General features: G+C 49.5%; 4 protein-coding genes and 1 long non-coding RNA gene across 9 annotated transcripts; 3 read left to right on the top strand and 2 right to left on the bottom strand.

The window, feature by feature from the left end:
* Window positions 1-219,864: 219,864 nt before the first annotated feature.
* Window positions 219,865-696,638, bottom strand: nek11 (NIMA-related kinase 11). Its single transcript, XM_072510106.1, has 16 exons — window positions 695,201-696,638; window positions 691,265-691,520; window positions 573,566-573,731; window positions 523,251-523,369; window positions 502,286-502,350; window positions 487,632-487,758; window positions 464,980-465,129; window positions 464,798-464,876; window positions 462,119-462,204; window positions 425,625-425,744; window positions 419,344-419,437; window positions 403,846-403,984; window positions 319,375-319,508; window positions 313,059-313,119; window positions 310,675-310,762; window positions 219,865-221,877 (listed from the first exon to the last, which is right to left on the bottom strand). Exons 2-16 carry the CDS (start codon window positions 691,429-691,431, stop codon window positions 221,673-221,675), a joined length of 1,800 nt encoding a protein of 599 aa, XP_072366207.1. The 5' UTR covers window positions 691,432-691,520; window positions 695,201-696,638; the 3' UTR covers window positions 219,865-221,672.
* A 1,774-nt stretch (window positions 696,639-698,412) lies between these two features.
* hscb (HscB mitochondrial iron-sulfur cluster cochaperone) lies at window positions 698,413-699,208 on the top strand. The gene has a single exon (XM_072510107.1). It carries the CDS (start codon window positions 698,426-698,428, stop codon window positions 699,206-699,208), a length of 783 nt encoding a protein of 260 aa, XP_072366208.1. The 5' UTR covers window positions 698,413-698,425.
* Window positions 699,209-702,821: 3,613 nt separating this feature from the next.
* LOC140425608 (single-strand DNA endonuclease ASTE1-like) lies at window positions 702,822-726,010 on the top strand. 2 transcript variants are annotated; one of them, XM_072510104.1, is made up of 4 exons: window positions 702,822-704,159; window positions 709,888-710,095; window positions 718,884-719,079; window positions 720,925-726,010. In XM_072510104.1, exons 1-4 carry the CDS (start codon window positions 702,822-702,824, stop codon window positions 721,226-721,228), a joined length of 2,046 nt encoding a protein of 681 aa, XP_072366205.1. In that variant the 3' UTR covers window positions 721,229-726,010. The 2 variants fall into 2 exon arrangements, with proteins under 2 accessions (XP_072366205.1, XP_072366206.1); XM_072510105.1 differs by lacking the exons at window positions 718,884-719,079; window positions 720,925-726,010 and adding an exon at window positions 711,047-711,353.
* A 1,436-nt stretch (window positions 726,011-727,446) lies between these two features.
* Window positions 727,447-873,525, bottom strand: atp2c1 (ATPase secretory pathway Ca2+ transporting 1). Of its 2 annotated transcripts, XM_072510102.1 has the most exons (28): window positions 873,369-873,471; window positions 856,169-856,270; window positions 816,606-816,716; window positions 814,277-814,393; window positions 801,823-801,912; window positions 795,613-795,648; window positions 791,763-791,824; window positions 788,691-788,799; window positions 772,311-772,466; window positions 771,973-772,041; window positions 771,108-771,183; window positions 769,052-769,118; window positions 768,134-768,258; window positions 767,802-767,899; window positions 767,053-767,148; window positions 766,814-766,903; window positions 753,863-753,967; window positions 751,079-751,235; window positions 747,830-748,000; window positions 745,580-745,677; window positions 744,429-744,479; window positions 737,192-737,358; window positions 735,530-735,598; window positions 735,219-735,335; window positions 734,046-734,193; window positions 733,655-733,750; window positions 733,057-733,198; window positions 727,447-728,559 (listed from the first exon to the last, which is right to left on the bottom strand). In XM_072510102.1, the coding sequence occupies exons 2-28, from the start codon at window positions 856,169-856,171 to the stop codon at window positions 728,441-728,443; spliced, it is 2,745 nt and encodes a 914-aa protein (XP_072366203.1). In that variant the 5' UTR covers window positions 856,172-856,270; window positions 873,369-873,471; the 3' UTR covers window positions 727,447-728,440. The 2 variants fall into 2 exon arrangements, with proteins under 2 accessions (XP_072366203.1, XP_072366202.1); XM_072510101.1 differs by lacking the exon at window positions 856,169-856,270 and having other exon boundaries at window positions 873,369-873,525.
* A 69-nt stretch (window positions 873,526-873,594) lies between these two features.
* LOC140425611 (uncharacterized) lies at window positions 873,595-913,049 on the top strand. 3 transcript variants are annotated; one of them, XR_011947905.1, is made up of 5 exons: window positions 873,595-874,097; window positions 877,440-877,553; window positions 886,171-886,324; window positions 899,405-901,023; window positions 912,701-913,049. It is a non-coding gene; the product is annotated as an uncharacterized lncRNA (long non-coding RNA). The 3 variants fall into 3 exon arrangements; XR_011947903.1 differs by lacking the exons at window positions 899,405-901,023; window positions 912,701-913,049 and having other exon boundaries at window positions 886,171-890,416; XR_011947904.1 differs by lacking the exons at window positions 873,595-874,097; window positions 899,405-901,023; window positions 912,701-913,049 and adding an exon at window positions 874,532-875,704 and having other exon boundaries at window positions 886,171-890,416.
* Window positions 913,050-936,245: the final 23,196 nt, after the last annotated feature.

The following is a 936,245-nucleotide window of genomic DNA, read 5'->3' on the forward strand; positions in this document are numbered from 1 at the left end:
AACCAAAGAATCCCGCCACCAGTGAATGGGAGGAGAATGTTGGCCTTTATGTGTCCAATGGATAGCCACCATGATTATCTCCAGCAATACAATCAATTATTGCTGGGTATCCCCGAATAAATGGTGTCCTACTCAAGGTGCATAATTAACCTTTTTCATTATTTTCCATTAGGTCCCAGAGTTATCTAGGCCTTTGGAGATCCCAAGGGTGTCAGTGGTGATCCAATGGGTAGGGCGCTTGTCTCGTCATCAGAAGGCGCTGGTTCAAGCCCCACTCCAGGGCTTCAGCACAAAAGTCAAGGCTGACGCTCCAGTGCAGTACTGCAGTAACGCAGTAATGCAGTAACGCAGTAATGCAGGGTGTGCTGAACTCTTGGAAGTGTCAACTTGCACATGAAATTTTAAACCAAGGCCCTGTCTGCCCCCTCAGGTGGGTGTGAAAGATCTCATGGCACCATTTCAAAGAAGATCAGGAGAGTTAGCTCGTGCCAATTTTTATCCCTCAAACATCACAAAAAAAACCAACGATTGTCTGGTCGCTGTAACAATATTGATTTTCATAGATTTCATAGAATTTACAGTGCAGAAGGAAGCCATTCGGCCCATCAAGTCTGCACCGGCTCTTGGAAAGAGCACCCTACCCAAGGTCAACATCTCCACCCTATCCCCATAACCCAGTAACCCCACCCAACACTAACATAGAACAGGCCCTTCGGCCCACGATGTTGTGCCGAACCTTTGTCCTAGATTAATCATAGATTATCATTGAATTTACAGTGCAGAAGGAGGCCATTCGGCCCTTTGAGTCTGCACCGGCTCTTGGAAAGAGCACCATACCCAAACTCAACACCTCCACCCAACACCAAGGGCAATTTGGACATTAAGGGCAATTTATCATTGGCCAATTCACCTAACCCGCACATCTTTGGACTGTGGAAGGAAACCGGAGCACCCGGAGGAAACCCACGCAGACACGGGGGGGACGTGCAGACTCCGCACAGACAATGACCCAAGCCGGAATCGAACCTGGGACAATGGAGCTGTGAAGCAATTGTGCTATCCACAATGCTACCGTGCTGCCCTTAAGAACAAATAAATCTACACTATATCATTTTACCGTCATCCATGTACCTATCCAATAGCTGCTTGAAGGTCCCTAATGTTTCCGACTCAACTACTTCCACAGGCAGTGCATTCCATGCCCCCACTACTCTCTGGGTAAAGAACCTACCTCTGATATCCCTCCTATATCTTCCACCTTTCACCTTAAATTTATGTCCCCTTGTAATGGTTTGTTCCACCCGGGGAAAAAGTCTCTGACTGTCTACTCTATCTATTCCCCTGATCATCTTATAAACCTCTATCAAGTCGCCCCTCATCCTTCTCCGCTCTAATGAGAAAAGGCCAAGCACCCTCAACCTTTCCTCGTAAGACCTACTCTCCATTCCAGGCAACATCCTGGTAAATCTTCTTTGCACCTTTTCCAGAGCTTCCACATCCTTCCTAAAATGAGGCGACCAGAACTGTACACAGTACTCCAAATGTGGCCTTACCAAAGTTTTGTACAGCTGCATCATCACCTCACGGCTCTTAAATTCAATCCCTCTGTTAATGAACGCGAGCACACCATAGGCCTTCTTCACAGCTCTATCCACTTGAGTGGCAACTTTCAAAGATGTATGAACATAGACCCCAAGATCTCTCTGCTCCTCCACATTGCCAAGAACTCTACCGTTAACCCTATATTCCGCATTCATATTTGTCCTTCCAAAATGGACAACCTCACACTTTTCAGGGTTAAACTCCATCTGCCACTTCTCAGCCCAGCTCTGCATCCTATCTATGTCTCTTTGCAGCCGACAACAGCCCTCCTTACTATCCACAACTCCACCAATCTTCGTATCGTCTGCAAATTTACTGACCCACCCTTCAACTCCCTCATCCAAGTCATTAATGAAAATCACAAACAGCAGAGGACCCAGAACTGATCCCTGCGGTACGCCACTGGTAACTGGGATCCAGGCTGAATATTTGCCATCCACCACCACTCTCTGACTTCTATCGGTTAGCCAGTTCGTTATCCAACTGGCCAAATTTCCCACTATCCCATGCCTCCTTACTTTCTGCATAAGCCTACCATGGGGAACTTTATCAAATGCCTTACTAAAATCCATGTACACTACATCCACTGCTTTACCTTCATCCACATGCTTGGTCACCTCCTCAAAGAATTCAATAAGATTTGTAAGGCAAGACCTACCCCTCACAAATCCGTGCTGACTATCCCTAATCAAGCAGTGTCTTTCCAGATGCTCAGAAATCCTATCCTTCAGTACCCTTTCCATTACTTTGCCTACCACCGAAGTAAGACTAACTGGCCTGTAATTCCCAGGGTTATCCCTAGTTCCTTTTTTGAACAGGGGCACGACATTCGCCACTCTCCAATCCCCTGGTACCACCCCTGTTGACAGTGAGGACGAAAAGATCATTGCCAACGGCTCTGCAATTTAATCTCTTGCTTCCCATAGAATCCTTGGATATATCCCGTCAGGCCCGGGGGACTTGTCTATCCTCAAGTTTTTCAAAATGCCCAACACATCTTCCTTCCTGACAAGTATTTCCTCGAGCTTACCAATCTGTTTCACACTGTCCTCTCCAACAATATCGCCCCTCTCATTTGTAAATACAGAAGAAAAATACTCATTCAAGACCTCTCCTATCTCTTCAGACTCAATACACAATCTCCCGCTACTGTCCTTGATCGGACCTACCCTCGCTCTAGTCATTCTCATATTTCTCACATATGTGTAAAAGGCCTTGGGGTTTTCCTTGATCCTACCCGCCAAAGATTGTTCATGCCCTCTCTTAGCTCTCCTAATCCCTTTCTTCAATTCCCTCCTGGCTATCTTGTATCCCTCCAATGCCCTGTCTGAACCTTGTTTCCTCAGCCTTACATAAGTCACCTTTTTCCTCTTAACAAGACAATTTTGGACACTAAGGGGCAATTTATCATGGCCGATCCACCTAACCTGCACATCTTTGGACTGTGGGAGGAAACCGGAGCACCCAGAGGAAACCCACGCGCACACGGGGAGGATGTGCAGACTCCTCACAGACAGTGACCCAGGCCGGAATCGAACCTGGGACCCTGGAGCTGTGAAGCAATTGTGCTATCCACAATGCTACCGTGCTGCCCCAATCAATTGTGGGAGCTTGCTGTGCACAAACTGGTTGCCGTGTTTCCTACATTATAACAGTGCCTACACTTTGAAAATACTTCATTGTCTGTAACTTGTTTTTGCACATCCTATGGTTGTGAAAGGCGCTATAGGAATGCAAGTGGGTGGCAGGTCATGGTTGAGGCTGTGAGCCTTTTTATTGGGTCCATTTTGAACTGAGGCTGGTGTCAACGGTTGACTAACCTTCTCTTGCATTAGACCATAAGAAATAGGAGCAAGAATAGGCCATTCAGCCCCTCAAACCTGCTCCACCACCATTCAATAAAACCCTGACTGATTTACCACAGCCGCAACCTCCTGCGCTCTCGCTCGATCCCCTGAGGATCCAATGTTCAAAACTCAATAGACTCAAAGACTGAGAATCCACAGCCCTCTGAGGTGAAGAATTGCAAAGATTCACAACCCTCTGACAGAATATATTTCTTCTCATCTCAGTCATAAACAGCTGGTCCCTTATTCTGAGATTACCCCCTGGTTAGAGACTCCCAGGTGGGGGAAATATCCTCGCTGCATCAACCCTGACGAACCTTTGAGAATTTGATGTGATAGTGAATCTGCATCCTCGCTTACATCTCATTTTTTATTCCTCTTGATGAAGTGGGTGGTCAATTTTCAATCTCCCCTTTAATATGACTGCCTGAGGGTGGGACTTACCGCAGAGACTCTGTCAGAAACTGCTGATGTGAGGAGAAGGCACTGGTTAGCATGTAACTGATGATCTTTTACAGAATAAATGTACCCCATACCACACTGGTAATGGTTAGCTTAAGGCATTTGGATTGTATTAAATACATATTTCTGCTTCTCAGAGTGTAAGATGGAAGGAACATGTCAATAACTCAATATATTTTCATTCATCTCACACTCCCAGAATGACTTTCTTTTATTATTTTGCTTATTGGTGTGGAAGAAAAGATTGCTCCCAATTTCTCATCCACAATAAAGATGGATTACGCTCATTCTGCTCCAAGTTTATTTGATTACAGTACCAAGGAACAGTCCTCATTGTGAAAGGTGCGAATTCTGCCTCTACGGTCCGCTTAATATGTACATGCACCAATGAATGTTTACATTCTCCATAAGCCGAAGTGTTGCCAATAAAAGTTTGCACTAAAGATTGTGGAAAATGAAAGACGAATGATGAGTAAGGCTGACTACGGAATTCTCTTCTTCAAGAATAGGTTGTTGATGCGTGCGGACATCACCAACTAGACGTTCCCCACCAAGCCACTCACCATCCTGACTTGAAAATATATCGGCTGTTCTTCACTGTCGCTGGGTCAAACTCCTGGAATTCCTTCCCATACACCACATGGACTGCAGCGGTTCAAGAAGGAAGGTCACCACCACCTCCTGAACGGGGACAAGGGAAGGGCACAAATATGTTGGTCTCGCCAGCGACGCCCACATTCCGTAAATTAATTTTTTAAATTTACAAATGACAGGGCCGACATTTAATGCCCTCTAAATCTGGAATAGATCCAGAATAAAATCTCAGCAATGGTGACCATGGGCGAAATCCTCCGTAATCGGCGCGATGTCCGCCGACCGGCGCCAAAAACGGCGCAAATCAGTCCAGCATTGCGCCGCCCCAAAGGTGCGGAATCCTCCGCATCTTGACCGGCCGAGCCCTAACCTTGAGGGGCTAGGCCCGAGCCGGACTGATTTCCGCCCCGCCAGCTGGCGGGAAAGGCCTTTGGTGCCCCGCCAGCTGGCGCGGAAATGACATTGCCGGGCGGCGCATGCGCGGGAGCGTCAGCGGCCGCTCACGGCATCCACGCGCATGCGCAGTGGAGGGAGTCTCTTCCGCCTCTGCCATGGTGGAGACCGTGGCGAAGGCAGAAGGAAAAGAGTGCCCCCACGGCACAGGCCCGCCCGCGGATCGGTGGGCCCCGATCGCGGGCCAGGCCACCGTGGGGGAACCCCCAGGGCCAGATCGCCCCGCGCCCCCCCCCAGGACCCCGGAGCCCGCCCGCGCCGCCTTGTCCCGCCGGTAAGAGAGGTGGTTTAATCCACGCCGGCGGGACAGGCATTCTAACAGCGGGACTTCAGCCCATCTGGGCCGGAGAATCGCCGGGGGGGGGGGGCCCGCCAACCGGCGTGCCGCGATTCCCGCCCCCGCCGAATCTCCGGTGGCGGAGAATTCGGCACCGGCGGGGGCGGGATTCACGCCAGCCCCCGGCGATTCTCTGACCTGGCGGGGGGTCGGAGAATCTCACCCCATGAAACTACCGGTGAGTCATTACAACTTAACGTCCTTTAGGGAAGGAAATCTGCTGTCCTTACCTAGCCTGGCCTACATGTGACTTCGGATCCACAGCAATGCGCTCAGCTCTTAACTGCCCTCTAAAATGGCCGTGTGAGCCGTTCAGTACAAAGGGCAACAAATGCTGGGCCTTGCCAGTGACCCCACATCCCATAAGACCATAAGATATAGGAGCAAAATTAGGCCACTCGGCCCATCGAGTCTGCTCCGCCATTCAATCATGGCTGATATTTTTCTCATCCCCATTCTCCTGCCTTCTCCCCCATAACCCCTGATCCCCTTATTAATCAAGAACCTATCTATCTCTGTCTTAAAGACACTCAGGGATTTGGCCCCCACAGCCTTCTGCGGCAAAGAGTTCCACAGATTCACCACCCTCTGGCTGAAGAAATTCCTCCTCATCTCAGTTTTGAAGGATCGTCCCTTTGGTCTGAGATTGTGTCCTCTGATTCTAGTTTTCCCGACAAGTGGAATGAATTTTTAAAAACTGTCTTTCCTTTCACATAATGCTACTGCATTATTATTGGTTTAAATTGCTTACAGTTATGATTCATACAGGCAATTGTTGAACACTAAAATGTTTTCTAACAATTGCTATGGGGGATGTCTTATCTCAGAGGCATTTTCTTTTTTTTCTAGGAGTGTGTGTATCACTGGCAAGGCCATCATTTGTTGCCTTCTCCCTGATATCCCTCTCCACTACATTTTTCATATCCCTCCTTCGACAGCACCTTCCAAACCCTCGGCTGCTATCATCTAGATGGAGGAGGCCAGTATGATGCAGGTTCGATTCCCGCTTGGATCACTGTCTGTGCGGAGTCGGCATGTTCTCCCCGTGTCTGCGTGGGTTTCCTCCGGGCGCTCCGGTTTCCTCCCACTAGTCCCGAAAGACATGCTTGTCAGGTAATTTTGACATTCTGAATTCCCCCTCTGTGTACCCGAACAGGCACCGGAATATGGCGACTAGGGGCTTTTCACAGTAACTTCATTGCAGTGTTAATGTAAGCCTACTTGTGACAATAAGATTATTATTATGAAAATGAAAAATGAAATGAAATTATTGTCACAAGTAGGCTTCAAATGGAGTTTCGGCGCCTGTTCGGGGAGGCTGGTACGGGAATTGAACCGTGCTGCTGGCCTACCTTGGTCTGCTTTAAAAGCCAGCCCTTTAGCCCTGTGCTAAACCAGCCCCATTATTATGAATCTGACATGATGAACCTCAATATTGCCTTTGCCTGGAACTGACTCAACACTAAGTGTAAATTTAAAGAAAATATGTAATTAATCACTGCTTTAAAAACACAGTTGATTAAAAACTAACAATGATAATTGCTGCATTTGCGAAATACCGGTGCCTCCAATTTGAATAAACCCAATTTGAATTATTAAAAGGATTAGTTTGTTTCTCTGAATGTTCACAGAAGGAAGTGGGTTTTAATGAGTGCTTGAGGGTCAGATGGTGGATGGGTTTTTTAACAGTGGTTAATAACAGGAAGAAGGGAACTAGATAGGATGTTTAAACAGTGTGATGTTGCACCCTCCTGGGCATCTCAGTGGAAGGCTGGATGGGAAGGAAGGCAAGGCAGCCATCCAACCGACTCCAATACAGCTAAAGAGGAAACCTAAGGAGTGGCGGTCCAACACTCCCTTCGGAAGAATCTGTTGTATACCTGGATTATTTATTACAGCTATTGTAAACAAATCAGTATCCCCTGGCATCCTGTTCATTTAAGGAGTGCTTAAGATTTACTTGTGTTTGAGATCAAGAGGTAATGGAGTGGGTTGAAATCATAAATATGAGAGTCTGAACACAAAGGGTGACCTTTATCTTGGCGTACTGAATAAATGATGGCATCAATATTGTATGAGGGTGTTCTGTCTGATTACAGTTTATTATAACAGATACCACGATTGGCAATTTTCTAAAACGCTTGCTTAGAATTAGTAGTAAATGAGTAATTATAAGCTAATGGGGAACAATACTCTCTATTCAGCATCTTGTAACGTGTACCAGGATTTATTATCTCTTCTCCTCCATACTTGCTTGGTAATGGAAGAATAGAGCTCAGGGAGCTCACGACGGCTGATGTTGTTACTGTTGCCATATTACCCCTCATTTCAAAATAACGGCGCTTGAATCCTTTGCCTCTGCCGAGCTGAAATCTTTTATCACCGAGAGGCAATGACAGGATTCTCAGCGCAAAACGTTAACACCGTAATTCAGTCTCTGGATGCCAGGTTCAAGTGGGAAACAGTGGTGCAGTCGCAATGTCACTGGGCTGACGATTCAGAATCCCAAGCACTCTGGGTGGGGAAATGGGTTCAAATCCTGGTGATGGAATTTAAATTCTATCAGCAGCTCCAGAATATGAAGCCAGTCTCGGTAATGGTGCCCAGAAAAGCTGTCATCGAATGTTGTAAGAATCGATCTGTGTCACCAGTGGCCTTTTAGGGAAGGATGTGGGGGCATAACTATAAGGTTCGGGGTGGGAGATATAGGAGGGATGTCCGAGGTAGGTTCTTTACTCAGAGAGTGGTTAGGGTGTGGAATGGACTGCCTGCTGTGATAGTGGAGTCGGACACTTTAGGAATTATCAAGCGGTTATTGGATAGGCACATGGAGCACACCAGAATGACAGGGAGAGGGATAGCTTGATCTTGGTTTCAGACAATGCTCGGCACAACATCGAGGGCCGAAGGGCCTGTTCTGTGCTGTACTGTTCTATGATCTATGTATGTTCTTTGAAATCTGCCATCCTTACCTGGTGTGGCCTACATGTGGCTCCAGGCCCACAGCAATGTGTCCGGCTCTTACCTGCCCCCTGAAATGGCCAAGCAAGATGGTCAGTTCAGGGGCAATTAGGGATGGCCTACAAATGCTGACCAAGCCAGCAACAGCCACACCCAATAAGGAAAAATTTAACTCCGGTTCGAGGATGACTATTGTCTCTGAGCGCCACCCCCACCCCCACCCCCAACCCTTCATTTACAGGTCCTAGGTGCGAAGGAAGAGAGGAAGGTGGCAGAGACCCATGATGCCAGGTCTCCGCTATTGTGGGCTGATTGCGGATAAAAATGGGTGGGTGGATTTTCACCAAAGGGGTGTGTTATGGGCCAGGGTTTAGAGAACTCCAAAGTATATCATGGAGATCACCTGACACACGACTTTTACTAGGTTGTGGTATGGGGAGCACACGGCCCACTCTACAGGTGTGGGACAGCAGAAATCTAAAAGTATTTTTTTATGCAAAACAATGTTTATTCTATGAACTCAGTTAACCTTTTTAAAACATACAGTGAACATCTTAGCAACCATCAATTCAAATACAACCCCCAAAGAATACAACACTAAGTAATCCTTAAACTTTCCTTTTAACATCCATAAGACAAAACCCCTTTTTACAGAAGTCCTTCAGGTTTAAATTCTCTACTGAGAGCAGTTATCACTCTGAATTCACCAAATGATCTAGAGATAGTCATTAGATTGCAGAGGGATCACAATTACACCTTCTTTGGCTGGCTGCAGCTCCAACACTAAAATGAAACTAAAAAACACAGACACACCCAAGCTTTTCCTCAAAGCGAAACTAAAAAGCAGAGTCAGAGCTCAGCTCCACCCACATTCTGACATCACTGCAGCCACTTGAGCAGACAAACATTTCTTAAAGTGACATTCCCATGACAGGTGAAGTGGTGTCCCACACTTTATTTTGAAATAAAGGAAATGTTGCATTTATATCGCACATTTTGCAGCCTCAGGGCGTCCTAAATCCTTTTACAGCCAGTTGTAAATTTTGTCACGGCTGTAATGTAGGAAACACAACACTCAATTAGTGCAAAGCAAGTTCCCACAAACAGCAAATTGTTACCAACCGTATCATCTGTTTTAGTTATGATGTTGGCTGAGGGGTGAGTATTAGCCCAGCACACTGGGGGAAAACGCCCCATCTCTTTCCTGATTGATGCCACAGGATCCCTGGCGTCCACCCAAAGGCTGGTGTCTCTGACAGTGCAGCATTGCCTGTTTTTAAAGTGCCATGCTCAAGTCTATGCCTTTTACCCCCACCCTTCTAACTCAGAGTGTTACCCACTGAGCTGCAGCTAGCATGGCTGTGGGGAGGAGCGGTGGGGGGATGGGGTGGGGGGGGGGGTTGGTTGCGTTCTCGACAAAGAGCATTCAATCTACCCTCCCAGGGAATGATCGTGAAATCTTGCCCATGCTATAAGCCAGAACTTCAAACGGTTTTGACGAACCAACGCATCCATTACATTCTGCCTTCTGGTACAATATTGGGTACATTGGATCGCGTACAAAAGATGCAATAAGTAATTCAAACAGAATTCAGCGATAATAATATATCTTATGTCCACATTTAAGCACCCGACCTGTGGCGGTGTCTTGTTTTCCATTCTATGTGTTTGGGATATAACGGAAAAGGGTGTTGAGTTGGGGCAAAGAGAAAACCATGTGAAGGTATAAACAAGAAGTTGTTCAAGTTTCTCATTCAGGCCAAGGTTTGATGCTGGAGGCAAGGCAGGGATTGTCAGATAATGGTTGTTCCTGAGCAAATTCACCTGAACTGACAAGTTAATGAACGGGATTCAACCGTTGTCTGCAAGAGTGGGAAGCAACAGGAATGGTTTCTGAACTTTTTCCCAACGACACAATCAAACAAGGAATTGAGCTGCACCCACACTGTTTGACCTTTGGTAGTCCAGAACTTGAGTATCTACCAATCAGCGTCCATTTGTCAACCAATCTGCATGCTCATACAGTATAACGTTGTTGTTCCTCCCGACATCGGTATTCTTGTTATTGTCCTGATGAGTGCGAGGCGAGAAACTTTGACAAAATGTCTTTTTATCAGCAATCCTGCCTGATTGTTCTTTGACGCCCCAATAAAAGGCCAGGGAAGGATGGGAGGTTATTTAACATACACAGATGACAAACAAAATTCAAAACGAAAGCAAGTCACTCTTCATGGGGTCTCATTTTCTGGTGGTTGTGTTGTAATGCCCCCTTACATTGAGGAGACCTCCCAGCAGCATAAATGGCAGCACAGACAATTTGGGCCGAATGGCCTGTTTCTATACCGTATACTCAATGTAGTTTGTCATTATCAATCCTTCACCTGCAGTCAATAGTTGGTAATTTGTCATTTTGAACATGTGCAGCTTCTGGTCTGCCGACATTTTGTCTCCAATACAAGTTCCATCACTGTTCATTGAGTGATTAACCTGCCTGGTTGACACCCAGGCATGAAGGCCGCGCCTTCTCAACCTTGCCCCTCGCCTGAGGTGTGGTGACCCTCAGGTTAAATCACCACCAGTCGGCTCTCCCCCCCCATCAAAGGGGAAAGCAGCCTATGGTCATCTGGCGACTTTACCTTACCCCAAAAGTCATATAATTCTGGCATAGATTGAGGACAACCTGCTTATATCTTGTCCTTTTTAAAAAGCACACCTGTGATGAAAATAGACTAGAAATCACTCCTGAACTTAGCTGGCATATAACAGTGGTACTGTTATCTTTTTTCTAATGGAATGATATCTGGAGATTGTACGGATACCACAACAAAGAGAGAGGAAACCTTTCTCTCTGTCACTCCGAACTTTCATGAAAATTAAAGAGTCATCGAGGTATGCAGCACAGAAAAGACCCTTCTGTCCATCATGTCGATGGTACAGCAGTTAACACTGCTGCCTCACAGTGCCAGGGACCCGGGTTCGATTCCCGGCTCGGGTCACTGTCTGTGCGGAGTCTGCACGTTCTCCCCGTGTCTGCGTGGGTTTCCTCCGAGTGCTCCGGTTTCCTCCCACAGTCCAACGTTGTGCAGGCTAGGTGGATTGGCCGTGATAAAGTGCCCCTCAGTGTCCAAAGATGTGCAGGTTGGGTGAGGTTGCAGGATTGGGCGGGGGAGTGAGCCTGGGTAGAGTGACCTTTGAGAGGGTCGATGCAGACTTGATTGGCCAATTAGCCTCCTTCTGCACTGTAAGGATTCTATAACCACCTAACTATTCTAATCCTATTTTCCAACACTTAGTCCGCAGCCTTGTCTGCCTTGGCATCGCAAGTGCACATCTAAATACTTTTTAAATGTTATGGATAAAGAACAAAGAACAAGAACAAAGAAAATTACAGCACAGGAACAGGCCCTTCGGCCCTCCCAGCCTGCGCCGATCCAGATCCTTTATCTAAACCTGCCTTGTATTTTCCAAGGATCTACTTCCCTCTGTTCCCCGACCGTTCATATATCTGTCTAGATGCATCTTAAATGATGCTATCGTGCCCGCCTCTACCACTTCCGCTGGCAAAGCGTTCCAGGCACCCACCACCCTCTGCGTAAAAATCTTTCCACGCACATCTCCCTTAAACTTTCCCCCTCTCACCTTGAAATAGTGACCCCTTGTAATTGACTCTTGGAAAAAGCTTGTTGCTATCCACCCTGTCCATACCTCTCATGATTTTGTAGACCTCAATCAGGTCCCCTCTCAACCTCCGTCTTTCCAACGAAAACAATCCTAATCTACTCAACCTTTCTTCATAGCTAGCACCCTCCATACCAGGCAACAACCTGGTGAACCTCCTCTGCACCTTCTCTAACGCATCCACATCCTTCTGGTAATGTGGCGACCAGAACTGCACGCAGTATTCCAAATGTGGCCTAACCAAAGTCCTATGCAATGACCTGCCAACTCCTGTACTCAATACCCCGTCCAATGAAGGCAAGCATGCTGTATGCCTTCTTAACCACTCTATCGACCTGCGTTGCCACCTTCAGGATACAATGGACCTGAACTCCCAGATCTCTCTGTACATCAATTATCCCCAGGACTCTTCCATTGACCGTATAATCTGCTCTTGAATTAGATCTTCCAAAACGTATCACCTCGCATTTGCCTGGATTGAACTCCATCTGCCATTTCTCTGCCCAACTCTCCAATCTATCTATATTTTGCTGTATTCTCTGACAGTCCTCCTCGCTATCTGCAACTCCACCAATCTTAGTATCATCTGCAAACTTGCTAATCAGACCACCTATACCTTCGTCCAGATAATTTATGTATATCACAAACAACAGTGGTCTGAGCACGGATCCCTGTGGAACACCACTAGTCTCCTTTCTCCATTTTGAGACACTCTCTTCCACCACTACTCTCTGTCTGTTGCCCAGCCAGTTCTTTATCCATCTAGCTAGTACACCCTGAACCCCATACGACTTCACATTTTCCATCAACCTGCCATGGGAAACTTTACCAAACGCCTGACTGAAGTCCATGTATATGACATCTACAGCCCTTCCCTCATCAATTAACTTTGTCACTTCCTCAAAGGTGAGATGAAATTCCCAACCGTGTCCCCCTTGCTCATACTAATGTTTCAATGATTCAGACCATGTTCATTAGAGGTTGGCCATTAAGGACCCATATGGGGGTCAGGGATTAAGGGGACAAGGCAGGAGAAACATATCAGCCAGGATATTAGCCAAAGCATTGACAAAGGGTCACCTGGACTCGAAACGTTAGCTCTTTTCTCTCCCTACAGATGCTGCCAGACCTGCTGAGATTTTCCAGCATTTTCTCCTTGGTTTCAGATTCCAGCATCCGCAGTAATTTGCTTTTATTACTGGCCCCAGTGGACAGATTAAACCAATTTCTGTGGCTGTGGCAGTGTCTTCTCTGTTCTGTTGTCCTCTCATCCTCTCTTCAAACTAGCCAAGGTGCGAGAATGCACGTCGCCTGATTACCCTTCGTCTGAAGAAGGCGGCTACCTCACGGTTGCTGTACCCGTTAATATATGTTATTTTGATGGGCCAGTCCCAACAGCCTCTGGCCAATGACCGAGAGACAGGCACCCAGCATGTCGCCTCCCCTCTGTCCAACACTTTGACTTTGGTCATCTTGTAGCCTACCTCACGCTGGGTGCCGTTTCTTTAACCACTGCCCGACACTCACAGAGCTGTGAGGGTGTACGCAAGGCACCACAAGACTGCCTGAAAACACCACCTCTGTGACCATACTCTCTGCCTTGCCTCGACAAGGGTCACCTTACGAGAGACGAGTGAAACAACCTTTCCGCTTGGTGGGTGCCTCATACATGTCTGCCAATTCTGTAAGAATTCTATAATATTCTCAAAAGTAACATCGCCACGGGTTACCGAAATGTCTCTCCTTTTCAATTCTATTCCTCTGGAAATAAACCATAATTCTTGGTCTCTTTTTGTTCCAGTTTTATTGACACCTGCCGCAAATGTTAGTGATTTATGTGGTTTTATGTTCACATCCATTTCAATTGATGTTTAAAGTTGGTCAATAAAGTAAACAGTTGTAATTCTGGAAAGATCAAACATTAATCAGAGCATATTAGGCACCAATTCTAGTGAAGGATAATAAACACCTTACAGTTCGATGACTCGTGGCAGTTTCATTTTTAGGTAAGAAAATTAATAAGAATTACTGTTAAGTCAGAGGGGGGCATTAGCTCATTATTATTATTCAGCATGGATAGCAGCTTGCGAAGCTAAAATAAGTGCAGGGCACTGTCAACTTTGGTTAAATGAGGCCCGCCAGCAAGTCAGTGGGTTTTATTTGTTTTCTCTTGCTATTCTTGCTTTGGAGGGTTTCGCTCAAGTTCTCACTTGATGGTCAATGCAGGTGTGTTCGCGATGAGGCCTAACAGGTTGTGTACCAATCCGACAAATCCTTCCAATGGACCACTGCAACAGCAGACGGTAAGAGTGGGAGAGATTCCTGGTCGGTGATGGAAAGAAGGTTGGAATGTTCTTTCTAGAGGAGGTTCACAAGAATGATCCCTGGAATGAAGAGTTTTGTTGTATGAGGAACGGTTGAGGACTCTGGGTCTGTACTCGGAGTTTAGAAGGATGAGGGGGGATCTTATTGAAACTTACAGGATACGCCGATGCCTGGATAGAGTGGATGTGGAGAGGATGTTTCCACTTGTAGGAAAATGTAGAACCAGAGGACACCATCTCAGACTAAAGGGACGATACTTTAAAACAGAGATGAGGAGGAATTTCTTCAGCCAGAGAGTGGTGAATCTGTGGAACTCTTTGCCGCAGAAGGCTGTGGAGGCCAAATCACTGAGTGTCTTTAAGACAGAGATAGATAGGTTCTTGATTAATAAGGGGATCAGGGATCAAGGGGAGAAGGCAGGAGAATGGGGATGAGAAAAATATCAGCCATGATTGAATGGCGGAGCAGACTCGATGGGCCGAGTGGCCTAATTCTGTTCCTATGTCTTATGGTCTAATCTCTACCATCACTATCGATAGACCCAGACTGGAACATACATGTGAAATTGCATAGTGCCACAGCAACCCAGACTGCCAGAGTGAAATGTAACACACCACCAACACCATTAAAGCCTTTGCAATTGTGTGAAGATCATAAGAGCAGATGTAATCTACGGCAGCACGGTAGCATGCTGGTTAGCACAATTGCTTCACAGCTCCAGGGTCCCAGGTTCGATTCCGGCTTGGGTCACTGTCTGTGCGGAGTCTGCACATCCTCCCTGTGTGTGCGTGGGTTTCCTCCGGGTGCTCCGGTTTCCTCCCACAGTCCAAAGATGTGCAGCTTAGGTGGATTGGCCATGATAAATTGTCCCAGTGTCCAAAATTGCCCTTAGTGTTGGGTGGGGTTACTGGATTATGGGGATAGGGTGGAGGTGTTGACCTTGGGTAGGGTGCTCTTTCCAAGTGCCGGTGCAGACTCGATGGGCCGAATGGCCTCCTTCTGCACTGTAAATTCTATGACAATCTATGATAAGTTCCTTGTAACTGTTTGGTTACAGCAAAGCCAGGGACACCTGTCTTCCAGGACCAAACTTAGGTTTTTAGCTCATGCGCTGGTGAAGAAATCAGTTGAGTTGACAATTCAGCTTATGGGGATCGGCCACTGATGGAATTTAAATTCAATTAATAAAACTAGAACATAAAGCTAATCCCAGTAATGGTGACCATGACAGCTATCATTGATTGTTCCAAAAGCCCATCTGGTTCATTAAAGTCCTTTAGGGAAGGAAATCCTTATCTATATGTGATTCCAGACCCTCAGCAATATGGTTAACTGCCCTCTGAATTGGCTCAGTTCAAGTGTACTGTCTGGAGCATGTGTCTGGTCTTACGATGAAAAAGTCGGCAGCGCCCCTGCACCCGGTGGGGTGCTAGCTGCTGCGCCACGTAAACCCCCCGGTGTTCCCGACAGCAACGGCTGGAGAATTGCTGGTTCCGTGGTCGCGTGTGCGCACGATGACGACCTGCAGCGCCGGCTGCGAGGACCCGGCCTGCCAGACAGTGCCCCCCTGTAACCCCCCCCTTGCCACCCCTGGCCCAAACCCCACCAATTCCCCCAGCTCCCACCAAAGCCCCCCCCCCACCCCTCCGCCCCCAAGCTAGTGGAACAGCTCCCCCTCCTGGACTCTGGCGGTGCTGGACACAGTCGGCTGTGATTGACGCAAATTCAGACCACCAGTGATCCACGCCGTCGCGAAGTCGGCCCATCGGGGGGCGGAGCATCGGGGAAGGGCCTTCAGGCGACGTCCTGAGGCCGTCCCAACGGCGTGCGGCGTACTCACCGGTGATGCCGTTTTGGAGGGGGCGGAGCATCCAGAAACAGGTACCGCCCCCGATTTCGGCGTCAAGAGGGATTCTCCGCCCAATCGTCAAATGCGACTTCGGCGTCGGAGTGCGGAGAATCCGGCCCGAAGTATTGATGCCGGGAGAGGATTCGTGGAGTTCCACAACAGCAAAACTGATGCCACACCTGGGCCGATTCCGCTACCATTGAGGGGCTGGCACCGGTGCCACGTGGAACGCACTCGATTCCAATGAGAAACGGTGCCGGATTCGCCGGGTCCGTGATTGACACTCGGGAGGCTGACAAGCTGCAGCCGCACATTACACTCCCCACACACACTCACCCCAGCCAACAAGATGGCACTGGTTGTGCTGGAGCGCGCCCATACAGCTGATGGTTTGGCTGGGGCCAGAGGGCACCTAGGGTGGTGCCCTGGGGGGAAATCCATACGACCTGTGGTCCTAAGTTCAGTGGGCAGTCAGCGGGGTGCGCAGCTGCATGGCTGCCTTGCAGGCCACTGCAATGGTGCGCCATGCCCCACCACCCTGACCCCACAGCCCACCTCCTGGCCACCCCCCTGCTGCTCCCTCCGCCCCTGGCAGAAGTCCCCCGACCAGCGGCACGACTGTCAGCAAACTGTGGCGATGTTGGACACTTTCTGTACCCCCTCCCTCTCCCTCAGCATCTTTATTGTCATGAGTAGGCTCATATTAACACTTTGATGGAGGTCAGAAGCCCATGGACAGTTATTGATGGACCTGGATCGATTGCCTGTCCCTGGGAGCCAGGCAGCCCATATACCTGAGATCTGATCTTAAGGACAGGATGTTATTGTGCCACCGGTAGAACAATCCCAAGTATCTCCATGAAGATGGTTTTCTTGCGGCATGCCTGGTGCCCATTGTAATGATATCCAGTTTATCTTCTTTGTATATATGAAAGATCATACAAAGGGCAGCACGGTAGCATAGCGGTTAGCACAATTGCTTCACAGCACCAGGGTCCCAGGTTCGATTCCTGCTTGGGTCACTGTCTGTGCGGAGTCTTCACATCCTCCCCGTGTGTGCGTGGGTTTCCTCCGGGTGCTCCGGTTTCCTCCCACAGTCCAAAGATGTGCAGGTTAGGTGGATTGGCCGTGATAAATTGCCCTTAGTGTCCAAAATTGCCCTTAGTGTTGGGTGAGGTTACTGGGTTATGGAGATAGGGTGGAGGTGTTGACCTTGGGTAGGGTGCTCTTTCCAAGAGCCAGTGCAGACTCGATGGGCTGAATGGCCTCCTTCTGCACTGTAAATTCTATGATAAATTCTATGATATTCTATGATCATGTTGAATAGTGTGTAATTACAGCATCCAGCCACTGGATGGTGTAAGAGCACATCTCAACCCACACGCGATATTGGGGCGAGGTAGTGGAGAGGATTGGAGACAGTCGTGTTTTATCAATAGTATTGTAGTTATTTGATCGAATATTAAGTTTTTTCGGCATACTGAAGAATTCACAATTCACAGTGCAGTGTAAATAAATTGGTTTAGTACAAAATCTGCATGCTCTTTGTAGCAACACTACAACCTTAGTAATATTAATTAGAACAGAGAGCATCACACCCATCAGAGTCAGAGTTTTGGTGCTCCATCAATGGGGGTTTTAAGCAAGTACTTGGGCAGGGAGAGGGGGTTGGGGTGCGGACAGAATAATAGGGAAGGTCTGTGTTGGGATGGATGGAAGGAGAGATCGGAATACAGTAGAGTTGATGCTGCAAGGCTAAAGGGGGATGGATGGCAATGGGACAAGTGAAGAGACAAAGGATGCGGCCAAAAAGGTTTAGATGTCTACAGCTGAACTATTACCGTCACCCGGTGTCTCAAAAAGTACTTATGATCTCATAGATCATAGAATTTACAGTGCAGAAGGAGGCCATTTGGCCCATCGAGTCTGCACCGGCTCTTGGAAAGAGCACCCTACCCAAGCCCAAACCACCCTATCCCCATAACCCAGTAACCCCACTCAAAGCGCAATTTTGGACACTAAGGGCAATTTAGCACGGCCAATCCACCTAACCTGCACATCTTTGGACTGTGGGAGGAAACCGGAGCACCCGGAGGAAACCCACGCACACACGGGGAGAATGTGCAGACTCCGCACAGACAGTGACCCAGCCGGGAATCGAACCTGGGACCCTGGAGTTGTGAAGCAATTGTGCTAACCACTATGCTACCCTGCTGCCCTATACATAGATCTGTGTACATAGATCACCCTATTGTCATGTACCCCCTTGATAAGGACATTCTGTGATCAGATCATAACAGGTTAGCTGTCACCAGGAGCTCTAATAAGAAAATATATCCCAATTTATTGTAAGTCCCACCAGACCAGTGACTCGTGCTATCTTATTTCCCCACAGTTGCATATTAATCATGACAATCTTTCGCGTGACAGCACAAGAAAAATTAGTATTTTTAATTAGGCTGTAGACCTTCAATATTGTGTGGTGGGACACTGCACAAAACTGGATAACACAAGATCCTCACCACAAACTGGTGTTTCTCTTTACTCTGGGGCTCAGACGGATTGCAATAACCCAGTGTACGGCTGAAGTTTGGATCCACTTTTGCAGACCTTCGATTTTTTGAAAGATGAATTTAAAGGCTGCAGTTGCCCCCGTCGGTTACGTCACACAAATTGTGCTTTGAGAGCAAAGTTATACCGTACGGTGACAGGAGTCAGATTCATTGGCCGGGATTTTCCTGCCCTTCCCCCGGGGGGGGGGGGATCTTAACCGTCCCACTGATGGCGATCACCAGCCCCCCCCCCCGCCCCCCCCTCCACCGCGCAACGCATTCCTCGGTAACAGAAGGCCCGTAGACATCGGCGTGACTGGAAGATCCTGCCACTGGGCAGGATTTCCTGACCCCCGTCGTGGCGGGATCCGCCGTGGGAGATTCGCCGGCCCAGCCAGAAGCCCATTGACCTCTGGCGGGACTGGATGACCCCAATGGTGGGCGGGGCCTGAAAATTCCCACCCACTGTTGCAGTTGTTAAAAGTCGCAAACAACGTATTGTGTTGCATATCAATGATACCATGATCACTGATACAATCTAAAGTGACCTATATCGTGACTGTTTTGACTGGGCAGCACTGAAAACATTTATCCAGGAACATAACAGGATGGGGCTTTCAAAGGGAATGCCATTTCAAAGCCACCATTTGTCTATCAGAGGATTTGAGCTTCTCATTCTGCCTGAGGTGTGCAGTAGAAATATAGGGAGGGGTCAGATTTTACTACTGGGCAGGAGCTTGGCTGACCCGCGCAGAAACTAGGGTCGCCAACCCTCACAGGTTGTCCTTAACCACTCTGGAATTCAAAAGCAATCTTCTGGACAAAACTGCATGCATTTTACTTTAGACACTGTTGGTGACTAGTTTATATGCATTATTGGAGGTTGGGGAAAGAGAAAGACTGTCTGACTGAGGCGTCGGAGGTGGGAGATGTTTTTTTTTAAATCGCCCATGAGATGTGAGCATCGCTGGCTAGAATTTAATTCCCATCCCGATAATTGCCCGTGGGAAGGTGGTGGTGAGCTGCCTTCTTGAGCATCGGCAGTGCCTGTGGTGTAGGTACACCCACAATGCTGTTAGGGAGTTGTTCCAGGATTTGTCCCAGCGACAGTGAAGGAACGGACGATATATTTCCAAGTCAGGACGGTGTATGGCTTGGAGGGGAACTTGCAGGCAGTGATGTTCCCATGTAGCTTCTGCGCTTGTCCTTCTAGCTGGCAGAGGTCATGGGTTTGGAAGATGCTATCAAAGGTGTCTTAATGAGTTGCTGCAGTGCATCTTATCGATCGTACACGCTGCTGCTACTGTGCGTCGGTGGCGGAGGGAGTAGATGTTTAACATGGTGGATGGTGTGCTGATCAAATGGGCTGCTTTGTCCTGGATGGTTTCGAGCTTCTTAAGTGTTGTTGGAGCTGCACCCGTCCAGGCACGTTGAGAGTATTCAACCACACTCTGACTTGTGACTTGTGGACAGACTTTGGGGAGTCAGGAGGTGAGTTACTCGCTGCAGAATTTCCAGCCTCTGACCTGCGCTTGTTAAAACACAGTACTTTAATAATCTTTATTGTCACAAGCAGTACATTAACGCTGCAATGAAGTTACTGTGGAAAGCCCCTAGTCACCACATTCTGGCGCCTGTTCGGGTACACAGAGGGAGAATTCAGAATGTCCAATCCACCTAACCTGCACATCTTTGGACTGTGGGAGGAAACCGGAGCACCCGGAGGAAACCCACGCAGGCACGGGGAGAACGTGCAGACTCCGCACAGACAGTGACCCAAGCCGGGAATCGCACCTGGGACCCTGGCGCTGTGAAGCAACAGTGCTAACCACTGTGCTACCGTGCCGCCCATACTTATGTGGCAGGTCCAGTTCAGTTTCTGGTAAATGGCCAATCCCTGGATTTTGATAGCTAGAGATTTGAGAATGACTGGGTTAAAATCACCCCCAAAAGTCCATTTACAATAACTTGGGAAGTGACTAAAAATGAAAGAGTTAAGGTGGGGGAACAGACCCTCACAATGAGATTTGAACAGTGTCAGAATCCATGATGTTTCTTCACTGTATTTTGCCATTCCACATTTAAATTGCTTATTTGTAATGACCAGTAAGATCAGTTTACAAATGGGTTGTGGTGCCAATTTAATTACCATCCTGTAGGTCATTCTGTCAGTGGGTTAGTTCTTAGTTTTGCTGCTTCAAGTGTCCCGTCTCCTGTTAAACAAATTACATTAAATGCTCATTTTCTTATAACGTCATTTCCTGAGTCTGATGTACGGCATTTAAAATAGTAATTTTTGAAAGATTGACTGCGCAGGAAACTCCATTACTCATTCAAATCCATTTGTTATTGATTAATGATGCTTCCGCAGAGGAAGGTTGAACACAAGTGGAGAAGAGAATATAAAGGTGCTGTAAGGATGTTGCCTTGTATATTCTCTCAGTTACTGTGGCACTCCTGGAGCGGGATTCTCCCCTACCCGGCGTGGCGGGGGGTCCCGGCAGGATGGAGTGGCGTGAACCACTCCGGCAACGGGTCGCCCCACGCCGGCTGGCGTGGAAGGCCTTTGGCGCCACGCCAGCCGGGGCCGAAGGGACTCCGCTGGCTGGCAGGATTCCGCGCATGTGCGGGAGCGTCAGCGGCTGCTGACGTCATCCCCGCGCATACGCAGGGGGGGGGGTCACCTACGCGTCGGCCATCGCGGAGGCCTACACGGCCGACGCATAGTAAAAGAGTGCCCCCACGGCACAGGCCCGCCCGCGGATCGGTGGGCCCCGATCGCGGGCCAGGCCAGCGTGGGCCCCACCCCCCAGAACCCGCTCGCGCCGCCAGGTCCCGCCGGTAAGGGACCTGGTTCAATTCACGCTGGCGGGACCGGCATAGCAGCAGCGGGACTTCAGCCCATCGCGGGCCGGAGAATCGCCGGGGGGGGGGCCCGCCGACCGGCGCGATTCCCGCCCCCGCCAAATCTCCGGTGCCGGAGAATTCGGTGGCCAGCGGGGGCCGGATTCACGCCGCCGCCCCGGCGATTCTCCGACCTGGCGGGGGGTCGGAGAATCCCGCCCCTGGTTCCTGCAAGTGATCCAAAGTGCCATATGCTTTGGAGTGGCCCCACTTTATTCCAAATTACATAACAGTCGACAGTAAAATATGGGTGACCTACAGCAACCAGGAAAAGCTCCACAATGTCCATCTCTGCTGCGCATTCTGGGTATATCCCGGCTGGACAATATTACGAGTTTGGTCGTCCTTCCAAAGGCAAATTTCCCAAGTGTGTTGGCAACAATCAAACATGGACGGCTTTAGTGGAATGGGCGCGTCCGCAGGATGGAAGATGGAAGATCCCAGGCCATCCCGCATGTGCAGATTTGCCGGCAGGTATCAATCCACTCACTTTGTACCATGTGGTGTTGGGTGCTCTGAGGTACAGATGAACCAACACGGTTGCATTTGGTAAACGCTGTTTTATTCCAACTTGCTATTTACAGATTTGTCTTGATACTCTGCACGTGGTGACTCCCTGTGTGTGATGTTAATCAGGTCCTGTCCTTGTCCTGGTCTCTAGATCGACTGACCACCAGGTGTCGTGTTCCTTGTCTTATACTGTCTCTGTCCTTGTCTGTGATTGGCTGTCGTGTTATGTGTGCTAATTTGTCTGTTGGTCTGTCTATCATGATGTGTGTGTTTGAATATCATGACATCCCTCCTTTTTTACAAGATTATGTGCCTACGTGGTTATAAATATGAATGTGTCCTGAGTGCAGCTAAAAGTGTGTGTGCGTGATATTTACAGCATGTACATGTGTCATAACTATATACAAGGGGCAACGTCGGGTGTGTCATGCTAACGAGGTTTTACCATAACAAAACAAGAAAAAAACTTTGAAATGTGGTCCGGTCAAACGAGATCTGGAATGATAAAACAGTAACATGTTACAATACAATAGTTGCTAAACTTAGACGTGTGAACAGTCTCATAAGTCCAGCCTAGTAGGTGTGCGACGAATTCGGGTTGACCGCCTCAAGGGTGGGTCGAGAACCACCGGCTGAGGTTCGAGCCTGGCCACGGGTGGCGATGGAAGGGGCATGGTATATGGCAGCTCCACAAAGTCACTACCAGGAACCAGTGGAGGACCCGGCGTCTGTGTACTGTTCCGTTGCGAGCGTGGAAGTAGGCGAAGGACTCGCCGATTGCGCCTAAGCACGGATTCATCCGGCATACGTACTAGGAATGAGCGGGGAGCCACGCATCGGAGAACTTCAGCAGGTGCTGACCAGCCACCATCTGGTAGATCAATGCGGACTTTGTCTCCAGGGGCCAGGGGGGGAAGATCAGTTGCCCTTGTGTCGTACGAACTCTTCTGGCGATCACGCTGCAGTTGCATCTTATGCAGTACCGTAGCATGGTCTGTTGTTGGTGCCAGGATGGAAGGCACAGTTGTTCTGAGGGTGCGACCCATCAGCAGCTGTGCTGGCGAGAGACCCATGGCTAGCGTGGCCAAGCGATAGGCCAGCAGGGCGAGGTGAAAGTCCGATCTGGCAGCAGCAGCCTTGCAGAGGAGCCGCTTGGCAATGTGAACGCCCTTCTCCGCCTTTCCATTTGACTGGGGATGCAGAGGGCTGGACGTCACGTGTGTGAAGCCATATGAGGCGGCAAAGGACGACCATTCATGGCTGGCAAAACAGGGCCCATTGTCCGACATGACAGTCATCGGAATGCCGCGGCGAGCAAAGGTGTCTTTGCAGGCCCTGATGACCGGAGGCGACGTCAGATCGTGCAGGCGTATGACTTCTGGGTAATTGGAGTAATCCGTCGCCTGTTCAGGTACACAGAGGGAGCATTCAGAATGTCCAATTCACCTAACAAGACTTGTGGGAGGAAACCGGAGCACCCGGAGGAAACCCACACAGACACAGGGAGGACGTGCAGACTCGGCACAGACAGTGACCCAAGCCGGGAATCGAACCCAGCGCCCTGGCGCTGTGAAGCAACAGTGCTAACCACTGTGCTACCGTGCGGCAGGACCACTGCAAAAATAGCCAGCTTTTGCAGGAACACCTAAAACTCTCTCCCTGACTGTGAAACTTGATAAGCCAGCAGTAGGATCACAGCTGGAAAAAGAAGTGAAATGTCTACCAAACTACCAAACTACACCTGAACTGTTCGCCAGCCGAAGCCAATTACACTGAGAACAACCGTAACAGCCATAACGCATCATCTACCCCTCGCAACTCAACAACCGTTCTGTATAACCTTTTATTAATATCGACTTAATATTTTTGCCTTATTATTATTAGTTATTATTAAAAGCCGCGCCGATGTATCCATTTCCGATTCATTGGCCTTACTTTCGATTGCCCTGAGCCTTCGGTCCCCTGGTCTACCCCCCACCCCCACCCCCCCTGGAAAACCAGTAAACAACGGATAGTGGTAAAACAGTTTGGAACTGGTTTGGAACTCCTGTATTACAGGTTTTATTTACCGGGATCTGAAAATGTTGAAGTTGTTTTTCCACTTGGGCGCCATTTTACGTGAATCACCTCCTTTGTTGCGGGTAAATTCTGCTTTTAGCTGTTTCTTTCCCCTCTGCTGTGAGGTCTCTGAACTCTCTCCCCCCCCCCCCCCCCCCTCCCTCTCTGAACCTCTTGCCGCTGTTCGCACCCATCCTCAATGCTGTAAACATAGTTCCTAAGCCCAAATTGGGAGCCACCTTCAAGCCAAAGGTGAAAGGCATGTGAAAAATGTGTTTGGCTCGTTGTCACGTCTGTTTTGTCAGCAATGTACAACATTTGCAATTACAGCGCAAAAGAATTACAGCTAAAGTGGTGTCAGCGGAGATAAAGCACTCGAGGGAGTGGGTAGGTTTTCATCACTTTCATCCCTATTCCTTTGTACTTTATTCAGGTAAAGTCTGACTGAGAAAATACCAATTAAAATACAAATGACAGATCTTGAATCCATCTGCTGGATCCCTGCTGCCAAAATACATGGTGCCTCTCTTGAGATTCGAATTGTCACAGAGAACACACCCCTTGTTTTCTGTGACCAGGTCCTCACCTTTGGTAGACTAATAGATACCGCACAAGGAGTTATTAGGAAGTTGCTGGTGAGCATTGGTAGAATTCTAGATTGAACCGTAGGTTTGAACTCCCTTTACGTTTCAATGTTATTTAACAAGCAAGCCTCTTTTTTTCTTGGAAATAATCAACCACTTGTAAACGGCAGATGATAAATTTGGGTTATAAATCGTGTTGATCTTTGTGTACTGCCTTGAGCAGAGATAACAAATAGTGTGGGGACAGGAGAATGTAATTCAGTACATCGAACCTGTTCCACGATTTAATTGGCTCATGCTTGATCTGTATCTTAACACGCTCCACCTTGGCTCCACCTCCTTTTTTTATCACAGGCTTGCAAAAAATCAATCACAGTTAACCCTAACCCAAACCGCTTTTTGAGGGGAGAGTTTGAGTCTTTTACCTCCCTATGAGTGAAGAAGTGCTTGCTAGCTTCTTCCCTGAACGGCCTGGTTCTGATTTTCAGGTTGTGACCCTTTGTCCTGGGCAAGTGGGGAAAGACGCTTCACTCTCTCCCTCATCAACTTATTTTGTTACAACCCCCACGAGGACCATCATTGATCTCGCCGTAGGGGTCGTGGAGTACCAGCTTCTAAGGGGCGGAGGCCAGCCAGCTGGCGCTCATTGCAAATGACCGTAAAAGCCGGCCCAAAGCAGGGCCGGGCATGGTTAGTTCGCCCAGCGAGGACTGTACTGGGATCGAGTTACTGCCCCGAGCAGAATATATTAAATAATTTAAATTGTCCAATTCCTGTTTTTCCAACGAAGGGGCAATTTAGCGTGGCCAATCCACCTCCCCTGCACATCTTTGGGTTGTGGGGGTGAGACCCACGCAGACACGGGAAGATTGTGCAAACTCCACACGGACAGTGACCTGGGGCTGGGATCGAACCCGGGTCCTCGGCACCTTGAGGCACCAGTGCTAACCACTGTGCCACCGTGCTGCCTGTCCTGAGCAGAATATTGTATATAGTTAAATATACCTCTGTTCTCATACCGTTAGTGTTACTAAAGTTTTAAAACCCTTAAAACCACAAATAAATCACCCCTTAACCTTCTAAATTCCAGGGAATACAAACCTAGTTGATGTAATCTCCACTCATAATCAAATGCTTGGAACTCTGAGAGCATTCCAATGGACCTGGGCTGCACTGTGGTCCCCAGAACTGTACACAATACTCCGGAGGTGGCCTAAGCAGGGTTTTGTATAACTAATGCAAAACCACTTCCCATTGATATTCTACCCTTCTAGACTCATATTTCCATAAGCCTTTTTGATTAACGTTTGTACCTGACCACTACATTTTAATGATATGTGCACATGGACGTCGCCATCTCTGTAGACCTTGACTGCTCCTAATGTTTCATCTCTGAGAAAATACTCAAACCTACCCACTTTTGGTACAAAACGCATATCCTAACACTCACCTGTGTTGAAATTCATCGGCCACAATTTTGCCTGCTCGCTGAATGTATCAATGTCCCTTTGTAATTTCATGTTCCTGTCTACGCTAATTACCACACCACCAAATGCTGTGTCATTGGCGAACTTGAATCTATAGATGTCTATTGTGTTATCTAAGTCATGAATAAATATAGTGCATTCGTAAGGCCCCAGCATAGATCCTAGTGGGACACCGGTCATTACTTCCTTACAATTCAAGTACATATCTATTGTCCCCTTTCTGCCTATTATAGCCTGAGCAATATCTTAACCAGGCCAATCGTTGCCTTCAATTCTATGAGTTTTAATTTTAACTGACAGTCTCTCATTTGGAACTTTATTGAATGCCTTCTTGAAGTTCTGGAAATTACATAAACTAAGCTTTTATTTCTCAAACGGAGAATTCCATCCATTGACAGATGATGTCTTGTGTTTCAGTGGGTAGCGTCCCTCCCTCCAGGCCAGACGTTCAGGAGTTGATATCCAGGGTGGTGTGACAATTACATAGCCAAACAGTTTGATTATCAGCCTGTAGACCCTTCCAATCTGGCAGGTGGCAAAGAGAAGGAGAGTTTCCTGGTTGAACAGACTGCAGAAGGCAACAGCAGACCACTAAATTGCTTTGCCAAGAACATTCATGAATCAATTCAATGGAAGTCCATGTTGGCAATGCCTTCTTAGGGCAAAGTACCTGAAGGGGTGAGACCCATTGATGTCACCCAATCTAAGGCTTCAGTTGCTGAGGCAAAGCATTCAGTTAGGTTCGGCAGGCATGACCTCCCCTTGATAAATCCACGTTGATTCTTTTTAATCAGTTTAACTTTCTCTAAGAGCTCTGTAACTGTCAATTATAAACTCTCGCGTTCTCCATATTTGCTTCTTTCAATAAATGAAATCTTCACCAGTAATTGCATTGGTTAGGATTATAGCTACTTTGACCGCTGCCATGTGTCGGGGTTCGGTTTAGCTCAGTCGACTGGACAGCTGGCTCGTGATGCAGAGCGAGGCCAACAACGTGGGTTCAATCCCCGTACTGGCTGAGGTTATTCACGAAGGCCTTCTCCAACCTGCCCCTTGCCGGAAGTGTGGTGATCCTCGGGTTGAAATCACCACCAGTCAGCTCTCCCCCTCAAAGGGGAAAGCAGCCCATGATCATCGGGGACTATGGCAACTTCACTTACTTGGCCCTATACATTATCCCGTGGCTTTCAAAGGAAAAGACAACGGTTTCATGAAAAGACAGGGCTGTGGGTTTTAGTTATGACACACAAATCCAACCTTAAGCCTTGACTCAAAATTAAATTACATTCCAACAGAACAAAGGCCGTCCACTCTTAGCTGAGAATTAGATTGCTTGTTATTTGTAAGTCACTCAGGATCTGCCTTCTGTTGACAGAATTGGGAGTGAGTTAAATCTGTGAGGCTTTTTAGATGTTTATATAACTCGTGAAAATTTCAACATGCTTTTATTCAAAAGAGAAACAAAATCAGAGTTAACCTTTTTTCAAAAAGCAATCTCCTGGGTTATGATGCTAATTTTTAAAGGGAATGAAGCAGGAAGAAGTGTTTCACAGTGACCGAGCGGATATCCGATGTTTTCTACTGTTGCCTAAAATCAAAATGACCCTAACCCCTCTTTATTGCTGGAGTTTCTGCTGAACAGCAATACGAGTGATGCAGCTGTCAATGTGGTGAATGATTGAGTAAACCTTTGACATGGAGGAGTTGAATTGCAGGTAACTCGACAGATTGGAGAGTGTGTTAAAATCTTTGGTTTGAAAAATCTGACAAGGTCCTTGCAGCCGTCTCTGCTTCACTTCATTGCTACGTGCTACTGGACTCTGGTTGAGAGGCTGAAAACCGGTGGGCTATGGAGATAGATTTTCAGCATTCACCGTCCAGAGAAGAAGAGGGTCAGATTGTAACTGTGGAATAATTCATACTCACTTGTCCCTTTAGTCTGTGAATTATATTAATGAATCGTGCATGTGATTCACAGGGAGGGGAGGGCAGGGAGGTTTAAAACACTGCATTCCAGAAAGAGCTTTCGATTACATTTCCAATTTAAGACTCGGATGTGCTTTCTCCTCCCAAGTTCTTTTGATCCTTTACTCTCATCGCTTGAGGTCAGTGAGTCCCCCTGGGCATGGACAATAATAGAGTTTGGATGGCCTATTTGATTACAGCGGCTGGGAGGAGCATTAACAGGAAAGGTTGTATTAGAGAATCCAGGGATCCATTTGATGCCATTCACCAGCCCAAGCCGGCATGTCCCCCAGCCTTTGCTGCACTATTGGGGCGAAGTTTTTCCCCAAAATGCAAAGTGTCAATCTCGGCATAGAAACTGGTGCGGTTTCCACTGGCCTCAGACTGCAAGTGTCTGATTCGCCAGCCCTGGGGGTCATCTGAGCATTTTAATTAAGGGGTCCTACATTTAAAAGGCTCCACAACACTCGCTCTTATTCAAGCCAGGAGGAGCCAGCAAGGAAGCCAGCTCCTCGATTCACGGAGGGGGCCCTATGCTGGATGCTGCGGAGGAGAGGCACGTAGCGATATACCCTGGAGCTACAGGAGACCATCCAGCAAGATAACAAATTCCCCCTGGGAGGCAGTCGTAGCACGGGTCAGGGCCAGCAGCAGAGTTCAGAGGTGTAATGGCGTAAATAAATGAACGACCTACTCAGTTGTGCCTGGGTACGGGCTCACTGTATCCTCTCGACACCCCAGCTCACTATCACCCCTCGGAATCTCACCTCGGTCCCACATGCTGCCACCTCACAGGGCCCCAGCGCCCAACCTCCCACTAGCCTCCTCACACACCCCAGCACTCCTCCCAACTTACACGCAGTGCCCACGCATTGATTGATTGATATTTATTGTCACATGTACCAAGGTACAGGGAAAAGTATTTTTCTGCAGCCGAGGGAACGTACACAGTACGTACATAGTAGACAAAATAATAATCCAGAGTACATTGACAAATGGTACATCAACAAATAGTCATTGGTTAATTTGGGGTGGCAGAGGAGCCGGGAGTGCAGGAGGCGAAAGAGGCCGGAATTCTGGCCTTTGCGTCCTTGGTAGCCCGCCGAAGGATTCTCCTTCAGTGGAAGGATGCGGGGCCCCAAGCGTGGAATCCTGGATCAGCGATATGGCAGGGTTCATTAAATTGGAGAGGGTGAAATTCGCCTTGAGAGGGTCGGTACAAGGGTTCTTTAGGCGGTGGCAACCGTTCTTAGACTTTCTGGCAGAACGATAGACATTGGTCAATGGCAGCAGCAGCTCGGGGGGTGGGGGGGGGGGGGTTACTTTATTTTTGTTTATGTTATTTACACTGGAAGGGTCTGAGGGGGTGTATACACCTGTTGTCTTAAGTCGGGGTGTTAATGTTAATTTATTATTTAGGTACGGGGGGGGAGGGGTTTGGGGGGTTGCTTTTTTAGATTGTGTTTTGTACTTAACCCTGTTGGGTTCTTTTTTCTTTCTCATTTTGTTATTGATATTTTATGAAAACCTTTAATAAAAATTATTTTGAAAAAACAAAACAAATAGTCATTGGTTACAGTGCGGAGCAAGGGTCAAACAAGAGCAGCATAGGGCGTCGTGAATAGCGTTCTTACAGGGAACAGATCAGTCCGAGTGGGAGTCGTTGAGGAGTCTAGTAGCTGTGGGGAAGAAGCTGTTCCTATGTCTGGATGTGCGGGTCTTCAGACTTCTGTATCTTCTGCCTGATGGAAGGGTCCGGAAGAGGGCAAAGCCTGGGTGGGAGGGTCTCTGATAATGCTGTCTACCTTCCTGAGGCAGCGGGAGGTGTAGACAGAATCAATGGGAGGTTGGCAAGCTTTTGTGATGGGCCCACACTCTGCAGTTTCTTGTGATCTTGGGCCGAGCAGTTGCCATACCAGGCCGTGATGCAGATGGATAGAATGCTCCCTATGGCACATCTGTAGAAGTTTGTGAGAGCCGATGCAGACATGCTGAATTGTTTTAGCTTCCGTAGGAAGTAGAGACATTGTTGGGCTTTCTTGACTGTTGCATCAACGTGAGTGGACCGGGACAGACTGTTGGTGATGGTGACCCCCAGGAACTTAAAGCTCTCGACCATCTCCACTTCAGAGCCATTGATGTAGACAGGGGGGGCGGGGGGAGATAGCATCTGCTGTGGATCGGTTGCTGCGGTAGGTGAACTGCAATGGATCGAGACCATCTGGGAGGCTGGCTTTGATCCATCTCATGATTAGCCGCTTGAAGCATATCATGATAACAGACGTCAGGACCACCGCTCAGTAGACGTTGAGGCAGGCTACCTTGTTCTTCTTTAGTATTGGTATTATGGTGGTCTTCTTGAAGCAGGTGGGGACCTCGGAGCAGAGGAGTGAGATGTTGAAGATGTCTGCGAATACACTCGCCAGCTGGTCAGCGCAGGCTCTGAGTGCTCGCCCAGAGACTCAGCCAGGGCCCGTCGCTTTCGCCAGGTTTACTTTCAAGAAGTCAGCTCTTACCTCCGAGGCTGTAATAGTGGGTATGGGTGTGCAGGGCTGTTGGGGCGGGTGGCACTGATTTATAGGCTGACTGTTCAAAGCAGGCATAGGACTTGTTCAGTTCATCGGGTAGGGATGCCCTAGCCCCAGATATTCCACCTGGCCTTGCTTTGTAGCCTGTGATCTCATGAAAGCCCTGCCATAGACGTCTAGGGTTAGTGTCGTTGGCCTGGGACTCTAGTTTGATCCAGTTTTGTCTTTTGGCATCCCTGATGGCTTTCCATACATCGTAGCTGGATTTCCTATATAGGTCAGGGTCGTCAGTCCTGAACGCCTCCATCCGGGAATTCAGCAGGGAGTGGACCCTTTGGTTGAGCCAGGGTTTCCGATTGGGATTCCGATTGGGATTCCGATCATGCCAGGTATCATTGACCTCTGACAACGGGATGCCTGAGCTGAAGATCCTGACTCCTTTCGAGGAGAGTCCTTACCACAATTGTTGAAAAGTTGCCTTGATTCCAAAGGCACTTGCTCGCATCTCAACTCCGAATTCAAGCCGTGCCCATTTCTAGGCTAAGGCTGTGATGGTGTTCAACAACAACATCTTATATTTATATAGTGCCCTTAGTGTTGCTACTTGTCTCAAGACAGTCCATCGGAGCATTTTAAAACAAAATCTGACACAGAGCCACATAAAGAGGTGTTAGAGCCAATAAAAGCCTTGTCAAAGATATGTGTGTAAATTAAGGTAGAGTAACAGAGAAATATAAGGAGGGAATTCCAGAGTTTGGAGCTGAAGCTACAGATGGCACCACCACCAATGGTGGAGAGATTTTTCTGTGTTGCCCACCCATTTGTTATATACCCTTTGCCAATACAGGATCCCCATGAGTTGTTCTACCAAATGTCATCTGCTGTGACTGGAAACTCATCCACTTGCGAAAAGTGAAACATCTCCCCTGTTGGGCTCTACCTCTGATGGGGATGGTAATCCAGACATCACATCAACATGATCTTTTGATTGTCAGTATTTAATTCGAGCTTCAGCTAGAGTGGGTATCATAGAACATAGAACATACAGTGCAGGAGGCCATTCAGCCCATCGAGTCTGCACCGACCCATTTTAAGCCCCTCTCTTCCACCCTATCCCCGTAACCCAATAACCCCTCCTAACCTTTTGTTTGGTCACTAAGGGTAATTTATCATGGCCAATCCACCTAACCTGCTCGTCTTTGGACTGCGGGGAGGAAACCGGAGCACCCGGAGGAAACCCACGCAGACACGGGGAGAACGTGCAGACTCCACACAGACAGTGACCCAGCGGTAAATCGAACCTGGCGTTATGAAGCCACAGTGCTTGCCACTTGTGCTACCGTGCTGCCCAGTACTTAATGTCGTACTGCTAAGCAGACAAATCAAAGCTCATCTCTGCATTCGGGCTACAGTTAGAGTTGGAGAATTTGGATTCAAAGTAGCCAGGATGTAGAAGGCGGTGTCCTGCCCCTCAGTGGGGGAGTGGGTATTCCCCGTAGTCCTTTGGGAATATCAATCCCCCAGTCTCGTAAGTGTCCCATGACCTGCTTAACCCCAGGTTATGACAATACCTCTTTGTGAAAAAGCTCATTCCAGATTCACTGAAGTGCTGTTAATCAGTTCCTCCTGAACACGGCTAATTTTTCACCCATCACTGGAATGATGTTGTCATGGGAGTGTACCTTTAAGAAATGGGTGTTTATCAAGTAGCTGCAGTGATGTCATTGTGTGGGTGGAGCTGGGTTGTGTCTCTGGCTTTTACTTTCATTTTGAGCTGGAAGCTATTTGTGGCTTTGTGTTTTACTTTTGTTTTAGGCTGTTGAAAGCTGAATTCAGACAAGGAAGTTCATTTTGTCTCTCTCTCTGTATGTTAAAAGGTGTCCAGACCACTTGATAATTTAAAAGTGCTAACTGTCTTGTGTAAAGAATTTATACCTACTGCTTTGTTAAAAAGGGTGTTTGGCTTATGGATGTTGTTCGGAAAGTTATTAAGGGTTACATATGGAGTACTGTATCTGTGGGGGTCAGTTGTATTGGTAGTTGGTAAAATGTTTACTGTGTGTTTATAAAATATTAATTTAATTCATAGAATAAACATTGTTTGTTTAAAAATACTGAAGGTCTCTGTTGCATCACACCTGTAAAGTAGGCCCTTGTGCTCCTCATAACCAAAGTCTATTAAAAGTTGTGGGTCAGGTAAACTCCATGATATACTTTGGAGTTTTCTAAACCCTGGCCCATAACAATGGGCATTTTTCAAGTTGTCCCTTGAATGTGACTGAAAACGACACACTTCTCACTGTGGGGATTTTCTCTGCTCCAGAGGTTTGTGATTCTATGCCTGATTTCTCCAACTGGTGCTGGTTACTCTAACTATTGACGGTTATCATGTTTCAGGGGTCTCGCTGACTGATGCCCCCGTATCGACTGCCATGTTTATCGGATCTCCCTCCAATGATACTTGGACTACGATGCTCTGTGAGTTTCCACTGGACATCCTTGTGCTTTGGATTGTATGGATGTCAACCCACTCCTTATCCACCTGGTGCCGTTCAACGTCCACACTTAATGGCTGTTGCTTCCTCCAGCCATCATTTTCTCCGTTTACGCCCTTTCGACATGTCTTAAGATGACCCTTCTTCTTGCAGCCGTAATGCTCTACCTTCACCAAATGACCATTCCGCGGCCTAGTTCTGGACTAAGCACCGGTAACAGGAGTTTACCGTCCAGTGCCGTCACTGAGGCTGGCGGTGAATAACTCCGACTTCTCTCGAGTCACGTTCCGTCACGCCCACAGCGAATGCTCTTTGGGAAGCTATGTTAAAAGTTACATTTGGTGACGTCAGCAAGTCGCAGTGAATACATTCGCTTTTTAAACCTTGCACGCATCTGCCCTGCAATGCTCTCTCTTGAAATTCTACAAAGTTACGTGAACAGACACCTTTTTCAACGCCGAGATAAACTCTCCAATGTCCTCGCTGGGCATTTGATTCTCGGTTCCAAACCAGTAGCTTCCTGCAATCTCTAATGGCTTGGGATTGTAGTGCTGCTCGAGCTGACACAAAATGTCCAACAGCGACATGCCTTTTGGTTTAGCTGGGGCGCGAGTACATTGTTGAGCACTAAACAAATTCCGTCAAAAAGACCACTCGTTTCCTTCCCCCCCCCCACAGCCTGATTAACAATCATCAGGATCTTTTTGAGAATGCCGTTTCTCGCTGGAAAACACCTTGTCCGCAGGTGCACCGAAAGACTCTTGGTCACAGCTGTACTCTCCCAGCCATCCAGAAATACCCATTGCTGCAGCTATCCTCAAAGGTCAGTCCACCCACATGCCAAACCAGCCTGAGTAACATGCAAAAATTACCGTGCAGAAAGAGGCCATTCAGGCCATCGTGTCCGCACCGACCAAAAAGAGAAAAAGAAACCAGCAGCTCATTTTAATCCCACTTTCCAGGGCCTTCTCTCTGAGATTGGATTTTTAAGCCTATTTCTCAGCACATTTCCTTTGCTGGTTTGCTTGGAAGCTTCTCCAAACCAAAAAGGTTTGGCTAGGTGGGGAAACACAATCCCACCTCATTGCCATACTGTGCTATCTTCACAGGACAAAAAAGTTTCCGTGCCACATGGAAGAAAAATACCCCAATGAAACTGGTTTATTCCAGCTTGTTTATATACGTACATAATCAAATGACCACAAGACGCAACCGTTACAGATTGACTGGGCTAGCTGTGCCTTTTTCTTACTAGATCGCGTTGCCATGTCAGATCTGATTTGTATTGCTGTTACTCGCTGATTACTTTTATTGATGCCAGCTTTTTATGACCAGATATTCTTTGAAACTGAACTCAAAGTTCTCAAGCTGCAATGCTGGGGTTTGAACTCCCAGTCTCTGGATTAATAAACCATGACTCTAGATTTTTAGACAAGTCACGCAAAGATTATGATAACATGCAATGTAACAGTAACAGTAACGGCCTTTTAAATGCTCCAGCTTGCAAAGGACACGCGTCATACAGGGCTGGGGGTTTGTGAGTTAGTGCATAGTCCTATCATATCTAAAGCCGATGGAAACCCATTTCGCTGATACATATGATGTGTCCACATGCAAATACATTCCTTCAGATATCTGTAACAGTACTAATTGCAAACCTGTCAAGTCTCATGCGTTTAAGTACAGATTTACCTTGGTTTAAATTGATGATCTATTTGCACTGTGGCAAGATAAACACAACTCTGCTTCACTAAATTGCTTTGCAATTGTTCTGCTTGTCCATAAACCTCCCTGCTAACATTTTCCCAATATTGACAGCTCTGTGGCTGTAGGTTTGATAGAGCATCAATTATGCGCAAAGAACTACAGTGTTAATGAATACCTGCCATCGCTACTGGGTACAGAATTCATCTTAACGTGGTGGCCGATTACTAACAGCGGTGGCAGACACAAAGGGCTGGGTGTTCTCTGTGGGCTTCAGCAACCCACCCTCAGGTTCAAATAGGGAGGGCAGATTTCCACAATTCACTTAATGTGGTTTTCCCCAGAGGGGCCAATTCGTACCCAAACGAGGTTGGGCTTGCCCCCCCCAGTTAAGTATGTAGGGTGGGCTCTCAGAGCTGGGGAATAAAGGAAACCATGTGCCACTTGGAAATCAAATGCCCAACTGAAACTGGTTTATTCCACTTTGTTCATATACATACATTCAGAAAAGTCCGCAAGAGGGCACTGTTACAGATTAACTGGGCTGGTCATGGCTTTTTCCCACATAGGTCTGATTTGAGGTGTCTTTGCTATCTGGTCAAACAGAGAGTTCCCAGTTTGAAAGCAGCAGCAGGATGCAATAAAGGGTAACACAGAGAGAGGGTAAATCAAAATGGTAGTCGTCTTCAGGCAGGTAAACAGCCCCACCATCACTGGGAACCTGGAGGGTGACTGTAAAATCCCAACCAGCCTCCTGCAATGGCCTTAAAAAGTAGTTAATTAGTTTAATCGGTTATCCTCATCACACCTCCGGGAAAAAGACCTGGGGCAGGATAGAATGGGAGCCTCTCCATCTCCATCCCCGGTCACAGTTCTGGTTCAAAATCATCCCGCAGAATTTACATAACACATTATTGGATTTAAGCTTTATGTTGCGAGGTTTGCAACAAGATCTCTAGTGAAGAAAATCACAAACAGCCGACCAGCTGGGAGAAAGAGTCACAATCTGCGCACGATCCTGATCATATCTTTTTTTTTTTAGAAATATTTTTATTCAAAATTTTACATATTTTCAACAAACCCCCCCTTACAGAAAAAAGAAAAGCAAAGAACACAGAAATAAACATCTTACAACTACGTCACGAATTCCCCCAATATACAAACCCCCCATTAAGCAATAATAAACACAGTAGAAAACACAAAGTACACCCCCCCCTCCTCCTCCCCCCTCTGGGTTGCTGCTGCTGCTGACCACCTCCTAACGCCCCGCTAGAAAGTCTAGGAACGGTTGCCACCGCCTGAAGAACCCTTGCACAGACCCTCTCAAGGCACATTTTACCCTCTCCAATTTAATGTTCAGGCTTCCACGCTCGGGGGCCTCACATCCTTCCACTGTAGCAGAATCCTCCGCCGGGCTACCAAGAATACCGGCCTCTTTCGCCTCCTTCACTCCCGGCTCGTCCGATACCCCAAATAGTGCTAACCCCCAGCTCGGCTTAACCTGGGTGTTCACCACCTTAGATACCATCCTTGCATTACCCCTCCAGAACCCATCCACGCCAGGCACGCCCAGTACATATGGGTATGATTTGCTGGGCTCCCCGAGCACGTTCCACACCTGTCTTCCACCCCAAAGAACCTGCTCAGCCACGCCCCTGTCATATGCGCTCTGTGAAGAACCTTAAATTGTATCAGGCTAAGCCTGGCGAAGAATTAACCCTACCCAGGGCGTCCGCCCACGTACCCTCGTCTATCTCCTCCCCAAGCTCCTCCTCCCATTTACCCTTTAGCTCCTCCACCGAGGTCTCCTCCTCCTCCTGCATCTCCTGGTAGATCGCCGAGACCCTGCCCTCTCCAACCCACACCCCCGAGAGCACCCTATCCTGGATCCTGAGTGCTGGAAGCAGGGGGAACTCCCTCACCTGCCGTCTTACAAACGCCCTTACCTGCATGTACCTGAAGGCATTTCTGGATGGAAGCCCAAATTTTTCCTCCAGCGCCCCAAGGCTCGCAAACGTCCCATCTAAAAACAGGTCCCCCATCCTTCTAATTCCTGCCCTGTGCCAGCTCAGGAACCCTCCATCCATTCTCCCCGGATCGGGGACCAAACCGAAGCCTCTACCTCACCCCTGTGGCGTCTCCACTGCCCCCAAATTTTCAAAGTCGGCGCCACCACTGGACTCGTGGTGTACCTAGTCGGCGGGAGCGGCAGCGGTGCTGTCACCAGTGCTCCCAGACTCGTGCCCACACAGGACGCCATCTCCAGCCTCTTCCACGCCGCCATTACCCACTTGTGTATCATCGCCACATTGGCAGCCCAGTAATACCCACACAGATTAGGTAACGTTAACCCTCCTCTGTCCCTACTCCGCTCCAGAAACACCCTACTCACCCTTGGGGTCTTTTTCGCCCACCCGAATCCCATGATGCTCCTATTAACCTGCTTAAAAAAGGCCTTGGGGATCAGGCTGGGGAGGCACTGGGATATAAAAAGGAACCTCGGGAGCACCGTCATCTTCACCGACTGTACCCTACCCGCCAAGGAGAGTGGCAGCATATCCCACCTTTTAAACTCCTCCTCCGTCTGCTCCACCAGCCTCGTCAAGTTGAGCTTGTGTAGGGCCCCCCAGCTCCTGGCCACCTGGATCCCCAGATATCGAAAACTCCTTTCCACCCTCTTCAGTGGGAGCTCGTCTATCCCCCTTCCCTGGTCCCCTGGATGGATCACGAAGAGCTCACTCTTCCCCACGTTGAGCTTATACCCGGAAAAGTCCCCAAACTCCCTGAGGATCCGCATCACCTCCGGCATCCCCCCCACTGGGTCCGCCACATACAGTAACAGGTCAGCGGCATACAACGATACCCGGTGTTCCTCCCCCCCCGGACCAGCCCCCTCCAGTTCCTGGGCTCCCTTAGAGCCATAGCCAAAGGCTCAATTGCCAATGCAAATAGCAAGGGGGATAGGGGGCACCCCTGCCTCGTCCCCCGGTACAGCCGAAAGTATTCCGACCTCGTCCAATTCGTGGCCACACTCACCACCGGGGCTTCGTAAAGTAGCCTAACCCAACTAATGAACCCCTCCCCAAACCCAAACCTCCTCAACACTTCCCAGAGGTACCCCCACTCCACACTATCGAAGGCCTTCTCTGCATCCATCGCCGCCACTATCTCCGCCTCCCCCTCCACTGCAGGCATCATAATTACGTTAAGGAGCCTCCGCACATTGGTATTCAGCTGCCTTCCCTTCACAAAACCCGTCTGGTCCTCGTGAATCACCCCCGGGACACAGTCCTCAATTCTGGTAGCCAACACCTTCACTAACAGCTTCGCGTCCACGTTGAGGAGAGAGATTGGCCGATACGACCCACACTGTAAAGGGGACGCTCCTCTCCAACACCGCCCTTCCCCCCCGGCCCTGCCCCCTTCCATCCCTAGCGCGGGATAAAGGCCGCGCTTTCCATCAGACCGGCCCCGCCCTCTCTGGCGCATCTCCCTTTTGCGGCCTAATCCCAGCTCCCCCACCTCGGGCCTCCCATCTCCCCTCCCCCCAACGGGGCTCCGTCCTTCCAACCACCGACGCCCACACTCTCACAAAACCCCCACTTCGAACCAATTCACCCTTCCCCACCCGGCACCCAAGGAAACAATACAGAACCGAACATCCCCCAAAGCACAGTAACCACAGTAGTCCCCCATGACCTCCCCTCACAACCGACCCTCAGTCCGTGTCCAACTTTTCGGCCTGAATAAAGGTCCACGCCTCCTCCGGCGTCTCAAAGTAATGGTGCCGGTCCTTAAACGTGACCCACAGTTGTGCTGGCTGCAGCATCCCGAATTTCACCCCCTTCCGATGCAGAACCGCCTGAGCCCGATTGTACCCGGCCCTCTTCTTGGCCACCTCCGCGCTCCAGTCCTGGTATATACGGACCTCTGCATTCTCACACCTGCTGCTCCGCTCCTTTTTTGCCCATCTTAGGACACACTCCCTGTCCACCAAGCGGTGGAACCGCACCAATACCGCCCGCGGCGGCTCGTTAGACTTGGGCCTCCTCGCCAGGACTCGGTGGGCCCCATCCAGCTCCAGGGGCCTCGGGAAGGCACCCGCGCCCATTAACGTGTTCAGCATCGTGACCACATATGCTCCAGCATCCCACCCCTCCACTCCCTCCGGGAGACCCAGAATCCGCAAATTCTTCCTCCTCGACCGATTCTCCATGTCCTCGAACTTCTCCTGCCATTTCTTATGCAGCGCCTCATGCGCCTCCACCTTCACCGCCAGGCCCAATATCGCGTCCTCATTCTCCGAGGCCTTCTGCCGCACCTCCCGGATTGCCGCCCCTTGGGCCTTCTGGGTCTCGACCAGCTTGTCGATCGAAGCCTTCATCGGCTCCAGCAGCTCTGCTTTCAATTCCGTGAAGCAGCGCTTGAGAAATTCCTGCTGCTCTTGCGACCACTGCGCCCAGGCTGCCTGGTCTCCACCCGCCGCCATCTTGGCTTTCCTCCCTCGCACTTTTCGCTGCACCAGAATTACCTTTTTCACCGCTCCACTCCTGGTCCAATCCATACAGTGCCGGGGAAATCGTACTGCCACCTTCCCACAGTGGGAACCGTCGAACAAATGCCGCTGGGGCCCCTCAAAAGAGCCCAAAAGTCCGTTTCTGGCGGGAGCTGCCGAACGTGCGACTTAGCTCAGCAACCAGAAGTCAGCTCCTCATATCTTAGACCTGAGACTGTTCTCCCCATAGTAAACTGGGAACAGTCCCCTGGGGACATGTCAGTCCATAAAAAACAGGAATAAATTACATTGTCCCATGGTAAATTGGATTGCAGGATTCTTTATTGGCATTTTGGGCTTTGCAATTCAGTTCATTTGACCGTAGAATTTAAAATCCAATGGACTGGTAATCAATATACGAAGAGCATTAGTTACAGAGTGCAGTGAGAAATTACTTTGTCACAACGTAAGCTGCAGCTACATGTGACACTCTGCTATTGTCAAGGCTGGAGAAAGATTGAAAGTGTTAAAAAAAATAAGTCCCACTGTCATAAAGGCAAATTTTGAAGGTGAAAATGGGCTTTGAATCATAGAAACCCTACAGTGCAGAAGGAGGCCATTCGGCCCATCAAGGCTGAACTGACCCTTGGAAAGAGCACCCTACTTCAGCCCACGCCTCCACCCTGTCTCCTAACCCCACCTCACCTTTTGGACACTAAGGGGCAATTTATCATGGCCAATCCACCTCACCTGCACATCTTTGGGCTGTGGGTGGAAACCGGAGCGCCCGGAGGAAACCCACGCAGACACGGGGAGAACGTGTAAACTCCACACTGACAGCGACCCAAGCCGGGAATCGAACCTGGGACCCTGGAGCACTGTGCCACTGTGCCGCCCACCCAACTGGTCAAGTTTCTTTATGGATGAATCCCTCCTGGAAAATAATTTAGATTATTTTTCCGTTGTTGGGCTGTTTTCATAGAATTTACAGTGCAGAAGGAGGCCATTCGGCCCATCGAGTCTGCACCGGCTCTTGGAAAGAGCACCCTACCCAAGCCCACACCTCCACCCTATCCCCATAACCCAGCAACCCCACCCAACACTAAGGGCAATTTTGGACACTAAGGGCAATTTATCACGGCCAAACCCCCTAATCTGCACATCTTTGGACTGTGGGAGGAAACCGGAGCACCCGGAGGAAACCCACGCACACACGGGGAGGATGCGCAGACTCCGCACAGACAGTGACCCGAGCTGGGAATCGAACCTGGGACCCTGGAGCTGTGAAGCAATTGTGCTAACCACTATGCTACCTTGCTGCCCTCATTTTCCAACATTTGAAAATGTGATGTGTCTCTTTCTCTTGCCTGCTTTTTAATTTCTAACCTTGTGACACTCACAGCACACTGGATGCATTTAAATGCAAACTGCGCATGGGAATGCAGTGCGGCTGCGCAAGGTCTGGTTTGATTTGGGTGTCGCTATGTCTCGTTGCCGCAGGTTGTAACAGTTCCAGGTGAGGCAAGCAGTTCTTCCGCGAGAGGGATGGATAGCAATCAAGGCCACCTTCCCACCTATCTCACCTGTGTCCGATTATCCATCCCGCTCTGGTGTTGGTAGAATGATTGGAATTCTAGCCAGCCTGCAAGCAGCCACAGTGAACATGGCTCTGTTCATCCAGAACCCCCATTGCAGCAGATTCAATGACACAATCAGACAATATTAATACGGCTGAAAACGGAGACATGCGCTGAAGCTTTTCATCTCGCACTCATCAGAACCAACACAAGAATGTCAAATTTCAAACAATCACAACAACTTATATTGTGGGGGAAAGGGGTGCTGATTGGTCGACTCTGATTGGCCAAAGTGTTGCTATGAAGAAAGCAATGGGAAACCATAGGCTCCCCAAGCTCCAGGGTAATTCAAAAAAGTTGCAAGGCTTGAACCTATTCCTTCTGTTTTGGAGAGAACAGGTCGCAATGGTTGTTAGTTTCGCTATTAGCACACTCAAGATTGTTCAGCAAGTGCTGCCCAATTGTAGAATCACATCTCACAGTAGGTGTTCTGTTTAAAGTGCAGGCTTGTTGCATTCAGTCCGTACTCTGCCTTTACAAAAAACTGAAGGAACCCGCCGTTTGAAAAGCTTCAGCAACATGGCTTTCTTTTCAACAATATTCAAGTTCTGAATTGCCAAGTATCTGCAAGAGGTTTAAATGAAAAAAAAAGGAATCAGTAACAGGCATCAATCTGAAAGATCACGCAGCATCTTCCAGTCATTTGCCAGCAAGCTGAAACGTGGGTAAAAGTCCTGTCCTGCGTGAGGAGCAGTCACTCACGGGGTTTTCCCTTATAGCCAGGGGACACGCTCACCATCCATGGACAATGGGCAGTGTCACAAAGCTGGAAAGTGGGGCGGCACAGTAGCACAGTCATTAGCACTGCTGGTTCACAGCTCCAAGGTCCCAGGTTCGATTCCCGGCTTGGGGCACTCTCTGTGCAGAGTCTGCACGTTCTCCCCGTGTCTGCGTGGGTTTCCCCCAGGTGCTCCGGTTTCCTCCCACAAGTCCTGAAAGACGTGCTTGGCAGGTGCATTGGACTGCAAAATCCTATTTGTCCTCTTCCAAGTAGCCAGAGCTGATGTGGCTTTAACAAGGTGAATGGACCACCCACATGTGCTAACCTTTGGGCTGGTCTAAGGCGAGCTTTTGCAATGCTGCTGTTACGAGTTCAGTTAACCTGCTGTGTGAAGTCCCAGTCACGCCTCTTATCTCTGCATCTGCTCACAGGTTGATCAATGGTCTCCTGCAGTTGATTTCTAAAAATATAAAATTGCAGGCGGTGCTGGCGGAAGCTGAGCTTCACTCATGATTGATCGTCAAGTCTTGGGTTGTATCTTGTTCAGGTTTTTAAGATTATCGGCCGACAGACAGAAGGAGTGGAGAAAGGAAATTCCAAAACCGACATGAAAATCCAACCGTGAAATTCATTTTACTAAACCGTGGAGGTAACAGAAAACAATGCCATGATTGGTCATTTGGTTCATATAATAACAAAAATGTATCTCAATACAGAATATGACAGCTATGTTCAAAATAAAGTCAGAAATTGTGGTGTTCTTTGTGTTGCTTATTTCCTGACGGTTGGTGTAGTGTTCACAAAGACCACAGAATAGCTTTAACTTGAACAAAACTATAAATTTATTAACACTAATAACTTGGATTCGACATACACTCCTTAAGAATACAAAGTTGATTAATAACATCTAACTACACTCATCTACAGCTAATCTCACTACTGGTTTAAACTACGATTTGCTCTCACTTACACTATCTACTCATCTAATCTACACTAGCTATCTCTTGCATATACTCCTCCCCTAAGGCTGAACAACACTGCCTTATATAGTTGTAACATAGCTCCCTCTAGTGGCTACTCTCAACACTACATTAACCCTTGCATAGTTAGGATAATACCGCAGAAACCTGGGTGGGATTCTCCGTTGTTCGACTCCAAAATTGTGTTCAGCGATCGGGCAGAGAATGGGCTCCGATGCCGAAATCGGGGCCGGCGCCAGTTTGACGCCAGTCAGCCATGTTCCGCCCCCTCCGAAAATGGCGTCATCGTGCCGCGCGCCTGCACAGCCGCAATGCCGTTGGCACCTCATCGGCCGGCCCACTCGCGATACTCCACCCCTAATGGGCTGAGTTCCCGATGGCACAGGCCACGTGTGGTCACAGAAATCGTGAACCCGGCGTGGTGGCCACAGACTGTGTCCAGCACTGCCACACCCGGCCGGGATCCGTGCCGTTGGGCGGGAGGGCTTCTGCGAGGGCTGGGGGGACTGGTGGGGGGTAGCCAGGGGGTGGGCTCTGGGGTCACAAATGGTGGGTTGGGTCTGCGCAAGGCCGGCGCCATGTTTTACGTGCGACCGCTGCAGGTCGTCAGCCGTGCGCATGCACGGCCCAGGACCCGGCCATTCTCCGGCCGTCTTCGGTGTGGGAAGCAGGAGTTCCAGTCGGCGCCAGTGCTAGCCCCTCATTGGTGCAAGAATCAGTGAGGAGTTCGGGCGGCTTTTTTTGACGTAAACCTCCCATGGATTCGCCGTTCGAGCCGGCACTTAGCCGCGTTTATTGAGGGACGAATATTGTCCAGGACACCAGGGAGAGCCTCTCTTCGAAATGACGACCATGGGATCTTTTACATCCACACACGAGCGGGCAGACCCGGGTCACGGCTCATCCGAAAGGACAGAACACCTCTGGCAGTGCAGCACACCCTCGGCACTGAACCAGGGCGTCAACCATTATATTCAGGCTCGATTCCCGGAGCGGGACTCAAACCGAGAACGTCCTGAGTTCGGGACAAGAGCACGATCAACTAAGGCAAGCCCAACTCCGATTGGATAGCTTGTCTAAAGAACCAGCAGGGGTACAGCAGGCCAAATGGCCTCCTTGTGTGACTCAGCCATGTTCTGTAATTTTGAAGTGGAGTCACTGCAGCGATGTAGGGAACGAGGCCACCGAATTGTGCACAGCAAGCTCCCACAAAAAGCAATAATGATAAATACTTGTGGAAAATCATCGTTGACCATGAATCAAAGCACATAGAAGTTACCATGGAAACCAGAAAGGAGGAATAACTGTCGGTCGAATCCCGAATCATTGTTCCACATATTTTTGTTCCTGATATGAGTTTTATATAAATCTCTGTTATTTCGGAAGGTGATTTCACAACACCCAGCCCCAGCTGCCGAGCTCGCTGACAGTAATGAGAAAACAGGGCACCGAGATCTCTCTCCAAACCTTTAATCTTTATTCCATCAACAAATCATTTTGTTCATGAAATTAAGATCTGGTATGATCGTACTGCATATCAGAAAGCAAATAAGTCCCTGATGATAGAAACAGAAAGAAAAAAGATAATGACAAGATTATCTTTGAATTCTTTGGAAAGGAATGTTTATAAAAAATTGATTTGTGCCAACGCTCGCTGGCAGTGTCCCGGCAACACTCAGTTTAAAAAAAAAAAAAAATTTAGAGTACCCAATTATTTTTTTTTTTCCAATTTGGGGGCAATTTAGCGTGGCCAATCCACCTAACTTGCACATCTTTGCGTTGTGGGGGCGAAACCCATGCACACACGGCGAGAATGTGCAAACTCCGCACGGGCAGTGACCCAGGGCTGGGATTCGAACCTGGGACCTCAGCGGCATAGTCCCAGTGCTAACCACTGCGCCACGTGCCACCCCGGCAACACGCAGTTAAAGAAATAAAGCAGGAATCAACATTATTAAATTCAATTGACTGACCATTTCCCTCGTTAAAACAATGCACCTTTATTTTAATAGTTTTGCATCTCGAAGCAGAAAGCCAAGTCAAATCCTGAATTTAATATAGTTAATCTCAGTGTGTAAGTTGACCCGGCAAATAGGACAACCTCATTTCGCCGGCCCCAGAAATCATCGGCAGGATTCTCCGTCGGCGGGATCCTCCACTTCGCCAGCAGCGCCCGCACGCCCGTGGCACCTGGGGGGCAGTGGCAGCGGCTGTCAGTGCGGGCAGCATAACCAGGTGGACCGCCGCCCAATATGGGAAGAAGACCAATGACCTCCACTGGTAATGGTAAATTACCCCTGTCTCTCCTGGCATCAGTTCTGCCTGGCACCCCCCAAACCCCCACTGATCACTGGCCGACATCTCGCACCTACACACACCAATCTGGGTGCTTGCCCCTCAGCACCCCCTGGCACCCACCTGCTCAACCCCTTCATGTCCAGCTGCGGTGCCCACACATGCCACCTGATATTGCCCCCCCCACCCCGCCCCCAATGACCCATCAAGCATGCAGCTCACAATGTCCTTTCTTTGTCCCCGCGGGAGAAGATAGCCCATCATAAACCTGCCTCAAGTGAGTTGTTCATGTCGGCCAAAATGATCCTTTCTCTCACTGGCCACATTTATCTCGCAGGCCCCCCCCCCCCCCCCCCCCCCCCCCACCCACCCCCTCCCCCCACCCCGGCCACCACCACCACCACAATAGAGAACACCTCGGAGGAGAGCTCCTATGGGACAACCATTGAGGCATCACAGCTATCATCCCACTTGCACCAGGCCACGGCGGGTGACATTAATGGACAGGCTTCAGGGGCACAATCTCGTGAGCACCACACAGTTGCTGATGCACCTCAGCTGGAGGCAGGAACATCCACGCGAGAGAACTGCCGGAGGTCTTCTGGATCTCAGGACTCAGCTGGGTCCCAGTCAGATACTGAACCTCTGGACAAGGCTCTCCCAGAACTGATGCAGATGGTGAGCCAGAGCCATAGCATTCAGGAGGGGCTGCCGGTACATTCCAGTGAGCGCACAGCCGATTGTAGGAGTCCCAAAGGCTTCGGGCGCAGGAGGTGGTGTTACAATGCCGAGGCCAACACGGCTAGGGCGGTGAACGCCAGGAGTACAGCATTCACATTTTGAGTGGTGGTGTCCAAGTCGTGGCCCAGTCTGTGGTGATCATGGCTGAGAGCCTCAACATCATGTCCCAGTTGCTGTGGGACATATCCCAGATGCAGGTGGCCATTGCCAAGGCATTCCAGCGCGTGGTCCAGTCACAGAGGAACATCGCCGAAGGCGTCAACATCATAGTGCAGCCCTGGGGGTCACCAGGGCTGGCAAAGCCAGATGGCGCAGAGGCCTCTGACGTTCACACCAGCTGCCCCTCCATCCTGTGGAGAATACTTAGCCCTACGGGCACCACCAGGGAGGAGGAGGCTCTGGAGGCCAACATGGGTCCTTCCACCAAGGACACAACGACGTTCTCCAGTTCTCCCAATTCCCCCCCTCCTGACATTGGCACATCTCAAGGGCAGCGGGCAGAACAGGGTAGCATGACAATGCCAGGGACACCGATAAGTCGGCCGGGGGCCCCTGGCTCCAGGCCCTCCAGGGAATGTCCGCCAAGGGCATGAAAGGCCACAGGGCATAGAAGGCAGCAGGCTGTCTCCACCTCTGATGTGCATCTTGGGGTCACACCTAGACGTAGAATTAGGCCACTAAAGATCAAGAAGATTGAGGAGCACCCAGTGGCCACTTGGGGCGTTGGGGGCGCTGGGGTGGGGGGGGAGTCACAATCTGTAGCTAGGGGGAATGGAAAGGTCAATAGTTCACTATTAAAACATGTTGCACCTGATACATGTGAAAACTCTTCTCACGTTAATCTTCACAGCGTGCCTGCCTGTCCCCTCATGCCCTGTTACCCTCCGCTCCCCTCTTCCATAAGTGGCATCGCTACGTCTAAAAACAAAAGTGTGTTCTCATCGAATCCCAACAGTGCAGAAGGAGGCCATTCAGCCCATCAAATCTGCACCGACCCTTTGAAAGAGTTCCCTACCTCGGCCCACTCCGCCACCCTACCCCTGGAACCCCCGTAAGCACACATACCCTTTTGACACTAAGGGGCCAATCCACCTAACCTGCATATCTTTGGACTGTGGGAGGAAAGTGGAGCACCCGGAGGAAACCCACGCAGACACGAGAAGAGCGAACATACTCCGCACTACGCACATACAGTCACCCAAGGCTGGAATTGATCCTGGATCCCTGGTGCTGTTAGGCAGCAGTGCTGACCACTGTGTCACAGTGCTGCCCCTTCTGTTCTGCCTTGTTATCAGTCCCATTTGTTTCCTATTGCAGAGTTAGCAGTGAAGAGGTTGTCAAACAATTTGTACTCTGCAGCAAGGCAGAAACATGGTCCATCATAAAATGACATTGTGGTTGCTTGATGATGCTATTTCACATATATTTTGAAGATGGTCTTAATGTAGCTCTTTTCCTAAAGGGTTGACACCCTCAATTACAGCATGTATTTACGTGGTGTTCCCTTTTGTGTAAAGCAGTATTCCTGCAAAGGTGGATACCAACTCCCCTCCGGTCTACTCCGACTTCATATGTTCATATTGTACAAGGTAGACAGGAAAATAGACTTGAAGCCGCAGTCAGATCAGTCATGATCTAGTCTGATGGTGGAGAAGGCTCAAGGGCCAAAAGTCCTACTCCTGCTCATAATTCATATGTTAACATTGTATTCATGTCTACTTTCCTATCTTAACCCCCACCCCCGGCCCAGTGGGCCAAGACCAATCGCCCCCGATGCAGACCCCGTTCAGAGGATGGGTGGGAGCGCGCTGTCAGCAGAAAGACAGGATCAGACTTCAGCATAAACTGAGGAGCACCGGAGCTAACCTCACAGCGAGTGAGCGTCACTCTCCTGCCTTGTACACTGACCCGCTGACAGTGCCGACACGGGCCCATCACCCTGGGGCGATGTTACACTGACCCTCGGATGGGGGGGAACAGGGTGGTCGGGGAGGGGGTGGCGTGATGGGGAGGCGGGTATCGGAGGGGAATTGGAGGAGGGGGGATGGGGGAAAGGAGGAAAATTTGGGGAGGTGAGCTGGACGGACACAGCCTTGTCCTATGAGAATCTGTGAGGACGAGGGCCTGCCTGGTCCTCCAGGCGTGCTGGGACCTTGCCGCTGTCTGTCCTCCATCCTCCGGCACCTCCTGCAGCTCCGCTCGGGCTCGTCCTCCAGCCCTTCCCCGTCCAGCTCCTCCTCAGACGAGGCCACTTATCCCTCCTCCTCCTCCAGCATATCATCCTGCTGCTGTGCCAGGTTGTGGAGGGCATAGCAGGGCTGCATGAGCCTTGTTATATAGGCCTCTGCCTCGGTCTCCAGCCTCCACGTTGGTGTCATCAGCCAGGCCCTCAGCAAGTACCCCTTATCTCCCAAGAGCCAACCCATCATCCTGAGGTGGTCCTCGAAGACGCCAGGGATCCCCGGGTGTCCCAGGATGTAGCTGTCATGGACGATCCCTGGGAAGCGTGCACACACATGCATGATACGGAGGCAGTGATTGCAATGAGTTGAACATTGAGGAAGTGCAACCCCTTCCTGTCACTGAAAGGTGCTCCTGATGCCCCGGTGTGTACAAGGCGACATGTGAGCCATCTATTGCCCCGGACCTCTGGCATCCCGCCGACGGTGGAGCATCCTACTGCCCGGGCACCTTGATGGTCCAGAATTTCATAGAATTTACCGTGCAGAAGGAGCCATTCGGCTCATCGAGTCTGCACTGGCCCTTGGAAAGGGCACCCTACCCAAGCCCACCCTATCCCCATAACCCAACCCAACCTTTTTGAACATTAAGGGCAATTTATCCTGGCCAATCCACCTAACCCGCACACCTTTGGACTGTGGGAGGAAACCGGAGCACCCGGAGGAAACCCACGCAGACAAATGTTATGCGACCGTTTGGTTTGCGGTATTGACAATGCAGCCACCCAGAGAAAGTTGTTAGCTGAGCCAACATTGACTTTTCAACAGGCCATTCAAATAGTATTGTCCCGAGAGAGCGCAGAACGGGGAGTGCATGAGCCACAGGGAATGGAAGTGCACGCCTTGGGGCGCAACCCCTTCCGTCCGAAAGCATCCCCCCGCACCCCTGCGGTACCTTGGACGAGGCGATGTCCAGATCGACGCCAGTGGCCGTCGGACATTCCTCCCCGAAGGGAGCCTTCTCCAGAACCAATGGATGAGGAGCCATGAGGTGTCAGGCTTGTGGGCGCTGACCCCATCGCGGACGGCGGTCCTGGGGGCGCGCCGTCGTTCCGACAGAAACTGGGGCCAGCCCAGGGGCCGTACCTTCCATTTGGATGAATCTGCGGCGACTACTCCTGAGGACGTGGAGACGGAGGACGACTGCCTGCAGCTGCATTGTGTGGCAGCTCCCCGTGCGGCCCCCATTAAGGTGCCAGTACGGGTCAATGGCCACCCGCTGGAGATGGAGTTGGATACTGGCGCAGCGGTCTCCGTGATCGTCCAGAGGACATTCGACCGCATCAAGCAGGGTATACAGACCCTTACATTAACCGACACACAGGTCAGGTTGGCAACTTACACAGGGGAACCATTGGACATTGCAGGAACTACGATGACCCCTGTTGTCTATTGACGCCAGGAGGGGCATTTCCCACTTATCATGGTGCGTGGCCATGGGCCCAGCCTGTTGAGTCGGGACTGGTTGTGCCATTTGCGGTTGCAATGGCAGCACATCCTCCAAACAGTTTCTGAAGGGTTGACTGAGGTGCTAGGACGATACCCAGATGTATTCCAGCCCGGTTTGGGGAAAATAAAAGGGGCCGCAGCCCATCCAAGTCGAACCAGGAGCCACGGTGCGCTATTTCCGGGTGCGCCCGGTGCCTTACGCCTTGCTCGAGAAGGTAGAAGGGGAGCTCACTCGTTTGGAGTCCTTGGGTATTATCAGGCCCGTCCGTTTCACTGACTGGGCAGCACCAGTTGTCCCTGTAATGAAGCCAGATGCCACAGTTTGCATGTGCGACGATTATAAACTTACAGTGAATACGGCTTCCCGACTCGACCGATATCCAATGCCTCGCATAGAGGATCTCTACGCGAAGCTTGCAGGCGGACTCTCGTTCACGAAATTAGATATGAGTCACGCCTACCTGTAGTTGGAGCTGGACCCTGCCTCCCGACCATATGTAACGATTAATACACACCGGGGCCTGTATGAATATACACGGTTGCCCTTTGGAGTATCCTCTGCCTGCGTTATTTTTCAACGCGTCATGGAGGGCATTTTGAGAGGTTTATCATGTGTCGCTGTCTACTTAGATGACGCTTTGATTACAGGGACGTCGGAGCAAGAGCATTTGGAAAATTTGGAGCCTGTCCTTAGACGCTTTATGTTGCATAAAGTGCGTCTTTCAGGCGAAGGAAGTAGTCTACCTGGGTTATCGGGTGGACCGCGAAGGTCTGCACCCCGTCGCAGAGAAGGTGCGCGCAATTCAACAGGCCCCCTACCCAACTGTCACTTTACATCTTTGTTCTTTTCTCGGTCTCGTAAACTATTACGGGAAGTTCCTCCCCAATCTGGCAACTACGCTGGCCCCGTTGCACCTTCTGCTAAAGAAGAATCACACCTGAGTTTGTGGTCAGCCGCAAGAAACCGCTTTCCGGCGGGTAAAACAACAATTGTCGTCGTCTGGGTTACTAACCCACTATGATCCTGGAAAGCCTTTGCTCGTCACATGTGATGCATCCCCGTATGGTATTGGGGCTGTCCTGTCCCACAAGATGGAGAACGGGGCCGAGCGACCGATAGCTTTCGCCTCCCGCACATTGGCTGCAGCGGAAAAGAAGTACGCGCAGATCGAGAAGGAGGGCCTGGCAGTGGTTTTCACGGTGAAACGCTTCCACCAGTATGTGTACGGCCGCCACTTCACTATCGTGACTGATCATAAACCTCTGCTGGGACTTTTCAGAGAGGATAAGCCAATACCGCCCATTGCATCCGCACGGATCCAGCGCTGGGCTTTGTTGCTCGCTGCCTACGAGTATTCTCTGGACAAACCAGCACAAACCAGGAACCCAGATAGCGAATGCCGACGCACTGAGCCGATTGCCTTTATCGACCGGCCCCATGTCGACCCCCACGACCGGTGAGGTGGTTGCAACCCTAAATTTTATGGACACCTTGCCTGTCACGGCATCACAGATCCGTGAGTGGACCCAGACGGAGCCAATCCTGTCAAAGGTTCGGCACATAGTCCTGTATGGTGGGCAGCATAGACAGCTCCCAGGCGAGTTAGACCATAAGACCATAAGACATAGGAGCGGAAGTAAGGCCATTCGGCCCATCGAGTCCACTCCACCATTCAATCATGGCTGATTTCAACTCCATTTACCCGCTCTCTCTCCATAGCCCTTAATTCCTCGAGAAATCAAGAATTTATCAACTTCTGTCTTAAAGACACTCAACGTCCCGGCCTCCACCAAGCTGTCAGAATTCAGTGTGGAAGACGGCATCCTCTTGTGGGGACGCGTGTGGCTGTCCTGGGAAAAGGACAGGAGCTGATACTAAGAGACTTGCACAATGGGCACCCAGGTGTGACCAAAATGAAAATGTTGGCCCAGAGTTATGTCTGGTGGCCAGGCCTCGACACCGACATTGAGAAGGTGGCCCAAAACTGCTCCATTTGCCAGGAGCATCAGAAGCTTCCGCCGGCCGCGCCCCTACATCACTGGGAATGGCCAGGGCGGCCTTGGGCACGTTTGCATGCGGATTTCGCCGGCCCTTTTCAAGGATCCATGTTCCTTCTATTAATCGACGCCCAGTCTAAATGGCTAAAGGTGCATAAGGGGGTAGGCACAACGTCCTGCGCAACAATCGAGAAGATGCGTTTGTCTTTCATATTATGATGATGCTGTATGCCTGACATTTGTATTTTGTCCACAAAACCCACCTCCTACCGTACATCACCTAATATTGGTGCAACAGTGGATTACCACAGTGGGATGAACCGGATTATTGTTTGAAAGAGCCGGCAGCGACTCAATGGGGTGGTTGGCTGCCTCATGTGGCACACTAATCGATGATTCTATGACACTAAAAATTAACGTTGCAAAATCCTAACATCTAAAATGTATAATTACAGTCCAGGTACTGATCTCGCTTTGACAAATGACCAGAATGAGCAGACTCTGACTGAACACCACAGCTGAATTCTGTTCTCCGGGGGATTTTGCTACTTTCTTCTTTCATGCCAATTTATAAATTATATTTCAATGTGGAGAATATTTGACAGCAGCGAGGAGTGAATTTTCAAAGCTATAAACATCTCTGTAAACTTCAGGTATTCTACAGCCAGTTGGCTCAGTGACAAGCAACACAAACGTTCGAATTTCGGCAGTCCCGAGCTCCGTGTAGAACCCAAGAGCCACCGGGCATCGCAAACTCCTGACGGCGCAAAGGGGAAAGGCTTCATAGACGTTACTGCCGCACAGTCTTGCCAGTTTTAACCGAGAATGAAGAGCACAGAAAGCTGTTGGAAACACCGAGGGGGGGTTTGAACCCCCCCCCCCCAAAAACTGAGTCAAGTGAAACATTAAAATGTTGAAAACCTCAAAGCTCTTTCACAAACTGCCTCAAACTCACCCACTTCCCGTGTTTAATGGAGGCAGGAGGGGGGGGGGGGGGGACAACACCCGGCCTGTTCCCTTTGGATGGGTGGCTCGTTAGAATATTCTGATGATGCTGTATGCCTGACATTTGAATTTTGTCCACAAAACCCACCTCCTGCTCCCTTGCCCTTACTCCAATTAAAGAGTGATCACTGAACTACCCTACCTGGCCCCCATGTTGTCTGACATTGTTAATGGTTCTCTCTCTTCAGACATTGTCCACATCGTCCCCTTTCTCAAAACAACCCTTGACCCACCGCCCTCGCAAACTACCGCCCCGTCTCCAATCTCCCTTTCCTCTCTAAAGTCCTCGCATATTTTGTCACCTGCCCAATGCGTGCACAGATTTCCCCCCAACTCCATGTTTCCATCCCTCCAATTGGGTTTCCCCCCCCCCCCACCCCCACTATCACAGTACCGAGAAAGGTCTTAGAGTCACAAATGACATCCTATGCCACTGTGGCAAAGGTAAACGTCCCCTCCTTCACCAGTCTGCAGACGTTAACACAGTTTGATCACACCATCCTCCTCCAACACCTGTCTTCCAGTTGGGTGGGACTGCGTTCACTTGGGTCACCTCTTACCAACTCAGTCACAGCCAGAGAATCACCTGGAATGGTTCCTCTGCCTGTTCCTGAGCTGGTACCTCATTCCCCACCAGAGATTTATCTTTGATGATCTGTGACCTCGAGGGTGGTCATTAATTCTTAAGAAGTGACTAACACTGTTGTACCTCGGGAATATTAAAGTCAAGGCCCGATCTGTTAACAGCTATTTGTCGCAACAATTTGAGTTATCGGAATTATGACGAGGTCAGTATTAATCTAGCCTGCCGCTTGGGTTTGGGTGTAAAGCTGGTCTTAACTGTGCTGGAGAGTAGAGATGGACAGGATGAAAAATGAATGTTTCCCCCAATCCCATGGCTTATCCACTAGGTGAGTTAGGTTTGGATTCCCCCCCCCCCCCCCCCCCACACCCCCCCCACACACACACATGAACTCTAGATCCCTCTCTCCTCGCTGGAAATACATGGCGGGATTTTCTGGGCCCAGCAGGGGTAACCCGCCCCCCATGCGTTTCCGACAACGGAGGTTGCAAACAATGGTCTAAACCCATCTTGTTCAATAACATTGCAAGGGCAAAATATTACAGGTGCTGGAAACCTGAAATACAAACAGAAAATGCTGGAAACACGAAGTAGATCTGGCGGCATCAATGGAGAGAGAAATAGGGTTAAAATGTCTGTCAGTCGTATTCAAGAAGGCATCTCACGACCACCTCCTCACTAGCGATTATGGTTAAGCACTGATCCTGCCAATGATGCCCATATCTCAGCAATGAGCTAAAGAGGAAGCACTTTGTTTGCGGAGGGAAATCAAAGCAAAAGATAAAAGACAGTCGCCTCCGAGGGATCTTGAACCACGAGTGTTCTTTTGGCAACATCCACAGTACTTTGTCCTGGGCTCGCAAATGGAGCCCCCTGCCATCAGCCCCCATTAGCAGCAATCATTTCAGCAGCTTCTGAAGAATGGGAGATGTGGACCTCGGTGTTAATTGAACCTGTAACCTTTCAGTGCAATGGAAAGGATTGAAATCTCACGGTGAAGCTCAAAAACACCTCCACGAACGATGCAGAGCTTCTTCAAAAAGAAAATCATTAATTTTGCTGGTTGGACATTTTGTTGCCAGACGCATTGTGTTCTTCGAACATTTTCGTCCCTGTTGATTTTATTGAGCAGTGCGCAATTTGACGTCTGAAGTGTGACCTTATTCAAAACTGATTAGGCATTTGCTACCCTTTAGTTAAATTAAGTGAACAATAGGCTGGTGGACGCACATTCTACTGGGACCTGTACTCAATACCGTAACCTTTACCCCTCATTTAGACCTCCGTGGTTCCCTGAATCTGCCAGTCTGCACACAGCGAGTCAATCATTCTTCACGCTGTTCGTATAAATTATTAATCAGAGTTTTGTACTTCAACTTTTCCTCCAGATTTGAGAAACACGCAGAAGAAAGATTGTGGATTTTAAAAGTTTGTCAGTTTGTGGCCCCCCCCCCCAAAAACGTGCAACTGATGAGGCAGACAATTTGTTAAATATTTAAATAGAATGGTGCATTTGTAAATTTAATTGATGACGCCTGTTTGCCCAATTTTCATGAAACAACAAATCAACCCCTTTCCTCCTGTAGTATAAATTGTTACGATTTGGCATTCTTGTGAAGACACAGAACGTACTCTGGGTGGGGGATTTCAATGTCCGTCACCAAGAGTGGCTCGGTAGCACCTCGACTGACCAAATTGGCTGAGCTCTAAAGGACATAGCTGCTAGATTGAGTCCGTGGTGGGTGGTGAGGCACAAGAGGGGAATACATGCTAGACCTCATCTTCAGCAACCTGCCTGCCACAGATGCATCTAATCATGACAGTATCAGTCGGAATGACTACCGCACAGTCCTTGCGAAGAAGAAGTCCTATCTTCACATTGAGGCCCTCCATCGTGTTGTTCGGCACTACCACTGAGCTAAATGGGATAAAGTTTGAACAGATCTAGCAACTCAAGACTGGACATCCTTGACATGCTGTGGAGCAGAATTGTATTCAACCACAATCTCAAGGCCCAGCATATCCCCCACTCTACCATTACCACCAAGCCAGGGGATCAACCCTGGTTCAATGAAGAATGCAGGAGAGTATGTCAGGATCATATCGAAAAATGAGACTCAACCGGGTAAAGCTACAACACAGGACGACTTGAATGCCGAACAGCGTAAGCAGCAAGAAATGGACAGAGCTTAGCAATTTCACAACCAATGGATCAGATTTAAGTTCTGCTGTCCTGCCACATGCAGCTCTGAATGATGGTGGATAATTAAACAACTCATCGAAGGAGGAGGCGCCACAAATATCCCCATCCTCAATGATGGAGGAGCCCAGCACATCAGTGCAAAAGATAAGTCTGAAGCATTTGCAACAATCTTCAGACAGAAGTGCAGAGTGGTGTTCAATAAATGTGTTAAACCTATCTCCAAGTCTGAACCTTCCTTTGTCAGAGCATATATCAAGGACGCAGTTTATTATACATGAAGAAGCAGAACACAACATCCTGTACGCAAAAAGCAGGACAAATCCAACCTGACCAATTATAGCCCTATCAGACCATTCTCAATCATCAGTAAAGTTATGGAAGGGGTCATCAACAATGCAATAACCTGCTCACTGATGGTCAGTTTGGGTTCCGCCAGAGTCAGCTCCTGACCTCATTACAGCCTAGGTTCAAACATGGGCAAAAGAGTTGAACTCCAGAAGTGAGGTGAGAGTCCAGCGTCTACAAAGCACAAGTCAGGAGTGTGATGGAACACTCTCCACTTGCCTGGATGAGCGCAGCTCCAACAACACTCCAGAAGCTCGACACCATCCAGGCCGAAGCAGCCCCACTTGATTGAGATCTCACCCACAAGCATTTGATCCCTCCGCAACCAATATTTAGTGGCAGCCATGGGTACCATCTACAAGATGCACTGTAGCAACTGACAAAACTCCTTCAACAGTACCACCAAGCCCATGGCCACTACCATCTAGAAGGACAAGATCAACAGATGCATGGGAACACCCCCACCTGCAGATTTCCCCCGAAGCCTCCCACTATCCTGTCTTGGAAATATATCCTTCAGTGTTACTGGGTCAAAATCCTGGAACTCCCTTCTCAACAGCCTTGCGGGTGTGCCTATAACACATGGACTGCAGCGGCTCAAGAACACAGCTCACCACCACCCTCTCCAGGGCAATTAGAAATGGGCAATAAGTGCTAGCCTAGCAAGCGAAGCCCACATCCCATAAATAAATTAAAACTAACGAGTCCTGATGAGTAGAGGATGAAAAGCTTCAACAGCATCTGTCTCTGCAGCAATATCAAACAAAATCCTCAGAAAATTAAATATTGAGGCGTGGATGAAAATAATATAACTCCTCAGGGTTTGATCAATCAAGTATTTTTGGATCACTGAAAGTTTCTCCAAGAGGGGCTCCAAGAGCCTGATTGTTGGCTGTTTTTTTCACTCGTCGTGTGGGGCGTTGCGTCAGCCACCAGTTGGTTGAATTGGCGTCACAAGATAGTGGGTTCAAGTGCAACTCGGAGGGCTGAATTTTGTCAGTGCAGGGGAGTTTCCAAAGACGGGCCGGAAAACTGGGGGCAATGCCCTTTGGGGCAGCGCGGCCTCCCCTCCCCATTCTTTGGGCCTCCCCCACATCCCAGCCTACCCCAAGTGAGCTGGTAAAGGATTAAAGCTGATACTCCATTGCAGTACTAAAGGAGTGCTGCATTGTTGGCGGTGCCATCTTTCAGGTGAGATATTAGCTCGAGGACCCGTCTGCCTGCTTGAGAGGGTGTAAAAGATCTTATGGCACTATGGGAGGCACAGTAGCACAGTGGTTAGCACTGTTGCTTCACAGCGCCAGGGTCCCAGGTTCGATTCTCGGTTTGGGTCACTGTCTGTGCGGAGTCTGCATCTTCTCCCCGTGTCTGCGTGGGTTTCCTTCGGACGCTCCGGTTTCCTCCCACAAGTCCCGAAAGACATGCTGTTAGGTGAATTGGACATTCTGAATTCTCCCTCAGTGTACCCGAACAGGCGCCTGAGTGTGGTGACCAGGGAATTTTCACAGTAACTTCACTGCAGTGTTAATGTAAGCCTACTTGTGACATTAATAAAGATAATAAAGATAACTTTTTGAAGACGAGTGGGAAGTTATCAGTAACCATCCCGCAATCACCATCCTGAAAACATATAATCTTGTTTAGGTTGCTGTTTGTGGGAGCTTGCTGTGCATAATCGGCAGCACGGTAGCACAGTGGTTAGCACTGGTGCTTCACAGCTCCAAGGCCCCAGGTTCGATTCCCCCACTGGGTTACTGTCTGTGCGGAGTCTGCACGTTCTCCCCGTGTCTGCGTGGGTTTCCTCCGGGTGCTCCGGTTTCCTCCCACAATCCAAAGTTGTGCAGGTTAGGTGGATTGGCCATGATAAATTGCCCTTAGTGTCCAAAAAATATAAAGTGGGGTTACTGGGTTACGGGGATAGGGTAGATATGTGGGCTTCAGTAAGGTGCTCTGTGTAAGGGCCGGTGCAGACTTGATGGGCCGAATGGCCTCCTTCTGCACTGTAAATTCTATGATAACCTGGCTGCCATATTTCCTACATTATATCAATGACTGCCCCTCAAATAGCACTTCATCGGCTGTTACATGCTTCGGGACATCTGGTGGCCATTAACGACAACATATAAACTCAATACTTTTCTTCTTCTTTGCACAGACCCTTTTAAGATATTGCCTCAAATATGTTAATAATATTGCTGAACATCCTGCCAAAGATTTTAATCTTGTACACATCAGGAAAAATGCATGAATGCCAAATTTCAAATACTCACCACAATTTGTACTACAGGAGGAAAGGGTGACGATTGGTTAGCAGGTTGACTCTGATCGGCATCCTTTTGTCCTGTTGTATAAATTGTTGCGATTGTTTGAAATTTGATGTTCTTCCATTTGTCCTGATAAGTGCAAGATGAAAAGCTTCAGCAATACATCTCTTTTTTCAGTAATATACAAAGCCTCGACTGCCCAGTGATTCTATTCTGATAATGGTGAAACAAGTCTTTTTTTGCTCTGTGGGGAAGTTTAAGATGATACCTAATGGTGAGGACAGGAGAGAACGTGGCATTGACGTACAGTGACAGTCGTCTGGAGCTCCACATTCAGGTGCCTTGGAGCCTGACAGCAATTAGCTTCCTGCAGAGCAGATCTTTGAATTGCAGAGTCAATGGTCATCCTCGCTGTCATTGGAATGAGCAGTGCTGTCAAAAACGACTCTTTCAGTAGCGAGACACGGTTAAAGTTTATTCACCGAAAATCGATGAATGTAGAACTAAGGTTTTACCTGCCCAGCGTAATTGTTGCACATTTTTGATCGGTCTCTCCAAGTCCTCCCAATTGGCTGCTGAGTGTTTCAGCTATGGGCTGGAGATAGTCAGAACCCTTGAAAAGGAACTTGCCTGTGTCAAAATCTGTCTGTTCCAGATTTTTATGGTGTCTTTCCTTTGTGCTGGTCCAGGGGAGAGGGTCACCGGGCCCTTTTTGATCGCCAGAGGGGCATGGGTCTCGTTTAACAACAATAGCTTGCGTTTGTATAGCACCCTAATGAGAGGAAAAACTAAAATGCTTCACATTCGCGGGGGGTCAGACAAAATTAGCCACCCAGCTGTAATGTGTAATGTTGAATAAAGAACACAAAGCTTTGTTAAGGAAGAAAACTAAAAATTTATTACACTACGAAGATTCATTCATATTCCTCAAGTAGAAGGTTTCTATATTAAATTATGCTATCTCTAACTACAGAACTCTCAAGTACCCAACTGCTCCTTGCTTCACCATCTTCTAACTCCTAACTCCCAGAATCCCGGAAGTCACATGATATATATATGACTGTTCTGCGGTTCCCTCTAGTGGTAAGAAGCATTATCATTAACTTGTTAACTCTTTACATCCCAGTCAATATACATATCATTACACCAGCCTGTTGCTGATTTTGCCTCAGTTCAATTGCTGTGTTTTATTACCTTTGCTCTCGAGTCGCCAGGTATCTTTATGATACCGCCACGTGGTTCAAGTCCGAGTAATGATCAATAATCCAATACACCGATTAGTAAGATTTAAATCAAAGCACATTTATTATACACAGTAATTGCTACTCATGCACAAATTCTACGTCTAAGCTACTTCTACAACTAACAGGCCTATACTTAACTTTGGACTGGCCCACCAGGTCAGGGAAACAAATGGCCTTTCGTTCGGGTTCTGAGCCTGCGGGATTCGAAGTTGGTACGGATTGGTAGCTAGGAGCGCCTATCTCGTAGCGAGCGTTGAATTAAACTTACAAGTTCGATCTTCACTGCTCCGGTCACGGTCAATGTTGGTTCGTTGTTGCTGGGTTACCCGGGCAGGACGAAGCGCGAAGAGGTGGAGAGGTAGAGAAGAGAGCGATTTGAACTTGGGGCTCAATTCTTATAGTCCCCAGGGGCTTCCCGCCTTTCGGGGCGGACCCTGTACCTGGTCTCAAGTGATTGGACTTTGTCCCAATCGCTTGGTTCGATTTGTTCCAATGCTGGAGCGGTTCCCTGATCGATGGGCGGTCTTGAGGTGCTCGTTCACCTCCCTTTGTGTAGGCTCCTGCTGGCGCCGAAGAGTCTGGCTTTGCTTTGTGTGTCTAAATGTTGCTTATTGTTCCCGGGGATTGCTCATTAGTATGCAGATGGCTGTTGTTTTGTTATGCTGATGGTTGCTGGTATCGATATTGTCTGGCCTTTCCAGAGGTAAATACACAGCCAACCTGCAGCTGCTCGTTGTTGTCTTGTTGGCTGACTTTCCCATCAGCCTTTGCCGTTCACCATTTTGAATCGGGAGTTGGTCATTTTAAGTGGCTACAAGCCACATCAGGAAATACTGGGACTGAAGATCATAGAGTTGTTCAATGAGGTAGGATTTAAGAAGTATCTGGAAGGAGTAAGGATAGTTCAGGAGGTGGAAGGGTTTAGGGAGGGAATTCTAGAACACAGGCCCCAGGCAGATGAAAGCATAACCGTCAATGGCGGAGCGATTAAAATCAGGGATGTGCAAGGGATAGAATGGTAGGAGCACTGAGGCCTCGGAGAGTTAAAGGGGCGAAGGAAGTTAGGGAGGGGTGAGACCACAGAGTGTTTTGAAAATAAGAATGAGAAGTTTAAAATCCTAATGCAAAAATACAAAACTCAATGCACTTGATGTATCTGGTAGACCTGATAGAGGTCTACAAAATTATGAGGGGCATAGACAGAGTGGATACTCAGAGGCTTTTCCCCAGGGTAGAGGGGTTAATTACTAGGGGGCATAGGTTTAAGGTGCGAGGGGCAAGGTTTAGAGGAGATGTATGAGGCAAGTTTTTTTACACAGAGGGTAGTGGGTGCCTGGAACGCGCTACCGGAGGAGGTGGTGGAAGCAGGGACGATAGTGACATTTAAAGGGCATCTGGACAAATACATGAATGTGATGGGAATAGAGGGATACGGACCCAGGAAGTGTAGGAGATTTTAGTTTAGACAGGCAGCATGGTCGGCACGGGCTTGGAGGGCCGAAGGGCCTGTTCCTGTGCTGTACTTTTCTTTGTTCTTTGAACTATTGGTTCCCCAAGCTCCCGGGTAATTAAAAAAGGCACAAGACTTGAACATATTCCTTTTATTTGCAGATAATGGGTCCCTATGTATGAATGTATGTCACTTCTAGCAAGGATAAATGAACCTGACTGATTGTCATGAATTGGTTGTTGGTATAACTGTTAGCGCACTCAGGATTGTTCAGCAAGTGCTGCCCAGTCATGGAATCACATCTAACAGATCTCATTTCCTTTTTCACAGCATCTAATAACAAGCAGAGAGGTTCAGAAAGACTAACACTGCTCTGAATAAAATTGCCTTTACATGCTTACACTTCACGCAAAGAAGAATTCACCCTAGCTGATATATATAAATTACTCAAAGCTCGCTTATATTGTTAAGCATTTGGCTCATTTTCGTGCTTCTTTTATTTGTCCCTGTTCGTCCCTGTTAATTGTGTTGATCTTTTTCAACCTCTCACTGGAAAAAGGAATGCCACCTTTGGCTCCTGGAATTTAGTGGAATATAAATCCATGAATGGGATTAATCGGAACAGCCAAGAGAAAGGTGACAGTAGGAGGTCTGGCCGATCCTTCGTAGACGCGCCCATTTCTGCTTCCTGAATTCGGGATCAAAACTGAAAGAGGCTCCGCCAGTGGCTGAACTGGCGAATGGATTGAGTTGCTGGGCTATATTGGGTAATATTCAGTTCCTGGTCAGTGCTGGGTTGTGAACACGGCCGGCTGTAGCATCAAGGAGTGCTGCAGTTAGGCCTCAGGCTGGACGTTGTGGTTTTCAGCAGGGTGAGGGAGACGGAACAGAAAGCGAGCGGGCGTCTTGTCAGCGAATCAACCATCAGATGGCCGGTTAGCAGCCGCTTGGCAGGAAGGCGGCCAGTGAGCAGTGCAAAGAGGGGTTCGGCGCCCAATCGGAAGTCTAGGCCAGCATGTCATGGGGGGGGGAGTGGGGGGGGGGGGGGGGGGGATGTCACAAACAGGAAATCGGCCATGGCCACAAATCTAAAGTCTCCTTGCTTTCTGAATAATCTCTTTTTTTTCTTACTGCGGTCTCAACAAAAACTAATGAACAGAGTCCAAAAAACCTACAATGCGGTGCCACCTTCACCGGCAGACGCTGGTGCTACACGCAGCCGTAGCCTTCTCTTTCACTGTTATTACTGGCCCCTCTCACCTGCCGTAAAGCCACTCCCAAACCTCTTCCTGTTCAGGGCCCGGATAAAGAAGCGAGCAATGAAAAATTGCAAACGCCTTTCACAATCTCAATAGCTGGTTAATTGGTTATTTCAAAACGTCAGGCAGGTTTCCTATTCAATGACACTGTGTTGCTGACCCCACGACATCACGCGGTATTTTATGTTCACATGGCCCGTCTAGTTTACCGCCGTATGAACCAGCCTTCAGAGTGGGCAAAACTGTGGAAGGTTCCAACTCCCCTCTCCAGCCCAAGGACCCTTTCCTTAATAAATGTTTAATAAAAATTTCTCCCTGGACCTGGAATACCTGATAGTATGCCACCCATACTATCTTCCACGTGAGTTCACTTCAGCCATTATCACAGCGGTCTACATCCCACCCCAGGCAGAAGTGAGGAAGGCGCTGGACGAACTATACACAGTTATAAACAACTACGAAACAGAACACCAGGAGACCTTGTTCATCGTGGTCGGAGACTTCACCAAGGCCAACCTCAAGAGTGTACTGCCAAAATTCCACCAGCACATCTCCTGTCCCACCAGGGGCGACAACACTCTTGACCACTGCTACTCAAAAATCAAGGGCGCCCACCGTTCCCCCAACCGCACTTTGGGAAATCAGACCATAAGACGGTGCTCCTTCTCCCGGCATACAAGCCCAGCTCAAGCGGGAGAATCCAGCTAAGAAGGTCGTGCAGTGCTGGTCCGAGGAAACAGAAGAGCTCTTACGTGACTGCTTAGAGACAGTGGACTGGTCCATATTTAATAACTCAGTGACCAACTTAAATGAGTATGCCACCACCGTCACAGACTTCATCAGCAAATGTGTGGACAACTGCGGGCCAAAGAAAGCAGTACGTGCGTTCCCCAACCGGAAACCATGGCTCAGTCGCGAGATTGACTCCCTACTGATGGACAGGTCTGAGATGTTCAAGGCAGACAACCCTGACCTATACACGAAATCCAGGTACGACCTCCGCAAAGCCATCCGGAATGCCAAGAGAGAATATCAAACCAAGCTAGTCACAGACAGACTCTCGGCGATTATGGCAAGGACTAAACAACATAACGGGCTACAAAGCGAAGCCGAACAGTATCTCTGGCAGCAGCGCACCACTCCCCGATGAACTCAATGCATTCTATGCTCGGTTCGAGCAGGTAACCAACAGTCCGCTGACGAGTGCCCCAGCAGCCCATAACTCACCCATACACCATCACAGCTTTCGAAGTCGGATCGGCATTCCTGGAAGTGAACCCTTGGAAGGCGACGGGCCCGGATAGGATCCCTGGTCGTGCACTCAGAGCCTGTGCGGACCAGCTGGCAGAGGTGTTCGCGGACATCTTTAACCTGTCCCTACTCCGCTCCGCGGTCCCCACCTGCTTCAAGAAGACCACCATCATACCAGCGCCAAAGAAGAACCAGGCAACGTGCCTCAATGACTACGATCCGGTAGCCCTGACTTCTGTCGTAATGAAGTGCTTCGAGAGGTTGGTCATGAAGCGCATCACCTCCATACTCCCAGAACGCCTTGATCCACTGCAATTCGCATACCGCTGCAACCAGTCCACAGCAGATGCCATTTCCCTGGCCCTACACTCATCCTGAGAGCATCTCGACAACAAGGACTCCTACATCAGACTTCTATTTATTAACTACAGCTCCGCCTTCAGCACCATAATCCCAGCCAAGCTCATATCAAAAACCTAGGACTTGGCTCCCCACTCTGCAACTGGATCTTTGACTTTCTGACCCACAGACCACAATCAGTAAGAATGAACAACAACACCTCCTCCACAATAGTCCTCAACACCGGCGCCCCGCAAGCTGCGTACTTAGCCCCCTACTCTACTCCCTGCACACACACAACTGCGTGGCAAAATTTGGTTCCAACTCCATCTACAAGTTTGCTGATGATACAACCACAGTGGGCCAGATCCCGAATAACGACGAGTCCGAATACAGGAGGGAGACAGAGAACCTAGTGGAGTGGTGTAGCGACAACAATCTATCCCTCAATGCCAGCAAAACTAAAGAGCTGGTAATTGACTTCAGGAAGCAAAATACTGTACACACCCCTGTCAGCATCAACGGGGCCGAGGTGGAGATGGTTAGCAGTTTCAAATTCCTAGGGGTGCACATCTCCAAAAATCTGTCCTGGTCCACCCACGTCGACGCTACCACCAAGAAAGCACAACAGCACCTATACGTCCTCAGGAAACTAAGGAAATTCAGCATGTCCACATGAACTCTTACCAACTTTTACAGATGCACCATAGAAAGCATCTATCGGGCTGGATCACAGCCTGGCATGGCAACTTCTCGGCCCAGGACCACAAGAAACTTCAGAGAGTCGTGAACACCGCCCAGTCCATCACACAAACCTGCCTCCCATCCATTGACTCCATTTACACCTCCCGCTGCCTGGGGAAAGCGGGCAGCATAATCAAAGATCCCTCACACCCAACTTACTCACTCTTCCAACTTCTTCCATCGGGCAGGAGATTCAGGGGCGAACTTGTCCCCCAACGGCGCAATGTCCGCCGACTGGCGCCAAAAACGGCACCAATCAGACGGGCATCGCGCCGGCCCAAAGGTGCGGAATGCTCCGCATCTTTGGAGGCCGAGCCCCAACATTGAGGGGCTAGGCCGACGCCGGAGGGATTTCCGCCCCGCCAGCTGGCGGAAATGGCATTTGTTGCCCCGCCAACTGGCACGGAAATGCGGCGCATGCACGGGAGCGTCAGCAGCCGCCGACAGTTTCCCGCACATGCGCAGTGGGGAGTCTCTTCCGCCTCCGCCATGGTGGAGGCCGTGGCGGAGGCGGAAGTGAAAGAGTGCCCCCATGGCACAGGCCCACCCGCGGATCGGTGGGCCCCGATCGCGGGCCAGGCCACCGTGGGGGCACCCCCCGGGGTCAGATCGCCCCGCGCCCCCTCCAGGACCCCGGAGCCCGCCCACGCCGCCTGGTCCCGCTGGTAAACACCAGCTTTGATTTACGCCGGCGGGACAGGCAATTTCTGGGCGGGACTTCGGCCCATCCGGGCCAGAGAATTGAGCGGGGGGTCCCGCCAACTGGCGCGGCCCGATTCCCGCCCCCGCCCAATCTCTGGTACAGGAGACTTCGGCGGGGGCGGGGGCGGGATTCACGGCGGCCAACGGCCATTCTCCGACCCGGCGGGGGGTCGGAGAATGACGCCCCAGAATTCCGAGAACACGCACAAACAGACTCAAAAACAGCTTCTTTCCCGCTGTTACCAGACTCCTAAACGACCCTCTTATGGACTGACCTCATTAACACTACACCCTGTATGCTTCATCCGATGCCGGTGCTTATGTAGTTACATTGTATATGTTGTGTTGCCCTATTATGTATTTTCTTTTATTCCCTTTTCTTCCCATGTACTTAATGATCTGTTGAGCTTCTCGCAGAAAAATACTTTTCATTGTACTTCGGTACACGTGCCAATAAACAAATCCAATCCAACCCAATAAGGATGCACGGAGTCCATACCAAGTAAAATTAAGAACCATTACGGTATATACACTTCCCGGTAGATCCCTGCCGGGCCTCTTCCTGGTTGGTGCCTTACTGGCCGACTTTTTATGCAACACTAAATGGGGTTTCCCCCACCCCTCGACGGGGGGAGCTTGTACTCCGCGAGAACCACGGGGAAGATAATCATTGCCACCCTGTAAGTTCCGTGTAGGTTATTACACTTTCTAAATGCACGTGTTCATTTGACAGGTAGGAAAGGAGTTAGGCCCAACTGTGACGTATCCTTTCTTCCAGCCTCATTGTCTGTTGGCACTCACTACTGTAGTGATATCATGGTTGTTTTGTAATTCACCAACTGACCACTAGGGGTTTCACTGGTATATAAGTGACCTCAGACTGGCTGGAGGAAGTTGACGAGAGAGGTTGCTTGGCATGATTTTACTGTTTTTCATCCGTTGCCTTGGGCGGCACGGTAGCACAGTGTTTATCACTGTTGCTTCACAGCGCCGGGGTCCCAGGTTCGATTCACGGCTTCGGTCATTGTCTGTGTGGAGTCTGCACGTTCTCCCCGTGTCTGCGTGGGTTTCCTCCGAGTGCTCCGCTTTCGTCCCACAAGTCCCAAAAGATGTGTTTGTTAGGTGAATTGGACATTCTGAATTCTCCCTCAGTGTACCCAAACATGCGCTGGAATGTGGCGACTAGGGGCTTTTCACAGTAACTTCATTGCAGTGTTAATGTAAGCCTATTTGTGACAATAATTAAGATTATAAGATTATTATTATTATATAGTTTACCCACAGTTAATGTTAATAAATCGTTCATAGCTTTAGCTTCAAGTGTTCTTGCAATAAATCAGGCCATCCAACAAGAACATTACAACTACCAAAGCTCATCAAGAGCACCCCGTACTGTATTGGTCTCCTTAATTAAGGAGGGGTATAGTTACATTGGAGGCAGTTCAGTGAAGGTTGACTAGGCTGGCTCCTGGCGATGAAGGAGCAGTTTTATGAGGGAGGTTTGAATAAGTTGGACCTATACTGCATAGAGTTCAGATGAACAAGAGGTGACCTCATTGAAAGATAAAAGATTCTGAGGGGACCTGACAGGGTGAATGCTGAGAGGATGTTTCCCCCTCATGAGGAATCTAGAATTAGGGGGCAGCGCTTCAGAATAAGAGGTTGCCCGTTTAAGAGAGATGAGGGGAAAAAGCTCCTCTCAGGAGGTCACATTTCTTTGACATTCTCTACCCCAAAGAGATTTGGAGGATGAGTCGCTGAATATATCCAAGGCTGAGATTTTTGGTCTGCTCGAGAATCAAGGGTTATGAAGGCGAAGGTTGGAAAGTGAGGCCACAATTAGAGCGGCCATGGTGGCCTTATGGTAAGAAGTCTTACAGCACCAGGTTAAACTCCTGAGGAAGGAGCAGTGCTCCGAAAGCTAGTGTTTGAAACAAACCTGTTGGACTTTAACCTGGTGTTGTAAGACTTCTTACTGTGCTCACCCCAGTCCAACGCCGGCACCTCCACATCATGATCTTATGGAATGGTGGTGCTGGTGTGTGGGGCTGAATGGCCCACTTTTGTTCCTATATCTTATGCACTTATGGGATACTTGGGCACGTTATCAGAAGGAATCCGGTGTTCATTGTAGTTTTCAATTGTTCTGCGGTTGATTACGCCTCTCTGTTTGTTATTGATGCTCACTGTGCTTGATTAGTTAGGCCTGGGTGTGAACTCAGAGCAAAGAAAACAAATCATGGAAAGGGCTGGGAGCCAGAGCTGAAACATGGAGTAGACATTTTAATGCATTGCATGAAGCACTGTGAATAAAGTTCCTGCGTGCATATGAGCTGGTGTGTCACCTCCGCTTAGTTCTGAGTTATAAAATGTACAATACCCATGGAGTAATACCCACAGCAAACTATCACTATTTTCAAAAATGGATTGGGGGCAAAAAATGGAAACTGATGGAAAAGGCTCAATATCAGCTGGCAATCTATATCAGTTTGGCAGCACTGAATTCATCATATGGCAAACTGATTATCTGCTGGAGAATTATAGTCGGGACTCAGTTAGTCACTACATGCTGATGTCAGGGGACTATATACAGGCACTGTACACAGCAGGAGGCCGAGTTGGCCTCCTCCTCCATTTCCCATCAAATCTAGATAATTACTTTACATAGTTGTTACGTTACTGGACCAATAATCCAGAGGCCTGGACTAATGACCCAGAGATATGAGTTCAAATCTCACCAGAGCAGGTGGGGGGAATTAAATTTAGTTAATTAAATACATCTGGAATAACAATGGCCATGATACTGCCAGTTGATATAAAATTTCATCTGGTTCACTCGTGTCCTTTAGGGAGGGAGGTCTGCTGCCCTTACCATGTCTGGCCTACATGTCACTCCAGACACACAACAATACGGTTGACTCTTAACTGTCCTCCAAAATGGCTCGAGCCAGCTCCTTAGTTCAAATGCTGGCCTTAATGCCTTGGGCCTAAATGCCTTGGGGCGAATGGTGTCTTGGGCCGAATTGCCTCCTTCTGCACTGTAAATTCTATGTTTCTACAAGTCAAGATGGGATCTTAGGTTAAAGGGGAAAAGATGTGTGTGTGTTTGTGTGTGCGTGTGTAAGAGAGAGAGAATGTTTGTGTATGAGAGGTTGTGTATGTCTGTCTATACATCTAAGTGCAAGTGTGTGTGTTCCTGTGTATGTGTGTGTGATTGTGTGGAATACATCATGTTGTGTGCAACTGAATTTCACCAAGATCGCAGGCATCCTATTTTTTTTAAAAAGGGCGGCACGGTAGCACAGTGGTTGGCACAGTTGCTTCACAGCTCCAGGTTCGATTCCCCGCTGGGTCACTGTCTGTGCAGAGTCTGCACGTTCTCCCCGTGCCTGCGTGGGTTTCCTCTGGGTGCTCCGGTTTCCTCCCACAGTCCAAAGATGTGCGGGTTAGGAGGATTGGCCATGATAAATTGCCCTTAGTGTCCCCAAATAAAGGTTGGGTGGGTTTACTGAGTTACGGGGTTGCGGGGATAGGGTGGAGGCGTGGGCTTAAGTGGGGTGCTCTTTCCAAGGGCTGGTGCAACTCGATCGCCCGAATGGCCTCCTTCTGCACTGTAAATTCTATGATTCTTAACAATGACACCCAGATCGCAGGAAAGAACAAAGAAGGATTGTAGAAATTACAAAATAAATACCAGTCCCTGTGGAAGCCTCTTCCAAACTAGAACAGGATGTTGTAGGCCTCTTGATGCTCCCTGCGACCCCCCCCCCCCCCCCCCCAGCACTCAGTCCTTTGAAACAAGAATGAGACTTGCTCGTACAGCTTGAGAGCAAGAGCTGGCGAGTGGCGTCTTCGAACACTATTGTGCTTCCGCTATCACACAACTCTGGCTGAACAAGAAACTCTTCCTCTCTAACCGCCAGCTTTGGGGCTATTTCCAGGATTTACACCAACTTATTTCACCACGACACACACACACACACCCTCGCACCTCTGGCTCAGAGCTGGGGATGTAAGCTACTGCACCACGAGATCTCCTATCACACCAGCCCTACCACTATGAATGCTGTAGACAAGCTAAAGATTTTCAGACAGTTTTGTTTTGAATGATTACAGATAAGAGTTCAACCTTGCGATCCCAATCAACATTACCCTGAAACGGAATCCGGCTGTGAGAATTTCCTGAGTTATCATAGAACTTACAGTGCAGAAGGAGGCCATTCAGCCCATCGAGTCTGCACCGGCTCTTGGAAAGAGCACCCTACCCAAGGTCAACAGCTACACCCCATCCCCATAACCCAGTAACCCCACCCAACACTAAGGTCAATTTTGGACACAAAGGGTAATTTATCATGGCCAATCCACCTGCACATCTTTGGACTGTGGGAGGAAACCGGAGCACCCGGAGGAAACCCTCGCACACACGGGGAGAACGTGCAGAGTCCGCACAGACAGTGACCCAAGCCGGGAATCGAACCTGCGACCCTGGCGCTGTGAAGCAATTGTGCTAACCACTATGCTACCATTACGCCCTTGGCAAATGGGTATACTCAAGTGTTATGTGTCGGTTGTTTTGAAAACCGTTACGATCATGTTGCTGCTTCTTAATCTATCAATCAAGATTAGAATGATAATTGACTTTTCAGCTGATAGCTTTATTAGCTCTGTGCACTCAATGTGGAACTGTTGGACAAAAGATCATTAATCATTATCTTGACTGATTTGAGCATCTCTGACCCTAACTAATGAAACCTCAGCTGTAAGAAAACGATAAAATAAAGGCATGATTTCTTTTATCTGGTACAGCTACCAGAAGATTTAAATGATCTAAGATGCTGAAGGGACTATCTTGTCTCACAGTGGGCTAGGCATTCAACTGGCCCACATTTAGACTTATTGACAACACAATCTAGAGGAGAGAAGGTCATAGTCAAGATGAAGAACACTCATAAAATAATTTCAAGCACACTTCGACGCAAGAGCTTCGGAACGCTCACTGCTACTAGGTGTCCCCTGGAGAGAAGGGTTGTATTTTTGCGGGTTCTGGGTGGAATAGCAGGTCAAGAATGATGGAGTGTTCCTGTCACCACCTCACAGTCTGACCTGAATTTTCCTCCCACTCTACCCCTTCTGCATCCTGTCCGGACTGCCAGTGGATTGACCTCTGCAAAGGGCGATCGGAAGGTGGGGCCCCGGTGACAACCCTCCTACTCACCTGCGTCACTGCTGCTTGGACAAGGGTCGCAGGAGGTGGCGGTGACAATTCTGAGGTCTGCATGATTAATGGATTTGGAGAGTTCACATTGACTGGGTGTGATCATAAACGCCAAGAAAGCTTCATGCCAGAGAATAGGGAATCACAACAGCTTTCAGGTAAAATAAATATTCATTATCAGTAACATGTTGAAGGCAGTGGTGCCATATTTGGACAATATACACATGACGAAAGGTGGAATTCTATCTCGTTGTAGGATCAGTCAGCTCGAATAGCCCTGATGCATGGCCAGAACATTTCATTGCCTTTTCTCCTTGCACTCTCACCTTTCAAAGATCTATCTATCTTTCTGCACTCCTTCATTTCTTCCACTCTCTTAAGACCATTCACAAAAATGAAATTATGAGCAAAAAGTCAACTCCCCTGTAAAATAAACTCTGGGGAGTATTTTATGGCGGGTTTGGAGGCAAAGTGGGCATTTAATCGAGAGGGGACGATGGTGGGTGGGGACTCTAACTCCATTCCATCTCTACCCCAGTTAAGTACTTGGTGAAAGGCTAGTGGGCAACCTACCCACCCAGCCACCAATTGAGGCCCTGAGGTGGACAATTAATGCACATTCAAGGGCCTCTTTGCATCACCGCTGGTAGACATCCAGCAGTGAGTGAGCTTGTACCCATGCGGGAAGCATGGCATGCAAACCCATGTGGGTTATTTGTGTTTTCTTGGGTGGTGGGTGTGGGGTGTGTCATGATATTCAGATAAACATATCATGGTGCAAACACACATACACACTGATGGACAGATCAACGGACCAATCAACACACACGCAACATCACAGCCAATCACCAGTGAGAGCACATGCACTATAAAACGGGGAACACGACACTTCCCGCTCATTCCAGCAGGAGATAGCTCCGAGCACAGAGCTCACAGCGTGCCACTCAGACATTCACCATGTGCTGAGTGCCTCTCCAAGATAGTGTTAGGGCTGGGTCCACAGGTTAACGGGTAAATTACAAACCACAGTCATAAGTTTACAGATGTTGTTATCAAGAGTAATAAAACCGAGTTGTACCATCTACAACCGTGTTGGTTTGTCTGTATAGCGGAACACCCAACGCGACAGGGGGCGGGGGGGGGGGGGGGGGGGTGGGGGGGGGGGGGGCGGTGGAGGGAGAATCCTTAATTGAAAGGCACTCGGTGTCTGAACAAAAGGGGCAGCATCAGGAAGTAGGGGGCCCACTGAGAACCAATCCCCTGCTCTTGCTGCCAACCCACCCTCGACCTTCACTCGCCCACGACCCTCGCCCCGTCTACCATCAGTTTGGTCTGGCATGGGCCGCCCCCTGACCTTTTGGTGGGTATCATTCCGTCGCCGCCACCTCTCTCATTGGCCTGTAGCTCTCAGAAGGCGGGACTCCCTTCCCCCCAGGATCCTGATCCCATGGAAAGCCTATTAGTTGCATTCTCCCTCACGGTCTGCCATTAAAACCCTCCCTGTGCATCCCCATTGGCATCATCAGGAAACTTCAATCTAATTGTTTATTTCCCGATGTCCAATTTGATTATCCAAATGGAAAAGAGGAGAGGTCCCATATAGATCCCTCAGGTACACCGCCAACCTGTCAACCCCCCCAAAAAAATAGCTTACCAGCGGCACGGTGGCACAGTGGTTAGCACTGCTACCTCACAGCTCCAGGGGCCTGGGTTCGATTCCGGCCTCGAGCGACTGTCTGTGCGGAGTCTGCACATTCTCCCCGTGTCTGCGTGGGTTTCCTCCGGGTACTGCGGTTTCCTCCCACAGTCCAAACATGTTCAGGTTAGGTGGATTGTCCATGCTAAATTGCCCCTGAGCGCCTGAAGATGAGCAGGTTAGGTGGGGTTACGGGGATAGGGCGGGAGAGTGGGCCTAGGCGGGGTGTTCTTTCAGAGGGTGGATGCAGGGTCAATGGGCCGAATGGCCTCCTTCTGCACTGTAGGGATTCTCTGGAATTCTATGGGACTTTCCTACTGCTCTTTATCCCTACACCTTCACCCGAGAAGCAGTGTAACTCTCAGACCTCATGTTTTAATTATTTAGAACCAGTCCCTCCACTGACACCCAACCAAATCTCCTCGGAACGCCCACGTATGCATCATCGTTGCATTTTTGATTGCTCGTAAAATTTAATTAATCAAACATTACCTATCTTACAAATCCCATGTCACATGTCCCAATTAGCCAATGAATGTTGGTCGCCCCACCAGAGTGCACAGGGCTATCCCAGCCAATTACCCCGATGGATTTCCAGGAGAATGTGTATCGGAGGCGAGAGTAGCCATGGGTGGGAGGAGGGAGGGAATTTATATTTTCCCTCGCCTGAGCCGTCCTGCCGTTTCACCGATTCGTTCTGCACAGAGGGAGGCTAATAGGCCCATCTTGACTGCACCGGCCATCCCAATGATCAACTCACCCAGTGCCATTCCCCTGCCTTCTCCCCATAACCCTGCATGTTTTTCCGTTATGGATAACAGTCTAATCTCCTTCTGAATGCTTCAACGGAACCTGCCTCCACCACTACCTCTGACAGTGCATTCTGAACCTGCCTCCACCACACTCTCAGACAGTGCATTCTGAACCTGCCTCCACTACACTCTCAGACAGTGCATTCTGAACCTGCCTCCACCACACTCTCAAACAGTGCATTCTGAACCTGCCTCCACCACACTCTCAGACAGTGCATTCTGAACCTGCCTCCACCACACTCTCAAACAGTGCATTCTGAACCTGCCTCCACCACACTCTCAAACAGTGCATTCTGAACCTGCCTCCACCACTCTCTCAGACAGTGCATTCTGAACCTGCCTCCACCACACTCTCAGACAGTGCATTCTGAACCTGCCTCCACTACACTCTCTGACAGTGCATTCTGAACCTGTCTCCACCACACTCTCAGACAGTGCATTCTGAACCTACTTCCACCATACTCTCAGACAGTGCATTCTGAACCTGCCTCCACCACACTCTCAGACAGTGCATTCTGAACCTGCCTCCACCACTCTCTCAGACAGTGCATTCAGAACCTGCCTCCACCATACTCCCAGTCAGTGCATTCTGAACCTGCCTCCACCATACTCCCAGACAGTGCATTCTGAACCTGCCTCCACCACACTATCAGACAGTGCATTCTGAACCTGCCCCACCACTCTCTCAGACAGTGCATTCTGAACCTGCCTCCACCACTCCCTCAGACAGTGCATTCTGAACCTGCCTCCACCACTCTCTCAGACAGTGCATTCTGAACCTGCCTCCACCACACCATCAGACAGTGCTTCCTGAACCTGCCTCCACCACACCATCAGACAGTGCATTCTGAACCTGCCTCCACCACACTCTCATACAGTGCATTCTAAACCTGCCTCCACTACACTCTCTGACAGTGCATTCTGAACCTGCCTCCACCACTCTCTCATACAGTGCATTCTGAACCTGTCTCCACTACACTCTCAGACAGTGCATTCTGAACCTGCCTCCACCACTCTCTCAAACAGTGCATTCTGAACCTGCCTCCACCACTCTCTCAGACAGTGCATTCTGAACCTGCCTCCATCACTACCTCTGACAGTGCATTCTGAACCTGCCTCCACCACACTCTCAGACAGTGCATTCTGAACCTGCCTCCACTACACTCTCTGACAGTGCATTCTGAACCTGTCTCCACCACACTCTCAGACAGTGCATTCTGAACCTGCCTCCATTACACTCTCAGACAGTGCATTCTGAACCTGCCTCCATCACTACCTCTGACAGTGCATTCTGAACCTGCCTCCACCACACTCTCAGACAGTGCATTCTGAACCTGCCTCCACTACACTCTCTGACAGTGCATTCTGAACCTGTCTCCACCACTCTTTCAGACAGTGCATTCTGAACCTGCCTCCACTACACTCTCAGTCAGTGCATTCTGAACCTGCCTCCATCACTACCTCTGACGGTGCATTCTGAACCTGTCTCCACCACACTCTCAGACAGTGCATTCTGAACCTGCCTCCACTACACTCTCTGACAGTGCATTCTGAACCTGTCTCCACCACACTCTCAGACAGTGCATTCTGAACCTGCCTCCACTACACTCTCAGTCAGTGCATTCTGAACCTGCCTCCATCACTACCTCTGACAGTGCATTCTGAACCTGCCTCCACCACACTCTCAGACAGTGCATTCTGAACCAGCCTCCACTACACTCTCTGACAGTGCATTCTGAACCTGTCTCCACCACTCTCTCAGACAGTGCATTCTGAATCTGCCTCCACTACACTCTCAGTCAGTGCATTCTGAACCTGCCTCCATCACTACCTCTGACAGTGCATTCTGAACCTGTCTCCACCACACTCTCAGACAGTGCATTCTGAACCTGCCTCCACTACACTCTCTGACAGTGCATTCTGAACCTGTCTCCACCACTCTCGCAGACAGTGCTTTCTGAACCTGTCTCCACCACGCTATCAGACAGTGCATTCTGAACATGCCTCCACCACTCTCTCAGTCAGTGCATTCTGAACCTGCCTCCATCACTACCTCTGACAGTGCATTCTGAACCTGCCTCCACCACACTTTCAGACAGTGCATTCTGAACCTGCCTCCACCACACTCTCAGACAGTGCATTCTGAACCTGCCTCCACTACACTCTCTGACAGTGCATTCTGAACCTGTCTCCACCACTCTCGCAGACAGTGCTTTCTGAACCTGTCTCCATCACTCTCTCAGACAGTGCATTCTGAACCTGCCTCCACCACTCTCTCAAACAGTGCATTCTGAACCTGCCTCCACCACTCTCTCAAACAGTGCATTCTGAACCTGCCTCCACCACACCATCAGACAGTGCATCCTGAACCCGCCTCCACCACACCATCAGACAGTGCATTCTGAAACTGTCTCCACCACTCTCTCAGACAGTGCATTCTGAACCTGCCTCCACTACACTCTCAGACAGTGCATTCTGAACCTGTCTCCACCACTCTCTCATACAGTGCATCCTGAACCTGCCTCCACTACACTCTCAGTCAGTGCATTCTGAACCTGCCTCCACCACACCCTCAGACAGTGCATTCTGAACCTGCCTCCACTACACTCTCAGTCAGTGCATTCTGAACCTGCCTCCACCACACTCTCAGTCAGTGCATTCTGAACCTGCCTCCACTACACTCTCAGTCAGTGCATTCTGAACCTGCCTCCACCACACTCTCAGACAGTGCATTCTGAACCTGCCTCCATTACACTCTCAGTCAGTGCATTCTGAACCTGCCTCCACCACTCTCTCAAACAGTGCATTCTGAACCTGCCTCCACCACACTCTCAGACAGTGCATTCTGAACCTGCCTCCACTACACTCTCAGACAGTGCATTCTGAACCTGCCTCCACCACTCTCTCAAACAGTGCATTCTGAACCTGCCTCCACCACACTCTCAGACAGTGCATTCTGAACCTGCCTCCACTACACTCTCAGACAGTACATTCTGAACCTACTTCCACCACTCTCTCAGACAGTGCATTCTGAACCTGCTTCCACCACACTCTCAGACAGTGCATTCTGAACCTGCCTCCACCACACTCTCAGACAGTGGATTCTGAACCTGCCTCCACCACTCTCTCAAACAGTGCATTCTGAACCTGCCTCCACCACTCCCTCAGACAGTGCATTCTGAACCTGCCTCCACCATACTCCCAGACAGTGCATTCTGAACTTGCCTCCACCACACTCTCAGACAGTACATTCTGAACCTGCCTCCACCACTCTCTCAGGCAGTGCATTCTGAACCTGCCTCCACCACACTATCAGACAGTGCATTCTGAACCTGCCTCCACCACTCTCTCAGACAGTGCATTCTGAACCTGCCTCCACCAAACTATCAGACAGTGCATTCTGAACCTGCCTCCACCACACCATCAGACAGTGCATCCTGAACCTGCCTCCACCACACCATCAGACAGTGCATTCTGAACCTGCCTCCACCACACTCTCATACAGTGCATTCTGAACCTGCCTCCACTACACTCTCTGACAGTGCATTCTGAACTTGTCTCCACCACACTCTCTGACAGTGCATTCTGAACCTGCCTCCACCACTCTCTCAAACAGTGCATTCTGAACCTGCCTCCACCACTCTCTCAGACAGTGCATTCTGAACCTGCCTCCATCACTACCTCTGACAGTGCATTCTGAACCTGCCTCCATCACGCTCTCAGACAGTACATTCTGAACCTGCCTCTACCACACTCTCAGACAGTGCATTCTGAATCTACCTCCACCACACTCTCAGACAGTGCATTCTGAACCTGCCTCCACCACACTCTCAGACAGTGCATTCCGGATCTGCCTCCACCACACTCTCAGACTGTACATTCTGAACCTGCCTCCACCACTCTCTCAGGCAGTGCATTCTGAACCTGCCTCCACCACGCTATCAGACAGTGCATTCTGAACCTGCCTCCACCACTCTCTCAGACAGTGCATTCTGAACCTGCCACCACCACTCCCTCAGACAGTGCATTCTGAACCTGCCTCCACCACACCATCAGACAGTGCATCCTGAACCTGCCTCCACCACACTCTCAGACCGTGCATTCTGAACCTGCCTCCATCACGCTCTCAGACAGTGCATTCTGAACCTGCCTGCACTACACTCTCAGACAGTGCATTCTGAACCTGCCTCCACCACGCTCTCAGACAGTGCATTCTGAACCTGCCTCCACTACACTCTCAGTCAGTGCATTCTGAACCTGCCTCCACCACGCTCTCAGACAGTGCATTCTGAACCTGCCTCTACCACACTCTCAGACAGTGCATTCTGAACCTGCCTCCACCACACTCTCAGACAGTGCATTCTGAACCTGCCTCCACCACGCTCTCAGACAGTGCATTCTGAACCAGCCTCCACCAAACTATCAGACAGTGCATTCTGAACCTGCCTCCACCACACCATCAGACAGTGCATCATGAACCTGCCTCCACCACACTCTCAGACAATGCATTCTGAACCTGCCTCCACCACACTCTCAGACAGTGCATTCTGAACCTGCCTCCACCACACTCTCAGACAGTGCATTCTGAATCTGCCGCCACTACACTCTCAGACAGTGTATTCTGAACCTGCCTCCATTACACTCTCAGACAGTGCATTCTGAACCTGCCTCCACCACACTCTCAGACAGTGCATTCTGAACCTGCCTCCACCACACTCTCAGACAGTGCATTCTGAACCTGCCTCCACCACTGTCTCAGACAGTGCATTCTGAACCTGCCTCCGCCAAACTATCAGACAGTGCATTCTGAACCTGCCTCCACCACACCATCAGACAGTGCATCCTGAACCTGCCTCCACCACACTCTCAGACAGTGCATTCTGAACATGCCTCCACCACTCTCTCAGACACTGCATTCTGAACCTGCCTCCACCACACCATCAGACAGTGCTTCCTGAACCTGCCTCCACCACACCATCAGACAGTGCATTCTGAACCTGCCTCCACCACACTCTCATACAGTGCATTCTAAACCTGCCTCCACTACACTCTCTGACAGTGCATTCTGAACCTGCCTTCACCACTCTCTCATACAGTGCATTCTGAACCTGTCTCCACTACACTCTCAGACAGTGCATTCTGAACCTGCCTTCACCACTCTCTCAAACAGTGCATTCTGAACCTGCCTCCACCACTCTCTCAGACAGTGCATTCTGAACCTGCCTCCATCACTACCTCTGACAGTGCATTCTGAACCTGCCTCCACCACACTCTCAGACAGTGCATTCTGAACCTGCCTCCACTACACTCTCTGACAGTGCATTCTGAACCTGTCTCTACCACACTCTCAGACAGTGCATTCTGAACCTGCCTCCACTACACTCTCAGTCAGTGCATTCTGAACCTGCCTCCATCACTACCTCTGACAGTGCATTCTGAACCTGCCTCCACCACACTCTCAGACAGTGCATTCTGAACCTGCCTCCACTACACTCTCTGACAGTGCATTCTGAACCTGTCTCCACCACTCTTTCAGACAGTGCATTCTGAACCTGCCTCCACTACACTCTCAGTCAGTGCATTCTGAACCTGCCTCCATCACTACCTCTGACGGTGCATTCTGAACCTGTCTCCAGCACACTCTCAGACAGTGCATTCTGAACCTGCCTCCACTACACTCTCTGACAGTGCATTCTGAACCTGTCTCCACCACACTCTCAGACAGTGCATTCTGAACCTGCCTCCACTACACTCTCAGTCAGTGCATTCTGAACCTGCCTCCATCACTACCTCTGACAGTGCATTCTGAACCTGCCTCCACCACACTCTCAGACAGTGCATTCTGAACCAGCCTCCACTACACTCTCTGACAGTGCATTCTGAACCTGTCTCCACCACTCTCTCAGACAGTGCATTCTGAACCTGCCTCCACTACACTCTCAGTCAGTGCATTCTGAACCTGCCTCCATCACTACCTCTGACAGTGCATTCTGAACCTGTCTCCACCACACTCTCAGACAGTGCATTCTGAACCTGCCTCCACTACACTCTCTGACAGTGCATTCTGAACCTGTCTCCACCACTCTCGCAGACAGTGCTTTCTGAACCTGTCTCCACCACGCTATCAGACAGTGCATTCTGAACATGCCTCCACCACTCTCTCAGTCAGTGCATTCTGAACCTGTCTCCATCACTACCTCTGACAGTGCATTCTGAACCTGCCTCCACCACACTTTCAGACAGTGCATTCTGAACCTGCCTCCACCACACTCTCAGACAGTGCATTCTGAACCTGCCTCCACTACACTCTCTGACAGTGCATTCTGAACCTGTCTCCACCACTCTCGCAGACAGTGCTTTCTGAACCTGTCTCCACCACTCTCTCAGACAGTGCATTCTGAACCTGCCTCCACCACTCTCTCAAACAGTGCATTCTGAACCTGCCTCCACCACTCTCTCAGACAGTGCATTCTGAACCTGCCTCCACCCCACTCTCAGACAGTGCATTCTGAACCTGCCTCCACCACTCTCTCAAACAGTGCATTCTGAACCTGCCTCTACCACACTCTCAGACAGTGCTTTCTGAACCTGCCTCCACCACGCTCTCAGACAGTGCATTCTGAACCTGCCTCTACCACACTCTCAGACAGTGCATTCTGAACCTGCCTCCACCACACTCTCAGACAGTGCATTCTGAACCTGCCTCCACCACGCTCTCAGACAGTGCATTCTGAACCAGCCTCCACCAAACTATCAGACAGTGCATTCTGAACCTGCCTCAACCACACCATCAGACAGTGCATCATGAACCTGCCTCCACCACACTCTCAGACAGTGCATTCTGAACCTGCCTCCACCACACTCTCAGACAGTGCATTCTGAACCTGCCTCCACCACACTCTCAGACAGTGCATTCTGAATCTGCCGCCACTACACTCTCAGACAGTGTATTCTGAACCTGCCTCCATTACACTCTCAGACAGTGCATTCTGAACCTGCCTCCACCACACTCTCAGACAGTGCATTCTGAACCTGCCTCCACCACACTCTCAGACAGTGCATTCTGAACCTGCCTCCACCACTGTCTCAGACAGTGCATTCTGAACCTGCCTCCGCCAAACTATCAGACAGTGCATTCTGAACCTGCCTCCACCACACCATCAGACAGTGCATCCTGAACCTGCCTCCACCACACTCTCAGACAGTGCATTCTGAACATGCCTCCACCACTCTCTCAGACAGTGCATTCTGAACCTGCCTCCACCACACCATCAGACAGTGCTTCCTGAACCTGCCTCCACCACACCATCAGACAGTGCATTCTGAACCTGCCTCCACCACACTCTCATACAGTGCATTCTAAACCTGCCTCCACTACACTCTCTGACAGTGCATTCTGAACCTGCCTCCACCACTCTCATACAGTGCATTCTGAACCTGTCTCCACTACACTCTCAGACAGTGCATTCTGAACCTGCCTCCACCACTCTCTCAAACAGTGCATTCTGAACCTGCCTCCACCACTCTCTCAGACAGTGCATTCTGAACCTGCCTCCATTACACTCTCAGACAGTGCATTCTGAACCTGCCTCCATCACTACCTCTGACAGTGCATTCTGAACCTGCCTCCACCACACTCTCAGACAGTGCATTCTGAACCTGCCTCCACTACACTCTCTGACAGTGCATTCTGAACCTGTCTCCACCACTCTTTCAGACAGTGCATTCTGAACCTGCCTCCACTACACTCTCAGTCAGTGCATTCTGAACCTGCCTCCATCACTACCTCTGACGGTGCATTCTGAACCTGTCTCCACCACACTCTCAGACAGTGCATTCTGAACCTGCCTCCACTACACTCTCTGACAGTGCATTCTGAACCTGTCTCCACCACACTCTCAGACAGTGCATTCTGAACCTGCCTCCACCACACTCTCAGACAGTGCATTCTGAACCAGCCTCCACTACACTCTCTGACAGTGCATTCTGAACCTGTCTCCACCACTCTCTCAGACAGTGCATTCTGAATCTGCCTCCACTACACTCTCAGTCAGTGCATTCTGAACCTGCCTCCATCACTACCTCTGACAGTGCATTCTGAACCTGTCTCCACCACACTCTCAGACAGTGCATTCTGAACCTGCCTCCACTACACTCTCTGACAGTGCATTCTGAACCTGTCTCCACCACTCTCGCAGACAGTGCTTTCTGAACCTGTCTCCACCACGCTATCAGACAGTGCATTCTGAACATGCCTCCACCACTCTCTCAGTCAGTGCATTCTGAACCTGCCTCCATCACTACCTCTGACAGTGCATTCTGAACCTCCCTCCACCACACTTTCAGACAGTGCATTCTGAACCTGCCTCCACCACACTCTCAGACAGTGCATTCTGAACCTGCCTCCACTACACTCTCTGACAGTGCATTCTGAACCTGTCTCCACCACTCTCGCAGACAGTGCTTTCTGAACCTGTCTCCATCACTCTCTCAGACAGTGCATTCTGAACCTGCCTCCACCACTCTCTCAAACAGTGCATTCTGAACCTGCCTCCACCACTCTCTCAAACAGTGCATTCTGAACCTGCCTCCACCACACCATCAGACAGTGCATCCTGAACCCGCCTCCACCACACCATCAGACAGTGCATTCTGAAACTGTCTCCACCACTCTCTCAGACAGTGCATTCTGAACCTGCCTCCACTACACTCTCAGACAGTGCATTCTGAACCTGTCTCCACCACTCTCTCATACAGTGCATCCTGAACCTGCCTCCACTACACTCTCAGTCAGTGCATTCTGAACCTGCCTCCACCACACCCTCAGACAGTGCATTCTGAACCTGCCTCCACTACACTCTCAGTCAGTGCATTCTGAACCTGCCTCCACCACACTCTCAGTCAGTGCATTCTGAACCTGCCTCCACTACACTCTCAGTCAGTGCATTCTGAACCTGCCTCCACCACACTCTCAGACAGTGCATTCTGAACCTGCCTCCATTACACTCTCAGTCAGTGCATTCTGAACCTGCCTCCACCACTCTCTCAAACAGTGCATTCTGAACCTGCCTCCACCACACTCTCAGACAGTGCATTCTGAACCTGCCTCCACTACACTCTCAGACAGTGCATTCTGAACCTGCCTCCACCACTCTCTCAAACAGTGCATTCTGAACCTGCCTCCACCACACTCTCAGACAGTGCATTCTGAACCTGCCTCCACTACACTCTCAGACAGTACATTCTGAACCTACTTCCACCACTCTCTCAGACAGTGCATTCTGAACCTGCTTCCACCACACTCTCAGACAGTGCATTCTGAAACTGCCTCCACCACACTCTCAGACAGTGGATTCTGAACCTGCCTCCACCACTCTCTCAAACAGTGCATTCTGAACCTGCCTCCACCACTCCCTCAGACAGTGCATTCTGAACCTGCCTCCACCATACTCCCAGACAGTGCATTCTGAACTTGCCTCCACCACACTCTCAGACAGTACATTCTGAACCTGCCTCCACCACTCTCTCAGGCAGTGCATTCTGAACCTGCCTCCACCACACTATCAGACAGTGCATTCTGAACCTGCCTCCACCACTCTCTCAGACAGTGCATTCTGAACCTGCCTCCACCAAACTATCAGACAGTGCATTCTGAACCTGCCTCCACCACACCATCAGACAGTGCATCCTGAACCTGCCTCCACCACACCATCAGACAGTGCATTCTGAACCTGCCTCCACCACACTCTCATACAGTGCATTCTGAACCTGCCTCCACTACACTCTCTGACAGTGCATTCTGAACTTGTCTCCACCACACTCTCTGACAGTGCATTCTGAACCTGCCTCCACCACTCTCTCAAACAGTGCATTCTGAACCTGCCTCCACCACTCTCTCAGACAGTGCATTCTGAACCTGCCTCCATCACTACCTCTGACAGTGCATTCTGAACCTGCCTCCATCACGCTCTCAGACAGTACATTCTGAACCTGCCTCTACCACACTCTCAGACAGTGCATTCTGAATCTACCTCCACCACACTCTCAGACAGTGCATTCTGAACCTGCCTCCACCACACTCTCAGACAGTGCATTCCGGATCTGCCTCCACCACACTCTCAGACAGTACATTCTGAACCTGCCTCCACCACTCTCTCAGGCAGTGCATTCTGAACCTGCCTCCACCACGCTATCAGACAGTGCATTCTGAACCTGCCTCCACCACTCTCTCAGACAGTGCATTCTGAACCTGCCACCACCACTCCCTCAGACAGTGCATTCTGAACCTGCCTCCACCACACCATCAGACAGTGCATCCTGAACCTGCCTCCACCACACTCTCAGACCGTGCATTCTGAACCTGCCTCCATCACGCTCTCAGACAGTGCATTCTGAACCTGCCTGCACTACACTCTCAGACAGTGCATTCTGAACCTGCCTCCACCACGCTCTCAGACAGTGCATTCTGAACCTGCCTCCACTACACTCTCAGTCAGTGCATTCTGAACCTGCCTCCACCACGCTCTCAGACAGTGCATTCTGAACCTGCCTCTACCACACTCTCAGACAGTGCATTCTGAACCTGCCTCCACCACACTCTCAGACAGTGCATTCTGAACCTGCCTCCACCACGCTCTCAGACAGTGCATTCTGAACCAGCCTCCACCAAACTATCAGACAGTGCATTCTGAACCTGCCTCCACCACACCATCAGACAGTGCATCATGAACCTGCCTCCACCACACTCTCAGACAATGCATTCTGAACCTGCCTCCACCACACTCTCAGACAGTGCATTCTGAACCTGCCTCCACCACACTCTCAGACAGTGCATTCTGAATCTGCCGCCACTACACTCTCAGACAGTGTATTCTGAACCTGCCTCCATTACACTCTCAGACAGTGCATTCTGAACCTGCCTCCACCACACTCTCAGACAGTGCATTCTGAACCTGCCTCCACCACACTCTCAGACAGTGCATTCTGAACCTGCCTCCACCACTGTCTCAGACAGTGCATTCTGAACCTGCCTCCGCCAAACTATCAGACAGTGCATTCTGAACCTGCCTCCACCACACCATCAGACAGTGCATCCTGAACCTGCCTCCACCACACTCTCAGACAGTGCATTCTGAACATGCCTCCACCACTCTCTCAGACACTGCATTCTGAACCTGCCTCCACCACACCATCAGACAGTGCTTCCTGAACCTGCCTCCACCACACCATCAGACAGTGCATTCTGAACCTGCCTCCACCACACTCTCATACAGTGCATTCTAAACCTGCCTCCACTACACTCTCTGACAGTGCATTCTGAACCTGCCTTCACCACTCTCTCATACAGTGCATTCTGAACCTGTCTCCACTACACTCTCAGACAGTGCATTCTGAACCTGCCTTCACCACTCTCTCAAACAGTGCATTCTGAACCTGCCTCCACCACTCTCTCAGACAGTGCATTCTGAACCTGCCTCCATCACTACCTCTGACAGTGCATTCTGAACCTGCCTCCACCACACTCTCAGACAGTGCATTCTGAACCTGCCTCCACTACACTCTCTGACAGTGCATTCTGAACCTGTCTCTACCACACTCTCAGACAGTGCATTCTGAACCTGCCTCCACTACACTCTCAGTCAGTGCATTCTGAACCTGCCTCCATCACTACCTCTGACAGTGCATTCTGAACCTGCCTCCACCACACTCTCAGACAGTGCATTCTGAACCTGCCTCCACTACACTCTCTGACAGTGCATTCTGAACCTGTCTCCACCACTCTTTCAGACAGTGCATTCTGAACCTGCCTCCACTACACTCTCAGTCAGTGCATTCTGAACCTGCCTCCATCACTACCTCTGACGGTGCATTCTGAACCTGTCTCCAGCACACTCTCAGACAGTGCATTCTGAACCTGCCTCCACTACACTCTCTGACAGTGCATTCTGAACCTGTCTCCACCACACTCTCAGACAGTGCATTCTGAACCTGCCTCCACTACACTCTCAGTCAGTGCATTCTGAACCTGCCTCCATCACTACCTCTGACAGTGCATTCTGAACCTGCCTCCACCACACTCTCAGACAGTGCATTCTGAACCAGCCTCCACTACACTCTCTGACAGTGCATTCTGAACCTGTCTCCACCACTCTCTCAGACAGTGCATTCTGAACCTGCCTCCACTACACTCTCAGTCAGTGCATTCTGAACCTGCCTCCATCACTACCTCTGACAGTGCATTCTGAACCTGTCTCCACCACACTCTCAGACAGTGCATTCTGAACCTGCCTCCACTACACTCTCTGACAGTGCATTCTGAACCTGTCTCCACCACTCTCGCAGACAGTGCTTCCTGAACCTGTCTCCACCACGCTATCAGACAGTGCATTCTGAACATGCCTCCACCACTCTCTCAGTCAGTGCATTCTGAACCTGTCTCCATCACTACCTCTGACAGTGCATTCTGAACCTGCCTCCACCACACTTTCAGACAGTGCATTCTGAACCTGCCTCCACCACACTCTCAGACAGTGCATTCTGAACCTGCCTCCACTACACTCTCTGACAGTGCATTCTGAACCTGTCTCCACCACTCTCGCAGACAGTGCTTTCTGAACCTGTCTCCACCACTCTCTCAGACAGTGCATTCTGAACCTGCCTCCACCACTCTCTCAAACAGTGCATTCTGAACCTGCCTCCACCACTCTCTCAGACAGTGCATTCTGAACCTGCCTCCACCCCACTCTCAGACAGTGCATTCTGAACCTGCCTCCACCACTCTCTCAAACAGTGCATTCTGAACCTGCCTCTACCACACTCTCAGACAGTGCTTTCTGAACCTGCCTCCACCACGCTCTCAGACAGTGCATTCTGAACCTGCCTCTACCACACTCTCAGACAGTGCATTCTGAACCTGCCTCCACCACACTCTCAGACAGTGCATTCTGAACCTGCCTCCACCACGCTCTCAGACAGTGCATTCTGAACCAGCCTCCACCAAACTATCAGACAGTGCATTCTGAACCTGCCTCAACCACACCATCAGACAGTGCATCATGAACCTGCCTCCACCACACTCTCAGACAGTGCATTCTGAACCTGCCTCCACCACACTCTCAGACAGTGCATTCTGAACCTGCCTCCACCACACTCTCAGACAGTGCATTCTGAATCTGCCGCCACTACACTCTCAGACAGTGTATTCTGAACCTGCCTCCATTACACTCTCAGACAGTGCATTCTGAACCTGCCTCCACCACACTCTCAGACAGTGCATTCTGAACCTGCCTCCACCACACTCTCAGACAGTGCATTCTGAACCTGCCTCCACCACTGTCTCAGACAGTGCATTCTGAACCTGCCTCCGCCAAACTATCAGACAGTGCATTCTGAACCTGCCTCCACCACACCATCAGACAGTGCATCCTGAACCTGCCTCCACCACACTCTCAGACAGTGCATTCTGAACATGCCTCCACCACTCTCTCAGACAGTGCATTCTGAACCTGCCTCCACCACACCATCAGACAGTGCTTCCTGAACCTGCCTCCACCACACCATCAGACAGTGCATTCTGAACCTGCCTCCACCACACTCTCATACAGTGCATTCTAAACCTGCCTCTACTACACTCTCTGACAGTGCATTCTGAACCTGCCTCCACCACTCTCATACAGTGCATTCTGAACCTGTCTCCACTACACTCTCAGACAGTGCATTCTGAACCTGCCTCCACCACTCTCTCAAACAGTGCATTCTGAACCTGCCTCCACCACTCTCTCAGACAGTGCATTCTGAACCTGCCTCCATCACTACCTCTGACAGTGCATTCTGAACCTGCCTCCACCACACTCTCAGACAGTGCATTCTGAACCTGCCTCCACTACACTCTCTGACAGTGCATTCTGAACCTGTCTCTACCACACTCTCAGACAGTGCATTCTGAACCTGCCTCCACTACACTCTCAGTCAGTGCATTCTGAACCTGCCTCCATCACTACCTCTGACAGTGCATTCTGAACCTGCCTCCACCACACTCTCAGACAGTGCATTCTGAACCTGCCTCCACTACACTCTCTGACAGTGCATTCTGAACCTGTCTCCACCACTCTTTCAGACAGTGCATTCTGAACCTGCCTCCACTACACTCTCAGTCAGTGCATTCTGAACCTGCCTCCATCACTACCTCTGACGGTGCATTCTGAACCTGTCTCCACCACACTCTCAGACAGTGCATTCTGAACCTGCCTCCACTACACTCTCTGACAGTGCATTCTGAACCTGTCTCCACCACACTCTCAGACAGTGCATTCTGAACCTGCCTCCACTACACTCTCAGTCAGTGCATTCTGATCCTGCCTCCATCACTACCTCTGACAGTGCATTCTGAACCTGCCTCCACCACACTCTCAGACAGTGCATTCTGAACCAGCCTCCACTACACTGTCTGACAGTGCATTCTGAACCTGTCTCCACCACTCTCTCAGACAGTGCATTCTGAACCTGCCTCCACTACACTCTCAGTCAGTGCATTCTGAACCTGCCTCCATCACTACCTCTGACAGTGCATTCTGAACCTGCCTCTACCACACTCTCAGACAGTGCATTCTGAACCTGCCTCCACCACACTCTCAGACAGTGCATTCTGAACCTGCCTCCACCACGCTCTCAGACAGTGCATTCTGAACCAGCCTCCACCAAACTATCAGACAGTGCATTCTGAACCTGCCTCCACCACACCATCAGACAGTGCATTCTGAACCTGCCTCTACCACACTCTCAGACAGTGCATTCTGAACCTGCCTCCACCACACTCTCAGACAGTGCATTCTGAACCTGCCTCCACCACGCTCTCAGACAGTGCATTCTGAACCAGCCTCCACCAAACTATCAGACAGTGCATTCTGAACCTGCTTCCACCACACCATCAGACAGTGCATCATGAACCTGCCTCCACCACACTCTCAGACAATGCATTCTGAACCTGCCTCCACCACACTCTCAGACAGTGCATTCTGAACCTGCCTCCACCACTGTCTCAGACAGTGCATTCTGAACCTGCCTCCGCCAAACTATCAGACAGTGCATTCTGAACCTGCCTCCACCACACCATCAGACAGTGCTTTCTGAACCTGTCTCCACCACTCTCTCAGACAGTGCATTCTGAACCTGCCTCCACCACTCTCTCAAACAGTGCATTCTGAACCTGCCTCCACCACTCTCTCAGACAGTGCATTCTGAACCTGACTCCACCCCACTCTCAGACAGTGCATTCTGAACCTGCCTCCACCATTCTCTCAAACAGTGCATTCTGAACCTGCCTCTACCACACTCTCAGACAGTGCTTTCTGAACCTGCCTCCACCACGCTCTCAGACAGTGCATTCTGAACCTGCCTCTACCACACTCTCAGACAGTGCATTCTGAACCTGCCTCCACCACACTCTCAGACAGTGCATTCTGAACCTGCCTCCACCACGCTCTCAGACAGTGCATTCTGAACCAGCCTCCACCAAACTATCAGACAGTGCATTCTGAACCTGCCTCAACCACACCATCAGACAGTGCATCATGAACCTGCCTCCACCACACTCTCAGACAGTGCATTCTGAATCTGCCTCCACCACACTCTCAGACAGTGCATTCTGAACCTGCCTCCACCACACTCTCAGACAGTGCATTCTGAATCTGCCGCCACTACACTCTCAGACAGTGTATTCTGAACCTGCCTCCATTACACTCTCAGACAGTGCATTCTGAACCTGCCTCCACCACACTCTCAGACAGTGCATTCTGAACCTGCCTCCACCACACTCTCAGACAGTGCATTCTGAACCTGCCTCCACCACTGTCTCAGACAGTGCATTCTGAACCTGCCTCCGCCAAACTATCAGACAGTGCATTCTGAACCTGCCTCCACCACACCATCAGACAGTGCATCCTGAACCTGCCTCCACCACACTCTCAGACAGTGCATTCTGAACATGCCTCCACCACTCTCTCAGACAGTGCATTCTGAACCTGCCTCCACCACACCATCAGACAGTGCTTCCTGAACCTGCCTCCACCACACCATCAGACAGTGCATTCTGAACCTGCCTCCACCACACTCTCATACAGTGCATTCTAAACCTGCCTCCACTACACTCTCTGACAGTGCATTCTGAACCTGCCTCCACCACTCTCATACAGTGCATTCTGAACCTGTCTCCACTACACTCTCAGACAGTGCATTCTGAACCTGCCTCCACCACTCTCTCAAACAGTGCATTCTGAACCTGCCTCCACCACTCTCTCAGACAGTGCATTCTGAACCTGCCTCCATCACTACCTCTGACAGTGCATTCTGAACCTGCCTCCACCACACTCTCAGACAGTGCATTCTGAACCTGCCTCCACTACACTCTCTGACAGTGCATTCTGAACCTGTCTCTACCACACTCTCAGACAGTGCATTCTGAACCTGCCTCCACTACACTCTCAGTCAGTGCATTCTGAACCTGCCTCCATCACTACCTCTGACAGTGCATTCTGAACCTGCCTCCACCACACTCTCAGACAGTGCATTCTGAACCTGCCTCCACTACACTCTCTGACAGTGCATTCTGAACCTGTCTCCACCACTCTTTCAGACAGTGCATTCTGAACCTGCCTCCACTACACTCTCAGTCAGTGCATTCTGAACCTGCCTCCATCACTACCTCTGACGGTGCATTCTGAACCTGTCTCCACCACACTCTCAGACAGTGCATTCTGAACCTGCCTCCACTACACTCTCTGACAGTGCATTCTGAACCTGTCTCCACCACACTCTCAGACAGTGCATTCTGAACCTGCCTCCACTACACTCTCAGTCAGTGCATTCTGATCCTGCCTCCATCACTACCTCTGACAGTGCATTCTGAACCTGCCTCCACCACACTCTCAGACAGTGCATTCTGAACCAGCCTCCACTACACTCTCTGACAGTGCATTCTGAACCTGTCTCCACCACTCTCTCAGACAGTGCATTCTGAACCTGCCTCCACTACACTCTCAGTCAGTGCATTCTGAAACTGCCTCCATCACTACCTCTGACAGTGCATTCTGAACCTGTCTCCACCACACTCTCAGACAGTGCATTCTGAACCTGCCTCCACTACACTCTCTGACAGTGCATTCTGAACCTGTCTCCACCACTCTCGCAGACAGTGCTTTCTGAACCTGTCTCCACCACGCTATCAGACAGTGCATTCTGAACATGCGTCCACCACTCTCTCAGTCAGTGCATTCTGAACCTGCCTCCATCACTACCTCTGACAGTGCATTCTGAACCTGCCTCCACCACACTTTCAGACAGTGCATTCTGAACCTGCCTCCACCACACTCTCAGACAGTGCATTCTGAACCTGCCTCCACTACACTCTCTGACAGTGCATTCTGAACCTGTCTACACCACTCTCGCAGACAGTGCTTTCTGAACCTGTCTCCACCACTCTCTCAGGCAGTGCATTCTGAACCTGCCTCCACCACTCTCTCAAACAGTGCATTCTGAACCTGCCTCCACCACTCTCTCAAACAGTGCATTCTGAACCTGCCTCCACCACACCATCAGACAGTGCATCCTGAACCCGCCTCCACCACACCATCAGACAGTGCATTCTGAAACTGTCTCCACCACTCTCTCAGACAGTGCATTCTGAACCTGCCTCCACTACACTCTCAGTCAGTGCATTCTGATCCTGCCTCCATCACTACCTCTGACAGTGCATTCTGAACCTGCCTCCACCACACTCTCAGACAGTGCATTCTGAACCAGCCTCCACTACACTCTCTGACAGTGCATTCTGAACCTGTCTCCACCACTCTCTCAGACAGTGCATTCTGAACCTGCCTCCACTACACTCTCAGTCAGTGCATTCTGAACCTGCCTCCATCACTACCTCTGACAGTGCATTCTGAACCTGTCTCCACCACACTCTCAGACAGTGCATTCTGAACCTGCCTCCACTACACTCTCTGACAGTGCATTCTGAACCTGTCTCCACCACTCTCGCAGACAGTGCTTTCTGAATCTGTCTCCACCACGCTATCAGACAGTGCATTCTGAACATGCCTCCACCACTCTCTCAGTCAGTGCATTCTGAACCTGCCTCCATCACTACCTCTGACAGTGCATTCTGAACCAGCCTCCACCACACTTTCAGACAGTGCATTCTGAACCTGCCTCCACCACACTCTCAGACAGTGCATTCTGAACCTGCCTCCACTACACTCTCTGACAGTGCATTCTGAACCTGTCTCCACCACTCTCGCAGACAGTGCTTTCTGAACCTGTCTCCACCACTCTCTCAGACAGTGCATTCTGAACCTGCCTCCACCACTCTCTCAAACAGTGCATTCTGAACCTGCCTCCACCACTCTCTCAAACAGTGCATTCTGAACCTGCCTCCACCACACCATCAGACAGTGCACCCTGAACCCGCCTCCACCACACCATCAGACAGTGCATTCTGAAACTGTCTCCACCACTCTCTCAGACAGTGCATTCTGAACCTGCCTCCACTACACTCTCAGACAGTGCATTCTGAACCTGTCTCCACCACTCTCTCATACAGTGCATCCTGAACCTGCCTCCACTACACTCTCAGTCAGTGCATTCTGAACCTGCCTCCACCACACCCTCAGACAGTGCATTCTGAACCTGCCTCCACTACACTCTCAGTCAGTGCATTCTGAACCTGCCTCCACCACACTCTCAGTCAGTGCATTCTGAACCTGCCTCCACTACACTCACAGTCAGTGCATTCTGAACCTGCCTCCACCACACTCTCAGACAGTGCATTCTGAACCTGCCTCCACTACACTCTCAGTCAGTGCATTCTGAACCTGCCTCCACCACACTCTCAGTCAGTGCATTCTGAACCTGCCTCCACTACACTCTCAGTCAGTGCATTCTGAACCTGCCTCCACCACACTCTCAGTCAGTGCATTCTGAACCTGCCTCCACTACACTCTCAGTCAGTGCATTCTGAACCTGCCTCCACCACACTCTCAGTCAGTGCATTCTGAACCTGCCTCCACTACACTCTCAGTCAGTGCATTCAGAACCTGCCTCCACCACACTCTCAGTCAGTGCATTCTGAACCTGCCTCCATTACACTCTCAGTCAGTGCATTCTGAACCTGCCTCCACCACACTCTCAGACAGTGCATTCTGAACCTGCCTCCACTACACTCTCAGACAGTGCATTCTGAACCTGCCTCCACCACTCTCTCAAACAGTGCATTCTGAACCTGCCTCCACCACACTCTCAGACAGTGCATTCTGAACCTGCCTCCACTACACTCTCAGACAGTACATTCTGAACCTACTTCCACCACTCTCCCAGACAGTGCATTCTGAACCTGCTTCCACCACACTCTCAGACAGTGCATTCTGAACCTGCCTCCACCACACTCTCAGACAGTGGATTCTGAACCTGCCTCCACCACTCTCTCAAACAGTGCATTCTGAACCTGCCTCCACCACTCCCTCAGACAGTGCATTCTGAACCTGCCTCCACCATACTCCCAGACAGTGCATTCTGAACTTGCCTCCACCACACTCTCAGACAGTACATTCTGAACCTGCCTTCACCACTCTCTCAGGCAGTGCATTCTGAACCTGCCTCCACCACACTATCAGACAGTGCATTCTGAACCTGCCTCCACCACTCTCTCAGACAGTGCATTCTGAACCTGCCTCCACCACTCCCTCAGACAGTGCATTCTGAACCTGCCTCCACCACTCTCTCAGACAGTGCATTCTGAACCTGCCTCCACCAAACTATCAGACAGTGCATTCTGAACCTGCCTCCACCACACCATCAGACAGTGCATTCTGAACCTGCCTCCACCACACTCTCATACAGTGCATTCTGAACCTGCCGCAACTACACTCTCTGACAGTGCATTCTGAACCTGTCTCCACCACACTCTCTGACAGTGCATTCTGAACCTGCCTCCACCACTCTCTCAAACAGTGCATTCTGAACCTGCCTCCACCACTCTCTCAGACAGTGCATTCTGAACCTGCCTCCATCACTACCTCTGACAGTGCATTCTGAACCTGCCTCCATCACGCTCTCAGACAGTGCATTCTGAACCTGCCTCTACCACACTCTCAGACAGTGCATTCTGAATCTACCTCCACCACACTCTCAGACAGTGCATTCTGAACCTGCCTCCACCACACTCTCAGACAGTGCATTCCGGATCTGCCTCCACCACACTCTCAGACAGTACATTCTGAACCTGCCTCTACCACTCTCTCAGGCAGTGCATTCTGAACCTGCCTCCACCACGCTATCAGACAGTGCATTCTGAACCTGCCTCCACCACACTCTCAGACAGTGCATTCTGAACCTGCCTCCACTACACTCTCTGACAGTGCATTCTGAACCTGTCTCCACCACTCTTTCAGACAGTGCATTCTGAACCTGCCTCCACCACACTCTCAGTCAGTGCATTCTGAACCTCCCTCCATCACTACCTCTGACGGTGCATTCTGAACCTGTCTCCACCACACTCTCAGACAGTGCATTCTGAACCTGCCTCCACTACACTCTCTGACAGTGCATTCTGAACCTGTCTCCACCACACTCTCAGACAGTGCATTCTAAACCTGCCTCCACTACACTCTCAGTCAGTGCATTCTGAACCTGCCTCCATCACTACCTCTGACAGTGCATTCTGAACCTGCCTCCACCACACTCTCAGACAGTGCATTCTGAACCAGCCTCCACTACACTCTCTGACAGTGCATTCTGAACCTGTCTCCACCACTCTCTCAGACAGTGCATTCTGAACCTGCCTCCACTACACTCTCAGTCAGTGCATTCTGAACCTGCCTCCATCACTACCTCTGACAGTGCATTCTGAACCTGTCTCCACCACACTCTCAGACAGTGCATTCTGAACATGCCTCCACCACTCTCTCAGTCAGTGCATTCTGAACCTGCCTCCATCACTACCTCTGACAGTGCATTCTGAACCTGCCTCCACCACACTTTCAGACAGTGCATTCTGAACCTGCCTCCACCACACTCTCAGACAGTGCATTCTGAACCTGCCTCCACTACACTCTCTGACAGTGCATTCTGAACCTGTCTCCACCACTCTCGCAGACAGTGCTTTCTGAACCTGTCTCCACCACTCTCTCAGACAGTGCATTCTGAACCTGCCTCCATCACTACCTCTGACAGTGCATTCTGAACCTGTCTCCACCACACTCTCAGACAGTGCATTCTGAACCTGCCTCCACTACACTCTCTGACAGTGCATTCTGAACCTGTCTCCACCACTCTCGCAGACAGTGCTTTCTGAACCTGTCTCCACCACGCTATCAGACAGTGCATTCTGAACATGCGTCCACCACTCTCTCAGTCAGTGCATTCTGAACCTGCCTCCATCACTACCTCTGACAGTGCATTCTGAACCTGCCTCCACCACACTTTCAGACAGTGCATTCTGAACCTGCCTCCACCACACTCTCAGACAGTGCATTCTGAACCTGCCTCCACTACACTCTCTGACAGTGCATTCTGAACCTGTCTACACCACTCTCGCAGACAGTGCTTTCTGAACCTGTCTCCACCACTCTCTCAGGCAGTGCATTCTGAACCTGCCTCCACCACTCTCTCAAACAGTGCATTCTGAACCTGCCTCCACCACTCTCTCAAACAGTGCATTCTGAACCTGCCTCCACCACACCATCAGACAGTGCATCCTGAACCCGCCGCCACCACACCATCAGACAGTGCATTCTGAAACTGTCTCCACCACTCTCTCAGACAGTGCATTCTGAACCTGCCTCCACTACACTCTCAGTCAGTGCATTCTGATCCTGCCTCCATCACTACCTCTGACAGTGCATTCTGAACCTGCCTCCACCACACTCTCAGACAGTGCATTCTGAACCTGCCTCCACTACACTCTCTGACAGTGCATTCTGAACCTGTCTCTACCACACTCTCAGACAGTGCATTCTGAACCTGCCTCCACTACACTCTCAGTCAGTGCATTCTGAACCTGCCTCCATCACTACCTCTGACAGTGCATTCTGAACCTGCCTCCACCACACTCTCAGACAGTGCATTCTGAACCTGCCTCCACTACACTCTCTGACAGTGCATTCTGAACCTGTCTCCACCACTCTTTCAGACAGTGCATTCTGAACCTGCCTCCACTACACTCTCAGTCAGTGCATTCTGAACCTGCCTCCATCACTACCTCTGACGGTGCATTCTGAACCTGTCTCCACCACACTCTCAGACAGTGCATTCTGAACCTGCCTCCACTACACTCTCTGACAGTGCATTCTGAACCTGTCTCCACCACACTCTCAGACAGTGCATTCTGAACCTGCCTCCACTACACTCTCAGTCAGTGCATTCTGATCCTGCCTCCATCACTACCTCTGACAGTGCATTCTGAACCTGCCTCCACCACACTCTCAGACAGTGCATTCTGAACCAGCCTCCACTACACTCTCTGACAGTGCATTCTGAACCTGTCTCCACCACTCTCTCAGACAGTGCATTCTGAACCTGCCTCCACTACACTCTCAGTCAGTGCATTCTGAAACTGCCTCCATCACTACCTCTGACAGTGCATTCTGAACCTGTCTCCACCACACTCTCAGACAGTGCATTCTGAACCTGCCTCCACTACACTCTCTGACAGTGCATTCTGAACCTGTCTCCACCACTCTCGCAGACAGTGCTTTCTGAACCTGTCTCCACCACGCTATCAGACAGTGCATTCTGAACATGCGTCCACCACTCTCTCAGTCAGTGCATTCTGAACCTGCCTCCATCACTACCTCTGACAGTGCATTCTGAACCTGCCTCCACCACACTTTCAGACAGTGCATTCTGAACCTGCCTCCACCACACTCTCAGACAGTGCATTCTGAACCTGCCTCCACTACACTCTCTGACAGTGCATTCTGAACCTGTCTACACCACTCTCGCAGACAGTGCTTTCTGAACCTGTCTCCACCACTCTCTCAGGCAGTGCATTCTGAACCTGCCTCCACCACTCTCTCAAACAGTGCATTCTGAACCTGCCTCCACCACTCTCTCAAACAGTGCATTCTGAACCTGCCTCCACCACACCATCAGACAGTGCATCCTGAACCCGCCTCCACCACACCATCAGACAGTGCATTCTGAAACTGTCTCCACCACTCTCTCAGACAGTGCATTCTGAACCTGCCTCCACTACACTCTCAGTCAGTGCATTCTGATCCTGCCTCCATCACTACCTCTGACAGTGCATTCTGAACCTGCCTCCACCACACTCTCAGACAGTGCATTCTGAACCAGCCTCCACTACACTCTCTGACAGTGCATTCTGAACCTGTCTCCACCACTCTCTCAGACAGTGCATTCTGAACCTGCCTCCACTACACTCTCAGTCAGTGCATTCTGAACCTGCCTCCATCACTACCTCTGACAGTGCATTCTGAACCTGTCTCCACCACACTCTCAGACAGTGCATTCTGAACCTGCCTCCACTACACTCTCTGACAGTGCATTCTGAACCTGTCTCCACCACTCTCGCAGACAGTGCTTTCTGAATCTGTCTCCACCACGCTATCAGACAGTGCATTCTGAACATGCCTCCACCACTCTCTCAGTCAGTGCATTCTGAACCTGCCTCCATCACTACCTCTGACAGTGCATTCTGAACCAGCCTCCACCACACTTTCAGACAGTGCATTCTGAACCTGCCTCCACCACACTCTCAGACAGTGCATTCTGAACCTGCCTCCACTACACTCTCTGACAGTGCATTCTGAACCTGTCTCCACCACTCTCGCAGACAGTGCTTTCTGAACCTGTCTCCACCACTCTCTCAGACAGTGCATTCTGAACCTGCCTCCACCACTCTCTCAAACAGTGCATTCTGAACCTGCCTCCACCACTCTCTCAAACAGTGCATTCTGAACCTGCCTCCACCACACCATCAGACAGTGCACCCTGAACCCGCCTCCACCACACCATCAGACAGTGCATTCTGAAACTGTCTCCACCACTCTCTCAGACAGTGCATTCTGAACCTGCCTCCACTACACTCTCAGACAGTGCATTCTGAACCTGTCTCCACCACTCTCTCATACAGTGCATCCTGAACCTGCCTCCACTACACTCTCAGTCAGTGCATTCTGAACCTGCCTCCACCACACCCTCAGACAGTGCATTCTGAACCTGCCTCCACTACACTCTCAGTCAGTGCATTCTGAACCTGCCTCCACCACACTCTCAGTCAGTGCATTCTGAACCTGCCTCCACTACACTCACAGTCAGTGCATTCTGAACCTGCCTCCACCACACTCTCAGACAGTGCATTCTGAACCTGCCTCCACTACACTCTCAGTCAGTGCATTCTGAACCTGCCTCCACCACACTCTCAGTCAGTGCATTCTGAACCTGCCTCCACTACACTCTCAGTCAGTGCATTCTGAACCTGCCTCCACCACACTCTCAGTCAGTGCATTCTGAACCTGCCTCCACTACACTCTCAGTCAGTGCATTCTGAACCTGCCTCCACCACACTCTCAGTCAGTGCATTCTGAACCTGCCTCCACTACACTCTCAGTCAGTGCATTCAGAACCTGCCTCCACCACACTCTCAGTCAGTGCATTCTGAACCTGCCTCCATTACACTCTCAGTCAGTGCATTCTGAACCTGCCTCCACCACACTCTCAGACAGTGCATTCTGAACCTGCCTCCACTACACTCTCAGACAGTGCATTCTGAACCTGCCTCCACCACTCTCTCAAACAGTGCATTCTGAACCTGCCTCCACCACACTCTCAGACAGTGCATTCTGAACCTGCCTCCACTACACTCTCAGACAGTACATTCTGAACCTACTTCCACCACTCTCCCAGACAGTGCATTCTGAACCTGCTTCCACCACACTCTCAGACAGTGCATTCTGAACCTGCCTCCACCACACTCTCAGACAGTGGATTCTGAACCTGCCTCCACCACTCTCTCAAACAGTGCATTCTGAACCTGCCTCCACCACTCCCTCAGACAGTGCATTCTGAACCTGCCTCCACCATACTCCCAGACAGTGCATTCTGAACTTGCCTCCACCACACTCTCAGACAGTACATTCTGAACCTGCCTTCACCACTCTCTCAGGCAGTGCATTCTGAACCTGCCTCCACCACACTATCAGACAGTGCATTCTGAACCTGCCTCCACCACTCTCTCAGACAGTGCATTCTGAACCTGCCTCCACCACTCCCTCAGACAGTGCATTCTGAACCTGCCTCCACCACTCTCTCAGACAGTGCATTCTGAACCTGCCTCCACCAAACTATCAGACAGTGCATTCTGAACCTGCCTCCACCACACCATCAGACAGTGCATTCTGAACCTGCCTCCACCACACTCTCATACAGTGCATTCTGAACCTGCCGCAACTACACTCTCTGACAGTGCATTCTGAACCTGTCTCCACCACACTCTCTGACAGTGCATTCTGAACCTGCCTCCACCACTCTCTCAAACAGTGCATTCTGAACCTGCCTCCACCACTCTCTCAGACAGTGCATTCTGAACCTGCCTCCATCACTACCTCTGACAGTGCATTCTGAACCTGCCTCCATCACGCTCTCAGACAGTGCATTCTGAACCTGCCTCTACCACACTCTCAGACAGTGCATTCTGAATCTACCTCCACCACACTCTCAGACAGTGCATTCTGAACCTGCCTCCACCACACTCTCAGACAGTGCATTCCGGATCTGCCTCCACCACACTCTCAGACAGTACATTCTGAACCTGCCTCTACCACTCTCTCAGGCAGTGCATTCTGAACCTGCCTCCACCACGCTATCAGACAGTGCATTCTTAACCTGCCTCCACCACACTCTCAGACAGTGCATTCTGAACCTGCCTCCACTACACTCTCTGACAGTGCATTCTGAACCTGTCTCCACCACTCTTTCAGACAGTGCATTCTGAACCTGCCTCCACCACACTCTCAGTCAGTGCATTCTGAACCTCCCTCCATCACTACCTCTGACGGTGCATTCTGAACCTGTCTCCACCACACTCTCAGACAGTGCATTCTGAACCTGCCTCCACTACACTCTCTGACAGTGCATTCTGAACCTGTCTCCACCACACTCTCAGACAGTGCATTCTAAACCTGCCTCCACTACACTCTCAGTCAGTGCATTCTGAACCTGCCTCCATCACTACCTCTGACAGTGCATTCTGAACCTGCCTCCACCACACTCTCAGACAGTGCATTCTGAACCAGCCTCCACTACACTCTCTGACAGTGCATTCTGAACCTGTCTCCACCACTCTCTCAGACAGTGCATTCTGAACCTGCCTCCACTACACTCTCAGTCAGTGCATTCTGAACCTGCCTCCATCACTACCTCTGACAGTGCATTCTGAACCTGTCTCCACCACACTCTCAGACAGTGCATTCTGAACATGCCTCCACCACTCTCTCAGTCAGTGCATTCTGAACCTGCCTCCATCACTACCTCTGACAGTGCATTCTGAACCTGCCTCCACCACACTTTCAGACAGTGCATTCTGAACCTGCCTCCACCACACTCTCAGACAGTGCATTCTGAACCTGCCTCCACTACACTCTCTGACAGTGCATTCTGAACCTGTCTCCACCACTCTCGCAGACAGTGCTTTCTGAACCTGTCTCCACCACTCTCTCAGACAGTGCATTCTGAACCTGCCTCCATCACTACCTCTGACAGTGCATTCTGAACCTGTCTCCACCACACTCTCAGACAGTGCATTCTGAACCTGCCTCCACTACACTCTCTGACAGTGCATTCTGAACCTGTCTCCACCACTCTCGCAGACAGTGCTTTCTGAACCTGTCTCCACCACGCTATCAGACAGTGCATTCTGAACATGCGTCCACCACTCTCTCAGTCAGTGCATTCTGAACCTGCCTCCATCACTACCTCTGACAGTGCATTCTGAACCTGCCTCCACCACACTTTCAGACAGTGCATTCTGAACCTGCCTCCACCACACTCTCAGACAGTGCATTCTGAACCTGCCTCCACTACACTCTCTGACAGTGCATTCTGAACCTGTCTACACCACTCTCGCAGACAGTGCTTTCTGAACCTGTCTCCACCACTCTCTCAGGCAGTGCATTCTGAACCTGCCTCCACCACTCTCTCAAACAGTGCATTCTGAACCTGCCTCCACCACTCTCTCAAACAGTGCATTCTGAACCTGCCTCCACCACACCATCAGACAGTGCATCCTGAACCCGCCGCCACCACACCATCAGACAGTGCATTCTGAAACTGTCTCCACCACTCTCTCAGACAGTGCATTCTGAACCTGCCTCCACTACACTCTCAGTCAGTGCATTCTGATCCTGCCTCCATCACTACCTCTGACAGTGCATTCTGAACCTGCCTCCACCACACTCTCAGACAGTGCATTGTGAACCAGCCTCCACTACACTCTCTGACAGTGCATTCTGAACCTGTCTCCACCACTCTCTCAGACAGTGCATTCTGAACCTGCCTCCACTACACTCTCAGTCAGTGCATTCTGAACCTGCCTCCATCACTACCTCTGACAGTGCATTCTGAACCTGTCTCCACCACACTCTCAGACAGTGCATTCTGAACCTGCCTCCACTACACTCTCTGACAGTGCATTCTGAACCTGTCTCCACCACTCTCGCAGACAGTGCTTTCTGAATCTGTCTCCACCACGCTATCAGACAGTGCATTCTGAACATGCCTCCACCACTCTCTCAGTCAGTGCATTCTGAACCTGCCTCCATCACTACCTCTGACAGTGCATTCTGAACCAGCCTCCACCACACTTTCAGACAGTGCATTCTGAACCTGCCTCCACCACACTCTCAGACAGTGCATTCTGAACCTGCCTCCACTACACTCTCTGACAGTGCATTCTGAACCTGTCTCCACCACTCTCGCAGACAGTGCTTTCTGAACCTGTCTCCACCACTCTCTCAGACAGTGCATTCTGAACCTGCCTCCACCACTCTCTCAAACAGTGCATTCTGAACCTGCCTCCACCACTCTCTCAAACAGTGCATTCTGAACCTGCCTCCACCACACCATCAGACAGTGCACCCTGAACCCGCCTCCACCACACCATCAGACAGTGCATTCTGAAACTGTCTCCACCACTCTCTCAGACAGTGCATTCTGAACCTGCCTCCACTACACTCTCAGACAGTGCATTCTGAACCTGTCTCCACCACTCTCTCATACAGTGCATCCTGAACCTGCCTCCACTACACTCTCAGTCAGTGCATTCTGAACCTGCCTCCACCACACCCTCAGACAGTGCATTCTGAACCTGCCTCCACTACACTCTCAGTCAGTGCATTCTGAAGCTGCCTCCACCACACTCTCAGTCAGTGCATTCTGAACCTGCCTCCACTACACTCACAGTCAGTGCATTCTGAACCTGCCTCCACCACACTCTCAGACAGTGCATTCTGAACCTGCCTCCACTACACTCTCAGTCAGTGCATTCTGAACCTGCCTCCACCACACTCTCAGTCAGTGCATTCTGAACCTGCCTCCACTACACTCTCAGTCAGTGCATTCTGAACCTGCCTCCACCACACTCTCAGTCAGTGCATTCTGAACCTGCCTCCACTACACTCTCAGTCAGTGCATTCTGAACCTGCCTCCACCACACTCTCAGTCAGTGCATTCTGAACCTGCCTCCACTACACTCTCAGTCAGTGCATTCAGAACCTGCCTCCACCACACTCTCAGTCAGTGCATTCTGAACCTGCCTCCATTACACTCTCAGTCAGTGCATTCTGAACCTGCCTCCACCACACTCTCAGACAGTGCATTCTGAACCTGCCTCCACTACACTCTCAGACAGTGCATTCTGAACCTGCCTCCACCACTCTCTCAAACAGTGCATTCTGAACCTGCCTCCACCACACTCTCAGACAGTGCATTCTGAACCTGCCTCCACTACACTCTCAGACAGTACATTCTGAACCTACTTCCACCACTCTCCCAGACAGTGCATTCTGAACCTGCTTCCACCACACTCTCAGACAGTGCATTCTGAACCTGCCTCCACCACACTCTCAGACAGTGGATTCTGAACCTGCCTCCACCACTCTCTCAAACAGTGCATTCTGAACCTGCCTCCACCACTCCCTCAGACAGTGCATTCTGAACCTGCCTCCACCATACTCCCAGACAGTGCATTCTGAACTTGCCTCCACCACACTCTCAGACAGTACATTCTGAACCTGCCTTCACCACTCTCTCAGGCAGTGCATTCTGAACCTGCCTCCACCACACTATCAGACAGTGCATTCTGAACCTGCCTCCACCACTCTCTCAGACAGTGCATTCTGAACCTGCCTCCACCACTCCCTCAGACAGTGCATTCTGAACCTGCCTCCACCACTCTCTCAGACAGTGCATTCTGAACCTGCCTCCACCAAACTATCAGACAGTGCATTCTGAACCTGCCTCCACCACACCATCAGACAGTGCATTCTGAACCTGCCTCCACCACACTCTCATACAGTGCATTCTGAACCTGCCGCAACTACACTCTCTGACAGTGCATTCTGAACCTGTCTCCACCACACTCTCTGACAGTGCATTCTGAACCTGCCTCCACCACTCTCTCAAACAGTGCATTCTGAACCTGCCTCCACCACTCTCTCAGACAGTGCATTCTGAACCTGCCTCCATCACTACCTCTGACAGTGCATTCTGAACCTGCCTCCATCACGCTCTCAGACAGTGCATTCTGAACCTGCCTCTACCACACTCTCAGACAGTGCATTCTGAATCTACCTCCACCACACTCTCAGACAGTGCATTCTGAACCTGCCTCCACCACACTCTCAGACAGTGCATTCCGGATCTGCCTCCACCACACTCTCAGACAGTACATTCTGAACCTGCCTCTACCACTCTCTCAGGCAGTGCATTCTGAATCTGCCTCCACCACGCTATCAGACAGTGCATTCTGAACCTGCCTCCACCACACTCTCAGACAGTGCATTCTGAACCTGCCTCCACTACACTCTCTGACAGTGCATTCTGAACCTGTCTCCACCACTCTTTCAGACAGTGCATTCTGAACCTGCCTCCACCACACTCTCAGTCAGTGCATTCTGAACCTCCCTCCATCACTACCTCTGACGGTGCATTCTGAACCTGTCTCCACCACACTCTCAGACAGTGCATTCTGAACCTGCCTCCACTACACTCTCTGACAGTGCATTCTGAACCTGTCTCCACCACACTCTCAGACAGTGCATTCTAAACCTGCCTCCACTACACTCTCAGTCAGTGCATTCTGAACCTGCCTCCATCACTACCTCTGACAGTGCATTCTGAACCTGCCTCCACCACACTCTGAGACAGTGCATTCTGAACCAGCCTCCACTACACTCTCTGACAGTGCATTCTGAACCTGTCTCCACCACTCTCTCAGACAGTGCATTCTGAACCTGCCTCCACTACACTCTCAGTCAGTGCATTCTGAACCTGCCTCCATCACTACCTCTGACAGTGCATTCTGAACCTGTCTCCACCACACTCTCAGACAGTGCATTCTGAACATGCCTCCACCACTCTCTCAGTCAGTGCATTCTGAACCTGCCTCCATCACTACCTCTGACAGTGCATTCTGAACCTGCCTCCACCACACTTTCAGACAGTGCATTCTGAACCTGCCTCCACCACACTCTCAGACAGTGCATTCTGAACCTGCCTCCACTACACTCTCTGACAGTGCATTCTGAACCTGTCTCCACCACTCTCGCAGACAGTGCTTTCTGAACCTGTCTCCACCACTCTCTCAGACAGTGCATTCTGAACGTGCCTCCACCACTCTCTCAAACAGTGCATTCTGAACCTGCCTCCACCACTCTCTCAGACAGTGCATTCTGAACCTGCCTCCACCCCACTCTCAGACAGTGCATTCTGAACCAGCCTCCACCAAACTATCAGACAGTGCATTCTGAACCTGCCTCCACCACACCATCAGACAGTGCATCATGAACCTGCCTCCACCACACTCTCAGACAGTGCATTCTGAACCTGCCTCCACCACACTCTCAGACAGTGCATTCTGAACCTGCCTCCACCACACTCTATGACAGTGCATTCTGAATCTGCCGCCACTACACTCTCAGACAGTGTATTCTGAACCTGCCTCCATTACACTCTCAGACAGTGCATTCTGAACCTGCCTCCACCACACTCTCAGACAGTGCATTCTGAACCTGCCTCCACCACACTCTCAGACAGTGCATTCTGAACCTGCCTCCACCACTGTCTCAGACAGTGCATTCTGAACCTGCCTCCGCCAAACTATCAGACAGTGCATTCTGAACCTGCCTCCACCACACCATCAGACAGTGCATCCTGAACCTGCCTCCACCACACTCTCAGACAGTGCATTCTGAACATGCCTCCACCACTCTCTCAGACAGTGCATTCTGAACCTGCCTCCACCACACCATCAGACAGTGCTTCCTGAACCTGCCTCCACCACACCATCAGACAGTGCATTCTGAACCTGCCTCCACCACACTCTCATACAGTGCATTCTAAACCTGCCTCCACTACACTCTCTGACAGTGCATTCTGAACCTGCCTCCACCACTCTCTCATACAGTGCATTCTGAACCTGTCTCCACTACACTCTCAGACAGTGCATTCTGAACCTGCCTCCACCACTCTCTCAAACAGTGCATTCTGAACCTGCCTCCACCACTCTCTCAGACAGTGCATTCTGAACCTGCCTCCATCACTACCTCTGACAGTGCATTCTGAACCTGCCTCCACCACACTCTCAGACAGTGCATTCTGAACCTGCCTCCACTACACTCTCTGACAGTGCATTCTGAACCTGTCTCTACCACACTCTCAGACAGTGCATTCTGAACCTGCCTCCACTACACTCTCAGTCAGTGCATTCTGAACCTGCCTCCATCACTACCTCTGACAGTGCATTCTGAACCTGCCTCCACCACACTCTCAGACAGTGCATTCTGAACCTGCCTCCACTACACTCTCTGACAGTGCATTCTGAACCTGTCTCCACCACTCTTTCAGACAGTGCATTCTGAACCTGCCTCCACTACACTCTCAGTCAGTGCATTCTGAACCTGCCTCCATCACTACCTCTGACGGTGCATTCTGAACCTGTCTCCACCACACTCTCAGACAGTGCATTCTGAACCTGCCTCCACTACACTCTCTGACAGTGCATTCTGAACCTGTCTCCACCACACTCTCAGACAGTGCATTCTGAACCTGCCTCCACTACACTCTCAGTCAGTGCATTCTGAACCTGCCTCCATCACTACCTCTGACAGTGCATTCTGAACCTGCCTCCACCACACTCTCAGACAGTGCATTCTGAACCAGCCTCCACTACACTCTCTGACAGTGCATTCTGAACCTGTCTCCACCACTCTCTCAGACAGTGCATTCTGAACCTGCCTCCACTACACTCTCAGTCAGTGCATTCTGAACCTGCCTCCATCACTACCTCTGACAGTGCATTCTGAACCTGTCTCCACCACACTCTCAGACAGTGCATTCTGAACCTGCCTCCACTACACTCTCTGACAGTGCATTCTGAACCTGTCTCCACCACTCTCGCAGACAGTGCTTTCTGAACCTGTCTCCACCACGCTATCAGACAGTGCATTCTGAACATGCCTCCACCACTCTCTCAGTCAGTGCATTCTGAACCTGCCTCCATCACTACCTCTGACAGTGCATTCTGAACCTGCCTCCACCACACTTTCAGACAGTGCATTCTGAACCTGCCTCCACCACACTCTCAGACAGTGCATTCTGAACCTGCCTCCACTACACTCTCTGACAGTGCATTCTGAACCTGTCTCCACCACTCTCGCAGACAGTGCTTTCTGAACCTGTCTCCACCACTCTCTCAGACAGTGCATTCTGAACCTGCCTCCACCACTCTCTCAAACAGTGCATTCTGAACCTGCCTCCACCACACTCTCAGTCAGTGCATTCTGAACCTGCCTCCACCACTCTCTCAGACAGTGCATTCTGAACCTGCCACCACCACTCCCTCAGACAGTGCATTCTGAACCTGCCTCCACCACACCATCAGACAGTGCATCCTGAACCTGCCTCCACCACACTCTCAGACAGTGCATTCTGAACCTGCCTCCATCACGCTCTCAGACAGTGCATTCTGAACCTGCCTGCACTACACTCTCAAACAGTGCATTCTGAACCTGCCTCCACCACACTCTCAGACAGTGCATCCTGAACCCGCCTCCACCACACCATCAGACAGTGCATTCTGAAACTGTCTCCACCACTCTCTCAGACTGTGCATTCTGAACCTGCCTCCACTACACTCTCAGACAGTGCATTCTGAACCTGTCTCCACCACTCTCTCATACAGTGCATCCTGAACCTGCCTCCACTACACTCTCAGTCAGTGCATTCTGAACCTGCCTCCACCACACCCTCAGACAGTGCATTCTGAACCTGCCTCCACTACACTCTCAGTCAGTGCATTCTGAACCTGCCTCCACCACACTCTCAGTCAGTGCATTCTGAACCTGCCTCCACTACACTCTCAGTCAGTGCATTCTGAACCTGCCTCCACCACACTCTCAGACAGTGCATTCTGAACCTGCCTCCATTACACTCTCAGTCAGTGCATTCTGAACCTGCCTCCACCACTCTCTCAAACAGTGCATTCTGAACCTGCCTCCACCACACTCTCAGACAGTGCATTCTGAACCTGCCTCCACTACACTCTCAGACAGTGCATTCTGAACCTGCCTCCACCACTCTCTCAAACAGTGCATTCTGAACCTGCCTCCACCACACTCTCAGACAGTGCATTCTGAACCTGCCTCCACTACACTCTCAGACAGTACATTCTGAACCTACTTCCACCACTCTCTCAGACAGTGCATTCTGAATCTGCTTCCACCACACTCTCAGACAGTGCATTCTGAACCTGCCTCCACCACACTCTCAGACAGTGGATTCTGAACCTGCCTCCACCACTCTCTCAAACAGTGCATTCTGAACCTGCCTCCACCACTCCCTCAGACAGTGCATTCTGAACCTGCCTCCACCATACTCCCAGACAGTGCATTCTGAACTTGCCTCCAACACACTCTCAGACAGTACATTCTGAACCTGCCTCCACCAGTCTCTCAGGCAGTGCATTCTGAACCTGCCTCCACCACACTATCAGACAGTGCATTCTGAACCTGCCTCCACCACTCTCTCAGACAGTGCATTCTGAACCTGCCTCCACCACTCCCTCGGACAGTGCATTCTGAACCTGCCTCCACCACTCTCTCAGACAGTGCATTCTGAACCTGCCTCCACCAAACTATCAGACAGTGCATTCTGAACCTGCCTCCACCACACCATCAGACAGTGCATTCTGAACCTGCCTCCACCACACTCTCATACAGTGCATTCTGAACCTGCCTCCACTACACTCTCTGACAGTGCATTCTGAACCTGTCTCCACCACACTCTCTGACAGTGCATTCTGAACCTGCCTCCACCACTCTCTCAAACAGTGCATTCTGAACCTGCCTCCACCACTCTCTCAGACAGTGCATTCTGAACCTGCCTCCATCACTACCTCTGACAGTGCATTCTGAACCTGCCTCCATCACGCTCTCAGACAGTGCATTCTGAACCTGCCTCTACCACACTCTCAGACAGTGTATTCTGAATCTACCTCCACCACACTCTCAGACAGTGCATTCTGAACCTGCCTCCACCACACTCTCAGACAGTGCATTCCGGATCTGCCTCCACCACACTCTCAGACAGTACATTCTGAACCTGCCTCCACCACTCTCTCAGGCAGTGCATTCTGAACCTGCCTCCACCACGCTATCAGACAGTGCATTCTGAACCTGCCTCCACCACTCTCTCAGACAGTGCATTCTGAACCTGCCACCACCACTCCCTCAGACAGTGCATTCTGAACCTGCCTCCACCACACCATCAGACAGTGCATCCTGAACCTGCCTCCACCACACTCTCAGACAGTGCATTCTGAACCTGCCTCCATCACGCTCTCAGACAGTGCATTCTGAACCTGCCTGCACTACACTCTCAGACAGTGCATTCTGAACCTGCCTCCACCACGCTCTCAGACAGTGCATTCTGAACCTGCCTCTACCACACTCTCAGACAGTGCTTTCTGAACCTGTCTCCACCACTCTCTCAGACAGTGCATTCTGAACCTGCCTCCACCACTCTCTCAAACAGTGCATTCTGAACCTGCCTCCACCACTCTCTCAAACAGTGCATTCTGAACCTGCCTCCACCACACCATCAGACAGTGCATCCTGAACCCGCCTCCACCACACCATCAGACAGTGCATTCTGAAACTGTCTCCACCACTCTCTCAGACAGTGCATTCTGAACCTGCCTCCACTACACTCTCAGACAGTGCATTCTGAACCTGTCTCCACCACTCTCTCATACAGTGCATCCTGAACCTGCCTCCACTACACTCTCAGTCAGTGCATTCTGAACCTTCCTCCACCACACCCTCAGACAGTGCATTCTGAACCTGCCTCGACTACACTCTCAGTCAGTGCATTCTGAACCTGCCTCCACCACACTCTCAGTCAGTGCATTCTGAACCTGCCTCCACTACACTCTCAGTCAGTGCATTCTGAACCTGCCTCCACCACACTCTCAGACAGTGCATTCTGAACCTGCCTCCATTACACTCTCAGTCAGTGCATTCTGAACCTGCCTCCACCACTCTCTCAAACAGTGCATTCTGAACCTGCCTCCACCACACTCTCAGACAGTGCATTCTGAACCTGCCTCCACTACACTCTCAGACAGTGCATTCTGAACCTGCCTCCACCACTCTCTCAAACAGTGCATTCTGAACCTGCCTCCACCACACTCTCAGACAGTGCATTCTGAACCTGCCTCCACTACACTCTCAGACATTACATTCTGAACCTACTTCCACCACTCTCTCAGACAGTGCATTCTGAACCTGCTTCCACCACACTCTCAGACAGTGCATTCTGAACCTGCCTCCACCACACTCTCAGACAGTGGATTCTGAACCTGCCTCCACCACTCTCTCAAACAGTGCATTCTGAACCTGCCTCCACCACTCCCTCAGACAGTGCATTCTGAACCTGCCTCCACCATACTCCCAGACAGTGCATTCTGAACTTGCCTCCACCACACTCTCAGACAGTACATTCTGGACCTGCCTCCACCACTCTCTCAGGCAGTGCATTCTGAACCTGACTCCACCACACTATCAGACAGTGCATTCGGAACCTGCCTCCACCACTCTCTCAGACAGTGCATTCTGAACCTGCCTCCACCACTCCCACAGACAGTGCATTCTGAACCTGCCTCCACCACTCTCTCAGACAGTGCATTCTGAACCTGCCTCCACCAAACTATCAGACAGTGCATTCTGAACCTGCCTCCACCACACCATCAGACAGTGCATTCTGAACCTGCCTCCACCACACTCTCATACAGTGCATTCTGAACCTGCCTCCACTACACTCTCTGACAGTGCATTCTGAACCTGTCTCCACCACACTCTCTGACAGTGCATTCTGAACCTGCCTCCACCACTCTCTCAAACAGTGCATTCTGAACCTGCCTCCACCACTCTCTCAGACAGTGCATTCTGAACCTGCCTCCATCACTACCTCTGACAGTGCATTCTGAACCTGCCTCCATCACGCTCTCAGACAGTGCATTCTGAACCTGCCTCTACCACACTCTCAGACAGTGCATTCTGAATCTACCTCCACCACACTCTCAGACAGTGCATTCTGAACCTGCCTCCACCACACTCTCAGACAGTGCATTCCGGATCTGCCTCCACCACACTCTCAGACAGTACATTCTGAACCTGCCTCCACCACTCTCTCAGGCAGTGCATTCTGAACCTGCCTCCACCACGCTATCAGACAGTGCATTCTGAACCTGCCTCCACCACTCTCTCAGACAGTGCATTCTGAACCTGCCTCCACCACTCCCTCGGACAGTGCATTCTGAACCTGCCTCCACCACTCTCTCAGACAGTGCATTCTGAACCTGCCTCCACCAAACTATCAGACAGTGCATTCTGAACCTGCCTCCACCACACCATCAGACAGTACATTCTGAACCTGCCTCCACCACTCTCTCAGGCAGTGCATTCTGAACCTGCCTCCACCACACTATCAGACAGTGCATTCTGAACCTGCCTCCACCACTCTCTCAGACAGTGCATTCTGAACCTGCCTCCACCACTCCCTCGGACAGTGCATTCTGAACCTGCCTCCACCACTCTCTCAGACAGTGCATTCTGAACCTGCCTCCACCAAACTATCAGACAGTGCATTCTGAACCTGCCTCCACCACACCATCAGACAGTGCATTCTGAACCTGCCTCCACCACACTCTCATACAGTGCATTCTGAACCTGCCTCCACTACACTCTCTGACAGTGCATTCTGAACCTGTCTCCACCACACTCTCTGACAGTGCATTCTGAACCTGCCTCCACCACTCTCTCAAACAGTGCATTCTGAACCTGCCTCCACCACTCTCTCAGACAGTGCATTCTGAACCTGCCTCCATCACTACCTCTGACAGTGCATTCTGAACCTGCCTCCATCACGCTCTCAGACAGTGCATTCTGAACCTGCCTCTACCACACTCTCAGACAGTGTATTCTGAATCTACCTCCACCACACTCTCAGACAGTGCATTCTGAACCTGCCTCCACCACACTCTCAGACAGTGCATTCCGGATCTGCCTCCACCACACTCTCAGACAGTACATTCTGAACCTGCCTCCACCACTCTCTCAGGCAGTGCATTCTGAACCTGCCTCCACCACGCTATCAGACAGTGCATTCTGAACCTGCCTCCACCACTCTCTCAGACAGTGCATTCTGAACCTGCCACCACCACTCCCTCAGACAGTGCATTCTGAACCTGCCTCCACCACACCATCAGACAGTGCATCCTGAACCTGCCTCCACCACACTCTCAGACAGTGCATTCTGAACCTGCCTCCATCACGCTCTCAGACAGTGCATTCTGAACCTGCCTGCACTACACTCTCAGACAGTGCATTCTGAACCTGCCTCCACCACGCTCTCAGACAGTGCATTCTGAACCTGCCTCTACCACACTCTCAGACAGTGCTTTCTGAACCTGTCTCCACCACTCTCTCAGACAGTGCATTCTGAACCTGCCTCCACCACTCTCTCAAACAGTGCATTCTGAACCTGCCTCCACCACTCTCTCAAACAGTGCATTCTGAACCTGCCTCCACCACACCATCAGACAGTGCATCCTGAACCCGCCTCCACCACACCATCAGACAGTGCATTCTGAAACTGTCTCCACCACTCTCTCAGACAGTGCATTCTGAACCTGCCTCCACTACACTCTCAGACAGTGCATTCTGAACCTGTCTCCACCACTCTCTCATACAGTGCATCCTGAACCTGCCTCCACTACACTCTCAGTCAGTGCATTCTGAACCTTCCTCCACCACACCCTCAGACAGTGCATTCTGAACCTGCCTCGACTACACTCTCAGTCAGTGCATTCTGAACCTGCCTCCACCACACTCTCAGTCAGTGCATTCTGAACCTGCCTCCACTACACTCTCAGTCAGTGCATTCTGAACCTGCCTCCACCACACTCTCAGACAGTGCATTCTGAACCTGCCTCCATTACACTCTCAGTCAGTGCATTCTGAACCTGCCTCCACCACTCTCTCAAACAGTGCATTCTGAACCTGCCTCCACCACACTCTCAGACAGTGCATTCTGAACCTGCCTCCACTACACTCTCAGACAGTGCATTCTGAACCTGCCTCCACCACTCTCTCAAACAGTGCATTCTGAACCTGCCTCCACCACACTCTCAGACAGTGCATTCTGAACCTGCCTCCACTACACTCTCAGACAGTACATTCTGAACCTACTTCCACCACTCTCTCAGACAGTGCATTCTGAACCTGCTTCCACCACACTCTCAGACAGTGCATTCTGAACCTGCCTCCACCACACTCTCAGACAGTGGATTCTGAACCTGCCTCCACCACTCTCTCAAACAGTGCATTCTGAACCTGCCTCCACCACTCCCTCAGACAGTGCATTCTGAACCTGCCTCCACCATACTCCCAGACAGTGCATTCTGAACTTGCCTCCACCACACTCTCAGACAGTACATTCTGGACCTGCCTCCACCACTCTCTCAGGCAGTGCATTCTGAACCTGACTCCACCACACTATCAGACAGTGCATTCTGAACCTGCCTCCACCACTCTCTCAGACAGTGCATTCTGAACCTGCCTCCACCACTCCCACAGACAGTGCATTCTGAACCTGCCTCCACCACTCTCTCAGACAGTGCATTCTGAACCTGCCTCCACCAAACTATCAGACAGTGCATTCTGAACCTGCCTCCACCACACCATCAGACAGTGCATTCTGAACCTGCCTCCACCACACTCTCATACAGTGCATTCTGAACCTGCCTCCACTACACTCTCTGACAGTGCATTCTGAACCTGTCTCCACCACACTCTCTGACAGTGCATTCTGAACCTGCCTCCACCACTCTCTCAAACAGTGCATTCTGAACCTGCCTCCACCACTCTCTCAGACAGTGCATTCTGAACCTGCCTCCATCACTACCTCTGACAGTGCATTCTGAACCTGCCTCCATCACGCTCTCAGACAGTGCATTCTGAACCTGCCTCTACCACACTCTCAGACAGTGCATTCTGAATCTACCTCCACCACACTCTCAGACAGTGCATTCTGAACCTGCCTCCACCACACTCTCAGACAGTGCATTCCGGATCTGCCTCCACCACACTCTCAGACAGTACATTCTGAACCTGCCTCCACCACTCTCTCAGGCAGTGCATTCTGAACCTGCCTCCACCACGCTATCAGACAGTGCATTCTGAACCTGCCTCCACCACTCTCTCAGACAGTGCATTCTGAACCTGCCACCACCACTCCCTCAGACAGTGCATTCTGAACCTGCCTCCACCACACCATCAGACAGTGCATCCTGAACCTGCCTCCACCACACTCTCAGACAGTGCATTCTGAACCTGCCTCCATCACGCTCTCAGACAGTGCATTCTGAACCTGCCTGCACTACACTCTCAGACAGTGCATTCTGAACCTGCCTCCACCACGCTCTCAGACAGTGCATTCTGAACCTGCCTCTACCACACTCTCAGACAGTGCTTTCTGAACCTGCCTCCACCACGCTCTCAGACAGTGCATTCTGAACCTGCCTCTACCACACTCTCAGACAGTGCATTCTGAACCTGCCTCCACCACACTCTCAGACAGTGCATTCTGAACCTGCCTCCACCACGCTCTCAGACAGTGCATTCTGAACCAGCCTCCACCAAACTATCAGACAGTGCATTCTGAACCTGCCTCCACCACACCATCAGACAGTGCATCATGAACCTGCCTCCACCACACTCTCAGACAGTGCATTCTGAACCTGCCTCCACCACACTCTCAGACAGTGCATTCTGAACCTGCCTCCACCACACTCTCAGACAGTGCATTCTGAATCTGCCGCCACTACACTCTCAGACAGTGTATTCTGAACCTGCCTCCATTACACTCTCAGACAGTGCATTCTGAACCTGCCTCCACCACACTCTCAGACAGTGCATTCTGAACCTGCCTCCACCACACTCTCAGACAGTGCATTCTGAACCTGCCTCCACCACTGTCTCAGACAGTGCATTCTGAACCTGCCTCCGCCAAACTATCAGACAGTGCATTCTGAACCTGCCTCCACCACACCATCAGACAGTGCATCCTGAACCTGCCTCCACCACACTCTCAGACAGTGCATTCTGAACATGCCTCCACCACTCTCTCAGACAGTGCATTCTGAACCTGCCTCCACCACACCATCAGACAGTGCTTCCTGAACCTGCCTACACCACACCATCAGACAGTGCATTCTGAACCTGCCTCCACCACACTCTCATACAGTGCATTCTAAACCTGCCTCCACTACACTCTCTGACAGTGCATTCTGAACCTGCCTCCACCACTCTCTCATACAGTGCATGCTGAACCTGTCTCCACTACACTCTCAGACAGTGCATTCTGAACCTGCCTCCACCACTTTCTCAAACAGTGCATTCTGAACCTGCCTCCACCACTCTCTCAGACAGTGCATTCTGAACCTGCCTCCATCACTACCTTTGACAGTGCATTCTGAACCTGCCTCCACCACACTCTCAGACAGTGCATTCTGAACCTGCCTCCACTACACTCTCTGACAGTGCATTCTGAACCTGTCTCCACCACACTCTCAGACAGTGCATTCTGAACCTGCCTCCACTACACTCTCAGTCAGTGCATTCTGAACCTGCCTCCATCACTACCTCTGACAGTGCATTCTGAACCTGCCTCCACCACACTCTCAGACAGTGCATTCTGAACCTGCCTCCACTACACTCTCAGTCAGTGCATTCTGAACCTGCCTCCATCACTACCTCTGACAGTGCATTCTGAACCTGCCTCCACCACACTCTCAGACAGTGCATTCTGAACCTGCCTCCACTACACTCTCTGACAGTGCATTCTGAACCTGTCTCCACCACTCTCGCAGACAGTGCTTTCTGAACCTGTCTCCACCACTCTCTCAGACAGTGCATTCTGAACCTGCCTCCACCACTCTCTCAAACAGTGCATTCTGAACCTGCCTCCACCACACTCTCAAACAGTGCATTCTGAACCTGCCTCCACCACACCATCAGACAGTGCATCCTGAACCTGCCTCCACCACACCATCAGACAGTGCATTCTGAAACTGTCTCCACCACTCTCTCAGACAGTGCATTCTGAACCTGCCTCCACTACACTCTCAGACAGTGCATTCAGAAATTGTCTCCACCACTCTCTCATACAGTGCATCCTGAACCTGCCTCCACTACACTCTCAGTCAGTACATTCTGAACCTGCCTCCACCACACCCTCAGACCGTGCATTGTGAACCTGCCTCCACTACACTCTCAGTCAGTGCATTCTGAACCTGCCTCCACCACACTCTCAGACAGTGCATTCTGAACCTGCCTCCACTACACTCTCAGTCAGTGCATTCTGAACCTGCCTCCACCACACCCTCTGACAGTGCATTCTGAACCTGCCTCCACTACACTCTCAGTCAGTGCATTCGGAACCTGCCTCCACCACACTCTCAGTCAGTGCATTCTGAACCTGTCTCCACTACACTCTCAGTCAGTGCATTCTGAACCTGCCTCCACCACACTCTCAGACAGTGCATTCTGAACCTGCCTCCATTACACTCTCAGACAGTGCATTCTGAACCTGCCTCCACTACACTCTCAGACAGTGCATTCTGAACCTGCCTCCACCACTCTCTCAAACAGTGCATTCTGAACCTGCCTCCACCACACTCTCAGACAGTGCATTCTGAACCTGCCTCCACTACACTCTCAGACAGTACATTCTGAACCTACTTCCACCACTCTCTCAGACAGTGCATTCTGAACCTGCTTCCACCACACTCTCAGTCAGTGCATTCTGAACCTGCCTCCACCCCACTCTCAGACAGTGCATTCTGAACCTGCCTCCACTACACTCTCAGACAGTACATTCTGAACCTACTTCCACCACTCTCTCAGACAGTGCATTCTGAACCTGCTTCCACCACACTCTCAAACAGTGCATTCTGAACCTGCCTCCACCCCACTCTCAGACAGTGCATTCTGAACCTGCCTCCACCACTCTCTCAAACAGTGCATTCTGAACCTGCCTCCACCACTCCCTCAGACAGTGCATTCTGAACCTGCCTCCACCACACTCTCAGACAGTGCATTCTGAATCTGCCGCCACTACACTCTCAGACAGTGTATTCTGAACCTGCCTCCATTACACTCTCAGACAGTGCATTGTGAACCTGCCTCCACCACACTCTCAGACAGTGCATTCTGAACCTGCCTCCACCACACTCTCAGACAGTGCATTCTGAACCTGCCTCCACCACTGTCTCAGACAGTGCATTCTGAACCTGTCTCCGCCAAACTATCAGACAGTGCATTCTGAACCTGCCTCCACCACACCATCAGACAGTGCATCCTGAACCTGCCTCCACCACACTCTCAGACAGTGCATTCTGAACATGCCTCCACCACTCTCTCAGACAGTGCATTCTGAACCTGCCTCCACCACACCATCAGACAGTGCTTCCTGAACCTGCCTCCACCACACCATCAGACAGTGCATTCTGAACCTGCCTCCACCACACTCTCATACAGTGCATTCTTATCCTGCCTCCACTACACTCTCTGACAGTGCATTCTGAACCTGCCTCCACCACTCTCTCATACAGTGCATTCTGAACCTGTCTCCACTACACTCTCAGACAGTGCATTCTGAACCTGCCTCCACCACTCTCTCAAACAGTGCATTCTGAACCTGCCTCCACCACTCTCTCAGACAGTGCATTCTGAACCTGCCTCCATCACTACCTTTGACAGTGCATTCTGAACCTGCCTCCACCACACTCTCAGACAGTGCATTCTGAACCTGCCTCCACTACACTCTCTGACAGTGCTTTCTGAACCTGTCTCCACCACACTCTCAGACAGTGCATTCTGAACCTGCCTCCACTACACTCTCAGTCAGTGCACTCTGAACCTGCCTCCATCACTACCTCTGACAGTGCATTCTGAACCTGCCTCCACCACACTCTCAGACAGTGCATTCTGAACCTGCCTCCACTACACTCTCAGTCAGTGCATTCTGAACCTGCCTCCACCACTGTCTCAGACAGTGCATTCTGAACCTGCCTCCGCCAAACTATCAGACAGTGCATTCTGAACCTGCCTCCACCACACCATCAGACAGTGCATCCTGAACCTGCCTCCACCACACTCTCAGACAGTGCATTCTGAACATGCCTCCACCACTCTCTCAGACAGTGCATTCTGAACCTGCCTCCACCACACCATCAGACAGTGCTTCCTGAACCTGCCTCCACCACACCATCAGACAGTGCATTCTGAACCTGCCTCCACCACACTCTCATACAGTGCATTCTTATCCTGCCTCCACTACACTCTCTGACAGTGCATTCTGAACCTGCCTCCACCACTCTCTCATACAGTGCATTCTGAACCTGTCTCCACTACACTCTCAGACAGTGCATTCTGAACCTGCCTCCACCACTCTCTCAAACAGTGCATTCTGAACCTGCCTCCACCACTCTCTCAGACAGTGCATTCTGAACCTGCCTCCATCACTACCTTTGACAGTGCATTCTGAACCTGCCTCCACCACACTCTCAGACAGTACATTCTGAACCTGCCTCCACTACACTCTCTGACAGTGCATTCTGAACCTGTCTCCACCACACTCTCAGACAGTGCATTCTGAACCTGCCTCCACTACACTCTCAGTCAGTGCATTCTGAACCTGCCTCCATCACTACCTCTGACAGTGCATTCTGAACCTGCCTCCACCACACTCTCAGACAGTGCATTCTGAACCTGCCTCCACTACACTCTCAGTCAGTGCATTCTGAACCTGCCTCCATCACTACCTCTGACAGTGCATTCTGAACCTGCCTCCACTACACTCTCAGACAGTGCATTCTGAACCTGCCTCCACCACTCTCTCAAACAGTGCATTCTGAACCTGCCTCCACCACTCTCTCAGACAGTGCATTCTGAACCTGCCTCCATCACTACCTTTGACAGTGCATTCTGAACCTGCCTCCACCACACTCTCAGACAGTGCATTCTGAACCTGCCACTACCACTCCCTCAGACAGTGCATTCTGAACCTGCCTCCACCACACCATCAGACAGTGCATCCTGAACCTGCCTCCACCACACTCTCAGACAGTGCATTCTGAACCTGCCTCCATCACGCTCTCAGACAGTGCATTCTGAACCTGCCTGCACTACACTCTCAGACAGTGCATTCTGAACCTGCCTCCACCACGCTCTCAGACAGTGCATTCTGAACCTGCCTCTACCACACTCTCAGACAGTGCTTTCTGAACCTGTCTCCACCACTCTCTCAGACAGTGCATTCTGAACCTGCCTCCACCACTCTCTCAAACAGTGCATTCTGAACCTGCCTCCACCACTCTCTCAAACAGTGCATTCTGAACCTGCCTCCACCACACCATCAGACAGTGCATCCTGAACCCGCCTCCACCACACCATCAGACAGTGCATTCTGAAACTGTCTCCACCACTCTCTCAGACAGTGCATTCTGAACCTGCCTCCACTACACTCTCAGACAGTGCATTCTGAACCTGTCTCCACCACTCTCTCATACAGTGCATCCTGAACCTGCCTCCACTACACTCTCAGTCAGTGCATTCTGAACCTTCCTCCACCACACCCTCAGACAGTGCATTCTGAACCTGCCTCGACTACACTCTCAGTCAGTGCATTCTGAACCTGCCTCCACCACACTCTCAGTCAGTGCATTCTGAACCTGCCTCCACTACACTCTCAGTCAGTGCATTCTGAACCTGCCTCCACCACACTCTCAGACAGTGCATTCTGAACCTGCCTCCATTACACTCTCAGTCAGTGCATTCTGAACCTGCCTCCACCACTCTCTCAAACAGTGCATTCTGAACCTGCCTCCACCACACTCTCAGACAGTGCATTCTGAACCTGCCTCCACTACACTCTCAGACAGTGCATTCTGAACCTGCCTCCACCACTCTCTCAAACAGTGCATTCTGAACCTGCCTCCACCACACTCTCAGACAGTGCATTCTGAACCTGCCTCCACTACACTCTCAGACAGTACATTCTGAACCTACTTCCACCACTCTCTCAGACAGTGCATTCTGAACCTGCTTCCACCACACTCTCAGACAGTGCATTCTGAACCTGCCTCCACCACACTCTCAGACAGTGGATTCTGAACCTGCCTCCACCACTCTCTCAAACAGTGCATTCTGAACCTGCCTCCACCACTCCCTCAGACAGTGCATTCTGAACCTGCCTCCACCATACTCCCAGACAGTGCATTCTGAACTTGCCTCCACCACACTCTCAGACAGTACATTCTGGACCTGCCTCCACCACTCTCTCAGGCAGTGCATTCTGAACCTGACTCCACCACACTATCAGACAGTGCATTCTGAACCTGCCTCCACCACTCTCTCAGACAGTGCATTCTGAACCTGCCTCCACCACTCCCACAGACAGTGCATTCTGAACCTGCCTCCACCACTCTCTCAGACAGTGCATTCTGAACCTGCCTCCACCAAACTATCAGACAGTGCATTCTGAACCTGCCTCCACCACACCATCAGACAGTGCATTCTGAACCTGCCTCCACCACACTCTCATACAGTGCATTCTGAACCTGCCTCCACTACACTCTCTGACAGTGCATTCTGAACCTGTCTCCACCACACTCTCTGACAGTGCATTCTGAACCTGCCTCCACCACTCTCTCAAACAGTGCATTCTGAACCTGCCTCCACCACTCTCTCAGACAGTGCATTCTGAACCTGCCTCCATCACTACCTCTGACAGTGCATTCTGAACCTGCCTCCATCACGCTCTCAGACAGTGCATTCTGAACCTGCCTCTACCACACTCTCAGACAGTGCATTCTGAATCTACCTCCACCACACTCTCAGACAGTGCATTCTGAACCTGCCTCCACCACACTCTCAGACAGTGCATTCCGGATCTGCCTCCACCACACTCTCAGACAGTACATTCTGAACCTGCCTCCACCACTCTCTCAGGCAGTGCATTCTGAACCTGCCTCCACCACGCTATCAGACAGTGCATTCTGAACCTGCCTCCACCACTCTCTCAGACAGTGCATTCTGAACCTGCCACCACCACTCCCTCAGACAGTGCATTCTGAACCTGCCTCCACCACACCATCAGACAGTGCATCCTGAACCTGCCTCCACCACACTCTCAGACAGTGCATTCTGAACCTGCCTCCATCACGCTCTCAGACAGTGCATTCTGAACCTGCCTGCACTACACTCTCAGACAGTGCATTCTGAACCTGCCTCCACCACGCTCTCAGACAGTGCATTCTGAACCTGCCTCTACCACACTCTCAGACAGTGCTTTCTGAACCCGCCTCCACCACGCTCTCAGACAGTGCATTCTGAACCTGCCTCTACCACACTCTCAGACAGTGCATTCTGAACCTGCCTCCACCACACTCTCAGACAGTGCATTCTGAACCTGCCTCCACCACGCTCTCAGACAGTGCATTCTGAACCAGCCTCCACCAAACTATCAGACAGTGCATTCTGAACCTGCCTCCACCACACCATCAGACAGTGCATCATGAACCTGCCTCCACCACACTCTCAGACAGTGCATTCTGAACCTGCCTCCACCACACTCTCAGACAGTGCATTCTGAACCTGCCTCCACCACACTCTCAGACAGTGCATTCTGAATCTGCCGCCACTACACTCTCAGACAGTGTATTCTGAACCTGCCTCCATTACACTCTCAGACAGTGCATTCTGAACCTGCCTCCACCACACTCTCAGACAGTGCATTCTGAACCTGCCTCCACCACACTCTCAGACAGTGCATTCTGAACCTGCCTCCACCACTGTCTCAGACAGTGCATTCTGAACCTGCCTCCGCCAAACTATCAGACAGTGCATTCTGAACCTGCCTCCACCACACCATCAGACAGTGCATCCTGAACCTGCCTCCACCACACTCTCAGACAGTGCATTCTGAACATGCCTCCACCACTCTCTCAGACAGTGCATTCTGAACCTGCCTCCACCACACCATCAGACAGTGCTTCCTGAACCTGCCTACACCACACCATCAGACAGTGCATTCTGAACCTGCCTCCACCACACTCTCATACAGTGCATTCTAAACCTGCCTCCACTACACTCTCTGACAGTGCATTCTGAACCTGCCTCCACCACTCTCTCATACAGTGCATGCTGAACCTGTCTCCACTATACTCTCAGACAGTGCATTCTGAACCTGCCTCCACCACTTTCTCAAACAGTGCATTCTGAACCTGCCTCCACCACTCTCTCAGACAGTGCATTCTGAACCTGCCTCCATCACTACCTTTGACAGTGCATTCTGAACCTGCCTCCACCACACTCTCAGACAGTGCATTCTGAACCTGCCTCCACTACACTCTCTGACAGTGCATTCTGAACCTGTCTCCACCACACTCTCAGACAGTGCATTCTGAACCTGCCTCCACTACACTCTCAGTCAGTGCATTCTGAACCTGCCTCCACTACACTCTCTGACAGTGCATTCTGAACCTGTCTCCACCACACTCTCAGACAGTGCATTCTGAACCTGCCTCCACTACACTCTCAGTCAGTGCATTCTGAACCTGCCTCCATCACTACCTCTGACAGTGCATTCTGAACCTGCCTCCACCACACTCTCAGACAGTGCATTCTGAACCTGCCTCCACTACACTCTCAGTCAGTGCATTCTGAACCTGCCTCCATCACTACCTCTGACAGTGCATTCTGAACCTGCCTCCACTACACTCTCAGACAGTGCATTCTGAACCTGCCTCCACCACTCTCTCAAACAGTGCATTCTGAACCTGCCTCCACCACTCTCTCAGACAGTGCATTCTGAACCTGCCTCCATCACTACCTTTGACAGTGCATTCTGAACCTGCCTCCACCACACTCTCAGACAGTGCATTCTGAACCTGCCACCACCACTCCCTCAGACAGTGCATTCTGAACCTGCCTCCACCACACCATCAGACAGTGCATCCTGAACCTGCCTCCACCACACTCTCAGACAGTGCATTCTGAACCTGCCTCCATCACGCTCTCAGACAGTGCATTCTGAACCTGCCTGCACTACACTCTCAGACAGTGCATTCTGAACCTGCCTCCACCACGCTCTCAGACAGTGCATTCTGAACCTGCCTCTACCACACTCTCAGACAGTGCTTTCTGAACCTGTCTCCACCACTCTCTCAGACAGTGCATTCTGAACCTGCCTCCACCACTCTCTCAAACAGTGCATTCTGAACCTGCCTCCACCACTCTCTCAAACAGTGCATTCTGAACCTGCCTCCACCACACCATCAGACAGTGCATCCTGAACCCGCCTCCACCACACCATCAGACAGTGCATTCTGAAACTGTCTCCACCACTCTCTCAGACAGTGCATTCTGAACCTGCCTCCACTACACTCTCAGACAGTGCATTCTGAACCTGTCTCCACCACTCTCTCATACAGTGCATCCTGAACCTGCCTCCACTACACTCTCAGTCAGTGCATTCTGAACCTTCCTCCACCACACCCTCAGACAGTGCATTCTGAACCTGCCTCGACTACACTCTCAGTCAGTGCATTCTGAACCTGCCTCCACCACACTCTCAGTCAGTGCATTCTGAACCTGCCTCCACTACACTCTCAGTCAGTGCATTCTGAACCTGCCTCCACCACACTCTCAGACAGTGCATTCTGAACCTGCCTCCATTACACTCTCAGTCAGTGCATTCTGAACCTGCCTCCACCACTCTCTCAAACAGTGCATTCTGAACCTGCCTCCACCACACTCTCAGACAGTGCATTCTGAACCTGCCTCCACTACACTCTCAGACAGTGCATTCTGAACCTGCCTCCACCACTCTCTCAAACAGTGCATTCTGAACCTGCCTCCACCACACTCTCAGACAGTGCATTCTGAACCTGCCTCCACTACACTCTCAGACAGTACATTCTGAACCTACTTCCACCACTCTCTCAGACAGTGCATTCTGAACCTGCTTCCACCACACTCTCAGACAGTGCATTCTGAACCTGCCTCCACCACACTCTCAGACAGTGGATTCTGAACCTGCCTCCACCACTCTCTCAAACAGTGCATTCTGAACCTGCCTCCACCACTCCCTCAGACAGTGCATTCTGAACCTGCCTCCACCATACTCCCAGACAGTGCATTCTGAACTTGCCTCCACCACACTCTCAGACAGTACATTCTGGACCTGCCTCCACCACTCTCTCAGGCAGTGCATTCTGAACCTGACTCCACCACACTATCAGACAGTGCATTCTGAACCTGCCTCCACCACTCTCTCAGACAGTGCATTCTGAACCTGCCTCCACCACTCCCACAGACAGTGCATTCTGAACCTGCCTCCACCACTCTCTCAGACAGTGCATTCTGAACCTGCCTCCACCAAACTATCAGACAGTGCATTCTGAACCTGCCTCCACCACACCATCAGACAGTGCATTCTGAACCTGCCTCCACCACACTCTCATACAGTGCATTCTGAACCTGCCTCCACTACACTCTCTGACAGTGCATTCTGAACCTGTCTCCACCACACTCTCTGACACTGCATTCTGAACCTGCCTCCACCACTCTCTCAAACAGTGCATTCTGAACCTGCCTCCACCACTCTCTCAGACAGTGCATTCTGAACCTGCCTCCATCACTACCTCTGACAGTGCATTCTGAACCTGCCTCCATCACGCTCTCAGACAGTGCATTCTGAACCTGCCTCTACCACACTCTCAGACAGTGCATTCTGAATCTACCTCCACCACACTCTCAGACAGTGCATTCTGAACCTGCCTCCACCACACTCTCAGACAGTGCATTCCGGATCTGCCTCCACCACACTCTCAGACAGTACATTCTGAACCTGCCTCCACCACTCTCTCAGGCAGTGCATTCTGAACCTGCCTCCACCACGCTATCAGACAGTGCATTCTGAACCTGCCTCCACCACTCTCTCAGACAGTGCATTCTGAACCTGCCACCACCACTCCCTCAGACAGTGCATTCTGAACCTGCCTCCACCACACCATCAGACAGTGCATCCTGAACCTGCCTCCACCACACTCTCAGACAGTGCATTCTGAACCTGCCTCCATCACGCTCTCAGACAGTGCATTCTGAACCTGCCTGCACTACACTCTCAGACAGTGCATTCTGAACCTGCCTCCACCACGCTCTCAGACAGTGCATTCTGAACCTGCCTCTACCACACTCTCAGACAGTGCTTTCTGAACCCGCCTCCACCACGCTCTCAGACAGTGCATTCTGAACCTGCCTCTACCACACTCTCAGACAGTGCATTCTGAACCTGCCTCCACCACACTCTCAGACAGTGCATTCTGAACCTGCCTCCACCACGCTCTCAGACAGTGCATTCTGAACCAGCCTCCACCAAACTATCAGACAGTGCATTCTGAACCTGCCTCCACCACACCATCAGACAGTGCATCATGAACCTGCCTCCACCACACTCTCAGACAGTGCATTCTGAACCTGCCTCCACCACACTCTCAGACAGTGCATTCTGAACCTGCCTCCACCACACTCTCAGACAGTGCATTCTGAATCTGCCGCCACTACACTCTCAGACAGTGTATTCTGAACCTGCCTCCATTACACTCTCAGACAGTGCATTCTGAACCTGCCTCCACCACACTCTCAGACAGTGCATTCTGAACCTGCCTCCACCACACTCTCAGACAGTGCATTCTGAACCTGCCTCCACCACTGTCTCAGACAGTGCATTCTGAACCTGCCTCCGCCAAACTATCAGACAGTGCATTCTGAACCTGCCTCCACCACACCATCAGACAGTGCATCCTGAACCTGCCTCCACCACACTCTCAGACAGTGCATTCTGAACATGCCTCCACCACTCTCTCAGACAGTGCATTCTGAACCTGCCTCCACCACACCATCAGACAGTGCTTCCTGAACCTGCCTACACCACACCATCAGACAGTGCATTCTGAACCTGCCTCCACCACACTCTCATACAGTGCATTCTAAACCTGCCTCCACTACACTCTCTGACAGTGCATTCTGAACCTGCCTCCACCACTCTCTCATACAGTGCATGCTGAACCTGTCTCCACTATACTCTCAGACAGTGCATTCTGAACCTGCCTCCACCACTTTCTCAAACAGTGCATTCTGAACCTGCCTCCACCACTCTCTCAGACAGTGCATTCTGAACCTGCCTCCATCACTACCTTTGACAGTGCATTCTGAACCTGCCTCCACCACACTCTCAGACAGTGCATTCTGAACCTGCCTCCACTACACTCTCTGACAGTGCATTCTGAACCTGTCTCCACCACACTCTCAGACAGTGCATTCTGAACCTGCCTCCACTACACTCTCAGTCAGTGCATTCTGAACCTGCCTCCATCACTACCTCTGACAGTGCATTCTGAACCTGCCTCCACCACACTCTCAGACAGTGCATTCTGAACCTGCCTCCACTACACTCTCAGTCAGTGCATTCTGAACCTGCCTCCATCACTACCTCTGACAGTGCATTCTGAACCTGCCTCCACCACACTCTCAGACAGTGCATTCTGAACCTGCCTCCACTACACTCTCTGACAGTGCATTCTGAACCTGTCTCCACCACTCTCGCAGACAGTGCTTTCTGAACCTGTCTCCACCACTCTCTCAGACAGTGCATTCTGAACCTGCCTCCACCACTCTCTCAAACAGTGCATTCTGAACCTGCCTCCACCACACTCTCAAACAGTGCATTCTGAACCTGCCTCCACCACACCATCAGACAGTGCATCCTGAACCTGCCTCCACCACACCATCAGACAGTGCATTCTGAAACTGTCTCCACCACTCTCTCAGACAGTGCATTCTGAACCTGCCTCCACTACACTCTCAGACAGTGCATTCAGAAATTGTCTCCACCACTCTCTCATACAGTGCATCCTGAACCTGCCTCCACTACACTCTCAGTCAGTACATTCTGAACCTGCCTCCACCACACCCTCAGACCGTGCATTCTGAACCTGCCTCCACTACACTCTCAGTCAGTGCATTCTGAACCTGCCTCCACCACACTCTCAGACAGTGCATTCTGAACCTGCCTCCACTACACTCTCAGTCAGTGCATTCTGAACCTGCCTCCACCACACCCTCTGACAGTGCATTCTGAACCTGCCTCCACTACACTCTCAGTCAGTGCATTCGGAACCTGCCTCCACCACACTCTCAGTCAGTGCATTCTGAACCTGTCTCCACTACACTCTCAGTCAGTGCATTCTGAACCTGCCTCCACCACACTCTCAGACAGTGCATTCTGAACCTGCCTCCATTACACTCTCAGACAGTGCATTCTGAACCTGCCTCCACTACACTCTCAGACAGTGCATTCTGAACCTGCCTCCACCACTCTCTCAAACAGTGCATTCTGAACCTGCCTCCACCACACTCTCAGACAGTGCATTCTGAACCTGCCTCCACTACACTCTCAGACAGTACATTCTGAACCTACTTCCACCACTCTCTCAGACAGTGCATTCTGAACCTGCTTCCACCACACTCTCAGACAGTGCATTCTGAACCTGCCTCCACCCCACTCTCAGACAGTGCATTCTGAACCTGCCTCCACCACTCTCTCAAACAGTGCATTCTGAACCTGCCTCCACCACTCCCTCAGACAGTGCATTCTGAACCTGCCTCCACCACACTCTCAGACAGTGCATTCTGAATCTGCCGCCACTACACTCTCAGACAGTGTATTCTGAACCTGCCTCCATTACACTCTCAGACAGTGCATTGTGAACCTGCCTCCACCACACTCTCAGACAGTGCATTCTGAACCTGCCTCCACCACACTCTCAGACAGTGCATTCTGAACCTGCCTCCACCACTGTCTCAGACAGTGCATTCTGAACCTGCCTCCGCCAAACTATCAGACAGTGCATTCTGAACCTGCCTCCACCACACCATCAGACAGTGCATCCTGAACCTGCCTCCACCACACTCTCAGACAGTGCATTCTGAACATGCCTCCACCACTCTCTCAGACAGTGCATTCTGAACCTGCCTCCACCACACCATCAGACAGTGCTTCCTGAACCTGCCTCCACCACACCATCAGACAGTGCATTCTGAACCTGCCTCCACCACACTCTCATACAGTGCATTCTTATCCTGCCTCCACTACACTCTCTGACAGTGCATTCTGAACCTGCCTCCACCACTCTCTCATACAGTGCATTCTGAACCTGTCTCCACTACACTCTCAGACAGTGCATTCTGAACCTGCCTCCACCACTCTCTCAAACAGTGCATTCTGAACCTGCCTCCACCACTCTCTCAGACAGTGCATTCTGAACCTGCCTCCATCACTACCTTTGACAGTGCATTCTGAACCTGCCTCCACCACACTCTCAGACAGTGCATTCTGAACCTGCCTCCACTACACTCTCTGACAGTGCTTTCTGAACCTGTCTCCACCACACTCTCAGACAGTGCATTCTGAACCTGCCTCCACTACACTCTCAGTCAGTGCATTCTGAACCTGCCTCCATCACTACCTCTGACAGTGCATTCTGAACCTGCCTCCACCACACTCTCAGACAGTGCATTCTGAACCTGCCTCCACTACACTCTCAGTCAGTGCATTCTGAACCTGCCTCCATCACTACCTCTGACAGTGCATTCTGAACCTGCCTCCACCACTGTCTCAGACAGTGCATTCTGAACCTGCCTCCGCCAAACTATCAGACAGTGCATTCTGAACCTGCCTCCACCACACCATCAGACAGTGCATCCTGAACCTGCCTCCACCACACTCTCAGACAGTGCATTCTGAACATGCCTCCACCACTCTCTCAGACAGTGCATTCTGAACCTGCCTCCACCACACCATCAGTCAGTGCTTCCTGAACCTGCCTACACCACACCATCAGACAGTGCATTCTGAACCTGCCTCCACCACACTCTCATACAGTGCATTCTAAACCTGCCTCCACTACACTCTCTGACAGTGCATTCTGAACCTGCCTCCACCACTCTCTCATACAGTGCATGCTGAACCTGTCTCCACTATACTCTCAGACAGTGCATTCTGAACCTGCCTCCACCACTTTCTCAAACAGTGCATTCTGAACCTGCCTCCACCACTCTCTCAGACAGTGCATTCTGAACCTGCCTCCATCACTACCTTTGACAGTGCATTCTGAACCTGCCTCCACCACACTCTCAGACAGTGCATTCTGAACCTGCCTCCACTACACTCTCTGACAGTGCATTCTGAACCTGTCTCCACCACACTCTCAGACAGTGCATTCTGAACCTGCCTCCACTACACTCTCAGTCAGTGCATTCTGAACCTGCCTCCATCACTACCTCTGACAGTGCATTCTGAACCTGCCTCCACCACACTCTCAGACAGTGCATTCTGAACCTGCCTCCACTACACTCTCAGTCAGTGCATTCTGAACCTGCCTCCATCACTACCTCTGACAGTGCATTCTGAACCTGCCTCCACCACACTCTCAGACAGTGCATTCTGAACCTGCCTCCACTACACTCTCTGACAGTGCATTCTGAACCTGTCTCCACCACTCTCGCAGACAGTGCTTTCTGAACCTGTCTCCACCACTCTCTCAGACAGTGCATTCTGAACCTGCCTCCACCACTCTCTCAAACAGTGCATTCTGAACCTGCCTCCACCACACTCTCAAACAGTGCATTCTGAACCTGCCTCCACCACACCATCAGACAGTGCATCCTGAACCTGCCTCCACCACACCATCAGACAGTGCATTCTGAAACTGTCTCCACCACTCTCTCAGACAGTGCATTCTGAACCTGCCTCCACTACACTCTCAGACAGTGCATTCAGAAATTGTCTCCACCACTCTCTCATACAGTGCATCCTGAACCTGCCTCCACTACACTCTCAGTCAGTACATTCTGAACCTGCCTCCACCACACCCTCAGACCGTGCATTCTGAACCTGCCTCCACTACACTCTCAGTCAGTGCATTCTGAACCTGCCTCCACCACACTCTCAGACAGTGCATTCTGAACCTGCCTCCACTACACTCTCAGTCAGTGCATTCTGAACCTGCCTCCACCACACCCTCTGACAGTGCATTCTGAACCTGCCTCCACTACACTCTCAGTCAGTGCATTCGGAACCTGCCTCCACCACACTCTCAGTCAGTGCATTCTGAACCTGTCTCCACTACACTCTCAGTCAGTGCATTCTGAACCTGCCTCCACCACACTCTCAGACAGTGCATTCTGAACCTGCCTCCATTACACTCTCAGACAGTGCATTCTGAACCTGCCTCCACTACACTCTCAGACAGTGCATTCTGAACCTGCCTCCACCACTCTCTCAAACAGTGCATTCTGAACCTGCCTCCACCACACTCTCAGACAGTGCATTCTGAACCTGCCTCCACTACACTCTCAGACAGTACATTCTGAACCTACTTCCACCACTCTCTCAGACAGTGCATTCTGAACCTGCTTCCACCACACTCTCAGTCAGTGCATTCTGAACCTGCCTCCACCCCACTCTCAGACAGTGCATTCTGAACCTGCCTCCACCACTCTCTCAAACAGTGCATTCTGAACCTGCCTCCACCACTCCCTCAGACAGTGCATTCTGAACCTGCCTCCACCACACTCTCAGACAGTGCATTCTGAATCTGCCGCCACTACACTCTCAGACAGTGTATTCTGAACCTGCCTCCATTACACTCTCAGACAGTGCATTGTGAACCTGCCTCCACCACACTCTCAGACAGTGCATTCTGAACCTGCCTCCACCACACTCTCAGACAGTGCATTCTGAACCTGCCTCCACCACTGTCTCAGACAGTGCATTCTGAACCTGCCTCCGCCAAACTATCAGACAGTGCATTCTGAACCTGCCTCCACCACACCATCAGACAGTGCATCCTGAACCTGCCTCCACCACACTCTCAGACAGTGCATTCTGAACATGCCTCCACCACTCTCTCAGACAGTGCATTCTGAACCTGCCTCCACCACACCATCAGACAGTGCTTCCTGAACCTGCCTCCACCACACCATCAGACAGTGCATTCTGAACCTGCCTCCACCACACTCTCATACAGTGCATTCTTATCCTGCCTCCACTACACTCTCTGACAGTGCATTCTGAACCTGCCTCCACCACTCTCTCATACAGTGCATTCTGAACCTGTCTCCACTACACTCTCAGACAGTGCATTCTGAACCTGCCTCCACCACTCTCTCAAACAGTGCATTCTGAACCTGCCTCCACCACTCTCTCAGACAGTGCATTCTGAACCTGCCTCCATCACTACCTTTGACAGTGCATTCTGAACCTGCCTCCACCACACTCTCAGACAGTGCATTCTGAACCTGCCTCCACTACACTCTCTGACAGTGCTTTCTGAACCTGTCTCCACCACACTCTCAGACAGTGCATTCTGAACCTGCCTCCACTACACTCTCAGTCAGTGCATTCTGAACCTGCCTCCATCACTACCTCTGACAGTGCATTCTGAACCTGCCTCCACCACACTCTCAGACAGTGCATTCTGAACCTGCCTCCACTACACTCTCAGTCAGTGCATTCTGAACCTGCCTCCATCACTACCTCTGACAGTGCATTCTGAACCTGCCTCCACCACTGTCTCAGACAGTGCATTCTGAACCTGCCTCCGCCAAACTATCAGACAGTGCATTCTGAACCTGCCTCCACCACACCATCAGACAGTGCATCCTGAACCTGCCTCCACCACACTCTCAGACAGTGCATTCTGAACATGCCTCCACCACTCTCTCAGACAGTGCATTCTGAACCTGCCTCCACCACACCATCAGACAGTGCTTCCTGAACCTGCCTCCACCACACCATCAGACAGTGCATTCTGAATCTGCCTCCACCACACTCTCATACAGTGCATTCTTATCCTGCCTCCACTACACTCTCTGACAGTGCATTCTGAACCTGCCTCCACCACTCTCTCATACAGTGCATTCTGAACCTGTCTCCACTACACTCTCAGACAGTGCATTCTGAACCTGCCTCCACCACTCTCTCAAACAGTGCATTCTGAACCTGCCTCCACCACTCTCTCAGACAGTGCATTCTGAACCTGCCTCCATCACTACCTTTGACAGTGCATTCTGAACCTGCCTCCACCACATTCTCAGACAGTACATTCTGAACCTGCCTCCACTACACTCTCTGACAGTGCATTCTGAACCTGTCTCCACCACACTCTCAGACAGTGCATTCTGAACCTGCCTCCACTACACTCTCAGTCAGTGCATTCTGAACCTGCCTCCATCACTACCTCTGACAGTGCATTCTGAACCTGCCTCCACCACACTCTCAGACAGTGCATTCTGAACCTGCCTCCACTACACTCTCAGTCAGTGCATTCTGAACCTGCCTCCATCACTACCTCTGACAGTGCATTCTGAACCTGCCTCCACTACACTCTCAGACAGTGCATTCTGAACCTGCCTCCACCACTCTCTCAAACAGTGCATTCTGAACCTGCCTCCACCACTCTCTCAGACAGTGCATTCTGAACCTGCCTCCATCACTACCTTTGACAGTGCATTCTGAACCTGCCTCCACCACACTCTCAGACAGTGCATTCTGAACCTGCCTCCACTACACTCTCTGACAGTGCGTTCTGAACCTGTCTCCACCACACTCTCAGACAGTGCATTCTGAACCTGCCTCCACTACACTCTCAGTCAGTGCATTCTGAACCTGCCTCCATCACTACCTCTGACAGTGCATTCTGAACCTGCCTCCACCACACTCTCAGACAGTGCATTCTGAACCTGCCTCCACTACACTCTCAGTCAGTGCATTCTGAACCTGCCTCCATCACTACCTCTGACAGTGCATTCTGAACCTGCCTCCACCACACTCTCAGACAGTGCATTCTGAACCTGCCTCCACTACACTCTCTGACAGTGCATTCTGAACCTGTCTCCACCACTCTCGCAGACAGTGCTTTCTGAACCTGTCTCCACCACTCTCTCAGACAGTGCATTCTGAACCTGCCTCCACCACTCTCTCAAACAGTGCATTCTGAACCTGCCTCCACCACACTCTCAAACAGTGCATTCTGAACCTGCCTCCACCACACCATCAGACAGTGCATACTGAACCTGCCTCCACCACAACATCAGACAGTGCATTCTGAAACTGTCTCCACCACTCTCTCAGACAGTGCATTCTGAACCTGCCTCCACTACACTCTCAGACAGTGCATTCAGAACCTGTCTCCACCACTCTCTCATACAGTGCATCCTGAACCTGCCTCCACTACACTCTCAGTCAGTACATTCTGAACCTGCCTCCACCACACCCTCAGACCGTGCATTCTGAACCTGCCTCCACTACACTCTCAGTCAGTGCATTCTGAACCTGCCTCCACCACACTCTCAGACAGTGCATTCTGAACCTGCCTCCACCACACCCTCTGACAGGGCATTCTGAACCTGCCTCCACTACACTCTCAGTCAGTGCTTTCGGAACCTGCCTCCACCACACTCTCAGTCAGTGCATTCTGAACCTGTCTCCACTACACTCTCAGTCAGTGCATTCTGAACCTGCCTCCACCACACTCTCAGACAGTGCATTCTGAACCTGCCTCCATTAAACTCTCAGACAGTGCATTCTGAACCTGCCTCCACTACACTCTCAGACAGTGCATTCTGAACCTGCCTCCACCACTCTCTCAAACAGTGCATTCTGAACCTGCCTCCACCACACTCTCAGACAGTGCATTCTGAACCTGCCTCCACTACACTCTCAGACAGTACATTCTGAACCTACTTCCACCACTCTCTCAGACAGTGCATTCTGAACCTGCTTCCACCACACTCTCAGACAGTGCATTCTGAACCTGCCTCCACCCCACTCTCAGACAGTGCATTCTGAACCTGCCTCCACCACTCTCTCAAACAGTGCATTCTGAACCTGCCTCCACCACTCCCTCAGACAGTGCATTCTGAACCTGCCTCCACCATACTCCCAGACAGTGCATTCTGAACTTGCCTCCACCACACTCTCAGACAGTGCATTCTGAACCTGCCTCCACCACACTCTCAGACAGTACATTCTGAACCTGCCTCCACCACTCTCTCAGGCAGTGCATTCTGAACCTGCCTCCACCACACTATCAGACAGTGCATTCTGAACCTGCCTCCTCCACTCTCTCAGACAGTGCATTCTGAACCTGCCTCCACCACTCCCTCAGACAGTGCATTCTGAACCTGCCTCCACCACTCTCTCAGACAGTGCATTCTGAACCTGCCTCCACCAAACTATCAGACAGTGCATTCTGAACCTGCCTCCACCACACCATCAGACAGTGCATCCTGAACCTGCCTCCACCACACCATCAGACAGTGCATTCTGAACCTGCCTCCACCACACTCTCATACAGTGCATTCTGAACCTGCCTCCACTACACTCTCTGACAGTGCATTCTGAACCTGTCTCCACCACACTCTCTGACAGTGCATTCTGAACCTGCCTCCACCACTCTCTCAAACAGTGCATTCTGAACCTGCCTCCACCACTCTCTCAGACAGTGCATTCTGAACCTGCCTCCATCACTACCTCTGACAGTGCATTCTGAACCTGCGTCCATCACGCTCTCAGACAGTGCATTCTGAACCTGCCTCTACCACACTCTCAGACAGTGCATTCTGAATCTACCTCCACCACACTCTCAGACAGTGCATTCTGAACCTGCCTCCACCACACTCTCAGACAGTACATTCCGGATCTGCCTCCACCACACTCTCAGACAGTACATTCTGAACCTGCCTCCACCACTCTCTCAGGCAGTGCATTCTGAACCTGCCTCCACCACGCTATCAGACAGTGCATTCTGAACCTGCCTCCACCACTCTCTCAGACAGTGCATTCTGAACCTGCCACCACCACTCCCTCAGACAGTGCATTCTGAACCTGCCTCCACCACTTTCTCAGACAGTGCATTCTGAACCTGCCTCCACCACACTCTCAGGCGGTGCCTTCTGAACCTGCCTCCACCACACCATCCGACAGTGCATCCTGAACCTGCCTCCACCACACTCTCAGACCGTGCATTCTGAACCTGCCTCCATCACGCTCTCAGACAGTGCATTCTGAACCTGCCTGCACTACACTCTCAGACAGTGCATTCTGAACCTGCCTCCACCACGCTCTCAGACAGTGCATTCTGAACCTGCCTCTACCACACTCTCAGACAGTGCTTTCTGAACCTGCCTCCACCACACTCTCAGACAGTGCATTCTGAACCTGCCTCTACCACACTCTCAGACAGTGCATTCTGAACCTGCCTCCACCACACTCTCAGACAGTGCATTCTGAACCTGCCTCCACCACGCTCTCAGACAGTGCATTCTGAACCAGCCTCCACCAAACTATCAGACAGTGCATTCTGAACCTGCCTCCACCACACCATCAGACAGTGCATTCTGAACCTGCCTCCACCACACTCTCAGACAGTGCATTCTGAACCTGCCTCCACCACACTCTCAGACAGTGCATTCTGAACCTGCCTCCACCACTGTCTCAGACAGTGCATTCTGAACCTGCCTCCACCAAACTATCAGACAGTGCATTCTGAACGTGCCTCCACCACACCATCAGACAGTGCATCCTGAACCTGCCTCCATCACACTCTCAGACAGTGCATTCTGAACATGCCTCCACCACACTTTCAGACAGTGCATTCTGAACCTGCCTCCACCACACTCTCAGACAGTGCATTCTGAACCTGCCTCCACCACACTCTCAGACAGTGCATTCTGAACCTGCCTCCACCACGCTCTCAGACAGTGCATTCTGAACCTGCCTCCACCACTCTCTCAGACAGTGCATTCTGAACCTGCCTCCACCAAACTATCAGACAGTGCATTCTGAACCTGCCTCTACCACACTCTCAGACAGTGCATTCTGAATCTACCTCCACCACACTCTCAGACAGTGCATTCCGAACCTGCCTCCACCACACTCTCAGACAGTGCATTCCGGATCTGCCTCCACCACACTCTCAGACAGTACATTCTGAACCTGCCTCCACCACTCTCTCAGGCAGTGCATTCTGAACCTGCCTCCACCACGCTATCAGACAGTGCATTCTGAACCTGCCTCCACCACTCTCTCAGACAGTGCATTCTGAACCTGCCACTACCACTCCCTCAGACAGTGCATTCTGAACCTGCCTCCACCACTTTCTCAGACAGTGCATTCTGAACCTGCCTCCACCACACTCTCAGGCGGTGCCTTCTGAACCTGCCTCCACCACACCATCAGACAGTGCATCCTGAACCTGCCTCCACCACACTCTCAGACCGTGCATTCTGAACCTGCCTCCATCACGCTCTCAGACAGTGCATTCTGAACCTGCCTGCACTACACTCTCAGACAGTGCATTCTGAACCTGCCTCCACCACGCTCTCAGACAGTGCATTCTGAACCAGCCTCTACCACACTCTCAGACAGTGCTTTTTGAACCTGCCTCCACCAAACTATCAGACAGTGCATTCTGAACCTGCCTCCACCACACCATCAGACAGTGCATCATGAACCTGCCTCCACCACACTCTCAGACAGTGCATTCTGAACCTGCCTCCACCACACTCTCAGACAGTGCATTCTGAACCTGCCTCCACCACACTCTCAGACAGTGCATTCTGAATCTGCCGCCACTACACTCTCAGACAGTGTATTCTGAACCTGCCTCCATTACACTCTCAGACAGTGCATTCTGAACCTGCCTCCACCACACTCTCAGACAGTGCATTCTGAACCTGCCTCCACCACACTCTCAGACAGTGCATTCTGAACCTGCCTCCACCACTGTCTCAGACAGTGCATTCTGAACCTGCCTCCACCAAACTATCAGACAGTGCATTCTGAACCTGCCTCCACCACACCATCAGACAGTGCATCCTGAACCTGCCTCCACCACACTCTCAGACAGTGCATTCTGAACCTGCCTCCACCACACTCTCAGACAGTGCATTCTGAACCTGCCTCCACCACGCTCTCAGACAGTGCATTCTGAACCTGCCTCCACCACTCTCTCAGACAGTGCATTCTGAACCTGCCTCCACCAAACTATCAGACAGTGCATTCTGAACCTGCCTCCACCACACCATCAGACAGTGCATCCTGAACCTGCCTCCACCACACCATCAGACAGTGCATTCTGAACCTGCCTCCACCACACTCTCATACAGTGCATTCTGAACCTGCCTCCACTACACTCTCTGACAGTGCATTCTGAACCTGTCTCCACCACACTCTCTGACAGTGCATTCTGAACCTGCCTCCACCACTCTCTCAAACAGTGCATTCTGAACCTGCCTCCACCACTCTCTCAGACAGTGCATTCTGAACCTGCCTCCATCACTACCTCTGAAAGTGCATTCTGAACCTGCCTCCATCACGCTCTCAGACAGTGCATTCTGAACCTGCCTCTACCACACTCTCAGAAAGTGCATTCCGGATCTGCCTCCACCACACTCTCAGACAGTACATTCTGAACCTGCCTCCACCACTCTCTCAGGCAGTGCATTCTGAACCTGCCTCCACCACGCTATCAGACAGTGCATTCTGAACCTGCCTCCACCACTCTCTCAGACAGTGCATTCTGAACCTGCCTCCACCACACTCTCAGACAGTGTATTCTGAACCTGCCTCCATTACACTCTCAGACAGTGCATTCTGAACCTGCCTCCACCACACTCTCAGACAGTGCATTCTGAACCTGCCTCCACCACACTCTCAGACAGTGCATTCTGAACCTGCCTCCACCACTGTCTCAGACAGTGCATTCTGAACCTGCCTCCACCAAACTATCAGACAGTGCATTCTGAACCTGCCTCCACCACACCATCAGACAGTGCATCCTGAACCTGCCTCCACCACACTCTCAGACAGTGCATTCTGAACCTGCCTCCACCACACTCTCAGACAGTGCATTCTGAACCTGCCTCCACCACGCTCTCAGACAGTGCATTCTGAACCTGCCTCCACCACTCTCTCAGACAGTGCATTCTGAACCTGCCTCCACCAAACTATCAGACAGTGCATTCTGAACCTGCCTCCACCACACCATCAGACAGTGCATCCTGAACCTGCCTCCACCACACCATCAGACAGTGCATTCTGAACCTGCCTCCACCACACTCTCATACAGTGCATTCTGAACCTGCCTCCACTACACTCTCTGACAGTGCATTCTGAACCTGTCTCCACCACACTCTCTGACAGTGCATTCTGAACCTGCCTCCACCACTCTCTCAAACAGTGCATTCTGAACCTGCCTCCACCACTCTCTCAGACAGTGCATTCTGAACCTGCCTCCATCACTACCTCCGAAAGTGCATTCTGAACCTGCCTCCATCACGCTCTCAGACAGTGCATTCTGAACCTGCCTCTACCACACTCTCAGACAGTGCATTCCGGATCTGCCTCCACCACACTCTCAGACAGTACATTCTGAACCTGCCTCCACCACTCTCTCAGGCAGTGCATTCTGAACCTGCCTCCACCACGCTATCAGACAGTGCATTCTGAACCTGCCTCCACCACTCTCTCAGACAGTGCATTCTGAACCTGCCTCCACCACACTCTCAGACAGTGCATTCTGAACCTGCCTCCACCACTTTCTCAGACAGTGCATTCTGAACCTGCCTCCACCACACTCTCAGGCGGTGCCTTCTGAACCTGCCTCCACCACACCATCAGACAGTGCATCCTGAACCTGCCTCCACCACACTCTCAGACCGTGCATTCTGAACCTGCCTCCATCACGCTCTCAGACAGTGCATTCTGAACCTGCCTGCACTACACTCTCAGACAGTGCATTCTGAACCTGCCTCCACCATGCTCTCAGACAGTGCATTCTGAACCTGCCTCTACCACACTCTCAGACAGTGCTTTCTGAACCTGCCTCCACCACGCTCTCAGACAGTGCATTCTGAACCTGCCTCTACCACACTCTCAGACAGTGCATTCTGAACCTGCCTCCACCACACTCTCAGACAGTGCATTCTGAACCTGCCTCCACCACACTCTCAGACAGTGCATTCTGAACCTGCCTCCACCACACTCTCAGACAGTGCATTCTGAATCTGCCGCCACTACACTCTCAGACAGTGTATTCTGAACCTGCCTCCATTACACTCTCAGACAGTGCATTCTGAACCTGCCTCCACCACACTCTCAGACAGTGCATTCTGAACCTGCCTCCACCACACTCTCAGACACTGCATTCTGGACCTGCCTCCACCACTGTCTCAGACAGTGCATTCTGAACCTGCCTCCACCAAACTATCAGACAGTGCATTCTGAACCTGCCTCCACCACACTCTCAGACTGTGCATTCTGAACCTGCCTCCACCACGCTCTCAGACAGTGCATTCTGAACCTGCCTCCACCACACTCTCAGACAGTGCATTCTGAACCTGTCTCCACCACACTCTCAGACAGTGCATTCTGAACCTGCCTCCACTACACTCTCAGTCAGTGCATTCTGAACCTGCCTCCATCACTACCTCTGACAGTGCATTCTGAACCTGCCTCCACCACACTCTCAGACAGTGCATTCTGAACCTGCCTCCACTACACTCTCAGTCAGTGCATTCTGAACCTGCCTCCATCACTACCTCTGACAGTGCATTCTGAACCTGCCTCCACCACACTCTCAGACAGTGCATTCTGAACCTGCCTCCACTACACTCTCTGACAGTGCATTCTGAACCTGTCTCCACCACTCTCGCAGACAGTGCTTTCTGAACCTGTCTCCACCACTCTCTCAGACAGTGCATTCTGAACCTGCCTCCACCACTCTCTCAAACAGTGCATTCTGAACCTGCCTCCACCACACTCTCAAACAGTGCATTCTGAACCTGCCTCCACCACACCATCAGACAGTGCATACTGAACCTGCCTCCACCACAACATCAGACAGTGCATTCTGAAACTGTCTCCACCACTCTCTCAGACAGTGCATTCTGAACCTGCCTCCACTACACTCTCAGACAGTGCATTCAGAACCTGTCTCCACCACTCTCTCATACAGTGCATCCTGAACCTGCCTCCACTACACTCTCAGTCAGTACATTCTGAACCTGCCTCCACCACACCCTCAGACCGTGCATTCTGAACCTGCCTCCACTACACTCTCAGTCAGTGCATTCTGAACCTGCCTCCACCACACTCTCAGACAGTGCATTCTGAACCTGCCTCCACCACACCCTCTGACAGTGCATTCTGAACCTGCCTCCACTACACTCTCAGTCAGTGCTTTCGGAACCTGCCTCCACCACACTCTCAGTCAGTGCATTCTGAACCTGTCTCCACTACACTCTCAGTCAGTGCATTCTGAACCTGCCTCCACCACACTCTCAGACAGTGCATTCTGAACCTGCCTCCATTACACTCTCAGACAGTGCATTCTGAACCTGCCTCCACTACACTCTCAGACAGTGCATTCTGAACCTGCCTCCACCACTCTCTCAAACAGTGCATTCTGAACCTGCCTCCACCACACTCTCAGACAGTGCATTCTGAACCTGCGTCCACTACACTCTCAGACAGTACATTCTGAACCTACTTCCACCACTCTCTCAGACAGTGCATTCTGAACCTGCTTCCACCACACTCTCAGACAGTGCATTCTGAACCTGCCTCCACCCCACTCTCAGACAGTGCATTCTGAACCTGCCTCCACCACTCTCTCAAACAGTGCATTCTGAACCTGCCTCCACCACTCCCTCAGACAGTGCATTCTGAACCTGCCTCCACCATACTCCCAGACAGTGCATTCTGAACTTGCCTCCACCACACTCTCAGACAGTGCATTCTGAACCTGCCTCCACCACACTCTCAGACAGTACATTCTGAACCTGCCTCCACCACTCTCTCAGGCAGTGCATTCTGAACCTGCCTCCACCACACTATCAGACAGTGCATTCTGAACCTGCCTCCACCACTCTCTCAGACAGTGCATTCTGAACCTGCCTCCACCACTCCCTCAGACAGTGCATTCTGAACCTGCCTCCACCACTCTCTCAGACAGTGCATTCTGAACCTGCCTCCACCAAACTATCAGACAGTGCATTCTGAACCTGCCTCCACCACACCATCAGACAGTGCATCCTGAACCTGCCTCCACCACACCATCAGACAGTGCATTCTGAACCTGCCTCCACCACACTCTCATACAGTGCATTCTGAACCTGCCTCCACTACACTCTCTGACAGTGCATTCTGAACCTGTCTCCACCACACTCTCTGACAGTGCATTCTGAACCTGCCTCCACCACTCTCTCAAACAGTGCATTCTGAACCTGCCTCCACCACTCTCTCAGACAGTGCATTCTGAACCTGCCTCCATCACTACCTCTGACAGTGCATTCTGAACCTGCGTCCATCACGCTCTCAGACAGTGCATTCTGAATCTGCCTCTACCACACTCTCAGACAGTGCATTCTGAATCTACCTCCACCACACTCTCAGACAGTGCATTCTGAACCTGCCTCCACCACACTCTCAGACAGTACATTCCGGATCTGCCTCCACCACACTCTCAGACAGTACATTCTGAACCTGCCTCCACCACTCTCTCAGGCAGTGCATTCTGAACCTGCCTCCACCACGCTATCAGACAGTGCATTCTGAACCTGCCTCCACCACTCTCTCAGACAGTGCATTCTGAACCTGCCACCACCACTCCCTCAGACAGTGCATTCTGAACCTGCCTCCACCACTTTCTCAGACAGTGCATTCTGAACCTGCCTCCACCACACTCTCAGGCGGTGCCTTCTGAACCTGCCTCCACCACACCGTCCGACAGTGCATCCTGAACCTGCCTCCACCACACTCTCAGACCGTGCATTCTGAACCTGCCTCCATCACGCTCTCAGACAGTGCATTCTGAACCTGCCTGCACTACACTCTCAGACAGTGCATTCTGAACCTGCCTCCACCACGCTCTCAGACAGTGCATTCTGAACCTGCCTCTACCACACTCTCAGACAGTGCTTTCTGAACCTGCCTCCACCACACTCTCAGACAGTGCATTCTGAACCTGCCTCTACCACACTCTCAGACAGTGCATTCTGAACCTGCCTCCACCACACTCTCAGACAGTGCATTCTGAACCTGCCTCCACCACGCTCTCAGACAGTGCATTCTGAACCAGCCTCCACCAAACTATCAGACAGTGCATTCTGAACCTGCCTCCACCACACCATCAGACAGTGCATCATGAACCTGCCTCCACCACACTCTCAGACAGTGCATTCTGAACCTGCCTCCACCACACTCTCAGACAGTGCATTCTGAACCTGCCCCCACCACACTCTCAGACAGTGCATTCTGAATCTGCCGCCACTACCCTCTCAGACAGTGTATTCTGAACCTGCCTCCATTACACTCTCAGACAGTGCATTCTGAACCTGCCTCCACCACACTCTCAGACAGTGCATTCTGAACCTGCCTGCACCACACTCTCAGACAGTGCATTCTGAACCTGCCTCCACCACTGTCTCAGACAGTGCATTCTGAACCTGCCTCCACCAAACTATCAGACAGTGCATTCTGAACGTGCCTCCACCACACCATCAGACAGTGCATCCTGAACCTGCCTCCATCACACTCTCAGACAGTGCATTCTGAACATGCCTCCACCACACTTTCAGACAGTGCATTCTGAACCTGCCTCCACCACACTCTCAGACAGTGCATTCTGAACCTGCCTCCACCACACTCTCAGACAGTGCATTCTGAACCTGCCTCCACCACGCTCTCAGACAGTGCATTCTGAACCTGCCTCCACCACTCTCTCAGACAGTGCATTCTGAACCTGCCTCCACCAAACTATCAGACAGTGCATTCTGAACCTGCCTCTACCACACTCTCAGACAGTGCATTCTGAATCTACCTCCACCACACTCTCAGACAGTGCATTCCGAACCTGCCTCCACCACACTCTCAGACAGTGCATTCCGGATCTGCCTCCACCACACTCTCAGACAGTACATTCTGAACCTGCCTCCACCACTCTCTCAGGCAGTGCATTCTGAACCTGCCTCCACCACGCTATCAGACAGTGCATTCTGAACCTGCCTCCACCACTCTCTCAGACAGTGCATTCTGAACCTGCCACCACCACTCCCTCAGACAGTGCATTCTGAACCTGCCTCCACCACTTTCTCAGACAGTGCATTCTGAACCTGCCTCCACCACACTCTCAGGCGGTGCCTTCTGAACCTGCCTCCACCACACCATCAGACAGTGCATCCTGAACCTGCCTCCACCACACTCTCAGACCGTGCATTCTGAACCTGCCTCCATCACGCTCTCAGACAGTGCATTCTGAACCTGCCTGCACTACACTCTCAGACAGTGCATTCTGAACCTGCCTCCACCACGCTCTCAGACAGTGCATTCTGAACCAGCCTCTACCACACTCTCAGACAGTGCTTTCTGAACCTGCCTCCACCACACTCTCAGACAGTGCATTCTGAACCTGCATCTACCACACTCTCAGACAGTGCATTCTGAACCTGCCTCCACCACACTCTCAGACAGTGCATTCTGAACCTGCCTCCACCACGCTCTCAGACAGTGCAATCTGAACCAGCCTCCACCAAACTATCAGACAGTGCATTCTGAACCTGCCTCCACCACACCATCAGACAGTGCATCATGAACCTGCCTCCACCACACTCTCAGACAGTGCATTCTGAACCTGCCTCCACCACACTCTCAGACAGTGCATTCTGAACCTGCCTCCACCACACTCTCAGACAGTGCATTCTGAATCTGCCGCCACTACACTCTCAGACAGTGTATTCTGAACCTGCCTCCATTACACTCTCAGACAGTGCATTCTGAACCTGCCTCCACCACACTCTCAGACAGTGCATTCTGAACCTGCCTCCACCACACTCTCAGACAGTGCATTCTGAACCTGCCTCCACCACTGTCTCAGACAGTGCATTCTGAACCTGCCTCCACCAAACTATCAGACAGTGCATTCTGAACCTGCCTCCACCACACCATCAGACAGTGCATCCTGAACCTGCCTCCACCACACTCTCAGACAGTGCATTCTGAACCTGCCTCCACCACACTCTCAGACAGTGCATTCTGAACCTGCCTCCACCACGCTCTCAGACAGTGCATTCTGAACCTGCCTCCACCACTCTCTCAGACAGTGCATTCTGAACCTGCCTCCACCAAACTATCAGACAGTGCATTCTGAACCTGCCTCCACCACACCATCAGACAGTGCATCCTGAACCTGCCTCCACCACACCATCAGACAGTGCATTCTGAACCTGCCTCCACCACACTCTCATACAGTGCATTCTGAACCTGCCTCCACTACACTCTCTGACAGTGCATTCTGAACCTGTCTCCACCACACTCTCTGACAGTGCATTCTGAACCTGCCTCCACCACTCTCTCAAACAGTGCATTCTGAACCTGCCTCCACCACTCTCTCAGACAGTGCATTCTGAACCTGCCTCCATCACTACCTCTGAAAGTGCATTCTGAACCTGCCTCCATCACGCTCTCAGACAGTGCATTCTGAACCTGCCTCTACCACACTCTCAGACAGTGCATTCCGGATCTGCCTCCACCACACTCTCAGACAGTACATTCTGAACCTGCCTCCACCACTCTCTCAGGCAGTGCATTCTGAACCTGCCTCCACCACGCTATCAGACAGTGCATTCTGAACCTGCCTCCACCACTCTCTCAGACAGTGCATTCTGAACCTGCCTCCACCACACTCTCAGACAGTGCATTCTGAACCTGCCTCCACCACTTTCTCAGACAGTGCATTCTGAACCTGCCTCCACCACACTCTCAGGCGGTGCCTTCTGAACCTGCCTCCACCACACCATCAGACAGTGCATCCTGAACCTGCCTCCACCACACTCTCAGACCGTGCATTCTGAACCTGCCTCCATCACGCTCTCAGACAGTGCATTCTGAACCTGCCTGCACTACACTCTCAGACAGTGCATTCTGAACCTGCCTCCACCACGCTCTCAGACAGTGCATTCTGAACCTGCCTCTACCACACTCTCAGACAGTGCTTTCTGAACCTGCCTCCACCACGCTCTCAGACAGTGCATTCTGAACCTGCCTCTACCACACTCTCAGACAGTGCATTCTGAACCTGCCTCCACCACACTCTCAGACAGTGCATTCTGAACCTGCCTCCACCACACTCTCAGACAGTGCATTCTGAACCTGCCTCCACCACACTCTCAGACAGTGCATTCTGAATCTGCCGCCACTCCACTCTCAGACAGTGTATTCTGAACCTGCCTCCATTACACTCTCAGACAGTGCATTCTGAACCTGCCTCCACCACACTCTCAGACAGTGCATTCTGAACCTGCCTCCACCACACTCTCAGACAGTGCATTCTGAACCTGCCTCCACCACTGTCTCAGACAGTGCATTCTGAACCTGCCTCCACCAAACTATCAGACAGTGCATTCTGAACCTGCCTCCACCACACTCTCAGACAGTGCATTCTGAACCTGCCTCCACCACGCTCTCAGACAGTGCATTCTGAACCTGCCTCCACCACACTCTCAGACAGTGCATTCTGAACCTGCCTCCACCACACTCTCAGACAGTGCATTCTGAATCTGCCTCCGCCACACTCTCAGACAGTGCATTCTGAACCTGCCTCCACCACTCTCTCAGACAGTGCATTCTGAACCTGCCTCCACCACTCTCTCAGACAGTGCATTACTGGTTCTAACCACTCCGCGGATTAAAGGGTTTCTCCTCATTCCACTTTTCCTTCATTTGAAAATTACCTTAAATCCGTGCCGTCATGCTCGATCCTCTTGCGAGTGGGAACAGTTTCTTCCTGACTACACTGTCCAGACCCCTCATGGTTTTGAACACCTCCATCAAATATTCTCTCAGTCTTCTCTTTCTCGAAGGAAAGCAGTCCCGATTTCTCAGTTTTTCATGCCCGGAACAATTCTCATGAAACTCTTCTCTCTCTCTAATGCTTTCACATCCTTCCTGAACCACAACTCGACACAATACCCCAGCTGAAGCCAAACTAATGACTTATACAAATTCAACATGACTTACTTGCTCTAACTCTATGCCCCTATTAATAAATCCCAGGATGGACTTCCGGGTGCGGCTATGCAGAGCTAGGTCGCATATTCGGCAGCTCCCGCTTGGAACGGACTTTTGGGCTCTTTTACAGGGCCCCCACGGCATTTGTTTGACATTTCCCGGTGTGGGAAGAAGACTGTAACATTCCCCTGACAGTGTCCCCTAGGAATGTTATGTCTTTTGGCTGCCAGACCCGGCAGAAACAGTGAAGGATTTGGCTTGAGCTGCAGCAATAGACAGAGGCCTCTTCCAGCATGCAGGCGGGGGAAGGGCAAGCTTAAAGTTGCAATCTGACTTGACTCTATCAAAGGTGAATTCTAGCAGCAGAGGGAACAACTGTGAAAGGATCTACCAAGGCCATTGAAGAGGCGGGGACGAGGCTTCTGGTGGCGGCCATGGAGGAGTAGGTCGCGCATTCGGCAGCTCCCGTCTGGAACCGACTCTCAGACCTTTTTCAGGAGTTTCCATAGACTTTTTGGGGCAGACTGGTGAAGCAAACACTGCCAACTTCTACGAAACAGACCAGAAGTGTAACGGCCAAAGGAGCGGCACTGGAGCAACGGGAGAAGCGAGGGAAAGAAAACAAAATGGCGGCGGCCAGGGACAAAGGGGAGCTGCAGGAGTTCATCAAGCGCTGCTTCGAGGAGCAGCGCGAGGAGATGCGCAAATAGATGTTGGCACCTTTGCTTTCAGCAATTGAAGGACTCGGGATCACGCAGAAGGCCCACGAAGCTAAGATCCAGGAGGTACAGAAAAGAGTCAGTCAGAACGAGGACGAGCTCGTGGGCCTGGCGGTGAGAGTGGAGCAGAACGAGGCGCTACACAAGAGGTGGGCGGGAAGACTCGAAGACCTGGAGAACAGGTCGAGTAGAAAGAATCTGCGAATCCTGGGTCTCCCTGAGGGAGTGGAGGGGGCTGATGCCGGGGCATACGCGAGCACGATGCTCGAGGCGATGATGGGCGCGGAGGCCCCTTCGAGGCCGCTGGAGTTGGACGGGGCACATCGGGTGCTGGTGAAGAAGCCCCAGGCAAATGAGCCGCCAAGGGCGATTGGTGGTGAGGTTCCACCGGTTCATGGACAGAGAATGGGTCCTGAGATGGGCCAAGAAGGAGCGGAGCAGTAAGTGGGACAATGCAGAGATCCGAATATACCCGGACTGGAGCACGGAGGTTGCAAAGCAGAGAGCGGGTTTCAACCGGGCCAAAGCGGCGTTGTACCAGAAAGAAGTGAAATTCGGAATGCTGCAGCCAGCGCGACTGTGGGTCACATACAAGGGCCAACACGATTACTTTGAAACGCCTGAGGAGGCGTGGACCTTTGTACAAGCCGAAAAGTTGGACTCTAACTGAGGGTTTGTGAGGGTGGGGGGGATGTTTTGGGGTTTGATGTGTGATGGTTGTTGTATATAGGGGGTAAATTACGCGCAGGAAATGTTACATGGGCTTGGGGAGAGAGACAAGGCCGCGACAGGAGCTGCGCCAGAGGGGGCGGAGCGGGCTTTGGAAAGCACGGGGTTTTTTCCCGCGCGCGGGAAGAAAGGCGGGAAGGGGAACGAAGGAATGCATATGGATTGGGAGACTCCCACGCGGGGAGGTCAATGGGACGGCGGGGGAAGCCGGGGTCAGCAGGCATCAGCTGACTTACGGGAGTGACAAGGGGGGAGCAAAAAAGCTAGACAGGGGTCTAGCGGGGGAGGGGAGGGGGGGAAGTGGGGGGAAAAAGGGTTGCTGCTGCACTGGCCGAAAGGGAATGGGACACAGAAGAGGTGGTCGGGACGGGGGTCCCCCCTCTGGGGGACTGGAGGGTGAGGGAGGCGTGGACACGGGACTGGCCCAGAAAAGGAGATGGCTAGTCGGCGGGGCGTGGGGGGGGGGTGAGAGCCCCTCCAATCCGGCTGATAACGTGAAATGTGAGGGGCCTGAATGGGCCGGTGAAGAGGGCTCGAGTGTTCGCGCACTTAAAGGGACTGAAGGCGGACGTGGCTATGCTCCAAGAGACACATCTGAAGGTGGCGGACCAGGTCAGGTTAAGAAAGGGATGGGTAGGACAGGTATTCCACTCGGGACTGGACGCGAAGAATAGAGGGGTGGCAATATTGGTGGGAAAGCGGGTGTCATTTGAGGCCAAGACTATTGTAGCGGACAATGGAGGGCGATATGTAATGGTGAGCGGTAGGCTGCAAGGGACGTGGGTGGTGTTGGTAAACGTATACGCCCCGAACTGGGATGATGCAGGATTCATGAAGCGCATGTTGGGACGCATTCCGGACCTGGAGATAGGAGGCCTGATAATGGGAGGGGACTTCAATACAGTGTTGGATCCAGCACTGGACCGCTCCAAATCAAGGACTGGAAAGAGGCCGGCGGCGGCCAAGGTACTTAGGGGGTTTATGGATCAGATGGGGGGAGTGGACCCATGGCGGTTTGCAAGGCCGCAGGCCAGGGAATTTTCTTTCTTCTCCCATGTACACAAAGCCTACTCCCGGATAGATGTCTTTGTTCTGGGTAGGGCGCTCATCCCGAGGGTGGAGGGGACGGAGTATTCGGCTATTGCCGTTTCGGACCATGCCCCGCACTGGGTGGAACTGGAGCTGGGAGAGGAGAGGGACCAACGCCCGTTGTGGCGGCTGGATGTGGGACTGCTGGCGGACGAGGTGGTGTGTGGGAAGGTGAGGGGGTGTATCGAAAGGTACTTGGAGGCCAACGACAACGGGGAGGTGCGGGTGGGGGTGGTATGGGAGGCGTTGAAGGCGGTGATCAGGGGAGAGCTAATTTCCATTAGGGCTCATAGGGAGAAGACAGAGGGTATGGAAAGGGAGAGGTTAGGGGGGGAGATTTAGAGAGTGGACAGGAGATACGCAGAGGCCCCGGAGGAAAGATTACTTGGGGAAAGACGACGGCTCCAGACGGAGTTTGACCTGTTGACCACAGGGAAGGCGGAGGCACAGTGGAGGAAAGCGCAGGGGGTGACCTACGAGTATGGGGAAAAGGCTAGTCGGATGCTGGCTCACCAGCTCCGTAAGAGGATGGCAGCGAGGGAAATAGGGGCAGTCAAAGATGGAAGGGGAGCCATGGTTCGGACTGCCACGAAAATAAACGAGGTATTCAAGGCCTTTTATGAAGAGCTGTACAGATCCTAGCCCCCAGCGGGGGAAGAGGGGATGAGACGATTCCTAGATCAGCTGAGATTCCCGAGGGTGGAGGAGCAAGAGGTTGCTGGTTTGGGGGCACCAATTGGGTTGGAGGAGCTGAGCAAGGGTTTGGGGAGCATGCAGGCGGGGAAGGCCCTGGGACCGGACGGATTCCCGGTGGAGTTCTACAGGAAGTACGCAGACCTGTTGGCCCCGCTACTGGTGAGGACCTTTAATGAGGCAAGAGAGGAGGGGACCCTGCCCCCGACAATGTCGGAAGCGACAATTTATTTGATCCTAAAGCGGGACAAGGACCCACTGCAATGTGGATCGTACCAGCCGATCTCGCTCCTCAATGTGGATGCAAAGTTGCTGGCAAAAGTGCTGGCCACGAGGATCAAGGACTGTGTCCCGGGGGTAATCCACGAGGACCAGACGGGATTTGTAAAGGGCAGGCAACTAAACACCAATGTGCAGCGGCTCTTAACCGTGATAATGATGCCATCGGAGGAGGGAGAGGCGGAGATAGTGGCAGCTATGGACGCGGAGAAGGCCTTTGACCGAGTAGAGTGGGAGTACCTCTGGGAGGTGCTGCGCAGGTTTGGGTTCGGGGTAGGGTTTATCAATTGGGTTAAGCTCCTTTACAGAGCCCCGATGGCAAGTGTAGTGACGAACCGGCGGAGGTCGGAGTACTTTCGACTGTACCGAGGGACGAGGCAGGGGTGCCCCCTGTCCCCCCTGTTGTTCGCATTGGCGATCGAACCATTGGCAATGTCATTGAGGGAGCCTAATAAATGGAACGGGGTGGTCCGAGGGGGAGAAGAGCATCGGGTGTCGCTATATGCGGATGACCTGTTGCTGTACGTGGCGGATCCAATGGAGGGGATGGTGGAGGTCATGCAGACTCTAAGGGAGTTTGGGGAGTTTTCGGGCTATAAGCTCAATGTAGGGAAGAGTGAGCTCTTTGTATTACAGGCGGGGGACCAAGAAAGAGGGATAGGGGACCCACCGCTGAGGAGGGCGGAGGGGAGCTTTTGGTGTCTGGGGATCCAGATAGCCAGGAGTTGGGGGGCCCTACATAAACTGAATCTGACGAGGTTGGTGGAGCAAATGGAGGAGGATTTCAAAAGATGGGACATGTTACCGCTCTCGCTGGCGGGTAGAGTGCAGTCGGTCAAAATGGTGGTCCTTCCGAGGTTTCTGTTTGTGTTTCAGTGCCTTCCCATCGTGATCACTAAGGCCTTTTTTAAGAGAGTAGGCAGGAGTATTATGGGGTTTGTGTGGGCGAATAAGACCCCGAGAGTAAGGAGAGGGTTCCTGGAACGCAGTAGGGACCGAGGAGGGTTGGCGCTGCCAAACCTGGGGAGCTACTACTGGGCAGCAAATGTGGCGATGATCCGCAAGTGGGTTATGGAGGGAGAGGGGGCGGCATGGAAGAGGATGGAGATGGCGTCCTGTAAAGGAATGAGCCTGGGGGCGTTGGTGACGGCACCGCTGCCGCTCTCGCCGACAAAGTATACCACGAGCCCGGTGGTGGCAGCAACGCTAAGGATCTGGGGCCAGTGGAGACGGCACCGGGGTGCAATGGGAGCATCGGTGTGATCCCCGATCAGGGGTAACCACCGGTTTGTCCCGGGGAAGATGGACGGGGGGGTTCCAGAGCTGGCATCGGGTGGGGATTGGAAGAATGGGGGACCTGTTCATCGACGGGACGTTTGCGAGCCTAGGGGCACTGGAGGAGAAGTTTGAGTTACCCCCGGGAAATGCCTTTAGATATATGCAGGTGAGGGCTTTTGTAAGGCGACAGGTGAGGGAATTCCCGTTGCTCCTGGGTATTCTCGGGTGTATGGGTCGGGGAGGGCAAGATGTCGGAAATACACCAGGAGTTGAAAGACGAGGGGGAAGCGCTGGTAGAAGAGTTGAAGGGTAAATGGGAGGATGAGCTGGGGGAGGAGATCGAGGAAGGTCTGTGGGCTGATGCCCTAGGTAGGGTTAATTCCTCCTCCTCATGTGCCAGGCTCAGCCTGATACAATTTAAGGTGGTCCACAGAGCGCACTTGACGGGGGCGAGGTTGAGTAGGTTCTTTGGGGTAGAGGACAGATGTGGAAGGTGCTCAGGGAGCCCGGCGAACCATGTCCATATGTTTTGGTCATGCCCGGCACTGGAGGGGTTCTGGAGAGGAGTGGCGGGAGCAATATCTCAGGTGGTGAAAGTCCGGGTCAAGCCAAGCTGGGGGCTAGCAATATTTGGAGTAGTGGACGAACCGGGAGTGCAGGAGGCGAAAGAGGCCGGCATTCTGGCCTTTGCGTCCCTAGTAGCCCGGCGAAGGATCTTGCTAATGTGGAAGGAGGCGAAGCCCCCCAGCCTGGAGGCCTGGATAAATGGTATGGCTGGGTTCATAAAGTTGGAGAGGATTAAGTTCGCCTTGAGAGGGTCTGCGCAGGGGTTCTACAGGCGGTGGCAACCGTTCCTAGACTATCTCGCGGAGCGTTAGAGGAAGGTCGGTCAACAGCAGCAGTAACCTTGGGGGGGGGGGGGGGGGGGGGGAAGGGGGACTGCCTGGGAGGGTGGATGAGCAAGAGATAACATGAAGGGTTGGGGAAACTGGCACGTACAGGTGAGGGCCAGTGTACAAAGATGTATAAATATATCATTTTGCCATGTATATATCCTGCTCTGCGCAATTTCTCGTTTTTTATTTGTTACGGGGGGGCGGAGGGGGGGGGGGGGGGGTTATTGTTTGTAAGGGAGAAAAATTGTGTTAAAAAACTTTAATAAATATTTTAAAAAAAAAGAAAATCCCAGGATACTGGTGCTAAACCACAGTGTGTCTTGACCTGTATACGATGGACAAGTGGCAACAAGTCTGTTTCATTAAACAATCAATATTTATTCATGTGCACTCGATGTTAAGGTTGTACAATCACACACACACACTCAACATAAGATATACTACAGAGCAAGTTCATACAAGGCCTTAACTTAATTACAGAGTGACTGACAAGTACCGGCAGATATTGGCCTTTATCAGTTATCCTGAATCTTGCAGTCCTCGATGGTCGGTCCTCGGTCTGATCTGTTCCTGACTCTGGTCTGCCTCGCGTTGGCTGGTGAAGATCACCCTTGTTTGGTTGCTGCTGTGCAGAGAGCGATCGTCAGGCTGCGCAGCATCTTTTATCCCTGTACATTTTGCACCCTTTTAGGTGGTCCCAGGTGGGCCACCAATCAATCGATCAGGGTTCGATCACCCTGATCGCTAAAGTCCCATCAAGGTCCGCCACCTTGGTGGTGGGGCGTGCCCTTACGGGCCATGTCCGTAGATGCCCAGGCACGTCGGCATTTTCAAATAAGGAAGGTAGTCGCCTTGTGTCTGTTAGCTGAGTGAAATTAACATAGAAGCCCTATTGTCCCAGGGTGGTCTGGCGATGGCCTTTTTCCTGTGTATTGCAAAAGTCTGGGCTGCAGCTTGAGTGTTTATTTGAGCTGCAGCCTGCTTGTCCTCAAACTTGACCACATTTCCCAGCGTCCTTTGCAGGACACCATTTTAGGTGGTCACACTGTATGTTTTATTAATCCTGCTATTAACCTGCCCTGTCACCTTCAATGCATTATGCACACGTACGCCACAGGCCTCTGCTCCAGCACCCTTTTTAGAATCCTCGCTTTTATTTTATGTTGTATCTTCAAGTTTCTTGCACCAAAGAAAATCTCTCCAGATGTTCCCTCTTAACACACATCGAGGTCATCTGAAAAGTTATAAATCTCCAAAGCACCAAGTCACTGGACCGTTTGCTTAGTTTCATTAGGAAATTGTTCATCTCTAACCTTCCAGTCAGTTTTATTTTTTGCAAACTATTGCTTTAGCTTATGGGGCGGGATTCTCCAATCCCGCGGCAGAGTGTCCACGCCGTCGGAAACGCCGTCGTGTTTTACGACGGCGTGAACGGGCCGCTCCCCCCTACAGGGGGCCAGCACAGCGCTGGAGCGGTTCGCGCCGCTCCAGCTGCCGATCCTGCCGCGTACTGTGGGCCGCGGGATCCGCGCATGCGCAGTTGCGCCGGCACCAACGCACGCATGCGCAGTGGCCTCCTTCAACGCGCCGGCCCCGACGCAACATGGTGCAGGACTACAGGGGCCGGCGCGTAGGAAAGGAAACCCTCAGCCACAGAGGCCCTCCCGCCAATCGGTGGGCCCCGATCGCGGGCCGGGCCACATCGCAGGACCCCCCTGGGGTTGGACCCCCCCATCCCCCCCCCCCCCCCAAAGGCCACCACCCAACCCTCACACGCCGAGGTCCCGCCGGCCCAGCGCAGGTTAGAACGGAGCCGGCGGGACTCAGCACTTTTCTTACGGTCGCTCGGCCCTTGCGGGCCAGGAGAATCGGCCGGCCGGCCGCGTAGAGCGGCCCGCGACCGGCGCCGCGCCAACCACACCGCCGCCAATGCCGCCGATTCTCCGCAGAGCAGCGGGGCCCGTTCGCGGGGATTCTCCGGCCCGGCCCAGGGCTGGGAGAATCCCGCCCATGGTATCTCTCTCTTCTGTATCTCACCTGCAAAATACATCCACTAATTAGAGCAGCTGGACCTGCATTTTAATGCTGAATAAAATTAGATTAAAGTAGCATTGAAATGATAGATCATAGCAAGCAACTCCCATGATTTAATTTAATTGCACTGTGCAGAATAACTTCAACCAGGCATTGTTAATCTCATTTAATAGCCATTATAGTCTCACTCATCGAACATAACTCAGCTAAATCTTTCTTGTAGTGATAAACAAGTTAGTGTTCTGAAATTAATGAACAAATTATTGCAGAAATAAATAGCGGAGGGTGCAATGACATACCTTTGATCTGGAGAGACTGCTAATGCCACAGTTTTGAATGATGATTTTCATTTTAACATATGCATAGCATTCTGTTAGAGACAGGTGGGATCCATGATTTATAAATAGAGGCATAGAGTGCAAATAAAGGAAGTTATGCTGAATGTTTATTAATCACTGATTAGGCCCCAGCTGCAGCATTGCATCCAAGCCCAGCACCACACTTCACGAAGAATGCCAAGGTCTTGGAAAGGGTGTCGGGACGTTGGCCCAAATAGTGTGCCAGCGATAAGAGACGTCCGTTTTGCGGAGATGCTGTAGGCGATGGCACTGCTCTCCTTAAAGCAGAGAAGGTTAAGGGGAGATTCAACAGAGGTCTTTAAAAGGGTTAGGGGTTTTGGTAGAGTCGGCAGGGGGAAGCTGTTCCCATTGGCAGGAGGTGGGTAAGCAGAGGGTTGCAGATTTGAGAGTATTGGCCAGAAAATCCCAGCTGGGAAATGAGGAAAAGAGGTTATGTAGCGAGTTGCTGTGATCTGGACTGCACTGCCTGAAGGAGTGTTGGAATCTGGTTCAATGGCAACTTTCAAATTGGACGAATAGGCGAAAATGAGAACGTTGCAGGGCTCCCGGGTAAATAGCAGAATTTTCAGTGCAGAAGGGAGCCATTCAGCCCATCGAGTCTGCACCGGCCCTTGGAAAGAGCAGCCCACTTAACCCCACACCTCCACCCTATCCCCGTAACCCAGAAGCCCCACCTAACCTATTTGGCCACTAAGGGGCAATTTGGCATGGCCAATCCATCAAGCCTGCACATCTTTGGACTGTGTGAGGAAACCGGAGCATCCGGAGGAAACCCACGCAGGCACGGAGAGAACGTGCACAGACAGTGACCTAAGCCGGGAAACGAACCTGGGACCCTGGAGTGGTGAAGTAACAGTGCTAACCACTGTGCTACCCTGCCGCCCTTAGGGAGTGGGATTGGAGTTCTTTCAGAGACACAGACACAGTCTGCCGCTTCTGTGCTACAAGGTTCTACCATCCTAATCTGCTCTGTTATAGCCAAATAAAAGTAACCATTAGTAAAACAGATTGTCTCCATGGTTCAGCGATTTTATACACCAGTGTACCAGCGCACGCTCAACATTGAATATCCTGAGTGAGTAAGTGGGCTCGTTAATTGTAATTCATTGATATTATGCACCTTTCTAACAAAACATCAGATAATGCGAATCAATAATATCAATTATGAGGCCTTGGACACAGAGAACAGGACATGACCAATAAGCAGGCAGGACACTCAGGGGTGGGATCTGACTATAAAAGACACGAGGCACTCACACTCCACCTCCTTCCACTGATGGACATCTAGAGAGTCAGTCAAGGGTGTTGTTACAATCTCACACCTCCACCACGTGGCTAAGAGCTAGTCTGGTTCAGTCAGAAAGAGTAACCACACTTAGGTTAGCAGAGAGTCGAACTCACAGAGAACTGTGCTAACTGCTATTAGTTCAATAAACCTGATTGAACTAAATTCAAGGTCTGGAGTATCTTTCTGATCTAAACTGCATCCAGTTGCAGCCAGTGTTAGACCAGTGTACCTAACACGACACACACAGCAAAGGCAGCTGGTAAGAGCAGGAGAGACTCCTGGTCAGTCATGTGCTGGAAAGAACGTAGGAGCCTCAACCATCACTGTCCAGAGCTCCAGACCACAACATGCATGTACAAATGTATGTTGCCACAGCAACTTAGACTCCCTGAACCGTAACACACCACCATCAGGCCAAAATTGCTGCTGGTAGCTCCGCACAAGTTTCCACATCCGGTGAGCATTTCGCATATTTTCTGTGCTTATCTGAGATTTCCAGTCTTTTGCATTGGCTACAGAATTCTGTGTTGAGCATTGTCACTTTCTGGTCTTTTGCTTCTTATCACCTAAAGAACGCTGGGGAAAAGTGGCTACATTTGGGGCTGTAGCTCACTATTTATTTTAATCCAAAAGACCAGTGTACATTGTGGAGCCTTAAGAGTGTTCCCTGCACCGCACACTGTGAAAGCTCTGTCATGGTTCTCTGCCCCACAGTCTTGCTGATGAAGCTTTGTGTATATTTCACATCAGTAGAGGGATAATTGGTATGATCGTGCAAAAATGAGCTGCTAGTGTTTGTAATGTGGTGCATTGAAGTATCAGCCGTGTTGCTAAACACCATCATTCAGAGAAGGAAGCAGATGTATAATTAAAGGAATCAGGAACAAAGGAACAAGCTATTTGTTACAGCTCCCTCCCTAGTACTCACCTGTGTTATTACTGGCTGTGCTTGGTGTAATTATATTCAAATCCATATATTTCCTGGTAAAATCCCTGCTAATTTACTGCACAACACAATGTGATTATAGACTTCTGTGACTCATGTGACCACACTACAGTTACTGTTGCAGGAGATGATTATAACCCCATCCCATCAGTTGGTGTAAATTCTAACCGTTGCCAGTGTAATTAAACACTTGACAAACTCAGCACATAGCTCCAGTGCAATGTGTAAAAACATTGGTTCAATTGTTTTCTCCATGGGTTTGTTCTGATTCCCCCAGGAATTGGGGCTTGAACCGAGCCCTATGTTGACTCGTCATATTGGGGAAGGACAAGCAAATGGGGGCCCTCCACTCACGTCTGAAGCAGGCATTGGAGTATTTGCAAATTCCGCTTGGTTTTCCCTGAGTCAGCCAGTGTGGAACCAGCCCTATCCATTGCAAAGAGGGGGCATGCTTAGCATCACCAACCAGATTGCTGCCACTCCCAAGAACCATGGGCCGGGATTCTGGGATATTGCGGCCAAGTGTTGACGCCGGCATCAGCGGGCCTCCAGGCTCAGTAATTCTCCTGTCCTTCAGGGGCTAGAACGGCACTGGAGTGCCGTGCTCTGCTCCGGCGCCGAAAGCTGGCCGTGCACGGTCGGCGCTGGTCCGTGCATGCGCGCGCCAGCCGTCTCCGCGCCGGCTCCCGCGCAACATGGCGGAGCCCTACAGGGGCCTGACACGGAGGGACATAGGCCCCCTCCCCCCCCCGGAATGAGCGCGCCCGCCGATCGGTAACACCAGATCGCGGGCCTGGCCACCGTGGAGGCCCCCCCCCGCCGGAGTTGGATCCCCCACGCACCCCCCACCAGGACGGCCCCGCAGCCAGAACGCCAAGGTCCCGCCGGGTGGGACCATATGTAAACAACGCCGGTGCGACTCGGCAGAACTCGGCCCGTCGAGCACCGAGATCGCCGCGGGGACCGCTTTCAACGGCCCCTGACCAACTTCATTGCAGTGTTAATGTAAGCCTACTTGTGACAATAAAGGTTATATATTTAATTTAATAGATAGTTACATTTTCTGTCCATTTAATTATAGTACTGTACATAATAAAATTATAGTCGTGTTTTAAAGTTACAAACCTGGTGACTGTAGGATTACCAAACAAGGCCCTCGTGTATTTTAAATAAAACCTAATTTCACCTGTGTTGCGACTCTGGGTCAAGTGGAGCTGGAATTGACTGTGTGCTGGCCCAGGGTCTCGTGAAAATGTGTTCAAATTGAAGTTTGTTTTGACATAGAAGCCATCCACTGGTCAATGTTATCGCTCCCGTGGAGCAGTGACATTGTGTTTTGGCAAATGCAAATTAGTTCTAGCCCAGGATCTTAACCAAAATTAGGGTTGGGGTCTGCACCCATGACAATACACAAAGGTTTTCATGAAGCTTTTATGAAAATAGGTATTCACTGAAAGACTTCAATGATGGGTGTGCCTACTCAAATATAAAACACTGGACAAGGCTGCTACCCACCATTAACCTTGATAAACGTGCATCTACTAGTGATCTCCGTGACACAACACTCTTCCATGTGAACTCTCCTCCATGGGCCACTTAATTAGACCATAAATGCTCAGCACCTCGACTCCAGTTACCTCCCTTTGCTCCTCATACTTTGGTGCCCTCACTTGACAAAAGTCCACCAATCTCGGTTTAGAAAGCTTCAATGTAGTCACCTCTCCTCCCCCTTCCCCCACCCTCTTTGCCTTCCCCACCCACAGCATTTTGGGTTTAAGTTCTGTTGCCAATTATAGAGGGTCAACCACTGTCCAACTGAGGTCAGTTAACAAAGGCCGGATTGCTGCTTGATGTTGGTATCTTCTTTCGGTCACTTACTCATAAATCCATTAGTTTTCAATTTTGTTTTTGGTATTGCTTCACAACTGCTTCACAGCTCCAGGGCCCCAGGTTCGATTCCGGCTTGGGTCACTGTCTGTGTGGAGTCTGCACGTTCACCCCGTGTGTGTGTGGGTTTTCTCCGGGTGCTCCGGTTTCCTCCCACAGTCCAAAGATGTGCGGGTTAGGTGGATTGGCCGTGATAAATTGCCCTTAGTGTCCAAAAATTGCCCTTAGCGTTGGGTGGGGTAACTGGGTTATGGGGATAGAGTGGAGGTGTGGGCTTGAGTAGGGTGCTCTTTCCAAGAGCCGGTGCAGACTCGATGGACCGAATGGCCTCCTTCTGCACTGTAAATTCTATGAAAACGCTTTTTTCCTTGTTGTCTTCCTCCTCGTTCCTGCTTCTTCCTTCCTGATGTACGTTGTTTTGGGAAGTCGCATGTACAACACACCTGCCTTCCTGGTTAAAGAGGAATGCCCACCAGCATCTCCTCTGGGAAAATGGGGATGCTCAACAAATATCAGCCTGGACAGCAATTCCCGCTTCCTAAGAAGGAATCAAGAAAATTAAATCCATGGGCCTGACAAGCGGGAGTTTGGGAAGATCCACTGTCTCCTCGTTTGTTGCTTCTTTTACGAAGTGTTGCTAGGCAGCACCTGGAAACACAGATAAGCTCTGGCCTCCTATTTATAGCTCTCACTATAATAAATGGTGTCTGTGGCTGCAGTGGACGGTTCAGCTGGAGTGCTTTCAGCCCTGAAAACCTGCCTCAGGTGATCTCGCGTTGTTTTTTTCTTCAGCTTTTTTTATATGTCTGAAGAATTAGGTTTTCCGTTTTAACAAACAAAACAATTGCTCCTGCTTTCAATGAGAATGATTTATTTAGAATTTTGCAATGAGTTTGAGACAAATACGCAAACACGGGGTCCGACTAATTCCAGTCAATGGATTACAAGGTTCGGAGGGAATTTGGAAAATATCCTGCAGTTTAATTGTATTTTTGAGGCCATTACCCAAAACTCACATAGACTAAAGTAACTGCCTTAAAACGGAGAAACCACTGGGTGAGAACCATGGCCTAAACATCATAAATTCAAATGGATTAATTAATGGATATTTGGGAATCACTGCAAATTAAAATGTAGGTCTTTAAGTTCTATTTAATTTAATTGGACTTTTTGTCAGTGAGAAAGAAAGTCTTGCATTTCTATGGCACCTTTCACAACCTCGGGATTGATGTGTTGGGTGTTCTGGATCACATACAGGTCACCAACACTTGAAATAGTGCACCACTATTTTATTGAATCATTAACTGTTTAACATACTCTGACTGTGGGTTAACACGATACTAGCTTTAACTAAAGACCTTTGCCTTGTCCTAACCAGTCGATGCACTCAGCACATGGTGAATGTCTGTGTTACAGGCTGTGAGCTCTGTCCTCCTAACAGGAACTCTGATGCCCCCTATCTTTATAGTGTGTGTGCTCTAACTGGTGATTGGCTGCGGTGTTGTGTGTGTTGATTGGTCCCACTGTGTGTCCATCAGTGTGTGTCTGCACCATGATATACTGGTGTATATTATGACATCCCCCTTTTAATAAAAAATGTACCTGCGTGGCAATAAATAGTGTATGGTAAATGTTCCTGACTACTGTGTGTGCGAAATATTTACAGGACTATGTACACGAGAACTAAGCTATTTACATGGGAAGGTGCCTGGTGCAGAAAAACAGTGTGTCACAAGAATAACGAGATGAACACTATATACAAACCATGTAAACGATTAAACGGAAGAACAGAACAAATCAGAAAGTCCATAAGTCCACAAAGTTCACAAATTAAGTCTCTGAGGTGGGCGACAAATTCTGGTTGACCGCCTCAAGGGTGGGTCGAGAGCCGCCGGCTGAGGAGCGGGCTGGACTGCGTCAGAGTGAGGAGGATGCAGAGTGACCGGGATCTCTGCATAGTCCATGGCAGTGTCAGTAGGAGGGCGTGGCACTGGTGGAGGATCACGTAGCGAGCGCGGAACGAGACTTAGGGCACATCGAATGTGGAGCAGAATGGTAGACGAACCAGGAACGAGTGGGGGGCCACCTGCCGAATGACCACAGCGGTTGCAGACCAGCCACCATCCGGAAGATGGATGCGGACGTTGTCATCTGGAGCCAGAGCAGGGAGATGAGCTGCACGGGAGTCATGAGCCGCCTTGTGCTGTGCACGAGACAGCTGCATCCGTCGAAGGACCGGAACATGGTCGAGGTCTGGGACATGAATGGACGGCACCGTCGTCCACAGGATGCAACCATGAGCAGCTGGGGTGGCAACAGGCCAGTGGACCATGGGGCGGAGCAATAGGCCAGCAGGGCGAGGTAGAAATCGGACCCAGCATCGGCAGCCTTGCAAAGGAGACGCTTGACTATGTGGACGCCCTTCTCCGCTTTGCCGTTGGATTGGGGGTACAGGGGACTGGATGTCACATTTGCAAAATTGTGCCGCCTGGCAAAATTGGATCATTCCTGGCTTGCGAAGCAGGGGCCATTGTCCGACATCACAGTGAGTGGGATGCCATGTCGAGCAAAGGTGTCCTGACAGGCACGAATGACTGCAGACGATGTGATGTCATGCAACCGTATCACCTCCGGGTAATTTGAAAAGTAGTCCACAATCAGGACATGGTCTCTACCCAGCGCATGGAACAGGTCGATGCCCACCTTGGTCCAAGGTGACGTGGCCAACTCATGGGGCTGCAGGGTCTCACATGGTTGGGCCGGCTGGAAACGCTGACAAGTGGGGCAGTTGAGCATTGTGTTGGCTATGTCCTCATTAATGCCGGGCCAGTACATTGCCTCTCGGGCCCATCGGTGGCACTTTTCCACGCCAAGATGGCCCTCGTGTAGTTGTTCCAGGACAAGCTGGCACACACTATGCGGGATGACAATGCGGTCCAGTTTTAGAAGAACCCCGTCTACTACCGCCAGATCATCTCTGACATTATAGAACTGAGCGCATTGGCCCTTGAGCCACCCGTCCGTTAGGGGGCGCATGACACGCTGTAGCAAAGGGTCAGCCGCCGTCTCGTGGTGAATTTGGACGAGGTGTTCATCCGAGGCAGGTAGATTGGAGGCCACGAAGGCCACATGAGCGTCAACCTGGCAGACGAATCCCGCTGGGTCACATGGAGTGTTGACTGCCCTGGAGAGAGCGTCAGCAATGATGAGGACTTTGCTTGGGGTGTATACCAGCTGGAAGTCGTATCGCTGGAGCTTGAGAAGAATACGCTGGAGGCGAGGCGTCATGTCGTTCAAGTCTTTCTGTATTATATTGACCAGCGGGCGATGGTCGGTCTCGACGGTGAATTGAGGAAGTCCGTACACATAATCGTGAAACTTAACCACACCGGTCAGAAGGCCCAGGCACTCCTTTTCTATCTGCGCGTAGCGCTGCTCCGTGGGGGTCTGATGCCCAATCAATTACTCTCGAGACGAAGGTAATAAGTAACTGAGGCTTTAATGCACTAGAACTTTACCCCAGCAGCTTCGGTACAGAAAGTGAAGGCTGCTGGGACGGCACCCGCCTTCAGAGCTGAGCTACGTCATACAGCCAATGGTAGACTCCAGGGTCTTAACCAATGGCGTCGGCCTCTCAGGTACCGCAATACCTGGTACTACCACATTCACCCCCTGTTAAAAAGGAGTCCGGCGGGGGTGGTGGCCAATGCGGAAACAAAACAGTAGCATTTCACATGGCAGGACCAGGTATTGAGGCACCGTGCAGTCGAGGATTCGAGCAAAATGTTCATTTATTGTGAAAGTCAGGATGAAGCAATAAGTCGATCGGGTGGCCTGGTCGTCCTTCTGGAACGCCGGAGCTTCGGTGGTGATCCTGGTGTGGGCCCTGGTGATTGTGACTCCGGGAACGTAGTTTCCGCCTCCTCGTTCAGGAAATACGTGTTGCGGTCGGTGTAGGGGAGGGGGCCTTTGAAATCCATGCTGAGGCGTTGAAAGGGACGGGAAGCCTTTATCAGGTGCGCCCTCTCTGGCCGGTAGAAGTGCGGTTTGCACTCGGCACAGATTTGGCAGTCCCTGGTGACTGTCCTGACCTCCTCGATGGAGTAAGGCAGGTTGTGGGTCTTTACGAAGTGAAAGACGCGAGTGGCTCCCGGGTGGCAGAGGTCCTCGTGGAGGGATCGGAGGCGGTCCACTTGTGCGCTGGCACAAGTGCCGCGGGACAGGGCATCAGGAGGCTCGTTGAGCTTCCCCGGACGGTACAAGATATCGTAGTTATAGGTGGAGAGTTCGATCCTCCACCGCAAGGTCTTGTCGTTTTTTATCTTGCCCCGCTGAACATTATTGAACATGAAGGCAACCGACCGTTGGTCAGTGAGGAAAGTGAATCTCCTGCCGGCCAGGTAATGCCTCCAATGTCTTACAGCCTCTACTATGGCCTGGGCCTCCTTTTCGACTGAGGAGTGGCGGATTTCGGAAGCATGGAGAGTGCGGGAGAAGAAAGCCACGGGCCTGCCCGCTTGGTTGAGGGTGGCCGCCAGAGCTACGCCGGACGCATCGCTCTCGACCTGGAAGGGGAGGGACTCGTCGATGGCGCGCATCGTGGCCCTTGCAATGTCTGCTTTGATGCGGCTGAAGGCCTGGCAGGCCTCCATCGACAGGGGGAAGGCTGTGGACTAGATTAGGGGTCGGGCTTTGTCTGCGTAGTTCGGGACCCACTGGGCGTAATAACTGAAAAACCCGAGGCAGCGCTTCAGGGCCTTGGAGCAGTGAGGGGGGGGGGGAACTCCATAAGGGGGCGCATGCGTTCAGGGTCGGGGCCTATAACTCTATTTCGCACTACGTAGCCGAGAATGGCTAGGCAGTCGGTGCTGAACCCACATTTATCCTTGTTATTTGTCAGGTTAAGGATTTTTGCGGTCTGGAGGAATTTTCGGAGGTTGGTGTCGTGGTCCTGCTGGTCATGGCCGCAGATGGTGACGTTATCCAGATATGGGAACGTTGCGCGTAAGCCGTACCGGTCAACCATTCGGTCCATCTCTCGCTGGAAGACCGAGACCCCATTAATGACACCGAAGGGAACCCTTAAAAATTGGTAGAGCCTCCCATCTGCTTCGAAGGCAGTGCACTTGCGGTCACCATTATGGAGGGGTAGCTGCTGGTAGGCGGACTTGAGATCCACCGTGGAGAAGACCTTGTATTGTGCGATCCTGTTCACCAGGTCGGCAATACGGGGGAGAGGGTACGCGTCCAGCTGCGTAAACCTGTTGATGGTCTGGCTGCAGTCAATGACCATCCTATGCTTCTCTCCGGTCTTTACCACCACTACCTGGGCTCCCCAGGGACTGTTGCTCGCTTCGATGACCCCTTCCCTCAGCAGCCTTTGGACTTCTGACCTGATGACGGTCCGGTCCCGGGCAATGTACCGTCTGCTCCTGGTGGCGACGGGTTTGCAATCCGGGGTGAGGTTCGCAAACAGGGAAGGCGGGTCGACCTTAAGGGTTGCGAGGCCGCAGACAGTAAGGGGAGGTATAGGGCCGCCGAATTTAAAAGTCAGGCTTTGCAAATGGCACTGGAAGTCCAGCCCCAGGAGGGTAGCCGCGCAGAGGTGCGGCAGGACATACAGGCGGAAATTGGCAAATTTCCTACCTTGGACAGTGAGGTTCGCTAGGCAGAACCCCTTTATCTCCACCGAATGTGACCCGGAGGCCAGGGAGATCCTCTGGTTTACAGGGTGGGTTACAAGTGCGCAGCGCCTTACCGTGTCGGGGTGAACAAAGCTTTCCGTGCTCCCAGAGTCAATCAGGCAAGACGTTTTGTGTTCGTTGACGAGGACCGTTGTGGTAGCCTTTGCGAGCCCCCGGGGTCGATTTTGGTCCAGTGTCACCGAGGCCAATTGAAGCAGCTGCATGTTCTGGTCGGGCAGCGTGTAGTCGGCCGTGCTGGGGTCCTGGGGCTCCATCCAAGATGGCGTCGGGGTGGACAAGATGGCGACGCCCACCCGTCCAGCGTGGTGTCCGGGGGGCAAGGTGGCCGCGCCCGTGGGTCGCACGTGGCCCTAGGATAGGGGGGTGGAGGTGAGCGCTGGAGCGGGGCGTGCTGCGGCGTTCCGGAGGCGCGGGAGATCGCGGCCACGGCGCGGGGCGGGGAGAGCTGGGCGGTCGGGGCCTGAAGGGGGGGGGGTCTGTGGGGCTGCCGCAGCGGGGTGCCACGTGGGCCAGGGGGCCGCCGCGCGGTCGGGCGCGTAGGACTGTGCGTTTAGGTAGGTGACATCCATGGACCCTGCCAGGGCCCGTGCCGCTCTGAGTCCAAGGGTTTCCTTCGCTAGGAGTCTTCGGCGGGTATCTGAGGAGCTCATACCTGCCACAAAAGCACCTCTTATTAAAAGTTCCATGTGCTAGCTCCCCGAAACTGGCGAGCAGCCACAGTTTTGGCCCAGCACCAGTAGCGCCCGGTAGAAGTCTTCCAGCGATTCCCCGGGGCTTTGCCATCTCGTAGCAAGCAGATGGCGAGCGTAGGCCTGATTTACAGGGCGGATATAATGTCTTTTCAGTAGTAGGATGGCGGCATCGTAGATTTCCGTGTCCTCGATAAGGGGGTAGATCCCAGGGCTGACCCTTGAGCGCAGGAGATGCATTTTCTGCCCTTCTGTGGGCTCACCTCCGGCCGTCTCCAGGTACCCTTTAAAACCCGCCAGCCAGTGTTTAAAAACAGCAGCCGGGTTCTCCGCGTGGGAGCTGAGTTGAAGGCACTCCGGCTTGGTCCGGAGATCCATCCTTCCAGCTTAAATCTAGTGCATTAAATTGCTGCCCAATCAATTACTCTCGAGACGAAGGTAATAAGTAACTGAGGCTTTAATGCACTAGAACTTTACCCCAGCAGCTTCGGTACAGAAAGTGAAGGCTGCTGGGACGGCACCCGCCTTCAGGGCTGAGCTACGTCATACAGCCAATGGTAGACTCCAGGGTCTTAACCAATGGCGTCGGCCTCTCAGGTACCGCAATACCTGGTACTACCACAGGGTCATGGCGCGTGACGCATATGCAACAGGGGCCCATGATGAGGCCTCATCGCATTGCAGGAGCACTGCCCCAATGCTAGATTGACTGGCATCGGTCGAAATTTTGGTCTCTTTCGCTGGATCAAAGAAAGCTGAGACCGGGGCCGTGGTGAGTTTGGTTTTGAGTTCTCTCCATTCGCGCTCGTGGGCAGGGAGCCATTGGAAGTCTGTCGTCTTCCTGACCAGGTTCCTGAGAGCCGTGGTATGAGAGGAGAGGTTAGGGATGAACTTCCCTAAAAAGTCGACCATGCCCAGAAATCGGAGGACCGCCTTCTTGTCCTCTGGTGTTTTCATGGCTGTGATAGCAGCCACCTTGTCCGCATCTGGCCACACACCCAACTGGGAGATGTGGTCCCCGAGGAACTTGAGTTCCGTCTGACCAAAAGAGCATTTGGCCCTGTTGAGGCATAGGCCCTGCTCCCGTATGCGTTTGAACACATGCTGGAGGCGACTGACATGCTCCTGCGAGGTGGTGGACCAAATGATTATGTTGTCGACATAGACGCGAACACCTTCAATGCCTTCCATCATTTGTTCCAGGATCCTATGGAACACTTCTGAAGCCGATATGATCCCAAACGGAATTCTGTTGTAACAATATCTGCAAAAGGGGGTATTGAATGTACACAGTTTCCTGCTGGATTTGTCGAGCTGGATTTGCCGGAATCCTTTTGAGGTGTCGAGTTTGGTGAAGAGCTTGGCGCGAGCCATCTCACATGTGATCTCTTCGCGCTTGGGAATTGGATAATGCTCCCTCATGATATTGCGATTCAGATCCTTGGGATCAATGCAAATTCTCAATTCGCCGGAAGGCTTTTTTACACATACCATGGAACTGACCCAGTCGGTTGGTTCCGTGACTCTGGAGATCACTCCTTGGTCCTGGGGGTCCTGCAGCTGCTGCTTGAGGAGGTCCTTAAGGGGTGCTGGGACCCTGTGAGGTGCGTGCACCACAGGCGTGGCGTTCTGTTTCAATAAGATCTTGTAGGTATATGGGAGCGTGCCCATGCCCTCGAAGACATCGTGATTCTTGGTTGATAATGGCGTCGAGTTGCGCCCTGAAGTTGGTGTCCTGAAAGGCAGGCGCGTCAGCAGGAGAGAGAGAGTGAACTCTCTGGACTAGGTTCAACAGCTTGCATGCCTGCGTGCCAAGCAGGGAGGCTTTCCAGGAGCCCACGATTTCAAAAGGAAGGATGGCTTTGCGTGACCTGTGCGTCACTTCAAGTTGACACGAGCCGCTGGCAGCAATGGCATTGCCATTATAATCTAATAGCTGGCAGGCTGATGGCAGGATGGCTGGTTTGACACGAAGGCTTTGGAGGTCAGACCGCGCAATGAGATTGACGGAGGCACCAGTGTCCAGGCGGAATCGTATTTGGGACCAGTTGACCGTCAGGATGGCACACCACTCATCGTCTGGATCGATGCTGTATACCGACAGCGGCTGGTGTCTTTGCTTCGGGGACAGCCTGTTTTTTGTCACGATACCGACTCAAAAAGGCGCCTTCGGGTCCTCGGTGTCACTGCTGTGTGGGAGGTCCGCATCGGACTCGGTGACCGTGGGTTGAATGGCCCGGACATTCCTGCGAGGCTGGCTGAAGCGATATGAATTGGCAGGCTGAGCTGCTCGGCATAAGGCAGCAAAGTGGCCAAGTCTGCCACATCATAGGCATTGTTGAGATTTGGCAGGGCATTGCCGTTTTAAATGGGCGGAGCCACAGTTGCCACATGGCGTAGCGTCAGCACGTTCGCTGCGCCATTGCGCATGCGCGGTGCGGTCGTGCGTGGTGCACGCCTGCGCATTACGTTCTCCGACGTCGCTGTCCCCTCGTTTGGTACGCACAAGCGCGGGAGTCCACAAAAGCGTGCGAAATGGCCGCCCTCATGCAGGCTGAGGCCCTGGAGTTGCTCAATCACTTGGACCCGTTCCGCCTCGTGGGGACCTTGCCGCGCCGTTTCAGCCGCTTGTATTTGGGAATACCGACTCGTGGCGTTTTCGTGTAAGACACAGGTCTCCATGGCGGTCGCTAGGGTGAGCTGCTTTACTTTGAGGAGCTGCTGTCGTAGGGGGTCCGACTGAATGCCGAAAACGATCTGGTCGCGTATCATGGAGTCGGAGGTGGGCCCGTAGCTGCAAGGTTGCGCAAGGATGCGGAGGTGCGTGAGAAAGGATTGGAAAGGTTCATCCTTACCCTGCAAACACTGTTGGAACACATAGCGCTCGAAACTTTCATTCATCTCTACGCTGCAGTGACTGTCAAACTTGAGGAGGACCGTCTTGAACTTTGTTTTATCTTCACCATCCGCAAAGGTGAGAGAATTGAAAATGTGGATGGCATGTTCCCCGGCCGTGGAGAGGAGAAGAGCGATCTTTCTGGTATCCGAGGCGCCCTCCCTGTCCGTGGCCTCAAGGAAGAGCTGGAAGCGCTGTTTGAATATCTTCCAGTTGGCCCCGAGGTTGCCGGCGATGCGGAGCGGCGGCGGCGGGCTGATGATGTCCATGTGGCAGAATGACGGAATGCTGGCGGAAGGCAGATCACTTGCAGGTAGGTCTAAGAAGTGCTAATATCCCTCAACTCTTGGTATCATGTTTTGGGTGTTCTGGACCCGTGGAACACACACAGGTCACCAACACTTGAAATAGTGCAACACTATTTTATTGAATCATTAACTGTTTAAACATACTCTGACTGTGGGTTAACACGATATCAGCTTTAACTAAAGACCTTTGCCTTGTCCTAACCAGTCGATGCACTCAGCACATGGTGAATGTCTGTGCTGCAGGCTGTGAGCTCTGTCCTCCTAGCTAGCTGCAGCTCGAATGAGCGGGAACTCGGATGCCCCCTGTCTTTATAGTGCGTGTGCTCTCACTGGTGATTGGCTGCGGTGTTGATTGGTCCCACTGTGTGTCCATCAGTGTGTGTCTGCACCATGATATACTGGTGTATATTATGACAGAGATGTCTTAGTGTTTTACTGCCAATGAAAATACCTGTGAAGTAATATAGGAAACACAGCAGCCAATCTGCACACAGCAAGCTCCCACAAACAGCAAAGTGATCATGCCCAGATAGTCTGTGTTTTGGGGATGTTGATTGAGAGCTCGTTATTGGCCAGGATGTTTTAAGTTACCGTCGTGGTTTGTTTGATTGTCCTTCGCCTGGATTGTCTACGGGCTTAGATGATGTTTCATTTACTGTAGAACCAGTGACTTGGAGATAGACAGAAATTAGTTTTTCTTAAACTATTTATTTTATTTCCATCCAAGTGACCTGTAAATTCTGTCATATGTGGGGCAGGAGGTACTTGAAGAGTTGAGTAGGTGGGCCGTTCGGTGGTTTGTGTACTCCCTCTGATGTGTCATTCCCGATGAAGGCTCGCAATGTGTTGGGTGCCTTCCCAGGTGAGCCTCCTCCATTTGGGCAGTCACAAGCCCAGGGACTCTCGTAAGTCAGATGGGATGTTTGACTTAAGACCATAAGACCATAAGACATAGGAGCAGAAGTAAGGCCATTCGGCCCATCGAGTCCACTCCACCATTCAATCATGGCTGATTTCAACTCCATTTACCCGCTCTCTCTCCATAGCCCTTAATTCCTCGAGAAATCAAGAATTTATCAACTTCTGTCTTAAAGACACTCAACGTCCCGGCCTCCACCGCCCTCTGTGGCAATGAATTCCACAGACCTACCACTCTCTGGCTGAAGACATTTCTCCTCATCTCTGTTCTAAAGTGACTCCCTTTTATTCTAAGGCTGTGCCCCCGGGTCCTAGTCTCCCCTACTAATGTAAACAACTTCCCTACATCCACCCTATCTAAGCCATTCATTATCTTGTAAGTTTCTATTAGATCTCCCCTCAACCTCCTAAACTCCAATGAATATAATCCCAGGATCCTCAGACGTTCATCGTATGTTAGGCCTACCATTCCTGGGATCATCCATGTGAATCTCCGCTGGACCCGCTCCAGTGCCAGTATGTCCTTCCTGAGGTGTGGGGCCCAAAATTGCTCACAGTATTCTAAATGGGGCCTAACTAATGCTTTATAAAGCTTCAGAAGTACATCCCTGCTTTTATATTCCAAGCCTCTTGAGATAAATGACAACATTGCATTTGCTTTCTTAATTACGGACCCAACCTGCAAGTTTACCTTTAGAGAATCCTGGACTAGGACTCCTAAGTCCCTTTGCACTTCAGCATTATGAATTTTGTCACCGTTTAGAAAGTAGTCCATGCCTCTATTCTTTTTTCCAAAGTGCAAGACCTCGCACTTGCCCACGTTGAATTTCATCAGCAATTTCTTGGACCACTCTCCTAAACTGTCTAAATCTTTCTGCAGCCTCCCCACCGCCTCCATACTACCTGCCCCTCCACCTATCTTTGTATCATCGGCAAACTTAGCCAGAATGCCCCCAGTCCCGTCATCTAGATCGTTAATATTTAAAGAGAACAGCTGTGGCCCCAACACTGAACCCTGCGGGACACCACTCGCCACTGGTTGCCATTCCGAAAAAGAACCTTTTATCCCAACTCTCTGCCTTCTGCCTGACAGCCAATCGTCAATCCATGTTAGTACCTTGCCTCGAATACTATGGGCCCTTATTTTACTCAGCAGTCTCCCGTGAGGCACCTTATCAAAGGCCTTTTGGAAGTCAAGATAGATAACATCCATTGGCTCTCCTTGGTCTGACCTTTTTGTTATCTCTTCAAAGAACTCAAACAGGTTTGTCAGGCACGACCTCCCCTTACTAAATCCATGCTGACTTGTCCTAATTCGACCCTGCACTTCCAAGAATTTAGAAATCTCATCCTTAACAATGGATTCTAGAATCTTGCCAACAACCAAGGTTAGGCTAATTGGCCTATAATTTTCCATCTTTTTCCTTGTTCCCTTCTTGAACAGGGGGGTTACAACAGTGATTTTCCAATCCTCTGGGACTTTCCCTGACTCCAGTGACTTTTGAAAGATCATAACTAACGCCTCCACTATTTCTTCAGCTATCTCCTTTAGAACTCTAGGATGTAGCCCATCTGGGCCCGGAGATTTATCAATTTTTAGACCTCTTAGTTTCTCTAGCACTTTCTCCTTTGTTTTTTTTTTGTAAATATTTTATTGAAAATTTTTGGTCAACCAACACAGTACATTGTGCATCCTTTACACAATATTATAACAACACAAATAACAATGACCTATTTTATAAACAAAAAATGAATGAATCAATAATAAATAACAAAAATGAAAACTAACCCTAATTGGCAACTGCCTTATCACAAGTAACACTCTCCAAAAATATAATTTAACAGTCCAATATATAATTATCTGTAGCAACGACCTATACATATTATACAGTATATATTAACAACCCTGAGAGTCCTTCTGGTTTCTCCCCCCCCCCCCCCCCCCCCCCCCCCGATCCTGGGCTGCTGCTGCTGCCTTCTTTTTTCCATTCCATCTATCTTTCTGCGAGGTATTCGACGAACGGTTGCCACCGCCTGGTGAACCCTTGAGCCGACCCCCTTAGGACGAACTTAATCCGCTCTAGCTTTATAAACCCCGCCATGTCATTTATCCAGGTCTCCACCCCCGGGGGCTTGGCTTCTTTCCACATTAGCAATATCCTGCGCCGGGCTACTAGGGACGCAAAGGCCAAAACATCGGCCTCTCTCGCCTCCTGCACTCCCGGCTCCTGTGCAACCCCAAATATAGCCAACCCCCAGCTTGGTTCGACCCGGACCCCTACTACTTTTGAAAGCACCTTTGTTACCCCCATCCAAAACCCCTGTAGTGTCGGGCATGACCAAAACATATGGGTATAATTCGCTGGGCTTCTCGAGCACCTCGCACACCTATCCTCCACCCCAAAAAATTTACTGAGCCGTGCTCCAGTCATATGTGCCCTGTGTAATACCTTAAACTGAATCAGGCTTAGCCTGGCACACGAGGACGACGAGTTTACCCTGCTCAGGGCATCTGCCCACAGCCCCTCCTCGATCTCCTCCCCCAGCTCTTCTTCCCATTTCCCTTTTAGTTCATCTACCATAGTCTCCCCTTCGTCCCTCATTTCCCTATATATATCTGACACCTTACCATCCCCCACCCATGTCTTTGAGATCACTCTGTCCTGCACCTCTTGTGTCGGGAGCTGCGGGAATTCCCTCACCTGTTGCCTCGCAAAAGCCCTCAGTTGCATATACCTGAATGCATTCCCTTGGGGCAACCCATATTTCTCGGTCAGCGCTCCCAGACTCGCGAACTTCCCATCCACAAACAGATCTTTCAGTTGCGTTATTCCTGCTCTTTGCCACATTCCATATCCCCCATCCATTCCCCCCGGGGCAAACCTATGGTTGTTTCTTATCGGGGACCCCCTCAAGGCTCCAGTCTTTCCCCTATGCCGTCTCCACTGTCCCCAAATCTTCAGTGTAGCCACCACCACCGGGCTTGTGGTGTAGTTCCTCGGTGAGAACGGCAATGGGGCTGTCACCATAGCCTGTAGGCTAGTCCCCCTACAGGACGCCCTCTCTAATCTCTTCCACGCCGCTCCTTCCTCCTCTCCCATCCACTTACTCACCATTGAAATATTAGCGGCCCAATAATACTCACTGAGGCTCGGTAGTGCCAGCCCCCCCCTATCCCTGCTACGCTGTAAGAATCCCTTCCTCACTTTCGGGGTCTTCCCGGCCCACACAAAACCCATGATGCTCTTTTCAATCCTTTTAAAAAAAGCCTTCGTGATCACCACCGGGAGGCACTGAAACACAAAGAGGAATCTCGGGAGGACCACCATCTTAACCGCCTGCACCCTCCCTGCCAGTGACAGGGATACCATATCCCATCTCTTGAAATCCTCCTCCATTTGTTCCACCAACCGCGTTAAATTTAATCTATGCAATGTGCCCCAATTCTTGGCTATCTGGATCCCCAGGTAACGAAAGTCCCTTGTTACCTTCCTCAACGGTAGGTCCTCTATTTCTCTACTCTGCTCCCCTGGATGCACCACAAACAACTCACTTTTCCCCATGTTCAATTTATACCCTGAAAAATCCCCAAACTCCCCAAGTATCCGCATTATTTCTGGCATCCCCTCCGCCGGGTCTGCCACGTATAGTAGCAAATCGTCCGCATACAAAGATACCCGGTGTTCTTCTCCTCCTCTAAGTACTCCCCTCCACTTCTTGGAACCCCTCAACGCTATCGCCAGGGGCTCAATCGCCAGTGCAAACAATAATGGGGACAGAGGGCATCCCTGCCTTGTCCCTCTATGGAGCTGAAAATATGCAGATCCCCGTCCATTCGTGACCACGCTCGCCATTGGGGCCCTATACAACAGCTGCACCCATCTAACATACCCCTCTCCAAAACCAAATCTCCTCAACACCTCCCACAAATAATCCCACTCCACTCTATCAAATGCTTTCTCGGCATCCATCGCCACTACTATCTCCGTTTCCCCCTCTGGTGGGGGCATCATCATGACCCCTAACAGCCTCCGAATATTCGTGTTCAGCTGTCTCCCCTTCACAAACCCAGTTTGGTCCTCGTGGACCACCCCGGGACACATTCCTCTATTCTCATTGCCATTACCTTGGCCAGGATCTTGGCATCTACATTTAGGAGGGAAATAGGTCTATAGGACCCGCATTGTAGCGGGTCCTTTTCCTTCTTTAAGAGAAGCGATATCGTTGCTTCAGACATAGTCGGGGGAAATTGTCCCCTTTCCTTTGCCTCATTAAAGGTCCTCGTCAATACCGGGGCGAGCAAGTCCACATATTTTCTATAGAATTCGACTGGGAATCCATCCGGTCCCGGGGCCTTTCCCGCCTGCATGCTCCTAATTCCTTTCACCACTTCTTCTACCTCGATCTGTGCTCCCAGTCCCACCCTTTCCTGCTCTTCCACCTTGGGAAATTCCAGCCGCTCCAAGAAGCCCATCATTCTCTCCCTCCCATCCGGGGGTTGAGCTTCATATAATTTTTCATAAAATGTCTTGAACACGCCATTCACTCTCTCCGCTCCCCGCTCCATCTCTCCTTCCTCATCCCTCACTCCCCCTATTTCCCTCGCTGCTCCCCTTTTCCTCAATTGGTGTGCCAGCAACCTGCTCGCCTTCTCCCCATATTCGTACTGTACACCCTGTGCCTTCCTCCATTGTGCCTCTGCAGTGCCCGTAGTCAGCAAGTCAAATTCTACATGTAGCCTTTGCCTTTCCCTGTACAGTCCCTCCTCCGGTGCTTCCGCATATTGTCTGTCCACCCTCAAAAGTTCTTGCAGCAACCGCTCCCGTTCCTTACTCTCCTGCTTCCCTTTATGTGCCCTTATTGATATCAGCTCCCCTCTAACCACCGCCTTCAACGCCTCCCAGACCACTCCCACCTGGACCTCCCCATTATCATTGAGTTCCAAGTACTTTTCAATGCACCCCCTCACCCTTAGACACACCCCCTCATCTGCCATTAGTCCCATGTCCATTCTCCAGGGTGGGCGCCCTCCTGTTTCCTCCCCTATCTCCAAGTCCACCCAGTGTGGAGCGTGATCCGAAATGGTTATAGCCGTATACTCCGTTCCCCTCACCTTCGGGATCAACGCCCTTCCCAGCACAAAAAAGTCTATTCGCGAGTAGACTTTATGGACATAGGAGAAAAACGAGAACTCCTTACTCCTAGGTCTGCTAAATCTCCACGGGTCTACACCTCCCATCTGCTTCATAAAATCTTTAAGTACCTTGGCTGCTGCCGGCCTCCTTCCAGTCCTGGACTTCGACCTATCCAGCCCTGGTTCCAACACCGTATTAAAATCTCCCCCCATTATCAGCTTTCCCATCTCTAGGTCTGGAATGCGTCCTAGCATCCGCCTCATAAAATTGGCATCATCCCAGTTCGGGGCATATACGTTTACCAAAACCACCGTCTCCCCCTGTAGTTTGCCACTCACCATCACGTATCTGCCCCCGTTATCCGCCACTATAGTCTTTGCCTCGAACATTACCCGCTTCCCCACTAATATAGCAACCCCCCTGTTTTTCGCATCTAGCCCCGAATGGAACACCTGCCCCACCCATCCTTTGCGTAGCCTAACCTGGTCTATCAGTTTCAGGTGCGTTTCCTGTAACATAACCACATCTGCCTTAAGTTTCTTAAGGTGTGCGAGTGCCCGTGCCCTCTTTATCGGCCCGTTCAGCCCTCTCACGTTCCACGTGATCAGCCGGGTTGGGGGGCTTCCTACCCCCCCCCTTGTCGATTAGCCATCACCTTTTTCCAGCTCCTCACCCGGTTCCCACGCAGCTGTATCTCCCCCAGGCGGTGCCCCCCCGCCCATCCCCTCCCATACCAGCTCCCCCCTCTCCCCAGCAGCAGCAACCCAGTAATTCCCCCCTCCCACCCCCCCCCCCGCTAGATCCCCCGCTAGCGTAATTACTCCCCCCATGTTGCTCCCAGAAGTCAGCAAACTCTGGCCGACCTCGGCTTCCCTCCGTGACCTCGGCTCGCACCGTGCGACGCCCCCTCCTTCCTGCTTCTCTATTCCCGCCATGATTATCATGGCGCAGGAACCAAGACCGCGCTTCTCCCTTGGCCCCGCCCCCAATGGCCAACGCCCCATCTCCTCCACCTGCCCTCCTCCCCCCATCACCACCTGTGGGAGAGAGAAAAGTTACCACATCGCAGGATTAGTACATAAAACCCCTCTTTGCCCCCCACATTCGCCCCACCACTTTGTTCGAACGTTCTTTTTAATAACCCGCTCATTCCAGTTTTTCTTCCACAATAAAAGTCCACGCTTCATCCGCCGTCTCAAAGTAGTGGTGCCTCCCTCGATATGTGACCCACAGTCTTGCCGGTTGCAGCATTCCAAATTTTATCTTCTTTTTATGAAGCACCGCCTTGGCCCGATTAAAGCTCGCCCTCCTTCTCGCCACCTCCGCACTCCAGTCTGGATAAACGCGGATCACCGCGTTCTCCCATTTACTGCTCCGAGTTTTCTTTGCCCATCTAAGGACCATTTCTCTATCCTTAAAACGGAGGAATCTCACCACTATGGCTCTGGGAATTTCTCCTGCTCACGGCCCTCGCGCCATCACTCGGTATGCTCCCTCCACCTCCAACGGACCCGCCGGGGCCTCCGCTCCCATTAACGAGTGCAGCATCGTGCTCACATATGCCCCGACGTCCGCTCCCTCCACACCTTCAGGAAGACCAAGAATCCTCAGGTTGTTCCTCCTTGCGTTGTTCTCCAGTGCCTCCAACCTTTCCACACATCGTTTCTGATGTGCCTCATGCGTCTCCGTCTTCACCACCAGGCCCTGTATGTCGTCCTCATTCTCGGCTGCCTTTGCCTTCACGACCCGAAGCTCCCGCTCCTGGGTCTTTTGTTCCTCCTTTAGCCCTTCGATCGCCTGTAGTATCGGGGCCAACAGCTCTTTCTTCATTTCCTTTTTGAGCTCTTCCACACAGCATTTCAAGAACTCTTGTTGTTCAGGGCCCCATGTTAAACTGCCACCTTCCGACGCCATCTTGGTTTTTGCTTGCCTTCCTTGCCGCTGTTCTAAAGGATCCACTGCAATCCGGCCACTTTCTCCTCCTTTTTCCATCCGTATCCAGGGGGGATTCCCTTCTGGTTTACCGCACAGTGTTTTTAGCCGTCAAAATTGCCGTTGGGGCTCCTATCAAGAGCCCAAAAGTCCGTTTCACCGGGAGCTGCCGAAACGTGCGACTCAGCTGGTCATCGCCGCACCCGGAAGTCCACTTTCTCCTTTGTGATGGCTACCATATTCAACTCTGCCCCCTGACTCTCCTGAATTGCTGGGATATTACTCATGTCTTCTACTGTGAAAACTGACGCAAAGTACTTATTTAGTTCCTCAGCTATTTCCTTGTCTCCCATCACTAGATTACCAGCGTCATTTTGGAGCGGCCCAATGTCTACTTTTGCCTCCCGTTTGTTTTTAATGTATTTAAAGAAACTTTTACTATCATTCCTAATGTTACTGGCTAGCCTACCTTCATATTTGATCCTCTCTTTCCTTATTTCTCTCTTTGTTATCCTCTGTTTGTTTTAGTAGCCTTCCCAATCTTCTGACTTCCCACTACACTTTGCCACATTATAGGTTTTCTCTTTTGCTTTGATGCATTCCCTAACTTCCTTTGTCAGCCATGGCTGCCTAATCCTCCCTCTGATAACCTTTCTTTTCTTTGGGATGAACCTCTGTACTGTGTCCTCAATTACTCCCAGAAACTCCCAGAAACTCCTGCCATCTACTGCTGTTCTACTGTCTTTCCCACTAGGCTCTGCTCCCAGTCGATTTTCATCAGTTCCTCCCTCATGCCCCTGTAGTTACCTTTATTTAACTGTAACACCTTCACATCTGATTCTACCTTCTTTCTTTCAAATTGCAGATTGAATTCTACCATATTATGATCACTGCCTCCTAAGTGTTCCCTTACTTTAATCAAGTCTGGCTCATTACATAACACTAAGTCCAGAATGGCCTGTTCCCTCGTGGGCTCCATCACAAGCTGTTCCAAAAAGCCCTCCTGTAAACATTCAATGAATTCCCTTTCCTTGGGTCCACTGGCAGCATTATTTACCCAGTCCACCTGCATATTGAAGTCCCCCATGATCACTGTGACCTTGCCTTTCTGACATGCACTTTCTATTTCGTGGTGCATTTTGTGCCCCTGGTCCTGACCACTGTTAGGAGGCCTGTACATAACTCCCATTATGTTTTTTTTGCCTTTGTGGTTCCTCAACTCTACCCACACAGACTCCACATCATCTGACCCTATGTCGTTTAGTGCTATTGATTTAATTTCATTCCTAATTAACAAGGCAACCCCGCCCCCCCCTGGATGTTTAAATGCCAGTCTTCAGGGATGCTCCGAGAACTTCCCTAACGTGTTACCGCTGTCCTCTACGTTACAAGTGGGCTTCCTGAGTGAACTGTAACACATCACCACACTCCTCATTAAGTAGATCACATATTCCCAGCTGGAACCTCTTGTACTTCTTTCTCCAGTTGATTTAGCTCACTTGGCTAGACAGCTGGTAAATGATACAGAGTGATCCCAGCAGCCCAGGTTCAATTCCTGTACTGGCTGAGGGTATTCAAGAAAGCCCCGCCTTCTTAACCTTGCCCCTCGCCTGAGGTGTGGTGACCCTCAGATTAAATCACCACCAGTCAGCTCTCCCCCTCAAAGGGGAAAGCAGCCGATCGTCATCTGGGACTATGACGGCTTTACCTTATTTAGGATTCACTCGTTCACTTCCTTTGGAGATACCAAAGTATCGCACGCCAAATAATCAAAGGCTTCAAACTGCATTAAAATTGCAAATCAATTTTTTTTACAAAGCAGTTAGTAAGTAAAAATACACGCAGAACACCACAATTCTTCATAATGACTCGTTGATGATTCCTGCACCTTAGATTTGTTCCCTTTTAGCAGTACATCATGGGAGTGTCCCTTTAAGAAATGTGTGTTTATCAAATAGCTTCAGTGATGTCATTGTGTGGGTGGAGCTGGGCTGTGGCTCTGGTTTTTACTTTCGTTTTGAGCTGGGAGCTGGGCTATTGCTCTGAGTTTTACTTTCGGTTTAGACTGTTGGAAGCTGGATAAAGACCGAGACGTCTTGGGTGTGTGTCTCTCTGCATGTTAAAAAGTGTCCAGGTCACTTGACAGTTTAAAAGTGATAACTGTTTTCTGTAAAGAATTCATACCGACTGTTTTGGTAAACAGTTTGGCTGGTATTGGATGTTGTTATTAAATTGAAGCAGGAAAGGGAAGTTATTAAGGGTTAAATATAGAGTACTAAAGACTGTGTGGAATTTATGTTTGTAGCTGATAAAAAATGCTTACTGTGTGTGTTTATAAAATGTTAACTGAATTCGTAGAATAAACTTTGTTTTTGTTTCGAAGTGTTTAACGCCGCTGTTAAAATAACACCTGAAAAGTAGGCCCTTTGTGCTCCTCATAACCCAAATTAATAAACAGTTGTGGGTCAGGTGAACTCCATAGTAACTTTGGAGTTTTCTAAACTCTGGCCCGTAACAAATGTCATTGAGTTTTTTAATCACAGATCTGTCACATTCTAGCATTGATTGACTTCATGACAGCTCTTCAGAGACTCGCCATATTATGTTCCTCTGACTTTCTTTCCTGACTTTACAACATAATTACCCCATCATTTGCCCCCGCCCCCCCCCCCCCAATGCCAATGTTCACATTCAATGTTCAACTCTGGCTTCCCCAGTGTTCACAGTCAATTTAAGACGGGCATCAACATGGGACTTCATCGGGCTCTCTGGTGACGTCTGTTTCAAAGTGGATCGAATGTGGCTCACGCAGAACGAGAATCGCTCACATCTCGTAAACGTTGAAACTTGTCACTCAATTGCTATGTTCAGAACAAAGATGGGGTAAACAAATATGAGACAATAAATTGATAAGGATGTCAGGAGGGACTTCTCTATCCGGAGATGTGGGAATGTGGAACGTGCTATCACATGGTGTGTAGCTGAAGCAATTGCTGAAACCAGGAGAAGGCTGTTCTGATGGGGTGAGCTGTGGGGGACAGGAGGAGATGCATAAACACCAGCATTGTCCAGTTAAACGTATGGAGATAGAAATTCCATGAAAAGAGTATTTTCGCATTCCCAAAGCCGATTGCATTTATTAACCACCTAGATGTTTTCAGGGACAAGGATAACTGTGCTTTAGACTCACACCACCAGGTTAAAGTCCAACAGGTTTGTTTCGAATCACTAGCTTTCGGAGCGCTGATTCACCTGAGGAAGGAGCAGTGCTCCGAAAGCTAGTGATTTGAAACAAACCTGTTGGACTTTAACCTGGTGTAAGACTTCTTACTGTGCTCACCCTAGTCTAACGCCGGCATCTCCACAACATGCTTTAGGCTGTTCTGTTATTCGTTTTTAAAAATACATTTCAACTATCCGATTCTTTTTTTCCCAAGTAATAAGCAATTTAGCGTGGCCAATCTACCTACCCTGCACATAGAACATAGAACATGCAGTGCAGGAGGAGGCCATTCAGCCCATCGAGTCTGCACCGACCCACCTAAGCCCCCACTTCCACCCCATCCCCGTAACCCAATAACCCCTCCTAACCTTTTTGGTCACTAAGGGCAATTTATCATGGCCAACCCACCTAACCTGCACATCTTTGGACATCTCTTTGGGTTGTGGGGGTGAAACCCACGCAGACAGGGGGAGAACGTGCAAACTCCACACGGACAGAGACCCGGGGCCGGGATGGAACCCGTGTCCTCGGCACCGTGAGGCAGCAGTGCTAACCACTGCGCCACCGTGCTGCCCAATTCTTCTGTTTCCCGTTGACAGGATATGGGCCTCTTTGACAAGGTTAACATCTACTGGCCTTGGAAATGTGGTAAACCCCCACCTTTTTAAATACAACTTAGGCCACTTCAGATGGGAGTTAAGAACCAGCCACATTGCTATGGGATCAGAGTCACATATGGGCCAGTCTGGGTAAGGACGATATGTTTCCACTCCTGGTGCTAGCTTTTCATTCCAGATTTTTATTGAATTCATTGAATTAAACTTCCACAGCAGAAGGAACTAGCCATATAAATACAACAAGAACAGGTCAAAGGCTCGGAATTCTGCAGCGAGTAACTTGCCTTCTGACTCCCCAAAGCCTGCCCCCATTGGCAAGGCATAAGTCAGGAGTGTGATACTCTCCACTTGCCTGGATGAGCGCAGCTCCAACAACACTCAAGAAGCTCGACACCATCCAGGACAAAACAGTCCATTTGATTGCACCCCCTTCCACAACCTCCACCACTGACGCACAGTGACAGCCGTGCGTGCCATCTACAAGATGCACTGCAGCAACTCACCAAGGCTCCTGAAACAGCACCTTCCAAATCCATGACCACCATCATCTAGAAGGACAAGAGCAGCAGATACCTGGGAACCCCACCACCTGGAGGTTCCCCTCCAAGTCACTCACCATCTGGACTTAATAATAATCACCTATAGTCACAAGTAGGCTTCAATGAAGTTACTGTGAAAAGCCCCTAGACGCCACATTCCGGCGCCTTTTCGGGGAGGCCGGTACGGGAATTGAACCATGCTGCTGGCCTGCCTTGGTCTGCTTTCAAAGCCAGCGATTTAGCCCTGTGCTAAACAGACTTGGAAATATATCGCCGTTCCTTCACTGATTATGGGTCAAAATCCTGGAATTCCCTCCCTAACAGCACTGTGGTTTTACCTACACCTCATGGACTGCAGCGGTTCAAGAAGGCAGCTCACCACCACCTTCTCAAGGGCAATTAAGGGATAGGCAACAAATGCTGGCCGAGCCAGCAATGTCCACAGCCTGTAAATTGATGAAAATAAATGATAGATTTTCACTTGTTTCAGGATCATGGTCCTGGGATCTGCAATTACTCATCCAGCTACAAAACCTCGAAGCACCTGTTTTCTTGATTCAATATATGTGCAAGTGATGGAATTGCATATGCAGACTAGCATTGTCTCAACCCCATTTACACAGCATCAGGGACAGTGAAGATACCACATTATCTATAATCGCTTCAACCCTTCATTAAATTAGTGTTTCATTATGATTTCCAAATATGTTGGGGGCGATTCTCCCAAATGGAGCCCAAGCGTTCGCGTCGTCTTGAACGCTGTCGCGTTTCACGACGGCGCAAACCGGGCCCGGTTACGATCTATTCTGTCCCACACAGGGGGCCAGCACGGCGCTGGAACGGTTCACGCCGCTCCAGCCTCCTTCCCGGCACCAAATGGGCACCGCGCCAACCCGCGCATGCGTGGGGGACTTCTTCTGCGTGCCGTCCCCGACTCAACATGGCGTGGGGGTTCAGGGCCGGCTGCACCGGAAAGTAGGCCCGGGGGGGTGGCGAGGCCGGCCTGCCCATAGGTGGGCCCCGATCGCGGGCCAGACCCCCATCGGAGGTCACCCCCCCCCCCCCACCCCACCCCCCACCGTGAAGGATCGCTTTTCCTCGCCCCACAGGCCACCCCCCGACCCTTGGCACAGAGATCCCGCCGGCAGCGACCAGGGGTGAACGGCGCCGGCGGGACTCTGTCGTATCCGCGCGGCCGCTCAGCCCATCTGGGCCGGAGAATCAACGGCCCTGCCGATTCCAGCGGCCCGCGGCCGGCGCCACGCCAACCACGTGGTGCAAATGGCGGCAATTTTCCGCACCTCGGAGAATCGCGCGCCAGCGTCGGGGCGCGGTTGCGGTGATCCTCCGGCCCGGCGCGGGGCTCGGAGAATCACCCCCGTTATTCTACGTATAAACTATCCGTATTGTTAATTGTGTTATTCCCTTCTCATCAACTCCCTTATATTATCTAGATTTTTATTATCTAGTTACCATAATAATAAAGGGAAGAGCAGGAGAAGTTCATTCAGTCCTCGAGCCGCGAGGACCGGCCAGCACTGCTGAAAACAACTACACGACCTCCTCAGGGTGGCCAGGGTGAGAAGGCAGCACTGTGCCCCTCGCACCGACCCCGGTCCCATACAGCCGCGACCACACCCCCACCCCAACTCGGAGGACGATCGAAAGCCCGCCCTGCACCACATGCCCGGAGCCACACCGGCCCCCTTGGCTGGGTGGCCTGGCCACTGAAGCCCACCAGCTCCCTACCCCCTGGGCTGCATGTGTCGGACTGTCTAACACTGTGCGCTTTCTGTCCCCCCCCCACTCCCCCACCCCGCACCGCAGGAGAAGGCCGCACACAATCGCCGAGAGAGGTAGAAGACGGGAGGGAGACCGCCGGAACTGAGGGCCCGGAGAAAGGACAATCGCCGGGGCGGAGGTCGGCATCGGGCAAGGAAGTGAGACCCAGCTGAATGAGGTTACCAGGGCATGTGTGTCACCCCCCCCCCCCCACCCACCACCACCACCCCCAATACCACCCCCCCCACCACCACCACCCCCCCACCAACCCCCACCACCCCCCCACCACCACCACCCCCTCACCACCACCCCCCCACCACCACCACTCCCGCACCACCACCCCCCCACCACCACCAACCACCACCCCACCACCACCAGTGTGGGCCCTGGGGAGTGTGGGCCCGGGGCAGTGTGGGCCCTCGGCGGTTTGGACCCTGGGCAGTGAGGACCCTGGGCAGTGGACCCTAGGCAGTGTGGGCCCTGGGCAGTGTGGGCACTGGGCAGTGTCGGCTCGAGGCAGTGTGGGGCCTGGGCAGTGTGGGCCCTGGGCAGTGTGGACCCTGGGCAGTGTGGGCCCTGGGCAGTGGAGCCTAGGCAGTGTGGGCCCAGGGCAGTGTGGGCCCTGGGCATTGTGGGCCCTGGGCAGTGTGGAGCCTGGGCAGTGTGGGCCCTGGGCATTGTGGGCCCTGAGCAGTGGACCCTAGGCAGTGTGGGCTCAGGGCAGTGGACCCTAGGCAGTGTGGGCCCTGGGCAGTGTGGGTTCTGGGCAGTGTGGGCTCGGGGCAGTGTGGACCCTGGGCAGTGTGGGCCCGGGGCAGTGTGGACCCTGGGCAGTGGACCCTAGGCAGTGCGGGCCCTGGGCAGTGTGGGCCCTGGGCAGTGTGGGCCCTGGTCTGTGTGGGCCCTGGGCAGTGTGGACCCTGGGCAGTGTGGGCCCTGGGCAGTGTGGGCCCTGGGCAGTGTGGGCCCTGGGCAGTGTGGGCCCAGGGCAGTGTGTATCCTGGGCAGTGCACCCTGGGCAGTGTGGACCCTGGGCAGTGTGGGCCCTGGGCAGTGTGGACCCTGGGCAGTGTGGGCCCTGGGCAGTGTGGGCCCTGGGCAGTGTGGACCCTGGGAAGTGTGGACCCTGGGCAGTGTGGACCCTGGGCAGTGTGGACCCTGGGCAGTGTGGGCCCTGGGCAGTGTGGGCCCTGGGCAGTGTGGGCCCGGGGCAGTGTGGGCCCTGGGCAGTGTGGGCCCAGGGCAGTGTGGGCCCTGGGCAGTGTGGGCCCGGGGCAGTGTGGGCCCTGGGCAGTGTGGGCCCTGGTCAGTGTGGGCCCTGGGCAGTGTGGGCCCTGGGCAGTGTGGACCCTGGGCAGTGTGGGCCCTGGGCTGTGTGGGCCCTGGGTATTGGCCCTGGGCAGTGGACCCTGGGCAGTGTGGGCCCTGGGCTGTGTGGGTCCTGGGCAGTGTGGGCCCTGGGCAGTGTGGGCCCTGGGCTGTGTGGGCCCTGGGCAGTGTGGGCCCTGGGCAGTGTGGGCCCTGGGCAGTGTGGACCCTGGGCAGTGTGGGCCCTGGGCAGTGTGGGCCCTGGGCAGTGTGGACCCTGGGCAGTGTGGGCCCTGGGCAGTGTGGGCCCTGGGCAGTGTGGACTTTCATCAATGAACCCTTTTGTTTATTATTGGAAGCCTCCAGTGTTTGTCTCGAGCGGCCGCGGTGCAAATCCTCTTAAACCCAAACACATTGCGAACCGAAAAAGCAACATTTTCTCACTATCTGAGCAGTTACTTAAACCCTGGCAATGACTCGCGGTTTGTTATCACAAGGGTCACTTCTCTCTCTTATAGTCCTGCTGATACGTGGCGATAAAAACGCATTCGCGCATTTGAATGATGGAAATCTGGAAATAATTACAGAGCAGCAAAGGGCTGAGGTGGTTTATATGTAGAATAATGTCGAACAGTGAGTGATTAAAGGGTAATGGCTTGTAAATGCAACAGGTGATACATGTAAATGAACTCAACGTTATCGAGGAATTCATACAGTTTACATAAGGCCTATTGAGAAAGTGAATATGCAGGTCCTGCAAGTAATTAGGAAGGCAAATTGAATATTGGCCTTTATTGAAAGGGGGTGCTGTATAAATGTAGGGGAGCTTTGCTACAGCTATGCAGGGTGTTGGTGTGACAGCACCTGGTGTATTGTGTATGGTTTTTTGATCTGCTTACTTAAAGAGAGGGATGTCTTTGCATTGAAGCCGTTCTGAGAAGGTCCATGAGGCTGATTTAATGGTTATGGGGTTTGTATTGTGAGGAAAGGCTGGGCCTTTACTCACTGGAGTTTAGACGAATGAGAGGTGACCTTACTGAAACATAGAAGATTCCGAGGGAGCTTCACAGGGGAGGTGCTGAAAGGACTGGGGGCACAGTTTAAAGATATGGGGCGGGGTTCTCCCAAAATGGGGCTATGTCCCCACGCCGGGGTACAAAAGCAAGCGTTGCACCCCCGAGTTTCCTGAACAAAGTACAAATGATTCACTTACCTTCACGGGGCTGGCAGGGACCCGGGGATCTTCACGCACCTTTGGCTGCGAATACGGGTCCCCGCAATTCCGGTTCTGAGTCTGTGCATGCGCACGAGCGCCATGGCGGACTCGGACCGCGGAGACATCTGGAAGATGTAGGTCCCCCCGATCGGCCGCGCGCCTGAGATCTGTCCGGCCCGATCTCTCCACCGGCTGCCCAAAAGGCCTCCCCCGCCCCCCCCACCTGGCCATTGACACCAACATCTACCCAACCCCTGGGGTGCATGTGTCGGACCATCTAATGGTGTCGTTGTTTGTGTTTGCCGCTCACCATGGCCGAGCAGAGGGCACTGGACGTGGCTGGCAGCCTGGAGGAAAGGGAGGTCACTGGGGTGGAGGTCAGCGGTGGGTGAGGAAGTGAGACCCTGCTTAGTTGGGGGGATGGGTGTATGGGGGATGGGAGTTGGGCGGGGGGAGGGAGCACAGATGGATTTGAAGAAAAGTGGCGCAGCGGCACAGTGGTTAGCACTGCTGCCTCACAGCGCCAAAGACCCGGGTTCAATTCCAGCCTCAGGTCACTGATTGTGTGGAGTCTGCACTTTCTCACGTGTGTGCGTGGGTTTCCTCCGGGTGCTCCGGTTTCCTCCCACAGTCCAAAGTTTGCAGGTTAGGTGGATTGGCCGTGACAAGTTGCCCTTAGTGACCAATGTCATGAGAATGTCGCTTTAAGAAATGTTTGGCTGCTCATGTTACTGCAGTGATGTCAGAGTGTGGGCGGAGCTGAGCTCTGGTTCTGCTTTTTGTTTTGTTTTCAGTGTTGGAGCTGAAGCCAGACAGAGCAGGTGTACTGCTGCTCTCTCTGCCATGAAAAGACTATCTCTTGATCATTTGGTGAATTCAGAATTATAAATGTTCTCAGTAGTGACTTTAACCTGATGTGCTTCTGTTAAAGGTTATGTTTTTTGTAAGTCTTCTGGATGTTAAAAGGACAGCGTAAGCATTACTTAGTGTTGTAGTCTTTGGGGGTTGTATTTGAATTGATGGTTGCTAAGATGTTCACTGTATGTTTTAAAAAGATTAACTTGAGTTCAGAGAATAAACATTGTTTTGCTTTCAAAAAATACTTTTCCATTTCTGCTGTACCACACCTGTAGAGTGGGCCGTGTGCTCCCCACACCACAATCTATTAAAAGTTGTGGGTCAGGGGAACTCTATGATACACTTTGGGGTTCTCTAAACCCTGGCCCATAACACCGAAAAAAGATTAGATGGGATTATAGGGATATAGTGGCGGGATGGGCCTAGGTAAAGTGCTCTTTCCGAGAGGCTCAGTGCAGACTCAATGAGACGCATATCCTCCTTCTGCTCTGTGGCGATTCTATGATTCCATGACAAGGATGAGAGGCGTGATTCTTCGTCCCGCCAGCCGCGTTTTCCTGCGCGGCATGCCCTCGCCGGCAGCGTGATCCTCCGTTCTGTCAGCCGGCCAATGAGAAGTCCCATTGTGGCCACCCCACACCGTCGTGAAATCAGCGGACGTGGGTGCGCCGCCGGCGGAGCGGAGGATCCCACCGGCGGAGAATCCCGCTGGATAATGTTAAAACGGGATGTTGCTGGATTGAGAGCCAGTGTAGGTTGGTGAGAACAGGGATGATGCGTGGACAGGACTTGGTGCAAGTTAGGAAATGGGCAGTGTGGTGAATGTATTTCGGCAACCATTCACCACTGTATTGCACTGTACTATGTTGTTGCCCTTGTGGGCTCCACCTATGGACCATTGTATTACATTACGCATTGTATCACGTTGGTGCTCTTGTGGGCTCCGCCCCCTCGGGGGAGGTATATAGATCCGCTGCCCTGCAGGCGGCTCTCAGTGCAGTGCAGTCGTAGGCAGGCACAGCTCTAGCTGATTAAAACCACTGTTCACTTCAACTCTCCGTCTCGTGTGAATTGATGGCCGCATCAGGCAGCAGAATTTTCGATGTACTCAAGGCTATTTTCTAGACGTCCAGAATCCAGCAGCGTATTGTCCAGTGTTACACCGCTACATTTCTCACCAGCAGTAGAGCTGGAGATGTTTTTGTATAAATCTCAACTCTGCTGAAATCAAATTCTCGAGGAATATCCTTCAATTCCTTCAGGTAATAATGTCTAAGATTCAGCTGTTGGAGTATGTTCTCCTATAAATCTCCAAAGGCTTCAGAACCTCAAAGCATGAAATGAATGTGGCTCACAGCGTCGGTCATTTGCCGTGTCACTGACCTTATTACACATTTTCTGATGTGAAGGATAATACTTGAATGTTCCTGATAACGGAACAGTTCATCACCTGGTTCGAACTGAGTGCTTATTTTATTTCATATTGGACTCAAATAACACAACAGCAAATGAGTTCAAGGAGTATTGGCGATTTAGGAAAATATGTGTGACCTTCTGAAAGATATCGAAATTCCACCTTACAAGTGGGAATGGTCACCATATAAAATTCTTCAAATGTCCATCATGTCCCGTTGGTAATCTGCTAACTCCCCGACTCAGCAGTTTCAGGTTTTAAAACCCACTTCGGAGACTCGAGGACAAAAATCTAGACCCGGCTGAGGGAGTGCTGCACTGTTGCTGATCTTGTTTTTCAGACGAAATGTTAAACTGAAGCACCTTCTGATCTGTCAAGTGAATATAAAAGATCCCCGACAACTATTTTGAAAAGCAAGGGGGGTCTCCCTGGTGCTCTGGCCAGCATTTATCCCTCAAACAACATCACTAAAACAGATTGGTTGTTAACACGCTGCTGTTTGTGAGGGTTTGCTATGTGCAGAATGCCTGCCATGTTTCCGACAGTGACTACACTTCAAAAAGTGCTTCATTGGCTGGAAAGCACTTTTGGAACACCTGTGAGCAGGAAAGGCAAGTTATAGGTAGGTTTTGAGGTGTGTCTTAAACCAAGGCAGGGGAGGTAGGCCATACACATATATCCCTGGTGGAGAGTCAGCTATTAAAGCATATGGATTCACCATTCCCCGATGGCGAAATTGCGTTTGGTGACGGGGCGGAGAATCCGTTTCGGCACCAAAATCGGGGGCGGCGCCGGTTTTTGAATTCTCCGCCCCCACAAAAGCGGCGTATTCTAGGAGTACGCCGCGCCGAGTATCCACCGCCTCAGGCCATTGCCTGAGGTCCACCCCGCGGTGCTCCGCTGCCGACCGACCGAATTCCCCAACGGCGTGGCTTACCTGTGCTCACACCGTCCCAGATCCTCGCGTGGCGGCTGCGGACACAGTCCGGCACCGCCACAGTCGGGGGAGGGCCGATCGGCCGGCAGGGCTCTGCTTCATTCGGGGCTGGGGCCAATGTGGGTGGGCGGTCTGGGACGCGCGAGCGGTCGGAGCGGCGGCCCAGATCCGAGGGCTGAGTCCGTCATGGAGCACGGTGAATCGGTAGCCTTTTGGCGGCAGTTTCCGTGGGCCAAAAGACCACCGTTTTCACGCTGGCATGAGGACCTAATCTCCAAAACGGAGAATCCATGGTATTCTTAGCTTTATTAATAAGAGCATGTACAAGATCAAGGAGGTTTTGCTGAACTTGTACAAGACACTAGTTAGCCCTCAGCTGGAATATTGTGTACAGTTCTGGGTGCATATTATAGGAAGGATATGAACACATTGGAGAGAGTGCAGAAGAGGTTTACAAGAATGGTTCTGGAAATTAGAAACTTCCGTGATGAGGATAGATTGGGATCAGTTCTGGGTCCTCTGCTGTTTGTGATTTTCATTAATGACTTGGATGAGGGAGTTGAAGGGTGGGTCAGTAAATTTGCAGACGATACGAAGATTGGTGGAGTTGTGGATAGTGAGGAGGGCTGTTGTCGGCTGCAAAGAGACATAGATAGGATGCAGAGCTGGGCTGAGAAGTGGCAGATGGAGTTTAACCCTGAAAAGTGTGAGGTTGTCCATTTTGGAAGGACAAATATGAATGCGGAATACAGGGTTAACGGTAGAGTTCTTGGCAATGTGGAGGAGCAGAGAGATCTTGGGGTCTATGTTCATGCATCTTTGAAAGTTGCCACTCAAGTGGATAGAGCTGTGAAGAAGGCCTATGGTGTGCTCGCGTTCATTAACAGAGGGATTGAATTTAAGAGCCGTGAGGTGATGATGCAGCTGTACAAAACTTTGGTAAGGCCACATTTGGAGTACTGTGTACAGTTTTGGTCGCCTCATTTTAGGAAGGATGTGGAAGCTTTGGAGAGGGTGTAAAGAAGATTTACCAGGATGTTGCCTGGAATGGAGAGTAGGTCTTACGAGGAAAGGTTGAGGGTGCTAGGCCTTTTCTCATTAGAACGGAGAAGGATGAGGGGCGACTTGATAGAGGTTTATAAGATGATCAGGGGAATAGATAGAGTAGACAGTCAGAGACTTTTTCCCCGGGTGGAACAAACCATTACAAGGGGACATAAATTTAAGGTGAAATGTGGAAGATATAGGAGGGATATCAGAGGTAGGTTCTTTGCCCAGAGAGTAGTGGGGGCATGGAATGCACTGCCTGTGGAAGTAGTTGAGTCGGAAACATTAGGGACCTTCAAGCAGCTATTGGATAGGTACATGGATTACGGTAAAATGATATAGTGTAGATTTATTTGTTCTCAAGGGCAGCACGGTAGCATTGTGGATAGCACAATTGCTTCACAGCTCCAGGGTCCCAGGTTCGATTCCGGCTTGGGTCACTGTCTGTGCGGAGTCTGCACGCCCTCCCCGTGTCTGCGTGGGTTTCCTCCGGGTGCTCCGGTTTCCTCCCACAGTCCAAAGATGCGCGGGTTAGGTGAATTGGCCAATGATAAATTGCCCTTAATGTCCAAATTGCCCTTGGTGTTGGGTGGAGGTGTTGAGTTTGGGTAGGGTGCTCTTTCCAAGAGCCGGTGCAGACTCAAGGGGCTGAATGGCCTCCTTCTGCACTGTAAATTCAATGATAATCTATGATTAATCTAGGACAAAGGTTCGGCACAACATTGTGGGCCGAAGGGCCTGTTCTGTGCTGTATTTTCTATGTTCTATGTTCTATGTTCTCCCTGGAGAGAAGGTTTTTAGCAGGAGATTTGATAGAAATGTTCAAAATCATGAGGGGGCTGGACAGAGTCGACAGGGAGAAACTGTCCCTGCTCATGAGAGGATCAAGAACGAGCGGTCACACATTTAAAGTGATTTGCAAAAGAAGCAAATATGGTGTGAGGAAAATCTTTGACACGCAGCGATTGGTTTGGGTTTGGCAGTGTGGTGGAAGCAGGTTCAATCGAGGCATTCAAAGGCATGATTTAACCATTGCGTTGCGTCCAGCATGGATCTGGGCATACCGGGTAAATAGCGGGAAGGGCGGAAATCCAGATTTGTGCCGGGTGGGAGCCAGATTTGAATTCACCCGGCCCGCAACCAATGGCAAGTTCCGCATCTCGCCCCGAAATGGCGAGAATATCGTTAACCCCCATTTGCATTCATTTCAATCTCTCAATTGCTCCCGGGAATAACCCCACTCCCCAGCAAGAAATCACACGGGCGTCTGTTAGTACTCCTTTTCAAAAACGAGAAGCTGGTGCGATGGCTTCTGAGGGGAATTGAGCAGGTGAGGAGCCATTTCCATTTTCCAGCAAGCAGCTCAAGGTCACTGAGGCTCTGTGGGGCCTTCAAGCCATCTCTAAATATTGTGGAGACCCATAACAGGGACAGCCGCAGCCTATCTATCTAACCAAACTCCCCCCGGACAGAGCCCCACTGTGGCTTCCCTCCTGTAAGTCAACTTCACTCCCTTTGACTGTGAGCAGCCTCTCGCTTCACAGCTTCACAGCTAGAGGAATTAGCCTTGTTAGTTGTGATAGCACTTCACACTGCTCAACTCTCAAACGCCTCCTCGAGGGCACACGTGCCATGTCTCAGAGGATAATTAGAGCACGGCATGTCCAGCAAACTCTGGTGCCTGACCAGTGCGCCTGTGCTCTCGGAGCGTCAGCCCCATAGAGACAGCTGCCAACAATCAAACACTAAAGAGCAGGGCTTCGGGATTGGGGATCCTCTCGGGACCAAAGGGTAATTGATGGATCGGAGAGGGCACCTGGACACAGTCTCCCTAATGTTCCAGGCAGAGGTCTGGGGTCTAGGGGCTCTTGACGTGGTTGGGGGTGAGTGTACAGAGCAAGGTTTGCCAGCACAACGGGCTCACTGGATAGCACTCTGAGAGAAGGTGGGACATGTAAGGGTGGGGAGGACTTGAGGCATTTGAGGGTCCCGGGATAGAAGCCCGAACTGATTGTCGGTCTCTCTCCTTTTCCAATGTCTTACAGATACCAAAATGGTTGCTGGTGACGATTGCCTCGTGTTTCTGGTGGCAGCCGAGGCGGGCAGACACCGGAGACGGCAGCAGCGACGACGCAGGCTGGAGGCGGCGCCCCATGTACAGGGGGCCGCCGCACACCCTGAAGACCCGGCCACCCTTCGGCTTAGGAGGGACCCAGACTTTATCGCCTTTGAGCTGGACCAGGCCCATCAAGATGCCGGAGCACCAGGATTTTCTGCTATCTCCAGGATGCCCCAGGTCCAGGGGGTAATTGATGGTTGTTGTGTCAGGTTGTGGAGGGCACAAATGGTGGTGCCCATTTATGCCTCTGCGCGCTGGAAGTGTCCTTTATTAACAGGAAGGGGTTCCACTGCTTGAATGTTCAGATCATGTGCGACCACCACCTCCGTGTCATGTACGTGTGTGCCCGCTACCCAGGTGGTGGGCATGACAGCTAAATCCTGGGGTACTCGGAGATCCCTGGCATGACCGGTTGGCTTGTGGGGGGACAAGGAATATGGGCTGAGGTCATGGCTGATGACGCTAGTGCGGAGGCCTGAGACCGAGTTGGAGTCTCGAAACAACGAGGCCCAAGTTGCCGCCCATGCTGTCACTGAGCGGTGGATTGGACTGCTGAAAATGCACTTCCGATGCCTGGACCACTCTGGCGGTGGCCCTGCAATACACCCCCAGAGGAACTTCCACCTTGTGGTGATCTGCTGTGCCCTCCACAACCTGACACAACAACAGGGCGACATGCTGGGGGAGGAAGGAACTGTGGCCTGAACTAAGGAGGAGGCGGACCAGGACGGGTTGGAGGACGAGCCCGAGGAGATGCTGGAGGATGGAGGACAAGCGGCGGCGGACGGCAAGAGTCCAACGTGCCTGGGGGACCCGGGAGGCCCTCATCGTCTCCAGATTCATTTTGGACGAGGCTGTATCTGTCAGCTCAACCACCACCCCCCCCCCTATTTCCCACCCTCCCCCTTCTCCCATTTCCTCCCTTTCCCAAAATCCCTCCTCCCATCCCATTTCCCTACTTTCCCCCAATTCCCCCTCCCCTTAATGCCCCCTTCCCCTTAATCCCCCATTTCCCTCCTTCACCCCAATTTCCCTCCTTCCTCCCCCCCCTACAATTTCCCCCACCTTTGGTCAGGTGGGTCTGTAGCAGGTGACAGGTGTGGGCACCACAACTGGACATGAAGGGGTTGTGCTGGTGGGTGCCAGGGGGTCCTGAGGAACAAGCACCAAGATAAGGTTCCCCACGTTAGGCTACTGCAGAAAATACGGAGGCAAGGGATTCAGGGTGATTTAACAGTTTGGATCAGAAATTGGCTAGCTGGAAAAAGACAAAAGGTGGTGGTTGATGGGAAATGTTCAGACTGGAGTCCAGTTACTAGTGGTGTACCACAAGGATCTGTTTTGGGGCCACTGCTGTTTGTCATTTTTATGAATGACTTGGAGGAGGGCGTAGAAGGATGGGTGAGTAAATTTGCAGATGACACTAAAGTTGGTGGAGTTGTGGACTGTACGGAAAGATGTTACAAATTACAGAGGGACATAGATAAGCTGCAGCGCTGGGCTGAGAGGTGGCAAATGGAGTTTAATGCAGAAAAGTGTGAGGTGATTCATTTTGGAAGGAATAACAGGAAGACAGAGTACTGGGCTAATGGTAAGATTCTTGGCAGTGTGGATGAGCAAAGAGATCTCGGTGTCCATGTACATAGATCCCTGAAAGTTGCCACCCAGATTGAGAGGGTTGTTAGAAGGCGTATGGTGTGTTAGCTTTTATTGGTAGAGGGATTGAGTTTCGGAACCATGAGGTCATGTTGCAGCTGTACAAAACTCTGGTGCGGCCGCATTTGGAGTATTGCGTACAGTTCTGGTCGCCGCATTATAGGAAGGATGTGGAAGCAATGGAAAGGGTGCAGAGGAGATTTACCAGAATGTTGCCTGGTATGGAGGGAAGATCTTATGAGGAAAGGCTGAGGGACTTGAGACTGTTTTCGTTAGAGAGAAGAAGGTTAAGAGGTGACTTAATTGAGGCATACAAGATGATCAGAGGATTGGATAGGGTGGACAGTGAGAGCCTTTTTCCTCGGATGGTGATGTCTAGCACGAGGGGACATAGCTTTAAATTGAGGGGAGATAGATATAGGACAGATGTCAGAGGTAGGTTCTTTACTCAGAGAGTAGTAAGGGCGTCGAATGCCCTGCCTGCAACAGTAGTGGACTCACCAACACTAAGGGCATTCAAATGGTCATTGGATAGACATATGGACGATAAGGGAATAGTGTAGGTGGGCTTTAGAGTGGTTTCACAGGTCGGCGCAACATCGAGGGCCGAAGGGCCTGTACTGTGCTGTAATGTTCTATGTTCTATGATCGGATGTGGGGAGGGTGGTATGTGTCAGCCAGTGATTTGTGAGGGTGGGGGGGGGGGGGAATTCTGAGGGGTGGCAGGCGGTACTGATGCCAGGAGGGAGGTGGCAACTCACCCTTGCAGGTCAGTGGAGGTTGCTGGTCTTCCTACATTGGACGGCGGTCCTCCTGGTCACGTTGACCGTAGTGACAGCCGCTGCCCCTGCCTCCCAGGCGGCATTGCAGACCCTGCTGCTGGCCCTCAGACCCCCTCGGGGGAAACGGGATGCCCCCTCTCTCATCCACAGCGTCGGGAAGCCTGGCCAGGTCGGCATCGCCAAAGCGAGGAGCAGGTGTGCGCGCTGCGTGCTTGTGCGTTGACCGGGAGTGAGTGGAGAGGGTGCGTTTAAAAGCAGCTCCCTCTTATTAGGGGTGAGAAGCTGAGGAGCGAGTCGGGTGAATCAAACAGCGAGGGAGCCAGTAATGGTGAGAATCTCGTGGGGATTATGCCGTTGAATACGGGCTGCGATCGCGCCGACGCGGCAGTCGAGAAACACGTACCCAAAACGACTTAGAAATGTTTCCGTTGAATCGTTCCCCCTGAGGGCATTAGATGATTACTTCAATAGAAACAACATGCGGGGGTACGGGGGAAAAGGCAGGGGAATGGTAATAAGCTCGTTTGGACAAATGGCCTCCTTCTGTCCCGTAACAATCCCGTGATTCTCTCCAATCAGCATGATGTACTCTCTGCAGTCCCCCCTGGTGGCGGTTAGAGGGTTTGCCTGACATTTGCAACAGGTGTTGACCTAGCACTGAAGTGGTTAAAGCAAGCAGAATATTTGCTTTAGTTGTTGGAGCGGGTGAGGATCCATTTTAATTCTTCAGTATTATGACTGGAGGGTAATCTATGACGACACAGTAGGGATTCCAGTGATCACTATTATTATCCCCTAAATGGAGGGCTCGTCACAAAAGGCAAGCAACTAACACGCATTTTGTGCATAATAATCTCGTGTCACGTATGGCAATATCTCATTATTTTCATCTTAGTCATTTTGGATTCTAACATGGTATAAGAGGCACAAACAGAACCTTTTGACCGCTGTCTTTATTGATGATTGTGGTTTTAGCTTCAGCTTTTAGATTTTGCACTAATCTCAGAGGTAAATTTCCGAACAGACTATTTAGTAACTCAGGCGCCTAGGCCCAGCTTTATTCTGCAAGTGACCAACTTTATATATGATCATATAAAATGGTCACAGTTGCAGACTGTGCCAGCCCCCTGAAGGAATACTTCAGCCAGTCCCAGTCCCTCGCCCATTCCCCTTTATCCCTGAAAAATGTGCGGGTTAGGTGGATTGGCCATTTTACAATTGCCCTTTAGGGTCCAAAAGACGTGCAGGTGAGGCCACGTTACGGGAATAGGGCGGGGGAGTGGGACAAGGCAGGGTGCTCTTTCACCGGGTCAGTGCAGACTCGATGGGCCGAATGGCCTCCTTCTGCACTGTCGGGATTCTACGGTTCTTCAATTCTCAATCCATTCACCAATGGGAACATTTTCTCTCTGTCCAATCTGTTTCGACCATTCATGATTTTGAACATCTCTATCAAATCTCGATCTCAGCCTTTCATTCTCTAAGGAGTACAACTCCAGATTCTCCAATCTATCTCTGCAACTGAAGTCTCTCATCACTGTCTGCAACCGTTCTTGTGAATCTTCCCTGCGCCCTCACATCCTTCTTAAAGTGCGGTGCCTTTCAAATCCGAACTACAGCCTGTGTGAAAAACCTTTAGTGGGCAGCACGGTAGCACAAGTGGTTAGCACTATTGCTTCACAGCGCCAGGGTCCTAGGTTCGATTCCCGGCTTGGGTCACAGTCTGTGCAGAGTCTGCACGTTCTCCCTGTGTCTGCGTGGGTTTCCTCCGGGTGCTCCAAAGACGTGCAGGGAAGGTGGATTGGCCACGCTAAATTGCCCTTAGTGTCCAATAAGGTTAAGTGGGGTTACTAGGGTTACGGGGATAGGGTGGAGGTGTGGGGCTTACGTGGGGTGCTCTTTCCAAGGGCCGGTGCAGACTCGATGGGCCAAATGGCCTCCTTCTGCACTGTACATTCTATGTTCTATTGGTTTAGCACACTGGGCTAAATAGCTGGCTTTTAAAGAAGACCAAGGCAGGCCAGCAGCACGGTTCAATTCCCGTACCAGCCTCCCTGAACAGGCGCCGGAATGTCATGACTAGGGGCTTTTCACAGTGTGGTAGTACCAGGTATTGCGGTCCCTGAGAGACTGATGACCATTGGTTAGACCCAGGAGTCTACCATTGGCTGTATTATGTAGCTCCGCCCTGAAGGCGGAGTATAAGAGATGGTGTCGTCCCAGCAGCCTTCATTTTCTGTATCAAAGCTGCTGGGGAACAGGTTCTAGTAGATTAAAGCCTTCAGTTATGAAATCACTTTGTCTTGAGTGTAATTGATTGCGCATCACACACTAACTTCATTGAAGCCTACTTGTGACAATACGCGATTTTCATTTCATTTCATTTTAACTGTATTTTACTTTTTATTTATTTCTTGTCTTTTTTTATATATATTCCCCCCCCCCCCCACTCTTTACCCCTATCTTATCCCCCCTTTCCTTACCTTTCCTCCCCTTTGCTTCCCCCTTCCCCCCCTCATTCTCATTTTACCTCTCTCCCGCCCATGTCCCTCCTCCCCCCACATCTACCTCTGTCACAGCTCACCCTCTGATCTCAGTTTTTATGCTGTTGGCCTTTCACACCTTTTATTCTCTCTGGGGACTGCCATTAGCACCCTTTCCCCTTGGTTTCTGTGGCTGTGACTCATCTTGCATTCCCCCGCCCTACAATATAAATATCTCCCACTTTCAATGCCTTTTAGCTTTGACAAAGGGTCACCTGGACTCGAAACGTTAGCTCTTTTCTCTCATTACAGATGCTGCCAGAGCTGCTGAGGTTTTCCTGCATTTTCTCTTGTAGTTTCAGATTCCAGCATCCGCAGTAATGTGCTTTTATCCAGTGTATAAAAGCCTGGTTAGGCCAGAGTGTACAGTTGTGGTCACCACATTACAGGGAGGACACAATTGCTCTGGAGAGAGCGCAGAGGAGATTTACAAGAAGGTTACCAGGGCTTAAAAATTGAAGCTATGAGGAGAGATGGAATAGGCTAGGGTTGTTTTCCTTAGAGCTGAGGAGGCTAAGGGTGACCTAATTGATGTGTACAGAATTATGAGGGGCCTAGACGGGGTAAACAGGAAAGACTTGTTTCCCCGAGCTGAGGGGTCGATTACTAGGGGGCATAGATTGAAGGCGATTGGTCGAAGGATTAGAGGGGACATGAGGAAAAGCTTTTTCACCCAGCGTGTGGTGGGTGTCTGGAATTCATGGCCTAAGTTTGTGGTTGAGCCTGAGATGCTCATCTCATTTAAAAGGGATCTGGATCTGCATCTGAAGTGCTGGAACTTGCAAGACTGTGAACCAGGTGCTGGAAAGTGGGATTAAAATGAGCTGCTAGTTTCTTTTTTCTCATTTTGGCTGGCACAGGCCTGATGGGCTGAATGGCCTCTATCTGCACCATAACCTTTCTATGGTTCAATGGTTCATTCATAGAGGTCATATAAATAGCGAGGCTCGCATTCATATGTCTGGTGGCAGCCTTCCGTCTCATAAGGTTTGCGCTGTGCTGATCAACTCTGGGTTAAACATCACCTGGTTTGGCCCAGGAGCCCCGCTCTAACAAGGCAGACTCTGCCACAGTTGCTGCAGAGGAAGGCAGTGGGCTGAGATGATGTTTGATTCACGAGCCTCTGTTCCTCTGGACTCTCTTCTCAACCAGCTGAGCTATCCGTTTCTGCTCACCTCTCCCGACGCCCCTCCAAACACTCAGCCTCCAGAGGTCACGGCCATCAGCGACTGTCTGCCAGTTCTCAGTGTCGATGTCCGCTATCTTCATATCTTTCTTGCAGGTGTCCTTGTAGCAGAGGAGAGGTTATGACCCAATGGACAATTTACCATACAGGAGATTTTTGGGTGCACGGTCATCATCCACACATTGACAATGGCAGAGCCAGTGTACATGTCATTGGCTTAACATTGAGTGACTCCTGATGGAATTAACACACTCCAGGATCTTGGAGTTGGTGATCTTTTCTTGCCAAGGAATTCCGAGCAAACATCTGAGACAGTGAAGATGGAAACTGTTCAGCCTTTTCCCCTGAATATCATATGTTATCCAGATCTCACCACTGCAGAGGAATGCGCTGAGCACACAGGCTTGGTACACTCACAGTTCGGTATTCTCAGTCAGGATGCAGTTGTTCCACTCGCTGTTGTTCCACACTTGCTGTTGTTCCACACTCGCTGTTGTTCCACACTCGCTGTCGTTCCACACTCGCTGTTGTTCCACACTCGCTATAGTTCCACACTCTCTTACTCAGCTTGCACACAACGGCTGCAGCTTTTGTGATGTGAGTGTGTGTGTTGATTTTAGCATCAAATGACAGATTGCTGGTGATTGTGGAGAGTAGATATGTGAAGCTATCAGCAACCTCCAGCATCACATTGTCAATGCTGATAGATAGCGGTCTGGCAAATCCCTGGACCAGAATATTTGTCTTCCTGAAGCTGATGATCAAAACAAACTTTTTATAGGTGAGACCGTGTCAGTCCATTTGCCATTTTAGATGCTCCTTGATAAGGAATGTCAATGCAACATCATTAAAAATATGAAATTAAAAATCTAATGATGACCATGAAACCAATGCTGATTGCTGTAAAAACCCATCTGGTCCACTAATATCTTTTAGGGAAGGAAATCTGCCACCCTTACCTGGTCTGGCCTACACATGACTCCAGACCCACAGCAATGTGGATGACTCTTAACTGACCCCTCGAGGGCAATTAGGGATCGGCAGAAAATCTGGCACGTCCCATGAACGAAAAAAATAATGGAGAGCAACTCTCTGAAGAGTTCCTCTTGGTTCTCTGGTGAGCAAAGTTGAACAGCTTTATGTCAGTTCTGGTATGTCGACACCCTCTGTAGCTGGCCTGTACACAAATGACAGCGGCAGAGAGAAGATGCCAAGGAGTGTCAGTGGCAAAACACAAACCTGTTTAACCCCCACTGTAAATCTCAAAGAGTTCCAATGTTGCCCTGTCATAACTGACCTCACTCATTGAGGGCAGCACAGTAGCATAGTGGTTAGCACAATTGCTTCACAGCTCCAGGGTCCCAGGTTCGATTCCCGGCTTGGGTCACTGTCTGTGCGGAGTCTGCATGTTCTCCCTGTGTGTGCGTGGGTTTCCTCCGGGTGCTCCGGTTTCCTCCCACAGTCCAAAGATGTGCAGGTTAGGTGGATTGGTCATGATAAATTGCCCTTAGTGTCCAAAATTGCCCTTAGTGTTGGGTGGGGTTACTGGGTTATGGGGATAGGGTGGAGGTATGGGCTTGGGTAGGGTGCTCTTTCCAAGAGCCGGAGCAGACTCGATGGGCCGAATGGCCTCCTTCTGTACTGTAAATTCTATGATTGTGTCGCCATGGAAACAGGAGATTGCATTGACCAGCTCCAGCAAGCAGCTAATTTTCTCCAGCAGCTGATTGACTATTTCTGCTCACGTGGTGAGATCGATGAAGGCAATATATTGCCACCTCCTTTGCTCACGGCATTTCTCTTGGAGCTGGTGGATTCAGACGATCTTGTCAGTTGCAGATCTCTCAGTTCTGGAACCGCGCTAGGATTCGGGGTAGGCGTTTCAACCGAGGATCTGCAGTCGGACAAGAGCAAAACAGGCAAATAGTTTTCTCACAATGCTCATCGGAAAGCTTCCTTGACAGTTGCTGCAATCACTGCGCACGTCCTTGTTTTTCTACAGGGTCGCAATCTTTGCAGCCCTCATATCCTGGGACACTATCCCTCCTTCCAGCAGAGACAGAGAAGTTCATACAGATGTTGCAGGCGTGCCTTGCCTCTGTCAGGGGACGTAGCACCCGCACCAGGACTTCTGGCCATCACAAGCCAATCCATATCTTTGCTAAGCTCTTCCACTGTGGGTTTGATGTCCAACGGTGCCGTGACAGGCAGATTTCCTATGTGTCCAGAGCTTCCTCAGTGATGCTGCTCACCCTCGGGTACAATGTAGCGTTCGTCATCTCTCCGAAGGGTTATTGCACTGGGTGATGACCGCCCCTGAATTTCAGTGGAGCTACTTTCCTTGCCGAGGGACCTTTTTCCGTTTTGATCCCTTCTTACAGGCCCCTACCATTCCCTGAGTTGAAGGATGTTTGCATACTCCGGTAAAGTTGTAACCAGTAGCACCGCCTAGAATTCTCTGGACTTCCCTTTGAGCCGGCCTTGGGCCGGATTCTCCGTCGGCCGTCATCGAAATCGGGAAAGGTGTTTGGGCGGAGAATCCAGTCATGAGGCAAAATTTGTGGCGGTGCCGGGCGCCCGCCAGAAAGTCATTCTCTGGTGCCCCAACAGCAGCGTCAATGTGTTCTACTGTGCTCCACAGTAAACGGCATTGGCAGGCCTGGCCTGGTATTGTCCGGGCCCCCGCCATGCTCCGCCTCCGCGAGGAGGAATTACCGAAGATAAGGTTCACTGGTGGCTTTAAAGGTCGGGAAAGTTGCGCCGTGGCTGCTGAGGGAGAGAGGGGGGGCACGGAACGCGTCCAATATCGCCACAGTCTGCTGCCAGTTCTGCTGCTGGCTGGGGGGGCTTCTGGCAGGGCTGGGGTGAGCGGCGGGGGGGGGGGGGGGGCAGCCAGCAGTGGGTCATGGTGTTGGGTGGGCGGGCACGGAATACCAGCCCCGCAGCCGGCAAGGCAGCCACGTGGCTGCGCACGCCGCTGACTGCCCACTACGAACTTAGCGCCATGGGTCATATGGGTGTGTGTGCCCCAGGCCATCCCACTAGGTGCCACCTGGCCCCAGCCGACACATCAACGGGATGGGTGGGCTCCAGCACAACCATGCCACCTTGTTGGCTTGGGATGAGTGTGCGTGTGGGGAGCGGAGCGCTAGCTTGTCGGCCTCTCGAGTGCCAATCCCCATTCCCATTGCAATTGCTCGTGTTCCGTGTGGCGCTGGAGCTAGTCCATTAACGGTTCCTGAATTGCTTCAGCCCCACTGTCAATTTTGCTGTCGTAGAAGTTCAGCAATTCTGCCCGGCATCGGCACTTCGGGCGGATTCTCCCTTTCCCGACGGCAATGTGGTAATCGGCGAACGGGCGGAGAATCCATTGTTCTAAGCGAATCGGGGGCGGCGCCTGTTTTACGCAGGTTGCGCATGGACCGCCCCCTCCAAAACGGCGTCATCGCGGCAGGCGCCACACGCCATTGGGGCAGCCTCAGGACGTCACCTGAAGGTCTTCCCGCGATGCTGTCTCCCATGGGCCGACTTCCCGATGGCGTGGGGGGCGTGTGCTCTCAGTTTTCGGGGACCTCGCGTAGACGCTGCGGACTGTGTCCAATGCCGCCACAGTCGGTGGGGGGGGGGAGATGTTCCGCTGGCCGGGGGGCTTCGGTGGGGGCTGGGGGGACTGGTGGGTGGTAGTCCGGGGATGGCGAGGGGGGTTACAGGTGGGCATGCGGTCGCCGCCATGCACATGCGCGGCCATGGACCGGGCAATTCTCCGTCCGTGGCTGCAGGTCATCATCCACACAATGACAATGGCAGAGCCAGTGTACATGTCATTGGCTTAACATTGAGTGACTCCTGATGGAATTAACACACTCCAGGACCTTGGAGTTGATGATCTTTTCTTGCCAAGGAATTCTGAGCAAACATCTGAGACAGTGAAGGTGGAAACTGTTCAGCCTTTTCCCCTGAATATCATATGTTATCCAGATCTCACCACTGCAGAGGAGTGCGCTGAGCACACAGGCTTGGTACACTCACAGTTCGGTATTCTCAGTCAGGATGCAGTTGTTCCACTCGCTGTTGTTCCACACTCACTGTTGTTCCACACTCGCTGTTGTTCCACACTCGCTGTTGTTCCACACTCTCTTATTCAGCTTGCACACAACGGCTGCAGCTTTTGTGATGTGAGTGTGCGTGTTGATTTTAGCATCAAATGACAGATTGCTGGTGATTGTGGAGAGTAGATATGTGACGCTATCAGCAACCTCCAGCATCACATTGTCAATGCTGATAGATAGCGGTCTGGCAAATCCCTGGACCAGAATATTTGTCTTCCTGAAGCTGATGATCAAAACAAACTTTTTATAGGTGAGACCGTGTCAGTCCATTTGCCATTTAAGATGCTCCTTGATAAGGAATGTCAATGCAACATCATTAAAAATATGAAATTAAAAATCTAATGATGACCATGAAACCAATGCTGATTGCTGTAAAAACCCATCTGGTCCACTAATATCTTTTAGGGATGGAAATCTGCCACCCTTACCTGGTCTGGCCTACACATGACTCCAGACCCACAGCAATGTGGATGACTCTTAACTGACCCCTCGAGGGCAATTAGGGATCGGCAGAAAATCTGGCACGTCCCATGAACGAAAAAAATAATGGAGAGCAACTCTCTGAAGAGTTCCTCTTGGTTCTCTGGTGAGCAAAGTTGAACAGCTTTCTGTCAGTTCTGGTATGTCGACACCCTCTGTAGCTGGCCTGTACACAAATGACAGCGGCAGAGAGAAGATGCCAAGGAGTGTCAGTGTCAAAACACAAACCTGTTTAACTCCCACTGTAAATCTCAAAGAGTTCCAATGTTGCCCTGTCATAACTGACCTCACTCATTGAGGGCAGCACAGTAGCAGAGTGGTTAGCACAATTGCCTCACAGCTCCAGGGTCCCAGGTTCGATTCCCGGCTTGGGTCACCGTCTGTGCGGAGTCTGCACGTTCTCCCCGTGTGTGCGTGGGTTTCCTCCGGGCGCTCCGGTTTCCTCCCACAGTCCAAAGATGTGCAGGTTAGGTGGATTGGCCATGCTAAATTGCCCTTAGTGTCCAAAATTGCCCATGTTGTATGGCGCAGCCGTCGCAGGTCGCCGCCATGCACATGCGCGGCCATGGACTGGGCAATTCTCCGTCCGTGTCTGCAGGTAAAGCCGCTCTATGCTAGCCCCCCACCGGGCGGAGCATGGGTGCGGGGGCGGCGCCGACTTTTTGTCGTAAGACTAAACACATGCTCCGGACATTGCCTCAAAATCAGAGAATCCAGCCCTTCGTCCCTGAAACGGAGAATTCTGCCGCTTGGATCTCTCTTGTAATTAGCGAGAGTGACCATGGGCTTCAATGACAGTTTCTGTCACGGTGATGTTAACCTTAAGCCTGGTTGATGCGGCATCACCTGAAGCACTGTGTGCAGCTTGTGGTAAACCACTGTTGCACCTATATTAGGTGATGTAAGGTAGGACCTGTACTACAGCTTCGCCGGTAGTCCCTGCCTGCTGGCTCCGCCCAGTAGGCGGAGTATAAATATGCGTGTCCTCCATTCAGCAGCCATTTCGCCAGCTGCTGTGGGAGGCCACACATCTTAGAGCAATAAAGCCTCAGTTGTATCCAACTCTAGTCTTTGTTCAATTCATCGTGCATCAATTTATTGCTCTAAGATTTTCTAAAAGATGGACCTCCGAATCAAACCAGGTCGCCTGCAGATGAATCCGCAGTCTAGCGATGCCAGAAAGGACTTTAATCACTGGCTAGCTTGCTTCGAGGCCTATATCAACTCAGCGACCACCCCTGTTCCGGAGGCCCAGAAGATACAGATCCTGTACTCAAGGTTGAGCTCCAACGTGTTTCCACTGATCCAGGACGCCCCGAACTACGCCGATGCCATGGCGCTCCTCAAAGAAAACTACGCACAGAAAACAAACACGCTCTTCGCCACGCACGTACTCGCCACTCGCTCTCAACTCCCTGGTGAGTCCATAGAAGACTTCTGGTGAGCCCTAATCCCACTCATCCGGGACTGTCAGGCCATTACGGCCACTGAACATTCGAACCTCCTTATGCGGGACGTGTTCGTAACGGGGATTGGGTCGGATCTCATACGCCAAAGACTGTTAGAAGGGGCCACGCTCTATCTAGCTGAGACAAAGAAGCTAGCGCTCTCTATGACGGTCGCCTCGCGCAACAGTCAGGCCTACCCCCCCCCCCCCCCCAGCCGCGCGGCCCATCCCTCCTATGCATCGTGGACCCCACAGACGGCCGCCCCAGCGGGGGCCTTACCCAGCCAGTACGCCTGCACCACATGCCAGCCCGCGCACCCCGGGGATCCCCGATGTTACTTCTGCGGCCAGCAGAAACACCCTCGCCAACGCAAAAAGGGGCACTTCGCCGCGGTGTGCCAGGCCCGCGCAGTCACCGCTATCGCCCCCACCCCCCTAGTCTACACACAATGGGCGCCGCCATCTTCATCTCCCCGGACCACGCGCGGCCAGTGGGTGCCGCCATTTTCTCCCCCTCAGTCCACGTGCGGCCCACGGGCGCCGCCATCATGTCCAATCCCCGCAATGTGCGGCCCATGGGCATCACCATTTTGTCCCCCGCAGGATCTTCAGGCGCCGCCATCTTGTCTCCCCCACGGGACATGGACACCAACAGCATTCCAGGACCTGGCCCCCCCAGGCTCCCCATCATCCGACACCAAAGACGACCGACCACGACTCGCCTCAGTGACAATCGAACAGTCTCGTCCGCACAACCTGGCCACAGCATCGACCAGCGTGAAAATCAACGGCCACGTGACCTCTTGCCTGCTGGACTCCGGGAGCACCGAAAGCTTCATACACCCGGATACGGTAAGGCACTGCTCCCTCGCAGTACACCCCACCAACCAAAAAATCTCCCTGGCCTCCGGATCCCATTCCGTAGCGATCCGGGGATACTGTACGGTCATACTCATGGTCCAGGGCTTCCGCCTCTACATCCTCCCCAACCTCTGCGCTGCTCTACTACTAGGCCTGGATTTCCAGTGCAACCTCCAGAGCCTCACCCTCAAATTCGGCGGGCCCTTACCCTCCATTACCGTTTGCGGCCTCGCGACCCTGCAGGTCGATCCACCTTCTCTCTTCGCAATTCTAACCCCGGATTGCAAACCCGTCGCCACCAGGAGCAAACGGTACAGCGCCCAGGACAGGACCTTCATCAGGTCCGAGGTCCAGCGGCTGCGTCTGGAAGGCATCATCGAGCCCAGCAGCAGCCCCTGGAGAGCCCAAGTGGTAGTCGTTACCTCAGGAAGGGCATACATGTCTTAGGCGCAATTTACTCATGTGCCTTTTTGGATGAGGGATTGTATGAGGTGAGATTGAGGAGAATAGGCCTATATGATCGAATTGAAACTGCTACAATTCTTCAGATGCTTGACAGGGTAGATGCTGCCGGAATGTTTCCCCTGGCGCAGGCGAATGAAACACTGGGTCAGAGACTCTGGATAACTGGGCATGTGGAGATGTGCAGCGATGGATGAGATTGAATTACCGTCTATACTCCAGTGTGTGTGTGTTCGCTATTTCTCCAGTTTGCATTTGTGATGCAACAATCCTCATTCGTTTTTTTTTAATAAACATTTTATTGAGGTATTTTTGGTATCTTAAAAAGGATCGAGCTAATCTGGTTGAAACCTGCTCTTCTCCTGGCCACCTCCACACTCAGGTCTTGGTAGACCCGCAGGATGCTATTGTCCCACTTACAGCTCCGTGTCTGCTTGGCCCACTGTAGAATGCGCTCCTTATCCAAGTACCTGTGGAATCTCACCACCATTGCCCTTGGGGGCTCTCATTCGCGGCTTCCTCGCGGGCGCTCTGTGAGCCCTGTCCACCTCCAAGGGTCGGGAGAATGTCCTCTCCCCCAGCAGCTTCTCAAACATGCCCGCTATGTATGCCCCAGTGTCCGCTCCTTCGGACACCTTCGGGAGCCCAACGATTCTCAAGTTCTGCCGGCGGGACCTATTCTCTGGCTCCTCCACCTTCTCCAGGAGCCTTTTCTGCTGGTCTCTCAGCATCCCCACCTCCAACTCCACCGCAGTTTGATGTTCCTCCTGCTCAGCCAGCGCCTTCTTCACCTTCTGGATCGCCCGATCTTGGGCGACCAATCTAAGCTCCAGCCATTCAATCGACTCTTTTATCGGGTCCAAGCAGTCCCGTTTCTGCTTCGCAAAGTCTTCCTGAATAACTTGCATCAGCTGCTCCGTTGACCGCTGGGTCGATAAACCAGAGGTCCGGTCCTCCGCCATGCTGTCTCCTGCTGCATCTTCAGCCCAAGCCTTCTCTGTCTTTCTGTTTCTGCCTTTATGAGCGCGTCTAGTCCTTGGGTGAGTAAATTTGCAGATGACACTAAAGTCGGTGGAGTTGTGGACAGTGCGGAAGGATGTTACAAGTTACAGAGGGACATAGATAAGCTGCAGCGCTGGGCTGAGAGGTGGCAAATGGAGTTTAATGCAGAAAAGTGTGAGCTGATTCATTTTGGAAGGAATAACAGGAAGACAGAGTACTGGGCTAATGGTAAGATTCTTGGCAGTGTGGATGAGCAGAGACATCTCGGTGTCCATGTACATAGATCCCTAAAAGTTGCCACCCAGGTTGAGAGGGTTGTTAAGAAGGCGTACGGTGTGTTAGCTTTTATTGGTAGAGGGATTGAGTTACGGAGCCATGAGGTCATGTTGCAGCTGTACAAAACTCTGGTGCGGCCGCATTTGGAGTATTGCGTGCAATTCTGGTCGATTATTGCGTGCAATTCTGAAGGATGTGGAAGCATTGGAAAGGGTGCAGAGGAGATTTACCAGAATGTTGCCTGGTATGGAGGGAAGATCTTATGAGGAAAGGCTGAGGCTGTTTTCGTTAGAGAGAAGAAGGTTAAGAGGTGACTTAATTGAGGCATACAAGATGATCAGAGGATTGGATAGGGTGGACAGTGAGAGCCTTTTTCCTCGGATGGTGATGTCTAGCACGAGGGGACATAGCTTTTAATTGAGGGGAGATAGATATAAGACAGATGTCAGAGGTAGGTTCTTTACTCAGAGAGTAGTAAGGGCGTGGAATGCCCTGCCTGCAACAGTAGTGGACTCGCAACACTAAGAGCATTCAAATGGTCATTGGATAGACGTATGGACGATAAGGGAATAGTGTAGATGGGCTTTAGAGTGGTTTCACAGGTCGGCGCAACATTGCCGTCCGAAGGGCCTGTACTGCGCTGTAATGGTCTATGTTCTATGTTCTCTCCATGCACCGATATGGGAATTCAGTACACAATTGCCTGTGGCTTCAGTTTTACAATTCACGATCGGTAGAAAATCGGGGGGAAAGGTCCAAAAGTCCGACCCGAGCGGGAGCCACCAAATGTGCGACTTACTCCTTCACTGCCGCCACCGGAAGTCTCAACAATCCTCATTAGTTGACTTCTTCCTTTATCTTGGTGAGGGGAAGACGTTAATTCTACTCCTTTGTAGATCTCCGAGAAAGAAAAGAAGTCAAGTTCCACAAACCCTGCAATCCTTAAGTTTGAAATCAATAGATTTTGCTCAAAGTAGACAGCTCTGACAAAACTGTAAATCTTATATACTTAACTCCAGATTTTGTTTAATAGAAAATAGCCTCAGCCTGTCTGTTACTAGTTTCAAAGTCTGGAGGGATTTTGCTCGTTTGTGTCTCTTTACATTTTGTGCCGCAATCTCACAAAGGAAGACTCATTTGCACATTAGCCACCGTGTTTTGTCCCATTGTGATATTTTGAAAAGCATTGCACAGGTGGTGCAGGTTTGATCTTGATAAATTATCTTGGCTTATATTCTCAACTCTGAACATACCGTCGCAAAAAGCTGCTGTTCTTAGTGTTTTCTGTTCCATTAAGGTGAGTAATGACAGTCCCATTGACTGAAATATCTTCATAGAATCGGGAATAGAACTGCATTAGGCCATTCCTCTCATCGAGTCAGTCAGATCTTTCAAAGAGCAATTTAGCTAACCCCACGTTTCCCTCAAAACCAGCAACTTTTCCTCTCCCCTTCAAGTCTTTAATCCATAGAGCCATCGAATTCCGACAGGGCAGGAGGAGGCCATTCGGCCCATCGAGTCTGCATCGACCCTCTGAAAGGGCACTCTACCTAGGCCCACTCCCCCGCCCAGTCCCTGTAATTCTGTAACCTGCACATCTTTGGACACGAAGGGCCAATTTTTAGCACGGCCAATCCACCTAACCCGCACATTTTGGACTGTGGGGGGGATCCGGAGCACCCGGAGGAAACTCACGCAGACACGGGGAGAACGTGCAGCCTCCGCACAGTCACCCGAGGACGGAATTGAACCCGGGTCCCTGGCGCTGTGACGCCCATGCCACCGTCACCAATTGCCTTTTGAAGGCGACTATTTAATCTCTTTGCGCCACCTCCTCAGGATGTCCCATTACAAACCCACAATCGCTTTTCCTCATGTTGCCTTGGCTCCTTTGCTAATCACCTTAAATCTGTGCCCAGCCATTGGATACAGCTTATCCTTATTTTCTCCATCTGAACCCTTCATGATTTTAAAAACCGCTATCAAATCTCCTCGTAACGTGCACTGCGCTAAAAGGAAGAACCCGAGCCTCCCCAGTCTGTACCTGTAACTGTAATTCCTCATCCCTGGAACCATTCTAGTAAATCTCCGCTCTTCAAAGTCTCCACATGCTTCCTGAAACATGATGCCCAGAATTGGACACAATACAGAGCTGCGGCTATTCGGGGTAGGTCCGTGTGCTCTAATTGCAAAGCCCATGGGTCCCAGATGCTTTGTTAACTGCCTTGTTAACCTGTCCTGCCACCCTCAAAGATTTGTACTCAAACAATCCCAGGACTTTCTGCTCATGTACCCCATTTAAAATTGTGCCATTTTAACAGGTGTTGTCTCTCCTCCTCCCTCCAGTCAAAATATATCACTCCACGCCATTCCCCATCAAATTTCATCAGCCAGGTGTCCGTTCATTCCATCAGTCCTCGGTGTTTATTGCACTTCCTAGTTTGTGACATCTGCAAATTTCGACATTGTACCCTCGAGTCCATGTCATTAATAATAATAATCTTTATTATTGTCACAAGTGGGCTTACATTAACATTGCAATGAAGTTACTGTGAAAATCCCCCGGTCGGCACATTCCGGCACCTGTTTGGGTACACAGAGGGATAATTCAGAATGTCCAATTCACCTAATAAGCATGTCTTTCAGGACTTGTGGGAGGAAACCGGTGCACCCGGAGGAAACCCACTCGGACACGGGGAGAACGTGCAGACTCCGCACAGACAGTGACCCAAGTCGGGAATCGAACCCGGGACCCTGGCGCTGTGAAGCAACAGTGCTAACCACTGTGCTACCTTGCCGCCATTGATATACATATCAGAAACAGCAGTGGTTCTTGGAGTGAACCTTGTGGAAGTCCACTACCCTCTTTGAGTCCCAACAAAAACCACTTCACCACAATTCCGCGCTCTCAATCCCTGAGCCTGGTGTTTTGCAACCAGCGCACCCAGGAACCCTGGCCACCCAAGGGCATCTCGAAAGGGTGCCACACAATTTCCACCTCACTTGAAAATTGTACCAAATTTATCAATACTTCGAGAGATAAGTGTTCTCACATTTAATGGAAAATAGTCATTACATTGTTTGCATTTTCGTTCCTTTGTTCAGAAGCGTTTTACTTTGTTTTCTGTTTTGTTTTGTAATATGTATTCAGTGTGAGGGTAGGAGGGTGTGAGGGTTAGGGTTCCACCGAATTTCACAACATGCTGTGCCATTCCTTAACCAAAGGTTGAAGCCATTTCCATAGCCAGTTATGTGTCCACAGTTCTTCTATCTCATGAGCTTCAAAGTTGCTGAAAAGCCGAATGCATGGTACTTTATCAGACACCTTTTGTAAGGCCAGGCATTGTTGTATCTATTAAGGAGTCCTTTGTTGCCCATGTCACCCCATCAACAGTAAGATCCGATGTAATCCCCTTGGAAAGCCTGTATGCAACGTACACTCTCTTAATCTTACTTAGTCAATCACCACTACTTGTGCTTTGTTGATTGTCATATTGAAGACCTAAACCCCCCACCCCCCAGCACTACCACCACCTCCTGCTATCTTCTCAATCTGTCCCCGTCTCTCTGTAAATGTGTTTTATCTCCAATTGACCATCTCGGTTAACTTTCCTGTCACAGAGAGGTAATTGGAAATCTAAATTCAGACTGTCGGAAGAGTCTTTGAGCACCTCTAACCCTCCGCTCCATATGTCCTGTCCCCGTTCCATATCCAAGTCTAAATCGAGATTTAATCTCCAATCTGCATCAATCGCCTACTTTGTGCAGCAGGCGTACCTGCTGAGTCAATTACTTAATTTTGGCTTACTTTCCCATTAAAGAAATCAGGAATAACTAGATAGAGGCAGGCGATACAATGAACACAGAGGAAGATATCACTTGGGGATAGAGTGACATGGGTATCAGTTTCATACAGAAATCGAGGTTTATTGAACTTATGTACAATTGTGCGCCACCGCTGAAACTAGCGTACATTTACTCGTATAATGTATTGAAGGGAGAAGGATTTCACTTTGGGAATATTATGCTGTCCAATGTTTAGATGTTCACCTTTCTCTGGTTGGTTACGTTTGAATACCAGTTGTATGCTCAAAGCTGAAAGCATTCCCCAAGCATTACTTAATGTGATGTTCAATGGTTTGATTGATCTGTGTTTGATTCTATTAGTCTGTTTACTGATCTATGCTCGTGGTGCTTGATTGATTACGCCTGAATGGTGCCTCTGAGAGCTCAAATAACCAGAAGCCTCCAGAGGACCTGAGAAGCCAGAGTTCTGAACATGTTTGGGGGACATTTTGTGATATTTTAAAGCACTGTAACTAAACCTGTTGTAGACTTAGAACAAATGTCACCTCTGCGTTGCTCCGAGATAAGTCAGATGGATAAGGGAAACAACAAACCAGGATGTACACCACGCCTTGAATTAGACACTACCCTATTTTTAGTTGCTGTTCAAACTTTACTGGATCCACTGTTTTGAGAAAGATTTTCTGTAGTTGTGGTGGTGGAAGGTGGGTTAGGGGAATAAAAGGGTGGATGGTGGGATAATGAGATCAAAAAGAGGCCACACAGCTAACCCTGAGATACACTGATAATCCAATAATTAAAAGGTATGTAAAATGCCACAGGCCAAGGCTGGACTCAAATCTCTTGCGTTTCCACACCCGGCCTGGGTCTAGAGGGAATTGTCAGAGCAGATTGCCTACCAGTTACAGAACCAAGACCTGCAATAGATGGATGGACCACGTTGCCAATTGTCTGCCCAAGGGGTGAAGATGGAAATTACAGGGGCAAGATCAAAAAGCAAAATAAATCACGATTAACCAATCCTTTCTTGAGTGAAATAAAACTTTCCATCTACCCAGTCACCATACCCCTGAATAGAAGCATAGGAGCAGGAGGAGGCTCCATAGGAGCAGGAGGAGGCTCCATAGCAACAGGAGGAGGCTCCATAGCAACAAGAGGTGGCTCCATAGCAACATGAGGAGGCTATTCAGTCGACCGAGCCTGCTCCGCCATTTAATACGATCATTGCTGATCAGAAACGTTGACACCCACTGTCCCCATAACCCTTTACGTTCTTGTTAATCAAAATTCTATCAATCTCTGCGTTAAACAACCTCAATGACTGAGCTTCCACAGTCTCTGGCGTAGAGAATTCCAAAGATTGACAACCCTCTGTGGAAAGAAATTTCTCCTCATCTCGGTCCTAAGCGACTTCCCCCTTATTTTGAAATTGTCCCACCCCCCGACTCCCCAACCAAGGAAATGATCTTACCTCCATCTGCCCTGTCTATTCCCTTCAGGGTTTTAATGAGATCACCTCTCATTCTTCGAAACGCTACGGTCCCCAATTTCTCCAATCTCTCTTCATCTCCCGCCATCCCCGGAACAAGTCTGGTGAACCTTCATTGCACTCCCTATATGGCAATAATATCCTTTCTGAGGTAAGGGGACCAAAACTGCACACAGTACTCCAGGTACGGTCTAACAAAGCTCCAACGCAACTGAAGCAAGACCTCTCTACTCCTGCACTCAAACCCTCTTGCAATAAAGGTGAATTTTGTAGCGCTGGGGCAGCCTTTAAAAATGGCGCCCCGATCTTCGAGGACTAAGTTGTGGGCGGGGCAGACAAATCGCAGGCTGCTCCGTCGTGGGACCTGCCCCTTTAAATGTTTTACTCTAAGTGCTGCGCTGCACAGCAGAGAGAGCCACCGTTTGCAGTCGGCAAATGCTGCCTATCTCACCCGCTATGGGCCTTTGCAAATTCCCAGGGATACTCCGCCCCTGGTCGCCGCAGCCCAGTCACCCACTGGAATCAGGAAGCGAGGAAAGAAAGTCTTGCAGTTTTGTAACACCTGGCATAACCACAGGGCATTCCAAAGAGCTATACATCCAATGAAATGATGCTGAAGTGCAGCCACTGTGATAATGTAGGAAGCTTTCCAATTGCTTTGAACTGTAATCCATCATTCTACTGTTGCAATCTAACGCTGTATCTCAATTTCATTGAAAGCAGGCACAATGCTGTCAATTCATTGATTTATCTGAAATCTCTGCTGTAGAATGTATAGCTCTTTCATTTACCATCTATTCCCTAATCTGGCTCTTTGTTCTCGATCTAATTAGTTTGTGTTCATCCACAGTGAGCTGGATCTGCCAGTAGCTGCAGTGAGCTAAGTCCTTCTGAATCTGATAACATTGTTGCTGTACCTGCAATCTTGGCAAGTGGGGCTATGGGCTGTATTCAGGAGGTGCCTGACCTGTGCTGCCTCAAAAGCAGGTTAAAATGGGAAGATTCAGCGGTCTAGAAGCAGCGCTTGAGCCGGACATTGAAGAGACGTACAACGTAGGAAGGGGAGGTCACTGGGACAAAATACATTTTCCATCTCTACTAATGGCTTTACATCAACAGTAAGTTTCAGAATGGAATTGGATGAATACTCCAGGGGCAGAACGTCGCAATGCTACGGGAAATAACAGAGGACTGGGACTAATTCAAAAATCCTCCCAAAAAGAGCAGAGCAAATGGCATCTTTCTCAGGGGGCTTTCTAAAGGCACCCAAAAAAAAGTATGTATTCTGTTCTGTGTTGTGTCCATAGTACAGATGCACACAGAACATCTAGTTCTTTGACTAGTAAGTTTATTAACAAAATGAACACAGGGAAGGATAATCAACAAACTATGATTCAAACGGTAACGACTAAATGAATTCAGTGAATTCTCCTGGAGCTACTTCTAGTGCGACTATCCTCCAGTACAACCTACTACCAACTGCTGGATGTCTCGAGTCACATGGTGGATCTCTATCGCCACCTGCTGGTCGGAGGTTGTATCAATAACTATATATATTGATCGATAACTATATGCATTAATGTGCACATGCTTATCACCACAGGATGCAGGGTGGCTGGGAAAGAACAGGGGAGTGACACTGGCTGATTGTTCTTGCAGGGACACACTGGGCTGAATGGCCTCTCTTGGTGCTGAAAGTATTCTATGATAGGCGTGCCTTCCTGTAACGATAGTTACAGAAGAGCGGTGGAGAACATTGAAGAGAGGGAGCAAAGCAATAAAACACAGTACTGAGCTCTTGCTCTAATTGCATTCCCATTGTGGCAAAAAAATAGGATTTTCCACGGGTGTTATTCTCACCTGCATTTCGCCTTGGTGAAACGTTGAAGTGACAATCACTAATTCCTTCTTTCCGTTGCAGCCATATTTCTGTTTTATCTGCTACACTGTCTGATCTGCTTTCTGTTGCAGTTTATTATGCAAGTTACCCTCTCCTGACTTATTCACCGTGATGGCTCATTTCCGCAGAACCTCATCTGTGGCCCTTTGCTTTTTATTTCAATTGTTGTGCTTTTAACAACTGCAGCAACAAAACGGGCCCAGGTTTTAAATCCAGTTCTAATTGGAGGACCTTTCTAAGGGGTTTAGAAATTCAGCCCGATGGCTGTAAGGGAGCTGGCGCCATATGTTGCTTTCTTCTGTTTATCACAAACTCACCAATCACGCACCGGGGGTCGTTGGTGAGACAATAACCTGAGTCCCTTATTTGAAGAAAAGGCTCGATGCCGATGATGCTAAGGACAACGTAGACACATCTGACCTGTGGGACAGCTGCTGCGTTCTGTCTGCAGGCCCATGGGATTGTGCATCACATCCAGTCTCGTGGTGGCGCTGAGAGACAGCGGTTTAAGAATCAACAGCTGGATGGAGTGTGTACGTCACATCACAACGCTACAAAAGGGGGAGGCCCTCGGAGCGGTGGGTCGAGCACTTCCTGATGTTGCCTGTGCATCGCCTGATGTGTGGGCCTGCTATGCGTCCACTGTAAGCTTTGCAACGGGCCAGATTGTTCCAACAAACAACAAGTTCCGGATAAAACATGGCTTATGCGGGTCCCCAGAAAGCCCGTGTCATTCACTCACTAAAGAATGTGTTCAGTGGCAAGAGTCCCTCACCCCGCTCATTAAAGGAGCAACAATCCACCAAATTGCAGGTAAGGTGATTTAAAAGAAAGGCCAGTATTTTTATTGGATTTTTTACACCTTCCGAATCTCAAAGTGCTTTACAACCAATGAAATACCTTTTGAAGTGTCGTCCCCGTTGTAATAATAATAATCTTTATTATTGTCACAAGCAGGCTTACATTAACACTGCAATGAAGTTACTGTGAAAATCCCCTAGGCGCCACATTCCGACGCCTGTTCGGGTACACGGAGGGAGAATTCAGAATGTCCAATTCACCTAACAAGCGCGTCTTTCGGGACTTGTGGGAGGAAACCGGAGCACCCGGGGGAAACCCACGCAGACACGGGGAGAACGTGCAGACTCCGTACATCAGTGACCCAAGCCAGGAATCGAACTTGCTGTAGTGATCTCTGTACGTAGTAATACATGACCAAGTAATGTTAAGCAAGTACAGGCAAATGATCACGAGATGGCCACACTGCCAAGACCTAAAAAAAGGTTTTCCTGCTCTTTCCTAGGAGAGTGTGTTAGGGGTGTGGAGAGTACAGAAGGGAAACAGCTAGAGAGAAATTAACTGATCTTAATATATAGCATTATCTTATTTAATAGTTTAATCTATCGTTATTTGTTTGTTTACTAGTTCAGTATTGGAGTAAAAAGAACTTACTAGTTTATTTCATATTACTCATTAAATTATTTTGTCATCAACTGGAAGACCAGGGGCGGGATTCTCCCAACGGGAGTCTAAGTGCCGACACCGAAGTAAAAACCGGAGTGTTTTACTCCAGCGTCGGCGCTCGTTCCCAGACCCTTATTCTCCGCCCTCCGTGGGGCTAGCAGGGGCGCCGCGCGTTTTACAGAGGCGGGGCCTTGGCACGGCTTCAGAGACCCGGCGCCTTGTGTCCCGCGCATGCGTAGTTGGCCACCCTCCCCCAGGCCGCCCCGCACAAAAATGTCCCTTTCGATACAGGTTTGCCCGCGGAAGAAAGGAGGCCCGCCGACAGAGAGGCCAGCCCGCCGATCGGTGGGTCCCGATCGCGGGCCAGGTCACTCTGGAGGGCCTCCCCGGGGTCGGAACCCCCCTTCCCCCCCCCCACAGGTCGCTCCCGGCCCTTGAAGCCCCAGGTCCCGCCGGCACGAGAGCAGGTTAGAACGGCGCCGGCGGGACTGTCACTTTTTTCACCGGCTGCTCGGCCCGTCCAGGCCGGAGAATCGGCGCTCGCTGTTTGCGGCCATTCTCCGAGCGGCCCGGCGTGATCCGCGCGGCGCTGGTTTCGGGGAGGGGGGGGGAGAATCGCGTGCGGGGGTCGGGGCGGCGTGGCGCAATTCGCGTGGCGCCCCGGCGATTCTCCCACCCGGCGGCGGAGGGGGGGGTGGGTGGAGAATACCGCCCTACGTCTATATTTCAACAACTCGGCGGGACAAAAAGAGTAATATGTATATTACAAAATTGTAATATAACACCTGGGACCCTGGAGCTGTGAAGCAACAGTGCTAACCACTGTACGAGTAGGAAACACAGTATTTACACACAGCAAACTCCCACACAGCAGTGTGATAATGACCAGTCCATTGGTTTGTGTGGTGTTGATTGAGGGATGGCGGAGCGAACTCCCTTACTCGTCTTCAAAATAATGCTATGGAATCTTTCATTTCCACCCAAACTGACCAATGTGGCCTCCTTTTAACATCTCTTTTGAAAAACAGTGTGATACCTCTTTTGTTACTTTTCTTTTGTGTGTTTGGTTCCACTAACATGCGTTACTCAATCCAGTTGCTTTTTGTATCTTGATGAAAAAGACTCAAAGTCGCCCAGAGGTATTGAAAGATTTATTGAGTAACTTAGTTAACAACTGCGTGAGTTCTTTACTTTAAGATCAATACCAGTAGAAAGGTTACAAAGTCTATATACAGTAGCTATGTCTGACCACACTAATCACTCTGAGCTTAGTCTATACCCCTGCCCTCGTCACAGTCTAGTCACTAAGAGAGGGAGGAACTGGCTGCGTCTGGCTTTTATACCCACCAGTGCTGCCCTCTAGTGATCTTCCGATTATCCATTAACCCCTTATGTACATGCACATACAAAGATCACTACAATACCCCCTCACGAGGCCCACAGGGGATTGCCGTTGATCTCCCCGTGGGGTGTGTAGAATACGAGTTACCGTGGTGAGCGGGCGGAGGCCCTCCCAGCTAAGGTTATTTCGAAGGACCTTTAAATGCAGCTCCCAGACCCAGGCCGGCAATTCCTGATAGTCCTGAGCTGCGACGTTTGTTTTGTGTGTTGTGATGGCTGCTTTATTTTCAGTTTCAAGTAAATCAGTTTGGTCTTTCACTGAGCATTGAGCTGAATCCCTGGAGCGGGACTGAAACCCAGAACCACGTAACTCAGAGCTCGAGAGTGCTATCAACTGAGCCACCAGCAACACTGAAGTGCTGCCATTGTGAAGCTTCTGTAAGCAACCGGGGTGTTTTTGGTTGTGTTGTGTTTCCTGGATTTGGAAGGGAGAGTTGCTGGGTGCTCTCAGGCTGGGCAGAGGACTTGGTGACCTGTCCACGCCAAGGCTGCTGCAGATATGCAGGCAGCAGCTGCACTGCCTCGGAGCCTGTAACACGACAGAGAGACTGTGGGACGGAGAAACCCTGTGTGGAGGGAGGAGGAGCACAAAGAAAAGGAGACCAGTGGAAAATACACAAGGGAAGATCCCATCCACTATATCCCACCTCTCCATTGCACCTCCAACGTTCACAGCATCGTCTCGGCCAAGATCTTGAAATAAAGGATGCAGGTGTAAACCTTGCCAGACAGTTTTATCCAACATCCAATTATAGAAGCATGATTCAGCCACGGGCATTAACTCTGTGCCTCTTGTGTGAAGACCACTTGCCCGTCCTCATGCTCGTATGCAGTGCTACCCCAGTGAATGGAGCACGGCTGGGGAAAGGCTGCTGGCTTGAAGGCCAGGCTTCAGACTGCACCATCTTGGCCTGGGCAGCAGCCGTCTGGGTTGGCTGGCTGACAAGCAACAGCAAGGGCACTGGCAAAAGCGGTTTCTCTCTATCCGTTCCCCTAAATATCTTGAAAACTTCAATCAAACCTTCTAAATACCCACTGAAAACAGTGAAATTGTGCGAGAGCAGAAGGAAGCAGGTTTCTGAAGGGGCAAGACCTCTTTTTAAATTCTAGCTTCAGGGCACCAATTGGGTAGCTCCATCATTTGCCATGGGTGCCATCTTCTCAGCTCCAGTTTGCCACGAGGGGCAGTGCCCTGATGGAAAGTAGAGAGTTTGCCAAATGCACGTTGGTCAGCGAAATTGGAAGTTAATGATACGTCTGAGCCATCTTTTTCCTATCAAATGGACAATGATGTAGCTCACATGGGACCTAGTGCTTATTAAGACATAAGACATAGGAGCAGAATTAGGCCATTCGGTCCATCAGATTTGCTCTGTCATTCAATCATGGCTGAAATTTTTCTCATCCCCATTCTCCTGCCTTCTCCCCTTAACCCCTGATCTCCTTATTAATCAGGAACCCATCTATCTCTGTCTTAAAGACACTCAGTGATTTGGCCTCCACAGCCTCCTGTGGCAAAAACTGTTACCAGACTCCTAAACAACCCTCTTATGGACTGATGGACTTATAGACTGAACTGTTCTCTTCACGCATCTTCTCTGCTGAGTAGTGCTACACTCCTGTATGCTTCACCCGATGCCCGTGTCTATGTATTTACATTGTGTATTTTATGTTTGCCCTATTATGTATTTTTTTTCATGTAAGGAATGATCTGTTTGAGCTGCGCGCAGAACAATACTTTTCACTGTACCTCAGTACACGTGACAATAAACAAATCCAAAGAGTTCCACAGATTCACCACCCTCTGGCTGAAGAAATTCCTCCTCATCTCAATTTTAAAGGGTTGTCCCTTCAGCCTGATGCTGCGGCTTTGGGTTCAAGTCTCTCCTACTAGTGGAAACATCCTCTCCACATCCACCCTATCCAGGTCTCTCAATATCCCGTAGGTTTCAATTACATCCCTCCTCACCCTTCTAAACTACAATGAGTTCAAACCCAGAGTCCTCAACCGCTCCTCAGATGACAAGCTCCTCATTCCAGGGATCATTCCCGGGAAATTGTGGAGGGAGGTGAAGAAGTAGAACAAATTTATTGCCGGAAAGAGGGGCATGTGTCCGGAGCTTTACGTCTTGCATCTGGACAAATGCAAGAATGCCAAACTTCAAACAATCACAACAATTTAAACTATAGGAGCAGAGGGCTGGTTTAACTCAGTGGGCTAGACAGCTGGTTTGTGATGCAGAACAAGGTCAGCAGCGCGGGTTCAATTCCCGTACCAGCCTCCCCGAACAGGCACCGGGATGTGGCGACTTGGGGCCTTTCACAGTAACTTCATACTTGTGACAATAAAAGATTATTAGTATTATTAGAGTGCGCATTGGTTAGCAAATCGACTCTGCCCAAGGTGTTGCCATGGAGAAACTAGCAGGGAACTATGGGAACCGCAAGCTCCCAGGTTATTTAAAAAAGGCGCAAAGCTCGAACATATTTCTTTAGTTTGCCAAGAATGGGTCTGTGTGTATGAATGTATGTCGCTTCGAGCAAGCATAAATGAGCCATGTTGCTAATTCGGCTGTTTATCTTAAATCAATGCCTCGGGCAGTCAGAGTCAATCAGCACCCTTTTCTCCCAGTCTAAATTGTTGCGAATGTTTCAAATTTGGCGTTCTTTCATTTGACCTGATGAGTGCGAGATGAAAAACTTCAGCAAGATGTCTCTCTTTTCAGAAAGATTCAAGACCAAACTTAATTAGTGTCAGAAAACCAGAGTAAACTATATTGAGATTGCAAAACACTCTATCGACAGCGAGGCATGGATCGCCCACACACTTGGTTGAGATGAAACTCTCTGACATTTGTCAGCTGGGAAGGCGACAAAGTAAAATGAGTTGAGACGGAATAAGCTGGAATCCCATCAATGCTGGTGTAATTGACGACAAGACTGCATCACAGGAAGCCCATCATTCGGCACACAGGTTAAAGAGAGACTTAATCGAGATGTTCAAAATTGGGATGGAGTTTTGATTGAACAGGTCGGAGGTGGTGCTTTCTTCTGGAAAATTTGTCAGCAGCCAAAGACCTCAGAGGTAAAATAATTGGCAAGTGAGCTGGAGGAGAATTTTCTTCACACCAAGGGTTGTTGAGATGTGGAGACCAATACCCTTCATAACAACTGCGCTTCCTGACAGGATGGTCTGAACGGATTCAATAGCATCTTCGAAAAACGAATTTGATAAATATGAGCAGTTGAAAAATTTGCATGGGTGTGGGGAAGGAGCACAGGAGTGGGACAAATTGTTTTGTAGTTCTGCCACACAGCCAGAGTGTCCTGTCATTCTATGATTCGAATATGCAAAACCAGGTAGAAAATCAAAATCAGAAGTGTCTGCGACGATAGTACGTTTCTCTTAGAAGCATCCTTTATACCAGTGACTGCAAATATTCAGCAAACACCAACAGAAAAAAAATTAAGCACCCACATTCCATTTAAAGGGTCCACTGGCTTAATTAAAATAAAATATAAATCTGCTTTTTTTACCCTGTATCTGTCAAACGCACTAATGTCCACGTTACAACCCGTATCGGTGTGTTGCTTTGCGCATGGTGAGGTTGCTGCAATGTTGATAGGATTGGATGAAGGAGGAGGTCAAAGTGGAGCATGAAGACCAGCCCGGAGCAGCTGGGTCGAATGGCCTGTGTCTGTACTCAATGTGTCAGCATAGCACAAACATTGTTGCTGTTGCGCGGCAGGTTAAGCAGAGAAATAAGTGCAAGAGGCAGGGGAGAAATATAAGATGAAAATAAGCAGCCTTAGCATTCTAAACACAAGTAAACTGGAACCAGGGAATTGCCTCTATCATCAAATTCGTGGCAATTCATTTCTCATTCAAGGTCTTTAAACCTCATCTGCCACACATTATTCAGAGAAATTAAAAAGCACCAGGATTTTCCTTGGGGCCCCTCCCGATTGGCTGTTGCAACTTCAACAGAGGATTGGCAAAAACAATGCCCGAATCTCAGGGTCAGTAGTGCCGTGTCTGTGCCCGCCACTGACCTCGAAGGAAGTTATCCACATTGATCTAGCAATCTCTGTGGCATGGATTTCATCTTACCCCTTGTTAATTTAATTTGGTTCTCTGCTGTGATGTCATCAGGCAGGCTAAGCAGCCAATCACATCGAAGAGTTCTCCCCTGCCGCAAACCAGGAAGTAAAAGCCACCTATTGTCCTTCACTGTTTAATCGTTTAAGAAGCATTTGTCATTATTAAGTATTTAGAGGTGCACTTGCGATGCCAAGGCACACGAGGCTATGAGCCAAGTGCTGGAAAATGGGATTAGAATGGTTAGGTGGTTGTTTCTGACTGGCTCAGACGCGATGGGCTGATAGGGCTTGTCTGTGCTGCAGACCTCTATGACACTAAGCACAAAATAAAGATTGGGACACACAACTAGGATTAAGATCATAAAGTAACTTTTATAAAAGGTTATGTAAAAAAATTCTGTGTTATTTATTTGTCATAAGAGAAACTTGATTCCCAAAGTATAAAATTAATTTTTCCGGGCTAACGAGGTTGTCCATTAGTAATTATGACTTAGTTCATTGTTAAACCTCATTCAAAGGGCATGTTTATTTTAGGTTTTTCCAGTGAGATTGAAGCACAGAAAGTGGAAGTTCACATCCATTCAACTGATGGCTAAAGATTTCCAGTTGGTGGGGCTTCAGTAGCACAGCCTGCGGAGAAGCAGGTAATCACTGACACCGACTGCTTGACTTCCGCGTTTCATTGCACATGCACGGGCCCCCAGAAGTCGCTGTCAGTCTCTCAGGTGTACCGACGGTGAATGCTGACAGTTCCTCTGTCATTGTAACCACAAAATCCAGCGCCGATGTTCCCTTGCCTCTCCCGGGGCTGTTCTGGAGACACCCCCCCCCCCCCCCACCCCACCCCCACCCCGCAAGGAATATTCCCCGTCAAAAGTCAGCAAAATGTCAGCACAATAAATTACCATCCGTCAGGCACACGTGAAATACAGAAGGAGCACCGTAGACAATTATTCCCAACAGTCTGGCGTGAAGCCTGCTGTCAGCTGTGAAATATGCTCTCTACTTCAAGACTTGGGAACAGTTCCTTGAAAACAAAATCAATACACACAATTACAAGCAGCTCTCTGATGCTGACCCCGTCGCTCTCTTCTCCTTAGCAGTGTATTGTGTTGCATTAGCTCCTTCAGGCATTAAATTATAGAGTTAGTCACTGTCCCACTTTCTTTAAGTGATGAATGTTGTACAGCACTAAAATAAGCAAAGCATTCCTCAGACTCACCAGGATTTTCAATGGCCCAGATTTCACTGGTAAACGTGCCGGGGAAATGATGCTCGCCTCAAAACCATCTAACAGCCTCGATGGCGCGGATTCCCCTTTCCTGACCTCAGTCTGAACCTGCCACCAAGTAACGGGTGTATCCAGGTGTCTGGCAACGGTGATGTCATCAAACAGGGCAAGCACCAATTGCGCTGATGTATTCTCACAGACAGCAAACCAATAAGCACAAAGCACTGCATACCTTCCATTTTTAATGTAACATTTTTACAGATGGCAAAATGAATGATTGGGGCATACATATGAGATTTAGGTAGAAGCTAAAACATCGTACACGGTCAAAACATTACAATTATGTGGAATGTATCATAATGGAGACACTTAACATTCAACTAATTGGAAGTTACTCTTTCAGGGCAGGTTAAGATGTTGATCAATAATTTTGTACGCTGTTGAAAAGCTCACTCACATCTTATTGAACAAGTTGTAATTTGTTTCAAAGGCTGAAAGTATATAGTCTGGAAGTTCTCAAGGTTTACAATTGATTTCAGTGGGTGATGGGGGCTGGGGTCTCAGAAGAGCACGCTGGGAAGATATGTGTTTAACCGTACATGCACGGGCTCCAGAGTTTGCTGTCAGTTTCATAGTGAGAATGATGGTGAAGACTGTGAAGGAACGGCAATATATTTCCAAGTCAGGTGTGTGGATTGTAGGTAGTGATGGTCTAATGCATCTGGTGCTTTGTCCTCCGAGATGGCAGAGATCTCGGATTTGGAAGGTACTGACAAATGAGGCTTGAGTTGCTGCAGTGCATCTTGTAGATAAAACACACGGCTGCCACTGTGCGTCAGTGGTGGAGGGAGTGAATGTTTAAGGTGATGGATGCGGCGCAGTGACGCAAGGCTGCTTTGTCCTGGATTGTGTGAAGCTTCTCAAGTGTTGTTGAAGCTGCATTCACCCAGGCAAGTGGAGAGTATTCCGTCACATTCCTGACCTGTGCCTTGTAGATGGTGGGCAGACTTTGGCGAGTCAGAAGGTTAGTTATTCGCCACAAAATTCCCAGCCTCTGACCATTAATGTGCATCTTGTTCAAAGTAGTGCACTTTTATTCCTCCTCTCCTGAATACAATCGCCCAGATATTGGACAACATCCAGTATCTCAATCAAATGACATTAATTTTGTGTATGACTTTTGATATTGTTGACAGAACATGCAGGATTAACCTGGCTACTCTCAATCTTCTGCTGTAAGGACATATTGTTAGGAACTGGATATCATTTTAAGTAAGGTACATCTGTTCAGAACAGGTGTAGCTTTAAGTTTAGTTTATGTTGTTTTATTTTTGTGTTAAGAAAGGTAAAGAGGTTTTTTCAAGATGGAGCCCGGACGTCACCAGGCCCTGTTGTCTACCTGCAATTTTAATGAGGTTTTACGACCTCAGATGGAAAAGAAGGACTAATTGGATATCATAGACCAGGCCCTGGCTCCTTACCTTCCCATTCAAGGTACTTGAGATTGTTCAGATGATGATGTTACTGAAGAGGTTTAAGGCCAGCGTACCCTGGAACATGGAGAAACCAGGTAACAACTTAGAGGATTATAGCATTTAACAGCAACCTTTCAACAATAATGAACCAGCTGGGCATTTCAACCAGTCATATCATTAAATAGCAATTATCTGAAATTTCTACTCTTTTATTTTTCCAAAATAATTCTGAGCACAAGTAATTGGCAAGTAATACAAAAAAAAAACTCATAAACTTCAGAGAACTTTCTCAATTATTTTCCTCTTTCGTTCAACTACCAGGAAAAAAAGGTAGGCTTTTCAAAGATTCATTTGTGAAATGGGCTTGAAGTTTTGGAGAATAGAAATGAAATTAAGGGGATTTTAATAATATTGGTTCCTTTAGAAAATCAGAGCCACCAGAATTTAGGGTCTAATTAGCTTGCCTTCCTTAACAGGACACTGTGATATAAAGTGAGGCTGACAATTGTAGAACGATCGCATATCCTTAACTCGATTCATAATTGACTGGGATCATCAATGCTTTGCTTCTGCTGCAGAGGCTTGTAGTTGCTCCTCAAAGTAGAGGAGTTGGTCAACTTCAAAACAGTCGCTTGGCTTGGCACCCAACTTCTCCAAGTGCCCCTTGACCTCTGCCTCCTTGACATTCTGCCTCCTCGCCACCTTCAGGTAATCATAAACCCTCTGAAATACGTCTTCCTCCAGTTTCTGAATGGCTGCCCTGTAGCACAAACACAAAACAAACAGCAATTATCAAATTGCAGGAGTCAATGCAAAACACATGCTCACAGAGCAGGGAGGCGAACAGATGCAATAAGTTGGTTATTAATCTCACCAGAAGGAGAAGCATCAAACATTTATCACACACTAACAGTAAGCACCCTTCGTGCTATCATCACAATGACTGCTTGAAATCTCTTGGGAAAGAGTTTTTTTTAAAAACGCACAAAGATACCACCAGGCCAAGGTTACCAAGGGCACGTTCTCCATCAGAGAGCATCATGGAAAAGTTCCAACGTGGGAGGAAGCCCGTTGTGTCCTTGCCAGTCTCTGATCTTCACTGAAATTTGATTTGGAGCAATTCGTAGGAAATAGGCAGATTTGAAACGTAGAACAATTTCAATCAATTCCAGGTGGTGATCAATTGACTTTTTTAAACAAAAGTTTGTTCTCTGAACGAAGGCAGGTCTTTTGCAATTATTCATCAAGTCACAACAAAGTGTCACTATCTTTTCACAATGGGGTAGGACAAGGAGGATGGACCCGTGACTACCCCAGCCAGAATGAGGACAGGACCCAATGCTGTTGGCATTAACCTGATCCGCATGTTAGCCGTCTGACAACTGAGCTAAACTTCCCCCAAATCGAATAATAATAATCTTTATTGTCACAAGTAGGTTTACATTAACACTGCAATGAAGTTACTGTGAGAAGCCCCGAGTCGCTACATTCTGGCGCCTGTTCGGGTACACAGAGGGAGAATTCAGAATGTCCAAATTACCTAACAGCACGTCTTTCGGGGCTTGTGGGAGGAAACCGGAGCACCCGGAGGAAACCCACGCAGACACGGGGAGAACGTGCGGACTCCGCACAGACAGTGACCCAGCCGGGAATTGAACCTGGGACCCTGGAGCTGTGAAGCAACAGTGCTAACCACTGTGCTACCGTGCTGCCCGAACATTTGATCCAAATGGGGGATTGTCCCCACGATGATAATAAGCCAGACGCATTTCTGATTTTTATAGGTTAGACGGGCAGCATGATCGGCGCAGGATTGGAGGGCCGAAGGGCCTGTTCCTGTGCTGTACTTTGTTCTTTGCTCTTACCGTGCCTATTTCACAAAGAGCTTGGCGGTTTGCTTATTCAATTATCACAGATATGTACATATTTGTGAATAAGGTGCAGTTTGAAATAAACAGTGTGAACATGATCAGATTAGGAAAGGCAGTAGACAAAAATAAATAAAGCAACCCAATATTCCTGTAAATACAGAGCTTTAACAGACTCCTAATGAACAACAGAGACTATGAGATCTTCCGCAATGTCAGAAATAAGAATGCTTTGTTTTTATATAGCGCCTTTCATGATTACCAGATACTGCAAAGCTTTACTGGACATTTGAAGTCTAGTCACTGTTGCAATGTAGGAAACCCAGCAGCCAGTTTGTGCACAGGAAGCTCCCACCAACAGCAATGTGACAATGACCAGATAATCTGTTTCAGCGATGTTGATTGACGGATGAATATTCGCCAGGACCCCGGGGATAAATCCCCTACTTTTCTTCAAAAATCGTGTCATGGGATCCTTTACATCCACCAGAGAAGGCAGATTGGGCCTCAGTTTAGCGTCTCGTTGGAAAGACGTACCTCAGACTCAGTACTCGGCTCGTACTGCACTGGAGAGCCAGCCTGGATTTTTGTCCCAGGGTGGGACTTGAACCCACAACCTTTGGACTTAAAAGTCAGGAGTGCAACACACTGGGCTGCTGCCGAAACAAGGGGATACAGACAGGCAGACTCAGTTCTCTACGCAACTTATAATTCTTGTACAGGAAATAACACTTTGGTTCACTTCCAATAGGTTGATAAAATAGTCTTTGAGACTTCGACATTGCATCAATTTGTCATCTTGGTTTTTGCTTATGTCCTGAACAATGTTTCAACTTTGGAACTGGCACTGCAATGTCCCTGTGAAGCTCAATAGGCCCAATCAGGGCGCAGGCCATTGAAGACTGAGACGAGGAGGAATCTCTTCACTCGGGGGTGGTGAATGTTGTGAATTCTTGACCCAAGAGGGCTGTGGAAGCTCAATCATTGAGCATGTTCAAGTCAGAAATCAATAGATATTCAGGTAATAATGTGACCAAGTGATATGGAGAAAGTGGGGGGAAAATGTTGTCGAGGAGATGATCAACCGTTATATGTTTGAATGGTTGCAGAGTCAATAGACAAATGGCCTACACCTGCTCCCATGGCCGTAGCTGTGTTCAAAATGAAGTCCTTTAAGGTAAATAAGCCCGGGTGCTGGGTGCGGCAGAGGAGGAGAAATTAATTTTGAAAAAATATTTTTTATACATTTAGAGTACCCAGTTCTTTTTTTCCCAATTGAGGGGCAATTTATCATGGCCAATTCACCTATCCGGCGCACCTTTGGGTTGTGGGGGTGAGGCATGGGGACAATGTGCAAACTCCACACGGACAGTGACCCGGGGCTGGGATCGAACCCGGGTCCTCAGCGCTGTGAGGCAGCAGTGCTAACCCACTGCGCCACCTTGACTCTCTAAATGGGGGAGTGGAAACAGGTTCAACAGTAACTTCCAAAAGGGATTGGATAAATGCTCGAATAGGAGAATTCTCTTGGCTCTGTCAAAGGGCCGGCACAAGCAGGATGGGCCGAATGGCCTCATTCTGAGTCGCACAATTTCATGGTTCTAACCTGGCTCCTGGTTTATCGACCTGGCCAATTGATATGGCTAGCGACCGTTACCCTCTTCTGTTCCAACCAAGTCACTCACGCTCAGCTTGAAGCATTTAAACTCAGACAATCACAAAAGAGGAATTACAATTTGAAGAGGTTCCTCCTGACGTCACTTTGAATGAACAACGTGACTGGAAGAGTTGCACAGCTTCGTTATCTGGTGCCCCACAGGCCTGACACTGAGTGACAAAAGAACAGAGAAATGACAGCGTAATAAAAGGTCATTAGCCCCACTGAGCCTGTTCGAGTGCTGAGTCTTCCTAGGAAAATTCATTCTATAAATCTGAATGCGAAAGTAATAAAGATATTACAGAATTTATACAGCGCACTGAGGAGGTCATTGTGTCTCAGCACCCACTCTCTGAACAAAGAATCCACTTAGTGCCGTTCCCCGGTCTTTGAAGGTTGTTGGATTGTGTCGGGGGGGGGGGGGGGGGGGCAGGGGGGGATGGGGGAGGGTCAGGTGTGGGGGTGGTGTGGTGGGTCTCTGGAGGGTCATGTTAGTGCGGGGTGTCCCATGCCAGGCTGTGTCTGAGTGTTTAAATATTTACTCGGGAGTTAGAAGCTTTTTCTTCTTCTAACTCTTTCAGAGTAACTATCAGGGTAAAATTGGCAGAACGCGTCCAAAGTTTTTTTTTCTTTTTTACAAATTTAGAGTACCCAATTAATTTTTTCCAATTAAGGGGCAATTTAGCGTGGCCAATCCACCTACCATGCACATCTTTGGGGTTGTGGGGGCGCAACCCACGCAAACACGGGGAGAATGTGCAAACTCCACACGGAGAGTGATCCAGAGCCGGGATCGAACCAGGGACCTCGGCGCCGTGAGGCAGCAGTGCTAACCCACTGCACCACCGTGCTGCCCAGAATCGTCCAAAGTTAACGATTTAAATCGCTTCTCTCAGATGGTTCCCAGGCCAGCGCAATTGCGCAGGGGGAGTTAGCACTTCAGGGCAATTGCCGGGTAACCCTTGCATGGGAACTTCCGAGAGGGATTTCCAGCAGATCATAGGGGTACCTCCTAAATGCGATGTTGGGAACCTTGACGATATGGACCAATGTTGCCCAAGGTACTGGTCACGCTATGTATAGAGTATTGTGCACAATTATCATCATCACACAACAAAAGGAGGCAGAAGCGCTGAAGAAAGTACAGAGAAGATTTACATGGCTAGCAACAGAACTGAGAGGTTACAGCGACCAGGAAGGTCCCTGGCGCTGTGAAGCAAGTAAGGGCCACTTGATCATGGGCAATCCACCTAACCCATACATCTTTCGATACTATAGGACAATTTTATCATCACCAATCCACCTAACCTGCACATCTTTGGACTGGGGGAGGAAACCGGAGCACCCGGAGGAAACCCACGCAGACACGGGGAGAACGTGCAGACTCCGCACAGACAGTGACCCAGCGGGGAATCGAACCTGGGACCCTGGTGCTGTGAGACAGCAGTGCTAATCATGTGCCACCATTCCGCCCATTCAAAGAGATCATGACTGATCTGTGACTTAATTTCATATACCCCTTCACCCCATACCTCTTAATACCTTTGTATAACCAAAATCTGTCAAACTCAAACTCAAAAATAACAAGTGATTCGACATCAATTGCCATTTACTGAAGAGAGTTCCAAACTTCTGCACCTTTTGTGTGAAGACATGTTTTCTAATTTTTTTACTGATGAAAAGTCTGGTTCTATTTTTAAAAATATTTTATTTTATTTTTTTAATTTAGAGTACCAATTCATTTTTTCCAAAATAAGGGGCAAATTGGCGTGACCAATCCACCTACCCTGCACATCTTTCGGTTGTGGGGGCGGGACCCACACAAACACGGGGAGAATGTGCAAACTCCACACGGACAGTGACCCGGGGCCGGGATCGAACCTGGGACCTCGGCGCCGTGAGGCAGCAGTGCTAACCCACTGCACCACCGTGCTGCCTTTAAAAACATTTTAAATGGTGGATGATACTCTTGCACTCCTCAACTTTCACGCTTCGCAAAATCGGCCTCGCTGCTGAATGCTGGGCCCATCCCCAAAATTATTTTCGAATGACTTGGAAACACGGGGAACTTCCCCATTGCTTTCACTATGGCAACACTTCAGCCAATCAAGATCGACTTCAAAACCAATCGCCGCCACTCTTCTCCTGCAGTATAATTGTTGGAATCGTTTGAAATTTGGAATTCTTGCATTTGTCCTGATGAGTGCTGGATGAAAAGCTTCGGCAGCATGTCTCGCTTTTCAGCAATACTCAAGATCTGGGCTAGCAAGTGACTTTATTATGAATGCATTTAAAAAGAATACTCATGGAAAATATCATTTTGGGATGGAGTCTCTGATTATCTCCAGATGGGATGTGTTGCAAATTGGGAGGAACCCAGAGTTCTGCCCCACTGGGGATTTTTCCTCACCAGGTGTTTGGGTTTTGGCGTTACACGAATTAGAAACATAGGAAACGGGAGCAGGAGTAGGTCATTCAGAGTCCATCAAGTCTGCTTCACCATTCACCTCGATCATGGATGATTGTCTACCCTCAACACCATTTTCCTGCGCTATCTCCATATCTCCTGATAGCTTTAAATATCTAAAAATCTATCAGTCTCTGCCTCGAATATATTCAACGCCTTGAGCCACCGCCGCCCTCTGATTTGTCACTCTCTGTGTAATGAAATTCCTCCCTCCTCAATACGGTCGTAAATGGCCAACCTCTTAGTCTGAGAATAATCCAAAATCTGGACATCACCCCCCCAACTCCCCCCCCCCCCCCCCACTCTCCTCAACCCCCCCTCCCACCCCTCCCCCAGACAGGAGAAACATCCTTCCCGCATCTACCCTGCGAGCCCTGTAAGAATGAGATCAACTCTCTAGAGATCCAGTTTTCTCAATCTCTCCTCATAGGGCGATCCCATCGTTGCAGGGATCAGTCTGGTGAATCTTCATTGAATACATTGGTAGGGATTGACTATTATGATCAGTTAACCACTCCTTTATCATTGTATCACAGGATTACTGGGCCTGTAGAAGACAAATTTGATGGACTGTGGTCCTTTTTCATCCAGACATCTTGATGTTCATATCTCCACACGCTACTTAATTAAATGCATCATGTGCAACCTCTACAAATGCCCTGCAACAACTTTCCAAGGCTTCGACAACAGCACCTTCCAAACCTGGGACCTCTACCACCTGGAAGGACAAGGGGAGCGGATGCGTGGGTACAACGACACTTGCCGGTCCCCCTCCAAGCCGCCCGCCATCCTGACTTGATAATGTATCGCCGTTCCTTCACTGTTGCTGGGTTGAAATCTGGGGCTCTCTCCCTAGCAGCACCGTGGATGTACCTACACCACATGGACTGCAGCGGCTCAAGAAGGCAGCTCACTGTGACATTATCATAAATGTAAGAACTGCAAGGGTTAATGAAATGTCTAAATCAACCACTAGGATGAGCTAGATGTACAACTATATAAGGCACTGATACTAAGCCTTGGGGGTGAGAGGTTGAGGATAAAGCTAGAGTACAGACTAAAGCAAAGATAGTGTGAGTGAGAGCAGATCATAGTTAATGTAACAGTGCAGAGATTAGTAGTAGATGAATGTAAATTGTGGGTGCGATTCTCCGATCGCAGGACAGAGTGTCCGCACCGTCGTGTTTCACGACGCAGCAAAACGGGCGTGGGCACTTGCGATTCTGGCCCCCACAGAGGCCAGCATGGCGCCGGAGCGGTTCACGCCGCTCCAGCCTCACTCCTTGGCGCGCACTGGGGGCGGCGCCAATCCGCGCATGCGCAGTGGCGACGCGCCAACCCACGCATGCGCGGTGGCTTTACGGAGCGCGCTGGCCCCGACGCAACATGGCGCGGGGGTTCTGGGGCCGGACGTGCAACATTGTAGGCCCGGGGTGGGGAGAGGCCGGCCCGCCGATCGGTGGGCCCTGATCGCAGGCCAGACCCCATCGGAAGCCCCTCCCGGGGACGGAGCTCCCCTTCCCCCCCCCCCACACACACACAGGCCGCCCCCCCCAACCGTTGGCGCCGAGTTCCCGCCGGCAGCGACCAGGTGTGGACGGCGCCAGCGGGACTCTGCTTTTTCCACACGGCCGCTCGGCCCGTCCGGGCCGGCGAATCGGCCAATTGGCCTCAAGCAGTGGCCCGCGCCCGCCACCACGCCAAATGAGCCAGCACAAATGGCGGCAATTCTCCCCACCTCGGAGAATCGCGCGCCGGCATCAGGGCGGCGTGGCGCGGTTGCGGCGATTGTCCGGCCCGGTGCGGGGCTGGGAGAATCGCACCCTATATGTCAATTATCAACTGTGTATTGTAGAGGAGTCGGTGTCAAATCCAACTAAGTACTGTTAATACATTTATAGCTTTGTTCAATATAAAAGCTATGTTGTGGTCTTTATGAACACTACACCAACCATCCTGAATTTAGCAACACAAAGAACACCACACTCACCACCAGCTTCCCGAGGGCAATTAGGGATGTCCAATGAATGGTGACCTTGCCAGGGATGCCCACAACTTGTGAACAAATGCATTATTAAATGTCTTCACTTTAGCTCAGAGAATCACCCAAATATTAACTTGTCCGGGCTCCACAGATTTCCGTGCTGCTTGAGTCAGTCATCCACCCTCGTCAGATGTTAAATTATATTTTGTAATTACAATCAAATCCTTTTACGAGGAGCAATTTCCCACCTTCACCTCCTTTTTCTCTTTCAAATTTATACGGAATGAGATGCAAATAGACAGGTTGCAACAGCGAAGAGATATTTTAAATTATTCAGATTACTCTGGAAATAAGATAAATGCTCATCGTGCAGCCCTGCTATTACGGAGTTCAGTTTCTGAGATTATGATGTGAAATGATGATAATATGAACGTACTTAAATCCTGCAATCAGGGGGGCGATTTTCCGAGCCCCGCGCCGGGCCGGAGAATCGGCGCAACCGCGCCCCGACGCCGGCGTGTGATTCTCCGAGGTGCGGAGAGTCGCCGCCATTTGCACCGCCGCGTTTGATGCGGCCTCGGCTGCGGGCCACTGGAATCGGCGGGGCCGCCGATTCTCCGGCCCGGCTGGGCTGAGCGGCCGCGCGGATACGGCAGAGTCCCGTCGGCGCCGTTCACCCCTGGTCGCTGCCGGCGGGAACTCTGCGCGAAGGGTCAGGGGGCGGCCTGTGGGGCGGGGAAAAGTGCACCTTCACCAGAGGGGCCCTCCGATGGGGTCTGGCTCCGCGATCGGGGCCCACCGATCGGCGGGCCGGCCTCTCCATCCCCTCCGGGCCTACTTTCCGGCGCGACCGTCTCCTGAACCCCGACGCCATGTTGAGTCGGGGACGGCGCGCTGAAGACGTCCCCCACGCATGCGCAGGTTGGCGCGGCGCCCAGTTGGCGCCGGGAAGGAAGGCTGGAGCAGCGGGAAACGCTCCAGCGCCGTGCTGGCCCCCTGTGGGGGACAGAATCGGTCGTCGCCATGCCCGTTTCGCGCCATCGTGAAATGCGACAGCATTCATAACGGCGCGACACTTGGGCTCCAGTTTGGAGAGTCGCCCCCCCCAGAGCTAACAGTGCAAAGCAGAACTTCCACTGAACAGCATTTCTCTCAATAGCAATCCACTCAGATTCCTGGCAGCAAAACACAATTGCAAAAGCACGATGGTTTCACACAGGACAAAGTACATGACTGTGGTTGGAATACCCCGACCGTTGGGATTGTACATTCCCGCTGGCAGCCCCCCCCTGTGGGTTTCCCGGCGACGAGGGGTGGCTTCAATGCGGAATGCCATTGACAAGCGTCGGGAAGAGATGATCCTGCAGGCAGCGGACAGCGCACCGCCGGGGAACGCGCGGCTGGGGAACCGGAGCATCCCACCCATGCTGAGCTCAAACCACACATTACGCACAAAACGGATCAAAATGTTAGCACTTGGAATGAAGTCACGAAAAGAGCTGCCCTGAGGAAGGTGATCAGTGATTTTTTTGTTGGATTGGAAAATTAAGAGTTGTCTGTAAAGTATTAACAATAGCGAGAATGTTAGCTCATTGTGAGATTCAGCTCATTACTGCCTGGGGGGGGGAAATGAGGGTCCTTTTCTTCTCCCAGGTCAGCCGAGGTCAAACCTCACCTAACCCAATCGACCAATAGTAATTTGTAACTAGCCTCCTTATTAAATATCAGTGATTTGAGTTATCGATTAAGTATTTAAGTATAGTTAGAAAGATTTCCCCACCTCAGGCTGGTGATTGTAACATTGTGCAAAATGACACAACTAAAAAGCAATGTGTACAAAAACTCCTCTTTCTGTATTACAAAGTTTATTTTCCTGAAAAATGTTTATAAAGAGTTTGTTGGGGAAGTTAAACTCCCCGCCTCCCACCCCCTACACTGACCCAATCCCAATCCCAGTCCCAATCCCGGCTGCGCCCACAAAGGTTTCCAACTCCTAAAACCGGAGCCCGCCATTGGAAGATACTCTACCTCCTTTCAAAGAATTCGGGGCCTTCTGATGTGTGATCTTGCTCCTACTGTCCACCAGGGAGGGAGGTTCCAGGGAGCAACGCAAGAGCAAAGGTTGTGCACTTACATCACATTAGGGAAAGGTGGGTCAGAGTTGACCCTAGACATAAGAACAGCTTCTTCCCCACAGCTACAAGACTCCTCAACGACGCCCCCTCGGACTGATCTGTTCCCTGTAAGAATACAATTCACAACGCCCTATGCTGCTCTTGCTCATGTATTTGCTTTGTCTGGCCCCTTGTTTCGCACTGTAACCAATCACTGTTTGTCGATGTACCATTTGCCAATGTACTCTGTCAATTATTCTTTTTTGTCTACTATGTACGTTCCCTTGGCCGCAGAAAAATACTTTTCACTGTACTTCGGTACATATGACAATAAATAAAATAAAATAAAATCAATTGAGCAGGCATGTAGTGTGGGGAAGGGATATTAAATCAGTTCAGTGAGGCATTGGTAGAGTTGACTTCACATGACTGCTGGAATCCCAGCTGGTTTCAAGTGGTGTTGCGATGGAAAATCCAGCTAGCTATGGGGGGGGGGGGGGGGGGGGTAACCCGTAATGGGGAGACAGTGGCCTGGTGGTAATGTAACTAGACGAGTAATCCAGAGATCCAGCAAATGCTCAGGGGGGGAGTGTGGGTTAAAATCCCACCACGGCAGCTGGTGGAATTTAAAATCAATTCTCAAATTTGGAACATTATAAAGTTGATCTCAGTGATGAGCGTGAAACTATCATCAATTGCTGTTACGTCCCCACTCCACCTAGCCTTTTAGGGAAGGAAATCTGCCATCCCTTCTTGGCCTGGCCTGCGTGTGACTCCAGGCCCACTGAAGCGCCCTGTGAAACGGCCCAGCAAGCCACCCAGTTCAACCTTTTGGGGTTTAGGGACGGCAACAAGTGTTGGCCTTGCCAGTAATGTTCAGACACCATGAAGGTAACAAACAAAAGGTTGGCGCAACTCGGCTGTCCAGCCTACAGATGGATAAGTGTCAGTAATGGGTTGAAGGGTTATGGAGAATGGGCAGGAAATTGGAGGTGAGGCCGAGAGGAGATCAGCTATGATAGTATTGAATGGCGAGTTCTTATGTTCTTAACAGGGAGGAACGGGTGTTGGGGGGGAGCGTGTCATAGGTGCCCATTCTAACAGGTGAATGAAGCGGGACCAACGAAACATATCACAGAGCCGAGGGAGGGAATGGGTTATGTGATTTCAGTTAAATAATGGAACCCCATTTCCGATGATCTGGAATTCAGCTAGAAAATGTCCCCATCCATTGAGTGCAGAGAACGGCAGTCGCATTATAATGACGCCATTAGCACCTCACTGTAGAAACCTGATTGGTAATTTTCTATTATGGAGCCTGTAATGAGCAGAAAAACACATCTCACTTACAATGGAAGGCAGTAATGACCTCTAGCCATAATGAGTGTAATCTGAAAGGCATGCACAGAATCATTTTTTTAAAAATTGCGCATTTTATTAAAAACGGTTGATTCCAATTCAATGCAGGAAATTGTCTGAGGTTCACAAGTATTTCTGGCAAGTTTGGGCTAACGCTTCGACAGGGTAGCTGCTGGGATGATGTCTGCACTCGTGGGGGAGTCTAGAACGAGGGTGTACAGTTACAGAACAAGGCTTCCCCCAGTTAAAATGGAGACGAGGGGGAATTTATTCTCACAGTGGGTTGCGTTAATCTTTGAAACTCTCTATCATGGGGAATTTTGGAGGCTGGGTTACATTCAGGGATGAGTTGGACAGATGCTCGAACTGCTGGGGAGTCAACGGCAACAGGGAGCAGCGAGGAGAGACGAGATTCACATCTTCCCACACTCACAAACAGAAGCAAAAAAACAAGAGACAGCTCCTCTGCTCACGGACGAGAGCATCTTTGACAACATCAAGGGCTAACTGATTAGTGCAACTGACTTGTTGCTTTCTCCGTTTCAACAGGCTGTTGGTGGGCTGGCAGCTAATCCCCAAAACCCTCTCTTGGTACTGGAACCAATCAGGGATTTCCTGTGGAAATCTATTGCGGCTCTCTTGGTCAGGAGCCTGGAGTCAAGAAACAGGTACATTGAATGTGCAGAATGCCATAGCGACCTAGCAGATTTATACATAGAATTAACCAACCATCACATCTAAAGCAAACCAGACTTTGTAATTGGATGTTTGAGTCATGGAAATATGCTGTATTATAGATATAATGGAATTGTAGAGATATCATAGAATCATAAAATTTACAGTGCAGAAGGAGGCCATTCGGCCCATCGAGTCTGCACCGGTTCTTGGAAAGAGCACCCTACCCAAGGTCCACACTTCCACCCTATCCCCATAACCCAGTAACCCCACCCAACACTAAGGGCAATTTTGGACACGAAGGGCGATTTATCATGGCCAATCCCCCTAACCTGCACATCTTTGGACTGTGGGAGGAAACCGGAGCACCCGGAGGAAACCCACGCACACACGGGGAGGATGTGCAGACCCCGCACAGACAGTGACCCAAGCCGGGAATCGAACCTGGGACCCTGGAGCTGTAAAGCAATTGTGCTAGCCACAATGCTACCGTGCTGCCCGATATGCTGAATTTGAAACCGTATGTATTGTAATTTGCAACTAAATGCACGAGTGAATGAGCAGCTCTTGGATTTGTGTAGGCACTTTTCTTCAAGTGCGGTGTAGCACTGAGCAGTTTGTATTTTGTACTTGCTGCAGTTTCTTGCTCATATTCATTCTGGGCCCCGTGCCCTTGTGTGTCATACCATCATCGAGCCAATTTTTTTGTTTTTTTATCATCTCCTGTTAAAGAATAAGAATGTTGTGCTGAAAGCAGAGGCGGACTTACATTTTGGCGTGCCCACGTCATGCCACACCCCCTGGTGATGTGACGTGCACCCCCAATGACATCGAGCCTCATCCCAATGACATTGAGTCCCGTCCCAATGACATGGAGTCCCATCCCAATGATGTCGAGCCCCGCCCACAATGACATCCAGTCCCATCCCAATGATGTCGAGCCCCGCCCCAATGATGTTGAGCCCCGCCCCAATGATGTTGAGCCCCGCCCCAATGATGTTGAGCCCCGCCCCAATGATGTCGAGCCCCGCCCCAATGACATCCAGTCCCATCCCAATGATGTCGAGCCCCGCCCCAATGACGTCGAGCCCCGCCCCAATGATGTTGAGCCCCGCCCCAATGATGTCGAGCTCCGCCCCAATGATGTCGAGCCCCATCCCAATGACATCCAGTCCCATCCCAATGATGTCGAGCCCCGCCCCAATGACGTTGAGCCCCGCCCCAATGATGTCGAGCCCCGCCCCAATTATGTCGAGCCCCGCCCCAATGATGTCGAGCTCCGCCCCAATGATGTCGAGCCCCGCCCCAATGATGTCGAGCCCCGCCCCAATGACATCCAGTCCCATCCCAATGATGTCGAGCCCCGCCCCAATGATGTCGTGCCCCGCCCCAATGATGTCGAGCCCCGCCCCAATGACATCCAGTCCCATCCCAATGATGTTGAGTCCCGCCCACAATGATGTTGAGCCCCGCCCACAATGATATGGGCTGGTTTTAGGGGCTGGTTTAGCACACTGGGCTAAATCGCTAGCTTTGAAAGCAGACCAAGGCAGGCCAGCAGCACGGTTCAATTCCCGTACCAGCCTCCCCGAACAGGCGCTGGAATGTGGCAACTAGGGGCTTTTCACAGTAACTTCATTGAAGGCTACGTGTGACAATAAGCGATTTTCATTTTCATTTTTCATTTCATTTTTATGTTGAGCCCCGCCCACAATGATGTTGAGCCCCACCCACAATGATGTTGAGCCCCACCCACAATGATGTCGAGCTCTGCCCACAATTACATCAAGCCCAGCCCACAATGATGTTGTGCCCCGCCCACAATCATGTCAAGCCCCGCCCACAATGACGTCAAGCCCCACCCCAAATGGCGTCAATGCCCGCCTGTCCCCACCACCCTCACCTCACACAGTGCAAGGCACAGAAATCCCAAATCGCTGTTTGACAGACTGCTGTCGTGCTCTTTAACTCTCCTCTCGCTCTCAGCCCTGCTGCCTGTCTGGCCTCTGGCTGAGTCGCCGGCCTGCTCTGGCCTGCCGATTCCCTGAGACATGACACCGGCGCTTGCCTGGCTTTCTTCGCACCTCCCGACTGCTGCTTACCTCTCGGCTCTCACTCAGATGTCTGGGCCCTGAGCCTCGACAGCCACACGTGCTCCTGCCTGGCTGCAGCTGTCCACCTGGCCTGGCGGTCTCTGTTCTTTTTGGTCGGCTGCCTGCCCACCGTCCTCGGCCCTGGCCTGGAGATCGTGAGTCATCCCGCTGCTCCCCTCAGGGCCATTGACCAGCATGTCCGGGGCAGCACGGTAGATCAAGTGGCTAGCACTGCGGCTTCACAGCGCCAGGGTCCCAGGTTCGATTCCCCGCTGGGTCACTGTCTATGCGGAGTTTGCACTTCCCGTGTCCGCGTGGGTTTCCTCCGGGTGCTCCGCTTTCCTCCCACAGTCCAAAGACGTGCGGGTTAGGTGGATTGGCCATGCTGAAATGCCCCCTAGTGACCAAAAAAGGTTAGGACGGGGGTTAATGGATCTCGGGGGTGGGGTGGAAGTGAGGTCTTAAGTGGGTCGGTGCAGACTCTATAGGCCGAATGGCCTCCTTCTGCACTGTATGTTCTATGTCTCACTGAAGGCTTTGCAGGCTCACACCCCGATGCTAGATCAGTGACCTGACCTTTCTATCAGGCTGCCCGCCAGGCTGAATGACAGAAGCCTGGCTGCTGCTTTACTCAATGGCAATTCAGAAACTTCACACCACTGCAGGAGATCCATGTCTGAACTGCTCTAAGTCTCCATCTCCTCTTGACGCCTGGCAGACTCTTTGCCCTCTAAAAAGGGGAGCCCACCAATCGGAGCCCGGTGCTGTTCTGTATTGACTGTTGATGGGTTCAAGAAATTCAAAAGAGCCTATCAGCAAATTTAGAGCCACCACGGCTCTGATTGGTGTCCCAGGGTGTTCCCACGACAACAGTCACCTCTTTCTATGGGGCTCCCCCATTGGCCGAGGCCCCGCGCTGCAGTGTATTTCATTGAAAGTCCGCCCCTGACTGAAAGGGTGAACCCATAGCAAACAGTCCTGGAACCTTATTCCAGCCTCTACTTGCAGTCCTCACTCAGTGCAGGGACGTTCACCTGCTTATGTCCTCCAACTCCCTCTGTGGGTTTACTGTATCCACCTGCTCTGCTACCTTAAGGGGCCGGTGTACATGTTCCTCTGCATAAAGCCGGGTGCCTGAAGTTAAGTACAGGTTGTTGTAGTGTTAGGTGTAATTTAGCTTGTAGTGTTTTTATCTTGCATGTGTGAGTTAATCCTGTGTGTAAATAAACTATTATTGAACTTGAACTAACTGACTGGTTGTTGGTTCTTTGATCAATATCCAGTTGAACCTTGTGGTGGTATCATTTGATAACTGGCGACTCTGAAAAGCAATATCATCATTAATAATTGGCAACATTATTGGTGACGCTGGTGGGGTAGTGTCCCACTCATTAAAAAGGGCAACATTATTGGCGTATCCGGTGCGAATTGGCAAGAGATGGCCGATTTGAACAATACGCTGGGTCTCTGGTTGACTAGTGCAGTGACAATGTGCCACCGCCTCCCCACATTTCAACCAAATTTTAACATTTCAACCATACAGCAAGGAGAGAGGCTGGGACACTAGTCATTAGCCCAGTAGCATCTCTCTCGGCCCCGCTCTGCCCTGTCAAACGTCTTGCCTCAAATCCAATTTCCCCCCTTCAAGAAACCTTCAAATATCCCAGTCCCAAACAAAGTTTTGGTCATCACTTACCGCCCCCCCCCCCCCTCCCGCCCCCCCAACCCCAGCCAATATTGCGTTCTTCAACCCAACATCCTATTGTTTTGTTCGCTTAAGCCTCTGTGACGTTACCAACTTACAGGCAAGTGATTACTTTGCAAGCAGGAGTGGTTTAGCTCAGTGGGCTAGATAGCTGGTTTGTGATGCAGAACAACTCCAGCAGCGCGGGTTCAATTCCCGTACCAGCTTACCCGAACAGGCGCCGGAATGTGGCGACTAGGGGCTTTTCACAGTAACTTCATACTTGTGACAATAAAAGGTTATTATTATTAAGTTGGTGTGGTTGTTGTGGAGTCTCTGTGCTAATTGTACGTGTAATCGATTTGGGCTTACTGCAGTAAGAACTTACTGTAATGTTCATTCGGCTGTTTGACGGGACTCACTGAAAACCATCACTTCAGGAAATCACACCCAGGAATCTGGACCTGGATGAGAAGAGAGCAGGGTCGCCGTGGTTACGCTTAATAAGCAGAAAGACCAGGTTGCTGAGTCTGATGGGTGGCAGCTTGATTGTTTATGTCAGCAATGAACCTTCCAACAATTAAGACTTTTAAGGACACAACCTGCCAACCACTCGTGGCCGCTGAGGTTAATTCGGACGCCAATTGAGGCCCGAGCCTGAGGAAATGGCAATCTGCACACGTGAAAAATTTATTCAGGAAACAAACCATCTTAACAGTGATTTCCAATGAGGTCCCGCTGCCGGTCCCTGATTGTCGTTTGGGATCCTGGTAATGAAATTTGTTCAGGGAACAATTAACAGGACATTGTCAACTTTCCTCCTGATATTGGTTGGAATATGGAGGGACTGGGCCTGCAACCTCCTGACCTGGACATCCTGCCAGCAGCCTGAGTATTAACCCTCTTTTACGCTCTGTATGTTTGTGCCCTGTTAGTTTGCAGTTTCTGTCAATGCTAGGATCGCAGGAACAAGAGAAGGCCATTCAGTCTCCCAGCCTGTTCTGCTATTCAGTGACTGCCCTGAGATCGAACTCCATGTACCGCCATTTCCACTCGTACCTTTGGGTAAAAATCCAACAAACTCAGTGTTAAGATTAACAATTGATCGCATGTCTGATGTGTTCGGCAGGTCAGTTCGGTGTGGACTGCACTTGATGCAGCGATGCGAGAAACAGACCTCTAACACTGTAGAAGATCCAACACGGTTTTATTGAACGATAGAACTAACATACATATTTAACTGTGGGTCGACACTATACTGAACTGACTGGAGATCTTGTAGTAGCCTGGCCAGACTTACTAACTACCGCATGGTGTTTGCACTTGCTAGCTCGTGGACTCTGACTGTCTCAGTGGCTGGGTCCCGAGAGAGCGGGAAAACTAGTGCCCTCTGGCTTTATAGTGGTAGTGTCCTGTCTGGTGATTGGCTGCGCTGTGCTGTGTGCCTACTGATCATCCTGTGTGTCAATCACTGCCTGTCTGCACTTCATTATATACATGAGTGGATATTATGACAGTGTCAATTGCCCTTCGTGAAAGAGAGTTTTAAATTTGAGTCAAAATTTAATGCCCTTGGCGTGTATGATGGCAGGGTGCATTTAATCAAGGGGCGGGTAGCATGTGGCGACCCCACCACATTCCCACATCTGTCAAGATGAACTCCATGGCAGGAAGGCTAGTGCATGGGCCTTTTCATGCCACCACGAATTGAAGCCCTTGAGTGGGCAGTTATTGCCCAATTAACGCCTCATTCTGCCACCACTGTTATTAACCGTAGTGGGGTAACATATAGACACCTGGGCGGGGGGGGGGGGGGGAGGAAGAGCTTTGTTCAAAGGCACTCAGTGTCTGAATGAAGAACATGGCATAGGGAATGGGGGAGCCCTCTGAGAGCAACCCACTTCCTTTGCTGCTAAGCTCACCCATTCACCACAATGCCCACTCTGCGAATCTCCCTCTATCATCAATGAAGAGAGAATCTAACCATCTCCCTGTGACATTCAATGGTATTACGATCACTGAATCCCCCACCATCAACATCCTATTGCTCAGAATGTGAGCGAGACTAACCATATAACTGCTGTGGCTACAAGAGCAATTCTGTCTCGTGTATCTCATCTCCTGACTCCCCAAAGCCTGTCCACCATCTACAAGGCACAAGTCAGGTGTGGGATGGAATATTCTCCACTTGCCTGGGTGGGTGCAGCTCCAACAACACTCGAGAAGCTCAACATCTTCCAGGACAAAGCAGCCCTGCTCGATTGGCACCTCTTCCACCACCTTTGATATCCACTGCCTCCACCACCGACGCACAGTGGCAGCCGTGCGTACCACCTACAAGATGCACTGCAGTAACTCACCAAGGCTCCTTCGACAGCACCTTCCAAACCTGCAAACTCTGGAACGACAAGGGCAGCAGACACACATGGTGGCAGCAAACCTGCAACCTCTCCTCCAAGGCACACACCATCCTGACTTTGAAACGTATCAGCCATTCCTTCACTGTCACTGGGTCAAAATCCCTCGCAAGGGTGATTAGGGACGGGCAATGAACGTGCTGGCCTAGCCAGTGAAGCCAGCCTTCCGTGAAAAGAATAAAAGAAGGACCTGTGGCCTGGGGTCGATCAGCAGTCCAAAGCCTTGGGTGGGTGCCGTGGCAACAGCACCCACCGCCTCCCCGTTTGCGCTGCCATCTTGTGTTCTGTAGGCGTCCCTTTGCAATGATTCATACAGAACCGCTGGTAACTTAGCTAGAATGATAATTTATTGATGTACACGTGGTGAGGAAACAACCCGAATGCTATCCAGACTAAGTTACAGATTGAGTTACATGGACTCTCCTGGCACTACCCTTATGTGCCGCTGTCCTAGTGTACGCCTCACAACCTTCTCCTGATAGCCGGATGTCACATGACTAATGTCTGACGCCACCTGCTGGTCGGAGGTCGCATAGCTAGGTGTATACAGCATTGTTCACAGGCATATCACCACCACACCAGCAGCTCTCAGCGGGCAGGGCTTCCATCCCTGGGTCCTTCATCCACTGCTGTCCAGTTAGGTGCCTGAATGGCACTTAATTTGGCGAAGCTTCTCCAAAAGAGGGGACACAACATTCTCGCCAGTTCTCAAGCCAGCGGGTGAGACCTCTGTCATCTCCGTGAAATACTGTCCATAAACTGCGAAACCAGTGGTGACAGTTTCTCTCTGCCTACTCTCGGTGTTCCCTTGGTATCTTGGATACTTCAATCAAATCATCCATTAACCTACTGAACTGCAAGGAATGAAGGCCTAGTTTGTGGAATCTCGCCTTGTAATTTAACTCTTGGGGCTGAGGTACCATTCTGGTAAATCTATGCTAATATATTCTCCAAGGCCAATATATTCTTCCTAAGGTGTAGTGCCCAGAACAGTGCACAATATTCCAGGTTTGCATGCTCTAAACACACCAGCACATCACCAGGTTTGCCTGTCAGTTTTCTCCACTGCTGTGGGTGAGGACACCGATAGGGGCCCAAGTTTAATTATGTGCAAGTGGGTGGGTTTGGAGAGAGTCAAAATTTCACACCCCGCCTCTCACCATCTATCTTCAATCTGCGCCCCTATTCAATGGGACGGGGCTTGGGGAGTACAGTTGGGAAGTTAATTTGGAATGGTCTTCTGGGGACAGACAAATTACACTTTGCAACACCTCAACCAATCCACGCTGATGCCAAACGAGCACGACCCTTTTCCCGTGCAGCCTTTCGGCACATCGGTTCTGCACTGACCCGCCACAAGTGAACCCCTACCTAGGTCCACTCGCCCGCCCCATCCCCATAACCCTGTAAGCCCACCTAACCTTTTTGGACACTAAGGGCCAATTTAGCGTGGCCAATCCACCCAACCCGCACAACTTTGGACTGTGGGAGGAAACCGGAGGAAACCCACGCAGACACGGGGAGAACGTACAATCTCCACACAGGCAGTCACCCGAGGCCGGAATTGAACCCGGGTCCCTGGCACTGGGAGGCAGCAGTGCTAACCACTGTGCCACCGTGCAGCCCTAAATTGTTGCTCCCTTCGAAATTTGCTTTCACTGAGTGGAACTGGGGTCGCCTGAACGTTCCCAGTTTAGAAACTCGCTCGCATCTGCCCACGTCACACGGTGCGGGAAGTTCCCAAATCGCCTTAACCGGGCAAAGCACTTTCACTTATTGATGTTTATGCAAATGAACTGATAGCAGGACAATCAGTGACATCTCTGTTTCCTCATTCCATCCCACAGCTTGCCCATTTAAATAGGCTTTCAAAAAGGTACATGGTCATTATACTCACTGCTGCTACTGAAAAACAAGCCAATTATATTCCATAAACTTTTCAAAATAACCACCTGTCTTTTATTACGAGGTGAGACAAGCTGATTTTGAGAGATTAAGTTATGTTAGTCAGGAAATTTGTTTTGTAAATTGCCTGTAAGAGTGGGTGTCCAGAGTGTTACAAATAGCTCCGCTTCCTGTTTCATCTTTCTAATAAGCGTCAAGCAATTACGTTCGAGATAAAACATGTTCCGCAACTGGTCATGGTCCAGAATAAAATGAGACAACAAGAGGTGGCTCAGCTGCTCGTGCTCTTGCTTCAGAGTTGTGAGTTCAGGTCTCACTCTGGAACGTGGGCACAAAGCCTAGGCTGCCACCCCTGTACTGTGCTGAGAGTGTGCCGCACTGTCGGAGACAGACACACACACCCCAACATGGCACACATGCACAGACACAACACACACAGGTGCACACACACCGACATGACACACACACTCTAACATGACACACATGCACCCCAACATGGCACACATGCACAGACACAACACACACAAGTGCACACACACATGGGCACGCACACACCCTGACATGACACACATGCACCCCAACATGACACACATGCACATAGACACAACACACACAGGCGCACACACACATGGGCACGCACACACCCTGACATGACACACACACACAGGCGCACACGCACACACCGGCATGACACACAAACACACATGAACACACACCTAAACACCACACACATGCACATGCAACAGACACAACACACGGAAACAGACACGCGCACACAGGCACAGCACATGGCCAAAGACAGGTATACACAGACATGACACACCAACATGACACACACAAAACCATCACATAGATGCACGCACACAGACACAACACATAGGGGTGCACACACCCCAACATGACACGCACACACAGACATCACACACACGCACACAGACACAACACAGTCACAGATGACACACACACATGTTGACATGACGCATGCACACACACACACACTCACACCACACATACGCTGTCCCACACCCAACAGCACTTACAGAAACCACTGCCACGATATTGACTTCACATCTGCCTGACCGACCGTGTCAGATTCCATTAGTGCCCGTTCAGTTAATCCTGTACAAAAATGACAGGAAGCCTCATTGTTGTAAGACGCAACTGTCCCCTCCCAGAGGTCTGTTTGTTTGATCTGCAGGAACATCTTTTAAGCTGCTGTGCAAGGAACTTAGCTCATCTGGACCCACTCCAGGAACTAAACCCAAGGCAGCTGACAATAAACACTCCTGTAATGTAGAGAGCGTCTGTCCAGCTGTACAGGTGAATGTGAGGAGGCACAAGCCAATGATTCTGAGTACTCTGTTGAAATCAATGCTTCAGAGATGCCAAGTTTAATATCAACTGACAGACTGCCTGTTTAAATGTGCTTCTGTGGTGGTGCATGGATATGTGTTAGAGCTGACACCACCTGGGTTCTCTACAATGTTAGAACTGTGGCAGGCTGGATTTCTATGTGAATTCTGCCAAACTTGGTGTAAGTGCTGTCTAGTCTCTAACAGGTGGTGCTTTGGATCCCTGAGAGTTCCCCCTGAGTCAGAAATTCGGGAGTCTAACTTTCCCCCTATGGCTGGGTATAATTCAGTGCCCGTTGTGATGCCAATCTCTGCCAACCGGGATTTCGACCCGGGCTTCGATTTCCAATTCGTGCCGAATTAATTGACCTGTTCGAGTGAGAGCTGGCGTGCCAAGATGAGGCACTGTTCAGCAGTGCTTGGCTGCGTGGAGAGGGAAGGAGGCTGGGGGTGTACGCTACCAGCCAGGAATCCTGCTCCCAATCACTCGCCAGCTGGAAGTCGTACCTTTTGGCATTCAGCAAGAAGAGAAGCAGGATTAAAAGTTTACCTCTGGCACAGCCTGGCATTGCTCCCCAATGGGACCCACACAGGATGACTGGGCAGGGCACCTATGGAACCATTTCTCTGCAAGAGCTTTTAAAATTCCTAAGGAGTTCGGGAGGGCAGACAGAAGATGATTTTTTTTCCACTGGTAAAGGAGGGACCAGAAATACAAGACAGTCATTCGAACATCCAACAGGCTGTGCAAGATAAACCTCTTGAACAGGGAATAAAAAGGACTTGCATTTATATCGCACTTTCACAACCATCAGGCATTTCAAAGTGCTTTCCAGCCAATGAACTACATTTGAAGTGTAGTGACTCGTAATGTAGGAAACACAGCAGGCAATTTGCGCACAGCAAGCTCCCACACACACAGCAAAGAGATAATAATAACACTCTTTATTATTGTCACTGGTAGGCTCGACATTAACACTGCAGTGAAGTTACTGTGAAAATCCCCTAGTCGCCACACTCCGGCGCCTGTTCGGGTACACAGAGGGAGAATTCAGAATGTCCAATTCACCTGACCAGCACGTCTTTCGGGACTTGTAGGAGGAAACCGGAGCATCCGGAGGAAACCCACGCAGACATTGGGGGGGAACATGCAGACTCCGCACAGACAGTGACCAAATCCGGGAATCGAATCCTGGTGTTGTGAAGCAACAGTGCTAGCCATGCCACCCATGATTGGATAATCTGTTTCATAATTAGTTACTTTGGTGATGACACAGAGTGGTTAGAAGATGGTGTGCTTAAGGAGAAGCTAAACAAGCACAAAAGGGAGAAGGTAACAGAAAGAGAAGGATGTGTTGGAGAAAGGCTCGAGGATCATAAACGTCAACACGGGCCAGTTGGGTCGAATAGTCTATTCCTGTATATTAGACCTGATGTAATTCGATGTAAAAATCAGAGAGTGTTCTGGAAAGGAAGGGAATTGAAAATTAGTAAAATTAAACACGTGACACCTGCTATCTGGGAATGTAGTGCTACCGTCAGTGAAGATCAGTCTTAATTACAGGAGGATCTGCCACGGTGACCATTGTACATGTTGCTGAAAATCTCGCTCGTAACACAATTAACTTCAAGTTGAAGGTTGCCAGTAGCTTGATTTATATTCTGTAATTAATCAGGACCTAGCATATTTGAAATGTGTTAATTTTATAAATGTCAAGCAAAAAATAAATGTATTGCCTCATAAACGCAATAGACATGTGCGTGTCGCCTATCCATCTCTGTAAACATAGATTTGTACACTGACTGTGGAAACCTGCCTCATTAAAAGGCACTGGCCGCAACTGAAATCACTCACCATTTTATCCCAGTGGCAATTTAGTTATTATTTATTGAGGGAAAAGTACACACTCCAGGACCTTAGTACAGCGAAAGCAACTCAGCAAGATGCTTGTAATGTTCACCTCTGCCCCTCTCTTTTCAAGAGGGTAACATAAATGTCTGTCAATTTTTCCTTTACAAATAAAATTCTTCTTTCTGGTCCCACAGCCAATTAGCTCCTCTGTGTGATTTTGCGAGTAATTGGTTTCATTCGGGGGGGGGGGGGGCTGATCGGTTTCGCTGATTAACTTTCCCCCACCTACCCTCGTATCACTGGTATCCAGCCTCTCCTAAAGTCTCCCTCTCAAACTATTAATAACAATTGTTCGCCCACTTTATTAGCGGGTTTAAGCACATTCATTTTATTGTTTTATTTTTACCTGATACCTTCCCTCATTTTTTCACACTGTGGGGCAATTCTCCGGCCGCGTCGCAACGGGCGCAATTCCCGTTACGTCGGGAAAATTGCGGGAGAGCCCCGAAACAGTTTCCGAATCTCCGGGCCGGCTCCTGCAGGTGTGCTCAGGATCTCAGCTCATTTTCATTCACTTTGATCTCATTATTGAGATTAGGGTGGAATGCAGCGGCCGCCCGGTAGTCTCCCGGTATTCTCCCCCAGCGGGATGTCACCCGGGCACGAATCGCTACTGGTCCTTAAAGGCGGGTACCGGGCACCATGGACTCTTGAGGGGGAGCAAGGAGGTGAGAATCCTGCTCCACTTACCAGCAGGGAGCACTAAGTCACAGCAGCCGCTGACCAGATGCCGTTGGGGTTTCCTCAGGGGAGCCGGGGGGGCTGGGTAGCTCGGGCTGGGATATAGCGGGCCAGATCGGGGGTCTCTCGCAGGATGGGGCCGCTTGGGTGTGTGAAGCACCCCATAAGAGGGCAAAGCACAGATGGAGCCTAAAATCCCCTCACAGCATAGAGCCATTCTGCAGCTTGTTTCCCGGAGAAGCATTTCACTTTCCCTGATGTTTCAATAGACTCTGTGGTTTCAATGTTGCAGTATGCTTTCTTTTATCCCTTTGTAATTGGTTGCTTACATTGAATTTCAAACCCCATTGGCTCTTGCGAGCCTTTTGATTGACAGTTAAAGGCTATCTCAAAGGAGGGTGTGCTTCATGCTCCATTATCCCTGAGGTGCTTCCTCCTTTGTGCAGGAGTCCTGTCTGGCCGCATTTTTCGATAATGAGTTTTTTCTACTCTGAAGTGCTTCCCAGATAGAGCAGGTGCTCTGTCGGAGAGGTTTTTTTTTTTTAGACTGGATCTTTTTCAACCTATGATTCCTGAACAGCGTGCCTGCACGGGCGGTACTTTCCCACCATGGAAGCAACTGGCACAACTCCGATATTAAAGTGCAAGGGTTCCTCAATGAGGACCTTCTCACAGCCACTCTCTGGATAGATGTGATAACCATGCTGGGGACACGGAGGCCTTTGAAGCTTTTGGTGTTCAGGGATATAGCAGGGCAGTGTCATTGCACTTCCCCCTGGCACACTGGGGTGGCACTGCCAAAGTGCCAGGAAGCGTGGACAGGCTGGCACTTTCAAGGGGCAGGACCTGAAAGGGGCAAAGCATGAAGAAGCAGGGGGGGGGGGTAGTGCGTTTTAATGCTCCTTGAAAGAGTTATTCCATCGTTATATGCTCTGTTCCTTCCCCATAGCTCGAGAAATGTCATCCCTTCAGTCACTGAGCTCATTTGCTTCTGAAGGTTATTATTGAATCTGCTTCCACCTCCTCTTCAGGCAGATCACAGCAACACACTACGTGAAGAAAAACCTGGGTCTGAAATCTCTACCGGTGTTGTACGTCATTACCGGTTAAACGGCAGGGTTGGTTCAGGGCAGCACGGTAGCATTGTGGATAGCACAATTGCTTCACAGCTCCAGGGTCCCAAGTTCAATTGCCCGCTGGGTCACTGTCTGTGCAGAGTCTGCACGTCCTCCCCGTGTGTGCATGGGTTTCCTCCGGGTGCTCCGGTTTCCTCCCACAGTCCCACAGTGCAGGTTAGGTGGATCGGCCATGGTAAATTGCCCTTAGTGTTGGGTGGGGTTACTGGGTTATGGGGATAGGGTGGAGATGTGGACCTTGGGTAGGGTGCTCTTTCCAAGAGCCGGTGCAGACTCGACGGGCCGAATGGCCTCCTTCTGCACTGTAAATTCTATGATAATCTATGACTTGAGCCCTTTTATGCCATGAGTCAGTAATCCCAGTCCAGACATTTCGGTGCACAATCTATCAATACTCCCCGCAATCTCCGCCCAAATACACAGCCAGTGCGGTGAAATGTTAATCCGAGACATTTGTTCTTTCGTGCGACATAAAGCTATCCAGGTGTCCTGTCCGCAATCTACTCACCCACCCAGTGCCACCGAAACAGAATATCTACTGCGGAATTCTCCATCGGCGGGGTCCTCTGCTTCACGGGCAGCGCACGCACGCCCGCGGGTTTCCCGACGGCGTGGGGTGGCCACAATGGGGAACCCCATCCCTAGTCTTTCATCATCACACTGGAGATTGGTGAGGATGTGGGGCCCATTGTGTCATGGATGGGTGAAAGCAGAGAGCATTGACCCAAACAAGGGAAAGCTGTTGTAGATGTGAGAGGAATAGATTGTGAGGAGATTTCATGGAATGCAAATCCCGCCATCGGCCTGAATTCCCTATTCCTGCAGATTCCATGCCATCCAATTGCTCTTTGTGACCTTGTTATGTGCAACCTGGCTGCCACATTCTTTTTCGACGCACTTAATTGCCCGTGAGTAGTGCTACTGAGGCTAGTGTCATGGGTATGTCACTGTAAGAAATGTTTGGCTGCTCAAGTGGCTGCAGTGATGTCAGAGTGTGGCTGGAGCTGAGCTCTGGCTCTGCTTTTTAGTTTCGCTTTGAGGAAAAGCTTGGGTGTGTCTGTTTTTTTAGTTTTGTTTTAGTGTTGGAGCTGCAGCCAGCCAAAGAAGGTGCCATGTTGATCTCTCTGCAATCTAATGACTATCTCTGGATCATTTGGGTGAATTCAGAGTGAAAGCTGTTCTCAGTAGAGAATTTAAACTTGATGTGCTTCTGTAAAAAGGGTTCTTGTCTTATGGATGTTAAAAGGAAAGTTTAAGGATTACTTAGTGTTGTATTCTTTGGGGTTATATTTGAATTGATGGTTGCTAAGATGTTCACTGTATGTTTTAAAAAAGGTTAACTTGAGTTCATAGAATAAACATTGTTTTACTTTAAAAAATACTTTTCCATTTCTGCTGTACCACACCTGTAGAGTGGGCCGTGTGCTCCCCGTACCACAATCTCTTCAAAGTTGTGGGTCAGGTGAACTCCATGATACACTTTGGGGCTCTCTAAACCCTGGCCCATAACACTAGTTTTAGTTCCCAGTCAGGCACTTAATTAGGTATTAAGTCCATCCTGGGATTGGGTATTAAATCCATCCTGGGATGTCAATGGTGCTGTATATATGTAAGGTCATCTTTTGAGAAGATTTGGGAGTGATTTACCAGTCTCACCCTGGCTGACTTGGAGAGGCCTCTCGTGAGATTCGCAACGTTCGAGACGTCTTGCGAGATTCAACCGAGCCTCGTGGGATTTCGGATCTGGATCTTGCCCGCCCTGGGCAAGATTCACATCAGCCATCAAGCTCATTTAAATATGCATGCATCGGATTCACTAGGCTCCTGGGAATTAATGGACTCCACAGCGAGGCCTTGACCGAGTGTCGCTCGGTACTGGTCCACACAAATGTGAACCAGGCGTAGCGGCACCTGGGGGCTTTTCCCAGGCCATTGGAGACACTGCGTGGTAGGGGGCAGGGCAGGGTGGCACCCTGGCTCTCCCTCTGGCACCCGGTGCCAAAGTGCCTAGTTGGGGCTGACAGGTCGGCAGGGGCAGGGTGCCCGGGTGCCAGTGGTCAGGACCTGAGGGGGGCCATGACCATGAAAGGGGGGGGATGAGGGGGTGTATGAAGGGCAGGGGGAGCGGGGGGGGGTGGGGTGAAGGGAGGTATGAAGGTCCTCAAAGAAGTTCAGGGGTCTGAATGGGGGGGGAAAAGGGAGGGAGGGGAAGTGGGGCCTCAGCGATCCTATAGAAGGGTGCCCTCATTTGGTGGGGAGGGGGTAATTCCCTTGCGTGTGGAGGGTGACATTGCCCATGTGTAGGGGGAGTGGGGGACCCTTAAGCTCACTTGGAGGTAAAGGCACCCTTTCAAAATGGCGGCCCGATCTCTGAGGAGCCGGTCTGGCCAGCGAATCAGCTCCCTAGTGGTGAAAGAGTTTCTGGGTCCAATCCACCGGCCACCTCGTGCCCGACACGGGACGTGACAAGGCCGTTAAATCTCACGACGTACGTTACGCCTCGCGAAATCCAACGAGATCTCACGAGGCATCGCAATCTGGATCGGGGTCCAGATTTACATATTCAAGTGAGTAGTTCGTCTCACTTGAATATGTCTGCGCCGGAGTTACCCAAGGTGCAGGATCGAATGGCATCGTCTCCGAGACTGCCCTGGCGCCGTTTAGCTCTGGTCTCCACAAACATTGACCAGGCGTAATGGCACTTGTGGGGGTCTCCCTGGGTCATCTGGCTCTGAGCAAGGTGGTACCCTGTCACCCCGATGTCACCCGGGCACCATGGCAGAGGCAGCCAGGTGCAACCCCGGTTTTAGTTAAATTGCGCCCGTAGGGGAAAACAGCAGCAGCCAGAGCAGTGGCACCACGGCTGGCTCTGATGTTCAGAAGGGAGGGTCAAAGCGCAGAAGAGTAATAGTTATAGGGGACTCTATAGTCAGGGGAACAGATAGGCGCTTCTGTGGACGTGAAAGAGACTCCAGGATGGTATGTTGCCTCCCTGGTGCCAGGGTCCAGGATGTCTCCGAACGGGTAGAGGGAATCCTGAAGGGGGAGGGCAAACAGGTAGAGGTCGTTGTACATATTGGTACTAACGACATAGGCAGGAAGAGGCATGAGGTCCTGCAGCAGGAGTTCAGGGAGCTAGGCAGAAAGTTAAAAGACAGGACCTCGAGGGTTGTAATCTCGGGATTACTCCCTGTGCCACGTGCCAGTGAGGCTAGAAATAGGAAGATAGAGCAGACAAACACGTGGCTAAACAGCTGGTGTAGGAGGGAGGGTTTCGGTTATCTGGAACACTGGGAGCTCTTCCGGGGCAGGTGTGACCTGTATAAGATGGACGGGTTGCATCTAAACCGGAGAGGCATAAATATCCTGGCCGCGAGATTTGCTAGTGTCACACGGGAGGGTTTAAACTAGTATGGCAGGGGGGTGGGCACGGGAGCAATAGGTCAGAAGGTGAGAGCGTTGAGGGAGAACTAGGGAATATGGACAGTGTGGCTCTGAGGCAGAGCAGACGGGGAGAAGTTGCTGAACACAGCGGGTCTGGTGGCCTGAAGTGCATATGTTTTAATGCAAGGAGCATTACGGGTAAGGCAGATGAACTTAGAGCTTGGATTAGTACTTGGAACTATGATGTTGTTGCCATTACAGAGACCTGGTTGAGGGAAGGGCAGGATTGGCAGCTAAACGTTCCAGGATTTAGATGTTTCAGGCGGGATAGAGGGGGATGTAAAAGGGGAGGCGGAGTTGCGCTACTTGTTCAGGAGAGTATCACAGCTATACAGCGAGAGGACACCTCAGAGGGCAGTGAGGCTATATGGGTAGAGATCAGGAATAAGAAGGGTGCAGTCACAATGTTGGGGGTATACTACAGGCCTCCCAACAGCCAGCGGGAGATAGAGGAGCAGATAGGTAGACAGATTTTGGAAAAGAGTAAAAACAACAGGGTTGTGGTGATGGGAGACTTCAACTTCCCCAATATTGACTGGGACTCACTTAGTGCCAGGGGCTTAGACGGGGCAGAGTTTGTAAGGAGCATCCAGGAGGGCTTCTTAAAACAATATGTAAACAGTCCAACTAGGGAAGAGGCGGTACTGGACCTGGTATTGGGGAATGAGCCCGGCCAGGTGGTAGATGGTTCAGTAGGGGAGCATTTCGGTAACAGTGACCACAATTCAGTAAGTTTTAAAGTACTGGTGGACAAGGATAAGAGTGGTCCGAGGATGAATGTGCTAAATTGGGGGAAGGCTAATTATAACAATATTAGGCGGGAACTGAAGAGCATAGATTGGGGGCGGATGTTTGAGCGCAAATCAACATCTGACATGTGGGAGGCTTTCAAATGTCAGTTGATAGGAATACAGGACAGGCATGTTCCTGTGAGGAAGAAAGACAAATACGGCAATTTTCGGGAACCTTGGATGACGAATGATATTGTAGGCCTCGTCAAAAAGAAAAAGGAGGCATTTGTCAGGGCTAAAAGGCTGGGAACAGACGAAGCCTGTGTGGCATATAAGGAAAGTAGGAAGGAACTTAAGCAGGGAGTCAGGAGGGCTAGAAGGGGTCATGAAAAGTCATTGGCAAATAGGGTTAAGGAAAATCCCAAGGCTTTTTACACTTACATAAAAAGCAAGAGGGTAGCCAGGGAAAGGGTTGGCCCACTGAAGGATAGGCAAGGGAATCTATGTGTGGAGCCAGAGGAAATGGGCGAGGTACTAAATGAATACTTTGCATCAGTATTCACCAAAGAGAAGGAATTGGTAGATGTTGAGTCTGGAGAAGGGGGTGTAGATAGCCTGGGTCACATTGTGATCCAAAAAGATGAGGTGTTGGGTGTCTTAAAAAATATTAAGGTAGATAAGTCCCCAGGGCCGGATGGGATCTACCCCAGAATACTGAAGGAGGCTGGAGAGGAAATTGCTGAGGCCTTGACAGAAATCTTTGGATCCTCGCTGTCTTCAGGGGATGTCCCGGAGGACTGGAGAATAGCCAATGTTGTTCCTCTGTTTAAGAAGGGTGGCAGGGATAATCCCGGGAACTACAGGCCGGTGAGCCTTACTTCAGTGGTAGGGAAATTACTGGAGAGAATTCTTCGAGACAGGATCTACTCCCATTTGGAAGCAAATGGACGTATTAGTGAGAGGCAGCACGGTTTTGTGAAGGGGAGGTCGTGTCTCACTAACTTGATCGAGTTTTTCGAGGAGGTCACTAAGATGATTGATGCAGGTAGGGCAGTAGATGTTGTCTATATGGACTTCAGTAAGGCCTTTGACAAGGTCCCTCATGGTAGACTAGTACAAAAGGTGAAGTCACACGGGATCAGGGGTGAACTGGCAAGGTGGATACAGAACTGGCTAGGCCATAGAAGGCAGAGGGTAGCAATGGAGGGATGCTTTTCTAATTGGAGGGCTGTGACCAGTGGTGTTCCACAGGGATCAGTGCTGGGACCTTTGCTCTTTGTAGTATATATAAATGATTTGGAGGAAAATGTAACTGGTCTGATTAGTAAGTTTGCAGACGACACAAAGGTTGGTGGAATTGCGGATAGCGATGAGGACTGTCTGAGGATACAGCAGGATTTAGATTGTCTGGAGACTTGGGCGGAGAGATGGCAGATGGAGTTTAACCTGGACAAATGTGAGGTAATGCATTTTGGAAGGGCTAATGCAGGTAGGGAATATACAGTGAATGGTAGAACCCTCAAGAGTATTGAAAGTCAAAGAGATCTAGGAGTACAGGTCCACAGATCACTGAAAGGGGCTACACAGGTGGAGAAGGTAGTCAAGAAGGCATACGGCATGCTTGCCTTCATTGGCCGGGGCATTGAGTATAAGAATTGGCAAGTCATGTTGCAGCTGTATAGAACCTTAGTTAGGCCACACTTGGAGTATAGTGTTCAATTCTGGTCGCCACACTACCAGAAGGATGTGGAGGCTTTAGAGAGGGTGCAGAAGAGATTTACCAGAATGTTGCCTGGTATGGAGGGCATAAGCTATGAGGAGCGATTGAATAAACTCGGTTTGTTCTCACTGGAACGAAGGAGGTTGAGGGGCGACCTGATAGAGGTATACAAAATTATGAGGGGCATAGACAGAGTGGATAGTCAGAGGCTTTTCCCCAGGGTAGAGGGGTCAATTACTAGGGGGCATAGGTTTAAGGTGAGAGGGGCAAAGTTTAGAGTAGATGTACGAGGCAAGTTTTTTACGCAGAGGGTAGTGGGTGCCTGGAACTCACTACCGGAGGAGGTAGTGGAGGCAGGGACGATAGGGACATTTAAGGGGCATCTTGACAAATATATGAATAGGATGGGAATAGAAGGATACGGACCCAGGAAGTGTAGAAGATTGTAGTTTAGTCGGGCAGTATGGTCGGCACGGGCTTGGAGGGCCGAAGGGCCTGTTCCTGTGCTGTACATTTCTTTGTTCTTTGTTCTTTGTTTGTAGGGTTTGAATTGTCCACTGATTTACCCCAAATGGGGGAGATGCTCCTAACTTTTCACTCAGTATCTCAGAGATGGCTCAGTGGGCGGCAATCTAGTCTCTGAGTTGGGGGGTTGTGGGTGTCATGATACGCAGACATGCACATACTGAGATAATGAACACAGGGAACAGGACATAACCAATCATCAAGCAGAACACTTGGGGGTGGTTTCCCACTATAAATGGCAGGAGGCACTCACACTCCGCCTCTTTCCACTAGGGACAGCTACAGAGTGAGGCCGGTGTACATATTACGTAACGCATACAGCACATGGCTAAGAGCTAGTCTGGTTCAGTCAGACAGAGAGATCGCACTTAGGTTAGCAGAGACTCAAACTCATAGAGAACTGTGCTAACTGTGTGACAGGTTCAATAATTCAAATTGAACTAACTTCAAGGTCTGGAGTCTACTTGAGTTATAGCTGCACCCAGTTGCAGCCCGTGTTAACTCAATGTGCTTAACACGACAGTGGGTACAAGTGCCACCCCCAACAAGTATAAAAATCAAGCTGATGCTCCAGTGCAGTATTGAGGGAGTGCCACACTGTCAGAGGGTCAGTACTGAGGGAGAGCCGCACTGTCAGAGGGTCAGTACTGAGGGAGTGCTGCACTGTCAGAGGGTCAGTACTGAGGGAGCACAGCACTGCCAGAGGGTCAGTACTGAGGGAGTGCCGCACTGTCAGAGGGTCAGTACTGAGGGAGTGCCGCACTGTCAGAGGGTCAGTACTGAGGGAGTGCCGCACTGTCAGAGGGTCAGTACTGAGGTTGCTGCACTGTCAGAGGGTCAGTACTGAGAGAGTGCCGCACTGTCAGAGGATCAGTACTGAGGGAGTGCCGCACTGTCAGAGGGTCAGTACTGAGGGAGTGCCGCACTGTCTGAGGATCAGTACTGAGGGAGTGCCGCACTGTCAGAGGGTCAGTACTGAGGAAGTGCCGCACTGTCAGAGGGTCAGTACTGAGGGAGTGCTGCACTGTCAGAGGGTCAGTACTGAGGGAGTGCTGCACTGTCAGAGGGTCTGTGCTGAGGGAGCGCCGCACTGTCAGAGGGTCAGTACTGAGGGAGTGCTGCACTGTCAGAGGGTCAGTACTGAGGGAGCGCCGCACTGTCAGAGGGTCAGTGCTGAGGGAGTGCCGCACTGTCAGAGGGTCAGTACTGAGGGAGTGCTGCACTGTCGGAGGGTCAGTGCTGAGGGAGCGCCGCACTGTCAGAGCGTCAGTACTGAGGGAGTGCCGCACTGTCAGAGGGTCAGTACTGAGGGAGAGCTGCACTGTCAGAGGGTCAGTACTGGGGGAGTGCTGCGCTGCCAGAGGGTCAGTACTGAGGGAGTGCTGAACTGTCAGAGGGTCAGTACTGAGGGAGCGCTGCACTGTCAGAGGGTCAGTACTGAGGGAGTGCTGCACTGCCAGAGGGTCAGTACTGAGGGAGTGCCGCACTGTCAGAGGGTCAGTACTGAGGGAGTGCTGCACTGTCAGAAAGTCAGTACTGAGGGAGTGCTGCACTGTCAGAGAGTCAGTACTGAGGGAGGGCTGCACTGTCAGAGGGTCAGTACTGAGGGAGCTCTGCACAGTCAGAGGGTCAGTACTGAGGGAGTGCTGCACTGTCAGAGGGTCAGTACTGAGGGAGTGCCGCACTGTCAGAGGGTCAGTACTGAGGGAGTGCTGCACTGTCAGAGGGTCAGTACTGAGGGAGTGCTGCACTGTCAGAAAGTCAGTACTGAGGGAGAGCCGCACTGTTAGAGGGTCAGTACTGAGGGAGTGCCGCACTGTCAGAGGGTCAGTACTGAGGGAGTGCTGCACTGTCAGAAAGTCAGTACTGAGGGAGTGCCGCACTGTCAGAGGGTCAGTACTGAGGGAGTGCCGCACTGTCAGAGGGTCAGTACTGAGGGAGTGCCGCACTGTCAGAGGGTCAGTACTGAGGGAGTGCTGCAATGTCAGAGTGACAGTACTGAGGGAGCCCTGGACTGTCAGAGGGTCAGTAATGAGGGAGTGCTGCACTGACAGAGTGACAGTACTGAGGGAGTGCCGCACTGTCAGAGGGTCAGTACTGAGGGAGTGCTGCACTGTCAGAGGGTCAGTACTGAGGGAGTGCCGCACTGTCAGAAAGTCAGTACTGAGGTAGTGCCGCACTGTCAGAGGGTCAGTACTGAGGGAGTGCCGCACTGTCAGAAAGTCAGTACTGAGGGAGTGCCGCACTGTCAGAGGGTCAGTACTGAGGGAGTGCCGCACTGTCAGAGGGTCAGTACTGAGGGAGTGCCGCACTGTCAGAGGGTCAGTACTGAGGGAGTGCCGCACTGTCAGAGGGTCAGTACTGAGGGAGTGCTGCACTGTCAGAGGGTCAGTACTGAGGGAGCGCTGCACTGTCAGAAAGTCAGTACTGAGGGAGCGCTGCACTGTCAGAGGGTCAGTACTGAGGGAGTGCTGCACTGCCAGAGGGTCAGTACTGAGGGAGTGCCGCACTGTCAGAGGGTCAGTACTGAGGGAGTGCTGCACTGTCAGAAAGTCAGTACTGAGGGAGTGCTGCACTGTCAGAGAGTCAGTACTGAGGGAGGGCTGCACTGTCAGAGGGTCAGTACTGAGGGAGCTCTGCACAGTCAGAGGGTCAGTACTGAGGGAGTGCTGCACTGTCAGAGGGTCAGTACTGAGGGAGTGCTGCACTGTCAGAAAGTCAGTACTGAGGGAGAGCCGCAATGTTAGAGGGTCAGTACTGAGGGAGTGCCGCACTGTCAGAGGGTCAGTACTGAGGGAGTGCTGCACTGTCAGAAAGTCAGTACTGAGGGAGTGCCGCACTGTCAGAGGGTCAGTACTGAGGGAGTGCCGCACTGTCAGAGGGTCAGTACTGAGGGAGTGCCGCACTGTCAGAGGGTCAGTACTGAGGGAGTGCTGCACTGTCAGAGGGTCAATACTGAGGGAGTGCTGCACTGTCAGAGGGTCAGTACTGAGGGAGTGCTGCACTGTCAGAGGGTCAGTACTGAGGGAGTGCCGCACTGTCAGAGGGTCAGTACTGAGGGAGTGCTGCAATGTCAGAGTGACAGTACTGAGGGAGCCCTGGACTGTCAGAGGGTCAGTACTGAGGGAGTGCTGCACTGTCAGAGTGACAGTACTGAGGGAGTGCCGCACTGTCAGAGGGTCAGTACTGAGGGAGTGCTGCACTGTCAGAGGGTCAGTACTGAGGGAGTGCCGCACTGTCAGAAAGTCAGTACTGAGGTAGTGCCGCACTGTCAGAGGGTCAGTACTGAGGGAGTGCCGCACTGTCAGAAAGTCAGTACTGAGGGAGTGCCGAACTGTCAGAGGGTCAGTACTGAGGGAGTGCTGCACTGTCAGAGGGTCAGTACTGAGGGAGTGCCGCACTGTCAGAGGGTCAGTACTGAGGGAGTGCTGCACTGTCAGAAAGTCAGTACTGAGGGAGTGCCGCACTGTCAGAGGGTCAGTACTGAGGGAGTGCCGCACTGTCAGAAAGTCAGTACTGAGGGAGTGCCGCACTGTCAGAGGGTCAGTACTGAGGGAGTGCCGCACTGTCAGAGGGTCAGTACTGAGGGAGTGCCGCACTGTCAGAGGGTCAGTACTGAGGGAGTGCCGCACTGTCAGAGGGTCAGTACTGAGGGAGTGCCGCACTGTCAGAGGGTCAGTACCGAGGGAGCGCTGCACTGTCAGAAAGTCAGTACTGAGGGAGCGCTGCACTGTCAGAGGGTCAGTACTGAGGGAGTGCCGCACTGTCAGAGGGTCAGTACTGAGGGAGTGCTGCACTGTCAGAAAGTCAGTACTGAGGGAGTGCTGCACTGTCAGAGGGTCAGTACTGAGGGAGCGCTGCACTGTCAGAGGGTCAGTACTGAGGGAGTGCTGCACTGTCAGAAAGTCAGTACTGAGGGAGCGCTGCACTGTCAGAGGGTCAGTACTGAGGGAGTGCTGCACTGTCAGAAAGTCAGTACTGAGGGAGTGCTGCACTGTCAGAGGGTCAGTACTGAGGGAGTGCTGCACTGTCAGAGAGTCAGTACTGAGGGAGGGCTGCACTGTCAGAGGGTCAGTACTGAGGGAGTGCTGCACTGTCAGAAGGTCAGTACTGAGGGAGTGCCGCACTGTCAGAGGGTCAGTACTGAAGGAGTGCCGCACTGTCAGAGGGTCAGTACTGAGGGAGTGCCGCACTGTCAGAGGGTCAGTACCGAGGGAGCGCTGCACTGTCAGAAAGTCAGTACTGAGGGAGCGCTGCACTGTCAGAGGGTCAGTACTGAGGGAGTGCCGCACTGTCAGAGGGTCAGTACTGAGGGAGTGCTGCACTGTCAGAAAGTCAGTACTGAGGGAGTGCTGCACTGTCAGGGGGTCAGTACTGAGGGAGCGCTGCACTGTCAGAGGGTCAGTACTGAGGGAGTGCTGCACTGTCAGAAAGTCAGTACTGAGGGAGCGCTGCACTGTCAGAGGGTCAGTACTGAGGGAGTGCTGCACTGTCAGAAAGTCAGTACTGAGGGAGTGCTGCACTGTCAGAGGGTCAGTACTGAGGGAGTGCTGCACTGTCAGAGAGTCAGTACTGAGGGAGGGCTGCACTGTCAGAGGGTCAGTACTGAGGGAGTGCTGCACTGTCAGAAGGTCAGTACTGAGGGAGTGCCGCACTGTCAGAGGGTCAGTACTGAAGGAGTGCCGCACTGTCAGAGGGTCAGTACTGAGGGAGTGCCGCACTGTCAGAGGGTCAGTACTGAGGGAGTGCTGCACTGACAGAGGGTCAGTACTGAGGGAGTGCTGCACTGTCAGAGGGTCAGTACTGACGGAGTGCCGCACTGTTAGAGGGCCAGTACTGAGGGAGTGCTGCACTGTCAGACGGTCAGTACTGAGGGAGTGCAGCACTGTCAGAGGGTCAGTACTGAGGGAGTGCTGCACTGTCAGAGGGTCAGTACTGAGGGAGTGCTGCACTGCCAGATGGTCAGTACTGAGAGAGTGCTGCACTGCCAGAGGTTCAGTACTGAGGGAGTGCTGCACTGTCAGAGGGTCAGTACAGAGGGAGCTCCACATTGTCAGAGGATCAGTACTGAGGGAGTGCTGCACTGTCAGAGGGTCAGTACTGAGGAGTGCTGCACTGTCAGAGGGACAGTACTGAGGGAGTGCCGCACTGTGAGAGGGTCAGTACTGAGGGAGTGCTGCACAGTCAGAGGGTCAGTACTGAGTGAGTGCTGCACTGTCTGAGAGTCAGTACTGAGGGAGTGCTGCACTGTCAGAGGGTCTGTGCTGAGGGAGCGCCGCACTGTCAGAGGGTCAGTACTGAGGTAGTGCTGCACTGTCAGAGGGTCAGTACTGAGGGAGCGCCGCACTGTCAGAGGGTCAGTACTGAGGGAGTGCCGCACTGTCAGAGGGTCAGTACTGAGGGAGTGCTGCACTGTCGGAGGGTCAGTGCTGAGGGAGCGCCGCACTGTCAGAGCGTCAGTACTGAGGGAGTGCCGCACTGTCAGAGGGTCAGTACTGAGGGAGAGCTGCACTGTCAGAGGGTCAGTACTGGGGGAGTGCTGCGCTGCCAGAGGGTCAGTACTGAGGGAGTGCTGCACTGTCAGAGGGTCAGTACTGAGGGAGCGCTGCACTGTCAGAGGGTCAGTACTGAGGGAGTGCTGCACTGCCAGAGGGTCAGTGCTGAGGGAGTGCCGCACTGTCAGAGGGTCAGTACTGAGGGAGTGCTGCACTGTCAGAAAGTCAGTACTGAGGGAGTGCTGCACTGTCAGAGAGTCAGTACTGAGGGAGGGCTGCACTGTCAGAGGGTCAGTACTGAGGGAGCTCTGCACAGTCAGAGGGTCAGTACTGAGGGAGTGCTGCACTGTCAGAGGGTCAGTACTGAGGGAGTGCTGCACTGTCAGAGGTTCAGTACTGAGGGAGTGCCGCACTGTCAGAGGGTCAGTACTGAGGGAGTGCTGCACTGTCAGAGGGTCAGTACTGAGGGAGTGCTGCACTGTCAGAAAGTCAGTACTGAGGGAGTGCCGCACTGTCAGAGGGTCAGTACTGAGGGAGTGCCGCACTGTCAGAGGGTCAGCACTGAGGGAGTGCCGCACTGTCAGAGGGTCAGTACTGAGGGAGTGCTGCACTGTCAGAGGGTCAATACTGAGGGAGTGCTGCACTGTCAGAGGGTCAGTACTGAGGGAGTGCTGCACTGTCAGAGGGTCAGTACTGAGGGAGTGCCGCACTGTCAGAGGGTCAGTACTGAGGGAGTGCTGCAATGTCAGAGTGACAGTACTGAAGGAGCCCTGGACTGTCAGAGGGTCAGTAATGAGGGAGTGCTGCACTGTCAGAGTGACAGTACTGAGGGAGTGCCGCACTGTCAGAGGGTCAGTACTGAGGGAGTGCTGCACTGTCAGAGGGTCAGTACTGAGGGAGTGCCGCACTGTCAGAAAGTCAGTACTGAGGTAGTGCCGCACTGTCAGAGGGTCAGTACTGAGGGAGTGCCGCACTGTCAGAAAGTCAGTACTGAGGGAGTGCCGAACTGTCAGAGGGTCAGTACTGAGGGAGTGCTGCACTGTCAGAGGGTCAGTACTGAGGGAGTGCCGCACTGTCAGAGGGTCAGTACTGAGGGAGTGCTGCACTGTCAGAAAGTCAGTACTGAGGGAGTGCCGCACTGTCAGAGGGTCAGTACTGAGGGAGTGCTGCACTGTCAGAAAGTCAGTCCTGAGGGAGTGCCGCACTGTCTGAGGGTCAGTACTGAGGGAGTGCCGCACTGTCAGAGGGTCAGTACTGAGGGAGTGCCGCACTGTCAGAGGGTCAGTACTGAGGGAGTGCTGCACTGTCAGAGGGTCAGTACTGAGGGAGCGCTGCACTGTCAGAAAGTCAGTACTGAGGGAGCGCTGCACTGTCAGAGGGTCAGTACTGAGGGAGTGCTGCACTGCCAGAGGGTCAGTACTGAGGGAGTGCCGCACTGTCAGAGGGTCAGTACTGAGGGAGTGCTGCACTGTCAGAAAGTCAGTACTGAGGGAGTGCTGCACTGTCAGAGAGTCAGTACTGAGGGAGGGCTGCACTGTCAGAGGGTCAGTACTGAGGGAGCTCTGCACAGTCAGAGGGTCAGTACTGAGGGAGTGCTGCACTGTCAGAGGGTCAGTACTGAGGGAGTGCTGCACTGTCAGAGGGTCAGTACTGAGGGAGCGCTGCACTGTCAGAGGGTCAGTACTGAGGGAGTGCTGCACTGCCAGAGGGTCAGTACTGAGGGAGTGCCGCACTGTCAGAGGGTCAGTACTGAGGGAGTGCTGCACTGTCAGAAAGTCAGTACTGAGGGAGTGCTGCACTGTCAGAGAGTCAGTACTGAGGGAGGGCTGCACTGTCAGAGGGTCAGTACTGAGGGAGCTCTGCACAGTCAGAGGGTCAGTACTGAGGGAGTGCTGCACTGTCAGAGGGTCAGTACTGAGGGAGTGCTGCACTGTCAGAGGTTCAGTACTGAGGGAGTGCCGCACTGTCAGAGGGTCAGTACTGAGGGAGTGCTGCACTGTCAAAGGGTCAGTACTGAGGGAGTGCTGCACTGTCAGAAAGTCAGTACTGAGGGAGTGCCGCACTGTCAGAGTGTCAGTACTGAGGGAGTGCCGCACTGTCAGAGGGTCAGTACTGAGGGAGTGCCGCACTGTCAGAGGGTCAGTACTGAGGGAGTGCTGCACTGTCAGAGGGTCAATACTGAGGGAGTGCTGCACTGTCAGAGGGTCAGTACTGAGGGAGTGCTGCACTGTCAGAGGGTCAGTACTGAGGGAGTGCCGCACTGTCAGAGGGTCAGTACTGAGGGAGTGCTGCAATGTCAGAGTGACAGTACTGAGGGAGCCCTGGACTGTCAGAGGGTCAGTAATGAGGGAGTGCTGCACTGTCAGAGTGACAGTACTGAGGGAGTGCCGCACTGTCAGAGGGTCAGTACTGAGGGAGTGCTGCACTGTCAGAGGGTCAGTACTGAGGGAGTGCCGCACTGTCAGAAAGTCAGTACTGAGGTAGTGCCGCACTGTCAGAGGGTCAGTACTGAGGGAGTGCCGCACTGTCAGAAAGTCAGTACTGAGGGAGTGCCGAACTGTCAGAGGGTCAGTACTGAGGGAGTGCTGCACTGTCAGAGGGTCAGTACTGAGGGAGTGCCGCACTGTCAGAGGGTCAGTACTGAGGGAGTGCTGCACTGTCAGAAAGTCAGTACTGAGGGAGTGCCGCACTGTCAGAGGGTCAGTACTGAGGGAGTGCTGCATTGTCAGAAAGTCAGTACTGAGGGAGTGCCGCACTGTCAGAGGGTCAGTACTGAGGGAGTGCCGCACTGTCAGAGGGTCAGTACTGAGGGAGTGCAGCACTGTCAGAGGGTCAGTACTGAGGGAGTGCCGCACTGTCAGAGGGTCAGTACTGAGGGACTGCTGCACTGTCAGAGGGTCAGTACTGAGGGAGGGCTGCACTGTCAGAAAGTCAGTACTGAGGGAGCGCTGCACTGTCAGAGGGTCAGTACTGAGGGAGTGCTGCACTGCCAGAGGGTCAGTACTGAGGGAGTGCCGCACTGTCAGAGGGTCAGTACTGAGGGAGTGCTGCACTGTCAGAAAGTCAGTACTGAGGGAGTGCTGCACTGTCAGAGAGTCAGTACTGAGGGAGGGCTGCACTGTCAGAGGGTCAGTACTGAGGGAGCTCTGCACAGTCAGAGGGTCAGTACTGAGGGAGTGCTGCACTGTCAGAGGGTCAGTACTGAGGGAGTGCTGCACTGTCAGAGGGTCAGTACTGAGGGAGTGCCGCACTGTCAGAGGGTCAGTACTGAGGGAGTGCTGCACTGTCAGAGGGTCAGTACTGAGGGAGTGCTGCACTGTCAGAAAGTCAGTACTGAGGGAGAGCCGCACTGTTAGAGGGTCAGTACTGAGGGAGTGCCGCACTGTCAGAGGGTCAGTACTGAGGGAGTGCTGCACTGTCAGAAAGTCAGTACTGAGGGAGTGCCGCACTGTCAGAGGGTCAGTACTGAGGGAGTGCCGCACTGTCAGAGGGTCAGTACTGAGGGAGTGCCGCACTGTCAGAGGGTCAGTACTGAGGGAGTGCTGCACTGTCAGAGGGTCAATACTGAGGGAGTGCTGCACTGTCAGAGGGTCAGTACTGAGGGAGTGCTGCACTGTCAGAGGGTCAGTACTGAGGGAGTGCCGCACTGTCAGAGGGTCAGTACTGAGGGAGTGCTGCAATGTCAGAGTGACAGTACTGAGGGAGCCCTGGACTGTCAGAGGGTCAGTACAGAGGGAGTGCTGCACTGTCAGAGTGACAGTACTGAGGGAGTGCCGCACTGTCAGAGGGTCAGTACTGAGGGAGTGCTGCACTGTCAGAGGGTCAGTACTGAGGGAGTGCCGCACTGTCAGAAAGTCAGTACTGAGGTAGTGCCGCACTGTCAGGGGGTCAGTACTGAGGGAGTGCCGCACTGTCAGAAAGTCAGTACTGAGGGAGTGCCGAACTGTCAGAGGGTCAGTACTGAGGGAGTGCTGCACTGTCAGAGGGTCAGTACTGAGGGAGTGCCGCACTGTCAGAGGGTCAGTACTGAGGGAGTGCTGCACTGTCAGAAAGTCAGTACTGAGGGAGTGCCGCACTGTCAGAGGGTCAGTACTGAGGGAGTGCTGCACTGTCAGAAAGTCAGTACTGAGGGAGTGCCGCACTGTCAGAGGGTCAGTACTGAGGGAGTGCCGCACTGTCAGAGGGTCAGTACTGAGGGAGTGCCGCACTGTCAGAGGGTCAGTACTGAGGGAGTGCCGCACTGTCAGAGGGTCAGTACTGAGGGAGTGCCGCACTGTCAGAGGGTCAGTACTGAGGGAGTGCCGCACTGTCAGAGGGTCAGTACCGAGGGAGCGCTGCACTGTCAGAAAGTCAGTACTGAGGGAGCGCTGCACTGTCAGAGGGTCAGTACTGAGGGAGTGCCGCACTGTCAGAGGGTCAGTACTGAGGGAGTGCTGCACTGTCAGAAAGTCAGTACTGAGGGAGTGCTGCACTGTCAGAGGGTCAGTACTGAGGGAGCGCTGCACTGTCAGAGGGTCAGTACTGAGGGAGTGCTGCACTGTCAGAAAGTCAGTACTGAGGGAGCGCTGCACTGTCAGAGGGTCAGTACTGAGGGAGTGCTGCACTGTCAGAAAGTCAGTACTGAGGGAGTGCTGCACTGTCAGAGGGTCAGTACTGAGGGAGTGCTGCACTGTCAGAGAGTCAGTACTGAGGGAGGGCTGCACTGTCAGAGGGTCAGTACTGAGGGAGTGCTGCACTGTCAGAAGGTCAGTACTGAGGGAGTGCCGCACTGTCAGAGGGTCAGTACTGAAGGAGTGCCGCACTGTCAGAGGGTCAGTACTGAGGGAGTGCCGCACTGTCAGAGGGTCAGTACTGAGGGAGTGCTGCACTGACAGAGGGTCAGTACTGAGGGAGTGCTGCACTGTCAGAGGGTCAGTACTGACGGAGTGCCGCACTGTTAGAGGGCCAGTACTGAGGGAGTGCTGCACTGTCAGACGGTCAGTACTGAGGGAGTGCAGCACTGTCAGAGGGTCAGTACTGAGGGAGTGCTGCACTGTCATAGGGTCAGTACTGAGGGAGTGCTGCACTGCCAGATGGTCAGTACTGAGAGAGTGCTGCACTGCCAGAGGTTCAGTACTGAGGGAGTGCTGCACTGTCAGAGGGTCAGTACAGAGGGAGCTCCACATTGTCAGAGGATCAGTACTGAGGGAGTGCTGCACTGTCAGAGGGTCAGTACTGAGGAGTGCTGCACTGTCAGAGGGACAGTACTGAGGGAGTGCCGCACTGTGAGAGGGTCAGTACTGAGGGAGTGCTGCACAGTCAGAGGGTCAGTACTGAGTGAGTGCTGCACTGTCTGAGAGTCAGTACTGAGGGAGTGCTGCACTGTCAGAGGGTCTGTGCTGAGGGAGCGCCGCACTGTCAGAGGGTCAGTACTGAGGTAGTGCTGCACTGTCAGAGGGTCAGTACTGAGGGAGCGCCGCACTGTCAGAGGGTCAGTACTGAGGGAGTGCCGCACTGTCAGAGGGTCAGTACTGAGGGAGTGCTGCACTGTCGGAGGGTCAGTGCTGAGGGAGCGCCGCACTGTCAGAGCGTCAGTACTGAGGGAGTGCCGCACTGTCAGAGGGTCAGTACTGAGGGAGAGCTGCACTGTCAGAGGGTCAGTACTGGGGGAGTGCTGCGCTGCCAGAGGGTCAGTACTGAGGGAGTGCTGCACTGTCAGAGGGTCAGTACTGAGGGAGCGCTGCACTGTCAGAGGGTCAGTACTGAGGGAGTGCTGCACTGCCAGAGGGTCAGTACTGAGGGAGTGCCGCACTGTCAGAGGGTCAGTACTGAGGGAGTGCTGCACTGTCAGAAAGTCAGTACTGAGGGAGTGCTGCACTGTCAGAGAGTCAGTACTGAGGGAGGGCTGCACTGTCAGAGGGTCAGTACTGAGGGAGCTCTGCACAGTCAGAGGGTCAGTACTGAGGGAGTGCTGCACTGTCAGAGGGTCAGTACTGAGGGAGTGCTGCACTGTCAGAGGTTCAGTACTGAGGGAGTGCCGCACTGTCAGAGGGTCAGTACTGAGGGAGTGCTGCACTGTCAGAGGGTCAGTACTGAGGGAGTGCTGCACTGTCAGAAAGTCAGTACTGAGGGAGTGCCGCACTGTCAGAGGGTCAGTACTGAGGGAGTGCCGCACTGTCAGAGGGTCAGCACTGAGGGAGTGCCGCACTGTCAGAGGGTCAGTACTGAGGGAGTGCTGCACTGTCAGAGGGTCAATACTGAGGGAGTGCTGCACTGTCAGAGGGTCAGTACTGAGGGAGTGCTGCACTGTCAGAGGGTCAGTACTGAGGGAGTGCCGCACTGTCAGAGGGTCAGTACTGAGGGAGTGCTGCAATGTCAGAGTGACAGTACTGAAGGAGCCCTGGACTGTCAGAGGGTCAGTAATGAGGGAGTGCTGCACTGTCAGAGTGACAGTACTGAGGGAGTGCCGCACTGTCAGAGGGTCAGTACTGAGGGAGTGCTGCACTGTCAGAGGGTCAGTACTGAGGGAGTGCCGCACTGTCAGAAAGTCAGTACTGAGGTAGTGCCGCACTGTCAGAGGGTCAGTACTGAGGGAGTGCCGCACTGTCAGAAAGTCAGTACTGAGGGAGTGCCGAACTGTCAGAGGGTCAGTACTGAGGGAGTGCTGCACTGTCAGAGGGTCAGTACTGAGGGAGTGCCGCACTGTCAGAGGGTCAGTACTGAGGGAGTGCTGCACTGTCAGAAAGTCAGTACTGAGGGAGTGCCGCACTGTCAGAGGGTCAGTACTGAGGGAGTGCTGCACTGTCAGAAAGTCAGTCCTGAGGGAGTGCCGCACTGTCTGAGGGTCAGTACTGAGGGAGTGCCGCACTGTCAGAGGGTCAGTACTGAGGGAGTGCCGCACTGTCAGAGGGTCAGTACTGAGGGAGTGCTGCACTGTCAGAGGGTCAGTACTGAGGGAGCGCTGCACTGTCAGAAAGTCAGTACTGAGGGAGCGCTGCACTGTCAGAGGGTCAGTACTGAGGGAGTGCTGCACTGCCAGAGGGTCAGTACTGAGGGAGTGCCGCACTGTCAGAGGGTCAGTACTGAGGGAGTGCTGCACTGTCAGAAAGTCAGTACTGAGGGAGTGCTGCACTGTCAGAGAGTCAGTACTGAGGGAGGGCTGCACTGTCAGAGGGTCAGTACTGAGGGAGCTCTGCACAGTCAGAGGGTCAGTACTGAGGGAGTGCTGCACTGTCAGAGGGTCAGTACTGAGGGAGTGCTGCACTGTCAGAGGGTCAGTACTGAGGGAGCGCTGCACTGTCAGAGGGTCAGTACTGAGGGAGTGCTGCACTGCCAGAGGGTCAGTACTGAGGGAGTGCCGCACTGTCAGAGGGTCAGTACTGAGGGAGTGCTGCACTGTCAGAAAGTCAGTACTGAGGGAGTGCTGCACTGTCAGAGAGTCAGTACTGAGGGAGGGCTGCACTGTCAGAGGGTCAGTACTGAGGGAGCTCTGCACAGTCAGAGGGTCAGTACTGAGGGAGTGCTGCACTGTCAGAGGGTCAGTACTGAGGGAGTGCTGCACTGTCAGAGGTTCAGTACTGAGGGAGTGCCGCACTGTCAGAGGGTCAGTACTGAGGGAGTGCTGCACTGTCAAAGGGTCAGTACTGAGGGAGTGCTGCACTGTCAGAAAGTCAGTACTGAGGGAGTGCCGCACTGTCAGAGTGTCAGTACTGAGGGAGTGCCGCACTGTCAGAGGGTCAGTACTGAGGGAGTGCCGCACTGTCAGAGGGTCAGTACTGAGGGAGTGCTGCACTGTCAGAGGGTCAATACTGAGGGAGTGCTGCACTGTCAGAGGGTCAGTACTGAGGGAGTGCTGCACTGTCAGAGGGTCAGTACTGAGGGAGTGCCGCACTGTCAGAGGGTCAGTACTGAGGGAGTGCTGCAATGTCAGAGTGACAGTACTGAGGGAGCCCTGGACTGTCAGAGGGTCAGTAATGAGGGAGTGCTGCACTGTCAGAGTGACAGTACTGAGGGAGTGCCGCACTGTCAGAGGGTCAGTACTGAGGGAGTGCTGCACTGTCAGAGGGTCAGTACTGAGGGAGTGCCGCACTGTCAGAAAGTCAGTACTGAGGTAGTGCCGCACTGTCAGAGGGTCAGTACTGAGGGAGTGCCGCACTGTCAGAAAGTCAGTACTGAGGGAGTGCCGAACTGTCAGAGGGTCAGTACTGAGGGAGTGCTGCACTGTCAGAGGGTCAGTACTGAGGGAGTGCCGCACTGTCAGAGGGTCAGTACTGAGGGAGTGCTGCACTGTCAGAAAGTCAGTACTGAGGGAGTGCCGCACTGTCAGAGGGTCAGTACTGAGGGAGTGCTGCACTGTCAGAAAGTCAGTACTGAGGGAGTGCCGCACTGTCAGAGGGTCAGTACTGAGGGAGTGCCGCACTGTCAGAGGGTCAGTACTGAGGGAGTGCAGCACTGTCAGAGGGTCAGTACTGAGGGAGTGCCGCACTGTCAGAGGGTCAGTACTGAGGGACTGCTGCACTGTCAGAGGGTCAGTACTGAGGGAGGGCTGCACTGTCAGAAAGTCAGTACTGAGGGAGCGCTGCACTGTCAGAGGGTCAGTACTGAGGGAGTGCTGCACTGCCAGAGGGTCAGTACTGAGGGAGTGCCGCACTGTCAGAGGGTCAGTACTGAGGGAGTGCTGCACTGTCAGAAAGTCAGTACTGAGGGAGTGCTGCACTGTCAGAGAGTCAGTACTGAGGGAGGGCTGCACTGTCAGAGGGTCAGTACTGAGGGAGCTCTGCACAGTCAGAGGGTCAGTACTGAGGGAGTGCTGCACTGTCAGAGGGTCAGTACTGAGGGAGTGCTGCACTGTCAGAGGGTCAGTACTGAGGGAGTGCCGCACTGTCAGAGGGTCAGTACTGAGGGAGTGCTGCACTGTCAGAGGGTCAGTACTGAGGGAGTGCTGCACTGTCAGAAAGTCAGTACTGAGGGAGAGCCGCACTGTTAGAGGGTCAGTACTGAGGGAGTGCCGCACTGTCAGAGGGTCAGTACTGAGGGAGTGCTGCACTGTCAGAAAGTCAGTACTGAGGGAGTGCCGCACTGTCAGAGGGTCAGTACTGAGGGAGTGCCGCACTGTCAGAGGGTCAGTACTGAGGGAGTGCCGCACTGTCAGAGGGTCAGTACTGAGGGAGTGCTGCACTGTCAGAGGGTCAATACTGAGGGAGTGCTGCACTGTCAGAGGGTCAGTACTGAGGGAGTGCTGCACTGTCAGAGGGTCAGTACTGAGGGAGTGCCGCACTGTCAGAGGGTCAGTACTGAGGGAGTGCTGCAATGTCAGAGTGACAGTACTGAGGGAGCCCTGGACTGTCAGAGGGTCAGTACAGAGGGAGTGCTGCACTGTCAGAGTGACAGTACTGAGGGAGTGCTGCACTGTCAGAGGGTCAGTACTGAGGGAGCGCTGCACTGTCAGAAAGTCAGTACTGAGGGAGCGCTGCACTGTCAGAGGGTCAGTACTGAGGGAGTGCCGCACTGTCAGAGGGTCAGTACTGAGGGAGTGCTGCACTGTCAGAAAGTCAGTACTGAGGGAGTGCTGCATTGTCAGAGGGTCAGTACTGAGGGAGCGCTGCACTGTCAGAGGGTCAGTACTGAGGGAGTGCTGCACTGTCAGAAAGTCAGTACTGAGGGAGCGCTGCACTGTCAGAGGGTCACTACTGAGGGAGTGCTGCACTGTCAGAAAGTCAGTACTGAGGGAGTGCTGCACTGTCAGAGGGTCAGTACTGAGGGAGTGCTGCACTGTCAGAGAGTCAGTACTGAGGGAGGGCTGCACTGTCAGAGGGTCAGTACTGAGGGAGTGCTGCACTGTCAGAAGGTCAGTACTGAGGGAGTGCCGCACTGTCAGAGGGTCAGTACTGAAGGAGTGCCGCACTGTCAGAGGGTCAGTACTGAGGGAGTGCCGCACTGTCAGAGGGTCAGTACTGAGGGAGTGCTGCACTGACAGAGGGTCAGTACTGAGGGAGTGCTGCACTGTCAGAGGGTCAGTACTGACGGAGTGCCGCACTGTCAGAGGGCCAGTACTGACGGAGTGCTGCACTGTCAGAGGGTCAGTACTGAGGGAGTGCTGCACTGTCAGAGGGTCAGTACTGAGGGAGTGCCGCACTGTCAGAGGGTCAGTACTGAGGGAGTGCCGCACTGTCAGAGGGTCAGTACTGAGGGAATGCTGCACTGTCATAGGGTCAGTACTGAGGGAATCCTTCACTGTCAGAGGGTCAGTACTGAGGGAGTGCTGCACTGTCAGACGGTCAGTACTGAGGGAGTGCAGCACTGTCAGAGGGTCAGTACTGAGGGAGTGCTGCACTGTCAGAGGGTCAGTACTGAGGGAGTGCTGCACTGCCAGATGGTCAGTACTGAGAGAGTGCTGCACTGCCAGAGGTTCAGTACTGAGGGAGTGCTGCACTGTCAGAGGGTCAGTACAGAGGGAGCTCCACACTGTCAGAGGATCAGTACTGAGGGAGTGCTGCACTGTCAGAGGGTCAGTACTGAGGAGTGCTGCACTGTCAGAGGGACAGTACTGAGGGAGTGCTGCACTGTGAGAGGGTCAGTACTGAGGGAGTGCTGCACAGTCAGAGGGTCAGTACTGAGTGAGTGCTGCACTGTCTGAGAGTCAGTACTGAGGGAGTGCCGCACTGTCAGAGGGTTAGTGCTGAGGCAGTGCTGCACTGTCAGAGGGTCAGTACTGAAGGACTGTTGCACTGTCAGAGGGTCAGTGCTGAGGGAGTGCCGCACTGTCAGAGGGTCAGTACTGAAGGACTGTTGCACTGTCAGAGGGTCAGTGCTGAGGGAGTGCTGCACTCTCAGAGGGTCAGTACTGAGGGAGTGCTGCACTGTCAGAGGGTCAGTGCTGAGGGAGCGCTGAACTGTCTGATGGTCAGTACTGAGGGAGTGCTGCACTGTCAGAGGGTCAGTACTGAGGGAGCTCCGCACTGTCAGAGGATCAGTACTGAGGGGGTGCTGCACTGTCAGAGGGTAAGTACTGAGGGAATGCGGCACTGTCAGAGGATCAGTACTGAGGGAGTGCTGCACTGTCAGAGGGTCAGTACTGAGGGAGCTCCGCACTGTCAGAGGGTCAGTACTGAGGGAGTGCTGCACTGTCAGAGGGCCAGTACTGAGGGAGTGCTGCACTGTCAGAGGGTCAGTACTGAGGGAGCTCCGCACTGTCAGAGGGTCAGTACTGAGGGAGTGCTGCACTGTCAGAGGGTCAGTACTGAGGGAGTGCTGCACTGTCAGAGGGTCAGTACTGAGGGAGCGCTGCCCTGTCAGAAAGTCAGTACTGAGGGAGCGCTGCACTGTCAGAGGGTCAGTACTGAGGGAGTGCCGCACTGTCAGAGGGTCAGTACTGAGGGAGTGCTGCACTGTCAGAAAGTCAGTACTGAGGGAGTGCTGCACTGTCAGAGGGTCAGTACTGAGGGAGCTCCGCACTGTCAGAGGATCAGTACTGAGGGGGTGCTGCACTGTCAGAGGGTCAGTACTGAGGGAATGCTGCACTGTCAGAGGATCAGTACTGAGGGAGTGCTGCACTGTCAGAGGGTCAGTACTGAGGGAGCTCCGCACTGTCAGAGGGTCAGTACTGAGGGAGTGCTGCACTGTCAGAGGGCCAGTACTGAGGTAGTGCTGCACTGTCAGAGGGTCAGTACTGAGGGAGCTCCGCACTGTCAGAGGGTCAGTACTGAGGGAGTGCTGCACTGTAAGAGGGTCAGTACTGAGGGAGTGCTGCACTGTCAGAGGGTCAGTAATGAGGGAGCGCTGCACTGTCAGAAAGTCAGTACTGAGGGAGCGCTGCACTGTCAGAGGGTCAGTACTGAGGGAGTGCCGCACTGTCAGAGGGTCAGTACTGAGGGAGTGCTGCACTGTCAGAAAGTCAGTACTGAGGGAGTGCTGCACTGTCAGAGGGTCAGTACTGAGGGAGCGCTGCACTGTCAGAGGGTCAGTACTGAGGGAGTGCTGCACTGTCAGAAAGTCAGTACTGAGGGAGCGCTGCACTGTCAGAGGGTCAGTACTGAGGGAGTGCTGCACTGTCAGAAAGTCAGTACTGAGGGAGTGCTGCACTGCCAGAGGGTCAGTACTGAGGGAGTGCTGCACTGTCAGAGAGTCAGTACTGAGGGAGGGCTGCACTGTCAGAGGGTCAGTACTGAGGGAGCTCTGCACAGTCAGAGGGTCAGTACTGAGGGAGTGCTGCACTGTCAGAGGGTCAGTACTGAGGGAGTGCTGCACTGTCAGAAGGTTAGTACTGAGGGAGTGCCGCACTGTCAGAGGGTCAGTACTGAAGGAGTGCCGCACTGTCAGAGGGTCAGTACTGAGGGAGTGCCGCACTGTCAGAGGGCCAGTACTGAGGGAGTGCTGCACTGTCAGAGGGTCAGTACTGAGGGAGTGCTGCACTGTCAGAGGGTCAGTACTGAGGGAGTGCCGCACTGTCAGAGGGTCAGTACTGAGGGAGTGCCGCACTGTCAGAGGGTCAGTACTGAGGGAATGCTGCACTGTCATAGTGTCAGTACTGAGGGAATCCTTCACTGTCAGAGGGTCAGTACTGAGGGAGTGCTGCACTGTCAGAGGGTCAGTACTGAGGGAGTGCAGCACTGTCAGAGGGTCAGTACTGAGGGAGTGCTGCACTGTCAGAGGGTCAGTACAGAGGGAGCTCCACACTGTCAGAGGATCAGTACTGAGGGAGTGCTGCACTGTCAAGGGTCAGTACTGAGGAGTGCTGCACTGTCAGAGGGACAGTACTGAGGGAGTGCTGCGCTGTCAGAGGGTCAGTACTGAGGGAGTGCTGCACAGTCAGAGGGTCAGTACTGAGTGAGTGCTGCACTGTCAGAGACTCAGTACTGAGGGAGTGCCGCACTGCCAGAGGGTTAGTGCTGAGGCAGTGCTGCACTGTCAGAGGGTCAGTACTGAAGGACTGTTGCACTGTCAGAGGGTCAGTGCTGAGGGAGTGCCGCACTGTCAGAGGGTCAGTACTGAAGGACTGTTGCACTGTCAGAGGGTCAGTGCTGAGGGAGTGCTGCACTGTCTGATGGTCAGTACTGAGGGAGTGCTGCACTGTCAGAGGGTCAGTACTGAGGGAGCTCCACACTGTCAGAGGATCAGTACTGAGGGGGTGCTGCACTGTCAGAGGGTCAGTACTGAGGGAATGCTGCACTGCCAGAGGATCAGTACTGAGGGAGTGCTGCACTGTCAGAGGGTCAGTACTGAGGGAGCTCCGCACTGTCAGAGGGTCAGTACTGAGGGAGTGCTGCACTGTCAGAGGGCCAGTACTGAGGGAGTGCTGCACTGTCAGAGGGTCAGTACTGAGGGAGCTCCGCACTGTCAGAGGGTCAGTACTGAGGGAGTGCTGCACTGTCAGAGGGTCAGTACTGAGGGAGTGCTGCACTGTCAGAGGGTCAGTACTGAGGGAGCGCTGCACTGTCAGAAAGTCAGTACTGAGGGAGCGCTGCACTGTCAGAGGGTCAGTACTGAGGGAGTCCCGCACTGTCAGAGGGTCAGTACTGAGGGAGTGCTGCACTGTCAGAAAGTCAGTACTGAGGGAGTGCTGCACTGTCAGAGGGTCAGTACTGAGGGAGCGCTGCACTGTCAGAGGGTCAGTACTGAGGGAGTGCTGCACTGTCAGAAAGTCAGTACTGAGGGAGTGCTGCACTGCCAGAGGGTCAGTACTGAGGGAGTGCTGCACTGTCAGAGAGTCAGTGCTGAGGGAGGGCTGCACTGTCAGAGGGTCAGTACTGAGGGAGCTCTGCACAGTCAGAGGGTCAGTACTGAGGGAGTGCTGCACTGTCAGAGGGTCAGTACTGAGGGAGTGCTGCACTGTCAGAAGTTTAGTACTGAGGGAGTGCCGCACTGTCAGAGGGTCAGTACTGAAGGAGTGCCGCACTGTCAGAGGGTCAGTACTGAGGGAGTGCCGCACTGTCAGAGGGTCAGTACTGAGGGAGTGCTGCACTGACAGAGGGTCAGTACTGAGGGAGTGCTGCACTGTCAGAGGGTCAGTACTGACGGAGTGCCGCACTGTCAGAGGGCCAGTACTGAGGGAGTGCTGCACTGTCAGAGGGTCAGTACTGAGGGAGTGCTGCACTGTCAGAGGGTCAGTACTGAGGGAGTGCCGCACTGTCAGAGGGTCAGTACTGAGGGAGTGCCGCACTGTCAGAGGGTCAGTACTGAGGGAATGCTGCACTGTCATAGGGTCAGTACTGAGGGAATCCTTCACTGTCAGAGGGTCAGTACTGAGGGAGTGCTGCACTGTCAGAGGGTCAGTACTGAGGGAGTGCAGCACTGTCAGAGGGTCAGTACTGAGGGAGTGCTGCACTGTCAGAGGGTCAGTACAGAGGGAGCTCCACACTGTCAGAGGATCAGTACTGAGGGAGTGCTGCACTGTCAAGGGTCAGTATTGAGGAGTGCTGCACTGTCAGAGGGACAGTACTGAGGGAGTGCTGCGCTGTCAGAGGGTCAGTACTGAGGGAGTGCTGCACAGTCAGAGGGTCAGTACTGAGTGAGTGCTGCACTGTCAGAGAGTCAGTACTGAGGGAGTGCCGCACTGCCAGAGGGTTAGTGCTGAGGCAGTGCTGCACTGTCAGAGGGTCAGTACTGAAGGACTGTTGCACTGTCAGAGGGTCAGTGCTGAGGGAGTGCCGCACTGTCAGAGGGTCAGTACTGAAGGACTGTTGCACTGTCAGAGGGTCAGTGCTGAGGGAGTGCTGCACTGTCAGAGGGTCAGTACTGAGGGAGTGCCGCACTGTCAGAGGGTCAGTACTGAGGGAGTGCTGCACTGTCAGAAAGTCAGTACTGAGGGAGTGCCGCACTGTCAGAGGGTCAGTACTGAGGCAGTGCTGCACTGTCAGAAAGTCAGTACTGAGGGAGTGCCGCACTGTCAGAGGGTCAGTACTGAGGGAGTGCCGCACTGTCAGAGGGTCAGTACTGAGGGAGTGCCGCACTGTCAGAGGGTCAGTACTGAGGGAGTGCCGCACTGTCAGAGGGTCAGTACTGAGGGAGTGCTGCACTGTCAGAGGGTCAGTACTGAGGGAGCGCTGCACTGTCAGAAAGTCAGTACTGAGGGAGCGCTGCACTGTCAGAGGGTCAGTACTGAGGGAGTGCCGCACTGTCAGAGGGTCAGTACTGAGGGAGTGCTGCACTGTCAGAGGGTCAGTACTGAGGGAGTGCTGCACTGTCAGAGGGTCAGTACTGAGGGAGCGCTGCACTGTCAGAGGGTCAGTACTGAGGGAGTGCTGCACTGTCAGAAAGTCAGTACTGAGGGATCGCTGCACTGTCAGAGGGTCAGTACTGAGGGAGTGCTGCACTGTCAGAAAGTCAGTACTGAGGGAGTGCTGCACTGTCAGAGGGTCAGTACTGAGGGAGTGCTGCACTGTCAGAGAGTCAGTACTGAGGGAGGGCTGCACTGTCAGAGGGTCAGTACTGAGGGAGTGCTGCACTGTCAGAAGGTCAGTACTGAGGGAGTGCCGCACTGTCAGATGGTCAGTACTGAAGGAGTGCCGCACTGTCAGAGGGTCAGTACTGAGGGAGTGCCGCACTGTCAGAGGGTCAGTACTGAGGGAGTGCTGCACTGACAGAGGGTCAGTACTGAGGGAGTGCTGCACTGTCAGAGGGTCAGTACTGACGGAGTGCCGCACTGTCAGAGGGCCAGTACTGAGGGAGTGCTGCACTGTCAGAGGGTCAGTACTGAGGGAGTGCTGCACTGTCAGAGGGTCAGTACTGAGGGAGTGCCGCACTGTCAGAGGGTCAGTACTGAGGGAGTGCCGCACTGTCAGAGGGTCAGTACTGAGGGAATGCTGCACTGTCATAGTGTCAGTACTGAGGGAATCCTTCACTGTCAGAGGGTCAGTACTGAGGGAGTGCTGCACTGTCAGAGGGTCAGTACTGAGGGAGTGCAGCACTGTCAGAGGGTCAGTACTGAGGGAGTGCTGCACTGTCAGAGGGTCAGTACAGAGGGAGCTCCACACTGTCAGAGGATCAGTACTGAGGGAGTGCTGCACTGTCAAGGGTCAGTACTGAGGAGTGCTGCACTGTCAGAGGGACAGTACTGAGGGAGTGCTGCGCTGTCAGAGGGTCAGTACTGAGGGAGTGCTGCACAGTCAGAGGGTCAGTACTGAGTGAGTGCTGCACTGTCAGAGACTCAGTACTGAGGGAGTGCCGCACTGCCAGAGGGTTAGTGCTGAGGCAGTGCTGCACTGTCAGAGGGTCAGTACTGAAGGACTGTTGCACTGTCAGAGGGTCAGTGCTGAGGGAGTGCCGCACTGTCAGAGGGTCAGTACTGAAGGACTGTTGCACTGTCAGAGGGTCAGTGCTGAGGGAGTGCTGCACTGTCTGATGGTCAGTACTGAGGGAGTGCTGCACTGTCAGAGGGTCAGTACTGAGGGAGCTCCACACTGTCAGAGGATCAGTACTGAGGGGGTGCTGCACTGTCAGAGGGTCAGTACTGAGGGAATGCTGCACTGCCAGAGGATCAGTACTGAGGGAGTGCTGCACTGTCAGAGGGTCAGTACTGAGGGAGCTCCGCACTGTCAGAGGGTCAGTACTGAGGGAGTGCTGCACTGTCAGAGGGCCAGTACTGAGGGAGTGCTGCACTGTCAGAGGGTCAGTACTGAGGGAGCTCCGCACTGTCAGAGGGTCAGTACTGAGGGAGTGCTGCACTGTCAGAGGGTCAGTACTGAGGGAGTGCTGCACTGTCAGAGGGTCAGTACTGAGGGAGCGCTGCACTGTCAGAAAGTCAGTACTGAGGGAGCGCTGCACTGTCAGAGGGTCAGTACTGAGGGAGTCCCGCACTGTCAGAGGGTCAGTACTGAGGGAGTGCTGCACTGTCAGAAAGTCAGTACTGAGGGAGTGCTGCACTGTCAGAGGGTCAGTACTGAGGGAGCGCTGCACTGTCAGAGGGTCAGTACTGAGGGAGTGCTGCACTGTCAGAAAGTCAGTACTGAGGGAGTGCTGCACTGCCAGAGGGTCAGTACTGAGGGAGTGCTGCACTGTCAGAGAGTCAGTACTGAGGGAGGGCTGCACTGTCAGAGGGTCAGTACTGAGGGAGCTCTGCACAGTCAGAGGGTCAGTACTGAGGGAGTGCTGCACTGTCAGAGGGTCAGTACTGAGGGAGTGCTGCACTGTCAGAAGGTTAGTACTGAGGGAGTGCCGCACTGTCAGAGGGTCAGTACTGAAGGAGTGCCGCACTGTCAGAGGGTCAGTACTGAGGGAGTGCCGCACTGTCAGAGGGTCAGTACTGAGGGAGTGCTGCACTGACAGAGGGTCAGTACTGAGGGAGTGCTGCACTGTCAGAGGGTCAGTACTGACGGAGTGCCGCACTGTCAGAGGGCCAGTACTGAGGGAGTGCTGCACTGTCAGAGGGTCAGTACTGAGGGAGTGCTGCACTGTCAGAGGGTCAGTACTGAGGGAGTGCCGCACTGTCAGAGGGTCAGTACTGAGGGAGTGCCGCACTGTCAGAGGGTCAGTACTGAGGGAATGCTGCACTGTCATAGGGTCAGTACTGAGGGAATCCTTCACTGTCAGAGGGTCAGTACTGAGGGAGTGCTGCACTGTCAGAGGGTCAGTACTGAGGGAGTGCAGCACTGTCAGAGGGTCAGTACTGAGGGAGTGCTGCACTGTCAGAGGGTCAGTACAGAGGGAGCTCCACACTGTCAGAGGATCAGTACTGAGGGAGTGCTGCACTGTCAAGGGTCAGTATTGAGGAGTGCTGCACTGTCAGAGGGACAGTACTGAGGGAGTGCTGCGCTGTCAGAGGGTCAGTACTGAGGGAGTGCTGCACAGTCAGAGGGTCAGTACTGAGTGAGTGCTGCACTGTCAGAGAGTCAGTACTGAGGGAGTGCCGCACTGCCAGAGGGTTAGTGCTGAGGCAGTGCTGCACTGTCAGAGGGTCAGTACTGAAGGACTGTTGCACTGTCAGAGGGTCAGTGCTGAGGGAGTGCCGCACTGTCAGAGGGTCAGTACTGAAGGACTGTTGCACTGTCAGAGGGTCAGTGCTGAGGGAGTGCTGCACTGTCAGAGGGTCAGTACTGAGGGAGTGCCGCACTGTCAGAGGGTCAGTACTGAGGGAGTGCTGCACTGTCAGAAAGTCAGTACTGAGGGAGTGCCGCACTGTCAGAGGGTCAGTACTGAGGGAGTGCTGCACTGTCAGAAAGTCAGTACTGAGGGAGTGCCGCACTGTCAGAGGGTCAGTACTGAGTGAGTGCCGCACTGTCAGAGGGTCAGTACTGAGGGAGTGCCGCACTGTCAGAGGGTCAGTACTGAGGGAGTGCCGCACTGTCAGAGGGTCAGTACTGAGGGAGTGCTGCACTGTCAGAGGGTCAGTACTGAGGGAGCGCTGCACTGTCAGAAAGTCAGTACTGAGGGAGCGCTGCACTGTCAGAGGGTCAGTACTGAGGGAGTGCCGCACTGTCAGAGGGTCAGTACTGAGGGAGTGCTGCACTGTCAGAGGGTCAGTACTGAGGGAGTGCTGCACTGTCAGAGGGTCAGTACTGAGGGAGCGCTGCACTGTCAGAGGGTCAGTACTGAGGGAGTGCTGCACTGTCAGAAAGTCAGTACTGAGGGATCGCTGCACTGTCAGAGGGTCAGTACTGAGGGAGTGCTGCACTGTCAGAAAGTCAGTACTGAGGGAGTGCTGCACTGTCAGAGGGTCAGTACTGAGGGAGTGCTGCACTGTCAGAGAGTCAGTACTGAGGGAGGGCTGCACTGTCAGAGGGTCAGTACTGAGGGAGTGCTGCACTGTCAGAAGGTCAGTACTGAGGGAGTGCCGCACTGTCAGATGGTCAGTACTGAAGGAGTGCCGCACTGTCAGAGGGTCAGTACTGAGGGAGTGCCGCACTGTCAGAGGGTCAGTACTGAGGGAGTGCTGCACTGACAGAGGGTCAGTACTGAGGGAGTGCTGCACTGTCAGAGGGTCAGTACTGACGGAGTGCCGCACTGTCAGAGGGCCAGTACTGAGGGAGTGCTGCACTGTCAGAGGGTCAGTACTGAGGGAGTGCTGCACTGTCAGAGGGTCAGTACTGAGGGAGTGCCGCACTGTCAGAGGGTCAGTACTGAGGGAGTGCCGCACTGTCAGAGGGTCAGTACTGAGGGAATGCTGCACTGTCATAGGGTCAGTACTGAGGGAATCCTTCACTGTCAGAGGGTCAGTACTGAGGGAGTGCTGCACTGTCAGACGGTCAGTACTGAGGGAGTGCAGCACTGTCAGAGGGTCAGTACTGAGGGAGTGCTGCACTGTCAGAGGGTCAGTACTGAGGGAGTGCTGCACTGCCAGATGGTCAGTACTGAGAGAGTGCTGCACTGCCAGAGGTTCAGTACTGAGGGAGTGCTGCACTGTCAGAGGGTCAGTACAGAGGGAGCTCCACACTGTCAGAGGATCAGTACTGAGGGAGTGCTGCACTGTCAGAGGGTCAGTACTGAGGAGTGCTGCACTGTCAGAGGGACAGTACTGAGGGAGTGCTGCACTGTGAGAGGGTCAGTACTGAGGGAGTGCTGCACAGTCAGAGGGTCAGTACTGAGTGAGTGCTGCACTGTCTGAGAGTCAGTACTGAGGGAGTGCCGCACTGTCAGAGGGTTAGTGCTGAGGCAGTGCTGCACTGTCAGAGGGTCAGTACTGAAGGACTGTTGCACTGTCAGAGGGTCAGTGCTGAGGGAGTGCCGCACTGTCAGAGGGTCAGTACTGAAGGACTGTTGCACTGTCAGAGGGTCAGTGCTGAGGGAGTGCTGCACTCTCAGAGGGTCAGTACTGAGGGAGTGCTGCACTGTCAGAGGGTCAGTGCTGAGGGAGCGCTGAACTGTCTGATGGTCAGTACTGAGGGAGTGCTGCACTGTCAGGGGGTCAGTACTGAGGGAGCTCCGCACTGTCAGAGGATCAGTACTGAGGGGGTGCTGCACTGTCAGAGGGTAAGTACTGAGGGAATGCTGCACTGTCAGAGGATCAGTACTGAGGGAGTGCTGCACTGTCAGAGGGTCAGTACTGAGGGAGCTCCGCACTGTCAGAGGGTCAGTACTGAGGGAGTGCTGCACTGTCAGAGGGCCAGTACTGAGGGAGTGCTGCATTGTCAGAGGGTCAGTACTGAGGGAGCTCCGCACTGTCAGAGGGTCAGTACTGAGGGAGTGCTGCACTGTCAGAGGGTCAGTACTGAGGGAGTGCTGCACTGTCAGAGGGTCAGTACTGAGGGAGCGCTGCACTGTCAGAAAGTCACTACTGAGGGAGCGCTGCACTGTCAGAGGGTCAGTACTGAGGGAGTGCCGCACTGTCAGAGGGTCAGTACTGAGGGAGTGCTGCACTGTCAGAAAGTCAGTACTGAGGGAGTGCTGCACTGTCAGAGGGTCAGTACTGAGGGAGCTCCGCACTGTCAGAGGATCAGTACTGAGGGGGTGCTGCACTGTCAGAGGGTCAGTACTGAGGGAATGCTGCACTGTCAGAGGATCAGTATGAGGGAGTGCTGCACTGTCAGAGGGCCAGTACTGAGGGAGTGCTGCACTGTCAGAGGGTCAGTACTGAGGGAGCTCCGCACTGTCAGAGGGTCAGTACTGAGGGAGTGCTGCACTGTAAGAGGGTCAGTACTGAGGGAGTGCTGCACTGTCAGAGGGTCAGTACTGAGGGAGCGCTGCACTGTCAGAAAGTCAGTACTGAGGGAGCGCTGCACTGTCAGAAAGTCAGTACTGAGGGAGTGCCGCACTGTCAGAGGGTCAGTACTGAGGGAGTGCTGCACTGTCAGAAAGTCAGTACTGAGGGAGTGCCGCACTGTCAGAGGGTCAGTACTGAGGGAGTGCCGCACTGTCAGAGGGTCAGTACTGAGGGAGTGCCGCACTGTCAGAGGGTCAGTACTGAGGGAGTGCCGCACTGTCAGAGGGTCAGTACTGAGGGAGTGCTGCACTGTCAGAGGGTCAGTACTGAGGGAGCGCTGCACTGTCAGAAAGTCAGTACTGAGGGAGCGCTGCACTGTCAGAGGGTCAGTACTGAGGGAGTGCCGCACTGTCAGAGGGTCAGTACTGAGGGAGTGCTGCACTGTCAGAGGGTCAGTACTGAGGGAGTGCTGCACTGTCAGAGGGTCAGTACTGAGGGAGCGCTGCACTGTCAGAGGGTCAGTACTGAGGGAGTGCTGCACTGTCAGAAAGTCAGTACTGAGGGATCGCTGCACTGTCAGAGGGTCAGTACTGAGGGAGTGCTGCACTGTCAGAAAGTCAGTACTGAGGGAGTGCTGCACTGTCAGAGGGTCAGTACTGAGGGAGTGCTGCACTGTCAGAGAGTCAGTACTGAGGGAGGGCTGCACTGTCAGAGGGTCAGTACTGAGGGAGTGCTGCACTGTCAGAAGGTCAGTACTGAGGGAGTGCCGCACTGTCAGATGGTCAGTACTGAAGGAGTGCCGCACTGTCAGAGGGTCAGTACTGAGGGAGTGCCGCACTGTCAGAGGGTCAGTACTGAGGGAGTGCTGCACTGACAGAGGGTCAGTACTGAGGGAGTGCTGCACTGTCAGAGGGTCAGTACTGACGGAGTGCCGCACTGTCAGAGGGCCAGTACTGAGGGAGTGCTGCACTGTCAGAGGGTCAGTACTGAGGGAGTGCTGCACTGTCAGAGGGTCAGTACTGAGGGAGTGCCGCACTGTCAGAGGGTCAGTACTGAGGGAGTGCCGCACTGTCAGAGGGTCAGTACTGAGGGAATGCTGCACTGTCATAGTGTCAGTACTGAGGGAATCCTTCACTGTCAGAGGGTCAGTACTGAGGGAGTGCTGCACTGTCAGAGGGTCAGTACTGAGGGAGTGCAGCACTGTCAGAGGGTCAGTACTGAGGGAGTGCTGCACTGTCAGAGGGTCAGTACAGAGGGAGCTCCACACTGTCAGAGGATCAGTACTGAGGAGTGCTGCACTGTCAGAGGGACAGTACTGAGGGAGTGCTGCGCTGTCAGAGGGTCAGTACTGAGGCAGTGCTGCACTGTCAGAGGGTCAGTACTGAAGGACTGTTGCACTGTCAGAGGGTCAGTGCTGAGGGAGTGCCGCACTGTCAGAGGGTCAGTACTGAAGGACTGTTGCACTGTCAGAGGGTCAGTGCTGAGGGAGTGCTGCACTGTCTGATGGTCAGTACTGAGGGAGTGCTGCACTGTCAGAGGGTCAGTACTGAGGGAGCTCCACACTGTCAGAGGATCAGTACTGAGGGGGTGCTGCACTGTCAGAGGGTCAGTACTGAGGGAATGCTGCACTGCCAGAGGATCAGTACTGAGGGAGTGCTGCACTGTCAGAGGGTCAGTACTGAGGGAGCTCCGCACTGTCAGAGGGTCAGTACTGAGGGAGTGCTGCACTGTCAGAGGGCCAGTACTGAGGGAGTGCTGCACTGTCAGAGGGTCAGTACTGAGGGAGCTCCGCACTGTCAGAGGGTCAGTACTGAGGGAGTGCTGCACTGTCAGAGGGTCAGTACTGAGGGAGTGCTGCACTGTCAGAGGGTCAGTACTGAGGGAGCGCTGCACTGTCAGAAAGTCAGTACTGAGGGAGCGCTGCACTGTCAGAGGGTCAGTACTGAGGGAGTCCCGCACTGTCAGAGGGTCAGTACTGAGGGAGTGCTGCACTGTCAGAAAGTCAGTACTGAGGGAGTGCTGCACTGTCAGAGGGTCAGTACTGAGGGAGCGCTGCACTGTCAGAGGGTCAGTACTGAGGGAGTGCTGCACTGTCAGAAAGTCAGTACTGAGGGAGTGCTGCACTGCCAGAGGGTCAGTACTGAGGGAGTGCTGCACTGTCAGAGAGTCAGTACTGAGGGAGGGCTGCACTGTCAGAGGGTCAGTACTGAGGGAGCTCTGCACAGTCAGAGGGTCAGTACTGAGGGAGTGCTGCACTGTCAGAGGGTCAGTACTGAGGGAGTGCTGCACTGTCAGAAGGTTAGTACTGAGGGAGTGCCGCACTGTCAGAGGGTCAGTACTGAAGGAGTGCCGCACTGTCAGAGGGTCAGTACTGAGGGAGTGCCGCACTGTCAGAGGGTCAGTACTGAGGGAGTGCTGCACTGACAGAGGGTCAGTACTGAATGAGTGCTGCACTGTCAGAGGGTCAGTACTGACGGAGTGCCGCACTGTCAGAGGGCCAGTACTGAGGGAGTGCTGCACTGTCAGAGGGTCAGTACTGAGGGAGTGCTGCACTGTCAGAGGGTCAGTACTGAGGGAGTGCCGCACTGTCAGAGGGTCAGTACTGAGGGAGTGCCGCACTGTCAGAGGGTCAGTACTGAGGGAATGCTGCACTGTCATAGGGTCAGTACTGAGGGAATCCTTCACTGTCAGAGGGTCAGTACTGAGGGAGTGCTGCACTGTCAGAGGGTCAGTACTGAGGGAGTGCAGCACTGTCAGAGGGTCAGTACTGAGGGAGTGCTGCACTGTCAGAGGGTCAGTACAGAGGGAGCTCCACACTGTCAGAGGATCAGTACTGAGGGAGTGCTGCACTGTCAAGGGTCAGTATTGAGGAGTGCTGCACTGTCAGAGGGACAGTACTGAGGGAGTGCTGCGCTGTCAGAGGGTCAGTACTGAGGGAGTGCTGCACAGTCAGAGGGTCAGTACTGAGTGAGTGCTGCACTGTCAGAGAGTCAGTACTGAGGGAGTGCCGCACTGCCAGAGGGTTAGTGCTGAGGCAGTGCTGCACTGTCAGAGGGTCAGTACTGAAGGACTGTTGCACTGTCAGAGGGTCAGTGCTGAGGGAGTGCCGCACTGTCAGAGGGTCAGTACTGAAGGACTGTTGCACTGTCAGAGGGTCAGTGCTGAGGGAGTGCTGCACTGTCAGAGGGTCAGTACTGAGGGAGTGCCGCACTGTCAGAGGGTCAGTACTGAGGGAGTGCTGCACTGTCAGAAAGTCAGTACTGAGGGAGTGCCGCACTGTCAGAGGGTCAGTACTGAGGGAGTGCTGCACTGTCAGAAAGTCAGTACTGAGGGAGTGCCGCACTGTCAGAGGGTCAGTACTGAGGGAGTGCCGCACTGTCAGAGGGTCAGTACTGAGGGAGTGCCGCACTGTCAGAGGGTCAGTACTGAGGGAGTGCCGCACTGTCAGAGGGTCAGTACTGAGGGAGTGCTGCACTGTCAGAGGGTCAGTACTGAGGGAGCGCTGCACTGTCAGAAAGTCAGTACTGAGGGAGCGCTGCACTGTCAGAGGGTCAGTACTGAGGGAGTGCCGCACTGTCAGAGGGTCAGTACTGAGGGAGTGCTGCACTGTCAGAGGGTCAGTACTGAGGGAGTGCTGCACTGTCAGAGGGTCAGTACTGAGGGAGCGCTGCACTGTCAGAGGGTCAGTACTGAGGGAGTGCTGCACTGTCAGAAAGTCAGTACTGAGGGATCGCTGCACTGTCAGAGGGTCAGTACTGAGGGAGTGCTGCACTGTCAGAAAGTCAGTACTGAGGGAGTGCTGCACTGTCAGAGGGTCAGTACTGACGGAGTGCCGCACTGTCAGAGGGCCAGTACTGAGGGAGTGCTGCACTGTCAGAGGGTCAGTACTGAGGGAGTGCTGCACTGTCAGAGGGTCAGTACTGAGGGAGTGCCGCACTGTCAGAGGGTCAGTACTGAGGGAGTGCCGCACTGTCAGAGGGTCAGTACTGAGGGAATGCTGCACTGTCATAGGGTCAGTACTGAGGGAATCCTTCACTGTCAGAGGGTCAGTACTGAGGGAGTGCTGCACTGTCAGAGGGTCAGTACTGAGGGAGTGCAGCACTGTCAGAGGGTCAGTACTGAGGGAGTGCTGCACTGTCAGAGGGTCAGTACAGAGGGAGCTCCACACTGTCAGAGGATCAGTACTGAGGGAGTGCTGCACTGTCAAGGGTCAGTATTGAGGAGTGCTGCACTGTCAGAGGGACAGTACTGAGGGAGTGCTGCGCTGTCAGAGGGTCAGTACTGAGGGAGTGCTGCACAGTCAGAGGGTCAGTACTGAGTGAGTGCTGCACTGTCAGAGAGTCAGTACTGAGGGAGTGCCGCACTGCCAGAGGGTTAGTGCTGAGGCAGTGCTGCACTGTCAGAGGGTCAGTACTGAAGGACTGTTGCACTGTCAGAGGGTCAGTGCTGAGGGAGTGCCGCACTGTCAGAGGGTCAGTACTGAAGGACTGTTGCACTGTCAGAGGGTCAGTGCTGAGGGAGTGCTGCACTGTCAGAGGGTCAGTACTGAGGGAGTGCCGCACTGTCAGAGGGTCAGTACTGAGGGAGTGCTGCACTGTCAGAAAGTCAGTACTGAGGGAGTGCCGCACTGTCAGAGGGTCAGTACTGAGGGAGTGCTGCACTGTCAGAAAGTCAGTACTGAGGGAGTGCCGCACTGTCAGAGGGTCAGTACTGAGGGAGTGCCGCACTGTCAGAGGGTCAGTACTGAGGGAGTGCCGCACTGTCAGAGGGTCAGTACTGAGGGAGTGCCGCACTGTCAGAGGGTCAGTACTGAGGGAGTGCTGCACTGTCAGAGGGTCAGTACTGAGGGAGCGCTGCACTGTCAGAAAGTCAGTACTGAGGGAGCGCTGCACTGTCAGAGGGTCAGTACTGAGGGAGTGCCGCACTGTCAGAGGGTCAGTACTGAGGGAGTGCTGCACTGTCAGAGGGTCAGTACTGAGGGAGTGCTGCACTGTCAGAGGGTCAGTACTGAGGGAGCGCTGCACTGTCAGAGGGTCAGTACTGAGGGAGTGCTGCACTGTCAGAAAGTCAGTACTGAGGGATCGCTGCACTGTCAGAGGGTCAGTACTGAGGGAGTGCTGCACTGTCAGAAAGTCAGTACTGAGGGAGTGCTGCACTGTCAGAGGGTCAGTACTGAGGGAGTGCTGCACTGTCAGAGAGTCAGTACTGAGGGAGGGCTGCACTGTCAGAGGGTCAGTACTGAGGGAGTGCTGCACTGTCAGAGGGCCAGTACTGAGGGAGTGCTGCACTGTCAGAGGGTCAGTACTGAGGGAGCTCCGCACTGTCAGAGGGTCAGTACTGAGGGAGTGCTGCACTGTCAGAGGGTCAGTACTGAGGGAGTGCTGCACTGTCAGAGGGTCAGTACTGAGGGAGCGCTGCACTGTCAGAAAGTCAGTACTGAGGGAGCGCTGCACTGTCAGAGGGTCAGTACTGAGGGAGTCCCGCACTGTCAGAGGGTCAGTACTGAGGGAGTGCTGCACTGTCAGAAAGTCAGTACTGAGGGAGTGCTGCACTGTCAGAGGGTCAGTACTGAGGGAGCGCTGCACTGTCAGAGGGTCAGTACTGAGGGAGTGCTGCACTGTCAGAAAGTCAGTACTGAGGGAGTGCTGCACTGCCAGAGGGTCAGTACTGAGGGAGTGCTGCACTGTCAGAGAGTCAGTACTGAGGGAGGGCTGCACTGTCAGAGGGTCAGTACTGAGGGAGCTCTGCACAGTCAGAGGGTCAGTACTGAGGGAGTGCTGCACTGTCAGAGGGTCAGTACTGAGGGAGTGCTGCACTGTCAGAAGGTTAGTACTGAGGGAGTGCCGCACTGTCAGAGGGTCAGTACTGAAGGAGTGCCGCACTGTCAGAGGGTCAGTACTGAGGGAGTGCCGCACTGTCAGAGGGTCAGTACTGAGGGAGTGCTGCACTGACAGAGGGTCAGTACTGAGGGAGTGCTGCACTGTCAGAGGGTCAGTACTGACGGAGTGCCGCACTGTCAGAGGGCCAGTACTGAGGGAGTGCTGCACTGTCAGAGGGTCAGTACTGAGGGAGTGCTGCACTGTCAGAGGGTCAGTACTGAGGGAGTGCCGCACTGTCAGAGGGTCAGTACTGAGGGAGTGCCGCACTGTCAGAGGGTCAGTACTGAGGGAATGCTGCACTGTCATAGGGTCAGTACTGAGGGAATCCTTCACTGTCAGAGGGTCAGTACTGAGGGAGTGCTGCACTGTCAGAGGGTCAGTACTGAGGGAGTGCAGCACTGTCAGAGGGTCAGTACTGAGGGAGTGCTGCACTGTCAGAGGGTCAGTACAGAGGGAGCTCCACACTGTCAGAGGATCAGTACTGAGGGAGTGCTGCACTGTCAAGGGTCAGTATTGAGGAGTGCTGCACTGTCAGAGGGACAGTACTGAGGGAGTGCTGCGCTGTCAGAGGGTCAGTACTGAGGGAGTGCTGCACAGTCTGAGGGTCAGTACTGAGTGAGTGCTGCACTGTCAGAGAGTCAGTACTGAGGGAGTGCCGCACTGCCAGAGGGTTAGTGCTGAGGCAGTGCTGCACTGTCAGAGGGTCAGTACTGAAGGACTGTTGCACTGTCAGAGGGTCAGTGCTGAGGGAGTGCCGCACTGTCAGAGGGTCAGTACTGAAGGACTGTTGCACTGTCAGAGGGTCAGTGCTGAGGGAGTGCTGCACTGTCAGAGGGTCAGTACTGAGGGAGTGCCGCACTGTCAGAGGGTCAGTACTGAGGGAGTGCTGCACTGTCAGAAAGTCAGTACTGAGGGAGTGCCGCACTGTCAGAGGGTCAGTACTGAGAGAGTGCTGCACTGTCAGAAAGTCAGTACTGAGGGAGTGCCGCACTGTCAGAGGGTCAGTACTGAGGGAGTGCCGCACTGTCAGAGGGTCAGTACTGAGGGAGTGCCGCACTGTCAGAGGGTCAGTACTGAGGGAGTGCCGCACTGTCAGAGGGTCAGTACTGAGGGAGTGCTGCACTGTCAGAGGGTCAGTACTGAGGGAGCGCTGCACTGTCAGAAAGTCAGTACTGAGGGAGCGCTGCACTGTCAGAGGGTCAGTACTGAGGGAGTGCCGCACTGTCAGAGGGTCAGTACTGAGGGAGTGCTGCACTGTCAGAGGGTCAGTACTGAGGGAGTGCTGCACTGTCAGAGGGTCAGTACTGAGGGAGCGCTGCACTGTCAGAGGGTCAGTACTGAGGGAGTGCTGCACTGTCAGAAAGTCAGTACTGAGGGATCGCTGCACTGTCAGAGGGTCAGTACTGAGGGAGTGCTGCACTGTCAGAAAGTCAGTACTGAGGGAGTGCTGCACTGTCAGAGGGTCAGTACTGAGGGAGTGCTGCACTGTCAGAGAGTCAGTACTGAGGGAGGGCTGCACTGTCAGAGGGTCAGTACTGAGGGAGTGCTGCACTGTCAGAAGGTCAGTACTGAGGGAGTGCCGCACTGTCAGATGGTCAGTACTGAAGGAGTGCCGCACTGTCAGAGGGTCAGTACTGAGGGAGTGCCGCACTGTCAGAGGGTCAGTACTGAGGGAGTGCTGCACTGACAGAGGGTCAGTACTGAGGGAGTGCTGCACTGTCAGAGGGTCAGTACTGACGGAGTGCCGCACTGTCAGAGGGCCAGTACTGAGGGAGTGCTGCACTGTCAGAGGGTCAGTACTGAGGGAGTGCTGCACTGTCAGAGGGTCAGTACTGAGGGAGTGCCGCACTGTCAGAGGGTCAGTACTGAGGGAGTGCCGCACTGTCAGAGGGTCAGTACTGAGGGAATGCTGCACTGTCATAGGGTCAGTACTGAGGGAATCCTTCACTGTCAGAGGGTCAGTACTGAGGGAGTGCTGCACTGTCAGACGGTCAGTACTGAGGGAGTGCAGCACTGTCAGAGGGTCAGTACTGAGGGAGTGCTGCACTGTCAGAGGGTCAGTACTGAGGGAGTGCTGCACTGCCAGATGGTCAGTACTGAGAGAGTGCTGCACTGCCAGAGGTTCAGTACTGAGGGAGTGCTGCACTGTCAGAGGGTCAGTACAGAGGGAGCTCCACACTGTCAGAGGATCAGTACTGAGGGAGTGCTGCACTGTCAGAGGGTCAGTACTGAGGAGTGCTGCACTGTCAGAGGGACAGTACTGAGGGAGTGCTGCACTGTGAGAGGGTCAGTACTGAGGGAGTGCTGCACAGTCAGAGGGTCAGTACTGAGTGAGTGCTGCACTGTCTGAGAGTCAGTACTGAGGGAGTGCCGCACTGTCAGAGGGTTAGTGCTGAGGCAGTGCTGCACTGTCAGAGGGTCAGTACTGAAGGACTGTTGCACTGTCAGAGGGTCAGTGCTGAGGGAGTGCCGCACTGTCAGAGGGTCAGTACTGAAGGACTGTTGCACTGTCAGAGGGTCAGTGCTGAGGGAGTGCTGCACTCTCAGAGGGTCAGTACTGAGGGAGTGCTGCACTGTCAGAGGGTCAGTGCTGAGGGAGCGCTGAACTGTCTGATGGTCAGTACTGAGGGAGTGCTGCACTGTCAGGGGGTCAGTACTGAGGGAGCTCCGCACTGTCAGAGGATCAGTACTGAGGGGGTGCTGCACTGTCAGAGGGTAAGTACTGAGGGAATGCTGCACTGTCAGAGGATCAGTACTGAGGGAGTGCTGCACTGTCAGAGGGTCAGTACTGAGGGAGCTCCGCACTGTCAGAGGGTCAGTACTGAGGGAGTGCTGCACTGTCAGAGGGCCAGTACTGAGGGAGTGCTGCATTGTCAGAGGGTCAGTACTGAGGGAGCTCCGCACTGTCAGAGGGTCAGTACTGAGGGAGTGCTGCACTGTCAGAGGGTCAGTACTGAGGGAGTGCTGCACTGTCAGAGGGTCAGTACTGAGGGAGCGCTGCACTGTCAGAAAGTCACTACTGAGGGAGCGCTGCACTGTCAGAGGGTCAGTACTGAGGGAGTGCCGCACTGTCAGAGGGTCAGTACTGAGGGAGTGCTGCACTGTCAGAAAGTCAGTACTGAGGGAGTGCTGCACTGTCAGAGGGTCAGTACTGAGGGAGCTCCGCACTGTCAGAGGATCAGTACTGAGGGGGTGCTGCACTGTCAGAGGGTCAGTACTGAGGGAATGCTGCACTGTCAGAGGATCAGTATGAGGGAGTGCTGCACTGTCAGAGGGTCAGTACTGAGGGAGCTCCGCACTGTCAGAGGGTCAGTACTGAGGGAGTGCTGCACTGTCAGAGGGCCAGTACTGAGGGAGTGCTGCACTGTCAGAGGGTCAGTACTGAGGGAGCTCCGCACTGTCAGAGGGTCAGTACTGAGGGAGTGCTGCACTGTAAGAGGGTCAGTACTGAGGGAGTGCTGCACTGTCAGAGGGTCAGTACTGAGGGAGCGCTGCACTGTCAGAAAGTCAGTACTGAGGGAGCGCTGCACTGTCAGAGGGTCAGTACTGAGGGAGTGCCGCACTGTCAGAGGGTCAGTACTGAGGGAGTGCTGCACTGTCAGAAAGTCAGTACTGAGGGAGTGCTGCACTGTCAGAGGGTCAGTACTGAGGGAGCGCTGCACTGTCAGAGGGTCAGTACTGAGGGAGTGCTGCACTGTCAGAAAGTCAGTACTGAGGGAGCGCTGCACTGTCAGAGGGTCAGTACTGAGGGAGTGCTGCACTGTCAGAAAGTCAGTACTGAGGGAGTGCTGCACTGCCAGAGGGTCAGTACTGAGGGAGTGCTGCACTGTCAGAGAGTCAGTACTGAGGGAGGGCTGCACTGTCAGAGGGTCAGTACTGAGGGAGCTCTGCACAGTCAGAGGGTCAGTACTGAGGGAGTGCTGCACTGTCAGAGGGTCAGTACTGAGGGAGTGCTGCACTGTCAGAAGGTTAGTACTGAGGGAGTGCCGCACTGTCAGAGGGTCAGTACTGAAGGAGTGCCGCACTGTCAGAGGGTCAGTACTGAGGGAGTGCCGCACTGTCAGAGGGTCAGTACTGAGGGAGTGCTGCACTGACAGAGGGTCAGTACTGAGGGAGTGCTGCACTGTCAGAGGGTCAGTACTGACGGAGTGCCGCACTGTCAGAGGGCCAGTACTGAGGGAGTGCTGCACTGTCAGAGGGTCAGTACTGAGGGAGTGCTGCACTGTCAGAGGGTCAGTACTGAGGGAGTGCCGCACTGTCAGAGGGTCAGTACTGAGGGAGTGCCGCACTGTCAGAGGGTCAGTACTGAGGGAATGCTGCACTGTCATAGGGTCAGTACTGAGGGAATCCTTCACTGTCAGAGGGTCAGTACTGAGGGAGTGCTGCACTGTCAGAGGGTCAGTACTGAGGGAGTGCAGCACTGTCAGAGGGTCAGTACTGAGGGAGTGCTGCACTGTCAGAGGGTCAGTACTGAGGGAGTGCTGCACTGTCAGAGGGTCAGTACTGAGGGAGTGCCGCACTGTCAGAGGGTCAGTACTGAGGGAGTGCCGCACTGTCAGAGGGTCAGTACTGAGGGAATGCTGCACTGTCATAGGGTCAGTACTGAGGGAATCCTTCACTGTCAGAGGGTCAGTACTGAGGGAGTGCTGCACTGTCAGAGGGTCAGTACTGAGGGAGTGCAGCACTGTCAGAGGGTCAGTACTGAGGGAGTGCTGCACTGTCAGAGGGTCAGTACAGAGGGAGCTCCACACTGTCAGAGGATCAGTACTGAGGGAGTGCTGCACTGTCAAGGGTCAGTATTGAGGAGTGCTGCACTGTCAGAGGGACAGTACTGAGGGAGTGCTGCGCTGTCAGAGGGTCAGTACTGAGGGAGTGCTGCACAGTCAGAGGGTCAGTACTGAGTGAGTGCTGCACTGTCAGAGAGTCAGTACTGAGGGAGTGCCGCACTGCCAGAGGGTTAGTGCTGAGGCAGTGCTGCACTGTCAGAGGGTCAGTACTGAAGGACTGTTGCACTGTCAGAGGGTCAGTGCTGAGGGAGTGCCGCACTGTCAGAGGGTCAGTACTGAAGGACTGTTGCACTGTCAGAGGGTCAGTGCTGAGGGAGTGCTGCACTGTCAGAGGGTCAGTACTGAGGGAGTGCCGCACTGTCAGAGGGTCAGTACTGAGGGAGTGCTGCACTGTCAGAAAGTCAGTACTGAGGGAGTGCCGCACTGTCAGAGGGTCAGTACTGAGGGAGTGCTGCACTGTCAGAAAGTCAGTACTGAGGGAGTGCCGCACTGTCAGAGGGTCAGTACTGAGGGAGTGCCGCACTGTCAGAGGGTCAGTACTGAGGGAGTGCCGCACTGTCAGAGGGTCAGTACTGAGGGAGTGCCGCACTGTCAGAGGGTCAGTACTGAGGGAGTGCTGCACTGTCAGAGGGTCAGTACTGAGGGAGCGCTGCACTGTCAGAAAGTCAGTACTGAGGGAGCGCTGCACTGTCAGAGGGTCAGTACTGAGGGAGTGCCGCACTGTCAGAGGGTCAGTACTGAGGGAGTGCTGCACTGTCAGAAAGTCAGTACTGAGGGAGTGCTGCACTGTCAGAGGGTCAGTACTGAGGGAGCGCTGCACTGTCAGAGGGTCAGTACTGAGGGAGTGCGGCACTGTCAGAAAGTCAGTACTGAGGGAGCGCTGCACTGTCAGAGGGTCAGTACTGAGGGAGTGCTGCACTGTCAAAAAGTCAGTACTGAGGGAGTGCTGCACTGTCAGAGGGTCAGTACTGAGGGAGTGCTGCACTGTCAGAGAGTCAGTACTGAGGGAGGGCTGCACTGTCAGAGGGTCAGTACTGAGGGAGTGCTGCACTGTCAGAAGGTCAGTACTGAGGGAGTGCCGCACTGTCAGAGGGTCAGTACTGAAGGAGTGCCGCACTGTCAGAGGGTCAGTACTGAGGGAGTGCCGCACTGTCAGAGGGTCAGTACTGAGGGAGTGCTGCACTGACAGAGGGTCAGTACTGAGGGAGTGCTGCACTGTCAGAGGGTCAGTACTGACGGAGTGCCGCACTGTCAGAGGGCCAGTACTGAGGGAGTGCTGCACTGTCAGAGGGTCAGTACTGAGGGAGTGCTGCACTGTCAGAGGGTCAGTACTGAGGGAGTGCCGCACTGTCAGAGGGTCAGTACTGAGGGAGTGCCGCACTGTCAGAGGGTCAGTACTGAGGGAATGCTGCACTGTCATAGGGTCAGTACTGAGGGAATCCTTCACTGTCAGAGGGTCAGTACTGAGGGAGTGCTGCACTGTCAGACGGTCAGTACTGAGGGAGTGCAGCACTGTCAGAGGGTCAGTACTGAGGGAGTGCTGCACTGTCAGAGGGTCAGTACTGAGGGAGTGCTGCACTGCCAGATGGTCAGTACTGAGAGAGTGCTGCACTGCCAGAGGTTCAGTACTGAGGGAGTGCTGCACTGTCAGAGGGTCAGTACAGAGGGAGCTCCACACTGTCAGAGGATCAGTACTGAGGGAGTGCTGCACTGTCAGAGGGTCAGTACTGAGGAGTGCTGCACTGTCAGAGGGACAGTACTGAGGGAGTGCTGCACTGTGAGAGGGTCAGTACTGAGGGAGTGCTGCACAGTCAGAGGGTCAGTACTGAGTGAGTGCTGCACTGTCTGAGAGTCAGTACTGAGGGAGTGCCGCACTGTCAGAGGGTTAGTGCTGAGGCAGTGCTGCACTGTCAGAGGGTCAGTACTGAAGGACTGTTGCACTGTCAGAGGGTCAGTGCTGAGGGAGTGCCGCACTGTCAGAGGGTCAGTACTGAAGGACTGTTGCACTGTCAGAGGGTCAGTGCTGAGGGAGTGCTGCACTCTCAGAGGGTCAGTACTGAGGGAGTGCTGCACTGTCAGAGGGTCAGTGCTGAGGGAGCGCTGAACTGTCTGATGGTCAGTACTGAGGGAGTGCTGCAATGTCAGAGGGTCAGTACTGAGGGAGCTCCGCACTGTCAGAGGATCAGTACTGAGGGGGTGCTGCACTGTCAGAGGGTAAGTACTGAGGGAATGCTGCACTGTCAGAGGATCAGTACTGAGGGAGTGCTGCACTGTCAGAGGGTCAGTACTGAGGGAGCTCCGCACTGTCAGAGGGTCAGTACTGAGGGAGTGCTGCACTGTCAGAGGGCCAGTACTGAGGGAGTGCTGCATTGTCAGAGGCTCAGTACTGAGGGAGCTCCGCACTGTCAGAGGGTCAGTACTGAGGGAGTGCTGCACTGTCAGAGGGTCAGTACTGAGGGAGTGCTGCACTGTCAGAGGGTCAGTACTGAGGGAGCGCTGCACTGTCAGAAAGTCAGTACTGAGGGAGCGCTGCACTGTCAGAGGGTCAGTACTGAGGGAGTGCCGCACTGTCAGAGGGTCAGTACTGAGGGAGTGCTGCACTGTCAGAAAGTCAGTACTGAGGGAGTGCTGCACTGTCAGAGGGTCAGTACTGAGGGAGCTCCGCACTGTCAGAGGATCAGTACTGAGGGGGTGCTGCACTGTCAGAGGGTCAGTACTGAGGGAATGCTGCACTGTCAGAGGATCAGTACTGAGGGAGTGCTGCACTGTCAGAGGGTCAGTACTGAGGGAGCTCCGCACTGTCAGAGGGTCAGTACTGAGGGAGTGCTGCACTGTCAGAGGGCCAGTACTGAGGGAGTGCTGCACTGTCAGAGGGTCAGTACTGAGGGAGCTCCGCACTGTCAGAGGGTCAGTACTGAGGGAGTGCTGCACTGTAAGAGGGTCAGTACTGAGGGAGTGCTGCACTGTCAGAGGGTCAGTACTGAGGGAGCGCTGCACTGTCAGAAAGTCAGTACTGAGGGAGCGCTGCACTGTCAGAGGGTCAGTACTGAGGGAGTGCCGCACTGTCAGAGGGTCAGTACTGAGGGAGTGCTGCACTGTCAGAAAGTCAGTACTGAGGGAGTGCTGCACTGTCAGAGGGTCAGTACTGAGGGAGCGCTGCACTGTCAGAGGGTCAGTACTGAGGGAGTGCTGCACTGTCAGAAAGTCAGTACTGAGGGAGCGCTGCACTGTCAGAGGGTCAGTACTGAGGGAGTGCTGCACTGTCAGAAAGTCAGTACTGAGGGAGTGCTGCACTGCCAGAGGGTCAGTACTGAGGGAGTGCTGCACTGTCAGAGAGTCAGTACTGAGGGAGGGCTGCACTGCCAGAAAGTCAGTACTGAGGGAGTGCTGCACTGTCAGAGGGTCAGTACTGAGGGAGCGCTGCACTGTCAGAGGGTCAGTACTGAGGGAGTGCTGCACTGTCAGAAAGTCAGTACTGAGGGAGTGCTGCACTGCCAGAGGGTCAGTACTGAGGGAGTGCTGCACTGTCAGAGAGTCAGTACTGAGGGAGGGCTGCACTGTCAGAGGGTCAGTACTGAGGGAGCTCTGCACAGTCAGAGGGTCAGTACTGAGGGAGTGCTGCACTGTCAGAGGGTCAGTACTGAGGGAGTGCTGCACTGTCAGAAGGTTAGTACTGAGGGAGTGCTGCACTGTCAGAGGGTCAGTACTGAAGGAGTGCCGCACTGTCAGAGGGTCAGTACTGAGGGAGTGCCGCACTGTCAGAGGGTCAGTACTGAGGGAGTGCTGCACTGACAGAGGGTCAGTACTGAGGGAGTGCTGCACTGTCAGAGGGTCAGTACTGACGGAGTGCCGCACTGTCAGAGGGCCAGTACTGAGGGAGTGCTGCACTGTCAGAGGGTCAGTACTGAGGGAGTGCTGCACTGTCAGAGGGTCAGTACTGAGGGAGTGCCGCACTGTCAGAGGGTCAGTACTGAGGGAGTGCCGCACTGTCAGAGGGTCAGTACTGAGGGAATGCTGCACTGTCATAGGGTCAGTACTGAGGGAATCCTTCACTGTCAGAGGGTCAGTACTGAGGGAGTGCTGCACTGTCAGAGGGTCAGTACTGAGGGAGTGCAGCACTGTCAGAGGGTCAGTACTGAGGGAGTGCTGCACTGTCAGAGGGTCAGTACAGAGGGAGCTCCACACTGTCAGAGGATCAGTACTGAGGGAGTGCTGCACTGTCAAGGGTCAGTATTGAGGAGTGCTGCACTGTCAGAGGGACAGTACTGAGGGAGTGCTGCGCTGTCAGAGGGTCAGTACTGAGGGAGTGCTGCACAGTCAGAGGGTCAGTACTGAGTGAGTGCTGCACTGTCAGAGAGTCAGTACTGAGGGAGTGCCGCACTGCCAGAGGGTTAGTGCTGAGGCAGTGCTGCACTGTCAGAGGGTCAGTACTGAAGGACTGTTGCACTGTCAGAGGGTCAGTGCTGAGGGAGTGCCGCACTGTCAGAGGGTCAGTACTGAAGGACTGTTGCACTGTCAGAGGGTCAGTGCTGAGGGAGTGCTGCACTCTCAGAGGGTCAGTACTGAGGGAGTGCTGCACTGTCAGAGGGTCAGTGCTGAGGGAGCGCTGCACTGTCTGATGGTCAGTACTGAGGGAGTGCTGCACTGTCAGAGGGTCAGTACTGAGGGAGGTCCACACTGTCAGAGGATCAGTACTGAGGGAGTGCTGCACTGTCAGAGGGTCAGTACTGAGGGAATGCTGCACTGCCAGAGGATCAGTACTGAGGGAGTGCTGCACTGTCAGAGGGTCAGTACTGAGGGAGCTCCGCACTGTCAGAGGGTCAGTACTGAGGGAGTGCTGCACTGTCAGAGGGCCAGTACTGAGGGAGTGCTGCACTGTCAGAGGGTCAGTACTGAGGGAGCTCCGCACTGTCAGAGGGTCAGTACTGAGGGAGTGCTGCACTGTCAGAGGGTCAGTACTGAGGGAGTGCTGCACTGTCAGAGGGTCAGTACTGAGGGAGCGCTGCACTGTCAGAAAGTCAGTACTGAGGGAGCGCTGCACTGTCAGAGGGTCAGTACTGAGGGAGTCCCGCACTGTCAGAGGGTCAGTACTGAGGGAGTGCTGCACTGTCAGAAAGTCAGTACTGAGGGAGTGCTGCACTGTCAGAGGGTCAGTACTGAGGGAGCGCTGCACTGTCAGAGGGTCAGTACTGAGGGAGTGCTGCACTGTCAGAAAGTCAGTACTGAGGGAGCGCTGCACTGTCAGAGGGTCAGTACTGAGGGAGTGCTGCACTGTCAGAAAGTCAGTACTGAGGGAGTGCTGCACTGCCAGAGGGTCAGTACTGAGGGAGTGCTGCACTGTCAGAGAGTCAGTACTGAGGGAGGGCTGCACTGTCAGAGGGTCAGTACTGAGGGAGTGCTGCACTGTCAGAGGGTCAGTACAGAGGGAGCTCCACACTGTCAGAGGATCAGTACTGAGGGAGTGCTGCACTGTCAGAGGGTCAGTACTGAGGAGTGCTGCACTGTCAGAGGGACAGTACTGAGGGAGTGCTGCACTGTCAGAGGGTCAGTACTGAGGGAGTGCTGCACAGTCAGAGGGTCAGTACTGAGGGAGTGCTGCACAGTCAGAGGGTCAGTACTGAGTGAGTGCTGCACTGTCAGAGAGTCAGTACTGAGGGAGTGCCGCACTGTCAGAGGGTTAGTGCTGAGGCAGTGCTGCACTGTCAGAGGGTCAGTACTGAAGGACTGTTGCACTGTCAGAGGGTCAGTGCTGAGGGAGTGCCGCACTGTCAGAGGGTCAGTACTGAAGGACTGTTGCACTGTCAGAGGGTCAGTGCTGAGGGAGTGCTGCACTCTCAGAGGGTCAGTACTGAGGGAGTGCTGCACTGTCAGAGGGTCAGTGCTGAGGGAGCGCTGCACTGTCTGATGATCAGTACTGAGGGAGTGCTGCACTGTCAGAGGGTCAGTACTAAGGGAGTGCTGCACTGTCAGAGGGCCAGTACTGAGGGAGTGCTGCACTGTCAGAGGGTCAGTACTGAGGGAGCTCCGCACTGTCAGAGGGTCAGTACTGAGGGAGTGCTGCACTGTCAGAGGGTCAGTACTGAGGGAGTGCTGCACTGTCAGAGGGTCAGTACTGAGGGAGCTCCGCACTGTCAGAGGTGTGGCCTATCGGATAAAACATTAAACAAAAGTCATGTCGACAGGTGGACATAAAAGATCCTCATGCGTTGTATTGACGAAGAGCGGGAGACTTATCCTCGGTGCCCTGGCCAAAAATAATTCCCAACATCCATCACAAAAAAACGATTATCTGGACACTTTGTGAATAAAAGCAAAATGGTACAAATGCAGGAGATGTGAAATGGAAAAAAATATTGGAAAACCCAGTAGGTCTGGAGAGACCTCCGTATTTGGAGAGAGCAAATCGAGTTAATGCTCTGAGTCCAATATGACAGAACTGAAGAGCGGTAAAATGAGGCCCTTGCCTCATTGCTCTTTCTGGGATCTTGCTGCGCACTAATCAGTCACTGCATTTACTATTTTCCAACAGTGACTACACTTCCAAAGTACCGCACAGATTTTAAAGCACCCCTGGTCGTGAAGGGTGCTATACAAATGTAAGCCTTCCTCTGTCTTTTTCAGCCTAAACAAACACAACATTGGGATTTACCCGCCGTGACTGCATTCCAAATAGATTTATTGCTCCACCAAGTGAAAGTCAAGCCAGTTGATGTCTGTGGCAATCACAGGAATCGTGAATAGAAGGTGGGGAGGTTGGGATATCTCCAGACCATACCGACCCAGCCTTTGTTGTGCGTTTCGTGAAATTGGAGGCATTTCTGTAGGCGTCAGTCGATATTCTATTACTGCTGAGATACATCTTCGGAGTTAAAAACAAATAGGATTTCTGATCCTCTCTTAAATTCTTTAATGCCAAGGAGATTCAATTCCTGGCTTTTGGCACCCATAAGTTTGAACCCCTCTCTGTCACTAATGGAATTTATTTTTTAAAACAGCATGACTTTTTTTTTGCTCTTTATTTAAGGCCGACTGACTGTGCTTTGAACATCCTGAGAATATTATCAAATGTTACATAAGTAGATGGTCCTTTCTCTGGAATAGGAAATGAGCAGGTGAATAAATTGTAAAAGAAAATCATTTTATTTCCCATTAACTGGCTGATATGATTCCATTACGATGAAGCTATAGAAATACAGATATGTTAATACATATTTAGGGAGTATTACTTTCTAAAATAGTGATTTTCCAGAAAGTGCTGCTGGTGGGAACTTCCACCAGAGTTAAGGTCTACCAGCCGCTTACCCTCGGTACTCTCTGTCCATCCTGACCAAGGGCAACCTAAGGCCCACAACAATGATAACAGCTGTCTCAGGAAGTCTCTCCCCATCACTTCCACAAGTTCTACTGCACTCCGAGATCTCTGTGTTCCTCCAATCCTGACGTCTTGAGGAAACCTGATTTATAACTGTTCCAACATTGGTGACCGAGCCCCGCTTGATTGGCACCCCATCCACAAACATTCACTCCCCCCACCACCGACGCACAGTAGTCACCGTGTGCACCGTCTACGAGATGCACTGCAGCAACTCGCCAAGGCTGCTTAGGCAGCACTTTCCAAACACGTCACCGCTACCATCTAGAAGGACAAGGGCTGCAGATACCTGGGAACCCCACCACCTGGAAGTTCCCCTCCAAACCATTTGCCATCTCAACATGGAGATATATCACCGTTCCTTCACTGTCGCTGGGTCAAAATCCTGGAACTCCCTCTCTATCAGCACTGTGGGTGTACCTACACCACATGGACTGCAGCGGATCAAGAAGGCAGCTCACCACCAGGTTCTGAAGGGCAATTGGGAATGGACAATGAATGCTGGCCTAACCAGCGATGCCAACCTCCCTTTTTTAAAATGGCAGGGAACAAGTGTGCATATTGGGCTAGGACAAACGACACCCGCATCTGGCTGCTTTGCAACTGCAATTAAGGGTCCTGATTCCTGTTCAAAAGTTCACTGCAACGTTGGTTGTCCCTAAGCCAGAAGTGGGGCAAGGAAAACCAATCCTAAAGGTCACATTCAGAAAATACTAAGTACGTGTCACATTCTGCTTCCCGATCATTGCTGCTCCCGTTCCCAAGATACCTGACCTCTGGTCTATCTCCCCTGTCACCCTGACCTCCAGGCCCCCTGATTCCTCCCTTCCCCTCCCCCACCTGAACCCAATCCCCAAAAGTTGCCTTCCTGAACCTCCCCCCATCACGCACCTGTGAAGTGCCTTGGGACAGTATGTGAAGTTAAAAGGCGCTATACAAGTTGCAGTTGTTGTTGCATGTATCCTCCCTTCCCAACCCCCAACCTCTCCCGCATTCCTGATCACTGTCACCCCAAGTCCCGGTAGCACAGTGGTTAGCACTGTTGTCTCACAGCGCCAGGGTCCCTGGTCTGATTCGCGCTTGGGTCACTGTCTGTGTGGAGTCTGCACGTTCTCCCCGTGTCTGCGTGGGTTTCCTCCGGGTGCTCCGGTTTCCGCCTACAAGTCCCAAAAGACGTGCTTGTTAGGTGAATTGGACATTCTGAATTCTCCCTCCGTGCACCCGAACAGGCGCCGGAGTGTGGCGACTAGGGGCTTTTCACAGTAACTTCATTGCAGTGTTAATGTAAGCCTACTTGTGACAATAATAAAGATTATTATTATTATTAAGTCACCCGATTTCCCCGTGGAGAGGGAGGGAGAGGCGGAGGAGAATATTGGATGGGGGGGAAGGGTGGCACGGTAGCTCAGTGGTTAGCACTGTTGCTTCACAGTGCCTAGGTCCCAGGTTCGATTCCCGGACGTACCTTGGAATTATTTAAGGGACGGGTGTGAATTATAATTGTGGGGAACAAGAGATCTTGCCGGTCACAAAGTTCGCAAGGCGTTGACATCAGGCACCATGTTAACCCTTGAAAGAAAATGTGTCACATTTTGAAAGAGTGTGATTTGAACAAATTAGGATTTGTGTAGCATGGTGAAAGGACTGGGTCACGAGACTGAAGCAGTCTTGCCCACGTGAAACATCTGGGGTGAAATTCTCCGTAATCGGCGCGATGTCCGCCGACCGGTGCCAAAAACAGCGCAAATCAGTCTGGCATCACGCCGCCCCAAAGGTGCGGAATCCTCCACATCTTGAGGGGCCCAGCCCTAACCTTGAGGGGCTAAGCCGGCGCCGGACTGATTTCCGCCCCGCCAGCTGGCGGGAAAGGCCTTTGGTGTCCCGCCAGCTGGCGCGGAAATGACATTGCCGGGCGGCGCATGCATGGGAGCGTTAGCGGCTGCTCACGGCATCCCCGTGCATGCGCAGTGGAGGGGGTCTCTTCCGCCTCCGCCATGGTGGAGCCCATGGCGAAGGTGGAAGGAAAAGAGTGCCCCCACGGCACAGGCCCACCCGTGGATCGGTGGGCCCCGATCACGGGCCAGGCCACCGTGGGGGCACCCCCCGGGGCAAGATCGCCCCGCGCCCCCCCCAGGACCCCAGAGCCCGCCCGCGCCGCCTTGTCCCGCCGGTAAGAGATGTGGTTTAATCCACGCCGGCGGGACAGGCATTCCAGCAGCGGGACTTCGGCCCATCTGGGCTGGAGAATCGCTGGGGGGGGGCCTGTCTTCCAGCGCGATTCCCGCCCCGCCGAATCTCCGGTGCCGGAGAATTCGGCAACCGGCGGGGGCGGGATTCACGCCTGCCCCCGGCGATTCTCCGACCCGGCGGGGGGTCGGAGAATCTCGCCCCGATGCTGTTCGCTGTTTCCTATGGTGTTGTTCACCTCCGAACCATTGTAACAGAGGAAGGACCCAGCCACTCCCATGATGATGTCTAAGCAGAGGTTTAGTAGCATCATGTAATTACAGAGAAAGGCGGCATCTGTGACACAAAACATTTAAATCACAAAACCCGAGGTCCGACATCATGACAACCTCCAATAGTTCCACAATAACGAAAAACGTGATGCATAATATTTCTCACACACTCCAAGAGCACTGAAGGAAAACAGAATTCCACCTTATAAAAGGCAAATTTTATTTTCATATGGAGCAAAGGTCAGTGCCGACACTGCTGAGTTTAAACTAATATTGGATTTCAGGTACTAAACACAATTTTTGAAATATTCGCTTATGAAATGCTGGCGTCGCTGGTTAAATCAGCATTCATTGCCCACCCTTATCGTCCCTTGTGAACGTGGTAGTGAGCTGCCTCCTCGAACCGTTGCGATCCCTGTGGTGTAGGTACACCCACCGTTAGGGAGGGAGTTCAAGGATTTTGACCCAGCGACAGTGAAGGAACGGCTGATGTATTTCCAAGTCAGGGTGGTGTGGGATTGGAAGGGAGCTTGCATGTAGTGTGTTCCCACGCAAACTTAGAGTAGCCACCAGAGGTCATCTGCTAGATTCCTGTTCTTCATGAGAATTATTCGGAACTAAGCATAATACACGTTACCGGTATCACACTTTAGTCACGTCCATTCAGCAAGTTAAAAACTTTATCACTCACAGCCTATTGGAGTTCAGCACATTTAAACATTTAATACCAGTTAGCTAATACTTGTCTTCTTCAGGATTATAGGGGCCTAGCAATGGGTTTCTGCACATGTTGGATTGGATTTGTTTATTGTCACGTGTACCGAGGTACAGTGAAAAGTATTTTTCTGCGAGCAGCTCAACAGATCATTAAGTACATGAAAAGAAAAGAACAGAAAATACATAATTTTTGTGCATCATTCACAAAAACATTACATCGATAATGCGACACAGTGGCACAGTGGTTAGCGTTGCTGCCTCACAGCGCCAGTGACCCGGGTTCGACTCCGGCTTGGGTGACTGTCTGTGTGGAGTTTGCACATTCTCCCTGTGTCTGCGTGGGTTTCCTCCGGGTGCCCTGGTTTCCTCCCACAGTCCAAAGATGTGCAGGTTAAGTGGATTAGCCATGACAAATTGCCCCTTAGTGTCCAAAGATGTGCAGGGCAGGTGGGGTTACGGGGATAGGGTGGAGGAGTGGGCCTATGCAGAATGCTCTTTCACAGGGTCGGCGCAGACCCGATGGGCTGAATGACCTCCTTCTGCACTGTTGGGATGCTATGGATATACACTGCTGGGAGCACAATTACTAACGATGAAACTGTAGCTGTGAGGCCACTTTAACCAGCAGCTGTGCAGTGGTATCTTTAAACTTTTTTACTGAACATCAATCATCTCGCCTACAGTGTGGAAAATAATATAGATCATTCTGGAATCAATCAGTGGCTAAGATCCAAAGATGTGTCCACCAGTAATTGGGCAATCTCATTCAGCAGGGCTTTAAGGTTAGGAATATTGCAGAAGGGGTGTGCTGGATTAGTTGAAGGAGTAGCAGATGTTATCAGTAAGATTTTTAAAGGGTGGATTGTTGATCACGTTTTTACAAAGAGAAATTCATTTGCACACTCCACTGTACTGTCCAAAAATAGCACACCGCAACCCCACTGTTGGATCAATACTTCTTGTTGCTGGAAGAAAGAAACTTTGAATCGGGTGAATTGACTCTTGTTAACGAGCACAAGTGGGGAACATTCTTACACGTTTACAGCACAGAAAAAGATCATTCGACTTTAAGACAGAAAATGTGCGGGGAAAACTCAGTAGGTCTGGCAGCATCTGTGGAGGGATAAAGAGAGTCAACGTTTCCAGTCGAATTTGACAGTCCTTCGGAATGCCGCTGGGGAATCTGAAAGTCTCGGCTTCCCTGTGTGTTGTCGAGCTTTAACTCCAGGATGTTTGCACGCTTCCTACCTCAACGGGAACAGGGGATCATAAAGCGCCGTGTCCCAAAAGCAGGCGCAAACAGATTTTTTAGCTCATTCTGTTCGGTCAACGCTTATTTGTTTATTGCATTACAGTTTAGTTTTAATTTCTCTCGACTGTTTTGAATTTTTTGATTACTCCTTTTTATTTCAAATGAATATACTTATTTTGCACCCTCTGCAACCCGTGTGGCACAATTTCCTCATTTGCTAACTCCCCTGGCCTGTTTATTCAAGAGAATTCTCCTCTTACCTCAGCGAACTTTGCCCATCTTCCAGTCGAACACCCTCGTCCTTGACTTATTCATTTCCATTCGGACATTGAACTCATTTTGCTTCCATTCTTTCACATTAGTGCATCCACTTTCGTATCTGGTGTTTTCCCACATTCATTTCCCAAAACTAAATAAAGTAACGCTCTTTGTGATTTTGCTCAGGGAATCACAAAATGGCTGCAACACCGAAAGAGGCCATTCTGCCCATCGTATTCTCTACAAGGTGACCCATTCCACCACTCTGTCACCGCGGTCCTGCTATTTCTGTCTCTTCAGGGCGCTTATCCAGTTCCCGATTGAAAGTCACCACCTTGCGTTCCAGCTGATCTTTTTACTTTCTATTCTACTCTGCTACTTATAAACACAAACAACCCTTGTGCTTTTTTAAACACCCGGCCAACTTGTCCTGCCACGTTTCAGAATTTGAGCATACCATCACAAAGTATGCTCATCTCACACTTGTGTTGTTTATAGAATACTCTCCTTTATTATTAGTCATCCCAAAGTGCATGACTTCACACTTCTCCTCATTGAACTCCATCTGCCATGCTTCTGCCCATTTCCCCACCCGGTCTCTCTCATAGAATCGTAGAATTTACAGTGCAGAAGGAGGCCATTCGGCCCATCGAGTCTGCACCCTACTTAAGCCCACACCTCCACCCTATCCTCGTAACCCAGCAACACCATCTAACCTAAGGGCAATTTAGCATGGCCAATCCACCTAGCCTGCATATCTTTGGACTGTGAGAGGAAACCGGAGCACCCGGAGGAAACCCACGCAGACAGGGGGAGAACGTGCAGACTCCGCACAGACAGTGACCCAAGTGGGAATCGGACGTGGGATCCTGGAGCTGTGAAGCAACTGTGCCAACCACTGCGCTACTGTGCTGCCTATTCTCATTCTGAAGCCTCTAACTGTCCTCATCACAGTCTATTATGTTGCCAAGTTTCGTATCATCTGAAAACTTTCTGCATATACCTGATCCTAAGAAAGAGCGTGTGTGTTACAGTACACTCGGGGCGTCCGCGTTACTGTGGCAACGTGCACTTTTACACGCATGCGCACCTTCCTTGGCCAACAAATCCTATTGTGGGACTCGAACCTTTAGCTTCTAGCTCAGAGGCAGGGACACTACCCATTGTGCCACAAGACGTCACCATTCGACAGAGTGATGGGCCCAAAGCTGACCCTTGGGGAACGGGCACAGCAAACATCTCCGAGCCTGAAAAACATTCATCCAATGTCACCCTCCGCTTCCTAATCCTGAGCCAATTCCACCTCTGCAATGCTGTATTCTCCTTAATTCCATGGGTGTCTGTTTGAAGCTGGCCCACGCTGCGGGCCCCTGCTCTACACTCGGTAATATGGCTGTAAAGAGGGCCAATACTGTACTTTTATATTTCTCAGTTCACATTGCAGCTTTCAGCAACAGAGGACGGCATTTTCCAGCCCTTCACACTGGTGGGAATAGCTGGTCCCACCAAAGCTGGCCCCCACCCTGTAGTGGGTTCCCTGGGGGCAGGCGAGCCATGCGAACCGCCGAAGACTTCAGCGGAATCGGAAGATCCCACTGGTAGCCGATGGTGAGCTATCTCCGCCACAGGAAACCGCGCCGTGGGAGGGGGAGGGGAATCCCCGTCCACAATACCTTTTCACCACCTGACAAATTTAGAAACATCAATTGCGATTTTACTTATTGTCGTCTCACATTCGATAAGCTGAATGGAATTTTTGGAACTTGGTCCCTCCCGTGAACGGCACCTTGACAGGCATCGGCAATGCAGCCCCACCTGTGAAGGAGATCTTGTTCCAGGAGGCTGTAGATGTCAGCAGCAATCTGCCGTAAGACTCCCAGCCTGCTGAGGTGCTATGGCGCGATTCTCCGCTCCCGCGCCGGTTGGGAGAATCGCCTGGGTCGCCAAATTTTCCTGCGACGCCGGTCCGACGCCCTCCTGCGATTCTCCCAAGCGGCGAGAACGGCCCCGTCGAGTTCTGCACGGCACAGGCCAGAGAATCGCCCAAGACACCCAAAATGGCGATTCTCCGGCACCCCTGCTATTCTCAGGCCCGGATGGGCCGAGCGGCCAGCCCAAAACAGTGGGTTCCCCCCGGCGCCGTCCACACCTGGTCGCTGCCGGCGGGAACAGCGCGGGAACGCTGGGGGGGGGAGGGGCGGCCTGCGGGGGGGAGGGGGGTTCCTGCACCGGGGGGGGCCTCAAATGGGGTGTGGCCCGCGATCGGTGCCCACCGATCGTCCTCTCTGAAGGAGGACCTCCTTTCTTCCGCAGCCCCGCAAGATCCGTCTGACATCTTCTTGCGGGGCGGACTCGGAGAGGGCGGCAACCACGCATGCGCGGGTGACGGCAGTTATGCGGCGCCGGCCGCGTCATGTATGCGGCGGCGCCTTGACGCGGCTCCAAGGCCTGGCGCGTGTAAATGACGCGGCGCCGCTCCTAGCCCATTATCGGGCCCTGAATCGGTCGGGATAGGGGCCGTTTCACACCGTCGTGAACCTCGACGGCACGAACACTCTGCGTCCATTTCGGAGAATCCCGCCCCAGGTGTTCCGACACATTGAGAGAGTCGATCGTCTGCCTGTAGACCCAGTTGTGGGCAGGTTTCGGGGAAGAGGAAAGCAAGAAGGAGGAAATGCAAGACAGGCAAACTGCCTTCCAAGAGGTTGGCATCCACCCATCAAGCACTGAAACCCCTCTCCCTGTAGGGGACTGCTAGGAGCAGCAGCCTCTCACTTGGCCATGGCTGCGGCTCTTCCATTTCACTGATGAAAGGCTACCCGGGCTGCCAGTTTCGCCGAGGAAGCACACCCTGCTCTCCCCTTGCCTGGCTGAGCTGCTGGCGGGTGAGGAAATAGGAACGCTGGCTGATGAAGCCAGAAGGGTTGGCTGAAACAGCAGTCCATGATCAAGGGGTGCATGGCAATGACTTAACCGAAAGCTCCGAGAGGGCTTCCCACACTTGCCCGGGGGGCCCGGATGCCACTTTTCGTGAATCTCAGCAGATAAAATTCCGCCAACGCAGCTACCTTTCTGCCACCATTCTAATACGAAGGAGAATTTCAGCATTTAAATGTTGCCGATGAAGTAGATTCCACCAAGGAGAGGAGCGGAGGATTTCACAAGGGCAACTAATCAGAATGATCACGTGCCAAGAGATTTCAATACACAGTTACATTTCATGAAGCAATTTAAATTAACCTTATTGCAAGCTCTTAAAACATAATTATTTCCAAGCTGTAAGTCACAGGCGCCGAGATTGTACTGTGGATTGCAGACCTGCTCATTGCCATGGAATAAATTAAATAAACGAGGAAATATGGAAGGAGATAAATTTATCCCAGATCTCATATGGTATGATTGCCATTTGCTGGAAATATAAATTGAAATCGGGTCAGATATGAAAACCTTTATCGGGACTTAATTCTCAGGGGCTGGATGTCACCAGCTTTTGTGAGGGCCACGAAGAATCCAGCTCGAGTTTGTAGGTTCAAACAGAAAGTAACTTCATTGACAATTCTATATACACAGTAGCATTTGGACACGACTGCTTCCTCCTCTGGCCTGTACCCTACTGGCCTGCTCTATTTATACAGGCGAACTTGCTAATGGATTTCCCCGCCACCCCTCATTGGGGGAGCTCATATTCCCCAAGAGTCTCAGAATTTACAGTGCAGAAGGAGGCCATTCGGCCCACCGAGTCTGCACCTGCCCTTGGAAAGAGCACCCCACTTTTGCTTTCTTTTCTTTAAAATTTAGAGTACCCAATTATTATTTCTTTTTCCAATTCAGGGGCAATTTAGCGTGGCCAATCCACCTAATCTGCACATCTTTGGGTTGTGGGGGTGAAACCCACGCAGACACGGGGAGAATGTGCAAACTCCACACGGGCAGTGACCCAGGGCCGGGATTCGAACCTGGGTCCTCAGCACAAGAGCACCCCACTTAAGCCCACACCTCCACCCTATCCCCGTCGTAAACCAGTAACCCCACCTAATCTAAGGACAATTTAACATGACCAATTCACCTAACCTGCACAGCTTTGGACTGTTGGAGGAAACCGGAGCACCCGGAGGAAACACAGACACGGGGAGAAGGTGCAGACTCCGCACAGACAGTGACCCAAGCCGGGAATCAAACCGGGACCCTGGCGCTGTGATGCCACAGTGCTAACCATTGTGCTACTGTGCCGTCCCTATGGGATAGCCAATAGTCCCCAGCCAATAGGATTCAAGCAGGTTATAACACCAGCATTTATCATCCAAGTTGTTACAACGAAAAGAACCAATGCAAATGGGCAAACTTATTACCAAGAACAAAGAACAAGGAAAAGTACAGCACAGGAACAGGCCCTTCGGCCCTCCAAGCCTGCGCCGACTATGCTGCCCGACTAAACTACAATCTTCTACACTTCCGGGGTCCGTATCCCTCTATTCCCATCCTATTCATGTATTTGTCAAGACGCCCTTTAAAAGTCACTATCGTCCCTGCTTCCACTACCTCCTCCGGCAGCGAGTTCCTGGCACCCACTACCCTCTGTGAAAAAAACTTGCCTTGTACATCTCCTCTAAACCTTGCCCCTTGCACCTTAAAGCTATGCCCCCTAGTAATTGACCCCTCTACCCTGGGAAAAAGCCTCTGACTATCCACTCTGTCTATGCCCCTCATAATTTTGATAATCTATCAAGTCGCCCCTCAACCTCCTTCGTTCCAGTGAGAACAAACCGAGTTTATTCAACCGCTCCTCATAGCTAATGCCCTCCATACCAAGCAACATCCTGGTAAATCTCTTCTGCACCCTCTTTAAAGCCTCCACATCCTTCTGGTAGTGTGGTGACCAGAATTGAACACTATACTCCAAGTGTGGCCTAACTAAGGTTCTATACAGCTGCAACATGACTTGCCAATTTTTATACTCCAACCTTACTTTTATTAGGGGCTAGTTTAGCAAGGGGCTAGTTTAGCACAGTGAGCTAAATAGCTGGCTTGCAATGCAGAACAATGCCAGCAGCGCGGGTTCAATTCCCGTACCGGCCTCCCCGAACAGGCGCCGGAATGTGGTGACTAGGGGCTTTTCACAGTAACTTCATTGAAGCCTACTTGTGACAATGAACTATTATTATTATACGACTCCTCGGCAGAAAGTGGGAATGGATTAGTTCTACCTGTTAGTTATCGCCTAATTTCCTAACTTTCCCGAAGTGGTACAACTAGCAAACTCATCAGCCAGGTGCATCATCAAACAAATGCATTTTTGCTCGCCACGGAATACCTCAAATTGTCATGAGCGACAATGGCCCATGTTTTAGCAGTCATGAATGGACAGAGTTGGGCGGCATGTGGCGCAGTGGTTAGCACTGGGACTGTGGCACCGAGGTCCCAGGTTCGAACCCCGGCTCTGGGTCACTATCCGTGTGCAGTTTGCACATTCTCCTCATGTCTGTGTGGGTTTCACCCCCACAACCCAAAGATGTGCAGGTTAGGTGGATTGGCCATGCTAAATTGCCCCCTGAATTGGAAAAAGAAATAATTGGGTACTCTAAATTCATAAAAAAACAACGGGAAAAAAAATGAATGGACAGAGTTCGCACAGAGCTATGATTTTCGACATATTACTTCTCGTCCTCTTTATCCGCAATCCAATGGGAAGGCTGAAAAAGGTGTTCACGTTGTGAAGCAGCTACTCTAAAAAGCTATGGACAGCCGGAAAGATCCATATCAGGCGTTACTTAGCTATAGAGCAGCACCATTGATTAATGGATTATCACCATCACAATTGCTGGTGAACCGACCGTTCAGAACAACCTTACCGTACATTCCACAGGAACCAATGAATCAAAAACTTGTGAAGAAGCTCACATTTCAAAAAAGGAGGCAGAAGAGGTATTATGAAAAATCCACGCGATGTCCGCAACCATTAACAAAGAATGACACTGTCAGGGTAGAAGATCCTGATGGAAATGGATGTTTGAAGTGTGCAAAGGTAATACAACCATCAGGTCCTCAGTCATACATTATCGTCATGGATCAAGGACAAGTTCTACAAAGAATCAGGAGAGTCTTGCTGAAGGCTCAACAGCCCCTTGTTCCAGAACCACAGGATGATGTTGAAAGCAATCTCAGGACAACTGAACAAACGCTACCACAACACACAGAAACAGAACAAGCACCAGCTTCAACAACAGTGGGAAACCAAACAAACTCACAAGTTCAACCAATGCTCAGACACAGAAGAAAGCCAGACAGATTGAATTTGTGATGGACTGTAAACATGTGAATAATGGACGCATTATGCATATCATATATATTGTATATTAAATTCAAATACTGTGTAAATATTATGCATTTCCAAAGGAAAGGGGATGTGATGATATGCATAAGCAATTATGTAAATAGTGAAAGATATGGGCGGGATTCTCCCCACCCGATGGGGCGGGGGGTCCCGACGGGATGGAGCGGCATGAACCACTCCGGCGTTGGGCCGCCCCAAAGGTGCGGAATCCTCCATCTTCAATGTGCAACATTACTTTTAATTGTTTCATGGCAGAATACTTGTGCATGTTATGGAATGCAATATTCTGCTTTATCTTTTACCAGCAAAAACTGGTCTTCTGCTGACTTAGCTGTTATCTGCATTGTGAACAATGGTGCCTTCATGTTGCTATGGTGCCTGCTTCGGCCTTGATCTGATTACTGGTACAGCTCATTTCTTAATGTCAAAACTGTCTTTGAAAATAACTTAGTGAGAATGTTGTTTTTATCTCCAATTAGTTTATGCATGTGTCAGGCTTTTTGTGTCTCTGTTGAAGCTATATGTTTTGTCGTGACCTGAGGTTATGGGTGCTGAAATCCTCATTTTAAATGGGTATTTAAAACTGGGGCTTAATATTTATGCTTAAACAGCTATCTTTTACCTATACTAGTTGTATTAGAAATACCTGGCTTCCACAGTATAGTTGTCGCAGTGGATAGTCCACATTTATAATAGCTCTTAGATAATTTATAATCGTAAATATTGATCATTTTCTTATGGTTATCTCACCCACATTATTGTTTAGCAATGAAACATTTAACTAGTCACAAACTAGATGTTCTCTAGTGCACTTATTATGACCGGCCAAGCACCAGAACGTAACAGCTCGGAGTCGGCGATTCCAGACACGATGGGACATGCATCTATTTTTCTTTTGTTAAAAAAAGATAAGGACCCAGTGGAGTGTGGGCTGAACTCTGGATATATTCAGGGAATGAGACAGGGGTGTCCCATGTCCCCCACTTTTGTTTGTGCTGGCGATAGAGTCCTTGCCCATTGCATTGAGGAGCTTGGATAAATGTGGGGGGAGAATAGTGAGGAGTGGGGGGCTGGAGCATAAAGTGCCCCTGTATGCCGACAACCTTTTGTTGTATATTACCAACCTGGTTCCCAGGGTGGGGGATATAATGGGGCTGCTCAAGTGACTTGGGGCTTTTTTGTAATACAAATTGAAGATGGAAAAGAGCGAGTGTTTTCTGGTCTCCCCACCAGGGGTGGGAGCAAGGTTGGGAGGATTGCCGTTTTGTGTGGCGACTACTCACTTTAGGTATCTGGAGTGGCTCGAAATTGGAGTTGGAGGCGATGTGGGTGAGGATGGAGGCAAACTCGTGTAGGGGTTAGGGTTGTGGGTACTGGCAATGACACCGCTCCTGTTTGCCCCAGCGCAATATTCAGGTAGCCCGGCGGTGGTGAGCACGTTGAAGATATTGAGGCAACTTCACCTGCATTTTAAGTTAGGGGCAGGGTAGAAGTTGATGCCGATCCCAGGGAATCATTTGTTTGAGCCGATAAGATTGGATGCTAGGTTTCGGGGCTGGGAGGCACGGGGAGTGGTAGAAATGAAGGACTTATTTCTGGAAGGATGGTTCATGAGCTTGGAGGAGTTGGCAGAGAACTTGGGGATTCCTGTCAGGGGGGGCCTTTAGGTAGATGTATGTGCAAGATTTTACAAGGAGGTTTTCTCGACGTTTCCAGTGACACCACACTCTTCGTTGTTGGAGAAGATGTTGTTGGTGATGGGGTTGGAGGTGAGGGGCGGGCGGGAGTCATTTCGGTGATTTATGGGAGGATTCTGGAGGAGGTTACGGCATTGTTGGAGTGTGTTAAGGTCAAGTGGAAAGAGGAGCTGGGGGTTGCACCGAGGAGGGTTATGGTGTGGGGTGCTGCAGAGGGTGAAGGCGTCAACCTTGTGTGCGAGACAAAGGTTGATACAATTAAAGGTGGGGGAGCACCTGAGGGAGCACCTGACGAGGTCAAGGTTGAGCCAGCTGCTTAAGGGGGTGGAGACACCTCCGAGCGGTGTGGGAGGGGCCCGGCCAACCCTGTACGTATGTTGTGGTCCTGTCTGAAGTTGGAAAAAGTTTGGTGTTCTTTATTCAGCACCATGTTGGCGATCTTGCACTTGGTCTTGGAGGACACTGCCTTGGGGGCCATATTTGGGGTATCGGACTTGCTGGAGTTGCAGGCGGGAGCGGGGATGGATGTTTTAGCCTTTGCCTCGCCAATTGCTCGCACCCTCTTGGGGTGCAGTCAGCCTCTCCACCCTGTGCCTTAGTGTGGCTGGGGAACCTGATGGAGTTCCTGTATCTTGAGAGGTTAAGTTCACTTTGAGGGGGGTGATTGAGGGGATTTATAAGAGATGGAGTCTGTTTATTCTTCACTGTGAAGAGTTGGTCACTGTCAGCCACTAAAGGGGGAAGGTTACTTTTCAAGTCATATGTGTATTAGTTGGTAGCGTGTGGGGGAGGGGTTTCTTTTGTTATCTCTTGTACTCTGTGTTTTTGTTTTATGTATAAAATGTTAAAAAAATGAATAAAAATATATTTTTAAAAAAGAATCCTCGTTCAAAATGCTTCATTATAGGAACATCTACACTATATGTTTACACTTAGCGGCATGATCCAAATGACATCTATTCAGTACCCATAGAGTTGGACCACATGTAACAGTTATCCTGGTGATCTGATCACAGAGAAAAACACGGCACTTACTCCCTCATGCGGCTCATCTTGGTTTGTGCCATGGTGCAGTTCATAGCTGTGTGTCCCTGGGTCAATGCTGGAATCACAGTGCCGCTATCTGTAATCAATGCAGGGAAACACCATGATGGCTCATCCTTCTCACATCACAATCCGTCGAAGGCATGAACAACATTTTGTGAGGTGCAGACTCTTCACTTTTACCACAAGGCTTGATAGATTAGACAGCAAAGCCACCCATTCACCTTGGGCGGCCGCACAGGCTGGAGGGCAGGCCGCCCAACAGGCAAAGGAGGAGGAGGAGGTGCCATGGAGGCCCCGCGTGTACCGCAACCACATGTCGTTTGAGGGCCTTCCGGACCAGGCATGGAGGGGCTGAGCGACACATCTGCCAGATGATGGCACACCTGGCATGGGGTATGGGGGAGGACACCCGTTACCTGTGACCGTCAAGGTGATGGTCGCGCTGAACCTCTATGCGACGGGGTCGTTCCAATCGGAAGTGGGGACCCGTCCGGGATTTCGCAGACATTGGCGCACAGGTGCATCTGTGCCGTCACGGAGGCCCAATATGCCCAGGCAGACCAGTAGATACAGTACCATGTGGACCACGCCCACCAGGATGCCTGGGCAGCGGGGTTCGCTGCCATCGCCGAGATGCCCCGGGTCCAGGGGGTGACCAATGGCATTAATGTCGCCCTATGGCCACTGCGGGTAACAGGCCACTCGACACAAACAGGAAGGGCTACCATTCCATGAACATACAGCTGGTGTGCGACCAACAGATGTGCATCACGCACGTCTGCGCCCAATACCCGGGCAGTGTGCACGTCTCATTCATACTGGCACACTCAGTGATCCCCGACATGGTCGAGGGGCACCACCTCTCCCCCCACTGCGGGGCGGGCTGGGTGACAGGGATTACCTGTTGCAGACTTGGCTATGACGCCTATCTTGAAACCATTGATCGACATGCGGATCAACTACAACGACGCCCATACAGCGACCAGGCATGAGGTCGAGCATTACTTCCGAGACCTGAAAATGTGCTTCAGGTGCCTGTACCACTCTGGAGGGGCCCTCCAGTATGAGGCTAGGAGGGTCGCCCGCATCGTGGTGGCCTCCTGCGTCCTGCACAATATAGCCCAGCAGAGGGGCGATGTGCCGGAGGAGGATGAGGAGGGAGGACTGACCTCGTCAGATGAGGAGGATGAGGGGAAGGGGGACAATGAGTGGGACATGGGTCCTGGGCAGGCACGGGAGGCCGCACAATACCATCGCCAGGGCCAGCGCGCATGGGAAGCCCTCGTCGCCTCACGTTTCACCGACTAGCGGGGAAGGGGGGTTGCTGGCCAGGGGCACGGACACCACCATCCCAGACCCACACCCCCTCACCTCCCACACCACCAAACCACCCGCATGCACACCCTCTCCACGACACATACCTGCGGCGTGACGAGCTGGGGGCACTGGGTTGGTAGTGCCTTGGTGCCAAGGTGCCAAGAGGTCGGGCCTGAGGGGGGCCATGTCCATGAAAGAGGGATTAAGTGGGTACATAAAGGGGGGGTCTGAAGGGGAGAGGCTTGAAGGGGTGCTGAAATAAGGGGGGGCCTAAAGGGGGGGCGGGGGCTGAAGGGGGGGTTTGCCTTAAAGGTACGGGGCCCTCAGCGACCTCATAATGCAGTGTACTCACTTGCCATTCAAGATCTTACATACTTCAGTCGGGTCACCCCTAATTTTTCTGAACTTGAGTAGATTCGAGCCCAGTCTGTCTATCCTTCCCTCATCAGACAACCTGCTCACTCCAGGTATACGCAGAGGGTATATACACTGCAGTCACAGTATACCTATGATAGATAGGTGGGGGGTGGGGTGCCAAGCAAGCTGGATGTTCTGAATTGTGTCCAGCTTCTTGAGTGTTGTTGGAGCCGCACTCCTCTAGGCAAATGGAGAGTGTTCCCTCACACTCGTGACTTGTGCCTTGTAGGTTTTGGGGAGTCAGGAGGTGAGTAACTCATTGCTGGATTTCCAGTCTCTGATCTTCTCTTGTAGCCACAGTATTTATAAGGCTGGTCCAGTTCAGTGTCTGGGCAATGGTAACTCCCCAAGGCGTTGATCAAGAGAGATTCAGTGGTGATAATGTCATTGAATGTCAAGGGGCGATGGTCAGATTCTCTCATGTTGGAGATGGTCATTGCCTGGCACTTGTGTGGTGTGAATATTTTGAAAATGGCAAGTAATTGATCAGTTGGGTCCCAATGGTGTGAATTGTTGTCAAGAAAGAAATGATTGCAATGGAAAATGGCTGCTTTGTTGCTACTCTGTCTGATTCCTAATATATTATAAATCTATTAGTCTTGTTAGTTAAGAGCAATGCAAGTGAGGCAAAGACTCACCTAATGTTCTGCCATCCAGGACGTCCTCCATGTATCTGACCAGAGCATCAACATCCGTGTCCTGGAAGAAGAAGAACTCAGCGAGGGTGATCCATGCACAACACCACAGACAGACAGACAGACACAGGCAGACAGACACAGACAGACAGACACAGACAGACAGACAGACACAGACACAGACTGACACAGACAGACAGACACAGACAGACAGACACAGACAGACACAGGCAGACAGACACAGACTGATAGACACAAACAGACACAGACAGACACTACAGACAGACAGACACAGACAGACAGGCACAGACAGACAGACACAGACAGACAGACAGACACAGCCAGAGACAGACAGAGACAGACAGACACAGACAGACAGACACAGACAGACAGACACAGACAGACAGACACAGACAGACAGACACATGCAGACAGACAGACACAGACTGACACAGACAGACAGACACGCAGACAGGCAGACAAGCAGACACAGCCAGGCAGACACAGACAGACAGACACTACAGACAGACAGACATAGACAGACAGACACAGAGAGACAGACACAGACAGGCAGACACAGACAGACAGACACAGACAGACATACACAGACAGATACAAACAGACAGACACAGACAGACACAGATAGACAGACAGACAGACACAGACAGACAGACACAGACAGACAGACAGACACAGACAGACAGATACAGACAGACAGACACAGAGAGACAGACACAGACAGACAGACACAAACAGACACAGACAGACAGACACAGACAGACAGACACAGGCAGACAGACAGGCACTGACAGACAGACAGACACTACAGACAGACAGACACAGACAGACAGACACAGACAGGCAGACAGACACAGACAGACAGATACAGACAGACACAGACCCAAACAGACACAAACAGACACAGACAGACAGACACGGTCAGACACAGACATACAGACAGACACAGACACAGACAGATAGACAGACACAGACAGACAGACAGACACTGACAGACAGACACAGACATACAGACACAAACAGACACAGACAGGCAGACACAGGCAGGCAGACACAGACCGCCAGACACAGACAGACAGACACAGACAGACGGACAGACAGCTGTCACATGCCAGATAGACTGTTGATTATAGTAATAATAATCTTTATTAGTGTCCCAAGTAGGCTTACATTAACACTGCAATGAAGTTACTCTGAAAATCCCCCTAGTCGTCACATTCCGGCGCCTGTTCGGGTACACTGAGGGAGAATTCAGAATGTCCAATTCACCTAACAAGCACGTCGTTCGGGACTTGTGGGAGGAAACCGGAGCACCCGGAGGAAACCCACCCAGACACGGGGAGAACGTGCAGACTCCGCACAGACAGTCACCCAAGCCGGGCATCGAACCCGAGACCCTGCCGCTGTGAAGCTACAGTGCTAACCACTGTGCTACCGTGGCGCCCACACTGCTTTTCATCCAGTCTACTTCACAACATCTGTTTGCAGAATTCATTACTTGCAGACGTCAGTTAACCTCTGAACTATTGCAAACCTTGGGCAGTTTGGAAAACATTATTGCAGTCATATGTTCCATGTTCATTGTCACTTGTGAGCCTTGTTGTAGCCATCAACGTCGTCGAAAAATGGCAATTAACCTAAGAAATTTCATCTCATTCACCAAGCTGCAGAAACTTGACACCTAATTTTCTGTCTCATCTTCAATGACTGAACTATTTGATTAAGAACGCTGACTATATTTTCTATGTGGCTGCTCATTGTAGAAACACATTAACAAGCAAAATACCTTCCCAGAGGAGGAATCTTACTCTCTAGGTTTTAGTCAGCCAAGCTTCAAATAAGGATGGAATGTTGAACCTTCTCATTTACACTGAGAACTCATGAGTATTAATTAAAAAAAACCACACGGAATTCAGCACTGATTGGTGTTTTGTTATACTCTTGATGTAGCATAAGCTGCTTCCTTGATTTATACTCTGACAAAGGAAGATTCAGACTTGGAGATAGATTTAACACATTTATTACTGTTAATGATTCTCCTACTTGGATTTGACTATACTGTTAATCCTTCTATAGCTACTCAGACTGACTAGCCAGTCTGCTACAATCCACAAGGTGGGTGTGATGTGTTTCAAATCAACCCTGTGTACTCACCGAGTGTCTCTACTGGAAAGAGACTGAGCATGTGTGCAGTGTCCTTATATATGGGTTGGTGTAATGCCCCCCTGTGGTAGTGTCACCTGTGTGTGTGTCGTGACTGCCCATTGGTCGTGTCCTATCTTACTGACCTATTGGTTGAATGTCTGTGTGTCATGTCTCTGGTGCTCCCTCTAGTGTCTAGCTAGGTGTAGTGTACGTACATTCACCCCTTGTGTATTTACCGTGATGCATCTCACCACAATTGTCAGTTAATCCGGAATATAATTGCCTCTAAGGAAAGAAATAAAATAGAACAGATAATTTGAAAAAAAACTTTTGGATGAATTCAGTGACGTTCTACTTGTTGAAAGGGACTGTGATTCACAGGTAGGGTCAATTCACTCGAAATATTCTCCAGCATTACTGTGCTCAGAAACTCCCTCTCTTTGAGTGTCAGCCGTGGCTCTCTCTCACGCCTCTGAGCCACAGCGCGCTGGGTTCAAGACCCACACCAGGCCTTGGATACGAAAATCAGGGCTGATACCCCCAATGCGGTACAGAGGGAGCGCTGCACTGCCATGAGTGCTGTCGTTAAGAAGTGACAATAAACTGGGGCCCATCGCTCTCCCCGCCGGTGTAAATTATCACATTTTGAAGAAGAGCTATCCCCAGTGTCCTGGGAAAGTTTATTCCTCAGTGTAGCCATCTTGGATGGCCACGTCCCGATTACAAAATGGACACTTGCAAAGAATGCAGGGAAAATTGGACAATACTAAGAAACGAGCAGGTGCAATTAAAACCTTAAGCTCTCAGACAGGACAGAAACTGCGAAGCCATCTACATATTAATAAGCCATCTCCGGGGACAAAAGGGAAACATTTAGATAAACAATGTTAAGGCAGACACCCCGGCGCCAGAAGAGACTCAAACAAAGCAGACCAACGGTCACCAGGACACGCCCAGCGATTAGGGAACCCACCCCTCTATTGGAGGAAGATCGATACGAATGATTGGGAAAGACCCAATTAATTGAGACCAAGTTCAAGGCCCGCCCAAAAGTGCGCGAAGCCCTATTTAGTATAAAAGGTATCCCCCAAGGGAGAACGCCCTCCTTGGGCTTTGGCTCTCAGTGAAGAGAGAGACCAGCCTAGCAGCTACACAGACCAAGTAAGTTCCAAGTCAACCCACGCTACGAGATAGACGCTCCTAGTTGCTACCCTGTAGACAGCTCAACCCAGCAGCCTCAGAACCGAGCAACGGCCATTGTTCCTCTGACTGAGTGGGCGCCCGAAGCTAAGTATAGGCTTTAGTAATAGTGGTAGTTTAGTTTGTAGAGTTTATGCATGAGTAGATTTGACTGTGTGTAAATAAATGAGCATTGCTTTTGAACTTACTAACTGGTGTATCGAGTCATTGATCAGTATTCGGTTCTGAACCTTGTGGCGGTGTCGAAAGATACCTGGCGACTCTTGAGCAAACGTAATTAAACAGAGCCAAATTAAGAAACACAGCCAAAGTTACCAACATCAGTCAACATCACAAGTAAAAAAAAAAAATCTGATCATTGCCACCTCGTTGTTTGTTGGATCCGACTGTGTACATTTCGGCTGCTGCATTTCCTACATTACTACACTTCAAAATTACCTCATTGGCTGTAAGGTGCTTTGAGACCTCCAGGGGAGAGGGAAAGCACTAAATATTCCCTTTTTTTCTCTTACTTTACAACTGCTTCTCCCATTAGTTCAAAACAACCATTTCATATACAACAGAAGGAATAGGAGCAGGAACTGGCCAGAAAGGCCCTGCCCTTCCATCCAGTTAGATCACAGCTGATCTCTGCCCTTCAATCCAAGTCCCTCCTGGTTCCCTGAGAGACAAACGCCCAGATTTGCCAGTCGTCCACTCCGGCAGGATCTGCCCTCCCACCGCCATGCAGCATCCACTCTCTGGGGAAGCGGATTTCAAAGATCCATAACCCTCTGAATCAAGAAATTTCTCCTCAACTACATCCTAAACGATTGACCGTTTACCCTGAGACTGTGCTCCGTGTTGTAGGTTCACCAGCCAGCAGAAACAATCTCTCAGTGTCCCCCTGTCAATCCGCTTCAGAATCTTCTTTGTTTCAGTCAGATCACCTCAAATTCTTCGAACTCCCAGAGATTATAGGACCAATTACTCAGTCACTCGTCACAGGACAACTCTTTCAATCCAATCAAGTGGACCTTTGCTGCACAGCCTCCAAAGTAGCCACATCCTTCCTGAAACATGGAGACCAAAACTGTGCGCAATAGATCCTGAGGGGTCTTGACAGGGTGGATTTGGGAAGGACGGTTCCTCTTGCGGGAGAATATAGAACTAGGGGGTCACTGTTCTATATTCCGAGTTAAAGCCCAGTTAAAACGGAGATGAGGCAAAGAATTTTCACTCAGAGGGTTGTGAGTCTTTGGAACCCTCTTTCTGAAAAGACAGTGGTAGCAGAGTGTTTAGGGCCGAGGTGGATCGGTTCTAGGTAAGCAAGGGGGTGATAGATTACTGGAGGCAGATTTGAGGTTCCGATAAATCCAGCCATGCTATAATTAAATGGCAAGCAGGCGCGAGGGGCTGAGTGGCCCAGTCCTGCTCTTTGTTTGTATCCCAGGTGTGGTCCCACCAAAGCTCTGGAAGTAATGAAGTAAAGTCGCCATGGTCCCAGATGACCATAGGCTGCTTTCCCCCTTTGATGGGGGGAAAACTGGCTGGTGGTGGTTTAACCTGAGGATCACCACACCTCAGGCGAGGGGTAAGATTGAGAAGGCGAGGCCGTCATGAAAGTCATGTACAATTGTAGCAAGACTTCCTAATTTCTTAGGGCTGGATTCTACATTCTGGAGAAGTGCTCCCGCTGACGTAGAATCACTCCTGGTCCCCATTGGCTCCAGGAGCCGTCCCCAGGGGCGATTCACTCCCCTTTTCCAGGTTCTTTCGGAATCCTGGTATTGGGCCACTATTCTGAGCGGGCGGCCCAATACCGAGATCCAGCATCTGCGCCCCCCCCCCCCCCCCCCTCCCGCAACGCAAATCCTGCCTCCTGCCCCCACCCCCCCCGCTGCTGTTAAGTAGGGGAATCCTACCCCACCACCATGTGAATTATTGGTCACTCCCCACAGCAGGCATGTATGAGGGTGACCCAACACACACACCCCCAGCTCCCCCATCGGCCTGTCTCAGCCTCCCCCATTAAACAGACCCCTCCCATCAGATGATCCAACACAACCCCCATCAGAGACCCACATCCAACCCCCATCAGATCCCCCCAACATCTCCCCCAATCAGAGACCCCCATCAAATCCTCTATCAGACCCCCCCCCCCCAACAGGCTACCTCCCATCAGACCCTCCCCACATCAGGTTCCCCCATCAGAGACCCCTGCCTGAAAACTGAACAACAGTCCAGGCAGTAGGTAGAAAAATCGCTGCATTTTCACTTACCCTTTCCTAACATCTGCTGCCTCAGACAGAAGTGTCCAAAGCAACAGCTGTTACCCAGAGGGTTCCTCGAAAACCCAGTCCACCTCAAAGGGCTTGAAATCCCTTGGCAACCTTTGAAATGCAGATCTTCCATTCAATTCAACACAGCAATACCTTGCGTTAGCCAGTGATTGACAGTTTTATTACTCCAGCAGCTTGGTGGATTGTTTATTGATCTTTCCCTTCACACTTGAATGCATCTCGGTTACCCTGCTTTGATGCTCACCACATTGCTTATGAACACTCTTGCTACGATTGACAGCCCCTCACCACATCAAAGGCAGCTAAGTGCTTTGACTTCCTCTTTTTCACAGCAGGAAACAGGGCGCCAATTCCAATTTTAGCTGGATTCTCCGCTGGAACGGGAACCCAGCTACCGGCAGTGGGTGGTGTAAAATCCAACCCTTAATCTTATACTCCAACCCCCTCTTCCTACTTCCATTGTGACACAAACTGCTCTTGCTTTCTGACCCTATTTCTCTCCACATTCATCTCTCCCCAACAACTTAGGAACATAAGAACAGAAGAGTTGGCCATTTAGCCCCTTGAGCCTGTCCCAGCATTCAATGAGAGTGTGGTTGCTCGGAGGCTATACCCAGGTATTTGTGAAATGTTGCCTCGCGTGATATTCAGACGCCAAATGGAACACTACTCACCTGCTCATAAGCTGGCAAAGCGGCAAAATCTGTTTCCTCCTCGGAATCCCTTATCTCAAGGTTTTCATCAGAACACGATTCAAAAGCATCTTCGTGATAAAATTCTTCAGCTGTTTCTGGATCCTCAGGAATTTCTGAAACAAAAGACGGAAACAACACATGAGCTCTCAATTCTCCGTTCATGGCTGACTCTCCACCAGCACCTACTTTGAGTCCATTCCATTGGAATTATATCCAGGATCTTGAAGTTGGATAAATGAAATGATATTGCGAAGTTTGATATTAAAATGCGCATTTACAGCTTCAGACTGACATAAGAACATAAGAACTAGGAGCAGGAGTCGGCCATCTGGCCCCTCGAGCCTGCTCCACCATTCAATGAGATCATGGCTGATCTTTTGTGGACTCAGCTCCACTTTCCGGCCCGAACACCATAACCCTTAATCCCTTTATTCTTCAAAAAACTATCTATCTTTATCTTAAAAACATTTAATGAAGGAGCCTCAACTGCTTCACTGGGCAAGGAATTCCATAGATTCACAACCCTTTGGGTGAAGAAGTTCCTCCTAAACTCAGGCCTAACATATATAGTGATGAGAGGTCTTACTAGGCATGATGGGAATTTTTGCCAATACTATAGTCATGATGGGAATTTTAGCCAATACTATAGGCATGATGGGAATTTTTGCCAATACTATAGGCATGATGGGAATTTTAGCCAATACTATAGGCATGATGGGAATTTTTGCCAATACTATAGGCATGATGGGAATTTTAGCCAATACCATAGATGTGCAGGTTAGGTGGATTGGCCATGATAAATTGCCCTTAGTGTCCAAAATTGCCCTTAGTATTGGGTGGGGTTACTGGGTTATGGGGATAGGGTGGAGGTGTTGACCTTGGGTAGGGTGCTCTTTCCAAGAGCCGGTGCAGACTCGATGGGCATAATGGCCTCCTTCTGCACTGTAAATTCTATGATCTATGATCATAGGCATGATGGGAATTTTAGCCAATACCATAGACATGTTGGGATCCTTGGCCAAGGACAGTTCCGGAGGCAGCGAGCCCAGCAACTGTACCAATTACAGGTTTCATACACATGCATTGCTGAACAGGACAAGAAGGAGATGAGCAGGAACGGAAGGCCATACCTAAAGTCGAGAGGTGAGAGAGATAATGGGAACATCTGCTTATAGAGGTGTGGGTTAGGTAAGAAATTAATGAGAAACATCAGAATGAAAAGTAAGAAGATCTGGGGTTGGATTCTCCGTCCCGCCCCGCCACATTTCTGTTTCACCCCGCCGGCGGGATGCTCCGTTACGCCGGTTGGTCAATGGGGTTTCCCATTGTGGGGCAGCCCCACGCCGTTGGGAAACACCCCCCCCCCCCCGGGCTGCCGGCTAAACGGAGCATCCGCCGGCGGAGAATCCCGTCTCAACTCTAAATATGTGTTACAAACCCTGTATCCTTGGGAGAGGCGCCATAGAAGACTGTGGTCCTCTTCAGCATCTGCTTGTAAAATAAAGGGTGGGATTCTCCATCTGTCCATGGCGGCAGGATCTCTGGCATTGAATGGGAGATTTGACGGAGCCTCAATCTCCGTCCTCACTAACAGTGGTAGCGAGGGCAGGCTCGCAACGGAGAATCCACTCCAAAGTCCTTACTTACTCAAGAGCTCACGGTTCCGAGTGGCTGTTTTTAACCATAACAGTTTGATCAAAAGGCTTTGAGATGAATGTCCACGAACTTTACTCAGTTTTGGTCAGTCCACAGAATCCAAACGAAACATTTTCCAATGGGAGTAACATTCCATCTATCGACAAAATGCCGCCTCACTTATGTTTATTTCCACGTTGTCTTAGAATTTTAAAAAAATTGTTGAGTTTGCTAAGATCTGGAGGTTCATTAAAACCTTGTTAAAGCTGGACTATGACTCCAACAGGCAGCTTCACCGCTACAGGATGTTTGGATCCCGAGATTCTGGGGATTATACTCTGAGGACCAAACAAGGTTTCATTTTCCCTTTCGGTTATATTAATTTGATGTGGTGATGTTCTCATAATATTAAAAAGTTGTTTATGGGAGTTTGTAGAGTGAATGCAGAGCTTGTACTTAAATAGTGTCTAATAATCAATACTTAATTGCTTTTGAGGTGCAGCCAATTTGTGCACAGCAAGATCGCACTGGCAGTAAATCATAGAATCCCTACGGCGAGGAAGGAGGAGGCCATTCGGCCCATCGAGTTTACACCAACCCTCTGAAAGAGGACCCTACCTAGGCCCAAACCCCACACCATCCCCATAACTCCACCTAGGGCCAATTTAGCATGTCCAATCCACCTAACCTGCACATCTTTAGACTGCGGGAGGAAAGCGGAGCACCCGGAGGAAACCCACGCAGGCACGGGTGGAACGTGCAGACGCCACACGGACAGTCCCCCGAGGTCCGAATCGAACTCGGGTCCCTGGCTTTGTGAGGCGGCAGTGCTAACCACTCTGCCACCGTGCAAATGTGGTGGCTGACCAGTTAAACTGGTTTTGATAGAGTTGGCTGAGGGTTAAATGGTTAAGGCACCAGAAGATCTATTCTCTTATTCTAAAATTGCCACAGGGTCTTCTGCATCCATCTGAACAAGTAGACAGGGCCTCTGTTCAACATCGCACTCAAAAGACTCCACCTCAGGCAGTACACAGTACTCTTTCAGCTATATACTAGCAAGAGTCACGTAGATTGAATTCCCAAACCTTCTAATTATAAGACGTTTTTGATTTGCTACTGATTAAGCCAAGTCAGTTTATATCTACACTCCGTATGCTCGGTTCTTTTCTAATATGAGTTTTATTGTAACTATTTTCCTTCTCTAGACTTTCCTTAGTTTAAAATGGCTTTCTTTGCCTTAGACCAGAAGCACAAAACATGTGAATGAATTGTGTTTGTATGGCTATTAAACTGTCACTGGGCGGTACAGAACTTGAATCTTGCCACAGAGACATGTTGCTGAAGCTTTTCACCTGTCACTCATCAGGAGAAAGGCACGACTGGTGAAATTCAAACGATTGCAACAATTTATATTCCAGGAGAAACGGGTGATGATTGATTGGCAAGTTGACTCTGATTGGCTGAGGCTTTGGCATGGACAAAGCAACAGGGAACTATAGGCTCTTCAAGCTCCGAGGTAATTTTTAAAAAAGGCAAATGTTTTGAACATATTCCTTTTGTTTGCAGAGAACTGTTGTGACTGTTTGAAATTTGGCATTCTTGTGTTTGTCCTGATGAGTGCCAGATGAAAAGCTTCGACAACATGCCTTTCTTCTCAACATTATTGAATGGCCGTTATTTAAAATTCAGAACCTGCATGCAATGGTCCTGTCTTGTGCAAACACTCCATCACCTTCGCATTTTTATTAAACCCTTTTATTTATTTGTAAGACATACAAGCATACACGTTCAGATAAAACAAAGAAAATGTGACCTTTGTTTCTTCAGCTAGGTCAACTTGAAAGGAGGTTAACGTGCATTTGGTACCTCATCCCTGTTGACGTTAATAGTGAGCATACTCTGGGCGAGATTTCCCGTGATTTTGTGCTATTATTATCCATTGGTCGGAATTTGCTGCACCAATGCAAAAGATGGCAGTAACCCAAACTTAGGTTAAGTGTAAATTGTGCTTCACGATCGTTTGCGACTGTTTTGCTGAATTCAATCAAATTGAGCATCTAAGTGCAGCACGGGCTGCAGAAAATGGTGAGCACTGGTTCCTCTATCTCTATGGTTAATGGCGAAATGTCTTGTGCACTGTAGCCTGAAAATACATATTAATAAACTCAGACTTATTATGTGAAGCTAAATCAAAGGGCAGTCAGCTGAAGTGAGCTGCCAACAGCACTCACACTGCTCCTCCATACCTCCCCACTGTACATACTCAAGTTAGGAAGAATATTATGCTCAAATTAACCTGGAGAATACTCGATGGATGGTCATTTTTATTCTTGACTTCCTTCTCATGACAGCTGTTTTCGTGAGCTAAACTTATCTTCATTAGCGACATCTGACCAGGAAACCAGTTGGGAAATAATTAAGCAGCTGAAAAATTCCTCAGACAAAAGACTAAAAGGATCGAGTGTCATGGCTGTGGTGCTCTTTGTGAGGGGTTTCCAGGATGGATCACAAAGATACACAAAGCTCTTTTGAAGAACTAAACTAATTTTATTAACACTACTAAATTTGAGTTCGACACTTATTCTGAATAGCAAACATACATGTAGAAATTAAACTACACTCACTAACACTATCTCTATCTACTAATTCTAACTATTATATCTTAACTAACTCTGCAGTACACTATGAATCTTATCTTCGTCAACTCCAGTCTAATCTCCTCCCCTTAACTTAAGAGCCAGTGCAATTTATAGTATTGTTCCTTAGCTCCCTCTAGGGGCTAGGCTTAACATAACATTAACTCTTCACATTTTGTACATTTGTATAATGTCACAATGACCTTCGTGGGGGTGCGAGTGGGAGAATGCGTTTCCACCGTCTTTAACACGTGTTTAAAAAACGCCCATCGTGAAGCTGGACCCGGCCATCAATCTGGCTCCACCCACAATGCTGGCATCGCCCACTGCACCCACCCCCTCCCAGATTTAAATAATGACGATGGCGAGATTCAAAATTGCTGTGGCTCAGTTCTCAGCACTCTTGCCTCAAAATCACAAGTTTCTGGGTTCAAATCCCACTGCAGGACGTGAGTACAAAAACAAAATCAAGACCGGCACAAGTGAGCTTCTTCATGCCAGTTTCCTCACCTCGGGGGGCTCTCTGTGCAAAAAATATTTAAAATTCCACCGCCTGATTGTAATAAAGACGTGGAAGTAAATAATAATAAATAAAATAAATAAGTAAATGATAAAGAGACGGGCAGCACGGTGGGGCAGTGGGTTAGCGCTGCTGCTTCATGGTGCCGAGGTCCCAGGTTCGATCCCGGCTCTGGGTCACTGTCAATGTGGAGTTTGCACATTCTCCCCGTGCTTGCGTGGGTTTCACCCCCACAACCCAAAAATGTGCAGGGTAGGTGGATTGGCCACGCTAAATTTCCCCTTAATTGGAAAAAAATGAATTGGGTACTCGAAATTTTTTTTTTAATAATAAAGAGACCAGGATCCAGGTTAGCCTGAAATCGCACACTTCCGTCAAATGCCCCAGGGCCCCAGAAGCGCCAAACTACAAGCAAAGGATCAGTCCCGGCCACCATCCCCAGTAGATGGCGGTAGTGACGCTGAAACTGGTGGAGCCACCGGTCGCCCGCTTCTGTCGCCCGTCCGCCATCCACTCACCCACGTTTGATCGGCGCCTGGTGGAGATGCGCCGGGAACGAGGAAAGCCTGAGAAAAAGGCTTCCCCTTGGGAAGACTGGGGGCAACGATTCTGCTCCACAGCAGGAGTGAAGGAAGGGGACCGGGAAAATGCTGAGCAGAAGGATGATACAGGCCCTGAGCCTAAAACAAAAGCCAAAGCAGCGTGCCATTTCAAGAATGTCCCGTTTCCCAACACCAGCTGCTTTCAGATGGATGGATTGCGCGACTCCATCTGTATTCGATGTAGCTCAACAAATGATAAATATTAGAAGAGATAAACTGATGACAGGACATTAATAAAGGAAATCCTAAATGAAAAACAGGCAGAGTCCAGTAGAAATTGGAGAACAGGATTAACATCTCAGCCACACAGTTGGTCCTTCAATGAATGCAGCCATAAATCTGAGACCAGCAGAGTTTTACTGGACAAGGTTTCAAAAGGCTACAGAGTTAACATGCTGATCAGCTTGAGCTTCACGGAATGGTGCAATATGCTCGAGGGAGTGAATGACACACGGCTGTTCCTCTGTGCCTGTAGGGGCATTCCGGGGGCTGGACAGCTGGTGCGGAATTCCCAGGCCCTGACCCCCGGCCAAAGTCGCCCCCCCTTGCGGTGTTGCAGAATGGCAAAAACAGCGCAGGTTGAATCCCTGTACTGGCTATGGTCATTCATGGTGGGCCTGCCTCTTCACCTTGCTCCAAGCTTGCTGAATGATGTCCCTCAGGCTACAAGTAGCCAAAATGTCTGTCTCTAGTGGAATGGAATGCCTGTGGCTCCTGTGTTTGATCAAAAACTTTTCCATCAAATGGTTGTGATGTGCAATGTTTGCACTGGAGCTGTTCCTATAATTACAACTCCTTTAATTCGTACCCAATCCTCCCGTGTGCATAATGCTTTGTGAAGTTGATTAAAGGATGTCTAGGAATAATGGATAATGGTTCCTGCTAATTACATTTCACACTGCATTTCTAATGTGCTGTGGTTTGTCATCCTGGGAATTATAGTCGCAGCCTTAAAACAAGAGTAACACAAAGGATAGGTATCTCTGGGTATGATCCACTGGCCACGTCGTGCCGACGGAGAGCGTGACATGGCCAGTGGATGCGCTTGAGGCCTCCCACAGACTTCCCGGCTGCCAGGGAATCTACCCAAGTCCCATGAGGCGGCGCGATCAGATGGGTGGGACCAGGCAGCGCACGCTTCAGTGGGTTTTAAACCTACTTAATTGTACTTACCCGCGATCTACCGACGTCCCCAGAGAGGGTTCAGCCGGGTGCCATTCAGTACTGGTCCACACAAACATGGACCAGTTAGAACGGCACCCACAGGTTCTCCCAGACCATCGATGGCCTCTGGGTGGTCATGGATAGGGAAGGGTGGCCCCCCCCCCCGCCCCGGCTCTCCCCTGGAACGCGGGCACCTTGGCACCGCCTGGTTGGCACCTTGGCACTGCCACCCTAGGACTGCCAATGTACCAGGGTGCCACTGCAAAGCCAGCAGGAGCACTCCCAGGGTGCCAGTGCCAGGGTGCCCAGGTGCCAGGGTGACACTGCCAAGGGTCAGGGCCTGATGGGGGCCATGCCCATGTAAGGAGGGCGGAGGGGGGTTATGAAGGGTTGGGGGGGTGCACAGCAGTTATGTAGAGGTCTCTGGGAAGTTGCTGGGGGTGAAGGGTGGGGGTCTGAAGAGGGGGGCCCTCATGGACTCCGTAGCAGGCTGTCTGCATTGGGGGGGGTGGGGTAATCCTCATGTGTGTGGGGGATGACATTGCCTTTGGGTGGGGGTGTGGGTGACACTCAGGCTTGACCCCTTCAAAATGGCGGCCCGATCTCTGATGAACAGGTCTCCCTGCCATGTTGTGCCTGAACGTCAGCGCACTGCTGCGTAATGTGGCCGGTAGCTGCTGGGAGACCCCGCTCCCGGGATCTGCCCGGCTCGCTGTGCCTCCCGAGATCTAACTTCTGGGTGCCAGGCTGGCAGTGCCAAGCTTACATTTATTTACTGATGGGAATTGGGCCCAGGAGTGCTGTGTGCACATGAGGTGGGATGCGGGTGGACCGAGAACCCCCTTATAGTTGAGATGGGGCTTTGGCGGAGGTTCGGGGGCCGCGTTGGGGGCTTGAGAGATATCTCCCTGCACTGAGTGCTCCTGAGTGCAGGAAACGGGACTAAGTGCGGCCCCGCATTCCCCACTGGGGCCCCATACCTAACCGGAGTCACGTTAGATAGGGGTGTGTCTCTCGCTGCTGCGAGCGTCGGGGAACATTGGGGAATAACACGCTCGCTCTGGGACTCTGTTCCCATTTGGTTAGATCGGGCCCCAGGTGTGGGCTAAATTTGTGAGAAACTCCCCAGCGCCCGAAAAAGTGACTGAGTGTGGTTCTATAGCGGTGGCAGAGCTGGTGGGAAACTCCCAGTAAAACCCGCCACAAATGACACGGAGAAACCTTTCTGTTAGATCACGCCCTCCGTCCATTCACGGCGGCGAAATTCTCCGGTCTCAACGCAGAATCCCGGCCACGATACCTGCCCGGCAAGGACATTGAGGGTTAGGGCCAGAGAATCATTACGGCCCAGAAGGAGGCCATTCGGCCCATCATGTGCACTGCAGTTACAGAACCAGGATTTCTGGATGGTCTTGAGACGCAGTCAACCACGATCGCACTTCATAGCAGAACAAAGCTCAAGGGTCTGAATGAATCACAATTAACAGAGAGGATAAAGAGCGTGGTTGGGTGCTGAAACGATTATTAAGGAACCGAGATTAAGCTAAAATGAGGTGATAGGAATCCCTATCCCAATCTCACACATTCGAGACCTTACTGAACATTTATGAAAAATTCTATGGTTAAATTAACGTGACGAATACTCGATGGACGATGATTTGTTTTTTCACATTATTCTCTTGACAGCTGATTTTATGAGTTAAACTTATCTTCATTATAAATGTCTGCCCGGGAAACCAGCTGGGAATTAATTAAGCAGCTGCAAAATTCTTCAGAAAGAAGTCAAAAGGATTGAGAAAAATTACCTCCTGCTTAAAAAGAGAACTATTCTCCCAAAGCAGTGCTTCTTTCGAACAGTGTCATGTGCAGCAATCCAACTTAATTTACCGAGAGCAGAATTGCACAATGTCCTCTTGTGTGGCAACAGTTTGGGGGGCACATTTTCGAACGCTGCCATCACTCGACACCGTTTATAAGCTTTTATTGTGTCCTCTTATTCATAGAATGATAGAATTTACAGTGCAGAAGGAGGCCATTCGGCCCATCGAGTCTGCACCAGCCCTTGGAAAAAGCACCCTACCTAAGACCATACCTCCACCCTAACCCCACGCCTCCACCCTATCCCCGTAACCCCATCTAACCTTTTTTGGACACTAAGGGCAATTTAGCACGGCCAATCCACCTAACTTGCACATCTTTGGACTGTGGGAGGAAACCGGAGCACCCGGAGGAAACCCACGCACACACGGGGAGAACGTGCAGTTTCCGCACAGACAGTGACCCAAGCCGGGAATCGAACCTGGGACCCTGGAGCTGCGAAGCAACTGTGCTAACCACTGTGCTACCATGCTGCCCCTATTGGGATTTCTATGTCTGTCGAATGAAAAGTCTTGCACTTTAGTCCATCCATCCAAATGTGTTACACTCCAGTGTCACACAGCAACAGCAGGGATTTACCCAACTCCCTTAACATTGCAATTGGTCCAGGGCACTTCACAGCAGCCTTATCACACAGACATTGGTCTGAGAGGTACGATTTAAACAGCAACTTAAAGGAGGCAAGAGGGTTGGCGAGATTTAGGGAGGGAATTCCAGGGCTTGCCGGACACCGATGACACCGATCATGGATTGATTACAATCGGGGATGCTCGAGGTCAGAATTGGGGGAGCACAGATATTTCGGAGCATTGTGGGGCCGGAGGGGATTACAGAGGTGGGCTGGCGGGGGGGTGGCGAGGCATGGGGAGGGATTTGAGTACAAGGGGGCGAAACAATCAAAATCATTGTGTTGCTGGGAATGGGAGGCAGTGAACAGGGACTGATGTGTGAATGCGAGAGTTAGAACACAGGCAGCAGCGGCTCAAGCTTATGGGGCTGGAAGTCGGGAGGCCGGCCAGGAGTGTGTTGGTCAAGTCTTGAGGTAATGAAAGCTCTTCAGCTTCCTCGCCACATTCTCTGGGTGCAATGAGGGACTTTGTGTTTAATCATAACCAAAACTCTATGTGATTAAACACTTAAAAATCAGTTTGATTCGCGGAGCATTGATGAGGAAAATGTAAGCAGCAGAAAAATAAACAGTAAACACCTCAACATTTTTTATTCAGTTAAAATCTCAAACACTTTTGGAAGAAATACTACCCGTGGGCGTCATTCTCCGACTCCCCGCCGGGTTGGAGAATCGCCGGAGGCTGCCGTGAATCCCGCCCCCGCTGGTTCCCGAAGTCTCCGGTACCGAATATTCGGCGGGGGCGGGAATCGGGCCGCGCCGGTTGGCGGGCCCCCCCGCTGGATTCTCCGGCCCGGATGGGCCGAAGTCCCACCGATAAATTGCCTGTCCCGCCGGCGTGGATTAAACCACCTTTTGAACGGCGGGACAAGGCGGCGTGGGCGGGCTCCTGGGGGGGGGGCGCGGGGCGATCTGGCCCCGAGGGGTGCCCCCACGGTGGCCTGGCCCGCGATCGGGGCCCACCGATCCGCGGGCGGGCCTGTGCCGTGGGGGCACTCTTTCCCTTCCGCCTCCGCCACGGTCTCCACCATGGCGGAGGCGGAAGAGACTCCCTCCACTGCGCATGCGCGGGAAACTGACAGCGGCCGCTGACGCTCCCGCGCATGCGCCGCCCGGGGATGTCATTTCCGCGCCAGCTGGCGGGGCACCAAAGGCTGTTTCCGCCAGCTGGCGGGGCGGAAATTCCTCCGGCGTCGGCCTAGCCCCTCAATGTTGGGGCTCGGCCCCCAAAGATCCGGAGCATTCTGCACCTTTGGGGCGGCGCGATGCCCGTCTGATTGGCGCCGTTTTGGGCGCCAGTCGGCGGACATCGCGCCGTTTCGGGAGAATTTCGCCCCGTAATCTGATCAATTTACAGGCAAACTGCAAAATTTCATACCTTTGGAAATGACAATTTTCATTTTCTCCCATGATTGAATATCCACCAGTCAGTTAAAGAACACAACACATAAAAAAAGGATCAATTCCAAATGAAATGCAAATTCCTATTCGTATATTTATGGAAAGTTTTGCAAGGAGGCCTATTCCTGCATTGGGAGCCTTGGCCTCAATTTGGACGACTGAGGTGAAGCTTAATTGAGTTTGGCATTTGTAAAGTTCCAGATGAGCGACAACACGGAAGAGATGACTGTAAGAAAAATCAAATTTATTTTATCTACTACAATACAACTCCTACTCCCCCGAAGGGTTTCCCACGCCCTGCCAAGGTATTTATGTCCCATGAGGCCCTTGTCATATGGGTGTAGCTCTGCCCCCTCATCTCAGGAGATCGTACTCAGGTGACTCTGATGTTGCTGACCCCGTGGCGTCCGGTCGGGTTATAACCCCCAGACCCCCCACCCCTATCCAAGTCCGACACGTCTTCCGTCTCAATGGCAGGAGGAGGGAGATCCTTCGCCCACTTTGCTCGGGGCTGTTTCTCTCTAACCTCCGCTGTTCTGGTCCCGGAGAACGTAGAACATACAGTGCAGAAGGAGGCCATTCGGCCCATCGAGTCTGCAGCGACCCACTTAAGCCCTCATTTCCACCCTATCCCCGTAACTCAATAACCCCTCCTAATCTTTTTGGACACTAAGGGTAATTTATCACGGCCAATCCACCTAACCTGCACGTCTTTGGACAGTGGGAGGAAACCGGAGCACCCGGAGGAAACCCACGCAGACACGGGGAGAACGTGCAGACTCCGCACAGACAGTGACCCAGTGGGGAATCGAACCCGGGACCCTGGTGCTGTGAAGCCACAGTGCTAGCCACTTGTGCTACCGTGTTGCCGGTAGGGGTGTAATGAATCAGGGTGCGACGTTTGCGGGCCGAACGCCTGGGTGGTTCCACCATGCGTGGCCCAGCGGCCGTCACCAGATACGTTTCGGCTGATTTTGGTGAAGTCTCCATGTCCGTTTCTGGGTCAGATGAGTCAACATCCGGCATTTCCAAGTCGGGGGTTCATTCACCTGATTGGGTATCACAGGTGGCTGCTCTGGAGGAAGGGGTATCACCGGTCTCGGGTGCTTTGATCTGTCCTCCAGGGCCTGTAAGGCTCGGCTGTGGAGGTGATCCACGTGTGTTCGATTCTTTTCCCTGTATTTGTATGGAATACGAGACTGGCCCTGATCACTTTAGTATGTCTCTGGAATCCTCAACGCCCCGTTGGCGAAATTGCGATGTTGACTGCGACGCCCGCTAAACATTCCCAGATGGGTCTGAGTCACCGGGTTTCGCAGTGTTCCTGCCGGTCACGGACCTTTCCCCCAATGCCTGGCAGGACAAGGCTCACCCGCGTTGTCAGACAACGACCCATGAACAACCCCAAGGGTGTCACCCCAGCAGTGGCGTGGGTCGGTAACAGAAAAGGAAATGGTCCAGATGGTTCTCTGGGGAATTGGAGGTCTGTTTTTGCATGCCCAGCTTTAATGTCTGCACTGCCTGTTTGGTCAATTTGTTGGATGACGGGAGCGAGGTACATGGCGGATCGCGCTTTGCTTCAGAAAATCCTCGAGCTCCGCACTCGTAAAAGCTGTGCCGTTGTCCGGCACTAACACAAAGGGAAGCCCGTGGACACTGAAGGTCTATCAGAGCCTCTCCGCAGTGGCTCGCGAGGTCGTCGTGGACACCCGTCCACTTCAAATCGACATCCACGATAAGTAAATACATGGCTCCTTGAAAAGGTCCCGTGAAATCCATGTGGAGTCAGGACCATGGTCGGCCCGGCCAATCGCTTCCTCGTCGCCAGTGTAGAGTTCCAGGCGAACGACAACCGCCCCACCGCACTTCCCTAGACCTCCCAGAACCTTTCATCAGTACCCCCAGGTCCAAAGCCTCTGGCCCTGGGAAGGGCAAATGTACATCAGGTGGCCCCTTTGCCAAGCACCTCTGTTTTGTATCATTCTACTCCGACCCCTCTGCCTTTGGCCTTCGACATTTTCCAAAAGAGCCCTACAGAGCTCAGGACACACTTCCATTCGGGATCTTGGCAGCCTTTAGGTCTGAATGCCAACTTTAATAACTGCAAATGTTAATTCAGTGCTCAATGGCTGGGCGGTTACAAGTGATGTGGCCTGTCTGTGTTTCTGAGAAGGAGGGAGATGTGTCAGAGCTTCGGGATAAGTGGTTTATTCAGACTCGATTCTTTTTGTTTCTGGGATTTGTGCAGGATGATACTTAAAAAGGTGTGGGAAGAATTTAAAATGGACAACGTGGGGGAGTCTGTACCCTTGGACTGGTCTAGACTTTTCCTCAGCTGCAGGGTATACATAGAGAGAGAGATCAGGGGCGTCATTCTCCGACCCCCCGCTGGGTCGGAGAATGGCCGTTGGCCGCCGTGAATCCCGCCCCCGTCCCCGCCGAAGTCTCCGGTACCGGAGATTGGGCGGGGGCGGGAATCGGGCCGCGCCGGTTTGCGGGACCCCCCGCTGGATTCTCCGGCCCGGATGGGCCGAAGTCCCGCCCAGAAATTGCCTGTCCCGCCGGCGTAAATCAAACCTGGTATTTACCGGCGGGACCAGGCGGCGTGGGCAGGCTCCGGGGTCCTGGGGGGGGGGGCGCGGGGTGATCTGACCCCGGGGGGTGCCCCCACAGTGGCCTGGCCCGCGATCGGGGCCCACCGATCCGCGGGCGGGCCTGTGCCGTGGGGGCACTCTTTCCCTTCCGCCTCCGCTACGGCCTCCACCATGGCGGAGGCGGAAGAGACTCTCCCCACTGCGCATGCGCGGGAAACTGACAGCGGCCGCTGACGCTCCCGCACATGCGCCGGGAAACTGACAGCGGCCGCTGACGCTCCCGCGCATGCGCCGCATTTCCGTGCCAGCTGGCGGGGCGGAAATCCCTCCGGCGTCGGCCTAGCCCCTCAATGTTGGGGCTAGGCCGCCAAAGATGCGGAGCATTCCGCACCTTTGGGCCGGCGCGATGCCCGTCTGATTGGCGCCGAATTTGGCGCCAGTCGGCGGACATCCCGCCGTTGGGGGAGAATTTCGCCCCAGAGATCAGCTATGACCTCATTGAATGGCGAAACAGGCTCGAGGAGCCGAATGTTTGCCCCCGTTTTCCAATGCTCAGTCAGCTTCTATTTCCACTCCTGACTTGCTTTCACCGCCCTCTTCTCCATCCCTCCCCTCCCTTCCTGCTCCTCCTTCTTAATTGTGCCTCACTTACGTAATTAGGGCTCTTCCTCTTGCCTCGTGTTGATATCGCTTTAGCCAGTTAACAATCTCTGGTTTTCCCGTCGACTGCTTTGTCGGCCATTTTGTTTCTTCCCCTTGTTTTTTTCCCCTTCTCCTTCGCTCTTGTTTATATTTTATTTCAGGTCTGCTGATGCAACATTATTTTGCTTTGATAATTTATTATTTTGTTAATGCTATTTTGTTTCAAACACACCGGATCCTGGAAATATGAAAAGAAAATGCTGGAAATACTCATTGTGTGTACAGGTTGTCTAATAAAGGGGGCATTGGGGGCACGGTTGACGGGGTACGCTTTGCACACATTTTACACTCGTATAAAGAGGCAACGCGTACCCACATTTAATCCCAGTGTCCTGTGTACAAATGATCGGGTACACACTGGTTTCACTGCTCAACTGTTAAATCCCCTAAAACAATTTTTTTTAAGGTCATCTGCGGGGATTGCAATATAGAGACACATTCACTTGACCTATTTGTCAAACAGATTATTAAAAAATATATTTTTTGCAACTCGTTCTTTTAGTTGAGGAGTGCAATAATCGGGGTTGGGTCACCCACCATGTGAATGATGAATGATAGTTTTGCAGCAAACGATTGTGGCAGGCGGTAGGGGGTGTATTCCGTGCATCCGAAATAAATTATCCCCAGAAGCTGTTGCATCAGTCAGCCTTTTAGATATTTACAGAGGGAAGGGCAGCGAAGCCAGCCCTGGGGTTGCCGGATTGGCTCAATGGGGAGCGTTCCTCTTCACAAGCCGGTAGGCCCCAGGTTCGCGTCTCCCTCCAGGACCTGCTGCCTTGGAAAGAATTCAGGCAGTGGGTCGGGCCAGAGAGGGCTTGTGGCAGGACGGGGGCCTGGATGTAAAACCCTCTGCCAAATCAAACAAATGATGGTTGGTTGAATGGCTTCGTGGCGACCCCGTGGAACATGGGACAAGCTGAAGCACAAAGTTGCCTCCTTCCATGGAGATTTATGACTTTCCCCCATTGGTAGGAACATTTGTCCTTTCCGCTATTCTGACATTCTGTCTTCCCTTGGATTGCCACCTTGCCGTGGTGGAGAGGCTTCAACATTCCGTAGGTCCCGAGAGCAGCGCTGTTGGGAATCGTAAGCTCCTGGCAGGGTGACCCATGGTGGTAAGGTCAGAGGGGAGGAACCAGGCAAAGCGGAACCCAAAACAAGTCATCAACGCCGAATCAGGCTGAAGATACTCGTACAACATCAACGGCTGCGATGCAGATAGAGGCTGCAGCACTGGGCAGATCCCCACTCATCGAAGGTTCCCTTGCCACTTGAATGGACCTACCCTCCTGTCAGGGACCGTGTGCCTGTTGATGTGCCACAGCATAGCCCCGTTAAAAGATGTCCCGGACCTGGCGTCCATCTAGAGGCTCCAGGATCGGCTTCATCAGCCGTGCAATCCCCCATCCCCAATAACACCCTAGCCTATCCAATCTTTTCTCATAGCTGCAATTTTCCAGCCCTGGCAACATTCTTGAAAATCGCCTTTGAACTCTCTCCAAAGCAATTGTCTGCTTCCTGTAATGTGGTGACCAGAACTGTACACAATACTCCAGCTGTGGCCTAACCAATGTTTTATACAGCTCCATCATTACATCCCAGCTTTTGTATTCAATACCTCGCCCAATAAAGGAAAGCATTCCATAAGCCTTCTTTACAACCTTATAAACACAAAGGACGCGATCTGCCGGCCACTTCAGACACCTGTGGACATGCACTCTCTCACTTCCTCCAGCCCTCCCTATATCCTCCCCATTTATTGAGTATTCCCTTGTTAAGTTAAGCTCATTGTTAAGTTTTTCTATTCCCCTTACGCAGGCTACAAAGGTACCCCCTCATTTCACAGCTGAAGAATTTCCTAACCTATCATTGTAACTCTGTCCTCTGAAGGGAAGGCCACCCGACACGACCTTTCCCTGCACTGGTTTGACAGCTTTAATGTTTGTTCTAGGACCCTTAATGATCAGAATTGAATGCAATCTCAATGCGTGTTCTGACTCAAACTCTGCACTGCCCTCATTAGAACATAGAACATTAGGACATTACAGCGCAGTACAGGCCCTTCGGCCCTCGATGTTGCGCCGACCTGTGAAACCAATCTAAAGCCCATCTACACTATTCCTTTATCATCCATATGTTTATCCAATGACCATTTAAATGCCCTTAATTTTGGCGAGTCCACGACTGTTGCAGGCAGGGCATTCCACGCCCCTACTACTCTCTGAGTAAAGAACCTACCTCTGACATCTGTCCTATATCTATCACCCCTCAGTTTAAAGCTATGTCCCCTCGTGCTAGACATCACCATCCGAGGAAAAAGGCTCTCACTGCCCACCCTATCTAATCCTCTGATCAAGTATGCCTCAATTAAGTCACCTCTTAACCAGATTGATTGACTCAGATTGATCCTGGTCTGGTAATAGATCGTGAAGTCCTCTTTGTTCTGTTGAATGCTCTTCTGCGAGAACTGGACATGGTTTCTGCTCAGTCCACTACCAGTCCTCGATCTCTTTCAGTCTCTTGTTGCAGTTTCTACGCCTCCAATTCGTTCCTTCCGAAGTGTAAAGCCAGCTGTGCTTCTGTGCTGAATTTCAATTTCCATAGCCATGCCCAGCTGCAAGTTTTGTCTTTTTATTTCTGTAACTCCACAGCTATTGGATCACAGTCTACTGTCGCTTTCCAATCCCAACTTTTGTTGTGTTTCTGAACCCAAATTGGTGATCTAGACTAGGAGCCAGGGCTGATCTCTGAGACACTCGATTCATTATACCTCTCCTCACTCTAATCCTCATTCCTTTCATTGACTCAATTCTTACCAAACTGCATAGGAGGCATAGGGCAGATTTCTTTATCAGCAATCCTCAAATTTGCTCTTTAAGTTCAGTTCCATCATTTTGCCAGTGACCGATTCTGATGAAAAAAATCGTCTCCATTTACTTCTCCATCTTTAAATTTCTATCCTGCCTCCTGTTCACCTCCTCCAGCCCTGTGACCCTCCATGATCTCTGCACTCTCCAATGTGTATCCCCAATTTTACACAGCCCACCTTTAGCAGCAATGCCTTCAGCTGCCTTATCCTTTCGCTCTGGAATTTCCTCCCTAAACCTTTCTGCCTCTCTCACTTTCTTTAAGGTATTCTTTATAACCCATCTCTCTGACCAAATGATTGGTGACTAATCCTCACATCTCCTTGCGCAGGCCACTGAGTATTTTAGTTTGACTGTTCTCCTGTAAAGTGCCTTGGGGTAAATGACTACATTAGTGGAGGTATATAAATACAAGTGGCGCTATTTAATCACTGCTTTGCGCCCGGCGCAGATCTGGGGGCGCCGGTTAAATAGCTGGACAGGCCAGAATCGAGTTTCTTGCCAGGCACGAATCAGTTTGCCATCTAACTGGCCCCATCCCGGTTGCGAATCCTGGATCTCGCCCAAATATGGTGAGCATGTCATTAACCCAAATTTGCATTAATTTGCATCTCATTAGCGAGATTGAAGTCGAATGTAACAGCCTCCCAGGAATTAACATGCTCCCCAATGAGAAACCACACGGGCGTTGTTTATTACTCCTTTTGGAAACGTGAAGCTGGCGCGATGGCTGCCGAGGGGACCTGAGGAGGTGAGGAGCCATTTCCATTCTCGGGCATGCAGCTCAAGGGCACTGGAGCTGCTCCCCCAGTGCTCGAGGGTCCAACCCCTCAGGGAGGCTGGGCTTGGTGAGGAGCTAAAGCCTTCCAGGTCAGGGGTCGCCCCTGAGCCAGGGGAGGGTGGTGGATTTTCGACTGTGAGGCCTTCAAGCCATCTTTAAGTATTGTGGATGCCCATAACAGGGGTAACTACAGCTGCTGCCTGTCTGTCCAACCAATCACCTCCAGGACAGAGTCCTGTTCTTGGTTATATGCTGAAAGTCACTTTAACTCCCTTTGACTATCAGCAGCCTCTAGCTGCACAGCTGAAAGCTATTGCTAATGAGGAATTGGCCTTGTGAGTTGTGAGAGAACTTCACAGCCGTAGGTTGTGTTTGCTGCTTGCTCCTGCTGGTGGCTGCAGATGCCTGGAGGCTGCTGTTGCTGATTCCTTACTTTTCTGTGGCCGGAAAGAAGGATAATTGTTTCTAAGATCCCTGGGCTCTGGAACATCGAGTTCAGGGGGATGTGTGGGTCCAGAAGGTAATCCAGTTTGAAGCAAGAAGATGCTGCGGGACCTGGTGCGCGACATTAATCCAAATGGTCCAGATGTTGACGCTGTTGAAGAAATGCATTTGCAGATTGCTGATACTTTTGTTGCTGGTGTGGTGAGTGCTGCGTGTAACTGGCAGCTCGGTGGAGGTCAATGGTCTTCTTCCGACATTGGACGCTGGTCCTCCTGCCCGCACTGACAGCCGCTGCCACTGCTGGCCCTCCGACCCCCTCGGGGGAACAGGGTGTCCCACCTCGCATCGAAGGCTTCCAGAAGCCTGCCCAGGTCAGCATCCCCAAAGCAAGGAGCAGGTCTGCGCGTTTCCATGCTTGTGTGTTGACTGGGAGTGAGTGGTGAGGAAGCGTTTAAAACCGCTTGTTAGCGGCAGGACGCGAGTTGAGCGAATCAGACGGCGAGTCAGCCAGTAATAGCGAGAGGCGCGTGGGAGCTCTTTTTCGGCACTCAGTGCCGTTAAATACGGGCTGCGGTCTCGCCAATGTGACCGTGGAGAAACACCGCGACAGTCGCACCCAAAATGTCACTCAGAAATGTTTCCGTCAAATCACCCCCAAGGTGATGGTTTCTGCTAAAAGACATTCTTTCATCACAGACCCACAAAAAGATAAGGAAAGCTGAAAAATGTACATATTGTATATATGTATGTATATATATATATGTATATAATTAACCTTAAAGCCTCTTATAAATCGATTACAATTTCATAAAATACATCAATGGAAAAACAGAGAGCAATTTTTGTAGAGATGCACAAAATCAGTATTTCACACTTGCAGCTAATTTTGGATTCAAATTTGGAAAAAAGTTTCACTCTCCTTAACATTAGTGACTTGGAAGCACTGGTCAAGCAGAGTAAAGAAACTGCAACAGAAAATACTGGACAATCCCAGCGGGTCTGATGGCATCTGCGGAGAGAGAAGGGAGCGAACCTTTCGAGTTTAGGTAGACTCTTTGACAAAGCTCTCTTTGTAAAGAAACTTCATTCCCTTGTATAAAATCACCATCTTCATGTTTGATAATGATCATGCAGAGCATTAATATACAGTCTAGCAGTAACTCAAATGTGTTCTTCACATTAAAACATTGATTGAGCCATCAGATGATTTGCACGTTACGCAGCAATGCGGAAATGTAGCGCTTGTTAAAAGTAATCAACTAATTAAGCAACGTTGAATTAGGACCAGTGCACGACACCGAGAAACAGGCCCACAACTAGAAAGTTTCTAAATTCTCTGACATTTGAATGCAACACCACTTGTCTGTTCAAGCTGGTCCCTGCTTTAGAAAGGTTCACTGTTCCGCTTTCCGATTCCTTCGCCCACAGGTTAGGTCTCGAGCTGGAACCTGACAAATCTACCGCACCAGGTATCAACATCAAAATAAGACAGATGTTACAGATGTTACAACGGACAAAAGGTCTGACTGTATTTTAGATAGTTTCTGAAACATATTAAAGAGGCAATGTCTTCACAGACTTTTTCACGAGCACAGCGACTAACTTGGCAGGAGATACATCCCCGTTTGACTTTAATGTGATATAATTGGAACAGATATTGATGATGGGCGCGATCTAACGGAAATGTTTTGAAGTGTCATTTGTGGCAGGTTTCAGAACATAGAACATAGAAAAATACGGCACAGGACAGGCCCTTCGGCCCACGATGTTGTGCCAAACCTTTGTCCTAGATTAAGAACAAATTAATCTACACCCCATCATTCGACCTTAATCCATGTACCGATCCAATAGCCGCTTGAAGGTCCCTAATGTTTCCGACTCAACTACTTCCACAGGCAGTGCATTCCATGCCCCCACTACTCTCTGGGTAAAGAACCTACCTCTGACATCCCCCCTATATCTTCCACCATTCACCTTAAATTTATGTCCCCTTGTAATGGTTTGTTCCACCCGGGGAAAAAGTCTCTGACTGTCTACTCTATCTATTCCCCTGATCACCTTATAAACCTCTATCAAGACGGCCCTCATCCTTCTCCGTTCTAATGAGAAAAGGCCTAGCACCCTCAATCTTTCCTCGTAAGACCTACCCTCCATTCCAGGCAACATCCTGGTAAATCTCCTTTGCACCTTTTCCAAAGCTTCCACATCCTTCCTAAAATGAGGCGACCAGAACTGTACACAGTATTCCAAATGTGGCCGTACCAAGGTGAGTTTCCCACCAGCCCTGTCGGCGGGTTCCCCGCCGTTATCTAAACACAGTTGGTCACTTTTTCGGGCCCTGGGGAGTTTCTCTCCGGTCAAGCCCAGACTTAGAATTATTTTCATCACTGGCCAGACCGGCTCCTCCGAGATCGGGCCACCATTTTGAAAGGGTGCCCCGATTTTTAAGTGGGCTTGAGAGTCCTCCACACTCCCACACCCACAGGTAATTCTGCCCCCCCCCATACACTTGGGCACTACCACCCCCCCCCCCCGCCCCCCCCAAGTTATGACACTCCGCTGTGGGGTCACTGAGGCCTCCCCTTTTTCAGGCCTTCCTGCGCCACCTTTTGGACCCTCCGTCCTTCTAGGATCCTCACCTTCACCCACGCTAACCTTCTGGAGACCCCTCATACCCGCCCTGCACCCTCCCACCCTTCATACCTCCCCTACCTCATTTCAGAGGCATGACTCCCCTCAGGCCTCTGACCATTGGCCGTACCACCCGATCACCCATCCTTCGAGCACTCCTTCCAATTTTTCAGTGCCATCTGGATACCTTGGCAGTGCCAGCCAGGCAGTGCCAAGGTGCCAGCCAGGCAGTGCCATGGTGCCTGCGTTCAAAGGGGAGGGCCAGTGGGGCAGCCAGCCCTGACCCTGTCCACCCAGGGGCCTCCAATGGCCTTCGAGATCCCCCCCCCCGCCGGAAGCTGTTCCGCCTGACACACATAAGCGTACAGAACGGTGCCCTAATGGGGTCTCCCTGGGAGGCTGGTAGATGCTGAGAGCCCGATAGATCCCGGGTCAGCATGCCGAAGTGAATTTTAAACCTCCTTAGGCGTGTGAGGCTTGGACCCTCCCATTGTGAGCGGGATCCTGATCGTGATGCCTCGGGAGATCTGGGTGGATCTCGCGAGATGTACCAGCTGTCGGGAAGCCCATGGGAGGCATCTCCCGTCATCTACCGTGTGTAAGGAGCCGGTACACCACGCCCGCTGCCTCTCTTAAAATAAAAGGCTTGTCTACCTTTAAACAAATTCCAGCAAGCAGAGTGATAGCTGAAACAATGGTGGGATTTACCGACCATCTCGCCGCGTGTGTTTCGCTGACGAAGGCGGCCCACCAGTGGGATATACCGACCCCGCCATTATCATTAGGATTTCCCGGTGCTAGTGCCCCTCGGTGAAACCGGTGCCCCGGTGTGGAACCGGCATGAACAGTCGGTAAATCCCGCCCAGTCTCACTGAGAAATGGAACACAGCATAAAGACGCCAGAAATTTGGTTGTTTGACCTTTTTTTGTCAGATTTATTTTGGTACACTCATTGCCATTTTAAATGAAAAATGGGGAGCAGTTTTAACCCATCCTGCCAATCGCCAAACTGATGGAATTGGGGGCAATATTAGATTTTTACTCCTCGTTGAAGTTAAGGAGTAATATTGGATGGGGTGTAACATTAACTGTTATAACCTGCCTACTGACGATTGGCTGGGGACTAATTACTATCCCACAATCCTATGGGAGTATGAACTTCCCCAATGAGGGGGGCGGAGAAACTCCTACTATAAATAAGCTGGCCAGTCCAGGAACCAGGAAGAAGGAGAAGGTAGCAAGGGAAGTTACTGCTACTGTTATGTATATATTGTTATAGTAAATAAACATTATTACTTTGTATCCTTAAAACTCGTGCTGGATTCTTCGTGGCCCTTACAAAACTGGCGACGAAGGTAAAAGTGAATAGCTGTCTACACTGCTGAAGCCACCTCCCTGGATTTTTGTTGGATACAGGTTGGAAGTTATTTTCTATTATACCATGCCTCTGTACGGACGTTTGGATGTTTTTGATGCTGCGCTGGAAAGCTGGAACCAGTACGCACAACGGATGCGTTACTATTTCCGGGCAAACAATATCACCGAAAACGAGCGCCAGGTGGTCATATTGCTCACCGCCTGCGGCCCGCATATGTTCGGGGTGATTAGGAGCCTTACGTACCCAGCTGCGCCGGACACCAAAACGTTTGATGAACTTGTGAATATAGTGGGGCAACACTTTAACCCAACCCCGTCCACGATAGTCCAGCGTTACCGGTTTAATACCGCTGAGAGGACCCCTGGAGAATCCCTTGCCGATTTTTTTTTATCCAGGCTACGCGGGATTGCGGAATACTGTGACTATGGTGAGACCTTGTCAGAAATGTTACGCGACCGTTTGGTTTGCGGTATTAACAATGCGGCCACCCAGAGAAAGTTGTTAGCGGAGCCAACATTGACTTTTCAACAGGCAATACAAATAGTCTTGTCCCGAGAGAGCGCAGAGCGAGGAGCTACAGGGAATGGAAGTGCATGCCTTGGGGCGCAACCCTTTCCGCCCAAAAACGTCCCCCTGCACTCCTGCGGTACCTTGGGCGAGGCAACGACCACACCGACGCCAGTGGCCATCGGACATGCCTCCCCGAAGGGAGCCTTCTCCAGAGCCAATGGATGAGGAGCCATGTCCGTGTCAGACTTGTAGGCGCCGACCCCGTCGCGGACGGCGGTCCTGGGGACGCCAGAGGCGCCGTCGTTCTGACCGAAACTGGGACCAGCCCAAGGGCCGTAACTGGGACCAGCCCAGAGGCCATACCTTCCATGTGGATGATCCTGCGGCGACCACTCCTGAGGACGTGGAGACGGAGGACGACTGCCTGCAGCTGCATTGTATGGCAGCTCCCCGTGTGGCCCCCATTAAGGTGACAGTACGGGTCAATGGCCACCCGCTGGAGATGGAGTTGGATACTGGCGCAGCGGTCTCCGTGATCGCCCAGAGGACATTCGACCGCGTCAAGCAGGGTATACAGACCCTTACACTAACTGACTCACAGGCCAGGTTGGCCACCTACACGGGGGAACCACTGGACATTGCAGGAACTACAATGACCCCTGTTGTCTATGGACGCCAGGAGGGGTGTTTCCCACTTATCGTAGTGTGTGGCCATGGGCCCAGCCTGTTGGGTCGGGACTGGTTGCGCCATTTGCGGTTGCAATGGCAGCACATCCTCCAAACAGTTTCTGGAGGGTTGACTGAGGTGCTAGGACGATACCCAGAGGTATTCCAGCCTGGTTTGGGGAAAATAAAAGGGGCCGTAGCCCGTATCCAAGTTGAACCAGGAGCCACGCCGCGCTATTTCCGGGCGCGCCCAGTGCCTTACGCTTTGCTCGAGAAGGTAGAAGGGGAGCTCACTCGTTTGGAGAGTTTGGGTATTATCAGGCCCGTCCGTTTTGCTGACTGGGCAGCACCAATTGTACCAGTAATGAAGCCAGATGCCACAGTTCGCTTGTGTGGCGACTATAAACTTACAGTGAATACAGTTTCCCGACTCGACCGATACCCAATGCCTCGCATAGAGGATCTCTACGCGAAACTTGCAGGCGGACTCTCATTCACAAAATTAGATATGAGTCACGCCTACCTGCAGTTGGAGCTGGACCCTGCCTCCCGACCATATGTAACAATTAACACACACCGGGGCCTGTATGAATATACACGGTTGCCCTTTGGAGTATCCTCTGCCTGCGCAATTTTTCAACGTGTTATGGAGGGCATTTTGAGAGGTCTACCACGTGTGGCTGTCTACCTAGATGACGTGTTGATTACAGGGCCGTCGGAGCAAGAGCATTTGGAAAATCTGGAGGCTGTCCTTCAACGCCTTTCGGAGGCTGGAGTCCGTTTACGTCATACAAAGTGCGTATTTCAGGCAAAATAAGTAGTCTACCTAGGTTATCGGGTGGACCGCGAGGGTCTGCACCCCGTCGCAGAGAAGGTGCGTGCAATTCAACATGCCCCCACACCGACTGACACTTCGCATCTTCGTTCTTTTCTCGGTCTCGTAAACTATTACGGGAAGTTCCTCCCCAATCTGGCAACTACGCTGGCCCCCTTACACCTGCTGCTAAAGAAAAATCACAGCTGGGTTTGGGGTCAGCCGCAAGAAACCGCTTTCCGGCGGGTAAAGCAACAATTGTCGTCGTCTGGGTTACTAACCCACTATGATCCGGGAAAGCCTTTGCTCGTCACATGTGATGCATCCCCGTATGGTATTGGGGCTGTCCTGTCCCACAAGATGGAGAACGGGGCCGAGCGACCGATAGCTTTCGCCTCCCGCACATTGACTGCAGCGGAGAAAAAGTACGCGCAGATCGAGAAGGAGGGCCTGGCAGTGGTTTTCACGGTGAAACGCTTCCACCAGTATGTGTACGGCCGCCATTTCACTATCGTGACTGATCATAAGCCCCTGCTGGGACTCTTCAGAGAGGATAAGCCAATACCGCCCATTGCTTCTGCACGGATCCAGCGCTGGGCTTTGTTGCTTGCTGCATATGAGTATTCTCTGGAGCACAAACCAGGTACGCAGATAGCAAATGCCGACGCACTGAGCCGATTGCCTTTATCGACCGGCCCCATGTCGACCCCCACGACCGGTGAGGTGGTCGCAACCCTAAATTTTATGGACACCTTGCCTGTCACGGCATCACAGATCTGTGAGTGGACCCAGACGGAGCCAGTCCTGTCAAAGGTTCGGCACATAGTCCTGTATGGTGGGCAGCATAGACAGCTCCCAGGCGAGTTGCGGGCGTTTTCCTCCAAGCTGTCAGAGTTCAGAGTGGAAGACGGCATCCTCTTGTGGGGGACGCGTGTGAATGTCCCGGAAAAAGGCCAGGAGCTGATATTATCAGACTTGCACAATGGGCATCCGGGCGTGACCAAGATGAAAATGTTGGTCCGGAGTTATGTCTGGTGGCCAGGCCTCGACACCGACATTGAGAAGGTGGCCCAAAACTGCTCCATTTGCCAGGAGCATCAGAAGCTTCCGCCGGCCGCGCCCCTACATCACTGGGAATGGCCAGGGCGGCCTTGGGCACGCTTACATGCAGATTTCGCAGGCCCTTTTCAGGGATCCATGTTCCTTCTACTAATTGACGCCCAGTCCAAATTCCTGGAGGTGCATAAGATGCAGGGGACAACGTCCTGCGCAACAATTGAAAAAATGCATTTATCATTTAGCACGCATGGCCTCCCCGAGGTGCTGGTCACGGATAATGGCACTCCATTCACGAGTGAGGAGTTTGCTAGGTTTACAAAGATGAACGGCATCCGCCATATCCGCACTGCCCCTTATTACCCGGCTTCAAATGGGTTGGCAGAGCGTGCAGTGCAAACATTCAAAAGAGGCCTATTGAAGCAGTCTTCCGGATCAATGGACACGAGACTGGCTCGGTTTTTGTTTACGTACAGGACCACCCCCCATACAGTGACTGGGGTAGCTCCCGCAGAACTCCTAATGGGCCGGAGACTTCGCACCCGCCTTAGTATGGTCTTCCCGGACATTGGCGCAAAAGTACGCTGCACACAAGAACGGCAGGGACCGGGATTGTCTCAGCATCGTCCGATTCGGCAGTTTGCGCCCGGTGACCCAGTATTCGTGCGGAATTTTGCTGGTGGTGCCCAATGGGTTCCTGGTGTAATCTTTCGCCAAACGGGCCCTATATCGTACCAAGTGCAAGCCCAGGGTCGTCTCCAGCGAAAACATGTAGACCACGTCCGGTCCAGAAGATCAACCCCGCAAAAGATTCTCCGTCCCCGGAACTCAGTTCAACAGCGGCAAAGACCAGAAACAAGGGAAGGTTGTCCTCCAAATCTTCCACTGGTGCCTCACTCGAAGCCTGCGCAGGTCATGACGGGACCGAATGGGGATAGAGACGCTGACATGACGGAGGCAGCAGACTCTGACTCCGAGATGGAGACACAGGATGAATCAGAGGGGGAATCCTCGGGTCCACAGGCCGTGGATGTACAACCGCGCCGTTCATCACGGAAGCGCCTGTCTCTGTCTCGTTATACGCCGCCTGATCCAGCGCCACGTGCAAATGGCGTCCGGCCTGCAGCCAAACGAGTTTGACGCCTTCCTTCGCCAGGGCCTACGGTGGATTCCTTGGACTTTGGGGGGGAGGGATGTTATAACCTGCCTACTGACGATTGGCTGGGGACTAATTACTATCCCACAATCCTATGGGAGTATGAACTTCCCCAATGAGGGGGGCGGAGAAACTCCTACTATAAATAAGCTGGCCAGTCCAGGAACCAGGAGGAAGGAGAAGGTAGCAAGGGAAGTTACTGCTACTGTTATGTATATATTGTTATAGTAAATAAACGTTATTATTTTTGTATCCTTAAAACTCGTGCTGGATTCTTTGGGGCCCTTACAAAATTAACATTCTTAGAATATCGCTTAAAAGAGAAGCATTGCTGCTGAAGCTTTTCGTTTTGCACTCAATAGGGCAAACACGAGAATACCAAATTTCAAACAATCGTAATTTATACTTCAGGAGAAAAGAGTGGTGACATGTTAGCAAGCCGACCTCTGATTGGCTGAGATGTTGCTGTGGAGAAAGCAACAGGAGCTTCAGGCAGTAAGCTCCCCAAGCTGCCAGGTAATTCAAAAAAGGTGCAAGGCTTAAACATCTTCCTTCGTTTTGCAGAGAATGTGTCTCTGCGTATGACTGTATGTCATTTCCAGTAATGTTAATGAGCCACTCAATCCCTGTTCCCAATTGGAGAGTTAGGTTAAAATTGTTCCCCATCCCTAATTGCCCTTTAACGGAGTGGCTTGTTAGGCCATTTCACAGGACAGTTAAGAGTCAACCACATTGCTGTGGGTTTGGAGTCCCATTAGCCTGTGTCTCTGGTTTGGTAAAGGTAAAGTTGCCACAGTCCCAGGTGACTAAAGGCTGCTTACCCCTTTGAGGGGGAGAGCTGACTGGTGGTGATTTAACCTGAGGGTCACCACACCTCAGGCGAGGGGCAAGGTTGAGCCTTCATGAATAACCTCAGCTGGCACGGGTATCGAACCCACATTGCTGGCCTCGCTCTGCATCACAAACCAGCTGTCTAGCCAAGTGAGCTAAACCAGTCCCTAATCCTGGGTCTCTGGGTTTACTGGTCCAGTGACATTACCATTACACCGCTGTCTTTCTTCTATTGGGAGCAGGGCAGAGGTAGGTTCACTGCTTGTATTAAAGAGAGATTTTGCAGAGAGCACAAACTGACAGCGGTAAACTTACGTCTCAATCTGTTCCCAGACGCTCCAACATCTTTTCGCAATTTGCTCTGCTGGTTGATCTTAATTCCTACCTTAAATTTATTACAAATGATCCCAATAAAACTTCATTTTAAGGGTGCATTTGGGTCACTTTCCATTCATGACAGGTTGTGGTGCCGGTACTATAGCCGACGTACCTTGATATACCATATAACTAATCTTCAATAATAACCTTTGCCCATCCCCGTTATATTGACTATGTTTAATGCTCATTAACCTACATTCAACATAGAATCCTGCAGTGCCATTCGGCCCATCAAGTCTGCACTGACTCTCTGAAAGAGCACCCTACCTAGGCCCACTTCCCCGTCCTAACCCCATAACCCCACCTACCTGCACATCCCTTGACACTAAAAGGCAATTTAGCATGGCCAATCCACCTAACCTGCACATTTTTGGACTATGGGAGGAAACGGGAACATCCGGAGGAAACCCACGCAGATACGGGGAGAATGTGCAAACTCCACACAGTCACCCGAGGCCGGAATTAAACCTGGGTCCCTGACGCTGTGAGCACGGTAGCATTGTGGATAGCACAATTGCTTCACAGCTCCAGGGTCCCAGGTTCGATTCCGGCTTGGGTCACTGTCTGTGCGGAGTCTGCACATCCTCCCCGTGTGTGCGTCGGTTTCCTCCGGGTGCTCCGGTTTCCTCCCACAGTCCAAAGATGTGCAGGTTAGGTGGATTGGCCATGATAAATTGCCCTTAGTGTCCAAAATTGCCCTTAGTGTTGGGTGGGTTACTGGGTTATGGGGATAGGGTGAAGGTGTTGACCTTGGGTAGGGTGCTCTTTCCAAGAGCCGGTGCAGACTCGATGGGCCGAATGGCCTCCTTCTGCACTGTAAATTCTATAAACCACTGTGCTTCCATGCCAACCTATACCATAATATACTATACTATTAGTATATATGCCAGTAGACCAGGACATTCATGTCTTAATCCTCATAAACCACTAATCAACAATACATATTATTTTTCCTCCTCAATTGCTTGTAATAAAAATATTTATGCAGGTCAGTAAGAAATATGTTTTCTGTTATTTAATGGCATGTTCTATACAGTTTGTGGAACTGTAATTGATTCATTTCTAATTACTGATCAGATCTTGCATCTGATTACTGCATGATTGTCTCAAAATTTACTTTCTGCCCGGGTTTGATTAAAAGCTCTGAGATAAATTTGAACTCAACTCAACACTTATATTATATATCCATCTGACAAGGAAAGCAGTGCATGTGAGACACCGCAATGCGAGGCTTCAAGTTGGAATCAATAGTAATTTTATTTTTTCAAGTAAACAATGAATTTGAATTATCAGGAGGCTGCATGGTAATGATCTGCACATTCATTATTAATTGTGTTATGAATACAAAAGTTTGGAACTGGGGCCCAGGTAGTCGTACTGGGAAGAAGGTGCAAGATGTTCACACCTGTAGACAACAAGAGTTGGGTGAGATCCTGAATGAATATTTCTCATCGGTATTCACGGTGGAGAAAGGCATGGATGTTAGGAAACTAAGGGAAATAAATAGTGATGTCTTGAGAAGTGTGCATATTACAGAGGAGGAGGTGCTGGAAGTCTTAAAGCGCATCAAGGTAGATAAATCCCCGGGACCTGATGAAATGTATCCCAGGATGTTGTGGGAGGCTAGGGAGGAAATTGCGGGTCCCCTAACCGAGATATTTGAATCATCGGCAGCCACAGGTGAGGTGCCTGAAGATTGGAGAGTGGCGAATGTTGTGCCCTTGTTTAAGAAGGGCAGCAGGGAAAAGCCTGGGAACTACAGACCGGTGAGCCTAACGTCTGTAGTAGGTAAGTTGCTAGAAGGTATTCTGAGAGACAGGATCTACAAGCATTTAGAGAGGCAAGGACTGATTCGGGGCAGTCAGCATGGCTTTGTGCGTGGAAAATCATGTCTCACAAATTTGATTGAGTTTTTTGAGGGAGTGACCAAGAAGGTAGATGAGGGTAGTGCAGTAGACGTTGTCTACATGGACTTTAACAAAGCCTTTGACAAGGTACCGCATGGTAGGTTGTTGCAGAAGGTTAAAGCTCACGGGATCCAGGGTGAGGTTGCCAATTGGATTCAAAATTGGCTGGACGACAGAAGGCAGAGGGTGGTTGTAGAGGGTTGTTTTTCAAACTGGAGGCCTGTGACCAGTGGTGTGCCTCAGGGATCGGTGCTGGGTCCACTGTTATTTGTGATTTATATTAATGATTTGGATGAGAATTTAGGAGGCATGGTTAGTAAGTTTGCAGATGACACCAAGATTGGTGGCACAGTGGATAGTGAAGAAGGTTATCTAGGATTGCGACGGGATCTTGATCAATTAGGCCAGTGGGCCGACGAATGGCAGATGGAGTTTAATTTAGATAAATGTGAGGTGATGCATTTTGGCAGATCGAATCAGGCCAGGACCTACTCAGTTAATGGTATGGCGTTGGGGAGAGTTATAGAACAAAGAGATCTAGGAGTACAGGTTCATAGCTCCTTGAAGGTGGAGTCGCAGGTGGACAGGGTGGTGAAGAAGGCATTCGGCATGCTTGGTTTCATTGGTCAGAACATTGAATATAGGAGTTGGGACGTCTTGTTGAAGTTGTACAAGACATTGGTACGGCCACACTTGGAATACTGTGTGCAGTTCTGGTCACCCTATTATAGAAAGGATATTATTAAACTAGAAAGAGTGCAGAAAAGATTTACTAGGATGTTGCCGGGACTTGATGGTTTGAGTTATAAGGAGAGGCTGGATAGACTGGGACTTTTTTCCCTGGAGCGTAGGAGGCTTAGGGGTGATCTTATAGAGGTCTATAAAATAATGAGGGGCATAGATAAGGTAGATAGTCAACATCTTTTCCCAAAGGTAGGGGAGTCTAAAACTAGAGGGCATAGGTTTAAGGTGAGAGGGGAGAGATTCAGAAGGGCCCAGAGGGGCAATTTCTTCACTCAGAGGGTAGTGAGTGTCTGGAATGGGCTGCCAGAGGTAGTAGTAGAAGCGGGTACAATTGTGTCTTTCAAAAAGCATTTAGATGGTTACATGGGTAAGATGGGTATAGAGGGTTATGGGCCAAGTGCGGGCAACTGGGACTAGCTTAATGGTAAAAAACTGGGCGGCATGGACTGGTTGGGCCGAAGGGCCTGTTTCCATGCTGTAAACTTCTATGATTCTATGATTCTATAATGATAAGAACAGTTAAGAGACTGTTAATCTCCACATCTCACAGGGAAGTGCTAGTAATGTCAGGTTTTATAAATGGTTATACTTGAGACCGTCTGTTTAATTCCAAGATGGAATGGATTTGGCAGTCTAGAGGATAGATAATGGGCATTTCTAGCTGGATACATGTGATTCATATGGCCATGGAGATGGACTTTGCAAGGGGAAAAGTTAATTGGAAGCCAATCTAGCCAGCCAAGTTGCTGGTTTCCTAAGATATCCCTGAAAGTCACAGGCATAAGCCAGTCTGCTTCCATCTGAGAGGCAAAGAGCAAGAGATAGCAATAGCCTGTCCTGAACCTGAAGCAGAAACAATGCTGAATTTATTATACACCTCACCGAATGCAGGTAGGAGCTTGTACTCGGATTGAAGAGGACAAGATTTGAGAGGATTTAGAGGGGGCTGGAAGATCCACCTAGCTTGGGCTGTAGTACAAAGGGATGGAATCTCCAGTATAACTCTCACAGCGAAGGCCAGTTTTCGGATTTGAATTTACCTGACTGCGAAAGGAAAGGAAAATAGGCCGGCTGGACCGAATCTCATCGGCGGGAACGGATGGAGAATTCCGGCCCTGATTTCTGAGGTGAACCATGTAGATATCTTGGACAAGCCACAATACCAATGACAAGGTGCTGGTAAAATCTGAGGCCAAAACAACTCCGTTCACCCAGAGCAAGAAGAGAAAATTGGAATTTTGGGGGCGAGTGTAATAAGAAATCGTGACTTAGAAAGTCCGATGCTGATGGGAAAGATCGACGGTAAAAGAGATCTAGGTAGGCAAAGTACGATCTTTCTCAAGGGCCTGGCAAACTGGATGAACGCACCGGCAACAATGATGGCCCACACCGCTCGACCAGGAGTAACATGGAGGCCCATGGTGGCCAATCCCTGCTTCAAGCTTGTGGTACCTAAAGAGAGAGAGATTTAAGGCAAGCACAAGAGGGAGAAGGGAACCGAGGGTGACAGGGGTAGATTTCAATGAGGAAAAATTAGAGGAGGTCCATGCGGTGTATCAACACCAGCATGGAGTGGTCAGGCTAAATGGTCTCTTTCTGTTGCATACATCTTATGTAAATCATACATAAGCCACTATTCCTCTTTCTCCCCTTAAAGGATTGGATTTGTTTTATTGTCACGTGTTCCGAGGTACAGTAAAAGATATTGTTCTGCGTACAGTTCAGACAGATCGTTCCATACATGACAACAAACATAGGACATACATAAATACACAATGTAAATACATAGACACAGGCATCGGGTGAAGCATACAGGAGTGTAGTACTACTCAGTGGAGGAGATGTTTGAAGAGGTCAGATCAGTCCATAAGGGGTCTGGTAACAGCGGGGAAGAAGATGCTTTTGGATCTGTTTGTGCGTGTTCTCAGACTTTTGTATCTTCTGCCCGAAGGAAGAAGTTTGAAGAGAGTATACCCCGGGTGGGAGGGGTCTTTAATGATGCTGCCCGCTTTCCCAAGGCAGTGGGAGGTATAGACAGAGTCAATGGTTGGGAGGCGGGTTCGCGTGATGGACTGTGTGGTGTTCGCGACTCTCTGTAGTTTCTTACTTGTTTTTAAGCAAGTCATAAATTGTAACTCCAGCTTTACCGACTGTTTCCTGATTCAGAGGGAACAGCTTGGCAATGAGAGGAGATTTAAACAGAAATCCCACCCGGCTCAAATTAAAAATGAATGACAGGTTAGCAACAAGGAAACTGACATACTTTGTGGGGAGAAGATTGGTTACGGCAATGTCTTTCCTTCTAAAATCCAAGCAGCATCTGGATTAGTTGCATCCTCATGATTTAATTTACTAATTTACCAATTGATATCCCCCATTTGTGACTGACAGGTTTTACCCATTTTAAACAAACTGTCACTCAGCAGTAACCAAAGGTATTAATTTGCTTCCATTACTATCTTTTGCATGTAAAATTGTCATCTTGCAGGAATAATTTGACAACTGAGCACAATACAGTATATAATAAGCTAGTCTGTAATAACAATGCACCATTTTCTCACATACTGTTCTGATTACATTTGATCGGAGCAGTTTGGTCAGCAATGCGAAAACTTCAAAAATAGCTCCAGGAACGCAGTACGGATCTCTTTCCTCCAACGTGCTCTCCTCGTTTTGTTCCAAAATCAAAAAGTATGCTTTGCTAATCAAATCTGACGCGTGGAAAACTTGGCCCAGAATTCTGCCACAATGGAGAGCCTCTTTGTCATGGAGGAACTAAGCTGCAGTATACCTTCGGAGAGGTATGGCATCACTTTGGGTTTCGGAGAGGTATGGTAACACTTTGGGTTTCCTCCTGGGACACCTTTAGGGGAGGTTAGATGCATTTTGGAAGTGTTAAACATAGGCATTAATGTGCTGATAAAGTGCGGACACTTATTACCTCAAGTTTGTTGGAACTGTCAGCAGACCTTTCAGAATCTACTGTTAAAATTGTCAAACGTCTGTCAAAAGGACCTGTCACCAGGAGCTGTCAAGTTGTCAAGGCTTTCAAAGATCCTGCCCTTTAAATCTAAGAAACAAAATGCCGGCAGTATTTTATACAGAATCATCGCTTGGTATTTTACTTTATCTGTTGACATAACCCTGGGGGTTTCCATTACTGGATTTGTGCTGGGTGACTGATTTCACAACCATCCATTATCAGAGTTGGGTGCCCGCCATTTCTTAGTTTAACAGCTCAAAGTGATTATAGACTCTTTGAAGTGGGACTATGAATTCCCATACTTTAATTATAAGGGATTGTGCATTTGAATGAAATGTTTATTGTCCTCTAGCTTTATGTAATTGGCAGAATATAAATGTAGTAGATAGGTTTTTATGAATGTGAGTGCTATTTTCAATATTGTGAGGTCTGCAATATACAGTTAGAAAATTATTTTATGGAACTTTATTTTATCCCACCTCTTCATGGCTCCTGAGGTCTGCCCATGATAGAAAATGTGTGAGTTGGCATGGTAGGTGTAAGGGAAAAGGGTGGTAGGTGCAGTGCATGGGTTGGCATTGGGTTCACATAGGGGCTGGGTAGAGGTGCATCGGTTGGCATGGAGAGTATCAGGATGCCAGGGGAGTTACTAGAGAGGCACAGGGTGGCGTAAGGGGTATAAAGGGCCATGGGATTGAGTACAGGACATGAGGTGGCATGTATGGAACACTGGAGGATGCACGGGGGGTGAGGAGGTGTGAGGGGTAAGGGCTGGAGGGATGTTTTATGATGGTTTTGTTTATTTTTTTAACACAGTGCCAGAACCTCAAGGTGCGCCTTACCCACCCAGTCCATCCTCCTCAGTGCTTCTGGGGCCACCCGCCCCAACCTCTAATCTAGCCCCCACGCCCCACCCCCACCCTACACCCTCCATAATGGAAGCCAACGTCAGGGCATCCATTTATAACACACTTGTCTCTGCTCGAGTAGCTGGGGTTTAGTTTCATTGCAAAGCAAGTCCATCTGGAATCTGAACGACCAGAACTAAAATCACTGTCTTCAAAGACTGTCCATTCACTAATTGGTCACATTGTACAGGAATATAACATTATAGATAATTGGAAGAGTATGGCACTTGGTAGCAAGATTACACTGTGCATATACAACAGGTGCAGGCCGCACTGTTCAAATGTCATCTGCACATCTGCACAGCAACAATCATCCAATGTGACTGACGTGGTAACACAGGGGTTATGTTGCTAGGCTAATGATGGTGGGGGATGATGGAACTCTCACTAGACTAGCACTCCAGAGGTCAGCTGGTGGAATTTAAATTAATTCATTAAAATCACTAGTCTCAGAAATGCTGACCGTGAATCAGAGAATCCCTACAGTGCAAAAGGAAGCCATTTGGCCCATCGAGTCTGCCCCTAACTAACCCCACTCCGCTACCCTGTCCCCGTAACCCCACCTAACCTGCACATCCCTGAACACTAAGGGGCAATTATTTTTTTTAATTGAGGCCAATCCACCTAACCTGCACATCTTTGGACTGTGGGAGGCAACCAGAGCACCCGGAGGAAACCCACGCAGACAAGGGGAGATGGAGCAAACTCCACACAGTCACCTGGGACCGGAATTGAACCCGGGTCCATGGCATCATGAGGCAGCAGTGCTAACCACTGTGCAACCGTACCGCGCATGGTCATCATCAGGGCTGATGTCCAAATGAATTATCTGGTTCAAACACAGACAGTGGCCAAGGAGAGGGAATTGGCTCATTGGCACGGGAGCAGAGCTTCTGGTGGGAGCCAAGGACGAGGCTTCAGTCTTCCAAACATTGAATTAAAGGACGTTAGTTGTATGGAGAATATGCAGAGGGCCAGCCTTGTCAATCAAAAAAGGTCTGAATTGGGGGGGCAGGAGATGCAACACTTTGGAGTCCCCATGTATTTGACAAAATAACAGGAGATGTCCACGGTACCATTTTGGGTGAGGTGGAGACCACAGACCCTGCCCATCTATGAAAATTCAGGCCTTTCTTATTTTGCTGTGCCTGCTGCCGTGGCCATGCATACGCAGTTCCAGAATGTTGCTCCATAACATCATTGCAGGTGACAGAGTAGGCAGTGGCCAGGACCAGGGATGGCACTGCTCAAATCATCACAGCTCTGTTTTAGGCTCTGGTTCCTTTCATCCATTCTTGAGGTTTCATAGAATTTACAGTGCAGAAGGAGACCATTCGGCCCATCGAGTCTGCACCGGCTCTTGGAAAGAGCACCCTACCCAAGGTCAACACCTCCACCCTATCCCCATAACTCAGTAACCCCACCCAACACTAAGGGCAATTTTGGACAGTAAGGGCAATTTATCATGGCCAATCCACCTAACCTGCACATCTTTGGACTGTGGGAGGAAACCGGAGCACCCGGAGGAAACCCACGCACACACGGGGAGGATGTGCAGACTCCGCACAGACAGTGACCCAAGCCGGAATCGAACCTGGGACCTTGGAGCTGTGAAGCAATTGTGCTATCCACAATGCTACCGTGCTGCCCCACGGTGCCTTGGCTGACTCCACAAAGTTAAGCCAACCATTCCAAATCCACTAGATCGAGAACATCCCTAACTTTAACTACATGAGTATGTACTCAACCACTGCGGTGTCACAATTCAAACCCCCAGAGGGACAGAAGTGGATTGAATGGACTATTTGAAGAAGCACACCAGATTGTAACCTGTTTCATTAACTAGCTTACTCTTCCTGTACATACATTTCTCCAGTTTCAAAATGCATGCGCAGCATTTATAGAATATCTCTGAAATGTCAAAGCTTTTGGTCTAGCACTCATCAGGACACTTTGCAAGAATACCAAATATCAAAGGGAAAATAATTTATACTTCATGAGCACAGAGTGCTGACTGGGTTGCAAGTGGACTCTGATTGGTAAAGGCTTTGTCATAGAGGGTACATCAGTTAGCTGGTGGCTGACAAACAATCATTATTGTTATAAAAACCCATCTGGTTCACTAATGTCCTTTCGGGAATGAAATCTGTCAACCCCTACACGTGACTCCAGACTCGCAGCGATGTGGCTGACTCTACACTGCCCCCTGAGACGGCCCAGCAAGGCACTCCATTCAAGGGCAATTAGTGATGGGGAACAATTGCTGGATTTGCCAGCCACACCCGCATTGTGGAAACTAATAAAATAGTGATCTGGAGACATGGGGCAGAATTTTCCTAAAATACAGCAAAGTGTCAGGTTCTGACCTGACGGTCGGCACAGACGCAATGGGACGAGGGGCATCTTTCTCTGCTGCAAAGCTCGAGGATTATTTCTCCCCAGGAAGTTTTCACCTCAGAAATTGTAACACTTTTCAAAAGCAGGGGGAGTGTGCGTTGCGCTGTCATTCTGGCTAGGTGGGCGGGGCCTGATAGAGTCGGCGAGCCTGGCTCCACAGAGACCTGGGCGCCAACTCAAAGTCAAAGTAAAGGCCCCCCCCCCACCACCACCACCACCATGGAGAGTTGGCAGTGCCAGGGTTCTGTGCCAGGGCACTACATCACCAGCAAAGTGATGCCATCATGGCCCTCTCGCGCGAGTTAGCAACCATAACGGGATTTGTGTCCGCTGCAAACGAGGCCAGAAATTGGCGGCCAAGAGTTGAAATCCCACCTTAGCCCATGTGGCATTTCAGCTCAATGGAATAAACTGGATTTGGTAAAGCTAGCATTCGCAATGGTGACCACTGAAATACCGGATTGCTGTTCAAAAAACGCCCACCTGGTTCACTAATGTCCTTTAGGTAGAAGAAATCTGCTGGCCTCACCTGGTCCAGTCGATAGGTGACTCCAGGCCTATGGCAATGTAATTGCCTTGTAACTGCCCTCTGACAAGCCCTAACATCACACTCAGTTGTACCGATTAGGGACGGGCAACAGACCTTGGCCTTGTCAGTGAAGCCCGTATCCCGTGAACTCAATTTAAAATCTGAACACCCTTGGGACGCTTTCTGTTTCCCTGTTTTCTGCTCTAAGGGTCCACTTTTATTATTTTTTTCATAAAAGGCTCACTTCAAATTGCAAACATGTTCATCAGGAAGAATTTCATTGTGCGACTGGGAGTAAGAAATGATAAGTAATTGAAGAATTCAAAGCCAGTGACCAGAAAGGTAGAGACCGGATGCATTGTCAATTGCAATAGGAATTGAATATTTAGTGCGCAGCCTCCTAAGTCCCACCTTGGACAGACTTGTGTCGGTGTAGAGATGCCGGGTGTCAGGCAAGCGGTCACTCGGAAGCGATGTCTGTCGAAAAGCTTGGCTTTATTCTCCTGACTATACACTATTCCTAACCCCCAAAGGGTCTCCCCCGCCCGGTCCACACCCGGTCTGGGGTATTTATATCCCAGCAGTCCAAGGATAAGGTGGGCTGGGGAGATTGGGGGGGGGGGGGCGGTACCCCCTCCCCACTCATCTGGGTAGTCGTATTCAGGTGAGACCACAGGGAATCTGATGTTGCGGATCCTTGAGACTCCCGTAAGGTTGTAACACCTCGTTTATGTGATCAGTTGAAATGAAATGAAAATCGCTTATTGTCACAAGTAGGCTTCAAATGAAGTTACTGGGAAAAGCCCCTAGTCGCCACATTCCAGCACCTGTTCAGGGAGGCTGGTACGGGAATTGAATCAACGCTGCTGGCCTGCCTTGGTCTGCTTTAGAAGCCAGCTATTTAGCCGGCTGGTTTAGCACAGGGCTAAATCGCTGGCTTTGAAAGCAGACCAAGGCGGGCCAGCAGCACGGTTCAATTCCCGTACCAGCCTCCCCTAACAGGTGCCGGAATGTGGAACTAGGGGCTTTTCACAGTAACTTCATTTGAGGCCTACTTGTGACATAAGCGATTTTCATTTCATTTCAGTGTGCTAAACCAACCCCTTTCCGTGGTAATCATGAGGAATGTGAGTAATATGAGGTAGTCTTTATTAGTACGTAGTAACCTAGGTGTTAGTCAATGGCAAATCACCACACAATAGGTAAACCAACGGCAGAAAATACCGGACAATCTCAGCGGGTCTGACAGCCTCTGTGGAGGGAGGAGGTAACGGTTCGAGTCTGGATGACTCAAGTATCAATTGGTAATCCAATGGGTTGATTGCTGACAGAAAGGAATATAAGTGTCTTGTCTGACCGAAGCAGGAGTTGGTCTATTACTTGCACGGAGGAGCGATTTGGATGCCGTTAACAGGCAGATAAGCTGGAAATAGTGACTACAATGCCGCTTCTTTGATCCACCCTCCGTTTTAACGCCATTATCCTGTCGGAGCTTGGGATTGGGGAGCTTAGCGTGTGATTTTAAAGTTACCAGCAGCGCAAAACAGGTTTTCATCGATTCGGGAGCTGATCTGCCGCTGCAACCAGTCTCTTTCATTGAAGTCTCACAGAACAATAGTTCAAACTCTCATTGGAGACTCATCTCCTGGTTTCGCTGTCACTTTTATTAGTTTGAAATGAAAAATCAAGGCAATATTTTCTTCTTTTTTTAACAACAATTTTATTGAGGTATTTTTTGGCATTGTAAACAGTTACAGATAACAGAAATGTGCAAACATCAATATAAAACTAATACTTCAATCAAACCATACTGCACATGCCCGCTCCTCTCCCAGACACTACCCGCCTATTTATCCCTCCTACTCTAATCTCCCCCCCCCCCCGACGTTCACTCTCCCACAAAGAAGTCGATGAATGGTTGCCACCTTCGGGCGAACCCCAGTACAGATCCCCACAAGAGGAACTTCATTTTTTTCCATACCCAGAAAACTTGACATGTCCGAAAGCGATAGTTCGGTCTTCAGGGGTTTTGAGTCCCTCCATGCCAGCAGTATCCGCCGCCGGGCTATTAGGGAAGCAAAGGCCAGAACATCTGCCTCTTTCTCCCCCTGGACTCCCGGGTCTACCGAAACCCCGAAAATTGCCACCTCTGGACTCATCACCACCCTTGTTTTCAGCACCCGGGACATGACCCCCGCAAATCCCTCCCAGTACCCCCTAAGCTTAGGACATGCCCAAAACATGTGAACGTGATTCGCTGGTCCTCCTGCGCATCTAGCGCACTTGTCCTCTACCCCAAAGAATTTGCTCATCCGAGCTACCGTCATGTGGGCCCGGTGAACGACCTTAAATTGAATCAGGCTGAGCCTGGCACATGTTGCGGTTGAGTTTACCCTACTCAGGGCTTCCGCCCACAGCCCGTCCTCTATCTCCCTGCCAAACTCCTCCTCCCATTTGAGTTTCGGTTCCTCCGTCTGGGACTCTTTCCCCTTCATGAGCACCTGGTAGATATCCGAGACTCTACCCTCTCCTCCTTCTCCTTTAGAGACTAATCTGTCCTGGATCCCTATTGGCGGGTGGCGTGGGAAGGATGGGACCTGTCTGCATACAAAGTCCCGCATCTGTAAGTACCTAAAGTCATTTCCCCTTACCAGCCCAAATTTCCCCTCCAAGCCCCTCAAACTCGCAAAGCTCCCCTCCAGGAACATATCGCCCACCCTCCTCACCCCCGCCCACCGCCATGTTCAAAACCATCCATGTTCCCGGGGGTGAATCGATGGTTATCACATACTGGAGCCCAGACAGACGCACCCACCCCCCCCACATGCCTCCTCCACTGGCCCCATATCCGCAGGGCCGCCCCCACTACCGGGCTGGTGGAGTACCTGGCCGGCGACAGCGGTAGGGGAGCCGTGACCAGGGCTGCCAAACTGGTGCCCCTGCACGAAGCCGCCTCCACCCGCTCCCAGATAGACTCCGTACCCACCATCCACTTCCTTATCATGGCTATGTTAGCTGCCCAGTAGTAGTTGATCAGACTCGGCAATGCCAGTCCCCCCTCGCTGCAGCTCCTTTCAAGCATCGCCTTCCTCACCCACGGGGATTTTCCCGCCCAGACAAAGCTCATGATGATCTTGCCAGTCCATTTGAAGAAGGACAGTGGGATAAAGATCGGGAGGCACTGGAAGATGACCAGAAATTTAGGGAGGGTTGTCATCTTTACAGTCTGCACCCTCCCCGCCAGTGACAGCGGGAGTGCATCCCATCTCCGAAACTCCCTCTTCATTTGTTCCACCAGTCTAGTCAAATTTAACTTAGGCAACCTGCCCCACTCTCGTGTCACCTGTGTCCCCAAGTACCGGAAACTTTCCTCCAGCAGCCTAAATGGCAGCTCCTTCAGCCTATTCTCCTGGCCCCTTGCCTGCACCACAAACTTCTCACTCTTGGCCATATTTAATTTGTACCCCGAGAACCGGCCGAACTTCCTCAATGTTTCCAGTATATTTTCCATCCCGGCCAGTGGGTCCGACACGTACAGGAGCAGGTTGTCCGCATAGAGAGAGACCCTATGTTCCACCCCACACCCTAGTCATTCCCTTCCACCCCTTCACAGCTCTCAACGCCATCGCCAACGGCTCTATGGCCAGCGCGAACAGCAACGGGGAGAGTGGGCACCCCTGTCTGGTCCCGCGGTGTAGTCTGAAATAATCTGACATTATCCTGTTCGTCCTAACGCTAGCTTTTGGGGCCTGGTACAATAGTCTGACCCAATTAACCAGTCCCTCCCCCGAACCCAAACCGTCCAAGCACCTCCCACAAATAGTCCCACTCCACCCGGTCGAAGGCCTTCTCAGCGTCCATTGCCACCACTACCTCCACCTCCTTGCCCGTCGGGGACATCATGATCACATTAAGCAATCTTCTCAAGTTAGCTGTCAGCTGCCTGCCTTTCACAAACCCTGTCTGATCGTCCCCAATCACCTCCGGGACGCAGTCCTCAATTCTAATCGCCAGGACCTTGGCCAGGAGCTTGGCATCCACATTGATCAGGGAGATTGGCCTGTATGACCCGCAGGATTCCGGGTCCTTGTCCTGCTTCAGTATCAGCGAGATGGTGGCTTGCGACATCGTCGGTGGCTGGGTCCCTCTGTCCCTTGCCTCATTAAAAACCCTTGTCAGGACCGGTCCCACTATCTCCGAGAACTACTTGTAAATCTCTACTGGGTATCCATCCGGTCCCGGGGCTTTCCCCGACTGCATGGCCTTTAGGCTCCCCAATACCTCCTCCACTCTAATCGGGACCCCCAGCCCGTCCACTAGTCCCCTGCCTACCTTCGGGAAGGTTAGTCCATCTAGGAACCTTTTCATCTCCTCCGGCTCTTCCGGGGGTTCTGAAGTGTACAGCTTACTATAGAAGTCCCGAAATACCTTATTCAGTCCTGCCAGGTGCTCCACTCTGCTCCCCTCCCCATCAACTACTCTACTTATTTCCTTTGCCACCTCCCTCTTCCTGAGTTGCTGCGCTAGCAATCTACTGGCCTTCTCCCCATGCTCATACACCACTCCCCTCGCCTTCCTAAGTTGTTCCACGGCCCTACTCGCGGATAGCACTCCCAGTTCCGCCTGCAATCTCCGTCTCTCCCTGAGTAGGTCCTCCCCCGGGGACCCCGCATGCTCCTCGTCTATCCGGTGAATTTCCCTAACCAATCTGTCCATTTCTGCTCTGTCCGCCCTGACCCTGTGAGCCCGAATTGAGATCAGCTCCCCCATCACTACTGCCTTCAGCGCCTCCCACAGGGTCGCTGCTGAAACCTCCCCCTTTTCGTTCACCTGCAAGTAATTTTGCAGACACTTCCGCAGTCTCTCACATATCCCCTCCTCCGACAACAGTCCTACGTCTAACCTCCATTGCGGGCGTTAGTAATTCGCCCCCCCCCCCCCCCCGACCTGCAGGTCCACCCAATGCGGGGCATGGTCCGAATAGTGATTGCCGAGTATTCCGTATTCTTTACCTCCCCTACACAGTCCCTGCTCACGATAAAAAAATCAATCCTAGAATATACTTTATGAACATGCGAATAAAACGAGTAGCTCCTTCCCGTCGGCTGTCTGGCTCTCCATGGGTCCACAGCCCCCATTTGCTCCATGAACCCTTTCAGCTCCCTTGCCATTGCTGGGAGACTGCCCGTTCTGGGACATGACCGGTCCAGCCCCGGGTCGAGGACCGTATTAAAGTCTCCCTCCCCCCCACCATTATCAACTTACGCGAGTCTGGATCTTCCCCAGCACTCTTTTGATAATTAACTTTATCAAAATTGTCGTCCCAGTTCGGCACATATATGTTCACCAGCACCACTCTTCTCCCCTCCAGCTTGCCCCTTACCATAAGGAATCCGCCCCCGCCGTCTGCGACTACGCCCTCCACCTCAAATTGAACCCGCTTATTGATCATAATTGCTACCCCCCTGGACTTCGAATCCAAGCCCGAGTGGAAGACCCGGCTGATCCAGCCCTTCCTTAGCCTAGTCTGGTCAGACACTTTCAGATGTGTCTCCTGCAACATAATTACGTCCGCCTTTAGAGTCCGCAAATGCGCGAACAGACGTGCCCTTTTAACTGACCCATTTAGTCCCCTGACATTCCAGGTGATCAGCCTGGTTGGGGAGCTCAACCCCCCCCCCACATCGGTCAGCCATAACCTTTCTTGGGCCCGCCCCCGGCCCGTGCGCCGTGCCATTCTTGGCTCGCCTCTTGGCTGCCTCCACCCCCGACCTCCTTTCCATTACCTACTTCAGACGCCCCCACGTCAGCAATATAACTCCACCCCGCCCCCCCTTCCCCCCTAGCAACATCCCCCGATAACCCCACCCCTGCCATTCACTGGCTGTATTCTCCCTCCCCACCTGACTCCCTTGACTAGCCAATCTGCTAGCCCCGTGACTCATCGCTCCGCCGCCCCCTTGTCTCACTTCCATTGTTTCCCCGACCTCATCTCCCCCTCCCCAGCACACCATCCCCCACTCGGACCCACTGGAGCAGTCTCACTAAGATGGGAAAGATCAAACAAGATGTAAACATCAAACAGCAACGCGAGGCTTCTCCAGGTACGATACAGTCCCAGCTGTGTACACAGAAAAGTGTTAACCCACGTCCCTTTCTGAGCACCAAAAAATATATATATAACACCGCAATAACCCAGTACCCATACATCCCCCATCCGAAACAAACATAAAAACCATAGACATAAATGAAACAAAAGCCCCCAACCAACATATTTAATCCCCATTGCTGACCGGCCACCCTTTTGTTACAATACCGGCTCCAGCGCACTCAGAGAGCCCAACAACAGGTACCCACCACAACAGGGGAAAAAAGGAGAGAAATAAAAACAACAGAAAAAAGGAAAAAGACCACAAAAAATACACCACAAGGCACCTTTACAGCAGTAAACAGTCGACCGTTTTTCGAGACCAGCCCCTGATCCCTCACAAAGTCCATCGCTTCTTCGGGCTCGGAGAAGTAGTGGTGTTGGCCCTGATGCGTAACCCAAAGAGGGGCGGGGTAAGAGCAGACCAAACCTCACGTGCTTTTTGAACAACACCTCCTTAACTTGTTTAAAGGATGCTCGCCGCCTGGCCACCTCCTGGCTTAGGTCCTGGTAAATGCGAAGGACACTGTTATTCCACGTGCTGCTCTTAGCGCTGTCTGCCCACTGCAGCACCCGCTCCTTCTCCACAAACCTGTGGAACCTGATCACCATCGGACGAGGGGGACACCCCGGATGCACCTGTCTCGCCTGTACTCTGTGTGCCCCCTCCAGCTCCGGCGGTCACGGATAGGCTTCAGCCCCCATCAGCTGCATCAACAGGTCCGCCACGAACGCTGTGGGATCAGCTCCCTCCGCCCCCTCTGGGAGGCCGATGATCCTCAGATTTTGTCTACGGGCCTTATTTTCCAGCTCCTCTACTCTGTCCAGCAGTCTTCTCTGTCTCTCCTTCAACCCGTCGACTTCAAGCGCGGCAATCGTCTGCGCGTCCGCCAGCTCCTCCACCGCCTCCCCCAGCTCCTTAACTTTATCGTCCTGGGCATCCAGTCTCTGGTTCAGCTGATCCACTGCCTTCAACGACTCAAAACTGCTCTTTCTCACCTGCAGCATGTTTTCCAGCGCCTGCTGGATCGCCGGGTCCGAGATCGCGCAGGTCCGCCATCTTTGCTCCCGGGTCAGCTTCCACTGCACCTTGCCTTTGTCCCTTCCTCTCCTGTTTGCGCTGCTTTCTGCTCTCCTGCAGTTCCATGCAGCTCTGCTCGCTCCTTGGCCGTCCTTTCAGCGCTCCGCAGCCCCGCAAAACCGGGGAACCAGGTCCTCAAATCCCGCCGTAGTGAGAGCCCCCGAATGTGCGGCTCACTCACTCATTGCCACCGGAAGTCAAGGCAATATTTTCTAAGTCAATGGAAACGAAAATGAGCGTGGTGAATATAACAGACTACAGATTCACTTAACTCCTGTCGTGCCCCAGTAACTGTGACTGCTGGGATAATAGAGAATGAACTGTAAAAGTGACACTCAAAAAATAATGGAAATACTAAATACTGGTAGAATAAGCCAACCCGTCGATGGTTTTTAAAGGGGAGTTCAGTCAAATCTGCCGTCTTGAACAGTTCTCCTTCTCCATCAAGAGAAAGAACATTTCAAACCGATGGAACTTCAAGATTATTTTGTTGTCCATTCAACATGCCAGTGGTCAAAGAGACTCCATTGCTTACTTTTAGAGTTTTTGTTTCCCATTTTGTTTTCATTATTAGCGCAGGTTTGATTATTTTACTTGCAGTGTCACAGAATCGTTACAGTGCAGTAGGAGGCCATTCAGCCCATCGTGTTTGCACTGGCTCTGTGAATGGGCAATGCACCTAGTGCCATTCTCCTGCCGTCTCACCGTAACTCCGAACATTCTTCCTTTCCAGATAATAACCTAATTTCCTTTGCAATGCCTCCAATGAACCTGCCTCCGCCACCCTCTCAGGCAGAGCATTCCAGGCTCCAACCACTCGTTGTGTGAAGATATTTCTCCTCATGTTGCCACTGTTTATTTTGCGAGATACATTACATCGGTGCCCTCTCGTTCTCCACACTTCCACCAAGGGGGACAGTTTCTCCCTATTTACTTTGTTTAGACCCCTCATTATTTTGATACACCTCCATCAATCATCAGCCAATCATCTCAGCTCCAGGTCATCACTGCAGGCGCTCCTCAGGGTAGTGTCCGGGGCCCGACCACCTTCAGCTGCTTCATCAATGACCTTCCCGCCATCATGAGGTCAGAAGTGGGGATGTTTGCGGATGACTGCACAATGTTCAGCACCATTTGCGACTCCTCAGATACTGAAGCAGCCCATGTCCAAATGCAGGCAAGTAACATACACGCCACACAAGTGCCAAGCAATGACCATCTCCAACAGGAGAGGATCTAACCACTGCCCGTTACCATCACTGGATCCCCTGCTAACAGCATCCTGGGGTTACCATTGATCAGAAACTGAACTGGCCTAGCCACATTAATACTGTGGCTGCCAGAGCAGGTCAGAGGCTAGGAATCCTGCGGAGAGTAACTCACCTCCTGACCCCCCCCCCCCCCCCCCCCAGCCTGTCCACCATCTACAAGGCACAAGTCAGGAGTGTGATGGAATACTCCCCACTTGCCTGGATGAGTGCAGCTCCAACAACACCCAAGAAGCTCGATACCATTCAGGACAAAGCAGTCAGCTTGATTGGTACCCCTTCCACAAACATTCACTCCCTCTACACAGACGCATGGTGGGGACTGTGTGTAATATCTACAAGATGCACTGCAGGAACTCACCAATGTTCCTTAGACAGCACCTTCCAAACACAGAACAACTAACATCCAGAAACACAAGGGCAGCAGATACCTGGGAACCCCACCACCTGGAGGTTCCACTCCAAGTTACTTAACATCTTGACTTGGGAATATATTGCCGTTCCTTCACTGTCGCTGGGACAAAACCTTGGAACCCTCTCCCTAACAGCATTGTGCATGTATCTACGCCTCAGGAATTGCAGTGGTTCAAGAAGGAAGCTCACCAGCACCTTCTCAAGGGCAAATAGGGGTGGCAACAAATGCTGGTCTAGCCAGTGATACCCATATCGCATAAATGAATAAACTCTCCTCTCAACCTTTTCTCCTTCAAGGAAAGTAGTTCCAAGTTCTCCAATCCATTGACGTTCCTCATCCCACAGCCATCCTCATGACTCTTCTCTTTTTCTTTATTTTCTTTTATTTATTTTTTAATTTTCCCAATTAAGGGGCAATTTAGCGTGGCCAATCCACCTACCCTGCACATCTTTGGGTTGTGGGGGTGAGACTCACGCAGAGACGAGGAGAATGTGCAAACTCCACACGGACAGTGACCCAGGGCCAGGATCCGAACCCGGATCCTCGGCGTCGTGAGGCAGCAGTGCTAACCACTGCACCACCATGCCGTCCGTGACTCGTTTCTCTCTCTAATGCCTTCTCATCTTTCCGAATGGATGATGCCCAAACTGGATACATAACTTCAGTTGAGGTTCAACCAGCACCTTGTTAACTTTTCTGTATACTGTGAACTGTAGATAAATATATAGAGAGAGATATACACAAGTAGGTTAATCTGCATATGGGCAGCACGGTAGCATAGTGATTAGCACTGTGGCTTCACAGCGCCAGGGTCCCAGGTTCAATTCCCTGCTAGGTCACTGTCTGTGCGGAGTCTGCACGTTCTTCCCGTGTCTGCGTGGGTTTCCTCCGGGTGCTCCGGTTTCCTCCCACAGTCCAAAGATGTACGGATTAGGTGGATTGGGCATGCTAAATTGCTCTAAGTGTCCAAAAAAGGTTAGGAGGGGTTATTGGGTTGAGGGGATAGGGTGGAAGTGAGGGCTTAAGTGGGTCGGTGCAGACTCGATGGGCCAAATGGCCTCCTTCTGCTCTGTATGTTCTATAAGCATCAACTTATTGCAGTTAAGAATTGAGAAAACTGAAACCATCAGCTTTGGCATCTACCACAAACGCTGCACTGATTGCATCTTCCTTCCCGATCACTGCCTTGGGTAAAACTAGACTGTTTGGGACCTTAACATCCTGTTCCATGCAGAACTGAGCTTCCAATCAAACACCAGTTCCATCACAAAGATTACCTACTTTCACCTTCGTAAGATTGTTCTCGACCAGCCCTGCCTCAGCCCATCAGCTTTGAGATCCTCAATCACACCTGTGCCACCTACAGCCACAACTTTTCCAATACTCTCTTCATCAGCCTGCTATCCATCGTCACCCTCTATAAACTTCACTTCACCTCACTCAAAGCTCTCCTGTGCATATCCTTTCCCACACCAGACCGGGCTCATTCGTCATTCCTGCCCACACTAACCTAAATTAGTTCCAAAATCTCCGACTTAAAATTTTCATCTCCGTGTTTAAATCCTTCATGGCCTTCATGGCCCTTCTCAATCACTATACTCCAGTCCAATAGAACCTTCCAGAACGGTCTGTTCCGCTGACCTTGACCTCTCCTCTTTCAAGGCCTTCACTAAAATGTCTTTGCTTTGACTACATTTTTAGCCGCTCCTTCTCTTCCTTTGACACAGCCCCAATGTATTAGAACTTATGAGGAGGCGGGGGTGTAGTGATTATCATGTCATTAGACCAAATAATCCAGAGGCCCAGGCAAGCGGTCTGGGGCTATGGGTTTGAGTTCCACCATGGCAGCTGGTGGAATTATTTCTATGGCGACGAAGGAGTCCACACTGAGTGATTCAAAGAAACTTAGTTTATTTACAATGACTATTATATTCATCACTCGTTAGATCCCAACTGGATCTGCCTTGCCTGTGTCTAGCTAGCTGGCTTTATATATTGTACAGCTAGGTATTGTTTAGAGGTCCCCCCCTCCCCCACTCTTAACGGGGGAGCTGATATTCTGTAAGGTTCGCGGAGAAGTTAATTGTTCACATCCCGTAAGATACTTGTGGGTTATAACAGAATTTGAATCGAATGAATAAACCTGGAATATAAAGCTAGTCTCGAATGTGAAACTACCATCCACCCTCCTAAAAACCCACCTGGGTCACTAATGTCAGCCAGTCTGACTGACATGTGACTCCAGGCCCACGGCAATGTGCTTGATGCTTAACTGCCCCTCTGAAATGGCCTAGACAGCTGCCACCCAGTTAAAGGGCAATGAGGAACAGGGAACGGCGATGCTGGTAACACCCACATCTCATGAAAGAATAAAGAATTGTGAGATATCTCCGGGCCCTTGAGGAATATTGGCGATAAATAATGGGTGGGATTCCCCCCCCCCCCATGCCGGGTGGGAGAACGTGTCCCCACATAAAGACCACTTTATAAATGAGACTTTACATTTTTTTTAAACCATTGTGGTATATGGTGCAGCATCAACATAAATCCTTTCATTTCCATGAGTCAGTGTGCTGTGAAAAATATTCTAGAAATAAAGGAAGCTTAAAATAGCTGACCCAGCGAAAGCTTTTCAAAACAGAGGAAGGAATGTGCTTTGAATGGAAAAATGTTCCCATTTACCCCAGAGAGAAACAGTGAAATACGTGGGGGCGATTCTCCGCGGTGCGGACCGAGTGCCCGTGCCGTCGTGAACACCGTCACATTTCACGATGGCACAAACAGGGTCCGGGCACGACCTATTCTGGCCCCCACAGGGGGTCAGCACGGCGCTGGAGCGGTTCACGCCACTCCAGCCTCCTTACGCGGCACCAAATGGGCGCCGCACCATCCTGCGCATGCGCGGGGAACTTCTTACGCGCGCCGGCCCCTCACCAACATGGCGCCGGTGTTCTGGGGCCACACGCGTAAGGAGGTAGGCCGGGGGGGGGGGGGGGGAGAGGCCGGCCCGCCGATCGGTGGGCCCCTATGGCGGGCCATACCCCATCGGAGGCCCCCCCCCCCCCCAGTGAAGGAGCCCCACTCCCTCCCCCACAGGCCGCCCCCCCCAGCGTTCCCGCAGAGTCCACGCCGGCAGCGACCAGGGGTGGACGGCATCGGCGGAACCCTGTCGTGTCGTAGCGGCCGCTCGGCCCATCCAGGCCGGAGAATCGCCGCTTGCCGCGATTCTCCGAGCGGCCCGGCACGATTCGCGCGGCGCTGGTTTTGGGGGGGTTGGGAGAATCACGTGCGGGGATCGGGGCAGCGTGGCGCGATTCACGCGGCACCCCGGCGATTCTCCCACCCGGCATGGGGGGGGGGGAGAAGCCCACCCATTATTTATCGCCAATATTCCTCAAGGGCCCGGAGATATCACACATTTGTTTTAAAGTTGGAAAGCTGAATTGCTTTAATTGAAAATGCTGCTCCGTCGATGGATGTATTCTGGGAGTCTGTGGAGAGGTCAGCATTAGTTGCCCATTCTTAATTGCCCTCGAGAAGGTGGTGGTGAGCTGCCTTCTTGAACCACTGCAGTCCCTGTGGTGTAGGTACACCCACTGTGCCGTTAGGGAGAAAGCTCAAGGATTTTGACCCAGCGACAGTGAAGGAACGGCGATGTATTTCAAGTCAAGATGGTATGTGGTGTTCCTGCATGTGTCTGTTGCCCTTATCCCTCTAGGTGGCAGAGGTCATGGGCTCAGAAGGTGCTGTAGGTCGAGCCTTGGTGAGTTGCTGCAGCGTATCTTGTAGACGGTACACACGCTGCTGTGCGTTGGTGCTGAAGTAAGTGAAGGTTTAAGGTGATGGATGGGGTGATGATCAAACAGGTTGCTTTATCCTGAATGGTGTTGAAATTCCTGAGTGTTGTTGGAAGTTAAACGTGCAGGTTTTTAAGTGGGTAAGTTCTCAATTGCAATGGGGGCGGCAGCGATAGAAATCAACACATTTCCCTGGCTACTGTTCCCAAAACTCCCACACATTGGAAAAATGTTAATATTGGCTGGCAATCAAATACATGGAGAAGGGTATTCCAGAGCAAGTAGATAATCATTCCTCCGACTGCCTCGGGCAGCAAGGAATTTGGATTTAAAAAATTATTTTACCCCTGTTTGTTCTTGTCCTGTCCTTTAAATATATTACATGGACTTTGCTATTCACTGTGTTTTCAATTCAGTATTTGCTAATATTCAGCATTTGCTAATATTCAGCATCTGCTAATATTCCGCATTTGCTAATATTCCGCATTTGCTAATATTCAGCATTTGCTAATATTCCGCATTTGCTAATATTTAGCATCTGCTAATATTCAGCATTTGCTAATATTCCGCATTTGCTAATATTTAGCATCTGCTAATATTCAGCATTTGCTAATATTCCGCATTTGCTAATATTCAGCATTTGCTAATATTCCGCATTTGCTAATATTCCGCATTTGCTAATATTCAGCATTTGCTAATATTCCGCATTTGCTAATATTCAGCATTTGCTAATATTCCGCATTTGCTAATATTTAGCATCTGCTAATATTCAGCATTTGCTAATATTCCGCATTTGCTAATATTCAGCATTTGCTAATATTCCGCATTTGCTAATATTCCGCATTTGCTAATATTCAGCATTTGCTAATATTCCGCATTTGCTAATATTCAGCATTTGCTAATAATCTCTGACATTTCAAGGGGAAGCCGCACTTTCTCATGCAATTTGTTTTAGCCGGCTAGATTTGCATTTCTTACCAAGTGAAAACACACCAGATGGTGTCATGTGAGAGTACCTTTAAGAAATGGGTGTTTAAGAAATGTACCTTTAAGAAATGGGTGTTTATCAGTGATGTCAGAATGTGGGTGTAGCTGGGCTGTCTGTCAGCTTTTTACTTTCGTTTTAGGCTGTTTGCTGCAGGGTGTGTTTCAGTTTCGTTTTCAGAGCTGGATAGCTGCAGTCACAGCCAGAAGGTGTATGAGTCTCTCTCGCTGTAATCTAAAAACTGTAAATCGATCCTTTGGTGATATAAAACTAATAACTGCTCTCAATAGTGACTTTAACCTGATGTGCTTCTGTTAAAAGTTTTTTTTAAAGTCTTATGGATGTTAAAAGGACAGCTTAAGGATTACTTAGTGTTGTAGTCTTTGGGGGTTGTATTTGAATTGATGGTTGCAAAGATGTTCACTGTTTGTTTTAAAAAAGGTCAACTTGAGTTCATAGAATAAACATTGTATTGCTTTTAAAAAATACTGGTCCATTTCTGCTGGTCTGTTTCTGGCTGGTTCTGCACAGTTTCTGGTCAATGGTAACCACCCAGGGGTTTTGGGGTGGCACAGTGGTTAGCACTGCTGCTTCACAGCGCCAGGGTCCCGGGTTCAATTCCAGCCTCGGGTGACTGTGTGGAGCTTGTGTGGGTTCCTGCGGTTGCTCCAGTTTGCTCTCAGAGTCCAAAGATATGCAAGTTAGGTGGATTGGCTAAATTGCTCCTTAGTGTCCAGTGATGTGGAGGTTAAGTGGGGTTATGGGGATAGGGCAGGGCAGTGCACCTAGTTAGGGTGTTCTTTCAGAGGGTCAGTGCAGACCCGATGGGCCGAATGGACACTTTTTTCACTGTAGGAATTGTATGATTCTATGATAGAGGGGGATTCAGCAATGGCAATGGTGTCATTAAATGTCAAGGTGAGATGGTTAGATTCTCTTTGTTGAAGGAGAGATTTACATCAACACTACTTTGCTGAATTATTTATTGGCCATAACTATATTAAGGGTGGTAAGATGTAGAGCAGGAGCTGGAGGAGCTTTGGAGAAGCACTGGCAGATGATTAGATATATGCCATCTATCCATTCTCTTGGTCACAGTGGTGTGTGACATTGGAATGTCCGGAAAAGGTGAAGAGAAGACGTTACCTTAGATGCAGAGAGGTTCATCCTCAATCAATATATCTTTAAAAAATATTCTTGAAGAGAGATTTGGGAAACCTCAATGGAGACAGTCCTTTCACCTCTGAAATCTTGCCAAGATTGGTGTAATGATTAGTTACAAGGCACAACACTATCCAATAATTTGATCCATACTTCTGATTCTGAAAGGTCATAGAGTTGGGGTGTTGTGGTAAATATAAATAACATCCTGGTGCAGTGCACGATGTCCTTAAAGTTGCCCATGGGCTTCTAAAGTAACAGAGAATTTCACTCGGGGTATGGCTTATGCTAACGCGGACCTGTGCACACTTGAGACCAACAGGAAAAACATTTAATTTTCCAGCAGTAAATAAACTTCAGCTTCCTACGTTGTTAGACAATAAGTAATAGTTACAGGAGTAGACCATTCGGCCCCTCAATCCTGCGCCGTCATTCAATTCAGCCACAACGCAGACGCGATGGGCCAAATTCACCACCTCCCGCCACTGTGAAACACGCGGTTGGGAGGCTGCAGAATCCCGTCCATATCTCTCGTGATAAATCCAGAATATCACGACAGACTGGGGAACTAGTGGATCTATAGACACTGAATGGAATATTTCAATGACTTTGCCTGAAGAAATCTTACCTTGTCTTCTGCTGTCATCTCCTGATGACATGTGTGGGATTCTTAATTCCTTGTTATTCTATTATTGACACAGCGGAAACCTACCGGTCGAAAAACTATTTGGTTCAAGTGTACTTGAGTTTAGCGAGAGAGGAACATCATCCTCTGGTGTTGCTACTTCGCGTTCCACCAAGTGACACTTACACGAGTGAGGTAGATTCCACGGTGGCACTTTCTACCTTTCTGAAGCTGGTGGCTTGAAGGCAGGTCGTTCACCAAAATGCACTAAGGTTCCACTTTTTCAGGCCGACTGAAACATGTCACTAACTGCTAATAATTTTTCTATCGCTCTCATCTTTTGAACGAATCAAAAGGTTTTATCATCTGTTTGATTGATGTGGAAGCAGGGAAGTGGGGAGAGGAAAGGGGGGAAAAGGCAGGGAGAAAAAGAATGACAAAAGAGCCATCAGGGCATTGGTTCCTCATCTTAACAGTCGGATGAGGAAGTCAGCTTGGAGACGAACCACTTAAATTTGATGTTAATGGCTTACCACTTCCAAGGATTCTCACTTTTCAAATGCATTTCAAATGCAAAGAAGAACATTGCTTTGAAAAGGGGGCCTTAAGGAGTCACCAGCCAGTATTGTGTGAATGGAGGATCAGTAAAGGGGCTGCCACTTCAGGCCTGACACACGCTCGGTTGAAATCTCTACACGCCAGGAAGGAGGAATCTGAGACGCACAGATTGCTGTTTGAATCTTGCTGTATGCACAATCTGGGAGTGTTCAAAGACTGACACTGCATGATAAAAGCAGATGCTGTGCTAGTTCCTCCACCGCTGACATCTCTCACCTTGAGGTGCATGAATAAAACATAGCAGTAAAAAAAAAAAACAATGGTCGAGAGGACCTTCACCTGCAATCAAGATGTGACTGGTGCACACACTCACAATTCCACGGAGGTGCCGAAGAACGGCGAGAGTGACAGCATTAATTCAAAACCGGAAGCCATCGATATCAGATCGTCACCAGGAATTCAAACCGGGAATTCAGGAAAAACCGCTACTCCCGGGGAGCGGTAAGAAAGTGAAATTCGCTGCCACAGGGAGCGGCTGAGGTGAATAGTGCGGATTCATTTAAGGAGAAGCTCAATAGGCACACGAGGGGTAGGGAGGCAGAGGGCTCTGGTGAAAGTGTTCGATGAGGCCCTTTGTAGGCCCGGGGCTACAGTCTGAAAGGACGGCGTGCGATACCTTGATGCTGGCCACGGGAGCCAGCAGAGCGCACACGAGGATGTGTGCTTGACAATGCTGTGCTTCTTGAATGAAATGGCTGCATTGCCAGGAGCAATCATAGAATCATACCGTATAGAAGAGGCCCTTTGGCCCAGCAAGCCTGCACTGATCAAAACAACACTCCTCTAATTTACACTCATCCCATTTCCCAGTACTTGGCCCACAGCCTCGAATGTTGATATTTCAAGTGCTCATCCACTTTTTAAAGATTGTGAGGTTTCATGCCTCCGGCAGTGCATTCCAGATTCCCACCGCCCTCGGAGTAATTCTTTTTCCCTCAAATATCCTCTAACTCTCCTGCCTTTCACCATAAAATTATGCCCCCTTGGTATTGACCCTTCAACTAAAAGGAACAGCTGCTCTCTGTCCACCCTGCCCATGCTCCTCATAATCTTATACATCTCAGTCAGGATCCCTCCTGGCCTTCTCTGCTCCAAAGAAAACAACCCGAGCTTATCCAGCCTCTCTTCATAGCGAAAATGCTCCATCCCTGGCTACATCTTGGTGAATCTCCTCTGCACCCTCTCTAGTGCAATCACACCCTTCAATATAGTACGGGGACCACAACTGAACACAGTGCTCCAGCTGTGGCCTAACCAAAGTCCTGTACAGCTCCAACATAACCTCCCCGCTCTTATAATCTATGCCACGACTGGTAAAGGCAAGTGTCCCTCATGCCTTCTTAACTACCCAGGAACTACACTCCCACTCCAACAACACTCAAGAAGCTGAGTGACCATGGCGGAAAGCAAACTGAGCATCGCTGGGCAGGTTATTGATAACCAAGTGCCGCTTGATACCACTGTCGATGTCCAGGACAAAGCAATCTATTTGATTGGTGTGGTAGTATCAGGTATTGCAGTACCCGAGAGGCTGTAGACCATTGGGTAAGCCTAGGAGTTTACCATTGGCTGTTTGGTATGTGGCTCCGCCCTGACAGGCGGGGTATCAGAACAGGTGCCGTCCCAGCAGCCCTCATTCTGTACCGAAGCTGCTGGGGAACAGATCCAGTCTATTAAAGCCTTCAGTTATGATACAACCTCGTCTTCGAGTTTAATTGATCGTGCATCAATTGGCATCCAGTCTACAGATATTCACTCCCTCCAACACTGACACGCAGTAACAGCCGGGTGTGCCATCTACAAGATGCATTGCAGGAACTCACCAAAGCTCCTTAGGCAACAACTTCCAAAACCCACGACCACTACCATCTAGAAGGACAAGGGCAGCAGAGACACGTGAACACCACCAACAGGAAGTTTCCTCCAAGTCACTCACCATCCGGACTTGGAAATATATCGGCCGTTCCTTCACTGTCGCTGGGTCAAAATCCTGGAACTCCCTCCCTAACAGCACTGTGGGTGTACCTACACCTCAGGGACTGCAGCGGTTCAAGAAGGCAGCTCACCACCATCTTCTCGAGGGCAATTAAGGATGGGGAACAACTGCTGACCCAGCCAATGAAGTCCACATCCCGTGAATGAATTTTAAAAACCTAATCCTTCCAACACACACCAATGGCAGGCGGTAAGAGCAGGAGGCATTCTTGGTCAGACATGTGATGGAGACTCCATCATCACTTGCCATTGCTCCAGGCTGCAACATGTAAAAGTGTACGTCGCCACAGCAACCCAGACACCCAGGGTGAACTATAATGCACCACCGCTACACTCCATAAGACCATAAGACATAGGAGCAGAATTAGGCCACTCGGCCCATCGAGTCTGCTCCGCCATTCAATCATGGCTGATATTTTTCTCATCCCCATTCTCCTGCCTTCTCCCCATAACCCCTGATCCCCTTATTAATCAAGAACCTATCTATCTCGGTCTTAAAGACACTCAGTGATTTGGCCTCCACAGCCTTCTGCGGCAATGAGTTCCACAGATTCACCACCCTCTGGCTGAAGAAAGTCCTCCTCCTCTCTGTTTTAAAGGATCGTCCCTTTACTCTGAGATGGTGTCCTCTGCTTCTTGTTTTTCCTACAAGTGGAAACATCCTCTCCATGTCCACTCTATCCGGACTTCGCAGTATCCTGTAAGTTTCAATAAGATCACCCCTCATCCTTCTAAACTCCACTGAGTACAGACCCAGAGTCCTCAACTGTTCCTCATATGACAAGCTCTTCATTCCAGGGATCATTCTTGTGAACTTCCTCTAGACCCTTTCCAAGGCCAGCACATCCTTCCTTAGATACGGGGCCCAAAACTGCTCACAATACTCCAAATGGTGTCTGACCAGAGCCTTATACAGCCTCAGAAGTACATCCCTGCTCTTGTATTCAAGTCCTCTCGACATGAACTCCAAACTGAATGAGGAATGCACCTCCCATGGCCAGAGTGAGCAGTGGGCACCCAATGCTGGCCTCACCAAATAGTGAGGTAATTTTTAATTGCGGGCAGCCAAGACTGAATCCGATCCCTTCGTCCAACACCAAAGTGAGGCGCATCAGCCCTCATAGCCTTCTTGGTTTCATGTTGATGAAGGTGCCAATCCCTGACATGAAGAAACTCCGGCACTTTCAAGCCGGGGGCAGAGTCAGTACATCCATATCAGAGGATTAGAGAGTGAGGGGCCTATAAAATCGGAGCACCACAAAAAGCAAAGTTAAATTAGAGCATGGGGGGAAATGGGGTCAGATCCACAGTGAATTTCTTCAAATATCAAAATTTGTGAGATTAATCATGGATAACTAAAGCTATGCTGTAATGAGTTCACCGGGGACTCTTACTTCCTGCAGTGTCAAAAATAATAGACAGAAAAGAAACAATTTATTCCTTACTCGGGAGGAAACATTGCAGAAAAATACCTGGGTTACTAAGAGGAGGAAATAAATGTGTTTGCCTCCAACGAGGTGAGATTTCGGCGGGACGGTAACACTGGTTGCTTCACAGCTCCAGGGTCCCAGGTTCGATTCCCGGCTTGGGACACTGTCTGTGCGGAGTCTGCACGTTCGCCCCGTGTGTGCGTGGGTTTCCTCTGGGTGCTCCGGTTTCCTCCCACAAGTCCCGAAAGACGGGCAGGTTAGGTGGATTGGCCATGCTAAATTGCCCTTAGGTTAGGTGGGGTTGCTGGGTCATGGGGATAGGTTGGAGGTGTGGGCTTGAGTAGGATGCTCTTTCCAAGAGCCGGTGCAGACTCGATGGGCCAAATCTGTAAATTCCATGATTCTATGATTTGGGGGATTGGAATCTTTTACTGAACTGGTGGGGAAACGATTTTCTCTATTGGGGGAATCCAGAACAATGGAACGTGATCTTACAATCAGAGTTCGGCCACTCAGGTGTATAATCAGGGGTGCACCTTTTCCCAGACAGTGGGTGATGGAAATCCAGAACTTTTATGCAGATAGGTGGTTAATTAGCCATTGTGAACAATGGGCCAGCGGGTCTCTCTCCTCATTAGGGAGAGATACAACTGGTTACATAGCTTGAGCGACACCACCCCTGCATCAAACATGGGGCAAGTGTGAGCAGACTGGTCCACCCTCAGCTTGAGTGGAAATTGAACCCAGGTCATTCTGAACCACATGCTGGCCATCTATACCGACCAGCCCCTTTCTATTTAACATATTGCACCTTTAAAGTAGGAAAACCTCCCAAGGCCCTTCAAATCTGATACCAGGCCACATAAAGCGATAACAGGACCTGATCAAGAGCTCGGTCAAAGCCGCAGGTTTTAAAAGAGTGTCTCAGAACGAGGAGGGAGAGGTGGAGAGATTTAGGGCGGGAATTCCAAAGTCAGGGTCAAGGCGACCGAAAGCCTGATCGGTGAGGGGGCGGAGATGGAAATCTGTGATGCGCAAAGTGGGCCAGAATTTGGAAAACGTGGAATTCTCCGGGTGTTGCCGGACGGGAGGAGTTTGGGGAGAGGGGGAAGGGCCGAGCCCACGCAAGGGTTTGAAACCAAGGACGAGAATGTTGAAGGTTGAGGCAAAGTGGGCCATTGAGCACCGGGGGTGACGGGCGAATGAAACTCGGTGTGAGTTACATGGCGAGCAGCAGAGTTTTAGGAGAGCTGCGGTTTATGAGAGTTGAGGCAGGAGGGCTGTCAAGAGGTCATTTCAGTAGCTGAGTCTGGAGGCAACAAAGTCGTGGCTGAGGGTTCTAGCAGTGGATAAGCTGACTGGCCATGTTATGGAGGTGGAAGAAGACAGCCCTTGGTTCTGGAGAGAATAAGGGGCTGGAAGCTTAGTTCAGGATGAAATAGGACCATTTCCTCCCAAACAAACAGGCTGTTGGGTCAATTGAAATTTTCAAGACCAGAGATTTGTTTAGCACAGGGCTAAATCGCTGGCTTTAAAAGCTGACCAAGGCAGGCCAGCAGCACGGTTCAATTCCCGTAACAGCCTCCCCGAACAGGTGCTGGAATGTGGCGACTAGGGGCTTTTCACAGTAACTGCATTGCAGTGTTAATGTAAGCCTACTTGTGACAATAAAGATGATTATTATGTTATTATCATTATTATTATTATTATTAATAAGCGATTTTGATCAAAAGCAGACAAATCGAGATGAGATCTGGATCACTCATGATCCATCTGAATGACAGAATAGGCTTGAAGATTGAATGATCTATGCCTGTTTCTATGGTCCTCTTGTTGGCATCAAGCACCCCTAGGGTAGGTTCAGACCTTGTCAAATACAGAATGAAGATCTCTTCAATTTGTCTTCCACAATACGTCTGAACTGTATTTCCAGATAAGCACTTGACAGGCACTTCAGAGGCACCACTGCTGATGGTGGATCCAATTAAAAAGAAAGAGGAACATTTGCTGTCGACAAATTAATTTGGCTTCAAGGACTACAGGGAGTGCGATAACAACCATAGTCACCCCACAATCACTTTGACAACGATTGCAGAGTTGAGTTTTGAGCACTGTGGAACCACTCTGCCAGGAAATGTGCTACTTTCTATAAATGACTGAACTTTGTAATGGAGCCAAGCTCATCAGCCAGCCACTCGATCCAAACAAAGGGAAGACACGGGAAGGATTAGAGTCATCAAGCTGACACTGCTGGAAAATGCCATTGGGGTTAGCATTAAAAAAACAACCATATGGCAACTATTTAATGCTCAGTGTGAGGATTTTTAACATTTTGTTTGCTGAACGACTGTGCGAGGGATGAAGTTAAGTGAGGCGAGGCAGGACTCTGCGGGTTAGAAACTCACTTGCTAGGAGCGCAGGATGAAGTCACGAGCACCAGTATTCACACTGATCCCAATGTTCCGGTTGTTTATTTTCAGGGCAGGGCGTTGGTAATTTGGTAAATCGGGTACTCTGTCCCGTACGCTTGATCCCGTGCTCCGATTGGGGAAGGCTCCAGATCAGACCTGTAATCTCACAAGGTTTGGTGATGAGATGTATTTTTAAATGTTACTTGGGGCTGTGTTGAGTGTGTATGTAAGTGTGTGAGAGAGTGTGTGTGGGGTGTGTATGTGAGAGTGTGTGTGTGTGTGTGTGAGAGTGTGTGTCTGTATTTGAGTATAATGTGGGAGAGTGAGTGTGAGAGAAAGTGTGTTTTTGTTTGTGTGAGAGTGTGTGTTTGTGTGAGTGTGTATGTGGGAGTCTATTTTTGAGAGAATGTGTGTGTGAGGGTGTGTGTGTGTGAGAGAGTATGTATGTGTGTGTGAGTGTGCATGTGTGGTATGTGGGAGAGTGCGTATTTGTGTGTGAGAGAGAGTTTTTGAGAGTGTGTGTGTGTGTGAGAGAGAGTATGAGTGTGAGAGTGGGTGTGTGAGAGTGTGTATGCGGGAGAAAGTATGTGTGAGAATATACATGTGGGAGAGTGTGCGAGTGTGAGCGTGTTTTTGAGTGTATGTAAGGGTGTGTGTGTTTGAGTGTGAGACAGTATGTGTGCATCGGCGATTCCAGTAGCCCGTGGCCGGCGCTGCGCCAAACGCGCCGGCGCAAATGGCGCCGATTCGCCGCACCTCGGAAAATCGCGTGCTGGCCCGGGGCTTGGAGAATTGCCCCCCTAATCTCTCCATAATTTCAAAGCATTGCCTGAGGAGGTGAGAAAATATGAAGCCACCACAGTAACATGACAAACCCTGACTGATCCACAACCATCTCTTGTTTCAAGATACATCAGGTCATGATGAAACAGGCAGAAATGTCTTGTGTGTGTCTGTGAGCGTGAGTGAGTGTGAGTGTGTGTGTGCGTGTGAGTGTGTGTGTGCGTGTGTGTGTGTGTGCGTGTGTGTGTGAGTGAGTGTGTGTGTGTCTGTGAGTGTGAGTGTGTGAGTGAGTGTGTGAGTGAGTGTGTGTGAGTGTGTGTGAGTGTGTGTGAGTGTCTGTGAGTGTGTGCGCGTGTGTGTGTGTGTGTGTGTGTCTGTGAGTGTGTGTGTGAGTGTGTGTGTGAGTGAGTGTGTGTGTGAGTGAGTGTGTGAGCGTGTGTGTGTGTGAGTGTGTGTGTGAGTGTGTGTGTGTGTGTGTGCATGTGTGAGTGAGTGTGAGTGTGTGTGAGTGTGTATGTGTGTGAGTGTGCATGTGTGAGTGAGTGTGTGTGTCTGTGAGTGTGAGTGAGTGTGTGTGTGTCTGTGTGTGTGTGTGTGTGTGTGTCTGTGTGTGTGTGTGTGTGAGCGTGTGTGTGAGCGTGTGTGTGAGCGTGTGTGTGAGCGTGTGTGTGTGAGCGTGAGCGTGTGCGTGAGCGTGTGTGTGAGCGTGTGTATGCGTGTGAGCGTGTGAGTGTGTGTGTGTGTTTTTCCCCCAAGTTTGTTGAACGTTTCTCAAGATATTTTGAAGTTTGGGATTTTAAAAGTCGAAGGTGTAAAAGATGCCAGTTTAATAAATTCTGTTGCTCAAAAGGAGCAAATGATCTGAAACTCACTGGACCTCCTGCCAGGAGCAACAGCAATTTCAAAAGTCAGTTACAATTGAAAAGATGATCAGGAGATACAAGCGAAGAACCCATGTATTCATCCCTAAAACATAAGCAATTTAGCTCATATTCAGATTGGAGGCCCATCAGGAAACGGAAAGGCTAAAATAAAAGCCCATTCATCATCAAAGTTGGATGGAGTTAACCCCCGGTCTTAATTCCCTCAGCAACAAAGCCTCTCAAGCAATTACCATTGACTTGATCCCTTGACCTTACATACACCTCCGCAATTCTTCCCTGTTCACTGACCATTTAAATTATCATTTACAAAGAATAAAACAGCTCCATCCACTTCAGAAAGGCACAGTCGCAATCACAATACAGTTGGGCTGACGCATTTTGATCTCTCGTGTTCAATGAAAGAATGCCAATTCGCTCGAGTTCATGAAAAGGTTTTGCTCAAATAGGTGGTGACTAAGGTTCAAGTCTTCATTCAGGTGACAAAGAGCAGGGATGGGGACACGGGGAGGAGAATTATAATCCATCTAACGTCTCAGGAACAATGTTTGGAAGGGGAACGATGCAGTAAGCCGTGAACTGTAACCCGACCAGATACCTCCTACGTTGCATCACGGAACCGTTGCAGAACAGAAGGAGTTTCTTCAAACCTGACATGTCTGCGCCCACAGACCACATTCTGAACCTTATTTTAAACCCGAATATGGGGCTCTCCAAGTATAGAGCACCTCCAACCCTTCAAATCATTTTGAAAAACAATGGAGGAAACGCAGGGCCGGGACTCTGCCATTTTATAACACAAAGCATATTCTCTCGTTGCACACAACACCATGGTCACAGATGTGCAGTGACTGACTTCTAGATGTTTTCACTAGTGCTTCGGGATTTAAATTCTGAAAGTCAATGGTTTAAATAAAATAATTTCTCCATGCGCAGGCGTTGAATCGTCCAGCTGCCTTGTTTTAATAAATGCTTACAGATCTCTTGTACTATGATGAGACAGAGAGCATGCTGGTTTATAATGATAGAGTTGTTATGTCATTTAATGCACAATGTGTCATTTGATTCAGAATGATTGAAGAAGTCAAGTTTGTCTTTGATGACAGGGGGTTCAGAGGTTTGTACCAGTGCATTGCGACATTGGCTTTTGGTGTCCTACGCAAATTGTGAATGAAAGACCTTCACTTTATATGTTAATTTAACCTATGTGGTTAGCCACAGTGGTTAGCACTGCTGACTCACAGCTCCAGGGTCCCGGTTTCAATTCCGGCCTTGGGTGACTGTGTGGAGTTTGCACTTCCTCCCCGTGTGTGCGTGGGTTTCCTCCGGGTGCTCCAGTTTCCTCCCACAAGTCCAAAGATGCGCAGGTTAGGTGTGGCCATGCTAAATTGCCCCTTAGTGTCCAAAAGGTTAGGCGGGGTTACTGGGTTTCAGGAATGGGGTGGTGTTGTGGGTTTAAGTAGGGTGCTCTTTCCAAGGGTCGGTGCAGACTCGATGGCCTCCTTCCGCGCTGTAAATTCGATGATTAATTCCCAACCATTTGTAAAGCTGAGAACGCACAGTAAGATTGTGTGCAAGACAGAATCACAGAATTGTTACGGTGCACAGAGAGGCCATTTGGTCCTTCGTGTCTGTGCTAGCTCTCCAAACAAGCATCATGACTTAGTGCCGTTCCCCTGCCTTTTCCCCCTGCGCATTGTTTCTATTCAAGAAATCATCTAATGCCCTCGACTCCCTCGATTGAACCTGCCTCCACCACACTTCCAAGCAGCTCACTCCAGACCCCAACCACTCATTTTTCCTACAATCACATTCGCCTGCCTTTGCCCCATATTCCTTATTACTTGTGGATGACAAAAATACATCTATTTCAGATTTAAGTTCACAATTGCCGTCGTGTCGACTACATTCTCTGCACACTTCTGTGTACTGAAGAATTTCCTTCACTCCCGAAAAGGTCTAGCTCTAACATTTAGACTCTGTCCCTTCTTCCGTGACTGCCCAGCCAGTACAAATCATTTCTCTCCATTTACTCTATCTGTTCCCCTTAATCTGCACTAGTTAAAATTGATATTGGAGTCCTGAAATGCTTGTACATTCTGAGCTTAAAATTCCTCCAAGCTGGGCAGGAATGAGGAATCAAGAGCCAAACTGCTTTCCGCCAGAATGCTACCTCTTATTATTTGGGATTAGACTCAACCAACTGAGTCATTGTTTCTCTATCCCGCGATTCATTCCAACCAACTTTGTCCTGGATAGAAATTCTCAAGGGCTTATCCTGATGATGACAAGGGCTTAACTCTGATCATTGACATTGTGTTTTTTTGGTCAATGACAGTAGGTTGTATTGGGTTGGAAAGCCAGTGGGTAAATGTCTTTGCTCCATGTGCAGTGCCCGGCTTCCCGTTCCGTCTCTGCCTCTACCTCTCTCCATTTGCCTCAAAACTGGAAGAAAATACAGCCTCAGCATTTACTCATCATCTGCAAAAACACATCTGACAGGCGACTCTCCGATGTGGAGGCCAAGTGTTCGCGCCGTCGTGAACGCCGTTGCGTTTCACGACGGCGCAAACAGGGCCCGGACACGATCTATTCTGGCCCCCACAGGGGGCCAGCACGGCGCTGGAGCAGTTCACGCCACTCCAGCGTCCTGACGCGGCACCAAATGGGCGCCGCGCCAACCCGCGCACGCGCAGTTGGGCCGCGCCATCCCGCGCATGCGTGGGGAACGTCTTACGCACGCTGGCCCCTCACCAACATGGAGCCGGCGTTCTGGGGCCGCGCGCGGAAGGAGGTAGGCCCGGGGGGGGGGGGGGAGGCCGGCCCGCCGATCGGTGGGCCCCGATCGCGGGCCAGACCCCATCGGAGGCCACCCCGGTGAAGGAGCCCCCCTCCCCCTCCACAGGACGCCCCCCAGCGTTCCCGCAGAGTTCCCGCCGGCAGCGACCAGGGGTGGACGGTGCCGGTGGGAACCTTTCGTGTCGTAGCGGCCGCTCAGCCCATCCGACCGGAGAATCGCCGCTCGCCGGTTCTCCGAGCGGCCCGGTGCGAATCGCGCGCCGCTGGTTTCCGGGGGGGGGGGGGGAGAATCGCGAGCGGGGGTCGGGGTGGCGTGGCGCGATTCGTGTGGTGCCCCGGCGATTCTCGCACCCGGTGTGGGGGGGGGGTGGAGAATAGCGCCCTATATTTCTGACGTGATGTGGAGATGCCGGCGTTGGAGTCCTGAAACAAATCTGTTGGACTTTAACCTGGTGTTGTAAGACTTCTTACTCGATTTCTGACGATTGTTTTCAAGGTTCAAGTTGTGCGCTTTCAATTTTGGGGAGAAAACCTTTGATTGAAATGGAAATGGCATTTTGTCTCCATGCCAATTAGAAATGTAACTGTTCGAATTACAAAGCGCGGGAGATTATTAGAAGCTTTCTGTCTTCTGGCAAGAGTGTAATAACCTGCATGTGACATGCATGAGGTTTGTCCAGATGGAGATGATTGTTCCCTTGTCCTGATTGGACCGAGGATTAACCAGCATTTGTATAATAGGTAGGCCTCTGTAGAGGAAGGAGCAAGGACCTGGCAATGTGTAACCGGGACCTAGGAACGTGCCACTGTAAAGCTGAATAAATATCTCCCTGCCGGACATCCCTTATCGTTACTACAAAGAGTCAACTATTTTATTTTTGAAATTTAAAGAAATTGCATGAGCAAAGATACTTCCTGACTGCTTGCCTCTCAGTAGTTACATTTCATACATTTGCAAACTTAACAAATGTAATCAAGTTTATAATAAGATTTTCTAAATTGAAGGTCCAACTAAAGTTTCCCTTTCTATCCCAACAGGATAAAAAAGCCTTTGGGCAGAATTTTCTATTCCCCCCCCCCCCTCCCCCAAGATGCGTTCTGCAATGGTGGCTGGGGAACATAAAATTGAATGGACAGGTGGATGGGGTAAACCCCCCCCCCAGGAATCCACCTGCCCAAACTCAGATGCAATGTCACACTTGGGAGGACAGGACCTCAAGCGGGAATCCCACCCTGCTGTGTATTCATGTTTGTTCCTCGTTGGAACAAGGTCACTATAAGGAGTTTGATCAGGTGACGTACTGGTGACATCATCAGCAGTTTGGGTGGGCTAAGGCAGTCTAGTCTAGCAGCCTGTATGAAGAGACCTTCTCAATAAAGCTCTTGTTTGTTTGTACCTTTTTGGTCTGCAAGCCTATCCTTTAAAAATACCACATGCACGTTCACCCATTAAGGCCCTTGAGTGGCCACGTAATGGCGCTTTCTCATCCAGCTTCAATTTTCAGGTTGGGGGGAGCAGGGAGGGTGGGAAACAGGCAAAAAAACTTTTCTCCAACTCGGGTGGAAAGTCCTGCCCATTGCTAATCAATGCTAAAGTGAGCATTAAATGGCAGTGGGCTTCCGAGATTCGCCAGTAGTGCATTACGCGTCAACTCTCAGGCTGGCCCACGTCAATCGTTCGCTATCCTTAAAATTATATTTCTATCTCTTTCTCTCACAGTTTAATACAGCTTCTGAAATTCATAGCAAACAAGTAGGTAATCAATAGTCCTCCTATGAACCCCTCCCTCAAGAAACAAAGTCACAATTCTGGACAAAACAATTACGGCTAAGCTGAAGTTCTGGAGAAAGGCACAGTGGTTAGCGCTGCTGCCTCACAGCGCCAGGGACCCGGGTTCAATTCCGGCCTTGGGTGACTGTGCGGAGTCTGCACGTTCTCCCCATGTCTGCGTGGGTTTCTTCCGGGCGCTCCGGTTTCCTTCCACAGCCCAAAGATGTGCAGGTTAGGTGGGGTTACAGGGATAGGCCGAGGGAGTACAATTCAAAGAACAAAGAAATGTACAGCACAGGAACAGGCCCTTCGGCCCTCCAAGCCCGTGCCGACCATGCTGCCCGACTAAACTACAATCTTCTACACTTCCTGGGTCCGTATCCCTCTATTCCCATCCTATTCATATATTTGTCAAGATGCCCCTTAAATGTCACTATTGTCCCTGCTTCCACCACCTCCTCCGGTAGCTAGTTCCAGGCACCCACTACCCTCTCCGTCAAAAACTTGCCTCGTACATCTACTCTAAACCTTGCCCCTCTCACCTTAAACCTATGCCCCCTAGTAATTGACCCCTCTACCCTGGGGAAAAGCCTCTGACTATCCACTCTGTCTATGCCCCTCATAATTTTGTATACCTCTATCAGGTCTCCCCTCAACCTCCTTCGTTCCAGTGAGAACAAACCGAGTTTATTCAACCGCTCCTCATAGCTAATGCCCTCCATACCAGGCAACATTCTGGTAAATCTCTTCTGCACCCTCTCTAAAGCCTCCACATCCTTCTGGTAGTGTGGCGACCAGAATTGAACACTATACTCCAAGTGTGGCCTAACTAAGGTTCTATACAGCTGCAACATGACTTGCCAATTCTTATACTCAATGCCCCGGCCAATGAAGGCAAGCATGCCGTATGCCTTCTTGACTACCTTCTCCACCTGTGTTGCCCCTTTCAATAACCTGTGGACCTGTACTCCTAGATTTCTTTGACTTTCAATACTCTTGAGGGTTCTACCATTCACTGTATATTCCCTACCTGCATTAGACCTTCCAAAATGCATTACCTCACATTTTTCCTGATTAAACTCCATCTGCCATCTCTCCGCCCAAGTCTCCAAACAATCTAAATCCTGCTGTATCCTCCGACAGTCCTCATCGCTATCCGCAATTCCACCAACCTTTGTGTCGTCTGCAAACTTACTAATCAGACCAGTTACATTTTCCTCCAAATCATTTATATATACTACAAAGAGCAAAGGTCCCAGCACTGATCCCTGTGGAACACCACTGGTCACAGCCCTCCAATGAGAAAAGCATCCTTCCATTGCTACTCTCTGCCTTCTATGGCCTAGCCAGTTCTGTATCCACCTTGCCAGCTCACCCCTGATCCCGTGTGACTTCACCTTTTGTACTAGTCTACCATGAGGGACCTTGTCAAAGGCCTTACTGAAGTCCATATAGACAACATCCACTGCCCTACCTGCATCAATCATCTTAGTGACCCCCTCGAAAAACTCTATCAAGTTAGTGAGACACGACCTCCCCTTCACAAAACCGTGCTGCCTCTCACTAATACGTCCATTTGCTTCCAAATGGGAGTAGATCCTGTCTCGAAGAATTCTCTCCAGTAATTTCCCTACCATTGAAGTAAGGCTCACCGGCCTGTAGTTCCCAGGATTATCCTTGCTACCCTTCTTCAACAGAGGAACAACATTGGCTATTCTCCAGTCCTCCGGGACATCCTCTGAAGACAGCGAGGATCCAAAGATTTCTGTCAAGGCCTCAGCAATTTCCTCTCCAGCCTCCTTCAGTATTCTGGGGTAGATCCCATCAGGCCCTGGGGACTTATCTACCTTAATATTTTTTAAGACACCCAACACCTCGTCTTTTTGGATCTCAATGTGACCCAGGCTATCGACACACCCTTCTCCAGACTCAACATCCACCAATTTCTTCTCTTTGGTGAATACTGAAGCAAAGTATTCATTTAGTACCTCGCCCATTTCCTCTGGCTCCACACATAGATTCCCTTGCCTATCCTTCAGTGGGCCAACCTTTTCCCTGGCTACCCTCTTGCTTTTTATGTACGTGTAAAAAGCCTTGGGATTTTCCTTAACCCTATTTGCCAATGACTTTTCGTGACCCCTTCTAGCCCTCCTGACTCCTAGACCTAGGTAAGGTGCCCTAGGAGTAGGCCTAGGTAAGGTGCCCTTTCAGAGGGTCAGTGTAGACTCGATGGGTCAAATGGCCTCCTTCTGTACTGTAGGGATTCTATGGACTCTATGGAAATACCTTTAATGAAAACATTAAACGAAGCAAAGGGCAATTGAACACTTATATTTATTCATGCCATCTGGAAGTATGGAATTTTAGTTGAAAGCCATATTTTATACGTGGGAATTTTCTTTACAGAAAAATAAACAATTTATCCCTTAAGTTTTTATGACTGTGGAGAAGGATGGGGTTTGGAGGGGGGTGGTCATTGAAATGTTCAGTCACTGTTGGAATTCCCAATAAGGCATCACAGGATGTAATAAGTATATTTTAACGTTAGAATTCCCTGGCAATGTTGCTGTAGCAGGTTGCAAGCTAAGTCACATTTTTAATAAGATACAGACAAGTGTTTTGAGAATGCTGATGAGATGCTATTTTCAATCTCAAACCACTCCAAATGTACCTGCTGGGAGTAACACTATTTAATTACAAATGCAGAGAGCTCTCCTGGTCCCAAAAATGTAATCCGCATGACGGGAGTTACTAGCTGCAAATTGGTGCAAACCTTGTTTTTAAAATCTACAACCCAGCCTTCGTTCCGAGCCCATACTGGGAAACACAGCAATGCCCCTGAATTACCCTCTGAAGGCGAGGTGCTATTTTTTGATTCATCGGTTGAGAAGCATTTATATAGCACCTCCCATATCCTCAGCATGTCCTAACATATTTCAGAGGTGTATCATAATATTGGAAAAAAACTTGAGGCCGATTTTTGCACAGCAAGATCCCACGAGGAGCAGATAAATAAATGATCGAGTCGGGTTTTCGGGTTGTTGGTCGAGGACTAAATGCCAACTGCGGACGAAGAGAACGCCACTCCTTTGTTAAAGTGTCACTTGGAGCCTGTAGATCTGTGATGATACGCATAAGCTGTGATGATATGCAGAAGCAGTTATGTAAATATTAACAGATACGACCTCCAACTAGCAGGTGGCAGTAGAGAACAACCACGTGACACTGTTACCTCGGGGAGTCTGGAGATAGTCGTCATAGTGTATAGTCGCATTTGTAGTAGCTCTTCGATAATTTTATAATAGTAATTCCATAGTTATATTTTCGTAGTTTTCATATTGTTACCTGACCCACGTTATTGTTACTCAATAAACATTCAGCTAGTCATGAATTAGATGTTCTCTAGTGCACTAATTCCGTCCGGTCAAGCACCAGAACATAACAAGATCCACTTGAGAGGGTAGATGGGGACTCCTTTTAGTGCCTCATCCGGGAGATAACTCTCTTCCAGTGCAGCACTCCTTCAGTACTGCATTACGAGCCTAGATCATTCTAACCCTAACTCCTTCCTGCTGCCAAATGCATCTTCAGTGGGGTGAGGTGACGAGAGAGTCAGCTGAACACTGAGCTCCAAAATGGTACCACGCACATTGAATTAACATTGCGCGTTGATTGGCTTGACGATCTGTACACATCCAGTGCCCGTTACACACAGGACAATGCCCTCCCCAATATGGCAGCTGACATGACTCATCTCAAGGTGTGCACAGTGCAGATGCCATTTCTGGAGGTCTAAACACATTGACAGCACCCAAAGAGCATGTACAATAACCCCTATCCTGCACCAAGGGTATCTGGGGCATCCTGCTTCTGTTGAAGTGTCCTGTGGTTACCAAGGTCTGAATTAATTCACTACTGAAGTCTTGAATGTGACGACGGCTGGAAATTATTATTTTATTTTTCCACACTGCAGAAAACCCCTAAACAGCGGGTTCATTAAAACAGGCACGCGGCGGCTTGTGAAAGCGCACACCGAAAGGGCAGACAGATGGAATATTCAAGAGAGGCAGGTGAGATTGAAAGACGAAGTTGAGGTATTCTCACAGCTCAGTGACAAGAAATTCAGAGTTTAGTTTGAAAGGGAAAATGCCCCTGACTGACTCAGGTATTATATGGTAATGCTTTCCTTTTGAAGCAAAACGTTATTCGTACTCCGCTGCACTCTGCTCTCAAATGAATCAGTCTCGTAGCAACGGAAGTTCAGGAGAATGCAGTCACCCACAGACACAACTCTTTTAACATTTATTTATGGGCTGCGGGCATTGCTGGCTGGGCCAGCATTTGTTGTCCACCCCGAACTGAGTGGCTTGCTAGACCAGAGGGTGTTTAAGAGTTAATATTGCTGTGGAGCAGGTCTGGAGTCACATGTAGGCCAGACCGGGTAAGGATGGCAGATTTCCTCCCCTAAAGGACATTAGTGAACCAGATGGGTTTTTGTGACAATAGCGAATAGCTTTCATGGTCATTGTGATCCATGACTTTTTAAAAATTGAATTCTAATTCCACCATCTGCTGCGGCGGGATTTGGACACAGGACCGGGAGACCCGGAGTGGGTCTTTGGATTACAATCCACTGATAATACCACTGCATCACCCCCCCCCCCCCACAATGTCTTTTCTTAAAAGAAAATGGGCAGAACAAGATTAGAGCTCGGTTTTCCTGGAGAGGAAAGGGTAGCGTGTCTCTGGAGCCTGCTTTCTGAAAAGGTTGTCGTAATAATTCCAGGAGGCGCAGGCTACAAGGAAAAGCAGGTTTATTCTCCAGCCATGGTGTACAAACAAATGTCCCAGCCCGGGATGATTGGGAACTGCTGGTCTGAGCCTGCGGGTCGATATTAAAGGTCCCTCTGGTGGGACCCTATTGTGTGGGCCTCCGCCCGCTTAACACGGGAATGCAAATTCTACGGACCCCACGGAAAGATCAATCAGCAATCTCCTGTGGCCTCCGTGAGGGTTATAACATCCCTCCCCCCTCAGGTCCATTTCATCCCTTTCACCCCCACGGCGATGGGACCTCTTCCGCCTTTTGGCACAAGTCTGTGGCAGGTGGAGCCGGATTGGGGGGCGTAAAGTGGACTGGGCACCTCCGCTTCCTCAACTGTGAACCTTGCTTCATTCATCTTCTTCACGGTATGTCTACATGCTGAAACTACAGTCTATACAACCATCAACCACACCAAAGAGACTTAAGTGTTGTCAGTTTCCAGCGCAGCACTTCAGGATCACTCAAGCGTGAAGTGGCGTGATTGGAATGCACCTAACTCTCTTTGATGTGGTTGGGGATTCAACACTTAGACCTCCTCATCCATGAAGAAGATGAATGAAGAAAGGCTCGTGGCTGTTTTGAGGAAGCTGTCAATCACCGCCCACTACCAGAAATGAATGAATGACCCGCAGCTAATGGATCTGAGGGGTTTAACACAGGGCACAGCTGTGTTTCCCTTCCGGGAATGGACATGTGATATCGCCAGGTAAATGTAACAACTGCAATTCTTTTCACTGCCCCTGTCTGGACTGCTCTCAAGCTTCCAAGCAGGGGTGCCTTTTCTGCCGGGGGGGGGGGGGGGGGGGGGGGGGAGGCGCGATCTCTAATTCGGGAATCCTTTGGGAGGGTTCCTTTTTTGAGGAATCCCTGTGGGAGGGGGGTCACCATTCTTAGGGTTCTCCGGGAGAGTTCCTCTAGTCAGGGGATCTTTGTGGGATGTCCCTCTAGTCAGGGGGGTCTCTGTGGGGGGTCCCTCTAGTCAGGTGGGTCTCTGTGGGGGGTCCCTCTAGTCAGGGGGGTCTCTGTGGGGGTTCCTTTAGTTAAGGGGTCCCTGGGGAAGGAGTTCCCTAGTTTGGGGGTCCCTGTGGTGTCTCCCATTTTAGGGGGTCTCTGGGGTGGCAGGGGGGTGGCTGGTAGGGGAGTGGTGGGAAGCTTGCACATTGTGGGAGGGGGATCAGATGGACATTGGGGAGCATATGGTGTAACATGGACAATGTGGGTTCGATCTGAGTCCAACCTCTCATCTGCTTTTGCAGATATTGGAAAGATATCTGAAATTTTAAAGTAATCACGACTTCTTCCAGCACCAGCGAAGGGGCTAAGAGCGTGGGCAGTGGGAGGCGACGCAGAGCGTTCGTTGTCAATTCACGTTCCGGGGCAGTGCTCGAGGGAGTATATACAGGCCGTCAGTATCGAGGCCCAACACTGGATCCGAGCCGAGGCCATGTGCTCTTTGAAAAGGCTTGATTATAAAATGTCGGCTGTAGATGTACTGGTGGAGCCTTTTCACACCAAAAACAACAGCCAACCCTTCCTTTTCACTCTGTGAATCACGCCGCTCAGGGTCTGCCAGGATCATGGATGCGCAATGGGATTCTCCGTGCCATCGTCCCATTGATGTGAGAGGACTGCATCCACTCCGTATGGAGAGGCATTAGTATTTTTCTGGGGATATATGGAGCCAGTATATTCGAGGACAGAGTTGCTGTTTTACGTTCACAAAGGTTTCATCCTGCGGTGCCGGCCAAGACCACCTTTGATGTTTTACCAGTAACGTGTGCAGGGCTGACAAAAAAGTGGCCAAAATTGGGATGAATTTCCCATCGTAAAGTTTGCAGATGATACCAAGTTGGGTGGGAGGGTGAACTGTGACCAGGATGCAGGGATTCTACAGCATGATCTGGACAGGTTGGGCAAGTGGGCAAATCAATGGCAGATGCAGTATAATTTGGGTAAGTGTGAGGTTATTCACTTTGGAAGCAAAAACAGGAAGGCAGATTACTACCTGAATGGTTATAAATTGGGAGAGGGGAGTGTGCAGCGGGACCTGGGTGTCCTTGAGCACCATTCGCTGAAGGTAAGCATGCAGGTGCAGCAGGCGGTAAAGAAGGCTAATGGTATGTTGGCCTTCATCGCGAGAGGTTTCGTGTATAGGGATGTGTTGCTGCAATTATACAGGGCCTTTGTGAGGCCACACTTGGAGTATTGTGTGCAGTTTTGGTCTCCTTCTCTGAGGAAGGATGTTCTTGCTCGTGAGGGAGTGCAGCGAAGGTTTACCAGACTGATTCCAGGGATGGCAGGACTGTCATATGAGGAGAGGTTGACTAGGTTAGGATTAGTCTCGCTGGAGTTAAGAAGAATGAGGGGGGATCTCATAGAGACTTATAAAATTTTAACGGGACTAGACAGGGTAGATGCAGGGAAGATGTTACCAATGATGGGTGTGTCCAGAACCAGGGGTCATAGTCTGAGGATTCAGGGTAAATCATTTCGGACAGAGATGAGGAGACATTTCTTCACCCAAAGAGTGGTGAGCCTGTGGAATTCATTACCACAGGAATTGGTTAATGCTAAAACATTGAATATAGTCAAGAGGCGGCTAGATATAGCACTTGGGGAGAATGGGATCAAAGGCTTTGGGGAGAAAGCAGGATTAGGCTATTGAGTTGGATGATCAGCCATGATTGTGATATATGGTGGAGCAGATTCGAAGGGCTAAAAGCTCTCCTCCTGCCCCTATCTTCTATGTATCTATGTAATTAATCAGGCCTAAAAATGATTTCAACTCTGTTATGTTTCGTGGGGTTGGCGTCTCCTTGATGGTCTTGAATTTATCTTCCTCGGGATGTCGGCCTTTCCTATCTACCTGTTACCCCAGGTAGATCATGTCGTCTTCCTGGAATACTCTCTTGTGAAGTACGCCTGTATTGGAAAATCATCTCAGGACCTCCTCCAAGTTCGTTAGGTGCTCTCGTTCAGTGGCCCCTGTGGTTAATAAGGAGCTGGAGGTAGGCATGACTCGTATTCAGTTTCGTGAAGGTTTGACCGCCTGCCAATTTGACATACAAATCCTCTATACATGGCATGGGGTGCCGATCCAGTCGTGAGGCTTTGTTGACTGTATGTTTGTAAGCTCCCCAAAGGCGGACTGAATTGTTGGGCTTGAGGACAGGGACGACTGATGCAGCCCACTTCGTGAACTGTTGTGGCCTTCCAGCTGCTCGATTTCCGTCCCTTCCTCCGCAAGCAAAGAGTATGGGACAGACCGAGCCCTGAAATATTTTGGTAAGGCCTCAGGATCCACATAGATCTTGGCCCTCACTCCTTTTATTTTACTGAAGCCCTGCTGGAATGTTTCGGGGTATTTGTCAATACTCGTAAAATCCACCGACCTCTAATTAAAAAATTTCCAGCCAGTCCAGTCGGATCTTCCATAGCCAGACCCTGCTCATGGGACTGGGGCCTGATCCTCGCACGACTATGAGTGGGATTCGTGCCAATTCAAATCTGATCGATAGACTTTCATTACACGAGATTATCAAGGGATATGGAGCAAAGGCAGATATTTGGAGTTCATGATTTAATTGAATGGCAAGAGAGGTTCATGGAGCTGAATGACCTACTTTCCTATGTTTATATGAAAGATGTCAGTTCTGGGGAGTGGAAAACCTCTTAATTACAGGTGAGGAATGTCATTCCATCCAACCTGCCTCATTTGTTCAATAAACCTAAGGTTCCTCTCCCCACTGCAGCACTCAATTGTTTCCTAAATGATTCCTGGGTTCGCAACTTTTAATTCTCAAAGTCCATTTTAAGAGTTAACTGTGCTTCACGCAAATAACTTCCTGATACAATTCCTAATTTCCACTTTTACTATTCGAATCTGTGGCCCCTGATTTCTATCCTCTTGATTTAATTTGAAATTATTCTCCAGGTTTGATACTTTGTGCGCCTCCAGTACAATTATCTCAGGCCACCTCCCCCCACCAAACTCCATCAAGGCTCAAAATTGCACGTATGTCCCCTTTGAACTCTGACCTCCAACCCTGGAGGTCGGTTCTGAGTGTCGGTCCTGCACAGTCTCCAAGGGTTTGTGTGTTTGCTTTGTGTTCTGCGCACCAGAACTGGGGACAATACCCAAGATGTGGTCTGACCGGGGCCCATTAGCAGAAAGCAGCATAGTCAGCGGTGAGTAGGTGCTTCCAACTAGGCTGGAGAACCTTCCCAAGTGTGGTGAGGACCATATTCTAAAGAGATTGTTTATGGGGTTTTTCTGTGGCTGGGAACCAGGGGTCACAGGTTGGAGAAAATGATGTATCGATAAATCCTCGATTGCATTAGAAATATATCCTTTTAAAAGATGAGAAATAGCGTGGCAGAGTGGATTGGCACACTCCTCCTGAATACTGACTCATCTAGCCCAGCCCTGTGGGATGAGGACCTCCACTTACTGCTGGTTTATGTTCAAACTGAAAGACTCAACCCCGCATCTACTGGGAACTGAGTTGCTGCACAAAATTACTCTCTATTCCGTTTAAATTGTCAATCTCCTTCAAGGTCCAAGGATTTCTCGTGCATGAAATGAATAGAAAAAGATCACACCTGGTGTCATACTCATGTTGGGTTAAAACACATTAGTTCACAGTAAAGAAAGGTGTACCTGACACTAGTGTTCAAACTGGACAAACCGAGGGATCATTTTAACTCTCAACGCCCCCCCCCCAGGCAAGGGAGGTGGACGTGAAGTCGAAATAAGAGGCTTGATCCTAAGCCACCTCCTCTTACGTTTTTGATAGAGGCAGGTCAAAGGGTGAACTATGAACCACTCTCCAAAAGGTAGGCCCACAATTAAAATATTTTCAGGTTTTGCGAAGCAAGAATGGCTGGAACACGTAGCATCTTTCCAGCACTGCTTGTGGGCCAAGAGGAGCAGGAGTCCTTTCATCTCCATCCACCCCCCCCACCCTCCGCCCACCACCCCACGGCCACCCTCATATCATCCACCAATCCAGCATCCCTCTCATCGACCTGAAATCTCTCCCTCCACTCCCCGGCCACTCAATTTGGCTACTTGGACTACCAGGAAACAATCCAATAAACCAACTAATTCAGCAAGACCTTTCAGAAAACCCAGGGTTTCCCAGCCACTAAACCGCCCCCGCCCCCTCCCACCCCACCCCCCGCATCTCCCCAGCCCCAACCAAGCACCCAAATGTCAGATCAAGAAAGGCAGCACGGTAGCATTGTGGGTAGCACAATTGCTTCACAGCTCCAGGGTCCCAAGTTCGATTCCCGGCTTGGGTCACTGTCTGTGCGGAGTCTGCCCATCCTCCCCGTGTGTGCGTGGGTTTCCTCCGGGTGCTCCGGTTTCCTCCCACAGTCCAAAGATGTGCAGGTTAGGTGGATTGGCCATGCTAAATTGCCCTTAGTGTCCAAAATTGCCCTTAGTACTGGGTGGGGTTACTGGGTTATGGGGATAGGGTGGAGGTATTAGCCTTGGGTATGGTGCTCTTTCCAAGAGCCAGTGCAGAGTCGATGGGCCGAATGGCCTCCTTCTGCACTGTAAATTCTATGATAATCTATGATTAATCTCTGGTTTAGGGGCTGGTTTACCACAGGGCTAAATCGCTGGCTTTTAAAGCAGGCCAGCAGCGCGGGTTCAACTCCCCGAACAGGCGCCGGAATGTGGCGACTCGGGGCTTTTCACAGTAACTTCATTTGAAGCCTACTCGTGACAATAAGCGATTTTCATTTTCATTTTTCGTTTTCAGTTCATTAATTCGTTCCCCGAGTTTAAATGCGGGGGGCAGAAAATTCTGAGTGAGCGGAGAAAAACAAAACAGAGAATAAGGTAAAACAGTGCAACACCAGTGCAACATGCAGCCGCGATGCCGGGTGCCCTGTAACAAGACTGCACTTTGAAATCCTGAGTCCCTGAATGTATGGAACACACTTCTCAGGAAAGACGAGAGTCCCTGAAATCAGGCGTCTGTAATCACAAGCACTTCCAAATATGCTGGCTGACAACACTGCAGACTGTCAGATTAATTTGCCAGAAGGATCCATGCTGGGACTAAGAGACTATTTATCTGGCACAAAATCAAACTCAAAGAACATCAAGGGCAGTGGATGACAGTCAAGCAAAGGGAGAGATCTTTGTGCGCCTGGGAGTTGAGCCGCCTGCAAAGACGAAAAGCAAGGAGCCAGCACACTGAGAAAGATTGAACCAAGGGACTAATTAATGGAGCTAATATCACATCGGCAGAAATTAGATATGCGGGCGTTTTTAGTGATTAGCCTTGTGGGGAAGATCTCCCACCGGTGCACACAACATTTAAGAATGGAATACATCAGTAGTCTGAGCTGTGTGGGGGGTTGACAGGATTGAGTTAAATGAACCGGTTCTGAAGAGGAATCGTATCAGACTCGAAACATTCACTCTGTTTCTCCCTCGATCCACAGATGCTGCCAGACCCCCTGAGTTTTTCCAGCTCTCGTGTGTTTTTACTTCAGATCTTTAGCAACCACGGTATTTTTCTTTTCTGTTGATAAATGAACGATGTAGTAGGTGATTCGCAAGGTGGCAGAGTATCTCCGTGATGCACGATCAATCACTACTGAGGCGAGATTGTAGTCCAATTGAAGGCTTTAATGAACAGGTAGTTACCCCAGCAGCTCCGGTACAGAATGACTGCTGTGGGTGAAACACAGACTCTTATGCTCCGCCTGCTGGGCGGAACCAGCAGGCAGGTTCCACCACTCATACTACAGTATAAGGTACATCCCCACCTAGCTACCGCGGTACCCCTGATATAGCCCACCACACTCCGTTACTGGAATAGAAACAGAAAACGCTTGGGAATAAAATCTCAATCTGTGGGACCAGAGGACCCCGCCTCCGGGAAGAGCTGGAAATTTTGGGAAATTACAGTCTAATATGAGTCTTCTTTGGAATGCAATCTTTGTTACTAAATTGTGCTGTGGGTGAATATCCTCAGTAGAGAATTCATTCACAAAGCAGTAAACCGGCTAATATGTATGTACACACATACATTTTATATTATGCCAGAGCCATTTTAGCCCTGGAGGTCTATTACTTTGAAGTGACTTTTACGTGGAGCAGAAACATCTCCCCCATGCTGTCTGGGTGCAATCTGCACTCCAGGTGAAAATTGCAGCTATTGAGAAGTACTTTTCTCAAATTTCTTACTCACTTATTGGCACTTCAGTGGGTTAAGATTCAAGCTAGTGCTAAAAGACTGCACATTCAAGCATAATCTTTGTTTTTAAAAGTACAATTTTTTCTTTTAAAGTGCTCCTTGATATATTTGGTAAGCTGGTGCTGTTTTATTAGTGTAACTGAAAACCAACATTAAAATTAAGTATCTTTAATCCACCATCTGTGGGTAACCGATTTTAAATACCTGATAATGAGGGAAACATGGGCGAAATTCTCCGGTATCGGCGCGATGTCCGCCGACTGGCGCCCAAAACGGCGCAGATCAGTTGGGCATCGCGCCGCCCCAAAGGTGCGGAATGCTCCGCATCTTGGGGGGGGCGAGCCCCAACCTTAAGGGGCTAGGCCTGCGCCGGACTAATTTCCGCCCCGCCAGCTGGCGGAAAAGGCCTTTGGTGCCCCGCCAGCTGGCGCGGAAATGACATCTCCGGGCGCCGCATGCGCGGGAGCATTAGCGGCCGCTGACGGCATTCCCGCGCATGCGCAGTGGAGGGAGTCTCTTCCGCCTCTGCCATGGTGGAGACCGTGGCGAAGGCGGAAGGAAAAGAGTGCCCCCATGGCACAGGCCCGCCCGCGGATCGGTGGGCCCCGATCGCGGGCCAGGCCACCGGGCCAGATCGCCCCGCGCCCCCCCCCCAGGACCCCGGAGCCCGCCCGCACCGCCTTGTCCCGCCAGTAAGGTAGGTGGTTTAATCTACGCCGGTGGGACAGGCATTTTAGCAGCGGGACTTCGGCCCATCCAGGCCGGAGAATCGCGGCGGGGGGGGGGGGGCGGCCAACCGGCGCGGCGCGATTCCCGCCCCCGCTGAATATCCGGTGCCGGAGAATTCGGCAACCGGCGGGGGCGGGATTCACGCCAGTCCCCGGCGATTCCCCGACCCGGCGGGGGGGTCGGCGAATCTCGGCCCATGTTTCTATTTATGTTAGTGTGGTCAGTTTTGTGTGGTCCAATGTAAAAGCACTTGAGTACATGCCTTTTAAATTGTTATGAAATAGAGACAGCTTAAGTAATTTATATTTGTACTGTGTGTGTTGGAAATAAGGTTTAAGTTTAAGCTGAATTTGTGTTCCCATATGTGTGTGCTAAGAAAGGTTAACACTTCCGTTTGGTCTCAAATTAGACAGAGGTGCCTTCAAGTCTATAGTTTAATTTCACTTTAAACTTTGCCTGCACTGTAAGTAAGGATTTACGATGCAAAGCAATTACAGACTTTTTTAAAAAGCTGTTGCTTAGCAACAAGGGTCACACACTGAAAAGCCAAAGCAGATAGAGTTCAGTTTTGAATCAGATAAGCCAGAAGAATGCAGCGCTCACAGAAGCTGACAATACAGGCTGGATAATATAGATGGACAGAAAGCAAGTTCCAGAAGCGAAAGAACAGAAAGCTCCTGAAACCAAGGAATGAAAAGAAGAGTCCTAGTAAGACTGAAGTCAAAGGGACAAAGAACCAGAATCTGAATATGGTACGACCGTTCACTGAAGTTAAAGAGAGGGGCAGAGAGAGAAGTTCCCAGTTAAAGATAAAGCTGCAAGATGCGGACCTGGAGAAGTCGGCTAGTGAGAAGCCAGACATCCAAAATGGAAAAGGTTGGTGATACCTTAATACAGCCTGTGAAGCAGTAGTATTCTGTTGGTGTGGCTGATGTCTGAGAGATTTTGTGGAAACTCAAATGCACTTGATGTTTCAGGGCAGAAAGGAAAGGTTGAAATCCTGGATTTGGATCCTTGGTGAAGGCATCCATGAGAAAGTATTGTTTGGAAAATGATTTGAACCGTGTTCTTCGAGAGCGAACTTTGGAGACCCTTGTGTGGAAGTCAGAGTTCCAGTGAGAAAAACTGGCTCACACAGTGTGAGAAGAATATGAGGGGATTGGATGAGAAATCCACAGAAGTTGCATTGGGGAGCACTTGTCAGTTGCTTTCAAAGTGTGGAGTATCTGATCATATTTTGTCTAATGGTTTACATGGACTGTTTACTTACCGAGAACATTCGAGTACAGGATAAAGTTTGTAACTTGTGTTGTCCTTAAAGCTATAGCTGGGGTCAAGTACTATAGTTAATCTTTTCTTGCATAATAAATGTTTTATTCTTCTGCTAAAAGTTAATTGGCAGTCCTGTGACTCATCCACGTACCTGAACAAAAAATAAAAGTAACAATCTACCGAGCTGGGATCGTAACACAATTTATGATAGTGCCTTGTGTGAAAAGAAGTTTAATTCATCAAAACTGCCTTGAAATCCCAAAAAGGGATGCCATTTGTGGAAGCTCAAAGTGGGATCTGGGGGAATGGTGAGCATTAGGGTGGGCTGATTTGCCTGTGTGTTTTTATTTTACTGAAGAATCTCAATTGATGCTTACATTTCTGATTCTTGGCATTAATTTGACTGCTTGGACAATAATCCAGAATATTAAACTCCATTCCAGTTACTGGAATTATTAACATCAGCAGAAACAAACCCCAACTATCAGAATGAATATGGTTCAGTCCTGGATGTGATTAACAGCAGCAATAACAGCAGAATTCAACCTCTATAATCACCATGAATTTGCTGGTGTCTCAGTGGGTGAGATGACCAAATGAATCTTTCAAGGGCCACTGGCCCACACTTTCGACGCTTGTTACTGCATCTGGTACAGCAAATTAATTCTACGCCTTGTAGAATGTGCCTGGTAACATTTTGACAATTTACAACACTCATTTTTCAAAAATCCACCTTGATTTTGCAAAACGTTGAGTTGGTTTGGAGAAGATTTTTGGATATGGATTTGTCAATGTTAAATAGCTCATTGTTACAATGACATATTGCTCTAGTTTGAAGTACGGCCTGACATTCTGAGTAGATGGATTAATTTCATAAACTTCCTCAAGGTGAAAAAAAAGACACTGCACTTGCACCATTGCAATCGATTCCTCTTCCTTCAATTTTTGAGCATGAAAGGATACAAGAAAACTAGGACAATAAGAAGTAGGAGCAGTGGATCATATGTGTCCTCAAGCCTGCTCAGCCATCTGATACCATTATGGCTTATCATTGGCCTTCATTTCACTTTCCTACCAATTCACATATCCTTTGGTTCCCTGAGGGACCCAAAACCTGCCCCCCTCAACCTCAAATATACTGAACTTTGAAGCATACTCAATCGATTGGGTCAGAGAATTTCAAGATTCACAAGCCTTTAAGTGAAGACATTTCTCCTTATCTCAGTCCTAAATAAACAGTGTGTTATCCAGAACCTGTGTCCTCTTGTTCTCGATTCCCCAGCCAAAGGAAAGACCCCATCACTATCTACCCTGTCAAGCCCCATCAGAATCTTCTGTGTTTCAATGAAGTCGCCCCTCAGTTTTCTGAGCTGGTAAATATCAGCTTGATGCAAAACTGGAGGAATAATGAACAGGAGGAAGATCAAATCAATCTGAATAGGACCTATTCAGTTAATGGTAGGGAGTTGGAGACAGTTCCAGAACAAAGCGATCTAGGAGTACAGGTTCATAGCTCCTTGAAGGTGGAGTCGCAGGTGGACAGGGCGGTGAAGAAGGCATTCAGCATGCTAGGTTTTATTGGTCAGAATATTGAATACAGGAGTTGGGAAGTCTTGTTGAAGTTGTACAAGACATTGGTGAGGCCACACATGGAATATTGTGTTCAGTTCTGGTCACCCTATTATAGGAAGGATATTGTTAAACTAGAAAGCGTGCAGAAGAGATTTACGAAGATGCTACCAGGACTTGATGTTCTGAGTTATAAGGAGAGGCTGGATAGGCTGGGACTTTTTTCCCTGGAGCGTAGGAGGCTTAGGGGTGATATTATAGAGGTCTATAAAATAATGAGGGGCATCGATAAGGTAGATCTTTTCCCAAAGGTAGAGGAGTCTAGAACTAGAGGGCAGAGAATCCCGCCCCAGATTTCTATCTTCCATTCTGAGTCAGGGTGATCTGCACAACCACTTTGCTTGATTCTTAGCCCGGAGCACATTCAGAAATTAGCTCAATGCACAAGAGGGAAATCAGCACCTCTGCTTGTGAATTAATTTCTTCAAGACTGAAGTAGAAGATGACATTTTTTGACAATCCCAGTCGTTGCAAAAATTGTTAGAGCAGCTTTAAATGGATGAAAGTGAAACCATGGCTTGAAATGCAAAGGGTGCCCTGAGTGGAAAGAGTAAAGTCATGGATTTTATTGATGACACCATATCACATCCAATCACCAACCATTCTTTGCCAGAGCATAGCAAGTTGAAGTTAAAGGGACTGATTGTGCACCCATTCAAGAGAAGACTAGCTTTAATAATGAATTCCTGTCTCGATGGAAGGGATTGTGAAATCAAGGTCTGTTCATCAGTCTGGAGACAAAACCACATGACCGTATTCAAAAAGGGGTAGGATTTCAGCAGGAAAGGGACGATATGTTGCAGAAATAGACTAGTCCGGGGAGAAGTGATTGGACTCTCACACCAGGAAAGAATTGATTGCTTGGCCGAATCCCACCTTGATTGGGAGCATGGTCAATCCCACTGAGAGACATTTAACCCCCAAGTCTGCGTGGGGAGCACAATCATTTGGTTCCTTCCCCACAGATTAGAAACATATTTCCCCTTCAAGATCCATCACATTTGGAGGACAGCCAATCCTTTCTAAATGCAACCACCCTGTCGCCTGAAACCATATTCCCTCATCCATTTTTCTTGGGCAAGTATTGGCAAGAATATTCCAAAAGCGCAGGATTTTGGTTTACCTTCGACGGTTATAGAATTTTTATAAACAATTACAAATTGCTGTTGCATAGAACAGACGGGAGAGAAGCAGGCCATTTGACCAATCCGGCTGTGCTAGTATTTATGATGCTACTTCACGTATCCCTAATTGAATATCATTCGGATTCTTACTTATCTAGATTCTGATTAGAAGACAGTATAGGGGTAATGGAGTTCCCAAAGACTGGTGACCAAGGACTGGTAACAAACAATACTTTGTTCACTAGCTGAGCAGTTATTCCATGCTTGTACTTTACCCGCGCTCCACGGAGAACTCCTGCGCTCCTGTCACGTGACCCCTTAGTAGCCATGTCATCATATGCCCACATGGTCTACAAAGAGGTCGTTTTGAGTAGTTGCTCTTATTTATTGGTCACAAGTCACAAGTAGGCTTCAATGAAGTTTCTGTAAAAAAAGTCCCTAGTCGCCACATTCTGGCGCCTGTTTGGGGAGGGTGGCACAGGAAATAACAAAAGCTTCCATTTATATGGTGCTTTTTACAACCACCAGGGCCGGGATTCTCCCTTCTGGGGACGAAGTCCCCACACCGGCAGGAAAACCGCCGCCAACCACTCCGGCGTCAATAGCCCCCGAAAGTGAGGAATTCTCCGAACTTTCGGGGGCTAGGTGGACGGCGGAGGGCTTGGCGCCGCTCCAGCCGGCGGCAAAGGGCTGGCGCGAGTTCGCGCATGCGCGGAACGGCCGGCGTGATCTCGCGCATGCGCGGACCAGCCGGCATATTTCCGCGCATGCGCAGACCGGCAAGCGTATTTCCGCGCATGCGCGGTGGGTTCTCTTCTCCACGTCGACTCCCAGGCAATATGGCAGAGCTTCGCAAGGGCACGCCGCAGAGAAAAGACGTCCCCCCATGGAACAAGCCCGCCCGCAGATCGGTAGTCCCTAATCGCGGGCCAGGCCACCGTAGGGCCCCCCCCCCCCCCCCGGGTCAGATCTCCCCCGCACCCCCCGAGGACCGCCCCAGCACACTTACCTGCGAGGTCCCGCCGTGCGTGAGGTGAGTAATTCACGCCGGCGGGACTGGCCAAAACTGGACAGCCGCTCAGCCCATCGAGGCCCAGAGAATCGCCGGGGGGGGGGGGGGGGGGGCGCTGTCAACGACCCCCGACCGGCATGGCGGGAATCCCGCCGCCGCCCGAAAAACGCCGCCGAAGAATAGAGAAGCCGGCGTCTGGGCAGCGGGGCTGGATTCTTGCCTCCCCCGGGTATTCTCTGACCCGGCGGGTCAACTTCAAATGGTGAAAACAAAGGAAATATTTCACTTTGGATGCACGCTCTCCCAGTCAAGGTTGTGAGCGATCAGCACGCACCTCACTTCACTCGCCCTCGCTTTTCGTGCGAATCACTTCAGTCAAGCCGTCAGGAAAAAAAGCTACACGGACGGAAACCAGCGGAATGTGGCGACCCTGAGCGTGAGCAACGGTCAACAAAATGTCTCATGGGCCGCACTCAGAATCCAGGCGGGCCACATTGTGGTCCTTGGGCCACAGGTCGCCCATCACTGGTTTAGGGCCTACCTCATATGTATTGCACCTCCCACCGCTCGCCACATTCTCTCCGCCAACCAACTAACTCCCTCAAACAAGTGGAAACATTGGTTGAGTTTCCCCATTGCTGCATCTGGAGAGGTTTGGCATGGGAGTTGTGGTGTACTTTGTGTTGCTAACTTCAGGATGGTTGAGGTAATGTTCACAAAGGCCACAAATAGCTTTAAATTGAACAAAGCTATAAATTTATTAACACTACTTATTTGGATTCGACACTTACTCCTATATAATACAGTTGATAATAAACATATAATTTACACTCATCTACTACTAATCTCTACACTGTTACATTAACTATGATCTGCTCTCACTCACACTATCTTTCCTTCAGTCTGAACTCTAGTTATCTCCTTAACTTCTCTTCCCTGAGGCTTAGCATCAATGTCTCATATACTTGTACAACTAGCTCCCTCTAGTGGTTGATTGAGATATTTCATTAACCCTTGCAGTTCTTACATTTATGATAATGTCACAGGAGGGGGTGGTGGTTTGGGGAGTGGGGGTTGTCAGGAAGGTAGTGTGAAGCCACAGCATACTTGCAACCTTGACTGAATCTGCCTACCGGCTGCTATTGTGAGCTGAGCCCAGAAGTCCTGAGTCTTTAGAGTACGATTCATGACCAAGATTGCTTTCTTTTACCACAGAATCGTTCCTCACCCCCTTCCTTTCGGAAACACTGATCTATCCTTCCGAAGTCTCCTTGCTGACACTCAACCCCTGCTTTCTGAAAGCTGGAGATTGCTTTACTTCATAGTCTGAAATCTTCAAGTCCACCAATAGCCTTTCCCCATCCTGCCTCTGTGATTGGCCTCAATGAGGCTTCCCTGTGCTGAACCTCAGGTCCTCAGACAATAGGCCTGTTTTAATTCCTTTGTCCTTCCGCTCTATCACTGGGAGAAGGTTATTCAAACACTTTTCTATTAACCCCCACACCCTATTCAGTAACTTACTTCCCTCAGCATCTTCGCCCCGTCACCTGCATTCTTTGCCTTCAGAGCTCTCCCTGAGACCCACCTCTTTGTCTAGTTTTTATCTTCCCACCTCGGCCTCAGTGTCCATTTGCTCCCCGCCACCCTGTGACAGGGCTGTAAGACCCCAGCGTACATTTTAATTGCGACAGAAACACTCGCAGTTGTCAAAAAGCTGAATTTACTCACCGTGATCGGCCGGCACGGACATACACAGCCTGTCTGAAATCAGCCTTCCTTTGGAATCTGGCTGGTCCAGCGATTGGAAACCTTGAGCACTTGCTGGCTGCGTCTGGTTCAGACGCGATGGATCCGGTTCGCTGCGTTCCTGATTGAAGATGGACACAAATGCATTTTCAGATAAATGCTACTTTTGAAAAGCAAAGATCCTTTAAATTTAGGGACGAGTATATTCAGAACTGATCACAGAATAAATTCCAGAAATATTCTCACCATTGACATTGAATATATCTTTACATCTTATTGGAAACATTGGATATGGCATGAACTTCCAGCAGTCATTAAGCTTAAATCATACTTGTTAAGTTGGAGATCTTGTAGATCATGCTTTTTTCTCACGTTTGCACTACCAACAAGAAGTTGTTTCCTCTTGTGGGAGAGTCTAGGATCGGAGGGCATAATCTCAGAGTAAGGGGACCTCATTTTAGAGAGGTGAGGAGGAATTTCTTCACTCAGAGGGGAGTGAATCTGTGGAATTCTTTACCGCAGAGAGCTGTGACATTAAGTAGTTTCAAAGCTGAGAGAGACAGATGTTTAATCAGTAAGGGAATCGAGGGTTAAGGGGATAAGACGGGAATGTGGAGTTGAGGATTTTCATATCAGATCAGTCATGATCTCATTGAGTGGCGGAGCAGACTTGATGGGCCGAAGGGCCTACTTCTGCTTCTACGTCTTGTGGTCTTATAGATGAGATTTGTAGGGGCGGGTTTAGGTGGGGTTGGGAGGGAAATTGTAAAGCTCCACATTGGGTCGGTGGTCTGATATAGTCCCACCCCTGGGCAATCTTGCCAGAGAATAGGTCCCATTGGCAACGGTGGGTAGCTAATAATTAACGGTTATGAGGCTAATGAAGGGGCCGAGGGAGACCCCAGGGAGACGCTCCCATCATTAGAGCCCAGTGAGTGTCAAACCCAGCAGCTCAGCAGAGTCAGCTTCATGGCGATAGGCTTGGTGATTATCACAGCCAGAGGCGTTATGCCACCAAAGGCAGGCTCGGCGGCAGGAAGGATCAGCCCCACGGCTCAAAAGAGTTCACTGGAGGGGTTTTATCTTCACTCCTTGGGCCTATCGGCTTGCAGCTCAACATTAAAAAATTTGACGCACGCCTGTGAGTGCCGTGCTCTCCTTGCTGCCTGAGCAGTACCTGCCCAGTGGGGGTGACGGACTTCCAGGGCTGTGGTTTCTCTGATTGGGCCTGCAGCCTCTGGAACCACTTACCCCAACCACACCCTGCCTTCCTTAATTGGACCGGGTTCCCAAAATCAACCTGGTGGTCCCTGGGAAAACCTCAGAGGCGGCCGTCTCTCAGACCATTGGCTTCGGGACCTACATTTGTTCTTGGTGGGATAATGTCCTCAAAGGGAATAGGATTCTGCCCTTAATATCGAAAATAAGCTCTTAAACAAAGTATAACATTGCAATGAATACATTTCACAAAATGTGATTAGTTACACAAATCTGGGGCGAAATTCTCCGGTATCGGCGCGATGTCCGCCGACCGGCGCCAAAAACGGCACAAATCAGTCGGACATCGCGCCACCCAAAGGTGCGGAATGCTCCGCATCTTGGGGGGCCCAGCCCCAACCTTGAGGGGCTAGGCCCGCGCCGGACTGATTTCCGCCCCGCCAGCTGGTGGAAAAGGCCTTTGGTGCCCCGCCAGCTGGAGCGGAAATTACATCGCCGGGCGGCGCATGCGCGGGAGCGTTAGCGGCCACTCACGACATTCCCGCGCATGCGCAGTGGAGGGAGTCTCTTCCGCCTCCGCCATGGTGGAGACTGTGGCGAAGGCGGAAGGAAAAGAGTGCCCCCACGGCACAGGCCCGCCCGCGTATCGGTGGGCACCGATCGTGGGCCAGGCCACCGTGGGGGCACCCCCCAGGGCCAGATCGCCCCATGCCCCCCCAGGACCCCGGAGCCCGCCCGCGCTGCCAGTCCCGCCGGTAAGGCAGGTGGTTTGATTCACGCCGGCGGGACTGGCATGACAGCAGCGGGACTCCGGCCCATTGTGGGCCGGAGAATTGCCGGGGGAGGCCCGCTCATTTTTCCACATCATGTGTTCTTGCGCTTTCCTCTTCCGTTGCTTATAGCAGTCATAGAATCATAGAATGTATAGTGCAGAAGGAGGCCATTCGGCCCATCGAGTCTGCACCGGCCCTTACAAAGTGCACCCTACTCAAGCCCATCTATATACACTATCCCCAAAACCCAGTAACCCCTACTTATCATTTTTTGGACACTAAGGGCAATTTATCATGGCCAATCCACCTAACCCGCACATCTTTGGACTGTGGGAGGAAACAGGAGCACCCGGAGGAAACCCACGCACACACGGGGAGGATGTGCAGACTCCGCGCAGACAGTGACCCAGCCGGGAATCGAACCTGGGACCCTGGAGCTGTGAAGCAACTGTGCTAGCCACTATGCTACCGTGCTGCCATGAGTCTCCCATTTTCAATTTTTAGTTGTCTAAGATCATCATTCTCTTTCTCCCCCTTGCTCTACATCCCTCTCATTTCCCTTCAAGCACTTCATTCAGCAAGTTCTCATGCCTTCGAATATGACCATCCCAACCTTTCTGTCTTTTCTTGGTCACTAAGGATCTTTCCTCCTCCATCATCCTGAGAATTTCTTCACTTCTCTACTGTTCTTTCCGACTGACCCACTCCCTCCTTCTCCAGAAGCTTTCACAAATTTGATCTTTGTATGTCCGCTTTTCTCAAGATCCACGTTTCAGGCCCGTACAACAAGACACTCAAAATCACGGTTTTGATCATTCTTTCTTAAGATCTCTACTCATTTCTTTTGTTACAATTCCCATAGACCCCACTTTTCCCCAATAGTCTTTAAAAATAAATTCAAACTTCCAGTTAATAGCCAAAAGAATGCCAAGCCAAGATTTCACATTTTAAGACGTTTCCTGTAACAAATTACCAAAAACATTACTGACAAAACACTATCTTTGCGGAAAACATACTTTAAATCACAGAACGGTATACTGTTCCCCCCCTCTTCTTATTCTTAGCCCAAATGAAATTTACACATATACTTTATTCTATCTTTTGTGGAGACATTCAATATTCCAAAAATTAATCCGAAATGATTCTTATCTCCCAAGGATTCACCCTGTTCTTTTCTTTTCTCAGCCAGGTAACTTGAAAGGTGTGAACTGTCCTTCACTATGTGGTTTTCATTTCTGACACTCTCCCTCTTACCAAAATCTACAATCTAATGTATACAATGGTTTTCCCCATATCCTTCCCCATGGCAATGTGAATCACATGGGCCTTGTATCTGGGGGACCGAAACTGTACACATTACTCTAGTGGTAGTCTTGCCAAGTCATCAATACTTCCCAACCTCTTGTCATTTCAGAAAATACTCTGTATTTCGCTTTTATTCCCACTCACCTGATGAAGGAGCTATGCTCCGAAAGCTAGTGATTCCAAACAAACCTGTTGGATTTTAACCTGTTGTTGTAAGACTTCTTATTGAACTACAGGATGCAGATGATGCTTATGTCTGCATACATTAAGAGGCCACGTTCCAAACTATCGTCAACGCCTTCATTGAGGCATACGAGAGCATGGGCCTGACAGTAAGCATCCGTTAGACAAATGTCCTCCACCAATCTACCCCGCCACACAGCACTGCCTTCCAGCTATCAAAGCCATGACGAGGGTTTGGACAATATGGACTGCATTGCACACCTTGGGAGCCTACCGTCAATCAGGCAGACGTCAACAACTGAAGGCACCAGTAGTGCCTTGCAAGGCCCCCCAAATGAAGTGGCAGGAAAGGCAGAAACACCCTCTCCAAAACCAACTTGCCCAGCATCGAGACGCTGATTACCCAAAACCAGCTCCGATGGCAGGAGTACCTGACGCCAGAGTCCCGAAGCAACTGCTTCAATCAACATCACCACAAATAGATTACCGGGTCATTGTCACTTTGTTCTCTGTGAGAGCTTGCTGTGCACAAATTGACTGTCAAGTTTCCTACATCACAAGACTTCAAAAGCACGTCATTGGCTGTAAATCATTTTGGGACATTCTGAGGTCCTGAAAGGTACTATAGAAATGCCAGGTTCTGTGGTGGCTTGAAACATACACTGGAGGTTGCCAGTAATGATCAAAAGGGGTTTATTGATGAAAGGAAAAGGCAGTTAGATAACAGGCACAGAGCAAGGGGCTGAGTTCTCCATTTCAGCTGCTCAGTGCCGGCTGAAATGGAGAATTCCCGGGAGCTTTATGACACCAGAATTGGTGCCAAACCCTCACCGAATCCGGGACCGGTGAGGGGCTAGCGGCGGCACCGGGTAAAACCCCCGTCTCCCGCGTGGAAAACGGCCGGGTCCATGGCCGCGCATGCGCATGGCGACTAGCTGCAGCAGTCGCGGCGTACAACATGGCGCCTGCCGCGCACGGACCTGACTTGTCAGATCGTGCCCCGCTGCATGCCCCCAGGTCACGCCCCCACAGTCCCCCAGCCCTCACCGAAGCCCTCTGACCAGCAGCATGGCTCCCACCAGATTGTGACACGCCACGCCGGGTTCCCGACCGCTCAGACCACACGTCAACCGCGCGGGCAGGAACTCGGCCCATCTGGGGCGGAGCATGGGGGAAAGGCTTTCTGATGACGCGCCAACGGCGTTTCGACGGCGCGCGACCGGATGCTGCCATTTCGGAGGGGACGGAGACTCGAAAACCAGCGTCAAACCGGCGCCGCCCCCGATTTGGGCGTCGGAAGGGATTTTCCGCCCAATCACTGATTATGATATTGGCGTCGGGCAAGAGAGAATCCCACCCAAGGTCTTTACTCTCCAGCTCCCTGATCCACGCTGCCCGGTTCCTGCTTCCAGAGCCTCGCGCAAACTCACCATTGCCTGGGGTTCGCATGCACCCGTGCAATTGGCCCTGAGCCGGTCACATGGTCAGTGCAGCTCACCTCCCCCTTAAAGGAGCCGCGCCACCACAACTTCCTCCATCTGGTTGAATTCCCAGGAATGCGTGTCAGAGCAATCAGCAAATAATCTGTTCGAATCTGGCGTGGCTACCATTTCGTAGTAGGCGAAAAGGCAGAGGAAACCATCCATCCCTCACCCCACAAATGCTTCAGGGGTGTCCTCAAAATATCCCTGAAGAGGTCAAACATTCCACCAACTCATGGGAGTCGCCGGCCAACCAAAATGGAGAAGATTCCTCCGGGGAGGCACCAAACACATCATGGAGGTGCGTTTGTGAATGGGGACCACCACTCCCCGAGTCTGCTCTTGACACATTGGACGACTCATCAGCCATCACAGGGCCCATCGAATGCGAGTGGAAATAAGTCATCCTCAATCCCCAGGGACTGCCTGAGAAGGAGAAGAACCTTCAATAGAAATCAGGTTAATTGAAGCCGGCAAAGGAGGGAATCAGACCATCCCTAACTGCTTTTTAATATTCCCACAAAGACCAACTGGAAGACAACCTTTTTCAGCTTCAGAGCCAAGGACGGAATAAACTGCTTACATAATAGAATGAGGCGATCATTACTTCACAATACATTAACATAAACTGATTATCTTATTCCATCCAACCCCTAAGAAACGATTAAGGATAAAAGAACACCAACTGTGAAAACAGTAGACAAATTAGTGCCGAGATAAGCATTTAATTTCATCTCATCCCAGCGCACACTCACTGCACACTGGGAAATGCAGCAACCACTCAGCAAAGACTGAATAAGCTTCATTCCTATTATTACGAGGGATTTGGTGATTTTTGTCCAGTGGTTTGATGGTAGTATCAGCCAATTCCATCTGTGGAAACCACAGCCCAATTGGCTTTATTCATTAGCCTGGCTCAGCGCTCTCTGAATAAGAAGGTTGTGCATTCAAGTCAATGGATTTGAGCCCATAATCGAGGCTGCTACTTCAGTGCAGTGCAAAGGGAATGCCGTACTGTCAGAAGTGCTAACTTTTGTCTGCAACCTTGAACTGAGAGATAACGGGCAGAATTCGTGGACTTTCACAACAGCAAAACCGGCGGCACACCTGGACTGATTCTGCCTCTGTTGAGGGGCTGGCACCGGCGCCACATGGAACATAATCGATTCCAATGAGAAACGGTGCTGGATTCGCCGGTTTTGCAATTGACACTCAGGAGGCTGACAAGCTGCAATTGAAGCCCCCCCCCACACACACCATCCCAGCCAACAAGATGGCAGCGAAGAGAGCAGCCCCGAGGTTCACGGACGCAGAGCTGGAGACCCTCCTGGACGCCGTGGAGAAGAGAAGGGTGACCCTGTACCCTGGCCCGGGGGAAGGAGGCTGCCAGCTGCAACTGTTTGCCGGTGCCTGGGGTGCAGGCGCCAGAAGCGGTCAGCGCCGTGGGCAACATTGTCCGGACCGGCCAGCAGTGCCGCAAAAAACTGAACTCAGGGCGGCCAGGGTGAGGAGGCAGCACCGTGCCCCCTGGCATCCACATCTGTCCCACACACCCGTAACCCAACACCCCACCCCCACTCGGAGGGTGGGCAAACCCCCATTCTGTGCCACATGCTGGTACCCATAGCGGCCGCCATGACACGTGTGTCAACCCCCCCAACACCACCCTCACCCCTACCCTCACCCCAACACCACCCCTAAATCACAAACTACTGCTTTTCCTTTTCATGCTCGATCTGCTAAAATCAAAGTTGTTTCTTTTATTAAACCAAATCAATTCTTACTGCATTTGATGTCCCTTGACCTACACGCCAAGGTAACCCTGCACGTGGTTTGGTCAACTATGGTCTGGAATCAAGAGATGGATTTTGATTGATGGGCAGTACAACTTGATTGATGGTAGGTGGGGGACACCATCGAAAAGATACACAGCCTCACGGTGCCTCTAGGAAGATTTTGATCCGGACTCATGGCTGCCGGGTTCTTGCTTTGAGAAAGTCTGGATGGAGGCCTCGGAAGGCTGGAATGGAGTCGGAAATTGGGATTAAAGGGACACAGCCTCCAGTATTCGGAGCTGCAGCCAGAATGGGTGTGGTAGTCGGTATTAGGGGTATTACGGTACCCTGAATAATGCTGTAAGATCATTGGTGTGGGAGGTACCTGAGACTGCTATTTTCGTTGGTGAAACCTATCTGCTGGTTCCGCCCATAAGGCGGAGTAAGGCCTGTGTCTTCCCAGCAGCCGCATTCTGTACCTGCGCTGCTGGGGGAAACATCTAGTGCAATAAAGCCTTCAATTGTCTCCAATCTCGCGTCAGGAGTTATTGATCGAGCATCAATGGGATAGTCAACCACTGGATACTACAGAGGAGAGGGACGTTGACAGAGTGATTGAGCAGAGAGAGTCCATCCCTGTACAAGGTTATTCAGAGACTTGGCAACGCACAAAGCAAAGTTCCCTGAGAAGCGCGGCTGCGCTGACATTAGTGACTGGGAGGAGTTTCCTCCCAATCGTTCAAAGCGGCGACAGCTTGTCCATGAAGCCGCCTCGCGCTTTGAGTCACAACGTCTTAATAACGAGGCAGAGCAGTGACGGAGAAGGAAAGACAATTCCGGGTGTCACTACCTTGAGGAACGTCTTGCCCCAAGATCTGGGGGTCGAGAACCACCCTGCTCAGGCATGTGACGATGCATGGCCGAATCTCACGCCCCTGTGTAGACGTCATCCTCGGATCGAGGGGCAGCAGCCGACACGGTGGAACAGGTTCGAGGGGTTAAGTAGCCTCCCTCTGCTCCCATGTTCCTCAGCAGGTACTCGACAGCGATGTCAGAGCAAGAATGAAGGAAGCGCTGAATGGATTACCTCAGCGATCAGTGCTGGGACATTTGTTGTCTCAATTTGCGTTGAAGTTGGACTGAACGTAAAGCCATAATTGTCTTTACAGCACAGAAAGAGACCATTCAGAGCAATCTAGTCAATTCCATTTCCCTGTTCCATCCCTGTAGTCCGGAAGTTTATTTCCCTCAAGTGCCCATTCAATTTCTTGTGGAAACTTTCGATCATCTCTGCCTCCACCCACCTCCCCTGCTGGGCAGCGAGCTCCAGGTAACCTCTCCCTCACATCGCCCGCTCCCCCCCCTTTCTTTCTCTGGCCCAGACAGTAAACCTGTGTGCCCCTAGTCCGCGTACTGACGGCTACAGACTAGGCACACAGGCCTGCGAAAGACAATAACGTGGCTGAAGATAAAATTGATGAACACAGCCACTGGCAAACCGCCGGATTTAAATAAAATCGACAGTCGCTATGGCACGGTCGGTACCCTCCTGTACATTACTACCCCAAATGGAAGGTCTGTGTATTCATGGGATGGTGCGGGAATAACTAAAGAATAGTTTGGGAGAGATCTACGGCTGTACGTTACCTCAGCACTTAACATGCCTGTCATGTGTGCAGCAGTAATTTTTAAACCCAAGTGCTTTGCTATATTTCCAAATCAATAGCAAATTATGGTGAAGCAGTCATGCTAAAACTGTGCAGTGGTCCTGCAAGTAGCAGGGACGCTGAAGCAGGTTGGGGGATATTAATACAAATGGCATTTTAAGGCAGCAAGTCTCCAGGGGAAGTGATTAGCAAAGCGATTTGTGCTTTACCCATGTTCTCAGTGCTGATTATGTTGCCAGTTTTATAGATTGCTGCTGAACACGTGCAGGAACCCAGATTGAATGTGAGATCCTGGTCAAGCAGATAGAGGGTGTGCGAGTAATCAAACTGGACTAACATGGGCACGATGGGCTGAAGGGTCTTCTATTCGATAATGCCAAAACGCTGTTCATCCGCTTCACAGAGAGCTGCAGGAAGATATTGTCAGCTGAACGTTGTCCGTCAATCCCAAGGAACTCACCGCATCTCTCCATCCCTGAGGCACCACAGGGCATTAAGGACAGGAAGTCTAGCCAGTTTGGGGCCCTTGTCAAACATGGTTCTTTCACATGTCCACTGAGTGTGCCTTGGCCCAATCCTTGTCGTCGGCACCATTATCTGCATCATTTAGTTGTCCATATTGTCAAGTAATGGGTTAAGAGACATTGCAATTAGTTGTCTCATTTATGTTAAGTATCCATTAATTGACACTGATATGTAAAGGGGCTTCAGGTGGCCTCTGTCAGGTGGTGTGTTGTTAAGAGTTTTGTGCAGAGGCTGTGGAAGTGAAATAAATGGTGTTTGGTGAAAAGGAACAAGAACTTTAAACTCTTCATATCACAGCAACTAAAACGTCTAACAATTGGTAGCAGAGGATGGTTGCTGTGTAAATGTGAAGGGTTGAAAGATACAACTTTTCCAGATCAAACCAAGGAGCGAGTGAGAAAAGAAAAAAAAAAGGGATATATGGCTGAACCGAGGATAAAGATAGCTGGATATGACTATCCTCCCTTATTTTCTGAAAGGGAATCGTACGACCAATGGAAAAGTGCAGTAGTTATGTGGACTAAAGTAACTGCTTTGGGAAAGAGAAAACAAGGTATGGCATTGGCTCTTTCTCTACCATATGGCAGTAAAATCCGAAACAAAGTGCTTTCTGAGCTGGAATTGGAAGAGTTAGACTCAGAAGAAGGTCTGCAGACTTTATTACATTATATGGATAAGATTTATAAGAAAGATGACTTGTTAAGTGCGTATGAAGCATGGTCGGATTTTGATAAGTTCCGGAAAATGGAGGATATCTCCATGGAAGACTATGTAATGGAATTTGGCAGACTATATAAAAGGCTGCAGAAACACAACCTGGAATTTCCACAGTCTGTGTTGGCCTTTAAATTACTTGACTGTGCTAGAGTGAGCAACATGGATAGGCTCCTGGTTTTGACAGGAGTTCAGTTTACTGATAAGGATATCTTATTCGAACAGATGACAAAAGCTTTACAAAAGTTTCTGGGGAAACATTCGATTCCGATGGCTCTGATGACCCAAATAGGTCAGCCTGCAATAAGGCAGAATATGGAAGATACACTAGTAACAAGATGGCGAAATCGTATGGCTACGAACAGGGCTCAAGACTATAGACGGAGACTGAGACAAGGAAATTATGAAGACAGAAACCCAGTTAGAAACTACAATCGGAAGATGAACCCCAGAAATGCACGGGGCATGATAAATCGATGTTTTCAATGTGACTCTCAATACCATTATGCTTTCAACTGTCCAACTCGTTTTGATAGTGTGTTTGAAGTGACACATGACACGGAAGAGTCAGAAGAGGAAAAAGATAGTGACCAGAAAGAAGGCATTGTCCTATTGACAAGCAGTTTTACGCCGGTAATGAGGGTGTTGGTTGCAGAATCCTTCAACTGTGCTGTATTGGACAGTGGCTGAACATCTACTGTGTGTGGAATTGACTGGTTAAAATGTTACCTGGACTCTTTGAATGCTGAAAATCGTAACAAGGTTAAGGAATTTGAAAGTTCCACAAGTTTCAGGTTTGGGGATGATAATACTCTGAAGTCGCTGAAAAGAGTGGTGATCCCTTGCAATATTGCCGGAGTGAATCATTTCATTAGCACGGATATTGTATCAAGTGAGATACCCTTGCTTCTGAGCAGACCATTGATGAAGAAAGCACACATGAAACTGGATATGGAACAGGATAAGGCAACAGTTTTTGGAAAGACGGTGCACTTACAATTTACACAGTCGGGACACTATTATATTCCATTACTGACAAATAATATTTCAAGTAGAGTGGTTCAGGATGTGTTAATGGCAGTTGAAAATGGGACTTTAGCTGATAAAAAGCTTGTGGTATTAAAACTGCACAGGCAATTTGCACATCCGTCTCCTCGGAGGCTGAAAAATGTATTAAAGGATGCAGGGGTAAGGGATGAAGACTATACTAGACTGATAGAACAGGTTAGTGACCGCTGTGAAGTTTGTAGGAAGTACAGAAGGATACCAGCACGACCAATAGTAACCCTACCTTTGGCCAGGGATTTTAACGACATTGTGGCCATGGACCTTAAGATCTGGGATAAAGCTAATAATATATTTATTTTGCATCTTGTAGATTTAGCAACCAGATTTAGTCAATCAACGATTGTACGAAGTAAAGAAAAGAGAGTAATTCTGGATCAAATCGTGGGAAAATGGATAGGGACAGGAATGGGTCCACCGGCAAAATTCCTTACGGACAATGGGGGAGAATTTGCTAATGATGAGTTTAGGGATATGTGTGAAAACATGAATATCAGAGTTATGAATATGGCTGCAGAAAGCCCATTTAGTAATGGTGTCTGTGAAAGAAATCATGCTGTCATCGATGACATGCTTCTGAAAATTTTGGCAGATCGACCAAATTGCAGGCTAAAGTCAGCTTTAGCATGGGCAGTACATGCAAAGAATTCATTGCAGATGGTTGGGGGCTATAGTCCTTATCAATTAGTGTTTGGTAGAAATCCTAAAATTCCGTCCATTTTGGATGGCCAGCCTCCAGTTTGGGAGGGGACTACAATTAGCTCTGGTTTTGCTGAACATTTAAATGCATTACATAGCAGTAGAAAAGCTTTTTTGGAAGCAGAAGTCACTGAAAGAATTCGTAGAACTTTAAGACATAACGTACGGCCATCAGATGCCATTTTTCAGCAAGGACGCATGGCATACTATAAGAGAGACAATTCTAATGAATGGAAAGGCCCAGGGAAGATCATAGGCATAGATGGCAAAACAATTATTTTGCAACATGGTAATCAAACTGTTAGGGTACATTCATCAAGGATAATGTGTACAGATTACAAATTTTCAAATTTAGACAGAGCAGACAGACATGACAAGGAACCAGAGTCATCTGGTACGCATGTGTTACAGAACTATGAGGACCAATGAACTGATATAGACAGGGTTTCGGTGGAGTAACACAACACTTCTCGTAAATTAGACAGGCCATTTTTCCGAAAGGGCAACTGCCAAAAGTTGGTACAAAAGTGACATACTTGCCTGAAGGGTCTAGTCAATGAAAAGATGCAACTGTTATTAGTAGAGCAGGGAAGGCCACTGGAAAGTATAAACATTGGTTGAATGTACAGCATTCAGGGGAAGGAGTCAAGACAATGGATTGGGAAAACGAAGTTCAAAAATGGAGGGCACAGAAACACTGTGCCAGTTCAGATAGTACATCGGATAGTGAACAGGTCCGCAGGAAAAGGTCGAGAACTATTGAAAGGACATCACACAGCAGAAGGGAAAGATCAAGCAGTAGCAGTACAGAACGAGATACCAGGCGGGAGAAGGGACGTAGTTTGTCAAGATCTCGGAACATGAGTAAGACTACGAATACTAATAGGAGTAGAAGCCCACATGCACGTGAGATTTTGGTGGCTTCAAATAAATTAGATGAAAAAATTATTAAAGAAGCTAAACAGCAAGAATTGCATAATTGGAGCGAATTTGGGGTATATTCTGGAGTACCGGATAGGGGACAAAGAGCTCTAACCCACAGATGGATTTGCACGGAAAAGATTCTTCCGGATGGAACTTATAAGGCAAAGGCCAGGCTTGTGGCAAGGGGATTTGAAAAAAACTTAGAAGATCAGGATTTAAGGGTAGATTCACCTACAGCAAGAAAGGTTATTTTAAAGATCTTCTTGGCTCTATTTGCCACAAAGGCATGGGAATGCAAATCTATAGATATAAAAGCTGCCTTTTTGCAGGGGTATCAGCTCCAGAGAGACATTTTTCTCCGTCCTCCTAAAGAAGCAGCTAACACAGAAGGGGTACTCTGGAAGTTGAACAAATGTGTATATGGATTAAGTGATGCATCTGGAGTCTGGTATTTTTCGGTATGGTCAGTTTTGTTAAAGTTAGGCTGTTGCCAGTTGAAAGCAGATCCTGCAATGTTTTACTGGCACTATAAAGGAAATCTTTCTGGCATTTTTATGATGCATGTCGATGATTATTTGTGGGGTGGGACTAGTGATTTTGAAGCTATTGTAATCTCTGGTTTGAGGAAAGAATTCAGGGTTGGAAGTCAGGCTTCCGGTGCATTTAAATATATTGGACTGGAAATTGGGCAGACTAAGTTAGGGGCAACTTTACGTCAGCAATCTTATTTGGAAAGCATCACCCCAATAGCAATTAGTTGTGGCCGAGTTTCACAAAAAGACGCAATGGTTTCAAAGATAGAAAAAGAGCAATTGCGAAGTTTAATTGGGCAACTGAACTGGTTCGGTAGACAGACTAGACCGGACGTGAGTTTTGATGTCTTAGAGTTGAGTACAAAAATGAATGATCCCAAAGTGGAAGACATAATAAGAGCAAATAAAGCATTGGCCAAACTAAAAATGCAGGAGTGTGTTTTGAAGTTCCCGGTTTTAGGTGACTTTAAGCACTTGAAACTCATAGGTTATAGTGATGAGTCCTATGCAAATTAATGTGATGGGGTTTCAAGCGCAGGAGGTTTTATAATTTTCCTTTTGGGGAACAATGGTAAATGTTGCCCGCTTGTGTGGGAAACAAAGAAAATAAGGAGAGTGGTGAAAAGCACTTTGGCTGCTGAGGCATTAAGCCTTGTAGAGGTGGTGGATATGGCCTTTTATATAAGTATGATATTGACAGAAATTTTGGGATTAGGGAATCTGGGTAATATACCTATTGACTGTCACATTGACAATAAATCCCTGTGGGAAAATGTGCACTCTAAGTGTCAATGAAAAAAGGTTACGGATAGACATCGCAAGTTTGAAGCAGATGTTGGACAGAGGGGAAATAACAAAAATTAAATGGGTCGACAGGAGCTATCAACTGTCAGACTGTTTTACGAAAAGAGGGGCGAGTTCACAGAAACTTTTGGATATTGTTAATGAAGGTCGCTTGTTTCTGTGACTGTTTTTTTTTCTTTCTCGTCCAAACAAAAAAAAGGGGGGGGGGGGGAAATCACGTGCGTGTTTTTGAGTTTCTTGAAATTTTGTTTTCGCCTAATTATTTTTTTTCTCCAAGGAAGGGGAGACTGTTAAGTAATGAGTTAAGAGACATTGCAATTAGTTGTCTCATTTGTGTTAAGTATCCATTAATTGACACTGATATGTAAAGGGGCTTCAGGTGGCCTCTGTCAGGTGGTGTGTTGTTAAGAGTTTTGTGCAGAGGCTGTGGAAGTGAAATAAATGGTGTTTGGTGAAAAGGAACAAGAACTTTAGACTCTTCATATCACAGCAACTAAAACGGCTAACACATATTACCAGATTTCTCCACATATCACATGGGCCAGGCATAGTGGTCCAAGCATGAATGGTACAAACAGCAGCAATTAATTCAGTAATCCATCAAACCCCAGGCCTTTGAATGAGATACGCGTTTTACATAGAATTACATAGAACATACAGTGCAGAAGGAGGCCATTCGGCCCATCAAGTCTGCACCGACCCACACTAAGCCCTCACTTCCACCCTATCCCTTCAACCCAACAACCCCTCCCAACCTTTCTGGAGACTAAGGGCAAATTATCATGGCCAATCCATCTAACCTGCACGTCGTTGGACTGTGGGAGGAAACCGGAGCACCCGGAGGAAACCCACGCAGACACGGGGAGAACGTGCAGACTCCGCACAGACAGTGACCCAGCGGGGAATCGAACCTGGGACCCTGGTGGCAGAGAATTTGGGACACGGCGGGGGCGGGATTCACGCCAGCCCCCGGCGATTCTCTGACCCGGTGGGGGGGGTCAGAGAATTGCGCCCCTTGTGTCAACATTGAGAGAGTTGTCCCACAGACTAGTCAAGCAACAGCTTGACACCGTTATCAGAACATGACCCCCATTACTGCAAAATATTATTGACACTGAAGCAATTATATTTAAGAGGAAATCAATTTAAACACAGAAAGAAAATGTATTAAACAGTGTAAAGGGACAAGAAAACAAATGTGATTAGTTCATTTAAACTGCCACAGTCACAGTGACCTGCTTCTTGCACTGAATTTTGATGATCACTGAAATTAATTGAAGAATTAATTAATCGCAGCGGTACTTAAAAACCTGGGTTTTGGCTCAGCTATGGGGAAGGAACAGAGCAGGGCTGGTACCAGCCAATGTTGAGGATCACGTCGGCAGGCCACCCACAGGCTGGGGTTTCGCCTCCACAATACTGGCCCGGCAACTGTGGCCATTTTCATTATGTGTAAAGGTTTGCTGAGGGAGCCCCTCAAGATTGAGGCCCCCCTTCTCTCTCTCTCTCCCTTACCTGAAATGCAAAGCTGCAGCTCCGTCAGTGTTGGATACAGGATTTAATTGGACAGCGAGCCTGTCCTCTGCCCACTAATTGGCCTATCAAAAATATTATTGCCGCTTGCTGCCCCTGACCAGATGTTGGTTTGGGACCTGCATTTCGGGCATTTGATTGCCCCCTCCAAAATGGACAATCCTGACCACTGGTAAGGAATTGGGTAAGTGCTGTGTGAGGTAACACTGCCTCGGAAAGGTCCTAGGTTCCTCTGCTAGTACAACATATCTACAATCATTGAGAATCTCACACAAACTCACGTGCAGGACATCGACATGAACTTGCTGAAAATGCCGAAACCTCAGCTTCTGCATGCGATGATGATTCTCCTGATACTTCTCCTCGGCAAGTTGCCTGTTGGTAAGAGGTCGACAAAGTCATTTCGCAATGTAATTGATGGAAAAGAATACTCTCTGCGTAATTATCTAACGCTAGATCATTCAAAAGTCTGCTGCCTGGGTCCACGCTCACCCCATGTCTCGTTCACCCGTTACCCGCGCCGACCTCCGTTGGCGCCAGGCTAAACAACATCTTAACATTAAAATTCTTGCCCTTGCTTCCAAATCCCTCCATGGCCTCGCCCACTCCTTCTCTATCTCTGTAATCTTCTCCAGCCTCACCCCACCAAGATCTGCACTCCTGACTCCAATCCCGACCTTCTGAGCATCTTCTATTTTAATTTCTTGACCAATGGTGGCCATGCCTTCAGCTACCTTGGCCCCAAGCTTTAGACGTCCCTCCCTAAACCTTCCCAATACTCTGCTTCACTTCCCTCCATTTAAACCCTCCCTCTTTGACCAAGCATTATTTTACCTATCCTAATAAGAAACTTCAGAGAGTCTGGGCAGAGAGACCGCCCAGTCCATCACACAAACCTGCCCCCCACCCACTGACTCCATCTACACCTCCCGCTGCCTGGGGAAAGCGGGTAGCATAATCAAAGAGCCCTCCCACCCGGCTTACTCACTCTTCCAACTTCTTCCATCGGGCAGGAGATACAAAAGTCTGAGAACACGCACAAACAGATTCAAAAATCAGCTTCTTCCCCACTGTCACCAGACTCCTAAACGACCTTCTTATGGAATGTGTAATACTACACTCCTGTAAGCTTCACCCGATGCCGGTGTTTATGTATTTACATTGTGCACCTTGTGTTGCCCTATTATGTATTTTGTCTCCATGTACTAAATGATCTGTTTGAGCTGCTCACGGAAAAACACTTTTCATCGTACCTCGGTACAAGTGACAATAAACAAATCCAGATTCTAATATCTCATTATGTGGCTCGGTATCAAACTTTGTTTTATAGTACTCTAGCTTTGAACACTCCATTATGTTAAAGGTGGGAGATAAATGGCAGATAAGACCATAAGACATAGGAGCAGAATTAGGCCACTCGGCCCATCGAGTCTGCTCCGCCATTCAATCATGGCTGATATTTTTTTCATCCCCATTCTCCTGCCTTCTCCCCATAACCCCTGATCCCCTTATTGATCAAAAACTTATCTATCTCTGTTTTAAAGATATTGAGTGATTTGGCCTCCATAGCCTTCTGCGGCAAAGTGTTCCACAGATTCACCACCCTCTGGCTGAAGAAATTCCTCCTCATCTGTTTTAAAGGATCGTCCCTTTAGTCTGAGATTGTGTCCTCTGGTTCTAGTTTTTCCAACAAGTGGAAACATTGTCTCCACGTCCACTCTATCCAGGCCACGCAGTATCCTGTAAGTTTCAATAAGATCCCCCTCATGCTTCTAAACTCTAAGGAGTCCTCAACCGTTCCTCATATGACAAGTTCTTCATTCCAGGGATCACTCTTGTGAACCTCCTCTGGACCCTTTCCAAGGTTAGCACATCCTTCCTTAGATACAGGGCCCAAAACTGCTCACACTACTCCAAATCGGGTCTGATCAGAGCCTTATACAGCCTCAGAAGTACACCCCTGGTCTTGTATTCTAGCCCTCTTGACATGAATGCATTTGCCTTCCTAACTGCCGACTGAACCTATACATTAACCTTAAGAGAATCGTGAACAAGGACTCCCAAGTCCCTTTGTGCTTCTGCTTTCCGAAGCATCTTCCCATTTCGAAAATAGTCCATGCCACCATTTCTCCTTCCAAAGTGCATAACCTCACACCTTTCCACATTGTATTCCATCTGCCACTTCATTGCCCACTCTCCTAGCCTGTCCAATTCCTTCTGCAGCCCGCCTGCTTCCTCAATACTACCTGCCTCTCTACAAATCTTTGTATTATGCTGATGCTGATGTTGCATTTGTTGCAAATCTAGTGAATGCAGGAAGTCTGGAAATAAAATCTGAAATGATCTTGTGTAATTTTCTTTATTCCTGAGATGTGGTTGTCGCTGACTATGCCAGCATTTATTCCCCATCCTTAATTTCCCTTGAATTGAGCGGCTTGCGAGGCCATTTCAAAGGATAGTTAAGAGTCAACCACATTGCCGTGGGCCTGGTATCACATGTAGGCCAGACCAGGTGAGGTTGGCAGATTTCCTGAAGGACATTGGTGAACCTGATGGGTTTCTTTGACAATAGTTCCACGGTGATCACTAGCTTTTTAATTCCAGTTCTTTTAATTGAACTCGAATCCCACCATCTGCTGGGATTTGAAACCCGTTCCCCAGTGCATTATCCTGGGTCTCGAGATTACTCTTCAATTTACAATACCACTAAGTCATTGCCTCCCCGCTATTTCAGTGAGTGTTCTATGACAGACTCAGCTCGCTGCAGACTCGATGGGCTGACGAGCCTCTTCAGTGCTGTATTATTCTGTGATTCTGTGACACCTTCTTAATCAGCCAAGTGAAGGTCTCATCTTATCTGGCAAAGGTATCACGCATGGATCCATAATATCTATGTACTCTCACACCTTGATAAACACAAACCATTTACTTTCACAAAGTAACATATCTGAGGTTCGGGTTTGTAGGTGCACGGTCAAATATTTAAGCAATTCTATCTAGGCTTACCCTCATAGGAACACAGGAACATTGGAATTAGGAGCAGAAGTGGGCAATCCAGCCCTTCGAGCCTGCTCCGACATTCAATCAGATCACGGCTAATCTCTTCCTGGTCTCAAAGCCATCTCCCGAACTGGTCCCTATATCCCTTTAACTCATTTTTAAAATCAGAAATATATCTATCTCCTTCTTAAAACCATTTAATGACTCAGATTCCACCGCACTGTGGGGCAGTGAGTTCCGCAAATTCACCACCCTTTGCGAGAAGTAGTTCCTCCTCATCTCAGTTTTAAATATACCGCCTCTCAGCCTATATCTGTGGCCTCTTGTTCCAGATTTCCCCACAAGGGGGAACATTTGGTCTATGTTTACTTTATCAATCCCTTTTAGTATCTTATACACCTCAATTAGATCCCCTCTCATCCTTCCATACTCCAGCAAGTACAAGCCCAAACTGTTTGATCTCCCCTTCATCCCCGGAATCAATCTGGTGAACCTCCTCTGAACTGCCTCCAATGCCTCCACGCCTTCCTCAAATAAGGAGAGCAAAACTGGACACAGCATTCCAGATGTGATCTCACCAACACCCTATACAATTGCGACAACACATCTCTACTTTTATACTCCAGTCTTTTGCAATAAATGCGGACATCCATTTGCATTTTCTTTTCTTGTATTTTCTTTTATTTCCTTTTCTTCCCATGTACTTAATGATCTGTTTGAGCTGCTTGCAGAAAAATACTTTTCACTGTACCTCGGTACACGAGACAATAAACAAAATCCAATCCAATCCAAATCCATTTCTTATTGCATGCTGTACCTGCATACAGACTTACTATGGTTCATGAACAAAGACATCCAGATCCCTCTGCCCAGATGCATTTTACATAATAATTTGCTTGACTATTTTTTAAGCCAACATGGACAACCTCACACTTATCCACATTAAACTCCAGCTGCCAAATTTTGGCCCAATCTCCTAGCCTATCTATATTCATCTGTAAAATCTGTATCTCCTCTTCACCATCTGCTTTCCCACCTATTTTAGTATCATCCACAAACTTTGCTATGTTACACTCTGTCCCTGTTTGCAGATTATTTATGTAGATTGTAAACAGTTGAGGTCCAAGGACTGACGCCTGCGGCACCCCACTGGTTACAGTTCACCAGCCTGAGAAGGATCCATTTAACCCGACTCTCTGCTTTCTGCCAGTCGGCCAATCCTCAATCCAATCTAGTACTCTACACCCAATCCTCTGCAATCTCACCTTCTGGATCAGACGTTTATGTGGCACCTTGTCAAACGCCTTCTGGAAGTCTAGGTATGCCACATCCACAGGTTCCCCATTATCCACCTTGCTGGTTACGTCCTCAAAGAACTCAAGCAAGTTTGTCAAGCATGACTTACCCTTCAGAAAGCCACGCTGACAATGGTGGATTGGGCTTTGTCTTTCCAAATGTTCAGTCATCTCCCTCTTAATGATTGATTCCAGCAATTTCTCCACCACAGAGGCCAAGCTAACCTGTCTATAGTTCCCTACTTTTTACCTCTCTCCCTTTTTGAATAGGAGAGTTACATTAGCGTGTTACCAATCCACCGGGACCTTTCCAGAATCCAGGGAATTTTTAAATATCATAACCCATGCATCTACTATCTCTGCTGCTACCTCCTTTAATACCCTAGGGTGCAGGCCATCAGGTCCTGGAGACTTTTCTGCCTTTAGTCCCATTAGTTTATTCAATACCTTCTCCCAAGTGATGGTTCCTCTGGATTAACTGCAGTTCTTGGAAATTGTTTATTATCCTCTACTGTGAAGACAGAGGCCAAATATTAGTTCAGTGTCTCCACTATCTCTGTGTTCCCCTTTTATTACCTCACCAGTATCGTCCTCTAAAGGGCCAACATTTACTTTATATATTTATAGAAGCTCTTGGTATCAGTGTTTATGTTTTCTGCTAGTTTCCTTTCGTAGTTCATCTTAGCTTTTTTGATTGTATTTTTAGTAGCTTTTTGCTGACCCCTGAAGTTCTCCCAATCCTCCAGCTTTCCACTAGCTTTTGCAGTATGGTATGCCCTAGTTTTTGTCTTTATGTCCTCCTTGACTTCCTTGTTTAGCCATGGAATGTTTTTCTCCGTTACAAACCCTCTACCTTTCAGGAATTATACTTTAATTGAGAAATGTTTAATATCTCCCTGAACATCCCCCATTGTTCCTCAACTGTCCTACCCTCAATTATTTGTAGCACTGGGACTGCTGCGCTGAGGATCCGCGTTTGAATCCCGGCCCTGGGTCACTGTCCGTGTGCAGTTTGCACATTCTCCCCGTGTCTGCGTGGGTTTCACCCCCACAACCCAAAGGTGTGCAGGGTAGATGGATTGGCCACTCTAAATTGCCCCTTAATTGGAAAAAAAAAGTAATTGGGTAATCTAAATGTTTTTTTTAAATAAAAATTATTTGTGTCCAGTCTACTTGGGCCAACTCTTTCCTCAGGCCTGTATAATTACCTCTGCCCAACGCTAAAACTCTAGTATGGCACTGTGTCTTCTCTCGCTCAATCTGAACAACCCTGATCCTCTTTGCAAACTGCATATTTAACCTGCTCCTTCTGAAGGACTTTGTTTAATATAACCAGGAACTGATTCCTACTTGGATGCCTAGGTACCTAAAGCTTCTCTCTACTAACCTAAACGGCAGCTCTTCCAACTTCCAAATTCCTGTGAGGACATTGATTCTTTCAGTCTCCGTTCTCCACCGTACTTTGTTAATTTTATTTAATAGAATCATAGAATTTACAGTGCAGAAGGAGGCCATTCGGCCCATTGAGTCTGCACTGGCCCTTGGAAAGAGCATCCCACCTAAGCCCGCACCTCCCACTATCTCCGTAACGCAGTAAACCCCACCTAACCTTTTTGGACACTCAGGGCAATTTAGAATGGTCAATCCACCTAACCTGCACATCTTTGGACTGTGGGAGGAAACCGGAGCACCCGGAGGAAACCCACGCGGACACGGGGAGAACGTGCAGACTCTGCACAGACAGTGACCCAAGCGGGAATCGAACCTGGGACCCTGGCGCTGTGAAGCAACAGTGCGAACCACTGTGCTACCGTGCCATTCTCATACTCTTTGTTGCGCTGGGGGGTGGGGGAGGGGGAAATCAGTGAAAGGGGACTCTAAATTACACCCCCAAAATTTTTTTTTCAGGAAGCACTCTGAGCAATTTAGAAGGAAAACAATTTCAAGCATCGCACAGCGAGTTATCACTGTGACAAGTTCTGTTATGGTCACAACAAGTCATGGAAAACGGTTGACACAAAAAGTGTCCAATTTTACTTCCTAACAACCCTCTTGATGAGCTCCTCGAATAGTGCTTTATAATGTTGAAGGCACTATGTAAATACAAATTGTTGTAAACAGAGTCAGATTGGCCCAGACATAAAATGGATCAATTAAAATTGCAAAGTACTGAAATGTCTGTACTCGACAATAGTAAATGGACGTAGGAAGAGGAGGAGGCCATTTAACCACTTGAGCAGACTCTGAAAGAAGAAACATGCACATACTTTAGCTTCTTGGCTTTCTCGTCTGCACTCTGCAATTTCCGCAGCCTCATCCTCTCTCGTGGCGTCATTTTCTGTACCTCAGACTGCTCACGTAGTGTCTGCAGGTGAACTTTCTTCTGCCTTTGAGAAGAAAGCGCAGAATGGTGAAATTAATCTTCTTGCAGCCCTCCCGCCATTTCTGCGCGGACAGACGGGTCGAAGGCACCAAGTCAACTGTTCTGCTGCGTGGGTAATGTCAGGCCGGCAAAGAGCCAGAGGATTGCAACTGAGCCCAGGAAAGACGGTAGAATCAGTCACAATTCTCAACTTGTGATTGTTCTGTTGTGATTCCAAGTGAGAGCTTGGGTGGGATTCTCCCCTACCCGGCGGGGCGCCGAGGAGAGGCCAAAGAGTTGGCGCATGCACGAGAGCGCCAGCGTGTGCTGGCGTCATCCCAGCGCATGCGCAGGGGCGTTCGTCTCTGCACCGGCCATGGTGGAGGTCCACGGCAGCCGGTGTGGAGGGAAAGAGTGCCCCCGCGGCACAGGCCCGCTCACGGATCGGTGGACCCCGATCGCGGGCCAGGCCACCGTGGGGGCACCCACCGGGGCCAGATCCCCCCGGAACCCCCCCCCCCCCGAGGCCGCTCACAGAGCCAGGTCCGCCGATAAGTACCTGGTCTAATTTACGCCGGCGGGACCGGCCTAACACGGGCGGAGAATCGCCGGGAGGGCCGCTACTAGCGGCCGGCGCGGCGCAATTCCCGCCCCTGCCAAAACCCCGGCGCCGGCGAATTCGGCAGACGGCGGGGGCAGGATTCACGCCATCCCCCGCCGATTCTCCGGCCCGGCGGGGGGGGGGTCAGAGAATCCCACCCCTTGTGTGTGTGGGTGGAGAGCAAATCTGACTCCATTCGAGTGCAAACATACGGCACGATGTCCGCCGACTGGTGCCCAAAACGGCGCCAATCAGGCGGGCATCGCGCCGCCCCAAAGGTCCGGAATGCTCCGCATCTTTGGGGGCCGAGCCCCAACATTGAGGGGCTAGGCCGACGCCGTAGGAATTTCCGCCCCGCCAGCTGGCAGAAACGGCCTTTGTTGCCCCGCCAGCTGGCGCGGAAATGACATCTCGGGGCGGCGTTTCCCACGCATGCGCAGTGAAGGGAGTCTCTTCCGCCTCCGCCATGGTGGAGGCCGTGGCGGAGGCGGAAGGGAAAGAGTGCCCCCATGGCACAGGCCCGCCCGCGGATCGGTGGGCCCCGATCGCGGGCCAGGCCACCGAGGGGGCACCCCCCGGGGTCAGATCGCCCCGCGCCCCCCCAGGACCCCGGAGCCCGCCCACGCCGCCTTGTCCCGCCGTTCAAAAGGTGGTTTAATCCACGCCGGCGGGACAGGCAATTTATCGGCGGGACTTCGGCCCATCCGGGCCGGAGAATCCAGCGGGGGGGCCCGCCAACCGGCGCGGCCCGATTCCCGCCCCCGCCGAATATCCGGTGCCGGAGACTTCGGCAACCGGCGGGGGCGGGATTCACGGCAGCCCCCGGCGATTCTCCGACCCGGCGGGGGGTCAGAGAATGACGCCCATAGAAAGAAAGAGTTGCATTTAGACAGCATCCCTAATTGCTTAGGTGTTCTCAAAGCACTTTACAGCCAATAGAGTACATTTTAAAATATAGTCACCTTGTAGTGCATAACTAATATGTGCACAGCAAGCTCCCACACACTGCAACGTGATAGCAACCAAATAAACAGTTTTTAGTGATGCTAGTTGAAAGATAAATATTGGTCAGGGGACCAGGAATAATTCCCCTGGCTTCTTCAAAATAGTGCGATAGGTTTTTCTATATCCACCTGAAATGGCAGACGGGGCCTCGCTTTAATAATACAAGAAAAAAACTAGAAACAAATCACACGCCCTTCGAGCCTCAATAATATCATGTCTCATCTTCTCAAATCTGCTTTCTCGTGCACTCCCCACCCCCCCAATCCACTTAGCGCCCCCCAAAAATAGGTTTCAGCATCTCATCGAGAGGTGACACCTTCGACCGTGCGACGCCATCTCAGCGCTGCGCCGGGGTGTCAGTCTGGTCTTTGTGTTCAACTCTCTGGATTGGGGCTTGAACCCACATCCTCAGGATTAGAGGTGAGGGTATGACCCAATGAGCCATAGAAGGCGCCCCGAGGATAGAATACCATCAAGCCAAATCGCCCTGCTTTTCGAAGGGTTGCGAAACCATATGCCTTCAACAGAGATGGCATTTAAAAAAACTGCAGCAACAGATGAGCCAAATCTTGACTTACAATCAAAATATATCACCAAGAGTCGGTACAGGCAAAATAAGGGGCCCGGAATCCCGAGATAACAGTCATCACTGGATGGTTCAAAACCTGCAGTGCTAAGCCAGCAGTATTTAGTCCTGTTCTCCATTGTTCTAGAAAGGATCTTGAACACTCGTTATTATTTCACAGATTTTCAAAGAGGAATAAAAAATAAATCGGTTCAGAGGAAGGAAGGAAACGCAAGAGTTCAGAACAGCTGTTGTGCTGAAATATAGATTGCAATGTACAAAGATGTTGCTGCGTTTCATTATTCATGTGTTTGTGCGTGTCAGGCAAGAACAAGCTGCTAATTCGTTCTCTTTGGGCATTTCCATATTAGTGTTGGTTCTTTAGTCAGGAAACACAGCCCCAGATGTGATAGGGGGCGGGATTCTGTCCCGCCAGCCCCGTTTTCCGGCGTGGGATTCTCCGTTCCCCCAGCCGGCCAATGGGGTTTCCCATTGTGGCCACCGCCACGCCATGGGGAAATCCACCGCGCCATGGGGAAATCCGCCGTGCCATGGGGAAATCCACCGCGCCATGGGGAAATCTGCCACGCCATGGGGAAATCCACCGCGCCATGGGGAAATCCGCCGCGCCATGGGGAAATCCGCCGTGCCATGGGGAAATCCGCCATGCCATGGGGAAATCCGCCGTGCCATGGGGAAATCCGCCGTGCCATGGGGAAATCCGCCGCGCCATGGGGAAATCCACCGCGCCATGGGGAAATCCGCCACGCCATGGGGAAATCCGCCACGCCATGGGGAAATCCGCCGCGCCATGGGGAAATCCACCGCGCCATGGGGAAATCCGCCGTGCCATGGGGAAATCCGCCGCGCCATGGGGAAATCCGCCGCGCCATGGGGAAATCCGCCGCGCCATGGGGAAATCCGCCGTGCCATGGGGAAATCCACCGCGCCATGGGGAAATCTGCCACGCCATGGGGAAATCCACCGCGCCATGGGGAAATCCGCCGCGCCATGGGGAAATCCGCCGTGCCATGGGGAAATCCGCCACGCCATGGGGAAATCCGCCGTGCCATGGGGAAATCCGCCATGCCATGGGGAAATCCGCCGTGCCATGGGGAAATCCGCCGTGCCATGGGGAAATCCGCCGCGCCATGGGGAAATCCACCGCGCCATGGGGAAATCCGCCACGCCATGGGGAAATCCGCCACGCCATGGGGAAATCCGCCGCGCCATGGGGAAATCCACCGCGCCATGGGGAAATCCGCCGTGCCATGGGGAAATCCGCCGCGCCATGGGGAAATCCGCCGCGCCATGGGGAAATCCGCCGCGCCTTGGGGAAATCCGCCGTGCCATGGGGAAATCCACCGCGCCATGGGGAAATCCACCGCGCCATGGGGAAATCCGCCGCGCCATGGGGAAATCCGCCGCGCCATGGGGAAATCCGCCGCGCCATGGGGAAATCCGCCGCGCCATGGGGAAATCCGCCGCGCCTTGGGGAAATCCACCGCGCCATGGGGAAATCCACCGCGCCTTGGGGAAATCCACCGTGCCATGGGGAAATCCGCCGCGCCATGGGGAAATCCGCCACGCCATGGGGAAATCCGCCGCGCCATGGGGAAATCCGCCGCGCCATGGGGAAATCCGCCGCGCCTTGGGGAAATCCACCACGCCATGGGGAAATCCACCACGCCATGGGGAAATCTGCCACGCCATGGGGAAATCCGCCACGCCATGGGGAAATCCGCCGCGCCTTGGGGAAATCCGCCACGCCATGGGGAAATCCGCCACGCCATGGGGAAATCCACCGCGCCATGGGGAAATCCACCGCGCCATGGGGAAATCCGCCGTGCCATGGGGAAATCCGCCGTGCCATGGGGAAATCCGCCGTGCCATGGGGAAATCCGCCACGCCATGGGGAAATCCACCGCGCCATGGGGAAATCCACCGCGCCATGGGGAAATCCGCCACGCCATGGGGAAATCCACCGCGCCATGGGGAAATCCACCACGCCATGGGGAAATCCACCGCGCCATGGGGAAATCCGCCGCGCCATGGGGAAATCCACCACGCCATGGGGAAATCCACCGCGCCATGGGGAAATCCATCACGCCATGGGGAAATCCGCCACGCCTTGGGGAAATCCACCGCGCCATGGGGAAATCCACCGCGCCATGGGGAAATCCGCCACACCATGGGGAAATCCACCACGCCATGGGGAAATCCACCACGCCATGGGGAAATCCACCACGCCTTGGGGAAATCCACCACGCCTTGGGGAAATCCACCGCGCCATGGGGAAATCGACCGCGCCATGGGGAAATCCACCGCGCCATGGGGAAATCCGCCGCGCCATGGGGAAATCCACCACGCCATGGGGAAATCCGCCGCGCCATGGGGAAATCCACCGCGCCATGGGGAAATCCACCGCGCCATGGGGAAATCCACCACGCCATGGGGAAATCCGCCGCGCCATGGGGAAATCCACCGTGCCATGGGGAAATCCACCGCGCCATGGGGAAATCCACCGCGCCATGGGGAAATCCACCGCGCCATGGGGAAATCCGCCACGCCATGGGGAAATCCGCCGTGCCATGGGGAAATCCGCCGCGCCATGGGGAAATCCGCCGCGCCATGGGGAAATCCGCCGCGCCATGGGGAAATCCGCCACGCCATGGGGAAATCCACCACGCCTTGGGGAAATCCGCCGCGCCATGGGGAAATCCGCCGCGCCATGGGGAAATCCTCCGCGCCATGGGGAAATCCACCGCGCCATGGGGAAATCCGCCGCGCCATGGGGAAATCCACCGCGCCATGGGGAAATCCACCACGCCATGGGGAAATCCACCACGCCATGGGGAAATCTACCGCGCCATGGGGAAATCCACCACGCCTTGGGGAAATCCACCGCGCCATGGGGAAATCCGCTGCGCCATGGGGAAATCCACCGCGCCATGGGGAAATCCACCGCGCCATGGGGAAATCCACCGCGCCTTGGGGAAATCCGCCGCGCCATGGGGAAATCCGCCACGCCATGGGGAAATCCGCCGCGCCATGGGGAAATCCGCCACGCCATGGGGAAATCCACCGTGCCATGGGGAAATCCGCCACACCATGGGGAAATCCGCCGTGCCATGGGGAAATCCGCCACACCATGGGGAAATCCTCCGTGCCATGGGGAAATCCGCCGTGCCATGGGGAAATCCACCGCGCCATGGGGAAATCCGCCGTGCCATGGGGAAATCCGCCGTGCCATGGGGAAATCCGCCACACCATGGGGAAATCCGCCATGCCATGGGGAAATCCACCGTGCCATGGGGAAATCCACCGCGCCATGGGGAAATCCGCCGCGCCATGGGGAAATCCACCGCGCCATGGGGAAATCCACCGCGCCATGGGGAAATCCGCCACACCATGGGGAAATCCGCCGTGCCATGGGGAAATCCACCGTGCCATGGGGAAATCCACCGCGCCATGGGGAAATCCGCCGCGCCATGGGGAAATCCACCGCGCCATGGGGAAATCCACCGCGCCATGGGGAAATCCACCGTGCCATGGGGAAATCCGCCACGCCATGGGGAAATCCGCCACGCCATGGGGAAATCCGCCACGCCATGGGGAAATCCGCCGCGCCATGGGGAAATCCACCGCGCCATGGGGAAATCCACCACGCCATGGGGAAATCCACCACGCCATGGGGAAATCCACCGCGCCATGGGGAAATCCACCACGCCTTGGGGAAATCCACCGCGCCATGGGGAAATCCGCTGCGCCATGGGGAAATCCACCGCGCCATGGGGAAATCCACCGCGCCATGGGGAAATCCACCGCGCCTTGGGGAAATCCACCGCGCCATGGGGAAATCCGCCACGCCATGGGGAAATCCGCCGCGCCATGGGGAAATCCGCCACGCCATGGGGAAATCCACCGTGCCATGGGGAAATCCGCCACACCATGGGGAAATCCGCCGTGCCATGGGGAAATCCGCCACACCATGGGGAAATCCGCCGTGCCATGGGGAAATCCGCCGTGCCATGGGGAAATCCACCGCGCCATGGGGAAATCCGCCGTGCCATGGGGAAATCCGCCGTGCCATGGGGAAATCCGCCACACCATGGGGAAATCCGCCGTGCCATGGGGAAATCCACCGTGCCATGGGGAAATCCACCGCGCCATGGGGAAATCCGCCGTGCCATGGGGAAATCCGCCGCGCCATGGGGAAATCCGCCGCGCCATGGGGAAATCCGCCGCGCCATGGGGAAATCCACCGCGCCATGGGGAAATCCACCGCGCCATGGGGAAATCCACCGCGCCATGGGGAAATCCGCCACACCATGGGGAAATCCACCGTGCCATGGGGAAATCCACCGTGCCATGGGGAAATCCACCGCGCCATGGGGAAATCCGCCGCGCCATGGGGAAATCCACCGCGCCATGGGGAAATCCACCGCGCCATGGGGAAATCCACCGTGCCATGGGGAAATCCGCCGTGCCATGGGGAAATCCACCGCGCCATGGGGAAATCCACCGCGCCATGGGGAAATCCACCACGCCATGGGGAAATCCGCCGCGCCATGGGGAAATCCACCGCGCCATGGGGAAATCCACCGCGCCATGGGGAAATCCGCCACACCATGGGGAAATCCGCCGTGCCATGGGGAAATCCGCCGTGCCATGGGGAAATCCGCCGTGCCATGGGGAAATCCACCGCGCCATGGGGAAATCCGCCGTGCCATGGGGAAATCCGCCGTGCCATGGGGAAATCCACCGCGCCATGGGGAAATCCGCCACGCCATGGGGAAATCCGCCGCGCCATGGGGAAATCCACCGCGCCATGGGGAAATCCGCCGTGCCATGGGGAAATCCACCGCGCCATGGGGAAATCCACCGCGCCATGGGGAAATCCGCCGCGCCATGGGGAAATCCGCCACGCCATGGGGAAATCCACCGCGCCATGGGGAAATCCACCGCGCCATGGGGAAATCCGCCACGCCATGGGGAAATCCGCCGTGCCATGGGGAAATCCACCGCGCCATGGGGAAATCCACCGCGCCATGGGGAAATCCGCCATGCCATGGGGAAATCCACCACGCCATGGGGAAATCCGCCGTGCCATGGGGAAATCCGCCGCGCCATGGGGAAATCCGCCGTGCCATGGGGAAATCCACCGCGCCATGGGGAAATCTGCCACGCCATGGGGAAATCCACCGCGCCATGGGGAAATCCACCGCGCCATGGGGAAATCCGCCACGCCATGGGGAAATCCGCCACACCATGGGGAAATCCGCCGCGCCATGGGGAAATCCACCACGCCATGGGGAAATCCACCGCACCATGGGGAAATCCGCCACGCCATGGGGAAATCCACCGCACCATGGGGAAATCCGCCACGCCATGGGGAAATCCACCGCGCCATGGGGAAATCCGCCACGCCATGGGGAAATCCGCCACGCCATGGGGAAATCCACCGCGCCATGGGGAAATCCACCGCGCCATGGGGAAATCCACCGCGCCATGGGGAAATCCACCGCGCCATGGGGAAATCCGCCGCGCCATGGGGAAATCCGCCACGCCATGGGGAAATCCGCCGCGCCATGGGGAAATCCGCCACCCCATGGGGAAATCCGCCGCGCCATGGGGAAATCCACCGCGCCATGGGGAAATCCGCCGCGCCATGGGGAAATCCGCCACGCCATGGGGAAATCCGCCGCGCCATGGGGAAATCCACCGCGCCATGGGGAAATCCACCGCGCCATGGGGAAATCCGCCGTGCCATGGGGAAATCCACCGTGCCATGGGGAAATCCGCCACGCCATGGGGAAATCCGCCGCGCCATGGGGAAATCCGCCGCGCCATGGGGAAATCCGCCGTGCCATGGGGAAATCCACCACGCCATGGGGAAATCCACCGCGCCATGGGGAAATCCGCTGCGCCATGGGGAAATCCGCCGTGCCATGGGGAAATCCGCCATGCCATGGGGAAATCCGCCGCGCCATGGGGAAATCCGCCGCGCCATGGGGAAATCCGCCGCGCCATGGGGAAATCCGCCGCGCCATGGGGAAATCCGCCGTGCCATGGGGAAATCCGCCATGCCATGGGGAAATCCGCCGCGCCATGGGGAAATCCGCCGCGCCATGGGGAAATCCGCCGCGCCATGGGGAAATCCGCCGCGCCATGGGGAAACCCGCCACGCCATGGGGAAATCCGCCGTGCCATGGGGAAATCCACCGCGCCATGGGGAAATCCGCCGTGCCATGGGGAAATCCGCCGTGCCATGGGGAAATCCGCCGTGCCATGGGGAAATCCACCGCGCCATGGGGAAATCCGCCGCGCCATGGGGAAATCCGCCGTGCCATGGGGAAATCCACCGCGCCATGGGGAAATCCGCCGCGCCATGGGGAAATCCGCCGCGCCATGGGGAAATCCGCCGTGCCATGGGGAAATCCACCGCGCCATGGGGAAATCCACCGCGCCATGGGGAAATCCGCTGCGCCATGGGGAAATCCGCCGTGCCATGGGGAAATCCGCCATGCCATGGGGAAATCCGCCGCGCCATGGGGAAATCCGCCGCGCCATGGGGAAATCCGCCGCGCCATGGGGAAATCCGCCGCGCCATGGGGAAACCCGCCACGCCATGGGGAAATCCGCCGTGCCATGGGGAAATCCACCGCGCCATGGGGAAATCCGCCGTGCCATGGGGAAATCCGCCGTGCCATGGGGAAATCCGCCGTGCCATGGGGAAATCCACCGCGCCATGGGGAAATCCGCCGCGCCATGGGGAAATCCGCCGCGCCATGGGGAAATCCGCCGTGCCATGGGGAAATCCACCGCGCCATGGGGAAATCCACCGCGCCATGGGGAAATCCGCTGCGCCATGGGGAAATCCGCCGTGCCATGGGGAAATCCGCCATGCCATGGGGAAATCCGCCGCGCCATGGGGAAATCCGCCGCGCCATGGGGAAATCCGCCGCGCCATGGGGAAATCCGCCGCGCCATGGGGAAACCCGCCACGCCATGGGGAAATCCGCCGTGCCATGGGGAAATCCACCGCGCCATCGGGAAATCCGCCGTGCCATGGGGAAATCCGCCGTGCCATGGGGAAATCCGCCACACCATGGGGAAATCCGCCGTGCCATGGGGAAATCCACCATGCCATGGGGAAATCCACCGCGCCATGGGGAAATCCGCCGCGCCATGGGGAAATGCACCGCGCCATGGGGAAATCCGCCGTGCCATGGGGTAATCCGCCACACCATGGGGAAATCCGCCGCGCCATGGGGAAATCCACCACACCATGGGGAAATCCACCGCGCCATGGGGAAATCCGCCGTGCCATGGGGAAATCCGCCACACCATGGGGAAATCCGCCACGCCATGGGGAAATCCACCGCGCCATGGGGAAATCCACCGCGCCATGGGGAAATCCACCACGCCATGGGGAAATCCGCCGCGCCATGGGGAAATCCACCGCGCCATGGGGAAATCCACCGCGCCATGGGGAAATCCACCGTGCCATGGGGAAATCCGCCACGCCATGGGGAAATCCACCATGCCATGGGGAAATCCACCGCGCCATGGGGAAATCCACCGCGCCATGGGGAAATCCACCGCGCCATGGGGAAATCCACCACGCCATGGGGAAATCCACCGCGCCATGGGGAAATCCGCCGTGCCATGGGGAAATCCGCCACGCCATGGGGAAATCCACCGCGCCATGGGGAAATCCGCCACGCCATGGGGAAATCCGCCATGCCATGGGGAAATCCGCCGCGCCATGGGGAAATCCGCCGCGCCATGGGGAAATCCGCCGTGCCATGGGGAAATCCACCACGCCATGGGGAAATCCACCATGCCATGGGGAAATCCACCGCGCCATGGGGAAATCCGCCGTGCCATGGGGAAATCCACCGCGCCATGGGGAAATCCACCGCGCCATGGGGAAATCCGCCGCGCCATGGGGAAATCCGCCACGCCATGGGGAAATCCACCACGCCATGGGGAAATCCGCCGTGCCATGGGGAAATCCGCCACGCCATGGGGAAATCCACCGCGCCATGGGGAAATCCGCCACGCCATGGGGAAATCCACCACACCATGGGGAAATCCGTGGGCTGAGGTGCGCTGCCAGCGTGGCGGAGGATCCCACGGAGGAACCTTCGGTTCCGGGAATGTAAATTAAAATAAAGTTTAATTCAGCGTTCAGTTAGGGAGGAAAGGACGTGCACTCCGATCTGACGAAGCTTACAGCTCTTTCCCGGTCCTTTCCCGACTGAAAGAGTATTTGTTCCATTCGGTGGTAATGACGGTGTTGCGCGCCACCACGGTAGCACAGTGGTTAGCACTGTAGCTTCACAGCGCCAGGGTCCCAGGTTCGATTCCCGGCTTGGGTCACTGTCTGTGCGGAGTCTGCACGTTCTCCCCGTGTCTGCGTGGGTTTCCTCCGGGTGCTCCGGTTTCCTCCCACAAGTCCCGAAAGACGGGCTTGTTGGGTGAATTGGACATTCTGAATTCTCCCTCTGTGTACCAGAATAGGCGCCGGAATGTGGCGACTAGGGGATTTTCACAGTCACTTCATTGCAGTGTTAATGGAAGCCTACTTGTGACACTAATAAAGATTATTATTTTTATTATTATAACTGGTGTTATTGACAGAAGATATGATCATTGTGCAATTCTCTCACCCACACTGCCAATAAAAAATACATCACTCGCAAACTATCCTTTGCTTTTAAGTTCCCTGTAAAGGTCTTGTGAGCAAGGTTACAGCTGTGTGTGCTCCCGCTAATAAAGTACAATTCCCGTACCAGCCTCCCCGAATAGGCGCCGGTATGTGGCGACTAGGGGCTTTTCACAGTAACTTCATTTGAAGCCTACTTGTGACAATAAGCGATTTTCATGTTTGTCCTATTTTAGTACAGTTTTTAAATAGTTGGAGTTATATGGAAGCTGTCTCCTGTTAGCAAATAAAGGATGAGAAATAAAATGGGCGGGATGCCCGAACACAGAGGGCGGAATTTAATCCTGGTGAAGGGGGTCTCGCCTGCCTGCCGGAGAGCTGCCCAGGGGCCCACGTTGCCTCCTTTGGGAGAGACCTCGGTATTAAGTGCCATTGAGGCATTGGAGAGGAAGATGGAGGGCATTTCCTGGCATCAGGGGCACCATGGGTGGAAATCCACCCCCCCCCCCCCCCATCTACTCCCAGCCCCCCCCCCCCGGAGCTGCCAGCCAATTTGGGCCAGCAGTTGTGCATAACTTGGCAGTGCCACCTGGGGGTGAGAGGTGGTATCTGCCAGTAATGCCCCAACCAGAAGGGGGCCAGGCCACAGATGAATGAGAACAGGATGGAGGTCATGGAGCGGAGGGCTGCGGGAGAAGGGGGAAGGGGGGTTGACAGCACGGGTATGGGGGGGGCCTTTCAACGGTCCGCCCCTTTCCGATATCAGGCAATATGTGCCTTTGGCCAATGTGCTCCGCCACCACAGAAATCCTCAAGCAACCAAATCAGGGTTAGCTTTTCCAGCTTCTCGCACAGCACAACTCTAGGCTGAGGTTCTTAAGGCAACGTTAATTGCCCAATTACATGCTTGATATGGCAGTGGGGAGGGAAGGACGTCAATAGCCTTACTGCCCGCATTTATTCAGGGCAATGGCAGGAAGGCAGCAGGCTCTCCATCGACCACCCTCCCACCCAATTAAAAGGCCTTGGCAGATCAGGAAAGTGGATATTAAAGTGAGACTAGCTGCTCACCTTAATATACAGATTTGCCAAATCAGATTATGGGATTTGAATGGGATAAGGATGTAATTAATGGGTCAATGGGAGGAGCCAGGGACCTGAGGCAGTCAGGTTTTGAGTCAGCCAGTTTAGATTGGCTGTGAACAGAACACCAGCTTCTAGAAAATGCTGTGGTTTGACACAGGCAAGGATCTGCAGGTTGTTTCCTGAAGGATCTCTCTCTCTCTCTCTCCAGACAGTCTTTTGAAAGGAATTCTTTATTCAGAGGCTGGCAAGCATTCCCCTGTTTGCTAACTGTATTTAAAAGTGGGTTTTGACTCAAGATGGGTTTTGCTTGATTGGAGATAAAGAAGATATCAGCTAGGAGTTAAAGTGTTTATTGCTCAGCATTGTTTAACTGGTAATTGTACGCTATTTATTTTCCAATGTTAAAGTTAGTTTAATACTGGGTTAGTAATAAAGTTTGTTTGAATATACCATATTCCTATTTGTGCGTGGAGTTACTCCTGGAGCAAAGTATCCTCACAGTCTTACAAATTAAAAAGTATTGGGGTTTCTGTCAGTATCCCAGCAAAGTTTGTATTCTGCTCCAGGATCGTAATAGAAGTCAATGGATAAATGGAACAGGCGTAAAATCTGCATTTCACCCCATCCGGTGGAATTCCCACCTGAAGAGCTAGGGTACGATTTTCCCTAGATTTTTCAGAGAACCAGGGAACGTTGGTCCATCTAAAAATTAGTCAAGATAATTGGCCTCAATGAAAATGTAATTGCATCTGGGCAAAGGCTTAGAACCTGCACAACGGGCTGAGCTTTCACAGAGTGACAATCGGGGTTGGTTGGTCGGTGGGGTGCGGTCGTTCAAGAGGAAGGGGTCAGTGTCGGGTCAGTGGGTTGGTGGGGCAGGGGGTGTTGGTCAGTCAGATGGTCAGTGGTGGGGGTTGCGTGGTCAGTGGGAGAGGCTTGATCGGAGGAGGTCATTTGGTCGGTGGGGGTGTTGGGTGGTCAGTGGGTGGGGATGGGAGCAGGCCGATCGGAGGGTCGGCCGGCATGGTCGGGCTTTCGCGGGATTGGGTGTTCAATTGGGGTGGGGTCATTTGTGGGGATGCCTTGGGTGTTCAGTTGGGGTGGGGTCGAGAGGTCACTTGGGACCTGGTCGGAGGGGGGGGGGCACATAGGGGGATCAGGTGGTAAGTGGGGGGATAGAGTCATAGATATTTACAGCACGGAAACAGGCCCTTCGGCCCAGCTTGTCCATGCTGCCCAGTTTCTATCACTAAGCTAGTCCCACTTGCCTGCATTTGGCCCGTATCCCTCTATACCCACCCTGCCCATGTAACTGTCTAACTGCTTTTTAAAGGACAAAATTGTACCCGCCTCTACCACTGCCTCTGGCAGCCCATCCCAGATACTCACCACCCTCTGTGTGAAGGAATTTCCCCTCTGGTCTCTTTTGTATCTCCTCCCTCTCACCTTAAACCTATGCCCTCTAGTTCTGGACCCCTTTACCTTTGGGAAAAGCTGTGGACTGTCTGCATTATCGATGCTCCTCAATATTTTATAGACCTCTATAAGTTCACCCCTAAGCCTCCTGCGCTCCAGGAAAAAAGTCCCAGCCTCTCCTTATAACTCAGACCATCAAGTCCTGGTAACACCCTCGCAAATCAGATGGGAGTCGGGTGGTCAGGGGCCCCTTGAGCAAGTCATAGGGGGTTCATGTAAAGTCAATATTATAGTTCCCTAGCAGTTAGAAGTGCTTTTAATTCTTCCAACTTGGCCTGCATTATTCTTCTGGTAAGACAGTTGGAACCATTTGACGTTTGTGATTTAAATCATGTTTTCAAGTGGTTCCCAGTACAGGGAAATTTCTCAATGGATAGTTGAACTTCCTGGGCAATTGCCGTGGAGTCCCTCCCTGGGGCTTTCTGAGGAGGGGGGGGAAGGAGAGGGTCCGGTCCCCCCCCCCTCCCCTTCCCTCATCTCCCTCCCAATTCATTTTTTCAAATAAGGGGCAATTTAGCGTGGCCAATCTACCTAGCCTGCACATCTTTGGGTTGTGGGGGCTAAACCCACGCAGACACGGGGAGAATGTGCAAACTCCACACGGACAGTGACCCAGAGCCGGGATCGAACCTGGGATCTCGGTGCCGTGAGACTGCAGTGCTAACCACTGTGCCACCGTGCTGCCCTTCCGCCACCCCCCCCCCCCCCCCCCCCCCCCCGCCACCCCCAGTTATGGCACTCAGAAGCTTGGAGGCTACGGACCAATACTTTCCTTAGCATTTGAGGCACTCATTCCTATGACTGTACCTTGCATTGTGGATCACTGGTAACTCTGACTTGAACAGAATAATGGTGGCAAATTCTCTAATACTTCTCCGTTTAATCAGGGCTTTTAAACTCTACAAATTGGTTAAAATCCACACTGTCTTTGTACGATTTTACATCCCATGAGATAATCAAAATATAAACTTGACCGTGCCACTGAAAAACTTCAGCAATTGTCAGACTTTGGAAGACTTTGACCACCAACTACATGCATTACTTTCAATTTCATTATTACTAAATAAATTGTTGTACCACTTGGCTTCTGTAAACAAATCCATCTAGTAGTTTTAGCCCATGTGTGTTTGTCCTGCTGCTGCTGCTCATAGCTGTTCCTCCCAGGGAATGCGCTGTCACGGGATGTTATACTCGTCTGTCTCTGCCCCATCCTCACACGTCGGCTGTAGCTCATCTGCATCCGCTTTGTGACGTGGATCATGTGCCAACCCCTCGGTCAACCCTTCTTTCTGCTGACCTCCGTAGCTTCTCAGCTCTGATCATTTGGACGAAATACTGACACTCTCTTTTCTGAATGTCCCTTTTTAAGAGTCTGTTTTGTTGTTACAATTTCAAGCACATCTTCATTTGTCTTACGGTCCGGTATATGACATTTTTAGCACACATTAGCATGGGCGGCACGGTAGCACAGTGGTTCGCACAATTGCCTCACAGCGGCAGGGTCCCAGGTTCGATTCCCGGCTTGGGTCGCTGTCTACATGGAGTCTGCACGGTCTCCCCGTGTCTGTGTGGGTTTCCTCCGGGTGCTCCGGTTTCCTCCCACAGTCCAAAGATGTGCAGGTTAGGTGGATTGGCCATAATAAATTGCCCTTAGTGTCCATAAAGGTTAGGTGGGGTTACGGGGATAGGGTGGAGGTGTGGGCTTAGGTAGGGTGCTCTATCTAAGGGCCGGTGCAGACTCGATGGGCCAAATGGCCTCCTTCTGTACTGGAAATTCAATGATCTATATTCATCTGAGCATGCACATTTTCAGAGGGCTCTATCTCCTTCCACAGATTTTTATTTATTCTCAAGGTTTCTGAGGCGTTCAAGAAAGTGGTTAGAATGTAGAATTTTAAGCATGTTTTTTCCATTGTTGCGATCTTGAGTTTTCTTGTTACTACGTCCTTCATCTTCCCAAAAATTACTTTTGGCTGACTTTATCCATCTTCTCATTTCAGCATCGCATCGACCATCTTCTCTTATCACCTGTCCCAAATAGATAAATTTATCTACCTTTTCCAGCGTGGCATTTGGTCAGACAGCAAGGTATTTTTTCCGTGATCGAGGTTGCAAAGGGATGTAGTCATCTCGTACCATCTCCAGCGAATTTAATTTGTAATTAAAGGTCACCGATTTAAGGAAGGTGAGGGAGGCCACCCAGAGAATTATAGACCACATAGCCTAACATCCAATCAGGAAATTGCTAGAATCTGTCATTATGTACAGGGTGACTAAACACATTGAAACCTTCCAGCTGATCAGAGAGAAGCCTTAACAGATTTGCAAAGGGTAGGTCATGTCTGACAAATCTAATTGAATTTTTTGAAGATGTGACTAAAATAGTGGTCAGGAGAGTGTCGACGAATGTTGTTCAATTCGTCCCCCATTCGAGACCGTTGGCTAAAGTTGGAGCTCACGAGATTGGAGGCAAATGGTTGACATGGTTAGAAAATTGGCCGAGCGGCAGGAGGCAGAGAGAAGGGATAATTGCCAGGGACTCTGATTGGCACTTACAATTACCAAGAGGTTTGGACAGACTAAGTGAATGGGCAGAACCCTGGCAAATAGATTTCAACGTGGGCAAATATGAGGTCATCCAATTTAGCTCAGAAAGGATAGAACAGGCCACATTCTGAGTGGCGAGATGCTGGAAACAATGGGGGGGGGGGGGGGCTGTCGAAAGAGATTTAGGGATTCACGCACAAAGATCAACAAAATGTCATGAACAAATAGAATTATAGTCATAAAGGCTAATGGGATACCAGTCCTTCTATCTGAAAGACTAGAGGGGCTAAAAGTCATGTTACAATTATACAAACGCCTGGTTAGATCACACCGGAGTACTGGGCGGGATTCTCCGACCCTCCGCCGGGTCACAGAATCGCCGGTGGGCGGCATGAATCCCGCCCTGCCACTCTGACGGCAGCTGTCGAATTCTCCGGCGCCGGTTTTCGGGCGGGGTCCATTGGCAGCGGCCCCCCCCCCTGCAATTCTCCGTGCCCCGATGGGCCGAGCGGCCGCACGTTCCTGGCCAGTCCCGCTGGCATGAACTGGGCATGGTCCATCCGGGCGGGACCTGGCTTGTTGGCCGTCTAGCGGGGTCCTCAGGGGGGCGCGGGGGGGATCCGGCCCCGGGGGGGGGCCCCCACGGTGGCCTGGCCCGCGATCGGGGCCCACCGATCTGCGGGCGGGCCTGTGCCGTGGGGGCACTCTTTCCCTCCGCGCCGGCCTCTGTAAGGTGCCGCGATGGCCGGCGCGGAGAAGAAACCCCCTGCGCATGCGCAGGAAACATGCCGGCGGTTCTGCGCATGTGCCAACTCGCGCCGCCAACCCCTCCAGCGCCGGCCTAGTCCCCGGAAGTGCGGAGGATTCCGCAACTTCCGGGCGGCCCAACGCCGGAGTGGTCCACGCCGCTCTTGGCACCGGTACGGGCCGCCCCGCCGATTCCGGGAGAATCCTGGCAACTGTGTTTAGTTCTGGGAACTGCACCTTGCATTTCCCACAGATTTACCAGAATTACAGCTGGGTTCCAAGGGTTAAAGTACAAGGAGAGCTAAGACTAACGAAGGTTGTAGTGACAGGAATTGAAAGATTAAATGTGATTCAGTCAACATTTTTAAGATATTAAGAGGACAGATAAGGTAGATAGAGCGAAACTATTTTTGCCGATTGGGAAAAGTACCAGTTCTTCTGATATGTCTTCCTTTTCCCTGAATTCTGGAATCCCCTTCCTGGTGATTGAGGGCCCTCAACTGTGTGCCTTCCATTTCCCACCCTCGCCCCCTTCACAAATCTATAAACCACATATACCCACACCAAACACATCCTCCCCTCCCGTCCCCTTACCACATTCCCTCACCAACACCCGCTTCAACCCCTCACTCTCTCCCTCCTCTTCCCACGGCTCCTTCCTGAACAAGTGCAGGAGGTGCAATATCAGCCCTTTTACCTCTTCCCATTCCACCACCCAATGACCTAAACACTCCTTACCAAGTGAAACAGCGGCTTTCTTACACTTGTCTATATTCTGATTATATTCGCTGCTCACAGTGCTGTCTCCTCTATACTGGGGAAATCAAGCACAGATCGGATGCTCATTATTTGAAACATCTCCATCCATTCCACGACACTGAACACGCGGTCACCTGTCATTTTAATTCTCTGCCGCACTCCCATTCTGACCCCTCTGTCCTTTCATGGCCTCCTACATTTTACCAAGGAAGCTCAATGTAAGCTCAAAGGACAACACATTTCCTTTCAGTTAGGCACTTTACAGCCTTCCAGAACTTTCATCAGGTAAACAATGTCAGATCATGGCCACTGCCTCATTTTTTCAGATTGTTGGTACTGATTCTGTGTTTGCCATTTACACCTCCTCTAGACTCATCCTTTGTATCTTTACATTTCCACCACCGTTTTCTTTCGCCTTGCACCATCATCCCGTTTGTCATTAATCTCTGCACTCTTCCTCCCTGTCACGGACCTTCCCCTTTGTTCTTTCCCCCTCTGCCCCTTTCCCCTGCCCCTACACTTGCTTCAAACCTGTTACCTTTCTGACAATTTCCAGTTCTGATGAAAGGTTAGTGATCTTAAATGTTAACTGGTTCTATCTTACCCTGCCAGACTTGTCAGGAGCAAAGTTAGAAAACACATCTATGAGCAGGCAGCTGTAGACATTTGGAACTCTTCAGCAGAGGCCAAATGTTAATTTTCAACCCAAGACTGAGGAATATCTGTTCAACAGAAGTCTGAAGATCCTCACATCCAGACATAGGAACAGCTTCTTCCCCACAGCTACAAGACTCCTCAACGACTCCCCCTCGGACTGATCTGTTCCCTGTAAGAACACTATTCACGACGCCCTATGCTGCTCTTGCTCATGTATTTGCTTTGCTTGGCCCCTTGTTCCGCACTGTAACCAATCACTGTTTGTTGATGTACCATTTGTCAATGTTCTTTGTTGATTATTCTTTTTGTCTACTGAGTACGTACTGTGTACGTTCCCCTGGCCGCAGAAAAATACTGTTCACTGTACTTCGGTACATGTGACAATAAATCAAATCAAAAAAATCAATCAAACCAGGCATATTAAGGAATATGGGCCATAGGCAGGGATATGGAATTAGGTCACAAATCAGCCAGGATCTCATTGAATGGCAGAACAGGCTCAATAGGCTGAAAGGGCTCCTCCTGTTCCTGTAATCCTGATAACATTTTGCTTTATAAATTTAGAGTACCCAATCATTTTTTTTTCAATTAGGGGGCAATTTAGCGTGGCCAATCCACCTACCCTGCACATCTTTGGGTTGTGGGGGGTGAGACCCTCACAAACACGGGGAGAATGTGCAAACTCCACACGGACAGTGACCTGGGACAAGGATCGAACCCGGGTCCTCAGCGCCATGAGGCAGCAGTGCTAACCACTGCACCACCGTGTCGCCCCATAATCCTGATAACATTAACCCATTGCTCAAAAAGGATGTACACTCTGGATCATAGGAGAACTCACAGTGGGATTTTTCAGTGATCTGTCCACGACCTTTTACAGGTCTTTTGTGAGGGCCACGAAGAGTCCAACACGAGTTTGGGAGTCAAACGAAAGTTAACTTTATTTACACTAATATTTACACAGCACCAGTACTTCGCTACTGATCTTTTCCCTGGCCGGTATCTAAATGACCGGCTCTATTTATACAACGGAAAAGGTTAACATTGTATTTTAAGATCTACTTTGTAATCCATGTTAATCTTAACATCTGTGTGTAATTTTTAAGCGAAGTGGGGAGTAAAGGGATATTGTGTGCCAATCCAACTTTTCATGTCGGATTAATTCCTTGATCAAGGAACTGTCTGAGGTTTAACACTCAGTCTATGCCTCAGAGAAAATGGCACCTAAATTTATCTCACATTTAAGTTGACAGTTAAACATTTAAGTTAACATTAGTTTATCATTTACATTGACCCAACATCCCAATAGGAGACCACAGGCTACTGCGTGAATACACGGGAAGAATATGCAAACTCCACACGGGCAGTGACCCGGGACTGGGATCGAACCCGGGACCTCGGCGCCGTGAGGCAGCAGCGCTAGCCTCTGAGTGAATACATTCACCCACCTTTCTCAAATGGTCACCAAAAGAGCCAGACAATAAAATCAAGACCCAACATTTCTTTATTAACATCATGGACATAATTAGCAGGTTTAACAATTAGCTAATAAGTATGCAAGTCATTGTTTAGTAGACTTGGTTAACGAACAGAATGAGCTCTAGGGGGCGGGGGGGTCACCGAGTCAATTCAATTGCCCAGCATGACTGAACTCTGAATCTCCGAGGCAACGCAAACTTACATTTGCTTTTAAATTAACACAATGGGTGTAAACGCCCCTCTGACCCTCAGTGGAATTCGTGGTGGGCGGGGACAGAAAATATGGCGGGAGCAAAATAGGATAGGTGGCAGAGACCGTGGGCGGGGGATAGTGAGGTGTGGTAGGGTCAGGTTTGGGTATGGCAGGTATAGTTTTCACCCCCTGGGTCATTAATGGGGATAAGGGTGGTTATACGCATTACAGGAGTGGGCGGGACCAGGGTGAACATAGAAACGGTGACTGGTGTGGGAAAGCATGTCCAAATTCACCGTGATAGGGGCAGGCTCAAGGGTAATTGATGGGAGAGTGAAGGTCACATTGGGGGTGGGCCGATGGTGGGGGGAGCTGGTGGGCGACAGAAGGAGGGTAAAAGGTGGCGGAGACAGTTTGAAATGAAACATCCCCACCCTGAGACAGAGGCAGCTCCAGACAAAGGCAACACCCTCCATGTCCAATCACCAAACATGGAGGTGGGAGGAGGATCTCCTGGGGTGAGTGGAGCTGAAGGTCAGCACAACTGTACAACTAAAGAGAAACCCTAATAATGATGTGGAGACTATATGAGAGCTTTTTGCTTTGCAAATCCTCAGTGGCTGATGAAGACTGCATAGCAGCAGGTCTGGCCTAAAGGATTCGCCCGACAACGAGATCCCAGCAAGGTGTGGAGCTGCCGTTCATTCTGAGCCATTGAATAAATCCAGGAGACTTCCAATCAGTGCACGATCACAGGCGGGATTCTCCGACCCGCCAGCCAGCCAATGGGGTTTCCCATTGTGGGCAGCCCCACGCCGTCGGGAAATCCCCGGACGTGAGTGCGTTGCCAGCGTAACGGAGAATCCCGAATCCAGGGATGGATCCAGCAGGGAATCCAGCCCAACATATTTAGAGGTGCAAAAACAATATGCATTGATTGAACAACTGTACCACTGGTATTATTTTAAAACTTATTAACTTTGCCACCGCTCCCATTAACGTCTTGGTGCGTCTCCCACATCAGCAGATAGATATAAATGGGTATGATATAATTGGGATTACGGAGGCATGGCTACAGGGTGAACAGGGATGGTAACTGAATATCCCAGGGTTCTCAGTATTCAGGAAGGACAGGCATAAAAGAAAAGGTGGTGGTGAGGCATTGCTGGCTAAAGAGGAAATTAACACAATAGTGAGAAAGGATATTAGCTCTGACAATGTGGAATCTGTATGGGTAGAGTTGAGAAATACCAAGTGTCATGTGAGAGTACCCTTTAAGAAATGAGTGTTTAAGAAGTGTACCTTTAAGAAATGGAGCTGCTCATGTTACTGGAGTGATGTCAGAGTGTGGGTGGAGCTGAGCTCTACTTCTGCTTTTTGAGTTTCAGTTCGAGAAGAGCTTGGGTGTGTCTGTGTTTTTCAGGGAGCTGCATTTGAAATCTGCCATCCAAAGACTATCTTCATCATTTGGTGAATTCAGAATTATAAATGATTTCAATATTGAAGATAAACCCTAATGTGCTCCTGTTTAGAGGTTTGTTAAGTTTTTGGATGTTAAAAGAACGGTATACAGATTACTTAGTATTGTATTCTTTGGGGGGTGTATTTGAATTAATGGTTGCTACGATATTCACTGTTATAGAAAGGTTAACTTGAGTTCATAGAATAAACATTGTTTTGCTTTAAAAACCACTGGTCCATTTTCTGCTGTAACACACCTGTAGAGTGAGCTGTGTGCTCCCCATACCACAATCTATTAAAAGTTGTGGGTCAGGTGAACTCCATGATACACTTTGGGATTCTCTAAACCCTGGCCCATAACACAAGGGACAAAAAACATTAGTGGGTGTCATATATAGACCCCCAAACTGCACTGGTGAGTTTGGGAATGGCATTAAACAAGAAATTAGTGATGCATGTAATAAGGGAATAACATTCACCATGGGTGATTTTAATCTTCACACAGATTGGGCAAATCAAATTAGCCACAATGCCGTAGAGGAGAAATTCCTGGAGTGTATACGTGATGGTTTTCTTGACTAATATGTCGAGGAACCAACTAGAGAGCAGGCCATCTTAGACTGGGTACTGTGTAATGAGAAGGGAATTATTGCTAATCTGGCTGTATGAGACCCCTTGGGGATGAGCGACCATAACATGATGGAATTTTCTATCAAGGTGGAGAGTTAAGTAGTTGATTCGGAGACTAGGGTGCTGAATCTTAATAAAGGGAACTATGAGGATATGAGGCGTAAGTTGGCCTTGATAGATTGGGGAGAGTTACTTAAAGGGATGACAGTGGATAGACAATGGCAAACATTCAAGGAATGCATGGAGGAACTACAGCAACTGTTCATTCCTGTCTGGCACAAAAGCAAAGGGGCTAAGAGGGCCAATCCATGGCTTACAAAGGAAATTAGAAATAGTATCCAATCCAAGGAAGAAGCATACAGATTGGCCAAGAAAAATAATAGGTCTGAGGATTGGGGGCAGTTTAGAATTCAGCATAGAAGGACGAAGGGATTGATTAAGAAGGGGAAAGTACAGTACGAAAGGAAGTTTGCAGGGAACATAAAGACTGACACCAAGTGTTTCTACAGATATGTGAAGAGAAAGAGATTGGTAAAGAGAAATGTAGCCCCACTGCAGACAGAAACAGGGGAATGCATAATCAGGGACAAAGAAATGGCTGAGCAATTAAATACATACTTTGGTTCTGTCTTCACAAATGAGGACACAAATCAGATCCCAGAAATGTTGGAGAATGAAAGGTTTAGTGAGAAGAACTGAGGGAGATCAACATCAGTAGAGAAATGGTGCTGGGAAAACTGATGGGATTAAAGGCGGATAAATCCCCAGGGCCTGAGAATCTGCATCCCAGAGTGCTTAAGGAGGTGGCTCTGGAAATAGTGGACGCATTGGTGGTCATCTTCCAGGATTCTATAGACACTGCAACTGTCCTTGCAGATTGGAGGGTAGCTCACGTCACTCTAGTATTCAAAAAGTGAGGTAGAGAGAAAGCAGGGAATTATAGACCAGTAAGCCTAACATCGGTAGTGGGGAAAATGCTTGAATCCATTATCAAGGGCTTTATAGCGGGCTATTTAGAAAGCAGTGGCAGGATCAGTCAGAATCAGCATGGATTTATGAAGGGAAAATCATGCTTGACAAATCTGTTGGAATTCTTTGAAGAGGTAACCAGTACAGTCGACCAGGAGGGGCCAGTCGATTTGGTATATTTGGACTTTCAGAAGGCGTTTGACAAAGTCCCGCATAAGAGATTATTGTGCAAAATTAAAGCGCATGGGATTGGGGGAAATGTATTGAGGTGGCTAGAAAACTGGTTGGCAGAGAGGAAACAAAGAGTAGGGATTAATGGGTCCTTTTCAAATTGGCAGACAGTAACCAGTGGGGTACCACAGGGATCGGTGCTGGGACCCCAGCTATTCACAATATATATTAATGATTTGGATGAGGGAACAAAATGTAACATCTCAAAGTTTGCAGATGATACCAAATTAGGTGGGAGGGTGAATTGTGATGAGGATGCAGGGATCCTACAGCAAGATCTGGACAGGTTGGGCGAGTGGGCAAACCAATGGCAGATGCAGTATAATTTGGATAAGTGTGAGGTTATTCATTTTGGAAGTAAAAACAGGAAGGCAGATTACTACCTGAATGGTTATAAATTGGGAGAGGGGAGTGTGCAGTGGGACCTGGGTGTCATTGTGCACCAGTCGCTGAAGGTAAGCATGCAGGTGCAGCAGGCGGTAAAGAAGGCTAATGGTATGTTGGCCTTCATTGCAAGAGATTTTCAGTATAGAAGCAGGGATGTGTTGCTGCAATTGTACAGTGCCTTGGTGAGGCCACACTTGGAGTATTGTGTGCAGTTTTGGTCTCCTTCTCTGAGGAAGGATGTTCTTGCTCTCGAGGGAGTGCAGCGAAGGTTTACCAGACTGATTCCGGGGGTGGCGGGACTGTCATATGAGGAGAGATTGACTAGGTTGGGATTGTTCTCGCTGGAGTTCAGAAGAATGAGGGGGGATCTCATAGAGACTTACAAAATTCTAACAGGATTAGACAGGGCAGATGCAGGGAAGATGTTACCAATGATGGGTGTGTCCAGAACAAGGAGTCACAGTCTGAGGATTCAGGGTAAACCATTTCGGACAGCGATAAGGAGACACTTCTTCACACAAAGAGTGGTGAGCCTGTGGAATTCATTACCAGAGGAAGTAGTTGATGCTAAAACTTTGAATATATTCAAGAGGCGGCTGGATATAGCACTTGGGGAGAATGGGATCAAAGGCTTTGGGGAGAAAGCAGGATTAGGCTATTGAGTTGGATGATCAGCCATGATCGTGATGAATGGCGGAGCAGGCTCGAAGGGCCAAAAGGACTCCTCCTGCTCCTATCTTCTATGTATCTATGTAAGCAGCAGGGCTGGAGGCAGCCTGCTGACTATTAACCCACGCAGGCACGGGGAGAATGTGCAGATTTCGCACAGTGACCCCAAGCGGGAATCGAACCTGGGACTCCCGCTTGGGTCACTGTCTGTGCGGAGTCTGCACGTTCTCCCTGTGTCTGCGTGGGTTTCCTCCGGGTGCTCCGGTTTTCTCCCACAAGTCCCGGAAGACATGCTTGTTAGGTGAATTGGCCATTCTAAATTCTCCCTCTGTGTACCTGAACAGTGTGGCGGACTAAGGGCTTTTCACAGTAACTTCATCGCAGAGTGTCCGCCTGATGCTTCTCCTCCCTTTTCGTGCCCTTCCTTGATGCCTTGTGGAGAAGGGGGAGGTCGAGATGCCCAGCCACCCTCTCCTAAAGCTGCTTCAAAAGCTCACCCATGGCTGGAACGATGGAGTGCAGGTCCGAACCCATCTCCGGCAGAAACTGGACCTTCTGCTGGCCCAAAGTCTCCCAGGAATCCGCCAGGCTCCATATTGAGACTTCGATATGCTTGTAAGTGGGAGCCACAACATCAGAGAGCAGGCAGACGCACTCCTCCACCTCCCTTGCGTCTCTGTTGAGGGTCCCTGGCACCTGTGCTTGGTGTATCCCATGCATCTCTGTAATACTCCAGCTTTTCCAGGGATTCATTATCTGACTCTCATCAAACACTTTGATTTTCTGAAGCTCTCGGGATTACGGTGCGTCCTCATTAACTGTGGAGAGGGACTGACGTCACCGTCAGCACAGGCAGGGTCACGGTCGCCCCTCCCAGCTCAGCAGCCTGTTGCCCGAATTGTGCGAAGGGTCTGAGAACAGGCAGCCCCCTCCTGTCTTGTTCCTCTCTGCCTCCGGTGTGGGCCGCCTTCTCCGATAAGGAGTCAGGCAGATGGATTGTGAGCATGTCTGATGGAAAAGCAGGTCGCAGGCTGCTAATTCTGTGGCGAATAACTGACTTCGTAACTGCGGAATACCCAACCACAATGTGCATGGCACAGGTGAGGAGTGTGCCGGAATACTCTCCACTTGCCTGGGCGAGTGGGTCGCCAACAACATCCAGAACAAAGCAGCCCTGCTTGTCTGACACCCCATCCAGCACCCTCAACATTTACTCCCTCTGCACTCATGCACAGTGGCAGCAGTGTGTACCATCTACAAGATGCAGAAACTCACCAAGGCTCCTGAGACAGCACCCACCAGCCCCGTGAGCTGTGCCAGAGAGAAGGACAAGAGCAGCAGTCCCAGGAGAGCAGCGTCTCCTGTTAAGTTGTCCTGCACTCCGCCCCATGGTTGTACCTTCACTGGAGCTGAGTGAAAACCCTGCAGTTGCCTCACTAACTACACACGACAGCGGTTCAATAAGGCAGCAGGCTACCGACTTGGCAAGGACATTTCGAGAAGGGCAAGAGAAATCTAGGCCTTGCCAGCGACGCCCAGGTCCCATGAGAGGTGATGTGAGTTGGGAGAGCAGAAGGTTCACTTGCCCCAGCGGCGTGCTGAGATCATTCATCCATTTCCAGCACGGCAGGGCAGTCCTCCTCCAACACCGTGCATGGTGACCACCCCGGCGACCTCCTCCCAGGTCACCAGGGCAGTTGAGCGGGTCTCCAGTGGCCATCCGCCGGGGAAGGGGAAGTCTCGCCTTTCCTGTGTGGACTCGAGGGGATTCTCCAGGGACGTAGCACCTGAGGCCGGAAGCTGGATCGTGTTGCCTCCTCCAGTTCATCGTTCTTCCAGAGTCCGGGCACCATTTAAATATGACACCCAGACAATGGGTGGGATGCCTTCCTGTCTTCCTGCCCTGCCACGAGATTCAATGCCAACCACAAGCATGCGGAACTGATGAGGGGGAGGGAGGACAATTACGCATTAAAGCCCACCCCACTCTGCGGCGGGTATCATTCCAACTTTCTGATCCCGAACTTAGGGCAGAGAAGAGTCTGGCCTAAAACTCTAAGCTCACCTCCTTCTTGGTTTTGCTGGGATAAAGGACAGATTGGGAGCGATTAATGCGTGTGCACAGCCGAGTTAAAGCATAATTTTGAGCTCACTTATCCATGTACAACAACGGGGGGCAACCTATGGCCCATGGGTATGCAGTATATCAGTGTCCTGACTGTGGCCCACGAGACATTTTGTTGAGAGAGTGAGGGCAGAGTTTGCGAGAGTGAGAGCGGAGTAGGGAGGGTACAAGAGCCCAGGGAAGAGCCAGAACGAGAGCAGAACCAGGAGGACAAAAGAACGCGGGAAAGAGCGAGAGGAGAGCGGAGCCTGGAGATAAAGGAGTGTGAGAAAGAGCAAGGCTGAGAGTGGAGCAATTTAAGATGAGTATTTTATTTGTTCTCCTCATTTATCTTGAAATACCTTAATGGTTTTTCTCGCAACAGTAGTTAAGGCTGGGTTTATCAATAAAAATAAAGCTAAATGAATATGAATAAATACCTAAAGCACATACCTGTGAAATTACGAAATGTATTAGCTGTAGCTGGGACTAGCTTTGATAAGGGCAGTAAATTGTAATGTACGTAAAGTGGGCGTAAATATTTCTCCCATTTGCTGACAGTTCTGTTAATATATGAATGATTTAGCATTTTATGTAACTCATGATGAAATATTCGGGGTGTGTTAAATGTATTTAACCTTATTCATTGCGTGGTGGTGAGCACACATTACCGATTTGAACCTTGTGGCCCACTGACAAGAGGGAGAGCCACTCATGTGAACCACTCACTAGCCTAGGTTGCCCATCACTGCTCTATAAGGAGGTCTTGTGGTGCGGTGGGGGGTTATCTCTGAGCCGGGAGCTCTGTGTTCGATCCCACCCCGGGATTTAGAACACAAGAACTAGGAGCATGAGTCGGCCATTCAGCCCCTCGAGCCCCCTCCGCCATTCAATACGATCATTACTGATCTCATCATGGCCTCAACTCCACCTTCCTGTCCCTTCTCCAAAACCTGTCAACCCGTTACTAATTAAAAATCTGTCCATCTCCTACTTAAAATTATTCAATGTCCCAGCATCCACCGCACTCTGGGGTAGGAAATTCCACAGATTCACCACCCTTTGAGAGAAGTAATTTCTCCTCTTCTGTTTTAAATCTGCCACCCCTTATCCAAAAACTATGACCTCTCATTCCAGATTGCCCCATAAGAGGAAGCATCTGCTCCACGTCTACTTTGTCAATACCTTTTATCATCTTATATACCTCGATAACATCTCCTCTCATTCTTCTAAACTCGTGAGAGGATTGGAGTCAGCCTAAACTGCTCAATCTCTCTTCATAACACAAACCTTGACAAACGTGATGGTCAAGGAAGGTCTGTTCATAATGTGGCCAAACAAACTGAGTATCAACTTGTAAATCCTTCCTTCACATACCAACGGTGGGAGAGATTCCTGGTCAGCTATGTGATAGAAAGTATTGGAGCCTCTCCTGTCACTGTCCATAGCTCCAGGCTACAACATGTGTGTAAAGATGTATGTTACCACAGAAACCCGGACTCCCTGTGCGAACTGTAACACCCAACTAGAATCTATAAGGCCTTCTGCAACATTAATTACCAGGTTGTACATGTCCAGTTTAGAATGGATGTTTTCATTATTTGCCCAACGTAACATTTACATTGTTTCTTCTCGTGACCTTGATTCATGCGGCCAGAGAGACACTTTTCTCACAATTATTATAGCTGGCAGTTCATCTGGTTTGGGACGGAGGCAGAAAATTTGATCCGAAAGGTGGGGGATGTTTGTGACCGTGTTTGAGGAGCTGTTTGTCGCGGGAGGTGTTGGGGGCGGGGGGGGGGGGGGGGGGGGAGGCATCCTTCATATGTGAAATATGATAGGTCATAAGTCTTGACAACTATCCAGCCAAGTTCATCTTTGTCCATGTGGTGGTTCTAGACAGACACTGGAGGCTTCCAGTAGTTAACAAAGGGGTTTATTGCCCAAAGACAAAGGTAGTTAAGTAACAGGTGCAGAACAGGTCTTAACACAACAGCTCCAGAGTCCACACTGCCGGGGGTCCTGCTCCCAGGGCCCTGCGCAAACTCCCTACTGGCCGGGGTTTGTCCGCTCCCATGCGACTGGCTCCAAGCAGGTCACATGGTCCATGGAGCCCGCTCCCTTAAAGAGGTCATGCTACCACATCCCTCTCCCCTTAAGTCCCTTACGGCAACTACCCCAAAAAAACTAGATACTGAAGTTGCAAACGTTGTAAAAGACAACAGGGGAAAGAGAGTCCACCAAAAAGTCAATTGGTCCGGCGACCCCTGGGTCCTCTGAGTTGCTCAGATTTCTCGTAGCTCCAGCCAGTCTATTGTTCTTTTCACCTTTGAGAGTATGGGGTTTCTTAGGGTCCATAGGAAACTCAAAGCTCCGGCGGGACATAACAGGTCTCCTGGAGATGGTCTCCCCCACAATAGCAGTCCCCTCTTGACTTGAGCTGACTTGGTCTTTTTCCTGGTCCGGTCACAAGGACCGTCTGTTTCTCTGCTGTGCAAGTTGATCCTGCCGCGCGCCTTGCGGCTGTACCGCCCCAGACTTCAGCCACGTTTTGGAGTTCAGTGGCACCTTTCTCGGCGCACTCCGTCGCCTGGGCTATCTCGATCGCTTTTTCCAACGTTATTGTCGTTTCAGCCAAGATCTTCTTCTGGCTATTGAAAAGTTATGGATGCCACGAACCAGCCGGTGGGACAACACGTCACTAAAGCGCGATCCCGTACTCACAGTGCTCAATGAGCTGGAGCAGCCTGGCTATGAAAGTTGAAACCGACTCTTCATGGTCCCTCACTGCAGAGTCAAACTTATAACATTGGAGGATAATCCAAGGCCTTGGGTTGAAATGTTCTTTGATCAATTTCACCATCCGGTGAAAGGTCTTCGAGTTTGGTGCCTTCGGGGACGTGAGGTTCCCAATCAAATTATATATCTGAGGCCCGCAAACTGTCAGAAGTATCACCTTCTGCTCGTCCTCGCCTCTGATCTCGTTCCTGGTAAAAACATATCGGAGCTGTGTGATGTACTGACTCCAATCCTTAGTCCCTGGGTCAAATGAGTCTAGTCTACCGTTGATAAGAATTTTCACTCATGGTGTAATGATTCCCGGCTCTTGCTGGATTTCTCCATTTTCTCAGTTGTTCCTTCCTTCCCCCCATAATTCACAATGTCTGTTAAAAATGTTACCCCCTCACCAACGTTGTGGCTCAAGGCATATTCAGGAGGACTTCCAGTAGTTAACAAGGGCATGAAAACCAAAGGCAGTGAGATAACAGATACAGAACCCTATCCAACAGGCCTAACACTTCAGCTACCTGGTCCACACTGCCCGGGGTCCTGCGCAAACTCCCTATTGGCCAGAGTTCGCGTGTCCAAAGCAGGCCACGTGGCCCGTGGAGCCCACCCCCTTAAAGGGACCGCTCTGCCACAGTCCTCAACCAATGTCAACTCTCAATACTGTTACAAGTTCAATTCCTCGCCTCTCTGGACACAGATGATCTTAGAGGGCCAACGGTGCATTGGTAAGATTGGCTTTAGAATCCCTGCTATCCTGCTAGGAATGGTCCCATTCCTAATTGTTTTCTGTGATCCCTGATGGCAAAATGAATTCATGAGAAATCGCTAAAGCCTTGTCCTCCTGGTTTATAAAATCCTTGAGAGCCACCCAATGGAATTGCTCACAACTATTTTATGATCTATTTGAAATTGATTAGAAGTTCCCAGATATTGTTGCTAAGACTCTGTTAGGATTGATGCAGAGGCTTGTGAATTTCCCGATGTCCTTAAATGCCCAGAGCTTGGCGAGGTGTGAAGAGGATACAAATTTCTGATTGGAATTAAACCAAATAAGGTTAGGTGGGGTTACTGGGTTACGGGTGTGGGCTATTTCCAAGGGCCGGTGCAGACTCGATGGGCCGAATGGCCTCCTTCTGCAATGTAAATTCTATGTTTCTATGAAATCAAAAGCATGTATAGAGGTGCACAAGATTATTACAAGTTTAGATAAGGTCAACAAAGAAAAGATGTTACCTGATGGGGTGCCATAAGACCGTAAATCATTCAATCATGGCTGATATTTTTCTCATCCCCATTCTCCTGCCTTCTCCCCGTAACCACTGATCCCCTTATTAATCAAGAACCTATCTCTGTCTTAAAGACACTCAGTGATTTGGCCTCCACAGCCTTCTGCGGCAAAGAGTTCCACAGATTCACCACCCTCTGGCTGAAGAAATTCCTCCTCATCTCTGTTTTGAAGGATCGACCCTTCAGTCTGAGGTTGTGCCCTCTGGTTCTTGTTTTTCCCAATAGTGGGAACATCCTCTCCACATCCATTCTATCCAGTATCCGGTACGTTTCAATAAGATCACCCCACATCCTTCTAAACTCCCAACGAGTACAGACCCAGAGTCCCAGAGACACAGAGACGCCTATTTAAGGTTCTGGGTAAGAGGTCCCGGGGGGAACGTGAGGCAGAACATTTTGACACAGCGAGCGGTAACGACCTGGGAATTGCTGCCCATGAGGGTGGCGAAAGCAGAGACAGTGAACGATTTCAAAAGATCAGCGGATGGGTATTTGAGGGGAATGACGTTACAGAACTACAGACAATTGGACAAGTTAGATCGCTCTGCATGGCGCCAGCATGCACTCGATGGGTCAAATGGCCTACTTCTGCGCCATTATGACTCTACAAACAGTATTTCATTCGGGCCTTGCGTGTGCATGAGAGAAATAAATCAAAAGGTTTTCACCCATAAACCGTGGGAAGTGTAAAAACAAAATAAATCACAGACTGATAATAGTGAAATAATTGGAGCGAGGAGACAGAAACAAACACAAATTAATTTATGCTCGGGTAATCTCAGTTCATCAACGTATATGTTTTTGGAATATGACTTCAAACCATTTGTAGTCAACTGTGTGATTTATGTGGTAATTATTTATGCAAATTCAATTCAACAGCTTGTGATTATAATATGCATTCCCTCCAATTAACATGTTGTCAATTTTGCTTCTAATTGCCAAGCCAATTCACACCCACGGTTGCTTCTAAATCCTTCAGGATTGTTAATTTTTACATAAATCATATTCGAGTTTATAATTATCAGTACTCCCTAAATGTCGACAAGTCTTCTTCTCACTACCATTGTTTTAAATTATTTTGTGATGATTTATATTTTGAAATTGTGGGTATATAGCTTTTGCAGTATGAAGCAGACAGAACAAAAATTCCATCTCGCATTTGACCCTTTTAACTTCCACAAGTATACCTATAAATGCTCAATTCGTTTGTGAGGCTCCCTAATAATTGGTTAATATGATTGCTTACTCGAGAGTCACGATATACCTGCATTAACTGGCAATGATGCTTGATCTAAAATCATTGGGAGCATCATGTTCGCACCAGTTCGTTATGCTCCATACAAACCTGGGTGGCACGGTAGCACAGTGGTTAGCACTGTGGTTTCAGGGCACCAGGGTCCCAAGTTCGATTCCCGGCTTGGGTCACTGTCTGTGTGGAGTCTGCACGTTCTCCCTATGTCTGCGTGGGTTTCCTCCGGGTGCTCCGGTTTCCTCCCACAAGCCCCGAAAGACGTGCTTTTTAGGTGAATTGGACATTCTGAATTCTCTCTCTATGTACCCGAACAGGTGCTGGAATGTGGCGACTAGGGGCTTTTCACAGTAACTTCATTGCAGTTTTAATGTCAGCCTACTTGTGTGATGTACCGCCGAAACTGCCTGGCAGTCACAGTTCCTACCGAGAATCTGTAGAGCCCGCAAGAGATCGTCCAGAGTCTCCCCCAGGAGTTGCCGTCCCGTGGCCAGGAGGTGCCTGGCGTACACTTGATTCACCGACTTAACGTAATGTCCCTTTAGTAGCCTCATCGCTTCTGTGTAGGTGGGCGCATCCCGGATGAGGGGAAAGATTTGATGGCTCACCCGTGAGTAGAGAACTTGGAGCTTCTGTGGGTCCGAGAGTTCTTCAGTGGCTGCTCTGAGGTAGCCTTCAAAGCAGGCTAGCCAGTGCGTGAAGGCGGACGTGGCGTTGGCTGCGTGAGGGCTCAACTCCAGATGATCAGGCTTGATTAGGAAGTCCATCTTTTAAAATCTTGTGCAATGAATTGATGTACCGTCAATTACCACGAGACGAGAATGGTGAAACAATCGAGGCTTTATTGCACAAGTTGTTGTGCCTCCTGCAGCTGGAACCAGAATGGGACTTTTACACTTTTATACGCCGCCTGCTGGGAGGAGCCAGCAGACTGGGGTTTACTGTGGTACCTGTAATACAGGGGCAGTACCGTAATACATGCAATGTGTTACTAGTGGTGTTTACCACATTGTGCCAAGAAAGATTATTGTTATTAAACCTTCACCCAAACCTCCTCATCTACCCCATCATCAGCAAGACCTTTTGTTCCTTTCTCCCTCATGTACCCCTTAAATGGGAGGAGATGGTGGTGCAGTGGTAATGTCACTGGACCAGTAATCCACAGATCCCAGCTTATTCCTGGGGTATAGGGGTTCAAATCCCTACACCGCAGTTGGTGGAATTCAATGAATAACAACAAAAAGTCTGGAATCGAAAACCGGTCTCCGTCATAGTGACCATCAATATCGATTGTTTGTAAATTGGTTCACTAATCAAGAAATCTGACGTCCTGACCTGGTCTGGCCTCCATACGACTCCAGATCCACAGCAATATTAACTCCACCGCCCTCTGAAATAGCCGAGTAAGCATCTCAGTTCAAGGGCAATTCGGGATGGGCAACATAATGTTGGCTTTGCTAGCTCCATGATAGAACGCTTAAATGCATGCAGCCTATTCGCCTCAGCCGCTTCAGTGTCAGCGAGTTCCACATTTTTAACCATTCCCTGTGGTAAGGAGTCGCTGCTCTATGACCACAATACTCCAGGTGTGGCCTCACTAACACCTTATACAATTGCAGCATAACCTCCCTAGTCTTAAACTCCATCCCTCTAACAATGAAGGACAAAATTCCATTTGCCTTCTTAATCACCTGTTGCACCTGTAATCCAACTTTTTGCGACTCATGCACTAGCACACCCAGGTCTCTCTGCACAGCAGCATGTTTTAATATTTTATCATTTAAATAATAATCCCTTTTGCTGTTATTCCTACCAAAATGGATAACCGCACATTTGTCAACATTGTATTCCATCTGCCAGACCCTAGCCCATTCACTTAGCCTATCCAAATCCCTCTGCAGACTTCCAGTATCCTCTGCACTTTTTGCTTTACCACTCATTTTAGTGTCGTCTGCAATCTTGGACACATTGCCCTTGGTCCCCAACTCCAAATAATCTATGTAAATTGTGAAGAATTGTGGGCCCAACACTGATCCCTGAGGGACACCACTAGCTACTGATTGTCAACCAGAGAAACACCCATTAATCCCCACTCTTTGCTTTCTATTAATTAACCAGTCCTCTATCCATGCTACTACTTTCCCCTTAATGCCATGCATCTTTATCTTATGCAGCAACCTTTTGTGTGGCACCTTGTCAAAGGCTTTCTGGAAATCCAGATATACCACATCCATTGGCTCCCCATTATCTACTGCACTGGTAATGTCCTCAAATAATTCCACTAAATTAGTTAGGCACAACCTGCCCTTTATGAACCCATGCTGCGTCTGCCCAATGGGACAATTTCCACCCAGATGCCTCGCTGTTTCTTCCTTGATGATAGATTCCAGCATCTTCCCTACTACCGAAGTTGGGCTCACTGGCCTATAATTACCCACTTTCTGCCTACCTCCTTTTTTAAACAGTCGTGTCACGTTTGCTAATTTCCAATCCGCCGGGACCACCCCAGAGTCTAGTGAATTTTGGTAAATTATCACTAGTGCATTTGCAATTTCCCTAGCCATCTCTTTTAGCACTCTGGGATGCATTCCATCAGGGCCAGGAGGCTTGTCTGCCTTTAGCCCCATTAGTTTGCCCATCACTACCTCCTTAGTGATAACAATCCTCTCAAGGTCCTCACCTGTCATAGCCTCATTTCCATCAGTCACTGGCATGAGAAAGGCAGAGGACAGAAAAAATGACCAGGTGGTGGAAAAGAGTGCTCGCCGAAAGGAAATAAAACATCAGGTGCCCTCGGGCCAAGGCTATTCGCCGGCTGCGGAAGGCACCAATCAGCCTCTCCAGCCACAACTGTTCAAAGTGTTCGAAGTGGTGTGCACCCTGGGCGCAGTCCGCCATCGCCTCAGATGGACAGGTGCCGTCAACTGCTCTGTCCATCTGGAACATGGATGCTGCTCACTCATTGGCCCAATTTCAAAGAAAGAGTCCTGAAAAGGCATTGGGTCCTCTATCTGTTTATTCACACAGATCCAACTCCTGTTGCGGGCCCGAGCCCTGGACACCTTTAGCGAGTGGCGTACGTGTGCAAACGCCACCCGCCATATTGGCAGCTTTACCATTTTATTCCCGTAAAATGGGGGCAATGTCGACTAATTTCTTGGCCTGCGGTTGGAAGGTGGAGTTGAGGTAGAAGATCAGCGGATGACAAGAACAATGTGCATTTGTATAGCGCCTTGAATGAAACAAAGTATCCCGAGATGCTTCTCGCGAAACAAAATGCGGCACCAAGCTGAGGAACATGCGTCTGGGAGGCCGGGAAATTCTGCCCACGCGGTTGAAGGATAGGTTTTATCGTCTGCCAGCTGTGTCTCACTGGGGAGCCGCGTCGGAACGTTGTGGGTTTATATCCCACCCCAGAAACCTCCGCACACAAATCCAGCTGACAGTTGAAGGGCTGAGGGAATGCTGCACGGTTGAATGTTCCACCTCTCAGAGGGGATGTTAAACTAGACCCTAATGTATCAATTAAACATCCCATCACAGATCCTGGGTCATGGCCAATATTTATCCGTCAATTAACATCATTAAAAAAACAGATTATCTGGTCATGATCTCATTGCTGTTTGTGGGAGCTTGCTGTGCGTAAATTGGCTGCCACATTTCCTACATTACAACAATGTAACAACAAACTTCAAAAGTACTTCATTGGCTGTAAAGGGCTATGTGACGGCCTGAAGTTGTCATGGATGCCATATCTGCGGCACAGTGGTTAGCACTGCGGCCTCACAGTGCTCAGGACCTAGGTTCAGTTCCGGCCTCGGGTGACTGTGCGGAGTCTGCACGTTCTCCCCAGTGTGTGCGTGGGTTTCCTCCGGGTGCTCCGGTTTCCTCCCACAGTCCAAAGACGTGCAGGTTAGGTGAGGATTGGGCAGGGGAGTGTGCCTAGGTAGTGGGCTCATTTGGAGGGTTGGTGCAGACTCGGTGAGTCCAATGGACCCCTTCTGCACTGTAGGAAAGACGTATGCACAGACGTAATCTGTGTTATATAAATGCAAGTCTCACTTTACTACTTTTTTTTTTTGCTGTATTGAGGGACACACAGCCAACAGGGGCAGATGGGAGTTAAGATGATTTCACCAAGTGATGCAAGGGGCTGAATGGCCTCCTCCTGGTCCCCGGTTCCCTTCTGCCACATTCCATCGAGCCAAAAGTGCTGGCGGATAACTGGCTCTGAAACCCAGGAGAATGGGGAGGCAGTGACGCTATAGTATTGTCACTGGACGAGTAATCCAGAGGCCCAGGCTAATGCTTTGGGGGCGTAGGTTCAAAACTCACCACGGCAGATGGTGGCATTTAAACGCAATAAAAGAAAACATCTGGAATTAGAAGTCTAATGACAACCATGTCAATTGTCGTAAAAACCCACTAATGTCCTTTAGGGAAGGAATTCTGCCAGCCATGCCCCGTCTGGCCTACATGTGTCTCCAGGCCCACAGAAATGCGGTTAACCCTGAAATGGTCTGGCAAAGCCACTCAGTTCAAGGGTAATAAGGGACGGGCAATAAATGCTGGCCCAGCCAGCAACGAGTAAAAAAAAAAGGATTGTTTTACCACAAGTCCAACCACGAACAGCAGGAGTTTACGGTTCGGCAGACTCAATATTTAATTAAAACCAGGAAAGAACAATGTTCGAAATGCACCGTGGTCCAGTCAGTACCTGGAAGTATAGGTTATTGCCCCTTAAGGTAACATAGCCCAGTATGTGTACAATAATTAAGATTAGCCCCTGAATCAAGAACAGCCATGAGGCTTGATGAACTAGTTCTTACTTACAAAGCATTCCTGATTTGAAGAGCTTCTTTCTGGGAGGTTATTGACCTGTCCTGCATGGAAACCTTTGAGAACTTGCACTTGATGTTCTGTAAGTAATATTCAAGGAGAAACACGGTGATAAAAGGTGTTGGGGCTCAGCACGTTCGCGCAGTGACAAGGAGCGTGTGCCTGAATCTTAGAGAACACTGAAGATGGGAAATTAGGAAATACAGCTGTAAGAACTTTTGTGCAAATAACCAGAAGCTGTGAAGCTCAGCTGCCCCTGATGGATTGTCTAAAGCAAAACTACTGACAGCAAGGTGCAGCTATCAAAGTAATGAAATGTTCAAGATGAAAGCTATTTTTACTGCATTATATATATTGTGCCAATCCTGTGACAGTGGGCATTCGTTTACACTGAGTGCGTTATCTCACGGACAATGCAAGGAAAGCAGGATCCCTGCTCATCTCTCTGTTCCCGGCCTCCTGTCACTAAGTTCCGAGTTCTGATTACCATTCTATCACCGCCTGACAATGCCAGCTCAAGTCAGCAGCGGAAACCTGAATGCATTTCAAAGATTTGTTTGAAGGTGCGGATGAAACCACTCTGGTTTTATCCTTGTGGCTTACCGACCCCTTTATCTGCCAGCAAATGAAAGAGTGTCGCGTAAAGCTCTCCAGCTGGAACGCTGCCTCAATACGAAAAAGGCCCAGGGCTGGTTTTCATCACTTACTTCTGCGGCTGTTAATTACACTGCTCTCGCTAATGAGCGAGCGGCCTGCGGAACCTGCCAAGACGCTGTTTTAAAAATATATATTTCGCATTCCGCTTTGGCGCAGGAAGACAGAGAGAGGGGCAACACAGCACGGTAAAGAAAACACCTCAAACTGAGTACATGTCAGATGTGTGGAATTTACCTCCCCGGAAATGGGGAAGGGGAAGATAGTCGTTCTGTAAGGCCCGGTTGTTGGCTGAGTTCTAGCTACGAGCCACTTACGGGAACAAATACTGTTGTGAGCAAGCGGGCTGGAGGGGAGCTCATAAGGAGTGCAGAGTGAAAAGCTGCTCGCAGTCTTGTGGTGTCAGGGTTTCAAATTGGTAATGTGTCCATTCTGAAATAATGCAATTTAACATTGCAATGGTGTATCATTCTGGGTGTCCATATTTTTTATCCTTTTACAGGATGTGGGCTTCGCTGGCTAGGCCAGCATGTGGTGTAGGTACACCCACAGTGCTGGTAGGGAGGGAATTCCAAGATTTTGACCCAGCGACAGCGAGGGAATGATGATATAATTCCAAGTCAGGGTGTTGAGTGACTTAGAGGGGAACGTCCAGGTGGTGGTGTTCCCGTGTATCTACCACCTTTGTCCTTCTAGGTGGTAAAGGTGGCGAATTTGGAAGATGCTGTCGAAAGAGCCTTGGCGAGTTGCTGCATTGCCTCTTGTAGATGATGAACTCGACAGCCACTGTGCACGAGCGGTGGACAGAGTCTCGACAGCCACTGTGCACGAGCGGGGGACAGAGTCTCGACGGCCACTGTGCACGAGCGGTGGACAGAGTCTCGACAGCCACTGTGCACGAGCGGTGGACAGAGTCTCGACAGCCACTGTGCACGAGCGGGGGACAGAGTCTCGACGGCCACTGTGCACGAGCGGTGGACAGAGTCTCGACAGCCACTGTGCACGAGCGGTGGACAGGGTGAATGTTTAAGGAGCCAGGTGCGGTAGCAGCCAAACGGGGAAGGTGTCGAGCTTCTTGGGTGTTGTTGGAGCTGCACTCGTCCAGGAAAATGGAGAGTATTCCATCACACTCCTGACTTGTAGTTGGTGGAAAAGTCAGGAGGTGAGATACTCACCACAGAATCCGTAACCTCTGACCTGCTCTTCTAATAATTGTATTCATGTGGCTAGACCAGTTAAGTATTCACAAAAACACATAGGACATACAGTACAGGAACAGGCCATTTGGAAAAACCAGGCCTCATCTCGCACCTCCTCAAGTCTTTCCTGACCTAACTCTTGTTGTGTTCTGCTTCTTCACGTAGCATAAGCTGCTTCCTTGATGTATACTCTGACAAAGGAAGGTTCAGATTTGGAGATAGATTTAACACATTTCTTGAACAGTTAACAATTCTCCTACTTGGGTTCGACTCTCCTGCTAATCTAACTATAGTAACTCGATCTAACTAACCAGTCTGCGCTAATCCATGCGGTGGGTGTGATGCTTCCTGATCTGCCCCTGTCTCTCTGAGTGTCGCCTATGGAAAGAGAAAGAGCATGTGTGCCCTGTCCTTTTTATATGGGTAGCCCCCTTGTGGTAGTGTCACCTCTGGGTGTGTCTTGACTGCCCATTGGTCGTGTCCTATCTTACTGGCCAATTGGTTGAATGTCTGTGTGTCATGATGTCTCTGATGCTCCCTCTAGTGTTTATTTAGTTCTAGTGTATTTATATTAACCCCTTCTGTATTTACAGTGCCCTAGTGTATCTACATTAACCCCTTGTGTATTTACAGTGATGCATATCACCACAACTCTACCATCAGAGTCCTCCAATCCCGTCCCCCTGATGTGTTAGTCAAGCTTTCCCTGAAATACATCTGGACTGTTGGCCTCAAATGCTCCGTGTGATACAAATGTTTGAAGGCTGAAAAGATAAGCATTAGGCAGTGCAAAGGACGGAGCAAATGTTTGCACATTTACCTGGAGCTGCTGATCAACGTATGGAAGTTTGAGAATTTCCGCAGCTGTCGGGCGATGTGATGGGTCCTTTTGCAACATGCTGTGAGGCAGACAGTGGAACACATCGAAGAGTGAGATTATGGAAACGTGCAGTAGCGGAGACAAGCCGACAGGACCTTATTTTCAGTTGAAAGCACACCTACCTTGCCATGACTGCATTAAGCTCGCTGGAATACCTGTCTGGCAATGACGGAGTCTCACCATCCACAATCTTCAGAACCACTGACATGAAATTATGTCCAGTGAATGCATGATCCAAGCAGCACATTTCATACAAAATGCAGGCCAAAGACCTGGGAGAGATAAGAGATATCTGTCATAATGCACTGATACATCTAAACTTTACAACAAGAAGGGAGTAACTACAGTCCAAAAAGAAAATATTGAATAAACGTTGCCTATTTGCATTTGGACTAAGTATAAGGGATTTTAAACTGAACTTGGGAGTTTTCCCAATTACTAATTGTACACCTACTCCCCACCTCGATCCTATTCTGTGCTTTTATTTATTCATTCATGGGATGTTGGTTCGAACCCCGGCTCCCAGCGCATTGCCTTGGTTGTCGAGATTGCTAGTCCAGTGACACTATCACTCTGTCACCACCTCCCTGTGCAATGATAACATTATCTTGCTGCCACTGATACACTTCAGAACTGTCAGAGGTTGCAGACTTTCAACAAATTCTGGAATTAGACATCCTGGATAGAACACAGGAGTCTCGCAAAACCCAAGATGTGTTTTGTTCAATAATCTGTCCCAATGGCAAATCCATCAAGATCTGCTTTTATCTTTTTATGATGCAAATGCAGTGCGGCCAAAATTAAGACTCCTGTACTGAGGGAGCTCCGCACTGTTGGAGGCGCTGTGCGCCAGACAGGATGCTAAACCTGAGTCACCATTTGGGCGGATGCAACATCACAAAAAAAAACAGATTGACTGGTCATTATCACTTTGCTGTCTGTGGGAGTTTGCTGCGTGCAGTTTTGCTGCCGCATTTCCTGTACACAAAGAACAAAGAAAAGTACAGCAGAAAGACAGGTCCTTTGGCCCTCCAAGCCTGCGCCGACAGTAAAGGTTAACTCAAAAACTATTCCAATGATAGTTATTGAGCGTGTGCATAAGGTGCTATGTCATAACGATCTAACGCACAGAGCGAGTTGAGTGAGAAAGATCTGAGAATGGAGCTGCAGCTATGTCCTGATGCTCTATAACCTTGCCACTAGTTGTGTCGACAGAAGTAGACAATCATAGACAATCATAGAACATACAGTGCAGAAGGAGGCCATTCGGCCCATCGAGTCTGCACCAGCCCACTTAATCCCTCACTTCTACCCTATGCCCGTAACCCAATAACCCCTCCTAACCTTTTTTTGGACACTAAGGGCAATTTATCATGGCCAATCCACCTAACCTGCACGTCTTTGGACTGTGGGAGGAAACCGGAGCACCCGGAGGAAACCCACGCACACACGGGGAGGATGTGCAGGCTCCGCACAGACAGTGACTGAGCAGGGAATCGAACCTGGGACCCTGGCGCTGTGAAGGAACAGCACTAACCATTTGTGCTATGTGGTTCAAAGTATTTTGAAGGAAAGACCTTTGCCTCCAGACCGATTTCTTACGACAGTAAGACACCCAATGTCTCCCAAGACAACCCGACACTATCAGATTTCCTATGTTATGACGGTGGCAACATTTCCAAAAATTCATTATTGGCTGTAAAGCACTTTGAGACCTCTAGTTGTTGTGAAAAGCGCTATTTAAATGCAATTCTTTATTTGCTTTCTTAAATGTTTTTCCAGGAGTATAATGTCCTGGAAATACACATCAGTTTCACCAAATGTACCTGGGGTTAGAAAGAGAAACTTGTTAGCACACAGAGTGACTGTGGTATTAGTAGCGATGTACTTAAGATCTGGCCGCACCCGGAGAGAAATAGAGTTAATGCCTCTGGTCTTTGACCTTCCATTTCAAACTCCGACAGGACCTTATTTTCAGCTGAATTTGTCACCTCGGAAATATGACAACTTCCAGCGGAAAGTGGAACTGAGAAATGCGATCAGCTGATGTGTAATGCTCACTCACGCTGCATTCTATTTCCCAAAGGTATCTTTATTAGCAGCAAGTGGGAAACCATATTAGATCTTTCCCAAATGAAAGTTTGCCAACAACACGGAAAGCAGATACCTTGCAAAACATGATTCATCCAAGGACACCTAGATATCTGTCAAAATCTGCTCGCTCACTGCTTAAAAAAATCCTACAATGTGCCCTAAGAGAAAGCTGACAGCTGACAAAAAGTGCACAGGTGGGACACCTTGGGCGAAATTCTCCGTTATCGGCGGAAACTCCGCCGATCGGCGCAAAAAACGGCGCAAATCTCACTTGCGTCACGTCATAAAAATGGGCCGATAGTCTGCGGCCCGAAATGGGCTAGCAGCGACGTAACGGGATCCGCGCTTGCGCAGTGGTTCACGCCGTGCAGCGTCATACGCGCTGCACGGCGTGACGGCTCATAAGGCCGCGCAGCTCCCCCCCACCCGACTGCAACACCCGACCGCAACACCCGACTTGATGGCTGGCCGTCGCTCAGCCCCGAGGTTCGAGTCACGCGATGTGGAGGCGCTCCTGGACGCGGTGGAGCAGAGGAGGGACGCCCTGTATCCCGGGCACGGCCGCAGAGTTGCCCCACGCCACAGCCGGCGTCTGTGGAGGGAGGTGGCAGAGGCCGTCACCGCTGTGGCCCTAACACCACGGACAGGCACCCAGTGCCACAAGAAGGTGAACGACCTCGTCAGAGCAGGCAGGGTGAGCGTCCCCCATATCCCCCATATCCCCTCTCCCCCAAATCCCCCCCTCCCCCATATCCCCCCTCCCCCATATCCCCCCCTCCCCCATATCCCCCCTCCCCCATATCCCCCATATTCCCCATATCCCCCCTCCCCCATATCCCCCCTCCACCATATCCCCCATATTCCCCCCTCCCCCATATCCCCCCTCCCCCATATCCCCCATATCCCCCCTCCCCCATATTCCCCATATCCCCCCCTCCCCCATATCCCCCCTCCCACATATTCCCCATATCCCCCCTCCCCCATATCCCCCCTCCCACATATCCCCCCTCCCCCATATCCCCCATATCCCCCTCCCCCATATCCCCCATATCCCCCCTCCCCATATCCCCCCTCCCCCATATCCCCCCTCCCCCATATCCCCCCTCCCCCATATCCCCCATATTCCCCCCTCCCCCATATCCCCCCTCCCCCATATCCCCCCTCCCCCATATCCCCCCTCCCCATATCCCCCCTCCCCCATATCCCCCATATCCCCCCTCCCCCATATCCCCCATATTCCCCCCTCCCCCATATCCCCCCTCCCCCATATCCCCCCTCCCCCATATCCCCCCTCCCCCATATCGCCCATATTCCCCCCTCCCCATATCCCCCCCTCCCCCATATCCCCCCTCCCCCATATCCCCCATATCCCCCCTCCCCCATATCCCCCATATCCCCCCTCCCCCATATCCCCCATATCCCCCCTCCCCCATATCCCCCATATCCCCCCTCCCCCATATCCCCCCTCCACCATATCCCCCATATTCCCCCCTCCCCCATATCCCCCCTCCCCCATATCCCCATATCCCCCCTCCCCCATATCCCCCCTCCCCCATATCCCCCCTCCCCCATATCCCCCATATCCCCAAGTGAATCCAGCCCTAACCTTAACCTCTGCAATGCACGCGCAACCGATGGCGTGCATTCATATACCTGCCTAACACTGTTGCCTTTTACCCCTGCCACCACCCCCCCCCCCCCAGGAGAAGCGCGCACACAACAATAGGGAGCATGTGAGGACTGGAGGAGGGCCCGCTGATGAGAGGCCACTGACCGTACACGAGGAAAGGGCCCTGGAACTGGCTGGCGGACCTGAGGACCGGGAGGTTGCTGATGCAGAGGTCGGGGCCCCACGAGCAAGTGAGCCACCAACAGGCCGTCCCCATATCCCCCCTCCCCTATATCCCCCTCTCCCGTATCACCTGATCACTGCCTGATGTCTAACCATGCATGCTTCATTGTGTATCGCAGGACCAAACGTCCAGGCACCCATCCCCGCAGATGCAGACCGCCCGCAGGATGCCCCTCGGAGACCACAGGAGACGGAGAGACCCGCACCCTCCAGCATGCGACGCCCGCAGGATGCCCCTCCGAGACCACGGGAGACGGAGAGACCCGCACCCTCCAGCATGCGACGCCCGCAGGATGCCCCTCGGAGACCACGGGAGACGGAGAGACCTGGAGCAACAGGGAGACGACACCCCCGTCACGTGCGGGAGCGACCACCCAGCGATGAGGGGGGCAGCCACAGGCCCCCGTCACATCCGAGCCAGGACACCACTACCCAGGACACCACTATCCAGGACACCCCTACCCGGGACACCACTACCCAGGACACCCCTACCCGGGACACCACTACCCAGGACAGCACTACCCGGGACACCCCTACCCGGGACACCACTACCCAGGACACCCCTACCCGGGACACCACTACCCAGGACAGCACTACCCGGGACACCCCTACCCGGGACAGCACTACCCGGGACAGCACTACCCAGGACACCCCTACCCGGGAAGACGAAATACCGGACAGTGACTCAGAGTGGATGGGTGGAGACGAACCCCCACCCCAAAGTGCCATGGACTCAGAGTGGGACGAAGAGCACGACACAACGCCACTGCTGTCACCAACACCCTCCACCATCGCAGAAACACTCACCACGGTTGGGCACTTTAGTGATGAGGCGTCTGGTACACTCACTGGTGCGCACAACACAGCCGTCCCGGTACAGCAGGTGGAGGTAGGAGCAGCAGAGGGACCGGGCGGTCGGAGGGCAGCCCAGGCCAAGCGAACATCTGCCGCCCAGATGGATCCCGGGTTCCTGCAGTTACCACACCCACACATAGATCCGATGCAACCACCGACACGGAGACGAGCGAATAGGGTGACGGGTGGCTTGCGGCGGCTGCGGTCGCAGGTGGAGGAGTCCACCCGCGTCCAGGAGCTGGGAGTGGTCCCGGTCATGCGTGCCACCCAGGCTGACACCGCACGGGTGGCGTCCGCGGTGGAGGCAATGGGTGCGACGGTGTCAGACATGGGGAACGGTTTGCGAGGCCTGGGGCCTTCCGTGCAGGCGGCGTCTGTGGCCCAGGAAATGGCTGCCCTCTCACAGGAGGCCATGAGCCAGTGCCAGCGCCAGATGGCAGAGGCGCTCAACGCCATAGCCCAGTCTCAGCAGGCCATGGCCCAGTCTCAGCAGGCCATAGCCCAGTCTCTGCAGGCCATGGCCCAGTCTCTGCAGGCCATGGCCCAGTCTCAGCAGGCCATCGCTGAGGGCATCGGCGCCAGTGGCCATGTGCGAGCTGGCGTCGCACTGTCGCAGACAGGGTTCGACAACCCCCTGGGCTCCATGGCTGCAAACCTGCAGACCCCTGTCGATACCAGCACGGGCCTCCAGGACTGGCAGCGCCAGATGTCGGGGGCGCGTCGGATGGCCAGTCCGTTCGCATCCCCCACCCATGTAGAGGCCTGGGGGCCATCGGGCACCCCGAGGGAGGAGGAGGTGGTGTGGTCCATCCCGGCTCCCTCTGTAGGGGAGGTCCCGGTACACCGCGACACCTCGGACTCCCCCCCTTCCGTCCCAGGTGCATCGGGTGGGCAACGGGCAGGACAGGCTGGCAGCTCGCCATCCCAGTCGCCCGGGCCGCAGCCTGGCCCATCTAGGCCAGGACGCCCCAGGAAACGGCCGCCAAAGGGATCCAGTGTCAGAGGGCAGGAATCACAGGAGTCCACCTCCAGTTCTGCTGTACCGTCTGGGGAACCACGTAGACGTAGTCAAAGGGCCCGTAAGGCCAAACAATTAGACACTGAGTAAGTTGGCACGGGTGCAGGGCACAGATGAGTTTTAGGCGCTAGGGCACGTGCATGAACTCCTTTGGTTATTAAAGTCAATGTTACACCTACCGAAGCTGCCTTTGTGCTCTGTCCAAAGTGTGCGGGGGTGTCATGTACGTTGAGCGCAAGTGTGTGTGTGAGGGGTGGTCTTACCTCAGCCCCAGGTGAGTCTGCCCCCTTCCCCCTGGGCCGCCATCAACATCCCCCGGGCAGAGGACGGGACCGTGCGCTGCAGTGTCACAGCCGCATGCAGGGATGGTCCGGGTGGATGGTGGTACTGTGGCCATGGGTCAGACATAGTCCAACGATGTAGAGCCAGGAGCTCATCGGAGGCGGGTTGTCATCATTCTCCATGGCCTGCGATAGACACGCGTCCACCCGCAACTGGGTGAGCCCGGCCCGTTGTGCCGCCGGTGGATCGGCAATTGGGAGTGGGGGGGTGGTGTGCATGCGGGTGGGGTGTGTGGGGTTGGGGAGGGGGGTGAGGGTGCTGGGTGGGTGGATGGGTGGGGGGTGTGGGTGGTCGGCTGTTGTCATGGTGTGCGGTCTGTGGCCATACTACCCGATTCCCACGCCCATCTAGTCAGTGAAGCGGGCGTCTATCAGTCTGTCCCGTGCCCGCTGGGCCAGCCGGTAACGGTGGACAGCCACCCGTCTGTGTCTACCCCGTCTGCCCTGACCATTGCCCCCATCCCCCTCATCTGGGGAGGACTGCGCCTCTTCCTGCTGCTCCTCCACTCCGCCCTCCTCTGCCTGCGGCACATCGCCCCTCTGCTGGGCTATGTTGTGCAGGACGCAGCACACCACAATGATGCGGCCGACCCTATCTGACCGATACTGGAGGGCGCCCCCAGAGAGGTCCAGGCACCTGAAACGCATCTTCAGCACGCCAAAGCACCTCTCGATCACTCCCCTTGTCGCTACATGGGCATCATTGTAGCGGTTCTCCGCCTCATTGCGTGGCCTCCGTATAGGCGTCATCAGCCACGATCGCAATGGGTAGCCCCTGTCGCCCAGCAACCAGCCCCTCAGCCGGGGATGGCGTCCCTCGTACATGCCGGGGATGTATGACCGCGACAACACGAATGAGTCGTGTACACTGCCTGGGTAACGGGCGCAGACGTGCAGGATCATCATGCGGTGGTCGCAGACCACCTGTACGTTCATCGAATAGGTCCCCTTCCTATTAGTGAACACGGCCCTGTTATCTGCAGGTGGCCGCACGGCGACGTGCATCCCATCGATCGCGCCCTGGACCATGGGGAACCCGGCAATGGCAGAGAAGCCCACGGCCCGGGCATCTTGGCTGGCCCGGTCCACGGGGAAGCGGATGTAGCGGTGCGCCATGGCATAAAGGGCATCTGTCACTGCCCGGATGCACCGATGCACCGATGTCTGCGATATGCCGGACAGGTCCCCACTCGGTGCCTGGAATGACCCCGTTGCATAAAAGTTCAGGGCCACCGTAACCTTGACGGACACGGGGAGAGGGTGTCCCCCGCCAGTGCCACGCGGTGACAGGTGTGCCAGCAGGTGGCAGATGTGTGCCACGGTTTCCCGGCTCATCCGGAGTCTCCTCCTGCATTCCCGGTCCGTGAGGTCCTGGTATGACTGCCGGGGCCGGTACACACGGGGCGCCCTCGGGTGCCTCCGTTGCCGTGGGGCCGCGACGTCCTCCTCCCCCTCCTCGTCCTGTCGGTCAGGTGTCCCTCCAGCCTGGGCGGCTGCCGCCTGCCCCTCTGCGGCAGCCTGCGCCGCCTCTCTGGCACGCTCCTCCTCCTCCTCCTCATCCAGGGCAACATAGACATGAGCGGCTGCCACCACGGCGGCCAACATCGCTGGATGATCTGAAAACATGACGACCTGGTGGGGGGGAGGGGAACGACGACATGTCATCATTGCCCATATCCCCTCCTCCCCCCAGCCAGGTGGCATGGACCGCATGGGTCCAACTGTTGGAGGCTGGCACCTGGCCAGGTGGACCAACTCATTTGCCCTCCCATCACCCACCCCGGCACGGACCCCCCCCCCCCCCCCCCAACCTCCACCCCGGCACGGACCCCCTTCCCAACCTCCACCCCGGCACGGACCCCCTCCACAACCCCCAACCTCCACCCCGGCACGGACCCCCTCCCCAACCTCCACCCCGGCACGGACCCCCTCCACAACCCCCAACCTCCACCCCGGCACGGACCCCCTCCCCAACCCCCAACCTCCACCCCGGCACGGACCCCCTCCCCAACCCCCAACCTCCACCCCAGCACGGACCCCCCCCCAACCTCCACCCCGGCACGGAACCCCCCCCAACCTCCACCCCGGCACGGAACCCCTCCCCAACCCCCAACCTCCACCCCAGCACGGACCCCCCCCCCCCCAATCTCCACTCCGGCACGGACCCCCTCCACAACCCCCAACCTCCACCCCAGCACGGACCCCCCCCCAACCTCCACCCCGGCACGGACCCCCTCCCCAACCCCCAACCTCCACCCCGGCACGGACCCCCTCCCCAACCCCCAACCTCCACCCCAGCACGGACCCCCCCCCAACCTCCACCCCGGCACGGAACCCCTCCCCAACCCCCAACCTCCACCCCGGCACGGACCCCCTCCCCAACCTCCACCCCGGCACGGACCCCCTCCACAACCCCCAACCTCCACCCCGGCACGGACCCCCTCCCCAACCTCCACCCCGGCACGGACCACCTCCACAACCCCCAACCTCCACCCCGGCACGGACCCCCTCCCCAACCCCCAACCTCCACCCCGGCACGGACCCCCTCCCCAACCTCCACCCCGGCACGGACCCCCTCCACAACCCCCAACCTCCACCCCGGCACGGACCCCCTCCCCAACCCCCAACCTCCACCCCGGCACGGACCCCCTCCCCAACCCCCAACCTCCACCCCAGCACGGACCCCCCCCCAACCTCCACCCCGGCACGGAACCCCTCCCCAACCCCCAACCTCCACCCCAGCACGGACCCCCCCCCCCCCCCAATCTCCACTCCGGCACGGACCCCCTCCACAACCCCCAACCTCCACCCCGGCACGGACCCCCTCCCGGCACTCCCCCGGAGCCCAGCCTACTCTAACCACCCCCGCCCCCCCCCCGCCGCACACACACACAAGCCGAGACACACCTCTCCTCAGGCAATCAGTCTGCGGCCACGCCATTTCCTGCCCAGAGCCAACCCCCCAGGCCGTCACTCACCTCCTCGCTGGTCGGCGTGAGCCTGGAGCACCGGGTCACGCCGATGAAAAGGAGGTTTGATTGACGTCGACGTGAACGGTCATCACGTCGACGGGACTTCGGCCCATCCGGAAGGGAGAATATCGGCAGGCCGAAAATCGGCTGCCTTGCGCAGACCCGTGACATTCTCCGCGGCAGCGGCGCCATTAACGCCCCGCCGACTTTTCTCCCTTCGGAGACTTCGGCGGGGGCGGGGGCGGGATTCACGGCGGCCAACGGCCATTCTCCGACCCGGCGGGGGGTCGGAGAATGACGCCCCTTGTCACAAATTCACATCTAGTTTGCAATTTTAACATCTGAATGTGCAACATAATGAACATCAATAACACATTGACCGCACACGAGTGACCCGTCCTGTTATAGGTGGAAAGACAGCAGTAGCAACACGAACTGCCTCCTTTGCAGTTGTCGACCCTGCAGGTGTGTGAGGACCCAGCTCGGAATCAGAGTTACAACTGAGTCCAGAAGGAGAAGCAGGAGCGCAGCCACACACAGAACTGGGCCCAGAGCCAGAACTGGGCCCAGAGCCTGAACTGGGCCCAGAGCCTGAACTGGGCCCAGAGCCAGAACTTGGCCCAGAGCCTGAACTAGGCCCAGAGCCTGAACTGGGCCCAGAGTCTGAACTGGGCCCAGAGCCTGAACTGGGCCCAGAGTCTGAACTGGGCCCAGAGTCTGAACTGGGCCCAGAGCCAGAACTGGGCCCAGAGCCTGAACTGGGCCCAGAGCCTGAACTGGGCCCAGAGTCTGAACTGGGCCCAGAGCCTGAACTGGAACCAGAAGGAACCAGAAGGAAGACCCGTCACAAAATCAAAACCAAAAATGGTCCAAGCACTAGAATCAGAATCTGAGCCAGAAAACCAAATCCAGCCCCAGCAGCAGACCATCTCCAGCCCTAACATCAGACCATCTCCAGGCCCGGACAGCACGGTAGCACAGTGGCTAGCACAGTTGCTTCACAGCTGCAGGGTCACGGTTCGATTCCCGGCTTGGGTCACTGTCTGTGCGGAGTCTGCACGTTCTCCCCGTGTCTGTGTGGGGTTCCGGTTTCCTCCCACAGTCCAAAGATGTGCAGGTTGGGTGGATTGAAATTGCTAAATTGCCCTTAGTGTCCAAAAAAGTTAGGTGGGGTTGCTGGGTTACGGGGATAGGTTGGAAGTGTGGGCTCAAATGAGGTGCTCTTTCCAAGGGCCGGTGCAGACTCGATGGGCCGAATGCTCTCCTTCTGTACTGTAAATTCTAAATTCTATGATCTTCAGCCCCGATCATAGACCATCTCCAGCCCCAACGTCAGACCACCTCCAGGCCCAGTCCCAGCAGGGAGGGGGTGCCCATTTGCATGTCCTGATTTGCTTTCCGTACAGTGCCCCCAACGAGAACGCAAACCACACGCAATTCAGTAAGTGCAGTGAGATCATAGGCTTGAGTGATTGGAATGCACTTAGTGCACTTACAGCTCTTTGCTGTGGCCAATATTTACAAACATTGGAGTTTCACCACTTAGGACACTGAGGCGTGAAAGGATATGAATTGATCAAAGCTGCAAATAGTTTTTACAAGCCGTCAATCACAGACCACTACTCAAAAGCCATGAATGACCTGTAGGTGGTGGATCTGTGGTAACCAGATGCAGGCACAGCTACTGTCCTTTAAGGAACAGACACGTGGAACTGCAAGGTAAGTGTTACAGCTATAATGCTTCCCACTGCTGCTGTCTGGGCCGTTCTCTACTTACAGACAGGGATCCCTTTTCTGGGGGTGGTTTGTGTGGGAGAGGGTCTATGGAGGGGTTCCTTTAGGCAGAGGGTTCCTGAGAGGAAGTCCCCCTATTACAGGGGTCCCTTGGGGGTCTCCCTAACACAGAGGGGCCTGGGGGTGGGGGTGGGGGGGATAATGGGTCAGGACACCCTCATACTTCGGGGGGGACCTGTACCCAGGCAATCCGGGGGTGGAGGCTGCTGTGCGGTGCGAGGGAGGGGGTGTCGATGTGCGGTTCCGTGAGGGGCGGGGTTGGGCCTTGGATGGGGTTGGATGGTCTGTAGCATCGTGGCCCTGGTGTGGTTGCCACCTTGGCCCAGCGCACCAAGGCCACAATTGTAGAGACCACAAGTGAACCACGCCCACGGGATTCCCGGCCGCGTGGGGAGGGGGGGGGGGAGGGAGGGGGAATCACGGGAGGCCAGAGCATATGGCACTATTATGACCCATCCTCATTTATTTCCATGCTCCTGCTGGCATGCGGTGTGGAACCCGTTTACGCCGCCAGCAAAGGGGTTGGAGCATGGCATTCGGCGCAGATCCCAATTTCGCCCGATGCCCGATTCTGCATCCCATCGGGGAATGCGTTCCGGACCTCCCGGAATGAGAATCCAGTCGTCGGTCTCCCAAACGGAGAATCCTGCCCATTGTTGTGAGATCAAGTTTCACCCCAGGATTTAAGCACAAATACCCAGGCTGACACTCCACTGCAGGACTGAGGGAGTGCTGGACGGTCAGACATATGTCTCTCAGATGAGATGTTAAAGCAAGACCACTCTCTCAGTTGGCCATAAAATATTCCGTGACACTAGTTGGCAGAAGAGTCCTGGCCAATATTTATTCCTCCGTCAATATTGCAAAAACAGATTAACTGGTCATTATCACTGTGTGGGAGCTTGTGGTGTGCAAATTGGCTGCTGTGTTTCCGACATTGCAACAGAACTAAACTTTGAAAGTACTTCATTGGCTGTGGAATTTGGGGTGTCCAGTGAAAGGCGCTGTACTCTTGTTTTCCCTTTGTGACGAGCCAGCTCTATGAAGCTGATTGTGACAATAAGGATTTTAAACCAGTACTGCTGCCCAATCAATTCAGATTCTTATCCAATATTTCACATTTTTTAAAAAAAGTGCTGATTGGATATTGGAAAATTCATAAAGAGCTGAAGTGGCAGTTAAATCACTTTTTTTTTTAAACGCGGCGCAGTTTATATATCCACCGTTCTGTATATACAATCTGGTAGCAAACAGTAAATGTTGCAGATTCTGCATTTCAAAAATAAATAAAACAGGTGGCGGGTGGCGGGGGGTGGGGTGGGGGGGGGGTGGTAGACTTGATTGCATTTGGCGTTCCCTGACTCAGAAAGAAATATCAGTATAAAGCGATTGAAAATCAACCAGGGATATTGAAATATTTTACCAATTTGATTTGAACAGAGCAATTTAAAAACATTCACACAGGCCACCAAGTAAAAACTTGCTCGGTTTCCGGCTGCATACGATCTGGCACTGACAGCAAATATTACTTTGATTTTTAGGCTGGATGCAATTCCAGTTTTTACGTGATATTAGGAGGAGGAGGAGGCCATTCGATTGTTCAGACCTGCTCCACCGTTCGATAAGATCATGGCGGATGTGACTGTGGCCTTGACTCCATTTTCCTGCCATTCTCCATAACCCTGAACTCTCTTGTCAAGCAAGTATGGCGATCAAAACTGTACACAGCACTCCAGGGTGGTCTCACTAGCACACCGTACAGTTGTAACAAACCTTCCCTATTTTTATACCGAAGTGGCCGTGCCGTCGTGAACGTCGTCGAGGTTCACGACAGCGCGGAACGGCCCCGGTCCCGACCGATTCAGGCCCTGACAATGGGCCAGGATCGGGGCCGCGTCATCTACCCGCGCCAGGCCTTGTCGCCCCGCGTAAAAGCGGCGCCGCATAGATGACACGGCCGGCGCCGCATAACGGGCATCATCCGCGCATGCGTGGTTGCCATCCTGTCCAAATCCGCCCCGCAAGAAGATGGGGACGGATCTTGCGGGGCCGCGGAAGGAAGGAGGTCCTCCTTCAGAGAGGACGGCCCGACGAACGGTGGGCACCGATCGCGGGCCACCCCACATTCCAGGTAAAGCCTGGTGCAGGATCCCCCCTTGACCCCCACAGGCCGCCCCCCCAGCGTTCACGCACCGCTCACGACTGCAGCGACCAGGTGTGGATGACGCCGGGGGGAACCCGCCGTTTTGGCCTGGCCGCTCGGCCCATCCGGGCCTCAGAATAGCGGGGGTGCCGGAGAATCGCCATTTTCGGTGTCTCCGGCGATTCTCCGGCCTGCGGCCCGTGAAACGCGACCGGGCCGTTCCCGCCGCTTGGGAGAATCGCGGGAGGGCGTCGGACCGGCGTCCCCGGAAATTTTGGCGGCCCAGGCGATTCTCCCAACCGGCGTGGGAGTGGAGAATCGCGCCCCTTGTATCCTCCTCACAACTCAGCAGGGAAGTCAGGACCCTCGGTTTGCTGATTCATTAAAGCATGAAATAATACTTTAGAAGAGGTATTCTTTTTTTAAAAATGTACTGATTTACTGGATGTGGGCATCACTGGCTAGATCAGCATTTATTGCCCGTCCCTAGTTGCTCTTGAGGAGGTGATGGTGAGCTGCCTTCTTATAGGGGCCTGTTTAACACAGTGGGCTAAACAGCTGGCTTGTAATACAGAACAATGCCAGCAGCGCGGGGTTCAATTCCCGTACCAGCCTCCCCGAACAGGGGCCGGAATGTGGCGACTAGGGGCTTTTCACAGTAATTTCATTGAAGCGTACTTGTGACAATAAGCGATTATTATTATTATTATTTTATTAAACAGCTGCAGTCCCGAAGGTGTAGATACACCCACAGTGCAGTTAGGGAGGGAATTCCAGGATTTTAAACCAGCAACAAATGAAGGAACGGCGATATATTTCCAAATCAGGATGGTGAGTGACTTGGAGGGTAACTTCCAGGTGGTGGGGTTCCCAAGTATCTGCTTCCCTTGTCCTTCTAGATGGTAGTGGCTGTGGGTTTGGAAGGTGCTACCTTGGTGCGTTCCGGTAATACATCTTGTAGATAGTACACACGGCTGCCACTATTCCTCGGTGGTGGCGAGATTGGATGTTTGTGGAAGAGGTAGCAACCAGGCAGGCTGCTTTGTCCTGGATGGTGTCGAGTTTCTGGAGTGTTGTTGGAGCTTCACTCATCCAGGCAAGTGGAGAGTATTCCATCAAACTCCTGACTTGTGCCTTGTCGATGGTGGGCAGGCTTTGGGGGGGCCAAGAGATGTGTAGAGGCTGGGCCTATACTCATTGGAATTTAGAAAAATGAGAGGCGACCTAATTGAAACTTATACTCGCCGCAGGATTCCTAGCCTTTGACCTGCTCTGGTAACCACAGTGTTAATACGGCTGATCCTGTTCAGGTTCTGCTCAATGGTAACCCCCCAGGATGTTGATTGTGGGAGATTCAGTGATGGTATTGCCATTGAATGTCATGGGGTGATGGTTTGATTCACTCTTATTTGAGATGGTTATTGTCTGGCGCTTATATGGTGCAAATGTTACTTGCCAATTATCTGGATATTGTCCAGGTCTTGCTGCATTTGGACATGGACTGCTTCATTATCCGAGGAGTCACGAATGGTGCTGAACATTGTGCAGTCATCAGCGAACATCTCCACTTCTGACCTTATGATGGAAGTGAGGTCATTGATGAAGCAGCTGAAGACGATTGGGCCGAGGACACTACCCCGAGGAACTCCTGCAGTGATATCCAGGATCTGAGATTATCATAGATTATCATAGAATTTACAGTTCAGCCCATCGAGTCTGCACCGGCTCTTGGAAAGAGCACCCTACCCAAGATCAACACCTTCACCCTATCCCCATAACCCAGTAACCCCACCCAACACTAAGGGCAATTTTGGACACTAAGGGTAATTTATCATGGCCGATCCACCTAACCTGCACATCTTTGGACTGTGGGAGGAAACCGGAGCACCCGGAGGAAACCCATGCACACACAGGGAGGATGTGAAGACTCCGCACAGATAGTGACCCAAGCCGGAATCAAACCTGGGACCCTGGCGCTGTGAAGCAATTGTGCTATCCACAATGCTACCATGCTGACTTCAAACCACCACAGCATTCTTCCTTTGTGCCACGTATGACTCGAACCAGTGGAGAGATTTCCTCCTGATTCCCATTGGCTCCAGTTTAGCGAGGGTTCTTTGATGCCATATTCGGTCAAATGGTGTCTTGATGTCAAGGGCAGTCACTCTCACCTCACCTCTGGCATTCAGCTCTTTTGTCCGTATTTGGACCAAGGCTGCAATGAGGTCAGGAGCTGAGTGACCCTGGGCGGAACTCAAACTGAGCAGATTATTGCTGAGTAAGAGCTGCTCGATAGTGCTGTTTGAGTCTTCAGTACTATTGCCAGAATATTGCAGTATCCAGTGCCTTCTTCCACTTCTTGGCATCACGTGAAGTGAGGCACATTGGCTGAAGACTGACATCTGTGATATTGGGGACGTCTTGAGGAGACCGAGATGAATCATCCATTCGACACTTCTCTCTGAAGATTGTTGCGAATGCCTCAGCCTTGTCCTTTGCACAGATGCGCTGGACCCCTCCACTATTGTGAAAGGGGATATTTGTGGAGCCTCCTCCTCCAGTGAGTTTAATTGTCCACCACCAATCATGGCTGGATGTGGCAGGACTGCAGAGCTTAGACTCGATTTGTTGGTTGTGGGATCACTTAGTTCTGTCTATCACTTGCTGCTTATGATGTTTGACACTCCAGTAGCCCTGTATTGTAGCTTCACATGCTGCTGGCATGCATTCCTACACTCTTCATTGAACCAGGATTGACGCTCTAGCTCGATCATAGTGGTAGAGTGGGGAATATGCCAGGCCATGGGGTTACATATTGAGGTTGAGTACAATTCTGCCGCTGCTGATGGCCCACAGCGCCTCATGGATGACCAGTCTTGAGTTGCTAGATCTGTTAGAAACCTATCCCATTTAGCAAGGTGGTAGTGCCACGCAACACGATGCAGGGTATCCTCAATGTACCTCCACAAGGACAGTGCGGTGGTCACTTCTCCAGATACTGTCATGGACAGATGCATCTGCGACAGGCAGGTTGGTGAGGATGAAGTTAAGTGTATTTTTCCCACTTATTGGTTCCTATAAATGACAACAGTAACTGCTGTACGAGGCTCTGTGGCAAATTAAACAATCAGTAATATTTGTGTAATGAGAGCGATTGGTTCTGGCTTTCTTAACCCATTCACCAGTCGATTAACATTCCTGAGGAACTATCATTACAACAGTTACATGTTCCACTCCGTTATATAAATTGCATTCAAATGTAAGTGCATTAATCTGAATCCTGTGAGCATTCTATTAATTTGATGCGACAGCATTCTGTGCAGGTAAAGGGATTAACAACCATGTCCTTTTATTTTCCATCTCCTAATATTTTTATTTATTTATTTTTATTTTTCCAATTAACGGGCAATTTAACGTGACCAATCCACCTACCCTGCACATCTTTTGGGTTACGGAGTGAGACCCACGCAGACACGGGGAGAATGTGCAAACTCCACACGGACAGTGACCCAGGGCCAGGATTCGAACCTGGGTCCTCGGTGCCGTGAGGCAGCAGTGCTAACCACTGTGCCACCATGCTGCCCCTCTAATATTTTTAGAATTAATAAACAGAAATGTTTTTTTGAAACTGGGCATGAGTTTTATCCTGGGTTGTTGGTAGTTGGTGTGGGTCCTATGTTGACTATTTTGTTTACGACTTTTAATATTAAGTAAAGAAAAATGTTGAAGCAGGTATGAAAGAGAGAACAGCTCAAACAAGGATCTGAAAGACAGCGTTACAGATAGTGGAGTGTTCCCTCTGTACAGCTCATAAGGCGTGCGGCACGATGGCGGCGTGGTTAGCACTGAAGCTCCAGGGACCCGGGTTCGATTCCGGCCTCGGATGACTGTTTGTGTGGAGTTTGCGCTTCCTCCCGTGTCTGCGTGGGTTTCCTCCGTGTGCTCCGGTTTCCTCCCACAATCCAAAGATATGCAGGTTGGTAGATTGGCCATGCTAAATTGACCCTTAGCATCCAACTGGTTAGATGGGTGAAATGCCATCAATTAAGACGGAGAACGCAGAGTGAATTAGCTACTGCTTTAATTGACTTACAACAGAGCTGGCAGCGTGCCCCAGAATGAGGCAGTGAGAGAGGTCACAGCTTATATACCCAGGCCCTTGGGGGAGGAGCCATGGGCAGAGCCAAAACCGTACAACATGTAATATAGTGGCGATACTGTACAACACGTAATACAGTGGCAGCACAATGCAACACAGTGGTTTCACCACATTCACCCCCTGTTTAAAAACAAAGTCCGGCTGGAGTGCAGTGAACAAGTTGCATCAGAGATGGAGTCTGACGGGGGCTTTGATTGTCCGCCGTGACCGCCTCAGTTCCGGCTGTGGTGCGGGTATCGTAGTCGGCTCAAGCGTTGAGGCCTGCGTGTCCGGGAGCAAGGCAGCTTCTGTGTTCCCAGGGGGGTGGGCAGCAACGGGGGAAGGGGGTATAGGGTCGGGTCGAGTAGTAGTGGAGAGGGAGGAATAGAGTCGGGAGCGCCGGTGACAGTCGCTGGGGAACCTGCGGGTGCCAAATCCCGAAGGGAGACTGTGTCCTCCCGCCAGTCATGGTGAGCCACATAGGCGTACTGGGGATTCACATGGAGGAGAAGGACCCTCTCTACCAGAGGATCCGACTTATGAGTCCTCACCTGTTGTCGGAGGAGGACGAGCCCTGGAACCATCAGCCAGGTCGGGAGCGAGACTCCTGAGGTGGACCTTCTGGGAAGGCAAACATCCTCTCGTGGGTGTCACTTTAGTAGCGGTGCAGAGAAGCGACCGGATGGATTGGAGAGCATTGGGAAGGACCTCCTGCCAGCAGGAGACTGGGAGACCTCTAGACTGTAGGGCAAGACGGACGGCCTTCAAGACCATTGCGTTCTCCCTCTCCACCTGTCCATTTCCCCGGGGATTGTAGCTGGTAGTTCTGCTTGAGGCGATGCCCTTGCCAAGCAGGAACTGACGCAGGTCATCACTCATGAAGGAGGATCCCGATCGCTATGGATGTAAGTGGGGAAACCGAACAAGGTGAAGAGGCCGTGCAGGGCCTTGATGACTGTGGCAGAGGTCATGTCTGGGCATGGAAAGGCTAAAGGGAAACGTGAGAAATCGTCAAGGGTGTTGAGGAAGTACACGCTACGGTCAGTGGAGGGGAGGGACCCTTTGAAATCAATGCTGAGGCGTTCAAAGGGGCGTGAGGCCTTTACCAGGCGTGCTCTGTCTGGCCGATAGAAGTGCGGTTTGCACTCTGCGCAGACCTGGCAGTCCCTGGTCATGGTCCTGACCTCCTCGATGAGTAAGGCAGGTTGCGGGCCTTGATCTAATGGAAAAGCCGGGTGACCCCCGGGTGACGGAGGTCATTGTGGAGGGCCCGCACTCTGTCTACTTGTGCGCTGGCACAAGTACTGCGGGAAAGGGCATCTGGGGGCTCATTAAGCTTCCCAGGACGATACTGGATATCATAGTTGTAGGTGGAGAGTTTGATCCTCCACCTCAATATCTTATCGTTCTTGATCTTGCCCCGCTGTGAGTTGTTGAACATGAAGGCAAACAACCGTCGGTCAGTGAGGAGAGTGAATCGCCTGCCGGCCAGGTAATGCCTCCAATGTCTCACAGCTTCTATGATGGCTTGGGCTTCCTTTTCGATGGAGGAGTGTCGAATTTCGGAGCCCTGGAGGGTACGGGAGAAGAAAGCCACGGGCCTTCCTGCCTGGTTGAGTGTAGCGGCCAGAGCAAAGTCCGACGCATCGCTCTCCACCTGGAACGGGATGGACTCGTCCACAGCGTGCATCGCGGCCTTGGCAACATCCACCCTGATGCGGTCGTAGGCCAGGCGAGCCTCAGCCGTCAGGAGAAAAACGGTAGATTTGATGAGTGGGCGGGCCTTGTCCGCATAATTGGGGAACCATTGGGCATAGTACGAAAATAACCCCAGGCATCTCTTCAGGGCCTTCGGACAATGGGGGGGGGGGGGGGGGAGTTGCAGGAGGGGCGTATGCGGTCAGGGTCGGGCCCTAGGACTCCGTTTTCCACGACGTAGCCAAGGATCGGTAGTCAGGTTGTGCGGAAAACACATTTCTCCTTATATGTCAGATTAAGGAGCTGGCAGCGTGGAGGAATTTCTTGAGGTTAGCGTCGTGGTCCTGCTGATCTTGGCCGCAGATGGTGACATTATCTAGATGCGGGAACGTGGCCCGCAGCCCGTACTGGTCAACCATTCGGTCCATCGCTCACTGGAAGACCGAGACCCCATTGGTGACGCTGAAGGGAACCTGGAGAAAGTGTAGAGGCGGCCAGCTGCCTCGAAGGCAGTGTACTGGCGGTCCTCCGGGCAGATAGGGAGCTGGTGGTACGCGGACTTCAGGTCCACAGTGGAGAAGACCCGGTACTGTGCAATCTGATTGACCATGTCAGATATGCGGGGGAGGGGGTACGCATCGTGCTGCGTGTAGATTCTCTGGGCTGTGGGTTAAACGGGAAGGGAGTAGCGCCGTACCGTGTCCGGATGTATGAGGCTATCTGTGCTCCCGGAGTCAAAAAGGCAGGCCGTCTCGTGGCCGCTGATCCAGACCGCCATCATAGAATTTGCGAGGTGACGAGGCCCAGACTGGTCTAGAGTGATGGAGGCGGCCACGGGACGGCGGGCTGGCTTCGGACGGCGGGCGGGCTTTGGACAGCGGACGGGCCAGTCGAGAGTAGCAGAGGCCAGCTGCCGGTCTGGCGAGCCGGGGTTCTGGGAGGCAGCAGTGGACTTCAAAAATGGCGTCGGAGATGCGGCACTGAACTTCAAAAATGGCGTCGAAGATGACGCCCACGAGGGTGCCGCATGGTCGGAGGCCGAGGCACCCATGTTACGGAAGGCCACCTCCAGCGATTCAGCAAGCTGCACCGTTTCCCGGAGGTCAAGTGTCTCCCTCTCTAGCAGGTGCTGGCGAACGCAGTGTGAGTCAACGCCGGCAACATAGGCGCCCCGGATCAGAGGTTCGGTGTGCTTAGTAGCCGACACCGCCTCGCAGTTGCAGACCCCGCCGAGCACCCGCAAAACGTGCAGAAATTCTGCCAGCGACTCTCCAGGGTGCTGACGCCGCGTGGCAAGGAGGTGCCTGGCGAACAGTCCGTTAACCCGCCTCACATACCGTCCTTTCAAGAGAGTAATGGCTTCATCCAACGAGGCCGCGTCCCGGAAGATGAGAAAAATTCGCGGGCTCACCCGGGAGATGAGCACTCGCAGCTTGTGCTCCTCGGTGACGGCGACGGCGGCAGAATTGATGAAGGATTCTAGACAGCGTAGCCAGTGTGCGAAGATGACATCGGCATCGGCTGATTGGGGGTCGACCTGCAGGAGGTCCGGTTTGACGCCCGGATCCATGTTAAACAGCTCTTTAATTTAACGTAAGTCAATTAAATTGATATGCCATCAATTAAGATGGAGAACGCAGAGTGAATTAACTATGGCTTTAATTGACTTACAACAGAGCTGGCAGCGTGCCCCAGAATGAGGCAGTGTGAGAGGTCGGCAGCTTATATACCCAGGCCCTAAGGGGAGGAGCCACGGGCAGAGCCAAAACCGTACAACATGTAATCTAGTGGCGATACTGTACAACACGTAATACTGTGGCAGCACAATACAACACAGTGGCTTCACCACAGTGGGATTACTGAGTTACGGGATAGGGTGGAGATGTGGGCTTAAGTAGGGTGCTCTTTCCAATGGCCGGTGCAGGCTCGATGGACTGAATGGCCTCCTTCTGAACTGTAAATTCTACATGATTCATTTGCAAATTTATTACTGGACAAAAGTTTACAATTCCGTGTCTGACTAAAATAAACTACCTCACTGGTGAAAATCTTTCGAACTTTAAACCAAGGCCCGTCGACTCTCGCAGGCAGATGTAAAAGATCCACCGGGGCACAATTGTGAAGAAATGCAGAAGCGATATCCCCGGGTTCCCGGGTGATGTTTAGCCCTCGGCCAGCATCACTAAAATGACGGATCATCTGGTCATTATCTTACTGTTGTTTGTGTTACGCCTACTGAGCACAGACTGGTGGGGGAACAGCGGTAATATTACTGGACTGGTCAACCAGATGACTGGACTAATTCTCCAGGAACACAGAGCAGGATTCTCAAAAGAAAGTCAGGAAACTTACACCCAGATGAATTCTGGTCCCCCGTTGTCTAAGTCCATAAGAAATAGGGGCAGGAGTAGGCCATTCGGCCCCTCGAGCCCGCTCCACAATTCTGCCAGATCATGGCCGATCTGACTGAGCCCTCAACTCCACATAACCCTCACCTCCCTCGTAGATCACAAATCTGGCTAACTCAGCCGTGAACACGTCCAATGGCCCAGCTTCCTTTGTTCTCTGGGGGGAGAAGATTCCAAATACTAACCACGCTCTGAGAGAAGAAATTACTCCTCATCTCTGTCTGAAATGGAAGACCCCTTATCTTTAAACTGCGCTGGCTGATTCTAGACTCCCCCACGTCTTCATGCGCAGTTTCTAATTGCTCATTGGCCTGGAGGTGGTCTGGATGGCCAATTAAAGGCTCCTCCAGGAAGGGGGGGGGGGCTTCTGCCACTGCCTGAGAGCCGGCAGCTCCTCCAGCGAAAATGGAGGTAGAACTAAGCGAACCTTGACAATGGAAGAAAAGGGTGGGGGCAGCAAACGTAACAGGGCACGTTGGCTCCATAGATTAGATTTTATAACAACTCCAATGCAAGTTAATAGCGTGCACAAGATTGATCCCAGGCTGATCGGGAAAACTGTGAAAATTTTCATCCAGAATACACAGGACCTTTGACAAGCTCTTTAAGGGGCTTAATGGGCTACTAATTGGTAGAGACAGCATTTTCTTTAAATTCGTTCATGGGACGTGGGCCTCGCAGGCTGTGCCAGCATTTATTGCCCATCCATAATTGCCCTTGAGAGTCAACCACATTGCTGTGGGTCTGGAGTCACGTGTGCCAAAACCAGACCAGCTGAGGATGGCAGATTTCTTTCCCTAAAGGACATTAGTGAACAAGATGTGTTTTTACGACAATCGACAATAGTTTCATAGTCATCATTAGACTTTTATTTCCAGATTTTATGGAATTCAGATTTCACCATCTGCAGTGACGGGATTCGAACCCGGGTCCCCAGAGCATTACTCTGGGTCTCTGGTTAAGTAGTCCAGTGGCAATACATCTACGCCAGTGCCTCCCCTTTCATAGGCACCAGCAAGAGGTCTGTTGACTTCGGATGGAAATTTCTGGTCCTGTGGCGGGGGTAGGCATGATGCAGATTTGAGGTCGTTACCAGATCAGCTATTGTCTTATTAACTGGGGGAGCGGGTTCGAGGGGCCGGAATGGCCTGCTCCTGCTCCGTATGGCCACATTGGCAGCCATCTTGTGTTGTCAGGAGACGTGGCGTTCTTACACAATCCCTCCATCCAACCCCACAAAATAAACCAGCTCCCCAACGACACTGCAGCTGGAGTGACTCTGAGCAGGGAGCAGTCTTTTAACAGGTTAACAAATCGAATGAACCTTCCACCGACAAAATTAATCCTCGGCAAAATGATTAGCTGGATGAAAGTAGATTAAAGGAGATGCAGACGTGACTTTGTCATCCCCCTGCCAGTCTCGGAAATAATTTCATCAGAACGTACCAACTACCCACTCACCATATGTCGGATTTGGAATCGTAACCCTGGTGACTGAGGACCTCTGGGCTCATATAGTAAGGCGTTCCAGTGAAAGTCGTTGCCAGGTCACACGAGCCCATCAGGAGACGAGAGACTCCGAAGTCTCCTGTATTTGCAAAAAAAAAAAGAAGAAAAATTGTTATTTGTTGAGCAAATCGAAATCTGGGTGAGAAATAAGTGGCCAGATTCTGGGATGGCTGTAATTAAAGGATCACCGACGAGTCGCGCCATGCATTCCCTGGCCTATTTACAGCCCTTCCAGCCGGCCGGGTCTCTTGTCGTGTGTGTGCCTGCGGACGCCAACACCCGAGCTAGTTAGGCGGAGGAAGAAATTTAATATTCAGACTTGAGTAGAGCTCCACTGGCAACGAGGACACACGGGGAAACTGTGCCTCAATTGTCGTCAGTATAGCTCAAATCCTACACCACGTGGGAAAGGAGGGGAAAGCCTTATGCAAAAAATCGCAAATCTTGGATTCTGAATGACAGTTGATCATAGCTGGTGAGAACTGGAATTAGGATGCAATTTATACTGCTGTGGGCAGGGGTGTGGACCAGTGAGGGCTGTGATGTGGAGATGTCGGCGTTGGACTGGGGTGGGCACAGTAAGAAGTCTTACAACACAATCTCATTGAATGGTGGAGCAGGCCCGAGGGGCCAGATGGCCTACTCCTGCTTCTAGTTCTTATGTTCTTATGTTCCCAACACCAGGTTAAAGTCCAACAGGTTTATTAGGCATCACTCGCTTTCGGAGCGCAGCTCCTTCATCAGGTGAGGGCCAGCAATCGGCGGCGGCTCGGGAGAGATTGGCAAAGGTGTCGTGGACAAAAAGACAACAGGCGAGTAGATGGCGGTGATGGTGGATGAGGAAGGTGCTGATAGTGGCACATTAGGAGATCAGAATGTGTTAATGGCGGAACAGAGGTAAGCAGTGTGGCAGAAGGGCAACCTGGAACAGGGAACAGGTGGTGCAAGTGGGGTGGGGCGGGGGGGGGGGGGGAGGCGAGTGAGGGGAAAAACAGATTGACGGAAGAAATGAAAGTAAGGTGATAGAAATAAAAATGGAGCGAAGATGGAGGGGGAGCGTTCACAGTCAGAAGTCGTTGAACTCAATGTTAAGTCCGGGAGGCTGTAACGTGCCTAATCGGAAGGTGAGATGAGATTTTCGATCAATAAGGGAGTGACGTTAGTGACGATCACAATCTGCTTGGTTCTGCTCTTATTGGCTAGTGGACGCTCAAGGGAGAGGGTGGCTTTTTCCTGTATCTCCTTCTTAATGATCTTACCACCTTAAAATGCTGGAAATGCTTGACAGGTCTGGAGAAAAACAGAGTTAACCTTTCAGGGTGTCACCTTTTATCAAAACGTGATCATGACTCTTTCTCTCTCTTCAGTCGCTGCCAGACCTGCCGAGCTTTTCCAGCACGTTGTTTTTATTTCGGATTTCCCAGTACCCACAGTCTGTACATCCAGATACTCTGTCAAAGAAAGCTGCAGTCCACCAGCATTGACAGCCAACTACCTCTTGTGACTGGTCCTGGAGATTTCGCTCAGGAAAAGTCACGGAAATGATTAATATTCTGAATTGTAGTCAGAAAATGCCGGATATATGCCTGGCCACCACCCGGGTACTGCTGGTAGACAATGCCCAGGCACTGCTGGGGGTGATGGGGGAATGAAGGCTTGTGCACTGGAGCAGCTTGGCAAAATGGCGGCCCGATCGCAGTCAGAAGTTCGGTGAATTGGACATTCTGAATTCCCCCTCCGTGCACCCGAACAGGCGCCGGAATGTGGCGACTGGGGGCTTTTCGCAGTAACTTCATTGCAGTGTTAATGTAAGCCTACTTGCGACAATAAAGATTATTATTATTATAAGAACCCACCCCGTGAGCATGACGTTGTGAAGCCCACCCCTTGATGTTTTTTATCCAACGTTCCAAACGGTATGGTGGAGAATGCCGTTGTTGGTGCCAGTGGCTTCAAATCCGCTTTTCCCGCCCGCTGTCGCGCTCTGCCAAGTACAGCCCTCGACGGAAGAGACTGGGCTTTCGAGTCAGTTTAAAGTTCGTCCATCAATGTTTCAGTTTGGACAGAGTAGTTCTGGGCAACAGAGAGAGATCCATTTAACTCGAGGTAGACTCCTGACAGGGGCCTCTTTTCTGTGCGGTCTGTGGCGGGTTCCCCTATTTAGGGGTCTCCTATCTGAAGTGTTGGGTGCTCTGCCACACAGATGAACCAACGCGGTTGTGAATGGTACAACGCAGTTTTATTTCAAACATCTATTCACATTGGTAAACTGTTTACTGAGGTTCGATCATGACCCTTGATTCTGTGGGCCTATTCCTAATTCTATCTTGTGGTGGCACTCAGCACATGGTGGCTGTCTGAGTGGCCTGCAGTGAGCTCTGTGCCCTGAGCCGTCTCCTGCTCGAGTGCCCAGGAAGTGTCGTGTTCCCTGTTTTGTACTGTGCATGCTCTTGCCTGTGATTGGCTGTTGTGTTGTGTGTGTTGATTGGTCCGTTGATCTGTCCATCAGTATGTATGTATGTATGTATGTGCTATGATGTGTACCTGAATATCATGACACTATCCAGGGGGTCTCTGTGGTGAGTCTCCCTATCTCAGGGATTTCAGGGGGTGTGGGCGGGGGGGCATGTCGTGTCACTCCCATACTTGGAGGAAAGGGGGGGCACGCAAAATCCGATGGGTGGGGGGGTTGATTTACGATGCTGAGGGTGGGGGGCTGATTTACGATGCGGGGGTGTGGCCAGCCAAGGGTCCTCGCCATTTTGAGCGGGCGGCCCGATTGCGGGATTCCCCGGTAATCCGCGCCATGCGTATATTTGCACGCCGAAGGACAGTGAATCGCTTTCTTAACTGCACACCCAGCGGGAGCGCAAATCAATTCACTCCCGGCGGAGGAGGAGAATGTTGCCCTTAGTTATTTTTCTGGGCCGTGGGGATTTACTCCCCAGTCAAGCCCACAAGTTTCTCAGCATTGGGGAGCTGATCTTGCCAGTGAGACCGGCTCCTCAGAGATTGGGCCGCCATTTTGGATGGGTTCCCCGAACTCTGAGTGAGATTGAGGGTCCCCCCACCCTCTGACAATGTCACACCCTACACACAAGGGCATTACCCCCCCCCCCTCCCCAATCAAGTCTGGACGCCCTGCTATGGGGTCACTGAAGGGCCCCCATTTCAGGACCCCCTCCCCTGCAGGACCTCTCCACTGTTTAAAAAAGGAGGTCCACTGTTTAAAAAAGGAGGTAGGCAGAAAGTGGGTAATTATAGGCCAGTGAGCTTAACTTCGGTAGTAGGGAAGATGCTGGAATCTATCATCAAGGAAGAAATAGCGAGGCATCTGGATGGAAATTGTCCCATTGGACAGACGCAGCATGGGTTCATAAAGGGCAGGTCGTGCCTAACTAATTTAGTGGAATTTTTTGAGGACATTAACAGTGCGGTAGATAGCGGGGAGCCAATGGATGTGGTATATCTGGATTTCCAGAAAGCCTTTGACAAGGTGCCACACAAAAGGTTGTTGCATAAGATAAAGAGGCATGGCATTAAGGGGAAAGTAGGAGCATGGATAGAGGATTGGTTAATTAATAGAAAGCAAAGAGTGGGGATTAATGGGTGTTTCTCTGGTTGGCAATCAGTAGCTAGTGGTGTCCCTCAGGGATCAGTGTTGGGCCCACAACTGTTCACAATGTACATAGATGATTTGGAGTTGGGGACCAAGGGCAATGTGTCCAAGTTTGCAGACGACACTAAGATAAGTGGTAAAGCAAAAAGTGCAGAGGATACTGGAAGTCTGCAGAGGGATTTGGACAGGCTAAGTGAATGGGCTAGGGTCTGGCAGATGGAATACAATGTTGACAAATGTGAGGTTATCCATTTTGGTAAGAATAACGGCAAAAGGGATTATTATTTAAATGATAAAAAATTAAAACATGCTGCTGTGCAGAGAGATCTGGGTGTGCTAGTGCATGAGTCACAGAAAGTTGGTTTTCAGGTGCAACAGGTGATTAAGAAGGCAAATGGAATTTTGTCCTTCATTGCTAGAGGGATGGAGTTTAAGACTAGGGAGGTTATGCTGCAATTGTATAAGGTGTTAGTGAGGCCACACCTGGAGTATTGTGTTCAGTTTTGGTCTCCTTACTTGAGAAAGGACATACTGGCACTGGAGGGTGTGCAGAGGAGATTCACTAGGTTAATCCCAGATCTGAAGGGGTTGGATTACAAGGAGAGGTTGAGTAGACTGGGACTGTACTCGTTGGAATTTAGAAGGAAGAGGGGGGATCTTATAGAAACATATAAGATTATGAAGGGAATAGATAGGATAGATGCGGGCAGGTTGTTTCCACTGGCGGGTGAAAGCAGAACTAGGGGGCATAGCCTCAAAATAAGGGGAAGAAGATTTAGGACTGAGATTAGGAGGAACTTCTTCACCCAAAGGGTAGTGAATCTATGGAATTCCCTGCCCAGTGAAGCAGTAGAGGCTCCTTCATTAAATGTTTTTAAGATAAAGATAGATAGTTTTTTGAAGAATAAAGGGATTAAGGGTTATGGTGTTCGGGCCGGAAAGTGGAGCTGAGTCCACAAAAGATCAGCCATGATCTCATTGAATGGCGGAGCAGGCTCGAGGGGCCAGATGGCCTACTCCTGCTCCTAGTTCTTATGTTCTTATGTTCTTCACCCCCCAACCTTTGTGAGGTCCCTTCATATCCACTCTTCACACCCCTACCCTTCATACCCCCCCATTCCCTCCCCCCTTTCACGGGCATGGCCTCCTCCGACCCTGACCCTTGGCAGTGCCACCCTGGCACCTGTGCAGCCTGGCACTGGCACCCTAGCAGCCTGGCAGTGCCAGGGTGCTTGGGTGCCAGAAGGAGAGCCAGGCACCACTTGCCCTGTCCCTGACCACCCAGACATCTCCAATGGCTTGGGAGACCGCCCCCCCCTCCCCTAGCTGACGTCAAGCCTGGTCCACGCTTGTGTGGACCAGTACTAAATGGAGCCTAGTCGAGGCCTCACTGGGGAGTCCGTTAGTTCCCGGGCGCCGGGAGAATCTGGTGCAGCCATACTTAAATATTTGCCGGACGGCTCATTTAAATATACTGATCTGGACCTCGCCCAGCGTCTCGCAAGGTTCGGTTGGATTTAGCGAGACATCTCGAGCGTCGCAAATCTCGTGAGAGGCCACGTGAGACACCAAGTCAGGCGTTAAAAGACCGATAAATCACGCCCAATGTACCAAGTCAGTATCGCCGAAGGCCATTGACATGAAATATTAATTTCATTTGACTGATGGGAAGCAGTAAGCGTGGCCAGCCATACTGCAGAGGACTACAGCAAACCACAGCAATACTTTGCCAGCCATAATCATGAACCAATCCAATGGAAGTCTGTGGGTGCAAACGCCCTGTTAGGGTATGGTACCCGAAGGAGGAGGGCGAGGTTTAATTTAAGATATCTTGGATCGATCTAGACCAGAAGACCAGAAGGCTTGAGGCCGAAGTTGGCCACTCGGCCCATTGAGTCTGCTCCTCCACTCAGTGAGATCATGACTGATCTGATGTGATAATCCTCAACTCTACTTTCCCGCCTTATCCCCATAACCCTTGATCCCTTTACTGATTAAAAATCTGTCTATCTCAGCCTTGAACATACTTAATGAGCCCAGCCTCCACAGCTCATTCAGTAAATAATTCCACAGATCCACTGCCATTTTGAGACAACAAATCCCACCTCATCTCTGTCTTAAATGAGCGACCCCTTACTCTGAGATTATGCCCTCTGGTCCTAGACTCTCCCACAAGGGGATGCATCCTCTCAACATCTACCCTATCAAGCCCCATAAGAATCCTATGTGTCTCAATAAGGGGGACTCTCATTCTTCTCAACTCCAATGAGTACAGGCCCAATCTACTCAACCTCTCCTCATAAGACGATCCCTCCATACCCGGGATCAACCTCGTGAACCTTCTCTGGACTGCCTCCAATGCCAGTACATCTTTCCTTTGATAAGGGGACCAAAACTATTCACAGTTTTTCAGGTGTGATCTAACTAGTGCCTTGTATAGTTTTTAGCAAGAGTTCCCTATGTTTATAATAATTATTATAACAATCTTTATTGTCTCAAGTGGGCTTACATTAACACTGCAATGAAGTTACTGTGAAAAGCCCCTAGTCGCCACAATCCGGCACCTGTTCGGGTACACAGAGGGAGAATTCAGAATGTCCAATTCACCTAACAAGCACGTCTTTCGGGACTTGTGGGAGGAAACCGGAGCACCCGGAGGAAACCCACGCAGACACGGGGAGAACGTGCAGACTCCGCACAGACAGTGACCAAAGGCGGGAATCGAACCCAGGACCCTGGCACTGTAAAGAAACAGTGCTACCAACTGTATACTCCATCCCCTTTGAAATAAAGGTCATTTATTTCAAAATTGTTTTGAAATTAAAAATTCTTAAGCCGTGTGCAGTTCTCTTATTTCATTTTATGGAATTGTTATAAAAACTGCCATTATTATTTGCCTGATCGCTTACCAAAGGAGAATATTATAACGAATGCTGGGCTAGCTCGGAAGATCGAGGTTGTAAGGAATGGAGTGTATGTCACATAAGTGGTAACGGTTAGCAATGCAAGATGTGATAAAGTGGAGTAACATGTCCTCAGTTGTGAAGATTGAGTGGCAGTTCCTGAGCAGAAAATGCGGGTTCTACTTTTGACTACATGCATAGACCTGTCGCAAAATGCTGGGAGCCAAAAGAGGAGCAAGTTGTGTCTCCGGGGACAGCGGCGACCCCCCGGGACCGGCACACAGCCGCGAAATGGCCCTTTTTGCCGCAGCTCTTGCAAATCGCTGCGCGGGCCGGGCAGCGCTGCTGGGGGTGTTTCGCCTGCCCGCAGAAATAGCAGCGGGCCCCCCCGGGATGACCTGGCGTCTGAACCGCGCAAGCCTGTGGGGTGGGGGGGGGGGTTTGTCGCGACGGGGGTCCACGGAGCCCAAGGGGCTGCCGCGCGGTCGGGGCCGTACGCGCGGGCGTTTTGCGCGGCCACATCTAGGGAAGCTGCAAGGGCCTGTGCCTCTGAGAGTCCGAGCGACTCTTTTTCTAACAGTCTTTGGCGGATATGGGGAGAGTTCATACCTGCCACAAACGCATCGCGAATTAACATGTCCGTGTGTTCAGCCGTGTTTACCGGCGGGCAGCTACAGGCCCGTCCCAAAATTAGCAGCGCGGCGTAGAATTCGTCTAGCGATTCTCCGGGACTTTGCCGTCTCGTTGCGAGTTGGTAGCGTGCGTAGACCTGGTTCACTGGGCGAACGTAGACGCTCTTTAGTGCTGCGAACGCCGTCTGGAAATCCTCTGCGTCTTCTATGAGAGGGTAAATTTCCGGGCTTACCCTTGAGTGCAGGACCTGCAGTTTCTGGTCTTCTGTGATCCGGCCGGGGGCCGTTCGAAGGTAGCCTTCGAAACAAGCTTGCCAGTGTTTAAAAACTGCTGCTGAGTTCACTGCGTGGGGGCTGATCCGCAGGCATTCCGGGGCGATCCTGAGCTCCATAGTCCTTTAAGCACGCTTAATAAATTGTAGCGCACAATGACTTACGAGAGACGAATAGAGATGAAGTCGATGAGGCTTTATTAAGCGTGACTTGTTCCCCGCAGTTCAGCAACAGACTGGAGCTGCGGGGAGAACTCCTGGTTCTTATACTCCGCCTTCAGGGCGGAGCTAGAGATCAACAGCCAACCAGGACCCGGGATCTGTCAGCCAATGGCATCACGGCTTCACAGTCCCACATGACCCCTAATGCATACTACCACATTCACCCCTTGTTAAAAATGAACCCGGCGGGGTGGTGCTTCGCATGGTGGTAGGGGTTTACAAGGCTGGTCCTGGGAGGAAAAAAACTTTTTGCATGTCATTACAGTGCCCGACACTTTGCCCTACACAGAGTTTGTGAACTATTTACAATATTCGTAAGAGGAACAGAACCTTCTCGTTATAGTCCCACAACATTCTTGTGTTACACCGATGCCACGAGTCGAGCGGGCGGTCTGGTCTTCCTTGTCGATCGCCTCAGCCCCGGTCGTGGTGCAGGTGCTTGTTCCAGCGTTGTCGTCTCCGGGAGCTTTACGGTGTCTGCTTCTGCTTCACTCCTGGTCGGACATGGGAGGAGGACCGATCCTCCCGGGAAGGGGGCGGTCGCGGGGTGCGCCGGTGGCAGGGAGGGGGTGATCGGTGTCGGGGGGGTGTGCGTGTTGCCGGCGGGCGCCAGGTCTCGCAGGGAGACCATGTCCTGTCGGCCGTCGGGGTAGGCATACTGCGGGTTCGCGTGGAGGAGGTGAACCCTCTCGACCAACGGGTCCGACTTGTGCGCCCGCACATGTTTCCGGAGCAAGATTGGTCCTGGGGCCGCCAGCCAGGTCGGCAGCGACGTTCCGGAGGAGGACTTCCTGGGGAAGACAAGGAGGCGCTCATGAGGCGTTTGATTAGTGGTGGTACACAGCAGCGACCGGATGGAGTGGAGAGCGTCCGGGAGGACCTCCTGCCACCGTGAAACTGGGAGATCCCTGGACCGTAGGGCCAGTAGGACGGTCTTCCAGACCGTGCCGTTCTCCCTCTCTACTTGCCCGTTCCCCCGGGGGTTGTAGCTCGAGGCTATACCCTTGCTGAGCAGGAACTGGCACAGCTCGTCACTCATGAAGGAGGACCCCCTGTGGCTATGGATATATGTGGTGCAACCGAACAGTGTGAATATGGTGCTAAGGGCTTTAATAACTGTGGCCGCTATCATGTCGGGGCAGGGGATGGCGAAAGGGAAACGAGAGTACTCGTCCACCACGTTCAGGAATTATGTGTTGTGGTCGGTGGAGGGGAGGGGCCCTTTGAAATCCAGACTGAGGCGTTCAAAGAGACGGGAAGCCTTGATCAGGTGCGCTCTATCCGGCCTGAAAAAGTGCGGTTTGCACTCTGCGCAAATGTGGCAGTTCCTGGTGACTGTACGGACCTCCTCCACGGAGTAGGGGAGGTTGCGGGACTTTATAAAATGGTAGAACCGAGTGACCCCCGGGTGGCAGAGGTCCTCGTGGAGGGTTTGGAGACGGTCTATTTGTGCGTTGGCACATGTGCCGCGGGATAGGGCATCGGACGGCTCGTTCAGCTTTCCGGGACGGTACAAGGTCTCATAGTTGAAGGTGGAGAGCTCGATCCTCCACCTTAAGATCTTGTCATTTTTAATTTTGCCCCGTTGTGCATTATCGAACATGAAAGCTACCGACCGTTGGTCAGTGAGGAGAGTGAATCTCCTGCCGGCCAGGTAATGCCTCCAATGTCGCACAGCTTCCACTATGGCTTGGGCTTCCTTTTCCACTGAGGAGTGGCGGATTTCTGAGGCGTGGAGGGTTCGGGAGAAAAAGGCCACGGGTCTGCCCGCTTGGTTAAGGGTGGCCGCCAGAGCTACGTCGGAGGCGTCGCTCTCGACTTGGAAGGGGAGGGACTCGTCGATGGCGTGCATCGTGGCCTTTGCGATATCCGCTTTGATGCGGCTGAAGGCCTGGCGAGCCTCTGTCGACAGGGGGAAGGTAGTGGTCTGTATTAGGGGGCGGGCCTTGTCTGCGTACTGGGGGACCCACTGGGCGTAATATGAAAAGAACCCCAGGCAGCGTTTCAGGGCTTTGGAGCAGTGGGGGAGGGGAAATTCCATGAGGGGGCGCATGTGTTCGGGGTCGGGGCCTATTATCCCATTGCGCACTACATATCCCAAGATGGCTAGCCGGTTTGTGCTAAACACGCACTTGTCCTCGTTGTATGTGAGGTTCAAGGCTTTAGCGGTCTGGAGGAATTTTTGGAGGTTGGCGTCGTGGTCCTGCTGATCGTGGCCGCAGATGGTTACGTTGTCGAGATACGGGAACGTGGCCTGCAACCCGTGTTGATCAACCATTCGGTCCATCTCCCGTTGGAAGACCGAGACCGAGACCCCGTTTGTGACGCCAAATGGGACCCTTAGGAAGTGGTATAGTCGCCCGTCTGTCTCGAAGGCTGTGTACTTGCGGTCACTTGGGCGGATGGGGAGCTGGTGGTAGGCGGACTTGAGGTCCACGGTGGAGAAGACCTTATATTGGGCAATCCGATTGACCATGTCGGATATGCGGGGGAGAGGGTACGCATCTAGCTGTGTGTACCTGTTGATGGTCTGGCTATAGTCTATGACCAACCTTTGCTTCTCCCCTGTCTTTACTACTACCACCTGGGCTCTCCAGGGACTATTGCTGGCCTGGATTACGCCTTCCTTCAGCAACCGCTGGACTTCGGACCGAATAAATGTCCGGTCCTGGGCGCTGTACCGTCTGCTCCTAGTGGCGACGGGTTTGCAATCCGGGGTGAGGTTTGCAAACAAGGATGGCGGTTCAACTTTGAGGGTTGCGAGGCCGCAGATAGTGAGTGGGGGTACTGGGCCGCCGAATTGGAATGTTAGGCTCTGCAGGTTGCACTGGAAGTCTAATCCCAGTAATGTGGGCGCGCAGAGTTGGGGAAGGACGTAGAGCCTGTAGTTTTTAAACTCCCTCCCTTGCACCATTAGGGTCACTATGCAGAACCCTTTGATCTGTACGGAGTGGGATCCTGCAGCTAGGGAAATCTTTTGCGTACTTGGGCGGATGGTCAAGAAACAGCGTCTTACCGTGTCGGGGTGGATGAAACTTTCGGTGCTCCCGGAGTCGACCAGGCATGGTGTCTCGTGTCCGTTGATCAGCACCGTTGTTGTCGTCGTCTGGAGCGTCCGGGGCCGTGCTTGGTCCAGCGTCACCGAGGCCAGATGTGGTCGCAGTGTCTCAGCGTCTTCTTCGAACCCCGTGGAGCCGTCGATGCTGGGGTCCTTTGTTGTCGTCCAAGATGGCGGCGGGGTGGACAAAATGGCCGCCCCCATGCATCGCACATGGCTGGGGGGTCCCAAGATGGCGTCGGGGTTGGACAAAATGGCCACCCCCATGCATTGCACATGGCTGGGGGGTCACAAGATGGCGGCGCCCACCCTCCCCTCGTGGTGGCCGGGACCCAAAATGGCGGCACCTGCGGGTCGCACATGGGGCGCTGGGGGGGTTGGGGAGCGTTTGGGATGCGCTGGACTCTTTCTTCTCCGGGGACAGCGGCGACCCCCCGGGACCGGCACACAGCCGCGAAATGGCCCTTTTTGCCGCAGCTCTTGCAAATCGCTGCGCGGGCCGGGCAGCGCTGCTGGGGGTGTTTCGCCTGCCCGCAGAAATAGCAGCGGGCCCCCCCGGGATGACCTGGCGTCTGAACCGCGCAAGCCTGTGGGGTGGGGGGGGGGGTTTGTCGCGACGGGGGTCCACGGAGCCCAAGGGGCTGCCGCGCGGTCGGGGCCGTACGCGCGGGCGTTTTGCGCGGCCACATCTAGGGAAGCTGCAAGGGCCCGTGCCTCTGAGAGTCCGAGCGACTCTTTTTCTAACAGTCTTTGGCGGATATGGGGAGAGTTCATACCTGCCACAAACGCATCGCGAATTAACATGTCCGTGTGTTCAGCCGTGTTTACCGGCGGGCAGCTGCAGGCCCGTCCCAAAATTAGCAGCGCGGCGTAGAATTCGTCTAGCGATTCTCCGGGACTTTGCCGTCTCGTTGCGAGTTGGTAGCGTGCGTAGACCTGGTTCACTGGGCGAACGTAGACGCTCTTTAGTGCTGCGAACGCCGTCTGGAAATCCTCTGCGTCTTCTATGAGAGGGTAAATTTCCGGGCTTACCCTTGAGTGCAGGACCTGCAGTTTCTGGTCTTCTGTGATCCGGCCGGGGGCCGTTCGGAGGTAGCCTTCGAAACAAGCTTGCCAGTGTTTAAAAACTGCTGCTGAGTTCACTGCGTGGGGGCTGATCCGCAGGCATTCCGGGGCGATCCTGAGCTCCATAGTCCTTTAAGCACGCTTAATAAATTGTAGCGCACAATGACTTACGAGAGACGAATAGAGATGAAGTCGATGAGGCTTTATTAAGCGTGACTTGTTCCCCGCAGTTCAGCAACAGACTGGAGCTGCGGGGAGAACTCCTGGTTCTTATACTCCGCCTTCAGGGCGGAGCTAGAGATCAACAGCCAACCAGGACCCGGGATCTGTCAGCCAATGGCATCACGGCTTCACAGTCCCACATGACCCCTAATGCATACTACCACAATGTCGTGTTGGGTGTTCCGATACACAAACAAACCAACACGGTTGTAGATGGTACAACTCTGTTTTATTATTCTGTACAATAATAACTATAAACTTCTGGCTGTGGTTCGTACTTCACCAGCTACCCTGTGGACCCTGCCCTAGCACTATCTTAGTGAGGCACTCAGCACATGGTGTATGTCTGAGTGGCACGCTGTGAGCTCTGTGCTCTGAGCTATCTCCTGGTAGAATGAGCAGGAACTGTAGTGTCCCCTGTTTTTATAGTGCGTGTGCTCTCACTGGTGATTGGCTGCGATGTTGTGTGTGTGTTGGTTGGTCCAACTACCTGTCCATCAGTGGGTGTGTGTGATTGCACCATGGTATGTTAATGTGGATATCATGACATCCCCCCTTTTCACAAGAATATGTGCCTACATGCTAATAAATATTGGTGTGTACTGAGTGCATCTGAGTATGTGTGTGCAATATTTACAACATGTACATGAGGCTAAACTATATACAGAGGAAGGTGTCAGGTGCAACAGAGCAACGAGGTTGTACCACGATCAAAACAAATGCAAACAGCAAATATCGAAAGAGAACTTCTGGAACGACAAGAAACACGTTAACAGTATTGCAAAACAATTCAGTGAGTCCAATGTGCAACCAGGCTCATAAGTCCAGTCTATTAGGTGGGCGACGAATTCGGGTTGACCGTTAGGGTGGCACTCCATTCATCATCCAGATTAATGCTGTGCACTGGCATCGGCTGGTGGGTCCGACTTGGGGACATCCGGTTCTTGTTTATTACGGCAACGCGGAAGGGTTCCCGGTCGTAGGTATCACCGGTCAGCACGTCGTCAGGGTATGACTCGGTGTATGGGGGCTGAATGGCCCGCACGTCCCTGCGAGTCTGGCGGAATTGCGGAGAGTAAGCAGGTTGAGCTGCTCGACAGCAGGCAGCGTAGTGGCCCATCCTGCCACAGCGGAGGCATTGTCACGCTTTGGCCGGACATTGCCGCTTTAAGTGTGCGGATCCACAGTTGCGTCATGGCGTTCGTTGTGCCACCGCACATGCACAGTGCGGTCTTGCGTAGAGCGCGCCTGCGCATCACGTCCCTCTGCGTCGACGTCCCCTCTTTTGGCGCGTACAAGCGCGGGAGGCCTCAGAAAGCGCGCAAAATGGCCGCCCTCGTCCGGGCCGGGGGCCGGGAGGAACTCGATCGACTGGACCCGCTCGGGCTCGTAGGACCCCTGCCGTGCCGATTCGGCCGCCTGGAATTGGGAGTACCGGCTGGTCGCGTTTTCGTGGAGGACGCAGGTCTCGATGGCGGTGGCTAGGGTGAGGCGCTTTATTTTGAGGAGCTGCTGGCGTAGGGTGTCCGAGGTGACCCCAAAAACTACCTGGTCCCGAATCATGGAGTTGGAGGTGGCCTCATAGCCGCAGGACTGCGCGAGGATACGGAGGTGTGTCAAATAAGATTGAAAAGGCTCATCCTTACCCTGCAGGCGCTGCTGGAAGAGGTACCTCTTGAAGCTCTCAATAACTTCCACATTGAAGTGTTCCTCAAATTTTAGCAGGACCGTCTTGTACTTCGTCTTGTCCTCGCCTTCCGCGAATGCCAGGGAGTTGTAGATGTGGATGGCGTGTTGCCCCGCCGTGGAGAGGAGGAGGGCGATCTTCCTGGTGTCCAATGCATTCTCCCTGTCTGTGGCTCCTAGGAAGAGTTGGAAGCGCTGTTTAAACAGCTTCCAGTTGACGCCAAGATTTCCAGCGATCTGGAGCGGCTGCGGCGGGCTGATGGTTTCCATGGCGCAGGATGGCGGGTTTCTGAAGAGGTGCAGGTAGGTCTCACAGTCGCTGGCGATTTTCCAGGCCTGGTATCATGTCGTGTTGGGTGTTCCGATACACAAACGAACCAACACGGTTGTAGATGGTACAGCTCTGTTTTATTATTCTGTACAATAATAACTATAAACTTCTGGCTGTGGTTCGTACTTCACCAGCTAACCTGTGGACCCTGCCCTAGCACTATCTTATTGAGGCACATGGTGTATGTCTGAGTAGCACACTGTGAGCTCTGTGCTCTGAGTAGTCTCCTGGTAGAATGAGCGGGAACTGTGGTGTTCCCTGTTTTATAGTGCGTGTGCTCTCACTGGTGATTGGCTGCGATGTTGTGTGTGTGTTGATTGGTCCGTATACCTGTCCATCAGTGTGTGTGTGTGATTGCACCATGATATGTTAATGTGGATATCATGACAAGTGATAAAGGAAGTAGAACTCAGGAGGCACAACAATTTTTTGATAATTAACTTGTGTTTACTGGGTTGGCCTGTCAGGTGAATATACCTGCTACAGAAATGCAGATGTGCCACGGTTCTATCTGAAGTGAGGGGTAGCACATCCAATAATGTCGAAAAAAGAGGAAGGCACACTGGACACGGGGACAGTTCGGGGGCAGTCCTTACCTATTTTTACCAGGTTATTTTTCAAGAAGATGTTGCTGCTTTTCAGGTCTCTGTGAAGTATTCTTCTGTAAAGAAAATCACAGCATCAGTTGTGTCACGGGTTTATAAAAGAAAACAGGTCCCTGTAGCTGAAAGGGACAAAAAAAAAAAGTGTTCAAATAATAAATTAACTATAAATAGATGCTTCCGTTGAAGCGTGTGGCAAGATTATTTGACGATTATAACAATGACTGCATAAACTGTAATGAACAAATGCTTTTTTTTTTCCAATTAAATGTCTTCATCTGCTTGTTTGGAACAGCAGTCCGCCACCTCTCCAGTGGATGTGATTCAATAATTGCCTAAATCAGAGCCTCATTCAGCTGTCATTGCTGAGAGCTTTCTTTAACGAAAAGAAAAGACATTTTGACAGCAACCCAAAAAATAAAATACTTCTCGTCTCCGCTCTCCACTCATGCTTACAAGATGTACACTGTCTACATGTCATTCCTTCAATGCTCTGGCATTTTGATTCTCAGGAGCGCTAAGTACACAAGTTCTTTTTTATTTTAAATATACCCTGTAATATCTTCGAGAGACTTCCTCATTCCTGACATTCTCCCTTTGTAGACACGTTTTTAAAGGTAGAAGCTGGAGAGTGAGTCAATAGAAACTCAAGTGTTCTACCCAACCCCAGAATTCTTTCTTTCATCCATCAGCCAAGATCCAATTGGATGTTTGAATTGGCTAGAGAGGCCGAATGGCCTTCTCCTGCTCTTTTCCTCCTTAGACCAATAAGAAGCAACCAGATCACAACACGAGTAGTAGGTAGATGGGCAGATAGGTAGATAGCAGAGTCAAACATGGTTCGGTGATCGGCACTCTTTCTGCCAAGACAGGACGTTGTGCGTCCAGGACCTGCTCCAGAGACGTCGGCAAATGTCTAGGCTGGCACTTCAGGGTACTACCAAGAGAGAGTGCTGCTACCAGGAGAGTGCTGCTCCGAGGAGAGTGCTGCTACAAGGAGAGTGCTGCAACCAGGAGAATGTTGCTCCCAGGAGAGTGCTGCAACTGGGAGAGTACTGATACCAGGAGAATGCTGCAACTAGGAGAGTGTTGCTCCCAGGAGAATGCTGCAACTAGGAGAGTGCTGTTCCCAGGAGAGTGCTGCTACCAGGAGAATGCTGCAACTAGGAGAGTACTGATACCAGGAGAATGCTGCAACTAGGAGAGTGTTGCTCCCAGGAGGATGCTGCTACCAAGAGAGTGCTGCAACTAGGAGAGTGTTGCTCCCAGGAGAGTATTGCTCCCAGGAGAATGCTGCAACTAGGAGAGCGCTGCAACTAGGAGAGTGTTGCTACCAGGAGAGCGCTGCAACTAGGAGAGTGTTGCTCCCAGGAGAATGGTGCAACTAGGAGAGTGCTACAACTAGGAGAGTGTTGCTCCCAGGAGAGTGTTGCTCCCAGGAGAGTGGTGCAACTAGGAGAGGGCTGCAACTAGGAGAGTGTTGCTCCCAGGAGAATGCTGCTACCAGGAGAGTGCTGCAACTAGGAGAGGGCTGCAACTAGGAGAGTGTTGCTCCCAGGAGAATGCTGCAACTAGGAGAGTGTTGCTCCCAGGAGGATGCTGCTACCAAGAGAGTGCTGCAACTAGGAGAGTGTTGCTCCCAGGAGAGTATTGCTCCCAGGAGAATGCTGCAACTAGGAGAGCGCTGCAACTAGGAGAGTGTTGCTACCAGGCGAGCGCTGCAACTAGGAGAGTGTTGCTCCCAGGAGAGTGCTGCAACTAGGAGAATGCTGTTCCCAGGAGAGTGCTGCTATCAGGAGAGCGCTGCAACCAGGAGAGTACTGATACCAGGAGAGTGCTGCAACTAGAAGAGTGCTGCAACTAGGAGAGTGTTCCTCCCAGGAGAGTGTTGCTCCCAGGAGAGTACTACAACTGGAAGAGTACTGATACCAGGAGAGTGCTGCAACTAGGAGAGTGTTGCTCCCAGGGGAGTACTACAACTAGGAGAGTGCTGCAACTAGGAGAGTGTTGCTCCCAGGAGAGTGCTGCATCTAGAAGAGTGCTGCAACTAGGAGAGTGTTCCTCCCAGGAGAGTGTTGCTCCCAGGAGAGTACTACAACTAGGAGAGTACTGATACCAGGAGAATGCTGCAACTAGGAGAGTGTTGCTCCCAGGGGAGTACTACAACTAGGAGAGTGCTGCAACTAGGAGAGTGTTGCTCCCAGGAGAGTGCTGCATCTAGAAGAGTGCTGCAACTAGGAGAGTGTTGCTCCCAGGAGTTTACTACAACTAGGAGAGTACTGATACCAGGAGAGAGTACTGATACCAGGAGAGTGCTGCAACTAGGAGAGTGCTGCTCCCAAGAGAGTGCTGCAACTGGGAGAGTGCTGCAACTAGGAGAGTGCTGCTCCCAGGAGAGTGTTGCTCCCAGGAGAGTGCTGCAACTAGGAGAGTGTTGCTCCCAGGAGAATGCTGCTCCCAGGAGAGTGTTGCTCCCAGGAGGGTGCTGCTCCCAGGAGAGTGTTGCTCCCAGGAGAAAGCTGCTCCCAGGAGTGTGTTGCTCCCAGGAGAGTGTTGCTCCCAGGAGAATGCTGCAACTAGGAGAGTACTGATACCAGGAGAGTGCTGCTACCAGGAGAGTGTTGCTCCCAGGAGAATGCTGCAACTAGGAGAGTGCTGCAACAAGGAGAGTGTTGCTCCCAGGAGAGTGCTGCTCCCAGGAGGGTTCTGCTACCAGGAGAGTGTTGCTCCCAAGAGAATGCTGCAACTAGGAGAGTACTGATACCAAGAGAGTGCTGCTACCAGGAGAGTGTTGCTCCCAGGAGAATGCTGCAACTACGAGAGTACTGATACCAGGAGAGTGCTGCTGGAAGGAGAGTGTTGCTCCCAGGAGAGTGCTGCTACCAGGAGAATGCTGCAACTAGGAGAGTGCTACAACTAGGAGAGTGTTGCTCCCAGGAGAGTGTTGCTCCCAGGAGAGTGCTGCAACTAGGCGAGGGCTGCAACTAGGAGAGTGTTGCTCCCAGGAGAATGCTGCTACCAGGAGAGTGCTGCAACTAGGAGAGTGTTGCTCCCAAGAGAGTGTTGATACCAGGAGAATGCTGCTACCAGGAGAGTGCTGCAACTAGGAGAGTGCTGCTACCAGGAGAATGCTGCAACTAGGAGAGTGCTACAACTAGGAGAGTGTTGCTCCCAGGAGAGTGTTGCAACTAGGAGAGTGTTGCAACTAGGAGAGTGCTGCAACCAGGAGAATGTTGCTCCCAGGAGAGTGCTGCACCCAGGAGAGTGCTGCTCCCAGGAGAGTGTTGCAACCAGGAGAGTGCTGCAACCAGGAGAATGATGCTACTAGGAGAGTGTTGCTCCCAGGAGAATGCTGCAACTAGGAGAGTGTTGCTCCCAGGAGAGTGCTGCAACTAGGAGAGTGCTGCTCCCAGGAGAATGCTGCAACTAGGAGAGTGTTGCTCCCAGGAGAATGCTGCAACTGGGAGAGTGTTGCTCCCAGGAGAATGCTGCAACCAGGAGACTGTTGCTCCCAGGAGAGTGTTGCTCCCAGGAGAGTGCTGCTCCCAGGCGAATGCTGCAACTGGGAGAATGTTGCTCCCAGGAGAGTGCTGCAACCAGGAGAGTGTTGCTCCCAGGAGCATGCTGCAACTAGGAGAGTGTTGCTCCCAGGAGAATGCTGCAACTGGGAGAATGTTGCTCCCAGGAGAGTGCTGCAACCAGGAGAGTGTTGCTCCCAGGAGAATGCTGCAACTAGGAGAGTGCTGTTCCCAGGAGAGTGCTACAAGTAGGAGAGTGTTGCAACCAGGAGAGAGCTGCAACCAGGAGAATGTTGCTCCCAGGAGAGTGCTGCAACTAGGAGAGTGTTGCAACCAGGAGAGTGCTGCAACCAGGAGAATGCTGCTACTAGGAGAGTGCTGCTCCCAGGAGAGTGCTGCAACTAGGAGAGTGTTGCTCCCAGGAGAGTGCTGCAACTAGGAGAGTGCTGCTCCCAGGAGAATGCTGCAACTAGGAGAGTGTTGCTCCCAGGAGAATGCTGCAACTGGGAGAGTGTTGCTCCCAGGAGAATGCTGCAACCAGGAGAGTGTTGCTCCCAGGAGAGTGTTGCTCCCAGGAGAGTGCTGCAACTGGGAGAGTGTTGCTCCCAGGAGAGTGCTGCAACTAGGAGAGTGCTGCTCCCAGGAGAATGCTGCAACTAGGAGAGTATTGCTCCCAGGAGAATGCTGCAACTAGGAGAGCGCTGCAACTAGGAGAGTGTTGCTACCAGGCGAGCGCTGCAACTAGGAGAGTGTTGCTCCCAGGAGAGTGCTGCAACTAGGAGAATGCTGTTCCCAGGAGAGTGCTGCTATCAGGAGAGCGCTGCAACCAGGAGAGTACTGATACCAGGAGAGTGCTGCAACTAGAAGAGTGCTGCAACTAGGAGAGTGTTCCTCCCAGGAGAGTGTTGCTCCCAGGAGAGTACTACAACTAGGAGAGTACTGATACCAGGAGAGTGCTGCAACTAGGAGAGTGTTGCTCCCAGGGGAGTACTACAACTAGGAGAGTGCTGCAACAAGGAGAGTGTTGCTCCCAGGAGAGTGCTGCATCTAGAAGAGTGCTGCAACTAGGAGAGTGTTCCTCCCAGGAGAGTGTTGCTCCCAGGAGAGTACTACAACTAGGAGAGTACTGATACCAGGAGAATGCTGCAACTAGGAGAGTGTTGCTCCCAGGGGAGTACTACAACTAGGAGAGTGCTGCAACTAGGAGAGTGTTGCTCCCAGGAGAGTGCTGCATCTAGAAGAGTGCTGCAACTAGGAGAGTGTTGCTCCCAGGAGTTTACTACAACTAGGAGAGTACTGATACCAGGAGAGAGTACTGATACCAGGAGAGTGCTGCAACTAGGAGAGTGCTGCTCCCAAGAGAGTGCTGCAACTGGGAGAGTGCTGCAACTAGGAGAGTGCTGCTCCCAGGAGAGTGTTGCTCCCAGGAGAGTGCTGCAACTAGGAGAGTGTTGCTCCCAGGAGAATGCTGCTCCCAGGAGAGTGTTGCTCCCAGGAGGGTGCTGCTCCCAGGAGAGTGTTGCTCCCAGGAGAAAGCTGCTCCCAGGAGTGTGTTGCTCCCAGGAGAGTGTTGCTCCCAGGAGAATGCTGCAACTAGGAGAGTACTGATACCAGGAGAGTGCTGCTACCAGGAGAGTGTTGCTCCCAGGAGAATGCTGCAACTAGGAGAGTGCTGCAACAAGGAGAGTGTTGCTCCCAGGAGAGTGCTGCTCCCAGGAGGGTTCTGCTACCAGGAGAGTGTTGCTCCCAAGAGAATGCTGCAACTAGGAGAGTACTGATACCAAGAGAGTGCTGCTACCAGGAGAGTGTTGCTCCCAGGAGAATGCTGCAACTACGAGAGTACTGATACCAGGAGAGTGCTGCTGGCAGGAGAGTGTTGCTCCCAGGAGAGTGCTGCTACCAGGAGAATGCTGCAACTAGGAGAGGGCTACAACTAGGAGAGTGTTGCTCCCAGGAGAGTGTTGCTCCCAGGAGAGTGCTGCAACTAGGAGAGGGCTGCAACTAGGAGAGTGTTGCTCCCAGGAGAATGCTGCTACCAGGAGAGTGCTGCAACTAGGAGAGTGTTGCTCCCAAGAGAGTGTTGATACCAGGAGAATGCTGCTACCAGGAGAGTGCTGCAACTAGGAGAGTGCTGCTACCAGGAGAATGCTGCAACTAGGAGAGTGCTACAACTAGGAGAGTGTTGCTCCCAGGAGAGTGTTGCAACTAGGAGAGTGTTGCAACTAGGAGAGTGCTGCAACCAGGAGAATGTTGCTCCCAGGAGAGTGCTGCACCCAGGAGAGTGCTGCTCCCAGGAGAGTGTTGCAACCAGGAGAGTGCTGCAACCAGGAGAATGATGCTACTAGGAGAGTGTTGCTCCCAGGAGAATGCTGCAACTAGGAGAGTGTTGCTCCCAGGAGAGTGCTGCAACTAGGAGAGTGCTGCTCCCAGGAGAATGCTGCAACTAGGAGAGTGTTGCTCCCAGGAGAATGCTGCAACTGGGAGAGTGTTGCTCCCAGGAGAATGCTGCAACCAGGAGAGTGTTGCTCCCAGGAGAGTGTTGCTCCCAGGAGAGTGCTGCTCCCAGGCGAATGCTGCAACTGGGAGAATGTTGCTCCCAGGAGAGTGCTGCAACCAGGAGAGTGTTGCTCCCAGGAGCATGCTGCAACTAGGAGAGTGTTGCTCCCAGGAGAATGCTGCAACTGGGAGAATGTTGCTCCCAGGAGAGTGCTGCAACCAGGAGAGTGTTGCTCCCAGGAGAATGCTGCAACTAGGAGAGTGCTGTTCCTAGGAGAGTGCTACAAATAGGAGAGTGTTGCAACCAGGAGAGAGCTGCAACCAGGAGAATGTTGCTCCCAGGAGAGTGCTGCAACTAGGAGAGTGTTGCAACCAGGAGAGTGCTGCAACCAGGAGAATGCTGCTACTAGGAGAGTGCTGCTCCCAGGAGAGTGCTGCAACTAGGAGAGTGTTGCTCCCAGGAGAGTGCTGCAACTAGGAGAGTGCTGCTCCCAGGAGAATGCTGCAACTAGGAGAGTGTTGCTCCCAGGAGAATGCTGCAACTGGGAGAGTGTTGCTCCCAGGAGAATGCTGCAACCAGGAGAGTGTTGCTCCCAGGAGAGTGTTGCTCCCAGGAGAGTGCTGCAACTGGGAGAGTGTTGCTCCCAGGAGAGTGCTGCAACTAGGAGAGTGTTGCTCCCAGGAGAGTGCTGCTCCCAGGAGAGTGCTGCAACTAGGAGAGTGTTGCTCCCAGGAGAGTGCTGCAACTAGGAGAGTGCTGCTCCCAGGAGAATGCTGCAACTAGGAGAGTGCTGCTCCCAGGAGAGTGCTGCAACTGGGAGAGTGTTGCAACCAGGAGAGTGTTGCAACCAGGAGAGTGTTGCTCCCAGGAGAGTGCTGCTCCCAGGAGAGTGCTGCAACTGGGAGAGTGTTGCTCCCAGGAGAGTGCTGCAACTAGGAGAGTGTTGCTCCCAGTAGAGTGCTGCAACCAGGAGAGTGCTGCAACTAGGAGAGTGTTGCTCCCAGGAGAGTGCTGCAACCAGGAGAGTGCTGCAACTAGGAGAGTGTTGCTCCCAGGAGAGTGCTGCAACCAGGAGAGTGCTGCTCCCAGGAGAGTGCTGCAACTAGGAGAGTGTTGCAACCAGGAGAGTGTTGCTCCCAGGAGAGTGTTGCTACCAGGAGAGTGCTGCTACTAGGAGAGTGCTGCAACCAGGAGAGTGTTGCTCCCAGGAGAATGCTGCAACTAGGAGAGTGTTGCTCCCAGGAGAGTGTTGTTCCCAGGAGAGTGCTGCAACTAGGAGAGTGTTGCTCCCAGGAGAGTGTTGCTACCAGGAGAGTGCTGCAACAAGGAGAGTGTTGCAACTAGGAGAGTGTTGCTCCCAGGAGAGTGCTGCTACTAGGAGAGTGTTGATCCCAGGAGAGTGCTGCAACTAGGAGAGTGCTGCAACCAGGAGAGTGCTGCAACTAGGAGAGTGCTGCAACTAGGAGAGTGATGCAACAAGGAGAGTGTTGCAACTAGCAGAGTGTTGTAACCAGGAGAGTGCTGCAACTAGGAGAGTGCTGCAACTAGGAGAATGCTGCAACCAGTAGAGTGTTGCTCCCAGGAGAGTGTTGCAACCAGGAGAGTGTTGGTCCCAGGAGAGTGCTGCAACTAGGAGAGTGTTGCTCCCAGGAGAGTGCTGCTACTAGGGGAGTGTTGATCCCAGGAGAATGCTGCAACTAGGAGAGTCCTGCTCCCAGGAGAGTGTTGCTCCCAGGAGAATGCTGCAACTAGGAGAGTGTTGCTCCCAGGAGAGTGCTGCAACTAGGAGAGTGCTGCTCCCAGGAGAGTGTTGCTCCCAGGAGAGTGCTGCTACTAGGAGAGTGTTTCTCCCAGGAGAGTGCTGCAACTAGAAGAGTGCTGCAACTAGGAGAGTGTTACTCCCAGGAGAGTGCTGCTACTAGGAGAGTGCTGATCCCAGGAGAATGCTGCAACTAGGAGAGTCCTGCTCCCAGGAGAGTGTTGCTCCCAGGAGAGTAATGCAACTGGGAGAGTACTGATACCAGGAGAGTGTTGCTCCCAGGAGAGTGCTGCTACTAGCAGAGCGTTGCTCCCAGGAGAATGCTGCAACTAGGAGAGTGCTGCAACAAGGAGAGTGTTGCTCCCAGGAGAGTGTTGCTCCCAGGAGAATGCTGCAACTCGGAGATACTGATACCAGGAGAGTGCTGCTGCCAGGAGAGTGCTGCTCCCAGGAGAGTGCTGCTACCAGGAGAATGCTGCAACTAGGAGAGTGCTACAACTAGGAGAGTGTTGCTCCCAGGAGAGTGTTGCTCCCAGGAGAGTGCTGCAACTAGGAGAGGCTGCAACTAGGAGAGTGTTGCTCCCAGGAGAATGCTGCTACCAGGAGAGTGCTGCAACTAGGAGAGTGTTGCTCCCAAGAGAGTGTTGATACCAGGAGAATGCTGCTACCAGGAGAGTGCTGCAACTAGGAGAGTGCTGCTACCAGGAGAATGCTGCAACTAGGAGAGTGCTACAACTAGGAGAGTGTTGCTCCCAGGACAGTGTTGCTCCCAGGAGAGTGCTGCAACTAGGAGAGGGCTGCAACTAGGAGAGTGTTGCTCCCAGGAGAATGCTGCTACCAGGAGAGTGCTGCAACTAGGAGAGTGTTGCTCCCAAGAGAGTGTTGATACCAGGAGAATGCTGCTACCAGGAGAGTGCTGCAACTAGGAGAGTGCTGCTCCCAGCAGAGTGTTGCTCCCAGAAGAATGCTGCAACTAGGAGAGTGCTGTTCCCAGGAGAGTGCTGCAACTAGGAGAGTGTTGCTCCCAGGACAGTGTTGCTCCCAGGAGAGTGCTGCAACTAGGAGAGGGCTGCAACTAGGAGAGTGTTGCTCCCAGGAGAATGCTGCTACCAGGAGAGTGCTGCAACTAGGAGAGTGTTGCTCCCAAGAGAGTGTTGATACCAGGAGAATGCTGCTACCAGGAGAATGCTGCAACTAGGAGAGTGCTGCTCCCAGGAGAGTGCTGCAACTAGGAGAGTGTTGCTCCCAGGAGAGTGCTGCAACTAGGAGAGTGCTGCTCCCAGGAGAATGCTGCAACTAGGAGAGTGTTGCTCCCAGGAGAATGCTGCAACTGGGAGAGTGTTGCTCCCAGGAGAATGCTGCAACCAGGAGAGTGTTGCTCCCAGGAGAGTGTTGCTCCCAGGAGAGTGCTGCAACTGGGAGAGTGTTGCTCCCAGGAGAGTGCTGCAACTAGGAGAGTGTTGCTCCCAGGAGAGTGCTGCTCCCAGGAGAGTGCTGCAACTAGGAGAGTGTTGCTCCCAGGAGAGTGCTGCAACTAGGAGAGTGTTGCTCCCAGGAGAGTGCTGCAACCAGGAGAGTGCTGCAACTAGGAGAGTGTTGCTCCCAGGAGAGTGCTGCAACCAGGAGAGTGCTGCAACTAGGAGAGTGTTGCTCCCAGGAGAGTGCTGCAACCAGGAGAGTGCTGCTCCCAGGAGAGTGCTGCAACTAGGAGAGTGTTGCAACCAGGAGAGTGTTGCTCCCAGGAGAGTGTTGCTACCAGGAGTGTGCTGCTACTAGGAGAGTGCTGCAACCAGGAGAGTGTTGCTCCCAGGAGAATGCTGCAACTAGGAGAGTGTTGCTCCCAGGAGAGTGTTGTTCCCAGGAGAGAGCTGCAACTAGGAGAGTGTTGCTCCCAGGAGAGTGTTGCTACCAGGAGAGTGCTGCAACAAGGAGAGTGTTGCAACTAGGAGAGTGTTGCTCCCAGGAGAGTGCTGCTACTAGGAGAGTGTTGATCCCAGGAGAGTGCTGCAACTAGGAGAGTGTTGCAACCAGGAGAGTGCTGCAACTAGGAGAGTGCTGCAACTAGGAGAATGCTGCAACCAGGAGAGTGTTGCTCCCAGGAAAGTGTTGCAACCAGGAGAGTGTTGCTCCCAGGAGAGTGCTGCTACTCGGAGAGTGTTGCTCCCAGGAGAGTGTTGCTACCAGGAGAGTGTGCAACAAGGAGAGTGTTGCAACTAGGAGAGTGTTGCTACCAGGAGAGTGATGCAACAAGGAGAGTGTTGCAACTAGGAGAGTGTTGTAACCAGGAGAGTGCTGCAACTAGGAGAGTGCTGCAACTAGGAGAATGCTGCAACCAGTAGAGTGTTGCTCCCAGGAGAGTGTTGCAACCAGGAGAGTGTTGGTCCCAGGAGAGTGCTGCAACTAGGAGAGTGTTGCTCCCAGGAGAGTGCTGCTACTAGGAGAGTCCTGCTCCCAGGAGAGTGTTGCACCCAGGAGAATGCTGCAACTAGGAGAGTGTTGCTCCCAGGAGAGTGCTGCAACTAGGAGAGTGCTGCTCCCAGGAGAGTGTTGCTCCCAGGAGAGTGCTGCTACTAGGAGAGTGTTTCTCCCAGGAGAGTGCTGCAACTAGAAGAGTGCTGCAACTAGGAGAGTGTTGCTCCCAGGAGAGTGCTGCTACTAGGAGAGTATTGATCCCAGGAGAATGCTGCAACTAGGAGAGTGTTGATCCCAGGAGAGTGCTGCAACTAGGAGAGTGTTACTCCCAGGAGAGTCCTGCTACTAGGAGAGTGTTGATCCCAGGAGAATGCTGCAACTAGGAGAGTCCTGCCCCCAGGAGAGTGTTGCTCCCAGGAGAGTGCTGCAACTGGGAGAGTACTGATACCAGGAGAGTGTTGCTCCCAGGAGAGTGCTGCTACTAGCAGAGCGTTGCTCCCAGGAGAATGCTGCAACTAGGAGAGTGCTACAACTAGGAGAGTGTTGCTCCCAGGAGAGTGTTGCTCCCAGGAGAATGCTGCAACTCGGAGATACTGATACCAGGAGAGTGCTGCTGCCAGGAGAGTGCTGCTCCCAGGAGAGTGCTGCTACCAGGAGAATGCTGCAACTAGGAGAGTGCTACAACTAGGAGAGTGTTGCTCCCAGGAGAGTGTTGCTCCCAGGAGAGTGCTGCAACTAGGAGAGGCTGAAACTAGGAGAGTGTTGCTCCCAGGAGAATGCTGCTACCAGGAGAGTGCTGCAACTAGGAGAGTGTTGCTCCCAAGAGAGTGTTGATACCAGGAGAATGCTGCTACCAGGAGAGTGCTGCAACTAGGAGAGTGCTGCTACCAGGAGAATGCTGCAACTAGGAGAGTGCTACAACTAGGAGAGTGTTGCTCCCAGGACAGTGTTGCTCCCAGGAGAGTGCTGCAACTAGGAGAGGGCTGCAACTAGGAGAGTGTTGCTCCCAGGAGAATGCTGCTACCAGGAGAGTGCTGCAACTAGGAGAGTGTTGCTCCCAAGAGAGTGTTGATACCAGGAGAATGCTGCTACCAGGAGAGTGCTGCAACTAGGAGAGTGCTGCTCCCAGGAGAGTGTTGCTCCCAGAAGAATGCTGCAACTAGGAGAGTGCTGTTCCCAGGAGAGTGCTGCAACTAGGAGAGTGTTGCAACTAGGAGAGTGCTGCAACCAGGAGAATGTTGCTCCCAGGAGAGTGCTGCACCCGGGAGAGTGCTGCTCCCAGGAGAATGTTGCAACCAGGAGAGTGCTGCAACCAGGAGAATGCTGCTACTAGGAGAGTGTTGCTCCCAGGAGAATGCTGCAACTAGGAGAGTGTTGCTCCCAGGAGAGTGCTGCAACTAGGAGAGTGCTGCTCCCAGGAGAATGCTGCAACTAGGTGAGTGTTGCTCCCAGGAGAATGCTGCAACTGGGAGAGTGTTGCTCCCAGGAGAATGCTGCAACCAGGAGAGTGTTGCTCCCAGGAGAGTGTTGCTCCCAGGAGAGTGCTGCTCCCAGGCGAATGCTGCAACTGGGAGAATGTTGCTCCCAGGAGAGTGCTGCAACCAGGAGAGTGTTGCTCCCAGGAGAATGCTGCAACTAGGAGAGTGTTGCTCCCAGGAGAATGCTGCATCTGGGAGAATGTTGCTCCCAGGAGAGTGCTGCAACCAGGAGAGTGTTGCTCCCAGGAGAATGCTGCAACTAGGAGAGTGCTGTTCCCAGGAGAGTGCTGCAAATAGGAGAGTGTTGCAACCAGGAGAGTGCTGCAACCAGGAGAATGTTGCTCCCAGGCGAGTGCTGCAACTAGGAGAGTGTTGCAACCAGGAGAGTGCTGCAACCAGGAGAATGTTGCTCCCAGGAGAGTGCTGCAACTAGGAGAGTGTTGCAACCAGGAGAGTGCTGCAACCAGGAGAATGCTGCTACTAGGAGAGTGCTGCTCCCAGGAGAATGCTGCAACTAGGAGAGTGTTGCTCCCAGGAGAGTGCTGCAACTAGGAGAGTGCTGCTCCCAGGAGAATGCTGCATCTAGGAGAGTGTTGCTCCCAGGAGAATGCTGCAACTGGGAGTGTGTTGCTCCCAGGAGAATGCTGCAACCAGGAGAGTGTTGCTCCCAGGAGAGTGTTGCTCCCAGGAGAGTGCTGCAACTGGGAGAGTGTTGCTCCCAGGAGAGTGCTGCAACTAGGAGAGTGTTGCTCCCAGGAGAGTGTTGCAACCAGGAGAGTGTTGCAACCAGGAGAGTGTTGCTCCCAGGAGAGTGTTGCTACCAGGAGAGTGCTGCTACTAGGAGAGTGCTGCAACCAGGAGAGTGTTGCTCCCAGGAGAATGCTGCAACTAGGAGAGTGTTGCTCCCAGGAGAGTGTTGCTCCCAGGAGAGTGCTGCAACTAGGAGAGTGTTGCTCCCAGGAGAGTGTTGCTACCAGGAGAGTGCTGCAACAAGAGAGTGTTGCAACTAGGAGAGTGTTGCTCCCAGGAGAGTGCTGCTACTAGGAGAGTGTTGATCCCAGGAGAGTGCTGCAACTAGGAGAGTGCTGCTCCCACGAGAGTGTTGCTCCCAGGAGAGTGCTGCTACTAGGAGAGTGTTGCAACCAGTAGAGTGTTGCTCCCAGGAGAGTGTTGCTACTAGGAGAGTGTTGATCCCAGGACAGTGCTGCAACTAGGAGAGTGCTGCTCCCACGAGAGTGTTGCTCCCAGGAGAGTGTTGCAACTAGGAGAGTGTTGCTACCAGGAGAGTGATGCAACAAGGAGAGTGTTGCAACTAGGAGAGTGTTGCAACCAGGAGAGTGCTGCAACTAGGAGAGTGCTGCAACTAGGAGAATGCTGCAACCAGTAGAGTGTTGCTCCCAGGAGAGTGTTGCAACCAGGAGAGTGTTGCTCCCAGGAGAGTGCTGCAACTAGGAGAGTGCTGCTCCCACGAGAGTGTTGCTCCCAGGAGAGTGCTGCTACTAGGAGAGTGTTGCTCCCAGGAGAGTGCTGCAACTAGAAGAGTGCTGCAACTAGGAGAGTGTTGCTCCCAGGAGAGTGCTGCTACTAGGAGAGTGTTGATCCCAGGAGAATGCTGCAACTAGGAGAGTCCTGCTCCCAGGAGAGTGTTGCTCCCAGGAGAATGCTGCAACTAGGAGAGTGTTGCTCCCAGGAGAGTGTTGCTCCCAGGAGAGTGCTGCTACTAGGAGAGTGTTGCTCCCAGGAGAGTGCTGCAACTAGAAGAGTGCTGCAACTAGGAGAGTGTTGCTCCCAGGAGAGTGCTGCTACTAGGAGAGTATTGATCCCAGGAGAATGCTGCAACTAGGAGAGTGTTGATCCCCGAAAGTGCTGCAACTAGGAGAGTGTTACTCCCAGGAGAGTGCTGCTACTAGGAGAGTGTTGATCCCAGGACAATGCTGCAACTAGGAGAGTCCTGCTCCCAGGAGAGTGTTGCTCCCAGGAGAGTGCTGCAACTAGGAGAGTGCTGCAACTAGGAGAGTGTTGCTCCCAGGAGAGTGCTGCTACTAGGAGAGTATTGATCCCAGGAGAATGCTGCAACTAGGAGAGTGTTGATCCCAGGAGAGTGCTGCAACTAGGAGAGTGTTACTCCCAGGAGAGTCCTGCTACTAGGAGAGTGTTGATCCCAGGAGAATGCTGCAACTAGGAGAGTCCTGCTCCCAGGAGAGTGTTGCTCCCAGGAGAGTGCTGCAACTGGGAGAGTACTGATACCAGGAGAGTGTTGCTCCCAGGAGAGTGCTGCTACTAGCAGAGCGTTGCTCCCAGGAGAATGCTGCAACTAGGAGAGTGCTGCAAAAAGGAGAGTGTTGCTCCCAGGAGAGTGTTGCTCCCAGGAGAATGCTGCAACTCGGAGATACTGATACCAGGAGAGTGCTGCTGCCAGGAGAGTGCTGCTCCCAGGAGAGTGCTGCTACCAGGAGAATGCTGCAACTAGGAGAGTGCTACAACTAGGAGAGTGTTGCTCCCAGGAGAGTGTTGCTCCCAGGAGAGTGCTGCAACTAGGAGAGGCTGAAACTAGGAGAGTGTTGCTCCCAGGAGAATGCTGCTACCAGGAGAGTGCTGCAACTAGGAGAGTGTTGCTCCCAAGAGAGTGTTGATACCAGGAGAATGCTGCTACCAGGAGAGTGCTGCAACTAGGAGAGTGCTGCTACCAGGAGAATGCTGCAACTAGGAGAGTGCTACAACTAGGAGAGTGTTGCTCCCAGGACAGTGTTGCTCCCAGGAGAGTGCTGCAACTAGGAGAGGGCTGCAACTAGGAGAGTGTTGCTCCCAGGAGAATGCTGCTACCAGGAGAGTGCTGCAACTAGGAGAGTGTTGCTCCCAAGAGAGTGTTGATACCAGGAGAATGCTGCTACCAGGAGAGTGCTGCAACTAGGAGAGTGCTGCTCCCAGGAGAGTGTTGCTCCCAGAAGAATGCTGCAACTAGGAGAGTGCTGTTCCCAGGAGAGTGCTGCAACTAGGAGAGTGTTGCAACTAGGAGAGTGCTGCAACCAGGAGAATGTTGCTCCCAGGAGAGTGCTGCACCCGGGAGAGTGCTGCTCCCAGGAGAATGTTGCAACCAGGAGAGTGCTGCAACCAGGAGAATGCTGCTACTAGGAGAGTGTTGCTCCCAGGAGAATGCTGCAACTAGGAGAGTGTTGCTCCCAGGAGAGTGCTGCAACTAGGAGAGTGCTGCTCCCAGGAGAATGCTGCAACTAGGTGAGTGTTGCTCCCAGGAGAATGCTGCAACTGGGAGAGTGTTGCTCCCAGGAGAATGCTGCAACCAGGAGAGTGTTGCTCCCAGGAGAGTGTTGCTCCCAGGAGAGTGCTGCTCCCAGGCGAATGCTGCAACTGGGAGAATGTTGCTCCCAGGAGAGTGCTGCAACCAGGAGAGTGTTGCTCCCAGGAGAATGCTGCAACTAGGAGAGTGTTGCTCCCAGGAGAATGCTGCATCTGGGAGAATGTTGCTCCCAGGAGAGTGCTGCAACCAGGAGAGTGTTGCTCCCAGGAGAATGCTGCAACTAGGAGAGTGCTGTTCCCAGGAGAGTGCTGCAAATAGGAGAGTGTTGCAACCAGGAGAGTGCTGCAACCAGGAGAATGTTGCTCCCAGGCGAGTGCTGCAACTAGGAGAGTGTTGCAACCAGGAGAGTGCTGCAACCAGGAGAATGTTGCTCCCAGGAGAGTGCTGCAACTAGGAGAGTGTTGCAACCAGGAGAGTGCTGCAACCAGGAGAATGCTGCTACTAGGAGAGTGCTGCTCCCAGGAGAATGCTGCAACTAGGAGAGTGTTGCTCCCAGGAGAGTGCTGCAACTAGGAGAGTGCTGCTCCCAGGAGAATGCTGCATCTAGGAGAGTGTTGCTCCCAGGAGAATGCTGCAACTGGGAGTGTGTTGCTCCCAGGAGAATGCTGCAACCAGGAGAGTGTTGCTCCCAGGAGAGTGTTGCTCCCAGGAGAGTGCTGCAACTGGGAGAGTGTTGCTCCCAGGAGAGTGCTGCAACTAGGAGAGTGTTGCTCCCAGGAGAGTGTTGCAACCAGGAGAGTGTTGCAACCAGGAGAGTGTTGCTCCCAGGAGAGTGTTGCTACCAGGAGAGTGCTGCTACTAGGAGAGTGCTGCAACCAGGAGAGTGTTCCTCCCAGGAGAATGCTGCAACTAGGAGAGTGTTGCTCCCAGGAGAGTGTTGCTCCCAGGAGAGTGCTGCAACTAGGAGAGTGTTGCTCCCAGGAGAGTGTTGCTACCAGGAGAGTGCTGCAACAAGAGAGTGTTGCAACTAGGAGAGTGTTGCTCCCAGGAGAGTGCTGCTACTAGGAGAGTGTTGATCCCAGGAGAGTGCTGCAACTAGGAGAGTGCTGCTCCCACGAGAGTGTTGCTCCCAGGAGAGTGCTGCTACTAGGAGAGTGTTGCAACCAGTAGAGTGTTGCTCCCAGGAGAGTGTTGCTACTAGGAGAGTGTTGATCCCAGGACAGTGCTGCAACTAGGAGAGTGCTGCTCCCACGAGAGTGTTGCTCCCAGGAGAGTGTTGCAACTAGGAGAGTGTTGCTACCAGGAGAGTGATGCAACAAGGAGAGTGTTGCAACTAGGAGAGTGTTGCAACCAGGAGAGTGCTGCAACTAGGAGAGTGCTGCAACTAGGAGAATGCTGCAACCAGTAGAGTGTTGCTCCCAGGAGAGTGTTGCAACCAGGAGAGTGTTGCTCCCAGGAGAGTGCTGCAACTAGGAGAGTGCTGCTCCCACGAGAGTGTTGCTCCCAGGAGAGTGCTGCTACTAGGAGAGTGTTGCTCCCAGGAGAGTGCTGCAACTAGAAGAGTGCTGCAACTAGGAGAGTGTTGCTCCCAGGAGAGTGCTGCTACTAGGAGAGTGTTGATCCCAGGAGAATGCTGCAACTAGGAGAGTCCTGCTCCCAGGAGAGTGTTGCTCCCAGGAGAATGCTGCAACTAGGAGAGTGTTGCTCCCAGGAGAGTGTTGCTCCCAGGAGAGTGCTGCTACTAGGAGAGTGTTGCTCCCAGGAGAGTGCTGCAACTAGAAGAGTGCTGCAACTAGGAGAGTGTTGCTCCCAGGAGAGTGCTGCTACTAGGAGAGTATTGATCCCAGGAGAATGCTGCAACTAGGAGAGTGTTGATCCCCGAAAGTGCTGCAACTAGGAGAGTGTTACGCCCAGGAGAGTGCTGCTACTAGGAGAGTGTTGATCCCAGGACAATGCTGCAACTAGGAGAGTCCTGCTCCCAGGAGAGTGTTGCTCCCAGGAGAGTGCTGCAACTAGGAGAGTACTGATACCAGGAGAGTGTTGCTCCCAGGAGAGTGCTGCTACTAGGAGAGTTTTGCTCCCAGGAGAGTACTGCAACTAGAAGAGTGCTGCAACTAGGAGAGTGTTGCTCCCAGGAGAGTGCTGCTACTAGGAGAGTATTGATCCCAGGAGAATGCTGCAACTAGGAGAGTGTTGATCCCAGGAGAGTGCTGCAACTAGGAGAGTGTTACTCCCAGGAGAGTGCTGCTACTAGGAGAGTGTTGATCCCAGGAGAATGCTGCAACTAGGAGAGTCCTGCTCCCAGGAGTGTGTTGCTCCCAGGAGAGTGCTGCAACTAGGAGAGTGCTGCTCCCAAGAGAGTGTTGCTCCCAGGAGAGTGCTGCAACTAGGAGAGTGTTGCTCCCAGGAGAGTGCTGCTACAAGAGAGTATTGATCCCAGGAGAATGCTGCAACTAGGAGAGTGCTGCTCCCATGAGAGTGCTGCTACTAGGAGAGTGTTGATCCCAGGAGAATGCTGCAACTAGGAGAGTGCTGCTCCCAGGAGAGTGTTGCTCCCAGGAGAGTGCTGCTACTCGGAGAGTGTTGCTCCCAGGAGAGTGCTGCAACTAGAAGAGTGCTGCAACTAGGAGAGTGTTGCTCCCAGGAGAGTGCTGCTACTAGGAGAATATTGATCGCAGGAGAATGCTGCAACTAGGAGAGTGCTGCTCCCATGAGAGTGCTGCTACTAGGAGAGTGTTGATCCCAGGAGAGTGCTGCAACGAGGAGAGTGTTGCTCCCAGGCGAGTGCTGCTACCAGGAGAGTGCTGCGCCCAGGAGAATGCTGCAACTAGGAGAGTCCTGCTCCCAGGAGAGTGTTGCTCCCAGGAGAATGCTGCAACTAGGAGAGTGTTGCTCCCAGGACAGTGCTGCAACTAGGAGAGTGCTGCTCCCAGGAGAGTGTTGCTCCCAGGAGAGTGCTGCTACTAGGAGAGTGTTGCTCCCAGGAGAGTGCTGCAACTAGAAGAGTGCTGCAACTAGGAGAGTGTTGCTCCCAGGAGAGTGCTGCTACTAGGAGAGTATTGATCCCAGGAGAATGCTGCAACTAGGAGAGTGTTGATCCCAGGAGAGTGCTGCAACTAGGAGAGTGTTACTCCCAGGAGAGTGCTGCTACTAGGAGAGTGTTGATCCCAGGAGAATGCTGCAACTAGGAGTGTCCTGCTCCCAGGAGAGTGTTGCTCCCAGGAGAGTGCTGCAACTAGGAGAGTACTGATACCAGGAGAGTGTTGCTCCCAGGAGAGTGCTGCTACTAGGAGAGTGTTGCTCCCAGGAGAGTGCTGCTACTAGGAGAGTATTGATCCCAGGAGAATGCTGCAACTAGGAGAGTGCTGCTCCCATGAGAGTGCTGCTACTAGGAGAGTGTTGATCCCAGGAGAGTGTTGCTCCCAGGAGAGTGCTGCTACTAGGAGAGTGTTGCTCCCAGGAGAGTGCTGCAACTAGAAGAGTGCTGCAACTAGGAGAGTGTTGCTCCCAGGAGAGTGCTGCTCCTAGCAGAGTATTGATCGCAGGAGAATGCTGCAACTAGGAGAGTGCTGCTCCCATGAGAGTGCTGCTACTAGGAGAGTGTTGATCCCAGGAGAGTGCTGCAACGAGGAGAGTGTTGCTCCCAGGCGAGTGCTGCTACCAGGAGAGTGCTGCGCCCAGGAGAATGCTGCAACTAGGAGAGTCCTGCTCCCAGGAGAGTGTTGCTCCCAGGAGAATGCTGCAACTAGGAGAGTGTTGCTCCCAGGACAGTGCTGCAACTAGGAGAGTGCTGCTCCCAGGAGAGTGTTGCTCCCAGCAGAGTGCTGCTGCTAGGAGAGTGTTGCTCCCAGGAGAGTGCTGCAACTAGAAGAGTGCTGCAACTAGGAGAGTGTTGCTCCCAGGAGAGTGCTGCTACTAGGAGAGTATTGATCCCAGGAGAATGCTGCAACTAGGAGAGTGTTGATCCCAGGAGAGTGCTGCAACTAGTAGAGTGTTACTCCCAGGAGAGTGCTGCTACTAGGAGAGTGTTGATCCCAGGAGAATGCTGCAACTGGGAGAGTCCTGCTCCCAGGAGAGTGTTGCTCCCAGGAGAGTGCTACAACTAGGAGAGTACTGATACCAGGAGAGTGTTGCTCCCAGGAGAGTGCTGCTACTAGGAGAGTGTTGCTCCCAGGAGAGTGCTGCTACTAGGAGAGTATTGATCCCAGGAGAATGCTGCAACTAGGAGAGTGCTGCTCCCATGAGAGTGCTGCTACTAGGAGAGTGTTGATCCCAGGAGAATGCTGCAACTAGGAGAGTGCTGCTCCCAGGAGAGTGTTGCTCCCAGGAGAGTGCTGCTACTAGGAGAGTGTTGCTCCCAGGAGAGTGCTGCAACTAGAAGAGTGCTGCAACTAGGAGAGTGTTGCTCCCAGGAGAGTGCTGCTCCTAGCAGAGTATTGATCGCAGGAGAATGCTGCAACTAGGAGAGTGCTGCTCCCATGAGAGTGCTGCTACTAGGAGAGTGTTGATCCCAGGAGAGTGCTGCAACGAGGAGAGTGTTGCTCCCAGGCGAGTGCTGCTACCAGGAGAGTGCTGCGCCCAGGAGAATGCTGCAACTAGGAGAGTGCCACACATGTGAAGGTGTTGTCTCTCAGATGAGATGTGAACCCAAGGCCCTGTTTACTCAGGTGGGAGAACCAACCCTGTGCCACTATCTTGAAGAACAGCAATGCTTATATCCCTGGGTCCCTGGCCATATTTATCCCTCAGCCATCATCAGTAACAGGACAGATTACCTGGTCCTTATTACTGTGGGCATTTGCTGTGCGCAAATTGGTTTCCATGTTTCCTACATTACAGCCTTGACTATCCTTCAAAAGTACATAATTGGTCACAAAGTGCTTTGGGACAACTAGATTCATGAAAGGTGCTATATAAATGTAAGTCTTTCTTTTCCATTCACCTAGATATGATTAAAGGCTGAGTGAGAGTTTGACCAGGATGGCAGGATGGCACAGTGGTTAGCACAGCTGCCTCACAGCGCCAGGGACCCGGGTTCAATTCCGGCCTCGTGGAGTTTGCACGTTCTCCCAGTGTCTGCGTAATTTTCATAGAAAACAGGAGGAGGCCATTCGGCCCTTCGAGCCTGCTCCGCCATTCATTATGATCATGGCTGATCATCCAACTCAATAGCCTAATCCCGCTTCCCCCCCCCATATCCTTTGATCCCCTTCGCCCCCAAGTGCTATATCTAACTGCTTTTTGAAAACACCCAATGTTTCGGCCTCAACTACTTCCTGTGGTAATGAACTCCGCAGCCAACCGCTCTCTGATTGAAGAAATTTCTCCCTATCTCTGTCCTAAATGGTTTACCCCGTATCCTCAGACTGTGACCCCTGGTTCTGGACACCCTCCACCATCGGGCTTCTGCGATTCTTCCCACAGTCCAAAGATGTGCAGATTAAGTGGATTGGCCATGCTCAATGCATGGGGTTACAGGGATCGGGTGGGGGAGTGGGCCTAGGTAGAGTGCCCTTTCGGGGGGTCAGTGCAGACTCGATGGGCCAAATGGCCTCCTTCTGCACTGTAGGGATTCTATAAATTCTATGAATATGTAGAAGAGCAAACACACCATTGAAGCAGGTCTGAATACCGAATAATGTAGCTCTTTGGCCCCAGTACAGGAGCAGATAACACATTTATCTGAGATTTCGCTCAGCTATTTTAGTGGTGCCTTAGTTAATTTGTTTAACATAAATAAGACACATGCTTCAGCTAAAAAAGTCCAGAGGCAAAGGCAGAAAGTGTTCAGAATCCACAGCATGATTTCAGGAGGCCTTGGATATTTTCCATAAGTATAAAAAGATATATGAAATGGTAATTTAGGCAGATTGAACCTATTAACAGTTCTTAATCCTGCGCACATGGTGATGAAGTACACTTTGTAATAACATTGTCACTACAACATTGCACAAAACAAAAATGTATTACTTGTGATTACATTGTGATGTATTAATTATTGCAAAGTTGCTTCAGAGGAAAAGCCAATAGGATTTATACCTCTCGTGCATGTACTGGGCTCCCAGCAGTAACTGAATAAACCATTCAATGACCTGGCCTTCCGCGAATGTCCAATCAGCTCTTCGATACTCTTCAATTCGACATTGCAAATCTCCACCCTGAGAACATTTAAAAAGGAAAGCAGAACCTCAAGTTAAGCTTGCACATCGACTGAATACTTCGCCTCAAGGAAAACACTGCTGGAACTCTGCAATAGGAACAGAAAATGCTGGAAAGACTCAGCAGGTTAGGCAGCGTCTGTGGAGAGAGAGAGAGAGAGACGAAGATTACGGGCAGGATTCCCGCCCCCCCCCCAGCCACGCGTTTGTCGGCGGCGCGGCGTTCACCAGCAGAGGGGTTTTCTCTTCCCCACCGCTTGTCAACGGGATTTCCCATTGAAGACACTCCTAGCCGCCGGGAAACCCGGGGGATGGGGTGTTCTGCCGGCGGGAAAGATGAATCGCAATGGGTGGAGAATTCCGTCTAACATTTGAGGTCAGAATGGAAGGTCCTTCGATGGTGTTTTTCAATTGGATGATTTTACAATACTTAACAGAAGGTCGAAAGAGAGCCTTGTTATGTCAAGATGGCTTTTCTTTGCTATTTTAATATTTAGAGTATGTTTAACTTGTAAACACCCAGTGTGGTTTTTAAATGAGAATTGCTCATCGACATGAGTCATTAGAGCTACTCTGCGGGATCCTCCGTGGGCGAGAACCTCCACTTCGCCGGCAGCGTGGGACGGCCACAATGTGAAACGCCATTGGCCGGCTGCGGGAACCCAGGAATCCCGCCGTCAGCAGGAGCGCCCCATGTCGGAAAATGGGAGGGGGGGGGGGGAATCCCATCCATTATCGTTACACTGTAAATTTTTGAGAAAACGTTGGATTAATTATGTGAAAAACATTTCAAAATAAAAATCATGAAGTAACGTGTTTTGCCCTTATTTTGCCATATTTTTATAGATCATAGGTCATAGAATTTAGAGTGCAGAAAGAGGCCATTTGGCCCATCGAGTCTGCACCGGCTCTTGGAATGAGCTATTTAAGCCCACACCTTCACCCCCATCCCCGTAACCCCACCTAACCTAAGGGCAATTTATCATGGCCAATCCACCTAACCTGCACATCTTTGGACTGTGGGGGGAAACCGGAGCACCCGGAGGAAACCCACGCAGACACGGGGAAGAACTGCAGACTCCGCACGGACAGTGACCCAAGCCGGGAATCGAACCCGAGATCCTGGAGCTGTGAAGCCACCGTGCTAACCACTGTGCTACCGTGCCACCACCTCTTATATCAGAGATGTTTGGCAATGAGGGTTTCCCTTGGTGCTAATTTGTCTTCCCCCCCCCCCCCCCCACCGCCCCACCACCCCATTTGTCCTCTAACCCACCTTCCTTCTGAGCTGCAATCTCTACTGGATGGTGGAACTGTGCAGGGCACGGGAGACCACGACTATAAGAGACCATCTCTGAAGCACGTTGCAGAGACATTTATCTCTAATTTATTCTTTCATGGGTATGGGCATCGCTGACAAGGCCAGCCGTCATTGCCCATCCCTAATTGCCTTTGAACGGAGTGGCTCGTTCGGCCAATTCAGAGGGCAGTAAAGAGTCAACCACGTTAACGTGGCTTGGAGTCAGATGTAGGCCGGAGCAGGTAAGGATGGCAGATTTCCTTCCCTAAACAGCATGCTTCGTTCGTGAGCATATGGGCATCAATGGGCATTTGTTGCCCATCCTTAACTGCCATTGGGCTGAGTGGCATACACGGCCATTTCAGAGGGCAATTGTCTGGAGTCAGATATAGGTCAGACCAGGTAAGGATGGCCGATTTCCAATTCTAAAGGACATTGGCGAACCAGTTGGGTTTTCAACATCAGAAAATGGTCGTTTCACGGGGTGGTATTTTCTCATTTTCTTTGTCTAAGTGTGGACTCGGGTGGGAAAAGCGGAGTGTGGGCCTCCCGCCGACCGCACCGCCGGCTTTTCCTGCCATAATTTTAAACACTCGGACACAAAAAAGTGGAAGATACGGGTCGCACCGCGTCACACTGGTGTGGCGAGCTCATTCGGCAACCTCAGCTCCTGAGAGATCGGGGGGGGGGGGGGCGTTTTTAAAGGGCACACCAATGTGAAGATAACAATAGAAAGGGGAAACCCCACTACCGCCACAGAATCCCCCCCCCCCATGGAATTCCCCCCACCTCAACCACCACAGAATCTCCCCCCCCCCCCATGGAATTGCCCCCAACCACCACCACTACGGAATCCCCGTCCCCCCAACCACCATAGATACGGAATACTCAGCAGATCCCTCATGAACCACCACTGGCACTACCCCTTGGCAGTACCTCCTGGTAACGCCGCCGGTGGGGGGGGGGGGGGGGTGGGGAATGACTTGCCTACACTGCGGGATGTTACAGCGGGAGGGTCCACTAATTATATTACAATGTATTCAAGTGGTGTTCTGGTCATTGCATGGTTTTGACCCCCGTTATGTTACTGGAGGGGGTGGGGGGGTGGGGGTGGGGGGGAACGACAATCGAGCGGACAACACCCGACAGCGTAAAAAACATTTTGACACTTCCCAAGAGTGAAACTGATACTCCCTCCCTGTGGCGCCATGCATCTGACTGGACCGGCTCTGCTGAGGGGTAGTGAGGTTGCTGTGGGGTATCGTGAGCCAAGTTCAAAACTCTCATCCCCGTGCAAGCGTAGGCTCCTACTACATTTCTAAGATATTCCCAAGTAGTACAGGAGACAACTTATACCCTTCAGAGTAGGAGGTCAACGTGGAGAGCTAACAGCTAAATATAATAAGTGGATTCACAGTTAAAATGGAAATTTTGCATCAAAACCCAACATTGACATTTACGTCACTAGAGGATGCCAGTTTGGATGATGGAGTTAAATGTGTTACAGCGCTTTTATGACTTCCACAGTCCAGAACCTTGCACCTCCATTAGAGGCAATATCATTCCTTTTGGAGCCATCAATCAACATGGTTATGAACTGGTCAGAGGTGTAATGGGAATCTCTAGGCAAGCCAAAGACACTGAAGGGAAGAGTATGTCTTGATTACCTCAAGGAAACATCGCAAGCTTAATGTGGAAGATTTATAAGATAGCATTATTTCATCCAGGTCCTCGAGAGAACGCAACGGCACTGGGCTCGGTGACCATTTAATCAAACGTATGCTCAATCACCATCAAGGCAAACAGTGAGCGATTGGAGTCATAGCTGGGAACCCCCTGGGGCCGGTGATCGGAAACAGGAAAACAGTGACATGGCAGTGTCCCTTTGAGAAAGATTTTTGTCTTATCACATGGCTTCAGTGATGTCATTTTGTGGGTGGAGCTGAGCTGTGAGGCTTGTTTTACTTTCGCTTTCAGTTTTGACTGCTGTCGACTCAGACAGAGAAAAGAAGTATTTTGGCCTGTCTCTCTTTATTTTCATTTTAAATATCTGTTCTGTAAAAATCATCTTGGTGGTGGCTTTAGATATAGTTTGCTTTCCGGAGGGGTTTTAACCTGTTGGTGAGGTGGGGTCAGAATCTTAGGGAAAGCCAGTCTTATTCAAGTGAGAATGCAGAGTGGTTTTGGTTTATGGGATTTTGTTTTTGAATTGGAACAGTTAAGGGGGAATTCATTAAGTGTTATATATAGATTACTGTAGCTGTGGGATATCTTTATGTTTGTAATTGATAAAAATTTTTGCTGTTTATTTATATATATAAATCTAAGTTCTTAGAATAATGTTTGTTTTGATTAAAGCGTCTGGGAAGTCTGTTGGAACACATCTGAAGTGAAGGTTCTTGTGCTCATCCCAGCCAAATTCAACATAAATGTTGTAGGTCAGATGGACTCCATAATATACTTTGGAGCTTCTAAGCCCTGGCCCATAACAACAGAATAATAATAATAATCGCTTATTGTCACAAGTAGGCTTCAATGAAGTTACTGTGAAAAACCCTGAGTCGCCACATTCCGGCGACTGTTCAGGGAGGCTGGAATGGGAATTGAACCCATGCTGCTGGTCTTGTTCTGCATTACAAGCCAGCTGTCTTAGCCCACTGTGCTAAACTAGCCCCGACTCGGGGGTCAGCCTCTGGAAAGGTTGTCCTGTGCAGGTTGAGAAAAGCTGGGTTTGGCTATTCTGTAGACCCCGCAGCCAAAAAACATTTTGGGTGACATTATTTTGATCAGATTTGTGGTTGCTGAACCTAGCAGTAACAGGTTTAGAAAGCCAAACCCAAGATACTGTGTGCGCTGGAAAGCTGAAATAAAAAGAGAAAGAGCAAGGACTACTCAACAGATCTGGCAGTACTTGTAGTGAGAGCGACAGAGTTGACGTTTAACATCTGAGGCAGGCCCCCAAAAGGTCAATGCCCCTTACGTACCTCCCACCCCCCCCCCAGCCCAGCCCAGCCTCCTGAACCCACACCTCCCCACCCCCCCCGCCACTCCGAGATCCCACCCCAGATATCCCTGGAATCCTCAACATTGTGGGACTGCCTGTCGTCTGTAATGATATGTACATTGACTGGGATGTACAGAGTTAACAAGTTAATGATAATGCTTCTTACCACAAGAGGGAACCACAGAACAGTCATATATATATCATGTGACTTGGGAGATTCTGGGAGTCACGAGTTAGGAGAGAGCTGGGTAAGATAGTAGAGAGAGAGAGAGAGAGTGCAGTTGTACTTGAGAAAGTCTGCTAGTTAGAGATAGAACATAGAACATACAGTGCAGAAGACCCATCGAGTCTGCACCGACCCACTTAAGCCCTCACTTCCACCCAATAACCCTATCGAAACGTTTTGGACACTAAGGGCAATTTGCACTGTGGGAGGAATCCGGAGCACCCGAAGGAAACCCACACAGACACGGAAAGAACGTGCAGACTCCGCACAGACAGTGACCCAGCGGGGAATCGAACGTGGGACCCTGGAGCAGTGAAGCCACAGTGCTATCCACTTGTGCTACCGTGCTGCCCTATGATGGCATAGTTTAATAGAGAAAGCTACTTGAGGAATGTGAGCGAAACTTAGCAGTGTAATAAATTCAAAGTTTTGTTTGTTAACAAAGCTTTGTGTTCTTCATTCAACACTACGCAGCCAAGCCATCCAGTTCAGCAAAATAGAGAACAGAACATCATCCATCTGCTAGGATGACAATTCTGCTGGTCTCTGAGGTGGGACTTCCAACTGACAGCGGGGCAAAGTCTCAACTTAAAGCAATTAACGCTGCCTCCAACATTAAATTGCTGAAGGACAGCCATCAAGATCGATGATGGGCAGCACGGTAGCATAGGTGGGCAGCACGGTAGCATAGTGGTTAGCATTATGGCTTCACAGCTCCAGGGTCCCAGGTTCGATTCCTGGCTTGGGTCACTGTCTGTGTGGAGTTTGCACGTTCTCCCCGTGTCTATGTGGGTTTCCTCCGGGTGCTCCGGTTTCCTCCCTCTCCCCGTGTCTATGTGGGTTTCCTCCGGGTGCTCCGGTTTCCTCCCTCTCCCCGTGTCTATGTGGGTTTCCTCCGGGTGCTCCGGTTTCCTCCCATGGTCCAAAGACGTGCAGGTTAGGTGGATTGGCCATGTTAAATTGCCCTTAGGTTAGATGGGGTTACTGGGTTACAGGGATAGGGTAGAGGTGTGGGCTTAAGTAGGGTGCTCTTTCCAAGAGCCGGTGCAGACTCGATGGGCCGAATGGCCTCCTTCTGCATTATAAATTCTATGACTCCTGATTTGAGAACCAGGGGGGATGGGGAAAGGGGACGTCTGTAAAATCCAGTCTCGTTGCTCTCTGACAATAGGTGTGCCTTTTTAGACAGACAGAATATCACAAAGCGTGGTGTGATTGTGGTTACCCCGATAGTTAGAATGTTTGCAACGCTAATTGTGTCTAGTTTTGCCCAACCCTGGAGACAAAAGTGCATTAATAAATACAACACAAACTTACACCATTAACCAAGTAAAACATACCCAGGTGCTTCACGGGGGCGATGTCAAAAAGGGTCTACCTGAGACAAGATGGTCTAGCAGCTCTCCACTGGAGCTCTTTTGCGCTGCATCAAAGGCATGGCCATCCACTGTTAATCATTGCCCTTCCTTCCCCCACTTTCCACTGTTTATGGTCCCCAGGTTATGAAAATGGAGACATTTTATTCCTAAGCACCAGTTAAAGAGACAACAGGGTGATGATATGAAGATCGGAACAGAAGGAGCAACATTTTAATTACAAAATGTTAAATGTTCAGGGACAGGAAGGCAGATGGAATTGGTGTCTATTACAAGGGGAATGGAACATAGATGTAGGGATGTCTTGCTGCAGATGTACAGGGTATTGGTGAGGCCACATCTGGAGGGCTACATACAGTTTTGGTCTCATGAGAAGCAGTTCAGAGGAAGTTCACTCAACTGATTGCTGGGATGAAGGGGTTGTCCTGTGAGGAAAGGTTGGTCAGGTTGGGCCTGTATTCACTGGGGTTAAGAATTATGAGAGGGTGCGGATTAACTAAAGGGGAACAGAATCCCACAGCGAGCGCGTTTAGCCACGTGTTTCTCGGTGCTGCGAGGCTATAAAATGTGACTCGCGGTTGATACGGGACCTCAACGGGGAACGCCCGGCTGAGGCCACCCAGGGCCCCGTTTTCTCCACTGAGGCGCTCCGCTTGCCGGAACTCCTCAGTGCAGCAAGCGATCAAAAATGGCGTCCCAATCTCTGAGGCACCTGAAACGAGCCCCGACAACCCCCCCCCCCCCCCCGCCCCCCAAGCCACCCACACACTACAGGCCCAGTCGCACCCACGCAGAAAATGCCAGCTCGGCAACTTGGCAGTGCCAGGCTGGTACCCAAGTGTCAGCACCAGGCTGGCAGTGCCAGGGTGCCCTGGTGGCACCAGCCATGCCAGGGTACCACTTGCCCAAAGATCATGGAGCTGGGAGCCTCCAGTTCCCTGGGCGTCCCCTACGAGTGCCGTTCCGTCTGGTCCACGTTTGCGGTGACCAGTACTGAACGGCGCTCGCCCGACGTCTCCGAGGCGAAGGGGATAGATCCCAAAGCCTCAGGTATCTCGGGAACTGCACATTAAAGTGATACAAGCTGTGTCGCTCTAATATGCAGATTTGCTAAAACGTGATCCCGCCCACAATGGGCTGCATTTACTTCGCGTTAGATCTTGCGAGGCGTTGCGAGCCGGGTATATCGCGGGTGCGGGATCTCCCGGCTTCTGTCAGCCACGTTGCGCCGCGCATTGCCATTAAACCGCGCCCTTACGATCGTGAGGAGATCTGCCAATGTGGATGCTGAGAGAATGTTTCCCTGTGTGGGAGAGACATGAACTGGGCTGCACAGTTTAAAACTAAGGGGGATCTCCCATTTAAGATGGAGGGGGGAGAATTTCTTTCTCGCAGAGGCTGGGGAGCTCTCTTCCCCAGAGAGAGCTGGAGGCGGGGTTATTGACTATTTTTAAGGCTGAGTTAGATAGATTCTTGATTGACAAGGGAGTCATAAGGTTACAGGGGTAGAGAGGGAAGCAGAGTTGAGAGCACTACCAACTCAGCCATGACCTTGCTGAAGGGTACAGCAGCTTCGAAAGTCCGAATGGCTGATTCCTGCTCCTAATGCATACGTTCATTTGCGGCCATTCGGCCTCCCGAGTCTGTTCCACCATTCACTGAGATCACCGTTGATCTGCCAACTAACTCGATATAGAAACATAGAAAATAGGCACAGAGGGAAGCCTATCGCCCATTCGAGTCTGCTCCGCCATTCAATGTGTTCAAGGCTGATCATCCAACTCATACACCCGCCTTTGTCCCGTATCCTGTGATCCCTTTTCTAAAACAAAGGGCAATCTCAGTTTTAAAGTTAACCATCAAATACATCAATACTGTTTGAGGAAGTGAGTTCCAAACCTCGGCCATCCTTTGTGTGTAGAAGCATTTCCTGATTTCATTTCAGAAAGGTCTGGGTCTAATTCTTTGGCCGTGCCTCCCTCGCTACACCCCAACCCGTGGAATTGGCTCCCATCCATCGACCCCAAATATCTTCGCATCAGACACGACCCAAGTCGGGAATCGAACCCGGGAGCCTGGTGCTGTGAAGCAACAGTGCTAACCACTGGGCTACCCGTGCAGTCCTTGGGTAATCTCTCGTGTTGGAAATGGCTGACTGTATTAGGGGGTGCGGGGGGGGGGGGGGGGGAGGGGGGGGGGAGGGGGGAGGGGGGCGTGGGACACCCCCAATTCGTTTGGTCACCTGGAACGTTAAGAGTTTGAATGGGCCAGTAAAACGATCAAGGGCATTTGCTCACCTTTAAATTCCGATGTAGCGTTAGGGGTGCAGGTATTCCATTCAGGTTTGATGATAGGGTCTGGGGCGCGTGATTCTAATTAATAAAAGGGTTCAGTTCTTTGGTGCTTCTTGTGTACCCAAATGATAAAAATGTTTTGTTTGCATGTCCCTCAGATACATTTGCGGAATGATTTTTGGCGGTGGATAGGTCTCTCCTCCTTTCAGTGGTGGCGGCTGAGTACACGGTGGTTTCGGACCATTCCCCACACTTTGTTTAGTTACAGCCAGTTTCTGGTCCCACCCAACGTCCACCATGGAGGTCAGACACAGCACTACTAGCGGAATAGAAATATTGTGAGCGCATGTCCTCTGCTATAGAGGACTATATAAAAATATAGTCTCGCCTTTCATGCTGTGGGAGGCCCTCAAGGTGATGATTATAAGAAATTATTTCTTATAAAGCGCATTTAGTGAGGACAGCGAGGGGTGAAGCAGCCGAGGCTGGTGGACTCCATTCTTGAAGTGGATCACCAGTACTCGCTTGATCCTACCCTGGCATTGCTGGCAAGTAGGAGAAGAAACTGCAAACACATGGTCAACGCCACGTCTTCATGTACTCGGCTGTTTCAGTTCAAGGTTTTGCATAGGATGCACTTGACCAGCGATAGGCTGAACGTTTTTTTTCCCCTGGGATTGAGGATAAGTGGGAACGTTGCTCTCGGGGGCCTGCTAACCCATACGCATATGCTCTGGTCCTGTCCCAAGTTGTTAGGCTTCTGGGCTTCTTTCTTTAACACCATGTCGGAGATTTGGATCCGTGTCTGCTGGTGGCCATAGTTGGGGTGTCAGATCCGTATCGTCGGGGGTGAGGGCCGATGTCCTCGCCGTTTGCTCGTTGATAGTCCGGAGGCGAATTTTGTTTGAGCGGAGATCGCCCACTCCGCCCAGTGCCTTGGCTTGGCTGGGTGACCTCATGTCATTTCTGCGTTTGGAATTCACCGCCAGGGGGTCGGTGGAGAGGTTCTACCTAATATGGCTATTCCCTTTGTAAGGAGTTGGTCACCGTCAGCTGTTACGGGGTTTAGGTTAGTTTTTGTGTGAACGGTAGTCAGATTTTGTGTATGCTTTTGCTCTTTTATTCTTTTTCTCTTCTATTGTGTATATCTGTTTCATTGTTTTGGTTTGTTTTGATGAGAAATTTTCAATAAACATATATTTTTTTATAAGTGGGGCAACGGTTTCACTTATTCCTGAAACAATTTACGATCAGAGTCTGAGATATCTGTCACTCAAACACTCCAACGTCACCCTCAGGACACACACAGACCAGCCGGTGCCCTTATTAAGGGGATTTGTAATGGTGAAAATACAATTGCGGGACCAGGCCGCGGAGCTGCCCCTCCACATAGTCAAAGGAAATTACCTATCTGGACGTTCATGGCTAGCAGCACTAAAATTGAACTGTTGGCTGTTGGGACACTGGCCTACACGAACCACTGACAAGTGATTGGGCAACTCTGATTGTACCCGTTTTAAAACATGACGGATCAACCCAAATCTGCGGTGACTTTCCGGGAGTGTGTCGACATCCTCTTCATCCTGAGGTGGGACCAAGGGGAGGACTGATTATCCTGGAGCGGGGGCTGTGGTGGGGTGCGCTGGGGGAAGGGAGGGTGGCGCCGGGGCGGGGGGGGGGGGGACAGGTGGTGCCAGGTCCCTGAGGGAGACTGTGTTTTGGCGGCCGTCGGGGTACGCTACGGAGGCGTACTGCGGGTTTTCGTGGAGTAGCTGTACCCTCTCAGCCAACGGGTCCGCCTTGTGGAGCCGCACGTGCTTGCGGAGGAGAACGGGTCCTGGAGCTGCCAGCCACGTTGGGAACGAAACCCCGGAGGTGGACTTCCTGGGGAAGGCGAAGAGACGTTCATGGGGGGTTTCGTTAGTCATCGTGCACAGGAGCAACCGAATGGAGTGAAGTGCGTCGGGGAGGACTTCCTGCCAGCGGGAGGCCGTGAGATTTCCGGACCGTAGGGCCAGCTGGACGGCCTTTCAGACCGTCCCATTCTCCTGCTCCACCTGCCCGTTTCCCCGGGGGTTGTAGCTGGTCGTCCTGCTCGAGGCAATGCCCCTGTTGAGCAGGTACTGGCGCAGCTCATCGCTGATAAATGAGGATCCCCAGTCGCTGTGGAGGTAGGCGGGGAAACCAAACAGAGCGAAGATGGTGTTGAGGGCTTTGATGACGGTGGCAGACATCATATCGGGGCATGGGATGGCGAAGGGGAATCTGGAATATTCGTCGACCACATTGAGAAAATATGTGTTGCGGTCGATGGAGGAGGGGGGGGCAGTCCACGCTGAGGCGTTCAAAGGAGCAGGAGGCCTTCACCAGGTGCGCATGGTCTGACCGGTAGAAGTGTGGTTTACACTCCGCGCAGACCTGGCAGTCTCTGGTGATCGCCCTGACTTCCTCGATGGAGTAGGGCAGATTGCGGGCCTCAATGAAGTGATAAAAGCGGGTGACCCCTGAGTGACAGAGATCATCTTGCAGGGTCTGGAGTCAGTCCACTTGTGCGCTGGCACATGTACCTCGGGACAGGGCATCGGGGGGCTCTTTGAGCTTACCGTGACGATACAAAATCTCGTAATTGTAGGTGGAGAGCTCAATCCTCCACCGCAAGATCTTATCATTTTTGATTTTACCCCACTGTGTATTGTTAAACATGAAGGCAACCGACCGTTGGTCAGTAAGGAGAGTGAATCTCCTGCCGGCCAGGTAATGCCTCCAATGCCGCACAGCTTCAACGATGGCTTGGGCCTCCTTTCCGACGGAGGAGTGCCGAATTTTGGCGACATGGAGGGTGCGGGAAAAGAATGCCACGGATCTGCCTGCCTGGTTGAGGGTGGCGGTTAGAGCGACGTCTGATGCATCGCTCTCGACTTGGAAGGGGAGCGTCTCGTCGACCGCGTGCCTCGCGGCCTTCGCGATGTCGGCCTTGATACGCTTGAAGGCCTGGTGAGCCTCGGCTGTCAGTGAGAATCCGGTGGAGTAGATGAGTGGGCGGGCCTTGTCCGCATTGTCAGGGACCCACTGGGCGTAGTACGAAAAGAACCCCAGGCATCGTTTGAGGGCCTTGGGGCAGTGGGGGAGGGGGAGATCCATGAGGGGGCGCATGCGATCGGGGTCGGGCCCTAGCACTGCGTTCTGAACCACATAGCCGAGGATGGCTAATCGGTTCGTGCTGAACACACACTTCTCCTTGTTGTAACTTAGGTTGAGGAGTTTGGCGGTGTGGAGAATTTGGAAAGGTTAGTGTCGTGGTCCTGCTGGTCGTGGCCGCAGATGGTGACGTTATCCAGGCACGGGGAGGTGGCCCGCAGTCCATACCGGTCAACCATTCGGTCCGTCTCCCGTTGGAAGACCAAGACCCCATTAGTGACGCCGAAGGGAACCGAAAGGAAGTGGTAAAGGCGGCCGTCTGCTTCAATCGCGGCGCACGGGTGGTCCGCCTTGCGAATGGGGAGCTGGTGGTAGGCAGATTTCAGGTCCACTGTCGAGAAGACCCGGTACTGTGCAATCTGATTGACCATATCAGATATGCGTGGGAGGGGGTACGCGTCGAGCTGCGTGTACCGATTGATGGTCTGACTGTAGTCAACGACCATCCTGTTTTTCTCCCCCATTTTCACCACGACCACTTGGGCTCTCCAGGGCCTGTTGCTGGCCTTGATGATACCTTCCCGCAGCAGTCGCTGGACCTCAGACCTGATGGAGGTCCTGTCCTGGGCGTTGTACCGTCTGCTCCTGGTGGCGACGGGTTTGCAATCCGGGGTGAGGTTTGCAAACAGAGAAGGTGGGTCGACCTTAAGGGTCGTGAGGCCGCATACAGTAAGGGGTGGTAGGGGCCCACCGAATTTCAGGGTTAGGCTCTGGAGGTTGCACTGGAAGTCCAGGCCGAGCAGCAAGGCAGCGCAGAGGTTGGGGAGGACGTAGAGCCGGAAGCCGCTGAACTCTACGCCCTGGATGGTGAGGGTGGCGATGCAGTACCCCCGGATCACCACAGAGTGGGATCCGGAGGCCAGGGAGATTCTCTGGTTGATGGGGTGTACCGTGAGGGAGCAGCGCCTTACTGTATCGGGGCGGATGAAGCTCTCAGTGCTCCCAGAGTTCAGAAGGCGGGATATCTTATGCCCGTCAACCTTCACCTTTGTCGACGGGGTCGCGATGTTGTGCGGTCGGGACTGGTCGATCGTGACGGAGGCGAGACGCGGCTGGTCTGTGGTGGTTGCAGGCGATGAGCGGCCCGATGAGGTGCCCGACGGGCAGGGGTCCTGAGGCGGGGAAGACGGTGGCACCCACGGGCCGCTCGTGTCCTGAGGCAGGCAAGATGGCGGCGCCCTCGGGCCGCACGTGTTGTGAGGGAAGCAAGATGGCGGTGCCCATGGGCCATGCGTGGTCTGAGGTGAGGGAGATGGCGGCGCCCACTGGCCGCACGTGGGGGATGCAGGGACAATAGCGGAGATTGAGCGTGCCTGGCACACTGCAGCAAAACGTCCTTTCTTGCCGCAGGCCTCGCAGAACGCGCTCCGCGCCGGGAAGCGCTGCCGGGGGTATTTAGTCTGTCTGCAGAAGTAGCACTTGGGTCCCCCGGGGTTGGTCGGCTGCCGCGCGGCGCAGGCGTGGGGTTGGCTGGGGGAGGCCGCTGACGGGGTCCACGATGTCCAGGAGGGGTGGGCCGTGCGGTCGGGGGCATACGCCTGTACGTTGCGTGAGGCGACTGTGAGCGAGAGCGCTAGTTTCTTGGTCGCCGCGAGGTCAAGCGTAGCCCCTTCTAAGAGGCGCTGGCGGATGTAGGCCGACCCTAAGCCCGTAATGAACGCATCTCTCATTAGCAGGTTAGAATGTTCAGCGGCCAAAACGGCCTGGCAGTCTCTCACCAGGGCGAGCAGGGCACGGCAGAAATCTTCCACACATTCACCGGGGAGTTGATGCCGCGTGGACAGGAGGTGCCTGGCGTAGATCTTGTTGGTCTGCTGAGCGTAATTCTCCTTCAGTAGCGCCATGGCCTTTACGTAGGTAGGCGCGTCCTGGATGAGGGGAAAGACATCGGAGCTCAGCCGCGTGTACAGAATCTGGAGCTTCGGTGCTTCTGGGATTGGGTCTGTTGCAGATCCGATCTATGCTTCAAAGCAAGCTAGCCAATGTGCGAAGTCCTTTTTGGCGTCGTCTGCTTGAGGGTGCAGCTGCAGGCGATCCAGCTTTGTAAAATCTCTGTGTCATAAATTGATGTACTATCAATTACGACGAGACGAGAGTAGAGAGTAATCGAGGCTTTATTACACAGAGATGTGTGACCTCCTACAGCAGCTTACGAAATGGCTGCTGTTCGGAGAGCACACACATTTATACTCCACCTACTGGGCGGAGCCAGCAGGCAGGGATCTACCCCCGTACCTGTAGTACAGGGGCCTTACCGTAATACCCTCGTATGCAGTGCAGTATATACAATATAATACAACAGTGTTGAGTACCACACCATGTACCAAAACACATCATGTCGCTGCCCAGAACTCACCGGTATACATCCTGCTAAAAAAGAAGCTACGAACCACATTTGACCTCTTACTACCTGAGGAAATTCACGAGTTTTAGTCCATATGTGTAGAAGAGAAACAAGCTCCTCAAGGCACCCGTTCTGAGAAGGTGAGATCGTACTGGCCCGGAGCCACGGCGGACAAGTGGGTACCTGCCAAGGTACTGGCCCAGACAGGTCCCATATCCTACACAGTCCAGGCCAGGGATGGAGATCATGTAGCGATGGCAGGTTGACCAGCTGTTAGAAGCCCCCCCCCCCCCCATAAAGTGTCGGAACCACCCATCACCACAGGGCCTCAAGAAGAGGCCTCGGCCTGACTACCTGTAGTCAGCACATCGTCCCCGGAGCGAGCCACCGTCGTCACTGAGGATACCACCCTGTGGAAGAGACTATCCGTACGCTCCCGAGGGACGGACCCTCTTCACCTGAAGTGGAGAATAATCCTGTACCAGAAGGAGACAGCCGGCGCGAAACAAGGGCCTGCCAGACAGACTCTCTTATTAAGTGTGCAACATGTGTGTCCACTGGAAACTTGTGTTCTTCTTGTCTATGGAAATAGTTTTGCTGCTCGTGCTTATGCTTTTGGAACTATGTGAATACTGGGGTGTTTGCTTATTGGGGAGTTTCAAAGTAAAGCAGGAGGGGCTTGTTATGTATTATAATTGACGTATGTTATGTTGGGGCAGTGCCCCTTTAAGAGGTGGGCCACGTGAGCACTGGTGACATCAGTCAGGTGCACAGGCTTCAGGCCTAGCCTTGTATTTAAGCCTGCGAGAGTGCGCAGCATAAAATAATAATAATGTAACCTGTTTTAGTTACAGCAATCCACAAGTGGTATGTTCCTTGGTTTTGACTGCAACCTGGTAAACGGCTCAGTACAGACGAAAACCACAGTGCCAGTTCTTCGGGGCCTTCAGCTCATTTTGTGATCTGGCACCAGTAACTTTTATTCCAGACTCTCACCTGGCAAGCCTACCAACGTGGGTGGGGATGGTGAGTGGGTTGGAGTTGCTTTAAGATGCATCTGACTCGTCTGTCAAGCAGCATCTGTCCCAGTGATTTGCTTTTGGCTGGCATTATGTTTTCTCTGCTTAATGACTGTTGCAAATGTCAAGAGGCAAAATTTACAGCATTATCTTTGCTGCTTATTCCATCCAATTGCTTTGAAGGCTATTTGCCTTGTCAAGTGATTTGTTTGGAGATTTCTTTTGATTACAAGCTCCATGTTCATCTGAAGCAAATAACAGTGCCCTATCAAGCTACTTTGTTACTTACTTACGCCTTGCTCACATTAGCAACCAGCACCAAAACAACTGGCTACTTGGCGTCATTTTCAAATTTTCAACCCCCCCTCCCGCCTGGTTTCTATAGTGTTCAATGTTTAATTGATCTGTGTTTGATTATGTTAATTTGTTCACTGACCTAACTTAATTTGTACTTACTTGCTTGAGCCCGCAGGCCAAGCTAATAATAATCTTTTATTAGTGTCACAAGTAGGCTCACATTATCACTGCAAAGAAGTTGCTGTGAAAATCCCCTAGTCGCCACACTCCAGCGCCTGTTCGGGTGCACTGAGGGAGAATTCAGAATGTCCAATTCACCTAACCTGCACGTCTCTTGGGACGTCGGAAAGGAAACCGGAGCACCCGGAGGAAACCCACGCAGACACGGGGAGAACGTGCAGACTCCGCACAGACAGTGACCCGAGCCGGGAATCGAACCTGGGACCCGGGAGTTGTGAAGCAACAGTGCTAACCACTGGGGTATCGTGCCGCCAGAGAGCTAAGTAACTGACAACAGACAGAAGATTTCATAGGCTGAGAGCAGATATGCAGAAATCTTATAAGCAAAGAGATATTTTACAGCGCTTTAAATAAACCTGCTGTAGACTTAGAAATAGTGTCACCACTACATTGGTCTTAAATAAATCATTTAAGATGGGCAGCAAATCAGTGAATACAACAGTTTCAAAACTTTGGGGGAACTAAGCACATTTTCAGATCTCAGGTTGCCATCATTCTGGCCACTGAAAAGGCAGAAGTAAATTCAGTGGAATGTTTTCTTTAAATGGCAGCTACAGAAATGCCTCTTTCTCTCTATCAAAGATGCAGCATTTTCTTCCTGCCCATTACTGCAGGTGCAACTTCCCCAGTTAGATCATTGTTGCATTTTTTGAGGACCGTGTTATTCTCTTCTTCCTATTCGTTTAACAAGATTAGTTTGGTGCGGTATTTTAGCTTACAATGATTCTCGTAGCAAAGGCGTGGAAGATTTTTGTACTCTGACAGTGGAGAAACATTGCCCTGGATTTTGGCCTGGAGGCTAACAGTTGCTAACTGTTGGTTTTCAATCAGCATCCCTCCCACTCGCAATCTGGTGAATAGGCTCAAGGTCAGGCAGGCAGGAAGCCTGCCTCACTAGGCCGAATCCTGTGAAAGCAGGGAAGTGTATGTTGGGGGGGGAGAGATCGTGGTGGGGGTCTGATGGTAGCATTGGGTCTGTGAATGGTCATGGGGAGCATTTCATGATTGGGGATTGGAGAATAGTCAAGCGGGGGTTGAAGGAGCCTAATTGTTTTGACTATATACCCACTAATCCTAAACTTACCAACCAGTTTCTCTCGATCTACCTTATTTATTCCACTTAATGTCTGGAAAACCTCAATAAAATAATCCCTTAATTTCCTAATTTCCAAGGAATGCAGCCCTAGATTTTTCAACCTCTCCTTGTAAATTAATTCTTGGAGCCTTTAGCCACACTTTAGCCACGTTCTCATTTTTTTTTCTTTCACACAATTCATTCTCCAGAGTTGTGTACTTTGCCATGTGATCTCTTCTCAAATTTCTCTCTTGCTGCCATGTTCGATGGCTCATGTCCATTAATCCAGGTTTCCCAGGCCTACGGGGTGTCGATCAGTTGGTCTTCCCTCATTTCAATGAGTTCTTCAATCATCACCCAAGCGTGTCCCCTCTTTTGCTGACGATTCCACATTACTTCACTACCCACAACCTTGGGTCTCTTATCCCTCAGTGCCCTTTGTAGTTCAATGGCTGAATCACTACCTCTTGATCACATTTCTGGGCAGCAATGGAAATCTGTTTTACAATGGTTCAGAGATGCTCTTTCAGCGTGAATCTCCCAACAAATATAACCGGCTCGCAGCGTGGGATTTCCACGTCGATACGGGAGGACAGGAATGGAGGCAGGCGCGCAACTTTGCACCTTTGGCCAGCGCGTTTCGGATAGCCTGCACTATTCCACCCCCGCGCCAATTTTCTGAGGTCGGAGTGGAGGCAGACCGACTACCCCTATGTTTGGATCATGGGGCCCATGGCAGCTTCGTGGTGGCAGCCTCTTGACGGAGGACCGGGATGGCGGAGGGGGGGGGGGGAGTGAACACTCCAGGAAGACATCAAAGCCTCTCCTTCCCCCGCCTGCCAGCTGGGGCTACAGGATGCCCTGTGGCTCTCACTCACATACCCACCTGAACTATAAGCTGCAGCCCCTGCTCTGCTGGGACCTCCTCCTGACTGGCTGCCATAGTTTGCCCACTGGCCTCCAATTGGTCAATCAATGTCAAATTGATGTCACATGACTGTCAACACGACAGTCAAACTTCCATTTGCTCCTGACCCCAAAAAAACCCTAACTCCTGCCCTTATTCTGACTGTATCTTCTCATTTGGACCTCACCGTCTATCTCCCAGATCTCCGTTTGAACTCCCACATCGCCTTCCTTGTTAAGGTTACGTTGAAGAGGGCCGAGCTTGCTCTTTAGCATTTTTGCCACCCCCCCTGACCCCCATTCAATAATTCTTGACCTTTTTACACTGTCAAAGTGTATCTATGACAGGAATAGTGCTCTCACATTTGGGAAGGTAGCTCCACCACTTGCGATGGAAACATGCGAGAAGTAAAGAAGTGATGGGTTTTCTTCCTTTTCTTGCCCCATTTGGCCTTGCACCTTTATCCCTTCAATGTCATTCAATCTCTCCTTCCTTCCACCCTGTCACAAACTTTCCCCTTTGTTCTTTCCTCCACTTGCCCGCTCCCCTTTTCCTCGCTCTCTATCTGAAACTTGTCACACCTCAAACGTTTCCAGGTTTTTATAGAAGGCCACCGACCTTTTTTCTTCTCTCTCTCTCATAATCTCATTCCCTCTCTCAGCCTGTTCTGGATTTGCCTGTTGATCTCTGTGGAAAAGTGGTCAGAGGGATAGGAATTTAATCTTTAAGCTGCTCATGTTCAGGACGTTACACCCAGCCCACTGCACATCAATAACCAGTTCAGTTTGGGCATTAACATTATGATTGCTCAATGCTGCCCCATCCCTTCTCCAACCAGAGAAACATGCTGGCTGGCACCTTATCTCTCCAAACCCATTGTGACCTTTAACCTCCTTGTTCCCATCTTCTCTTATAGGTAATTGGAATCTCTAATTTCTCAACTTTTGCCTCCAAAATAAAGTAGCTAAATTGTATTCAGTTTAGTGGTAGTTCAGTGATGTAAGGATATGCTTAAAGATTTGGATGTGTTTTGCTTTTACTTTCAGGGAAAGTGGGGTCCTCCCTCCTCTTCTCTTCTTTTGTGGTTTCCCCACCTTCCGTCCGCCCCCCCCCCCCCCCCCCCCCCACCTTGCGCAGTGCCTTGGTTCCTCATCTATCTTGGTTTTGTATTCTTAACTTACTCCTCGTTGCTGGCCTCGAACAGGTTTTGGAACAGGCCGACAAACTGCCCCCAAGTATCCAGGAAGCCTTCCTCCGATTCACGGATGGCATACTCGAGGTGGGGAAATTCCAAAAGGTCAGCGATCCAATCTGCAGCTTGTGGTGAATGTAAATACAGTTAATTCACCGGTTATGTTCTATGTTATTAACCCTGTGGGTTTTATCTGTGGGCGATTGTATGGCTTCACCCACAGGGGGAGATGTTGGAGGATGTTGGAGTGCTGAATTTGGTGCATTTGAGTGCTATAGTGAGAGTTTGGTGATGGAGTGAGTATAAGGCTTAATTTTTTATCTAAAGTCTAGTCTTTCTTTTATTTAGTTAATTAACTTAAAAGTTGCTGTTTGGTTGAGAAGAAGGTGAATTTTCAATCAGCTTTAAACAAAGCTTCTACTTGTAGCTGGAGCTTGTTAATTAGTTAATTGGATTAGGCCAGTTTTCAGAGGCTAGATTCACAGTATAAAAGTGATCCCCTACAGTGCAGACTTTGTTTGCACTGAGTGCTGAATTTGGTGCATTTGAGTGCTATAGTGAGAGTTTGGTGACTGAGGGAGTGCTGAATTTGGTGCATTTGAGTGCTATAGTGAGAGTTTGGTGACTGAGGGAGTGCTGAATTTGGTGCATTTGAGTGCTATAGTGAGAGTTTGGTGACTGAGGGAGTTAGGTGAGGAGGGAGTAAGGTGCTCCTTTCATTTTGTTTACTACATTTCCGCAAAGAGTGAGAAGAGAGCCAGGAGTTTACAGAGAGTGCAGCTGACTGGGAGCAGAGTCAGAGGGCGGAGATCCAGTTGGTCCACAGGACAGCTATATTCTGTAAGGTAAGAGGGGATGGAGGCTAGGCCAGTTGCATGCTCCTCCTGTAGGATGTGGGTGGTGAGGGATACCACCGATGTCCCCGCTGACTATACCTGCGGGAAGTGCACCCAACTCCAGCTCCTCAATGACCGTGTTAGGGAACTGGAGCTGAAGCTGGATGAACTTCGGATCATCCGGGAGGCAGAGTGGGTGATAGAGAAGAGTTACAGGGAGGTAACCACACCCAAGGTACAGGACAAGAATAGCTGGGTTACAGTCAGGGGGAAAAAAAAAAACAGGCAAATAGTGCAGGGATCCCTCGTGGCCGTTGCCCTTCAAAACAAGTATACCGTTTTGGATGCTGTTGGGGGGATGACCTACCGGGGGAAGGCCCTAGCGGCCAGGTCTCTGGCACTGAGTCTGGCTCTGGGGCTCAGAAGGGAAGGGGGGAGAATAGAAAAGCAATAGTTGTAGGAGATTCAATGGTTAGGGGAATAGATAGGAGATTCTGTGGTCGCGAGCGAGACTCCCGGAAGGTATGTTGCCTCCCGGGTGACAGGGCCAGGGATGTCTCGGATCGTGTCTTCAGGATCCTTAAGGGGGAGGGGAAGCAGCCCGAAGTCGTGGTGCACATTGGTACCAACGACGTAGGTAGGAGAAGGGGTGTGGAGGTAATAAACGAGTTTAGGGAGTTAGGCTGGAAGTTAAAAGCCAGGACAGACAGAGTTGTCATCTCTGGTTTGTTGCCGGTGCCACGTGATAGCGAGGCTAGGAATAGGGAGAGAGTGCAGCTGAACACGTGGCTGCAGGAATGGTGTAGGAGGGAGGGCTTCAGGTATTTGGATAATTGGAGCGCATTCTGGGGAAGGTGGGACCTGTACAAGCAGGACGGGTTGCATCTGAACTAGAGGGGCACCAATATCCTGGGAGGGAGGTTTTCTAGTACTCTTCGGGAGGGTTTAAACAGACTGGTAAGCTTGAGGAAATACTTGTTAGGAAGGAAGATGTGTTGGGCATTTTAAAAAACTTGAGGATAGACAGGTCCCCCGGGCCTGACGGGATATATCCAAGGATTCTATGGGAAGCAAGAGATGAAATTGCAGAGCCGTTGGCCATGATCTTTTCGTCCTCACTGTCGACAGGGGTGGTACCAGGGGATTGGAGAGTGGCGAATGTCGTGCCCGTGTTCAAAAAAGGGATAACCCTGGGAATTACAGGCCAGTTAGTCTTACTTCGGTGGTAGGCAAAGTCATGGAAAGGGTACTGAAGGATAGGATTTCTGAGCATCTGGAAAGACACTGCTTGATTAGGGATAGTCAGCACGGATTTGTGAGGGGTAGGTCTTGCCTTACAAGTCTTATTGAATTCTTTGAGGAGGTGACCAAGCATGTGGATGAAGGTAAAGCAGTGGATGTAGTGTACATGGATTTTAGTAAGGCATTCGATAAGGTTCCCCATGGTAGGCTTTTGCAGAAAGTAAGGAGGCATGGGATAGTGGGAAATTTGGTCAGCTGGATAACGAACTGGCTAACCGATAGAAGTCAGAGAGTGGTGGTGGATGGCAAATATTCAGCCTGGATCCCAGTTACCAGTGGCGTACCGCAGGGATCAGTTCTGGGTCCTCTGCTGTTTGTGATTTTCATTAATGACTTGGATGAGGGAGTTGAAGGATGGGTCAGTAAATTTGCAGACGATACGAAGATTGGTGGAGTTGTGGGTAGTGAGGAGGGCTGTTGTCGGCTGCAAAGAGACATAGATAGGATGCAGAGCTGGGCTGAGAAGTGGCAGATGGAGTTTAACCCTGAAAAGTGTGAGGTTGCCCATTTTGGAAGGACAAATATGAATGCGGAATACAGGGTTAACGGTAGAGTTCTTGGCAATGTGGAGGAGCAGAGAGATCTTGGGGTCTATGTTCATACATCTTTGAAAGTTGCCACTCAAGTGGATAGAGCTGTGAAGAAGGCGTATGGTGTGCTAGCGTTCATTAACAGAGGGATTGAATTTAAGAGCCGTGAGGTGATGATGCAGCTGTACAAAACTTTAGTAAGGCCACATTTGGAGTACTGTGTACAGTTCTGTTCGCCTCATTTTAGGAAGGATGTGGAAGCTTTGGAAAAGGTGCAAAGGAGATTTACCAGAATGTTGCCTGGAATGGAGAGTAGGTCTTACGAGGAAAGGTTGAGGGTGCTAGGCCTTTTCTCATTAGAACGGAGAAGGATGAGGGTTGACTTGATAGAGGTTTTTAAGATGATCAGGGGAATAGATAGAGTAGACAGTCAGAGACTTTTTCCCCGGGTGGAACAAACCATTACAAGGGGACATAAATTTAAGGTGAGTGGTGGAAGATATAGGGGGGATGTCAGAGGTAGGTTCTTTACCCAGAGAGTAGTGGGGGAATGGAATGCACTACCTGTGGAAGTAATTGAGTCGGAAACATTAGGGACCTTCAAGCAGCTGTTGGATAGGTACATGGATTACGGTAAAATGATATAGTGTAGATTTATTTGTTCTTAACGGCAGCACGGTAGCATTGTGGATAGCACAATTGCTTCACAGCTCCAGGGTCCTAGGTTCGATTCCGGCTTGGGACACTGTCTGTGCGGAGTCTGCACATCCTCCCCGTGTGTGCATGGGTTTCCTCCGGGTGCTCCGGTTTCCTCCCACAGTCCAAAGATGTGCAGGTTAGGTGGATTGGTCATGATAAATTGCCCTTCGTGTCCAAAGTTGCCGTAAGTGTTGGGTGGAGGTGTTGACTTTGGGTAGGGTGCTCTTTCCAAGAGCCGGTGCAGACTCAATGGGCCGAACGGCCTCCTTCTGCACTGTAAATTCAATGATAATCTATGATTAATCTGGGACAAAGGTTCGGCACAACATCGTGGGCCGAAGGGCCTGTTCTGTGCTGTATTTTTCTATGTTCTATGTACGGGCTCTGCCCATGGCCCCGCCCCTTTGAAGGAGTATAAGAGTAGCTGGCCTGTGGGACTGTCCTCCGTATGTACCAGTCGCAGGCAGGCAAAGTTGCTAGTTAATTAAAACCACTGTTTTACTCCGGCACAAGTCCTTGAGTGAATTGATGGTCGCATCACAGCTGTGGGTGGTGCAAAACACAGCTGAATCCGGGGGGGGGGGGGGGGGGGGGCGGAGAAGAGGGAGGGGGTGGGGGTGGCAAGGAGGATGGCAGGGGGGGGGGGAGGGTCTATAGACCGATCCAGAGGGCGGCAGAATGTATATAGGGTCAATTAAATGAAATACAAAATAAACCTCTCTGTACAATAAAGTAGATTAACGCAGGTAAGAAAAATGTGATGTATATATACAATTATTTATAAGTATGAGAAATGCCAATAAAAAGATTTAAAAAAAAAAAGATTTGGTTGAATTTATTGGCGAAAATAAGCGGACGATTCTTGAAATATGTTGCAATTTTCCAAAGGGAGTGTGGCTTCCAAAAACCTGTCTTTTCTCCTGATGTACTTTCTCCAACGACTGTTGATACGGACAAAGATTCATCACCCAGGCAACCTGACCACCACCCGTGAGACAGCTGAACATTGAAAAGAGACAAAAAGGCAAGTGTCCAGTAGAGGGAAAAACCAAGCGCGGAAATAAACGCCCACGGGGAAAACCGCCCATGGACAGTATTTAGGTTATGTTCAGTTCAGTGTGGACAAAGGCTGATCATGGGCGGGATTCTCCCCTACCCGGCGGGGCGGGGGGTCCCAGCGTAATGGAGTGGCGGGAACCACTCCAGCGTCGGGCCGCCCCAAAGGTGCGGACGTCTCCGCACCTTTAGGGGCCAAGCCCTCACCTTGAAGGGCTAGGCCCGCGCTGGAGTGGTTTCCGCTCCACCGGCTGGCGTGGAAGGCCTTTGGCGCCACGCCAGCTGGGGCCGAAAGGTCTTCGCCGGGCGACGCGGGTCAGCGTATGCGCAGGGGCGTCAGCGGCTGCTGACGTCATCCCCGCGCTTGCGCAGGGGAGGGGGTCTCTTCCGCCTCTGCCATAGTGAAGACCATGGCGAAGGCGGACGAAAAAGAGTGCCCCCACGGCACAGGTCCATCGCGGGCCGGAGAATTGGCAGGGGTGGGCCTGCCGACCGGCCGGCGCGATTCCCGACCCCGCCAAATCTCTGGTGGCGGAGACTTCGGGACACGGCGGGGGCGGGATTCACACCAGCCCCCGGTGATTCTCTGACCCGGCGTGGGGCCGGAGAATCCCGCCCCATGTACCTCAGGAGCAAAACACTAGTTAAACCTCAGCTGGAGTATTGTGTACAGTTCTGGGTACCACGATAGGAAGGATGTGAACGCAGCGGAGAGAGTGCAGAAGAGGTTTACAAGAATGGTTCCTGGGCTGAGAAACTTCAGCGATGAGGATAGATTGGAGAGGTTGGGACTGTTCTCCTTGGACAGAAGAAGTCGAAGAGGAGATTTGATAGAGAAGTTCAAAATCATGAGGGGGGCTGGACAGAGTAGATAGGGAAAAGCTGTTGTCATTTTAAATAAAGATCAAGAACGAGGGGGCACAGGTTTAAAGCGATTTGCAAAAGAAGCAAATGTGATGTGAGAAAACACTTTTCACACAGCGAGTGGTTGGGGTCTGGAATGCACTGTCTGGAAGTGTGGCGAAGGCAGGTTCAATCGAGGAAGTCAAGAGGGAATTAGATGATTACTTGAGCAGATTTGAGCCTCTGAGCAGTACGGTAGCACAGTGGCTAGCACAGTTGCTTCACAGCTCCAGGGTCTCAGGTTCGATTCCCGGCTTGGGTCACTGTCTGTGCGGAGTCTGCACGTTCTCCCCGTGTCTGCGTGGGTTTCCTCCGGGTGCTCCGGTTTCCTCCCACAGTCCAAAGATGTGCAGGTTAGGTGAATTGGCCATGATAAATTGCCCTTAGTGTCCAAAAAGGCTAGGTGGGGTAACTGGGTTATGGGGATAGGGTGGAGGCATGGGCTTAAGGAGGGTGCTCTTTCCAAGGGCCGGCGCAGACTCAATGGGCTGAATGGCCTCCTTCGGCACTGTAAATTCTATGATGTCAGCAGCATGATGGGAGGTGTCCAAGGTGTGGCTCAGTCAGTGACGGCCATGGCTGAACATCTCAACAGCTTCTCCCAGTTGCTGGGGGAGGTGACCCAGTACCAGATGGACCTTGGTGGGGAAGGGGGGGGGGGTGGGATGACGGTTGAGGCCACATCGTATGTGAAACAGGCGAGGATGAGGGCCTCTCTGGCCCTCCGGGCTTGCTGGTCAATCGCCTCTGCCACATTTCCTCCATCCACCGGCTGGTCCTGCGAGTCCTCCCCCGGCTCGTTCTCCAGCCCCTCCTGGTCCGGTGCCTCCTCCTCCATCTCCAGCACATTGCTGCTGTGCCAGGTTGTGGAGGACACAGCAGAACACCGTAAAACAGGCGATGTGTGTGCGTGGGGGTGGGGGGGGGTGCGTGTCCTGTATTGCACCACCGGAGCGGTTAAGGCATCGGAACCGCCTATTGAGGAGTGAGATGCTGCTGCCGTTGCCTTCTCCAGCGTCTGGCTGTCTGGCCGGCCAGCAGCCACGAGAGCAACTTCCATGGGGTCCATTGTGTGTAATATGTGTAAAGAATTGCAAGAGGGTGTGAGACTGACAACCAGCGGTGTCTTCCACCCCGGGACCTTCCATTCCCCCATTGCCCCCCACCACATCCCCTGCCATTCGACATGCCCTGCCCACACCCCCCAGGACGCCGCAGGGGCTCCTGCCGTCCGGAACCCTGTATCCCAGACACCCACAGGTAATGTTACCTGGACCGGGGGCTGGTCCCCTCCCCAGGGCACATGCTCACCCTCTGGTCGCCAAAATGTCCCCGGTGCTAGGGCCCAGCCCCTGGGTGTTCGGATGTTGGCTGCTGCGTGTGTGGTATTGCCTCCTGCAGTTTCCAAGCACAGTGTCTGATACACCATCAATAACACACGACGAGTGATGAACGTGACTGAGGCTTTAATACACTAAACAGCAAGCCTCCTGCCTCTGGACTCGAACTGGGTCCGGAGACGGAGACTTGCCACTTTTATACAGAAGCCTGAGGGGAGGAGCCACAGGCGGATCAGCCTGGACAGGCCCAGGCATGTACAATACAATACAATACATATAATGCAATAATGTGGTTTACCACATTCACCCCCTGTTTAAAAAACGAGTCCAGCGGGGGTGAAGTGGTCTTAAAGGTCAAGTCTGTCGGGGGCCTTGACCTTCCGCTGTGACTGCCTCAGTCCCGGCTGTGGTGTTGGCGCCGGCGTCGAGACCTGCGCGTCCGGGAGCGTGTCGTCCTCTTCTTCACCCAGATGTTGAGTCGGCGAAGAGGGGGGCGGTGTATGGGCAGAGGTGGTGGTGCTTGTCGCCGGTGGGCCTGCGGGTGTCAGTTCGTGAGGGAAGTGGGCGGAGGTGGGGGGAGACGGTGTAGGGTGGGGGTGGTGGTGATGGTCGCCGGGGAGCCTGCAGGAGCCAAATCCCGAAGGGAGACCGTGTCCTGCCGCCCGTCCTGGTGTGTCACGTAGGCATATTGGGGGTTCGCATGGAGCAGCAGGACCTTCTTGACGAGGCGGTCGGTCTTATGAATCCTCGCATGCTTCCGGAGGAGGACGTGCCCCGGGACCGTCAGCCAGGATGGGAGCGAGACCCCGGAGGTGGGCTTCCTGGGGAAGGCAAACATACGTTCATAAGGAGTCTCGTTAGTGGCTGTACATAGAAGCGACCGGATGGAGTGAAGCGCATCGGGGAGGACCTCCTGCCAGCGGGTGACTGGGAGACCTTTCGACCGTAGGGCCAGGAGGACGGCCTTCCAGACTGTCGCGTTCTCCCTCTCCACCTGTCTGTTTCCCTGGGGGTTATAGCTGGTCGTCCTGCTGGATGCGATGCCTTTGCTGAGCAGGAACTGACGCAGCTCGTCGCTCATAAAGGAGGAGCCCTGATCACTGTGGATGTAGGCGGGGAACCCGAACAGGGTGAAAAGACTGTGCAGGTCCTTGATAACGGAGGCAGAGGTCATGTCAGAGCAGGGGATGGCGAAGGGGAATCTGGAGTGCTCGTCAACGATGTTGAGGAAGTACACGTTACGGTCAGTGGAGGGGAGGGCCCTTTGAAGTCCATGCTGTGGTGCTCAAAGGGGCGGGAGGCCTTTACCAGGTGTGCTCTGTCTGGCCGATAGAAGTGCGGTTTGCACTCCGCGCAGACCTGGCAGTCCCTGGTCACAGGGACCTCCTCATTGGAGTAAGGCAGGTTGCGAGCCTTGATGAAATGGAGAAACTGGGTGACCCCCGGGTGACAGAGATCGTTGTGGACGGCCCGCAGTCGGTCTACTTGTGCGCTGGCACATGTACTGCAGGACAGGGCGTCTGGGGGCTCATTGAGCTTCCCGCGTCGATACAAGATATCATAGCTGTAGGTGGAGAGCTCAATCCGCCACCTCAGAATCTTGTTGTTCTTGATCTTGCCCCGCTGTGTGTTATTAAACATGAAGGCAACCAACCGTCGGTCAGTGAGGAGAGTGAATCGCCTGCCGGCCAGGTAATGCCTCCAATGTCTCACAGCTTCTATGATGGCTTGGGCTTCCTTTTCGATGGAGGAGTGTCGAATTTCGGAGGCATGGCGGGTACGAGAGAAGAAAGCCACGGGCCTGCCCACCTGGTTGAGTGTAGCGGCCAGAGCAAAGTCCGATGCATCACTCTCCACTTGGAATGCAATGGACTCGTCCACAGCGTGCATCGTGGATTCAGCAATGTCTGCTTTGATGCGATTGAAGGCCAGTCGGGCCTCAGCCATCAGGGGAAAAATGGTGGATTTGATCAGTGGACGGGCCTTGTCCGCATAGTTAGGGACCCACTGGGCATAGTACGAGAAGAAGCCCAGGCCTCTCTTCAGGGCCTTGGGGCAGTGGGGGAGGGGGAGTTCCAGGAGGGGGCACATGCGGTCGGGGTTGGGCCCGAGGACTCTGTGTTCCATGACGTGAGCCGAGGATGGCCAGGCGGGTTGTGCGGAAGACGCAATTCTCTCTATTATTAGTTAGGTTCAGGAGTTTAGCGATGTGGAGGAAGTGGCGGAGGTTCTCGGCATGGTCCTGCTGGTCATGGCCGCAGATGGTGACGTTGTCTAGGTACGGGAACGTGGCCCGCAGCCCGTACTGATCAACCATTCGGTCCATTTCCCTTTGGAAGACCGAGACCCCGTTGGTGACGCCGAAGGGAACCCTGAGGAAGTGATAGAGGCGGCCATTTGCCTCAAAGGCAGTGTATTGGCGGTCCTCCGGGCAGATAGGGAGCTGGTGGTACGCAGACTTCAAGTCGACTGTGGAGAAGACGCGATACTGCACAATCTGATTGACCATGTCAGAGATGCGGGGGAGGGGGTACGCATCGAGCTGCGTGTACCGGTTGATGGTCTGGCTATAATCGATGACCATCCGGTGCTTCTCCCCAGTCTTGACGACCACCACTTGGGCTCTCCAGGGTCTGTTACTAGCCTCAATGATACCCCCTCGCAGGAGTCGCTGGACCTCCGACCTGATGAAGGTCCTGTCCTGGGCACTGTAGCGTCTGCTTCTGGTAACGACGGGCTTACAGTCCGGGGTGAGGTTTGCGAAGAGGGAGGGTGGGGCGACCTTAAGGGTCCGTTGAACTTTAAGGTAAGGCTCTGGAGGTGGCACTGGAAGTCGAGCCCCAGTAATAGGGCAGTGCAGAGACGGGGGAGGACGTAGAGCCTAAAGTTGGTGTACTCTACGCCTTGCACAGTGAGGGTCGCGACACAGTACCCCCGGATCTCCACTGCGTGGGATCCGGAAGTCAGGGAGATTTTCTGGGTCGGGGGTGGGATGGGGAGGGAGCAGCGCCTCACCGTATCTGGGTGTATGAAGCTGTCCGTGCTCCCGGAGTCGAAAAGGCAGGCCGTCTCGTGCCCGTTGATCCGGACGGTCATGTAGACTTCGCGAGGTGGTGAGGCCGGGACTGGTCAAGTGTGACGGAGGCGAGTGTCGGAAGGCGGTCGGTAGGCCCGGTCGGAGGTAGCAGCGGCCAGCGTACGGCCGGGTGAGCAGGGCTCCCGGGAGGCTGCGGAGTGGTCCCAAGATGGCGGCCCCCGTGGGTCGCACGTGTCGGCTGAAATTAAAGATGGTGGAGCCCACGGGTCGCACATGGCGGGTGGCGCGGCAGTTGGGGGCGGCCCCGACAGGCAGCTGGGCCGAGAAGATTTAGGGGAAGCTCAGGCCTGACAGGCTTTTGAAAAATGGCCCCTTTTCCCACAGCCGTTACCGGTTGTGTTCCCTGCCGGGCAGCGTTGTCGGGGGTGATTACTCTGGCTGCAGAAGTGGCACTTCGGGCCTCCGGCATTGGCGGGCCGCTGCCCGGCGCAGGCTTGCGTCGCACCTGGGTCGGCTGATGGCTGCGCCCATGAGGCCCACGAGGGTGCCGCGCGGTCGAAGGTGTAGACCCCCGTGTTCTGGGAGGCCACCTCCAGCGAGTTGGAGAGTTGCACTGTCTCTGGGAGGCCGAGTGTCCCCCCTTCTAATAATCGCTGGCGGATATAGTTCGAGTTCATGCCTGCGACATAAGCGTCCCTGATGAGCAGCTCCGCGTGCTGGGTAGCCGATATCGCCCGGCAGTCACAGTTCCGGCAGAGGATGCACGAGGCACGCAGGAATTCTGCGAGTGTTTCCCCAGGGCATTGCCGTCTCGGGGCGAGGAGGTGCCTGGCATATACCTGGTTAACGGATTTCACATGTTGTCCCTTCAGCGGCGTTATCGCTTCCGCGTATGAGGGGGCGTCCCTGATGAGGGGAAAGACCCTTGCGCTCACCCGTGCGTGGAGGACCTGCTTCTTCTGGAGGTCTGTGAGGTCTTAGTTGAAGGATGCGAGGTACGCCTCAAAGCAGCTTAGCCAGTGTTCAAAAGTCTCTGTAGCGTCAGCTGCCTGTGGGTCCAGTTCCAAGCGATCAGGCCTGAGTGATTAGTTCATCTTGAGGAGTTTAGTGTATTAAATTGATACACCATCAATAACACACGATGAGTGATGAATGTGACTGAGGCTTTAATACACTAAACAGCAAGCCTCCTGCCCCTGGACCCGAACTGGGTCTGGAGCCAGAGATTTGCCACTTTTATACAGAAGCCTGAGGGGAGGGGCCACAGGCAGAGCCAGTCTGGATAAGCCCAGGCATGTATAATACAGTACAATACATATCATGCAATAACGTGGTTTACCACAGTTTCCAGGCATCAAGGTGTGATTGGGATGTTGGGCAATGACTCCCACATGCTACATGGTCCGCCCACCCACGGGAATCCACTTGGGTTGTGTGAGGTGCTCACTTAACTGCAATTGCCAATTCCCAATGAGCAGTAGCCTTCAGCCGCGTGGCCAGAGGCCTCCGCGGGTCAGTGAGAGTTACAGGTGGTCGGTGGGGCAGGCGGGCTACGGTTGCCCCCGGAACGGGATAGCCGGTGTACAATTAAAATTTGCTAAGAAGCAGAAAACTCCAAATGGGGATTTTCTCACCGCTTTGAGTATTTTTCTCGGAGGGTGGCTTACGCAAAGCTCGTTCATAATGACCTGGTTATTGGAACTGTTACTGTACTGTTGATAGAAAAGGATGTACAAAAGAAATTAACAATAACTATTGTGGACAAATTGGATTGGTTAGTGTGGGGGGGGGGGGGGGGGGGCGGGGAGATGGTGACATAGTGGCAATGTCACGGCAATTGGTAGAATTTGAATTCAGTGAGTATATCCGGAATATGAAGCCAACTCTCAGTAATGGTAAAGACCCATCTGGTTCACCATCGTCCTTCGGGGGGGGGCGGGGGGACATCAGCCATCTTTCCCCGGTCTGGCCTACATGTGGCTCCAGACCCACAGCAACGAGGTTGATTCTCAGTTACCCTCCGAGAGGGCGAGTAAGCCATTCAGTTCAAGGGCAATTAGGGACGGAGGACCCTCGTCCCATGAAAGAATAAAAGAGAAAGCTTGTAAAACACTTTAAGGGGCTGTTTAGCACAGGGCTAAATGGCTGGCTTTGAAAGCAGGCCAAGACAGGCCAGCAGCACGGTTTGATTCCCGTAATAGCCTCCCCGAACAGGCGCCGGAATGTGGCGACTAGGGGCTTTTCACAGTAACTTCATTTGAAGCCTACTTGTGACAATAAGGGATTTTCATTTTCATTTCATTTCATTTCACTTTGGGAAGTCCCTGAGATCATAACAGGTGATACAGAAATGCAAGTCTTGTTCCTTTATTTCATATTTGTGCATTCATAAACAAATAAAATAACTAATTTAAACGAAACCCTGTATTTGTATCACGACTTGGACTGCCTGGCCTGCTCCCGCTCTTATTTCTTCTGTTGATAGACGGGATTATTATGAGGAACCAGGCTAACTTTCAATCCTATTTTTCTCATTGAACTCCGCAAGTTTTAACTCTGCATCTGATATTATGCCCCAGGGCACAGGAGATGCAATTAAATGTTATCACACCAGATTCACAGCAAATATAGCTTCTACCAAAAAGCAGCTAAAGGTTTCTTGCAAAATATCATTTTGTGTTGGTTCTTTATAAAATGCAGTATAATATTACATTAATATATCACCTCGCAGGGCACAAATCCCCAACTTTGGATCTTAGGTCCTTTAGTTCAAACACTGAAGATGATAGATTCATGAATATTGTTAAATCTATTTCTATAGTAATGTCAATTTTTGTGCTGGAGGCATATTTTCCGGATGATAAATGACTTGGCCGCTATTCCAGATATAAATGTAAAATAGAATGAATATTCCAAATCTCCACACATAATTTCACTGCAGCTTTGTTACACAATAGTTCTATCAAAATGGAACTTATCAGTTCTTAATCATTTGTCAAGGTGAAAAAGTAACTATCTTTTTTAAAATAAAATTCTTCATCACAACAAGTCCAATGACAATGTGGAAAATGTACCAGACCAAAAATAGTTACATCTTAGTCATAGACTCAGTACAGCCCAGGTTGGCCATTTGGCCCTCCATGTCCAACAAGGAAGAATATATTTGGTACGCAGTGTAGCCATGTAAAATGGCTGTGTTCCGATTAATCTGGCCAAAACCCAGTTTAAAATGGCTAACCCGAAAGACTGCTGGGAAAAGCAGCCAAGAAGACACAAGCAGGCAGCTGCAGACAGGTTTGCAGCTTCAGCTCTGGGAACGTAGCCCAGATCGATACTCAGGGCTATCAACAGCCCATCAACCCAGGTATCCGCAGTTGCATTCAGGACTGTTTACACCTAATCTACTCAGACATCCACAGTTAAATCGGCTATCCCCGGGAACAATTGCAACATATTAGCAATTGAATACCGGGCCAGACCTGTCGGCGCCTGCAGTGGCCGAAACAAAGACAGGTAAGCGACCACCCCCCGATCGAGGAATCGCCTCACCATTGGACACATCGACCCCAGAGACTGGGGACAGAATCCAATCACTTGGGACTCAGGGTCAAGGGCTGCCCCGGGAGGCGGGAAGCCCCTGGGCCCTATAAAAGTAAAGGTCCAAGTTCAGATCTCTCTCTCTCATCTTCGCCTGCTCGAGACCTTCGCAAGACCAGCCACCGCCAAGTGTAAGTTTGAATCCAACGATCGCTATCCGGTAGAGACACCTAGCCACCGACCTGTAGCAGCCTTTTGAATCCCGCGGGCCAGATTTGATTGGACAAGCCATTTGTTTCCCTGACCTGGTTAAGTATTGGCCAGTAGTGATAGGTTTATTATATAAATAGTAGTATTAGGGTATTAATATTGCTTGTTGTATATAATAAATGATCGTTGTTTTAATCCTTACTAAGCGGTGTGCTGTGTTATTAATCATAACCTGAACTTGAACCACGTGGTGGTATCATAAAGATACCTGGCGACTCATGAGCAAAGGTGACCTAAACAGAGCAAATAGACGAAGGTTAAAAAGAGCAACATAATTGGCGACTCTGGTGGGACTCGAACCCACAAGTGTTCAAGCGGTTCTGGTTAATAATTCACAATTCGGAAGTGTGTATATGCATGCGTAACTAACAGGGTTATAAGGCAAAACTGATAGACTTTTTGTTGCGTCAAAACTATCGGCAGTAGGTATTTCGGAAATTAGCGCAAGCTGTACCCGCATCGACCACACCACCTTGGCCCCCTGTTCCAAATTTGAACATACCGAGCAGATAAGAGAGAGCCATGCAGGCAATGCAAGCGATGCAGCGCCTCATGAACCCCGAATATTTTGCTGTTGCACCAGTCAGCAGCGTAGGAGCGGGACAGTGTCCAGTTTGGGAAGTGGAAATCCGCAAAATTCTGCAGGGCAAAGGATGGCCCATGTGGAAGGATTTCTGCAATAACGACGACTCAGGTCCTGGAAGTATAGGGCATACTTGGTGGGAGAACCTGAGTGAGATTCACAGAAAGTGTTTAGCAAAAGCGTGCAAGCCGATGGCAATTGTGTCCTGTCTGGCACAATTGCGAGGCACAGAGGAGGTCGTCAGGACGCTCCGCAAGGAAATAGAAGGCATACATCGGATGAGTAAAATCGATATATGTGAAATTGAGAAAGAGAACCAGAAATTGAAAGGGAAATTAGCAGCAAAAGACTAAGAGGTGGCTGACGCCAAACGGGGTCACCAATCTTGTCTGGCGCACTTGAGTAGTTTCCAGTCACAATATGAGAAGGCTTATCAGGACCTGTAGCGTGCAGTCCTGGTAAAGAAAGAAACAGAAAACCAGTTAGAGAAGCTCCAGAAACAATGCAGTGATCTCAAGACAGCTCCACGCCACAACAACGGAACAAAGGCAGAGTACTTTAAACCATGCAAAGTGCCGAAAGCAGGTCGCAGACTTGAAAGCACTGCTTTCTGTCCAAAAGGGATTTCAAGAAACCTTTGGGGAAAGTTTAGAACAGGAAGACGGCCCTGATTGGGAAGAATTGCAAGAGACAGCGCAGCGATATGTTCAGGGAGCATGTGCGCAGGGAAAACCCCAAAGGAGGAAAACACCCCCACCCCCCACACAACAGATAATACAGGCTCCCATGAACCCTGTAACAACCCACCGCACCGCCACAGCAGACGAGGCGGAGGTCTTATATTCCACCCCCCTCACAGTGACCCAATTACGGGACGCATGTGCCAAAATCACACTGTTCCTCCCCGCTTCAGACCCACACCATTTCTTTGCCACCATCAAACACCAGGGGACCATGTACGGCCTGGATGAGAAAGAGCAGGTAAAGCTCACGGTCCTCAGCTTAGACCCATCGGTCGCAGCAGCCCTTCCCGACCCACAAAATGTAGAGGGAGGCACCCTTGCAGAAATGCATACCGCGATCCTGGATGCGATCGGGTACAACCGGGGCGACCCCATAGACGGTCTGAATAAATGCAGACAGAAAAAGTCTGAACACCCCACAGCGTTCGCAGGATGCTTGTGGATTCATTTTGAAGACATTTTCGGCAACGTAGATCGTGCCCATTTGTCCGCAGACAATATGGCCAAGTGGACCCGCACCCTTATCTCCCATGCCACGGAAGCAGGACAGAATGCCTGTAACAATTATGACCCCTCGGAGGAGGCTCATAATGAGAAGTGGGTGGTCAAGAGATTGTCCCACGTTTGGGAACAAGCGGCTCACAGTAAATCAGCCACTAGAACACTCGAGGAAAACCAAGCTGCCGCAGACGTGCAGGCAGTAAGAACCACTCTTCACAACCCCGCCTGGGTAAACGAGGGAAAGAACAGCCCCCCAGCCAAACCGCAAGAGTGCTACAATTGCGGCCAATTGGGACATTTTGCTAGGGAATGCAAAGGCCCTAAGAAACCACAGAGTACCCAACCGACAGGCACTCTCGATAAGAAAAAGGCAGAGCCCGTAGCGACCGAGAACTGAGGTGTCCACATGATGATTTAAAGGAGACACTTGGTGAAAAGTGTTGTCCTTTCTGATGGAACCTGCAGAATGTTTTATGTTGTCTGTCTGTTTGTTAAATGTTTTATGTTGTCTGTCCATTTGTTAAATGTTGTTCGTCCTACAGGAGAATGTTCTCACCGCCCCACACCCATTCACCTGAACTTTTTAACTTTTCCCACTGACACCCACCGCAGCCACACGCCGATTCTGCCGAAACCTCTGAGGACTTGCCTCAGACACCCACCGCCACACGCCCATTTGGCCGATACCTCTGAGGACTTGCCTCAGACACCCACCAGACCAGACGCCTGATCGTAGCTACTCTTCTGATTGGATGGTAGAATCGGAACAGTAACCCCACCATGATGACTACATTTCTGTCCGTTCTTTGGTCGCTCAGGCAGTGGAGAAACGGCGTGAGACCCGCCCTGCCTGGGGACCCCCCCGTTGGTCAAAAACGCTCGGGTAGGGAAGATACGGTATTGGTAGCCGTCCTACCCGGGGACTCCACCCAAATCGTACCCGTCGCGGCCCACACGCACCTCATTCGAACTTTTCTTTCAAAAACCGTTTCATTTTATTTAGGCAACCTTTGGGTTGCTGCCACATGCTATTTACATCCTAGAGCATTTGGATGATAAAGTTAGCACTGGTCCACCATTGGGAAGTGTGCCGTGTCCAAACATTTGTTTTGAAAAAAAAATTGGGGGAGAGTCACATATAGTGACCAATTATAAGGGTTTAATTGGCCCCAAGAAGGACAGACACACTAACACACCAGATATTAAACCGAAGTATTTACACACACTACGCTTGTCTTACAGAACTCCAGAAGCTCCAGGTCCGGAGAAAACCAGTAAACAGGAAAAGGAAAGAAAGAAGACATGCTCAACACTCTTTTGATGGACTTTGGTTGCGCGGGAATGCGGACCCCATCACTCCAAACCCCTTTACTGTTAACACTTCACTGAATAATAAAACATGCACTGGCGGTTTTTCCTGTAAATAAAAAGAGAATGTGTGTAAATGTATGATCCTGAGCTTGACTGCCAAGCCAGGAAAGAATATATTAAATGTTGTAATTGTTATTGTAGAGAGATAAGACTGTAAGTTTGAAGAATTGTTTAGGTAAAATTAGAGGTTCCCAGTTTATTTTTTCCAGACACATGCCCCTGCCTGACATAGCGCCCTCAAGAATTGTTTAGGTAAATTTTTGTGCATAGCTAGGGTCAGAGTAGTGGCCATGTGGGAGGTGCCCCCCCCAGTCGGGAAACGAAGAGGTCAAAATTTATGTGATACTTCACGCTTCGCGTTAGGATCACAAGGCGGGAATGTAGCCATGTAAAATGGCTGCGTTCCGATTAATCTGGCCAAAACCCAGTTTAAAATGGATAACCCGAAAGACTGCTGGGAAAAGCAGCCAAGAAGACACAAGCAGGCAGCTGCAGACAGTATTGCATATTCGGCTCTGGGAAGGTAGCCCAGATCGATACTCAGGGCTATCAACAGCCCATCAACCCAAGTATCCGCAGTTGCATTCAGGACTGTTTACACCTAATCTACTCAGACATCCACAGCTAAATCGGCTATCCCCGGGAACAATTGCAACATATTAGCAATTGAATACCGGGCCAGACCTGTCGGCGCCTGCAGTGGCCGAAACAAAGACAGGTGAGCGACCACCCCCCGATCGAGGAATCGCCTCACCATTGGACACATCGACCCCAGAGACTGGGGACAGAATCCAATAACTTGGGACTCAGGGTCAAGGGCCGCCCCGGGAGGCAGGAAGCCCCTGGGCCCTATAAAAGTAAAGGTCCAAGTTCAGATCTCTCTCTCTCATCTTCGCCTGCTCGAGACCTTCGCAAGACCAGCCACCGCCAAGTGTAAGTTTGAATCCAACGATCGCTATCCGGTAGAGACACCTAGCCACCGACCTGTAGCAGCCTTTTGAATCCCGCGGGCCAGATTTGATTGGACAAGCCATTCGTTTCCCTGACCTGGTGGGCTCTTCCTAAGTTAAGTATTGGCCAGTAGTGATAGGTTTATTATATAAATAGTAGTATTAGGGTATTAATATTGCTTGTTGTATATAATAAATGATCGTTGTTTTAATCCTTACTAAGCGGTGTGCTGTGTTATTAATCATAACCTGAACTTGAACCACGTGGTGGTATCATAAAGATACCTGGCGACTCATGAGCAAAGGTGACCTAAGCAGAGCAAATAGACTAAGGTTAAAAAGAACAGCAGCAGATACACCTGTCCGTGACAGTATCAGTCGGAGTTATCCACCGCACAGTCCTTGGTGAGCCAAAGTCCCGTCTTCTCATTGAGGATATCCTCCATCATGTTGTGTGGCACCATCATCGTGCTAAATGGCTTTGAACAGATCTTCGAGCTCAAGACTGGGCATCCATGAGGCGCTATGGGCCATCAGCAGCAACAGAATTGTACTCAGCCACAATCTGAGTACAATTTGAGTACAAGCATATCCCCAACTCTACCATTACAAGACACAAGGGGACCAACCCTGGTTCAATGAAGAGTGCAGGAGGACATGCCAGGAGCAACACCAGGCATCCCTAACAATGAGGTGTCAACCTGGTGAAGCTACAACACAGGACTACTTGTGTGCCAAACAGCATAAGCAGCAAGTAATAGACACAGATAAGCAAGGTCACAACCAGATCTAAACTCTATAGTCTTCTACATTCAGTAATGAATGGCGGTGGACAATTAAACAACTCATTGGAGGAGGAGGCTCCACCAATTTGCCCTTCCTCAACCATGGAGGAGCCCAGCACATCTGTCCAAAAGACAAGGCTGAGGCATTCGCAACTAACAATCTTCAGCCGGAAGTGCCGAGTGGATGATCCACCTGGGCCCCCTCCAGAGGTCCCCAGCATCACAGATGTCAGTCTTCAGCCAATTCAATTCACTCCTCGTGACATCAAGGGCTGAAGGCATTGGATACTGCGAAGGCTATGGCCCTGATAATATTCCAGCAATAGTACTGAAGGCTTGTGCCCGAAAACCTGCCGTGCCCCTAGCCAAGCTGTTCCAGTACAGCTACAACACTGGCATCAACTGGTAATGTGGAAAATTGCTCGGGTGTGTCCTGTGCACAAAAAGCAGGACAAATCCACCCTCACCAATTACAGACGCATCAGTCTACTCTTGTTCACCAGTAAAGTGATGGAAGGGGGTCATCAACAGAGCTATTAAGCACCTGTTTTACAAGTCATGAATTTCCCACGGGATCTTCCGCTGGTTCCCACTATGGCGGAGCGGGAAACCCACCGGAGGCCGGTGTGAAACTGATTTGCATCCTACTAGTGCGATGCAGATGAAGACCTGACCGGAATCTTCCCCCGACATCCAATTCTCCACGACGCCAGTGGGAAAATACACCGGCCCATATCTAGTCTGGAACAACATGGCTTGCAGAAATCGAGACTTTCCTGAAATATGCCTGGGGCTGTCAGCAGCCCTGTAACACTACAACAGTGTATGGTTGGGGGGGGGGGGGGTCATCTTTCAGGTGGATCTTCCAGTTTTAGTGTCTTTGAGAAGGTCCATCCTTCAGCCTCAGAGTGTTCCTGGAGATCCATCTTCGTTTTCAGGGGCTCCATCTTCTTTTTTCAACAGAGGGTCAGTGATGTTGGGTGCCTTTTAAATGCGGCACCCCAGGTATGATGGTGACACTGACTTCATCAGACTTGCTCCGCCATGGAATGTAGCGCTAAACCCCCGCTGCATAATGAATGAGGGCGGATTTAGAAGATATTGTGTGATTTCCCAACAGGCTTTGCAGCAGAAACCCTTCCCATCACCACCCCCCCCCCCCCCTCCCCATACCATGGGATATGTCCCTGAATTCCACCCAATAACTCTGGGAGTAAGTGCCCCATCAACTAAGTTAACTGTGCCGCTGCGTCCATTTTTGAAGGCCATTCAGTGTAGCCCCCTATCTGGTGCTGTATTGTCTATTCGATATTTCTTATTTTTTTCCTTCATCCAGATTGAAAGCAATTTGCCATTTATTAGCTAATTCCCTTAATTCATCCTTCTCATCGTTAAATCTTAGAATGGTAACCAATCCTAGGGAACAGAAGGACTGTTCTTGTGTTGTGATTGAGAAACTTGTTTCTGGAGTATTCTCTGCTAAAAGTAAGTCGCTACCCAATTTCAGGCCTGTAGTCTGAAGAGACATATAATATCATGTAAAAATAGGAGACATTACCTCACCCCTTGTAGCCACGGAATATTGTTCATTAATATTACATTAGAAGGCAATTTAGCTCAGCTGGTGGAATTGCAAAGATTCACGTAATTGCAATTTTTTTTAAATAACCATTTCGCTCGAGTGCATTAAGCACAGATGATTCTATCTTATGCATCCAGGAATTCAAATCGGCACGGTAGCACAGTGGTTAGCACTGTTGCTTCACAGCGCCAGGGTCCCAGGTTCGATTCTCGGCTTGGGTCACTGTCTGTGCGGAGTCTGCACGTTCTCCCCGTGTCTGCGTGGGTTTCCTTCGGGTGCTCCGGTTTCCTCCCACAGTCCCGAAAGACGTGCTGTTAGGTGATTTGGATTTTTCCGAATTCTCCCTCTGTGTACCCAAACAGGTGCCAGAATGGTGACTAGGGGATTTTCACTGTAACTTCATTGCCTACTTGTGACAATAAAGGTTACTATTATTAAATCCAATGTCACAGACTCGTGTCTCACGGATACTCGCCGTTACTTTGGATCCTTCAAGATAAAGGACAACTATTACATTACCTTCATTATAGAACGGCTATTTTTAGAACTCCAAGTAGTAGATTCACGCTGTGCAACGATAGCAAGGACTATCACATGTCTTCGTGACTAAGGGTTACAAATAGCAACCACCCATGTGCAGATTCACAGCAGAAATATATTTCAAACTGCTGTATGATTGACAACATTATGCCAAAGAGTCGTAGCAGATACTGAACAGTTCAACTGCCAGCTATCTGTATTCCTTATTAGTGTTTCACTTGCAGGAATGATTTATTTCCCAATTGAGCAATAACTGCACCAAAAATGGCCAAATCTTATTCTATGAGAGGAACCTGAAAAGGATAGAGAACAAACAGGGCATTCCTGACTCTGCACGTTTTACCTGGAAATAAATCAACTGTCCCTTCATTTTTGCTGGGTCAAGATCCTGGAGCTCCCTCCCTAACAGCACAGTGGGTGTACCCACACCGCCCGGACTGCAGCGCTTCAAGAAAGTGACCCACCACCTTCCAAGGGCAGTTCAGGATGGGCAATAAATGTTTGCCTTGACCAACATTTTAAAACTGTAAGTGAATGTCACCAATTCACAATGGCGTTAAAGAGTTGGCGTGGGAGGGAGTTTTCAATATATTAACGTTTCCTGGTGCGGCGCGCCCCCGCCGGCAGAGGGATCCTCCGTCCCGGCAGCTGGCCAATGGGGTTTCCGATTGTGGGCACCCCCACGCCGACAGGAGATCCATGGGCTTGACTGCACGTCCGGTGAAACGGAGGGTCCCGCCAATGGAGAATCCAGCCCGTGGTATGAGAGATTCTCTTGTTCTTATGATCCATGCCAACTCGCTGTTGAACTAATTTGCTTCATAACACCTTTTTTTCCTGACAGGAGCACACGTCTGCAATGCACCTGAAGCTTTATCCCAACCATCTCTAACATGCTCTACCAGACCTTTAACCCCCAGGTCAGGTGATCCCAATATGTGGTAGCGAGTGTATCATATAGTATCTAATACTGGAGTCCATTCCCACGATCAGCTAGTAACACGACAGAGCAGGCCAACGATCAAGGTACTGCAAGTCCACATGCTCAAGTGGAGGAGTCACTATAATAGGTTGATCAAGGAGCTATTGGAATAAAACACACACTTTATGTTTCTCTCTCCAGCGCCCCCCCCCCCCCCCCCCCCCCACACACACCCCACACACACACACCACTGCTCATCCTGGCAAGAAAAAACAAAAATTGATAACACTAAAGAGATTCAACGGCATCTGAGAGAGAATGTTGTTTTTTTTAAATATATTTTATTCAAAATTTTTGGCCAACCATGACAGTACATTGTGTATCCTTTACACAGTAATATAACAATATAAATACCAATGGCCAGTTTTAAACAAGAAATAAATAATATATAAACAACATCAAAATTCAAAAACAAAACTAAATAGCAACTGCCTTGTCCCAAATAAATACTCTCCAAAAATGCAATTCAGCAGTCCAATATACAATTACCTATAACAACAACCTATACATATTATACATATACACTAACATCCCTGAGAGTCCTTCTGGTTCCTTCCTCCCCCCTCCCTCCCCCCTCCCCCTCCCCCCTCCCCCCCCTCCCCCCCTCCCCCCCTCCCCCCCTCCCCCTCCCCCCCCCTCCCCCTCCTCCCCCCCTCCCCCCTCCTCCCCCCCTCCCTCCCTCCCCCCCTCCTCCCCCCTCCCTCCCCCCTCCTCCCCCCTCCCTCCCCCCCTACCCCCCTCCCCCCCTCCTGCACTCCCGGCTCCTCTGCAACCCCAAATATAGCCAACCCCTAGCTTGGTTCGACCTGGACCCCCACCACCTTCGAAAGCACCTTTGTCACCCCCACCCAAAACCCCTGTAGTGCCGGACATGACCAGAACATGTGGGTGTGATTCCCTAGGCTTCTCGAGCATCTCGCACACCTATCCTCTAATCCAGAAAATTTACTGAGCTGTGCTCCAGTCATATGCGCCCTGTGTAACACCTTAAATTGTATCAGGCTTAGCCTGGCACACGAGGACGATGAGTTTACCCTACTTAGGGCATCAGCCCACAGCCCCTCCTCAATCTCCTCCCCCAGCTCCTCTTCCCATTTCCCTTTCAGCTCACTGAGAGAGAATGTTAACGCTTCACATGCCAACCTTTGTCAGAATGGCTCAGCTATCAAATCATTAACCTCCTCTTCCCCCCCCCCCTCCCCCTTTCAAGTTCCCCTTTAAATCACAAGGACAGGTCACTCAGGTTGTAGCCCCTGCAATTTGGAAAGTTGAGGGGTATTAAGAGGAACAGAGAGAGGAGGTGAAAAGAAACGATTTCTGCTGCCTGAGGAGACTGGGACTAACAGACGCTGTCCAAAGGTTAGAGCCGAGGAGTGAAATTAGGAAACACTTCAACACTTCACCACACAAAGGGTGATGAAAGTTTGGAACGCTCATCCTCGAACAACAATTGACGCAGGATCGATTATTAATTTTAAAATTAATGTAAATGTATGGGAAAAAGGGGGGTGCATGGAGTCAGCCAGAATTTCATTGGATGATGGAACGAGCTCGAGGGGCCGAATGGCCTCCTCCAGAACCTATGTTCAGATGCTGAGAGGCCTTTGTAGATTTTTTCTTCAACCCTCACAAAAATGCCCTTCCCCATCAGCTACTTTACTGACGTTTGAAGCTGGAATCCTTTTGTGACATTCAGAGCTTGTTTCACATAGGGCAGCTATTAAAAAGTAGGATATTACTGGATTAAATATGGAACCGCACGTCAAAATATTACAGTCACCCCCACTGACCCCACTTCACGTACTTCTCCCAATTTTATTTTGACGGCATTACCAGACCAGAAACAGTCTTATCTTAATTTATATTTGCGTTTGTGGAGAACGGGAGGGTTAGGCGATGGGGTTAAATGTACAATTCCTAGGTTCATGTAGCTATGACTTAATTGGAATCACAGTCACACTGGAGTAAGAATACGCCCTTAAAATATATATTTTTAAAAAATCACCATTCAAACACAACGAAAGTAGAAACATTTCATTTTTTTCCCCCCCATGAGTTGCGTATTCTCTTGTGAATTAAAGAAGTTTGAATTATTCATTTGCTTCCATTCTGCATTGGGGTCAGGAAGAGGATTGGTTCCAACACATCAAACAGAGTAGTGCTGATAAAGTAGCTGCTAAATCCTTTCATTTTACCATTTCTCCTTCACAGAAACATCACCACAAAATGACAAATAATAGACAATTCTTCACAGTAAGTTGCACATGAAAATCACAGCCTTTCTCTCGCACTATCAAAGCATTCATTCTCACATACAAGATACCGTTTCATTCATGGAAGGTGGTAGAGATGGATTCTCTCTATGAAATCTGGATGTTCTCCAATTAGTTGTGTTGAAATAAAGCATAAACAGAGTCCCAGAGGTGGAAAGTTTTACAATGTAAATCTAGAGCCATGAGAAATGGGGAAAGTACATGATTCAGAGGGCCATTTAGTCTGGGCTCAAACAGGGATGTATTCTGGCACTAGCACTCCGGTATATTCTCCTCTTTGCTGCTGTCAAATGCCATCAGGTCATCTACAGAGGGTGTCTACTTATATACCAGAACTGACGGAAGCCTTGCTTACCTAAATCCAAGACAAAGATGTGCCAACGCTCATCAGAGAGTTGATCCAAGTTGATCCCTCACACCTGTAAAGACTTTGGGTGACCATCAGCATCAGGAAGACATGGTCCAGCCATGCCACCATCGATCAGCATTGGCAATGTGACACTGGAGGTTGCTGATAGCTTCACATATCTAGCCTCCACAATCACCAGCAATCTGTCACCTGATGCTGAAATCGACGCACACATCGCAAAAGCTGCAGCCGTTGTGTGTAAGCTGAGTAAGAGAGTGTGGAACAACAGCGAGTGTGGAACAACAGCATCCTGACTGAGAATACCAAACTGTGAGTGCTCAGCGCACTCCTCTACAGTGGTGAGACCTGGATAACATATGGTACACAGGGGGAAATAATTAACAGTTTCCACCTTCATGTACCTTCAGCATTTTTTACAGGGTTCCCAATATAACAAAATGTCGGCAGAACTGATGTCAAAGCCGGCAGTGTGGCTCGAGCGGGTTCTAAGGAGGTGCGAGAGGGGAAAACAAATCCCTGGAGGAAGTTTCCTGCTGTAAACATCCATGTTTGTACAGAGTGGGAACACAATCCCTTTTATACAGAGCGGCCTTGGGAACTCAGCTTTGCCCATTCACTGCAGTTTTGTGTAAATGAGCAATAATGCAGGATTTCAGTGTACGGCCCTGACGTTCACCTCGTCCTCAGGTGGAAACTTCACTCATGTAAACCACTTCCAATTCTGAAAGCTCTGCAGAGGAATCACACAGACTCAAAACAGTAACTCTGTTTCTCCCTCCACAGATGCTCCCTGACCGGCTGAGCATTTCCAGGATTTTTCTGCTTTTAGTTTGGATTTCCAGCATCCGCAGCATTTTGCTTTTGCGTTATTGCTTCCAATTCCACCTGGGTTAAAATCCCGCGAAGATCGATGTTTTCCTCCTCCAGAAAATAAAATCCCATCAGGATCAATTTCCACCCAAACAGATGAAGAGGAAGATGTTTGTTGTGCCGATGCTGCAGATTGACGTCAATTCCCTGGGGACTGACACTCATTGAAACCACTGAAGGTGTCCTGCATTGCTCGCTGTCCCTGGGGAACCGATATAAACCTGCAGCACCAGCAGAGTGGGGGTCCCCCTCCTCAAACTCCCACTCACTAAAATCAGACCCTCTCCGCCCCCAACCCAATAAAATCCCAATAGGATTGATTTCCATCCCAATTCCATCCTGGGATCACTGGCAATAGGTCCGAGCCCCCACCCCCAAGAGGCCGATTTGCTGTGAGTTGTAGGCAAGTGAGCAGGGGGGCGGAATGTTCCAGAACCCACAGCGATTCTCCAGCACCGTCCATGGCTCAGCACCCAGCTCTGCCCTGTGGGGGTCGCAGGGGTCAGAGACTGGGGAGCCTTCTCCTCCGAATTAAAAAAACCAAACAGAAACTAGTGCCAAATGCTACAAACTTTCCCAGTCGGTGAATCCGGTTCCACGTTTCAGGACACCCGATAGAGAAATCAGTCAGACATTTACCAATGCTATTGGGCTTGCTTTCCTCTAGCTAGAATATAAACAGCAGGACTCCTTTGACCAAATTACCTCAGCTGGAATAAAGCTTTTTAATTTTTCAGGCTTTTGGGGGGGGTTTTCAGCCCAGCAGCAGCACCAACGTTCCCTTATTTTGAGCCTCGGGGCTCCCAGTGTGTAAAACGCTTTCTCCACTGGCTCAGGAGGTTTGGTATGAATTTTCCAAACTGCTGAAAGTTCAGTTGCCCTTGTAGTGTCACCCACTTCCTCTCCTCGAGGTGGAGGCTCAGGGCCAGCGGGAAAACGAGCAGCGCAGCAACGTGCGTGAGCGCCGTGCGCGTGTGAGTGAGTCGCTTTACGTTTTATCTCGTCACACTGAGAACGCAATCGGGAGACGCTTTTCGATGACCGGTGACTGGCCCAGGTCCTCCTTACCATTCACGAGCATCGTTTGTTCGAAACGTTGTTTTAAAATCTCCTGGACTGCTTTTAATAACCGGCGGGAGATTGACGGCAAATCCGGTAGACTCCCAATCATTCCGAGACATTGGCAGAAAGTCCAATAGCCCCCCAGTCACTGTGGGAGAGTGGGTAACCCTAATATCCTGGCAGGAGAAGGTTACCAACTCAGATGTCCTTGAGCACGCTAATACTATTAGCATACACTCATTGCTAGGCCATGTCCTTTGGGTGGATGAGGACCGTGTATCAAACTGCTTTCTGGCCATTGGGTTGTGACCTTCTGGGTATACATACTTCTGCGACAAGCGAGATATGAAGGTGGAGGACATTGACCCCGGCAACTGGGGGAAAGTCGCTGACAGCCGTCACCTCTGAAGGCTGACTATCTGGAAGAGGCGAGCAGAAATGAGAAGCTTAACTGGCCGAGAAGAGGGTTCAGGGAAGAGCGAGGCCATCGAAACATGTACCTTCCCAGCCTGCTGCATTTCCGTACAGCGACTGGGGCACAGGCCGCCCTGCCGGAGTGCGGTTCCTGAGCCACCGCCAGCGATCCTGAACACAGTTGACCACCATGGCGCAAACCATCTTCATAGGAGACGGAAAACTGCAACGAGTACTTAGCCGGAACAGCTGGCCCCAGGAGTTACAGAGTTGGACGGCTACTGAACAAAAGAAACAATGCCCACTTCCAAAACAGCCGGTGAAATAGGAGTGACTCAGGTCCTTGTGCAGGAATTAAATCAACCTTTGTGACTGTCTGGTTAATAACTGAGAACGTATATGTAAATGGCATCTGCCATTTAGGAAAAATGGGAATGTATTTCAGTCTCAACAGGGGATAATCTACAGCTGTTTCAGCTCATCCAATTCAAACTTCACAGATCCTCATTATGGCCAAGATAATAAACCTTGCGGTTTCTGATCAGCGCTACTCACATGCTACAAATAAGGCCATAGTCAGAACTTTTTTATCATGGCCATTCCACAGTGGCACAGCAGAAATCCTTGTAGGAAATGAATCCTGACAAATCAACGATGCTGGTTTCTTTTTTTGGGGGGGGGAGGGGGGGGGAGGGAGGTGGTGGAGAAATAGCTTCACCTGACTCTTTGCATCATTCTCACTGGTAAAAGGCAGATCTGGCTCCATTTCCAATCTTTCCATTTATTTGCTGTAAAAATTGCCTATCTTTATACAGTAACTGAAAACGACGCGGTCAGCGTGAAAGGCAAAACAATGGAATGAAAAATCTCCCCATTGTGCAGAAATACAATCATTCTTTAGGATATAAAGGTAATTGAATTTTGAGCTCTTGGAGCACGGTATGCAACAGATTTTATTGGGCGGCGAGTGCAATGATTATTCGCTTGTGTGAATATGAAATTTAATCTGAGAATATATCACACAAGAAATGGGAACAGGAGCTGGACCATACAGCTGCTCGAGCGTTCTCCAGCGTTCAACAGGATCACCTCCACCAACTCCATTTTTCACCACATTTCTTGATTCACTCAGTGTCCAAACATTGGTTGATCCTATTGGCTATAATCGTGTACAAGTAGTGGTGAGGGGCCGCTCAAATCCACCAGGACATGCTTGGTGGGTTGAAAACAAATGGCCCGATTCTCTGTTCAGAGACTAATTGCTGACGCTGGGACTGAATCATGGAAAACTAGCACGCAGGTACAGCCGATAATAAAGAAAGCGAATGGAATGTTGGCCAAAGGAATAGAGTATAAAGATCAGGGAGTGTTGTTGCAATGGTAGAAGGCATTGGTGAGACTACTCGTGGAGTATTGTAAGCAGTTTTGGTCTCCTTATTTGAGGAAAGTTGTAGTGGCATTGGAGGCAGTTCAGAGGAGGTTCACTAGATTGGTTCCAGAGATATGAGGGGTTTGTCATATGAAGAGAGATTGAACAGTTTAGGCCTATACTCTAGTTTAGAAGAATGAGGGGGGATCAAATTGAGGTATACAGATGCTAAAAGGTATGAATAAAGTAGGCATGGAGCGGATGCTTCCTCTTGTGGGGCTTTCTAGAACGAGGGGGTCATAGTCTTCGATAAGAGGTAGCAAATTTAAAACGAAGTTGAGGAGAAACTATTTCTCCCAAAGGCTTGTGAATCTGTGGAATTCGCTACCCCAGAGTGCAGTCGATGACGGAGCGGTGAGTAAATTTGAGGAGTTAAACAGGTTTTTAATTGATAATGGGTTGAAGGATTATGGAGAAAAGGCAGGATGGTGGAGTTGAGGCCAGGATGAGATCAGCCATGATAGAATGGCGGAGCAGACTCGATGGGCCAAACGGCCTAATTTTGCCCCTATATCTAATATCTTATGAATCGGTGGTGTTCTACGACCCGAAAGTGGCAACCGGTCCTGGAGCAATCAGGATCCATTAACGCAGTGTCCTTCAAAGTTGGGGGCGCGACCCGCAGGTGGGTCACGGGCGGGTGTCGGGAGGATCGCGGAGCCGTTGTCCGCGGCGCTCCCGATCGCGCAAATCCCCGCGCAGCAGCCAGCTTTTCATAACGCCGGCTTCAAGTGGCCGCGAACATGTTGAAAAAAAAATTTGCCCGCATTGCGCATGCGCGCACGATGATCGGCGCGCACGATGATCGGCGCGCATGCGCAATGCGGCCGCTCTTTTTTTTAAACGGTTGCAGCTTTTTGTTTTACAAGTTCTGTAGTGGTTTTTATTCATTTATCCATTTATTTTATTCAATGAATTTTTATTTTTTTCATTTATTTTATTCATTTTTATTATTTTTTTTACAAGTTCGGGGGGGGGGGGTGGTTTATTTGATAACATTTTACAGGAAAAATATTCAGAACTTTGGATAGATGGAGCCTCCATACTTTCCGACACCGGAAAGCTTCACCTTCATCCAACAGGTTCCATTGGAGGAGCGTGTACGAGGGCCAAAGGGACCCAAAACCATTTCCTTCATTTTTGTCAGCAGCAAACAAGGTCAGAGAAAATGGTGGGTCGCGCAGGTCGGCCGGCGTGGGTCGCGCAGGTCGGCCGGCGTGGGTCGCGAAGGTCGGCCGGCGTGGGTCGTGCAGGTCAGCCGGCGTGGGTCGCACAGGTCGGCCGGGTTGGGTCCTGAAGGTTGGCCGGTTGGTAAAAATGGGTCCCCGGAAAAAAGTTTGAAGAACACTGCATTAATGGGCTAGCACAGGCACCACATAGAACGAGTGCAATTCCAATGCACAACGATGTCCGATTCACCAGGATAGAGATTGGCTCAAGAGGCTGACAAGCTGCAGGTGCATATAAGCATCCACGACCATTCCAGCCAAGAAGATGGCACCTCACAGAGTGGCGGAGTATGTGGCCCTCCTGGATGCCATGGAGCAGAGGAGAGGCGGGGCAGCCTGTTCCCCGGGGTGGGAAGGAAGCTGCCGCCCGCCGCTGTACATCGGGCCTGGGTGCAGGTGGCAGAGGCCGTCAGCACCGTCGGCTCCACCACCAGGAGAAGCCAGCATCGCAGTAAAACGCTGCTCAACTTCCTCAGGGCGGCCAAGGTGAGTAACCAACACCGTGCCCCAGGCACAAACCCCCCGTTCCACACACCCCTACCCCCCCCCACCCAGAGGGCGACCGAAGCCCACCTGCCAATAGTATGCTCGCATCCCACCCTGCCCCACATGCCAACACCCATACCACCCGCCAGACTGGGTGCCCTGCACACACAGGGCTGCCCATCCCCTATGCTGCCCACGTCCGACACTCTCACACCATGCATTTTCTGTCCCCTCCACGACCACAGGGAAAGGGAGCAGACTGCAGGGGGCGTGCTGGACCTGAGGCCCCTCCCCTCCACACAGCGGTGGGCATTTGCCTGATGGGCGGGCAGTCGCCAAGGCGGAGGTCAACATTGGGGAACCGAGGGAGCCCCTGCTGATCTGTGGTGCACACCACACAGGTGCAGCGGTACATCAGGTGGAGGTAGGAACGTCCAAGGGGGCGGACGGCCAGAGGGCGACCCCAGTGACTAGCTACCATTCAGACGGTTCTCAGGTTCTGGAAAGGGCGGCCTCCTCGATACTGGAGATGCAGACACAGAGCCAGGGACTACATGAGATGGTGCCAGCAACCATCCGGCGTCTGCCTGTGCAGTTGGAGGAATCCAACCACCGCAAGAGGTGGTGCCGACCATGCGTGCCACCCAGGCCAACACTGAACGGGTGCCGTCCGCGGGGCCCCCGGGGTGAAGGTATCGACCACGGATCAAGATGTCCAAGGCCCTGGGAAACTCTGTGCGGGTGGTGGCCGAGGCACATGACAGGGCGGCTCTTTAACAGGCAGCTATGTACAGAGCCACCTGGACATTTTAGCGCAGGTAATGGGTACGGTCTGGGAATCAGCTGGGAATTGACACTCTGCGGAAGTCATGGCCCAAAATTAAGGTGACTTAGATAAAGTTGTTGTGTGCTCATTCAAAGGAATCTGAAGATCAGGTCAAAGTCTGTAACTTTTAACAACAGCTTACACTTATATGGCACATTTTTAACACAATAAAGCAATAATAAAACCAATCAAAGCAATTTGAAACTTTTTTGAGTGACTAAAATCTTGATGGAGGAGGTGGAGGAACCACCTCTTTGGATGAACTTAAAAGAGAAGGGAAAAGTGAAGAAGTTTAGGGAGGGAATTCCAGAGCTTTGAGTCAAGGTCACTGCAAGTGGAGCAGCCAATGGTGGAGGATACAAAATGGTCTTGTGGCGCAGTGTGTCTGAGTCAGAAACTCCAGGTTCAAGTCCCTCTCTAGGACATGATAGCCAAGGAAGGGGCATTCATAACATGGTCAAACAGGAATCAAATCGTAAATCCTTCCAATGCCTGGGGGTAAGAGTGGGAGAGATTCCTGGTCAGCTATGTTGTGGAACAGATTGGAGCCTCTATCATCACTTTCCATAACTACAGGCTACATGAATGTAAAGTATACACAGCAACCATACACAGTCCACTTAAGATCAGAGATGGAAATGATGGTCAGGCAATGGAGTTTGTTGCCCAGATTGCAACATTAATTTGAAGATTGCAATAGGTGTCATGTTATCCACATCAGCATATCACGGTGCAATCACACACACACTGATGGACAGGCAGTTGGACCAACCAGCACACACATAACATCGCAGCCAATCACCAGTGAGAGCACACGCACTATAAAACACGGAACACCACAGTTCCCGCTCATTCTACCAGGAGATAGCTCAGAGCACAGAGCTCACAGCGTGCCACTCAGACATAGACCATGTGCTGAGTGTCTCACTAAGATAGTGATAGGGCTGGGTCCACAGGTTAGCTGGTGAAGCACGTACCCAAGCCAGCAGTTAGTAGTTGTCGTTGTTAAGACAATAAAACAGAGTTGTACCATCTACAGCCGTGTTGGATCATTTGTGCATCGGAACACCCAGCACAACAATAGGTAACTAGACAAAGGAACACTGGGAATAGGCCACTTCAAATGCACCAACAGATTTGTTTTTCTAAATCAAGTCAGCCGCAACAAATTGGAGAGATTAGAATTTATTTCACTCCACAGTTTCATTAATTACTCACCTCACAGTACTCGGTAATGATGCAGAAACTACATTGCTCCACAAAGCTGTTTGAGAACTTTACAATTGCTGGGTGGTCAAGCTTAGACAATAGCTGTGCCTCCAGATTGGCTTCGACAGTATCACTGGGCTCCAGATCTCCAACAGATATCTCCTTTAACACTTTCCTACAAACCAGGAATAAAAAATAATATGAATTATTATTTTTGCCAAGGAATGCACTGATAGAAACTGAATATGGGTAAATCATTCAGAGACAGCCAGGCGTTTACATCGCGTCATTTGGTAATAAGGAATTTCAGTATTGCTTAAAAATTTGTTTATGGGATGTCGCTGGCTAGGCCAGCATTTATTGCCCATTCGCAATTGCCCTTCAGAAGGTGGTGGTGAGTTGCCTTCTTGAACCGCTGCAGTCCCTGTGGCGTAGCTACATCCACAGTGCTGTTAGAGAGGGAGTCCCAGGATTTTGCCGCAGCGACAGTAAAGGAACAGCCGATATATTTCCAAGTTCGGGTGATGAGTGACTTGGAGGGGAACCTCCAGGTGGTGGGGTTCCCAGGTATCTGCTGCTCTTGTCCTTCTAGATGTCAAAGCTTTTCATCTGGCACTTATCAAGACACTTTGCAAGAATACCAATATAAGGGGAAAACAACAATTTATACTGTATGAGAAGCGAATGCTGATTGGTTGGCAAGTGGACTCTGATTGGTAGAGGCATTGCCATGGAGAATGCACCAGTTGGTGGTGAGTGACAGGTAACTACCAAGCATTGTTTGAAATCTAAACTCCATCCTGCGCTCAAATTCACCTTTGAAATGAACCAGTCGAATGAACTCTCCTTCTTCGACGTACTAGTTGATAATCTGCCAGGGGGTCCTCCAACATGGTCTACCGGACCCTACCGTCACTGCTCAATATACACGTTGCAATTCTTACAGTTCCACGCGCTATAAGATTAATCTAATCGGCAACATTGTAAATAAGGCCTGTGCCATTTACTTTCCGTGCAAACTTGATGCTGAAAAACGAAACAAAGACATCCTGCGGGACAACAGCATCTCTGATCAGATCATTCTGCGCAAACACATCAACAGGCCTAAGGCCATCATTTTCAGCCCCGAAAGGTTCCCAATCTACCTCAGATTGCCCTGGAAGGTTACGGTGTCTCAAAACTTTGAGGAACAGGTGAAGGTAGCTGTTTCATGATGCTATGCAGTTAGCACTGCTGCCTCACAGCTCCAGGGTCCCAGGTTCGATTCCAGCTTGGGTCACTGTCTGTGCGGAGTCTGCACATTCTCCCCCCGTCTGCGTGGGTTTCCTCCGGGTGCTCCGGTTTCCTCCCACAATCCAAAGATGTGCAGGTTCGGGGAATTAGCCATGATAAATTGTCCCTAGGTGGGCTTATGAGGATAGGGCGGGGGATTGGGCCTAGATCAGGTGCTCTTTCATGCAGACCCGATGGGCCGAATGGATTTCTTCTGCACTGTAGGGATTCTATGATATTATGCAGTAGCAACACACGTGGTATTCTCCTCTAAAAGGATGCTGCTGTCAATCCAGAAAGATGTTCTGCCTATCACACAATTTGAGTAATGTGGTGTATGAATTTCAGTGTCAGTGTGATGCTCAGTATGTAGGCCGTACATTCCAAAGGCTGGCGGATTGCATCGAACAGCACATCTCAGCCTCTGTTCACAATGGACAAGACCTTAGCCAACCTGCCCATACTTGCAAAACTCAAATCACAGTTTCCAATTTTTGATATGAAGCTGTGATCGGTCAATATTTGCTAAATAATCCTCAGTGCGCTAAGAATTACACTGACAACCAATTTAAGATGGTCAGTCAGGCTGGCAGTGTGGCACAATTGCATGTACTGAAAGCTACACATATTAATGCAGACAAAAAGAATATATACACACATTGCACCTATTTCAACTAAACACAATAAATTACAGCCATTCACTGATTCATTCCCCAATCAGGGTCACGTTGCCTGCTTTAAATTTCAAACAAGGCTTGGCAGTTATCTGTCAGTCAGCATCAACTGTTGGATTCCAAATGGCAATACCTCTACGAATGAGTCCACTTGTCTTAATCAGCGTTCTCTTCTCATATGGTATAAATTGTTGTTTTTCCTAACGCTGGCATTTTCGAGAGGTGCCCTGCTAAGGAAAAGATGAAAAGCTTCGAATTGTCTCTTCTTTCAGCAATACATTTTGTCTAGTGTACTAAATGTAAGTCTTCAATATGGGTGCCCCCAAAGTCCATTGAGGCCCCCCGCCCCCCTAAATGCAAATCATGCCCACACCAGCTCCACCAGAGCCTCCCCACGAGAGACCCCCCATAACAGAGCCACCCACTACACAGCCACCCCATAAAAGAACTGCCCATCAGAGACGCCCCCCCACCCCACCCCACATAACAAAGACTCCTGTTAGAAGCCAGAGGTCAGTCCAGACAGAGACAGTGAAAAAAAATTCCTGCTTTCAAACTCACCTGTGTCCTACACCTGCTGCCTCCGGCAGAGAGAAGTAGCTGCTGTAACTTCCTAGAAAGCCAGAAACACGTTTCTAGGGGTTTAACCCAGTCAGATCTTTGATCTGCAGGGCTTTCATTCAGGTCAATCGGAAATTGCTTGTACTAGGCTGTGATTGACAGCTTCCACTCAGCCAGCTGTCTGGATTGTTTAATTTAATTTCCCTTCACGCTTGAATGAATCTCACGTACCCTGCTCTGTGACTAACTGCAATGTTTATAAACATCTAGCTATGAGTGACAGTTCTTGACCACATCAAAAGCGTAAAGTGTGTTCTGCGGAGAAAAAGAGGAAGTGAGTGGGCGGCACGATGGTGCAGTGGTTAGCGCTGTTGCCTCATGGCTCCGACGACTCGGGTTCGATTCTGGCCCTTGGTCACTGTCGAAGTGGAGTTTGCATGTTCTCCCTGTGTCTGCGTGGTTCTCATCCCCACAACCCAAAGATGTGCAGGTAGGTGGATTGGCCACGCTAAATCACTCTGATTCACTCTGCTTGCCTCTGATGCTAGGTCAATCACTACCTGAACATGGGTGCATTTATGCTGCATCTGCGAAGCCAGCTACAATGCAGTTGTTGTTCGAATGCACGCTGGAATATCCCAACATATGCACTGAGCACCATACACAAGTGCTATTCATTTGAAAATTTCTATAATGTTTTTTTCTAATTATAAAGCCACTCCAATTAGCATAAACAGTATGCACTGGGCTGAAAAATCTATAAAGCTTGTGATGCACTTACTAACTTCATTGCTTGTATTATGGGCTTACTACCAATTTCTTAAGTCTCCAATTCATTTTGTATCCAAATATGATGTGGCATAATGTTCCATAATGATTCTGATTCGAATGGATCGGTCATATTGTACTCAGAGCAGGAGCATGCAAGCAGTTCTATTTCCTACGTTGGACTAAAAATACAGGAGTAAATAAACACAGGGTAACATTTCGAGATGTTCAAAGAAAACGTGCTCCATTAAAAAACAAAACCTCAGTGAGAAAGATCCAGCCATGGCTCACTTGTGGAAGTTAAGAAGTGTTCTACATTTAAAGGCTGCTGCTGCGGATTGTAGTCAGCCTGAAGATTGAAGGGGTTTTGAAACCAGTGGCCAGAAAGTTGATAAAAGGGGGGGGGGGGGAAGAAAATTGAACGCAAGGTAAAAATTTTCAGAAAAGAAGGTGCAAATCATAGTGGAGTTCTCCAAGGAGGCTATGTTGGATGGCTGGGGAAAGGCTATGGATGCAATCTACGTGGACTTTCATAAAGACCTTGACAATTTGCTAACCAGAAGACTATTGGGGAAGATTAACAGATTCGGAATTAGGGGCAAGTCAGCGAATTGTATTTAAAGAACTCGTTATGAGGAGAGAACCAGACAGCAGGAGTTAAGGGGAGTTCCACAGAGTGTTTGTAAGTGGATTTTGAGGGCAGCACGGTGGCACAGTGGTTAGCACTGCTGCCTCACGGCGCTGAGGCCCCAGGTTCGATCCCGGCTCTGGGTCACTGTCCGTGTGGAGTTTGCACATTCTCCCCCGTGTCTGTGTGGGTTTCGCCCCCACAACCCAAAGATGTGCAGGGTAGGTGGATTGGCCACGCTAAAATTGCCCCTGGACGGGAAAAAATGAATTGGGTACTCTAAATTTATTTTTAAAAAGTGGATTTGGGTCGGTTTATTGGTTACTTCAGTGGTTTGGATGTTGGGCTTGAGGGAGAGGTATGCAAACCTGCAATCAATGTCAAAATAGGCACAATAAATAATTCTAAGGAACAATGGCTGGATACGGGGAGGCCTTGGCCTAGTGGTATTGTCACTGGACTAGTCAACCAGAAACCCAGGGTAATGCTCTGGGTCCCAGGTTCCAATCCTACCACCGCAGCTGGTGAAATTTGAATTCAATAAAAATCTGGAATTAAAAGTCTAATGGTGACCATGAAACCATTGTCGATTGTCGTAAAAACCCATCTGGTATATTAATGTCCTTCAGGGAAGGAAATCTGCCGCCCTTACCTGGTCTGGTCTACACGTGACTCCAGACCCACAGCATCGTGGTTGACTCTTACCTGCTCTCTCTCAGGGGGTGGGTAATAAATGCCAGCACAGCCTGCGAAGACCACGTCCCATGAACGAATAAAAAATACTAACAGATGTTTAATCAATCGGCAAATTAAGGGTTACGGGGATAAGCTGGGAAAGTGGATTTGAGGACCATCATCCGATCAGTCATGATGTCATTGAATAGCGGAGCAGACCCGATGGGCCAAGTGGCTACTTCTTATGGTTTAATGGTCCAATGAGACATGGGTTGGTGAGATGGGTGTGTGGCAAAGAGAGAAAAGATAAAATCAGGGAACCAGCACATCAGGGGATCAGCGAAGACTGTGAGAGCATCAAAGAAAGTATCCAGGAAGAGACGGAAATGGTCTGTTCACTTGTTGCAGAGAGGGAGGAAGCGTGGTGAGGTGAGTGATGGAGGTGGGGCTGTCAGGAAGGAAGGGACGAGGAAGGTCTAAGATCAGATGGAAAGACTGTGGTGCGAGAGACTTAACCTCAGCGGGATTGGAAGAGGAATGAGTGACAGGCGGAGCCGGAAAAAGTTGGCCAACCAGCATTGTGGCGACCCAAAGTAAAATGGGAGGAGGGGGAAGAAAAAATGATTCGGAGGACAAAATAAATCTTTGCAACTGTATTGGTGAAATAGTGGTGGGATGGGAAACCAATGGCAGATGGAATTCCATGCCACTAAATGTGAAGGGGTATGTTTTGGTTTAAAAAAAAAGTAACCATAGCTGGGATTTCCACTCACCTCCCAACTTAGAACATAGAAAAATACAGCACAGAACAGGCCCTTCGGCCCACGATGTTGTGCCAAACCTTTGTCTTAGATTAATCATAGATTATCATAGAATTTACAGTGCAGAAGGAGGCCATTCGGCCCATCGAGTCTGCACCGACTCTTGGAAAGAACACCCTACCCAAGGTCAACACCTCCACCCTATCCCCATAACCCAGTAACCCCAACCAACACTAAGGGCAATTTTGAACACTAAGGGCAATTTATCATGGCCAATCCTCCTAACCTGCACATCTTTGGACTGTGGGAGGAAACCGGAGCACCCGGAGGAAATCCACGCACACACGAGGAGGATGTGCAGACTCCGCACAGACAGTGACCCAAGCCGGAATCGAACCTGGGACCCTGGAGCTGTGAAGCAATTGTGCTATCCACAATGCTACCGTGCTGCCCTTAAGAACAAATTAATCTACACTATATCATTCTACCGTAATCCATGTACCTATCCAATAGCTGCTTGAAGGTCCCTAATGTTTCCGACTCAACTACTTCCACAGGCAGTGCATTCCATGCCCCCACTACTCTCTGGGTAAAGAACCTACCTCTGACATCCCCCCTATATCTTCCACCATTAACCTTAAATTTATGTCCCCTTGTAATGGTTTGTTCCACCCGGGGAAAAAGTCTCTGACTGTCTACTGTATCTATTCCCCTGATCATCTTATAAACCTATATCAAGTCGCCCCTCATCCTTCTCCGTTCTAATGAGAAAAGGCCTAGCACCCTCAACCTTTCCTCGTAAGGCCTACTCTCCATTCCAGGCGACATCCTGGTAAATCTCCTTTGCACCTTTTCCAAAGCTTCCACATCCTTCCTAAAATGAGGCGACCAGAACTGCACACAGTACTCCAAATGTGGCCGTACCAAGGTTTTGTACAGCTGCATCATCACCTCACGGCTCTTAAATTCAATCCCTCAAACCTGTGGGATCTCCCGGTGCAGTCAAAGTATTGAATGGCTCAATGCATTTTTCAGTCTGGCCCTTGCTGCCCACAAACCTTCCTCGATCTCCTCCCCCAGCTCCTCCTCCCATTCCTGTGCTGTACATTTCTTTGTTCTTTAAGATTGTAATTTAGTCGGGCAGCATGGTCGGCACGGGCTTGGAGGGCCAAAGGGCCTGTTCCTGTGCTGTACATTTCTTTGTTCTTTGTTCTTTGTTCTAGAGTGAAATTTATATTTTTAATATTGTTTGTAATGGGAGATAGCTGGAGATAGGGAGGAGCAAAGAGTTTGGGGGCATTTGGGTGCACAAGGCAGTAAAAGCAGCACCTCAAGTGGATAAATCCATGAATGAGGCTAACGGAATGCTGGTTTGCATGGCAAATGGTGGAGAATGTAACGGCCAATCTATAAGAGGATTCTAAACCGAATCACTGAATATACTTAAGACGGGAATAGATTTCTTGACTCTAAAAGGTGTCAAGGGGCCTGGGAGAGTGTGAGAGAACGGCATAGAGATAGCGGATCAGTCACGAATTGCGGAGCAGGCTCGAAGGGCCGAATGGCTCCTATTTTCTAAGCTTCTATAATTAATATTTATTAAAATGTCAGACCACAGTATGCTGTGAATTTTTGAGCTCCAATTATTGGGAGGATATTCAGGCAGGAGAGAGGATTGACGACAATATTAACACAAAATACCGCAGATGCCGGAAATCTGAAACAATTGTTGGAAAAACTCGATAGTCGACCGGGATTTGCTAACCTTGTTTCTCTCTCCACGGATGTTTCTCGATCTGCCAAGTATTTCCAGCTTTCTCTATTTTTCTTCCACCACAATACTGCCTGAAGAAGAGTCATACGGACTTGAAACATTAACTCCGTTCCTCTCTCCTCTGATGCTGCCTGACTTGCTGAGCCCTTCCCAGCATTTCCTGCTTTTATTACTTAAAAATCTGGGACTGTTTTCATCAAAACAGAGAAGATTATGGGGTGAATTAACAGGGTTTTTTTTAAAAATATAAGTGAGCATAAGACAAAGTTGATGGCAGCAATGCAGGTGCTGCGAACAAGGGGATGTTGATACAGGGTTAAACACAAGGGGTGGGATTCTCTGTTAGCCAACACCAAAATCGAGAAACGGGATTGGGCGGAGAATCGGTTCCGACGCCGAAATCGTGGCAGGCGCCGACTTGACGCCAAATCGCAATGCTCCAGTACCTCGGCAATGGCGCCAATGCATGCCGGACAATAGACACCGTTTTCATATCATTAGTGGGCCTGACCCGGGATTCTCCGGGTCTCCGCGATTCTCCGCCTCCACTGGGGCGAGTTCCCGACGGCGCGGTTCACTTGTGCTTTTAAAAATCGCGAAACCACCGTTGTGGCTGCTGAGACAGAGAGAGGGGGTGTGGAAAGTGTCCAACACCACCTTCGTTTGCCTACAGTTGCGCTGCTGGCCAGGAGGTGGGCTGTGGGGTTGGGGTGGACGGGCATTGAACACCATTGCCACAACCAGCAAGGCAGCCATGCAGCTGTGCACATCGCGAACAGCCCACTTTTAACCCAGTGCCACGGGTTGTATAGGTGACCCCCCCAGTGCACCCCCTGGGTGCCCTCTGGCCCCAGACGACCCATCAGCTGTGTGGGCGCGCTCCAGCACAACCAGTGCCACCCTGTTGGCTGGGATGAGTGTGTGTGGGGAGTGTAATGTGTATGTGCGGCTGCAGCTTGTCAGCCTCCCGAGTGTCAATCACGGACCCAGCGAATCCTGCAGCGTTTTTCATTGGAATCGATTGTGTTCCACGTGGCACCGGTGCTAGCATGGTGGCACAGTGGTTAGCACTGCTGCCTCACGGCACCGAGGTTCCGGGTTCGATCCCGGCCCCGGGTCACTGTCCGGGTGGAGTTTGCACATTCTCCCCGTGTCTGTGTGGTTCTCACCCCCACAACCCAAAAAGGTGTACAGGGTAGGTGGATTGGCCAGGCTAAATTGCCCCTTATTTGGGAAAGAAAAAGAATTGGGTACTCTAAATTTAAATAAAGGACAGAGATCAGGACTTTTTATATAAGGGAGAGGGTGTTGTGAGGCTGTGGAATTGATTATCAAAGTTAGCGACTGAAGCCAAAACCGTATCAACATTCTGAGAATACGTTAGATAAATGGATGAAGGAAAGAGGTTGGAGGGATAGGCGAACAGAAATATCTACTGATTCTCTGAAGAATTAATATTAACACAGTTTGGCTGCGTCAAACAGCCAGTTTCCTTGTCTATTCTCTGCACTTCAGTGTTAAATGGGCTTTTTACTGCTCAGTCACTTGAATAAACTCTATGTAATCAATAATATACACCTTCAGCTCTGAGGCCGTTTCCTTTACTTGATTATGGTTACAGTTAAATCAATATTAATGCACTATTCATGACCAAAAAGGGTGTTTTCATTAATAATACAGGAGAAACAATGTCCTTTGGGCTTTACTGCACCACAATTCATGCCGTCAAGGCCCCTGCGATAGCACCATCCAAACCCGCAACCTCGACCTTCCAGAAGGACATGTGCAGTAGACACATGGGAACCACGCGACCTGACAAGATCCCGTCCAAGTCGGTCATTGTCCCGCACATCATCCTGACGTGGGAAATGTATCGCCGATCCATCACTGTCGGTGGGTCAATCTCCTAGAACCCCTCCCTAAACACCACGGTGTGGGTACCTAGCCCACACCGACTGCAGAGGTCCAGGAAGGGGGCTCACCAACACTTCTCAGGGTCAATTAGGGGTGGAGAACAAATGCCTTGTTAATGTCGTCCACATCCCACCACAAATGAAATAAACATTTTCTTAACAAGATTTCTCCAAAGTTAAACTTTTGACCTATGTTGCAATCTGAGCAACCGGGACTTTTATCTTGGTTTGTTTGTCCTGTAATTGGCAGAATTTGAATTAAATATCTTTCATATAAAACAAAATGATGAAATATAAACATGACTTTCAGTATTACCACTATGATATGAATTCCGCAAAGTATAGGTTTCTATGAGATCCCTCCTCAGTTTTCTGAACTCCAGCGAATACAGCCCTGACCGATTCAATCTCTCCTCAGACCTGCTATCCCAGGAATCAGTCTGGTAAACCTTTGCTGCACTCCCTCCAGGTCAAGAACATCTTTCCTTAGATAAGGAGACCAAAACTGCACACAAAAACTCCAGGTGTGGCCTCGCCAAGGCCCTGTATAATTGCAGCAACACATCCCTGCTCCTATATTTGAATCCTCTCGCAATGAAGGCCAGCAAAACATTTGCCTTCTTTATCGCCTGCTGTATCTGCACGCTTACCTTCAGTGACTGGTGTACGCGGACACCCAGGTCTCATTGCACATTCTCCTCTCCTAATTTATGGCCATTCAGATAATAGTCTGCCTTCTCGCTTTTGCTACCAAAGTGGATAACCTCGCATTTACCCAAATTATACTGCAGCTGCCATTCATTTGCATGCTCACTCAATACTTCGCTTCAGGAGTGATTTCATGCACAAATAGGCATATGGCATATTAAAACAAACTTTATTACTAACACAGGATTTAAATAACTTCAACAACATACAAGAAAATAGCTACCAGTTAAACAATGCTGATCAATACAATAACCCTTAACTGCTATCTTTACTTCCACTCAAACAACACCCATCTCAGGTCCAAATCCACTTTCAAATACAGTTAGCAGACTCAGGCATACTTCTTTAATAGAGATGTCTTGGAAAGTCCTTCGGGACCCAGCTTGCAGAATTTTGCCTGTCTCAAACCCCTGTTTAAACTGCCAGCTTTCCAGAAACTGCTGTTCTATTCCTAGGCAAAATCTGCTCACCTAAGCTGCTTCGAGAAAAACTGTTGGTCAAGTCACTTTGCAATCTAAAATGAAACACAATGGCCGAGATTCTCCGAGCCGAAATTGCGCTCGGTGCGTCGGTCCCGCAATCGGGTCCGACGCTGGGACGCAAAACTCCAGCGACTGGAGAATCGGTGGCAGTCGCGCACGTATGGTTCAACCTGGCGGGAGCTCGGCGCCGCGGCTGCGGTGGCCATCCTGGTGGGGGGCGGGTCAGTCTTCGGGGGGGGTCCTCCACGACGGCCAGGCCCGGGATCAGGGGCCACCGATCGGCGGGCATGCGCGATCTGGGGGGGGGGCCCTACCTTCTTCCACACCAGCCCGCTGTGTGGGTCCGCCATGTCGCGCGAGGCCGGCGCGGAAGCGGCCGCCGTGCGCATGCGTGGACCTGTGGCGGCGTACGGCGGCTGGAGTGGCGCGGACTACTCTGCCGCTGTGCTGGCCCCCTGTGGGCCACGGAATCATGTCCGACTCGGTGACATGACAAGGCTGTTAAATCGCGCGAGAGGCCTCTCATGGTTTGCAAAGCTCACTGGGTGAGATCCAGAGTCACATATTTACCATTCGGCTCATTTAATTCTATCTGAGCCCGATTATCCCCAGGCCCGGGATCGAACCCCATGCCTGGGATATCTCGCCATGGCGCCTTTCAGCACGGGTTCACATTTAGGCGTAACGTCACCTGGGGGGTTCTCCCAGGCCATCGGAGGCCCCCGGGTGGTCGGGCTCTGGGCGGGGTGTCATGCTGGCACTCCTGCTGGAATCTGGACACCTTCGCCTGGCGCCTTGGCACTGCCACCCGGGCACCCGGGCTCTTCAGTACATGAAGTGAGATAAATGCGGCCTCAGCTGGGCATTTCAGACAGAGGCCAAAAAAAAAAGAAATCCTGTTTGATAGCAGGGTCATTTGTGGCGCTGTGGACACTGAGGACAGCCCCGCTCTGTGTTGGTTTCCATTAAATTGCACCCCCTATCCCTGGATGGAATGAATTGTGATCTTACTTTTATGATGCTTTAATTGCACCTCCATCTCCAAAGTGTCTGCTGCCTTTCAAACCAAGAATTTTAAAAACATGATTGCGGCAGTCACACACTGTAGCACCATCGATCACACACGAGGCGAGACGTAGAGAACTTCAATCGAGGCTTTATTGAGCAGACTTGTTCCCCAGCAGCTCAGTCACAGAATGCAGCTGCGGGGAGTAAACCGGGTTCTTATACCCCGCCTATCTGGGTGGAGCCCAGTAGGCGGCACATCCAATCGGGACCCAGCATCTGTCCTCCAATAGCTCCTCGGCATTCATGGTGTACCGTATTACCCCTAATACATACCACCAAACACACTAACACAGGTCTTTAACCCCTCACTACACCATATACATAAACTACAATATATCTGAAATTCCTACATTCATCACATTTACACCTTGCATTTACACATTTGGACCTCCGCACGAGGTTGGAGATTCTCCCCCTTCCAACTCAATCTTATTTCTCGGTCATGTGATCTGACATCATTGTTACATCATCATCATGTGGGCTTCTGATGTTAACTCTTTACTGTACAGTTACAGCTATCAATTAATGGGCCATAATTATCTCCTTAGCAACCGAAAGCTTTATACCTTCTGCACCTGTCTAAATGGACCCGAAAAGTGGCAATTTTAAGTGGGCTTCCTTTCACTAAAAACAGCCATATATAATTTAATTTCCATATGGAAAACCCCTATGGATCGGTTGACCAATCAACCTGGCCTGTTGAAGGCAAATTGCCTCAGAACCATCCTCAGGTTGAAATCAGGCAAGGTCGCTCCCATTTTAAAACAAGCCACTTCAAAACAGCTCAAAATGAAACAGAGAAATGCCCCTATTCCCACCGCAGAAACCTTCAATGTTGATTTTCGTGGACAGAATCAGTCACACACATTTGCAAGTCACCTTCGCACCGGGGAGAACGCTCCTGTTCTTTATCCAAACAGTACCATGGGGATCGCATCCTGGAAAGGCTATATTACCCAAGTCTGGTTTATTTTCCACTGTGAAGGGATTTACCCAGTGATGGATTTTTAAAAAATTCTTTCACAAATGTGTTATTGCCAATCTCGACATTGTCCTTGACGAGGTGGTGATGAGCTGCCATCTTGAACCCACTGCATTCCATGTACTGTCAGGGAGGGAGTTCCAGGATTTTGACCCAGTGACAGTAAGGGAATGATGACATGTTTCCATGGTGTGTGACCTGGAGGGGAACTTGGAGGTGATGGTGTTCCGATGCATCTGCTGCCCTTGCCCTTCTAGAGGGTAGTGGTCATAGGTCGGAAGGTGCTGTCGAAGGAGTCATAGTGAGTTTCTGCAGTGCATCGTGTAGCGGGTACACACGGCTGCCATTGTGTGTCGTTGGTGGATGGAGCGAGTATTGAAGGTGGTGGGTAGGATTCCAGACAAGCGGGGCTGCTTTGTTTTGGATGGTGTCAAGTTATTGAGTGTCGTTGGAGCTGCAAGGGAAAAGTATTCCATCAAACTCGGGATTTGTGCCTTGGAGATGGTGGACAGACTTTGTGGAGTCAGGAGGTGAGTTACTCACTGCTGAATTACCAAACTTTGGCCTACTCTCGTAGCCACTGGCACCCCCCCCCCCCCACTACCCCAAATCCTCAGAGGAACCCCCAAACCAGCAACCCTTCGACCCCCCACGGAATCCATACGCCACCTCTATCTCCAACCACCCCCTCCTCCCCCGGCCACACCCTCCCAAAGCCCCCATGGGCCCCAGACAAACCCCTGCTGGCTTGGCCTGAACCCTCACATCTCATTCACTTACCTTTCAAACTGACTTTACCCCCTTCAATGGTCCCTTTAAACTCTCGTGCTTTACGGCAGCGAATGCTGTAAAAAGGGGGTGTGCCCCCTGTAGCCACCTGGGATAGCCACTTACAAAGGATCCTGGGAAATATGGCCACCTGCAAAGGACCATGGGAAATATGGTCAACCCAGGACTCAGGCGCTCAGAGCTTATGTATATTGGCAGTTCAGATAACTCGATGCTATCGAAACCCCAGCTACTTTGCATTCTAATGGCCCATTTCCCCAGAACAAAATGCCTGTACTCAGGTAACAGATACAGAAACAGACTCATCGGCACCACTCCCTTTGCTTTGGAAGCCCAAAAGGCCAAGGTCAATGACCGCTCAGGACACGCCCCGCCATCAAGGCATCCGCCCCTTTATTGGCCAAAATCGAAGGCAATAATCGAAGCCTGCTGAATTATTGGGTCCAAAAGCTAAGGACCGCCCAAAAGAGTACGAAACTCCCGAAGGATAAAGAGAGACACTGCCATGTGTTCAGTCTCTCTTGGCCCCGGCGCTCTGTCTCTCTTGGCCCCGACCTACGCCTAAAACCAAGTGTAGCATCACAACCTGAAAACAAGTTCAAGACCAACGATCGCTACCAGACGGATGAGTCCAACAGAAACAAAGTCACTTCTCCAGACCCAGCCACGCCAGATCCGAACAAAGGCCTTGTTCCTCTGCATAAAGCCGGGTGCCTGAAGTTAAGTACAGGTTGTTGTAGTGTTAGGTGTAATTTAGCTTCTAGTGTTTTATGTTGCATATCAAAGTAATTCTTGTGTGTAAATAAACTATCATTGAACTGGAACTAACTAACTGGTTGTTTGGTCTTTGATCGATATCCGGTAAAACCTTGTGGTGGTATCATTTGATACCTGGCGACTCTGAAAAGCAATATCATCATTAATAACTGTCATATCAGTATCCAGTTAAAAGGAGCAACATTAGTGGCGATATCTGACAGGACTCGACCTAGAAGTGATTTTGTCACTCCGAGAGAACCCACAAAACTTTGCATTAGAAACCCAATTGAGACGTTTGCGAGTCTGGGTGCGCTGACGGAAAAATATGGGTTGCCCCAAGGGAATGCATTTCGGTATATGCAACTGAGGCAACAGGTGAGGGAATTCCCGCAGCTCCCGACACAAGAGGTGCAGGATAGAGTGATCTCAGAGACATGGGTGGGGGATGGTAAGGTGTCGGACATATATAGGGAAATGAGGGACGAGGGGGAGATCATGGTAGATGAGCTGAAAGGGAAATGGGAAGATGAGCTGGGGGAGGAGATTGAGGAGGGGCTGTGGGCTGACGCCCTACGTAGGGTAAACTCATCGTCCTCGTGTGCCAGGCTAAGCCTGATACAATTCAAGGTTCTACACAGGGCGCATATGACTGGAGCACGGCTCAGTAAATTTTTGGGGGTAGAGGATAGGTGTGGGAGGTGCTCGAGAAGTCCAGCGAATCACACCCACATGTTCTGGTCATGCCCGGCACTACAGGGGTTCTGGGTGGGGGTGGCAAAGGTGCTTTCGAAGGTGGTGGGGGTCCGGGTCGAACCAAGCTGGGGGTTGGCTATATTCGGGGTTGCAGAAGAGCCGGGAGTGCAGGAGGCGAGAGAGGCTGACGTGTTGGCCTTTGCGTCCCTAGTAGCCCAGCGCAGGATATTGTTAACGTGGAAGGAAGCCAAACCCCCGGGTGTGGAGACCTGGATAAACGACATGGCAGGGTTTATAAAGTTAGAACGGATCAAGTTCGTATTAAGGGGTTCGGCTCAAGGGTTCACCAGGCGGTGGCAACCGTTCGTCGACTACCTCACAGAAAGATAGAGGGAATGGAAAAGAAGAAGACAACAGCAGCAACCCAGGGGGGAGGGGGGGGGGGGGGGGGGGAGGGCGGGGGGGGGGGGGGAGAGGAGGAACCGGACGGACTCTCAGGGATGTCATTGTATATGTATAGACACTTGTTATAGGTAATGTATATTGGATTGTTGGATTGTATCTTTGAAGAGTAACTATTTTTGACAAGGCAGTTGCCACTCAGTTTTGTTTATGTTTATATATTATTTATTTATTTGTTTAAAATTGGCCACGGTTATTTATATTGCTTTGTTGTTGTTCAAAAGAAAAACTATGTACTGTTATGTTTGGCCAATTAAAAAAGGAACCCAATTGAGAAAAGTGAAAGAAACCACAAGTGTAAGGCCCGTATCGATCAAATCACCAAGATTCGGAAGTGTGTATTAACCTGCATGCGTACTAACAGGGATATAAGGTAAACTCGTTAGATTTTGTTGCATAAAACTATCGGGAGTATTGTGAACCGGAAAATAGCCTAAGCCATACCCGCTGCTCGAATCGCCGCCTTATTCCCCCTGTCCCAAATTAACAGTAGGAAAAGAGATAATAGAAGCAATGGCAGCAAAGGCAATGGAACACCTAATGAACCCGAGGTCGCATCGACCAGTAGAGCTGAGCAGTGCCCCATATGGGAAGAGGAATTGAGAAAGTATTTGAAGGGGAAAGGATGGCCCTTTTGGTCTAAGTTTTGTTCAAATGAAGAGTCAGGTCCAGGTAGCATAGGACAAACCTGGTGGGACAACCTAACCAAGGTACATAAAAAGAATGCAGTGAAAGTTTGTAAGCCGATGGCAATCGTGTCCTGTTTGGCACAATTGCGAGGCACAGAGGAGGTCGTGAGGACGCTCCGCAGACAGCTAGTTGAGAAAGACGAGAAGAATGAGGGAAACTTTAGTGAATGTGAGAAAATTAATGAGCAACTCCGGGAACAGTTGGCAGCTAAAGATAAAGAGGTGGCTGATGTCAAACGGGCACACCAATCTTGTATCGTTCACCTTAGCAGCTTTCAGACCCAGTACGATAAAGCCGACCAAGATACACAGCGCACAGTCTTGGTACGAGAAGAGACGGAACAGCAGCTAAAGAAACAATGCGCAGATTTGAAGGCAGCTTTACGAGCGCTCCATAGCTCCACAACGGAACAAAGACAGAGTACAGTAGATCACGCCAAATGTAGGCAACAAATAGCAAAGTTACAGTCACTGCTTTCAGTGCAAAACAGATTCAGAGATACCTTTGGACCGAATTTAGATCAGGAGAATGGCCCCAGTTGGCAAGTACTAAATGAAACCGCCCATAGATATGTGTAGGGTACAGAAAATCAGAATAGAGCCCCCCAGTCCCTGAAAACGAAAGCACCCGCACCACCAACTGCACAGGCAGCAGCCCCCCCCTATGAATCCAGTCACCACACAGCGCACGTCACAGGATCGCGAGGAGCCTGATTTCATTTACACAACCCCACTAACCATCACCCAATTGAGAGATGCCTGCGCAAAAATTGAACGATTTGAACCCACAGCAGACCCACATAAGTTCTTTGAGAGAGTACGACAGCAAACGTACAGTCTGGATGAACCGGAGGAAGTTAAGCTTATATAGTCATGAGCTGTCATGTGAGAGTACCTTTAAGAAATGGGTGTTTAAGAAATGTACCTTTAATAAATGGGTGTTTATCAGTGATGTCAGAGTGTGGGTGGATGGGCTGGGCTGCCTGTCAGCTTTTTACTTTTGTTTTTGAGCAGGCTGCAGTGTGTGTTTTAGTTTTGTTTTCAGTGTTGGAGCTGAAGCCAGACAGGGCAGGTGTACTGTTGATCTCTCTGCCATGAAAAGACTATCTCTTGATCACTTGGTGAATTCAGAATTATAAATGTGCTCAGTAGTGAATGTAAACCTAATGTGCTTCTGTTAAAATGTGTTTCTTTTGTCTTCTGGATGTTGTTTGGGAAGTTATTAAGGATTACTTAGTGTTGTATTCTTTGGGGGCTGTATTTGAATTGATGGTTGCTAAGATGTTCACTGTATGTTTTAAAAAGGTTAACTTGAGTTCATAGAATAAACATTGTTTTGCTTTAAAAAATACTTCTTGATTTCTGCTGTGCCACACCTGTAGAGTGGGCCATGTACTCCCCATACCACAATCTATTAAAAGTTGTGGGTCAGGTGAACTCCATGATACACTTTGGGGTTCTCTAAACCCTGGCCCATAACAGAGCCGTTAGCTCAGCTTTACCAGAACCCCAGAATGTAGGAGGAGGAAGCCTCCAGGAGATGAAGGGAGCTATTTTAGACGCGATTGGATACAACTGAGGAGATCCCGTAGAAGGTTTGAACCGATGTAGACAAAAGAAGGGAGAGCATCCGACTGCATACGCAGGTCGCTTTTGGTTCCATTTCAAAGCGGTATTTGGGGAATTGAACCGCACAAACTTAGATAACGACAACACAACTAAATGGGCTCGTAGTTTAGTCTCCCACGTCACAGAAGCAGGTCAAAAAGCCTGTGTAAATTATGACCCTGCAGACGCCACACATAATGAAACTTGGGTTTTAAAGAGACGCCCCAGAGCTTGGGGACAATCCCTACATAGAAAGGCAGATCAGGAGAAGGCAGAAGCGAATATGAACCCAGTCAGGACTACTCAGGACCCCGCATGGGTAAATGAGGGCAGAAATGAAGGTCAGCACCCCAGAGCACAACCACGAGGTTGCTATAATTGTGGACAAAAGGGACATTACACCCACGAATGCAACGCCCCCCCCCGAACCAGCAATCGAACGCCCCACCTAGGAACAATGTTAGGCCCATATAAAGCATTAGCGCCCGATTAGATAATGCACTGATTAATAGCACAGATTGACGGTGTTTGGACTCCCCAACTTGGGTCTGCGACACACTCTGGGACAAATCAGGCAGACCAGTAGTCACAGGCACAGTCCGGGGACACCCAGTAGAGTTCCTTTGGGTCACAGGAGGATCCCGCACCACTTTAAACTCCTCCACAATGTTTCAGCGTGACAAATGGCCCACCACAGATACCATCACTCTTAGTGGATTTGCAGGACATGTACAGCAGGGATACATTACGACCCCCGTAGATATTCAAATCGGCAACATAAATACCAAGCACCCCGTTGTTTTAGTGGACTTGCCCCAAACAGCAGAACACATTTTAGTAATCGACTTCATGAGCTCACACAACCTTTCCTTTGACCCCGTGAATAAGTGTGTTTGGAAAATGGCCAGAACAGCAAGAGCCCCCGCCACGCTCACAGTAGGAGACTACGAACATAGAATCTGCTCAGTAGGCGACTATTGGTTTGATCCGCAAGCCATTAGTACAGATAAGACGATTAGTGAGGTCCTAAGGAAACACAAAGCATCCGTCGCCCAGCACAAGCACGATTGTGGAAAAATTCCGGGAACAGTCACAATTACAGGTCCCGATCCCAAGCCCCAGAAGCAATACGGTTTCCCACAGCAAGCCGAGGGTGAGATTGCAAAAGTTATCAATAGCTTACTAGATCAAGGAGTAATTTGGCCCATAGCCTCAACAAACAATGCCCCAATTTGGCCCGTAAAGAAACCCGATGGTTCATGAAGATTGACCATTGACTACCGAGAGCTCAACAAGGTCACCCCATTAGCAGCCCTCACCGTCCTGAAACTATGCTGACGCAGGGAGTACATGCTAAGTACTTTACTGTGCTGGACATTAGCGATGGCTATTGGTCCATTCCCTTAGATAAGGTCTGTCAATGCAAGTTTGCGTTCACATTTCAAGGACAGCAGTATACGTGGTCATGTAAGTTTTCCACAACTCCCCCTCCATCTTTCACCGACAATTGGCCAACGGACTTCCCAAATTTTCCTGACCCGAATGCCTTATTCAGTATTTGGACGACTTACTCCTACAGACGGAAACAAAGGAAGAGCATGTTAAGCTTCTTTCCGAATTGCTGGGTCTCTTACAATCAATTAGATGCAAAGTCAACCCGAAAAAAGCCCAGATCCTGAAAGAAAAGGTCCTTTACTTAGGTACCATTATCACATACGGGAAAAGAGAGATCGAACAGAAACGGATTGAATCAATAGTTAAACTGCCCCTGCCCCACAATGTCACTGCACTCCGATCATTCTCAGGATTAGTTGGGTATTGTAGGAACCATATAGATGGTTTTGCCACAAAAGCAGTCCCACTTTCAGAACTCCTCAAAAAGAACGGCCCATGGGAATGGCTTCCTCAGCACACGGACGCCATCGGTGAATTAAAACGCGCCCTAGACACAGCCCCCGCTTTGCAGGTACCACACCCACACTCTCCCTACGCCATGGAAGTAGCGAGCACCGACCGAACCCTCTCTGCAGTACTACTACAGGAAAGACATGACCGTTTAGGACCCGTAGCCTATGCCTCACGAGTTTTGGATCCCGTGGGGCAAGGATTTACAGCCTGCGAATGGCACTTGCTCGCAGTCTTTTGGGCAGTTCAATATTTTGTATATATCACAGGACTCAACCCCGTAACGATTTTAACCGAGCACACCCCAACGCAGCTATTGTTAGATGGTAGGTTAAATGACGGTTCAGTTAGCCAGATCAGAGCAGCTCGCTGAACACTGTTATTACAAGGAAGGGACATCACAGTTAAACGGACAAAGACCCACACATTTTTAGCGGACAACCTGCAGTATGAAGGAACCCCACATAAGTGCCAGATCATTGCAGCCAAACACCACACAGGACCCTTTATTCCGAAATCACTATCCATACAAGCAGGCATCAGAACACAGAATCCCCCGACCACGGATTTATGTAGATGGTTCCTCCACCATTGACAATGCAAAAAGAATAACAGAATGTGGTATTGATGTGGAAGATGCGCAGGGAAGCGCATTAGAGGAAATATCTTTAAAATTGCCAGGCCACTTAGGATCACAAGCAGCCGAATTAGCAGCAATAGCATATGTAGTACAGCACCCAGATTCTTTCCTGACCCCCGCAGATATATATTCGGACAGTTTATATGTCTGCAATAGTTTGATAGAATTCCTGCCCCTGTGGGAATCTAGAGGATTCAGATCCGCTGATGGTAAACCCCTACCCTCAGCCATATTATTGAAGCATATTCTTGAGACAGTTAAATACCGCACATATGGCATAATCAAAGTCAGAAGCCATCATCGTTCCTCCCCACCCGGTAACGTAAAGGCAGATGCCTTAGCAAAGGCAGGATCACAACACGGTCACTTTTGGCAACCTCCCGAGAGTGAACCGATACACGCAGTCCAGGTCTCACAGACCAATATCGAAGATTTAGCCCAGGCCCAAAAAGCAGACGACACTCTTAAGCAAGTTTTAGACGGAAACTACCCAGCCCCCTACGACAAATTCAAGGACTCACTGACGGTACAGGACAATATAATTTTAAAGAATGGAATTTTTGTGGTCCCCACTCAGGACAGAAACCAGATAATTTGCCAGTTTCATGACGGACACGGACATCAGGGAATAGAAAGCATCATTGCCCACTTAAGACCTTTGTGCTGGTGGCCCGATTAAAAGCAGACGTCACGCATTATGTTGAGAATTGTTTAATCTGCGCACAGAATAATCCTGAAAGTTACTCCAGGAAAGGACAATTAAGACACACCCAACCTGTTAATGGCCCATGGACAAATTTACAGCTCGATTACATTGCGCGCGCCCCCCCCCCCGCCCCCCCGCCCCTGCAGAAATGGTTTTAAATATGTGTTGGTAGTAATCGACACCTTCACAAAACGGGTGGAAGCATTTCCCTCCGGGACAAACACGACTAAGGCAACAGCCAAGATCTTAACACAGCAGATATTTACACGCTGGGGACTCCCCCGCAGCATTGAATCAGACCAAGGTTCCCATTTCACCGGCAGAGTAATGCAGAATACCCTCACGATTTTTGGAAGAAAATAAAAATTCCACATTGCTTATCACCCCCAATCCAGCGGTATTGTGGAACGTATGAATCAGACCCTGAAAGCGACTATTAGGAAAATGGTGCAACAGCACAACACCACATGGGACACAGTTCTCCCATTCGCCCTTATGTTTATTGGGAACAAGTATCAAGTTCCACAGGATTCACCCCCCACACCCTCATGACCGGGCGACCCATGAAAGGAACTGAATATTTATTAGGACTTGATTTGGCTAGCCCCACAGTCACCGCCCTCACCCACGAAAAAGCAGTCCAACAACTCACGGAAAATATTAAAGCAGCCCAGCTCGCTGCAGCTGTCCGACTAGGTGCTAGGAAAAAGCAGAGAAAGGCCAGCTTTGATAAAACAGTCCACCCAGTAGAGTATACAGTCGGTCAGCAAGTGATGGTTTCCCTGTGTAATCCCAGTTCGTTCCTCTCCCCTAAATTTGTAGGACCCTACACCATTTCGGATAAAGTGAGCCCCTCTGTGTACAAAGTAACGTACCCCAATGGAAAAACAGGTTGGTTCCATATCAACCAGCTTAAAGTTTATGGAACCCAATGTAGCCACTCCCACCACGTCTCCCTAGCAATGGCAGACAATTCCACCCCGCCCATCGACAACTTAGACCAGGCCCGACAACTTAGTCCAGGCCAGGACAGGACCCAGCCAGGACAGCACGTCCACGCCCACAGACCCGACCTCGTCTCCGCCCACATGTACGACTTCCAACCTTGAACTTGATTCAGACGCTAGCGACAGCACTCCTGAATTAATTGATATGAATGACCACTGGCACAAATGCCCCAACTCCAGTCGCTCCAGCCCCTGGAACCACGACCAGGACATGTTTGGCCCCCTGTGATCCCTTTCACTGCCATAGCCACTGCCACCGCCACCGCCCCGCATGACAAACGAACCCCCCATTGGCACCGCGACAACTCTTGTCGATTAGTAAGGAATGACGATTCGGATCCCGCGACAGCCCACACGGTCATGGCCCAGAAACAACAGACACGAGTTTGGCAACGGGATATGGTGATGACTCAAAGTCTGACTCCCGTTACGGTAACCCTTTCGCGACGCTTTTTGATACAGAACCCTGAGGTGTCCAGATGATGAGAAAAAGGAGTCGCATGTGAATTACGGTGTCCAATTTCCTGATGGAACCTGCCCGCTTTCTTTCTTTGTTTCTTTCTTATTGCTACAAGGTTTTAATTAATGTCGGCCAGTTGCAAAATTTCTTGAGACAGTCACGGTTACTCTTCTGATGCCATTTACTGCCCAATGACCATTAAAGGAACAAATTGTTGGATCCCACATGTTACAAATTCTTTCCGCTCATTCAGTCACCCAGGTAACAGCCCGTAACAGCCTCCCCGAACAGGCGCCGGAATGTGGCGACTAGGGGCTTTTCACAGTAACTTCATTTGAAGCCTACTTGTGACAATAAGCGATTTGCATTTCATTTCCTTTCAGGTAGGGAGTAACGGCACTAATCCCGCCCTGCCTGAGGACCCCCAATGCATCCGGTCAGCCAAGCTCGGGTAGTGGAGCAACGACACTGATCACCGCCCTACACGGGGAATCCCACCCATTCTCACCCTGCCGCGGCCCACCCGCACCTCATGCTGTGATCACTTCAAGTAATCTGGACTGGTTCTTTACACTCCTTACTGTCCTTGGCAGGTCTTTGTTTCCCCTTATCTGCTCTTTAGTGTGGATTAAAGAATGCTCTTTGCCACAGCTCAACTCTTTCCCTTCCGCGACTCTTTGGTCGCTACCCCAACTGCTGTTTACATGTTTGACACACTTGGTTGTTACACACTTGCTGCTATACGTGAACTACCTCTGGAGCCTGGACGGAGAAATTGTCCGCCCACATTGACCACAAGCTGCGGGATTCCTTGCACTTAAACAGAATTTTTTTTTCAGATGTCTTGTCTCTAAAATGGTTATTTAAAAAAAAAAAATGAGGGAGTCACACGTGGTGACAATTCTAATGGGCAATTAAAGTTGAAGAGAGAAAGACGAGATGTTAACCAACGATAATAACAGGTATTATACTTGCACCCTCAGGAATATACGAAGAACAAGGAACAAAAAGACAAGGTGAAGACAGGACTGATTACCTCCATTGTGATCATCGCTGGACTCCTACAACTGCGCGCGCTGACCCCGCACCACACCGGCCCCGGACATGACCATACAATACGAGACCCCGAGCCCGGACACCACACCTCTCATGAAAATAAACACTGAAACCCCCACATGGTGCGGAAACATTGTAAAATGGTATTCCCTTTCCTATACAGTAGAAGCCCTTTTGGGAATAGCAATACTCTGCAGTGTCGTTCAGGCACTTAGACTCCGCAAATGGCGAAGGAGAGCCTCCCGCTCCCCGGTATACACACTCCGAGCCCCTTTCCTTGCAATCCAACAAACCCCACAAACCTTTTAAACCTTTTTCACTGACAAAATAAAAAGATTGTACTTCTTCTCTGACTGTAATAGATTAAGTAGAGATGTGATGCTGCTGTTTATTTCTTTAAAATGTTTGTATTGTACATAAGTTCCTTTTTGATATTTGCCAGCAGCATGAGAGTAGCTCAGGTAATGATAGTTAGAGGTTCCCTTGTGTAAATAAGTTAATCGTGTCATGAATAAATGTTTAATAGTGGCCCCTTAGAGTTTATAAATTTATGATGTGTTGATAAAATTAGTTAAATGCTCCAGAAACATAGGACAGAGTAGTGTAGAACCTTGGTCCTTGACCAAGGGTAACCGGCACACCAAGGAAGATGGGGATCAACAGTGTGCTCCACCACGCTTCGCGTTCAGGATCAAAAGGACAGGATGTAGCCATCTGGGATGCCCACTTACAAAGGATCCCGGGAAATATGGCCACCTGCAAAGGCCCATGGGAAATATGGTCAACCCAGGACTCAGACGCTCAGAGCTTATGTATATTGGCAACTCAGATAACTAGACGCAATCGAAACCCCCAGCTGCTTTGCATTCTAATGGCCCATTTCCCCAGAACAAAAGACCTGTACTCAGGTAACAGATACAGAAACAGACTCATCGGCGCCACTCCCTTTGCTCAGGGAGCCCAAAAAGCCAAGGTCAATGACCGCTCAGGACATGCCCCGCCATCAAGGCACCCGCCCCTTTATTGGCCAAAATCGAAGGCAATAATCGAAGCCTGCTGAATTATTGGGTCCAAAGCTAAGGACCGCCCAAAAGACCACGAAATCCCAGAAGGATAAAGAGAGACACTGCCATGTGTTCAGTCTCTCTTGGCCCCGGCGCTCGGTCTCTCTTGGCCCCAACCTACGCCTAAAGCCAAGTGTAGCATCACGACTAGAAGACAAGTTCAAGACCAACGATCGCTACCAGACGGATGAGCCCAGCAGAACCGAAGTCACTTCTCCAGACCCAGCCACGCCAGATCCGAACAAAGGCCTTGTTCCTCTGCATAAAGCCGGGTGCCTGAAGTTAAGTACAGGTTGTTGTAGTGTTAGGTGTAATTTAGTTTCTAGTGTTTTATGTTGCATATTGAAGTAATACTTGTGTGTAAATAAACTATCATTGAACTGGAACTAACTAACTGGTTGTTTGGTCTTTGATCAAGGTCAGGCGAGACAAGGGCTTTGGAATTCCAACCAAGGTAAGTTGATAGGAAGTGTGTGCGTCATGTGGTCGGGGGGGGGGAGGGGGAAGAGAGGGGGGGTTAGCCAAGTATTTGAGGGGGAAGGACACTCGCTCTTTCAGTAATCCACATGGGCCAACATTGGTAAACATTGTGAGAAAACGAAACCTGACCTCTGAACTGCGGGATTTCCGCTCCGAGTAAATTAGGGCCCACAATGGGATGGGATTTGCAGTATAGGATAGGTTGGGGGCTTATCAGAGTCGCAAAGCTCTTGGAAAAGGAGAATCCTCCAGCTCCTGGACACTGGTAATGTGGCAGCAAGTTGGAGGGCACCTTGGAGAGTGGGACTGTGGCAGAGAGAGGAGTTGGAGCAGGATTCCTGTAGTTATGGGAGGTTGTGGTTAGTCCGTACCCGAACTCCATTCAACAGCATTTAAATCCATATTCTAAAACCTTTCCCGAACAGAAGTCTGGTTGTTCTGGTTCCAGCGTCCATGGCGCTTTGCAGAGAGAACATTTCCACTATCCTTTGTGTGAAAGTCTGGTCCAAGTGGCCTCACTCTAATTTTATGATTGTGACCCTTGCTCTAGATTCTTTGTACCGCTAAAGCATAACTTCAACCCCTTAGTATTCCACTGTGTCTCCTGCCAACGCAAGATGGAGGTGCCAGATGGTCACTGATACCCATTTGCGCAAGCGATATAATCAAGATCCCCGCAATTATAAGGCTCTGCTCATGGTGCAGAGTCTCGTGTACCATGGCAGCACGGATCGGGAAATTAGTTACGGATCTCAGTGTGCCCGCTTTTCTGTTCCATGAAGAAATGTGCCAGGAGCAGTCTTGCTGTTCTGGAGCAAAGCTGTGATTCCGTCACGGATTTTCACACAGGTTTTGCTCTGATACATGTAGGTTGGGGAATGAGCGGAGCTCTGCTCTCCATTGCTTGCAACGACATCACGGAATAAAATGGTACAACTGCGCATGGACTACTTTGGTAGAAAATGCAGTCTTAGTGTTCCAATCCCCTTGAAGTAAAGACCAAAGTCCGATTAGCCTTTTTGATTATTGCTGATTTTAGCGACTTGTGCACCTGGACACTCAAATTCATTTGCTCCCCCAGTTCCTAGTTTCGCCCCATTAAGATAATGGATCCAGAATGAATTACCTCACATTTCCCCATATTGAACTGCATTTATTCATCGAATTTAGAGTGCAGAAGGAGGCCATTCGGCCCATCGAGTCTGCACCGGCTCTTGGAAAGAGCACCCTACCCAAGGTCAACACCTCCACCCTATCCCCATAACCCAGTAACCCCACCCAACACTAAGGGCAATTTTGGACACTTAAGGGCAATTTATCATGGCCAATCCACCTAACCTGCACATCTTTGGACTGTGGGAGGAAACCGGAGCACCAGGAGGAAACCCACGCACACACGGGGAGGATATGCAGACTCCGCACAGACAGTGAGCCAAGCCAGAATCGAATCTGGGACCCTGGAGCTGTGAAGCAATTGTGCTATCCACAATGATCTGCCCACTCGATCTGTCTCTGCCTCTTTGTAGCTTCAAACTTACATTTGTACAACTTAATGATTCCCAGAACATAGCGTCAATGTTTGCTTTCTATTTCCTGCGATGCACCTGGGGGAGGTTTGTGTAAAAAGGTGCTATGTAAGCGCAAGTAGTTGTTATCATCCAACTCTCTGAGATACGTTTAGAGAGACACAGACACCAATCGGTTTTCATCGCACATCTTGAGCATCGCACCATTTAGCATTCAAAATGTTTTTGTTGTGCTCAGAACTCATCGAGTCAAATAGGCATAAGTCTGAACACTGATTACCTGGGCTAATGCTGTTGACCCAATAAGCTACTTTGATCATTTAAAAGAAGGACGTAACTTTTACAGGGAAATACCTCTTTCGCCTTGTGTTCATCAGCTCAGCCTCCAACTCGCAGTTCAGAGGTCAGGTTTAGTTTAGTACCCGATGTTTAAAAATATTGGCCCATGCGGACAGTTGATTGCTGAAAGAGTGATTGTTCTGCCCCCTCAAATACTTGACTAACGCCCCCCCCATACAGCCCCCCCCCCCCAACCCCCCCCCCCCCCCCCACTGCCCCCCCCCCCCCCCCACCCCCCCCACGCACACACACACTCAGGGATGTTCGCCCTCTTTTCCACTTATTGGGGCTCAGATGGGGATCTGGGGCGAAATTCTCCGTTATCGGCGGAAACTCCGCCGATCGGCGCAAAAAACGGCGCAAATCCGACTTGCGTCACGTCATAAAAATGGGTCAATAGTCTGCGGCCCGAAATGGGCTAGCAGCGACGTAACGGGATCCGCGCTTGCGCAGTGGTTCACGCCGTGCAGCGTCATACGCGCTGCACGGCATGACGGCTCATAAGGCCGCGCAGCTCCCCCCCACCCGACCGGAACACCCGACCGCAACACCCGACTTGATGGCTGGCCGTCGCTCAGCCCCGAGGTTCGAGTCACGCGATGTGGAGGCGCTCCTGGACGCGGTGGAACAGAGGAGGGACGCCCTGTATCCCGGGCACGGCCGCAGAGTTGCCCCACGCCACAGCCGGCGTCTGTGGAGGGAGGTGGCAGAGGCCGTCACCGCTGTGGCCCTGACACCATGGACAGGCACCCAGTGCCACAAGAAGGTGAACGACCTCGTCAGAGCAGGCAGGGTGAGCCTCCCCATATCCCCCATATCCCCCCCCTCCCCATATCCCCCATATCCCCCTCCCCCATATCCCCCATATCCCCCCTCCCCCATATCCCCCCCTCCCCCATATCCCCCCTCCCCCATATCCCCCATATCCCCCCTCCCCATATCCCCCCCCCCATATCCCCCCTCCCCCATATCCCCCCTCCCCCATATCCCCCCTATCCCCCTCCCCCATATCCCCCCTCCCCCATATCCCCCCTCCTCCATATCCCCCCTCCCCCATATCCCCCATATCCCCAAGTGAATCCAGCCCTAACCTTAACCTCTGCAATGCACGCGCAACCGATGGCGTGCATTCATATACCTGCCTAACACTGTTGCCTTTTACCCCTGCCACCACCCCCCCCCCGCCCCCCCACAGGAGAAGCGTGCACACAACAATAGGGAGCATGTGAGGACTGGAGGAGGCCCCGCTGATGAGAGGCCACTGACCGTACACGAGGAAAGGGCCCTGGAACTGGCTGGCAGACCTGAGGACCGGGAGGTTGCTGATGCAGAGGTCGGGGCCACATGAGCAAGTGAGCCACCAACAGCCCGTCCCCATATCCCCCCTCCCCTATATCCCCCTCCCCCGTATCACCTGATCACTGCCTGATGTCTAACCATGCATGCTTCATTGTGTATCGCAGGACCAAACGTCCAGGCACCCATCCCCGCAGATGCAGACCGCCCGCAGGATGCCCCTCGGAGACCACAGGAGACCCGCACCCTCCAGCATGCAATGCCCGCAGGATGCCCCTCGGAGACCACAGGAGACGGAGAGACCCGCACCCTCCAGCATGCGACGCCCGCAGGATGCCCCTCGGAGACCACGGGAGACGGAGAGACCCGCACCCTCCAGCATGCGACGCCCGCAGGATGCCCCTCGGAGACCACGGGAGACGGAGAGACCCGCACCCTCCAGCATGCGACACCCGCAGGATGCCCCTCGCACACCACGGGAGACGGAGAGACCCGGAGCAACAGGGAGACGACACCCCCGTCACGTGCGGGAGCGACCACCCAGCGATGAGGGGGGCAGCCACAGGCCCCCGTCACATCCGAGCCAGGACACCACTACCCAGGACACCACTATCCAGGACACCCCTACCCGGGACACCACTACCCAGGACACCCCTACCCGGGACAGCACTACCCGGGACAGCACTACCCGGGACAGCACTACCCGGGACAGCACTACCCGGGACAGCCCTACCCGGGAAGACGAAATACCGGACAGTGACTCAGAGTGGATGGGTGGAGACGAACCCCCACCCCAAAGTGCCATGGACTCAGAGTGGGACGAAGAGCACGACACAACGCCACTGCTGTCACCAACACCCTCCACCATCGCAGAAACACTCACCACGGTTGGGTACTTTAGTGATGAGGCGTCTGGTACACTCACTGGTGCGCACAACACAGCCGTCCCGGTACAGCAGGTGGAGGTAGGAGCAGCAGAGGGACCGGGCGGTCGGAGGGCAGCCCAGGCCAAGTGAACATCTGCCGCCCAGATGGATCCCGGGTTCCTGCAGTTACCACACCCACACATAGATCCGATGCAACCACCGACACGGAGACGAGCGAATAGGGTGACGGGTGGCTTGCGGCGGCTGCGGTCGCAGGTGGAGGTGTCCACCCGCGTCCAGGAGCTGGGAGTGGTCCCGGTCATGCGTGCCACCCAGGCTGACACCGCACGGGTGGCGTCCGCGGTGGAGGCAATGGGTGCGACGGTGTCAGACATGGGGAACGGTTTGCGAGGCCTGGGGCCTTCCGTGCAGGCGGCGTCTGTGACCCAGGAAATGGCTGCCCTCTCACAGGAGGCCATGAGCCAGTGCCAGCGCCAGATGGCAGAGGCGCTCAACGCCATAGCCCAGTCTCAGCAGGCCATGGCCCAGTCTCAGCAGGCCATGGCCCAGTCTCAGCAGTCCATAGCCCAGTCTCTGCAGGCCATGGCCCAGTCTCTGCAGGCCATGACCCAGTCTCAGCAGGCCATCGCTGAGGGCATCGGCGCCAGTGGCCATGTGCGAGCTGGCGTCGCACTGTCGCAGACAGGGTTCGACAACCCCCTGGGCTCCATGGCTGCAAACCTGCAGACCCCTGTCGATACCAGCACGGGCCTCCAGGACTGGCAGCGCCAGATGTCGGGGGCGCGTCGGATGGCCAGTCCGTTCGCATCCCCCACCCATGTAGAGGCCTGGGGGCCATCGGGCACCCCGAGGGAGGAGGAGGTGGTGTGGTCCGTCCCGGCTCCCTCTGTAGGGGAGGTCCCGGTACACCGCGACACCTCGGACTCCCCCCCTTCCGTCCCAGGTGCATCGGGTGGGCAACGGGCAGGACAGGCTGGCAGCTCGCCATCCCAGTCGCCCGGGCCGCAGCCTGGCCCATCTAGGCCAGGACGCCCCAGGAAACGGCCGCCAAAGGGATCCGGTGTCAGAGGGCAGGAATCACAGGAGTCCACCTTCAGTTCTGCTGTACCATCTGGGGAACCACGTAGGCGTAGTCAAAGGGCCCGTAAGGCCAAACAATTAGACACTGAGTAAGTTGGCACGGGTGCAGGGCACAGATGAGTTTTAGGGGCTAGGGCACGTGCATGAACTCCTTTGGTTATTAAAGTCAATGTTACACCTACCGAAGCTGCCTTTGTGCTCTGTCCAAAGTGTGCGGGCGTGTCATGTACGTTGAGCGCAAGTGTGTGTGTGACGGGTGGTCTTACCTCAGCCCCAGGTGAGTCTGCCCCCTTCCCCCTGGGCCGCCATCAACATCCCCCGGGCAGAGGACGGGACCGTGCGCTGCAGTGTCACAGCCGCATGCAGGGATGGTCCGGGTGGATGGTGGTACTGTGGCCATGGGTCAGACATAGTCCAACGATGTAGAGCCAGGAGCTCATCGGAGGCGGGTTGTCATCATCCTCCATGGCCTGCGATAGACACGCGTCCACCCGCAACTGGGTGAGCCCGGCCCGTTGTGCCGCCGGTGGATCGGCAATTGGGGGTGGGGGGGGGTGGTGTGCATGCGGGTGGGGTGTGTGGGGTTGGGGAGGGGGGTGAGGGTGCTGGGTGGGTGGATGGGTGGGGGGTGTGGGTGGTCGGCTGTTGTCATGGTGTGCGGTCTGTGGCCATACTACCCGATTCCCACGCCCATCTAGTCAGTGAAGCGGGCGTCTATCAGTCTGTCCCGTGCCCGCTGGGCCAGCCGGTAACGGTGGACAGCCACCCGCCTGTGTCTACCCCGTCTGCCCTGACCATTGCCCCCATCCCCCTCATCTGGGGAGGACTGGGCCTCTTCCTGCTGCTCCTCCACTCCGCCCTCCTCTGCCTGCAGCACATCGCCCCTCTGCTGGGCTATGTTGTGCAGGACGCAGCACACCACAATGATGCGGCCGACCCTATCTGACCGATACTGGAGGGCGCCCCCAGAGAGGTCCAGGCACCTGAAACGCATCTTCAGCACGCCAAAGCACCTCTCGATCACTCCCCTTGTCGCTACATGGGCATCATTGTAGCGGTTCTCCGCCTCATTGCGTGGCCTCCGTATAGGCGTCATCAGCCACGATCGCAATGGGTAGCCCCTGTCGCCCAGCAACCAGCCCCTCAGCCGGGGATGGCGTCCCTCGTACATGCCGGGGATGGATGACCGCGACAACACGAATGAGTCGTTTACACTGCCTGGGTGACGGGCGCAGACGTGCAGGATCATCATGCGGTGGTCGCAGACCACCTGTACGTTCATTGAATAGGTCCCCTTCCTATTAGTGAACACGGCCCTGTTCTCTGCAGGTGGCCGCACGGCGACGTGCATCCCATCGATCGCGCCCTGGACCATGGGGAACCCGGCAACGGCAGAGAAGCCCACGGCCCGGGCATCTTGGCTGGCCCGGTCCACGGGGAAGCGGATGTAGCGGTGCGCCATGGCATAAAGGGCATCTGTCACTGCCCGGATGCACCGATGCACCGATGTCTGCGATATGCCGGACAGGTCCCCACTCGGTGCCTGGAATGACCCCGTTGCATAAAGGTTCAGGGCCACCGTAACCTTGACGGACACGGGGAGGGGGTGTCCCCCGCCAGTGCCACGCGGTGACAGGTGTGCCAGCAGGTGGCAGATGTGTGCCACGGTTTCCCGGCTCATCCGGAGTCTCCTCCTGCATTCCCGGTCCGTGAGGTCCTGGTATGACTGCCGGGGCCGGTACACACGGGGCGCCCTCGGGTGCCTCCGTTGCCGTGGGGCCACGACGTCCTCCTCCCCCTCCTCGTCCTGTCGGTCAGGTGTCCCTCCAGCCTGGGCGGCTGCCGCCTGCCCCTCTGCGGCAGCCTGCGCCGCCTCTCTGGCACGCTCCTCCTCCTCCTCCTCCTCCTCCTCATCCAGGGCAACATAGACATGAGCGGCTGCCACCACGGCGGCCAACATCGCTGGATGGTCTGAAAACATGACGGCCTGGTGGGGGGGAGGGGAACGACGACATGTCATCATTGCCCATATCCCCTCCTCCCCCCAGCCAGGTGGCATGGACCGCATGGGTCCAACTGTTGGAGGCTGGCACCTGGCCAGGTGGACCAACTCATTTGCCCTCCCATCACCCACCCCGGCACGGACCCCCTCCCCAACCCCCAACCTCCACCCCGGCACGGACCCCCCCCCAACCTCCACCCCGGCACGGACCCCCTCCCAACCTCCACCCCAGCACGGACCCCCCCCCAACCTCCACCCCGGCACGGACCCCCCCCAACCCCCAACCTCCACCCCGGCACGGACCCCCTCCCAGCCCCCAACCTCCACCCCGGCACGGACCCCCTCCCGGCACTCCCCCGGAGCCCAGCCTACTCTAACCACCCCCCCCCCCCCCCCCCCCCCCCCCGCCGCACACACACACACACAAGCCGAGACACACCTCTCCTCACGCAATCAGTCTGCGGCCACGCCATTTCCTGCCCAGAGCCAACCCCCCAGGCCGTCACTCACCTCCTCGCTGGTCGGCGTGAGCCTGGAGCACCGGGTCACGCCGATGAAAAGGAGGTTTGATTCACGTCGACGTGAACGGTCATCACGTCGACGGGACTTCGGCCCATCCGGAAGGGAGAATATCGGCAGGCCGAAAATCGGCTGCCTTGCGCAGACCCGTGACATTCTCCGCGGCAGCGGCGCCATTAACGCCCCGCCGACTTTTCTCCCTTCGGAGACTTCGGCGGGGGCGGGGGCGGGATTCACGGCGGCCAACGGCCATTCTCCGACCCGGCGGGGGGTCGGAGAATGACGCCCCTGAAGTGAGAGCGGGACTCGAGCCTTCATCCCGCAGTTGTACGAACAGCGCAAAGATGATCGCACTGGGGCACTGAAAGCAAAAATAAGTTATCAAATGAGAATGTGACGTAACTGCAACATTAAAATGTTCTGCTGTCAAACACAGCAAGTTTCCCTGTGCCAGAAGCGTTTAGTTTGGTGAGATTTAAAAATAAAATGTTTGGTCTGTCAATTACTGTGCAACAAAACATGAACTTCAACAGCGATGTAAATGCACCATCTGCCAGTCGGAGTAGCCGAGCAGCAAGCCTGTTTACTAATTTGTCACTGAGGAGAGGCAATGTTTTATCTCTTCCCCTTTCACACCACCCATTTATTTATCGAAGGTATTTTTCTCCCAGTTATTTTAGGCCCTCCTGCCCTCCTTTCAAATTTCCTCAGAAACACAAGAGTCACGGCAACGGAGCAGCACGGTAGCACAGTGGTTAGCACAATTTCTTCACAGCTCCAGGGTCCCAGGTTCGATTCCGGCTTGGGTCGCTGTCTGTGCGGAGTCTGCATGTTCTCCCCATGCGTGCGTGGGTTTCCTCCGGGTGCTCCGGTTTCCTCCCACAGTCCAAAGATGTGCAGATTAGGTGGATTGGCCATGATAAATTGCCCTTAGTGTCCAAAATTGCCCTTATTGTTGGTTGGGGTTACTGGGTTATGGGGATAGGGTGGAGATGTTGGCCTTGGGTAGGGTGCTCTTTCCAAGAGTCGGTGCGGACTCGATGGGCCGAGTGGCCTCCATCTGCATTGTAAATTCTGTGATAATCCCAGAAATCTAGGCAGTGCTGGGCTGTGCACTGGCCATGAGATGATGGGTTGACTGAACACTGCCACCCTCCCCCCCCGCCCCGCAACCCCTCTCTTCCTGAACATCATGAGTGGGATTTAGCGAAGAACCCGCCACGGAGCAGGCGACCTGTCGTTGACCGGCGGCGGGATCTCCTGGTCCCGGCATTGTCTCCCGTTGAATGCACCCATTCGCGGCCGGGAAACTAGCGGCGAGGGTGCGTTGTTGGCGGGAGCGGAAGATGCCACCGGCACGAACGAGCTAGAAAGTCTCGCCCAATATTTCATTCCGTCTGCTGAAGACCTTGAAAAGAATGACTTGCATTTATATAGTGCCTTTCACCGCCTCAGGGCATCTCAAAACAATTCACAGCCGGTGAAGTACTGTTGAAGTGAAGTTGCAATGTAAAGTCAACGGATACGCAGCAAGATCTCACACAAGGCTACGGGATAATGACCAGCTGATAACGTTGGCCAAGGCACCAGCAAGAACTCAACTCCCCCTCCCAATCTCCCCGCCGCCCCCAACATTCCTTTGAAATTGTGGTCGGAATCCAGGGAAAACTGGACACTCTCTGATATCCCATCCGAATGTCTTTGTCCCTGTTCTCTGTCTAAGGCAAAATGTGATAAATAAGTCAGAGAAGAAATCTCAGAGTCGTATCTAATTCCCTGCCAAACCCGCCCACTGGTGTGCTGCGCTATCTTCAATTTTAGTTACCATTACCGCTGATATTACTAGGGATGAAAGCATTGTGATAATGTTATTGGGCTAACAATCCAGAGGCCTGGAATCATGGGCTGGATTATACCCTGAGATCGTGTTTCCTGAAACCAAAAGTAAATGTGGGCAGAAGAGTTAGAGGGCAGCTCACCTCCACTTGGCCTTCTCTATCCACTTTACATTTCCGAGTGACGGCCCTTTAATTAGCATGAGGTGGGACCTCCTTCTGTCTCCAGAAGCAGACCGGGAGCACCAGCCTGAGCGGTGGCCAAGGCCGGTACTGCAGATAGGCCAAGGAGGCAGAATTCAGCCATGGACACGGACATGCAGGACTGTCCGTGGTCGTACTGGGACCAGGCACCTCCACCTGCTTTCTCTCCTGCTCGGGCAGCCTGTAAAATTCAGCCCATCGGTTCAAATCCCACCCTAAAAGCTGGGAGAATTTAAATTCAATTAATTAACAAAACTGGAACAAAAAGCTAGCCAGTAATGGTGATCGTGAATCTACTTGTCTTGTTGTAACATAAAACATCTTTTTCACTAATGTCCTCTGGGGAAGGAAATCTGCTGTCCTTACCCGGTCTGACCTGCATCTGACTCCAGATCCATAGCCATGTGCTTGACTCTTAACTGCCCTCTGAATTGGCCTAACCAGTCACTCAACTTGGGCAATTAGGAATGGGCAATAGGTCAAACATTAGCACGGAACCAAAGAAGGGGCACCCAAAGGAAGAGCAAGCTAAAGCTTGCTCAAAGAGGTAGCATTGAAGGAGGAACTTAACAGAGGAAAGAGAGGTGAAAAAGAGAGAGAGACTGCATTATTTTCTAACTGAATCATAGAATTTACAGCGCACAAGGAGGCCATTTGGCCCAGTCGAGTCTGCACTGGTCCTTGGAAAGAGCACCCTACTTAAGAGCACCTATCCCCGTAATCCTGTAACCCCACCTGACCTTTTTTTTGGACACTAATAGCAATTTATCACGGTCAATCCACCTAACCTGCACACCTTTGGACTGTGGGAGGAAACCGGAGCACCCGGAGGAAACCCAAGCAGACACGGGGAGAACATGCAAACTCGACACAGACATGACCCAAGCCGGATAATCGAACCTGGGATGCTGGAGCTGTGAAGCAACTGTGCTAACCACTGTGCCGCCCAATTGTCAAAATACACTGAAATACCACTAAACATTTAGACCATCGCTAAATATTTAGGAGGGTATTTAACCAACGTATAAGCACAGTTTTTGTAGATAAAAATGGATTTTGTTTGAGAGTCCGTGGCCAGACCACCAGTGATGCAAAGAGACCAAAATTCAAATTCCATTCGAGATAACTCGAAGCTCAGCAACACCAAACAAAACTCTTCCCAATGAGGACTTTGGTGCCTCTGACCACACTGATAATAGTTTGCTTGTGTCATGGGGTTGACTTCAACAGAACTTTTACAATTAGAATCAGGGGTGGGATTCTCCTTTCCGGGGACTAAGTCCCCACACCGGCGGGAAAACCGGCGCAAACCACTCCGGCGTCAACAGCCCCCGAAAGTGCAGAATTCTCCGCACTTATGGGGGCTAGGTGGAGGGGTTCGCGCCGCGCCAGCTAGCGCCGAATGGATTGCATGAGTTCGTGCATGCGAGGAACCACCGGCGTGGTTCCACGCATGCGCAGGTCAGCCGGCGTATTCTGCCGCATGCGCAGGTGGTTGTCCTCTCCGCGCCGGACATGGTGGAGCCCTACAGGGACCGGCGCGGAAGGAAGGAGTGCCCTCACGGCACAGGCCCGCCCGCAGATCGGTGGACCCCGATCACGAGCCAGGCCACCGTGGGGGACCCCCCAGGGTCGGATCCCCCCCCGTCCCCGCCAAAGACCGCCCCAGCCGACGTACCTGCTAGGTCCCGGCGTATGGGACCATGTCTGACCCACGCCATTGGGACTGGCTAAAAACAGACGGCCACTCGGCTCATCGGGCTCCCGGAGAATTGCCGGGGAGCCGCTGCCAATGGCCTCCGACCGGCATGGCGTGAATCCCGCCCTGCCCAAAAATCGACGCCGGAGAATACGGCAGCCAGCGCGGGGCGTCGGGGCGGGATGTGTGCCGTGCCCCGGGGATTCTCCGAGCCGGCGGGGGATCGGAGAATCCCGCTTCAGTGCTCTAAAGGAAATAGTATATGAATCACATGAGTAACAACAGCCGTTTACTCGCAGTCAGAGTAGGAAAGACAGTGGACATTCCAGGGGGAAAAGTATTAGAAATCACTGTCATCATTAACAGTAATTCTGTGATCATACCTCAGATAAACATATAAATCACAATTCCAATCGATTTTGATTTTTAAATTCATTTATGGGATATGGGCTTCGCTGGCTAGGCCAGTATTTATTGCCCATCCCTAATTGCCCTTGAGGTGGTGGTGAGCTGCCTTCATGAACTGCTGCAGTGCATGTGGTGTAGGTACACCAGCTGTGCTGTTAGGGACAGAGTTCTAAGATTTTGACCTAGCGACACTGAAGGAATGGCAAGGACATGATGGTGAGTGAGGTGGAGGGGAACTTCCAGGTGGCGATGTTCCCATGTCTCTTCTGCCCTTGTCCTAGATAGTAAGTTGTGGCTTTGTGAGGTGCTTCTGGTTTAGCTCTGTTGGCTGGGCGGCTGGATCGCGATGCAGAGCGAGGCCAACAGCGTGGGTTCGAGTCCCGTACCGGCATGAAGGCCCTGCCCCTTCAACCTTGCCCCTCACCTGAGGTGTGGTGACCCTCAGGTTAAATCACCACCAGTCAGCTCTCCCCCTCAAAGGGGAAAGCAGCCTATTGGTCATCAGGGACTGTGGCAATTTTGCTTACTGGGAGGTGCTGCCTAAGCACATCGGTGTAACAGTTTGACAGGAGTAGCAGCAAGTTTAATCAGGGCGAGATAAACCTGAGGAGTTTGTCCACGCTCCACAGCGTTTAAATGAAAAATCAGCCACAGCATCGTTGATTAAAATTTGTAGCTGAAGTCTGTTTGGGGAAAGTCAGTCACACTGCTGAAAAGTCAGTCAGGTGGCAACCCAACTTTGTTCAATCCCTGAGGAACGTGGAGTACATCGCTTGGCTTGGCAGCGCTGTGCTATCATGATGCATTGAGAATGTATGGAGCTGATTGCCACCATTTCTATAACTGCATTTTCGCATTGCCTGTCTAACCCCCTGGGACTTGCTTGACCCAGATTCTTAACTGTCGTCTGTAGAACTAATCGTGGAACCCAACAGCACAGAAGGACATCCTGCAGTGCATCTTTGAGATGGTGCACACTGCTGTCACTGTTCGGCGGTGGTGGAGCGAGCGAATGTTTGTGGATGGGGTGTTAATCAAGCGGGGTTGCTTTGTCCTGGATAGTGTCGAGCTTGAGCGTTGTTGGAGCTGGACTCATCCAGGCAAGTGGAGTTGATGGACAGGCTTTGGGAAGTTAGGAGGTGTGTTACTCTCTGCAGGATTCCTAGGCTCTGACCTACTCTTGTAGCCACAGTATTTATATGGCTTGTCCAATAAAGTTTCTGGTCAATGACAACTTAAAACACTGTGGGAACACAGACAAACTCCTCAGGTTTTTTTCCGCCCCCTATTCAACATGTCTAACTGTAACACTGATGTGCACATTGTCAGAACTTAATGTCCCTGCCGCTCATTTGCTTTTGGATAAGGCAGGCAGGTATCGGGAGAGCTTTTGCATTTATATTGCAAGACGAGCAGGTTGTGAAAGAGCGGATGCTGACAAACCCAAGGGGTAATCTAAGTGAAACATTCTTAAGCTGCTTGCTGAGAAATTTTTCATTGTGCGTTAATTATATTGCCAAAATACATGGGCGAAGGACATTATTTAGCGAGAGACTGCTGGTTCACTGGGGTAGTAGGTAGGAAGAAAACATTTGTAATGTTATTTTCTGTAAATCTGATTTGGATTTGGGTTTATTGTCACATGTACCAAGGTCGAGTGAAAAGTATTGTTCTGCGTACAGTCCAGATAGACGGTTCCATACATGAAAAACATAGAACATACATAAATACACAATGTAAATACATAGACACAGGCATCGGGTGAAGCATACAGTGTGTAGCGCTGCTCAATAGAGAAATGAAAAAATGAAATGAAAATGGCTTATTGTCACAAGTAGGCTTCAAATGAAGTGACTGTGAAAAGCCGCTAGTCGCCACATTCCGGCGCCTATTCGGGGAGGCTGGTACGGGAATTGAACCGTGCTGCTGGCCTGCCTTGGTCTGCTTTAAAAGCCAGCTCTTTAGCCCTGTGCTAAACCAGAAGACATCAGTTCAGTCCATAAGAGGGTCATCAGGCATCTGTTAATATGGGGCAGAAGCTGTTTTTGAGTTTGTTAGTGCGTGTTCTCAGACTTTTGTATTTCCTGCCCGATGGAAGAGGTTGGAAGAGAGAATAACCTGGGTGGGAGGGGTCTTTGATTATGCTGCCCGCTTTCCCCAGGCAGTGGGAGGTATAGACAGAGTCAATGGATGGGAGACGGATTCACGTGATGGACTGGGCTGTGTTCATGACTCTCTGTAGTTTCTTACAGTCTAGGGCCGAGCAGTTGCCATACCAGGCTGTGATGCAGCCAGATAGAACGCTTTCTATGGTGCATCTGTAAAAAATTGGTAAGAGTCAATGTGGACATGCCGAATTTCCTTAGTTTCCTGAGGAACTATAGGCGCTGTTGTGCTTTCTTGGTCATAGCGTCGACATGGGTGGACCAGGACAGATTGTTGGTGATGTGCACACCTAGGAATTTGAAGCTGGCAATCATCTCCACCTCGGCACCATTGATGCTGACAGGTTGTGCATGATACTTCGCCTCCTGAAGTCAATGATCAGCTCCTTAGTTTTGCTGACATTGAGGGAGAGATTGGTGTTGTTACTCCATGCCACTAACTTCTCTATCTCCCTCCTGTATTCTGACTCATTGTTGTTCGAGAACCGACCCACTACAGTCGTGTCATTAGCAAATTTGTTGATGGAGTTGGAGCCACATTTTGCCACACAGTCAAGTGTTTATAGGGAGTATGGTAGGGGGCTAAGGACACACCTTTGCAGGGTCCCGGTATTGAGGACTATCATGGAAGAGTTGTTTTTGTTTATCCATATTGATTGTGGTCTATCTAAACATATTATTAAGATCAGTATTAGAGTCTAGTTTCACGTTGCACAAACTGACCTAGGATAGAATATCTAAGTACAAGGGTCACCCATTGAGGACTGAGATGAGGAAAGAATTCTTCACTCGGACGGTTGTGAAGCTTTGAAATTCCCCACCCCACAGATTTGTGGATGCTCAGTCGTTGAGTATATTCGAGACAGAGTCTTGAACACTAAGGAAATTAAGAGATATGGGGATTGTGCAGGGCTTGGAGATAGGAGATCAGCCAGGGTTTAGTTGAATGATGGAACAGACTCAAGAGACTGAATGGCCGAATCCAACTCTTGTGCTCCGAAAAAATCTAGAAGGTTAACAAAAGATGCCCTTTTAGCCATTCATAAAAAACAGCACAGCTCCAAACAAATGTCTCTGAATATAAGCCGCTAACAAGTAAAAATGAGTAATTACACAACTGATGGCCAAGGGACATTAAACTATAGGTATACCCAACTGGCCAAGGGCATTAAGCTGTAGGTATACCCAACTGGCCAAGGGGCATTAAGCTGTAGGTATACCCAACTGGCCAAGGGGCATTAAGCTGTAGGTATACCCAATATCCCTTCACTCCCATTGCAGTAAACAAAACAGAAACATACTGGCTGCAATGCTGACAATTTGTGGACCCGAACTAGTTCGACACCAACCGCCACCCCTCTCCCATTCTCCCAGCCAAGAGGTTTCTGTGGAGCTAATACCTCCATCTGCTGGACAACACAGGAGACTGCCTAGATATCTGCTGTCCAGGAGGAAATGTGAGCAGTCCAATGCAGCCAATTACTAGCCTATCAGCCTCCCCAAACTCATCAGCGAATGGAGCCTTCGGATAACATGCACTGAACAATAATCTGCTCACCAATGATTTGGTCAATATTGCAGGGGTATGGGAACATTGTGGTTAAATTACTGGGCTGGGAATCCAAAAGGCTAATGATTCAATGAAATGTGTCCAAATCCCACAATGGCGGGGGGGGGATTTAAATTCTGTTTGTTAAATAAATATCTAGAATAAAAAGCTAGTTTCGGTCAAGATAGCCATTGTTATAAAAACCCATCTGGTGCACTGGTGCCCTCTAGGGCAGGAAATCTGCTGCCCTTACTCTCTCCGGCCTACATGCGATCCCAGACCTACAGCGTTGTGTCTTTTCCCTCTGAAATGATCTATAGCAGCCACTCAGTCGGACCAAACCACTATGCCACATTGTGACAAGCACCATGCAGACTGCAGTAGTCAGGAAGATAGCTCATTTCTTTCTCAAGGACAATGGGGGAATGGGCAACAGATACTAGCCTTGCCAATAATGCCCACATACCTTCAATGAATTAGATTAGAAAAGAGGAAGCACTGTGCTGCACACCTCATATTGCCTTGACGCTGAAACTGCACTGCCCCTCACATCGAGCCAGCAGGCAATCAGAATAGCATCAAGGTCTCACAAAGCGAAGGTCAACATGGGTCAGAGGAAAACCCTCTCGTGAAGGTAATCGTAACCGTCACGTAGGAAGGCAGTTTTGATTTTTCAAAGACAACCAGTGCTGCCCAGGAACGTTGCTGGAATCCAGGGAAATTCTTCTGGGCTCAGGCGTCTCCAGCTGTTGTATGGTATCAATGACCATCCTTCATAAGATCGGAGATGGGGCTGTTCAACCACAGGTTTACTGTGTCCAGCTTCATTCCAACTCCTCTGGATAGTGAAACTGCCCACAATGGCTGACAGCAGAAGGTCTGCTCTTGAGCTAATAAAAGTCAGGTAACAATCATGCCTCATAATAACCACATCCAACTGGAGAAATTCAAATCATAGAATTTACAGTGCAGAAGGAGGCCATTCGGCCCATCGGGTCTGCACCGGCTCTTGAAAAGAGCACCCACTTAAGCCCACACCTCCACCCCATCCCCGTAACCCAGTAACCCCACCTAACCTAAGGGCACGGCCAATCCACCTAACCTGCACATCTTTGGACTGTGGGAGGAAACCGGAGCACCCGGAGGAAACCCACGCAGACACGGGGGAGAACGTGCAGACTCCGCACAGACAGTGACCCAAGCCAGAATCAAACCTGGGACGCTGGAGCTGTGAAGCGACTATGCTAACCACTGTGCTACCGTGCCGCATGGTATCACCTCATCCCGATCTCTAATGGCATCAGCGCTGGTGAGGTCCCCACTGTCAATGGCTTAATATCTCTAGCACTGACCAGAAACCTGACTAGTTCTATCCTTGACTCTCTAAAGCCAGGAACATGTAACATAACTGTGTACCCACTACAAACTTGAGAGAACTGCACTGAGCAATGGTGGGTAGTGGCTCCCCAAGTATCCAGAACAGAAAATCTTCATCTCCAATACAGATTGAGTAAAATTGTACAGTTGCCATCTATACAGTGGATGCATAAAAAAATAAACGTCAATAAAAATACGCCTTGCAGTTATTCAAAATAATATGTTTTTCCTTTGAATTAAGGTGATTTGGTCATTACTGACCCAACCCTAATTGTCGACTATATTTCAAAGGGTGGTTAAGAGTCAACTACATTACTGATCACCTTTAGATCAAAATAGGTTTTTATGACAACTAATAGTTACATGATAACCATTAAATGATGCTAGCTTTTTAAAAATAAAAATTCCAGATTTATTTAGAGCAGTGTTTTCAAACTTTTTTACCCAGGTCCCATTTTTACCAACCGACCATCCTTCGAGACCCACGCCGGCCGACCTTTGCGACCCACGCCGGCCGACCTTTGCGACCCACGCAGGCCGACCTTTGTGACCCACGCAGGCCGACCTTTGCGACCCACGCAGGCCGACTTTTGCGACACACCATTTTTGCTAACCATTAATGTGACAGGTGAGCCTGCTCGGTCCTCACGATCTCACTTGCTTTCTTATTCAATGTTACATTTCTGATAATGACTTTCGGCTGATGATTTAAGATCTCACTGCATTCATTGAAAAAAATAAAGAGGTTGTCCTCGAACTCGCCATGTTTAGTCTTCAGGGGCGGGATACTCCGACCCCACCGCCGGGTCGGACGGAAATTCGCCGGGGGCCGGAGCGAATCCCACTCCCGCCATCCTCCTAATTCTCCGGCCCCCCAAAAATCAGCCCGCCGTGAGTCACGCCACCCGCCTCGGAGAATGGCGGGGTCCGGCGCGACTCAATGGGAGCCGGGGCTGCCCGAATTCTCTGGCCCGCGATGGACCGAAGTCCCGCACATCTTTTGCCAGTCCCGCCGGCGTAAATTGGAGTAGGTCCCTTACCGGCGGGACCTGGTGGCGCGGGCGGGCTCCGGGGGTCTTGGGGGGGCGCGGGGGCATCTGGCCCTGGGAGGTGCTCCCACGGTGGCCTGGCCCGTGATCAGGGCCCAGCGATCCGCGGGCGGGCCTGTGCCGTGGGGGCACTCTATCCTTCCGCACCGGAGGCTGTACCAGTCCGCCATTCCCGGTGCAGAAAAGAAGCCCTCTGTGCATGCGCGGGGATGATGCCAGCACGTGCTGGCACTCCCGCGCATGTGCCAACTCGTGCCGGCCGGCAGAGGCCCTTCGGCGCCGGTTGGCGTGGTGCCAAGCCCCTTTCCTGCCGGCCGGAGGGGCGCAAACCACTCCGGCGCCGGCCTAGCCCCTGAAGGTGCGGAGGATTCTGCACCTTTGGGGCGGCTCGACGCCAGAGTGGTTCACGCTGCTCCGTCCCTCCGGGACCCCCCACCCCGCCGGGTAGGGGAGAATCCCGCCCTGATGTCTTTGAACTTTTGAGGGATTTAAACTTTCATTTGTCAGTGTTCCCCTGCATTTTACACACATGAACTTTGAATGCTGCTGTGCAGTGGCACAATTAATAAACCCACACCTCAAGTAATCATCTTTATGCTGCTTTGTTCCTGTTTTCAGCTTCTTCATCATGGGTTGTTCACCAGAGGCCCGGGAGCTCACACCAGCACTGCTGGCAGCTGCAAAATGGAGGAACCTCTCTCGCGCCTACAACACGTCCGGGGCGCGTGACTTGCTCTCTGCCGCTGCCTCTGGTGGGAGGACTCCATCGTTTCCTGAAATAAACTTGCCCTGGACAATGCGCCGATGTAAGGAGGAGGTGGTCCACCCCACTGGGCTCCAGGCCTGCACGCTGCTTGATCCGGCACGCAGGCGCCGCCGGATAGCCGGCAATCTCAAACGTCCGATGCGGCTGGCATATATAAAAGCCGGTCGCGGCCGTTGGGCGTTCCTCCCGTGATCGGGAATTCGGCGACCCATCTTGCCGTGACCCTCCTGAAACTTGCCCGCGGACGACCCGCGGGCCGTGACCCCAAGTTTGAAACCCCCTGATTTAGTGGACTGCATTAAAATTGCTCAGTTGCCAGGGTGGGATTTGAACTCATGTATCTAGTCCATTAGTCCAGCCCTCTGGAGTGCTAATCTAGCAATTTAACCAATATACTACCATACCCCTATTTTTGTGAAAGAAGATTTGTTTCAGATAAGTCAACTTTAAAAGATATGTAAAAAAGCACACCAGTCTGTAATACAACTCAATAGGTTGCACTGGGAGAAAGCACACTGTGTGGTCCCCTAGCCTGATATTTACAGTGTAGTCCCAGAATCATGAGCTTTCCAGCGGTGACTGTTGGTGTTCCTCAAGTGCCCATTGTTATGGATAATTATTGGTCTTTTAATATCCACGGCCGGTTTATAGAGAATGAGTCCAATTACAGTGATACAATAAGCATCACTAGCGTTGTGAAGACTTATTGTGTGTGGAATATTTATTTACACAACATGGTATTTCAGATAAAATATAGTAGCAGGATCTCAGTTCTTCCCAACAGGAGCTTTGAACAGTGAACAGACAGACAATTGTCGCTGCTTTGTGTGTGCCTGTGGACATGAATTCTGGCCACTCAATGGGTTTGTAATCAACAAATCATGGGCCTGTCACTCAAGGAGAATTCAAGATTATTGACACACAAAAATGTTTTTGAAAGTACTAAAAATTAGATGCCAATTAGAAATAGGGACCTTGACTTAGTCCTCCCCCCACCCCCCCCCCCCCCCAACTATTGCTCCGTCTTGTCGTGTGATGATGGATGGTATTTTAAAAAATATTTTGGGGGTTTATGGTGGTATTTTGTAAAGAAAGTTATGTGTGCGTGTGCGTGTGTATGTATGATTACGTAAACTGGGGGAGGTTACTAGAGACAGCTTGTCTGTGAGAACTGAAAGATGAGGCTGGTTTAGCTTAGTGGACTAGACAGCTGGTTTGTGATGCAGAACAAGGCCAGCAGCGTGGGTTCAATTCCCCTACCAGCTGAGAATTCTGAATTCTTCCTCTGTGTACCCGAACAGGCGCTGGAATGTGGCGACTAGGGGCGTTTCACAGTAACTTCATTGCAGTGTTAATGTAAGACTACTTGTGACAATAAAGATTATTATTATTAAAAGTTTAAAAGGTTCATGCATTGGGAACGAGAGGTTATAATGCGGTTGGGTTTACAAGTGAATAAGTGGGATTAAAAATTGCATTTGAAGCTAAGTAGGGGCCTGGCTTTTCAACTGTTCAATTTCAAAGGGGAGTTTAGAAGTGACAAAGAACTTTTTAACATATGGAACATTTGTAAGTGAACAGGAGAAGGCATTTTAAATTTTATTGACCTGAATATAGGGACAAAAGTTGGAAAACATGAAAGATTTTTGATGAAAGGGAAAAAAGATATTTAAGGAAAGATCTTCAGCTGAGCTGGGGAAATGTCATGTCGGCCACCTTGGGCTGGATTGACCTCCTCCTGTCAGCGAGAATCACGATCGGGCGGACGATATCAGATGTAGCAAAAATCAGAATTTGCTCCCAGGCCAATTCCGTTGCAATGCTCCGGCCCCCTGCTGGTAGCATTAGTGAGGTTCGAGCCCCCCCCCCCCCCATCAGCGGGCCCATGCGAAACTATCATTTGCATGGATTTGAATGTCATTAGCGGATTGGACACTGCATGCTCAACTGCTCCGTGATGCTCCTCCCCTCTCAGGCGGATGTCAAGCGATCGTGAATTGGTATTTACAAGCGGGGCCTGGGCATCATGGCTGTTGAGGGGAGAGTAAGAAGATAGGAAATCTCTCAAAAACCTCCCATGCTCAATCACTGGCCCACCAGGTGTTTACACACCTCAGTGCACTCCTTAGAAACACAGCCCCAGAGTACAGGAAGCAGGGGAGTAGCAGAGCTCACATGGATACAGGCACTTAGACACTCACCCTGGCACACAGCCCCTCTCAGAGTTGAAGTCTCACTATCAGCCAGCCCACCCCTCAGGATCACGAGATCTCTCCAACGCTGCTTATCCACCTGGTCCCTGATCCCATCCATCCTGCCCTCTGCCAGGAAGCCTGACCAGCGACCTGTCACAACTTGTGAATCACACCCAGGCCCACATCACACTGCAGCTAAGGTCCCAGCAGACGCACACTTCCCTCGCTCACCCCCATCTGTAGGACCTGCCCACACACAACAGCATGGAGGCGATTGGCAGTACGCATTGACCCTCTCCACCACACACCCAGTTGCCACCCTGCGGGTGGTATTACACACGGCCCATCCAGTGAGGGAGTGCAGGGTGACACCATATCAACGGGAAGGGGCCGGGGGAGGGGTGGGAGTCACGAGTTGAGGGGGCACAGCAGTACAGCTCAGGGTCACCATGTAACCTGGTGGCTTTGGGTGATGAAGGAAACCCACGATGCCACTCGGGCACCATGCCACTGCCAGCCTGGCACGCTGGCAGTGCCACCCAGGTACCACCATGGCACTGCCAGGGTGCCCAAGTGGCTCTATTAGGCTGGCTTGGACACTGCCATGGTGCCAGACTGGAGGTGCCAGCGCCAGGGATCAGGCCCGGCGGTGCCCTGCCCTTGGAGGGTGTGGGGGGGCTCAAGGACCCCTCATTTGAAAGTTGGGGGGTTCAGAGGCCGAGTTGGGGGGGAGGGGGGGGTTTCAGAGATCGTGGTCCATTTTGATCTCTCCCTGCACTGGCGAGAGGTGCTGATTAGTGCAGGAAATGGGACTCCGTGCAGCCTCAGCGGGGCGTTCCTCACTCAGGCCCAGAAATGAAGCAGAGTCCCATTTAATAGCAGGGTCATTCGCGGTGCTGCCGGCACTGGGAAACACCCAGGTAAACATGCCTGACACGGGACTCTGTTCCATTTCCATTAACTCGCACCCTTGGTCTCCCAAAGAGAGAATCCAGCCCAAGATTCGTGCCGAGGAGGCGTGAATGTTGTGAATTGGAACCGACCATCAAGTTTCCAGTCACAAAAATCTTTGATTTTCCGAAAGCAGTTTGTTTCAGAACTTTCTAATGAATTCCCACATCTGAGTAGAAGTTTTTGGGGAGTTATGTGGTACATATTTCTTAAAGTAACAACAATTCTTTGCTTTGGGTAAAATTACTGCATTTTTATAGCCAATCTATGAGTGAGTTTCCAGGAAGGTAGTTTACTTGTGTGTTTTGACCAAGTGGGTCTTTTCAGGGGTTGTTCGGTCAGACTGTTTTAACTGTCTAACTTTAATCTTATGTGTTTAAGTTTTCTTCTCTTGTGGATAAATCTTTTAGTTTTTAAAATCCTAAAGATGTTACTGGAATTCTATGCTTTTGGGGTCAGTTGTTCTTCCCACTGGATTTCAAAATCCCAAAAGAGGGTTTATGATCAGCGAAATAGGTTTCCCTCATGGATCTGGTTTGCTCAGCAAATAACACCTGTTGTGGTTGTAACCGGCTCTTTAATAAAATAGAATGTAAAAGATACAAAACAGACAGAATAAAAATATCCCTCTGCCTCTCTGTGATGCTTTGGACTGAATTTTCCCCCATGCTTTGGGACCCCAATGTCAGGAGCGAGTGGAGGTCCCAACCCCATGCTTGCCAGGAAGGAGACCAACCCAGCAATCTTGACGGAGGAAGCTCCGAGACTGCCAGCCCAATTGGAGGACCAGCAGTTCTGGAGCCTCGGCAGGCCTCCTGGGAGAGGCAGGCACTGCTGACCCAGATCGGGCATTGGGAGGGCACCTCGAATTGGAAACACGCTCAGAGGTGAAAATGTGAATTAAGGTTTCAGAAAGGCGGAACATGAAGAACCATCGGATCAGAGCAAAGACCCCTCCGTAGGCAGGATTGGACCTCTTGGGACAACCTTTCCTGCCCGCAGCCCTCACTTGGGCCATGGATTCCCTGCAGGTACTGAAAAATCACCCCCGATCGGGACGTTAAGCATTCATATTTGCTGCTTGCCTCCTTTTAGCAGGCAACTGACTGTTTCCTGGGAGGCCTCGCAGGAAAAGCCGTGCCCTCCATTAGTCAATTTTTCTTCATCGCCATACTTGAGAAGTAATAAATATCTTCCTTTTCCTGCAACTTTGTTATTCCACAGCACAGAAGAATTGAAATTAAGTGAACTAATTAATTAACCGCAAGCCGATCGGCTGCGGAGCAGGTTATTATAGGGCCTTTCTGTCTCTGGGACATGAGCTTCCATCAAGCCCCTTATCCTCTCTCTATGACGTCTGTCAGAGTCCAGCTTAATTGGTGTAAAGGCCATTTCAGACCATGTGTACCCCCCACAGCACAAAGCAAGCCATAATTAAACATTAAACTAGTGGTATTAATAATAATCATGGTATTTTATTCAAGAAGCACATTCGCAGGACAAAGATTATATCTCAGTGTGAATTACATTTTTCAAAATCATATTGATTAAACTATCAAGTTCAAAACCTGGAAGCGTGGCAATAATATAGTAACAAAAATAGACAAACAACAAATCAGAGAGGCTATTACGGCAGCTTGTGTGGGAATCAGAAATTCCAATAGTGGAGAAATGTACGGCACGAGGTTGAGATAGAATCTAGCAGCACAGATGGAGGCCATTTGGACCACTGAACCTGTGCCAGCTCTTTGGAAGAGCTGTCCAATTTAGTTCCCTTCGACGTCAAGGTAAATAAACGCTATTGGGGAAGAGTAGAGGGAGCACTATTCTTCCTCTTGGCCACACTTATCTTGACCCTGAAGTACTCAATGCTGTAATAATTGGAAAGTGAGATCCAACACCTGGTAATCTGTGAGTATTTAATCCATGCTAGGTCAGAGTAGGTCAGGACCTCGAGTTATCTCATCGTGATATCCACCAGCCTAGTCTCAAACATTACAAAGATCTACCTCAACTTTGGACCATGAAAAGGCAAAATCTAAATTTGCTGCATAACAAATTTTGTAATCACAAGTTGATACTGCAAAGGTTATTAATTAGCTTACAGAACTCCACAAAAATATCCGATGAACTAACTTTCGTGAGGGCAACTTTGATGAACTTTGACGAGGGCAATGCTGTTGGTGTGGTGTACAAAAACTTCCAAAAGGTGTTTGATGCATTGCCGCGTAACAGACTTGTGAGCAAAGTTATAGATCGTGGAGTGAAAAGGACAGTACCAATATGGATATGAAATTGGCTGAACGATAGGAGATAGAGGGTAGCGATTAACGGCTGTTTCTCTTGCCCGAGGAAGATTTGTAGTGGATCGGTGTTAGGGCCCTTGCTTTTCCTGATGTATATTAATGATCTAGACCTTGGTGTACAGGACACAATTTCAAAGTTTGCAGTTGATGCAAAACTTGGAACAATTGTGAACCGTGGGAATGATAGTGCAGAGCTTCAAAGGGACAGAAGTAAGTTTGTGGAGTGGGCAGACAGGTGGCAGATGAAGTTCAATACAGAGAAATATGAGATGATTAATTTTGGTAGGAGGAACATGGAGAGACAACATAAAATATAGGGCACAACTCTAAACGGGGTGCAGGAGCAGAGGGACCTAGGTGTATAAGTCATTGACGATGACAGATTGAGACAGTTGGGACAGTTAATAAAACATCCTGGGCTTTATTAAGAAGGGCATAGAATACAAGAGCAGGGAAGTTATGTTGATTTTATATAATTCACTAGTTGGCCTCGGCTGGAGAATCGTGTCCAGTTCTAAGTGCCACACTAGAGGAAGGCTATTAAGAGAGCGCACAGAAAATGTTCAGGAGAATGGTTTCCAGGATGAGGAACTTTATGAAGACAGATTGGAGGAGTTAGCGTTGTTTTCCGTTGAGAGGAGGAGGCTGAGAGGAGACTTGATGGAAGTGTTCAAAACCGTGAAGGGTCTGGACAGGGAGGAGAGAAACTGTCCCCACTCCTGACAGGATCGAGATTGGGATGGCATTTTACATAATTAGCAAAAGAAGCGAATGCGATATAAAGAGAATCCTTTTCACAGAGTGAGCGTTCAGAGTTTGGAATGCTCAGCCTGAGTGTGTGACGGTGGCAGCCTCAATTGAAGCATTCAAAAGAAATTAAACGGTGATCCGAAAAGGAAGACTGTGCAGGGTTATGGAGGAGAAGGTGGAGGAATTGCACAGGGAGGAAATGGCCTCCCTATGCACGGTGACTACCCCGTGGTTTTGAGTGCAGTCGGCATAATACCCACAGGCTCATTTCCAAAGATCCTGAATGTATGTCCTTCATTCAACACATTTGGAAACTTCGGCATGAATGAAGCAGAATGGAAGGTAGGTAATACTCATGAAAACGTGAAGAATCTACAGAATGAATGGGTTCCATTGCGGAATGTCCATTTGTAGAGATGCGACGGTTATTTGGACAAAGTCACTGATGACTTAGCTTAAAGTTTTAAAACCGCGCCTGGATTAATAAAGGAATGCATCACGAGGGCAGTCCTCGTTAAAACAGATAATCAATCCCAACTAACATACCGGGCAGAATTCTCCGTTCCTGAGGCGAAGTGCCGATGCCAACAGAGAATCCACGGGTGATCCATGACGGGAAAATCGACGCGAACCCCTCACAGGTTCGGTACCGGTGAGGGGCTACCACTGGCGCCGCTTGGGACACCCGTGGATCGCGCGGGAAACAGACGGGGAATCGCCGGGTCCCGGGCCGCGCATGCGCAGGGCTGATGAGCTGCACCAGAAAACATGGCGGCGGCCGTGCTGGAATCCTAACCCACCCACTCCGACCCCACAGCCCACCCCCTGGACACCCACCACCACCACTAACCCCCCCCCCCCGCCCCCCCAGCCCTAGTACAAGCCCCCCACCCTGGTCATCGGCACGGATCCCAGACAAGTCCGGCGGCGCTGGGCACGGTCCGCAGCCGGCACCCCAGGTTCTCGACCGCTGGGACCACACGTGGCCCGCGCCGTCAGGAACTCGGCCCATCTGGGGCGGAGCATCGCGGGTGGGCCGTTCGATGACGTGCCAACGGCCTTGCGACGGCTCGCGTTCCGGTGACGCCGATATGGAGGGGGCGGAGTATCGCGGATTGGCGTCAAACCGGCGCCTGCCCCGAATCCGGCGTAGGAAGCCATTCTCCGCCCGATCGCCGATCCCGATTTCAGCATTGGGCTACAGAGAATCCCGCCCATGGAATTTTCCTGGTGCCATAATGGAAATTCAGAGGACATTCAGACAAGACAGCAATGACATCAAACACTGACAAAGCACCAAGCAGATGGAGAATAATCTAGCTTCAAATATTTATTCAGCGACTGAAATTTATGAGGTTAATTCCATTGCTATTAGACATTTGTCATATACTATTTACATGCCTAACTATTGCCTTCAGTTAGCATTAGCAGCCAGAGGCGGCACGGTGGCACAGTGGTTAAGGCTGCTGCCTCACAGCACCAGGGACCCAGGTTCGATCCCAGAGTCTGCACGTTCTCCCCATGTCTGCGTGGGTTTCCTCCGGGCGCTCCGGTTTCTTCCCACAGTCCAAAGATGTGCAGGTTAGGTGGGGTTACGGGGATAAGGCGGGGGGAGTGGGCCTAGGAAGAGTGCTCTTTCAGAGGGTCGGTGCAGACTTGATGGGCCGAAAGGCCTCCTTCTGCACTGTAGGGATTCTGCACCAAAATCCTGAAAGGCCAAGACTTGTATTTGTATTTAAATCCTACATGCTCTCGTCTTTTGATCCTGTCTTTAATACCATAAATCCCAGTCTTAGAACTGGGAATATTTAATTGACAATCACAATTTTGTTATAATTATATTTTTCCGCCTTTGAATGATTATCTCTTGAATCATTCGCTCCAGTTCTCAAACTGCATTTCAGTTTGGATTTCCTTGGTAAACATTTATTTTCAAAAATCTTCTGAATTTTCGCCATTACTGGCCGTCTCGCTGTCTGATTCGCCAGACTTGAGCCTCAGCAAAGGAGAGCTGCTTTAAAACGCACCCTCTCCACTCACTCCCGGGCAACACACAAGCACAGCAGCGCGCATACCTGCTCCTCGCTTTGCCGATGCCGACTGGCCAGGCTTCCCGACGCTGTGGCTGAGAGAGGGGGCATCCCGTTCCCCCGAGGGGGTATCCCTTTCCCCCGAGGGGGTCTGAGGGCCAGCAGCAGGGTCACCAATGCCTCCTGGGAGGCAGGGGCAGCGGCTGTCGAAGGATCTAAGTACCTTGCTATGAAACTGACCGCAATGTTGACAAACATCTAGCTATGATTGACAGCTCATGACCACATCCAAAGAAGGTGTTTTCTGATGATAAAAAAGGGACTGAAAGCACTTAAGTCCAGTGATTATGGGAGGCCGGGGGGCTCCTCGATAATGGTGGGGTCCTCTAGTGGGGTGGTGGAGGTCTGGTGGGTTTGATTTGCATTGTGATAGGGCCCTCCGATGGACTTTGGGGGCTCCTACCTTAAACCCTTACCCCTTGGCCCACCAGGTCCAACACAGCAGGCCCACGCTCGCAAATACTCCTACCAATCCACACCCGTGCAAGTCCCGGACTGAGAATCAGAGGCGGAAGTTATCTGGTGTCCAGCCTGTTAATAGGATTAATGCATGATCAATTTGGCTGCAGATGAAGTTGAATTCAAACTGAGGCTTTATTAGTGTCAGATGTGTGGCCTCCCACAGCAGCTGACGAAATGGCTGCGAGCTGGAGGCCACGCATATTTATAACCCGCCTCCTGGGCGGAGCTAGCATGAGGGGCCCAGGTGAACCAATCGAGCAGTTTCTACCGTACAACCCTTAATATAAGAACACAGTGGTTTACCACATTCACCCCCTGTGAAAATTGAGTCCGGCGGGGGTGGTGGATAACTATATACAATTAGCAATCTTTAATATTTACAGAACAGTCAAAAAATGTCTCTGGTCACCCGGCGGGCCGGTCAGAGGTTCAGCCGGTCCGGCGCCTTGATCGTCCTTTGGGATCGACAAAGTGGAGCCGGCGATGTTGGTGCTGTCGTGGTCGAAGTTGACTCCGGGAGCGTGCCGAAACCTTCTTCATCAATGGGGGTGGGCAGGGGGAAGACGGACAGTCCTAGGGGGGGTGATGGGGCTGGCGGGGGAGGGGAGGGTGGCGCCGGGGGGGTGGTGCGGGGGTGGAACCTGCTGGTGCCAGGTCTCTGAGGGAGACGGTATCATGGCGGCCGTCGGGGAACGCCACGTAGGCGTACTGTGGGTTTGCATGGAGCAGGTGCACCCTTTCCACCAATGGATCCGCACATGTTTACGGAGAAGCACGGTTCCCGGAGCTGTGAGCCAAGTTGGGAGCGATACCTTGGATGTGGACTTCCTGGGGAAGGCAAAAAGACGTTCATGCGGTGTACTGTTAGTAGCAGTGCAGAGTAATGAGCGAATGGAATGTAGTGCATCAGGGAGGACCTCTTGCCAGCGGGAGGCAGGGAGATTTCTGGACCGTAGGGCCAGCTGGACGGCTCTCCATATCGTCCCATTCTCCCTTTCTACCTGTCCATTTCCCCGGGGGTTGTAGCTCGTCGTTCTGCTGGAGGCGATACCCCTGCTGAGCAGGAACTGACGTAGCTCATCACTCATGAATGAGGATCCCCTGTCACTGTGGATGTAGGCGGGGAAGCCGAACAGAGCGAGGATAGAATTAAGGGCTTTAATGACGGTGGCAGACGTCATGTCGGGGCATGGGATGGCGAAGGGAAAACGGGAGTATTCATCGATCACACTGAGGAAATATGTGTGTCGATCGGAGGAGGGGAGGGAGCCTTTGAAATCCATGCTGAGGTGTTCAAAGGGACGGGAGGCCTTCACCAGGTGCGCGCGGTCCGGCCGGTAAAAGTGCGGCTTGCACTCCGCACAGACCTGGCAGCCCTTAGTGATCGTCCTTACTTCCTCGACGGAGTAGGGCAAATTTTGTGCCTTAATGAAGTGGTACAACCGAGTGACCCCTGTGTGACAAAGGCTGTCGTGCAGAGGCCGGAGTCGGTCTACCTGTGCGCTGGCACATGTACCTCGGGATAGGGCGTCTGGGGGCTCGTTAAGTTTGCTGGGGCGATACTTAATCTCGTAGTTATAGGTGGAGAGCTCGATTCTCCACCGCAAGATTTTATCATTTTTGATCGATAGCCTGAGCCTCCTTTTCGACGGATGAGTGCCGAATTTCGGAGGCATGGAGGGTGCGGGAAAAGAATGCCATGGGCCTGCCTGCCTGGTTGAGGGTGGCGGCAGAGGCAACGTCCGATGTGTTGCTTTCTACTTGGAAAGGAAGTGTTTCGTCTACAGCGTGCATTCCAGCTTTGGCAATATCAGCACTGATCCGAGCGAAGGCCTGTTGGGCCTCGGCCGTCAGGGGGAAATGAGTGAACTGTGTGAGTGGGCGGGCCTTGTCCGCATAATTTGGGACCCACTGTGCGTAATATGAGAAGAACCCCAGGCAGCATTTGAGAGCCTTGGGGCAGTGGGGGAGGGGGAGCTCCATGAGGGGGCGCATGCGGTCGGGATCGGGCCCCAGAACTCCGTTCTGGACAATGTAGCCGAGGATGTCTAAGCGGTTTGTACGGAACACACACTTCTCCTTGTTATACATGAGGTTGGGGAGAGTGGCGGTGCGGAGAAATTTAGTGAGGTTGGCGTCGTGGTCCTGCTGATCATGGCCGCAGATAGTCACATTGTCTAGGTACGGAAACGTGGCCCGCAAGCCGTACCGGTTGACCATTCGGTCTATCTCCCTTTGGAAGACCGAAACCCCATTGGTGACGCCGAAGGGGACCCTAAAGAAGTGATCTGGCTGGCCGTCTGCCTCGAAGGCGGTGTATGGCCGGTCCGATTTGCGGATGGGGAGCTGGTGGGAAGCAGATTTCAGGTCCACCGTTGAGAAGACCCGGTACTGTGCAATCTGGTTAACCATGTCAGATATGCGTGGGAGGGGGTATGCGTCGAGCTGCGTGTACCTGTTGATGGTCTGGCTGTAGTCCACGACCATTCGGTTTTTCTCCCCAGACTTAACCACTACCACTTGAGCTCTCCAGGGGCTGTTGCTGGCCTGGGTGACTCCCTCCCGAAGCAACCGCTAGACCTCGGACCTGATGAAGGCCTTATCCTGGGTGCTGTACCGTCTGCTCTTGGTGGCAACAGGTTTGCAATCTGGAGTTAGATTGGCAAAGAGGGAAGGAGGATCGACCTTTAGGGTCGCGAGGCCGCACACAGTGAGGGGCGGTAAGGGTCCGCCGAATTTTTAAAGGTCAGGCTCTGGAGGTTGCACTGAAAATCCAGGCCGAGGATAAGTGCAGTGCAGAGATTAGGGAGGACGTAGAGGCGAAAACTGTGGAACTCTACGCCTTGGACTGTGAGCGTGACCGTGCAGTACCCCCGGATCGCTACGCGATGGGATCCGGAGGCCAAGGAGATACTTTGATTGGTAGGGTGTACCTTAAAGGAGCAGTGCCTTACCGTATTTGGATGTACAAAGCTCTCGGTGCTCCCGGAGTCCAGTAGGCAGGAGGTCACATGGCCGATGACTTTCACGCTGGTGGATGCGTTGTTCAGAGTATGTGGTCGGGACTGGTCAATTGCCATGGATGCGAGTCGTGGTTGATCGTCGGATAGTGAGGCGGCCGTTAAGTTGGGGTCCTGAAATGCCGTTGGTCTGCATGTGCTGCGGGGTGGAAGATGGCGGCACCCATGGAACGCACGTGTTGTGCGGGGGAGAAGATGGCAGTGCCCATTGCTCGCACATGGACTGGGGAGGAGGGGAGGATAGCGGCGCCCATTGTCCGTGACCGGGGGGGGGGGTGACCGCTGCTGCTGAGCGGGCCTGGCACACCACTGCGTAGTGGCCCTTCTTCCCTCAGGCCTTACAAAGGGCAGTGCGGGTCGGGCAGCGTTGGCGGGGGTGTCTTTGCTGACAGCAAAAATAGCATTGGGGCCCCCCGGAGATCACTGGCTGACGCGTAGCGTAGGCGTATTGGGTGGGTAGCGCCCCCCGCTGGGGCGGCTGCCTGTAGGGCCCATGAAGCGTAGGAGGAGTGGGCCGCGCGGTTGGGGGTGTAGGACTGGACTTTGCGCAGGGCGACCGTCATGGAAAGCGCTAGTGTTTTAGTCTCTGTGAGGTCACGTGTGGCCCCTTCTAGGAGCCGCTGCCTGATAACATCAGACCCAATCCCAGTTACAAAAGCGTCCCGCATAAGGAGATCTGTGTGCTCCTTGGCTGTAACGTCCTGGAAGTCACAGTCCCGAACTAGTGGGATCAGACCCCTCCAGAAGTCCTCGATTGACTCACCAGGTAGTTGAGTCCGCGTTGCGAGCGCGTGTCTGTCGAAGAGCGTGTTCATCTTCTGTTCATAATTTTCTTTGAGTCGAGTCATGGCATCAGCGTAATTGGGGGCATCCTGGATCAGCGGGAAGACTTTGAAGCTGAGTCTGGAGTACAGAATTTGAATCTTCTGAGCCTATGGAACAGGGGTCGGCGCCGCGTTGATATACGCTTCAAAACAAGCTAGCCAGTGCTGAAAGTCCTTTCTGGCGTCGCTTGCGTGTGGATCCAGCTGCAGGCAATCTGGTTTAATCCGGAGGTCCATCTTCTGAATCTGATACTAATAAATTGAGGCACGATCAATTTGGCTGGAGACAAAGTTGAATCCAAACTGAGGCTTTATTACTATCTGATGTGTGGCCTCCTACAGCAGCTGACAAAATGGCTGCGAACTGGAGGCCACGCATATTTATAACCCGGCTCCTGGGCGGAGCTAGCATGCAGGGGCCCAGGTGAACCAGTAGTGCAGGTTCTACCGTACAACCCTTAATATAAGAACACAGTGGTTTACCACAAGGATGAGTCATTCCTCCCACTGGGGACGGGCGCGAATCCCGATGCCGCTGCCAGCAGGGGACCCAGATCATCGGAAACAGCGGCGATCCCGTTTTCTCCCCCGATGCCGGATTCGCCACCACATCGGGAATTCCGCTCCGAGCGACGGAGAGTCCAGCCCATGAACTGGATCACTGGAGTGAGAGGTTGGAGAATTTGTTCTGAGTCTGCGTTGCCACTCAAAGCTGACTTTGGTCCGATGAGATCATAAACAGGTGGAAAACTCATGTCCTTTCCCTCCAGGACAGCAATATACCAACCCACAAACCCTTCTGCCTAATTAAAATCAATTTGCGTTTTCATTCCTGTTTGAAACATGGGAATTGGCTGATATTGGTGACACCCTAGCAGCAGCAAATCTAGTTAAAATAGTCTATGCACATTATGGCATGTCCTATACTTTTGATTTTCTTCACTGCTTTTTAGGTCTTTCCTGCAATGTGCTGTCACTGGCATTTATTGCCCATTCCAATTGCAATCCATGTGGTGTAGGTACACCCACCATGCTGTTAGGCAGTGATTTCCAAGGTTTAATGCCAGCCACAGTTAACGAACGGCGATATATCTAAATCAAAATGATGATGTGAAACTTGCAGGTGGCGATGTTCCTACTACACATCCTTGCTCAAGACTGTGGAGGTTGCAGGTTTGGGAGGTGCTGTCAAAGAAGGAGTTGGCCAGTTATGTACCAGGTCTAGCTGTACGCAGTAAAATAATGTCCTTCACCAGTCTCCTGACCAACTGGCTTTTAGCTGGTGTCATGAGAATGTCACTTTAAGAAACGTTTGAATGCTCATGTTACTGCAGTGATGTCAGAGTGTGGGCGGAGCTGAGCTCTGGCTCTGCCTTTTAGTTTCACTTTGAGAAAAGCTTGGGTGTGTCTGTATTTTTTAGGTTTTGTTTTCAGTGTTGGAGCTGAAGCCAGACAGAGCAGGTGTACTGTTGATCTCTCTGCCATGAAAAGACTATCTCTTGATCATTTGGTGAATTCAGAATTATAAATGTTCTCAGTAGTGACTTTGTGCTTCTGTTAAAGGTTATGTTTTTTGTAAGTCTTCTGGATGTTAAAAGGACAGCGTAAGCATTACTTAGTGTTGTATTCTTTGGGGGTTGCATTTGAATTAATGGTTGCTAAGATGTTCACTGTATGTTTTAAAAAGGTTAACTTGAGTTCATTAATAAACATTGTTTTGCTTTAAAAAATACTTTTCTATTCCTGCTGTACCACACCTATAGAATGGGCCGTGTGCTCCCCATACCACAATCTATTAAATGTTGTGGGTCAGGTGAACTCCATGATACACTTTGGGGTTGTCTAAACCCTGGCCCATAACACTGGCTTGTGAGCACAGGTTCCAGCCTCTCACTGTCTGTTTTGGTTAATCAGCAGCCACAGGGGATCTGTGACATCTGTGAGCCGGTCAAGAAATTCAAAAGAAGCTGCTTTGGAACTAGAGATTAGTTAAAGGACAGAATGTGTCTATGCTAACTCTCTGCGAGAGCAACTCAGCTAGTCCCACTCCCCTCACCTTCAACCGATCAAACTGAAGATGCTTCACAGATATGAGGCAGGATGTAAAAACAGGAAATAGAGTACATTTAAATTATTGTGCAATGCAAAGGAAAGACTGTACTGTGGATATAAATATGCAAAACACAGAAAATATAAAAATTAAAATAATTTTTACAGTCTGTGACATAAGAGGGAGTGAGACATCGTGCCTATGAAACTGCAGAAAAAAGACACATGCTAGCAAAGCTTTTCATCATGCACTCATCAGGCTAATGAGCAGGAATATTCCAAATGTAATCGGGGAACATCAATTTATGTTGCATGAGAAGAGAATGCCGATTGGTTGGCAAGTGGACTCTGATTCGTGGAGGCGTTGCCATGGAGAATACAGCAGGGAACAGCTAATTGCCCAGCTTTGTTCGCATTATAATTAGGTTTTCCGAGCCGGAGAGGTTGTTCAGCAGCAACTATGACCTACTAACCTGACAACACCCAGTTATTCCTGAATGAATGAACAAGATTTAGGTTTTTCTCCTGTCTTTAGTTCAAGAATAGTAGATAATTCGCCCATGTTCACAAAATGAATTTGATCTTTCTGAAGATACCATTGAAGGCTGCAACAGTATGTCTCATGGTATCACTGACAACAACTTACATATTTCTGCATTCAAGCTTATATGTGCAAAAGGTAGAAGTTTTGGTCAATTCTACCCAATAATAAAGGCAGCAGTTGACAGCCTCATGTTATTAATGCAGAGATATCTGGGCCAACGTGGTAAATTTCAAGGATAGAGCAAACATCATTAAAAGCCGATGACACTTCAATTCCCCACAACAGCGCAAGTCAATTTATACTGCATAATTAATCTTTTCTACTATAAAATAAAAATTGTGAACAGTAGGTTTCAATTACTAAATGATAAAATTTTCTTTAATCAGCCTTTAATCACAGTGTCATGCACGGCATATTAAAGTTACTATGATCCTCACTGTTGATTGATATTACTTTTAATCAATTATTTCACCATGAAGACACATTGTTGGAACCTTCAAGAATTCCCATCGATCCCCGATTCAGTATCCATACATCAAACACTTTTAAGAAATAGGAGATGGAGCCGGACATTTGCCTTTCAAACTTGCTCTGCTATCCATCAAGATCATAGTTGATCTTCTACCTCGACTCCACCAGCCTGCACATTATGCATATCCTTTAATTACCTTATTGCCTAGTCTATCAACCCCTGATGGGCAGCACGGTAGCACAAGTGGATCGCACTGTGGCTTCACAGCGCCAGGGTCCCAGGTTCGATTCCCCGCTGGGTCACTGTCTGTGCTGAGTCTGCTCGTTCTCCCCGTGTCTGCGTGAGTTTCCTCCGGGTGCTCCAGTTTCCTCCCACAGTCCAAAGGCGTGCAGGTTAGGTGGATTGGCCATGATAAATTGCCCTTAGTGACCAATAAAAGGTTAGGAGGGGTTATTGGGTTACGGAGATAGGGTGGAAGTGAGGGCTTAAGTGGGTCGGTGCAGACTCGATGGGCCAAATGGCCTCCTTCTGCACTGTATGTTCTATGTTCTGTGTTGAATATACTCAATGACTAGGCATCCACAGCTCTCTGTGGTAGAGAATTCCAAAGATCCAAAACCCTTCGAGTGAAGAACGGTTTTCTCATCTCAATCCTAAATGGCCAACCCCCTATTCTGAGACAGTGACACTGTGTTCTAGGTTCCCGACCAGGGGGATCATTTCTCCAGCATCCACACCTACCCTCTCAAGCCCCTTTAGAATTCTATCCATTTCAACTAGATCGCTTATTATTCTTAACTCCAGGGAATACGGCCTAATCTTCTCAATTTTGCCTCAAAGGACGATTTCCTTATCCCAGAAAGCAACACTCCCTCTAGGGCAAGTATGTTCTTCCTCGGTAAGGAAGCCAGAACTGCACAAAGTAATCCAGGTATGGCCCCACCAATACCTAACCCCTGGTGATGAGAAGAGGAGAGGGCGATTACATATTCCCAAGCCTATGTCAATGGCAACTGTTATGATCGCTGGACTTTATAAGATGGTTATGTTTTAAAGTGTCTCCTTCAATTCAAGGTAAAATGGAGTAGCTTCCAGAGATGTGTGTGTCCGCATGTGAAATCTGCCAAGAAACAAGGCCATGTGACCTAGCTGTCATGGGGAGAGGGGCCCAGGTCAAAATCTATTGAGTGCAAGGTGCAAGTTTTAACACGGGACATAAAGGAGGAGGCAGCTTCCCTCGTGATGCGCACAGACCTCGACTGAAAGTCAGTCAGACAAAGCGATTTGGGAAAGAAGACTGAAAACAGATGATGCCGTGCCAGGCAGATGGGAAAGATTATTTGTGTTAACCACCAAGCCAGATGCTGGTGATGACGGATTCATTGTTGAAGAGACACGGCTTGTTATCTGAAAAGGAAGAAAGTATAGGGTTTTGGGGAGGAGGCGGGAGAATGGAACTAAGTGAGCTGCTCCATTTGGAAATCCACGCAGACATGATGGGCTGAATGGCCTCCTACAGCGGTGTAACAATTCTGTGATTGTGGAGAGTTAAAGAGCAAACAGTTGGCAGAGGACACCTGGATTCTGGGAGTCCATATTCAGAAGATTGAGTGAAGGGATACTGGGAAATTCACCTGGTGGGGACAGGGCAAAGGGATCCTGGAGAAGCTGAGAGGAGCTTGCGAATTTACATAGAGGTCTAGGGTTGGGATTTACCAGCCCATCAGCGGCAGACATCCTCACGGGTAAGGCGATAAAACCTGGAGAGCGGCCAAAAGTCAACTGAGCTTTGGCTGTGTAAAATATTGTAGCACCATCGATCACACACGAGGCGAGACGTAGAGAACTTCATTCGAGGCTTTATTGAGCAGACTTGTTCCCCAGCAGCTCAGTCACAGAATGCAGCTGCGGGGAGCAAACCGGGTTCTTATACCCCGCCTATCTGGGTGGAGCCCAGTAGGCGGCAGATCCAATCAGGACCCAGCATCTGTCCTCCAATAGCTCCTCGGCATTCATGGTGTACCGTATTACCCCTAATACACACCACCCCATTCTCCCCTTGTTAAAAAGGAACCCGGCGGGGTGGTGGGTGGTGGGTGGTCGGGGTTTACAGGGTCGGTACCTTAACCATTGAACTATATACAACCATGCCGCTTTTACTGGGCCACCGAATTATTCACATTTTACCCGATTAGCAGCGTTAACTATTTACAACAATGCCGCTTTACTGGGCCACTGAATTATATACATCTTAAGTCGATTCGATGAGTCGAGATGGTGCTCTAGTCGCCCTTTGCGATCGTCTCAGCCCGGGTGGTGGTGGTGGTGCTGGCTCGGGTCCGGTCGACTCTGGGAGCATCGCGCTGTCCCCTTCTGTTTCCTTACTCCTGGGCGGGCCTGGGAGGAGAACCGATCCCCCCGGGAAGGGGGTGGCTGTGGGGTGCACCGGCGGGAGTGAGGGGGAGGTGATTGGTGTTGGGGGGGTGTGGGGAGCTCCGGCGGGCGCCAGGTCCCGCAGAGAGACCATGTCCTGTCAGCCGTCTGGGTACACCACGAAGGCGTACTGCGGGTTTGCGTGGAGTAGATATACCTTTTCCACCAGTGGGTCTGATTTGTGCGCCCGCACATGTTTCCGGAGCAGAATGGGTCCCGGGGCTGCCAGCCAGGTCGGAAGTGACGTTCCAGAAGCGGACTTCCTAGGGAAGACAAGGAGGCGCTCGTGAGGCATTTGGATCGTGGTGGTACACAGCAGGGACCGGATAGAATGAAGGGCATCCGGGAGGACTTCCTGCCAGCGGGAAGTTGGGAGACTCCTAGACCATAGAGCCAGTAGGACGGTCTTCCAGACCGTTCCGTTCTCCCTCTCTACCTGCCCGTTCCCCCGGGGGTTGTAGCTGGTCGTGCTGCTCGAGGCTATGCCCTTGCTGAGCAGGAATTGACGCAGCTCGTCACTCATGAAGGAGGACCCCCTATCGCTATGGATGTAGGCGGGGAAACCGAATAGGGTAAAGATGGTGCAGAGGGCTTTAATGACCGTGGCCGCGGTCATGTCGGGGCAGGGGATGGCGAAGGGGAAACGGGAGTATTCGTCAACGACGTTAAGAAAGTACGTGCTGCGATCGGTGGAGGGGAGGGGGCCTTTGAAATCCAAACTGAGGCGTTCAAAGGGACGGGAAGCCTCTATCAGGTGCGCTCTATCTGGCCTGAAAAAATGCGGTTTGCATTCTGCGCAGATTTGGCAGTTCCTGGTGACTGTACGGACCTCCTCGACGGAGTAAGGGAGGTTGCGGGCCTTTATGAAGTGGTAGAAACGAGTGACCCCCGGGTGGCAGAGGTCCTCGTGGAGGGCTTGAAGACGGTCCACTTGTGCGCTGGTACATGTGCCGCGAGATAGGGCATCGGACGGCTCGTTCAGCTTTCCGGGACGGTACAAGATCTCATAATTGTAGGTGGAGAGTTCGATCCTCCACCGCAGGAACTTGTCGTTCTTTATCTTGCCCCGCTGTGCATTATCGAACATGAAGGCTACCGACCGTTGGTCAGTGAGGGGAGTGAATCTCCTACCGTCCAGGTAATGCCTCCAATGTCGCACAGCTTCCACTATGGCTTGGGCCTCCTTTTCTACTGAGGAGTGGCGAATTTCTAAAGCGTGGAGGGTCCGGGAGAAAAAGGCCACGGGTCTGCCCGCTTGGTTGAGAGTGGCCGCCAGAGCTACGTCGGATGCGTCACTCTCGACTTGGAAGGGGAGGGACTCGTCGATGGCGCGCATCGTGGCCTTTGCGATATCCGCTTTGATGCAGCTGAAGGCCTGGCGGGCCTCTGTCGACAGGGGAAAAGTAGTGGACTGGATTAGTGGGCGGGCCTTGTCTGCATACTGGGGGACCCACTGGGCGTAATAAGAAAAGCCCAGGCAGCGTTTCAGGGCTTTGGCACAGTGGGGGAGAGGGAACTCCATGAGGGGGCGCATGCATTCGGAGTCGGGGCCTATCACTCCATCACGCACTACGTAGCCCAAGATGGCTAGACGGTCGGTGCTAAACACGCATTTTTCCTCGTTGTAGGTGAGGTTGAGGGCGTTAGCGGTCTGGAGGAATTTGCGGAGGCTGGCGTCGTGGTCCTGCTGGGCGTGGCCGCAGATGGTGACGTTGTCGAGATACGGGAACGTGGCCCGTAAACCGCGCTGGTCAACCATTCGGTCCATCTCCCGTTGGAAGACCGAGACTCCGTTCGTGACGGCGAATGGAACCCTTAAGAAGTGGTATAGCCGCCCGTCTGCTTCGAAGGCAGTGTACTTGCGGTCACCGGGGCGAATGGGGAGCTGGTGGTAGGCGGACCTAAGGTCCACGGTGGAGAAGACCTTGTACTGTGCAATCCGATTGACCATGTCGGATATGCGGGGAAGAGGGTACGCATCTAGCTGCGTGTACCTGTTGATGGTCTGACTGTAGTCTACGACCATCCTCTGCTTCTCCTCGGTCTTCACTACTACCACCTGGGCTCTCCAGGGACTATTGCTGGCCTGGATTATGCCTTCCTTCAGCAGCCGCTGGACTTCGGACCTGATAAACGTCCGGTCCTGGGTGCTGTACCGTCTGCTCCGAGTGGCGACGGGTTTGCAATCCGGGGTGAGGTTCGCAAACAAGGAGGGCAGTTCGACCTTGAGTGTCGCGAGGCCGCAGATAGTCAGTGGGGGTACAGGGCCGCCAAATTTGAATGTTCAGCTCTGGAGGTTGCATTGGAAGTCCAACCCCAGGAGGGTGGGAGCGCAGAGGTGGGGGAGGACATACAGCCGGTAATTCTTGAACTCTCTCCCCTGCACTGTTAGGTTTGCGATGCAGAACCCTTTGATTGCAACGGAGTGGGACCCTGCTGCCAGGAAAAACTTTTGGGTGCTTGGCCGAATTGCAAGGGAACAGCGTCTTACCGTGTCCGGGTGAATAAAACTCTTCGTGCTCCCCGAGTCGATCAAACACGGCGTCTCATGCCCGTTCACCAGCACCTTTGACGTTGTCGTCTGGAGCGTCCGGGCCGCGGCTGGTCGAGGGTCACCGATGCCAAGTGTGGTTGGTGCATCAGATCGTTGTCTTCAGGCAGTGTGGAGCCGTCCACGCTGGGGTCCTTGCCTGTCAGCCAAGATGGCGGCGTCCATGGATCGCACGCAGCTGAGGGTGGACAAAATGGCCGCTCCCATGGATCGCACGCGGCCCGTGGGTAGGAAGATGGCGGCGTCCGTCCCCCCCTCGTGGTGTCCGGGGTCCAAAATGGCGGCGCCCGTTGGCCGCCCGTGGGTCGCTGGGGAGGTTGAGCCCGTGGTCCCGTTTCTTCCCCGGAGATAGCGGCGACCCCACGGGACTGGCACACCGCTGCGTAGTGCCTCTTTATGCCGCAGCTTTTGCAGGTGGCCGAGCGGGCCGGGCAGCGCTGGCGGGGGTGTTTCGGCTGCCCGCAAAAGTAGCAGCGGGGCCCCCCCGGGTGGTCTGGAATTCTGGCCGCGCACGCTTGCGGAGGGGTGGGGGGTGCCGGGGGATCGGTCGCGGCAGGAGTCCACGGAGCCCAAGGGGCTGTAGTGCGGTCGGGGGCACAGGCGCGGGCGTTTTGGGAGGCCACGTCGAGGGAGGCTGCAAGGGCCCGTACCTCTGTGAGTCCGAGCGAGTCTTTCTCTAAAAGTCTCTGGCGAATTTGTGACGATGCCAAACCTGCTACGTACGCGTCTCTGATCAGGAGGTCCGTATGTTTGTTCACCGTAACCGCTGGGCAGTCGCAGTTTCTTCCCAGGATCGTTAGAGCATTGAAGAATTCGTCTAGCGATTCCCCGGGGATTTGTCGTCTCGTCGCGAGCTTGTAGCGTGCGTAGACCTGGTTGACGGGCCTAATGTAGATCTCCTTCAGCAAGTTGATCGCCGCTGGGAATTCTTCCGCGTCCTCGATGAGTGAGTAGATTTCGGGACTCACCCCGAAATGCAGGACCTGCAACTTCTGGTCTTCCGTTGGTCTGCCGGGGGCCGTTCGGAGGTACCCCTCAAAGCACGCCAGCCAGTGCTTAAACACCGATGTTGCGTTAGTTGCTTGGGGGCCGATTCGCAGGCACTCCGGGGCGATCCGGAACTCCATATTCCTTTTTAAATCTGCTCAATAAATTGTAGCACCATCGATCACACACGAGGCGAGACGTAAAGAACTTCAATCGAGGCTTTATTGAGCAGACTTGTTCAGACTCGTTCCCCAGCAGCTCAGTCACAGAATGCAGCTGCCGGGAGTAAACCGGGTTCTTATACCCCGCCTATCTGGGTGGAGCCCAGTAGGCGGCAGATCCAATCAGGACCCAGCACCTGTCCTCCAATAGCTCCTCGGCATTCATGGTGTACCGTATTACCCCTAATACATACCACCACAAATATCACACCATCAGATCTCCCAAACGATTCACCACCCTTCCGACTTTATGCCAACTATTTGCTGTCTCACATCCGTGGCTCCTGCATTGTCTGTGGATCTATCTCACAGCACAATGCAAGTGAAAGTGTGTGTTGATGTTGAGGACCTGCAGTGTGGACAATCAGCTGGGTAGGTAGAGATCAGAAAGCACAGTAACAATGGGATCTTAAGGGCGGCATGTGGTGCAGTGGTTAGCACTGGGACTGCGGCGCTGAGGACCCGGGTTCGAATCCCAGCTCTGGGTCACTGATCGTGTTGAGTTTGCACATTCTCCCCGTGTCTGCGTGGGTTTCACCCCCACAACCCAAAGATGTGCCGGTTATGTGGACTGCCACACTATATTGCCCCTTAATTGGGAAAAAAAAAAGAATTGGATACTCTAAATTTATTTAAAAAACAAAAAAGCAATGGGATCTTCATAGTCCAGAACGTAAATGCAGGAGAATGCAAACGATTATTCAATGACGATTGACTGCTGGCACCATGCTCATGGGATAGATAACGGGCGCGATTCTCCGACCCCCCACCGGGTCGGAGAATCGCTGGGGGCCGGCGTGAATCCCGCCCCTGCCGTGTCCCGAATTCTCCGCCACCGGAGATTCGGCGGGGGCGGGAATCGCGCCGGTCGGCGGAAATCCCCCGACGATCCTCCGGTCCGCGATGGGCCGAAGTCCCGCCACTGTCAATCCATGCTAGCTGGCGTGGATTGAACCACCTTTCAAACGGCGGGACAAGGCGGCGCGGGCGGGCTCCGGGGTCCTGGGGGAGGGGGTGCGGGCGATCTGGCCCCGGGGGGGGCCCCCACCGTGGCCTGGCCCGCGATCGGGGCCCAACGATTCGCGGGCGGGCCTGTGCCGTGGGGGCACTCTTTTCCTTCCGCCTTCGCCATGGTCTCCACCATGGCGGAGGCGGAAGAGACCCCCTCCACTGCGCATGCGTGGGGATGCAGTGAGCGGCCGCTGACGCTCCCGCGCATGCGCCGCACGGCAAAATCATTTCCGGGCCAGCTGGCGGGGCACCAAAGGCCTTTCCCGCCAGCTGGCGGGGCTGAAATCAGTCCGGCGCGGGCCTAGCCCCTCAAGGTGAGGGCTTGGCCCCTCAAGATGCGGAAAATTCTGCACCTTTGGGGCGGCGCGATGCCGGACTGATTCGCGCCGTTTTTGGCGCCGGTCGGCGGACAGCACGCCGATTGCGGAGAATCCCGCCCAAGATGTTGAGCATTAAAATGGACACAAGCGATATTATCATCCAAAACTCTGCTACACGTGTCCTAAATAGCACCAAGACCTATTCATCCATCATTCCTGTACTCCCCATCCTTCACTGGCTCATGTTAAAGAATGCTTCATTATAAAATTCTCACATGAATGAACATATGAATGAGGAGCAGGAGTGGACGACTTGGCCCCTCGAGCCTGCTCCGCCATTCAATAAGATCATGGCTAATATGATTGCAACTTCACAATCACATTCCAGTCTACCTCCTTGTTTATCAAGAAACTACCCAGCTCTGCCTTAAAAACATTCAAAGACTCTGCTTCCACTGCCTCTGAGCAAGAGAGTTCCCGAGATTCGCAAGTCTCTGAGAAAATAAATTCTGCTCATCTCGGTCTTAAATGAGTGATTCCATTATTTTTAATCCGTGACAGTTATTTCTAGATTCTCCCACAAGAGGAAACATCGGGCGTGATTCTCCGAGCCCCCCCGCCGGGCCGGAGAATCGGCGCAACCGCGCCACGACGCCCGAGGTGCGGAGGATCAGCGGCATTTGCACCGGCGCACTTGGCGCGGCGCCGGCCCCGGGTCGCTGGAATCACGGGGTCGCCAATTTTCTGGCCCGGATGGGCCGAACGGAAAAAGCAGAGTCCCGCCGCGCCATTCACCCCTGGTCGCTGCCGGCGGGAATGCTGCGCGAAGGGTCGGGGGGGCAACCTGTGGGGCGGGGGAAAGCGCTCCTTCACTGGGGGGGGTGCCTCCGATAGGGTCTGGCCCGCGATCGGGGCCCACCAATCGGCGGGCCGGCCTCTCCCCCCCCCCCCCCCCCCCCCCGGGCCTACTTTGTTGCGCGGCCGGCCCCTGAAACCCCACGCCATGTTGCGTAGGGTCCGGCGCGCTGAAGATGTCCCCCGCGCATGCGCAGGTTGGCACGGCGCCCATTTGGCACCGGGAAAGGTGGCTGGAGTGGCGTGAACCGTTCCAGTGCCATGCTGGCCCCCTGTGGGGGACAGAATCGGTCGTCCCCATGCCTCGGCGTTCATGACGGCACGAACACTTAGTCTCCATTTTGGAGAACCTCCCCCATCTTTCCACATCCAACCTCGGAGTCTGGTTTCAATCAAGACGCTCCTTACTCTCCTGAACTACAGTGGTAACAAGCCTGACCTCTGCAACCTTTCCTCCTAAGACAACATGCCCATTCCAAGGATTAGTCTACAAACCTTCTCTGAACTGCTTCTAACGCATTTACATCTTTCCTTAAATAAGACGAACACTGCACAATACTCCAGATGTGGCCTCGCCCTGTACAACTGAAGCGCAAGCTCCCTCACAATAAAAAATAATATTCTATCAGCTTTCTTAATCATTTGCTGTACCTGTGCACTCGCCTTTTGTGATTCATGCACTAGGACGCCTAGATCCCTCTGAAGTACAGAGTTCTGCAATTTCTCAATGTTTAGATAATCTGCTCCTTTCATTCTTCCTGCCAAAATGGACAATTTCACATTTGCTCACATTATACTCCATTTGCCAGATCTATGCACACTCTCTGAACCTATCAATGTTATTTTGTAGCCTCCCCATGTCCTCTTCACAACTTACTTTCCTGCCCATCGTTGTGGTATCAGTAAATTTAGCGACCATACCTTTGGTGCCTTCATCCAGGTTATTGATGTAAATTGTAAAACATTCTTGTTTTCATATCCTTACATGGCCTGGACTTTCCCTATCACTAACCTTGTCCAGCCCTACAACCCTGTGAGATATCTTGTCATGTAAGAGTACCTTTAAGAAATGGGTGTTTACTACTGCAGTGATGTCAGAGTGTGGGTGGAGCTGGGCTGTCTGTCAGCTTTTTACTTTCATTTTTGAGCAGGCTGCAGGGTGTGTTTTAGTTTCGTTTTCAGTGTTGGAGCTGAAGCCAGACAGAGCAGGTGTACTGCTGCTCTCTCTGCCATCAAAAGACTATCTCTTGATCATTTGGTGAATTCAGAATTATAAATATTCTCAGTAGTGAATGTAAACCTCATGTGCTTCTGTTGAAAGGTGTTTTAAGTCTTATGGGTGTTAAAAGGAAAGCTTTAAGAATTACTTAGTGTTGTAGTCTTTGGGGGTTGTATTTGAATTGATGGTTGCTAAGATGCTCACTGTATGTTTTAAAAAGGTTAACTTGAGTTCATAGAATAAACATTGTTTTGCTTTTAAAAAATACTTTTCCATTTCTGCTGTACCACACCTGTAGAGTGGGCCGTGTGCTCCCCACACCACAATCTATTAAAAGTTGTGGGTCAGGGGAACTCTATGATGCACTTTGGGGTTCTCTAAACCCTGGCCCATAACAATCTGCACACTGTGTACCCCTGATCTTAACCATTCTGCCTCTGGCGGCTGTGTCTTGAACTAAACTATGGAATTCCTTTCTGAAAACTCTCCACTGCTCTACCTCTCTTTCTTTCTTTAAATCACTCGTTAACATAAATCATAAAACGGTTCGAGCACAGAGGAGGCCATTCGGCCCATTGAGACCCTGCCTGTTATCTGTAAGAGCAATCCGGTTAATCCCACCGACCCACCCTTTCCCTGCAGTTCGGCAAATCCTTCCCTGCATGTCGGTAGCGAATTCCAGTTTTTGGTCCGAGATTTTGGGCATCTATCCCGTTATGTAATCGGGTATCAAATTTGGTTTGTTAACTCATGTAAAAGTACCTGGGAACATTTCACTTCGCTAAAGGAGCTATATAAATGCAGGATGTTGTTGTTCCACCCAGCTGTGCCTACATTTATTACTAGAACCCATTTAAAACTAGTTCCCTCTTCCAGTTATGGAGCAATTAAGTCTCAAGTGGATTAAATCACAATATTATACTGCCAGTGATCCAGGATCATGTGTTAAAAAAGCTAAGGAACCAAAAAGCGTATTCCGATTACACATTATGAGGCGTGTCTTGCTGACCTCACTTTGCTGTTAATATTCTGCTTTGAAGGAAACTTAGTGAATTGACTGCCTGAATGAGCAGAATAAACGGATTAACGATGCCTGCCATTTAATTATTGATTAATTAATTTTCTGAGAGCTTAGCTCGAGATGTTTCTCCCAGTTCTATTTGCAGCTGAGAAGTATTACCACTTTTAAACACACTCAAAGTAGTGTTGCCAAACTATAGGAGCGAAGGCAGCATTGTTGCTGTCTTGCTTCGAGCAGCTGGTGTCGTGGTGGGTAGGTAGACACTGTGAGCAAAAAAAGGTGGGTGGCACAGTGGTTAGCACTGTTGCTTCACAGCGCCAGTGGCCCGGGTCCGATTCCCGGCTTAGGTCACTGTCTGTGCGGAGTCTGCACGTTCTCCCCGTGTCTGGGTGGGTTTCGTCCGGGTGCTCCGGTTTCCTCCCACAAGTCCCGAAAGACGTGCTTGTTAGGTGGATTGGACATTCTGAATTCTCCCTCTGTGTACCCGAACAGGCGCCGGAGTGTGGCGACTAGGAGGTTTTTACAGTAACTACATTGCAGTGTTAATGTAAGCCTACTTGTGACAATAACAAAGATTATTATTAAGTCTGAAGTACTTTTGAAGTTTAGCGACTGTATAGCTACTGTTTCAATGTAAGGAGAGCGGCAGCCAATTTGCGCACAGCAACCTCCCGCACATAGGAATGTGTTCATGGCCAGATAACCTGTTCTTTGGTGATGTTGATTGGTGGATATATATTGACGGGGACACTGGGGAACATTCCTCTGGCCTTCTTCAAAATGGTGCAACAAGACCTTCTACAGCAAGCAGAGCCTCAGTTCAATGTCTCATTCAAATCATTGCACTGCCGACAGTGCAGGACCACCTCAGTCCTGCACTGAGGCGGCTGGCTGGATTTCGGCGCTCGAATCTCTGGAGTGGGACCGTTAACTCACTTTCGAACCATCACCTTCAAACTCAAGAAGCAAGGTTACTACACACTGAGCCATGGGCGGCACTTCAAAGCAAGGTTAGATGGGCAAGAAATGAGGGTGCGTTTCTAACGCAATCCACAAATCAGTAGCATTCCTCGTCTAGGTAATTATGCTAAAGTGTAAAAATAGCCTGTAAGAATGTATTACACGCTTCAGGCAGGTGTGAAATTCCTGTTAAGAAAAACTGAAGCTTACCCAACGTGCTCAGTAATTAACATGCGACCAGCAACATTAAGAGAATGTGAGCTTTGAAACATGGTGGTTACTAAAAATGGAGAGGGGCAGATGTTTTCTAAGATTTCTGAAAAAGGATTTCTCACTCTCCCCCCCCCCACCCCCCCCCCACCCCCCCCCCCCCCCACCCCACTCCCCGCCCCTAGTCCCTCAAATTTTTTGCTGAATTTGAGTGATTTCGGAGACGAAAGCAGCATCGTATTCTACAAAGACCAGAGAGTAATGTGCCAACAGTGTCCCATCAGCACCACCTACTGTACTTTTACTGGAAGTCTTGGTACTATATGTGAGTCAGTGCCGTGGTGATGCTGTAAGGGTTGTTAACATGGTGCTATTAGTCACATCATAATTGTCACAGATATCTTATCAACCATCAGAATGCGACCTTAAATGAAGATCACAACGAGTGCACTAATTAGAACTTACTGAAGCAGGAGCGTATTAAATGCTAAGCTCACGGGATCAGTTTGCCATAAGAAGTGTCACATTGATAAAAGGCCTTCCCATCCTTATCTTCTCTGTTGATATCGATTCCAGTGAGGTAAGTTGCTGTCAACCTCATTTCTCCTTTCCCAACTGAAGTTAAACAATGCAATTACAACATCCATCTTTAAGAGTAATTAACAGTGCAATTTTCCAGTTGAGAAATGATAAGACTTGCCAAGCTAGAGAACAGATTTTCATTTTTTTGGGTAACTATTCGAAGATCAACTGCTGATTGGATCCCAAATTCCTTAATTTTATTTCGGAGGCAAGTAGCAGGAGAAAGAGAGAGAGGCAGTGGCTACAACATCAGATCAGAGTTTGGGAATTCTGCAGCAAGTGACTCCAAAGTCTGGCACAAGTCGGAGGTGTGATGGAATATTTGCCGTTTTCCTGGAGGAGTACAAGTGCAACAAGGTTCAAGAAGCTCAATACCATCCAGGACAAACAAGCCCGTTTGACCAGTTACCCATCTACCGCCCAAGACAATCATTCCCTTCACCACCGGCACACCATCTACAAGATGTATTGCACTCACTCACCAAGGCATCTTTGACAGTATCGTCCAAGCACCACAACCTCAAGAATCCAGAAGAACAAGGGCAGCAGACACATGGAAACACCACCACCTGCAAGCTCCCCTCCAAGTCACACACCACCCTGATTTGGAAATGTACCGCCGTTCCTTCACTGTTGCTGGGTCAAAATCCCAGACGTCCCTCCCCATCAGCACTGGGGGACTTGCATATGGTTCCTGCTGAGCATCTTCTGAGCAGGGGCGGCACATTAGCACAGTGGTTAGTACAGTTGCTTCATAGCTCCAGGGTCCCAGGTTCGATTCCGGCTTGGGTCACTGTCTGTGCGGAGTCTGCACGTTCTCCCCGTGTCTGCGTGGGATTCCTCCGGGTGCTCCGGTTTCCTCCCACAGTCCAAAGATGTGCAGGTTAGGTGGAATGGCTGTGCTAAAATTGCCCTTTGTGTCCAAAAGGGTTGGATGGTGTTACTGCATTATGGGGTGGGGGTGTGGGCTTCGGTGGGGTACCCTTTCCAGGGGCCGGTGCGGACTCGATGGGTCGAGTGGCCTCCTTTTGCACTGTAAATTCTAAGGTGCTAAGATTCCACTCTTTCTGACCTCATCAATAAGTGTTGCTATTTTTAGTGATTTAATTGAAACTTTGCATTTGATTGGCTGAGATTTCATACAGCAAAAAAGCAGAACAGGACAAGACTTCTCAGTCTTGGAGTGATTAACATAAAGGAATGAAAAACAATCATAAAATTCAAAAGTCAGGAATCAGGGGCGAGATTCTCCGACCCCCCGCCGGAGATTCGGCGGGGCCAGGAATCGCGCCGTGCCGGTTGGCGGGCCCCCCGCCGATTCTCCGGCCCGGATGGGCCGAAGTCCCGCTGCTGGAATGCCTGTCCCGCCGGCGAGAATCAAACCACCTCTCTTACCGGCGGGACATGGCGGCGCGGGCGGGCTCCGGGGTCCTGGAGGGGCGAGGGGCGATCTGGCCCCGGGGGCTGCCCACGCGGTGGCCTGGCCCGCGATTGGGGCCCACCGATCCGCGGGCGGGCCTGTGCCGTGGGGGCACTCTTTTCCTTCCGCCTTCGCCATGGTCTCCACCATGGCGGAGGCGGAAGAGACCCCCTCCACTGCGCATGCACGGGGATGCCGTGAGCGGCCGCTGACGCTCCCGCGCATGCGCCGCCCGGCAATGTAATTTCCGCGCCAGCTGGCGGGGCACCAAAGGCCTTTCCCGCCAGCTGGCGGGGCGGAAATCAATCCGGCGCGGGCCTAGCCCCTCAAGGTTAGGGCTCGGCCGCTCAAGATGCGGAGGATTCCGTACCTTTGGGGCGGCGCGATGCCAGACTGATTTGCGCCGTTTTTGGCGCCGGTCGGCGGACTTCGCGCCGCTTATGGAGAATTTCGCCCCTGAAATGGTCTGTTAGTGACAGATTATCATTTAAGTAAAAACAAGCTGAGTTAATTGAATTCACGCAAATTCTTTGTTTCGCTGGGACTTTGATTTCTTATTAAAATGAAAACTTGCCATTGGCAGTAAAATTGGAAACAATAATAAAAATATTGGGCGGGATTCTACGTTGACTGACACCAAAATCGGGAAAATGCGATTGGGCGGAGAATAGGTTCCGACACCAAAATCTCAACAGGCTCCGATTTGACCCCAAATCGCAATTCTCCGTCACCTCGACAGCGGCGTCAATGCGGTCCGGAACGCACTTACGGTAAACACGGTTTATTAGCATATCATTAGCGGGCCCGACCCAGTATTCTCCGGGGACTCCGCGATTCTCCGCCTCCTCGCTGTAGTTTGCTCACAGTTGTGCTGCTGGCCAGGCGGTTTCTGCCAGGGACAGGGGGGAGTAGTGGGGGGTGGCCAGGGGGTGGGCTGTGGGGCAAGGATGGCAAGGCAGGGAACACCGTTGCCGCAGCCGGCAAGCCAGTGATGCAACGGCGCATGCCACTGACTGCCCACTGTGGACATAGGGCCACGGGTCGTATGGGAGTTGGTTGGATGAGTGTGTGGGGGGAGTGTAATGTGTATGTGCGGCTGCAGCTTGTCAGCCTCCCGAGTGTCAATCACGGACCCGGCGAATCCCGCACCATTTTTCATTGGAATCGATTGTGTTCCACGTGGCACCGGTGCCAGCCCCTCAATAGTAGCGGAATCGGCCCAGGTTCAGGGCCAGTTTTGCTGTCATGAAAATCCACGAATCCTGCCCCAGTGTCAACACTTAGTCTCAGAAATGGAGAATCCTGCCCATAGAAAATTATTACATTGAGAAGAAAACTGACCAGAACACTGGGGCATAAATATAAGACAGAATCTTAAAATTCCTACAGAGCAAGTGGCCATACGACCCATGGTGGCTGCACCTGATGTGATGGGCTTGATGCCTGTGAGTGGGGGTGGGTTTCTGCCGGTGAGCAGGCGGGGAGGGAGGGGGGGTGGGTGGCTGCAGGGTTGTCTGGAGATCGGGAAACTCAAAACTCGGAGGAACCGGTCTGCATCGTCCTGCAAATCTCTTTTCCGGCAGAAATCTCCCCAGGCTCCGAAAAAATGAGTAAATGTGGGCGGATTGTGGGAATCACACCGGAACAGCTGATGGGATTCTCATCGATTTTTCCAGCCAAAATGACACCGAGGGTGTGATTCTTCGGAAAGATTTCTAAGTGTGGTTGCGAGCGGGAATTGCCTCGAGCTTCCCGGCGCACGGCTCAGCGAGGACGGCAATGCTAGTCAACATTAATTGGTTCACGTATTGAGGCCTCACGGGCTTCTCGCCACAAATGAAGGCTCGCCAGCTGATTCGCCGGGACCTGGCTCGCCAGCCCCCCGCTAACAAGGTCGAGCAGCACTTACTCAGCCAACCCCAGCCAGCTCGCAGCCATGGCGCCCAGCAGACTGGCCCCAAGCTTTGGGGACGCTGACCAGGGGAGGCTCGTAGGCGCAGTGGAGGCCGCGAGGGATGTCCTGTTCCCCCGAGGGTCCGGGAGGCCAGTGCTGCCGAGGACGAGTGTGACCAGGAGGACTGGCTCCAGTGCCGAAAAAGGTCATCGATCTACACCGGGCAGCACGGGTGAGTTCACGCAAATGCCCTCCATACCCCCCCAAAGGAAGCATCCACCCTCCTCAACTCCCCATGTGGCCCCCAACCCTCCCTCCCCTCCTCCCCCTTTAATCCCCATCCAACCCTCCCTCCATACCCGACTTTCCACCACTGTGAACCTCACGTGCGACTAACGTTCCCCCCGCGTGTTTCCTCAGGAAAAGCTCTCCCATAATTGGCAGGAGAGGGCCCAGACTGGCAGATCTGTCCTCGGCCATCCCAGTCACCTCCTTCGAGGAGCGGGCCCTGGAGGTGACTGGGGTGGCGGAGGACAGATCGATCACCCACTTGGAGGCTGGCGGACGCTGCAGAGGTGAGGAGCCAACAGGCTCCGCCCGTCAAACGCGAGTTGTTATTGCCATACAGACTGATCCCTCCCACTGACCACATGTCCATTCTCCCGCAGGTCCTCCAGCCAATAGCATCAGCCCATCCCGGGGTGGGCCCCCCTCTCCTGCCTCCCAAGAGACCATCTCGGAGGAGATCCCCGAGGATGCCACCATAATAGTTGCGGCACAGCTGTCACCCCCACCCTCCACCAGTGCAGGTACACGCACCTCGGTGGGACATGTTAGCGGACAGGCTTCAGGGGCACAATCCGGTGAGCACCACACTGCTGCTGATGCACATCAGGTGGAGGCAGGAACACCAAGGTGAGACAGCAGTCGGAGGTCTGCTGGATCCCAAGACCCAGCTGGGTCCCAGCCTGATGCTGAGCCTCTGGAAGTGGGTTACCCGGAGCTGATAGGGGCAAATCTGGGTGTTCAGATGGAGATGTCAGCGTCACTCCAGCAGATCCATAGCCGCTTGGAGGAGTCCCAGAGGGAGCACCATCATCGGGAGCGTGGGGACTTGTATTACACAAAATACGCCTTTGTGCACAATCACTATGATGCTTCTTTCACTTTCGTCCACAATGCGGGCCACTTTCCGAACCCTTGGCCCATCTCTCCAGGCATCTCCCCCTCCCTGTGACACCCACCCACCCTCCAGCCGTGGACATGTCCCAGTGCTGTGTCCCATCCCCTGGGTGTTCGGATGTTGGCTGCTGCGTGTGTGGTGCTGCCTCCCGCAGTGTTCAAGCACAGTGTCCAGGCATCAAGGTGTGATTGAGATGCTTGGCAATGACTCCCACATGCTACATGGCCCGCCCACCCACGGGAATCCACTTGGAATGTGTGAAGTGCTCATTCACCACGATTGCCAATTGCTTATTAGCGATAGCCTTCAGCCGCATGGCCAGAGGCCTCGGCAGTTGGCGGGGGTTATGGGTGGTCGGTATGTCAGACGGGCAATGACAAGGGTTGCTCCAGGAATGGGTACACAAGATCCAGGGCTTGGCATGGTGGTGCTGCGCATGTTTGCCCCTTGCAGCGCCTTCCCCCAACCCTCATATGGCAGCCCACCCTTACGGAGGATTCCCCAACCCCAACTGCAGGTTCCTCACTCCCCGCAGTGCATAGACGCGGCAATCTCAGTGCCCCTGGGCTCTTTGCCTTTAAGCAAAGATGGCTACTCACATCCTTGGCTCCCCACTGAAGCCCTTCTGCCAGGTTCACGTTTTTCACTAGGAGTACTAATCAGTGCCAGTGTGACCACTTGCCGGGGAGGCCGCTGAATGACGGGAGGCCGCTGGACATGGGGCGGCTCCCGTTAATTGTATGGAAATAGGACTTAAGTTGTGATAATTGGTTTCTCGCCACGCTACGGCAACATCCCAACTTCGTCTATGGGAGTGGCCAGTTTGCATCACAAACTGGCGCCTGGCACGGTTCCAGTTTTTGGCCTCTCCCGATATTCATAGGCCTTGTTTCACTTGAGCAAGAGCGCAACGAGACCGGAGAATCATTCCGTAGTCATTCTTTCAGGAGAAATCTGCCAGGACCGCTTGTTTGTGAACCTTTCTACAATCCTGTGTATTGACGCATCCACTGTCACAACATCAGTGATCCTGGACTTGTGCAGAGCTCACACACTTACTTAAATAAGCAGGGCAGGGAGTTCAAATGACTTCCCCAATCACCCAAGTTCAAATTGAGGACTAAAAATAATGCTTTAAAATAAAGGAGAAAATAAGGACTCCAGGGTCAGCTCTGGCTCAGTTTGTACGTCTTGCATCTCTGCATTAAAAAGTTATTGATTAAAATCCCTCTCCAGAGACAAAGATCTAGGTTGACACACTGGTGCAGTTCTGCAGTTCCACTAAGTTATTCAACCGCGGCCCCAACTGCTATCTCACACGAGCGTGAAATATCCGATTGCGAAGAAGGGCAGAGGAATTCTCCCTGATGTCCCGCCCAATGTTTAACCCTTCACCAACATCACTGAAAAAGATTATCTGGTCATTGGCACATTGTTGTTTGAGGGAGCTTGCTGTGAGCAAATTGGTTGCCATCCCTCCTGCATTACAACAGTGACTACACTTCAAAAGAACATTGCCAGTTTTGAAGTGCTTTGGGATGTCCTAAGATTGTGAAAAGTGCTATAGAAACGCACATCTTTCTTTCTCTCATACAACCCCAAGAAGAGAGGGTCTGAAGCTGGAGAAATTAATTTTTGTTGCTCTGTGAGACTGGACAGTGACACGGTACACAGGGGTTCGAGTTGATGAAGGGACATGGAGTTAGAGTTGGAAAGGACCACAAACCTGGTAAAATATTTGGGGAGGAGGGAGAAAACAGACAGTAGGATTGGGTGTAGTTTTGCCCGACTGGTTAGATCTGGATAGTGTTGTTTTTGATGGGTTTTGTTCAGGTGCTGTAAAATCTTCAAGAGACCCGAGAAGGTGATATAAACATAGGTTTATTCTTAAGGCAAATGTAAAGGCCGCAATGCGGCTTACAGCACATAGATCCCAACCTGGACTACCGATCATGCCGGTCCCAATGCAGGCCGGCTTTTAACCATTAGATTAACAAGCTCCAGCTGCTAGGCCTCCGCTCCTGGGTGGGAAGCTCCTATCCCATGATCTCCATGGGGAGATCAATTGGGTCATCCCCGTGGTCTCGTGAGGGTCATTACCGGTGCCAATTTGCATATCAATGAGTCAGATTTATCCCAGGCAATAGCTAAAAGTCACAGAATTCTGGGAATTGTCTCTTATTCTGCTAAATGTTCTGCTCGACCTGCTGCTCGTACTGGAGTGTAAAAAAAAATCTTGGAGTTAAGAGATCTCCAGCATTTAGCTGCTTTCCCCTTCACATGGATGTTTAAACAACTGTGCCTCAAGTTCCCTAATTGGTAACTGCAAATCACCATCAGTGAGTAACAACCACTGGTGACTCACAATGAAGTACCAAACATAAAGCTATAATTAACTAGAACATTCAGTAACTGAAATAATTAATTTCTGATCCAGAAAAGCCATCGATGAACTATTTGGCTTTTGTCCAGCTCAGCAAACCAATGACTGTATAAATAGCACGTTTACTACAGCTAGGCCAATTCGCTGAAAGGACGCTACCCTCAGTGACTAATCAAGCAGGACAATTAAGTCTTTTTTTTCTTGTAAATAATTTCAATTAGAAACAACTTTGACATGAAAGGCTCAGTGGTAGGGCATTTGATGGCAGATTAAGAGGTTCCCCGGTTCAAATCTGGGTAACCCACCCCCTCAATAATGAGATGTAGCGGTGATGTGCCCGAGGACAGGTCCTCTGTTTATTGGTCTGCAGACTCATGCTCCTCTTCAATTGTTTGTTTTCAATCTCAATGAGCAATATGACCGGGGAACAGAATACATGAAGTGACTCCCAGTTGCTCCTCATGCTTCCTTCAGGGAAACACAAGTCCCCTTCTAGAAGGATCCACCGCCTGCAAGCAGCTGTCCTCCCTTGAGGTTCTAGCTTTTCTGCCCTCTCCACCGGAAATCTGAGTGCTGTTGTTGGCCGTGGCTCGTAACCCTGGACACAGGACTCTAATCTGGAACCCGGGGCGACTTGCAATAGGGTAGGGGTAACCACTTTCCGAGGTTTCAAATGACCCTAATTTATGTTTCTCCAAACATACACAGCAATGTGGCGCGGTGGCGCAGTGGTTAGCACTGCTGCCTCACGGAGCCGAGGACCCGGATTCGATCCCAGCCCCTGGTCCCTGTCCGTGTGGAGTTTGCACATTCTCCCCGTGTCTGCGTGGGTCTCACCCCCACAACCCAAAGATGATCAGGGTAGGTGGATTGGCCGCGCTAAATTGCCCCTTAAAAAGAAAAAGGAATTGGGTATGCTAAATTTATTAAAAAAAGGAAATGTACACAGCAATTATTAAAAAGCACCGCACAAGCGGCTCGCCCGGTCTGTATGTGTTACTTCTGTAGCAGTACAAACTTGGGAAACACTGAAGTTGCAAGTTCACGACTCACTTCAGGCAGGTTAAGCCTGCGGCCACGAGCTTTAGCTCAGCAGTTAGTTATCGACACCAACTTCATGGTTAGTTTGTTCTGTCTCGCTGCTTTGCGCAGTCACGATGGGCCGAATGGTCTGCTTTCCCACTATACATTTATATGACTGTACAACCTTTGTTAAATGTTGGTTCTAAATAACTAAGTGCACAAGCCTAACTATTTATACTTAACATACATGGTATGTGACAAGTACCTCCCATCCCAAAACATTACTTATTAACGTATAGTTATAGCATTACAAAATCCATAGGTAAACATTTAGAATAGGAATCCTTCTGAAAACATAACACCAAATCCCTACCTAAATATGTAAACATTTCACCACAGTTGGTAAACTAAATGAATCAAAATGTTGATCAGGAAAAAAATGTGCCCATCATTTTTCTTCAGTAACTGAAATTTCTAATCTCCAAAATATGAAGCTGAGCAAAACAAAACCCTTAGATTATGCAATAATACAATTACATTTACCTGTAGTGTTCAACGGTTCAATTGTTCTATATTTGATTGAGAGTCTGGTAACTGATCGATGCTTACTGTGCTTGAATGGTTAAGCCTGGGCGTTGACTCAGACCGTTCTGTCAGCTGTAGGCAGATCCTGCAGCGTGAGAACATGCAGTGGACACAAATTGACTGGATTGCAATGGTAGGCCATAAACCTGCCAAATGGTTAGACATGTATCTCTCTCGGGCTTTAATAAAAATCTGTTTGCTTTTCAGCGAAATTATTTCATGAAAAGCGAGAGGACAAATTGTTCATCCGAGTACAATTTACACAGAGTATTTGCCTTAAATGGGTACAATATCTGTATGTCACTGTGACTGACAGAATAATGATACGCCCGACAGATTACAGAACATCACCACTTTCAAATAATAACTATTCTAGAAATTAAGTTGACAAATGTGCATGTTACATATATAAATATATACACACACACACACACACACAACTGCTGCTGACTCACAGAATGCCCAGTTTTGAGGTGAAGCAGTCATATAAAACCACCTTTAAAACATCTCAGTCTATTCTTTAATACAAGTGAAACGTCACTTATTCAATCCCTGTCAATTATTGGCCCGGATATTATTCCTAACATTTGCTTAAGCACCGTTATTATAAAATGAAGTACAGTATGCTACCCTGTGGAGGCATTAGAATATATCCTATGTGAGTAGGGTATGCTTCTAGAATTGTCGATATTCCATGAATAAGTTAGAGATGTGGGACCAACTTTTTCTATAAGTGCTCAGGCAAGGTCAGATTTCTATCGTACACATATAACCTGCATAGTTTCATCTGAAAACCATCTTAAATACCAAGCCAGAGTAATTTAGTAGTTAGGTCTTGTGCCAATCAACAGAGCGCAATCTGAACAAAATTAGTTAATTATCCACTGCAAGCATCAAGCATAATAAAAGATAGCGCGGGATGTAAATTTGACCAACCCCAACAGCATTTTGTACTGTGTCTGATGTGGAAAAAGGTCCCCAAAGCACATCATCGAGGCACGATCAAATAGAAATCAACGCTGAGCAAAAGGAGAAGCAAGGCTGACCAAAGACTTTGGTCACAGATATGGCTTTTAAGGAGTGTTAAAAGGAGGAGGTTGATAGGTAAGGATTTCCAGAGCATAGGAAGCTGAAGGTGCCACTGTTGAGTCGAAGGTGGAGAGGGATGCACAACTGGGCAGAGTTGGAGAAACACCAAGTTCTTGGGGGAAAATTGCAGGGTATAGGCTAATTATATTGTTAAGATACACAGGTGATGAACAGTACTTAGAGCACATATAAAGAGAGACTGCTTCGGCCTCTATGGAGGTGGCGGGTACATATCCGCCTTTCATCTCCATCAGCCCCATCTCCTCCCATTCCCGAAACCTAGCATCCAGCCTCGCGGGCTCAAACCCATGATTCCCTCGGATCGACATCAACATCGACCCCACCCCTAACCTTAAGTGCTGCCGAAATTGCCTCCATAATTTCAACATGGCCACCACCACCAAACTCCCCTAACATTTCCCTGGGGCAAACTGAGCAGCGCCGGTGCCAGCGTCTGCAACCCCGACCTGTTACAAGAGCCTGCCTCCACCTTCACCCGCAAAGCCTGTGGCTCCTTACCCCAACCCCACATGGTACACGACAGTGTCTGTAGCTGCACTGGAACAGCTTTGCAAGGGCACACCACAAATTCTACAGCAGGTATCATCAGTGCTATTGCCAGAAAATTGTCAGGGCCTTTGCAATATCCAGTGCCTTCAGCCCTCCCTGGATGTCACGTGGGAGTGAATCGCATTGACTGAAGACTGGCATCGGTGATGGGGCCTGAGGAGGAGGCAGAGATGGATCATCCATTCGGCACTTCTGGCTGAACTGAATTAACCTTTGGGACTGGAGGAGGTTACAGAGATAGGATGGAGGGAGGCCCACGGGGGGATTGAAGTGCGAGGAATGTAACTTTGAACCAGATTAAATTCAATGAACATCTACGTTCTTACATTAAGTTTCTCACATGATAATACGTCACTGTGACAACAAATGTTCTCTTTGTTTGTGTTGTGTTACACATTTGCAGCAGCAGCTATAGGAATTAAAAATCTAAGTATTGGTTGTAAAGTTGAGCAAGAACATTTCAATTATACATTACCCACAAAAGGATGGAGAACAGTTGAATTTCAGGTTGCCATATAGATTAAACAGTATATTTTGCAGTTGGCCATTCGAGAGAATCATACAGCAGCGAAGGATTCGAGATACTAAAGGTGTCGGTGGGGTATGTAGAGTGGGAGTATGGGGTTGAGATTCAGGATCAGCCATAATCACATTCACAGGTGCAAGAGGCTGAATGGCCCATCCCTGCTCCTATCTTCTCTGTTACTAAGGAGGCTCCATGTGTGTGTCGGCGCCTGGGAAGAGCTATCCAATTAGTTCCACTCTCCTGCTCTTTCCCAATACAACAGATTGATTATACCATTTGCAAAGCTGTAATCATCATTGCACTTGCGACTCCTTCAATTACCTTTTATATAACAGCAGCCACTAAAGGTTGACTCACACTTGTGTGCACGGGTCTTTCCTCTTTATTCTTAATAGTTAGAGATCAGGAGCATCGTTGTCTTTTTTTTATTATAATTGTTTTAAAATTGCACCCAGCCTGATAGCTTCCGGCGCTTATGGGTTTCTAAGTACGGTTACCATCTGCCGTAATGAAGACTTCAAAGGGAATTTGTGGCAATGCAGGAATATTCAAGGATGTTGCATTTATAGGATCAAACAGCCCGTGGCATCCTTATCGCTGAACTAGCTACAATGAAATATTAATATCTTTAACAATATCAACTAGATTATTCAAATGATGTGAATGGTTCCTGTTAAACCACAACAGGGAAAGGTTTTCCTGATATTATGAGGATTGAAGATGGGACCAGGTGACTGTTCCCTGCCATTGCCACACACACAGCAGCAGCCACTGTATATCTCATCCCCTGCATGTTTCCTTGACCACGGGGAGTTATTAGTACCTACTCCATATTCAAGCAGCATAAACCCCTACTATCATGTTGCTTCCTGCATTATCAATCTGCAGTCAGATTTACATTAGTCCGGGCATCAGAAGGCTATTGGCAACAACAGAAACGTCACTGGGGAGATAAAGTAGAAAGCACATCGGAACCAGAGTAACCTCGCCTAAGAGCAGCTTCACGGGAGCTTTCCTCAGCGACTAAGTGGCTCGATACAGGTCCTCTGTTCTTGCCTTCCAACCCACGGCGGCATCTTAGCGGGAGGTTAAATCTTCCAGGGAAAGTTTTCGAATGAAAGACATTTTTGTTGGTCATGTAGAAAGTCTGAATTAGTGAAGGCGGAAGATGGCTCGCAAATTGTAACCATTTCCGCGGCAGTTTCAGAAGGTATCAAGAATGGTGCCTGTAATTTTTGTGGGAAAGTACAATTTCCCTCATTCCGTCAACGATTAGACATCTTAATATCACATATTATTTCCCAGCTCCAAGCACAATGTTGTCGAGGCATTGTAATCTGCTAAAACGTTGCCCTTGTTCTACATAATTCTGCGCAAATCCTTTCCATGGCAGTCTTCACTTACTTAAAACCTTAGTCAACGCTAAAGAAACAGGTCACCTAGTCCATAATACTTTGGGGGACTCTCACTTTATCGGGACTGCCAGCTATAAAAACTTGGTTCAATGGAGAAAATATCCCAAGGTCGTTTAGAGCGGGACAATCAAACAAAAATCAATGCTGTGTCAAAGAAGGAAGGTGAACTGAAAGCTTCCCCATAGAGGTGGGATTCTAGAAGTGGCACTCGCGTAGGAATATAGTGGTGAATATAATGACATTCCATTACCTGCGTGTCCAGAGCCCACAGTGTGGACTTTGAATTGCCTAATATAAATAATGTAAAGGGTCAGCTCTTTGGGATAACTTCCTCAAAGGAGGATTGTGAGGAGCAGAGATGGAAGGTTTAAGGAAGGGAATTCCAGGCCATGGATGTCTGGAGCCAGGGCCAGCAACGGCCGGGTGAAGGGAATGGAGGCTGTGACCGGAGCTCATAATTAGGGGAAAAGCAGGAGCTGGGAGGACTGGTGAAGGTAATACACATAGTCACTGGGTGTCTGTGTAGGTCAGACGAACAGGGGTGATGGGAACTTGGGGTGGGGCATGGCACAAGTAGCAGAGTTTTGGCCGAGTTGGGGTTTATGGAGGCTGGGAGGTGGGACAGGAGAGCATTAGGATAGTCAAGCCTGGAGGGGATAAAAACATGACACAGGGGTTTGCAGCAGGCGGACTAAGGTAGGAGCGGGGATGGACAATGATACAGATGGCGAAGTCAAACAGTCAGTTATGTGGGTTAGAATCAGAGGCAAGGATATAGAGATTGCGACAGGCGTTTGAGAAAGGTCAATCAATAAACAATTAGTCACAGGAATCTCAGTGGAATATTCTCCCCGAGGCCAATTTTAATGACATTGTAACTGAAATCCTGATCTGCAACTGCAACATTCCTGGTCTATATTCCTCATTTGTACAGCTACATTCCTTTTCAAATTTAGCCTTTAGCATGTCAGCCTTATGAACTAGCTTCTGTGCAAGGGCAAGTGATGGGAGACATTAAATGCCAAAATGTGGACTCCAGAACTCAGCAACGTGTCCTTCGTCTTCCTTTTATTCCCGAACAACACCTCCCGACGTTCTGGCATTGAGTGGAGATTTAAAACAATCCCCGCTTTACTCTTGGAACTGTCCAGTGTGAGACGATTGATGTCAAAGGTGATTATTTCCCCTTTGAACGAACTCCCAAATTGGAATGCTCAATTCTTGACCAAGGCTAACTCAAACTTTTTACAATTCCATATTCTGAGCTTCCGATCCACAAATTCTATTTCCCTCGGTGAAGAAATTCCATGATTAAATACGAGGTGTGGAATTATTCCAAGAGTTAACCTTTACAATATGTATATATTAGGCAATTCCAATTCCACACTCTGGTCTCTGGACACACTGGTAATGGAATGTCATTATATTCATAATTATATTCCCACACGATAGCTCCTTCTAGAATCCTAGTTTGACAATACAAGCCCGGATTGAGGCAAGGAAACTGAAAACTGCTTTTAAAATAGTCCCTGAAAATCTCCAAGATAATAAAGGTAATATAAACAGTAATCAACGAAATGTCACTTTTCATTTAACGACACACTGCACATTTATTTGGTGCTTTTCAATTTTGTGGGTTTGTCTTGGTGTAGTTTCATATGCACCAGAATAAGGAAAACCAGGCAGGTGAAACAGAATTGTCCATCTCATTTCCCCCATGGACGCCTCTATCCCCGACCACCGACACTTTCACTGAAGCTCATTGTCAGGTCGAGGTCCAGCACCTCATCTTTCATCGAGGCACGTTAGTCTGTCAGACTCAGCACTGAGGATTTCCACCACTTTCTGTTTTTATTTCAGGAACGTTACGATTCTCTGTTCCCGCCGGCAGTACATCCCCGCCCACTGGTTTCCGGGGAGGGGGGGTGGGGTGGCTTCAATGGGAAATCCCATTGACAAGCGGAGGGAGTAGTGCATCTCGCTGCCAGGGGAGGGCGCGCTGCCGAGAATCACAGGGCCGGGGGAACGGGGAATCCAGCCCCAGATTTACAACATGCGCAGTATTTTACATGAGTGGAACACAGGTTGACCTCGGGTGAAAAAGCATTTGGTAAGGTACCACACAAAAGGCTACTTAACCCCTGGCGTTGGGGGTAGTACATTAGCAGGGATAGAGGATTGGCTAACTGATGGAAGACAGAGAGAGTTGGGATTAGATGGGCATTTTCAGGATGGCAACCTGTACCTAGTGGAGTGCCACGGGGATCAGTGCTGGGGCCACAATTATTCACAATATATATCAATGACTTGAATGAGGGAACTGAATGCACTATTGCCACGTTTGTGGATGACACAAAAATAGGTGGGAAGGCAAGTGGTGAGGACGACACAAAGAGACCACAGAGGGTTATAGACAGGTTAAGTTTTACTTGGGCAAAAACTTGGCAAATGAAATTTAATGTAGGAAAATGTGAATTTATGCACTTTGGTAGGAAGAATAAAGAAGCTGAATATTATTAAAATGGAGAGAGACTGCAGAAAGCTGCAGTGTGGGGGGATTTAGGGATCCTCGTGCATAATTCACAAAAAGCTAGCGTGCAAGTTCAGTAGGTAATATAGAAGACAGATGGAATGTTAGCCTTTATTTCAAAAGGAATGGAGTATAAAAATAGGGAAGTCCTGCTAAAACTATACAAGACACTACTTAGACCACAATTGGAATACTATGACTAGTTTTGGTCTCTTTATCGAAGGAAAAAAATACTGGCGTTGGAGGCAGTACAGAGAAGGTTCACTAGGTTGATCTTGGGTGTGGAGGGATTTTCTTCTCAGGAGACGTTGAGTAGATTGGGCCTGTACTGGTTGGAGTTTAGGAAAATGAAAGGTGGCCTTATTGAGACATATCGAATTCTCAGGGGGTTTGACAGAGATGCTGAGAGGTTGTTTCCCCTTGTGGAGGGTCTAGGACCAGAGAGGTTGTTTCAGTAGAAATTAGGAGAAATTTCTTCACTCAGAGGGCAGTGAATCTGTGGAATTCTCTACTGCAGAGAGCTGTAGAGGCTGTCAAGACGGAGATGGACACATTTTTTAATCAGTAAGGGAATCAAGGGTTATGGGGATAAGACGGGAAAGTGGAGTTGAGGGTTATCATATCAGATCAGTCACAATCTCATTGAATGACGGAGCAGACTCGATGGGCTGAATGACCTACTTTGGCTCCTATGCCTTCTGGTCTTCTGGGGGGAGATGCCTGACCGAAGAACACCACAAAAAATTTGATACTTCCTCAGGAAACTAAGGAAATTCGACATGTCCACATTGACTCTTACCAACTTTTACAGATGCACCATAGAAAGCATCCTATCTGGCTGCATCACAGCCTGGTATGGCAACTGCTCGGCCCAGGACCGCAAGAAACTTCAGAGAGTCGTGAACACAGCCCAGTCCATCAGGCGAACCTGCCTCCCATCCATTGATTCTGTTTACACTTTCCTCTGCCTTGGAAAAGCAGGCAGCTTAATCAAAGATCCCTCCCACCCGGGTTATTCTCTCTTCCAACCTCTTCCGTTGGGCAGGAGATAAAAAAAAGTCTTAGAATACGCACTAACAGATAACAGGTTCAAAAACAGCTTCTTCCCGCTGTTACCAGATGTCTGAATAATCCTTTTATGGACTGAACTGATCTCTCCACACATCTTCTCTGCTGAGTAGTGCAACACTCAGTATGCTTCACCCGATGTCTGTGTCTATGTATTTACATTGTGTATCCTATGTTTTTCCATGTATGGAACAATCTGTCTGGACTGTACGCAGGACATTCACTGTACCTTGGTACACGTGACAATAAACTCAAATCCAAACTCAAATCCACTAACCCCAGTCTTTTCCAAGTGAGCCCCTTGCTTATGTACTTCACAACTTTCCAAAGTCATGGATTATTCGATTGGCTACAGTGAGGCTAACATTGAATGAATAAGGAAACATCTCAGGTCAGGCCCTGAAAATTCTGAACAATTATCCTGACTTGTAGTAAGTTGTTGGAAGGGATTGTTAAAGGTACTCTGTACCACCAGCTGGACAGAGAAGGGGTTATTGGAATGCTGAACATGTCCCAGCAACCAGACTGAATTGTTTGAGGTGGCAAGTACGCCCCTGGATGAAGATTGGATTTTTCAAACACTTTTGACAAAGACCCACAATGTTAATTTATACAGTTGAATCCTATGCGATTGGAGAACGGACTCTGGACAGGAGAAGAAATTGGTCGCATTCTCCGAGATAAGAAGGCAAGAATGGTAACGATTCTGTCTGAATACCTGGGGTAAATCAGGACGGATGCTTTCCCTCCCACCTTCAGCAGGATTCGTGGCGGGAGGGGATGGAAGATAAGGCAGGAGCAATAAATCTGTTTCCTGATGTTGGTGCAGGACAGGAGGGAGTGCTTCACTGTCAGAGGTGCTGACTTTAGGATCAGATGCTAAGCTGAGGCCCCACCTGCCTACTCGAGCAGATGCAAAAGGTCCCATTGTACCATTTTGAAGAAGAGCCTGAGTGTTAACCTGGGTCTCCTTGCCAATCTTCATCCTTCAATCAACGTCACAAAACAAAAACATTTTTTTATATCCGCTCATGGGATGTGGACATTGTTGGCTGGGCCAGCATTTATTGCTCATCCCCAATTGCCCTTCAACTGTCTGGCTTTCCAATTTCAGAGGGCATTTAAGAGTCAACCATATTGCTGTGGGTCTGGAGTCACATATCGGCCAGACCGGGTAAGGATGGCAGATTTCCTTCCCTAAGGACATTAGTGAACCAGATGGGTTTTTGCAACAATCGACAATGGTTTCATGGTCATCGTTAGACTTTTAATTCCAGATATTTATGGAAGTCAAATTTCACCATCTTCTATGGTGGGATTCGAAACCCCAGACCCCAGAGTATTACTGCTACGATCTCGGACCTAACCCCGATGTTTGCCAGATACCAGACAGAAACCCCGATACTTCTTTTAAATTTGTAAGACTGTGAGGAAAGGACAGTTCGTTCCTGGAGTGACTCCACGCACAAATAGGGATATAGTGTATTTAAATAAACTTTATTATCAACACAGTATTAAAACTACCTTTAACAGCACAAAAATATAGCTTACAATTACCATTTAAACGAAGCTCAACAATAAAAGGGAACACTTTAACATCTAACTGTTTCTTCTTTATGATTCTGGTCCAGAGGTCACTGAAAGGGGCAACACAGGTGGAGAAGGTAGTCAAGAAGGCATACGGCATGCTTGCCTTCATTGGCCGGGGCATTGAGTATAAAAATTGGCAAGTCATGTTGCAGCTGTATAGAACCTTAGTTAGGCCACACTGGGAGTATAGTGTTCAATTCTGGTCGCCACACTACCAGAAGGATGTGGAGGCTCTTGAGAGGCTGCAGAAGAGATTTACCAGGAAGTTGCCTGGTATGGAGGGCATTAGTTATGTGGAGAGGTTGAATAAGCTTGGTTTGTTCTCACTGGAACAAAGGAGGTTGAGGGGCAACCTGATCGAGGTCTACAAAATTATGAGGGGCATAGACCTTGGGCAGCATGGTAGCATTGTCGTTAGCACAATTGCTTCACAGCTCCAGGGTCCCAGGTTCGATTCCTGGCTTGGGTCACTGTCTGTGTGGAGTCTGCATGTTTTCCCCTTGTGTGCGTGGGTTTCCTCTGGGTGCTCCGGTTTCGTCCCACAGTCCAAAGATGTGCATGTTAGGTGGATTGGCCAAGGTAAATTGCCCTTAGTGTCCAAAATTGCCCTTAGTGTTGGGTGGGGTTACTGGGTTATGGGGATAGGGTGGAAGTGTGGACCTTGGGTAGGGTGCTCTTTCCAAGAGCCGGTGCAGACTCGATGGGCCGAATGGCCTCCTTCTGCACTGTAAATTCTATGATTCTATAGACAGAGTGGATAGTCAAATACTTTTTCCCAGGGTAGAGGGGTGAATTACTAGGGGTCAGAGGCTTAAGGTGCGAGGGGCAAGGTTTGGAGGAGATGTACGAGGCAAGTTTTTTTACACAGAGGGTTGTGGGTGCCTGGAACTCGCTGCCGGAGGAGGTGGTGGAAGGAGGGACGATAGTGACATTTAAGGAGCATCTTGACAAATACATGAATAGGATGGAATAGAAGGATATGGACCCCGGAAGTGTAGAAGATTTTAGTTTAGACGGGCAGCATTGTCAGAGCAGGCTTGGAGGGCCGAAGGGCCTGTTCCTGTGCTGTACTTTCCTTTGTTCTTTGTTTATCTCCAATCAAGCAATACTCATCATAAGACAAAACCCATTTGTAAATACAGTTATCAAACACAGGGTTACCTGCTGTACACTTGAATAGAGTTTGTTTTAAAAGACTGATTGGTGAGAGCGAGAAAGAGATGCTTCAGTCAGGAAACAGCCTGCAGATTCTTGTCTGTGCCAGACCTGCAGAAGCTGCAGAAGCTGCTGTCCTGCTCACAGCCAAACCTAAACTAACTTTGCTTCCCTGCTAGAGGCCTGGTACAGGCCTGTATCCTCCCACTGATTACATCACCTCTATCACACTATTTGGGTTATTACCATCTTACTAAGGCTAACCACGACCCCTCAATATTCTAACCCACAGGGAACCTTTATTCCACAAACAAAATTCCATTAGCCCTACTTAGGAAAACAATGGTTGTAATGAACGATGATGTTACGTTTGCGACATCTTAATTGCTCCTTCTGCAGCCACAGTGTCTGCCTGTCTTTTAAAACAGGATTTTAAAAAATATTACTGCAGAAGATGCAGACACACCCTAACCCTGGCTTTTAAGCCATTACTGCACCAGATGCACATAATCCAATATATATATATATACACATATGAAATACCTACATTCATCATATTACTTTGAGTCTCTGAGTCACTAGTCCGGTTTGTCTGGTCATTATTATATTTCTGTCTGTGGGAGCTTGCTGTGCACAAATTGGCTGCAGTGTTTCCAACATTACACCTGTGAGTACACTTCAAAAAGTACTGTACTGGCTGTAAAGCACTTTGAGACTCCAGTGACTGTGAAAAGCTCGGTAAAAATGCAAGTCTTTCTTTTTTTCATGGTGAGGGAATGAAAACTAGAGGGCATAAATATAAGATAGCCACTCATTAATTCAGAAGAGGATTCAGAAGATACTTCTTTACTCAGAGAGCAGTTAGAATGTGGAACTCACTACCACGGGGGGATGAATAGTTTGGATACGTTTAAGGAGAGGATAGGTCGACACCTGAGGGAGAAAGGAATAGAAGGTTACAGCGCAGGGATACACAGGGCTGGGGAGTGGGGAAATGTGTGCGATGAAAAACACCAACCATGGAGCAGGCAAAGTAATACAAGCTACAAGGAAAATCTGAACAAATGCTCAGTTTCACAAACACTTCTACTGTCGGGGAAATCTGTCTGGCCCAAGAGCTTTTAAAAAAATATTTTTATCTGTTCTTTAAACTTTTAACATTTTATACATAAAACAAAACAACACAAACAAAAAGAATTACAGAAGACCCCCCCCCCCACCCACGCTGAGCACCCCCTCCCCCCTTAGCAGCTGATGGTGACCAACTCTTTAAAGTGAAGAATAAACAGACCCCATCTCTTATAAAACCCCTCAATTGCCCCCCCCCCCCCTCTCAAGGTGCGCTTCACCTTCTTAAGATGCAGGAATTCCATCAGGTCCCCCAGCCACACTGAGGCACAGGGCGGGGAGTCTGATCTCCACCCAAACTGGACCCGCCTGTGAGCAGTTAGCGAGGCAAAGGCTAAAATATCCACTCCCGCCCCCGTCTGCAGTTCCAGCAGGGCCGACACCCCAGTACGCGGTACGGTAGCACAGTGGTTAGCACTGTTGCTTCACAGCGCCAGGGTCACAGGTTTGTTTCCCGGCTTGGGTCACTGTCTGTGCGGAGTCTGCACGTTCTCCCCGTGTATGCGTGGGTTTCCTCCGGGTGCTCCGGTTTCCTCCCACAAGTCCTGAAAGACGTGCTGTTAGGTGAATTGGAAATTCTGTATTCACCCTCAGTGTACCCGAACAGGTGCCGGAATGTGGCAACTAGGGGATTTTCACAGTAATTTTATTGCAGTGTTTATGTAAGCCTACTTGTGACAATAAAGATTATCATACATGGCCCCCAGCGAACTGGGCTCCAGGTTCAAGTGCAGGATCGCCAGCATAGTGCGGAAGAAAGGACCCCAAAATGTCTCTAACTTCGAGTAGGACCAGGACATCTGTACATGGTTGGTCGGGCCCTCCCACAGCGCTAGCAATTATCGTCCATCCTTGGCCTCGTCAGGTGTGCCCCGTGCACCACCTTTAACTGTATTAACCCCAGTCTGGCACACGACGTTGATGGGTTCACCCTCCACAACTCCTCACACCTAACCCCTTCTCCAGCGCCACCCTCAGCTCCTCCTCCCACTTGGCTTTAACCCCCTCCAATGATGCCATATCCTCCTCCCGAATCCTCCCATAAATCGCAGAGATGAATTCCCCCCACCCCATTACCACCAACATCCCTTCCAATTTCAACCACTCCCCTCTCCTCCCATCCAATCTCGCAGGCTCAAACACATGGTTCTCTCGGATAGGCACCAACCTCAACCCCGCCCGTAACTTAAAATGTTGCCGAAATTGCCTCGATATCTTCAGCGTGGCCATCACCACCGGACTACCTCGCTGTTTCCCTGGGGTAAATGGCAGTGGCGCACATCCCCCACACCTTACAAGAGCCTGCCTCCATCCTCACCCACATCGCCTCTGACTCCGTTCCCCAAACCTGCACCTTCTCGGCATTCGCCGTCCAATAATAATACATCAGGCTCGGCAGAGCCAAACCCCCGGACTGTCTCCCTCTCTGAAGCTCCGTCTTCCTAATCCGCGCTACCGTACCTGCACTGACAAACGGCAAAATCAACTGTTCCAACCCTATAAAGATTGCTTTCGGCAAGAAGACCAGTAAACACTGGAATAAAAACCGCGGCAAAACATTCACCTTTCCCACCTGTACCCGGCCTGCCAACGATAGGGGGTGGCTGTCCCACCTCAACATATCCACCTTGACCCTGTCCACCAGGCTCGGAGAATTCAATTTGCGGAGACAGGCCCAATCTCGGGCCACCTGCACCCCCAGGTATCTAAAGTCAGTAGTCGCCACACCAAACGGCAATCCCCCCAAATGCGCTCCCACCCCAGAAAAACACTCGCTCTTTTCCAAATTCAATTTGTATCCCGAAAAAGCCCCAAGTCGCTTAAGCAGCCCCGTTATATCCCCCACCCTGGGAAAGCGTGTTGGAAATATACAACAAAAGGTCATCGGCATCCAGGGACACCTTCTGCTCCACTCCCTCCACCCCTCACTATCCTCCTCCACTTATCCGAGCTCCTTAAGGCAATAGCCAAGGACTCTATGGCCAGCACAAACAAAAGGGGGGACATGGTACATCCCTGTGACCCTGGTGCTTTCGCACCACTTCTCCATTAAGAAGCTGGGTTTAAATCCAGCCAAGTTCAGCGAGCTGGCCAGCATTTCAAATGAAATGAATTTACCACTTTAAACCCCACTCCCAGCCGCTGCAAATTCACAATGTGAAATGACTTTAATTTGGAAGTGGAATATGATATTTACATAGCAATATTTGAAATATCTCGACTAAATGCAAAACCACATCACTTCACTGGAGTTTTGCCCTGAATATGTTTGGTGAGATTTGTAAAATTCAACACCACCAGTAAGAATGCAGAAATTGCAAACGGTGCAACACCATCGCCCCCAGGTGGTGGAGTTCACAAATTACAGAATAACCTGCTCATGGACCTGACACCCCCCGACACCCCCGAACATTGCCCACCCTGCCCGACTACCCCCAATTTCATGACTAGCCCTTGACCACGCACGCCCACCCCCAACGCCCCCCCCCCCCATCCGTCAACAATTGAGTGGAATTGGTAGTCAATGGGGCAGAGAAAGTTAATTGAAATGGAAGGAGATACCCAGAGAGAAAGAGAAAGTTAATTGAAAGTTTGCGGGAGGGAGGAGGAAATTGTTCTTATCATTATTTCTCGTTGAATATTGATATTTTTGTTAAAGACATCCTGGTATTAAAGGAAAACATTTTTCTACATATAAATTGCTCTGGAAATATTGATCAGGCATGTTTTAATCGAAGGAGCCCAATGCATTACAATGTTAGAAACATTAATCAGGTCAGGCAACATCTATGGAGAGAGAAACAGAGTAAATAGTTCCGCTTAATGACCTTTCGTCAAACCAGATGATGTTTAATGGTTTTAGGCACTTCGTGGAGTCATTACAGCACAGAAGTAGACCTTTCGGCACTCCTCTAAACCTCCTGCCTTTCACCTTAAAGTTACACCCCCGGTCGTTGACCCTTCAACTAAGTGGGGGAGGGGGGGGGGGGGGGGGAGGTTATTACTGTTCGCTGTGTAAAAATGTTCTTCCTCACATCCTGCCTGCATTTCTTTCCCCAAACTTTACATCCCCTAGTCTTTGTACCATCAGTTAATAGGAATAGCTTTACCATATCTACGGGTGAGGGGGAATAATCAAAAGGGAAATTATTGCTGAAAAAGAAAAGGACACGCTGTCAAAACTTTTAATCTTGCACTCATCAGGACAAATGCAAGAAATTCGAAGGGAGCAACAATCCATGCAGCATGATGAAAGGGTGCTGATTGGTTGGCAAGTTGACTCTGATTGGTTGAAGTATTGCCATAGGGAATGCACCAGGAAACTATCATTGACTCATGCATTGTTTAATTCAAAGAAGTGCCATGTCTGCAGAGGCAAGGTCCCTGCATATGAATATATGGGAATTTTAGCAAACTTAAGTGAGTCACATTAGAAGAATTACACCAACAGCTAATTTAGATTATCAGTTGTGTCAGCCAGCCCCTCCCCCTTTTCCCAAAACGCACTGGATGTTACAACTTAGGTAACTAGACAGAGGAGGTTAGAATTGAAGCTTAGACTTTATACACTTATTTTATGTATCCGGGAATACATCGCTGCTGGTTATGAGCCATGGGATGTGCAGTGACGTCAGTGGGCTTTTTGCAGATCGACATCTTGATTGTATGAGCAACAACCTTAATAATCTCTTCCTTTACCAGAATCCAGAGTGTGGGCACCTCCATATTTTTTCTCTTTGTGGCAACAAAGGAATACAACTGAAGAGAAGACTGGAGGTTAAAAAAAAAATTGGTGAAAAGAAGATTTTTGTTGACTAATTGGGGCACGGCATCAGGAGCAAGGGAGGATTCACGGGACTGATCTCGCACACGCACACATCGAGCGAAGCACTACCACCGAGTTTTTGACAGTAACTGTGAGTAAGAAGACTGACAGTCAGGGAAGACTTGCTTGGCTACAGGGACTGCGCTTGTCGCAAAGCAACACGGACTGCGGGGAATGGAGATTCCAAAGTCTGGCGACTCTGCACGAGCCACTGCTCTGATGAAAAGTCAAAATAATCAGGCACAAAAGGGAAAGATTTCCTAGTTGCTTGTTCAGGGTATTGCTCGTGCCAGACTTTCCAACGCAGTCGGATTGAGACCCTAGGAGCCAGGATCCAGAAAATGGCGGGTGAAAAAGGTGCCATGGACGCGTTTGAAGACGATTATGAAACATGGAATTCATATTCAGACTCCACAAGAGGCCAGGCTGACAGGGTACAACTATCTTTATTCCACACTAGTCACAACAATCACTCCTCTCCACTCCCCGCAGAATCACCTTCCCCGAAGTGCTTCCAGGTCAGGGTTTATATCCTGCGGGGAGCTCCTCCAGTTGGGAGGGAACTCTGGCCCCTAGCCACCTGGGTAGTTCATACTCTGAGGTGTAGTAGGGGAATCGGATGCAATACAAGATCCATCTCTGTAAGGGGTTGGAACACATATGAAGAAAGATTCCAATGGCCTTTAAAAGCTAATCAGACACAGGAGGACCCAAAAGGTCAAAGATTTCTCAGCTCAGTTGGCCGTAAAATGTTGTTACAGAATCTTATTCACCCAGTAAAAACAGGAGACAAGTTCTTCAGTGGATTCGAGGAACATTTCTCTCCTGACCCATTATTGATTATAGAAACGTTCTGATTCTATTGCCATAGTCAGGAAGAAGGTAAAACCATTTTGCCGTTCATAGCGTCTTTAAGAAGATTAACTAGATATTGTAAATTCGGTATAACATTTGATGATACTCTTTGAGACAGGCTGGTTTGTGGGTTACACAATGAAATGATTCAGAGGGAGCTGCTTGCTGTAAGTGATTTAACTCTGAAAGATGCTGTGGAAGTTGCCCCATCTATGGAGCTAGCAACGAGAGAAGCTTCGCAGAGAGGGGCTGGAGCGAAGATCCACAAAATGGATAGTTCAAGGGTCAAAGCTGCAAAGGTGCTACCAAGCCACGTTGCACACAGGTTGGACACTCCGTGTAGGAACTGTGGTAAGAGGGCCACATTGTCCAAGTGCGTTGGGCTCAGAAGACCTCTTCTACACCAAGAAAGTGCAAGAAGTACAATGCAACTAAACAATCTAGTTGTCACTACAACTTAGTAGATGAAACTCAAGATCATTCAGAAGACAACAAAACTGAGTTGCAGCCAGAGCTAAAGCTAGGTGTTTTGTCAATGGAGGGAGATCAACAACATTTTTGGGCATAGCAAAACTTCAAAGTCATGAAATTAAAGTGGAAGGGGATACGGGCGCAGCAATATCACTAATACCAGAGACAATTTATCATCAAAAGCTCAGGCAACTTTAAAACTATCAAATGTGATCCTAAGGACATTGAAAGGATGCATTATGGTGAAAGTAGAAGCAAATGGGCAGACAGCGAAGTTGTCTCTTCACGTTGTCCGTGGTAACTTTCCTGCACTATTTGGCAGAGCCTGGTTGGACAAGATTAGGCTTAACTGGGAAACAGTCAATCAATTAATGAATTCAAAGAGTAACATGAGCCAACTTCTGAATAAGACGAGAAGGTGTTTGAAGATTCATTAGGCTCTATGACTGGAGTTGAAGTACACCTAAAAATCAAGTCAGACAGCACACCCAAATGTCTCAAAGCTGGAACCGTACCTTACACCATCAAGACTAAAGTTTAAGAGGCACTAGACTGATTAGTAAGGAGAGCAGTCATCAAACCTGTCGCAACAAGCGAGTGGGCGTCACCAATCGTTCCTGTATTAAAGTGGGATGGATTAAAGATCCATGGATTACGGTAACATAGTGGTTTGCACAGTTGCTTCACAGCTCCAGGGTCCCAGGTTCGATTCCCGGCTGGGTCACTGTCTGTGTCCGGAGTCTGCACGTTCTCCCCGTGTCTGTGTGGGTTTCCTCTGGGTGCTCCGGTTTCCTCTCACAGTCCAAAGATGTGTGGGTTAGGTGGATTGGCCATGCTAAATTGCCCATAGTGTCCAAAAATGTTACATGGGGGTTACTGGGTTACGGGGTTAGGGTAGATACATGGGCTCGAGTAGGGTGTTCTTTGTAAGGGCCAGTGCAGACTCGATGGGCCGAATGGCCTCCTTCTGCACTGTAAATTTTATGATTCTATGATTAGATTCTAAGTGGATTGAATGGAGTTCATTGTTATTTAGATGCCATACTCATTACCTTTTTGAGTGAACAGGAAGACTTGAAGAATTTGGAAGGTACCCTGAAGCGGTTACAGAGCCATAACCTGAGAGTTAAAAAGGAAAAGTGTGACCTTTTTCAAGTTATCCATAAATTATCTTCGTCATATTATGAACAAAGACCGTTTACACAAAGAACTGAAGAAAACATCAGCAATCTTAGAAGCATCACGCCCTCAAAGTGTGACATAATGAAGGTTGTTTTTAGAATTGATCAATTATTATGGTAAACTTGTGTCGAATTTAGCAACACGATTGAAGCCTTTACACCGTTGCTATGTGTCAAACTGGCAAGGCACTGGTCAGATGAATGTGAGAATGCAAACAATCGAGTGAAAGCAGCTTTACGGAGTTGTTGGTTCATTAAAATATAAAAAAATAATTTGCAATTAGCTTGCATTTCCTCGTCCTATTGGTGCAGACGTCTCGCACATTTTGCATTCAGGAAAGGAACGACTGATAGCGTTTGCTTCACTCACTCTTACTCGCGCAGAATGAATTACGCTCAGTGAGGGAGAACAGGTTTTGAGCATCACTTTGGGTGCAGGAAGGTTCCACCATTACCTTTATGGGCATCATTTTACTCTTTTGATAGACCATCGACACGGTTGGGCAACACAGTAGCACAGTGGTTAGCACAGTTGCTTCACAGCTCCAGGGTCCCAGCTTAGATTCCCTGCCTGGGTCACTGTCTGTGTGGAGTCTGCACGTTCTCCCCGCGTCAGCGTGGGTTTCCTCCTGGTGCTCCGGTTTCCTCCAACAGTCCAAAGGCGTGCAGGTTAGATGGATTAGTCACGTTAAATTGCCCCTTAGTGTCCAAAAAGGTCAGGTGGGGATACTGGGTTGTGGGGATAGGGTGGAGGTGTGGGCTTGTGTAGGATGCTGTTTCCAAGGGCTGGTGCAGACTCGATGGGCCAAATAGCCTCCTTCTGCACTGTAAATTCTATGATACTATGATCGACCCTTGACTACAATCTTTGGACCTTCTTTGGCAGCTCGTAGATTGCAAAGATGGTCATTGATATTGTCGGCACTACAATATCCAGGATTGCAAGTCAGCGAAGAATGCAGGTGGCGATGCTTTTATCATAATTGCCAATTCAAGTCAAATAAAGAACATTTTGTCAAAGTTTGTGTTTCTCACTTAATAATAATCTTTATTGTCACAAATAGACTTACATAAACACTGCAATGAAGTTACTGTGAAAAATCCCCTAGTCGCCACATTCCAGCGCCTGTTTGGGTACACAGAAGGAGAATTCAGAATGTCCAAATTACCTAACAGCACGTCTTTCGGGACTTGTGGGAGGAAACCGGAGCACCTGGAGGAAACCCACGCAGACACGGGGAGAATGTGCAAACTCCGCACAGTCACCCAAGCCGGGAATCGAACCCGGGACCCTGGTGCTGTGAAGCAACAGTGCTAACCCACTGTGCTGCCATACACTTGTGGATAGTGTACCTGTGATTTCATCTCAAGTTCAAAGTTATACAAGAACTGATCCAGTGATGGGGAAGATGATGGACGTGGTCTGGATTTTTCTTGTGAACGCCTGACAGCGTTCCTTTTTGGACCTCAAGCCTTACATCACAGGAAAACCTAATTGACGGTACAGAATGGAGTTCTATTGTGGGGAATCCATGTGATTATTCCTTCATGCTTACAAAAGTAGAGACTTAGACCAACTGTATGAGGGACATCCTGCTGTGGTACGGATGAAGAACTTGGCACAGTTATTTTTGGTGGCGAGGATTAGATGCTCAAATTGAAGAGGAAGTTGGGAAATGCCAATCTTGAGCAAAACTAGAGAACACTCCACCATTACAACCATTACATCCATGGGATTGGCCGACTCAGCTACGGAAGAGAATACACATCGATTCTGTTGGTCCCTGGAGGGTCACATGTTCTTGGTGAGTGTGGGTGCGCACTCATAATTGCCAGAATTTGCGTTAATGAAGTTAATGATAACTGAGCAGACTTGCGGAGTGGGCAGCACCCATAGTCCCCGTGATAAAGTCTGATAAGACCGTCCACATCTGTGGTGACTACAGATTAACAGTTACTCAGGCTGCCAAGTTAGACAAGTATCCAATCCCCAAGATTGAAGACTTGTATGCACAGCTGGCTGAGATTAGTCTCATACAAAGCTAGACATGAGCCACGCATATCAGCAACTTGAGTTAGACGAGGCTTCCCAAGTTTTATTACGATAATAACGCACAAAAGTTTGTTTCAGTATGTCGTTGGCACGTGCTATTTTCCAGAAAACAATGGAAAGTCTATTGCAAGGTCTGCCACGAGATGTAGTATACCTGGATGATGTTTTGGTAACTGGATCGTCAGAAGCTGCACACCAAGAAGGAAAAATGTACTTTTCAAGCCACTGAGGTCATTTATCTGGGGCTGCATGGTAGCATAGTGGTTAGCACTGTTGCTTCACAGCTCCAGGGTCCCATGTTCGATTCCCAGCTTAGGTCACTGTCTGTGCGGAGTCTGCACGTTCTCCCCGTGTCTGCGTGGGTTTCCTCAGGGTGCTCTGGAGATCGGGCATCCGGCCGAAATAGAGGTTCACGCCAGGTGTCAAACTGACTGCTATGCTCTGACACACACACCCCCCCCCCCCCCCCCCCCCGCGCACCCCCCCCCCCCCTCCACGTCCCTATCCAGGTATATCTTAAGATGAAGATGCTCACCAGCAGTTATGTATGGTAGCCTGGCGTAGATGCCAATGTTGAGAGTCTCGTGATGTACTTTGAACAGTGCCAAATGTTGCCTACTACAGCCCCACTGCACTCTTAGGAATGGCTGGACCGGATATGAGTTCATGTTGATTACTAGGGATCATTCTTGGGCACAATGTTATTTGCTCCTTGTTGATGCCCGAACTGGATGGAAACATTTGAAACAAAGTCCACAGTGTCGCAAGCCAGAATTTAGAAATTCCCACGGTGCTTTTCGACCCACGGGATGCCTGAAGTCACATTTTTGGATCATGGAAGAGGCTTCACAACTGTTGAGTTTCAACACTTCACTTCCTCAAATGGTCTCAAGCCAAGAGGTCTCCAACTATGAACGAGCAGTCCAGATCTTCAAGGCTGGCCTTAAGAAGCAGTCAGGGTGACCCTGGAGACCAGATGATTCCTCCCGGGCTATAGAACCATTCCGCACTCTACAGCGGGAGGGCCGCCGGCAGAGTTGTTAATGGGCTGGCGTATTGGGACCAGACTAAGCCTGGTGCGTCCAAATTTGCCGGGGAGGGGAGAGACCAACCAGTGAAATCAGAAGTAAAATCATGATTTAAGCAAATCAACAAGGTGGAGGAAGCAGTGCGTGTCAGACATTTTGGAAGTGACTCGAGTTGGATCTCAGGATTTGTTGTATCGAAAACAGCCCTTAGTCTTATGGAATGAATGTACAACGAGGAATTGCCCAGAAGCATGTAGACCATTTACGAGGACAAGAGATGTTCCAGCAGCCAGTACTGACACCTGAAACCTTTGCTGACGATCCAAGCCTGTGACAGGCAAGTTTATCGCCCCCATGGAAACAGATGAAGCTAAACCGGTTCCTGAGGAGATGCCGGGTATGGTGGTTTCTACAGAAAGCACCCAGTGAAGGCACCCCCGACAGAGGAGTTAGGCCTCTCCACTAGAAATCGGAAACCACCTGAAAGACTCGAGGCGCGATTCTCCGAGCCGGAGAATCACCACAACCGCGCCACGACGCCCCGAAGCCGGCGCGCGATTCTCCGAGGTGCGGAGAATCGGCGCCATTTGCACCGGCGTGTTTGACGCGGTGCCGGCCGCTGGAATCGGCGGAGCCGCCGATTCTCCGGCCCGGACGGGCCGAGCGGTCGCCCGGAAAAAGAAGAGTCCCGCCGGCGCCGTTCACCCTTGGTCGCTGCCGGCGGGAACTCTGCACGAATGGTCGGAGGGGGTGGCCTGTGGGGCGGGGAAAAGTGCTCCTTCACCGGGGGGGGGGGGGCCTCTGATGGGGTCTGACCCGCGATCGGGGCCCACCGATCGGCAGGCCTGCCTCTCCCCCCCCTCCCGGGCCTACTTTGTTGCGCGGCCGGCCCCTGAACACCTACGCCATGTTGCATCGGGGCGGCGCGCTGAGGAAGTCCCCCGCGCATGCGCAGATTGGCACGGTCCAACTGCGCATGCGCGGGTTGGCGTGGCGCCCATTTGGCGCCGGGAAGGGAGGCTGGAGCAGCGGGAAACGCTCCAGCGCCGTGCTGGCCCCCTGTGGGGGACTGAATCGGTCATCCCCATGCCCGTTTTGCGCCGTCGTGAAACGCGACGGCGTTCACGACGGCGCGAACACATTGTCTCCATTTTGGTGAATTGCTCCCTGGATTTACAATGGACTGATTGCATGTGTTTAATGTTCTAATTATTGGGGACTAATTAACTTAATTATTATCAATGTAAAAAATAAGAGAGGGAGGGGTGTGGTGTTTGTCCCCTTTAAGGGGCGATCTGCAGAGTGGATCACATGACCTGGTAACCAATCAGGGACCAGGGTAGGGGATCTCCCGAGCAATAGCAGGTTTCTGTATCAGTTTGATCCTGGAATCAGGCTCGCAGCCCTCTACGTTGTAGTTGTATGTCAATAAATGCTGCAGTTGTTATTTACCCAACTGGTGAAAGGGAAGTATTACAGCTAGCAAGCCACCCGATTGTATTCAACGCAACTCACTCTCATCTTCTCGAGGACAATTAGGAAAGGACTATAAATGATGGCCTTTACAGCACACCCACATCCCATGCATGAATTAAGGAAAAGCAGATAAACTGACCATTAGCATTGCAGGGTGCGTGGGATAATGCTGTTATCACACTTTAAAGTAATTAATTGCATGCAAAGAGACATTGAAAATTCACAGAACCATAGAATGATACAGCACGGGGGAGGCTGCTTGGCCCATCTAGGCTATGCAAGCCATTATCAGACAGCATATGCCAGTTCATAACAACTTTCTGAGCACAACAAAAAAAAATTTCCTCAGGTCACCATTGTTTTTTTTTGGACAATTAAGGCAATTCTGTGGCCTAGATTTTCCGGCCCCTCCCCGGCAGCGGAGCCAGCTCCCTATTGGCCACCAGCAGGATCTCCCAGTCCTGTCGAAGTCAATGGCTATTCTCGTTGCTCACCAGCTGAGCCACTGGGGAACGGTGGGGGAGGGGGGGGGGGGGAGCGGAATGAAATTGCCTTTGGCAGGATCTGGAAGATCGAAGATCCCGCTGGCAACAAGGCCCGAAAACCCCGGCCTGTGTCTCTGCTTATCAATCACCTTCTGCCACAGGAAACAGTTCCTCCTTATCTCATCTATCAAACCCTGGCATAATGTTTATATAAAACAATTACACTCCTTCTTTTTCAAGGTACTTTTAATATCAAAGAGAACATGTTTTATCCTGCCCAGATCCTTTTGGCTGGGAGCAATTGGTTACCCCATGTTACTGTAGCCACCTAAATTGGCCAACTCCCGATTTAAAATGGCGAATGGCAAAGGCTGATGGGAAAGTCAGCCAACGTAGACAGAAACCAGTAGCTGCAGGTTTGCTGTGTATTTACCTCTGCAAAGGCTAGACAACATCGATACCAGCGACCATCAGCATAGCAAAGTAGCAGCCATCTGCATACTGATGAGCAATCCCCGGGAACAATAAGTAACATTTTGGACACACAAAGCAAAGCCAGACTCCTCGGCGCCAGCAGGAGCCAACACAAAGGAGGTGAACGAGCATCTCAAGACTGCCCATCAATCAGGGAACCGCTCCAGTATTGGAGAAAATCGAACCAAGCGATTGGGACAAAGTCCAATCACTTGGGACCAGGTACAGGGTCCGCCCCGAAAGGCGGGAAGCCCCTGGGGACTATAAGAGTTAAGCCCCAAGTTCAAATCGCTCTCTTCACCTCTTCGTCCTGCCCGGGTCACCCAGCAACACGAACCAACATTGACCGTGACTGGTGCAGTGACTCCCGAACAACGCAAGTCTTAATTCAACGCTCGCTACGAGAAAGGCGCTCCTAGCTACCAATCCGTACCAACTTCGAATCCCGCAGACTCAGAACCCGAACGAAAGGCCATTTGTTCCCCTGACCTGGTGGGCCAGTCCGAAGTTAAGTATAGGCCTGTTAGTTGTAGAAGTAGCTTAGACGTAGAATTTGTGCATGAGTAGCGATTACTGTGTATAATAAATGTGCTTTGATTTAAATCTTACTAATCGGTGTATTGGGTTATTGATCATTACTCGGACTTGAACCTCGTGGCGGTATCATAAAGATACCTGGCGACTCGAGAGCAAAGGTAATAAAACAGAGCAATTGAACCAAGGAGAAAATCAGCAACATTACTGAAGGAATATGAGCTCCCCCAATGAGAGGGGGGTGGGTGGGGCAATTATTAGCAGCACAGTTGTATAGAGATGACAAGTGTGGTACCGGCTAGAGAGGGAACCAGTAGCGAAGTCCTGGCCCTGTCTACATATTGTTGTTAATAAAGTTACTTTCTGCTCGACTCTACAAACCCGTGCTGGATTCTTCCTGGTTCTCACAAAAGAACAATACTGTCCTGATGAACTCAAGCAAGGATTGGATTGATTGATTGATTGATATTTATTGTCACGTACTGAAGTACAGCGAAAAGTATTTTTTTGCGGCCAAGGGAACGCAGTACATATATAGTAGACAAAAGAATAATCGACAGAGTACATTGACAAATGGTACATCAACAGATTGGTGCCACTGCTCTGTGATGATATGCATCACCGTATATACACAAGGGGTTAATGTAAATACACTACAACTAAGTCAACACTAGAGGGAGCACCGGAGATGTCATGATATGCAAACATGCAGCTAATGAACACTTAGAATCGGACACAACCAATGAGCAGTCAAGACACCCAGAGGTGGCATTACCACAAGGGGGCATTACACAACCCATATAAAAGGACAGGGCACACATGCTCTGCCTCTTTCCACAGACAGACATCTAGCGAGTACATCAGGGTTGATCAACAGCATCACACCCAGCACGTGGCTTAGAGCAAGCTGGTAAAGATAGACGGAGTTACTACAGTTAGATTAGCAGAGAGTCAAACTCATTTAAAGAACTGTGTTAATAGTTCAATAAACACGTTGAACTCATTTCATAGTCTGAACCTTCCTTTGTCAAAGCATACATCAAGGAAGCAGTTTATGCTACACAAAGCAGCAGAACACAACAGGCTCTTTTGACAAAAATGTACATCAGTTAATATTAGGTAACAAAAAACGTAATCATGCTTGACTTTTATTTCAAAACAAATTCAACAGAGAAGGGTCAGCACTCCTCACACAGCACCGGGACACACAAACCAGCAAATAAAGTGTACTTGAGCATTCTTTCAACCTCACTATCAAAATATCAAACCATCTTTCTTCTGTTCCCTGGAGAACCGAAAACTAGACAGAGTTCCCAAATCAGAAGGTTGCTCTGAAAATGTCACGGACTCCTCTAGGTATTGACATATTCAAATGATTTGCAAAGTAAATACCAGGCCAGAGTTTAATTATGAAAGAGGATGGAGTAACAATCCACACAATTGTAATACTGGTCAACTTGCTCCCAAGTTTCACCACGTTAAATCCCTTCTGAGAATTAGTCCACATCCCCTGATGCTGTGAACGGAAGTTAACTTCAAGAACACTATCACGTTTGGCAAATGTCACCTACTTAAAACCAAGCTCAATCTCCAATGTTTGTGTAAACCACACCACAACTGGATTAGCGAAGGAATTAACACACCACGTCCCCAAAGAATTGGGAACTTCCTACTCATCACATCTGCTCAACTATTGGGAAGTACGTCAAGCTTTAATAAAATATTCTTTGCACAAAGTTGAGGGTCTTCCATGAGCAGTTTTTTTTTTTAAAGGCTGTTTTTCACCCTCCTTCCCCGTACATTTTGCAGGTCCTGCAGGACACTCATTTCCTAGGGGACGGCCAGCATTAGTCCACAGTTGATCTCTACAAAGCCACACGATGGAAGTCAGGTGGCAACCTGCTCTCCCCGCCTGTCCACCCCTCCATTTTGTTTTGTTCTTGTCCAGGACAGGTATCTGCCCTCGCCTTTAGTTCTGCTCACGAGTGGGAAAACCGCTGCGCTTGGAAGCCCATCGTTCCGGGTCATTCTCCATTTGAATTTCTTTTTTTCCTTCTCTCTTTGTGCTATGTACCATTCTTGGCCCAAAAGTGAAAGGCACAATGAATGGGGACAGGCCAGGCCTGTACCAGTGATGAACGGTGATAGGCCAGGCCTTTACCAGTGCTGAACGGGGCCAGGCCAGGCCTTTACCAGTGATGAACTGGGACAGGCCAGGCCTAGACCAGTATCCATTTTATACCAGCTGCAAAAAAGCTCCAAAATTAAATTTAAACTTCTCGAACCCAGGCAGTAGATATTATTGTATTCAATATCAAAACTGGACAGAGAGCCAAAGAGTCATTATGACACATCAGGAGGCCATTCAGCCCATCAAATCCATGCCAGCTCTCTGTAGAGCAATGCAGTCGGTCCCATCCCGCTGCTCCATTCTATCTTCTCCCAGTCCTGTAAGACCATAAGAAACAGGAACAGGAGGAGGCCATACAGCCTCTCCACCCTGCGCTGCAATTCAACAGGATCGTGGCTGATCCAACATTTCCTCACAGCCCTTTCCCCGTAACCCTTAATTCCCTCACTGATCAAGAATCTATCTCAGCCTTAAATATACACACAGACTCTGCCCCCACAGCTCTCTGTGGTAAGGAGTTCCAAAGACTCACAACCCTCTGAGAAAAGAAATTCCTCCTCATCTCAGTCTTCAATTGGCCCCCCTTTATTCTGAGACTCTGCCCTCTGGTCCCAGACTCTCCCAAGAGAGGAAACATCCTCTCAGCATTTACCCTGTCTGGGCCCTTTAGAATCCGACGTGTTTTAATGAGATCATCTCTCATTCTTCTGAATTCCAATGAGTAGAGTCCCGACCTGTTCAACCTTTGCTCACAAGGCAATCCCTCCATACCGGGTTTTGTGAGGGCCACGAAGAATCTGGCACGAGTTTGTAGAATCAAAAGAAATAACTCTATTTGCAATTACATATCTCCAACAGCAGCAGTACTCCACCACTGCTCTCTTCTCCCGAGCTGGTTCCACACTGGCCAGCTCTATTTATGCAGTTAACTCTGCTAATGATTTCTCCGCCCTCCTCATTGGGGGGGAGCTCATACTCTCTAAGGATTGTGGGATAGGCAATAGTCCCCAGCCAGTAGCAATCAGGCAGGTTATAACACCGGGGATCATCCGAGTGAACCTTCTCTGAACCGGCTATAATGAAATAATATATTTCCTTAAACAACAAGACCAAACCTGCTCCCAGTGCTTCAGATGTGGTCTCACCAGTACCTTGTACAGAAAGACTCCCCGACTCTTATACTCCAAACCCCTTGAAATAAGGGCCAACATTCCATTAACCTTTCTGATTACCTGCTGCCCCTGTGTGCTGGCTTTCTGTGTTTCGTCCACAATTACCCCCAAGACCCTTTTGTGTTGCAGCTTTCTGCAGTTTTTCTCTATGTTCTTTTGTTCTCCTTTCCAGAATGAACTTCACGTTTTCCCACATTATATTCCATTTGCAAACTTTCTGCCCACTTATTTAACTTATTAACATCTCTTTGCAAAGTGTTTGTATCCCTCTCACAACTTGTCTTGCACTAATTTTATGCCGTCTGCAAATTTGGCTGTAGTACATTTGCGTCCTTCTTCCAAATCATTAAGAAATATTGGCCGGAATTCTCTGGTCATTCACGGATTCTCGGGTCCCGCCAGCAATGCACCCCTGCCCGTGGGTTTCCCGGCAGCAAGGGGTGGTTTCAACAGGAATTCCTGTGGAACCCCACTAGTTACAAGTCATCAACATGAAAGAGAATCCCTTATCCCCACTCGCTGTTTCCCGCCATTAGCCAATTCTCTATCCATGCCAATATGCAACTTCCAACACCAGAGGCGCTTAACTTATGACTTAACCTTTTGTGAGGTACCTTGTCAAATGCCTTCTGGAAGTCTAAATACATCACATCTACTGGTTCCTCTCTATTCTCTCTGGTTGAGACTTCCTTAAAAATCTCTAATAAATTAGTTGGACATGATTATCCTTTCATAAAACCATGATGACTCTGCTTGATTAGATTATGATTTTCCAAATGTGCTGCTAGTGCTTCCTTAATAATTGCTTCCAACTTTTTTCAAACGATAGATGTTGGGCTAATTGGCCTATAGTTACCCACTTTTTGCCTCCCTCCCTTTTAGAATAGGGGGTGCCACATTGGCAATTTTCCAATCCTCCGGTATTTCTTCAAAATCCAAGGATTGTTTGGAAAATTGAAATCAATGCATCCACTATCTCTGTAGCTACTTCCTTTTGGATCCCAGGATGCAGGTCATCAGGGCCAGGGGACTTATCTGCCTTTAGCCCCATTAGTTTGTCTAACACTAATAAATAAATAATCTTTATTGTCACAAGTAGGCTTACATTAACACTGCAATGAAGTTACTGTGAAAAGCCCCTAGTCACCACATTCCGGCGCCTGTTCGGGTACACAGAGAGAGAATTCAAAATTCTCAGCTGGTACGGGAACTGAACCCGCGCTGCTGGCCTTGTTCTGCTGTCAGGTGGATGTACCTTTAAGAAATGGGTGTTTATCAAATAGGTGCAGTTATGTCAGTGTGTGAGTGAAGCTGGGCTCTGCTCTGCTTTTTACTTTTGTTTTGTGCTGAAAGCTGGTTTTGGCTCTGTATTTAGTTTCACTTTCAGATGGAGAGCTGCATGTGAACCAAGCAGATGATCTTTCTCTCTACAAGCTAAAGAATGTCATCAGCGCATTGATTATTTCGAAGTAATACCTGTTTCTGTAGTGAATTTAAACCTGCTGTCTTTGTTAAAAAGTGTTTTGGGCTTATGGATGTTGTTAGGAAAGTTACTAAGGGCTACCTATAGAATATTGAATTTGGGAAAGTATCGGTGTTTGTAGTTGATAAGATGTTTACTGTGTGTTTACAAAGTGTTAATTGAATTCATAGAATAAACATTGTTTTGTTTTAAAAATACTTTGGATCTCTGTTGCATCACACCTGTAAAGTGGACCCTTGTGCTCCCCATAACCAAAATCTATTAAAAGTTGTGGGTCAGGTGAACTCCATAATACACTTTGGTGTTCTCTAAACCCTGGTCCATAACACTGCATCACAAACCAGTACTTCTCTAGTGATGGTGATGGTATTTAATTCCTCACCCACATTCTTTAGAATGAATAGGATGTTTGAAGTATCTTCCACCGTAAAGACTGGTGCAAAATATTCTGTTTAATTCCTGTGCCACTTCCTTGTGAACACAGTGGTTCAGGGGTTAGCACTGCTGCCTCAACAGCTCCAGGGACCCGGGTTCAATTCTGTGGAGTTTGCACTTCCTCCCAGTGTCTGCGTGGGTTTCCTCCGGGTGCTCCAGTTTCCTCCCACAGTCCAAAGATGTGTGGATTAGGTGGATTGGCCATGCTAAATTGCCCCGTAGTGTCCAAAAAGGTTAGGTGGGGTCACTGGGATAGGGTGGAGGCTTAAATAGTGTGCTCTTTCAAAGGACCGGTGCAGACTCGATGGGCCGAATTGGCCTCCTTCTGCACTATAAATTCTATGATTCTATGACTATCTCCCTAGATTCATTTTCTAAGGAGCCTAAGTTCACTTTGACCTCTCTCTTCCTTTTTATATATTATTGTCAGTTTATATATTTCTTGCTTGTTTTCCCTTGTAGTTTATTTTCTCCATATCTATTATCCTTATAGTCCTCCTTTACTGATTTGGAATTTATCCTGCTGGCCAACACTCTAAGGATGGACAAAGGAAAAGGTATAAAGGATACACTCAAGGCCACCCACCTATAGGGCAGTTCCCTTGGTGCGGAAATCCTGCAGCATGGTACATCGAACATCCTGATTGATTCAGTGGTTGGGGTGGGGTTGGGGGTGGGTGTAGATGGGGCCGGAGAAGGTAAGTTCGCTCAGCTGGGCTCCCGAGGAGAGCTGGGGTTGCATTCCCGGCCAAATTTGAGAACTGGCAGCCACACTTTCGCAATCTCGCTTTGAAGGTTGGGCATTTAGAGTTCGATGGAGCACATTGTGTCCACTCTTTGAGCCCTGGGATCGTTGAAGACTCCATCCACTTGGTCTTTACATTGTGCTGCCTTCAGTATCCATGGAGAAGGGCTGGAGGCGGCCGGACGCGACAGGTCTTCGCCACCCATGGGGCCTAGGTTTCTCTTTCTCGGAGCTTTGGCACGGCCACCTGGCTAAGGTGCAAGGGGCTTCACAATGGGGAATCCCATTGGCCAAAGGCGGGAACGGGGAATCCCGCTGCTGGCGACAGCGCTACGCCGAGGTACATGTGGCTGGGGAGGAAGAGGATTCAATTCTAATGTTGGATTATTTGCATCTAAAAACTTTGTCACATGGGTGCAGTACCCCATTACCTCTGATTCCTCTTTTCACAGATGCTGCCTGACCTGCTGAGTACTTGCAACATTCTCCGTTTTTATTTCAGATTTCCAGCGTCTGCAGCATTTTACTTCTGTCTGTGTGAACGAGCAGCTACGACGGTGAAATTTCCACACAAACACAGCCCGCCAGTGCAATGACATTGGATCAAACCTTTCTACACTCACACATGAGCAGTGCAGAAGAGAAACCATATTTGGCTGAAACATGTCTTGCTGCAGATTACTCTCACTGGTAGGGCAGCACGGTAGCACAAGTGGTTAGCACTGTGACTTCACAGTGCCAGGGTCCCAGGTTTGATTTCCCGCTGAGACACTGTCTGTGTGGAGTCTGCACGTTCTCCCCGTGTGTGCGTGGGTTTCTTCCGGGTGCTCTGGTTTCCTCCCACAGTCCAAAGACATGCAGGTTAGGTGGATTGGCCATGATAAATTGCCCTTAGTGTCAAAAAAAAGGTTAGGAGGGGTTATTGGGTTACGCGGATAGGGTGGAAGTGAGGGCTTAAGTGGGTCAGTGCAGACTCGATGGGCCGAATGGCCTCCTTCTGCACTGTATGTTCTATGTCCTATGGTGCCATTAAGAATTGAAACGCATAAACGGGATAAGGACCCGGAGGCCTGTGGGTCATGCAGGCCGATCTCTTTGATTAACGTAGATGCCAAGTTACTAGCCAAGACTTTGGCAACCAGAATTGAGGACCGTGTACCGGATGTAATTGGGGAGGACCAAACCGGGTTTGTAAAGGGGAGGCAGCTGGTGGCCAACATAAGAAGGCTGCTCAACGTGATTATGATCCCAGACGAGCCCTTTGATGTTGTTTTGCAGAGGAGATTTACCAGGATGTTGCCTGGTATGGAGGGAAAATCTTATGAGGAAAGGCTGATGGACTTGAGGTTGTTTTCGTTGGAGAGAAGAAGGTTAAGAGGAGACTTAATAGAGGCATACAAAATGATTAGGGGGTTGGATAGGGTGGACAGTGAGAGCCTTCTCCCGCGGATGGAAATGGCTGGCATGAGGGGACATAGGAAAGATGTTGCACCGAAACAAAAGCCATCTAACCTACACTATGCCATTATCATCCATATGTTTATCCAATAAACTTTTAAATGCCCTCAATGTTGGCGTGTTCACTACTGTAGCAGGTAGGGCATTCCACGGCCTCACTACTCTTTGCATAAAGAACCTACCTCTGACCTCTGTCCTATATCTATTACCCCTCAGTTTAAAGCTATGTCCCCTCGTGCCAGCCATTTCCATCCGCGGGAGAAGGCTCTCACTGTCCACCCTATCCAACTCCCTGATCATTTTGTATGCCTCTATTAAGTCTCCTCTTAACCTTCTTCTCTCCAACGAAAACAACCTCAAGTCCATCAGCCTTTCCTCATAAGATTTTCCCTCCATACCAGGCAACATCCTGGTAAATCTCCTCTGCACCTGCTCCAAAGCCTCCACGTCCTTCCTATAATGCGGTGACCAGAACTGTACGCAATACTCCAAATGCGGCCGTACCAGAGTTCTGTACAACTGCAACATGACCTCCTGACTCCGGAACTCAATCCCTCTACCAATAAAGGCCAAAACTCCATAGGCCTTCTTCACAACCCTATCAACCTGGGTGGCAACTTTCATGGATCTATGTACATGGACACCTAGATCCCTTTGCTCATCCACACTTCCAAGAACTTTACCATTAGCCAAATATTCCGCATTCCTGTTATTCCTTCCAAAGTGAATCACCTCACACTTCTCTACATTAAACTCCATTTGCCACCTCTCAGCCCAGCTCTGCAGCTTATCTATATCCCTCTGTAACCTGCTACATCCTTCCACACTATCGACAACACCACCGACTTTAGTATCCTCTGCAAATTTACTCACCCACCCTTCTGCGCCTTTCTCTAGGTCATTGATAAAAATGACAAACAGCAACGGCTCCAGAACAGATCCTTGTGGTACTCCACTTGTAACTGAACTCCATTCTGAACATTTCCCATCAACCACCACCCTCTGTCTTCTTTCAGCTAGCCAATTTCTGATCCACATCTCTAAATCACCCTCAATCCCCAGCCTCCGTATTTTCTGCAATAGCCTACCGTGGGGAACCTTATCAAACGCTTTGCTGAAATCCATATACACCACATCAACTGCTCTACCCTCGTCTACCTGTTCAGTCACCTTCTCAAAGAACTCGATAAGGTTTGTGAGGCATGACCTACCCTTCACAAAGCCATGCTGACTATCCCTGATCATATTATTCCTATCTAGATGATTATAAATCTTGTCTCTTATAATCCCCTCCAAGACTTTACCCACTACAGACGTGAGGCTCACCGGTCTATAGTTGCCGGGGTTGTCTCTGCTCCCCTTTTTGAACAAAGGGACCACATTTGCTATCCTCCAGTCCTCTGGCACTATTCCTGTAGCCAATGATGACATAAAAATCAAAGCCAAAGGTCCAGCAATCTCTTCCCTGGCCTCCCAGAGAATCCTAGGATAAATCCCATCAGGACCCGGGGACTTATCTATTTTCAGCCTGTCCAGAATTGCCAACACCTCTTCCCTACGTACCTCAATGCCATCTATTCTATTAGCCTGGGTCTCAGCATTCTCCTCCACAACATTATCTTTTTCCTGAGTGAATACTGACGAAAAATATTCATTTAGTATCTCGTCTATCTCTACAGACTCCACACACAACTTCCCATCCCTGTCCTTGACTGGTCCTTCTCTTTCCCTAGTCATTCGCTTATTCCTGACATACCTATAGAAAGCTTTTGGGTTTCCCTTGATCCTACCTGCCAAATACTTCTCATGTCCCCTCCTTCCTCATCTTAGCTCTCTCTTTAGATCCTTCCTCGCTACCTTGTAACTATCCATCGCCCCAACTGAAACTTCACACCTCATCTTCACATCGGCCTCCTTCTTCCTCTCAACAAGAGATTCCACTTCTTTGGTAAACCACGGTTTCCTCGCTCGACGCCTTCCTCCCTGCCTGACCGGTACATACTTATCAAGAACACGCAGTAGCTGATCCTTGAACAAGCTCCACTTTTCCAGTGTGCCCAACACTTGCAGCCTACTTCTCCACCTTATCCCCCCCAAGTCACGTCTAATGGCATCATAATTGCCCTTCCCCCAGCTATAACTCTTGCCCTGCGGTGTATACTTATCCCTTTCCATCATTAACGTAAACGTCACCGAATTGTGGTCACTGTCCCCAAAGTGCTCTCCTACCTCCAAATCCAACACCTGGCCTGGTTCATTACCCAAAACCAAATCCAACGTAGCCTCGCCTCTTGTTGGCCTGTCAACATATTGTGTCAGGAAACCCTCCTGCACACACTGTACAAAAAACGACCCATCTAATGTACTCGAACTATATCTTTTCCAGTCAATATTTGGAAAGTTAAAGTCTCCCATAATAACTACCCTGTTACTTTCGCTCTTATCCAGGATCATCCTCGCCATCCTTTCCTCTACATCCCTAGAACTATTTGGAGGCCTATAGAAGACTCCCAACAGGGTGACCTCTCCTTTCCTGTTTCTAACCTCAGCCCATACTACCTCGGAAGATGAGTCCCCATCTAGCATCCTCTCCGCCACCGTAATACTGCTCTTGACTAGCAGCGCCACACCTCCCCCTCTTTTGCCTCACATTGAACCACATTGGGGCTTTAGAAAGGGTTTCACAGGAAAATAAGGAATGATTTATTAAAAAACCTTCAGCTAATTGCAACCTATTCCTCTGCACAGGTCAGGTTCCAGGTTTGAGCCAATCATTTTGTCACTCACAAGTACTGGACCCATGTGACTTCGTTTTTAAATGCAAATAACCCGACTTTAGAATGGAAATGTTTACCCAGGAATGACTTTCTCATTAAGATTTGAGGTTACTGTAATTTGATTCTCTGTAAGTAACTTTGGAGATTAATTAAGTTTTTTTTTCAATTAGATGTCTTTACACAAGCAGGGAAACGTCTGACACTAAAGACCGATAAAATGCACTTACATAGCAGGCGAGTAGCAAATATACAGCTCAAATCTAATTCGAACAAAACATTTCAATGAGGATTTTGCCTTCCCAAGCCCTAATTGGTCACCCTCTGACCTTCCTTTGATATGTTTCCATGGTAGCACAGCTAAGATTGTTAACTACACATCTAATATTCTGGAACTGAACCCATGTCTTAGCATAGTTATAATTGGCACAAACCAGCGGCTATTTCCTCACTACATGGCAAGGGAGAATTCTGAAAAGAAATCCTCAACGAGGTTCTGTTGATTTTTCTTTTCACTTTTGAAAGAAATTTCAGTTTTATCTCAACGTTTAGCCAGCACAAAACTAGTCCCATCTCTCCATCAACTGGATTTAAATATAAACAATATTGCTGCATTATTTATTCCCACTAACTGGTTTATTTGCTTATGTTCGAACTGCCTCAAAGCCTAACATTTTACCAGAGAACTTGAATCATCAAGTGATCGGGCAGCATGGTAGCACAGTGGTTAGCACAGTTGCTTCACAGCTCCAGGGTCCCAGGTTCGATTCCCGTCTTGGGTCACTGTCTGTGGGGAGTCTGCACGTTCTCCCCGTGACTGCGTGGGTTTCCTCCGGGTGCTCCGGTTTTCTCCCACAACCCAAAGATGTGCAGGTTAGGTGGACTGGCCATGCTAAATTGCCCTTAGTGTCCAAAAAGGTTAGGTGGGGTTATTGGGATAGGGTGGAGGCATGGGCTTAAGTACTAACTTACCTTAAGTAGGGTGTTCTTTCTTTCCAAGGGACGGTGCAGCCACGATGGGCCGAATGTCCTCCTTCTGCACTGTAAATTCTATGATTCTATGATGGAAAGTGAACTAAAGTATTAACTTTCCTTTAGTGCCAAGGGGTTGCCCTGGCACGATACTCTCTCCCCGCTGGGGACTGTACTTTCCTGTGCATCCCTGATGGATTTGGGGGGGGGGGGAGGGGAGGGCGGAATTTGTTACATGGGGAGATATGTTAGGAAAACAAAGGTGGTTGTGCTTAGAGGGGGCTGTGTGAAGAATAAATAGACATGGTAAGTCGTTGCTTAGCAACAAGATGCCACTTTCCATAGGAAGAGCTTTCCTTTATTCTTGGTTTTAACAGAAAGCCAGAGCAGTTGGAGATAGTATCTCAGGGAGTGAACATCTCTCAACTCTGCCAGGAGAAAGACTGGATAGGACGGGAGCTGCAAAGCGGCAGGCTTCCCAAAGTATAAGTTACAGTCCAGATAACCAGGGAATTGGGACAGTAAGAATGTTTAAACAGGTGTTGTTAAGAGAACAGAGACCAAGATATTGTTTGGAAGAATTCAAGGAAGAGTAAACAAAGTGTTATGAGTTAAAGAGACAATTGCAGTAACTAGGTTTAAAGTGGGATGGCGGACTTCAGAGGTAGTTGAAATTTCTAGTGCCATTTTAATACAGTCTGGGAATCGAGAATTAAAGTAATTCTGAACAGTTTGCACAGCAGTCAAGATAAAGAAATCCCAAATGGGTTGGTGTAATATGCAGAACTAGATTTGCTGTTAAAAGTGGAGCGGCAGCTTGGTTTAAAAGTGTCATTTGGAAAACCTGGTATGGATTGTGGAATGCAAACTGCTAAGGGAAAACATTATTATTATGAGAAGATTTTAAAGCATGTTTTTGGGAGTGGAGTTTTGAAACTCTCATGGATCATTATCTGGGAGGGAATTCCGAGGAAAAATCCACAGACACTAACTTGAGTTCAGAGCAGAGTTTGTGTATTTGACCACAGTCATCTTGTGTGCTAAGAGGGACTTCTAATGAGGCCATTGTATCTTAAGATGTACTTTGTAATCCATGTTAATCTTTAAATCTATTTGTATTTGTTTAGCTGGGGGGAGTAAAGGGGTATTGTATAATACTCCAACTTTTTCATGTTAAACAAGTGTTTTTCTCTTGTTGTTAAAACTAATTAGCGGCTCTTTGACTCTGTCCCTCCACATTTTATTTAAAAAAGTAGAAGTTATGATCATTTGAACCTGGGTTCCATTCTGAGATCGTCCCGTCCAGTTATAACATCAACTGGGATCATAACAGATGGTACGCTAATGACATTTTAATGTATGGTAATGGGATTCCCGCCTTTCATAGTGGGAACCCCATTCCATAATTGGCGGGGAGAGGGGCGGGGACTACCTCAATGGGAAGTCCCGCCTGCATAAATGCCATTTTGGGATTCCTGTTGGATTCTCCGCCCCCTTTGTCTTTCCTGCCCGCCGGAAAACAAGGGCAGAAAATCCAGCCCGAGTTTTTGCCTTAAAAAAAGTGACGAAAGCATCAGTTTTATCTCAACGTTTAGCCAGCACAAACCCACTCCCATCTCCCTATGAACTGGATCTAAATGTAAAAATGATATTGCTACATCGTTTACTCCCACTAACTAGTTTATTTACTTGGTTTCAAAACGCCGCAAATCCTAATATTTTACTGGGGAACTTGAAACATCAAACGATGGAAAGCAAACTAAGTATTTAACCTTCTTTACGTTTATCTTCTGACTCGGGCACATACAAAGATACCTACTCGGTAGCAAAATGCAAATGTCAAGTTGTTAAATATGATTAGATTATGTATTGAAACTGGTAATCTGCTTTATACCATCAACAAATCTTATATACATATTATACATTATAGATATTTATATTAAATATAACAGTTCATGCCAAGTGACCAATACTATTACTAATTCGCAATTAAGTAATGAACAGGAATAATCTGAGAACCATTGTCCTTTAACTTTTCTTCTTCAGGGAAAACCAGGGTAGGGGTTCTCTCAGCCCGGGAACCGGGCCACGCCACCCCGACATCGGCATGCCGGCACGCGATTCTCCGCTCTACGCGGCTGGCCGCCGACTCTCGGCCCGGGATGGGCCGAGCGGCCGTAGTGAAATCGCTGCGTCTGTGGGGGCCAGAATTACTCCTGGCAGCAGCTCGTTCACGCCGTCGTAAAACACAATGGTGTTTACGATGGCATGGACACTCTGCCGCGGGATGGGAGAATCCTGCCCAAGACTCTATTGCCCACCATGCTCTGATTCAGATAGAAACTCACCAAAGCAAAGGCACAAACTGGGAACACAGGCAAAACACGAGTGATGCTCCAATGTGCTGCATTGCTCTCTCACACAGACGTAAGCCATGTCACACATGAGAAAATGCACAGCCAGATCATTAGAAAATAACCAGGAAAGCCTACGACATGGGGGAGAAATTGTTTGATACGTCAGTCTAAGAATCTAAGAATGGGGAGCAGGATTAAGCTACGTGGTCCCTCGAGCCTGCTCCAACATCCGTAAGATAATAATAATACTCTTTATTAGTGTCACAGGTAGGCTTACATGAATGAAGTTGCTGTGAAAATCCCCTAGTCACCACACTCCGGTGCCTGTTCAATACTGACCCTCAACCTGAATCTCTAAGAATTCTTGGAGATGCTGAAGAAAACATGATGAGAACAGAGTGAGAATGAAATGTAGAGACATAGCACGAGGTCAAGTCACAGTGTAGTTTAATAGTTAGATAGAATGCTGAATGCTGTACAACAGATTCAGTATCATTAGTTTATTATCTGCAACTCAGTAGAGTGTGCAAACTTCATTTAGTTTAGTAGTGTAAAATCAATTAGTTTTGATTAAAATGTCTTACTTGTATATTCTTTGTCAACACTACATATTTGGCTATCTTGGAGGAAAAGGCAAGGAATATAACAGCTACTTCTCAGCATTTGGTTCTAATAGAGAATCAATATACTTCAAGTTGACAGGAAAGGAAAATCGGAGATATGGAAACACAACCAAACACTCATCCTTAGTGATGTGCTTCATTTTGATTGTTTAATAATAAAAGGCATATTTTAGGAGGGCTCCAACAGAATAAACACTAACACACATAACTGCTTAGTAATCTTTTTTAGTTATCGTTATGACCAATTATCATGTACTGTGACCATACCACTTCTTGAAAGTATAAGACTTCAACTTACCACTCTTCTCCTTTTCGAGATTTCTTGTCCAGCACGAGATAAACCAACCCGAAACTTCCTCTCCCGAGTTTCTCTTGCACCTGGTATCTTCCTGCGATCAGTGACTCAGTGAGGATCGCTGCTGAAGTGTTTGTGACATTTTTATTGGCTTCTCGGAATTTAGGCATGTTCCCCCTCTCTCTCACTGAGCTTATCTTTCAGTTTTCTTCCACTATGCGTTATTTTTAAGTTCGCCCATACAGAGCCACCCAAACACCTGCCGGAACAAACAAATGCCAAGAAAACTCAGTTGGCACAGTAAAAGGATCGAACTCTTAAAACGGACTTGAAAATCAACATAAATGCTAAATTAATAGAGCAACAATACAAAATCTAATGCTAGAAAATTATTACCATTTTTAGTTATGAATCAGGGACAGAAAAGTTTAGGAAATAGTAATTGAAAGTGCCAATGACTCCATCACTAAATAAGATTAAACAGTTCACGAGTGATGAGTACGTGTATTTCACAAGTGTAACCAAAATTATATTCAACAACTTTCAATGCAGCATTCTCTTAAATCACAAGATGTTTAAGTTGTATGGGCGGCATGGTGGCACAATGGTTAGCACTGCTGCCTCACATCGCCATGGACCTGGGTTCAATTCCAGCTTCAGGTGACTGTGTGGAGTTTGCACGTTCTCCTCCCACAGTCTAAAGACATGCAGTTAGGTGGATTAGGCTATGCTAAATTGCCCCTTACTGTCCAAAGATGTGCAGGTTATGGTGTAGCGGGGATAGGGTGCTCTTTCAGAGGTTCGGTGCGGACTCGATGGGTCGAATGGCCTCCTTCTGCACTGTAGGGATTCTCTTTTTTAAATAAATTTAGAGTTCGCAGTTCTTTTTTCCAATTAAGGGTCAATTTAGCATGGCCAATCCACCTACCCTGCACATCTTTTTGGGTCGTGGGGGTGAGACCCACGCAGGCATGGGGAGAATGTGTAAACTCCACATGGAAAGTGATCTGAGACCGGGATTAAGTCCGGGTACTCGGCGCCGTGAGGCAGCAGTGCTAGCCACTGCGCCACCGTGCACTGTAGGGATTCTTTGTTATTTTGGGGGGAGACAAATCAACCTGCTGTTTCATTTCAAATGCCAACCATTCTTTTGAAAAGAGAGAAGTAGATTTCTGGCATATTTATTCATCAATTTACCCCCTAAACACTCATTGCTATTGTTTATTAATACAGGCTCGATGCAACTACCATTAAGCATTCTACTAATCTAATAATAATCTTTATTAATGTCAGAAGTAGGCTTACATTAACACTGTGCAAATTCCCAAGTAGCCACACTCTGGCACCGGTTCGGGTACACGGAGGGAGAATTCAGAATGTCCAAGTAACAAGCACGTCTTTCGGGACTTGTGGGAGGAAACCGGAGCACCCGGAGGAAATCCACTCAGACATAGGATCTACCAGCATAAGCCTCCCGGCTTGGGTCACTGTCTGTGCAGAGTCTGCATGTTCTCCCTGTGGGTTTCCTCTGGGTGCTCTGGAGTTTCCTCCCACAGTCCAAAGATTTGCAGGTTAGATGGATTGGCCATGCTAAATTGCCCTTAGTGTCCAAAAAGGTTAGGTTGGGTCACAGGAATAGGGTGGAGGTGGGGGTTTAAGTGGGGAGCTCTTTCCAAGAGCCGGTCCAGACTCGATGGGCCGATTGGCCTCCTTCTGCACTGTAAATTCTATAAAAAACTGCTATCAGAAAATTCAGTCAGAGCATCTCCCAACTGTTTTCGCTAGGCTTTCCCATCGGCAGTCAGTGGTTTTTCGTCCTTTATTGTGAATCGGCGTCAAATCGCAAGCTGGTGAGCATAAACCTCAGCCCATTCTTCATGACCCCCTCCAAATCCTCTCCTGCGCATAATTCCCTCCCCCTCCTAAGCTGATTTGCAGTTCAGGATAGTTTCTGATGGTTAAGCACTACATGTGTTACAACTGGAGAACAACCGTGGAGACACTGCACTGCAAGCGTGCGAACCAGCCAGTTATTAAGATGTGTCAGGATGTCAGCAGGGTGGCTCAGTGGTTAGCACTGCTGCCTCACGGCGCCGAGGTCCCAGGTTCGATCCCGGCTCTGGGCCACTGTCCATGTGGAGTTTGCACATTCTCCCCATGTCTGCGTGGGTTTCAGCCCCACAACCCAAAGATGTGCAGGGTAGGCGGATTGAACACGCGAAATTGCCCCTTAATTGCAAATAATGAATTGGGTAATCTACATTTTTTTTAAAAAGTGCCAGGATGATTTGTGCTAGACAATTTTCTATTAACTGTTTCTGATGATGGGTCACTGAATTGAAACGTTACCTCTGTTTCTCACTCCACTGATGCTGCCCGACCTGCTGAGTATTTCCATTATTTCCTGTGTTCCTTTTCGATTTCCATTTTTGTCACTCCTCCAAATCTTTTTTTTATCATAGAATTTACAGTGCAGAAGGAGGCCATTCGGCCCATCGAGTCTGCACCGGCTCTTGTAAAGAGCACCCTACCCAAGGTCAACACCTACACCCCATCCCCATAACCCAGTAACCCCACCCAACACTAAGGGCAATTTTTGGACACTACGGGCAATTTAGCATGGCCAATCCACCTAACCTGCACATCTTTGGAATGTGGGAGGAAACCGGAGCACCCGGAGGAAACACACGCACACACTGGGAGGATGTGCAGACTCAGACAGACAGTGCCCCAAGCCAGAATCGAACCTGGGACCCTGGAGCTGTGAAGCAATTGTGCTATCCACAATGCTACCGTGCTGATGATAATAAACAAAAGAAACATACCCCAATGGGACCTCACTGGTAACATTCTCGTAGGCTGATAACAAACCCTGTTCCTGTACGATACCTCTAAGTTCTAAAGGCCAACCAATTATATATCATAGGAACATGAGGAGGCCATTTAGCCCCTTGAAGCCTGCCCCATCCTACAATGCATTCATGGCTGATCCGTGATCCAACTGAATATATCCACCTTTGCCCATTATCCCTTTAATATCCGGTACCATGATGTGTTATGTACTCTGGGATAACACAGGCTGCAACTGGATGCTGCTTTAACCAAAAGATACTCCAGACTTTGAAGTTAGTGTAATCTGATTTATTGAACCAGTAGCACAGTTCTCTGTGAGTTCGACTCTGCTAACCTAAGTGTGGTTACTCTGTCTGACTGAACCAGACTAGCTCTCAGCCACGTGCTGGAGGTGTGATACTGTACATACATCCTGACTCACTCTGCAGATGTTCATCAGTGAAAAGAGGCGGAGTGTGAGTGCCTCATGCCTTTTATAGTGAGTGACCACCCCTGAGTGTCCTGCCTGCTCATTGGTCATGTCCTGTTCTCTGTGTTCATTAGCTCTGTGCCTGCCTGTATATCATTATCTGCATTTCATGACATGTGATAGTTCCAAATTAATGCGGGATGTGGGGGGAATACATTTATCAAAACAGGCTGGTTATAAATCGCACAATTGCAACAGTGGCAAAGAGACAAAGTAGGTGTGTCGATAGAAGTTTCCCCATTTTCTTTTAGAAATTTAAAGTGTCCAATTCTTTTTTTCCCATTAACGGACAGTTTAGAGTGGCCAATCCACCTACGTTGCACATCTTTTTGGGTTGTGGGGGTGAGACCCATGCAAACAGGATTCCCCATTTCTGATTTCTAAGCACATAAGGGATTAAGCTGCATTGCGAACTATAGCAACTTCATACATGATGCAAAGATATTTTGTTTAATAAGTTTAGTTGAGGCCGACGGGCGGGAAGAACATCACAGGGTCCCAAAGCCAACCCGTGAGAAATTAAAGAAGTTAAATGAAAGTTGCTCTGTTGCCAATAAGGTCATGCAAAGTCTGCAAAAAGTTCTTCCACAAAGCCAGACAACACGTGCCACACTCACCTGCCCAGGTAACAGATAAAGGGATACAGTGAGGAACTGGGCTCCTTCTTCACATTAACAATTGCAATCAAATAACTTAACTGTATATCTATTTTTATATCTATGCAATAGAGTTAATGCAATGAATTCTGTGCAACCGTATTATGCAATAAATTATATGCGGTAGATTTAATGCAATGTGCTTATTTATTCGCTGCACCTTGTTTACCAGCTAGCAGATCCCCGGGGCGGGTCGAGCGTCCTGGGTGCTTGGCAACGGCTCATTGCATGCCGGGATCGCCCCTCCCATATAAACAGATAGACCACTTTCACACTGACGTCACTGCAATGGCGACCACACATCCGGTGTGAACCGGAAACAGCTTCAGCATTGTCCTTTACTGCCTGGATTCCTTCAATAGAGGCTGTCCAACATTGGCAATTTCTCTTTGAAATTCCACTGATGGCATGTTTGATCTTGATCAAATTAATCCTGGATACTGACAAAAATATTTATGCCCAGACATTCTAACTCTACAATTTCCCCCCTAAATATAGAAGCAACATTTTAAATTGTATATACATAGGTTTACACACATATATATATGTAAAAGCCACTTTTAACTGAACCTCGATTTTCCATGTAGAGTAATATAGTTTAACAGCCCAGAAAGAGGCCCTTCAGCCCATTGTGTCTGTGCCGGTCATCAAATACCTATCTATTCTAATTCAATTTTTCAGCACTTGGTCCGTAGCCTTGTATGCTGTGGCATTTCAAGTGCTCATCTAAATGCTTCTTAAATGTTGTGAGGGTTCCCGCCTCTATCATCTTACAGGCAGTGAGTTCCAGATTTCCACCATTGTCTGGGTGAAAATGTTTCTCCTCAGATCCCCTCTAAAACCTCCTGCTGCTTACCTTAAATCTGTGCCCCTGGTTGTTGACCCCTGCACTAAGGGGAATGTTTTCTTCCTATCTACCCTTTCTATGTCCCTCATAATTTTGTACACCTTATTCAGGTTCCCCCTCACCGGTCTTCCGTGCTCTAAGGACAACAAACAGCCCAGCCCTCATAGCTGAAATGCTCCAGCCCTGGAAGCATTCTGGTGAATCTCCTCTGTATCCCTTCTAGTGCGGTCACATCCTTCCTATTGTGTGGCGACCAGAACTGCACACACTACTCTAGCTGTGCCTAATTAACATTTTATACAGCTCCATTAAAACCTCCCGGCTCTTATATTCCATATGTCTTCTTAATCACCTTATCTACCTGTACTGCTGCCTTCAGGGATCTTTGGACATGCACCCAAGGTCCTCTGTGCATCCTAGTGTCCTACTGTTCATTCGATATTCCCTTGCCTTGTTAATCCCCCTAAAATGCACCACCTCACACTTTTCAGGGTTAAATTCCATTTGCCATTGTTCTGCTCATCTGACCATGCCGTCTATTAAAATGTATATATGTGTGTGTATATATGGATGTATATGTGTACATATGTATGTGTGAATGAATATGTACACATGTGAATATATAAGTATATATATATATATATAGCGACTTTTTAAAATTGAACCTCTAATTTTTCATGTACATTATAGATATATATATTTCTTTCACGTTGTATTCATGAATGATAACTCATTCAAAATCTCCACATTTGAATCTATAGAAAAGTGTTGGGCTGTTCTTAGTCAGAACTGTTGTCTTGAGTATTTGCCTTTCTGGACCTGATACTGCCAAGGATAAGGGGTTTTTCATTGTGTGAAAGGCTGTGTGCTTGGTAAGACTTGTTGCTTTTTGTTTAAAACTCTTGATCGCTGTAGATGGAGAGAATTTAGAACCTCGAATTGTTGAGATCAGTAATGCAACTTTCACACAGTTTGCATTTAACATCACGTGGTTAGATTAGTTATTGACATTATATCAAACTCAACCTTTCATCACCACAATCTTCACCTTACATCTGTCTGTGCACTGGTCTCCTCAATACTGTTTCACAATGTGTTTTTTTAATATCTTTTTACCGACTCCAGGGATTGATGGGACTTTCTGCAGGTCCTTTTTTCTTTAAACAGCATTTTTAAAACTTTACATTTTGAGCTGATAAATGCGAATCCCTAGCTCCTTTATTTTAATTGCAGGTCCAACTGGAACATTCTACAGCGGCACAGTAGCACAGTGATTAGCACTTGATTCATAGTGCCAGGGGCCCAGGTTCGATTCCCGGCTTGGGTCACTGCCTGTGCGGAGTCTGCACATTCTCCCCGTGTCTGCGGGGGTTTTCTCCAGATGCTCTGCTTTCCTCCAACGAGTCCCAAAAGACGTGCTTGTTAGGTAATTTGGACATTCTGAATTCTCCCTGTGTACCCGAACAGGCGCCGGAATGTGGCGGCTAGGGGCTTTTCACAGTAACTTCATTGCCGTGTTAATGCAAGCCTATTTGTGACAATAAAGATTATTATTATTATTCCTCCCACAGTCCAAAGATGTGCAGGTTAGGTGGATTGCCAAATTGCCATTAGCGTCAAGAAAAAAGGTTAGGTGGGGTTACTGGGATAGGTGTGGATTTAAGTAGGGTGGTCTTTCCAAGGGCCGATGCAGACTCGATGGGCGAATGGCCTCCTTCTGCACTGTAAATTCTAAGAAACAAGTGCCACATTTGCTGGCCGACAAGTAATTTGGTTTTCCTTGCAGGCTGGACACTGAGAGGTGCTGATTTCATTCCCCACATTAAAATAACATTATCATAGAAATGGAAGGGAATGCTGAGTAGGCCTGGCAGCATTTGTGCAGAAAGAATCAGAGTTAACTTTTTGACTTTTCAGCGGAAACTGCAAAATCAACATTGTGCAGCAGTCACTCTTTGTTGCTTCATTTGTTTGTTTTCCTGTTTTCAGCTCTGTTCAGCATCATGCCGCCTTTCCCGATGAACCCGACTAAAACAAGTCTCCGGCCTTCAGAACAGCAGGCTGGAGGAGTATTAATGTTAAATTTGAGGGTGATGTACCTCAACAAAAACAGCAATCTTAAACAAAGCCAATTGCAGAGGGAGAGCTGGTTAAGGTTGATTGAGCCCAGACAATAACAATGCCCGGGGTTGATTGGACAGTGGGAAACCTTTGCAGATAAATCACAACAAGACCAACACCCCCTACAAAGTAACTCAGACAGGAAGGGGTGGGGGATAGCCCGGAACTGACGTTGGCGATCAGTGACGTGTCTGGGCACCGCTGATTGGCTGGTTTGAATGATGCTCCGCGGGCTGTCCTCGTGCGCGGGTCCAACCGCCGCCTGGCGGCTCGTGGCGGGAATCCCGCTGGCCCGGCGGCCCTGGGCGGGAATCCCGCTGATCCAGCCGCCCCCGGCGGGGTTCCCGCCCGGCGGGAGTGTGCGCTGGGCCGGGCTCCGCGGGCTGTGTACCGGGGCCGGTGGCTGCTGGCGGTGCGGGGCGGCGCCGCTGGAGGCCCCGGGCTTTTTCTGCTCCTCCTGCCGGGCCTTGCAGCCGGCTGACCGGCGCCGCGACTACTTCCAGCTGCTGGGCCTCCCGCGCCGCTTCCGCCTGTCGGCCGAGCGGCTGTCCCGCAGCCAGCGCCGCCTCCAGCGCGTCCTGCACCCCGACAACTTCAGCCGCAGCGCCGAGGCCGAGCGCCGCTTCTCCGAGGAGCAGTCGGCGCTGGTGAACGAGGCTTACGGCACCCTGCTCCGCCCGCTGTCCCGGGGCCTCTACCTGCTGCGGCTGGAGCTGCCGGCCGAGGCCCAGCCCGAGGAGGCGGGCGGCGAGCTTCCCGCCGGCGACCCCGCCTTCCTGGCCGTCGTCCTCCGCCTCAACGAGCAGCTGGAGGAGGCCCGCGGCCCGGAGGACATCGGCCGGGTGGCCGAGGAGGTGGAGGCCCGGCTCCGGGAGCTGACCGAGCTGGTGGCCCAGGCTTTCGAGCAGGGCCGCCCGCGGGAAACCCGCCCGCTGCTCCGCCAGATGCGATTTTGGAGCAGCCTCAGCGAGCGGGTGAAGGAGCGGCTGCTGCCCCGCTGACGGTGAGGGAGAGCGAGCGGGGTTCCCGCCCCGGGGGGACTCGAACACCTCACCCCCGCCCCGGGGGGATTCAGACCCCCGCCCCGGGGGGACTCGGACCCCCACCCCCGCCCCGGGGGGATTCAGACCCCCACCCCCGCCCCGGGGGGATTCAGACCCCCACCCCCGCCCCGGGGGGATTCAGACCCCCACCCCCGCCCCGGGGGGATTCAGACCCCCACCCCCGCCCCGGGGGGATTCAGACCCCCACCCCCGCCCCGGGGGGATTCAGACCCCCACCCCCGCCCCGGGGGGATTCAGACCCCCACCCCCGCCCCGGGGGGATTCAGACCCCCACCCCCGCCCCGGGGGGATTCAGACCCCCACCCCCCGCCCCGGGGGGATTCAGACCCCCACCCCCGCCCCGGGGGGATTCAGACCCCCACCCCCGCCCCGGGGGGATTCAGACCCCCGCCCCGGGGGGATTCAGACCCCCGCCCCGGGGGGATTCAGACCCCCGCCCCGGGGGGATTCAGACCCCCACCCCCGCCCCGGGGGGATTCAGACCCCCACCCCCGCCCCGGGGGGATTCAGACCCCCACCCCCGCCCCGGGGGGATTCAGACCCCCACCCCCGCCCCGGGGGGATTCAGACCCCCACCCCCGCCCCGGGGGGATTCAGACCCCCACCCCCGCCCCGGGGGGATTCAGACCCCCACCCCCGCCCCGGGGGGATTCAGACCCCCACCCCCGCCCCGGGGGGATTCAGACCCCCACCCCCGCCCCGGGGGGATTCAGACCCCCACCCCCGCCCCGGGGGGATTCAGACCCCCACCCCCGCCCCGGGGGGATTCAGACCCCCACCCCCGCCCCGGGGGGATTCAGACCCCCACCCCCGCCCCGGGGGGATTCAGACCCCCACCCCCGCCCCGGGGGGATTCAGACCCCCGCCCCGGGGGGATTCAGACCCCCGCCCCGGGGGGATTCAGACCCCCGCCCCCGCCCCGGGGGGATTCAGACCCCCGCCCCCGCCCCGGGGGGATTCAGACCCCCGCCCCCGCCCCGGGGGGATTCAGACCCCCGCCCCCGCCCCGGGGGGATTCAGACCCCCGCCCCCGCCCCGGGGGGATTCAGACCCCCGCCCCCGCCCCGGGGGGATTCAGACCCCCGCCCCCGCCCCGGGGGGATTCAGACCCCCGCCCCCGCCCCGGGGGGATTCAGACCCCCGCCCCGGGGGGATTCAGGCCCCCGCCCCGGGGGGATTCAGACCCCCGCCCCGGGGGGATTCAGACCCCCGCCCCGGGGGGATTCAGACCCCCGCCCCCGCCCCGGGGGGATTCAGACCCCCGCCCCGGGGGGATTCAGACCCCCGCCCCCGCCCCGGGGGGATTCAGACCCCCGCCCCCCGCCCCGGGGGGATTCAGACCCCCGCCCCCGCCCCGGGGGGATTCAGACCCCCGCCCCCGCCCCGGGGGGATTCAGACCCCCGCCCCCGCCCCGGGGGGATTCAGACCCCCGCCCCCGCCCCGGGGGGATTCAGACCCCCGCCCCGGGGGGGATTCAGACCCCCCACCCCCACCCCGGAGGGATTCGGACCCCCCGCCCAGGGGGGATTCGGACCCCCGCCCCGGAGGGATTCAGACACCCCAGCCCCGGGGGGACTCGGACACCCCACCCCCGCCCCGGGGGGACTCGACCACCTCACCCCCACCTCGCCCCGGGGGGATTCAGACCCCCCCGCCCCGGGGGGACTCGAACACCTCACCCCCACTCCGGGGGGATTCAGACCCCCACCCCCCGCCCCGGGGGGATTCAGACACCCCACCCGGGGGGGGGGGGGGGGATTCAGACACCCCACCCCGGGGGGGGGGGATTCAGACACCCCACCCCGGGGGGGGGGGATTCAGACACCCCACCCCGGGGGGGGGATTCAGACGCCCCCCCGCCCCGGGGGGATTCGGACCCCCCGCCCAGGGGGGATTCGGACACCCCACCCCCGCCCCGGAGGGATTCGGACACCCCAGCCCCGGGGGACTCGGACACCCCACCCCCGCCCCGGGGGGACTCGACCACCTCACCCCCACCTCGCCCCGGGGGGATTCAGACACCTCACCCCCGCCCTGGGGGGATTCGGACACCTCACCCCTGCCCCGGGGGGATTCAGACACCCCACCCTGCCCAAGGGAGTTCAGACACCTCACCCCCGCCCCGGGGGGACTCGGACACCTCACCCCCACCTCGCCCAGGGGGTTTCAGACAATCCCCTCACCGTGTCTAGGGGGATTCAGACAACTCCCCTCACCCCCACCCAATATTTAATATATTATCTTGTGTGTAACATTAATCTAATCATCAGTCAGGCCAGAATTATAAAAATCTTAATCCAATAACCCCCCACCACTTTCTATATTAAATATTACCGCCCTGGTTTATGTAACCTCTCCTTGTAATTTAACCCTGGTTCCATTCTGGGGACTATGCACTACCCTTCATGACCGATAAATCCTTTCTCGGGTGCAGTATTCAGAAGTGGACGTGATGCTCCAGATGTGCAACCAGCTCCGTTTCCCTTATAACGTGTAAATCACAAACATTTTAGCCCTGTCATGTGCAATACAATCACCATGTAACCTGGTAAATAAGTGATATTTAACCTGGCTTTACCTCCTCCGCACGCCACCTCATTTAATTCTGGTGCTGCCCTTCGGTATCTCCTGACCTAAGAGCCAATTGAGTACTTTAAACTATAATCGCTCGTCATGTATCATCTCTGAAGTTCCACTCTTTCGATTGATGTCCATTTGTTTGTTGTGCCTTTGGGGATGCCTTGGAATGTTTTTCTGTGCAAAAGATGCTAGTTGGATACAAAACGTTGGTATTTCTTACCCTTTTAAAAAAATTTGGTTCAGCGGATAATGGGTGGGATTTACCGGCTGTTCGCGCCAGCGGGAATTCCGGTTCCACTTCCCGGCAACGAGGGTTGCAGTCAACAGGAAAGCGGTAGATCCCGCTGGCCGGCCACCTCCGCCGAAAAACAAGCGGCGGGGTGGTTGGTAAATCCCACCCAATGTATCCTAACCAAATACCACAAAGTAGATGGAAGCTCCATTACCTCTACCACATCAGTGTGTTAAATTTAAATAGATGCAACTGAAAGTACATTTTTTTAATAGGGGGCAGTGCACCCAAACCCAGTTTCGGCCAAATGTTGATCAGTTTAGGTTTTCATTTATGCTTAAGCAGTCATTCAAACGTGCACAGGAATCTTATCAGGCTCATTGGAGATTGACCTAAAATTTGTGATTCCATTCCTGCTGTAATGAATGAGCTACCATGGACATTATGATCGGACAATCTGCATCCTTGTGTGTTACATCATCTTGACAGAACAGGGGTGGATAGGAACAGCTGCTTTCATGGGGGAAGTGGAAGGAAAATTGTAACATTTTCCTGACTTCTGTTGTGGTTGAACCTTCGATATGTTTAAAAGCTGAGCAAATATATAATGATGTAGTGAATTTGGACTTTACTTCAGTTGCTGAATGAGCTTGTGTTCTCCATACAATGTTCCTGTATGACCTAACCAGCCCAACTCATTGTATTTGTCACTAGGGTGAAGACAATTGCTTATTAACATGGGTATCCACGGATTGATGACTTACATTGGAGAAAATCATACATTTTTTAATAACGTCAAGCTACAAAATACAAAAATTGTAATCGATGGCAATAACTTGTTTCATAGACTTTACTTTGACTCTGGCCTTGATCTTAAGCACGGAGGTGAATATGATTTGTTTACTGACGTCATCTGCAAGTTCTTTGAAGCCCTGGCTTGCTGTAATATTACACCATATGTGGTATTTGATGGTGGATGTGACTGTACCGATAAAAAGTTTGAAACTATCAAACAGCGTGCCAGGGAGAAAATCCAAAAGGCCCGAGTTATCTCAAGAGGCGGTGGTGGGACATTGCTGCCGCTGCTCAGTCCAGAGGTTTTTAAACAAGTTTTAACGCATTTGCAAGTGCCTTTTGTCCAGTGTCATTCAGAAGCAGACCGTGACATAGTAACTCTTGCTAATCGGTGGGCCTGTCCTGTCCTAACATTAGACAGTGACTTCTGTGTCTTCGATTTGAAGGCTGGTTATTGTCCCCTCAATTACCTCAAATGGCAAAATGTCATTTCTCATAATGACCTCTCCGGATCGTACATTCCGGCCCAATGTTTCTCCATTGAGAATTTCTGTAACCATTTCAGCCTGCGAAACAAAGCGCTCCTCCCTCTCTTTGCAGTGTTGAATGGCAACGATTATGTGAATCTTTCTTCCTTGGAGACCTTTTTCGCCCGAGTTCATTTCCATGCAAAGACTGCTACAACAGGAAGGAAAAACATGAGGATTCAAGGGCTCCTCAACTGGCTGTCCAGATTTACCGACCCAAAGGAGGCTGTAGAAAATATTGTGACGTACCTGAAACAAAATGAACACCAAGAGGTCCGTAAAGTTCTCTACTCCCTTATGGATGAATATACGGAGTCTGAAGTGGATCTTACAAAGTTCTTTCAGAATAAAGATGTGAGACCTCACATACCCACTGCCTTGGCCAGCAAAGCACCCGAATGGGTATGCCTTGCTCTGATTAAAGGAGAGTTAGCCCCATTTCTTAGTGACTGCTTGATCTTAAAGAGGACGTTTTTGCAAACCCAAGTGGAGAATACGGGCAGAGCCAGCAGTAATAGGTGCTCACTGCATATTCGGCAGGTTATGTATGGACTGCTGCGACATCCCAGTGAGTCTTGTCCTGACTTGACGTCGGATTTGTTGAACAGCATGTTGGCAAAGGAAGAACATAGCAAAGTGCATTGTGTGGAGGAATTTGATAGATATGACCAAACGCTGAGAAAAAACAGTGTTGGAGTGGTGCTGAAAGGATTCGACTCGAATGAAATATATTCATTACAAAGACTACCCGAAGTGAGTGTGCACATGTAATATAAAGTGAGGTATAAGAACTGAAAGAAATTATTAGTGTCACAATATGCGCGGGGAGATCTCTTCACAAGTCATAACCACCCCTGCCTTGATCATCACAAAAATGTTTCTTGAACTTTGAATTTTTTGGTAACATTGCATGTGTCAAGGCTGCATCTGAAATCTCTTTCATTCGGGCTCTGTTCACAGTGTCGGGTTCCCCAGATCACCCGTTTATCTTTGTTTTTTTAAATTTAAATTTAGAGTACCCAATTAAGGAGAAATTTAGCGTGGCCAATCCACCTACCCTGCACATCTTTTTGGATTGTGGGGGTGTGAGACCCACACAGACACGGGGAGAATGTGCAAACTCCACACGGATAGGGGCCGGGATCGAATCCAGGTCCTCTGCGCCGCCATGTGGCAGCATCGCTAACCATTGCGCCACCATGCTGCCCTTACAACCATTGTTTATGTGCAAATTAAAGGTGGCACGATAACCGGGCCAGGGCCCCGGGTTCCTTTCCCCCTTGGGTCACTGTCTGTGCAGAGTCTGCACGTTCTCCCTGTGTCTGCGTGGGTTTCCTCCCACAAGTCCCGAAAGATGTGCTTGTCAGGTAATTTGGACATTCTGAATTCTCCCTCCGTGTACCCGAACAGGCAGGGGATTTTCACAGTACCTTCATTGCAGTGTCAATGTAAGCATACTTGTGACTAATAAAAGATTATTATTATGAAGTTTCCTACTTTCACTCCAAAATCAGAGCACCGAACAACATTTTCATTTTAAAATGCGCATATCCAGTAGTATTTCTGAGAGATTGGCATGCCTGATAATGGATATTTCCTTGCTATGGGTCCACCACTATGAGTTGAGGCGAGCCAGCCTGACTTTGTGTGAAACCCATACATTTTACACAGCCAACATCCAGCTTTGTACTGATATATTTCCCACCTAATTTGTATACTATATCAAAAATAAAATTATATGGAAACAGGCTCCAGTCTATAAGACATAGCAGAATTGGGCCACTCGGCCCATCGAATCTGCTTCGCCATTTAATCGGGGCTGATATTTTCTCATTCCCATTCTCCTGCCTTCTCCCCATAACCCCTGATCCCCTTATTAATCAAGAACCTATCTATCTCTGTCTTAAAGACACTCAGTGATTTGGCCTCTGCAGCCTTCTGCGGTAAAGAGTTCCACAGATTCACCACCCTCTGGCTGAAGAAATTCCTCCTCATCTCAGTTTTAAAGGATCGTCCCTTTAGTCTGAGATTGTGCCCTCTGGTTCTAGATTTTAGACTAGATTTGAGTTTCAGCTGTTTTAAATTCATATGAAGTAGTTGTAGAAATTAACACATTCTGCTTTTATCACACATAGAACTGTACAGCACAGTACAGGCCCTTCGGCCCATGATGTTGTGCCGAACTAGTCTGAGACTAAGATCAAATCAACCTACTCCCAATCATTCTAGTGCACTCCAAATGCCTATCCAATAACCGCTTGAAAGTTCCTAAAGTGTCCGACTCCACTACCATAGCTGGGAGTGCGTTCCACACCCCAACCACTCTGAGTAAAGAACCTACCTCTGACATCCCTCCTATATCTTCCACTATGAACCTTATAGTTATGTCCCCTTGTAACAGCTACATCCCCCGAGGAAAAAGTCGCTGAACGTCCACTCTATCCATCCCCCTCATCATCTTATACACCTTAATTAAGTCACCGCTCATCCTCCTTTGCTCCAATGAGAAAATCCCTAACACCCTCAACCTTTCCTCACAAGACCTACCCTCCAATCCAGGCAGCATCCTGGTAAATCTTTGCACCCTTTCCAATGCTTCCACATCCTTCCTATAACGAGGTGACCAGAACTGCACGCAATACTCCAAATGTAGTCTAACCAAGGTCTTGTACAGTTGCAGCATAACCTCACGGCTCTTAAACTCGATCCCCCTGTTAATAAATGCTAACACATTATAGGCTTTCTTCACGGCTCTATCCACTTGGGTGGCAACTTTCAGAGATCTATGGACATGAACTCCGAGATCTCTCTCCTCCACATTCTTCAGAACCCTGCCGTTAACCCTGTAATCCGCATTCAAATTTGTCCGACCAAAATGAATCACCTCACACTTATCAGGGTTAAACTCCATCTGCCACTTTTCAGCCCAGCTCTGCATCCTATCAATGTCTCTTTGCAGCCTGCAACAGCCCTCCACATTATCCACTACTCCACCAATCTTGGTGTCATCAGCAAATTTACTAACCCCATCAGGCCCAGGGGACTTATCTATCCTCAGGCTTCTCAAAATTTCTAACACATCTTCCTTCCGAATATCTACCTCCTCTAGCCTACCAGCCTGTATCGCACTAGCCTCCTCAACAACAAGGCCCCTCTCCTTTGTGAACACTGAAGAAAAGTATTCATTTAGGGCGCCTCCTATACCTTCAGACTCCATGCACATGTTCCCACTACTGTCCTTGACCGACCCTAACTTCACCTTAATCATTCTTTTATTCCTCACAAGCGTAAAAAGCCTTGGGGTTTTCCTTGATCCTACCCGCCAAGGACTTCTCATTCCCCCTCCTAGCTCTCCTAAGCCCTTTCTTGAGCTCCTTCCTAGCTATCTTGTATCCCTCAAGTGCCCTAACTGAACCTTGTTTCCTCATATTACATAAGCCCCCTTCTTCCTCTTGACAAGTCATTCAACCTCTTTTGTAAACCATGGTTCCCTCACTCGACCATTTCCTCCCTGCCTGACAGGGACATACATATCAAGGACACGCAGTATTTGCTCCTTGAATAAGCTCCACATCTCATTTGTGCCTATCCCTGACTTCCTGTTTGCATCTTATGCTCCCCAATTCTTGCCTAATCGCATCGTATTTACCCTTCCCCCAGTTATAAACCTTGCCCTGCCGTATGTTCCTATCCCCCTCCATTGCTATAGTGAAAGTCACCGAATTGTGGTCACTATCCCCAAAGTGCTCTCCCACAACCAAATCTAACACTTGGCCCAGTTCATTACCCAATACCAAATCCAATGTGGCCCCGCCTCTTGTCGGTCTATCCACATATTGTGTGAGGAAACCCTCCTGCACACACTGGATAAAAACAGCCCCATCCAAACTATTCAAATTATAGTGGTTCCAATCGATATTTGGAAAGTTAAAGTCACCCATGACAACTACCCTGTGACTACCGCACCTATCCAAAATCTGCATTGCAATCTTTTCCTCCACATCTCTATTACTGTTTGGGGGCCTATAGAAAACTCCTAACAAAGTGACCGCTCCTTTCCTATCCCTAACTTCAACCCACACTACCTCAGTGGACAGATCCTCCTCAAACTGCCTTTCTGCAGCCATTATACTATCCTTGATTAACAATACTACTCCACCTCTTTTACCACCTTTCCCAATCTTACTGAAACATCTATACCCCAGAACCTCCAACAACCATTCCTGCCCCTGTTCTATCCACGTCTCCATAATGGCCACAGCATTGTAGTCCCAGGTACCAATCCATGCTTCAAGCTCACCAACCTTATTCCTGATGCTCCTCGCATTGAAGTAGACACACTTCAAACCGCCTTCATGCCTGCAGGTCCACTCTTGTGACCTTGGTACCTTCCTCAGTAGTGCACTACCCTCAACTTCCTGAACTCCAGCAATGCTATCTCCTGGACTACAAATCAGTTTCCCATCCCCCTGCCAAATTAGTTTAACACCCCCCCCCCCCCCCGAAGAGCCATAGCAAATTTCCCTCTCAGGATATTGGTGCCCCTCTGGTTCAGGTGTAACCCGTCCTGTTTGTACAGGTCCCATCGTCCCAAGAATGTGCTCCATTTATCCAAGTAACTGAAACCCTCTGTCCTACACCATCGCTGTAGCCACGTGTTTAACTGCACTCTCTCCCTGTTCCTCACCTCGCTAGCACATGGCACTGGCAGCAAGCCAGAGATGACAACGCGGTCTGTCCTGGCTCTCAGCTTCCACCCTAGCTTCATGAATTCCTGTTTTACATCCCCGTCCCTTTTCCTACCTATGTCGTTGGTACCGATGTGTACCACGACTTGTGGCTGCTCCCCCTCCCCCTTAAGGATCCTGACAACATGATCAAAGACGTCACAGACCTTGGTACCCGGGAGGCAACACACCAACCGTGAGCCTCTATCGTTGCCACAGAACCGACTATCTGTACCTCTAATTATAGAGTCTCCAATAACTAATGCTCTCCCCCCTTCCCTTCTGAGCCACAGGGACAGACTCAGTGCCAGAGACATGATCACCGTGGCTTACCTCTGGTAGGTCCCCCCCCCCCCCCCCCCAAACAGTATCCGAAATGGTATACCTGTTATTGAGGGAAACAACCGCAGGGGATCCCTGAACTGACTGCTTCTTCCCCCTCCTTTTAAACGTCACCCAGCTACCTTCATTCTTAGGAGTAACTACATCCCTGTAGCTTCTATCTATAAGCGACTCTGCCTCCCGAATGATCCTCAGTTCATCCAGCTCCAGTTCCCTAACACGGTCTTTGAGGCGCTGGAGATGGGTGCACTTCCCGCAGGCGAATTCAGCAGGGCCACTGACGGTGTCCCTCACCTCGAACGTCCTGCAAGAGGAACATTGCACTGCCCTCTCTGCCATCCCTTCCATTTATTCACTTGACAATTGCAGAGAGAAAAAAAAAGCTTACCTGATTTTCACACTCCCCGCAGGTTAGAGATGGTGGAAGGGTGGAGAGAGGAAAAGGAAAGAAAAGCTTACCTCACTAACTCACCACACAGTCTTTTTTTTGGGGTTAGAGGAGTAGGATGGGTGGGAGACACTACCTGTGTAGTGTCTCGGGTTTAGCCACTGCCTGAAATATATTATTTCTAGAAACTCACTCGACAGCAGCTTTCCACAATTCACTCCCCGCAACAGCCAATCAGCATCGCTGCTCTGCCGCCCATTGCAGGATACTTGCCTCAACTTGTCCCCGCAGCCTATCCTCACTGAGAGCTCCTTCTAGTCTCAGTGACTGCACCTGAGGCAAATCACTCTGCAACAGCCAATCAGTGTCGCCGCTCTGCCACCCTCGTAGTTTATAACTTTCAAAATTCCTAATTTAAACTTGCAGCTTTTGGGGTGTTTAGTTAACGGCCTGACCGATTGTGTCTCAAACTCAATGAGCAGGATTTACCACACCTCCCGCCACGTTTCCTCGCAATGGAAATGGCCCTCCATTGGCTGGGGGGGGGGGGGGGTCCTGTTTTATAGACCCCCCGCGACGAGGGTTTTTCATCGTCAGGACCGGAAGATCCCGCCGCTGGGAACGGCCGGAAAATTCCATCCGATATTGGAAATGTGCCAAATTCCATTTTAATCAAAAAAACAGAACGTGCTGGAACGCTCAGCACATCTGACAGCATCTGAGGAGAGAGATGGTGAAATGTGAGCTCTGTTTCTCTCTTCTCCGATGCTGCCAGACCTGCTGAGTATTTCATACGAATTCGGCCCCTCGAGCCTGCTCCACCATTCGATAAGATGATGGCTTATCTGATTGTGGCCTCAATGCCACTATCCTGCCGGATTCCTCTACCCTTGTTAGTCAATAATCTACCTCTGCATTAAAACTCCAGTAAACCGTCCGGTTAATTAAGAATCACTATTGAGCTGTAACCATGTAAGTGGATTGGTTTGTTAGCAGATCCTGAGCAGCAAGTTATCTTTTACAGATTTCTATGTCGGGCAGAATCAACTTTCTGGTGGACACACTGAGAGCGAAATCAGACGTGCAGGCCTTGCCAGCTCACCTGCAGTTAACAGTTGCTGTAACCTGCTCCTGGGTAGCTCATGCTGAACCCAAAGTAACATTGCACCATCTTCAGGCTCTGCTGCTTTGCATTGTAGCTGGAGAACTGCATAAAATAATCCACAAGCCAGGTAAATGGAGACTATAAGAAGCATTAGCTTAATAGCATTGCTGTGTTTGTACATTGTAAATCAGAGTGACATTATTCAGTGGTGAAGAATACCAGTACATTGGTCAGTTTCCCTTTCTTAGCAAAGGTGGCTGTGTGTTGCGTGAATGGAGGCATCTGTTTTGAGTTTGAATATGACTGCGCAGCCTGATGGCAGACCTGGAAGACTTTCCACGGTGTGGGCAGGGATGAATCATCAATTTCTGTTGGGATTGCCTGGTCTTTCTCGCTGACCTCTTGTCCCTAGCTGCCCGTATTGTTTGTTGTTCGAAGGAAATGCTACAGCCGCTTGAGATGGCTCCCCAGGTATTTATTTCTTGCACATGTCTATGGCGGACATGCTGCATTTCAAAGAACAATACAGCACAGGAACAGGTCTTTCGACCTCCAAGCCTGTACCTGTCATGATACCAACGTTGGCCAAAACCCTCATCACTTCCTTATGCTGTATCCCTCTATACCCATCCCTATCCCACCCTCTGTCTAGGTTTACCTTCAAGGAATCAATGAACCATAATCTTGGTCCAGCTAATGGACGCCGTCAAATTAAAGTTGTGCACATGTGACCACTTTAGGGATGCAAATCAACCTTACGTAATACATGTCCACTCCATCTAAGCTGAGCTCTGCTGACGAGAGCTTCAATTCCAGACACTTCTGCTCTTTGAAATATCTCAAGTGTTGGGCAATTAATCCCCATGGTATTCCAAATACATCTTATGCACTGGTAATTAATGCTGCAACATATGATATTGGTTTTCTTTTATTAATTTACTACATTGATTTTGTGATCTGAAACCGTTGCGTCCCTTTCACTTCCTCTTTTCGCTTTTCCTTTCCTCTACTGTCCTGGATAAAATAGATGATGTTCATTTGGGGCACAATTGACACTCTTTTGTTACATTATTGACAGATGTGGAGCGGATTGTATCTTCAGAATGGTCACCCCCTCGCATTCCTTGGGCTGCGTTTATTTGTGCCCTGACTCGGAGGGAAACACTTCCTGCACTTGTGCCAGTCGCAGCAAGTGAGAAATGTTTTTAAGTGCAGCTAGTTCCTCATAACTCACTTTATCACTAAGCAGACAGTCTCAATTAAGTCTGTGGTGCAAACTGAAACCTGTTTTTAGGGAATAAATTAAAACAAGATCAGGCTAGGATTAACTGATCCCCAAAATGTTCTCTTCATTTGTCTGTCATTATTAAAATTCTCACCAGAAATGCCTCAGGGTATTATTCCTTTAATTAGGACATTTTGCCGCAGTTATCAAAAAACTTTTGGGAAGCAAACTCTGCCTTGTATTCTCTATTAACTGTTATAATCCCAGTTGATGTTATAACTAGATGGGAAGATCCCAGAATGGCACCCTGGCTCAACAGACCCTGGGCGGGATTCTCCGTCCCGCCAGACCCGTTTTCTGGTGCGGCACGCCACCGCAGGCAGCGGGATCCTCTGTCTCGGCAGCCAGCCAATGAGGTTTCCTATTGTGGCCAAGTCCACACTGTTGGGAAATCCGCGGCCACGAGTGCGCTGCCAACGGAACAGAGGATCCCACCGACGGAGGATCCCGTCCCGTAACTTGTATTTTTAAAAAACAACATGGAGGAAGAGTCACAGGACCGCTAACGTGTTTTAACAAGAAAAATACATATATACACAGAGGTTAGCATTGATGCTTCACAACGCCAGGGACCCGGGTTCGATTCCAGGATTGGTTCACTGTCTGTGCGGAGTCTGCACGTTCTCCCCGTGTCTGTGTGGGTTTCCTCCGGGTGCTCCGGTTTCCTCCCAACAAGTCCCGAAGGACGTGCTGTAGAGTAATTTGGACATTCTGAACTCTCCCTGTGTATCCGAGCAGGTGCCGGAATGTGGCGCCTAGGGGCTTTTCACAGTAACTTCATTGCAGTGTTAACGTAAGCCTACTTGTGACACTAATAAAGATTATCATTATTAACACATGAAAAATTGGATTATGATGCAATACACCTTTAACTCTTTCTCTTCCGCCGCCCCCCCCCCCCCCCCAAAGGTCATGGTCACATGAGAGTTTCCAAACTCCACTCCCAAAACACACTTTAAAGTATTCTCCATAATTATGCTTTCCCTTAACAGTCTGCATTCCAAGATCCAGACCAGGTTTTCTAAAAGACACTTTTAACCAAAGCTTCGGATCTACTTTTAATAACAAATCCAGTCCAAGATTTTACACCAACCCCATTAGGGGTTCTTTGTCTTTACTGCTGTGCAAACTGCTTTAACTCTCTATATTAACATGACGTGAGTTCTCCCAGTGAGCCAGAGAAGAGACAGCCAGAGTGAGAGAACCAAGAGTGAGTTTGGGAACTTGAATCTAGGTGCGAATTGAATAAAATCAGTAAGGCAGCTCCTTTTAAATTTCTGGAGTTTAAATTAAGCTAGAATTGTGCAGTGTAGGTTAACAAGGGCTGCCCCACCCACTCACATAACTGGTTGGCAGTTAAGTGTCAGTCACTTAAATCTACCTTGATCTAAAAGCAGGTGGGGGAGGGGAGTCAATTCAGGACAATTTAAAAAGAGCAACTTGTAAACTCACTCCCAGTGAGTTCTCCCAGTGAGCCAGAGAAGACACAGCCAGAGTGAGACAGAACCAAGAGTGAGTTTGGGAATTTGAATCTAGGTGGAAATTCAAAGCTGGGTGGGGAGGAGATGCTTTTTATCACTGGTAAGTAGCGTTTCTGTTTTCTTTTTCTTTTCATTGGTGTGTATATATATAAATCTTTTCTTCGTTGTTTATTTATTTATTTAATTTTGGGGGGGAAATTGTAATTGTTGAAGTTAACCGAAGGTTTAAGACATGGCAGGAGATCTCAGACCCGTGTCATGGTCCTCGTATGCGATGTGGGAGCTCAGGGACACGTCCACTGTCCCTGGCTCCTTCACGTGCAAGAAGTGTGTCCAGTTACAGCTCCTGTTAGACCGCTTGACGGCTCTGGAGCTTCGGATGGACTCACTTTGGAGCATCCGCGATGCTGAGGACGTTGTGGATAGCACATTTAGCGAGTTGGTCACACCGCAGGTGAAAGGTACTGAGGGAGATAGAAAATGGGTGACCAAAAGACAGAGCAATAGTAGGAAGGCAGTGCAGGTGTCCTCTGCGGTCATCTCCCTGCAAAACAGATATACCGCTTTGGATACTGTTGAGGGAGATGGCTCACCAGGGGAAGGCAGCAGCAGCCAGGTTCATGGCACTGTGCCTGGCTCTGCTGCGCAGCTGGACAGGAAGAAGAATGGCAGGGCTATAGTGATAGGGGACTCAATTGTAAGGGGAATAGACAGGCGGTTCTGCGGACGCAATCGAGACTCCAGGATGGTATGTTGCCTCCCTGGTGCAAGGGTCAAGGATGTCTTGGAGCGGCTGCATGACATTCTGGGGGGGTGGAGGGTGAACAGCCAGCTGTCGTGGTGCACATAGGCACCAACTATATAGGTAAAAAACGGGATGAGGTCCTACAAGCTAAATTTAGGGAGTTAGGAGTTAAACTAAAAAGTAGGACCTCAAAGGTAGTAATCTCAGGATTGCTACCAGTGCCACGAGCTAGTCAGAGTAGGAATGTCAGGATAGATGGGATGAATGCGTGGCTCGAGAGATGGTGCAAGAGGGAGGGATTCAAATTCCTGGGACATTGGAACCGGTTCTGGGGGAGATGGGACCAGTACAAACCGGACGGTCTGCACCTGGGCAGGACTGGAACCGATGTCCTGGGGGGGGTTTGCTAGAGTTGTTGGGGAGAGTTTAAACTAATGTGGCAGGGGGATGGGAACCGATGCAGGAAGTTGGAAGGTAGTAAAACAGGGACAGAAACAAAAGGCAGTAAGGGGGAAAGTGTAAGGCAGAGAAGCCATAGTCAAAAATCAAAAAGGGCGACTGTACAAGGTACAGTGACTGAGGGGAGCTCAGTGAATAGGACCAGGAATACTAAAAGGAATAAAACGGGAAGTGAAAACATTAATGGTAAGCGACGTGGCAGGTTGTTACATGAAAATATGGGTTCAACGACAAGGAAAATTAGGAGAAAGGTTAAGAGGAAATATAACTTGGGAGAAGTTACTGATCGAGGTGTTAAGATTCAGAACAGAGGTAAAAAAGCCTACATAAGTGTTCTTTACTTGAATGCTCGTAGTATTCGGAATAAGGTAAATGAGTTGATGGCGCAAATCATCGTGAATGACTATGATTTAGTGGCCATTACTGAAACATGGTTAAAGGATGGTCACGACTGGGAGTTAAATATCCGAGGGTATCAAACTATTCGGAAGGACAGAGTGGATGGTAAGGGAGGTGGTGTAGCTCTGTTATTTAAGGATGACATCCGGGCAACAGTAAGGGATGACATCGGTGCTATGGAGGATAAGGTTGAATCCATTTGGGTGGAAATCAGGAATAGTAAGGCGAAAAAGTCACTGATAGGAGTAGTCTATAGGCCACCAAATAGTAACATTATGGTGGGGCAGGCAATAAACAAAGAAATAATGGATGCATGTAGAAATAGTACAGCAGTTATCATGGGGGATTTTAATCTACATGCCGATTGATATAACCAGGTCGGTCAAGGCAGCCTTGAGGAGGAGTTTATAGAATGTATCCGTGATAGATTCCTAGAACAGTATGTAATGGAACCTACGAGGGAACAAGCGGTCCTAGATCTGGTCCTGTGTAATGAGACAGGATTGATTCAGGATCTTATAGTTAGGGATCCTCTCGGAAGGAGCGATCACAATATGGTGGAATTTAAAATACAGATGGAGGGTGAGAAGGTAAAATCAAGCACTAGTGTTTTGTGCTTAAACAAAGGAGAGTACAATTGGATGAGAGAAGAACTAGCTAAGGTAGACTGGGAGCAAAGACTTTATGGCAAAACAGTTGAGGAACAGTGGAGAACCTTCCAAGTGATTTTTCACAGTGCTCAGCAAAGGTTTATACCAACAAAAAGGAAGGACGGTAAAAAGAGGGAAAATCGACCGTGGATATCTAAGGAAATAAGGGAGAGTATCAAATTGAAGGAAAAAACATACAAAGTAGCAAAGATCAGTGGGAGACTAAAGGACTGGGAAATCTTTAGGGGGCAACAGAAAGCTACTAAAAAAGCTATAAAGAAGAGTAAAATAGATTGAGAGTAAACTTGCTCAGAATATAAAAACAGATAGTAAATGTTTCTACAAATATATAAAACAAAAAGAGTCGCTAAGGTAAATATTGGTCCTCTAGAGGATGAGAATTTAATAATGGGAGATGAGAAAATGGCTGAGGAACTGAACAGTTTTTTTGGGTCGGTCTTCACAGTGTCCCTCAGGGATCAGTGTTGGGCCCACAACTGTTCACAATGTACATAGATGATTTGGAGTTGGGGACCAAGGGCAATGTGTCCAGATTTGCAGACGACACTAAGATAAGTGGTAAAGCAAAAAGTGCAGAGGATACTGGAAGTCTGCAGAGGGATTTGGATAGGCTAAGTGAATGGGCTAGGCTCTGGCAGATGGAATACAATGTTGATAAATGTGAGGTTATCCATTTTGGTAGGAATAACAGCAAAAGGGATTATTATTTAAATGATAAAATATTAAAACATGCTGCTGTGCAGAGAGACCTGGGTGTGCTAGTGCATGAGTCGCAAAAAGTTGGTTTACAGGTGCAACAGGTGATTAAGAAGGCAAATAGAATTTTGTCCTTCATTGCTAGAGGGATGGAGTTTAAGACTAGGGAGGTTATGCTGCAATTGTATAAGGTGTTAGTGAGACCACACCTGGAGTATTGTGTTCAGTTTTGGTCTCCTTACTTGAGAAAGGATGTACTGGCACTGGAGTGTGTGCAGAGGAGATTCACTAGGTTAATCCCAGAGCTGAAGGGGTTGGATTACGAGGAGAGGTTGAGTAGACTGGGACTGTACTCGATGGAATTTAGAAGGATGAGGGGGGATCTTATAGAAACATATAAGATTATGAAGGGAATAGATAGGATAGATGCGGGCAGGTTGTTCCCACTGGTGGGTGAAAGCAGAACTAGGGGGCATAGCCTCAAAATAAGGGGAAGTAGATTTAGGACTGAGTTTAGGAGGAACTTCTTCACCCAAAGGTTTGTGAATCTATGGAATTCCTTGCCCAGTGAAGCAGTAGAGGCTCCTTCATTAAAAAGGTACTCTAAATTAATTTTTTTTAAAGAGCAGAATTAGGCTATTCGCCCCATCGAGTCTGCTCCGCCATTCAATCATGGCTGATATGTTTCTCATCCCCATTCTCCTGCCCTCTCCCCTTATTAATTAATAACCTATCTATCTCACTTAAAGATGCTCAGTGAGTTCGCCTCCACAGCCTTCTGCGGCAAAGAGTTCTACAGTTTCGCCACCCTCTGGCTGAAGAAATTCCTCATCTCCGTTTTAAAGGATCATCCCTTCAGTCGGGTGCTAGTGGAAACATCTTCTGCACGTCCACTCTATCTAGGCCTCTCAGTATTCTGTAAGTTTCAATCATATATTCCCCCCCCCCCCCCCCCCCATCCCCCATCCTTCTAAACACCATCGGGTACAGACCCAGAGTCCTCGATAGCTCTTCATACGACAAGCCCTTCATTCCTGGGATCATTCTTGATCCCCTCCCAAGGCCAGTACATGCTTCCTCAGATACGGGGTCCAAAACTGCTCACCATATTCCAAATGGCGCCTGACCAGAGCCTTATACAGCCCCAGCAGTACATCCCTGGTCTTGTATTCTAGCCTTCTTGAAATGAATGCTGACATTGCATTTGCCTTCCTACCTGCCAACTGAACCTGCATGTTAACCTTAAGAGAATCCTGAACTAGGACTCCTAAACTTTGCTTCAGAATTCCGAAGCTGTTCCCCATTTAGCAAATAGCCCATGCCTCCACTCCTCCTTCCAAAGTGCATGACCACACTTTTCCATTTTCTGTCACCTCTTTGCCCACTCTCCCAGCAGGTCCAAGTCCAACTGCAGCTTCCCCGCTTCCTCAACACTACCTTCCCTCTACATATCTTTATATCATCTGCAAACTGAGCAACAATGCTCAATTCCTTCTTCCAGATCATTAATGTATAGCGTGAATAGTTGTGGTCCCAACACTGACCCCTGCAGAACACCACTAGTCACTGGCTGCCATCCTGAAAAAGACCTGTTTGTCCCCATTCTCGGCCTTCTGCCAGTCAGCCAATCCTCTATCCATGCCAGTGCCTGGTCCCTAATACTATGGGCTCTTATCTTATTTAGCAGCCTCCTGTACAGCACCTTGTCAAAGGCCTTCTGGAAATCCAGATTGGTTCTCCTTTGTCTAACTTCCACACATTCTAACTATAGGTTTTACCATTCCAGGCACAGAAACATTAAATTAAATCCATTTAAAATTATACCTTATTTCTAATGTTTACTGATACAAATATAAATCCCTTCAAACTACCTTTGTTTTCTTAACATAAAGCTTCTATTTTCTGCAAATGAATGTATTCTTTGATGGCTGGGCTCTCCCGTGTGGCCCCTGTTCACTCTTTATAATCCTTGAACCTGCGACAAGGGCCTTTATTCATCACAATTGTTCAGTGTTTTGAAGTGCAGAGGGATCTGGGTGTCCTAGTGCAGGAATCACAAAAGGCGAGTATACAGATACAGCAGGTATTGAACAAAGCTCATAGAATGCTAAATTTATTGCAAGGGGAATTGAATGCAAAAATAGGGAGTGTGTGTTGTACAGGACTCTACTGAGACCACATCTGGAGTACTGTGTACAGTATCGGTCATCTTATTTAAATGCATTGGGAGCTGTTCAGAGAAGGTTTACCAAACTAATACTTGGAAGGGTTGGGTTGTCTTCTGAGGAACGTTTGGACAGACTAACTTGTACCCGTTGAGGTTTCGAAGAGTAAGAGGCAACTTGATTGAAACGTATAAGAGGGATTTTGACGGAGAGGAGTCTTTGCATTTTTTAAGGCAAAGGTGAATACATTCTTGATGAGCAAGGTGCTGAAAAGTTATTGGTTGGGGGTGGGGGGGGGGGGGGGGGCGCAGATTTGACGTTAATATCAAATTAGCCATGACCGTATTAAATGGCGAAGCAAGCTCGAGGAGCTGAATGGCCTACTCCTTGTCTGCAAGTAATTTAAAAAAAAATAATAGTGCAATGTGGGGCTCCAGGCAATGACTGAGAATAAGAGCCCCATTAAGTATCAAATGAGCTAGCCAGGCTGCGCAAGAATCGGCATTTGCTGAAGCACTCATGCTGCCACTGACCAGAAAGTAATGGGTGTCTCGGAATGCTCACTGAATATCAGCAGGAACCAGGAATTGATTGCCACTGTTTCCCTGCCGCACAAAGCTGTTATTGTAGCCTGCCTGTCACCCTGCTACTGAGACCAGCGCGATTAAAAAGAAAGCCGAATCTGGGGCTTCTTGCTAGTTTTGAACTGTTTAATGGAAAATCTTAACAGAATTAACTTGCTGCAACTTTACTCTTGAAGACCAATGTTTGGAACAAGGGTTAATACTAAATGGTGGCATCTGACTTAATTCTTGTGGAATCCTTTGATGACTGTCCCAGAAGCAGTCAGGCGGTTTCCGTAGACTGAGATATGAGTGCATTTAGGGAATCCTGATGAACATTCTGCAGGAGCACAGGCCCGTGTCTGTGAACTCAAATGTTAAATCTTACAAGTAATTGCTGTGGAACTTGGACAGAGAATGGCTAATTATGTTTACAATTAAATCTACCTAGAAAACAGCGGCTCTGAGGAGAGGGGTGTCAGAATGGTGTATGACAGACTCTCCCAGCTAATACCAAGAAAGCAGCAGATGACGAATCTGGATATAGATGTGGCTCATGCGTTCTGTCAGTGGCAGAGCTGTCTTTTAATGGGAATGTATCTAAATCAGCTCCTGTGCTGTCCCCTCCCAGTGCCTGATATTAAACGGTAAGGAAATATGTACAAGCTAATTGTAGATAGCTGCATAATCACTACAGATTATTAAAAGCCAGCTTAATGTTCATCATCCCATCTGAAAAATGATTTTTCCATTGCTCTCCACTTTAGATTCCAGGAAATAGCAGTTTGGTTGGTAGATGTGTGTGAATATAATTCATATTAAATAGCCTGCAAATGCCAATAGTGATAAATGAGAGCTACTTGATTCTTGCCTCTATAATATGTGAATTTGACTAAAAGGTACTGTAATTGTGATGCAGTAGTTTCTCTCTTCTAAGAGCAAAACCTTACCTTCACCTGCAAGTTCCCCTCCAACCATGTGCTGTCATGACGTGGAAATAAATTGCCGTTCTTTCACTGTTGTTGGGTCAAAATCTTGGTGCACCTCCCTAACAGCACTGTGGGTGTACCTACACCACCTGAACTACAGCGGTTCAAGAAGGCAGCTCAGCACCACCTTCCCAAGGGCAATTAGGGATGGGCAATAAATGCTGACCTAGCCAGCAATGTTTAGCAAGGTATCCATGGATATGGATTCATGTGGCTGTGGTACAGATCAGCTATGATCCATCAAATGGTGAAACAGGATTGAGGGGCCTGCTGTTGTTTCTATATATGGGAAAATTGTTTCCTTCTGTCCGTATAATTCTAAAATAGGGTCGTGGGATATAGTTAATATCTTTTAAGTATGCTGATTTCTAATTTATGACCAAACAGTTACGATTGAACTCTGATTAGCACAATAGGAATACTTCATCAATATGGTACATCAATTTCCATATTTCCAAAATTAATAATACAGAAGCACCCTGCCCTTTCCAAAACTATTTTCCAGGATGTGCACTAGAAATTAGTCAGTAACAGGTAATATTGACAACTTGGACTTAGTTGCTGACGGCCGTGACTGCTGACAGTCTACAAGGGCATTGGAAGAGGCAAGCAGAATCGAAAAGCTCACCTGGCTGGGAAGAGTGCACTGAGAAATTAGAGGCCAGAAAATGGTTCACCTTCTGGATCCACTGCCTTCCTCTGCAGTAAATGTGGCAGAGACGGACTTGCCAGAGTGGGGCTCCTGAGCCAACCACAGAGTTGACCATCACGATGCAAACAGACTACTTCCACATCTAGATAACTTTCCTTCCAGCTTGTAATAATTTTCTTCAGTCTCTGCACTTCATGGAACTCAGTAAATGTATTTCCCTTGATTGAAGAAACGCCCCTCAGCCCCTCGGGGCTGGTTTAGCACAGTGGGCTAAACAGCTGGCTTGTAATGCATAAGGCCAGCAGCGCGGGTTCAATTTCCGTACCAGCCTCCTGGAACAGGTGCTGGAATGTGGCGACGAGGGGCTTTTCACAGTAACTTCATTGAAGCCTACTTGTGACAATAAGCGATTATTATTCTAACAGCTAATTAGTCAATCTCTGACCAGGAATTACTCTGAGCCAGCCTTCGATCAGTGCTGGAAGAGACTTGCATTAGTATTACCAGGGAAAATATTCACTTTACTAATATACTTCGGAGACTTGCATTAAGAGGCTGATTTAGCACAGGGCTAAATAGCTGGCTTTTAAAGCAGACCCAGGCAGGCCAGCAGCACGGTTCAATTCCTGTAACAGCCTCCCCGAACAGGCGCCGGAATGTGGCGACTAGGGGCTTTTCACAGTAACTTCATTTGAAGCCTACTTGTGACAAGCGATTTTCATTTCATCATTAGTATTACCAGCGGAAAACGTTTGCTTTACTATTTTTTACATTTTAAGCAATGCTACCAGATTTAACAAAATTGATTTCCTTTAAATTCCATCTTGCATTGTTTTCTCTATTCTGGAAAGCCTCTATCGTGGATCGTTGGTGCATTGTTTGTACCAAGAGCTAAAATCGATGGTTGCTGCTGAGGACCTGTTGAAAGGTTCTCGGATTGCAGGTGAGATTTACCATCAACTCCTGCACACACTGACCACCACGATTCCAGCAGACCTCTTCCAGAAGAAAAGAAAGTCCAAGTCTCGTGACAAATTGAAGGAGAAACAAACAACAACCTCAACTGTCTCAACAGCCGAGGACAATCAACAGCCCTCTACCTGGTATGATGTGAATAACCGATTTGCTGCCTTGTCAACGGAGGATTTGGGATAAATGTGAGACCTCCAACTCATTTTTCACAGCACTGCACGAGGTGTTGTCAAGGATGGATCACCACTACCCATTTTGTTTTTAAACCTACCCTTTAAAAAGAAAGTCAATTTTATGGTGAAATTGAAAGTTACATAAAATTGACAATGTTGCTCATAAATATGGTCACCCACATGAATTAACCAGTCCACGGGTGCACACTCAAATGACCTTTTCTTGCATACCAAATTTACAGTAAAATGAGCAACTGCCAATTTCTTCCACTGCTATCAAGTGTAGTATTTGGCCAGCGTGCTATTATCATAGTTTTAAAATCTCTGGTGATAGGAACACTTCACTCTCCCCTTCCCAGTTAATTACTAAAGTAATTTATATTCATCTTCCCTTCCCCGCGGGCAATAATCTCTGACTGAGCATATTTCCTTTTTACGCATTATCCAAGTTGCCATTTATTTGCGAATCTCAAGAATATGTTGGGCTATTTCTCGCTCATCATTTGAATCTAATCTGGTTTTCACCTGTGAGCCACATAGAGTTCCAGCCTTTTCACTTTTTCTCTCCACCAGCAAGGAGAGATTGAGAGTCCAAGTTGAATTCATGTGTCTAGTGTAGTGCAGGCCAGGCATCGAATCATGGCTGGACTGAACTTTATGATATTGCCTGCCATTTATTAGAAAAACAGCCAAAAATGTAAAATACAAGTTAATGGTTTAACATTGAAGAGTTTTAGATTTGATACACATTGAACATTATATGTAGAAGTCACTGATCTCGATGTCAGCTAATTTCAGGATTAGTATCCCGAAGAAGTATATTCAAGAGCTTTCATTTTTAAAAAATATATATTTTAATTGGAATTTTGCATTTAATATCAAAACTTTGCAGAATATAAAAACAAAAATAGTAACCGAATGACACAACACAGGTATCACACACTGCCACCGTGTCTGTGACAGAACTCCGAGTACTATCATTCTCTACATGATCATCCGTGCGTATTATAGTTTGCTGAAAGGTGTTCTTATTGGGACTTCTATCATTTAATAATAATTAAACACCACTTTACATATGTATTTAGTTACTGCCTTTACAGTTACTGCCAGGACTCGTTATGCTTACCATTACTTTCATTTTGCTGGTTGGGGGAGGGGCATTTCCTGGTCTCCTGCTCTTTCTCTCCACCCGACCGCTCCCCCCCCCGAATTCTCAGGGGAGTTGGGCCCGGCCCTTCTCCAACCACCTCACATCCATGTAATGTGGTACATTCAAGTTCTGCCTTTGTTACCCCTGAAAGCACCCTTTTCCATACAACAAAGAAGTCTTATGCGTGGTTAGGCCTTGTGCACATGGGAGAAGATCTAGGTCCAGAATTTTGGTCATCGTTGTTTTGGTGAATTCAGCGTCCCAATTTGTGGCGTATATATTTCCCAAGACTACTAGGGCCCCTTCCAGGGTCCAGCTGACTATAAAGTATTCCCCCCCCCCCCCCCTTGGGAAATGGGAACATTTGTCCTACCTAGCCCGTCCTTACCTGCAGTCGGTCCCTCTCTCTTGGGCGTGTCTTCTGTAGGAAGGCTACGTCCAACCTCAGACTCCTGAGATGGGCGAGGACTCTGGATCTCTTCACTGGCCCGTTGAGGCCCCTCGCGTTTCAGGTTACTATCCGGATGCATGTGTTCTTCTCTTTCCATCCCCCCACCCCCCTCCCCGGCATCAACTATACTCACTCTGTGGGCTGCTCATCCAGGCCTGCCCTTGCTCACGGGCCATTCAAGATGGCTGCCGACTACTGCCTCATTTTTTGCCATCTCCATGTGTTGTGTGATGCCGAGCTCTACCCCTCTGCCTTCCTCTCTCAACCTCTGTTTCTCCCTGTGCCCACCTACCCCTTGTGTGCCCCTCTCCACCCTTGGCTTAATTCCCTCCTGTTTCCCCTGAAGCTTTGTATTTCCCTTACCTCACTGTCAGGCACTGCACTTTCCCTTCGCTGGACCTCCATACACAAGCCTGCTCGCTTGTGCAGCACCTTCCTTAACAGTCAGATTCCCCTATTTAACCCCCCCACCCCCCACCACCACCTCTCCCGCCTCACCTCAGCCTGTGGTCGCCCCTGCCCCTCGAATTCTTGCAGCCTTCAATGACCCTCTAGCGTTGGTTGCCCAGTCTGGGGGGGTTAGTGATGTCCGATTGTTGGGGTTAAAAGGCCTTAGTCGAGGTTCTTAGATGAGAGCCACCTTTCCTGCACCCGCTCAGCTCATGACCGCCACTGGAAGTGATACTGGCCAATTTACATCACATCTTACTTTATGGGCAGTAAAGTCCCCACTTTTCACTCAATTAACAGAGAATTATTCCAACTATTATGTAATTCTATCTGGAGACTAAATAAAATCTTTCTGTGAGATTTGTTTTATGGGGGGCTGAACATAGTGTTTGCTCAATACATTATACATCAATCACTTAAAATACTGTTTGATGTTTGATTTAAAAAAAATAAATTTCATGCCATGTTAAAGGGGCAAGTAAACCAAACGGTATTCAGACAGGATAATAAATCAATTAAACACAAATCAATGAAACTAGCTCGTAACATAGAACATAGAAAATACAGCACAGAACAGGCCCTTCGGCCCACGATGTTGTGCCGAACCTTTGTCCTAGATTAATCATAGATTATCATTGAATTTACAGTGCAGAAGGAGGCCATTCGGCCCCCTGAGTCTGCACCGGCTCTTGGAAAGAGCACCCCACCCAACACCAAGGGCAATTTTGGACATTAAGGGCAATTTATCATTGGCCAATTCACCAACCCTGCACATCTTTGGACTGTGGGAGGAAACCCATGCAGACACGGGGAGGACGTGCAGACTCCGCACAGACAGTGACCCAAGCCGGAATCGAACCTGGGACCCTGGAGCTGTGAAGCAATTGTGCTATCCACAATGCTACCGTGCTGCCCTTAAGAACAAATTAATCTACACTATATCATTTTACCGTAATCCATGTACCTCTCCAATAGCTGCTTGAAGGTCCCTAATGTTTCCGATTCAACTACTTCCACAGGCAGTGTTTTCCATGCCCCCACTACTCTCTGGGTAAAGAACCTACCTCTGATATCCCTCCTATATCTTCCACCTTTCACCTTAAATTTATGTCCCCTTGTAATGGTTTGTTCCACCCGGGGAAAAAGTCTCTGACTGTCTACTCTATCTATTCCCCTGATCATCTTATAAACCTCTATCAAGTCACCCCTCATTCTTCTCCGTTCTAATGAGAAAAGGCCTAGCACCCTCAACCTTTCCTCGTAAGACCTACTCTCCATTCCAGGTAACATCCTGGTAAACCTTCTTTGCACCTTTTCCAAAGCTTCCACAACCTTTCTAAAATGAGGCGACCAGAACTGTACACAGTACTCCAAATGTGGCCTTACCAAAGTTTTGTACAGCTGCATCATCACCTCACGGCTCTTAAATTCAATCCCTCTGTTAATGAACGCGAGCACACCATAGGCCTTCTTCACAGCTCTATCCACTTAAGTGGCAACTTTCAAAGATGTATGAACATAGACCCCAAGATCTCTCTGCTCCTCCACATTGCCAAGAACTCTACCGTTAACCCTGTATTCCGCATTCATATTTGTCCTTCCAAAATGGACAACCTCACACTTTTCAGGGTTAAACTCCATCTGCCACTTCTCAGCCCAGCTCTGCATCCTATCTATGTCTCTTTGCAGCCGACAACAGCCCTCCTTACTATCCACAACTCCACCAATCTTCGTATCGTCTGCAAATTTACTGACCCACCCTTCAACTCCCTCATCCAAGTCATTAATGAAAATCACAAACAGCAGAGGACCCAGAACTGATCCCTGCGGTACGCCACTGGTAACTGGGATCCAGGCTAAATATTTGCCATCCACCACCACTCTCTGACTTCTATCGGTTAGCCAGTTCGTTATCCAACTGGCCAAATGTCCCACTATCCCATGCCTCCTTACTTTCTGCAGAAGCCTACCATGGGGAACCTTATCAAATGCCTTACTAAAATCCATGTACACTACATCCACTGCTTTACCTTCATCCACATGCTTGGTCACCTCAAAGAATTCAATAAGATTTGTAAGGCAAGACCTACCCCTCACAAATCCGTGCTGACTATCCCTAATCAAGCAGTGTCTTTCCAGATACTCAGAAATCCTATCCTTCAGTATCCTTTCCATTACTTTGCCTACCACCAAAGTAAGACTAACTGGCCTGTAATTCCCAGGGTTATCCCTAGTCCCTTTTTTAAACAGGGGCACGACATTCGCCACTCTCCAATCCCCTGGTACCACCCCTGTTGACAGTGAGGACAAAAAGATCATTGCCAACGGTTCTGCAATTTCATCTCTTGCAAGTAACAACTTGCTTACAAAGGAATTGCTTCTTGGAAAGTACTTCATGCTGTAAATGACTTGGTCCTGGGCTGGATGATGGGAAGTGGTGTTAAATGATTAAAAACTCACTGAAAGATTGAGGTCACTAGACATGGGAATTAGAATGTATCCAAAAGGGGTGGTTTTGACAAGATACAGGAATCTGGCTGTATTAGGTGCACCAGGTACTCAAACTTGGACCGCTTCAAGCTACTATGGTCTTCGGTTACCCTTTACCCCTATCAATGGATTTAAATCTTATGCTTTGCCTAAAATTTTTCAAAGTGTAAATTTTATGCTTGTTAATAATGGACAGAAAACAGAGTTAAGAATATGTGACTTACATAATAAAACAAAAAAAATACTAAAAAGATTGTCATTTAATTTTTTTATATTCAGCTTTTACAATAACATTCTGGTTCAGGGGAGCATTTGTGACAAAATTATGTTACAACTGCAACCAATATTGCACCATTCACAAAACATCCCAGCCATTTCACAAGAGTGAATTTGACACCAAACCAAAGATCGAAAATACACATTTAATTTAAAATCATAATTAAAACTAAACAGAAAATGACTCTACCCTCCCAAGGGGACTGGAATGGAAGTTTTGTTGTCTACAGTTCTGGTTAGACCCCATTCAGAATACCGCATTCAGTTCTGGGCCCAACACCTCAAAAAAAATAGTTTTGAAAGAGCCATAGTGCAGATTCACCAGAATGATACATCTAGGGGTTTCAAGTCATTGGGTCAAAACCCTGGAACACCCTAACAGCACTAAGGGTGTACCTACAACACCATTAACTGCAGTGGATCAAAAGGTGGCTCATTAGCAGCTTTTCAAGGGCAATTCAGGATGGACAATAAAAGCTTTGGAATGTTGGCTCAGTTTTCTGATGCTAAGAAAACCACACTTTGGTAATCTTCCACAATGTCTGAGATTGCCTTAGAATTCTAGTCAGATACAGTATAGTAGCGAGCCAATCGGCCCTCTGTGCCTATGCTAACTCTTAAGAGTTATTCTGGCCCCTGTTCTTCCCCTACAATATTTTCCTTCTTCCACTATGTATTCAATTCCTTTTTGAAAGTTATTATTGAATCAGCTTCTATCACACTTTCAGGCAGTGTTCCAGATAATAAAACTCCCCATCAAATAATTTGTTTCTTACCTACCATTCCATTCTTTTCCCAAGTATCTTAAATCTGTGCCCTCTGGTTACCAATCTCCCTGTCACTGGAATGTTTCTCCTTATTTCCTGTATCAAAACTTTCCATGATTTTGAATATGTACATTACATCTCCCTTAACTTTCTCTTCCCAAAGTGAACCTCAGCTTCTCTAGCCTGTCACCCTGCTTATTTCCTTGATCAGCCATTTGATCCTCCATCCTCCTTTAAACCTGCTTTACTTAGTGAGTAAAAAAAACATATCAATTGTATATATGGCTACGGTACTCAGTCCACTGTCAGCTGGGAAAGACAGTGGAGTATGGTAGCAATATTTATTGTGTGGCTGTGACCTTGGGAACCAGCAGGACTGCAGAGCCCATTGAGATAGCTTGTGCCTCTGGAGGCACAGTGGAACCTGTTATTTTATTGTCTTGCAATTGACAACATTCAAGAAATTAAATTTAGTACAATGATCACAATGTTGCACTCTATTGCGACATTATTTAACAGCCTCAGATTGGAGAGAAGCTGCAGTGATTCAGTGTGAGCTATGGTTTTAGGATCAGTATTGAAATCAGGTTCCCACAGTTGAAAGATTGCAAAATGAAATAAATGTACCATCCCAAGAAAAGAGACAAGTCTTACAAAGGTCATTTAATTACAAATTGTATTTTTCAAATACACTGTACAGTTCCATTACAGATGTAGCCTGACGAATGGTGTCCATCGCCCCAATACAAAAAGAAATCACTGCCTACATTTCAGATCTTCATTGCATTTGCCAAGTTTTAGAAAAAGCAATTCTGTTTATATTATCACGGTTTACACAATTGATGCATTCAATTACTAATGAGAACAAACATGTATTAAAAAAAAATCAAAAATGCAGACTTTGTATTTAGTCCAGTATTACAGGCTGTTTTATCTGATCAATTCGATGCTCTGGCATCCACAGACATCATTTGACACAAAACTGTGCACATTTGCACTTTTTCTGTTAAAACACATATATACACTTGTGACACAGCCTCTAGGTTGCAAACCATGGTTGCTCTATAGTGGTCAAGACCTTCAAAAAGTTTAAAAACAAGAACACAAAAGCACTTCAGCAATTTATTTTTTAACATTATATTAAGAAAATAAACGAGCTGCAGGCATCTTACTTTTGTGGCTTATATCTTGGAATAAATGGAATGCCCAATACATATGAACACCTAATTTATGCTATTGAAATCCACACCACCATATATAAAATAACATACTATTTAATGATAAATAATAGTATTCAAATTAGGAAAAGAAAAGGCTTTCATTCTGTCCAGTGTAATGCAGACTCTACACCACATCCATTTGCAGAGAGTCCTTCCTATACAGAAAGCAAAATGTAATGTACATTGAAGCAGCAAAATCACACTCTGCAGGGAGAAATCCCACCTCTGGTTTGCATTGTGCTATCCCAACAGATGAGACTGAGAGATACTTCATAGTCCTCATTTTCAACACATCTATTTAAGTCCTTTTAAATTACGAGTGCCATTATATGTCAATTCAAAGTTCAGCCTTCAAGCACATCACCAGGTCATTAGGGACCTAGTATCTTGTTCATTAAATTACAAGATGCAATATGCATCATACATCTAGAAAGGGTTTACTTCGTCTTGGGCTTTTCTCTTTCCGTCTCTCCAATCGCTTGATGATCTCAGAGACAATGCAAACTGAGGAAGTGAGCCCCACCAAAAAAATAAGATCTAGAAGAGAAAAATTTGAAAAGATAATTAATACGTTGTGAAGATTATAACAGCAGTCTGAAATCATGACTTCTGCAAGGGGTTCACACACACCAAGTGGCAATGAAACACTATGGAATTCTCAAAAGTATTTCACATTACGACTTTGCCTTTCAAGGAAGAAGATTACAAAAAATCTTGAAAGGCTCAGGAAAACCACAATACACAAAATACGATTACAAACAAGAATATAAAGTCTAAGATAAGCAGAAATTAGATACAAGAATAATGGGTAATTTCAAAGGGATGGTACGGGAAATGTAACCTGGAATTCCAGCCTCGACCTGCCCTCAATCTAAAAGTGATCATTTCAAAAGCATAATCCCTGGTACACAAAGCAGCACTTTACACAGTTCAAACCATTCATGTTCTTCAGCACATATATCAAAATGATGTAAATAATCTTAGATCATATGGATTCCTTTTGGAAATGGAAGCAATAAAATCGCAGCCATCATAGATTATCATAGAATTTATAGCGCAGAAGGAGGCCATTCGGGCCATCTAGTCTGCACCGGCCCTTGGAAAGAGCACCCCACTTAAGGCCACGCCTCCACCCTATCCCCGTAACCCAGCAACCTCACCTAATCTTTTGGACACTAAGGGGAAATTTAGCATGGCCAATCCACCTAACCTGCACATCTTTGGATCGGAGGAAATCGGAGCACCCGGAGGAAACCCACGCAGACATGGGGAGAACATACAAACTCCACAAAGACAGCCACCCGAGGCCGGAATTGAACACAGGACCCTGAAGCTGTGAGGCAGCAGTGCTAACCGCTGTGCCACCATGGAAAGTACTTTTTCTTCCTATTTCTGTTAACATTTCAGAACATTGGTTTATACAAGTAAGCTAATTCAGATGAGTTTCTGAATCCGAATGAACCAATGGTACTCAGAATATAGCCCAATATAGAGGCACCAGCTCTTGGTTCTTGATCCATTGTCTTCTAATCTGCCAGACCAAAAGTGGGATATAGTACTGCTCCCTTTCGTTTTACAACATGTGATTAAGAGACAAGTATATCTCAGCTTTGATTAAGAAAATGAAAGAACAGATTGAAAGTCCTGTAGTTTGATATTTTTCCCTTTCTACCGGCCCCAATGTGGCTAATACATTCCTTCTCCAATGCCTGCATGATTAACTTCAATATTTTCCAAGACTTAATCTACAATTCCCTCAAAGGCAATGGGCGCGATTGAACCAAACGGGAGCGTGTTTAGCCGCATGTTTCCCGGCACTCGCAGCACCGAGAAATTCAACGATATCTATCGCAACTCTGGTTAGATATGGGGCCTCAGTGGCGAAAACACAGCCGAGGCCACATTAATCCCATTTCTTGGGCTGAGGAGCTTACCGAAACTCCTCGGTGCAGGGAGAGATCAGGAAGCCATTTTTAAATGTCGTCAAGATCCCTTGACCCCCAGACGCAACACCCAAACCCCCCTCCCGCAGCCCCTACTCACCTATAAGGAAGTCCCCCTCCCTGCACCCCACCTCACATGCACAGGGCACTCCCAGGCTCAATCACCACTGCGCACAAAATGCCATCTTGGAACCGCCAGCCTGCATCCTGGCAGTGACACCTGGGCTTAGCAATGCCACAGTGGCACTGCCAGAGTGCCACCTGTCCAGAGGGTAAGCACCTGGGGGCCTCCGATTCCCTGGGAGACCCCGACGAGTGCTGGTCCCTGTTTGTGGAGACCAGTCTGAATGTTGCTCGCCCAAGGTTTCCAAGGCAAAGGAGAAAGATCCCAGCGCCTTGGTTATCTCAGGGAACTGCATACTAGAAGACCAGCTGTCTCGCTCTAATATGCAGATTTGCCAAAAATGGTCCTGCCCACAATGGGCAGGCTTCCCATCGTGACATTGCTTGGAAACCATTGGTCGTGGCATTTACAGGCCATGTTGTGCGCGCGCAGCCCGTTGCTTTTCGAGTACAGCGTGGCCAGTAGGTGGCGCTCATTATCCTTAAATATCAGTTCAACTTGTGTATGTATATTAATTACTACTTTAGATGCATTTACTACTGTTGACACTCAGCTTTACTTCTCCTCTCTTACACTTAACCCTACTGTTCCTATACAATCTTGATATCTTACCTGACAAGGAAAAGGAGAACTTCCTCTAACCATTGACAAGACTGAAGCTATCCCATTTGGTTCTTGCCAGGCAATACATCTCAGTTGAATTCCATTTCTCTCTTTAGCTACACATTTAGAATGCACAAGCTTGAAGTCCTATTCAATCCTGGGTGGAGCTTCAAACTTCACATGTCCATTATTAAGACCACCACAATACCTGTATCTAGAGTTAGCATGGAAGTACAGCGAGTAATTAGAAAGGCAAATGGAATGTTGGCCTTATTGCAAAGCAGATGAAGTATACAAGTAGGGATTTGGTGAGACCACACCTGGAGTGCTGCATACTGGGATTTTGGTCTTACTGAAGCAGTTCAGAATGGTTCACTAGGCTGATTTCTGGGATGAAGGGCAGTAATCTGAGGAAAGGATGAGCAGCTTGAACTCCATGCAGTTTAAATATCAATCTTGGTTAATATGGTGATCAAGGGTTATGGGGAGAAGGCAGGGGAATGGGGATGAGAAAGTATCAGCCATGATTGAATGGCGGAGCAGACCCGATGGGCCGAGTGGCCTAATTCTGCTCCTTTGTCTTAAAAGAATGAAAGGTGATCTTATTGAAACATAAGATTCTGATTGGGTTCATCAAGATGTTGAGAGGATGTTTCCCCCTTGGGGAATCCAGAGTAGGGGGGCACAGTTTACAAATAACAGGTCTCCCTTAAGATGGAGGAATTTATTCGCTTAAGAGGGCCGTTAGTGTTTGAAATTCTCTTCCACAGCAAGCAGTGGAGGCTGCCTCATTGGATATATTCAAGATGGTGTTAAGAGATAAACTTGATATTCAAGGCGTCAAGGGTTAGGTGGGGACAGGCAGGAAAGTGGAGTTAAGCCCACAATCAGATCAGCTATGATCTTACTGAATGATGAAACAGGTTCAATGGGACAAATGGCCGACCCTATTACTCATGATTTTATCATCACCCCTACCATAATTTAAATGCGCATCCATGTTTTGCTACATGTAGGTTTGTGTAGATTTCTCAAACACTATCCTCTCAAGTGAGACATCACATAAACCACAACTCCCCAAGAAGTCCAGAACCTGTACCCCATTCCATATTAAACCCCATTCCTAAGACACATTGACTTCATTATGCTGGTCTTCAACAACAAAGCTCTTCATTTCATGGACCACCATCCTACCCTTGCCTCTAGCCCTTTATTACAGCTCAGATCCTCTACTTTTCTAAGTCTGTACTACTGTATGTCCTTCCCTCCCATCCACACCACCATGTCCAGTCAGTGATTCGGCCTTCTACCATCAAAACCCTCACTCTTGGAGTTTTCTTCCTAAACGTGTGTCCCTTTGTTTCTTTCCAACTTAAAGCTTCTTCAAAAAGTAACCACCACCTCTGGTCACCTCCCTTAATTTATGCTTAGTGTCTAATTTTCTCACGGTCATGTGAAGTGCTTTGTGATATCTTTTAAAATGTTAAACGGTATTTGATGGAGTGTAACCTATTGTTGGACGTGGCAGGTTTCCACCTGCCAATCTGCCAGTCCTATGATTGAAGTCAGAAGCTCACCGTGTGGTGCAAGGCAGGCACACAGTTTTTTTGTATTCCACTGTGGCCCTTAAGCAAGACATTAGTTCAGACTAAGTGACCAACAGAAATTTATGACAGCTTTGAATTTACATTAGTAAATACAGTCATGAACACAAGAAGGCTTAACTGTTTTGTGTCATTTCAATTCTTGTTTTCAAGCTAGTTATTATTCCACACCTCTTTTTTTCCCTCATCATATCCTCTGCACTCATCTAAACAATGACAGATAGAAAGAATACTAAATCACAGTTATTTTATAACTAATTGCCAAAAGTGGTGACTAGTAGTGAGGTTCTTTTAAATGACTGGACGCAGTGTAAGACAGTTGAGGGTGTAGATGTTCAAAATCCAGGCTTCAGTTTCCTGTGCTTACAATAAAAACAACACCTCACTTATGAAACACCAACGGCTTGTATTCCATGGATTTGGGTTCATACAAAATGCTGGAACAAAATATTGCAGAGTTCCTCACGTGCATTTCTGCAATTAGTTATCTTGTATTATGACTATTTACCTTTAATGACATTAATCTAATACAGTGAAAGTGCCAGAACTAGCCTCAAGAATGAATTTGTGATGATCAATGAAAATAATTTCGCAGATTTTTGTGAATATTGAATGGTGCCAAGGCTATTTAGCAGTCAATGTCATAAATATTTAGTAAAATAAAAACTAAATTGGAGAATGGCAAACCACAATAAAACGCTAAGTACGATGGAAATGTCAAGCAACTGACTGTGAAATCTGTGCAAAGCAAAGTTCTCACCTAGTATACTGAGGCTCTCTGTCTGGAAAACCTTCTGGAGCGGAGGGAAGTAAATAACCAGCAGTTGCCCCATGATGGACCCAAGTACAGCATAACAAAACATCCGGTTACTGCACAACCCAATTTCAAAAACAGATTTTGTCTGGAGAGGGAAGAAGGGGAGCAGAAAGGGAGAAATTAGGAGAATCATTTCCAGCCCCAACACAGGCGTCTTTTCATGAACGATGCACATATTTTGCTCAGCAATCTATGTCTGTTCAACTATTATCTTTATTAAGAGTGTTACCTATCAATACATCCTGAAAAGACATTTGAGAGTTAGGAGGAAACAGTGGTGGGGTAAGTGTTTGGCACAAGAACACAAGCTTCTCTTCATGGCAATTTTACTACCCAAAGAAATTTGTGCTAACTTCATAACACTGTATTTTTTGGCTACGTTTCAGTGTTGAGTTTAACTAAGATCATTAAAGATTCATTGATGCATTAATACAAATAAGCTTGAGGAAGTTATGTAATGGGAAAGAAAAAAAATCCTCTTTGGTGTCTAACAGCCTGAACTACATAAATATACTTCGGCTACAAGCCTTTCATATCCTACCTGTGACCTGGAACTCCATGCATTGAACATGTCAAAGAAAACAAAGCAGGTAAAGGTCATTGTTGTGTCGCGTGGCGTTATTACATTATCCTGTAACTGAGAAACACAGATAACAAACACAAAACTCATTATCAGCACACTATTTTTGATGCTTATGTTAAAAAACTAAATCTTTAAAACAAAGGGATTCACACATGGATCAAACTTACTCTGTAATATGTTTCATGCTTTTTTTAAACTAATATCTTTGTTAAAAACATAATTACGATTACCAATTTACTCAATTATCTAATTGGCTAGTAATTTTAAAATTGTTTGCACAGACAGAATAACTCCCATACTTCAAAGAAAAGACAGACTTCGCTGGTGCAATTGGCCAACTGGTTCTTACCTCCCTCCAGAAGACAAATAATGTCCCAGAAACAATGACGAGTGATGAAACCAGAATTTTAACAATCAGGTTTCTGGTCAGGATGCTGTCCTTTACATTTCTTGGAGGCTGTCTAATGACATCTTTGTCAACAGGTTCTACTCCCAGGCTGGACACAAAACAAAGGTGACTCAGAATGTTACTGCAATAGCTTGTCAACATTTTGCAAGATTGAAGAGCTTAGAGAGAACATTAGTACAAAGTCTGCTTTTCTTAAGCATATAAAGTGGAACAAGCATTTTAAATGTGCTGTAGGGGAACAAAACGCATGAAAGTCAATCAGATTTTTCCTTTTGATTGTTGTTTTCAAATTTGAGGCAGTTTAATCTTAATTATCAGGTTAACTGTGAGGTCCTTGACTCGAGTCTGTAAATTATATAATTTTGTAATGATAATGTGTTTCAAATCTATGCTTTTCTTCTTTGTTAGATGACCCCTGCATCCCCTAAAATAATTTCACCAATCATATTCAACTAAATTACGTTCCAATACAGCAGGGATGCACGATCACTATAAAACTGAAAATAAAATGTATTACGTCAGATGTAAAAAGCATAAATTTACTGGTAAACATGGCGACGTTCCTATCCACCCCACGACCCACTTTCTCTTGATCGCCCTGTCTTTTCTGCAGTTCAGTCCTCCTCACCATTGCAGTTGCTTTACATGCAGCGCAGTAGGTGCATGAAGTAGACAGAAAAAAGTCTTTCAGAAATAAAGTAAGAGATGCAACACAAAGCACAAGAGCTGAAAGTGAAAAGAAAGAGTAGAGAAAAAGAGCAGAAAGAGAAGTGAAGGAGGTTAAAAGAGAAAGAAGAGGACAGGGAAGAAAAATGAAGAACATGAGGGTAGTGAAAAGAGCAGTGATAAAGTAGGTGGCAGGTAAAAGGGAAAAGAAGGAACTTGAGGCAAGGAAAAGCGACATGGAACTGGTGAGGTGCACGGAGTCAGACTCCGATTAACAAAGTCCAAACTACATTTATTTCATCACAACTCTTAACAGGATAAGGGAAAAAAATACTGTTGTGGCGGATGAACAACTCACCATGAACAATGTCTTGGGATAACAACTACATATAATCAGACAAGTTAGTAGAGAGACATTTCATCAATGATCTGAACTTTTCCCTTTACCTCTGTGCTGGTGGTCCATCCATAATTATGTTAATCCATAAAATCTGCATTGCATTCAGTGGATTAGGAAAGTTCATCAACGTGGCTAGAGAAATCAACGTTAGAGCAGCTATACTCCTGAGAAAAAAAATCAAATTGCACAGAATTGCTATACAAGTTCATGTTTTATCATGGAGTAAGGAATTAACATAACTTTTAAGACCGTTTTACAGTTACCTATTTAAAATATTATATATTTATATTTAAATACTTTAAAAGTAAGCTTTTCCGTGACAAATTTCCTTCATGTTATCGACGTAGGTGATACTTACGTGCTAAGTTGGAATCTAACAAAATTTTTGATATTATTGTAAATTCCTTTACCCTCCTCAATTGCAGACCTGGAACAGAAAGTTTGACATTAACTGACATGGCTAGCACACTGGACAGATTGTAAGGACACATACTAAGGTGTGTTAGTCAACCAAAAGTGTTTTGTTCCACAAAGAGGTAATCAAGAGAATCCAGGCATTTTGCATTCTGTAACCGAGCACAGCATCATTCTGAGCTATGCAGTCATGTTGGGGGGAGGAATAACATAACAGAAGGCAGCCGTTTAGCTCCTCACGTCTGTCCCACCATTCAACAGGATCTGTGCTAATCTGCGACCCAACTCCAGCAACCATATTTGCCCCTTGTCCCTTAATTCCTTTGGTAAACAAAAATCCATCTATCGCAGATTTACAATTAACCTAGCATCAACCGTCATTTGTGAGAGAGATTTCCAAACTTCAATCACCCTGTGTGCAGCATTGTTTCCTAATTTTAATTTTTAAATAATGTCCCATTTCTGGAATCAAAATCAAAACACATTGGTGCAAATTTTGAAACATTTTTAAAATCAAACCAGCAGATGAAAAAGTATGGTTCAGGAATAAAGTTTTCAAATCTATTCTAAGTGTTCATTTGAACTTTCTTTTGCTCTTTTCTTACAATAAGGCCAATTATAGCTTATGATACGGCATTCTAACCTGTGTCTTAATTTTATGTAAGTGGTACAGCACACACTCTGTAGGGCAGCTTGGAGAACTGCATAAACATATAAAACAAAAATACATTTAAAAAGATTTGTCAGGGCAGAGGGCTGTAACCCCAGGCTGATGAAAGCACACATCCACATGTGCAGATGTCCGTAAGCTTCATCACAACTTCAGCTAATCTGATAGTACAGAATCCAGTAAATGATAAATTCTAACAAGGATCCTTTGGACTTTTTGGATGTAATTGCTGGTAATTCTTCATGGTGGAATCTCAAGATAAGGACAAATGTAAAAGCTTTATTTTAACCAGCTGGAACTCAAAATACCTTGACATACATCGGGATTGTTTGTAGTTCTGATAATGGTCATCAATCTGAAACATAGGTCTGGATTCTCCGTTTCGGTGGCTAAGTCTGCGAGAGGTTTCTGAGGGAAAATCGGCACCGACCCCTCACCGATTCAGAGACCGGTGAAGGGCTAGCAGCGGCACATGGTGAAACTCCCGGATCCCGCGCTGAAAACGGCTGGAGAATGGCCACGTCCCTGGCCGCGCATGAGCACAGCGGATCCGACCCGCCATCCGCAACCCCACAGGCCACCTCCTGGCCAACACAGCCCTCATGGAAGCTCCCCCGACCAGCAGCACGGAGTCTGGCCAAGTGTGATGGCACTGGACACAGTCCGCAGAAGCCACGACGGGTTCCCGACCCTGCGGAGCATGGCTGACCGGTGTCAAACCGGCGTTGGAGTCGATTCTCCGCCCGATTATGACAGTGTCGTCGGGCAACGGTGAATCCTGCCGCTTGACTCTGTTTCTCTCCATAAATGCTTCTTGATCTGCTGGGTTTATCCAGCAATTCTTGTTCTTATTTTCGGAAAAAACGTTCTGCAGTTCACATCACTCAGCACTCTATTACATAATGATTGGTAGGAATGGCAGAAAGTACAACTTACATTATCGTCTTAAAGTCATCGTCTACAAGGATCATGTCCGCTGCTTCCTTGCAGACATCGGTCCCAGTCTGTCCCATTGCCACTCCAATATCAGCCGCCTTCAATGCAACAGCATCATTTACTCCATCCCCGGTCATTGCTACCACAGCACCATTGTTCTGTAAAGCCTGGAGTAAGGCAAATAGAAGAAAGTGGCTAATGTTAGAGAGTAGCCTGGGAAAGGGTTGGACCACTCAAGGACAGGGGAAGAAATCTATGCTTGGAACCACAGGAAATGGGCGAGGTACTAAATGAGTACTTTGCATCAGTATTCACCAAAGAGAAAGACTTGGTGGATGATGAGTGGGGAAGGATGTGTAGATAGTCTGGGTCACATTGAGATCAAAAAGGTGGTGGTGTTCGGCATTTTGAAGAACATCAAGGTAGACAAGGCCCCAGGGCCTAATGGAATCTACTCCAGAACACTGAGGGACGCAAGGAAGGAAATTTTTGCGGCTTGACAGGAATCTTTTTGTCCTCATTGGCTGCAGGCAAGGTCCCAGAGGATTGGACAATAGCCAATGTTGCTCCTTTGTAAATTACAGGCCGATGAGCCTTGCGTCAGTAGTAGGGAAATTATTGGAGAAGATTCTTCGAGACAGGATTTACTCCCATTTGGAAGCAAGTGGATGTATTTGCGAGAGGCAACATGGTTTTGTGAAGGGGAAGTTGTGTCTCGTTAACTTGATCGAGTTTTTCGAGGAAGTGACAAAGATGATTGATGAGGGAGCTTGAGCTGCTTGATGTGGGAGCTGGCAGATCTCATTGCGAGCTGCAGCGACCACATCTGCAGTAAGTGTTGGTTGCTCGAAGAGCTCTGGCTCAGAGTTGATGAGCTGGAGTCTGAGCTTCAAACACTGAGGCACATCCGGGAGGGGGAGACTTACCTGGACACTGTGTTTCAGGAGGCAGTCACACCTGTCAGAGTAAGTAGTTTAAATCCTGCCAGTGGCCAGGGACAGCAGGGTGTGACTGCAAGTCAGGCAGGTAAAGGGAACCAGCAGTCAGGAACTCAGGAGCCTCAGCCCTTGACTCTGTCCAACAGGTATGAGGCACTTGCTCCCTGTGTGGATGGCGAACAGAGTTGCAGGAAGGATGAGTCAGCTGACCAAGGCATCATGGTTCAGGCCATTCAAGGGGAGGGAGTAAATAGGCAAGTTGTAGTTGTAGGGGATTCTATTATCAGGGGGATAGATAGTATCCTTTGTGAGCAGGATAAAGAGTCCCGCATTGTATGTTGCCTGCCCGGTGCTAGGGTGCGGGACATCTCTGACCGGCTTGAAAGGATACTGGAGAGGGAGGGGGAGGATCCAGTTGTTGTGGTCCATGTCGGTACCAACAACATAGGCAAGTCTAGGAAATAGGACCTGTTTAGAGATCATAAAGAGCTAGGATTCAAATTAAAAAACAGGTCCTCAAGGGTCATAATCTCCGGATTACTGCCCGAGCCACGTGCAAATTGGCATAGGGAGGCAAGAATAAGGGAAGTTAACACGTGGCTGAAAGAGTGGTGTGGGAATGAGGGGTTCCTTTTCATGGGACACTGGCATCAGTTTTGGGACAGGGGGGACCTATACCGTTGGGATGGTCTCCACCTGAACCGAGCTGGGACCAGTGTTCTGGCGAAAAGAGTAAATAGGGTGGTCAATAGGACTTTAAACTAAAGATTGGGGGGGAAGGGAAAGTCAGGGAACCAAGAGGTGAAGTAATCAGCGGGGAGCGCAGCTGCTTAGGAATACAAAAAAACACGAACAGACAAAACTCAAAAGTGGTTACGATTGTCCCCATCCCACAAAATATGACACAGTGTATGGAAAGGCTCAGTAAACCAAGGTCCACCACACTAAGAAAACAAAAAGGGACGGTCAATAGAGAATTAAAGGTGCTATATTTAAATGCGCGCAGTGTACGGAACAAGGTAGATGAGCTTGTGGCCCAGATTGTGACTGGCAGGTATGATGCGGTAGGCATCACAGAGACATGGTTGCAGGGGGTTCAGGACTGGCATTTAAACATCCAGGGATTCACAACCTATCGAAAAGACAGAGAGGTGGGCAGAGGGGGCGGGGTTGCCTTGTTAATTAGGAATTAAATTAAATCAATAGCACTAAACGACATAGGGTCAGATGATGTGGAGTCTGTGTGGGTAGAGTTGAGGAACCACAAAGGCAAAAAAAAAATAATGGGAGTTATGTACAGGCCTCCTAACAGTGGTCAGGACCAGGGGCACAAAATGCACCACAAAATAGAAAGTGCATGTCAGAAAGGCAAGGTCACAGTGATCATGGGGGACTTTAATATGCAGGTGGACTGGGTAAATAATACTGCCAGTGGACCCAAGGAAAGGGAATTCATTGAATGTTTACAGGAGGGCTTTTTGGAACAGCTTGTGATGGAGCCCGAGGGAACAGGCCATTCTGGACTTAGTGTTATGTAATGAGCCGGACTTGATTAAAGATCTTAAAGTAAGGGAGCACTTAGGAGGCAGTGATCATAATATGGTCGAATTCAATCTCCAATTTGAAAGAAAGAAGGTAGAATCAGATGTAAAGGTGTTACAGTTAAATAAAGGTAACTACAGGGGCATGAGGGAGGAACTGAAGAAAATCGACTGGGAGCAGAGCCTAGTGGGAAAGATAGTAGAACAGCAATAGCAGGAGTTTCTGGGAGTAATTGAGGACACAGTACAGAGGTTCATCCCAAAGAAAAGAAAGGTTATCAGAGAGGGGATTAGGCAGCCATGGCTGACAAAGGAAGTTAGGGAATGCATCAAAGCAAAAGAGAAAGCCTATAATGTGGCAAAGAGTAGTGGGAAGTCAGAAGATTGGGAAGGCTACTAAAACAAACAGAGGATAACAAAAAGAGAGATAAGGAAAGAGAGGATCAAATTTGAAGGTAGGCTAGCCAGTAACATTAGGAATGATAGTAAAAGTTTCTTTAAATACATTAAAAACAAACGGGAGGCAAAAGTTGACTTTGGGCCGCTCCAAAATGACGCTGGTAATTTTGTGATGGGAGACAAGGAAATAGCTGAGGAACTGAATAAGTACTTTGCGTCAGTCTTCACAGTAGAAGACATGAGTAATATCTCAACAATTCCGGAGAGTCAGGGGGCAGAGTTGAATATGGTAGCCATCACAAAGGAGAAAGTGCTAGAGAAACTAAGAGGTCTAAAAATTGATAAATCCACGGGCCCAGATGGGCTACATCCTAGAGTTCTAAAGGAGATAGCTGAAGAAATAGTGGAGGCATTAGTTATGATCTTTCAAAAGTCACTGGAGTCAGGGAAAGTCCCAGAGGATTGGAAAATCGCTGTTGTAACCCCCCCTTGATCAAGAAGGGAACAAGGAAAAAGATGGAAAATTATAGGCCAATTAGCCTAACTTCGGTTGTTGGCAAGATTCTAGAATCCATTGTTAAGGATGAGATTTCTAAATTCTTGGAAGTGCAGGGTCGGATTAGGACAAGTCAGCATCGATTTAGTAAGGGGAGGTCGTGCCTGACCAACCTGTTAGAGTTCTTTGAAGAGATAACAAATAGGTTAGACCAAGGAGAGCCAATGGATGTTATCTATCTTGACTTCCAAAAGGCCTTTGATAGGTGCCTCACGGGAGACTGCTGAGTAAAATAAGGGCCCATGGTATTCGAGGCAAGGTACTAACATGGATTGCCGATTGGCTGTCAGGCAGAAGGCAGAGAGTTGGGATAAAAGGTTCTTTTTCGGAATGGCAACCGATGACGAGTGGTGTCCCGCAGGGTTCAGTGTTGGGGCCACAGCTGTTCTCCTTATATATTAACGATCTAGATGACGGGACTGAGGGCATTCTGGCTAAGTTTGCCGATGATACAAAGATAGGTGGAGGGGCAGGTAGTATGGAGGAGGTGGGGAGGCTGCAGAAAGATTTAGACAGTTTAAGAGAGTGGTCCAAGAAATGGCTGATGAAATTCAATGTGGGCAAGTGCGAGGTCTTGCACTTTGGAAAAAAGAATAGAGGCGTGGACTATTTTCTAAACGGTGACAAAATTCATAATGCTGAAGTGCAAAGGGACTTGGGAGTCCTAGTCCAGGATTCTCTAAAGGTAAACTTGCAGGTTGAGTCCGTAATTAAGAAAGCAAATGCAATGTTGTCATTCATCTCAAGAGGCTTGGAATATAAAAGCAGGGATGTACTTCTGAAGCTTTATAAAGCATTGGTTAGGCCCCATTTAGAATACTGTGAGCAATTTTGAGCCCCACACCTCAGGAAGGACATACTGGCACTGGAGCGGGTCCAGCGGAGATTCACACGGATGATCCCAGGAATGGTAGGCCTAACATACGATGAACGTCTGAGGATCCTGGGATTATATTCATTGGAGTTTAGGAGGTTGAGGGGAGATCTAATAGAAACTTACAAGATAATGAATGGCTTAGATAGGGTGGATATAGGGAAGTTGCTTCCATTAGCAGGGGAGACTAGGACCCGGGGGCACAGCCTTAGAATAAAAGGGAGTTACTTTAGAACAGAGATGAGGAGAAATTTCTTCAGCCAGAGAGTGGTGGGTCTGTGGAATTCATTGCCACAGAGGGCGGTGGAGGCCGGGACGTTGAGTGTCTTTAAGACAGAAGTTGATAAATTTTTGATTTCTCGAGGAATTAAGGGCTATGGAGAGAGAGCGGGTAAATGGAGTTGAAATCAGCCATGATTGAATGGTGGAGTGGACTCGATGGGCCGAATGGCCTTACTTCCGCTCCTGTGTCTTATGGTAGGGCAGTGGATGTTGTCTACATGGACTTCAGTAAGGCTGTGACAAGGTCCCTCACGGCAGACTGGTACAGAAGGTGAAGTCGCATGGGATCAGAGGTGAGCTGACGCGGTGGATACCGAACTGGCTCAATCATAGAAGACAGAGAGTAGGAGTGGAAGGATGTTTTTCTGATTGGAGGGCTATGACTAGTGGTGTTCCACAAGGATCAGTGCTGGGACCTTTGCTGTTTGCAGTATATATAAATGATTTGGAGGAAAATGTAACAGGTCTGATTAGTAAGTTTGCGGACGACACAAAGGTTGGTGAAATTGCGGATAGCGATGAGGACTGTCAGAGGATACAGCAGGATATAGATCAGTTAGAGACTTGGGCGGAGAGATGGCAGATGGGGTTTTAAAAATAATTAATAGTTATGAAGAAAGAAATGATAAACTGGGAGCAAGTTTCCATGGAACATTAACATTTAAGAGGTCAATCTATGCAGAGTTTCAAAATTATGGAAGGTTTTAATTGTGTCTGAGGTGTGGCGAATTGAAAAGGACACAAACATAGGACTATCACCAGAGCAGTGAAGAATTTAGAAATTGTTTCAGGGAGTTTTTAGAAGATTGAATACATGACAATATCTGGCTATTAAAGCAGATTTTGCATTCAGGCTAAGTCTGTATACTTTAAAAGGGAAATTAGCTGCATAGTGAAACTAAGGAATACAAAATAATGCAGGAAAATGGGATGACGGTAGATATTATCTAAAGAAACTGCGCAAGCACAAATTTAATGAGCCATCCTCCCCTTCTGTAATTTCAATTAAGCGATATACCACTCCCCCAGCAATTCAAAAGAATTTGTGAAGGTGCTCCAAGAAAGATGTCAGCATATTATGCAATTTGGGATCAGACTAGCTCCATTAGGTGGTTTATTCAAAATTTGCTGTGCTATTTGAATTAAATATGAATTTTCATTCAAGTGATCTTTTTTTTTTATTTTAAATTTTAAGTACCCACTTCATTTTCCCAATTAAGGGGCAATTTAGCATGGCCAATCCACCGAACCTGCACATCTTTGGGTTGTGGAGGCGAAACCCACGCAGACACTGGAGAATGTGCAAACTCCACATGGACAGTGCCCCAGAGCCGGGATCGAACCCGGGTCGTCAGCGGAGCGAGGCAGCTGTGCTAACCACTGCTCCACCGTGCCGCCCTCCACTTCCCATGATCATTAGGCAGTTCAGTTTGAATTCAGCCACCAAAAGGTTTTATACCTGGATAAAACAGATCATGAGGCAGTCAGAATAAATTAGCAAAGAGATATGAAATAAAATTTATGATCAAGTGACCTCAAACTGAAAGGCATATTATTGGCGTATTAAAATAATTAATTTTATGTAGACACTGCAAATACCCAGTTCATTTTGTTCACTTACCTTCTAACCTCAAATAATTTAAGTGAAGAGTGATTTTATTAATAGCACTTGGAGAGATTTTAAAAGTGGCTTCTAAAAAGAAAAGGCCTCAAAATTCACCATACACATAGATACTCTGAGAAATTGTATATTCTAGCTTGTTAATGGTAATTAGTTGCAATCCATGAAGGACCATTGGAATCTCTCCCGATTAGAGAGAGGCAATTGGTTATCTGGCTTGAAGAGCACCACACCACTCCCCATTAAGCATGGGTCAGGGATTGGCCTCCAAGAAGTAGGTTAGCTGACAGAAATATGGACTATAAAGTAAATTAAACTACAGAGCAATTTACTGAGCTATCTTTGTAGACTATGAACTGTTGTTATAAAGTCACCATAGTCTCCGACGACCATAGGCTGGCTTTCTCCATTGGGGGTGGGGGAGAGCTGACTGGTGGTGATTTAACCAGAGGATCACCACACCTCAGGCGAGGGGCAAGGTTGAGAAGGCAGGTCTTCCTGAATAACCTCAGCCGGTACGGGATTTGAACCAGCGCTGTTGGCGTTGCTCTGCATCACAAACCAGCCGTCCAGCCAACTGAGCTAAACCAGCCCCCACTGTCATAATACTAAGGAGCAGGGCAGCACGGTGGTGAAGTGGTTATAGCACTGCTGCCTCACGGCGCCGGGGTCCCAGGTTCGATCCCAGCCCTGGGTCACTGTCCGTGTGGAGTTTGTACATTCTCCCCGTGTCAGCGTGGGTTTCGTCCCCACAACCCAAAGATGTGCAGGCTAGGTGGATTGACCACGCGAGATTGCCCCTCAATTGGGAAATATGAATTGGGTACTCAAATTGGGTTCCCGTACCAGCTCCCCGAACAGGCGCCGGAATGTGGCGACTAGAGGCTTTTCACAGTAACTTCATTTGAAGCCTACTTGTGACAATAAGCGATTTTCATTTCATTTTCATTTCAAACTTAAAAATATAATACCAAGGAACAAAATGATAGTCCATCTTCAAAGCTGTCTCTTCCTTATGGCAGTTACCTTTATAATCTTTAGTTTGTGTCGTGGACTAGATCTGTAAAACACTGCTATCTGTGAAAACACAATTGAATTAAGTCTAACATCACTTAAAGATAAGTAAAGATGACACTCATTTAAAATAGACAATCATTATGGGAATTACTTCTTTCCTTTATCCTGTCTGCAAACAAACATATATTTTCTAAAAAACATTTTCCCATAGCAGGATATGGCAACAGAGAGATTAAGATTATTAAAGTCACTGAATGTCATCCTTCTAGCAGCTCACCCAGACAAATATATTTGACATTCTTTTGTTTTTTTAAGTCATGATGCCATCGGCAGTTTTAAGTAACCAAATTGATGTTTTTTTAAAGCCACCCCTCACATATACAAATTCACATTGGTACTTATTTTAGAACTGTGCAATCCAAGTTATACATTCAATGCTCAGAATACTCCAAATGGGGTCTGACCAGAGCCTTATACAGTCTTAAAAGTACATCTCTGCTCTTGTATTCTAGCCCTCTAAACATGAATGCTAATATTGCATTTGCCTTCCTAACTGACGACTGAACCTGCACCTTAACCTTAAGAGACTCTTGAACTAGGACTCGTAAGTGAATTTGTGCTTCTGATTTCCCAATCCTTTTTCCATTTAGAAAATAGTCTATGCCTTGTTGCCTCAGTGTGGGGCAAACACCGCATCACAACAGAAAAACTGTAGTAGGATGGAACCCAAGATCAAGTTTTGTCATATTCAGCAATTAAATAGAGTTTTGTTGCTCTATTTCATTAGTTCCATACGCTGTAATGCACTGTTAATAGTGGTTAAAAGCAACTTGTGCAATTAATAATTGTAAGACAAATTGTTTTTTTTAAGCTATGGAGCAATTTTGTTCTGTGAGCTAGACAAACAATTGGAGGCCAAGTGTAATTGCTTCTCCAAATACTCAAACACAATGGAGCCAGTCTAAGGGACAGATTTGTAGCAAGTCTGTGAATGTTCTGAAGCTGAAGACAGTGCAGCAGCATCGTTTAGAGCCAGTTCTGTTATACATTGTTCTCACTTACACAAACAAATGTATTGATTCTTCTTTGCTGAGCCTCATACTAATAATCATCCATGTCTTTGTAAAGTAAGGTTTCACTCAACATCAGATATAGCATACCTTTTGTACTATTTGCGAAAGCTGTTGAATATCCAGTGAATCTATTTCTTCTCCTGAGAGTGTTTGGGATCCTTTGGAATACAAACCCAAACGGGTGGCTGTATACAAATTTTTTAAAAATTTAAGCAAGTGGACATGAAGTATCCATTTTTATCCAGTTTAAGCACTGTACAAAATTTAAAATATGTATATATCCAATATCAAATTATTCCAAATACCCTGTACTTCATCTTAAAACTAAATAAAGAATAAAACTAAACCAACAACATTCTTTACTTCCATTTATTATTCAGCTAATTGATGATATTTTGGTCAGTAAGTTTACTGAATGATCTTCATCTGCATAACAGGAAAATGTTTCAGGGAGATTTTACATTGCTATTTGGACTAGCCATGGAAATGGGCTTATTAAAATGGTCGGTCAGTTTAACTTACCATGTTTAACAACTTTCTCAAATTAATTTAATTCTGTTTTTATTCTCCGCACTTTAAAGTACATGCAATTATCCCTGGCTTACTAACTTAATAGATTGCCTGTACCGCCTGCACACATCCTTGGCAAACTTAACGGTCTTCTTTAAATCGATTCTCAGCTTCAACTTGTGCTTCCCCAGACTTGAGTCTCTGAGTGTACCAGAGTTACTTATGTATTTTCTACTTCATGAGAGACCACGATCTGCACATCTATCTCCTTCCAATTTAACATTGGAGTTCAACAACTTCAGACTGTGAACTCTCTCCTCCAACTTCACCCCATTTTTATTTCTATCAATTTATTTTAATTTCTTCCATTGATCAGTTTTTCCCTCACCAGTCGCCCCACCCTGCACCCCACTTGTGCCAACCGTTCCCTATTCCTTGTTGCCCTTTGATACACCGTTCACCTTTGTTCTGCCATTAACACATTTGAATCTCTTTATGTGCCACTATCAGCATCCTTCTTAGCCTTTTTTACATTCCTTTTGTCTTTCTGTCCATGACATTTTTGCCAATCTCCACCTATCCCTGGCCCTCTATCCAGCCCCCTACTGCTCCCCGCCCCCCTCCCCCCCACACACACAAACAGTATAAATCTGCCCTATCGTCAGTTCTCTCTAGCTCTGACAAAGAGTCATCCAGACTTGAAACATTAGCTCCCTTCTCTCTCCACAAATGCGGTCAGCCTGCTGCGATTGTCCAGTATTTTCTGTTTCAGGAACTGTTATACTGCATCCGGTTTCTCTGCCCCAACCATTGGCACAGAAAGTGATAAATTTCTGGAAATTAATCTCCGCATTGAGAGAAAAGAATGCAGATTACAAGGATGTAAACATTCAGGGAATAATGTGACAAAGGAATTTGTAATCACAATGTTAAAGTATGCAATTTCTACCACTGGGTGTCTCTGTTTGGAAATAGAGTGTACCTCTATTCCCAAATCTCAAATCTGGCAAGGGGTAGGGAATGGGGATACAGAGGACATCAGACGAAATCAAAGAGAAATTGAAAAGCTAAATAAAGCAAAGAAGAGAATAGAGAAAGTAACCAGAAATGTTGGCAATATTTTTAAAATGGGAATAACGGCTGTGCTGGTTACAACAACTTGCTTTATTTAACATTATGGTGGAAAAGACGCTATTTACTTCACACAATACCGGTGAGTGAAGTGAAGACTTCAATTGATCAGAGGGAGTCAGGTTAACTGGGTCCTATAGTATTCGTTACCAGAGATTCCTGGAACTTGACTGATAGCCTTTAGGGGTGAGAGAGACATTTTCCAGAATGTCTTTTCTAATTTGGTCCAAGGTTCTCCCTCTCTCCCAGGGGCTTGTATGACTGCAGAGGGTAAGTTGATGTCCTTTTTATAAGTTCAAACAGCAAATATTGCTCATCATATAGGCATATAACATTTCATTTTAAAATATGTGATGGAAAGCTAACATATACTATTCATCATCAACATTTCTGCCTATTTTCAGAATTCTTCCTGTATTCCCCAAATATCTGAAGTCAGTTTCAGTAATGAATAATAACTACAATCCCATTTCCGTTTTGCCTCCTAATGAAATACATTCAGACTGCCAATATGTCACCTGAAGGAAAATTTTGATTGGAATGTAACAATGCTAATAATATTGACAATGTGGATGAAATAGAAAATTTACAGGGACGTATTAAAACAGGAAACCTAATCATCGTGTTATGGTGCACCTTCCAGAACACTACCTTCCAGCTATAACTTTTGGTAACAACATTGAACCAGTAGATTACCTATAGCAACTGCTGTCTCCTGTGAATCCCCAGTGACCATTTTGATTACAACTCCTGTGTTGATCAGTGTAGCAATTGCTTCTTTCACACCTGACTTTGGTGGATCGATCATTCCCACCAGCCCCAGGAATGTGAGTTGTCCAAGATCGGGTCCAGATGCTAAAGCGAGAACTGGATGGAGAGGATACCAACAAAAAAGCATCATCGCTGTATAACAATGACTCTCTCAAATATAAACAAATTTGTATTGATCGTATATCTGCTAAGTGACATACTATAGATTACAACTATTCTTATAACACTGTCCCTTCTTGCCACAGTAACAGCATGGGTTCTTTTGCTACAGAAGTAATTTTGTTCACTTCCCTGGCAAAGACTGTTGCACAGCATTATTACAGACACATATAGTTATCACTTCAAGAATTTTGAATAGGTAGGTAAATGTATAATTTCTTACTGTGCGTATTCCTACATCAGCATTATTTAAAACTGTTCTAAAGTGCTGTGACAATTATTACTTAAATGACCTAACCATAGAATAGAACCACATTGAATCTACATTGCAGGAGGCCATTCAGCCCATTGTGTCTGCACCAAACCTCTGCAACAGCACGCCACCCAAACCCACTCCCCCCTCCTATCCCAATAATCCCCTACCCTAACCTACACTAAGGGGCAATTTAGCGTGGCCAATCCACCTAACCTGCTCATCTTTGGACTTTGGGAAGAAACCGTACCACCCGGAAGAAACCCACGCAGACACGGGGAGAATGTGCAAACCCCACACAGTCTCCCGAGGCCAGAATTGAACCCAGGTCCCTGGTGCCGTGAGGCAGCAGTGCTGACCACGGTGCCACCGGGCCACCCAGGGGACTGCATCCAGAGCTCAGGATGGAGGCACATCAGATGGAAGTACATGTAATTATTTAAAACATTGCTAACAGATTGTTTGCAACAATGTACTTTTTTCAAAAGTCAACTTCTTCACTTGCTGATTTATTTCCTCTTTTTTCTCTAAGGTGTTATCGCCTTGCTGGAGTATCGATTCGCAGTCATCTGATCATCTTTTGGCATGTTGCTTGACAAGAATATATTGGCAGCCTACCCAATTTCAGGGGCAACACCTGATAACCACATACACATGCCTTCAGAGGAATACTTGGGTGACCAGATAAAAAACAGCTAGCATTTATACAGTGCCTTTTTAGTTAAAAAAATTCCCACGGCACTTCAAAGAGGCTGAATGGACAAAATAGATGTCAAACCAAAAGTGCCATAAAGAGTGGTGACCAAAACATTGGTCAAAGAGATTGTCCTAAAGGAGGAGTGATTGGTGGAACAACAGAGGCTTTAGGTTTAGGGAGGGTATTCTAGAGAATGGAGCCTAAATGGCTGAAGACATTGCCATCAATTGTGCACACTCCCTCCCTCTGCCCCAAAGGAAGACCTTTGAGATGGTGGGAGGGCTGAATGAGGTTACAGAGGAAGGAAAAGGCAAGACTATGAAGGAATTTAAGCACAAGGATACAATTTTAAACTGGAGGGGTCAGTAGCCAATGTAAATCAGAATGGATAAGAGCAATGAGTGAGTAGGATTTAATGCAGATAGAACACATGCAGCAGTGTTGAATGGGCTTAAATGTTGATGGGATGAGGAGAGCAGAGGATAGGTGGCTGCCAAGGATTTTGGAATAGATAACTGGAAGAGAAAGAGGAGGGCTTCAGCAGCAGATAGTCTGAGGCAGTGACAGAAATGGATAACATTATGGAGGTGGAACTGCATGCTGTTTGTGATCGAGAAAATATAGGTTGGAAATAGGACATTAAGCTTATAAGCAGTGTAGTTCAAGCTTTGACGGTGATCAGGAAGGGGATAGAATCAGTAATGGTGGAACCGAAAATGTTGGATTTGATCTTCCCAATGTTTAACTGGAAGCAACTGCGGTTTATTCAAGCCTGATATCGAGGTATGTGATGGGTAAGTACGGCTGGATGTCATCGGCAGCTTTGTGGAAACTCAATAGGATGGCTTTGAATGCTGTTGTCAATAAATAGCATGTAGATGAGGAAGAGGAGGTAATCAAGGGTAGATTCATGGGAGGGTCAAGGTAATGGTGAAGGGGCAGAAAGAGAAAGCATTTCTAGTGATGCTGTGGCAATGATTGGATGAGTGCATCAAGTGAGAGCAACAGCAGCTTGAAGAAACTGGATAAAGAGGTAGTGTCATGACTAGGGCAGAGGTCAGAGGAGAACTGGCGTGGTAAGTGGGCAGAGGCAATTGATCAGTTGGTCCCAATCAGAGTGATAAAGAAGCCCATGAACTCTGTGTTCATTGTTAGAGGCAAGGGTGGAGGGACACATGAGAAGGGACAGTTGGTAGCACAGAAAAGAAGCTGTGACTTATCTAAACTGTCAAAGATGATCCTGGACCAGTAAACAGTTTTGGCAGAGGGTAGTGCATGGAGCTCCTTCATCTCAAACAGAAAAATTAAAATGAATTATTACTGTCCTTTGACTCCAGAAGTTTGGGAGAAAATACTGTAAAATGGGGCACAGAAAGTCTTTTAAATGATATTCCAGGTCATTGAAGTGTTCTTGTGTAAGGGCTTAGATTACACAATAATCAAATCACCAGATCTACACAACGCTTTCAAACATTTTTTGGAGCTTTACCAAAACATTTGTTTCTTAATTCTATTTCTTTCCCATGGCATGGAAATCAACTAGTATATCTTAGTGGCCGAGAAAGATTTGGGACCAATATTCCATTCTTGACAAGTGTGTTGAATCAGGAACAGAGAGGTATAGGTTTTACCTTGTTCACATTGAACATTAAGGAGGCAATTTAATTATGCACTGATAATATACAGTCTGTCTAGAATTACAATACTTAATGCAAACTGTGCTGATGACAGAAATTAAGTCAGAAGGGGAAGGGCAGTCCTGAAATTCTTTGGTATTAGATATCTTTCTGGGTATGTGGTTGGTTTTTGACCTTGACCAAATAGAACATTTGTCTGAAAATGTCTAGTCCTCATTCTGCTTTCCCCACTCTTGCACAGTAAAATCTCACTCCTTTGATTTAATGCCAATAGCTTCGAGGAGATCAGTTACCAGAGATAAATCTACATTTTCCTACCTTACAATGTATAAATTGTATGGATGCAACAACAGGCTGAAAAAGAGAGGTCAGCACAGAAGGTTTACTCTGAATAATTAAAAGTTTCCTACGCTTAAAAACACCATTACCTCGGAGTCCAGCAGTGCCCATGTAGGTTTTCTCCTGGTGATACAACTCCTTTTGTTGTTGGGTGAGTGGCAGAGTTTGTGAGCGGCTGTTGTAGCTAGAGCAAAATTGAATTACATGCTCATAAGCCCCTTTCATAAAATAAATCTCTTCTTTATCCTAAACAGAAAGACATTTGTGAACACACAGCTATCATAACACACTTTGCAATTAGTTCCAGCAAATTTATTAAAGTGTACATAATATATTTGGTTATTGTTTAAAAGAAACATAAATTCTCAGTGTCATTATGAACTAAACAACCAACCTAACTCAGCCAAATTTCATATGCTTGAGTGCTTCCAGCAATCCTACTTCAATAGTTAAGTATTTAAAAAACAACTTAATTGAAAATACTTCTGTTGACATGTTGTTTGACATATGCCCGAATCATGGAACAACGTACTATGGCCAATATGCAAATCCTAAAACCCAGGAACACATTTCCAACCCATTGCTTACATGATCACTGCTACTTTTTTTAAATGGTGGCAGGGTGCAAGGTGTGTCTGTGTGACTCTTGGAAGGCATTGGACATTTAACACCTGCCACATGGTCCCAGAGGTCAGGAAACCCAGCCAAAGAAGTGCCCAGCTGAAGACGACAACTACTTTTTATAGCACCCCTTGTGGGCCAAGAGCAGTTCCTCAGCCATTTAAATAAATGCTTGGCCTTCCTTCTGTTACTTGTCATCTCTCTCTCGCCCCACTTCAAAATCACTTCCCAACCCCCAATCTCCATCCTGCCCCCCAATCGGCAGCCTTGCACAACTTGCCCTGATATCAATCTCTCCTGCTCATCGAACTGCAACCTCCAGCTTGCCCCATGATCGACTTCACCTCACTCCCTCCAATCCCCAAACTGGGTTACACAATGTTCAACTATGCAAGCCTAAGAACCACTGATTTGATGTTAATAGTCTGTTAGTACTGTTGTCAAGAGTTTGCCTCATATAATGCTGGTGATTTGAGATTACATCTAAACTGTGATAAGTTTCATTGAACTCATAAGAAATGCAGAATTTGGACCACCAGAAATAAAAGGAGAAGAATAATATTCAGCTTCGGCTATTACATGCTTTGAAAGCTGATCCTTCGCAAAAACAACAGCCCAGGAAAATTATTTTCTTCTAGTTCTGTCCCGGCTTATTTTATTGCTGAATATAAGGAAAAAATTAAACAATTATACCAAAAGGCCTGGTTATAAAGTGCATTAAACTGTCCATGCATATACCACAAAAGGAGATCTCTATTGTAAGATTTATTTTGAATAAAACCCTGCAAAACTTTCACGGAGTATACAATTACAATATATCTGCAAATGACTTGATTCATTGTGCATCCCTTCCACGGGTAAGGGAGAAATAATGATCCTGGTTTGCATTAAAACGATATTCCAAAATTTAAACCGGTTGTATTGAATCTGAACAGTATTTACATAATTTCCAGTCAATATTTGTTGCAAGTTCAAATCATATCGCATTTCACTGACACTTTGAAGGTTTTATCACATTGTTGCACCATAAAATACAAAACCACAAACTATGCAATGCACTATTACATACAACTCTTCTGAAAAAGATCTTTGTCCAATTATTTCATTTCTTAAAGCAGGAAGAAACCTTTCTTTGATATCAGCTAGATGGGGAGTGGAAAATGTTTTTCGGCGCCAGCAGTAATAGCATGGAGACACATGTCTTGGGATCAAGAGTCCACTCCAGAACCCGAGGCCATAATTTTGGCTGCCACTGATATATTGAGAGAGTGCTGCACTGTCAGTTTGCAGATGAGATGCAAAAGATGCCATGGTACTAATCAAAACAATGTAGGGGTGGCTTTCTGGTCTCCCGGCACTTATACTTCAACCAACACAACCAAACGGTTTAATTGATCATTATTTCATGGTTATGTGCAGAACCTTCTTGTGCACAAGCTGGTTGCGGTGTTGCCTACATTACAACAAATGTGACATTTTAAAAGTACTTCAATGGCTGTTATGCACTAGTGAACATGCTGATGTTGTCAAAAACGTTAAACAAATTTAAGATCTTTTTTATATTCAATAGTCTCTGTTCTAAATTCTCATACTATAAAATTTTACAGAATACAATCCAAGAACATCTGTAAAAAGGAAGTGCAAATTACAGGATTACAAACAATATTTTTTTTCTCGATTCATGGGATTTGGCATCAGGATTTGCCCTAAGGATTTGAACTAAGTAAATTTCAGAGGGCATTTTAAGAGTCAACCACATTGCTGTGAATCTGGAGTCACAAGTAGGCCAGGCAATAAATACGGCAGCTTTCCTTCCCTAAATGACATTAGCAAACCAGTTTTTATGACAATTTGCAATGGTTTCATGATTAACATGCGACTTTCGATTCCAGATTTTTGCCGAATTCAAATTTTACAATCTGCCGTGGTGGGATACGAACTTTAGAGCTTTACCTTGGATCTCTCCAGTGCTAGCCCAGCGACAATATACTTTGCCACTGCCTCCCCCTTAATTATGGTTAATGAGACCAGCAGAATTCTGGGGAGCAGATATTTAAGGTTTTTTGGGGAGTTAGGCGGGAGGGAAAATTGCAATTTACAGAAGACATAATAGTTAAAATGATTTAACCACTGGATGAAGGTCTTTAACAACTAGTCAACAGGCTTTATGGCCGCCTCCATAATAGAATGAATGGGTAGATTCTTTAGCACAATAGTTTGATTGAGTGTAGTCAGAATAAAGTAACTTTAACCTGCTGAGCTCTGTGCACACACTTGACAGCCATCCATTTCTGCTCCGAAGTAAATGGATGTTCAGCTCGTCTCACATAATCCTGTTTGAGACCTTCCAGACCCATCTAAGAGGAAAACGAGAGTCACTTAAATACCTTTTTTGAGATACATTAGCATAACTATACAAGTCATAATGATAGTGAAGTAGGTGTACATTTCCACCATTTTCTATTTTCATTTAAGATTTATCTCGGAGTGAATTAAGTGGGACGTGTGAACATAGGGTTGGTATAAATTTTAGTTCAACTACAACCCATAAAATTAGTAATTCTCACTGTCTAGCTCAAGTAGAAACAACAACAACCATTTGTACAAGACCAGAGGCTACCACCTGTGGAAATGTGTCCCAACAGGGGTTGCTACTTCCAGAAAAGGTGCAGCAAAGGAAAAATGCTATAAATTTACAACATACACCAATAGTCTTAATTCCCACTGTATCCTATGCAGTTTTCATCAGCTGTGTAGAATCCATGAAGCTGAGGAAAGGGTTCATGAAATTTACCGATAAATTTTGGAACGTTGTACATCGATCTTGGAAAGGATGAATCTCATAACTTCACACAACTCGTGAAAAATGTGCATCCCTAATTATTTAAGTCAGTTGACAAGTGTTTGCAGCAATATTATAATTTTCCAACCTGTCGGCATGTTATCAAAAATCATCTACTGGGCCATGAAGCCATAACCTATAGTTATGACCTTGAAATAACCAGGGAAACACACAATAAATGTTTGAAATGGAATCGAGCAGTGAAACCAATACTTCTTTTAAAGATTTGATTTCAAGTCAATAAATGTAATTGCAGGGCTGTCACAAATCATAAGACTGAACTCCCCAGGGAGAAAACTGCCCACATTAATCTCAGCCATTGACAATCCTTACAATGATGATACTCCTGCTTTGCAAAAAAAAATATATTTTTTAAAAATTAATTAATGGGATGTGGGTATTGTTGGCTGGGCAAGCATTTATTGCCCATCCCTAGTTACCCATGAACTGAGTGACTGACTAGATTATTTTAGAGTCAACCACATGCAGGCCAGATTTCCTTTCCTAAAATATATTAGTCAACCAGATGGGATTTTACAACAATCATCAATATGGTTTTATGGTCATTTGACGTTTAATTCCAGATTTATTTATTGAATTCAAATTTCACCATATGCCATGGTGGGAAACAAACTCGGGTCCCAGGATTGCTAGTCCAGTGGCAATATGACTATGCCATCACCTCCCCATGCATTAATGCACACTATGCATTCAGATTACTGACATTGAGTAATAACAAAGTGTTGGAAATACTCAGTTCTGAAGCACCTGTGCGGAAAGAGAACATTTAAAGTCAAATATGGTTCTTCAAAGAGTCATATTAAAAGTGATAAATGATTTGAAACATAACTGGATTTTAAGTTCCCCAGCCAGGTTTGGGGGTTGGGGTATGTAAAATAGGCTGAGTGACCAGCACACAACCTTCTCACCCACCCATCCGCCCCCAATGGGACCCCCATAACATGGTAGGTATGCCGAAATCTGTCACACAGAAATAAATAGTTTCATAGAATTTACAGTGTAGAAGGAGGCCATTTGGCCCATCGAGTCTTCACCGGCCCTTAGGAAAGAGCACCCCACTTAAGCCCCCACATCCACCCTATCCCCGTAACCAGCAACCCCACCTCACATTTTTGGACACTAAGGGCAATTTATCATTGTCAATCGACCTAGCTTTGGATTGTGGGAGGAAACCGGAGCACCCGGAGGAAACCCACGCGCACACGGGGAGAACGTGCAGACTCCACACAGACAGTGACCCAAGCCGGGAATCGAACCCGAGACCCTGGAGCTGTGAAGCAATTGTGCTAACCACTATGCTACCGTGCTGCCCTAAGTTACGGGTGAACTCAGCTTGTGAACAAGCCAACTGGCCCCGATAATATGTTACCTATGCCAATAATATGGCTGGCATAGGCAGTAGGCAGGCCTTGAAAGTTAAAAGGACCATAAGGAAAGGGGGCAACCCCACTAAGATAGTATCGCCCCTTTCATCTTATCTGCCTGCTCTTCAAAGCCCACCATCCCCCTCCTCCCTCCCCAATAATCCAGACTTACCTCCTTTCAGGATCCCTTGGGCTCTCTTGCAGTCCTGGCAGCACTCACGAATGAGCTCTTAACACTGCCGGGACTGAAGCAGTTGGCTAATCCAATTGCCTGGCAGCTCCTGAGGGAAGGATCCGGTAAGGGGCAGAAGTCCCACTCTCCACAGTTTGGCCTGCCCTCAGCCTTGTTATGGCTGCAGGGTGGGCTGACATGGAGCAAGCTGATTTCCAGCAGCTTTCCGTCTGGGAGGGGCAGGAAGCCATCTGCCCGGAACCCCCACACAATGCAACCCGCTGTTTCTCCACAGATGCTCCCAGGCCTGAGTATTCCAGTATTTTGTTTTTACTTCAAGTTCCAACATCCACATGACTTTGCTTTTACCAAAGTTCAGTTATTTTCTGTGACGGTTAACCTTTTACTCATGAATTATTTATTACACATTATTAATTATGAATTATTAATTATGCATTAGCATTGAATTCCCAGAAAGGCTCAGGTTCCTCAACATTATAAACCATGATCATAGAATCATAGAATTTACAGTGCAGAAGGAGGCCATTCGGCCCATCGAGTCTGCAGCGGCTCTTGGAAAGATCACCCTACCCAAGCTCACACCTCCACTCTATCCCCGCAACCCTACCCAACATTAAGGGCAATTTTGGACACTAAGGGCAATTTAGCATGGCCAATCCACCTAACCTGCACATCTTTGGACTGTGGGAGGAAACCGGAGCACCCGGAGGAAACCCACGCACACACGGGGAGAATGTGTAGACTCCGCACAGACAGTGACCCAAGCCGGGAATCGAACCTGGGACCCTGGAGCTGTGAAGCAATTGTGCTAACCACTATGCTACCATGTTGCTGCCATTACAGAGACTTGGGTAAGGGAAGGATAGGAAGCTTAACGTTCCAGGATACAGATATGTGAGGCGGGTTAGAGGGGGGTGCAAAAAGGGTGGGGGAAGTTGCACTACTGGTTGAGGAGAATATCACAGCTGTACTGCGGGAGGTCACCTCGGAGGGCTCATGCAGAGAGGAAGTATGGGTAGAGCTCAGGAAAAAGAAAGGTGTAGTCACAGTGTTGGGGGTTTACTCTAGGCCTCCCAACAGCCAGCGAGAGATAGAGGAACAGATACGTAGGCAGATTTTGGCACGTTGTAAAAGTAACAGGGTTGTTGTGGTGGGTGATTTTAACTTCCCCTATATTGACTGGGACTCGCTTAGTACTAGGGGCATGAATGGGGCAGTTTATAAGGAGCATCCAGGAGGGCTTCTTGAAACAGTATGTAGATAGTCCGATTAGGCAAGGGGCTGTATTGGACCTAGTATTAGGTAATGAGCCTGGCCAGGTGGTCAACGTTTCAGTAGGGGAACGGTTCGAGAACAGTGACCAAAATTCAGTAAGCTTTAAGGTACTGATGAATAAAGATGTGTAATCCTCAGGTGACGGTGCTAAATTGGGGGAAGGCTAATTTCAACAATATTAGGCAAGAACTGAAGAATGTAGATTGGGGGCAGATGTTTGAGGGCAAATCAACATCTGGCATGTGAGAGGCTTTCAAGTGTAAATTGCTAGGAATTCAGGACCGTTCCGTTCCTGTAAGGATGAAGGATAAGTATGGCACGTTTCATAAATCTTGGGTAATGAGAGATATTGTGAGCCTCGTCAAAAAGAAAAAGGAAGTAGCTAGGTTCCCAGTCTCCTGTCAAGGGTAGGAGACTGGCAACACACAAAGCAAATATGGAATACAAGGGAAGTAGAAAGAAACTTAAGCAAGGTGTCAGGAGGGCTAAAAGGGGTCACGAAAAGTAATTGGCCAGCAGGATTAAGGAAAGTCCCTAGCCTTTTTATACATATATAAAGAGCAAGAGGGTAGCAAGGGAGAGTGTTGGCCCATTCAAGGACAGGGGAGGGAATCTATGCATCGAGCCAAAAGAAATGGGCGAGGTATTAAATGAGTATTTTGTGTCAGTATTCACCAAAGAGAAGGAGTTGGTGGATGATGAGTCTGAGGAAGGGTGTGTAGATAGTTTGGGGCATGTTGAGATCAAAAAGGTGGTATTGAGGGTCTAGAAAAACATTACGGTAGACAAGTCCCCAGAACCTGATGGGATATACCCCAGAATACTCAGCGAGGCAAGGGAGAAAATTGTTGGGGGCCTCAAGAGAAATCTTTGTATCCTCATTGGCTACAAGGGAGGTCCCAGAGGATTGGAGAATAGCCAACGTTGTTCCTTTGTTTAAGGGTAGCAAGGATAACCCAGGTAATTGCAGGCTGGTGAGCTTTACATCAGTGGTCGGGAAATTATTGGAGGATTCTTCGAGACAAAATTTACTCCCACTTGGAAGTAAGTGGACATTTCCGAGAGGCAGCCTGGGTTTGTGTAGAGGAAGTCATGTCTGACTAACTTGATTGAGTTTTTCGAGGAAGTGACAAAGATGATTAATCAGAGGGCAGCATGGAGGCACAGTGGTTAGCACTGCTGCATCACGGCGTCGAGGTCCTAGGTTCGATCCCGGCTCTGGGTCACTGTCCATGTGGAGTTTGCACATTCTCCCAGTGTTTGCTTGGGTTTCGCCCCCACAACCCAAAGATGTGCAGGGTAGGAGGATTGGGCACGCTAAATTTCTCCTTAATTGGAAAAAATGAATTGGGTAATCTAAATTTAAAAGAAAAAAAATAGATGATTGATGAGGGTGGGACAGTGGATGTTGTCTACATGGACTTCAGTAAAGCCTTTGACAAGGTCCGTCATGGCAGACTGGTACAGAAGGTGAAGTCACACGGGATCAGAGGTGAGCTGGCAAGATGGATACAGAACTGGCTCGGTCGTAGAAAACAGAAGGTAGCAGTGAAAGGGCATGTTTCGGAATGGAGGGCTGTGGCGTTCCTCGGGGATCAGTGCTGGGAATTTTACTGATGTGGAGGTTTTGTAGAGGGTACAGAAAAGATTTACCAGGATGCTGGCTGGTCTGAAGGGCATTAGCTATGAGGAGATTGTGACATTATTATTATTAGGAACTCAGTTTGTTCTCATTGGAACGATGGAGGTTGAGATGCGACCTGATAGATGTCGACAAGCTTATGACGGGCATGGACAGAGTGGATAGTCAGAAGCTTTTTCCCAGGGTGGAAGCGTCAATTACTAGGGGGCATAGGTTTAAGGTGCGAGGGGCAAGGTTTAAAGGAGATGTACGAGGCAAGTTTATTACACAGAGTGTGGTGGGAGCCTGGAACTCGCTGCCGGGGGAGGTAGTGGAAGCAGATAAGATAGTGGCTTTTAAGCGGCGTCTTGACAAATATATGAATAGGATGGGAATAGAGGGATTATGGTCCCCGGAAGGGTTTTTGTTTTAGTTCAAACCGGCAGCATGGTCGGTGCAGGTTTGGAGGGCCGAAGGGCCTGTTCCTGTGTTGTAATTTTCTTTGTTCCATTAAACTGATCTAAATACCTCTTAACAAAATTATATGAAGTGAAATTACTTTTGACGGAATTAATTTTACTACCACGCATTAATGATGTGTAATACGAAAACACATCATTTAATTTACTGCACAGAATTAACAAATTGCCACAGAAAGAGATTTAATAAATTATCTAAATGAATTCCTGGCGATAACTGCCTGAAGTATAAAGGAACATTTCATTGGACAGTGTTGACTCAATACGAAGCTGTATTGAGTTGTTGGACCAAATGTCATTGCAGCAAAGTGCTCCAGTATATTGGAAAGCACACATTGTCATATTTATCTGCACAAATAGCTTAGCCAAATAATTAACTTAAAACCGTGCTTCAGTTATAGAAGTCCTTTACCTTTTTACACGAGATGAACAATACACAAGCCCGCCTCAAATTCTAGGCAGCAGATGCCAGCTTCAAAGGCCTACGACTCACATCTGTACATTGATTACACAGTCACTTTCCTATCAGAACTCAATATTTAGATTGTTTCCTGAGACAACACGGGCAGCATGGTGGCACAGTGGTTAGCACTGCTGCCTCACAGCTCCAGGGACCCGGGTGCAATTCCGGCCTTGGGTGACTGTGTGGAGTTTGTACTTTCTCCATGTGTCTGCGTGGGCTTCCTCCGGGTGATCCGGTTTCCTCCCACAGTCCAAAGATGTGTGGGTTAGGTGGATTGGCCATGCTAAATTTCCCCTTAAGAGTCCAAGGATGTACAAGTTAGGTTACGGGGGTAGGGCGGAGGCGGGGGCCTTTCAGACGGTCGGTGCAGACACGATGGGTCGAATGGCCTTCTGCACTGTATGAATTCAACGAGCATGTGGAGATCACGCAAGGATAGCACTGGTTTGGTTCTATGCCTTGTAGATAATAGATTGCTGGCACTTAATTACCAGACTTGAATATGAATATGTTTGTGTTGAGGTAATAAAAAGCAGGTGCTGCCTGAAACAGTGCCCCAGCAAAAAGCAGGAGGGAAGAAAATTGGAGAAAAATATTACAACAGTCACATCCCATTGTATTCATTTATGCATTTTAATTTTTCATATTAAGTCCAAGCTTTTAAAAGCAGTCCAGACATAAGCTAAAGCACATGGTGAGTCTGAAGCAGTATACAGGTATCTGGGATAGCAAGGGTTAATGTAGGACTGTGTACTTTGTCGCCCGGTGTGGCGGAGGGAGACACATGACCGGAGACTAGAAAAAGTGGAGGATTGGACAGTGAACTTGTGTGGAAGCAAGCATAGCGTTAGCTCCTAGCTTGGACTATATCCTGTATAGCCACATAGTTATGTATTATCCCAGAAAACACAATGTTCCACCATACAAAACTCAGAAACCCTTCATGAGACCTTCTGAATACTGAAAATGCAACATGCCGGCAGCTCTTGGAAAAAAGCAGAACCTCAAATAAGCTGGAGCAGAAATTCATAAGCTGAAAAGTTAAAGGAGCAGCATTCTGGACATGAAAGCACCTGACGTTAAGACACAGAGGGAGATCGCCTGAGAGAAGCTACACAGCAGAATTGGAAGCAGAAGGCAGAATTTAAAAAACCTCAATTGTACAGCTGTGGACTCCCATGAGATCATGGAGCTCCTGTTTGAATATCCACAGAGTGCAGAGTAAGAGGGAGTGAGCTAAAAATTAAATTCTTACAGAGAACAAAACATTTTCAGTCTCTTACAAGTCAGAGCAGCCCAATCCCCAAACCCTGTGGCCTGTCCGGGGTGCGAGTTGGGGCCTATGTCACATGGAGGCCAAGCCAAGCCCGTTGCCAAACAAAGGGGGAAATCAGCAGTTTAAAAACCCCAGTCAAAGCCGAGAAATAATGTAAATAATGTTAAGAGCTGCAAATCCATCAATATTACATGGAAGGCACAGAGCAGTCAATTATGTAAATCACTACGCAAAACAAAGACAAAAAAGTTAGGTCTGCCATCGCAAGGAGGGCCTGCCAAAACCCAATATGCATGGGAACCCGTTGAAAAACAGTTTACTGTGGTGCCATCTTTAAAGCTGTACTCTCAAAATATTCTAAACAGTGATGCATAATAAAATCAACTTTTCTAGACCAATTAGGACTGATTCAAGGCTCAGACCAAGCACAAAATTGGGGACATTGGCGCAAGAGATTCCATAGATATTTGGTAGCTTCAGGCCTAGAAGATGACAAAAGCTGATCAAGTGAATTTATTCAGTAGGTCCAGGAGCTAATGATATAGCGAGGCAAGGAATAATCAAATCCTCGGCTAGATTTGGTAAAGTTTTAAAATCATTTGATATATAAACCACATCCCTGCAGCGGTCGAAGAGAGAGCCACGGCCTTGTCAAGAGCAATTAGAAATTGGCAACAAATGCAGGCCTAACCAGCAAAGCCCACATCCTGTATATTAAAATTAAATATATTTTAATCTGAGAAGCAATGAAATCTGAGAGCGAAGTTCAACAAATATGTCCAACAGCCAAGAAAACTGGTAAACTCTTCTGTTAATGAACTGTACAGATTGGCTGAAGGCCGTGACTACGGTGACTTTTAATCAGAACTTATAAGGGACAGAATTAATGTTGGTGTGGCGAACGGTGCCCTTTCAGACATGCTTCAGGCCAAAGGGAGATCTAACTGTAGAAAAGGCCATCTAAATAATCAGTAATTCAAAATCTGTCTACAGCAGCAGTTCACTTTACACGGCGAAAGCAAGCCATGGTACAGAGCAACCCCAACTGTTAAGCTAGTAAAGCAGCAAGCGCCAGATGGACTCCAGGATAAGGGAAGCAATACTGAAATTGACCACAAGAGGGTGGGTGATCATCTCAGCGCTGTGGATTCAAACAACTTAGCACAGCAAAGTCTGTCGATCTCAGCCCAGTGTTTTAATTGCAACTGCCGAGGACACTTTGGAAAGCTAAACAAAACTAAAAACATCCAAACTGCCAGAGGATCCCAAGGCAATTCATAAGATTGAAGTACCACATGAGAAGAGACCCAACCATGCTTCTTGGGTCAGGTCAAGGATCTTTGATTTTATTTTCAGAACATAGATATCCTAGTGAATGGTCACCTCACCAACTTTAAATTGGACAGGGGAGAGCCAGTGTTACAGTGCCTCTCGGAGCCAGTTTGACAGTCCTCTCTGACAAGGAACCATGGCTGAGACACCGCTGGCTAGAAAATGGCATCACTTTATGGGCTTGGTTAAATCCGACTTCTGGTTATAGGCAGGATTCTGGAACCATCAAGGCATTGCAGCAAATACATATTTGGAAGTCATGTACATCATCCATAACCAATCCTTTTCTCTTGAGTAGAGATGCCTATGTTGCCCTTAACCTTCTTAAAAAGGCAAAATACATCAAAACAACCACTAAATAATAATTATTATCATTTTTACAGAACCGCAAGTTCCTGAGAGGCCCAAAAGTAAAGATATTCTCGACTGGCACTTTAGCTCTGAATTGTCTTGAATCTTCACAAAGCTGGTTTGTCCAATTTCTTTGCAAGCGGCAGAAGCCCCTCTTTGGTCAGACCAGCCAGATAGTTATCACGCTGCCTGAAGTAGAAGACAAACAAGAGGATGGACCAGCAACATAAAGATGAGCCCTAACTCAGGCTCCAATCGCTGATGTCCCAATACCCCAAAACACAGTGGCACAGACACTGCAACTTCCAGCCAACACACCCCACTGCAAGATGTTGCTGAAACAAGGGAGCAGTCATTAACCTGCTGCAGTACACCTCAGTGAGGCACGGAAGCACTCAAAGGAACACAAATTGGCCGAGCTGCAAGGTGAGCCCACCTCTAAGACACTTCCACACGACATCCACTCCCACAAGGATCACAGTGGCCCACACACAAAAGGAAACACTAGGCTTGTACCAAGATTGAACAAAGTGAACATTCTCTCTGAAAAGAACAGGATAAACCAGTGGCATGTGAGCAGAAGTTGAGAAACAGAGGTTCAACTCCAAGGAGCGAAATAAGAAAACTAAAAGAAGATAACCAAGCTCCAGAAAGGCAACCTACGACACAACCTCTGAATCAACAAAGTTTTCCCAATCAACAGAATATCTGGAAAAATCGTGAAGCCTCCAGACTGCTGCTAATCTGTAAAGTCAGGGACTTGACAGGGTGGGAAATACATTGGGTAAACTTAATAACGAAGACAGCAGAACAAAGGTTAAGGTACAGGCGCCGGAATGTGGCCACTAGGGGCTTTTCACAGTAACTTCATTTGAAGCCTACTTGTGACAATAAGCGACTTTCATGTGGGTCTGGGTACAGTACTACCCACAATGTGATGTAAAGTGACAAATACCTGAGGCGAGAGAGAGCTGTGGATCGGCAGAGACCTGAGTATCAGGAAGCATGGAGTTCATTTCCTAGCTGGAACTATACCCAATGTGTATTAATAGGAATCGACTATTTCCTGATCGATCTGATTGGTAAAAGGCTATTTAGTGTAAATATTAAGCCCCAGTTTTAATACCCATTTTAAATTGAGGATTTCAGCACTCATAACCTCAGGTCATGATAAAACGCATATCTTCAACAGAGACACAAAAAGCCTGACACATGCATAAACTAATTGGAGATTAAAACAACATTTTTACGAAGCAAAGATGAAAAAGCTATTGTTCTAACAAACATATTTTCAAAGACAGTTTGACATTAAGTAATGAGCTGTACCAGTAGAAACTAGTCTTAATAGCACAGAATCGCATTCCGTAACATACACAAATATTCAAACATGAAACATTCAGAACTTATGTTGCACATTAAGGATTGACAGCTAACCGTCGAATGAAATACATTTGATTCTAACCCAAACCAATTAGGACGACACAGAGGTGGAAATAGATGGCTCAAGACAGATAATATTTCCTATAAACACGATGGTCCGTACGGCCATCTTTATTCCGGGATCATCCTATACTTCGATCTAAACTATTCGCTATCTCTATTTTTCATATTTTCACTTTTCCACTCTAACTCTTGAAGTAAATGCAAGCTGTTTTGCTGTAAGCAAGAAACCATTTCTGTATTATTTTGAAAGTTAAATTGTGTACAAGTTACTTCTCTTTAAGTCCTTTTGCTAGCCGGACTTTATTGAGAATAGATTTAATTTTCTCTCAATTGTAATCAAGGAGAGGCAATAAAAGGTTCTTATTTGCATCCGAGTCGTTTAACTCAAATTTCAACTGAGTTTTAGTGTCGGGAGACCTCACTAATTCCGCATGGTAGATCTCATCATGTATGTACATCGTCATGTGCTACCAATAAACATTTAATATTTAACCATGCAAAATTCAGAACCTCTCCTAAAACTACTAAACGTACAACATACTTGCAATTTTTTTTTTTTTTTAAAAAGCCTTTTATAATCTTCTCTAACAGTATCAAATACTTTTAACCTTTAATATATGAATATTATAAATAATCCCACATTCATAGTTTATTAGTGCACTGAAGATTAAAACTAACTTTTAATTATTTAAAATTGAGCTTTCATCCTATAGTAGCCTTTTTAAAGTACTATATTTTATTTGGCGAAGGACCCACCTACTATTTGCTTAATTAAAAAATGCATAATTTATTAGGCAAATGGGACATGCATTCTCGTTAATAACATTCTGAAATACAGCCATAAAGGAAAAGACAAAGTGACAAGATGATTATGCAACCTTCACAACATTAAAGCAAAACAAAAGTTGGAATGACAGCGTGTCTATGTCTACACAAGTCTACTGCTGACATAGAAATTGTATTTAAAAAAACACTCCAATGAGAGAAAAGCATTGGACTGTCAAATCAACAGATTTTCACTGTTGAAAACTGTCCAGTCTACATAACAATTATCGACATAAAATCTTTATAGACAGAACCAGAAATTGGATAAAACTGATATGTAAGTGCATGTTATCAAATTAGATCTCTCTAATAACATTTTTTACTATCTTGAACTACCAGTTATTTCAATAAATGGAATTGTAATTTTGGAAACTGTTTTGAAGATTTCAGTAAGCCTCCTAACCAAATTGGTTTCCCTATCAAGCGGTCTTAATTTGCATAATCTGAAAATTGCTACTTGGGTACAGTGACATAAAATCAAGACTGCCACAGATACAACACATGCAATAAATAACTCTGCTTTCAGTGTTTAAGGGAGTTGTGGTTACTTTTCAACAACAACTTGTATTTGTTTAGTGTTCCAAGGCACCTAATTGGAAATCAAATCAAATCTGACATTGAGCCACACAGGAGATATTAAGGATGATGGCCAAAAGCTTGGTCAAATAAGTAGGCGTTAAGGGTCATCTTTAAGGAGATAGATGTGCAGAGGTTTGGGATGGAACTCCTGAAGGAGTGGCCTAGGCAGCCAAAGGCACCGCCAATGTTAGAGTAATTAAAATCAGGGATGCCCAAGGGGACTGAATTGGAAATGCAGAAATGTCAGACGATTGTACGAATGGAGATTACAAAAATAGGATGGAGTGAGTTAGTGTAGAAAGCACAAGGATGATGGATGAACATGACCTAGTAATAATCTTTTTTATTATTGTCACAAGTAGGCTTACATTAACACTGCAATGAAGTAACTGTGAAAATCCCCTAGTCGCCACATTCCAGCGCCTGTTCGGGTACACAGAGAGAATTCAGAATATCCAATTCACCTGGGCTGGTTTAGCACACTGGGCTAAATTGCAGGCTTTTACAGCAGACCAAGGCAGGCAAGCAGCACGGTTCAATTCCCGTAACAGCCTCCCCGAAAAGGCACCGGAATGTGGCGACTAGGGGCTTTTCAAAGTTACTTCATTTGAAGCCTACTTGTGACAATAAGCGATTTTCATTTCACAAGCACGTCTTTTGGGACTCGTGGGAGGAAACCCACGCACACACGGGGAGAACGTGCAGACTCCGCACAAACAGTGTCCCAAGCCGGGAATCGAACCTTGGACCCTGGTGCTGTAAAACAACAGTGCTAACCACTGTGCTACCATGCCTGTAAGGTAGAAAATGCTCCAGACATCTCAGTGATACTTCAGAAATTATACACCTAAATTAGACAAAAGCAATCTGGACAATCCCTTGTACAAAACCAAACTATCGAAGGTGCAGGAAATAAAAAATTAAAAAACAGAAAATATTGGAAATGCTCAGCAGGTCATTGACCGGAAATGTTTCTCCCTCCACAGATTCTACCAGACCAGCTGTTTTTCTTCTAAACAATCCTCTGCTGAAAACCATGGACATTTTGGAGAGAAGAATTAAGGAATGCCAATTAATATTCTGAATAATGCATGAGCAATGCCTGAAAATACTGGGTCAGTGATTTCTCAAACATTCACCTTCATTGCAAGAGCAATCAAAGCTCCCTCAGTGGGTCGTCCCATGAGTGTGTCATTTTGAATAACAGCATCATTACATACACAGCCAGCCTGCAAAAAATAAAAGTGGATGCGTAACTATGCAGGAAATATTTTCACAATAAAGCAAATGGAAAATTAACTTGAAAGTGTTAAATAGTACTCATCACACAACACGTTTATTCAGATTTTTTAAACAGATGTGTCAACAATTTTTGTACCTCAACAACTTTAGTTATTGGTGACTTAGAGAAGCCATGAATCACCTCACCATCCATCATTACCTCTCCGTACCTATTATAGCCAACACCAGTAACCTGCAAGGCAAACCGAATAGAACTGAAGAAAACAAAAGCACTTTATTGCTTAAAGCGCACAATCACATTTTACCACAAGCATATTCAAATGTGCAAGTTTAGCCAAAACCCTTAACATGCTTCAGGAGCAGTATAGCCAATGAACAATGCTGAGAACCAAAGCATCATAAATTAGCATAAACACTTGGATCTGTTAGCTTAACATAAACATATTTCAGGATTCTCAATTCTCTGTTCAACTCAAAATGATTGCAGAAAGCATTTCAATTTTTAGTGTTCATTAATGTTTGAATGTTAAAATCAGACAATCTCAAATGTTGCGTCAGGTTTCTACTGTAACGGTAAATGACTGCCCTCTTAGAAAATGAATATGGGAACAGATTTGAGATGTTCGGTTGTTTCTTCTATAACATTTATTTTGGTTCACTTTATTGAACTGCAAATCATATCATCTTCAATACTACATCTCTAAAATGACAAAGTCAATGAGTTCCTATTCTGCATTTCCATGTTAATTTTATGGATCACGAAACATATGGACTTATAATAATGCTGCCAAAGGATCGATGAGCGGCAAAAACACAGGATACCTCATCCTATGATGTGCATGTCATTTAAGTAGGAATTTCAAGACACACTGAAATATTTCTCACCTCAGCATGTTGCCCGTCTGAAGTATAAATGTGAGTCACTGTCATTTCATTCTTTGTCAGTGTCCCAGTTTTATCAGAGCATATTACATTGCAACAACCTAAGAATGTAAATTAGTTTAGGATAGACAAATGGCATACAGCAAATACAATACTTTAATATTTATTACATTTTAATAAACCAGCAATTTAGTACCTTTTTCTATTATATAATACAATTAAAATATTCATGTCAGGTTTTCAATCACTTAACATTTATCATGTAACGATTTTGTAAATTAAAGAGTATGGCAACATTTCTCTGCTGATGTTCAATGTAATGAGGTTTTTTTTACCAAGAGTTTCCACGATTGGAAGTTTCTTCACAATGGCTCTCTTCTTTACCATTCTCATCACACCAAGAGCCAGTGTTACTGTCACTACAATGGGCAAACCCTCTGGTATAGCAGCAACAGCCAAGCTAAAATAAACAGGCAAATTAAAATAGTGAAAGATATCTACAATCTATGATTTTTAAGATGATCGATGATGCTAAAATATGAAGTAAATTTGCATGAACAGTGTTCTGAGCTAACTCTTGGCATGAATAGAATTAAATCACCTTTTGCCTTGCTGCTTTAGAAGGTACTAAAAGGAGCTGAAAAATAAAGGAAGGCGGGCAGTCCATTTTATTGCAGTTTTGCTGTTATTCAGCTCATCGTGCCTGTATTGGCTCTTTGTTATGGTCAGACTTGACTCAGTAGTAGCAGTCTTGCTTGAGTTAGAAGATTGTGTGTTCGAGGTTCAGTCCAAAGACTTAACACATAAACCAGGCTGATTTTTTTTTCCAGAGAGAGTGGTGAACCTTCAGAGATGCCACTTTATGTATGAGACATAAAATTGAGACCCAATCTACATTCTCAGGTGGATTTAAATGTATAATGCAAGAAAGGGGGAGGGAGCTCTCCTGGTGTTAATGTTGGCCAATATTTAACTCTCAACCAAAATAATCAAAACAGATGATTTGTTCTTTTGTCTCATCGTTAGTTGTGGAAAATTGCTGTGTGCAAATTGACTACCATGTTTCCACTTTACAACAGTACTTCTTTGAATGTAAAGCACTATGGGACATCCAAAGATTAGGAAAGACACTATAAAGTCCAAGTTCTTTATTTTATTCTAACTTCACACAATGTCACCCTCCCTATAGCCGTGTTCCCAGCTTCAAATATTTATCTGCTTTTTCTTTAAAAGTTAGAAGACTTAAAACTCACCTCACACCAATAGTGAACATATCAAGAATGTGTTTCCCCTGTAGCCAGCCAACCAGCATAATAACACCTACAGCAGCAGAATACATCACATTTACAGTAAGCCAAATAAGGTTGTTTTGGAAAACTATCGTAATTCTATAATTTCATTTTCAATTTCTATTAACATTTAAGCACTTGTAAATTAAATTGAACACATTAGGATTTGCACATAGTTTGACTGTAATGAAAATAATTTGTTCACCAAAGCTGATCCATCAACAACTTCAATTTCTAGTGTTGCCTTCACATGATGGAAGCCAAGTACTTAATAGTGAAAGACAAAATAGTAGATGCTGTGCAGGAGGGGAAAGAGGGAAAATAGAGGAATCAAGAGAGAAAACTAAGAGTAAAGTCAAAGAGAAGGATTTTAAGCTTTTGAAGATTCTGATCATCAACCTGAAATGTTAATTCTGTATTTCTCTCTCCAAAGATGCTGCTAACCAACTCAACATTTCCAGCATTTTCTGGGTTTTTTTTCAAATTTCCAGCAACCGCTGTACTTTATTATTTTAAGTTGTACTTTTTAAATACAGGGAGCCAGGCAGGCAGCTGGAATAGAAGTAGCAAGGCAGAGATAACTAGGTAGCCGGAGGACCAGTGTAGTGACTGAGCAAATAACTAATAAGGGAGCAATATCAGAGAAATGAAGGATACGTGTAAGGGTAACGATAGCATGAGACATCAAAGGAAGTGTGAAGGCATGGAGGAATTGCAAAAATAGGATGAAACTTTTGAATTGGCAAGGAAAGCCAGTGAAGCTTGGAGGTGGTATGAGTGAAGGTGTGATCTACAAACAAATTCAGATGCATCTGTTTTTTTTTTGTTTTTTTTTTAAAGGAATATACATGATGAATCTTTACCATTAAATAGGTTTTGTATTTCAGAGAGATGCTGGTTAGAGAAATACTTTGAAAATTCACTGAGATTTGGACATCTTAAATCCAAAATCACCACAAATAGATTGCAACCTCACACGGCATTCAAACTGCATTGTAGTGTACCATTAAACATTATGCTTTATCCGGATTAATATTTATATGTTTGGCACAAGTGGAATAAATTATGTCAGTGAAATAAAATTTAAGTTTCAATTACAGCACTGATCATAATTCTCGGATGACAAGTTATTAGATTAGTCCTCTTGTAGTCGTAATACATTTCCTATTTGTTTTCATAGCATATGACTTCTTCATATTAAAATAAAACTGCACGTTTCTGGTAAGTTGTTGCAGGTTGAAAAGAAATAACAGCTTCTGGGGCTGCTTGCAGGATCAAAGTCTTTTTAAGGTGCTTAACAAAGCCTAGACTCAGTGTGCTCAGCTTCCTAAATCTATTCAGACTACCTTTATTGAACATTTTGGAGTCCAAATACAAAACTGTGAACAACCTAAATGAAAACAAATCTTCAAGTAACAGCATACTAAATTGCAAGTTCTGAAATTCGCACTTTAATCTGCAAGAGTAGAGGATTGCAAAATTTGAACAGTACATTATGCCTTGCACTCAATGGCCAGAATCCTTTGGTCCCACCAGCAGCCTGCATTGCCACGGGCAAGACAGGAAGATTTAGAGAGCCGTTGACTTTTAGCAGCTGTCCAAATTTTACTGTCCAGTCCATGCCTGCCCAAAAGGAAAATCGTGTGGGGGAGTTTAACATCTACTAAAATCAATACAGAGTCAAGCTGAGCTCTAATACAGTTACATTCTTGGATATCAGTTTAACCATGTGCTACAATAAGTTTTTGCTCTGTGTTAATTAGCTGATAAATAAGTATAGCTCCCGTAAAAACGAGGGAGTAGCAGCATTTTGTAATGCTTTTAACATTCAAAGCTTAGTGTATAACTTTTAACAAATCCAACCTAATTGCTGCATTCTTTGTGTATTTAAACTGACGATTTTATTTTGCATTTCATATTTAATTTTATAACACTTAAAAAATCCCATCGTAGCTCAAAATAGACCTCAACAGCACAATTCCAAACTGATACAATTTTAAATCCAAATTCTTCTTCTTACCTATAATGACAAAAGAATACAGTGAAAGTTGTTTTCCAAGCAGGTCCATGCTTTTCTGTAGTGGTGTTTTCGGGGCCTCAAGAAGCAGACAAATTGGAAGTATAAGTAAATAATTTAAACTGTAGTGCATGATAACATTGCAGTCCATGATAACTTAATTTTAAAACTGTTCCTTCCCCATTTACCTTTTCCATCTCAGACCCAACCACAGCACTTCCCAAAGTGACTGTGCATGGGATCATGGCAAGGGTCTTTATCACTGAGCCTCTGCTATTCGGAAGAGGTGCTAAGTGAAGGTGAAGTACTTTTACTGAAAGGACATACATGATCAAGTGAACAGTCACCTTCAGACTTCTTGCACCTCTCCCAGCAGAAATACTTTTCTCATTCTTCAGTCGGACTGTGTTCAAGAGGGGACAGCTTAAAAGTATCTCTAACTGAATGTTTCCAAAATTTCTAAGTAAAAGGTTTTTAGCCTCAAAACTAAGCCGGTCAGTTCACCCTAATGGAATCCTTAATAGCACATCACAGAATGGTGCATGGTTTCACAAAATAGCAGTCATTTTTTATGAACATATACATATTTGTTAAACTCTTGACAGATGCCATAACACTCTTGATGTAACAAAGATCTATCTCTTGAAATATGCCTGGAGTGTATGAACTTATCAACCTGAAGAAACTTATTAATACAGACTTTCGAAATAAAAATTCTCAACCAATAACCTTGAAGACACGTACTTACGAAACTATCATTCTCAACCTGTACCTTCACAAATTAGGTCCCATGCTGTCCTAATAGAAAAACTCAATGCTGTAATTTATAAACATTTATAATACCAAAGTGACTAATTTTAAAACTTACTTCTTCGGCTTGCATCATTTTAAAAACTTCTCCAAATTCAGAGTTTTCCCCTGTTCCAATCACAATTCCCTGCAAAACCACACAAATATTAGAAGTTATATGTAATTTATCGTAACAATCGATTTCTGATGCAAATCAGTCTAGAGGATATGAGATATGAGGTATATATGCCATTACATTCAGGGAAATAATGGTGCAAATCAAACTGTAAGTTACACAATAATACGCTAAAGAATTCTGATTTAAAAATAATCAATATTTAACAGAAATACCTGATCAAATCATACCCCATCATCTTCATGCTTAAGAGTAGGATTATGAGCTATACTTAAAATTACCTTAGCTCTGCCACATCTAACCAATGTGCCCATGAAAGCGATATTGTTTCTGGATGTGAGGTCGCCATTAGTTGCTGCTGACTGTGGGGTCGTTGATTTTGAACATGGAGAGGTCTCTCCTGTGAGGCTTGACTCATCAATGGAAGTATCCACAACCTTAAGAAAAAAGAACATTAAAACATTAAGAAAACAAGATAATTTATGCTCCCAGAAAATATTCTCTCATCTTTCATTCACTACTCTTGACAGTGCTGGCGCTGAATTTATTGCAAGCAACTGAGCTTGTTTCTGTGCTTACCCAATGTTCTCACATGGACATTCCCGAAAAGAGGTCACAGTGATTTAAACAGGCCACCCCCCATGTCACTGTTGTCCAGTAGCCAGGTCTGGGGAGTGAGTGAACTTGAGAGCAGAAGACTCAGGTGGAAAAGAGACATGAAGGGAAGCGGGGGAAAGATTGCGTGCCTTCAACATAAGGTACGTTCAGGTGATCATTAATATATATTTTAGGACTAAACTGAATCCTTGCCCTTTCAGAACACACCTATGTGATTTTCAACCGGCTAAGATCATTTAGATTCTAATATTTTTATGTGGGTAGGCAGTGGCATTATGGTAGTATGACTGGACTAGTCATCCAGAGGCCCTGGTTAACACTCTGAGGAAATGGGTTCAAAGCCCATCACCGCAGCTGGTGGAATTTAAATTCAATTATTAAATCTGCAATTAAAAGCTAGTCTATTGGATTTCCGGTTGCAGCGATGCACTGCTAAGCCGCACGTTTCGACAGCTCCCGTTCTAACGGACTTTTGGGCTCTTTTCAGGAGCCCCAACGGAAATTTTTTCAGACCAAACCCAGTGCGGGGTGACGAAGGAAGGTGTCCCCCCGGGTGTGTATGGAAAGGATCGGTGGTAGTGGCCAGATTGCGAAGGATCCTTTGGAGCAGCGGCAGAGAAGAGAAGGAAGAAGCAAGATGGCGGCGGATGGAGCCCAGACAACATGGGGCCCGGACCAGCAGGAATTCCTCCAACGGTGTGTGGAGGAATTAAAGAAGGAGGTGCTGGCGCCGATGTTATTGGCAATCGAAGGGCTAAAAGAAACACAAAAGACCCAGGCGATAGAGCTCCGTGGGGTGAAGTCAAAGGCATCCGAAAACGAGGATGAGATACAGGGCCTAGCGGTAAAAATGGAGACGCACGAGGCGCTACATAAGAGGTGTATCGAAAGGGTCGAAGTCCTGGAGAACAGCTCGAGGAGGAAGAACCTCCGGATTCTGGGTCTCCCCGAAGGAGCGGAGGGAGCTGACGTTGGGGCTTATGTGAGCACGATGCTCCATACGCTAATGGGAGCTGAGACCCCCTCGGGCCCCCTGGAGGTGGAAGGGGCTCACTGGGTGCTTGTGAGAAGAACAAAGGCTGGAGAACTACCAAGGGTGATAGTGGTGAGATTTCACCGCTTCACTGACAGAGAGGCTGTTTTGAGCTGGGCCAAGAAGGTACGGAGTAGCAAGTGGGAGGATGCGGTGATACGAGTGTATCAGGACTGGAGCGCGGAGGTGGCGAGAAGGAGGGCAAGCTTTAATTGGGCCAAGGCGGTGCTTCACAAGAAGAAAATAAAGTTTGGGATGCTGCAGCCGGCACGATTGTGGGTCACGCACCAAGGCAAACATTACTACTTTGAAACGTCGGATGAGGCATGGACCTTCATTCAAGAAGAGAAACTGGACCAGAACTGAGGGACTGATGCTGGGGGGGAGACGACGAGGTCGATGCATAGAAATGTAAATTGGGGAATGGGAGGTTCACAGTATCGAGACGATAGACGGAGATTTTTTCTCCTCTTGACGAGGGGACACTGAGAAATGTGGGCGCTGGTGGAAAAAGGGACAGAGGGGGGATGGGGGAGCTGCGCCATAGGGGGCGGGGCCGATCCAGGAAAGCGCTTTTTTTTCCCGCGCTAGGGAGATGATGGCGGGAAGATAGGCGCAGGAAGGAAGAGAGTTCCACGCACAGGGGGGGTCAAGGAGAGAGCGGGGGAAGCCGGGGTCAGTTAGAGTTAGCTGACTTTCGGAAGCATCATGGGGGAGTAACCATGCTAGATGGGGATCTAGCGGGCGGGGGGGGGATCAACTGGGTTGCTGCTGCTGGGAGCGAGAGGGAGCTGGCAAGAGAAGAGGTGGTCGGGACGGTGTGGCCCCCCAATCCGGCTGATCACGTGGAATGTGAGAGGCCTAAATGGGCCGATTAAGAGGGCCCGAGTGTTCGCGCACTTAAAAAGACTGAAGGCAGATGTGGTCATGCTTCAGGAGACGCATCTGAAGGTGGCGGATCAGGTTAGGTTAAGGAAAGGATGGGTGGGACAGGTGTTCCACTCAGGGTTGGACGTGAAAAATAGAGGGGTGACGATATTGGTGGGGAAACGGGTGTCGTTCGAGGCTAGGAATATAGTGGTGGACAACAGGGGTAGATATGTGACGGTGAGTTGTAGATTGCAGGGAAAGGAGGTCGTGCTGGTAAATGTATATGCCCCGAACTGGGATGACGTGGGATTTATGAAGCGGATGCTGGGACGTATCCCGGACCTGGAGGTGGGAAGCTTGGTAATGGGGGGGGGGGGATTTCAATACTGAGCTGGATCCAGGTTTAGATCGGTCTAGATCCAGGACCGAAAGAAGGCCGGCAGCGGCCAAGGTGCTTAGGGGGTTCATGGAGCAAATGGGTGGAGTGGATCTGTGGAGATTTGCTAGGCCGTTGGCCAAAGAGTTATCCTTTTTCTCCTATGTCCACAAGGTATACTCACGAATAGATTTCTTTATTTTGAGCAGGGCACTGATATCGAAGGTGGCAGGAACGGAGTATTCAGCCATAGCCGTTTCAGACCATGCCCCGCACTGGGTGGATCTGGAATTAGGAGAGGAGAGGGAGCACGACTGGATGTGGGATTATTGGCGGATGAGTGGGTCTGTGGAAGGGTGCTGGGATGTATTGAGAGGTACCTGGAGGCCAATGATGATGGTGAGATCCAGGTGGGGGTAGTATGGGAAGCGCTGAAGGCGGTGGTTAGGGGAGAGTTGATCTCCATTAGGGCTTACAAGGAGAAAAAAAGAGGGCAAAGAAAGGGAGAGATTAGTGGGGGAGATTTTGAGGGTGGATAAAAGATATGCGGAGGCCCCGGACAAAGGACTATATAGAGAGAGGCGAAGACTTCAGACGGAGTTTGACCTGCTGACCACAGGAAAGGCAGAGGCACAGTGGAGGAAGGCACAGGGGATGAGATACGAATATCGGGAAAAGGCGAGCCGGCTGCTGGCCCACCAACTCCGCAAGAGGATAGCGGCGAGGGAAATTGGGGGAGTCAGGGATGAAACGGGAACCACTTAGCGGAGAGCAGGGAAGGTAAATGAGGTGTTTAAGACCTTTTATGAGAGGCTATATAGGTCCCAACCCCCGGAGGGAAAAGAGGGAATGCAACAGTTTCTGGACCAACTAAGGTTCCCGAGGGTGGAGGAGCAGGAGGTGGCAGGTCTGGGGGCGCCAATTGAGGTGGAGGAGGTGACTAAAGGGCTGGGGAACATGCAGGCAGGGAATGCCCCGGGACCAGACGGGTTCCCGGTGGAATTTTACAGGAAATATGTGGACTTGTTGGCCCCGCTGCTGGCGAGAACCTTTAACGAGGCCAGAGAAGGGGGGACTCTACCCCCGACAATGTCGGAGGCGACAATATCACTAATCCTGAAGCGGGATAAAGATCCGCTGCAATGCGGGTCAGATAGGCCTATCTCACTCCTGAATGTAGACGCCAAGCTGCTGGCAAAGGTGCTGGCGACGAGGATCGAGGATTGTGTCCCGGGGGTGGTGCATGAAGACCAGACAGGGTTTGTAATGGGGAGACAACTGAATGTCAACGTGCGACGGCTGTTGGGGGTGATAATGATGCCCCCAGCGGAGGGGGAGGCAGAGATAGTGGTGGCGATGGATGCAGAGAAGGCATTCGATAGGGTAGAGTGGGAGTATCTATGGGAGGTGTTGAGGAGGTTTGGGTTCGGGGAGGGGTTTGTCAGTTGGGTCAAACTCCTATACGGGGCCCCAGTGGCAAGTGAAGTCACAAATCGGCAAAGATCGGAGTATTTTCGATTACATAGGGGAACAAGGCAGGGGTGCCCGCTGTCCCCATTACTGTTCGCGTTGGCAATTGAACCACTGGCCATAGCGTTGAGAGACTCTAAGAAATGGAGGGGGGTGGTTCGAGGGGGAGAGAAACATAGAGTGTCACTCTACGCAGATGACCTACTGCTATATGTGGCGGATCCTGTAGAGGGGATGACAGAGTTTATGCAGATATTGAGGGAGTTAGGAGATTATTCGGGATATAGGCTAAATATGGGGAAGAGTGAGCTTTTCGTAGTACACCCTGGGGATCAGGGAAGAGGAATAGACGCCCTGCCGTTAAGGAGAGTGGAAAGGAGCTTCCGATATTTGGGGATTCATGTAGCCAGGAGCTGGGGAACTCTACACAAACTCAATCTGACGCGGCTGGTGGAGCAGATGGAGGAGGATTTCAAGAGGTGGGATATGCTGTCGCTCTCACTGGCGGGCAGAGTGCAGGTGGTAAAAATGATGGTCCTCCCAAGGTTTCTTTTTGTGTTTCAATGTCTCCCATTCTGATTACTAAGGCCTTTTTCAAGAAAATAGACAGGAGTGTTATGAGTTTCGTGTGGGCAGGGAAGACCCCGAGGGTAAGGAGGGGGTTCCTGCAGTGCAGCAGGGACAGAGGGGGATTGGCGTTGCCGAATCTGGACGACTACTACTGGGCCGCCAATGTGGCGATGGTTTGTAAGTGGATGAGGGAGGGAGAGGGGGCAGCGTGGAAGAGGCTGGAGATGGCGTCCTGTAAGGGAACGAGCCTAAAGGCGCTGGTGACGGCGCCGCTACCGCTTTCCCCGAAAAGGTATACCACAAACCCAGTGGTGGTGGCAACCGTAAGGATCTGGGGGCAATGGAGGCGACACAGTGGGGTGACGGGAGCCTCGGTGTGGTCCCCGATCAGGAATAACCATAGGTTTGTCCCAGGAAGGATGGACGGAGGGTTCCAGAGCTGGCATCAGGCAGGATTTAGGAGAATGAGAGACTTGTTTATTGACAGGGAGTTTGCGAGCCTGGGAGCGCTGGAGGAAAAGTATGAGTAGCCCCCGGGGAATATCTTTAGATACATGCAAGTGAGGGCCTTTACGAGGCAACAGGTGAGGGAATTTCCGCTGCTCCCGACACAGGGGATCCAGGCTAGAGTGATTTCCAGGGTATGGGTCGGGGAGGGCAAAGTGTCCAAAATCTATCAGGAGATGAGAGACGAGGGGGAGGCGCTGGTAGAGGAGCTGAAGGGAAAATGGGAAGAAGAGCTGGGGTAGGAGATTGAGGAGGGGCTGTGGGCTGATGCCCTAAGTAGGGTAAATTCCTCTTCCTCGTGTGCCAGGCTTAGCCTGATACAATTCAAGGTTCTACACAGAGCACACATGACGGGAGCGAGACTGAGCAGGTTCTTCGGAGTGGAGGACAGGTGCGGAAGGTGCTTGGGTAGCCCGGCGAACCACACACATGTTCTGGCCGTGTCCGGCACTGGATGAGTACTGGAGGGGAGTGGCAAAGGTGATTTCAAAGGTGGTGAAGGTCCGGGTCAAGCCAGGCTGGGGGCTAGCTATATTTGGGGTAGCGGAAGAGCCGGGAGTGCAGGAGGCGAAAGAGGCCGATATTCTGGCCTTTGCGTCCCTGGTAGCCCGGCGAAGGATCCTACTAATGTGGAAGGAAGCGAAACCCCCCGGTGTGGAGGCCTGGATAAACGATATGGCAAGGTTCATAAAACTGGAACGGATGAAGTTTGCGTTGAGAGGATCGGTTCAGGGGTTCTCCAGGCAGTGGCAACCGTTCCTTGACTATCTCGCGGAACGTTAAGGGGAAATAGATCGTCAGCAGCAGCAGCCCAGAGGGGGGGGGGGGGGGGGGGGGGGAAGCACTATATATTTTTTGTTACTTTGTTAGTTCACTATTTTATTTAAATAATGTTACTTATTAGCTATTGTGTTATTTTTATGTTGATTTGTAAAGTGGAAAAATTCTGTTTGAAAAATTTAATAAAATATATATTTTTTTAAAAGCTAGTCTATTGGTGTCCATTGTTGATTGTCGTAAAAAACTTCACTTATGTTCTTTGAAGGAAAGAAATCCGCCATGCTGAGCTGGACTGGCCTACATGTGACTCCAGACCCACTGCAATTAGTCGACTCTTAAATGTCCTAGGAAGCCACTCAGTTGTATCAACAAAGTCCAAGGGAAATGAAATTGGTTGGGCCACCTGGCATCAACCTAAGCACTGGAAACAACATCCTACCCTTGTTGACTCTCCAAAATCCAGCAAGGAGGTTGAGGTGGCTGCTTGTGCCAAAACTGGGAGAGCTGTTTCACAGAATAGTCAAGCACCAGCCTGACGTGATCAAACTCATGGAATCATACCTTACAAACTATGTCCCAGACATCACCATTCCTGGGTTATTTCCTGTCCCACCAACCACCCAGTGGTATACAGTCAGGAGGGAGTTACGCTGGGAGTCGTCTACATCAACTCTGGACCCCATGAAGTTTCATGGCTCAGGACAAACATGGGCAAGCAACCCTCAGAGTAACCTCTAGGTAGCACCAATACTAATCGAGCTGACTGAATCCTTTTTTTAAAAAAAATATTTTTTATTCAAGTTTTTTGGCCAAACATAACAATACGTAGTGTTTCTTTTACACAACAATAAAGCAATATAAATAACCGTGGCCAGTTTTAAACAGATAAATAAGTAATATATAAACAAAAACAGAAACAAAACTAAATGGCAACTGCCTTGTCCAAAATAAATACTCTCCAAAAATACAATCCAACAATCCAATATACAATTACATATACCAAATACCTATACATATACAATAACATCCCTGAGAATCCGTCCGATTCCTCCCCCCCACCCTCCCCCCTGGGTTGCTGCTGTTATCTACTTCTTTTCCATTCCCTCTATCTTTCTGTGAGGTAGTCGACGAACGGTTGCCACCGCCTGGTGAACCCCTGAGCCGAACCCCTTAACACGAACTTAATCCGTTCTAACTTTATGAACCCTGCCATATCGTTTATCCAGGTCTCCACCCCCGGGGGTTTGGCTTCCTTCCACATTAACAATATCCTGCGCCGGGCTACAAGGGACGCAAAGGCCAACACGTAAGCCTCTCTCGCCTCCTGCACTCCCGGCTCTTCTGCAACCCCAAATATAGCCAACCCCCAGCTTGGTTTAGCTGACTGAATCCTAAAGGACATCGCTGCTATACTGGGACTTCAGCAGGTGGTGAGGGAAAATCATATTTGATCTCATCCTCACCAATCTACCTGTTGCAGATGCATCTGCACAACACACAATCCTTGTGGAGATGAAGTCCTGTCTTCAAATTCAGAATAGCCTCCATTATATTATGTAGAATAGCAAAATGGGATAGATCTCAAACAGATCTAGCAACTCAAAACTGTGCCTTAAGAGATGCTGTAGGCCGTCAGCACCAGCAGAGTTGTATACACACCACAATCTGCAACCTCATGGCCTGGTAATTCCCCATTAACATGAAGGTAGGGGATCAACCCTGGATCAATGAAGGGTGCAGGAGGGCATGCCAGGAGCAGCAGGCATACCTAAAAATGAGCTGATAACCTGGTAAACTACAACACAGGACTACTTGCATGCCAAACCGCAGAAGCAGCTAAATATATAGTTAAGCAATCCCACAACCAACAGATCAAATCTACGCTTTGCAGTCTTGCCACATCCAGTTCTGAATGATGTTAAGACAATTACACAACTAACAGGAGGAGAAGGCTGCACCAATATTCTCATCCTCAACAACAAGGGAGCCCAGCACATCAGCCAAAAGACAAGGTTGAAGCATTTGCAGCTATCTTCAGCCAGAAGCGCCAAGTGGATGATACATTGCGGCCTCCTCCAGAGGTCCCCACTGTCACAGATGCCAGTCTTCAGCCAATTCAATTCACTCCACGTGATATCAAGAAACAGCTGGAGGCACTGGATACTGCAAAGGCTTTGGGCCATGACAATAATCCAGCAATAACACTGAAGATTCGCACTCCAGAATTAGCCACACCCCTAATCAAGCTGTTTCAGTGCAGCATCAACAGAGGCATCTATCCAGCAAAGTGAAAAATGCCCCAGGTATGCCTGTCCACAAAAAGTAGGGCAAAACCAACCCAGCCAATTACTTCCCCATCAGTCTATTGCGAGGGGCAAGGTTTAGAGGAGATGTATGAGGTAAGTTTTTTTTTTAACACAAGAGGGTAGTGGGTGCCTGGAACTCGCTGCCGGAGGAGGCGGTGGAAGCAGGGACGATCGTGACGTTTAAGGGGCATCTTGACAAATACATGAATAGGATGGGAATAGAGGGATACGGACCCCGGAAGTGTAGAAGAGTTTAGTTTAGACGGGCAGCATGGTCGGCGCAGGCTTGGAGGGCTGAAGGGTCTGGTCCTGTGCTGTACTTTTCTTTGTTCTACTGTGGCTACAAGATGATCAGGTCAGAAGCTGGGAATTCTGTGGCAAGTAATTCACATCCCGACTCCCAAAGCCTGTCCTATCGCTACAAGACACGTGGGGAGACAGAGAGCAGACTCGGTTCAGTAGTGGGGAGACAGAGAGCAGACTCGGTTCAGTAGTGGGGAGACAGAGAGCAGACTCGGTTCAGTAGTGGGAAGACAGAGGTCAGACTCGGTGCAGTAGTGGGGAGACAGAGAGCAGACTCGGTTCAGTAGTGGGGAGACAGAGAGCAGACTCAGTTCAGTAGTGGGGAGACAGAGAGCAGATTTGGTTCAGTAGTGGGGAGACAGAGAGCAGACTCAGTTCAGTAGTGGGAAGACAGAGGGCAGACTCAGTTCAGTAGTGGAGAGAGAGAGAGCAGACTCGGTTCAGTAGTGGGGAGACAGAGAGCAGACTCGGTTCAGTAGTGGGAAGACAGAGGGCAGACTCGGTGCAGTAGTGGGGAGACAGAGAGCAGACTCGGTTCAGTAGTGGGGAGACAGAGAGCAGACTCAGTTCAGTAGTGGGGAGACAGAGAGCAGATTTGGTTCAGTAGTGGGGAGACAGAGAGCAGACTCAGTTCAGTAGTGGGAAGACAGAGGGCAGACTCAGTTCAGTAGTGGGGAGAGAGAGAGCAGACTCGGTTCAGTAGTGGGGAGACAGAGAGCAGACTCAGTTCAGTAGTGGGGAGACAGAGAGCAGACTCAGTTCAGTAGTGGGAAGACAGAGGGCAGACTCAGTTCAGTAGTGGGAAGACAGAGGGCAGACTCGGTGCAGTAGTGGGGAGACAGAGAGCAGACTCGGTTCAGTAGTGGGGAGACAGAGAGCAGACTCAGTTCAGTAGTGGGGAGACAGAGAGCAGATTTGGTTCAGTAGTGGGGAGACAGAGAGCAGACTCAGTTCAGTAGTGGGAAGACAGAGGGCAGACTCAGTTCAGTAGTGGGAAGACAGAGGGCAGACTCGGTTCAGTAGTGGGGAGACAGAGAGCAGACTCGGTTCAGTAGTGGGGAGACAGAGAGCAGACTCGGTGCAGTAGTGGGGAGTCAGAGAGCAGACTCGGTTCAGTAGTGGAGAGACAGAGAGCAGACTCGGTTCAGTAGTGGAGAGACAGAGAGCAGACTCGGTTCAGTAGTGGGGAGACAGAGAGCAGACTCGGTTCAGTAGTGGGGAGACAGAGAGCAGACTCGGTGCAGTAGTGGGTCTCAATCTGTGGACTAACCAGATTTGGAGAAAAGGAACAAGTGTGTGATTGGTTGGTGAATCTTGCTTGCTTTGCTGAAGAACTGGTACAATTTAGCGGTAACTGAAGGTTTTATTAGTATTAAGGTTTTTGTAGTAGTACTAAAATTTATTTGGTTTATTAATCCAAATTAATGAACTGAAAAATTAATTATTGACACAACTGTTTAAATAGCAGGCTTATAGAAAAACATACAAGTTTTACATCACTCTTAAGTAACTAACTTGGTGAGCAAGTCTACATTACTTTGTAGTTTATCATCATAGAATTTACAGTATAGAAGGAGCCCATTTGGCCCATCTAGTCTGCACCGGCCCTTGGAAAGAGCATCCCATTTAAGACCACACCTCCATCCTATCCCCATAACCCAGTAATCCCACCTAACCTTTAACTTTTGGACACTAAGGGGCAAATTAGCACGGCCAATCCACCTAACCTGCACATGTCTGGATTGTGGGAGGAAACCAGAGCACCCGGAGGAAACCCACACCGACACAGGGAGGACGTGCAGACTCCACACAGACAGTGACCCAAGCCGGGAATCGAACCTGGGACCCTGGAGCTGTGAAGCAACTGTGCTAACCACTGTGCTGCCCATTAGGAATTAGACGGAGGAGCTCACTTTTCATCCGGGACCAAGTGGCCACCTTCTGTACTGTAAACGTTCTACGATTCTAAAAGCTGCAGCCAGATTAGTGTTTAACTTAAATATTAAGTTTTAGCTGGGAAAATTTCCATTTGAATTGCATAATTTTTCTTTAAAAAGATCTAGCAAGGGTAAACAGCCTCCCTCTCTTCACTGAGAAATTTGCAAAAGGAGGAAACATTCTGAAAGTGCCTCTCACAGCCATTCAAGTGGTAGAAGCATTATGTTTCCTTGGCCACCACCAATATTGTTTTAAAGAACTCTATACACAGTACAAGAACAACTTGGCAAAAACTTATTTTCTAAACTTTTCTTGCTCATTTGAGGAGATACTGGGACACTAAACTGGCCCAAAGCCAAGTCTTCTAAGTCCACAGCCACCCGAGATTAACCTCCAATGTCATCTGCAGTTTCCTGGGCTATAAGTCAGCAACTTTCCATCAGTTATACTGTAACCACACTGCACAAGAACACTGGGAGGCAAAAACACACTGTTCAGATACCAAGAGGACATTCAAGGGTGAAAAGACCATAAGACCATAAAGCATAGGAGCAGAATTAGGCCACTCGGCCCATCGAGTCTGCTCCGCCATTCGATCATGGTTGATATGTTTCTCATCCCCATTCTCCTGCCTTCTCCCCATAACCCCGATCCCCTTATTAATCAAGAACTATCTAACTCTGTCTTAAAGACACTCTGTGATTTGGCCTCCAGAACCTTATGCGGCATAGTTCCATAGATTCATTACCCTCTGGCTGAAGAAATTCCTCCTCATCTCTGTTTTAAAGGATCGTCCCTTTAGTCTGAGATTGTGTCCCCTTCTAGTTTTTCCTGCAAGTGGAAACATCCTCTCCATGTCCATTCTATCCAGGCCTCGCAATGTCATAGACCCAGAGTCCTCAACCATTCCTCATACGACAAGCCCTTCATTCCAGGGACCATTCTGGTGAACCTCCTCTGGACCCTTTCCAAGGCCAGCACACCCTTCCTTAGAAACGGGGCCCAAAACTGCTCACAATACTCCAAATGGGGTCTGAACAGAGCCTTATATAGTCTCAAAAGTACATCCCTGATGACATTGTCCTTTGTATGCAATGTGGAATGCTTTCATTAGAATCTAGGTTTGGAATGTTTACTTTATCATGGCTTTTATTATTGCATTGTTGCCAAGTTAGAGGGAGAGTACGGTGTTGGACTGTTGGTGAATGGCGAATTGTGAATACAGAAATCAATATGCCACTGTGAGTTCTTCACATATAGCCCAGGCGGAAAGGGGCTTTCTATGTTCCTCCCTTTTTCTTATTCTTCTCCTGCCCCTGAACTGTTTTCTGCAAGTTGATGTCAAAAATGTCTGCTCATGATAGCAAAGTTGTACAGCATATCACCACAAATCTTCACACGCGCTCTCCCAAGTACTCCAGAGGGGTCTAGGCAGTGCAAATGTTATTTCAGCAATATCATATTTCTTGTACCAACATGGCCTTCATGTTATGTATGTTGCATACGTGAGCATGGGTCACGCACCAATCATCAACCATAATCGTCAGCAAATAGCCCAGCCACTCTTCGGTTTGCCACGGTAGCTCAAATGCAGGCAGTACAGTGGACGAACACAAACTGAAGGCATGATTCAGCCAGGATACTGTTCATTTGAGCTGCAGAACTAACTGTTATGATATTCAAACACACACATCATGATAGATAGACCAACAGACCAATTAGTACACATAACACGACAGCCAATCACAGACAAGAGCAGACAGTATAAGACAAGAAACAGAACACCTGGTGGCCAGTCCATCTGGGGACAAGGACAAGGACAGGACCTGATTAACAAGACACAGTCACCACGTGCTGAGTACCAAGACAGATCTGTAAATAACAAGTTGGAATAAAACTGCGTTGTACCAATCGCAACCGTGTTGGTTCATCTGTACCTCAGAGCACCCAACACCACACTAACTGCCTGTGGTCACATCCTAGCTGCATACTAAGGAAGTGGAATTTCCTTCAGTTCTAGTAAAGAGCAGAGATGACATGTGACACCCCTCACTATAGGGAATCTTGCAAACAGTGTACTCATTTCACCTGCTTGTCTCAGCCAAAAGAGAATTATATAGAGTTCCGGTGACCTGCCTTACTCGACAATTGGCAGCAAACCGTGAGATGCTTCAAATAAATTTAGCTCCAGCCTGAAAGGAGACAGATTCATAAAAGTTCACTACCAGTCACATTCACTGCCACTGACAATGCAGTCCTCGCCCTGCTTTGAGGTTGCAACTTTGCGGCTGTAGCCGTTGGGAGATTTCAGCGAGCATGTCCACCGCAGCTGGATCACACATTATGCCTTGCCAAGGTTTAGGTAGGAGAATTGCTCCCAAACACCCTGGGCAGATATTGCCTCTTATTTCTTCTCCCTTTCCTCTTCCACCTCCCTCTTATAGCAGCTTGCCCTGTTCCATGTAACCTCTGTTCCTTTTCCAATTTATGCTGCATTCCAAGCAGAATGCCTGCATCCGAGTGTGGGAGCAATTGATTTGTTAAGTCTTGAAATCAGGACAAATCTCTCAGTACCGAACACACTACTTCCTACATACCATTGCAATTTTAAAGTACTACAAGAAGCCCTAAACACTTGTGAAATCGCAGCAACAGCCAGAAAAAGATAAATGAACTAGCAACTAACCTGCACATAGTTAATGATCCCTTTGAATCGCACTGGTGGGGGTGCAGTGGGCCTAGGTAGGGTGCTCTTCCAGAGGGTGCAGACTCCATGGGGCCAAATGGCCTCCTTCAGCACTGTCTCTCCTGCTGCAGAACACATGTCCAGCTGTGTGTGAGGTTAGGGCGGCCTGTCAGCTGCTGTGTTGGGCTCCATACTGACACTGCTGGTGTCAAATCAACACTGATTGGCTTCATGATCTTCCTGCATTACATGCCTCTGGCAGACATTTACTGCGCGTGCACCAACATGACTGAGCAGTATGGCAACTGGTGCAATTTGTCCCACAATTGTGCACAAAAACCACAAACACTATTATAGGGCTCCAAGGACATTGGGAGAAATCCATCAAACACCATTCAGGAGCCTAATTTCTCACCCCAGGCCTCCAAAGAACATTGTCCAATCTGAGCTTGGCTGTATGTGACATTCAGCAGAGCAGGAACTTGAACCCACATTCCCCTATTCCTTGGTACAACACCAACAGCCTCCCTTTAGAAAATAGCAATAGATACGTACTTGAAAAAAAAATGAAAAAATGAAAATCGCTTATTGTCACAAGTAGGCTTCAATGAAGTTACTGTGAAAAGCCCCTAGTCGCCACATTCCGGCGCCTATTCGGGAGGTTGGCACGGGAATTGAACTGTGCTGCTGGCCTGCTTGGTCTGCTTTAAAAGCCAGCGATTTAGCCCTGTGCTAAACCAGTACTTCAACCAAGTAAAGAATAAAAGTTTATTTATCTTTAAGTTAGCAGAGTTCTCTGTACAAATATCATTACTCAATGCCCTGGGCTGGCTCCAAAGTCTATCAGCATTTGCTACTTATCTGGTTTGACAAAATGGACTGCACAGTTATTGTTAATCAATTTCTTGTCTGAATACCTAACATGGAAGTTCTTATTAACAGTCTTATCTAAATATTGTACTAAACCAGTCATGCATATAAATGGGGAAGTTAATGGTTAATTCTGAACCAACATGTAACAATGTCATTTGGATGGTAACAGGGTTAAAGTGCAGACTTGCAAACAAATTTGATTCATTTATTTCATTGCATCTATACAATTATAAAATAGTACGGATGCACAATATTAAACAATTGGCCAAGAGGTGGTGTCAACTAAGACCAACGACTGATTAAAACAATTAGGCAAAGAGGACAGGAAAGCCCAACTTTGCAGGACATCACATTAAATATGTGAAAGGCCCCAAATTGTTGCAATCCCTTTCACCGTGGGTTTCATTTTGACAATAACCTCCACAACTACAGAAAACTCAGCTGATATCCAAAGTCTAGTAGCAAAGACCTAACCCAAATCAAGATTAGAAAATATATATATATTATCAGCTTGATCCTGAGAGAAACACTAGTCCAGATGTAGGAGTTTGGCTTCTAAACATTTTAGCTGACTTACCAGTTGATCCCTTTCCTCACTCGTTTCAACTGTGCCTGTCAACTGGTTTTCTCATCTAAGCAAAAAGCAGAAAAGATTGTGTCTATCCATAAGCAAGGATCAAAGTCAGACCCAGACCCAATAACTACTGATAATTATGTCAAAGCTTGTAGCAATAAGCAGCTGCTGCATCACCTCAACTGTAGCAACATTATTTAGTTGCCAATTTAGCTACAAAGCAAATGAGCCATTTGCAACACAAAATGATAATGATACAGAAACAAAGTGATTCTGCCATTTGATGGGATGAGGTGGGCATACTTCATGCCTACGTTCATATAGCCAACAAGGTACTCCACTGTCTGATGACAATGGAATCAATGTTTAAATTAAACCGTCAGGCTCAAAGGACGAACCTATCATCTGGTGTGCTACATGCCAGATTTCTGCATTAAACTGGAAACATCGCTAAGCAACAAAGTCTATACACTACTTCTGATAATAAAACTCACTCCCAAATAGTGATGCCACTAACAACACCTTCTCTTTTGTGTAGATTTTCAACTGGGGATACCAGATCATATATTAAGCCATGGGATGGCTCTGGTAACTATTAACACGTCAGTACAAGTCCTCAGTCTTTTCTGCTCTCAAGCAACTACTAAGGGTCAATTTTGAAAGAGGTCGCTTCACAAATGATGCCTTTGTTCTAGATGATTGTGCCACCGCAATTAAAAATAAATTATCAAGTAACATCTACTTGCAACATATGAATCTGAACCACTTCAATACTGCATTTCACAAATCAATTTTTGGACAATTAAAAATCAGATTTCTGCCAAATATATGCATTTTTGGTCTTCAACCTTGGGGTTGACAATTAAATAGTAGCTGATTGGCAGCCCAGCACCATTTACCTACCGTACCTCCATAACCCTTGATACTCTTAACCTAAGAATGAATTTATGAACCTAGGCTTGCAAAATTCCACAGCTTGAAGGGAGAGAAAATCCCAGATTTCTGTTATCATTCTGTGAAAAAAGTATTTTACATTTCCTTCCTATAATTAAGATTGTGTCTCTGTTCTGGATTCTCCACCACCACCCTGGAGGAAATTGTTTCTCTTTATCTATAAAATCCCTTTAACATATTAATCTTGATCAGTTTAACCCACAAATCTCCCACACTCAAGTGAATACAAGCCAAGTTTATGCAACCTGCCCTCATAATTGAATCTGCGTGACATACCCTTCCTTTGGCCCCATGGCCACACTGAGCAGTGTTCCAAATGGAGCCTGACCAAGATTTAAAACTGACACATGGATTTGATATTCCACTATTCAGTATGATAATACCAATTCTTCTAACAACCCAGGAGCCTCCGGTTATACTTTGGTCTCGTGTTAGAATTTTAACCTCAAAAGCACCCATTTTTCAACAGATCAGTTTGACATTTTCCTTTACAAACTCTATCATGTTGGCCTAGCATAATAAAGTTAAAGAATAACTTTAAGTATAAAACTACAGATGTTTCCTGTTAGGATCTGATTAGGAAATGGACTGATGCTAATATCACTGAGGACCCATAAAAGCAAAAGAGATATGATCAGAGAATTCAGAGGTCAATAACCTAATACAATGTGACATATTAAAAGTAGTTTCAAACAATACTCAGCAATTTTGAATTTTCTACATAAATACAAGGAAATAATTGTGAACAAGCTACACATGTAACATTAGCAACAAAAACCTTACTGCATTAGACCAATACAAACCTCAAACAAACGTAGATCAGCAGGGACTTTATCACCAACACTCAAACACACAGTATCTCCCGGAACCAGCTCTCGGGCGAGCAAGTGTTCCATTCTTCCTTCCCGTATACTAGGGTGGAAAAAAAACCACATGCCAAAACAAAATGCAATACTGTTAGGATCAACTTATTAAAATTATCACACTTCTCTCTGTATGTAAATTTTTGTTCTCTTCAAACAGAAAAATATTAGAGCTGGGATGGAACGTTTCCTTTTTCCAAAAGTCTGCATTAGCATCAAATATTCCCACGTAAAATAGAGCAAGATTTAGAGTGAAGATCTTGTGCTATTCCAAAACTAACTGCTACACGAGTGCAACTTTAAAAAAAAAATCATACCATCCATTCCTGTGGTATCTCACCGTAATCAAGCCAAATTAAGGGTCGTTCTGTGCTGGATTGAAATGAAGAGTGCTTCCAGTCTGCTACAGAAACAATGTTTTGCATCAGGTTTAGCTCAGTTGGCTGGACAGCTGGTTTGTAATACAGAGGAAGGCCAATTCCCGTACCAGCTGAGGTTATTCATGAAGGCCTGCCTTCTCAACCTTTCCCCTTGCCTGAGGGGTGGCGACTTTATTGTTCAGGTAAAACTTGGGAACAATGAAAATGCTAGGGGCGGGACGGTGATTAGCACTGCTGTCTCACAGCGTCAGGGACGCAGGTTCAATTCCAGCCTTGGGTGACTACTTGTGCGGAGTTTGCACACTCTCCCCGTGTCTGAGTGGGTTTCCTCCGGTTGCTCCAGTTTTCTCCTACAGTCCAAAGATATGTAAGTTAAGTGGATTGGCCATGATAAAAATTACCGCATAGTATCCATTGATGTATAGGTTAGGTGGGTTATGGGGACAGGGCGGGTGGGTAGGCCTGGTTAGGGTTCAGAGAGTTGATGGACCAAATGGCTTAATTTTGCACTGCAGAAATTCTATGATCCATTAGTTTGTCCTACGTGCTAGAGGGGAAAGGATATTATCGATCTATCGTGGTAGCTGTTCCCAAATTTTATTTTGTTTCAATGACTTTATAACTTTATTGAAATGTACATCAGGTTAACCAGCAAAAGTAGGTTGAAGTTTCTACTACAAGAGTAAAGTAGTGCACATGTGAGGAGAAAGGGAAGTGAGAAAGACAGTTTTCTGGAATGAATAGTTGATTTAGCATTGGTTAAAAAATTGACTTAAGGACAGAAAATAGCCCATTGTGGTAAATGGTTGTTTTTCAGACTGGATGATGTTAGTTAATTAGCATTCCCGAAGTATCAGTGCTAGGACCACGGATTTTTTATATATATATTATATATAATAAATGACTTGGATATTGGAATACAGCATAAAATATGAAACTTTGCTGGTAATACCAAGCTTGAAGATGTGGCAAGCAATAAGGATGATAACAGGGGCTGTTTAGCACAGGGCTAAATCGCTGGCTTTGAAAGCAGACCAAGGCAGGCCAACAGCACAGTTCAATTCCCGTGCCAGCCTCCCCGAACAGGCGCCGGAATGTGGCGACTAGGGGCTTTTCACAGTAGCTTCATTTGAAGCCTACTTGTGACCTATAAGCGATTTTCATTTCATTTCACTGTAACATGATACAAGTAGGTTAGCAGATTAGGTAGACAAGTGAGAGATGGAATTCAACACAGAGAAAAGTGTGAGGTGATGTATTTGGGCAGAATAGCTAGCGAGAGGCAGTAGAGGCTTAATGCCACAGTTCAAAAGGGTGTGCAAGGACAGAGGGACCTGGAAGTTGATATGCATAGATCTTTGAAGATGATAGGACAGACTGAAAGAACAATATGGGATCTTGGGCTTCATAAATAGAGACATTGAATACCAAAGTAGGGAAACTATGCTGAACCTTTAGACATCTTTGCTTCGGGCAAATTAGGGTATTGCATCGAGTTCTGGTCACCATATATTAGGAAGAATGTGAGGGTCCTTAAGAGGGTACAAGAGTTTCCAGAATGGTTGCAGGGATGAGGATTTGTAGGAACAAGGGTAGGCTGGAAAAGCCAAGGCCGTTCTCCCTGGAGGACTGGAGAGTGATAGATGTGTAGGGAGAGAGAGCACGAGAGATGCTTCAGGAAATAGCCTGCAGATTCTTGCCTGTGTCAAACTACAGCTTGTTCCAGAAGCTGGTGTTCTGTTCACAGCCAAATCTAAACTGGTTGACTCAAAACCTGACTGCCTCAGCCCCTGGCTCCTCCCATTAATTACATGATCCATATCTCACTCAAATCCCATGAGCTGATTATTTAAGTTTAAACACAATGTCGCCAATTATCTACTCCTCAGAAATAATAACAAAAATCCATTAGGCTTGTCCTTTTACACCTAAGCATGGTTTGAAATAAGAATGATCTCGTTGTTTACGTTCCTTTAATTACACCTTATGTAGTCACAGTGTCTGCCTGTATCTTGAACCAGGATTTTAAAAAACATTACTGCAGCAGATAGATACACATACTGACCCAGGCTTTTAACCATTAATGTACCAGATACATATAATACAACATGTATCTGAAATTCCTACAGTCACCGCAAATGTTTTGCGCAAGAGATGCAGGAGGATGTGAAGAAGTCTCAGTGACTGGTGCCAACCTGGAACTTACTGCCTACGATGGGGCTGGAAACTGAGACAATCAATGATTTCAAAAGGATGAGCACTTGTAGGAAATAAATGCAGGACCACGTGAATAAAGCAGGGGTATGGGACTGACTAAACCGCACTACAAACAACTAGCATGGGCTTAATGGGCCAAATGACCTCCTGTACTGTAATGGCTCTCTATGTGAATCAAAAAATGCATAACTTGGTTGCCTTCCCAGCTTCTACTGATTACATGAAACTGCAGTTTGATGATCATCGCATAGTTCATGTCACAAGAACAAAACTGAAACCAATGCCAAATAAAGTTTCCTATGTTAATTATGGTGCTCAGCTCACAAACGCTGCTGCATGTTAGCCACTAAGGAACCAATTTACATTCTCCTGGAAGAGGACAAAATAGGATTTTGGTTAAAAATAAAAATCATACCAGTGGCATTCTGGTGGAACCAATTTGCTCAATTCTTCAAGAGATTTTTCAGACCGATATTCCTGCAGAAAATTAGCAAAAATAATGCTATCACACATGAAACATACATTATAGTAAAATTGTGTTTGAGGGCATGCACAAGGCTATAATTTTATATTCATAGAACACATCATGATTCTAGCTCCATCGAGTTGCTCCTTGACCTCCTCACACGATTCGCTTCAAAAGCATCCCCAGCAACTCAATAATAGGCTTATGTTTTTGCTTCTAACTTCCTGCTTTTTGATCCACATTTCAGACATGGTGTTTGCAGACAGAATTTATTTGGCGTAGGAGCCTTTATATATTGGATCCTATTTTTAAGGTGTTATGTTTGGCTTAATGATAGTGTTCGCAACTCTTAGAGGGCAGCACGGTAGCACAGTTGCTTCACAGCTCCAGGGTCCCAGGTTTGATTCCCGGCTTGAGTCACTGTCTGTGCGGAGTCTGCACACTCTCCCCATGTCTGCGTGGGTTTCCTACGGGTGCTCCGGTTTCCTCCCAGTCCAAAGATGTGCAGGTTAGGCGCATTGCCCATGCTAAATTACCCTTAGTGTCCAAAAAGGGTAGGTGCGGTTACGGGTGTGGGCTTAAGTGGGGTGCTATTTCCAAGGGCCAGTGCAGACTCGATGGGCCGAATGGCCTCCTTCTGCCCTGTAAATTCCATGATTCTCTGAGTTAGAAGTTATGGAGTCAAAGAGTTCCACCCCCATACAAGACTAGAATTGCTATATCACCTGATCCAGTTTCATTACGCTGTATATGGACCTCAGCAACTGAACAAAGAGAGTGCATTAATCATTATACTGAGAGGAAAGCTTGAGAGCTTATAACAGCCATCCCAACCTTTCAACGTAATTGCTTTTTTCCAATCATCGAGGGGTATACAGGTTTGTTATGAAATTCTAGGAGACCTTTCTGCTAACCTCCATTCTGGCTGCTTTTGCATGGACTCAGTATGTAGGCCACCAGTATTCTCTCTGTTGCTGCTAAATAATAATTTCCACACTGAAGGATTTATATTGTACTGCCACCACTACAGTTCCAAAACAAAAATTTCAATTATTGAGAAATTCTTTAACTAGCTACATCCATACTTTCTCCAGCATACTACTTTGGTTGAATACCCAGCAAAATACAGCAAGTGGTTTCTGTTAAACTGGGTATTCATTTAGTTGTTAGGATATTAAAACAGTATAGTTACGAGCTAAAATTAGCAACCTCATTTCCTATTTCTGGATTGTTATCAATCCAGTTTGACATTAATGACTGCAAAGTACTGCACAGGCAAAGAATAGAAATTTGCATGTCTTTTATTTGTTAATTTATAGAGCATAGGGCAAAACTCCTGAGGATTTTGAAGATAGTCTCCTTGGAAACTGAAGTAATTTTGGGTGGTTGCACCTACTTGGAAGAAAATGAAATACATAACAAACATTTTTAAATCATTCAGCTTTCGATGTGAAAAGTACAACTTTAGTAAGAGTTGCTTGGAATGTTTAATAATCAGTATTTCTAAGGAAAAATATGTTTCTTTATCAATGTCTTTATTTTCAATGTTTCTTTATTTAATGTTATGCAAAAATGTTTTTCATGCAATATCCTTAATTCATAACCATAAACTGTCTTCAGGACCAATGGAGCACCATGACAACTAGTGCTCAAAATACTAGAAATATCACTTGAACTCCCGTTATTTTCAAAAGGGTCAACAGGAATCCTTGCAAGTTACACTCCCAAGTTTAACATTTGCTGAGGGGAAACTTATGAAACAATTTTCTGGGTGACCTTGGAAGAATTTTTTTAAAAAAAATTTACAGTACCAATAATTTTTTTCCAATTAAGGGGCAATTTAGCCTAGCCAATCTACCTATCCTGCACATCTTTGGGTTGTGGGGGGTGAGACCCGTGCAGACACAGGAGAATGTGCAAACTCCACATGGACAGGACCTTGGAAGAAATGACTTACCAGCATGGATACAAGGAAAGGGAGGGAAATTTATGGCATAAACTATTAATGAAAATAGATTAAGGAAACTGAGTTTTTTTTCTCGTGCAAGACGTTGAAATTATCTAATTGAGGGTTTCATGTTTGGAGGCAGCTGATAGAAATGATCCAAGCCCAGTTGTCACTATGACAAAGGACTGCGGGAGTAGGAGAGATGAATGGTATATTAACGTACTGTCCTTTCACCTCTATGCTTTTGAAGTTGAATATCTTTCTCGTAGCTTTGAAGGGTCTGCATTAGAAGAGATCAGCTTATCTCAAACTAATTCGTACTCAGTGCAAATCAGAGCACATAGCTGCCCAGAATTAGTCACAGATCATCTCGCTCAGTTATCGAAAATTGCATTGGTACACCAATGCAAAGGGTGATAAAACAGCTACATTAGGATGCACCCACATAGGAGAAGGATACCAGAAAACCTAACTCTTCACCTGGTCAGTGTTCCATACAGAGGGAAAGTAACCCATTCCCTAGCACTGACGTCCTTTGTCCAATGAACAGAAAAGTTCTAAAAATGTTAACATTAGGAAAGTAAAAGAACAAATTGCATTTTGTTGAGTTCATGAAATTAGAACCCCAAAAAATTATTAAGCATCTGTTATCATAGTCAGTCACTGAAGGAAGAATACTCAAGGCCGAATTACATCTTACACTCCCAAGGTTTGGGAACAATGAAATTAGTTCCTTAATTGAGCTGCAGAGTACCCAATGCGGCACCATAAAATGTCAGATTACATCTTAATCAATCAGACCAATATTTAAACTTTTGAACCTTAACTGACTGAGTAAAGAAAAACTCTTTGAAACCAAAGGCTAAAGAAAATGGTGCAGAATTTAATGAAGAAAGAACTTACAATTAGCCTTTCAGAACTTTACAGCACTTTTGAATGCTGTAGAAAAATGCAGTAGCATATCTGCTTTGTGCAAAGCTCTGCAAACCGCAATTAGATAACAACCAGAAAATCTTTTATCGGTGGTGTCGGCTGAGAGGCCAGGTCACCAGGAGAACCTTCTTTGAACAGCGCCATGGAATCTTTTACATACATCCAAGAGGACAGTGGCATAGCTCAATATCTCACGTGATATACAGAACCTCAGACAGCGCATCACTCCCTTATTGACATGTCAGCCCAGATTGTATTTGCAAGTTTCTAGACTAGGACTTGAATCTTTCTGACTCAGAAGCGAGCCAAGGTTGGCAATTTTGTAATTTTTTTATATACTTCGAAAAATCGAACATAAAATTCAATTTTTTTTGTAAAAATCCTAAGATAGAAGTAAATAGAGTCAATAAGGAAATGCACGAAGATGATAGCGTTTTGAAGTCTTCAGTTCAGGAGTGAAGTTTGTTACAGTAATAGAAGTTCTTGATAAGGAGTTTCAGCACTCCAGAAATATTACTTCAAACTTCATGATATGCAAGTTAGATGTCAAAGTAATTGTTTGCGGGCAGCATGGTGGTACAGTGGTTAGCACTGCTGCCTCACGGTGCCGAGGTCCCAGGTTCAATCCCGGCTCCGGGTCACTGTCCGTGTGAAGTTTGTACATTCTCCGTGTTTGCGTGGGTTTTGCCCCCACAACCCAAAGATGTGCAGAGTAGGTGAATTGGCCATGCTAAATTGCCCCTTAATTGGAAAACATGAATTGGGTACTGTAAATTATTATTATTTTTTTTAATTGTTTGCTCTGGTTAGCTTAGCATTACCTGGGATGGTTTAAATACATGTAGCAGACAGTCAAGAACATAAATTTAGATTTCCAGTTCTGGCCAAGTTTTTAGTAGAATACAAAAAGACACTAACCTGTACAAAGGCAACCGTGACCACAATTAATATAGCCTATCAGAGAGGAAAAGAAAAGTGCGATTAGTCCACATCAAAATCATAATTAATTTTCCACAGAACAAAAGATCCGAAGGTCAACCATTAACCATTCATTTATATTCATTTTATAGCTGCATTTTTACAACTCCCTGTAATTACCATATATAGAGTCAAAATTAAAGAATGTGGCCCTACTAAGCAAAAGAGAAAACAGTAAGCTTTGTATTCTACTAAAGTCTAAATTTAAATGCTTGTAACTATATGCACTAGGTGGTGAGTATTGGGTCAAAACTTGTTGGAATAATAACACAAATTCATGATGCAAACTGAGGTACCCTCAATAATGATGCTTAGAGATTAAACTGTAAAGAAGGCTTTATTAGGCTAATAACTATGCTACAGATTTGGACGAGAGCTGACTGCTATACAGACCATGAGGCAGGCCTTTATGTATGGCTCCCAGATGGGCGGAGCCAGAGGCGGAGTCCCCAGGGTTCCAAGCCTGGTCTTAAAGGGGACATCACCTTACATGATGATAAGGCAGTAAGTGTTCATCACATTCACCCCCTGTTTAAAAAGGAGTCCGGCGGGGGTGAAGTGCCATCATAGGCCCATCCGTCTCGGCGGCCGGATCGTCCTCCTCGATCTCCTCAGTTCGGGCGGTGGTGCGGCTGGCACGGACGTCCCGGTTGAGGGCACATCCGGGAGCACAGCGGTCGGAGCTTCGGTCCGGGTCGGGGCAGAGGAACTAGGCAGGGCCGGGGGTAGCGGAGCCGGCGCCGGCGGGGTGTGTAAAGGGGGCGACGGGTCCTGCAGGGGAGCGGCGCGGGAAGGGGCGTCTGTGGTGGAGGATCCAGCGGGCGCCAGATCCCGGAGGGAAACCGTATCTTGCCTGCCGTCGGAGTACTCCACGTAGGCGTAACTGGGGTTGGCGTGGAGCAGTCGGACCTTTTCAACTAGGGGGTCCGTTTTATGGCTCCTCGCGTGCCTCCGGAGAAGAACAGGTCCCGGAGCCGTCAGCCAAGGTGGAAGCGAGACCCCGGAGGTAGACTTCCTGGGGAAGAGAAACAATCGCTCATGAGGGGTCTCATTTGTGGCCGTGCAGAGGAGTGACCTAATGGAGTGTAGGGCATCGGGTAGGACCTCCTGCCAGCGGGTGGTTGGGAGATTTCTCGACCGCAGGGCCAGAAGGACAGCCTTCCACACGGTCGCGTTCTCCCTCTCCACCTGCCCGTTTCCCCGTGGGTTATAGCTGGTCGTTCTGCTCGAGGCGATGCCTTTGCTGAGCAGATACTGACGCAGTTCATCGCTCATGAACGATGTACCCCGGTCGCTGTGGATATAAGCAGGGAAACCGAACAGGGTGAAGATGCTGTGCAGTGCCTTAATCACCGTGGCTGAGGTCATGTCGGTGCAGGGAATGGCGAATGGGAAACGGGAGAACTCATCGATCACGGTGAGGAAATAGGCATAACGGTTGGTGGACGGAGGGGCCCCTTGAAGTCCACGCTCAGTCGCTCAAAGGGGCCCGAGGCCTTCACGAGCCGAACCTTGTCTGGCCGATAGAAGTGCGGTTTGCACTCCGCACAGACCTGGCAGGCCCTGACCATGGCCTTGACCTCCTTGGTTGAGTAAGGTAGGTTGCGGGACTTGATGAAATGGACGAGCCGGGTAACCCCCGGGTGGCAGAGGTCATTGTGGATGGCTTGCAGGCGGTCCTCCTGCGCGTTGGCGCATGTGCCGCGGGACAGGGCATCTGGGGGCTCGTTGAGCTCCCCTGGACGATACTTGATATCGTACGAGTAGGTGGAGAGTTCGATCCTCCACCTCAAAATTCTATCGTTTTTTTATTTTGCCCCGTTGCGTGTTATCGAACATATAGGCGACTGACCGTTGGTCGGTGCCGAGGGTAAACCTCCTACCGGCTAGGTAGTGTCTCCAGCACCGCACAGCCTCCACAATGGCTTGTGCCTCCTTTTCGACTGCAGTGTCGAATCTCGGAGGCGGTGAGGGTTCGGGAGAAGAACGCTACTGGTCTGCCTCCTTGATTGAGGGTAGCAGCCAGGGCGATGTCTGATGCATCGCTCTCTACCTGGAAAGGGATGGTTTCGTCCACCGCGTGCATGGCGGCCTTGATGATGTCGGCCTTGATGCGGTTGAAGGCCGATTGAGCCTCAGCCGAGGGGAAAAGTGGTGGTCTTTAGGAGTGGGCAGGCTTTGTCCGCATACTTGGGGACCCACTGGGCGTAATAGGAGAAAAGCCCCAAGCACCGTTTGAGGGCCTTGAGGCTGCGGGGGAGAGGGAGTTCCTTAAGGGGGCGCATGCGGTCGGGGTCGGGACCTAGGACCCAGTCTTCCACGACATAGCCGAGGATGGCCAGCCGGGTGGTGTGGAAAACGCATTTGCCCTCGTTATAGGCCAGGTTAAGGGCTCGGGCGGTCTGGAGGAACTTTTTGAGGTTAGCGTCATGGTCCTGCTGATCATGGCCGCAGATGGTGACATTGTCCAAGTACGGGTATGTAGCCCGCAAACCGTACTGGTCCACCATTTGGTCCATCGCCCTTTGAAAGACGGAGACCCCATTTATGACACCAAAGGGGACCCTGAGGAAGTGGAAGAGCCGGCCGGCTACTTCGAAGGCAGTATAGAGGCGGTCTTTTGGTCGGATGGGGAGCTGGCGGTAGGCAGATTTGAGGTCGACCGTGGAAAAGACTCGGTATTGGGCGATCCGATTTACCATTTCCGCGATGCGAGGAAGGGGGTACGCATCAAGCTGCGTGAATCGGTTTATGGTCTGGCTATAATCCACGACCATCCGTTTCTTCTCCCCGGACCGGACTACCACCACTTGCGCTCTCCAAGGGCTGTTGCTAGCCTCGATGACCACCTCTCCCAGTAAACGCTGGACCTCTGACTTGATAAAAGCCATATCTTGGGCACTGTAGCGCCGGCTCCTGGTGGCGACGGGCTTACAGTCGGGAGTGAGGTTAGCGAATAGCGAGGGGGGTGCGACTTTCAGTGTCGCAAGGCAGCACACCGTGAGGGGGGGCAAGGGTCCGCCGAACTTCAGTGTCAGGCTTCGGTGGCTGCACTGGAAATCCAGTCCGAGCAGCAGGGGGGCACAGAGGTGAGGGAGGATATAAAATTTGAAACGGGTGTATTTGGCACCCTGGATCGAGAGATCCGCAATACAGTACCCCGTGAGTTGTACCGAGTGGGACCCAGATGCGAGGGCTATGGTTTGGGATGTGGGATGGGTGCGTAGGGAGCAGCGCCTTACCGTTTCAGGGTGGATAAAGCTCTCCGTGCTCCCGGAGTCGAAGAGGCATGCAGTGTCGTGCCCGTTGACCTGGACCTGCATCATGGAGTTCTGCAGGTGTTTTGGCCGAGTTTGATAGAGGGTGATCGCACCCAGTCGCAGGTAGTCGGAGTCGTAAAATGGCCGCTGCCGTTGGTCGCACGTGTCGGGTCGAGAAGATGGCCGCCGACCAGATGGCCGCTCCCATGATTCGCACGAGGCTGATGACACGTCAGAAGAGGACGTGTCGGGTCTGTGCGCAGCAGCATTGCGAGGCCTGCGGGCCTGATTTTCGGGCCGTCTGTTCTTTGTTTTTCTGGCCCCTGGGTCTGGCCAGGCAGACCCTCGCAAAGTGCCCTTTCTTCCAGCAGTCACTGCAGATCGCGGAGCGGGCTGGGCAGCGTGGGCGTGGGTGCTGGCCCTGCCCGCAGAAGTAGCAAGGTGTGCCCCCATGGTGAGCGGGTCGTCGCGTGGCGCAGGCCTGTACTACGGGCGAGTCTGAGGAAGTCCGGGGGGGGCTGGCAGAGTCCGCGGGGTACATACCCAAGTTATGTCGCGCCACCTCCAGCGAGGAGGCGAGCGTTAGCGTCTCCTGGAGGTCTTTTGCCCCGTTTTCGAGCAGTCGCTGCCGGATGTAGGTCGAGCGGATGCCGGACACGAAAGAATCTCTGATGTGCAGGTTCATATGGACTTCCCCTGTCACATCCTGATGGTCACAGTCCCTGGCCAGCGCGGTGAGTTTCTCAACAAACTCGTCGAGCGATTCCCCCGAGCGCTGCCGGCAGGTAGAGAGCAGATGCCGGGCGTGCACCTCATTGACGGGTTTGACAAACCGCTTGCGGAGCAACTCAATCGCTTCCTCATAAATCGTCGCCTTTTCGAGCGTGGCGGAGATTCTGTGACTCACCCGGGCGTGGAGTAGACGCAGCTTGCGTGGCCCCAGGATGGGAGTCTCTGCGGAGTCCAGGTAGGCCTCGAAGCACCGCAGCCAGTATTTTAAAATTTCCTTTGCCTCCGGCGTTCGTGCTTCCAGATTGAGTTTCTCTGGTTTTAGGCCTGCGTCCATCCTGAATCTAGTTTAGCCTAATAAATTGAGGTACCCTGAATAATGATGCTTAGAGATTAAACAGTAAATAAGGCTTTATTAGGCTAATAACTATGCTACAGATTTGGACGAGAGCTGACTGCTACACAGACCATGAGGCAGGCCTTTATGTATGGCTCCCAGATGGGCGGAGCCAGAGGCGGAGTCCCCAGGGTTCCAAGCCTGGTCTTAAAGGGGACATCACCTTACATGATGATAAGGCAGTAACCGTTCATCACACAAACCATTATTGCACATCGGTCCACAAGCTCAAAGTAAGAGGAGATATGCTGGGAGTTGCAAATTTCCATAATCTGTTTGGTTTTTGATGTGCCAGCATTTGCTTCACACAAAATAAATTGCAGGATTTACACAATAATTGTCCAATAAACTCATGGCCGAAGGTTAGGGTTTATAATTAACAGTGAAGAACCTTTTTAATTGCAAGATAAATGTTAATGCAATGCAGAAAATAAACATTTTAATCTGTCCAATCTCATTCTTGCATGGGCTCGATCCTTCTGAGAGAATTAACGTTTTTTTGTAAAATGTTCATAGAATTTACATTGCAAAAGGAAGCCATGCGACCCATCAAGTCTGCACCGACCCTTGGAACGAGCACCCTACTTAAGCCCATGCCTCCACTCTATCCTCGTAACTCCACCTAACCTTTTGCACACGAAGGGGCAATTTAACATGGCCGATCCACCTAACCTGCACATCTTTGGACTGTGGGAGGAAACTGGAGCACCCGGAGGAAACCCAAGCAGACATGGGGAGAAAGTGCAAACTCCACACAGGCAGTCACCCGAGGCTGACGTTAGGGCTGAACTCTTCGGGGTACACTGGCTTAGGCCGACTCTTCAGTGTTACCGAGCGTGTTGTTCCGAGCAAAGGAAAGCGTGGAGGTGAAACCATTGTTAGCTGTCCACAGACCTTACCACATATATGCCATCATTTGATGTGTTGCTACAAACCACCCCACCGTCCATATCATCATGCACTTTTTAAAACGTCTCACCCGTGTTTACGCATTGTCCTCCACCATTATTTCTTTTGTGTTTGTGTCATTTTAATATATTTTTGTGTCTCTCTTCAATCTTTCTTACCCTCTTTTTTGGAAGGTATCTTATCACTTTAGTCTCAGCTGTAATAGCAGACCAATTTTGAGTATGGAACTGAACTCCCTCAACAGCAGGCCCAGCATTTGTCCTTTACCAAAGTAAACCAATTGTCATCCTGCTTCCAGGTTCTCCAAAGAACCAGGGAGTTCATCCATTCTGTCAAAAGAGGGATTCCTAATCAAAGAGACCATGGTATTTGTCAGAAAAGCTCATCAGCAATCACAGGAATGGAGGGGAAAACTAGGAAGGCTGTTCTCCGGGTCTCTCACACCTACCTGAGGGTCCTGCTACAGGATCTGAGCCTGAAGCAAATGGGGCCAATGCTGCTGCTAGGGCAGTTTGTAGGGCTGTAGCCTCTGCATAGAGCTGCAGAAACTGCATCCAAACCATAATGATGAATGGCAGCAGGAAAGTGCTGCTGAAGTGAGTGAAGTGCTGAACAGATGAAGTGACTTTCAAGAAGTTGGCAATCAGCTGTCATAAAGTGAAAGCAGTCGCATAAGCATTATGTAATTACTGGCCCGACAGAGTAGATGAGCTTGTGCTCTGCTCCAGCAAGAGTTGGCCCTATATATTCCTACATTTAAACTATAAATATTTAGATTTAATTTGACTGCATTCGAATCACATTTACTTATTTGTATGTTTGTATGTTATTTTTAAATGAACATCGATATCTTACCACTGTAATGCTGACTGCGTCATCCAGCTGGTGCATTAGAACACTGATAACAGCTGAAGCCAGTAGTAACATAATAAGGGGATTTTTGAACTGCAAAACAAAATGCAAAAATGCTTCTTAAATATGTGCTTCAGCACAAATAACTGGGCTTCAGCACAGTTATTTTACAATGAAACTAGGTTTTTAATGATGAAGGTGCAAGATCACCTTTTAGAAACCTTATAAAATAAAAGGTTCTTGCCGGAACTGTATTCTCTATGAACACAGGTTATGAGCCTGGACTCAGGTGCACATAGTATTTTTCAAGAACAGACAGTTGTACCAAAACTGATCTCAACGACTTTCGTACAAATATTTATTTTTCTGACTTTAGTGAGTGAGATTAGTGTTAAACTAGGGACGATAAATCTTGATGCAAATCAATTAGCTGCTTGAACATTAAGGCAAATGCACATATTATGATCAGATTTGTTTGGTTGAATCAACACTACAATGAACGGTGCATTCTATCTAAATTCGCACTGCATAACAAACCAGAATAACCTCTGTACGCTGCCCTGTCGCCCCCCAGCAGGACAACTACTTGCAATCTCCGGCGTTCTACAGTCTTTTGATGCCTGGCTGCCTGTGCAGTGTCCTGTTCCAAATGTCAGATAGATTTTTTGACATATGGCATTCTGTGTTATTGTTGATTGTCTAAATAAATAACTATCAGCCAATTAGCTACTTCTCTTCTGATGGTGAATTCAGAGTCCTGGACATAGCTGTCCTGGGAAATTAAAATTTGTGACTTGTGTTTCAACACAAAAAACATTTTAAAAGAACTTAAATCTGGAAATGCAGTCAAGGAAACCTTAGACAGGACGAAATCAAAAAAACATCAAATGGACACATACAAACAAATTCTTTGATTTCAAAACGCACTAGGGTGCACGATCAGTCTAATTGTAAACCACAGAGACTTCCGGTGGCAGCCATGAATGAGTAGGTCGCACATTTGATATCTCCCGCCTGTAATGGACTTTTGGTCCTTTATCCCCCAGTTTTTTTTCGGATTTTATGGGATAAATCGGTGAAGAGTGAGACAGTAAGGAGAATTCCCCCTCCGATGTATGGAGAAATGGACCAGAAGTGGCCATGTGAGGCGACAAAGTCCTATAAGGGAGACGCAAGTAGAGCTCGTAACACGGGACAGCATGGCGGGCCAGCAGGGCCGTGTGAAGACGACACACTGGTCGACAGAGCAGCTGGTGAAGTTTTTCGAGGATTGCTTTGCCAAGCTGAAGAAGGACACGCTGGACCCGATTAAGGCTTCAATTGATCAAGTGGTTCAGAATCAGGAAACCCACGGGAAAGCGATCCAGGAGGTGGACCAAAAGTTGTCCGAGCAAGAGGAGTATATAACCGTGCTAGAAAACAAGGTGGGGATGACGAACGACTGCTAGAAAAGAATGCAGGAGAAGCTGGAATACCTGGAGAATAGGTCCAGGAGACAGAATCTCAGAATTGTCAGCCTCCCTGAAGGCAGTGAGGGATCGGTTGCGAGGGCCTATGTGACGGACATGTTGGAGAAGTTGATGGGGGCTGGGGCGTTCCCTCGGCCCCTGGAATTGGACAGAGCGCAAAGAGCCCTCGCGAGAAAGCCCCAAGAGAACGAGCCGCTGAGGGCCATGGCGGTACGTTTTCACCGTTTCATGGACAAGGAACACATTTTGAGGTGGGCCAAGAAAGAACGGTGAAGTGGGAGAACTGCGAGTTGCGCATCTATCAGGTCCTGGAAGCGGATTTGGCCAAGAGGCGGGCTGGGTTCAATCGGGCAAAAACGACCCTCTTTAAGAAGGGGGTAAAGTTTGGGATGCTGTATCCAGCCCGTCTGTGGGTCACATTTGAGGAACGTGACTTCTACTTTGAAACGCCAGACGAAGTATGGACCTTTATTAAAGAAATGAAGCTCGAGGCGAAGTAAAAGACACCCAAGCCTTGGCGGCGATTTGTGGTGCTGGATTGTATAAATGTAAGTAGTTCTATGTGAAATAATAGGCTGTGTGGATGGTTAAAGGTTGCTTTGTCTTGCAGGGACCTTGTTAGAGGGGGGGGGGGGGAATGGGCTTTGATTTTGGTTCTGCTTTTTTGGGTGACTATTTCTCTAAAATGACTGTTCCTTCACTGTTTTCTCTGAAGTTTGTTTACTGGGGAGTGTGATGCTTTAAAAATGTTTATTCATGTGGGGGTGGGAGGAAAGAGAGGAGAAAACAATAGAGAGGCAGACTGATTGGTGCCAGGGGTGGGAGCTACCGAGTCAGCATGGGAAACACAGTGGGGGTTGAGCAGGTGTTAAGCACTGAGTCTGGCTCTAGGGATCAGAAGGGAAGGGGGGGAGAATAGAAAAGCAAAGGTAACATTGCCTGGAATGGAGAGTAGGTCTTACGAGGAAAGGTTAAGGGTGCTAAGCCTTTTCTCATTAGAACGGAGAAGGATGAGGGGCGACTTGATAGAGGTTTATAAGATGATCAGGGGATTAGATAGAGTAGACAGTCAGAGACTTTTTCCCCGGGTGGAGCAAACCATTACAAGGGGACATAAATTTAAGGTGAACGGTGGAAGAGATAGGGGGGATATCAGAGGTAGGTTCTTTACCCAGAGAGTAGTGGGGGCATGGAACGCACTGCCTGTGGAAGTAGTTGAGTCGGAAACATTAGGGACCTTCAAGCAGCTATTGGATAGGTATATGGATTATGGTAGAATGATATAGTGTAGATTAATTTGTTCTTAAGGGCAGCACGGTAGTATTGTGGATAGCATAATTGCTTCACAGCTCCAGGGTCCCAGGTTTGATTCCGGCTTCGGTCACTGTCTGTGCGGAGTCTGCACATCCTCCCCGTGTGTGCGTGGGTTTCCTCCGGGTGCTCCGGTTTCCTCCCACAGTCCAAAGATGTGCAGGTTAGGTGGATTGGCCATGATAAATTGCCCTTAGTGTCCAAAATTGCCCTTAGTGTTGAGTGGGGTTACTGGGTTATGGGGATAGGGTGGAGGTGTTGACCTTGGGTAGGGTGCTCTTTCCAAGAGCCGGTGCAGACTTGGTGGGCCGAATGGTCTCCTTCTGCACTGTAAATTCTATGATAATCTATGATTAATCTAGGACAAAGGTTTGGCACAACATCCTGGGCCGAAGGGCCTGTTCTGTGCTGTATTTTTCTATGTTCTAGGTTGTAATAGGAGATTCAATGGTTAGGGGAATAGATAGGAGATTCTGTGGTCGAAAGCGAGACTCCCAGAAGGTATGTTGCCTCCTGGGTGCCAGGGATGTCTCGGATCGTGTCTTCAGGATCCTTAAGGGGGAGGTGGAGCAGCCAGAAGTCGTGGTGCACATTGGGACCAACGACGTAGGTAGGAAAAGGGGTGAGGAGGTAATAAACGAGTTTAGGGAGTGAGGCTGGAAGTTAAAAGCCAGAACAGAGTTATCATCTCTGGTTTGTTGCCGGTGCCACGTGATAGCGAGGCTAGGAATAGGGAGAGAGTGCAGTTGAACACGTGGCTGCAGGAATGGTGTAGGGAGGAAGGGCTTCAGGTATTTGGATAATTGGAGGGCATTCTGGGGAGGGTGGGATCTGTACAAGCAGGACGGGTTGCATCTGAACCAGAGGGGCACCAATATCCTGGGAGGGAGGTTTTCTTGTACTCTTCGGGAGGGTTTAAACTAATTCGGCAGGGGAATGGGAACCGGATTTGTAGTCCAGCAACTAAGGTAGCCGATATTCAGGACTACAAAGCGTGTAGTGAGGCAGTGGGGAAGGGAACACTGACAAAGGAGAGTACTTGCAGGCACGGAGATGGGTTGAAGTGTGTATACTTCAACGCAAGAAGCATCAGGAATAAGGTGGGTGAACTTAAGGCATGGATCGGTACTTGGGACTATGATGTGGTGGCCATCACAGAAACTTGGATAGAAGAGGGGCTGAAATGGTTGTTGGAGGTCCCTGGTTATAGATGTTTCAATAAGATTAGGGACGGTGGTAAAAGAGGTGGGTGGGGGGGGGGGGGGGGGGGGGCATTGTTAATTAGAGATAGTTTAACAGCTGCAGAAAGGTAGTTCGAGGAGTATCTGCCTACTGAGGTAGTATGAGTTGAAGTCAGAAATAGGAAAGGAGCAGTCACCTTGTTGGGAGTTTTCTATAGGCCCCCCAATAGTAGCAGAGATGTGGAGGGACAGACTGGGAAACAGATTTTGGAAAGGTGCAGACGTCACAGGGTAGTAGTCATGGGTGACTTCAACTGCCCAAACATTGAGTGGAAACTCTTTAGATCAAATAGTTTGGATGGGGTGGTGTTTGTGCAGTGTGTCCAGGAAGCTTTTCTAACACAGTATGTAGATTGTCCGACCAAAGGGGAGGCCATATTGGATTTGGTACTTGGTAATGAACCAGGGCAAGTGATAGATTTGTTAGTGGGGGAGCATTTTGGAGATAGTGACCATAATTCTGTGACTTTCACTTTAGTAATGGAGGGATAGGTGCGTGCAACAGGGCAAGGTTTACAATTGGGGGAAGGGTAAATACGATGTTGTCAGACAAGAATTGAAGTGCATAAGTTAGGAACATAGGCTGTCAGGAAAGGACACAAGTGAAATGTGCAACTTGTTCAAGAAACAGGTACTACGTGTCCTTGATATGTATGTCCCTGTCAGGCAGGGACGAGATGGTCGAGTGAGGGAACCATGGTTGACAAGAGAGATTGAATGTTTTGTTAAGAGGAAGAAGGAGACTTATGTAAGGCTGAGGAAACAAGGTTCAGACAAGGCGCTGGAGGATACAAGATAGCCAGGAGGGAACTGAAGAAAGGGATTAGGAGAGCTAAGAGAGGGCATGAACAATCTTTGGCGGGTAGGATCAAGGAAAACCCCAAGGCCTTTTACACATATGTGAGAAATATGAGAATGACTAGAGCGAGGGTAGGTCCGATCAAGGACAGTAGCGGGAGATTGTGTATTGAGTCTGAAGAGATAGGAGAGGTCTTGAACGAGTACTTTTCTTCAGTATTTACAAATGAGAGGGGCCATATTGTTGGAGAGGACAGTGTGAAACAGACTGGTAAGCTCGAGGAAATACTTGTTAGGAAGGAAGATGTGTTAGGCATTTTGAAAAACTTGAGGATAGACAGGTCCCCCAGGCCTGACGGGATATATCCAAGGATTCTATGGGAAGCAAGAGATGAAATTTCAGAGCTGTTGGCAATGATCTTTTCGTCCTCACTGTCAACAGGGGTGGTACCAGGGGATTGGAGAGTGGCGAATGTCGTGCCCCTGTTCAAAAAAGGGAATAGGGATAACCCTGGGAATGACAGGCCAGTTAGTCTTACTTCGGTGGTAGGCAAAGTAATGGAAAGGGTACTGAGGGATAGGATTTCTGAGCATCTGGAAAGACACAGCTTGATTAGGGATAGTCAGCACGGATTTGTGAGTGGTAGGTCTTGCCTTACAAGTCTTACTGAATTCTTTGAGGAGATGACCAAGCATGTGGATGAAGGTAAGGCAATGGATGTAGTGTACATGGATTTTAGTAGGGCATTTGATAAGGTTCCCCATGGTAAGCTTATGCAGAAAGTAAGGAGGCATGGGATAGTGGGAAATTTGGCCAGTTAGATAACAAACTGGCTAACCGATAGAAGTCAGAGAGTGGTGGTGGATGGCAAATATTTAGCCTGGATCCCAGTTACCAGTGGCGTACCGCAGGAATCAGTTCTGCGTCCTCTGCTGTTTGTGATTTTCATTAATGACTTGGATGAGGGAGTTGAAGGGTGGGTCCGTAAATTTGCAGACGATACAGAGATTGGTGGAGTTGTGGATAGTGAAGAGGGCTGTTGTCGGCTGCAGAGAGACATAGATAGGATGCAGAGCGGGACTGAGAAGGGGCAGATAGAGTTTAACCCTGAAAAGTATGAGGTTGTCCAATTTGGAAGGACAAATATGAATGTGGAACACAGGGTTAACGGTAGGGTTCTTGGCAATGTGGAGGAGCAAAGAGATCTTGGGGTCTATGTTCATACATCTTTGAAAGTTGCCACTCAAGTGGATAGAGCTGTGAAGAAGGCCTATGGTGTGCTAGCGTTCATTAACAGAGGGATTGAATTTAAGAGCCGTGAGGTGATGATGCAGCTTTACAAAACCTTGATGAGGCCACATTTGGAGTACTGTGTACAGTTCTGGTCGCCTCATTTTAGGAAGGATGTGGAAGCTTTGGAAAAGGTGCAAATGAGATTTACCAGGATGTTGCCTGGAATGGAGGGTAGGTCTTACGAGGAAAGGTTGAGGGTGCTAGGCCTTTTCTCATTAGAACGGAGAAGGATGAGGGGCGACTTGATAGAGGTTTATAAGATGATCAGGGGAATAGATAGAGTAGACAGTCAGAGACTTTTTCCCCGGGTGGAACAAACCATTACAAGGGGACATAAATTGAAGGTGAATGGTGGAAGATATAGGGGGGATGTCAGAGGTAGGTTCTTTACCCAGAGAGTAGTGGGGGCATGGGATGCACTGCCAGCGGAAGTAGTTGAGTCAGAAACATTAGGGACCTTCAAGCAGCTATTGGATAGGTACATGGATTACAGTAGAATGATATATTGTAGATTAATTTGTTCTTAAGGGCAGCACGGTAGCATTGTGGAGAGCTTAATTGCTTCACAGCTCCAGGGTCCCAGGTTCGATTCCGGCTTGGGTCACTGTCTGTGCAGAGTCTGCACATCCTCCCAGTGTGTGCGTGGGTTTCCTCCGGGTGCTCCGGTTTCCTCCCACAGTCCAAAGATGTGCAGGTTAGGTGGATTGGCCATGATAAATTGCCTTTAGTGTCCAAAATTGCCCTTAGTGTTGAGTGGGGTTACTGGGTTATGGGGATACGGTGGAGGTGTTGACCTTGGGTAGGGTGCTCTTTCCAAGAGCCGGTGCAGACTCGATGGGCCGAATGGCCTCCTTCTGCACTGTAAATCTATGATAATCTATGATTAATCTAGGACAGAGGTTCGGCACAACATCGTGGGCCGAAGGGCCTGTTCTGTGCTGTATTTTTCTATGTTCTATGAATTGGGACGACGTGGAATTTATGAGGCGGGTGTTAGGTAAGATCCCAGACTTAGAGTCACATAACCTGATCATGGGAGGGGACTTCAATACAGTCATTGATCCGGAAGTGGACCGGTCAAAATCCAGGACAGGGAGGGGGCCGGCTGCGGCACAGGAATTGAAGGGTTTTATGGAACAGATGGGGGGAGTAGACCCATGGAGGTTTGCACAGCCAAGGACAAAGGAGTTTTCCTTTTTTTCACATGTCCACAAGGTACACTCTCGCATCAACTTTTTTGTTCTGAGCAGGGCGCTAATACCGAAGGTGGTGGATACTGAGTACTCGGCAATTGCAGTGACGGACCATGCCCCACATGGAGTGGATCTACGGGTTAGTGTGGAGAGAGGGCAACTCCCGCTGTGGAGACTAGATGTGGGGTTGCTGGCGGATGAAGCGATCTGTGAGTGGGTTAAAAGGTCCATCCAGAACTACTTGGAAACAAATGATATGGGGGAGGTCTCTGCAGCGACAGTCTTGGAAGCTTTGAAGGCATTAGTCAGAGGGGAATTAATCTCGATATCGGCCCACAGAGAAAAGGCGGAACGGGCCGAGAGGGACAGGTTAGTTGAGGAGATACTCCATGTGGACAGGAGATACTCGGAGGCCCCGGATGCGGGGCTACTGAGGGAACGGTGGAGGTTACAGGTGGAGTTGGGGCTGTTGACCACAGGGAAAGCAGGGGAACAGTTGTGAAAGGCAAGGGGGGGGGGGGCGATCTAGGAGTACGGGAAAATGGCAAGCAGAATGTTGGCGCACCAGCTCAGGAAAAAAAGAGGCGGCCAGGGAGATAGGTAAAGTAAAGAATAGAGACGGTAATACTGTCCTGGACACAGTGGGGATGATTGAGGTGTTTAAAGACTTTTATAGTAAATTATGTGAGTCGGAGCCCCCAGCTGGAGTGAAGGTGATGAGGCAGTTTCTGGATCAGTTGAGGTTCCCGAGGACCTGGTGGAGGAGCTGGGAGCCCCAATTGAGGTTGAGGAAATAATCAAGGGGCTGGAGGGCATGCAGTCGGGCAAGGCCCCAGGGCCTGACTGTACCCGGTGGAATTCTATAAGAAGTTTTCAGACATATTGAGCCAACTGCTGGTGAGGACATTTAACGAAGCAAGAGATAAGGGAGTCCTCCCCCCAACAATATTGCAGGCCTCGATTTCATTGATCCTGAAGAAGGATCCGGAGCAATGCGGGTCATACAGGCCGATTTCTCTACTGAATGTGGATGCCAAACTGCTGGCTAAGATACAGGCCTCAAGGATAGAGGACTGTGCCCAAGGGGTGATAGGGGAAGACCAGACGGGATTTGTTAAGGGCAGGCAACTGAAGGCCAATGTTCGAAGTCTTCTAAATGTTATTATGATGCCCTCAGAAAGAGAGGAGGTGGAGGTGGTGACAGCGATGGATGCGGAGAAGGCTTTTGATCGGGTGGAGTGGAATTACCTGTGGGAGGCGCTGGAAAGGTTTGGGTTTGGTGAGGGCTTTATTGACTGGGTGCGGTAGCTCTATCAGGCACCAGCAGCAAGTGTGCATGCGAACCGGCTGAGGACGGGGTATTTTAAAGTACACCGAGGGACAAGACAAGGGTGCCCCCTCTCTCCGTTACTGTTTGCCCTGGCCTTAGAGCCATTGGCCATGGCGGTAAGAGCCTCTAGGAGCTGGAAAGGGCTGGTTCGGGGGGGGGGGGGGGGGGTTACATGCTCCCGCTATCACTTGCGGGGAGGGTACAGGCCATGAAAATGACGGTCCTTCCCAGATTTCTGTTTGCCTTTCAGTGCCTCCCCATCTTCATCCTTAAGGCATTTTTCAAGTGGGTGAATAAGATTATTTTGGGCTTTGTGGGGCGAGTAAAACCCCGCAAGTGAAGAAAGTATTGCTGTAGCGCAGTTGGGGGGAGGGTGGGTTGGCACTGCCGAACTTCTGCAATTACTACTGGGTGGATAATATAGCCATGATTAGGAAGTGGGTAGTGGGGGAGGGGTCGGATGGGAGCAGATGGAGGCGGCGTCATGTAAAGACACCAGTTTGGGAGCACTGGTAACAGCATCTCTGCCGTTCTCGCCGGCCCGATATTCCACAAGTCCGGTGGTAGTGGCGGCTCGGAGGATCTGGGGGCAATGGAGGAGATATAAGAGAGGGGAGCGAGCATCGATTTGGATCCCGATTTATAATAATCATCGGTTTGTACCGGGTAGGCTGGCTGGTGGGTTCCGGAGTTGGCAGGGGGCAGGAATTAGAAGGATGGGGGATCTATTTATAGATGGGAGCTTTCCCCAGCTTGAAAGCTTTAGAGGATAAATTTAAATTGCCAGCAGGGAATGGTTTTAGGTATTTGCAGGTGTGAGGCTTCCTGAGAAAACAGGTGCCGGCCTTTCCGCTGCTGCTGCCACAGGGAATAGAAGATAGAGTAGTTTCCAGTACCTGGGTGGGAGAGGGGAAGGTATTGGATATTTACCAGGAGCTTTCGGAGGCGGAGGAAACTACGGTGGAGGAGCTTAAGGGCAAGTGGGAGGACGAGCCCGGAGGAGAGATAGAGACAGGGCTATGGCCAAATGCCCTAGGCAGGGTTAATACCTCCTCATCATGCGCCAGGCGTAGCCTGATTCAATTTAAGGTAGTCCACCGGGCACACATGACAGCAGCAAGGATGAGTAAGTTTCTCGGGGTAGAGGATAGGTGTGCGAGGTGCGCGGGAAGCCCAGCAAATCATGTCCACATGTTCTGGGCATGCCCGAAGCTTAGAGGGTTTTGGCAGGATTTTGCTAAGGCAATGTCCACGGTACTAAAAACACAGGTGGTGCCGAGTCCGGAGGTAGCGATCTTTGGAGTGTCGGAAGTTCCGGGAGTTCAGGGGACGAAAGAGGCCGATGTCTTGGCTTTTGCCTCCCTGGTAGCCCAGAGACGGATCTTGTTATTGTGGAGGGACTCGAAGCCCCCGAGTGTAGAGACCTGGGTTAGTGACATGGCTGGGTTTCTCAGTCTTGAGAAAATAAAGTTTGCCTTAAGAGGGTCAATGTTAGGGTTGGAGGTGGCAGCCGTTCGTCTACTTTAAAATGTAGACGAAAATTAAAATGTCAGCAGATGCAGTATTGGGGGGGGGGGGGGGGGGGGGGATACAAACTAAAACCAGAAAATACTGGATAATCTCAGCAGGTCTGACAGCATCTGTGGAGAAAAAAGGGAGCTAATGTTTCAAGTCTGGATGACTCTTTGTCAAAGCTAGAAAGAACTGGAATGGGGGTCAGATTTATACCCCCATTACAGTATAAATTTGACCCCATTTCCAGGTCTCTCCAGCTTTCTGACCCCATTTCCAGTTCTCTCTAGCTTTGACAAAGAGTCAACCAAACTCTAAACGTTAGCTCCCTTCTCTCTCCGCAGATGCTGTCAGACCTGCTGAGATTGCCCCGTATTATCTGTTTTTGTTTCAGATTCCAACATCCGCAGTAATTTGCTTTTATCAAATCAAAGCCAGGTTCACCTGCTGGGAGGGTCATATTAACAAAACTGAATATTTCTTCAATGTTCTTGAAACCATAAAAATAATGTAATGGAAGCAACGGGGTCTACCAAAAAAACTAAATCCAGGAAACAAAATAACATGGCTATCAACACAGAGACAATGGCCGGAATTCTCCATCCATTCGCTGGCAGCGGGATTCTCTGGTGCCGCCAGCAGCGCAACCTGCCCGCGGGTTTCCCGGCAGCATGTGGTGACTTCAATGGGAATTCCGATTGACAGCAGCAGGAACGGAGAATTCCACTGCCAGCAAACAGTGTGTTTGAGTAACACGCGGCTGGAAGGCCGGAGAATCCCGCCCAGTATCACCATCCTTCATTTTAGTCTGAGACATGTGGCATTTTGGTTTCCAAGGTTTCCTAATCAATGTTCCCAAATTTAATAGGTGCAGCAAAATAGGGTAGCAGATGTGATCAGAGCAACTAATAATCTTAAACCACCTGAAAAGAGTGGACTAATGAGGGAAAAGCAGACAGTGCAAGAATTACAAAGTGCTCCTCTGAACAGCTAAAACAGAATGTACAAACATTGCAGCCTAAAAGCCTCAACAGTGTGACACAGAAACCATGTACAAATTTACAAACCAGAAACTATGTACAGAGTTCAAATATCAGATTATCCACAGATCAGGAAGGGAAAAATATTGCATCAAAATGTGCATGACCATTATCAGTATACAAATAGGAAAGGCATTACTTTAGCCACATCTTAACTATATGGAACCAAATTTAAAACACGACGGACGGATGCACCAGAAACCAAAACGGAGCTGCTGCCTGAGCTCCATTCTACCCTTTCATACAAGCGTAAAAGGAACTAAATCAGTTATAGTTACCATAATATATAAACATATCCAAAATAATCAGAGTATTGAGGGAACACGCATCCTAACACATACCCACCCTTCCGTATAACCGGTTACCTCTTTTAGGAGGAAATGCAAAGAGGCCTATCCCTTCCTTCTAGCCTTTTACACTCTGGCAAGCCTCGTACGCAAGCTAAAAAATTCACAATTATTTTCAGATATCCAAAACTAAATCTGAAAGGACCTAGCAAGCCACTCAGTTTAAGGCCAATTAAGGATGGGCAATTAATACTCAGCCAGCAATGCACATATTCGACAAACAACGAAAGCAACGTTTGGGGCCTAGAATAGTGGGAAGTGAAAAGGCTAAAGTGCAGCTGCTGCAAGGGAGAGAGCAAAATTGTCTGCCTCTTAGTCAATACCAAAGCCTGGCACTATTGTTTCTACTTTTGAGAGATTACTGTATTAAGGAAAAAGAGACCTGTACTACCCCAGTTTTGCTGCTCCCTTTTCTGGCACAAAATCCAAAATGTGATATTGGAATTTCACACTCAAAACAACTCGTGTTGTAAAATTTCTCGCCCATTCACCACTTCACAGAATTACAGAACCCCTACAGTGCAGGAGGTCATTCAGCCCATCGGGTCTGCACAGACACTCCGAAAGAGCACCCCACCTCGGCCTACACCCCATCTCCGTAAACACCTAACCTTTTGGACACTAAGAGGCTGTTTAACATTGCCTATCCACCTAACCTGCACATCTTTGGAATGTGGGAGGAAACCAGAGCACCCGGAGGAAACCCACGCAGGCATGGGGAGAACGTGCAAACTTCACATGTCACCCAAGATCGGAATTGAACTCGCATCCCTGGTGCTGTGAGGCAGCAGTGCTAACCACTGTGCAACAATGCCGTCTCAACATGCTCAATTTTATTACTTAAACAAAGGTCTAATAAACAAAAGTGGCTCAAGTCAGCTGACTATCGCATTATTATAGTGCAATTACTGAACTGTCTAACCTGCAAAATGTATTTTTTCCAAAGAGGTTCATCTTCATTGATTTCAAATTCATTCCATCCATGGTATGTCCGGCGCCGAGAAATTTCACTATTTTTTAGGCCATTGTGAAGGTCACCCTGTGGTAAGAAAACTCAATGCTTAATAAATATAGAAAGATGAAACTTTGTTGCTGCCATCACAGCAGAGGTATATATGCAGTCAGCACTGGGACAACATGCAGCTACCACCCCAACAGTAATGGATGGAGAATATTTTGTACAAACCAAAAAAAACTGCTGCACTTGGTTTTCACTGTGAACCGTGAACAGGATTCCCCCATTCTACATTACAAATATAATAATTTTCTCTTTCAAACCCTGTTACACAGGTTATCATTCTCTGGCTGAGTGTGTGAAGGGAATCAACCGACTCAGTGATGACCGCCTAACGGGCAAGGCAATGCTAGAATTCCACCCCCACTTATTAGTTTTGCAATTCACTCCCACATAAACAAGTTCTAATATCTTGGACCAGGGTCCCACACCAGACAAAAGTTTCTCTGTATCTACCTATCAAATTCTATCATTATTTGAATAGCTTGTCTCAACTGCAGATACAATTGGCACTACAGTTGATGCCAGTAAATGTAAGGATAGATTTGAGTGCAAAAGAAGTTCAGCTTGGGCTTTTTCAACTGATAGTTGTCAAATGGCTATTTAGGCTCAGGTGAGAGAAATGTAACTTGAACAAGAGGGTGATTGGTGCCTCAACACCTTAAAAACATATCTGAGAAAAGGTATTTGAACTGCAAAATTAAAACACAAATTTGCACTGCTGAAGAGAAATGGACAAGAACAGCTTTATATTCTAACAAAATCACAATATTTGTTAAAAAGCATTTCTGAACATTTTTTTGCATCACTTATGAATATAATCAGCTTACCGTGGCTCACCACCACCTTCTCAAGGATAATAAGGGACGGCCAGCAAATCTCGCATCCCATGAATTATTTTTTTCTTTAAACAATTACTGAATAAATGTTCTGTTACATAACATTTGATCTGACCATTTCAAGTTATGTTTCACACCACAATTTCTTTGAACTAATAAAGTAATACTGTCCAGCAATAAACACTTGTAGCCATCTGAATGAAATGAAATGAATGAAATAAAAATCGCTTATTGTCACAAGTAGGCTTCAAATTAAGTTACTGTGAAAAGCCCCTAGTCACCACATTTCGGCGCCTGTTCGGGGAGGATGGTACGGGAATTGAACCGCACTGCTGGCCTGCCTTGGTCTGCTTTCAAAGCCAGCGATTTAGCCCAGTGTGCTAAACCAGCCCCAGGATGACCACTTTCAGAATACAAAATGGACACTCACAGAGAATATAGGGAAATGTGGACAATACTAAGCAACAAGCAGGCACAGAGCCTGAATGTATATTTGGGAAGCAGTCAGCAGACGGAATCGAAACTCTGGGTCGATTAACATATTGATGGCCCATCTCCAAGGAACAAAGGACTAATACTCAGGTAGCCGATACTGTCGCAGAGATCCCGGCGCCATTACCCCAACCGAAAGACACAAAGCAAGGCCAACGGCCACCTAAGACATGCCCAACCATCAGGGCACCCACCCCTTTATTGGTTTAGATCGATGACAATGATCAAGAAGCTGCCCAATTAATTGGGACCAAGTTTAAGGCCCGCCCAAAAACGCGCGAAGCCCCGCCAAGTATAAGAAGGAACCCCTGACAAAGATTCAGCCTCTTGGATTCGGCTCTCAAGCGGAGAGACCCATCCACCAGCATCACCAGAAGCAAGTAAGTTCAAGGTCAACGCTCGCTACCAGACGGACGACCTTAGCTGTACTCCTGTTACCTCTTCGAACCCAACAGCCTCAGATCCGAACAACGGCCATAGTTCCTCTGACTAAGTGGGCACCCGAAGTTAAGTATAGGTGTTAGTGATAGGGATAGTTTAGTTTGTAGTATTATCGTGCATGAGTAGATCTTACTGTGTGTAAATAAATAGTATTGACTTTGAACTAACTAACTGGTGTATTGGCTCTTTGATCGGTATTCGGGTTAAACCTTGTGGCGGTATCGAGAGATACCTGGCGACTCTGAAAGTATACACGTAATTAGGATTAAGAAAGGCGACCATATTGACCGTCATATTTATAACCAAATAAATATAGCAACAAACTTTAAAGAGAAGTTATATACTTCATCAACATAGTAAAGCCCATGTGAAAATGGCCCTTTAAATTGGATTGGATTGAATTTGTTTATTGTCACATATACAGAGACAACGAATCCCGCACCTCACGTTTATATACATTTTACCTGCAAAATGCTGGCAACTTCATCAACGGGTAGTTCACTTGCCCTTTTTGATGACAGTACCGGAATCATTATTTCATTTTCACTGTGGTATAATTCCTCTGATCCCGGAACCTAAGATGTCAGACACAAAAAAAAAAGACTTTGAATTGTATTGGAAATTAACTATTCAGATAACAAAGCACAATTTAGTAGTGCAACTATTTAGAGATTACAATGATACAGCTAACTTCTATGGCACGTACCTGACAAACTGGAAAATTGTGAATGTTAACATTGTTGGCTGCACAATGATTTTAAAAGAAAAATATGATCAGCAAGGAGTATTACAGAACTGAGCCCAGGCAGACCAACAAAAGACTGCATGCAGGCTTACAACTCAATATAATTCTGAGGAAGTGCAGCAAGTCAGAGGTACAATCTTTTGGATGCAATGTCAAAGCAAGACCCCATCTCATTGTTCAGGTGGATTTGGAGGGTCTCATTACACTATTAAAAGACAATAGAATAGAGGTTGACCAGACCAACATGTATCAATTATCCAACCAACTTCACAAAACAGATTAATTGGTCATTTATCTCATTGTAGTTTATGGGGTTTTGTTATGCACAAGTCTTGGTCTTAGGCAGTTCCCTGGGAGAGGGTGACTTGCATTCACTCCAGTTCGATGGGTTCGGAGATGGCTGATAAATCGAATACGCAATCTGCAGGCTCTGCCACACAAGACATGTGGTGCCTGAAGGGTCAGGCAAACAAGTTGTTTGAAGGTTTGTGCACTCTCTCCAACACTTCAACTTCACACCCCCACGGACTCAGGAGAGTACTTGGCTTGTGAGCAACAAAAATAGAAAAGATTCATTTCGGAAGACATTGTAAACGTGCTTTTATAACAGCAATGAATACACTTTAAAAATAACTCATTGGCTGCCAGGTGCTTTGATGTCTTCTGACATTGTGAAAGGTGCAATATAAATAAAAGTTCTGGGATTAATTCTAAACCACAGGCAAATTCCTCTTAATTGATGAGGTTGTCTGAATTCCATAGTACAGTAGTCACAGAGCCTGCAATTCCTGATGAGCGAGTAACTGGTTTCACTGGTTTTACAATCGTCCCAAGGTTACCAGCCAAAACAATAAGCAACTGGGAGAACACTTTACGGTTTGATAAGGATGAATGAGTGGCAGGCTATCATGTGAGTAGTTCCTTTACTCAAATTCATCTGACAGAGTAGCAGTGAAGGCCGATGTTGTTGCAAAGAAGAAAAACATACCACCTTGATACAGATGTGGCACAGAGAATTTGTTAAAAGCCTTCATAAGAACTTGCCTGTGTGGGAGCATGATGCACTAAGGAGGCACTTAAGAATGCAATTGCTAATACATTAAAGCTATAAAATTCCTGCCATTATTGATCCATTGAGAACTGTCTACAGCTAATTTTGAGAACTACATTCAGACTTTCAAGTGTAGTAACCAACACATTACAGATTACTCAACACCCTCCCTGTCGGCAAAGCAGCTACTGCTCGAAATTTGAGCTAGCAGCAAAGAAAGAAATTGGTGTCTTTGAACTGAAAGCAATGCTAGTCCATATTTTGACAGAAAAACTCTAAAGATACTCCACCCAGCAGAACATGTTGAATTTGCATTGTACAGATCGCAAAGCCAAAAGTAGATTAAACGTGTCCAAATAGCTAAAGGTCTTACTTATATAGTCTATTGTTCCTTTAAAACTAGTTTAACACAACACTGAAGAAATATCAATTGTAAAGGTCAAACTGAACACCCGAACAGGCAAACAAACTTGGGAAAGTAAATGGTTTCACTTTGGCAGAGTTGGAACATATTTAATACATTACCTCTTTCGTCAGCACAAGCAACAAAACCCACTGAGGTGCCAGAAACTTCAAATCAGCAAATAGGGCAAGCATGGAAGTTGTTTCAGAATTCCCATCCATTTGCTGATTTACAAAGTAATGACTCAATCATCGTGCACAATGTTCTTAGAAACACTTTGTTTTCCCCCCACTGTATTTGTCCTGAAGTGAAAAGGCTGATTTTGTCGTTGTTCTCTTATCTAGCCCGTAAAGTAAGTTACACCTTGATTCAGATGTTCTTGAGAAAGGGTTTAATGCGCGGTGGCGTCGTTCCAATTCCTATCCATGTTCAAGGATCGGTTTGCCGCTGGGGGTGGGGGTGGGCAAAGTGTTACAACTATGTACAACTATTGTGTTTGCAGGTGGGTTTTGTAACCTAACCTTGTTTGAGTTTGGAAGAAGATATATGTTTTTAAAATACAGTAATCCACATAGCCTACACTTTTGTAAAATATGTTTATAAAAGATGGTCAAACAGCCAAGTATGATACATATACATACACACGTGAGATGTGGATGTGCTCACAATCACGGACACCGAGGACAAAGTCGTAGAAGCAAGTTCCTTTATTAGTTTCGAGTCTGCAGAGTCGGGTGCCTCCACTAGAGAAGCACACTCTACGGCAATTGTTCTATCCCTTTTATCCTAATCCCGTCGCCCCAGTTCCCTCCCCTCTTGCCTGATTGGTTCAGGTTGTCGAGGTTCACATTCTTTCCGGTACGCCTACCATATGTTACGTTGCATGTTCACGTTAACGTCAGTTGCTCGCCTTAGGCGCGTATTTTACAATATGCATTAGTTTATTACGCAGTCGCAGTAGCGCAATTGTTCGTGGCAGTTGACCCACTTCCTTACTCACTTAACACATCCTGTTATCTCCACATCCTATGGCCCATTATAATGATTTAGTCAAACCGTATCCCTCACAATGTTATCTCCACCTCCTGTGGCCCATTATAATGATTTAGTCAAACCGTATCCCTCACAATCCACCCTTTTTCTTTCTATAAGTATTTGAATAAATCACTTGGTGTACTTAGTCTCCAGTTTACTCAGCATCAACTTAATTTCCTCCCGTTGCACCTGCTGGACCTCACCTGGTTTGAGTATCATAATTTTCTGTAAGCCGGATGTGCCTTCCGTTTGGCCAGTTCGTCCAACAGGGACCGTCACCGTCTGCATCCGTCCCACCATACTCATAATGAGTCTCTGGAAGCATGGTATGAGACAGGGCAGGAATAGTAAGCCAGCTAAGGCACATAGGAGTATGAACCCCATTGTCTTCCACCAGGTTCCATCAAAGACACTAGGCCACCACCCTCCAACCCCAAATGACTTCCATTTTTAGACAGGGACATGTGCAATCTTTCGAATCCCCTCTGATATCTCCATAACGGCATCCCCATTGTTATTGATATTGAGGCAGCAATTTGATAAATTAAAATTCCCACATATTCCCCCCATCTCAGCTAAAAGGTAGTCCAATGCCAATCTGTTTTGGTAAATTGCCGCCCTCATCTGAGTCTGCTGCTTAGCCAATAGTCCCAAGGCCTCGGCTGTCCTGTTCGTTATGATCTCCAGGACAGCCTGCAACCTGATAACGCGGTTCAGTATATAAATTGGTGTGCGATAACCCCATGAGCCATCTTCCGCCCAAGTCGCCGGCCCATAATAGGAGATTACTCTCTCAGGGGGCCATTCATCATCCTGCCATGTACCGATTTCCACACTCCTCTTGGGACGTCTTAGATCGTCAAAGACCCTCACTCCCGGTTTCCGGGTGCGGCAATGACCAGCTGAGTCGCACGTTTCAGCATCTCCCTTTGGAACGGACTTTTGGGCTCTTAATAGGAGCCCCAACGGCAATTTAAACGGCCAAAAACACTGTGCGGTAAACCAGAAGGGAATAGCGGCCGGATTGCGGAGGATCCTCTGGAGCAGCGGCAAGGAAGGGAAGCTCAAAGCAAGATGGCGTCGGAAGGTGGCCGTTTGTTATGGGGCCCGAAGCAACAAGAGTTCCTGCGGCGCTGTGTGGAAGAGCTGAAGAAGGAGCTGAAGAAGGAAGTGTTGGCCCCGATATTACAGGCGATTGAAGGGCTAAAGGAGGAGCAGAGGACCCAAGAGCTGGAGCTTCGGGTCGTGAAAACAAAGACTGCTGAAAACGAGGATGAAATACAGGGCCTGGTGGTGAAGGCAGAAATGCACGAGGCACAGCACAAAAGGTGTGTGGAGAGGTTGGAAGCACTGGAGAATAACTCGAGGAGGAAGAATTTAAGAATCCTGGGTCTTCCCGAAGGCGCAGAAGGGGCGGACGTCGGGACATATGTGAGCACGATGCTTCGCTCGCTAATGGAATCGGAGGCCCCGACGGGCCCTTTGGAGGTGGAGGGAGCCTATCGAGTTCTGGCGCGAAGACCAAAGGCTGGAGAAATACCTCGAGCTATAGTGGTGAGGTTTCTTCGCTGCAATGACAGAGAGACGGTCCTCAGATGGGCGAAGAAAACTCGGAGCTGTAGGTGGGAGAACGCGGTGATCCGCGTATACCAGGATTGGAGTGCGGAGGTGGCGAGAAGGAGGGCAAGTTTCAATCGGGCTAAGGCGGTGCTTCACAAAAAGAAGGTTCAATTTGGAATGTTGCAACCGGCGAGACTGTGGGTCACACACCAAGGGAAGCACCACTACTTTGAGACGGCAGAAGAGGCGTGGACATTCATTGTGGATGAGAAGCTGGAATAGTTTGGCGAGAGAAAGAAGTCTGGGACAAAGTGGTGGGGTGATTATGTGGGGCGAGGAAGGGGGGGTGATTTTTCAATTGTTAATTCTGCAATCCTGTAACTTTTCTCTCTTCCCCATGTTTGCGCGCGGGGGGGGGGGGGGGGAGTATGAGGAACTGTGGGCGCTGGTGAGATGGAAAGGGGAAGGAGAAGAGAAATGCGCCATTAGGGGCGGGGCTAAGTGGGAAACGCGGGCTTTGTTCCCGCGCTATGGTAATTGTGGCGGGAACGGGGACGCAGGAAGGAGGGGGCCTCGCACAGTGGGGGCCGAGGATAAGGGGGGAAGAGCCGAGGTCAGCCAGAGTTCACTGACTTCTGGGAGCAACATGGGGGGTGCAATTACGCTAGAGGGGGATCTAGCGGCAAGGGGGGGGGGGGTTAACTGGGTTGCTGCTGCTAAGGAGAAGGGGGAGCTGTTATGGGACGGGGTGGTCGAGGCGGGAGGGCGCCGTCGGGGGGATATACGGGTACGTGGGAACCGGGTGAGGAGCTGGGTTAAAAAAGGGGATGGCTAGTCGACAAGCGGGGGGGGGGGGGGGGGGGGGGGGGGGGGGGGGGGAGAGAGACGAGCCCCCCAACCCGGTTGATCACGTGAGAGGGCTGAACCGGCCGATTAAAAGGGCACGGGTACTCGCACACCTAAAGAAATTAAAGGCAGATGTGGTTATGTTGCAGGAGACGCACCTGAAACTGATAGACCAGGTCAGACTACGTAAAGGATGGGTGGGGTAAGTGTTTCATTCGGGTTTAGATGCAAAGAATAGGGGGGTGGCTATCTTAGTGGGGAAACGGGTACTGTTTGAGGCAAAGACCATAGTGGCGGATAGTGGGGGTAGATATGTGATGGTGAGTGGCAGATTGCAAGGGGAGGCGGTGGTTCTGGTGAACGTATACACCCCGAACTGGGATGATGCAAATTTTATGAGGTGCATGTTGGGACGTATCCCGGACCTGGAGGCAGGAAAGTTGGTAATGGGGGGCGACTTCAATACGGTGCTTGATCCAGCGCTGGACCGGTCGAGGTCCAGGACCGGGAGGAGGCCGTCAGCAGCCAGGGTGCTTAAGGACTTCATGGAGCAGATGGGAGGAGTAGATCCCTGGAGATTTAGTAGGCCTAGGAGTAAGGAGTTCTCATTTTTCTCCCATGTTCACAAAGTATATTCACGGATAGACTTTTTTGTCTTGGGAAGGGCACTGATTCCGAAGGTGACAGGGACGGAGTATACGGCCATAGCCATTTCGGACCACGCTCCACATTGGGTAGACCTGGAGGTAGGAGAGGAAAAAGAACAGCACCCACTCTGGAGAATGGATATGGGCTTATTGGCGGATGAGGGGGTATGTCTAAGGGTGAGGGGGTGTATTGAAAGGTACTTGGAGCTTAATGACAACGGAGAGGTTCAGGTGGGAGTGGTCTGGGAGGCGTTGAAGGCGGTGGTCAGAGGGGAACTGATATCCATAAGGGCACATAATGGGAAGCAAGAGGGTAAAGAAAGGGAGCGATTGTTGAAAGAACTTCTGAGGGTGGACAGGCAATATGCAGAGGCACCGGAGGAGGGACTGTACAGGGAAAGACAAAGGTTACATGTGGAATTTGACCTGCTGACCACGGGTAAGGCAGAGGCACAGTGGAGGAGGGCACCGGGTGTACAGTATGAGTATGGAGAGAAGGCGAGTCGGCTACTGGCCCACCAATTGAGGAAGAGGGGAGCAGCAAGGGAGACAGGTGGGGTGAGAGATGAGGAGGGAGAGATGGAACGGGGAGCGGAGAGAGTGAACGGGGTGTTCAAGGCATTCTATGAGAGGTTATATAAGGCTCAGCCCTCGGAAGGGAAGGAGGGAATGATATGTTTCCTGGATCAGCTGGAATTCCAAAGGTGGAGGAGCAGGAGAGAGCGGGACTGGGAGCACAGATTGAGATGGAGGAGGTGGTAAAGGGGATTGGGAGCATGCAGGCGGGGAAGGCCCCGTGACCGGACGGATTCCCGGTGGAATTTTATAGGAAATATATGGACCTACTGGCCCCGCTTTTGACGAGAACCTTTAATGAGGCCGGGGAAAGGGGGAAGTTGCCCCCGACTATGTCGGAGGCGACGATATCACTCCTTTTGAAGAAGGAAAAAGACGTGCTGCAGTGTGGGTCCTACAGGCCCATTTCCCTTTTAAACGTAGATGCTAAGCTCCTGGCCAAGGTGATGGCGACGAGGATAGAGGACTGTGTCCCGGGGTGGTCCACGAGGATCAAACAGGGTTCGTTAAGGGGAGACAGCTGAACACGAACATACGGGGGGCTGCTAGGGGTGATGATGATGCCCCCACCAGAGGGGGAGGCGGTGATAGTGGTGGCGATGGACGCCGAGAAAGCATTCAACAGAGTGGAGTGGGACTACCTATGGGAAGTGTTGAAGAGATTTGGTTTTGGAGAGGGGTTTATTGGATGGGTACAGCTGCTACATAGGGCCCCGGTGGCAAGTGTGGTCACGAACAGGCAGAGGTCTGACTACTTCCGTCTTTATAGAGGGACGAGGCAGGGGTGTCCCCTGTCTCCGTTACTGTTTGCATTGGCGATTGAGCCCCTGGCCATAGCACGGAGGGGCTCCAGGAAGTGGAGGGGAGTACTCAGGGGAGGAGAAGAACACCGGGTATCATTGTATGCAGATGATTTATTGCTGTATGTTGCGGACCCAGTAGAGGGGATGCCTGAGATAATGCAGGCACTCGGAGTTTGGGGAATTTCCGGGGTACAAATTGAATATGGGGAAGAGTGAGTTGTTTGTGGTGCATCCGGGGGAGCAGAGCAGGGGAATAGATGATTTACTGCTGAGGAAGGTAACAAGAGATTTCCGGTACTTAGGGATTCAGATAGCCAGGAGTTGGGGAACCTTACATAGGCTTAATTTAACACGATTGGTGGAACAGATGGAGGAGGATTTTAAGAGATGGGACATGGTGCCCACGTCACTGGCGGGTAGGGTGCAGGCGGTCAAAATGGTAGTCCTCCCGAGATCCCTTTTTGTGTTTCGGTGTCTCCCGGTGATGGTCACAAAGGCTTTTTTTTTTCAAGAAAATCGAGAAAAGTGTCATGAGTTTTGTGTGGGCTGGGAAGACCCCGAGAGTGAGGAGGGGGTTCTTGCAGCGTAGCAGGGATAAGGGGGGGGACTGGCACTACCGAGCCGAAATGAATACTACTGGGCCGCCAATGTTTCAATGGTGTGTAAGTGGATGGGAGAAGGGGAGGGAGCGGCGTGGAAGAGATTGGAGATGGCGTCCTGTAAAGGAACCAGCCTACAAGCACTGGCGACGGCGCCGTTGCCGTTCTCCCCGAAGAAATACACCACAAGTCAAGTGTTAGTGGCAACACTGAAAATTTGGGGGCAGTGGAGACGGCATAGGGGAAGGACCGGAGCCTCGGTGCGGTCCCGGATAAGAAATAATCATAGGTTTGTCCCGGGGAGAATAGATGGGGGATTTGGAGCATGGCAGAGAGCTGGGATTGTGCAACTGAGAGATCTGTTCGTAGACGGGACGTTTGCGAGTCTGGGAGCGCTGACGGAAAAATATGGGTTGCCCCAAGGGAATGCATTTCGGTACATACAACTGAGGGCTTTTGCGAGGCAACAGGTGAGGGAATTCCCGCAGCTCCCGACGCAGGAGATTCAAGATAGAGTGATCTCAGGGACATGGGTGGGGGATGGTAGGGTATCAGATATATACAAGGAAATGAGAGATGAGGGGGAGAACATCGTGGATGAGCTGATGGCAGAATGGGAAGAAGAGCTAGGGGAAGAGATTGAGGAGGGGCTGATGCACTACGTAGGGTAAACACGTCGTCCTCATGCGCCAGGCTAAGCCGGATACAATTCAAGGTCTTGCACAGGGCGCATATGACCGGAGCAAGGCTTAGTAAATTTTTCGGGGTAGAGGATAGGTGTGGGAGATGTTAGAGAAGCCCAGCAAACCACACCCACATGTTTTGGTCATGCCCGGCGCTGCAGGGGTTCTGGGTGGGGGTGGCAAAGGTGCTTTCGAAGGTGGTGGGGGTCCGGGTCGAGCCAGGCTGGGGGTTGGCTATATTTGGGGTTGCAGAAGAGCCGGGAGTACAGGAGGAGAGAGAGGCTGATGTTTTGGCCTTTGCGTCCCTAGTAGCCCGGCGAAGGATATTGCTTATGTGGAAGGAAGCCAAACCCCCTGGCGTGGAGACCTGGATAAATGACATGGCAGGGTTTATAAAACTAGAACCGATAAAGTTTGCGCTAAGGGGTTCGGCTCAAGGGTTCACCAGGCGGTGGCAGCCGTTCATTAACTACCTCACAGAACGATAAAGGAAATGGGAAGGTAACAGCAGCAACCCGGTGGGGGGGTTTAATTGTTGGAAAAAGGGAAAACCTTTGTATTGTTTTGTTTGGCCGAAAAATTGAATAAAATATATATTTTTTTAAGAGACCCTCACTCCCAGGGAGTTACCTCTGTGTTTGGGGAGCAGGAAGAAACCGGGTTGTATCAACCCTAGGGAACAAGTCCCTTTCCAATTCGGGGGTAAAATCGAGTACCCTCTTTCTCCGCAAATCCAAAATAATCCTTCCGAGGCCGGGCCCCCTTTGTTCGTATCATGACCCCATGTTTTCATGCCGGGAATCCCTAAATAGGGATTATCAGTTTCGGCCTTGCATTTCCACAGACCTTCAGTGTTGTTGTCACATGTCCCTTGGATGGGAGCATCGGTAGCCCGCCAGTACCGTGTAGGCCTTTCGGGCCACCAGGAGGTGCTACCATATTTGTGGAATGTCTTGATCCGTTTACACGGACTCACCCCCACGTGTTTCACAGGCGACCCTGATGGGTCATTAGCAACACACTCGGTTGCCAGGGGAGTATCGATTAGTACCCACTTCTGGGGTCTACGGTGGGTGCTGGTAGTTATGTTCCACTTAAATAGGTCTGCTGCTTCCACGGTAGAACCTCTCCAGGTCCATCTTTCACTCATAAGGGGCCCCCCACAGACCCAACAGTTAGTAACCTTCAGTGTCTGAGTAATCTTCAGGGCCAGGTCGACAAATAAATTTCCCCCAGCCTTGGGTAGCTGGATCTCATGTTGGATCTCCTCATAAAGGGAGGGGTATACCTGGGGCGCAGTTGGTTTAGGGGTAGCCTTGGCCTTCTTTTCCTTCACCATTATTTCCCTTTCTCTATCCTGTAATACCCGTTCACCCGTCCCCCATTGCCCCCTTGGCCATAAACATTGCCATTGTCCTCGGGGCCCTTGGGGGCATTGGTAACCAACTGAATTCTGTGGCATATAGTATCGCTTCCCCCCTTCCTCACATTCTATAAGCGTCTTATAACAGGATGAGGAGATGAGGTGTGATATGTAAATACCTTACGTGTCCCAGTTTTGGTCCTTACCTTAGTATAACATTTATCACATTTCTGTAAGCCTTCAATTAAAACGACTAGACATGTCACGATGACAATTTCAAACAGCATTTTTATCTGAGTCCTTTGAGAATATTAACGTCAATGGTTGTTTGCCCTCTTTCACCATCCACTGATCAGTGTTGTCTTCCGGAGGCGCAATTGGCCCTTTTGTTCTAGCGGCGTGTGTCCACCGTTTTTCTTTTGTTCGGACTGAAGTTTCAGTGGTGGAGGAGGATCTGGAAAGGTCCTTCCCAAACGGGCCGTAGTTTTTCTTCTCTCCACGATTTTATCAACACCCACTCGCCTGGGTGTAACTTATGTATATAAAAGTCCAATGGGGGTGTTTGAGACAGGAGTCCCTTTGCTTTTAGTCTGTAAGCGAACGAGATACTGCCAGTAAACAGTTCCTCATAAACACATCGTTACTTTCTACCATTGGGACTCCCTCACTCCTTCCCAAGTAAGGTAGTCCGAACAACATTTCATAGGGTGATACCCCTATATCTTTTCGGGGCGCGGTTCGAATTCTTAATAGTGCCAGAGGTAGGCATTTGGTCCATGGGAGGTGTGTTTCCAACATTAACTTGGTTAGCTGCGTCTTTAGGGTGCTATTCATTCTTTCCACCATCCCTGAGCTTTGGGGGCGCCACGGTGTATGGAGATCCCATTGTATTCCCAAGGTTTCACAAATTAATTGATGCACCTTGGATGTAAAATGAGTCCCTCTGTCGGAGTCAATGGACTCAATAACCCCATATCGTGGGATAATTTGTTCTAGCAGTATCTTTCCCACTGCCTGGGCCGTGGCGGTGGGGAAGGCCTCCACCCATCGGGTGTAGTAGTCCACTACTCCCAAGACGTATCTCCATTTCTGGACCAAAGGAAGTTCTGTAAAATCTATCTGTATTCTTTGGAAGGGGCGGATGGCCAATTTCCGACCCCCTTTTACAGTCTTTCGCATATTCTTTTTGTTTATCTTCTGGCATATTATGCATTGATCGCCTACCTGCTTAGCTAGTGTGTGGATTCCAGTACAAGCATATACCCGCAGAAAGGCATCACAGAGAGCCTGGGTGCCCCAATGTGACTGGGAGTGTATCTGTCCCAAGAGTTCCCTGGATATTTCCTTGTTTAATACTTGTCGCCCGTCTGTTAGTCTCCACTCCCCTTTTTCATTTTTAGTTGCTCCTAACTCCTTCATTTGTTGTTGCTCCACAAGTGTGAAGACAGGTTCTTTGGTAATATCTAATGACGTGGGGATGAGACTCATTATTTTAATGGTGTCTCCCATGGCAGCCTGCCTGGCCTCTTCATCAGCCAGTCTATTTCCTCGGGCCTCCAGGGAGTTCCCTCCCTGATGTCCGGGAACATGGACATGTGCTATTTCCTCCAGTAACTGGAGCGCGCTTAACGTTTGCTCTATCAATTTTTCGTGGGCCAATCCTTTTCCTCTGGTGGCTATCATTCCCCTTTCCTTTCATATTTTTCCAAACGTATGTACCACCCCAAAGGCATATTGGGAGTCGGTATATACCGTTCCATGCTCTTCCTTCAGTAACTCCAAAGCCCTTAATAATGCATATAACTCACAAGTCTGTGCTGACCAATCGTTAGGCAATCTCCCTGTCTCAACTCTGTTCAGTGCTTTCCCATCCACTATTGCGTATCCACTGTGTCTCTTCCCGTTTATGCATCGAGATGATCCGTCAATAAACCATCTATTCCCCTCGGGCAGTGGTTCCTCTCCCAAGTCCTCCCTACTTTTTGTTTGGTATTCAATTAAATCTAGGCAGTTATGTTCTGGGTCTCCTTCCTCCTGCCGCCCACTAAATAGGAATTGTGAGGGGTTTACACTCCTATCTGTTATCATTTTTAAATCATCCCTTTCCATTAAGATTGCCTCGTATTTTAGAATTCGGGAGTCGGTGAGCCATCTGTGGGATCTGTGTGTCAGGGTTGTATGTACCGTATGTAGGGTTGCTATGATTAATCCGCCGCCGAAAGTGAGTTTACGGCTTTCTTCCACAAGAGCCGCTGTAGCGGCCGCTGCTTGGACACACAGTGACCATCTACGGTACACAGGATCCAATACTTTCGACAAGAATGCTACTGGCCTTTTGTTTCCTCCCCACTTTTGGGTCAGAACCCCCATTGCCGTTCCACCTTCCACATTAACATAGAGGTAAAAGGGCTTCTCCAAACATGAGAGAGCACTGATGCCCTTATCAGGCTTTGTTTTAGTTCATCATATCTCTCTTTTTCTTCTTGTTTCCATTTCAATCCCTTTACTTTCTCTGCCATTTTGTCATATAGGAACTTAGTTTTTGATGCAAAATTCTCGATCCAAATTCTGCAGTATCCTATTAATCCTAAAAATTTCCTAATTTCCTTGGTAGTGCGTGGTAAAGGGAGGGAGGTTATTCCTTCTATGCGTTCAGGGTTTATCCTTCTTTTTCCTTCACTTACTAAATGGCCCAAATACTGGACTTCTTTTTCAACAAACTGGAGCTTGTTTTTGGACACCCTTAAACATTTTTCTCCTAGGAAATTTAGCAACTCTATAGTCCCCTTTGTGACCGCTGTTTTGTCCAAGCCGAGCAGTAGCAGGTCATCCACATATTGCAATAATTGGGTCCCCTGCTTGCTACTATATTCCTCTAGTACTTGTTCTAGCACTTGCCCGAACAAGTTAGGTGACTCGGTGAATCCCTGGGGTAGAACTTTCCACCTATATTGTTGCTTCCGTCAGGTGTATGGATTGTCCCATTCAAAGGCAAAAATATCTCGGCTTTTCTCATCAAGTGGACAGCTCCAGAATGCATCTTTTAGATCCACCACACTGAACCATTTATGGGCATGGGGAATTTGTCCCATAATGGTATATGGGTTTGGCACCACAGGATGGCGCTTTTCCACTATTCTGTTCAGCTCTCTCAGATCTTGCGCCATCCGATACGTTCCGTCAGACTTCTTGACTGGTAATATGGGGGTATTATATGGGGACATGCAGGGCTCCACCACTCCTTCTACCTCCAATATTTCTATCACTGGTTGGAGTCCCTTCCGCCCTTCCATTGAGATGGGGTACTGTCTTACACGGACTGGTTCACATCCGGCTTTCAGGCTGATCTATAGTGGGGGTATATGTAACCCTCCCCGATTGCCCTCCCCGGCCCAGACCATGGGGTTTATTTCCCTTTCGTCTTGGTCCGTCAGAACGTACATTTTCACTACTACGTTTCCATTTTCCGGGGCAGTCCCTAGTTTTAATTGCACTTGCAGATCTCGTCCCATTAAATTCATCCCTGCTTGTGGAATTAATATTAAGGTTTCAATTGCTTCTCTCGTTTGGTATTTAACGAGTACGTCCTCTATTTCTGGGGCTATTAATGCTTTTCCCCCTACTCCCACAATTTTAATTTTTCCCTTTCCTGTGTTCATTCCTTTTGGTATATGCATAATACTTGATCTTTCTGCCCCTGAATCTACCATAAATACCACTTCCTCTCCCCGGGGTCCCACTTTCAAATTAACCAAGGGCTCCCTTCTGTATCCTTCAAACCCCAGGGAGTGGAGCCCCTGACCCCCCTATTCATCCTCTTCCATCATGGCGTATACTTTCGCCTCCTTCTTTCTCTTTGGGCAATCTCTTTTAAAGTGTCCATCCTCATCACAATAATAACATTTCATGGGTCCTGTCTCCCAATTTCCTGGTCCTTGTCCTCCTCTGCCTCTTCCCCTCCCCTGTTGTCCTTGTTGACCCCCCCCCCGCCTCTACCTGGGGTCTCCCTCGTCCACTTCTTTTCCACAACCTGCTCTGCGGCCTGCATCATTATCTTTGCCTTCTCGTCTTCCCTTCTCACATATACTTTTTGTGCTTCCTTTACTAACTCGTTCATTGATTTGTCATTCCAGTCTTCCAACTTTTCTAATTTCTTTTTAACATCTGGCCACGATTTAGTGACAAAGTTAGCTCGCAAGACTTGCTGCCCAGCATCTGATTCTGGGTCAATGCCTGAGTATTGTTGTATATTCCGCCTTAATCTTTGGAGGAATATTGCCGGAGCCTCATCTTTTTCCTGTCTATTCTCAAATGCTTTCTCGAAATTCTGTCCCTTTGGGGCCGATTCTCTTATTCCTTTTACAATCAACTTTCTGTAATCTATCATATCTTGTCTCCCCGCTTGTGTTTGTTGGTCCCATGCGGGTCGGTCAATTGGAAATTGTGTCCCCCCTGGTATTGCCGGGACGTTCCCTACAGCGGGGTTTTCTCTTTCCCAAATCCTCATTCCTGCTTGTCTTACCATTTGCCTCTCATCTGGGGTTAAGAGATTCCCCAGAATGGCCTGCATTTCGTCCCAGGAATATATATTGGGTCCAAGGAATTGATCTAATTGTTCAGCCACTGTCAGGGGGTCCTCCAGCAGGTTTTTCATTTCTTTCTTGAAATTTCTTCCTTCAGTACTTGTTAGGGGCACGTTCACAAATCCCAAATTACCGTCACCCATGGGCACCTCCCTCAAGGGGAACAGCGCAGTTGGACGGGTGCTTTGTAGAGGGAAATTTTTGACATTGTCCTTTAACTGCTGGACTTCTGTTTTTCTTGACTTCGGGATCGTCCCCATTCCCCCTGGTTGATCATTATGGGCCCCTGTTTCTGTTGAAGGAGCGTGGGGCCCTTGTATTATGTCCGGAGGAGGATTTACAGGCTGAGGATGGTTTATGGGCACCGGTTGGTCTTCCCGTTGCGGTGGGGGAAGCGGAGGAGGATTTATGGGCGCCTGTTGGTCTGCCAGTTGTGGCTGATTATTCTGAGGGGGGGCATTGGGCTGCAGATAGGGCGGTGGCAGACTGTCTAAACAGTCCCATTGAGGGGGAGAGGGAGGGAGAGGTTCTTGGTCTTTCTTCCCTTTAACTTTCAAGTTAAACATATTGGTGACCACCATCCAACAAGTGGCATAACTACTTTCTTCGGGTTTAACGGGTGACTTACTGTTAACGTAAATGTTTAACTGTTGGCACGCCCAATCCTCGTCTGATCCATATTTGGGCCATAAAATTGAGGGTGGTGCTATTGGTTCTTCTGGCCATCTGTAGTAACAATACCGGATCATCTTTTCCTTTGACTTCCCGTTAGTACAAGAGGTGTCACCCCAAGTTTGTAACATTCGCCCCAACGGACTATCGGTCAGGATTTCTGGATTAGTTTTTCCATCCTTTCCCTTTTTACTGGGTTTACTACCCATGTCTAATCCTTAATTCTGCGTTACTTAATTAACCTGAACCTTGTTTCCTTAAGACAACAAATTCCGTCGTCTTCCCACCGTCGCCCGAGTAATACTTAATAGTCAATTTTCTTACCCGGGTCTTGTGCACAAGAATTGCTCGACAGTCTACTTTTTCCTGGTTCGTCTCCCCCTTGCTTCTAGAGTCCTCTGGTCCGGGCCGCGTCACTTCGTCAGCCCGAGAGCAGTGATTTCAGAGACTACCGAAATCGTTAGGACGCGTCGTCTCGTCACTCCTCGCTCCCGGCTATTGGCAGAGCACCGTTGGGATCCCGGACGAGCCCCCAAGTGTGAGATGTGGATGTGCTCACAATCACTGACACCGAGGACAAAGTCGTAGAAGCAAGTTCCTTTATTAGTTTTGAATCTGCAGAGTCGGGTGCCTCCACTAGAGAAGCACACTCTACGGCAATTGTTCTATCCCTTTTATCCTAATCCCGTCGCCCCAGTTCCCTCCCCTCTTGCCTGATTGGTTCAGGTTGTCGAGGTTCACATTCTTTCCGGTACGCCTACCATATGTTACATTGCATGTTCACGTTAACGTCAGTTGCTCGCCTTAGGCGCGTATTTTACAATATGCATTAGTTTATTACGCAGTCGCAGTAGCGCAATTGTTCGTGGCAGTTGACCCACTTCCTTACTCACTTACCACATCCTGTTATCTCCACATCCTATGGCCCATTATAATGATTTAGTCAAACCGTATCCCTCACAATGTTATCTCCACCTCCTGTGGCCCATTATAATGATTTAGTCAAACCTTATCCCTCACAATGGCCCATTATAATGATTTAGTCAAACCTTATCCCTCACAATGTTATCTCCACATGCTGTGGCCCATTATAATGATTTAGTCAAACCGTATCCCTCACACACACAAATTAGGAGTAGAAGTAGGCCTTTTGGCACCTCAAGCCTACTCTATCATTGATGGCTGATCTGATAACCTGATTGTGCCTCAACTCTACATTCCACCTACCCCCAACAATCGTTGTTAATCAAAAATGCCAAAATAATATTTATTGACAGGGGCGGCACGTGGTGCAGTGGTTAGCACTGGGACAACGGCGCTGAGGACACGGGTTTGAATCCCGGCCCGTGTGGAGTTTGCACATTCTCCCCGTGCCTGCGTGGGTTTCACCCCCCACATCCCAAAAATGTGCTGATTAGGTGGATTGGTCACGCTAAATTGCCCCATAATTGGAAAAAAAGGAAAATAATTGGGTACTCTAAATTTATTTTGAAAAATGTATTGACCCGCCCTCCACTGCTCTCTTTACACATCCTTTTAACATTCACCCTGTCAAGTCCCTCAGGGTCTTATATATTTCAATAAGATCACCTCTCAATCTTCTAAACTCCAATGGATATAGGTTCAATTTGTCCAATAGGGATAGGGATGTAAGGCAGGAATTCAGGGAGCGAGGGTGGAAACTTAGATCTAGGACAAACAGAGTTTTATCTCTGGGTTGTTACCCGTGCCATGTGATAGCGAGAGGAGGAATAGGGAAAGAGAGGAGTTGAACGCGTGGCTACAGGGATGGTGCAGGAGGGAGGGTTTCAGATTTCTGGATAATTGGGGCTCATTCTGGGGTCGGTGGGACCTCTACAAACGGGATGGTCTACACCTGGACCAGAGGGGTACCAATATCCTGGGGGGGGAATTGCTAATGCTCTTCGGGAGGGTTTAAACTAGTTCAGCAGGGGCTTGGGAACCTGAATTGTAGCTCCAGTATACAGGAGGTTGAGAGTAGTGAGGTCATGAGTAAGGTTTTAAAGTTGCAGGAGTGTACCGGCAGGCAGGAAGGTGGTTTAGGAAGTGTGTCTTCTTCAATGCCAGGAGCATCCGGAATAAGGTGGGTGAACTTGCGGCATGGGTTGGTACCTGGGACTTCGATGTTGTGGCCATTTCGGAGACATGGATAGAGCAGGGACAGGAATGGTTGTTGCAGGTGCCGGGGTTTAGATATTTCAGTAAGCTCAGGGAAGGTGGTAAAAGAGGGGGAGGGGTAGCATTGTTAGTCAAGGACAGTATTACGGTGGCAGAAAGGACGTTTGATGAGGACTCGTCGATTGAGGTAGTATGGGCTGAGGTTAGAAACAGGAAAGGAGAGGTCACCCTGTTAGGGGTTTTCTATAGTCCTCCGAAAAGTTCAAGAGATGTAGAGGAAAGGATTGCAAAGATGATTCTGGATAGGAGCGAAAGCAACAGGGTAGTTGTTATGGGGGACTTTAACTTTCCAAATATTGACTGGAAACGCTATAGTTAGAGTACTTTAGATGGGTCCGTTTTTGTCCAATGTGTGCAGGAGGGTTTCCTGACACAGTATGTAGATAGGCCAACGAGAGGCGAGGCCGTATTGGATTTGGTACTGGGTAATGAGTCAGGATAGGTGTTAGATTTGGAGGTAGGTGAGCACTTTGGTGATAGTGACCACAATTCGATTAAGTTTACTTTAGTGATGGAAAAGGATAGGTATATACCGCAGGGTAAGAGTTATATCTGGGGGAAAGGCAATTATGATGCGATGAGGCAAGACTTAGGATGCATCAGATGGAGAGGAAAACGGCAGGGAATGGGCACAATGGAAATGTGGAGTTTGTTCAAGGAACAGCTACTGCGTGTCCTTGATAAGTATGTACCTGTCAGGCAGGGAGGAAGTGGTCGAGCAAGGGAACCGTGGTTTACTAAGGCAGTCGAAACACTTGTCAAGAGGAAGCAGGAGGCTTATGTAAAGATGAGACATGAAGGTTCAGTAAGGGCGCTCGAGAGTTACAAGTTAGCTAGGAAGGACCTAAAGAGGGAGCTAAGAAGAGCCAGGAGGGGACATGAGAAGTCTTTGGCAGGTAGGATCAAGGATAACCCTAAAGCTTTCTATAGATATGCCGGAATAAAAGAATGACGAGGGTAAGAGTAGGGCCAGTCAAGGACAGTAGTGGGAAGTTGTGCTTGGAGTCCGAGGAGATAGGAGAGGTGCTAAATGAATATTTGTTGTCAGTATTCACACAGGAAAAAGACAATGTTGTCGAGGAGAATACTGAGATTCAGGCTACTAGACTAGAAAGGCTTGAGGATCATAAGGAGGAGGTGTTAACAATTCTGGAAAGGGTGAAAATAGATAAGTCCCCTGGGCCGGATGGGATTTATCCTAGGATTATCTGGGAAGCTAGGGAGGAGATTGCTGAGCCTTTGGCTTTGACCTTTCAGTCATCTTTGTCAACAGGAATAGTGCCAGAAGACTGGAAGATAGCAAATGTTGTCCTCTTGTTCAAGAAGGGGAGTAGAGACAGCCCCCGTAACTATAGACCAGTGAGCCTTACTTCTGTTGTGGGCAAAATCTTGGAAAGGTTTATAAGAGATAGGGTGTATAATCATCTGGAAAGGAATAATTTGATTAGACATCGTCAACACGGTTTCGTGAAGGGTAGGTTGTGCCTCACAAACCTTATTGAGTTCTTTGAGAAGGTGACCAAACAGGTGGATGAGGGTAAAGCAGTTGATGTGGTGTATATGGATTTCAATAAAGCGTTTGATAAGGTTCCCCACGGTAGGCTCCTGCAGAAAATACGGAAGCATGGGATTCAGGGAGATTTAGCAGTTTGTATCAGAAATTGGGTAGCTGGAAGAAGCCAAAGGGTGGTGGTTGATGGGAAGTGTTCAGACTGGAGTCCAGTTACTAGTAGTGTACCACAAGGATCTGTTTTGGGGCCACTGCTGTTTGTCATTTTTATAAATGACCTGGAGGAGGGCGTAGAAGGATGGGTGAGTAAATTTGCAGATGACACTAAAGTCGGTGGAGTTGTGGACAGTGCGGAAGGATGTTACAAGTTACAGAGGGACATAGATAAGCTGCAGCCCTGGGCTGAGAGGTGGCAAATGGAGTTTAATGCAGAAAAGTGTGAGGTGATTCATTTTGGAAGGAATAACAGGAAGACAGAGTACTGGGCTCATGGTAAGAGTCTTGGCAGTGTGGATGAGCAGAGAGATCTCGGTGTCCATGTACATAGATCCCTGAAAGTTGCCACCCAGGTTGAGAGGGTTGTTAATAAGGCGTACGGTGTGTTAGCTTTTATTGGTAGAGGGATTGAGTTTCGGAGCCATGAGGTCATGTTGCAGCTGTACAAAACTCTGGTGCGGCCGCATTTGGAGTATTGCGTGCAATTCTGGTCGCCGCATTATAGGAAGGATGTGGAAGCATTGGAAAGGGTGCAGAGGAGATTTACCAGAATGTTGCCTGATATGGAGGGAAGATCGTCTGAGGAAAGACTGAGGGACTTGAGGCTGTTTTCATTAGAAAGAAGAAGGTTAAGAGCTGACTTAATTAAGGCATACAAGATGATCAGAGGATTGGATAGGGTGGACAGCGAGAGCCTTTTTCCTCGGATGGTGATGTCTAGCATGAGGGGACATAGCTTAATTTTGAGGGGAGGTAGATATAGGACAGATGTCAGAGGTAGGTTCTTTACTCAGAGAGTAGTAAGGGTGTGGAATGCCCTGCCTGCAACAGTAGTGGACTCGCCAACACTAAGGGTATTCAAATGGTCATTGGATAGACATATGGACGATAAGGGAATAGTGTAGAAGGGCTTTAGAGTGGTTTCACAGGTCGGCACAACATCGAGGGCCGAAGGGCCTGTACTGCGCTGTAATGTTCTATGTTCTATAACCTTTCCTTGTAAGGTTCCACGATGGTTTGATTTGGCTTTGACATGATCTCCAAAAAGGATGTAGATCAATAGTAGTTATGCAAATATAAGACACATTTCAAATATTATCAGACAAGCCTAATGTACTCAACCATTCTTTTGTCGCTAGCCATTTGCAGCCTGATACAAAATGGTTGAGCAAAGGATCTGATGGGAACTGTGGCTAACTGAGAGATTTTATCTTCAAGAATATGGTCAGCAGAACAAATTACTTTAGGTTGCGACATATGTGATTTACCACAAATGTCTATGATTTTACGACCGGCCATAAAGAGTCAGCAAGATACTGGACAAGAAATGTCTTCATATCACTGACCATGCCTGAGAAGAAATACAACTCCCGGGTGAGTCATGATTCTTTCAATATTCAGAAAGGACAGTGATTGATTTGTGCTGCTCTGTGAGCACGTGATTAGAAGCCAGCGAGGTCTGTAAGAGAGACAAAGAGATTCCATCAGCGTAATCTCGAAGAACAACATAGTAGAAAAAGCCTCAAGTTCTGAGCTTGAAGTCTGATCTCTCTTTACTCCCAGCCACAAGTGAATAGTAATGCCCTTGCAGGTTCATTAGGTAAGTATTAGTAGTTAAAATCTATGCTTGTAAACTTATAGTGGTAGACTTAGATGGGAATAGAATCATTCACACATGTGATACATGTAAGAGAATCAATCTTGGAGCAGTCATTAGTGTTGACTTTTATTACATTTTCCTAATAAAGGCATGGTTTGATTTAAAGATAAAGTTGTTGTGTCTGTCAATTCACTGGAGCAAGACTCTCGGTCAGCACTTTACAAAACAATATGAATTTATTTTTAAAACTCAGCATTTTAAGTGTGAATTGTTATGTATTTGGTTTGCAATTGACGAATTGTTCTTTAAAGCAGCAACACAGAAAAGTAAATAAAAACAAGAGTTTTATAGAAGTCCAATGCTTTGAATATTGAGCAAATCTGTCATCGCTGCCGGAGGAGGTGGTGGAAGCAAGTACAAAGTGACGCTTAGGGGGCGTCTTGACAAATACATGCATAGGATGGGAATAGAGGGTTACGGAACCCTGAAGTGTAGAAGGTTTTAGGTTAGATGGGCAGCATGGTCAGCGCAGGCTTGGAAGGCCGAAGAGCCTGTTCCTGTGCTGTACTTTTCTTTGTTCTTTAACTGGCGTTATGGATCTCATACCAATTCAGAGCTACATGGACACGAGTGGGTGGTGTAAACTTTCTAATAGAAATCATGCGGTACAATAAAATATGGCCATCACTATGCTGACTAATCCCAGTTAACAGTTCCCCTACGCACTGACAGTTGATGTTTACAGTAAAATAACAAGGTAAACTAATGCACGAAAGCTGGCAGAGCTTTCCCCCTACTTTGTCCCCCACTCTAAACTTTGTGGACCAAAAATATCACTCGAAAAGTTAAGTGGAGGTAAAGATTGTTGTACAAGAGGTTACACTGGAGTCGAGGATAGGAGTAAGATAGGAAAGTGACTGCTCTTATCAGCCTGTGGAGTTCTCCCACGTACGTGTTCCTTTTATCTCAACATCAGAATCCTACACCATATGCATAAAAAGGGTTTCATTGCTGATCTTCTCTATCTTGTACCGACTTGGCACAGGAAACAAAAGGTTCTGCAACAGAAAATACTATTCAGATGGAGACATTTTTCTGTCCATTGGAAATTTACACCTTCAGTTTTAATATTTTATTGCCCCTACTCAGCAATCAATGTAAATGGTGGGTGAACCACAGTGTGGAGCATCAAGAGAGACAGAATCATTTTCCATATTTAACAGCGAGAAGTATGAATGGGCACCCTTCATGAAGTTGAAGTGTCGTCCACTCTGATGTGATCTTTGAAATAAGGTAAAGCGATATCTACCTGACATGCTGGTCTTTTTTCACAAGGAATCCATCATGAGTAATGAATCTGTGAAATGTACTACAATTCATCAAATTTAAAACTGTAAAGTGAGCTTGGCGGTCAAAATACGAAGCCTTGTACTTACCACGCTTCACACTAAATCTAAACATGATACCCAGGGTGTGGTATATTATTCCGCTTTACCCAACACTTGAAAGTGTCCACTGCAAAAGTACAAGCCCCAATATTAACTTTGGCAGGACAGGCTCAGTTTAGTCGCAATTGGTTAGCAAACCCCCTTAATCTTAGCAGAAGGGTGTCCAATATATTTCAAATTCCAGGCCCATCTATGTTCCAATCAGTTTCTTCCCAAGCCCACCTGGAAGCAGTAGCAACAGGTGGGAGGTGGAATATGGGGCATAAAGAGGCCACTGGGACTGAAGGAATGATCCTTAGCACGTTGATAGGTCAAATGGGGTTAATAGGGAATGCCCAGGGAAAGGATACTTAAACATTTCTTGTGGGGCTGTTACAAACACTCATTGTTCAACTGGGGAAGATTAAAACAGTTACCTTTTTTGGTGCCTCTCTGGCCTCGTCTCCTCTTCCCATTTTGTTACCCTAGCAGAAGAGTCACAACCCAATGTCAACTCAGCCCCACAGTTAAAATAGCAGCCAACGAGATGCACTTAAAGAAGGATCTTGCCAATTTCCAGTGCCTGTTCTAGTCTGTTGCAAAGCGCAGTTTAACTGTAGAATTGGTGGAGGATTTCAGTGGGTGAGTCTCAGAATATTATCATGTCGAGGGGACATGAGAAGTATTTGGCAGGAAGGATCAAGGAAAACCCAAAAGCTTTCTATAGGTATGTCAGGAATAAGCGAATGACTAGGGAAAGAGTAGGACCAGTCAAGGACAGGGATGGGAAATCGTGTGTGGAGTCTGAAGAGATAGGCGAGATACTAAATGAATATTTTTCGTCAGTATTCACTCAGGAAAAAGATAATGTTGTGGAGGAGAATGCTGAGCCCCAGGCTAATAGAATAGATGGCATTGAGGTACGTAGGGAAGAGGTGTTGGCAATTCTGGACAGGCTGAAAATAGATAAGTCCCCGGGACCTGATGGGATTTATCCTAGGATTCTCTGGGAGGCCAGGGAAGAGATTGCTGGACCTTTGGCTTTGATTTTTATGTCATCATTGGCTACAGGAATAGTGCCAGAGGACTGGAGGACAGCAAATGTGGTCCCTTTGTTCAAAAAGGGGAGCAGAGACAACCCCGGCAACTATAGACCGGTGAGCCTCACGTCTGTAGTGGGTAAAGTCTTGGAGGGGATTATAAGAGACAAGATTTATAATCATCTAGATAGGAATAATATGATCAGGGATAGTCAGCATGGCTTTGTGAAGGGTAGGTCATGCCTCACAAACCTTATTGAGTTCTTTGAGAAGGTGACTGAACAGGTAGACGAGGGTAGAGCAGTTGATGTGGTGTATACGGATTTCAGCAAAGCGTTTGATAAGGTTCCCCACGGTAGGCTATTGCAAAAAATACGGAGGCTGGGGATTGAGGGTGATTTAGAGACGTGGATCAGAAATTGGCTAGCTGAAAGAAGACAGAGGGTGGTGGTTGATGGGAAATGTTCAGAATGGAGTACAGTCACAAGTGGAGTACCACAGGGATCTGTTCTGGGGCCGTTGCTGTTTGTCATTTTTATCAATGACCTAGAGGAAGGCGCAGAAGGGTGGGTGAGTAAATTTGCAGACGATACTAAAGTCGGTGGTGTTGTCGATAGTGTGGAAGGATGTAGCAGGTTACAGAGGGATATAGATAAGCTGCAGAGCTGGGCTGAGAGGTGGCAAATGGAGTTTAATGTAGAGAAGTGTGAGGTGATTCACTTTGGAAGGAATAACAGGAATGCGGAATATTTGGCTAATGGTAAAGTTCTTGAAAGTGTGGATGAGCAGAGGGATCTAGGTGTCCATGTACATAGATCCCTGAAAGTTGCCACCCAGGTTGATAGGGTTGTGAAGAAGGCCTATGGAGTGTTGGCCTTTATTGGTAGAGGGATTGAGTTCCGGAGTCGGGAGGTCATGTTGCAGCTGTACAGAACTCTGGTACGGCCGCATTTGGAGTATTGCGTACAGTTCTGGTCACCGCATTATAGGAAGGACGTGGAGGCTTTGGAGCGGGTGCAGAGGAGATTTACCAGGATGTTGCCTGGTATGGAGGGAAAATCTTATGAGGAAAGGCTGATGGACTTGAGGTTGTTTTCGTTGGAGAGAAGAAGGTTAAGAGGAGACTTAATAGAGGCATACAAAATGATCAGGGGGTTGGATAGGGTGGACAGTGAGAGCCTTCTCCCACGGATGGATATGGCTAGCACGAGGGGACATAACTTTAAACTGAGGGGTAATAGATATAGGACAGAGGTCAGAGGTAGGTTCTTTACGCAAAGAGTAGTGAGGCCGTGGAATGCCCTACCTGCTACAGTAGTGAACTCGCCAACATTGAGGGCATTTAAAAGTTTATTGGATAAACATATGGATGATAATGACATAGTGTAGGTTAGATGGCTTTTGTTTCGGTGCAACATCGGGGCCGAAGGGCCTGTACTGCGCTGTATTGTTCTATGTTCTATATATTTTAAATTGTCGCCTGGCTGGTTTGCATTGGGAGGACAAGGTTCACACCCTTGATATTTCCAAAAGCAGAGTGAGCTATAAATAGCATAGCGTGACACAAGCGATTACAGTTCTACTTTTTTTTTTAATTCATTTTTATAGGATATGGGCTTTGCTGGTTAGGCCATCATTTGCTACCCATTCCTAATTGCACTTAAGGTGGTGGTGAGCTGCCTTCTTGAGCCGCTACAGCCCAGGTGGTGTAGGTACACCCACAGTGCTATTAGGGAGGGAACGCCAAGATTTTGACCCAGCGACAGTAAAGGAATGGCCGATATCTTTCCAAGTCAGGATGGTGAGTGATCTGGAGGGGTACTTGCAGGTGGTGGTGTTTCCATGTATTGGCTACCCTTGTCCTTTCTAGATGGTAGTAGTCATGGGTTTGGAAGGTGCTGCCCAAGGAGTCTTGGTGAGCTCCTGTAGTACATCTTGGAGATGGTACACACTGTAGCTACAGTGAGTCATTGGCGGAGGGAGTGAATGTTTGTGGAAGAGGTGTCAATCAAGCGGGTTGCTTTGTCCTGGATGGTGTTGAGCTTCTCAAGTGTTGTTGGAGCTGCACTCATTCAGGCAAGTGGAGAATATTCCATCACACTCCTGACTTGTGCCTAGTAAGGTGGTGGACAGGTTTTGTTTGGAGAGTCAGGAGGGGATTCATTCGTCACAGGGTTCCTAGCCTCTGACCCGCTCTTGTAGCTACAGTATTTATATGGCTAGTCCAGTTCAGTTTCTGGTCAATGGTAACCCCCAGGTTGTTTTTTTAAAAATATATTTTATTGAAAATTTTTTCCAAACAACAATTTTTTCCCTCTTACAAAGCAAACGTAACATTAAAGAAATTTTTAACAATACACTAATAACTAAACCCCATAGTCTTTTGACATAAACTAAACTAAACTAAACCCCCCCCCCCCCTTCCCCCTGGGTTGCTGCTGCTGGTCATCTGTCTTCCCTCTAACGTTCCCCTAGGTAGTCGAGAAATGGCTCCCACCGCCTGGTGAACCCTTGAGCCGATCCTCTCAGGGCAAACTTTATCTGCTCCAATTTAATGAACCCCGCCATATCATTTACCCAGGCCTCCAGTCCGGGGGGTTTCGCCTCCTTCCACATAAATAGGATCCTGCGCCGGGCTACTAGGGACGCAAAGGCCACAACGTCGGCCTCTTTCGCCTCCTGCACTCCCGGCTCATCCGCAACTCCAAATAGAGCTAACCCCCAGCCTGGTTTGACCAGGGCCTTCACCACCTTCGAAATCACTCCCGTCACTCCCTTCCAATACCCTTCCAGTGCCGGGCACGCCCAAAACATATGTGCGTGGTTTGCCGGGCTCCCGCCACGCCTCCCACATTTGTCCTCCACTCCAAAGAACCTGCTCACTCTTGCTCCCGTTATGTGCGCTCTATGTAGCACCTTAAATTGAATCAGGCTAAGCTTGGCGCATGAGGAAGAGGAATTTACCCTGCTTAGGGCATCAGCCCACATACCCTCCTCTATCTCCTCCCCTAATTCTTCTTCCCACTTTCCTTTTAGTGCGCCCACCGACTCCTCCCCCTCTTCCCTCATCTCTCGGTATATCTCTGACACCTTGCCCTCTCCGACCCACACCCCTGAAAGCACTCGGTCCTGAATCCCCTGTGTCGGGAGCAACGGAAATTCCCTCACCTGTTGTCTAGTAAACGCCCTCACCTGCATATATCTCAAGAAGTTTCCCCGTGGCAACTTATACTTTTCTTCCAATGCTCCCAAGCTCGCAAAAGTCCCATCTTTAAATAAATCTCCCACCCTCTTAATTCCCAACTTGTGCCAGCTCTGAAATCCTCCATCCATTCTTCCTGGGGCGAACCTATGGTTGTTTCTAATTGGGGACCCCACCAGGGCACCCCGCACCCCTCTCTGTCGCCTCCATTGTCCCCAGATATTCAATGTTGCCGCCACCACCGGGTTCGTGGTAAACTTTTTTGGCGAGAACGGTCGCGGCGCCGTCACCAGCGCCTCTAAACTCGTCCCTTTACAGGACTTTCTCTCCAGTCTTTTCCACGCCGCTCCCTCACCCTCCATCATCCATTTACGTATCATTGCCACATTGGCGGCCCAATAGTAATCGCCCAAGTTCGGTAGTGCCAATCCTCCTCTGTCCCTACTACGCTGAAGGAACCCCCTCCTTACTCTCGGAACTTTCCCTGCCCACACAAAGCTCGTGATGCTCCTGTCTATTTTATTAAAAAAGGTCTTAGTGATTAGTATAGGGAGACATTGAAATATAAATAAGAACCTCGGGAGGACCATCATCTTAATTGCTTGCACCCTGCCCGCCAGCGACAGAGGCTGCATGTCCCACCTCTTGAAGTCCTCCTCCATTTGTTCTACCAGCCGTGTCAGATTAAGTCTGTGCAAGGTTCCCCAGCTCCTAGCGATCTGAATCCCCAGGTATCGGAAGTTTCTTTCCACTTTCCTTAGAGGCAGGCCTTCTATCTCTCTACTCTGGTCCCCTGGATGTATCACAAATAATTCACTCTTCCCCATGTTTAGCCTATACCCCGAGAAATCCCCGAACTCCCTCAACATTCGCATAACCTCTATCATCCCCCCCCGCTGGGTCCGACACGTATAACAATAGGTCATCTGCGTATAACGAGACTCGGTGTTCTTCTCCCCCTCTAATCACCCCTCTCCATTTCCTGGAGTCTCTCAACGCCACGGCCAGAGGTTCAATTGCCAGTAACCCCCAGGTTGTTGATAGTGAGGGATTCAGTGATGGTAATGCCATTGATTGCCAAAGGACGATGCCCCCCCCCCCCCACTTCAGTCATCAATTTGTAATCATTCACTCTCTCCTACTAAACCTCCTGGGTCTCACGACTCTCAATCCTGTCTAAAGCCATTACCCCCCCAATCGTATCCTCTCTACCCCAGTCCTATACCCACCCCTGACTTAATTTCCCCTTTTACAATAACATTGCCCCTCTCTCCAACAACAGCCCCCGCCCATATTTTCCATCTACAGCAACTCCTTCCCACACAATTTCGATAGTACTCTTTTCCTTTCACTATTGGCACTCTAATCCTGTAATCGCCCAAAGCATGTTGATCTGACTCCCTTAATTTCCTCTCCCTTTCCACATCTCGTCCTTGCCATGCTTTCTTTCATCTCATCGTCTCCCACACTAAATTTGTTTGTCCTGAAGGTTTAAATTGTATGGGAGATTGACTAGTTGATTTCCTTGTTGATGCATAAAGTTAGCATTTTCTGATTCGGTTAAGCATAGTGATTAATTATACTGAATGTAATGATTTGTTCAAAGATCTGAGTAATGGAGAAAAACTATTGCTACTCGTTAAAGATAAACCTACAATAAAATCAAACAATAATATCGCACATATTTTGCAGTCAGCATTCTGAAACCTGCAATTAAAACAGATTAAATTACTCATAACATTTTTTCCTCTGTTGTTCCATGTCTGAACCAACCTGAACACCACCTGGCTCAAATAATAACATGTTCAATGAAATATAGATATGGGAAGCATAAACAAGCTTGCAGATGATAACAGGTGAACTTTGAAGGAGGACAGAAAATTACAAATATCGATTACACCAATTGGCAAAACAAAAACAGCTGCAGTTTAATGCAATTAAATGGTACAGTTTAGATATAAGAATGTCAGCTGTATGAGGGTATGCTGTGATGGGGGAGCAGGTGCTAGAAGAACAAAGGGATGTGGCAAGCCCAATCCTATAGCTTATTAAAAAACAGTTGTATAAGAGCAGAATTATGACCAGAAAGATTATTGGGCACGGTATCTTAACAAAGGCTTGCATTTATACGGTACCGAGAGGAGCGCAGAGGAGCCCCGACAGAAAGGGGGGGGGGGGGCAGGCGGGCGCCGGCGGGGGGCAGGCAGGCACCGGCAGGGAGGGGTGCAGGCATGCGGGTGCCGACAGAGAGGGGGGGGTCAGGCAGGCAGGCGCCGACAGAGAGGGGGCAGGTGGGCGGGCGCCGACGGAGAGGGGGCAGGTGGGGGGGCGCTGACAGAGAGGGGGGCAGGCGGGTGGGTGCCGACAAATGGGGGGGGGGGGGGGAAGAGGCGGGCAGACGCGGACAAGGGGGGGGGGGGGCAGGTGCCGACAGAGAGGGGGGCAGGCAGGCGAGTGCCGACAGATGGAGGGGTCAGCGGGCAGGCGCCGACAGATGGAGGGGTCGGCGGGCAGGCGCCGACAGAGGGGGGGGCAGGCGCTGACAGAGGGGGGGGCAGGCGGGCAGACTGGACGGGGGTGGGGCAGGTGCTGACAGAGGGGGCAGGCGGGCGGACGATGACAGAGGGGGGGCAGGTGGGCGTGCGCCAACAGAGGGGCGGGGCAGGGGGGCGGGCGCCGACAGAGGGGGGCAGGCACCGACAGAGGGGGGGCAGGCACCGACAGAGGGGGGGCAGGCACCGACAGAGGGGGGGCAGGCACCGACAGAGGGGGGGCAGGCACCGACAGAGGGGGGGCAGGCACCGACAGAGGGGGGGCAGGCACCGACAGAGGGGGGGCAGGCACCGACAGAGGGGGGGCAGGCACCGACAGAGGGGGGGCAGGCGGGCACCGGAGACACACACACACACACACACACACGCGCACAAAGAGAAACACCTTTCAGAAATAAGGGGAGTTTGAATTCCATCAAAAATGTTCTTTGATTGTTTTTGAGATGTAGATTTTAAATGCTTCGGCCAATTTAGGTGAGATGGTTTCTTGGATGGGGTCAAATATTGGGAGGCAGCAATTTAGTGGTATTGTCGCTGGTCTAGTAATCCAGAAACCCAGGGTAGTGATCTGGGGACCCGGGTTCGAATCCCACCACAACAGATGGTGGAATTAAAACTCAATAAAATATCTGAGAATTAATGATGCCTAGGAAACCATTGTTGATCGCCATAAATCCCATCTGGTTCACTAATATCGTTTTGGGAAGAAAATCTGCCACCCATACCTGGTCTGCCTACATGTGACTACAGACCCACAGCAAGGTGGTTGACTCTTAAATGCCCTATGAAATGGCCTAACAAGCCACTCAATTGTATTCAACTGCTACTAAACACAAAACAAAAGAATGAAACCAGACAGACCACCCAGCATTGACCCAGGCACCAGAAATGACAACAGCCCTGTTGATGCTGCAAAGTCCTCCTTACTAGCATCTGGGTGCTTGTGCTAAAGCTGTCTCACAAACTAGTCAAGCAACAGCCTGCCATAGTCATACTCACAGAATCATACCTTACAGGCAATGTCCTAGACACCACTGTCATCATTCCTGGGTATATCCTGTCTCACTGGCAGGACAGACCCAGCCAAAGTGGCAGCACAGTGGTATACAGTCAGGATGGAGGTGCCCTGGGAATCCTCAACAGACTCTGGACCCCAAGAAGTCTCATGGCTTCAGGTTAAACATGGGCAAGGAAACCTCCTGCTGATTACCACATACCTTCCACCATTAGCTGATGAATCAGCATTTCTCCATGCTCAATACCACTTGGGGGAAGCACTGAAGGTAGAAAGGGCACAGAATATACACTTGTGGGGACTTCAAAGTCCATCACCAAGAGTGGCTCTGTACTACCACCACAGATCGAGCTGGCCTGGTCCGAAACAACATAGCTGCTAGACTGGAACTGTAGCAGGTGGTGCGGGAACCAAGGGGGGAAAAAACATACTTGACCTCATCCTCACCAACCAGCCTGCTGCAGATGCATCTGATGGTATCGATAGAGGTGACCACCCCCACAGTGCTTGTGGCGACGAAGTCTCATCTTCACATTGAGGGTACCCTCCATCGTGTTACGTGGCACTATAAGCGTGCTAAATGGGATAGGCTTCGAACAGATCTAGCAACTGAAGATTGGGCATCCATGAGGTGCTGTGGGCTATCAGCAGAACTGTACTCAACCACAATCTACAACCTTATGGCCCAGCATATCCCCCACTCTACCAATATGATCCAGCCAGGGGATCAACCCTGGTTCAATGACGAATGCAATGTAGAAAATTGTCTAGGTACATCCTGTACACAAGAAACATAACAAATCCAACCCAGCCAATTTCCGCCCTATCCGTCTACTCTCCATCATCAACAAAATGATGGAAGGAGTAGACTGTGCAATCAAGCAGCACTTACTCAGCAAAAACATGCTCATAGATGCTCAATTTGGGTTCTGCCAGTGTCACTCAGCTCCTGACCTCATTATAGCCTTGGTTCAAATATGGACAAAATAGCTGAACGTCAGAGGTGAGAGTGACTGCCCTGACATCAAGGCAGAATTTGACTGAATATAGCATCAAGGATCTCTAGCGAAACTAGAGTCAATGGGAATCAGGGGGAAAATTCGCGGCTGGTTGGAGTCAAACCTGGCACAAAGGAAGATGGTTGTGGTGGTTGGGGGTCAATCATCTCAGGTCCAGAACATCACTGCAGGAGTTCCTCAGAGTGTGTCCTAGGCCCAATCATCAGCTGCTTCATCAATGACCTCTCTTCCATCATAAAGTTGGAAGTAGGGATGTTTGCAGATGACTGCACAATGTTCAGCACCATTTGCGACTTATCAGATGATGAAGCAGTCCATGTCCAAATGCAGCAAGACCTGGACAATATCCAGGCTTGGGCTGACAAGTGGCAAGTTACATTCGCGCCACACAAGTGCAGGCAATGACCATCTCCTACAATAAAGTACCGAACCACCACGCTTGACATTCAATGGTATTACCATCGCCGAATCCCCCACAATCAACATCCTGGGGGTTACCTTTGATCAGAAACTGACTAGCCATATTAAGACAGTGGCTGCCTGAGCAGGTCAAAGGCTAGTATCCTACAACGCGACTGCCCCCCCGACCCTCATCTCCAAAGCCTGTCCGCCATCTACAAGGCACAAGTGTAATGGAATACTCTCCACTTGTCTGGATGAGTGCAGCTCCAGCAACATTCAAGAATTTTAATGGTTGCAGCATTTTGTTTCACAAGTTCTGTAGTGGTTTTTATTCATTTATTTTATTCATTGAATTTTTATTTTTTTAAATTTATTTTATTATTATTTTTTTTTTTTTTTTTACAGGTTGGGGGGGGGGGGTTATTCATTTTTTTCATTTACTTTATTCATTTTTATTTTTACAAGTTCAGGGGGGGGTTTTATTCATTTCTTTCCATTTATTTTACTCATTTTATTTTATTTTTTTACAAATTCGGAGGGGGTTTTATTTGATTGAATGTTACAGGAAATAAAATTCAGAATTTTGGACAGATGGAGACTCCATGGGTGCGATTCTCCACTCCCGCGCCGGTTGGGAGAATCGCCTGGCGCGCCATTTTTCCCTGCGACGCCCTCCCGCGATTCACCCAAGCGGCGAGAACGGCGCCGTCGAGTTCTGCGCGGCGCAGGCCAGAGAATCGCCCGGGACACCCAAAATGGCGATTCTCCGCTACACCCACTATTCTCCAGCCCGGATGGGCCGAGCGGCTTGCCCAAAACGACGGCTTCCCGCTGGCGCCATCTACACCTGGTCGCTGCTGGCGGGAACAGCGCGGGAACGCTGGGGAGGGCGGCCTGGCCCGCGATCGGTGCCCACCGATCGGCGGGCCGGCCTCTCTGAAGGAGGATTTCCTTTCCTCCATGCCCCGCAAGATCCATCCGACATCGTCTTGCGGGGCAGCCTCGGGGAGGACGGCAACCACGCATGCGCGGGTTGGCGCCGGCTAGTGCCGGCCAACCCACGCATGCGCGGGTGACGCCAGTTACGCGGCGGATGCGCGGCGCCGCTTTTATGCGGCACCAATGCCTGGCGCGTGCGGACGATGCTGCTTTCGTGACACGTCCCCAGAGTTTCTCGCGGCCCCGATCCTAGCCCATTTTCGGGCCCTGAATCGGTCAAGATCGGGGCCGTTTCGCGCCGTCGTGAACCTCGACGGCGTTCACGTCGGCGTGGGCACATAGTCGCGGAAGCGGAGAATCACGCCCCATACTTTCCGACACCAGAAGGCTTCACCTTCATCCAACAGGTTCCATTGGAGGAGCGTGTACGAGGGCCAAAGGGACCCAAAACCATTACCTCCATTTTTGTCAGCAGCAAACAAGGTAAGAGAAAATGGTGGGCGCACAGGTCGGCCGGCGTGGGTCGCGAAGGTTGGCCGGTTGGTAAAAATGGGTCCCCGGAAAAAAAGTTTGAAGAACACTGATCTATACGATGCGCTGCAGAAACTCACCAAGGTTCCTTGGACAAAACCTTCTCAATCCATGACCACTACCATCTAGAAGCACAACAGCAGCACATACCTGGGAACCTCACCATCTGGAGGTTCCCCTCCAAGTCACTCACCACACAGACTTGCAAATATATTGCCATTCCTTCACTGGGTCAAATTCCTGGAACCCCTTCCCAAACAGCACTATGAATGTATCGACACTTCAGGGGCCAAAACCTTCTGAAGAGTAACTGCGGGTGGGCAATAAATATTGGCCTCACCAGCAATGCCCACATCCCTAAATTACGTTTTTTTTTAATAGAATCAAATAGGATTCTGCACCATGCAGACACTGCGACAACAGATGAACGGACATTGCGCCACAATCGGCAGTCAGGAATGTTCCCTTCCAGTTGGGGAACACTTAAGCAGTCAAGGGCATTCAGCCTCTAATCTCCGGTAAGCGTTCTCCAAGACGGCCTTCAGGACACGCGACGACGCAGAATCGCCGAACAGAAACTTACAGCCAAGGTCCGTGCACATGAGTATGGCCTCAACAGGAACCTTGGATTCATGTCGCATTACATTCACCCCCCACCATCTGGCCTGGGTTTGTGAAATCCTACCAACTGTTCTGGCTTGAGACAATTCGTGCCTCTTTAACCTGGGATTATCCCTCTCTCTGGATCTGTACAGACTTAATTACCCGCAAATACTCGCATTCAAAGCATCGTCTTGCATCTTTGACTTTGTCGATATATATGTTTCTGGAACCTACCTCTTCATTCACCCGAGGAAGGAGCAGTGCTCCGAAAGCTAGTGATTGGAAACAAACCTGTTGAACTTTAACCTGGTGTTATAAGACTTCTTACTGTGCTCACCCCAGTTCAATGCTGGCATCTCCACATTAAAACTTTCTTGACAGCGTCTGTGTCACCTGCAAACTTCCTAGTCGCCAGGTAGCCTTTGCTCGTAATACATCAACCATTGTGTAATTCCAAGGGGTTTTAGGTGTGCCTGTCTATGGCAGCCATTGTTTCAATATCCATTACTTCGCATTTTTAATGTCTCTTCCTCAGATTTCGATGGGTGTCTTGAAGATAGGAAATGTCTCCTTCTTCACACTGCCCTGAGGGTGATTTGTTCCACCATGGAATGTGGCCTTGCATTATCAAACCGTGTGCTTTCAGTACAAAATCTCCAGTCAGTTGAAAGTTAAAATATCAAAATTCAGATTTTATCCACTTCTGCAACATTGCCCACGTCCACTTCATTACCCCAAGCTTATATTTTTAAATTATCCCCTTGTTGCCCTCCATGATTGCCTCTTAATATAAGCCCCTGCACACAGATGCCCTGTACCCCCAAACTGAGTCTATTTCACATCCCTGACTTGTAGCACTGGCAGAAATTCTTTCAGCTACCATATCCCCATCTTTAGGACCTCCCTTTCAAAATCCTTTTTCATTGTCAAAACCCTTTCCAATCTTCAAAAGTTCCTTAGTACCCTTGTTGTTTTGCATCCCGTTCCAAACCTATTCCCCTCATGCTTTTCCTATCCACTTACAAACCTACGAATTAGGAGTAGGTCATTCGGCCCCTGGGGTGGCACGATGATGCAGTGGTTAGCACTGCTGCCTCACAGCGCTGAAGATCGGAGTTCGAGACCAGCCCCGGGTCACTGTCCGTGTGGAATTTGCACATTCTCCCGGTGTTTGTGTGGGTCTCACCCCCACATCCCAAAGTTGTACAAGGTAGGTGGATTGACTGCGCTAAATTGCCCCTTAATTCGGAAAAAAAAAAAATTGTGTATTGTAAATTTATTTAAAAAAAGGACATTTGGCCCTTGAGCCTTCGCCACCATCAGACTAGATCATGACTGATCTGACTGCGGCTTCAAGTCTATTTTCCTGTCTACCTTGTACAATATGAACATATGAAGTAGGAGTAGACCGGAGGGGAGTTGGTATCCACCTTTGCAGGAATACTGCTTTACACAAAAGGGAACACCACGTAAATACATGCTGTAATTGAGGGTGTCAACCCTTTAGGAAAAGAGCTACATTAAGACCATCTTCAAAATATATGTGAAATAGCATCATCAAGCAACCACAATGTAATTTTATGATGGACCATGTTTCTGCCTTGCTGCAGAGTACAAATTGTTTGACAACCTCTTCACTGCTAACTCTGCAATAGGAAACAAATGGGACTGATAACAAGGCAGAACAGAAGGGGCAGCACTGTGACACAGTGGTCAGCACTGCTGCCTAACAGCACCAGGGATCCAGGATCAATTCCAGCCTTGGGTGACTGTATGTGCGTAGTGCGGAGTATGCTCGCTCTTCTCGTGTCTGCGTGGGTTTCCTCCGGGTGCTCCACTTTCCTCCCACAGTCCAAAGATATGCAGGTTAGGTGGATTGGCCATGCTAAATCTTTTTTTTAATATAAATTTAGAGCACCCAATTCATTTTTTCCAAATAAGGGGCAATTTACCCTGCACATCTTTGGGTTGTGGGGGTGTAGCCACCTAAATTGGCCAACTCCAGATTTAAAATGGCGAACGGCAAAGGCTGATGGGAATGTCAGCCAACGTAGACAGAAACCAGCAGGTGCAGGTTTGCTGTGTATTTAACTCTGCAAAAGGCCAGACAACATCAATACTAGCGACCATCAGCATGACAATGTAGCAGCCATCTGCATACTGATGTGCAATCCCCGGGAACAATAAGGAACATTTTGGACACACAAAGCAAAGCCAGACTCCCCGGCGCCAACAGGAGCCAACACAAAGGAGGTGAACGAGCACCTCAAGACCGCCCATCGATCAGGGAACCGCTCCAGTATTGGAGAAATCGAACCAAGTGATTGGGACAAAGTCCAATCACTTGAGACCAGGTACAGGGTCCGCCCCAAAAGTCGGGCAGCCCCTGGGGACTATAAGAGTTAAGCCCCAAGTTCAAATCGCCCTCTTCACCTCTTCGTCCTGCCCGGGTCACCCAGCAACACGAACCAACATTGACCGTGAACGGTGCAGTGACCGCCGACAGAAGTAAGTCTTAATTTAACGCTCGCTACGAGATAGGCACTCCTAGCTACCAATCCGTACCAACTTCGAATCCCGCAGACTCAGAACCCGAACGAAAGGCCATTTGTTCCCCTGACCTGGTGGGCCAGTCCGAAGTTAAGTATAGGCCTGTTAGTTGTAGAAGTAGCTTAGACGTAGAATTTGTGCATGAGTAGCGATTACGGTGTATAATAAATGTGCTTTGATTTGAATCTTACTAATCGGTGTATTGCGTTATTGATCCATTACTCAGACTTGAACCTCGTGGTGGTATCATAAAGATACCCAGCGACTCGAGAGCAAAGGTAATAAAACAGAGCAATTGAACCAACCGGAAAGTTAGCAACAGGGGCGAAACCCACGTAAACACGGGGAGAATGTACAAACCCCACACAGACAGTGACCCAGAGCCGGGATCGAATCTGGGACCTCGGTGCCGTGAGGCAACAGGGCTAACCCACTGTGCCACCGTGCTGCCCCTGGCCACGCTAAATTGCCCCTTAATTGGAAAAAATGAATTGGGTACTCTAAATTTATTTTTAAAAATTAAAAAAAATAAAGGAGGGAGGAGAAAGAGTGGAAGATCAATATTGGTAGAGCACTCGAAAGTGAGGGGTGCAGACAGGCGTTTCTGCGGCCGCAGACATGACGCTAGGATGGTTTGTTTTCTTCCTCGTGCCAGGAATGTCACTGAACTGACTGCAGCGCACTCTGAAGATGGAGGGCGAACAGATAGAGGTTGTGGTTCACATTGTGGAAGGGGCTGGTTTAGCACACTGGGCTAAATCGCTGGCTTTTAAAGCAGACCAAGCCAGCAGCACGGTTCAATTCCCGTACCAGCCTCCCCGAACAGGCACCGGAATGTGGCGACCAGGGACTTTTCACAATAACTTCATTGAAGCCTACTCGTGATAATAAGTGATTTTCATTTCATTTACATTTCATTGGTACCAACAACATATGCAGAAAGAGGGATGAGGTCCTGCAACAAGAATCTAGGGAGCTAGGTGGCAGATTGAAAAAAAGGACCTCGGGTTGTAATCTCTGGATTACACCCAGTGGTACCACGTGCCAGTGAGTATAGGAATAAGAGGATAGAGCAGATCAATACGTTGCTGAAAAGATGATGTCGGAGACAGGATCTGACCAATGTTGACTGGGAGCAGGTACTTGAAGGAAAATCTACATCTACATTCAAAAAGGAAACAGAGAGGGCACAAAGCCAATATGTTCCCTTAAGGTGAAGGGTGGAAGCAACAAGTCTAGAGAATCCTGCATGTCAAGAGATATACAGCTTTGGAGAAGGGAAAAAAAAAGGAGGCTTGTGGCAGATGTTGAGGACTCAAAATAGTGGAACCCCTAGAGGAACATTGAAAGTGCATGGGGTTACTTAAAAAAGAAATTAGGAGAGCAAAGAGGGGGGACATGAAAAATGACTGGCAGGTAAAATAAAATAAAACCCCTAAATGTTTTATAACTATATTAAGAGCAAGAGGATAACCAGGGAAAGAGTGGGGCCCATTAGGGACCAGCACGGCAATGTGTGTGGGGGAGCCAGAAGATGCAGGTGAGGTTTTAAATGAGTACTTTGCATTGGTGTTCACTATGGAGAAGGGCTATGTAGGTATAGAAATCACAGAGGGGGACAGCAATGTACTTGAACAAATTAACATTGATAGGGCGGGGTATTATCGGTATTAGCAGGCTTAAAAGTGGATAAATAACCCGGCCCAGATGAGATGTATCCCAGGCTGCTGTGGGAGGGAAGGAAGGAGATTTCAGAGGCTCTGACGATTTTTAAATCTTCTCTAGTCACAGGAGAGGTGCCAGAGGACAGGAGGACATCTAATGTGCTGCCTTTCATCAAGAAGGGTGGTAGAGATAAACCGTGAATTTTCAGGCCAGTGAGGCTAACTTCAATAGTAGGGAAACTATTGGGAAAAATTCTGAAGGACAGAATTAATCTCCACTCGGGTAGGCAAGGATTAATCAACACTAGTCAGTATGCCTTTGTCAAAGGGCTTATAAATTTAGTTGGATTTTTCAAGGAGGTGACTAGGATGTGCAGATGACAGTAGTGCAATTACTGTAGTCTACATGAACTTCAGCAAGGCTTCTGACAAGGTCTCGCATGGCTGACTGGTCAAGAAGGTAAGAGTCTATGGCATCCAGGGCAATTTGACAAATTGGATCCAAAATTGACTTCATGGCAGGAGGCATAGGGTGATGGTCGAAGGTTGTTTTTGTGACTGGAGGCCTGTGTCCAGTGGTGTTGCGCAGAGATCTCTGCTGGGTCTCTTTCTGTTGTGGTGTACATTAATCATCTGAACTTGAATGTGGAAAGTACGATCAGTAAGTTAGATGACACAACAATTGGCGGTGTGGTAAATAGTGAAGAGGAAAGCCTTAGGTTACAGGATGATATAGACAGGTAGGTTAGATGGGCCAAACAGTGGCAAATGGAATTTAACCCTGGAAAGTGAGAGGTAATGCGAAAAAAATGAGAGGACTAACAAGGCAAGGGAATATACAATGAATGGTAGGAAGTACAGAGGATCAGAGGGACCTTGGTGTGCATGTCCATAGATTCCCAAATGCAGCAGGACAGGTAGATAAGATAGTTTTGGGATACTTGCCTTTATTAGCCAAGGCATAGAATATAAGAGCAGGGAGGTTATGATGGAACTGTATAAAACGCTGGTTAGGCCACAACTGGAGTAGTGTGCGCAGTTCTGGTTGTCACACTGTGGGAAGTGATTGCATGAGAGAGAGGGTGCAAAGAAGATTCACCAGGATGTTGCCTGGGCTGGAGCACTTCAGCTATCAAGAGAGGCTGGGGTATTTTCCTTGGAACAGAGAAGGGAGGGGGAGACCTGATTGAGGTGTACAAAATTATTGAGGGATAGATAGGGTGGATAGAAAGGAATATTTTCCCCTTAGCGGAGGGGTTAATAACCAGAGGGTATAGATACAAGGTATATGTGGTGATATACATCACTGTAAGTACACAAAGGGTTAATGTACATACACTACACCTAGCTAGACACTAGAGGGAGCTCCAGAGACATGACACACAGTCAACCAATAGGTCAGTAAGATAGGACACGACCAATGGGCATTCAACATACACACAGAGGTGACACTACCACAGGAGGGCATTACACCAACCCATATATAAGGACACAGCACACATGCTCAGTCTCTTTCCAGTGGAGACACGCAGTGTGTACACAGGGTTGATTTGAAACACATCACACTCACCACGTGGATTGTAGCAGACTGGCTCGTCAGTCTGAGTAGCTATAGAAGGATTAACAGTAGAGTCAAATCCAAGTAGGAGAATTGTTAATAGTTTAATAAATGGGTTAAAGCTATCTCCAAGTCTGAATCTTCCTTTGTCAGAGTGCGCATCAAGGAAGCAGCTTATGCTACGTCAAGAGCTTAACAAAACATGGTACCCAGGAGTGACTGTTAAATCCATATAGTTACAACTCAGCAAACAGTGACAATTAGCAACAGCAGCCAGGCAAGATGATGTTCAAGACTCTGGTTCCACAGCAACTCAGGTACCAAGACGATTTCAGTGAAAACTGGCGTTGGTTCCGGCAGTGATTCAAGGTCTACCTGGTAGCGTTCGACTTAGATGGCGTGGCGGATGCAGAGAAAATAAAGCTTCTACTTACCATCGCGGGTCCAGAAGCAGCTGAAATCTTCTAGACCTTCAAATACTCAAAGGGACAAAACAAGTGCGACTTCCAGGCAGTCCTGGACATATTACAAGAATTCTGCGAGGAAGATACAAGAAGAAAAGGTAAAAGAGGCGCCAACACTCACCACGAGGTAAGCTTGCAGAAACAAACAGCAGTTTTAATTTGCAGCCATCTTGAAAAAGGAGCTGCACATGCGGTTGAGTGAAGAGCGCACAGAACGGGAAGGCACGTTTGCGCATGGGCGAGAAACCGCGCATGTGCAATTGCGAAAAAGGCCCCAAGTAAAGGAACAGCGATCTGCGCATGCGCAATCACTTCCTACGACTTGCGTCACACGCTTCATGACGTCAGAGGCCCCGGACCTCACCCACTTAAAGGGGAAATGTCCCAAAACACAGAAAAAAAAATTTTGCGCCTCAAAACCAGATTCTTTCACCTGGAACGACAGCACAATGCCAGAACTTCGACCAGTAGCTGAAAGTAATCTCCGCAGAACCCTGCAACAAGCAGTTAGCACCGCCCAAAGAGATGATACAGTCCTTGAAGACTATGACTCAGACCTTGAATTCTTCTTTGGACATCGCGAGCCCAATGCCAGCTCCGACACAAAACGTGATGATATGGTCTTGGAAGACAACGACTCAGACAAAGATTTCACCTTGGGAGGTGGCTACCCCAGTACCAAACCTGAACCGCAACTAGATGTGTTGTACATTGAAGACCCCGACGACGAGTTCTTCGGATTGAGGAATCTTCAGCCCAGCATATATGACATCCCGACTCGTGAGTGTAGGATTATGCTGCGGCCTGACACCAAGAGACAGAGAGCGGTACAAGCCCACAGAGAGCGGCCTGCTGCCACACAGAGAGTGGTAAAGGAGATTCACCAGGATGTTGCCTGGGCTGGAGCACTTCAGCTATCAAAAGAAGCTGGGGTTATTTTCCTTGGAACAGAGAAGGCAGAGGGGAGACCTGATTGAGGTGTACAAAATTATTCGGGCACAGATAGGGTGGATAGAAAGGAATATTTTCCCCTTAGCGGAGGGATTAATAACCAGAGGGTATAGATATAAGTTATGGAGTAAGCGGTTTTAGAGGGAATGGGAGGGAAAACATTTTCACGCAGAGTCGTTCGAATCTGGAACTCACTGCCTGAAAGGGTGGTGGAGGCGTGAGCCTGCACAACATTTATTATTTAGATGAGCACTTGAAATGCCATAGCATACAAGGCTACGGACCCGGTGTTGAAAAATGTGATTAGAGTAGATAGATGCTTGATGGCCAGAGTGCCTCTGTGCTGTAAAAAAAATGAGTAGTCTGTCAAAACTACGAAAAACACACAGCATTGTGAGACTTGCTTTATGAAAAATGAATAAATAAATGCATTTCCATTTCGCTTCACACATTGAAATCTTTCAGTGGATTATCTTTAACATTGCTAAGCAACACACACACACAAAACTTTGTTTAGCATTATGAGTTTGATCTGTAAACTGATTGCATGCAGGATCTTATCCACCGTAACAAAACACTTGCAAAATATATGGTCCGCAATGGCTGTAATGTCCCACGGTCAAGCTGAGACATTAGATATTGAATAACAATTATATAATTATGTTCACAGTTTTACACTGGCTACAGAAAGTCATGTTATCATTGCACATTTTCCTAATGGTTTTAGAAAAATACTTTTCTCAATTATAACTTCACAGACTTCAATGTGTGTCAGAGGGCACCAGTAGAGTGAATTGAAACATGTAATTGACAACCACACTTTTGCTGAGCTGTAGAAGGGTTCATAATCCTTCTTGTTAGCCTGGCACACAATTACCTACAAGGAAAATGCAAATCTGTCTGCCCTGGACCACAGATAAAGAATAAAAGTTACCATTTCTAGTTGCAGTTTCATTAGCATTTGTTCGCTGCAGGTTGGGATAGTGTAGCATTAAAGCACAAAGTCTGTGGCTCAGCATAAAGCACCAAAACAAATATACCAATGTTAAATATTTTAACAAGTAATTTTGATAGAAATGCCAAATTGTCTATGATATTTTCATGATTAGGATGTGAGAGCATATTAAGGGTATAACTGCTAGAGGGAAAATCCATTTTTAAATCCACCTGCCATATAGCCAGGTGAAACTTTTATAGCCTGTCTGTCCTCAAAGCTTGTTGCTTGATTTACAGGTGATCCCAGTTCCAGTAAGTGTACATTAAAGGCTGAAGCAGCTTATCAGATTCTGCCACAGTAAAATCCACAAGGCATGGATTTGCGTTAATAAGGTCAAACCTGCTCTTTTAACTAGGCAAAGCTACTGTATCCCTTGTGATTACACTCGAGTGCGGGGACTGCCTTTCAAAATAAGCAAATTAAATATATTTAACATTCCTTTGCCAATTCCTTTCTTAAATGCTTCATTTTTTATTTAAGCTGTTCCAATTTCAGGATCACCTTCACTTACAGGGGCGGCACGGCTGCCTCACAGTACCAGTGATTCCGACTTTGGGTGACTGTCAGTGTGGAGTTTGCATGTTCTCCCAGTGTCTGCGTGGGTTTCCACCGAGTGCTCCGGTTTTCTCCCACAGCCCAAAGATGTGCAGGTCCATGCTAAATTGCCCCTTAGTGTCCAAAGATGTGTCGGTTAGATGGATTGACCATGCTAAATTGCCCCCAAGTGTCCAAAGGTTAGGTGGGGTTATATGGGGGGGGGGGGGGAAATATGGTCAGTGCAGACTCGTTGCATTCTGCACTGTAAGGATTCCATGATTCTAATGTATTTTCAAACTGCTAGATTTCTGATGCCATGAAAGGATTATGATAATTACAATAAATGAAAGTAATTCCAAGTAATTAGTTAGTACTTGACTCATGTATGCTTCACCCGATGCCTATTTCTATGTATTTACATTGTGTATTTATGTACACCCTATGCTTTTTTCACGGATGGAATGATCCGAATGGACTATACGCAGAACAATACTTTTCACTGTACCTAGGTACACGTGGCAATAAAACAAATCCAAATCCATTTCAATTCACAAGGGGTTAAGTTGACAGAGGAAGTCAGGCTGGAGTAAAGCTAAATGAGGTGAGACTAGGTATGATGTGATCTCCAGGAAGTTATTTAACAAGCCATGAGAACGGTTATCCTGGTTAGCACTGGGACAACGGCGCTGAGGACCCAGGTTCGAATCCCGGCCCTGGGTCACTGTCCGTGTGGAGTTTGCACATTCTCCCCATATCTGCATGGGTTTCACCCCCACAACCCAAAGATGTGCAGGTTAGGTGGATTGGCCACGCTAAATTGCCCCTTAATTAGAAAGAAAATAATTGGGTAATCTAAATTTTAAAAAAAAGAACTGTTATCCTTGGGACAGTACATCAACCTTTCCCAAACACTTTATTTTATGTGGGATACCAGGAAAGAGTGAATACATTCTTACACAGCCTGAAGGACAATCAATTGTGCAGATGGAACGAGGGGTGCAACGGTCAGTTTTATTGGAATCCCAAATGTCCAAAATACAAAAATGTCACCAACAAAGATAGCGACTACTTTGTTTTTGTTACAAGGAACCACACAAACTCAAGCCAAGTGTGGTGAGATTTACAACAAATGCTACTTTACTCATACACTTAATTACAACATAGTATTTTGGTTTGTGTTCAGCTTCATCTCATTCAAAACTAAATTTATCCTTTCATATAATTGGAGACATGCATGTGTTTTCTATTCGTTCGTTGGATGTGGGTGTCGCTGGAAAGGCCAGCATCTGTTGCCTACCCCTAATTACACTGGAGAGCAGTTAAGAGTCAACCACATTACTGTGAATCTGGAGTCACGTATAGACCAGGCCAGAAAAGGGTGGCAGATTTCCTTCCCTGAAGATCATTGAGGCTTTTACAATAATCAATGCTAATGTTAGCTTCATAATCACCATTATTACTGAGACTAGCATTCCTCATTCCAGATTTTGTGATTGACTCAATTTCCATTCAACCAGCTGCCAAGGTGGGATTTGAACCCTTGTCCACAAAGTGTTCGCTTTGGCCTCTGGATTACCAGAGATATTACCACTGCACCACCATCTACCACTAAGGTGATTATTTAATACTGGGATTTACTGTTCTGACTCTCTCAGGTCACACACACATGACTCTATTTTGGGTGGTAATGGTAAACTCAGATTATAAAACATTTGCCAGGGAAACTACTAATATTGGACTTGTTACAAAATCAACAACAGGCTCAACATCCGTAGCTGTAACAAAAAGGCCTCAAACTCCAATAACATGACTAAAAGCAACAAATCTCAAATGTTGACAAAAATGTTTAAAATGAAAATCAGGAAGCTATTTTGTTCCCAGGGCTGTGGCTGCAAAGGTTTTTGTTTAAAATTAAGGTGTTGCTCATTTAGATGAGGAGAAATTCTTTCTCTCAGAAGGTCATGCGTCTCTAGAACTCTCTTCCTCAAAAGGCAGTGGAAGCAGAGTATTTGAATATTTTAAGGCAGTGCTAGATAGATTCTTGATTAACAAAGGGCAAAGTTACAAGCGGATCAGCCGTGATCTCATTAAATGGCGGAGCAGGCTCAAGGGGCTGAGTGGTTTACACCTGCTCCTAATTTCTATATTCGATAGTTTTAAAGTTTCAGCCTCTTTCATCACTGGTATAATTGCTACTCATTTCCAAGGTCAAACCCTCTCCCACTCCCTGCTCAAATCTCTCCAGTCCAGTTTGTGTCCAGCTCATAGCACCAAGACGACCTTTTGTTTGACTATGGCAAGCTGTCACAGTCAAACCTGTACCTTCATGGTAATTGATACAATGAACAATTCCATCCTCCAGGATCTCTCCCTCTGGTTCACATCTAAGACACCGCCTTCTTCTGGTTGTATTTCAACCTAGTCAAGCATCAACAGTTAATCTGGTTCCTTCGGTGGGTCTCCGCCCATGTTTAGTTACCTCCAGCTGCTCTATTCTTAACCTGCTCCTATTCTGATTCTCAATGCCGGATTCAAAAACATCTGCAATTATGTATACTCATGAAGAATAATACCACTCTTTATTTCAATGTTTAATTCTGCAACAATGCTTTCCAACGGCTTGCTTGACTAAGATTGCTGTAAACACCCAGCTCATTCACAACCCACACCAAAAGGGTTGACTTCACTGAAGCAAACTGACGAGACACAAAGTTGTGTCAAACTGCTACACACAGTAATCCAAGGAGGCAGCCAACCACCAGCTTCTCAGGGTAACTAGCAATGCCCAAGTTCCAAGAATGAATTTTTAAAATCATTTCTGGCCCAAAATTTGTTTATTTACTAGCAATGAATTTGCAGGTGAATTATACACAGTACAAGTACGATGTAGATCACTTCCTGCAGTTCCAGTTTTATTACTCATTTGAAAATTACCGCAACTAAAATCAGATGGCTGAAATTTTACATGGAATCATTTCATACTAGACAAAAAATGAAATGGAAAATGAGAGCCTATTTACCAGGCCAAGACCAGAATCAGAATTCTCCCAAGCCCCCACTGGCATGTTTGATGGCAGGCACAGTGGAAGAATATATTGGGAGGGCCAGAAATCGGTTTCATGCCGGCACCAATTTACAGTGGGATCTTCCACGGATGCTCGCACTGGCATGTCGGAAAATCCACCAAAGAATGGTATGAACCTCATTTGCATCCTGTTAATAGAATTCACATGAAGGTCCGACCCCAGGCCAGATATTGTGTGATGCCAGAGTGAAACATGTTCGTACAACGTGACATGCAGATATCGGGGCTCGCCTGTCCTGCCACTGAATACACAATGAAACACCTGCTCCCACCCCGGCACTTTATCTCAAAATGGGAGAATTCCACCCCAAGATTTAACAAAGGGCCAGTGATTGGCTGGTTTGTAGGATCACCTGCAACATGTACCAATTGCAATGAAATTTCACACAAAGTCAAAGGTTGTTTCTGGCGAATATGCTTCAATTTGTTTTATTACACTTATGATACAAATGGTAAAATTTAATGGCATCTTAGTAAACAGATTTAAGAATTAAACCATCAACTTATATTTATGCAATAACCTTAATGAAGCAGAATGTCCCAACGCACATGGTTCAGAGTGAACCCAAGTACGGACAGGAAGGGAATTTGTGAAAATTGCCAAAAATGTGGCATTGAAATGAAAAATGAAAATCGCTTATTGTCACAAGTAGACTTCAAATGAAGTTACTGTGAAAAGCCCCTAGTCGCCACATTCCAGCGCCTGTTCGGGGAGGCTGTTACGGGAATTGGGTTTAAACAAACAAGGTAGGAAGGATGAAGCAAGTCGAGAGGGGCTTCAAGACGGAATTCTAGAATGTGGGGGAGTGAGATGGGCTGACAGAAATGCCACTGATGGTGCAGAATACAACATCTATGCAGAGCTGTAGCTGTTTGAAGAGGTGGGGCGCACTATGGCTGTGAAAGGATTTTTTTTTAAAATAAAAAAATTTTTATTAAAGGTTTTCATAAAATATTAATAACAAAATAAGAAAAAAGAACCCAACAGGGTTAAGGACAAATCACAATCTAAAAAAGCAACCCCCCAAACCACTCCCCCCCCGTACCTAAATAATAAATGAACATTAACACCCCGACTTAAGGCAACAGGTGTATACACCCCCTCAGACCCTTCCAGTGTAAATAACATAAACAAAAATAAAGTAAACCCCCCCCCCCCCCCCCCGAGCTGCTGCTGCCATTGACCAATGTCTATCGTTCTGCCAGAAAGTCTAAGAACGGTTGCCACCGCCTAAAGAACCCTTGTACCGACCCGCTCAAGGCGAATTTCACCCTCTCCAATTTAATGTACGGGGGGAACCCGTACTTCTCCTCCAGCTCACCCAAGCTCGCGAACTTCCCGTCCACAAACAGGTCCCCCAACTTTCGTATCCCTGCCCTGTGCCACCCCGAAAACCCTCCACCTGTTCTTCCTGGGGCGAACCGGTGGTTCCCCCGTAATGGGGTCCACGCCGAGGCCCTAACTTCCCCCCTATGCCGCCTCCACTGCCCCAAGATTTTGAGGGCCGCCACCACCACCGGGCGCGTGGTATACCTCCTTGGAGGGAGCAGCGCCGTTGCCAGCGCCCCCAGACTCGTACCCACACAGGACGCCGTCTCCAGCCTCTTCCATGCAGCCCCCTCCCCCTCCATCACCCACTTGCGCACCATTGTCGCATTGGCGGCCCAGTAGTACCCACAGAGGTTGGGCAGCTCCAGTCCCCCCCCTATCTCTACTCCGCTCCAGGAACACCCTTCTCACCCTCTGAGTCCCTCGCACCCACACAAACCCCATTATACTCCTATTAACCCGCCTGAAAAAAGCCTTCGGGATAAACACGGGGAGGCACTGGAACAGGAACAAAAACCTTGGGAGCACCGTCATTTTGATTGACTGCACCCTACCCGCCAGGGACAGCGGCAACGCGCCCCACCTCTTGAACTCCTCCTCCATTTGCTCCACCAGCCTTGTAAAGTTAAGCCTATGCAGGGCCCCCCAGCTCCTGGCCACCTGGACCCCCAAATATCTGAAACTCCTCTCCGCCCTTTTTAGTGGGAGCTCGCCAATCCCCCTCTCCTGGTCCCCTAGCTGAACTACGAACAGCTCGCTATTCCCCATATTGAGCTTGTACCCCAAAAAGTCCCCGAATTCCCTAAGTATCCTCATTACCTCTGGCATTCCTCCCACCGGGTCCGCCACATACAGCAGCAGGTCGTCCGCATAAAGCGACACCCTATGCTCCTCCCCACCCCGCACCAACCCCCTCCAGTTCCTCGACTCTCTCAGTGCCATAGCCAGGGGTTCAATCGCCAGTGCGAAGAGCAGGGGGGACAGGGGGAACCCCTGTCTCGTCCCTCAGTGCAATCGAAAGTACTCGGACCTCCTCCTATTTGTGGCCACACTCGCCATCGGGACCTCATACAACAGCCTAACCCACCTGACAAACCCCTCCCCAAACCCGAACCTCTTCAGCACCTCCCACAGGTACCCCCACTCTACCCTATCGAAGGCTTTCTCAGCGTCCATCGCCACCACTATCTCCGCCTCCCCCTCCCACGCCGGCATCATGATTACGTTCAAAAGCCTCCGCACATTCGCGTTCAACTGTCTCCCCGTCACAAAGCCAGTCTGGTCTTCATGTATGATCTGCGGCACACAACCCTCAATCCTCGTGGCTAAGACCTTCGCCAGCACCATGGCATCTACATTTAGCAAGGAAATCGGTCTGTAAGACCCACATTGCAGGGGATCCTTGTCCCGCTTCAGGATCAAGGAGATCAGTGCCCGGGACACCGTCGGGGGTAAAGCCCCCCCCCCGCCTCATTGAAGGTCCTAACTAACAGCGGGCCCAACAGGTCCATATATTTTTTATAGAACTCGACCGGGAAACCATCCGGCCCCGGTGCCTTCCCCGCCTGCATGCTTCCTATCCCTTTGATCAGCTCCTCCAGCCCAATCGGGGCCCCCAGTCCCGCCACCAGTCCCTCTTCCACCTTTGAAAACCTCAATTGGTCCAGGAAACGGCCCATCCCTCCCTCCTCCCATGAAGGCTCGGATCGGTACAATTCCTCGTAGAAGTCCCTGAAGACCCCAGTGATGCCAACCCCACTCCGCACCACGCTCCCTCCCCTGTCCTTAACTCCCCCGATCTCCCTAGCTGCGTCCAGCCTCCGAAGCTGATGCGCCAGCATCCGGCTTGCCTTTTCCCCATACTCGTACACCGCCCCCTGGGCCTTCCTACACTGCACCTCCGCCTTCCTGGTGGTCACCAGGTCGAATTCGGCCTGGAGGCTACGCCTCTTCCTCAACAATCCTTCCTCAGGTTCTTCCGCATACCTCCTGTCTACCCTCACCATCTCCCCCACCAGCCTCTCCCTCTCCCCCCCGCTCCTTGTGGGCCCTGATGGAGATCAGCTCTCCCCTCACCACCGCCTTCAGTGCCTCCCATACCATCCCCACTCGGGCCTCCCCGTTGTCGTTGGTCTCCAAGTACCTCTCCATACTTCCTCGGACCCGCTCGCTCACCTCCTCGTCCGCCAACAGCCCCACCTCCAAGCGCCACAGCGGGCGCTGGTCCCTCTCCTCCCCCAGCTCCAAGTCCACCCAATGCGGGGTGTGGTCCGAAATGGCTATTGCCGAATACTCGGTATCCTCTACTCTCGCAATCAGCGCCCTACTCAAAATGAAAAAGTCGATTCGAGAATAAGCCTTATGGACATGTGAGAAGAATGAAAATTCCCTAGCCCCCGGCCGTGCAAATCTCCAAGGGTCCACCCCCCCCCCCCCCATTTGGTCCATAAATCCCCTCAACACTCTAGCCGCCGCCGGCTTCCTACCCGTCCTAGACCTGGAGCGATCCAATGCAGGATCCAACACCGTGTTAAAGTCTCCCCCCATTATCAGGCCCCCCCACTTCCAAGTCTGGGATCCGACCCAACATACGCCGCATAAAACCCGCATTGTCCCAGTTCGGGGCATACACATTGACCAGTACCCACCCTCTCTCCCTGCAACTTACCACTTACCATTATGTACCTACCGCCATTATCTGCCATAATGCTCGACGCCTCGAATAACACCTTCTTTCCCACCAAGGTCGTCACCCCTCGATTTTTGGCATCTAGCCCCGAGTGAAACACCTGACCTACCCACCCTTTCCTCAGTCTTACCTGGTCTGCCACCTTCAAATGTGTCTCCTGGAGCATAACCACATCCGCCTTGAGCCCCTTCAGGTGCGCGAACACGCGGGCCCGCTTAACCGGCCCATTCCGTCCCCTTACATTCCAGGTTATCAGCCGGATCAGGGGGCTACCCACCCCCCTCCCCCGCCGACTAGCCATGACCCCTCCTCGGCCAGCCATGCGCCCGTACCCCACACCCGGCCCGTTCCCCACAGCGGCATACCCCCGCCTCGACCCACCCCACTCGCTCCAGCTCCTCCTTGATCTTAGCAGCAGCAACTCGATTCCCCCCCACCCCCGGCTACAACCCATCCTAGCTGGTTTACTCCCCCCATTGCACTTCCGCAAGTCAGCTGACTCCTGCTGACCCCGGCCACTCCCGCCTCCCCTTCGACTCCTCCCATTGTGTGGCACACCCTCCTCTCCCGCTCCCCATTCACAGGCTCTCCCCCTCCGTTCTAAGCCCGGGAAACAATCCTCGCTTCCCCCCCCCCAGTCTTCGGCGCCCACCTACCAGGCCCCGCCACCAACCAAAACAGTGCCCAACCCACCCCATCCACCCTCCCCAACCCGAAAGAGAAAAACACAGAAAAAGAAACCCAAAACAATGCAAAGGCCCCCCCACCCCCGCCCCCGCATCAAAAATAGGCATAACATATCCACCGCAGTCCCCAATCGCCCATCCCGACCCTCAGTCTGTGTCCAGCATCTCGGCCTGAACAAAGGCTCACGCCTCCTCCGGAGACTCAAAATAATGGTGCCGGTCCTTGTAGGTAACCCACAGTCGCGCCGGCTGCAACATGCCAAACTTCACCCCCTTCCTGTGCAGCACCGCCTTCGCTCGATTGTACCCGGCCCTCCTCTTTGCCACCTCCGCACTCCAGTCCTGATATATCCGAACCTCCGCGTTCTCCCACCTGCTGCTCCTCTCCTTCTTGGCCCACCTGAGCACACACTCCCGATCGACGAACCGATGGAACCGCACCAGCACCGCCCGCGGAGGCTCGTTAGCCTTGGGCCTCCTCGCCAACACTATGGGCACCTACCAGCTCCAAGGGTCCCTGGAAGGACCCCGCTCCCATCAGCGAGTTTAACATGGTGACCACATAGGCCCCCACGTCCGGCCCCTCCAGCCCCTCCGGGAGGCCCAGAATCTGCAGATTCTTCCGCCTCGACCGATTCGCCATCTCCTCGAACTGCTCCTGCCATTTCTTGTGGAGCGCCTCATGCGCCTCCACCTTTACCGCCAGGACTAAGATCTCGTCCTCATTGTCAGAGATCTTTTGTCGAGCCTCTCGGATCGCCACCCCCTGGGCCGCCTGTGTCTCCAGCAGCTTATCAATAGAAGCCTTCATCGGCTCTAGCAGGTCCGTTTTAATCTCTGAGGCAGCGCTGGATACCCTCCTGTTGCTCCTCCGCCCACTGCCTCCACGCTGCCTGGTCTCCGCCCGCCGCCATTTTGTCCTTCTTCCCTCCCTTCTTCTGGTCCACCACTACCTTTTTTGTCACCCCGCTCCTAGTTAAAGCCATATACTGACGGGGAGCTATTATTAACTCCTTCCCACACCGGGAAACGTCGAAAAAGTGCCCTTGGGGGCCCTGAAAAGAGCCCAAAAGTCTCGAGAGGGAATCCTTTTGGCAGTGTTCGCTTCACCAATCTGCCCCAAAATGTCTGTGGAAACTCCTGAAAGAGGTCTAAGAGTCCGTTCCAGACGGGAGCTGCCGAATGCGTGACCTACTCCTCCATGGCCGCCACCGGAAGCCTCGTCTCCGCTTCTTCAGTGGCCTTGGTGAGATCTTTTCAGTTGTTCCCTCTGCTGTTAGAATTCACTTTTGATAAAGGCCCTCAGGTCAGTTTGCAGCTTTAAGCTTGCCCTTCCCCCGCCTGCATGCTGGAAGAGGCCCTGTTTATCCCGTTGCAGCCAAATCTTTTACTGTTTCTGCCGGGTCTGGCAGCCAAAAGACATAACATTCTTGGGGGACACTGTCAGGGGAATGTTGCAGTCTTCTTGCCACACCGGGAAATGTCAAACAAATGCCGTGGGGGCCCTGTAAAAGAGCCCAAAAGTCCGTTCCAAGCGGGAGCTACCGAATATGCGACCTAGCTCTGCATAGCCGCACCCGGAAGTTCGGCTGTGAAAGGACTGACTGACGATGGTGAAAATTCTGAAACTGGTGGGTTGAGGTATGACAAACTAAAATGCTTGCGAGGGACCATGTGTACAATAGGTTGGAATTTCTATGGAACGAAGCCTGCAAGGCAGTAAGAAGCGTATGGGAAAGATCGAAAGATGATAATGGCCACAAGAAAAAAGACGATGGGGTGGGGTGAGGTAGAAATTAAGGTGGGTGACATAACCAGCATTGGTGGCTGATGTGATGTGGGAATTCAAGCTAAATTCCAGGTGTAGCAGAGCACCCCTGGGATCCAAGAAGCAGTTTCTGGTGGAGCAAAACAGGATGCATTCAGCTCTGCCAATGTTAAATTGCAAAAAATGACTTGTCAGCAAAAATTCAACTACCTACATCGAAACTTTTACTTCATAATTCATTTCTGAGGAATAGCAAGAACAGTGAGCATGATTGTGACAAATCTGAGGAAGTGCAACAAGCTACAATGAGCTGTATCTGGAAAGACACCAATGTTTTATGCAAATTGCTAATTATGTAAATCCCTATTTCCCCAATTGTTCTCTAATCTTTGCGCGAAACCATAGGTGCATCAATAGAAAAATACCCACTCTGAACTTGGACCATAAGATATGGAATCATAGAATCCCTACAGTGCAGAAGGAGGCTATTTGGTCCATTCAGTCTGCACCAACCCACTGAAAGAGTACCCTACCTAGGCCCACTCTTCGACCCTATTCCTGTAACCCCACCTAACCTTTGAAGTCTAAGGGGCAATTTAGCATGGCCAATCCACCTAATGTGCACATTTGTGGACTGTGGAAGGAAGCCCATGCTGACAAGGAGAGAACTCTGCAAACTCCACACAGTCACCAGAGGATGGCAAGGAACTTGATTCCCTGGCGCTGTGAGGCAGCAGTGTTTTTTTTTTAATTTAGAGTACACAATTAATTTTTTCCAGTTAAGGGTCAATTTAGCCTGGCCAATTCACCGAACTTGCATATCTTTGAGTTGTGTGTGTGAGACTCACGCAGACACGGGGAGAATGTGCAAACACCGCATGGATAGTGAGCTAGAACTGGGATCGAATCCGGGTCCTCGGACTATGAGGCTGCAGTGCTCCTCACTGTGCCACCGTGCGGCCCATGAGGCAGCAGTGCTAACCATTGTGCCGCCCATTGCCACTGTGCTGCCTTCATGAAAGAAGGAGCCCAGCTTCAGTAGCTTGCCCTTGTGCCTTACAAGCCAAAGGAGGCCATTCAGCCCCTTGGGCCTGTTTCGTCACTCAGATAGATCATGGTTGATCATGCACCTCAACCCTGTTTACCTATCTCAGTTCCATAGCCGTACGGAACAAAAACAGAATCTATTGTTCTAAATATTGAATATTTTCACTGATCCTCCTATTGGGTTTTAGCTTTGAACTTACAGCCCTTGTTAAAATGAATGGAGCTCTCCTTGGTGCACCCCCCCCCCCCCCCCACGTCTCCCCTCCCTCCCTCATCAAAGACATCACTGACGAGGCTGTGGAAGGAAGGAGACCTAAAATGGCGGATCACTTTCGAGGAAGACGTTTTAAAAATAAAGATGAGCATTTTATACTAATTAGGCTCTTTGACATTCACTGTGATTTGAACTGAAGATCGTTTGACTGTTACTTTGATCAAAGTGGTAGCTGAATATATGAGCAGAATTAGACCATTCGGTCCATCTGGTCTGTTCCTCCATTATGTGGAAGATCATTTTACAGGTTAGTTTGAAGTATAATCAATTTGAAGTATAATGAAGTAAATTGTCCTTTTTACGTCACTCAAACATAATGTCACCCAATTTTTAGGCTAAAAATATGATGCATCTCAGTTTTGAAAGTATATTTATCATAGAATTTACAGTGAAGAATTTACAGTGCAGAAGGAGGCCATTCGGCCCATCGAGTCTGCACTGCTCTTGGAAAGAGCACCCTACCCAAGCCCACACCTTGACCCTATCCACATAACCCAGTAACCCCACCCAACACTAAAGGGCAATTAGCGCAATTTAGCATGGCCAATCCGGAGGAAACCCACGCACACGCGGGGAGATCGTGCAGACTCCGCATAGACAGTGACCCAAGCTGGGAATTGAACCTGGGACCTTGGGGCTGTGAAGCAATTGTGCTAACCACTATGCTACTGTGCTGCCCCCTAATTTACATCTAATAAAAATATTACTTTAGGATATTGCCTATATATCTTAACTCGTCGGAATGGCCTACTGCAGATCTTATTTTTTATATTCCAATTTGCTTTGGTCAATAATGACTCCAGTATTTGCTATCACAACAGTAATTGCACTTCAAAGTAACTGATCATATGTGAAGCGTTCTGAGATGTTGAGACACATGAGGATCATGAAATTCATCGACCTGTGTCTCCCTGGGTGTTAAATTAACATTTAAGATACACATGCTCCAATGCTGGCTACTTTGGTTACTGAATTCATCGACCTGTGTCTCCCTGGGTGTTAAATTAACATTTAAGATACACATGCTCCAATGCCGGCTAGTTTGGTTCCTGCCTAGTAATAAGGATGGGATCCTCTGGGAGTGTTTTGATAGATCACCAGATCAGTTCAAGGGTCAATGAACAGCTCACCTTGAAAGAGTCAGCCAGTCACCAAGTGCCACAGAGACAGGGACAGGCAGAGGTCCCAGTTAACTAGAGGTGTCCTGAATCTCAACCTTAATTTACTTCAACAAAAATATTATTGGTCTCTATCTGGGTCTCCTCCGCGCTCCGGGGTCGGGCCAAGGATCATAACTAGTGCCATATAAAATCATGTTTCTTAGTCTTTTTTAACATGGAAGATTCATTCCCCCTGTGTTTCATCTTTAAAAATGCATAGAAATGCATGAATAGGAAGTGTATGAGAAGAAACCGATCAGTTTATTTCACAAATCCTGAACATCTAGAAGTACGTATTTCACTGCTCACCAAAGTGCATTCAGTTAATTCAACAGATGTGGATAATAATAATAATAATCGTTATTAGTGTCACAAGTAGGCTCACATTAACGCTGCAATTAAGTTACTTTGAAAAGCCTCTTGTCCCACACTCCGGTGCCTTTTCGGGTACACTGAGGGAGAATTCTGAATGTCCAATTCACCTAACAAGTACGTCTTTCGGGGCTTGTGGGAGGAAACCGGAGCACCCGGAGGAAACCCACGCACACACATGGAGAACGTGCAGACTCCGCACAGACAGTGACCCAAATTTGCTCCAAATTAAGTAACAGAAGAAAATGGCACCTTTTCCTTTAAGTGCAATAGTGATTAATTATGACCTATATTCCACAGTCTCCATAATCCAACCAAAAAGAGGCACAGTTAAGGTCCTTTCATCAAGGTTAATGAAAGAGAAGCATGCAGATCAAAGGAGCCAGAAACATCACAATGGACTGTGGTCCACTTGCCAGCGGGGAAATGCGTGCATTAAGTCTATTATCGAACCAATCAGAATTCCAAGTGAAACATAAAACTGTAACTATTTAGTAATGGATGAGGCTATATACTTTGATGAATGCGCTGCTCTGATTCGATATCAAAATAATTATGATCCAGACTAAGAGTGGTGCTGTCACTGTAGATTTTCTAATTGAGCAGGTTCACAGACGTATCCTGGGTAAAAGCAGGTCTAGTCGCTACGCATTAGTTTAACACATTTTGGCATTTCAGACACATTTCAGACCTCTGAAGAGCTATACACTCAAAATGTTAACTCTATTTTTCTCTCCACAGATGCTGCCATACCTGAGATTAACCAGCATTTTCTATTTTTGTTTCAGAACAAAACACATGTTTAACATAAGAAATATGGATAGCAATGTAAAACAGTAAGCACAATCACCAAGATGTGTGGAAGAGTGTAATAGATAAAAAGGTATAGTTAACTTAATTTCTTAAAAAGGTTTCAGTTTTAAACTTTGTCTAGAAATTTCCATGAACAATTAAATAAAAGCTACAAATCCAAAAATCACCAAATGTTAAATTGGAAAGCTTAAGAAATGTATTCCATGAGTATAAAGAAAAAAATGGATGAATGCCAGCGAGCTTCAAATAAAATGCTTCATTTTCAATTTCGTTCATCTGCATTACTAAATACAATGTTATCTGGAGATTCATCTACATTACATATTTGAACAATCTGCCCTATCAGATATATTATAATTGTAGAGATTCACTTCCATTATACGTAATTTGAAGCTCCCAGGACATTACTAGATATATTCATTGGCACGGTTAAGTTACATTACCAAAATTATAATTTATAATTTAACTGCACATTATGTATAGTTTGGTTAGCATTAATATGTTTTAATTTGTAAAACTTTCCAGACATCATGTAATTTTATAGTATCACTTACCAGATGGATCAGTATTTTTGCCTCCATTGTAATGTATAGTATAGTGTAAAATGTGACTTACATTATACCAAATATTCTGTTATAATGCAGATGGTGTGATTTACATTACAAGATATATTATATTCTAATGCATTACATAGTATGACTTACATTACCATATATATGTTATATATATATATATAGATAGAGAGAGAGAGAGATAGATAGAATGAGGGAGAGGCCATTTGGCCCATCAAGTCTGCACCAGTCTTGCAAACAGCACCGTACCTAGGCCCACACCCTATCCTTGTAACCCAGTAACCCCACCTAATCCTTTGGACACTAAGCCACAATTTATCACGGCCAATCCACTTAACCTGCACATCTTTGGACTGTGGGAGGAAACCGGAGCGCCCGGAGGGAACCCACACGGGGAGGAAGTGCAAACTCCTCACAATCACAAGAGGCTGAAATTGAACCCGGGTCCCTGGCACGGTGAGGCAGTAGTGCTAACCACTGCGTTGCCCTAAATATAATATAGTGTGCCTTACATTGCAGGATATATGCTAAATGCATTACAGTGTGCTTTATATTGCAGGATAAATGTTATAATGCATTACACACTGCGATTTACATTACAAGATCCATTTTTAAAATTGCACAGTATGACAGTCGTTTTAAGACGGGACATAATCTGCTCAGTCACATCAAACATTGTTGTCGCCTTACATCTCCAGTCATTACAAGGCTGACGATTTGCATTACATTAGAACACAGGACAACAGTAACTCTGCCCACCGAGTCCACACAATAGCACAGCCATCACAATACAAGATATCTATCTGGTGATGTAATGCTATAACCTGACATTACCGGACGGACGGACGACAGAACCGACATGACTGTATCAGAGCGGGGACTGACTCACATTACCAGACCGCAGCATAGTTGCCGGCCGCGCCTCGCGCTCCCATTAACTCCACCGCTTTCAAACGGTCGCTGCGCCGCTCGCGACTCGACAACATTCGGAGCGGGGCCAACGGACAGGAAGCGGCCGCCGGCGCGCGCGCGCGCCACTTCCGGGCCCTCGCCTCTGGCAGCACAGTGCGCACGCTCCGCCACCACACCCCCCCCCCCCGGCTGTGGGCGGGGACGAGAGCCGCCTGCTGCTGCGCCTGCGCGCGCTCCTTAACGGCTGGCCTGGTTCAAAACAAATGGACGGCGCACGGAGGGCGGCCCTTTTCTTCCAGAAATATATATATTATTTTGCCTCCGGGCGGGATAGAAAGGGAATAGCAGGACCCCGGGAGTTAAAATCTTCCTTCAACGTTTATATATTTTTTGTTATTTTTTTTAAACATTAGTATACCCTATTATTTTTTCCAGTTAAGGGGCAGTTTAGCGTGGCCAATCCACCCACCCTGCACACCGTTTGTGTTGTGGGGGCGAACCCCACCCAAGCACGGGGAGAATGTGCAAACTCCACCCCGACAGTGACCCAGAGCCGGGATCGAAGCTGCCACCTCGGCGCCGTGAGGCAGCAGGGCTAACCCACTGCGCCACCCTGCTGCCCCCAATGTTTATATTTTAATCTGTTCGTTATTTTCTAAACTTAATTTTCACTCCCAGATGTGCCATACATAGCTAGCCGAAGCAGGTAACGATCTTGAACACTTGAAGAGATTGAAATCGTTTTCTTCATGTACCGGCTGCATTTAACCAAACATTTTTGTTTGGGGGGTGTGGGGTGGAGTTACACGCGTGCGCTGGCTGAACCTGGATGCTAAGGGCTCATGAGCCAATCTTTTATTCATTGGTGAGATGGCAGCATCACCAGCAAGGCCAACATTTATTGTCCTTCCCTAATTGGCCCTTGAGAAGGTGGTGGCCTTCTTGACCGCGGAAATCTGTGTGGTGTAGGTACAACCACTGTGCTGTGAGGGAGGGAGCACCAGGATTTGACCCAGCGACAGTGAATGAACGGCCGACATATGTACAAGTCAGGATGGTGACGGGGCGGGCACGGGGGGGAACTTAGAGGTGGGAGCATTCCCACATGTCCTTGTTCTTCCAGATGGTAGTGGTCGTGGGTTTGTAAAGTAAAGTGCTGTCAAGCAGCCAGGGTGAGTTCCCATGGTGCGTCTTGTAGCCAGTACACACTGCTGCTACTGTACAACAGTGGGGAAGAGAGTTGAAGTAAAGTGGGCTGCTTTGGCCTCGATACCGTCAAGCTTCTTTACTGTTGTCAGAGCTGCATTCATCCAGGCAAACAGAAAGTATTCCATCATACTCCTAACTTGTGCCTTATGGACAAGCTTTGGGGAGTTAGGAGGTGATGTACTTGTTCCAGGATTTTGAGCCTTTGACCTACTCTTACGGGTAAAGTATTTATAGGGCTCGTCCAGTTTACTTTTCGTCAATGGTATCTGGAATCAATGAGAGTTAGGGGGAAAATTGCTAGTTGGAGTCATGACTGGCACAAAGGAAGATGGATGTGGTTGGAGTTCAATCGATGCAGCTCAAGGACACCACTACTGGAGTTCCTCAGGGTAGTTAGTGTCCTCAGCTCAACCATCTTCAGCTGCTTCATCAATGACCTTCTATCATTCCTGTACCAGCCTCCCCGAACAGACGCCGGAATGTGGCGACTAGGGGCTTTTCACAGTAACTTCATTTGAAGCCTACTTGTGACAAGCAATTTTCATTTCATAAGGTCAGAAGTAAGGATGTTTGTTGGTGATTGCACAATGTTCAGCACCATTCGTGATTCCTCAGATACTGAAGCAGTCTGCCGACATGTAGCAAGACCTGGACAGCATTCAGACTTGGGCTGATAAGTGGCAAGTGCCAGGCAATGACCATCTCCAACAAGAAAGGATCCAACCATCCCTACTTGATGTTCAATGACATTACCATCACTGATTGCCCCACTATCAACACCCTGGGGTTTACTATTGACCAGAAAATTAACTGGACCAACCATATAATACTGTGGCTATATGGGCAGGGGAGAGGGTGGGAATCCCTAAAGCCTGTCCACCGTAGACAAAGTACAAATCAAGTAGGGTGGAATACTCGACTTGCCTGGATGAGCGCAGCTCGAACACTTAAGCCCTCCTAAACCCCTGCCACTCTGCTGACCCCCTAAGGGCCATCGCCAAGGGCTTTATTGCTAGCACAAACAGCAGCGAGGACAGCGGACACCAGTGCCTCATTCCCCAATGAGGCTCCAATCTATGTGTGGAGCCAGAGGAAATGGGTGAGGTACTAAATGAATACTTTGCATCAGTATTCACCAAAGAGAAGGAATTGGTAGATGTTGAGTCTGGAGAAGGGGGTGTAGATAGCCTGGGTCACATTGAGATCCAAAAAGACGAGGTGTTGGGTGTCTTAAAAAATATTAAGGTAGATAAGTCCCCAGGGCCTGATGGGATCTACCCCAGAATACTGAAGGAGGCTGGAGAGGAAATTGCTGAGGCCTTGACAGAAATCTTTGGATCCTCGCTGTCTTCAGGGGATGTCCCGGAGGACTGGAGAATAGCCAATGTTGTTCCTCTGTTTAAGAAGGGTAGCAAAGATAATCCCGGGAACTACAGGCTGGTGAGCCTTACTTCAGTGGTAGGGAAATTACTGGAGAGAATTCTTCGAGACAGGATCTACTCCCATTTGGAAGCAAATGGACGTATTAGTGAGAGGCAGCACGGTTTTGTGAAGGGGAGGTCGTGTCTCACTAACTTGATAGAGTTTTTCGAGGAGGTCACTAAGATGATTGATGCAGGTAGGGCAGTAGATGTTGTCTATATGGACTTCAGTAAGGCCTTTAACAAGGTCCCTCATGGTAGACTAGTACAAAAGGTGAAGTCACACAGAATCAGGGGTGAGCTGGCAAGGTGGATACAGAACTGGCTAGGCCATAGAAGGCAGAGAGTAGCAATGGAGGGATGCTTTTCTAATTGGAGGGCTGTGACCAGTGGTGTTCCACAGGGATCAGTGCTGGGACCTTTGCTCTTTGTAGTATATATAAATGATTTGGAGGAAAATGTAACTGGTCTGATTAGTAAGTTTGCAGACGACACAAAGGTTGGTGGAATTGCGGATAGCGATGAGGACTGTCGGAGGATACAGCAGGATTTAGATTGTCTGGAGACTTGGGCGGAGAGATGGCAGATGGAGTTTAATCCGGACAAATGTGAGGTCATGCATTTTGGAAGGTCTAATGCAGGTAGGGAATATACAGTGAATGGTAGAACCCTCAAGAGTATTGAAAGTCAAAGAGATCTAGGAGTACAGGTCCACAGGTCATTGAAAGGGGCAACACAGGTGGAGAAGGTAGTCAAGAAGGCATACGGCATGCCTGCCTTCATTGGCCGGGGCATTGAGTATAAGAATTGGCAAGTCATGTTGCAGCTGTATAGAACCTTAGTTAGGCCACAATTGGAGTATAGTGTTCAATTCTGGTCGCCACACTACCAGAAGGATGTGGAGGCTTTAGAGAGGGTGCAGAAGAGATTTACCAGAATGTTGCCTGGTATGGAGGGCATTAGCTATGAGGAGCGATTGAATAAACTCGGTTTGTTCTCACTGGAACGAAGGAGGTTGAGGGGAGACCTGATAGAGGTATATAAAATTATGAGGGGCATAGACAGAGTGGATAGTCAGAGGCTTTTCCCCAGGGTAGAGGGGTCAATTATTAGGGGGCATAGGTTTAAGGTGAGAGGGGCAAGGTTTAGAGTAGATGTACGAGGCAAGTTTTTTACGCAGAGGGTAGTGGGTGCCTGGAACTCGCTACCGGAGGAGGTAGTGGAAGCAGGGACGATAGGGACATTTAAGGGGCATCTTGACAAATATATGAATAGGATGGGAATAGAAGGATACGGACCCAGGAAGTGTAGAAGATTGTAGTTTAGTCGGGCAGCATAGTCGGCACGGGCTTGGAGGGCCGAAGGGCCTGTTCCTGTGCTGTACATTTCTTTGTTCTTTGTTGTTTGTTCTAATGCAGCCGGAAACTCCGCGAGCTCATCTCATTGGTCCGAACACTCGCCACCGGGGCCACATACAGCAGACGCACTGATGCCACAAACTTTGGCCCAAACCTTCCCAGGATCTCGAACAGGTACCACGATCAAAGGCCTTCTCCGCGTCCATAGACACCACTACCTCCAGTACCCGTCCCCTTAACGGGGTCATGATCACGTTCAATAGCCGCCTAATATTACTCAAGGGTTGCTTGCCTTTCACGGAGCCCGTTTGATCCTCTGCAACCACCCCGGATCACATCCTCCCTGCTACTAACTGAGCCAGCACTTTCACGTTCGTATTCAACAGTGATAAGAGCCTGTATGACTCACATTCTAACTGGTCCTTTCCTTTGGTAGATTAGCGTGATCGTTGCCTGTGTCATTGTCTCCGGCAGTTCCTCCTTCTCTAGCACCTCGCTAAATACCGCCAGTAGGTGTGGTGCCAGTTCCGCCGCAAAATTTGTCCGGGTAACCATCCGGCCCCGGGCCTTCCCCGACTTCGTCCCTCTTATTATCTCCATTACCTCCCTCAGCTCTGGAGCTCCTATAGTGCCTGCCTCCTCTCATCCAGCCGTGGAAATTTCAGCCCATCCAAGAACTGCCCCATATCCCCATCCTCAGCCCCCGGATCTGCCCTATACAATTCCTCATAATATTCCCTGAACGCCTCATTTATCTTCCCCCGCTCTGACACTACCTCCCCCCATTTCCCTGTCCGTACTCTTAAGATTTCTCTAGACGCGGCCTGCCTTCGTAGCTGACGGGCTAACACGAGTCTCGGATATTCATACTGTACCACCCTCGCCCTCCGTAGCTGCCCAACAGCCCTTCCCGTCGTCAAGCTGTCGAACTGCCCTGTAACTTCTTTCTCTTCGCCAATCCCTCCACGGTGAGGGTCCTCAAATACTCCCTGTCCACCTCGACTATCTTCCCCAATAATCGTTCGTGCTCCTCTCTCCTTTACCCATCTCCATGCGCCTTGAACGCGATATCTCCCCCCAAACCACCGCCTTCAATGCCTCCCAGAATGTGGCCGCCGATACCTCCCCACTTTGGTTCAACTCCACATAGTCCTTAATCACTGACTGCACCTGATCGCAAAACCCGTCCGCAACAGCCCCAAGTCTAATTCCATCCCGGCCTCTGCTCCTGTCCCGAGCTAAGTTGAACCTCCAGCCAGTGCACGCATGGTCCGAGATTATTATCCCCGCGTACTCTGCCCCCACCACCCCCACCAATACCTCACGGCTCACGGCAAAAAAAATTGATTCTGGAGTATACCTTATACACGTGCGAGAAAAAGGACTCCCTCCGCCCCTGATTCTTAAATCTCCACGGGTCCACCATACCCATCCTTCCCATAAATCCTCCCAGCTCCTTCGCCATCCGCAACCTTGCCATTGACCTAGGGCTCAACCTGTCCACCCTCGGCTCCAGCACACAATTAAAGTCGCCTCCCATAATCAACTGATGTGTGGCCAAGTCCGGAATCGCTCCCACAAGCCCCCTCACGAACCCCACATCATCCAGATTTGGTGCGTATACATTCATTAGCACCACCAGAGTCCCCTCCAATACCCGCTCACTATCACGTACCTCCCCCCGAATCCCATACTTCCTTAGCACTTACAAACCCTTTCTTTTTACTCAGCATCCTTTTCTCAGCCTAACCTGATCTCTCACCTGGAGGTGCATCTCCTGCAGAAAGACCACCCCCAGGGCAGCACGGTGGCGCAGTGGTCAGCACTGCTCCGAGGTCTCGGATTCGATCCCGGCTCTGGGTCACTGTCTGTGTGGAGTTTGCACATTCTTCCCGTGTTTGCGTGGGTTTCGCCCCCACAACCCAAAGATGTGCAGGGTAGGTGGATTGGCCACGCTAAATTGCCGCCATAATTGGAAAAGGTGAATTGGGTACTTTCCATTTTTAAAAAAAATTTTAAGACCATCCCCGCCTTCAAACGCTTTAGGTTAACAAAGTCCCGAGATCTCTTCACCTGGCTGTTTAGCCCCCACATGTTCCATGTTATGAGCCTTACCGGAAGTTTGCGCCTCCACTCCCCTCTATTGTCCACCATCCTCCCCTACCGATTCTGTTCTCTTTAATTTCGCCCTACACGATGGGCCCCTTTCCTGCCCATGACCGCACTTCTCCAACACTGCCACCGAGCATCTCCCTCTTTCTCCCCCCCCCCCCCCCCCCCCCCAATCCCCGGCGCTATCTCTCACCTCACTTCTGTTCACAAGCATTACTTGCCAGTGTGGCAGCCCCTGCCCAAAGGCTTTTCCTATCTACCCTTCCCCCCTCCACCCCTTCCTACTTGATCTGTGCAAATGTCTCCCTGTGGACGTCACCCTCCCTCACCCAAACAGACACATCCAAAACCACAGGTCACCTCCTCCAAAAAATAAACACCACCACAGGCGGCCAGAGGGGGGGGGGGGGGGGCAGTTACAGCCTTACAAACACATTACCCCATAATAAATAGTAATCCCAATGAAATCCCCCCCGCCCGACACCTACCCGTATCCTCTGAACTCCGCTATGCCAACTCCCCCATCTCCCATCAAAGTTCAGTTCTCCCCCAGTTTATGCTCTTTAATAAAGTCATTGGCCTCTTCTGGTGTTTCAAAATAGTACTCACGGCCTTCGAAAGTCACCCACAGTTTCACCGGGCACACCCCGAACCTAATCTGCTGTCGATAGAGAACTGCCTTGGCTTTGTTGAACTCATCATGCCTTTTTGCCAGCTCCGCTCCAATGTCCTGTTATATTCAGATCTTGTTCCCCTCCCATTCGCCGTTACTTTTCTCTCTCGCCTACCGCAATTCCCTTTATTTTATATTGTCTCTCCATGTTCTCCCTACCAAAATGCAAGATCTCACACTTCTCCACATTGAATTTCATCTGCCGCCTATCTGCCAATTCCACCAACCTATGTTACTTTGAAGTTCTACACTGTGCTCCTCAGTTTACAATACTTCCAAGTTTCGTATCATCTGCAAACTTTGAAAATTGTCGCTTGTACATCAAGATTGAAATCATTGATATATATATATATCAGGAAAAGATGCACAAAGGCTCCTTTGATACTTTCAAACCCGTGACCTCAACCACCATGACGGACAGGGCAGCAGATGGACCTGCAAGTCTCTCTCCAAGCCACACACCATCCTGACTTGGAACTATATCGCCATTCATAGGATCATAGATTCCCTACAGTGCAGAAGGAGGCTGCACCGATCATCTGAAAGAGCACCCTAACCTAGGCCCAAACCCCCACCCTATCCTTGTAACCCTACCGATAGAGAATTTAGCATGGCCAATATCAACCTAACCAGCACATCTTTGGATTGTGGAAGGAAACAGGAGCATCCGGAGGGAACCCACGCAGACACAGGAAGAATGTGCAAACTAAACACAGACAGTCGCCCGAGGTCGGCTTCAAACCCAGGTCCCTGGTGTTGTGAGGCAAGTGCTAACCATTGTGCCACCCTGTCACCTCTTCATTGTTGCTGGGTCAAAACCCCAGAACTCACTCCCTAACAGCACTGTCAGTTTACATACACTACATGACTGCAGTGGATCAAGAAAGTGGCTCACCACCACTGCAATTAGGGATGGACAATAAATGCTGGCCTAGCCAGCAACACTCAATCCCAGTGAAAGAATTTGAAAATGGTTTTGATCCATTTAGGTTAATCTGCAGTCTGTTACAAAAATACAATGGATTGGCTGATGTCCTTCAAGGTCCTTCGATAAGTCCTCCTACCTGATCTGCCGAACACGTTGGATGTGCAGTAAACCATCATCCATCCTAAGAACCAATATACAAAATGTAGAATACTTCTATGATGGAGATGTGTCATTCATGTCTTCTGTAGTGACCATATCCAAGTAACTGGGTGGCACGGTGGTTAGCACTGCCGCCTCACCGCTAGGGCCTCCTGGTTTGATATCAGTCTTGGGAGACTGTGTGGAGTTTGCACATTCTCCCCGTGTCTTCATGTTTCCTCCGGGTGCTCCGGTTTCCTCCCACGGTCTAAAGATTTGCCGTGTTAAATTGCCCCTTAGTGTCTAAAGATGTGGTTAGGTGGGGTCACGGGGATATGGTCAGGCAGGGTGCTCTTCAGAGGGTCGGTGCAGACTCGATTGGTCGATGGCCTCCTCATTGTAGGGATTCTATGGTTTGAATTGCCCCTTAGTATCCAAAGGTTGGGTTGGGTTACAGGGATAGTGTGGAGAATTGGGCCTAGGGGCCATTTCAATGGGTTGGTGCTGACTCGATGGGCCGAATGACCTCCTTCTGCACTGTAAAGAGTCTATGATTCATGCAGTACTATGTACAGGTTAAATAATTCATCCTAATTTCATTACGATTTGCATCACTCTAGGACAGTGTTTTTCAAACTTGCTTTTCCCGGGACCTACTTTTGCCAACAGGCCAACCTTTGCGATACTCGCCACATTCACTTACCTTTAATGCGAAACGGAAGCTTGCTTGGTCCTCACGATCTCACTTGATCAGGTTCAAAGGAGGATAGGGCAATGCGCACATTAGGTGCAGAGTTCAACCTTTGTGCCATCTTCACCTTTATGAAAATGGAAAATCCAGCTTTGCACATGTAGGTCGTCGCAAAGGGCAAAGCAATAAAATGCTCCTTTCACTCAGTACTGGGTACTCCTGAGAGATGCTACCCGAGAATGCCGACAGCCTCATGGGCTTTTGCCATGTTTTTAATGTGATATCACAAGTCAGGTACGGCTGCGTAGTCTTTTAATTTGGAGTCAGCTGTGAATTAATAACTGACAGGTCTCATTCTCAAAATAAATTTTTCACCCCCCACTTCTCTTTCAAAATCTGAAACTTCCCTCATTTGCCAGTACGTCCCTGCATATAAGGATGCTTTGCATCCTTATTCACATTGGCAGAATTGTCAAAATCATACCTCAATAAATCATCTTTATATTGCTTTGTTCCGAGTTAGGTTTCTTCTTTGTAGGCTGTGTCAGAGATAACACTGCTCTGACCTGCCCTGGATCTCCTGAGCAGCTGTCTCTTCCGGCAACTCATTCTTTTTGTGTATGAGCAGATCCCTTGACCAGGGTCTTCCCGGGATAACAGATTCTGTTGTGAGATCCAGTTTGATAGGCACACTGCCTATATGAGTCTCTGCCTGTCACTTACTTTTAAGAAGACGATCCATTTTCAGTCCTCTTGCCAGCAGCTGCAAAATTCAAGCTCAGCTCCATAATTTGGCGGCAAAAGCATGAACGTCAAGTGTACGTGCAGGGCATGTGACCTGCTCTGGTGTTGCCTCTGCAGCGTCATTTATTTTCATTTAAAATGTCTTTCTGAATGTAAAAGCTGGTAAGCTATTAGGCAGGTTTCCTACAATTGGGTCCACCGCAACCGATCTGCGACCCTCTCAACACACGACCCCTCACTTTGAAAAACTCTTAATCTTGGATACCAATTTACCTTTGATAACCTTCTTCTCATAATGCAGAAGGAATTTCATTTAATTCCTATGCTCACTTCCAGTTCCCATTTTGACAGTTTTGGAAGTTTTCTTCCCTTCTCCCAATTTGCCAATGTTAAAATAGTGACTTAAAAATACTTTAAAGAATTCTCCATTAGTTTTGAAATACCATTGGAGCATTGAGGATTTGAAGATCACTAGAAGTTCAATTTTTTAAAATTAAAAATAAAACAAGGAGAAATGAATCAAAACATTACTCGGTTTCCTTTTTGTTGCTGATTTTGACCCGTCATGTCAATGCGGTTTCCAGAAAAGCATACTCATCGGAAGTTGATTACTGTGTTTCCTTGTGGGGGCTGGAAATTGCATAATTTAAACCACATCACCATTGCCTATATATCCATTTTCTTTTAGCAGGAGTTGGATAAAAGTAAGGCTACACTTACGAGTTAAATTGAGCTTCGATGGGCTGGATTATTAGCCTTTTTTTGTTTATTTTTAAATTACTTAAATTCTTAGAGGCAGTCAGCAACAACTTATATAGTTATGTATTGCATCGTCAACTCTTGCTCATTCCCAATTTGATGAACCTTTTGCATCTGATTGCACAAGACAATGAAATTGACGGTTTTTAAAACGTTTTGATTGTGGTTAAAGATATCCTGGTATGGAGGGCAGCACGGTGGCACAGTAGATAGCATTGCTGCCTCCGGCGCTGAGGACCCGGGTTTGAATCCCGGCCCTGGGTCACTGTCCATGTGGAGTTTGCACATTCCCCCCGTGTCTGCATGGGTTTCGCCCCCACAAACCCAAAAGATGTGCAGGGTAGGTGGATTGGCCACGCTAAATTGCCCCTTAATTGGAAAAAAACAATTGGGTACTCTAAATTTAAAAAAAAAGAAAAGAAAAAAAAAAACATATCCTGGTATGGCCAAGAGTGAGATGTTTGTGGTGCAGGCAAGGGGCCAGAAGAATAGACTGAAGGAGCTGCCATTTAGGCTGGTGGAGGAAAGTTTCCGGTACTTGGGGATACAGGTGGCACGAGAGTGGGGCAGGTTGCCTAAGTTAAATTTGACTAGACTGGTGGAACAAATGAAGGGGGAGTTTCGGAGATGGGATGCACTCCCGCTGTCACTGGCAGGGAGGGTGCAGACTGTAAAGATGACAATCCTCCCTAGATTTCTGTTCATCTTCCAGTGCCTCCCGATCTTTATCCCACTGTCCTTCTTCAAAAGGACTGGTAAAATCATCATGAGCTTTGTCTGGGCGGGAAAGTCCCACGGGTGAAGAAGGCGATGCTTGAAAGGAGCTGCAGGGAGGGGGGACTGGCATTGCCGAGTGATCAACTACTACTGGGCAGCTAACATAGCCATGATAAGGAAGTGGATGATGGGTACGGGGTCTATCTGGGAGCGAGTGGAGGCGGCTTCGTTGCCTTCAGTTTGGCAGCCCTGGTCACGGCTCCCCTACCGCTGTCGCCGGCCAGGTACTCCACCAGCCCGGTAGTGGGGGCGGCCCTGCAGATATGGGGCCAGTGGAGGAGGCATGTAGGGGAGGTGGGCGCGTCTGTCTGCGCTCCAATATGTGATAACCATCGATTCGCCCCCGGGAACATGGATGGTTTCGAACATGGCAGCGGGCGGGGGTGGGGAGGGTGGGCGATATGTTCCTGGAGGGGAGCTTTGCTAGTTTGAGGGGCTTGGAGGAGAAATTTGGGCTGGTAAGGGGAAATGACTTTAGGTACTTACAGATGCGGGACTTTGTATGCAGACAGGTCCCATCCTTCCCACGCCTCCCGCCAATAGGGATCCAGGACAGAATAGTCTCTAGAGGAGAAGGAGGAGAGGGTAGAGTCTCAGATATTTACAAGGTGCTCATGAAGGGGGAAGAGTCCCAGACGGAGGAACTGAAACTCAAATGGGAGGAGGAGTTTGGCAGGGAGATAGAGGACGGGCTGTGGGCGGAAGCCCTGAGTAGGGTAAACTCAACTGCAACATGTGCCAGGCTTGGCCTGATTCAATTTAAGGTCGTTCACCGGGCCCACATGACGGTAGCTCGGATGAGCAAATTCTTTGGGGTAGAGGACAAGTGCGCTAGATGCGCGGGAGGACCAGTGAACCACGTTCACATGTTTTGGGCATGTCCTAAGCTTAGGGGGTACTGGGAGGGATTTGCGGGGGTCATGTCCCGGGTGCTGAAAACAAGGGTGGTGATGAGTCCAGGGGTAGCAATTTTCGGAGCTTTGGAAGACCCAGGAGTCCAGGGGGAGAAAGAGGCAGATGTTCTGGCCTTTCTTCCCTAATAGCCCGGCGGCGAATACTGCTGGCATGGAGGGACTCAAAACCCCCGAAGACCGAACTATGGCTTACGGACATGTCAACTTTTCTGGGTTGGAAAAAATTAAGTTTGCCTTGAGATCATCTGTACTGGGGTTCGCCCGAAGGTGGCAACCATTCATCGACCTTTCTTCGTGGGAGAGTGAACAGCAGCGGGGAGGGGGGGAACCCATGCGCTGTAATCTACAGCAGTTTTCAGGAGATGGTCTTTATGGCAGGAGGGGAGCTTATGCTGGTTTTCTTGCCAATCGCCTCCTTTCCCCTCCGCACCTGTTCTGAGGCAGGGTTCCACAGACACCAAGTGCCCTTTAAGTCGTTCACCGAAGTGATTATTATTCATTTTTTAAATATAAATTTAGAGTACCCAATTCTTTTTTCCAATTAAGGGACAATTTAGCGTGGCCAATTCACCTACCCTGCACCTTGTTTTGGGTTGTGGGGGTGAGACCTACGCAGACACGGAGAGAATGTGCAGGGACAGTAACCCTGGGCCGGGATCGAACCCGGGTCCTCGGCACTGTGAGGCAGCAGTGGTAATCACTGCGACACAGTGCTGCCTGTGATTATTATTCATGCATGACAATGAGTGTCAGCAAGATATTCACCTGTACACATGAACTTGATTGTGCCGTTACTCCTGTCCCCACTTGAAGCAGGACAGCAATGGTTTGTTTGACAAACAACCGCACAACCTTAAACAAACCATTGTTTGCAGCAAACTAGCCAGATTTTAGACCAGTGACCACGACACCACACAACCCTGTCATGGCAATCTCTGCAAGACGTGCCAGATCATCGACATGGGTACCACCATTACACGTGAGAACACCACCCACCAGGTTCGCGGTACATATTCTTGCGACGCCGCCAACGTTGTCTATTTCATACGCTGCAGGAAAGGATGTCCCGAAGCGTGGTACATTGGCGAGACCATGCAGACGCTGCGACAACGGATGAACGGACATCGCGTGACAATCGCCAGGCAGGATTGTTGCCTTCCAGTCAGGGAACACTTCAGCAGTCAAGGGCATTCAGCCTCTGATCTCCGGGTAAGCGTTCTCCAAGGCGGCCTTCAGGACGCGCGACAACGCAGAATCACCGAGCAGAAACTTATAGCCAAGTTCCACACACACGAGTACGGCCTCAACCGGGACCTTGGATTCATGTCGCATTACATTCACCCCACACCATCTGGCCTGGGCTTGCAAAATCCTACCAGCTGTCCCGGCTTGAGACAATTCACACCTCTTTAACCTGGGATTACTCCTCTGGATCTGTAATGAATTAATTACCTGCAAATGCTCGCATTCAAAGCAGCCTCTTGCATCTTTGACTTTGTCTCTATATATGTTTCTGGAACCTCCCTCTTCATTCACCCGAGGAAGGAGCAGTGCTCCGAAAGCTAGTGATTTGAAACAAACCTGTTGGACTTTAACCTGGTGTTTTAAGATTTCTTTCTGTGCCCACCCCAGTCCAACGCCAGCATCTCCACATCATAGAAATAGAAGCGGTTCCATTTGCAAAGAGAAAGTTTAACGCTGTTGGTATAAATCCTTTGTCATAACAGAGCTAGCATATATTGACAATATTTTCTGCCTTTATTCTCTTACCATTGTTTATTTATTTATTTTTAAAATTTAGAATCCCCAATTCAGTTTTTCCAATTAAGGGACAATTTAGTGTGGCCAATAAACCGAGCTTGCATTTTTGGGTTGTGGGGGTGAAACCCACGTAAACACTGGGAGAATGTGCAAACTTCACACGGACAGTGACCCAGAGCCGGGATCGAACCTGGGACCTCGGCGCCGTGAGGCCACAGTGCTAACCCACTGCGCCACCGTGCTGCCTTATTTTATTTTTTTACTTGTACAGACAGCTGCCTTTTGAATCGCTAATGTTCCAAAGTATTTAGGGAGCAGTTTTGACAAAGGAGTTGCTGTGGTTACAGAAGGCACTCCTTAAAGGCGTGTGTAGGACTGCACAGCTGTAAGTAATGTGACTATGTACATAATTTGTACATAGAATAAATGTCATCTCTCCTAATAAACAAGTACGTGTCTTCTGCTGGTTGGTTTACACGTGTTGTACAAAACATTAATTTCATTCAAAATTAGAATTAAGAGAATCTGGACAACCTTGACTAAAGCATAACATATAATGCCAAAGTTAACCTGTAATTATCTAATGGCAATTATTTTTTAAAATGAATTCAGAATACCCAATTCATTTTTTCCAATTAAGGGAGCAATTTAGCGTGTTCAATCCACCTACCTTGCACATCTTTGAGTTGTGGGGGCAAAACCCACACAAACACGGGGAGAATGTGAAAACTCCACACGGATAGTGACCCAGAGCCGGGATCGAACATGGGACCTCGGCGCCGTGAGACTGCAGTGCTACCACTGCGCCACCGTGCTGCCCTCTAATGGCGATTATGAAACCATCGTTGATTTTCGTAAAAAAAAACAATGTTCTCCGTTGTAAATATCCACCACCAAGTTGGAAACAGCCATTCCAGAAATGACAACCTTATGTTGACATAACTGGGGTTCCTTGTTTAATAAGGAATCCTTCTTGCTTCCCCCCACCCCCCGCCACATCCTCACTTAATAAAACTAGAAGGAGTGAGAGATTAGTCTGGTTTGCCTGTAAGAATTCATAGTTTTTTAAATAAATGTGGAGTACCCAAATCTATTTTTTTTTCCAATTAAGGGGCAATTTAGCACGGTTAATCTACCCATCCTGCACACCTTTGTGTTTTGTGAGGACGAGACCCATGCAGACACGGGTGAATGTGCAAATTCCACACGGACAGTGGCCCAGGGCCAGGATCGAATCCGGAACCTTGGCGCCATGAGGCAGCAGGGCTAGCCACCCCAAGAATTCATTGTTAAAACTTTGCCATATTTGTCATCGCTTGAGCCTTTGCATCATTAATTTGCCACTTGGTAGGCAATATTTAAAAAAATCATTGTGCCTTTAACATAAGTGTGCCACAGTGCTTCACAAGAACATTATCAAACAAAACTTTACATAAAATGTGGCACTGAGCCACAGAAGGAAAGTAGAAACCTTGGTCAGAGGTAGATTTAAAGAGCACCTTAATGGAGGGAAATGGGGTTCAGGGAGGGTAGAAGCTGGAATGAAAGTCTGATGGCTATTACGTTGATTATCGTAAAAACTAATCCATCTGGTCCGTTCAAGAAGGAAATCTGCCATCTTTACCTGATCTGACCTATATGATTCCAGAATCACAGCATTGTGGTTGATTCTTAAATGCCCTCTGTAAAGGCCACTCAATTGATTGGCAATTAATAGTAATAATCTTTATTATTGTCACAAGTAGGCTTACATTAACACTGCAATGAAGTTACTGTGAAAATCCCCTAGTCGCCACATTCCGACACCTGTTCGGGTACACAGAGAGGGAATTCAGAATGTCCAATTCAACTAACAGCATGTCTTTCAGGACTTTGTGGGAGGAAACTAGAGCCCCTGGAGGCACGTGCAGACTCCGCGCAAACAGTGACCAAAGTCGGGAATTGAACCCGGGTCCCTGGCGCTGTGAAGCAACAGTGCCGCAATAAATTCTGGCACAGCCAGTGACTCCGATATCCCATGAATGAATAATAAAGAAACAGAACTGTGCCCGAAACCACCACATACAGAGGGATCTGGGTGTGCAGGTCCACAGTTCCCTGAAAGTGGCAACACAGGTGGCCAAGGTGATTAAGAAGGCTTGTGGCATGCTTTCCTTCATCAGCCTGGAGGAGTTGGGAAATCATGTTGCAACTATATAAAACCTTGGTTAGGCTCCATTTGGAGTATTGCGTGCAGTTCTGGTCACCACATTATCAGAAGGACGTGGAAGCTTTGAAGAGAGTGCGAAGAAGGTTTACCAGGTTGTTGCCTGGTCTCGAGGGTGTTGGCCATGAGGTGAGATTGAATAAACTAGGATTGTTTTCACTGGAAAGACAGCGGCTGAGGGAAGACCTGATAGAGGTCTACAAAATTATGAGAGGCATAGACAGGGTGCATAGTCAGAGGCTTTTTCCAAGGGTGGAAGTGTCAGTTCCAAGGGGGCACAGGTTCAAGGTCAGAGGGGGAAAGTTTAAGGGAGATGTGCAGGGGTAAGCTTTTCACACGGAGAGCGGTGGCAGCCTGGAACACGCTGTCGGAGGATGTGGTGGAAGCAGGCACATTAGCAACATTTTAAGAGGAGTCAATGAGTACATGAATAGGGAGGAAATAGAGAGATACGGTCCGAGAAAGGGCAGAAGGTGTTTTTTAGTTAAGGCATCATGATTGGCACTGGCTTGGAGGGCCGAAGGGCCTATTCCTGTGCTGTACTTTTCTTTGTTCTTATTTGATCTCATAGGTTTAACTGACGGGAAAGATCTACAGGGCTAGACATCCAACAAGGGGACATTATATTTTAGCACTGCATATTTCTCATTGTGAATTCCTCCCTTCACCACCATGAAAAAAAGAATAACTGCTCATTTATCACATTGTTGAGAATCAGAATGGCCTACTTTTATATTTTTATGTTTTAATCTGCTTTAGTCAAGAATGGCTCCAGTATGTACAACATATTTATTTCATCAGTAATTGCACTGCAAAGTAACTGATCATATTTGAAGTGTTTTGATATGTCACATGTAAGATATGTCCTGACATCTTGTGATCTGTGTCCCCCTGGGTGTTAAATTAGCAGTCTGTTGAAATTGCAACATTTAAGATACAGCCTCAGATGCTTCCCATGGTGTCCATGCAGACCTCAGTTACTCTGCAGTGTTAAGACATATCACTTATAGGCTGAAGCAGCAGAGATTCATCTGACAAATGCTCTTTATTTATCAAATCAATACAAACCCAACCTATATGAGTTTATCAGCATTTATACTCCCCAGTAAATAACTAATCGGGGGTTTGTGAACTAAATTCTCTGATCAGATCGTTCATGGTAGACTACTGAAAGATTATTAAGCTTTCCTGCAGTTTCCCAATGTGTTCAACCTTTATGCTGTTCAGTATGTAAGATTAACACAAGGTTAGTGCAAGGACATGCTTGCCGTGCACAATGTTAACAGGCATGTATGCCATTCGTATAAAGATTAAACACACTGCCTTAAGGGCCAGCCCATTCTTATCTCTTGGGACGTTTCTAACATTCAAGCATTTGTTGATCCCTGAATTCTCATCACCTTTTGTAAACCTGTTGGTGCTTTGCCATTCTAACCCAAACTTGTCCTCCCACAGTCTTGAATCTTGCGTCTTTCTGTCTGGAGTTGGATTTGATCACTTATTTATTAATTTTTAGCTAACCAATATTTTGCCTTACTTACTGTTCCTAACATGCAGTACACCGATACATAAAGCAGGTTACTAATGAATTGTTTACCAAGCAATCACATCTTTTTCCCCATGGACATTAAACAATAGGAAAAAGCACTCAGATTGTTCCCAATGGACTGTTCACAAAATGTCAAAGGTGTAAGTAATAGAATAATCAGAGCTTTATGTCAATTTAGCAAGTTTGTCTCAGGGTAAGAGGAATGTGGGTTTAAACCCACAGCAGAGACCGGAGCACAAAATCACGTCTAAAGCTTCAGTGCAACACTGTCAGAGATATTGGGCGGGATTCTCCACTCCCGCGCCGAAGTGCCCACGCCGTCGTGAACGCCGTCGAGGTTCACGACGGCGCGAAACGGCCCCGATTCAGGCCCTGACAATGGGCTAGGATCGGGGCCGCGTCATCTACACGCGCCAGGCCTTGTCGCCGCGTAAAGGCGGCGCCGCATAGATGACGCGGCCGGAGCTGCATAACTGGCGTCACCCGCGCATGCGCGGTTGCTGTCCTCTCGGAGTCCGCCCCGCAAGAAGATGGCGGACGGATCTTGCGGGGCCGGGGAAGGAAGGAGGTCCTCCTTCAGAGAGGATGGCCTGATGATCGGTGGGCACCGATCGCGGGCCATGCCACATTTGAGGTAACCCCCCCCGGTGCAGGATCCCCCCTCACCCCCCCGCAGGCCGCCCCCTCAGCGTTCCTGCGCTGTTCCCGACGGCAGTGACCAGGTGTGGACGGCGCCGGGGGGAACCCGCCATTTTCGCCTGGCCACTCGGCCCATCCGGACCTCCGGGGGTGCCGGAGAATCTCCATTTTGGGTGTCTCCGGCGATTCTCCGGCCTGCGGAACTCGACGGGGCCGTTCCCGCCGCTTGGGAGAATCACGGGAGGGCATCAGACCGGCGTCCCGGGAAATATTGGCGGCCCAGGCGATTCTCCCAACCGGCGCGGGAGTGGAGAATCTTGCCCACTGTCTCTCAGGTGGACATTAAACTCAGAATTTCATCTGTCTCTCAGGTAGACCAAAAAGATTCCATGGCTTTATTTGAAAAACAGCACGAGAATTCTACCGGTGTTCTGGCCAATAGCTATTCCTCAAACACCACTGCCAGAAATGTATTTCTGATCATTCGTCTCATTGCAGTTTATGAGATGTTTATGTGTGCAAATAGACGGCCATGTTACCCTACAATAATCAGTGCACTTCGTTAGCTGTGAAACACTTTGGGACATCTAGTGGTGATAATTGGGATGATATCACAGAATCTTTAGAGTACAGGAGGCCATTCAACCCATTGAGTCTGCACTGGCTCCCTGAAAGAGCATTCTACATAGTCCCACACCCCTGCTTTACCCTCATAATCGTGCACATTCTTTCTTTTCAGATAGTAATCCAATTCTCTGAATACCTCGACCAAACCTGTCCCCACCACCCTGTCACTAAGATCGTTCCAGATCCCAACCACCCTCTGGGTGAAAAGATTTTTCTTCACATCACTTCTATTCCTTTTACAAATTATTTTGAATTTGTGATCTTTAGTTCTCAATATACTCGAGAAAACAATTTCTCACTACATACCTGCCTTTTCTCCTGTGAAAATAATCCCAACCTCTCCAATCTATCCTCATGGCTACAATTGCTTATCCCTGGAATTATTCTTGTGAACCTCCTCTGTACTCTCCCCAAAGTCATCACATCCTTCCTCAAATACATTTGATTATTTTTTTAAAATTTAGAGAACACAATTATTTTTTTCCAATTAAGGGGCAATTTAGCGTGCCCAATCCACCTACCCTGCACATCTTTGGGTTGTGGGGGCGAAACCCACGCAGACACAGGGAGAATGTGCAAACTCCACACGGGCAGTGACCCAGAGCTGGGATCGAACCTGGGTCCTCGGCGCCATGAGACAGCAGGGCTAACCCACTGCGCCACCGTGCTGCCCTCATCCATCCTCAAAAATGATGCTCAGGTCTGGATGCAATACTCCACATTAACCAATAAAACTACAAATGTGCTCTTGCACACATACATGCACCACAGATAAACCACAGGGGCTTTGAACCCTTCAGTATTCAGCTTGTGTGGGAGGACCTGCATAAAATCATATACTACCCCAGCAACAGTCACTATATTATTTTATTGGAGTTCATCATGTCCCATTTTTTGCTGACACGAAATAATGATTCGATCGGGGGAGATCAGGAATATCTCTGTTGTCTCCAAACATACCTACTGAGCACAGATACAGCGAGATAAATGCCCCCACCACATCAATAATAGATTACTTATATCGTTGACTCTAATGCCTTGACAGGTTACCTTCAATACAACCCAGTCAAAGTTTCATGATAATCAACGTGTGCTGCATTTTCTGTAGCCTCAATGCAAAGAGGGGTTTTGGCATGGAGCAGAGGAGACAGGAGCCCATGGGGTGGCATGGTAACACAGTGGTTAGCATTGTTGCTTCACAGCACCAGGGTCCCAGGTTCGATTCCCGGCTTGGGTCACTGTCTGTGCGGAGTCTGCACGTTCTGCCCATGTCTGCGTGGGTTTCCTCCCGGTGCTCTGGTTTCCACCCACAAGTCCCGAAAAACGTGCTGTTAGATAAGTTGGACATTCTGAATTCTCCCTCAGTGTACTCGAACAAGCGCCAGAATGTGGCGACTAGAGGATTTTCACAGTAACTTCATTGAATTGTTAATGTAAGCCAACTCGTGACAATGATTATTATGAACTGTGAGAACCATTCGGAAGACCTCTTTATAATGGCACTTTCTTCAGCAACTCTATTAGCAACTATCCTGCACCTTTCTCTTGTCCTGAAATCAATCATGATTTTCCATCATTCTTACTGCCAGCCAACTCATTCCGCTTCATGGCACATCTTTCCCACAGCCAAAAAATTGACAATGTCTATATACATCATCTCGTGCTAACGTATGTTCTACCACAAAATACATCACATCTCTGAATCTATAGTTTCCCATTGATAGCTATATCAGGCTGCTTTAAAAGACGTGCATTCATGTAGCACCTTACACAACCACTGGACATCCCAAAGCACTTTACAGCCACATAAGTACTTTGAATGTAGGAAATGTGGCAGACAATTTTCACACAGCAAAATCCCACAAACAACAATGCGATAACGATCAGATAATCAGTTTTTGTGTTACTGGTTGAATGATAAATACTAACCAAGACACGGAGGACAACTGCCGTGCTCTTCTTTGAAATAGTGCTGTGGGATATTTTACAACACCTCATGAGAGAAGATGGAGCCTTGGTTTAATTTCTCATCCGAGAGCAGAATTGGCCAATCACATGCTTTTTTGGCGCAATTTCCATGGCTGGAGTCATGAGGTGGCTGTGTCAGCAAGAGGCTCTTGGGATTGATGTGACTCAGCTTTGTGAGCAGACGAGGCAGCACGGTGGCGCAGTGGGTTAGCCCTGCTGCCTCAAGGCGCCGAGGTCCCAGGTTTGATCCCGGCTCGGAGTCACTGTCCGTGCGAAGTTTTCACATTCTCCCCTTTTATGCGTGAGTTTCGCCCCCACAGCCCAAAGATGTGCAGGCTAGGTGGATTGACAACGCTAAATTGCCCCTTAATTGGAAAAAATGAATTGGGCACTCTAAATTTATAAAAAAAAACTTTGCAGACACCCAAGGTGATCCTTCAGCATATAGATCTACAAGGGCAACTGTAGCCATCTGAGATGGCCATCTGCAAAGGATCATGGGAATTGTGGCCAACCCAGGACTCAGACAGATACAGAGCTTGTGTGAATTTGCAACAGAGGTAGCTAGACCTGATCGAAACCCCCGCTCGTTTGCATTTTAATGGCCCGTTACCCAGAACAATAGGACTCCAATCAAGAAACCGGTACGGCCACAGACTGATCGGCGCCACTCCCTTTACTCAGAGAGCCCAACTGCCAAGGTCAATGACCGCTAAGGACCCACCAAGGCACCCGCCCCTTTATTGGCCAAAATCAAAGGCAGTGATCGAAGCCTGTCGAATTATTGGGTCCAAGATTAAGGACCACCCCAAAGAGCACGAAACCCTAGAGGGATAAAAAGAGACACAACCATGTGTTCGGTCTCTTTTGGACCCGGCTTATGCCAGCCTTTTTTGGATCCGGCCTGTGCCAGCCCAACTGCAGCATAACGACCAGACAGCCAAGTTCAAGACCAACGATCACTACCGGACGGATGAGTCCAGCAGAGACAGAGCCACTTCTTCAAACCAGCATTTGAGATCAAGATAAAGGCCTTATCAATCTGCACAGCGCCGGTCGCCCTGAAGTTAAGTATAAGTTTTCGTAGCTGATAGGTGTTGTTTAACTTGTAGTATATTGTGTTTGCATGTCTTTGTGTGTGTAAATAAACCATCTTTTGAACTGACTAACTGGTTGTGTGGTCATTTGACCAACATAAGGGAAGGCTTGTGGTTCAGTAAGAGAAATAGAAACACCCACAGTATTGGCGACGCTGTTGGGACATAACATCATATCTTAAATAGAGTCTCATATCATAAAGAGCAACACAACTCAAGCTGGACTAAATTCTGGCCTTGTTTGTGATACCCACATCCCAGAATGAATTACAATTAAAAGGTCATTGACTTGGAGAAAGGAACAGAAATTTGTAGATGGCCACAGCAAGGGAACAGAGGCAGATTAAGTGAATGGGCAAAACCGTGGCAGGTGGAGGTCAAGTTGGGGAAACATATGCAAGACAGATATAAAGCAACATAACCAAGAAAGGCAAATAACAATATTGTTTTAATGCTGATAAAGGAGCTGTGGAGGAGCAAAAATCTGTTCCTTTCCATATACACAAACCATTAAACAAAAAACTTGCACAAGCACAAAAAGTGAGACCTGTTAGCCTTACTTCTGTGGTGGGCAAGTTGTTAGCAGGTATTTTGAGGGTCCGGATTTACAGCATTTCGACAGGCAAGGGCTAATTAGGGAAAGTCAGCATGGTAAGGGGAAAGTCATGTCTCAGGAATTTGATTGAGTTTTTTGAAGGGATAACCAAGAAGGTAGAGGAGGGCAGTGTGGTTGACGTTGTCTACATGGACTAGCAAGGTCTTTGACAAGGTACCGCATGGTAGTTTTAAAAAATAAATTTAGAGTACCCAATTAATTTTTTCCAATTAAGGGGAAATTTAGCACAGCCAATCCACCTAACTTGTACATCTTTGGGTTGTGGGGGCAAAACCCACCCAAAACACAGGGAGAATGTGCAAACTCCACACGGTCAGTGACCCGTTGCCAGGATTGAACCTGGGACCTCGGCGCTGTGAGGCAGCAGTGCTACCCACTGCGCCACCATGCTGCCCTTTCCCTTTTGTAGGTTGTTGCAAAAGGTTAGATATCACGGAATTCAGGGTGAGGTAGCCAATTTGATACAAAATTGGCTTGAAGACCAAAGCCAACAATGGAGGGTTGTTTTTCAAACTGGAGGCCTGTGACCAGCGGTGTGCCTCAGGGATCAGTGTAGGATCCACTGTTATTTGTTTTATTATATATTTATTTATATATATATATATAAAAATGATTTCGATGAGAATGTAGGAAGCATGGCTAGTATTGTAGCCACCTAAATTGGCCAACTCCCGATTTAAAATGGCGAACGGCTAAGGCTGATGGGAAAGTCAGCCAACAAGACAGAAACCGGCAGGTGCAGGTTTGCTGTGTATTAAAACTCTGCAAAAGGCCAGACAACATCGATACCAGCGACCATCAGCATGACAATGTAGCAGCCATCTGCATACTGATGAGCAATCCCCGGGAACAATAAGTAACATTTTGGACACATAAAGCAAAGCCAGACTCCTCGGCGCCAGCAGGAGCCAACACAAAGGAGGTGAACGAGCACCTCAAGACCGCCCATTGATCAGGGAACCGCTCCAGTACTGGAGAAATCGAACCAAGCGATTGGGGCAAAGTCCAATGACTTGGGACCAGGTACATGGTCCGCCCCGAAAGGCGGGAAGCCCCTGGGGACTATAAGAGTTAAGCCCCAAGTTCAAATTGGTCTCTCTTCAGTCCTTTTCACCTCTTCGTCCTGCCCGGGTCACCCAGCAACACGAACCAACATTGACCGTGACCGGTGCAGTGACCACCGAACAAAGTAAGTCTTAATTCAATACTTGCTACGAGATAGGCGCTCCTAGCTACCAATCCGTACCAACTTCGAATCCCGCAGACTCAGAACCCGAACAAAAGGCCATTTGTTCCCCTGACCTGGTGGGCCAGTCCGAAGTTAAGTATAGGCCTGTTAGTTGTAGAAGTAGCTTAGACGTAGAATTTGTGCATGAGTAGCGATTACTGTGTATAATAAATGTGCTTTGATTTGAATCTTACTAATCGGTGTATTGGGTTATTGGTCATTACTCGGACTTGAACCTCGTGGCGGTATCATAAAGATACCTGGCGACTCGAGAGCAAAGGTAATAAAACAGAGCAACTGAACCAAGGAGAAAGTTAGCAACAGTAAGTTTGCAGATGACACCAAGATTGGTGGCATAGTGGACAGTGAAGGTTATATAAGATTACAACAGGATCTTGCCCAATTGGGCCAGTGGGCCAATGAATGGCAGATGGAGTTCAATTTGGATAAATATGAGATGATGCATTTTGGTAGATCAGATCAGGGCAGGCCCTATTCAGTTAATGGGAGGGAGTTGGGGAGAGTTACGGAACAATGAGATCTAGGAGTACAGGTTCATAACTCCTTGAAGGTGGAGTCGCAGGTGGACAGGGTGGTGAAGAAGGCATTCAGCATGCTAGGTTGTATTGGTCAGAATATTGAATACAGGAGTTAGGACGTAATGTTTTGTATAAGACATTGGTAAGACTACACATGGAACATGGTGTTCAGTTCTGGTCACCCTGTTATAGGAAGGATATTGTTAAATTAGAAAAAGTGCAGAAGAGATTTACAAGGATGTTACCAGGACTTGATGGTCTGAGTTATAAGGAGATGCTGGATAGGCTGGGACTTTTTTCCCTGTAGCGAGGAGGCTTCGGGGTGAGCTTATAGACGTCTATAAAATAATGAGGAGCATAGATAAGGTAGATAGTCAACATCTTTTCTCAAAGGTAGAAGAGTCTAGAACTAGAGGGCATAGGTTTAAGGTGAGAGGGAGGAGATACAAATGAGACCAGAGGGGAAATTTCTTCACACAGAGGGTGGTGAGCATCTGGAACGAGCTGCCAGAGGCAGTGGTAGAGGCGGATACAATTTTGTCTTTTAAAAAGCAGTTAGACAGTTACATGGGCAGGATGGGTATAGAGGGATATGGGCCAAATGCAGGCAAGTGGGACGAGCTTAGTGATAGAAACTGGGCGGCATGGACAAACTGGGCCAAATGGCCTGTTTCCATGATGTAAACATCTATGACTCTAAGTAATGAAATGGGCTAATAGAATGTTGGTTTTCATCTTAGGAGGCGAGAATACGAAGGGGAGGAAATTTCTGTTGCCAGAGTGTCTTCATTGGACCCCATCTGGAGCATTGCATTTGGACACTGCACCTCAGGAAGGAAACATTGACCTTGGAAGGCTTACAATGCAGATTCAGCAGTAAACAAAAAGTGGTCTGCCACGTCACATGGGAAAATAGATTTATTTAGTTGCACATTTTCCTGAGTAACATCAGTCTGTTTTGAATTCTGGGATCAAAACATGCCTAAAGGTTCCAAAATAAAATGTACAGATCCACTCAAGTGGTGAACAACTGCATTATTCCATTTCTGCTACTCATTTTTGACTTACCAAAGCATATACAATTCTCGAGTGGCTGTACCATAGTAACATGTAGGTTGAAGAAGTCTGTTACATTTTTAGGTTCAGAGATTGGAAATCACAAAGGAACAGGAGTGTGCTACTTAGCCCTCAAGCCTGTACTGTCATTCATTGAGATCATGGCTGGGCTGTGACTTAATTCCAAATATCCAATCTTACTCCTTATCCTTATAATACATATGGTTAACAAAAAGCTCAGAGTTAAAATTAACGATTGATCGGACAAACTGTTTGGCAGAAAAGAGTTCCAACTTGTATCGCCCTTAGTTTGTAGAAGTATTTCCTAATTTCACTCTGAAAAGTCTGGTTCTAAATTTTTAGAATGCGGCCCCTAATCCTTGATTCCCCAACGAGCAGAAATAGTTTCTAACTACCCTATCAATTCCTCTTAAAGACTTGAAAACTTTGATGAACTCGCTCTTAATATATTAATCGCCAGGGAATATAAATCTAGTTTGTGTAATCTGTCCTTATAATTTAACTTTAGGAGTCCAAGTATTTATTTGGTAAATATATGCTTGATTCCCTCCAAGGTCACAATATCCTTCGTTATGGTGCACAGTAGTCTAACCTGAGCATAATTTCTAAAAAGAAATCACCAAAACCCAGAGATGTGAGGTTAGATTTTCCTTTTCATTACCACAAGGCATTTGTGCGCTGTTGTGAAAGGGAGCCTTTTGCTTAGCCACCGTAGCTGGCCACTGCAGCATTCTTGTCCACACACATGTCCCCTTCCCATCGTACATACATGTGTATCTGCCGACCTTCCTCTCAAACTTCCCATTCTTGATACTTCATCCAAACCTTGCCAAAAATAAATGTGTGTGTATAACATGTTTAAAGATGCCATAATTGTACTTACAGTCTGTGTTATGTGACTATGCCCATTCCTTAAACTGTACTTCAACTTCATGCCAATTTGGAACAAATGAACTCTTAAATATAATCTTGTTGCTCCTAGATCCTATTTGAGTGGTTGATGAACGAGTGGATGACAATAATGAGTCTCTTGCACCTGAGCTGGTCCACCTCTCATGACAACTAACTTAAGACAGGCCAGTTCCAATCTGGAAGAGGACAGGGTAGGTGCTGAGAGGCTGTTTCCCCTGGATGGAGAATCGATAATCTCAGGTTAAAGGATCAATCATTTACCAGAGATTTCTTCACTCAAGAGGGTGGTGAATCCTTAGAACTCTCTAGCCAGGAGGACTGTGGACACTAGGTCATTTAACTTTCTCGATTCCGAGGTCAGTACATTTTTGGACATTAAGGGAATCAGGGATATAGATTTGGACAGGAAACTGTAGTTGACATAGAAGATTGGCCGTGTTCTCATATAATGGCAGAGCAGAATTGAGGGGCTGAATTGCCCACTTTTTCTTATGTTCTTGCAGGGTCAGGGTGGCCCTGTCTGCTTTTCCAGCCTTGCGCATAGCCATCTGCTTCTGGGAGACTAGAGTATTGTGCAAGTGCATTCCTGCCATGCCACTTAGTCATAACCTCTGCAGATCCACTGGTTGACACTGAAGCAGATCTGATGGCATCGCTTAAATCAATGAAGCCCTGAGAACTTTTCCCACCTCTAATTATCCCTCAAACAACACCTCGATAACATATTATCTGGTCATGCTATACAACCCTCAGATCTCTGAAGCCCCTAATTCTAGCCTTTTATACATCCCCAATTTTAATCGCTCTATCACTGGCAACTGTGCCTTCAGCTGCCTGAGCTGTAAGATCTACAATTCTCTCCTTGAACCTCACCATCGCTCTCTCCTCCTTTAATATGCTCCTTAAAACTCAAATCTTTGGCAAGGCCTTTGGGTCACCTGTCCAGATATTTTCTGATGTGGTTCCAGTGAGTTGTCTTGGGATGTCTAACTGTGTTAAAGATGCTATATAAATGCAAGGTGTTTTTGCCAAAGGCATTTAAATCCCAGAATAAATCCCAGAATAAATAATAATTATGTTCCCACTGATAGCAGAGCTGCAGTAATGGAGAATGTTATCCAATGAAGTAATGGGCTATCGTTACTTTGGCGGAAGATGCAAATGCCGTGAGATTTTCTTTGCTAAAGGTGGGACAGGACCCCAGTGAAAATACATCCCCACAACTCTAACCCGAGTTCTAACCCCACCCACCCACTTCACATTACACTCTTCCAAAATATTTCTGATCATTATCAGAATCACCAAACAGCCTGATTCTATATCATGTATGGATCTTCCTCATCTTCATCGGTAGTACTTCCAACTTCAGTATCATCCTTCCACAAGTAAATGTCCTCTGTACCATATTCCACAATGTAGAAATGATTTTTTTGACAATATTGGGATTAAGTTTTTCCACGTCCCTATGACCAATTACTACAATGCTTGCGAGGGTGCTTGCGTATTTCTAACTTTAGTGAATGTTTTTTCCCTTTCCGATATCTGATTTTTCCATATCTTTCAGATACTGTCCTTGAGAGGTTTATTTATCCACACATCCAAGGGCTGAACTCCACTTGTAAGACTGCTGGAAATAACTGCCACGTCAGCGTGGGTTGATCTCACATCACAAACTACATAATTGACAAGGTGGGATTTGACCATGTTCCAGACTAGCAAATATCTTTCTCCGCGTAGTTCTTTGATCTATTTCTTGTGTTAAGAACCCTGCTGATGTTAGAAGTAAGGGAATCCAAAAACCCAGAAGGGTAACTTCGAACGCTGGTTCTTAAGAGTGCGTTTTTTCAATTTGGTATATTATGAGGACAGATTTGCAAACAAGAGAGTCTTGTTGTAATCACTGAAATAAAAGAATGTTTATTAACATGTAAAAATGTAGGGCAGCATGGTGGCGCAGTGGGTTAGCCCTGCAGCCTCACGGCGCCGAGGTCCCAGGTTCAATCCCGGCTCTGGGTCACTGTCCGTGTGGAGTTTGCACGTTCTCCCCATGTTTGCGTGGGTTTCGCCCCCACAACCCAAAAGATGTGCAGGCTAAATGGATTGGCCACACTAAATTGCCCCTTAATTGGAAAAAATGATTTGGGTACACTAAATTTAAAACAAAACATGTAAAAACGCACAAGAAAGGCCACAACATGAAAAATTAAGGTACACTTAACTTCAACAATGGCTATACACACGCGCTATATTCTGGAATTAACTGTACTCCCAAATATCTCTTTCCTAAACTCTGAGAAATGCCCCTCATCCCAAAACAATCAAATACTGTACAACCCCATGAGATAAATTCAGCAAATAGTTGCCACCCAGGAATTGCCTTTAAGTTTAGGAAGCCTTCTTCAGTTCAGTATAGTTTATCTCTGACGTTTTCAAATCAGCAGCTTATAGCCCAAAATTCTGCTTTCTGGGACAGTTCAGCTTTCCAGCTGGGCATGGCTGTAATCATAACTATTTTCCAGCTGCTTTTCTTCTTTCTCCTTTCACCTCTCCAGTACCGAGCTACCCGGCTACATATATGCTGGAAAATGCAGGTCTGGCAGCATCTGTGGAGAGAGAACTGAGCAAACGTTTCAAGTTTGGATGAAATGACCAAGACTCGAAAACGTTAGCTCCGTTCTCTCTCCACAGATGCTGCCAGAACTGCTGAGATGTAGAAGTATAAGTTTTTGTATAATTCTTGACTGATGTGTTTGTGTTTCTTTCTTTTTGTTATTGGGGGGTGGGTTTGTTAACAATTTTGTTGGAAAATTTGAATAAACATATTTTTAGAAAAAAGAAAATTCCCTGGCTCCCGACCTTGCAAATCTCCAAGGGTCCACCCCTCCCATCTGGTCCATAAACCCCCTCAGCACTCCAGCCGCTGCCGGCCTCCTACCTGTCCTAAACCTGGATCGATCCAGTGCCGGATCCAGCACCGTGTTGAAATCCCCCCCCCCCCATTCTCAAGCTTCCTACCTCCAGGTCCGGAATCCGACCCAGCATGCGTTTCATAAATCCGGCATCATCCCAGTTCGGGACATACAAGTTTACCAGTACCACCCCCGCACCCCCTGCAACCTACCGCTCACCATCACATATCGACCTCCATTATCCACTACAATATTCATTGCCTCAAACGACACCCGCTTCCCCACCAGTATTGCAACCCCTCTGTTCTTCGCATCCAGCCCTGAATGGAAGACCTGCCCTACCCATCCCTTTCTCAGCCTAACCTGATCTGCCACCTTCAAATGGGTCTCCTGGAGCATAATCACGTCTGCCTTCAGTCCCTTTAAGTGCGCGAACACCCGGGCCCTCTTGACCGGCCCATTCAGGCCCCTCACATTCCAAGTTATCAGCCGGATTGGGGGGCTGCTCCCCCTCCCCACCCCTCCCACTAGCCATCTCCTTTTCTAGGCCAGCCACGTGCCCGCGCCTCCCGCACCCTCCACTCCCCCAGACGGCAGACCCCCGCCCCGACCACCTCTCCTACTTCCAGCTCCCCTTTGGCCAATGCAGCAGCAACCCTATACCCCCCTCTCCCCCCCACCTCCCCCCGCTAGATCCACATCTAGCCCTTTGCTCCCCCCATAACACTCCCGTAAGTCAGCTGACTCCTGCTGACCCCGGCCTCTCCCGCCATTCCATCGAATCCCCCCAGTGTGAGAATCCCCCCTCCCCCTCCCTAGCAGTCAGTGTGCGGTCCTCTCCAGCACCCTCCGGCCCCCATCCTTCCCTAGCGCAGGAAAAAGCCCACGCTTTCCTGAGCCGGCCCCACCCCCTCTAGCTCAGCTCCTTTTGCAGCCTTACCCCAATTCCCCATCCCCCGGGCCTCCACTCCCCCTCTTCCTTCATGGGGGTCTGCCCCTCCAACACCGACGCCCACAGTCTCCCCATCAAATCCCTTCACCCATCCCCATCCAGCACCCAAACCAAAGGAACATTCCCTAGACGTAATAAACACCATATACACAGTAAACATCCCCCCACAACAAACCCTCAATTTGAGTCCAACTTTTCAGTCCGTATAAAGCTCCATGCCTCATCAGGCGTTTCGAAATAGTGGTGCCGATCCTGGAACGTGACCCACAATCGCGCTGGCTGCAGCATACCGAACTTCACCCTTTTGATGGAGCACCGCCTTAGCCCGATTGAAACCAGCCCATTCTTCTTAGCCACCTCTGCACTCCAGTCCTGGTAGATTCGGATCTCCGTGTTCTCCCACCTGCTGCTCCGCTCTTTCTTGGCCTATCTCAGGTCACACTCTCTGTCCATAAAGCGGTGAAACCTCACCACTACAGCCCTCGGCGGCTCGTTGGCCTTGGGTCTCCTCGCTAGGACCCCGTGAGCCCCATCTAGCTCCAGAGTCCTCGGGAAGGCTCCCACGCCCATCAGCGAATTGAGCATCGTGCTCACATATGCCCCAGCATCGGGCCCCTCCACTCCTTCGGGGAGACCCAGAATCCGAAGATTCTTCCTCCTCGACCTATTCTCCAGGTCCTCAAATGTTTTCGCCCACCTCTTGTGCAGCGCCTCGTGCGCCTCCACCTTCACCGCCAGGCCCAAGATCTCGACCTCGTTCTCCGAGGCTTTTTGCCGCACCTCCCGGATCGCCGCCCCTTGGGCCTTCTGAGTCTCCACTAGCTTCTCAATCGCCGCCTTCATTGGCGCCAGCATTTCAGTTTTCAGCTCCTCAAAGCAGCGTTTAGGAAACCCCTGCTGCTCCTGCGACCACTGCGCCCAGGCTGCTTAGTCTCCACCCGCCGCCATCTTGTTTTTTCTCCCTCTCACTTTTCGCTGCTCCAAGATCACTTTTTTCACCGCTCCACTCCTGGTCCAATCCATAAAGTGTCGGGGGGACCTTGCTGTCACCTTCCCACACTGGAAGCCGTCGAACAATTGCCGTTGGGGCCCCTCTAGAGAGCCCAAAAGTCCGTTCCCGGTGGGTGCTGCCGAACGTGCGACCTACCTAGGCATAGCCGCAACCGGAAGTCGAGCTAGGGAATTTTCAGTCTTCTCAGATGTCCATAAGGCTTATTCCCGAATCGACTTTTTCATTTTGAGTAGGGCGCTGATAGCGAGAGTAGAGGATACTGAGTATTCGGCAATAGCCATTTCGGACCACGCCCCGCATTGGGTGGACTTGGAGATGGGGGAGGAGTGGGTCCAGCGCCCGCTGTGGCGCTTAGAAGTGGGGCTGTTGGTGGACGAGGTGAGCGAGCGGGTCCGAGGAAGTATAGAGAGTTACTTGGAGACCAATGACAATGGGGAGGTCCGAGTGGGGATGGTATGGGAGGCGCTGAAGGCGGTGATGAGGGGAGAGCTGATCTCCATTAGGGCCCACAAGGAGCGGAGGGAGCGGGAGGAGAGGGAGAGGATGGTGGGGGAGATGGTGAGGGTAGACAGGAGGTATGCGGAGGAGCCCGAGGAAGGATTGTTGAGGAAGAGGCGCAGCCTCCAGGCCGAATTCGACCTGGTGACCACCAGGAAGGCGGAGGTGCTGTGGAGGAAGGCCCAGGGGGCGATTTGAGAGTATGGGGAAAAGGCAAACTGGATGCTGGCGCGTTAGCTTCGGAAGCGGGCGCAGCTAGGGAGATTGGGGGAGTTAAGGACAGGGGAGGGAGTGTGGTGCGGAGTGGGGTTGGCATCAATGGGGTGGGACTTCAGGGACTTTTACGAGGAATTGTACCGATCCGAGACCCCACGGGAGGAGGGAGGGATGGGCCGCTTCCTGTACCAATTGAGGTTTCCAAAGGTGGAAGAGGGACTGGTGGCGGGACTGGGGACCCGATTGGGCTGGAGGAGCTGATCAAAGGGATAGGAAGCATGCAGGAGGGGAAGGCACCGGGGCCGGACGGTTTCCCGGCCGAATTCTATAAAGAATATATGGACCTGTTGGGCCCGCTGTTAGTCAGGACCTTCAATGAGGCAAAGGGGGGGGGGGGGCTTTGCCCCCGACGATGTCCCGGGCACTGATCTCCTTGATCCTGAAGCGGGTCATGGATCCCCTGCAATGTGGGTCTTACAGACCGATTTCCTTCCTAAATGTAGATGCCAAGGTGCTGGCGAAGGTCTTAGCCACGACGATTGTGGATTGTGCGCCACAGATCATCCATGAAGACCAGACGGGGTTTGTGAAGGGGAGACAGTTGAACGCGAATGTGCGGAGGCTTTTGAACGCGAATGTGCGGAGGCTTTTGAACGTAAGCATGATGCCGGCGAGGGAGGGGGAGGCGGAGATAGTGGTGGCGATTGACACTGAGAAAGCCTTCGATGGGGTAGAGTGGGGGTACCTGTGGGAGGTGCTGAAGAGGTTCGGGTTGGGGAGGGGTTTGTCAGGTGGGTTAGGCTGTTGTATGAGGTCCCGATGGCGAGTGTGGCCACAAACAGGAGGAGGTCCGAGTACTTTCGGTTGCACCGAGGGACGAGACGGGTGTCCCCTGTCCCCCCTGCTCTTCGCACTGGCGATTGAACCCCTGGCTATGGCACTGAGGGAGTCAAGGAACTGGAGGGGTTTGGTGAGGGGTGGGGAGGAGCATAGGGTGTTGCTTTATGCGGATGACCTGCTTGTGTATGTGGCAGACCCGGTGGGAGGAATGCCGGAGGTAATGAGGATTCTTAGGGAATTTGGGGACTTTTCGGGGTACAAGCTCAACATGGGGAAGGGCGAGCTGTTCGTAGTTCGTAGGGGCCCTGCATAGGCATAATTTTACAAGGCTGGTGGAGCAAATGGAGGAGGGATTCAAGAGGTGGAACGCGTTGCCGCTGTCCTTGGCGGGTAGGGTGCAGTCAATCAAAATGACGGTGCTCCCAAGGTTTTTGTTCCTGTTCCAGTGCCTCCCCGTGTTTATCCCGAAGGCTTTTTTCAGGCGGGTTAATAGGAGTATAATGGGGTTTGTGTGGGTGCGAGGGACTCAGAGGGTGAGAAGGGTGTTCCTGGAGCGGAGTAGAGATAGGGGGGGGGGGGGACTGGCGCTGCCCAACCTCTGTGGGTACTACTGGGCCGCCAATGCGACAATGGTGCGCAAGTGGGTGATGGAGGGGGAGGGGGCTGCATGGAAGAGGCTGGAGACGGCGTCTTGTGTGGGTACGAGTCTGGGGGCGCTGGCAACGGCGCCGCTGCCGTTCCCTCCGAGGAGGTATACCACGAGCCCGGTGGTGGTGGCTGCCCTCAAAATCTGGGGGCAGTGGAGGCGGCACAGGGGGGGAAGTTGGGGCCTCGGCATTGACTCCAATATGGGGGAACCGCCGGTTCGCCCCAGGAAGAACAGGTGGAGGGTTTTCAGGGTGGCACAGGACATGGATACCTAAGTTGGGGGACCTGTTTGTGGACGGGAAGTTCGCGAGTCTGGGTGAGCTGGAGGAGAAACACGAGCTCCCCCCGGGGAACACCTTCAGGTACTTACAGGTAAGGGCATTTGCCAAGCGGCAGGTGGTGGAATTCCCGCGGCTACTGCCACACACAGTACAGGACAGGGTGCTCTCGGGGGGGTGGGTGGGAGTGGTGAAGATCTCGGAAACTTACCAGGTGATGCAGGAGGAGGAGGAGGCCTCGGTGGTGGAGGTAAAAGTGGGAGGAGGAGTTGGAGAGGAGATTGAGGAAGGGACGTGGGCAGATGCCCTAGGGAGGGTGAACTCTTCATCATCGTGCGCGAGGCTCAGCCTCATACAGTCTAAGGTGCTGCACAGGGGACACATGACCGGGACAAGGATGAGCCGGTTTTTTGGGGGTGAGGACAGGTGTGTTAGGTGCTCAGGGAGCCCAGCAAACCACACCCACATGTTTTGGGCATGCCCAGCGCTGGAGGAATTTTGGAAGGGCGTCGCGAGGACGGTGTCGAGAGTGGTAGGATCCAGGGTCAAACCGGGCTGGGGGCTCTCAATATTTGGGGTGGCAGAGGAGCCGGGAGTGCAGGAGCCGAAAGAGGCCGGAATTCTGGCCTTTGCGTCCTTGGTAGCCCGGCGAAGGATTCTTCTTCAGTGGAAGGATGCGAGGCCCCCAAGCGTGGAATCCTGGATCAGCGATATGGCAGGGTTCATTAAATTGGAGAGGGTGAAATTTGCCTTGAGAGGGTCGGTACAAGGGTTCTTTAGGCGGTGGCAACCGTTCTTTGACTTTCTGGCAGAACGATAGACATTGGTCAATGGCAGCAGCAGCTCGGGGGGGGGTTGCTTTATTATTGTTTTTGTTATTTACACTGAAGGGTCTGAGGGGGTGTATATACCTGTTGTGTTAAGTCGGGGTGTTAATGTTAATTTATTATTTATGTACTGGGGGAGGGGGTATGGAGGGTTGCTTTTCTGGACTGTGTTTTGTATTTAACCCTGTTGGGTTCTTTTTTTTTCTCATTTTGTTATTGATATTTTATGAAAACTTTTAATAAAAATGATTTTTTAAAAAAATCATAAAGCAATGCATACCAAGAATAACAATTGCAGAATATAAAGCCAGGTGAAGGGAAGACTTTATAATTATATAAAGCAGTCTTTAAGGAAATAACAATTTAAGGAATAAGCCCTGGGCAATTACAAAGGCCAGAATTTGCATTATGAATAATAATGAAGCTATTAACGCTCACTGTTATAATAGAATCAATTGGATGGCAAACTTCATGCACAGTTAAACTCAAATTTGAAAGCCGCTGTTCAATTTTCTCTACTCTTCCACATGCTTTCCTACACTCGTATCTTGCTACGAGACAATATTAAAACATATGAAGGTTTCCAAAATTGAGGGGATTTTGACAGGGGTTTGCTGACGCCATGTCCACGGTATTAAATACGAGGGTGGCAATGAGTCCAGAGGTGGCGATTTTCGGGGTGTCGCAGGATCCGGGAATCCAGGAGGAGAAGAGGCAGATGATTTGGCCTTTGCTTCCCTGGTAGCCCGGAAGCACATATTACAAACATGGAGGGACTCAATGCCCCCGAAATCGGAGACCTGGCTTTCGGACATGGCTGGCTTCCTCTGCCTGGAGAAAATTAAGTTCGCCATGAGAGGATCTCTGTTAGGGTTCGCCCGGAGGTGGCAACCATTCGTCGACATCCTCACAGAGAATTAATCGTCAGCAGAAGGGGTGGGGGAGTTAGGTTAGCATAGATTAGGGGGGTAAACAATGGTAGGACCTGAGGGAGTGGGAGATGGTATTTGCACTATGTTAATATTTTCCTTGTGTACATTGTTGATTTTGTTGTTGTTACAATGCAAAAGAAATACCTCAATAAAATGTTTATTGGAAAAAAAAAACACATGAAGGGTTATTTACCGACTAGATAACCGTTAAACATGTCAGAAAAAGGACTTCCGGTTGCGGCGATGACCAGCTAAGCCGCACGTTTCGGCACCTCCCGTTTCAACGGACTTTTGGGCTCTTATCGGGAGCCCCAACGGAAATTTTTTACGGCCAAACGCAGTGTGAGGTGACAAAGGGAGAAGTCCCCCCGGGTGTGGATGGAAAGGAGCGACAGCAGTGTCCGGATTGCGGAGGATCCTCTGGAGCAGCGGCAGGGAAGAGAAGGGAGAAGCAAGATGGCGGCCGAGGGAGCCCAGATGGTATGGGGCCCGGAACAGCAGGAGTTCCTCCGACAATGTGTGGAGGAGCTCAAGAAAGAGGTGCTGGCGCCGATGTTACTGGCAATCGAGGGATTGAAGGAAACACAAAAGGGTCCAGGCGATGGAACTCCGTGGAGTGAAGGCAAAGGCAGCCGAGAACGAAGACGAGATACAGAGCCTGGTGGTAAAAACGGAGACGCACGAGGCACTACATAAGAGGTGCATAGAAAGGCTGGAAGCCCTGGAGAACAGCTCGAGGAGGAAGAATCTAAGGATTTTAGGTCTCCCTGAAGGGACAGAGGGGGCTGATGCTGGGGCGTATGTGAGTACGATGCTCCATACTCTAATGGGAGCTGAGGCCCCAACGGGCCCATGGAAGTGGAGGGAGCGTACCGGGTCCTCGTGAGAAGACCAAAGGCAGGGGAAACACCACGGTCAATAGTGGTGAGGTTCCACCGCTACAGGGACAGGGAGATGGTCCTGAGTTGGGCTAAGAGGACACGGAGCAGCAAGTGGGAGAACGCGGTGATACGCGTATATCAAGATTGGAGTGCGGAGGTGGCGAGAAGGAGGGCGAGCTTCAATCGGGCCAAGGCGGTGCTCCATAGGAAGAAAGTCAAATTTGGGATGCTGCAGCCGGCAAGATTGTGGGTCACACACCAGGGCAAACACCACTACTTCGAGACGGCGGAGGAGGCATGGACATTCATTCAGGAAGAGAAATTGGACTAGACTTGAGAAATTGATGCCTGGAGAGAGGTAGCGAGGTGGTGGCACAGAAATGTAAAGTGGGGAGAGGGGAGGGCTAATAGGTAAGAATGTTGGACGGGGAATTTTTTTCTCCCCCCCCCCCCCCACCGCTGCAGTGCGGGTCATACAGGCCCATCTCCCTCCTAAACGTAGATGCCAAGCTGCTGGCCAAAGTGATGGCGACAAGGATAGAGGAGTGCGTCCCAGGGGTGGTACATGACGACCAGACAGGGTTTGTTAAAGGGAGACAATTGAACGCCAATATACGAAGGTTGCTGGGGGTGATGATGATGCCCCCACCGGAGGGGGAGGCAGAGATAGTGGTGGCGATGGATGCAGAGAAGGCATTCGATAGAGTGGAGTGGGACTATCTGTGGGAGGTGCTGAAGAGATTTGGGTTCGGGGAGGGGTTCATTAGATGGGTTAGACTCCTCTACGGGGCCCCGGTGGCAAGCGTTGTTACAAATAGGCAAAGTTCGGGTTACTTCAGATTACATTGGGGTACAAGACAGGGGTGCCCCCTGTCCCCGTTACTGTTCGTGTTGGCAATTGAGCCATTGGCCATAGTGCTGAGGGACTCTAAGAAGTGGAGGGGGTGCTTAGAGGGGGAGAGGAACATCGAGTGTCACTGTATGCAGACAATTTACTGCTATATGTGGCGGACCCAGTAGAGGGGATGCCAGAGGTAAAGCAGATACTCAGGGAGTTTGGAGAGTTCTCGGGATATAAATTAAATATGGGAAAGAGCGAACTTTTTGTGATGCACCCCGGGGAACAGGGCAGGGGGATAGATGCTCTGCCGCTGGGGAGAGTGACAGGAAATTTTCAATACCTGGGGATTCAGGTGGCCAGGAACTGGGGAACCCTACACAAACTTAACCTGACGCGGCTGGTAGAGCAGATGGAGGAGGACTTTGGGAGGTGGGATATGGTGCCCCTGTCATTGGCGGGCAGAGTACAGGCGGTCAAGATGGTGGTCCTCCTGAGGTTTCTTTTCGTGTTTCAGTGCCTCCCCATCCTGATTACTAAGGCCCTTTTTTAAAAAAATAGATAGGAGCATTACGAGCTTTGTATGGGCAGGAAAGACCCCGAGGGTAAAGAGGGGGTTCCTGCAGCGTAGTAGGGACAGAGGGGGATTGGCACTGCCGAGTCTGAGTGACTACTATTGGGCCGCTAATGTGTCGATGGTTTGTAAGTGGATGTGGGAAGAGGAAGGTGCGGCGTGGAAAAGGCTGGAGATGGCGTCCTGTAAGGGAACAAGCCTGAAAGTGCTGGCGACGGCGCCGCTACCGTTCTCCCCGAAAAGGTACACCACAAACCCAGTGGTGGTGGCGACCTTGAAGATCTGGGGGCAGTGGAGACGACACAGGGGAGTGACGGGTGCCTCGGTGTGGTCCCCGATAAGGAATAACCACAGGTTCGTCCCGGGGAGGATAGATGGGGGATTTCAATGTTGGCAGCGAGCAGGAATTAGGAAGCTGAAGGACCTGTTTGTGGATGGGACGTTTGCGAGTTTGGGAGCATTGGAAGAAAAATATAAGTTGCCACCAGGGAACGCTTTCCGATACATGCAAGTGAGGGCATTTACGAGGCAACAGGTGAGGGAATTTCCGCAGCTCCCGACGCAAGGTATCCAGGATAGAGTGATTTCGGGGGGATGGGTTGGAGAAGGTAAAGTGTCGGAAATATACAGGGAGATGAGAGAAGAGGGGGAGACGATGTTAGAGGAGCTGAAGGGAAAATGGGAAGAGGAACTGGGGGAAGAGATTGAGGAGGGGCTGTGGGCAGATGCCCTAAGCAGGGTAAATTCCTCGTCCTCATGTGCCAGGCTTAGCCTGATTCAATTTAAGGTTCTACACAGGGCGCATATGACGGGAGCAAGACTGAGCAGGTTTTTTGGGGTGGAGGATAGGTGTGGGAGGTGCTCGGGAAGCTCGGCGAACCACACCCACATGTTCTGGTCATGTCCGGCACTGCATGAGTTCTGGGAGGGTGTGGCAAGAGTGGTCTCAAAGGTGGTGGGGGTCCGGGTCAAACCAAGCTGGGGGTTAGCTATATTTGGGGTTGCAGAAGAACCGGGAGTACAGGAGACGAAAGAGGCCGACGTTCTGGCCTTTGCGTCCCTAGTAGCCTGGCGAAGGATTCTACTCATGTGGAAAGAAGCGAAGCCCCCGGGCTTGGAGGCCTGGATAAACGACATGGCAGGGTTCATAAGACTGGAGCGAATAAAATATGCGTTAAGAGGATCGGCTCAGGGGTTCACCAGGCGGTGGCAACCGTTCCTTGACTATCTCGCGGAACGATAATGGAAAAACAGAAAAGACAGCAGCAGCAACCCGGGGGGGGGGGGGGGGGGGGGAGGTATTAACCCGTGCTTTTGTTTTTTTGCCAGTTGTTGATATTTGCTTTTTGTTTATCTCTCTTTTTTTTCATTTGTTGTTAGTTTAATATATTATTTAAATAACGTTTAATGCATATTCCTTTATTAAGTTGCAAAAATGGAAAATCTCGGTTTGAAAAATGTCAATAAAATATATTTCACAAGAAAAAACATGTCAGGAAAAGCTGGTGCATTCAAATGTTGGTTAATGATGTGATTGATGAATCTTAATTGCTACCAAATAGCCTCTCCAGCCTTTAAAATGAAACTTTTACAAATGTGGAATCTCGCTCCTTCAGATATTAATTATTGCTGGGTAAGGGAAGCACAGTGGTGCAGTGGTTAGCACAGCTGCCTCACGACGCCAAGGACCCAGGTTTGATCCCGGCCCCAGGTCACTGTCCGTGTGGAGTTTGCACATTCTCCCAGTGTCTGCGTGGGTCTCACTCCCACAACCCAAAAAGATGTGCAGGATAGGTGAATTGACCTCGCTAAATTGCCCCTTAATTGGGAAAAAAAGAATTGGGTATTCTTAAATTTATTTTTTAAAATTAATTGCTGGGAATTTGTTTAAATTAAATAATTTAGTTTTACACCTTTTGTTTCTGTTACTTCTCTTTCTTAATCCCATCTTTTTATTTCAGTTTCTCGAGATGATTTAACATTGCAATAAAATATTCAATTTATACAACAACAAAAACAGAAAATACTGGACAATCTCAGCAGGTCTGAAAGTATCTGTGGAGAGGGACTAAGGATTCTTCAAACTAATTAAAGAATGACGTTATTACCCACTCTGCTTATACATGTCATGGACTCCCTGTAGAGTGCACCATGCTGAAATAGATCCCTAGAAATTGTAAGTTGCTGCTCAGAAGCCTATGAAATATTTGTGGGCAGCCATAATATATCATCTTTAATAATATATATAAGTGTAATGAACTGCGAACACAATTCCTTCATCAATGTCTGCAAAACATGTACTTAAATAAACCTGACCCCCTTCTTTAAACCTATTGTTTGTATTCTGTCAAAGCTTAGTGTCATCCTAGGGCAGCACGGTGGCACAGTGGATAGCACTGCTGCCTCACAGCGATGAGGTCCCAGGTTTGGTCCCGGCTATGGGTCACTATCCGTGTGGAGTTTGCACATTCTCCCCGTGTTTGCGTGGGTTTCGCCCCCACAACCCAAAGATGGGCAGGGTAGGTGGATTGGCTACGTTAAATTGCCCCTTAATTGGAAAAAAATGAATTAGGTACTCTATATTTATTTTTAAAAAGGTTAGTGACATCCACCCCCATTAGAAGAGACGTAAATTACTCTAGATTCCTCTCTACACAATATGTGATAAAAGAAATCTGGTCCAGGTGATGTTTGGAAACACTAAATATCCTTGGTGCGAGAACATACTATATAATTAACAATCTATTATTGTTTTTGATCATATTCCTTTGCTCTGGATATTATTTTGAACATTTAAAAAAATACGCTAGATCTCAGACAAAAGCAAAATACTGCAGATACTGGAAATCTAAAGTAAAAACAGAAAATGCTGGGAATACTCAGCAGCCCAGGTAGTAGTGTCTCTGGGGAGAGAAATAGAGTTAACCATTCAAGTTGAACAACCCCTTAGTTATCTGACATTATGAGGGGGTTTGTCTTATGAAGAGATTTTGAGTAGTTTACTCAAGTAAGTTTGAGTAGTTACTCAATTAACTTTACTCAAGCAAGATTGAGTAGTTTAAAGAGTTTAGAAGAATAAGAGATCTAATTGAGGTAAAAAAATGATAAAGTGGATATTTCCTCTTGTGGGGCAATCTATGACAAAAAGGTCAGTTTTGGGATGTCGCCTGATGGGTATTCATAAACACCAGCAAAATGAAGATATTAGCAAAGCCTGATGGTTAAAAAGGCCAACTATTTCAACATAAATAGTGGGGATCTGCAGTGAAGAACAGGATGTGCAGCCACGAGTGAGCACAGGAGTTGATAGGACAATGGCTATATCTTCAACAGACGGTAATTAAACATAGCCCCCTGTGTATCGAGCTCCTGAGAGAATTACAACCCCTGAGTGAGTCACGACTCTTTCAGCATTCATGACTCAAGGACATTGATTGATAGTGCTGTCCTATGAGTGTGTGACTGGAAGCATGAGCAAGATCTGTATAAAAAGGAGAGACAAAGACTTCTGACGCGATAACCTGCAGAAATAACCATCGTAAGAAGTCATGCCCTGGTTCCAGGTCCCAGAGAGGACATCGGGATCCACCTAGATGGAGATTGATCACCTTGTTTCTTAACGGGTGGTTATTTAAGCCCAAGCATGAGTTTTGATATTTTTTGTGGAACAGTTTTGATACGGTGTGAAAGAGCTTCTGATACCTTTTACAGTTACGTTTTGATATTTTCGAGATAACTTGGTAAAGGAGATTGTTAGTGTCTTGTCTGTAATGCTAGTTGACTCACATTTGAGCTGCAACAAGGATAAGGTGTAGCAGATTTTAAAACACAGAAGAAATTGCTTCTATCAAAGGGTTGTGAATCTGCTGTATTCAGAGTCAGAGTGCAGTGAATGTCGGGACATTGAGTAAATTTAAGGAGCAGATAAGACCGGTTTTTAATTAGTAATGGGTTGAAGGGTTATGGAGAACGGGCAGGAAAGTGGAGTTGAGGCTGAGATCAGCTATGATTGTATTGAATGACTCCGCAAGCTCGAGATACTGAATTGCCGACTCCTGCCCCTAGTTCTTATGTTCAAGTTTCTAAATACCTTTCCCAGAGTGGTTAACATTTAATAAAAAGAAAACTTTCATTTATATAGTGCTTTTCACAACTTGAGAATATTCTAAAGCACATTACCGCCAATTAAGTACTTTTGAAATGTAGCAACTGTTGTAAGGTAGGCAAACACAGTAGCCAATCCTGCACACACCAATCTCCCACAAACTCATATTGAAATAAGTGACCAGATAAATTATTTTTTCTGGTGATAGTGGAGGAATAAATATTGGCTAGGACACCAGGGATAACTCCCCTGCTATGCTTCTAAAAGCTGCCATAGGATCTTTTACAAACACCTAACAGAGCAGTTTAATATCTCATCTGAAAGACGGCACCCCTTCAGTATATTTCAATGGAGTTTCAGCCCAGATTTTGTGCTTGGAGTTTCTGGCATGTGTTATAACCCTCTGGGATGGGCAAGATCAATTCCAGCCCCCTTGTCCCAGAGTCGTCACACAATTGATTTAACAAATAAAGAAAAATATCCAAAGTCTTTGGCCCTTGGATGCCCAATAATTAAAGCTGCCAGGTTGTAAATTTAAGCCCAATTACTTTTTTGCTTATAACAAGAACTTTTATAACAGCACGGTAGAACAGTGGTTAGCACAGTTTCTTCACAGCTCCAGGGTCCCAGGTTCGATTCCCGGCTTGGGTCACTGTCTGTGCAGAGTCTGCACGTTCTCCCAGTGTCTGCGTGGGTTTCCACCGGGTGCTCTGGTTTCCTCCCACAGTCCAAAGATGTTCAGGTTAGGTGGATTGGGCATGCTAAATTGGCCTAAGTGTCCTAAAAGGTTAGTTGGGGTTACGGGGTTAGGTTGGAATTGTGGGCTTAAATGGGGTGCTCTTTCCAAGGGCCAAATGGCCTCCTTCTGCACTGTAAATTCTATGATTCTATGAAATATGTAGCAAATAAAACTGGTTAACGATTATCTAATTCCTAATTCCCTACTGTAAATTTTCCCCCACCCTCTACACACACACATACACAAGACAAACAAACACAGAAGGGAAGACAGAGGTGAAAATAATAAGGATGAAAGAAAAGAGATGAGAATATTTGTTTCAGCTGGTTGTTTCTAGCACCTTTCTTCAAATTATGCTTTCAGTTTGACGTTTCCGTTTGAGGTTTGCACTGTACATTCATTCAGGTCTCTGCGGTTTCAGAAATACAGCAGTTTTTCTGGAGAGAACACGGGGGAGAGACAGCAGGTTTTTCCCTTTTTGCATCCAGGATTCAAACTCTGCTTTCCTTAGGTCTCTGGAAATCATCAGGCAGAATCCCATCACCACCTGTTACCGATCAGAATACGGCCTTTTGGCCAATTCACTGGCCAGCAGCCAATCACTTGAACCGAGTCTCACCCCATCTCCCGGATGCCACAAGGTTGGAGTTCCGTTGTCCAAAGCTAGCGGAGTGTACTAAATTGTAACTTTTTGAATTCCTCATTCTCTCTGCTGCTTGACTTAAAGATATGTGTTCATTAAGCATCTGTGGATCAAACTGATAATAGAAAAAAAAATAAAGAAAGGGGAAAAAAGGGAATCAACAGGAAGGACCCTTACAGATGGGGCTTGAGCCCGAGACTTTTTGACTCTGAAGTGAGAGTCCAATTGTCCAGGATTGTTGAAACAGAGAGAAGTGACATGGCTATGGAGGGAGACAGAGAGCAGGGCAGTGGAATTCATTTTGGATTGCTCAAGGAGATGCAATGAGTCAAATGTATCAAATTCTGCACTGTTTGCTTCTACAGTTCTGTGAACTTACAAGCAGAGGTTTGAATAATATTACGAGTTTGAATTTGGAAGTCAAGAGGCACTAAGATTTTCAATCTCTTATTTTATAATGGAAGCAAAACTTTATGGGGTGTGCTGAACTATGTGCCCAAGTTCCCAGGATAGTCTCTTCCAGCCACAAGCATCCATTCGTAAACCTAGACTTATCTTTCCTGTAGCTGTCAAGAGGATGTTTCCTTTTAAGATGCTGAAGAATTTAAACACAGGATATTTTCTGTTCTTCAATATCACTGAGAACTCCTGTATGTGAATCTCATGTACCTATATCCAGAGTGAAATTTTCTCTGCTCCCCCAACTCCCACTCCAAATCTGAGTAAATAATGCTGAGACGCAGAGATTATACAGGGAAACTTCCACTGAATATCAGTTCTGGAATCTGTTTCTTCTTTCCATAAAAGGTGGGCTAAATCTTAACTCAGTCCAAGACTCAGGCTCTAAACCAACAGATGATTTATTTTTACTAAAACAAACAGTATAAAATGCTGAACCATACATTTCACCAGCTTTCTCAATGCATGAAATATTTTTTTTTTAATTAAATATTTTATTGAAAATTTTTGGTCAACCAACAGAGTACATTGTGCATCCTTTACACAATATTATAACAACACAAATAACAATGACCTATTTTATAAACAAAAAATGAATAAATAATAAATAACAAAAATGAAAACTAGCCCTAATTGGCAACTGCCTTGTCACAAGTAACACTCTCCAAAAATATAATTTAACAGTCCAATATATAATTATCTGTAGCAACGACCTATACATACTATACAGTATATATTAACAACCCTGAGAGTCCTTCTGGTTCCTCCTCCCCCCCCTCCCCCCCTCCCCCCGCCCCCCCCCCCCCCCCCCCCCGATCCTGGGCTGCTGCTGCTGCCTTCTTTTTCCCATTCCGTCTATCTTCCTGCGAGGTATTCGACGAACGGTTGCCACCGCCTGGTGAACCCTTGAGCCGACCCCCTTAGAACGAACTTAATCCGCTCTAGCTTTATAAACCCCGCCATGTCATTTATCCAGGTCTCCACCCCCGGGGGCTTGGCTTCTTTCCACAATTAGCAATATCCTGCACCGGGCTACTAGGGACACAAAGGCCAAAACATCGGCCTCTCTCGCCTCCTGCACTCCCGGCTCTTGTGCAACCCCAAATATAGCCAACCCCCAGCTTGGTTCGACCCAGACTCCTACTACTTTTGAAAGCACCTTTGTCACCCCCATCCAAAACCCCTGTAGTGCCGGGCATGACCAAAACATATGGGTATGATTCGCTGGGCTTCTCGAGCACCTCGCACACCGATCCTCCACCCCAAAAGATTTACTGAGCCGTGCTCCAGTCATATGTGCCCTGTGTAATACCTTAAACTGAATCAGGCTTAGCCTGGCACACGAGGATGACGAGTTTACCCTGCTTAGGGCACCTGCCCACAGCCCCTCCTCGATCTCCTCCCCCAGCTCTTCTTCCCATTTCCCTTTTAGTTCATCTACCATAGTCTCCCCTTCGTCCCTCATTTCCCTATATATATCTGACACCTTACCATCCCCCACCCATGTCTTTGAGATCACTCTGTCCTGCACCTCTTGTGTCGGGAGCTGCGGGAATTCCCTCACCTGTTGCCTCGCAAAAGCCCTCAGTTGCATATACCTGAATGCATTCCCTTGGGGCAACCCATATTTCTCGGTCAGCGCTCCCAGACTCGCGAACTTCCCATCCACAAACAGATCTTTCAGTTGCGTTATTCCTGCTCTTTGCCACATTCCATATCCCCCATCCATTCCCCCCGGGGCAAACCTATGGTTGTTTCTTATCGGGGACCCCCCCAAGGCTCCAGTCTTTCCCCTATGCCGTCTCCACTGTCCCCAAATCTTCAGTGTAGCCACCACCACCGGGCTTGTGGTGTAGTTCCTCGGTGAGAACGGCAATGGGGCTGTCACCATAGCCTGTAGGCTAGTCCCCCTACAGGACGCCCTCTCTAATCTCTTCCACGCCGCTCCCTCCTCCTCTCCCATCCACTTACTCACCATTGAAATATTAGCGGCCCAATAATACTCACTTAGGCTCGGTAGTGCCAGCCCCCCCCATCCCTGCTACGCTGTAAGAATCCCTTCCTCACTCTCGGGGTCTTCCCGGCCCACACAAAACCCATGATGCTCTTTTCAATCCTTTTAAAAAAAGCCTTCGTAATCACCACCGGGAGGCACTGAAACACAAAGAGGAATCTCGGGAGGACCACCATCTTAACCGCCTGCACCCTCCCTGCCATTGACAGGGATACCATATCCCATCTCTTGAAATCCTCCTCCATCTGTTCCACCAACCGCGTTAAATTTAACCTATGCAATGTGCCCCAATTCTTAGCTATCTGGATCCCCAGGTAACGAAAGTCCCTTGTTACCTTCCTCAACGGTAGGTCCTCTATTTCTCTACTCTGCTCCCCTGGATGCACCACAAACAACTCACTTTTCCCCATGTTCAATTTATACCCTGAAAAATCCCCAAACTCCCCAAGTATCCGCATTATTTCTGGCATCCCCTCCGCCGGGTCCGCCACGTATAGTAGCAAATCGTCTGCATACAAAGATACCCGGTGCTCTTCTCCTCCCCTAAGTACTCCCCTCCACTTCTTGGAACCCCTCAACGCTATCGCCAGGGGCTCAATCGCCAGTGCAAACAATAATGGGGACAGAGGGCATCCCTGCCTTGTCCCTCTATGGAGCCGAAAATATGCAGATCCCCGTCCATTCGTGACCACGCTCGCCACTGGGGCCCTATACAACAGCTGCACCCATCCAACATACCCCTCTCCAAAACCAAATCTCCTCAACACCTCCCACAAATAATCCCACTCCACTCTATCAAATGCTTTCTCGGCATCCATCGCCACTACTATCTCCGTTTCTCCCTCTGGTGGGGCCATCATCATTACCCCTAACAACCTCCGTATATTCGTGTTCAGCTGTCTCCCCTTCACAAACCCAGTTTGGTCCTCGTGGACCACCCCCGGGACACATTCCTCTATTCTCATTGCCATTACCTTGGCCAGGACCTTGGCATCTACATTTAGGAGGGAAATAGGTCTATAGGACCCGCATTGTAGCGGGTCCTTTTCCTTCTTTAAGAGAAGCGATATCGTTGCTTCAGACATAGTCGGGGGCAGTTGTCCCCTTTCCTTTGCCTCATTAAAGGTCCTCGTCAGTACCGGGGCGAGCAAGTCCACATATTTTCTATAGAATTCGACTGGGAATCCATCCGGTCCCGGGGCCTTTCCCGCCTGCATGCTCCTAATTCCTTTCACCACTTCTTCTACCTCGATCTGTGCTCCCAGTCCCACCCTTTCCTGCTCTTCCACCTTGGGAAATTCCAGCCGATCCAAGAAGCCCATCATTCTCTCCCTCCCATCCGGGGGTTGAGCTTCATATAATTTTTTATAAAATGTCTTGAACACTCCATTCACTCTCTCCGCTCCCCGCTCCATCTCTCCTTCCTCATCCCTCACTCCCTCGCTATTTCCCTCGCTGCTCCCCTTTTCCTCAATTGGTGTGCCAGCAACCTGCTCGCCTTCTCCCCATATTCGTACTGTACACCCTGTGCCTTCCTCCATTGTGCCTCTGCAGTGCCTGTAGTCAGCAAGTCAAATTCTACATGTAGCCTTTGCCTTTCCCTGTACAGTCCCTCCTCCGGTGCTTCCGCATATTGTCTGTCCACCCTCAAAGGTTCTTGCAGCAACCGCTCCCGTTCCTTACTCTCCTGCTTCCCTTTATGTGCCCTTATTGATATCAGCTCCCCTCTAACCACCGCCTTCAACGCCTCCCAGACCACTCCCACCTGGACCTCCCCATTATCATTGAGTTCCAAGTACTTTTCAATGCACCCCCTCACCCTTAGACACACACCCTCATCTGCCATCAGTCCCATGTCCATTCTCCAGGGTGGGCGCCCTCCTGTTTCCTCCCCTATCTCCAAGTCCACCCAGTGTGGAGCGTGATCCGAAATGGCTATAGCCGTATACTCCGTTCCCCTCACCTTCGGGATCAATGCCCTACCCAGCACAAAAAAGTCTATTCGCGAGTAGACTTTATGGACATAGGAGAAAAACGAGAACTCCTTACTCCTAGGTCTGCTAAATCTCCACGGGTCTACACCTCCCATCTGCTCCATAAAACCTTTAAGTACCTTGGCTGCTGCCGGCCTCCTTCCAGTCCTGGACTTCGACCTATCCAGCCCTGGTTCCAACACCGTATTAAAATCTCCCCCCATTATCAGCTTTCCCATCTCTAGGTCCGGAATGCGTCCTAGCATCCGCCTCATAAAATTGGCATCATCCCAGTTCGGGGCATATACGTTTACCAAAACCACCGTCTCCCCCTGTAGTTTGCCACTCACCATCACATATCTGCCCCCGTTATCCGCCACTATAGTCTTTGCCTCGAACATTACCCGCTTCCCCACTAATATAGCCACCCCCCTGTTTTTCGCATCGAGCCCCGAATGGAACACCTGCCCCACCCATCCTTTGCGTAGCCTAACCTGGTCTATCAGTTTCAGGTGCGTTTCCTGTAACATAACCACATCTGCCTTAAGTTTCTTAAGGTGTGCGAGTACCCGTACCCTCTTTATCGGCCCGTTCAGCCCTCTCACGTTCCACGTGATCAGCCGAGTTGGGGGGCTTCCTACCCCCCCCCCCTTGTCGATTAGCCATCACCTTTTTCCAGCTGCTCACCCGGTTCCCACGCAGCTGTATCTCCCCCAGGCGGTGCCCCCCCGCCCATCCTCTCCCATACCAGCTCCCCCCTCTCCCCAGCAGCAGCAACCCAGTAATTCCCCCCTCCCACCCCCCCCGCTAGATCCCCCGCTAGCGTAATTACTCCCCCCATGTTGCTCCCAGAAGTCAGCAAACTCTGGCTGACCTCGGCTTCCCCCCGTGACCTCGGCTCGCACCGTGCGACGCCCCCTCCTTCCTGCTTCTCTATTCCCGCCATGATTATCATAGCGCGGGAACCAAGCCCGCGCTTCTCCCTTGGCCCCGCCCCCAATGGCCAACGCCCCATCTCCTCCACCTCCCCTCCTCCCCCCATCACCACCTGTGGGAGAGAGAAAAGTTACCACATCGCAGGATTAGTACATAAAACCCCTCTTTGCCCCCCACATTCGCCCCACCACTTTGTTCGAACGTTCTTTTTAATAACCCGCTCATTCCAGTTTTTCTTCCACAATAAAAGTCCACGCTTCATCCGCCGTCTCAAAGTAGTGGTGCCTCTCTCGATATGTGACCCACAGTCTTGCCGGTTGCAGCATTCCAAATTTTATCTTTTTATGAAGCACCGCCTTGGCCCGATTAAAGCTCGCCCTCCTTCTCGCCACCTCCGCACTCCAGTCTTGATAAACGCGGATCACCGCGTTCTCCCATTTACTACTCCGAGTTTTCTTCGCCCATCTAAGGACCATTTCTCTATCCTTAAAACGGAGGAATCTCACCACTATGGCTCTGGGAATTTCTCCTGCTCTCGGTCCTCGCGCCATCACTCGGTATGCTCCCTCCACCTCCAACGGACCTGCCGGGGCCTCCGCTCCCATTAACGAGTGCAGCATCGTGCTCACATATGCCCCGACGTCCGCTCCCTCCACACCTTCAGGAAGACCAAGAATCCTCAGGTTGTTCCTCCTTGCGTTGTTTTCCAGTGCCTCCAACCTTTCCACACATCGTTTCTGATGTGCCTCCTGCGTCTCCGTCTTCACCACCAGGCCCTGTATATCGTCCTCATTCTCGGCTGCCTTTGCCTTCACGACCCGAAGCTCCCGCTCCTGGGTCTTTTGTTCCTCCTTTAGCCCTTCGATCGCCTGTAGTATCGGGGCCAACAGCTCTTTCTTCATTTCCTTTTTGATCTCTTCCACACAGCATTTCAAGAACTCTTGTTGTTCAGGGCCCCATGTTAAACTGCCACCTTCCGACGCCATCTTGGTTTTTGCTTGCCTTCCTTGCCGCTGTTCTAAAGGATCCACTGCAATCTGGCCACTTCCCCCTCCTTTTTCCATCCGTATCCAGGGGGGATTCCCTTCTGGTTTACCGCACAGTGTTTTTAGCCGTCAAAATTGCCGTTGGGGCTCCTATCAAGAGCCCAAAAGTCCGTTTCACAGGGAGCTGCCGAAATGTGCGACTCAGCTGGTCATCGCCGCACCCGGAAGTCAATGCATGAAATATTAAATATGTCCCTCAATTTTCTCTGTATACCATGAACTGTCCAATAAAAACTCACCATATATTCTGATGTTTGTTATAATTTACAAAGTAGCCTGCGTCCTCTGCTGTCTGGCATAACCTTAACTGCAGCCTTTCTGCTACTGTAAATTGAAAACAAGCCCTTGCTAAGAATAACAGGTTTCATGCGGAAATGCAATCCAAACCTCAGAGATATATATGGAAAGGTATGCATTTATGTAGCTCTTCCCACAACCTCAAGACATTCCAAGAGTTGGAAGTGAAATGTAGTCACTGTTGCAATGTAGGACAATGCGGCAGAGAACCTGCAGACAACAAACTCCCATAAACATCAGTAAATGATCAGACCATTCTTTTTAGCTATTGGTAAAGATGCTGGTTAATTATCATAGAATTTACAGTGCAGACGGTGGCCATTCGGCCCATCAAGTCTGCACCGGTTCTTGGAAAGTGCACCCTACCCAAGGTCAACACCTCCACCCTATCCCCATAACCCAGCAACCCCACCCAACACCAAGGGCAATCTTGGACACCAAGGGCAACTTATCATGGCCAATCCACCTAACCTGCACATCTTTGGACTGTGGGAGGAAACCGGAGCACCCGGAGGAAACCCACGCACACACTGGGAGGATGTGCAGATTCCGCACAGACAGTGACCCAAGCTGGAATCGAACCTGGGATCCTGGAGCTGTGAAGCAATTGTGCTATCCACAATGCTACCGTGCTGCCCTTTTTTTTTAAAAAAAAGAGGGAACGAGGGACAGATGAGCGGAGAGGCAGCAGTTCGCAAAACATCCCCCCCCCCCCCCCCCAACAGACCTGTCTGAGCGTCACCCTCAGCCCCGCGGCCTTCTCCCCTTCCGGCCCCGCCTGCATCCTTATTATTATTATTATTATTTGGGTTAAACCCAAGAGAACTCCCACACTCTTCTTTGGGATCTTTTGAACACCCACTCGTAAGGACAGTCAGGGCCAGAGTTTAACATCTCATTCGATGGATCTGAGGCAATAGGCTTTTTTCTCTTCGATAAATGTACTGCCAATCTCAGACTAAGGCATTCAATGTTCGACATGCAGTATTGGATATAGAGAATAATTTTAAAGTTGGCAGATGATACAAAGCTCAGAGGTATAGTAAAGAATATGAAGGATAGTAATACTTTCATGGAGAACGTAGACAAACACAAGGGGCTGGTTTAGCACAGGGCTAAATAGCAGGCTTTTAAAACAGACCAATTCCCGTACCAGCCTCCCCGAACAGGCGCCGGAATGTGGCGACTAGGGGCTTTTCACAGTAACTTCATTTGAAGCATACTTGTGACAATAAGCGATTTCCATTTTTTCACACAGCAGATGAAATTAAAAGTGTGAACTGATGCACTTTGCTCAGAAGAATGAGGAGAGGCAATATAAACTAAAGGACACAAAATGAAAATACAGTGCAGGAACAGAAAGATTTGAGGGCGCATGTACACAAATCTTTGAAGGTGACAAGAGACATTGAGAAGGTTGCTTCAAAACAAAAGGGTTCCTTGGGTATATTAATAGAGGCATTGAGTACAAAAGCGAGGAAGTCGTGCTAATCCTGTAGAAATCACTGGTTCAGCCTCAGCTGGAGTAGTGTGCTTGATTCTGGGCACCACACTTTAGGATGCCCAGGGTTTGGAGAGGGTGCAGAGGAGATTTACTAGAATTATACCAAGGGTGTGGGATTTCAGTTACGTAAAAAGACTGGAGAAGCTAGTGTCGTTCTTCTTAAGAGCAGAAAAGATTAAGAGGAGATTTGATAGAGGTGTTACAGCAAATGAGCAGAAACTTCCCATCGGCAGAAGCGTTGGTAAGCAGGGGATTTAGATAAAGGCTTAAGAACCCATGGTGAAATGAGGAAACGTTTTTTTAATATGTGTTACTGAGAACTGCAATGTGTTGCCTGAAAGAGCGGTGACAGCAGATTCAATAGTAACGTGAAAGGGAATTACATACGAGAGGAATACATTTACAAGGCTCTGGGGAAAGGGCATGGGAGTGGGACTAAATGGATAGTTCTTTCAAAGGAATGGCACAGGCAGGGTGGGACAAATGGCCTCCTTCTGCACTCTATCATCCTATAATTTACGGATTCTAAAATCAGTGGCCAACTGGCTGGATTACCATGGTGAGACTTATTTTTCCCAAATATCTTTTTGCTGTGGGCTCAGGGAGAACAGGTGTCAATTGGCTAAATTGGTCATTAAGCCACCTCAGCCAGAAATCTGGCATCAGCCCCGTCCCCTCTCCAACTTAACGGGGGGAGGTTTTCCCGCTGCTGGGAGATGGGCACCAGGCCTCTCCATGATTCAGTGGGCCTGGCTGCCTTGGTTCCCGACACAACATGCTAGATAAAATCCAGCCAATGTTTCGAGTTGACAACCTTCCATCAGAACTGAATAACAATATAGATTTAAGAGCCTGTAACAAGTACAAAGTCAGAGAATGGAGGGGGGTTGGGGGGTGAACAAAAAGGGGAGGCAAGTAAAAGAAACACCAGCTAAGCATTATTCAACATTTTCTGTTTTCGTTACACAAAGTCACATTAAGTTCTTACTTAATTAACTATAGATATTACCATAATGTTTTGAGAAAACTGCATTCCTCTTGTTTGTAAATGGTTCACATTTCATGAACAGATCTTCATGATGGTACTAACCTGATCGAGGAAAATTGCCGTACACAGTACTTTTACAGAGGTAAAATAATGACAATACCAAAATCCAATAATATCTATTCTCTTCTCGCTTTCTCCTTGGCAATTCATCCACGTCTATTTTAATGCAGTATGTACACATATATAATAAAGTCACAGAGATTCTGGACCATAGATGTTGACTGTGACTCAGTGGACTGTATTCTGGCCTCTGGGTCAGAAGGTTGTGGGCTCAAGTCCTGCTCCAAAGATTTGAGCACAAAATCTAGGCTAGCATTCCAGTGCAGTCTTGATGAAGTGCTATGCTGTCAGAGATGCTGCCTTTCAGGTCAGATGTTAAACATGGGTATATAAAACTTTGGAGCAGGAGTGGGCCATTCCGCACTAGGGGCTGTTTAGCACAGGGCTAAATCGCTGGCTTTGAAAGCAGACCAAGGCAGGCCAGCAGCACGGTTCAATTCCCGTAACAGTCTCCCCGAACAGGCGCCGGAATGTGGCGACTAGGGGCTTTTCACAGTAACTTCATTGAAGCCTACTTGTGACAATAAGCGATTTTCATTTCATTCACTTGAGCCTGCTCCGCCATTCAATGAGATCATGGCTGATTTGGTTGTGGTCCCAACTCCAAATTCCTCTCATTCTTCTCATATCCAATGGGTCTAACCTGTTCAACCTTTCTTTGTATGGCAACCCCATCGCCCCAGGAATAAGTTGAGTGAACCTTCTCTGAATTCAACTGCTTCGAACGCAGTTACATTCTTTTCAAATAAGGAGACCAAAACTCAACAATATTCCTGATGTACTTTCACCAATGTAGTGTACAGCTGCAGTAAAAGTTCCCAATGTTTATATTCCATTCCCCTGCAATAAATGCCAACACTCCATTTGTCTTCCTTCATCACTTGTGCCCTCAAACTAACTTTTTGTGATTCATGTACTAGGACATCCAGATCCCCCTGTACCACCGGGTTCAGCAATCTTTCACCCTGACAAAGTGAGAAAGTTCACATTTTTTCACGTTATATTCCATCTCCCAAATTTTTGCTCACTCACTTAACCTACCTATATCCCTTTGTAGACTCTTTACCTCCTCTTCACAACTTACTTTCCTACCTATCTTGGTGTCATCAGGAAATTTAACAACCATACATTTAGTCCATTCATCCAGGTCATTGATACAGTTTGTAAAATAGTTGAAGCCCCTGCACAGATCCCTGTGGCACTCCACTAGCTACAGCTCGCCAACCCCAAAAAAGACCCATTTATCCAAACTTTCTGCTTCCAGTTAGCTAACCAATCCTCTATTCATGCTTATGTGTCACCCTTACACCATGTGCTTTTATTTTGTGGAGTAACCTTTCATGTGGCACCTTATCCAATGCCTTATGGAAACCCAAGTATACCGCATCTACAGAGTTCCCTTTAACCACCTTGCTTGTTATTTTCTCAAAGAGCTGTAATAAATTAGTTAAACATGAATTCCCTTTCACAAAACCAATCTGCCTGATTGCATTAAGATTTTCTGATTTTAAAAAAATCAAAATTCCATTTAAGAGGCAATTTAGTGTGGCCAATCCACCTACCCTGCACCTCTTTGGGGTTTGGGGTGAGACCCACGCAGACACAGGGAGAATGTGCAAATTCCACACGGACAGTGACCCGGGGCCGGGATCAAACCCGGGACCTCAGTGCCATGAGGCAGCAGTGCTAACCACTGTGTCACTGTGCCACCCCTAAGTAGAACACCCTTGCCATCTACCCATCATTTGTATTTTGTTTTATAAATTTAGAGTACCCAATTCATTTTTCCAATTAAGGGGCAATTTTAGCATGGTCAATCCACCTAGCCTGCACATCTTTTGAGTAGTGGGGGCGAAACCCACGAAACACGGGGAGAATGTGCAAACACCACACGGACAGTGACCCAGAGCCGGGATCGAACCTGGGACCTCGGTGCCATGATGCAGCAGTGCTACTCACTATGCCACCATACTGCCCGTTATCATTTGTATTTTTAAAAATCATAGAATTTACAGTGCAGAAGGAGGCCAGTCTGCTCATCGGGTCTGCACCGGCCCTTGGAAAGAGCACCCTACTTCAGCCCACGTCTCCACTGTTTCCCCTGTAACCCACCTAACCTTTTGCAAACCAAGGGGCAATTTAGCGTGGCCAATCCACCTAACCTGCACATCTTTGGACTGTGGGAAGAAACCAGAGAACCCCACGGGGAGAATGTGCAAACTCCACACAATCACCCGTGGCCGGAATTGAACCCAGGACCACAGAGGGTGATGAACATCTGGAACAGGCTGCCAGAGGCAATGGTAGCGGCGGGTACGATTTTGTCTTTTAAAAAACAAAGTTACATGGGCAGGGTGGGTATAAAGGAATATGGGCTAAATGCGGGCAAGTGGGACTAGCTTAGTGATAGAAATTAGGTGGCATGGACCAGCTGGGCCAAAGGGCCTGTTTCATGCTGTAAACATCTATGACTCTATGTCCCTGGAGCTGCGAGGCAGCAGTGCTAACCACTGAGCCGCCCAACCTCCTCATCTTCCAACTTCCTGTTTGATTCTTCGTGCTGTTATAAAATACTGAAGATATTAGCAACTAGTAGAAACAATTTATTTTCTCACAAAACTGTAGAGTTTTGGAGAATTCTAACTTTCTAGACACAAGTGAAAGAAAGTCCTAACTTCGCAAGTCTCTCGAAATCTCCTTGATGACAGCCTCATGGATCTATAATGAACTTTTCCCATTTCTTTCATATCCTTTCGATACTTCTTTAAAAAAACTCCTTCATGGGATGTGATCAATTTTGTCAAGTAGAGCATTTGTTGCCCATCCCAAACTGACTGAGAAGGTGTTGGTGGTGAGTGGCTTTAACCGCTGAAGTCTGTGTGTGGTGTAGGCACATTCAAATTGTTGTTAATAACAATAATAATACTCTTTATTGTCACAAGTAGGCTTACATTAACATTGCAGTGGAGTTTCTGTGAAAATCTTCCAGTCGCCACATTCCGGAGCCTGTTCGGGTACACTGAGGGCGAATTCAGAATGTCCAATTCACCTAACAGCACGTCTTTCGGGAAACCGGAGCACCCGGAGGAAACCCACTCAGACACAGGGAGAAGGTACAGACTCCGCACAGACAGTGACCCAAGCCAGGAATCGAACCTGGGACCCTGGCGCTGTGAAGCAACAGTGCTAACCACAGAATACTGGCCCAGAATGATGTGCAACCTGGAGGGGAACTTGGAGCAGATAGCGTTTCCACATGCCTGCTGCCCTTGTCCTTCTAGATAGCTCCAACTCTTTTCCCGCACCTAGTGGTGCACAAAGGCAGACTTTCATCTGTTTCCAGAGCTAGTAATTTGCAGAACAGGTCACTAGTCTGTTGCTGGAGACTTGTAGCCTGAGGAGCGCCACTCCATATCAAGCGTGGCTGAACAGGAGTCTCTCCTGCTCTTACCACCAGCCATTGGTGTTTGGAAGGATTTGCAACCCGTATGAATGCACCTTCCTTAACCATCAAGTCCTGGGGTGGGACCTGAACCCAGAGTCTCTGGTTCACAGACAGGGATGCTGCCCACACCACCACAAGACCTCTCTTTCTAGATAGTAGGGTTACCTAAATCCGACACAATGCTGCAACAGTGACCTAATTATTGATGTGGTAATAACTAAAGAGACAAAAAAATTGTCAATGTTGAGTCAAATACGACTGTTCAAGAGTCATATTCGATTTGAAATGTTAACTCTGCTTCATTCTCCACAGGTACTGCCAGACCTGCTGGGTCCATCTAGTGATTTCTGTTTTTATTTCAGATTTCCAGCATCTGCAGTATTTGGCTTTTATTACATGGATAAATTGTGTTTTTCAGCATCTCAATTTATTTTCTGGTGTGCTAGTTAAATGTAACAGCACCCATAATTTCTGCTCAGACCACCAGTTTGTGAATCATATATTCCACAGTGTGATTTATAACATACTGTGATTATACAGAGCTCAGGTTAAATGATTCATTCAATCCCAGTTGTGATTTGAAACATTTTTGCCTGGCTGAAAAAGTTGTACATTTGAGGGTAAATGCAAATTTTCTACCATTTTTAAAGAATATTGTCAACATTATTTTTATTTCCAGTACTTTTCACAATTATTACAAGAATTGCCTCATTAATTTCACAGTTCAGGATCTAATATAATTTATAATGTATTAGCCGTGACTTTTCAGTCTCATTACTTTTATTTTCCAATCACTTTGACAATTATTCAAGGGATTGAGTTTTTCTTAATTACCCTAAAAATCAGCTTATCTTGTAAAGTACTCACTTGTGTCAGCCATGCTGCCTTTTGCGTTTCAAGTTGTTCAGAGTTGTGCCCAGGCCCACCCACTGGGTGGCAGTAGATTCCACAACTTAGCAACTGTTCCTGAGATTCAGCTGTGAATTTTTCAGATGGGTCGACATTCATCCTGTGTGACATCACAAACCAAGCATTGCATTTTAAGGTTCAAATCGTATGCTAATAATTGTGGATCCTAATGTCAAGGAAAGAAGTTCTAAAACAATAATCAGAATTTTCTATAATTTATCCATGCATTTAAAACCTGAAAAGATTGCACAGTTTTTTTTTTTAAATAGGGTTGAATTTGCTTACATCAGTTTCAGTTCTTAAGAGTGACAAAATTTGAAGTACTGTAAAATCTTTGTTATCCAGCATGCTCAGTGAATGGCTGGTGACACAATACAAGGTGCTGCATATCTTTGTTCAGATGCAATAAGCAAAACTGACCCAATTATTTAATAATTTCAATTCTATAGGTTTACAATCTATAGATATTAGTTTAACAATAATGTCAGTCCAGTTGCTGGAGAATCCGCTTGGTAGAATGCTGGATAACACAACGTTTACAAAGTACAACTAAGTTTAAAGGCTTCTTGGATGTTCTGGATTGGAAGTACCAACTGGAAATCATCATCAGCTGCTGGTGCAATTACATTATCTACTAACTGAACAATTACACATTGCCTATTCATTTTGAAGATTCAGTAATAAGCTGTTTTAATTAATGTCATAATTACTGTATTAATTTGCTCAATTTGACAGTGATTCAATCTCATTTGGACCCGCATTTAACAATCTGAACACATTTTATAATTAGTAAAATGTTTAGTGGTTATCCCTACTAAACAGCAAGAACGAACAAATCGCTCGATCACAAACGTTTTAACATTATTACATGTAGAATTTTAAAATACACTAGAGGCCTTTCCTTTGTTTACTCCAATTACATTTATTTCATCTCAGTGCACACACCCTCAAACTGACCTGTTTTAAAATCTGGTTGCAGCCCTACTCAGGAACAAACCTCACTGATAAACATTGGACTGGATTCTCCGTTGCCCGACGCCGATATCATAATTGGCAATCGGGCAGAGAATCCAATCCGAAGCCCAATCGGGGCGGACGTAGGTCAGCCATGCTCCAGCCCCTCGGAAGTGATGTAATCGTGTCACGCGCCGCACGCCATTGCGATGCTCTGCCCCCGATAGGCTGGGTTCTTGACTGCGCGGATGACTTGTGGTCTGAGTGGTTGTGAACCTGGGCGCCGCCACACTCGCCTGGAATCCGTGCCGCTGGCCGGGGGGGTGGCTTCTGCGAGTTTAGGTGGGGGGTGGCCAGTGGGGTCGCGGATGGCGGGTTGTGTCCGTGCAGGGCCAGCGCCATGTTGTAGGGCATGACCACTGCAAGTCGTCGGGTGCGCATGCACGGCCAGGGACCTGGCCATTCTCCGGCCGTTTTCTGTGCGGGAGCCGGGAGTTTAACACGGCGCCACTGCTAGCTCCTCATCAGTCCTGGAATTGGTGAGGGCTCGGCGCCGATTTTGGCATCATTAAACACCCGCGAATTCTCCGTTTCAGCCAGCACATAGCCGCTGAAACAGAATGCAGCCCATTATCTTTTAAGTCTAATAGCTTGGCTCGAATCAGCAAGACACTTGGGTCTGGATTCTCCATTGGCGGGATTCTCCACTTCGCCAGCTGCGCACTCACACCCGCGGATTTCCCGACAGCACAGGGGTGCCCACAATGAGAAACCCCATTGGCCGGCTGCCGGGAGGGAGAATCCCACTGCCGGAGGGGGCGTGCCGCACCGGAATACGGGTGCGGCGGGCCGGAGAATCCCGCCCTTGATGTCAATTGTAAACAACCCACTTTAAAGGGGGTATGGGGAGGTCAGCAGAAAAGCAAAGGATTTCCCCCCCCCGTCCCCCATTTTAAATAATCAAAATAATTTAAATTTAAAAACAACGGACTTTCATAGAGAAGGAAGGCATGAGGGGGAGAAAATTGGATTTCTCGTGAAGTAACTGAGACTGATCACCGCTGCCTTGGAATTGATTCATCCCATCGCTGGTCCAGTTTAGATTGCGGGACAATAATGTCAATGAGCTGCTTTCCTGTACTTACACTGCCAGATACATCTCCCTTATCCAGTAATCACATCGCTACAAAGAACTCGGCATTATTACTTAGGCATGCTTGAATGCCTCCAAACTGTTATCAGCTTGCAAGTGCTGTTTCCCAGACTATTAAACAATGTACAGTTCATCGAGCGCAATGAAATCCGTTTATGAGATAGGGAAAAAAATCATCAGGAAAGCTGGAGCAAAAGTTATTGGAAGGTGAAGGTTTCAACCAAAATTTCAAGGATTTTCTACATATATATATATAAATTTAAAGTACCCAATTTCTTTTCCCCAATTTAAGGGGCAATTTAGCGTGGCCAATCCACTTAACCTGCACATCTTTGGGTTGTGGGGTGAGACCCACACAAACACGGGAAGAATGTGCAAACTCCACACGGACAGTGACCTGGTACCAGGATCGAACCCGGGTCCTCAGCGTAGTGAGGCAGCAGTGCTAACCACTGCACCACCATTCCGGCCTTATGTAAATAATTCTATGACGCTATTTTGAACAAGAGCGTGGTGGGGGGGGGGGGTGGGGGGGGGGGGGTTCTCCCCAGCGCCCCGGCCAGTATTTATCAACCAACACGACTGAAACAGATACATCTGCCCACTCCCACATTGGTGGGACCTTGCTGTCTCCAGATTAGCTCCACATTTCAATGACCATACTTTAAAAGTCCTTCATTTGGTTTGAAAGTGCTGAGGGGCATCCTAAACTTTTAAAAGGTGCTATATAAATGCAGATCTCTATTTGACGCTCGGCGGACAATTCTTCTGAAATGTCGATGCCCAGTCAGATGTGTAAAACTGCTCAACAATTGTATATTGGTGTGATGGCCCATGGTTGGAGCCCAATTTTGTGTCATCAGAATTTATAGTCAGTAAACGGAGTTGTTTTCTTGCCCCAACCTTAATTTGAAGACCGTTTGTTTTCTGTTCAAGGCATTCAATACCCAGAACGGATGAATCCGTCTTCAATACTGCAGGGACTGAGGTACATATCAACGGTCAGCAGCTACATACAAAGAACAAAGAAAAGTACAGCACAGGAACAGGCCCTTCTGCACTCAAAGCCTGCGTCGACCATGCTTCCTGTCTAACCCAAAACCTTCTACACTTCCAGGTCCGTTTCCCTCCCTTCCCATCCTATTCATGTATTTGTCAATTATGCCCCTCATAATTCTGTAGACTTCTATCAGATAACCCCTCAACCTCCGTCATTCTAGTGAGAACAAACTGAGTTTATCCTCATAGCTAATGCCCGCCATACCTGGCAATATCCTGGTAAACCTCTTCTGTACCCTCTCCAAAGCCTTCACATCCTTCTGGTAGTGTGGCGACCAGAATTGTACGCAATATTCCAAATGTGGCCCAACTAAGGTTCTATACAGCTGTAGCATGACTTGCCAATTTTTATTATCAATGCCCCAGCCAATGAAGGCAAGCATGCCGTATGCCTTCTTGACCACCTTCTCCACCTGCGTTGCCCCTTTCAGTGACCTGTACACCCAGATCCCTCTGTCTCTCAATACTCTTAAGGGTTCTGCCATTTACTGTATACAAGTGAAAAACAAATGCAGGTAATTAAAATCTGAAGATAGCAATATCCCACCAATGTGCAAGTGACTCCACAGATGCCGTTAGATCTCCTGTGATTATCCGGTATTTTCTGTTTTTGTTTCAGATTCCAGCATCCGCAGTAATTAGCTTTTATCATATGGGCATATTATCTGTTGTGTTGATTGATAAATGCTGGCCAGGATACTGGGTAGAATACCCCTGTTCTTGTTCAAAATTACGCCATAGAATTATTTATATAATTCTGAGAGACTGGGCTTCCATTTAATGGCTCACCTGAAAGAGAACACCTCCGACAGTGCAGCACTCCCTCAGTGCTCGTCAGTCTTGATTTAATGCCCCATTCTATGCCACACAGGCAGCACGGTAGCACAAGTGGATAGCACTGAGGCTTCACAGCGCCAGGGTCCCAGGTTCGATTCCTTGCTGGGTCACTGTCTGTGCGGAGTCTGCACATCCTCCCAGTGTGTGCGTGGGTTTCTTCCGGGTGCTCCGGTTTCCTCCCACAGTCCAAAGAAGTGCAGGTTAGGTGGATTGGCCATGCTAAATTGCCCTTAGTGTCCAAAAAAAAGGTTAGGAGGGGCTATTGGGATACGAGGATAGGGTGGAAGTCAGGGTTTAAGTGGGTAGGTGCACTCGATGAGCCGAATGGCCTCCTTCTGCACTGTATGTTCTGTGTGTTCTCTGCAGAGGGATTTGAACCCTCAATCTTCTCACTCAGAGACGATAGTTCTACCCATTGAGCAGTTTTACGCTCACATGATGAGGAGTCTCTCCTTAAGCTTGCCTCCAGCCACTCGTTCCTCCCTCCCCTCTAGATATCTGATCGATTTTGAATCAAGTTATCATAAAGTCACAAAAGGCTGCTATTTTTCTCAATGCCTCGGAAAGGGTGAAATGGGTCAATGACAACAAAATCACCTTGGCTCTATCATTTCAGCCACACAGCCAGTTTGAGGCTGGGATTTCAGAATTAGAAACATAAAAACAGGGAGGCCATTCAGCCCCTCAGACACGCTCCACCATTCTATTAGATCATGGCCGATCTACATACCAATTCTTTTTTCGCACCTTTGTTCCCCATCTGAATATCCTTACCCGTCACTGACTTGTATATCAGATACGTAATTCAATTGCTAAATTTGCAGATCACATTAAAACAAGGTGAAACCAATGGAATTGGAAGGACCGACTAGAAATTGCAGAATGAAAAATGTACAAATGAACAAAATGGCAGATGAAATTTACCGCAATAACGTTGTGAAATGTTATGAATATGAAAGAAAAATAGACAACATATTTACTCTCAAGGACACTGAAAGGATGCTTTAGTAGACTTAACCTTAAATATGCTCAACCTCCAGAGCAGGAATGAACAAAATCCACAGGATGTTGAAAAGCTAACACAATTGAACTAGTCAGAGGAGATAATAAACTTTTGCAGAGTTCTGATCAGACCGCACTTGAATACTGCATCCGGTTCTGCTCATCAAGGAACAAGGACCCGAAAGCATTGTAGAGAAGAACACTCAGGGTGATTCTCAGAATCAAGGATCTAAATTGAGGAGGAAATATTGGGTACACATGCGGCTCCTCCTCAAATCCCTCCATGGCCTCACTCGTTTCCTATCTTTGTCACTTCCTGCAGCCTCACAACCCCGAGCTCTCTGTGCTTCACCAATTCCGGCCTCTTGCAGATCCCAGATTGTAATCACTCCACCATAAATGGTCATATCCTCAGCTGCCTGGACTCCGAGCTCTGGGATTCCCTCTCCAAAGCCTCTGCGTTTCCTACCTACTTTCAGTCATTTAAGATGCTTCTTAAATCTGTTTCTGACCAAGCTGTTGGTCATCTACCAGAGTGTTTCTTCATGCAGCTCGGTATCAAATTATGTTGAAAAATTGTTCCTGAGAAGCACCTGGACAATCTTATTAGGATAAAGTGGTTAGCACTGTTGCTTCACAGCACCAGGATCCCGGGTTCGATTCACGGCTTGGGTCACTGTCTGTGTGGAGTCTGCACGTTCTCCGTGTCTGTGTGGGTTTCCTCCGGGTGCTCCGGTTTTCTCCCTACAGTCCCGAAAGACGTGCTATTAGGTAATTTGGACATTCTGAATTCTCCCTCAGTGTACCCGAACAGGTGCCGTAATAATAATAATAATAATAATAATAACAATAATAATAATCGCTTATTGTCACAAGTAGGCTTCAATGAAGTTACTGTGAAAAGCCCCTAGTCGCCACATTCCGGCGCCTGTTCGGGGAGGCTGGTACGGGAATTGAGCTCGCACTACTAGCCTTGTTCTGCATTACAAGCCAGCTGTTTAGCCCACTGTGCTAAACCAGTGGCGACTCGGGGCTTTTCACAGTGACTTCATGGCAGTATTAATGTAAGCCTACCTGTGACGAAAAGATTATTATTATAAATGCTAGTTGCTGCAAAGAGGGGTACCTTGGAGCTGACCTTGAGAGGTGTTAAGATTGATAAGGAAAAGGGAAGAGTGAATGCAGAATATTAGACTGCAGGAATACAAGAGGGCTCAGGTTCAAACTGCCAATCTGTTGTCATCACACAAAAAGTGATTGTGACTTCCAGATAGAGTGGTGAAATCAAAATCCCTGGGATTTTGCAATTGAGAATGGTAGTAA

This window comes from Scyliorhinus torazame, chromosome 6 (genome assembly GCF_047496885.1).
Source record: "Scyliorhinus torazame isolate Kashiwa2021f chromosome 6, sScyTor2.1, whole genome shotgun sequence".
In the NCBI taxonomy this organism is placed as follows: domain Eukaryota; kingdom Metazoa; phylum Chordata; class Chondrichthyes; order Carcharhiniformes; family Scyliorhinidae; genus Scyliorhinus; species Scyliorhinus torazame.

What these genes read in the sequence shown, in the direction of transcription:
- nek11 (XM_072510106.1), bottom strand. Translation starts at nt 691,431, where the DNA reads ATGCCTAAATTCCGAGAAGCCAATAAAAATGTCACAAACACTTCAGCA. An exon ending in GAGAAAGCCAAGAAGCTAAA is followed by an intron (nt 419,438 to 425,624) that starts GTATGTGCATGT and finishes TCTTACCAACAG; the next exon opens with GCAACTTGCCGAGGAGAAGT. An exon ending in GTCCGTGCCGGCCGATCACG is followed by an intron (nt 319,509 to 403,845) that starts GTGAGTAAATTC and finishes CTTTTGTTTCAG; the next exon opens with AAATTCCTGAGGATCCAGAA.
- hscb (XM_072510107.1), top strand. Translation starts at nt 698,426, where the DNA reads ATGATGCTCCGCGGGCTGTCCTCGTGCGCGGGTCCAACCGCCGCCTGG.
- LOC140425608 (XM_072510104.1), top strand. Translation starts at nt 702,822, where the DNA reads ATGGGTATCCACGGATTGATGACTTACATTGGAGAAAATCATACATTT. An exon ending in TAAAATAATCCACAAGCCAG is followed by an intron (nt 710,096 to 718,883) that starts GTAAATGGAGAC and finishes AAATCTACCTAG; the next exon opens with AAAACAGCGGCTCTGAGGAG. An exon ending in CCAGTGCCTGATATTAAACG is followed by an intron (nt 719,080 to 720,924) that starts GTAAGGAAATAT and finishes TATTCTGGAAAG; the next exon opens with CCTCTATCGTGGATCGTTGG.
- atp2c1 (XM_072510101.1), bottom strand. An exon ending in GGAAAAAATACATTTTGCAG is followed by an intron (nt 801,913 to 814,276) that starts GTTAGACAGTTC and finishes TTTGTTTTGCAG; the next exon opens with TTCAAAAATCCCCTTATTAT. An exon ending in CAGACGGGCAACATGCTGAG is followed by an intron (nt 767,149 to 767,801) that starts GTGAGAAATATT and finishes TTTGCCTTGCAG; the next exon opens with GTTACTGGTGTTGGCTATAA.